This window comes from Balaenoptera borealis, assembly GCF_965194805.1.
Source record: "Balaenoptera borealis genome assembly, chromosome: 1".
Classification (NCBI taxonomy): Eukaryota; Metazoa; Chordata; class Mammalia; order Artiodactyla; family Balaenopteridae; genus Balaenoptera; species Balaenoptera borealis.
This window is the reverse complement of record NC_138860.1, coordinates 143,330,017-144,483,449: the sequence shown is the minus strand read 5'-3', so window position 1 is coordinate 144,483,449 and position 1,153,433 is coordinate 143,330,017. Positions and strand designations below refer to the sequence as shown.

At 42.0% G+C, this 1,153,433-nt stretch overlaps 5 protein-coding genes, 4 long non-coding RNA genes and 1 pseudogene across 28 annotated transcripts; 4 read left to right on the top strand and 6 right to left on the bottom strand.

Moving 5' to 3' along the window:
• Positions 1-47,192: 47,192 nt before the first annotated feature.
• JUN (Jun proto-oncogene, AP-1 transcription factor subunit) lies at positions 47,193-49,889 on the bottom strand. The gene has a single exon (XM_082358677.1). The coding sequence runs from the start codon at positions 48,973-48,975 to the stop codon at positions 47,953-47,955; it is 1,023 nt and encodes a 340-aa protein (XP_082214803.1). The 5' UTR covers positions 48,976-49,889; the 3' UTR covers positions 47,193-47,952.
• Positions 49,890-166,377: 116,488 nt separating this feature from the next.
• Positions 166,378-167,595, bottom strand: LOC309613500. The gene is made up of 2 exons (XR_014235762.1): positions 167,521-167,595; positions 166,378-167,122 (listed from the first exon to the last, which is right to left on the bottom strand). It is a non-coding gene; the product is annotated as an uncharacterized lncRNA (long non-coding RNA).
• A 117,605-nt stretch (positions 167,596-285,200) lies between these two features.
• On the bottom strand, positions 285,201-526,630 carry LOC309613141 (uncharacterized protein). Of its 2 annotated transcripts, XM_082359696.1 has the most exons (10): positions 445,678-447,086; positions 442,291-442,345; positions 417,379-417,599; positions 345,101-345,155; positions 334,873-342,743; positions 302,917-307,008; positions 302,644-302,769; positions 297,182-297,272; positions 290,364-290,447; positions 285,201-286,382 (listed from the first exon to the last, which is right to left on the bottom strand). In XM_082359696.1, the coding sequence occupies exons 1-5, from the start codon at positions 445,729-445,731 to the stop codon at positions 342,634-342,636; spliced, it is 495 nt and encodes a 164-aa protein (XP_082215822.1). In that variant the 5' UTR covers positions 445,732-447,086; the 3' UTR covers positions 285,201-286,382; positions 290,364-290,447; positions 297,182-297,272; positions 302,644-302,769; positions 302,917-307,008; positions 334,873-342,633. The 2 variants fall into 2 exon arrangements, 1 of the variants encoding a protein (XP_082215822.1); XR_014235540.1 differs by lacking the exons at positions 285,201-286,382; positions 302,644-302,769; positions 302,917-307,008; ... (1 more) ...; positions 442,291-442,345; positions 445,678-447,086 and adding exons at positions 525,882-525,942; positions 526,455-526,630 and having other exon boundaries at positions 289,138-290,447; positions 334,873-339,395.
• Positions 311,520-361,258, top strand: LOC309613417. 3 transcript variants are annotated; one of them, XR_014235714.1, is made up of 5 exons: positions 311,520-314,401; positions 320,974-321,209; positions 321,560-321,846; positions 324,067-324,222; positions 356,414-361,258. It is a non-coding gene; the product is annotated as an uncharacterized lncRNA (long non-coding RNA). The 3 variants fall into 3 exon arrangements; XR_014235713.1 differs by lacking the exon at positions 321,560-321,846; XR_014235715.1 differs by having other exon boundaries at positions 320,974-321,846.
• A 76-nt stretch (positions 526,631-526,706) lies between the features above and the next one.
• Positions 526,707-936,673, top strand: FGGY (FGGY carbohydrate kinase domain containing). Of its 12 annotated transcripts, none has more exons than XM_082357730.1 (17): positions 526,709-526,827; positions 547,108-547,322; positions 560,761-560,872; positions 566,629-566,780; positions 594,353-594,441; positions 684,586-684,701; positions 732,635-732,763; positions 762,170-762,273; positions 800,549-800,656; positions 815,301-815,362; positions 826,707-826,854; positions 843,437-843,511; positions 849,358-849,478; positions 855,557-855,651; positions 857,527-857,618; positions 931,578-931,639; positions 936,445-936,673. In XM_082357730.1, exons 2-16 carry the CDS (start codon positions 547,122-547,124, stop codon positions 931,594-931,596), a joined length of 1,623 nt encoding a protein of 540 aa, XP_082213856.1. In that variant the 5' UTR covers positions 526,709-526,827; positions 547,108-547,121; the 3' UTR covers positions 931,597-931,639; positions 936,445-936,673. The 12 variants fall into 12 exon arrangements, with proteins under 12 accessions (XP_082213859.1, XP_082213850.1, XP_082213858.1 ...); XM_082357728.1 differs by lacking the exons at positions 931,578-931,639; positions 936,445-936,673 and adding exons at positions 538,345-538,511; positions 918,965-919,079 and having other exon boundaries at positions 526,716-526,827; XM_082357727.1 differs by lacking the exons at positions 931,578-931,639; positions 936,445-936,673 and adding exons at positions 545,207-545,359; positions 918,965-919,079 and having other exon boundaries at positions 526,737-526,827.
• Positions 719,651-749,356, bottom strand: LOC309613393. Its single transcript, XR_014235703.1, has 3 exons — positions 745,751-749,356; positions 735,434-745,101; positions 719,651-719,672 (listed from the first exon to the last, which is right to left on the bottom strand). It is a non-coding gene; the product is annotated as an uncharacterized lncRNA (long non-coding RNA).
• A 47-nt stretch (positions 936,674-936,720) lies between the features above and the next one.
• Positions 936,721-1,045,073, top strand: HOOK1 (hook microtubule tethering protein 1). Of its 5 annotated transcripts, XM_082357136.1 has the most exons (23): positions 976,800-977,053; positions 983,481-983,529; positions 983,727-983,812; positions 990,246-990,318; positions 993,064-993,114; positions 994,405-994,537; positions 1,002,199-1,002,266; positions 1,003,448-1,003,510; positions 1,004,454-1,004,537; positions 1,009,711-1,009,877; positions 1,015,902-1,016,042; positions 1,017,180-1,017,381; positions 1,018,197-1,018,307; positions 1,023,860-1,023,947; positions 1,024,035-1,024,095; positions 1,025,750-1,025,890; positions 1,027,739-1,027,832; positions 1,030,880-1,030,914; positions 1,031,468-1,031,550; positions 1,032,173-1,032,273; positions 1,035,081-1,035,182; positions 1,037,079-1,037,147; positions 1,038,935-1,042,480. In XM_082357136.1, exons 3-23 carry the CDS (start codon positions 983,790-983,792, stop codon positions 1,039,103-1,039,105), a joined length of 2,061 nt encoding a protein of 686 aa, XP_082213262.1. In that variant the 5' UTR covers positions 976,800-977,053; positions 983,481-983,529; positions 983,727-983,789; the 3' UTR covers positions 1,039,106-1,042,480. The 5 variants fall into 5 exon arrangements, with proteins under 5 accessions (XP_082213259.1, XP_082213261.1, XP_082213263.1 ...); XM_082357133.1 differs by lacking the exons at positions 976,800-977,053; positions 983,481-983,529 and adding an exon at positions 936,721-936,860; XM_082357134.1 differs by lacking the exon at positions 983,481-983,529.
• LOC309613461 lies at positions 994,544-996,457 on the top strand. The gene is made up of 2 exons (XR_014235737.1): positions 994,544-995,153; positions 995,520-996,457. It is a non-coding gene; the product is annotated as an uncharacterized lncRNA (long non-coding RNA).
• On the bottom strand, positions 1,017,392-1,018,172 carry LOC309613280 (large ribosomal subunit protein eL43 pseudogene; annotated as a pseudogene). The gene has a single exon. The product of its transcript is annotated as a large ribosomal subunit protein eL43 pseudogene (transcript).
• CYP2J2 (cytochrome P450 family 2 subfamily J member 2) lies at positions 1,025,907-1,122,121 on the bottom strand. Its single transcript, XM_082357828.1, is given in 11 exon segments — positions 1,025,907-1,026,764; positions 1,091,500-1,091,690; positions 1,091,692-1,091,867; positions 1,097,015-1,097,153; positions 1,099,870-1,100,057; positions 1,102,826-1,102,967; positions 1,104,778-1,104,954; positions 1,107,567-1,107,727; positions 1,108,124-1,108,273; positions 1,110,818-1,110,980; positions 1,121,832-1,122,121. Coding segments are annotated over 11 exon segments (1,701 nt in total). The 5' UTR covers positions 1,122,042-1,122,121; the 3' UTR covers positions 1,025,907-1,026,760.
• Between the last annotated feature and the right edge of the window lie 31,312 nt (positions 1,122,122-1,153,433).

Sequence of the window (1,153,433 nt, the reverse complement as noted above, 5' to 3'; positions counted from 1 at the left end):
CTTTCCCAAGGTCCCCCAGCTGGTCACTAGTGTGGGACCCTGGGTCTGACCCCCAAGGAGGATCTCTCATCACTACATTCCTGGCTGCATAGACACTTCCCTCACTGGTCCACACAGAGAACATCTATTGATCTTTAAGTCTATGTCACTTCCTCTGTTCCTTTTTATCAGCTCTCCCACTCCCCACCCAACGCCAACCTCTTTCCTCCCCACAGAGCACACCATTTCCTCCTTTATTCCCCCAAATCTGTGTTCTGTATGGACTTCTACCATAGTACCAAAATAGTATCAAAAATTGGAAATGGCCAATGATAGGAGAATGAATAAGTAAAGGATGGTGTATTTATATTCAGTATAATATTATATAATAATAATAATGGAATAATAATTACACAATTCAATGTATGATTCTAATGAAGAACTTATAAAAATGTTAAAGAAAGATTTCTTTTGAATAATGGTAAGTGAAAAAGCAGGATTTGCTGTGATTATTTGTACTTAAAAAACAAAATAAAATCCTAAACAGAAGGAAAAAATGGAAGAAATACTCTTAGCTGTAGTCATCTTTGGATGATTTTTTTCTCTCACTCCTATTGCTTATATTTTGCATCAGAATTGGCTACAATGAAAATGGATTTGTCCTATAAAGAGGCTTTTGACAAACATCTATGTCCTGCACTAAAGATTTCTGCTGCCAATCCCCTTACGTTCTGCTGAGGGACACAATTCAGAAGAATTCTCTGTGACTGGGAGAGAAAGGGCCACAGTGTCACAGAAACATCAAGAAGATGGAGGCTCAGGAGAGAAGCCAAAGACCAAGGAACTTCAGGTCCTTGTTTTTCTCCCCCACTATGGAGGCAGCTCCTGGGAGCCTTTCCAGACTGGTCAGTGTCGATACACCCATAGTGCCTAGCTAGGCTTGGAGGAAACTAAGGTGGCCAAACTCTGCCCCAAACCACCCCTATCTTGAAACCCCTCTAACACCTCCCAGTAGCCTTCTGGACTCCTCTTGGATACGCTGAGCAGTAAGGAGTTCCCATGTTTGAGCCAGTCGCCTCCCACCTGCCCCTCCAGCCAGTTAAAGTGTTCTGCCCAAATCTATTCCTTGCTATCCTTGTCCTGCTGTATGGGTTCCCCAAGAACGAGGCTAGTTCTTTACTTGACGTCCTCCACTACTCTTTGACCATATGAATGCTCTCTAGATTGAGGTTCATGAGACCAGAGGTTATGTTTGTTTTGCTCCTGGCTGTATCCTTAGCACATGACGCAGAACAAGCACCCAATAAATGTTGTAGAGTAAATGAACAAGTGAAGGAGCAACTGAACAAATGTTCAGTCTCTGACATGGGTCCTGGACCCCTCACCCTTTTCTTTTGGACATCATCCAACATGGTAATGTTCCTATTCAAATGTAGAGCTCAGGAGTCTACCACAATAGTTCTAGGATGGTGGGAGCTCAATTCACAGGAACCGTAAAATTCCTCATTTAGAATATGCTATGTGTATGATGCAACTCAGGATCTTCATAGCTGTTGACAAAGCCACTTATGTTAAAAAAAAATCTGGACTATGTTTTTAGGGTTTAGGGCCAGTGTTATAAATCTCAGCAGAACTGTGGTCCCTATTTTGACCATTCAAGACATCGTGCAATGTAGTGCAAAAGGCATAGAACTAGGAGTTAAAAGACCTGGGCTCTGTCATTGCAGTGATAGTTTCTAGCACCAGGCACCAGGCTCACTCCAGGCTAAGCCCGGTGTTCAGTGCCTTGCCCTGTTTTGCATTTAATCCCTGTTGCAAACATAGATAGTATTTTTACCATGTTTTACAAATAGGGGAATTGAGGCTTAGAGGGGCTAAGCAACTGGCCTAAGCTTGACTCTATCATTTAATTGCCAAAAAATCTCAAGCTGGTCACTCAGACTCTCTGTGCTTCATTTTCCTTATCTGCCGAATGAGGATAATAATACCTGCCTTGGAGAGTTATTGGGAGGATTTATTAAAAGGCTGCAGTGAAAGTAATTATGAAAACCTATAAATTTGCAATACATTATTGTAAAGGCTCTGATTTTCCAGAAAACAGTCTGGAGACCTAGACTGCAATTTCCTCTCCTTGTCTGTGCATTCCAGATTGCTGTCAGTTGATGTAACAAATGTTTTCTTCCTTTCTCTAATCCTGTACTTTCTTTATAGATTAAGAGTAATTACTCCCAAATGGATACATGAAAGACCAATTTCTGCCTAGCATACATCAAACCATCCATTAATATGTATTTAGATTTTTATTTATTATTCTTCATTAAATCTATTTCAAGTGAAAACAAACAAATCCGATCTTTTCTAGTATTAGGTGATCTCAGCGCCAAATGCCTCTTTCTGCATTACTCTTCCAGCAGAGGGCACTGTTTCTCTGTAAAGCAGGTGGTCCTTCTCTTTCAAACACGATTGTTAGACTTTGGAGGGAGAACAATTTCCCAGGGACCCCAGAAATAAATGCATACTAAAGTACTAGGAATTAATAATAGGGAGGATGTCATTTGGCTTTACTTCCTAAAGAGAATTTTCAGCTAGTGCAGAAATACCAATTTTTGTATTCTGCAATATTGGGTCAAGTCCCCTCCTTTAGAAATCACAGAATGTGACAGAGCCTTTTAGACCATTTAGCCCTCAGGTCACAAGGAAGGAGCCTGTGGGCCAAATTCAGTCCACATTCATGTTGTGTTTTTTCTACATTATTATTGTCATTATTAGGCTAACATTAGATTAAGCAGGAGATTGCACATAAGATAAAGATTTCTTAGCATTTCTTTTTTTAAAAATTAATTAATTAATTAATTTTTGGCTGCATTGGGTCTTTGTTGCTGCATGCGGGCTTTCTCTAGTTGCGGCGAGCAGGGGCTACTCTTTGTTGTAGCGCGTGGGCTTCTCACTGCGGTGGCTTCTCTTATTGCGGAGCTGGGCTCTAGGCAAGCGGGCTTCAGTAGTTGTGGCGCATGGGCTTAGTTGCTCGGCGGCATGTGGGATCCTCCCAGACTAGGGCTCGAACCCGTGTCTCCTGCATTGGCAGGCGGATTCTTAACCACTGCACCACCAGGGAAGTCCCTCTTAGCATTTTTTTTAAAAAACAAATCAGAAGATCTCACAACTCTGAGCCCACATGCCTCCCTGGTGACAATTGGCTGGAGTTTAATAAATTCTGACCCCTTTGGGCAAGGCATATGCTTGCTACTTCCCCACCGTCCCCATCCAGCCTGCCCCATGGGTGTACATCATCTACCTAGATCCCAAAGTACTTAAGTTTGTGACCTGCAGATTATGGTCCACCTTCTTCATGTTATAGATGAGAAAAACAGGCCCTAGAAGTAGGAAGTGCTTTACTCAAGGTCACAGTACAAGTGAGGCTCTGAGACCAGGCTAGAATCCCAACTTACAGGGTTATAGGGTTTCTCAAAAATGATGAGTGGTCCTGACTCCTGCCCCCCACCCCGTGCTTTAGTCAGGAAGCTTCAGCCCTTTCCTCATCTCTCTCAGGAGGCTGATGTTCCCCAGCAGGTGGGAGGGGCCACAGAAGGGCTGAGACCGAGTAAGATGCAAGGCGATGCTGTAGAGGGCAGAAAGAGAGAGGAGAGGTCCAGTTTTGTTTCTCAGACTCCTGATTTCTTCTACAGATGGACAGGACTTGAAAGCACAGAGCCAGAGAGACTTAGTTCCTGACTCTTTCTGGGCCTTTGTTTCCTCATCTGTAAAATGGAAGCCCTATTACTTGGTGGAGGTTGTATGAAAGTTACTCATTCTCTGAGTAGAGCATCTGTGGTCCATTCCATTATGACTGCCTACTAGATGTCAGCGCTGAGGGCACAGCTACACCTGGGACATGGGGCGCCCTCCTAGACGGTGGCATTATTGAGGAGAAACAAGACAGACAGGATTTTTGTTACCTTTGCCTGGAGGGGCCTCAACCCCTCCACATTCCAATAGCTCTTTTCCTAAACCAGTAGTTCTTACCTTGACTACACATTAAAATATCCTGGGGTGCTTTTGTGAATCTCCATACCCAGACTGCCTCCCAGATCAAGTGAACAGAATTTCCAGGGGTGGGATCCAGTCATCAGTGCTGTTTCAAGTGACCTTCGACACTCCAACATGCAGCGCAGATGAAAACCACTGTCTGGAATCTTCTCCCCACCCTGCCACAGCCCCGAGCCTCTTCTTTACCTGAGATCCACCCTGCATACGCACTTCCCTTCCTACTGTCCTACCCCTGCCCTTGGACTCTGGACAGATTAATTAAACCCCTCTGAGCCTTGGTTTTCTTATCAGGATAACGGAACCTCAATTAAGTCCAGTATGATATGTGCTATTTCATGTAATTCTGGCAACCATGGGCTGGCATTAGAAAGGTTATTAGGTTTGCAAATTCATAAGATCATAGAGTCTTAGGGTTCAAAGAATCCTTTAGAAATCATATAACCCAACCTCCCCCTGGGCTGGAATTCCAACTTGCCTACCTCCTGAGATAACGGGCTTCCTACTTTCCAGAGCGGGGCAGTTCTAATTCTTAAAAGTTAAAACCATTTGTTGAGATGACATCTGCCTCCCTTGAACTTCCATCTCTTGGTTCTAACTGTGGTCTTCAGGAAAAGAGAGAACAACCCTCATTCTTTTGCTACATGGCAGACAGACCTTTGGAAGTATGGTGATGACAGCCCATTTCACCCCTAAGTCTTCTTCTCACCTCCAAGCTTTCTCTCCCCCAGCTTTCTCAACTGATCCTCAAACAAGACCGTTTCCAATTCCACCACCATCCGGCCTCCTCTTTGATACAGGGAGACAGAAGTGGAATCAACACTTATGGAAGGCTTTTCTAACAATCAGAGCTGTTCAGCAATGGATCAGTGCTCACTCTGAAATATCATTGCTTGTATGTAGATTATACCTAAAAAAATTGGGTCGGGGAAGGGGGGAACTATTACAAATGTGGTGGGCATCTGTTTTTGTTTGTCCAACATCCATGACATTTTCTTTGGGACTAGGATTAAAATTCACTTGGGTGAACGATCAGAGTCTTTTGAGTACAGGCTGGCTAGGACAGTTAGCAAGGTGCCCTACTCTCCTCTAGCCACAGGCAGAAACATGGCCTTCGCTGGGCTGACCAGACCTTCCCTTCCTAACTGGTCACATGAGTGGTTTGAGCTCACTGGTTGTCACAGGGGCTCCTGGACGAGCCTGTGGTGTAGTTCTTGCAAAACCCCTAGAACCGCTTGCTTCCTCTTCCTGTCTTTCTCAGCCTGGTTGCCAGCTTTCCTTTTGAAATTGGGCATTCCCTCACATTCTTCCCCCCATTGTCTTTTGGCATGTATTCATCAAATGCAGTTTCTGTTGCATACGAGTAAAGACTCCTGGTTTACTTGGTAACAGAGTAAAGGAGCAAATAACATTATGGAGTATTAATTTTAAAAAGTCTCAAAGCATAGATAAAGAGGAAAATAAATGTAGAATTTATATTATTTTACTTATTGTATATGCTATATGTAGTCTATATGTTATATATGTACAATGAATATTTTTTATTTTCATGTTTTTTTAAAATTAAACTCATTGTAAAATAACATGCACATTGTAGAAAAGTTGAAAAATACAGAAAATCATATATTACATATCACATATGTAAAATTATTTCTTGGCTGCTAAAAGTGTGAGTCTATGCCCCGGGGCAGAATTGATGTCATTCCACACTAGCCCAGCTTCTTGGTTACCTTTTGGTCTGTTTTTATTTCACTGGGAATGTGGACCAGTGCTTATTTTCACAGCCAAATTAATTAATGAGAAAATCCTCAGACTTTCCATTTATCACTTCCAAACGCCCACTTTTGATGAGTCAGTTGCCATTTGAACAATATAGGATAATTTTCAAATTAATTAAAACAAGACAACAATACACCCCATTTCTTACTCAAGTATCTCCAAGGGATTCTATTCTGACTTCATTAATCTTTGGACTTCCACTCTCAAACAGAGAAAGGACATTACTCATGTCTCCCAGTGGGGTAGGGACAGAACCCAGAGAGCGAACGGTTTGTCAGTTATGGAGAAGTGCTGGGGTAATTGGGACTATATCCCGCTTGGAGTCTTTCTAATTTTTTTTTTTTCCTTGCCAGGCAATCAATCAGCCATATTTATATATTGAGTGGATACCTATTACGTGCTAGTTGTTTTACAAATACTTAGGGGAATGTGAAATACAAACTACTCTGGGACCTCTCCCCCATCCCCTTGATGTCCAAGTAGCAAGGATTGACAGATATGTAAGGAAATAAGCACAGAGATCATATTATGATGTTCATTAAGTGTAAAGCAGCTGCTGTTTTGTTCTCTGAACACAGTATAAAATCAAGTTTCTCACTGTTTGTACCTTTTCTCTGCTTCTGCAAATATATTTAGTATCTGCTCTGCACAAGGCACGTTCACATGTATCTCCCCTCGTAATGCTCATGACAGGTCAGCAAAGGAGGCATGCTCATTTTCATCCTATAGATGAGGGTGGGAGATCACCCAGCCTGTGAGCCCTCTCCTTTCTCTCTCTCCACGCTTTTCCCGGTTCTCCTTGTGTACTGCTGTGGCCTAGTCACCATGGTGCTCACGTGGCCCCTCTCTCTCTGTGAACCCAGGTTTCTCCCTCTCCTGAACTTGAGAGTCATACCCGAGTCACCTTGGGCATCTCCACCTAGATGTCCTGCAGGCGTGTGAAACTCAGTATGCCTTAGACCAAAGCCATCTCGTTTCCCTCCCCAAACATATTCTGCCTCTTTTGCTTCTAATCCAAGTAAACATGCCATCCACTGACACCCTAGCCTGAGAATCAGCCTGGATGTCTCCCTCTCCTGCACAGACCTCTCCCATTCAATCAGCCATCGTTTCTACTTCCTACATTTGTTTCAAAACTATCCCCTTCTCTCCGTCTCCATGACTTCGGTCCTGGTCCAACTCTCACCCCTTATCTGCTACTTACTGTACCAGCCTGCCCCTTCTTCTCCAGTATCCACTCTTCTCCAATCCATCTTCCATGCTGCAGCCAATGGGATTCTTTATAAATGCAAATATGATCATGCTCTTCACCTGGTTTCAATTATTCAATGGCTCCCTAATGCTCTGGGTACAAAAGCCAAACTTCTATCAATAATATAAAGGTCCCTCAGGATCTGGTTTCAGTCTACCTCCCACCTTCTTGCTTTTGCTCTGACTATTTTCTGACTGGAGATTTTTTTCACTCTAGTCATCACCTACTGAACTCCCGTTCATCTGTCAAGATCCAGCTCAAATGCTATCTCCGCTACAGGAAGCCTTCCCTGACCCCTAAGATGGAAAAATTCTTGGGATGGAGGAGAATGAGATTAGGTATTTATTTCCCTGACACCTTCCCTCTTTGGTCACCCTGGTCTGGCTTTGACCCTCAACTGTCAGTGACTATTCCTTTCAAGGTTATCTTCTCTACACAACTCTTCCCTTCCAAGTCTCTGTAGCCAATTCCCTCCCCTATTCTTTTGGACCCGGGGTGGTACCAGCACCCAGGGTGGTAACAGCTGCCAGCCCTGGGTCCCTGCACAGCCCCTGTGGGTCTCCTACATTCCACCCACTCCTTGTAAATAAAGGATCCCTTTGTAAATAAACTTCCTTGAATTATACTTTTCTGTTTCCTAGAGGGACTCTAGCTGATCCACCAATGTTTTACAAACAGAATCACATTTCCCTCTGTTACCATTTCAAAACTATATTATCTTTGTTTCTGTTTGATCATTCATTGGTCTTGGTTTGTAACTCTTTTACTTGAAGCTGGGGGGCAAAACAGCTTTTCTACCGTATTTGCCAAGAGAGAAAAAAACTGTAAAAATCCACTATTTTAATTTCCAGCATATAGGTCTTATCACAAGAATCTTAACAAACCACTTATGTGCCTCTCTCTCTTCATTAGACTGTGAAACCCTTGAGGGCAGCAACTGGATTTTCTCCATCATTCTTTCCCGAAACACAGCACTGTGCCTGGGATATAGTAGAAACTCAATAAATATTCACTTAATGAATAAAGCACTAGGAAGCACTTCTTAAATATTCATAGAATAAATGAATGGGGAAAGAATTGGTACCCCGCATTTCACAGCCTTAGAGACTATAGTTGTTAACAGGTGAGTCTCATTTTTTCCTTTTGTCCCCATGCCAGGATATTGGAGCATTATTTTGCCAGGTTTTGGAATTTCCTGAAAGGAGTTAAAAATATCTTTCTTACCCAAAGCACCTTTGGAACACATACTCAGAGAAAGCACCCTAACCAAGCTCTCACCCCCAAACTCCCCCTCCCTCTCATCACACCCCTTCAGATTTGACAACTCTGTAGGAAACCAATTTGCTGTTAATAACAAGGGAGTTTTATTTACTCTGTTGCAAGAATTGAAAAGCAGTCATTTTTATTAGTGCCACAGCTGCTTCTCCCATCATGGAAGAAATACAATTATGCGTCTTCCTTTGGCTGAATACAGACAGCTACAACCTCATTATTCATTCCGGTAGGAAGCAGGGCTTTATAACGAGCAGGGGAAAAAATACACTGACCCCTTATTTGTAAAGGGAACAAATCTTAGTTTCTGGAATGACATGGCCACTGCCAGCATAGCAAAAAAGGCTTTTTATTTTTTTCGGTTACATAATAGGTTGTGATAGCTTTAGAGGCCTAGCAGAGGCAGTCCTTATGGTGTAGGGGAAAGAGTGTGGGCTTTGCTTCAGGCCAGCCTGGGTTCAAACCCTGGCTCTGCTTCTTATCAGTACTGGACAGAGGGCATTTTCTTATCTGAAATTGGAAATAGGAATAGAACAGCTTCCCAGGGTGGTAGTAAGGATTAGAGATTAAATTCCTGTACGTGGTGCACAGCACCCATTGTGCCATGGTCTGGCCCCCTGCCTACCTCGCCAGCTGCTACTCCCACCCTCCCTCCCCCCAAAGCTGGCATCTCTGCTGCAGCCATACTGAACTCTTCAAAACTCCCTAGAACTTGTCATACTTCTCCCTGCTTCCCTGACTGTGCACACGTGCCCCCTCTGCCTGAGTCACACACCCTCACATCCCTTGTTCATCCGGCAAACGTGTTTTCTTAATAGCGATGGCTCCTCTGTGAAGCCTGCCTCTCCCTCCCTCCCCTGGACAGACGAGTATCACCCCTCTTACCATCACCCTTTGCACACAGCTCACTATAGGATGTTGCCACACACTGAGATGGACGTGTCTGCTTATGTGTCCGTCCTGAGTATCAGTCTGTAAGCTCCTTAAAGAGCAAGAACTAGGAGCTCTCTCTTCTGTAGGGACAGCGCTGGGCAGAACTGATGGTCAATCAATGATTTACTGAATGAATGAATGAAGACTTAGGCAAAACACCTAGCTCCCTGCATGGTTGTGGCAGACACTGTCGCTTGGTTAAAGTTATACCATTTTCAACCTTCCCCACTCACCTGCTCCCACCATAGAGACCCCAGCTGTTAGGGAGTTTGAGAGAGCCCTGTCACCCAGTTTTGGCCAATGAGAAATTGAAGGAAGTCTGTTGGGGGTACGTGTGTTTCTTTAACTTGTCCTCAGGCATCCTAATTGGATCTTGACACAGGGTATTCAACTCTAAAGGCTGATTCCCCTTTACCCAGCCTCATGGGTTGACATAATGAGCAAAGTATGGTCTTGGAAGTCAGACAAAAGACGGTTTGAATTTAATCTCCATAACTGTGTGTCCCACAATCAACATGGTACAGACTACTGACCTGGAAGGTGAATAGACTGAGTTCAAGTGCTTTTTAAAGTTGTTTGACCTTGGGCAAAAAACCGTCATCTTCCAGTGTCTTAGTTTCTTCATCTGTAAAATCAGAATAGCAATAGTACCTACCTCATAGGGTTAAGTAGGTTAATGAATATAGGTACCTAGAAGAGAATGTGACACATACCTAGGACTGTGTGCTGTCAACACTATTTTTATTAAGAATACTAGTTGTGTAGCTTTAGGCAATTTTATGTGCTCTCTGAGATCTGATGTGCACATCTATACAATGGCAGTTAGAAGTGTCTGCTTTGCAGATTGTGGCTAGGATGGCAATTCAGGCACTTAGAGCACCAGAGGCGGCACATGGCATGAGGCCACAGCTGGGCAAAGAGAGAAGAAAGACTGTGCCGTGCTCTGGACCTGGTGTGTCTGGGGATGTCTGGACTGATGGTGCCTCACTTTTACTCCCTGGTACCCTCCTCCCTTCCTACCACCACGGAAGAGAGGTCCCTCCTGGGTGAGGCCAGTGGCTGCCCCTGAGCTCTGAACCCCTTCCCTCTTCTCAGGGACCTTGTGCTGTTGATTCAGCCCCTGTCCCTTCAGCCTTCTCCTCTCCACTCACTCCTCTCCAAGAACATTTTTATTTTTTATTTTTTTTAATTTTTGGCTGTGTTGGGTCTTTGTTTCTGTGCGAGGGCTTCCTCTAGTTGCAGCGAGCGGGGGCCTCTCTTCATCGCGGTGCGCGGGCCTCTCACTGTCGCGGCCTCTCTTGTTGCGGAGCACAGGCTCCAGGCGCGCAGGCTCAGTAGCTGTGGCTCACGGGCCTAGTTGCTCCGCGGCATGTGGGATCTTCCCAGACCAGGGCTCGAACCCGTGTCCCCTGCATTGGCAGGCAGATTCTCAACCACTGCGCCACCAGGGAAGCCCTCCAAGAACATTTTAAATGGGCTCCTGTCTCTTTCACCTTAGAACAAACACCACTTCATTTAAAAAAAAAAAAAAATCAGCTTTAATCCAACTCTCCCCCTAGTGCCATTCTTTTTCTTTCCATCTTTTCACAGTCAAACTCCTTACCGTATTTGTCTACACAACAAATCTGTCTCCTTCCTCACCTCCCACTCACTCCTCCCGATGGTGCAGCCTTTAAAAAGTAAGTTGAATATTTGGAGTCTAGAAAAAGCAAGGTATAAAAGACACAAGGGCAGGCAGGGCTGGTTTCCAACCTGAAAAGGGGGCCTAGAGAGAAGGTATAGAAAGAAGAGGAGGTGATAGAGACTCTGGTGACCTTGGCTGCTGCTGGCCTTCAGTGCCGGATAGGCAATCCAGGCTCATGTGTTGGGCAAAACCCACAGTCCTCTAGGCTCATTACCCACATGCACGCAGCTCCCTCCCACATTACGAGCCCTTTCCTGGTAGCACCTAACTTCTAATCAACCCTAGTCCAGACAGCCCCAAGCCTTCAGTGCCTTTCCAATTCATCTCCATTACTGTGTGTTCCACAATCAACACGTTGCAGATTACTGACCTGGAAGTTGGATGGACTGGGTTCAAGTGCTTTTTAAAGTTGGTTGGGGGCTTCCCTGGTGGCGCAGTGGTTAAGAATCCACCTGCCAATGCAGGGGACATGGGTTCGAGCCCTGGTCCGGGAATATCCCACATGCCTGGAAGCAACTAAGCCTGTGCACCATACCTGCTCGCCGCAACTAGAGAAAGCCCACACGCAGCCAAAAATAAATAAATAAAATAAAGTTGGTTGATCTTGGGCAAGAAACCTCATCTTCCAGTGCAACTACTGGGGCTTCACTGAAGTCTAAGCAATGCCGAGAAGAGAATAGTAAGAAGGTAAAATTTATATGTGGATGTAAGTTTTAAGATCTTTCCCACGTCTTTCCTTTCTCCTGTTTCAAAATCATCCATAATCAACAGAGGCCAGGGGCAGATGCTGTCGACCTGGCTTTGATGTTGCCCACCTGGGAAATCACATAGGAGCATCTGAACTGCCTTGCCTGACAGACCCAGAAGATTGGAGCTAGTGTTTGTGAAGCAAACACATCAAAGCTCTGCCACATCCAAGAGCTCATTGGATTTTGTTAACTAATATATGAGTTAGGGCCCTTGCCAGCCCCAATTACAAAGAGACCAAGGTTCAGAGAGTATCAGGGTCAGTGGCATCTACCATTTGTAGGACTTGCCATGAGCCAGGCCCTGACCTGGCTGAGCACTTTCAAGACATTATCTCACTTGGTCCTTGTGGCTGCAGCCTTATACACAGGCGTTATTGCCCCTTTTACAGATAAAAAGCTTAGGATTTGGTAGAGACAAGGCTGACTCTGCTACTTCCTGATTAGATAGGTGACCTTGGGTGACCTTCTTAAGCTCTGTGGGCTACAGCTTACCATCTAGAAAATATCAGGGCTAGATTGAATGGGCCAAAATCCATTCCAAATTGAGCTCTCTTGGGCGTAATACTTGCTGGTCATCTCCTCATAACTCCAAACTGTTAGTGTCAGCTCTGGATATTGGAGCAACTTTAAAGAAGTTATTTCAGTTTTAGGACTGGAACTAAAGTGGGTGGAGAAAGAACTGTATGGTCTGTAACTGCCATCCTGTTCATTTTTCACTACGTTGTTCTTGTGGGTTTCTTAGAACACTTCCCAGATTCTTCTAAATTTTAAAAGCTAGGATGTTGGAATCAAACAGATGACCCAGATTCAGTATTAGTCACAGCATTTGCTAGTTGTATGATCTTGAGAAGTTCACTGACATTTCTGAGCCTCTGTTCTCTCATCTGTAAGAGGAGGTGCCCCCAGGATTGTTGAGAAGATTAAGCAGGAAGGAGTGCGTGAAGCTGCTTGACACGTCGTAGGTGCTCAGTAAATGGTTGTGATGATAATTTGCTTTATTTTTTATTTGTATTTTATTTTATTTATTTTTTTATACAGCAGATTCTTATTAGTTATCTATTTTATACACATCAGTGTATACATGTCAATCCCAATCTCCCAATTCATCACACCACCACCCCCACCCCCCCGCCACTTTCCCCCCTTGGTGTCCATACGTTTGTTCTCTACATCTGTGTCTCAATTTCTGCCCTGCAAACTGGTTCATCTGTACCATTTTTCTAGGTTCCGCATATATGCGTTAATATACGGTATTTGCTTTTCTCTTTCTGACTTACTTCACTCTGTATGACAGTCTCTAGATCCAACCACGTCTCTACAAATGACCCAGTTTTGTTCCTTTTTATGGCTGAGTAATATTCCATTGTATATATGTACCACATCTTCTTTATCCATTCATCTGTCGATGGGCATTTAGGTTGCTTCCATGTCCTGGCTATTGTAAATAGTGCTGCAATGAACATTGGGGTGCATGTGTCTTCTTGAATTATGGTTTTCTGTGGGTATATGCCCAGCAGTGGGATTGCTGGGTCATATAGTAATTCCATTTTTAGTTTTTTAAGGAACCTCCATACTGTTCTCCATAGTGACTGTATCAATTTACATTCCCACCAACAGTGCAAGAGGGTTCCCTTTTCTCCACACCCGCTCCAGCATTTGTTGTTTGTACATTTTCTGATGATGCCCATTCTAACTGGTGTGAGATGATACCTCATTGTAGTTTTGATTTGCACTTCTATAATTAGTGATGTCGAGCAGCTTTTCATGTGCTTCTTGGCCATCTGTATGTCTTCTTGGAGAAATGTCGATTTAGGTCTTCTGCCCATTTGTGGATTGAGTTGTCTGTTTTTTTAATATTGAGCTGCATGAGCTGTTTATATATTTTGGAGATTAATCCTTTGTCCGTTGATTCGTTTGCAAATATTTTCTCCCATTCTGAGGGTTGTCTTTTCTTCTTGTTTATGGTTTCCTTTGCTGTGCAAAAGCTTTGAAGTTTCATTAGGTCCCATTTGTTTATTTTTGTTTTTATTTTCATTACTCTAGGAGATGGACCAAAAAAGATCTTGCTGTGATTTATGCCAGAGAGTGTTCTTCCTATGTTTTCTTCTAAGAGTTTTACACTGTCCATTCTTACATTTGGGTCTCTAAACCATTTTGAGTTTATTTTTGTGTATGGTGTTAGGGAGTGTTCTAATTTTATTCTTTTACATGTAGCTGTCCAGTTTTCCCAGTACCACTTATTGAAGAGACTATCTTTTCTCCATTGTACATCCTTGCCTCCTTTGTCATAGATTAGTTGACCATAGGTGCATGGGTTTATCTCTGGGCTTCCTATCCTGTTCCATTGATCTATATTTCTGTTTTTGTGCCAGTACAATATTGTCTTGATGACTGTAGCTTTGTAGTATAATCTGAAGTCAGGGAATCTGATTCCTCCAGCTCCGTTTTTTTCCCTCGAGACCACTTTGGCTATTCGGGGTCTTTTGTGTCTCCATACAAGTTTTAAGATTTTTTGTTCTAGTTCTGTAAAAAATGCCATTGGTAATTTGATAGGGATTGCATTGAATCTGTAGATTGCTTTGGGAAGTATAGTCATTTTCACAATATTGATTCTTCCAATCCAAGAACATGGTATATCTCTCCATCTGTTGGTATCATTTTTAATTTCTTTCATCAGTGTCTTATAGTTTTCTGCATACAGGCCTTTTGTCTCCCTAGGTAGGTTTATTCCTAGGTATTTTATTCTTTTTGTTGCAATGGTAAATGGGAGTGTTTCCTTAATTTCTCTTTCAGATTTTTCATCATTAGTGTATAGGCATGCAAGAGATTTCTGTGCATTAATTTTGTATCCTGCAACTTTACCAAATTCATTGATTAGCTCTAGTAGTTTTCTGGTGACATCTTTTGGATTCTCTATGTATAGTATCATGTCAACTGCAAACAGTGACAGTTTTACTTCTTCTTTTCCAATTTGTATTCCTTTTATTTCTTTTTCTTCTCTGATTGCCGTGGCTAGGACTTCGAAAACTATGTTGAATAATAATGGTGGGAGTGGACATCTTTGTCTGGCTCCTGATCTTAGAGGAAATGGTTTCAGTTTTTCACCATTGAGAATGATGTTTGCTGTGGGTTCGTTGTATACGGCCTTTGTTATGTTGAGGTAGGTTCCCTCTATGCTCACTTTCTGGAGAGTTTTTACCATAAATGGGTGTTGAATTTTGTCAAAAGCTTTTCCTGCATCTATTGAGATGATCATATGGTTTTTCTTCTTCAATTTGTTAATATGGTGTATCACATTGATTGATTTGTGTATATTGAAGAATCCTTGTATCCCTGGGATAAATCCCACTTGATCATGGTGTATGATCCTTTTAATGTGTTGTTGGATTCTGTTTGCTAGTATTTGATTGAGGATTTTTGCATCTATATTCATCAGTGATATTGGTCTGTAATTTTCTTTTTTTGTGACATCTTTCTCTGGTTTTGGTATCAGGGTGATGGTGGCCTCATAGAATGAGTTTGGGAGTGTTCCTTCCTCTGCAATTTTTTGAAGAGTTTGAGAAGGATGGGTGTTAGCTCTTCTCTAAATGTTTGATAGAATTCACCTGTGAAGCCATCTGGTCCTGGACTTTTGTTTGTTGGAAGATTTTTAATCACAGGTTCAATTCCATTACTTGTGATTGGTCTGTTCATATTTTCTATTTCTTCCTGGTTCAGTCTTGGAAGGTTATACCTTTCTAAGAATTTGTCCATTTCTTTCAGGTTGTCCATTTTATTGGCATAGAGTTGCTTGTAGGAGTCTCTTAAGATGCTTTGTATTTCTGTGGTGTCTGTTGTAACTTCTCCTTTTTCGTTTTTAATTTTATTGATTTGAGTCCTCTTCCTCTTTTTCTTGATGCGTTTGGCTAATGGTTTATCAATTTTGTTTATCTCCTCAAAGAACCAGCTTTTAGTCTTATTGATCTTTGCTATTGTTTTCTTTGTTTCTATTTCATTTATTTCTGCTCTGATCTTTATGATTTCTTTCCTTCTGCTAACTTTGGGTTTTGTTTGTTCTTCTTTCTCTAGTTCCTTTAGGTGTAAGGTTAGATTGTTTATTTGAGATGTTTGTTGTTTCCTGAGGTAGGATTGTATTGGTATAAAATTCCCTCTTAGAACTGCTTTTGCTGCATCCCGTAGGTTTTGGATCGTCATGTTTTCATTGTCATTTGTTTCTAGGTAGTTTTTGTTTTCCTCTTCAGTGATCTCTTGGTTATTTAGTAACGTATTGTTTAGCCTCCATGTGTTTGTGTTTTTTACATTTTTTTTCCCTGTAATTGATTTCTAATCTCATAGCGTTGTGGTTAGAAAAGATGCTTGATATGATTTCAATTTTCTTAAACTTGCTGAGGCTTGTTTTGTGACCCAAGATGTGATCTATCCTGGAGAACATTCTGTGCACACTTGAGAAGAAACTGTGATATCTGCTGTTTTTGGATGGAATGTCCTATAAGTATCAATTAAATCTATCTGGTCTATTGTGTCATTTAAAGCTTGTGTTTCCTTCTTAATTTTCTGTTTGGATGATCTGTCCACTGGTGTAAGTGAGGTGTTAAAGTCCCCCACTATTATTGTGTCACTGTCGATTTCCTCTTTTATAGCTGTTAGCTGTTGCCTTATGTATTGAGGTGCTCCTATGTTGGGTGCATATATATTTATAATTGTTATATCTTCTTCTTGGATTGATCCCTTGATCACTATGTAGTGTCCTCCCTTGTCTCTTGTAACATTCTTTATTTTAAAGTCTATTTTATTGATATGAGCATTGCTACTCCAGCTTTCTTTTGATTTCCATTTGCATGGAATATCTTTTTCCATCTCCTCACTTTCAGTCTGTATGTGTCCTGAGGTCTGAAGTGGGTCTCTTGTAGACAACATATATATGGGTCTTGTTTTTGTATCCATTCATCGAGCCTGTGTCTTTTGGTTGGAGCATTTAATCCATTCACATCTAAGGTAATTATTGATATGTATGTTCCTATTACCATTTTCTTAATTGTTTTGAGTTTGTTTTTGTAGGTCCTTTTCTTCTCTTGCGTTTTCCACTTAGAGAAGTTCCTATAGCATTTGTTTTAGAGCTGATTTGGCGGTGCTGAATTCTCTTAGCTTTTGCTTGTCTGTAAAGCTTTTGATTTCTCCATCGAATCTGAATGAGATCTTTGCTGGGTAGAGTAATCTTGGTTGCAGGTTCTTCCCTTTCATCACTTTAAATATGTCATGCCACTCGCTTCTGGCTTGTAGAGTTTCTGCTGAGAAATCAGCTCTTAACCTTATGGGAGTTCCCTTGTACATTATTTGTCATTTTTCCCTTGCTGCTTTCAATAATTTTTCTTTATCTTTAATTTTTGCCAATTTGATTACTATGTGTCTCGTTGTGTTTCTCCTTGGGTTTATCCTGTGTGGGACTCTCTGCACTTCCTGGACTTGGGTGGCTCTTTCCTTTCCCATGTTAGGGAAGTTTTTGACTATAATCTCTTCAAATATTTTCTCAGGTCCTTCTCTCTCTTCTCCTTCTGGGACCCCTATAATGTGAATATTGTTGCCTTTAATGTTGTCCCAGAGGTCTCTTAGGCTGTCTTCATTTCTTTTCATTCTTTCTTCTTTATTCTGTTCCTCAGTAGTGAATTCCACCATTCTGTCTTCCAGGTCACTTATCCGTTCTTCTGCCTCAGTTATTCTGCTATTGATTCCTTCTAGTGTAGTTTTCATTTCAGTTATTGTATTGTTCGTCTCTGTTAGTTTGTTCTTTAATTCATCTAGGTCTTTGTTAAACATTTCTTGCATCTTCTCGATCTTTGCCTCCATTCTTTTTCCGAGGTCCTGGATCATCTTCACTATCATTATTCTGAATTCTTTTTCTGGAAGGTTGCCTACTTCCACTTCATTTAGTTGTTTTTCTGGGGTTTTTTCTTGTTCCTTCATCTGGTATATAGCCCTCTGCCTTTTCATCTTGTCTATCTTCCTGTGAATGTGGTTTTTGTTCCACAGGCTGCAAGACTGTAGTTCTTCTTGCTTCTGCTCTCTGCCCTCTGGTGGATGAGGCTGTCTCCATATTGGGGCTTTTTAATGAAGGTTTTCTGATCTGCTAGTGTTGGAGAGTCTCCTGCAGAGGCGGGGGGGTGGCTGTGTCTCACCGTGAGGACAAGGACACTGGCAGCAAAAGTTCTGGGAAGTACTCCTTGGCGTGAACCCTCCCAGAGTCCACCATTAGCCCCACTAAAGAGCCCAGGTAGGCTCCAATGTTGGGTCACCTCAAGCGAAACAACCTGATTATTTGCTTTAAAAATGTTTAATCTGGTGCACAGTCAAGTGATATGTGGAAGATGCCAGGAAATGCTTACAGGTTTCAAATTTGGGATCTGCACTATGCGCTGAGCGGGTGGTTTTGAGCAGGAGGCCTGGGGAGTGACAGCAGGGTGGGGGGAGTGATGCCGAAATGATAATATTAGAGTCCACAGAATAACTCCCAGCTGCCAGGTCAAACAACTTGAGAACTGCTTCAGAGCTGTCAACTCTTCCACATTGTTGCTAAGAGACCGGGCTGAGGATGGGGGGAGGTATTCATGCCTCTAATTAAAGGGAGGGGAAAAAAACAGAGAGATGAGCTTTAGATTTTGGAGATGATTCTATGGACTCCTATTCACCGAATGCTAGAGACTTTGAAGATGGTCCACATGTTAAAGAAGTATGTGTTGAGTCCCGACTGTGTGCCAGGGATGGCTCTGGGCTCTGGAGAGACAACGATGGACCAAGTCCCCGACCTCATGAAGCTTCTATTGTGTTCAGGCTTCTCCTTTACAGTCAGAGGACTGCTGGAGGTCCCAGGAGCTGAGTCACATGCCTAAGGTCTCAAAGCCACCTCCTGGGATAGTTGACCTTAGAATCTGGGCTTCCCAAATCCTAGATCAGGACTTTTTCTATCTACTACATTTTGCGAACAAGATTAATCTGCAGCAGATTTTTTTTTTTAATATTTTTTTTCAATTTATTTATTTATTTGTTTGTTTTTTATTTTTGGCTGTGTTGGGTCTTCGCTGCTGTGCACTGGCCTTCTCTAGTTGCAGCAAGCAGTGCACGGGCTTCTCATTGTTGTGGCCTCTCCCGCCGCAGAGCACGGGATCCAGGCACACAGGCTTCAGTTGTTGTGGCTCACGGGCTCTAGAGCGCAGGCTCAGTAGCTGTGGCACACAGGCTTAGCTGCTCCGCGGCATGTGAGATCTTCCTGGGCCAGGGATCAAACCCGTGTCCCTTGCATTGGCAGGCGGACTCCCAACCACTGCGCCACCAGGGAAGCCCCGCAGCAGATTTTAATGTTAACTGAGACTTCAGCACTTCAGCTAGATAAATAAAGGTCCTCGCTAGAGAGATTTCTGGAAACTAGTCCAAAAAAATAATGTTTATTTAATTTCAAGTGTCCCACTGAGAAATGTTGTATTTATTCTGAATTCCTGTCCTGCATTATTACACCCAGTTGAATGAGATTGGAGCGTATGAATGGAAGTGGTAGGATAAAATGAGAGGGAAGATTTGGGCATCTCATAACTGCTGAAACTTAGCAAGGCAGGGACGTCCAGAGGTCTGGGTCCAGAATCAGTTCCTGTCCCTTCCTACCTGTGACTTTCACCTTTCTGGGCCTCAGTTTCACCACTTGTGAAATGAAAGATTGGATTAGAATGGTCTCGAAATTCTTCTCCAGCTTTGAATTCTAAAATAAATCACCCAACAATGTCACTCAGCCCCAAAGGACCCAAGGTGTAATTCCAGAAGGTGGCTGTGTTCCAAGGATGGAGTCTTTTTTTTTTTTTTTTTTTTGGGATGGAGTCTTGAGCATTAATCAGCCCTTCCTCTGTGCCCATGTCCTGCAGCATCAGTCCCGTGTGCCTAGTGAGCAGCTGTTTCTGTGTCCACACCTGAGATATTTGTGCCCTCAGAGGACAAGGACTGTGTCCCGTTCACTCCTGCATCTCTCCCCAGGACCCAGTGGCATACCAGGCAATGAGAGGTATTTCATACATGTTTGTAGAGGTGTCTTTAGTTGAAAAGAAGCAGACTCACAAAGGAATTTTGAACAAAAACTGTGGAAAAGGAGAAGCACTTCCAAAGGTTGCTGGGACAGAAACTTGGACTCCAGACCTAGCTAGTAAGTGACAGGGCGGACGTTCAAACCCCAGAACTTCTTGACTTCTAAGCCTGTGTCCTACACCTTCCCCATCCTTGCACACATTCACTCATTTATTCAAAATGGTAGTTCAGTGTCATTGGAGGTTAAGTGTACAAGCTCGGGAGTCAGGATCTCTGGGTTCAAATCTCAACTCCTCCACTTGATGCTCTGTCACTCTGAGCAGGTATTTTCACCTTGTCATACCTCTATTTCTTCATCTGTAAAGCAGGGATAATAATGGTACCTCCCTCCAAGGACTGTTGAAGGAAAATATGTGAGATGATGCATATAAAACATGTAGCATAAAGGCTGGTATTTAATAAGTGCTTACTGAGTGCTAAATGCTATTGTTGCAGATTCTGATGTTGTTATTATTATTATTATTACTACCAGTAGTAGTAGTAGTACCTGCCATACACTGGGCCAGTAGTAGCAGTAGTAGCAGCAGTAGTAGTAATAGCAGTAGTATTTGCCATGCACTGAACCAGTAGTAGTCATAGGAGGAGGAGCAGCAGCAGTAGTAGTAGCAGCAGCAGATTTGCCCTGCGGTGGGCCACTAGTAGTAGTAGTAGTAGTAGTAGTAGTAACAGCAGCAGCAGCAGTAGAAGTAGCAGCAGCAGCAGCAGTAGTAGTAGCAGCAGTAGTGGTAATAGTAGTAGTATTTGCCATGCACTGGGCTAGTAGTAGTAGTATTAGTAGTAGTAGCAGCAGCAGTAGTAGAAGTAGCAGCAGCAGCAGTAGTAGTAGTAGTAGCAGCAGTAGTGGTAATAGTAGTAGTATTTGCCATGCACTGGGTTAGTAGTAGTAGTAGTAGTAGCAGCAGCAGTAGAAGTAGCAGCAGCAATAGTAGCAGCAGCAGCAGTAGTAGTAGTAGCAGCAGTAGTGGTAATAGTAGTAGTATTTGCCATGCACTGGGCTAGTAGTAGTAGTAGTAGTGGCAGCAGCAGTAGTAGTAGTAGTGGCAGCAGCAGCAGCAGTAGTTGTAGCAGCAGCAGCAGCAGTAGTTGTAGCAGCAGCAGCAGCAGTAGTCGTTGTAGCAGCAGCAGCAGTAGTAGAAGTAGCAGCAGCAGCAGCAGTAGTAGTAGTAGTAGCAGCAGCAGCAGTAGTAGTAGTAGTAGCAGCAGCAGTAGTAGTAGTAGCAGCAGCAGCAGCAGTAGTAGTAGTAGCAGTAGTAGCAGCAGCAGTAGCAGTAGTAGTAGTAGTAGTAGCAGCAGCAGCAGTAGTAGTAGTAGTAGCAGCAGCAGCAGTAGTAGTAGTAGCAGCAGCAGCAATAGTAGTAGTAGCAGCAGTAGTGGTAATAGTAGTAGTATTTGCCATGCACTGGGTTAGTAGTAGTAGTAGTAGCAGCAGCAGCAGTAGTAGTAGTAGTAGCAGCAGCAGTAGTAGTTGTAGCAGCAGCAGTAGTAGTAGTAGCAGCAGTAATGGTAATAGTAGTAGTATTTGCCATGCACTGGGCCAGTAGTAGTAGTAGTAGTAGCAGCAGCAATAGTAGTTGTAGCAGCAGCAGCAGTAGTAGAAGTAGTAGCAGCAGCAGTAGTAGTAGTAGCAGCAGTAGTAGCAGTAGTAGCAGCAGCAGTAGCAGTAGTAGTAGTAGTAGTAGCAGCAGCAGCAGTAGTAGTAGTAGTAGCAGCAGCAGCAGTAGTAGTAGTAGCAGCAGTAGTGGTAATAGTAGTAGTATTTGCCATGCACTGGGTTAGTAGTAGTAGTAGTAGCAGCAGCAGCAGTAGTAGTAATAGTAGCAGCAGCAGCAGCAGCAGTAGTAGTAGTAGCAGTAGCAGCAGCAGTAGTAGTAGTAGCAGCAGCAGCAATAGTAGTAGTAGCAGCAGTAGTGGTAATAGTAGTAGTATTTGCCATGCACTGGGTTAGTAGTAGTAGTAGTAGCAGCAGCAGCAGTAGTAGTAGTAGTAGCAGCAGTAGTAGTAGAAGTAGTAGCAGCAGTAGTAGTAGCAGCAGCAGCAGCAGCAGTAGTAGTAGTAGCAGCAGCAGCAGCAGTAGTAGTAGTAGCAGCAGCAGCAGCAGTAGTAGTAGTAGCAGCAGCAGCAGTAGTAGTAGTAGTAGCAGCAGCAGCAGTAGTAGTAGTAGTAGCAGCAGCAGTAGTAGAAGTAGTAGCAGCAGCAGCAGCAGTAGTAGTAGTAGCAGCAGCAGCAGTAGTAGAAGTAGTAGCAGCAGCAGTAGTAGTTGTAGCAGCAGCAGTAGTAGTAGTAGCAGCAGTAATGGTAATAGTAGTAGTATTTGCCATGCACTGGGCCAGTAGTAGTAGTAGTAGTAGCAGCAGCAGTAGTAGTTGTAGCAGCAGCAGCAGTAGTAGAAGTAGTAGCAGCAGCAGTAGTAGTTGTAGCAGCAGCAGCAGTAGTAGAAGTAGTAGCAGCAGCAGTAGTAGTAGTTGTAGCAGCAGCAGCAGTAGTAGTAGTAGCAGCAGCAGCAATAGTAGTAGTAGCAGCAGTAGTGGTAATAGTAGTAGTATTTGCCATGCACTGGGTTAGTAGTAGTAGTAGTAGCAGCAGCAGCAGCAGTAGCAGCAGCAGCAGCAGCAGTGGCAGCAATAGTAGCATTTGCTATGCACTGGGCTAGGAGCTGGGTGACAAGCAGCCACAGACTTCTTTCCCGTAGAATTCCCTGCCTATATTGCTGTAATTCCAGAGATCAGAGATGGGCCTCTGACTCACAAACTAAAGCGATCAGAGTGGTCTTGGTGAGAGTCACTTTGTACGTTAACCCAGCTGGAGGAGAAACCATCCAGAACTTCATGAATGCCAGTAGGAAAGGAGGGAGAGGCAGCAACACTGCCCAGCTGTACAGTGTTAGGTGCTAAGGGGGCAATCTTTTATATAATGATAAGATCTTCAGTCTATCTCCATATCTATGAAGAAAATCTGAGCTGATGGGGATTTTACAACAAAAATTAGATTTTTACAATAATCTAATTTCAACCTCTCCACCATAAAATAAAACCATGTCAGAGGTAGAAGGAGTCTTTATTGATAAGTCCACTGTTTTACAAATGAATAACTGGAGGCCAGAGGTGACCACCCTGATGTTCCCTATCCCCCCAGTCTGGTTGCTGGTGGGTGGTGGAGTCAGATGGAGGTCCGGCTCTATCCTCCCCATGGGTCTCTGTGCATGACAGGATCCCTGAGAGCAGTTGTAGGTTATTTGCGACTTGCTCAAGGTCACACATTTGGAAAGCAGCAATGTTGAGACATCTTCCTCTCTCCCTTTCTTTCTTTCATTCAACACTTCACAAGGATGTCTGGCTCCAAGCTGGGATGCTGTACACGGGTAGCTTTCAATAAAAATCTATCAGAACAAAATGAATTTTGAAGTAGCTAAGAGCATGGGAGACTGACAGACATGGGTTCCCATGCCACTGGACCACTGACTACTAGTGTGATGTCTGAAGCTCAGTTTGTGTAAAGTGGAGGGGACAGCTCCTCCCTCCTAGGCTGTTTCTGTGTGGTCATTTGAAGGTTTTATGATTAACCTAAATTAGAGGCAGGATGGGAGTTTCTAACATACTGAGTCTCCCATTGTCCTGCCTGATCTGCTGTTCGGAGCAATGGGTTCTTTTCCTTCCTTATCTCTTTGGAAATGCTGTGCTTGGCCTAGATAACATATAGCCTTCTGTGTGTGCGGCACGCATTTGCATTCTCCACCAGATCTGCGGTATGTGTTTTCCAGCCTACTGAATAGACAGGCCCATTCATCACATGAATCAGTTTGTGCCGGTTTGTATTTTTGCCCTTAAGTGCTGCTGCAGCCCAAGCTAAGGCTGGGTCCTTGCGTTCTCCAACTCATGATTGCTGCCTGCCAGCATCACAAACCTTTCCTGGGGCTGGCATGAGTTTCAGCCAGCAGAGTCTGCACAGAGACACAGGGGAATGTCTTCCGGTGCGAATTGGCTGTAAGTCACGACACCACGATGCACTGGATGGAGAGCTGGCAGATGCCATCCGCAGATGCCCCTCAGAAACTCCGGCTGTTTTGCAGCCTGGAGAAAAGCTGGGAGTTATGGGGCCCTAGAGGCAGCACCTTTGCTTTCTGAAAAGGAAGCTGTAGCGCTGTGGGCTCCACCACGTGTGCAATGGCTGTGTCCAGACCTGAATGCCCCTCTCATTACTCACCGGAAATGAGTATGAACACTTCACACAGGAAGATGACTCGCTCCTCTGACAAGATGCAGAGAGCCATTCCAAGGAAATGATTTGCAATGTTTAAATATTCTATTTCTTAGTCTGCTTTTCCTCTGTTGAATCTGTTGCAAATTGATCTGGTTGTAGCATCCTTTGAACACCTTGGAGGATTTTTAATTGGTACTCAACGCCAGTTATAAAACTTCAAGGATAATTCCTGCTCCCTGGATATTTCTGTAGCATTTGCAGTGGAGAGGATGGGTTTGTCACAGCAGTGGGAAATAACGAAATGAGCAGGTTGCTTTTATAATTGGAGATGAACAAACATAACAAAAAATAACAGCTCACAGTTGTCACAGGTCAGGCTTGAGTGTAAGGCATTATGAATGCCTAGCGTGCCTGAACAAGCAGAAAGATGGAACTGGGAGAAGGCAGGGCAGGGCAGGGCATCAACCTAGGCCCCACTCAAGTCAGCTTAAGAGCAAGGCAACCTAGGAGACCCAACAGAGTAGCCAAGGGAATGGGTTACTTAGCTTCTTATTCTCAAAGGTGGATGTGTCTGGAGTGGCAACTCCTGTTTGCATGCATTCTCCACAACCAGGTAGGGATTTGCCACCTTTGCGGAAGATCTGCCCACATGCAGGAGGTGTCCTACCAGCAAGGACAGATTCCAGAACCCAGCCCCCAGGGAAAGGAGCTGAGAAAAGTCAGGCATGGTTCCTGGCCACCAACCAATGGGCTGGGACACCAGCAGGCTCTGGGCTCAGGGAAGAGGCACTTAGACGGAAGCTAGTCTTACAGGATTGGGGAAGGCAGCCTGGTGTCATGGGGAGCACCTGACTTTGGACTTGTGGGACTATCAATTCGAATCTCAGTTTTGGTACCTACTAGACGTGTGATCCTGGGTAGGTCACTTCACTACTTGGGGCACATCTACAAAATCATTCCTGCAGAGGCAGTGCAGTAACCAAGATCCTAGTCAGACAGACTTGGGTTCCAGGCCCTGATTCATCACTTATAAACCATAAGTACCTTAGCTTCTGTATTTACCTTCTGTAAGTCTCAGTCTCCCCATCTGTAGAAAGGGGCTAAGAGTATCTCCTCTTATCTCATAGATCTGCTGTGAGGATTAATTGCAACAATGCAGGTAAAATACTTAGCATTAGGCTCAGAACATAGAAAGCACTCCATGAATTGTAGCTGTTAATTGGTCCTGGGATGTCAGGTCCTGGTTGGGTTGGCAGCGAAGGCACAGGAAATGGGGCTTTGTGGTATGTGTTTGGATGGTGGTGGCAGTTTAGGGGATACCCCTGGTGGAGGTCACCATAGTTTTCCAGGCAGCCTGATCTTGGCGTCATGCACTAGATGAGGTGGTGCTTGGTCTTGGCAAAGTTACCAGATTCCTGGTCTGAGAACATCTTCTAAGCCCTGCTTGATGGGCGGAGGAGGAGGCGAATGAGGGGACGTTGAGGTGACCTTTGCCAGATAGGCTTGCCTCAAGGACTGGGGTCTCCAAACTGGATGGGCAGGGCTGAGGCTGACAGATTTACAGCTCAGAGGGTGTTTTCCCAAACAGGATCTCCTTTAATCTGATTCCTGTAGCTTGCATCACCGACATTCTCCCTACTTGAAGAAACAGAGGTCCTGCAAGGCTCCCCAGGTGGGAGTCAGTGCACTGCAGGCTCTGAACCTGAGGCCAAGCCCTGCTCCCGCCCTGTGGCCACTACACTGGGTGCTGGCCCCAACCTCAGTCATCACAGAGGCCTGCTCTGTTCTCAGTACCGTAGGGGAGGCCAAAAGCATGGGCCCTGTTTCTGCCCTGACATGGGTGGTAATAGTAATCCTGAGGATGTAATAACAGTTACTGTGTATTCCGTACTCACTAAAGGTGTTAGGCGCTTTACATATGCGATCTTATCTTTTCCAAAGAAAAACACTGTAAATAGGATTTATTGCATCCATTTTATCGATGAGGAAAGGAAGGTTCAGTGAGGTTTTCCAGGATACACACAGCTAGAGGAAGAGCTGGGATTTAAGTCCCTTATCAGTGCCCTTTTCATTCCTCATGCCATCTCACTTCCCTTCCTGCTATAGTTTATTATGCAGTCAGCATAAGCCTAATTATACACAACAGACTATGAATCCTGCACGGTAGGAACCGGGTATTCATTTCCTATCCCTCTCTCACTAAGCTACTGATGAAGCCCTTAGTGGTCAGAAGTGACTAATGGGATTGTTCCTGTTCTGGTTTGATTTGAATTTCTACCTAGATTATTACATAAAAACTCTAATGAACAGGGAGGACAATGGCATGAGCAGTGCCCTTTCCTAAAAGCTACTGTGCTAGCATTAATTCTCACACTCTTTCTTCTCTCTTTTTGAATAGCTGTTCATGTTCTTTGCCAGTTTTTCTATTGAGTTATAAGAACACTTTATATATTAAGAAAATTAGTCCTATTTATTTGTTGTATATGTTAGAAATATTTTTCTCCATGTTAGAAATATCTTTTCCTATTTTGTCAATGATCTATTGAACTCATATATAGTATTTTGGGGGGGTCATAATATAGTTTTGTGTTATTTTTAGGAAAGTGTTCTCACTCCAAGAGAAAAAATAAATTATTTATGTATGCAAATCTTACTGGTCTTTGACTTTATTTTCTCTTCTCTTCCACTAATTTGTAATTTTAATATCGCCCAATTCCAAACTATTTTAGTATTTATAACTTTATAATTTATTTTAATATCTGGGAGTGTATATATACTTTTGTTGTCCTTTTTCAGCTTTCTCCTGTCTTCTCACCCATATTTACTTTTTCTCTAAACAATTATTCATATGGTACACCCTTTTATAGAAAAATGAGAAATATAGATAAGTATAAAAATAAAATTTAAAAACATGAATAATAATACCATCCAAAGTTTACTGATATTAATTTCTTGAGGTATCTCATTCCAAACTTTTCCTATGTACAAACACACATCTTTTTTTCTAAAAAAATTCAGGGGCTTCCCTGGTGGCGCAGTGGTTAAGAATCCGCCTGCCAGTGCAGGGGACATGGGTTCAGGCCCTGGTCCAGGAAGATCCCACATGCCGCAGAGCAACTAAGCCCGTGTGCCACAACTAGTGAGCCTACACTCTAGAGCCCTTGAGCCACAACTACTGAGCCTGCATGCCACGACTACTGAAGCCCACGCACCTAGGGTCCATGTTCTGCAACAAGAGAGGCCACCGCAGTGAGAAGCCCGCACACCACAAGGAGGAGTAGCCCCCGCTCACCACAACTGGAGAAAGCCCACGCACAGCAATGAAGACCCAAAGCAGCCAAAAGTAAATTAAAAAAAAAAAAAACCTGCAAAAAAAGGAAATAAAAAAATAAAAATAAAAAAATTCAGATCGTGCTACAGTAGCAAATGTATTATCTGAAATCTGTATAGCCATTGACTGATTAGTATGACCATTGCCTAATATACTATGTTTTATTTAACCATTCCTCTATTGCTGAGCATGCAATAAAAATTATTTCTAATTTTTCACTCAAGCTATTCATGCTTATTTCTGTCTGGGTGTGAATGAATCCTTTGCACATTTCTCAAGCAAGTTGATAAACATCTGGTCTAAGATATTCTTTAGCACCTTGGAGTTGGTTTTATGATGTCCACATCAGCTCATCAATATCTACTCAAAGACTCCTTCCTCCTTGAAAGTACCATTCAGACTGGGTGTAAAGGAAACACTCATCGCGGAGGAAGTTGGCACGGTGGTTAAGAGCATGAGCTTTGGAATCAGACAGAACCATGTGAATTTGGAGAAGTTGCCTAAACTCTGTTTCCTCATCTGTAAAATATGGACACCAATAGCTACTCAGAGGATGACAGTGGGGATTAAATGAGATTATACTTGTAAAGTCCTTAGCAGTATGCCCAGCACACGGTAAGATGTTCAACAAATGACATCCACACAAACATTGTGTCCCCTCCAACTACTTAGCCACAGCTGCCCTCCCCCGCCCTTTCGAATTTTGCTGGTTGGCAGTCTGGGGATGGAACCGCTGAGGACTGAGTCATATCTTTAGAAGACTTGTTGTGCAAGGTATGGTTCTAGAACTAGCGGCATTTGCATCACTTGAACATCTCAGAATCTGAAGAAATTAGGTCCCATCCAAGACCTATTCATCATAGTCTGCATTTTAAAAAGACTTGCATGCACAGTAAAGTTTATGAAGATATTGGTTTAGGTATCCAGGGAGCTGGCGGTGGTTGTGTAGAGGGGGGGTGCGGGTGGGGATGCAGGAGGATACGGCATCTCTAGTCTTGAATTCTCTAATCTGGAATTTGCATTCTTTTGGTCGCAAACTCATCACTCAGTAGCAATGTGCTCTTCACAAAGCTCCGATGACCTTTACCACCATGATGTAGTGGAAGGCGCTCCATCTTCAGATTTAGACAGAGCTGGGCTTCAATCCCAGCTTTGTTATCTGGAGGACTTATTAGCCAGGAAAACTTGAGACAAATCATTTCAACTTTCTTTTTTTTTTTAATTGAAATATAAGTTGATTTTTTAAAAAATTTATTTATTTATTTATTTATTTATTTATTTATTTTTGACTGTGTTGGGTCTTCGTTTCTGTGCGAGGGCTTTCTCTAGTTGTGGCAAGCGGGGGCCACTCTTCATCGTGGTGTGCAGGCCTCTCACTATCGCGGCCTCTCTTGTTGCGGAGCACAAGCTCCAGTCGCGCAGGTTCAGTAGTTGTGGCTCACGGGTCTAGTTGCTCCGCAGCATGTGGGATCCTCCCAGACCAGGGCTCGAACCCGTGTCCCCTGCATTGACAGGCAGACTCTCAACCACTGCACCACCAGGGAAGCCCCCATTTCAACTTTCTGAATCCAGTTTCCTCATCTGTAAAATGTGGAGTGATACACCTTTATCGGGGTGTTATTCGAGATAACCAGAGATACAGTATTTAAGAAGCCTGGCACATCGTCAGGGTATAAAAAGTATTTCAACTCCAAAGACCTGAATTTGGATCTCAGTTCCACAACCCACTTGACCAGTCACTTCCTCTTTCTGGACTTAAGTTTCATCACCTGTAAAACAGGTGTTTAGGTCAAATAACCCCTGAGGTTTCTCTCTGCTCTCAAACTTGATAACTCTAAGGCATATTTCTGTAAACGTATTTGAATCCTAATGGTAGCTCATGGTTAGAAAAGAGACTACCACCATCCTGACAAATGATCTAAACTGCCTTTGAACTGGGAGACCTGAAAAAAGGATGGATTTTCTATGTATCGATGTATGTTTTCGACTGGTACAAACAAGAGACCCAAGGAAAGTGTTGATGGTTATTAAGTTGAATTTCCATATCATAAGGACATAAGCCTAGATGATTATATGGTGGGTACTGAGCTCTCCCAAGGTGGATTTTGAACCTCCGGAGTGTTTGGGGCACATATCTGATACTGGAAGTTCTCTGATTTGAATTAGAAAGCTGTCAAGACCACCTGAACTGAAGATGCTTGACTGGGGGAAGGGAAACAAAAACCTGACTTCTCACAATGGAATCTTAATAAATGATAGACAATTAATTAATTTAAAGTAATTGAAAGTATCCTAAGCAATTCTTTTCCCAAGCTTTTTTGAAGAGATTATGAGATCAGGAAAGTCAGAATACATTCAAACAACAGTCTGTACCCATGAGAGAGAGAGAGAGAGAGCTAATTCCAGCATTATTTATAAACCATTTGTACATCCATTCATTGACCAAACTTGATTTGAGCACTGCTATAGGTAGACACTGTGCTAGGTGTTGGGGAATGGAGGGTCAGAGTAGAAATACGTTAGACAGTTACAATGTACTCTAAGAGATGAGACAGATACCCAAATAACTCTTATGAAGGATAAAAACTATCATCAGAGAGGGAATGATGAAATGCTTTGAATATATAGGGAACAGAGAGATTATTTCTGGAGACTGGTACACATTAGAAATGACTTCTTAGCAGATGTGGCATCTAATCTGGGCCTGGAATGATTGGATTTGATCCATCAATTCAACAAGTATTTGCTAGGAACCAGTGAACCACAATGCCTCACAGACGATGCCTTCAGAGTTGGCTAGTTATGAGGGAGCTGTTTGTCAATTACTAATTTTCTATGATTTGCTCTTCTTCCTCTTCCTTTTATACTACCAGTTTTGGGGAAGTTAAACTTGCAAATTTCTTGGGGGATTATCAAAACCGGTCATTGTTAAATGTTGGTTTCTCCAAGCCAGACAAATCTGCACTCATTCAACACATATTTATCGATATAAACTGTGTGCTAGACACTACAGTAAGGGAGTTAGAAATCCAGTGATGAGTCCAGGCAGTGTGATTGCTATGTACCTTCCAGCTGGCTGGAGAGAGAGACAGTGTCAGATGATCTAACAGATACATGTGCAGTTGTAACTGATGAGTGCAGAGAAGGGAAGAAGACCTTTGTCGCTGAGAACTTATCATAAGGGGAGCTGATCAGGAGGGGTACCAGGACAGGCCTTGCTGAAGCATAACGCTTGACCTTTGACACGTTTGAAGTGTGAATAGGAGTTAATAGGGATGAGGGGGAAGGACCAGTGCTCTAGATAGCAGGAATAGCATGTACCTGGGCTATTCTCCACAGGAGCTGGAGAGGAGAGAGCTGAAAGGAAGATGATGCAAGATGAAGCTGGATCCATAGGGAGGGGAGTGATGATGCAGGAGGTTCAGTCAAAGAATTCTGTCTTTATCTTAAGAGTCATGAGAAGCCACTGAAAATTTCAAGCATGAAAAGGGATGGTCATATTTACATTTTGAAAAGATTCTCCAATTTGCAAGCTCTCAGTGTTAAACTAGTTGAGTTTATATACCTTCTGGCTGTGACAATGGGAATAAACAGAAGGCAGAAGAGTATAGATGAGGGGGAGGCCAGTTAGGAAGCTAGTGTTGCAGTTCAGAAGAAAGGTTATGTTCTTTTGACTAAGGTGGTGGCAGCGATGGAGAGATAAATTGGAGTTAAATCAATAGTATGGTGGATGGAACATGGGAGATGAAGGTGACAAAAGGGTCAAGGATGTCTCCTAGGTTCCTCTCTGGCATGCATAATTGGATGGATGGAATACCATTCACTGAAATGAATCAGCAGTTGGCCTTGTCTCAGGGCTGCCACGTACAGTTGTGTGAGTTGTGTACTGCACAAGGTATCTGGCTGAGTGGGGAAGGCAGGTGCTGAGAGTCAGTTCATGCTCTGCTCGCCAAGCCACACATCCCAATTCAGGGCTATGTCTACCCAGGTTGGAGAAGCATGTTCTCATAATTTGCAAAAAGGAGCCATTCATTTGGCTAGATTAAAAATAGCTAGACCTTTGACAGCAGGCATCCAGGCAAGCCTGGATGGGGTGCTATCAGTTGGCGGGGTGGTTAGACATGGTAAAGCCAGGAGCAGAGTACCTGGATGGTGGAGGCAGGGGCTAGGGAAGTTGAGGAGAAAATGAGAGGGTGCAAGGAACACCAAGCTCAGTTTATTTATCCTGCAGTGGCGGTTTCTGGCCTTTACTGGACTCCTGACCCACAGGGAGGGATCCTGCCTGTGGCTCACCCTTCCTGTTATTTTGATTCTCTTGTTGGATGCCTTTGATGAAAGTAGACATGAAAATCCAGACGATCAGAGAGCAGAAGCAGTTTAAGAACCATCTAGCTCTACTCATTATATAGGTGAGAATGCTAAAGCCCAGGGGAATGGGATGCTTTGTCCCATGTCCCCATGCTGGGACTAGATCCTCAGTTCCCTTACTCACCACATCTTGCTGATCTTCCCTCTAACAAGATATAAACTGACCTTTTGCAGGCAGCAAGGCACACCTGAAAGAGCAGATATTGAGTAGGGTCAGCCTACATTTGGGGCCCCACTTGCCATTTCTTTGCTGTGTGATCTTGGCTAAGTTACTTAATCTCTCTGAGCTTCACTTTCTCTACCTGTAAGAAGGAGATAAAACCACTCACTTTGAAGCGGGGGCTGTGAGAATTAATGTAAAGACTCTGGGACAGTAGCTATTCACAAGCCATGATCCAGACACCATTCTCCACTTCTGGTGTCTTCTCTAGCCCTGTCTCCCCACCTATCCCTTCTCTGTTCCTGAGAGTTTGGCAGAGATCTGCAGAAAATGTATTTCTTTGTAAGGTCTTTGTACAGCACTACATAAACTCAGCATATCAGATAAACACAATATTGAGAATGACTCTACATTTCCCCCTAACCTTGATTTGGGGGTTCTGATCCCTAAGGTGCAAATGACAATTAAACTCTGGCCCCCAAACCAGCCTTCTCCTTTCCCCCATGATAAATCTGCATGGATTTCAGGAAGCTTCATGTGAAAATAACACCTTGAAACCAGAAACAAAAGGAACTGGAGGCTTCTGCAGGAAGCGTAATATAAAAGCCAGTTTTGCAGAAGATGAAGGGTGGGAGCTCAAAAAAAAAAAAAAGAAAGAAAGCGATCACTGGGAGGGTTTTGTTTTTTCTTTCCAAGTGATTTGTGATGGCACATAGTTACTTTCATTTGTTTCCTGACTTTGAGAGGCTGACAAATAGCAGTCTCATTTTGAATGTCTATAGTTACTCTTGAGGTTTTGTGCAGAGTGGGAAGGACTGTTTTGAACAATTTCTCATGGACAAGTGGAAGCTGTACTCTTGCTACAAATGATTCATCCAAGAGAAATGATATATAAACAAGACTGCCTGCTTGGAAAGCGGATGGGAGGGCGAGGTATTTCAGAAGGGCTTTTCACTCCCATGCCAGCTAACAATCAAAGCTCTTTTTTTTTTTTTTTTTTTTTTGAAGAAATTTATCTTTCTTTATTTTTGGTTGCGTTGGGTCTTTGTTGTGCACGGGCTTTCTCTAATTGCAGCGAGCGGGAGCTACTCTTCATGGTGGTGCATGGGCTTCTCATTGCGGTGGTTTCTCTTGTTGTGGAGCACAGGCTTCAGTAGTGGCACATGGGCTCAGTAGTTGTGGCTCGTGGGCTCTAGAGCACAGGCTCAGTAGTTGTGGTGCTCAGTTGCTTAGTTACTCCATGGCATGTGGGATCTTCCCGGACCAGGGATCGATCCTGTGTCTCCTGCCCTGGCAGGTAGATTCCTAACCACTGCGCCACCAGGGAAGTCCCAAAGCTAGCTCTTAAGATAGCAGAGGTGCTGTGAAATGGAGACTTCAGAAAGTTTTTTTAATCTTACATCTCATAGTTAATATCAAAGAAAGTATTTCTTAAATCTCTGACTAAGACCAGTTACTCTCTCATGGTGATCATGTATCAATAGGTTGATTCAGTCTTAAACCTTGTCCTGTTAGTGTCAGGGAAAGAGCAAGGGCTCTGGAAGTTGATCCACCTGAGTAGGATAAAGCCAGAGAAACATCCGAGGTGCGCAATTTAAGGAGGCACCATACTCTCTGGGTCGTGCGAGTGCTGACTCTGCACTTGTATGACCCTGAGAGTAAGGTGCCTCCTTAAATTTGCCTGTGCTATTTGCCTGCCCAGTATCCATTTGCCTTTCTGGTAGTCATACCCCAATTTTGCTTTGGGGAAGTACCAGGTCCTATTGCTTGTAGAGGTGGTGAAAACTATCAGCTGGGCAGCAGGTATGGAGGGGGAGAAATGTAAATCAAGCCAGGACAATAGCATCTCTCTCTTCCAGGAATATGTCTCTTGAGTAGAGAGAAAAAGCACAGAAACATGATTGGGAACCATTGACTCCAACAGAGGCATGGGTTTCAGAGGAAGTCCCTCAGACTCCAGAGCTAGCTGCCTACCCAATGTTCATTCTCTCATTCACAAATGTTAAAGACTACATTTCCTAGACTTCCTTGCAACTAGGAATGGCCAAAGAAATATGTATGGAAGTTGCTGGGTGAGCTTCTGAGAAAGCTCTTTAAAGCTGGTAGGGTGCCTTATATTGCCCTGATCTTTTCCTCCTTCATCTTGGCTGGAATGGGGATTTGACAGTTGGAGAGCACCTTGTAACCATGAAGTGACTTTAGGATGGAAGCCATATGCAAACAGTGGTGGAGCAGAAACAATAGAGCCCGTGCTTCTGAAGACTGAGAGCTGCCACACCACCTCTCTTCAGACTTCTTGTTCAACAGAGGAAATATATGTGTAACATTTTTAAAGCCACGGTGATTTGGCTGCTCTATTTTACTCAATAGGAGTGAATCCTGATTTATTATTATTATTATTTTTTAAATTTATTATTTATTATTTTTGGCTGTGTTGGGTCTTCGTTTCTGTGCGAGGGCTTTCTCTAGTTGCGGCAAGTGGGGGCCACTCTTCATCGCGGTGCGCGGGCCTCTCACTATCGCGGACTCTCTTGTTGCGGAGCACAGGCTCCAGACGCGCAGGCTCAGTAGTTGTGGCTCACGGGCCTAGTTGCTCCGCGGCATGTGGGATCTTCCCAGACCAGGGCTTGAACCCGTGTCCCCTGCATTGGCAGGCAGATTCTCAACCACTGCACCAGCAGGGAAGCCCTGATTTAATTATTTTAATGATTATCCCCTGAGGCAGACATGAATGGTGCTCCCTAATTATCTATATGCTCCTCTACATTTCTCTTTCCCTTGCAGTTGGGTTGAGGCTATGTGTCTAATTTTGACCAACGGCCTCTGAGCAGGAATGACATGTCACTTCTGCACTAAGGCACTTAAGTGCCAGTGTGCCCTCTCCAGCTCTCTCTTCCCTGCCAGAGTAACACTGGAAGCTACATGATGAGATGGGGTGGTAGTATCACAAGATAGAAGGAAATGGGATCTCTGAGTCACTGGATGTAGAACTCCCATTAACCTGCCTTTGGGTGAGACTTTGGGTGAATGAGAAATTTACTTTTGTTTTGCAAAGTCAATGAGATTTCAGAGTTTATTCATTACCACAGCATAGGTTAACCTATCCTAACTAATACACCCCGTTTTATAAATGAAAAAATTGAGTCAGCAATTAAGTAACTTGCCCTAATCAAAGGGGCTACTTAGTGACCAAGTCTATCTGACTTACAATAGCCAAGCTCTGTTGTCTCCATCTCCTCCTTGATATTGGCCACCATGGGCATCCCTCACCCCATTGGTTCCCTGTCATTTGCTTCCACCCAGGTTGTTCCTCCTGTCTCTCTGCATCTCTCTCTTTGGCCTGCATAAACTACAATGCCACATGTCCAAGTCTTAGGCTATGACATTAAATCATAGAATTATGTCTCATATTGTAATTCTGTCTTGGAACTTATTTTGAGTCTTGGCTGGTTGAGTTGGCCAATACTGAAAATGGCTGCTTAGCATCTGGCTTTTATTTGGTCTTTGGCTAAAACAAAAAAAAAAATTCAAAATTAATTTTCATCACCGGGTTTATAGTATTTTCTGTTTTCTTTCCTGAGCACAGTGAAGAAAAAAAAAGTGAGATGTGGCTATAATACTGTATCTGAATCACTCAGCTTGGTGGGTTGGAACAACTTGCTCATAAGAAAAACTCGTGTATTCAACAGATGTTATGATGCAGGGGCCCTGATAGATTCTGGGAATGCAAGATGAATTTTTTACCACAGTCCTTGGAGGGGTACCCAATATAGTGACCTGTATACATAAAGAAGATGCAAAATAGTGTGATAAGCCCATAGAGAATCAGGGTGTATCAGAAAATGTGATGACACAAATGGGAAGGTTGTCTTTTCCACCTGGAGTGCTCCCGATTCCCACATGAATGTGTTAGTGCCACGGTTGGAAGAGATTTTCCAGAGATTGCTGAATATTGAATGTTGTGCTAAGTGATTTTCACAAATCAACTCTCCACACCCCCTTCCCCACCATGCTTTACAAGTATTACATCTATTCCAAGGATGAGTAAACTGTTGTTCAGTGAAGGAAAGAGACTCGCCTAAGGTCACACATGTAGGATTTTAACTCATTTCTGTCTAACTCCAGAAATTCACATTTTCCCCAGTATACCAATCTGGTCCCTCTGGTAAAACAGATGGGTTTATTTCCACAACCTCCACTGTCTAATCCAATAAATTTCCTGAGCCAGGCCCTCGGCAGGTCCATCGTAGCTTGGGCTTCTTGGAAATTCGGTGCTGGTCCTCAAGGGCTCCCTACCTGCTGAGCCTTATTCTTCATTCTGAAATAAGAGCTGCCCCGTAAACAGTATCTGGTGCTCGCTTCCTGGACTCCGGCTGGTGGGGCAAGAACATTTCCAGCACATATGCTTCCCTATTCCGTAAAAAAATGTGTTTATACTTGGTTCCCCTGAAGGCAAACGACGCCCATACTTTTGTCCCGGCCGAATTTGTTGGCTGGGCTTTTTCTAATCCTTTACACCCTGCGAAGCAGGGAGCGCTGCGCGTGCCCTCTGGCGCCATCTACTGGCACTGTTCGAGTCTGACGGCGGCCCCTGGAGAGGAGTTGTGATGTATTCAGTAATTAATTGAAGGAAACCTGCTACTTTATTAGCAGATTCTTTTTTGCTACACGGACGAGAGAGTGACCAATTAGTAAAGAGAGTAGATATCAAAGACTTTAACTTACTTTAAAGAGCCCAGGATCTCCTCTCTCTCACTTCTCCCACCCCACCAGTTGTGGCGTTCCTTCATCTTCAATTCTTTCTTCCTTTAAAAATATTTATTTTCTTACTATATAGAGATCAGGGCATGGGGCACACAGCTGCACACCTGAGCAAACAGAGTGGCTGACTGGTTTGCTGGCGTAATGAAAATCACTGGTTTTGAGCTCATTACTCTGATTCCACAATAGGCACCAAATCCCATTTAAGACCCACCCAGGAACTCTTCAAAGTGACGCTACTCCAAGTCTGCGCCTGGCGAGCGTGCCGCCTCTCTGAGTCTTTGCAAAGGAATAACCCACGTTTGGAGACCCAGGCCTGTCAGATCAAAACCAGGCCTGGCCTCCAGACCTTCAAACAAGTCACAACAGTGAACTTGACTCATCCATTTTCAAATTACAGCCTGTTCTCTTTACGAAATGGAGCAGAGCCTCTCAGATTGGGGCTGTCTGCTATATTTGATATATTAGGGAGAATCCTGACTCTTTCCAGGTTTCTGCCGGTCTGTTTTAAATCCAAATAGCTTGGCTGAGTGTGGTTTTTAGTTATTTTTTCATTTGAAATGGAATTCGAAACAGCAGGGGCATAAAGCCCAGATACAAATGGGAAAGAAAACATAAAAAGGTCCCTGGAGTTTCCCCTTCACCTTCCGCATTAAGGAAAAGGAATATCATTGTAAACCGACTATCTGTCAGAATACCATGCGGGGAGGGTGATATTGCTGAGCCGCTGGAATTTTACAATATTTCTAATGCCTTTGGTTTTCTTCAGAGGCGTTTCAATGGAGGGATCAGGGGCACAACTTCAGAACCAAATCCTGCTCTGCCTTTTACAGTCCTGGGGCCTTAGCCATTTTCTGTAAGCACACAGAGTCTCAGTTTCCTCACCTGGGAACAAGCCTGCGCTAGTTACCTGATAGGCTACTGCGAGGTTGAAACAAGGTAATACAGAAGGCATTTACCATGAGCCTGGGCACTTCACAAGAGCTTCATAAACAGCTAATATCATGATCAGTCTCTCGTAGCTGGGAATCGGAGCTTCTGCCTTCGGAATGAAGTGTTGACTTTCAGATAAAGCCTGGGTCCCCTTTGTTCACCGTCATCTAGCCTCTCAGATTGTTTAAGACTTGGAGTTTGGGTGCTATATTTGGACATGCCACATTAACCACACCCCTTCTAGATCCACCTGCCCCAGGACCTCCTCCTCCCCCATCCCCTCCCCCCAAGGGAACAGTACCCTTCTAACCACACTGGTCTTCTCGTTACTTCTAACACACGCTCTTGCCCAAGACAACAATGCTTTCCCCACCCACCCATGTGCCTAATTCCTCCAGGTCTCAGTTTAAAGTTCACTTCCCGGGGAGGCCTCCTTGACTTCCCTGACTGAGGCCAGCCCCTCCATCCCTCCACTGAAGCCTGCGATCGTGGCTTCCCAGTCTATGCGGTGACACTGCCGTCCATCTTCTCTGCAGCACTTTGCAAAGGGTTGGGCTGGATAAAGTCATTGTGATAATCTGTTTAATAATTTGTCTGGTGTCTCTTTTCTTTACCTGACAATAAGTGGTCAGGAATTCTGTCCATTTTGTCTATAAATAGCTGATGCTGGATGGATGGGCTCTGAGCCCTCCTTACCTTAGTCCCTGATGTCCCCTCTTCCTGGAAAACGATCACCCCATTTTTCTGTCAAACTCCCACTCATCTCTTTTAAGATACAATTCCAAATCAGCTCCTCAGTGAAGCCATTGCTGAATTCCCTTAGGTGGGGTACTTGCTCCCAAAGTATCCTGTATTTACCTCTGTCATGGCGATTATGTATTGAATCCACCTGCTTTTGATAACAGGCTCCATGTTTTACACAGCTTCTCACCTCCAGCGCTTAGCAGGTGCCTGGATAGAGGAGGTGAATGGATTCAATAAACATGGGGTAAATGAATAGAGCCACATGGCCTTCTGAGAGAGTGACAATCATTCAATCCCATACCGCTCTCCTCAGGTGGAAAGATTTTAAGACTATTTATGCCAAGAACTGGTTACTATATTACCTCCCAGCCATGGCTTAAGCCACGCAGTAGATACTCATCAACCTCTCGGTATTTTCTACTTGCAACACTGGATTTATCATTCACTTCTTATGCTTATAGTCAGTTCTAAGAATTTCCAGAGATCCTTCTCACATTCTGGTTCTGGGGTGTAAAGATCTTTGATTCGTTATAGGGAGGAAAAAGAATATTTCATTGTATATTGGATTCTCCTTTTTTAGGGTTCAGTCATGATGATAACAGATTTCAGTTTTTCTTTTCTACTTTTACTACTTCAACTATTGAATTGTGGAAATCCTGGTGTAGAAACTGATACTGATACAGTTCAATGAGCAGGTGAGTGGAGAAAAACACAGACCAGAAGTAGATATACTTAGAGGGCTTCTTGATGTTTCAAAATCTTGCTTGGAGAATCTTCAACTCTCTATTTTAATTGACCTGGGTCAAGTTTTTTACGGTGAACATCACAACAGCGACTAACACTAATGACTATTGTTTTTACAGAATATTTTTATATATGTTATATCATTGAATAAGTCCCTCCTGAGCATTTTCCATCCAAAGAAGCATGTTCTTGATGATTTATATCTGGAGTTCCCAACTCATTAGAAGAGATCAAATTGTGGATTACGAATGCCAACCTGGTTTTTGAAGTGGAGTAGATGGCCCTCTATCCTGGACTGAAAAATTTGATAATAATAACAGCAGATAATAATAATCTGTTTGACCTCCAGCACCTACTCCTTCGTAGGTCCTGATTGTCCTTTGAAAATCTCCTCCTCACTTTCTTCTCTGGCCATGTAGTTTGATGAGACTCCCAAAACCTTGGTTTTAGAGGTGGGCAATTGACCTACACCTCAGCCAATCTAGTATGTCCTGTGCCTGACTGGTTCAGGGATGAATATGAGGTGCAATCAGATCAATGAAGCACCATCCTGGGAGGATGTGAGGAACTGCTATAGCCATCTTACTTATTCCTACAGACAGAGAATGGGAGCTGCTGGACACTATCAAAAGGAGACTGAGGATGAAGCTAACTCTTCCCACAGCAAGCTGAGTGATGGAGAGCAATCAAAGCCTCATGATACCATTTGAGCCCTGTATCCAGCCAGGTCTAGAGCTACCTCTACTGATAGCTTTTCAATGATATACTCCAATAAAATGCCTTTTGACTTTAACAGAATTTTCTGTCACTTGCAACCATAGAATTCTAACTGATACATTTATAATTTGCCAGCACTAGGCTAAACCCTTTTACGTAGGTTAGCTAATTTAATCCTTACGACAACCCTATGGGAGTAACTATTATCTGCATTTCATAGCTGATGAAATAGAAGCTTAGAGAAATTAACTATCTTCCCACTCACAGGTGGGAGATGTTAGAGTTGGAATTAGGATTCAGGTCTTAGCTTTGCACTGTTTCCGGGGCATGGGAACATGGCTGGGGGGTACCATCTATCAGGCACCATCCACTTCTCACCCTCCCTTCCCAATACTCCTAACCTGGTCCTTCATTTTGCTGTCCTCCTTCTCTCTTCCCCTCCCCTCCCATACCTTGACTTTGAGACTCCAGGGAGATCAACATCAGCCCCTCCACCCAGCAAGCTCTGGGAGCCCAGGCTCAGCCCTTCCCTGGCCCATGGCAGGGGACTGGCTGAGATGACCCCCACGTAGTCCTTCTGGCCACTTTGCTGTGAAGTCATGGCCCTTCCCTGGGTGTCAGTGATTGCTTCTTCCTTTCCTGGCCCAGAGCCATCCTCAGAGGCTCGTTTGACAGCACCCAGGGCAACCCAGGCTGAGAGGCACCCTGCTTGGATAAGGCATTTTACTGCTCGGGCATTCGTGTACAGCTGGCTCTGTTTGAAATCCTGTCCCTCTCTGACTTCACTTCCTGAATGTGCTGACAGGCCTTTGAGCCAAGCCAAACAGGTTCCCAACGCCCGTGCCTGCAGAGTATTCCCCTGCGAGTGCAGCTGGGGAAACAAAACTTTTCTCCAGCCCGCAGAGAGGACCTGCCAGCCCTTATATGACCAAGAAGCAGGTCCTGCGAGACGTCGTTGAATCTTAATGGGAAACGTTTTCATTTCAGCCGGGGTGGGGTGTGTGTGTGTGTGTGTGTGTGTGTGTGTGTGTGTGTGTGTGTATGTATTCACACTGGCTTGGGCGGGGAAGTGGAATTCCTGATCAGTTCCTCTTAAATTAACAAATCTACAGTGAAAAATGGCTAATTATTGCTTGCCTGATCTATACAGGGTTTTACATATATGAACCGCTGACAGCCCTCTGAGGTAGACATGGCTAGCCTCATTTTTACAAAGGAAGGAACATAGTGATACTCATGGACTTGATCCATGTCTCCCAGGTTTGAGCTGCAGAGCACAGATTGAACCCCTGGGTACTTGACTCCAAAATCCCTGTGCCTCCACTAACTCCTAATACCTCAATTCTCTCTACCAACTTGTAATATCTCGATTCTTCATGTGGTCAGAAGGGTAGCAAGGCTCTGGTGTCTTCTGAGTTCTGTGAAGTTCTACAAGTTAGTTTTCTTCTCCGAATCTCAGTTTCCTCATATGCAAAATGGAATGATAGCAGTGTCTGTGGCAGGGAGGCTGTGAGGCTCCACTGAGATATAAATTCACGTGGCAGTACTACTCAAGGGCAGAGTCATATGTGAGCAAAGCTAGCTCTTATGAGTCAAGAAAGACCTGGACTCAGCTCGGGCTTCCACCAGTCACTTATTCCATGAACCTGAACAAGATGGAAACCTCCATTTTCTCATGTATACAATATAGCCGTAACATTTACCTTGTAATTCCCAGCAGAGTGCCTGTTACATAGTAGAAACTTAGTAAATGGTATATGTATTGAATATTATACAGGTTTTTGTTTATTATACTTGCGGCAGACACTGTTGTTTCCTACTGGAGCAGTTAGGAAAGGCTAAATAACGCTACAGTAACAAAAAGCCCTCATCTCTGTGTCTTAATACAACAAAGGTTTAATTTTTGCTTCTGTTAAGTGTCTATTGTAGATGCTGGGGGTGAGGAGGGACTCTGATCTACATCGCCGTCATTTAAGGACCAGGTTAATGGACATTCCATCTCTCTGCTTCCACAGTTGCCAAGGCTGGGAAAAGGAAACATGGTGAATTGCACACTCACTCTTAAGGCTCCCACCTGGATGTGAGAGATGCTACCACTGCTGGCATTTCATTGACTGACACAAGTCACAATGCCTCTCACCCAACTTCCAGGAGGTAGAAGACAGGGGAGTACTACCCTACCTTGTACAAGAGGAGAACTGGAAACATTTGGTGGAGGGCACTAATGACTATCCACCAACCCAAAAGCCACCCTCCATCTCACTTATTTTTTGCCATCAGAGCCTTGATTTTTATTTATTTTTAAATTTACTTTTGGTGTTCATTTTCCCATGTGCTTAGAAAAAGGTGATCCCAAGGGGGTGAATCATGACTGTAGGCCAATCATGGTGGTCCCATTCCCTTGCCAGGGATGAGTTTGGGTATAGGCATATGACCTGCTCCGGGCCAATGGGACCTGAAGGGAAGTCTACTCTGGTGGAAGTAGGGAGCTTCTAGCAGCATCTAGAAAGATGAAAGTAAACACCCTTGCATTGCTAGTGATTATTGTGTTTACTTATGATGCCAGGAACTGCTAAAGCTATCTTGAGTCCACACAAGGGGCGTCTTTGACACACTGAGAATGGTGAAACAGATAGAAAGCCCATAATGATGTCGCTGAGCCACTGTATTTGCCCTGGATCTTCGTTAAATTGTGTCTTCTGTTACTGGTCCGTGTAAGCATCTGAACTGGTGGAGTGGTCGATTATATAACAGCCCAGGTACCTGCTTATCTTTTTTCAAGATTTGCTATAAGGTGAGGGCATTCCTCCCTCTGAGCATGAATCTAGGATGAATCAAATACACCTTGGAAGAGATCTGCCATCAGCAGAAGCTGATGGACAGACAGTCCCACGGAGATCTGGGAAATGCCCAAATTTTGTCCAAGTAGCTAGTGAAAACCTATAGCCTAAGAAGGCAGTAACTTAATGATCTGGTAACCCAATTTTTTGAAGGAATAATGAAGCAACCATCAAGCAATGTCTTTTAGTGGATGTACATGAAGGAAGTTTGTGTAGCAAGAAACTGTCAGGGCTTCTCAGCACTAGTATTCTAGTCCCCCCAGAGCAGAGCGGTTTGCAGCAGGGCAACGAGAGTTCATTAGACGTTGCTGTAGCATGGATGAAATATCCCAGGAGACTATCTGATTACCTTTGCTCAGATGCTGTGTACATCAAAGAACCTTCTGATGACTAATTCAGTTCCTCAGGGTCCTTGATGTAGAATCAAGGGGGAGCCCCAGGATCACCAGGGCATCAGGTTCCTAGAAAAATATAGGAGAAGAATATGGTTCTTGATGGCTGGGGACCTAATTGTGGCCCCACCAGTCACTGCATGAGGGGCCTCAACAAAAACCCTTAAAACTCACTGGGAGCCTCAGCTTCTGTTCCTGTGAAACACAGCTACTAACAATGACACACGCAGGGTAATGGTGAAAATAAAATGCAATAAAAGAGATGAAATCATGTTGGAAAGGACAAGAGTACAAACTGGTGAGTACCAATCTCAGTGCTCATTCCTCTCCTCTTTGCTTACCCCACTCCAGGAAGGCAGGCCTTCCCTTAACTCCTAGGGTACCCGAGAGTTTTTCCAGGCTTCTCCTCATGCTGACCCTCCATCTGGAATTCCCTACCTCATCTCTTCTGTTCTTGACCTGATGAACTCTTAAGTCATCTAATCAGTCTCAGTTCAAGTATTTCTCCAGAAAGACCAGGATGACAATCAAACTCTTAGCATGGAACAGTTAGTACTTCACAACCCGACCCTTAAACTTTCCTGCTTCTTCTCCTTCACTTTTCTTCTCACACCTTCATTCCCAGCCTCTCCAAGCAGCTTACAAGTCCCTCAACACACCATGTTTTCTGATGCCCTGTTCCTTTGCACACAAGTTCCTCCTCCAACCTTTTCTTCCTGCCGAGTTCCACTGGATCAACTCAGATGTCACTTCACCCATGAAGTCTTTCCTGATAAATTCTCCTCCTCCTGCATCTGGCACCTCTTTCTGCTTCATCTCCGTACTCTTCCCCACCAGACTGGGAGTTCCTGGAGAACAGGGATTGTGTCGTGTTCCTCATTGAAGCCCCACTCTTAGCAAGGGCCTCAGTGAGACTGGGCCCAGGGGAATGCCCTTCTTTGGGATGTCAAAAGTCCAAAACCAAATAACTGGAGCCAGGGTCCAGAGTTAGGAAGGGATTGTTTCACTTTCTGGGGCCATCCCAGCTTCTAACCCTCTTCCCTTCTTCTTTAACATTCCACTTGACCCATGTAGAAGTAGGTGGTGGGGTGGGCAAGACCGAAAGGCATTGTCTTTTTCCTTGGTTCATTCAATGGGTATCTTCTCTAACAATAAAAGAGCATGAGGGATAGATACATTGGCATGATCCTTGTCTCTGTCAAGCAAACACTGGGTACTAACTTCAGGACCCCTGAAATACATTAGCTTTACAAACAGAAAGTCCTCTCTGTCATTACCAATGAAATAGTGGTTTTTAATAAAGTCGCATGTAGAACTATTTTTTGTGCCTGCCTAATGATCACATATTATCCTTCCCTATCTCCACCTCCAAGCCTAATGTTTCAGGCAGGCCCATTTTATATGAGAAGATGCCCGCTTAGTGGAGGAGGGAAGGGACGCTCTGTGTGGCTGGAAGAATGAATGTGCTAATAGTTTAATTCTTTTAAGAGCACTCATTGAGAACTAGGCTTTAGGACCTGGTGATTGGCCACGTTTGACTTTTCTGAGGGTCTTCAGTCCATCTGGAGTTGTGTGCCTGGAAATGGATGAGGTATATTTCACTAGAAGAAGTTAAGACCTGGAATTATTTTGGAGCATTTCAGTTCAATTGTCTATTCAGTCAACACACATTTTATAAACATCTCCTATGTAACCAGGCACTGTACTAGGAGTCTGGGTTCCACAGACGAGTAGGATAGGTTCTAGCCAAGAGACACAGAGGTTCACAATGGTGATACTTTGATAAGTGCTATCACAGAAGTTTGGATAAAATGCTGTGGATGCTCAATTGGGAATATTCGTTCCACCTGAAGAGGGAGTTAGCAAGGAAGGCGTCACAGAGAAGGTGCCACTTTTGCCAAACCTTGAAAAATGGGCAGGATTCAGCAGTTGAGCCAGAAGGAAAGGTATCCCAGTCAGAGGCATGAGTACAAGCAGAAGCATGGAAGGGTGAAAAGGCATGAAATTCAGATTCACACAAAGATACATTTCTCATAGTGAATGTGTAGCCATTCAGCTTAGAAATTATTAACCTTTTTCGAGTCATGGAACTTTTTGAGAACCAAATAGAGCTTAATGATCTCTCTCCCTAGGGGAGTGTGTGTTCATGTGGGCACACCCATACACAAACACAATTTTGTAGGCATTTTCATTGAGTTCATGAATCCTCTGCCCCAATGGACACAAAGGGTTAAGAATCTCTGAAATATACATATGTAAGACAGATTAAAAGAGGATTAATGGTTTTATGTGCCGCTAGCTTCATCTTCTCCAACCATTAGTGTTACCCAAACAATAACTCATTGAATGCCAAAATAACATTGACCTTTGAGGGTCTATAAGTATCTGATTTTCTGTCTCCAGAGTTTACAGGAGGTTACTGGTGAATTTCCTCTACCACAATTTTTTTTTTTTCTATCCCTTTTGTTAGAATTTCAGAGATATACATTCAGAACATAGTTGAAACAAACAAGCGTAGGGATAGGCCTGAGTTTCAGGCTTTTTTTTTTTTTTTAAAAGTCAGAGTCTAAAGCAAACTGGGGAGTGGTGTGGCTTTTCTGTGCTGCACTGTTGTCTGGGCTTAGTCTACCTTTGCAGGTAATTAATTCCCAGCCTGCTTATTTTTTCTAGTTGGCTCTTGTTTAGCTTCCACAAAGCCCCACCCCAAAGTGCTTTATTGTCCCTCTTCTGACTATTCCTACAAATGGTCAAAATCAACTCACCTTCCGGGTTGCTGACATGGGCAAATTCACTGTTTGGTGAACTGTCTCTGCTCCCAGTAATCCTTCGTTAAATAAGTGTTATCACAATGGAGTGGATCTGATAGCTAACAAGTCAGTCCAATCCCTTCCACTCCTGGACATTCTCCCAAGGAGAAACTCTCTGTGTCTTTGGATTTACAGCCACAGGCAGGATATTAGCACTCCCAGACCTGTTGGGTACTAGAGCACTGCTAATGAGCAAACAGCCCTGCCTCAATTAGTGGTTTGGGAAATATTCCTGGATATCCAATTGCTTTTGCTGCTTGATAATCTTACCTGCTCTTGGGATGAAAAGCAACCAAGCAAAAATTGTTCCCTTGTTCAGGACTGCCTTATTGATCTCTTAAGTTATATCTGTAGACGGAATTTAAGTTTGCCATTTCTCCCTAGTGAAGGTTTGATTTATATACATAATCATTGTACTGGTGTTCATGTTTTCTCTTGTGTATTTTTTTTATAGAATCTAGAGTACCACCTTTTGAGACTGATTCTATAATAATTATTTAAACAAGGCTGATTATTTTAGAGACAAATTAAGAAATTATAGAAGAATCCGAAATGATAAACTGCTATACTGGTAATTTGTCTATGCATAGGGAGGGGGGTGTGTGGAAAGAGAAAGAGAAAGACAGACAGACAGACAGACAGAGAGAGAGAGAGAGAGAAGGCGAATGAGGATGAATGAAGCTGGGAAAATGTTTCATCCAGACTGCAATTTCTGTGTTGACTTTTCATAAATTCTTTGCTTCTTAATTACCAAATAACTTCAGATGGCAGTAATGTTAACACCAGCAACTGAAAAGCAATGCTTCAGAACAGAGCTTGGGAAGAAAAAAAGTAGTAAAGGGAAAGGAATTCAAGATCTGTTATTGGTATGTGAATACGTTTATTGTGACAAGAATGCTGTTATAAATATTCATATGCAAAGACCGTCTCTTTTATCTAGGAATTGTTAAAATAAAGATTCCAAATTGGAAGGATACATCTTTTGTAAAAATCTGCCACTGTTCCTGCTTTGAGAATAAGCATCTATTGTTAAAATTTCCACTAACATTATAAATGGTCACAGCACATGCCACTTGATATGATCCAAACTTTAAAATGTTTGACTTCCCAGGGAGCTGCCCCTCTCCACCACAGCCTCCCTTCCCTCAGCCTCCTGAAATGCCACACTATCCTTTGTAAGCCACTCTGTATAGCTTGTTGGGGAGGGAAGAGTATAACTTGATGAGGGAATCAGCTACAGTTATCTCTTAACTCCAGTAGGTAACAGTTTTCACTGCTTGATAGTAAGAAGCACTGAGAGTGACTTTAATGGACACTCTTAACTCTTTCAGCTCCACCTGGCCAAGTAATCTACAGGTAATGCAGAAAAGAGGTTGGGGGAGGGGTCACTTTTTCAATATTTTATTGTATTTTCTTAAATATCCTTTCTGGAATTTTCAGAAACAAAACATAAAAAAATTATATACTTTATTACAAATGGTAAACTCAGAGTGCTCCAAATCTCTTATTTACAAACAACGCTGGGCAGGACACCCAAACAAACAAACATGAAATAACTTACAAAGGCGTGAAGCTGTTTATTGACAGTAATCAGCTTTCATCAAATTAAAAAATATATACATGTACATACACAGTTATGGAAGGCAGTCCAGAAAGAGTTCATCTGCAGACTGGGCCTCGCTCTCGCAAACCTCCCTCCCGCCTCCCCCCGCCCCCACCCCCTTTGTGTTCTTAAGGAGCACTACAGAAGCAATCTACAGTCTCTATTGCAGTTTGCGACCCCTCCCTCCCCCCTTTAATACTGAATGAGATCGAATGTTAGGTCCATGCAGTTCTTGGTCAATGTTAAAGAAAAGTCTAACGTTCTGTTTGCGCGGGGACAGCCCGACCGTAAAGCGGGGCAGCCCGCGGGCGGCCGCTCCCTGGCTCCCTGCCAAAGGGAGGGCGCGCCAAGTCCTTCCCTCTCGTGCACACTGGGGGCGCCGTCAGGACGCAACCCAGTCCAACTTGGAAACCCTTGGCTTTAGTCCTCGGACACTTCTTTTTTCTCTCTTTCTCCCTCTCTCGCAACTTGTCAAGTTCTCAAGTCTGTCCCTCTCTGTGTTATTTGTTCTCCGTTGCCCCTCAGCCCCCGACAGTCTCGCCTCAAAACGTTTGCAACTGCTGCGTTAGCATGAGTTGGCACCCACTGTTAACGTGGTTCATGACTTTCTGCTTAAGCTGGGCCACCTGTTCCCTGAGCATGTTGGCCGTGGACGCCAGCTCCGAGTTCTGCGCTTTCAAGGTTTTCACTTTTTCCTCCAGCCGGGCGATCCTCTCCAGCTTCCTTTTCCGGCACTTGGAGGCAGCGATGCGGTTCCTCATGCGCTTCCTCTCCGCCTTGATCCGCTCCTGGGACTCCATGTCGATGGGGGACAGGGGCGGCGTTTCCCCGGGCATCTCGGGGACCGTCTGCGGCTCCTCCTTCAGGGCCTGCAGCCGCGGGTGCTGCACGGGGATCTGCTGGGGCAGGTGGTGCGGCGGCGGCGGCGGCGGCGGCGGCGGCGGCTGCTGCTGAGGCTGCGCGGGAAAGGCCAGGCCGGCCGCGCCGTAGGAGGGCGCCCCGCCGCCGCCGCCGCCGCCGCTCAGCGCGCCCGGGTTGAAGTTGCTGAGGTTGGCGTAGACCGGCGGCTCGCTGTGCAGGCTGGCGCCGAAGCCGCCGCCGCCGCCGCCGCCTGCCACCGAGGCCACGGCTGGAGCCACCAGGCCCGCCCCGCTGACCGGCTGCGCCGCAGACGTGACGCTGGGCAGCGTGTTCTGGCTGTGCAGTTCGGCCAGGGCGCGCACGAAGCCCTCGGCGAAGCCCTCCTGCTCGTCCGTCACGTTCTTGGGACACAGGAACTGGGTGGGGGTCGGCGTGGTGGTGATGTGCCCGTTGCTGGACTGGATTATCAGGCGCTCCAGCTCGGGCGACGCCAGCTTCAGCAGCCCCACGTCGGGCGAGGTGAGGAGGTCGGAGTTCTTGGCCCGGAGGTGCGGCTTCAGGCTGCCCACGGGGTCGGCCAGGTTCAGGGTCATGCTCTGCTTCAGGATCTTGGGGTTACTGTAGCCGTAGGCGCCGCTCTCGGACTGGAGGAACGAGGCGTTGAGGGCATCGTCGTAGAAGGTCGTTTCCATCTTTGCAGTCATAGAACAGTCTGTCACTTCACGTGGGGTTAGTTTGGGCTGCGCGCAGAAGTTTCGGGGCCGCAACAGCGCGCTGGCAAGCGGGGGACACCCGCGCCTCCCCGGGCCTTGAGCAAGGAAAGTTTCTGGAAGAGCGCGCGCCCCCGCCGGCTGGCCTCCCCCGGCGCCCTCCTCACCGGCTCGCTCCGGGGGATCGCAGGGTTAGGACGCCGCCCGCGCTCTTACTTGTCCGCTCGCGCGCGCCGCACGGCTTTGAAAAGTCGCGGTCACTCCCGGAGCTCTCTCGGGCCCAGCGGTTCCTCGGAGCCCGCGGACGAACTCGCTTCCCGGCGGCAGCAGGTAGCGCGAACCCCGCGGTGGCCGGCCGGCGGCGGGTCTCCGCCGTCCCGACTCCGAAGACTGTCCCCTCCTCCGCTGCGAGGGGGAGGGGGCGCCCGGCAGCCGCGGCTCGCGCTCGCCCAAGTTCAGCAACCGGTTCGAGCGAAGCGGAGCGCACGTCCTCCTCTCTCCGCCGCCTCCTTTTCTCTACCGCCGCCGCGGCAGCTTCCTTTGCAAAGGAAAGCTTTGCAAAAGTTCGCTCCGGGACCCGGCGGCCACTTGTCTCCTGTCCTCCTGGCCGGGAAACTTCTTGCCGCTGCAGCCGCTCTCCGGACTTCCCCGGGCGGACAGTGGCCGCTCTCCACGCTGTCAGCAGCGCTAGCGCAGCTGGGCTCTCTCCGCCTGGGGGCGGCTGGAGAAGGGGCTCTCCTGGCGCTCCCCAGAACACCAGCCCGGGAGCCACAAGCACTAGCTCCGGGCCGTTGGAGAGAAAATGGAAAAGAAAATAAGATTTGCAGTCCTTCCCAGCTGACTGTGCCTGTCTGCCTGCCTGCGTCCGCGTACCTCCACTCCCGCCTCGCAGCTTCAGCCACACTCAGTGCAACTCTGAGCCCTTATCCAGCCCGAGCTCAACACTTATCTGCTACCAGTCAACCCCTAAAAATAGCCCATGATGTCACCCCAAGGCCTTCCCATTGGCTCGCGTCGCTCTCAGGAGGGCGGGCCCACCCGTCGCCATGGAGACCCCACCCTAGAAGATTCTTCTCTGGACCCGCGGAGGCTCACGGGATGAGGTAATGCTCCGTTGCCCTCCTACAGTTGGGCCCTTCTTTCTCCTCCTCCCCCCCGCCTCCCCCTCCACGCGACTTGAGCCCCTGTCTTCCTTCTTCCCTCCCCGGCGCGTCTTTCCCGGCCCGCCCGGTGCATTGTGGGCTGACGTCTTGGAGTTTGACTGCCTAGTGACGGTGGCTGCCGCGAGCCGGGCGGACTCGGGCGCTCGCAGGCTCTGAAGGAAGCGGGCTGAAGTTCAGGGCTCGGGGCGGGAAGGCAGGGGATGCGGGGACCCAGAAGGCGGGGGAACCGGACCAGGTGTCTGGGGCCGAGGGCGCGGGGCGGGTGGTATTTCCCCACTTCAGGGCTCGGTGTCATTTCGCTGCCGCGAGGGGCGGGCCGGCTGAGCGCCCGGGTCCCGGCCCCCCCCCGCACTTCCGGGGGGGCGGGAGCACCGCCCTTAAGGTGGCTCTGTTAAGTCCCCTGTGGGGACGAGTGAAAGTGGGCTTTTAAGTTTAGGGGCGGTTCTTGAGAGTCGGCCCCCCACGTTGAGAGCGCTCTGAAGTTTGTCTCCTGGTCAAGTTCAAGAGCGACTGTACGGCTGCGCCTGGAAGCCGAGTGATTTGCATTGCTTGAAACCTGGTGTTCAGCTAAGTCCCCGCCGCACCCCACCTCACCCTCCCGACCGTGGGAGAAAGGGTGCGGGGGTTCGCAGCTTCGCCTCGGAGAGGAGGTTTCTTACAGGAGGTGGAATTAGCGGGCAGCTCGGTGTCTAGTTGGGAACGAGCGTTTAGGGAATCCGAAACTCGGGGAACCCGGGTGATCGTCTACTCCCCGCCCCCGCACAAGATGCATAGGCACACCACACATCCCACGTACACACGAAACACACACACACACACACACACACACACACACACACACACCCCACTCCTCTCGCCCTGATTTGCTTCCGGGAAAACTAGTCCGAGAGCAGCAGACACTTGCCAAAAGTCACACAGCGAGTCAGGAGTAGAATCAAGATTTAAAATTTCTCCGCTCCCGGCCGGCCGGTGGGCCCATATCCTGTGTAGCCTCTAGGAAGCGCTAGACCCATGTAAGTGGTTCCTTTTCTGTGGTTGTTATTTTATCCTCCCCCAACCCCTCACCCCTTAGGGACAAAAGTGTATGGTGGGAAGAATACCGAAGTCGGGAATCGTGGGTTCTCTCGTGGCCAGCGCTGCCACGTTGTGAAGTGAGCAAATCAGAGAACTTCTTTGAGCTTCAGTTCCCTCATCTGCAGGTGGGGCTGGTGAGACCCACCTTACTGGGCTGAGTTAGCGTAGAGTCATCGCCTCCAGGGCTAGGAGGTGGTCGCCAACAGCCCCCTTCCCTGCCCTTCTTCAGAGTTTCCCAGAGCGTCGATGGGATGCCAGGGTGTAAGAGTGTGACTTGGCAGGACCAGGTGGACTGATGCTGTTGAGAAGCAGTGAGGGCAGGAGGGTGAGGGAGGAAAGGGTCAGAAGTCAGCTCCTTCCAGAGTTTTCTCCAGGACTGGGGCTTGAAGTTGGACCTGCAGCAGCTTATGTTCCTAGGTTCTAATTCTGGCTTTTCAGCTTCCGAGCTTGGGGGAATTCAGCCTTGGGTTCATAGCCCAGAGCTTTAAGGTATTTGTGGCTTTGAGAGTTCAGATCCAACAGCCCGGCAGCAGCTGGTGTCAGGGAAATCTTGACAGCTTTCCTTTACTCCAGCACTTGCCTCTCATTGCCTTGTGCAGCAGGAGAAAACAGTAGCTGCTGTGAGCCAGGCACTGAACTGGGTGGGGGTAAGGATACAGTGATGACACGAGCCAGTTACTTTCCTCAAGGAGGGAAAATTCTCCTCTATACTGTTGCCCTGAATCGTTTTCTTCTGTAATCAGGGAGCTGGTGTTTTTAAAATAATTTTAATGATAACAGTAATAAGAATCAATGTCATGTATTAAACACCTACTATCAGCCAGGCATTCACCAGAGCAATTTATATATACTCTTTCTCCCTACAACTATCTTGGGCTATATATATTATTATCTGGATTTAGTATATGAGGAACTAGGCCCAGAGAGGTTAAGTATCCTGCTCAGGTCACAAAGGCAGCTGGAAGTAGACTTCAGGTGTGTGTTACATTCCCTTTTTATATCTTCTCTGCTGAGGGAGGCTCTTGTAAAGTACTGGTTGTCTGCAGAGGAAACGGCCCTTAGATGGTGGGATGGAAGAAATTGTCTTGCCCGATTCTCTGTAGCTCCTTTCAAAGCCTCCTTTCAGAGCTCCTGTATTTAGAAACTTCAAAACTTAGGACTTTATATAAATATATATCTTTTGCCTAAGGGTTCTGTGTGTTCCACTCTGCTTTATGTGGTTTAGTAGGCTGATTTTCTCCTTATGTTGAGAAATAGCATATTTCATCCAAAAAATAACAGATCTTTTCATGTTAACGCCCTTGCTTGGAAGCCTTCATTGGCTTCCCCTCACAACCAGGAGAGGGTTCGGATGCCTTTGCGTGGGAGAGGGGGCCTTTCACAACCTAGCTCCTGCTGTCCAGCCCCATCCTTCACTCCTAGTATCAGGAAAGGCTGGGCTATGCTGCCTTAACAAACAGCACTACCATTTCAGTGGCTTACCGCAGGGAAGTTTATTTCTTGCTCATGCCACGTCCCCACTGTGGGTCTGCAGGGGAGTTCCATTCACCATGGATTTGGGCTGAAGAAGGCTTCGTCTTGATGCATGCTTCTCCTTACAGTCTCGGCTGGGTAGAGGGAAGGCGGCAAATCATTCAGTGGCTCTCAGAGCATCCACCTGGAAGTGACACACTGTTCTGCTCATGCATCCTTGGCCAGAGCAAGTTACGTGGCCATGCCTAACTTTAAAGCTCTGTAATCCTGCCAAGTGTCTCGAAGGGAGAGCGCCAGGAATATTTGGGAAACAACACTAATGACTCGAACAGTCTCCCTTTCTGTTCACCAAATGTTTGGCTTACTGTCCTCCCACAGGCAGAATTCCACTGTCTCCTCAAGGGGGATGACCCTAAAGACCCACCTAGTCACGGTATATCAAGCTCACTTTCCAGGGAGTGGGTGATGCGTAGTAGACTCTATATCAGCTCCAGATGTGACTCTTCATCCAAAGGCAAGATATCTGCCCGGCATACTCTCAGTATGTAACAGTGGGACAGAGATGGGATAACTGCAATGGACACACTGATCGGAAAGTGAAGGAATGGGACACCACAGTGGACGTTAATCCAGAGCAGACATGTTGGGGACCCCCCCCCACCCAACACCCCGATTAGACGTTGATTCTGCTCCCTAAGTGTAGCTGCCCTAGCCATTGTTTTCTGTGACCCCTGGCCTTGACCTCTGAGAGAGTCTTCCTTCTGTACATCTAAAGCAGGCATAGGAAATAGGTTTTCAAACCAGCTTTTAAAAATAGGGGTGGTGTTGGGGGAACAGAGTGATATTAAGTCTCAAATACAGTCTCCTTTAATCCAGGCTGATGTTCTTTTGGCAGTGCAACTCTCCCAAAAATGCAGGTTTCTTATCTGTTTGATTCCAGGCGTTCCATGTGTCAATAGCCACAGCCAATTCTTTTCTAGACATGCCTCCATGGTTTGCCATGTTTCTTTGCTTTCTTGCTCTCCTGCCTGCTAATATCTCTCTCATTCATCTCCTTTTCATATTCTCTCTGTCTCTCTCTCTATTTCTTTGTCTTGCTGTCTTTCTGTCTATCTCTTGACTTGGCTTTGAGTGCTTTGCACTTATTGGGCTTAGGTGGGAGAGTCATACTTTTCCTCCCATTTCCTCCCTTTTCCCTTTTCTCTAATTGAAAGCATATGCTCGGTAACATCTTAATTTATCCAGAGGTTTTAACAATAGGTTTGAGGCCATACCTTTGACTTGAGCCATACTTCAGGGCTGATTTTAACTAGCCGTTTCTTGCTGAAAATCTTCCTTAATTTTACTAGTTGAGATTGAGAAACAATAGCCTCCTCTAACCCTCCATAACTCTGAATTTATAGATCGTCCCTAGTTTCTTTCATTCCTGCTTGCAAACTGGCCAAATCTTCTCTGAGCTCATCTCTTTTTTTTTTTTTTTTAATAAATTTATTTATTTTTGGCTGTGTTGGGTCTTCGTTGCTGCGTGCGGGCTTTCTCTAGTTGTGGAGAGCAGGGGCTACTCTTCGTTGTGGTACATGGGCTTCTCATTGCTGTAGCTTCAATTGTTGCGGAGCATGGGCTCTAGGCGCGTGGGCATCAGTAGTTGTGGCACACAGGCTCAGTAGTTGTGGCTCACGAGCTCTAGAGCACAGGCTCAGTAGTTGTGGCACACAGGCTTAGTTACTCCACGGCATGTGGGATCTTCCCGGACCAGGGCTCAAACCCATGTCCCCTGCATTGGCAGGCGGATTCTCAACCACTGCGCCACCAGGGAAGCCCTCATCTCTTTTTTGTAATAAGTTTCTAAATGCATCCAACAGCCATCAACACATGCTACTAATATTTTGTTTTACAGTCTCTTGCCTTAGTTCATTAGGTTCATGATATGTCTTCTAAATTATCACAGTGATATGTTCACCAAATAGATCACCATCCTTTTACCTTCTGATAACAGTGTTCTTAGTTACTGCCCTCTAAACAAATGTTTACTTTGGTTATTGTTGTTATTACATTACCCCGTGTCTAGGTGCCAGTTTTTATATCCGTCAGGATAGGCTAGGTTTGCCACCAGAACAATCCTAATATCTCAGTGGCTTAACAAAAAACCTTTACTTCTTGCTTATACTACATGTTCAAGGTCAGAGGGGCTTTTCTCAATATACTCACTCAAAGACAGAGTCTGAAGGTTTCATCTTGAAATATGTGTGCTTCTACAATCATCACAATCACCTTCACAGGGAAAAGAAAGCATGGTGAATTCATACTGGCTTTTTTAAAAAAAATAAATTTATTTATTTTATTATTTTATTTTTTTTGGCTGCATTGGGTCTTTGTTGCTGCACATGGGCTTTTCTCTGGTTGCGGTGAGCAGGGGCTAATCTTCGTTGTGGTGTGCGGGCTTCTCATTGCGGTGGCTTCTCTTGTTGTGGAGCATGGGTTCTAGGCACGTGGGCTTCAGTAGTTATGGCACGCGGGCTCAGTAGTTGTGGCTCGCGGGCTCTAGAGCGCAGGCTCAGTAGCTGTGGCACATGGGCTTAGTTGCTCTGTGGCATGTGGGATCTTCCCGGACCAGGGCTCGAACCCATGTCCCCTGCATTGGCAGGCAGATTCTTAACCACTGCGCCACCAGGGAAGCCCCCATATTGGCTTTAAAAGCTTCCTCCAAGAAATGACATGTTACTTATGTTTACATAGTATTGATCAAAAACTAGTCATATGACCATGTCTTACTTAAAAGGTGCGGGAAAGTGCAATCCTACTATGCACTTGGAAGTTAAGAGCTGGAAATGCACACCGCTGTATAGCCCAGGTTATGCTCTGGTAGCAATCCAAAAATCTTACTGAATGACAACCACGGAATTATTTCTCACTCATGCTGCATGCCCATTACGGGTTGGTTGTGTCTCTGCTTCAGACACATCATCTTTGCTCTGGGACCTTTTCTGAAACATTGCTGATTGCCATGGCAGACAGCAAAGAACATGGTGCTTAAAGCTTCTACTGAAAGCAGTTCACGTGGCTAAGCCTGTTGTCAGTGGGGAGCGGCAGCAAGTATTTGCAAATAGTAATACAGTCTACCACACCCTACACTACACATTCCTCCCATTCCTATGAGTCTCAGCTACCCTAAACATTTTCCATACCTCTGACATTTTCCTGGTTTTCCATTTATTTTCATCCTTAATAAAAATGCCACCTGGCAAACTCCTACTCACCCTTCAAGACCCTGCTCAAATAATTGCTCCCTCTGAAGCTTGCTGTTACCCCATTGCTCACCCTCAAGTAGTTATTATCTTCTTTGGCTCCCATCACACTGGGTACAGACCCGAAGCTGAGAATGTACATCACGTGTTCTTGTAAATGTCTTCTTACACCGTGACTCCAAATCCAGGAACTGTGTCTTACTCATTTTTATATTTCCAATGCTTAATGCAGTGCCTGGCACATGGAAGGATAGAAGGTACTCAATAAATGCTTATTGATGAGTTTCTTAAAAATAGTCTTTTCTATAGCAGAATTAAGGGGGTGTTTTAATCGTCAAATAGCAACAGTAACTTGTTTTAATACATAAAACTTCTAACAAATTCCCCTGCTGAAACTTCCCTAAGCACATCCTATTGGACTTGGGATAAAACCCAAATTCTTTACTTTGCCTATAAGATCTCACATGCCCTGGGTTGTCCTACCTCGCCAGCCTGAAATTACTAGTACTTCTCTCCTCACTATTCTGCAGCCACACTGGCTATGATTGTATCAGCCAGGATAGCCTAGGTTATGTTCCAGTAAAAAAGCAACTCCAGATCTCAGTGACTTAAGACAAAAAAGTTTTATTTCTCGCTTCTGCTCCATGTCCGTCAAAAGTTGTCAGGCAGTCTGATCACTTTGGCTTCCCCTGGGATCCAGTCCAATGGAGTACGCACTTTCAGGAACGTCACAGACCTCATGGGAAAGGGAAAGGGGGCTTTGAAGGGCTCTAGCCAGGCAATTAGGCACATTTGCGGGAGAATGTCACATGTCACTTCTTACAATTCATTGGCTAAAACTAGTCTAATGGCCCCACCCAGCCACAAGTTGACCAGGAAATGCCATCCTATTTGTCTGGAAGGCAGAGAGCTGCAAATCTTTGGCGACCAGTCCTAATGACTCTCACACTGGACTTCTTCAGTTCCTCAAACCAGACAGACTGTTTCTTGCCTAAGAACCCTTATATGAGCCCTCCTACCTCTTCCCTGTTCCTTGGTCAATTTTTATTTCTTTAGAGGTTAGCTTAAATGACACTTAAAGAGGCTTTCTTTTATATTACACCCCTGTACCCACCCCCATCTAAATTAGGTTCCTCTCTTATGCCTTTTCATAAGTCTCTGTGTTTTTTCTTTATAGCAGTTGAGATTTCAGGAGGGTGATAAATCACACCCTCTTTCGTTCCCTTCTGAGTTCAGAACCAGCTGAAAGTTAGATACAGGAATCAGATGAATGTGGATTGCAATGCCCACTTGATAGCTGATATAGGCTAGATTGGAGGGCATGGCAGACATGAGGCCATAATGGGTTTCCTCATGTTTCACCCTGAATTAAACTTACCCACGGGTCCCTGGCAAAGGCGGGCAGTTGCAGGCCTTTTCCAAATGGACAAGTGTTTGCATCCTGTAGACAAATTCATTCTGAGAAGAGAGAACAGATGGCTGAGATGGGCCTGCTTTTGTATACACCATCCCCCTTACGGTGATGTCTTTTCAGCACTCAGAACGTCTGCAAAACTTAAGGGATCATAAAGTAACAAGGGCCCTCTAGAAGCCACCTTCCAAGTTCTGCCCTTTTCCCAATGTAGGAATCCCTTTGACAGCATCTTCACTACTTAAGTGCTTCTAGTGATCCTCAGAGCTGGGGAGTGATGTCTACTGAATGCTGCCGATTGGACCTCACTGGGAATATTATGGACATGAAACTGTGGGAAGCAATTTTGATCAGTCAGAGAGATCTCAGAGAAGGTCAGCCGAATGGTGAGAAGCCAGAAACTATGACCCATGGAGAAGAATTGAAGGAACTGGGAATATTTACCCAAGGGGAAAAATAAAAGACCGTGAGACCAAGTAGAGAAGTCTCCAAATAGCTGTGCAGCTATCACATTGGGGAGTTCACTTATTTTGCAGGTTTTGAGGTCAGGGCGAGGGTAATGACTAGAAGTTAGAGAGGAAGACTCGGCTATCTTTAAGGAAGAACTTTCTGAAGTTATAGTTATTTATCAATGTGATCGTTGCCTTAAAAGTAGAATGGAAATTCATCCATTCAATACATATTTACCGCTTACTATGTGCCAGACACTATACTGGGTTAGTTTATGATAATTCCTAGTGAGCCCGTAGTAACTTGCAGTATTCAAGTTATACTTTGTTTTCAGAGTTCATAAAACCCTTTTAAAATATTCTCTTTTAGAATTTGTCTGGGAGTGGTCACCAATATTAGTGGCTTTTCTCCTCAATTCTAGAACTGACATTTTTTTTCCTCTCAAAATTTGAAAACCTAAGATGATATTTTCTCATTTCCAGTGTTAGTTAGGTGAACATTCTTCGATCAAAACAATTGCTGGGAATTCCCTGGCAGTCCAGTGGTTAGGACTCCGGGCTTTCACTGCCGAGGGCCCGGATTCAATCCCTGGTCGGGGAACTAAGGGCCCTCAAGCTGTACAGCATGGCCAAAAAAAAAAAAAAAAAAAAAGTGTTTTTAGTGTCCATAAGTCAAAATTACCTGTACTTGGGATGACTTAAGACTAGATACTCCCTTACCATTTGGGGCAGAAGAACTACAAAGTGTTTCCCAAACTCCTCTTCCTTTCCTCCTGAGCGTACCGCTCAACTACATTTTCCAGCCTTCTTTGTAATTAGGTGTGGCCACATGGCTGAGTTTTAACCAGTGCAAAGGGGGTTAATGTGATGTGGCTCATAAAAACATCTCTCCCCATCTTCAGGGACATAGAGAAGGGCAGAGCCACAGGTGGAAGGAGCCTGGATCTTTGAATGACCACGTGGAAGATTAATTGCCCACTGGCCAGGATTATTTGCACTGGATTTTGCCTGAATGAGAAATCAACTTTACTGTTGAAACACCGAGATTTTGGAGTATATATGTTAAAGCTGCTAGTGTCTTCTTATTCCAACTGGTGCTGCAGGATGCCTTCGAAGAGAGAAGAAATATGGAACTGAAGTTAGGGATTTTGTTCTGCCCTTTCCTGTTTGAGGAGAATTAGTGGAGCAGGCAGAAGTGAAAGACATAGCACTTAATTACACACCGATGCTTCCTTGTGCTCATGTTTTCTTCCCAACTAATTTATAAACTACATGAGACATGTTGCAATGTCTTACATCCTCTTTTATATTTAATCTTTTGGTGGATATTTATAGAGAAATGCCAGGTGCTTTGAGGATTTCAGAAGAAATATAGGTAGCACATATTGTTAAATGTTATTCACTTACTCAACAATTTTTGAGAATTCACTATGAGCCAGCCACTGGGAAGCACTGGTGAACAAAAGCTATGGTACCTGCCCACAAGTTGGGGTATAGCAAGGAAAATAGAGATAAAGAGGCAAGACTAGTCGAGCGTGATAAAGCTGTGAGAAAGAAGGACAGGATGTTCTGGATGCACGTGGAAGGGACATCTGACAAGGGTGGCAGTCAGAGAATTGTCCTCTATTAAGGTGATGAATAAATTGAGACTCCCCAAGGATGAGCAGGAGCAGCCAGAAGAAGAGGAGACTGGAGAAAGAGTGCTCTAGGAATAGGGAATGCATGTACAAAGGCTTGGATATGGGGCTTGAAGATGGGGTGTGTTTGGAGGGACCAGAAGGTAAGCTGGAAAGGAAGAATGGAGAGGATGAGCATGAGAAGAGGAACTTATATATTATAAGAGGAACTTATATAATATATAAGTATGAGGCACATACTTAATAAATGCATACAGAAAGCCTTTTACTATACGTGTATGAATTTACCTAGGAGGAAATATGGCTGATTAATCATTAAGATATCAACAGTTGTGACATTTGGGTAATTTCTTTTTTCCTCCTTATGCTTCTCTGTTTGTTTTAAAACTTTCTACAATAAACACGTATTGCACTTGGAATTAAAAAAATCAAAGTGTATTTTCTTCTTAGTTGTGATTGTACCTGCTGGGCCTCATCCGATCTTCAGAACAGTCATCTGAGCAAACTGAGGTCCAGAGCTGATACACAGTGATATTACAATTAGCTTTCCTCTGGTTCCATTCAGCCTACTTCCTCTCCATTGTGCCTGCCTCCCCTGCAGTGTCTAAGTACTGATGATGGGCTTTTCCTGGAACTACTGACTTTAGTGCCATGTCGCGTGTTCGTGTGTATGTTGTTTGCAACTTGGAGAAACTGGATCCACGTCCTCGTGATCCTGCCCTCCTAAGAGGCTTTCCACACGCAGAAGATGGTCCTCCACCTCCTGGTCTACATCCTTAGACCTCTCTCTTCTGTGATGCTGTCATGTCCTTTGCCTAGTTAGGGAGGAAATTGTTTCTCATTATTCTGTCAACCCATATCTTGATTGACTAGTGTGTTGGTGCTTGGCCAAACCAGTGACAATGAACACCCAAACATCTGAAAGTCTTGAAACACTGTATTAACATTCTCTAAGTTATGTTGCGGCGACAAACCACCTGCCAAATCTCAGAGGCTTAAAACGACATGAGTTTAATTCATGCGCATGTTACATTTCCATCCCGATCTAGGGCTTAGCTCTTTACTCTGAGACTCTGGGTGAAGAAGTGGCCCCCTTGAAGAAGTGACCCCCATCTGAGATATTGCTGGTGTGTGTCACAGGGAAGAGAGAGAGGTGACACTGGGGGATAGTTCTTAAAGCCTTGCCCACAGTCACTTCTGCTCACCTTTGATTGGCCAGAGTGTGTCACGGGGCTGACAAGGAGGGGCAGCCAATGTTTTGACAGATACCTTCTCAGCTCTCGGAATCTCAGCTTCTGTATCTATAAAATGGAAATAGGTATAAAACATTATGGGATATTCAAACCATGGAATATCATGTGGCCATTTTAAAAAAATGAGTTAATTGCCCTTAAAAAAAAGTGTGTTGACCTGAGAAAAGCCCATGATGTAGCGTTAGGTGAAGAACGCAAGTTGCCCAGTAAAGTGTATAGCTTGGTGTCATGTTTACATAAATTTAGAAAACCTATATCTGAGCATATTTGTTTGCATGAGGATATTAATAAAAATAGCTAATGTTTAAGGAATGCTTACATCATATGCCGATTCTGTGCTAAGTGCTTTTTACGTGCATTTGCTCATTTAATCCTTGCAAAACCCAGAGAAAGGAGTAGAAAGTTATATTGAATAGTTATTATCAGCTATCTTACTTGGGGGTAGGATTAGAGAGATTTTATTTACTTTTAAAAGTAAATGATTTCTGTACATTTTTACTGATCACAGTAGGTGGATTAATCAGCTTTGTGGTAAAAGAAACCACAGTAACATCTGAGTGCTGTGCAATGCTCAGTAATTTATTTTCTGCTCATGGGTCTGCAGTCAGCTGAGGTGGCATGGCCTTTCAAGGCCCTTCTTGGTCTTCTTTGCTCCCCACTGCATCTGCCTCCCCTGCAGTTTTCTAAGTAATGATGATGGCTTTTCTTGGAACTGCTGATATCAGCGCTGTGTTGTGTGTGCTCAGGTGCAACCTGGAGAAATAGGGCCGAGGGTCAAATTCAGGTCTGCTCCATGTGCCTCATTCTAGAACCCATCCTGGAGAAGCAGAATCTGCCAGGGCTCTGTTCTTTTCGTGGCAGAGGTGGGGACAAATGGAAACACGGGAAGCTTCTGAAGGCCTGGGCTTGGAACTGGTCTGTTGTCATTTTGGCCCACATTCTATTAGCTGAAGCAAGTCACATGGCCAAGTCCAATATCGGTGGAGCTGGGAAGTCATAGAGGTTTAGAAGGAGGGAGTGAATACTCACTGGATAGTAATCTACAATCAGCATTCGTTGCTTTCTTAGTTAAAAAAAAATAAATCACAATAAAGTGAGAAAAAGAATATTTACCAGTGATAGTTTAAATTGTGTTCAATAGATTGCAAAGTCACTTTATGCATTTCTCAAAAATACAAACTCCACATCTACAGTTATAATGAGCACGGTGATAATAACATGGACATTTAATTAACCAAAGTATTCATTGCCTAGTAGGGCAGGTAGGCATTTACACCAGCTTGGCTTATGCTGCTTGTGGTGTAACATTCTGAGCATAATTCAGAGACTGTTCAATGGCCCTATGTATACATCTCTACTACTTGTGTGGCCATCTGCAATCCAAGGAACTTAAATCATGGAATCACAGACTCTCAAGCCTGGAAGGCTCTAGTGCCTGTGGTAGGCAAGTGCCTCTTAAGTTATATGGACAGCTGCTTTTGCCAATTATAGTCATTCTTGATTGGGTGTGTCTCACATTGCTGGAAAATGGTTATGGAAATCAAAATTCTTTCACTTAGCCCATGGGGACAGTGAGATCCCCAGCTGTCATTTACCTGAGTGGCCAAGATAGGATGGAGACCTAATTGTCTCTAGTAGGCCCAGGGCCTCTTGCTTTGTTTCTTTGCATAACATGAACATTCAAGCATATGGATCATTTGGGAATATTCACTAGGATCTGAAGCTTCCATTACTCTCTTTAAAAAGTATATTAAGCCTCCTTCTTTTACTGTTTCCTCTGTCTTAAGAGAACCCAAGTACTGCTTAGACCAACTAACTCTGAGTCATGCAAAAAATAGTATTGGCACAGACTCTGAAATGAAGAGAAGCATGTTAAATTCCCTAGAACACTGGCCAGGGAATCACGCGTATTTTAATTTCCTTTCTATTCTAGGTAATTTAGAAATATCTGCTGATATAGCTTATGGGAATCAATTGCATAAAGCAAATGTTTTACTAAGGACTTTATTTGTTAAGATTATGAATTGTATTTCTCAAGTTTCAGTCATTTATCCATCACTTTTTCCATTTTGCTATGTCCACTTACTTCTCTCAAATCAACTTACTATTTTTCTTTAGATAGATTCACTTTTTTAAAACTTAAAGGTATTTTTATAGGAGATGATATATTACCAGTGTAAATGGATGAGAAGTATTACTTGCCATAAACACTGATACAACTGTAAAAATAAATACATAATCATTAAAATAGATAACTTGTCTCTTATTCTACGTGTGGTAGGTGTTTTTCCACTGATATTGTGGAAAGGTATGGGCTCTGGAATCAGGAAGACGTGGGTTCAAATAACAACTCATTTTCTTCCCAATAATGTGATCTTGGGCAATTTTCTTTTTTTTTTTAACATCTTTATTGGAGTATAATTGCTTTACAATGGTGTGTTAGTTTCTGCTGCATAACAAAGTGAATCAGCTATACATATACATATATCCCCATATCCCCTCCCTCTTGCGTCTCCCTCCCACCCTCCCTGTCCCACCCCTCTAGGTGATCACAAAACACCGAGCTGATCTCCCTGTGCTATGCAGCTGCTTCCCACTAGCTATCTGTTTTACATTTGGTAGTGTATATATGTCCATGCCGCTCTCTCACTTCGTCCCAGCTTCCCCTTCCCCCTCCCCGTGTCCTCAAGTCCATTCTCTACATCTGCATCTTTATTCCTGTCCTGTTGGGCAGTTTTCTTGATTGTTGAACATCAGTTTCTTATCCATAAAATGGAACAGCATTTTAATCCATAAAATGGAATAACTTAGTGATTGATTGCCTACCAGGTGCTAGGTAATGTGCTAAGTGTGTGGGTACAATGAAAACTGGGTAAATGGACTTGGAGTTGAAGACTTGGATTCAAGTCCTATCTTATCTCCTTTTGGGTAAGTCATTTAATGTCTCTGAGCTTCAGTTTCCTCATCTGAAAATGAGTGTGATGGTTGCCATTTATGCCTACTTCCAAGAACTTCTGGAAGGAATGACATCATTACTAATGGGAAAGCCTTTGGTACACAGATACAGGCATTTCTGCTGTAATGTGACATGTACATTCCTGAAACACTCTGTGTTCTGCAGAGTTGTACATTAAAAATAACATGACTTTCTGCAAAAATAGGGTTAAGGCAGGCCACCGAAAACCTGTACAATATTGTAACCATACTGCTAAGATAAAACTCTAAATATCCTAATAAAAGTAACAGAGTTAAAAAGATCTGTTAAATTTTGATAAAATAAATACACCCACACCCACACATACATACTACAGCAAATGTAGGATTTTACCTTAAAACTGGCAAAGGCAGCTTGACGGAAGGCATGAGGAAGGCAAGGCAGCTGAAGTTATGGGGGCGAGGGTAAACGCTCAAAGATGGGACCGCACCATGCAGTAAGCTCTCTCAAGGAGTATGTAGGCAAACAGCCCAGCAAGAGGATGGAGGGTGAAAGGGCATTCTGTCCAGTACCCAGAGCACTGGGTGCCTCTGAGGCAACCGCATTCCACTCTGTTAGTGTAGTTTCTGCTCGGCCGCTGCTTCTCGGTGGGACACAGTGTTAACATCCTGGGAGAAATCAGTGTGGAATAAAGCAGCTTGCATGTTATGCCGCTCTCATTCCTCTAGTTATCAGCCTTACCTTGTCTTCCAGTACCACGGGTCACAGCATCATGTACTGTCGTGGAGCAGTCCACACATGCAGATGGGGGGAGTTGCAGTTCTCAGCCAGGAGCCCGTGCCCCGGTCCCAGGCTCCGTGAGCAAAACAAGCAAAGACTCCCAGAGGTAGAATTCATTCAGAGACGTGAGCCTCCTCTCCGTGGCCCCTTCCCTCTCTTCTCAGTCTGACCAGTCTAATTTCTTCTCCTTTCCTTGGTTTCAGGCTTCCTCTTCCCTCACCAGCCTGTGAGCTCCTTGAGAGAGGGCTCTGTCTTATTCATTGATGGGCTCTGAAGACCCACACAGGGGCCCCGGAACAGAATAGCTGCATTACAATTGAGCCTCCCTTTGTAGGTAAGGAAGAACCCCAAACTCACTGAAGGGTCCCGGGGCTCATCGGAGCGCATCCGAAACACTGGGCACCTTGAGATGACGATGGAGGCACTGCCCGCACCACCCCCCCCCTCCGCCCACCCTCCAAGGACAGGGACAGTGTCTCATTCAGCTCTGTGTCCAGCATCCCTGTTGCTCCCAAGTTGAGGCAGGGACTCCTCAGTGGGTCCCAGCCCTGCTTTAGCCGCGAGAAGACCACGACAGGGCTAGCAGTATATCCTCCTCCTTGGCCCTCCTGCCTTCCTTCCTTTCTTCCTTTCAACAAATATTTATCGGGCCCCTATCCCATACCAGGCACTATACAAGGTCCTGAGGATGAAGTGTTGGGCAAGAAAGACCTGGAATCTGCCCTCACGGTGCTTCTGTGTGGCCTAGAGGTTAAGCGCTTAACTTCTGGAGCCACGTTCCCTGGATCTGTTATCTGGCTCTGTCCTTTTCTCACTATATGAACATGGCCAAATTCCTCTCCAAATCTGTTTCCTTACCTGTAAAATAAGGCTCATAATAGAATCTAATTCAAGGGCTTGTTATGAATATTAAATGAATTGACATATAAAGGACTTAGAATAGTACCTGACGCAGTAAGTGCCCAATAAATATTAACTGTAATTAGTAGTATTACAGTTGCTGTCTATAGATGATAAACACATGAATATAAAATCATGATAAGCTATAAGTATTATGAATGAAATTCCAGGAATAACCTGGAACTCTGTGGTTCTATCTAACTCTGTAGCTAGTAGACTATGCAAATGTTATCTGACAGGGGAGTCGGGAGGTGGTTGGGCCTGGGGACCTGAAAGATCTCTGTACACTTCTGGTTTGAAAGAAGATTAACAGTGGGAAACTTCTTAAAGAGGGTGATCTGAAAGGGCCTCTCTGAAGAGGGGCTGCAATATAAAGGATATAAACACTGACTCTCGCAGGAGGGGGGTGGCATGGGAAGGGTGTTCCAGGCAGAGGAAAGGTGGGAAAGAGCCATCACTGGTGATCAGGTGATCAGGTTTTGAGGACCTTCCCCTACCGGCTCTGCACCTGGCCAATCTTGTTAAAAGATCCTTTGTTCCCAGTTGCTCAGTTTCAGTGTCTACTGTATGGGGAGCCCTCAGTGGTGGCTTTCAAGCACTGGGGTCTGAACACTGGTACCACCCATATCCTCAGGATTCTAGAACTCCATGTCCTTTCATGCTGTTACTGTGACTCCCTCTACACTGCCATGCTGGCTGGGCCATTGTTTTATTTCTTAGGTTACACTTGAGCAGATTAAAGAAAGGAGACATAATGAGCATGCATTTCTATGTGCCATGGTCTAAATTCATTACCGATACCCAAGTTTTAATCAGTATATATTGCCAACCACATACAGTTTGGGTAACCTTGGTTACATCATCTCATTTCCTCTTCCTTCACCAATACTCACTCAACAGATACCAGCTGAGCAAGAAGTATGTGCTCGTGTGACGGGGTAGAGGGGTTACTTGGGGCCTCAGCTTCTCCACTGACAGTGTGAAGGCTTGGGCCAGATCACTGGTTTTCAACTGCAGTGTTCACTCCCAATCTCCATTTTATTAAATGGAGCCATAGTCTCTGGTATACTGAAAAGCTTTCTCAAGTAGGGGAGAAAACAGTGGATTGACAACTAGCAGCTGAAGAGTTTTATTACTATGACCCAGAACTTAATTTTTCTCTGCCTAGATTGTTAGGCTTTGTAAGCCTCACTTGTCACAAGAACTCCATGGAAGGGGTTGTGAACTGCTGAACTAGATGTTCGCTGAGGTCCTCTCTAGCTCTGACATTCTCTGAATCCTGTAATTATTTTTCTTTTCTCTTTGTTTCCTTTCATTTAACACCATTTCATATGCATGTTTCCAAGAATCCACGGGGGTTCTCTCCCTTGTCAGCCTCAGGGATTCGGCTTCAGTTTTGCTTAGTACTTTCCCTATTGATCCCCCCTTCTTGATTCACTCTCCTTTACAGACCTTTTCAGAGCCTTCATTTCAATGAATCCTAACTGTGTGTGTGTATCTCCCCACACTCAAGGTCTTTATTCCTGGCACCAGTAGGCACTTAGCAACTGTTGGATGAATTAGTGAATTCTTAATGATTATCAAGAACCTCAACATATGTATCCATACATGTAATAACCTTTGGATCATTTGACTTCTTTTGTGAGGGTGTCAATTCGGATGGAATTGCTAGATCCAAAGTTATAAGCTGGTTTCCTGCTTTTATTACCGACTGCCAGATTACTGTGGCTTTTGTTTTGTGTAAGCAGTAGTAGTGCTGATAACACTTGTGGTAATTATTTATAACATTATCTTAAATAATTAATCAAATCAGAGTACTTCCTCTCTCTCCCCCCGACCCTTTTTTCTGGGTATCAATATCCTTTGTATCCCAAACTCCAGTGGTTTCCCTAAAGCCACTTGGATCAGTGCTACATGCTCTGAATTTAGCCAGAGAAAAAGAAATGGGCTGCTCCAGCTCTAGGTACCAGCAATGTTTCTGTCTTCTTGGAACCCTGCACCCTTTTGCCACTAATTCAGCATCAGCCTGGCTTGGGGTTTTCTGCGATATTGATGATGGTGGTGGTGGTGATGATGATAACGATGGTAAAGATAACTCTAACAACCCTATGAAAATATCATTAACCCCATTTTATAGATAAGGGAAACTAAGGCTCAGAGAGGTGACACGGCTTGCCCTCAGTCACACAGCTAGGAATTGGCAAAGACAGGATTTACGTCTGTTTCTGAGTCAAAGCTGGTTGGTCTCTTTCCACAAAACTACACTACACTGCTCCACAAGTGGACCTACAGGGTCAGGAGCCTTGTGGGAGCAGCAGGTCTGTCAAGTTCTACAGGGCTGAGCTATTTATTGCTGCAGAGGACACTCATCACTATGCTAATTACATTAATTGCTGCCCACTCTGCGGCTAGGTGGGTGGTTTAACAACACCTAGCAACGTGGTAATGATGCCTGGGCCTGCCTTTCTGCGTGAAAATATCTAACTTTTTTTTTTTTAAACTCCTTCCTGTGGTGGCCAAAGATAGTAATTATAGGTTCTACTGGTCGGAAGTTAGTGACTTTCTGCCTTGTAGGGAAAAGGTCAAGACACTGAACTTTGACACTCCATCAGCATCAACTGTGTGCTTGACACTTTAAGGGATCTTTCATAATCCTGATGACAGCTTAGAGGTGGGTATTATATTATCCTTATTTTGTTTCTAAGGGAACCCAGTCACCTGCTTGAGGTCACATAGCTGGATATTGGTTTAGAACTGAGCATTGTCGGAGGACAAATTTAGCCTCCACACATTTCCCTACACTATAGCACCACTCAACAGGAGACTTTTTGCTTCTGATGCTTGGAATTGAATTACACACCAGCAGGGTTGAGTCTGTATTTCAAACAGAGAGGAAGCAAGGCATTGGGAATCGGTGTTTTGCAGAGTCCTCCATTGCTAGAGGATGAATATTTGACATTTCAACCTTCCAACTCCCATCTCTTCCCCGAGCTTCTCAAGGAAATGTTAACAGAATTTTCCAGTTGACTTTTTAAGAAGTAATTTTGAAGACTACATCCATGTACTTCTTGTGAATGGACTAGGTGATTTTGGCAATTCATCATAATTGGCTGAATGACTTAACTTCCCCAGAAACCCAGATAACAGAGGCTAATTTAGGAAGTAGTTGACTTTGGAATGTTATATATGCATGCACGTTATGGGTGTGTCCATATTATATGTCAATAAATGTATTGTGTGTATGTGCGTGCGTGTGTGTGTGTGTTCTTCAGGAAGTCTTGAGGTACTGGTGGACTTAGATGATTTGGTTCCTTTATTAGCTACCATCTAGCTGTAAATGAGGTTTAAAAATATATTTTACTAATATTCAAAACAATTACATTATATAATGACACAGAGTAGTGGTTACGATATCTGGAGCTAGACCAGAGTTTGAATCTTAGCTCTGCCACTTAACAGCTGTTGTGACTTAGGCAAGTCACTTAACCTCTCTGGGCATCAGTTTTCCCATTTCTAAAAATAGGGGTTAAAACAGTTCTCACCTCAGGGAGGTTTTTGAGGGCAGGGACTATGTCTGTACACTTCTCTGCACCCAACCAGAATGAGGTTTAGAAAGAGCAGGCTTTGGACTTACATAATCCCTCAGCTTTGATTCTAGCACTCCCATATTGGCTGTGTGGCCTTGGAGAAATTACTTAACTTTTCTGGGCCTCAGATTCCTCATCTATGAAATAGAGGCTCATTATTCCTACCTCAAACGATTGTCACGTGATGAGGCGGGACCTATGAGACCTAGTACCTAGGATAGCACATTGGAGGTACCCATTTCCCTTTTCATCCTAGAGGCTGATGACATTCAAGGATGGATGACTAAGTTCTTGTTCGATTTGTAAAACACATTCTTTTCTCTCACACTCCATTTTTATTTTCTCCTTCCCACCCTTTTCCTTTATTTCCCTCCCTTCCCTATCCATCCCCTTTCTTTTTCTTTTTAGGTCAGCCTCCGTCTACTGTGACTCAGCCCTTCTGTCCAGGGTCACCTGGTCCCTGGATTGTCACAGCAGCTCTCTCCCTGGCATCGTCCATCCTCCCCTCCATCTGGCGCTCTATGATTTATTCTTCACACAGGGTGTCCTTCCATCAACCTGACCCAGACCTTGCTACTCCTCTGTGCCACTCCTTCCAGTATTCTCATCACACACAGAGCAGTCTGTGGCCCTCACCATGGCCCACAAGGCTCTGTGTGAACTGTTTTCTGGCGAACTCTCTGACCCGGCTTCCTAGCGCGCTCTCTCTAACTCTGCTCCAGCCTCAAAGGCTTCCTGACTGTTATTGGAACTTTCCAAGCACGTTCCAGCTTTGCGTCCTTTGTACGTGCAGTTCCCTCTCCCTCCAAATATCTGTAGAGTTCATTCTCACTTCCTCAGGCCTCTGCCCACATGTCACCTTATCAGAAAGGCCTTCCTTGATGACCTTACATAAAATAACACCCCCAATCACTCTCAATCCTCCATTTCGTTTTTCTTCTCACTGACAGATTCTATATTATTCCTTTCCTTTTGATTGCCTCTCTCCTCACAATGGAAGCTAAGCTGTATGAGAGCACTTTGTTTTGTTTTATGCTGCATCCCCAGAGCCTGGCACATAGTAGGTGCTCAATTAATATTTGCTGAATACATGAATGTGTGTTGCCTCTGTATGAAATGGCAGGAAAGAGCCTCCATAGACACTCCAGCCCTGATGGCTCACTGACCAGTATTTATTTTACCCAAGCCAAAGTGATAAGCAGTGAAGAGGAGAATCAGGTGGTCTTTTAGGGGCCCACCCCCTTCACATATGTGCCTTGAAGACCAACGCTGTTTCATCTGTGGCAGTGACATGCCTGCATTCACACTGCTTCGTGCCATAGTTGCAATGTTGTCTGGAATTCCCATGGCAGTTTTGCCATATGATGAATTTTGCTCACATAAATAGGTATCGATCACAGATAAAGATCACTCCTGGTTTATATTTAGTACCACCACAACAAACTGAAAGTTGGAGGTGTGCTACCTAATTGTTCCCAGACTATGAAAGCAAAAATACAAAGTCTGCTAGCACTGAATCACTCTTTTCCACCTGGCCTCTCCCTGCCTTCACCCTCCCTTTCCTGATTCTGTTCCTGTCGTAAAGTATGGTAGCTTAGTAAAGGGCAGAGTCACACTGGGCGTCCAGGGTTCCAGTCCCAACGCCACCACTTATTCACTGTGAGATCTCACGCAGGTTAACTCACCTCCCTAACCCTCAGTGTCCTCCTCTGTAGAATGGGCCTTGACAACACGTACTCAATACTATGTGTTGAGTGAAAGATGGCAAAATGCAACACCCGGGTAGAGCGGTAGCCCGCAGTAATGCTAGTGCCTTCCATGCCTACTGATTTACACGACTGTGATATTCTTTTTCCTTATTTTTATTTTTATTTTTTTTTAATTTATGACTGTGATGTTTTGATATCCTTTCTTTGGCTTTGGTCAACCTTTAGGATAGACAACCCAGCTAAAAATGGAGGCAAGGCCTTTCAGAATCAGTACTTCATAAGGCTTTCATGGAGGTCTCACTGTTTGCATGGTGGGGTAGAAGATTCTGGGGCAGGCAGGTGGGGGGGTGGGATATCAAGGCACACAAGCACAGTTTTGCTCCTCTTAGTTTGATAGGGCTGCCGTAACAAATGCCACAAGCTTGCTGGCTTCAAACAACAGAAACTTCTTCTCGCACAATTCTAGAGGTCAAAAAATCCAAACTCAAGGTGTCAGCGGGGCCACACTCCCTCTGAAGGCTCTAAGGGAGGATCCGTTCTTTACCTCCTCCAGCTTCCTGTGACTCCTGATAACACTTGGCTTTCGGCAGCATCTCTCCAATCTCCACCTCCATCTTTGCCTGGCCTTCCCCTCTGGGTATCTGTGTGTCTCAAATCTCCCTCTCCTTTCTGCTATCATCCACTAGTCATTGGATTTAGGGCTGACCCTAAATCCAAAATGATCTCATCTCGGCATCCTCAACTTAGTTCTATCTGCAAAAACCCTATTTCCAATAGGGTCATATTCCCAAATACTCAGGGTTGGACGTATCTTTTGGGGGTGGGGGAGAGACACAGTTCGACCTGCTACAGTGCCCTCCGGGAATTTCAGTTAGGCAAAGGGACACCATACGCACAGCTGAGCAACCGGAGTCTCAAGTAAAGAGTCAAACAACCCCTCCTGGAAGGTGAGTAGGGGGTGTGATTCATTCACTCTTTGATGCAGAAACACTACTGAACCCTTGCTGAGCTGCACGCAGGGAAGCAGAGATGATAAGGCATTCACAGACTGACGGGGGTGGGAGGGGTTGGAAGGGCGTGGTGTAGGGAGAGAGGAACGGGCATTTCCAGCTCAGTGTGGTTGGGCTTGGAGGAGGTGGGCGCTGAAGCTTTGGGGGCTTAGCAGAAAGTTTGGGTTACAGCTCCGGAGGGGTGGTGGTCAGAGAAGTCTTCCCAGAGGGGGAAGGATGGTCTCACCTCAAGGATGAGGGAGTAGGAGCCAGCCACGCCCAAAGTGGGAGGAGTTCTAGGAAGAAGGAAAGAAAGCCCAACCTCTGTGCGTCCTCCACAAAGTAGGGGGTGGTGGGCTAGAGAGGCAGGCAAGGGGTCAGATTGTATAGGGTGCTGTGAGCCATCCGGAGAGGAGTGGAGAGCTAGGCATGACCAGATCTGCCTATTAAAAATAAAAAGTAGAGAAAGCCTGTAGTGAAAAGTGATTTTCCAGTAGATCTAAAAATTGTATTTATTATGTTATGTGTGTGTTTTTTTAAAAAGAAGTATAACATATACACCGAAAAGTGCACACGTTATAAGAGTGCAGCTTGATGCATAAGTGAATAGCCCTGTGTGTACACCACTTAGGTTGTTGGATTGTCAGAGCAGAGGCAGAATAGAGTTCAAGATGGGCCAATGACTCACAATTACTCTTGTTTGTCCTGTGGAGAAATGACCCTCATAACAGGAAGTTGCTGGGATCTGGAATAGGAAGACTTAGTTTTGAGCCCCATATCTAGTATTTCTCTGCTGTGTGATCTCAGGCAAATGGCTATACTTCCCTTATCCTCAGTTTTACCATCTGTAGAATGGACTAACAGTATCTGCCTCAACAAGATGGTGTGAAGGTGAAACAGGACAAAGGTGGGGAAAGCTCTCTGCATTATGCAAAAAAAAGTGCTTGTGTGATTCTCAAATTCGAATCTGTCTCAGAACTGGATTTCTTCACTTTACCTTCTTCCTTCTCCACCTGACAGTGTTTCAGATAAACGAGGAGGGGAGGAGGAGAGTTACTCTTTTTGCAGCACTTCTTGTTTGTCTGTTTCCCATTCCAAAATACCTATTCCAGATCTGGACTGTCACTCCTGTACCCTTCTTTATTCCCACCTTCTTGCTCACTATTGTCCTTCTCACTCAACCAGGCTCAAACAGGCAGAGGGAAGAGGGCAGGGAGTTTGGGCCATGGAAAGAGGTTTGAGGGTGAAGATAAATCCGATGCTCCTTTCCCAGCCTTTGCTGAGGATGTATTGTCCCCAGCTCTGCGCAGGGCATTTGGGATCGTGGGTGGGAGGTGGGGAGACACAGAAGGGAAACATAGTATTCACACTCAGAGAGTTATTTGTTGAGGCAAAATGGAAACAGGTCCATAAGAGAGCAGAGTCAGCTAAGGTCAAGGTTTTGCTGTTAAGAGGCAAAAAGCCCCTAAGGAGTTGAGAAACAGAAGAGACCATTCGGTAAAAGACCATAAAGAAAGTGAGCACTAGACTCTCCCTCTCTCTTCCCTTTTCACATTCTTGGCATTTCTGCAACAGATACCTTTAAGCATCTATTGCATATCAGACCATTCTTTTATATACATTATGATCTTATATGATCCTTGCAATAACACCAAAAGCTGAGTATTCTAATTACCATGTTTCGGATGAGGGGGGCTGAGATGCCCAGAGACGTGCTCCGGATCCTACCACTATTAAAAGAAGGAAACAGCTTTGAACCCCCATTCATCCAGCTCCAAAGTTCCTGCTCTTTGCAGTCTGCTCTACCGTGTCACTGAATGTACGTGGAAGGGCGCCACACGTTTTATCGGGCTGCATCGCATTGCATGCATTTTTAGCATTTGTGTGCACATGTCAACAGGCATGTCAACGTGCCTGCTGGGTGAGTCGTAACAATTGCGTTTTGAGTGTCTAACTGCATTATTTTGCTGGCAAAGCCTGGCTCAAGGAGAAGAGAAAAGGAAGCACACAAGCCCACCGCGTGGGAGGCCAGACACACAGTGAGGGCTGGTCCTTAAACAAACCAATGGGAAGCGGCTCTGGGTAGCCCCAGTAGAACTGCACTTTGTTGGGGGGCCCCTGGGTTTTTCCATGACTGTTCTGTTTCCAAAGCACAATTCATTTCCCATTCTTTTTTTTAAAAAAGGAACTAATACTTGTTTAGCACCCATTATGTGCCAGGCATGGTGCTGGGCACTTTACATCTGTGATATCACTTAACTCCCACAAACCCTGCCAAGGGGACACCATTAGTGCCCCTGTGCAGCCCAGGAGACAGATTCAGGAAGCTGGGGCCATTTGTCCAAGGTCACTCAACTGGGGCGGAGCAGAACAGGGGCTCCTGTCTGGTGCTGTCCAAACAACAGGCTACACTGGCATTTTAAAGTTATTGGTGGGCCATTTTATTTTTCAATAACGTTTTTTTTTTTTTTTTTAAATTTATTTATTTATTTTATTTATGGCTGTGTTGGGTCTTTGTTTCTCTGCAAGGGCTTTCTCCAGTTGTGGCAAGCGGGGGCCACTCTTCATCGTGGTGCGCGGGCCTCTCACCATCGCGGCCTCTCTTGTTGCGGAGCACAGGCTCCAGACGCGCAGGCTCAGTAATTGTGGCTCACGGGCCTAGTTGCTCCGCGGCATGTGGGATCTTCCCAGACCAGGGCTCGAACCCGTGTCCCCTGCATTGGCAGGCAGATTCTCAACCACTGCGCCACCAGGGAAGCCCTCAATAACGTTTTAAATGATCTCGAATTCATGACCCAGTATGCTGGCATACTCACTCTGCTCCTGATCTTTTAGGGAAAGAAGTGCTTTATCTTTTCATTCCTGAGTAACTGGGCTGTTTTGTCCCAGAGCTGAGAATCTTCACGCCAGGTCACTTGAGTGTGAGGTCTAGAGGGTACAACAATGGCCATCCTAGCTCATTTGACACCTCTTCTTCTTCTTCTTTTTTTTTCCTAAGGCACTGGCCTCCTTTCAAGACCTTCCCCACCATCACCATAGTTATGTGGTTGCCGAGGTAGCATCAGCCATGACTGGCAAGGCAGGACCTGTGGCCTGGACGAGCCTGTGGTCAGAGAGAGCTGGTGTGCTCAGGGTCCAAAGGGACCTCAGATTTGTGATGGGCTCTAATAGTCTCCCAAAGCCCCCTGGTCCCCACTCAACATGCCCCCCATAGAAAGTAGAAGATGTCCTCTGTGTCACTTGAGAACATTTGACTTCTGAGACAAGCATTTGGGCCACCAGCCCCCTTTAAGAGTAGATGACAATTTTGAATACCTGAATGGTCTTAATTTTTTGCACTGGGCACACAGATTGACCAAATCTTCCAGAAGCAAGATGAATAATAAAGATGAAAGTTCTTGAAACCCTAGAGGCTGTCTTTTCAAAGCTCTTTCAAGGCTCATAAAAGCAGAGAGCAGTGGGGAGAAGGAATGGGGGAGAATGAGCTCTGAGCACGGGCTGTGGTGGGGAAAGCCCAGGATTCTGGCTGTGTGACCTTGGGGATACTCCACTCACCTCTCTGAGCCCCACTTTCCTCCTCTGCCATTTGCCCTTCCCCGCTGTCCGCTCCAGGTGGGTGCTGTGAGAATTAGAGAAGAATATGTTTATGGTTTGGGAGGAGGATCCCAATACAGAGAAGACGCTGAGGCAAAAGTCAGGAGGCCTGAGTTGTCCTTTCGATCTGCCCTGGACTCTGTATCTCCTTCCTCAGGGTCTCCTTTTCTGCAGAATGAGGGGTTTAGAGTAAGTTTTACTTCCTCTGTGGTCTCTATTGATCTAACATGCCATGATTCCTATCTCTAAGTGGAGGATTAACTTTTAAGAGATGAATGGAGCTTTTAATATTCAGCTATTCAGTTGTTCAACAAACATGTATTAAAGGACAGCCGTGTGTCAGGCACAGTGCTAGGTGATGGGTATAGAGTGACAAAACAGTTGCAGCCCGGCCCGGCATGGAGCTTCTTGTCTAGTATGAGATAGTTTGGGGGAGCTTCCTCATCTCAGATAGTTGAAGAAGTGCCGGGGCTCCAAGGGGAACACTGTTGGCTGAAAGAGCAATGTAACAGTAGTAATAGATGGGCAAATATTCATTGAACAAATAAATCAATGCAAGCACCTTAGGGAAGCTCTTGGGGTGACCCTAGAGTTGAGGAGCAATTCCTAGGAGTCAGGAAAGGTTGTGGGTGCTCCGGCCAAGGGTGTGTGTAATTACTAAATAGTTTGTTTGTTGAGACACCTGAGAACAGGAGGATCTGTCCCTACCTGCCCAGTTCCCAAGGGAGCCATTTACTGGGAACAAGGAACAACGACAGCTTCCCATGCCCTGGCTTTTCCCCAGAGTTGAAGCCAGTGCAGATGCTGGAATCCAAGGGAGAAGAGAAGAGTGGCCAGAGAAAAAGGCCAGTGTTAGGATGACATTTGGGCCAAGCCCAGAGGATCCCTCGAAGTTATGGAGTCTCATCTGTATCCTGTCGAGAGAGAACTCGGGCCCAGTTGGTGCCTAAGGCCACATGAGAGCTGGCTCTAGAGCCATGGTCAGGAGGCTGTCTGGGGAGGTGGAAAGAACCTGGGCTTAGGAGTTGGAGACTGACTTGGGTTTGAAGGCTGTGGAACATTGGGCAAATCACTTAACCTCTCTGAACCAGCTTCCTCATCTGCTAAGTAGACATCACAATGTTGGCTTCTCTAAGATGTTATGAGATGTAATCTGTCTCAGGCACCTAAAATCAGTAGCTGTGACTAACTACAGACTTGGTGATTGGTATTCATATATATTCCATTATCAGGACCCAGGATCTCTTTCTGTGCAATATGGAAAAGACAGCGCTAGAAACAACTTCAATGAGACAACTTAGAAGGAGGTTGTATTATCTTCAGTGTAAGTAAGATAGTGAAACAAGATGGGATTTAGAGGGATTTAGCTCTAGCGTAACTCACCCACTAGCCAGATGTCTGACCTGAAATAGGTATTTTTGCTCTCTTTGAGACTTGGTTTTCTCCTCTGTTAAATGGAGATAATCTTCATGCTCAACCTTTTCTCATCCATCCATTAAATATTTATTGTATGCCTGCTATGAGCCACATCATGCTTGGTGCTGAGGACACAGGAATAGGACACAGTCCCTGACCCTAAGGAGCTCACCATCTAGTGGGACAGACTGTTAAACAGATACTTACAGTAGAGTGTAGTCAGGCTTAGCCCTGTCTGAGTGGAAGGCTTCCTGGAGGAGGTGACATCTAAAGCTGAGAGCTGAAGGATGAATAGTATTTAACCACATAAAAGTAGGAAAGGAAGTGACGAGCTGGGAAGGGCATTCCAGGAAGAAGGAACTGCATATACAAAGGCTAGGGCACAGCAGATGTGATAATGTGGCTGGCTGAGTCTGCCTTTCCTCAGTGTGGACTCTGTAAAGGCAGTAGGAGACCACTGAGAGATTTTAAGCAAGAGAGTTGGAGTAACATCATGACATTTGCACTTTAGAAAGAACACTTAGGCTGAATGTGCATGTGTCAAGTTTTATTATGGACACATAATTATTATTGGGATAAGTTGACTCTTTCCTCTTCCTTTCCCTGACCACATAAGATGGCTCACAGAAGACGAACTAACCCTCGTGAGCATGCCTGGTGTAGGGTCTGGCACACAATAGGTGTCCAATTATCATATATTCCCCCCTTTTAAAAAATAGTCCCTGAAAGCACAATCCCCGGCAGCAGTGCAGGTTGGGGCAAGAACGCTGAGGGTGCGGCTGCCTGCATTTTCTGGCTGGTGTTCAGGTAGAGCTGACAGGATCTAGGTCAAAGGAAGTTCCCCAGACAGTTCAGTCTTAACCAGTCATCTGGGGTTTCAGGGAGGGCAGGTGAAGGTCAGAATATCTCCCCTATTTCAGGAGGCCTCTCCTCCTCACGGTCCTGGTCTTGAAAACTTACCAGGCATGAGCCATCCTGTTAATTTGTCCAAATCAGCTTCCTCATCTGTAAAATGGGTATGAAGTGACTTGTGCTGCCACATTGGGGGTGGGGGGTGGTTGTCGTGCGGACTGGAAAAAGTATGTGAACCACAAACAACAAAGTAACACGACAGATTTCACTAATAGCTACTGTGGGCCAGCCTTGTTCTATGAAGCTGGTATTATCCTTATCCCTATTTTACAGGGAAAGAAAGCAGAGTTCAGAGAAATTATGCAAATCATTGAGGGGCACAGAGTAAGTGGCTGTAGCCAGAGCCCTGATGTTTTAAACACTACACCATGATACCATAAACTGCTGTCCCTTGAGAACCACCAACTGCTCCTTGAGCTCTCAGCATGATGCGGGTACTCCAGAAATGTGGAAGAAAGATGGAAGAAAGAAGGAAAAGGGCAGTGTTCGAAGCCTGGGAAAGTTTTTCCTAATGCTTCCTGACCCCACCTCTAACCAACTCAGGTCTTCTCCCAGATGCACTCCAGGAAATGGTTCCTTGCCGGGCGTTAAAATGACCTGTTGCCTGTCTGACTCATTAGGCTGGGACTGGTGAGGGCAGGCTCTGTGTCTGGGTCATGGTGGTCTCCCTAGGGCCCAGCAGAGTCCCTGACACTTGATAAATATGTGTGAATAAATTCTGTTCTTTGCCTGGATTTTCTGTCCAAGCTGTCCTCTTGACCAAGAGGTCTAAAGCAAAGGAGCTGGGGCTTCTGAGAAAGTCCCCTAGGGTCATTGGGCGCATACTGATGGAGGGCCAGTGACAGGTCAGTGTGCCACCCCCAGGCCAAGGCTGACACTGGACTCCCACAACCCCCCACTGCTGGATGGACCCAGAGGGCTGGGTGACTCATCCCATTCTGCTCACCTTCTCCTTGGGACCTGATGCTGGCCGGCCGTGAGCAGAGCAAGGGGCCTGCGTGTCACATGACGAACCCTAAGGGTTTGTTGGGTAGACCTCGGTGTGCAAGACACTGTACGTGCCAGGTGTCTTGAGTTGGGTCCACCTGACTGATGGCTCGTCCACAAGTCGCCTGAAAACCAGAACAATCCTCAGGCACATTGAGCAACCAGCTTCCCTTCCTCGCCGCCAGCCCCAACCCACCACGGCAGGAGCTGGGCCAGGGAAAGTGAAGAAACCTGTTCTGGGCCACCGCAGGGTGGGCGCGGGCGGGGCCCTGCTGGGAAAGGGGCGGCTGGGCCAGTTTCCACTGCTCCCGGACCGGATGCAGACCCGTGACTAGGGCGGAGGCCGGAGAAATGCGCGCCCTGGGCGCACCTGTGTGTCCTCCAGGGCGACGTTGGCTTTGGCAATGATAAGACTAGAGGCTCTAGGTCAGCGGTCACCCGGCGTGCGACTTCCGGCTGGTAAATCAGGCGAGCGGGCGCGGCAGCAGCGAATCAGCTGATAGGTAGAACTGGAAGAGGCTTTGGACATCCTGTAGGTAGGGGAAGGAAAAAGAGGGAAGAGGCGGCGCCCAGAAACAACAGCTGGGTCGTCACGCCACAGTCCTGACGTTGTAACCGCGCATTTTGCGCTTTACCCCTGCGCCTTCCTGGGCAGCACGATTGGGTGGAAAGAACCAGGGACAGAGTTGTATTTGAATCCAGCTGTCCCATCTACCGGCTTTTGTGTTCTGGGGCAAGAGACTACCCCTGCCTATCTGAGCCAGATTTGGCCAGATGAAAAATGGGGATTCCCTCCCTCTAAGCGTGGTGTGAGGAGTCAATGAAATCACATAGGAACATTGCCTAGCACATGAGTAGGTGCCCATAAAGCGGGGTTCCCTTTCACTTCTTTGTTTCAGACCCAGATCTCACTCCCAGCCCAGAAGTCGCGCCCCATAGGCGACCATAGGACGGTGGGGTCTGGGTGGCAGGTGCCCTGGCTTGGTAATAACTCGAGAATCATTTGAACCTCTTTGCCAAACTATCAGATAGGATGGGGTGTGTGTGGGAGGATTCCGAAGGCCGCCTTTGGGTCGTGTTTCTGTGATCCTAGGAGGGCATTTCAGTGCATTCTTTGATTCACGTTATTTATTTATTCACAGATTCCTATCAGGCGAAGGCTTCTTACTGCCTCCCCCGGCGACGTTCCCGGCCCGCCAGCGTTCTTTCTTCCATACAAGGCCAGCTTCCACCGGCTGCTTTTGTGTAAATAAAGCCTGGCCTTCCGCCTGCAGGTTGCCGCCGGGAGCTGGCTGATGGGGGAGGCGGGAACCGGTGCAACCGCAGCAGGTGGGCCTCGGGGAGACTGGGAGCCAGCCACGCCCAGCCCTGAGCTCAGGGGCGGTGCTCCGGGGCCCCCAGAAGGAGCAGAGCGAAGAAATCCAGGCTTAGACCGTGAGAGTCCCCACCCACTAGCACCTTCTTCCATGGGTCACCCAGCACGTGTCAAGCCCTTGACAAACATCATCCCGAATCCTCCCAGCGACGCTGCGAGTATTCTCCCCATTTTATAGACGGGAGACCGAGGCTCAGCAAGTGTAAGTGGCTTGACCGAGGTCCCATAGGCAAAAAAAAAAAGGCAGACCAAGAAATTCTAACCGAATTCTGGTTGCAAAACCTAGTCTTTTCCCCACCTCACTGGTCACCAGTGAGACCGTAAAGGTGGGAAGAAAAAAAAAAAAATAGCCACAACGAATCAGATTAACAGATCAAAGGGAGTTGAAAGGGCCTTCCAGAGCTTCCTCCTGTGTCTCAAACAGGAGAACTCGAACCACGAGATAAATAACAGACTATTTTTCCTGGGTGGCAATTTTACTCTTTTTTAAATTAAAAATTATATAGATTTGTTAAAACAGATAATGATGGAGAAGAATATAATTTTCACAATTATGGTAGCTGAAAATAGGAGACTTCAAAGAAATTTCAGGCTGTTTCCACGACGCACACCTTTTGTTCTATTGTCCAGAAACATTGTTGACGTCAATTACACAGATGGGCAAACTGAGGCCTGAAACCAGTCCCACTGAGGGCGAGAGGCAGAGCGGGAGGAGAACCGAGACTTCCGGGCTCTCGGCCTGGGGTGCTTTCGGTGGGGGGCGCGGGTCCTGTTTGTAAATAGGTATCCTCGGACAGCCACTGCCGATCTTTGTCGCTCTGTTAACCAAGTGCGGACGATTCTGAGTCATCGCAGGTGATCAGCGCGGCTGGGGCTAAAAGCGAAAGGGACGCGCGGGCGACGGGCCCGGGAGGGCGGCGGGTCGAGAGCCCAGGCGTCCACGCAGGCGGGGCCGCCGCCGGGATTCCCGCGGCACGAGCACGCGGGAGGCGCCCTGCCCCGGCAGCTCTCTGCGGTCCAGCCCTGCGCAGGCCGCGGGCGCCGCAGGCCACGCCCCCGCCCCAGGCCCGCGGGACCCATTCGGGACCTGAGAGCCCCCGCCCCAAACCCCTGCTCTCGGCAGGGGCTGAAAGATGCGCCCGGACCTCTGGCCAGTCCGCCCAACCTCAGGCCTATGGGACCGGCGGCCCTCTCCTTGGACGTGGGGACAGTCAGGTTCTTAGGCTTGGCCTTAAATCCGCCCCTGATAATTTGCTAACTCTAGTCTTGAGAAAATTACTTAAGCTTTCTCTCTGTTTCTGCATCTGTAGAATAGGAGTTAGCGACTCTTACCTCATATAATTGCTGTGAGAAGTAAATGTGTGCCTATCTGTAAAGGCCTAGAACATTTAAAAAACTAATTAAATGCTGTTTTACTATTATTGTTAGGCGGGCCCCGGTGGGAATCTCAGGCCAATTCAGAACTGGATGACCTGGGCAGATGGACTTTCTTCAGTTCCCCCACCTGGAAAAGGGAGCTTCATTACACTTTCCATAACAGGGTGGGGGTGAGGACAGAGGGCCTCCCCGGCATCTGGCAAGTCCACACGTGGTTATGTTTGCAATTCGTTATTTGCCAGCAATGTCTTAAGCACTTTGCACTTATTAGTGCGTTTAATCCTACAACTACAGTGTGAGAGAGGTATTACTGTTTTCCGTTTCACAAGTAGGAAACCGAGACACAGAGAGGTTAAATGATTACCTAAGGTCACACAGCTACTGAGTAGGATTTGCACAAAGCCACAAAATCTGGCTTTCTACTCCATGTTCCTAACCCCTACCAGATGTACCAGGCACTATGCTAGGTCTGGGGATGCAGCCAGGAATAACGTCACACAGCCACCTCCTCAACAAAAGGCAGGATCTCCTTTCTGAGTTTGCTGGCATTCCTTCTATGTGCTTAAGCATTGCATGCACTTTATCATATTTTATATACCCACTGTGTGCACCTTGTACTTGGGAGGTATTCAACATTGCTAATTTCCCTCTTCCTGTATTTTTGGGGTCTAGTTACAAGTCTTTACTTGGAGGGTGGACCTTAGATGTTTTAGGTGATAGGGCACTTTGTATCTAGCAGGTGCTCCACATACCATACGAGTTCCTCCTTCCCTGTACTTAGTGATCTTCCAGTTCAACAGATTGAAAGTGCACACACTTAAGGTTTAGACCTTTTAATAATAATGATTGCTTCTGCCTCTGAGAATTACTGTCTGCGCCGTGGGGTTCCCAGAACGGAAGATGAATTTACTGTATTTATCACTTAATCATTTCCAAAACAGCTATGACTATGACATCTTTAATGAAAGGTGCAGAAACCTCCCTCTCCAACCCTCCCTCTTTGGGGTGCCTGTGATAACTCTTGCTGTAAATGGCTAAAGCTATTAAATAGAGAATGTAGATCTTCCTGCGATGCAAGTGTAAGCTGTCGTTACATTCATTGCTTAAATGGTATGATCATTTCAAGCTTGGCTTTTGCATTTGAAGCCTTGAGTTAAATGTGGAAAGCAAGAAAGAAAAATGCTTAACGGTTGGAAATAAAAACGTGCAGTGGGTAGGTTTCCAGAGTAATACAAAACAGCTTTAAATTTTAAAAGATTTGAAGCCTGGTCTGGTTCCAGGCAGCATACCCTACATTCCTATCATCCATCGTGGCTGTATTCTGAGGGTTAAACCACCTTTAGACAATGCAATGAGCTCAATTGAGGACAAAGTATTAAGTTGTGAGTTTCTCTTTGAACATGGGATAGCTCGTGGAGCGCGTTCAGCACATGGTAGGCACTCAAAGAGAAGCCATTATGATTAGAGACCGGGATGCAGAGAGAGCGTTGAAGACTTTCCACTCAACTGATTTTTATTGAGCACCTACTATGTGCTAGTTGCTTGTAAGTCCATTATTTCAAATAAGCTGCACAATAAGCATGTGAGGAAAATATCATGTTATAGAGGAAGAAATGGACACTTCAAGAAGTTCATTAACTTGCCTATCTCACCAGGGAGTAAGTGGTATAGTGTGAGTTGAAATTTGGGTCTGACTCCAAGTTCAGCGGCTGATTCACTGCACCACTCTGCTTTTTCCTGTAGGCCTGGCTGTCAGTCATCTTAGACCTGGAGGCGAGAATCAGAGGGGACTTCAAGATCACCTCAGCCAGGGTTTCTCTGCCTCTTTGTGAAATCCAGGTCACCCTAGATAAACGCAAAAGCCTCACACGCTTTTTGAATGAGTTTCAAATTCAAAATAATTTAAATATCGTGATTCAAAACAAAGCATAGGGACAGCCTTTTCAGTATTATTTATTTACTTATTTTTTACCTTTTTGACTGTGCTCTGTGGCATGTGGGATCTTAGTTCCCCCACCAGGGATCGAACCCACACCCCCTGCATTAGAAGCACAGAGTCTTAAACCACTGGACCGCCAGGGAAGTCCCATTTTCAGTATTTTGTTTTTAAACACAGTAAGCCTCTCCAGGGTTCTAGCTCCTCACCTCCACCCACCCCAGTGGAGAGCTGCTGACTGTGCCCCCCACCTCCTGATCCTTTCCTTCCCGGGAAGTCGAGCCCAGAGAGGAGTGAATTGCTGGTGACACGGTCAGCACTTGAACTTAGGTCTGACTGGCTAGCTCCAAGTGCGGTGTCTTTTGTCTAACAACCCCACTTGCCTCTCAGTTTGGTCTCTCACCACTCCTTAGCTCAGGGTCCATGCTTCAAACCGACTTTATCACCTGGAGTTCCAGAATGTGTCATCCTTCCAGGCCTCTGCTTAGCCATATCTTCTGCCTGGAATGCTCTCATCCTGCCCCCACCCTCCCCGCTCCAGTTTGCCCGGTGAACTCCTGTGCATCAAGATTCAGGTGAAATGCATCTCCCTTAGGAAGTTTTCTGGACTTCCATCTATATCCAAGTAAAGGGACTGATTCTTCTTTCCTGCCTGCCTGGGTAGAGCTATCTCCTGGCATTTGTTATACTTACATGTTATTGACAAGTCCCTCCCTCTCAGTCACTTATGACCTCCCTGTGCATGCTGCCACCACCACCACTGCCCAAATTATGGTGGATTGGGATGGAACCACAACTTTGTATTTTTTTAGCAGAGTGACTGACATATAGCAAGCACACAGTAAATGTGTGTGAGAGAAATATATGTGTACACACCCACACTGAATGTCACTATCAGATTATTTTAACAGTCTTCACCCAAGCTCTAAGCTCTCATGGACAACTGTCCTCTTTTGAAGCAATAGGGAGCCACTGCAGGTTTTTGAGGTAGAGAGTTCCTTGATCCACAGGCAACATAGAGACTTTCTCATGGGATAGAAGCTGTAGATCTCCCAGTTTCCAGGCCTTTGCCTATGTAATCTTTCCCTGGAAAGGTTTTATTTTATAAAAAAGAGGCTGGAGAAGAGAATTTGTTTTCATTCATTCTTTGTTTCTTCAAAAAAATATTGCCTGCTATCTCCCAGGGGCTATTTTGGGCACCACAGATACAGTAGCGAGCAAGGTAGATAAACTATCTCCCCTCATGTAATTTCTACTCTCCTGGGGGAGAAAGACAATAAATAAGTAAATAATAAATGTCTTGGTTCAGATGGTAATAAACATTACGAAGAAAGAACAGGATCACAAAAGGCAGATGGAATGGAGGATGGGCAGACTGTTTTAGATGGGGAGGTCAAGGAAGGCTCTTTGACGAACTGGCATTTGGCAGAGGCTGGAATGCAGTGATGGAGGGAGCCGGGTAAAGATCTGGAGGAAGTGTATTCCAAGCAGAGGAAGCAGCAAGTGCAAAGGCCCTGAGGTGGGCTAGGGTAGGTCCTGGGTTGTTTTCAATGGCAGCTGCTGGTGTTAGATGATAATTTGGTAGTGAGATAAAATCAATATGCAGTTTGTTCTGAGTTCAACTCAGCTGTGGGTGAATGAATGAGTGAATGAATGAAACACGGTCTATCAGCCAGGAAATTGGGCTGAATACCTTGGTCAGATTTTTATAGCTTTTAGTCAACAACAAAATGAAGGCTTGTGGAGCAAAATATAAGGGCAATATGATCTTTAAAATCAGTTTAAATGACCAAAATAGAACAAAGTCAGAGTGAGTTTCTGAGTGTAAAATAGATGGCATTTTACTGTTTATTCCTTAAAAAGGAATCTGCCAAATCCATCCCAGGGTTGTTTCAACAGAAATGTACAAGTTGCTTCCACTGTAATTTTGGGGATAGCACTGAGATGCCACCTGCAGAGGGTAGCTTCAGCTTGATCCTGCTGGGGGACTGCGGAATGTGTGTTACACCTCAGTTACCCCCACTCAAGGCTAAGGAGCTACAGCACTTGACTGTCCTCCCAAGAATAGCACTGGCCATTGAAGTCACACCAGAGGAGGTCCCCTCTGCCCTGCCAGTAAACAGTAAAGAGGAATCCCACTGGAATCTGGTCAGAACAATGACATTATCTGGTACAATAAGGCAGAATAAAAAAAGGTTGATCTGGGCATTCTTCTGCCTCAGCGCTGCCTCATGCATGTAGCACTCATTATACTATCAATATAATGATTATAGGACCCAGGACAGTTAAGGGAGAGCCAGGGGCCCACGTCCCTAGGCACAGTTTGCAACCCCTTGGTTTGCTTTTACTCAGCCTTGAGGGTGGATAAATACACACTTTATGCCAAGAGGGCAGGGAAGCAATGTGAAGGCAGAAGGACCTGGATTCAGATTCTTCATTTTCAACTCCATGGAGTGCTGTGTGACCTTCAGCACTTTACTTAACCTCTCTGAGCCTCAGTTTTCTCCGCTAGAACTCTTAATAATCCGCAGGCCCAGACATTTCCACCACATTGCCTTGTCTTTCGGGCTCCCCAACCGTGTGTCTACAATGTCTCTGAAACAACAAAAATGATAATTTCTGTTTTTCAGGAACCAAATGAATTCTGGCTGAACTGTGCATAATTGATATTCATGCTTAGTAAGTCATTCAGCCTTTACTTTGCTTGTTTTCTTGCTTATAATTATAGGATCTTGGTCAAGGAACTTGAAATAAGTTGGCAGAGGAGAAATTTTATACCTTTCTTTAGAACTGGAGGGAAACTTTAAAAAAGGGCGGGGGAAAGGGAAATAAAGTAAGATTTATTTAAGATGCAGTTATGTCGGGGGTGGGATCCACTGTTTGATCACTCTTTGCCTCCTGTTGGCCAAGCAGACTCAAGAGTCTGCGAGAGTTGCCTTTTGATATCAAGGTTTTGAGGTGGCGGTAAGTGGGAGATCTAAGAGCTATTGGAGGGGAAGGGACCTGGATGTCCAACATGCTGGTGGGCTTCTTAGGGACACACCCGCTCCCAAGTGATTGGCAAGCCTGCTAAGTTTGGTGCTGAATGAGTAAATGAGTGATTTGTTCCACGTCGTATGATAGAGAGCGCCTGCCTTCTAGACCCAGTTCCACCTCTCGGGTAAGTCCCTTACCCTCTCTGTATTCCATTTCTTCCACAGTAAAGCGAGGAGCAACAGACTTGCCCAACCTACCTTCCTGGGTTGTTTCAAGAATCAGGTACCTGTCTATTACCTGTGATAATGTGTGGAGCAAGTAAGATAAAGTAACGGTAGGCTCTCTGTAACCAACTAGTATGACCTCAGGAAAATCTTATAACTTTACTAAAGCCTCCATTTTTCCATCTGCAAAATGGAGGTAATACCCATCCTCCCAAATTCGTAGGGATCCAATTAGACAATGGACGAGAAATCATCTTATAAATTGTAAAGTGCTGAAAGAAAAATGAGGAATTATCATTTTCCTCTTCCTCCTCCTCTTTGTCATTATTATATTCCCTAGTCCCTAAGAGGACCTCCAGTGTGGCTGTGCTCACACCCTCCTCATCAGGCTGCTGCTGTGCCCGGAGCGCCAGCTACCGAGTCGGAGAGACTTCTGCTCAATTCCCCACTTTACCGACTACTAGCTGCTCTGGGACCCTGGGTGAGTCACTTACCCTCTCTGAGAACTTCTGAGAACTCAGGACAATGAGACCTACCTCAGAGCTATTTGTGGCAAGACCCAAGCAGGAGAACATGTGTGTGTATCCAGAAGAGCATCTGGTATAAGATCAATCAGTGCTGATTACTTCTCTTGCCAACCCCTCCTCCTCCACTTGGATCTTCAGACTTAAATCCGCAATGCGGTGGCTGTAGTTGGGGGTTGGTCTGGTTTATTCCTGAAGTTACTTGTCACATGCTAAGCTGAATCATGGTGAGTTGCATGAGTCTCTTTCTCCATTAGGCTGTGAACTTCTAAGAAGGGGATGTGTGACTTGCAGTTCTAGCCCTTGGTACGAGGTGGACGTGATGTTCCAGGCACAGGAGAAAGAACATGGACACTGGGTGCACAGATCTGGGTTCGAATTTCTCTCCACTACTTCCTTGTGGTTGGACCCTGGACAAATCATTTCCCTAAGTTGAGACTCAGTTTCTTCATATGACAAATGACCAAATAGAGGGGCACATATTTCAGGGTTGTTGGGAAGATTGGATATAATGCATATAAAATGGCTAGCGTGGTACCTGGCACGTAGTGGGCCTTCGTAAGTAACTCTTGACTGACTGAAAGCTCTGGCCAGCATTACATTCTGTCACCGATGCACGTCCTTTTCCTGGACAGAAGGAATTGGAGTGTGTTCACAGGAGTGGCACACCAAGGGGTATGCCACTTGCCACATACCATTTGCCCCAGAGAGGAAGAGTATTTTATTTCTGACATTGTTCAGAATTGCCTGCACATGGTGACAATTAAAAAAAGACTGACTTTTATTAAATTTACTTCTTAAAGTCTGCTACAGATAATGCCCCCCCCCTTATTACCTGCACCCAGAGTGGACGGCTCATATCCACCATCTTTGGTTCATCACTGGCTCACAAGATTAAGTGAGAGAGATGGTCTGGGGTCAGGGTGGGTGGGTTGGGGAAAAGATATTCTGTGATTGCAAAGTGGTGAGGTGACTGTCTATAGAGGTGGGTCCATGGCTCTGTAGGAGCACTGAGGTCAAAGCCACCCTCCCACCCTGGTTTGGGGGCCGAGATTTGCCAGGCAAAGCTCACAGAGGAGGAGTCTTTCAGCTGGGCTTGCAGGAAGAGAGGGCCATGCCAAACAGGGAAGAGGAGGCAGGGCTGTCGGGTGGGGTGTAAGTGACAGTGCCTGCCAGGCACAGAATTTTCACACTGCACGCAATATTCTGGGAACCTCGTGTAGGAGGGTTTTGTTGGGGCAGATCCAACAGGACATATTACTTGTATTTAAAAATCTCCCAGGGAATGTTCTTTGAATTTCCATTTTCTTGCAGGTTCTGAAGAAGATTCTAGCCTGCTGCTCTCTTGTTCTCCGAGCGCAGAGCTTGGTGGAACCCTGTCTTGGCCCATAGCCATTAGAATATTTCTCAGGGAAAGCCCTTGGACCAAGAAGTCTGTTTTTTCTTTTCTTTGGAAACTATGGTGCTCTTTGTGAAAACAAAGACATTTGGATTCTGTTCAGGAAAAATGTAACCTACAAACAAATAGCCTTGGAAAATCTGTGCCTCCCCCTGAGTGCCTGGGTCAGGGAGGGCCGCACCCTTCTGCTGCTTTCTAGCTGGAGGCCACTTCCTTTTTCCTCTTTTGTATGTTGTCTCTGGCTGCCCAAAGGGCAGCACCTCCTTTCCATGCATCTTCCTTCCCTGCTGGTCAGTGCCCAGGTCTTTGCAAGTGCCCTTGCTCTGCCTGGAATGTTCTCCCCTCCCTGTCTGCAAGCCCTTAATCCTCCTTTAAGCCCAGCTTCAACATCTCGCCCTGAGTTCTGATTTCCCCCAGATAGTTAGTTTCCCCTCTACTGTGTTGCTCTGGGTAATTTAACATTTAAATATTCTTCCTTTTTTTTTTCAGTTAACAATTCCTGATCTTATTTTTAAAAACTGTAATAATAATAATGGGTGCCAACTTAAATTCTTGCTATGTACCAGGCAGTGTAGTCCATAAGGTTACTCACTCCAGATGCAAAGTGCTTAGGAGAGAAATTGATACATCGTAAGTTCTCAATAAATGTGACTTATTATTATTTCTAATTCTCTCACGGCACTTGTAGCAGGTACAATTTTTCATGCACATTATAATGCTCAGGTTACTTGTCTGTGAGCTCCTTGAAGGTAGGGACTTTGTCTTCTTTCTCTGGTATCTCCAAGCATGTGGATATCCAAAGGGTATTTGGTGAGTAAACAGCTCACCAAAGCCATTGAAACTGAAGACTGAGTGCAGAGATTTATTCCATGAGTTCCCAAATCAATAGAGTAGCTGTAGCCTAAAGAATTTAGAATGGGGAATCAGAAGATCTGGGCTTAATTCTATTCCACCTATCTACTAGCTTTGCGACCTTGGGTAAATTAGCCAATTTTTTTTTTCTGAGCCCGAACACCTATTTTCCATAAAGGGGATAATAGTTCCTAATTTGCCTCCCTCACAGGTTTGCCTTGAGCATCAAAATGAGCTCACACATGGGAGAGTTTTGTGAATTGTAAGGTATTTTACGTATGTGACACACTATTGTTAGAATCATTTTGGACTCCATTGCCATCACCACCTTAGTTGACAGACATAAATCCACAGGTAGCTCTAGTTGGACGAATCCCAACATGCCATTTTGGGTTTTCGCAATGTCTAAAAATGGAATTTCTTGATGTTTGGGATGCCAGGATTTCTTCTCTTCAAAGCATGCATCCAAGACAGTCGCCACAACCTTTTTTAAAGGTTTTTAAATGAACCTTGATTTTACCACTTGACTGCTTTAAAATCTATGACCCTAAATTTCACTTACATTCTCTCTTAGGAAATGTTCTCAAAGAATTGTAATCAAACAAGTATTTATTGGAGCTTGATGCTAGAGAGTATAAGGAGGAATGAAAAGAAGTATAAGACATGGCTTTACTCGGAAGGAGCTTACCATCTCATTTGGGAGCTTGGGCTGAGTTCTAGATTTGTGGGTGAGGTATGTGATCTGAGAAAGGAGAGATCCCCCTGTGTTGAGGTGGTTTGTGAAGATTTCAGGGAGAAATTGGGCCTTATGCTAAGCTTAAAGGAAGACTAATGTTTAGACTGCAATATAATTCATAAGTCAACTCTTTGGCCATTGACTAGTGCTGCTAACACTTCCCCCTTTCAGCAGGGTTGTTGATTTCTTTAGCTCCTGGTGGATTTGGAGGTAGATATGAGAACATTCTAGAAATGTACTAGAAATGTATTCACTGACAAATGTCTGAATCCAAAAAGCTGCTAATGTTTTGTGGCTGAAGTTTTCATGATGAGGAAATTAAAACTCTCTACTTAAAATTTTTTCAGTCATGAAGTATGTGTCTAAAAGATGTCAGAAAGAAAGCTGTTTACAGAAAATTGTTTCCGCATAACATTAATAACAAGTGCTCCTGAATGTGTAAAGCCAATACACACTGCTGTCTATAGGATAAAAGTAGTAATAACTCAAAGAAGAAAATTTAAAAAATACACAGTTGTAAACAACTTAGGAAAAAAAGAAAATGAGAACATTAAGTCTAAATATTTAATAATGCAGCCAAAATCATGGTCAGAGGTAAATCCATAGCCTTCATGCTTTCACTTAAAAATAAGAATAAATTAAAAGAAAGCAACTAAATGTCTAACCTAGGGATTTAGAAAATGGGCAGCACAACAAAACAAAAAAAAGCAGTACAAAAAAAAAAATAAAGTAAGGATAATAAGTGAACTAGAAAATCAACAAGATAGTAGAATTCATAAATAAATTCATGAGCTGGTTCTTCGGTGGGAGGGGGAGTAAAATAGGCAAATCTATAGGAAATCTACTTAAGGAAAAAAGAGAGATAAAATCAAATAACTGATATCTGAAAATTTTCTATAATTTGTAAAGCACTTTCCCATTCCTTATGACTCTTGGTCCTAAACTAATGCTATGTGTTATATATTTGTATCTCTATTTTGCTAGTGATCAAACTGAAGATCCAAGAAGTGAGATTACTTTTTAGGGTCATACAACTGGTGAGTGGTAAAACCATGATTTGAACCCAGGTCTTCTAACCTTGTTGAATATTCTTCCAATAATCTCATAGCATGCTCTTGGGATGAATGTAAGAGAGGAAGACATTTAATATGTCTGTATTAGTTTCCTGTGGCTGCTGTAACCAATTGTCATAAAGTACATGACTTAGAACAACAGAAATTTATTCCCTCACAGTTCTGGAGGCTATAAGTCTGAAACCAAGGTGTCAGGTGGGTCATGCTCTTTCTGAGGGCTCTGAGGGAAAGGCATCCTTTGTCTCTTCCTAGATTCTGGTAGTTGCTGGCAGTCTTTGGTGTTTCTTGGCTTTCAGCTTCAGCACAATAATCTTTGCCTACATCACGTGGTCTTCTCCCTGTGTGTCTTCACATTGTCTTCCCTCTGGGTATATGTTTTCTCTTCTTATAAGACATAGGGGCTTGTTTTCCAAATCTATGATATTTTTGCTATGACCTCATCTTAATTGTTTAATTGTATCTGCAATGACCCTACTTCCAGATAAAGTCACATTCTGAGGTTCCAGGTAGACATGAATTTTGAGAGAACACTATTCAACCCAATACAGTTCAACCCTTATTTCCTATGATTGTGGTTTCAAAAGTCTTTACTGTGTTCCATCCATATAATGAATCTGTGCACGCATCTAGCCAGCCAGCCAGTGATCACTTACTGAGTGCTTCAAACGTGCCAGGTACCTAAATAGATGGCCCACAACACATAAAGAAAAAGGCATTTGAGATCTTAGGCCATATTATTAGAAGTTTACTAAGCTAGGGGCAGGTGGGAACGGTAGTCCTATTCTACTAGTTAGACCAATTAGAGAACTGTTCAGATGCAATTTAAGAGGGAGGTAAAGTGGGGCAAATTCAGAGGACAGTGACCTGGACTCTGAAATCTTGCCAGTCTGGCCACAGTTACTGTTAGAATGCCTAAGAAAATCTCAAGTGTGTACACGGGTGATGGGATGGGGTGAGAAGTAAGGGCATGAGAATGCACTTCTGATGCTTAAACGGCTGCCAGCTAGAGGAGTTTGTTTGTTGTGTCTCTGGCTAAAAGGACCACGACCAGTGGGTGGAAGCTACAGAGATTTGCATTTCAAGTCAGTTTACAGTTAAAACTAGGATTGTCTAAAGCCAGCTGGGAGTGGATGACACTGGTACCTTCATATGGGAGATTTGCAGCTTTTAACCTGCCATAGCTGCTGAGAGACACGTCATCTGCTGGAGGGGTTAGAGGGAGAGTAGGAGAGGAGGGGTCGTTAGTGGATCTTATTACTCGCTGAACATCCCAAGCTAGGTACTAGTTAGAGATCTCTGTTTAAAAATTGTAGAAACACATACTCTAAAATTGCTTTGCACAAACATACTCTGTTTCTCAATATACAGTGGTTTTCATAAAATGAAGTTACTTTTATGTGCCAGACGCTGAGCTGGGGCCTAGCAATGCAAGATTGAAAAGACGTGGGCCCCAACCCACAGGGGCCCATAGTAGAGTGGGAGAGATCTAACACAAAATAGAGGCAACCAGCTATAATAATATACGAATTCGGCTCAATAAATATTTGAAGACTGAATGATTAGGCGGTTTCCTTCCAAGAATATTTTTGGTTATAGTCATAGCATTGCCTTTATCATAGGGTGAGCAACTGTCCCAATTTTCTGGGGCCTGAGAGGTTTCTTGGGACATAGTACTTTCAGTGCTAGAGCCAGGAAAGGCCTAAGCAAACTGAGGTGAGCTGGTCACACTGTTTTATAGGCTTTTTAAAAAGGAAGGAAGACATAAAAGCAATTATGGTAACAGTAGTAATGACAGTTATGGGAGCAGAGAGAGGGGCACACACTGTCTTTAAGGGGGAACCAGGCAGGGCTCAAAGCTTCATCAGGATGGGGACAATGTCTGTCTTGGTCATTGCTATATTCCCAGCACCCAGCACAGTGTTTATTAGCACATAATCAGAGCTCAATCGATATTAGTCAAATGCATGAATTAGTAAACACAACTCAAAAAACATTTCAGCCAAGCCTTGAAGGCTATGCAGCATTTTGCCCATAGAAGAAAGGGGTGTATGTAGAAGTTTCCAAAAAATAGAGAATTTGGGTATAGTAATTGGTAAATATGATGTTTAACGGAATCTACCATTTTCCTATGGCTATTAAAATAGTTCTTAGGGAAAGCCCTTGAAACAGTAAGTCTATTATATTTCCTCTATTCTTTTTTTTCCATCCTGCAGACCTTCCCCTGCCTTCCTTTTCTGCTTCCTTCCCTTTTCTCTGTTGGAAGAGATAATGCTCTCTGCAGAGAGGACACCACTAGGCTCTCTTTCAGGGCAAGCCTAACAGGCAAATCAATTGTCCAGGAAAACAGTCTGCTTGGGAATGCGCTGAGGTATGGGCAGAGCAGGAAGGATGAGATTTAGTCAAAGAAGGACAGACAATCTGGATGGTTGGAGCAGCACAGGAGGAGGAAGAGGGAAGGGCCTCATGGCGGGGGAAGGGGCTTGGGGCCACAAGGTGAAGGGTCCAGTTGCTGAGTCGCAGTGTGCCATGTACTACTCCGTCTTGGGTCACGCAGGTGTTTCCTACTGGGTTCCCATGATGGAGGACAAAGTGTGAGCATTCCTCCTATGAAAGAGAGACATTTACTGAACAACTGCTATATGCCAAGCACTGTTGGGTGCTTTTATGTGCATGATCCACATACATGCATTTTGAAAGAAGCTGTTATTATCCCCATTTTACAAGTGAAGAAACAGAGGCTTAAAGAGATTTCGTGACTTGCCCAAGATGTTAACTAGTTGAACTCGGGTCTGTCTGACTTTATAGCGGTGGTTTCCAACTTCTCATCTTCCTTTTATAACTCAGTTAATAAAAGCAGAACCTTTTCCAGCCTCCTCCCTTTTACTTCCTGCCTCTTCTCAACACCACTGGAGACTTCCTCACCAAATGCACCCAATGTTTCCTTCCACTAAGCTCAGAGCACCCTGACCTCCTTAGAAGCAAGTCAGGATCTTGGTATCACTTTGACATTAAATATAATATTTCAAGCCAGAATACCCCTAAGACTTTGTGATAGTCTCTAACTTTTGTTACTTCTCAGGGGTATTTCTAGCAAACATTATTATACTATGAAGAGGTGCTTCTTAAAGGGACATAGTTACCCACAGCAGGAGGCTAGGGAATATTACTGATACAGACCCAAGCAGCCAAACCGTCTCTTAGTGCTTATAGCCATGATTTATTAGCAAAACAGAGAAAAACAGGAAATACCAGATTCCAGTCCAGGCACTACCATTTACTAGCTATGTTCCTTTACTTCTTTGGGCCTCAGTTATATTATCTGTAAAATGGATGAATTATACTTGCTTTGCTTACCTCGCAAAACCGTATTGAGAGAGGACCTTGAGTGAAGTAATACATCATAAGTCAGCAAATGAAAGACAAAGGAAGGATGTTAGCTTTAAATCCTTTATGGAACAAAGGGAACAAAAATAATACATGAAATTTTATTTTTATTTCTTGGCGGTTAATCAGTTTAGGTAAAAGAAATCCAAATTCAATCTAGTTTATGCCAAAAAGAGAACTTTATTTGCTCAGATAGGTCAAGGGCAGCAGTGGGGCCAGCCTCGGAAATGGCTAGATGTGGATCTCCGGCCCTGCCAGGATTCCTCTCTGACTCATTGCATATCTGCCTCATTCTCTTCTGCTCTTCGTGAGCATCCTACACGTGCTGGGTGCCACAACTGCCCAAGCTCCGGGCTTGCCTTCCAACTTCTGTAGAGTCTTTTTTAATTCATGAAATATAACATATACTTAAAAGTATATACTGATATAGGTACAGTTTAGGCTTCCATTTTTCTCAGCTGGTTGTCAGAGAGGGAAGAGAGTTTCTTCCTACAGTGTGAGGTAGAAAAATCCCAGGGAAGCCCTGTGATTGGCGTGGGTGGGTCATGTGCCTGCCTTGGACAAATCACTGTGGCCAAGCATGGATATTACCGTTGACCCACCTCAGGTCTCCAGCCCACCTCATGTGGCCAGGGGTCAGAGAAAGCACAGACATGGCCACGCTCACTTGTATTCACAAAATTGGAATTTAAGCAATGAAAGATATGAAAAGGGGATATTTCTGCAGGCTTCTGGTTTCTCTAGGATGCTCTCGCTCTGGGAGCACAGGCCTGCTTAGAGGTATAAGGGGGAATTTTGCACTTATTGCTCTCGGGATATCTTGCCTCTACTTGCTTAATATAAGTTTGGCTCAGTGTAATGTACAGAATAAGCACCTACTTGCGTCATCAAACTTAGTATAGAGAATGGAGTGAAATGAACTGGCTCATGAATGAACTCTGGCTGGTGCTCGTACAAATCCCAGCATAGCTGGGAAGGCAGAAATTGAGTAAGTATCTGTGCTGCAAAAGAGAAGTCCAGGGGCTTCCCTGGTGGCGCAGTGGTTGAGAATCTGCCTGCCAATGCAGGGCACACGGGTTCGAGCCCTGGTCTGGGAAGATCCCACATCCCACATGCCGCGGGGCGGCTAGGCCCATGAGCCACAATTACTGAGCCTGCGCGTCTGGAGCCTGTGCTCCGCAACAAGAGAGGCCGCGATAGTGAGAGGCCCGCGCACCGCGATGAAGAGTGGCCCCCGCTTGCCGCAACTAGAGAAAGCCCTCGCACAGAAACGAAGACCCGACACAGCCATAAATAAATTAATTAATTAATATTTAAAAAAAAAAAAAAAAAAAAGAGAAGTCCAGAGCACTCAGCAGCACATAACAGACCAAAGGATGTACTGACATCAGCCCTCCTCAGTGTCATGGTTGGGAGGAAGGCCTTCTAGGGAGACGGACTAGCATGCGTAACAGTTCTGGGGTTAGAACGCATACACTGGAGGAAGTAAAAGAGGGCCAGCGTGTCTTGATATAGAGAACCAGGGGAGAATGGCTCAAGATGAGGGAGGTAGGGGCCAGATCGGGCATCTTGAGAAATACTAAATTCTAGGCTCACAGTTCTTTCTCTCCCTCTTTAGCCAGGTCTGGCCTGTGATCATTCCAGGAGGCCTGTGGTCCAACTCCTAACCCTGCCCCATCCTGTCATGGCATCCCCTTTGAGAGCAAAATGAGCAGTGGAGGGAGCCTCAGCAGCTGGGAGATAGTTGCAGGGCTAGTTCCCCCTTTCAAAAGAGCTAAGCTCTGCTGCTCATAATACTTATTATTAATGGTAATCATCACATTGGACACCTCTGTTGCCACGGAACAAGCTGATCTTCAAATCTTCCGGGAGCAATAATTACTCCTCCCAGCTCCCCTATGAAAAAGGTAAATATGGGTCTGAACACGGGATGAGAAGCCATAAAGTCCTGAAAATCAGACTCCTTCTCTGTGGCCTCGAGCAGAAAAAGGAATAGGCACCCCTTTTGGCTCCCGACTCTGAAAAAGGGAAGGCAGACAGGGGTAGCGAGGGACGTGTGGCCTCACAGGTGTGCTGAGAAATTTAATGAGAGTGTGGGAGGTGTGCTTTCATGAGGGAAAGGGCTGCTGAGCGCTGCTCTTCCAGACTTCAAATTCCCCTTTAGGCAGAAAGAACTTCAGGATCAGGCAGCGAGGATGAAGGAAGGGGATGGGGAGAGCGAACATTTCCCATGAGATGGCACTGGTCTGGCTTAAAGAAGGCCAAGCCAGGTCCAACTACTTGGCTTTCTAGGGCTTGGTGCTGCTGGGTCAGGGAGCACCAAACCCTAATGGCATTCAGGTCCTGCCTCCTGTGCTGCAATGCTCTCTGGAACCATGGCCTGTTAGGTCTTTGGTGGCCCAGAAAACCTTACTAAAGCTTGCCGGGGTTTTGCTTGGGCTCAAATATGACTTGTAGTTTGGTTCTCTGCCCTCACCCTCCCACCCTTCCACCCTCCCTCAAATGCATTTATTCAGCATTCACTGTGTCATAGGTCCTGCACGAGGCAGTAGGGATGTAACAATGGAGAAACATGGCCCCCAACCTCATGGGTTGGCAGGGAAATGGAAGCATAAGTAGATGATACCAACTCAGGGTGGTACGCTCTGGGAGGGAAGTGCAGGGGATTGTGGGAGCCCAGAGGAAGGGCGACCTCCTAGGTCAGAGGGACCACGAATGCTCTCTAGAGGGGCTCAGTCAGCCTGCCCAAGCTTATCCCATCGAGCCCTCTCGAAAAGAAGCCTTTCCCAACCACCCCAGCCCACGTGCAGCCCAGGCCTCCTCTCCTGGAAGCCTACAGCTCTGAAGGCCTGCTCTCAAAATCCCACTGCACTTCAACCGACTCTTGTGTTTTGGGACATCTCTTTAGGCATGGAGTTTTATGCTCTGAAGGAGAGAATGAATAACAATAGCTGCAATCCCTCATGTTTATATAGCGTCTTTGCAGTTTACAAAGCACATTCGCAGCCATCACCTCATCCTAGTTTACCACGCTGGAACTCGGGCTCAGCGAGTCGGAGAGACGGGTCAGGTATCCCAGCTCATCGCACCCGCCTGCGTGCCTCTCAGCGCTGGGCTTTCTCTCATTCCCGCTGCAGGTGGACAAGCGGGCAGCATTAGCAGCTAGGGCATCCCTGTGATTTACCTGCCAAGACTTCCCATGTGTGGTCACATTTAATCCTCACACCAGTCCAGTGAGGGTGGCATCATCTGCCCCCTTGTATAGGTGAGGGAACCAAAGCTCCAAGAGGTCAAGTCATTGACCAGCATCCCACAGCACATCAGGAACGAAGCTGGGATTTCTCCTTAACTCCCAGCCTCTCCTCTCCTGGCTACACCATGCTACTTGGTATTTATATTGGTATTCATCTCTCAATGCCAAGAGTAGAGTAGGAGCTTAGGAAAGGTTCAGTGTTCTGATTTATTAATTTGTGTTCTCTTTCTGTATCATCTTCTTGTTCTCAGGGCGGGCGTGCAGAGGTGAGGGGAGAGAGTTTTGTCCCTGGTGTCCTGACCCCACTGGCACTAACGAAACACTAGTCCCTGAATGGACACCTGTTCTTTTTTGCCACCTGGAATGTGTCCAGGGAGGAATAGGATATGAAGATGTGGGAAAGAAAGTTGACTGCCCAAGGTGGATGTTTCCTTCCTGTCCCCTCCTCTCCAGTCCTGAATGTCACTGGGGGCAGCTGCCCAACAACCGGGAATAACTCTGCCCACCAGAACATCCTCTCCCTTGGCCAGAGCTAAGGACACGCTGTCCATTTCTCATGGGCCCCGTTTTCCCAACCTCCTTGCAGATCAGCACTCTTGGATTCATTTCATGACTTCATGGCTTTCTTTCTTACACCATGGAATCTTCTGGTTGTCTTCACTTGACGCTCATCTGCTGAGCTAGGCACCCATGGGTCTCTGGGAGTGTAGAGTTGAACACAGCCTCTGCCCTTGAGGCATTCCCAGGCTGGGGGGACCTTGAACGCTCCACCCAGGGTGAAACAGGTGGATGGAAGGAAGTGCGGGGGCTTGCAGGTTCATGGAGGAGGAGCACCCGAGCAGGCAGGGAAGACTTTGGGGGGAGTGGTCCTTGGGCTCGGGCTTAAAGGATGCACAGGGACTTTCCAGGCAGAGAGATAGAAGCAAGGAATTAGACGAAGAGGGATGCTTATCCATTCCTTGGTCTGTGTTCCCTTGATAAACTGCACAGATGTGTAAAGTCTGTGGACAGTCCCTAGATATGGGAACAGCTCATGTGCCATGCTGTGTGTGTGGCTTCGTTCCTCATTCGTGAGGACCTCTGTCATCCCTGAATAGTGTCGTGGTCTCCAGCTCCCTTCTCATCTTTGAGCATTGACCCTGAACTTGTTCCATTTGATGACATTCTTCATAAAGTAGCAGCTAGCACGGCACTTAAGAACAGTCTTCAGGGTTTCACCAGGCCTAATTATGAAGCACAGCTTTGCCACTTACTAGCTAGGAGAGCTAGGCAAGTTTCTCTGAGGCTTAGTGTCTCTATATGTAAAACAAGAAGGTCATAATGCCCCATCCATCTGTTGGGAGGTTTAGATCGGATCATGGATGTAAAGCGCTTGACATGGAGCCTGACATATGACAAGCGAGCCATAATCATCACCTGTGGGGATATGCAAAGTGAGGGGCCCAGGACTGAATACAGGTTGACCTGGGGGAGCCTAGCAGGAGCTGGATTGTTGCCTCCTGGCCCAACACTGGACTTCTCACATAGTGGATCATGGTGGCCCTTTCGGCAGGCACATCCCCTGCTGACTCACACCAGTTTGCCCAGTCCCTGGAAGCCTTAAGCCTCATTCTCAAGGGCTGTACTGCTAACTGACATCTCCCCAACCATTTGCTGGAGCCATTGGTGTTAAGAAGTCTTGTCCAGGGCCTGACATTTAGGCTTGTGAAATTCTACTCTACCAGGGGTACATTTAGCCCATCTATCAAGCCTGTCTGGAATCTTGGTTCTGCCACCTAACACTTGCTAGCCTGTTTCCTAGCAGGATTTCCTCCCTGACCTATCCATCCAACAGACTATGGCTAGAGAAGCTTTTTGAAAATGCTGTTTTCTTCATATTCCGCTCCTGTTCAAAATCCTTCCATGACTGCAAAATGGATAGAGCTTAACCTCCTTAGCCTGCTACACAAGACTCTTCGTGATCTAACACCAACTTACTTTTTGAACACTTTTATTCTATTTTTCCTGCCCAAATAGGGATGATAATCATTCCTATATCATAGGATTTTTGTGAGGATTACGTGAGTTCATAGTGGAAAAGCACTTAGAACAGGGCTTTCAAGAATCGTGAGGGGTCTGTGATCTTTCGTCGTTTGCAAAATAACAGGTTAACCTGGCACAATTCCATGGCTGCTAGGTCAGAGACAAGGATTTTATTACTCACAGCAATAGCAGTAGTCAGAGTATTAGTGTTTTCTTTTTGCTTTCTTTTTTTTTATTGAAGCATTGTTGACTTACAATATTATATTACTTTCAAGTGTACAACATAGTGATTTGATATTTTTATAGATTACATACCATACAAAGTTATAATAACATTATTGACTATATTCTCTGTGCTGTATATTAAAGCCCTGTGACTTAATTATTTTATAACTGGAAGTTTGTACCTCTTAATCCCCTTCACCTATTTCGTCCATCCCCCCATCCCCCTCCTCTCTGATAGTTTGTTCTCCGTATCTGAGTCTGTTTGTGTGGGGTTTTTTCCTATAAATTTATTTATTTATTTATTTTTGGCTGCGTTGGGTCTTCGTTGCTGCGCACAGGCTTTCCCTAGTTGTGGCAAGCGAGGGCTACTCTTTGTTGCAGTGCGTGGGCTTCTCATTGCGGTGGCTTCTCTCGTTGTGGAGCACGGGCTGTAGACACGCGGGCTTCAGTAGTTGTGGCTCATGGGCTTAGTTGCTCTGCAGCATGTCGGCTCTTCCTGGACCAGGGGTCGAACCCGTGTCCCCTGCATTGGCAGGCGGATTCTTAACAAATGTGCCACCAGGGAAGTCCTGTTTTGTTTTTTTAGATTCCACACATAAGTGAAAACATGTGGTATTTGTCTTTCTCTGACTTATTTCACTAAACATAATACCCTCTAGGTCCATCCATATTGTTACAAGTGGCAGGATTTCATTCTCTTTTATTTCTGAGTGATATTCCATTGCATATATATACCACATCTTCTTTATCCATTCATCTATTGATGGACACTTAGGTTGCTTCCATATCTTGGCTGTTATAAATAATGCTGCAATAAACATTGAGGTGTATATATCTTTTCTAATTAGTGTTTTCAGTTTCTTGTATAAATACCCAGGAGTGGAATTGCTGGATCATACGGTAGTTCTCTTTTTAATTTTTTGAGGAAACACCATACTGTCTTCCACAGTGGCTGCATCAACTTACATTCTGACCAACAGTACACGAGGATCACTTTTCTCCACATCCTTGCCAACACTTGTTATTTCTTGTCTTTTTGATGATAGCCATTCTGACTGGTGTGATGTGATATCTCATTGTGGTTTCGATTTGCATTTCCCTGATGATTAGTGATGTTGAGCATCTTTTCATGTGTCTGTTGGACATGTGTTTTTGTGTCTTCTTTAGAAAAATGCCTATTCTGGTCCTCTGTCCATTTTTAATTAGATTGTCTCTTATTATTATTATTATTATTTTTTTTAAATTTAAGAATCTTGTTTTCTATAGCTTAGAGAGACCTATTTTTTTTTTTAATAGCTACTTTATTTATTTATTTATTTATTTATAGCTGTGTTGGGTCTTTGTTTCGTGCGAGGGCTTTCTCTAGTTGCGGCAAGCAGGGGCCACTCTTCATCGTGGTGCGGGGGCCACTCTTCATTGCAGTGCGCGGGCCTCTCACTATCGCGGCCCCTCCCATTGCGAGGCACAGGCTCCAGATGCGCAGGCTCAGCAGTTGTGGCTCACGGGCCCAGTTGCTCCGCGGCATGTGGGATCTTCCCAGACCAGGGCTCGAACCCGTGTTCCCTGCATTAGCAGGCAGATTCTCAACCACTGCACCACCGGGGAAGCCCAGATTGTCTATTATTTTTTAAAAATTTATTTATTTACCTATTTTTGGCCGCGTTGGGTCTTCGTTGCTGTGTGTGGGCTTTCTCTAGTTGTGGTGAGTGGGGGCTACTCTTCATTGTGGTGCGTGGGCTTCTCATTGTGGTGGCTTCTCTTGTTGTGGAGCATGGGCTCTAGGTGCACAGGCTTCAGTAGTTGTGGCACGCAGGCTCAGTAGTTGTGGCTCATGGGCTCTAGAGCGCAGGCTCAGTAGTTGTGGCACATGGGCTTAGTTGCTCCACGGCATGTGGGATCTTCCTAGGCCAGGGCTCAGACCCGTGTCCCCTGCATTGGCAGGTGGATTCTTGACCACTGCAGCACCAGGGAAGACCCTGTTTATTTTTTTAATATTGAGTTGTATGAGTTCTTTAAAATTTGGATATTAACCCCTTATCAGACATATCATTTGCAAATATCTTCTCCCATTCAGTAGGTTGCTTTTTTGTTTTGTTGATGGTTTCCTTTGCTGTGCAAAAGCTTTTTAGTTTGACATGGTCCCATTTTAAAATTTTGTTTTTGTTTCCCTTGCCTGAAGAGACAGATCCAAAAAATTATTTCTAAGACCAATTTCAAAGAGTGTACTGCCTGTGTTTTCTTCTAAGACTTTTATGGTTTCAAGTCTTATGTTTAAGTCTTTAATTCATTTTGAGTTCATTTTTGTATATGGTGTGAGAAAATGGTTTGGTTTCATTCTTTTATATGTAGTTGTCCAGTTTTCCCAACACTACTTATTGTGGAGACTCTCTTTTCCCCATTGTATATTCTTGCTTCATTTGTCATAGATCAACTGACCATATGCACATGAGTTTATTTCTGGGTTCTCTATTCTGTTCCATTGATCTGAGTGTCTGTTTTTGTGCCAGTACCATACTGTTTTGATTGCTGTAGCTTTGTAGCATAGTTTGAAGTCAGGGCGCTTGATACTTCCAGCTTTGTTTTTCTTTCTCAAGATTGTTTTGGCTATTTGGGGTCTTTTGTGGTTCCATTCAAATTTTAGGATTATTTGTTCCAGGTCTGTGAAAAAATGTCATGGGTATTTTGATAGAGATTACATTGAATCCGTAGATTGCTTTGGGTGTGAACATTTTAACAATACTAATTCTTTCAATCCATGAATACAGAATATATTTCCATTTATTTGTGTTCCTTCAATTTCTTTCATCAATGTCTTATAGTTTTCAGAGTACAAGACTTTCACCTCCGTGATTAAATTTATTCCTAGGTATTTTATTCTTTTTGATGTGATTGTAAATGGGATTGTTTTTCATGATTTCTCATTGTGATAGTTCATTATTAGTGTATACAAATGCAACAGATTTCTGTATATTAATTTTGTATCCTGCAACTTTACTGAGTTCATTTATTAGTTTTTAATATTTTTAACATTCTGGAGTCTTTAGGGTTTTCTCTACATAGTATCATGTCATCTGCAAATAGTGACAGTTTTACTTCTTCTTTTCCAATTTTGATGCCTTTTTATTTCTACTCTTGTCTAATTGCTGTGGCTAGGGCTTCCAATACTAAGTTGAATAAAAGTGGTGAGAGTGGGTATCCTTGTCTGGTTCCTGATCTTAGAGAAAAGCTTTCATCTTTTCACCATTGAGTGTAATATGAGCTGTGAGATTGTCATAAATGGCTTTTATTATGTCGAAGTATGTTCCCTCTATACTAAATTTGATGAGAGTTTTTATAATGAATGGATCCTGAATTTTGTCAAATGCTTTTTCTGCATTTATTAAGATGATCATGTGATTTTTATCCTTTGTTTTGTTAATGTGGTGTATCACATTGATTGATTTGTAGATATTGAACCATCTTTGCATCCCTGAAATAAATCCCACTTGACCATGATGTATGATCCTTTTAATGTATTGTTGAATTTGGTTTGCTAATATTTTGTGGAGGATTTTCACATCTATGTTCATAGGGATATTGGCCTATAATTTTCTTTTTTGTAGTGTCTTTGTCTGGTTTTGGTATCAGGGTAATGTTGGCTTCCTAGAATGAGTTTGGAAGTGTTCCTTCCTCTTCAATTTTTTAGGATAGTTTGAGAAGAATGCGATTAAATTTTCTTTAAATGTTTGGTAGAATTCCCCTGTGAGGCCGTCTGGTCCTGGACTTTTGTTTGTTCACAGTTTTTTGATTACTGATTCAGTTGCATTACTAGTAATTGGTCGTTTCAAATTTTCTGTTCTTTCTGATTCAGTCTTGGTATATTCTATCTTTCAAGGAACATATCCATTTCTTCAAGATTCTCCAATTTGTTGCATGTAATTGTTCATAGTATTCTCTTATGATTGTTTATATTTCTGTGAGTATCGGTGTTTTCTTATGCCCATTCCCTGAGCTTCAATTCCCGTGGGATGATGTGAAGAGGTGCCAGATGACACCTGACATTTGTGGGTTGCATTATGGAGAGGATCCCTGAGTTCAAAGAACCTGAATCATTTTTAGTGGGTTGTAGGTGAGCCCTCCCTCTGCTGTAGAGTGGGACACTATCTCTATCTTCCAAGTCTGTTCTTATACAGACATCCTTGAAAAGATGGTTTGGAACAAAGGCAGTCAGTGCCTCTGCTCACAAGTCATGTAGAAATGTGAAAGACCCATGGAACATTGTCTCCCAACAAGGGCCAGGTGTGTTGTAAGTGCTGTGTAAGTATCAGCCATGATGAGGATGATGGTGGTGGTGTGTGTGCTTTGCTTCAGTGTGGTAGGTCTTCTCATTGGCCTTTTAATATGACTTCTGCCCTTGGTGCCTTTAGTTATACAGTTCCTCATATCTCCCTACCCACCTCTCCTGGCTAAATACTCTGTATCCAGTTTGAATATCTCCAGTACATCTTTCCTGACCACTCCAATTCTACTGGAGCTCGCCTCTCTAAAGTCTGACAGTGTCATTTGTCTCATACTCTCAGCACTTAGCAGATACTAAGTGCTCAAGATCTTTGCAAAGCTCTTTTCTCCACTTGGTACTCCTACTTATCTCTCTTCAGATTAACTCCACTTCATTCATTATTCATCCGCTTACATGATATTTCCTTCAGAAAGCATTCTTGATCTCTCCTGTACCCAGCCAGTATTAGGGACCTCCATTTGCTCCTGTGGCATCAACGGTGACCTCTAAATGACATTTCTTGCCTGGCTTCCTCTTGAGACTTGGAAGTTCTGGAGGACCCTTCTATGCCTAGCACCTACTGTAGTGTCTGGCACATAGAGACATTCAATTAACATTAACAGATGAATGAATAATTGCATGAATGTATGAATACCCATATCACATATTCATGCAAACTTAACAAACAAGTCTAACCATGTTGGAAGCTCCTGGAACATGTCCAGTGGTCACAGATACATCAGTAGGTGTTCAATATCTGTGGATTGATTGTGAGACATGACACAATTACATGAGACATGTAATTGTCATTATACTCCCTTTCAGATGTGTTGATTTCATCTTGCTTTAAAGGAGATCTGTGAGGCCAAGTGGACCTCTGTTTGAGAAAATAAAACATATATTATCAGAAGTATTATTCATTCTGACTTTATATGAGGGGAAATTCTAGTAAGCTTCCTCAAAGCAATTTAAAACCATAAACTTTATGTTCCTTTAACTTAGTAAATATCAAACTCATTTCATCCTTAATAGTTTACAAAATCAACACTAATTTAAACTAATATTCTGTTTATAGCATTCATGGCAAGTTTCAAATTGCAAGTGCATTTTTGCAGTGGCTTTTGAAAGTTGATATTGGAAAGAATGACAGAATAGTCACCATGAAACCTAGAGCTGAGTTAGAGGCTAGCTCCCTGTTTTCCATAATGTGATAAAATTATACAAAGAATGGAAAACTTGGGAACTCAAACCAAAAGATGTGGACCCTCCGGACACTTGGGGAGGCAGAGATCACAGTGATTAAAAACTAGCCCTCTGGAAAAAAAACAAAAAAAAAACAAAAAAACTAGCCCTCTGGGGGCAAATGAGCTTGCCTTTGAATCCTGCTTCTCTTAATGACTGAGCCTCAGTTTCTTCATTTGTAAAAGCAGGAAACTATGGCACATATCACAGGATTGTCATGAGAATTAAATGAGGTAACACGTGCTTAAAAAAAAAAACTTTGCACAGCATATGGTACATACTAAGCTCTTAACAGATGTTAGCTGTTATTATTATTACTAATACTGCAGTCAGAAAGACCTGGATTTGTAGCCCCTGGATTTTGTATCCCAGGCAGTAACAGCTACATTCTGGGCATCTCAAACGGAGGGACATGAGGAGTTACTTAACTTTCCTAAGCCTTAGTTTCCTCATCTATAAAGTGGAGATGGTAATAATACCTGTATTCTAGGGTTGATGTGATGATAAATTGGCAGATGACATGTAATGTGCTTAAGAAATATGTGGCATATGGTAAGCACTCAGTAACTATTAAGTAGAAAAAGAGTGATGATAATAATTATAATTCCCTGAATCTCTTTTTCTTTTTCTTTCATTTGTAAATCTGGTGTTGCTACATGGTTGTAAAAACTGGAAATGATGTTTACAAAGCACTTAACCCAGTGGCTGGTACATATTAAGTAGGTACTCAAGAGATGGAAGCTATTGTTTCTGGTCCCTCTTCCTGCCTTTGCCTGGTTTCCAGCTCTGGATCAATGGAGGCAGCAATTTAGGTTTTGGGGGGCTTCTCTGACAGCACTGGGTGGGGGTGAGGGCACCGACTGGAAACCGCAACCTGGAAGTGAACTTCCCTAATCAGCACTGCAGGACTCCGACAGCTGGTTCTACTTTGGAATCAATTGGAACCTCCTGGGCCCCTTGCTCTTTCTCTGCAAGGAGTAAATGCCATTCCACAGCTAAGATTTAGAAATTTGCCACGCCGTATCAGAAACAGATCCAGCCTCCAACAAGGTCAAGGTTCTCCAGGCCGAGGCCCCAGCTCTGGAGCCTCTGCAACCTTCCTGGTGGCCTTGGAGGCTGAGGCTCTGGCCTGAGATCAAGGCTGCCTGAGGTACTGCCAATAAGCACTATCCTGTCGCTGGCCGTTGGGAACCGCCACCCAAACTCCAAACTGCCCAGATTTCCATTTCAAAGAGTGAGTCAAGTTCCAATGTGGAGAGCCTGTTAAACAACAGTTTTTAGGATATGAGTGTTAGAGTGCAAGAATGCATTTGATTTGGAAAGGAATTGCTTCCTAAATGCCTGCCTTATAATTTCTTCCATCTGTCCGCATTTCTGGGGGGCCCTTGAGAGCTTCTGGGCCTCCAGAGTGGCCAGCGCTGGCCCTGGGTGCTGTAGGTACCAGAGGATGTCGGTGAATGGCCGTTGTCACCACTGCCTGAGGCTTGATGAGTCATCAGGCGAATAAGCAGCAGGCTGAGTGGAATCCTAACTCTGAGTTTACCAGCTGTGTGACCTCAGGGAAATCCCTTGCCTTCTCTGAGCTTTCGTTTCCTGATTTGAAGAACGAGGGCAGGGCTATATGCTCTTGAAACTCCCTTGCAGCACTTTGATTTTCAGATCCCATCTGATCGCAGATGCTATAATTGCTCAAAGGATGAAAAATAGTAGCTGCCATTAATTGAGTCATGTTAAATACTTTAATATATCGATGCATGAATTGAATGAATGAATGCAAAGATCAATTATCTCTTTTGGAAAAGAGAGTGAAAAGGGAGATAAAGTGGTGTTTTGAACACCCATTATGTATTAGACATATTCTAGATGACCTAATACCTCTTGTTTTGTCCTCTTTTCAAATCAGTAGGTATTATTATCACAATTTATAGATGCTTAAAGGGGTTAAGTAACTTGCCACATAAATAGTACAGCCAAGGATTTCAACCCAGTTTAGCTACTTGGAAAAGGTATATGGATCTGTCTTCCTCCTGAATTTTGAGCCCCCCTCCTACGTGTTGCTGATAAGCAGGAAGTGCTCAGGCCCAAAGAAGTCCTGAGTCAAGACTGGTTAAATGGATGAGGCAGGTCTCAGTGATCCTCTTGGAGAGGAGCAGGCTCTGCCCAGGACGCACAGTGGGTGGAGGGGGTGGGACCTGGCAGAGCCCAAGCTCCTGAGTCCCCTGGCCTTGGGGTAGCCCCCTACCAGGCACCTCTGACAGACTACCCCATGCTTCTAGAGAAGCTTCAAGAGAAGTGGCAGAAAAACAGAAAGAGAGGAGGAGAAGGAAACAGGGGACAGAATACTGGGTCCAGCTGGACTGGGGCCAGGAATTCTGGGACGCATCCTTTCCCCTCGATCAGGGCACCCTATACCCTCCTGTTTTGTATACCTGTGTGGGTGGGCAAACCTGGTGCCAGCCTCCAAAGACTCCTGGGAGGAGGCCTCAGGCCCATTTTATAAACTGGGAGATGGATACCCACGTGCCCTCATTCCCTCACTCCCCCTTCCCCTTCCCCCAGCCTTTTCCACCACCCCCCCACCCCCCGAAATTTGTGCTGCTAGTCCTAGGGAATATGTCCTGGTGAGACCAGCAGGACAGAGAACCCAAGATTCCTTGCTTCCACTCAAGAGACTTTCCTGACTGCAAGCATCTGAAATTTGGTTAGTCATGCTTTCATTTTTTTCAACAAATAATTTCCATGCTCCTACTTTGATCCTGGCACTTCTAGACACTAGCTATAAAATAGTGAACAAAATGGAATCTATTACTGCCCTTGTGGCTCTTACAGCCTAATTGGAGGCTGGAGTGGAGGTGGGGGGGCATGTTAGTTTCCTGTGGCTGCTATAACAAATAGCCCAAAACAGGATGTCTTAAAATAACAGAAGTTTTTATTCTCTCACAGTTCTGGAGGCCAGAAGTCTGAAGTAAGATGTTGGTGAAGTTGGTTCCTTCTGTAGACTCTGAAGGGTAATCGGTTCCAGGCCCCTCTCTTACCTTATGGTGGCTACTGGCAATCCTCCATACTCCTTGGCTTGCAGACGCATCACTCCAAGCTCTTCCTCCATCTACACATTACCTTCTCCTCTGTGCGTCTTCTCTCCTTCTCTTTTCTTATTAGGTCATTTGTCACTGGATTCAGGCCCCATTCTGATCCAGGATGATCTCATTTCAAGATCCTTGTCTATATATACAAAGACTCTTTTCTAAATGAGGCCATATTTACCAGGTCCAGGGTGGACCATCTATTGGGATTGCCCCATGCAGTCCACTGCAGGGGGCAAGAATAAAATGAAATCAACAAACAATGATATAATTGCACATGGTGGTGAGTGGTGAGATAGGAAAAGAAACCTGGAAAATTGTGGAATGGAGATATAGTCTACCTGTTGGATACTTAACCTCTCTGAACCTCACATTCTTTATCTGGAAAAATGAGAATATTAATGCCTAACTCACAAAGTTGATGTCAGGATTCAATTGCTTGAGGGTTACATGTGTAGTTGTTGATTGAACAAATGATGAAAGTCCCTGGCTGATAGTTGTGTATAGGACTTCTTCTTCCCCTGGCTTCAAATGTTCCTCTTCCTCCACATTCATTCATTCAATATTTTTTTTTAATATTTTTTTTCTTCCTTTCTTTTCTTTCTTTCTTTCTTTCATTTTTTTTTTGGCTGCATAGGGTCTTAGTTGTGGCAAGTGGAATCTTCGTTGCGGCGTGCAGGCTTCTCTCTACTTGTGGCGTGCGCGTGCAGGTTTGCTCTCTCTAGTTGTGGTGTGCGGGTATTCTCTCTCTAGTGGCGTGTGGGCTCCAGAGTGCATGGGCTCTGTAGTTTGCAGCACGTAGGCTCTCTAGCTGAGGCGCACAGGGTCATTAGTTGTGGTGTGCAGGCTTGGTCTCCCGGCGGCATGTGGGATCTTAGTTCCCCGACCAGGGATCGAACCCGTGTCTTCTGCACTGGTAGGTGGATTCTTTACTACTGGACCACCAGGGAAGTCCCCATTCAATATGTTTTGAGCCCCTATTCTGTACTAGACTTTTTTCCCTAGGCCCTGGAGATACTACAGGAAGCAAAATAGACAAAAATTTGGTTCCCTTATTGAGCTTACATTTTCATCATTGTGATGGTTAACTTTATTGGTTAACTTGACTGGGCCACAGGATGCCCAGCTATTTGGTCAAACATTATTCTGGGTTTGTCTGTGAGGGTGTTTTTGGATGAGGTTCACATTTAAATCAGCAGAATGTGTAAAGCAGATTGCTCTCCCTAATGTGGGTGGGCCTCATCCCATCAGGTGAAGGCCCAAATAGAACAAAAAGGCTGACCCTCCCACTAGGAAGAGAGACTTCTTCCTACTTGATGGTCTTTGAACTGAGACGTGGGCTTTTTTTCTGCTTTATGACTCAAACTGACACATGAGTTCTTCCTGGGTCTCCAGCCTGCCAGCTTTCAGACTGGAACTTACACCACCAACTCTCCTCATTCACAAGCCTCTGGACTCAGACTAGAACTACACCATTAGCTCTCCTGGGTCCCAGCTTGCTGACTGCAGATCTTGTGGCTTTTCAACCTCCATAATCATGTGAGCCAATTCCTTATAATCAAGCTCTTTCTCTCTCTGGTTCTGTTTCTCTAGAGAACCCTACAATCACCATAATTTCCTTTGTAATTGTCCAACACCTTCTTCATCTTTCATCTCTTTTTATCCACCAAACAACATTGTGAAGTAGGCAGAGCAAAGGTCATGAAAACCTCCATTTTACAGAGGAGCACACTGAGACCTAGGGAAGATTCTCCTTAACTGCTATGTGCCAGGGCCCATCTCACCCTAGGAAAAACATTCTCGTGTCCCTGCAGCCAGAGGATGTGTGGGAAACTGAATGAAAAAGTTGTGCTCAAGTCAGTTTTTCTAAACCTCTTTAACAAGGGAGCAGCATTTTGATTCTGATTATGGTTATCATTTTTCTTTTTGTGGCCAGGGTGGAAAAACTATTACTCTCCTCTTTGATTTTTAATATAGCATTGGTCATCAATTAGAAACCTCTTAAGATTCCCTCAGGGAGAGACTGCTAAAATGTGGGCTAGGCAAGTCTTGTGAAATAATATACATGCAAGATCTTTTAAAAAAGCTTCAAGTGGACTTTAAAAAACAGTCTGGATGAGTCATGGAGACTCAGGTTTACAATGATTTTAGAATTTATCAGTTCCAGTCAATGCTAAAGAATGCTAAAGCCCAGAGAGGTCAACTGGCTTCCCAAAGCCCACAGTTTAAAAAGAGTATATTGACTTTATTGCTCAGATGTCTGGACTTCCCATCCAGTGCTTTGTTCATTATTTACTGCTTATTTACTGAATGCAGACACTGTCCCTACTCCTGCCACCTGCTCTTAGGGTCTTTTCATGTCAACCCTGTGGAGTGGGAATAAAATGGTGGTGGAAAGGATAGTCACATGTTTAAAATGCAGGTTAGCACACGTGATCCTTCATTTGTAAGCAAAATATTTTGGAGTCAGGCAGACATGGGTATCAAAGCCAGCTCTGTTGCTTGCTAGTTGTGGAAACCTGGGTAAATGACAACATCTCAGACCTGTTTCCTCATCTGCTAATTAGATCTAGTAACAGTATTTATCACTTTAATTTTCGTTCTTTTTTTTTTTGCATTCTTTTTATTTTATTTTATTTATTTTTTATACAGCAGATTCTTATTGGTCATCAATTTTATACACATCAGTGTATACATGTCAATCCCAATTGCACAATTCATCACACCACCACTCCCACCCCCCTGCCGCTTTCCCCCCTTGGTGTCCATACGTTTGTTCTCTACATCTGTGTCTCAATTTCTGCCCTGCAAATCGGTTCATCTGTACCATTTTTCTAGGTTCCACATATATGCGTTAATATGTGATATTTGTTTTTCTTTTTCTGACTTACTTCACTCTGTATGACAGTCTCTAGATCCATCCACATCTCAACAAATGACCCAATTTCGTTCCTTTTTATGGCTGAGTAATATTCCATTGTATATATGTACCACATCTTCTTTATCCATTCATCTGTCGATGGGCATTTAGGTTGCTTCCATGTCCTGGCTATTGTAAATAGTGCTGCAATGAACATTGGGGTGCATGTGTCTTCTTGAATTATGGTTTTCTGTGGGTATATGCCCAGTAGTGGGATTGCTGGGTCATATGGTAGCTCTATTTTTAGTTTTTTAAGGAACCTCCATACTGTTCTCCATAGTGGCTGTATCAATTTACATTCCCACCAACAGTACAAGAGGGTTCCCTTTTCTCCACATCCTCTACAGCATTTGTTCTTTGTAGATTTTCTGATGATGCCCATTCTAACTGGTGTGAGGTGATACCTCATTGTAGTTTTGATTTGCATTTCTCTAATAATTAGTGCTGTTGAGCAGCTTTTCATGTGCTTCTTGGCCATCTGTATGTCTTCTTTGGAGAAATGTCTCTTTAGGTCTTCTGCCCATTTGTAGATTGGGTTGTTTGTTTTTTTAATATTTAGCTGCATGAGCTGTTTATATATTTTGGAGATTAATCCTTTGTCCGTTGATTCGTTTGCAAATATTTTCTCCCATTCTGAGGGTTGTCTTTTCTTCTTGTTTATGGTTTCCTTTGCTGTGCAAAAGCTTTGAAGTTTCATTAGGTCCCATTTGTTTATTTTTGTTTTTATTTCCATTACTCTAGGAGGTGGGTCAAAAAAGATCTTGCTGTGATTTATGTCAAAGAGTGTTCTTCCTATGTTTTCCTCTAAGAGTTTTATAGTGTCCGGTCTTACATTTAGGTCTTTAATCCATTTTGAGTTTATTTTTGTGTATTGTGTTAGGGTGTGTTCTCATTTCATTCTTTTACATGTAGCGCTCCAGTTTTCCCAGCACCACTTATTGAAGACACTGTCTTTTCTCCATTGTATATCCTTGCCTCCTTTGTCATAGATTAGTTGACCATAGGTGCGTGGGTTTATCTCTGGGCTTTCTATCTTGTTCCATTGATCTATATTTCTGTTTTTGTGCCAGTACAATATTGTCTTGATGACTGTAGCTTTGTAGTATAGTCTGAAGTCAGGGAGTCTGATTCCTACAGCTCCGCTTTTTTCCCTTAAGACTGCTTTGGCTATTCGGGGTCTTTTGTGTCTCCATACAAATTTTAAGATTTTTTGTTCTAGTTCTGTAAAAAATGCCACTGGTAATTTGATAGGGATTGCATTGAATCTGTAGATTGCTTTGGGTAGTACAGTCATTTTCACAATATTGATTCTTCCAGTCCAAGAACATGGTATATCTCTCCATCTGTTGGTATCATTTTTAATTTCTTTCATCAGTGTCTTATAGTCTTCTGCATACAGGTCTTTTGTCTCCCTAGGTAGGTTTATTCCTAGGTATTTTATTCTTTTTGTTGCAATGGTAAATGGGAGTGTTTCCTTAATTTCTCTTTCAGATTTTTCATCATTAGTATATAGGAAAGCAAGAGATTTCTGTGCGTTAATTTTGTATCCTGCAACTTTACCAAATTCATTGATTAGCTCTAGTAGTTTTCTGGTGGCATCTTTAGGATTCTCTATGTATACTATCATGTCATCTGCAAACAGTGACACTTTACTTCTTTATCCAGCTGAAGCTCTTTTTTTTTTTTTTTTTTCCAGCTGGAGCTCTTAACCACCATTCTAAATGTTAAATAATTTTCCATGTAATGATTCATTTGATGCTAATAATAATAATAACCACGATTCATGGAGAACCTACTGAGTATGAGATACTTTATTAGGCCATTTAAAAATATCTACTCTTCACTACAATGAGAGATGTGTATTATTTTCTCTGGCTTGCAGATGAGGAAGCAGGTTCATACTTTGCCTCATTTGATCTTTGTCATGATCCTTTGAGGCTGGTTCTCTTGTGATAACAGATGAGGAAATGGAAGTTCAGAGAGGCTAAGAAACTTGCTCGTGGTCACACAGTGAATTATAGGCAGAGCTGGGTCTCACACCCAGATTTTTCTGACTCAGAAGTCTTGGTTTTGAATCACTGTGCTGCAATTCTCAAAGTAACCCATAAGGTAGGCAGATACATCCCTGTTTTGCAGTGGGGAAACTGAGGTAATGGGAGGGGAAATGACTTACTTCATATTCTTCCAGCTTCATTATGCTTTCTGGAGATCACCATGCTTCGTAATTGCATGCAAGGGCTTTGGAGCTGATTGCACTGAGCACAGTGCCGGGACCTGGTGAGCAATCAGTAAACGGTAGCTGTTGTCATTTGCAGTGTGGGAGCTCCGCAGCCCACAACCTTGGGTACAGACCTGGTACCTGCATCCTGGACTGTCTGCGTTCTATTTTGTGCTGGCTTATGCTTAGACCACAGAACTTTTCTATCATTTCCATTCAGTGCCCACTGATGACGCACCACCCCAATAAAAGCCACCTGAGTCTCTGCAAGGACAGCTCCCTTTGTGGGAGGTGCATCTGAATGGATGTGGCCCACAGGAGAGCCTTGGAGCAGAGACCCAGCCCCTGACTCATGCTGAGCTGTCCCCATCTGGCTGAGGCTGGCCCAGGAGCTGTCCCCCTCCCTCTAAACCAAACCTGGCCCTGTCGTCTTGGCACAGACCTCCAGCTGCAGCCTTTGGACTTCAGGCTGCAGTCCTACTCACTCACTGATTCTTCCTCTGGCCTCTGCCAGGATCCAGGAAGAGGGTTATGGAGCCTCTCTTTCTAACTCAGCTTTTCCCCTGCGTCCTTTATTATTGCTTGAATTGTGGGAGCCAAAGCTGAATTTCTCTCCCATTTCCTCTGAGATCAGTATCCGGCAAGAATCATCTCTGCACTTGAGAGTCTGGGGAGAAGTCACCACCAGTTCTGGCTCTTTGCCTCTGGAGGAAGAGTTAGTCACTTGGTTACCGCTGGCTGAAATTGATAGGAGATGTCATGGGGAGGAAACACGCTTCTTATGAGTTAGCAGAGCACAGTCTTCCAAAAAAGTGGCCTTTTTCTTGTACAGAGAAAGTTAGTGGCAAACTGATTTCCTCTTCTGGGAGTCCTGACTCTAGTACCCTAGATGCTGCCACTAATGATTCCTTTCTACTCAGCCCACAGAAGTCTTGGGAGGCATGTGACAAAAATGTGGAGTTGGGGAAGAGGAAAATGAGATATTTTAACACATTGTCTCATTTTATCCCCACACAACCTATGGTCATTATCCCCATTTTTCAAGGGTAAAAAATGTGAAACTCAGAGCGGTGTCTGAATTTGTCCTTGCCTGTCCAAGGTCACACAGTTAGTAACTGGCAGAGCCGACTTATGGACCCAAGTCTGTCCAGTGCCAAAGCCACAGCAGCGGAAGCGGCTCTTCCATCTCTTTCTCTCGCTCTGTCTCCTATTTTCCTCTCTTTTCCATTTGTCACGTCCTCCCATACCCACCCTCCAAGGAGTCAGAGATTTTCCAAAGGATTATATAAGACAACACACTGCCTTGCATACAGTAGGAGCTCAATAAGTACACATTGAATCTGAATTGCTGTGCCATGCTTTTTAAGTGTGTTTGCATTTTCTAAAAGTATTCCTGGAAAAGATAATACCTAATGCCAACAACTAAATGGTGAATTTCTAGCACAGGGAATCTTTACTTGGACATTTCTCCCCCCTCCCTCTCTCTCCTTCCCTCCCTCTCTCCCTCTCTCCCTTCTTCCCTTCCCTTCCCTTCCTGTTCTCTCTCTCTCTTTCAAAACACTGGCACTAACCTAAGTGCTTTGTCAATATTTACTGATTTAATCCTCATTACCACTGTGTGAGGTAGGTACCATTATTATCAGCAGCATCCCATTTTGCAAATAAGTAAATGGGGCACAGAAAGCATGGCTTAGTTTTCTGCCTAGGAACACACAGCTTAGAATCAGCACAGGGGGAGTTTGAAGGTGGGCAGTCAGGCTCTTTAACCACTGCCAGCGCACCGTTCTGCCTGTCGAGGTGGGGATAGTTTCCGGGAGCCACTTCCATCTCTTATACCTACCTGACATTGTACAGTTTCCAAGATATGTTCACATGTCTCATTCCATTTAATCCTCATCACCATCTGTGAAGTACAGACCATTATTCCTATTTGCCACAGAGGAAACCCAAGCTCCAAGAATTTAAGTGACTTGCTCAAGGTCACCAACTGGTAAGGCGTAGAGCCTGGGAGCCCAACCAACGTGTGATCCATTTATTTCCATGAATGAGGCTGGTGCCGAGAATTAGAGCTGACTGGAGAAAAGACAAAGCTTTGAGCAGGAAAAAAATGCTGAATGTGTTCATTTTTCTTTCTTGATAGTTGGATACAAGAAGTGTGTGTGTGTGTGTGTGTGTTTGTATGAGTGTGTGTGTGTGTATTCATGAAAGTATTCCTCAGACCTTGAGGTTTTAATAAAATGTGAAAAAAACTTTACCAGCACGTTCCCTTCCCTCCTGGTTTTTGGGCTCTGCATAATTTAAGGAAATGTAATCCATATGTCTGATTATTCATACTTCCATCATCAAAAAATATTGTTGATTCTTTAAGGAGCGTTTGATGTTCTGGAAACCAATTTTTTTTTTGAGGGCAGTGGAGAAGCAAGAAGAATTTTTTAAAAAAGCATCCTTCCTTTTCGTACTATTTTATTTCCATTGAAAAACATTTTATGGCATTTGACTGGGAGATGGACAAGTGGTCACTAGAATATTCTACTTTTTTCCTATCGATGTTTATTATAGTGATGAGTCCAGGAATGTAGTTCTTGGCCTCAGGGCTCTGATATGGTAGGGAGGAGAATGAATACTTATGGAATCTCTACCCCACGAAGCCACTTTACCTACAAGGTCTTATGCGGTGTTCACAACGCCCCTGGGAGGAGGTGCCATTGGGTCTATTTTTATAGAAGAGGAGAGTGAGGCCCCGAGGCCAGAGAATGGTCCAGCTGGGATGCAAATCCAGCTTTGCCTGACTCCAAAGCCACGTTGCTCACACCCTACATCTCCTTCAAGAGAATACAAGGGTGTTTGCCATCCAATCCATTATCAATTCTATTCGCATCGTCGTCCTTATATCCCTAACAGCCCTCTACATCCGAGCCACACCCTCCCAGGAATCCTTGCTCTTGTCGAGAGGGAGTGAGAGCGAAGGTTCAAATTCAGTGTCCCCATTCATCAAGTATCTACTGTGTGCTGACTGCAGAATGAGGTGCGGGGAGGGACAGAGGTGACCCTGACAGTCCCCTCTCCTCTGGAGCACCAAATCAAGTGGGGTCAGCCGATGTGCACCCAACACTAACAACCCCTCCAGGATTGGGACCTCTGCAGTCTAAATGCCACCTCCTCAAAGAGGCCTTCTCCAGCCCCCCATTTAAAGGAGCCCTCTACTCTCTACCACTTCAGTCTATTGTAATTTGCAACGTTGCACTTTTCACAAGATGACATTTTTCTTGTTACATATTGTTTTGTTTATTATCTATCTCTACTCCTCTAGAAGTAGAACAGTCCCTGGCATACAGAAGGCACTTAACAAATATTTGTTGAAGGAAAGCTTGTCTTCTTCATCACTGTGTCCCTAGACCCTGAAACAGACTGGGCTTTTAATAATAATACTATCCAGGACTTATTGAGCACTTACCACATTCCAAGCATTCTTTGAATGATTCTACATGTGTTATCTTGTCTGGTTCATCTCACTTAGCCTTACCAGACACCACTGAGGTAGTTCCAATCATTACTCCCATTTTGCAAATGAGGAAACTGATGCACGAAAGGGCCAAGATCCCACAGCTAGCAAGAAGTGGGGTTGAGTTTCAAACCCAGGCAGTCTTGACCCCAGAGCTGGAGCTCTTAACTACCATTCGAAATGTTTAATGAATACGTGAACGATTGGGAGAACTACAGCCAAGCAGAATGTGGGATTTGGAAGGCATTTGGAAGCAATGTGCTATGTGTAGAGAAGAGAATCAATGCATTGTAGCTGACAGAATCAAACTTTTCAGAGAAGTCGACAATTAAGCTTAGTCTTTGGGTGGGTAGGGTGTGAATGTGTGCATTCCAGAGTCAAGAGTCCGGAGTTAGAACCATGGTGAGGACAGAGGAGAGGACAGATCAAGCACAGGGAAGGCAGAGATGGATAAGGAGGAGTGGGAAATAAGGCTGAAAGGGGAGGATGGGCCAGCAAGCGGAGGGCTTGGTGTGGGAATGGGGTACCAAGGAAGGTCTCCACACAGGGTGGCCCCATAATTAGAGCCTTCTGTTTTAGGCTGTATTTAGCCTTGCCAGTGCAGACTGCATGTCACATCTCAGTCATCCAGTCATCCCAGGAGGTCCTCATTACTATTTCCACTGTACAGGTGACCCTGTGGATGCTCTCAAAGGGCTGGATTTTCCCGTTTATCAGCTATTAAATGGCAGAACTAGGGCTCTACCTCCCGCCTGCCCAGGCTGTTTCCACTACCAGGTAAACATTCCCACCACTCCGAGAAAGGAAGGATGCCACCATACCCTCCTCAACCTCCCGAGGGTAAGGGAGAGAATTCCCTGCTCTCCTCTCCCTTCTCAACATTTGAGGCTGTTTCCAGGGGAGAGAGTTTCTGATGAGAGGGTGGGGATAGTGGGGTTGGCTAGAGCATTAGTGGTGAGAGAGCCTTGTGGAGGAGGGGAAAACGAGAAGAGAGACAGCAAATTGTTTCTGGATGGAATTTTCCAGACAGGGCCTCAGTCAGAGAACAAATGTGCCTTCTGAATTTTCACTATAATTGTTATTGACCTTTAGTGCGATGAGCAAAATTACTCTCCCGTACCCCTCCGCCCCCAGCCTTTTTTTACCAAATTGTTTTCCCTGACTTTTCAAAAATGAGGTTTGGCCAGCCCAGCCCTGACTGGCGACTGTGGGAAAACAAAGCATCTCCTTATGGCCCCAAACGGAGCGTTTGCAATTAATCCATTGATCTCAGTAGAAAACCCTATTGTATCAGGGCCCGCCAGGAGAAAGCTGCATCCTGCCCCTCTCCCGCCCTGCACAGAATGTTCATTGAAGTCAACCCCCAAATTGATGGCAGGATATGGCCCTAAAAGCCTCCAAATTAAAGGGGCCCAGAAAATAATGTTGGCTGGGCAGCGGAAGCTGGGGTGGAGGAGGTGGGGGAGAATGGGGGAAGGGGCTGGGTTTCCTCTGGAATCCGTGGGTAGGAGCAGAATGTCAGGTTGTAGAGTTTCTGGTTGCCCTTGACTCTCAGTTCTCCTTAGTTTGTTCTGCAGCTTCAGACCCTTAGCTATCTAGTTTGCTGATTGTTTGGTTTTTTTGTCCATGCTGTTGCCACTGATGAAATTGACAATGATGACGCTCACTAGGATCTGTTGGGTCTGGAAGACTAGATACCGCCACCCCCTCTGCCTCATCTTGCTTACTTCTCTAGCAGCCCTTGGTGAAAGGGATGGAGATTATGAGGATTATCTCTTTTTAAGTGGGTCCCACCTGTTATGGGCTTTACCCATGCTTTTTCATTTAACCCTTCAAACCCTGAAGGGGAGCAGAGCTGGCCAGTTAAACAATAACCCAAGACACAGTAGCCCAGTTCACCAGTCTTCGAGAGGCATTAAGCAACACTAGATTTGCAAAACATCTATTTCCCAGAGCTTCTCCAAGGCAGAGTATGTGGATGGAAAGAAGAGTTAGATAAGTTGCCTGGGATGAGGAGTGAGCCCTGTAGGTGCCTAAACTGTCTTCCATGAGGGTGAGTGAGATGATTGCAGGACTTTGTTTTGCTGCATGGAGTATGTGGTGGGATGCTGCCGTCCTGGGACACCACACAAGCTTGTGAGTTTGTGAGTTTGTGCACTGCTCACATATACCTTGTATGTTACAGGCACCATATGTAAATGTACATATAGGAGCCCCATTACATATACCGTACTGTAGACAACTCTGCATGGCAGGCCTGCCAAGGTCCCCCTTTTCAATTCTCCCCTCATCCATTATGCTCTCTCTCTTCTAAATAAATGCTAAACAAAGATTCAGAGACGTTTAAGCCTTCAAAGAACACCTACGGTATCAGTCTGGTCCTGTTGATAGGTAATATTCTCATTTTACAGATGGAGAAATTGAGGCACCCCAGGATGGAATGACATGTTTAAAGACACAATTAAGCAGTTGATTCTGATCCAACAAGAGTGTAAGCTCTAGGAAAACCAGGATACTTTTTATCTTATTCAGAGATACAGCTCCAATATCTATAGACCTATATCCCAACTGTGTCTAGTGTGGTAACGGACATGTAGATGGTGAGCAATAAATATTGGTTGCATTAATGAGAAAGCCGTATTTTGCTCTTTTCTAGGATATGTGGTGCCCTGATTCTTCTCTGCCTGCCTCGTTGCTATACTGCAATTTGTCTGGTCCTTATGTTTTTCAATAATCTTCCTACAAGGATATTCTGATAAATCCCCCATAACGTTCAATTATAGGAGGAAAGTGGGTTTCTTCAGACAAATAAAAAAGGTATACTTCCCTTGATCAGAAAACAAGAGCTATAGCAGTCTTCAAATTTCCCATCTTTGTCTTGGCTTCCACGGAATTCAGAATTAAATTTGGTGCTTAATTTCATATTATGCTTGAGTTAGATTTTGAGTACAGTTTTTTCATGAATTCTGTGGTTTCAGATCTCTCTCTTTCTCTGATTCAATTTTACAGGTGTCTTTTGGGATGTCGAGAAGACAGTCTAATAATAATAGTGCCCATGATGTCACTAGGGCCATATGTTGTCCAGGGCTCCCTATATGTCTAAGATCTCTACTGGGAAGCCCTACCCAAGCCCAGACTTGGCTATAAACTTCATAGTTCATCTACACCAGTAGTTCTCTATTGAGGTGGGTGTGGAGGTGGAGTGATTTTGCCCCTCAAGGGATGTTTGGCAACGTCTGGATTTATCTTTCGTTGTTACTGGAATCTTGTGAGCAGAGGCCAGGGGTGCTGCTTAACCTCCTGCAATGCATGGGATCGCCCCTACAATACAGAGAATCATCTAGCACCAAATGTAAATAGTGTCAAGTGTTGAGAAACCTTGATCTATACCTGTCAACTGTCATGAAGCATCTCATGGAAAGAATTGAACTTCACCCTTTTTTCTCTTTACTTGGCTGAGAGTGCTCAAGGAAAGCCTTTGGCCAGGCTTCCCGTATATTCTCTTTGGAGCCCCCATTTCCCCCTAGCCCCAGCTTCTGTCTTGCTCACATACTAGAGGAACCCAGACAGATGAGGACCCCATCTTATGCATCTTCTGACCTTTGATTTTTGCACAGGTCCTAGCATGGAGACTTTTCCTTTTTTTTTTTTTTTTTTTTTGGAGACTTTTCTATTTAAGGTACAAGGAGATCTCACATCTTTGGCATTGAGAGAAGAGAGAGAATTTCAGAATGAAATAATTTTCTTTTCCTTATTGCCTTCAGTTACACAGTCCCAAAGAGGAAGTTAATAAAAATATAGCTCCCCAGAGATCTGTCCTGATACGTTTTGAACAGAGCTTGGACATTTTTGCTGTGTTAACATCATCGTGATGAAGGCATTCCCCATGCCCACCTCTGCCATCCTGTGTTCTCTTAGTTGACTATCAGTAACATAAGCCCTTTGGGCCAATGGACAATTGTATTGCCAACAAGCTAGACTCTACTCCGTCCTGGCGCCCTCACAATCTCTAAGCTATAAATTTTCTTCCTCACAGTAAGCTGCCTGGTCTAAATTTCTGGACAGCTGCCTCACTTTCCCTGCTTGACACCTCAGATCTTCCTGGGTAAAGCTCAGACTTGAACTCAAGCCTCGTGAGTTGGAACCCTGCTGCCAAGTCTCTTTTCCTTGATGTGGGCAGAGGGCAGGAAGGTGCTGGTCCTGCTTTTCCTACTCATCCTCCATCGACAGGGTCCTTCGTGCCATGAACCACGAATGTGATGATTTCCATGGTGCCATGCGGTTACCACCCTATCTGATTTTCAACATTACCTGTGTCTGCGTCCCAGTGAGGGACAGGATATTAGGAGAGGCAAGTTCAGGCTCACTTAATCAATTAGACACTGATTCATTCCATAGCATTTAGCATTTTGGGCAAAAGTACTGTATGCCAAGCACTGTGCCAGCTGTTGAGTTCACAAATCTAGTAAGATCCTATCACTAGCTCACAAAGAGACCAATTGGAAGCATACGGTGCTCCGTGCATAAGTGCTGTGATTGACGTGAGTACAGGGTGTTGGTGCCTGGAGGGCACCCATCTCAGCCTGGGGAATGTGGTCAGAGAAGCCTTCCTGGAGGAAGGGATGCCTGAGCCAGGTTTTAAAGGGCTTCTATTGGCTCAACCAGCTCCTCTAGCCAGACTGGTCTCCCCAGCAACTGTGTCACACTGGTTCTCTTCCTCTTCATTCTTCTCAGCAGTCACTCCCAACAACATCTGTGTTACTATACTTGTGGCAATTCTTTTTTCCTAGACTAAAAAAATAAATAAAAATGAGAGAGCGGTGGGCCCCTTGAATTGGGGAAACTTCCTGTCGGAGAAGTTATACCCCAGCCTGTGAGTAAGCTGTGGATCACGAAGGTTCAACTTGGGGTGACTTCTGGTCGGTAGCCAGTGGTTCAAGGCACTCACTGCTTCTTATTAGAAATGGCTGCGTGGGGTGAGGATGGGGTTACCACTCCTGTCAACCAGCTCCAGCCCTGCCCCCGCCCGCCTCGAAGAGACCAGCCCCGAGAGGCCAAACCAGGAGGCAGAGTGTTTTTGCATCTTCTCCACAGCTCTGAGAGGCAGAGGTAATTGTCCCCATTGCCTTGCTGAAGAAACTGAGAGTCAGATGGCTTAAGTCACTTGCTAATAAATGCCCGAGACAGGATGCAAAAGCAGGGCTTTTCGGTCCAAATCTGCTTTCTTCACACCACCCCATTTTCTTTGCACAGCTGAGACTCCGTGACCAGTGAAGAAAAAATCAGAGCCCTGCCCTAGATCACCTCAGGCTTGCTTTCACGGAGTTGCTTTGGAGATGAAACAGAACCAGAACAGAGCTTATGTGTTTTGTTATGTCACACCTCTTTTTCCCAAGATTTCAAAGTCCTGGGTCCATTTATCTAGATACTCAAGTTCTCAACAGGGGCGTTAGATAGAGGCTGGAGAGGGAAATGCTGTTTTGGAAAGAATGAAACCATTCTTGCAGTGTTTATATTCAATTCCGGAGACCTGGTTAGAAAAATATTTTTAAAAAACGGAAGGAAGAGTAACTATGCACTCACCAAACGTGGGCTGCTTGTCGTGGGGAACTTTTGCCCTGGGAGTCTGTTCCCGGGACTAGACATGTGCAGCCCCAAACTGCCGTTAGGAGATGAAAGGGAATCTTTCAACATTTCCTCCTATTGTCTGAGCTTTCTCCCTGCTTTGTCACCATAACATTCTTTTTCGGAATTCCATTAATGTGGAGTTTTTCCCTCCCCCAGAAACAATTAAAGGAGAGGAGCTGGCAAAGCCAGCCAGGAAAGACCTGTGGCTCACTCCTAAGTGAGTAACTATCATGTGTCTTGGAAAGGTTTGCTGCTTCCAGTCGAAGAAATTTGATCTTACAGATCCTATCTATCTGGCAGCAAGATGTGATTTAGATTCTACAGTGAGGCGCTGGGAGGGCTGAATATGACCTGGGGACCAGAAGACCTAGGCTCAAATCCTGTTTTCGCTCTTTACTAATTGCATGACTCTGAGCAAGGTAGTTAACTTCTCTGAACTTCAAGTGCATTGGTGAAAATAGGAATTCTGCCTCTGTTGTGTGTGCTCTTGTGAAAAGGAAATGAGATAGGGGATATGAAAGTATTGATACTTGGCACATGGTAGCTTTCAAATCTGGCTTGTTCTTTCTTTCTCCATCTTGTCACGTCCCTTCCACCTGCACAGACTCCAACATGAAGCTTCTGAGTTAGTCAAGTAAAAGAAGCAGGAACAGTGTAAACAGGAAGCTTTAAGCACTGACAACTCCATTTAACTAATACTAAGTTAACTAACAACTTCAGTTAACTAATACATTTGTGTGTATGTATGCGTGGAGCAGTAATTTGTAAGAAAAAAAAAAAAGGAGTACTTGACTGAGGCTATCTGTCCCTGTGGTTTTCCTCATTGCTCTGAGTACTAATGAGGAATATATATATATGACTATATAAAATATATATGTAGATTTTCTGTGTAAAATAAGCCTATCATTTATAATGCACTTGTTGTATTCTGGGTACTTTGTGAATATTATCTTGGTTAAACCTTGTAATCACATTATATAGTAGGAATTTTTATCCAAAAGTCCACATAAGGAATTAAGGCTTAGAGAGCTAGTCAGTAGTGGAGTTAGGATATTTTTTTAAGTCTTAGTGTTTTTAGAGCAGTTTTAGATTTACAACAAAATTGAGAGGAAGTTACAGAGATTTCTCATATAGCCCTGCCCCCGCACATGCATAGCCTCCTGCCAACGTCACTCACCAGAATGGTACATTTTTTTTTACCAAAGACGAACCTACATGGACTCATCATTATCATCCAAAGTCCGTAGTTTACCTTAGGGTTCACTCTTGGTGTTGTGCCTTCCATGGGTTTGGGCCTATATAATGACATATATCCATCATTATCATATCATACAGAGTATTTTCACTGCCCTAAAAATCCTCTGTGCTCTGCCTATTCATCTCCTCTCCTTCCCCACCCTTGCCCACTCTGGCAACTAGTAATCTTTTACTAGTCTCCATAGTTTTACCTTTTCCAGAATGTCATAGAGTTGGAATCATACAGTGTGTTGCTTTTCAGATTGGCTTCTTTCAGTTAGTAATATGAATTTAAGTTTCATTCATGTCTTTTCATGGCTTGATAGCTCATTTCTTTTTTTTTTTTAATTTATTTTATTTACTTATTTATTTTTGGCTGAGTTGGATCTTCGTTGCTGTGTGCGGGCTTTCTCTAGTTGTGGTGAGCAGGGGCCACTCTTCGTTGTGGTGCGCGGGCTTCTCACTGCGGTGGCTTCTCTTGTTGCGGAGCATGGGCTCTAGGCGTGCGGGCTTCAGTAGTTGTGGCACGTGGGCTCAGTAGTTGTGGCTTGTGGGCTCTAGAGCACAGGCTCAGTAGTTGTGGTGCACGGGCTCAGTTGCTCTGCAGCATGTGGGATCTGCCCGGACCAGGGATCAAACCCATGTCCCCTGCATTGGCAGGCGGATTCTTAACCATGACGCCACCAGGGAAGCCCAGATAGCTCATTTCTTTTTAGCACTGAATAATATTCCATTACCTGGTTGTACCACAGTGTACTCATCCATTCACCAACTGAAGACATCTTGGTTGCTTCCAAGTTTTTTGCAATTATGAATAAAGCTGCTATGTGCATCCATCCATGTGCAGGTTTTTGTGTGGACATAAGTTTTCAACTCCTTTGGGTAAATACCAAGGAGTGTGATTGAAGGATCATACAGTAAGAGTATGTTTAGTTTTGTAAGAAACTGCCCAACTATCTTCCAAAGTGACTATACCATTTATATTCCCACCAGCAATGAATGAGAATTCCTGTTGCTCCACATCTTCGCCAGCGTTTGGTGTTGTCAGTGCCCCTGATTTTGGCCATTCTAATAGGTGTGTAGTGGTATGTCATTATTTTAATTTGCATTTCCCTGATGACATATGATGTGGAGCATCTTTTCCTATACTTACTGTCCATATGTATATCTTCCTTGATGACCTGTCTATTAAGGTCTTTGGCCCCATTTTTTAATTGGGTTTGTTTTCTTATTGTTAAGTATTCTTCGTATATTTTGTATAATAGTCCTTTATCAGATGCGTCTTTTGCAAATATTTTCTCCCAGTCTGTGGCTTGTCTTCTCATTCTTTTAACATTGTCTTTTACAGAGCAGAAGTTTTTAAATTTAATGAAGTTCAGCTTATCAATTATTTCTTTCAAGGATTGTGTCTTTGGTGCTGTATCTAAAAAGGCATGCTCATACCCAAAGTCATCTGCATTTTCTCCTATGTATTTTCTAGGAGTTTTATAGTTTTGCATTTTACATTTAGGTCTGTGATGCATTTTGAGTTAATTTTTGTGAAGGGTGTTTGTGTCAATATCCGTTTGTTTTTGCATGTGGATGTCCAGTTGTTCCAGCATCACTGATTGAAAAGATTATCTTTGCTCCATTGTATTGCCTTTGCTCCTTTGTCAAAGATCAGTTGACAGTATTTATGCGGATATGTTTCTGGGATCCCCGTTTTGTTCCACTGATCTATTTTCAAGTCTTTCACCAATACCACACTGTCTTGATGACTGTAGCATTATAGTAAGTTTTGAAGTTGGGTAGCATCGGTCCTCCAACTTTGTTCTCCTTCAATACTGTGTTGAATATTCTGGGTCTTTTGCCTTTCCAGATAAACTTTAGAATCGGTTTGTTGGTATCAACAAAATAACTTGCTGGGATTTTGATTGGGATTGCATTGAATCTATAGCTCAAGTTGGGAAGAATTGACATCTTGACAATATCGTGTCTTCCTATCCATGAACATGGAATATCTCTCCATTTATTTAGTTCTTCTTTGATTTCATTCATCAGAGTTTTGTGGTTTTCCTCACATAGATCTTGTATACATTTTGTGAGATTTATACCTAAGTATTTCATTTTCCGGGGTGCTAATGTTTTTAATGTCAAATTCCACTTGTTCATTGGTGGTCTATAGGAAAGGAACCAACTTTTATACATCAATTTTATGTATCTGCAACCTTTCTATAATTGCTTATTAGTCTTTTTCTTTTCTTTCTTTTTTTTTTTTGCCGGTTATTCTGGATTTTCTACTTAGATGATCACGTCATCTGCAAATAGAGTTTTATGTCTTCCTTTCCAAACTGTATACTTTTTATTTCTTTTTCTTGTCTTATTGCACTAGTAAGGACATCCAATACAATGTTAAAAGGAGCAATGAGAAGGGACATCCTTGCTTTGTACCTGATCATAGTGGGAAAGTTTCAGTTTCTTATCATTAAATATGATGTAAGCTGTAGGGTTTTTGTAGATAGACTTTAACAAGTTGAGAAAGTTCCTCTACATTCCTAGTTTACTCAGTTTTTATCATGAATAGGTTTTTTCATGAGTTGGATTTTGTCAAATAGTTTTTCTGCATCTATTGGTATGATTATGTGATTTTTCTTTTTTAGTCTGTTGATACAATGGATTACATTAAATATTGAACCAGCCTTGCATACCTGAAATAAATCACACTTGGTTGAATTAAGATTCTGCTTTTTCTGATTCAAAAGCCACCCCTCCCAGCACTGAATTTCAAAAACCCCTGTGATCTCTAATGCTCATATTAGTATTTAGAATGCACAATCTTGTAGTCACTCATACATTAGTTCAAGGAACTGTCATGTGCTAGGTACTATTCTAAATAGGGAGATTACAAGTTGTAGAAGATAATCTTTACCAGTTACCTAAAACTTGTGAACTTCAGGTATTTTTAAAATTTGTAAATGGAAATATTGTTTACCTGAAGATTTGTTTGGGAGGATTACATGAAAAAAATGTACGTAAAGCATCTCAGAGTGTGCTTGGCATATGGTAGGTGTTCATATACGATTCTCAGCACACTCAAACTGGTCAATTTGAGAATAATTATTTAAGGAGTTACAGACAGCATTAGAGAAAGCAATGAAGGATAGTTCTAGACCCTAGGGCTAGCAACAGAAGGGAGACTTTACTCTCCTCGGGCCTGAAGGTGTGAAAGGAAGGACCAGTTATGGAACTAGAAGAGAGTAGCTATATAGAGAGGGCTGCCTTTCACAAGCTGTGGCCTTCAGTAGAGAAATATCATTAACCCATAGCAACCTGACATAGAAGGAGCCAGGGGCACCAATATCCCAACTTCACTCTCCTCTCATTTTCTGATCTCCTACTAGTGGTTCCCACTGAATCCCAAGTGGGAGCCAGAGCTCAAGGGAGCCAACTGATGTCCTTTATAAGGTCAGCCTCCTGCGGCACAGAGTCAGATGAAAAGTGGAGAGAGTAGATCTGGATGGGCAAATGGAGAATATCCAGCAGAATAATCCATCAATATTGAATCCAAATTCCCACTCTGAAATTGCTTACAGTCAAATAGGGAAGATGAGACTTTTACCCAGCATCCACAACACAGGGTAGAGTGGGGTGAGTCTATTATAGTAGGTTTGAGCTGGATGACCTGCCACTTCATATTTGTCACAACCTGTAGTGGTTCTCCAGTGTCTAACAAAACCTAGACTCTAAGCAGGCATTAAAGATCTGCTATAATGGGACTTGGATCATGTCGAGTCTTTCTCTCATCTGACCTTTGACAGTCACCTAAGTCATAGGCACTGTCATGACTCCATGCTTTGGTTGAACTGCTTCCTACAGCCCAGCAAGCCCTGGCCTCCTGCCTTCCCTCCCTTCTTTTCCAGCTCTCAGGGCACATTCCACTGCCCCCAGCCCACTCATAATCTTAGGATTGTTTTCCCTGTGCTTCTGCAGTGTGGTGCCTGCTTGTCATGATAGGATATGCTTCATTCAACAAACATTTCATTCAACAGACACTGAATGCCTATTGAACCCCTGGCACAAGACAAAAAAGGAGCTACACAGGGAATTAGGACTGGTTCTTGTCCCTAAGGAGCTCATATTGTTCCTGGGATTAGAACTCTCCTGTTACTTGGCCATCTTCCTTCTAGACTATCGGCGTCCTGAGGACAGGGAATCTGTTTAATTATCTTTGTACTTCCAGTGCTTAGCAACTGTGTGGCACAGAAGTCTTTCAGAAAATGTGAAACCATAGAAGAAACAAGGATGGAGAGGGGGAGGAAGGAGGGAAAAAAGAATCAATTTATTCCACAGTTATTTGCTAAGTGCCTAAAATGGGCCAGGCCCTGATATATAATGAATAGCACAGGCTACACACATGCAGGTGTGTGTGTGTGTGTGTGTGTGTGTGTGTGTGAGCGCACACACGTACATGAAGCCTGAGGAATTGGTGATGAATGCCTGCAAAGCCCTGAGGACAAATCAGAGGACACCCTCTTGACTTCAGCTTTCTGAACTGAAGCTTTCAGAATCCAGATGAGAGAAGAGAAGGGATCTGTTTTGATGCCTGACAGTTATTGAGAGGTGGTGTGAGAGGACTCTTCAAACAGTTTCTGAAAGCAGGTGATTTTTTTGCAAATGAAGGCTTGTCGGCATATGGTATTTGGATGATATAATTTCTTTAATTGAAAGTGTTATCTTAACCAGAGAGTTTTGCAAAACCCCAAAACAAAGACATCTGTTGCTGTTTTTGTTCTTTTCCCCAGCAAACAATCTGGTGGTGAAAAATAGGAATGACTAAATGGAACGCCAGGGAAAATTGTGGATTTGAAAAACAAACCCCTACGTCTTTAAAAGGGGGCAATTAATCAAGGTACAAGGCAGGCAGCTTCTGAACAGAGTCTTCTGTAACATCTTGGGTTATTATAACTCTACTTCTTTATATATCAATAATTATTAAGAAAGAACCAAGGGGACAAATTTGTGGCAAATTTAATGCATTTCTCTGTTGTCTGTGGACCTTAACTCTTAGCTCTGTGCTGCTCGTGCCTTGGCTGAATCTCCAGGCCAGACCCTTTGATCCGCTGGCCTCCTGGGTCTCCTGGACAACTCTTCCTGATGCACCTTGAACTCAGCTGATCAAAACTGACCTCATCTGTCCACTGGGACCAGCTTCTCCTCTTGAATTCTCCATTTTGGGGAGCACCCTACCACCCACTCAGTACCATACTGCAGGACCTTCCCCCTCCTGGAGACCAGCACAAGCTAAAGTCAGGACTCACGGCTTCATCCTTGGAAAGATTCTCCACTCTGCTCCCTTTTCTTCACCCCCACTACCACTGCATCCCTCTCTCAGATTGCTGCCATGGCCCTGCCTCTCTCCAGGTCTGTATCTAACCTTGATCCCTGAATCAGTTAGGCTCATGGCAGGAAGCAGAACTCACAGGAACCATCTCACATGGTTCAAATGAAGAGTCATTAATGAAGGGACAGAGAGGCCGGGGCAGGTTAACGTCATGAACAGGGGATGTCGAGGCACTCAGAGAGTAGCAACGGCTGGGAGCTGTTACCACCTCTAGGACTGAATGAACAGGGGAAGAAATAAAGATGTTGAAGCTCAGTGAGAACTAGAACCATGGAGGAAGGGCTGCCCAGTGGGAAATACCAGAAAGGCCATGTGGAAGCAGGGGAGGAATGGGGAAGGTATCACATGGTGGATGCTTCCTCTACCCACCTCCCTTCTCCTTGCTGGAGCTCCCCATTGGTTGCACACAGATGTCTTGTTCTAGGGTTCCCAGAAGGCACAGTCAGCAGGGGTCAGCCTTCTGGGGCACAGAGCTGGCAGAGAAGGGCTGAGAATAGATCTGGGAACATGGAAGAAGAGGACCAAGGATGGATAGCCTCTCCCCTCTTATCTGTTCTACACTCTGATACCCATGTGCTAGTTCTAAAACCCTGATGATACCTCTCTTTGAATTGAACCACTTTTTTTTTCTAGAGTGAGTCTCTTATTTCCAGTTTGGTCCACACAGAAAGCATTCAGCATCACACTGGTGACTGGGAGCCACCTCTCTAATTCATGTAACATGTCACTCTTGGTGGTCTCTGGTCTGAGACCGCTAATCTCATGCTGCACCGTGAATGAAACCATCCTGTTCTTCAAACCCTCTTATTCTCCCCTCACCCACTCCCCACCCCCACCAGGAACTGAACCACTTTCAAAACTCCCCAAAGCTCCTTAAATTGTCATTGAATCTTCCTTTGACCTCTTCTCACCTCCCTAGTCCTGTCTCTCACCACTCCTGGTCTTCACTCAATACCCCAGCTCTACTGCATTACTTCCAGACCCCTGAATACACCACGTTGTTCCACATCTCTATGCCTTAGTAAATGTTCCTTTCTTTCCCTGGAATACCCTCTTCTTCCCACCCAAACCTTCCCAACACTATCTGCCTAGTGAACTGCAAGTCTTCCAAACCTAGTTCAGATGTCACCTCCTCCAGGAAGACTTCTCTAACTGTCCCCTACCTGAGTTAATCACACCTACCTCTGAGCAATCTTTATTATATCCATTTTTATTTTTGCACTATTGATACACTTTGTGAATTGTTCTTGAACCTGTCTGTATCCCCCAGCCAGACTGGCCACTCCTTGAAGGCAAAGACTGTGTGTATCATGTGTCCTGGCATCCCAGCTGATTGTCATAGTGCTTGGAACATTAAATCTGTTCAGTAAACATTTAAAGAAGAAAAGAAAGTAGAGAGGAAGAAAAGTAGGAGGAAGGAAGGAAGGAAATCATTCCAGCTGCTCAAAGCATTTTCAAGTGCCTTGCCTCATCTGACCTTCACAAGCAGTCTAAGTGCTGGACCAATCTTTGGTCTGATGCTAAGGTCACACACTAAAGGCTCCCCTGACAAGTGGACACAAGTTTCACACATGAATGGCAGCTCACGCCAGTGCAGCCAGCCCCTTCCATCTTTGGAAGACTGGCTGCCAGAAACTTCTTCCTTTGAGCAAAATCTATCTGTCTATAAGTTTTTCATACTGTGGTTCTAGGCTTTGGGGCCACCCAGGAGATATCTACACTCATTCCAAGGTACAAGCTCTTCTGAAATGAAGACGACTCTGTTGTCCTCTGAGTTATTTCTCCTCCAAGCCGAGTGTTTCTCATCCTTCAGAGGTTCTTCATCATGGAGTCTTTGAGACCTTTTATTACTCTGAGGGTCTCATCAGAATTTTTCTGTCTGCCAGTAGTCCTCATTCAAAACTGTGCCAAACCACTCAGTTGCTTCTCTTTAGGATATCAACACCATAGCAAGACACTGTACATCTAAAACAATAGCTCCATGTTATTGGGGTGGGGGGCTCCTATGTCCAGATAAGATAATGGAGGTTCTGTGAAGTGCCTGCTTGCCCTGCCTCATGTAGATGGTAAATAGCAGTGCAGGGATTATACCCAGAGCCATCTGGCTTCCAGAGCCCTTGTGTTTTCTACTGCCAGTGATACCTTCTCTTGCTCCAGTCAAGAGATGGAAAAAAAGAATGGAGGTGTGCACTGGTCAGTCTCCCCCACTGAACAACAGTCTCTTCAATGAGAAGATGTAATGAGGCTAGTTCCAAATCATCGGCAGTGACCTCCACATAAGAAGCACTTGGAAAATGAGACCATCGTCATCATTATTAAATGCTTTCCAAAACTTGCCAATTGATTAATATTCCAAGTCATTCTGGGATTTCCATATAATGAGGGTTTTGAAATCATATAGACTAGGGTTACTCAAAGTATGGTCTGTGTACTGGTGTCAATCTGGTGTCAGTCTGCAAACTGTTATGGGTGCTTGACGAGATCAGTACAGAAACTTAGAGTAAGCTGAGAAATATTACAGCAATTTGACATCACCATGGCATCCAATCGTGTGATTTTGTTTTTTACAAAAGATTGAGAATAAAAACGTGGTCCTTCACCATAGACACCCTGAGGAGCAGTGACGCAGACCATTTGCCCAATGAACTCGTTCTATTTCCTTTGTATGAGAATTTGAAATTCACGTGGATGGTAGAATCAGTTTAGCTCAATTTGGCACAACACCAGTCACACCTACTGTGTGCTGTGTGGTCTGCTAGGGGCTGTGGGGAATGCAGGGATGAGCAAGGCATTGGGTCTTCCCACACCCAGCACTCATGTCAACTGTGGGCACAGAACAGATGCTCAGGAAATGTTGAATTCAGGTTTGACTTGAATGTACATTTACAATTCTGCAGGCTACCAAATGCGGGGCTATCTCCAGGACTCCTTAAGCCTGCTCAAGAAACCCTGAACACATGGCCTGCAGTTGTGTGTTGTAAGCAATATAAGGTAGGCCTCCCTTTTGCGGATCTCCAAGTGTTTTGTGGAAAGGGAGAGGCTGACCGAGACCCCCAGTATTTAACCATGTGCTTGCTTGGGCTGTTTTTTTTTCTCTTTTTCATCGCGGTAGTCTTATCTTGCCAATGGGACTGTTTACTTTTGGAGAGTAGAGACCACATTTTCTCAAATTCAAAGACAAACTTTTTTTTCAAATTTATTTTTTCTGAAATCAGTATGGATCTTACAGTTGATATATGCATATGTTGTAATCTTTCTTTTTTCCTCTCTTCAACCTAAAAGTTATCAAATCAACAATGTTTCTTAAAATCAATCACATCTTAGAATTTAAGAAATACTGTAATTCCGTGGTACTCAAATCACTCTCAGAACCTTGTTGGACTCGTATAGAGTGTTCCCTAGATATCCCCTGGTTGGTTTATTACCTTCAGTTTTTAGAAACATAATCTAGACTCACCCCAGGGCAGGAATATTAGGTGGAAATTAACAGGTTTTTTTGTATCTACTGTTGAAATAAACATTTGTTTACTAATTTAGCCCTAACAGCAATCCTTTCTCAGCAGGTAGCTTTAGCCCTACTTTATGGATGAGGAAACTGAGGCTCAGAGGGGGAAGCTGTGGTTTGAGCAGGGCCAACAGTGGGTCATTTGCTGAACTGAGAGTCCATGCCCTTTCCACTGTGCCAAACTGGTCATCTGTGTGCCTTGCAAAGCCCAATTCAAAAGTTACTCTTTCAGGAAGACTTCTTTGATTCCCTTCCCCAGATAATGGTGACCTTTATCTCCTCTACACCTCCGTGACACTCTTCCTGTGTCAAGGTAATGGCCTTAATGCTTTACGCCTTACATTATGGTGTTTTACCATGTCTTGGTTCCCACCGTTAGATACCAGTTCCTTGGGAGGCAGCTAAGAGACCAGCCTCTGCTAGGAGATGTTGGCACCTTCCTTCAGATTTTATTTTATTTTAAATGTTACATTTCCTTTGTAAACGTAATTTAAGACATGGCTCTGTTTACGTGGCTCATCTGTGATAGTAAGATGGGATTCTGGTCCCAACTGAGATCTTATCAGTCTACATGTTCTGGAGTGATTTCCTTTTTTTTTTTTTTTAAGCTTTAGAGTAACACAACTTATTCTCTGATAGTTGTGAAGGTCAAAAGTCCAAAATAAGTCTTAAGGGGTTAAAATCAAGGTGAAAGGAGGGCTGGTTCCTTCTGGAGGCCCCAGGGGATGATCCACTCCTTGCATCTTCCAGGTTCTAGAGGCAGCCAGCATTTCTTGGCTCCTGGCTGCATCATAGAGTGATTTACTTTTTTTTTTTTTGATTTAGTTTTTAATTTATTTTTTATTGAAGTGTAGTCGAATTACAATGTTAAATTCACCTGCCTCAATGTGATTGTTTGTTTCCTAGAAATAATGGGGTCATCCCACAAATTATGAGGATTGGAGGCTGTAATTATAGTGATATACAAATTTTCTCTGAGTATAATGGAATAATATCACTAACAGTAATGAAAGTCAACGTTTCTGTAGCATTTTATAAATTAAAAACTACTTCCTGTCTATTATATGTTGTTTCATTCTCATAATGACCTTACAGGGTAGGTAGCCTTATATCCATAAAGGAAAACTGAGGCCAAGAGCCATCCAAGGCACCCACTTAGAGCCAGTGAGTGGCAGAGCCAAAGCTAGAAAGCAATCATTCATCTCCATATCCACACTGCTTTTAACAATACAATAAATGCTACTGTGGCTATTGTTATTTTTATAACAGTGCTCTACCTGATGTAAACTCATTATAGCAATGTACTCCCTATTGGCCAAGTATTTGAAGGAAATAAGTTGTGGAGCTAGCGTTCCTCAGGTGATATGTCAGGTAGGTTGTTATGATTAACAGGCAGGCAGCAGACACTAATCAGTCATATTTGCCCTGAAGGTAAGTGAACTACAAAGATGAAGAGAGTGGAAAGAGCTCTGAAGTTGGAGGTCAACCACATAGGTTCTCATACCTGCTGATGGACGGCCCACAACAGGTTCTGGACATGCTCAGTGCAGTTGCTCTCAATGAACCATGAGAAGGCTCCTGCCCCACTGACCTAGCTGGGTGACTGTGTGAGGTCCAAAGGCTATGCACTGCATTTGTCCAATGCTCAGAAAGCACTTCTCGGGTGTGGACATCACTGGGCTGCACCGTGGTCCCCGCCTAACCCAGGCTCACTTGCAAGGGAAATTCGTTTCTACAAATGGTTCTTGTGACACAAAGTTCCCATTGGTGGGTCAGATCAACTGATGAGAAGCTTCTGAGCCAGCAAAATTCCCTTGAGAAACCAGGGGAGGTTATGTCTTTTTTTGTGTCTGTTCAATTCAGCTGTGCAATGGGAAACACTCAATTTCACCCTTCAAAGCCCGCTAGGAGACTGCTTTCTCTGGGAAGCCTCCCTTGGTCCCTTTACAGTTCAGCATTCTGGGCTACTTCTGCTCTCTGTACTCACTTGCATTGTTTCCATTTTATTCATCTCATGGTGTGGTGGAACTTGTTTACTTAGCAGTCTTCCCCACTAAACCAGGAGCTCTTAAGCCCAGGAACTGTGAAGTCCCCAGAGCCTACCAGGGGGCCTGGTACAGAGCATGTGTTCAGATGAGCAGGAGTTCAGATAAATAAATAACGGAATGACTTAGCATCAGAAGAGCCTAGAGGAGGTCACCAGCTGTATATGACTTGGGCACAGCAGAACTTACTTGGGTCTGACTGTCCTTTCAGTTAAAATGGACAAAATAATGCTTCTATTATGGTCAAAAGAGGTGATGTGTGTGGAAATGCTGTGGGACAGTAAGATTATATAATGCCAAGTGATGTTTCCTATTTCAGCAACCTATAATGAGCAAGCACTACATAACTGATATAGTTCTAGGCAATTCAATGGAGAAAGAGATAAGTCTCAAAATGGCAGCCTGAGGGTGTGTCTATGTCCTGCCTCTTAGTTTTGATGAAAATGTTGAGTGTGAGGACAATGGTTATCATTGATTAATTTAGAATGAAACACTTAGGCTTTCAGTCTTGTACTTGAAGTCACTTGACAATGTTGACACCAAGCTTTCCTCCAGTCCCTGTCTCCCCGAGATGGGAAACACACCCAGGGCTGCCGCAGCCTGTGCATTCCCACAACCTTGTTTGCTTTAACGCAATGCTGCTGCCGTCTTAAAGTCTTTGTAATTTTGAACAAGGAGTCCCACATTTTCATTTTGCACTGGTTCCCACAAATTAAGTAGCAAATCTGCACATTCTTTCTGGAGGCAGCTGCATCCCCATTTGGACTAGGCTGATAGCTATGATGTTTTTTCTTTATTGAGCAGAAATCCTCCTCCCTGCTTTCCCCTTGCTCTAATTTGATCTTTGAAGCCTAAACTAGGAGAAGGATTCCTCTTTCAGCCGATGGTCCTAAGTTATTTTAAGACAGCTATGGTTCTCCTTCCCTCCTGAGCCATACCCTCTCTTCTCTTTTCCCTCCCCATTACTATACTCATTATATTATCCTTATTATTATACATTCTATTTGAATGTAAAATGGGGCCTATTTCTCATGTTTATTGTATTCCATTTGTCTGCCTATGTTTTTTTGTACTGGTATTATACTATTTTATTAATTATAGTCTTGTGATATGTTTTAAAATCTATCAAGAGTAGTTCTTTAACTATTATTATTATAGTCCCAATCATCTTTGTATTTCTCCCCTGTTTATTCATCAAGAGGAACTTTAGAATCATTGCATTCCTGGGATAAACCCTGCTTAGTCATGGCAGATTATTCTTTTTAATACACACTAAATTCAATCCACTACCATCTTATTTAGAATTTTCACAGATATATTAATGTGTGAGATTGAACTATAATTACTCATTTTGATATCTTTCACATTTTAATATAAGGATTTATGATAGCTTTATAATATAAATGAGATAACTTTTCATATTTTCCTATGTTCTGGGAACTTCCAGTAGCATGACAATCTCTTATCTGAAAGTATAAAAGAATTCACCATATAAAGCCTGGAGGTTCTGAGACAGACTGTGAGACCAAGGGAGAGGGTGATTCTAATGATAATTTTCTTAATTTGTTCCTCGGTTATTGATATATATATATATGTATATATATATATATATATATATATATGTATGTATGTACACATATATATGACATAAATTTATATGCAAGTTACTATATACATTATATACTCTTTTTTTGCTTTCAAATTAATTAATTCTAGTCTTCATAGTTTCTTTTCTATTTCCCATCATTCCTTCTCTAGCATGGAGGATTCATTAAGTATGTTTTGGTAAAAATGTTTATTAATTCCATTTTCTTATTTAAAAATAGTAAGTTATCTAAGTAGAACTTTAGTATTCTAATATCTAAAATGTTCTAAAATCTTCCACTTCTTTTGGTTATTTTTCAAAATTGCTGTTTTTTAGTTTTAATGAGCTTATTACTATTATGTCCTCACTGGGCTTGTTCATTTTATCAATAAGAAATGATTTTTGTTACCTTTTGCCATTTTAAAATTGCTTTGTCTAATTTTTAATTTTTCCTGCTTTCTCTTTATGTTTATCTGACTTACACTGTTGCATACTTATTATTTTAAACTTTCCATAACAGTTAATGTACCAGACTTTTATATAAAAATATCTCTAGTTTTTGTTTTAAAATCTAACCTGAGAGTTTTTATATTTACAAGCTTATTTCTGTTTATTCATGTATGCTTTACAGCTCCCTCACCATCTTGGTTAATAGTGGGTTTATAAGAGTTTCGTGTCTTTTTAAATTTCAACTTCTGTGAAATCTCATTTTATTATCCCCAAACCCCCCATCTACTCTTCCCTCCATTTCCAAATCTCTGCCAATTTCCCCAAGGAAACCAGCAAATTGGATATATAAGCAATTCAATGATAAGTGTAGTACTTCTCAGACTTATGTATCTAAGAAACTTTTAAAAAATAGTATATTGATGGGCTACCTGAGGACCTTACAAATATCATGTGCATTTGAATGAAAATAGACAGGAATAAAAAGTTTTAGGGATGATTTATTGGTTGTAAGAAATGATCATATTTTGATCCATATGTTTAATGTACAATAAACATTGAATAATATCAGAAATATATGGTGTTCTTATAAGAAATGTATGTAACAGAGACCAACAATCCAGAAGGCAATATACATGAGTTGATTCAAGCTGCCTACGCATCATGCTGCTGTGGAATGTTCCAGGTTTGTGAATCAGGAATTTCTCATGAGCCCACCAGGCATTCTAATGTAGGGTATGCCATTTCTCCATTTCTTCTGACCAAAGCATCATGCATCTTATGCTGTATTAAAGAATACACAGACACACACACATGCACACATTTCTTACGTATATGTGTTAAATTACATTTTAGAAAAAAAATCCCAAGAGTTTTTTAAACTTTTTATTTATTAATTTTTCAGGACAACAATTATCTCATGGATTACAAGATTTCACAGAATATAATTTGGGAAAATCTGCCTTAGGAACAACTGGGTTATAATCATTCTGGGAAAGATAAAACCACAATGTGCTGATAAACTTGAAGAAGCTGTTATTCATCCATCTAGTCATTCATTCTTACAACAGATACTTATGAAGCACTTACTCTGGGTCAGACATTGTGCTCACCTACTACAGCTATGATGCTGAATAAGACATGTTCCTGGCCCTTGTGAAGATCTCTGTCTCCAGTGGGTGGTCATAAGAAAGTGTGATGGGTGCCATAATTGTGGGACTTACAGGGGATTAAGGAAGCATGGAAAAGGGGCCTCACCTAGCTGAGGCAAGAGAGGTCAGTCTTATAGAAAGCCCGAATGACTAGGAAAGTGTTAGGACACCAGAGCCACCACTCAAGCACAGAGAGGGAGGTCCTCTATCTGTGCATGGTTTGTGAGGACACTCCTAGCTGTACATGGACCAGAGGGCACATGGGCTTAATGTTAAAGTTAACATCACCGCCTCTCTGATGAACATTAGTGTCCCAGGCTGATATTCATGGAGGAGTTTCAAGAATTTGGGGTGTGATGGGTTCCAGGGGCCTCAGGCAGATGGTGACGTAAGGTATTGGTGATTTCTATTCATTAAACTTCAAATACAGTTGAAAAGGGCCATCCAGTGGGTAGTATGGTGCTATTGAATGGGGGTATATTTTCCCAGATCCTGGATGGGGCTTGACCCAAGTGAGGTGTGAAATCACAGCTGCCTGAGATCCTTCATACCAAGGCTAGATGACTTTTCTAAGCCCTACAGATTGAATACAAGTCATTTTTTAGCTCATAAAAATGGCCTAATGATTATGTACACACAATTCCAAGCCCCTTTAAAAGAAATTCACTTTGTGACCTTAGACAATTCATCTCTCAGGGCATCAGTTTCATCATCCATAATTTGAGATTTACAAACAGGATCAAGGATGACGAATATGTGCCTGGTGTGTTATTGTTCTCCATCCACACATCCAGGATAGATGTCCTTAACCGATCGCTGCCTGCCCTCCGGCTGAATCCAAACATGGCCTCAGACTCCTTCTCAACACTGCTTCACACATTCACTTTCAGATAAAACCGTTGTGTTTTCCTTGACTTCTGATGTTACTTTTGGTTCTAACATTTCATTTTTAAGAAAGATAGAAAACTGTTCAGTTCATGTAGTTTATATGTGAACAAAGAAAATTCAAACCATCCAGGCATGTTGAAGTCTTGAAGGTAAGAATGATTTAAGCTTCTGTACATTCACCAGGAATAAGGAACAGTAGATATTTGTCTATCTGTTTACTTGACATTGTATTGTACAACTGTGGGATGGTTTAGACACCCTTGTCCCCCAAAGTGTGCCTGGTGTTTGCTAAGAGTATCACATTTTGAAATCTAAATGTTTCAAAGTTGTGGGGTTGCTTGCCATTTAAAGGAAGGTTGTGGTGGGTCCATTTGCAAATAGGCAACTCTTCTGTATTTCAGGTAAGCACCCTGTGATTTTTCTGTGGTGTTTTTGAGGTCTATTTTTCTTAAATGGAGCACACTGAGTATTAGCTGAATTAAGTGGGTTCCCCACTGAGAACAGGAAATCTTTGGGTTTTCACCTTTTGGTTTTATAAACTAATCTTACAAAGGTTTATAATCCAGAAATATCGACCTTTGGTAATAATGCTGGGGGAACAGCAAACTGGCATTTGTGTCTGAGGGTCCAAAGCCTCCCTTCTCCATAGAGATTGAGTTGCTCCCTGTCCTGCACAGTAATGCAAGCCTAGAACATTTTCCCAGCCATAGCAACTCCACTCAGCTGGGAGAAGTGGCTGGGACCAGTCCCATAGCAAGAAACACCTGGCCTACCTGAGCCCACTTGAAATCACACACCAAGTTTTCCTTGACAAATTACTCCCAGGTTTCAGGAAGAATCCCAAAAGTGAGGGAAATCTGGAAAAAAAAAAATAGGAGTTCTTTTCCTTCACTCTTTGGCACCATCTTGCTCTTCTGGTATCAGTATGCTTCTCCCAGAGCCTGGCTTACTCCAACTCTCAATGGGTAACGTGGCCCTGTCCACAGGGAACTTTAAATCCATTCAGGGAAGTTCAACCCTATTAGGGGAAACTGTATACTCATTGTTCGTTCACTCAGTGTGTGTCTACTGAAGACCTCCTATGTTCCAGACACAGAGGAAAGTATAGATGATGGAGATGCCCTCTCTGCTGTCAAGAAGATCAGCCTAGGAGGGGAAGCAAGCAAACGAGCAGGTGGGTGCTGTGGTGGCAGAGGCCTGGAGTGCAACGGGAACGCAGGGGAGGGGATGGCCTGGGGATCAGGCAAGACTCCTGGGGAGATGCAGACCATCTGAGTTTGATGGCCTAGCAGGAGCCAGCTGCTGTGGAGATAGAGAAATCAAAATGCAGATATAGAGATTACAAATATTAAGGTTTGTCTCTAGTCTTAAGAAGCTTGCCATCTTCTAGTGGCAGGACTAGACTTCGTCGTTGAGTTCAGATGGGTCAACAAAATTTTATGGAGTTCCTGTTATGCACAATCTTCGTGTGAAAAACTGGTAACTGAGAACACTAATTAGTGTCTGATTAGGTGCCCATTCTAGCGGTAACATTAAGTACTAAATGGAGGGAAACAGACCATGTGTGCTTGGACATTTTTTGCCCTGACAGATGCAGGTCACCTCAACTGTTCAGAAGATCTAGCCAAGGCCATATGGTCTATTGAGGGACCATCCCATGATGGAATTCCAAGCCAACTCAGATGAGCACTTTCAGGACAGCACTCCTGCACTGAGTTCCTCTCTCCCACCTGTACATGCTTCTAAGGCTCCAGAAGTCACCCTGTATGAAAGGTATTTATTCCAGCATCCGCTTCTCCAGCAGTGAGTGCCTTGTTCTGCCTGGCACCTAGTGAAGACCAGGGCAAGTGTATCGAATAGGGAAAAGTCAGTAAGTGCAAAGCATTTTACCAACACGTGCCAACCCTGATCTTTATACATTACAAAGTGTAGACTTCCTCCTTGACACAAACAATGACAATAATCACAAAAGTCAACAGCAACAACAAAAACATCAACAGCAACAAAAAGCAACAAAAGTAGCTCATTACCAATATTGAATTAGGTGAGCCTTTTGAAGCAACTAAGCATCTCCTTGGAGAATTGTATCAAATTGGTCCCTGTATTCCTGTATCAAGCACCTGGAGTCTGGAGAGGACCAAACTGCTGGATGTCGACCGAACCATGAGTGTTGAAATCAGGGGCACAATGACACAAGCTCTGGAAGTGCATTGACAGTTTTGATAGACATTTATTGAGCATGTACTATGAGCTACATAATGCTATGTATTAGAGGGTTAAAAGCAGCATATGCTTTGGTCTGCAAAGAACTCATAGTTTGTCAAGGGTGCTAGCATTTATTGATGGTCTATTCTACGTGAATGCATTTCTATATCTGTTTGCTCTTATAAGGATCCTAACAACTTATGTAAGAGAAGATGGTGATGAAAGGTGAGCTCCCAGGGTATATGTAGGGGCAAAGACCTTTCATTTTGACCTTTCCTTTTTCCCACGGAGCTGAGGAAGCTTCTGGTTGCACCAACACTAGGAGTTGGGAGTTACTGCAGAAGGAGCCTGAGAGAGGTGAAGGGCAACAGATCCTTGGGCTTTCAGAGACGCCATCTCCCTTCACGCTCACAGAATTCTCATCTCAGAGATGAAGACACTGAACCTCCCTGAGACTGGGAGACTTACCCAGAGTCCCTTTGCTTCAAAAGCGATGCGATGCTGATCGAAGGTTGGTCTTTCTTTTGTCCTCCGTCTTCTATCCTGATGGAGATTTATGACCCCCGCCCCCCGACTCCTCTCTCTGGGGAAAGCCAGGCCCTTTGTCTTTACTGCCCCACCTGTTCAGGGTGCAGTGGTGAACACCACAGTGGGAACCCAGCACCTCTGAGTTTCTGCTCAACAGCTGTATGGCTTTAAGAAAGTCACTCACATTCTGGCTCAGAGTCGCTTCATTATAAAATGGGAATGGTGATACCCAGATTCAAATCTTGATCCTGTCACCTGCTGGCTTTCTTTCCTTGAACTTCAGTTTCCTTGTCTGTGAAATAGGGTGAAATCGTATTGGGTGGGTGACGTTCACAAAGATGTATGAAAGTGTCCTGCCAAAATCCCGGCACCTAGTTGACACTCATCAACTGTGCATTTTTCCCCTGTTTTAGGCAACCTGGCTTTCAGAGAACTCACCAGAACTTACAGGAAATGTTTGGGCTAAGGGTGTCTCTGTTTTCACCTCCCTCTCATTCTGTCCCTCCCCTAACCTCTCCACGCTGTCTTTGGTTCTTATCTCCATTGTAGTCCTAAACTTGTTGATCAGGGAGGGGAGAGAGAGCAAAGCCATAAAGAGAAGTCTTAAGGTAGTTGGGCCCCTGCGAGGGAGGGGGGCAGGTCTCATTCTATTTGTACAGGTGCATTGTAATGCTGCCTGTGGTGTGAACATTTTCCACTTCATTACTCCTGGCCTGCTCCCCTGGCCCCTGCCTTGGTTTAATTTCAGCAGTTCCTGGCCTTTGGAAGGCAGCAGTCGCAGAAAAGAAAACAAATAAGGTCGCCATAAACAATTCTGCACATTGCCCAACCTGGGCACATGGGTGCATTCATAGAGCAGGAGCAGGGCCAGCTTGGCTGGGGCCGCAGGTACCCCCATCAAAGCACCTCAATCCCCAAAGGCTTCTGTCTGCTGAGCCCAATCTTTCTAACTGAAGTTGGCATAGGTTTAAGGTATAAACGTTGGCCATAACAAATACCCAAAGGCCCAGGATTCTGTCGGTGAAGTCTGTAAGTGACGGTTGAAATGAATAAATAATAGCTAACATTTATTCAGCACTTACTATGTGCTGGATGCTGTTCTAAGCACTTTAGATGAATTTTAGAGTGAGGTACATCCTGTTATTATTCTAATTTTGCAGATGAAGAAACTGAGGCACGGAGTATGATTCATAACTAGCAGAACCAGATTTTGTCCCTGGCAGTCTGACTTCAGAATCTGCATATTTAAGTACTGTGCTAGGGTGTCTCCTGATACGACACATTCTATGCACTTACATTTTGATGATGAGAAACCTTGAGGTATGTTGCCAGTTATACAGTTATAGAATGATATAACTTGGACCCATTGACTCCCAGGATTGGATTAGACCATAGGTGATAAAACCTGATAATGTTGGGGTTCTCCATAGACATTGTCCACACTCCGCTTACATACCTCCACTGATGGGAAGCTCACTACTGTATGAAGTATCCCATTCCATTACGTGACTGTTTAACTCAATGGCAGTGTTGATGACTCTATGTACAAAATGGAACTTTTTCCTAATCAGGTTGGTCACCTATAAAAGAGCTAGTTCATGCGACTGTGCCTAACAGAGCACCTAGAACACTGTGGGCACTCAATAGATCTTTATTCCTTTCCTCCTTTCTCCTTTCTCTTTCACAAATTAAAAGCAAAAGGAAAAAATTCTTTACTCACTATACCATCAGGAAGGTATATTTACAAAATAATATGAAGCTCCTGCCTCATATGAAAGGTAAGAGGTTTAGTAGGGCAGGAAGGTCCAATTCTCACCTTCTTTCTATTTATTTCTTCTTCTCCTTCCTTTCCCAAGTGGTTTGTGAGTACATATATACCAGTCATTTGCTAGTCATGGGGCTGCAGCAAGAAATAGAGTGCAGTCTCTGCCTCTGGGGAGTTCCATCTACCATGGGACCAGTCACATAAATAACACGCAGTTAGAAGTGTGTACAAATGCTAGGGCAAGCCAGCAGTAGGAGAAATGGCTTACTCACTGTGTTCACCGAGGCAGGGTCTCCAAGACCCAGTGGGCAATATTTTTTCATGTCCTGGTAAACTTACTCTATGTAATTGAAAGAAATGTTTGCATCTGAAAGCAGTTTAAAATTATCTCCAAATGTGTAATTGTATTAATTGGGGGGCCATGTCATTATAGTAGAAGACACACCAGGGGTTGAAGCCGCTCCCACCCCTCTCACCTACTCGAGGACATTACTCCTGGAATAGATCCCTCTCTCTCCTGCCTCGTCCATGCGTCCCTCTCCAGCAGGCCGTTCCCATCAGCACACTAACAAGCTTGTGAAGGCAGCCATCTTTACAAAGAAACCCTCCGTTGATCCCCGCCTCCTCTCATTTCTCTGTTCCTCTTTCTAGGCAACCTCTCGGAAGAGGTGAATCTCCTCACACTCCCCACATGCTCTCCTATATTCTTTCTTGAACCCACTCAGTCAGGTTTTGGCCCTCACCACTTCACTGAAACAGATGCTGTCAATGTCATGATTTGCTGTTCCAGAGAGGGGCATTGTGCCAAATCCCAAGGTCCTCACCCTAACCTGTCACCAGTCTGACCTTATGGGTCACCTTTTTCTGAAACACTTCCTTCCCTTGCCTACCAGGCCTGGAGTCCTTGGATTTTCCTCCTTCATGGGCCTCTCCTGCACAGCTTTCCTGCTGTTGTTTGCTCTCCATTAGCTCTAGACATTAGAATGCTCCAAGGATTGGTCCTCTTCTCTACACCCCCTCACTCCCTTGAGGATTTCAGTCCAGGCTGATGGCTTTCAATAACCTGTGTTCTGAAGAATGGCAAATGAATATCTCCAGCTTGCCTCTCTCTCCACCTTCTCTGTTTTCTCCCAGTGGATCTCCCACATGCATCTCAAAGTACCAGATTTAAAACAAAACTCTTGGGGCTTCCCTGGTGGCGCAGTGGTTAAGAATCCGCCTGCCAATGCAGGGGACACGGGTTCAAGCCCTGGTCTGGGAGGATCCCACATGCCGCGGAGCAACTAAGCCTGTGCGCCACAACTACGGAGCCTGCGCTCTAGAGCCCGCGAGCCACAACTACTGAGTCCGCATGCCACAACTACTGAAGCCTGCATGCCTAGAGCCTGTGCTCCGCAAAGAGAGAAGCCACTGCAATGAGAAGCCCACGCACCGTAATGCAGAGTAGCCCCCACTCACCGCAACTAGAGGAAGCCCGTGCAGAGCAATGAAGACCCAACACAGCCATAAATCAATCAATCAATCAATTAATTTAAAAAAGTAAAATGAAACTCTTTATTATCACCCCCAACCTGCTGCTCCCCCAGGATTTCCCATATCTGGAAAAGGCACCTTTATTCTCCCTGTGACTCAGGCCAGGAGCTGTGGCGTCATCATTGCTTCTTCTTGCTCACACCCCACCTTCAGCCACCAGCAAATCCTGTTGCCTCTTCCTGAGAAATAGATCCAAAATCTGCCACTTCTCACCCCCTCACTGCCACCACTCTGTCTGAACCACCGTCCTTTCCTGCCTGAATTGTGGCACTAGCTTCCTAAACTGGTCTCCCTGTCCATCCTTGCTGCGCCCAGACGATTACTCATGTTGGAGCCAGAGCAAGCCACGTCACAGCACATCACTCCTCTGCCCAAGCCCTCCAGGGGCTCCAGTCTCACTCCAAGTGGAATCCAAAGTTCATTCCATCCCCCAAGCGGCCATTATGAACTAGACCTCCCACTTCTTCTCTGGCATCAACTCCTGTCCGTCTCCTCCTCCTTCTCTTTGTTCTAGCCACACTGATCGCCTGCCTATTCCACACACATGCCAGCGTGTTCCCACCTCAGGACCTCAAGCCTTCTTCTCCCTTCTAGCTGGATACTCTTGCACTATGGTACCCTCACGGCTGGCTCCTCGCTTTCCTCAGGTCTCCTCGGAAAGGACTCCCCAGATGACCCTATAGAAAATGGTACTCAGCATCACTCTTCTTCCCTCCACTTGTTTTTTTCTCCGTAGTGCTTCTCACTCTCTAACAGAGTATGCATTTATGGGATTGTTAACAGTCTGCTTTTTCCTCTGGAACTTAAGCTCTTTAACAGAAGTTTGCTTTGTTCACTGCTTTAACCCCAGTATCTAGAACAATATTGGCACGTAGTAGCTGCTCAAGAAATATTTTTGGAAAGAAGAAGTTGGGAAATGAATGTTTGAATCCCAGTTCTGCCTCTAATTCCCTCTGTGACCCGGGCAAATCACTTCTCTTCGTGCCTCAGCACCTTCCGTCTAGAGTGGAAACAATGTCATGCCCTTCCAAGTTCAGCTGAGAGTCAAGAAAATCCAAAGAGGCATGGATTGTGAAAGCATGTTGTAATGTATAAAATCAATGAAAGATCAGTTCCTCCCCATTTTGTCCAAATTGGTAAATGTATTTCAGATGCAAGAATAATGTTATGAAAGTACATGGGATCTTGTTCATCCCTGGGGGCTTTGTTTGGAGTAGCCCAGGATGAAGAACGGAGGGAAAGAAACTTTTATAGGGTGACTGGTCTCCACTGGGAACCAGGCAGTGGGCACGGGGTGTGATCTAACCTACTATTTAATACAGCTCTGCCTGGTAGTTTACATGAGCTCCCTGAGGGCAATGTGTGTGTGTTTAATTGAAGTATAATTGATTTATGATGTTTCAGGTGTATAGCAAAGTGATTCAGTTATACATATAAATATATCTATTCTTTTTCAGATTCTTTTCCATTACAGATTATTACAAGATATTGAATATAGTTCCCTGTGCTATACAGTAGGTTCTTGTTGTTTACCTATTTTATGCATAGTAGTGTGTATCTGCTAATCCCAAATTATCCCTTCCCCTCAATAGCCGTGTGTTTTTTGTTTGTTTTTTGTTTTCAGTCCTTCATGCTTTGTTCTTTATTTATTTGTTTATTTCATGACAGAATATAGTGACTTTTTTTTCTCATGATAGAAACTTTTAAGTCCTACTCTCTTAGCAACTTTCAAATATACAATAAATATTGTATATTAATACAATATTATTAACTGTAATCGCCATGTGGTACATACCCAGGATTTATTTATTGTAAAACTGGAAGTTTGTATCTCTTGACCCCCTTCACCCATTTCACCCACACCCCAGCTGCTGTCTCTGGCAACCACCAGTCTGCTCTCTGTGCCTCTAAGTTTGTTTGTTTTAGATTTCACGTATAAGTGGTATGATACAGTATTTGTCTTTGCATAATGCCCTCAAGGTCCATCTATGTTGCAAATGGCAGGATTTCCTCCTTTTTTTTAATGGCTGAATAATATTTCATTGTAAGAGTGTACCACATTTTCTTTATCCATTCATCATCGACTCATGCAGTGATAGACACTTAGGTTGTTGCCGTGTCTTGAATAGCCATGTGTTTTTAACTTTGCAATTCCAGCATCTAGTTCAGGGTAGGCATCAATAAGAGTTTACTGGATTGGGAATTGGGTTTAATTTAAATTAAATTTTTTTGCTGAGGAAGGGGCTCAGTGACTGGAAGTGACTTGCCCAAGGTCGCTCAGGTAAGTGGTATTACTGTCCTGAGCCAGAACCAGAGTCAGTACACCATGCTGCTAAGCTCTGCAGACAACAACAGGCTGCTCGATTTGGTGTGTCTTAAAAGCTGTCCTGGGCAATTGGTACAGTCTTTGCACACACAACTTTCATTAGAGCAGGCAGTAGGCGGTGTGCGGCCAACATAATAGCTTCTCTTTAATGCCTTTTGAAAGGAGCCCGGAAAACTCTCCAGTTAGAGAGCAAGGGAAAGATGCAAGAGAAAACCTTCTCCCAGTCAGGCCTGTCTTTGCAGCACCTCCCAAGTTTTGATGTGCAGTTTCAAGGTTTCACTATGGCCAACGCAGTTGCCGTGGAGACACAGCAACAAATATTGGGAGGTCGGTGACACCTCCCCACCCCCACTCCCCCACCAAGCCTAGTAAAGAATGTTTGGGACAAGGCCTCTGCCCGTCAGGCTGCTGTTTGCAGCTGAATGCAGCCTTTGTGACCAGCCTCCTGGCCTGCCACCAGGCTCCAAAGAGATGACTCGGCCCAGATCTTTCTAAATAGTGTTTGTGTTTCAGTTGTCCACAAGGAGGGGGAAAAAAGCTCTACATAACTCTAAGGAAATCATCCAGCCTGCGGCTGATTGGCAAGACAAAAATGATGCTAAGTCTCACTTTGCAAAGGCCCTTCAGGAGAGCCTTGCAGGAACAGGGCAAGTTCGCCCTCACTGGGCATGTGCAGGAAACTCCGGTCTCACAGGGTCTTTGCAACTGCAGGGCCAGAGCAGTCTGTGTAGTCACTCCCAGCTTACCGATGAGGAAGTTCATGATCAAGGCAGGCCCACAAGTTGCTTCGGGGCATCATGCTAGCTAGTGGTGCTGCTGAGGCTGACATGTCCCATCATTATGAATTTTATTGGTATTTTTGTCAAGTTCCCTTGATTTCTGTTGCACAAAGGCTAGCAACTTTTCAGAACCTCCCACCTTGCACTGTGTTAAGTCAATCTTGAAAGAAAAAGAATACTGTGAACTAGAGAGATTAAGCCTTCGCTAGGAGTTCATTTTATTTGTTCATGGGAACCTGATCTGCCTCCTTATCATTGCAGGCCAGGCGTTGTGTGATCTTACTGGAATGTGCGGGCCCACGGCCTACCAGCTGGCTCCAGTTCTGTTTAGGGGGAAGGAGGTGGTGAAGGAAACATGACTTAACAGCAGGTGTTACTTTGAGGGCTAGAAAGGTACCATTGTCTCCTCTGCAATAAACTGCCTGATTTTCACCTGCTGACAAGTCACAAATTCACTTACCATTCCAGGTCATTACTTCATTAATTTAATACATCTTTATTAAATGTCTACTGAGGGTCAAGCACTGGGCTTGGCTATTGGGCATAGAGAAATGAATAGTATTTGTTTAACAAGTACTGATTGAGTGTCTGCTCTGTGCTAGGTACTATGTTAGGCCCTGGGGAGACCACACTTTCCCTGTCCTCAAGGGAGTTGCTTGTGGATAAGACAAGTAAACAGATACTTGCCATGCGAAGGATTACTTCTTCCCTTGTAAGGATAGGGTGCTAGGGGAGCACCCAGAAAGGGCACGTAAATTAATCTCAACCTGTACTATCCACCTCAGTAGCCAGCAGCCACTTTAAATGTGCCTGGTCTGAATTGAGATGTTTTGTAAATGTAAAACACACACTGGATTTCAAAGTCTAAGTATGAGTAAGTGAAGTAAGTCAGACAGAGAAAGCCAAATACCATATGATATCACTTATATGTGGAATCTAAAAAAATGATACAAAGGAACTTATTTACCAAGCAGAAATAGACTCATAGACATAGAAAACAAGCTTATGGTAACCAAAGGGGAAAGGAGCCGGGGAAGGATAAATTGGGAATTTGGGATTAACAGATATACACTACAATATATAAAACAGGTAAACAACAAGGTCCTACTGTATAGCACAGGGAAATATATTCAATATCTTGTAATAACCTATAAGGGAAAAGATTCTGAAAAAGAATATATGTATATTCATATGTATATGTATAACTGAATCACTTTGCTATATACCTGAAACAGTGTAAGTCAACTATACTTCAATAAAAATAAAGAAGAAAAAAGAAAAAAGACAGTCTAAGTATGAAAAGCAGAGCGCAAAATATCCTGTTAGCAATTTAAGTTGATTACATGTTAAAATGTTAATAGCTTGGATATATTGGGTCAAATAAAATCTACTATCAAAATGAATTTCTCATGTTTCTCATGATGTTGCTGCCCAGCAACCCTATGAGGCAGATATTATTTTATTCTTATCTCTATTTAACTGATAGAGAATGGGTTTACAGTGGTCAGATGACTTGCCCAAGGTCATATGACTTAGGGAAGGTAATTGATTTGCCCAAGAACCCACAACCAGACCTTGCCTCAGAGAAAGACCATTGATCATTTGGTTTAGAAATTGGGTCTTTGATGAGCATTTGGTTGTCTTCCCTCAGTGTGTGTTAATCTCCTCTACAGAGGGCTCAAGAGTATGTCAGAAGGATGAGACATTTCCAATCATAAATCAATTTTAGAGAGCAGGACAGACATTCTGAAAGCAAAACACTCATACCTGTGTCCTCCTTAACAACAGAGCCCCCGGTTTTCAGCTGGGGGTGTGGCTGCTGGAAATGAAGTCGGTATTGTCTGACCTTCGTTACAGCTAGTTGTTGCCGGGTAACTAAGTTCTGGTCCATGCGGTGTAAGCAGAAGTGGCGTATGAGACTTCTGGGAAGTGTTCTTAATTGCAGGAGACATGTGCTCCATCCTACTCTTTCTCCGTCTTGCTGGAGAGAGTAGCCACGCTGGGCCAGAAGGTGGAAACCCTGTGTGGAGGATGGCAGAGCAACAAGATAGAAGGAGCCTGGGCCTCTGCCACCATGGAGTGCATCACCTCCCTCTGGGCTTCTTTAATGTGTGAAAGAATTAAACCTCACGATGACCATGAATTTTCTGTCATGTGCAGCTGACCATAATCCTAACACCACATATCAAAATTTTCTCCAGATACGTCAGAAATGAGATGGTTATAGTGGAATGATCCCTGGAGTCAGAAACACCCAAGTCTGAATTCTTCTCAGGATGTGTGATCTTCAAACATTTGTATAGGTCCGTATTTCAAATCAACTACTTTATTTTTGAAAAAGAAACACATGAAAATGACTGAAAAATAATTCAAACACAAATTTTAGATGATGAAAAGTTATTTAACGTCTCTGCACCTCTGTTTCTTCCACTGTATAATGGGACTAACAATACTTAAATGAATGTGTGTGTGTTCATGTGTGTATGTGTAGGTATAGCAAATAGCACAGGGCTATGCACAGTAAGTGCTCAGTAACTCTTTCTTTCTGTCTCACGGACCAATGTGTGTCAGACGCTTCACAGAGACCTGAAGGAATAGTGCACAAGGAATAGTCCCCCATCTTCAGGAAAATCACAGTAGAATTGAGTAGATAAACTCTGTAGGAAAACACAACAACCAGCAAGAGGAGTGTCCCCAAGAGGTACAAAGAACTTGCTCAATAAGAACCAAAATCACAGAGTGACCTTGGAGGCAGGTAGACTGATTTTGAAACCTCACGAGGTGTGTGTGGATGGGCAGGCTAGCTCTCCTTTCTGAGTCTCAGTTTCCACAGCTGTAAAAGGGGAATAATGATATTCATGACTGTGTAAGATTGTGGGAAGTATCAAATTAAAGGAAGCATGTTAAAGTACTAATCACTATGACTTGGCCAAAATAAATGATCAATAAACATGACTAGTATTATCATTTTGGGCCAAGGAGATTAGGGAACGCTTCCTAAAGGATGTGGCTTTTAAGCTCAGATGTGAAGGATGAGTAAAACGTGGGAAGGGCTTTCCAAGGGAAAGAAAGTGTATTAGCCAGGGCGAGGAGAACAGAGTGTAAAAGGCAACTCGGAGGAATAGCAACACATATACTGGGCTAAAGCGAGGGCTTCAGGGGAGTATAGACAGGAAGGAGCCTGGAAAGGTAGGCTGAGATATCATCAAGAGAGCCTTGAATGCCGAGCCAGGGATTCTGACTTCATTCCCTACATACTAGGGAGATTTTAAAGATTTTTTGAACATCAGCATGACATAGTCATGATGTGTGACTATGGCAGGTTATTTAATTTCTCAGAGGAAGGTCAGTAAATTGGGGGTTGGGAGCCCACTCAAGACAAGAGAGATGATGAGGGGATTAGTCAAGGCGTTTGCCCTGGGAATGGAGAAGAAGGGAGGCCTCTGAGTTACAGGCCACTGGGCACAGTGACTGGCTAGGTTTTGCCCTTCAGACACTCTTGCGAGAGAGGGGAATGGACCCAGTGTGACATCTCTGTACCCACCCCATCATCGCCCCCCATGAGGGATTTCCTGGGCAATGTGCTTGGCTGGCCTGAGGGATCCCTGGGCACCCCAGTCCAGCAGGGCAGCTCTGCTTTCTCCTCAAGTCCCAGGTTCACCTCCACCCATGACTCAGTGTGAGAGGCTGATGGATTGGCTCAGTGACCCACAGAGAAAGGTGAGTTGGGTCCAGCAGAGTGGTGTCATCTTACCTGAACCAGTGTCCTGTGTTGTGGAATCTAGTAGAAAGGTCATCAGAAGAGGTCTGAAGATGCCTGGTTCAGTCACTGATTGCCGGGCAACTTGTTGAACCCTTGTACACTGTTTTCTCTCCATCTATAAAATGGGTGTACCTCTCTGAGGGTGGGATAATCAAATTAGATAATAAATTCTTCCATCAGTTCATTCAACCAGTGTTGACTGGCGCCTGCTCTGTGTCAATGTGCTGGGGACAGGGGAATGAGGAAGACATAGGTTATCTCTCAAGAGGATTGACTTCTAATGGGAAAATAGATAAGTAAATAGAAGCACTAGCACAGAACTAAACTTTCCAACATATAGTTTCACATTTACTAACTCACTTAAGTCATCTCATGGGAGGTAAAAACAAATTACACTCATTTGCCAGATGAAAAAACTGAAGGCCAACCAGGCAAAGTGATTTGCCCTTCCTGGCATTCCTATGTTCCATTGGACATAATTCCATCACAGTCCTTAGTCCTCTCTATTAGGGTTGGAGGTTCAAACATTTATTTCCCCCACCTCCCCAAACTTTAAACTCTCTATGGGCAGGGCTAGCTTCTCATGAGTCTGTTGACCATTAGCATCTAGCCCAAGCTTGGCACATAGTAATAGAGGGCTGGCAGGCAGAGGGAGTGGTAGGGGGAATACAGCTAAAAGTTATGGGGCATCAGCCAAGTGTGGGCTTAGCTTCACCTTACCTTTGTTATTGGTTAATCTACAATGAAACCTTGGCACTGTGGGTATTAACATATCTGTTTTATAGGAAATGTGCCAGGGGCTGAGATGAGTTGTGGGATTTGCCCAAGGTCACATTGAGAGTAATCTCAGAGATGTCAAACTCAGAGATGACACGGGAGATGGTGTGTGTGTTGGGGGGGCGTGATGCGGCTGGGGTGTCCAGCAGTCCAAACCCAGAACCAGAGCAAAGTTTCTGTAAAGCATTTGGCTGGTCCCCGGAAGTGTCTTTATCTGCCAGAGCCCGGTCCTGCCCTCAGGCTTTTACTAGCCTCTGTGTGCCTTTTGCTGCACTCCCCCCAGAGACCCTCGGTGAATACTTGCTGAATAAATGCATGAATGGGAGAGCAAAGGCATGGTAGAAATCGCCACAAATGCTGAACTCTCCTTTTGTGAGGGCACTGGGGTAAAATGCTTATTTATGCTTTCTTTTTTCATCCTCTCCACATCACAGTGAAGTAAGCAACGTTATGGCTCCAGGTTTACAGTGAGAAATTGAAGCTTTAAAATGTTGGGACTTTGCCTAAAGTCAGAAAGGTGGTAAGTGGCTTTGAATCCAGGCCTGTCAGGTTCCAAAGCCTGAACTGCCAAGCACTTCTTTAACGTGAATACGTGCATCAATGAATTATGGCTCCTAAACTCTTCTAGAAGTGAACCTCACACAAGGCCACAGCAGCATTCACTCCCTGATCAGGGATGTTTTCCCGTCACTCACTGATCTGACTCTATGAAATAGCCCTCTGTCTGCTGCTCCTCCCTCAGGGTCAGACAACTATGTCCAGTCACCCACCGAATCCAGCGATCTTTGGGACTTCGAAGACCTACGTTTGAGGGTGTGGATTAGCCCCTAACCTGAGACCACCCCCGGCCAAGGTACCCACAGAAGGAATCCCTCAGGAATCCCAGCATAATGCCAATGAGAGAGAACTTAAGGAATCAGGCCAAGTAGAGGAGAAGGCAATAGACAGGAAGTCAGGACATGAGAGAGTCGTGAGTCAGCAGTGTGCGTTGGCTGCCAAAAGAAAATGCAAACTTCGGTTGTATCACTAGGAGCATAATGTCAAATAACAAGGTGACACTGCGCTTCCTCCTTGGTCAGACTGGGGCTGGAATGCAGGGTTAAGGTCTGGTTCCACATTTTCAGGGTATCAGAGTCAAACCGGAACTTGTCCAAAAGCGCAGAACCGGAACATGGAAGGGAATGATGCTGTCATCCTTGTAAAGGCTGAGGGGCCTGCATTTCTTTTCCTGAGGAAGAGAAGAGGTGAGGAAGTTGGGAGAGTGGGCCCACCAGCCCCCAATTACTACGTGCCAAGCTTGGGCTACATGATTTTTTCCAGAGGTTTCCCTATGACCAAGGCTATAGATTTCTTCTGCCTAATTCAAAGCTGAGGATAGGACTCAAGTGAGGCTATAACAGGAAGCTAGATTTGGACTCATGCTGAATGAGTGCCTTTCTACCAGTTAAAAAGAGAGCCAAAGAAGGAAACAATTTTGAAGCAAGAAAAACCTCAGCAAACCTCCTGTCTTTCTTTTGTGTGACCTGCACAAGTTACCCAACTTTCCTGAGCCTCAGTTTCCTGTCTGAAAGCTGCAGGTGGTGTACATGAGAATCCAACAGCACGCAGTCTATGGGAGCAGTACAGTGCAATGGTTACACATATGGCTCCGGGACTTGGAAAGCTGGGATTTAAACCTCAGCTTAGTGTTACCTTGTTGACTGATTTTAACTTCTCAGTGCCTCAGTTTCCTTATCTGCAAAATGGGATTAATATGTGTAAGGCTCTCAGAACTGTACCTGTCAATAAACTTAGCCATCATCATCCTTACCCTCACTCTTTATATATGAAAGTGACTGTCACACTATCTAGGACATAATAGCCGCTTCTTTTTTCTCCTCCCCCTCCCCTCGAGGCAACTCTTTCAGGGTGTCTCTGGGATACCAGATTCTTTTAATCTCTAGACTTCTGGAGAATGTTTCCAAATAGTACAACATCTATTTACATAGATTCAAAGGCAGCTACCTACCTCCATCTGAATACCAGTTTAGTGAAGAGGCAAAAAGAAAGCCACCCCCTACTTTTAGAAGTTTCCCATTCTTATCAGTGTACTATACAGATTACAGTGTCTTCTATCTCCTTGACTTCATTCCCTTACCAGTATGTGATTTGGCAGGCAGGAAGAACACTGATGAGGAAGCGGAGGCTCAGAGAGATTCTCTGACTTACCCAGGGCCGTTAGAACCTGAGTAGGTGAGCCAGGACTTGAATGCTAGGCTTTCTGACTCTAAGTGGCAGCATTTACATTGAGCATTAACCAGCCTCTGGCTCCTAGCCCCACACGTATTCTCGGCCTGGTGTTCTGCTCCAGGAAGCATGAGAACGTCACTCAGCCAGGCTCCAAAACTTGAAACCAAATCCCTGTAGTATTATTATTTTTTTTTAATTTATTTATTTTTGGCTGCGTTGGGTCTTCGTTGCTGCGCACGGGCTTTCTCTAGTCGCGGCGAGTGGAGGCTACTCTTCATTGCGGTGCACGGGCTTCTCATTGCGGTGGCTTCTCTTGTTGCGGAGCACGGGCTCTAGGCGTGCGGACTTCCGTAGTTGTAGCACGCAGGCTCAGTAGTTGTGGCTCGCGGGCTCTAGAGCACAGGCTCAGTAGTTGTGGCACATGGGCTTAGTTGCTCCGTGGCATGTGGGATCTTCCCGGACCAGGGCTCGAACCCGTGTGCCCTGCATTGGCAGACAGATTCTCAACCACTGCGCCACCAGGGAAGCCGCCCTGTAATATTAGAGAGGACCAAGAAGGTGGGATGAGCCTGGAACCCCAGATGTCTTTGCCTGGAGCCTGAGCCCTTAGAGCTGGAGACCTTACCTGGGCCGCCCTCTGTTTTCAGGTGGCCAAGGTGGGCAAGACCAGAACTAAGCCACCAATGTCAAGAGCCCAGTACCCTCACCAGCAATGTCCAATCCTATACCTGTGCTATCCAATACAAGAGCTACTAGCAAGCTGGGCTCCTGAGCACTTGTGGGTGAACCATCACCCTCATTTTATAAAAAGCTCGGTCAGGGAGCTTGATGGCAAGTAGCATTGCCAGGACTTGGACCGTCTTGTCTTCCCCAAAGCCACGCCCTTCTTTCACCACTACACCAGCCTCTTGTCCCACTCCCCAGGGAGGGTCTGTGCACCCTTCTGAACCCAGACAGGTGATTGGGTCATGTCTGCCTGTGCAGAGGGCCCTCCCTTCCTGCCCGGCTCCACCTGGACCCAACTCCAGAAGCCACCTGTGTTGTTCTACTGATAACAGTGTTTGCCCTTCCAAAGCCAGGGCCATAAAAAGTAGTTTCAAAGTCGCTGCCGCAGAAATGTCAACATGAGGGGAGGCCAGTCATGGTTTCTGAAGTGGAATATCACCTCTGGGCTGCCTCAAAGTCTGCCAGAAAGATCTTCGAAGTTCAGGAGCCAGAAGTCTAGACCTGCTTCTATCCCAAACATGCTGTCCTGCCTTGGGCGTGTTGCCTACTTTCTCTGAGCCTTGTTTTTGTCATCAGTGTAAGGAGACGGTTGGACTTGAAGACCTTCACGGGCACTTCTGTCCCTAAAATGTTTAATGCCCTCTGCTCTGGATCCTCCGGGTGCGCAACACCGAAACTCCCCGGGGTAACGTCTGTGAGATGCTTTATGTAGCAACCTTCCGAACAAAACCACCCCCAAACCTGGACCTGGATTTTTTTCAAAACCTTCAACAATGTCGCCATTGAAGTGGTAAAGCTACTCATTAATATCTTGTAAAAAGCAATTTTGTGAGTTTCTTAATGTATGAAAACAGCATCCCCCAATCTTGACACTGGGCCCAGAGCCCCAGAATATAAACCATAGACCGCTAGGGTTCTACAGAGCTCAGGTGTTTGGACAAATTGCCCGCGCTTGAGAACACAAGGCAATTTTCTCAACTTTTAAAACGTTTTCTCCCTCCCCCGCCACCTTTTTCTGGGGTTTTCACCCTTGCTCGTAACTTAAACCACAAATAAAGCTTTAAGCCTCTGGCTGTGACGAGGGGAGCAGCAGCTGCCAAGAACAGCATGGCCCACGTGGGCCCTTCTCTGCGGCTCTGGAAAGCAGCTCTGCAGAGGACAGCAGAACGTTCATTTTTCTTTTTCTTTTTTCCCTCTGATTGCATAGAATATTGCCTTCTCTGTGCGGTGGGGAAAGGGCAGATTGGTGTTGATTCGTGGTGGGCAGAGAGAGATTGGCTGTTTTAGGTGAATCAGAACCAAGCCATGGTAACCCCAAAGATTCACCTGTCCCTCCCAGGTGAACCCCCTAAGATTGGCTTCCACTGAAGTCCTGTACTCTAGAACCTGGGACATATAGGCATTCGCTACATGTTTGCAGTTGAGTGAATGCACTTGTACCTTTTTTTTACTCTCAACACTGGGTAAAGCGTTCACATCCTCATTTTGTAACTGAGGAAACCAAGACTCTGAGAGGCAAGCCAACTCATTCCGGGTCATTCCCAAGGTTACCTGGTAGGGCCGGTGTGTGAACCCAGGCTGGCACCAGACTGGACTCCTAAACCCATGCTTTTTCTGCGTCTGCCTCTCAGACACACGGGCCAAAGAAACACTGTATTCTCACCTCACAGCTGAAGCCCAGGCATGGTGGGCAAGGCTTGTGGAACTAGACTTCTCTTCTCCAAGCACTCTCTCCCATGGCTGCCAAACTTATCCCCATGGGGGTGACGCTTATAACAGAAATGCCAGCTCAACCCTCTTTCCTGCTGCCTGCTGAACGTCACTGCCTGGATTTATGCCCAGTTCTCTGGACAGAGCATGGCCCATAGTTGGTGATTATTGTTAGTTAAATAAATAAGTCAATGATGGTCCACAGATACTATCCAAACCTCAGCTCACCTTATCCACTACTAAGTCCCCATTGCCCAGAAAGGGCTTGGCAAATAATTGTTCAATGAATGAATGGATGGATGATGGATGGATGGATGAATGAATGAAGGAATGCATTTTCCCTTCCTCCTGCCGTCCACCCCCCCCCCCATAGTTTATCTTCCGGATTGCCTACTTCTGCTGAAGACACCACCATCCCCCTCCAATCACTCAAGCTAAAAACCTGGGACTTCCCCTTGGATACCCCTTCTTTTACATGACTCATCAAAATTGGTTACCACATTCTTTTAATTCTGCCTCTGACTTGTCTTTCATGCCTATCCCCTCCTCTCCAAATCTGAACTTACGAACTTCTTGCCTTTATTGTTCAAAACTCTATTGGTTACAAGGAGCAAAATCCCAACTTAAACTTGCTTAAGCAAAAGGGGGAGATTTAAATCAGAAGACTATAGCTGCCATAAAGATGATGAAGATGATGATGATGGTGATGGTGATGAGGAGGAGGTTTGATGTTGATGCTGGTGACGATGATCTGTCCTTTGGACTTAGTACCCTCTTGAATGGTTTTCCAGGCCTGTGTGGAGAAGGCACAGGCTTTTGACTTAGGAGATCTGGGCTCAAGTCTTTGCTCTGCCAGCTGAGTGACCTTGACCAAGTTGATTCCCCTTCTCCGAGATTTGTTTCTTTATTTATAAAGTAGTTCTGACACCACTGAGTTGTATGGAAGTCATGAAATAGGGGATGTTGAAGGAGGTATAAGTTCTGGAACACCATTCTCCTGGCCAAGGCCTCTATTGTCCCTGAAGTCTTCTTTGACCCCCACCCCTGAAGTGGGTTAGACACCCACAACCCTCTGTGTTTCCTTGAGGCACTGACTCATTCACAGACACTTCCTAAGTGAGCACCTGCTCTGTGCTGGGAGCAGAGCTTGGAACAAGACAAAACCCTTGCCTTCTTGGAGCTTACATTCTTGTGGGAAGACAGTCAGAGTCCAAGTAATGGAATGACAATGTAACTTCAGGTTGGTAAGTGCCAGAGGACCTGGGGGTTGCAGCCCCTCCATCCTTGCCTGTTCACGTATTGGTCTCCTCCTCTGTCGTGAGCTCCTAGAGGTCAAGAGCCCCAATTCACTCAGCTCTGTAGCTCAGGTACCCAGCACAGTACCTACTATACTGTCATAGCTCAATCAAAGTTCATTACTCTCCCCCATGATCGAATCTCATGATCACTATAGCATCCACAATTTTCTAATCACAATTTTTTCTTCAATAAATAGCCCTTAAAGTCTTACTGTGCATCGTGCTCTGGCCTTTCACTGCCAAAGAGAGAAGTCTGTGCTGTAGTCCTGTTATCAGAGACCTCACGGAAAAGGGAACATTCTAGCCCAGCAGGGGAAGCACTGTGGCAGAGGTTTGCACAAGAGCTGTTAGGCATCCAGGGGGACCCACTTATTCCGGTCCTGAATCCTTCAGAGATCCTTCGAGCTGTCAGCCCCCTCAGGGTGAACAGGCTTTGGCTTTTCCCAGAGGAGGATGGAGGGGCAGGATTTTTACAAATCCAGGCTGTTAATCAAACAGCAACAGCCGAAAGATAAGACCTGTCCCCGATGAACCTCCATATTGCCCCTCGGTCCAGCTTACAAGTCACACCAGTCTTCCTGGGGCTCTGTCATTTCCCCACTGAAAACATGCCCTATGCCTTAGAACAAAACTTCCTGGCCTGGGGTTCCAGGTCCTTTTTTCTGAGCCCAATCCAAGCAACCCATGCTTCTTCCCACTACCCACTCACATCCATTCAGCTCTGCCATCAACCCCCTGTGTGACTCGGGGCCCTAAACTCTCCCAGGTTTGGCTTCCTCCTCTGCCGAATGGGGGCTGATTTAACTGACTGGCCTTCACCACTTGCTTGCTTCTATCCACCCATCCAATAAATATTTACTGAATGCTCATTATCTGTGAGGTGTTGTTTCAGGTGCCAGAAGACACAGAAATGAATGAATAGGATAAAAGTTCCTGCCTTCATGGAGCTTATATTCTAGCAAGGGGAAACAGGGAATAAGTGAATTAAAAATCAGAAAAAAGTGGTGTGTCAGATGGTGATCAGTGTGACGAGGACAAGGCAGGGAAGGACAGAGCACACCTAGGGCGATGGTTCTAGTAACTTCAAATGTGGTGTTATGAAGGGTCTCACTGAGAAGGGGACATTCGAGCAAAGACACAAAGGTGGATGGCAGCAAGCCTTACAGCTATCCGGGAGAAGGTGCCAGATAGAGGGAAGAGCAGATGCTCTTTGAAGATTGAATTTACTCCCTCCCTCCCTTTCCTTCCTTCCTTTTTGTCTTTATTTATTTCTTCATTCCAAAAAAATATTTTTAGGCACATGCCAGCGGCCATGCACTGTATTAAGACTTGCAGGTAACAAGAGGGTCTCTTGCTTTTAAGTTGACAGAGATGGACAAGATAAACCAACAGTCCCAGTGGAGGGGGTTATAGGTTTCTGCTGAAGAAAGAGTATTTCATGGCAGGAAGCCCACAGGCAGCCTGGTGAAGCCCATGGACCTCTTCTCAGAGTAACATTTTAAAATGCATAATGTAAAAATTATATGATTGCAAAGGCAGTCAATTATTTTTTAAAAGAATTAACAAAATATTGGATTGGCCAAAAAAGTTCTTTTGGGTTTTTTCCGTAACATCTTATGGAAAAATCCAAATGAACTTTTTTGGCCAACCCAATATACAGGAAAAATCAAATTGGTATAATTTATGAGTGTCTTTATTTACACATTAAATAATCACATCTATAGGTTTATTAACTTTGAAATTTCATAATATTGATGAGCATAAACCATTTGTGAGAAAATCTTCCAGAACTCTAGAGTGATATGAAAATTTATTTGACTTCTTTGGTGATAAATCACAGGTACAACGGGTATCACTGTGATCTGAGTCTATATTTGTAACCAAAAGAAATGTTAAATTTTGGTAGAGGTTAGTGAATATAATGATGCAATTATTTTCCCTCATGCAAGTTCACAAAGTTCCTGATTCTGACCCTAGGTTAATCTGTGCTACTATTTACAATAGCCAGGTCATGGAAGCAACCTAAATGCCCATCGACAGACAAATGGATAAAGAAGATGTGGTGCATATATACAATGGAATATTACTCAGCCATAAAAAGGAACGAAATTGGGTCATTTGTAGAGACGTGGATGGACCTAGAGACTGTCATACAGAGTGAAGTAACTCAGAAGGAGAAAAACAAATATCATATATTAACTCATATATGTGGAATCTAGAAAAATGGTACACATGAACCAGTTTGCAAGGCAGAAATAGAGACACAGATGTAGAGAACAAACGTATGGACACCAAGGGGGGAAACTGGGTAGGGTGGAGTGGTGGTGGTGGGATGAACTGGGAGATTGGGATTGACATATATACACTAATATGTATAAAATAGATAACTAATAAGAACCTGCTGTATAAAAAAAATTAAAATTCAAACCTAGAGTCTGTCATACAGAGTGAAGTAAGTCAGAAAGAGTAAAACAAATACCGTATGTTAACACATATATATGGAATCTAAAAAAAAAAGGGTTCTGAAGAACCTAGGGGCAGGACAGGAATAAAGATGCAGACATAGAGAATGGACTTGAGGACACGGGGAGGGGGAAGGGTAAACTGGGACGAAGTGAGAGAGTAGCACTGGCATATATACACTACCAAATGTAAAATAGATAGCTAGTGGGAAGCAGCCGCATAGCACAGGGAGATCAGCTCGGTGCTTTGTGACCACCTAGAGGGGAGGGATAGGGAGGGTGGGAGGGAGACGCAAGAGGGAGGAGATATGGGGATATATGTATATGTATATCTGATTCACTTTGTTATACAGCAGAAACTAACACACCATTGTAAAGCAATTATAATCCAATAAAGATGTTAAATAAATAAGTAAAAATAAAAAAGAGTGAAAAAAATTCAGAAAAAAGAAACTCTGTGCTAGAGGTATACACATGGTGGCTTCCAAGAGCACAAAGGAGGGCTCAGGGAGAAACTTTCTAGACGGGGTGGCTTCTTAGCTGTGTTCTGAGGGAGGGTTAGGAGTAGCCAGGGAAATAGGGGTGGCGGGGCTCCAGGAAAGAACACCTGACAGCATGAAATAGTATGCCTCATTGGGGGAACTGAAGTTCAGTGTGGCAGGAACTCAGGGTTTGTGCAGGTTTTGGTGGGAAAGGAGGCAGGAGAGGTAGATGATGGGGTCAGACCATGGAGGGTCCTGGGTTCTAAGCTGCAGAATTGATCTGGAAGGTGGTGAGGAGCCCTTGACGGATTTAAGCAGACACGTCACAATCAGATCTGCATACTAGAAAGATCATTTTGGCCACTGTGAGGTGGATGGATTAGAAGGAGGGGGGAACTGGAGGGAAGAACAGTCAGAAAGCTGGTTTTTTTTTTTTTTTAACATCTTTATTGGAGTATAATTGCTTTACAATGGTGTGCCAGTGTCTGCTTTATAACAAAGTGAATCAGCCATACATATACATATATCCCCATATCACCTCCCTCTTGCATCTCCCTCCCTCCCACCCTCCCTATCCCACCCCTCTAGGTGGTCACAAAGGAAGCTGTTTTAATTAGTCCAGGCCGGAAAGGGCTATGAGTCCCAGGCAGTGGCTAGAGAAGACAAGAGGAGTACCAGGGACATCTAAGACCTGAACACTTGAGGAACTTGGGAGTCAGTAGGGGTGGGGGTAGTGGGGGAAAGGGAGGGGTCAAAGCCAAAGGGCAGCTCATCAGCAGGTAGGCGGCTGCGTGCAGGGGAGGAGCTGCTGGGCTGCCAGCCCTCCTGCTTGCCCACACCTCTCTGCCTTTGCGGAAGCTCCGTCTCCTTCCTGGGATTCCTGCCCCTTTCATGTCGCCCCTCTTTCCTGGCTCAGATCACCTCCCCAACTTCACCTCTTCATCTTGCCGGAAGGCCTCTGTAGCAGCGACAGGTCATCTCTGAGCTGCAGCCTAAACATAAGAAGCCCTTGTCCAGCTCTGTTGAGACACCTGAGATCCCCGTCCAGGCAGAGCCCCCTTGAGCCCCTGCGGGTCCTCGATACCAGTCTCAGAGCCCGAGCAGCCAAGGTGGGACCTCAGTCTGGCAGCAGGGCGAGCCCGGAAAACTGCCTGTCCATCTGCAAGCCAACAACAGTCGCACTGGAATCAACAAGGGAAATGGGAAGGGAGAGACCCAGCCTCTGCGCCTGCCCTGGGCCCCATGCCAGTGTGAGTGAGCAGGGCTTTCCGGGCGAGGATTTCCCCTCTGGAATGGGAATAGCAGCTGAGGGCGGGCGAAGAGAGATCAGGAACGGCCTGTGCTTTCCAGAGGGCTTCCTTCCACAGTGTCTTATTTACTTTAGCTTCATAACAGCCCTTGGGGTGTGTGTGTGCGTGTGTGTGTGTGTGTACCTTCATGTACCCTCACACACACACACATGCACACCCTTTCTCTGATTTACAGGTGAAGGAAATCAAGCCACAGAAGCTAAAGGACTTGTCTAAGGTCACCAGCTAGTAGGAAGCAGAAGGTGGGTGAGGAAGAGTGTTGCGAATGAGCACACCCCTGGGAAATCTTCAGGTCTGCAAAGTCTGCGGGGAGCTCAGAAGGAAGGACTAGGGATTGAGGAGGTTCAAGGAGACAAGAAGAACCGTCACCGTGTCCTGTGAGGTCTCCCTGCTGGTACTCTCTCCCTCCTGCAGCCCAGCCTGACATCCCCTCAAGGCGGCCCCTGATGCAGGCTTCCAGCTGTGGCTCCTGGCGTGAGGGTCCCATCCCGGGTTCCCAGCCTACTCTCCTGACCTTCTCCCTTGCCAGCGCCCTACGCTCCAGCCACACCTGTCACACTTAGCCGGCTGGCACCATTACCGTTTCAGGCTTTTGTCCTGGTAAACAAGCTGTTTCTTCTGCCTGGTGGTCAGGGGAGGGGGAGATGGGCAGGGCACCTCTTGCTGTAACCACATTCTCCAAAAGTGGCACCTGTATGACAGCAAAATGACACGAGAGAAAGTGTGAATGGAGGACCTCGAGACAGTAGAGAAGGTGGTTAAAGGCGGCACCTTTTTAACATGCAACTTTCCCAGCCAACCTGGAGGGCCACCCTGGCCCCAGCCCACCAGGCTAACTAGCCCGTGGTGTTCTCACCTGGCCACTCCTTCGAATGGCTGGCCCAGTGCCTGGAGCATCAGAGGCCACCAGGACGTCCTTGTGGAAGGTCTCAAGAATGGGGAGGCATGAGGCCACAGAGGGAAATCAACTCTTCTCCCCTCTGCTGGGACTTCCCTCTTAGGAAGACAGTAGACCATCATTCGGGTCAAAAGCACAGCTGTGGAGAAGAGGAGGCGGGGGTGGGGCGGGGGGGAGGAAGGAAAAGGACTGGGGAGGGGAAGTGGGAAACAGAAGGGGGATGGTGGGATGGAGGAGGGAGATGGAAGAAACATGGTGGGAGTTTAGCCATTGCTAGTAACAATCCCTGAACGTCTTTCAGCCACTGGAGGAGAAGTCCAGCCTGCCCAGAGAACAGAGGAAGTTGGCACTTCCTCTGAGGAGCCTGGAGGCCCCGTCATCTTCACAGCCGCATCCCAGGGAAGCTTGGGTCCAGCTTCCCGCCAGGCCTGCCAGCCTGTGGTCAGATCCTTGGAAGACTTGCTTACCTGGGTCGGGTCCAGCCCCCCTGGGTCGGGATGCCGTGTCTCAAGAGCCACTGGGGATGGGGTACAAATGTGTAGCCCGCCTGGGAAGCCTCGGGACTGTGACTGAGAGAAGGGACTTCCAGGGTCTGCTGTAAGACTCCTGACCCACTGGGGGACAGAGCTGCAGGGCTGGGTGAGAAGGAGTAAACACGCAATTTTAAAAAGGGCATAGTTGGAGGGGAGGTTTGTGTAGGCTTCGAGGTGAAGCCTGAGCTATAAGAATAAAGGAAAGCATCCCTCGTGGAGACCTGACTTCGTGCCAGGCGCTGTGTAAAGTGCTGGCGATAAGGAATTATTATGAATGGCCCTACGTAGTGCACGCCCACTGTGTCCACCCCACTGGTGATTTAATACCACCGCCGCCCCCTGAGGGGGCCTAGGAATCCTCACCTTGTCATGGAGGAGGCTCAGACATCCAGCCAGTGACTGGGGAGCACCACTCTCCAAGCCATCCTGGCTCTGTGGCTGCAGAAAGGGGGGCTGGGGCGGGAGAGGGACTTGTCACAGTTCAGAGCCCCTGGCGCCCAGGGTGAGAGTTGGAGGCATGCTCTGTGACCTCCTCATCCACCACACCCAACCTCTTGGAAGTGAAGACCCAGGACGGCGAGGCTCTGAAACTATTTCAGGGGAGAAACGTCCATTTGCAGGATTTCCGGTTCATCGCCAGCTGCCAGCCCCATCTTCCCAACGGATGGCAGCTTCTTGGTTTCTCCAGTGTCAGGAGGTGTTCAGTGCCATGGGCTGCGGCTCTTCTCCGTTGTCCTCCCAGGGCAGTAATGACAGCGCACCCACGTGCTGAGAGAGCCCACGTGTGACAGAGAGGACAGGAGAGGAGCAGCCAGGAGGGAGGGAGGGAGAGCCGGAGCTGGGCTGCAGGTGGGCCCGGCAGCCAGGATTCCGCCCCCGTAGGCTCGGGGGACCAGCTTCCTTGTAAACAGTGCAGCCAACTCTAAAAATACCCCTGCCCTGAGCTCCTCGGGTCTCCTCCAGAGCCTTCAGGGGTCTCAACCCATTCCCTGCAACGTCAAGGGGATGGGAGGAAAGTTGACTCGTAAAGAGGAGGGTTTCCTTAGCGAGGAAGGTATAACGATATTTTCTTCCTCTGCAAAACAGAAGGAGTACGCTCTGTGGGTTTTAGCAAGAACAACAACAACCACGACAAAAGGTGAGAAGCGGCTTCGCCCATTCCCTTGTTAGTTATCAGAGAGCCCACCTCAGGTCCCAGGCCTGGACGTGCATTCACAGCCTGGGAACAGGGAGCCGGGAGAAGGGCCTGGGCGGGAAGCTCCAGCTGTTCCCCATATTAAGTGTGCGACCTGTGACTCCACCACTTGATGCCACAATTATAAAAGGGAATAATAATAGTGCTTACTTCACTCGGGTATGGAGAGGATTAAATGAGATGCTATACATAAGGCTCTTAGCACACAGTGCCTGACTTGTGACAGACTCCCAGAAAATGCTTATTATTATGATATATGGGAAGCTATAACTGTGCCTGAATTCTAACTAAGACCTAGTTTAAAGGGAAATTTAGTCAGAAGGTCAAGAGAGTGGTATTGGATAAAAAGAAGCGGGAAGGGTCTGAATCATAGAAAACTCAAATTTATTAATATTATTTGATAGATGGGGAAACTGAGGCCCAGGGAGCAGAAAGAAGGAGTCGCCCCAGGCCTGGCATTGTATTAACAGCTGCCTGCAGGTTTAACGTAAAATAACTGTGTGATGAGACCACTGAAAACCCTGCCCCAGTAGGGGTTAGGAGAATGAGGCCTTGCATTTATACAGCATTTTAGTGTTGGAAAGCCCTTTCCAAGGGGGAGACGGACCTCAGCAGATCACTGCCTGAGGGTGAGCTCCATCATGGTGGATGCTTGATGGGCAAGGACATGGCCAAACAGAACTCATCCTCAGGGCTGGTGGCTGAGTTATGCATCTGTAGACGGTAACCTTGAACCCAAGGGCCATGGGGCAGAGGCAGAGGCACAGGCAGGAAGAGCTTAGCTCAGCCTAAAGAAGGATCTTCTAACCCTGCGCTCTCCAGTTTGGGAGACACTAGCTAAACGTAGCCATTGAGCACTTGAAATGTGGCTAGTCTGGATTTTAAAGACAATTAAAAAAGAAAAAACAAGTGTAAAATATCTCATTAATCATTTTTTATTAGTTCCGTATTGAAATGATATTTTTATATCCATTGGGTTAAATAACATATATTATTAAAATGAATTTTGCCTGTTCCGTTTTAGGTTTCTTCCTGTGGCCTCTAGAAAATTGAGAGCCACACCTGTGGCTTGCAGTATCTTTCTGTTGGGCAGTACTATTCTAACCACTGCGTTTGTACAACAATGGAGCAGGCTGTCTGATCAGGTAATGAGTCTCTCACCATCCCTGGAGATGTTTAAAAAAGCTGTTGTTCATGGAATTCTTAGAGTTAGTTGGATAAACTCTGTAATCCCTTTAATTCTGCTTCAGTGTGGTTCCCAACTTTGAGTCTCTGAGGGGCACCTGTTCCTTAGAATGTGAATGGATGTTACAGGAGAAAAGAGTGATGATCAATTTAATATGGGAAATTCTTGGTTGAAAAAAAAGTTAAGTGCCTCTATTCCAGGACTTCTCAGAACCTTCTAGATTAAATGTACGCCGTGGGTCTTCATGACAAGGACACTATAGGCAGCATTCCCCTTATTAAGTGAACTTTATGTTAAGTTCATTCCTTGAGCGTTGCTGTCCTCCAGTTCTCAAAAGAACATAGATTCTGTTGTCAGATGGCACTGAGTTCAAATTCTGGCTCAAATCCTAGGTGACCTTGGATATGTTATTTCACCTTCATCAATTGTCAAATGAGGGGAAGAATATTCACCTCTCAGTATGGCTTTGAGGATTACACTGAAAAAACATATAGAAAATGCTGTGTCAGGCCTGACGCATAGTAGGTGTTCAACAAATGATAACTAATTAACTAAAGCCCGGAAAGGGAAGTGGCTTTGCCAAGTTCACAGAAGAAATGACACTGCCAGAACCTGAACCTCCTTCTCTGGGTCCTTCTGGTTCACCTCACCTCTCTTTACCGATCAACAGCAAATAAGAAACCCAGTTCATGAAAAGAGATAGGAAGTTTCCTCAAATCTGGTATGATTTTATAGGTCAAGTCGGTTTTAAACGGGAGACAACTCTTTCTTTCTGTCCCTCCTGCCTTGTCCCCTCTGTGCCAATCCCGGCCAAAGGAAGCGGCAGCCAGGCCTGGCGGGCTCCCCTCCCTCCCCTCCTGCTCCCGGTTCCTGTACCTGTGGTTCTTGGAGCCCCCAGCAGATGGGCTGCCCTTATCAGCCGGCTCCAAGCCAGAGGAGGAATCCTCAGGTCACATGCGGCTCCCTGGAGGGAGGGAGACCTTGTAAGTAAACACAGCCCCAGCGGAGGAACGGGGGGAGGGTCGCTGGAAAAGAATCCTTGACATTTTCATGACTGGATCAGGATTAAAGGCCACCAGGCATAGCTCTTATTGGCCGTTTCTGTGAAGAATCGCCAATCCAGGCAGCTCCCCTGGATTCAAGGCGGCCTTTAAATAGCCCTGGGAGCTGGGGCATTCCCAGTGTGCTGCTGCCTTGATCCAGGCCTAATCCCTTGCCCAGGACTGACCTTTCACAGTTTACAGAGCACTTTATCTCCTGGCTCAGTGGAGTCTCACAGAGCTCTCCGGAGAGAAGGGAGTTTATCATCAACCCCAATTTATGTATGAGGAAACTGAGGCTTGGATTGTCTGCCCATCACACCAGTGTCCTTGATGATGGGCCTTCCTTTGTGCCCAGGATCTGTACCCCATTCCCCCCACCCCATACCAGAACCCACATTCCAGGGAGGAGTGAAGGTTGAATGGGTGAATCTCAACATAATTCAGTGAATAAAGCTAGTCAAAAAACAGTCATACTGTATCATTCCATTTATATAGAACTCTAGAAAATACAGGCTGATCTACAGGGTTAGAAAGCAGATGAGTAGTTGTTTGGAGAAGGGAGACAGGAGGAAAGAATGCAAGGGGACACGAGGATATTTTGAGGTGTTGGGTATGTACACTACCTCGGTGGTGGTGATGGTTTCCCAGGTCTGTACACAGCGAATTGTGCTCTTAAATTTATTGCACTCAATGATACCTCCAATAAAGCTATTAAAAAAAGAAAAAGATAAGAGGGGAAAAAGAAAGAAGGAGGTCGGCAGGCATATAATTAAAGAACTCTGTGAGAAGTCTTAAATGGGGACAGAGAGTTCCCTGGGCACATGGGGGAGAAGAGAGAGAATCTTCCCCAAGTTGGAGAGATGAGGAAAGAGTTCTTGGAACAGGTGTCTGAAGCGGCTCTAGGTATGGATGGGGAGGTGTGAGGTTAAGGAAGATGAAGGTAGAAGATACAGGGAGTTTGTTTGGGGAATAGAGAGTAGCGGACTCTTCCCTCCCCACTGCCCACTTTCTTCCCGATCTTTGAAGGCCTGAGGTTAAAACTAACAGCTGCAATTTTCTCTTTCCTTCAGAAATTGAGACACACGCCCTACTTGGCAGGCAGCTGGTTTTGCTAATAAGATCCCTGCCCTTCTCCCTCCTCCTCTGTGAAGCTCATCCCTTTAGGTCTGGCTGGGCCCCTGCCCTCTCCGATTTCCTCTCTCAGCTGAACTGCCAAATGCTTGCTGGGTGAGCCACTGCCAACCCCAGTGCCCAGGGCCCTGGGCACCCTCATTTCAGCCCTTTCCAAATCCCACAAAAAAGGAGGAGGTTTGGGGGATTCATGTGGGCGTGTGATGGGATTCTAGGTCCAAAATGAAATACTTTTTTTTCTCTTCAATACCCTTTGGCTTAGTAATAGACATGCGACCACTGGAGAATTTTGAATAATGAGTGTATTAGAATATATTGTCAAAAAGCAGAAAGAAATTCAAGAATTGTTACAATGTCATGCACTGACTAGTTGGTTAATTTGCTCCAAAAACAATCACTGCTCTTACAGTTTGTAAAACATTAACTTGGTTTTGGATCATCCATTATTCATTCATAAGGGACTCTTCCAACGACATGTGAAACCCACATACAAAATTGTGGGTTAGCGCTTGCTTTTCAATTTCCTCGGCATGGCTGTTGATTTTAAACTGCTCCTTTTCAAAAGTTTCCGTATTAATTAAATAAACTAGTCAGCCATATTCCCTGCTTCTAATTCAGCTCTCAAATGTAAGCTTGGTTCTGGAGTCAGCTTTCTAACCTTGGCTTAAGGAACATTAGTCACCGGGAGCAAAATGTGGCATCTGAACAGCTGTCTCGAGCATTCAGAGTCCAGGGCCTACAGGTTTGGAGAAGGTCAGGGAAGGGAACAAGTATTTATTTACTGAATACCTCCCCTGTGCCAGGCACCTATAAAGCATAGCTCTTTTAATTCTCTGAACGGCCCATTAGTGTGTTCACACAGCTCGTGAGCGGTGGAGCTGGGACTAGAACACAAACAATTCGATTCTAGAGCTTATACTATTGACCACTGTCCTATACGTTCCTCGTTTAACCCTCCCAACCCCAAGACATTATTATCAACCATTATCATCAGATCTGTCTTCCAGATGAGAAACGAGAAGCTCAGAAAGGTAATTTTCCCAACATACACTAAATGCAGATCCATTTGAATTCTGTGGTCCTGGGCAAGTAAGTCACTTCACCTATCCATCCATCCATCCATCACCCATCCATTCATTAATTCAACAGAATTAATGGCAAGTGCTTATTCTGTCCCAGGGACTGCCTGGTCCCTAGAGATGAAAAGATGTATAAAATATGGCCCCTGCTCTTCAAGAACCCAAAATCCAGTGAGGAAAGAAAACACCTAAACCACAATAAGAAAAAGGATTGTGGAATGAGAGGTGCTGTAAGAGGTATCTAAAAAGAGCTACAGGAACTTAGAGGAAAAAGCAGCAAATTGCTTGGTGAAGTAAAAGCAAGGAAGGCTCTAGAAAGAAGAGGACATTGAACCGATAACTATATGCTTCCCAGGTGGAGAAAAGGAGGGGTAGTCCAGGCAGAGAGAGCATCAAAGGCCACACGTGACGCAGCGTCAGAACAGCTCAGAGGGTGTGTGCCTACCACCAGCTTTCAGTGCCGTAACCCTAACCCTAACCCTAACCCAAACCCACAGCAACTCTGTGAAGCAGGTTCTATTCAGACCACTTTATAGAAGAGGAAACCCAGGCACACAGTGGTCTTGCCTATGTGCCTAGGATCACACAGTAACTTGCCCATGACCTCACAGCTAGTAAGGAACCGAGTTGGAATTAACCCTACCCCAGGCAGCCTGACTTCAGAGCCCACACTCTCAGCCACTCTGCTCTGAGTGTTTGGGGGGTGTATGGCAGGCAAGGAGACTGGCCATACAAGCAGGAATTATATCCAAAGGGTCTCCCTTTCTTCACAAGGCCTTAGATGTTCTTGGACCTCATGTAATCCATAAAAGTAATAATGCCATGGTGTCTTGTGTGTGTGTGTGTGTGTGTGTGTGTGTGTGTGTGTGTTGGAGAGGGGCATCCACCTTTCTATATAATGAGGCTGTAGAGAGATATCGTGCATCAACTTTATTTGCTTTTGACTGGAACTCTATCTGCTTGCTGTAGGAGTACTGGGCATCTTACGCCCAGCCGCATTCCCTTGGCTTCAGGGTCAGTATTCAAATCCTTGTTTCCTTTCTGCATCCCTCACCAGACTGGAGAGCCCCTGAGGACCGAGCTCCTGTACCATCCCCCAGTACCCTGCACAGTGTCTGACACACAGTAGTTACTCAATAAATATTTGAATGAACGACTATTTGTTGAATGAACTCTGGGTCTTTGGTTAATAATTTATGTAGAGAGTAAAATTGCCTATGAGCTAACAGATCTAATTTGGTCAATAAAATCTTTCACCCTGTACAATCAATGGGGTAGGAGGGAATAACCTAAGGGTCTTTTGAAGAGGAACAATGTCGGGATTATTGGCCTAGATCAGTGGTTTACGAAAGGAAGCAGCGAAGCTATACTTAGAAAAAGCTTGCCATCCGGGGTTTTGATTCAGTGGATCTGAGATGGTGTGAGCTTCCCAGGTGATTCTGAGATGAGCAGGTCAGTATCTGGGTATGGCAAGTATGGCTCCCTTCCTGTTCTAACTTTTTTCTTTTTTTCCATCTCATTTAGCTTGTGCTTGACACTTTGAGTGATGGGAACTTCACACCGCCTCACAAGGCAGGCTGCCCAGCCCATCGTGAGAACAGCAATACTAATAACAAAGGTGCCAATACAGTCACCATATATGGAGCTTTTCTTTTGGATCAGAGGCACTGGATAGATGTTACTGATTCCAGAGGCTAAGCATGATTTATCCCCATTTTACAGTGAAAGAAACCGAAACTCAGAGGTTTAGTGGTGTACTCAGCGTCTCAGAGGTGGTGAGAGACGGGGCCGGGAATCCAGCCATCCCGGGGGCGGGGGCGGGGGCCGGTGGGCCCACGTGCTTCCCCGGGGCGCAGCAGGTCCCCTGAGCAGGGGCGGGGGTGACTCTGGGGAGGAGGGGAGGGAGCCGGGCCGCCACGTCGCCGGCCCCGCCCAGCTGCACACTCGGCTCCGCCCAGTCCTCCGGGCCTCCCCATAGAAGGTAAGGCCGGGCAGGATCCCACGAGGGCCGGCGGGGCCTGGCGTCCTGCTGCTTTCAGTTTCTGAAGAGCCCGGCCCTGAGCAAACTGGGAGGCTGGGAGGAGGGTTCTGGAAGCCTTCCCAACAGACAGCAGATTAACTCCCTGTTGCCTGGGAGCCACCCACGTGGGAACGAGCTGGGTTACCAGCGCGCGGCCTCCCTGGCGGGTGACAGTCCCTGCGGGCACCCCCGGCTGCCCAGAGTCACCTGAAGGTGGCTCAAGGTTCCAGGTCCAGTCAGGCTCTGGCCAGGACAGCCAGGCTGGGAGACGAGGCGGCCGCCCCAGGCCCACCCTTCAAATGTGGACCGATCTTCCTGCTTCAGCCCGGCTTGTCCCTCCCTCTCTAAGGGCGTTGGTGTTACACAGTGTTAGCAAAATGCTTAGAATGTTTGTTTTCTTTCTGAAAAAGAGGCTGAGGGACATTGCCAAGACCAACATGAACTCAAACTCAGGGCATTCTCTGTCAGATGTTTTTCTGGACAGACAGACCTGGGTCTGAGTACCACTTCTGCCACTTCCTAGCCGGTGACCTTTGTGTAAATTTCTTCATCTCTCTGAGCCTTGCTGTCCTCATCTGTAAAATGGGGATAGTTATACGTATCTCTAAGATATGTTCTGAGGAGTAGATTAGATAGAGATTATACATATTAAGTAAGTATTTAGTGCCTTCAATCAATGTCAATTAACATTATTATTATATCGTTATTACCAGTGACTAATCATGACACTCAGGATTATTACTAATGCTACTGTGAGCATAGGTGTAAAAAAAATAGGCTCAATTAAAAGTTTTTACTGAGGGAAACAGTTTTATGAGATGTAAATAAAGAAAGAGGAGTAACTCTGGGCTGGAAAGTATATACACATGACCTCATGTAATATTCAAACAGCTTCACAAAGCAACTGCTATACAGGTGGGAGAGTGGAGGCTCCTGGAGGTTAAGTAACTTGCCCACGTCACACACTGAGTTAGTACCTGGTGTCCTGGCCTCCCTCCTTCTGGGTGTCCCTTAAACCCCAGCTAGTCCACACCTGCCAGCCTCAGCAGAGGTGCCTCCATCTACAGGGAATGCCTTCTCTTCCCCCAGGCTCACCAATTTGGAGGGAAAGGAGTGAGCTCTGGAAAGTGGATAAAGGTCACTTCCTCCAGGCAGCTTTCCTAATTCTCTCCCTCTTCCCCTTGTAGAACAAACCCTCCCTCTTTTGTTCTCCTGGTGCCTGTAGCATGTGACTGCACACCCTTGTGGACTGTCTCTTCTCCAGGGAGTGTGCTTCTCTGAGGCAGACGCTGTACACTTCTTTCACCTTGGGAGGGTCAGTATGGTGCTGTAATTAAGTACAGGCTTAGAAGCCCAACTGCCCAGGCTCAAATCTTGGCTTTACCACTTGCTGGCTGTGGGGCTTGAATAAGTAACTTCAGTTCTCTCTGCCTCACTTCTCTTATCATAAAATGGAAATTAACAATAAGATCAGCCTCATGGCCTTGCTGTAGGATTGAACGAACAGCTAGATCTGTGTAGATCTAAATATACCACTGTGAATCTCTTGAGTGACAGATGTCCATTGAATGAAGACGGGATTGCTGAGGTCCTGAATTTTGCTTGTTAACAGAAAGTGAAACATAAAAAGAATGTCACTGAGCAAGGGGTAAGTGTCGAGGGACCTAAGACCTGGTCCTGAATCTGTCTCTAACTTAGTGTGTGGACTTGGGCCTGTCTCTTCCTCACTCTCTTCAACTGAAAGAGAAGTTTGGCTCCCACAGCTGGATGGTCTTTGCAAAGTAATATTCAGTGGTATTAATTCTTTGCCTGTAGGGCTTTTACTGGGGTAATGTTCCAAGTTAGAGGTCATACCCAGAAATAAATGACTGGCTCACCATTGGAAGCACAAACCTCAACCACTGGTAGGTGATTGTGTTAACCATGATTAGGGCCAGCTTTTACTGAGCACATATTAGCGCTGGGCCTTGGGCCGTGTGCCATCATTATCCTGTTTATTTTTCTCAAGAACCCTATAAAGAGGTATTACTGTGAACTTGTGTTACAGCTGAGAAAACAGAGGCTTAGAGGTTGGAAGTAGTTGGACAGGGAGTAGAGTCCTTGTTTGTCAGATTCCAATTCCCTACTGCCTGCGAGAATCCTCCCTAGAGCCTGTTCAAATACCTGTGAGGACAAGGAACATATTATCTTTCAAGGCGGTCCATTATTAGGCATCCTGAATAGCTGAGAAGGGTAAAGCTGCCATTCTTACATTTGCTTCATGACTTTGGACTTACACTCAAGGCAGTCATGGCTTAGGTACAGGGTTAAGGGAAGGGAGATTATAAATCCCCCCCCCCCCCGGAAGTCTTCAGGAGCAGTTTACTACAGAGTGGTCAGAAGACAGAAACCTCTGTTCTCACCTTTCTGGGCCTGGCCCAGGCCCCTCATCCACAGAGTCTGACCTGGGGATAGATCTGAGGGATGTATTTCAGTATAGCCTAGACTGGGATTGGCTGAATGCAAAGAATCAGAAATTTGTGTCTGTAATCACCAGTCAGTTGAGATACATTCCCTTGGGGGTGGTATTTCAGGGAACATGTAAACAGAAAGTTTGGAGCAAGTCAGGACTGCAAAACTGAAAGGAGAAATTTTTTTTTTTTTTTTTATGGTTCCCTGGGGAGGCAGGGCTAGTTTATTTATTTATTTATTTTTAATTTTTTTTGGCTGCATCGGGGCTTCATTGCTATGCATGGGCTTTCTCTAGTTGCAGCAAGCTGTTGCTACCCTTCATTGCGGTGCACGGGCTTCTCATTGCGGTGGCTTCTCTTGTTGAGGAGCATGGGCTCGAGGTGCGTGGGCTCAGTAGTTGTGGCACGTGGGCTCAGTAGTTGTGGCTTGCAGGCTCTAGAGCTCAGGCTCAGCAGTTGTGGCGCACGGCCTTTGTTGCTCTACGGCATGTGGGATCTTCCCAGACCAGGGATCGAACCCGTGTCCCCTGCCTTGGCAGGCAGATTCTTATCCACTGTGCCACCAGGGAAGCCCTTAAAGGAGAAATTGGCTCCAGGATTACCCACTTTGCCTGGCTTTGTTTGGTTTGTCCTTTTACCAAAAATAAATATCCTGCTTGAATAGCTATAGAGACTCATCATTGCCAAGAAGATGAAGTCCAAAGTCCATGGGGTGGCACTCAAGGCCCTTCACTATCTAGTCCCAACTCACCCTTTTCACCTCTTCTCCCATCGTATACCCAATCCTATTTCCAGCCAGAGAATTCCATACGGTTCCCTAAATACTCCATGTTTGTTCCCTCCTCCATGCCTTTGTATATGGTATTCCTTTTGCCCATGGCATGCCAACGGATGTCACATCTAGATGACACCAATCCCATTTTAAAACATGTTGTATTTCCTCTTCAGTTCCCAAGATTTTTCCAAATAGTCCCTGCAAAGAGAGAATCGTGGCTGCCTTTTTAGAATTGCAACTAAATACATAAATAAACAAATCAAGGAACATCAAGTGGAAACATTTAGAGTCAGGGCATTGAGTGCCCTAACCAAAAGCATTACCAAAAGTATTGTGGTAAAACCCAAACTCATAAGGCTGCATATCAATGTGGTTTGGAAAATCTTGCGTTACAATACTACAAAGCTAATTTAAGGATGTTTCAAGAATGTGCTCCTAAATTGTAACAATTCACTGTGTTATGCTAAAGTCCAACAATAGGACTGAAAAGCATTGTTAGGGGAACCTCTATAACTTGTTCAGGAAGTTAACCAGGGTGGAGAAGCCTTCCCTGGGGCATTTTGAACGTGTCATTTTCACCACAGTTTCCAATGTATAAAGAAGGAGATTCAGAGCCCTGTTCTTCACAATAACAAAATGTTAGCATGAAGTCAGGTGGCCATCTGATCTTGTTTGCCCAGGAAGTTCTGGTTTTCACCCAAGGTCCTGAAATAAATTATCAGTAGTTCTCCTTTTATTATCAAGTACCCTAGTGTGGAAGATAAATTGTATGTCCCACTAGCACTAGATAACCAAACAAGAGCTTGTCTAGGTGGTTGCTTTTCTAAGGCTCTGCCATCTATTGGATGTCAGTCCACTCTTGCAGACGCAGCCTTTGTCCCTTCCTCTGTGACAGATTAATAGCTCTGCCTACACATTCTCAGGGCACTTACTTTCACTCACTTTTTCTCCCACTAGGCTTTGGGCCTCCTCACCAAGCACCAGGCTGTATTCTGTGTGTCTCCTTGTGTAAGTCCCAGACACGGTGGGCTCTTAGCAAGAGGTTGTGGAGTGAATTATTTTGGAAAAAAAAATATTCCCCGAGAAGTTTTTGTTTGGGTTTACTTTATTTGCAGTCATCAAAGGAATAAAAAAGGCTTCATAAGAACTTGCCTTTATACCTAAACACTGAAAGGTAGATATGAAATACAAAAGCCTTCAAAAGGAAAGTCAAGGAATATTTAGGAAAATGACAAGAGGTGCCTGCACATGATTTTTCATTGTTGTTGTTAAATGTTAAATACGTATCAAGCCTCTTTGTGAGTCCTTTAAATTCATAATTTGAATAGTGACTGCATTTGCACTAAAAAGAATCAGGTTTCTTTCTACTTTTCTATATCCTTCTTAAACAAGTGTGTATCACTTTTTCTTGTACTTTTCTTTGAGCGGGTGTGTTTTTTCTTTAGTAAGTATGTATTACTTCTTAGCTAGAAAAGTTTTTATTAGAAAAGATACAAATGTTGAAATAAAACAAAATCAGTTTTCTAAAAGCTTTGAAAGATCATTTAGATGATCCCCTTTTATTCCATATTCCAAAGAGTCTGTGTGTTGGGGGGAGGGGAGAAGGCACATGAAAACTAAGACACTAACAGAGGGCCAGAGTATTTAAACGATCCAACAGAAGCTCACGGCCAGTAAGTGGCAAAGTCAATATCTGGACCTAGTTCTCTGAATCCATGTCTCTTGATCCCTGCACAGCACCCCTCTAATTCTTTTGGATTGACAAAGAGCCTTTGAGCAGGGACACTCTTATCTTGTCATACCTGGAGTTAGATGTGAGCTCCCTGCCTCAACGAGGCTTATTACATGGATACAGTTAAACCATGCACAGCCCCAAATTCAGAATCAAGGAGAAAAATGGTGCATGGGTTAGGGTTTGCATCATGAGCTTTGGAATCAGGCAAGCTGGGGTTCAGATCCTGATTCCCCACTTACTTGCTGAGTGACTTTGGTCAAGTTACTTAACCTCTCTGAGGCTTAGTTTCCCCCTCTCAAATGGGGAGAACAGTAAGTGTCTTGTAGGATTTGGTGAGGTTTAAATGAAATAGCATATGGAAAGCACTCACCAGTTTCTGAAAGTAGTAAACATTCAAAAATTATAGGCATTAATTTAATTATATAATATTAATATATTAATATTATAAATTAACTTATAATTTTATATCAGAATTATTGTAATTATTACTACCCTACTCACCAAGCTTGCACTGAAGGAGAGCTTATCAATTTCAAATAGCCAACAATTCTTTCTGCCGTAATGCCCATATGCCAGTCCCAAAAGCAGCTTAACCTAAGAAACCTGTTTCTGAGGAGGTGGTGATTGACATAGGAATTGTACGTAGAGAAGCCTGTGTGACTGGTTCCTTTGCCATCAGGCATTTTCCTATGTTCCTAGAGTCCTTGATAGCACATTTTTTTTTGTTTGTCTGTTTGTTTTGTTTTTTGGCTTGGGCTTTGTCAAACTTCCTGGTGGGTAGTTTTAGTCATCCTTCCTAGCAGTTTGCAAGAGTAGGTTAAGAAGCTGGAGACCATAAAAAATGTCCTGATATGTCAGAAAAAGGGAAAAAGAAGGAAGATGGCGCCTCATGTTTATTCACTTGAAATATTGCTGACTAGTTCTTTCTTCTTTAATCTTTCATGGTGACTTTCTTTTCTTCTTTCTCTTTTTTCTTTTCTTTTCTTTTCTTTCCTTCCTCCCTCCCTCCCTCCCTCTCTCTCTCTCTCTCTCTCTTTCTTTTTTTCTTTCTTTCCCCCTACCTCTACAGACATCTGTTTACCATTGAAAATAAAAGTAACCCTGAAACCCTGGCATCTACCAAACAAATCCATTCATTCAAGCACTAACCAGCTCATCTGCTATATATTGCTAAATACCCACTGCATCAGGTCCTAGGCCAGGTGTAGACATGCAGGTTACGTAAACTGTCTATGGAATATGAACAGACCTGGGTTCCAAGCTCAGCTTCACTAGTTACTATAGATTTGATCTTGGACAGATTAGCCACTTACCCTCTGAACCAACTCCTTCTCTCAAACTCCCTGTGTCAGTCAGGGCACCATCATCCTCCTCTGGTCCCAGTTCAGAACCTGGGAATGATTTTATCCTCCTTGTTAACTCTCTTCCTCATGTCTAATCAGTCCCTCAGGGAAGCAGGATTTCACTCCTAACTAGCTCCTGAATGTGTCTTCACCATCATCTCCATTCCATTCAACAGATATTCCCTGACAGCCTGCTCTGTCCCAGGCTCTCTGCTGGGCATAAGGATACCCTTCCCCAAGGAGCTTCCAGACTGGTCAGATACACCCACAGACACACAATTCCCCTACAGTGAATGTGTGAGATGGCAATAAAAGCCCACTTTTATTGCACCCTTAACACTGCTAGACGCTGTCCTAAGCGCTTTAAATGTATTAAATCATTTAATCATCACAATAACCCGAAGAGATAGGTATATTATTATCTTTATTTTATAGATAAGGAAACCTAGACAACAGAGTAAATAAGCAACTTGCCCAAGGTCACACAGCTAGGCAGCCATTGAAGCAGGATGCAAGGGTGTGGAGAAAAGGGAACACTGTTGCACTGTTGGTGGGAATGTAAATTGATACAGCCACGATGGAGAACAGTATGGAGGTTCCTTAAAAAACTAAAAATAGAACTACCATACGACCCAGCAATCCCACTACTGGGCATATGCCCTGAGAAAACCATAATTCAAAAAGAGTCATGTACCAAAATGTTCATAGCAGCTCTATTTACAATAGCCAGGACATGGAAGCAACCTAAGTGTCCATCATCAGATGAATGGATAAAGAAGATGTGGCACATATATACAATGGAATATTACTCAGCCATAAAAAGAAACGAAATGGAGGTATTTGTAGTGAGGTGGATGGAGTTAGAGTCTGTCATAGAGTGAAGTAAGTCAGAAAGAGAAAAACAAATACAGTATGCTAACACATATATATGGAATCTAAGGGAAAAAAAAAAAAAAAGGTCATGAAGAACCTAGTGGCAAGACGGGAATAAAGACACAGACCTACTAGAGAATGGACTTGAGGATATGGGGAGGGGGAGGGGTAAGCTGTGACAGGGTGAGAGAGTGGCATGGACATATATACACTACCAAATGTAAAATAGATAGCTAGTGGGAAGCAGCCGCATAGCACAGGGAGATCAGCTCGGTGCTTTGTGACCACCTAGAGGGGTGGGATAGGGAGGGTGGGAGGGAGGGAGACACAAGAGGGAAGAGATATGGGAACATATGTATATGTATAGCTGATTCACTTTGTTATACAGCAGAAACTAACACACCATTGTAAAGCAATTACACTCCAATAAAGATGTTAAAAAAAAAAAAAAAAAAGCTTCAAAGCCAGCTAAAAAGCCATTGCTGTTAACCACCACCGAACTCTGCCTCTGCTTATGGACCCGGGAGAAGGGTTTCAGGGCACCAGAGGAGGAGCTTCTAATGAGACTGAAGGTCCATTGAGCTGCTGTCTGTGCTGAGCCTTAAAATCTGAGTAGGGGTGAGTTAGCCAGAGAAATCCTCCCCATTCCCACTGCCCCGCCCAGCCTGGGCCCTCACCTTGACCAACCTCTTCATTGTTCCCACTCCATCAGTCTGTTCTTCCGAGCTGCGCCAGTGAGCTTTCTAATCAAATCCAATCAGACTCATAGATATAGAGAACAAACTAGTGGTTATCAGTGCAGAGAGGGGAGGGGCAAGTTAGGAGTAGGGGATTAAGAAGTACCAACTGCTATGTACAAAATAAATAAGCTACAAGAATATATTGTACAGCAGAGGGAATATAACCAATATTTTATAATAACTATAAATGGAGTATAATCTTTAAAAATTGTGAATCACTATGTTGTACACCTGAAACATAGGTATTGTAAATCAACTCTACCTCAATTTAAAAAAAAATCTGACCATCTCACCGCTTTTCTGCTTTCATTTTAGAACGTCTTTCCCTCATCTATAGGGGAGAGTCAAAACTACTCCGCACGACCTCTGCCTCGCTCTCGGCTTTGCTCCCACCGCCCCCCGCCGGAGCCACGCCGAAGCACTTGTGGTCCTCTGAGTGCACAGGCTCACTTCTGCCTCTGTGGGTGTCAGGTGTCGGGTCCCACTCCCTCAGCTCCTACGGACCCTTCCGGGTTCAGCTCCTTTCAAGGACGCCTTCCTGGATCCCACAGGCAAAGTAGAGTACTGTCAACAGCATGCTCATCACACCCCAGGTATTCTTATTTTAGCTTCTCCCCCTGAATCGGAGCAGTCGGCTTCTGAATCTGTCTCCTCCATTACACAATGAGCCCTTTGAGGAGTATTGGGCTCTCCTCACTGGGCCTGACACCTAATGAATTCTTAGAATGAATGAATGAGTGAATAAATGAATGAATGAGTATTGAGAACAAGGACAACTTCTATGTCTTTTTATCTCTTGCAGCTCAGTGCTGAGGACATGGACAAGTCCAGTTAAATATTGACTTACACATCTGTGGGGTACAATCAGAACTATGAGAGGGTAAATGCCTTCCACGAAGCCAGAAATATATCGTGAGAAAAGCACTGGACAGGTGGTTAGGACATCTGGGCCCCATAGCCAATTAGCTCTGTGGCCTTGGGTAAGACATTAACATTTCTGAGCCTCCATTTCCCCAGCTATAATATTGCTGTGAAAAGTGCAAGAGGGCATGGATGCTGAAGAACTCTGTGAAGTGCTGGATCAGCCAGTGGGAGTCAAAGGCATGATTCCTCCAGCTAATCTCCAAGTATCAGTCTAAGTTGGGTTTACTCAGTGCTACTGCAGGCCATGGGGCAAGCCTTTCCCACCCTTTCTCCTCTTCTTGGTCTGAGTCCAGGAAGATTTCCATCTGTACCTTGTTTGCAAGCCAGACTCTGAACCTAGTGTTTGGAAAAACAGGCAAATTATATTCGCCCAGGTGTATCCTGTCTACATACTGAGCTGTAAGGCCAAGTTTGTTCTCAGAATAAAGTGAGTACATGCACGTGTGTGTGTGTATGTGTGTGTGTGTGTGTGTGTGTGTGTGTGCGTGTGTGCGTGTGTGCGTGTGTGCGTGCTTTCATTAGCAGGGCAGAGTTCAGGATAATAAAGGCAACTGTGGGGTAGTGGTGAGAGCTCTGAACTTGGCATCAGAATATTTGGGTTTTAATTCCCACCATTGTCACTTCTGAACTGGATGACTTTGGTTATATTCTTAACCTCCTGTAGCCTCCCTCCCTCATCTCTAATATGAAGGCAATAAATTTGCCACAGATTCATTGTAAAGATTAAGTGAAATAAGGAATGTAAGGCAGCGATCCCAGAACCTGGTGTGTGGTATGTACTATATTGATGTTTGCTTGTTGATTTTTACTTGTGTTAATAATAACAGTGTCTAATGTTTTCTAGGTGCTTTCTAAGCATTTCACATGTATTATATTTTTTAAGTCTCATCACAGTTTTAAAAGAGAGATCTTATTATCCCATCCTAAAGTCTAGGAAATTGAGGCTTTAATAGGTTAAGCATCTACTCCAAGGTCACAATAGAGCTGGTAATTAAGAGAGCCAGGGCTCAGATGCATGTCTGTCTATCCTAAACTGAGGCATTTCGGACTTCCAATGTAAATATGTCTTAAGTCAACATTTTCCCCGTTATCCTACTAGGAAATTATACTAGTTCTGTGAAAAATGCCAGTGGTAGTTTGATAGGGATTGCATTGAATCTACAGATTCAATGCAATCCCTATCAAACTACCACTGGCATTTTTCACAGAACTAGAACAAAAAATTTCACAATTTGTATGGAAACACAAAAGACCCCGAATAGCCAAAGCAATCTTGAGAACGAAAAATGGAGCTGGAGGAATCAGGCTCCCTGACTTCAGACTATACTACAAAGCTACAGTAATCAAGACAGTATGGTACTGGCACAAAAACAGAAACATAGATCAATGGAACAGGATAGAAAGCCCAGAGATAAACCCATGCACATATGGTCACCTTATCTTTGATAAAGGAGGCAAGCATATACAGTGGAGAAAAGACAGCCTCTTCAATAAGTGGTGCTGGGAAAACTGGACAGGTACATGTAAAAGTATGAAATTAGAACACTCCCTAACACCACACACAAAAATAAACTCAAAATGGATTTAAGACCTAAATGTAAGGCCAGACACTATCAAACTCTTAGAGGAAAACATAGGCAGAACACTCTATGACATACATCACAGCAAGATCCTTTCTGACCCAGCTCCTAGAGAAATGGAAATAAAAACAAAAATAAACAAATGGGACCTAATGAAACTTAAAAGCTTTTGCACAGCAAAGGAAACCATAAACAAGACCAAAAGACAGCCCTCAGAATGGGAGAAAATATTTGCAAATGAAGCAACTGACAAAGGATTAATCTCCAAAATTTACAAGCAGCTCATGCAGCTCAATATCAAAAAAACAAACAACCCAATCCAAAAATGGGCAGAAGACCTAAATAGACATTTCTCCAAAGAAGATATACAGATTGCCAACAAACACATGAAAGAATGCTCAACATCATTAATCATTAGAGAAATACAAATCAAAACTACAATGAGATATCATCTCACACCAGTCAGAATGGCCATCATCAAAAAATCTAGAAACAATAAATGCTGGAGAGGGTGTGGAGAAAAGGGAACCCTCTTACACTGTTGGTGGAAATGTAAATTGATACAGCCACGATGGAGAACAGTATGGAGGTTCCTTAAAAAACTAAAAATAGAGCTACCATACGACCCAGCAATCCCACTACTGGGCATATGCCCTGAGAAAACCATAATTCAAAAAGAGTCATGTACCAAAATGTTCATTGCAGCTCTATTTACAATAGCCAGGACATGGAAGCAAGCTAAATGTCCATCATCGGATGAGTGGATAAAGAAGATGTGGCACATATATACAATGGAATATTACTCAGCCATAAAAAGAAACTAAATGGAGTTATTTGCAGTGAGGTGGATGGAGTTAGAGTCTGTCATACAGAGTGAAGTAACTCAGAAAGAGAAAAACAAATACAGTATGCTAACACATATATATGGAATCTAAGGAAGAAAAAAAAAAAAAGGTCATGAAGAACCTAGTGGCAAGACAGGAATAAAGACACAGACCTACTAGAGAATGGACTTGAGGATATGGGGAGGGGAAGGGTAAGATGTGACAAAGTGAGAGAGTGGCATGGACATATATACACTACCAAATGTAAAATAGATAGCTAGTGGGAAGCAACTGCATAGAACAGGGAGACCAGCTCTGTGCTTTGTGACCACCTAGAGGGGTGGGATAGGGAGGGTGGGGGGGAGGGAGATGCAAGAGGGAGGAGATATGGGAACGTACGTGTATGTGTGACTGAGTCACTTTGTTGTAAGGCAGAAACTAACACACCATTGTAGGGCAATTATACTCCAATAAAGTTGTTAAAAAAAATAAGAAATTATACTAAAGACACAATAAGAGCAGGGGAAAAAAGCTGAAGATTCAAGTAATTGAAATATAAGATTAATTACATAAGTATCTATGTAAACATGCACACTAAGAAAGATAATGTTGTTGACTGAAATTGGTTTGTTAAGAAGAAGAAGAGGAAGACAAGCACACTAATTGTGTCATTGCTTAGAGTAACGAACTAATAGATAGTGTCCAAAAAGTAGAGAGAACTAAAGGTGTTACATAAAGATATAATTAACATGGTAACCACTAGAACAGAAATACAAACCATCCTAAATAGCAGAAAAATATATGTAAAAATAACAAATCAAAACCGTTTATATAGTGAATGTCATAAATACATAAATAATTGTAAATAAAGGCTAACTACCTTCTGATTCCAGCCAAGATGGATAAGACAGACTGAATTTACTCTCCCACCCGGAAACAACCAAAAAGACGAGACAAAATATATTAAACAATGGTTTTCAAGACTCTAGATATCTGGAAATGAAGAACAGTTATCTCTGAAAGACAGGAAACAAATAAGGTGAGCCCTACAACTGCCCCAGTTTACTATCTTGAGAGAGTTTTCAGTTTTTGGCATAAGGAAGAAATCCAGGCAGAGCCTAGAAGACTCCCTGACTTGAGGAGATGAAGCTGAGAGTTCAGAGAGACAAAGGCAGATAGAATTCACAGGACAGAGTACTGAGAGGAAAGACTCACAGACAGAGGACTTTGAAGAGCTGCACAGGGTTTTGGTCAGCACACACATGAGGAAGTTATCCAAGACCAGGGAAAGAACCCTCCAAAAGGATTAGCACTCTTGCATTTGTGAGTAACTCGTGGGTCAAAGATGAAATCAAAGGAAATTATAAAGTATTTGGAACTTAATGAAAATAAAAATACTTCATATTAAAACTTGTAGAATGCTGCTAAAGCAGTACCTATAGGAAAATTTATAGCACTAAATGCTTATATTAGTAAAAAAGAGAGATCTCAAATCAATGACTTCAGCTTCTACCTTAAGAAACTAGAAACAAAAGAGCAAATCAAACCCAAAATGAGCAGCAGAAAGGAAATGTTAAAGGTCAGAGCAGAAAATATGGACTAGAAAACAGAAAAGCAATGGAGAAAAATCAATGAAAATGAAAGTTCTTTAAGGAAGTCAATAAATCAATAAAACTTTAGTTGGACTAATCAGGAAAAAAAAAGAAGAGACAAATTTTCAATATCAAGAATAAGAAAGGCAACATCACTTCAGATATTAATAGGATTACTAGGGAATATTATGAACAACGCTATGCCAATAAATTTGAAAACTTAGATGAAATGGACAAATTCCTTGAAGAATACAAACTACTAAAGCTTACTTAAGAAATAGAAAACCTGAATTGACCTCTGTCAGAGAAAGTGAATTTGTAGTTGGAAACTAATTCTAGGCCCAACTGGCTTCATTGTATGAATCTTACCAAACATTTAAGGAAGATTTTACACAATCTACACAAACTCTCCCAGAAAATTAAAAGGAAGGAATACTTTCCAACTAATTCTGTGGTGCCAGAATTACACTGATACCAAAACCGGACAAAGAAAAAAAATAAACAAAAACAAAATCTTACTAGCCAATATTCCTCATGAACATAGATGCAAAAATTTAAACAAAATTTTAGCAAATTGAATCGAACATATATAAAAATAGTGATACTTATGACCAAATGGAGTTTATCCAAGGAATGAAAAGTTGGTTTAATATTAAAAAATCAGCCAATGACATTTATCATATTAGCAAAGTAAAAAAAAAAAACACACATTATGTTTATCTCAATAGATGAAATATCCATTCCTGATAAAAACTCTTAGCAAGCTAGGAGTAGAAGGAAACTTTCTCAACCTGTTAAATGGTATCTATGAAAAACCTACAGCTAACATCCTACTTAATAGTAAAAGAATGAATGCTTCCCCCTAACACTGGGAAAAAACAATGATATCAACTCTCATCACATTTTATCAACATTGCAATGGAGTTTCTATCCAGTGCAACAAGGTAAGAAAAAATAAAGGGAATCCAGATTAGAAAAGAAGAAATAAAATTCTCTTTATTCTTAGACAACATTATAGTCTACAGAAAATCTGATGGAATCTAGAACAAAGCTACTAGAACTAATGAGTTCAGCAAGGTCACAGGATACAAGATTAATATTAAAAATCAATTGTATTTCTATTTAGTAGTAATGAAAAATTGGAAATTTAAGTTGTGGAAAATAATATTTACAATAGCATTAAAAAATGTGAAATAATCAGGGATAAATCTGACAAAAATGTGCAAGACCTGTATACTGAAAACTATAAAACATTGCTGAGAGAAGTAACAGAAGACTTAAATAAATGGAGAGATGCATCTTCTTCATGAGACCAGAGACCTAATATTGTTAAGATGTTAGTTCTCCCCAAGTTAATCTATAGATTCAATACAATCTCAATCACAACCTCAGTGGACATTTTTGTATCAATTGACAAGCTATTTCTAAAATCAATATGGAATTATAAAGAACCTTGAATAACCAAAACAACTTTGAAAAATAATAAAATTAGAGACTTAACGCTACCTGATTTCAAAATGTATTATAAAGCTGCAGGTATCAGAACAGTATGGTTGGTATTGGTGAAAAGGCAAACAAATAAATCAACGGAACAGAATAGAGAATCAATAAGTAGAGCCATACATATATGAACAATTGATTTTTGACAAAGGTGTAAAGGCAATTTAGTGGGAAAGGATAGTCTTTTCAACAAATGGTACTAGGACAACTGGATAATCTATATCCAATTGCAAAAATATTGAACTTTGATTTAAACCTTGCATCATGCACAAACGTTAACTCAGAATGGATCATAGACATAAATGTGAAACCCCAAACTATAAAACTTCTTTAAAAAAAGCATAGAAGAAAATTTTTAACCTTGAGTCAGAAAGTTTTCTTAGATACACCATCAAAACCATGATCCATAAAAGAACAAATTGATAAATTGGACTTCATCAAAAATTAAGAACTTAATTTTTCTTGAAAGATACTATTAAGAGAATGAAAAGACAAGCCATCAACTGGGAGATAATGTGTGTAAAGCTTATATCTGTAAAGTGCTGTACACAGACTATAGTTGACCCTTGAACAACCGTGTGGATTTTCAAGCCTCCACACGGTTGAAAATCCATGTATAACTTTCAGCGGCCCTCCATATCCAGTTCCACATTCATGGATTCAACCAACCACAGATCATTTAGTACATGTTTATTGAAAAAAAAATCCACATATAAGTGGACCCACACAGTTCAAACTGATGTTGATCAAAGGTTAACTGTATATAAATAACTCTCAAAACTCAGTAATGAGAAAACAACCCAAAAGACTTAAACAGACATTTCACCAAAGGAAATATGGATGACAAATAAGCATACAAAAAAAGCTCAACATCATTAGGGAAGTGCAAATTCAGACCATAATTAAATACCACTACATGTGTATTAGAATACGTACAGTTAGAAAGACTGACCATTTCTAGTGTAGGCCAGGGTGTGGAACAACCAGAACGCTCATGCACTGATAGTAGGACTATAAAATGGTACAACTACTTTGAAAAATAGTTTGGAAGTTTCTTATGATGTTAAACATGCACCTATCCTGTCATTCCACTTCTAGGTATTATCTAAGAGAATAACTTTTAATTTAGACATAGAATTTTAAAAACAATATTAATATGAGTATGTATATGAATGTTTATCACGGGTTTATATGTAATAGCTAAAAACTGGGAACAACACAAATGTTCATCAACAGGAGAATGGGTCAACAAACTGTGGTATATTTATACAATACAATACTACTCAGCAATAAAAAGGAATTAAGTATCCAGCAAGAAGGATGAATCTTAAAATTATGCTGTGTGAATACAAGACAGACAAAAAAAGAATATATATTGTATGATTCCATTGATAGAAAAATCTAAAACAATACAAACAAATCCATAGTGGTAGAAAGCAGATCTGTGTTTGCTGGGGGTGTGAGTGGGAAGCAGACTAGGATGGGAGGGAGAGATTGCAAAAAGCTTGAGAAAAATTTGGGGCATGATGAACATGTACACTATCTAGATTGTGGTCATGGTTGTATACATATATACATATACATATATACCCATATATATGTCAAAAGTTATCAAAGTGTACATTTTGAAGATATTCACTTTATCATATGAAAATTATACTTCAATGAAGTTGGTACAAAAAACCCATTACTTACTTTAAAAGTAAAATGTATGTAAAGTTGAGAGTATAGCATACAATTAGATGACAGAAATAAGAGCCAAACATATCTCTTATATCAGTAAGTATAAATGGGTATTAACTCATGAAAACACTATCAGACTGAATCACAAAGCAAAATTCAAATTAACCCAGAAAGGTTAAAAAGGTGGCAATGTGTAACAGGCAAATGCAGATTGAAAGAAAGCTGAGGTTGCCCATTCATATGAGAAAACATTGAATTCAGGTTTAAAAAAATACTAAGCCAAAGAAGGAAGATATTGTATAATGGTAAAGGGTGCAATTCACAATGAGGATATAAGAATTTTGAAAATCAGTGAACCAAATTACACAGCAGCAATATTCATACAACAGAAATTATAAGAGATGCAAGAAGACATTAACAACAATAAAATCATGGTATTAAAAGGTAATTTATATACTTACCTGGCAGGGGAGATACCATGACCACTAAGGTGGTTTTCTCAGGGCATGGCTTATCCATTGCACTCCAGATGTGCTGACCCCTGTGATTTCCCCAAATGTGGGAAACTTGACCACATAATCTGTGGTAGTAGGGGAAAAAAATGTTAAAAAAAAAAGAGGTGATTTTTCCTCTTAGACTCTGATAGATCAAGCAGATGGATAAATAAATAAATAAATATAATAAATATCTAAACAACAAATGTAAAACAAATCTAATTGATATATAGTTGTCGCTCCGTATCTACAGGGAATTGGTTCCAGGACCCCCGCGGACACCAAAATCTGCAGATGCTCAAGTTCCTTATATAAAATGGTGTAGTGCGTGCATATAATCTATGCACATTTTCCCTTACACTTTAAATTACCTCTAGGTTACTTACAATACCTAATACAAGGTAAATGCTGTGTTAAGTTGGAGTGCAGCAAATTCAAGTTTTGCTTTTAGGAACTTTCTTGTTTCTTTTTTTTCCCCTGCATATTTTTGATCTGCGGTTGGTTGTATCTGTGGATGTGGCATCTCTGGATATGGAGGGCCAACTGTATTTCAAACTGTGCAATCTGAAAATGGAGACTACATCTTATGGTTTTACAAATCCCATTTTATACTCACAAAATTTGTCATATAATAGGTGCCCAACCTAAAAAAATTCTAAAATGCAGAAACACTTATGGCAATATTTTCTTCTTACAAAGCAAGAAAAATAGAAATTAAAATAAAATTTAAAAATAAATTTAGAGATTTATGTATTTCAGTTAAATAACTTTTAATTCAGACAGAGTTTTAAGCAACATTAATAAAAATATCATGTATTAAAACCATGGGATACTGCAAAAGCAGTTTCAGAGGTAAATTTATACCTCAATATTTATATCAATTGAAAAGTACAGGAGGTGGGCTTCCCTGGTTGCACAGTGGTTAAGAATCTGCCTGCCGACAGAAATAGAGACACAGATGTAGAGAACAAACGTATGGACACCAAGGAGGGAAAGTGGCGGGGGTGGGGGTGGTGGTGTGATGAATTGGGAGATTGGGATTGACATGTATACACTGATGTGTACAAAATGGATGACTAATAAGAACCTGCTATATAAAAAAATAAATACAGTAAAATTCAAAAAAAAAAAAAGAATCTGCCTACCAATGCAAGGGACACGGGTTCGAGCCCTGGTCCTGGAAGATCCCACATGCCGCGGAGCAACTCAGCCCATGCGCCACAAATACTGAGCCTGTGCTCTAGAGCCCGCAAGCCACAACTACTGAGCCCACATGCCACAACTACTGAAGCCCGCGCACCTAGAGCCCGTGCTCCGCAACAAGAGAAACCACCGCAATGAGAAGCCCGTGCACTGCAACCAAGAGTAGCCCCTGCTCGCCACAACTACAGAAATCTCGTGCGCAGCAGCGAAGACCCAACACAGCCAAAAATAATAATAAAAGAAAAAAAAGATAAAGAAAGTACAGGAGGGACTTCCCTGGTGGTCCAGTGGTAAAGAATCCACCTTACAATGCAGGGGAAGCGGGTTCGACCCCTGGTCAGGGAACTAAGATCCCATATGCTGCAGGCCAACTAAGCCTGTGTGCTGCAACTACTGAGCCTGCATGCCTCAAAGAGCGAGCCCATGTGCCACAAACTACAGAGCCCACGTGCTCTGGAGCCTGTGTGCCACAACTAGAGAAGAGAAAACCCACACGCCACAACTAGAGAGAAGCCAGTGCGCCTCAAAGAAAGATCTTGCTTACCTCAACAAAAATCCCGCGTGCCTCAACTAAGACACGATGCAGCCAAAAAATAAATAAAAGAAATAAATAACAAATAAATCATTTTTTTAAAAAAGTACAGGAACCAATGGACCAAACGTATGTCAAAAATTTAGAAAAAAAATAGCCAAATTGTTGGAAAGCAGAAGGAATAAATTAATAAATAAAAAAATTTAATGTTAGGAAACAGATCAGAATGAGTGAATGAATGAATGAATGAATAAATAAATAAATAGACTGATTCTTTTTAAAAAGCTAATACAACACAATAGATGAAATACTAGGTCACCTAATCACTGAAAAAGCTGTGGGGAAGAGGGGTGTGGAGAAAGGGCAATTACTAAAAATTATAGAAACATGAGAGTACAATCAAGAAACAATAAATTAAAATAAATATATGATTCTCCTTTGCAAACATTTTTTTCTAAAAATCTGGATGAAACAATTTTTGAGGAAAATGCAATATACCAAAACTGAGCCTAAAAGATGTAGAAAATCTAAACAGATTGATCTGTATAGAAGAAATAGAGAAACTAGTCAATGATGTACTCCCTTTCCCAAATTTCACCCCTAAAGAATTTCACTAGAAAATCCTACAAAACCCTTAAAGCAAATAATGACAGTTCTATTTAAACTATGTCAGGTCATAAAATAAAAACTTTCAAGTTTTCTTTCTTTTTTTTTTTAAGACGTGAGAATTCACTGCTATCAAAATCTAACAAAGATTACACAAGAGATGGCTAGCATTGATTCAAAAATCCTAAATGAAATATTAACAAACAGGATGAAGCAATCAATTAAAAGAATAATACATCATAACCAAGTTGGGCTTAATCCAAAGCAAGGACAGTTCAATATGATTCATGATATTAGTAGATATAAGAAGAAAAACAACATAATCATCTCCATAGATACTGAAGAAGCATTTCACAACATTCAACAGCTGTTTTTTTAATTTTTAAAAAGCCAATGAAATAAGGACTTTTGAATGTTCCACATGTGTCTCAATCCAAAAGCTAGCATTATACTAAATGAAGAAATTCTCATCCTGTGTTGTCCAATATGGTAATTACTAACCACAGGTAGCTATTTAAATTTAAATTAATTAAGACTAATAAAATTCCTCAGTCTCGATAGCCACATGTCAAGAGTCCAAGAGCCCCACATGGCTAGATGTACTCTTTAGAAGTGGTCTCCTAAGAATGCCCACTATTACCACTACACTATACTAGAGGCAAAAATATTAATATGTAATTGGAGGCATAAATATTAGAAAAGAAGATTAAACTGTCTCAATTTGCATACAATATAGTCGTATACCTGGTAATACAGAGAATCAACTAAAAGCCACCATAAATAAATAGATCATTCAGTAAGGGAGTAGCATACAAAATTAATGTACAGAAATCAATAGTCTTCACATATGCAAATCACAATTAGAATAGTAAGCATAACAGAAAAAAATCCATTTATATCATTAACCAAAATATAAAAGTGTAGACTTTGTAAGAAATATGCAACTAAATATGAGGACAACTTTAAAACATTCCTGAACATCACAAAACTTAAATGAGAAAGTACATTGTATTTTTATACAAGAAGCTGCACTATCATAAATATATCAATTTTCCTTATATTATTTTGTAAGCTCATCACAAGCTCAATAAAAATGCAGCATGTCCTTTTTTAAAATAAACTAGACAAGCTGATTCTAAAACTCCTGTGAACAAGTAAATGACAATATCCAGGCAAACTAGGAAACAGAATATCAGTATTGGAGGGTGGCTACATTTACTATATAATAACACATATAATAAAATATCAATGACTTAAACAACTTGGTATCCTTTTTTTAATTGACATGGTCCAATAGAACAAAATAAGACCAATAGTAGGCCCATAGTCTATGAGGATTTAATTCATGATGAAAGTGATGTCTCGTATCTGTAGGGAAAAGATGAACTATTCAATAAATGATGTTGGAAAAAGATGACTAGAGTTATTATGACTGCATAACAAACTGCCCCAAAACTTAGTGACCTAAAACTATGATGTTTATAGTGTTCACAGATTCTGAGGGTCAGGATGTCTGAAAAGGCTCAGCTGGGGAGGTCTGACGTGGGATGTCTTATGAAATTGTAATCAGATATTAGCTGGGGCTGACGTTATCTGAAGGCTTGACCAGGGCTGGAGAATACACTTCTGAGGTGGCTGGCTCACATGACTGGCAAATTGGTGTTGGATATTTTCTGATACCTTTAGTTCCTCTTCACATCAGGGTCCTCATAGCATGGTGGCTTGTTTCCCTCAGAGTGAGGAATCAGAGGATTCCAAGGTGCAGGATGCAATGCTAACTTTTATGACCTAGTCTCAGAAGGCACATGCTGTCATGAGCATCATATTCTCTTGGTCAGTTACAAAAATCCACCCAGTTCCACTTCGCTATGAAGGACTGTCACATTGTAAGAAAAGAATGTAGGGTGGGATCTATATCGATATGGCATTCTTTGGAAAATATAAAGTGTCACAGGTAGACATTTGGATAGGCAACTTCTGTGTATCTGTAGTTCATATTAAGATAAATACCAAATGTATTCTAATATAAGAAGTGAATCCATAAATATAGGAAGAAAATATGGGAAAGAGAATTTCTTTGCAACCTGAGAATTAATCTAACATTATTTTAAATTAATTAAAACTAATAAAATTAAAAGTTGAATTCCTCAGTTTCAATAACCACATTTCAAGGGTCCAATAGCCACATGCAGCTGAGATTTGGAAGATGAGGAAGGAGTGAAAGGGGGATGGATGAATGGGCTGAGCACTGCAAAGTGGGGTGAGGGGCATGTAGCACCCCTGGGGCTGTAAGGAATTTAGAGCGGCAGGATCGAATTTACATACTGTCAGGATCGCTTTGGCTGCAGGATAGGGACATGGATGGGAGGGAGGCAAAGAGGCAGGAGACCAGGCGAGAGGTAAAGAGTAGGAAGATGGCATCTGGCCTGGAGCCAGCTGCTGCTTCCCAGTGTCCGCAGGTGAAACCACCCTTCTAGAATTGGGTTCAGTTCTAGGGGCCCACTTCCAGAAACCTGCAGCAAACTTGAGACTTTAGAAATAAGCAAGGGCACAAGATAGTGAAGGAGTTCAAGACCAAGTGAAGGGGATGACTCAAAGCACCCAGGCAATTTAACTTGGAGTCTCAGAAACCAGACATCGTCACAGCGGCCCTCACTCTGCGTGAAGCAACTGCCAGGTCACAGAGGGTCAGACTGTCCCTGGAGAAGCCGGCAGGTTCCAAGGCCAAGGAGAGGAGGTTGAGGTTTCTGGGCTTTCCCGAGGAGTGAACAAGATTTCTTTCTTTTGAAGAAGCTCAGATTCTTTTTTCCCTCCCTGCTTTTTGTAAAGGCATCCATCATTTGAGTCACTTGAGAATAAAACTGTTTTCCTCGAGAAGATTTCTGTGGGCGCCCGAGTAGGCGTTGGGACGGCTGCTGTCAGGGAACGGGAGAACATATGGTGGTCTGTTGTGAATGCGATCTGTTTTTTGTGTTGTTGTTAAACTTCCTCTTGTTAGCGCTGGGCCTGTTATGTAAGAGCTTGAGGGTCCATATGGTTTGTTGCATAAGATGCCAAAGAGGAACACAGTTTTCTGTTGCACTGCAGCTACTCCAATTGCGAGTTTGGGAAACATGTGGCCACAGCATCATATTTGAGTAATGAAGTCAAGTAGCCCTGGATTTGAACCTCAGTTCTACCACTCGTTAGCTGTGTGATCTTGGGTAAGTAACCCAATCTCTCTGAGATTTAAACTCTCTGAGATTTTATTTCCTCCTATGTAAAATGGTGAAAACAGTACCAACTTCACAGAGTTGTTAAGAGGATTCAGAATTAATAATACTAACTACAGTTCATTGAGTAAATAAAATTTTTAGTGTTGCATGCTTTATAAATATTCTTTCTTTTAAACCTCATAGAACCCCTTGGAAATAGTTTTTATTATCTTCATGTTTCAGATGCAGAAACTGAGAAGAAAAGTGAGGGAATGGCTTCCCTCACCTAATAAGAAGCCACGGAGCTAAGATTCAAACGTATGTTCCTGTACAGATGAGCCATCAAACCTGGACTTCTTTGCCTCCAGTGCTGGTGAAGTACAAGGCATATAACGGGCGCCGGTAAATGTGACCCTGGACTATAAGCTCCCTGAGGGCAAGGCATTTGGACAATTTTATTCACTACTGAGTTCTCACACTGAAAGCAGTGCCTTGTGCAGAGGAGGCAGCCAGTAATCATTTTCAGACTAAATAAATGAATTTTGCATTCATGGCAGGGTTGCCAGCTCTGCCATTTACTAGCTGTGACCGCAGGCAAGTTACTGAGCTGGTTCGTGTTTCCACAGTCTTCTCCTCTGTATATTGCGGTCAATGGTGATTCCCTCCCAATAACTGCTCCATTACCGATCTTCCTCCAGCTTTATGAACCCTCTGTCGCAGGCTTACTTGTTTGTACTCTACACTACTTAAAACAGAACAAAGTCCAAAACATACAACTACAACAACAAACGGACCTGTGCTTTCTAGAGCCCCATAAGACATTGTCCTTAGTGATGCAAATATATGCCAAGATTAATGTGTTATCTTCATCAGAGGGCTTTGCACTTCAGCAAGTGCCTTCTGGAAACATGGTAATGTAACCCATGCGTAATTGCCTACTAGTAGAATTATAGCCAAACTATAGGCAGTTCATACCACTTGAGAATAAAACTGTATTACCTTGGCTCAGTGGAAACAAAGATGTGATCAACTAGTGATAGCTGCATAGCGGTGCAAGGGGTTGTGGAGGCTTGATTGCCATCTTGGACTAAACTGATCTTCCTATATTTTACAGCTGGGGGAACTGAGGCCCTGGCAAGGAAAAATGACTTGTTTAAAATCAAATAGCTAATAGGTATCAGAAGCAGCATTCGATTCCTGGTCGGTCTGATTCAGAGTCCAGTGCTCTTGCCCTAATTTTCTGACCTTTTCTTGGACCTTTTTGCAGCTTCAAGACAAAGCTTCTCCCCCTCCCCCACCCCCCAAAAAAAAGAAAAGAAAAGGGAAAGGGGACATCTATGGAGCATCTTCCCTGGGCTGGGCACTCTCTGTGAGACACCTTACAAACAAAAGACACTTCCGTTGATCCTCATTATAGTCTTATGAGGTGAGCAACATTACCCCCATTTTACAGATGAGGAAACAGAGTCTCAGCACCATGATGAAATTCACCTAAGACCTCAGAACTGGAGAGAGAAGTCTGTATCCTCCTCCCCACCCCCGCTGAGGATTTGAACCCATACTCCAGGGCTAAATAGTCTTCCAACCCACAGATTCAGGACTTAAGCATCCCTGCCCTCCCACCTGCAGAACCAGCTGTGAAGCCTTGGGCAGGGGACATAACTTCTCTGGGCCTTAGTTTTCTCATTCTTAACTGAGAACAATCAGCACACATTCCTCGAAGTAGGCTGTGAGGATTAAAGAAACTCAAGTGCATAAAAATGAATACAGAGCGTGGCTCCTTGTAAGTGCTTCTTCAATGTTAGTTCAAAACAAAAAAATCCAGCACTTGCAGCTTCTCTGTAGTCCCCGGAGAAGGCAGAGGAGCTGGTATGGCCCACGCAGGGCCCAGGGAGGCTACAGCCTGACAGGCCTGCCGGCGCCTTCCGCCTTCGAGCAGGTTTTGGCACCCGGCCCAGGACTGAGAAGTCCCCATTCCTCTCTCCTGTCAACTCAGCAGAACAGGCTGTTTCAAGAGAAGGTGGTTCCCCCTGAGAAAATGTTCTTGCACGCCCTGGAGGCTCTTGCCCTGCACGTCGTCCCAGCGATCAGCCGGGACAGGGCCTGGACCCCACCCTGCACAACCACCACTCTTTTCCAAGTCCGCATCCTGACAAGTCATAAAAGGCAGTGTGTACGTTCTGAGCAGCTGTTGTCTTAGAGCACGGTCCCCTTTGGCCTGTGATGACATTTCACCAGCTTCATCTCTCTGGGCCTCAGTTTCACACCCTTGAATATGGGCTGGTAATGTCTGGTCAACTACTGGGAAGGGAATCTGGGCGAGACCTCTGGAGACACGGCCTCCCCAACCTCACTGTCCATGCCTTTCTCAAATGTCTGCATCTGACCTCTGACCTCTGTCCCCTCCACCCCTACCTCGCTGGCCAAGGTCACTATTGGAAGTCCACATGACTCTTGACCTCTCAGCAGCAGGGGGAGCCCTGTGTCCTTGCCGGCTCCTTGCCACCCTGTTTCCTTGATCTGCCTCCTCCCTCTCTGGCCACTCCTTCTGATTCTCCTCTAAGGGTCCTTCCCCTGCTCCACTCCTTACATGTTGCAATTTCTCCAAGATTCAGCCCCCAACCTCTTTCCTCCGCACTCCACACACCCTCCGTGTGCCCTCACCCCTGGTTTCAGGTCCAATCCTGGTACTTAGGACACAACACTCAGTCTCTATCCTGGAGGCCTCTCCTGCCCCCGGACCATCTCTCCAGCTTCCTTCTGGGCCTCCCAGCTGTCTGACAGCCACCTCAGACTCAACCTGCCCCACACGCCACGTGTAGATTCCTCATCCTCACCGCCCAGCCATCCACCCTGTGATCCGAATCTCAGCGAAATGCACCACCATCCATTCATTAAACGTGCAAGGAGCAGCTTCAGGGTGCCAGGCACTGCTGCGGGTGCAAACAGGACAGCAGGGAACAGAACAAAGTCCCTGCTCTCATGGCATTTATGTTCCGTCTACCAAGATGTCCAATGACCTGGGACTCGTTGCAACCATCTTCACCATCCATATGGAACTGGACACCAAGACTTGTCAATTCTGCTTTCGTAATATCACTTGGATTGGTCCCCTTCTTTCCAGCCATTCTTACTGCCATGACTTAGTTCAGGCAACTGCTTCTGACATGGTCTACCAGCCTTGAGTTTTGCCCTTCTAATCCACTTGACATTGCAGCCAGTGTGTTTTAGAAACACAAATCGGGTTATGGTCCTCTTTTGCTCAAAGCCTCCCATGGCCCCTTTCCACCACCTTAAGGGTGAAGTCCATTTAGCTGGCTAGATGTGTATCAGTCAGTTAGGGGTCTACCAGAGAAAGAGAGCCAGGGGGAGATTAGGAGTCTGTCTATCTACCTATCTCCCTATCTCTAACTATCATCTCGAGATTTATTTCAAGGAATTGGCTTCCGTAGTTGTGGGGCCTGGCTAAGCAAGTCCCAGAGGTGTAGGTCAGCCCGAAGGCTGGAAACTCTCAGGTAGGAGCTGACACTGCAGTCCACAGGTAGAATTGCTTCCTTCTCAGGGAAACCACAGTTTTGTTCTTAAGGCCTGTCAATGGATTAGATGAGGGCCACCCAGATTATTAAGGATAATCTTTACTTAAAGTCAACTGATGGTAGATGTTACCCATATCTACAAAATACGCTCACAGTGACACCCAGATTAGTGTTTGATTGAATAACTGGGAACTACAGCCTGGCCAAGTCGACACAGAAAATGAAGCATCACTACATGATACTCTTGGACCTGCTCCATCCTTGTCCTCACCTCTTTTTTTTCCCTCTGTCCCTACCTCACACTCTAGGCTCAGTCACCCCATGCCCTGTGCCAGCTGGCCTCCTGCCACCTGTCCCTACACAGGCCTGGAATCTTACCCACCCCTTTCCTAGATGACTCTTATTTGTCTTTAAAACCACCCAGGTGCTGCCTTCTCAGGAAGTCTTCCCTGCCTCCATCCTTGTCCAAGCCCTCTGAGCTAAGTGCACTGCCTCTGAGTTTGCAAAAACCCCACTATTCCCACGAGATGGAGACTGCCTGTTGGCTGCATGGTCTGCCCCCCCAGCATGGGAACAGCTCTGGGACAAGAACTGAGTAACTGTCATTTTCTATCGCATCACTCTGTGAAGTCCCCACATTGCACAAATCCCAGTCAGCAATTATCTTTTTTATTTACTTGTGTATAAGTACCCCCCCACCCACCCAAAATTAGAATATAAGCTCCATGGACATGGGAAATCATGCCTGTCTTATTCTGTGCAGTATCCCTACAACCTACTTGTGCCTGGCACATAGTAGATGCTCAATAAGTATTTTCTGAGTGAATGAATTAATATTTGTTTGAATGCATTGAACAATAAATACTTAAGTTCTAGGCACTATTTGGGGGGCTGGAAACATTATAATCCACAAGAAGGGCAGGGGTCTGCTCTCATGGTGCTTATATTCCAAGGAGGGGAGGCAGACAGCAACAAAGTAAATGTAAATAATCAGGCTAGGGGAAACGAAAATGTAATATGACTGAATGAATAAATGAAGGGATGGATGAATGAATAAATGAATGAATGGCTGGGAAAAAATATAAATATATCTGGCTTCCTCTAGGGGAAGTGCCACATTGGGAGAGGGGTGGGAAATAGTGGAATGGGCACTGGGCTTGGAGTAGAAATTAGAACGGTCTGACTCGGTTCTTTGCTGGTGGTACATGTCTGAATAAATAACCTAGCCCCTTATACCTAGGTTCCCAATTTGGGATAAAGAGGTTTCAGGAATTGCTTTGTTTCTCTCACAGGGCTATCATATCACATGAGACAGCAACCGTAAGTGAATTTAGTAACTATGAAACTCTGTACAAAAGTTAGGGGTCATTGTTGTTGCTGTTGTAATTGTTGCAAACCAAGCACTTGAGTTCTGCAAGTTAATTGTATTGTTTAGTTTGAGAGAGGCAGAAAGGAATTTTGGCATGAGACATGTGGGTTTCAGTTCCATTTCAGCCACAGAATGGTGAGCCGTGTGACCTTGAACGTGAATTATTTCACCTCTCTGGGTCTCACTTTCCTGATCTGTGAAAATGGGGAGAACATTTAGAGCCATCTCAGAAGGATGTTGCCAGGTTTAAACAAGACAGTCCATTCCAAGCTCTTGGCATAAGGTTGAGCCCATATGAATGGCTCAGCTAATGTTAGCTATTAATAGTCATTCTGTCAATCACTGGTGGCTGTTCATAAATGGAGCCATTCATGGTTCAATTTCTCAAGTCTCACATTTCTGCCAGGGAACTTCCCGAATTCTTTATGCACCAACACCTGTGATTATGCAAAACTCCGTTTAAAACCACAATCAGCATTCATATCCAGAACATAAACAAACGGAGAATTTGATGTTCAGTACACTCCCTCCCAACTTTCCAAAAAAATATTTTCTGGAACATAGAGAGAGATGCACTCTCCATTTCTGTAGAAAACAAGTGTTCCTGGTTTTATGATCCTATAACCCTAAACTGTTATGTTTTTTCATGTAAGGCATTTTAGAATTCCCATAAAGGAGTCCTTGTCGAGAGAAAACACAGCTGGTGCCCAATTAGAGAGGTGATCAAGACCAATCGACCGGCAGACTCTTAATTAAGCTGGACCCCAAGCTGCAGGAGGGATGGCGGCTGGGAAACTGAGGTGGCCCCGCATGCTCACGCAAAGGCAGTGAGTGGGGAAGGCAGAAGGTTTTCTTCAGGAGGCAAAGAGTTGGTCATTTCAGTGACCCCTGAATTTAAGATTTATGGCTGGCTCTGCAGAGGCTGACACCTGATTTTGGCTCACTCCTTTCCAGGAGAAGCCTCAAAGTCTTCAACTTCTATTTAGGCATCAGCTCCTGTCTTATTTGTCATCACAGACCCCTGGGAAATTTCCAGAAGGGGAAGAGAGATAATCAGCTTCAGGAGGGCCTCCAGTGATGACTTGTCTGTGCTTCTCTCCTGCATGGCCATCTTCAGACAACTGCTATCTTCCTTACCAACCCAACACTCACACCCAAGTCTCTCCCATTCTAGCCTATGGCTGCCGCCTTCTCTGCCCCTCTTCCCATTCTGCCCTCTAGAGCCCCTATATGTACAAAATGCATGCCATTCAAAACCTGGCCGCTCTGTATGCCTCATCTCCGGACTTTAAGTGGAACCTGTACCATTCGCTCTCTCTCTGGAGATGCTTTGTTTTTCCATATCTCACATACCTCAGGGCCAAGAGGCAGGATCAAGTTTCTTGTCTCCCAGTGCTACTTAAGTCATAATCCTCTGCCCTCTGTCACACACACACACGCACACACATGCACACACCTACACCTGCTCCCAGGCATTTGGTAACCATGTTTGGAAAGAGATGTTGTACTTGCTGTGCCCTGAATAGTTGCTCTGTGTCTATTTGTGAGGCAGTAGCAAGTGTGGTCTTGGGACCCGCAGCCTGAGGATCACCTGGGATCTTCTTAGGAATGAAAAATCTCAGGCCCCACCCCAGACCCCTAGGGGAGGGTCCCAACACTCTGCTTAATGAGCCCTGGGTGATTCTGATGCTGACCCATGTTGGAGACCCACTCATGTAGCAGTTAAGTGCATGGGCTCTAAAGCCAGTTTGCCTGAGTTCAAATCCCACTTCTGACACATTAGTACACAACCTTGGCCAAGTTATGTAGCCCCACCTGTGCTGGGAATAAAAATGATACCTCTGTGTAGGGTGTCATGAGAGAATTGAAGCAGCTATACATATAAAGTGGTTAGGACAGTGTGTGGCATATAATAAGCTCTCATGAACTGTTAACTTTTATTATCGTTACCATTGAATGGAACTTTTAATAGACTCCTGGTTGTTGGATGTTTGCATCTCAAATCCTCCTGGTTGTCATCATCTACGACTTTTCAGTGATTCTTCTACATCTAGTGCTTCTCCAGCTTTCTACTGGAGAGGGGAGTGGGCTTCCACACAGACCTTTTTTGAGGTCTTATATTTATATATCTATGTTTGATTATTAAAAAGTCATTATTTCCAAACCTCATCTCCTGGTGAAATGTACAGCCCAGGGAGCTGCAATATACTTAATCAGTGGCTTGTTATAACCTTGCCTGGACTCCCATTCTCCCCAGGGAATGGAAGCACTGCTCCATCTGTCAGAAACTTGACCTCCTCAGCTCTGGGGACCTTCACCTTTATGCCACTCCAGCTACCCACACACAAAGCCACACCTGGCTTTTATCTTGGCTGGCTATTGCTCCACCCCTGAAATCTCAGACAGCAGGGTCCCACTCTCTGACCCCTCCCTCTTATCTTTCCAGAGCTCTCTCACCACACTGGCCCTTTGACCTCCTCCTGAATTCCAGGCTCTGGACGCCTCCCTCCTTCCCTTCCCAGACTTTCAGATCTTAGTCTCTCTGTGTCTCTTCTTCTGATACATTGATGGATGGACGAGTTGCGTGAGCAAGAAATAGATTTTTTGTGTCTGTCAGCCACTTAGAATGGTTCTCGTGTGTTGTTGTGGTTTTTTTAAATTTCTGCAGCATGACCTGGGTCATCCTTACTTAGGCACCTGCCTCCTGGGTGAATGTGAAGATGAAAGGAAGGCATGTAAGTAGGGCACCAGGCCCAGTTCCTGGCCTGTAATAATTGCTCCAGGAATATTAGCTTTTACTCTTATCCACCCCCCACCCTCCAAATCATAGAGTCCATGGCACTACCTTGCAATGTGTCTGCAGATCCCCAATCAAGTCAGTCTCCCTTCTGTTCAATAGCAATTCCAAACTTCATCCTTTATCTTCCCACCAGACCCACAGCCTTCATAGAGAAAATAGAAGCAATCAGGTGGGTACTTTCTCAATGACTTTTCTCCAAATCTGCAAGTTTCAATTTCATTGAAATTGAAGAGACAGTTGGGTTCTATGTCCTGACCGCAGGAATTGGAGGGCAGAAGTAGAAGTGACTTCTAAGACTGGGAAAGGTTAGATGTTCACTCATTCATTTATTCATCCATCCATTATGAATAACTAGTGAGAAGGGATCTGGGGCTTGGAGAGACATGACTTGAAGATGAGGGAAGATTGAGACCTAAAGGGACAGCCAGGACAGACCTATTTTTCTTTCCCAAATTGGCACTCTCTGTGCCGTCTCTTGCCCGCCTCGCCTACCCAGGTACATCCAGTGGCCAAAGGTGGGAAGTGGGAGACTGGACTGAAGCTCATGAATCAGGCCATCCCGCCACCATCCTGGGCATATGGAGGAAAGAACGAGAAGCCCAGTGAGGCATCTGTGAGGAAAGCTGGAGGAAGAAGATGAAGTGGGGATGACAGTTCCGGAACCCCCATCCGCCTTCCATGATGGCTACCTGAGCAGTTGACCCACAAAGGCCTTCGTGCTTCCCTCACCTCCAGGCAGGTTTTCCTGGAACCCCAGACAGACAGACAGTGATGTTTCTCCTCTCCAGACAGCATCCTCAGCAGCTACCGCTGACTCAGCCTCCCCACCCTCCGTACGGGTGGGGTAAGTGGGCGGCCCAGTCCCCAGGGGTGATGCTGTAGGTGGCACCAGGAGAAAAGTCACAGACATCTGCGGACACAGAGACCTTTGATCTTCTCCCAAACCCAGGGACATTTGCAACTCTCTCTCCTTTACCTGTCACTCAGCCCCACCATCCGGATACAAATCCAAGCAGTCATCAGCACCCTCCTTAGGAAACTGGGATGGAAAGTCCTTGGAGGCAAAGCAGGTTCCATCTGAAAGGGGCTTAGGGACTGGCAAGTGCTACCCCTGGGGAGAAGAGGACCGCCCACCCATTCCAGGAAGATCCAGGAGTCCTGAGGGCAGCTCCTGAAGAGCCAGAAGAGCTGAACAGCCGATGTCCGGGGTGATATTCCGCTAAGTGCAGCAGGCACAGAACCTCGGGCCCACCGTACTTTAAGTCAAAGAAAGTGTTTCAGTATATAATATTAATGTATTTGCCTTTATACCAATGCAGTTGTAAAATATAATTATACATACACATATGTACATGCATATGTGCATGAGTACGTATGTGTACATACATGTATATGTATGTATACATATATGCACATCTATGAAGAAAGGGGTCCATGAAGCTAAAAGTGCCTAGAGCCCACAAAAGTTCTCTTGCAGCCCTGCTCACATCACCTCTTGGGATCTCAGTTTCCCCATCTGTAAAGTACAGATCATAACACCGTCTGCACCATTCGCCTCCACAGTGCCACAGTGCCGTCCATGAACTATCACGTTCCCAATTCACAGTTTGGAAGGCTCCCCACGTACACCTCATACAACATCCAAACCTCCTAACTTTGCATTTGAAGCCTTTCACTGTTTTCCACTTTGAGCTTCTCCCGCTTCCCCGGGATGTACAGCTCTCCGACTAGAAACAGCGTGCCTGGCACTGTTTCCAGGATGAGCTAAGCCTCAAGTTACGGCATGCCTTTGCACACTCAGAACCCTTTTGCTTCAAAGATACCCCCTCTTCTCTGCTTGATGGTCTCCTATTCACAGCACTGCTATATAATTTGTCGGGTCCAGTGGACAATGAAAATATGGGGTCCTTTGTTCAAAAATTCAGAACTCCAAGATGGCAAAGTAGAACATTAAACCAAGCACAGGGACCTTCTGAGCACAGGGCCTGGTGTGACAGCACAGGTCACAATCCTATGAAGCTAGGTCTGGCTCCTCCTCTTCCAAAGTCAGCTCAGATCTCACCTGCTTTTTGAAGCCATGCTTGATCCCTAAGACAAATAATAGGAAGCCACAAAATGAAGCACTTCTTATGTCCTAGCCACTGTGCCAAGCACTTTACAGCCAGGGGTTCATTTAATCCTCACAAATGTCCCATGAGGTAGGTAGGATTATGGTCCCCATTTTGCAGATGAAGAAACAGAGGCTCAGCAAGCAGGTGTCAGAGCAGGCATTTAAACCAAGGGCTGCCTGGGCCCAGAGTTCATGCTCTTACCAGCTAGGCTGTACCAACCCTTCTGACTCCATAGCCTTTTAATCTTGGGTTTGCCATCCAATTTCTAAACTCCCCGGCCCTCACCCTGTTCCCTCGGTCCCTGGGCATCCATTCTCTGCGCATCTCTGGCCCTTCAAACACACCAAGAAGTCAATGTCCTTCTTTCCAGCCCAGAGTAGCTTCTGCTTTCCCAGGAACCACACATTGAATTGAAACATCTTTTCCCTGGGACACCTGGGAATTATCAGTCAGTATTCTCACGTTCCCTGTGACCCCAAGTTTAGTCCATTTGGGCTCCATAAGGTCTTATGAGCCCCATGCTTAACCTCCAGTGCCAGGGGTAGTTCAGTCCCTTTTTAGCCTTTACCAGACATCAACGTTCCCCTCACTAGCCCGTTTCTTTCTCCGATCTATCTGACCCCCTGCAGCCATCCTGTCTTCTAAAAAATGCAGACCCGTTCATGTCTGCCTTCTTTAAGATCCTTCTGTTCTCCCCGTTTTCCTCAGCTCCCTGAGCCTGGTACACAAGACACCACCAGCCCCTCCACTAGAACCCTCCCACATGATCATCACTAATTACTTATTTGAAATTCCCGGAAAGAGTCATGCTTTCTCATGTCCCCGTGACTGTGCACACGACACTTGCTTACCTGGCATGCCCTTCCCAGAACTCTTAGAAAACTCCTCCTGACAAGTTGGGACTCATTTAGCCTCACCTCCTCCGGGAAGCCTTCCATACTGGCCCTTCCCAAGGCTGAGTTAAGGGCTTCTTCTCTGCCCTCCCCCCACCCCAAAACTCCCAGAGCTCGCCTCTGGCCCAGCACTTACTTGGGCTCAGACCCCTTTGGAGGTGGAGACCACATCTAATTCACCTCTGGGTCCCCAGCCTCTGGCACTGGACCTCTTTGGGACCTAGAAAGCACACAGTAGGTATTTTCTGAGTAAAATCTATAGATGAATGACCATTGGGCCAAGATGCATCTGACCCTGGTCACCTCTCTGGCCTCAGGGGCTCCATTGAAACACAGCTGGGCGTAGCTACCTCTGCAGCATGCAGAGAACAGGTGTCTGAATTAGAGTAGGAGCACTGAAGGCTCTGGAAGGAAGCAAGATGGACAGATAATTGATTAGCTATTGCGTTTGAAACTTCTGAGAAAAGACTTACATTCTCAGATGGATAAATGTGCTTAGAAAATGAAGTGTATCGCATTAAAAACTGAGACCTTAATTTCAGCAAAAAGAATAAGTTGTACAAAAGGAGAAATTTAATCATCATACTATATGGTTCAGCTGTGATCTACGGGGCTGCAATACTAAATGCTAAATCTAACCAAAAATTATGTTGTAACTGGACTGGGAAGTTGGGGTAAGGGGAAGTGGCTTTGTAGGGAAGAGAGCTAGATCCTTCTCTTCCATCATAGCAAGTCGATAGAACATATCTCAAACTGAAAATGAAGGAAGAGATGTTTAAACCCATTATTTAGAAATATGGAGTTAACTATGGAAGAAATACTGGTGGTTGACTGCCTCTGGGCAGTGAGATTTGGGGATGGGGGGAAATGGGGCTGGGGAAAGGGCCTTACAGGACTATCTGACTTTCTGAACTATGTACGTGATGTTGGTGAAACACACATGTAATTTTTTAAATATCGCCTGTGGTTTGAAAGCAGGGATCTGTCGTGAGGCAAGCGTCTCTGTCCAATCAGCCTGACTCATCTCCTGAAACACCACTTGCGTAGTTCATCCCAGCCCTCCCAGCCCTGGAACCAGACTGGGCTGGGCCACCTCCCCTGCCCTCCACGACCCGACCCCACCCTGCCATGCACAGCGGCCTTTGCTCCCTGCAGACCGGCCTCCTCCCATTTCTCCTGCAGACACTGCTGCTTCCACCCTTCGGCTTTCGCTCAGGCTGTGCCTTCTGCCTCCAGGTTAACACCTTTCCTCCCTTCTGCCTTCCCAGCTCTTCCTCCCGACACTAAGGCCATCGGGGACAAGCATGTCGGCTTTTCCCGGGCCAGCGCTGCAGACATCTGAGGGATGTCGTGGGCTGCCCCTCGCTCCCCTGGGCCTTGACACCATCCCTGCTCTCTGGATCTGAGTGAGAAGGCCTGAGGAGCCGCATTCCAGCACCATCACACCCACCTCTACCATTACAGCCAAGGATCTCTCTGAGTCTGTTTCCTCACCTGGAAAATCGAGATCTTCAGGACCACTCGCCAGGATGTTCATGAGGGTGGGCTGACATGATCTTTGTGGGAGGGCGCAAGCTGACCCCCCGCTTTCAGGCCTCCTCTTCTCTAGACACATCTTGCCCAACGGCGGCAGCAGCTGCAGTCAGAGGTCACATTTATCAAGTGTTTACAACGTTTCGGCACTGCCCAAAATGGTGCATCATCTCATTGAACCCTTACAGTGGATAACAGTATCCCCATTTCACAGATGACAAAATGGGGGCTCATCCAGGGTAACTTGCTGGTGAATCTACCTGTCGCCCCCCACATTAGACCACAGCAGCTCCAAGCCAAGGAGAACTGTCCACCCCTGTTCGTAGTGGCGTTATCACAGTAGCCAAAAAGATCCATCAACAGAAGAACGGACAGGTAACATGTGGTCCGTACACTCAATGGAATGTTATTCAGCCTTAAAAAGCAAAGAATTTCTGACACACGCTACAACACAGACAAACCTTGATGTTTGTGGACATGATGCTAAGTGAAAATAAGCTAGGCACAAAAAGACAAATATTGCGTGATTCCCCTGATGCCAGGTTCCGAGAATAGTCAAGTTCATAGACACAGGGAGTAGAATGCTGTCAGGAGCTAGGGAGAGAGGATGGGGAGTCAGTGTTTAATGGTACAGAGTTTCAGTTTGAAAACGTGAGAAATCTGGAGGTGGATGGTAAGGATAGTTGCACAAAAATGTGAATATACTTAATGCCACTCACTGAACTATGCACTTAAAACATGGTTAAAATGTTAAATGTTAAGCGGTATATTTTATCACAATAAAATGTTTTAACATGTAGTTAGAGACAGAAGGTAGAATGTATTTTGATGCCACTGCATTGGGCACTTATGAATGGTTAAAATGATAAATATTATTTATGAATATTTTACCACGCACACGCGCAAAAGGCGGGGAGATTTCTCTTTGATTTCTGTGGACCCAGAGTCTCAAGCAGGGCCTGGAACATAGCAGGTGTTTAAGAGTGTCTGTGGATTTGAGTAAGTTTCTGTGGGAAGGGAGCAGAAGCCTTCAGCCTGGGAGAGGTGAACAGGATCAGGATGCTACTTGGAGTCAGTTCTGGGGCCTGTTCTAGCTTCTCTGCGGGCAAAAGTTCCACGGATGAGTGGAATCCCCCAAGACAGAGACTGAAATGGTAATAACATTATTAGAAAGCGGCTATTAATTGCTAGGCATTTTACACGCATAATAGGAGCTAGCAATTATCGAGTACTTAATCTATGCTAGATGCTGTTCTAAGAGTTTTCATGCCTAACAATCCCTCTGAGGTTGCTACGATTGTAATCCCCATTTTGTGGTTGAGGAAACTGACACAGAGAGGTTAAATAACTCGTCAAAGTGGCCCAGCCAAGTCGCCATGAAACCCAGACTTGCCCGCAGGCAGCCTGCTTTGCTTAAAGACCATGGTTTGCGCTTCTGTATGGTGTTGTCCCTGGCATTTCTGCGTCTTCCCAAACCCCGGCCAGGAGGGCATGGAGAGCCCCTTCAAAGCGGGGAGGGAAGTTAGGACCAGGGCTTTGGAGGCTCCACATTGGGTACCACCCCAGGTTTGGGCATCACCCAGACTTGGCTCAAGGCTGGCTCGGCTTTTATTGATTGCCTGGCTCCGGACAAGCTACTGCGCCTCTCTGATCCTGTGTTCTCATAGCAACAGTATCCACATCATGGGGTTTTCTAGGGGTTACATAAATTAGTAAGCATGCACCTTTTAGTGAGCATGCTGCTGGGCGGGGGAAGCTCCCAGGAGGTGGGAGTTGGGATGGGGCTCACGCACTTCCTGGAATGATCTTGGGCAACTTCCCTTCCTCTCTGAGCCCCGCTGATCTCAGTCACGAAGCAGAATTACTAAAACCAACCCCACAGGTTTGTTGTGGGGATTACACAAACACCTTGTTTTGTATTTATATCTATTTACAACCTTAACTCATTCTCCAAAAGTGTTTAAGGCAGCTAACAATAATACACGATTATTTTTAACTGGAAAATGAAGAACGGGGGGCAAAGAAAAAGGAATGGAAAGAAAAAAAGAGGAAATAAGATAATTTTTAAAAGGGCCTGACTGTTCTGACACACATTAGACAATCAATATTGAGCGTTATATTCTGGCTGTAACATGTGGTCCAGGTGAATCTGGCTATTCAACGTAATCAGGGCCTGGAGGTGAGAGGGACTTCAGAGTGCGTCCAGCTGCACTCCTCCTGGAACAGGGAAAGCAGAGGTGAGACTTGAAGGGTCAGAGACCACGTCTCACTTCAGAGAAGCTCGGACTTTATTTGTATTGCACATTGGGCTTCGAGTAAGATTTCACTTCAAGAAAAGACTTCACTACTAGAGAGAGAGAGAGATTGAGAGAGATGACAGAGAGACAGAGAGAGAACGGGAATTGTGTTTTAAAGAAAAGCACTGGTAACTAATTTCTTCATTTCACAGAGACAGACACCAAGGCTCAGAGAAGAGGCGTTAAACGCATTTGGCTATTTACATCTGTTGTAAGACTTTTCCTATGGAGAAACCCACCAATCACAGATAAACCCTTTCTTCATTGATCTCCATTTAGCAAACATTTCTTGAGCCCTTCCTCTGTTCATGCTGTCCTGCTAGGAACTAAGCTACGAATAAAACACATCTCTGCCCTCAAGGAGCTCACTGTTGAGAAATGAAGTCAGAGGTCCAGAGACACAGAGTGAAAGGGGCTACCTCAGGCTTGGGGAAGTCCGCCTGATTGGAGGCGTACTGGACAGCTTCACTGAAGAGGGATGCTGACTTATGCCTCAGAGAAGAGTAGGGTTTTGTCGGGTAGTCAATGTGAGGATAGGTTCACTCTTTCTGATCTCAGCACTCCCCATACCCTGTCCTTACCCGGTATTACTTGTCTAACTCTCTTTCCTGCCAAGTTCTCAGTAATTTGTGGACAGAAAGGATTCCTCGTCCATTTGTCCTGCTGTATCCAATGCCCCCAACACAGGAGAAAGAAAGAAGAAGGGAAGGGACAAAAGAGGGCATTCCGGGCAGGAGGAAGAGCACATGCAAAGAGCCAGAGGTGGGAAACAATACGGTTCTAAGAACTTTGGGTTGTTCGGGGTGGTTCTAGCCTCCGCTGATGACTTGAGTTTGACCAGACATTTTTTAGATTTCATTTTGTGGTTGATGAGAAATCATGTGTCCTGAACTTGGATTCAGAGAATAGGGAACTCTTTGGTGGTTGGTAGTGTTACGGCAGCAGATACACTGTCTGAGGAACCTGGAATCTTGGATTTGAAATGAACCTGAGGCCCTTCAGTTATATCCATTCACCTGAGAGATCATGAACCGTGTACAATGAACAAAAGATGTGGCTCCCATTCTCCAGCAACCTGGCCACCCTGACATTTCTGTTAACTGCCTCAATTATATTGCAGGATGTGTTACAGGATTCACCTTTTGGCTTTTACTAGATAATGTTTGTCCATAGTTATTGAGTGTTCACTTTGGGTGATGCATTTTACATACCACTAGTTCATAGACTCTAAAATGCGAGAGATTACAAGACACATTCTAATTTCAGAGATGCTAAAATCACTATCTTAGGATCTATGAGCTATGATACAGTTATCCTTAAATTCTCTAATAAATTTTGGTGATATCCAGATCTACATTTGAGAAACTAAGTCTCAGGGAGGCTACACACTTTGTCCTCGATCTCACGACACATACTTGGCAGAGCTGGAACCTCCAAAGACCCCCTTCCCTCTCTCCATTTTTCCTCCCACCCTCCCATTGCCACCCTGAGTATTCAGGAGGCCCTTTCCATTATCTTGCAAAATCTTTCTAAGATTTTAGTCAATTTTGCTACAATAGGCAAAACTCTGCTCCTTCCTTCTGCTGCCACCCAGGCTGGAAATATTTTTCGGTGTTGCTTTGTTTTTTCCTCCTTTGCATTTTTCGAGTGAGTGGACCAGTGTGCTCCCATCATTTCATAACTTTCCAGATTAGCCAAGTGCTCTCATGTGACCCAGTCCTCCGGGCTGTCACTTGAGTGGAGTGCTTCTATTTTCCTCCCAAACTTGGACAGCCCACCAAGAAGTGTTCTGGGCTTGGGGCCTCCTTCCTCCCCTTCTTTGTTTTTTCTGTTGTTGTTGCATTAGCCAAAGATAAGCATGCTCACCACCCCACCCCCTCAGGAGAGCTCTCCGCTGTCACCCAGGCCGCTCTGTTGTCATGTGGCAGAACCAGGGCAAGTCAGATTGATCAGTGGGAGAAACCCTGGTTTGAAATCCACTGGGGACCTGTCTCCTGCTTGGGCTTGGGCTTAGAAGAAGATGGGCAGATGCCAGTCAGGTAGAAAATAGCAAGAGGATAGATTCAAGGAACACGTGTGTGGTCTGGCTTGCTCACAGATACAGTAGTTAATATTCACAGATACGCTGGGAGGTAGATGTAAGAGCTGATAGGGACCTGGGTCAGCAAGTATGGTCCCTCCTGTATCAGACGGAGAACAGAGACCCAGAGTCAAGAAGGGGATTGACTGAGGTCAGGCGGCTCATGGCAGGACCAGTATTAAAATATAATACATGCCCGTGTGCTTCAGGCCAGTGTCAGACTCTGAAAAGAGTGGCGCAGCTGGGTGGCCTATGTGGGGTGCAGACTGCAGTTGTGTGCCTGACACCCTATGTCAGCAGCCCTGCAACTCCCACTGCTGGACCCACTTAACTTCCTCCTCTGGACGCTGCCCTGGCCGTATGCTTGAGGTTTTTGCTCAGCTGTTTGCATCAAGTTATCCCTGTTCCCCTCTGACCTTGTGCCCTAGACCTTTAGGTTGGTCTTTTGCCTTATAAGGAGATCTTGCCTTACATCTCTGTTGGAGCCCTGGCCCCTGCCTTTTCCTCCAGCCAGTTTCCCAGAAGTTCAGACTCGGTCCCTGCTTCCTTCTTCCCTGGCCCTTTCCCATTGCCTGCTGTGGGACTTGCTGACATGATGCTTTTCCTACTGCTGGGGATACCCCTGGCACCTTTGCCACACTACTTGCATTGATATCTGCTCTTCCAGACCTGAACCCCTATTGGCACTACAACTGGGGCATTTGGGGATCACCAGTTCAGTTCTGTCTTCTTGATGTCTGGAATCCCCTTCTCCCCAGCCCAGGGTCTGCTTATCCCTGATGGCCATACTCTGATCCTGACACACAGATGGCTCTTCAAGCTTGTTACATGTTTGAGTTTTGTTTTTGAAAACTGATTTCCCTCTTCTGTTTAACCAGTGTTTACTGGATTATTGACTCCAAAGGCAATTGTTCTTAAGCCTGAGTGTGTTTTAGAATCAGCAGGAAAGGTTGGTAGACAGCCCTGCACCCAGCAATTCTGGTTCAGTGGCTCTGGGGCCTTGGCCTTGGAACCTGCATCTTTGACGAGACCTCCTTCTGATTCTGAGGCAGGTACTAAGAGAACCATGCTTGGAGGAATCCTGTTCCTCTGAAGGAAGGTGGCAGTTAATAAGAACAACAGGAATCTCACATGTCACAGTTTGCAGGGTACTATTAGTTCATCGACACCACCCTTTCATTAAAACGAAAACAAGACAAAATAAAATGCATCTTACAAACTAGTATAGAAAACAAGGGCTCTGGAGTCAGAGAATCGGGGTCCCCAATTACCAGTTAAGAGACCCTGGACACCTAACCTTTTTTAGGCTGTGTTCACTCCTGCTTAAAGGGGCTCTTAATTTGGCTCTACCTTAGAGCATGGTCAGTATTGAAAGAAGTATTGTATGTAAATGTGTCCATTTTCATGTCCAATAAATGTTTGGAGAACAAAGGAAGAAATAAAGCTAATATGTTGTGATCTCTCACTGTTTGCCAGGAAGTGGGTGAAGAGCTTTATATGCATTATATCATCTCACACCCATGGTGGCCTCCCAGGTAGGGACATTCTTCCCCTTGAAGTTTCCAGGAGGTTATGTGACTTGTCCAAGGCCACCAAACCAGTGGCAGGGCAGCTGGATCTCAGACTCAGTGTCTCTCACCTTAGAAACAGAAGTCCTACCTGCTGTGTTGTTGTGCTACTCAAACACGTAACTCACACAGTCCTTTAAACAATTCTTTTGGGATTTGATCTCCATCTCCTGACATCACCCTGTAGAAAGACCACGGGCCTGGGAATGAGGGAAATGGCAGTCCAGGCTCCACCGCTAATGGCTGTGTGACGTTGGATAAGCCTTCTCCCGTCTCCGGACGGAGGGGCCATGATTCTGCATTTAGATGTGGGGCTGTACAGAAGGCTGTTGGGAATACCCACTGTGATGTCCTAATGGAAGCAGCTGATGGTTTGGGAGCAGAGGAGGAATTTGGTGTCTACATATACCCAGCTGCTGGCCCCTGCTCCCCTGGCAGGGACTTCTTGGAGCAGGTCCTCCTCACCTCTCCTCCCCTTCAGCTCTGGGTGCCAGCACATACTTTCCGGGAGATGCTCATGAACGGATATGCCTGTGTCCATTGGTGGTAGGGGGTGACATCTGCTTCCAGAGGGGGTGGGCACTGCCTGGGAAGGGATGACCACAAATGTGTGATGTCCACCTCTCTTTTCAGTCCCAACGCCCACCGTTATGGGGACACACTACAACGCAAGCCAACACCCAACACATTAACACAGTCTGGCCATGTAGATCTTTTACTTCGGCCTCTATAGAGAGGAGATGTATTCTTCCTGCTGGAAGCATCAGAAACAACTAGAGGGCCAGAAACTCAAGTAGGTCAGAGGAAAGGAAAACCTCAAACCAGAACTCTTCCTGGCAGTGCAGGGCAGGGGTTTAGGGTGTGAGCTCCAAAGTTGTCGCCTTTGAGTTCCGGCCCTTGTTCTGCCACCCACTAGCTGTGTGAACTTGGGCAAGTCATTTGACTGCTGACATGCTGCGTAAGTCTATCTGAGAAGTAAACACACACAAAGATGAAGGCTGTCCCGTGATCATGTGCAGTGGACACGTGTTCTTGTTCAAGCCTGAGCTACCACTCTGAGGGACTTGGGCTTCATCTAATCCACCTTCTCAAACTTCACTAGCAGTTGCTAACTTCCAGATGGAGTTTGGGGCACTGGGTATACAGCAGTACAGAGATATGCTTGTTCCAAGGAATTCACAGCCTAAAATTCCTAAAATCTTTGTTGACCTTTTCCCTCATACATGGGGTTGGCCAAAATGTTTGTCTGGTTTTTCCGTAAGACGTTACAGAAAACTCAAAAGAACATTTTGGTCAACCCAATACTAGTAGCAATAATGATATTAATGAACACCTTGAGCCATTTACTGGACAATTATTACATGCAGGTTCAGTGCCAGACCTTGTATATATATGAGTATTGTTGATATTCATAACAATCCTTTGGGGGTATGTATCACTATTCCCATTGAGGACGGAGACTGAGGCTGGAGGAGTGAGGGCGATTAGTTACTTGCCAGGAGTTCTGCACACATAAGTGATAGAGCTGAGACTGCAACGCAGATCCTTCAGATTCTAATAAATTCCTCTCCTCCCCAGGCCGCCTCCAGTGGACTTCACCACACTCCTCCTCCCGGGCACAAAGCTTTACAGACGTCTGACATTTCTGCAGGACCTCATTTAATCCCCACAACCACCAGGAGAGGCAGGAACCTTTATTACCAGACCCATTTTCCACGTGTGGGATCCAAGCGCAGGTGAAGGAATCTGCCAACTGTAGCTCAGCTCGTGAGTTATAAAGACATTGCGTGTCTTAAGATCAAATAAAAGGCAGCTCTGAGGCTGCTGCTTGGTGAGAAGCCTTTTGCAGAGGCGAAAAATATGTGCAAACAAAACCAACAGCTTTCTTTATGTTACCCAAAGTTACTAAAAATGCCTGCGGGTTTGCACACAAGCAGACGCTGTGCTGACAGAGCTGTGTGGCTTCTGTCGTGGGCGCTGGCAAGAAGAGACCTGGCAGGTATTTCTCACGTCTTGGTTAGACACACACCAGACCAGGGAAGGAGCTCCAAGGTAGTCCCAGGGTGTGGATTTCTGCCAAGTCTCCTTTTTATTTGTCATTAAGTTAGGGGGAAAAAAAAGACACCTCATGGACGAGTGGATGAGCCCTTGAGGTGACTGGTGTTCTTGAAAAATGCTTTCTCTGTACTTGGAGTCAGACAGCCCTGTGTCCTAACTGGGGTTCTTTTCCCTGCAAGCCCCATGACCTTGGCCAAATTACTTAGCCTCCCTGAGCAAAACTCAGTCTGCCCATCTGTAAAATAGGTAATGTGTTCTATAGGAATATAAGCTCCATGAAAGCAGGGACTTCTGTCTCTTCCGTTTGCTCCTGCATTCCGGTGCCTAAAACAGTGCCTGACACAGAGTTAAGTGCTCTTACTTAGTTGAATGAATGAGTGAGTGAGTGAATGAATGAATGAGTTGCTATCTTGTAGGGTCATTGTATGGTTGAAATAAGATCATGGATGTGAAATTGCTTTACAAACTGTAAATTGCCATAGAAATGTGAGGATGTATTATTATACAGAGTATGGTCTGGTTTCTATCAAATGAATTTATTCAGTCAATCAGTCAGTGATTGCTGAGTGAGCTTTTTCTTGGGTCTGGCCTTGGGATCTAAAGAAATATGAGACCTGGTTCATTCCTTCAAGGGCCCACAGTCCAGAAGGAAGCCAGACAAGTAAATCAAGTACTAAAATACAGCAGAGACAAGCGTAGGGTGCTGTGGGAACAGACAGGAGAGACAGAGCTGCCCTGGAAAGGGGTAGGTCAGGGAAAGATGTTCCTGAACATTCTGGAAAAAATGTTCTGGGACTGTCCAAATCCCAAATCCGTTGTCAGACTCTTCCTAGCAAACCTAAGCCTTTGGGCCACTGGCTTCCTTATTACACCCTTTTAACTCTCATATTGTCATTTTCATTACAGTCACTCCCGGACGTACAGTTTCTCTTGTCCCATGTGACTCATTACACTGCAGGGCAAAGCCCCCAACCTGGCTAATGGTGGCCCCTCCACTCACTCTGCTGCCCCACCCGTGCAGTTAACCACAGCCTGAGAAAAACATGCAAACACGCTAACTGTGCCTGGCGAGATACTATAGTTTATTCTCCCGTCACTCTCCCAGTCTCAGCTATTTCAAACTTTCTCCTCTGTCCTCCAAACTCCAACCCCTCCTCCTCCGTCATCGCTTCCAGCTGGAGACCTTGCTTCCCAGCTCACCAGGGAAACAGAAGTCCTCGCAAGAGAAGTCCAATGTGCTCGCATCACTCCTACCACGAGGACGCCCTGGGGAGGGCGGGCCTTACTCTATCTAAGGGTAGAAGCGGAGGGGAAGCTTCTGGAGACATTCTCCAGGCAGGCAGCTGGAGAAAGGACATTTCTGCCCAGGTGACGGTCTGCACCCATCTGGAGGGACGAGCGAGAGTCCGTCCTGCCAACTCACTGGGCGGCTGGTGGGGCGAGGCTGGAGATGGAGAGGTTACTGAGGGCCAGGGGGAGACTGCTGGGCCAGGGTCTCAGGAGTGGCCTCGGGGAGGAGGGGAAGGCCTCTAGGTGGACCCTGAAAGAGCGCAGGTCCTGGGTTTGTGGGCAGGCGGTCCCCTTGGGGGAGAAGAGGAGAGGCGTATCTTCCGGCGCTGGAGCCCACGCCCATGGCGTGACGGAGAAGTACACTGAGAAGGAGGATGGCTCCTGAAAGAACGTGGCCGGCGCAGCCCAGCCCGAGCCCCGTGCAGCTACTCGCTCCATTCTCCCTTCGTTCCTCCGACATGTTCTCATGGGAGACCGCGGCAAGGCTCTCCACTGGGAATGAGAGGAGCACACATATGAAGAGGCAGCTTCTTCCCTGACGACAAACGGAGGAAGACAAAGCCAACTGCAGATTCATTCGTTTGTTACACGTGGACGGCACGCTGACTGCGTGGCGCCGGCGGTCAGCGAGGCTGTCCTCACCCGCGGCCGGCGAGCAGCTCGCGTTCCAGGCAGGGCTGACCGCAGGCCCAGGAGGAAGGGCCCCGCGTGCCGGGGAGAGGGGAGCAGAGCAGGCGAGAGACAGGGGAGCGGTGGAGAGGCCCACATCCAAGTGGGCGTCAGGGAGGGCCTCGCTGACAAGGCGGCCTGCAACAGGGACGCGGGGGACGCCCACCAGCCTGGGCGTGGCTTCCAAAGGCACAGCGCGCCAGGCCCAGGCGGGTCTCAGGAGGGCGAGGAGCAAGGCGGAGGGGCGCGGGCCGGGCACAGGTCCTACAGGACCTTCCGGGCTCCTCTGCTGACTCTGCCTTATGTTCTGTCTGTAATGGGAGAGCATCAGAGGGTTTGGAGCAGAGGGGTCACGTGACCTGCCTCTTGTGTTAATAGGATTCCTCTGGGGACTGTGTTGAAAACAGCCCAGGGGGATAAGGCTGGAAGCGGGGAGACTCCTTGTGAAGACTGGATGACCACTCAGGGGAGAGACGATGGTGCCCAGGTTTGGGCAGCAGAGGTGGTAAAACATGGTCAGACTCCGAACCGCTTTTGAGGGGAGAGCCAACAGTACTTGCTGACAGCTTGGAAGGGCAGTGTGAAAAAGAGAGAGGAACTAAGAAGGACTCCAAGGATTTGGACCTGAGCAAAGGGTAAGACTGAGCTGTCGTTAGCCAAGATGGGAAAGATGGCAAGAGGTGCGGGGATGTTCGGTGAGGTAGGAGGTAGGAGGCGGATTTTTGTAAACATCCAGGTGTTGTAGGCGATGTGAGATGCTTGAAGACGTCCACGTGGAGGTGCTGGGCTGGCAGGGGAGAGGCTGGGCTGGAGGTGGACATTTGGGAGCCAACCGTGGAGAGACGGTATTTGAAGCCAGGAGGTTGCAGGAGATCACAAACGTGTGAAGGCAGTTACAGAAGGGAAGAGGACCGAGGACTGAGTCCTGGGCCTCCTGTAAACTGTGTGGGAAGATGTGGAGGAACTGGCAAAGCAGACTGAGGAGAAGCCACCCAGGTGGAAGGGGAATCAAAAGACTCTTGGTCGTAAAAGCCAAGGGCAGAAAGAACTTCATGGAGGCGGAGCAGGTGGTGAATGGTGTGTTACCTGCCGCTGCTTGGATCAGTAAGATCCGGATTGAGACTCAACCATTGGATTTATGGTCAGGGGTTGCTGTGACTTTAACAAGAGTACTTTTAGGGGGGGCGGGGGTGGAGGGTGATGTGAACTTGACCAGAGTGATTCCAAGAGCAAGAGAGAGGAGAGGATTTGGAGGTAGGGCGTGTACTCAACTTTTCTGAGTATCTTTGCTATAAAGAGGAGCAAAGTAGCAGGATGGTGGATGGAGGAGGGTGTGGGCTCAAGAGGAGATTGTGTGTGTGTGTGCGTGTGTGTGTGACATCACAGCACGTTTGTATGCTGATGAGAATTACCAAGTCTAAAGGCAAAAATTGATGGTGAGGGCGAAAAGGAGAGAATTACTGGAGCACTGGCCTTGAGTACACGAGACGGGATGGGATATGGTACCCAGGGGAGGAGTGCGGGTTTGCTAGAAGCCCTGGCATGCAACCATAATAACAAAAGAGAAGTCATAGGAGAGGAGCCAAAGAGACAGTGAAGTATATTCTCAGTGCTTAGCGCAGAGTAATAGAAACCCACACTTCCGTAGCTGAACTGTGTGCCAGGCACCGCTCTGAGCCATTTACATATATTAATGCAAATTCTCATAACAACCCTCTGAGATGAATATTGTTATTGTGCCCATTTTACAGAAAGAGTACTGAGGCATAGCGATATTAAGAAGTTTGTGCAAAGTCACACAAGTAGCAAGTGGCATCCCGGCTGATGACCACCACTCTCTGTCTCGGTATGAATGGAGGGATGACGGATGAGTGGGTGGTGCAAGAGAGGCTGCATGACTTTGGTGAGCCCAGAGCTGGGGCGCACTACTTGGTTTCTCCTTCTGAGACACCTGTCCATCCACAAAGCACTGTTTGGTCATTACCTATTGAGTCAGAGGTTGGGGAGGCAGAGGTGGGGGGCTGGCTCCAGTTTCCAGTGTGGCCTTGGTGCAGTCTGGAAGGATGGCTTTCTCCCTACTGCCATGCATCTTCCACTGGTTCCGCAGGGAATTATTATCCTTTCTTTTCAGAAACACCCCTGGGATTCTGAACACCTGGGATGCCACAGTCCTCATATCTTCCTGATGAAGGGAAGGGAGGGAGAAAAGCATCGGGGTAGCAGTAAACCTGGTCCTGATGTGGGCTGAGGCCAAGTCACTTCCATCCTCCAGGCCTCATCTGTGAAACACCGGAGAGGCTAGGATGGTACGTACTTTATGGACTCACGTGTTCCGTCAGCACACAGGTTGTGAGTGCAACTGTATAGCAGGCAGGGACAGGGCATATGACAGCAAGCAGAAAGGACACATTCTGAGTTCGTGGAGATTACCGCCTGGGGAGAGGGGTGTGGCAGGGGAGAAATGGACAATTGCACAGTTATAAACCATGATGCTTGAAGGAATGTTGAAGGAACATTCTAGGGCGCTATGACAGTACCCTTTCCTGAGCATTTTTGTAATTTGGGGGAAATCTGACTGAGGTTTGACCCCAAAACAGAAACTGCCTTTGTTCATTGTTTATTCATTCACTGATTCATTCCTTTTACAAATTATAATGAACACTTATCTTTTGGAGTAATAACTTTGCATTTTGCATTCCCCAAGGAAAGTATAAATTGTAGTTGACACGAAATGGGACTGGGAACCAGTTTATTTGTTCAAGAGAAATTTGACACGTGCTACTGTGTGCCAGGTAATAGGGACATGAGTACATAGGGCAAAAAGCAATGGTGTCTGTCCTCAGTGAATTCTCTGGGGGTGCCATGAGATCTAAGTATTGGGGGGGGAGTAAGGTGGACTAGGGTGAGACCACTGGGGTTTGAGTTTGTGCTTCAGCACACAGGAGTGTGGACCTAAGGAGAATTTTGGGACATTCTGTAGCCTCAGTGTTCTCGTCTGTATATAAAATAAGAACTTTTCTGGGTATTATTATACACTGTTCTAAGCGCTATGCATGCATCATTTCATTGGCCCATAAAACAACCGTATGAGGTAGGTACTTTCCTATCTCCATTTAACTGATGGGGAAACTGATGCTCAGAGAGGAAAAGGGTTGGTGGCATCACAATACTGCAGAGGGTTCTCCCTCCCGTATTCCCATAAACAGGACAGGCACCTAACAGGAACCTTGGAACCATCAGACAGAGGGGTCTCCAAACATTTCTGATCCTTCATCTCTCAGCAGATAATATTAGACATGTCTTTATCCATCATGTTTGTTTAGAAGCATAGGTGTGTTCTACCATCAGTCTAAATAGCAAATACTAGAAAAGATTAACTTCTTATCTTGGATAAAATTAAACGTAAATAGATTAAGTATTAAGTATAAAGTTGCTACCTGCCCCCCCAAACTTACTGAGCACTTGGAGACCACTTGCCCAGAGTGTCTTATAGGGGAGGGAAGATTTTGCCCAAAGGCGACATGGGGCAATATCAAGAGACATTTTTGGTTGTCATAATTGGTGTGTGTGTGTGTGTGTGTGTGTGGGGAGGTTACTGGCATCTAGTGAGTAGAGGCCAGGAATGCTGTAAAACACCTGACAGGGCACAGGACAGCGGCCCAAATGTCAGTGGTGCCCAGGGTGAGAAACCCTGGCTTGAACCCTAAAACTTGGACTGAAATTAGGTACGTGTATGGTCTCTGAGTGTGAATCTGGGCTCTGCCACTAGCTGACGACTGTGGGCACATCACTTAAGCTCTGACCTCTAGTTTTTTTCAGCTGAAAACGGGGTTAATAATACCACTGTGGGGAGGTGATGGCTTTAAATGACATCCCTTCTGTGTGAAAGGCCAAGGGTTCATTCTCATCTTGTTCCACTGCCCAGCTCCTCAGTGAAGCTGACTGGTTTCCCGGGGTGACAGGGGAGGGTAGGCTGAGGGCCACTGGGGGGTTTGGGAGCCACAGAAGCACTCTAAATGCGGAACATCCAGTCCACTAGGGATGAAAACTTCCAACACCAGGTTTCGGTCGTTTCAAGACCTGAGGCAGAGTCCAGGCCGGGCCGTGAGCTCTGTGTCTGTGGAAGAGGTAAGTTCCCATCTACCTACAGCACTGCTATCTCCTCCAGCTCCAACCTCCCTGAAACTTTCCTGTTCCACCTCCTGGGAGTCTCTCTGTCTTTTCTTTTCTTCCTTCCTTCTCATGAACAAACTTCAGACACCATGACACAGATACAACACAGTCCTGGACGTCTCTGGCAAACAGACATGTAAATAGACCTTTATAGTCGGTGTCCTGGTACAGAGGGGACACCAGGAAGGAGGCGGCCACTGCTATCTGAGAATGGAGGGGGCTTTGGGAAAAGGGTTCTTAGAGGGGGTTGCTGGAGCTGAAGATACCCTTCCCCCCACCCCTAGTTAACCTCTAACCAGGTTAGATGCTTCTGCTACCAGATAGTCAGTAGGCTGCAGGTATCATGTGGTCAGGGACTTCTATTTTGCTCCCTGATGTAGCCTCAAGGTCTAGAACAGTGTCTGGCACATCATGGACACTCAATACATACTTGTGGAATGAATAAAGAGTATTTTAAAAGATGTCTAGAAATTTGCCAAATGGGCCTGGGAGGGAAGGGAAGGGAAGGGAAGGGCATCCCCAGCACGGGGAACAGAATGAGCAAAGGCAGGTAAATGATGAGAATTATGAAGGATACAGGAGGAAATGATGGGGTTAGTTAGTTAGCTGGGCAGATGGGGCCACACAGGGGCTGATAGTAGTGGCCTTTGTATGTGCATGACAAGGCATTTGAAGTCATCTCAGGATTAGAGGACTTTACAGGGAAAGGGCGGATGAAGAAGGAAAGTGTCTGGAGAGAGCATGACTGCATTCACTCAACAACATTTACCGAGCACCTGTGAAGTCCTAGGCACCGTGCTGGCCTCTGGTTCTTGAGAAGGTTATTGAGCTGGCCCAGAGGAGAGACAGATGGGACCAGAAACAGTGAGGATGCAGCTCAGGAGATAGACTCACATGTCACTGAGTACTTGCCAGAGGCCTGCACTCGGGGGTGGGTTGGGAGGGGGGCTGCTAGGGAGAAGGACCAGTTAAAGAAGACTCTGGACTCTGGTTTTAAACCATGGGAACTGCCGGAATGCTGGAGTCATTGATAAAAATAGAGGCTACAAAAGGAAGAGTTCCAGCAGAAAGGGGACTTTTTGTGAGCCTGTTATTCTTTTTAATACTAACATCATCATGACTACATACCAGCCATGTACTAGGGGCTTTAGGTATCCATTTCACATTTAATTTACTCCTTATAACACTTCTGCAAAGCAGCTATTATCTCCCCTATTTTACAAATGGGGAAATTAAGGCACAGAGGTTAAAGGATTTGCCCAAGGTCATAGAGATAGGCAGGGGCTGGGAGAAGTGGTGATGTTATTGATTCTAGGACAACTGACTCCAAACCCACTCCTTTCTCCCTCCACCAGCTCAAAGAAGGAGGCCACCTGGCGGCCAACCTTAATCCTGAAATGCCTAAACTGCCTCTTCATGACCATCGAGGCTCCCTGGACCTGAGCTGGGGCTACAGGGCAGGAAACCTGCATTGTTCTCAGGACTGGTTTATTCCCCACAGACCGTTCCCTCAATTGAGCCTTGAATAAAGGTTAAAGCCAACTTTTGCACTTTAGTCAGGAGGTTCCTTCCCATAAATGTGAAATCTTAGTCTAAATGAGGCTGTACCAGTCTCTAAAATAGGGACGATCAGTAACGCATCTCAGGATTGTCCAGGGGACGAGGTGAGTACTGCCTGGAAAACAGCTGCATTTTGCTTCTTCGCAGTAAGAGCTTCGTACAGGGGCAGGCAGTGGGGTGAGTGGTCGAGCTCCCAGGCTTCCTGGAAGCAGTTGGCTTGCATTCAAACCCCTGTTCCATCACCCAGTGTGCTAGCTGTGAGATTTGGGGCAGGTCTTAGCCTCTTAGTGCCTTGGTTTCCCCAGCTGCAAAATTGGTATAATAACAGAATCTACTACGCAGGGTACTTGTAGCGACCAAATGAGTAGAGATTAAAGCCATGAAGCACTTGGAACACCGCCTCTGACCTCCTTGCCACTGGAGGTCTGGATCCTGATCAAGCAGAATCCTCTCAAGGACTCCTGCCTCAAGCTGTTCTCAGAAACCGGTCCCTCCATGATGAGGAGTTGCTGAGAGCAGGCTTGGATAAAGAGGAAGTGAATAGCGTGGGAGGAGGCTTGGATTCATTCTTTTCGCCAACATTTTACTCGGCACTTCATTTGGACCCTGTCAAACACTTATATGCTAGGGACCTTCCAGGTCTCACCTCCTGTCACTCACTCCCAGGGACCCACCATGCATTCTCATTCCGTCGAGCCTTTGCACATGCCAATCCTTCTGTCTGAAACACCTTTCCCCTTCTTTTGGGCCATCAAAAGCTTTCCATGCATGGATCTCAGCTCAGTGGCCCTTGCTCTGGGAGTCCCTCCTCAAGGCTCTGGCCGCTCTCACCTCAGATCTTGGGAGGGATGACCTTCTTCCTTGTTCTGCAACACTGGGTGCAGCTCTCATATGGGGGCTGTAGCTCCAGGCTCCAGGTGGCCGAGTCTGTGCCAGCATCCAACTGCCTTTGCCACATGTCACCATGCACCCGTTACGTGCCAGGCACCGGACTGGGCTCTTGGAACACAGGGGTAAGCCAAACAGGTGTGTGTCAGCCTTTGCAGGGCTGGTAGCCTGGTGGGGGACACAGGCCAATGCTCAGGACCATATGGACGGCTGTTGGCGGCGGAGGGGAGGACGAGGGCTGTGACTTGGGAAGCGCAGCAGGGCTTTGTGGAGCAAGCAATAGTAAACCAAGGTGTATTTAGGGGGGACTAGAGGGGAATTGACTAAAGGGGAAGCCAGTGTCCCAGGCAAAGGAAGCAGCCTGTGCAAAGGCCCAGGGTGAGAGGAAGCTGGGTGTCTCAGGATGGCACAGAGGTTGGCAGTGCCAGGGCTGCAAGACCACTCTGGAAGGCGAGCCCCGATGGACCCCTTGACCATGAAAGGTTGCCTGAATCCTTCCTCCCTCTCCCACTCGTCTGTGGCTCCAGGTGGCTTTGAGGACAGTCCCCCATGGCGGTTAACAGCCTGGCCTTGCAGCCAGCAAACCTGGGCTTGATTTGAGTGACCTCAACAATCTGCTTAACTGTTCTGGGTCTTACTACATCTTTTAAATGGGAATATTAATGGCCACCACCTCCTAGGGTTTGGGAGAAGACTATATAACTTGATAGAATAAGCACAGTCTCTGGCACATGGGAAGAGCTTAATCATGTGATTGTCACCGTAGCGATAAAAATAACATCTGATATTATTGTTATCACTAGTATTCTCATCCTTATTTCTATGACTGGATCTGAATCATTTCTGCCTCTCTCATGGGGGGCACAAAAGTCCCCTGTTGCCTGCCCAGCTCTTGGTCCTGGGGAAGGAGCAGGGAAGACGGGCAAGGGCCATGGTCATAGAACAACACTTTGCCCTCTACAGCTGTGCACAGGCCAAGGTATGAGATGTCTGTGGCTGTGTGGACTATTCTGGCAGATGCGCTGGGCACAGGATCTGGATGCTGTGTGAACACCTCGGCCTGGCCAGGAAAGCTGCCCGTCAGCCAGATTCCCTCTTCCCCTTCCATGGAATTCTCTTTCTTGGGGGAAGAGCTGGCCCTCTTAGGGTTGGCTGTTCTCACGGTCCCTGTAGGATGCCGGGACACCTGCTGTGGTGGTAATTCTTCTTTTGTGGTCATTCCCATCCAATCAATGTTTCTGCTCTCTGTTTGCTCTGAGTCCCAGAGGACTAACCCCTAAGAATGGCATCACTCAGACTCCCCAAGACTAAATTCTAGCTGAATCTGGCCACAGGGAATCTGCAGCAGGGGAAAGGAGTGTGGGAGGAGAAAGAGGTCAGGTGTCCATCCCTCCCTCTGTCTGCTCCTTTCTTCCAAAGTCTGGCATTGGCTGTGACCCAGAGAGCCATAGCACCGAGGTTGCTCCCCCTTGGTGCCAGCTCTCCAGCCTCCCAGACCATGTGTTCCTTCTCTTCCCTTGACCCCTAGAGTGGCACGGGCTTCCCGTTGCCCTACCCCCAGGGTGCTTTGACCTCTCTTGCTGGTTTCCTTAACCCTGCCCTCACCACTAACCAGAGTCCTGCCATTAGAGTATTTGCTGCTCAGCCCTTCTGTGTGCAATTTGTTTCCTGCCATGATTCTGGTCAGTAATACCATGGAGGCACCCCACGATTCCTCAAAGAGACCTGCCACAGCCAAGAGCCAGGCACTAGCCTGTTCCTCTCCTCAGCTGCTCATAACCTTGCTGTCTTCCAAGAAGGCAGGATGAGGTCCCATGTGGGCACCCATCCTGAAGGGACTGGAGCTGCCTGGCTTCCCGAGGCACGTGGGGCTGCAGAGGAAGCCAGGGCCCCATCGAGGAGGGCCTCAGCGGCCATAATGGAGGATGTGGGATTTCACTGTAAGAGCAGTAAGTCATGACAGATGTTTGTGCTGGGGAGTGCCATAATCTGAGTTATAATCGTAGAGGATTTATCCTCTGTGAGGTTCTAGGGGATGGACTGTAGACCCTGAGAAACTATCTGGGAGGCTGGCGCAGTAGGTCCCATGTAATGTTATGCACTGCCACCCTCAGAGACATCTGCCACCTCCACCAGGAAGCCTCAGCTGATCACCCCATGATGAGTCAAAGTCTCCCTTCCATTGTGTGCACAAAACTTTGTTATGGCAATGCTCACAGTTGGCTTCTGTGACCTTCTCCTCCTCTCCAGGGTGAGTTCCTGGGCTCAGTGCCCACTCATTCCTAGGGTCCTGAGCCCAGCACAGGGCGGGTAAAGCAGGGCCTGCACACCGCTGAACTGGTGGGTACTTGCTAGTTCAAGTACAAGTGCCTTTGAAGGTATATCCTGTCATAACATTATCAATGAATAACGGAGGTCTAATATCAGATCAGCCTGCATCACCTTATCAGGCACAGAAAGAAAGTAAACATCTGACAAACATGGGCTCCATGCTGGGTGATTTTCCATGTGTGTTGTCTTATCAGTCCACACACCAGCCTTGGGCATAGGCAGGACGGTCCCCATTTTACAGTGTGGAAACAGAGGCTCAGAGAGGTGGTCTAAATGGGCTCAGGTCGCCCAGCTTGTGAGCGGCAGAGCCGGCATGCAAACCCGGGTCTCTCTGTCTACCAAAGAGGGGAATGGGAAAACATCTGTTGGAAGAATTAGGCCAAGCCTGCTGAGGAAACTGGGCCTGGAAAGACACATTTGAATAATAACCAATCAATACAAATTCAACATTAATGATGTCTAGCTTCACACACTTTAGAGGCGTCAACCATCACCCACTGCCAGGGCAGAGAAGATGCGCCCTGAGTCTGTTCCCTCACTGTTAGCTATGGGACTTTATACAACCACTTCACAGCAACTACTCACCTTCAACAGCCTCTTCTAAGAAGCCTCCCGGACCTTCCAAGTCTTGGCTAGGCACCCCTTATATGTGTCTATGTAGTCCTCGTAACTACTTATATACACACACGACATACAAATACCACACACACACATGCACTCACATAAGCATATGTGTATGTATGTGTGTGTACATATATATATACATATATCTATAGAGAGCCTTGAGGATTCTGGAGGCACCTCAAGGAGGGCCTGAGAGATGTCTTCTCCTATGAAGAAGATTGCAATGGTGGTGAGGGTGTAGGCTCTTTTTGAATGGCCCTGAGTGGGAAGGGCTGATGGGTGGAAGCTCCAGAGAGACCACTGTTAGACTCCCTTTAGAGTCGGTCTAAGGAAGAACTTTCTAGTGGTGAGCATTTCTTCAGGAGGCAGCAGGCTGCCCTGAAACCCTGTAGGCACAGGCTGGAGAGGAGCCGCGGAGGAGACCGCACTTCAGATGGACCGGGAAGTGGGTAAGACTGGACGCGTCCTGACAGATTGGAAGATCTGTTATGAGAACAGAAACCTCCACTGATTAATTTCCTACAAAGTGCTTGGCCCATCACGTGCATGAATTCATTTAATCCTTACCTTAGCCTGTGAGGTAGGTGTAATCCAGTTCATGGATGTGGAAACAGTGTTCAGAAAGTTAAGTCACATGCCCGGGAGATTTTGGCAGAGCCAGGATCTAAATATGAGCTGAGTCTGACCCCGGAGTTCCCCTAATAAGCCCGCTGCCACCACCTCCCCCAGGATTTAGGTTCATACAGGCTACACCTGTGTCACCAGCACAACTTTATTTTGTTTTGTTTTCATATGCCTCAGTTTCTCCTCCAGGGTTCCTACCTCCCTGATGCTAGCCTAGCAGGCAGGCCATCAGATACAGTAGGCTCTGGAAGAGTGGAGACCTGGCCTGGGGCATTGTTTCCAGATTGCTTGCTCCCTCCCCAGCCTCCCTTTGTCTCCTTCTAGAAGGAATCCATCATTTATCAGCTTGTTACTGGATCTCTGAACATATTTACGGATCCACATGGCCTGGGAGGGGTAAGCAGGTGACATGAAACATGGCAGCGACAGCTGAGAGAGGTTTCAGAATGGTCTGTGGCTTCAGGTTTAGGTCTGATGAAAGAAAAAAAAAATCTAAACCCAAACCCAGCAGGCTGCCTGCCAGAGTCTGTGAAACACGGTCCAAGCTAAAGCCAGTGTCGGCCAAGAGGGAAATTACAGGCCTTAAATGGGAGACAAGTCTGCACAAAACTTCCAGTTGTGTTTGGCATAAGTTTGTTTGCATACATATGTGTTTATGTAGATGTGTTTTTCAAAGTGCGTCTTTTATTTATATATGTATTTAGCCCTAAGACCCTTTTTAAAAACAGTGTACAAACTGTACTTTAAAATACTTTAGCCCTGAATGATATTTGGGGCAATTCCATTTAGTTTAGTTAAAAGTCAGCCAGTATTTACTGACAGCCTATTTTGTGCCAGGTACTGTGCTCGGCTCTGGGGTCTAGGGATGCAGAAGGCACTACCCTGTCCTGAAGCCGCTCATCGTCCATCATGGTTACTTTAAGGGATGTGGCTTAAAGTGGCTACTTTAATACCCACTGTTGTGTTCCTACATGACTTGATATTGCTAGGTATCATTTAATGGAGCTAGGTTTTTCAACAGTATAAACACAGGCAATCTTTCATTTACTTAATTTTTGTAAAACAAACATTTGTGATTTCTGTGTCATGACTGTGTTTGACAAAGGAGATAGAAGGAGCAATAAGACTGTCTTTGAGGGCAGAGATGATTTTAAATTCCTTTTTACTTCCCATCACACCTAGTAGGTACTCAAGAAATACTTGCAGAGCTAGCCAGGCTTGGCTATATTCACTCATGGAGGTGTATTAGTCAGGTATTGCCACAATAATGCTAGGTAACAAATTGCCCAAGACTCAGTCGCTTACAACTAGACGTATTTTTTCTCACTCATGGGTTTGAGGGGTGGCTGGGTGGCTCGAGTTCTGGCTACAGGTTCAGTGGGGTTGTGGGTCTGGTGTGGGTCTGTTTCATTTGTCTCATTCTGTGGGCCAGGCTGAAAGGTAGCCTCTGGTTGCTCTTCTCATGGTAAATGAGCAAGTAAGCAGACAAGAACATGATGAAACAGGTTATGTCTCTTGAAATCTCATCCCAGAACTACCATGCTGTCATTTCCCCCTTTTGCTCAACATTCCTTTGCCCATGATAAAGCCCAATATCACTGGGCAGGGAAATACATTTGCCCACTTTAATGAGAGGCCCTACAAAGTCAAATGCAAAGGGTATAATTCTAATACAAGGACAGCATGAAAATTTGGAGAAAGGTACTGGGCTTCGGAGGTAGACTTGATTCCAAATTTGAGTTATTTCTTACCTGCTTTGAAGACTAGAGAAACCGTTTAACTCTTCTGAATCTCTTTCTTTCTCACATACTGAGTGCTCACAATATGATGGTCACCGAGCTAAGTATTTTAGGAACATTGCTGTATGTAAGGTAGGTAAGGTAGGTTTTCAGCCCCCATTTAATGGATTAGAAAACTGAGATTGAGGGAGGTAACAGACATGCCCAAAGTCACATGCATTCAGAGTTTCATGCCAGGCTTATACATGCCACTTCTTCTTGATTGAAAGAAGGTGTGTATACTGTCCGCCATATAGAGGAGAGGGTGCTTGTTTCAGGTGAATTTCTGTTTTCCCCTTATAGTGTCTTGGAACCTCCCAGGTCACTGAACTTTTACTGTCTGATGAACTTTTCCCAAGGGGTAACCAGCTGATGTGACTGGCTACCACCACCCAAGTTTCAAAGTTCATTGTGGTTAGAAAAAAGTAAGGGCTATTATTAGCAGCAATAGGAGGGCAATCACACTTCCCAGTCACGAGTCTTCAGGAGGAAGGACACTTGAAGCACAGCCTGGATGGCATTGGTGGTGCAACGTGTTTGGTGCAGAGGGGAGTTTCGTAATCGCCATGCCTGTCAGGTGATGCCGAGGTCTCTGCTCCCCAGATATCTTTCCACTCTGGGGCCAGCTGCTTTGACATCACTCGGGAAGGACAGATGGCAGCTTCTCTTTTGCAAGATTTGATTCATGTGGCATGGAAGATACTAGCAAGAGCAAATCTTGGATCAGACTGACCTGATTTGAATCAAGGCTGTGCCTCTGGCTGGTTGGGTGGCCTTGCCCTCGGCAGCACTGTTCCCGCTGCCTTCACGACCCCTCCTTCTCAGGGCCAGCTCTCTGCCTAAATGTCCTGTCATCCAGGAGGTCTTCCCTTACCCCCTCCAGCCCTTTGCTCCCTTAACACCCCAGACACCCCCAGGCCCTTCACTCAGGTTATCCTATTGCTTGCTTCATTCGTTCTCTGCTACTAGAATACCTGCTCTGAGATGGCAAGCCCTGACTCTTGTTTCCCACAGAAATTCTCCTTCCTTCCTAGTGCCCAGGGCATAGTAGCCACTCTAGGAACATTTATTTATCTAACGAATTCAATAATAAATTACTAAAAGCAGGCCATTGCTTCATAACCTTTCTGTGGTGGATTCAATATTGTCCGGGCTGTGGAAGTCACTTGGCTCTAAATCCTTGCCACTTCAAGTGTGATCCTTGGATCTGCATCTCCTGGGAACTTGTAAGAAAAGCAGCGTCTCAGGCCCCACCCTAGAACTACTGAATCAAGAATTGCATTTTAACCAGATCTCAAGCAATTTGCGTACACATTAAAGTTTGAGAAACACTGTCCTAAACAGCTTTAGGCTACTTCTAGAAATCAAATCTAAGTGTTGAATCTTGCTTGGAGATATTCAAAGACTGCCCCAGCCTCTAAAGCCAGCTCCATTAGCAGAAGCAGCCTGGTATTTGTAAGGGTGCAGACCCTGAGGGGGGACTGCTTGGACAGGACTGCCACTGTTGGGGTGGATAGGTGACATGTTTGTTAAGCAAGCAATTGCCTGAGTCCTTCTGGTGACTAGTTTCAGGAGCATGCTGGACGCCCCATGGTCCCCTGGAGGATTTTCCATTAACTCTCTAACAGGGACACAGGGATGGGCCAATGCTTGGTGTCTCGTCTCACTGTAGATCTGTGAGGCAAGCAGTATAATCTCCACTTTATGTGGGAGGAGGCTGAGGTCCAGCGAGGGGAAGTCACTTGCCCATGGCTACATAGTCGGGGAAGAGGTTCAGTGGGGATGTTCTCTTTGCTCCAAGCTGACTCTCCAAGGAAACTGCCCTTCTCACTCTGACAGTAAAACCTCTGCCTTATTCCACGTTCTGTTCTTAACTCCTCTTCATGCAGGACTAACTACATTCTCTGAACCATGTGAACTGGCTCTTCTCCATGCTCCTGACCTCATCTCTTAACACGTATGCCCACGGCTCCCTCTGTTCTAGCCACACTGGCCTGCTTTCTGTCCCTTGAATACACAAATGCTGGTGCCCACGCCAGGACCTTTGCACTTCCTCCTGCTTGCAGATCTCCAGATCTCTCTGTTTGCCTGTTTGCCTTCTTCTCATCATTCAGGTCTTGCTCAAATGTCACTTCTTCAGAGAGTCTTTCACCAACCACCCCAGGGAAAGTCATCCTCCCCACCCGCCTCTCCACCCCAACCAACCATCACTCTCATTCCCATTATTTTATTTTTTTCATAGCACTTAGTTTATCCAGTATTACCATAATAATTTGTTCACATGCTCTCCCCACCCCTCCTTCTCCCTCCGTTAGAGTGGAAGCTCAGTGAGGACAGGGGCCTTGTCTGGTTAGCTGCTGTATCCCCAGACTAGAACAGTGCCTGACACACAGCAGGGCTCAATGATATTTGTTGAAGGTATGAACGCGGGATCATATTGAAAGTTACAACACAGAGTAGATGCAGCATGGATTTTGCCATCTGATAGACCTAATTTTGAGATCCTAATTCAATTTCATGACCTTTGGCAATTCTCACTTAGCTATGTGAACCTCAGTTTCCATATCTGTGAAATGGGGATAACAACCCAACTCAGAGAGGTGGTGAGGATCACATAAAACCATTTAAGAGATAGAATTGGGCATAATTCAGATACTCAGTAAATGTTAGGAAACTCCTCAAACCCGCTCTACCCCTCACATCCTGAGCCTTAACCGTGACTGAACTTTTTATCGTTCCTCTGAGCACATCAGCCTGGTTCTCACCTCCAGGTCTTTGTTCATGAGGTACTTTGTCTGTACTGCCCTTCCTTCATCTTTGACTGTCTGCAAGTACTTACTCATCTTTCAGAACTCTCAGTAAAGTCTCCTGCTCCCCAGGAATCCCCATTCTCTGCATCATGATAGGACCTCACCCAAACATCTAGTCAGAGCCCCTGTGACACTGTGGCATGATTTCACACCTGGATTGGGGGGTGGGCATCTCCTCTCCTCCTGGCAGGTGGGAAGCCAGTGCAAGTCCTGACATAAATTCACTGGAGAGTTAGTCATTGTGATAAAGAGGTGTATTCGAATTACCCATGGACTACAATTGATTTTGACCCTGTCTTTGAATGTAAACTCCATGAGGCTGGGCAGTGTCTGCTTTTCTTATTGCCAGTACATGTCACTTGCTCAGCCCTTTGGAAGGAAGCATCTGATAAGCATGTGTTTCTTCTCTGACTTGTCTGGGTCTCAATTGAAAATGTTAACAATGGTAGGCATGACTTTTTGAACTCTTTTTGCTTTGCTCTGCCTGAGTCAGATATAAAAGGAAAACAAAGTGAAGCAGAAAGGAATGGAGGGGACCCTCATCCTCTTGTTTGAACATGTAAAAGCCCCAGATTTGGGATGTCAACTTGGGGAAGCCATCTAATTCCTGGATTCAGAGTGAGCCTGATTTCTGCTTTTTATGAGAGCAAGGCCCGTTGTCCACTTGGGCTGTGGCATTACTGAATTGAATTGCCCTGTTATATCCACATCATCCCTCTGTGGCATGCCCATGGTGACGCAGAACCCCTATACACACCCAACTAGTGGGCACAGAACCCCAGCCTGTGCTCTTCTGTTTCTAGTCTTGGCTAAGTTAGCCTACAGAGATAGGATTTGCAAACCAATCTCTGCCCATGGTCTGGTTTATAACAGACCTGTTCCCTAAATGCTGTGGGGTGAGGCATGGTGCTGAAGCATTTCTTGGACAGTTTGATCCAGCTTGAGTGGAGAGGGGCAGTGAGTTGGTCCTAATAGATCTTGAGGGCCTACCGTGTAGGAGACATTTTGTATACATGATCCTTAATTCTCACAATGACCTTTATTATGCTCTACAGATGAGGAAGCTGAGGCCCAGAGGAGTTCAACGAGTCCCCACTGGCCCACAGCGGCTATGGAGGAGAGCCTGTTGCTTTGTCTTCCAGCCCAGATTCAAGGTTAGGGCCAAGGAAGTCCAGGTTAGATATACCAAGTGCCTTGACTGAAAGGTCGCATCTCCTACACCCCTGATAAGTGGCAGACCTGGGATCCAAACCGGGTCTGCCTCACTCCCAAACTCTAAGCTGCCTGCTAACCCACACCAGCTCCAATTCCCTCTTTGTCATAATTGAGGAAGCAATTTGCCCGAGGTCACATGAAGAATTAGAGGCTGTGCCACACACACATTGTCTCTGCCTGAGACCACACCACCCGTCCTCCCTCGGCATTGCCCTGGGAAAGTGCTTCCCGAGAATGGTCTCAAGGATGACTTCTGATCCCCGATTGACCCAGGCTTCTTATGAAGCCGAATGAGTCACTTTGGGGAGGCTTGTGGCCCCTCCTCTGAAGCACTGTTTCTGTGTTTAGTCTGATCTGCCTCCAGGGGCAAGATGATGAAATGGAGGATGGCCTTGGACAGCTTCTGTCACTTGCATGCCAATCTGTCCTCGTGTTTTCCTTTTGCCAGAGGGTCTCCAGAGCTGGGCTAAAACCCATGAGCTCAACACTGGAGGGAAAGAGAGCTTATCTGCAACTCCAGCTGTAGAGAAGGAATAGTCAAGAGGACTGGATGACTTCCCCAGAAAGCCAGGCTGAAAAGTCCTTCCGGTCTCTATCAGGGAGTCACAGCCCTGGAAAGATTCTTAGAAAGCCTAAGTAATTGCAGCTTAAAGGCTGGAGTCAGGTCTATGATCCAGCCCTGCTCTGCCTCTTCCCACTACTTCCCGTACTAACTCAGCATGGTGGTGATTTTAAAATGAGATATGTGTCATACGCCTGGTCTAAAGAAGACAAGCAATAAATAAAGAGCTGTGTGTGTGTGTGCTTTCCCCTCTTACGTCCTCATTTATAGACAGAGAAATAAGAGCCAGAGACAGAAGTTGTGATGCACACAGACACTTGGGAGATAGTGACAGAGCCGAGTGGGAACGCTTGTCTCTGGCCTCCCAGGCCAGTGTTCTTTACTCAGCATCACAACCATAAGGATGACATTTTTTAAACATATCCCTAAATTAGAATTGGGATTCCATGGCCTAGAGGCCACGGAAGCATAAAGAAAGATAATTCTCAGAGAGCATAGGGTGGATACACTAAAATGAAATTGTTCTTCAAGCACTGCAGCATCTGAAAAGCCCTTCAAGGTAGAATTCTTGTATGGTCAGGGCAGTAGGCATATGGCCAGACTTGACACTTTTCACCCAAGGGACAGTTAAACTCAGCACTGTCCTCGTGCCCATTCCACTCCCAAGACCAAAGGATTTCAGCCAGGTGTGGTCCAAGAGGAAGTCAAGGGCAGAATACAGGCACATTGTGTACGGGCCCTGGAGCCAGCTGGGGCACCTTTATCTATAATATAAGGACTGTGAATGAACCTTATAAACCATAAGTTAACTTTAGTAATTTTGTTGCTATTATAAAGGACTATTCCAGAAATAACCTTATCCCTCAAGGCCCAGGGCCTTTTCACTGGTCTCTGAGACCACATTAGAGGATGACTCTTACATCACAGCACAATATAAGGATGGCATTTGTTAAGCATATCCCTAAACTGATAATTTGAGGGAAGTGACATTCATAATTAAGAGTCAGAGATAGAGCCCCAGCATCCTTTGCTGCCTTCTGAACATCAAGAAAAGGCTCAGGCACGGCTCTGGTCATCTTACTGACCTTCAGGTCTCTGTTCAAATGACCCCTTCTCAGTGCAGCCCACCCAAACTAAAATTGCAAAGTTGCCACCAACATACTCTATCTTCACTCCTTAATTGACTCTTCATCTTCACACTTACTATCATGCAACATACTACCTATCTTACTTACTTTGTTATTGCCTGTGTTCCCCCACTATTTATTTAACAATACTCATATGCCCTAAGTGCTTTACAAATATCAGCTCATTCAGTCCTCAAAACAACTGTAAAGGGAGATACTATACTTGCCTCTCTATTCAGATGAAGTAACTGAGGTACAGAGAGGTTAGGTAACATGTCAAAAGTCACACAGCTTGCAAGTGGCAGGGTTAAGATGTGATCTCTGGAGTCTAGCTCCCAAGTCCCTGCTCACACCCACCACGCCGTTCCACCCATAGGATGTGACTTACACAGGGGCAGGGCGTTACCTGTTTATTCCCGGTGCCTAGAGTAACACCTCGCACACCATGGTACCCAGTGGTTATCTGTTGGATGGAAGGTTGGTGAAATGGTGCTTCTACTATTCCATTGCTTTCAAAGCTATTCCCCATGAACCAAATCTGTGGATCATAGAAAGGCAGTGGGGCAGGTAGAAAGATCATGGGCTTTAGTGTCAGAAAAAAAGGGGGACCACAGTCCTCACTCTGTCAGTCACACATACAATATTACCTGAGCACGTGACCTTAACAAATTCATCTAACTTCTCTGAGCCTTGGTTGCCTCATCTTTAAAATGGAGAGAATGGTTTGTTCCTTATAGGGTTATGCATTACAGTGAAAGGTCAATGTAGATAAAGGGCCAGAACCAAAGCAGGTACTCAGTAAATATCAGTTCTCTCCCTCCTTGGGAAAGATGGAGGAAAGCATAGTGAAACTCCATCTTCCTTTTGCTGAGCAAGCTCTTACTTTTCCAGAATGAATATATTAGGGTCAGGGTATGGGGAAAGCAAAGAAGACCAGGAGATGGAAAAATTTCACTTTTCCCTTCTATTGCAATTAAGACTGGAACAACTTCAGTCAAATCAGCAGTATATTTCTTTTGATTCTCAGATAAAGCTGTATTGACGTCACTTTTTTTTTCTTCTGTTACCTTATTAAATTTGGTTGCCTATAACATAAAACACTGGCTCTTCAGAAGTGGTTTCCACCATATTATTGAGCAGGCGGGATGATTTCAATCTATCTTCCACCAGAAAACAAAGTCTGCTTTAAATTAGAGAGAACAAAGTTGTACATCTGATGTTGAAGTTTCCCATTCTTCCTAATTTGTACGCAGAGCTTTTAAAACTCTAAATATTTGTCTTACTTCTAAGACTGTTTTCTTCAAGTCTTAGGGATTCTGCTGTGAAACCAACCAAGAGTCCTGGGCTCAGGCTAAGTTGGGTTGTGGTGCTTGGAAGTTGCTTCTGCTTTCCGGATTCGGTGAGCGCCTTGACATCAGATGGCATTGGACTTCCACAAACTGCCATCAGACAGAGGTCTCTCCTTCTATATGGGGAGGTCCAAGGTCCACGATCCTCTGGCATGTGCTCTGTTCTCTTTCCTGGATCCTCCTTTTTCTCATGGTGTGAATCTTGCATGGCAGCCACACTGAATTAACTCAGTCTCTGCACTGGCTTTGCACATGCTGTTTCTTCTTCTTGGAATACCCTTCCCTCATATCCTCTGAACTCAGAAATCTCCTACTTAATCCTCAAAACCCTGGGGCCTATGGTTGCCAGCTCTGTGTCCTTTCCTAGCAACTAGCCCTTTTATCATCTTTAAATGTTCTTGTTTTTTTTTTTTTTTTATCTCGGAGCTCCTTCAGAGTAAGGGTGATGTTATTCATTTAAATATCTTCAGGCCCTAGCATGGGGCCTGGTCTTCAGCAAGTACTCAATGAATGATAGATTTAAAGAGCAGTGCTGATGTTTAAACTTTATGTGCAAGTGAACAGGGAGTTGGGTCCTTGATGGCAAAAGCAGGAGGATGAGGGGTGTGTGCACTGCTCCCTAGACGACTCCTTGGGTCAATCTGGTCCAGCCCCTGTGATTTTGCACACGAGAAAGTGTGAGCTTAGGGACATCCCCGTGGCTGCATGTGTAACTGGCAGGGCCGAGGTCTCCTGCCCCTAAGTCCAGTGCCTGCCTGTGACATCAGGATACCTCTTGTCCTCATGAGAAGGAGCTGCAGGAGGACACGGCTGGAGGAGTGGAGAAAGGCATCCTGGGGCAAAATACTGGGAGTGAGCAAAAATCATGGGAGCATGGCCTGCCATCTCGGCAGCAGGTTGCCTGGCGACTTGGAGGATGCTGATAAGAAGAAAGCCAGGGGGAGGGCGATGGGGAAGACCTCTGCAGTGGAGACTTGGGCTCTTCAGGCAAGAACCACTGGCCTGAGTCAGCACGGGAAGCAGGAAAACGTGCCACAGAGCCGTCCCCAAACCAAAGGCTTCTGGCTCCTTGCAGCCAAGCATCTAGCCAGACATGAAGGAAAGGGGACATTGCAAAAAATCTCTAGTAGGAGGAAGTGGTTTGCATTTCCTGCTTGAAGGAGGATGCTTCATTTAAATAGAATTCAGTAGAATTACAGGGAAAGGGGAAGTATCTTCAGCCTTCCGCTTGGACCTTGAATTCTGCTTCTTGTAGAGAAGGAGGATTCAGAAATGGCCTTCCAGGGAACCAGAGGGAGGTTTTGAGCAAAGACTCTCAACCAGGGTAGGAATGGATGTCACAGAATACATTTCCATCTATTGAACACCTATTCTGTGCTAGGTACTTACCTCAGCTAGTCCTCCTGACATTCTCCCCAAGTCCTGGTAGAAACTCAGGTTTTCAGAGGGGAAGTGGTTTGCCGGAAAAGACGCAACAGAGCAAAGCCTGCACTCAGATCCACTCCACAGACTGCTGCTGTATCAAAGTTTGCTCCCAAAGCCGACTGACGAGCCCCGAATCCTTTGGACCTCAGTCTAAGTGAGCGTCTCTTGTCTGTGAGCTGAACGTCACCAGGCCAGTCCCCTTCCCTGCTTTGCAAATCTCAGTTTTGCCCAGCTCACCCCTTTCAGGAGACTCCGAGAAGATTAGACTATGAGTGTCTGAGGACAGGCTCTGGTTGAATTCAGCTGGTACCCATCCCAAAACCAGGAACCGAGTAGATGCTCTACAAGGGCTTCCTGCGTCAGGATCTTTCTGCGTATTAGCTCATTTCACTCTCACACCAAACCAATGAGGTAGTTTTATCATGCCCATGTTTGAGATGGGAAAGCTGAAAGTAATTTTCTCAGTTGATTGTCTGTTTAAAATAAAGGTGTTTCTGAGTATGGTATAGGTAAGAAGTATCCTATTTATTTGTACAGTTGTCCCTCGGTATCCGTGAGGGACTGGTGCCAGGATTCCCGTGGATACCAAAATTTGTGGATGCCCAAGTTCCTCATACAAAATGGTATGGTGTTTGCATATAACCCACATACATCCTCCTGTACACGTCTCCTGTGTAGTAATCATCTCTAGATTACTTATAATAGCTAATACAATGTAAATGCTACGCAAATAGTTGCTAGAGTGCAGCAAATTCAAGTTTTTGTTTTTGGAACTTTCTGGAATGTTTTTTCCAAAAATTTTTGTCTGCCGCAGTTAGTTGAATCTGTAGATGTGGAACCCACGGGTGCAGACTGTTGACCGTACTTCTAAATCAAATCAATCTGGCTTGCCACCCCCCTGCATTTGGCAGGGAATTTCATCTCAGTTATATGAGGTGGAGGTAGCCCCAAACTCTGGGGGTTTAAAAGGAATGGAGTTTAAGAAAGAGTCTGTCTCTGGTCTTCAGCTCCAAGATGTTCCAACTACAAGGGTGATGTTAATGAAGCTTCAGTCTCAGAACCCCTCACTTGCACAGGCCCCCTCTGAGAGGGACCCTGGAATGTGTCCACAGGTCGGATATTAGAAAATTTGCAAAAGTGTGATATTTTAACTTCAGTGGGTGGAGATTGCTGCCTCCTTCCACCCACCCTCATCTCCTCCATCACACTTCCCATCCCCTCCATCACACTTCACATCTCCTCCATCACACTTCCCATCTCCTCCATCACTTCCCATCTCCTCCATCACACTTCCCATCTCCTCCATCACACTTCCCATCCCCTCCATCACACTTCCCATCTCCTCCATCACACTTCCCATCTCCTCCATCACACTTCCCATCCCCTCCATCACACTTCACATCTCCTCCATCACACTTCCCATCTCCGCCCTCACACTTCCCTTCTCCTCCAGCACACTTCTCCTGCTGGGTGAGTCGGAGTGACCATGGGCACTTTCTATTTGTAATTTTTTTCCTTAAAGAAAGCTCCCCACATTGTATATGGTTCAGGCCCCACGAAACCTAGCTCTGTTCCTGCTGTGCTCCACTCAGAGGGGGCAGTGCCCCTCCACACGTGCCCTGGGCAGCTCGCCTTGTGCCCCTGAAGCCACGGTTCTTCCTGTTCAGTCTTCTGGCTTTTCACTTTCAGAGGTGCTGCCCCTTCTGGAGGGAGAAGGGTGCTATACGGGAGTGGGATGCAGGTCCCCTTTTTTGGAAATAGAAGCTATTACAGTTTACTTTGCCATCTTGGGGAACCCCTGCCAGGGTCAGTCCATTCCCCCTTTGAACTAGAAGAGCAGCCTTGCCCATCCCTCCCCCACAGAATGATCGATCCCTATTTTACCAGGGAAGTAGGGGAGAGGATGTGCAGGACTGCTCAGACCTTCTGAAAGACAAGAGTGGCCTCCTGTCTTGTGAGAAGAGGTATTCCACAGTATACGAGGAAGCAGACCAAACAACTGGCCTATTTTTTTTTTTTTTTTGACCTCCTGCCAGGACGCATGGACTGAAGGGGATGGGGCTTCCTGCAAGAAGTGGCATTTGAACTAGGCTGTAAAGAACAGAAGGGTTTCTGTGGGGGTAACAGGGTGGGGAAGCCATGATTGGAAAGGGTCCGGAAGTACATATGCTTTGCAAACAGTGTCAGAGTCAAAGAACAGAGGAAAGGCCAGCAGTATAACAGTAGGCATGGTGGATGTGTTTGTTTTTATTATCTTAGATGAAGTTCAAAGCAAAGGTCTCTGATATCCCCTGAAGAGAGAACATCCAGGTTGTTTTCCTGCCCAGAGCAAAGTAAACAGGATTATTGGAACCTGTGGTGGCCTCAGCAGGACACTGATGCCCGTCTGGCCCCGGGAGAGAGGGCAGTGTGGAAATGGCAGAGATTAGACACCGCCCTGGCCTCTGGACTTGGTTCCTGAGGAAACGCCTTTGTTGGGACAACCTGTCTCAGACACTTGGAATCTATATCTCAGGTCAGAAAATATGCATAGCCTTTGACCCAATAATTCCGCTGTTAGAGATCCAGCAAGAAGAAATAGTTGCTGATGTGTGTAAAGCTATGTGTACAAGGATGCTCAACTCAGTGCTGTTTATAATAGAGAAAAATTGGAAGTAAATATCGAGCAATGGGGGGTAAGTTAGGAAACTTAGAGTGCATCTATGTGATGGGAAAATATTAGTCCATGTTTATTGGTATGGAATATTCAGGATATTTTGCCAAATGAAAAACTGGCTGTAAAGCAGTATTACTATCTGCTCTCAATTATGTAATATATATTATGCTGACATTCACTGAACACTTACTGTGTGCCAGGCATGGATCTAAGCATTTAAAATACATTAATACATTTAATCATGCAACGAGCTTATGAAGAAGATGTTTTTATTATCTATACATTGCACATAAGGCCACTGAGACACAGAGTGTTTAGGTAATTTGTCCAAGGTCACACAGTAGTAAGTGGCAGAACCTGAATGTGAACAAGGCAGCCTGGCGCCAGAGCCCATATGGAAACCGCTAGGCTGGTATGATCTCTCTTCCTGTGTATATGTGTGTTTGTATAGTTTTCTCTCTCTTTCTCAAAGGATTTACACCTAGATGTCAACTGTGTGTTAAATAATCTTCTCCTACAACAAAATAATGGGATATTTCTGTGGTACAAGTGAAGATTCCAGCTATTTTGCAGTTATTACTATCTTACAGCTGGTGTAGGCCCTGGAGAACATCTTGACCTTGAACACAGAGACCACAACACATGCCTATTTGGATCTTCCACTGGCCAGACACAGCAACTCCCCAGTTCACTGATTTAGCAGAGATGGAGTGCCATTTCTGCACAGGCCTGTTCTAGGTTCTGAGGATTCAGCAGTGAACAAGGCAAGGCACACAAGGCCAATTCCCTCATAAAACTTACATCCTAGTTGGGGAGGCAGGGAGGTAACCAGTAAATAAATAGCTAAGAAAAATACCACATGGAGTTCAGTGCTGTTGAGAACTGCAATTCCAATGGTGGGATAGGGACCATTAAATGGTCAGGGAAGGTGACCTTTCAGAGGTGACATTTCAGCTGAGACTTGAATGACCAGAAGAAGCAAGATCCATATCTATACTTCTTTATCTATCTTCTCTATCACTCATCTATCTCTATCTCTCATCTATCTCTAACTATCTACCTAATCTTAGAGAGGGAGAGAGAAATAAAGCTCGCTCAGTAAAATGTTAACATTTTAAGAAGCTGGGTGAAGGGTACTTTAAAATATTTTATATATATGTTGCAACATTTCTGAAAGTCAAAACTGTTTTAAAATAAAAGGTTGAAAATATATGAAAACAAATATATAAGAAATTAAAATGATCGTTCTACATCCAAGGAAGTAGTCAAGAGAGCTTGCTGTTGAACAGCATATGGTAGGCGAGGAAATCAAGGGGTAGGTGGATGCTGGTGCCATTGACTGAAGTGGGATGAGGCTGAGGTTTGAGGAGCAGAAATCAGCATTGTTTTGGGGCCCTGTTAATTGAGATGCCTCATAGTCATGGTTTCCAAACTGCTGTACATTCATCTCCTCATTGGGTCTTCCCCTGTATATCTGTGCATTAGTTAGGATTGGAATGATATTTCTTTTCTGCCAATGAAGAAATTGAGGCCAAGAGTGTGAAAATGATTACATAAGGTCTCGTGGTGAGTGTGTAGCCGACTTAGGGGCCAAAGTCAGATCTTCCAGATCTACTCAACACAACATTCCTAAAGCTGAGTCATAAGAGGCGCTCCGCATGTATTTTCTGCTGCTCCTAAGGCCCTATAGACATTGAACAAGCCGACAAAAAAAAAAAAAAGTATATGGAGGAAGCACATAGTTCAAACTTAATTAGGTTGTCTGGGAGTGGTTGACACAACATTCTTTCTTAGAAACTGCCAAGGATCTCCAGTGGCCCCTGACCCAATCGAATCCCCAGGAGGTACAATGCCATGGGCTGCAACTTGACTTCTCTTGATGCTAAATTATTATTCAATTTTTTTATTCTATAATAATTATTACAGATGTAGGTAAGACCACCTATTCCCATGCAAAGATAGTTATGAGAATTAACACCCAAGGGAGATAATGCAGATGAAAGGGCTTTGTGGTCTTCAGTACCCTGCTGGACAGAACTCCTGGCTGGGTCTTGGGCCTTGTTCATTGTTTCCAAGCACGTGGCAAGTGCTTCAAAGTGCTTTTGGAGCTCGTGGCTTGTGACTGACTTCACTTCTGCCGATTTGGAGACCAATTTAAAATTACAAGACATTACAAAAATGAAACAAAACACAGGAGCTTAGAGAAACAAAGATGACTATCACCAAATCAGTACCTACCAAGGTCCTGTTACCTCATTTAATACCCCCAACAATATTTTGAGGCAATTCTGTTAGCCTGGTTTTACAGAAGAGGAAACTAAAGCTTAAATCAAAACATGACCCTACCCCTGCCGTGAGCCCATACTGTCTAATGTCAAAGCCCCCACCCTTTCCACTGTACCACATGGCCAGGTTGACCCTCTCTGCTCCAAAAGACGAAAGCTAACCCAATCACAAGGTGCAAGAATGAGTTGCCTTGGAATCCACACTGTTTGCAGGTCTCCACCACCCCAAATCAACGATCTGCATTATTGCATTGGGATGGTATGCATACTTGACTTATGTTGGCACAGAGCAAGCTATAAATTGTGCCCATGGACCCATGGAAGCCTTTTCTCACATTGGAGATGTTTATAGAAACAGAAAACATGGCCTCTGCATGAACATACTGGTCCTCTCTATGTCAACATCCTCATAAATAGACGTATCCAGGATCTCTGCCTGGACTGTTTTCCATAGATACTCAGCAAGCCCATGAGGTGGGTTATGATTACCAAGGAGGAAGAAAGAGGCCCTTCCTATGTCTAGAACTTATCCTGACAAGAGGCCCACTTCACTGGGGGCTATGAAAAAATGCCCCGCCCCCACTCCCCCTTCTCTGTTGCTAACAGCTGAGTCTTGTCCTTTTGGATGTCCCTCCTCTTTTTTGCAGCTTTGATCAGCAGACTCCTGACCTGGAAATCTGGAGTTGTAGAGCTGTTCTCTGCTCCTGGAGAAGCGGATCCGCCCTGTGGATTCCATACACCTCTGCTCTCATTGCTCAGTCTGCAAAGCTGTCCCGCCCTTTAGCACAGTGGACTTGCCTAAGGGTCACATTAGGGACTGCTTTTAATAGCCCCATTCTGCAGATGGGAAGAATGAGGCACAGAGAGGGAAGGGCTCATTATTTGCCTTTACATTTCTCCCAGAGTTTAGCATCTTTGCCTTTCTCAAGGAAATTTACAGTGGTTGTAGATTATTACCACTGTAGCCATCAATATCTGTATCCATGAAATGGCTGCCAGAAAACAGCCAGCACGCTTATAAAGCATTCAGATTAAACAGCACTTATGAAGATACTACCGTAGAGGTGGGGACAGGGTTAGGGACTAGCACCTAGGAACTTGCAACAGTCAGGAGACTTTGCCATCTCTTTGGGCTGAATCTTTCCCCCCAAAACTCGTATGCTGAAGTCCTAACCCCTGTACTTCAGAATGTGACTATATTTGGAGATAGCGTCTTTAAAGAGATAATTAAGTTAAAATGTGGTCATTAGTGTAGGCCCTAACTGATGTTCTTATAAGAAGAGGAAATTTGGACACAGAAAAATACAGAGGGAAGACCATGTGATGACAGAGAGAAGAAGGATAATTACTCTCTCTTCTGAGAGAGTCCTCAGAAGGAACCGCTCTGCCGACATGTTGATCTTGGCTATCTAGCCTCCGGTACTGTGAGAAAATAAATTTCCATTAAGACCCCAGTCTGTGGTACTCTGTCATGGCAGTCCTAGCAAACCAACACACTACTCTCTAAGCTTGAAAGTGAGGGAAGGGAATAAACAGCTCAACTCTTTCCCTCCCTGCCTCTGATCTCCTGCTGGGTCCTCCAGTGAGCTGAACCCAACTGAAAACCAGGTAAGATAAGGGTGTAATTAGTATATGATCACAGTGAGAGCTTTGGATAAGGGCTAAGCCCATTCATTCATTCATTCATACATACATTTATTCAACAAATATTAATCAGATATCTACAGTGGACCAGGAGCTAGTCTGGGTACCATGGATACAAAGATAAATAAGATACCATCCCCTGCCCCCTAGGGGCTAACAGTGTGGTAGAGAAGGCAGACCCTACGACGTGTTCTACTCTGTAAATAGCCCACTATACAATGCAGTCTGTCTACTAGCCGATACCTGCTGTTTGAGCATGGAGCTGTGGCAGCACAGAGGAGGGCTCACTCACTCAGCCAGGGAGGTGGGAACAGTACCACAGAGGAGGGACATTCCGGCTGGCCCTTGAAGGATGCATGGGGTTTTACAGAGAGATAGAGGGGAAGGTCATTCTGGGCTGAGGGACATGCAAAGATCCAGAGATGCAAAAATGGAAGACTCCTTTGGAAGGAGAGGCTTAGAGATAGATGTAAACCTTGTGTAGTTAGAAGCACTTCCTAATTGTGATGCCTCACAACACTAAGGTCTGTGTTCTGAGTACTTGTGGCCACATGGTGCCGTGGCAAGAACAGGGTTCTAGGGTCTTGTGTTCAAGCTCCAGTGCCAGCACCTTCTCCCCGGGTGACCTTGGGCAAATCACTCAACACTTTCAATCTTCTGTTTTCTCTCTGGTCAATCGTCTGCCAACCCTATTGGGCGCCTTCTCTGTTCAAAGCCCTGGAGCTGTATGAGCGCATGCGCTGGCCCTGGGAGCCCAGATTAGAGGGAGGGGCAGACCCTATACTGAGCACCTTTGCGCAGACGGGAAGGTTCCCAGTGCTCTGCCTCAAGTGCTCTGGGGATACGCAGGTTAACACACCGCCCTGCACACTTCCTGGGGACGTGGAGGGAGTCTGGGGAAAAATCAAAAGAGCAAATGCTTATAAACTGTTATTCTGATTGGGTGGCAGTTGTGGCTGCTGGCATGTTACATAAAGGCTCGTGTTACGTAAGGGTTCATTGTTCTTACGTGCAATCCTCACTGTACGTCCTGATCACTTTTACCTTCGCACCTTGGCTCACACCACATCCACCTTATGCCTCTGACTATTGGATTCCTAACCATCCTTCAAGGTCAAGGTCCAGATCCACTGTGTCCAAAAATCCTGCCCAGAAGACAGGCCACAGAAGTATTGCTTTCCTCTCTACTCTGTTCCATCTATGGGCTCACTGGGCATTTATCCATTAGTAAAAGACAGTTGGGCGCTCTTCTAGGAGCAGTGTCTGGTCCACAGCTGTCTGGATCGGAGAATGCCAGGGCTGGAGGGGACCTTAAAAAGCCACCATGGAGCCTCCAGTGTCCCAGCTCGTCCATCTGGCAGTCAGAATGATCACCCAAAACATAGGCTGGAGTGTGGTCCCCTACTGCTTAAGACCAGGTGACTATAATTTATTGACCAGACAGGGATACTTTGGAGGGCAAAAAGGAGTGCTATTATCATAATGTTAGGACAACAGGCTTAGACACCAAGCCAGCTAGGGCAGACAGTCCCTGTGTGACCTGCCTACCTCTCCTGGACTCCAGCCAACCTGCAGTGTCCCAGCCTCTACTGAACAACTTGCAGTTAACCAAACATTTTTCACTTGTTCTGGCCCGTATGCCTCGTACATGCTGTTCCCTTTGCCTGAAATGCCATCCTCTTCACCTTGTCTATTTCATCTCTAAATCTCAGGCCAAGGGTAGCTGCCTATATGAAGTCTTCTGATTTGCTCCGCACAGAGGGAATTACTTCCAGCACATGTGTTCTGTCTCCTAGCACAAGGTTGTCCCCACCAGTGAGCCACTGGCCTCTCCACTCAACTCTTGAGTTCTCAGGCACCCTTGTCTCCCCATCCACTGGTCCAATATCTGTGTCTGACCCCCAGGAGATGCTCAGTGTTTATTATTATTATTTTACAGATGAAATAGTTCACCTTTGCACGTGTTGCTCTGTGTTTTCACTTCATTCTTTTCCTATTTAACTTTTGATGTGTAGGTTAGACATCCCAATGAGGGCTGACTGCTCAAATATCACATCATGAAGATGGAGGTTTATTTTATTACTCCAGATTTTCCAGCAGCTTCAGAACCTGAGGCATGGCTCTCTGTGTCTCCTGGTGGGAAAATCCTCACCCCATACGGCAACACACGTTGAGTAAAAATTGCCAAAAATCTTTCAGAGCCAAGTGAGGAAGTGAGTGAAGGAAACAACAGGTATCCCCGTCCACGCTGACTAAATAAATGCGTGAAAAAGAAAGGAAGGAAGGGACAGAAGGAAGAAAAAAGAGACTAATGTTCTTATTTTGCTTTTCAACTAAACCTGAATAGGACTTTACAAAAGGGAACTGGCAGAGTAATAGGCAGAAGCATAAGAGAAGGAAAAGGAGCTAGCTTTTACTGAGAGTATATTGCATTTAATGGACTAGCATTTGGAAATTATGTGCTCTCACTTTAATTTAAATGTGACAACACCCCACTAGGGCAGAGATCATCATCTGGGTTTTACAGATGAGAAAATTTTGGCCCAGAGAAGGTAAAAGATTTTTCTCAAGGTCACACAGGTTTAAACTGTGGCTTGAAGGGACGTTATACCCAGGTCAGTGTAACTCTACCTCTCCTGATTTGTCTCTACCTTAGGGAGAAGTCTAGAGTCTCCCAGCAGGATTTTCAGAAGAGTCACACCCATTTGGATGAGTCTCTTCTGAGTGATTTTGTTTTTAAAAAGCAGCCCTCTTATTTCATAATCACAGCTTATAGATATGAGAAGGACAAGGCCATGTCTTGTTTGTCTCCACAGGGGTTACTCCATACACATCTACTGAATGTCTGAGATCAGGTTCTCTGGCTTTCTGTGGCCAATCCACCCCAGCAGGCCCACTTCTCTGAGCCTTTTGATCTCTTCCTCTCTTCTTTGTCCTGGCATTTCTACTTAACTTAGTGTGGGCACTTCCTGTGAGCTTCTGCAAGATCCCCACAGCCAACGTTGTAGCGCATTGGGACTGTCTCTCAGGGTCCCTGCCAGGTGTTCAATCCTGTGTCGGAGGAGGGGTGCTCCCATGTCAATAAACTCTCTGTCATCCCACTGTCTATTTTTTTTTTTTTTTTAAATGGGTGCATTTTTTTTTTTAATTTTTATTTATTTATTTATTTATTTATGGCTGTGTTGGGTCTTCATTTCTGTGAGAGGGCTTTCTCTAGTTGCAGCAAGTGGGGGCCGCTCTTCATCGCGGTGCGCGGGCCTCTCACTATCGCGGCCTCTCTTGTTGGGAGCACAGGCTCCAGACGCTCAGGCTCAGTAATTGTGGCTTACGGGCCCAGTTGCTCTGCGGCATGTGGGATCTTCCCAGACCAGGGCTCGAGCCCGTGTCCCCTGCATTGGCAGGCAGACTCTCAACCACTGCGCCACCAGGGAAGCCCCCCACTGTCTATTGCCTCTGGATCCAGCCCCACACACATGCTCCTGGCACCTGCCAAGGCAGGTTGGGTGGGGCCTGCAGCTCCTTCAGGGTGTAGCCCCTTTCCTGGAGGCCCAGAACATCCCTGGTGGGATAATGGTGTGACTTGATCCTCATTTTTGGTCTGGGGGTCTGGAGAGAAATTCCTGAAGCAGATGTGTGCTACTTTGCCAGACAAAGTCCTCTGTGTCATCTGCAAGCAAGGGGGAAGAGTCCATAATTGAGAAGACTGGGCCACTTCTGCAGCCCAGAATGTCCAGGCTGGGCTGGAGTGTCAAGGTTCTCAAGTGCTTCATCCCAGATGTCTTAACCCTACATCTGAGGGTCCCACTTCTTCCCAATCAGGGCCCTGACCTTAGTCAGTCCAAGGTGGAAAGTTATGACTTTACTGAAACTCTGCTACCCTTCTAAGTACGTCCTGGGCCCAGTCCTCAGCTTTTTCTGCTCTCCAGCTGCAGGAGAAGAGAATCTCTTGACAGGCTGCCAAGGAGGCCCTCTGAATTTCACACATTGTCTTAAATTAGTGATTAATCACTTCCAGCCTTTCACTGACTTTCTCCAATACATTGATAGACCTCAGTGGAGTCATCACATTCCATAGTCTTAATAATGACTGCTTTCCCCCAAATCTCCCAAATGCCTGACGTATGGCACCAGCCAGTGCTTTTCCTTGTACTATCATCCCACCCCAGCTCACCAAGAGTGAAAATCCTCCCAGTTTCAGGGCTTCAGGACGCCAGGTGCTGTCAGTACTGTCCCTGCCCCAGTGGTGGCATGCTAACGCCGGCCAGCTGACGGGTGACCCAGCTCCAAAATCCTAGATAGAGCCATTCCTGCTACCAACAGCCTTAGGATGTGTGTCTTGGGAAAGAGACTCTGAGACGGATATTTGTACGCAGAAAGTTTATAAGTGGGTGCTTCTGGGAACACCCCCCATGAGGGAGTAAGCAAACCAGGATTGGGTGGAGGGAGAAGTTGAGCTGGGGTGCAGTTGCCACGGACTCTGCGGCTGGGATGGCCCTTCTAAGTTGTCACAAATAGAGGCAAGGGGGCAGGCTCGTGTACCTTCCACATCCATCCATTGATGGACATGTGTTGCCCCTAGAAAGCAGCACAGCTTTTCTCGGGACAGCACCCTTCATCTAATGGTCATTCTTGGAGAGGATGCCAGCTGTGAACTGTCAGCAGCCAGCACCCCTGGCAAGTGGGGAAATGGCCTTAAGGGGACATCCGGGCAGTACTGCACAGAATCCACTACACTGAACGAATGACTGAATGAATGAACGTTCTGCTGCTCTTTCGAGCTACCTTGAAAATCCTTGGAAAAAAAAGAAAAAAGTTCTTCTATTCTGTGGTCTTTTCAGACCCAGCAGTGCTGGTTGCCCAGGATTATGCTGTATATTCGGTCCCTTCACGTTAGAAAGAACCTTTGAAAATGCCCTTCTAGTTCAATCTACTTATTTCCCGGCTGAGAAAACTAAGATCCAAAATGTGTAAACAACTTGCCAGAAGTCCTACAGTGCATTTGTGATTGAGCCGAGACATCACAAGTGTTCTTTCAGCTTCAGAAACAGAGGTCGAAACACACAAGGATTTCCTCTGATGTATAAAAGAAGCCTGAAGGCCCAGAGTTGTTTGCAAGCTCTCTAGTTATCAGGTATCCCCCATTCTAGCACATGGCTTCCATCCTCAAGGTCACCTCAAGTTCCAACATGGCTCCTGGAGTTCCTTCTATCACCTCTGGTTCTAGATTAGCAGCAGGAGAAACTGGGGGAAGCAACAGGACACGTACTCTATCCCTTTTCAGGAGTCTTCTCTGAAGCCCCACTTGCCCTCTCTGACTATATATCATTGGCTAGAACTTCACCCCATGGCCACTCCAACTATAATGAGGCTGGAATTCTGTCTTTATTCTAGATGGCAATTTGCCCAGCAGAGAGTAGAAGTTCTACATCTAAGTGCAAAGGGGAAAATGGATATTTGGTAGGTAACTTACAGAATTTGCCTCATTGGTTATGGGACTGTAAAAAAGCATACACTTAGGGATTATACCTGGATTGGTCCCCTCTTAGAGGTTGGATGAGTTGAAAGTTATTTAACCTCTAGACCTTTAGTTTCTCCACATGTGAAGTAGACAACGATCCTTAACCTCACAGTTATATTGTGAACTGCCCTGTGGAAAGCACGTAACCCAAGGTCAAGTACATGAATCAGCAGAATGGCTACCCCTCCTTCTCCCAAGTACCAAATAACTTGGTTACAACTTAATGTCATTACATCCCATTGTCTTGTTCTAAAAAATCCAAAAGAACCATTCCCATCTTGCTCTTGGAGCACAGTTTGGTTGAGACGTGTCCAGCATTCCACCGATTTGTTGGGGATTGTTTTGTTTTTGTTTTTTTGGCTGTGTTGAGTCTTTGTTGCTCCATGTGGGCTTTCTCTAGTTGCGGTGAGCAGGGGCTACTCTTCCTTGGGGTGCACAGTCTTCTCATTGCGGTGGCTTCTCTTGTTGCAGAGCACGGGCTCTAGGCGCAGGGGCTTCAGTAGTTGCAGCATGCGGGCTCAGTAGTTGTGGCTCCCAGGCTCTAGAGCGCAGGTTCAGTAGTTGTGGCACATGAGCTTGTTGCTCCGCGGCACGTGGGATCTTCCCGGACGAGGGCTCGAACCCGTGTCCTCTGCATTGGCAGGCAGATTCTTAACCGCTGCGCCACCAGGGAAGTCCCTGGAGACCATTTTATGGGAGGAGAAAAGAAAAGTCTGACACGAGGATTTCAACAGGCTTCTCTGTGAGTTCAGCTGGTGGCAGACAGACGTAAACCCCAAACAACCCCCGGAGCACTTTTGAAATGAAAACCTTTCTTCTCCATTTTTCTTACTCAGGAGGCCAGATCCAGCCTCTAATATTGCCACACATGCCCTGGGCAGCTCCTCCCTATGCAACGCAGCCACTGCCTCCTCTCCACAGGACCCTCTGCCCCTTTGGGTGGCTCAGCTCCTCAGACAGCTTCTGTTCATTGAGTCAAGCTCTGCGAGAGAAGCCGGGATATAGAGGTGTGCAAGGTAAGGTCCCTGCTTTTGAGAAACCACAGTCTGGTGGGGAGACCAATATGTAAATAGATCATTCCACTTTTGTTAGTTGAACGATCAGTAAAAGGAGCCAGGGGTACAGAGCAACACCTGTCCCAGTTTGGGGGGGGAGCTCACAGAGGACTTCTCAGAGGTGGTGATGCTTGAGCTGCATCTTAAGGGAAGAGTAAGAGTCTCCTTAGCTGAGGAAGAGGACAAGGAATGGGGAGGGTCCCCAGGAAAGAGAATAGCAAGAACAAAGGCTCAGTGGAATAATAATATAGTTTGGTGACAGTTGGATTGTAAAGGAAGAGACAGAGGGGCCTCATTATTGGAAGGACCGTTGGGTCTGACAGTCAAAGTTTCAGTGACTTATCTCTTCTCAGCTCTCAGAATAGGCCATTCTGGAAAGCAGTGAGCGCCCATCAGTGCCAGATTCAAGCAATGGTGAACGGTGGGGGATAGAGAGTACTAAATCTAGTGTAATTGTTCTATAATTGATCACTGCTACAGTCACTTCCAGTTTTAGGATACTGTGATTCAGGATGCTCCTGGAGAGTGTTTCTCAGAGATGTGTTTGCCTGAAAACATCTGGCCTTAAGTTTCTTTGTGTTTTCCTGGCAGACCCTAATTCTCTTTAAATAGAAAACACACAAGAAAAAAAATGGGCAACTTGGAACACCTTCACTGTGCTAAACAGCCACTTTCACACGCCATCTCCTTGAAGCCTCACAAGTAGTTGTGAGTAAAAAAGATGAGCCTAAAATTTTTTTTTAACAGATGAAGAAACAGATTCAGTGGCACGCCTTCATTTACACAGTTAGTGATGAGGTGGGGAGTTGAATCTAAGCCCACCTGACTCTGAAGTCCATGCTTCTACCACCATCTTAAATGTCTTGGTTTGGTTGGATAGAACTTTGTTTTACTCCCTTCCTTCCTTTCTCTCCTCCACTTTAAATCCCTGCTCTTTTGGGAACTTTCCCTCCAGGATGACCTTGAAGTTGGGATCGCAGCCGATTATTCCAAAAGAGACTCCAGAATTGGCTGAGGTCGGGTTCTCCCAAGGAGAATGGGCCTTTGTTTGATGGTTCATTCTTCTGTTAGTCAGTTCTTGCCACAGGTGGTTTGTAAGGGTCCAGATCATGGAAGGTTAGAGCTACAAGGGACCTCAGTTTACTGGAAACCACCTCCCATTGTTTTACAAGTGAGGTCACCGAAGCTCTGACTGGGACAGTGGGTTGCACATGGTCGCTCCGGGAGTGAGCAGAATTTAACGTAATTTCATGAGAATGTTGTGTTTGGATTTACCATTTCTCTTTTCCTAATGGATTTTTGGCTTCAGGAAGAGAGACAGTCAGCCAGGTATGAGCCTAGACATGCAGACCAGTGGCAGGAGTTTCTGTGCTGGTTCAGAGACTGGTATGAATACTTGAAAGAGTGTGGGAGAGGATCGTCAGGTTTCTGCTGACTTGGGATCATCATCAGACAGGTGACTATTCTCGGTGGGAATCCCAGGACTAAAGGAATGTAGAGGACTATGTGGACACTGCAGAGAATTAGATGTCTCCAGGAGGGAAGGGAGCTTACCGATTATTGAGTACAATCTTTTTATTTTACAACTAAGGAAACTGAGGTTCAGAGAGGGGAAGTGATTGCCCAAGGTCGTAAAGTGAGTGAATAACAGAGCCAGCTTTCAACCTAGCCCTTATGAAGCAGGAAGGTCTGTGGGTCAGTAATCAGAGCACCAGACGTTTGGGTTCAGCCTCTGATTCTGCCGCTTTCAGCTGTAGAAAGTGTAGCTGTGAGTCTTTAGAAAGTTGCTTAGGATCTCTGAGCATCAACCTCCTTGTCTGTAAAATGAGGTCACTGCCCTATACTCAGAGTGTTGTTGTGAGAATTAAATGTGACCCTAGCATAGGTGCAAGTGTCTGGCCCACAGTAGCTCATTTCCAGGCCAGAGCATCCCACTTTAATATTACCAGAGCATCGAAGCTGTGGTAATATTATGTTGAGGCAGGGAAGAGAGAGAGTTGTTACGACGACATTACACATAAAGGTGTCGGGAAGTCAGGTTGTGAAGATGCGGGGTGTGCTATGAGTCTGGAGCACAGGTGTAGCAGGATAACACATGAGGCTGGAGGAGCCAGCAGTGGCCAGGGCCTGGAGGGGGTGTTTGGTTGTTGTTTGTTTGTCATGTGAGTAGCTTATACTTAATCTTACAGGTGAAGAGAAACCACTAAATGTTTTTAACCCAAGAGAATAGCATGGTCTGATGTGAGTTCTTTAAAGTTCCCTACGGGGACTGTGTCTGATGAGAGTGGAACCAGCGAACCACTAGGAAACTAATGCAGTTTTCCACGGGAGACATGGAGGGTCTGAGCCAGGGTAGGAGTGGCTAACGCGGGGTAGATGGCAGAGAGAGGAGAGAAAAAGCAGCAGGGCCTAGAGACTAATTTAATGTGTCCTCACAGACACACCCAAATAATGTTTAACCAAATGTCTGGACGCCCTGTGGCCCAGTCAAATTGACACACAAAATTAACCATCATAGGTATTAAGTTTCCTGGGTGTTTTTTCCCCCTGGTATCTTTTAGCTTAGACGCTAGGGAGGGCAGCCTGAATCCTGGAGCTGAGCAGTATGCATGGACAGTAAAAAAATCCAAGATAAACTCTCTCCTTCTGGCTAGAGGACTAGGAAGAGTGGGCCCTGCAGGACCAAAGGTGTTTGTGCTTTAGGAGGAAGCAAAATCTCATTTTATTTTACTCATTTTACTCTCTTGGCTTGACCCCAAGGCAAGTCCTAGTCATGAGCTACATTCCCGCAGTGACAGTGGCAGCTTATTAAGCATGTAAAACTCAGAAAGTACTCTTCCTCTGATCAGAAGAACTGGGTAAAGGGATCCCTGTGGTCTAAAGACTATTTTGGGGTGGGTATCTTTTTATTTCTCCTTCTTTCTCCCACTGATTCATTCTCAGGGGGGACTCAATTGTGAAAAATGTGTGCTAGCATAAGGGAGCTAACATCCTGACTTTCTATCCAGCACACCAGGAAAATGGGACTCTGAGTATGGGAGAGGGAAGGATATCCGAGAAGAAGGAGCTCAAGAGAGGGGTTCCTTAAATTTGTGGATGAAATTCTGGGCTCATTCCCTGGCTGCACATATAAGGAACTGACCCAAAGCAGCACAACAAAAGCTTATGACTTAACCATTGTACAGAATACTTTCCAAGTCTCAGGCTTGCCATTGGGTGGTTCATACATGGTGTTGACCCTAGTAGCACTGCAAAGGCTATAAAAACTAAACTGGCATTACAACCTTAGCCCAAAAATGGTAGGTTGGGACTTGTGGTCTAACCCTAGCCATGTTAATTGCTTGCTTAAAACAAACAAACAAACAAACAAAATCCTTCAGACACTCTTAAGAGGACCCAGAGTCTCTTAACATAATATTCAAAATGTATCCAAGATACAATTCAAAATTAATCAATGTACAAAGAACAAAGAACCAGGAAAATTTCAATAACTCTCAACGGAAAGACAATCAATACCAAGCTGACCCAGATATTGGATTACTATGACAAAGCCTTAAAAGCAATTATTATACCATGCTTTATGAAGCAAGAGCAAACATTATTGAAACAAATGAAAAGATAGGATTTTTCAACAAATAAATAGAAGCTATTGAATAAAACAGAAATTTTATAACTGAAAACTACAATAACAGAAATAAAAAATTCACTGGGGTCGGTGCGGGGAGGGAATCAGTAATGTAATGGAGTCAGTAAACTTGAACTTATATCAGGGGATGGATTGGCCATCTTCTTCTATAAAGGGAGAGATAGTATATATTCTAGAATTCTCTGGCTATTCAGTCCCTACTGCATTTCTTCAGCTCTGCAGTTAGAACATGAAATTAGCCACAGAAAATATGTACATGAACAGGCATGTCTGCGTTCCAATAAATCTTTATTTACCAAAGCAAGCAGCTGGATTTGTCTTGATTGGAAAAAAAAAAAAAAGAACAGTCTCAGGGCCCAGTGCAAAAACATCAAAAGATTTAACACACATGTCATTGGTGTCCCAGAGCAGAGGAAAAAGAAATGAGTAGCAGAAAAATATTTGAAGAAATAATGGCTGAAAACTTCTCAATTTTTATGAAAGTTATGAATTTGCAGATTCACAAGGCTTAGTGAAACCCAAACCGGATAAACTCAGTGTAAAACACACCCAGATACATCATAATCAAACCAAGTATAATGAAAAATATCTTGAAAGTAACCAGAGAAACTTGGGGAACAATGATTTCATATTTCTCAATAGAAAACATGGGAGTCTAGAAGATAGTGGAACAGCATCTTTAAAGGGCTGTGAACATTTTAAAAGAGCTGTCAACTCAGAATTCTGTATCCAATGAAAATATCCTTCAGAAAAAAAAGGCAAAATTAAGATATTCTCAGATGAAGAAATGCTAACAAAATTTGTTAATAGTAGATCTGTTCTAAAATAGTTGCTAAAGGAAGTTCTTTGGGTGGAAAGAAAAATAATAACAGAAGGAAACTTGGAACTTCATAAATGAAGAAAAAACAAGATAAAAAGAAAGAAGACACAAATTGCCAATATCAGGAATAAAAGAAAGAATATCACTAGAGAACCCACAGACATTAAAATAATAATAAGAAATAGTATGAACAACTCTATACCCGTAAATCTGATCACTTAGATGAAAGGGACCAATTCCTTAAAAGACACAAGTTACCAAAGCTCACTCATGAAGAAAAACACGACCTACGTAGTCTTATATCTATTAAAGGAATTAAGTTTATAGTTAAAAAACTCTCTGATAAAGAGAAGTTTGGGCCCAGGTGGTTCCACTGGTGAATTTTACCAAACATTAAAGGAAGATATAATATTAATTATATATAATCTCTTTCGGAAAATAAAGAGAGAAATTCCCAGCTCATCTTCTGTGGCCAGCATTATCCTGATACTAAAAGCAGAAAAAAAAACAGTAAAAGAAAATAAAGTTAAACAAAATATTAGCAAATCAAATCCAGCAAATATAAAAAAGATAGTTCACAACTAAGTAAAATTAAAGAAATGCAAGGGTGATTCATCATTTAAAAATAAAAGAATGTAACCACTATATTAGACTAAATAAAAACTACATAATAATAGATGCAGAAAAAGCAATGTCCATTCTTGACAGACTATCAACAAACCAGGTATAAAAGGAAAGTTCCTGAATCTGATAAAGGACATTTACAAAAATCTGAAGTTACATATTGATACAGGAATAAATCTCAAAGATATAACGTTGAATGAGAAAGGAAATAACCAGGGTGATATTTTTAGTATGACATCATTTATATAAAGTTTTATTACATGTAAAACTGTTACATATTGTTCATGGATAAAGTATAAATGTTTGCAAAGAAATAGAAAACAGTAAAACCAGAAAAGTGGCCACATCTGGGGAATGACACAAGGGCATAGGGTTGGAGATTGGCTCAAAAGGGAACACAGCTTTACTATAATGCTTGAATTTTTCTTTAAAAAAAAATCTGAATCAAACATGATAAAATGATATGATTTGAAGAGCAGAATGGAAGAAACATGACTGTTCATTATATTTATTCTCTATACTTATCTGCCTGGTGAAAAATCTTACAATTTTAAAAAATCTGGTAAAATACTGTGATAAAAGGGTACTAAGGATCTTATAGAAGTACAGAAGCCTTAGATAGAAGGGAAGAAGGCTGGGTCTTGGAGAACCTCCTGCAGAGGAGGCTAATAATTCTTGAACACTTACCATGTGTCAGGCAATATCCTCAAGTAGTAATGCTAGAAGTAATAACTGATTTCACACAACAACCTTATGAGATTCATACAACCATCCTCATTTATTGAGTAAGAAATTGAAATTCAGGTTAGGTAACTTACTCTTGGTCAGAAAACTAGTGAATAGGGAGTTGGGATGGAAACTAGGCAGTCTGGTCCCAAATCCTGAGCTGGTCACCCTGAGAACAACCCTCTGCCTTTCTGAGCAGAGTGGTGAATTGACCCTATCTCTACTTGAGAGTAATTTCTCTGCTTGTGTCTGGAGAGACATTTAGACTTAGGTGAGGCTGGAGGTTGGGAGATAGAAGGTTATTTTTGTCTAAGCCTTTCTCTTTTTTCTTATTGATTTTCTTCCTGAATTTTTATATATTCTTAACACAAACCTTTGTGTTTTTTATTTACCAACATCTTTCACCATTCATTGCTCATCTTTTCCCTTTATTTGTGGTGGCTCAGGTATGGAGGTTTTTCATTTCCTCTGGAAAATGGGACCTGAATTGGTGGTGAAAACTAGGAGGAGAGAAATTCAAGAGAGGTTGTGAATTTTTTTTTTTTTTTATGGCTGAGTAGTAGTCTATTGTATATATGTACCACATCTTCTTTATCCATTCATCTGTTGATGGACTTTTAGGTTGTTTCTATGTCTTGGCTACTGTGAATAGTGCTACTATGAACATAGGGGTGCATGTATCTTTTTGAATTATAGTTTTGTCTGGATATATGCCCAGGAGTGCCATTTGCAGCAACATGGATGCAACTAGAGATTGTCATACTAAGTGAAGTAAGTCAGAAAGAGAAAGACAAATACCATATTATATCACTTATATGTGGAATCCAAAATATGACACAAATGAACCTATCTATGAAACAAAAACAGAATCAGAGGCATAGAGAATAGACTGGTGGTTGCCAAGGTGGGGGTAGGAGAGGGTAGGAGTGGGAGTTTGGGATTAGCAGATGCAAACTGATATATATAGAATGGATGAACAACAAGGTCCTAAGGTATAGCACAGAGAACTATATTCAATATCCTGTGACAAACCATAATGGAAAAGAATATGAAAACGAGTGTATATATATATGTATAACTGAGTCACTTTGCTGTATAGCAATAATTAACACAACATTGTAATTCAACCCTACTTCAATAAAAAACAAATTAAAAAATAGAAGGGAGAGGTCATGAAGGCAGCAGAAATGGCAGTGTTTGGTAAAGCTTCCTGCCTCCCATTACTTGGAGATGAGGCTGGCCAGCCTGAAGGGGTGTTTAATTCTCTCTGTTCTGTTCAAGTCTAACCTCCTCCTAAGGCTGACTTATGCTGGGCTTGGCATCTCCCACAGCACCTAGCTGAGGGTCTACAGGGCTGGAGCACTTGACATCTAGAAGCCAAGGACTGGTCACGGTTTGAGACATGTTCCTCACTCCTGGGGTAGGGAAACGAGAAAAGCACCAGCAATGCAGTAAGGTTTTCATAAAGCTAAGTTTATTCAGCTAAACTTTATTGTGTGTGTGGTTTTTTTCCAAAGGGTATGTGGTTAAATTTCTTCCTATGTAAGAATAGTGACATTTGGGACTTCCCTGGTGGCGCAGTGGTTAAGAATCTGCCTGCCAATGCAGGGGACACGGGTTCGAGCCCTGGTCCGGGAAGATCCCACGTGCCACGGAGCAACTAAGCCCGTACGTCACAACTACTGAGCCTGCGTTCTAAAGCTCGTGCTCTAGAGCCCACGAGCCACAACTACTGAAGCCCCTGTGCCTAGAGCCCGTGCTCCACAACAAGAGAAGCCACTGAAATGAGAAGTGCGTGCACCGCAACGAAGAGTAACCCCCTCTCGCTGCAACTAGAGAAAGCCCACAGCAGCAACGAAGACCCAACACAGCCAAAAATGAATTAATTAATTAATTAATTTAAAAAAAAGAGAGAGATATCAGAACCAGAGCAGAGAAAATGAAAATGGTGACCTTTGATGTTTAAAAAAAAAAAAGAATAGTGACACTAGATGGTGAATTAATTGCTTTCCAATGTTCTTGTTTTGCCAGATAAAAAGTTGGCAATAAGTCTGTTGGTGCCTCAAAGTTATTTTTATATTTTTCTGCTCAGTTAAATTAAAAAAATATCTGAGAACAACTGTCAGAAAGAGCATGGGCTTTTGAGTCTCAAAAACATGTGTTTTCAGTTCTGTCACATGTATCAGCTATATAAACGGGAGGGAAGTCACTGAACTTTGGTGAATCTTGGTTCCTTCACTAAAATAGGATAATTATACTCACCTTAGAAACAGTATGAGGATTAAATGAGATACCTGTAGGCCTAGTACATATCCATGAATGGATCAATTCAGGTTTATTTTGTTGCCCTCTGTCTTCCTGGAGGGCAGAGACTGGACTTTATTTGTATATCCTGACAATTATCTAGTTGAGACTTGGATCATAGTCAGTGCTCAAAAACTCTGTTAAAAACCACAATGAGATACCACCTCAGGCCCATTAAGATGTCTACTATTAAAAAAAAATTCCAAAAGAGAAAATAAGACGTGATGGTGAGGAAGTGGAGAATGTGGATGAACTGGAACCTTTGTGCATTGCCGGTGGGAACGTGAAATGGTGCAGCTGCTATGGAAAACAGTATGGCGGTTCCTCAAAAAATTAAACACACAATTATCATAGGATCCAGCAATTCCACTTCTAGGTATATACCCAAAAGAAATGAAAGCAGGGATTTGAACAGATATGTGTACACCCATGTTTGGAGCAGCATTATTCACAATAGCTGAAAGGTGGAATTAACTCAGGTGTCTGTTAACAGATGAATGGATAAACAAAATGTGGTATATACACGCTTGGCATATTATTTAGTCTGAAAAGACAAAGAAATCTGACACACGCTACAACAGGAATGAACCTTGAGGACATTGTGCTAAGCAAAATAAGCCAGTCACAAAGGACAAATATTGTATGAGTCAATATGAGGTGCTTAGTGTAGTCAAATACGTAGAAACAGAAAGTAGAATGGCGGCTGCAGTGGCTGGGAGAAGTGGGAATGGGGAGTTCGTATTTAATGGGTATAGAGTTTCAGTTTTGCAAGATGGAAAGGGTTTCGCAAGATAGAGCTGGATGGTGGTGATAGTCACACAACAAGGTAAACACAGTTAATGCCACTGAATTGTACACTTCAAAATGGTTAATATTGTAAATTTTGCATGTTTTTTTTTTACCATAATTAAAAATAAAAACTTTAAAGTTTAAAAATTGTCTGCTAAATGAAGGAACTGATAAATAAATATGGAGAGGAGAGAGCCACAAGAATGACTGAAGCAAGAGCCTTTTAAGCAAGGAAATAGACAGCAAGCATACTCAGTCCATGGAGAACCAGCTAAGAGGCCTGCTGGGCTGCGGTGGGGTGAGTGAGGCGGGGACTGGAGGAAATGAGGGCTGAGGGGCAGCCAGCCGGATCACGCAAGCTTTGCAGGTCCTTGCACTTTATTTTAACTCAATATGATGGGAGGGAACACATATGAGCAGATAGAGGAAGGAGGGCATCCTGGAAGCCAGGAAGAGGGGCAGGACTGTTGTATCAGAGCTTCTGCGTCCCTCTTCCCCAAGCACACACCTGCCCCTTGGACAGAGTGACCAGACGACGTGCAGGCATTCCCTGGGGACTCATGGCATCCTCTGATCAGACCCCTCCACCCCTGAATGTCCTGATGGTAAGTTTGGCTGGACAGGGGGAAGTATTGTTTTCCCCAGAGACCACTGAATGCACATCACTGCTCTTGGTTTCTAACGTAGGAGGAAGAAGTGTGAAGGGTGGGGGCGTGGTTTCTTTAATCACACAATTATATTAGAAAGCTGGTGGCTACTCCGGGCAGGGACCCACCCATGCCTGGCCCACATGGGAGTTGCCCCTGTGGGTGGCCCAGCTTTGCCCTGGAGGAGCTTGAGTTTTCTGGCTCTGACTTCTTTAGTTCTTCATATTCTTGAGAAAAGGCCTGTGCCATGCTTCATGTGAAAGCCCAAACCAGATTCCCCCAACTCACTTTGAGTCCTATGTCACTCATGTATTCCCTCATTTATTCATTCACTCACTGATCATTTTTTGAGCACCTACTATGTGCCAAGCATTATTCTAGACCCTGTCGCTGAGTTGCTCAAAGAATCAATGTGGGAATCAGACAGATAAACCTGGAATTATACTTGGTGTGTTAAGGACTGTGATATACTGATAATAAAGAGATAAAAATAAGCTGGCTAATATTTATTAAGTGCTTACTCTGTGCCAGGCACTATTCTAAGTGATTTGTAAACATTGACTCATTTAACCCTTAGGAAAACCCTGTGAGGTGGATATTAGCAACACCCCATTTTACAGATGCTGATACTGAGGCACAGAGAGGTTAAGTGGCAAGAACACAAAGCAGCGAAGAAATGTTGTGTCCAGGAACAGCAAGCTGGGCAGTCCAGCTCCAGAGCCTTGTAACACTCTGCTGCCTCTGCATGAGAACTTTGGGGAGCGTGGGTAAGGGGCATCACCTAGGGGAGGTGCCACCTGCATGTTGGCAGATGACAAGAAGTTGGCCAAGCAGAGGGCAGGGGCGGAGGATTTGTAAGGACTCTCACCAATCAAATTTTCACCCATCAAAAGTTTCAAGTGCAAAGTTGAGAAGCACGTCAGGACAAAAGCATTCCAGAAAGTTCCAAGAGAGGAGAGGCAGGAGATGAGCTGGGAGAGAGGGTCTGGGACAGGCTGCCAAGGGTGGGGGGCTCACGTCTTTAGGTACTAGGAAACCACTGTAGGCTTTTTTAGGTCTGAAGTGATGTGATTACCATGACCCCTTTAGGATTTTTGCAGGAGTTTTGTTCATGGTTTGGGTTGACTAATACTAGCCAATATGTAAGTCACAAGGAATCCCTCTCTCCAAACGGCCTAGTGATTCACCATTTGCACCCTCTTCCCACTGAGCTTTATTCTCTGGTTTGCACTGTGTCCTGGGAGGCTGACCCCTAGGATTGCATCCGGGGACTCCCTTGCCTCTGTCTTCAGCTGGGCTTGGCCAGTGACAGGCAAAGGCAAGGGATTAGAGGGTGGGAGCAGGAGAGGCTGGGACACTTCCCCTCAGCTGCCTCCCTGCTTCTTTGCCTCTCTCTGTCAGTGGCTACGTTCCTCTAAAACTACAGCTCCTGCCCATGGCCCCCTCCATGGTTCCACCTCTGACTGGGCTCCAGCAATGCCTGGCCCTCCTCTTGTCCCATTAGGTCTAGGGCTGGTGATAGGTCCCACTGTTGCAGGTCTCTGGGTGACTCAACATCCCTTATTGGTTCCCCTAGCCCCACCCATCCCTATAAATTATCCCTTCATTACATCCTCTTCAGAATCCCAGCAGAATCAGCCTTCTTCTTCTTGCCATAATTAGTTCTGCCAAGAACTTCATAAAAATGGCCATTTACTGAATACCTACTGTGTGCTTGGGGCTTCACATACATTTTTTCCCATTTAATTCTCACCACAGCCCATGAATTATAGATCATTTGTATCCGTTTTCAAGGTGAATAATCTGAGGCAGGCACATACACAGATGTTAAGTACCTTGCCCAAGACAGTGTAAGCTTCTTGTCCAGAATCACACAGCTAGTCATGAACAAAGTCAGAATTCAGTCCCGGGTCTCTGGACTCCAAAACTTATCATCTTTCCACTGCTCCATGTCACAGAGTAAATCCTTATAAGTGCTTAGTTTGCCAGACTCTGGAAAATCAGTGAGGGCTGTAATAGTAAAATCTCTAGGGGAAGTGGGAATGAGGTATTTTGTGGAAGGATGTGTGTCTCTGGAGGAGAGGCAGATCTTTAAGTAAAAGTTCCTGAATGTTGCCAATCCTGCATTGATGGAAAACACAACGGAGGATGATTACCCAGAGTAACTCATGCTACACAATGTAGTTCCTCTGTGGAGGGGAGTGGAGGCCTTAATGAGTTCAAAAAGAAGAGGAAACTCATCCCTCCAAGACCCACAGCAGAAAGCATAAGGGTTTATTTATAGAGAAGAATTTTATTATTTTTTAAAGTCACTGTGGGTTCCTGCACAAAGCTTAGGAAAAGGCACATACTCGTGGCCAGCGGTCAAGGGAAACCACCCTGTTTCTTGGCAGTGCTGTGGCTGAAACGGCCCTTCCCAAAAACAATACGTGGGGGAAGGAAAGGCAAAACCAACAGGAGGTTTTAAAACGCTGTGGTTTGCTTTTCAATTTTTTTTTTGGGTGTGTGTGTGTGTGTGTGTGTGTGTGTGTCTTGGGGAATGGAGTAGGCAGTGGGATGGATTCTACAACTGGTCGGAATCGTAGTGCCCCTTCATATATACAATGGAATATTAGCCATAAAAGAAACGAAACTGAGTTATTTGTAGTGAGGTGGATGGACCTAGAGTCTGTCATACAGAGTGAAGTCAGTCAGAAAGAGAAAAACAAATACCGTATGCTAACACATATATATGGAATCTAAAAAAAAAAAAGAAAATGGTTCTGAAGAACGTAGGGACAGGATAGGAATAAAGACGCAGACGTAGAGAATGGACTTGAGGACACAGGGAGGGGGAAGGGTAAGCTGGGACGAAGTGAGAGAGTGGCATAGACATATATACACTACCAAATGTAAAACAGATAGCTAGTGGGAAGCAGCTGCATAGCACAGGGAGATCAGCTCGGTGCTTTGTGACCACCAAGAGGGGTGGGCTAGGGAAGGTGGGAGGGAGATGCAAGAGGGAGGGGATATGGGGATGTATGTATATGTATACGTATAGCTGATTCACTTTGTTATACAGCAGAAACTAACACCCCATTGTAAAGCAATTATACTCCAATAAAGATGTTAAAAAAACCCAAAAACACAGTGAGTGATAGCAAAACAGACAGTCCAACAATTCAAAGAGAATGAGTAATTAATTAATTAATTAATTCTTAGTATATATAAATGTCCTTTAAGTAACGGTTTTTTATTAAAACGTCATGACTCACAAAAAAAAAAAAAAAAAAAAAAAGAAATGTAGTGCCCCTCGTCCTGAGCGTTCCTGGAGCTGCGCTTGCAGTCATGCCTTCTCTGACCTCCTACCGCCTCCCTGCCCTCATCCAGGCCCATCTGCGAGGGTTAGTGATAATAATGCAGCTATGATAACGCCTCCACTTTAGTAGATTTTAGTAGCTCTCTCTGTTTCCCAAACTCTTTGGTATTGTAACAAAAATGGCTGCCTTTATCCTAAGTACTTGGTTTTTTATCCTCACGATTTTATTTCATTTTGGAGCCAGTCCTTATCCTCACTTGACGAATGAAGAAACTGAGGCTCAGAAGATTAAATACCATGCCCCAAATCACGCGGCTAGTGAGGAAGAAGCTGAGATTTGAACCCAGGTTCATGGCAAGACTGGTGTCTTGTGCTTCAGAACCGTTCTGGGGATTGGTGTTATGTTCCCATTTTCCAGATGAGGAAAATAGAGAGAGATGGAGGAAATGCTCCAGACCACTGGCTAAATTGGGGATGACCTTGGACCAAATGCAGAACTCAGGATGCCCCCCAGGCAGGGCCCGTCCACAGGCCCGTGGCTGCGTCTCACAAATGGTACCAGCTGGTCAGGTGGACAGACCACCACCTGCCAGGACACATCAACCAATCACAGAGCTTTTGTTTCAGACCCAAACAGGCACCCACCTCGGCTCTGATACATCCACAGCTTTGCCTGGTGATACCATCAGTTCTTACACATATTTTTAAAGAAGAGGACTTCGACAACTCTCCCCCTGCCAAAAAAAATGTCAAGAGGTAGGTGGTGATTGAATCTGACATAAAAGAACCCAGCCTGAAGGACATCTGAATTTACCTCATGTTCAACCCCAAGAGGAATCAGAGCTGGAGAAAATGCTCTTGCCTGGAACACCTCTCCACAGACTCTTGCCCTCCTGCGTGCTTGGTGCCCTGAACTCTGATTCACCGTCACTCACGAGCTGTGTGTCCTTAAGCAAGTGACAGAACTTCTCTGAGGCTCGCTTTCCTCAGAAAACTAATTTAGGTTTTCACAGTTAGGAGTTTATTCCTTCTAAAAACCTGACTAGCTGCGAGGGGACCCAGCTGGGCCTTCTGGACCTACAGGGACACAGGACCAGTGCTGAAGAGTAAGGTGGCTGCTAAAACTTAAACTCTCCCATCATGATTCACAGTTTATTTTAAATGTGGAAAGTTTTAAGCCATTACAAAGAATAGTGTATATGTTTGGAGCTGGAAAATTCTGCTCTCCTTTCACAGAATTTCAGAGTCAATAGGTCCATACAAGCCATCTTGTCTGACAAGCCCCTCATGGTATAAAGATTAAGGTCCAGGAAAGGTAAACCCTGGATTGAGACCTCATGAGGGCTTGAACCAAAACACCAGCGTTCTTTCCAGTAGGTCTTGCCTTTTAGAGTATTCCCTCATCTTCATACAGGAATAGTAACTAACACGTATCATTTTTCTGAGGATAATAAGAATTAAAGCCTATGCAAATGTTTTGTACACTAAAACAGCGTGCATCTGACAAGTTATCATTCATCACAGACAGAGTCATACCAGGATGCCGAGGAGGCAACGTGTGATGGGCCCATGGGGACGTCTTGCTTGAAAACATAATTGTGCTTCCATTTGTTTTCAGTCAGTATATTGACATTGCTTAGAGATTGTAATCAACATTGAAGGTAGGCGATATCTGATTTTGGTTCTCAAAATGGGTGCCTGAATGTTGAGAGAGACTGTTTATCAGGACTCTCAAACTCACATCCGTCCAGAAATCTGCAGATGAATGCCTCACTGTGGGTGGTGAACTCCTATCTGCTCTAATACCAGCTGATTTTTGCCAGACAGGAATGGAAATTTGCCCCCTTCATCATGCTGATGGCTGCTTTTTATACTTAGGTGCAAGAATGGGCTCCAGATTTTCTTTAAACCTTGGTTGAGCCCTCCCAAAACACACCTGCGAAGCTGATACAGGCTGTGGGACACCAGGGAACGTACTCTGTTGGTCCAGGTGTTAACTTTGGTGGCTTCTGTTCCCCTGCTTAGCACAATATGGGCATCTTCTTCTTTAAGTCCACTAGACACCAGGACCATGTTACCATTACTTACCCCTGAGGCTAGGGTTGTAGGCCGAGGGTGTCAGGGTATGGAAAGTGCATAGGCTCTAGGCAGGTGGCCCAAGATTGGGTCTCAGCTCTGCCATTTACCAGCTGAACAAGGGACATAATCACTCCAATCAAGCCTCAGTTTCCTCATTTGTAAACATACAATACCCACCACCCTGCGTTGTGGAAAGGAGTAAATGAGATGGCAGGTATGAAAGGTTTAGCCCATAAAAGATGCTCAAATATGGCAGCTCCGTTCTCTTTTTATGAACCTTAGCTTATGTTCAAAGTTCAGTGCAGGCTTCAGCCCTTCCAGAAAGGTTTTCATGACCTCTCTTGACCACAGGATGCCTTCCACTTATAATTTCCAGTTGCCCTTTATAATTGATACTTAGTGGACAATCCTTGGCATTCCCAGGTAACTTTTCATATGTACATGATGCTTTGCCTCAATTAGGTCATCAACTCCCCAGAGGACCTTCTTTTTCCCTTTTCATGAGCTTAATTCCTTGCATTTTATTTTCCACCAGGCACTGACTTGTGTCAAGCTTTCTCACAACAACTGCGTATGAGAGGGAGCCCCATGGACTGGATATCCCAATGGGGCAACTGGCACACAAAGTTGGATAACTAGAAAGACCTAGGTAAATGTACAGTGTTCGTGGTCACCAAGGAGACTAGGCAAGAGAGTGTCGATGATCAAACTTAACCTCACTTCCACTCCTAGAGAAATAATGCAAAGGGCAATTTTCAGGGAGAAAGCAGGTGTGGTAGGCTGAAAAATGTCCTCCAAAGATATCAGGTCCTGATCTCTGGAAGCTGTGACTGTTACTTTACATGGAAAAAGATGTAATTAAGTTAAGCATCTTGAGTTAGAAAATTATCTTGGCCCAGACGGACTCTCAATGCAATCACAAGTGTCCTAATGAGAGAGAGGCACAGAGAGATTCAACATAGGCAGAAAAGAAGAGAAAGAAGGTCCTGTGTGGATGGAAACAGAGAACAAGGCCTGACTGCGACAGAAGAGAAGAAGAAGTGTGTTGGAAGAAGAGGGAACCAGAATCAGAGAGAGAAGATGGTGTGCTGCTGGCTGTGAAGATGAAGGAAGAGGCCACGAGCCAAGGAATACAAGGAATGCAGCTGTAGATGCTGGAAAAGCCAAGGAAGTGGATTCTCCCCTGGAGCCTCCGGTGGGAGCGTGGCCCTGCCAGCACCTCGATTTCAGCCCAGTGATACTGATTTCCAACTTCTGGTCTCCAGAACTGTAAGTGAATCAATGTGTGTTGTTTTAAGCCACTGAGTTTGTAGTCATTTGTTACAGCAGCCCTAGGAGACGAATTAGAGCAAGCAAGGGAAAGAAGTAGCAGAAAAGAAACAAGGATGGGGTGTGGAACTCATGTGAGGTGCTTGAAATAGCCCTTCAGAAAATATCAGAGGACCAGGGTGCTCGTCCCAGCCATTTCATCATCTGGCTATTTCAGCTTGGGCAAATCACTCAACCTCTTGGAGCCAGGATTTCCTTCTCTGGAAAATAGGATAATAACCTACCTGTCACGTGAAGAAGCTCATAAAGGCCAGCTGTTATTATCTTAATATTAAAGTAGGTCAAAATATCATGGCCAGCTAGCAGAGGTGGGGTCCCATCATGTTTCCGTGGAACATGAGAGCCAGGCTGAAGCAACCTGCTCACGAAATTGAATAGGAGCCCCTTTTTATTCATTTCACAGGGAGGGAAAGGAGACAAGAGGGATAGTTTTATTAATTTTATGTTTTGTTCTCATACTTTTCTTTAGGCCTTTGGCCTTGCCCATAACCAGAAATCAGTTAGGATGGCATCTTAGTGCAAAATTATACATTTAGTCATTTTAAGTTTAAAAAAGTCAAACAACATTCTGCCTATAGGTGATATTCTGCAGAGACAACCAAGACCCTGAGGCTCTGCATCAGAATCAGTCTTTGAACCGCTGCTAGAAACTAGCTGACCCCTAGAGGTCATTCTGCCACTTCCTGGTTAGGTGACCTTAGGGAAGCTCCTCACCTTCTCTCTGACTCAGTTACCTCATCTGTAAAATGGGGATGCCCCCTTCCTCAAAGGGTACTTTTGTGGGGTGGTTGAAATAATATATGTAAAGTGGGTATAGAAAGTGCTCAAAAATTGGCAGCTTTTAGCAAGGTTATTATTTGTTATTATTGTTGCCCAGCTCTCACTGAAGCTAATTAACTATAGCAAAATTTCATCCCCTATATTCTTTAACCAGTTAGCTACAGCTCCCACAAGAACCTTGTGATATTGGAGCATTAGAGCTTAGTGGATAAGAGGCATGAAGTTAGAGACTAACCTGAATTTGCACCCTATTCACACCACTGGCTGTGTGGTATCAGGCCAATCATGGGAACTTTCCGAGCCTCCATTTTCTCATCTGTAATATGCACCATCTTGGTATTTATCTCTCAGAATCCTGAAGAGAATTATTCAAAATGATACGTTTAAAGGGCTTAGCCTAGCTGGCACATAGGAGGCCCTTAGTCAATATTCAGCGAAGTAAATTCCCTTGCTTTCATTTTCATTTAAAAATAGAGGGGGAATAGAAGTCTGAAGGTCCAAGGCAACGAAAGTTTTTGGGCCATTAACCAAAGGTGAAAACTGCAGCTTCATGCCTGGCGTTTGTGCCACTTAAAAACGTAGAGTTAGGGCTTCCCTGGTGGCGCAGTGGTTGAGAATCTGCCTGCCAATGCAGGAGACACGGGTTCGAGCCCTGGTCTGGGAAGATCCCACATGCCACGGAGCAACTGGGCCCATGAGCCACAACTACTGAGCCTGCGCGTCTGGAGCCTGTGCTCCGCAACAAGAGAGGCCACGATAGTGAGAGGCCCGCGCACCGCGATGAAGAGTGGCCCCCGCTTGCCGCAACTAGAGAAAGCCCTAGCACAGAAACGAAGACCCAACATAGCGATCAATCAATAAATAAAATAAATAAATCTTTAAAAAAAAAAAAAAAACGTAGAGTTATTTCTAGGAGACTGACTTAACAGGAAATAGGACCTCTCTCTTCCAGAAACCTGAGGTATTGGCCTGGAGAAAAATCCCTGAGCCCAGAGGCTGTTCACTGGTGACCTTTCACAGGCAAATTTACCCAAAGCCCGGAGGGGAGAGGCGTGGGCCCACCCCTTCCCAAGTGCACAGCTGTGGGATTTTCCTCCTGACCTTCCTGGGCCTACCCTGCTCTGCCTGACTGGGCTCCCTGTGGCTTCTGTCACCCCTGAAACTGTTGTGGAAAGTTCAGCTTGAGAAGAAGAGGGAACTGGGCTGTTTTGATTTTTTTTTTTTTTTTCCCCTTCTGTTTGAAAGTCGAACAAACCCACGACTTGATTTCAGAAAGTTTAACCCAAACCAAATGCTCTTCTAATGGGGGGAGGGACCACTCTGTGGAGCACCCGGGCATTTTGACTTCGTGAAGACGGTGACAGTGGGCAACGCCAGATCTCTCCAGAAATCAGAAGTTACAGGTTCACAGGCCAGCAGGGACCGCTGGAATGTTGCTTAGTTTTGGACTCCGGATTTATAGTCCAACCCCTCCTTCCTCACCCCCTGGAACTTGATTTATTGTTGTGCAGATCCAGTGGCTCTCCTCCAACTTTATTTCTTTCTTCAGAAGTAAACAAGAATCTTACCGCTCCATAACCTCCCCGAAGTTTGTTTGTTCTTTCCTCCGTACAGTGTGGGCCATGTTTGTTCCCTGGGAAAGTCTCTTCTCTAATTATTTTCACATTGCCACAGTTTCTGCTTCTTCTTCTTTCTCTGAGGTTTATAAAAATGCTGATGGTGGATTTGCTTCAGGCGAAATTGTGCTGTAAACATTTTCTCCTAGGCAATTGGGAGCCTCAGTGACTGGAGGCCATGTTGCCTTTTCTTATAGTGTAAAGTGCCAGAAGGAAATGTGAAAATCTTGAAGTGCTTCTTTGGATGGCTGGAGGAAAAATAGGTACATTGGTAAAATGGGGAAATTCTGCTGATCTTGTACAAGGGGACTTCTTTGACAGCTCTGTGTGCAAGACTCAGCTAAGAGTCACAGATGTAGAAAACAAACTTATGGTTACCAAGGCGGAAAGGCGGGGGCGGGATAAATTGGGAGATTGGGATTGTCATATACACACTACTATATATAAAATAGATAACTAATAAGGACCTACTGCATAGCACAGGGAACTACACTCAATACTCTGTAATGACCTATATGGGAAAAGAATCTAAAAAGGAGTGGATATATGTATATGTATAACTGATTCACTTTGCTTTACACCTGAAACTAACACAACATTGTAAATCAGCTATAAAAGTTAAAAAAAAAGACTCAGCTGAGAAAAAGGCTTCCTCGAAAGTTGAGTTTTCATTTTAGTTGAGATCTTTCTGCCTCCAAGCACAGATGGAAAGTTGGTGCATTTTAAGGATAAGAATTTAGGAAATCAAAGGCTGATATTCCTAGCAAAATCTTGGATTATGGAACAGGTAATGGCTTGTTCTCACCAAGAAGTGTAAATCTAATCTCGATGTTTGCATGTCCAGTTTGAAAACTGAAAAATCTGTCTAACAATAGCAATCGTTGGTTCTGGATGAAATTGAGGCTCAAAAGGATGGTGGGTTGTTTGTTCCTCTCATCCTTATATGGTCCTAAGGGTCTTGCTTGTTTCAGTACAACCTCTCCCTACATCTATCCCCCAAGAGCATTACCACCTATATCTCTAGAATTTCAGATCCACACATCCAGTCAGCCATTGTTTGAGGTTCCAGGCCTGGCCCTAGCATCTCTCCTAGTATCTGATAGGAACCTCTTTTACATGCAGCTGTCCAGTTTTCCCAGCGCCACTTATTGAAGAGACTGTCTTTTCTCCATTTATATTCTTGCCTCCTTTGTCATAGATTAGGTGACCATAGGTGCTTGGGCTTATCACTGGACTTTCTATCCTGTTCCATTATTCTATATTTCTGTTTTTGTGCCAGTACCATACTGTTTTGATGACTATAGTTTTGTAGTATAGTCTGAAGTCAGGGCGCCTGATTCCTCCAGCTCCGTTTTTCTTTCTCAAGATTGCTTTGGCTATTCAGGGTCTTTTGTGTTTCCATACAAATTGTAAAATTTTTTGTCCTAATTTTGTGAAAAATGCCATTGGCAATTTGATAGGAATTGCACTGAATCTGTAGATTGCTTTGGGTAATATAGTCATTTTCACAATATTGATTCTTCCAATCCAAGAACATGGTATATCTCTCCATCTGTGTCATCTTTGATTTCTTTTATCAGTGTCTTATAGTTTTCTGAGTACAGGTCTTTTGCCTCCTTAGGTAGGTTTATTCCTAGGTATTTTATTCTTTTTGATGCAGTGGTAGATGGGATTGTTTCCTTGATTTCTCTTTCTGATCTTTTGTTGTTAGTGTATAGGAATGCATGAGATTTCTGTGTACTAATTTTGTATACTGGGGCTTCCCTGGTGGCGCAGTGGTTAAGAGTCCACCTGCCAGTGCAGGGGACACAGGTTCAATCCCTGGTCCGGGAAGATCCCACAGGCCATGGAGCAACTAAGCCCATGTGCCACAGCTACTGAGACTGCACTCTAGAGCCCGTGAGCCACAACTACTAAGCCCGCGTGCCACTACTACTGAAGCCCACACACCTAGAGCCCATGCTCCGCAACAAGAGAAGCCACCACAATGAGAAGCCTGTGCGCCATAACAAAGAGTAGCCCCCACTTGCCGCAACTAGAGAAAGCCCGCATGCAGCAATGAAGACCCAACACAGCCAAAAATAAATAAATAAAATAAAATAAATTTATAAAAAACAAGATTTTGTATCTTGCAACTTTACCAAATTCATTGATGAGTTCTAGTAGTTTTCTGGTAGCATCTTTAGGATTTTCTATGTATAGTATCATGTTATCTGCAAACAGTGATAGTTTTACTTCTTCTTTTCTAATTTGGATTCCTTTTATTTCTTTTTCTTCTCTCATTGCCATGGCTACGACTGTCTAAAATGGATTTTGTATCCTTACCTTCAATCTACACTCTCCTCACATTTCCCACCTCGGTGAGGGGCACCATCATAAGCTAAGGCCCCTTGTGGGAAGCCTGGAGGCATCTGAACTCTCTCTCGCCTATCTGATCTGGCCTTAGTCCTGTCCACTCTAGCTGCCCAGTGGCTCTTGAATTGGTTTGCCTTCGTCTTTTCTCACAGCCATTGCCTTATTCAGACTTTCATTGCCTCTCACCTAGACCACTACTATAGACTCCTTGTTGGTCTCTGCCATGATCTGAATGTTTGTGTCCCCCCCCCACCATTCCCCAAATCATATATTGAAATCCTAATGCCTGGTATGATGGTGTCAGTAGGTAGGGCCTTTGGGAGGCAGTGATTAGGTCATGAAGATGGAACCCTCATGAATGGGATTAGTGCCTTCATAAAAGAGGCTCCAGAGAGCTTCCTTGTCCCTTCCTCCATGTAAGGACACAACGAGAAGTCTATAGTCTGCAACCCAGAAGAGGGCCTTCACCAGAACCTGACCATGTTGACACCTTGATCTTGGACTTCCAGCCACTAGAAGCATGAGAAATAAATTTCTCTTGTTTTTAAGCTACCCAGTCTGTGGTATTTTGTTTTAGCAACCTGAATGGACTAAGACAGTCTAACCCACAAATCTCACTTCCTTGCCCTCATTAAAAGAATTGCCTCCCAAGCTATGAGAGTGTTCTGACCACAGGATCAGATCATAGACATCACCTCTATCCCTCTCACCCCACTGTCCACACAGGCTAGTCCAGGCCCTGAAGCATGGCTGGTTCCAGCCTTCTCTCCAGGCTTGTTGTGCTGTTCAATGCCCACATCCACCCACCCATCCACAAGGCTGGCTTGTCCCCCCAGTACACACCATGCTCTTGCATACTTCATGCTGCTCCCTGACTTGGAGTACTCTTCTGCCCCTTGTCTAACTGGCAAAAGTCCGGTAAACCTTGAAGGCCCGATTCATACATTAGCTCCTCTGTGAAATCTTCCCAGATACCCCTAAGAATGTCTGTTGCTCCTTCTCAAGTGTTTCCAAAGCAGTCTGTACACATCTTTACACTGTATTTTTGCCTTAGCCTGTTCTCACCTGTACTCCCCATCCCCCATCCCCTGCCTTTACAAGGACTGTGAGTCCCTGGAGGGCAGGATGTGAGTCCTTCCTACCTTTATATCCCTTCTGTTTAGGACAGAGTCTGGCCTATGGGAGGGACCAGGGATGGGTGTGGAAAGATCCTATGGACCGAATTTTTCCCCCCATCCCCATGACCCAAATTTATATGTTGAAGCCCTAACCTCCAATGTGATAGTATTTGGAGACAGAGCCATTGGGAGGTAATTAAGTTAGATGAGGTCATGAGGATGGGACCCTCCTGATGGGATTAGTGTGCTTATAGGTAGAGACACCAGAGAGCTTGCTTTCTCTCTTTTTTCTCCACCATGTGAGGGCCCAGTGAGAGGGCGGCTGGCTGTCTGCAAACCAGGAAGAAAGCCCTCACTGGGGAACCTTGATCTTAGACTTCTAGTCATCAGAACTGTGAGAAATAAATTCCTGTTGTTTAAGTCTATGGTATTCTGCATGGCAGCCTGAGATGACCATGGAGTTGTTATTAAGTCCATTTCAGCACAGACCCCCCTGCCCCGGGATGTACTTGTGGTGATGAGGGTGAAAACATGGCTTCCAGCATTGCTTGGAAGACCCTGGACAAAGCTTTGATCCAGGTCTGGGGGAGACCAAGACTCTGAATGGAACAGGGCAGAGGCTGCTGCCATAGGCTTCAAACTGTATCCCCTGCAGGGTTTTCCCTTCAGAATAAAGGAGAAATCATCTTGGATCCCATCTAACTTCAGGTACCATGCTCTGTCTAGGACCTCTTGCTGCTATACGCCGTTATCATCTTGGTCCCTCCTGCCCCAACTTCCAAGCCTGAATTTGCCACATCCCTAACAACAGGAGGAATTGAACTGGGGCCACCCTGGCTCAAGGTCCTGCTCCCCCAGCTCTGATATTGCCCTGACTTGGCTTCTTTCACACATGAGGAAATCCCAGCATGCCTCAAGGATGATACTGCTTTTGACTGATGGTACATGTTTTATCCAGGAATAGGGCAGCAAAGAGTCTATGAGGCTGAGGGCAGTGTCTCCTCTGCTAAGACTTGAATGAGGCAGGAAAGATTCTAGGATCTGAGAGGTCAAAACTACAGAGTTTAATTCATTTATTCAATTCACTTTTCAGAGAACCTACTATGTACCAGGGATTGGAGTTAGGTGATGAGGATACAAAGATGAGTTAAATAGCATACTTGTCTTAGAAGACAGCGTCTCTTGACTCTGTATGGGAGGTTCCCTTCTGGGACCTGCCTAATCCCAGCCTCAGCCTGAGGACTAGGAAGTCTCTTGAGCTCAAAGTCAGGCTGCACATGCAGGATGGGTAGAGCTGGGCTGGGGGTAGGGAAGTGAGAGAGCTGAAGGTTAGTTCCAGGAACGTCTGAGTCTTGCAATTATCTGGGGCCCTTACTTTCTCTGTGCCTCAGTTCCCTTGTCTATAAAGGAGGGACCTGCATCCTTGCTTGTTCACACTACAGGACTGTAGGCACCTGCAATGTGGTCAAGCCTAGGGATGCAAACATGCACCCAGTACAGTGTCTACTATAGGTGCTCAAAAAATATTGGTTGAATAAATGAGAACAAATGAGTGGTTTCTGTTCTCAGCCTTAGAGGGAAAGGTCATTCACTTATAGAGTGCTTGCTGTACTTTGCCTATGTCACAACATAGCATATGCTACCACAGATAACAGGACGAGATAGCGTAAGTTGAGGCTCCATGTGGAGCAAATGGTTTGCTTTCCTTCTCCACTGGAGGGACAGCAGTTTCTGTTCAGGGATGCTGGGAAAGGCTCCACGGAGGAGGGGAGCTCAGAGCAGCCCTATGGTAAGGTTGGATCATACACTCTTGAACCCTCCCCCAAGGCTCCTTGGAATACAGCAGAGTTTCCAGGGAGGGTCTCCTTGCATCTCAGCCTCCTTCTTCTTGAGCATGGCAGGGAGATGCACAGGGATTGTGCATCATGGAGGCAAGACCCTTTCTTGGGATCCTCTGCAGATGGAAAAGAGGTCTTTGTGGTAGGGAGACTCCTTGGCCCTGTCTCTGCTTCTGTGTTTCTAGATATTTTACCACATCTTCCTCTCTTCCTCCCTCTGGGTCTTGGTGTGCCTCTGACTGTCTTTTATTTTTGCTCTCATGATGTCTTTTCTTCCTGCCCACTTCCACTCTGGTTGGAGGTGTTTCTCTTTTTCTCTCTTCTCTTCTTTTCGAAATGAAACGACTTTGGAACTGACTGCGGTTACTGTTGACCTGGAAGTTCTTTGATCACAGGCTCCTTGAGGTCAGGAATCCACATCTGTCTGTTCACTGCAATGTACCTGACATCTAGCATAGAGACTACACTCAGTAGGGGCACCCAAATATTGTTGATTGAATACGTGGAGAAGGTACGTTTGCTTGGGAAGGCTGAGCAGGGTCAGAATAGGGCCTGGAAACTCTGAGCAGGGAAGCTATAGCTTGGGTCTGGCTTCAGTCTAAGCTTTAAGGGAAAGGGCAGAAAAACATCCCTTGAGAGTTTTAGATTGTCCAGCCCAGATTCCTACGTGAAAAATCTGACAGATTCTGAGTAGAAGCATCTCTTGAGAATAAAGAGGCTGTGTCTATAAACATGTTCCCTGGGTTTTATCTCTTAGAAACATGAAGACCTGGGAAACAGAAAGTTCTAAGGCATCCTGATGCTATAGGAGCACTTAATGCAGAGCCCCTATCCTCAAGGACCTGACAGTCACCTCATAAAGATCTTAATTGCAGTAGCGGTCCCCATTCTTGTCCTGTCTCCGGATGGCTGTATGAACCTGCACAAGCTGCCCACTCATTGGCCCTGTCCCATCTATAAAGTGAAGGGTATGGGCCAGATCCCTAAGGGCTCTGCCAGGATCGGCTGTTCTCGGATTTGCGGTAAGGGATGGGCTGGCGATTTGATAAGGATTCCTTATCAGAAGCTGTTACTCTCCCAGGAAAGATGGGAAACAATAATTTGATTGATCTGCTCATTGCTGGCAGCACTGAATATGCCTCTGAGCTGTATGCTGACTCATACAGGCCTTTCTAGAGGGGCTGCTTGGCTCAGGTATGATGCTACCTTCACTGTGAATGTGGTAACCAGCACATGTGAGCATAGAGCACAGAAATCCAGGTCTCTAAACACAAGTATACGTATGGAGGATAAACTAAATGTTTCACAACTTGAATTGTCAGGAAAATAGTACTTGGTTGCCTGGTTCATCTTTATATTTCCCCCTTTGGGTGGTCTTCCTACCTTCCAACAGATACATACTGACCACAGCTAATGAGGTCAGGCAGTGTATGCCCCCTGAACCACACACAAACACATCCACCCATGTGAACACCCAGCATACATACACATGTCACACACATAGACACAAGCCTTAGACACATAGAGAGAGTCTATATGTTCTACACACAAACAAACCTACCTGCATACCGAGATATTCTACTTTTGCCCTTGGACTAGCATTTGGGGATACACAGTGTGGCTGGCAGAATAATGGCTTCTCAAAGATGTCCACGACCTCATCCGTAGAACCTGTGAGTATGTTATGTTACATGGCAAAGGAAACTGAGATTGCAGATGGAATTAAGGTTGCTAATCAGCTGACTTTAAGATAGGAACATTAGACGGGACTATCCAGGTAGGCCCAATATAATCACAAGGGTCCTTAAAAGATAGAAGAGGAGGCAAAATAGTCAGTGTCAGAGTGACACAATGTGAGAAAGACTCCACCAGCCACCGATGGCTTTGAAGATGGAGGAAGGGACCATGAGCCAAGGGATGCAGGCAGCCTCCAGTTGGAAAAGGCAAGGACACAGGTTCTGCCCTAGAGCCTCTGGAAAGGAACACAGACTCCACACAACTTGATTTTAGCCCAGTGAGGGCTGTGTTGGACTTTTGACTCTAGAACTCATATGATCATTAATTTGGGTGCTTTAAGCCACTGAGTTTGTGGTAATTTGTTACAGCAACAATAGGAAACTAATACCCACACAGGCAGAGTCCTACCACCATGGAGCCCATGGTCTAGTAGAGGAGACAGAACCAAGGTTCTAGAATGCAGAATAAAAAGACTATAATAGGATCAGCTCAGCCTGCTGAGAAAACACCCAGGAGAGCCCCCCAACCCAGACTTGAGAACAAAGGGAAGGTTTTCTCGTAGAAACTCCATGAGGGAGGGACCAACGCTGACCAATGTCAGCAATACCTACCACTGTATCTGCATGTACTGTGTCCAATAAATATGTGTTGGAGGGAGGAAAGAGAGAGGGAGAGAAGGAAGAAAGATGAAAGAAAAGACAAAGCTAGGGCCTGATAGATAAATAGGGTTTAAGATGAGTGAATACAAAGCAGGGGAAAGTGTTTCAGGCAGACAGGACAACATGGACAAAGACCTGAGGGTTATTTAGAGGACTAAATAAAATTTAGTTTGGCTGGGACACAGTGCCCCACAGGGAATGGGGAAAGATGAGTCAGGGCAAGGTACAGATCATAAGGGGCCTTATCAGCTATAATTAGACATTTGGCCTGTATCCTATATGCAATTGGCATTCTCTTTCTCTCTCTCTCTTTTTTTCTGGGGGCAGTTTCTCTCTCTCTCTCTTTCTCTCTCTCCCTTTTCTCTTGGTTTCTATTTTAATATCTCTTAAATGGAATGTGTATATTCAGTCTCACTTAAGTCAAATAAAGCTTATGGAAACATCTCATTCTTGTCTTGCAGCTTATATTTCAGTCACTCCCTCCATTTTAGCATTGCTTTACTACCTAAATCATCTATTTTCATTTTGGGTAAGATGGGCTGGTCTGGTAGACGAAGAACACTGGATCTGTAATCACGGTCATCTGGGTTCGAGTCCACACTCCTCTATTTACAAGCCAGTGGCTCTGTATTCTCTAGTTTCTCAGTCTGTAAAATGGGATCAGGATAGCGCTTACCTCATGGGCTTTCTGTGAAGATCAGATGAGTTAGTCCATGAAAGAGCTTTCAAAGCGCTAGGTATACATCATGTAGTCGATGGCAGCCATCTGCCAAAATCATCACTAGTGGTATAGTTATTCTCAACCAGCCATAACCATTGTGCTGGTAAGTGTCCATGTCCTCCAGGTCCCTCTCACCCTTCTGCACCCCAAGAGGCTGACCTACATGGACCATGTCAGTGAGCTCCCTGGCCCTCTAATTTATTTATTTATTTATTTATTTATTGGCTGTGTTGGGTCTTCGTTGTGGCGCACGGGCTTTCTCTAGTTGCAGCGAGCAGGGGCTACTCTTCGTTGTGATGCGCGGGCTTCTCATTTCAGTGGCTTCTCTTGCTGTGGAGCACGGGCTCTAGGCACGTGGGCTTCAGTAGTTGTGACTCATGGGCTTAGAGCATAGGCTCAGTAGTTGTGGTGCATGGGCTTAGTTGTTCTGCGGCATGTGGGATCTTCCCGGACCAGGGCTCAAACCTGTGTCCCCTGCATTGGAAGGTGGATTCTTAACCACTGTGCCACCAGGGAAGTCCCCCTGGCCTTCTAGTTTCCAGTTGACTCCAGCCTATGGGAGGCATCAGCAGGAGGTCCGGAGAGTAGATTGGGGCATTTGTTCTCCTTGGCTCCTTCCTTTCAGGGTTTCTGGGGCTCAGCTGATTTCCTTTATCAAAGGTGGCCTCTTCTCTGGAGGCCCGCTCCCTACAACTACCCACTTCTGGTTGCAGGAACTTCTCCCTCTTCTTGTCCTTTAAGACCCAGTGATGGTAATGGCTTTCCCACCTTTGCAGGCCCCAAGGTTTCCTTCATACCATCTCTTGTTGGTTTCCTTAGCACCTAAGTAATGGTCCTTTCATTAAATGTCCCCCAAATGACCCCGTTTGAGCATGCCTTCCGTTCTTGCTGGAACGCTGACCAAGACAACTTTCTTTCAGGTATTGGGCCTGCTGGCTTAAGAGGCCAATAAGACCTCATCCTGTTAAGGAAGCCCTTGTCCCTCTGGTCAGCTGTGGAACCTTCAATGAGGTGACCACATTGTCACAAGACCACTTCTTTTTCATTCTGCAAGAAGCTTTGGAGGTATCAAGGAAATTTGTAATCTTAACATACATGATGACCATACTCCGTGCCAGAAAATGAAACCAAAACCGAGTGGCCCAGGGACAATACTGGGTTGCTGTGGGTTTCCAGCAGCCAAGGGGCGATGAGTCAGAGTGACTGGTATGAGTCCATGAGGGGAAGTAGGTCAGTGGATCTAGGGACCACTGTAGTCACCCTGCTGCCCTGAGCCAACTCTGACCACGCTCCAGGGCTGTGTGGTCCCTTCATCCATATGCTTCTCCAGCCCCATTCTTGAGCAGGCTCTCTCCTGCCAGCAACACCACTGAAATGGAATTTCCAAGTGGTCTTCTGCTATAGCCCTGGTGTGACACTAAAGAACTTGAAGTTCAGTTGTGTCTATACTTACCCCATTCAGGTGTGCAGGACCCAGCACTGGCACAGCCCTCCTCTGTCTGCTCCTCACCCCCATCCCATACAGTGGTTCCTTTCTTGTTCAAACCAGGTCTTCCTTTTTTAGACTGAGAGCTTGTTGTGGTCAGAGAATGAGTCTTTATATCCTTGGTACCCAGCTCAGAGCTTGCCTTTTAGAGAGTCCTGAGGTTAGCAGGAGAGTTAGAAATATAGGCTTTGGCAGCAAGGAGATGAATCTTGGCTCCCTTAGCCTTTTATCCATCACTTCTCACATTACTCTGTTAGTATCTTCTGATTCTAGTCTCAATACCACTAACTTTAGGTAAGATATTTCATGTTCTTGAGCTGTATTTTCCTCATGCATAAAAATGGAGAAAAAATTACCCTCCTTATAGGGTTGTTACGGTAATTAGGTAAGATTAGCATATACAAAGACCTTAGCATATTAGCAAACACAGAAACTATTATTGTTATTACACTGATGAATAAAACTTTCTGAAATTAGAAACCCACATACCTACTTGTCTATAATTTCAAAATAGACAAGGACACAAGAGAAACATCAGAAGATCTGATCAAAGCAGGTGAAGCATCGTGTTTCCATTAATGTATCCACCTGTGTCCACGGAGCAGCAGTTTCCTGTAGCATGAGAGGCCTGGGTTTTGAGGAGGGCTTTGAATCTCAGATTTGTCAATTACAAGTTGCTGACAGGAGACATGTCACTCCACATCCATAGCCTCAGTTTCCACATCTCCAAATCTGGTATCCACTCAAGGTTATTTTCTCACTGGATGATAATTGAGCACCTACTATGTGTCAGGCATTATTCTAGGCTGTAAATATAGCCACAGACAGGACAGGATAACCCCTGCCCTCATGGGGCTTACATTTTAGTTGGAGAAGGGGCAGGGGGTGTGGGGAGACAGATAATAAGTAAATGAATCCATAAGCTAATTTCAGGTGTTGATAAGCATTATGGGGAGAATGAAAGAGGATACTGGAATATAGAATAACCCTGTGGGGGGATCGGGTTGGGTTCCTTGATTAAGGTGGTCAGGGTGAGACTCTCAGAGTAGGTGACTTTGGAGCTTAAATAAGAATGGAGAGAAAAAGCCAACCATGGAAGGATCTGGGTAGGGGTTAAGTATTCCAGGCAAACGGATAACCAGTGCAAAAGTCAGAGGTTGAACAAGCTTGTATATTTAAGTCATTAAAAATAGACCAGTGTGGCTGGAGCACAGTGAAGGAGACAAGGTCAGAAGGTAACGAGGATTAAATGAGATGGTGTGACTGAACTGTCCAGAACAATGACACTGGGGGTGTGTTTGATGAGTGCTGTCTTTCCCTCAACAACATCTATACCTTGAGGACCTACTGTGCGTCAGTGTAAGATGCAAAATTCAGAAAACAATATTGCTATCTCTAAGGAGCTCATGGTCTAATAGGAGAGGAAAGATATCCACTTTAAAAATAAACAAATCAAAATGAGGCAAATGATGAGACCTGAAAACCAGTGATAGTACCTGGGTGATGATATAAATATAGAATAGATACAGATATGGATGTGGGTGTGGATGTGGACATTGGATGTTGGATACGGGTGTAGAAGTTGGATGTGGATGAGGATATAGATGCGGATGTGAATGTGGATGATGAATGTGGACGCAGATATTCGATATGCTTGTGGATGGTGGGTGTGGAGGTGGATTCGTATATTACATATATATATAATGGAATGAATGAATAAGCGATTGAATAAGTGAATACATATAAAGGAGGCAGAGAGTCCTGGGTGGATGGCTGAGGAGAAAGCTTCCTACCAAAGGCAGAGGTAGGCAGAGGTGGTGATGCAGAAGACATGTCCACCACTGGAAGACACCAGCTGGGCTGGAACAGAGGGTTCCTGTAAGGAAGTAATAGCTGGGAAGTAGGTAGAAGACCGATCGTGAAGAATTTTTGATTTGCCCTGTGGACCTGTCACGTTATTTATACTTGTACAATTAATAGACATTTGTTTAGCACATGAATGAACAAAGCATGTCTACAGCAGGCCCGAGTTTCTATGAGCATATTCTATTTCTCCAATTTCTCCATGCGAAAGCAGAAACACAGAAAATGACTTCCTCCTGCCCTTTCTCCATAACCATTTTGAAGTCAGTTATTATGTCTTAAATTCAACAATCAATGAAACATAAAAATGCTCATTTCAGGTTCTGATGGGGGAAAGAGGATGGAAGAGCCAGTGGTGATTTTAAAAAAATGTCATACATTTGTGTATTTCTTTAAAAGAAATATTCTTAATGTTAAAATCTGAGCATGAAACAAAAATCAGGAAGGTTCAAAAAATAAAATTATTATAAATGTCAAAATTGGGGTGGCCCAGGAATACATATCGGCAGACCATAAGGACCCTCATGATTTCTACTATCCATTTGATTCTGTGCAGCTTCATGGTCAGAACCAATCACAGATTTAGACTATAGAACTCCCCACACAAATGTTCTTCTCATGGAACTGTGTTTTGGCAAAGGAAGCTCTGGGAAAAGCTAATATATGCCATTGAATATAGTCAGTATGATTTAAACTGAAGAATTTTTAAAGCAGGGGTTGCCAGTTGTTCACTAGAACTGTAGAACTGCAGAAAAGATTTTAATAATATACTACAGAACATGCAGTTTTGAGCAATATAACTTGTCATTAAGATTTTTTAGGTTGAATTAGTTGCAAATTATGTCACTAAAATTACCATAAAAAACTGAGCCAGGGCTTCCCTGGTGGTGCAGTGGTTGAGAATCTGCCTGCTAATGCAGGGGACACGGGTTCGAGCCCTGGTCTGGGAAGATCCCACATGCCGCGGAGCAACTGGGCCCGTGAGCCACAATTACTGAGCCTACGCGTCTGGAGCCTGTGCTCCGCAACAAGAGAGGCCGCGATAATGTGAGGCCCGCGCACCGCGAAGAAGAGTGGCCCCCACTTGCCGCAACTAGAGAAAGCCCTCGCACAGAAACGAAGACCCAATACAGCCATAAATAAATAAATAAATAAATAAATAAACCCAAAGTTAAAAAAAAAAAACAAGAAACAAAAACTGAGCCATTGTAAGGGTTATGGGCTATGAGACAATTACATTTTTGTAGTTGTCAGCCCAAAACAGAGTTTTAGAAGTGTAGATATTAAGCTGTCCTTGCTGCCAATAATTGGATAAAAAATCACTTGCCCGTTGAAGTAATAACTTCAGCCAAAGAGAAGATCCTTTCCCCCAGTCTCTATGGGAATGTGGCACGGGGCATGTTTGTGAATTAGCATCCAACTATGATAGTCAGGATCCAGCGTTGGCCTTTGTAGCTCAGGGGTCGACATGAAAAGGACCTCAAAAAATACTGGGTGACAGTGATGCCAAGAGAAGGTTGCAGCTCTTTTAGAAAAGGACAGCTGGTGGCTCAGTGGTTGAGAGTCTGCCTGCCAGTGCAGGGGACGCGGGTTCGAGCCCTGGTCTGGGAGGATCCCACATGCCGCGGAGCGGCTGAGCCCGTGAGCCACAGTTACTGAGCCTGCGCATCTGGAGCCTCTGCTCTGCAACGAGAGGCCGCGATGAGGCCCGCGCACCGCGATGAGGAGTGGCCCCCGCTCGCCGCAGCTGGAGAGGGCCCTCGCACGGAAGTGAAGACCCAACACAGCCATAAGTAAATTAATTAATTAATAAAAAAAAAAAAAGAAAAGGACAGAGTTGAAATAGCAGAGTTTTGTTTTGTTTGTTTAGAGAATGTAATAATTTGGAAGAGTTTTTAAAATCGGGGAGTGAGTCCATTTTGCCTTCCCTGGCTGCGATCAAATTGGTTTGCCTTTGAGGCAGGTGAAAGCTAAGCGCTTGGTCCTGGTATAGGTCTTGAATAGCCCTGTGTCCCTCAGTTTGACAAAGACTGTCCTTCCCGCCCCCACCCTGAAATCATTGCAGAAGCAGTGGTCTTCTAGTGTTTGGCACTCAGACCAGGATTTCAACCTGCTCTAGGACACATTTCCTGCACATTTACCTAAAGGGCCCCACACCCAAATGTCTTGTTTCCCCCAAGAGCCTCTAGACCTAAGCTGCCATGTGTTGGAAGCCCAGGGCCTGTGGAGTGGAACAATATGACTCCTTTCTCCCCCTCATAAGTTTTGGAAGGTTCAAAAAAAGCAGGTGCAAATCACAACTGAATTTGAAACCCCAGAGGAAGCCAGAGCAAATCAACTTAACAACAACAAGAAAGCTTATTACAGAAAAACCTGGAGATAAACTTCAGCTGTGGTATCTCCGAGCAATTATCAACTCCCTGGCTGATTTCAAAGCCCCCTCAGGATCTCGTGTAGATTGAATCCTCATGATCTTGTCTCATGTGAGGACCAGTGGGCTGTTCTTGAGCCATAGGTCTGTGGTTGTGGGTAAATATATTGATATCCTAGCAACTTGTGAAAGCCACAGTACCCTAGCCAGGGCTTGTTTTCACTTTTTGTTAGCAGGAGAGTAGGTTTGAGGTGGGAGCCTGGGGATATTTTGAGCCAAGCAAAGAGGTTCTTGGTAAACATATGAATTCTCTAACTTCTGGTCATCCTTGGCTGCCCCTTGAAAGTTGGGGTCATCTTTCCATTCAGCCTTCCCATGTCCTCCCAAAATCTGAAGTTTGCTCTTCTTTTAAAAATGTAGAAACCATATCATTCATTCACCAAACTTTCACTGCTTTGGGGTGCCTAGCTCCAGGCACTGTGCATGGTTATGAAAATGGAGGTGTTCAAGACAAGGTTTCTACCCTCAAGAAGCACACTGTCTAGTCAAGAAGACTGATTGCAACAGCCATACCAGACCTGCTGCTTCCCACCTTCGTGTCCTTGCACTTGACCTTTCCTCTGCCTGGACAGAATGCCCTTGTCTCCCTTTCTCCTCTAGGGGAGGCTTCCTCCATCCCTACCCACAGCCAAGTTGTCCACACCTCTGGGATGCTCTTTACTTTGGTCCCACATCTGTTTCACATTTTTCACCTAGTATAGGATGATCTGAGATCCTGTTTATTACTTCTTCCAGACATATTCCTGCCTGGACTGTTTCCTGGCACATGGTAGACACATGATCATTATTGGTGGAATGAATGAGTGAATGAATTCACAGGAAAGGTGTAGCACTCTGAAGCTTAACTGCCTCAGCTTAAATGCTGACTCCAATGCTTATGGATTGGGCAAATGAAACTGAGTTATTTTGCTTCCCAATACTCACTGTTTCTATCTGTAAAATGGGAATAAGACCTGTTTCACAGGGTTGTTGCGGGGATGAGCAAATCCCCCTTGATACGTGCTTAGCAAAATGATTGCCACTTGATAAGAGCTCCATGCATCGTAGCCATTAGGAGAGTCATCACTAGTACACATCTACTGGTTGACCACTAGGTGCCCTGCACTGAGGATATAAAATGAATAAGGAATGGTATCTGCCATCAGTGAACTCCCAGCCTGATTGGGGAGACAGATGCAGTAACAGAAATTAACAGGCTGTTTTACCAGTAAGTGGGATTAGGAACACAGGGGTAGACACCTAACCCAGACTGGGGTGGAGGGGCTAGATCAGTGAGGAAGGAATCACAGAAGTGATACTGGGGGATCATGAGATCTAAAAACAAAAACAAATTCAGAATCTTGAAGGCCTATGCCCAAATCCTGCCTTAAATATTTCCAACATATTTCAGCATTTCCTTTTTTCTAGCTGTATTATTGACTTTCATTATTTCTTGACTTCCATGAGCATACTGCTTTACAATTTACCAAGGGCTTCCACACACCATGTAACGGTTTTATTCGATTCTCCCAACTTCCCTGTGAGGCAGATAAAGCAGGTAAAATAAAATTCAGTTTACAGGTGAGGAAATTGCGGCTCAGAGAAACCACACAGCTTCTGTGTGATATCAGCTAGATGTGGCCCCCATTAAGTCTGATGCCTTCCCATTCCCATAGTCTGTACGCCCCATGAACAAACCAGGAGCCCACCACCTCTGCACCTTTGCCACACTATTTCCTTCACCTGAAATGTCCTCCCCATCCTCTTTGTCTGAATCTTTCTCTTCTCTGAAGTCGCTGCTCTAACCCTAACTCCCCTGGGGAGTCTTTCCCTGTCCACACAGCTGGCAGGAGTCTCTTGAACTCCAAGAAGACTCACTGTCTAGGCTGTAATAGGACATTGACATCCTCTGGCAGAAGCTTTTGGTCTTTTTCATGTGCCCGTGTCTGCCTTCCCTACCTGGCTGCGAGCCTCTGGAGAGAGAGTACCTTGTTAATCTCTGTAATTGACATACAGTAGATGTTCAGTAAATGCCTGTTGATTAAGTGAATGGCATCAAGGTTGTTAGCCAAGTTTCCTTTTAGGCTGATGGGAACTTACTTGCAGGAGAAGCAGAAGAGCTTTTATTAGGCAATGAGGTCCTGAAGGTGGAAGTGAGATGGAGCGTCAGTGAGCACAGAGTCTGCCAGCAAAGCACATGGATAACAACTATACAGATTGGAAAGTTCCAAACAGAGTAAGACACGTGTAATGGGAGAACCCAGGTGGTAGATGGAGGGGATGGAAGCACCGACAGAGGGAAGGGCCAGTGGGGAGATCTGAAGAAGGTCATGGAGCGTGAGAAGGAACTGACCAGGAAAACAAGGGGTGGCAAGGCAGAGTGTAGACAGGGGCTCCCAGGTCTACAGAAGGAATAAAAACCAAAAACAACCCAGAGTCATGAAAAGACATGAAATGGATCTGAAGATAATATGGGATATTGTTTAAGTGCCATCCTGAAGTCCAAATAGATTCTGCCTCCTCCATGGATGGATGGATGGATGGATGGATGGATGGATGGATGGATGGATGGATGATACGAACATCCACTCAGAATAAAGAGGAAACATAAGTCAAAGATAAACTCTTGACTCTGAATACTAGAATTGTTGGTATTGATAACTATGTGTTGACAAAAGCAATGTAAATTTATTCTTTAATAATCAGGAACCAAAGGTTAGCAATTAAAAAAATTACTCTTAATCCCCCCATCCATATATAACCACTGCTAATATACTGGTGTAGGTCTTTCCAGTCTTTCTTTTATGTCTCTCTTATCCATCTGTCTGTCCATCTAACTATATACCTACTTTCCTCCATATCTACCTATGATCCTTCTATTTATTCATCCGTCAATCCATCTAGTCTTTACTAAAACAAAAATAGGTTCATCTGGCACTTTACATTTTGTAACATAATTTTCTAACCAATTTATTATAAGAATCCAGTTATGTCTACCTATTTTTAACTCAGATTCTAGTAGGTGCATAATATTCCTGTGGAAAGTACCAGAGTTGATACTACAATTCCCTACTTGTTTTTGCCATTATCAAAGATACTTCAATGAACGTGGGTACTTTTTTTTTTTTAACACCTTTATTGGAGGATAATTGCTTTACAATGGTGTCTTAGTTTCTGCTGTATAACAAAGTGAATTAGCTATACATATACATATATCCCCACTTCTCCTCCCTCTTGGTCCAAAGTTCCAGCACAGAGGCTTTCTCTAAAGCTGATGGGGTTCTGGCTTGATTGAGCAAAGCTTGAACTTGATACAGGGACAGGTTTAATCCTCTGACATAAATCACCTGTCTCCTGGAGTGACACCCCTTCATCTCCTCTGGATTTGTCTCTGCAGCCGCCAGGCAGGGTGGAGGGACCTCTGCCGCAGCACAGGTACATTAATGCAGCCATCGGCAATCGCAGGCCGTCTCCAGCTGATACGGTTTGACGGCACCAGCCCTTCTGGCATCTTCACAGCACTGGTGATTCAGAGCTGTCAATTAACACAGCTGCAAGAAAATGTCAATGATGGATTTATGGTGTGTGGCAGTGACTTCATGACCCATAGATGGAAAAGCAGATGCCTTTGAAATAAGACTAGTCAATTTGGCAAGAGGAGGAGAGAGAGACCTACCTTATATAGTAAAACAGCACCCATTCTGTTACTTCCTTGAAGTTCAAGAATTCAATGGCTCCACACAACTTCCAGGAAAAATACCAAACTTTTTAGTCAAGCAAAGAGGTAAGTGATGTGGTACAAAGAGGATGGGCTTGAAAGCCAGAAGTCATAGATTCTAGCTCAGTTCTGCTCCCCACTAGCTGTGTGACCTGGGCAACTGGCTTTCCTCTTGGGTTTAGCTTTCTCCATATATAAATGATCATACATAGAAGATGTCTGAGTGAGTAAATGAGTCAGTAAAAAGTCATGCATCATTTGAAAATCACTTACTGAGGGAATCTGATGTGCAGAGGGTACACAGTTGAGCTAGATAAACCAACCCCTGACTTTGGAACTTGTATTCTCAGGGGGTGTGTACTCGGGGGTCAGAACATAAAATAAACAGACTGTCAAATAGTGATTAAGTGCTCTGTTGAAGACAAAGCAGAGGGATGGTAGAGACCAGCTGGGTTGGGTTGGATTGGGTGGTCTGATGATGGTGACTGGGTAGGTAAGGTTGGAATGAGAAGATAGAGAAAGCCACAGGTAGAGCTGGGGAGGAACAATCCAACCTGAGGGAACCACTATACAAGGCATATATGTGAGTTTGGTGTTCCATTAATTAAACACATATTTACTGTGTATCCCTCTGCTCTACCACAGGAATGGGAGGATGAACAGGAAACCCACAGGCTCTGCCCTCACTGCACTTGGAGTGAAGTGGAAGAAAAGGACTATTTATTAAACAGGTGATTGTGACACAGACTGATGGATGAGCACCAGGAGGATGAGCCGGAACTTGGGGTACTTCTGGGAAAATATGACAGGAGACTCTAACCTAGCCTGGGAAAGCTGGGAAGGCTTCCTTGAGGAGGTGCCACTGAAGCTGAGTTCAGATCAAGCAACATCAAAGCAAAACAAAACAAGCCAGCATGGAATTTGAATTTGAATTTGAACCGACCATTGGTCTACCTGCCCATGCCCACTCTTTGACTGGCCACATTGGGATTCTGCTGGACCCAAAGTGATGTTGCAGAAAGTCTTTATTCATTTGGAAGAAGCCCAGGACATCACAGGAAAAATACATGAGATTCATTAAAGCATCAATAAAACATTCACGCTGTCACATTATCACTTATTGCAGGGGTTCTCAAACTTGGGCTCACATCAGAATCCCCCTAGTGGACTTGGTTAAACAGAGTGCTGGCCCTGTACTACCCCCTGGTTTCTGATTCAGGATGCTTGTGTGGGGTCTGAGAATTTGCATGTCTAATAAGTTCCCAGGTGATGGAGCTGCTGCTGGTCTGAGGACCATACTTTGAGAATAACTGACTTCGAAGGGGTGCTTGAGTCTCTGGGTAGGACTTTTAGGGCCATGGGAGTGTTTTCTAAAACTTCCTCGAAGCTGATGAAGGAGAGAAGAAAGAGCAGAGCTGGGTACAGGAGCTCCCAGGCCAGGACATCTGGGGCCCTTCCAGAAGGATCCTCTCCAGCCTGGTTTCCCCTTCAGACTTCTTGTAGCCAGTGGATCCCAAACAACAATACTTACCCTTGCTTTGGCATTTGTGTTCTAACATGTAAATGCACTTGGAATTTTTCTTCTTTTCTGAGAGAAAGGTAGCAGGGCTTTGCCAAACCAACTACACATACTCGAACACACATTTCACCTTGGCCTCTTGGATAGTTTACCCTCAGTTCTTTTTCTCTCTCCCAAAGTCCATATTAATTCTCTGCTGGGTCAACTCCCAAAGATGTTGCTGTCATAGCCTCTGGGCTCTGGACAATGTCCAGACAAACCTGCTGGGCAGCGTGTGAGGGGAATAGAGCAGAGCAAGTCCCGGCTTTGCAGACACCTCACTCTGGTTCTGAATTCCTGACCAACCACGTAGCAATGACCCTTCATGGGAGCTGCCTAACCTCTCTAAGCCTTCGTAGAATGGTTGGGGAGGGGGAATAGCTCCACAGGATTGTTGGGATCTTGGCCAGAGATGATGGATGTTAAGCCTGGGGGCATAGGAGGCTCCCAGCAGGTTAGGGACCCACAGCATTCTGTCATGTAAAGTGGTGCTGGACACAGAATTGCTGGCTCCAGGTCCATCACCCTCTCCCACATGGCTTCCAAAACACACAAGAGCGGCTGGAGGGGCCATCGCTCAGTGCTTACTAGCCCTCCTCTGGCATATTTCCAGGCCCTTGACATCTTTTGCCTGGATTATTATTTTTTTAATTAATTAATTTTTTATAGATTTTTTTTCAGTTTTTAACATTTTTTATTTATTTATTTATTTATTTATTTATGGCTGCGTTGGGTCTTCCTTGCCGTGTGTGGGCTTTCTCTAGTTGCAGCGAGCAGGGGTTACTCTTCGTTGTGGTGCATGGACTTCTCATTGCAGTGGCTTCTCTTGTTGTGGAGCACGGGCTCTAGGTGCGCAGGTTTCAGTAGTTGTGGCACACGGGCTCAGTAGTTGTGGCTTGGGGGCTCTGGAGCACAGGCTCAGTAGCTGGGTGCACAGGCTGAGTTGCTCCACAGCCTATGGGATCTTCCCAGACCAGGGCTCAAACCCGTGTCCCCTGCATTGGCAGGTGGATTCTTAACCACTGCGCCACCAGGGATGTCTGGCCTGGATTATTGCAATGGCCTGCAAACGACTTCTCTGCCTCCAGAGTGCCCCTAAAATCCCTCTTCTGCCTCATCCAAGGGAACTTTTGTAAAGTAGAGGCCTGATCATACCTCCAAAAACTCTTCAGAGTCTCTCCACCATCCAGAGCAGGGACCATGTCCTCAGCGCCTATAGATGGCAGTAGGAAATAAAAGTGAGTGCCAGGACCATGGGTAGGCAACAGGGAGCAGTGGGGATTATGGTGAACTGAAGCATAGCTGTCCAAAGGCATTCAAACTCAGAATTCTGTAAAATCCTCCATCGGCCAAGTACAGCTTGTCCTGGCACTGAGTGTAGCCTTGGATTACCAGTGTGTGAGAGCTCACCTGGTGTATGAAGTCCAAGCTCCTTAGCCTGGCTTACAAGGATCAGCGTCCTCCTCCTTGCTCTGCCCTGACTTGAAATTCATACAACTGTCCAACTGTTCGCAGTTCCTCCACATGTGCTGGTCCTTAGCTCTGTACTTTGATCAAGGCTAGAATGCTTTTCCCCTACTCTTCACACGGTAAAATCCTGCTCATTGCTTAGAACTCAGTGCAGGCAACACCTCCTCCAGGAAGTCTTCTTTTCATTCACTCCTGGTTCTGCCAGATGGGTTATGCACCTTTTCCTGGTGCCCCAATGATATGTGGCTTTTTTCCATCGTTATACTCATCACATGGTACTACAATTATCTCTTTTGCATCTGCCTCTCCTGCTAAGGTGTAAACTCCTAAGATTAGGGACCAAGTGTGATTCACCTTTGTGCCTAATGAAAAGGAGCTGTTCACTCATTGTTTGATAAATGGATGATGGGAGGCAGGTGGTCTCCACAGCAGTGAGAAGTCTGAACAGTGGCACAAGGGGTGCACCCATTAGCAACAGGCAGAAATTGGGAGAGGCACAGGACTGGTCATCCCTCTCTCCCTTCCCAGGATGAACATCACAGGAATGAGTATAGAACAATGAAAGTAACAGAACTGAAGTGCAAGAATGTCCTTGACTTTATCTCTCAAACACTAAAGACTGTGTCCTCTTATTGCTGATTTAAATTCCCAAGAGAAAATCTGATTGTCCAGTTAAATCCCTTTAGGCCCCATGGGACAGCTGCCCACACCAGACTAGCCCAAGATGCTGGTCAGGCTGCATGTTGGCTGCGTATGGTCAGGGGTCCTTCTTTGGTCCAATTGGGGCAGGATCATATGCAAGAAAACATGGCACCTTCCATGGATAGAACCTCTCCGAAGGGACTTTGAGTGTGGCAGGTGAGTTCTCTAGCTTGGGTGGTACAGGGTTCAGGACTGAGACTAGGGTGAAGCAAATGAGGTACCTAGGGTGCAAAATTTCAGGAGGGGTCACTCAGGGTCATGTAGGTGCCTCACTCACCTCGCTCTAATCCTAGTCCTGATGGGTCTGATTTTCTGCATGACTTCAGGAATTCCCTGTCTCTCTGACCTTCAGTTTCTTCATCTGTAAAATCAAGAGGTCAAATTATTTGGCCTGTTAGGTTCTTTTTGGTTTTAGGACTCCTTTATACTCCCCCAGCTTTGGGGACAGCTCACCTTCCCCCATCTTACCCACTGGACTTTCCCCCTTTGTCTGAGGGACCTGATCATCTCTTGATTAGCTGCCCTGGCCAAGCCTGGCTTGATGTCCAAGGGCCCAGCTCACAAGCCACTTAGCAAAGGCAGTCATGAAAGAAAACATAACATCTGTTCTGGGCTTTCATGGAGGACATGCTTCACATTCTTCCCCTCAAAGTAAAATGGATCAGCCTTGACCTGGGGTCAACCAGGGAGAAGTAATCCTCAGGGGGTAGGGTGCCATTCGGTGCTCAGATGAAGTCATTTACCACATGGTCGTTGGTAGCCCTGAGGAATGAAAAGTATTTGCCTTCCCTATTAATCACTCAAAAAAGTTTGTGAACATCTTGGGTCAAATTGACAGTTTGCATCTTGCACACAAAGGGGCCTAAGGTTTGACTCCCACTTAGTAAAAGTCCATGTAGGTTTGTTCCTCTGAGGATAAGCCGGAGGACCACAGAGATAGGAAGGGGAGATAATGGGAAGGCGGGGAGAGGAGGCAAGAAGGTGTTATTCATCTAGTCCAGTCTCAGATCCAGTGCTTGAACCCAAACTAAGAGGGTTCCATCAGTCATCCTCCTCCAAAGACAGCTCATTTCACTGACAGATGGCAAATGTTATTAGAAATATCTTTTATACTGATGAGCCAAAGTATATCTCCTTGACACATCCATATATTAGTCAGTATGGAAGAGGAACAAGTCAATATCTCACCCAAATAGTTGCCCTTACAGCATTTGAAGACACATCCTACTTGAATCTCCTATTCCCCATGAAAAAAAAAAAAAATCCCTAGTTCTTTCAGTCCATCCTTATACAATATTTCCAGGCACCCATCCCCTCTGGCTCATCCTGACCCCCTCTTCTGGGATCATAGTGTATTGGTGACCTTCACACAGTGTGGGGTCAGACCACACATGGTTGTGCAAGTGTGCAGAGCAGATCAATCATCTCAACACACAGATGCCATTGGGTGATGACAGAGCCAGGAAAGAGCCCAGTTCTATTGATTCCCAGGTACCTGGGGCAGATGGAGAGATACCAGTAAACCAGCGAGGGAGGGGACTAGCCCTTGCAACATGCAAATAGTTGCATGGAATTTATCATGTGGGTACCATCCCTGGGGGCTCCCGTGGACCACACATCTACACAAAGCCAGCACGCCCATAGATACAGAATCCAGATCTGAGCAACCAGATGTGCTATCAGCCAATCAAACAAGTAACAATTCCATGGCTAATGTTAAAAAGCCTATAATACAGTGTAAAGGGAAGGCCTGGATGAAGACTCACACCTCTTTGATGTATATCCGTGTTGCCTAAACTCTCTTCCTTTCCTTGATTACTAACAACCATGGAGATGCTCGGTTCCCTTTATACTACATTTCCAAGAAGCTCATACAATGTGTCAGCTCAGTTTCCCTGGCTTCCCTTATTCCAAAATTCTGGAACAATTATTCCCTCATTTCATATGGTACCAGATTTTTCATTCTGCTTTTAATGATGCTGTGATTTCTTCTTTAAGGTGTATATTAGTTCCATGAATATTGCACAGTATTTCTATGGTAATGGAAAGGACACTATTCTTGACTTATCCCAGTGGTTTCAGCTGCTACATACAATGACATCTCCCAAACTTTTACCCTGAACTATATCCTAAATCATGCACTACATCTTTCCAATGGTACCTCTCCCTTTGGGGGTTCCACAGGTACTTGAAATTCATCATCTCTCCTCCCCACCCATACTCTGAATAATCTACCATGATTAATGGTCCTGTGATCACTGCCAATCAGAGCACTGTGCTGCTGAGAGAGGAAATTCACATTTCTTGAGCATCCACTGCAAAGTTTAACAACTGTGAGGTACAAATATTATCCCTATTTTATAGAGAAGGAGACTGAGGTACACTGTCTTCTGCCCCATGCTTGATCCTTTAACAAATGCAGTGGGCTCTGCTTCCAAGGTACATCCAGAATTCTAGTGCATCATACACATTTGAAGCATAACTATCTTGTTTCCAGCAACCATCATCTCCTGCTGTGGTTACTGCAATAGGCCCTAACTAGGTCTCTCTGTTTCCATGTTTGTTCCTCTAAAACTAAACTTTGTAAAGTCTCCAGAGAGAAGTCTTCATGTGATTCAGATAAACTCCCTGCTAAATTTCCATCTCACTTAAAATGATGTTCTTCTCATTGTCCTAGAGGACCTATGTAATCTGCCTCCAGTTCCTCTTGGAACTCACCTCCAACTGTGATTTCTCCCTCTCCCTGTGCTCCATCACATGGGCCTCCTGGAACTGCCACAAACACATCAAGACACTCTTGCCAGAGGGCACTTGTACTTGTTTTTCTCTCCATCTGGATACACCTCCCCCAGATAGCCACATGGTTTCTCCCTCATTTCCTTCAGCATCCCACTTAAATAGGACTGTATTCCCTGACCACCCCATGCATAATCTTCATACTCTCCCTTCTCCTTTCCTCACATGCTCATTTTCTTTTTCTTCCTGACACATCTACAGCCAACATATATATTCAATTTTTATTTGTTTGTTGTCCAGCTCCTCTCACGAGAATATAAGCCTCATAAACTTTTATTCTTGTGACAAAATCTATTTTATCTTACATCAGGGGTCCCCAACCCCCGGGTCATGGGCTGGTAGTGGTCTGTGGCGTGTTAGGAACCGGGCTGCACAGCAGGAGGTGAGTGGTGGGTGAGCAAGCCAAGCTGCATCTGTATTTATAGCCGCTCCCCATCGCTCACATTACGGTCTGAGCTCCGCCTCCTGTCAGATCAGTGGCGGCATTAGATTCTCATAAGAGCGCGAACCCTGCTGTGAACTGCGCATGGGAGGGATCTAGGTTGCGCGCTACTTATGAGAATCTAATGCCTGATGATCTGAGGTGGAGCTGAGGCAGTGATGCCAGCACTGGGGAGTGGCTGCAAATACAGATTAACATTAACAGAGAGGTTTGACTGCACAGAGACCATAATAAATCAATTGCTTGCAGGCTCATATCAAAACCCTATCAGTGAGTGGCAAGTGAAAACAAGCTCAGGGCTCCCACTGATTCTGCATTATGGTGAGTTGTATAACTACTTCATTATGTATTACAATGTAATAATAATAGAAATAAAGTGCACAATAAACGTAATGCACTTAAATCATCCTGAAACCATCCCCCTCCCTGCCCCAGTCCGTGGAAAAATTGTCTTCCATGAAACTGGTCCCTAGTGCCAAAAAGGTTGGGGACCACTATATTACATCTAGTAGGCGCTCAATAAATAGCCAGTGAAAGAATGACTAAGAGGCAACTGGTAAAATAGGGAGGACCCGAGATGGTATGGGATTCAGAGACCATCACCTACAAGAATTATTGGGAAGGAGGAAGAAAATATGACCTGGAAGGATAGCACAAGGAAGGGAGCCATGAGGACTGACTTCAACTATTTGAAAGGCTGTCATGCAGAGTAGAAGATTTATTCTGAATTTTCCATAAGGTAAAACTAATACTACTGAGTAGTTTGCCAGGTGGACAAAAGGGGTGTGGCAGGCATTCAGGACAGAGAATTATTTGAGCACTGGGTTGATGCTGAGACATGGAAGGACATGGCTTGTTTGCTGAATACCAGTTAGTCATGTGTAGCTGGAGGGGAGGGGTAGTAGATGAGGCCACAGAGATAAACTGGGTGGGCTATGTAAATATGTCATGTCACGAGCTTTGACTTTTATTGTATTTATTTATTAATTTATGTAAACATCATATGCTCCCCATTTAATGAGCACACATTCTGTTCTAGGCTCTCTACTGGGTCATGGGGATGAAAAGAATGGAATATAAAATCTCTGTCCTTAAAGGATACTAATGGGCATTAATCAAGTTCCTAATGGCCTCTGCACATAACAGGTGCTCAAAAAATACTGGATGCCTGAATGCAAGCTAAATTTTTCTAGTTAACACTTATAACAATCCTGTGAAGCCAATGAAATTTTACCCATTTTATAGGTGAGGAAACAAAAATTTAGAGAAGTTTTCTGTCCCATCTCTATACAGTTGGTTAAATTTTGAGCCATCATTTAAACCCAGCTCTGTCTGGCATCAAAATTTTTTCCTTTTTTGCATTATGTCCTCTTGTCACCTCAAAGGAGCTCAGACTCTCATAAATGCCTTCATAGACCAGGGAAGTACAAAGAGGAGGGATGGATCTACTATATACATCAGGGGAGTTTTGAGGGGGAACCTGAAAAATGAGTGAGACTCTTTAATCTCCTTGCCCAAATAGTTACCAAGGACCTAGAATGTTCCCAGTGCCTTGCTACCAAACCCTGGGAAGCAAGGGTCACCAAGATTGAATGTTCCAGACTTGGGTTGTACAGTCTGGGTTTAGAACACCAGCTTTCCCCTTGATTAGCTCTGTGACCCTGGGCTATCAATCTTCTTAATTCTCAGTTTCCTCATGCATAAAATGGGTATTAAAAATTGTACATCCTGGGACATCACTACAGATCCTATGGCTATTATAGGGAAATAAAGGAGTACTATGAACAACTCTATACCTACAAATTCGACAACCTAGATGAAATTAACCAATTCCATGAAGGACACAATTTGCCAAAACTCACACAAGAAGAAATACATAACCTGAACAGGCCTATGTCTATTAAAAAAATTGATTCAATAATTAATAACCTTCCAAAACAGAAAGCACCAGGCCCAGATGGGTTCAGTGGTAAATTCTACCAAACATTTTAAATAAATTTTACTAAATCTCTGCAATCTCTTTCAGAGGATAGAAGCCGAAGGCATACTTCCTAACTTACTCTATGAGGCTAGCATTACCCCAATACCAAAAACAGACAGACATTATGAGAAAAGAAACATACAGACCAATATCTCTCATGAACATAGATGCAAAAGTCTTCAAAATATTAGCAAATTAAGTCCAACAATATATAAAAAGAATTATGCACACAACCAAGTGGGATTTATCCCAGGTAAGTAAGGCTGGTTGAACATTAGAAAATCAATTCATGTAATCCATTACATCAACAAGCTAAAAAAGAAAAATCACTTGATCATATGATCATATCAATAGATGCAGAAAATACATATGACAAAATCCAACAACATTCATGATAAAAACTCTTAGTGAACTATGAATAAAGGAGAACTTCCTCGACTTGATAATATCTACGAAAACCCCACAGCTAATATCACACACGATGAGAAACTCAAAGCTTTCACACTAAGGTCAGGTACAAGATAAGGATGCCCCTGTCACCACTCCTTTTCAACATCATACTGGAAGTTCTAGCTAATGCACTAAGACAAGAAAGGAAAAGAAAATAACAGGTATGCAGACTGGGAAGGAAGAAATAAAACTGTGTTTGTCTGCAGATGACATGATCATCTAAGAAAATCTGAATTAGCAAAAATCTCCTGGAACTAATAAGTGATTATTACCAGGTTGAAGGATACAGGTCAATATATAAAGGTCAATTGCTTTCCCACAAACCAGCAATGAACAACTGGAATTTGAAAGTAAAAATACAATACCATATACATTAGCACCCAAAAAAATGAAATACTTAGGTACAAATCTAACAAAATATGGATGAAATTTATGTGATTAAAACTACAGATCTCTGATAAAAGATATTAAAGAAAAACCAAATATATGCATAGGAAGAATCAGTATTATCAAAATACTGATAAGTATCAAGTTCTTCACAACTTGATCTGTAGGTTCAATCTAATCCCAATCAAAATCCCAGCAAGTTATTTTGTGGATATTGTCAAACTAATTCTAAAGTTTATATGCAGAGGCAAAAGGCCCCAAATAGCCAACACAATATGGAAGGAGAAGAGCAAAGCTGGAGGACTAAAACTACCCAACTTCAAGACTTATTATATAAAGCTACAGTAATCAAGACGGTGTGGTACTGGTGAAAGAATAGACAAATAGATCGGTGGACAGAGTAGAGAGCCCAGAAATAGACCCACATAAATATAGTCAACTGATCTTTGACAAAAGAACAAAGGCGATACAATGGAGCAAATTTAGTCTTTTATACAAATGGTGCTGGACCAATTAGATGAACACATGCAAAAAAAAAAAAAATGAACCTAGATGCAGACCTTATACCCTTCACAAAAATTAACTCAAAATGGATCACAGACCTATACGTAAAACTTAAAAGTATAAAACATAGAAGATAACATAGGAAAAAAACCTAGATGTGGGTATGATAATGCCTTTTTAGACATAACACCAAAGACATGAACCATGAAAGAAATTATCATTAAGCTGCACTTCATTAGAATTAAAAACTTCTGCTCTGTGAAAGAAATGTCAAGAAAAGGAGAAGATAAGCCATGACTAGGAGAAAATATTTGCAGAAGACACATCTGATAAAGGACTGTTATCCAAAATATATAAAGAAATCTTAAAATTCAATGACAAGAAAACAAACAACCTGTTTAAAAAATTAGCTAAGAACTTAACAGACACCTCACCAAGGAAGACACATAGATGGCAAATAAGCATATGAAAAGATGCTCCACATCATATGTCAACAAGGAAATGCAAATTAAAGCAGTGATATACCACTACATACCTATTAGAATGGCCAAAATCCTGAACACTGACAACACCAAGTGCTGATGAGGATGTGGATCAACAGGAACTCTCATTCACTGCTGGTGAACCTGCAAAATAGTACAGTCACTTTGGAAGACAGTTTGGCAGTTTCTTACAAAACTAAATACATTTAGCAATAACAGTTGTTGAAAACTTATGTCCAAACAAAAACCTGCACAAAGATGTTTATAGCAGCTTTATTTATAATTGCCAAAACTTGGAAGCAACCAAGGTGAATGGATAAATAAACTGTGGTACACCTAGACAATGAAATATTATTCAGTGCTAAAAATAAATGAACTATCAAGCCATGCAAGGAAACTTAAATGCATAATACTATGTGAAAGAAGCCAATCTGAAAAGGCTATATACTGTATGATTCCAACTATACGACATTCTGGAAAAGGCAAAACTATGGAGACAGTAAAAAGATTAGTGGTTGCCAGAAGTTGGGAGGGGGCGGGGAGGACGAATAGGTAGAGCACAGAGGATTTTTAAGGCAGAGAAAGTACTATGTATAATGTTACAATGATGGATATATGTCATTACACATTTGTCCAAAGCCATAGAATGTACAGTACCAAGGGTAAACTATGGATTTGGGGGTGATTATGATGTGTCAATGTAGATTCATCAGCTAAAACAAACATACTGCTCTGGTGGAGGACGTGCATAATGGGGGAGGCTGTGCATGTGTAGGGGCAGGGGTGACGTAAGACATCTCAGTACCGTCCCTTAGTTCTGCCGTGAACCTTAAACTGCTCTAAGAAAATAAAATCTTAATGAAAAAAATGTACCTCTCATAGGAGGTCATTAGGGAATTCAGTGACATAAATCATGTAGAATATTTAGCACAATTCCTGGCACAAAATAAGCGATCACTGACTCTCAGCCATGGGATAATGAAGGTAATGATGATGAGGGTATTCTGGCTCCAGCTGACAAAGCCAAGGACACGTCTGGCTAATAACGTCAGCTTAGAGGCTTCTAATCTGAAAATATTCAGAATAAAAGCTGGGAACCCATTCTTCACAGCCCCACAGTGAGAAGTGCTGTACCTTAGGTAGGACAAGGAGGAAGATAAATTGCTCTCCAGCCCACAGTGCTATAAAACCCAAGAAAAGTTTGTTTTTGTTCTAAATCCTTTTTAAATTAATTCTTTTAAAGAAATAGTATGACATTTGCCTGGGGTCTAATCAGAATGCCTATAAATTTATATATTCGAGAACGTTAATACAAAACACTTTTCAAAATTCCCTTTGCTTTGGGGATGCTGATCTGCATTTTGTGTAAGTCTCGGCTGTGCTCTAGGCGGCTGCTCTAATATTTCTGCTGAGGCAGGCAGGGTCCACCCACCCAAATGCATTTCATCTAAGTGTGATTTGGTCTGGGACATCTCGGTAATCAGGCAAGACAAAGCAGATTGAAAGCATGTGAGCAACCAGTTTCCCAATGAGCTGAAACAGGCTCTGTTGATAGAAACCACTCCACACAGGGCACGGGTGGGATGTGGTGAGGGAGAGGGAGAGAGGGAAGCCCGAGGTCAGGTTGTGATGAGGAGGTAGCAGTTTGGTCAAGCCCGGGGTCTGTCTGGGATGCCAGCCATGAGAAAGCAAGCTTCAGCACAGCTGTCTCAGATATGGAGTAACCCCACATATTTATATTTCAAAACTCATTTCCTAGGGGGGATTTTTGGGAATTCACAACATGTTGTTAAGGTCAGAAAATCCTTGGGCCTTGGTATTCTTCTCCCAGGACTCTACAATATTCAGTATGAGGAAAACCCAAGAAATGACCCACTCTGACTTGAGAATCTAATATGTGCTTTTCTTAATTTTCCTCTAATTATCACAGAAGAGATTACTAAGTTTCAGAGAGGAGCAGTAATTAGTGTTTGAATACCCAAATGTCCTAGAAGGGCCCTGGGAATCTACTGGGGAGGAGAGAAGGAGGGAGATCTCCGTTTATGTCACCTTCTAAGTTGTGAGCAGGGCACTGGAAACTGAGACAGGAACGTGGGCAGCCAGTGAGCAAGCCCTGTTCCAGATCATTCTGGGGAGTTCCGCTTCAGTTCAGAGGGCTGTTCCAGGTTCCCTCAGGGGTGATTTTGGAGGCCCCACAGGACTTCCCAACTGAGATAAGGAAGGAGAGGTCATCCCTATTCCCTTGAAAATGATTCCGCCAAGCCCATCATGTCAACCTTCTGGACCAGTGAGCAAAAGAATAATAATACACATTCAGTCTTCTAAAGGGAAAGTGTCATCACTTATCCTCATTTTTATTGTACTGGAAGTAGGTTTGCCAGATAAAATATAGGATGCCCAGTTAAATTTGAATTTCAGATAAATAATGAAAAAGTTTTTGGTATAAGTATGTCCCAAATGTTGCATGGGATAGACTTATACTTAAAAAATTATTTACTTTTTATTAGAAATTCGAATTTATCCAGGTATCCTGTATTTTTATTTGCTTAGTCTGGCAACTCCTTCCACAAGTCACTAGATAACTTCTTACAAGTGTCCCCTTGCAGGGGGTGGGAGGTAGCAGGACATAGCACAACTTGCTATGGAGATGGGGATGATGATAAAATATGCTACTGAGTGGTAGTCAGCCTCCTGTCACTGAGACTTCACTTGGTAGTTCCCATACCTTCCCTGTACCCTTAACCCCTCACTCTTTAGCTCCTGGGGAAAACAGCATGGACCCTGAGCCAACTGCTTGGGTTTGAACCCTGGTTCCACAAATTGTTAGCTGTATAACCTTATATTAAGTAACGTAACCTCTCTGTGTGTTTCTAGGTTTCTCATTTATGAAATAGAAACAATAATAGCAGTTCCCTTAAAAAGTTGTTTTGAAGCTTAAAAGTACTTAGATCAGTTCTTGGCCCATGGGAAGAAATAAATGTTAATCATTATCATTCTTCTTCTTATTGTTCCTCGGTAACTGTATATAAAAGGAGTTGGGCTGGTGAACATCCTGTGGTCACATCAAAGCTGGGGCAGAATTTTGGATCACAGAAGACTTTGTAGAACCACTGTAGTTCAGAGAAGACAAAGGCTTTGTGGACATTTAGTGCCATCTTCTTGTTTTACAGGTGAAGAGAAAACTCAAGGCAGAGAGGACAAATGGCTGGCTCCAAGCTTCACAGGTGGTTGATGGTAAGGTCTTGGGTGAAAAGGCAGATATAGATCAAAAGAAACTAAAGGAATTGAGCTAATGGTGGAGAGGCTTTTTGCTAGAATCATAGAATTACAGGATCATGGAGCCACCACGAAGAGCCATGGCAAAATTTGCACCAGGGTTAGCCTAAGGCGAGCCACTGACTCAAGAGTCCAGGGTTGATAATTCCTCTTCCAGTTTTGCCCTGATGTTTGCTACGTGTCTTTTGGAAAGTTCTCACCTTCTCTGGCCTTCGGTGTCCCATCTGTCCAACAGAGATAATCATCTTAGCTCTGTCTGCTTCCTAGGGCTATTGCAAAACCTTTGGAAGGAATGACACTCTGGCCACCTCCCAAAAACTCACTACCCCACTTTGCCCTTTTGGCCTCTCCCCAGCTCATCAGAGTGCTGCCTTCCTTCATGTCCTTGGCTTCTGGCCCTCAAAGGCCTGGGGTATCTGGACCTCAGCTGACTGATGACCGGCAGATTCCAGTAGGTGGGGTAAGGGTGGAGACGGCTCCTTCTTGCTGGTTTACATTACCCATCAGCCTAGATTTAAGCCATGCAAAGACAGCCTCTGAGCTCAGCTCTCAAGAAACACTTCTTGAATTGAGCAGTGACTTTGCTAAAAAGCAAGTCTGATCTTGACACTTACCAACCTAACTTGCGTATAGGTGTGAAACTGGTCCCCGCCCACACTGCCATTTATTACTTTTTACCCAGTTACCTCTGATCAAATCCATTCTTTACATGGCCGCTGAGAGGTCCTTCTAAACTAAAATGTAATTAAGACAACTATTTGCTTAAAACCCATCATCCACTGCAGAGATTTTTTTTTTAAGTTCATGGATAGGCTTCAGCAAATTTTTGAACACCCTGAAATGCACACCATATTCTGCTTGTGTGCACATTAACTTTGATCAGATTCTCAGAGGGCTCTGTGACATCTCCCACGTTGCATTATGCACCCCTCCCCCCCAGAAAATGTTTTCACACTTCTGCTCCACAGGATAAAGTCCAAACTCTTTAATTTGTAGGGCATACAAAGCCCCTCATGATATACCAGCTTCATTTTGAAGTCTCTTGATCAATTGCCCAAACATATCATACTATTCCTCACCTCCTTGTTTTTGCTCAAGGTCTGCCCTCTGACTTGAACATCTTCTTCTTCCTATCTCTCCTGCTGAACCCCCTCACCTGGTTGACTCCTACTTAACTATTATAACTCAATTCAAGAGTTCCCTCTTCCAGAAAGCTTCCTCTGACCCTCTCCTCCACCCCCCACTGGAGGAGAGGTCCCCCCCTGGCCTGTCACAATGCAGATGCATCCACTTCTCTAGAATTGCACCATTCACACTGTGCTCCCATAAAATGAAAGGTCTTTGAGGATCAGACTGTGTCTCGCTCACCCTTTCCCTCCTCTCTTTCCCTAAAGCCAGTGGTCCTCTGGGACCAGCAGCATCTGCATCACCTGGGACCTTGCTAGAAATACAAATTCTCAGGCCCCATCCCAGACCTACTGAATCAGAAACTCTGGGAGTGGGGCTAGCAAGCTGTGTTTTAACAGGTCTTCCAGGGGATTCTGATGCCCACTCAAGTCTGAGAAGCACTGACCTGGAGAGACTCTCCTATCTCTTGCCTGGTCTACTGGGACAGCGCCTCACTGAGCTTTGCCATCTGTTACTTTCCAATCTATTCTCCACACTACAGCCAGATTACTTTGTTGTAACATGTAAGGGCCCTGCTCAAAAGCCTTAAGTGGCTTCCTTTTGCCCTTAGAATTAAAGTCAGATACCTCAACATGGCCTACAGGGTCCTCCATGATCTGGCCTTGCTTTTTTACTCCAGCCTCACCCTGCATTTCCCCTCCATTAATTCTCTACCACCAGGCCCACTGGCTTGCTTTAACTTCTCAGACCAGCAATCCCTTCCTGTCTCAGGCTATGTGCTGGGGCCAGGGAGAAGGACACAACTGAGTCACCTTCTCTGCCGTTGAGAAGGGGCAGTCCAGTAGGAGAGACAGATATGGACACAAATAAACATTTAGATTACAGGAAGCAGAGGAACAGAGTTAAGTACGTGGTACAGAAGCAGCCAAGATTAATTCCATTTGGGGGCTTCTTTTCTGTGGCCATGTCTAAGTGTTTCTAAAGCTCTAAGGGGTAGGTTTTCCCATTTGAACATTCCAGCCCTAGTCATTCCATTGCCCTGAGCCTCAGTCCCCAAATCTGTAAAATAGGGGCATGGGAAGGGGCACATCAGGATGCACGAAGAGCCCACCTGAGCACAGGGCAGGCCAGGCCTGCAGTAGGGGCTCAGCAGGGTAATGGTTCTCCCTTATTTCTGGAGCAGAGTCAAGTTTAGATTGTGGGGAGACCTGAGCCTCAGCAGAAAATTAAGTACAGCCTGAAAAAAAAAAAAATGAGTTAAGGAGCAAGCTTGAGGTTAGGCCTAAAGAGAAAGGAAATTTCCCCTCCACGTTGAGAAATCTCCCTCCTGTGGGTGTGGTAGCGAATGTGAAAGTGGAACCTCCCTCCTGGCCCCTGCACTTACCAGAAGGGGCAGTGAGGCTTGCAAAGGCCTGACAGAAAGAGCAGCAGCTGAACAGGAACTGGGGTGCCGGTTCTGGGAAGCTGGGGGCTTCTGGGGCAGAGCCCAGAGGCCCAGTGTTTACAAAGCCCAGAAGCACCTGCCCCCAGACTGTGTTAGACACAGAGCAAATCGCGTGGAGCTCTTGGCGCCATCCCCGGTGCTAGAAAGTTGGAGAGAAAGCCAGGATCACTTCTCCAGGGCTCAGAGCTCCCAGCTTTCCAGACAAACAGCCCAGCTATGGCCACTGGGAGGAGGTGGGGGACACAGAACAGGTTGAGTGGGTTAGATATTCATGTATTCATTTATTTATTCATTCATTCACTCCCAATTTCTCCATCTTTAAAATGGGAAAAGGAATTCCTTTGCTGTCTATTTGGAATGCATATAGTGGGGAAGGGTGGAGGAAGGGTTGTTATAGAGATCAAATGAGAGAAAACATTCAGTCATCATTTCATGTACACTAAGTAAGCATCTGCTATAATAAAAATAATAATGGACACTTACAGAGTGCTGCTTTAATCCTTACGACCACTCTCTGGGGCAGCCGCTGTTATTTCCACTTACGGATGAGGAAACTGAGGCTCAGAGAGAGAAATGTGCCCAGATCACATGGCTAGTCAGTGGTGGAGCTGGGATTTGAACACGAGCAGACAGGTGACTGGTCCTGTGCTCAGAGCCACAAACAGGGCCTACATCTTATCTCTGGCACTAGAGTGGGGGATCTTCAAAGTCAGGAATGATCATCTATTGACCTCTGAATCTGCAGTGCCCAAGCCACAACCCAGGATGTAGTAGTTGATCACTAAGTGTGGGTGGGCAACTTGAATATCTATAAAACAAGGTGAAATGAAGCAATCTGGTAGGCAGACAGGGAAGCAAATGGCATTGTGATGTAACAGGTAGGTCCCTACAAAGGACTCCTTGGAGTTTGTGCTGGGTCAGTGTATACCAGTCAGGGTATCAATGGCCCATCTATTTATTTATATTTAGAGGAGGGCTTATCTGCAAGGATGCAGATGTAGAAGAATCACAAGGGAGAGCATAGCAGCTTAGTGGCTGCTGAACTTTTCCCAGAGGGGAGGGAGAGTCCTGCAGAGTGGACCACCTTAGGAGAAGCAGCGAGGGGCATGGCCAGCTCCAGTGCCCTTGCAAGGAGGGAATCATTCCCTCTCTCCTTCTGGTCCCCTTCTGAAACTCCCAATTGGCCCAGAACCCACTGATGCCATCCGCACAGATCAACCTCCTGGGCACAGAGCAAATGGGGAAAGCTGGAATATGGGTCTAAAAGGGAAAACAAAAGATATTCTGCACAGATGGAAGGGAAGTGCAGGTGTTTACTGGAAAGCAGAGCTGGAAAGGACATCCCGTCGAGGGAAAGGATGTGCAGTCACATTGTCCGGAAGGCTTGGAATACTTTGGTATATCAAAGGCATTGGGAATGAGAGATGGAGTGGTAGGAAATAAGATTAGAGAGAGAGGCAAGGACTGGGTCATGGGGAGATAAAGCAGGGGACTCTATCCCACAGCACTGAGGAACCATGAAGGCATTTAAGCAAGGAAGTGACTAGCATGTATAAGTTTAACATATTATTATTAATATTATATAAACACTTAAGGTGCCTGGTATAAGATAGATGCTTTGCAAATGGTGGTTAACTACAGCGGCCATTCCCCAGTGAGAAAGCAGACTCCAAGAAATTAAGGAAGGTCGGGCCATACTGCAAGAGCCTGGTCTTGCCAGAGTTCAGCTGCAGTTCACTCTTGATTTCTGTCCTGTAGGATGAAGCCAGCGTGATTGGCTGCATGAAAGTGAGCTCTGTCTCTCTGTCCCATATGCAGGGTTTCCCCCCCCCCCCCGCATCAGATAAGCCCTGTGTAATCTAAATCCATTTTGATCTCAACAGAGATCTATGTATACGTGCACACACTTAGAGCCATGGGCTGCAGACCTGGTGCTCCTGCTTGTGATTTGAGCCATGTTATCAATACTTGCGAGGGTAAACTTGGGAGATCAAAGCTATCCAGGTCGGAAAGGCTAATATTGAAATTCCAGACTTGCAGGCACAGCTCTGAAATTCCATGGCTCAGAATCAAGTTCCCATACAAAATCAAATCAAACATTTGCTTGACAGAGTTGTAGGGCTCTGGAGTGTGGGTGGGGTTTGCATTTAGGAGAAATTGGGGGCCCGCCCAGAATGGAATTCTGTGTAATTCTGGCTGAGGATAGTCTTTCGGTTAAAAGCTCTGTGTGACCCTAGTTGGAGTAAATATATTTTCATGGCCCAGCTTTAACATCACAGAAATGTTTACAGTCTTTGGAAATAATACATTCTGCTGCTCTCAAGAGGTAAGACCTGGAGATACCACCATTTACCTTGCAAGGTAATATGAAAACTAGAGATAATGGACATAACTTTCTGAAACATAATAGGCTCTTAACACAAGGAGCTGTTTTTATAATTGGCCCCGTTCTTACTGTTCCATCCCCTTCACCACCACAAACATGCAGACAAATACAATACTCTTTGCAGATGCCAAACCATCTTTGTCTGCTTACCCCATTCACTTCAGTAAACCTTTGGAGAGTGCCTTTCACATGCTAGGTAGAATGTAAGGCTTATTTTGAGTGCAAAGATGAAAAAGATGGCCCCTGAAGTAGATCAGTCTGGTCTTGGGTGGCAGATACACTCACTCAACTACTAGTTATAATACAATGCAGATGACTTAGAAGTGGGATATACCCAAGTCTGTGAATTCACAGGTAGCAGAAAGAGTCATTCATCCTAGTAGCAATGGATTAGCTTTTGTGGATGAGCTGGACCTCCAACCCTTTCCCTAATGTAGTATAATAAATAGCACTGGATCTCAGAAATATAGGTTCAAATCCTGGTTCTGCCACTTTTTGAGTGTTATCTGGAGCATATAACTTAACCTCACTGAATCTCAATTTCCTTGTCTGCAGAATGGGGATAATTATAGGATCTACCTCATGGAAGTGTTGGAAGAAATAATGAGATATCCATGTAAGGCACTTAGCACTGTTCCTTGTAAAGCTAACACAGAGTAGATTATTAAGCTACCATCATTTCAAAAAGGAATTAATTTAACCTTTCATCTTGAAAATGTAACATCCCTTCTTATTGTGCTGACATACAGCTTAATTATATCTTACATCCATGTAATTCTTTTAACAATTTTATAGTAAGTTGAAACATACACAGTTGCCAATATTTGACCAATTTTGACCTATAAAATGGCAACTTCATAATAGCTTTTGAAAGCACCTTCTCCTGCAATGTCTCATTTGATCTCTACAAGAATTTTGTGAGTGTGTTGGCACCTGTGGGATGTCCTCCCACGGTCCTTTTCCAAAAGTTTCTCCTCCCCCAGTTCACACGGACAATGAGACACAATCATGTTCAATGGCCGCTGCTGTTTGCCAAGCATATGGCCTAGTTGGACCGAACAGTTTCTTCTCTGAGATTTTTTTTTTTCTTGTCTGAGTAGAGTCCTAGAGACTTTTGCTTGCCTTTCTCCAGTAACTGAAATTGTTCAGTATTAAACTCTGGAATAGTTGGTGGCTCTGTTTTCTACCATTCATTTAACTAATTAGCATATCTTGAATACCTTCTATGCTCCAGGCACTGTGTTGGGGGCAAGGGATTAACAAATGGATAAGATCCTTTCCCTCAATGAACTTTATTGTACTTGAAGAGACTGAAACTAAGCGAGAAAACAGATCAGTTATGGCAAAGTGTGGTCAATGCTGTGCTGGGAGTGTGCGGAAAGAGCTAGGCTACATCGAGAGAGGAGGATGCAACCAATATACCGAGAGCTGCAGAGAAAACGCTGGAGGGAGCAGGACTGGGATTTCAGTCCCTGGTTCCAGCAGCATCTGAGGCCATGCTCTCTTGCTCTCCTCCCAGCACCTTAGTTATTCAGTTTTCCTTGGATCTCATGTTATAGTTGAATTCAGTTCAGCTTCTATCATCTGCAATCAGAAGGACCCATTGTAAAATATAACAATCTAGATGGAAGCATTTATTCTTCTCCCTGTAACAATGAAACAGGTAAGGGTATGTTTGGAAAAGTGGGTCTGAAACCTAAGCCACACAAATCCTTTTTGGATATGTAGCTTAAGTACAAATCATAAATAACTAATGTAATCTGGGACATGGCACGAGATTAAAGAAATAATTCATCAACTTTAGTTGGGTCATTGCTCTCATCACCATCTTTGACAGCTTTCTAATGTTCAACAATATGAAAAGATTGATAGGATCAGAGTATCTGGAAGTTGAAAAGAACTTTAAGGATCATGAAATCAGAACTCATTTTACAGATGTGGAGATGGAGGCCCAGGGCAGATACATGACATGTTCAAAGTCACATAGCTTGAAGGCAGCTGGGTTAGAGTTGAACACAGGACTCCTGACTCTCAATCCATGTTCAGGCTACCATTGACTCATTCATTCACTCATTCAAGAAACATTTTGAGTGTCTATTATACGTCAGGCCCTGTTGTAGGTGTTGGGGTCACAGTGGTTTCTGCCCTTATAGTTTCACTCTAAGTGGGGGGAAGACAGACAATAAACAAATAAATAGAAAATCTCATGGTACGTGTTAGGAAGAACCTAAAACATGATAATATGAGAAAGTATGTGTGTATAGGGGGAGGAATCATGTTATTCTAAGTCGAATGGTCAGAGAAGTCTTCTCTGAAGATGTGCTGTTTAAATCAGGATCTGAATGGCTGGAGGAATCAGCCATGTGAAGATCTGAGGGAAGAGTATTCCAAAGAGAGGTGACAGTTGGTTCAAAAGCCCTGAAATTCGAATGAATTTACTTATTCAAAGAACAGAAAGAGGGATAATGTGCCTGAGGCACAGTGAGAAAAGGGGAATGAGGGGTTGATGTGAACTGAAATTGGAGAGGTCAGCAGGGGCTAGATTGCGGCTTTTGGGGCCAAGGTAAAGAACTGGGTTCTTATCCTAAGTGTAACAGGAAGCTATTTGGACAGTTTTAAAGAAAGAAGCAAAATGATTTAATTTCGAAGGTCAACGACTGACGATGTAAACCTGAAAAAGAATCAGTAGAAAACCTTAGAGGGCAGAGGCCATGGACTGCTGCTCAGTTGCTACACAGCTGGTTATCTGGTCCCCTTATTCCTCATTGATTAATCAGTGTGGAGCAGCCTAACAAGTAATAATCCGCATGAGAGCAAACCACAGAGAGGTAGCCAGAAACGGCCAAGAGGTTCATCCCAGCATTGAAAGTTACAAGGTCAAACCCCACCTGGAGATGGACATTCCATCCATTGGACCAGGAGGGGCATTCCAGGCAGAGGGAAAGCATGTGGTCCAAAAGCCCAGAGATGGGAGCCTCACAGTGAGCTGGGAAGAGAGAGCAGGGGCCCTCAGACAGCATTTCATTTTGTAGGGGAGAAGTAGGTGTAAGGAAATATCACCATGCGAACAAGCGAGGAGGAAAAACAGACTGATTCATCCATTCATTCATTTATTCAAACAAATCCTTATTGAGCCCAGTCTTCATGTAAAACGGTTCTAGGTACAAAGACATAACAATGAACAGAACAAAGATCCTGCCTGCAAGGAGCTCACATTCTAGTAGGAAACGACAGACGGTAAATGAGAAATATAACCATATGTCAGGAGCAGGTAAGTGCTGTGGAGAAAAATGAAACAGTGTGTGTGTTTTGTCTGGGCATTTTGTTCTCTGCCCAGAGGGGCCTGGCTTACAGAGAAAGCAGGAGAGAAACGCAGTCCTTGCTCTGCTCATCTAGCTCTGCCCAGCAGCTGGCTGCTTCCCCACCAAGGAAGCCTTCCTGCTCTTTCTTGGCACAAATCACTGGGGTTGAATGTACAAGGGCAGGGGAGGGGAGGATGAGGTCAGAGAGGTAACAGGGCCAGGTCGTGTAGAGCCTCGTAAGCAGTGTCAGAATCTTGGGTTTTACTCTGAGTGTGATGTGTTTGCTAGCACAATGGGAAGGAAGGCACAGGGAGAGGGGCCCTATGTTTGTTCCCAAACAACCCTACTTCATTCACCTGTCCCTGCCCCTGCCCTGCTTCGGCTAATACGTCCTCTGCAGGTAGATAAAGAAATCAGAAACTTTCTCTCTCTAAAGAGACACCTACCAAACGTCCAACTCTCTTTTAGCCCCTTTACAGAAACCCCTCCAGAAATTTTTGAGTTTGATGGGGGGAGGGGTAAACCTACTATTTCCTTCAAACCTAATAACATCCAATTTAACCCACTCTATCCCCAAGGTGGTCTTCTTGGTGGGAGGGCTCCAGGATGAAAGAGGAGATGCCAAGGAACTTGGTCTTGGGTCTGCCCCTGTCTGTCTGTGTCCCCTTGGGTAAGTCAATTCCCCTCTCTGTGGGTGAGGGGAGAGTAGTAGCCGAATGGGGGCTCAGACTTCATTCTCTCTAAACTTATTTCCTACTCTAGTATTCCTTGAAGCCCCATCATTCCTTTCCTTTTCAAAGGGCCGCCACCTTCAGGCTTTGAAATGTGTACACTGTTGAAAACAAGGAGTAGGAGGTTCAGGGTGGAGAGGGGAGGCAAGGCTGGGCCGAGTGAAGGGCGAGGCTGGCTGGTCCAACACCACGGAGGCTGGGCAGCGGGAGCATGGGGTCCCTCTCGGTGACTTGGGGCAAGTACTAGCTCTCTGTGCAGAGGGAGCTCTGACAGGCTAACGCAAACCAGATGTGCACCAGAGGGAGCAGAGCCTATTACAGAGTGTTGTGAAACGGCCCAGGGGAGGTAAATAAGCAAAAACAGGCCAGTTGCCTAGCAGCATGTACAACCAAACAAGCCCCAGCTCAGTTGGCATTGGCAGGGGCGGGACTGTTCTCTGCAGTGGGGAAGAAAGAACAGGGAGGGTTTGAGCCTGATGGGGGCCTGCTCCCCAGCGGCCCCGCCCCACTCCCGACAGGCAGCTCCTGCTCTGGGGGGGGGGGGCTTTGCACCCAGCCAGCCCCACAGGGCTGGGTAGCTGAGAGGAGGGAGGGACTGTGTCCACTGCTAAGGGCTGTGCTCTGGTGTATCCACCAGGCCAGGGAAGAGGGGGACCACAGCTATAAAGATCTATTAAAGCTGCGCTGTGTGCCCACCTGTGCTTTGCACGTCACATATTTCTTGAGTACCTACTTTGTCCCAGGCTGACCCCAGGGATAGACAGAAAGGAACAAAGAGACACCCTGCTCTCCACCTATGGGAGGAGACATTGAATGAGGAATCACATAATCGAATGCACGATTATAAATTGTGATAAGGACTATGAAGGAAAAGGAAGATCAGCATGAGACCATGAAAGAGGGGGTTGGATTTAAACAGAGCATTCAGGGAAGGCCTCTCTTAGGAGGACAAATTGAGATTTAAAGGATAAGTAGGTGTTAGCCAGGTGAAAAGAGGGGAAAGAGAGTCCCAGGAGGCTGGAACAGCAGGTGAGAGATCCCTGAGGCAGGAGAGAGCCTCTGCTTAGGAGGCAACGATAGAAGGGAGAGTGGGCCTGCAGAGGAGTCTGGAAAGGGGTGGTGAGTGCAGAGGTAGGCAGGGGCCAGATCACAAAGGCCCTTATGTGATAAGGATGGGGGTTTAATTCTAAGTGCAATGAGAAACACTTGGCATTTATTTGTTGATAACATTGGGGAGGAGCTCTAATGATCAGATTTATGTTTTTAAAAGATTATTCCTGGGTACAACGTGGCAATTCTGAAAGGGAACAAGAGAGGGGACGAGAAGGCCGGTTAGGAGGCTCCTGCAATAATCCCAGCAAAAATGTCAATGGCTTAGATTGAGGGCAGGAGAGCGGGAGATGAAGCAGCAGAGAAATTCAAGGTCCGTTTTCCATTGACTCCAATATTACAAGTCAGGTATTATTATCTCACTTATAAAGGTTGTGTAATTTTCCCAGGTCACACAACTCCCTTGGAGGGGCAGTTCATAAAGGACAGATCTGGACTTGGAACCCAGATCTTCTGGACTCCTAAGCCCTTAATCTGTTCATAACCCTGCACCACCAAGACTGGTTTTCGCCAATGACCTGCTAAGGATGCAGAGCTGAAGACGGTTGGCTCTGGGCAAGTGACAGGGGTAGAGTCACAGTAGCAAGGGAGGGTGTGTGTGTATGATGTCTGTGTGTGTGTGTGTGTGTGTGTGAGTGAGAAAGAGAGAAAAGAGGGGGAGGAGGAGGATGACGAGGGATGACAAGACTGATGAGGAGGAGAAAGAGGAGAGGGCAGCAGGCAGAAGTGCTTGCACAGCTTCCCAGCACGTTTCCCGCCTCTGTGTGGCAGCTTTGCAAGGCATCTCTGGCTACTGTCAATTAGCTTTTTCCAGGCCAGTGTTTGCTTACCCCCAGCAATGATGGAGACACACACTCCCTCCTTAGGGGATGGTTGAGGCAACTTCTGCAGCTCAGCAACAAGCTGGTCTGGGAGTCAGGAGTTGGTGGTTACTTCATGGGTCCAGGCTTGGATCCCAGCTCTGCCTATGACCTTGGGCTGATTTATGAACATTTTTCCATTTTCAGTTTGCTAATCTGCAAGATGGACATAGTAATACCTGTGTTGTAAGGTTAGTATATTTAAGGAGATATTGATGCTTAACTTAGTGCCTACCACAGAAGAAGCACTCAATAAAGAGTGTCCATTTTTATCATGGTAGCTGAAGACCCTTGTCAGAATTAAACAAGGAGGTCTGTACTCCACATCTGCAGTGGACATCTCCCACTCCTGCCATGTTCTGCTGTTCAGAAGAGCACTGGCCTGGGAGTTTGGAGACCTGAGCTCTCCTTCTGGCTCTGCTGCTGAATTGCTGTGTGACTTTGGGTGAGATCCTCTCCTCTCTGAGCTTCAGGTGCTCTCACCTCTAAAATAAGGGGGTTGTACAGATAGGATTCTAACCCAGGGCCTAGAAAAAAGACCGTGCTATTTACTTTGGGCTGCTCTGGTGATGGAATGGAGGAGCAAGGCCCAGAGGATAACCTCAACATAAATGCTTTTAATTAAATGTGGATTTTTTTCCCCTGAATGCTCTTTAACATCCCCAAAGAGTCTGCACTTTGGGTAAATGTGACCTACACAATAGAGTTGCCTATAGCCCCACAGACGGGTCCTCTGGTCTCTTGTTCTACTTCTATTTCTTCCACTCAGAGACAGTTCATCAACCACAAGATTGTAGGATCTCTTTCCAGCTTTCAAAATTCCTTTGAGCTTTCACAGTGTTGGAGAAAGAAAAAAAAAGATAAGCAAAAGTGGAGTGCTAGAGTGAATCCCATGGTGCTGGGTTGGAGTTGGAGACATCAGCATAAACGCTCATTTAATTTAATGAATATACACATGGAAAGAGACACACGTACATGTAGGTTAGTAGACATACATATTTTCCTAGCTCTGTCTACTAAAAGGGCCCAGAAGCAATGATACTCCAAGAGCAACAAGCTCAACTTAAATGCCCAGGGCTTGGTTTCTAAATACCATTCTCCAATAAAAGAAATCAGGATTCCTTGGAGAAACGCAAGATGAGCCTAGAGTATCATATACTAGCAAAAAAAAAAAAAAAAAAATGTGTTCAAAACTAAGCCAAAAAAGGATGGGGAATGTCAAAAGGACCCAGGAACCAACCTGAAAAGAGCTCCCAGTGGCCAAGGCTAGAACAATTTGAAGAACAAAATAAAAATTGTATTAAATCGTACCCAAAGAATAAACTGTACTGTACTGAACACAAATAATAAAATAAATACACATGAATCCATATTGATATAGATAAATGATTAATTGAATAAATAAGTTGGGGGTAAGGATCAATCTTCTTTATAGACCATTTCCCATAATAAGTGTAAAAGAAATGAGGGAAATAGAAAATCACCATGAGAACAGCACAGTAATAATCGCCTCAGGTAAGATCCACCGATGAAGGCTAAAATGAATGGATGAAACCTTAAGGAGAAACAAGATATTTTGCACAGCCTCAAACTATTTTCCCATAAATATGTATTAATACTGTGGCGATTTTAACATATGTCCTAAATTCCTTGATACTCTTCTCTCCAGAGGTAGAACTTAATTCCCTGCCCTTGAGTGTGGGTTAGACTTAGTGACTCACTCAATTCTAGTGACTAGAGTATAGGAGGAAAAAAAGAGCAGCTTTGCAGTAGAGAAACCTGGCAGACACCACCTTATATAGGTGTTCCAGGTTAGCATTACCAGGGATAAGTCATGGTGATATGGGGTACCCACTGACAGGACGAGATGAGGTGGCAAATCATTTATGTGTATTCTTCCCTCAGATCCATAACCTCAGTCTAATCCTGAGAGAAACGCCAAACTGAAAATCATTCCGCAAAATCTTGTCTTTCTTGATCTGTATCAAGAACAAGGTTATGAAAGACAGAGAAACTGTCACAGGTTGGAGGAGACTAAGGAGCCTGGAATGGTAGATTGGATCCTGGAACAGAAACAAGGACATAGGAGGAAAAACTAGAGAAATCTGAATCACATCTGTAGTCTAGTTAATACTAATGGACCAGTGTTAATTTCTTAGGGTTGACAAATGTACCTTGGTTATGTAAGATGTAACATCAGGGGAAGCTGGGTGAAGGGTATGTGGGAATCTGTACCATCTTTGCAACTTTTCTGTAAATCTAAAATTGTTCCAAAACAAAGAGTAAAAACAAAAACACAAAACCCTTTAGAGTGTAAACTCTTCTAGGGGAAAGGTCATAATGTATATTTTTCTCTATCTTCTCAGAGTTCCTAGCAGTGTCAAATATTCTCAAGGAATTCTTGTAGAAAAGACTCTTTGGGAGGACAGAGTGTGTCCTAATCATAACTGTATCCTCAGCATTAACTAGTGCTGGCATGTGAGAGATGAACGTGGCTCTGGGAGCCTGGAGAATGGGGTGCCAATTCAGGCTTCACAGTAAATGACTCTGTACACCTTAGGAAGCTCACTTCATCTGAGTCATACTTCTTTACCTAGGAAATGGGGACAAAAATACTACTTGCCTTATAGGGTTATGAGGATTAAATGAGACAATGTATTGTGGGGAAAAGCTTTATAAATTGCAAAGCCCTGTGTAAATATTCGTTATATCGACACACAGATGCTTATCAATCAGAAGTTCCACCTGAAAGGATCGGTGTTTCCCCAGCTCTCCACCTATGACACACCTATGCACAGAGTCAGGGCTGCAACCTTCCCTTCCGGTGCTCACCTAATCCAGCTACCTGTCCGTACACATCCTGGATAAGTTAAGCACGTGAAAATGTTCAGCCCTCTTTTCCTAACATGGAAAGAACCATCTTCATTCTCTGCTTGCTTTTGTTCATGTGCTGGCAAAGAGAGATGAGGAAATCCTGGTTGTTCCACAGCATCTAAGGCTTCGTAAAACTATGAAACTCTATAAAGTTGTAATATGGTGAGTAATAATAATAATAATAATAATGTCTACCATTTATGCTGGGGTTCTAAGGGTTATATGTGGACTAGTTTATTATTTTTTAGCCATTTTAGCCATTTTTGCTCCGTCTTACTTTTTTCTGCCAGATATGAGTATCATTATCATCTCCAATCTGCTTTAACATGATTCAGTGTATATTCAGTGAGCTCTGTAAGTCTATGTTAGTTTATTTTATTCTGTACCCTGGGATGTCTTGTTGTCCTAAGGAGGAAAACACACTCCGGGGGTATTTAGCCAGCATTTAGTCAGAGGTGTTTAATTAAGAGGTCACACTTCAGAGACAACATTTCAGTTATATTTCACTCCGTTTAACGCCAAAAGTTTTGTTAATTAACATAACAGATGTTAGAAATAGGTTTTTATTGATAAAATTAATGATTTTAAAGATATGCAGTTGGCTAAAATATTATGGAAGCAGTGGTCACTTTTGTATGAATAGTACACAAGAATCTAGTGGGCTCTTTACTTTTCACTCTTTGGAAGTGTGGATGAGGCTTGATTCTAAAACACTTTGAGTACAGCTACTGATGTAGAGCATTCTGATTGTCTGCCACTATGGCGGCCATGAAAATGGGCTTCTCAGATCACTGACTGCATGAAGCCTAAGAGCCCTCACCTCTGGGCTCTGCAATCCATCACTGCATTAGCACCTGAGCCATGCTCCCACCTGCTGCTCCCAGCCCATGACTGCGCACACCAGGAATACTAAGATAGGCTGGTTGTAAGGAGATGACAGATGAGTACCATTGGCTCAGGACTCCCAACAACTTTGCCAAACTTCCCTTGGGACTGCGCTATCATCTAAGACACTTCCACCCAACTTTCCTTCCTTCATTTTCTCTCCTTCATTTAGGGTTAGACCAGCATCAGTGTCTAACACTTTCCTCCCAGGATCCCCCAGCTCCTTCCCTAGGAGCTTTTCTGTCACACATTTAAATTTCCCTAATAAATTGTCACACGTTTAAAACTGGACAGCTACATGTAAAAGAATGAAATTAGAACACTCCCTAACACCATATACAAAAATAAACTCAAAATGGATTAAAGACCTAAAAGTAAGACCAGACACTATCAAACTCTTAGAGGAAAATATAGGCAGAACACTCTATGACATAAATCACAGCAAGATCCTTTTTGACCCACCTCCTAGAGAAATGGAAATAAAAACAAAAATAAACAAATGGGACCTAATGAAACTTAAAAGCTTTTGCACAGCAAAGGAAAACATAAACAAGACGAAAATACAACCCACAGAATGAGAGAAAATATTTGCAAACAAAGCAAAGGACAAAAGATTAATTTCCAAAATATACAAGCAGCTCATACAGCTCAATATCCAAAAAACAAACAACCCAATCCAAAAATGGGCAGAAGACCTAAATAGACACTTCTCCAAAGAAGATATACAGATTGCCAACAAACACATGAAAGGATGCTCAATATCACTAATCATTAGAGAAATGCAAATCAAAACTATAATGAGGTATCACCTCACACCGGTCAGAATGGCCATCATCAAAAAATCTACAAACAATAAATGCTGGAGAGGGTGTAGAGAAAGGGGAACCCTTTGCACTGTTGGTGGGAATATAAATTGATACAGCCACTATGGAGAACAGTATGGAGGTTCCTTAAAAAACTAAAAATAGAACTACCATATGATCCAGCAATCCCACTCCTTGGTATCCAGAAAAGGTGAAAACTCTAATTCTGATGAAACTAGGGGCAGGACAGGAATAAAGATGCAGAGATGTAGATAATGGACTTGAGGACACGGGGAGAGGGAAGGGTAAGCTGGGACGAAGTGAAAGAGTAGCATTGACATATATACACTACCAAATGTAAAATAGATAGCTAGTGGGAAGCAGCCGCATAGCACAGGGAGATCAGCTCGGTGCTTTGTGACCACCTAGAGGGGTGGGATAGAGAGGGTGGGAGGGAGACACAAGAGGGAGGGGATATGGGGATATATGTATATGTATAGCTGGTTCACTTTGTTATACAGCAGAAACTAACACATTGTAAAGCAATTATACTCCTATAAAGATGCTAAATAGATAAATAAATAAATCCACCTTGTGTCTGCTTCTCAGAGGACCCAGAACAGCATAAGTGGCACTGAGAGTGCTCTGAAGAAACAGACAGTAAAATTGGGAGTTGAGATGGGCTCATCCCCCACATGGCAGGAGAAGGGGACAGAGTCATGGTTGCTAGGTGAGGCACAGATGGTCCCTGGAATCAAGTGGTGGTCTCACTAAAAAGATTTCATCAGTGGTGACCTGAAAAAATGTCCTGGTGGAAGGAAACGCTGTGGCAGGTTCAGTGATGTAAACATTTGAAAAACAAGGGAGCACAAGACCTAAAAGACTAGGGAGTTGGCTGGTTACTCCCAAGTTGCATTAACACCCAAAAGAAGGATAATGAGAGAGTGAGGGTATTTAACAAGCAGTTAGTGCCCAAGTATGAGAGTCATCAGGCCTCTATGGCAGCCTGCACAGAGGCCCTCATCACCTGTGACTGAAGGGCAACTCCAATCAAAGGGCATGCTGAAGCCCTAACTGTGAGAACTGCAGAGCTCCAGAGATGTTTGAATGCTTAGTCAAGGAAGATCTGTTACTTGAAGGACAGAGTCCTGGTGTGAAAACCTGGGACCCTGAAATACGGGACAGGGACATCTGGATGGGTCCCCCTGAAGATGTTGACTCTGCTGACTTCCAAGCCAATATCTAGGATTAAATCTCCACACAACTCAGCTGGAGGTACGCTGGGTCTAGTAAGAGAGGAAAGAGACCACACACTTAAAAAGTTGCAAGAATGAGCTGTTATGCACCAACAGGAGCCAAGGGACTACCCCTGAGATTGGATTTTGAGGATGTTTGATCAAGGAAGCCAGAAAGCAAGACTGGATAAGCAAGAATTCCTTGACTTGGGGGCACATTCTGGGGACATGGGACTTAACGTTCCAGGAAGGACACAAGGATGAGGCAAACTCATCCTAGGAATGGCTGTTTAGAAGCCTGGAAAAATGATGGTCAACTCTCAGGGAAGTGGAACTGCCAGAAGCATCCTGGCAAATGGTAGAGGAAGGAGTAGAGGGGCTGAGAGATGAGGCACGCTGGAATTACCGCAATATATAAGGCCAGAAGCTCCACCTGAAGACACGCTATTCCCCGAGGCCAGCAGCAGTGCACTGGTGAGAGGAGCACAGCATTGCTGAGTCCAGAGGCGGCCTTCTCTGCAGGCCAGGGATAACTGCCGAGAGGCCATCACAGAGATGGGCTCTTTGATAGCCCCAGGGGGTGATGTCCCACCCACCCAAATAATGGAGGTCAGGTGGTGGTGCTTAACCACCAGAAGCCAGGACACCACAATTACTGCAATGACTAACAAGGTCAGAGAGGTAACCAAGGGAGATTGACCCACAGGGAGCTGAGGAGATGGTTAATAGCACGTGATGTCCGTAGGGGAAAATAGATGAATAGTCAGCCAGGATGATGCTTATTATCTATTCCCAAGAAAAACAAGCATGGAGGGGCAGGAGGTTGAGGGCTGTCACCCTCATAAAAAGCCATGATCCTTGTTCAGTTCCATACCTGAGCCAATTTTCAGATCCAGAACTCATTGGTGCAGAAGTGGCTGGGTCCCTCAGAGGAAACACCCTGGAGCACCATGACAAGCACATACTGTGATGCTCTCCCCAGTCCCTTCCTAAATGGACCTATGACCATTTACCTGGGTGACTATTCTGGGGAAAGACGGAATATCAGGATTGGGTGCATTATTAGCTACAGCTAGTGCCGGCGTGCCTGGGAGGATGCAGGGAGGCTGGTTCTCCAAGAATTGGAAAACCACCACCTGGATTCAGCTGGAAGGTATTACGGCTGCCAGAGTGAAGAAGCAAGGCTGGGGCGACACTGACAGGAACAGGAAGCAAACAGGAAGGAGCAAGTCCCCTCTTCCTCTACCAGGCTTACAGTCTCTCTCTAGCACCCCATATTGGCAGAGCCTAAAAGGGAGCTGGTGGTAAAGGAGGCATTCGGTTGACAGAGTCCCAGCCCAGCATCTCAAAACGGAGAACGGAAGTGGGAGGTGGGGGAACAAGGGGTTGTAACCCAGAGACAGTCTCTTCGTAACTTACACACAGAGCCATCCCCAACACTGGTGACAGTGATTCGGTATCTTTATTCTTTAATTTCTTTAAATGCTCCGTTATAATAAGTACTGACATTTGCAAATCTCACTGTAGTTTTTTTTTTAATCAAGCCTATTGTCTCATTTAATCTTTTGAGAATGATAGGAATCATTCTTTCCCTGTTGAAGATAATGGTGCCCAGAAAAGCCGAACACCTGCCTAATGATATAAAACATATAAATGGTAGACTTGGGTCTCTCGGATCTCATGACTAGGGTCTTTCACTACACCCTACTGTCTTCTCAAAATCTGGCCACAAAGCAAAAGCAGTAGTGACCCTATCTTTATTAGAGAATCCTCAATTAAACAAAAAGTAATTCAGGTAAGCATATTTAGTAAATATCATTTTAATTCTCCTTGAGTGAGTTAAACTTCATCCATTCATTCAACAAATATTTGATGAGTATACTCTGTGCTGTAGAGGAAGATAAAACCTGAAACAGAATAGGCTATCTGTCCTCAAGGATCTCCAGTATAATGTGGGAGATAAAAGTTACAGTGAGTAAGAAGTGTTATTCTAGGGGTGATATAAGATGCCAGCAGAGAGGACAGCCACCCTTCTCTACTAGGGGAAGGGAAAGGAGGGGAGGGAAGTCAATGAAGGCTGTGGGGAGGGGATGACAGGGCCTGAGCTGTGTTCCAGGAAGAGGGCACAGCCTAGAAAAGTCCAGAGGCTAGAAGGAGCAGGGTTCATTTAAGGAAACTGCTTTTGTAAGTGCATCAAGCCTCCCTCCTGGAGAATGGGCGGAGAGGAAGGCACCGGGGGAGAAGGAGAGAGGTACCCAGCTATCTTGAATATTTTGAATGCAGTCCTGAGGGCACTCAGGGAATCTTTGTCTCAGGGGTCTGCTCTTCAAACAGTGGCAAAGCCAGAGTTTGCCTTTGGCCGGCTCATTTGTGTGCTTGAGGTGGCAGAAGGTAAAACCTTCCTCTCTCGTGGGTGCCCTGGACTAGGAGGGTTCTGCTCTAGGTAGCCAGGACCAGTTGGTCCTAAGTCCATTGCTGAAGAAATTCTCGTCTTTCTTGGTTCCATTAGATCACTCTTTGATGTCACAGGGCATTTTTCAGGGAAAACATCCGCCAAACTTTCCTCCTGATATCTGGGCAATGTCCCCACAGAGAAATTAAGGAGGAGAAAGCCCCTATTTGGAAAGCCCCAGGTGATCAAATTTCCAGCACTCTGTGTTTTCATTCTCTCTCCTTAGCTCTGTGAAGATCCCTTTCTGAAGTCACCATAGACTCTAAATCCCCATCTGAGAATGCAACACAAAGAAATCTGCTCCTCCACGTAATAAGCCCAAACTCACTACCTCGTCACCTAGCACACTGAGGGGCTGCAATGATTTTGAGCTGAAGGAGAAACTTCAGATCCTTTCAAAAAAAGGTCCTGTCCATAATCAGGACAGCTGAGCATGACTTTTGGCGGTGGTCATATTCTTAAATACTTTAATTACACCATTAACAATGGTTCTCTCTTGGGGGTCGATTACCAGGGTACTTCCACACCCTATGTTTTTATGTTTCTGTATTGTTTGAATTTTTTTAACCATCTGTATCATATATGTAATTTAACAAATGTGTATGTAAGAATACACTTAAACCCCTCAGAAACGTTATTCTTGTCACTAAAAAGAGTGTGATGTTTTTAGAGCACAGGAGCTGGAGGGAACTTTTGAAACAGATTCTTACTCCAACCGTGGTCCCCGGTCCAGCAGCATCAGCTTCACTTGAGCTTTTTAGAAATGCAGAATCTCAGATTAACCCTGGGCCTGCTGAATCAAACTCTGCATTTTAACAGATTCGTAGGTGATTCCTATACACATTAACATTTGATCTAGTGTAGCCAACTTCCAGGACTTTGATCACTGAGGCAACAGGAGGGGTAACAGGAATTATTTGTTAAAGTTCACACAGCTCCTCAGTACCAGAACTAGGGCTTTAGCTCCTATCTTTAAACTCCTAGACCAGGACTATTTTCATGCCTTTGGGTTGCCTCTCCAGCTTGTGGTCTTCCTAGAACCTCAGCTTATTTTTCTGTACTTTATAAGGGAATGCATTCTAGGTCTCAGGGCAACATGGAAGATGAATATCAAATCTCTTAATATAGCTCAATACTTCTGGGTAAGATAAAGCACTGCAGTCTAGCAATTAGGTCCACCAGACCTGGACTGGGCCCCAAATCATATTCTAATAGTGTTTGAAAGAAAGCCCAAGGTGGATTTAAGAACAAGTAACAGTAGGAAAACAAGCAGGGCCAGTGACATCAGAGCATCTCTGGAAACTCAGGGGCAGGGGAAATATCCAGGAATCCCGTAGTTATTGGTTCCCATCTGTACAGGTGATGGAATGAGTCAAGTGCTGGCTGCTGTGTTACAAAGAAGGGAATCACCTCTGATTGAGTATTCAGTGCTTATATGGATATTAACCAGCCAAGCTGTTCAGAATTTGAATTCAGCTCCTTGTACACACTTACCCAGAGGAAATCATCACAGGCTGTTGGCATGTCTAGAGGAAGAAAGCCTGGGTCTACAGTGCTGGCTGCCCCTATGGATCTGAAGTCATCCTCAGACTGGGGTATATCTTTTTTTTTTTTTAACATCTTTATTGGAGTATAATTGCTTTACAATGTTGTGTTGCTTTCTGATGTATAACAAAGTGAATCAGCTATATGTATGCATGTATCCTCATATCTCCTCCCTCTTGTGTCTCCCTCCCACCCTCCCTATCCCACCCCTCTAGGTGGTCACAAGCACGGAGCTGATCTCCCTGTGCTATGCGGCTGCTTCCCACTAGCTATCTATTTTACATTTGGTAGTATATATAAGCACATGCCACTTTCTAACTTCGTCCCAGCCTCCCCTTCCCCCTCCCTGTGACCTCAAGTCCATTCTCTATGTCTGCGTCTTTATTCCTGTCCTGCTTAGACTGGGGTATATCTGACTCAAGAAAAGTCTGAGTCCAGCTCCAACCAGCAGAGGGACCAGATCACAGGAAGGCCTCCCCAGTGCCACATGTCTGGAGCCAAGGAGTCCTTGTCTGAGACCTTTGGCGATACCTTGGGAAGCCAAAGGTACAGGCTGAGCCAAAAATACACAAGAAAGGCGGAGTCCCAAACATCAGAAGTACTGTCCAGAAATGAGGTTCAGTGCAGGAAATGAGCACAAGGGAGAAGCCACTAGGCAAGAAGAGTGGTGTGGTTAGTAACTAAGAGGTGAGCGATGCAGGAAGGGTCAGTTCTGCCTCCAGTAATCTCTAGTTGTGTGATCCTGGGTGAGCGCTTTCTTCTTTCAAAGGCATCATATATCAAATTAAGTAATATTATTGCAAGTTAATATCATATCTTGTTCAAATTAAAGCACTGAATTCTACTGATATAAGGAGTTGAATACAAAGTTACTCCCTGCTATGGTCTGAATGTGTCCCCCCCGCCCCAAACTCACTTGTTGAAATCCTAATGCCCAACGTGATGGTATTAAGAAATTGGGCTTTTGGGGAGGCTTAGGTCATGAGGGTGGACTCCTTATGAGTGGGATTAGTGCCCTCATAAAAGAGAAGCCACAGAGCTTCCTCCCCCCTTCAATCACATGAGGACACAAAGAGAAGTTTGCCACCTAATAGAGGGCCCTTCTGTGACCATGCTTGTACTCTGGTCTCAGACTTCCAGCCTCCAGAACTGTGGGAATAAATTTCTGTTGTTTACAAGCTACCTAGTCTGTGTTATTTAGTTATAGAAACCCAAACAGATGAAGACACCCCCTCTTTTGTGAGAGATCATTTTTTGGGGGGAGGGATGGGGTAGAAGGAACAAACATTGCCTTATATTCAGGCCTGCAGGTGAACTTACTCAGGGTTTTAGTTAGTGAGTGGTCGAGTGGGATTCAACACAGTCTCATCCCAGAGTCTAAGTTCTCAGCCAGAAAGCTGTGGCAACATTTCCTTCAGGACAAGGCTCCAGCATCACCTGCCCAAGCCCTCCCTGAGCAGTGCCCCCTCTTCTTTCCTATACACATAAGACCTGGTTAAGTAGCTCTGCTCTGCCATCCCTTGGGACTCCAGGCTTTCCTCATAGAACTTTGCACACTGTGCTGTAAATTGGACAGGAAAACTCTTTGAGGGTAAGGGCTGTGTCATATTCAACTATGACCATGGCACTTAATAAATGCTCAGTAGAGAAACTTTGTTGAATGACTCTCAGGATATGATAAATCTACTTTGCCAGATAGGGTAGATTAGCACTCCATATCCATTTCATCCTCCTTCTAGTAGATATTGCTATAATGTGGGAGCTAGAAAGGTAAAACATACATGTCCTAGACTCCCCTGCAGCTGAGCTTTGGATGTGATTTAGGTTTGGCCAATCAGATGCATGAACATGAATTCTGGAAAGCAGAAGTGAGGGGACCAGCTTCTGCTGACTCTGCTGCTTCTGGGGCAAGCTTAGCTGTGAGGATGTTTGGTTTTTTGGTAGCATCCTTGGTGGAGGGCCCAGAGCTGGGTTGCTTATTTTGTGGGGGTCAAGAGCCAGGGCACCAGGGGTTCATTCTGTTGGCGGGGACTGTAGCAGGCATAACGTGGCTCTTCCTGGTCCTAGTAACTCTGGAGTAGTTTTGGAACCAAAGCTTCCATTCCATAGAAGGTCCAGGAAGAGATAGATCTCTGCCTTGCCCAGGACTTTGGGCTCATTTCTAAAAGCTCAATCTAAATTCTATTTATTCAGTCCTTCCAATAGCTCCACAAACCATTTAATACTAGATGTTTCTAGTTAGGCCATTGCTTCTGCCACTTCACTAGGACAACTACAGTCACTTAAACAAGGTAAAAGGCAGTCCAGTGAACTATGGTGGCTCTGCCTCTCAAGGTCATTCAAGGACTCAGTTCTCTTTTCTCTTGGTGCCCAGTCACTCCCTAGGGTGCTGCTCTCATCCCATGGTTGTAGTTTTTCACCACAGCCATGCCCCATGTTCCAGTATGTGGGAAGTAGGCAAGAAGAAATGCAGGGGAAGCAGCTTCCTTTTAACGAAATGAATTAAAAAATTCACACATCCCTTCCTCACAGACTCCATCGGCCATAACTTAACCAGAGGACCCCCCCTTACTGCAAGGGGACTGGCAGTAAGAATGCATTAGAGGGAGCTGAGAGCGAAAACAGGGAAACCAGTTAGTTTTTGCAGTAGTCCAGGTCTCTGGATGCTAAATTTCAGATACTTTTCACTACACCACAATGTGTACTTTGAGGTACTGGGGCTAGGAGTTTGCAAACCACATTTTAGGCTTGGCTAGCTGGTGACCTATTAAACTCTGCCAATAGGGGTGAAAGAGGGAGACTGCACAGCTGGTGGGGTGAGAGGGGACTGCTCCTTCCTGTTTACTTTCTATCTCCTTGGCGTTCCTGTCTGTGTTACTGAGCGATGCTTCTTTACCCTGGCAGCAGGAGTTCCTGTTAGGAGCAACAGTTAAATCCACATTGCAGCAACATTCATAGAACCAACCTCACTGTGCCCCTTCAGTGATACCAGCCAACCCAGAGATCTGGGTCCCCAGCCAATGGAACCCCTCCTTCAAGCTCAGAAACGCCATCATAAGCCAGGTATGACCCCTTCTCACAATCTAAGTTTCAGCTTCATAAGCTCTCACCCTTGTTTTTCTAAGTTTTAACCTCTTACCCCAACATAATAAAGGCCATTTATGAAAAACTCACAGCTAACGTCCTAATCAATGGGGAAAAACTGAAAACTTTCCTTTAAGATCTGGAACAAGGCAAAGATGTCCACTCTCACCATTGCTATTCGACAGAGTACTGGAAGTCCTAGCCAGAACAATCAGGCAAGAAAAAGAAATAAAAGCCATCCAATCAGAAGGGAAGCAGTAAACTTATCTCTGTTTGCAAATGACATGATCATACACATAGAAAACCCTAACAATTCTACACACAAACACCCCACACACACACAAACACGCATACACACATGCAATCTTGAGCAAGAGGAACAAAGCTGGATGCATCATACTTCCTGACTTCAAATTATATTTCAAAGCTGTAGCAATCAAAAGAGTATGGTGCTGGCATAAAAATAGAAATATAGACCAATTAAACAGAATAGAGAACCCAGAAATAAGCTCATGCATTTACAGTCAACTGATCTTCAACAAGGGTGCCAAGATCTTCAACAATGGGGAAAGGATAGACTCTTCAAAAAATGGTGCTGGGAAAACTGGATATCCACATGCAAAAGAAAGAAATTGGCCCCCTATTTCTCACCATACACAGAAATCAACACAAAATGGATTAAAGTCTTAAACATAAGACTTGAAACCTTAAAGTTCCTAGAAAAAAAAACAAGGAAAAACCTTATTGACATTGATATTGGCAAAATTTTTAAAAATAATGATGCCAAAAGCACAGGCAACAAGCAAAAATAGAGAAGTGGGACTATATCAAATGAAATAGAAACAATCAACACACAAAATGAAAAGACAACCTATGGAATGTGAAAAAATATTTGCAAATCACACATCCAATAAAGTGTTAATATCCAAAATACCTAAGGAGCTCCTACAACTCATTGCCAGAAATACAAATAACCTGATTTAAAAATGGGCAAAGGACCTAAATACACTTCTTAGAAGAAATTCAAATGGCCAACAGGTATGAGAAAAGGTGTTCAACATTTCTAATCATCAGGGAACTGCACATCAAAACCTCAATGGGATATCACCTCACACCTGTTAGAATAGCTGTTATAAAAGAGACAAAAGATAACAAGTGTTGGGAAAGATGTGAAGAAAAAGGAACTCTTGTGTCTGTTGGTGAGTATGGTAATTGGTGCAGCCATCGTGGAAAACATATGGAGATTTCTCAAAAAAATTAAAAATAGAACTACCATATGATCCAGCAATCCCACTTCTGGGTATATACCCTGAGGAATCAAAAACTGTATCATAAAGAGATATCTGCATTTCCATGTTCATTGCAGCATTATTCACAGCAGTCAAGCATAGAAACAAACTAAATGTCCTTCGATAGATGAATGGATAAAGAAAATAAAGTGTGTGTGTGTGTGTATGTGTGTGTGTGTGTGTGTGTGTGTGTGTGTATATATACACACACTGGAATATTACTCAGCCTTAAAGAAGGAAATCTTGCCATTTGCAACAACATGATTGGAGCTGAAGGGCATTATGTTAAGCAAAATATGCTAAGCGAAATAAGCAAGACACAGAAAGAGAAACTGCATGATCTTATATGTTGAATCTAAAACAGTCACACTCATAGAAACAGAGAGTAGGTCAGTGGTTGCCAGGAGCTGGGGGAGGAGGAGATGGGATGATGCTAGTCAAAGGGTACAAAGTTTTAGTTATCTAAGATGAGTAAGTTCTGGAGATCTAATGTACACATAGTGATGATAGTTAACAGCACTGTGGCATATACTCAAAATTTGCTAAGAGGATAAATCTTAAATTAAATCTTCTTAACACATACACACACAAATGGTAACTATGTAAAATAATAAATATGTTAACTGTTTTGTGGTGATCATTCCACAATATATACATATATCAAAATATCAAGTTGTACATCTTAAATATATATACTTTTTATATGACACTGATATCTCAATAAAGCTGTTAAAAATTTTAAGCTTTGCAATCAGGAAAATAGCAGAGGTGCATACTAGCAATGTGACCACGGGTATGACCCTTAACCTCTGTGAATCCTAATTTCTGCATCTGTAAAGTAGGTATAGTAAACCTCTATTGACGATGGTCATTGTGGGGGTCAGCACATGCCGGGCACGTCATAGGTATACAATTCATGACAGCTATTATCGTTAAAATATCTCACATGGAGAGCATTTGATTTTAGACTATTAATTTAACAAATATTTTTTTAAAATGCTCTGTAAATGTTAGTTTTCTTTCTCTTTTTTCTTGCCAACCTTCAGGTGCCTCTGATTCATGACTTCTCTCATTCATGTTCCTCAGAGTCACTTCCCTACACATTCAGCTTGTCCTCACTTCCTTTTTCTCCCTCCAAAACCTTGACCTTGACAGCATCAGGAAGAAAGCACTCAGCACAATACCTGACATTTGTACACATTCAATAATCATTTGTTGTCTGTCTGATCTCCTCTGCTTTCAAACCACTCACTCCTGGCTTTTCCTGGTTCTTACATCCTCCAGATACCTTTGCTTCCCAGTCCCTCATGACCAGGACCAAACATCCAGACAAAAAGACAGAGGAAGAAAGTGAAAAGAAGACACTTTTCACACACCCCATGGCCTCCTTCTATTTTCAAGGCCAGTGACACGTTGACAACCAGCTTCCCTTTAACCTTGGCTGGCTGGAGCCCTATCAGCCACCCCGGGCGGGCAGCTAACACCCATTAGCAGTTGATCGAGGAGTAATTAGTGAGCCCAGTCGGGGCCATTAGCATTTCTAAGTTCCCATTTGTAAATCATAACTGGCTTGAGTGGGGTGCAGAAGCAGCGGGTGTGGGGAGATCCAGTCTGGAAATTCAGCTGCAGCTCCCACTATAGTACATATTAGAAATTCTTGGGAACCTCCATAGGCCAGATATTTCCTGTCTGCCTGCCTGCCCACCCGCTACACCACTATCACTACATGTACACACTATCCACAGGGGGTAATAGTCACCAAGACCTCTGGACCTATCCTACAGCACAGACGTTCAAATGTCTCCACTCCTAGTAAGAAAGGGCTTGGCCATATTGAACAGAGATTTGGAGTTAGACAGACTTGGGTTGGAAACCCAGCTCCTGCACTTACTAGTTTGGTGACCTTGAACAAGTCATTTAACCTCTGTATCAGTTTCATTTTTGAAAAACACTCTTTTCTTTACAAAAGAGTTTTTATTACTTTTCTAGCAAATCAAAAGGGTATTTGATGGTAAAAAGATCAGTGTTTGCCAGGCTTCAGGGGGAAGGAGGGAGAGATGAATAGGTGGAGTACAGGGGAATTTTAGGGCAGTGAAACTATTCTGTGTGATATTGTAACAGCCAATACATAACATTGTGTATTTGTCAAAACCCACAGGATATACAAAATAAAGAGTGAACCCTAATATAAACTATGGGTTTGGATTTAAAATATTGTATTATTGGTTCATCGATTGTAACGAATGTACCACACTAAGGTAAGATGTTAATGTTAGAAGATAAACTAAAGCATGTTAAAATGTGTAAGTTTATTTGAGCAAACATCCATTCCAATAGGGCAGCGCCAAACCGGAAATGGTTAAGAGGGCTCCAACAACAGGAGTAGGGGGGTAGAGAGGTCCTAGACTTTAGTGGAGAAGATGCAGAAGCAAAGCAAAGGAATCATTAATTAGCTCTAGCTTTAGCAGTTGCCTTATTTGGGGAAGCCTAGTTGGCCATTTGTGATTGGTTGTCTTCAGGTTCCTAGCTCTTAGCCTTGAGGCATTTATAGGTTAGGTTTGGGTTTGCTTAAGCAGGCAGCCACAGCATTAGAAAACCACCTCTGTCTAATGACCTCTTTGTTTAATTAATTAAATATTAATAATAGGGGAAACTCTGTAGAGGGGGGAAGAGGTATGTGAGAACTCTACTTTCTGTTCAATTTTTCTGTAAACCTAAAACTGCTTTAAAAAAAGTCTATTTTTATTATTTTTTTTAAAAAAGAGTCTTGGACTAGTTATTCCTTACCTGGAGTTGCCTCACCCAGTACTGCTTGAACTTTGATGTACATATGAATCACCTGTAGGTGACTCTGTCAGTCCAGAGTGGGGCCTGAGAAACTGCATTTCTAACAAGCAAGGCTGTCGGTCCCTGACCGTACTTGGAGGTGCAAGGCTCCAGACTGAGGCAATAATTGTCTAAGTAAAGGAGCTGTGAAGTGGCAGGTGCTCAACGAAGTGGGACAAATATTAATATGGTTCCCTTCCCTGCCACAAGTTAGGTCTTGAGAGGACCCAACAGCTGGCTCCAAACTTCAGGGACTTAGCATTTAAATAAAAAGTGGGTGCAGGGAATTCCCTGGCGGTCCAGTGGCGGTCCACTGGTACAGTGGCGGTCCAGTAGGACGCTGTGTTTCACTGCCTGGGGCCCGGGTTCAATCCCTGGTCAGGGAACTAAGATCCTGCAAGCTGCGCAATGTGATCAAAACAAACCTGAGTCCATTTAGGAATAGAATTGTCAAATAAAATATAGAGCACCCAGTTAAATGGGAATTTCAGGTAAGCAACAAATAATTTTTAATATAAGTATATCTTGTGTAAATATGTTCCTCAAGAACCAACCTACTTCATCAGGGAAATGCCTCTCTTCCATCACTTTCTTATCCACTTATTACTCATGAGCAAATGGCCAGCAATGACTGGATGGGTAGAAATACTGAGAGTGTGTAGGCACACTGCTACTTATCTCTACCAAGTCACTGCTAACACAGTGCACCTGACTTTACAGTTTACTAAACACATCCTTTAGCTCAATGTTTCTCAAACTATAATGCACATACAAATCACCCAGGGTCTTGCTAAAATACAGGTTCTGATTCAATAGGTCTGAGGTTCTGCATTTCTAATAAGCTCCAGGTGATGTTGATGCTGCTGGTCTGTGGACCACTTAGATCCCCTTTTCCTGGGATTTGATGACATGAGGAGAAGAGAAGCGAATAATCGTAGGTGGTAGGTTGTATCATCCCCATTTTATAGTTGAGGAAATAAAGCCTTAGATTAAGTGGACATTCTCAGGACTGGGGAGAGAGAGAGGGAGATGGAGAGAGAGGAGGAGGGGGAGAAAGAAAAACTTATCAGGATGTAAATCTGGGTCTACCGTTCTGTGATATACCATCTCTGCAGGAGGGAGAAATCCTGGGCCTACGTCCCTTTTTAGTCTTTCACAGGCTGCATGATCTTGGAAAAGTCATTTGGCCTCCCTGCATCTCAGTTATCTCAACTATGAGAAAGAAGGGTGATGACCACTGCCTCCCAGAGAGTGCCTTGAGAGGCAAGGAAAGGACCTGTGGAAAGGTCTTAGACTCTGTAACATGATACAAACGTTGGCTATTATTTCTATTAGTACTTGAGAACAGCTCTTTAAAAGATTGTTCGAAATGCTTTACATGTGTTAAGTATTTAGTCCTTACAATGGCCCTCAGAGGTAAAGAGTATGATTTTTATCCCCCTTTTACAGTAAAGGAAACTGAGGCACAATGAGGTTAAGTAAACTGGCCAAGGCTGAGAGCTAGCAGAGGCAAGGTTTGGGCCCTGGCAGTCTGGCTTTGCAGCCCATGCTCTTCAGCTCTAGCTATATTGCTTCTCTGTAGGTATTAGCCCACCTCTCCCCCTGCTGGTTTTATAGATAGGAAATTGAGGTTTGGAGAAGATAAGTGAGTTTCCAATGGTCACAGAGCAAGACTCTACCTACATGAACCACACGGAATCTTCACACTTTTCTCAAAGCAATTGTCTGGTCCCAAGAGGGCCCCACCTCTCTACCTTACAGGAATCCAAAGAAGTGTCTCAAAGGTGGGGAGATAGTCCTAAATATTGTGTCCTGGGGAGGGGAGTGGAGAGGACCAAAAGGATCTTTTCAACTCCCTTCCAGTAAGGCCAAGCAGGTGAGACCATGTCAGCCCCTTGGCCCACTCATTTCTACCTCCAGGCCAACACCCTCCAGTGAGACCCTAGAATTCATCAACTCTGGGCAGACACACACTGAGATGAGATGGCTTCTTGACCTGAAGGTGAGCAACATGCCTTTGTGTAACAGATGCAGCCCAGAATTCTAGGACAAAAGTCTGGCTTGCTACATGTACTCAACAGTTATAATTTTAAGACAATTTGGTAGGAAGGGCAGCACGGGTCGTGAAATTTGGAAACCAATTTCTGGCTCCACCATTTTCTAACTGAATGACAATAAGCAAATTTCTTCAGCTGGCTGGGTGTTGGTTTCCTCCTCTGCAAAATGAGGATGATGACAATGTCTCTATGCAACTGAATGTCATCATGGATGTGGAAGCACACTGTCAATTCCAAAGGGCTGTACCCTTATTAATTACGACTAATATGATCGAGTCCAACCTGCCCATTTCTCAGTAGAGAATGGTCAGGACATTACCTGCCCCATGACACACGACCACACCACTCTTTCTCCCTAACATACTGCAGACCTTCTGTGTTCAGGCCTGGCTGCCAATCTTCTACATGGGATGTCCCTCCCTGTTTCCCCACTTGGGGAAATTCTCCTCGTGCCTTAAGGCTCAGCTCAGATGCTGCCTTCTTTATGAAACCTTCTCTCCTCAATTGGAATTAATTACTCCTTTCTCTGTGCTTCTACAGTATATACTTTTATTTTTATTTAGAGTGAATGAATGTATATATTTGGGATTAGATACCTGAGGTAGAATGCTATTTCTTCTACTAAAAAATCACTTGAAAAAGTGATTTACTGTCTGAGCCTCAGTCTCCGTTTCTGTGAAATGGACATAGGAAACAAACTTGAAAACCATTGCCAAGCTTAGGGTATGCACATACAAATTTGCCTGCCGTGTGACTCTGGACCCACCAGGGATTCGATGCAATCTGTCTCAAACCTCATTGAAAACAGTGTCCCGGATTTGTGACCTGCACCATTGTAATAACAAAGTAAGAGTGTATAATCCAATGATTCAGCTCATGAGGTGACCAGAGACTTGAACTCAGAGTCTTGACTATGTGATGAACTCACTTCTTTTTGCCATTATCACCCACCCTTTCAATTCTGCTCTGGGAGACCAGCTAAATTTGTTTCTGAAGTGTTTCTGTTTTTCAGCTCTGGTAGTGTTCATAGTTATATTTGACAACATTTATCTCACAGGATATGGTGATGCGTAAATGAGTTTGTTACAGTGTTTGGTGTATGGTAAGCTTAATAAATGGTAGCTAACTAGTAGTAGTAGTACTGTTATAGCATTAAGGTAATTGCATACTTCTCTTTTCCCCTAGAGGTTCTGAGTGTTTTGAGAGTAGGGCATGTCTTACCTCCCACAGTCCCCAGCACACTGTTCCTGGCACGGGAATTAAAATGAATGTGAAGGTTATTTTTAAATGATGAAGCACCCTACAAGTGGGACTTGTGATTATTGAATAGATATTGGTAGAAATGAACTGAATTGAACCCCTCTCTGGTCATGAGGACACAGGGAAGAGGAAGCATAGAGATGAGGGTTTATGAAGGTAGGTGTAGAACTCAAAGAGAACCAGACCCACACAGAAGGTGAGGAGTTTTAACTGGCTTGACTCCAGCATGTGGGAGATGGATCCACACGATGGCAGATGAGGGGGAAGTAGCCACCTGCTAAAGCCTGGAGCTACCTGGGTTTGGGTGAGGACTCAGGGCTGCAGTGGTGGGGTGGGGATGAGCGGACGGATCTTGGCGTATCTCCTGGATTGTCTCCGGGGTGAGGTGGGTGCCCAGGCTGTGCCGCCCCTGGAACTCCTCCGGCAGGGAGTGGTGGCTACTTGTTCATATGTGAATAGCACTGGCAACACAGAACCCCTCTCCGCTTCCTGCGATTGAAGAGGGAAAGAGCTTCCCAACAGCCTCCTGGTGGCCCATCAGTGCTCAGAAAGTCGGCCGGGTCACTAAAGTGGTCCTGTGATCTCAGTAGTGCACTTAATCTCTTTGTCCTTCAGAGTCTTGTGTCTTTAAATAGAGGATAATAATGCCCACCCTGGTTACCTTGAAGGTCATTGAGAGGGTTATATATTGAAAAACATAAGGTATTAAAGAGAAATTTACTGGTATCTATCACCAAAGCTAGGTACAGGATACACAAGAATGAAGCAGACACAGATCCTACCCTCAAGGAGCTCACATTAGTAAGGGGAGAAAGAGAGAGAGAGATTACCATACCGTGGTAAAACAGAATTATTTATGAAATGTTGAGGAATAGTTATTGACAATTACATAACAGTCATAGCCCATTACCTTAATATTATTGTACGATCATGATATACTATTATTTTATTAGTGTTATTTTCACAGCAAACTTAAGAGGCAGTTATTACTATCCATGTGTACAGATAAGGAATCAAAGACGTAGGTTAACAACTGGCCATGGGTTGCAAAGCTGATAAGTGGCAGAGCAAGGATTCAGATGCAGGCAAGCTGACCTGAGTCCTGGGGCTTAGCTACTGCCCCTCAGCGACAGAGGGCTCTAGGCTGCAGAGGAGGTTCCTGGGGGCTCTGGCTCTCTCCTCCTTCATCATGCAAGTCCACTAATGTTTATTGATTTTGCTCTGTGTCAGATGCTGTCAAGCCTTGGAAAATCAACAGTGAAAAAGGCAAAATCATTGTTCTTCCTTTGCAATGCAGACATTCTAAAGGGAGTAACAAATGAAAAGCCAAACACAAAGCCACCTTGAATGCAGGCACTGTGCTAAGCGCATTACAAATATTATGTAATCTTGGAGACTCTCCTACAAGGTCCCATCATTAGCCTCATTTTACAGATGAGGAAACAGAGGCTTGAAGAAATGAGACAGTTTGCCCAAGGTCCCATAGCTAACAAATTACTAAGCGAGGATCTGAACTCCAGTGTCTGACAAAAGAGTCAAACCCCAAAGCATAGGGTCTATCTGAGAGCTAAAGACCCACTGGGTACTAGGATGGTAAAGTGTGAGGTATAGGAGAAGATCTCATTGAGATGGAAAGACTGGAGACAGCCTCTCCAAGAGATGATGTGACATTTAATCCAAAGCTGGAATGATGGAAAGTTCTAATGGCTGGGCACTGTGTTAGGTGTTAATTAAGCCAACTTCCCCCATCATCTCCAGGAGCTCACAGTCTCCTGATAAAAAGAAAGACAACGCAGTAAGTGCTAGGACTGACCTCTTTCCAATGTTCCAGAGGTACCTGGGAGAATCCAGGAGAGAGCGAGAGAGCGCTTAATTTTGCTTGGGGGCATGGATGGGTTGTAGCATCCTTAAAGGGGGCTCTGCTGAGGGTGGAGGGCACTACATAAGCCAAGGCATGGAGAGAGCCATAGTTCAAAGTCCGAGAATAGCTGAGTTCACAAAGAGCCTCGGCTGCCATGCTAAGGAGCTTGGCCCAGATCCGAGAAGGAGGCTGTGTTGGAAGCCCAGGCCATAGACTCTGGAGGCCTAGAGCAAGTACCCACTGTGTGCCAGGCAGTGCTGTGGGTGAAGAAGAGGCCATGGGTCAACATCAAGGTGAGGGGGCAGAGGCAGGCTAGGTGAGGAGAGAAGGTTCTCTTACTCAGCTTGGCAAGTTTAGTGGAGTCTTACTTGTCAGGCAACCCTACTGATGCTTCGGGAAAGGTAACCAGTGATTTCTGAATGAAGCTCTGAACCTGCTTCTCAAGGGTGAGGGTGGTGAGACGTCAGACTCCAGGAAGGAGGGACTGAACTCCTGAACAGGTTACCTGCCCAGCCTGGTCAGCTGGACGCTTGCAGGATGATCTCAGAAAGGGTTCTCGACCCCAATCATGCTGAAAGCATGTTGGAATCAGACAGACCTGTGCTTTTACTTTTTTTCTTCTCTGTGCTTTGGTTTCCTTGCTGTAACACAGGGATAACAGTTATATCTATTCCACTAGGTTGTAGAGGATATACGAGATAACTCACTCATTATTGTTGTGAAATGAAATAACTCAAGAAGGCGTTTAGCACAGTGCCTGGCACAGAGTAAGTGCTCAGTAAAGAGGGACTGTGGGTGAGAAAGAAAAAATAAAAGGTTTCTGTAGTAATCGGGCAGTGGGAGGAAGGAATGAAACAACTGGGTGAAACCATTTAAATCCACATCATCAGTAAAAGTGATTTGCCTACTGAAATCCACAAGTCTCAGAGTTGGGAAACTCATTTTCCTAAAGAGGGGATGCAAATGAGTTTCTCTGTCTGTAGGGACAGCATTTCTCTCTCCCTCCCCTTCTCCCTCCCCAAAGAGAACTGCTCTAGGGGAAGGAACCTCAAGTTTGCAGAGTAGCTACCGTGTGCAGGGCTCTTTATCAAGATCTTTCTTTTATATCCACCCAACACCTTGGTTGCGATGTAAATTCTATTCACTCCATTTTATGGAAGAGGAACCAAGACTCTGGTTGAGCGCTACACCCAACACCAGTCCGACATCCACCCAACATCCCAAGCTCATGTGTGATGGATCCTGGATTCAGACCCACCTCTGTTGAACCAACATCAAGGCTTTGATGGTTCCTTCAGCTCACAGGAGGCCCTCCCTGGGCCTGGCCAGTACTCACCACTCAGCTTCTGCCATGACATCACTCAGCACCAGATGGTCTTGAAGGCACTCTACCACCGAGCACAGAATCGTTTTCCCACAAGCTAGGTGGTTCAGTTGTATTAGCCCCACTTCACCCCGAGAGAAGGCAATTGAGTTAATTACTTGAGCTGAGAGCCCGTGGATGGTATCAGCTGAGATAACAATCACAGCTAGTGGCTGCCAGCCCCAACCCGAGCTTTTGCCCCCTATCTTCCCCCAGAGAAACAGCAGCACTCAGTTGATCACTAACATGATTTGGATAATTTTCTCAACAGCCCTCCAGTAGAGCAGCTGAAGAAGAAAACCGTAAAAGCCCATCAGTTCAGAGGTACAGCCACCCCTTTATTATTTCTTTCCCCCGTAGTCGAGAAAGATAGATCTGCCTTGGACATCTGGCTGGGACAGTCACTTGCTGGGTGATCCTAGCTTATAATGTCCTCTCTCTAGGCCTCCTTGTAAAATGAGATATAACGGAACGTGTGATTCATGTGTTGTTTCAAGGACTAAACTGGTAAAGTTTGTAGAGATGTCCTGGAGTGTGTCTGGGGTTTAGGTGGTGCTTGATGGGGGGAGTAGAAAGGGAGTAGGCAGGTTTATTGAGTGCCTGTTGGATGGCAGGAAATGCATAGACAATATTTTATTTGATCCTCACAACAATCCTATGAGATAAGTAATATCACCCTTATTTTCCCGCTGAGGAAACTGAGTAAGAGAGCTTTATTCGAAGTTGTATAGCTGGTAGTAGCAATAATTCAAGCCAAATCTGGGGGACTTCAAATCCTGATCTCTCTCTTTTTTTCTGTTTCTCTTTCTCTTTCATTCTCTCTCTGTGTGTCTCTCTCTCTGCCTGTCTGTCTCTGTCTCTCTGTCTCTATCTCTATCTCTGTCTCTCTGTTTCTCTCACTGTCTCCCTCATTGTTTCTCTGTCTCTCTCTCCATTTGCTCTTCCTAATCTTCTCCCCTTCACTCTCACTTGCCTCTCTTTCATTCTCACTCTTATTTGCTCACTATCTTTTATTCTTGGTCTCTCTCAGGCCATGTTATTTCCCTAAATAACTAGGAAAAAGGAAAGGGAAAAGACTGGACAAAGATATGGCAGGCAGAGCAGTGATGAAAAGCCTGAGCCCAAGAAGGGAAATTTTAAAGGGTGAGTAGGAAGGGTTAGGAAGGCAGAGAGTCCTTCGTCTACGGATTTACATACCCAGGGTCAAGGCCAAACCCAAGGCAAAATCCAACCTCTAAAACACCTCCAGTAAGTGAGAAGAAAAAGCACAACTTTTTCTTCTATCCCTGTTTCATTGGTGAGACTCACATCTCACCTAGAGACTGGGTTCAAATCTCCAGCCCCACCACTTTAGCACTGAGACTTTGGACCAAGCCCTTCACATACTCTGAGCCTCAGTTTCCTCATCTGTAAAATGGGCATCATAGAAACCTCCCTGCCCCCAGGATCTAGGTGAGGATTACAGGCAGTGCTGTGCACCCTGCCTGGTACACAACAAGTACTCAGCAAGTGCTCAGCAGAACTAGTATGGCTGCTATCACAACCCTGAATAAAGCTATGTCCCTAGTTTCCTCAAAACTCTTTTCTCCATGTGGGTCTTTTGTAAGTGTGAACTTTTCCCTTTCTGCAGACTTCCCATGGTGATCTGCCCCCTTTAACTACAGAGATGTCAAGGAATCTTTGTGAATCAGCCATCAAGTGTAGGCTGCTGATGTGACTCTGGGGTTAACTTACAAGTGACTAATTTTTGGAGGCACGATTTTGTACCTTCCCACCAGTGGCACCTGGCTGGGTGTAATTACTACTGATGAGTTTACTGAGGGGCTCATTAAAGTGCTGGTATTAATATCCATATGAATACTTTCAACAAAACCTTTTGTTCTTGGAGGAGGGGATGTAGGAGGTGGTTACGGGAACTGTCCTGCTTTTCCAAACTTAATTGTCTAAATACAGTGCTGTCTCAGCAATTCAGGATATTTTTTCCCCACTCTGTCTCTTTTTTCACAGGGCACTGCCAAAAGCCTACTTTGGCAACAGGAATGATTAGTTTGTGTTTCAATAAAATCGTTCCCTCAGAGTCACTTTATCCCAGCAGGGCACGGGGAGCTGAAATGTGCTCTCCTTAACCAGTTTGAACTGTCATTTATTAGAGATGAGTCCAGGGCGAGATTTGTGGGAGTTTGGATGAAGAGGAGCTGAATAGCTTGTAAGGGAGTCATCTTTCTTTTAGCGGATACTTTGGGCTCCCCATGAATGTCAGGGTCAGAGTCTCCCTAAAGACAGACCCACCTCCCTTTTCACAGGCTGCTGAATTAATAATTGCTAACAGTGCTCTGAGTGGCACAGCGCAAAGCTTTGCTAAGTTAATCTTCACAATAACACATAGAAGAAAGAACTATTGTCAGCAGTCTCATTTTGCAGATGGGGAAACTGAGTCTCAGAGAAATTAAGGAATTTGCCCAAGTTCACACAGAAATCAAGTGGTGGCATCAGTATGGGAACCCAGGTTTGTCTGATTCCAGAGCCTAAGCTCTTAACCACACTCCTCTGCTGTTTGAAGCAGTTTGGGGTTCCTGGGACCCCATCCACAGGCTTGCACAGGGTCACAGAATTTTGTAACTGGGAAGTCTTGATTTGCCTGAGAATGAGGGGTTCTTGTGATATGGGACTTTCAATTTTAAAACTGGGACAGTCCCAGTCAAACCAGGACGAGTTGGTCATCTCCTACAGGCTGGAAGGTTGGCCAAACTATCAAAGAGATAAAAAGTGAAAAAGCTTCCAGACTAATATGAGGCACTCATTACCTCTTCCTCTCTAAGTCTATAGATGAGGAAAGTGAGGGTAAATGACTTACCCAAGGTCACTCGGCTCCTTAGTAGACAGAGCAGGAAATGGAAAACAGATCTTGAGACTCTCCTGTCATTTCTTTCTTCCAATGAGCGAAGCTGCAGAATTTCAGTCAAGGAGCATTTATTGAGCTCTTACTGTGTGAGCAGCTGGGCTGTGGGTTAGCAAAAGCCCAGGAGAAATAGGAAGCATCTAAGCAGCACTGTCCAATAGAACCTTCCATGACGATGAAAATGTTCTATATCTGTGCTGTCCAATATGGCAGTCATTAGCCATATGTGGCTAGTGCGACTGAGAAAGTGAATTTTTACTTTAATTTAATTTTAATTTAATAGTCACATATGGCAAGTGGCTACCATATGGCACAGATCTAATGGATATGATTAGTATTTCAGAGGCATTTTCTTTCTCTAAGAGAACAGATTCTATCTTCTATTGTGGGCTCACTCTTGAAGATGAAATTATTTCTTCCTCTTAAAGAGAAGGACTACTATACATAAAATAGATAAACATCAAGGACCTACTGTACAGCACAGGGAACTATATTCAATATCTTGTAATAACCTGTAATGGAAAAGAATCTGAAAAAGAATATATATATATATATGTATAACTGAATCACTTTGCTGTATACCTGAAACATTGAAAATCAACTACATTTTAATAAAAAATTTAAAAGTTAAAAAAAGAGAAGGGAAGATGGGAACAGAAAGGAAGTACCATTTATGGATGGCATACTGGGTACCAGGACGAAGTAAGCATTAACTCACTTATTCTGGAGGACTGTGGCCAGCGATTCTGCAAGCTTTCTAACAAGCTTCCAGGTGATTCCAATGCTGCTGGTTCAGGAACCACACTCTGGGTAGCAAACCCTGTCTCTCTTGAAAAGCTAAACTTCCTCCCTTCCTTCCGCTGTCAGGAAACACTTACTAGACACCTGTGGAAAGGAGGAGACATTACAAGTTGTAAAAAAAGTCATGAAAGCTCTGAGAAAGAGTTCCCTGGTTGACTTGAAAGAGAACACCTCCACCATCGGAGATTTGAGGGGCTTTTCCTCAGGTGAGCTTCATCCAACAGCCAATCACATATCAGTTTCATCAGATGGTACACAACCAACCAGGAAAGCGTTTTGAATGAGAAGCGTGAGGGAGAACAAAGAACGTGTGCTTTGGAATGAGGCCGACCTGGGGAAGGATACCAGTTCTGCTCCTTACCAGCAATGTGACCTAGTGCGAATCTCCATCATTCATCCCTCTAAGCCTCCATTTTCACCCTTCACCCTAGTGAAAATGAGGTTGCAATTCATGGTGATGGAGATGGTATAAGAGAAATCACGTGTGTAAAGTGCTTGACCGAGTACACACTTAACAAATGGTGGTTTCCTCCTTCCCTCTCTCCCTCCTTCTCTCTTTCTTTTCTCTCACCTCTTCTGGGAAGTCTTCTCCAAAGGCCACTCCGAGCACTAGAGAGACGATGGTGCCTGTATTCAGGTCAGTCCATCTAGACTTTATCCCAGTTGGCCACTTTCAACTCTATGAGCTCCAGCCAGGTTTGGAGTTCCACAGGAAAGGCCAGGAACCTTGCTACTTCTCCTTCTTACCCAGGGCCCACCACAGAAACTTCTTCAGGCCCTCTTCACCATCTTATTTCTGCATAGATTGGAAACACAGCAGAGAGAGAGAGAGAGAACATGCCTAATCACTAAACTGTGTCTGTGCTGAAATCCAAATAAATTTAGCGTAAAAAGATTAAGTATGTGATTTTCTTGACAGGAAGCAAAGTTCACATGAAGGGCCCATGTTTTAAATGACGGTGATGATTTTTTGTTTTGCACCTCATAAGAGTCTCAGAGGGAAGAATAGAATTTTTTTTAAATTAATTTATTTATTTAATTTATTTATCTTTGGCTGAGTTGGGTTTTCATTGCTACATGCGGGCTTTCTCTAGTTGTGGCGAGCAGGGGTTACTCTTCGTTGTGGTGCGCGGGCTTCTCATTGCGGTGGCTTTTCTTGTTGAGGAGCAGGGGCTCTAGATGCACAGGCTTCAGTAGTTGTGGCACATGGGCTCAGTAGTTGTGGCTCACGGGCTCTAGAGCACAGGCTCAGTAGTTGTGGCACACGGGCTTAGTTGCTCCGGGGTATGTGGGATCCTCCCAGACCAGGGCTCGAACCTGTGTCCCCTGCATTGGCAGGTGGACTCCCAACCACTGTGCCACCCGGGAAGCCCTAGAATGTTAATCTAAGATGAGTGCAACTTTCTTCAGCAACCATTCCTGGGGACGACGGTGACCCTACACTCACTTTCAGCTGTTCATCTTCCCCGTGTGCTTAGTCAGGGAGAGGGGGTCTCTTCACCAGGGTCCCTCAGCCAACTGATTTGCCATACAAGTCATTCCAACACTGTTGATTATCTATTACCTGTCTGAGCCACCTATTGAACTGTAAGTTTCTGGGTTAGCTATGTACTACACATTCCTAGCAGCGTTTGACATATACTTAGAGTTCAATAAACATTTGTAAAAATGTATTGATTTGTTCATTGTTTTGATAATCCCTATGACAGTAGACTGCAGTATTGATTCCAATTCTTCAACCCACACTACCATCCATCTCTGCCATGGCTAAGCTCCTGCCATGTCCCTTTTCCCCACCTCCACACCCACACACATGCACACACACACGCACACACACACACACAGCGTTTCTGATGCTGTAGGTCTGGGGTGACACCAGAAACAACTCAACTATAAAAAGAGCTTAAGAAAAAGCTCCAAAGCATGCATTCTTCTTTGTAACACCAAAGGAAAAGCAAAAGAAGGCTTGTTCTGATGAGCCTCCTATTTATTTTCCTTCTATAAATGTGGAGAGAAGACTAGATTAAGATAAAAGCTGGAGAGAGGCCACCCAGAAATGAGAGCTCAGCTTTTAACAGTTATTCAGCCTACGTCTGATGAATGATTGCCCTGAGGCCGGAAATGGTTTCTCCTCCCAGGCCCCGTTAGACCAGGCACTTCTGGGCTGGGTCCCAGGCCTCACGGTGCTGGATCTTTTCAGGGTCCAGGGTCCAGGTCGGGGGCCTGGAGATCCAGAGCTCCTGTCATTTTCCTCTCCTCCCTCCCTCCCTCCTTCCTTCCTTCTCTCCTGGCAGAGACTGTATCCTGTTGCTCTGAGCAAGCCTAAGAGAAAGGCCAGCGGCAAGTGAGCGTGCTGGGAATGAAGACAAATGAGTCCCTTTTCTGTGGGGCTCCTGGCATCCTGTGGGAGGAAGGAAAGGACAATGCTTTGAGGGAGCTGGCTCTGCTGACCCCCTCCCGGCGGGCTCCCCCCTCCCCTTTCCGGTGCCACGTTTGTCAGCCCAAAGCCTGCACTTCCTGAGTAATCATTAGATGCACGCGTGAGGGTGAGGTATGTGGTCCCCCATGCCCGGGGCAGATTCCTGGCCCAGCCTCAGGAAGTGCAGCTCGGAGAGTCCGGGCTGGGACCCTGAAACACAGAGAGTCTTGGCTGCTTCTCTCTCCCTGCCAACGTGGCTCCTGCCAGGTCACTGCACATCCCTGGGCCTCCGTTTGGCATGCTTATGAGTGCCTTCTGTGTGCCTGATATGGCCATCTGCATCAGCGCTTTCCAGACCTCAGTGGGCACCAAAATCATCTGGGGGCTTTGGAGCCCTCCACCTTGAATGTGCCAATCCTGCCATCTCGGCACACAGAGCAGACATGTCATCACTGGAAACATTCTGGGATGTTGCCAGGCCCCCTGGAATGAAAGTACTATCCCTCTCTCTCCCCTTGCCCAGCTATTTCCAATCTCTTTCTGATAAATTGGTAGATGAGAGGTTGGTAGGCACAGGGATGCTGGAAGTAGTAAGGAGTAGCAGTTAGGAGAGCGACCTTCAAAGACAGATTCCCAGCAACCAAAACACAGACCCACCACCTGATCCACAGCCTTGGGCAGAACGTGTAACCATTAGGTGCATCCCTTTATTGATCTACAGAATAACAATAATAGTAATAACAACAACAACAACTTCCTAGGACTGTTGTGAGAGTTAATTGAGTTGATATGTCCATAGTTGATATGTCCAAATATCTTAAAATAGTATTTGGCAAATTGTAAATACTATATAAGTGTTAACCAATATTATTATTATCCTAGAGGTTCACAGGTATATTTCTCCTTCATTGAACATATAATGAACATCTTTTTTGCACCTCATGTCAGGCTAAGCAGTGGTGATTTAGTAATGAATAAAATGAGCTTCCTTGTCCTCAAGAAGCTTTCAGGATAGCAAAGTCTTTTAGACTCATAAAGAACTAACTATAATATAATATTGTCACAGGCTGAGTCCCCGAAAAACTAGACTTGGAAGGTGTTTAGCACACAGGATGTTTTTAGGGAGTGCCTTGGGATTAACACCTGTGGAAGCGGGCAAGGTCAGAAGAAGGATTGGCAGAACGAAAGGCACTCCAGAGTTGTCTGAAGTTAGGTCAGGATGGCCAAGTCTTTACACCCCTGAATTAATCAGTCACTGGACGTGGGCTGCCCCAGGAAGACCTGCGACTTTGGGGGAGGTGGCTCTTCACAGCTGAAGCATCTCTGAGGGCTGTCAGCTGATGGTGTTCCCAGCAGCTGGAGTCATCAATTACAAGTTCCTCATTGAAAGGAGGTCTGGCTAGGTCAAAACAGTATCCACCCAAATATGGAAGGGCAATTCTGATGAAATGACAAAAAGGACAGATGAGTGCTTCAGAGGATGAATAGTTAATAATATATTTTAAACGCCACATATTTCTATGGCATTTTATATTTTTCAAAACATTCTCCCATACAAAAGCTTACTCATGATTTCCATGCTGGGTTCCGCAGGCAGGCTGGGAAGCCATATGCTCTAAAGGAAAAGCATTGGATTTGGAGCAAGAGAAGACACTGAATCCCAGCTCTGCCACTGCTTAGCTGGGAGTTCCTGAGCAAGTTGCTCGTGTTTTCTGGGTCTTCTCTCTGAAAAGGAAATGATCATACACAATTCACAGACTGGCTGTAAGGATTTAATTAAGGAATAGATGGAAAACAGTGTCTGGCACATAGTCAGAACTCAAAAAATAGTAACAACACAAAACACAACTTCAAAAAAAGCAACAACAATAAACATTATCTTCCCCATTTTACAAACAAAAGTATTGAGACCCATAAAGGTAAGATTCATCCCTAAGAAATCACAGTGGACTGTAGGTGGATCCAAGACTATTCTACTCAATATAACCTACTGAGTTCAGTGCTATGTAACCCCATAGCTTTCATCTTACCTACAGAACCTATAGAAGTTGCACACCTTTGAGGGCTCAATCCAGATGTTCTCTTTATGGTTAACGTTAGAAGGAATCTTAGAGATTATCTTCTTGTAACTTTCAGATAGTCAGGGTTCTATGTGGCCTAATCTCTACATGTAGACTATCAAGAAGCCTAGCCCAGTAGTAATTAAGGACAAATTCCTGTATTTTTCTTATGTCTCGTGGGAACTTTAAGGAACACCAATTCTCAGCAACACTCCTCGAGAAATCTTTCCTCCTTAACTTATTGAATTGTACTATTGCTCCAAAACCACACACTTAGCAAATACACTGGCATTATCTCTCAGACTTTAGCCTTCAAGGTTTTCTTTTCTTTTCTATCTCTTCTCCTCAACTCTTTATTACACAGATCACCTAGTTTCCCTTTCCTTCTGCCTTTCGGTTTCTGTTTCTTCTACATTTTCCAGATTCACCATCACATAATTTAAGGACCCGTATTAGTAAAGATAGAACTCCATAGGTGAACTGGGTCTGTGAAGGAGGAGAAGGAGGAGGCTAGGGGCAGGGACAATATTCAAAATTGTTAACAGCTGACATAGTCTAGATACTCACGGATCAGAATAGACTGGCCAAAGATTTGGATTAGGGTCCCAGAGGCTCCCTACTGTGTGATGACTTAACTATTTGGTTGCTGACTCAAGGGGAGGTGTGAGAGGTCCTGGGAGAGGTCTGGGATGGCTGAGGTAGCAGAGGGAACCAATGAAGGGATCAGGGCAGCAGCAACTTATGAATCGGTAGGAAAATATTTCTGTTGTTATTTCAACAACTAGTACAGTCTTACAAGTAAGTTGCAAACTGTCTGTCTCCCAAGCCAATATACATCTTCTGTGTGGGGCAGTCAATGCATTTTACCACTTCCATCCCTGGCTCCCTAGTCTCTGGTGTCCAAGGAGAGCCTGTTGATTTCCAGGTACCTTCTTCATAGGGTTCTTTAGAGTACTAAGTAAGTTAATACATGTTAAAAAATGTTTAAGCAGTGCCTAGTAATGGAAGTGTCCAATAAATATTATCCATTATTAGTAATTAGAGCCTTACAGGCATTTCTCATTTAATTTTACAACTTATAAGGTGGGAACTATTATCCCTATTTTACCAATAATAAAACTGAGGCTCAGAGAGATTAAGTAATTTGCCGAGGTTCACACCAAGAGTAAGTTATAGAGCATGAATTTAAGCCCTAAATTGAGGGACTCCAGATTTATTGTCACTACACCTACTGTCTCTGGCTCCTTCCCTCTGACTCTGGCTCCCAAAGTTTCTAGATTTGGACAACTACAAGCCCCAGGCTGGTTCTACCTCTGAAGACTCAAGCATTCAAGTTGAATCAATGCACACACTAGGGGACTTCCCTTAAGACTCTGCTCTTCCACTGCAGGGTGGGGAGGGTTTGATCCCTGGTTGGGGAATTAAGATCCCACATGCTGTGTGGTGCAGCCAAAAAAAAAAAAAATCACACACACACACTATGGACTTCCTGGATTCTGCTTTACTCTGTATTCCTAGAGGCCAGAGGTTGAAGCCAGCAAGTCCAGCTCCTCTAACATCCCGTCTTCTGGAATGGATGTGAGCATGCAATGTTTAGTCTATTGTTTGTTTCCAGCAAGTCTACTTTCCAAGCTGCTTTACTGGAGGATTACAACTTAGGAATCCAGAACGAATGGCTTTTCCAAAGCACTCCTGATCATGTCTTTTGCATTTATTCATGCTGAGATGTTTTATCATGTTACTTATCTGATGCAACCAAAAATGTCAAATGTCATGGTGTCTGGGATTAAGTGACAGGCAACTCAGAGGTGCTGTGTGCAAAGCATGTGAAGCACATTCTCAACCCCCCAAAATGTGTTTTAAAGTTGAGAACTCTTTGTAATGACTGCATTGAAATTTCAAAACTATTCATTATGTTACAGTTATTGTAAATTTTGACAACTGCATTCGGAGGTATGTTGTAATGGAGTCTATAGTCTAGTCATTGACTCTAGGGAAATGAATCCCAGCTCCACCACTTACTAGATGTGTGACCTGAGGCAAATAACTTCATTTGTTGAGGCCTCAGTCTCCTCATCTATAAAAAAAAAAATAATAGTATTATTATATTTCATAAGGCTATTGTGAGGCTTAATAAGCAAGTGCATGTTAAATGCTTAGACGTGGTTAGACATGATATTAGCTCAATACTAATTGACGTATTATTCAGAGCCAATAACCCTGATTTTTCTAGAGATTTAATAATTTGGGTAAAAGCAATTAGTATAATGCTTGGCACAGAATGAATGCTCAACAAGTATTCGTCATCAATAGCGTTGCTGTTGTTTTGGCATTATTATTATTAAACCTGGAGGGTTTTTTACCTTTCATTCATTCAATCAGTCACAAACGTAAAGTCAGACATTGCTCTCAACACTGGAATGAGTCAGACATTCTTGGTGTCTAAAAGGTCACAAAATCATGGGGGAGGCAGACCGATCAAGAGAGAAGGGTTTCTGGAGGGTTTTTATCATATATGGGTGTTGAATTTTGTCAAAAGCTTTCTCTGCCTCTATTGAGATGATAATATGGTTTTTCTCCTTCAATTTGTTAATATGGTGTATCACATTGATTGATTTGCATATATTGAAGAATCCTTGCATTCCTGGGATAAACCCCACTTGATCATGATGTATGATCCTCTTAATGTGCTGTTGGATTCTGTTTGCTAGTATTTTGTTGAGGATTTTTGCATCTATGTTCATCAGTGATATTGGCCTGTAGTTTTCTTTCTTTGTGACATCTTTGTCTGGTTTTGGTATCAGGGTGATGGTGGCCTTGTAGAATGAGTTTGGGAGTGTTCCTCCCTCTGCTATATTTTGGAAGAGTTTGAGAAGGATAGGTGTTAGCTCTTCTCTAAATGTTTGATAGAATTCACCTGTGAAGCCATCTGGTCCTGGGCTTTTGTTTGTTGGAAGATTTTAAATCACAGTTTCAATTTCAGTGCTTGTGATTGGTCTGTTCATATTTTCTATTTCTTCCTGGTTCAGTCTCAGAAGGTTGTACATTTCTAAGAATTTGTCCATTTCTTCCAGGTTGTCCATTTTATTGGCATATAGCTGCGTGTAGTAATCTCTCATGATTCTTTGTATTTCTGTAGTGTCAGTTGTTACTTCTCCTTTTTCATTTCTAATTCTATTGATTTGCATCTTCTCCCTTTTTTTCTTGATGAGTCTGGCTAATGGTTTATCAATTTTGTTTATCTTCTAAAAGCTACAGTAATCAAGACAGTATGGTACTGGCACAAAAACAGAAATATAGATCAATGGAACGGGATAGAAAGCCCAGAGATAAACCCACGCACATATGGTCACCTTATCGTTGAAAAGGAGGCAAGAATATACAGTGGAGAAAAGACAGCCTCTTCAATAAGAGGTGCTGGGAAAACTGGACAGCTACATGTAAAAGAGTGAAATTAGAACACTCTCTAACACCATACACACAAATAAACTCAAAATGGATTAAAGACCTAAAAGTAAGACCAGACACTATTAAACTCTTAGAGGAAAACATAGGCAGGACACTCTATGACATAAATCACAGCAAGATCCTTTTTGACCCACCTCCTAGAGAAATGGAAATAAAAACAAAAATAAACAAATGGGACCTAATGAAACTTAAAAGCTTTTGCACAGCAAAGGAAACCATAAACAAGATGAGGGGACAACCCTCAGAATGGGGGAAAATATTTGCAGATGAGGCAACTGACAGGGGATTTTACAAGCAGTTCATGCAGATCAATATCAAAAAAACAAACAACCCGATCCAAAAATGGGGGGAAGACCTGGATAGACATTTCTCCAAGGAGGATATACAGATTGCCAGCAAACACATGAAAGAATGCTCAACATCATTAATCATTAGAGAAATGCAAATCAAAACTATAATGAGGTATCACCTCACACAGGTCAGAATGGCCATGATGAAAAAATCTACAAACAATAAATGCTGGGGAGGGTGTGGAGAAAAGGGAATCCCCTTGCACTGTTGGTGGGAATGTAAATTGATACAGCCACTATGGAGAACAGTATGGAGGTTCCTTAAAAAACTAAGAATAGAACTACCATATGACCCAGCAATCCCACTACTGGGCGTATACCCTGAGAAAACCATAATTCAAAAAGAGTCATGTACCACAATGTTCATTGCAGCACTATTTACAGTAGCCAGGACACGGAAGCAACCTAAGTGTCCATCGACAGATGAATGGATAAAGAAGATGTGGCACATATATACAATGGAATATTACTCAGCCATAAAAAGAAACAAAATTGAGTTATTTGTAGTGAGGTGGATGGACCTAGAGTCTGTCATACAGAATGAAGTAAGTCAGAAAGAGAAAAACAAATACCATATGCTAACACATGTATATGGAATCTAAAAAAGATAAATTTTAAAAAAATGGTCATAAAGAACCTAGGGGCAAGACGGGAATAAAGATGCAGACCTACTAGAGAATGGACTTGAGGATACTGGGAGGGGGAAGGGTAAGCTGGGACAAAGTGAGAGAGTAGCATTGACATATATACACTACCAAATGTAAAATAGATAGCTAGTGGGAAGCAGCCGCATAGCACAGGGAGATCAGCTCGGTGCTTTGTGACCACCTAGAGGGGTGGGATAAGGAGAGTGGGAGGGAGATGCAAGAGGGAAGAGATATGGGGATATATGTATATGTATAACTGATTCACTTTGTTATAAAGCAGAAAATAACACACCATTGTAAAGCAATTATACTCCAATAAAGATGTTAAAAAAATAATAAAAAATAAAGAAAAGAGAAAAGATAAAGAAAACACAATAAAGTAGATCAAACATACATATTTATAAGGAAGATCATTTTTAAAGCAAGTCTTCTTAGCATGTGAACTCCTTGCGTTAGGGGTCATATATTTTGAATGCTCTAACCAATACTGAACACGTTGTGGATGCTTAATACTAAGCAGAAAGACTGTCAAGACAATTATATTGTGGGAAAATGAATGATGAATTTAAAAATTACAATTAACCAATTAAAAAAAAAAAAAAAAGGAGACTGCCAGACGGTCTTCCAGAGTGGCTGTACCATTTTGCATCCCTACCGGCAATGCGTGAGGGTTCCCATTCCTCCACATCCTCACCAACGTTTGGCATTGCCAATGTTTGGGATTTTAGCTACTCTAATAGGTAGGTAGTGGTATCTCATTGTTGTTTTAATTCATAATTCCCTGACGATATATGACGTTGAACATCTTTTCATAAACTTACTTGCCAACTGTGTTTCTGCTTTGGTGAGGTGTCTGTTCGGGTCTTTTGCCTATTTTTCAATTGGGTTGTTCATTTCTTATTGTTGAGTTTTAAAAATTCTTCGTGTGTTTTGGATAATAGTCCCTTGTCAGATGTATCTTTTGAGAATGTCTTCTTCCAGTCTGTGGCTTTTCTTCTCAACATCTTGAAAGTGTATTTTTCAGAGCAGAAGTTTTTAATTTTAATAAAGTCAAGCTTCAGATATTTTTAAAAACCAAAAAAAAAAAAAAAAAAGAAGAGAGAGAGAAGGGTTTTAGCTGCTGTGACAGAATGAAAGGCTGTACTGGGGCCAGTCAGCAGGCAAGACTGGTGGAAGCAGTAACTTCTGGATCAGAAACAGTGAGAAAAACTCTGCTGAAGAAGGCATTGAGCTGAGGGTTGATGGAAATGTGGATATTCCCTGGAAAGACTGGGCCACTCCAGGCACGCAGCCTTGAGAGATGAAGCAGCAAGTGTTGCACCTGGGAAACTGCAGAGGGTTTAGAATGGCTTTATGCATTGCGACAAAAACATGGTAAAGGAATTGAATGAGACAAGAGTTGGATAAAGCACGACGGTGGAGGGCCTTTTATGCACAGTAAGGACTTGGGGTCCAGCTCATTGTAACCCCTTGACCAGATTTAAGCATGAATGTGAAGTGATGGTCTCTATGTTTTAGGCCCCTGGAGGCTGTGTGGAGGGTAGGTTGGAGGCACCCATATGGGGAGACCAATCCAGAGACAGTGATCTGTGCAAGAGATGATGAAGACCAGGACTAGGGTGGGAGAACAAGAATGGAGAGGAGGGAACAAATTTTACAGGTCTTAGTAACTGCTTGAAGGTGGGGGGTGGGATTCAGGTGACTGGGTGGATATTCACACCATCCTCAGATAGTACAGAGAACACAGGAAGACAAAGAAGCAGGTCTCAGGAGATAGTGATGAGTTCAAATTGGGGCACATTAGAATGGTGATGCCCAGGGCACAATCACCAGGCAGAGATGTTGTCTCTAGGCTGATATAACAGATACCATAGACTGGGTGGCTTAAAGAGAAACATTTATTTCTCAAAGTTCTGGAAGCTGGGAAGTCCAAGATCAGGATGCCAGCAGATTCTGTGTGTGATGAGAGCCCACTTCTTCGTTCATAGATAGCTGTCTTTTCACTCACTGTGTTCTTAAATGGCAGAAAAACCCAGAGATCTCTAGGGGGTCTCTTTTATAAGAGCACTAATCCCATACATGAGGGCTCCACCCTCATGACCGAATCAAGTCCCAAAGGCCTCACCCCCTAATACCATCACATTGTGGGTGAGGGTTTCAACATATGGATTTGAGGGGGCACAAACATTCAGTCCATAACAGATATCCAACAGCCCCCTGGAGCTCTTCTGGATCCTTATAGATAAGGATTTGAGAGTCCTCAACACACAGGTATTTAGAACCAGAAGGTAGCTAAGGTTTCTCAAGAGAGGTTTGTGAGGTGAAGAGGCCTGAGGATAGAACCTTGGGGAACCCTGGTATTTATGGGGCTAGCTGGGAAGTGGTGCCCACAAAGGAGACTGATAAGGAAGGATACAAGAGTGAGGGGTAGAGAGAAAAAATGACAAGGTGTCCAGCTAAGGCCAAGGTCTTGGGCATCGTACAAGTGTGGATTTGAGTCCAGGTTCTGCAACTTACGAGCTCTGTGAGCTTGAGAAACTTACTGAAAACTCTGAGCTTCTGTTTCCTCTTCGGTGAAATGGGACAACAATAGCATCTAGCTCATAGGAATGTTGTGAGGATGGGATGTTGTGATGACGCAAGTAAGGTCCTGCACTCATTAAGAGCTTGGCAAATGTTGATGAATCAGGAGGCTGTGTCACAGAAACCCAGAGGAGACGGAGTTGTGAGGAAAGGGGACTGTCAATCCTGCAGGTGTCGTAGGGAAATCAAGTGAGACAAGGTCTTAAAGGTGACCAGCGGATCAGGTCGTTGGAAGGCCAGTTAGTGATCTTGGAAAGCACTGCTTCAGCACAGGTGCCTGATACAGTAGGTTCCCAGAGTGGGAAGAGGACTTTTGAGGATATCTCTCATTGTAGCTTTATTATTAGACACGATGTAAGAATAGAAGCCCCACCTTGATGGGAATCTCTCCAGCCCTGGATGACTGCAAACCACCCACCAGCTTCCAGCCGGAGTGCCTGCCCCTCATCTCCCATAGTTCCTCTCCAGGTCAGAACCCCATCACATTCCTGACTACCTGCCCAAATGTAAGCCCCACAGGAGCCTCAACCCCTCTGGGTCCTGAGTACCCAGCAGAGGACCAAGCACCAATCTACCTGCTGGGACAGAGATGTGAAGCAGTAGCCAAGCCTGGCTCTTGTGGAGTTTACATCCTAGTTCAGGAGACAGACAATGAGCAGGAGACTCCAGACAGGGATAGAGGCTGTGAAGGAAGCCCAGGTGTGTAATAGGGCGGAGAGTAGGCTGGCGGTGGAGGGAAGCATTAGATTTGGGGTAAGGAAAGGTCTTGGTGAGGGGCTGGCTTTTCGGCTGAGAGAGGCAGCCGTGCAATAATCAGGAGGAAGAGCAGTCCCAACCCTGAGACCAACAAGCACAAATGTGCTGAGGTGGCAACAAATGTGGCCTGTGTGAGGAGAAGGAAGGTCTGTGGGGCTAGAGTCAAGGGGGAGGGAAGGGACACAGGAAATAAGATTGCAGGGATAAAAACAAAAACCAAACAAATAATAAATAAAAATAAATAATAAAAACATTAAAAATAAAACTTTTTAGTTTTTTAAAATTTTAAAAATAATTAAAAATTTAAAAAATAATGCCATTTGCAGCAACATGGATAGACCTAGAGATTATCATACTAAGTGAAGTAAATCAGAAAAAGACAAATATCATATATCACTTATACGTGGAATCTAAAGAAATTATACAAATGAATTTATTTACAAAACAGAAACAGACTCATAGACATAGAAAACAAACTTATGGTTACCAAAGGGGAAGGGGGGGAGGGATAAATTAGGAGTTTGGGATTAGCAGATACAGACTACTGTATACAAAATAGATAAACGACAAAGTCCTACTGTTTAGCACAGGAAATTATATTCAGTACCTTGTAATAACCTATAAAGGAAAAGAATCTGAAAAAGAATATAAATACGTATGTATAACTGAAATCACTTTGCTGTATACCTGAAGCTAACATAACATTGTAAATCAACTGTACTTCAATAAAAAAATTTAAAAAAAAGATTGCAGAGAAAGGCAGGGCCTTATCACTGGTGTAATGGGCCCCCAATTTCCTCACTCACACCCCCTCTTCTGATGGTCTGCCCACCTTGAGAGTGTCCTGAGGGCCACTGTCACACACACTGAGCCCACTCTACAGGTGCGACCTCAAATGTCCTCACAGTGTCAAGGCTGTGTGTCTCTGTGCTGACAGCTGTGGTGTCACCCACCTGGCCCATAGGTTCTCTGGCATAAAGGGCCCAGGGCCTGTGGCAGAGGGAAGCATTGTTCTGAAGCTTTGTATATTTCACTCTATGGCTAGAAAAAGAAAAAGAGACTTTTCCCTCAAGTTTTTATTTGTAAAATTTGAAATTTACAGAAAAGATACAAGAATAATACAACAACGAGGATATGCTGCCCTTTCAGTAGCCCCACCAAGTGTTCATATTTGGCAACATTTACTTTCTCTCTCCCTCTCCCTCCCTCTCTCTCTCTCTTTTCTACTCTCTCTCCCTCTCTCCTATGTGTTTATCCATTTTAAATTTTTTGCTGAACCATTTGAATATTAGTTGTAGACATCATGACAGTTTGTCCCCAAACACCTCAACATGGATCTCTTAAGAACAAGGAAATGGGAATATTCTCCTACATAACCATAATTTTCACACTCAGGAAACTTATATGATACAATACCATTATATAATATAAAGTCATAATATAATATAATATAATAATAATATAATATAATATAACATAGTATAGTATAACATACAGTCATATCCAGGAGCCAATCAAGGATCACAAATGTTAATTATCATGTTTTGTTAGAATCTCCTTTTATCTAAAATAATTCCCTAGTTTTTGCTTTTATTTTGGGGTTTTTTTTTAGACTTTTATGCTAGTGAAAAATCTGAAGCGTCTACGCCAGTTGTGCAGAATGTCCCTCAGTTTGGATTTGTCTGATTATTTCTTCTTAAATAGTTTCAGGTTGATCAGTTTTGTCATGAATACTGTAGAGATGATGTTGAATCCTTCTCAGTGCCTCACATCAGGGGCCACAGGATGTCCCATCGTTGGTGACATTCTCTTTGATCATCTGGCCAAGTGGTGTCCACCCAACCTCTCCACTGTGGAGACAGCTTTGTAGTTGATAAGTAACCTATAGAGTGGTGCGTTCAGACTGTGACTATGCTGGTCCCCATTTTTTCACTCAATGGTTTTAACGTCCAGTGATGATTCTTATTTGAATCCAATATTATGGTGGTTGAAAAATGGTGATTTTCAATGTTTAGCTTTCCTGTTACATTTCTTAAATGATGTGCTTTAGTGAGGAAGAGCTTTCCTCACCACCCACCTCCAGGACTTATCCACTCCTGATATTCTTGGTGCTTGGGTTACGCTGTCCGAGATTTGAATTCCATTCAAATTGAAAGTCCAACTAGCCTAGCTTAGGAGAAGGTGATGCAACTTAAATCACAGCTCCACTAAGGCTGGGAGAGGGGTCATTCCTCAAAGAAAACTTGATGTGCAACCATTAAAAGTGGGAAAAATGGAAGCCAGACAGGCAAAAGCAACAGCTACTCATTATGGCAAGGAGTTAATATTGATAGGACTTCTTCCCATTGCTGCCTGACATATCCTAGTACCCAAAATAGCACTGGCTTAAAAACAATAGAAAGAAATCTTAGGTCAACACATCAGGAAGCTATTCAGGAATGGTTAGGGCTCATAGTGGCCCAGACTGCTTCTATCCTATGCTTCAGTGGGTGTGGTCTTCATTCCCATGGTTACCTCTTGGTCCCCAATAGCTCCTCTAGCTTAAGTTTTCAGCACTATATTTCAACCAAAGGCACGAAAAAAGTAGAAGAAAGTCATATTTCTACCCTTTAGGAATATTTTCTGGAAGTTGGACATGCCATTTCCGCTGGCATTCTACTAGGCTGAGTTCACTCATATGGCTATGCCTTGCTACAATGAAAACAGAGGAAGTGTGGTCTTGGGTCCAGACAGTCATTTGCCCAGCAAAGAACTGGGGATTCTATTACAATAGAGGAAGGAGAAAACCAAACTGAAAAACAATTAGCCCTTCGAAAGACCCCACAAGGTACATGCTCATTCTAAAGGGGAGAAAAAACACAGTTCAGGGAAATTGAACAACCCAGTAAAGGTTGCACAGACAGTAGTGTCTGTTTGCTGCCAAACAACACTGTGCTAAAGTCATTCTGATTTTATCTCATTTGATCCACTTTCTAACTCTGTATATCAGTATAGATTTGTTAGATTGCTTTCTTGGTGGAGTGAGTTACAGCCTCATGACATAATGACTCTAGTGACAGCAGGTCTTTCTTAGAAATGTGCTGTTCATTCCTGGCCAATGTTCCCTAGACGACCAGTGCAAACAGCTGAAACCCTGATACGTATGTGGCAATAACAAGAGATGCAGATGGAAAATAGAATGGCAGTGGGTATGTGTTGGAAAATACCCCAGCCTGGGAGCCTAGATACCAAGTTTCCAGCCCCAGCTCAGTCACTCATTAATTGTGTGATCCTGGTCCGATCATGACCTACTGTGCCTCAGCTTCCCCCTCCACGTGTTCCTTCTAGCTGTGACTCTCTCTTATTTTAGGTCGTATCTGTTTGCATGATGACTCAAACTGGGATCTGGATTCTAAAAGTTTAAAGCCTCTACTTCCCTATGTGGTGCAATTTTAGAATCTGTTGGATTGCAAGGCCATGCTTGCTAATTGGGTTTGCATTTTGATTTTATAAAATCTCATAGGATTAATGGGAAATGTTCATTAACCAGAAGCTCTTTGAGAGCAGGAACTGTGTTTGATTTTTCTCACAGTTATATCCCCAGCAACTGTCGAAGTCCCTGGTACATGGTGAGCTCTGCAATACTGATTGACTTATTGACCAACCTAGACAATGTCCTTGCTAGACAGACATATGTGATTAATTATTCCCCTCCCCTGCTCCTTAAGAGCAAGCATGAGCTTCAAGGGAAGGAATAAGGAAACTAGGATTTACACGGCACTTATTTTCAATTTACCTCATTTACTTTTCACAAAAACTCTTCAAGAAAGCTCTAATAATCCTCTTTTTTATGGATGAGAAATCTGAGATTCAGAAGGATGAAGTGACTTCTTAAAAACGGCATAATTGGGCTTCCCTGGTGGCGCAGTGGTTGAGAATCTGCCTGCTAATGCAGGGAACACGGGTTCGAGCCCTGGTCTGGGAAGATCCCACATGCCGCGGAGCAACTAGGCCCGTGAGCCACAACTACTGAGCTTGCGCGTCTGGAGCCTGTGCCCCGCAACGGGAGGGGCCGCGATAGTGAAAGGCCCGCGCACTGCGATGAAGAGCGGTCCCCGCACCGCGATGAAGAGTGGCCCCCGCTTGCCGCAACTAGAGAAAGCCCTCGCACGAACCGAAGACCCAACACAGCCAAAAATAAATAAATAAATAAATAAAGTAGCTATAAAATTAAAAAAAAAAAATCAGTAGATTCAACTGACTATGAAATTCTATATATAGATTTTTTAAAAAAAGGCATAATTTTTGACAAGAAATGTTCAGAAGTTATACTAAGAAAACTATAAAACACACCTGAAAGACACAAAAGTAGACTTGAACAGCATTTATGCCATTTACTGTCTCTCAAAGCAATTCACAAGGTCATCCCAAATTCAACAGCAGAGAAAATAGACTCCACCTTTTGCTAACAGGAGCAGCAAATAATTTGTGGCCATGATAGTGTATCACAAATATGCACGTGTGAAAAAGAGTGGGGCACATCTCCATGAATGGATATGAAGTGACTTCCAGGAAGGAAAGCAAAGTGCAAAAGCGTATATTTTGTGTAAGAAAGAGGAAGAAATAAGGAAACAGAAATGTATCTTTCTACTTACTTCTACAAAAAGAAATATAGGAATGATAAAGCAGGCAGCAATCAAGTTGGTTACCCACCAGGGCTTGAGGGAGTGAGGTGGAAAGGATTAACTCTACGTTTTTGTAGAGTTTTGAGTTTGGAAGCATGTTAATGTTTTCAATATTCAAAAAATAAAATTAAATCCACACGGAAAAATGTAAATCTGAATACAAATAGAAATAAATGTACCAGTAAGTACTCCAGTTACTGGAGGGAAAAAAAACTGCTATAAAAGACATTGAAAAAATTGGAATACAGACTGTACATAAAATTATTCCATTAAGGTTAAAGTTCCAGAAACTGCACTGAGGTTATATTAAGAAAATATCCTTGTTCCTACGTAGTACACATGAAAGTCCTAAGAGGTGTGATTTATGCAGCATGATATATGTAATCTACTCTTGAGTGGCTCCAAAAATAAATTCATATTATTATGTAATATCATAGCATGTCCCAAAAATGTTAGTGCAGTTTTAAGCTGTAGTAACTTTAGAAGTATAAATGCTAAAAACTTACAAGCAGTGGCATTTTAAAGTTTACTTATATTTCTTTTACATTTATTTAGTTTTGTGATTTTTGAACAATTTTTTGTTGTAATTTTTTGTTTCAGAACATTTTTGTTTGTTTCCGAATGTAATTTTTTGTTGTTGATGAACATTTGTCCTCTTCAACCAGAGGGACTAAAACAACAAATTAAAAGAAAGAGAGAAAATGAGATAGCAAATGTGGCAAAATGTTAAAAATTGGTGGATCTGAGCAAAGAGTTCCCAGTACTATTCTTGTAACTTCTCTGTAAGTTTGAAATTATTTCAAAATTAAAAAAAAAAATGTTAAGATTATACAGTTGGTAAGTGAGGCATCTATGTTTCATTCCTAGGGTTGTCTGATGTCCAAGCTCAAGTTCATTCTTCTTCATGGCACTGCCTTTCATAGTGAGTAGGAGGGATGGATTCACACTGACCCACCCTCATTCTCTAATCACTGGGACCGAGCAGGACCATGGGCACCACTGGCCAGGACTGGGCAGTCAGCATGCAGTCGTGGAGCAGAGGAGGGGAAAAGCTCCCACCGCCCTTGGCTTTGAAGAACTCACTCTCTAATCCACTGAGCTAACCATCTCCAGACCTTTCCTTACAGAGAACCGTGTAATAGGCATGTAAAAGTGATGAAGGGGATTGCTTTGGAAACTTGTGTAAATAACTTTTTGGGCAGGAGAAAGATTGCCAACACCTGCTTTTTGTTTTCTGGTATTTATTAGAGCCACCCTGTGAGGGACCTCTAAGCTTCCTGGATCTTATTCATTTATCTGAGTTCATTCTTGGTTCAGGGTCAGCATTGTTGGGGGGTGTAGAAAAAGTTGGCAAGGATCAGAGGAGGGTCACTGATTCTGGGCTTTCAGTAAGTGAATATGGTTCAGAAGTCCCCAAATCAACAGTAATGATCTTCAGGCCAAATCTGATTGTTCACCATGCTTTTCCTAACCCATTACTTCCTACTCTACTCCTCTCACAGTCATTTATGAATTTATCCATCCGTCCACCCATTCACTTACCCAGTAATAATAATTAGTCTCGTATCATGATAGGCATTGTCCTAGATGCTGGGAATACGGTGTTGAAACAGACTGGTCCATGCCCGCAGGAAGAGAAAGGGATGGACGATTTAGTACAGCATGATCAGTGCTGTGACAAATGTAGGTACAGGGTACCTAAGCCAGACATGTGAGGCCAATCCAGAGAAGTCTCTGGAGATTCATCCGGAAAGTGGTGGGAGTGGTGGGTTAGAGGAATAGCGTGAATAAGGGCAGGGGAACCTAAACTTTTGCTGCTTAAAAGTGTGGTCCATTGATCAGCCGAATCAGCATCACCTGGAGCTTACTAGAAATGCAGTCTCTTGGGCCCCACCCTACACCTCCTGAATCAGATGCTGCGTATTAACAAGATCCTCGGGGAAGTCCTATGTACACTGCTATTTGTGAAGCACTAGTCTAAACACCATTCTCGGGGAAATCACCAGTGGTTGCCAGGCATCACACTCCTAGTCCAGAACACCCTGCTCTCAGCCCCAAGTGAGAATGCCCTACCTTGCTGCAAACCCTAACATCCTCAGCTATCTTATGGTTTCTGGGAAATGAGAAGTTCCTCTCCCTGGAAGAGTTGCCATGTCTAGCTTTCTTCTAGCTATAACGTCGGCTGTACTTTTGGACCCAATAATTCTACTCTGAGGACATTAGCCCAAGGGAAAAAAAAAAATCCAAAAGAAAATAGTCATTTATACTCAGATGTAAGATGTTTACAGCCATGTCATCTTCAATCATAAACAATCAAAAGAGAAACAGCCCAAATGCCTAGCAACGGTGCAGGAGTCGAGGGCGGGGAGCTGGGTGTTCCCTAAGCACATGCGGGGGAAGCCGGAGCTGCCTCTGGGGACACGTCAGGATGTCCTGGAACATGTCCTGGCTGAAAAGTCAGGAAACCTGGGTCTACTTTTCCGTCTGCCCCTTTGAATTGGACCCCTTTGGGTAAGCCCATTCCCATCTGAGGTCTTCAGGTTCTTGGGTGATCTTTATTCTGTGACATTCCATCTGTGCTCCTTGGTGCCCTATATCCTCCCAGCGTAAGCCTGCCCTTCCACCCAGAGAGGCGAGGTCAGACCACAACGACCCTGGGAGGGGTGACGTGGAGACAGAGGTATGAGCAGAGCCAACAAAAACTGCAAGGAGATGATAGAGAAAAAGAACATGTACTGAACTCCTAATCTGTGTAGACTCTATAATACTAATAAAAGCTAATGTTTACTCCACGCTTGTTGTTTGCCAAACTGTTTTAAGTGCTATATATGAATTAATTTTCTTAATCCTCACATCAATACTATAAAGTCAGAATGATTATCACCCCCGTTTTCCAGATAAGATTTAGGAATTGCCCCAAGTCACTCTCCTAGAGGTGGCAGTGCCAGGAGTTGAACCCATTGTGATCTGTCTCAAGAGCTCACACACTTAACCCCAGACCCAGTGGTGATCCCCAGAGCAGCAGCATAACCATCACCTGGCAACGTGTAGGAAAGCAGTACTATCCAGACCCACTGAATCAGAAACTGGGTGCTGGGGCCCAGCAATCTCAGATTTAACAAGCTCCCCACCAACCCAGGTGATTCAGATGCAAGATACATTTCTTGAACCACTGTTCTAGCCACTTGTTGTTTTTAGTATTCATAACAATCCCTAGAAATAGGTATAATGAACACCACTATATCACCGAGGCAACTGAGGCTCCAAAGGGTCACATGCTTATGGTCCAACAGCTAGAAAATAGCAGAGTCAGGATTTGAACACAAACCCACTGATGCCTAAACACCAGCTCTTTCTAGTATACCATGCCCACCTTCAGTCCCTCTGCAAATGTCAGTTTACCTGGAAATAGAGGAGATGGAGGAAAGGCAGAGGAAGGCAGTGGTTCTAATGGGGGAGGGGGATGCAGGAGGAGGGTGGAGAAAGAAGATGCATGTGGGGAAATGAGCCAAACATCCTCTCTTTGGTCACTGTGCCCCTGGGATGGTGGTGGCTGTTTACTTCTGCCTGGTTGGCCAACCCCGTATGTGCCGGGCTGCTGATTTTCCTGGGCTCCACAGCACAGGACCTATTTTTAGCTCAGCCCTGATGGGACATGTTTGCCCAGTGTTGCCAAGTCATAAGAACCATCACACCCTGGTAGCAGGCGGGCTCTGCTTGGCTCACAGACCACACAGGGCTGCCTGGGCATGCACCCAGCCTCCGCCCAGATGCTACTTCCACCTGGGCAGGCCCTAGGTGGGGAGAAAGGGATTCCAGGGGAATCCATGCCATGGCACATCCTTTCTCCGGTCACAGGAGGCTGTTGCTGATGCGGGTCTCAAAACTCAGAGGCCCAGAGGGGCACTGTGACTTATCCCCAGTCACCCAACCAGTTGGCGGTAGGGTGAGAATCAAAAGCCAGGCTTCCTGACTCCTTTTCCCTCACAATGTAGATGATCTTTGTGTCTTCCAATATGTTTGTGTATTTGTGTCCTATCTGTTTCTGCTAACAACAACAACAAATTATCCCAAGGAATGCCAATGCCCATTATAACAGATGGAGCTTCCCAGGAGGCAGTGTGCAAATAAAGAGAGCAAACCAGCAACCACAGGAGACAATTTTTTATGCACAGCAACAGCAATCCAGAGAAACTGGTCAAGAGAGCAAATATTGTGGCTCCTGGTCACAACTGTAGGTGGTATTTTTATGCTAATTTCCCTCCAAAGTGCTAAAAGTTTCTTCCTCTTTATTATCTAATAGCTCATCACAACTCACCTAAGAAGGAAAAAAGCCAGAGATGCTTTATTATTATTAATCATAAAGATGTTTGCAATGATAATAACTGCTATATTTGCTGTCAGGCTCTCTGTTTTGCATTCATTAGCTCATTTAAGCCTCACAATAACCTCATGAGCCTCATTTTACAAATGGAGACATGAAGACTCAAAAAGTGTTAGTCAGTTGCTCCAGGTCACATAGCTAGTAAGTGTCAGAGCATCAGAGCCAGGCCTGGAGACACCCAAGCATGTCAGCTTCACTATATGGCACATGTGCTCTAGAAAATTGGAGACTGATTGGGAAAGCAGGGGACAAACATGGGAAAGTGCCTTCACATAGCAAACGGGCTATTCTGTAGCATGAGGAATAAGCAAGACCTGTTTCCTAGCCGAATCAGAGCTGTTGGGTGAAAGTTCCCAGGATGCAAATATTATTCATGTACGAAGGGAGCATTGTGCCTCCTCGAGTAAGCAGCCTCAGATGTCGCCCCCAAGTCTGGAGGTGTGCCACTAGGAATCGAAGATGCTGTGTCTAGGACAGAGTAGAAGAGAAGAGTAAACCACCCCCAAGATTCCTCCCAGCTCGGAGATTCTATTGAGTGTGAATACACCAGCCTCTGCAGGGTAGATACCACACTCAGTACTGCCCCACTGATGACCCAGCACAGGCCTGCTCAGTCAGTGGTGAGGACACATTTGCTGGGGCATGGTGTTATTGGAGTTGCAACTGACTTCCTCTTCATGGGCCTCAGAATGGACCAACGGGGGGCAACTCTCTCTTGGCCACACTAGCAGGTCTCAACTCTAGCAAATGGCGATCCAGAATAAAGCCCTCATTTCCTAATCTCTCTGGCTCCTAAATATGGGAATGTGGCTAAGGTCTGGTTAATCAGAAGTAAACAGAACTGGAGTGTGCAAATTCCAGGAAGTGTCCTCTTCTGCCACTCTCTTGACTGAAAAACAGATCTAATGATTCAAGCATGAGCAGCCCTCCTGAATCATGAGGTGGAAGCTGTGAGCTGAGGATGGCAGAGCAGTAAGACAGCAAGAGCCCAGGTTTGACAATCAGGGGACGGCTGCCCTAGGCTTGTGATGCTCACGTGACAGGAGAGAGAAAGAAGCTTTACCATTACTTGAGGGTTTCTCTTACTCCCAGCAGAATCCAATTCTAATTCTTACAGAGTTGAAAAAGTTCAAAATTCAAAAACAACCACATGAAGAAATGATTGTGAAGGTAAATCTTGAAGGGTTATTAGGATATAAATAGTCATAGAAGAGGAGAAAAGAAGACAAAGAAGAGAGGAAGAAAAAGAAGAAGGAGAAGAAGAAGAAGAAGAAGAAGAAGAAGAAGAAGAAGAAGAAGAAGAAGAAGAAGAAGAAGAAGAAGAAGAAGGAAGAAGAAGAAGAAGGAGGAGGAGGAGGAGGGGGGGAGGGGAGGGGGAAGGGGGAGGGGGAGGGGAGGAGGGGGAGGGGAGGAGGGGGAGGGGAGGAGGAGAAGAAGAAGAAGAAGGCGAAGGAGAAGGAGAAGAAGAAGAAGGAGGAGGAGGAGCAGGAGGAGGAGGAGGAGGAGAAGAAGAAGGAGAAGAAGAAGGAGAAGAAGAAGGAGAAGAAGGAGGAGGAGGAGGAGAAGAAGGAGGAGGAGGAGAAGAAGGAGAAGGAGAAGGAGAAGAAGGGGGAGGAGGAGAAGGAGGGAGGGGAAGAGGAGGAGGAGGAGAAAGAAGGAGGGGAGGAGAAGGAGGAGGAGGAGGAAGAGGAGAAGGAAGAAGAGGGCAACAGCAACAAAAATGACAATGATGATAAAGACAGGAATGTGTCCTGTTTACAACCAGGCTACAATATTCCTGATGCCCAATGTGTGAAGAACTCTACGTTCCCACGGCCACCGTCCTAATTCATATGCATGCCACATCTCAGTGAAAATTTGGGTCAGCTTTCTATTTGGCATCTGTCTCCAGTCTCTCCTTGCCTCTTCTCCATCCATTCTGCAGACTGTTGTCCTAGACATCAATATCACTCCCTTGTCCCTAATCCTTCCAGGCTTCCCTTTGCATTTCAGACTAGATAAGAGCTCCTTAGCTTGACATGTGCCAAAAATCTACCATGCCTGCCTTATACCCCCTCCACACCCCACCCCCCTCACTCACCTTCCATTTCAGGAAGAGTAAATTAGTCACTGTTCCTCAAATGTTCCTGTTAAATTCCTGTCCCTGTCTCTTTGCTTGCACTGGCTTGCCCTTTGCCCTCATCTCTGAGTGCTGACACCTCATCTGTCCTTCCAGTCCCTGGTCAAATGCCCCCTTCCACATGAATACTTCTCAACTCTTTCACTCCAGCTGTGATCAATCTCAAAAACTCACGCATTTTCTGCTACACCGGGCTACCTCCTTCAATGTTCACACCAGAGCCTGTCTATGGCAAGAGGACTTGACAAGAGAAGGAAAAAGAGGAGGAGGAAGGGGAGGAGGACAGATGTCTCTCTCTGCCATAATCTGGCCTTTTCTGGCTCTTCATTCCTACAAAGATGTCCTAGGCCAGGTGAATTAAAGGAGACATTCCAAGATTTTTCCACCTCTGAGACTGTATCACTGTGGCCTCCATCTGTAATCTTCCTTCCCACAGAAAGACCTTCTTGTTTCTCAAGGCTCTGCTCCAGTTTACTCCTCTATGGAGCCTTCATGATCCTCTATCATCTCTCCCTTTTCTGACCACCTCTGATCTCACAGAGCATTCATCATGCTCCTTCCTCCACTTTATGGATCTGAGTTTTTATACTTGCTGGACAGAGCACGGAGCTTTGGAATTAGATTTGTCATTGGACAAGATAGTAACCTTGCTCAGCCTCAGTTTACATCTCTGTAAAATGGGGATCCTAACACCTACCTCACAGAGTAGTTATGAAGATTAAATAACACAAACTTGTGCTAGAAGCAAGGTTAGCATCACCTGCCCATGAAAACTCAGCCTACAAGTTGAGCGTTGCTGTTATCTCAGTAACACCTGAACAAGACGGGCTTGACTGTGTGGTGGAGGACAAACCCTGAAACTTCCAGAGGCAGAGAGACAAAAGGACCAGGTAACCTCAGATAAAAGGCTTCTCAAGTGCCCAGTTTAGGCCTTGGGACAGCCTGGGCTTCTTTGTCACCGGGAAGCTTAGGAGAGCAACAAGGAAGTTCTCATTGACCTGGTGAAGCTGGTCCAACAGGAGAAGCTCTGATGGGAGACCTCAGAAGATCTCAAGAGATGTGAGTCAACTGTCCCCCGGTACTCTGTGCTGGCCAGACCACTCTCAGGGAGCTTGGTTCTCTCAGAGATCCATTCTATCAGAGGGATTTGAATAAATGCAAGGTTTCAGAAGAGGGGGGCAGCTGGAGGGTAGGCAAAGATTCCAGCCTCATTAAGCTCATTGAAAAATTCATTGAGCTAAGATAAGTCTGAGGAAAGGTAGTTCAGAGAGCTTGGGTCCTGTATTCAATGGGCTATCATAGGAATAGAAAAGAGTGAAGTGGGTCAGATGCAAGAGAAGTAGGGCATGGTGAGAATATACTCACAGGCAGCTGAGTACAACTGACTATTACACAGAGTGATATGGGTCCAGATCTTCCAGGTTTTCTAGAGAAGATATAAATCTGGGTTTTCTTGTGAAGTGTTATAATTTTTCCTTTTGGCAATTCATTAAAAATTGTCATTGCTCTGCACCAACCAACGCTGCAGGCCAAACAAAACACATCTCTAGAAAATGAAAGGGTCCCTGAGCTGACAGTTTGCAATCTTTGGATGAGATGATCCCTAGGGTTGCTTCTAGATTGTACTCTATGGTTATAAAATGGTCCATAAATTTGGGGTAGGTTGACTCAAACAATGGGTGTTGGCATCATGTGTCTTAGGAAAACATACCCTGTTATGTCTCTTTAGTCCCCACCATTATTGCTCTCATCAGCCAAAGAAGGGTTGAGAGCACACAGTGGCTGGAGTCAGGCAGATCTGGGTTCAAATCCCAGTTCTGCCACTTTGTAGTTCTGTGACCTTGGGCAAGTGATTTAACTTCTGACCTCAGATTCTTCAGCTTGAAATAGTAGCTGAATTTGAGTTTACAAGTGCTTTATTTATTAACTTAGTTCTCTAAACAACCCTAAGATGGGCAAAATTACCATTACCTCTATGCCACAGATGAGAAGACTGAGGTAGAGAAAAATTAAGGTCACAGCTAGTAAATAGGAAGCCGAGATGCAAACTCAGACACTCTCCTTCCAGGGTCTGTGCTCTTAGCACTTTATAATACCGGCTTGAATCTGAGAAATGGGGATGGTAGTGGGAGTGGACCCCAGGATTTTTTTGAGAATATAAATGAGGATGTATATAAGATATTTAGCCCAGTGCCTGCATATTCTAACAATACAAAAAAAGGCACTTATTAACCTTTTTCAATGTTCACGCTCATGCTCTCTTTCTCCTTGTGTCTGTCTCTGTCTCTGTCTCTCTCTATATACTCTAATTATTAGAGTCAGGATTATTTCAATACCCACCTCCAGAAAAACCCTTTTCTATTTACCTCCACACCATGGCTTATTCCTATTCATTTTTCTGTTCCCTGCAATCCCTCCAGAGTTCCTCCCCAACCTTTTTGTTTAATCCTAGGGATTATTTATCAGGTAAATCTATCATGAGGTAATGTTTTAATAACACATTTCCCATCAGATAGTGGCTATTACGTATTCCCTGTAACCAGCCATGCACTATGGTAAATATTACCCTAAAAAGGAAATTCATGACTCACGAATAACTGAACAGCCAACTGGGAAGCCAGGGAGTTCTCACTTATGAAAATTATTATTGTTTGATTGATTTTTAACCCACCCACTGCCTGAGGGTCCTTTGAGTCATGCTGTACATATGCAGCATGCAAACCAGTGGGGGCTGATTGGCTGGGGATGAAGTCAGGGTTATTTACAATCCTATATTTATAATATCTACCTACAAGGGAAAAATCTCCTCTGTTTTATGCCATTACCTATAATCAGGAATTTGCTGGCAACGCACCCTCGCGAACACTGACAATGGCTCCTGCGCCTCACCTGCCCCAACAGGCCAAGAGATGCTTCCCAGTTCCTTTCCTCCATCCCAGGGCTGAGCTGTATGGAACGTTCTCAGGTCTGGCAGTCACTCATGCCTGGTTTGAACCCCAGCACGGTCACTGACTTGCTATGTGATTTCAGGCAAGTGACAAACTCTCTGAGCCTCAGTTTCCCCCCTCAGGGATATTGCCATGAGAATTAAATCAAATAAAGTGGCATACATAGTAAAGTGTTCAAAATATGGCTTTGCTGAGGGGGGCATCGAAGAACGTGAGGTTGGAGAAATTCTGCTCCAGGACAATGGTGGCTATATTTTTGAGATCATAATTGGGAAGGGACAAGGCTCCACACACATTTTAGAACCATCAGTCATTTGTTTGCCTTATATTAGTAAGTCTGGAAACAATGCCTCCTCCATACAACAAGGTTGAAATTCACATTACCTGTCCTTGAGCACTTACTACAGGTCAGGAACTGGGGTGGATAGATGCAGGGTCATTTAGAGATGAATGTCATATCGTCCCTGCCATCACGGAGCTCACGAGTAACCAAGATTCTCTGAGTTAGATGTAGTGTCCAGACCACCTTAATTCCTGTGCCTTGACCCCAGACATTGAATCGTAATCTCTGGAGAAAAAGCCACTGGTCCTGCATTTTCACAAGTCCCTCTGATTGATATTATGTACACTTGTCAGCAGTTAGCAGCATCCAAGATTTATTGTGTGTTGATTATTCATTCCTTCACTGGACAAATATGTGCTGAGGGTATTTCTGCACCAGGCGCCGGTCTAAGTGAGTTATATGCGCTGTTTCAGCACGTCTACACAACAGGTACCGTTAGCCTTATTGCTCTAGCCAGAGAGCTAAGGAAAGTACACACTTTACATGACTGGATGTGTTAGGTGTCATAACAAAGGGACATAGAATGTGCTCTGGAAACCCCCAAAAGGGAGAAACCACATCTAATAAAGAGAGGCAGTGCCAGGAAGCCTCTAAAAAGGGCCAGATCAAATTTCCCTCCAGCAGAGTTTTGGAGTCCTTCAGGGATGGGCAAGGCACTCACTCACAAAAAAAAAAAAGGCAATTGCTCCCAGGCTCCCTAGTTACAAGGTGTGGAAATGCAGACGAGCTGTCCCACAGAGAGATTTATACATCAGTAAGCACTTTGTGTGTTTCTCAGACATAATTGATAGCTTAATAATCATATCCATATGCACCAAGAAGGAAGCATGGGGCTTTTCTATTAATGTGAGGTGTTTTTAAAACGAGTTGTCATTCTTCAACTAGTTTGTGTCAGTGACATCTATTTTTCTCTAAGTAAAACTAAGTACAGTCTGTGGTTACAGAGCTATGAATGTGATGCCTATCAGATACACAGGATTAAAAAGAGAGAGAAAGAATAGTCAGTGTTGGCAAGGGTGTGGTGAAAAGGACATTCCCAGAAACTGCTGAAGTTGATGGGAGTGTAAATTGCGTTACACCCTTTCTGAGGGTTATTTGGCAGTATGTGTTAAGAACTTGAAGGAATATTCATACCTTTCAACTGTATCATTCCCACTCTGGGAAACTCTCCTCATGAAAAAAGCAAAGGCTTGGAAATACATTTATCAATCATTATGCTGTCCCTCACAGTGTGATTTTTTTTTTTTTTTAAGGGCATTAAATCAGAAAGAGTTGAAACATTCCACCACAGAGATTGGTTAGGTAAATGACCACAAGTTCCCATAATAGAGGTGAAATACAATGTAAGCCCCATCGGGGTAGGGATCTCGTCTCCTTTGTTCATGCTGTATCTTCAGCACCTATCACAGTGCCTGGCACATAGTAGACACTCAGCAAATCTTTGTTGAATGAGTATAACACCGTAGTCAGGCAGGTGGACCTCCTGGCCCTCACTCTCCTCATCTGCAAAATGAGGGTGAACATAGAATGTTTTCCATAGGACTCTACTGAGGATTGAAGGCCACAATGAACACGTAAGGTGGCATTAACATAGAAGCACAAAATAAATGCTGTCTGCTGTGATTATCCACGGGAGTTCATAAGGGAGTATCCTCATGGTTAGTAAACACCAACATCCCAACTAAATTCAGTGAGACTCAACAGTTGCAATAGGAAAGTACAAACACAGTATTTATATTTAAAAGATGAGAAGGAAGCTTACTAAGTTCAGTGATATCTGAACCACGGAAACACCATAATTTTCATGAGCAAAGGAACAATGTGCCCCTGAAAGACTTGTGATGAAAGACAGAGTTTAATACATCCATGTCTCACTCTCTGCATTCACAGCCCCTGAAGGGATCAAAGCAACTCGGCAGCATCTGGGGGCCGGGGCCGGGGAGCGGGGGGCAGTGGGGGAGAGAATCATGCTGTAATCAATTATCAAAATGGCAAACACAGGGCTTTGAAAACTTTATTCACATCAAGCCACATGTTCGATGTTGAGATTTGATCTTTGTCTGCGTGCTGATAAGAGGCCCCCCCAAATGAAATTTAGTTCTTGGCATACTTCTAGAATTGGTAGAGAACATCTGGGAACCTCAGGGAAAGTTCTGTCATTTGCTATTTCAAGGTTTCCCCGAAGCGCTTCTTGGCTCTAGACAAAGCACATGCCCAGACGGCTTTTCCAGAACTTTGTCTAACAACATCAGTTAGATCTCGCCAATCTAAAAATCCTATTGGGTAATTCATGTTTTCAGAGCTTGCCAGAAAACTTCCTGGTGGCATGGGAAGCCCACAATAATCTGTGGTTAAGAGCAGTGATAATTGTTTGGAGTGACTTCGTGCTTTAAAGGAGCTACAGACAGAGTTCATACTATGGAATTTTAAGATGTTTCCCAGGCCACCAGCCTTAAATACCATCTGGGAACCCAGAGGAAAGCCAATGACACAAAAGCATTTTCGTGGTTCCACCTCCACCTCCACTGGACTGTTGGTCCATAGGTGGGCTGTGGAGAGGGAAAATGGGTGAGAAACCAGTCTTGTATGTACAATTCAAGTATCAACTACTGAAATCAAGCGTGAGAGACCCCTGACTGAAAGCATATTTATTGAGAGACATGTTGAGAACATTCATTAATCACAAAACAAGGGGAATTTTTTTTTGTTTTAAACTGCCTAAAAAAATCAAAGCAGAGAGGTTTGGCGAGGTGGTGTGCTGGTTAAAATTCAGATTCCCAGGTTCCAGGCCAAGAAATTCTTACTTGGTGGATCTGCATGCACACTGTTATCTGCATTTTTAATAATCATACCAGGTGAAAAACACTAATCTAGGAAAACTTCAGTTTAGGAAATAAATCCTATTTTGCTTGAGAAATTACTTTAATTGGCTTTTTGGACTCTGCAAAGGTAGGTGCCAGGGCTCATCTTGATGGAGAGGTTAAAAAAAGACAGGACTTACATTTTTAAAAATTTTACAACATAGTAGAACTTGGGGGTTTCCCACTGTCAGCCCCTGTCAGAGTCTAAGTGCTTGAACTTGAGAGAGAATGGAACATGGCCAGCCCCATGGAAGGAGGGGCTGAGTCACTGCCTTCAAGGGGCGGATGATGAATTCCACCAACATGCTGTCTGACATTTAGCTTTCCTTGTCTCCTCTCTTGTGATGTGACTTCCTTACTTCATCACCAAACCTGTAGTAAAATGCTGTATACAAAATGGCTCTGTGTTGGTAGTTCACCGGGGGCTGAGGAGAGAGGAGCATGCCGGGGTTTTCCGGGGAAATAACTAGAGAGAACTGGAACAGCCAGGAGGAGCAGGGGTGTGAGAGTGAAAAGTGGGTGAGAATCGAGGTGGAGGGAAATTCATAGAACAAAGAAGGAGGGGTTCACGGGGCAATCTGCAGACACTTGAGGGACCTTCCCTCTGGAACCTTTGAGAAGACTGCTGGAAGCCCGGGGTTTGTGGAATATCATTTACATACAATAAAATACTCCCATGGTACATGTACGATTTAATCAGTTTTGACAAATGTATATACCCACGTAATCATCATCACAGTCAAGATCTCCACCACCATCACCTAAAAAGTTTCCTTCTTCCCATCCTATCAGTCAATCACCACACACCCCTGGTCATAAAAAATGGTCAAACAAGTTTTTGTCACTGTAGATTAGGTTTGTCTCTTCTAGAATTTCATATAAATGGAATTATACAGTATACACACTTTTGTATAGGATGATATTTGAGGTTCCTCCATGTGGTTGCATTTTTTCAGTAGACTGGTTGGTGGCTTGATTTGATGAGCAGTGACTCATTGTATGGATATACCAAAATGTGTTGATTCATTCACCTGTTGGTGGTCATCTGGGTTGTTACCAGTTTGGGGATAGTATCAACAAATCTGTTATGACCATTTGTGTACAAGTCTTTGTGTGAACATATGTTTTCATTTCTCTTATGTAAATAACTTGAAGTAGAATTGCTATGGTGTAGGGTAGTTATATAGGTATCTGTTTAACTTTATAAGAAAATGCCTTTTTCCCAGAGTGGTTGTACTGGTCTTGTTACCACCAGCAACACAGAAAAATTTTAGTTAATCCACATCCTCTTCAATACTTGATATTGCAGTCTAAGTTTTGCCATTTTAATGACAGTGTCCTGGTGTCTCACTGTGATTTTAATTGACATTTCCCTAATGACTAATAATATTGAGTATCTTCTCATGCTTATTGGCCATTTCTATATCTTCTTTTGGAAAGTATCTGTTCTAGGCTTTTGCTCACTTAAAAAAAATATTTTTTGTCTTCTTATGTTTTAGGAGTTCTTTATATATGCTAGATATTTGTCCTTTGTCAGAATTATCTATGACAAATATTTTTCCCAGTCTGTGGGGTACCTTATTATTCTTTTGATGGTATCTTTGGAATAGCAGTTTTAATTTTTCATGAAGTCTAATTTATCTAATTGTTTTTATACTGTTTGTGTCCTATTGAAGAAATATTTGCCAACATAAAGGTTGCAAATATTTTCTCAATGTTTTCTTCTGGAAATTTGTAGTTTTAGCTTTTACATTTAGATCTATGATCCATTTTAAATTTTTTTGGTGTTGGGATTTAAGTTACTAGGTTAATGGTCTTGTTCCTGATCTTAGAATGAAAGTATTTTGTCTTTCACCTTTACGTATGTTAGCTGTAAGATTTTCACAGATGCTCTTTTTTAAAATTTTTATTGGAGTATAGTTGATTTACAATCATAGATGCTCTTTATCAAGTGATTGAGGAAGTTCCCTTCTATTCTCAAGAGGTGTTTTCTTTCATTATTAAAAATATAATGAATAAATATAAATTTTTTAAAATGCTTTTTCGGCACCCATTAAACTTCTCTTTTTTCCTATTAATATGTTAAATTATATTAACCAATTCTTAAGTGTTAAACCAAACCTGTATTCCTGGAATAAACCCCATTTGGATGTGGTATATTACCCTTTTTAAATATATTCCTGGATTTTATTTGCTACTTTTTAAAAGGATTTTTACACCAATCTCGTGAAGGATATTAGTTTTTTTTTTTTTCTTATAAAGTCTTTGGTTTTGATTGCAAGATAAGGTTAGCCTTATAAAATGAGTTGTGAAGTGTTTCCTCCTCCATTCTTTTCTGAAACAATTTAAGTAGGATTGGTATTATTTCTCTCTTAAATGTTTGATATAATTTACCTTGGAAGACTTTATTTTTATCCATGGAAATGTTTTAATAACAATTTCAAATTCTTTAGTTGATTTAGGGCAATACAAGTTTTCTGTTTCTTCTGCTACCTGTTTTGGCAATTTGAATATTTCAGAAATCTGTGCATTTCATTTAAATTGTTGAATTTTTGGTATAAGATTGCTTATAATATTACCTTATTGTTCTTTAAATTTCTGTAGGACTTGTAATGATGTCCCCTCATTTATTCCTGTTACTGATCATTTAGGCCTTCTTCCTCTACTACTTGATGAGTCTACTAGAGATTTATCCACTTATTTATGTTTTTAAAAAAACAGCTTTTTAAAAAAATAAAAATAAAAAAAAAACAAAAAACAAAAAACAGCTTTTAGGTCAACTAATCTATGACAAAGGAGGCAAAGATATACAATGGAGAAAAGACAGTCTCTTCAATAAGTGGTGCTGGGAAAACTGGACAGCTACATGTAAAAGAATGAAATTAGAACACTCCCTAACACCATACACAAAAATAAACTCAAAATGGATTCGAGACCTAAATGTAAGACTGGACACTATAAAACTCTTAGAGGAAAACATAGGAAGAACACTCTTTGACATAAATCACAGCAAGATCTTTTTTGATCCACCTCCTAGAGTAATGGAAATAAAAACAAAAATAAACAAATGGGACCTAATGAAACTTCAAAGCTTTTGCACAGCAAAGGAAACCATAAAAAAGACGAAAAGACAACCCTCAGAATGGGAGAAAATATTTGCAAACGAATCAACGGACAAAGGATTAATCTTCAAAATATATAAACAGCTCATTCAGCTCAATATTAAAGAAACAAACAGCCCAATTCAAAAATGGGCAGAAGACCTAAAAAGACATACAGGTGGCCAAGAAGCACATGAAAAGATGCTCAACATCACTAATTATTAGAGAAATGCAAATCAAAACTACAATGAGGTATTACCTCACACCAGTTAGAATGGCCATGATCTAAAAATCTACAAACAACAAATGCTGTAGAGGGTGTGGAGAAAAGGGAACCCTCTTGCACTGTTGGTGTCAATGTAAATTGATACAGCCACTATGGAGAACAGTATGGAGGTTCCTTAAAAAACTAAAAATAGATTTACTATATGATCCAGCAATCCCACTACTGGGCGTATACCCAGAGAAAACCATAATTCAAAAAGACACATGCACCCCAATGTTCATTGCAGCACTATTTACAATAGCCAGGTCATGGAAGCAACCTAAATGCCCATCGACAGACTAATGGATAAGAAGTTGTGGTACATATATACAATGGAATATTACTCAGCCATAAAAAGGAACGAAATTGGGTCATTTGTTGAGACGTGGATGGATCTAGAGACGGTCATACAGAGTGAAGTAAGTCAGAAAGAGAAAAACAAATATCGTATATTAACGCATGTATGTGGAACCTAGAAAAATGGTACAGATGAGCCGGTTTGCAGGGCAGAAGTTGAGACACAGATGTAGAGAACAAACATATGGACACCAAGGGGGGAAAACTGCAGTGGGGTGGGGATGGTGGTGTGCTGAATTGGGCGATTGGGATTGACATGTATACACTGATGTGTATAAAATTGATGACTAATAAGAACCTGTAGTATAAAAAAACAAACAAACAAAACAACTAATACTAAACTTTCATTGGGTTATTTGTATGGAAATATGTTAATATAAATGTTTCAGACATTACATGAAATTTCTAAAAATCTTATATGTTCTGGTATAATGTTATAAGTCATAATTCTAGTTATTACTTTAAAATGTATATCTCAGAAATAACTAAATTTCCTTGTCAATTGCATTATTATGAACTTTCATCAAATCTTTAACCATGGTCATTTTTAAGTCTTTTGTCATTTACAGACAGTTCTGGGTGTACTCTGACGCTTTTGCTATAAAAGGGTTTCATCTTCAAGGAATTCATGGAAAAGACTCTGACAAGTACAGGTTTCTGGTAACTGACCGTACTGCTGAACTGAATGAATAAGCCTTTTCAGAACTCTAATGAAAAACTGATGAACTCATAAAAGTGCTAACAAAAGATCAAGATGAAAAAATAAAAATTAATTACATGGGACTGAGTGATCTGATGAGGTTGATTATAATTTTTGTGACTTTCTGTTTGAATTAAAAAAAAAAAAAATCCCACAAGGACTCAGAGGCAAAGAATATACAAATCTATTTTCACTGCAAAGTAAAGGAGCTGTTACAGTGGAGGATTACTGGACTGAATGTCAATATTATGACATAGTATGAGTGTGTTTCGCGTTTGGTAATTGCAATCATTGTTGCTTTTGTTGTGGTCATCCATTTACAATGCTTGGTGTCAGTCTATTTATCTCTTGTAAAAATAAAATACAGTGTGTGTGTGTGAAAAAAAAAAAAAGAGTACAGGTCTTTCACCTCCCTGGTTAAATTTATTCCTGGGTATTTTAATTCTTTTTTATTTGCTTGTACAATAAATGAGATTGTTTTCTTGAAAAAAACCCAAAAAAGCAAAAAAAACCAGCTTTTAGATTCATTGATTTCCCTAAGATGATTACTCTATGTCATTGCTTTCTGCTATTATTTTTATTATTTCTTTTCTTCTACATATTTAGGTTTGAAGCAGTTTTCTTCTTCTAGATTCTTAAGGTGGATCACTGATTTTGGACATTTCTAATTTTCTAATATAAGCATGTAAAGCCATAAATTTCTCCCTGACCACTGCCTTAACTGCATTCCACAAACTTTGATGTGTGTTGTCATTTTCATTCAGTACAATATATTTTTCTAGTATACTTTGTGATTACTTTTTGACCCATGAATTATAGAGAAATGTGTTGTTTAATTTCCAAATATTTGAGGATTTTCCACACATATGTCTGGAAATATGATTTCTAATGTAGTTTTATTGTGGTCAAAGAGCATACTCCACATGACTTTAATACTTTTACAAGTATTATTTTCTTGCATATGGTAGATCTTGTTAAATGTTCCATGTGCACTTGAAAAGTAGGTGCATTCTGATGTTGCTGGGTGGAATGTTCCATAAATATCAATAATATCAAGTTGGTTGATACCTTTGTTGAAGTCTGCTATATTTCTTTATACTTGTTATAACAATCTGTGGATTTGTCTATTTCCCCTTTCTGTTCTGTCAGTTTTTGCTTCATGCATTTTGAAAATCTGGGGTAGGGATTTAGGAGTATTGTGTCTTTCTGATGAATTGACCCTTCTGTCATTATGAGATATCCCACTTTATCCCTGGTCATATTGTTTTCGCTGAAGCCTACTTTGTCTGATGTTATCATAGAGAATCCAGATTTCTTAAGACTGGTGTTTTCATGGTATATTTTTTCCACCCTTTTACTCTATGCCTTTATGTTTAAAGAGATTTCTAATAGTATATTGTTGAGGCTTGTTTTTTTAAAAATCTAGTCTTACAATATCTGCCTACCAATTTGAGTGTTTCCACTACTTACATTTAATGTAATTAGCAATATCGTGCTTCAATCTACCATCTTGTTATTTGTTTTCCATTTGTCCCATCTGTCCTTTGGACATTCTTTACCTTTTTCTGCCTTCCTTTGGATTGATTATTCCACTTTCTCTCCATTATTAGTTTATTAGACTACCATTTTATTTTATTTTTTTCTTTTTTTTTGCAATATTGCTTCTGTTTTATGTTTTGATTTTTTGGCCAAGAGGCATGTGGGATCTAAGCTCCCTGACCAGGGATCGAACTCACTTCCCCTGTATTGGAAGGCGAAGTCTTAACCACTGGACCACCAGGGAAGTCCCCCATTTTATTTTATTTTCAGTGATTGCTCTAGGCAGGGGTTAGCAAAATACAACCTGTAGTCAAATCTGACCCACTATTTATTTTTACAAATAAAGTTTGATTGGAACACATCCTCACTTACTCATTTGTGTATTGTCTATAGCTGTCTATCTAGCTAAGGAGTTTCATGCTATAAAGGCAGAGTTGAGTAGTTGTGACAGTGATCATCTCACCCACAAGCCTAAACTATATACCATCTGACCTTTACAGAAGAAGTTTGCCAACTCCTGCTGTAGTATTTACTATATGTTTCTATAACTTACCACAATCTACCTTCAAATAATATACCACTTCACATATAAAAACTGTAATATCTTATATTTTCATTTTTCCTCTCCTGTCCTTTGTTCTATATTTTACTTCTACATATATTATAATCTCCAAATATATTGTTATTATTTTACTTTGAAGAGTCCATTATTTTTAAAGATATGAAGAAATAGGGATTTCCCTCGTGGTCTAGCAGTTAAAACTTCGTGCTTCCACCGCAGGGGGCACGGGTTCGATCCCTGGTCAAGGCACTAAGATCCCACATGCTCAGCGGTGCGGCCAAAAAGTAAAAAAAAAAAAAAAAAAAATTAAGAAATAAAAGGTATTTTATATTCACTCATACATTTACCATACTTTGCATTCTTCACTTCTTTTGTACATCCAAGTTTCCATCTGTTGAAATTTTCCTTCTGTCTAAAGGACATCCTTCAATATTTCTTATAGTCAGGTCTTCTGGCAAGAGATGATCTCAGCTCATATTTGTCTGAAAGTGTTTATGTCATCTTCATTTCTGAAGACTATTTTCATTGGGTATAAAATTTTAGGTCAACATTTGTTTTTTTCTTCTTCTATTATTCAGCACTTTAACTATAGTGTCCCATTGTCTTCTTACATAGTTTCAGATAAAAAGTCTATAATCATTTTTTTTTATCTTTGTTCCTCTACACATAATGTGTTTATTTTTCTTTGGGTACTTTTAAGATTTTCTCGTTATCACTTGTTTTTGAAAATTTGGTTATAATGTGCCCTGGTGGAGTTATCTTTGTTATCTTGATTGAGGCTCATTGAGCTTATATTTTTCATCAAATTTTGGAATTTTTAACTATTATGTTTTCAAATATTTTTCTGCTTCCCATTGCCCTAACCTCTCCTGTAATTCTGTTAAACCACTTCAAAATTGTCTCAAATGTCACTAAGACACTGTTAGTTATGTTTTTCAATTATTTTCTTCTATGTGATTCATTTGGATTGCTTCTATTACCATGTCTTCAAGTTTACTAATATTTTCTTTTGCAATATATAATATACTCTTAATCTTTCCAAAGACGTTTTCATTAGCATATATATTTTTTAATCTCTAGGAGTTTCATTTTGTCTATTTTAAAATCCTCCATCTCTCTCCTCACTACATACATGTTTATAATAATTCTGTATAACTTAAGAGCTGTTTAAAGTCCTTCTCTGCAATTCTATCATCTCTGTTACTTCTTGGTCTGTTTCTATGGACTGTTTTTATATTCCTGATTGTAGATGATATTTGCCTACTTCTTGGCATATCTACTTGTTTTTTAGTGGATGCTGACTATTGTGTTTTATGCTGAGGGTCTGGATTTTGTGGTTTTCCTTTAAAGAGTGTTGAGCTTTGTTCTAGCAGGGAAAGTTACTTGCTGATCAGCCTGATCCTTTCCAGACTTCTTTTTAAGACTTTTTAGGGCAAGTCTAGAGAAAGCCTTTACTCTAGAGACAGTTTAACCCTCTATTAAGGCATCACACCTCTCTGGTCCCTACTGAATGTCCCAGATGATCTATGAGGACCTTCTACTCTTAGTGGTTGAAGTCTCCCAATTCTGTGACCTCTGTGAATTGTTCAGCCTACAGCTCCCCAGTCATCTATCACTTGGTCTCATGGAGTTATGTCCTAGGCATAGATGAATTAATATTCAGCAAAGACTCTGAAGTACTTTTTCTATGTTGTTCTCTTTTCTCTGAAACTCTGCTCTACAACTTTGGGTCACCTCAGCCCCCCAGATCTCTGATCTCTGTTTTCTCAACTTCGTGAGACCACTGTGTTCAGCTTAGGATTCCCTTGCCTGAAATGAGATCCAGAATGTGATTCTAGGCAGAAGGCCAAGGGCTTACCTCACTTATTTCCCTTTTCTTGGGAATCACAATACCATACTGTTTGTTGTTCAATGTCTGAAAACAGTTGTTTTGTATAATTTTTTCCAGTTTTCTTATTGTTTTTGATGGGAGAATATATCTGGACCCTATCACTCCATCATGGCCTGACACAGAAGTTCAGCTATTGCACTTTTATTTGTACATTAGAGAAAAAGGTAAACCTCAAGACTGGAAACAGGGATATTCATGTTACAATAGCAAAATGAAACAACATTTACAAAGAGTGATGTCTAAAATGTGAAAACCATCCTAGCCTGCATTAAAGGAAGTATGGTGTCTAAGACTAGGAAAGAAATAATCCCACTTAATCCCACTCTACACACGATTGGCCTTGTTCCCACATTCATTTATTCCATAAGCATGTTTTGAGCACCATCTTTGTCATTGTCTGTGCTAGGCACTGAGGATACCATGATGAATGAGATATAGCCTTTGTCCTTAAAAAACTCATAGACCGGGGAGAAATAGACAACATGGAAATAATCATACATCATGATAAGTAATACAGTAAAGATAATCCCAGGGGTTATGAGAACACAAAGGAGGGATAGCTATTCCAAACTGAATGTGGGTGGGAGTGTCAAGGTGGACTGTCTATAGGAGATAATGATTTATGAGTGGAGTCCTGATGCATGAGTAAGAATGCATCAGATGAAGAAAGTGGGAGGAGTTGAGGGTAAAGCACACACATGAAAAAGCCTATTTAATTTCTTCAGGGAATTACATGTATTTCAGAGTGGCTGAATTGTCAAGTGGGAAGAAGAGGAGTGAGGTGAGATGAAGCTAAAACGAGATGTAGGAGCTGGGTAATACAAGGTCTTATTAAAATTTTTAATTCTATTCTAGGAGAACTGAGGAACTATTGAATAGTTTATCCAGGTGAATAATAGCCTAATTTGTATTTCAGAAAAATATCATGGGCTGCAGTTTGGAAAACAGGGCTGTATGGGGGAAATAATGATCCATCAGGAAGATTTAGCATTAATTTAGGCAAAAAACGCTTTGGACCTAATCTGTTATTGGAAATGGGAACCAAGATAAGTAGATGAATGAGAGATATTTAGAAGGTATAATCAACTGAGCCTAAAGAGTGGCCAGATATGGGGAGTAAGGAAAGGGAGGAACCATAGACAGCACCTGGAGTTTGACTAGGATGACTCAAGCATTCTATTAAGGGATAGCAGATTTCTTTGTTTCTGTCTGTATTGACTATTGTTTTGCTATGTGTGTGATTCCAACCTTCTGGTTACCTGGGCCTAGGCACTTCCTCTGGGTGTCTGAGATTGTTTCCTGTCTGCTAAGGTGCCTTCTATCTCTTGCCTCTTCTAACAGTCAGAATGTGTATGAACCAATACTCCTGGCTGCTCTCCTGGTTCTGCCTGGATTACCAGGTTGGGTACCTTACTGGGTATGTCTCATTCCTCTATCTGCTCTAGACCCTATATGTCCAGCTCAAGAGTTCTGCCATATTTCTTTCTATGATTCATGGAAAATTGTGACATAGAGCTGACAAAATAATACTTGGAGATCAACACTAGAAAGGAGTTAGGCACTATGTGGAACAACATGTCAATTTTTCAGCTGAAAAAATTAAAAACATAGATTCATCATTCCATTGATACATTCCCTAAACCTGTGTTGATTTTACTCCCCTTCCTGGATCAAATACAACTTATTAGTAATTATAACTCTCCCATGTATAGAGGCATATCTGTATATTCTTACAGTCTTGTATTGGGTAAGAAAGATGGTGATTTCCTTGCATTATGGATATCAAGACTGAAGGATAGAGGTTCAACCTACAAAAAGTGAACCTAAGAACTGATCAAGAAAGACTGATGGGACCATGGTCAAGACTACTAGCTGTTCCGTAATATGGGTTCTCTTCTCCTTTTTTGGTAATAGAACCTTCAATTTTTAGGTGAGTGCCTGGCCCATAATAAAAACCTTGTAGTTAGGTAAATGTGTCAAAGTCCCAACAGAAAACAGATGACATACTAAAAATGGGATAAGCCAAAGAGGATTTATTTATAAAGGGGCTATTTACTAAGTTTGGGTATGGAGGAACTGTAAGTATAATGCAGTAATCTAGTGCTCATAGCAGCTAGGCTGTTACCTCCCTCATTGCCTAATGGGATGAAGGGAGGGAACAGTTACCAGAGCCTAGAAAAAGAGAGAGGCAGGCAAAATCAATTTTTCAAGGATCATAACCCTCAGTTGAGGGATAGAGCCTACCCAATGCAAACTTGAAGGGAGGGATCCAGATAAATAAATACCTGATCTCATGCTTCTTTTTTTTTTTCTTTTCTTTTCTTTTTATTATCTCCTGCTAGAGCCCCTATTGTCTGAACTAGAACCATAAAAACCAGAGGTTACCATCTCCCATTGATGAGGTCCCACAGGCCAGCCTCCCATGGCAGAGAGCAGATGAAGAAGAGTAGGCAGTGGGTCTGGAGAATCAAATAGCTGGCATATGGGCGTTATATAACTACATTTTGGCCAATGTAATAGAAGCAGAAATAGTGTGTTCCACTTTGGGGGGGCACACCTTTAAAAGGAGGGGCATGTCTTCTTCCTTCCTATACGCTGGATTGGTGACTAGAATTTGTGAAGCCATCTTGGCCCATGAGATGGAAGTTCTGTCCTGAGATTGGCAGAACAACATGATAGAGGGAACTTGGGTGCCTGAGGATCAGGCAATTAGTTCTGGTTGTCTACATTCACCTGAGAGAGAAATAAACTTGTAACCTTATGTTGGGTTTTCTGTCACTTGCAACTGATACAAATCTTAATTCAGAGACCAAGCAGGAAATTTTGGGGGGATTTGTACTGTATTGGTTATGATTTTTTTTTTAACTTATAAATTTCTGAAATAGACTTCGTCTAGCTTAAGCAAAGGGGAAATTTATTGGAAGGATGCTGGGGGTGTCTCAGAGAATCAAAGGAAATGCTGAACTACCAAGATAGGAGAACCCAAGGCAGTTCTGGTATCTCAAAATTCTTCATGGCTTTTCACCCTGGAGGACTGCCACAAATGTGACTCAGCTCCAACAACTCCCAGGCTCTTCAGCAATCCATTCCAAATTTCATATTTCTGTTAGAGAGAATCTGATTGGGCCAGCTTGGGTCAAGCTCTCATGTCTTTACTGGGGGGGTAGGGTGGGGGGGTCACAATACAGACAGGGTCACTGGGGTCCTCCAAGATTCTTAGAACCAAGAATGCATTGTGTGTCAGACAGTCACTCCAGTGACTGTGACCATCACCTCGGTTTAAACCTATCATTTAAATACTAACAGCATGGACAATAATAATGCCTGGTCCACAGTAGCTACCAAATAAAGACATTACTTGATGTTATAAGCTCATTACAGGGGTAAGGATGGGCAACAACTCAAAGCCACAATTTTTTGTAAATTCAAAATTGTAACTAGATTCACCAAAATTCTCAATACCTACTCTAAGCCAGGACCTATGTTGAATACAACTGACAGGGAAAAAAATGACTAAATGTTTTCAAGAATTCATAGACTGGCAGAGAAGAGAAGCATGTAGACAAATGATCATAATAAAAAACAGCAAGTCATATGCCATAGTAAAATTAAGTGTCAGATTCCTTAAGAGAGAACAACTGAGAGAGTTGGAAGAGGTGATGTTTGAGGCGGGTATATGTGGATGAGTAGGAGTCCTACAGGCATAAAATGGAGGAAGAGAATTCCAAGTAAAATGAATAGCAGGTGCAAAACTACTGAGCCATTTAAATGCTCATCCACATTCAGAGAAAAGCTAAGACCTCCAGGTGGATAGACTTCTAGGTACTGACTGGAAACTCCTTTATTCATTCACCAGTAATTCATTGAGTACTGCGCTGTGCAGGGTTACCAAGGAGTCAAAGATAAATGAGATGCAAGCCTCACCTTCAGAGCGAGAGGCAAACACAGTGGCTACAATCAGACGAACGTTAAGCAGAGGGGAGAAAACTACTTGAAATGGAAACAGGGGAAAGGACGTTACCTAGGGACTTAGGAGGAGCCTAGAGCTGTAGGCAGGAGTTAGGACCTTGAAACTCATGCTATAGCTGCTTGAGTTTCTTTATCTTGTAGGTCATGGGACCGTCTAAAGTTAAACTCACATGCGTTTGTTAAAGTAAGACGATTCTTATTTGCTGAGGCTGTTTAAAACCCCTGACTCAAGACAGATAAATCCCATTTGTTTCATGCTTGTGTGCCAAGCACTGCGCTAGGGATTTTATATATGTTCATTTGAGCTGAGACTGGTCAGCAGATGGAGAGTCCTACACGCCCAACTTTGGAGGTGAGCAAAGCAGAGAACAGAGAAAGGAACACTGTGTAGTGTGAGGGGAGGAGGATGGTTGAGCAGGTTAATGCTATTTTGTGAGTAAGGTACAGGAGTTTAAATTCCGCCTGCATTTCTGAGAAAGGTCCCTGCTCTAATCAAAATGCTTACCATTTATTTGGGTATGTATGGTGTGTCAAAGCCTAGATTATTCCATCAGTTAGGAATACAGACAGCTGCAAACTGATTAGGCTAACCAGGGTCGATTTGTCTCAAGCAATGAGAAGTCCAGGGAAAAGCAGCCCAACAATACCAGGAGAGGTGCAAGCTCTTCCATCTTTCCAAGATGGCTGCTGAATCTCCATTTTTGTTCTCTATTCCTTGGAATGCACTTCCATGCCAAGAAGGAAGAAGGTGAGAAGAAAGGCTTTTGCCAAAAAGGTTTAACTTTCTTATTCAGGACCAGGTACCCTTTCTAGAGACTCCTGCTTACATTTCATTGGCCAGAACTACATCATATGGCCACACCCGAGTGCAAGGGAGGCTGGAAAATGTAATGTTTTAACAGTGTGTCTTTGCTGCCCCCTCCACATCAAGTTAGTTTTGAGTCCTAAAGAAGGAGGAAATTGGTAGCACATGGGCAGCATATATAGTCTCATTCCATGTTTCCAACAGTTCTATATGGTAGATAAAGTTATCCCCATTCTACATATAGGAAAATGGACTCAGAGAGGAAAGTAAATTACCCAAAGTCATACCAAGTAGTGAGTATGCAATCACTACTTCATGGAATAAAGATTTTAAAACAAGCCTGTATCATTCCAAAAGCAAAGGATTTTTAATGATACCAGTTTATCTCCCTTAGCCTGTGACCTTGAGCAAGTCACTAAATTTCCCTTAGCCTCCATTCCAAGATCTGTAAAAGAGGATAATCACCCCTGACTCAAAGTTTCTTAAAGCATCAAGTTAGATGGTGGATGCCAAAGGGTTGGAAAGGATAGTATCGATGGGACCCTGATTATTATCCATATACATCTGCCAAAGTGTCTCTCCCAAGGTTGACGAGCAGGAATGGCTCTTGGAGAAGCACAGCTCCCAACACTGGTATTTGAGCTTGGCACCAGTAAAATCTCTTGACTGGCATTTCCTATTTGGGCCCCATGACAGTTTCCCAGGAATTTCCACTGGCTGGGTTTCCTTTGTCCATTCCAATAGCTGCCCATGCAGATAAGTTATGAGCCACATTCCACAGCAGGTCAGATGAAAACAACGTGCAAACCACTCATCCATCTCTCTTGCCTTCTTCCTCTGTGGCTGTTCCCCAGCTAGAACTAAACTCAGGCCCCTGCTCTGACTGTGCTTCTTCTGGTGCCCTGTTTCAGGATGGAAAACCATCTGAGCACCGAGGGTGTCAGTCCAGCCACAGACCTGCCACAGCCCACGCTGTTTCATGCTCTGGGCCTGGGTTCTTGTGCACCTGTGCCTGGAAGGCTTTGCCTTCACTGTTTTCCCCTGGACAGCTCCTCCTCCCCAGCAAAGGTTCAGGCTAACCACCAGAGCCTCCTCTTCTGTACCTCTTCCCCTGTGCTTCCAGGAAGATGTTTGTTTTGTTTTACATTCTCTTCTGTGTTAGCACAGGGCTTTGTCCATACTTTTATTACAGTGTAACACATAGTTCACCAGATTGAACTAAACCTCATCACAAGTCTGGCTTTGCCTTACTGGCACCAGAACCTTACCAAAAACAAACAAAGTGATATTGATACCCAAATGCATGTTCATTATACTGAAAGAAGAAAGGATAGAAGGAAGGAAGGAAGGAAGGAAGGGAGGGAGGGAGGGAGGAAGCCACAGATATAAATGGGGGGAAAAAGTCCCATCTGCTCCTTCCCTTCCTGCCCCTATTCCTTATAATCACTTAGCTATGTATCTGGTGTGGCACCACCATGGACAAATCGGAACAAAGAATCATAGCTAGACTGCCAGAGGGCTCCTGCAGAGACAAGCGTTCATTTTTTAGAATCTGGTCATCTTTCCATTTCAACACATCTTTCCATTCCATTCTATGAATATACCATCATTTTTAAAACCATTTCCCTACTTTGGAAGCTTCTGGTTTTTCACTGTTACAAATGATGCTGGAGTGAATTTGCTTGAAAATATATTTGTGAGCATATGCGCTGGTAAATCTGTGTGGTAGAGTCCTGGAAATGGAATTTTGGTGGAGACTCCAAATTTAGACTCCCACTAACTGGATATCATCTACCTATTTCCTCAGAATCTCATGGACCCTGGATATTGTTGATCTTTTTAACTTTTGCAAACCTTGAAAAAAAACTCAGTACTTAGTTTGAATTTCTTTGATGATTTAGTGCAATTGAGCATCTTTCTATATGTTTACAGGATATATCTTTTTCTTCTTTTGTGCCATCACTGTTAGCATCAGAATCTTGACTGCAATGGGTTCCACTCAGTCCTGAGATCCATTTCTAACAACACCCCATTAAGTTTTTCAACTCAAGACCATATGACAGTGAGGCGAGAATTTGTTAACAGTGACTGAGACAACACTCTGGAATTAGAACTCCAAAAAGTTTTCCCCTTTGGAGTTTATTTGACATCATTGTGTTTGTCAACCACGCACACCATTCACTGAGGTTCTGAGGGCAACTTCCAGACCATCCTCATTGAGCACATATTGAGGGTCCTTCACTTGTGTGGCTAAAGGAAGAGTTTTATGTGGAGGTTTGTATATGGGGTTGGTTTTTTTAAATTTTTTTTCAGTTGACTCATCTGCACGGCTTTTGTCTTTGCTTTGTCCCAGTCTGGCTGCATCCCTTCTGTGTGAGATGATGTCTAGCTCTGCAGTATTCTGACCTGGGAAGTCACCTTCTCAATTTAGAGACCTTGGTATTAAATAGTCGTAGCCAACTGCCTTTGTATGATGAGTCAATTGCATTTCATTTCAAAGTCAAGGGGCACCTACTCTGTGCTAGACTTTGGGAATACAAAAATGGATAAGACTCAGTCCCTGTTTTAGGGGGAGCCTGACATCCAGTGGAGATGAAAGCCACGTAAAGGGGATTGTCATGGTCATATGGTTAAATCACCAAAGAGTGGAACCCAGGTGCTCTGGGAGACAGGTCAGCTCTCCTGCTTCCCACTGATGACATCTCAGGCAGGTGATGTCAACTCTGTGTGCCTCAGTGTCTTCATCTGTAAAATGCAGAACATAGCTTCCCTTACTTAATAGGATTATTATGAGGACCATGAGTTAATTCAAATAAAAGCAATTAGAACCTGTCATGTAGTAAGTGATCAATAAATGGTGGTTTTTCAAACTACTATCAGTATTATTTTAATAGCACAGCAAAGGGACCTAACCCCATCTGGAGGCTACTGGAGAAGGTAATGGCAGGGTCGAATCTTCAAGAGTAGAGAAAGTAGATGTAGACTTGATCTAGAGATGAAAATATCCCATTATTATCATGTGCTGAGCAGTGACAATGGGCTGGACATTTAACCTTTATGACCTCACGTACAAATGAAAACACTCAGACACAGAGAGGTTATGTAACTTGCCCAAGGTTAACACAGCTAGTAATATATAGTATTTTTATTTCTTCTGTTTTATAGCTAAGAAAGGTGAAGCGTGAAGTGGTTTTAGGGGCAAGATTTAAATCCATGTCTCTCAAACTCCTAAACCCATGTTCTTCCCACTACACTATGTTGCCATCCAAGGGAGTATATGAGTCTTGTCTCATTGGGACTTTTGAACAAAACATGGGCTTCTTTATGCTTTGGTTTTCTTCTGTCTAAAGCAGGCATCTCCACACCTCTCCTCTCTGCACACAGCCCTTCTTTCAAGCTCCAGGAGAGTCTGTGACAATGAGTGGGCTCCCTCTGCAAGATGCCTTGATTCCTTTGAAGAAAGGCAGCCAGGAAATGTGAGGTATGGTGATGGTGGCCTTTTCAAGGGTGGGTGATGAGTGGAAACTTCCTGACATTTCAAGTGACAACATCAGAAAGGAAGTGGAATTTTCCTGAGGCACAGGCAGGAGATCTCACCAGCTATTGATTTGGGGTGTGCATCTCGCATTTAACCCAGTGATTAATTTGGAAGGAGGCAGCATGCATGCTGGGCTTTCATTTAGTGAGTTTAAAAGCATACGCCTTCTGATTTATTTTTGCTTTATTCGTGCAGGGCTGTTTTATTGCTAAGGGTTGAATGACAGGCTTCCCAGCAGGCTGTAAAGACAGGTAAAATTTAAATAAGAAACATAAAATCTTTCAAGGCACTCTATTTATCTTTTATAATTTATTAATCACACCTAGTGAAGGCTGGTTGACCCTCTGGGAACCAGTTCAGCAAAGGAAAACTATTCAGCAGGCTCAGCTTGCCAATCCCCTTGCTTTTCTTTTTCTTTTTTATGGATGAGAAAACTAAGGATCCCAAATAGGAAGTAACTTGTCCGAGTCATAATACGGGTTAGAAATGAAGTTAAGTCCTAGCCCTGCCTGGCAACCTCGGGATCACTGAAACACAAGGAATACGTGTAGAGCGCCAAATATGTTCCCAAAACGTTCAAAGTATTTTCAAAACAAACTGATGAATTAACATATGCACTCCCTTGTCTACATCTCTTTCGTTTTCCTAAAGGACAAACTTCAGGGTGAGGCTTACAAGATCCTTTAAGAGCTGGCCTCTGCTTAACAGACAAGTTTCATCTCTGTCTTTCCTCCTTTGAACGCATCCATTTATATGGAACATCTTTTATCTTTTCCCATATAGAATATCCTTCTTACTGCTGGGTCGATGAATATGCTGTCCATCTGCCTGGAACATTTCTCCCTGGATGGATGGATGGATGGGTGGATGGATGGATATATGAAAGAATGAACAAACAACCTAGGACCTGGGTTTATAGCTCATTTCATTAGAAGTCACTACCTCATTAGGTGAGTGCTCATTCAATCAGTTCAAACTACCTCTAACCCCCAAGAATTTTAACTTCTCTAGCATGACTTTATCATTTGCCTGAGATTCTCCAATTGTAACCTTTGGGTCTGAAATGACCCACTTAATTCAAGAAGCTGCCATACTTCCTGTGGTACAAGTCTTCCCTCTTAAAAATTCAAGAAATTCTCTCCATTTGATGCCTTACTAGGAAAATCCCCCCATCTATAAGCACATGGATTCCAAGAAATCAAATAAAAATTTGAGAAGTTCAGAGTGAAAAAAAAAAAGAAAAAGCAGGCATTTCCAAAAGGGATTGGGGATGTACAAGACATGATATAAATGTGATAGGCTGCTGAGGGGCAGGTAGAGATCACAGGGCGGGAGGGGTGGGTGAGCATGGAGAATATGTCTTGACTATGTTGTTAGCCTCATGGAAAAGACAGAACCCTAAAATAAAAGGGTGGAGGGATGGGGTGCTGGGAAATTTGGGCAATAGGTACACATTTTATTGAGTACCTACTATGTGCCAAGCCCTGTTCTGGGACCTGGGTGTTTTCAGAGAAAAACGTGTGATGGAAAGAAAGTTTAGAATTCAACATCATGGAAACCTGGATTTCAATTTCAGTTCTATCACTCATTACCAGTTTGATCTTGGATGGTTTATTTTGGTCGCCTCATTTGTAAAATGTGTGTGTCCTTTTGTCCTTTCATGTTTATCAATAGCCTACTATGTCATTCAGACACTGTGCTAGGCACTGGACACCCAAGAGTGAACAAGACAGATATGGTCCCTGCCCTCCCAGAAGCTTACTGAGTAAGGGAAGAGACTGACAAGTTATTAGAGTAAGCTATTTGCTGTGGGACGATTAGCAGGGCTGAGATAACACTTGACATACAGGACTATTAGGATTAAATGAGATGAAGTATTTGAGAGCCCACCACGCCTTTGATAAGAGCACAGGACAGGACTGGAACAAGACTGCCTGGGTTCAAATCCCAACGTGGCCACTTATTAACTATATCACTTAAGGAAGTTACTAAGCCATTTTCCTCATCTATAAAATGGGGATAATGACAGTACTCAACTCATGGGGTTGTTAAGAAGATTAAATAAGTTAATATATGTAAAGAGTTTAGAACAGTGCCTGGCACACACTAAATACACAGTAGATATATATTAATTATTGTTTTTGCTGTTGCTGTTTGCACACGCTGGCCCATGTGGGTGCTCACAATCGCAAGTTCCCTTCCTCTACTCCAGTGCTCTTCTGAAAGTCCACGGCCCTGGCAGAGAACAGGAGTCCATGCTCATGTTCCATCATATATCAAAGACTCAGACTGGTAACTACAGAAAGGATTGTTCTCAGTGTAATTTATAATTTATTCCTGTCCAAGCAATTTGCCTTGTTGAGCCTTTGAAGAGCACAGAGTTCTTTCCTGTACTTGGCTGAACTGAGCACAAAAGGTCATGGTAAAATTAGAGCTACAGGGATGAGAGCGCCTGGAAAAGAACTTGGGCCCCAAATGGATGACAACTGGCTCCTTCCCTGGGAGCCTCATGGGAGAAAAGGCCACGTGTTGATGTTCAGCCATAAGGGGCCTTTGGGTCTCACACACTTGTGAACAATGCTTGGCTCTGCAGATACAAGCTGTGCAATCTCCTGGGTCATGTCTACATCTTAGGATCACCATGAGGATTATATGGAATGACTAATTTTCAAATGCCTGGCAGTTGTCCAGCCTTGTCATCAAATGATGTTCATTAAATTCTCAGAGCAAGAAGAGCTTGCTTCAGGGAGGTCAGCTCGGTGCTTTGTGTCCACCTAGAGGGGTGGGATAGGGAGGGTGGGAGGGAGACGCAAGAGGGAGGAGATGTGGGGACGTATGTATACGTATAGCTGATTCACTTTGCTGTACAGCAGAAACTCGCACACCACTGTAAAGCAATTATACTCCAATAAAGATGTTAAAAAAAAAAAAAAAGAAGGGCTTGCTTCTTCTCAGCACTGAGTGGTGGTTGCTGCAGGGTTACGGTTCTGCTAGTCAAACAGCTAAACAGCTTTCCTCCTCCAGTGTTTGAAGATCTGGTCTACACCCTCCTGGGAATGCAGCCTTAGAATTAGTGGCCCAAGCTCCATGAAGGCAGGCACTGGTGAGTCTAGCTCCTCGTTGTGGTCCCAGATGCTCCCTGGCATGCAACAAGAATGCAAAGAATACTTGCTGGAAGGATAAACTGTAAGGACAGGCATAGAAATGTAGCACGTTTGGAAGGAGACTGGCATGGTGAAGGGACTCAAAGCCACTGTGTAAGGAACATTTGTGGAACTAAGGCTGCAAAACTGGAGAAGGAAGGCTGGGGAGACAGAGGTCTTGTGAAAGGTGATTGAATCAGTCAGAGTTCAACCAGTAGGACAGACAGATAACTGAGATAGATAGGTAATAGATGACAGATGATAGATAGATAATAGATTCATTAAAGGAAAATTAATGTTTTATATATATATATACGTATCTCAAATCATGTTGTACACCTAAAACCAATACAATGTTATATGCCAATTGTATCTCAATTTTTAAAAATGTCAAATAAATAAATAAAAGTAAGGGAGCTGTTTCAATGACACTTGGGAAAGTTAGGATCTGTTGTGTCAATACCAAGAATTTCATGTGTCTGATTTTTGTCTCTTTCTTGTTTGATTTTATTAAACAATACCACTCCAAAAAAGAAGAAGAAAAAAAGTGAGAAAATTTACAATCCACATTGTTACAGGAATAGCACAAGTTTGCTTTTTAATAGAATACCAACTATGTGAGGGTAAAATCTTCTATAACTGCAAATCCCATCAATTTTTGTCTGAAAGCAAGAACAGCAAATCAAGGAGAAAGCAGCTCAGTTTATTTATAGATTTAAAAAATCCAGTCATGTTTCATATATTCAATAAACTAAGGGCTTTTGATTTACATATAGGAAGCATATGCAAACAAATTGAAGAACAGGCTTAAAATATTCTAAACTCTGACGAAAACCTATTACATAGGGACTCGTTTGTAGACCAACCCCCAAAATAAAATTTAGCAAGAAATGTACTAAGTATTCACATTTTTCTAAGCAATGTATTAATAATCAATTTTATATTATCTGTGCAACAGATTAAAAAAAGAGGGATATCTTTTAAAAGGAAATTTAGTAATTTACAATTCTTATTGTTATTACAATTGTTAATTATCCTGTGTAATCTGGGGAGCTGGCTAAGCAAACATCTCCAGGTAAGCAGTCAGGAAGGGAGGACCCACAGGGAAGTGAAGTCATTGCAGACCCCTGCTGGCTGTGTGGACCAGGAGAGACTTCCTGGGGAGTTAGGGTTAGAGCAGGGACTTCAGAGAAGAGAAAGATTCAGACAAACAGAGAGGATGGGGAGGGCATTTCAGGTGGAGGAAATAGCGTGGCAAAGGTGCAGAGGCGGTGGGCTCCTGGTATGTTCGAGGGGCGTACAGACTGTGGGAATGGGAAGGCACCAGACTTAACCCTGGGGGCTGCGTCTAGCTGATATCACACAGAGGCTGTGTGGTTTCCCTGAGCTTCAATTTCCTCCCTCATGGACTGGATGTTATATTACCTGCTTCATCTGCCTCTCAGGGAAGAAGATTTGGACCCAATTGAAGAAAGAACTTCCTAACAGGTGGGAATGGGTTTCTGAGTCCTTGCTATGGGCAGGCTTATTGGGAGGGTGACCTGTGAAGACCGTTCCCATGCCCACGATTTTGTGATCCCATGAGTCAGAGATGCAGGCCCAGCTTCTGACGTTGCCCCTCACACATCAGCCTCATTCAAATACTCAGTCAACATTTGTTGCTGGCCTGCTCTGCACCAGGCACAGTAAGATCTGAGAGGCACTTAGATGAAATGACACCTGCATCACTTCAGTTTTAACATCCAATAAATCTCTTCCTAGGAATTGACAAGGTGCCACTGACACCCTTAAAATTACATCACAACAAAGACAGGACAGTTAAAACCATGTACGTCAATTAGTGGGGGGGAACGCCAGATTTGTGGATCACGTGGCCTGGGGCAAAAGCTTCGACCTCACCCCTCGGGCAAACACAGAGGTGGCTACATTGCACCCGTCGGTCTGTAGCGGATCAAGACCTCGAAATTCTACATGAGGATATCGAATCTCTTCAAATTGCAAAAATATTTTAGACACTCTTTCACCTCTTGAAACCCCTGCACCTATTATTGTGTCCTTTTCCTGAAACCCTTACAGCCTGTTTCAGGTATATAATGCTGCATAACAAAGTGCCCCAAACATAATGCTTTAAAACCACAAAAATCTTTATTTTGCCCCCGAATCTGCAATTTAGGCTGGCTGAGAGGAAAGAGCTCACCTCCGCTTCACTCAGTGTCAGCTGGGTGCCATGAAGGCTGGGGGCTGGAATTAGCCAAAGATGGGCTCCTGCACATCTCCCTCTAAAGTGTGTGGCTTTTCCACGTGGTGTCTACAGCATGGCAGCTTCAGGGTAGCCAGACTTCTTACCAGTCAGCTCAGGGCTCCCGAGGCATGTGTCCCAAGGGAGAAAGAACCAAGGAGAAGTCGTATTGCATTTGGGTGACCTGGCCTCAGAAGTCACATGCATCGCTTCTCTGCCCTCTCTGGGTGGAAGCAGTCACAGGCTGCCACCCAGATTCAAGAGCAGGGAACACAGAACCCCCTACTTCCCCATGTGAGGCATGCCAGTCCCATTGTGAGAGGAGCACGTGGGACAGGAGATATATCATGGTGAATGTATCTCTGAAAAGTATAATCTGTATCCACTCTTTTTCTGTCTGAAAAACTCATGCTTCAAGACCCAGCTCAAATATCACCTCCTTTATAGAGCTCCGCCCCCGCCCCCCTGCCGCCATCTCCCCGAGGGCTAGTTACCTCCTTCTCAATGGGGCTTAATTGCACCTGGTACATCTGCTTTCAGAGAACTTAGCACCCTGAAATGGTGTGGTCTGTCTCTTTCTGGAGACTGTGAATGGTGAGTTCTTCAAGTTCTGGAGCTGTAACATGTATTGCAATGCTCCTACCTTTCGGTCCTGGGGAGGTGCTTAGGAAATAGATGTTGCTACAAGCTAGACGGGGGTTCTCATACCCTGGATTACCTGCAGCAGAATGCCTGGGTGCTTAATCAAAATGCAGACTCCCAGATCTGCATCAAACCTGCTGCACTGACTCTTGGGGGGGGGGGGGGCTATAGAAGCTACATTTATTCAACTCCTCGCATGATTCCAATGGGTATCAACCTTTGCAAGCTATTGTATCCCCAATGCCTAGTACCGTGCCTGGCACGTGGTTGCCACTCAATAAATACCTGCTGAATGAATGAATGAATAAGTGAGTGAATGAATACATATTTTTAGACTCGACTAGGTACACAAGAGTCAGTTCGCTCTTTTGGCTAACATGACGTCCAGGTCTGGCTCCAGAGTCAGATAAGCAGACATCCCTCTAGGTTAGGCCCAGGTGGGACTCAATGCCCCCACTGTCCCTTAAATGGGCTGGCTTCCTGGAGGAGGTGGCTGAGCCAGTAGAAGGGAGAGACTCTTGGCAGGTGTCAAGCTGGTGCATTATCTCACCCTCTACCATTGGGCTCCTTTTCCATCCCCAACTCCTGCTCATCTCCCCACCCCCAAGCATCCTGTCACATCCCAGATCAGAACCGTTCTGGAAGCAGTATTTGCTAGTTTGACATTTCAAAATAGCATCGAGGAGGCTAAAGATAGCTAGGTTACAAGGGAGGTTAAACAGCTTGCCAAATGACGCTGAGCAAATTCGGTCTCCTCCGCGTCGTCCAAAGAGTACTTTGATGTTTTCCCTGTTTGCAGGAGTAGAGTACTGGATGAAGGGGGAAGAGGATATTGAGCCAGAAGCCAAAGAGCACAACCCTGGTGTGAATTCAGTGAATGGTAAAGGAGTGTGTGTTTCAGAGGTCTAGTTAACAAACTCTGCTTTCTCTAGCTGTCTGGGACAAAAAGCCGACATGGTAAGACCCTACTTGCTGGGCTGCCTGAGTGGCCCCGGGTCTACCTATGCATCTGGTTTCCACTGGGACCAACACAACCATGAGGAAACGATTGGTCCATTTGAGATAGTAAAATTTTTAAAATGTCACTAGCCTTTTACTTCCTTTTCATTTCTTCCTGGCTCGCTCCCATTTTAACTAAATTGCCCCAAGGCAGGACTGCGTGACTGTGGATGTGGGAAGGTGGAGGCCAAGAGCATGGTGACTGCGCGGAGATGCCGTGTTCTCCAGGAATCAAGTATCCACGGAGAGATCGGCGCGTCCAAATAATAATACCTACCATTTATGGACTGTTTACTGCTCGCCAAGCTCTCTGCTAAGTTTCTTGCATCCTTTATTTCATTAATTCTCACAACAGCCCTATGCCTTAGGTAATATTATGGCCTCCCTATAAATGAAGATCTGCCAGTGCTGTAGAGATGGGATTCCAATCCAGGCGCGCCTGACTCCAAAGCCTGCTCTCCTCCCAACCATGTTACAGCATCTCCCTTTACAGAGACGGACAAGGTCCATCTTCCCCCACAGGCCCTGCATTGAATCCATTCCAGAAATCACAGCAGCTTCAAAGAGCAGACGGGTGCCCCTTGCGATGGGCAGGCCACCATGGCAGAATGGTGGGGAGGGACATTCACACCCAGTGACTCAGCAGCCCAGCCCACTCGTCTGACCTTTTCCCATGTCACAGATATCTAATGAAAGGGTCAGCCCTGCTTGCGCCCTGCAGCCCCAGGGGCAAGTGGCAACCTGAGTCACAAGGGACGGACTGAATGTCAGAGTTGAAGTGAGTGTCTCTGCCTCACCCTCTCTAATTGTGACCGCAGCTGCCCATTCAGTGGTGGCAGTGCTGTCACAGCCAGAACTGTTGGCAGAGAGGCAGGCAGGGTGCCTGAGGGGGCAGGATGCTGGTCGTCTGGCTACAAAAGAGGGGGGCGGGGGGGAGGCGGCCCAATTATGCCTGGCTTTGGTTCCAAGCTCTATAATCGGATTCAGGTGCTTCCAAAAGCTCCTGCCTCTTCCGAGCAAATTCAGTGAAGGGCAGGGGGAGGGTGCGCTAATGGTTTCCACATTGGGGGCCCTCAGCAGCGAGGCCTCTCAAGCTCAGGGGCGAGGAATCTGACCTCGCCTCCAAGTAAAGCCCTGCTCTCTGGAACACAAACGTGTTCATTAAGCACCTCTTAGGAGTGAGGGTCTTAGGCCTTGTGGGCTGGACTCTGGGAATATGGTAAATAAGCACACACAGATGCAGCCCGCCCAGAGCTTACAGCTGGTGGGAGAGACAGAGAATGGACCAGAAAATTGCAAGACAGAGTGAGGAAGGCTGCAGGCACTGTAGGAGCAAAGAGAAGGCCACCTACCCAGATTTAGGGGTTCAGGGGAAGGGTTGGTTCCCTGTGTTAGTGGCTGAGGCCGTGGACTGAAGAGGAGTGCACCAGGGAATCTGGGGGTTCCAGGAGCAGGGAAAACAGCCCATGAGAAGAACATGGGGTGGGGGAGGCGTAGGGCAGGCCAGAGCGTAGGTGCAAAGGCCCAGAGTGTAAGGAGTTAAGTTAGGAATGCGGAGCGGTTGGTAAAAACTTTCAGTCTTGTAATCCAGCAAGGGGAACAATTGAAGAATTATAAGAAGGCCAGAGATATAAGGAGATCTGTTTAGAAAGGTCAGTCTGGCCGGGATGGGACAAGCTGCGTGCAGGCGGACCAGTGAGGAAGCAGCGGGGGTGATTCAGGGCAATGCCAGTGATGTCCCAGACTCGGGCGGAGAGGAGGGGAAGGGTACATCTAGTTATGAGGCCAAATCAACAAATTATATGGTCCTTGCCTTCAAGGAGAAAACAGGTTTAGTTGAAAAAACATTTTCTCCCTTAATTCATCCCAGCCTTATGCGACCGGAAGGGAGCTTAGGGGTCACTGAGTTCAATCTCCTTTGGCAAGAAGTCCAGTGGTTTTCAATCTGGGTTTGAACTCCTTCAGTGCGGGGAGGGAGTGGTGGAATATTAGGCAGCTTGGGAAGAGTCTGGGTGGGCAGCTGGCCTGAACACAAGCGTTCTTGAAGTTTCAGAAACCCTTGGACCTGAGAGACTGTATATCCTCCTGGCAAAGCCCCTGGCTGCAGGCAATGGGGCAGTTTTGAGGCGACATCTATTCTGTCAGCTGTGATGGAGCAGGCTGCTGCCCTCCCCCAGAAGAGGGGGGCCACGGAGGTTGGTTGGGGGCTGAGGCCACTTTTCTGCCGATAGACCCGCCCACAAGCGCTTGCTGAGTGACTGCCCCGTGCCCAGCCTTGTTCCTGGAAACTGCTGTGATAACACTCCCTGGGTGAGAACCAACACTGGCTGACCTTTTACATGGGCAGAATCCGCAGGGAAAAGTTGTTGAAAATTTAATGACAGCAATTCCTGAGGCTCGTAAAACTCTTTTAAGTTTCTCTAAGCACAGATGACAACATCTTCTCTTACCCTGAGTCAGGTTCTACAGCTCTAAAGCACTCACTCATTCAGTGTCGTGCTTTATCCGCAGACAAGCCAGGGAGAGGCAGAGATCCTGGGCCCTAGAGCCCAGTGACCTGGATTCAAATCCTCACTCTACCCCATACGACAGTGTGACTGTGGTCCTTGCTTTACCTCTCTGAGCTTCCTCTTCTGTAAAATAGGGATAACACACCTATTTTGAAAGGTTGCTGGAAGCATTAAATGAGAAGATACTGTCTAGCCCAGTGCTTCGGAAAGGTTAATTTCCTCTGCCTTATTTCTCTCCCATTCCTATATTCCAAACAAGGGCGTATCCAAGGTTGAAAAACTAGAAGAAGTGGTGCCTGGCATATAGTGTCTTAGTCAGCTCAGGCTACTGTAATAAAATACCATAGACTGGGTGGCTGAAATAACAGACATCTATTTCTCATGGTTCTGGAGGCTTGGAAGTCTGGGTGCCTACATGGTCAGGTCTGGTGAGGACTCTCTTCCTTGCTTGTAAATGGCTGCCTTCTTGTTATATCCTCACATGACATAGGGAATAAGCTCTGATGTTTCCTCCTCTTCTTATAAGATCACTAATCCCATCACAAGGAGCTCCATCCTCATGACTTCATCTATACCTAATTACTTCCCAAAGACCCTACTTCCTAATGCTATCACCTTGAGGGGTAGGGCTTCAACATATGAATGTAAGGGAACACAAACATTTCGTCCATAACACAGTGGGTCTGAAATAAACCTTAGTTTTCCTTTTTCTCCACTTCAAGGCCCTGAACTAGGGCTACCTCTTCTCCAGGCTTCCTTTTATGCGTCCTCTTGCGCTTCCTGGCAACCCCCTGTGAGAATGTAATGAGAGCCATGGAGCCTCTCTCCTGAAAATGCACATGTATATAAATAGGTACCATGCACACCTTCTTACCTACCCAATTTTGCTTACAATTTTGCAGAGGTCACAGATCCCTGAAGCTCATTCATGAACTCTAATTTAAAACCTGCCATAGCGCCCATATGACACAAAGTACCTTTTGTCACAAATTGTGGTTCAGTTTTCTAATTTCCCCAGGTGGATTATAAACTACAAGAAATCGGGGGACCAGTTATTCTTGTTCAAGTCTGTATGCCATATAATGACTAGAGAGAGGTAGGTATATAGTGAATATTAATTGAATGCTTTGGTGGATAAATGGATGGATGGATGGATGGATGGATGGATGGATGGATGGATGGATGGAAAGAAGGATGGATAGATGGATGGAAAGGTGGTCGGTGGGCATGTGGGTGGGTGTGTAGATAGGTAAGATGGATAGATAATAGATAAATAGGTGGATGGCTGGCGGGTGGGTGGACAGATATGTGGGTGCTTTGGGTGGGTAGATAAGTAGAGGGATGGTTGGGTGGATAGATAAGATGATGAACGTGTTGTCATGCTCAGAGAAGAGCCCAAACAAGCTCTTCTTGAGAAGATAAATTAATGGTGGTGGGGACCCAAATACTGGGGGACATTGAAAGCCCTGGCTAAAGATCTCTGAATTAACTCAGTAGAGAATATAAATATAAATTCTAGAGAGAACAGAAGCAGAGGAGGCATGGAGGGAACAATGTGATAGCAGGCTGGGTCTGAAGCAGGGCTTTGGGCTGGGGTGGGAGAAGAAGACTCTGAGTCAGAAAGCCAAGTAGGAAGATGGACAAGAGGTGGGGGAACCTCTGATGGAAGTACTGAATGGAAAGCAGAAGCTGCAGGACCCATTTCTAAGGCAAACTGGAGAGAAGGCAGGACCTAGTAGGGAAGGGAGAGGGCTGAATGGAGACACAAGAATTCATCGTCTGTGAAATTCTCTGAGCCATGCATTCAACGATCGTTTGTTGAGCCCCTCCTGAGTGCCAGGTTGTTGTAGGCACTGAGGAGAAGTCCCAGTCCTTGCTGTCAGATAAGAAAGACAGAAACACTAGTAAAAGTTGAAATTTACAGAGCACCTACCATGCACCAGCCACTGTTCTGAATGTTTAAAGTGACTCTCCTCAACAACAACCGTAGGAGGGAGGTATTATTATCATCCCTACTGAACGGGTAGGGAAACTGAGGCACAGAGAGGGTAAGTTACTTCCCAAAGTTAACACAATCAGTTAAGTGTGAGGGTCAGGATTGGAACCCAGGTTCCAGAGCCTATGTGCTTCATCACTGTGCTATATTGCTGCCTTAAATGAATGATGAAGCAATAGTCGTAATGCAAGGTGATGAAAGACATGTTGGCAGTCTGAACTGTTACAGTGGGTTATAGAAGGGGCGGCGGGGTGATTGACTCTGGTTGGGTGAGTCCAAGAGGATTTGAGAGAGGAGACCCTTTGGAGCTGGGCCTTGAAGAATGAGTAAGGTTTATTAGGCATCCTGCGAGTAAGGGGTACAGGTGAAGAATGAGGGGAAGGGCATTCCAGGCAGAGAAATCAAGCTGTGCAAAGGCTACAGGCACTGAGGCATGAAACAGGAGAGACCTGTGCAGGTAATCGTAAGTAGTTCTATGGGACTGCTTTGCAGGACTGGGAGTTGGGAAAAGGGGAGACAAGCTGAATGTTGGAAATAACGCTTAGGGATGTTCCCTCATACTTGTGTGAAGATTTATGATGTTCAACACATTTTTCTGTCTGTTTTGATCACTCTGAACAACCCCAACAAGTAAGCAAGTCAAATAGTAAGTCTATCCCTATTTTGGAGATAAGGAAACAGGTCAGAGAAATTACATGACTGGTCTAAGGTTGTATCAGCATGTAACAGAGACCAAACTAGACCCTCTGACGCCTAACTTGAATAATCTGGACACTTCTGGCACACAAAGCATTTTGCTAAGCATTGATAAAAAAGATGAATACGATTGAGTTCTCTGTGTTTTCTGCTACAAAGGGAAAGATAAGGCAACTCAGATCACCAAAGGACTGGATATAAAGCCTTGAGAGAAAAATAACTACCAAGAATAATCAGCATGGGCATAGCGCTTCACAGTTGCAAAGCACATGAACAAACAGAATCTTACTTGATATCTAGGAAGACAGTCTGTGGCAGATTGTACATATAGTATTTTTGTTCCCATTTTTTAGTTGAAAAAACTAAGGTTCAGAGATAGTAATCGATTTGCCTAAGGTCACACAGCTTGTAGGTGATAAAGCTAAAGACTCAAACATAGTTCTTTCTAACACCAAAGTACAAAACCCATGAGATCTGTTAATATGATAATAGCCAGTATCCATCCTATGATTACTATGTGCTAGCCACTGTGTTCAATGCTTGTCATTTCATTTCTGCAAATATACCATGAGACAGATGCTGCTGTTAAGCTCATTTTAAAATAAAGAAAATTGAAACTCAAAACAGCTCAGGTCCTCCCACCACTAGGATGATCAACCAACCACCACACAAAGCCCCCGTTCTTTGGCACCATGCAATACTGTCCTCACTGACTTTGGACTCTTGTCTAGCCCACCTGAACTAAGGAAAAAAAATGCTTTGAGCTTTGCACAAAACCTCTGTGAAAGCAGGTACATTTGATGATGAAAAGTTTCTAACTATTCTATACAAAACTATCCCCTTTGTGGGTGAGCCAGTTAAAAAGGCTTTGACTGAAAATCCACTGGGTTCCAAGACTCCTGGGATATCCCTGGTTCCTTCACAATCAGGACTAGAGACCATGACTTTCATTGCTCTGGGAAAGAAAGGGCTTAGACTGGGCAGGAGCCAGGCACGAGATAGGCCTGGGCTGCAGGGCACCGTGTCCCTGGCCTGGGTGTTGAAATCGGCAGGCTAGAGCTGGGATAACAGAAGAACCAGCTAACATTCACTGGGTAGTTACTTTGTGCTAGATATGCTTCCTAACCTTTAACAGAAATTATTCACCCTGTCATCTGCCCAGTGAGTCAGTAAACATTACAGCAATCTTTCAGATGAGAAAATTGAGGCCCAGAGAGCTTAAGTGACTTGTCTAAGATCATACAGCAAGTCAGTAGTGGAAGCAGATTTCCAGCCCAGCTCTTCTGGCCCCAGAGCCTATGTGCTAACCTACATGTTACACCTGGAGGAGGCTTTTGTAGCCAGCAAGCGGAGCTCTCCATTTAACCTGTAAGGGGGGCCCAGAGAGGTCATAGAACTTCATCAGTAACACACAGCATCACCCAACTCTCAGTCCAGTACTCAAAAGTTTCTACTCCAGAGCCATTCCACTTCTCCTTCCTCGCCTCCCTCTTCTTTGTGGTAGCCTTGCCTCCAAGCTGGCCTTGTAGGTTAATGGGAACCAGCTCAGGAGTCAGTCAAACTGGGGGTTAAATCTTGGCTGTACAACTTACCAGTTGTAGGTACTTGGACACGCTGCATGGTCTCTCAGCCTCAGTTTTCATATCTATCAAATTGTTATATAGTCTTATTCACCTAGAAGGGGGACTGAAAGGGTTAAATGAGGTACTGTTGGGTCCTTCTGCATCATTGTTTTTATTTATTCAGAGAGCTGTGAAGAACACCATCTATTGGACAGCGCTCATCCTGAACGACGTCCAGCACAGACTAGGTCCTCAATAAATCACTGAATGCATGCATACACATTCTTGAATAAATGAGTGTCCAGCACAAAGGCCAACGTAGGTAAATAATAGTTTCTCTAGGTGACCTCAGAGGATCCGGCTGTCTGCGTTAGGCTAATAAATTAATTTTGGTTGAGGTGTCCATAGCTCCTAACAGTTGAAACTAGTGTCATTCTTCAAGATCAGATTGACATTTTAACTGCAACTTTCTAGTAGTCGGACAAAAGTAGCCTTTTTAGTTCTACCATGGGACCTTCCGGAAGAAAAATTCCTTGAGATACAACAAGGAGAGGTAGAGGGAAGAACAGCAAATTCTGGGAGGGCAGGGGAGAGCTGGGGTGCGGAGGGAGCAGTGGAAGGTGGGGAGAAACGGATTGAAGACCCTGTAAGTCCCCTGCCCACAGGTTCCCTTGTTTCCACCGCTCACCCCCCAAAGCCTAGGACCATCCTGGGCACGTCGTGGGCGCCTCATCACTCTTTGTTTAAAAAAAAAAAAAAAAAAAACACGGGATGAGAATGAAAAAGGAAGAGGGGGCGGGGAGAACAAATCGGGTAGGGGGAGACAGAGATGAAGAGAGAAAAATCAGAGACGGAGCTCCAACAAAGACCCGGAGACTACAGCCAGAGGCAGAGAGAGAGTGACCGGCGGCGGGCGGGCAGGCGGAGCGCCGCGGCGGACCGGAGCCCAGCGCCGGGATCCCACGAGCGCGGCCAGACCGGGCGGCGGCGGCGGCGGCCTTGCTCCCGCGCGCAGCGCTTCCGGCCGCGGGCCCCCGGCAGCCTGCAGTGGGACGTGGCCGGCGGAAGGTCATGGCTGGGCCGGGGCGCTTTCCTGGCGTGGGGGTGGAGGACCTGGGAGCGCTGACCTTTAACTTCCCAGGTCAGACCACCCCGCGCGGCCTCTGACGCTGGGAACCCACCCGGTGTTAGCCCGCCCGCGGGGACGTGTCCTCTGGCCTGACCTTTTAAGTCCCTCCCCGCCTTTAAGGCTCAGATAAAGTCCCTCCTTTCCCCCAGCCCAGGGGTTCTCCCACTTGAGCGCATCGCAATCACCGTGAGGCTTTGTTCATTAATTTAATCGAACGATTTAATTAAGTCCGTGGTTTATTTGTTGTTAAACCCATTGTTGCCCGCTCACCCCACCCTCCTGTTTCTGATTCAGTGGGTTTCGGGTGGGGCCTAAGACTATGCATTTCTAATAAGGTCCCAGGTGATGCCGATGCCTCTGTTCCGGGCACCAAAGCTTGAGAACCACTGCCCTGTATGGGACAACTGTCTCCCTCATTTTCCTCCTTAGTCCACAGAGTACCTCGTTCGGCCTCCCGCTGAGCCTGCAACCCTTGACAGCTAAAGAAACAGGCAGGGGAGAGGGGATCTGCATTTGGGCAAAGCCAGGAGGGAACCGGGGAATCCCGACTCCCAGCGCAAGAGGCCGGCCCACAGCATCAGCTGCTTCCTCTAGTCTCTAGGGAGACCTATGCGTGGGATCCAGAACAGGGCAGAGCCCTGAGTAGTAAAAGCTGAGTGGAAAGCAAGATTAATCAAGTCCCGCCCCAGGAAAGGGAGCAAGACAGTCCTTTTCTTCAGGAGAGGAGAGAATGCATGGAGGATGCCTATCCATCAGCCAATCGTGCCCCAAGCAGTGCCACTGACACTCACTTATTCCAGAAAATGTTAGTTGAGCAGCTACTCTATGCCAGGCACTGTCTGGGTATTGGGGATAATGGAGGAAATAAAACTGAGGTCAATGTCTTTAGGGAGAATGCTTTCTGGTAGGGAGATTAACAATAAACATAGTAAAGAGTAAATTATTGAGTATGTTAGAAGGTAATAAATGCGATGGAAAAAAGAAAAACAAAACAAGAGTAAGGTAAGGGAGTGCCAGTGGGTGCAGTTTTAAACCAGATGATCAAGGTAGGCCTTGTGGGGAAGGTGACAGTTGAACCAAGAGTTAAGGTAGTTAGCCATGTGATAGCTTAGAGGAGAACTTTTGGGTAAGGGGAACAGCCGGTGCAAAGGTCCTGAGGCAGGAGCATGCCTGTGTGTTTGAGGCCCCATGAAGAGGTCAGTGTAACTGGGGTGGAGATGCGGTGCAGGAAGAGCTGAGTTGGAGATGAGGGCAGAGAGGTAAGGGGCAGGCAGGAAGATATTATAGGGCTGGGTGGGCCGTTCATAGGGGCTTGACTTTTACCCCAAGATGTTCCTCCATTTTTCTTTACTTTTTTGCCCTGACTGTTCTTGCCTCTTCCATCTACAATACCGGGTTTAAGAATAGTGTTAATCTGGCTCACAGCTGGAGCTGGTTCTGAGAAAGAGACAACTTTCAGTAAGTCAGTCAGCCCCACCTTCTCAGATTGGGGGCTTACTAAGTTTGTAATAATAGAAGGTTAGAAAGAGTAATGAGATAGCAGGATAGAAGGTTAGCAGTTCACGTTTGCCTCAGCATCCTCAGCATTCTCTTCTCCCATCATTCTCCACGCCTCCTCCAGGCTCTAGTTTCCCTGATGCCCCTGCTCCCTGACTCTCCCCAGCCTTCTACATCAGCACTGTCCAATCAAAATATAACATGAGGGCTTCCCTGGTGGCGCAGTGGTTGAGAATCTGCCTGCCAATGCAGGGGACACGGGTTCGAGCCCTGGTCTGGGGGGATCCCACATGTCGTGGAGCAGCTGGGCCCGTGAGCCACAATTGCTGAGCCTGCGCGTCTGGAGCCTGTGCTCCGCAGCAAGAGAGGCCGTGATAGTGAGAGGCCCGCGCACCGTGATGAAGAGTGGCCCCCGCTTGCCACAACTAGAGAAAGCCCTCACACAGAAACGAAGACCCAACACAGCCATAAATAAATAAATTAAAAAAAAAAAAGTATATAAAAAAATGATCAATTTCATTAAAAAAATATATAACATGAGCTGCACATGTAATTTAAAATTTTCTAGTGGCCACATTAAAAAAAATTAAAAGAAATAGACAAAATTAATTTTAATAATAGATTTGATTTAACCCAATATAACCAAAATAGCATCATGTCAACATGTAATCAGTACAAAAATTAATGAGATGTTTTACTTTATTTTTTCCTATGCTCAGTCTTTGAAATCCAGAATGGCTTTTATACTTATATCACACCTCAATTCAGCCTAGCCTCATTTCAGGTAGTCTAAAGCTTCATGTGGCTAGTGGCTACTTGGACATCACCACCCTAGACTATACTCCTGATCTTCCCTGGCCTTCCCCTCCTCAACAGAACTCCTCCTGTTTCCAGAATAAGCTGACACTTCCTTCAGGAAGCCTTCATTGATTTCTTCACCTCCCTCATTGGTCTGTGAGAATTAAATGAGTTAAACTCTGAATATAGAGTACTTAGAATAATTCCTGGCACAAAGTAAATTCAATTGAGCTTTTAGCTATCATTATTATACCACTTACTGCAATTGTAATACACTGATTGTTGTATAACTCTTATTTCCTGTTTTCCTCTCCTGGCTACACTGAAAGCTCCATGAAAGGAAAATGGCTGCCGTTTTCACCGCTCCACCCTCAGGACCTTGTGTCTGGCACAAGTAGATGAACAGTCAATATAAATGTATTGAATGAATGAATAAATGAATAAGAAAATATGCTTGGAGTTATGATTAAGTATTTTAATTCTAACATTACAGTAGATAATCATAATCCTGGATGACATGATATCAGGTTCCATTTTTACAGAAGTTCAGACAGTAGGTACTAAGGAGAAATGAAGTCTGGTTTCAAAAATGAAAAAAAAAAAAAAAAAAGCAGGGTGGTGTGGTGAAAGGGCCCAGACTCTGAATTCAGACAGACCTGGGTCTGAAGTTCTGTTACCTCACTCACTACTTGTATGACTTTGGAGAGGTTAGTTAATTTCCCTGTGCCTCAGTTTCCCCATCTGTAAAATGGGGATGTGAGCACTTCTTTACATTATGTACCTACATGCATAGTTAGTTTGTAAGTGGCAAGAACACAGGTCCCAATCTCAGCCCAGCTACACTTTGGCATGTTATTTACCCCTCTGTGCAGCAATACCTGGGTGTGAGTGTGTGTGTGTATTCTGTTAGTGTTTAATGAGATATGATACTATACATACAAAGGTTTGATACACATTAGATGCCCACATCAGTGTCTTTAGTTTTTCTTTCATTTCCAACCAGCGGCATGGGATCTTTCTATTCTCCTTCTCCTTTTCTTCATCAAAGGAGAAAAGTTCAAGCAGTTTATTTACTATTTTGGGGAAATTTCACCATCCTGCCTAGTAGGTAGTGTGAAACAGGTTCAAGTTAAGAAAAGGCCCCTTGTCAAAACTGTAAAACACGCCACTTTAGTCTCCCTGCCCTTTTGTCTCTTTCTTCAGCCTCCCTACTTCCAGAAAGTCCTTCTTTTGTACCATTTTGATTCTTGGCATTTTCTTCTCTCTCTGGCTCCCAGAGACAAAAGTAATTCCCACCCACACTGAATTTTGCTGCGTGTTGAAGAGGAATTCCAGGCACCTAGAAATGGTTGCTACTCATTCCTCAGCGTCCTCGAAGCTCTCTCTAGCTCTGCTACAGTGCTTTTTCCATTACTTCCTAATGTCTGTTGAATGCATTCTCCCCACCGGACCCCTGAACGGTACGGGCAGATACAGCCACATCTCTCTGGATCCCAGCCCTTAGCAATCAGCCAGACACATAGTAGGTGCTGGATGAACACGTGCTAAACGCATACGTGCACGCATGATGTCTGAGTGACTGTTTCTCATTACCTCCCCTCGGAAATGCCCAGAAGACTGACAGTTGTGTGCAGTGAGAGCTGTAACAGGAGGAGGTTGGCTGCTTGTTTAGAAATGAAATGGAACACGCCGAAAAGCTCAGCTCCACCGTCTGCTTTCCTTTGCTGTCCTCTGGGGACGAAGGGGAGGAGGGAGGGGGTGGGGAGCTCAGGAGGGCTGATAAGGTGCCCTCTTCAGCACTGAGTCAGCAACACCCAGCCCTGTGGACAGAGGAAGATCCCGCTTTCGGGGGCTGAGTCACATGAATAACTGGAATAGTTGTTGTTTAGATCATAATGAATTCCCAGAAGCTTTCCAGGCCAACCAGCAGGCACTTGCTCTCTCCCTACCCTAAGAGCTTTTCAGCTTTGTGACTTAGCAGAAAGGAGGAGCCAGGGCTGGGGTTCTGGAGGGGAAGGGCAGCAGGGGAGTGGGGTTACAAGCATCTTTGCCATTCCCATCAGCCGGCACTGCAGGTTGTTTCTGGGCCTTTTTGTGTTTCCAAGAAGGTGTAGAAGGAGGTTGGCATTGCGGGCACAAGTCCTACACAGTCCACACAGCTGTCGTGTCAACTGGGTAAGGTGTGGACCAGAGGCCCTGGCACCTCTCAGTAAGCAATTAGGGTGTCAGTGGATACTAAATGCCTCAGGAGCCCAGACAGGTTATCCTCTGCTGAAATGTCATTAGAGGTCTGTGTACCTTGGATGAAACAAGATATCTATCTGCAGCCCTAGAAGAAGTGTATGGGGGAGGGGAGAGGTCGGCACCCCAGGCATTGTGGGACTGGTGCACAGGTCCACAGGGTGTATCTTCTCAGCTGCAAGTCCCAAGACCAGCAGCTCCCAGAAACGCCTGTTCTGAGTGTCACAGAAGCTCTCGGGGAATGCCTCATCCAAAATATTGGCCGAGTTCAAAGCTGTGTCTCAGTGTTTCCTTCCTGAGAGCATCCAAAGAAGATCTCAGGCTTCCAAAATTTTTCTATACCTTCTTTGATACCATATCTACTGTGAAAGTCCCACTTAGGCCAGCAAAATGCCCCTAATGCTGTATCACTCATGCTTATGCTTGTGCTAGGGCAGTGGTTCTCAGACTTGAGCATACATCAGAAGCACCTGGAAGACTCATTAACACAGAGTTCTGGACCCCACCCTCAGAGTTTCTGGTTCACTAGGTCTTGGGTGGGCCTGGGAATAGGCCTTCCTAACAAGCTCCCCAGAAATGTTGAGGCTGCTGTTTGGATCACACTTTGAGAACCACTGCCCTAAGGCAGAGTTCTGAAATGTATTTTTAGGTCAAAAACCTATTTGAGAATCCTTGATAACCCATTTGATAAGCCTTGCCACCACTTCCCAGAAAAACAATACACAAATGCTGAAAAACTTTGATTACAACTTCAGCATTCATTAGATTTGCAGAAATTCATCCATGAATGTCTAGGTTAAAAGAACTCCTGCTTCAGGGTCCAAACCAGAATTAACAAGTAAAATGCAGATTAATACAGTACAGGAAAGCAGCTTTCATGACTAAAAGGAGAGGCGTTTCTTAGCAAATTGGTTGAGTATTCGTTGTCTAAAACTAGACAACCTGGTTTCAAATCTGGCTCTGACATTTGCCGGCTGTGCTTCAGTTTCCTCATCTGCAGATGTGAGTTGATAACTGAACCTATTTCACAGGGTTTTGTAGGGACTGAATGAGTTCATACATGCCAAATGGGTAGAATAGAGCCTGGCACATAGTATACATGCAATAATTGTTCCCAATTATTTCAGCTCAGTTGAGTCCTACTGATTCCCTACCTCCTGACATATTCCAAGTTCCTCTTCCCCAGCCCAACATCCATTGTGACTATATAATATGCTTCCTCTAACACTTTAGTGCACATATACATTCATGAATCTGTGGAAGACACTGCTGGTTATTCTCCCAATATCAACTCTCATCTTCTATAGTACACGTCCATTTTCCAGACTTCCCTGTAGATAGGGTTCTGAATGAAAATTAAGTTCTACCAATAGACGCACTTGAATGAGATTTGAAAAGTAAAAATGAACCAAAGGAAATCCTGCTGTTTTAGATCTTTTCTGCTAGCAAGCCCAGTTGTGGAGACATGAAGTTTTTCTGCATTGTATTACAGTAACTCATCAACAGTTTTACGACTTTCAAGAGTCAGTTTTAACAGTATCAATAACAGATTCCTGCAGCTGCCTTTCTGATTCCCTAGATTAAAATATGGGACTTGTTCTAGTTCTAGAAACTAGAACTCATGATTCAATTTGGGTCCTCCTGATGTTCACCTTTCTGATGGGGCAGAGGTAGCAGGTCTCTCTGGAAATTATCCTGGAGCCTACACTCCTCCAGCCCTTGCAATGATCCTATGAGCCTCTAATCCCCACATTGAAAGCCTTTCTGCTCAAAATACCGAGATGGTTTCCATATCTTGAATTGAACACTGAATAATAGAGTCTATTTCCCTCACCCTGTTGAAAGTTATTAGGCTAAGATCATGTCTCATTCATCTTTGTATCCTTCATGTCCAAAATTGTCAAGAGAGGCTTCTGGAAAATGAACCCCTTAAAGAAGTGGGTGGAGCCACTAACCTAAGTTAAAAAGGGGCTTGACTGCCAGCGGACTGAGGCGGTCATTTATTTGTATTCACCAGATGACCTTTGAGGGCAGAGCTGCTATCAGACCAACCAATGAACAACACACTACCATCACCAAAATAACAAAAGGTAGGGGTTGAATGAATAGCTGAAACAGCAGTGCCAGCTTTGAAACAGGAAGGTGCAGACCTTCCTTGCTCCTCACTGTCGGGCAGTTCTCTCCTCTGCAGATGCCCCTGGCCCCTCAGAAGCCCAGTGGAGATGTCAGGAGATAATAAAGGGGAAGAGACTGTGAGTAGTTCCAACAGCCTGGCTTATGAATATGCATCAGGAAAACTGCAAAGAATCAAGAAAAGAATAAGTACTGCTGGGCACAACCCCAAGGTCTGAGGCCCAACATGGCTGGAGACCAGAGGGGTTGCCTGTGTGGGGTACAGGTGCGTGGAATGAGGGACATAGTGCAAAAACCTAAGACGCATACAGTGGGAAATCCATGCACTTTGGAAATCAGACTGACTCATGATCCAATCCCAGGTCCGTTGCTAATCTCTGTGTGACCTGAGACAAATTCTTCCAGCTGCTTTGAGCCTCTGCCCCTCACTCCTAAACTGAAGATTATAATCCTTATCCCAGGGGATTAGCACCCCAGCAGAGGCAGCACCTGGCACACAGCCCTCCCCGAGACCCCTTCAGATCCTCAATCTCTGCACGTCCCTCAACCCCAGTCTGGTATTCTTTCTAGTGTTAACACTTTGCCCTATAAAATAACTGATTTAGTGTTTTGTTTTCTAATGATGGTGCCTGAAGGTAAGTCACTGAGGTTTGTGTGAAGGGCAATTTCTCAATCCACTCATTTTGTCTGAAAATGCTTAAGGCAGGAAGTAAGATTCCCGGAAGTTTTTAAGTGCAGAAAGGATGGAAGGTAGGAGGGAGCTGTTCCAAGAAGATTGCTCCTGCCAGCTGGGGAGAGAGTGCAGGACTTGGCTTTGCTGCCCCTGTGTAATCATGTTGTCCACGCTCATCAGTGGGGCTATTAGCATTTGAGTCTAAGCCAGTCTTCCTGTGGCATCCCGGAGGATGGCTGCCTCCTTCCATGTACGCTTTGTAATCTACTGTAGGTTTATTACGATGAATTTCTCCGCCAGAAAGACCAGAATGTTTCCACTTAGTGAGAGAGACGGCTATCTCAGATATCTCACCCATCTTTTCACCAAGATATGTCGTATTTCCTTCGGGTAGAGAATATCTGAAGTTCTTCAGGACAAGTCTAAGCCCTAAAACACTGGGAGGGCTGTTTATCCTTTTAATGAGTCTGTGATGTTCCAGGGGCCCCTTGGCATCTTCTATGAAGCCTGTTGTTGGGTTTGTGGACTGAAAAAAAATGCACAACCTAAAAGTTGAGAATTATGTTTTATTTGGAGGGTTAAACTGAGGACTTAAGCCCAGGACACAGCCTCTAAGATAGCTCTGAGAAACTGCTCGGAAGAGGCGAGGGAGGAGCTGGGATATATAGGAGTTTCTGCAACAAAGACCAGGGAGTCGGAACATCAAAAGATTACTGTTAATTAAAGAAAGCCAGATATCTCAAGTTAAGGAATTTAGCGCTTTTCTATGTATGGGAAGATGCAAGAGTTTGGGCTCACTGAAATCATTCCTTTGATGTGCACCTCAGCTATGTGCAGCCAGTATCCTGTGCTTTCCCATCCTGAGTCTCCTCAGGGTGCATCATGGGGGGTGACTGTAGTGACTGAGGGCTTGGCAGTGGGCAGCCCATTTGTCTCCATCCTGAGTTCCCTCAGGGCTCACCATCGGGGTGGCTGTAGTGGCTTGATGGCTGCAACATCCTTTGCTTGAAACGGCAGGCAACATTTTTTATGGACAGGTTCATCCAGGACAGGTAGGACTCAGGGAATTAGCCTCATAGAAATTGAAGTACCTCCTAGCAGTGAAGACACATATACAGAACCTCAGTAACATCAACCATAGGGGAACTTGGAGAGATGGCCCCGATACCTCTGTGGAAGTAGAAATCAGAATTAGGAAGAAAACTGTTATTACTGGGCACCCATTATGTTCACAGCATTGTGGCAGGGGATTCTGTAGCTCTCACAGACTGGGCATGAAACAGTTACGCTGTCAAATTCTAAGCTTCAGCAGCCAGTGGGAATATTTGATGTTACTGCACAGGAAGCTTATCCTAGACTGAATAATTCCTCCATAGGAGGGGAGCCTTTTTGCAGGTTGAACCCTGTCTGGAAGCTGCTCTTTTCTTGTCAAAGAGCCAGGGGCAATAGCTATCATCCTGTTCTCCTGCTCCTGCCCCTCCCCAGCCAAGAAAGTGGTGCAGGCAACTCAGTGCCAACAGAGAAACACACAAAGCTCCAGGTAGAGATCCCCAGAGCTCCTACTGTACTTTGTGCACAGTGGGAGAAAACAGACCTCCTTCTTAGCTGTTGATGACCACCTGTATCTTTAAGTCCCTGCAGACCGAGAGACTGGGAATCCTCTACCATCGCTTTAAAAAATTACCAAGTGGAAGTGACCATTGTTTTGTCTACCTGAGCAGGATATAGACAAGGAGGAACTCAGAAAGGGATGAGAACAATGTAAAAACAGGATGACTAAGAAGAGCCTCTAGATCAGAGGGCTCCCAGATCCCTGGTGAGAGACTAATACCATAGGATGTATTGGGGTGCGATAGTATTGGGGTGTGTTAGGTATATGTGTGTGAGAAACCTGTTTTGCCAAGTGTGTGTATTATACATACAGAAGGGAAGAAAAGATTAAATAATGAAATAATAAGCAAGATGCCATTCCAGATATTATTCTACATGAATATCTGGCATTGAGGGTATTCTAATAATTCTTACAATTAAAATTCTCCTAAGAAGCTTTCTTTTTAGGACTTGACATTAACAAGGGTTATTCTCATTATTTTATGCCACTTGTTAAAAAAGAGTGTTTCAGTTATTCCTCATAGAAACACTGGGAAATAGTTCCCTATATCCATTTCATAGACAAATGAACTAAGGTGTAGGGGTGTTAACTGAGTTGCCAAAGCAACATAATTTATCAAGTGATAGAGCTAAAGTGCAAGTCCAAATATACCTGATTATTTACAAACCTGTGCTCTATTTACTAAACCATGCCCTCGTCACCCCCATCTGTGTTCTAATCTGTGGCATGTCCTCTTAGAGAAGAAGGAAGCCAACTCCAGGGGGAAGAACTAGGACAAATAATTTTTTTTTAATTAAACAATCCAATAAAAATAAAAGGAACAAAATATTTGTCAAAATAAGCCTTTTGACAAAGGAGATATACATGGCAAATAAGCACATGCTTAACATCATTAGTCATTAGGGGAACACGAGTAAAACCCACAATAAAACACCTCTACTTGAGAGCTAGAATAACTAAGATTAAAAAGACTGATCATATCAAGTGTTGGTGAGGATAAAGAGCAACTGGAACTCTCAGACATGGCTGGTAAGAATGTAAAATAGTACAACCACTTTGGAAAACTGTTAGATAGTGTCTTAAAAAGTTCAACATACACCTCCCATACAGCCCAGCCATTACACTCCTAGATATTTATTTACATAAAAGTGTATGTCCGCACAAAGACCTGTGACTACATGAATATTCATAGTAGTTATATTTGCACTGATGTGCATACTGTTATATATAGCAGCATCCATACAAAGAACAAGGTATTGATATACTCTAAGTCATGGATCTCAAAATAATTATGCTGAGTGAATGAAGGAAGACAGAAAAAGAATACATACTATATGATTCCAATTACAATTCTAGAAAATGCAAACTGATCTATAGTGACAGGAAGCAGGTCAGTGGTTACCTAGGGATGGGGAGAGCAGGAGAAGAGATAGATTACAAAAAGACATGAGGAAAATCGGGGGAGGGAGTAATGGACATAATCCTTATTTGAATTGTAGTGATTTTTCATGGGTGTAAACATATATCAAAACACATCAATTTGTACTGGTTGTTGTATGTCAACTGTACCTGAAAAAAATCAGTAGAGATAGGCTGCCAAGAAGATACAGCAGTAAGAAATAGGAGAAAATAAAAGCAAAATCAAGCAAGGGAAGTAACCTAAAAATAAATGCAATATAATAGTTAAGAACCCAAGCCGTAGACTCAGTTCTCAGCTTAACCTTAAGCAAGGCACTTAACTGCTTCTGTAAAATGCAGATGATAATAGTATCTACCTCACAGGGTAGTTGGGACAATGAAATGAGTCATACACATAAAGCCCTAGACCAGTGCCTGGCACTTAATAATGATTCAATAAGCACTAGCTATTATTATTGCAGAAATCATTGTTTTTCATCTAAAGTCAACCCTTTTCCATTGGAAAAATCTTAAAGTCCCATCCAGCTGATAAATCCAGAAATGAAACCAGAGGCCAGTGATTTCCAAATTCAAGTTTTCTGAAGGTCGATTCCTCCTCTTGAACATGGCTCACTGTGGCTCCTTGAGATTTTGCAAGTCAAGTGCTAAATAATGTATTTAACTGCCCAATACACTCACTATCCAAGCATCAGGGAAATAAAGGATAACAAGACTCCCTTAGTGAGGGTGAGGGTAAGCAACAAGATACTGAGTCACTGGGGTAGAGCATCACCTGGATTCTGTTGCACTGTTCACTCTCATGGATATATATTTGTTCCTTGACCAATTATTCTTGCTGCCTTGGGTTCTACAACCAGAAGGTCTTCCTCTGGCCAGTGTTAATCAGTACCAGAACTGAGAGGAGAATTGAGGAGCATTCCATCATAAGGGACTGTACCACCTTGGTAGTTCATTTCTGTTTGAGTCATGAATGTGGATCAAGGGTTGCTTTCAGGGTTGAACAAGCACAGGTCTCTGTTTCCTAGGCTCGAGTCTTTCTTACAGCACAACTCTTTTAAGCCCTTTCTTAGCCAAGCCTATTGACTGCATTGGGTTAGAGGAGGGAGGAGGCAAGGGAGACTCAGTTTGCTGGTACCCAATACCAGAGATCTTGCCCAAATTTTACTTTTGAATTTGGTCCACACATTTGTAGCATCAGTTTCTTAATATCAATCCTGGGGACTCTGCACGTCTCCCTAAATCTTAGATTATTGGCCTCTGCCTCCAAGTTTTAAGAATCATAGGCTGGAGTAGTGAGGAAAGGCTCATTTTTCCTGCCATGTAGCTCATGTCTCAACTTCACTACCCATCCAAATGTGCATTTCCAACTTTCCCAGGCAGGGATACACAGGAGAGTTGCTCAGAAGCAATCTGGGGTCATCAGGCTTCCCAGATTCTGCTGGATCCTCCCAGATATACAGTATCCTAATTAATGCACCAACAGTAAGACCATATTCTTAAGGCACTTGTTTATCTGATTCAACAGATTCAAATTCCTAACTACAGGTAGAAAGAAATTAATTCTTTGAACAGGGCTGCAAATCCACCCAGCTATTCTCTGTCAGCTATCAGACGGGCCAAAATCAATAACTTACTTGAAGAAGTAGCCAGAGGTGGCAATATTTTGACATTTTTCTACCAGGTTCCTAAAGTTCCTATATTGTGGGCAACACTCTGAGTTCTAGCAGAAAATTGATAATCTTTTAACCAACTGATTTTCTACCACCTAACAAGGATTGCTGGTATCTCAGCCCCGTATGGCAGAGTCCTCACAACTCCCTACTCTATCCTGACTCAGCCAGTTTTATATTAGGGGGATCTGTCAGTGGTAACATTCCTGCATTAGTCAGGATTCTTTTGGTTAGAAGTGACAAAAACCTGTCTCAAATGAGCTTGGGCAAAGGGATAACTTATTGGAAGGATGTGGGAGATTCCACACAATTGAAGGGGAAACGGCTAAGACTTCTGAGGGTAGTGACTTAGCCAGCTTTGGTCACTGTTGTAGGCCCACTACCTGGAATGGAGTCTGTTGAATGTTAAATGAATAAAAGACCAAACTACAGTAAGGGCAAGGTTGCCACTTGGCCTTGATAATAACTAAAACAGCACTTCATGCCCCAGGAAGAGAGAGGAGATGGGTCTTTATAATAACCAGCTTTGGGTTGTCTCCCCAGTCCATCTATTGTCAGAACTTCCCTGCTTCCATCATCTACATGGTGTCCAGGGATCATCCCCAGGAAGCCAAACTCATACTCTGTGATCCTTCCTCCTGGTCAGTGTTGACTGTGGCAGCATTGGCCACAGGATTGGAGTGTGGCCAGTCACATCTGCTCTGCAAGAAACTTTAATTGGGCCTGAGATTCAGTCTCTTTTTGGGTGGTTGAATTGGTTACATATAAATGTAGATACTGATGGAGGCTGTTATTCAAAGTGAGAGAGAGGAGGTTGGGGGAGACAGGAAGAGGAGGAAGAAGAAGGAGGAGGAGGGGGAGGGGAGAAGAAAGGAAGAAGAAGAAGGAGAAGAAGGAGGAGAAGGAGAAGAGGAAGCAGAGGAAGAGGAAGAAGAGAAGGAGAAGAAGGAGGGGGGAGGGGAGGGGGAGGAAAAGAGGGGAGGGGGAGGGAAGAACAAGAAAAGGAGAAAGAGAAGAGAGAAGAGCAGATAGCATTAGAGAGAAACAGAGTGCCAAATGCTTTTGAGGTCCTGGTCCAATTCCACTGCCAGGCTCGGCTGAATCCCTGTACTTGGGTTCCAAGAGATGTCTTTTTTTCCTATAACAATTTCCCCTCATTCACAGAAGCTAGCTCAAGTCCTTTTCTGACACTTTCAACCAACAGATACCTCCCACCAATAAAAATATGGACACTGAGAATTCAGAAGTATACAGATTTGCCTGTTAGTGAGAGAACAGACAATAAGCACCATGGCCTTTACTACTCCCTCACTCCTGAAAAGAAATTATTTTGGTTGCAGATAACAGAATAGAACTAATAAAAGCTTAAGAAACAAAGGTATTTTGTTATTGAACTAAATTAGGAGAGGGGAGGCAGGCCATTGACGGGTTTTTTGCAAGCCCCAATAATGTCACCAAGCACCTAGCCATCCTCAACTTATTGGTTTTCTATCTTTATGTTTTTGGTCATAAAAGGCTACCACATAGCTGGGCATCTTGAGCAAAATCCAGTGGCAAACCCAGAGGGACTATGCTTGCCCCCATTGTGTGACAGGTCTGATATCATGTTCCTGGCCCACCATCAGCCTCCTTCAGGGCCCATCCTATAAGCAGCTGTGATATTAAGAGAAGAGTCCATGATGGAGGTGAAAGTCTGGCACTGGAATCTAAGCCCTTGTTTTTTCTTCTCACTATTTTATGTTGGAAGAGTCACTGAAGCTTTCTGTCTCAATTTCCTCATATGTTTTTAAAAAAAAGGAAAATCGTTATCCTCGATGGTTGTGAAAAGTAAATGACATAATATATATAACTGTGCCTAGTTTAATACCTTGGAATTGACACATTTCTCAAAGAATGAGACTTTCCTTCCTTCTTCCTTCCAGCCTCCTAGTTCTCCTAGGGGAGAAAGTACAAGAGCCAGCTCAGGGAAAGCATGGGCTTTGGAGTCAGACAGATTTTATTTCAAATCCTGGCTCTGTCATTTATTAGCTATCTGGCTTTGATAAATTACTTCATCTTGCTCACTGGCAAATATTTACTGGGCACCTACTATGTGCCAAGCACTGTTCTGCCTGCTGAGGATACAGGAATGAATTAGAAAGACATACTCCCTGCTCTTTAAAGCTTATATTCTAGTTTGCTCATTTATTAAGACTAATAATACATTACATTCTATTATTGCTGTAAGTATTAAAACAATTCATGCAGAATACATGTGAATAGCAGATGCTCTCTAAATGTGAATTCTCGTCTCTCCTTCCCTTTCTTAGGCTCTATTGGATGCTGGAAAAAGTATTGGCTTGGATGTTAGAATGCTGGCATTCTAATCCTAGCCGTGCAGTTGACTAGTTAGTTGTGTGATCTTAGGCAAAGACTTTAACCTTTCTGGGTCTCAATTCCTCCTCTATAAAATAAGAGGGTTGTTTGAAATAATTTTTAAGACTCCTTTTGTTTGAATGAGATTCTGTATTTCTCAAAAGCAATCATTCACCTTGATATATTGTGGCAGAATGGGTATATTAGACTATGTGATGATTTAAAGACAAATTTATAACTAACATTCATCAAGGACTCACTAGGTCCAAGCATTGTGCTGTATCCCTGTTTTCTGCTTTAATCCCATGACAACTGTATAAGGCAGGTATTACAATCTTCAGTTTATATGAGGAAATGGAGCCTCAGAGAAGAAAATTTGGTCAAAGTCACTCAGCGAGTCAGAGGCAAAAGTGCCATTGAACCCACACCTGTCTGACTCTAAAAGCCAGCTTTGTCCTTTACTGCTACCGTGTGGCCACTGAGAACGTGTTATAAGACCAATTGAACAGAGTTAGTGACTCTATAAATGAATCAGGATGTCATGTCGGGAACGAGTGCCTCCTGCGTGGTTCATCCATGGGAAGACACAGATATAAGTCTGGGCCCCTTCTGCATCCCAGGTCCTATTCCTGGCTTCCCCTATAGCTGCCTCTCCCTACCTCCATCTCTGTGGATGGGTCCATGTGATGGCTGGGAAACCAAACATTATTGTTCAGGGATGATGTTTTTCAAATTGGACATCTGCTGCTTATTTGGCTGGGAGTTTGGCAAGTGTTTCAGTTTGTTGTGGTGGTCAGACCTAGAGGAAATAATTAGGTAGTCATGGCAACCAGCATCCCAGCAACACCACAGTGACGCCAAGGAGAGAGCACTGAACGGAGGGTCCAGATGTCCACTCTGCCATGAATGCTCTGGCCTCAGGTTCCTCAGCAGGGCGTCTGGAACTTCAGTTCTAAAAGTCTCTCAATAGGAGAATGAAATATTTAATTCCATATGGAAAGAGATAGGTCCTGAGATCCAAAGAGCACCTGGACAGGTGGTTCAAAATTCATACGAAGCTGAGAAAGACTAAGGAGGGGTGCAAAAATGCATCTATGAAGCATCCACTATGTCCCAGGAACTGTGCTATATGTGTTGTACCATCACCTCAGTTCATCCTCATGATATCCTTTGGACAGAGGAAGAAACTGAGGCTTAGAGAGGAGACATGACTTGCCTAAGATCACACAGCTAGATAGTAAAGGAATCAGAATTTGAACCCTGGTCTAGCTGATCCTAAAGCTTTGCTACAACACCTATACTTATCAGTGATCAGAACCTTTCCTAAGATCACTTCTGCTAGAAGTGGAACAGGGGCTGAGTGGAAGGTTAAGATGGCATCAGTTCTGAAGGCCATGTCACTTGTTGATATTCTCTCCCCTATGTTGCCCAACTTGGTGGGATTCTGCCCTCTGGCATAGACCTAAACCATTTTAGCCTAGGCTGAACATCTTCTCACCCCAATTATTTTAAATCCATGTTCTCTCTACAGTATTTCTGTTGTGCCCTAGGCAGTATACTGCAGTTGAGTCTGAGCCCAACTCTCTCTCTTTCTTTGCCTTATTGAAAAAAAAAATGACAGAATGTGCAAGATGCTCTCCAATTCCTGAATCATGGATCACCCCTCTGACTCAGAAGTTGGATTGCTTGTTACCTTATAGATCTTTGAAAATTCCTGTTCCCCTTGCCAGGTTCAGAAAAATCCCACTCTTCAGTGATTTTTCTTCCTTTTTCCAGCTTCCTCTAATTTTTTTAGAGTCTCATGATATTATTATATACCCTTTGCTTGGTGAGGGCAGGTTATCTGGCACTCATGCCTGGTAGGCTCGAGGAACAGATGAAAATTCTGATATTCCTGAAAAGTGGAATCAGAGGACCTGCCTTTGAGTCCCCTTTCTGCCACCAACTAGCCTGTAACTTTGAAGAAGTCAGCGGACATTTTTCCATGTGCCAAATGAGAAGTCAGACAAACTCCACCTGAAGGTGTCTTTCAATGCTAAGATGTGGCAATTCAAGTCAGCCTTCTAGTAAACAAAATTTCAATTCCCATTTGAAAGTTAAGATTGTTCAACCTGCTCCTCACTTTAGAATGGACAGGGTTACCTTTAAGATGGATGCAAATTCAATCTCCTCACCTTGAGCTCTGGATTTTTCTACTTCACATTCTCTCTGAGTTCTGAGGAGGTAATCTATGAGTTTTTAAGAGAGCTGTCCTTCTCTCTCCTGATGGGTAGAACACTGAATGAAGGGCAAATAGAGATGGTGGTGGTGCCAGCGAAGAAAGTAAACAAGTTAAATGATACCTTCAAAGAATTGAAGGCAAGGGTTGCCTGGGTCAGGCTATCCTCACTATTACCGTATTTCACTGTGCTTTGGCCACAGTGGATGATGGTGTAATAGAAAGGGCACAGCCCGTGGATCTGGTTCTGTCACTCACACCATCTATAAAAATTAACTTGAAATGAATCAAACACCTAAATATAAGGGCTAAAATGATAAAACTCTTATACGAAAGCATAGGTGTAAATCTTTGTGATCTTGAATTAAGCAACTATTTCTTAGATATGACACCAAAAATACAAGCAACAAAAGACAAAAAATAGATAACTTGGACTTCATCAGAATCAGAATCTTTAGTGCTTCAAAGGACACTATCCGGAAAGGAAAAAGACAACCCACAGAATGGGAGAAAATATTTACAAATTATGTATCTGATAAGACACATATCTTTAAAATATAAAGAACTTTTACATCTCAATAAAAAAAGACAAACAACCCAATTAAAAATGGACAAATGATCTGAATACATATTTCTCTAAGTAGTCCCCCCTTATCCATTGGGAATAAGTTCCAAGACCCACAATGGATGCCTGAAATCGCAAATGGTACTGAACCCTATATATACTATGTTTTTTCCTACACATGTATAGCTATGATAAAGTTTAATTCATAAATTAGGCACAGTAAGAATTTAACAACATTAATTAATAATAAAATAGAACAATTATAAGAATATACTGTAATAAAATTTATGTGAATGTGGTCTCTCTCTCTCTCTCTCTCTGGCTCCCCCTCAAAATTATTATACTGTACTCACCCTTCTTCTTCTTGTGATGATGTGAGATGATAAAATGTCTACATGATGAGATGAAGTGAGGTGAATGATATAGGCACCCTGACGTAGTCTTAGGCTCCTGTTGACCTTCTGATGATACATCAGAAGGAGAATCATTGGCTTCAGGTGGTCCTGGATCATTGAGCCATGATGATGTTGATGCTTGGATGTCAGGAGCAGACGACATGGAAGCTTGCGGGGTCCTGGGTGGGACGGAATGGGACTGCATGAGATTTCATCGTGTTACTCAGAACAATGCACAATTTAAAATTTATGAATTGCTTATTTCTGAAATTTTCCATTTAATACTTTCAGATGATGGTTGACTGTGGGTAATAGAAACCGCAGAAAGTGAAAATGAGGATAAGAGGAGACTACCATACAAATGGCCAATGAGCACATGAAAAAATGCTCAACATCCTTGGCAATCAAGGAAATGCTAATAAAAACAACAAGGACGGGGCTTCCCTGGTGGCGCAGTGGTTGAGAATCTGCCTGCCAATGCAGGGGACACGGGTTCGAGCCCTGGTCTGGGAGGATCCCACATGCCGCGGAGCAACTGGGCCCGTGAGCCACAATTGCTGAGCCTGCGCGTCTGGAGCCTGTGCTCCGCAACGGGAGAGGCCGCGATGGTGAGAGGCCCGCGCACCGCGATGAAGAGTGGCCCCCGCTTGGCACAGCTAGAGAAAGCCCTCGTGCAGAAATGGAGACCCAACACAGCCATAAATAAATTAAAAAAAAAAAAAAAAAAAAACGGTTTAAAAAAAAAACAACTAGGACAGAATTATTATTAGGGCAGTCAAAATACTCTGTATAATACTATAAGGATGGATATATATCATTATACATTTGTCTAAACTCATAGACTATACAACACCAAGAATGAATTGTAATGTAAACTGGACTTTGGGTGATTATTATGTGTCAATATAGGTTCATCAATTGTAACAAATGTACCATTGTGGTGGAGGAGGCTAATAATAGGGGATGTTATACATGCATGGGGGCAGGGATTACATGGGAAATTATACCTTCCTCTCAGTTTTGAGAACATAAAACTGCTCTAAAAATAAAGTCCTTAAAAAATTAAAATAAATAAATAAAAATAATAAAAAGTGTTGGGGAAGATGTGGAGAAATTAGAATCCTTATACGCTGCTGGTGGGAATGTAAAATGGTGCAGCCACTTTGGAAACCAGTCTGGCAGCTTCTTAAAAGATTAAATGTAGAGTTACCATATGACCCAGAAATGCCTCTCCTAGGTGTATACCCAAGAGAAATGAAAATATATGTCCACTTGTATATGAATGTTCTTGTACACAAATGTTCATAGTAGCATTTTTCATAATAGCCAAAAAGTGGAACTCAATGTCCATCAATTGCTGATGGGATATATAAAATGTAGTATATCCATACAACGGGGTATTATCTGGCAATATAAAGAGATGAAGATTCTACAAGATGCTGATAGATTCTACAAGATGGCTGAACCTAGAAAACATGATGCTAAATGAAAGAAGCCAGTCACAAAAGACTACATATTGTATGATTCCATTTATATAAAACATATGGATATATAAAATATCCATAATAGGAAAATCTATAGTGACAGAAAGTAGATTAGTGGTTGCTTAGGGCTGGGGGAAGAGGGATGCAGGAACAGGGGGTGATAGCTAAAGAGTATGGAATTTCTTTTTGGGGTGATGAAATGTTCTAAAATTGATTGTGGTGATGGTTGCACAACTCTATGAATGTACTACAAACTATTGCATTACACACTTTAAATATGTGAATTGTATGGCATGTTAATTATATCTCGGTAAAGTTGTTACTCAAAAAAGTAATAACCTAGGTTGGAGTTGTTGGTGAAGAGTAAGTGAGGGAATAGGGGAAAAAAGGTTGATTGGCCAGGATTTGATCATGTTGAGGCTGGTTAATAGGTACATGCAGGTTCACTATATTATTTTCCCTACTTCGCTATATGTATAAAATTTTCTACAATAAAAATAAAACAGCAAGACATAATAGGCTGGCACTAAATGCAACTATTACTATTATTATTATATCCTAGAGCCAAGCACTGAATTTAAGAACTTAAGCATATACCCCTAAATAACCCATTATACATCTGACAGTTTTCCTTTAACTTGCTTAAATTCCTTTTGCAGGAGTTAGCTCTTTTCACCATGGCCCCAGAGGAGCGGGAGAACTGGTCACAGACATGAAGACAGCATGTAACCCCTGATTTGCCCCCTTCTTTATCTCCCCATGGCTAATCAGTCACCCGCTCTTGCCAATTTTCCTTCCAAATGACTCTTATCTTCAGCCACCCTCATTACCCATGCCACCTACCTAGACCAAGCCCTTGGCAAATTCTACCTAGGCTACAGCAAGAGCTCAGCTTCTCTCACAGACATTCATCATTCCCTCTCCCGAATCTAGCGCCCATCTCTCCTACACACCACCAGCAGACTCTTCCCATGAATGTCCTTACTTATTCCTTTCCCCTGCTCAAAGATTAACAGGCTCTGCATTGCTTATGGCATAAACTCTTAATTTTTCTATCTGGATTCCTAATATCTGATGCCATCCTGTGAATCCAAACTTATCTCTATTTCAAAATTTGTCCCTATTGCTTTGATTTAGCACTTCCATCCACTGTGTGCTTTCAGGCATCCATGTGCTTCAAGGGAGGTAAATCTGAAATAGTCTTATCCAATCATGTTATTCCATTTTTCTTCCCAGTGACTGGTTTGGGAATGAGCATATGATGAAATTCTGAGCAGTAATCTAGGAGAGGAGGTCTTTTGGGGAAAGTACATCTTGGGGGGAAAAAAAGTATTACACATAAAAAGACATGGAGGAAGAGACAGGCCCTTTCCATCTGCCTCCAGCCCTAGACATCTAGGCACTGAGGAACAAAATGTGATGCCTGGAATTGCTGCAGCCCTCTTGTGACCATGAAGAGAAGGCCAAGAGAATGAGAGATGCTGTTGAGCTGGAGACGTAAATCCACTGAGCTGCTGAATTAAACCAAACCTGGAACTGAGCTACTTCTGCACAACTTATTACATGAAATAATAGATGTCCTTATGGTGCAACGCAGTTTTACTTCAAATCCTAAATCTTCGTGAACCATCTCTATATAGAGTCTCCCTGACTCTGGTTTAGGAGACAGCCAGACTCTGATTTCCAAGCCTCTTCCTGTGACTTATTAGCTCCTTGAATTTGTCAAGTTACTCACTTTTTCTAGTCCAGTGCTCCTCATATGTTAGCCTGCATCAGAATCACCAGGGGCGCTTGTTAAAACACAGATTCCTGAAAACGACCCTCAGGGATTTATTTTCAAGAGGTTTGTGAAGGAGCTGGAGAATTTACATTTCTAACAAGTTCCCAGGTAATGCTGTGGCTCAGAGGACCACACTTTGAGTAAGAGTGTCCTAGGCCTAAGTTTCTTTGTCCACAAAACAGACATGAGAGCATTCCCTAGTAGGTTTTATGAGGATTAAACATGATAATACAGATACAGTGCTTGGCCCAGTGTCTGGCACAGAAGTAGAGCTCAGAGATGATAGCTATTAATGTTAACTTGGGAAAATATTAATCCTGCAGCTGAGGGCTCAGTTTGTGCAAATTCCAGGTTCAGAATCATTTCTCTGGAGTTCTGGGACCTTGCATAGCAAGCTTTCCCAGACAAAAGAGCCAAAAGAAACCTGTTGACTGGGGATATTAACTAGGTGGCTGTGGGAGAATGACATGAGTGATTTGCTGGGATGATTAGAAATCATCCGAAATATGGCTAGGTTGAGAAGGAGCCGGGAGGAAGAATGGCCTTCACTTATCAGACTCCCATTAAAATGGTTTGTAGTGTGTCCCAGCTTTATCCAAATGATTAAAGAGGTGAGACCTTGAAGAGGGGTGGGGGAGGGAACCAGACTGGCCGCTGGCTTTCAAAGAGAGGAAGGCAATAAAAGATTAGTTATTAAATAAATGAAGTTCAGGAAATGATCCAATGTCTTGGGAGTGTTCAATCTCAGAAGACGAGAAGCTTCTAACCTTGTAGAGTCAAAGAAAATTCACAGAGACACACACTACCTCAGGCATGCCATTCTCCTGCAGTTTCCCAGGGTAAGGAAAAATTAAGAAGACTGAGAAATCTGGATTAAAAAAAAATTTCCATGAATTCTTTTCCTAAAATTTCCAATAGATCTTACTTTTTTTTACTTCCCAGCAGTAAAGAAAGGTTTCTATCGCTGTTGTTGTTGGTATGTGGCATAAACACAGCCCCTTACTGAGTCCTTAATATGTGCCAACATGATGCTAACATTTACCTGCATTATTTCATTTAATCCCTTTAACAATTCTAGGATGTAGGCTCTATTGATGTCTTTTAGAGATGAGTAAACAGGTTCAGAAAAGTGAGTGGCTTGGGTCATATGTCTCATAGAAGCGTCTTTAACCTGGACCCAAATGGTATTTTAACTTTTCAAATAATATGTACCTCTATTTCTCACTGTTCTCCCCAGAATGTCAAGTAGGTGTTAATATTCCTGTTTTTTAGATAGGGACCTGGAGATGTAGAGGATTTACATGATGTGCCCAAATGCCATCATGCATATGAAGCTGTGAAATCAGAGTTGGAACTCAGAGCACTCTCTCTACTGTATTACACTGTCCATGGAAATCACTCAGTTGTTTTTTAGAGGTAATTTGTATGACATACATATTTATAATTCCTTTCCCATTGATAAATGAGACAAAAGTTTCCAAAATCTCTTCTCACACTAGTTTCTTAGAAACAGTGTTCACCTTCATTCTAATTTTCATTCCTTCTTGTTTCCATTTCCCCCCATTGCCAGAGGAGGTACCACCTCTCCAAACAACTCACCTTCTGACTTTGCTATGAATTTTCATGTATGTGCGAACCCTAGAGAGCCGGAGTGACTATGTCAGAGATCTTTCTTCTTTTTTGTCCCTATTTCCTTTTAATTAGTCCTCACCACCTACAACTTGCAAAAGGTCAGACATTACTATCTCGATATTAGAGATGAGGAAATTGAGTCAACAGAAATGTTAAAAACATTTTCTACCAATACAACCACACGGCTTTAGTCAGTGTTCTTTCTGATTTTAAAGCCTGCACTCTTTATAAGTCTTTACCTTGAGTTGGCCAGAGATCTGATCTTGAGAAGAGTCAGAATCTGTCCACAGTCAGCTTAAGATCAGACTGATCTCAAGCAAATTGCTTATCTTCTCTGGTGTCTGTTTCCTCTTTTGTAAAATGGAATTTCTGTTAAGTTTGGAGGTAACGTGTAAAGTGCTGGCTACTGTGCCTATAGCAAAAGACATCAATAAAGGCAGATTTTATATATATGTATATATACACATATATATGAATACATACATATACATACATATATACATAAACTTATAAAAGTGTTACAGTGTTCGCTCTTATGTTTAGCTTTGATCCATTTTGGGCTAATTTTTTTTTGAGTTAATTTTTGTATATTGTTTAAGATAAGGGTCCAACTTTTTTTTTTTTTCCACATGAATATCCAGTTTTTTCAAATACCATTTTGTTGGAAAACTATCCTTTCCCCCATTGAATGGTTTGGTATGCTGGTTGAAAATCATTTTACTACATGTGTGAGGGTTTATTTCTGGGTTCTAATTTTGTTCCATTGGTCTATGTATCTATCTTTATGCCAATACCTCACTGTTTTGATTACCAAAGCTTTTCAATAAGTTTTGAAATGAGGCAGTATGAAATCTCTAACTTTGTTCTTCTTTTTCAAGATTATTTTGGCTATTCTGGGTCCCTTGAGATTTCATATAAATTTTGGAATGTGCTTTTCTATTTCTGAAAAAAAAATCATTGGGATTTTAACAGGAATTACATTGAATCTATAGACAGCTTTGGGTCATATTAACATCTTAACAATATTAAGTCTTCCTGTCTGTGAACACAGGATGTCTTTTCATTATTTGTGTCTTTAATTTCTTTCAGCAACATTTTGTAATTTTCAGAGTACAGGTCATTTGCTGCCTTGATTAAGTTTATTCCTAAGTATTTTATTCTTTTTGATGCTATTGTTTTCTTAATTTCTTTTTCAGATTGTTCATTGTTACTATATAGAAATGCAACTAATACTTTGCATGTTGATTTTGTTTTAACTTTTTATTTTATATTGGAGTGTAGCTGATTAACAATGTTGTGATAGTTTCAGGTGCACAGCAAAGCGACTCAGCCATACATATACATATATCCATTCTACCCCAGTGTATGTTGATTTTAAATTTTTCAACTTTGCTGATTTATTTCCTAGTTCTAACAGTTTTTGTGGAATCTTTAGATTTTGTACATATAAGATCATGTCATCTTTGAACAGAGACAATTTTACATTTTCCTTTCCAATCTGGTTGCTTTTTATTTCTTTTTCTTGCCTAATTACTCTGGCGAGGACCTCCACTATTATGTTGAATAAAAGTGGCAAAACCAGGTATTCTTGCCTGTCCTGCTCTTAGGGGAAAAGCATTTAGTCTTCCACCATTGAGTATGATGTTAACTATACGTTTTTTCAGATATGGTCTTTATTATGTTAAGGTAGTTCCCTTCTATTCCTAGTTTTTTGAGTACAGATTTACATTTTTTAAAGACACTTTTGCTACTCAGTGGAGAATGGACTGGTTGGGGATGAGCTGATAGCAAGGAGACCCTTTTGGAAGCTGTCACACTAGGGTTTTGTTTTGGTTTTGGCCACACTGCGTGGTTTGCGGGATCTTAGTTCCCAGACCAGGGATTGAACCCGGGCCATGGCAGTGAAAGTGCCGAGGCCCAACTACTGGACCACTAGGGAATTTCCTGTTATACTAGTTTAAGCAATAGGTAATGTCATCCTGAATTCAGAAATTATCAGAAAGAATGAAGAGGAGAGAATGGTTATAAGAGACTTTTAGGAAATAATGTTAGTAGATCTTAGTGATTGATTTGAGGTGCTAGAAAGGGAAGGGTCAAGGATGCTTTCCAGTTTTCTGACTTGGGAAACTGGATAAAGAAGAACCCTTTGAGGAATAATTTTGTGAGGAAAGATGATGAATTAGTTGAAGATGAGGCACTCAGGGACAAGAAGTTAGACGGAAGGGTCAGAAGCTTGACAAGAAAGGCACAAACTGGAGAAGTTTTGAAGTATTTCCATCCAGGTGGTAGTCAAAACCATGTGTATGGATGAGTTGAACAAGGTTTACACAAACAAATTCTTGGAGAGGCCAGGCGGGGAACAACCATAGTGAATGGACCTGATGCTATACTCTAAGGGGTCACAGGGCCTGGGGCAAATGACCACGCATGTCCTGCCCAAAGACTTTCCAATGTAATCAGCCAAGCAGAGACTGCTGGCTTGCATGCAGGTCTTCTCCCACCCCATTGTTCTCCCTCATTAGACCTAACAGAATAGGTTCCATCATCTTAATGGAATTTCAGGGAGCGTGACCAACCAATGGGGAGGTAATTAGAGTCAGGAGACACCCCTCGCCTTCCCCCTTGACATCATTCCACAGAGGCAGATGTGGCTCCAGCTGCAATTGGCTCTGTTTTTAGCAGCATTACTCAGAGCAGTGGCTGCCGGGAGCTCAAATTTGAGACCCTGGGGGTCTTTAATATGAGAAAGCCAAGAGATCTCAAGGCCGAGGCCAGCAGACCTGCCTCCTGTTTCAGGGTCTGGAAGCACAGTTCTTCAAAACGTCAACGTATTAATGACCTGCTGAAGGCTTGGCTTCCAGTGCATGGGATATGTGGAAAGAAAAGGTTATTTTTGTTGTTGTTTTTATACATAAATAACACAATCTGACTTTTCAGCACTACAGATAGGTCTGGGCAGCCAGGATGGAAGACCCCCCACCGGGGTGACTTTCTGGAGCCAGTTCTTACATGAGCCTGAAGCTCCAAGGGGATTTGGGCCTGAGCAACCAGAGGTCAGCATCTCTGTTCCTGTTTTCCCTATGAATGGCAGGCCAACTAGGGCAGGAGATTGAGATAATTGGCCTACATTGTTGAGGCTGATTTTTGAAATGCTAGATTAAACAAACTTAGCATGTCTGTGATTTTTGCCTCTTTGATGCAGACCAGGGAGGAGATTTTAGGAAGCTCTTTCCAGTGATAGGAATAATTAGCTCCATTAAGCAACTAGCAAGCAAATACATTCACCTTTAAAATCCTAGATCAGATGTCACCTTCTGCATCCAAACTTTTGCCTATATCATTCCTTTGGGGCCCCATAACATTTACTTCTGTTTTGAGCCTAACTAGACCATACTTTGGGCTTCTCAAAGGCAAAGAGAATCGTATTCTAATTCTTCATGTATCTGCTCCAGGGCCAAATGAGAGGTGCCTCATACACATTGTGTTTGAATGAATTAATGTATGGTTTTATTGTTTCATTAAGGCATTGTTCCTTCCCTCACAGTGCCTACTTCCTGTGGCTCCCACATAACTTTTATTTCTTTTAGCGATTGTATTAGTTTCCTAGAGCTGCCATAACAAAGCACTACAAAGTGGGTGGCCCAAACAACAGAAATGTATTGTCTCACTGTTCTGGAGGCTAGAAGTCCAATATCAAGGTGTCACAGGATCAGTTCCTTCTGAGGGCTGTAAGGGAGATTCTGTTCTGTGCTTCCCTCTTTGCTCCTAGTGGTTTGCTGGAAATTTGAGGTGTTCTTGCTTTGTAGATACATTGCCCCAATCTCTGTCGTCATGTTCACATAGCATTCTCCCTGTGTGCACATCTAAACTTCCCCTTTAATAAGGACCCCAGTCATATTAGATCCAGGGCCTACTCTACTCTAATATGAACCTCATCTTAATTAATTTCATCTGCACTGACCCTGTTTCCAAGTAAGGCCATATTATGAAGTTCTGGAGGTTAGAATTTCAAATTATGAATTTGAGGAAGACACAATTCAACTCCTAACATGTTTTAAACCTAGCAATTTTCACAGCACTCTCCACTCTCATAGCTTTTTCCAGGTCAGGGATTATGTCCTGTTCTTCTCGCAAGGCTGAGGTGTAGTAGAAGGAGCTCTCTCTAGAAGAACAAGTCACTCCTACTTCCTGGCCTTGGCTTTCTCATATGTAAACTGCAAAATTAGAGTAAATAATCCTTCAGGTGACTCCCAGCTCTGAGATTCTTGGATTTCTCTGGTACTCACTAGCCTCAGGGCCTGCTGTCTTTTCTAGGAATTCTTCCCTCATCATTAACTAGCAGCAGACCTCACCATCAGCATGTGACTGTTACCGATCAATGGCACTTCTCATTTTTTATTCAATAATTTCCATAATCTTCTATAGTTTGTTAATCAACATTTTTTGCTGGGTGTGAAGGTATACTCACAATGTAATTTTTAATAACCTTAAAGAAGATGTTATCCACACAGTCCAAAAGTAGTTCACACTCAGTTGTCCAAATGATGATCTAGCCTTCTCTGAATTCCTGTTGCATTAATGAACAACTAGGTCTGGTATCTACCTTGCGACCCAGACACCTATTGTTCACCTCTATCAGCCAGTTCTTTCCTTTATGCACATTTCTCTAGCCACATTATATGTGTATGTCTCTGTGCATCTCTGTATGTATCATCATTATTAATATCCATTCCTACCTTTATGCCTTTGTTTTAGACATTCTTTACTCCTCACATATTGCCTTTTCCCACCATCTCCTACTCATCAGTCAAGATCCTGCTGAAATGCCACCTCTTCCATGAAGCCTTCTTTTACCTCCCTAGGCCAAAGAACTCGCTCCATTCTCTGAGCTGTCATTGTACTATATGTGTATTTTCTTTCACATTTAATCACTTTCTACTTTGTATCTGCAGAGGATTCCGCCTCACCACTTTTCAGCTCCAACTCTGAGTAAATCAAGTGAATTTTCAAGTCTCAGTTTATCCATCTGCCAAGTGGGAATCATTATGCCCAACATCTAGAGTAGTTATGAGAATTATTTAATACAATAAATGCAAAAGTACTAGAACACAGTAGTAGGTGCACAATAAATGTCAGTTCCCTGTTTGTCATCTCCCGTGTCAGGCTGGTGCATTTGTTCATTTCTGTACCCCCCCCATCACCTTCTAGAACAGAACCTGGTATTTGCTGGATGCTTAATAAAAGATGGATACATGGATTGATGGATGGATAGTAAATTGAAGAACCTGTGAGAAAAGTTGAGAATACTCAATTTGGGCTACTACTTTTATATCAGCAATGCTGGAGTTGAGTCTTCATGGTCCAAAACCATGATCTAATTGGTAAACAAAGAAAAATATTTCTGGTCCTCTACATACAGGCCCTCACCCCATGCCCCAACCCCAAACTCACACATTATTTATTTATTCACTCCTATTCAGACACTCAAAATGCTAAAGCTGCCTCTTGGCTGCTATATTCAAGCCTGCCCTTCTCCCTGGACTCAACTTGTTCTATGTATTCTTTCTTGTTTCTCTCTATTTGTCCATCAAAATTTACATGCTCCCTGTGCTAATCACTTAGGACTCCAGTTGTCACCAAAAAAAGTCTTTAATTAGTAGCAGGAAGGGCTTAATGATATGGTATCATCCTCCAAAATGGCCCTGAATGAGCCTCACTTTATGATAGCCATGCCCTAGTGTAGTACACTCTCATGTTGAATAAGGATGACTTGGGTGATCCTTAGAATATTGAGAAAGTGACTGTGTGTGATGTCCAAGGCGAGGTCATAAAACACATTGCTGCTTCTGCCTTGGGCTCTGGGATTGCTCACACTGGGGGAAGCCAGCCACCATGTTGTGAGGACACTCAAGCAACCCTAAGAATAGACTCATGTGGAAAAAAACTGAGGCTTCCTGCCAACAGTCAGCACCAACTTCTCAGTTATATGAGAGACCCACGTTGAAAGTGGATCTTCTAGACCCAGTCAACACTTCAGATGACTTTAGCCTAGACCAACATCTGATTCAATCTCATTAGAGTCTTAAGGTTTGAACCACCAGCCAAGTCACTCCCCAATTCCTGACCCACGAAAACCATGAGGGATAATAAATATGTATTTTTTATTTAGGTCACTATATTTGGAGGGGATTTTTTTGTGTAGCAATAGATAACTAAGACATTGGGTTACCCAAGAGCAATTGATTCCTTATACCCAAAGACTAAGAGTACAATTCCTGCATTCCAGGAGGTACAAGTCCAGTGAGAGAGAGATTGGGAGCAGATGGAACTATCTTGAGTTCCTACAAATTAAAAGCAGGGAACACTTCAGTTACTTTGTAAAACTTCATGAGGGTATCTACAAAAGGTGAATATGTACAAATCCTAACATTCAGAAATTCCATTCACAGATATATACTCAACAGAAATGCATTCACTAAAGACACATGCAAGAATTTTTAAAGCAGCGTTATTGATAATAGCCCAAACTCAGGAACCACCCAGATGCCTGTCAACAGTAGAATGGATCAGTGAAATGTAGTATATTCACTGGAACACCGTGCAGCAACAAGAGTGATCAAGCAAGCCACAATTACACACAGTATGGATACATGTCTCAAACATCGTGTAGAGTAAAAAAAAGCCAGACATAATAACATCTATCTGTGATTCGATTTGTATAAAGTATAAAAAGGCAAAATTAATCTGTAATCTAAGGTAGTAGTTACTTTCAGAGAGGGTAATAAGGGGGCTGCCGGGGTGCTCGTGATGTTCTGGTTCTTGACGTCAGTGCTAATAACGTGGGGCAGATTCCTTATTTGGAAAAATCAGTGAGCTATACACTTATGATTTATGTACTTTTCTGTATGTATGTTTACTTCAATAAACAATGTACTTTTAAAAAAGGACTTAATTTTGAAAAACAAATAAGTGTATCTGAGAGCAGTACAAGTTTAAAAAGATCTTGCTTTATATTAAGGAGGGAGATGGGAAATTCCTGGTCTGCCATTAACTTGCACTGGGCCTCAGTTGCCTAACCATAACAAAATAACTAAAAATATTCATTTTGTACCAACTATACCTAAAGTATTATGTCAAAAAGCAAATAAGTATGACATTGTAATTAATTATAAAACAATATTTCAGGACAGATGATATTATACTCATTTTATAAATATGGAAACAGAAGTCAAGAGAAATTGAGAAACTTGCCCAGAATTACACTGTGTATCAATGACATGGGTTGCATTTGAACCTAGATCTCTGGCTCCTGAGACTGCTTTTTTCACCAATGCCACGTGCCTACTGAAAAGAGGGAGGTAACTAGGTGTGACTTCTCTTCCTCCAGTACAAGATTAGGATCTATGCAAGTGTAAATCTATATTGCATGTGTATATAGGCTTGTACACACACATAAACACACACCCCTATGTGTGTGGGGGGGTGTATGTGATTGTTCATGTACTGAGTTATGTGGTCAAGGCTCTGTCTGCCCAGTGCCAAGATCTAGACGGAAATTGAAAAATGTGAAGATTCACAGGGATGATTCCAAACATTTAATTTTTAGCATTGAATAATTCAAGCAACTGACTAGACCCTCCCTCTGCTGTTCATCCAGATATTTACTCAGTACAGACACTGACTCAGGTTCAGTGACCTCATGGGTGAATTGATCTGTACAACCGTCCTTTGGTATCTGCAGGGGATTGGTTCCAGGACCGCCAACCCCAGCACTAAAACCCATGGATGCTCAAGTTCCTCATATAAAATGGTATAGTATTTGCATATAACCATGCACATTCTCTTGAATACTTTAAATCATCTCTAGATTACCTATAATACCTAATAAAATATAAATGCTATGTGAGTAGTTGCCTACACAGCAAATTTAAGTTTTGCTGTTTGGAGCTCCCTGGAATTTTTTCCAAATATTTTCCATCCTTGGTTGGTTGAATCCACAGATGTGGAACCTGCAGGTACTGAAGACTGACTGTATTCATTTCCCTGATGTTTTTCTTGCTTCTGCTATTCCTGATCTTGAATTTAGAATAATAAAACTCCCAAATTGAAGCGGGGCACATGGTCACTAAACTAGAGACTACATTTGTCATCCTTCCTTGAAGTGGGACATGAAAGAGGGTAAATGATGCATGGAACCTCCAGGTTACCTCCTTAAGGATAATGTCCTTTATGCAGGACTTGCTTTTTATCCTCCCTGCATGCTGGAAAGCTGACGAGACAGCAACCCAGCCTCAACCAGAGAGAAGGATGACACTCTAAAGATGGTGCAGAAATCAGCTGGAAGAAACCTGTGTGGCTGGTGGAGTAGAGCCACCCCACTAACCCCACTGCTTTCCTTTGGACTGGTAAGTAAGAGAGGAAGAAACCTGTTCACATCAGCCCAATGTGAGGGCTCCGTTCAGCCTCCCTAACAAGTGTAGCTTTATAGGAGGGTGTTAACGCACAGAGACGCATGAACAAGCACCTTGGCCAATGGCCAATAGCTCAGCCCTCGGAGAGCAGACACTTGGGTCCCCAAGTTGGAGACCACTCTGTGGGAAGCAGCCTCAGAGGAATGGATAATGTCCTCTTTCCCCCGTGGCTGACAACACAGTCCCATATGCACCTTTTTATTTGATCCCCACCACAAACATGTGGGGTAGAAATTAACTTTATTCCACTTTGTTGGAAAACCGGGTCTCAAATAAGTGCCTTGGTCACATTAATAAGTGACATGGAGCCAAAAGCTTTTCATCATTCCTGGTCTCCCTGGAAAAGGAGCTACACGGAAACTTGAGGCCAAGGAAGGGGTTCCTGACAGATGGCTTTTCACCATTCCCACAGAGCCACACAATTCAGGATGGCAGTCCAGGCCTCCTCTGCAAGAAGGTAAAAAAAATGCAGGAATTTCAGGAATCTGACTCTAAATCAGCCTTGCTCTCTGTCCTTTGCCAGCCTTGGGTACAAGCTGGAATAATTGGAAGCTTTATGATCATAACCTAGACTACGGCACACTCATTCTCATTGGAGCCTCGCAACAAACCTGTATTTTTATTTTTCCCATTTTTTATAGATGGAAAACCTGAGGCTCAGAGAGCTTAAGCAACTTGCCCATGGCACCCCAGTGAATAAGTGAGATTCTTCACATCAAACTCTCAGCTCTGCCTGAGCTCTGGCTCAGTGTCTGGCTCTTTTGAAGTGTACAATAAAATGTGAGTTACTATTTGGAATGGCAGGTAGGGATTAAATTGAAGTCTCCTGGACCTAAATCCACTGTTCCACTTGGCCTCTGTCCTGATGCTTTTTTCCTGTCCCTGAGGCTGCCTTGGTAACCTACCCAGTAATTATGATGGCATCACCAGCATGGTGTTTACTGTGTGCCAGGAACTGTTCTACTTGCTTCATTTATTAACTGTGTCCATGCCCTCCAGACAAAGACCACGAGGAACAATCTGTAGTTGAACGTTGGGTTGATGGACTCATTGTAATGAGGGAGCGTGCACATCACAGGGAACCATTGGGTGTTTCAGCAGAGGGTGACAGAAAGGACTTATAGGATGTGTACTTAAAGGAACTGAAGTCAGGTGATCTTGGAGAGAGTTCAAGGAAGTAGGGGTTTGCTCGGTATTGGGTGCTATCAAGAAGCAAGGATAAGGCAAAATATTATACATAGGATGGATAAACAACAAGGTCCTACTGTATAGCACAGGGAACTATATTCAATATCCTGTGATAAACCATAATGGAAAAGAATATGTAAAAGAATGTGTGTGTATATATATATATGTGTGTGTATATATATATATATATATATATATATATATATATATATATATATATATATATACACACACACATATGTATATGTATAACTGAGTCATTTTGTTGTACAGAAGAAATTAACACAATGTTGTAAATCAATTATACTTCAATAAAATTAAAAAAAAAGAAGCAAGGATAATTCTGATTTGATACCTTAGTGGATCTTATCTAGAAAGAGGGAAGAACAGAAAGAGGCTAAAGAAGTAATTAATACAGAGGCAGCAGTCACTCACGCATATTAGCTGGGAAAGGGGGACGTCTGGTATTTTTGTGGTTTGCATGGTGACCCCGTTTCTGTAAATGTTTAGAAAAAATATAAAATAGCCCTTTTTTGGTCTCATTTGTGAGATGATTTATGTTCAGCAAGAGAACACTGCAGCCTGGCTACAAGGGCGAGGCCAGCACCTAACAACCTTGTTTTTAGTGCTGGGCCAGTTCACAGATGTCCGGCAGCTTCTTCTCATCTATTTCATCTTCACAAGAATTCTATTTATGACTTAGATCCTATTAGTATCCTAGATGCGGAACATGAGATACAAAGGATGTGAGTAACTTGCCAAGGTCCCACAGGTAACAAATGGAAGCACTAGGGTGAGAACCCAGGCAGTGTGGCCTCAGAAATCTTCCCTCCTGACTGGTGGGTGTAATATTCCACCTCTTCAGTTACCTCCCCGGGGCCTAATTCCATCCGTAAACCCTCAGCGTTTGACCCTAATGGGACACTCCTGCTGACTCCCCGACCCTATGCTGTGGATTCCCCCCAATCCCATGGCTGGATTCCACAGATCCTCGGTGGCCCAGACTCACTCTCTGGAAAACAGCTGAAACTCCTGACCTGAGAGCCTGACTGGACCTTTCGCTCATTCCCACCCCAAACTCTCTGGAAACCTGCTCCGCCTGCTTTGCTGGACAGCCCCCTCATCACCTCCTAAGGCTCCCCGATGTCCTCCCCGCCCTGGCGAATGAGGCTTGTTTCTGGAGGGGCTAGACTTAGGGCCTGCCCAACCCCAAGTGCCTGTTGTGACATCCTGAAAGAATCTGATGAAGGCCCCCTAGGGTGTTCGACGCTGCCTGCCAGCTTGGAGGTGGGGTTGTATAGGAAGCACTAGCTGATCCCCTATTTAACAGATCTATGTCCTCTGGGCAAGTTACTTCACCTCTCTGAGGTTCATCTGCTGTCAAACTAAGGGCACTAATGACCCCCTCCAAGTGCTGCTGGAGGATCAGATGAGATAAAGTATTCTTCTTTTGGTGGAAACTGAGGAAGGGATTAAGTTTTCTGTCTGGGTTGATATGGAACAGACTAGAGAGAGTGAGCAAGGGAGGGCGACACAAGCTAGAAAGCATCCTGTGCGGGGGAGCCTTCTAGAACTATTCGTCTTCCCCTCCTCTTAGGAGATAGAAGGAGCACCAGGTTGGGGTCTATACCCTAAAGGTTATGAGCACAGACACTGCCACTGGGCCTCCTGGTTCCTTGTGCCATCAGTGCTAGTGTGTGACCTCAGGCAAGTTGCTTAACCTCTCTGGGCTTTTCTCTCTTCACGTGTGACACGGGAAATAACACCACTTGCACAATGGTTGTGAACGAGCAGCGGGTCAGCATCTGTGGAGTGACTGGACCAGGACAGGCTTTCGGCAGAGGGAGGTTCCCTCCATTCCCTCCACCCTGCGAGGGTGTTTGTATTTGAAAAGAGGCTGAAGGGGAAAGGGCAGTGTCTAACTTCAAGGTCGGAAGGGCTGACACAGCCCTTTCAGGTTTTTGGGGTCGGGGGAAGGAGGGCATCCCAACCCCTATTCAGCGAGTGACCACCTATCGTGAACAGCTCAGTGCAGGGCCAGGCTGCCAAGGTGAGGGTCAGGGGAGGGTTTCAGTCTTTGGTGGGCCTGGGAATGCAAGATATTGAATATAGTGGAAAAGTATTGAATTTAGCCTCAGAAATACTGAGTTCTAGATCTGGTGCCACCATTTTCTGGGCTTGGGAGAGTCACTTAACCTCCATCTTTTTCTCCTCTCCCTCCTCAAGAACTGAAGGGCAGTTCCTATAAACCCAAGGTTAAGTACTTGACTTCTGCTTTTTAGTCTTCACCACAACGACCTCCAGTATGTAATATCGTTATGCCCATTTTACAGAAGAGGAAACTCAGGCTTAGAGCGGTCAAGGAGCCCATCTTAAAGACACACAGCCAATAGCAGCTGGGCTGTGACGGACCAGGTGGCCAGACTCTAGCGCCTGTGCTCTCAACCTCTCCCATGAGCACAAAAAGCATCTCAAGTTTTCCTCTTTCTTATCTGAAACCCTGGAGGAAGAACTGCCCCCCTGCTTTCTTCCAGGAAGCTCTGAGGATCAGACGGGCTGATGGATGTGACTGGGACGTGCTCTGTTGACTGCAGGATGCATGGCAGAGATTTTGGGGTGTCCTTGCTCACTGTGGCTTTGGAGGGCAGCATCAGCACAAAAGAAGTCCTCAGCATGGATGAGAAAAGCAGATTTTAGCTCCAGGTAAGGGGCAGTCTTTCTGAGGCAGGAGATAGATGGGCCCCAGGCTGAACAGCTGGAGTTTGTCCCCTGTGGACAGGTACTTCAAGATGAAGACAACAGCAAGAGGGAGGAGAAATGGAGCCCTGCCCAGATAAAAGATAAAGAGACCACATATTCCTCATTCTCAAGGTCAAGGAGACCTTCCCGACTACACGTGTGTAGAAAGGCTCCTCAGAGGTCAAAAGGGAGGGGGCACCACCCCATAGTAGGTGATGTCAACCTACCCATAGCCCTCTTCGCTAGAATCCGTCTTGGCTAAGAGATGTGTGCACGCACATGGCAGGACACTGAGATAAGCCAAATATGGACTCAGAGCCAGGCAAAGCAAGATGATTAGCCAGAAGAAATGCCCCATATAAGTGATTCAAACTACCTTGAAGGCACAAATCTCTCTCTGAGTCCGCCCATGTGTGCCTATTCACATGTACTCTTTTTCCTCCTAATAGACACTTTGTTTCACTACTTTTCACCTCTTTGTGGAAACTCATTTCTACAAAGCTGACGGGCCAGGTGCCTTGTCACCGGCCACTGGTCCCCGGTGGTCTCGTGGCTAGGATTCAGCGCTCTCACTGCCGCAGCCTGACTTCAATCTCTGGCCAGGGAACCGGAATCCTGCTTCAAGCCACTGCAGGCCGAGGCTACCCGAGATTATTTCCACAGTGCATGCTCCTGAGTGAGTTGGGTTGCCTCTGAGGCAGGAAGCCTTCCCAGCAAAAGAAGCACCTGATGAGAAAGCATGGGGGTTCCTTACACACCTAAGGTAGGTACTGGAAGCTTCTAGCACAGGGCTCTGCCCACGGGAGATGCACCATTCAGTGGGGTTTCCCTCCTCTTCCTCTCCTCTTTTCTTGTTAGATGTTCTCCAGCCACCATTTCCCCTCAGATTCTGTGAGTTCTCCTGTTTCTGTGAGGTTGCCTGAGCCCAACTAGATCTGAATGTCGTTTGCCAACTTCCTCACAGCCTCTGGGGCAGGGGTGGATCTGCGGGAAAACATTTTGCCTGAACTCTGGCTCGGACTCCTGCAACATCTGTGGAAAACAAGGGAGTTTACCACACAGCCCTCTCCCAATCACACACTCATTTCATGCTTGGCTCCCCAGAGCGACCTTTCTCAAGAAAAATACCATTTAAAACTTTTTCTCCACCTCCTTCCCTCTTTCTGAGAGAGGGAGTTCTGAGGCCAATGACAGAGAAAGAGTCTTTGGTTTCTCCCCTGCAAATTGTTGTTCTAATAGCCTGGGCCAAAGCAGGCAGAAGGGACCTCTGAGTGTGCCCTGGTGTGACCTCCACACCGCCTGAGTGGGGACAGAGCAGGGACTGAGGTGAAGGGCTAACAAGGCAGCACTGGCTCCTTGACAGCTTTCCCTGTCACCAGAGGACAGGAGAGCCCTGTTTTCTCAGGAGCTCTGGGAGAGGAGGATGAGGAGGATGAAGATGATGATGATGATGCTGATGCTGATGGTGAAGAAGAAGATGATGATGCGGATGAAGAAGAAGAAGAAGATGATGATAGGAGAGAGAGAGACAAAGAGAGACAGAAAGAAGGAGAGAGAGAGAAAGAGGCACTACAATGCCAAAAGGAATTTTCCATCCCTTTGAGATCCAAAGCCCTATGACTCAAGGTGTGGTTCACAGACCAGCAGCATCACCATCACCCATGAACCTGAGCTTGTCTGAAATGCAGAATCCCAGACCCCACTCCAGATTGACCAAATCAAAACCTACATTTCATCAAGACCCTCCGGTGGTTTGGAGACACATTAACGTTTAAGAAGCACTGTCCGACATAAGATTGCCTCCAAGCTCCTAGCTATGTTCCATGGAAGTCCAAATACTTAGTGCACATTCTATGGAAGTCCAAATTCCTCCCCAAATTGTCTGTGAATTCCCAGGGAGCTCACTCTCTGAGAGTCACCTTTGGTAACTCTGGAATAATTGTTATTTCCCTGCATAAGACAGTTTATAGCTTCTTTTGCCCTCCTTTGCTCACTCTCTCTGTCTGACCTATATCAAACCAGATTGGAAACTGAGTCCCTTTCTCAGTTTCCACTAAAAAGCAACTCACACAGAGCATTTGTGTGAATGTGTAGGAGATTTTCCCCAAATGTGTTGAGTAGTGGGGATGGGGTAAAACAACAACTGTAACCACTTTATACTGAACGCTAGACATCTCTGATCTTTGACTACACAACACTGGGAATTCTTCACTGGCCCCTCACCCCAGGTGTTCCCTACTTCACCTCATCTCCCCGGATCATCTCTTTCTATCCCTCCTCCCTGGTCCCAGTCTTCTCTTCTCTGCCCATCCCTTTCAGGAGCTAAGCTTCCCTCATTCTCTCATACAGAGCAGTAATGACATCCCTTCTGTCATCTTCATACTATGCTCCTAAGATTCCCCATCTCTCCTACATGTCTCAAAACCCATCTTTATAGCAGCACTATTCACAATGCCAAGAGGTGGAAGCGACCCAAGTGGCCATCGACAGATGAGTGGATAAACAACATCTGGTATATGCACACAATGCAATATTATTCAACCTTAAAAGGGAAGGCAATTCCAACACATGCTACAACAGGGACGAGACTTGGGAACATTATGCTAATAAAATAAGCCAGTCACAAGAAGACAAATACTGTATGATTCCACTTACATGAAATATCTAGAGTAGTCAAATTCATAGAAACAGAAAGTAGAATGGTGGTTGCCAGAAGCTGGAGGGAAGGGGGAAATTGGGAGGAGTTGATTAATGAGTACCAAGTTTCAGTCTCACAAGATGAAAACTTTCTGGAGATGGACTGCACAGCAATGTGAATATATTTAACGTTACTGAACTGTACACTTAGAAATGGTTAAGATGGTAAATTTTGTTATTTTTTTCCACAATTAAAAATTAAAACAAACAAACAAACAAACAAAAGACCTCTGGGCAAAGAATGTATCCTTCTGAATCTTAGTTTCCTCACTGGATATTGAGGATGAATATATGTGCTCTCCTCTAAATACACCTCACAGGACTTTTGAAGCTCATGTAAATTGATGACTTTGAAAGAAAAAAAAAGACAATTCTTTTCCCAAGAGGAATTCTGGTGCCAGTGGTTTAGTTCACTTTCCTTTGTAGCCTATATATCTCTCATTTCCTTCTCCTGTCCTTCCTAGGCTCCACCCCTCCCCTAGCCCTGCTCCTCTTCCTCCACCACTTCCTCTCACGGTGTGCCTTAGCATTCATTTCCTTCCTTCTCTTATGCTTCTGATCTCTCTGGGATTTCACTGACTTTCAAGGCTTCAAGTAGCTCCATGGGTAGATGAACACCAATCTATAACTCCTGTCCAGATCTCCTTCCTAATTCAAACTAGTTTATCCTATTGTCTACTGGACTTCTCCCCTACGCACCTCAACTTGGCATGTTCAAAGCCAAACAAGCCACCATTCCCCACCAACCATCTCCTCCAAGGTTCCTACTCTTATTGAAAGGTCTAAAAGCCATCTCCCTGGTTGTAAAAAAAAAAAAAAAAATCTGGGAATCACCCAATGACTGCCCCTCTCTCCTTCCTACCCTCACTCCTTAAAGGCCTACTCAAGGGAGAGGGTCTCAGATGAGTAATTTCTCAAAGGTTCATTTCTCTCTTAGGTTACTGTCGGAGGACACTGCAGGGTGGCTGTGCTCTGCTCTGCATGCCTTCTTCATTCCATGATCCAAGCCGAAGGGACATGCCATTCTTATGGCAGAGGGGAAAAAAGACATGGCTGAAATTTGCAATGGCTCTTAATATTTCTGCTTGGTCTTGGCCTAAATCACTCCCACTTTTGTTCCATCAGCTAAAGCAAGTCATATGCCCACATCTGATGTTAGTAATCTATTTCCTTATTGCATTGCAAACAAAGAAAATAAGACATGCAATGATGAGGAGGTAAATTTCAAATAAATAAAAGGCAATTCTTTTACCATGGCAGGAGATGGACTCATTAAACTCATTGACCCAACTGGGGAATAGACTTGAAAATCTGTAGTGCTTTAATGAAACCTGGCCTAAGGCAACTTCAGACAATTCTCAAGCCCTCTCATTCCAGGGGAATCATGATAACCCACACTCTGCAGTGCCTATTGACAATACAGTCTTTTGTTTTTAATCTTCTCAGCTTTGAGGGTGGCATATCTCAATCGGATATGAAACGGGAGAGGGCAAGGAAACTGAGCATGACTGTATGGTCCTATATCATGGGACCTCATGTCATGTTACAGATAGAACATGGGAGCTCCAGGAGGTAATGTAACACGTCTTCACTCCAACAACCTGGAATTTGGAGAGTTAGAGGGTTGTACTTCAAATACAAGTCTCTCTAACCCCGAAGTCCCTGCTTTCCTCCTCATACCTTGAAATGCCTTACAGAATTAGATAGCTATTACTGCTTAACAAATGACCAAAAGTCAATAACTTGAAACTTATTATCTCACAGTTTCTGCGGGCCAGGAATTAAGGACCAGCTTATCTAGGTGGTTCAGGCTCTGTCATGAGGTGACAGTCAAGATGTCAGCTGGGGCTACAGCTTATCTACAGGTTTGACTGGGGCTGGAGGATATGTTTCCAATTGCCATGGCTGGCAATTTGGTGCTGGTTGTAGATCCTCTCCATGTAGACCTCTCCATAGGTTGCTTGAGTGTCCTTACAGCACGGTGACTGACTTCCCCTAAAGCAAGCAATTTGAGAGACAGAGCATGCCACGGAAGCTATCCTAGCCTCAGAAGTCACATCGAATCACTTCCGCCACGTTTCATTAATTAGAATAAGACTGCCCTACGTTCAAGGGAGGGAAATTAGGCTTCACCTTTTGAAGAGAGGAGAATGATGGACATATTTTAGACCACTACACTTAGCAAATGAGAAAGAATTTGCAGCTCTGGTGTGAGTTGCCTAGCCTTTGTTTAAAATGAAGTAGAGGCTTCCAACTTCTCTCAGGTTAAAGATAAAAATCCTCAACAAGACAGCAAGGCCATGCATGCCCTACACACTGCGTGCCCCCAGCCCCAAACCAGGTCTTTCCCCTTTATGTTACACACCTGGAGGGTTTTCATTTCTTCTTAAATACTGCACTCCCACCTGCCTGAAAGCCTCTCAGAGATGTTCCCTCAGTCCTCTGTGCCCTCCCCCAACCTCCTCTTGCCTTGCTAACATTCACTCATCCTTCAGGTCCTGGTTCAAAGGTTGCTTCTTCATCAAACTTTCCCTGATCCCTCAGACCACATCAGGTCTGGTCAGAAGCTTTTATGGATCTCTGAGTTTTTTTTTAATGATACTTTTCATTTGCAGTTATGTAGGGATGTGATCATTTCATCCACATCTCTCTTTTCCACTAATGTTCAGTCTGTATCGAGATTAATTTTTTATTCACTGTTGTATCCCCGGCACTTTTCACAGTGTCAGGAACGTAAGGTGTACTCATTTACAAATGTGTTGAATGATAAGTGCCCAGACAATGATCTTCTCGTAGCAGAAGGTGTGCAAACAGAGGTGGAACCACCTCTTTATACGCGTGTTTGAGGGGAGGTTCAAGCATCAGATCAGAGCTGACTGGATGACTTTTAAGGTTCTTTTCCTTCAGAGGAGTCTTTGAGATCCTGTGAGTCTGTGATTCTAGGGTTTCCACTCACTGGGAGAAAACTCTGCCTCCCTGGATGACTCACCTATGGCCCAGGTCTCAGGTCTCCTGGCTCCTAGGACACACCCTCTCAAGGGGCAGCTAACTCCAGGCTCATCTGGCAGCCTGGTACTCACATCAAGCACAAGGAAAGGTTATGCTGGAAACCTTGGGAGCAGCTCCCTGGAGGCTCTAGCAATGGGACCCTCCGTGGTTCCTTTAAGAAGTTTTACAAGCTTAAGGTTTGCTCTAAAAATAAGCCCACAAGGCTTTTAAAAAGCTTCCAAAACCATAGGTCCACAACAGCCATTTCTGAAGGGCCAGTGAGCCTTTAAAAGCTTCAAAAGCCACTACTTGGCCTGCCTGCCACAGAGGAGAAAGTTCAATATGCAGTGTGTTTAAAAACAGACCTGCTTTTAAGTCTTCTAGAATCTGCACCTGAAACATTCTGCTCCTGTCAAAGGGGTTCAAGATGGAGATCAGTATGTGTGAGGCTTATTTCCCCAGAGGCCAGGTTCTTTGCACAGTAATCAAGTGCCCCAAATAACCACAAAACGGCAGTTAGTTGCCTATAGAGAGATTAGCTCAGGTTTTTCTTTCCTGTTCCCTCTCTCCTCCTATAGGTCTCTTCATATTATGGGGTACTGTGGATTATTCTGTTAAGTGCATACAAACACACACACACACACATAGGATCCATGGTGTGTCAAAGAAAATGTGCACCCAGATGGAGTGCCTATCAGATGATCGGCAGCGAATGAGGAAGGGCACTTATTTGTTAAATTGTTCTCAAATTCAATGTGTGGCACATAAAAGGTAGGCAGTTATATTTATAGGTATTGAATACCTATATTTCAGGTGGGAAGGCAGAGGTTAGAGATGAGTGGAGAGCAGTAGAAAGAATATCTCAATGAATCAGAAATATGTTCTCCCCCAGTACGGAGATTCCTCAAAAAACTAAAAATAGAGTTGCCATATGATCCAGCAATCCCACTCCTGGGCATATATCCAGACAAAACTCTAGCAGCACTATTCACAGTAGCCAAGACGTGGAAAGGACCTAAATGTCCATTGACAGATGAATGGATAAAGAAGATGTGGTGTGTGTGTGTGTGTATATATATATATATACACATATACACAATGGCATACTACTCAGCCATAAAAAAGAATGAAATAATGCCATCTGCAGCTACATGGATGGACCTAGAGATTATCATACTAAGCGAAGTTAAGTCAGAAAGAGAAAGACAAATACCATATGATATCACTTATATGTGGAATCTAAAATATGACACAAATGAACCTATTTATGCAACAATAACAGACTCACAGACAAAGAGAACAGGCTTTTGGTTGCCAAAGGGGAGGGGGACCAGGGAGGGTTGGACTGGGAGTTTGGGACTAGCAGATGTACACTATTATATACAGAATGGATAAACAACAAGGTCCTACTGTATAGCACAGGGGACTATATTCAATATCCTGTACTAAACCATAATGGAAAAGAATACAAAAAGGAATTTATGTATATATATATATATATATATATATATATATATATATATATATATATATATGAATCACTTTGCTGTACACCAGAAACTAACGCAACATTGTAAATCAATTATACTTCAATAAAAAAAAGAAAAAAATATGTTCTCCCCAAAGACATTTTACAATTTGCAGGGGGATTGGAGAGGGGTACGGGGTATGATGAACCATATTTAAGCTCCTTGAATCCATCAAGCCTCAGTAAGGAATCCCCTATTGACCCCTCTACATAATGAGGAACCTGAGAAGTTAAGATGATTGCTCATGATCCCACAGGTCTATCAGCCTCTGTGCACAAATGTTCTTCATTCTGGTATAAAGGGACAGTATGACTGCTCTAGACATAGACTACTGAGGTTTGAATCCTGGCCTCACCACTCACCAATTGTAAATCTTTGGGCAGTTTTCTTCACCTCACAGACCTTCAGTTCCTTTATCTGCAAAACAAAGATAATAGCTAACATAGAGGGTGATTAAAGAGATAAATTACAATAATCTGTGTGAAACTGTTATCAGCATACCTGGAATATAGTAAGCATGTAAAATACGTTATCTCATATGAGAGAATAATTACTTTATCCTGAGTAATAAAGTATTTCTTCCCTGTTTGGGGGCAGAAAGGAATGAGCAGAGAGCTCATTTGGAAGGATTACAGCATTTAGGAGTCAGAGATAGCTACAGAACTGAAATGTCTCAGGTGCATTCGGATTACCATGGAGAGCAGAGATTCTTAGACATGAGCATGCACCAGAATCTTCTGGAAGACTTGATAAAACACAGCAGGCTGGGCTCACCCCTGAAGTTTCTGATTTAGTGGGTCTGGGGTAGGACCTCAGAATTTGCATTTCTAACAAGTCCCCAGGTGAGGCTAATGCTGCTGGTCCAGGGACCACTCTTTGAGAACCACTGTCCTAGAGCTTAACGAGTGGTAAGTAGTAATTTAACAATGATCCTCCCCAGCACTGAGCACATTCATTTTATGTCTTGTCTCAAGCAGTCCTCCCAACAGAACTCCAAAGTAACTACTTACTCACTTCCTTTGTAGAAATAAAGAAACTAACATGGGAGTTTGTATAACATGGGAGTTTGGCCCTTTATGACACAGTCAGTGGCAGAGCTGGATTGGAAATCCAAGTCTGATTGCCCCAAAGTCTGTGCTCTTAATCCCCATTTAGCAAATGAGTAAACTGAGTCACAGAGCAGTTAAATCTTGCCTAGATCCCCCATATAAAAGGTAGCTGAATTCATTTTCATATCTAGATCTGTCTGACCCCAAAGTCCAAGGCCTTAACTCAAGCTTCTGTGCGAAGCAGGGTATGTTAAAGGCTGTATCCATTCCAGCATGGAGCCCAGGACCTCTTCCCTGGTGCACGATTTTCCTTTGTCCTTTCCTTTTTGCTTGACTTCTCTGGGTAATTGCCTCCTTCCTCCAGGCCCTTGACTGGGTAGGCAGTCTTCGTGGGGATCAAATGACCACAGAAGGAAAATAACTTAGAACAGGCGATTCTTCATTCTTCCTCAGCTGGTGTTTTCCCTTCAGAGCCTGGAAAGAAATGTGGCCTCTGCGCACTTTAAATTGGACCATCAATTATTTGTGTCCTGAATATGCAGAGCTCATTAGGGCTGCATTGGCCACAGTAGAGCACCTGGGCTGAGAAAAGTAAACTTTCCCCAGCTATTTCAATCCACGCTGCCCCTCCAGAGCGGAGCCCAGCCCGGGACTGCCAGTCACTAATGTGACCAATTATTTCTGTCCTCAGTTACTAGGTCATAAATCCTGCCCTGGCACCAAGTCCCTGGTTTCTGGTGGAAGAAGGTTGGGTTTTAGGAACGACTCTACCTTCTGGCTGTGGAGTGGCATGATACTGTGGTTAGGACTCTTGGACTTGAAGCCAGAGTGTTGCTGGGACATCATTATGGCCTGTCAATAACCAGCTGTCACATTCCTGCTCTACTTCTCAGCTATCAAATGGGTCCAGTGCCTCCCAAGTTTGCTCGTGACACTGTGTTTGAGAAAAGAGGTCAGGCATCTATAAGGGACCACTGGGAATATCTAGGTGTATCTGAAATCTCTGATGTGGTTTCCTAAAAGGAAGGTGCAGAGTCAATCCCAGGCTTCTTCCCGTTCTAGGGCCTTTGCACTTACTCTTACCTGCCCAGAATGTTCTTCCTTTTGCTGTTTGGATACCTGGATTAGTCTCACTCTTCAGTTATCTCCTCAAACTTCCCCTCTTCAAAGATGCTTTCCCCAGCTCCTACCTAAAGTCCCCCTTTCCTTTCTGTGCTCCAGTTACTCTCTGAAACATCACCCTCTTTTCATCCTCTTTGGCATGGAACACAATCTATACTTACCTTGTTTATTTCTTTGATTGCATGTTTGTTACCCAATGATGTCACATGCTGCCAGGTTGAGCTGTCTTTGTGCAACATTCTGAATGAGAATTTGCTGTCCCCTCTGTGAACTCCACTCCCCCGAGATTAGGAAGCTCGCTCTTTAAAAACTCTGACAACCGCTCATCAGGGCAATTTGGGTTTTTCAAACCAAGCAACCAAAACAAAGTGCAGAAGTAAATTGAGTGCTGAGGGTGACACCTGATTGAAAAATGTTTGTATTCATTAACTTAGTTTTATTGTTTTTATTGATGGTCATTAGATGTTATAAATTTGATCTGTTTTTAAAAAGGCAGGGAAAACACAAATGGAAAAAGACAAAAGACAATCCCTGCTTTGAAGGAACTCAGTTAAACGGAGAGATAGAGTAGCAGACAATTGTGCAGCCATTTGCTAAGTTTGCCAATCGAGGTAATAAAACTGCATGGAGGCTTGTGAGGTGAAGGGCAGAAAAAACCAGCATGAGTAAAGCCAGGGCTAAGAAACAGGACAACATGTTCAGGGACTTACAAGTAGCTCAGTGAAGGCTGAATGTGAGCAAAGGGGAGTGAAGGACCCATAAATAACTCTAGTGCTGCTCCACCCCATCCTGACTCTGGGTTAGGGCTGTGTGATTATTTGTCTGTCTGTGTATCTGTCTGTAATCTGAATCCCAGATTCCAAGCACGGCGGTACTTGGTGGTCCCCAGTACCAAGCATGGTGCCTTCCCAAAATCAATACTCACTTATCATTTTCTGAATGAGCTTTGAATAAATGGCCAGGTTTCCAGGGCAGTCGAGGTGGCAGGTGGCAGACATATTTGCAAAGTTGCAGACAGGGCTGAGCAAACTGGGGAGAGAGAAAGGGAGCCTGAACTTTGGTTGATGTGTAGGTATTTCACAAAGGTTTTGGCCAGTAATTTGGCCAAACTAGCATTGAAATGTGGGAAGAATAATTCTAGTTTTATAAGCCATAACCGAATGTCATTAAAATATGGTAGATAATTAATACCCAATAAAGGAAAATTAGAGTTATTATTTTATAATTTCCCCCAAATCTTATTATATATAAGCAGTATCTAGGTTCAGTTGTCTACTTCAACTTAATGGTTTTGCTAATAAATGACTAAAGGAAAAAGAGATCCTTTGGTAATGAAGTTTAAAATGCAGGATTTGAAATCAAATGGATTTCCTTTCTGACCAAAGCTTTGCCACATTCTACATGACCTTAGACAATTAACTTAATCTCTCTGAACTTCAGATGTCCTTCCCATAAAACAGGGCTAAAATTGCAAGTCTTATTGTGGCAATTAAATAATGTGTTTCAATTATCTACTGCTGCCTATCAAACCACCCCGAATTTAATAGCTTAAAACAAAAACTTGTGATGATATCTTACAGTTCTCTGAGTTGCCTGAGCTTGGCCAGGTAGTTTTTGCTTAGAGCCTCTCATGAGTTGTAGTCAGATGTTGGCTGGGGCTAGAGTCATCTGAAGGTTCAACTGGACTGGACGTCCAAGATGGCGCACTCACAAGGCTGCCAGTTGCTGTCACCTGGGAGCTCAGCTAAGGCCTGTTGATTAAAACACCTAAACATGTGCTTTCCATGTGACATGGAACAGGAACACAAACAACAGCACAGCAACAGGGCTGGGTTCCAAGAGGGAGCATCCCTAGAACTAGCACTACCAAAGCATCTCGTGACCTTTTCCTGGCAGTCCCAGATCATCATTTCTGCTGTCTTCTGTTGGCCAAGTAAGTCACTGAAGCCAGACTAGATTCAAGGAGAAGATAGAAGTGGACTTCACCTCTTGATGTGAGGAGCAGAATGCATGTACAGAGAGGGAAGGAATTGGGGGCAGCCGCCTTTGGAGACTATCAGGCGCACGGTACATGGCGTATCTTAGTCATGGATGAACATCTGTTCTCTCCTCCCCATCTTCAATTTGACTCATTACTTTTTCAAAATCCTTTTGATATATACTTTTAGAAAGTCAGAGCTAGGCAAAATGGCACTTTAAAGATGATCTAAGAGATTCTTCTCTTATTCTACAGACAGGAAAACTGAAGCCCAAAGAAAGGCAATACTCAATCCATGGCCTCTGTCCTTACGCTGTGTCCCAGGTTCTCAACAAAATAGATTCTTAGTAAGTGTTTGCTCATGAAGCAAGTGGCTCTCCACACCGTATTACTGTTTATAAAGTATTTCCACATAGACCCTCAAAGGCAAAGTGAGGTAGTGAGACGTTACCAGATTTTGGAATAAACAGATCTGTGTTAGAATTCTAGCTCTTCTACTCCCTTTATGATTCTCGGTGAATTGCTGAACATCTCTGAGCTTCAGATCCCCTTAATCTAAAGATAGTCTAATGAAGCATAGGTTTCCAAGACACTGTGAGTGCTGAGGTCATTAATTCAAGTAGCTGATACAAACCAAGTGCTCAGTATTTGGCAGCCATGTTTCTTTCTTATTAAGTTTCACAAAAACCCTGTGAGGTGGGCATTGTAGTCCCACTTTACAGATTGGGAAACTGGACCTTGAAAAGAGTTAGTGCTTTGCTTAGCACAAACAGCTAGCAAATGGCAGCTGTGGGACCTGAAAATCAGGTCAACCTCGGAAGCACCTTCCTACCCATTACCCCCACCCTCACTGCCCACACATCTATCCTTTGTAGTCTACTTGAAGAAGCAGAGAGGAGATCCTGGGTACCAACAATTTACGAAATTAATGACTACTTAGGACTTTTTTCCATTAGGGGAGGGAAATCTGCAGATCATAGTCTGCCCATATTTTAGCACTTTTTCTAGCACTTTAGAGAGTTTATTTTATTTTTTAAAATTTATTTATTAATTTATTTTTGGTTGCATTGGGTCTTCGTTGCCGTGTGTGGGCTTTCTCTAGTTCCAGCGAGCGGGGGCTACTCTTCGTTGCGGTGCGCAGGCTTTTCACTGCGGTGGCTTCTCTTGTTGCGGAGCCCGGGCTCTAGGTGCATGGGCTTCAGTAGTTGTGGCATGCGGGTTCAGTAGTGTGGCTCACGGGCTCTAGAGCGCAGGCTCAGTAGTTGTGGCACACGGGCTTAGCTGCTCTGTGGCATGCGGGATCTTCCCGGACCAGGGCTCAAACCCATGTCCCCTGCATTGGCAGGCGGATTCTTAACCACTGCGCCACCAGGGAAGTCCTAGAGTTTTTATATTTTCCATGTTTCTTTGACCTTCAATAGCACATGAGATAGGAAAGGCCAAGATTATCATGTCTATTACATAGATGATAAAATCAAAGCTTACTTTCAGCAAAATGCCCATGGCTTCCCTTCATACTCTAGCGAGAGGAGGCTGATCACACTGTTTGCCACAAGGCAGATAAATTAGAGGGAATAAAGAAGATAAAAAGAAAACTTAGAGGGAATCAGAAGATTGTGAATATAGCTTTTTCATCCTCATTCAACTGGTGTCATATCGCCTTTTGAAAGGCCAAAGATGAACCTTGTCAAAAACTGTGACATTCCTGGAAGGGCATCATAAGCAGACGAAAATTAGAACAATAGTAAGACAGAAACCATGGGGGAAGGGAAAGGGAACCAGATACCCAATGGGCAGACTCGGGCTGGCCCCTAAAGAAATCTTCACTTCCTGATCCACTGGACAGGAAAGGATTATAGCCCTGTCCAACCCCTCCTCCCCCAGCCCCCATCCACTCACCCACCCTCTTTAATTGTTGACTCCACTCTCCATGCAGATATTGACATTTGTGTCAGCCCAACACAGGGCCAGTCCCCGGGATGAAGGCTACACCCCTCTGTGCATGGCACACGTTTTAAAAAGGTTATTTGAAAATATGTGTTCTAGATCCCATGAGAGAGTGACTTGAGAGGAGAAGAATTATTTTATTGTTTTCTGGGTTGCTTTCCTCCCCAACTATCACCCTTTCCCCTACTATGAAGAAAACTCACTTGAGAAGCTTCCCTTTCCCCTCTCCTTCCCTCTCCAGAGCAAGATCAGAATTGGCAACATACTCTCATCTCCAAACGATAACAAAGTGGAATGATGTCTGGGGAGGGGGCTCTCTGGCCTGGCAGAAACCCAGCTTGTGTACAGTGTTTCTGTTCCCTGTCACCAGGCAGTCAGAAGACTCAGGTTGGAGGACCAGCTCTACCCCTTTACCAGCTGTTGGCTGGGGACAAATGACATACTGCCTCTGAACTTCACTTTACTCAACTGTAAAATGGGCATACTCCCCAGAAGAGTGAGGAGACTCTTCTGTAAGATGACTCCAGGAAACATGTTTCATAAAATGTTCTCCACATAAAGCTGTTACAGTGAACTTGGCAGGTCCCCTCTCCTTCAACTCCAGAGCTTTCTTTCTCCTCTCACTGCCAACTTATACCCAGATATGCCCATGGAAGAAATGTACTGTCCCAAAGACAATAACATCTTGAAAATGGGATTCGAAGGGATAAGGGGAGGGGAGAACAAGCCTTTCAAATGACAGCAAGTGGGAAGTCTTGAACTGCTTTTTCTTCTTTTTAAAATTACAGTTTACATAAGGGTAAACCTGTTGAAAAGAACATTGTTCTGGAATCCTGGAAAATGAGCTCTGCTGGAATTTACCGCATGACCTTGGGCAAGTCACTCTGCTCTGTGAACCTCACTCTTCTACAAAGGGGGTCCCTAAAGAGGAGTGTTGCATAAGAGAATACACTCTAGACACAGACAGGCCTGGCTTCAAATCTCAGTTCCTGTGGCTTACCAGCCATATGACCTTGACCACTCTAAGTCTCAGTTTCCTTGTCTACTAAGCAAGGTTATTAAAAGTACCTATCTAATATGGTTATCCTGAGGATTAAACGAAGTAAACTACATAAGAGATTTAGTAGCTTGCTTGGTTGATAGTAAGTACTGAAGAAAAGGAAGTTGCTATATTATTAGAACTATCATTATTATTATTAGTGTTATTGTTACTGTAAAACTGTTTGGATTTCAAGTAAGTAAAGCTCTATCCCTCAGTTCTCTGCACTCTCTAAGTTGAGGTCAGTCTCAGCAGGGGTATATTTTGAATGGCCCATTCTCCCCAGGGCCCACAGCAATACCCCAAAGAGACGGTGTCCATCCTGTCTGGCACACAACTTGGGAAGGGAAATTAGGCCCTCCTGTGCCCTCTTTCTGGAGTCTTATATTTTCTTTCTGGCCCTGCCCTGCCTGGCCCAGGTCTGATAGCTGGAGCTGCTGTGCTCTGGGCTCTCACTAGTCAAGCAGCCAGGAGTGAGAGGAAACCAGAATAAACATGTTTTGCAAGAGCACAGTCACTTTAAGTGAAAGCAATTCTAAATAAGGACAATACAGAGCCTTGGCCTCCTGTTGGCAGCTTCCTCCACAGAGGGGTTTGTCGTGAAAAACCAAAGGTCAGACTGATAAGCTGGGGGTGCCTGCAACCTGGCTTGCAGGAAGCTCATGACAGGACCTCCTCATTCATCATCTGAACCCATCACAGGCCAGAGGGTGTGTGTACAGGGGTGGGGAATCCAAAGACCCAACTGGAATCCAGTCTCAGCTCCTCTATTGTGACTTATGGCCTGTCCTTTCACCTTGCTGAACCTCAGCTGCCTTATCTATATATATTTTTAAAAAGGAATAAAATCTGCTCTGGGTTCCCATGAAAACTTTAAAAAGATAGTTAAATAAAGGTGGTTATAAACTTTAAAGTGATTTGCAAAACTCTGAAGTTTATCAGAAGTAGGTTTTAATCTCAGCTCCATTGTCTGCTAGCCATGTGACCCTGGGCAAGTTAATTTGTTTGTTTGAAACTCAATTTTCTACTTTGTGTGTTTCATACTTGTCCTGGTCTAGTGATCCCAGAGGTCATCAAAGCAGCAAAGTATGCTAAGTTGGTGTAGTTTCTTGTTGCTTAAAAGGTCCAGAGATCTGATATCAGTTTCACTAATCCAAAATTAGGGTGTCTCTCTAGAAGTTCCAGGGGAAAATCTATTCCTTGCCTCTTCCAGCTTCTGATGGCTGCCACAATTCCTTGGCCCATGGCTGCATCACCTCAGTCTCTACCCCTGTGGTCATATTGCCTTCCCCTCTTCCATGTGTAGTCAAATCCCCCTCTATATTCCTCTTATAAGAACACTTGTGATTGCATTTAGGGCCCCCCTGGATAATCCAAAATAATCTCATCTCAAAAATTTTAATTTAATCACATCTACAATGTCTTTGCTACATGAAGTAACATTTACAGATACTAGGGATTAGGACCTGATACCTTTGAGTTCTATTATTCAGCTACACGTAGGGATATTTAAGTAGTAGTATTCCTACTACGCTTATTAACTTCATTATTAAAGAGATGGAGGGTGTCAAAAGGATTTCACCATTAAAAAATATCTTGTGATTGAAGCTGAGGATTAGGGACTACTGAGGTGTACTAGAAATAATGTTGAAATTCTTCATATTTCTATGCTCTGCATAGAAGTCCATCTTAGTTATCTCTTTATCCCAAGCAAGTGACTGAGCAGAGACACTCAGTACAAGCTTGATGAATGGATGAATGAATGCATGGAAATACTTGCATAAATTCGAATTTCATTTGGGTATAGAAGAGTAGTTGTGTGTGTAGACTAAAATCAGATGACCTGAATGAAACCATGGTCTCCTCACTTATCAGCTATGAGATTTTGGGCAAGTTACTTAGCCTGTCCAAGAAGCTTCAGTGTTCTCAGATATAAAATAAACATAATTAAAGTATCTACCACATAGGGTTTTGCAAGGAATAAATGAGATCCATATAAAGGAATTTTCATCGTGCCTGGCATGTGACAAGCACTTGTATAATATACACATTAGCTATTATTAACTTTTTTTTAACATCTTTATTGGAGTATAATTGCTTTACAATGTTGTGTTGCTTTCTGCTGTATAACAAAGTGAATCAGCTATACACATACATATATCCCCATATCCCCTCCCTCTTGCATCTCCCTCCCACCCTCCCTATCTCACCCCTCTAGGTGGTCACAGAGCACGGAGCTGATCTCCCTGTGCTATGCGGCTGCTTCCCACTAGCTATCTGTCTTACATTTGGTAGTGTATATATGTCAATGCTACTCTCTCACTTCGTCCCAGTTTACCCTTTCCCCTCCCCGGGTCCTCAAGTCCATTCTCTACGTCTGTGTCTTTATTCATGTCCTGCCCCTGGGTTCATCAGAAACATTTTTTTTAGATTCCATATAAGGTATCACCTCACACTGGTCAGAATGGCCATCATCAAAAAAATCTACAAACAATAAATGCTGGAGAGGGTGCGGAGAAAAGGGAACCCTCTTGCACTGTTGGTGGGAATGTAAATTGATACAGCCACTATGGAGAACAGTATGGAGGTTCCTTAAAAAACTAAAAATAGATCTACCATATGACCCAGCGATCCCACTACTTTGCATATACCCTATTACTAACTTTTAAAAGTTTCCAAGTTTAATTCATTTAATATATCCTTTGTATATGCCAAGAATTGACTCGTTTCGGGGGAAGGAAGAGATGGTTAGTTTAGAGAGAAATAGAGGAACTAGAAATACATCTTCAGACTTACACTAAAGAATTCTAAAAAAAAAAAAAAAAAAGAATTCTAATTGTTTTACTCGTCTTCAACCCAGATTACCACAAGGACCAGGATTGGGCTTTGCCTCTAGGTTTTATTCCTTGGTAAAACAAAACAAAACAAAACTTAGATCAACTGAGGTCTTTCTTTCTTTTAAAAATTCCTTCAACAAGTATTTTCTGAGCACCTATGACTTAGAACCTTCCTGAACTCCTTTCCACTGGGGTCAGGGACTGAACCAGCAGTTGAGAGTTTCATGGTCCAAGGCAACAGCCTAGAGTATGGCACGGCTCTAAGCCATAGCTGTGGCTCACATGATCAGATGGAATTGGGTAGGGACAAGACTGGCAATTGAAAGAATAATATCTTCATCAGGGAGAACTGGAAGAGATACCAAAACATAGATACCAAGGCCCAAGAGATCAGAAGGCCTGGGGACTGATAAGGAGTTGGGTGAGAAGAAACGCCCAGAATATATGTTGTTGCTGTGCTTGGCTTTTATGTGTTGCTTTGTGTGGAAGAGCAGACTGCATTTAAAGGACTTATTTTCAAGGACTGTAGGCTCTACCAAGAAAACAGATATGTATACAACAAATTTAAGATGGACTGTGAAAAATGCAGCTTTAGAAGTGTGACAGGGCAGGGAGATGAAAGCAAAAAATCCAGCTCAAGGACAATGGAAGGGGATGAAACTGGGAAAGTGTTCCAAAGAAAGTGACATGACATTTCAATGGGTTTCATGCTGTTTCCTGTAACCCCTAGCCCTTTCAAAACATACTTTGAAGAATCAAACACAAGAGACCAGGAGAGATTATCTGGTTTAGACCTCTGCTTTCAAGGGCCTGTTTATCCCTATTTTATAGATAAAGGTGCTGAGGCCCAAAGAAACACAGGAAATGTTGGTGGAGAGAAAATGATAACATAGATCTTTCTGCTTCTTAATATTCTCTACTTCTAGACAGGATAGATAAGGAGGAAATACAGTTTTTTAAAATTGTAATTGCTAGATCCCTTGTATCAGCTAAAAGTATGAACAGTTGAGAATGACAAAACTCCAAACAACAATGGGTTAAATAGACAGAAATGTACTCCTGTCTTGTGTAAAAGAAATCTAGAGATACTTGTACACAAACGTCTACAGCAACACTATTCACAGTAGTCAAAAAGTGGAAACAACCCAAATGTCCATTAACAGATGAACAGATAAACAAATGTGGTATATACATATAAGGAACTATTACTCATCCATTAAAAGGAAGAGATTACTGATATATAATCCATCCGATGTGCATGAATCTCAAAAACATTATGCCAAATGAAAGAAACCAGACACAAATGGTCACATATACTACGATTCTATGTATATGAAATGTCCATAATAGGCAAATCCATAGAGACTGAAAGCAGACTCATGGTTTCCAGTGACTGAGGGAAGGAGGGAATGGAGCGTGACTGCTTAACGGGTATGGTGTTTCCTTTTGGGGTGATTAATATATCTTGGAACTAGATAGATGTGATCATTTCATAACCTAGTGAATATACTAAGTGCCACTGAATTGTACACTTTAAAATGGTTAATGGACAATTTTATGTTACATAAATTTTATCTCAATTAAAAAAAAAAAAAATCCAGAGGTGGGAAATTCAGAACTGGTAGGCAACTTTACGACAACTTGAGGGATCTACACTCTATCTTACAGTTCTGCCATCTACAGCTTTAACTTTTACCTCATGGTCCAAAATAGCTGCTCAAACTCCAGTAATCACAACTGCATTTCAGCTATCAGGAAGGAGAAAAGAAAAAAGAAGTGAAATAGGGAAGGACCCTGAAGAATGACATATACATTGAGATTTGAAGAATGTACAGGAATCAGCCAGAGGAAGAGTGATGAGGAAGAGCTTTCCAGAAGAAGGACTCAGAGGGTACAAGTCTCAGGAAAGTTTGGTGGGAGAAGTCCAGCACAGCTGGCACATGGGGAGTGAGGAGGAGAATCCTGGAGCATGGACTGGATTTCCTAGCCCACCATAGGCCGTCTGGCTCTGGAAATCTGCTATCTTTCCTCTTGCCACCACAGTTCTGGTTCATTTTACCATACCATACTCCAGAGCCTTAAGGAAATTGATTCCATAAAAATAAATGAGAGAAGAGTCTAGAGATGGCCTTTGGTATGCATAAAAGCACACATTTTATCTTCCAGTCAAGGACTTTTTGAAGTTATTTACCTCTCAAAGACAGCTTGCCAAGGACCCCATGACTCAAGGGTTCTCTCCCGCCTCCTGAAGGCATGTTTTACTGCTGTCCTTCTAGAGGTCCTCTCCATTGTCTCCCTCCTTCTATGACCTCATTCTCAGTGCCAGTGAGAGCCAAGGTAAATTGTGCGGACTTACAGCCAGGGCCAGCTGCTGAGATGTGAACTGGTTATTTGTCTCTGCAGGTCCCAGGGGAGAGGCCTTTGGTAGAACGAGGAGGAGGAAGCCCTTGCCTTAGGTCACCAGTGTCCACGTCTCTCTGTTCTGGCTTTGAATGGAGCTGGGATTGTATGTGCCAAGGGGCACAGCTGGGGCCAACCTGCCCTGGCTGAACCTCTCACACCTGAAGAGAGAAAGCAGGAAACTGCTGTGCTCAGCTAGGGCTCCAGGACAATTTGGTGTGCCCTAAAGATGCCACGGTTTGTTGTGACGACAAGAATGGCAGAGCTGGAGGACCTGAGTCCTGGATGGGTGACAGGATGTTCCCAAGGGCAGAATTTGAAGAGTTAACCTGGTCAGCTCAAGGGTTACAGGTTATCTCATTAAATGTCTTTTGGTGTTAACCCAAGAAAACTCCCTCCAAATTGCTAGATTTTTGACCAGGAAAGTTGGGGACAGAGAGGAGACAAGAATGCAAAGATTAATAGGGAATGAGAACTTGAATACTGCTGTGTATATGAATGAACGCTTAGCCGGGAATAACTGCTGCCTGTTGATTCCTAACCACGTGCTTCACTCTTAAGTGCATTCATCACACGTTTAAATTCATTTTGTCATTGCTCCAGTGCTGTAAGGTGATATGATTATCTCCATTTCACAGGTGAGAAGCTGAGGCTCTAAGAGGTGACATAACTTGCCCAAAGTCACCCAGCTATTAAGAAATAGTGTATGATCTCAAGGTCCAGGATCTTAGTTAATATCCTTCACTGTTTCTCTTTAAACTCTACTAACCAGCATTTCCCTATTCAGGCAGATATGGTGTTTCACAACACAGGAAAAGATGTGAAGAAATCACCAAGCTCCTCTTGGATTCAAAGCAGAAACAAGGTAGCTGAAGATGTGAGATGCCTGGCTGAAGGCTGGCGATGGACAGAGGGTGGAGGAGAAGCAGGGCCCTCTACTTCCTGCCATCTTGCACTAATCTGCAAAACTCCGGATATAAACTGGGTAGTTTCCATTCACCCTTGCAAATCCCCTTTCCACCTCAGTTTCTCTGGGCCTCAGAAGCCTGGCCTCCATGGTCCCCATCAACCCTCTGGCTTCCACTTGGGTTTGGCCAATGGGAGGCAACCCCAAGAGACTCGAGAGCAAGCGAGAAAGGTCAGAGTATTTATTCCCTGCTCCCTCCTGCAAGGCCACAGGTTGGCAGCGGTTGTGCTCCTCTACCAAAGGCCTCAATTCACTGCTGAAGCTACCGCACAGGTCCTACTCTCTCTAAGGGCCCCTTAACCCTTGTTTGTTTCCCTTAATTCCATTCATACCTTTGTTAATAGTTCCTTTGTTAAACTGTCCTCAATAACCCTATTCCAATGAGTCATCTGTTTCCCATTAGGACCCAGGGTAATTCAGTACGAGAGTTTTAGGTCTGGAAGGCATGTCAAGTGTCTACTACTAACTTGCTGTATAAAAAAATAAAATAAAATTCAAAAAAATAAAATAAAATAAAACCCCCCAAAAAAGAAAAAGAGTCTACTACTCCGGTGGTTTTCAATTTTTCTATTGTTACCTGCAGAGATCTAGTCAGAACCATAATTATAAAACTGATGAAGTTCTGGAAGGTCACGGAACCCTGCCGGCTCCGCATCCTACCCACTCCTCTTCTCTGCCTGCCTCCAACCGCTCCTTGAAATGTGAAGGTTGTAGGGAGCCCACTCCGGAACCAGCTGACCTAATCCAAACCCCTCACTCACACCAGGAGAGAGGCAGTTGGCAAAGTTTCCAAAGTGTCCTTTGTTGGCCCGAGTGGGTCTGATTTATGCCCTGGGCCTTCATCAACAGTTTGCCTCAATATCTTCCAAAGTGTAAAGTCCCGTAAATCTTCCTGGGGAGTGACAACTCGACCGCCGGCCCCTGTTATACAAATACACAGAAATGTCATTAAGGCAACCAAGAGCCCCACTGGCTTTGGCAGAGGTCTTTTCTGCCAGGCTCAAGTTACCTAAAATCAATATTTGAACAAGGACAAAACCACATGTTTTCAAAACCAAATTAGAGGGGTCTAATACCAGGCCTGGAGATGTGGTTACATCACGCGTGCTCCAGCTGGCCCTCTGGGGGCTCTGCCGTTGGGCTTGACCCAGCTGCACAGGCTCCCACCCCTCTGCAGTCACTGGACTTACCTGTCCTGAGTGTGTGACTTCACCAGACAGGTGACACCGAGGGACAGACTGAGCAGGAAATAGGAACTTAGAGGAAGTTAGGTGTGTTCCTTTGTGCACGCCTCAAGCAGTGATTCAGAATCTGTACCAGGCTCTCCACAAAGGTCTGGGAGCCCTAGAGTGAGCAAAGTCATGAGTCTCTGCTCCCAGGGAACTCACACTACAGCGTGGGAGGAACAGGAGACAATAGGTAAGTTGTTTTTTAATTGAGGTATAGTTGATTTACAATGTTGTGTTAATTTCTGCTGTACAGCAAAGAGACTCAGCTATACCTATATATACATTCTTTTTTATATTCTTTTCCATTATGGTTTATTACAGGATAGATAAACCAAAGTCATTTCAATACCGAAGGACGAGTACCAGGGATGCAGGGTAGTTCAGGATGCCTTTGGAAGCAAACGGCAGGGACAGGTAACCCAGGGGCTGATTAGGGGGCCTGTCAGAGAAGCCTTCCAACAGCAGATATGCTAAAAGGTGCTCTATCTAACCTATTATTCTGGCTTTGTACGTGTGAGGCCCAGGAAAGGAAGGCGGTTAATGAAAGGAGAGAAAACCCTGCCTTCTCCCAGAAGGGAAAAGTGTGAGAGGAAGAATTTGAGCTTTTCTCCCTGTTGTCAAGCTGGGGACAGTAATGGAGCAGGGCCAGCTCGGCCTTTCTGGGCCTTCTCTATTTTAGAAACAGTCTGCCACAGACACCCCCACCATCCTTTCCCCAGATTCTCTGCAAGAGTGTATGGTAAGGATGGGCACGGTTTTTGCAGCTGGGCCAGCCCACTGGTACCCGTTGCTGTGTGGGTATATCTTACTCAGAGGGCAGCAACAAGGCCTTTGGCTGCACAGCTGAAGCCACATTCTCTGGGTAATAAAGCTTTCAGTAACTTTGCTCTCCATCTGCCTCTTGTGTCCTGAGTCTGTCTTAAAAGGGAAGTGTTCACAATAGTTTCCTTCCAAAACAAATAACATGCAAATTGGTTCAGGGTATATTATTAGACACAACTATGGGACACAAAATTTTTTTTTCGTATTGTACTTAGAAAATAAGATAAAATACAGCAATATATGAACCATGGTTATATTTATGTGTGGTGATACAAGGTTTTCTTATTTTTTTAAGGTAGTTTCTTTTTAAAAAAATCAGTATGTGCTATTTTTCATCTTAAGGGGGGAAATAGGTAAGTGTAATGAAATGGCCTTTCAAATTTGACAAAAATATAAGAGGAACTTGTAAATCCTGAAAAAGACATTGAGGATCCTGGATGGAGCAGTCCCAAGTGGCTGTCAGAGCAGGCCCGGCCTGTGCTCATTGTCTTTTAACTTCTTAAGGAACTTTGTGTTCAGTGTGCAGGGATGGAGTCCCTCTCCTCCTGAGGCAGGAGCCTGTGACCTGTCTGTGCTCATCACTTGCCAGGACCCACATGCTGTATGACACGTCTTTCCCCGGGGAGTGAGCTCTGTCACGTCCCTGTGCAGGTGTGCACACCCCGTACCCTCGGCTGGAAATACCTTTCCCCCAAGGCACATGATGAAGACACGATGTTCAGTGTCCCCTTCCCCAGGACATCTTCCCTGTTTTGTCTCTATTTTCCCTAGGCAAACGGGACGGGTTCTACTCTCTACGCGCGTTTAGAATTTAGCTGTGAAAGTACCTGGCACTTTGCATTGGAACTGCCTGTTTACTTACCTGTCTCTCAGCGTCAGATCTGCATTCTGTTCACTCCCTGGCTTCTTTAACTAGTCATTTCCTTCAACCAGAACACTGACTATGCTCTACGACAGGCCAAGTACTGGGCACAGGGGGTACAAAAAGGAAAAGACAAAGATTCCGGCTTCCAATGGCTTATTGTCTAATAGAAAAGAATTAATATTTCTCTTCCACAGAGTAAAGTAGAGCTTGGTGGTGAAGGGAAGGTAGAATTTAGCCAAGCAGGTGGCAAAAATTTTTAAAAGAAAGAAAGATCAAGGGAGAGTAAATAGCAGCCAAGACCCAGAAGCCTGAAATGGTCCATTTTATGTAGGAACTTACAGGTAATTCAGTATGGTTGGGAGAGTAAGTGCAGCGAGGATGGGACAGAGGGGGCCGGCTGAGGTGGGAAGAGAGTGCAGAGAGGCCACAAAGTGAGGGGTAGGCCTGAGCCAGGACGCCGAGGGCTGTGTGTGCCCTGGTAGGGAGCCTGTACTTTATTCAGTAAGGGATCGAGGGCTGTGTGTGCCCTGGTAGGGAGCCTGTACTTTATTCAGTAAGGGATCGAGGGCTGTGTGTGCCCTGGTAGGGAGCCTGTACTTTATTCAGTAAGGGATCGAGGGCTGTGTGTGCCCTGGTAGGGAGCCTGTACTTTATTCAGTAAGGGATCGAGGGCTGTTGGAGGCTTGGCGGGTCCTAGTCAGATTGGCGAGTCAGGAAGACTGTTCACCACTGTTTTCCCAGCGCCATGAAGAATAGAATCTTAAGAAACATTTGATGCTGAATCAGAACATCCTCGCCTGTCCTCAGACACTCCAGGATCTGAAAGGCCAGGCCTTTCTGCCACGGGGAGGAGCAGCCGCCTTCTCCTGGTGGGATCAGAACTACCACAGTCCTGGCTTTAACAACTTGAACTCCATTCACTATGGTGCTTAATTCACACCCACCCCCAGGTCTCTCTACTATTACCTACACTGTGTACACGTCAGGGTGGGCACAGCAGACACCCTTTCTCTTCCTCCCCCACTTGGTCCATCAACCACCAAGACCTGTGATTTCCATCTCACTTTATCTCCCAGATCAGCCCTTTCCTCAGCATCAGGCTAAACCTGCCAGACTTTAGGCCTCTGGGATAGGCAGCTTCTGAAGTGGGTCCCAGTGCTCCCCTGTATTAGCTGGTAGTGCTGACCTAACAAAGTAACACACAAATGGGGAATTTATTGTCTCACAGTTCTGTAGGCTAGAAGTCTGAGATCAAGGTGTTGGCAGGGTTGGTTCTTTCTGGGGTCTGTGAGGAGAGTCTGTTCCAGGCCGCTCCCCTTGTAGATAGCTGTCTTAAAGTTCACATGGTGGTCTCCCTGTAAGCATCTCTGTCTCCAAATTTCCCCTTTTTATAAGGACACTAGTCATATTGGATTAGGGCCCACCCTAGTAGTTTCATTTTAACTTGATTACCTTTGTAAAGACTCTCTCTCCAAATAAGGTCACACTCTGGTGTACTAAGGGTTAGGACTTCAACACATAAATTTTGGGGTGGGAGTGACACAATTCAACCCACAGCCTCCCCCAGTAGTTAGGTCCTCATGTAATCCCCTCCCCCTGAGTGTGGGCCTTTATGCCCCTGCCGTGCTTACTACCAGTGACTGCAGGTGTGTGATTCCAGGTGAAGCATTTTTCTGCAGCTCAGGCTGACCCTGGGGGATCTGACCACACTCCTGACAGCTGGGAGGCATGTCTCTATGTCTGTCACAATGAGTGGGCACATCACTCAGGTAGAAGGGGCATAGGGAGGACTTCTAGGAGGAGGTGACACCGAATTCTGAAGGATTTTGCCTAAAGGGAGAGCAAAGGGCATTCGAAGTTGAGAGCTAAAATCAGGAGAGGCAGGAAAGGAGTAGGAAGGAAAAAAGACAAGAAGTAAATGAGAGGAATGGCTACACCAGCACTTCTCCACCTTCATGGACCTTCTCTCGTTGTCATGATTCTGGCAGGATAAAAGGCTCACCTTTCACATCACACCCCCTCCTCATTAAACTCACAACCATCAGGGCCTCCTAAGTGCTCCCTCAGGGATTTTTGTCCGTACAACTCAGGCTTCATGGGTGTTGTGTCTTGAACAATGCAGTAAGTTGGGCAGGCAGGGAGGAGGCTGGTTTTAGGGTAGACCTTTTCTGGGTACACAGGTGTACCTACAAATTCTAGGGGGAGGTTCAATCCGGTGAGTGGAACAATTAGACCATGAGAGGCTGTGGTGACAGCAGCAGGTTATAGTCTAGAAAAGCGAATAACAGGGCCTGGCATTTAGTAGATTCTCCATAAATATCTGTTGATGAGTTGTCCTGCTCTGTGACGTCCTGGACAAGAAGGGGGGTACACTGACAAGTGCGTGAGTCTAGGGATATGGAACCCTGAGTTAGGAGATACCAGGAAGTCTGGAACAGTGATCAGCATCAGGTAGGATTCTGCAAACAATTGAATCCCAATCAGTATTTCAGCTCAGGGCCCTGGGATTCAAGACAGCGACCACGTAGGGGAGCAAGCAGAAACATGGTCAGCACTGCAGTACCAGGGACCATGGCCAAACCAGGGCATTTCACTTTTTTATTCATCAACACATCCTGTCCTTCATTTGTTCATTCATCCAACTATCCATCCATTCTCTTCTACATGAAATCTTTCCATAAAAGATAGCATTTGACTTCCCTCTCACTTCCTTCTTTTCCAGCCATAAATCCTTTGCAGAGAAGTGATTGTTAGTAAGACAGAATAAAGACAGAAAGGTGTGTCAGCACAAAAATATATCGAAGATTTACTAAGAAAGTTGGTCAATATTAGGGATCAAAATGCTGATTTGGCTTTGAATGTTGATGTTCCACTCTGAAGAACTGGAAGACCCTCAAGCTTTATAGATTTACTGCTGCCCCTTCAGGTTGAAGCTGAGATTCTGAGCAGAGGAGGAGGATGTATAGGCAGGAAGTGGGTGTAAAAAAGAGAAGGGGATAGACAAGGGAGGAAGAAAGGCCCTGGATCCCAAATATCTGTATCCGTTGGACTCTGGCACGGGGGATGGCAACATGAGAAAATAAACGTTTCAGATCATCTTTATGTGTGCTCAGAAATAAAAAGGATTTTCATTTTGATGATAAGAAGTACCCACAAGTTATCCTGGTATTTTGTTCAAACTAGGACCAACCTTTCCTAGGCCCTGGGGACACCAACATTGATTAAGATACAGTCCCTGCTCTGGGAGTCCCTCACATTCTAAGGGAGACGGCAGACAAGCAGACAGAGCAACGTGATGGAGGATAGTTGTGTTGATAAGGTGGGCATTACATCCAGACTTGGACTTTCAAGAAGACTTAACAGAGGAGGTGTGGTGGCTGAGAGGCTGAATTTTGAAAGAAAGGCTGGAGTTATTCAGACAAAGAAGTAACAAGAGTTGTAGGCAGTAGGAAAAGAGCCAGGGCATGAAACGCTGGTGGTGGTGGTTAGAGAAGAGGTATGAGCAGGAAGGAGAGAGGTGGTAGGGCAAGAACTAGGTCAGGAAGGATCTTGTATGACAGGATAAGAGTTTAAACTTTATTCTGACTGTTACCGAGAGCCATTTGAGGAATATTCCGCAGAACTGTGATCTTAAGTCACCAAGATGGAACTACTGGAATTTCTTGGATGCCTCCAACCGTTTACCTCTGGGTCCTAGGCTCTCATGTCTGGCCTGAAACTCATGCAGCCTTTGGCTTCATCCTGTGCCTTGGGAGCAAGGACTCACACCCCTGGCCCAGAGGATGGGCTCATTTCCATGACGTTGGGCCACTGGGTGGAGCCTCACTAGGTGGGGCCTTCCAGAAATGAGCTGTACACCCATGATGTCAGAGGGGTGGCACATGGGGAATGAAGTGGGGCGTAACCGCTGCTATCACTGTCCTCCCTCTTTCCTCCTGAGAAATTACAAATCCCTCCCCAGGATGCTGATCAAAGAGTCCTTGCACTTCTGGAGAAATTCAACCTTTTGTAAAACCCAAATTACTTCTGGAAACTGTAGGATTGTGAAAAGACCTCAAGCTTTGTAGTGAAGTTGATCTAGATTTGGATCTTGGCTCTGTTACAAGCTGTGAGACCTTAAGCAAGTTAATTACTTTCTCTGAGTCTTAGTTCTTTATCTATAAGGTGGAGATAACAATGCCTCTCTCACAGGGTTATTAGGAGCATCACAGAAGAAAATACTTGTAATTATCTTTGGCAGTATTATATTAGTTCTGCCCCCAGAGAATTTTCTTCTTGCGGAGTTTTGTTCTTTTATTGGTCATCCAGGGCTCACTCAGTTCAGCTGTTCTGCCCTAGTAAAAGAATTAGGGAAGTATTATTTGAAAACACGGATGCCATTGGCCAAACTGAAAAAATGTGGCTCATCTTGAATTCGTTAGTAAATTACACTAAGTCAGGCACCACGAATTTATGAAGTGGGAGTGCGAAGAGCTTCGGACTCAAGGTACAAGTCCTGAGCTCCTATTTCTGTCTATGTCCTTGGCCAAGTCCCCCCTCTGGAAAATGAGGTCCTTTCTGGTCCCTTCCAGTCTTGATGGTCTCCAGAACAAGCTAATAAATGATGAGACTCCAACGAGTCATGCTTATGGGGGAAACAGGAGATGAAGCACCAAAGGGTGTCCCTCTTTCTTTGTTTATGTAAGTTCTGTGCATTTCTACGCAGGCCTGCAGCTAAGAAGAAATTCTTCCATGGGAAAAGAGTTAAGAAGTTCACGCTCCAAGGATGAATCATAAAATATTCCAAGAATGTCAGAGAGAAATATGACCTACCCCAGGGGACCCCCAGGGGGAGTGAGAGAGGTGAGCAACTGAAGTTGCCACACTCTGAGTCTGGTGCTTTCTGCAGTCTGATTTTAAAGAGATTAACATGATGCAATGCCAGGATGGGACTTCTCTCCACCTGTCTCTATCCCTGTCCTCTGGATACAGAAGTCCTTTCCAGGGCAAACCCATTGACGCTATCTTTGGAATCAGACATCTGGATTCAAAACCCAATTCTGCCACTTACTGTGTGATTTTGGCCAAGTGAATTCGTCTCTGAGCTTCAATTTCTTTACCTGTCCAAAAGAAATACACATATCTATGCCCCAAGATCTTTTAAAGGACTGAATGAAATAACATAATAAAGCCTTTAGCCTAGTATCCTGGGAGAGAGTCCATCAATGGCAGTTAATATCTTAAGAAAAGGCAGCTGGGTGGAGTGGCCACGTGCTGCGTGCATGGCTCAGGCCCTCTCTGAATCACCCTGCGTCTCGATGGATGAATACAGATTATGAGGTTGGTTTGGTTTCCAAGCATAGATCTAGAGGTCTCTAAAGTATGGGGAGGGGAAGCAGAGACTTCTTCCAGCAACGTAAAGGGAGAAAGAGAGCTTCCAAGAAGCCGAGTGGCCAGAGGAGCAGGCCTGGCTATCCGTCTGAACGTGGACCTGCAGCTGGGCCGATACTGGGAGGGTGGGGCTCTGAGGGGTGTGGTAAGCCCGATGGGATTCATTCAGTAATCATTCAACAACTCTCTGCTGGGCACCTACTATGTGTTAGTCCCTGGTTCTGGAAACTAGAGACACAGAAGAGAACAAGTCATTGCCTCTGCCTTCTTAAAGCTGACATGTTAATGGAGGAACAGAAGTTAAACAAAAATAATTAACTGATATCTTTCAGGTAGTATGTATTTCCCTGATTCAGACAAATTAATCTCAGGTTTCTGAAGGGAGGCAGAAGGGCTGGCAGGGGCCCACAGGTTGGCAGCAGTCTCTGTCCCCAGGTGGGCAGCGTCCACAGTTGGCAGCAGGAGCGATTCACCGTTACTGGGGTTGAAAGCACAGGTTCGGAAGTCAGACAGCCAAGGATGACACCTCACTCCACCAATTTCAAACTCTGGGCCTTGGGCGCATTACTTAACCTCTGGGGGCTTTAGTCTCCTGCTATGTAAAAGAGGTGAAAACACAATTACCTTTGGGGTTGCTATGAGTTTTAAATGAGATGATACATACAAGGGCTTAGCAAGCACCTAGCTCAGAGTAAATGCTCAATAAAGGTGAACCATTAATTAGACTGTTATTATCCTATTAATTAGCATGACCAGAATGTATGGGTTCATCTGAAATGGATTCCTACAAGAAACAGCAATGGGGTGCATGCGCAAGGAACCCCATGACTAGGGCAGGAGCTCTGTCCTGGATCTAGCAATGAGTGGGAGAAAGCAGAGGGCACTTGGGGTGAACATGAAGGGGGAAAGAAAGTGGGACTCCAGTGGTCAATGCCAAATATGGAACCTAGGCACATTTGGCAGCAGAGCAAAAATAAAGAAGAATTTTCAGACAACCTGAGGTACAAAGAGAAAGTCGGGATTCAAGCCAAAGAGTAGCTAGTCATATCTCATCTTGACTGAACACTTCCATGTGCCAAGCCCTGTGTGTTTGCTATACCGTTTAATAATTCAGCAGTTCTCTGTGGTAGGTATTATTATCCTTTATTTTACAGATGAGGAAACTAAGACTCAGAGAGATTGTAACTTACCAAAAGTCAACCAGCCAGCAAATGTTCTTAAACCTGGATTTGAATCCAGAGGTATCTAATACCAAAGCCCATGTTCTCAGACATAAGGCCATTCTGTTTTTCCCAAACCCACTTGGCCTGCTTTAATCAGGATGGTTACCTTCATTCAACTGACAAACATTTATTAGGCGTCCACATTGTGCTAGCCATATGCCATGGACTGACCTGAGCTAAAGTCCTCAATAACTCTTAGTAGTATGCAAAGAAGGATGTGCAATTGAAGGAGTCCTGCTTGGAAAATGGACAGATCTTTGTGACTAGTAAAGGGACAGTTTCTGACAGCTCGATTCCTCAAAACGTACCTCAAAGGCCACCTAGCTCATGTTTTGGCATGTTGTATTGCACTGAAAATGGTGTTGCAGAATGAATCTGGGTCTCTGAGTCAGAAGACCTGTTGCAGGTCTTGGACATGTCATTTAGCCTACCAGAGCCTCAGTGTCCTCCACTGCAAAACCAGAATTTAAGACTAGAAGCCTAAAAAGACCCTTCTGGGATGACAGAAGGACTTTTGGCCTTGAATTAAAATCTTTGAGCTTCAAGGGAGAGCAGCCAAATGGTGGAACAGAAAGACACTGAGCTTACCTCTTCTCATGAACACACCAAAATCACAACTATTTGCAGAACAGCCATTGATGAAAAAGACTGGAACTTACTAGAAAAGATCTTCTACAGCTAAAGACATAAAGAAGGAACCACAACAAGATGGGTAGGAGGGGCAGACTCATGATACAGTCAAGTCCCATACCCCCAGGTGGGTGACCCACAAACTGGAGAATAATTATATCACAGATGTTCTCCCACAGGAGTGAGTTCTGAGCCCCACGTCAGGCTCCCCAGCCCAGGGCTCCTGTACTGGGAAGATGAGTCTCCAGGGCATTTGGCTTTGAAGTCTAGTGGGCCTTAGTTTCAGGAGTCCCACAGGACTGGGGGAAATAGAGACTTCACTCTTAAGGGGACATACAAAATCTCACACACTCTGGGATGCAGGGCAAAAGCAGTAATTTGATAGAAGCCTGGGCCAGACCTACCTGCTGGTCTTGGACAGTCTCTTGGAGAGGTGGGGGTCAGCTATGGCTCACCCTCGGGACATAAACACTGGTGGCAGCCATTCCTGGGAGCTCTTTCTATCATGTGGATGATGGTGTTGGTGGGCACCATTGTGGAATCCTCCCTTAGATCATTCATGCCAAGACCTAGCTCCAACCCAACAGCCTATAAGTGCCAGTGCTGGGACTCCTCAGGCTAAGCAACTAACTGGGCAGGGACACAGCCTCATCCATCAGCAGACAGGCTGCCTAAAGATCTTCTGAGCCCACACCTGCCTCTGGACATGGCCCTGCCCACCAGAGGTCCCAGGACCCAGCTCCACCCACCATTGGGCAGCCACCAGCTCCAGAATCTCCTGAGCCCTGGCTCTGCCCTCCAGGAAGCCTGCTCCAGCCTCTGGACCAGCCTCACTCACCAGAGGGCAGACACCAAATGCAAGAAAACCACAATCTGGCAGCCTGCGGACCCAGCCTGCTGACAGCAGAGCAGACCCTACCCTGGAACCAGCTGGGCCACGGCCCTGCCCACTAGCAGGCCAACACAAGCTTTGAGACACCCCAAACCCCATATCCAACTGCGTCAGGAGCCAGCCCCACACCCCCACCAGATCTGACACCAGGGATTCCTGGGCCCTGCAACCAGACTCATAGACCTGGCTCTGCCTGACAGCAGATCTGTCCGGCATTAACCCTAGGACCTGGTTTCACCCACCAGTGGGCGGGCACCAGCTCCTGAGTCTTCTGAACCCTGACTCCACCCACCAGTGAGCCAGCACTAGCCCCGGGGCCTCCTGGGGTTCTGCAGTCAGCCACCTTGAGACCTGGCCCTGCCAACAAGCAGCTGGCAGCCTCTGTATAAAGCAAGGCCTGGCAACCAACCAGACTGGAGGCCAACCAAGCCTACCAGGCTGTTTACATAGTCAGCCGAACACAACAGAAGGACCCATGAAGCCCTCACGGGGGAACCCCTGGAGCACACAGCTTGGGTAACAAGAGGGGAGTGCACTGCTGGGACGCATAGGATATCTCCTACGGAAGACCACCTCTCCAAGCCTGGGAAATGTAATTAACCTACCAGATACCTAAAAATACAAACAGCAACTTAGGCAAAATGAGGTGACAGAGTAACATGTTCCAGATGAAGGAACAAGACAAAATGCCAGAAGAAAAAGTAAGTGAAGTGGAGACAGAGAATCTACCCAAGAAAGAGTTCAGGGTAGTGATCATAAAGATGATCAAAGAACTCAGGAGAAGAACAGATACACAGAGTGAGAAGTTAGAATTTTTTTAGCAAAGAGTTAGAAAAGATAAAGAACAACCAAACAGAGATGAAGAATAAAATAACTGAAAGGAAAAATACACTAGAAGGAATCAACAGTAGACTAAATGATACAGAGGAATGGATCAGGGAGCTGGAAGACAGAGTATTGGAAACCACTGCTGCTCTACAGAAAAAAAGAAAAAAGAATGAAAAGAAATGAGGACAGCTTAAGCGACCTCTGGGACAACATTAAGCACACTAATATTCGTATTATATGGGGTTGCAGAAGGAGAAGAGAGACAGGTTGAGAACATATTTTAATAGATAATAGCTAAAAACTTCCTGGGAATTCCCTGGCAGTTCAGTGGTTAGGACTCAACACTCTCACTGCCAGGGCCCTGGGTTCAATCTCTGGTTGGGGAACTAAGATTTCGCAAGCTGTGTGACATGGCAAAAAAACAAAACAAAAAAACAAAACAAATAGCTGCAAACTTCCCTAACCTGGGAAAGGAAACAGTCATCCAAGTCTAGGAAGTGCAGAGAGTCCCCTACAGGATTAACCCAAAGAGGAACACACAAAGACATAATGTAATCAAAATGTCAAAACTTAAAGGTAAAAAGAGAATCTTAAAAGCAGCAAGGGAAAAGCAACAAATAACATACAAGGGAACTCCCAGAAGACAATCAGCTGACTTTTCAGCAGAAACTGTGCAGGCCAGAAGGGAGTGGCATGATATATTCAAAGTGATGAAAGGGAAAAACCTACAATCTAGAATACTCTACCCAGCAAGCCTCTCATTCAGATTTGATAGAGAGATCAAAAGCTTTACAGACAAGCAAAAGCTAAAAGAGTTCAGTACCACCAAACCAGCTTTACAAGAAATATTAAAGGAACTTCTCTAAGTGAAAAAGAAAAGGCCACAACTAGAAACATGAAAATTACAAAATGAAAAAGCTCATCAGTAAAGGCAAACATACAGTAAAGTTAGCAAATTGTCTACATACAAAGCTAATAGGAAGGTTAAAAAACAAAAGTAGAAAAATAATCTATATCCACAATAATTAGTTAAGGGATACACAAGTTACATGTAAAATATGATATCAAAAGAAGTAATCATGAGGGGAGGAGAGTACAAATGCAGGGTTTTTAAAATGCATTTGAAATTAAGAGATCAGCGACTTAAAACAATCATGCATCTATATAGATGGCTATATAAAAACCTTATGCTAACCACAAACCAGAAACCTATAATAGACATACGCACAAAAAAGAAAAAGGAATCCAGATATAACACTAAAGATAGTCATCAAATCATGAGAGAAGAGAACAAAATAAGAAGGGAAAAAAATGTTCTACAAAAACAACCTCAAAACAATTAACAAAATGGCGATAAAAACATACATATCAATAATTACATCAAATGTAAATGGACTAAATGCTCCAATCAAAAGACAGAGAGTGGCTGAATGGATACAAAAATAAGACATGTGTATATGCTGCCTACAGGAGAGTCACTTCAGATCTACAGACATACACAGACTGAAAGTGAGGAGATGGAAAAAGGTATTCCATGCAAATGGAAGTCAAAAGAAAGCCCGAGTTGCAATACTTCCATCAGACAAAATAGACTTTAAAATAGAGACAGCTACAAGAGACAAAGAAGGACACTACATAATGATCAAGGGATCAATCCAGGAAGAAGATATATAATTGTAAATATATAAGCACCCAACACAGGAGCAGCTCAATATATAAGGCAAATATTAGCAGACATAAAGGGAAAAATCGACAGTAACACAATAACAGTAGGAGACTTTAACACTCCACTTACATCAATGGACAGATCATACAGATAGAAAGTCAATAGGAAAACACTGATCTTAAATGACACATTAGATCAGATTGAGATTGACTTAATGAATATATATAGATATACACACAAAAAAAGAAAAAGGAATCCAGATATTCCATCTGAAATCAGCAGAATACACATTCTTTTCAAGTGCACAGGGAACATTCTCCAGAATAGATCACACGCTAAGCCAAAAAACAAGCCTTGGTAAATTTTAAAAAATTGAAATAAAATCAAACATCTTTTCTGACCACAATGCTATGAGACTAGAAATCAACTACAAGAAAAAAAAATGCAACAAACACAAACATGTGGAGGCTAAACAGTGTGCTACTAAATAATCAATGGATCAATGAAGAAACTAAAGGGAAATCAAAAAACACTTGGAGACAAAGGAAAACGAAAACACAATAATCCAAAATCCATGGGATGCATCAAAAGCAGTTCTAAGACAGAAGTTTATAGAGATACAAGCTTACCTCAGAAAACAAAAATCTCAAATAACAACCTAACCTTACACCTAAAGAACTAGAGAAAGAAGAACAAACAAAATTCAAAGTTAGTAAGAGAAAAGAAATCATAAAAATCAGAGCAGAAATAAGTGAAATAGAGAATAAAAAAAAAATAGAAAATATCAATGAAACTAAAAGCTGGTTCTTTGAAAAGATAAACAAAAGTGATAAGCCTTTAGCCAGACTCAAGAGAAAAAGGGAGAGGGCCCAAATCAATAAAATCAGAAATGTAAAAGGAAAAGTTACAACCCACACTACAGAAATACAAAAGACCATGAGACTACTATGAACAACTATATGCCAATAAAATGAACAGCCTAGAAGACATGGACAAATTCTTAGAAATGTACAATCTAAAATATGAACAGACCAATTATCAGTAATGAAATTGAATCAGTAATAAAAAAGACTCACAACAAACAAACGCCCAAAACCAGATGGCTTCACAGATGAATTCTACCAAACATTTAGAGAAGTGTTAACACCCATCCTTCTCAAACTCTTCCAAAAAATTGCAGAAGAAGGAACACTCCCAAACTCATTCTACAAGGCCACAAACACCCTGATACCAAAACCAGACAGAGATACTACAAAAAAAGAAAAGTACAGACCAATATCACTGATCAACATAGATGCAAAAATCCTCAACAAAATACCAGCAAACAGAATCCAACAACACATTAAAAGGATCATACACCACGATCAAGTGGGATTTATCCCAGGGATACAGGATTTTTCAATATCCACAAATCATTCAGTGTGAAACACCACATTAACAAATTGAAAAATAAAAACCATATAATCATCTCAACAGATACAGAAAAAGCTTTTGACAAAATTCAACATCCATTTATGATAAAACTCTCCAGAAATCGGGTATAGAGGGAACATACCTCAACATAATAAAGGCCATATATGACAAACCCACAGCTAACATCATACTCAATGGTGAAAAGCTGAAAGCACTTCCTCTAAGATCAGGCACAAGACAAGGATGCCCACTCTCACCACTTTTATTCAACATAGTATTGGAAGTTCTAGCCACAACAATCAGATAAGAAAAAGAAATTAAAAGGAATCCAAATTGGAAAGGAAGAAGTAAAACTGTCACTGTTTGCAGATGACATGATACTATACATAGAAAATCCTAAGTACACTACCAGAAAAATAGTAGAGGTCATTAATGAACTATGTAAAATTGTTGGATACAAAATTAATATACAGAAATCTGTTGCATTGCTACACACTAACAACAAATTATTGGAAAGAGAAATTAAGGAAACAATCCCATTTACCATCACACCAAAAAGAATAAAATACCTAGGAATAAACCTACCTAAGGAGGTAAAAGACCTACAGTACAAACAGATGGAAAGATGTACCATGTTCTTGGATTGGAAGAATTGTTATTGTTAAAATGACCATACTACAGATTCAATGCAATCTACAGATTCAATGCAATCTACAGATTCAAGGCAATCTACAGATTCAATGCAATACCTATCAAAACACCAAGGGTATTTTTAACAGAACTAGAACAAATAATTTTAAAATTTGAATGGAAACAAAAGACCCTGAATAGCCAAAACAACCTTGAGAAATAAGAACAGAGCTGGAGGAATTATGCTTCTGGACTTCAGACTATACTATAAAGCTACAGTGATCAAAACAGTATGATATTGGCACAAGAACAGATACATAGATCAATAGAACAGAATAGGAAGTCCAGAAATAAACCCACACACTTATGGTCAATTAATCTATGACAAAGGAGGCAAGAATATACAATGGAGAAAAGATGGTCTTTTCAAGTGGTGTTGGGAAAACTGGACAGCTACATGTAAAGGAATGAAATTAGAACATTCTCTAACACCATATACAAAAATAAACTCAAAATGGATTAAAGACCTAACTGTAAGACTGGAAATCATGCAATTCCTAGAGGGAAACATAGGCAGAACACTGACAGAAACCGTAGCAAATTTTTTTTGGATCTGTCCTTTAAAGCAAAGGAAATAAAAGCAAAAATAAACAAATGGGACCTAATGAAGCTTAAATTTTGCAGAGCAAAGAAAACCATAGACAAAATGAAAAGACAAACTACTGAATGGCAGAAAATATTTGCAAATGATATGACCAATAAGGGGTTAATATCCAAAATATATAAACAGCTAATACAACTCAACATCAAAAAAACAAACAACCTGATTAAAAAATGGGCAGAAGACCTGAAAAGACTTTTTTTTTCCAAAAAGGACATGCAGATGGCCAATGGGCACATGAAAAAGATGGCCAACATCACTAATCATCAGGGAAATGCAAATCAAAACCACAATGAAATATCACCTCACATCTGTCAGAATGGCTATCATCAAAAAAACACAAATAACAAATGTTTTGAAGAAAAGGGAATCCTTGAACACTGTTGATTGGAATGTAAATTAGTGCAGCCACTATGGAAAACAGTATGAAGGTTTCTCAAAAAACTAAAAACAGAACTACCATATGACCCAGCAATTCCACTCCTGGGTATATACCTGAAAAAAATAAAAACACTAATTCAAAAAAATACATGAACCCCAATGTCCATAGCAGCATTATTTACAATTGCCAAGATATGGAAGCAACCTAAGTGTCCATCAGCAGATGAATGGATAAAGAAGCTGTATATACAATGGATATATATACAACAGAATACTACTCAGCCATAACAAAGAATGAAATTTTGCCATTTGCAACAACATGGATGGACTTGGAGAGTATTAGGCTAAGTATAAGTCAGACAGAGAAAGACAAATTCTGTATGATATCACTTATATGTGGAATCTAAAACATACAACAAACTAGTGAATATAACAAAAAAGAAACAGACCCACAGATATAGAGAACAAACTAGCAGCTACTAGTGGGGTGAGGGAAAGGGGGAGGGGCTATACAGGTATAGGGGATTAAGAGGTACAAACTTTATGTATAAAATAAGTTACAAGGATATAATGTACAACACAGGGAATACAGTCAATATTTTATAAAAACTATAAATGAAGTATAACCTTTAAAAATTGTGAATCACTATATTGTATACCTGTAACATATATAATGTACAGCAACCATACTTCAATAAAAAATAAATAAAATAAAATAAAATCGTTGAGCTCAAATCCCACCTCTACTGCAAGTCTACTCTGTGAATTTTGGTGATTCAACCTCTTATACCCACCCCATCCCACATCCTGGGTTTCTTTGTTAAACAGAGGTAATTGAGTAATCCACATTCAATGAATCTTTCAAGTGGTGGCTGTTTCCTCCCCCACATTCTTGCATCATGGGGACGAGACAGGAGATTGATTAGGTGTCTTCCTTCTTACATCCAGCCCATTGTCCCATGCCTCTCCAAAAATTCACCAGCTTAGGAGCTCATCAGACACCTGACAGCTGGGAGAATGAGTGCCTGATCTGGGGGTACAGCACTACACTTGTACCACTCAGCTCTACTTGCTTTGAATAATAAGTTCAACTTAACTGAATAGCTCCTCTCGGAGCCTGTTTTTTTTTCCCAGTGAAACTTATGAGAGGAAAGTTAGTGGGATGAACTAGTCCCTGCCACTGCAGTTGGTCTCCTGGAGGCAACAGATTTGCCCTGGTCATCATGTCCTTCCTGTCCATTTACTATTAAAATTGGTCACTGGAGTACCAGAAGATGCCCCCGTGATCCCCCTGGGTGTCAAACCAATCCCTCCATGCCCCCATTGTATAATAGCAGCCCCACCTCCTGCTGATGATCAGAATCAATGAACTCTAAGTGGTGATTCCTTTCCTTGCCTGCTGGTCTTTTGACATAAAAAGCCCAAGGTGACCAGGAGGTAGAGATAGCTTAAAGTTTATTGGGATTCTTAGAGTGCATCCTGGTGGAAGTATTCTTCTTTTGGGAGCCAGTGCCTCTAAATCCACAAAGTCCAGAGCTGTGGGGATTAAAACACAGATTCTCCAAGTGGATCACTAGGAGCCATGGTAGACAGGACACTCTTACTTCTACTCCTTTGTTCCTGGACCCCTGAATTCTACCTATTGGGGACACAGCACCATATAGTGGTCATTGATTTAGCATGTTTACTGCATCCTGGAAGATAGTGCTCATCTTTGCAAGGTGCCATTTCAAGGCTAGCACTTTAGATGCTTCTTCAAAAGGCCATTCCATCACTCTATCAGGGGGCAGCTTGTGGATTATACAATATATGATAGGACCAATGGACCTCATCATATGTCACGCCTTATGTCCTTTGCCGTAAAGTGGATTCCTTGGTGTAATGCGATATTAAGCACAGTAGACTCTCTTATTAATGGATTGAACACTCTGTAATCTTTGGATGGTGGTCCTGGACAAAGACTTGCAAGTAGAAAAGGCAAACCTATACCCAGAATATGTGCCACCAAATGACCCCTACTATTTGAGGAATCTATCATCCGCACTGCTATCAGGGAGCCTAGTTCTGTGATATTATCTTCTACAATTAGCTCAGACCCCAGTAGGACAGGCAACTAACCTTCTCAATAATGCTTGTTCTCCTCTGTCCAAATCATTCCCTTTTGTGTTGGCAAACTGAGTGTCCTCCCACAAAACATGATTAATTGGTGAGTTTTCTAGCCTTTCCTGTATGTTCACTCTAATATGCCCACTTCTTTTGATCCCTTCTTCCATCATCTGCCATGGCCATTCTGTTGATTCTACTTTACCCAGTGTTGGTTAACACTTTTTTTGAAGCTTCTGGGATCCACTGTATCATCTCCTGAGGTTTTCCCCAGGATATTAAATCTTATTTCACAGGGTAGTATTATAAAAATGAACTATCATTTATCCTACTTTATGTCCTGCTTTCCTTGATCCATCACTCTTTGGATGCAGGTCCAAATGCACTCTCCCAGTTCTTGCTGGTTTGTGTTGTGTAGGTCTTTCAGCTCCTTCAGGGTATAGGCCCTCTCCTTCTTCAGCAGGCCTAGCACTCCATCAGACTGGTTATATTAGGACTTGATGTATTTTCTGGTCTGGAGGCCATGAGGAGAGGTGGAGATGGATCCTTGTTGGGGGGATTTTGTCTTGAAAGTCAAAACTGCACTATTTCTATAAACCAAGAGGGCTCAGAGATATGTTGGGTCCTAAGGTTTTCACATACAATCAACCTAGGTGTCCCCACCCCAAGTCTCAGGATTCTTTTCCTTCCCAAACAAGGGCTTACCCCTGCTTTAGCTCGCTCACCGTGGTTGAGAATTCAATCTTCTCTAAAGCTCTGCTACCTTTATAATTAAGTTCTGGGACTGAGACTCAATGTTTTTTCTGCCCTCTGCCTGTATTAAATGAAAGTCTGTCTGTATGCTGCCAAGGAGGACCTCTGACTCACATTTTGTCATAAATTGGTGATTAATCACCCCAGTCTTTCATACCTTTTCCCAATGTGTTAATTATACTTAACCATCTGATTCCTTTGTCCTTATAATTACTCTTTCCCATAAACCTCTTAAATGGTTGAGATATTGCATGGCTAGTGCATTCCTTTCCACTGGTATCCCATTCACCACTAATTGAAGTGTTAACAATTGTATTGTCAGGGCTATCAGGGCTCTACATATCACCAGCGATAGGGCATTCATTGCCTTTCAGGATGCCCATTCAGTTAGCCCCCACTGAGACAAGGCGTCAGGTCTTTGTAACCCTGCATCAACAAGCCATTGGATGTGAACTGCCCCTAGAGAGTGGGTGCAAAATGTGATCAAGGTAGCTCCTTTAGTTGAGGGGCAGTTCCAGGGGAGAGGTGCAAATGTGAGCCGCCAGCTGCTTCCAGAAGCCAGGGGACTGAAAACCTTCATCCTGATATGGGCCACTCAATACAACATTCTCTACAATAACTTGAAATTATAGGAACAGTCTTACCACCATCATTCACACTGCAAGTGAATGTCAAATGCCATCTTACCAGTAAGGCCTCTCCCTGGCACTCTGTTCCTCTCACTCTGTTTCCTTTTTCTCCACAGCACTTATCTCCATCTGAAACTCTGGTTTATTATTTATCTCCTACCGTCAGATTGTATACTCGAGACTTAGGGTACCCACTACCAAGAAGAGGATCTGGCACAAGACAGATCCCCAACAAATAGAAATGAAATACCAAATATTTATATAAACCTACTCCGTGCATCTCACTGGAACTGATGTGAGGACTAAAATCTCTAATGTGTAGGAATCTAGCTCACAGTATACACTTAATACAAATAAATAATATAAAAAAATATAAATGTAAGTAAAGAAACGTTTGTGAATATATGCCTTTATATATGGCCTTGGGATAAGGAAAGGACCTTTCTGCTTTGAGGAAAGATACTGCAATTTGAGCAATTCAGCAGCATGGAACAGAGACTGAACTCCTTATCCAGAGCTTAAGGGCAGGACTTTGACTCTCCATAAGGTAGGGAGATTTAAGACTAGCTTTTATTTCTTCCAGCACCAGCATTTAATTGCAGACTTAACAGGGTCTGAGGTCTATGAAAGATTCGCCTCGTTTCTCTGAATGTGTACATTATTTACCATAGAGTCTATAAAATATTTACCTTTTTCTCAGCCGACTGCACCCTGCTCAGTCTTAACTACCTCACTGCTGCTCAAAGCTGATCAAATAGGTGGCTGGCATCTCTCCAGAAATGCGTGGAGTGAGCAGCTGGAAAGGGACCACATTTGATGCATTTGTCAGAGCACATAGCAGTCAAGGGTGTTGAAAGCCTTTCTGAAGGTACTAGGGAGAGGTGTGGGTCTTTAATCCCTTCTCACTTCTAACTACCTACCTACATCTATTCAGCGTGCACTTATAGAACAGCTACTGTCAGCTAGAGGTCTTGAGAAGATGGATGGGAGGAACACACATTCCTATGTCCTTGTTGGAGAAGACAAGTCCGATGATGAAGGATCACAGCAAGAAGAACACCCAGCTATTGGGCTAACTCTCCATATGACCAGAGTGTGCAAAGTACATGGCCTTAGGAACTAGATTTCTAGGTTGAAATTCCACCTTACTCCCTCACTTATGAGCATATAACCCTGGACAAACTGCCTAACTTCTGGTTGCCTCAGTTTCCTCAGGACATTAATAGTCCCAATTTCATGGGATTACTAAGCATACAGTACCTGACACATAGAAAGCACTCAATAAAGGTTAGAGATGAGGAGAAAGGGGAGGACAATCCTAAGGACAGCTCTACGTGGTAAATATGTTATGATCCTCACTTTATAGATGAGGAACTGAGATTTAGAAAATTTAGTACTTTGCCAAAATTTACTTATTAAGTGGAAGAGCCAGGATTCAAGCTCATGTCTGCCTAATTCCAAAGACTCTACTTACAATCACTGCTTACACAAACACACACACACACGCACACATTCATACATAAGAAAACATGGCATAATCATCATGTGTACCACAGTTTCAGTGATACTACCAACCAACCTTCAATGAGATGAGATTTTCTTGCTATTTGTCCTTATAGCACCTCTTTCACTACAGTCACCATGATTGTAATAATTTATCAATTTGATCATTATTTGCTACAGTCTGGGTCCCTCCCTAAACTGTATGCAGACAGGTGCTTGTATTTACCATGTATTCCCAGTGCCTTGATGAATATTTCATACACACTGTCATTTAATTTCCACAATAATGTTAAGATGTAAGCAATATTTTTCTCCCATTTTATTGCTAATGAAACTGAGGCTCAAAGAAACCAAATAACTCATAGAAGAACCCACAGCTAAAAATAGGAGAACCCAGCTCAATCTATTCCAAAGCCCATGCCCCTCTATTGGGCCATACTCTCCCCCAAAGGAAGGAAGAAGCCAGTGTTCAAGGGTAGAGGAACAAATTTCTACATATTAAATGCCACCATGGCAGGCATCATACTGAAATTCATTATCGACGCTATCTCTTTTACTCCTCAAGACAAATTAATGTTCAAAACAAGATTGTTTTCTAAGACAAGTTTTTTTTGCAGACCCAGATACAATCCCTGCTGGGCTGAGCTGGTGTGGGGGGAAGAGGAGGCTGGCACTGAGCATGAAGTGACTGGGGAAAACTGACAAGGCTACAAAGCCCTTCAGTGTAGCTTTGCTCCAATACTTCACGTTCAAAGAATAAGGCCAGCTCAGTTGGGGCTCAGGCAAAGGCCAAGTTCAGGAGCTCAGTCCTGGCAAGGTGGGGTGAGGGAGGGATCAGGAGATAAGTCAGATGCTTTGACCCCATCATTTTGACTCTGACTCATACGGCACTACCTGTTTGCTATACTAATGCTCTTTCTCTTATGCTTTTAAAAAAGAAAATACAGGTACCATTGATCTTCTTCATCTTTTATGTTCAATTGCTGGTTGATTCTTAATGAACACTACTGGTAGAAGTACTTGGCACAAAACAAAGTTGATAATGATAAAACCACACATAGTATAATGTGTTACTGACTACCAGTTAACAGAAATATCAACCCTTCTTAAATAAGAATAGATTTTCAAACTGAATTTTATAGAATTAATGTTCACAAAAGTAAATTGGCAGTGGCAGAAGCTATAATCAGTTCAACTGAACATGGAAAAAATAATGATTGATTAATATAATACTCATTTTACAATTCACAAAGAAATATTTGATTCTAATAAAATTTTACTGGGGGCTTCCCTGGTGACACAGTGGTTAAGAATCCGCCTGCCAATGCTGGGGACACGGGTTCGAGCCCTGGTCTGGGAAGATCCCACATGCTGCGGAGCAACTAAGCCTGTGCACCACAACTACTGAGCCTGTGCTCTAGAGCCCGTGAGCCATAACTACTGAGCCCGCATGCCACAACTACTGAGGCCTGCGCGCCTAGAGCCCGTGCTCCACAACAAGAGAAGCCACCGCAATGAGAAGCCCGCGCACCACAACAAAGAGTAGCCCCCGCTCACCACAACTAGAGAAAGCCCGTGCACAGCAACGAAGACCCAATGCAGCCAAAAATAAATAAATAAAATAAAAAAATTTCAGTGGGACAGTCAGAAATAGTGAATTGTGCTGTACAGAAATTCAATCAAAATTATAAACTGGCTCAATAGAATTTTCTCCAGAAAACAAATTTTTGGATCAACATGAGTACAATTTTGATGAAAATAGTTGTTTCATACAGTAACAGCTTAAACAACTTTTGGGTCAAATGCAAGGTCTCTGAATATCTTATTCATCTTACCCAGGGTCTGGTGCTGCGCTGGGGGCCTTACTTAATGTTATCTCTTACCCTTACGACAACCCTTTGTTATAGGATAGCAATCCCCCGGTTTTCAGATAAGGAAACAAACCAGAAAAGGTAAGCAATTTGCCCAGGGTAGCCCATGATTTAGTACCAGGGCCAGGATTATTTGTTGATTAAAACAGAATAGTCTCATGGAATAATGGTCACCTGGACCTCCCTTCCTAGATTTCAGGACATTTTGCAAGGGGCAGAGGTACCTCTTTATTTCTTGGCCTCTCCAGAAAGGCAGGTGTGGCTGTGCCACTTTTCAGGTGGAAATGTTGAGACCTCAGGAGAGAAATGCACTAGCCTAAAGCTTCACATTGTATGAAGGGTTTGAGCTTTCCCTGATCCCCAATCCACCATTCTCTTTACTCAATGAAATGACCTGCATTATAATGCTATCTCTAGAGGGGTGGGATAGGGAGGGTGGGAGGGAGGGAGACGCAAGAGGGAGGAGACACAGGGATATATGTATATGTATAGCTGATTCACTTTGTTATACAGCAGAAACTCACACACCATTGTAAAGCAATTATACTCCAATAAAGATGTTAAAAAAATAATAATAAAATAAAATAAAACAGATAACTAATAAGGAAAAAAAAAAAAAGTAACTAGAAGCAGGGAGCTCTCTACTCCAAGAAGGGTAGAGTTGTACGGAATGTAAAGTGATTCATTCAGGGCTGATAGTATTCAGGGAATTTTGTCTCCCCACCAACCCCCATCCCCCAAAGTAAAACTATCCATCAAAGATACCCGAATTAATACATCTTTCAAAGAACAGCCCATGGTCCCTGCACTCGTTATTCAACACTCAGTGAAGGGAAGGAGCCTAAGCTGGTCACTTGCAACATATTAATATCAATGTCTTCTGTTATCACTGGTTTCTCCACGAAGCAGATTTCTCCTAACTGTTCAACAGCTATCTAAACTGGGGGTTCATGAGGAAAAGAACTAAACACATTTCAGGTCTCTGGGGAAAGAAATTAAATGTTTCTATTATGATTTCCATTTTTTTAAATCCAAATCAATAAAATCATACTGAACCTTATTTCACGTTCCTGGCATGACACCTTAGTGTCCTGTGATGAAGAAGCAATTTTATAGGACAACTTAGGGGATCACCTGCCCTGGTTCAGGGGATCACCAGACCTTTCAGTTTTAAAACTGAACACAGTGTCAGGCAAATCTGGATGGTTGACCACCCTACTTGTTCACTACTGTATTATCAATACTAGCAACCATGCTTGTACCTGATGTGTAATGACCCTCTGCTACTCCCACTAGAGTTCTCAGTGCCTTGATTTCTTTCCCTGTAGAATGGGAACAAAGGGGGCTAATACTTGTCCCGTCTCATTCACAGTGTTATTGTTCTATACAGTAATGTTGAGGAAGGACTGTTACTGTTATTTTTTTAACTTATTACATCTAGTAAAGTAAAAGAGAATTTAAATAATCTCTGAAAAATGCTATCCAGAGTGTCAGCTTTTTGAGACCGGAACAATGTTTTCCTGTATTATGGCATGCAGTACAGTGCCTGGCAGAAAAGATGCTCAAAAACCTAGTCAGATGAATAAAAGAATGAGTAAGTGGATAGTTAGATGAATAACTACATGAATGAACATAAAGGGTTTAAATTAACTCATTTCATAGGATTATTTTCAGAGACAGAAGTTTAATCCAACCCCTGCATTTTTCAGAGCCCACATACAAACAACAAATTTTTGATAGGGTTAAGATTAAAACTGGGTCATTTCAATATACTAAAATATGGTAAAAAAAAAAAATCTCAATTAACTGTACTCATTTTCCCCAATGATATTTTTTTTCCCCAGCACCAGAAACTTTAATTCAACCTGTAGTTTACAGCTCTTCTTTCAACAGAAGCCTGAGGGCTTGTCTAACAGCAGAGCACTTGGGTTTGAATCCCACCTCACATCTACTCTCTGCTCTTATACCCAGATATTGATAAGCTTCAGAGATGGCTTCAGAGAAAGACCTGAGAAGCTGGAGGGGGTTATCCAGGAGCCCAGGTCATCGAAAGACATTAGCATCAGCATCAAGAAATTGCAAGTTGTACCAGAAGCCTGACCAAAGCAAGCTAGAAATCTCAACCTGCTTCCATCCTTTCTTCTACGTTGCTTTTCCAAATCCAATCTCCTTCTAGGTCCCCATCAAATTTCTCCTCTTGTCTCTTTGGCTTCTGTCATAGTTAAGACTACATTAGACTCTGAGTAACTTGAGGACAAGGACCTACTTTATTCATCTCTAGATTCCAGCACTTAGCAAAGTGCCTTGTAGCATAGGAGCTCAAGAGGCATAAGAATGAATAAATGAATTTAATGCCTAAAAGTTCCAGTAGTACCCCAAATTACAACATCTGTGCCTAGCTTGAAGTGTGGTTTTGAGAAATGTTAAATAAATGTGTGAAATAATGAATAAATGATTGATATGAATGACTACTATTAATGGACTATTGATTATGTGCCAGGCACTGGCTAGGAACATTTTGTATGCTATCCTATTTAATCCTTTCAATCATTTTCTCTGTAGTGCTTAGCACTATTTAACATACCATATATTTTAACTTATTTACCTTGTCTACTATCAGTCTCCTCCTCAAGAATTTAACCTCCACAAGGCCCTAAATCTTTGTCTATTTTGTTCACTGCTGCTTCCCCTGCTTAGAAGAGTGCTGGTACCAAGTTTATATTCAATAAATATTCATGGTATGAATATTGAATAAATATTACTATCCTTACCTTGCATAGAAAAAGCTAAATTTAGTGATGCTAAGAAAAAAATCCCTGATCTTGTGTCAGACATTCCAAGTCTTGCACGCTTTCACTAAAAACTGGTCACACATTATGATGTAGGTAATATCATTATTCTAGCAGGGTGGACACTGAGACTCAGGAAGATAGGATCCCCGGCTCGAATCAGAGAACAGTTCACCTAATAAAGGGCTGGGTCACAGTTCAAACCCTAGTTCGTGTGGCCTCAAAACTCTTGCTCTTGCCATGACCTCAATCCACCTTGCAATGAGAAGGCAACCCATCCCTGAATTAGAATATTCACGGGAAGGTGTTGCACACCTAGGAAAAATCGAGAGACCCCATTACAACCCAAGTCAATTTAGAAAGACCCCATTGAACAAAGAGTATCCTTTTAACATTAACAGTGCAATAAATGTTGAATGCAGGAGATTAGAAAAAAGTTATTCGGAGGAGAAAGACATGCCAATAACTTGAGCTCTTAATGAGATGCCCACCGCATCTAGGACGAAGCAGTTCCCCAGGGGATTATTTGATGTGGAAGGAATAGTAAGCAGCTCTTTAGTGGCACCCAGACACATCCTCTCACATACACACCTGCTCAGGGCTCAGTGAAGACAGTGCGTAAATGTCTGGAATATTACATAAAAGCTGTCTGCCCAACCAGTCAAAGGTATTAAAATCCATCTTGCTGAAACGAACCCTGAGAGCAGGTCAAACAAATCTAATTTTTATTGTTCCTTAAGGAGATGACTGCGTCAGAGACAAAGGAGAGAGGCAAGAGGCCAGTTAGAAAGAAAAAAAAAAAAACCCTAAGAGGCCTTAAAAAATTAAATGCTCAAAAGAACCATGGCAGGCAAGATAAATGATATATTACAGTGCTGGTTTAAACCTAATTGATGACTAATGTTGTAATGCATCTGAACCTACACTGATCTATTATCCGTCTGGTTCAGGATGAAGGGACACTGGGAGGAGAAAAATTGCTAACTGTTTTAACCTGATGGAACTTTAAAAAAATAACCAGCCCAGTTACTTTAAAAGATAAATGGCTCGGTGGTGACCTCCTAATGTATATCAGGGTCTTGCAATGCAAAATCAAATGTTAATTAAATAGAATCCAGTGCAGGAACGGTGCAGAAGGAGCATGGTTTAGAGCCCAAGAGGCCATAGGGAATTGTGTTGTCGGGTTTCAAAGAAACTACCAGTGGAGAGGCAGTAATGGCAGACCACATAGGAGTAATCGAAAAAAATCAGATGTACACACAAACACCATCTAGATAACACCTACATAAAAGTTATACAGAGTAGCCTGTGGGCACAGCTAAATCACAGTCATTGGAAGGGCAGGGTTACCAACAGAGTTGCTTAAATTCACTGAGGTGGATCAGAGAGGCTTTATTTTCTTGATCGGTTACAACACAACCTCAACATAACCCTCAGAAAACAAAACAATGCAAGATGTAAGAATACGTCAAAAGGATTCAAGAGCCAACTTGAAATGGCTCCAGATGGCCAAGTCTAGGATAATGTTAACCACAAAAGAGTGGATGTAATAAATTGTAACCAAAGACTAAAATAAGAGTCAATGAGCTCATACTGATATTAATAAATGAATATATGAATGAAAGAATGAATAGATGAATGAATGAATGAAGAAAAGGGAAATCTTGTTAGAGTAGATCCAACTAGTAAGTGTGTAAGACATGAGGGAAATAGAAAAGCATCATTTCACAATCAGCAAGATAATAACTGTTTCAGGCAAAAACCTGCAATAGATTCTAAAATTAGTGAGCAAAAAAATGTGAGAAACAGAATATTTATATGTTTCCACAGTATCTCCACTTTGAAGACAGCTGGACCAAGGGACCACAGTTATCACCAGTAATGGTGCAGGTGGACATCATGTGCCTCCTGTTAAAATGCACTGAGAACACCACAGTGGTATTCTTGATAGAAATGCATAACCAGAACTTAATCATGAGGAAATATCAGACAAACTGAAGAACATTCTGACCAGAAATTGACTAGTCAGTTCTCCTCAAAGGTATCAAGGTTGTGTATCCAGTATCAAGTCAAAGAATGACTCAGGAAGTATTCCATGTTAAAGGAGATCAAGGAGATATGGCAATGAAACACAACCTGTGAGGCTGGGTTGGACGCCGGACCAGAAAAACAGACATCTGTGGGGCAACTGGAAACGTTTGCATTAGGTCTGTGGATTAGATACCAACATTGTATCAATGTTCCTCTCATAAATTTGATTTATGATCAAATAATATTTAGTATATTGAAATGACCCAGTTATACAATGGTTATTTGGAAAAAGGTTAACATTTGGGGAATTAGAGTAAAATACAGACTTTCTTTGTTCTAATTTTGAAACTCTTTTGTAAGTCTGAAATTATTTCAAAATGAAAAGTTAAAAAAAATTAATACATAGAATGCCATCATTGCACTTTCTCTGAGGAGCTATACCTAGAACAAGCTGTTCTCAGAGGTGGGGAGAGCTACCACAAAAACCTGTATGTCCTTGCTCAATTGGGAAAGGAAAGAACCAAGAGCAGAAAGAGGTGATCATTTTGATCAAGTTCATCAGAGAGGGTTAGATACCTACAAGGCATGAGCAACCACAGAACAGTTTTGCCTGGCTTGCTCATGCCCAGGATGGTATCTGACCCTTTAGGTGCAGGGGTTACAAACGGGTACACTGAGAACAGCTCTCTACTGACTGTGGCTTAGGAGAGGGAATCATTGTTAACAACTGTGATAATAATTACACCATTTAATTTGCACTTACTGAGTTAGTCTTTGTGCTAATGTCCTTAATATACTATCTAATCTAAGATGTATAAAAGCCCATGAGAGAGGTACTGTCCATATTTTAAGAAATGGGAGAAGACATATTTGTTTTCTAAAACAGACTTGTTTCACTAAAAGAGAGATTTAGCAGTATTGTTAAAATGACCATACTACCCAAGGCAATCTATAGATTCAATGTAATCCCCATCAAATTACCAATGACATTTTTCACAGAACTAGAACAAATAATTTTTAAATTTGTATGGAAACACAAGAGTCCAAATAGCCAAAGCAATCCTGAGAAAGAAGAATGGAGCTGGAGAAATCAGGCTCCCTGATTTCAGACTATACTACAAAGCTACAGTCATCAAAATAGTATGGTACTGGGACAAAAACAGAAACATAGATCAATGGAATAGGGTAGAAAGCCCAGAAATAAACCCACACACTTATGGTCAATTAAACTATGACAAAGGAGGCAAGAATATACAATGGAGAAAAGACAGTCTCTTCAACAAGTGTTGTTGGGAAAACTGGATAGCTACATGTAAAAGAAATGAAATTAGAACATTCTCTAACACTATACACAAAAATAAACTCAAAATGGATTAAAGACCTAACTGTAAGACCAGATACTATAAAACTCCTAGAGGAAAACATAGGCAGAAGACTCTTTGACATAAATTGCAGCAATATTTTTTTGGATCCGTCTCCTAGGGTAATGGAAATAAAAGCAAAAATAAACAAATGGGACCTAGTTAAACTTAAAAACTTTTGCACAGCAAAGGAACCATAAAGAAAACAAAAAGATAACCTATGGAATGGGAGAAAATATTTGCAAATGATGCAACTGACAAGGGATTAATTTCCAAAATATACAAACAGCTCATACAGCTCAATATCAAAAAAACCAAAAAACCCAATTTAAAAAATGGGCAGAAGTTCTAAATAGACATTTCTCCAAAGAAGACATACAGATGGCCAACAGGCACATGAAAATGTGCTCAACATAGCTAATTATTAAAGAAATGCAAATCAAAACTACAATGAGGTATCACCTCACACCAGTCAGAATGGCTATCATCAAAAATTCTACAAATAGGTTCAGGGAACTCTACTCAGTGTTCTCTGGTGACCTAAGTGGGAAGGAGATCCAAAAAAGAGGGGATATATGTATACATATAGCTGATTCATTTTGCTGTACAGTAGAAACTAACACAACATGGTAAAGCAACTATACTCCAGTGTAAATTAATTTTTAAAAAGTTTAAGAGAAAAGAAAAAGTCTACAAATAATAAGTGCTGGAGAGAGTATGGAAAAAAGGTGTCCTCCTACACTGCTGGTGGGAATGTAAATTGGTGCAGCCACTATGGAGAACAGTATGGAGGTTCCTTAAAAACTAAAAATAGAGTTACCATATGATCCAGCAATCCCATTCCTGGGCATATATCCAGAGAAAACTATAATTTGAAAAGATACATGCTTCTTGAGGTGAGATTGAATTGCTATAAACTTCCCTCTTAGAACTGCTTTTGCTGCGTCCCATAGGTTTTGAGTCATTGTGTTTTTGTTGTCATTTGTTTCTATGTATTTTTTAATTTCTTCTTTGATTTCTTCAGTGATCTCTTGGTTATTTAGTAGTGCACTGTTTAGCCTCCATGTATTTGTGTTTTTTACAGTTTTTTTTTTTTTTTCCTGTAATTGATTTCCAATCTCATAGCGCTGTGGTCAGAAAAGATGCTTGATATGATTTCAATTTTCTTAAATTTTCCAAGGCTTGATTTGTGACCCAAGATGTGATCTATCCTGGAGAATGTTCCATGTGCACTTGAGAAGAAAGTGTATTCTGCCACTTTCAGGTAGAATGTTCTATAAATATCAATTAAATCTATCTGGTCTATTGTGTCATCCAAAGCTTGTGTTTCCTTATTTACTTTCTGTTTGGATGATCTGTCCATTGGTGTAAGTGGGGTGTTAAAGTCCCCTACTATTATATACAATGGTATATTACTCAGCCATAAAAAGAAACGAAATTGAGTATTTGTAGTGAGGTGGATGGACCTAGAGTCTGTCATACAGAGTGAAGTAAGTCAGAAAGGGAAAAACAAATACTGTATGCTAATATATATATATGGAATTTAAAAAAAATGGTACTGATGAACCTAGTGGCAGGGCAGGAATAAAGACATAGACATAGAGAATGCACTTGAGGACATGGGGGGGAGGGGGAAGCTGGGGCAAAGTGAGAGTAGCATCGACATATATACACTACCAAATGTAAAATAGTTAGCTAGTGGGAAGCAGCAGCATAGCACAGGGAGATCAGCTTGGTGCTTTGCGATGACCTAGAGGGGTGGGATAGGGAGGGTGGGAGGGAGGCTCAAGGGGGAGGGGATATGGGGATATATGTGTACATGTGGCTGATTCACTTTGTTGTGTGACAGAGGCTAGTGCAGTATTGTGGAGCAGATATACTCCAATAAAGATCTATTTAAAAAACCAAAAAAAAACCAAAAAACAAAACAAAACAAAAAAGATACATGCACCCCAATGTACATAGCAGCACTATTTACAATGGCCAAGACATGGAAGCAACCTAAGTGTCCATCAAAAGATGAATGGATAAAGATGTGGTATATACGATTCAACAAATGATACAAATGAACTTATTTACAAAACAGAAATAGGCTCCAGACACAGAAAACAAACTTATGGTTACCAAAGGGAAAAGGGGGGAAGGGATAAATTAGGAGTTTGGGATTAAAATATACACAATACGATATATAAAACAGATAACCAACAAGGACCTACTGTATAGCATAGGGAACTATACTCACTATCTTGTAATAACCGATAATGAAAAAGAATCTAAAAAAGAAAAAATATATATATATCTGAATCACTTTGCTGCACACCTGAAACTAACACTACGTTAGAAATCAATTATGTTTCAATAAAAATAAAAGAAATAAATAAAAGAGAGATTTATCAATTTGGCAATGGATGGAAGTGATAACTCCATAGTCTATGCTTATTATTCTTAACCCTGGTATACTCCACAGCCTCAGCAAGAGTGCAGAACCCACTTACCAATGACTTTTTAAAAATTTAACTAGATTTGATCCATAGTTTAGGGTGAAAGTTAAAATGTGAAAAGAAAAAAAAAAAAAACCCCAAACCAAGGAATTTCTTAGCCAAGTATACAAATATATAGGCAAGAGTGTCGCAGGGTCATTTAATCTACTTAGGACACCTATGATATCCAGCACTTAGGTAGAACTTCACTTGTTTCACAGTAATCATTAATGTGCTAATTGCTAATGATCTTCATCTGTTCTTTTGAGTCAATAAGAATTTAGTGAACATCTTCTTGTGCAAAATATACTGCTGGGCCTCGAAGGGATAGAAAAATAGAAGTTACCTATTTGGACCTACTGAGGGCAAGCCATGTTAAGATCCATCATAGCAATATTCCTTCCTCTCCTTCTCCCTCCCGCCATCCCCCTCCCACCCTTCTTCTTCTTCCTTCTTCTACTCCTTTGCCTCCTCCTCCTCCTCCTCCTTTTTCCTCTTCTCCTCCCCCCTTCCCCCTTGTCTTTCTCCTCCTCTCCCTCTCCCTCTCCTCCTTTTTCTTTCAAACTATGGAAGCACAGAAAAGGGAGGAATTCATTTTAACTGGAAGATTTAGGAAGACTTATGGAGTGTAGAGCCCTGAGCAGGGTCTTGAACAGGAGGCAAGACTTTAATATGCAGGGATGAGAGAAAAAGCTTTTCAGGCAAGGGACTCATTGGAGCAAAACAATATTGGTGGGGGAAGTTCAAGGACATAAGAACTAGCGTGAGTGGTCAGAGCATGTGTACATGAGATGATAAGGGTAAGGAGCAAAGGGCAAGGGGTAGGAGTGGTGGGACTGCCGAGGGAGGATGTGGCTGATCCTGAAGAAGCCATTAGTTCCCTCAGGAGGGCTCTGCATTTGGCCTTCTGGACCAAAGAATGGTTACTTGTAGGAGGGGTAAGTGATGAATAAGCAGATTCCTTGTCATCATCCAAGACCTGAATCTAATTCGTGAAGGTTAGGCTCAGGAATCTGCATTTACACTCTTGAGAGAGTCTCACAAACACCAAAATGACTCTATGAGACCTCCACCTGGGCACAGGTTGTTATTATTACATTCTTTTTAAAGAAAGGATTATATGTGCTGTTGTCCTTCAAGGTTCTCTGTAATCCAAACTTTTATAATATAAACTGGCTGTCTCTCTGCTTTATAAGAACCAGTAGAGTTTACTCATAAGGGCTCACTTTCCATGATATATTTTGATGGAAGTGGATGATATGAGTGCCCAAAGTTAGGAAAATAAGAACAAACACTCTTGGGAAGAATTACTAGCTTCCCTGTTAGTGCAGGAGCTGACAAACAAGCTCCCCTATACAGAGGCGCTGGCTACTTTCCAGGCTGGCCATGACCACTCAAGCTCCCAGACCACTGGCTAGAAAGGTCAAAGTCATATTTTATGAAGCTCAGCTAGTTCAATGAAACATCATGTTGAAAAACCTCAAGTACTCTGTAAACAGATTTCTAGGGTTTTCTTGAAAGGTTTATGAGAACACCATGGCTTAGCACAAAGTTATGTGAGTGAAAGGACCGGAATGCACCTCTGAAGGGATGTGTGTCGCTTTGTAAATCTGTGCCTAGCCACCCAGATAAGAACACAAGTTTTGGGGTCAGGACGACCTGGGTCCAAATCACAGGTCTTTCATTTACTAGTTGTGTGCAGAGGCAAGTTACTTAATTCCTCTGAACCTCGGTTTTCTTGGGGCTATAATGCCTAGTTCTCAAGGTTATTTTGAGGGCTGTTCTCTTCCCCCAGATATCTATATGACTCATAACAACATCTCTTTGGGTCTTCACTAAATTGTCCTTCTCAGTGGAGACTTCCCCAAGCTCTATATTTTATGCTGAAAGCACCTCCCTACCTGACCCCAACACTTCTTATCCTGTTCCCATGCTTTAATTTTCTCCTCAGTACTTAATATAATACACTATATATTTTACCATTTTTATCTTCTTTATTTTCTATCTCCAACAGTAACATTTTAACAACAGAAGAGTGGGGATTTTTGCCTGTTTTGATCACTGCTATAACCTCTGTGCCTAGAATAGTACTTGAAACAAAATAAGTGCTTAATAAATACTTACTTACTGAATGGATGGATGATTAAATTGTTAGTCAATGGGAAGATTCCAGGGCCAGAACTTTTGGTCAGTATGGCTTGGTAAGTTCATGCTTCCACTGTCCTTGAGTGCCAAATACCCAGAAATAAGAGATCAACTACAAAAAGGAAAAAACATTAAAAACCTAACTGTGTTATATGAGAGGTTAAAATTAGGAGAAGAAGCTGGTGGAAGGTATTTGGGAACTTTCTGTACTATCTCTGAAACTCTTCTGAGAGTCCAAAAATTATTTTAAAATAAAAGTTAAAAAAAAATAACTGTGGTTGAAAAAAAAGAAATATTAGCATCTCTGTGGCCTAGAAATAGAACCAAAACACAGCAATAATCAGGGGCTAAAGGTGTGGCCCACTAGGCTCTTCACCTAGCCCGCCAAGACTGTGGGTAGTTGAATTTCTGGGTCAAGGAGAACCACATGTGGCAGGGACCCAGAGTGAATCTCACAAGCTAAAATTGAGAATCTGGGCAGGACTCTCCAATCCACAAAGGGAGGCTTAAAGTCATACTACCTGTTGTCCAGGGCTATGGCTTGTGTAGTGCTATGGGAAGGAGACAAACAGCTGTGCAACTAGGACTTGGGCCAAGCTATTTGTTATTGGCCCTCTTCTAGACAAGGGTGGAAAAGCAGTATTTGAAAAGATAGTGGATGAGAGGTTTTCAGCATGAAACATAGACCATTGGACTCAGACTGAAACACGAGGAAGGCTAAAGATAAATAAAAATTGAATTGTACTTACATAAAAAGGGCAGAACATCATGGATACCAAGAAAATCTCCAAAGCTACTAGAGAAAAAGGACAGATTGTCTACCACAGAATAATAGTGAGGTGGATGGCAGGTAGCTCATCAGCAGCAATCTCTGCCAGAACTCAACAGATACCTACAAAGTGCTGATGGGGAAAAAGATCTCACCTAGACTTCTATATTCTGTCTTACTATCAATCAAAAGTATTAATATATTAGTTTGCTAGGGTTGCCATAACAAAATACCACACGCTGTGCGACTTAAACAGAAATTTATTTTTTCACAGTTCTGGAGGTTGGAAGTCCAAGATCCGGGCATTGGCAGGTTTGATTTCTCCTGAGGACTCTCTCATTGGCTTGCAGATGGCTGCCTTCATGCTGTGTCCTCACGTGGTCTTTCCTCTGTGTACGTAAATTCCTGGTGTCTCTTTTGTGTGTCCAAATTTCCTCCTCATATAAGGACACCAGTCAGATTGGATAAGCGCTCACACTAATGTCCTCATTTTAACTTAATCAACCTTTTAAAGGCCCTATTGCCAAATATAGTCACATTCTGACGTAGCAGGTGTTAGGGCTTTATCATATGAATGGGGGGGGGGGCACAATTCAATCCATAGCAAAGAGTAAGAGAAATAAAGACATATTCAGGTCCACAAAACTTTAGAGCATTTATTACCTATAGACACTTGCTTCAAGAACCATTAAATGCTGTTTATCACTAAGGAGAGAAGAAAATACAAAAAATACTAGAAATACATCCAAAAAGTGGTAATTAAGTTGATTATAAATGAATTAAATTCATCTGTTGAAAGCTAGAGATTATCACATTGGTTTTTTAAGACATCCTGTTACATGAGTCATAAAAGAGACATATCCAAAACACAACGACCCAAAGATTGAAACTAAGTGGATGAAACAAGATATAACAGCCACATATGAATCAAATAAAGCTGGTACAGCAATATTAGAATTAAGCCAAAACAATTTAAGGAAAAAAAAAACATTAGTGAAATAAAGAATACTAGATAATAATGAAAAGAAATTCTGCCAAGAAGATGTAAAAACCGTAACTTGTATTTATCTAAAACCTAATAAAAATATATAGAACAAACACTGACATAGCAGATGTGTAATCATGACTGGAAATTTCAGATCATCTCTCTCAGAGATGATTTAACAATCTTGAGTATATATACATTTATACTCACACACACAGATACATGTAAGTTTATAACATAGAGAATATATACATTCCCCTTGAAAGTTCTCTCTGCCTTGTTAATCTGGCATAAGCTTTTCAAACTTCAAGACTGAATCTTACTTGGGTCTCTTGGGAAGAATTAGTCATAACAACTCTGGGTTCCCTTAATATCGTCCACATATCTTCTATAGCACTTATCTTAGTATTTGTAGAAAGGTACCTATTTGTTTCCACTAGACTCTGAGTCCCTTGTTGGCACTGGTGTGTTGTCCACCTCTGCAACTCCAATTCCTAGCACATAATACATGGTTGGTAATTGCCTGTTGAATTAATGAATCCATAGTTTCTGCCCTTGAGAGCTCACCAGGTAGAATAATAAGCAGCTAACATGCATTGGAAAAGTCTAGGTGTTGAGCACTCTTCTAAGTGCCTTATAGGTAGTATCCCATTAGGCATGACAGCATCCCTACAAGGTTAAGTGTTCAGATTATCTCCCTTTACAGATGAGAAAATTGAGACTAGTGAGCTTTTGTGTTGATAACTTGTCCAAAGTCACACAGCTAATAAATGGCAGAACCAGAATTTGGTTCCAAATTCTCTGATTTCGGAGTCTGAGCCCTTCACCATCATATTATGCTACTCATATTTTATATATGAAAACACAATCACTAATAGAAATGGGTACTGGCCAAGCAACCACTGAAGTAAATAGTCAATAAATTCAATGCTATTTTGCTGAAAAGATTAGTTGCACAAATTCATATCTTGACAAACTGTAAAGTGACTCCCACATCTTTCCCTTTCCCTCTTCTCTGGAAAGCACTTCTCTCTCCCACTTCTCTGGAAGGATGTCTTGCGTGGGAGATAAGGGAAGAAGTCACGTGGTCCCTTTCCTTCGAGTCCAGCTCCTCTCTGAGGTCATTCCAGAACCCTCCTGGCTACCCTACAATTCTACAGTCTTGGCAGGAATTGCAGAGTGGTGCCCTGTGACTCTCAAATCCATCTGGCTTGACGTTTCTCCGTGTCCTTAATAGGGACAGGAGAGACGAGTGGTACTAAGGGCCCATGTAGACAATTGGGCAGCTGCTTTTTTCTCTATGTTATCGAGAAAGTTCAGCTATAGGTCACTCAATGGATTCTGAGAAAAACCTGGGGTGGAGGGGAGCAAGACAACCATTTGCTTCTCAACCCTCATTATCAGGAAAACATTATGAACTATTTTATATTTTTGGTGCCTGGATCATATGGGTCATGAACTAACATATATACACATACAAATACACAGATATACACCATTGACAGCTTTATTCTCACCGAAGTAACAGTCAAGAAGAAAATACTGCTTTATTTGAGGAGATACGTATCAACTTCTCTTGAGTTCTGGACGCCCTCATGCTCCATCCAGCGTCACTGAGAAATTATTATACAGCTTACATTGCCCATTGTGTCTGTTATACGGTACATTTGACCACGGTTTATGAGACAATTTACCACCGAATAATTTCCCGCCAAATGTGGAAGCTAGAGACAGTTTAATTCATGTCTAACTTCAAAGCTGAAGCAATTGAGGGCTGCAGCTGAGCAGTGAAACAGTTGACAGGGTGAACGTTGTAAAGGTTTTGTCTACAAGATTTAGAGTGCAAATTTCTGGCCAGTAATTTAACATCAATGATCCCTTTTAAGAAATCATCTTGAAAAGCTCCTCTGGTTTTCAAGTTAGATCTCTTAAAGCCCCAAATTGGTGAGAGAGATAATAATCAAAATAACAATACTCTGTTTTTTGGTAGAGAGGGTTCGAGTTTTAAAATGTATTAACAATTTAGTCCTAATACGGATTTTGCTAAGGCTTTATTCTCCCCCCAAATTAAAAATGAGAAAAATAAAGTTCCCAGAAAAGAAATGACTTATCTGTGCAAAATCACACAGTTGTTAGGAAGTATTATAGATAAGACTTAAACCTAGATTTTCTTGTCTAATACAACACCCTTCCCCCTATACCAAAGTTTGTCGGTTGTACTTTACTTTGTGGTTATTTTTAACTGCCTTCAGATGTGGATCCCTTAGCCAAAGAGCTAGAATCTCTGCTGTGTTGCACAAGGGAAGGACAGTCAGAAGATAGCTGAGCTGAGAGGGACCTTAGAGACCATCTAGTTCCATATTTTTGCTTTAAGATGAGAAAAGCAAGACCCAGAGAGATGGGGTTACTTACTGAGACGAGACCAGGGTCAGAATCCATCTTTCCTCATCTTCAGCCTTTCTGCTACTCCCTGACACTTCATCAGAAATGTTTCACCTCCAAACTCTTGAAATTGTATTTATTTATTCAATCTACATTTACTCATCACTTGCTATAGGACAATTAAAATGGTTTAGTTACTGAGAACACAAAGATTTATACTACAGAAACTCTTAGTCCTTTAGGGAAGATAGATACATAAACAGTTATAGTTACTATTGGAGGTTTACACAGATGAAATGGATTAGCAAAGAAGGCGTAATTAATTAGGCCTATGCAACAGGGGAAGACTTAACCAAGAAGTAACAGTTGAATTTTCAAGTAAGAGGAGAAGTTTACTATCCAGATCATGGAGAAAGGGTTTTGCATGAAGAGAGAATTTTTTTGTGTAAAGGAATTAAGGCTGTGAGAAATCACTGAGAAAAACATGCCAGTCCTTAGGTATGGGTAAGTCACAGGAGACTCAGAGTGACAGGAAAAGAGAGTGGAAAGAACAGAGTCAGATGAAGGCTTCATATGTCATAGCAAGGAATGAGGACTCTCTCCACAAGGAGATGAGGAACTTTAAAGCATGGAAGGCAGCAGATTTGATTCACAGACTGACTTTGTTAGGTATTATTATTCCCAATTTTAGAGATGGAGAAACGGGTTCACAGAATAAATAACACGCTCTCATCATCCAATGTGTGTGTGTGTGTGTGTGTGTGTGTGTGTGTGTGTGTGTTAAACAGCCTCAACCAAGACTCGGGTACTCTGAATCCAAATCCCAAGTTCTTTAGACATCACCATGCTGCCTCTGAGAGTAAGTGCTTTTTAAAGGGAGAGATGGAGTCCTGAGGTCCTTCCAAAGATGTACAGCATGGAGAGTACAGAGGCCCCATATGACTCCTTCCCTGATGAAACACCCACCTGACCACTGCTTACTTCCCAGAGCCTGCTTTACTATTGGTCTGTAGAGTTTAGTTTATCTTTCCCCAGCTTCTGAAAAACAAGTGAATGAAACAACCACAGTTTTCTCTGCTTAAGACCCTTAAGGGTTTGTGTTGACACGACAGGCAGTAAGATGTAAGAGGAAGAAGGCACCGCTCTCTCCAGCTCTGCCCTCAAAAGAAGAGCTCAGCCAATGCACAAAAACACTCCACAGTCATACTCTCCCTCTCCCTCCCTCCCTGTCTCTCTTTGTCTCTCAGATTATTTTGTCTCCAGACTCCTTCCCAAGAATCAGCATGTCAAGCCTGCCCTTTCTACATGATTCTAGGATCCAAACAAATTTTATTTATCCTTTCTGCTCAAAAAATGCATTGATTCTATGTTTCATTTCCTCTGTGATATACTTTCTGCTTTTTGTGGTTATAGAAATGAGAAACAAAGAATCCCAGATCAGAAGAGTTTTAGTAGCAACTCGGTCCAACTGAAGCATCTTTTGTAGCTTTTGTATCTATAGCATCTAGCACAATCATTTGTGGCCAATTCATTGAGAGTTTGTACCTGGCCTACAGTAGACCCTCAATAATTTTTAGTTAAGTTGCCCCAATGCTTGATTTCCTCTCTAGCATCTTGGGTAAAAACTGGAAGAAAAAAAATTAAAACAGCCATCTACGTACAGCTGAGCAAATTTCTAAAAATGTAAAAGAATACAATCAAGAAAATAATAATTACCAGGCCAGCCAAGGTCCAGTTAGAAAAACAGAAGCTAGACCCAGTAATTCAATAGAGGAAATTTAATAGGAGAAACTCATTTCATGTGTCTTGGGAGAACTAAGGGTGCAAATGGGATAGAGTAGTAACCCAGCAATTAGCAGGAACCCACTGTCACCCTTGAGGATGGCAGGACAAAGAAAAGAAATGGTATCAGAACTGAGAAGCAAAGCCACATAGAGGGAGGGGTTGCCAGGGGGAGATGAAACCATTGCAGAATCACAGCCACTCTGGAAATGCTGCCTGAGCAAGCAGAGTACTGCACTAAGGCAGCTATTCAAATAGCCAAGCACATGAAAAAGTATTTGATTTCATTAGTCATAAGGGAAATTCAAGATAAAACCACAATGAGATGCCATCATAAAACCCATCAGAATGGCTAAAATTAATGACTAGCTATATCAAGTGTTATCAAAGATGTGGAGCAACTGGAACTCTCATACATTAATGGTACCATTGTAAACTACTTCAAGCACTTTGAAAAACTGTTTTTCAGTATCAATTAAAACCAAGATGCAGGAATTCCAATACTGGCATTTACTTAAGAGAAATGAAAATACATATCCACTAAAGACATGTACAAAAAAATTTATAGCAACTTTATTCATAATAGACCCAAACTGGAAACAACACAATTGTCCATCAGCAGGAGGAATGGATTAGCAAATTATGAAAAATGTGTACAATGGAATAGGACACAGTAATAAGAAAGAACAAACTATTTATATTCACAAAAATGGATGAACTTTATAAACATGAAGCATAATGAAAGAATCAATCACAAAAGACACTATGTGGCTCTATCTACATGAAGTTCTTGAACAGACAAAATTAATCTATGTACATGGAAGTTGGATAGGGATTACTTCTGGGTATGGGTTATTGACAAGGAAGAGGAAAGCAGGAGACCACTGAGATAAAGGAAATGTTCTATAGCTTGATCTGAGTGGCAGTTACATGGGTCTATACATATATGAAAAAATTCATTGAACTAAACACTTAAGATTTGTGCACATTACTGTAAGTAAATTACACATTTTAAAAGTACCAAAATATTCCCTAGGATAAGTAATATGGTAATGTACATCTTTGTGTATAGATCATAACTCACATATCTGTCTACATAAATAGAAGAGGCCACGAAGTATGGTGTTAAGCATGCCAACTCTGAAGTCAGACTGCCTCGGTTTACATTCTAGCTCTGCAAACTACCACATGTGCAAGTGTGGGTGTGGCATGTCAACTCTACTTTTCTTACTTTTTTCCTCATCAATAAAATGGAAATAATAATAGTACTTACCTCATAGGGTTTAATGAGATTTAATTGTCCTAATACATGTAACTCACTTAAAATATTGCCTGTACATACTAAGTATTTGGCTATTGTATTCAGATTCTCCAGAGAAACAGAACGAAGAGAAGATTGATTGATTGATTGACTTTTAAATTGTTTTCTTTTCTTTTCTTTTTCCTTTTTTTTTTAAGGAATTGGCTCATGCAGTATGGTAGCTGCCAAGTCCAAGATCTGCAGTCAGAAAGCTGAAGCCCTAGGAGAGCCAGTGGTGTAGTTCCAGCCTGAACAACAATAGGCTTGAGACCCAGGAAGAGCAGATGTTTCAGTTTGAGTCCAAAGGCAGGAGAAAAACAATGCCCCAGCTCAACAATAGTCAGGCAGGATGAGCTCCCTGTTATTCAGGGGAGGGTCAGCCTTTTTTTTCTATTCAGGCCTTCAACTGTTTGAACGAGGCCCACCACACTAGCAAGGGAAATCTGCTTTACTCAGTCTGTCAATTTAAATGTTAATCTCCCCAAAACACCCTCACTGAAACACCCAGAATAATGTTTGTCCAAATATCTGGGCACCCTGGCCCAAATAACTGGGCCCAGTCAAGTTGACACATAAAATTAACTACTAATAATTAGCTATTATTATTAGTGAAATTCCTGGATTAAGGAATATTGACATATTAAAGGTTCTCCATACACATGTCACACAATATCTTTCAAATGGTTTGTACCAGTTTACATTTCAATCACCAGACTACAAGAGGGCCTGGCACACCATTTAATGAAGAAAACTATGTACAGATGTTACAGAATATTAAAAGGAAAGAACAAAGCACTTTGGTTAGGCAATAAGCACCGAGACTTGCAGCTTTAAGGGGAGCGCAAAACCCTGAAGAAGGCTGGATACGGTGATTTAAAACTAACTTGCTCTTAAAAGCTCCTTGTTTCACAGATTCCATCTTGAAATTACTGTCACCACTTTTGGTACTTGTTCTGCATTTTGAGCCCCACTCCTGTTGACTTGCCTCCCCAATCCGTCTCCAACTTGGCTACTGCCTACTTGTCATCCTCTTGTCTTGCCCTGGCACTCTTAATACACAGTTTCAGCAACTGCTATCAAGCAGCTTTCTTAAACAGATGGTGGAAAAGGGAATTCTAGATAAAGGAATTAGCACAAGCAAAGACAGAGAGGAGAACTTTTATTAAAGGTGAAACATATGTCTACCCTTGGGCTCAGCAATTTCAGTACTAGGTATTTACCATATAAGAAAAGAAAGCATACGTTCTAGTGGTGGTAAGAGAGTTTATGGCCTTGAAATTCACGATGCATGGGAGGAAGGGTGTAATAACTCAGAGTCATCTCTCACCTGTCCCACCACTTCATCACCTTCTCCACTCACTCTCCAGTCCCATTCAGTAAAAATTTCTTAATGTTCCTGAATCCTGCTCTGCTTTCTTTTGTCTCTGAACCTTTGCATGTGCTCTTCCCTCAGCTTGGAACACCATTCTTTTTTTTGGCCATGTGGCACAGCATGCGGGATCTTAGTTCCCCAACCAGGGATCGAACTTGCGCCCCCTGCATTGCAAGCGCAGAGTCTTAACCACTGGACCTGCCAGGGAAGTCCCTGGAACACCATTCTTTTTTTTTTTTTTTTTAATAAATTTATTTATTTATTTATTTTTGGCTGCGTTGGGTCTTCGTTGCTGCGCGCGGGCTTTCTCTAGTTGTGGCGAGCGGAGGCTACTCTTTGTTGCAGTGCGCAGGCTTCTCATTGTAGTGGCTTCTCTTGTTGTGGAGCACGGGCTCTAGGTGCGTGGGCATCAGTAGCTGTGGCACGTGGGCTCAGTAGTTGTGGCTCACGGGCTCTAGAGCGCAGGCTCAGTAGTTGTGGCTCACGGGCTTAGTTCCTCCGCAGCATGTGGGATCTTCCCAGACCAGGGCTCAAACCCGTGTCCCCAGCATTGGCAGGTGGATTCTTAACCACTGAGCCACCAGGGAAACCCTGGAACACCATTCTTAATTGTTATCTGTTGACTGGCTCCTACTGTCCTTAGGGCTCATCTCTTGAGCATAACCATGCCTATATACCTGTAAGTCAGGATGGCTGAGAGAAATGTACATCCCGAGTAACTCTTCAAACTTGGCAGAAACCTAATTAAAGCTTTCAGATGATTCCTCATTGCTTTTAGGATCAAAATCTGGAAACATGTGGCCCAAAACAATCTGGTTCTGATTGCCACTTCAGTCTCATCTCTCAGCACTTCCCCTTCATGCTCCAAGGTCCAAGTATACTGGAAGTCTTTCAGACCCTTTAACTTGACACCCACTATTGCCTCTGGGCCTTTGCACGTGTTCTCTCCCCACCAGGAACACTCCTCTCTCTGCCACTCACTCCTCTAGGTGGCTGACTTCTATTCACCCCCAAGTCTCAACTTAACGGTCACTTTCTCAGGGGAATATTCTGTGGGCCCTAGATTTGATTAGCTATTTCCCCACCCAATCCAAAGTTTCCTCTCTCCTTAAGATAATACTCATTATGCTTTATGGATTATTTACTTTGTCTTTTTCTCACTAGACTAGAAAGCCCATAGGGTGAAAATGGTATTTATTTATTTTACCCTTTCACCTCCAAAGCCAAGAACACTGTCTCCAGCAGCTTTTATCTCTATTATTTACATAGTAGGTACTTCAGTTTATTGGCTAAATAAATGAATGGTGTGGAGGTGTGTGCATGTGTATGCATGTGTACACACACACGTAAGAAACTCTGAACAGTTATAAACGCCAGATGTGTTGGTTAATCTCCATTTACCCTCTCTCCAGATCCATTTGCTGCCCTACTTTGCCCTGCTCTATGCTTTGGGAGGCTGACTCTGTTAAGTTATATCACATTTGCAATCTGGCTTCCAGTTGGATTCAGTCAATGGGAAGCACCAATGGAAAATTAGGAAGCTGAGCAAAGAGAGGCTGGGACAGTTCCTCCCGGCTTCCTTCTTGCTTTGGTGCCTTTTCTCTGGCAGCAGCTGTGACCATCTATGGCTGTAGCCCCTGCTGAGAGGCTGCTCTCCAAGGCTGCAGTTCTTACCAGACTCTAATACACTGTTTCTTCCTCTTGCCCCTTTGGGTCTAGAAGAGACACTGGCTTCTCACTGTTAGTACTCTCAAGGTGCTTCCAAATCCCTTGTTTGCTCCCATCACTCTCTAAGTAGTCCCTTCATTACAGTCTCTTCACTTAAACTATCTGAATGAATCCTGGTTCTTTATTTTCCTCTCCTCTCCCAACTGCCAGCCCTCATTTGGAGGACTCGCTCAGTTGCCTGGCACTTACTATTCTACTTACTGATCTCTGGTCTCCATTGGATGGTGAGTGCCTTGAGGGCAGAGAAAACACCTTATTTATCTCTGCATCCCCAGGGTTTAACACAGCACCTGGCCTATACTAAATACTTAATAATAACTGATTGTTGGTCCCCATCTCATCTGTAAAATTGGACTGAACTATGTCTAAAACCATTTTTAAGTCTTCCCAAGCAAAAGAGGCAAAGAAAAAGTTCTTTTTAGATCTCGCCTCCTGGAAGAGCTGCCCAGGAAGATGCAAACACATTTGTCTTTTTTGGGATGATGTTGAAGCTGTCTCCAGTGGGGTAGATGCCTAAAGAAGCCCATCTTAAGCAATTTATGTTGGAGAAGAGATTTACCGCAAAATATCACAGTTCAGATCAGATTTAATAGACCAATAAATGGCTGCTTAACAAGGACATTTGGTTACTGTTACATTAAGTTTCCTAAGGGACTTTGTTCTGTTCTACTAAAAGGCTGCAAAGGGCTATAAAAGTACAGGCCTTCCAAATTTAATTTTTTTAAAAAATTCAGTCCTTTTTGGAAATTATTTTTCTTAAGTGACAGTATGAAAACAAGCCTCAAACGTTTTCTTTTCTAGGCACTTCCTTCATGTATTTTGGAGAAAGTTTGGCCTGACTTACAAGGAAACCCCTTAATTGTCCCTTAAAAGTAGAATTGCATCATTGTGGATAAGATATGGTGTCCAAATAGCTCCCTGGGGGCTGGACGCTTGGAAACTCAGCATGATTTTAATTGTAAGCAGACAATTTGTTTTGGATTGTATGCAGAGCATGAAAATATAACTGCTATAGGATCTAACAACATATAAGAGGATTAAAGTCTAGTATTTCTCCACTGCTTTACTTCTTGGTCCTAGGCATTTTTGCAAGCCAGGAATTCACCGTCTAGTTATTCTGTGTCCTTTTGAAAATCTGAAATGTATTAATTATTAGATCCTATCTCCTTGAGGGGCAATGTCAGTCTTGTTCACTCCCATGTCACCGGTGCCTAACATTATTGCCTATGTCATCTGTGCCCAATAAATATACTGCATTTCATCGATTCTAAGACATACTTCTTTTTATAGTTTAACAGCTCTGAAATCAGAATGCCTTATATCATCAATGGCATGTCATAGATTAATTGGCTTTTCCTTTTTCAGCGATACCTAAAATCATGATACCTGTTACAGCTGATGGTATCTTAGACTCAGTGAAATGTGGAATGCCAAGTGCCTATGCTGAGCCAGATTCTATGTCAAGTCCTTTAATGCATTTTTCATTATACCTTGTGATAATAACTCTTAAATGTAGGCACTAATATCTCCATTTGACAGACAAGGCTCAGAGTAGTGCAGTCAATTGTCTAGAGTCACAATTTCTGATAGAGTTGGCCTCAAACCTGAGCATGATTTCCAAAGCCCATAATCTTCCCATTATATTGTGCTGTCTCCCAGTGGAGACTTCAGATAAACGTATTTTAGAAACTATATATGTTAAAATCTTGGATGCTTCATTGCAGCTTTAACTTTCTCTACCCTGGTTATCCTTAATTCAAGCAATGAATGCCATCTCAAAGAACTCTTAAAAGAGATCAAGATGGATTAATTAGTTTGTATTCTTGGTGATAAGAGTGAAAGGAATATTGGAAGTATCCATGGATCCAAGTATACATGGGTATCTCATAGCTCCAAGGCTAGGTGAAGGTTGGATATAGGTGGGACTCAGGAACTACTATAACCAGAGACTCCAGGGCTGACAGGACAGTATCTTGTCTCTGCTTCTCTCTGTGTACAGCTTCATTCTTCTCCTTTACTGGAAATCCATGATTTACACTAAGCAAAACAATGGCCCTTGACAGCTCCAGAGTCATACATCTTAGAGCTTCAGCTAATGAGACAGGTTGAAAGAACTCTTTCTAACCCAAACCTAAAAATCACAAAGCATGGGCTCATTGGCCCAGAGTTCAAGTATCTGCCCTGCTCACCCCTGGAGCTGGAGTCTTGGGTGTTGTCAAACTGGACTCATGTGGCAGGTCCCATGGTAACTATGTGGCTGAAGTTGGAGGACAAGCAGGGCAAGTCCCAGAAAACAACAGTGGTAGGCAAGAAAATCCTCTGATATCTGTTCTACAAAGCCACCAGAGATGTCCGGAAACCATATTTGCAGATGATCAGAGAAGAAGGGCAAAAATATTTCCAGTCGAGGAGATTGGTGGAAAATAGAACTCCAGATGGACCTGGAAGGATGGCTATGACTTGAGTGTGTGGAGATGTGAAGGGAGGGCTTTTCAGGTAGGGAAGCAGTGTGACAAAAGCGTAGTCTAGTTAGGAGCAGGTCATATAGTAACACAAAGACATAGCTGTAAATTTAATTTACTGGCATTGAGGAAAATATATAAGAAGATGTGATAAAAGAGACCTGACTTTGTTTGAGGAATGAGGGACAGCTTCCTTGGAAAAGTGATATGTGAGCTGTGATGAGAAGGATGAGTAGACAAAAACAAAGTGAAGACCAGGGATGCTGGAGGGAACACCTCTAGGCAGAAGGAAACGTATGTAAAAGATCCTGTGGTGGGGAAACCAAGGCAAGTTTGTGGAACTAGAAGGACCAGCTGCTTCGGATCTCTTTCTGGGTCTCCGTTAAAGCCCACTGAGGGATTCCCTTATGCAAACCTAACCAGGTCATTTACCTGCCTAAAGCTCTTCTACTACTTTCCATCACTTTCCAAATGGCTTACAGTGTGCTTGAGATACTGACCCCTCCATCCCTGGACCAAGCGTCCCCCTCCATTTACTCCACTGTGCCGTAGGGAATAAAATATACTCTAATTTTCTATGTACCATGATGAGACAAAAGCTGAAAAGCACCAAAGAGAATAAAGTTCAAATATCTAGCTTACAACTTAGTTCTCCTCTCTAATTTCACTGCCAGGCACATCCATCACAATCTTCCAATTTTCACCTCTGAGATACAAGAGACACATATGAGGCTTAATGGGGAACTGGGACAATGTAATTTCCTTCCACTTTCCCTCCCTACTTGCTTTCAGAGTAGCATTTATAGATGCCTTCATGAAACTGATTCCTGAGGATTAGGCTTTTCTCTGCACTCTCTCCTTTGCTATGCATATGAGGCATAGAAATTTCTTTAATATTTTCCCCCAGCCCTCCTCCTACCACAGCCCCGTCAAACAAAATTGTTTCACACCCCTGTGCCTTTGCACTTCTTCCGTCTTCCTGGACTGCCTTGATCCAAATCCTTTGGAGCCCTAGTGCTGAGGGATATTAATAAGTATTGCAAAAAAAAAAAAAAAAAACATGATTGCATTTGGGAGCAAAGAAGATGAGGAAGCCCTGGCTGACCAGAGTTAAAGGGTGACTTCACCACAGGATTTCTCAGAGCTCTCCGCATGGTGAGTTGCACTGTGAATTTCTAGGAAGGGTAGTTATTTGGGATCCTGGGTTTCCCAAAACTCATTAACCAAACAGCCATTGTAGGCTGGACTTACATTTCCTCATCCCACAGATGGGATGAGGAAATGTTCCCAAGGTCACAGAGATGGGAATATGAAGAAATATGGGGTTTGGGTTTAGGATGGAGAGAAGTAAAGGAGGAGGAAAAGGGTGAGACAGAGAAGGCAGAGGAGAAAAAGGAGGAAGGGGAGGAGACATCTCTACCAGAATGAAGGCTCCCCTTCAAACCGCAGAGATGTGCCAGATCGTCCCTGCCTACAAGTGATTATTTCCCCCTTGGCTGAGTCCTCCAGGGTTGGGCTGTGTGGGGCATAAAAAATAAGCAAGCAAAGCCACTTCCTGCTGCTACTCAGGGACCCAGTTAATAACCATCCCTAGACGATGAGGAGTGTGCCCCTCCTTTTTTTGTCAAGGTCCCAGCTGCAAGAAGGATGCTCACTGCTTGCTGTTGGGCTGTGACGATGCCTTTTGCTGCAGCCTTTCCTTCCGTATCTCAAACAATAGCTCTTCACGCTCTGGTCAGAGTTCACTTAAGGAATGAGAGTCAAAAGGCAGATGGCTGTGGCATCATTACTTAATTATTCTACCAGGACTGTACTTTAACCACTTGAACCAACAATATACTAATATTAATAATAATGTTATTGATCAGAGTTACCATACACTCAGCATCCTTTATGTATCAGGAACAGTGCAAAACAATGTGCATAATGAGTGTTCAAAGAATGGTAGCAGGATTATTATAAATATGCCTTTTTTTGTCCTTGTAACTGCATGAGCTGCTTCACCAACTTGGGTTGCAATTAAGGTCACATTTTCATGATTAAAAATTAAGATGAGCATGGCTCTAGCTCCCCTCTCTCTTTTTGCTTCCTCTCTTTGAATTGCTTTCCTCATCCAAAAACTCAGTGCTATTTCTAATAACTCGCAAAGGGAGAAAAGGAGGCTTTGGTCCGTGTATGAGTGGCTCTACTTTCTAGCTTCTGACACTACTGCATGGGGTCATCACCACAGTCTGGTCCCGCCTAGTTACCTTCACACTCACCTCCTGCCTTAGTGCCATTCTTACTATTTTAGACCCTTTCAAAGCTGCAGAGTATTTTTTTAAGGAAGGACAATACTATCTTCCCAGTGTTATTCTTGGCCAAGGTTGCTCCACATCTGTGCTTCCAACTATCCTCAAAGCATTCCCACCAGCAGAATCACAGGCCACACACTTGACTGAAATGACCCTTCCTTTGCACCTTCTGAGGGCTAATACTGAACCTGGATAATCAGTTCAAAAATTTTTTCATGGGCTGTTTTTTTTTAAGCATCCCTCAGTGTCATTTTTGCCAGTAGACTTTAGTTGGGCCATCTCTAGTCATTGGAAAGAGCATAACACAGTTGAATATCCAAAGGAGAGTTCAGATCTCAATGTCTTGAGTCTCTGTGCAAATATTCCTACATCCACCCAAGAGATCCACTTCAAATATGAAGGGAGGGAAGCCTCCCAAAGCCACAAATAAAAGGCTTTGTTACAGAATTCCCTCTGGCACTGTGTGTCCACTTGCCTTATGTTTGTGCAACTAAAAAGGGCCACCGTGTGAGAGACTCCTTTCAGATCAAAGAAAGTTGACTCCACTGGTGCCCAGGCTTTCTCCTAGACAGAGAGGCAATTTCGAAATGGCAGCTTACTTAAAAAAAAATGTTTTGGACCCCACTCAAGTACCCCACTACATTTAGGCCACTGTCCTTTCTCTGTCTGGTTTGCTGGCTCTTTCTGTTTCTCCTATGCTCTAAATGTGAGTTCATAACCCTCTGCTTTTCTCTTTCTCTTGACATCTAAGTTCCAGCTTCAGCATCCACCATGTTGGTGACTCTAAGATTCTCATTTCCTTACCAGAGCTCTGTTGGGTACCTACCTAGAGTCTGGCACTTACATGGTGCCCAATAAATTCCTTATCTCTAAATGCCAAAGGACATCTTCATTTATATAGCCCCTTTCATCAGAAACTAAACCTGTCTACAATTGAGTTTTTCTTCCCATAGAAATCGACCTTCTCCAAGTCCCCTTCTCTTAGTGGTGCCACCGGCTTCTCAACCAAATTTCAAGTCGGTGGGATTATCTTGGTCAATTTCTCCCCTCCACTTGCTGCTCTATTTTGGCCCATTTCCACACTTGTAAAATGGGATAATAATAGTGCCTCCCTCATAGCACCCAGCATAAGAAAGCAATAAATGCTAGCCATTATTATTGTTTATATTCAGGAACCAGAATTACTATATTTGGTGTGACCAGGAACTTGTCATGATCCTCTGAGGATGGATCCCCACTTAAATTGTGGTTCTTAGTGTGATGACACTGTACACACACTAAGAGGGTTATTATAAAAGGTGTATTATTCACATAATGAGGTTTTCGGGGGAGATCAGAGCGGCTGGCAACTACATCCAAAAATGGCTTGAGAGAGGGCAGGAGCAGAAAACTTGGTTGGGTTTTTATGGTGGTTGGGAGGTGAGGGTTCCCATGCATGATTTAAACTTCCCACTGGTGCCAAAGGAGGGAGTACTGGGCTTTCTTATCAGCTTGCCCAGATGTGGGGAAGAAGACGAAGGAGAGGGAGGATGAGGCTTAAAAGCATCCAAAAAATGGAGGCAGACTTTACTATAAAGCTGGGGACGTCCCTGGTGGCGCAGTTGTTGAGAATCCACCTGCTGGTGCAGGGGACACAGGTTCGATCCCTAGTCCGGAAAGATCCCACATGCCATGGAGCACAACTAAGCCCATGCACCACAACTACTGAGCCTGGGCTCTGGAGCCCACGAGCCACAACTACTGAAGCCCGCACACCTAGAGCCCGTGCTCCGCAACAAGAGAAGCCACTGCAATGAGAAGCCCACGCACAGCAACGAAGAGTAGCCCCCGCTCGCCGCAACTAGAGAAAGTCCACGTACAGCAACGAAGACCCAACACAGCCCAAAATAAGTGAATTAATTAATAAAAAAACATAAAGCTAAAAGGCAGACCTCAGCCAGTCAGCTACCAAATCTTCTCAACTTTTAATTTGAATCCTCTCTAATATGTGCCTCTTCTCTCCCCTCTTATGATCCTGAATGAATGAAGCCTCCAATAACTTTTTCAATTCAAGTAGCACAAAACCTCCTTTCTGGCTTCCCTACCTCTGTTTCTTTGACCTCCTCTTGCCATCTTTGTCCCAGCCACCTTTTTGCTAATGTAATATCTCAAATGTGAGTTTCCTTAAGTGGTTCCCCATGTAACTTTTTAAGACATAGTCAGAAAATTCCTTGACACTTTGCCTAAAAAGAGGTGGGGTCTATGTCCCCTTCCCTTGACTAATGAGGTATAGCAGAAGTGATGCTATCAACTTCCAAGACTAGGTCAGTAAAGGCCATGCAGCTCTACCTGGTTTTCTTGGAATGCTTGCCTTGGGAAAGCCAGCCACCATCTATGAAGTCTGGCTCCCTGAGACCACCATGCTATAGAGGCTAAATACAGGGGCTTTGATGTATTTGTTTGGGAGGCTATATACAGGGGCTCCTGTTGATAGCTCCAGCTGAGCTCCCAGCCAGCACCCAGCTCAACTGCAGCCTGAGAATGAGCCATCTTGGACACCCAGACCAACCAAGACTATCGCCTACAGCCTCAGAAGACATCCGACTCAAATGGTATGACAGACCCCAGACAAAAACTTCTCAGTAAGCCCTTCCCAAAGTTCCAACCCACGACACTGTGAGTAAATTAAATGGTTGCTGTTTTACGTCACTAACTTTAGGGTAGTTTGTTATGCGGTAATAATGACTAGAAAACTCTCATTTTTGGCATTAAAAATTTGGACTGTCAAAGTATAATTTTTTAAGAATATCAACAATTATGTATGTGGAATCTAAAAAAAGGGTGCAAATGAACTTATCCACAAAACAGAAATAGAGTTCCAGATGTAGAAAACAAACTTATGGTTACCAGGGGGTAAGGGGGAGGGAGGGATAAACTGGGAGATTGGGATTTATATAACACACTATTATATATAAAATAGATAACCAGTAGAGACCTACTGTATAGCACAAGCAACTCTACTCAATACTCTGTAATGACCTATATGGGAAAAGAATCTAAAAAAGAGTGGATATATGTATGTGTATAATTGATTCACTTTGTTGTACACCTGAAACTAACACAACATTGTAAATCAACTATATCCCAATAAAATTTTTTTTAAAAAAGAGTATCAACAATTATAAAGTAAGCACAAGCACAAGAGTAATCTAAATTACTAATGAGGGAACCAGCAGATTACTAAAAATCATTCACATGTGAGACATGTTTTATGTGCTGAAGAAAGTACGTTGGAATAAGACTGCTTGGTTAAACATAAAACTGGTTAATGTTCTACAAGGAAATAAAACCATAATCTTTGGGGTTATTTTTCTTCCAAACAAAAATCATTTACATCTGTCCTAGAAAACAAATCTATAAGTTATTATCTTTCTTCACAGACTCTGGGCCTTAAACAATAGTAAATCATGTGCCAAACATTAGAAAATTAATAATCCTACAGTAGGCCTATTAGATAGTGCTCCAACATGATACTGAAAGAACACACAGCTAAAGTTTTGTCTAAGTTTTCGATAATTTTTCTTACTAGGACCTACACTAGATCTCACCTTTTCCTAAAAGCTTTTTGAAGGTTGAAAACAATGAAGGCACAAATGGAGGAGTAGTGGAGCTTCCGTCTCTGTGGCAGACAGTGGGAAAGAGACATTAATGGGTGATGATGTTCTAGCACCTTCAAACCACATCATAAAATCACCTGCCTCTTTCTTGTATTGCGGCTGTCATTTAGCTAAATCTGAGGTTTGCAGATATTATATGGGTTAAAAAGCTGACTGAGTATTTTGACTTTGGAAATAATGGAACACCTAGTAGTGAGGATGATGTTGGGGGAATGGCCTGAATATCGGGTTTTCAGACTCTAATCCTAAAGTCTTTAGCATAGTGTGATATATTTAATCTAAGTAGGAGATATTTGTACAGAAAAACAGAACAGGCCCTGGACTAGGAGTCCTTTTTACAAGCCACCATTTACTAGCTGAATCACAAAACCTGGTTTCCTGGTCTGCAAAACTGGGCTAAGAGTACTTATTTTCCTAACTCAGAGAGAGTTTTGGAAATGGTACAGCTCTTTTTACAAGAAAAGGATTATTATTATTATTACTATTACTACTATTATTGTTATTACCCAGTTGAGCACACAAACGGGGGAAAGGAGGAAATCCATTCTAGTAGGCTGCTGGGCCTGTCCAAGTAGCTGGCAGAAGTTCTTAGTGCAGCTGACTACTACCCATGGAATTGTCTGAGTGAACAGGATGTTTTGATATATATTGACAGGGGCAGCTCAGGAAATCCCCTCTTCACCCCAGCAGTGACTCACCGGGACTCAGAAAAACCAAAAGTGAGCTGGGGGAGTCTCCTGAGCCTTGAAAACACTGGATCGAGAGAAGAACTGGTCCTCCAAGGAAGGGAGGAAGTGCTACTGCAGGCTTTTGATTCGCAGAGAATTGGATTAAACCCTGGCTCTGCCACTATGTGGCCACGTGACAGCAGGAAAGTTTCTTTTCCTCTTTGAGTTTTAGTGTCCTCACCCATAAAGGGAAGATAATAATACCCAGCTCAAAGAGTTGGTGGGAAATTTGAAATTGGAGAGGGAAAAATAAAAAATCAGAGAGTTCTTCATAGAGCAGGTATTCAAAGAAAACCCCCAATCCCCACTGACAGCAGAAAGGCTAAATACATGGTGATATAGCTACACAATAGAAGATACTCAGCAGTGAAAGGAATAAACTAGAGCCATATGCACCAGAGGGGGAGAATCTCTGTAATATAATAAATGCAAATGTGTGTATGTATATGTGTGTGTGCCTGTATATTAAAAGTAGGGAATAAACATTGCAAGAGTCAAGAGAGTTTGGAAAGTGGTTAATTTGGCTGGGGGTAGAGGGAGAAGGAAAGAAGAGGAACACGTGGGTAAACACCAACATTCTAGTTCTAATGTTTGGTGGCAGGTTCAATAATATTTTATTTTACTATTAACAATGACGATGGGAGTTTACTCATTGCTAACATGATAAGAGTATATCATGAACTAAGGATTACAATTAATTCAGTTTTTGCAACAACAACACAGAACGGACACTCAATACATACACCTTCCTGTCTCCTGGTCTCCTTCCTAACCTCCTTCTTATTGAAATTTTTATCTTAAGAGCAAAGCATTTTCTTTGATGTATTTGTTTTCTTCACACTGCATACACAGTCCTTTGTCCCACACGTCTTTAATTAAAGCTAGAAATTATTGGTATAGCTATGCTTAATTGCTTCCATCTTTGGTAACTGTTTTAATTATACAGTTGTCTGCTTCTCTTCTCTATAATGTCTTTTCTAACTTCTATTTCTCACTCATGTTTGCAATATAATAAGGGGGACATGCAATAAGATATTCAAATAATTGAAAAGAAAATGCTATAGTGCAGACAAGCTAAAGCCAAGACCTCAGAGCCGACACATAAGGCCTTTCACAGTCTTGCACCAAACGCAGACTTAACCCTCAATACACATCCTTTCCAGTCAAACCGAAAGACTTGTTGTTCCCCAACACATTGTGACTGTTTACACCTCTATGCTGTACCCTTCTCGAATGCCTTTAGCATCATTTTTTTTTCCCTTGGAAAATTCCTGCTCTTCTTTCAGAACCACACTTAAATGTCACTTTCCCCATGAAGGCTTCCTGAGCACCCCCAGGGAGGTTGTTGCTATCTCTTCTACACTCCTACATTGCTTGAAAAATACCGCTACGTTAGCCCTTAACACAGTGATTGTAATTATTTCTTCATACGTAGTTCCCCTACCACTCGAGAGGAGGGACTATACCTCGTTCACCTCAGACGTGTCTGGTGCATTACGGACAAGAAAAGAAAAATGTGTAGGAGTGAGTGAGAGATTGTTATATCAAATATTTCATACCTCCTCTGCTCACAGGCAATTCCTCAACTGACTTGGGAGTGCTAACAAGATCAAATATCCAGCCAGGGAGGCTTCTTGGAGAAGGGATTTATCTGGAGCCTTGAAGGATCAGGAAGGATCAGAAATATGGAAAAGGGGGTATCTTCTCTGAGGACTCCATCAGTCCCGAGTTGCTGTCTTTCTTGGTCTGCACCTGGAAGACCCATCCCCTTCCTGGTAACAGAGCTCCCGTGAGTCCCAATAAGGGAGATTACTCTCTTGTGAGAGAGTTTCACAGGAAACACACAAACACTTGTGGATACAACTTTGGGTGGCCTGGAAACAATTTCCAGAGGGGGAAAGTTGTAAGATATTTTTGTATTACTCCTATTTGGTGAAATATGTTCCATCTTCTGAAAGTGTCCATCGATGGAAGGGAAGTTGGTGTAACCGAACTCAGACTACAAAGGAGGTCAGTTAGACAGTGAACACTATAGCAGTCCCTGGTAAGTGATATGTGTGCACATCAGCAAGTACTACAGGCTACCAAGAAAAAATAGTACGGTGTAGTGACTAAAGAAGAGGATTTGGAACTAGAATTGGGCTCAAGTTCAAGTTTCATCTACCCAGTCAAATATCCTTGGACAAGATACTCAACTTTTTTTATCATTTAGTTTGTCACTGATGATACAGTAAGAAAATTAATTTATCTCACAAGATTGTTGTAAGATCAAATGAGTAAAAACAAGGAGCATATCAGAAGTGTTCAATAAATGGTAGCAATTACTATTATTTAAACTCTCTGAGTCTGTTTGCTTCGAGAAAGAAAAAAGGTGAGGGGCAGGCAATGTTACCTACCTCCCAAGAGGTAGGTAAATGACGAAGCATTCAGTACAAATATTTAGAATAGTGTTTAGCACATGGCCCAGCATTCAGTGAATATCTGAATCAAGAAGAGAAGAAAGCTTAAAATGAGGAAATTGATCTAAGATTTTTTAGTATTTTTTTTGAGAGGTGTAATCAGAGACCCTCTTTAACAATCTTAAATAGCTATGAGCCATTTCACCAGGAAAAAAAAAAATCTAATGTATGTATATACTTTAAAATTCTAATAAAATTGTAGTGACCCTCTGAATTCTACTTAAAAAATAGAGTGCTTGGATTCCCAGGTTTAAAATCCCTGGTCTAAATAAAGTTATAAAATATAGGTCAGAGGAAATGGGAACTACACTGTAGATTTTCTTTTCCTTGCTTTTAAATGAGTGGGTCTATTATTCATTTTAAAAACTCTTGTTAACTGAGGCAGGCAGACTGTTAAGTATAAATTAATAAACTCTCTTGGTGAAAGAAAGAGGAACCAGTGGCAAATATTTAATCTTTTCTCTTCGAAGTTGGAGTGGTTTAATCTCTGCCCTTTTTGAGCATGTTATAGATTTTAATCCCCTTTTGGCCTCTTCTTTTGATTAGAGCTAATGGAATTGTTCCCCCCTTATGTCCTCATTTTCCATTCCTCAACCTGTCTGGACTTTTGCCTCCGAAGGTTAACATCACTATGAAGTAATGTAATCCATCTTTACTAGTTAGACAGATTTATTCAGAGCTCTCTCCCCACAGCTGTCTGTAAGCACGGTGAATCGGACATTCAGAATCGCCCACTGGGGTTGGATATTATATTTATAGTATCTAAGCCCAAAGCTAAGACGCAAAGAACCCTCAAAATCCCCACAACTTGAGTGAACTTAGTTTCAATTAATTTGCCTCACTTCAGAGCACTGGAGTTAGCCTTACCAACATTTCTGGGTTGGAGAAAATGTGCAGATGCATAGATTCACAAACATTAAAGTTTAGAAGGCTGTCTAAGGGACAGCACCATTTCTTATGGAGCTTCCCTGTGAAAAGCTTCTCAACAGAGGCCCAGGTAGCTACTATCAATTAGTTGGAAGTACCTTAGGACCAGAGACCTCTTTGCCATTTCTGGTATTCTAGGGAATGCCTTCGGGGAATATCCTTGTCATCATCTCCACACTTGAGTCCCTCTTTGGAAGGGGACCTCCTAATAGCCTTTTCCATGGTGAGGCCATAGAACTTTCTTATATCCAAGAGTCAAAACCGGTCTACCCCGTTGGAACTGACTTCCTTCTTGGGAAAAAAAACCACATCTAGTCCCTCTTCCACTTGACAAACGTTCAGTGAACTGTTTAATTGATTGCTCCACTTACTATTTATTGAGCAGTAACTATATCCTAGGCACTGTGCCAGACACTTGGGGTACTGTGGTGAGCAAGATAGACCCCGGCTCTTATAGAGCTTATATCTCAGCAGGAAAGAGACTTGATGACAACTGTGATTTTTCAGATCTTCAGGCTCAACACTCATAATTTCATAAACACTTGTATGCAGTTCCTTCACCATCCTGCTCAGCCTCCTCTAAATTTGGTCTAATTGGTCTAGGACCCTCTCAAAGGTGGGGCTAAACAGAACACCAGGAGGAAGGCAGGGGAGAGCTTGGCCTATCATGACTATCCTGGATTAATTGCTTTTCCTGGTGAGTCTCTGAAGTTCTCATGATTATCAACCTTCCGTCTGAGTACCCCCAGCTGCCCTACGGGCTAGAGGATGGGGGCAATGCCTAGACAATCTGAATGACCTGGAATAGCTGTCGGTTTCATTCTGATCTTGGGGCACTCCCACTGTAGGGGTTACTTTGAATTGAGACCATGGACTTCTGGATCAAAGAGATCTGGGCGTAAGTCTCAACTCTGTCACTTACTAACTTAAGCAAGCTGGGCCAACTTTATGGGCATGTGACCCGTGCAGTCATGAGGGTAAGGGAAGGGGGGAACCATGCTCAGAAGGAGTCTGAACTTGGTTTAATGCTCTGCTGTCACCATCTTGAAATTCTTAATAATTTCTCGACATGGGGCCCTGCATTTTTACTTTACACCAGGTCCCACTAATTATGTAGCTGTAAGCAAGTTATTTAACCTCTCAGCTTTCACGTCCTCGCCTAAGACAGGGATGATGATGATATCTACTCCACAGGTATCTGTGATCTTTACATGAGACAGTGTGTGTACCATGCATATTCCATAGTAAGGGCTACCCCTAACCAGTGTAAGTCAATGGCATTGTTATTTAGACTATCTCTTCTGAATTTATTATCTATGCTGCTAAAGTGAGCACTTCTAACTTCTATGTGCCCTTAATTATCCTATTTGTACCTCTTCTATTCTTCTAACTTAATAATACCTGCTTGGGAAAGGGGAGTTAACGTGTTTTTTTTTTTTGTTTGTTTGTTTACTGGGCATCTGATTTTTTTGTTTGCAAATACCACTTCTGCGTAGCTTATGCAAAAGGGAATTTTTGGAATGATAACATGACCTCAAAACAAACAAAAATGATAGTAAGACTGGAGAATCAGGCTTGGAAATGAGTAGGAACTAAGGCAGCTTCACTCCCAGGCAGAACAGTTCTGAAAAGGGTGGAATGCATGAGCTCCTACCATTTTCAGTCTGTGTCACTCTGCTGAAGTTTCAAATTCCAGAGAGAGCATGGCCATGACCTACCTTGGTTCACATGCTCACCCCCAGGCCAGGGAATGGCAGGGCATCTGATTACAGTATGTATCATAGATTGGAGGTGGAGGGGACTCTGCAAAATAAAAATGAGGTGCTAGGGTTTCCCTGGTGGCGCAGTGGTTGAGAATCTGCCTGTTAATGTAGGGGACATGGGTTCGAGCCCTGGTCTGGGAGGATCCCACATGCCGCGGAGCAACTGGGCCCCTGAGCCACAATTACTGAGCCTGTGCGTCTGGAGCCTGTGCTCCGCAACAAGAGAGGCCGCGATAGTGAGAGGCCCGCGCACTGCGGTGAAGAGTGGCCCCCGCTTGCCGCAACTAGAGAAAGCCCTCGCACAGAAACGAAGACCCAACACAGCCAAAAATAAATAAATTTATTAAAAAAAAAAAAAAAAGAATAAGCTGCTAACTTAATTTGACTTAGGAATAGTCTTGCTTAGTTTAAAAAAAAAAAAAAAAAAGAATAAGCTGCTAACTTAATTTGACTTAGGAATAGTCTTGCTTAGTTTATAAAAAAAAAAAAAAATGAGGTGCTAGTAGAAGGGGGACATTGGTTTGGAAAAATAAAAACAGAACAACAAAATTTCCCCAGAGTGTCTGCTATGTACCCGTCACGCTGCTAGGGTCTTTTGCATAGTATTCATTTGACATTACATTTACTAGCATGACGTAGGCACTCTGCAGATATTTGTTGAGTAAGTGAATAACTGAGTGAACTTATTTACCTCTCATACAACTCTTGGAGGTAGGTAACAATAGTTCCATTTTACAGAAGAAGAAACTGAGGCTCCGAGAACAGAGTTTGCTCAAAATCACACAATCTACAAGTGGCAGAGTTGGGATTAAAACCTGATTCTGTTTGATTCCAAAGCTTATTTTTGTGCCACTTCATGCTGCCTGCCTTTCTTGGGGTGTATGTGAGTGACTGTTCTAAACCTCAGGACCTCCTGCAGTGCTGCCCCAAAACACAGGAGCCTGATGCATTATCGTCATTGATGGGTTCTAAAAAGTTTATCTGGGCTGGGAAAAGTTCATTTTGTGATTCTCCACTAATTTCAGAAAGGAAGTGGCGCAAACTCTTTAACCTGGGGCAGGATCTTTCAGTCTCTTCAAGATTAAAAGGGTATGATAATGGTGTCTCCTACAAGGTTATTGTGTGATAACTGAGAGGATGTTTGTAAAGCCTTTAGCACAGTTCCTACAACAGAAAGCCCTCAGAAATGACACCTTATCTATAGGCTCCAAGAAGTATAGAGAAACAGGAAGAAAGTGCTGGGGAAGGCATCAGGTTTCAGTATCATATTTCATCAAAGTCTCTACCAGCTGAACTCTTAATTTACATATCTCTTAGAAAGAAAAAGCATTGCCAATTAAGTTGTGACATGCCTTCTTATGATTTCAAGTTTTTAAAAGTTTTATTAATACTGAAAAAAATCTCTTGTAGACATAATTAAACATGATTTAGATAATTTTTAAAGAAAATCTCTTTTAGACTTCTTTGACATATTTTTTAATCACATATTGCTCTTTTTAAAACATTTATTGGGCTGCCCTGGTGGAGCAGTGGTTGAGAATCTGCCTGTCAATGCAGGGGACACGGGTTCGAGCCCTGGTCTGGGAAGATCCCACATGCCGCGGAGCAACTAGGCCCATAAGCCACAACTACTGAGCCTGCGTGTCTGGAGCCTGTGCTCCGCAACAAGAGAGGCCACGATAGTGAGAGGCCCGTGCACCGCGAAGAAGAGTGGCCCCCACTTGCCGCAACTAGAGAAAGCCCTCGAACAGAAACGAACACCCAACACAGCCAAAAAAAAAAAAAAAAAAAATTTATTGAAGTATAGTTGATTTACAATGTTGTGTTAATTTCTGCTGTACAGCATAGTGATTCAGTTATACATAACATATATACATGCACACACACGTATATATATATATATATATATATATTCTTTTTCATATTCTTTTCCATTATGGTTTATCACAGGATATTGAAGATAGTTCCCTGTGCTATACAGCTGAATCTTGCTGTTTATCCATTCTATATATAATAGTTTGCATCTGCTAATCCTAAACTCCCAATCCGTCCCTCCTCCGCTCCCCCTCAGCAACCACAAGTCTGTTCTCTAGGTCTGTGAGTCTGTTTCTGTTTTGTAGATAAGTTCACTTGTGTCATGCTTTAGATTCCACTTATAAGTGATGTCATACGATATTTGTCTTTCTCTTTCTGACTTACGTCACTTAGATAATCTCTAGGTCCTTCCACGTTGCTGTAAATGGCGTTATGTCACTCGTTTTTATGGCTAAGTAGTATTCCATTGTATATACATACCACATCTTCTTTATCCCCTCATCTGTTGATGGACATTTAGGCTGCTTCAATGTCAATCACATATTGCTCTTGTGTACATGTAAAAAGGAAAATTTAAGCAAAATACAGTGGTTAAGGTATTCGTAAGACTTCACATTCAGAATGGTTCGTCTCTTCTGAAGCACTTTCCTCTCAGCTGTTGATATGTTTTTCCACACAATATTGTCAACTAAGTCACCTAGAGAGTTGGGGAATGCAGCATTTCTTAAAAGAGTGCTACTCTGCTGTCTTGGAAGTTTCTGTCAAGCCACCAGTACCAATTTGCCAATTTTGATGCTGGTGCTATTTTCATATTCTACTAGAAGGTACAAATAGAAGGTTTCCAGACAACAACTGGAACTCATATTTGATCCTCCAAAGGACCGTAGGTGGTTTGTTGATTAAAACGTCAATGACTGTGGTTGTCCAGTCATTCTGTCCAGGAATAATAACCAAGTACCTCCAGGCAGGCAATATAACCATGCATTGCTGGAGCCTTGTTATCTGACATCATCGATTGTAAGGCGTGCCCTGATTTCTGTGGTGTTAAATGTTAAATAAGAATGTGTGTCTTAGAATACATGAAATAGAGCATTAAGAAAGTTCTGGGAATGAGATGTCCTCAGACCTTTGTTTTATTCCTCGATTTGTCACAACTAGCTTGTGACTTCACAACTAGCTTGTGAAGCACAGTTGTGCTTCACAACTGTGAAGCATTTGAAGAGAACTTAGGTATAATTTTGTTGAATCCTCTCACTTCACAGGTAAGAAAACTGAAGAGCAGAGAAGGGTTGTGACTTAGATCATCCAAGGACACTCTGAGTGGGAAATCCTAACTTCGGTTCCTCTGCCCTGAGCACTCCACTCTGCTGACTCCTATGAGAAAAAGGTTATTTCAGAAGAGTACATATCATTGGTGATCCAATGTTGTTCTGTCACTAGGAGCGCCACAAGGTTCTCTAATGGGCATCTATTCTGGGCATTTCCAACTGCTTTAGTCTTCTTGGCCTTTAAGTCCCAAATCAAATGTTCTCTCTTCTGCAACGTCTTTTCCAAGAGTCATTCTCAGGCCCCTGTCCCCACCTCCAACTCCCTAGGCAGTTAATTGCTCCAGGTTTTCTGGTTTTACAACACTTACTTACTGTTCCTCTCATAGAAGTCATCATATTGTTAGATATGAATTTATTTGATTAAAAATTTTTTTTCACATGGAATATTACAAACATACACAAAGTAAACAGAATAGTTTAATGAACCTCGATGTACCCATCATCCGGCTTCCACAATTATCAACGTCCTGTCATTCCTGATTTTTCTACACCTCCCTAGCACTCTCTACACTCTAAAAATTTTTTCATTTGATGTAAAATTCACATGTAATGAAATGCACAATTACAAATAGATATGCTCATGTAACCCACACCCCTAGCAAGGTTTTGAGCATTTCCATCACCCCAGAGAGTTTTCTCATATCTTTTCACAGCTAGGCTTCCTTCTAACCTTCAACCTTCCACCCATCAGGCAAACGCAGGTAAGTTTTTTCTCCATCATAAATTATGATGAATTTCACATAAATGCAATCATACAGTGTATGTTCTTGTATGTCTAGCTTCTTTCTCTCAACATAATTTCTATGAGATCCATTCATGTCATTGTATGAATCAGTACTTGATTCTCTTTTATGACTAGTATTCCGTTGTATGGATATATGACTGTTTATCCATTCTCATGTTAATGGACATTTGGGTTGTTTCCAGTTTGGGGTATTAATAATAAAGCTTCTGTGAACATTCATTTACAAATCTTTTTTATAAATATGTATTTCTTTTTCTCTTGGGTTAATACCTAGGAATGAATTGCTGGGTCAAAGTGTAGATATGTGCTTTTGGAAAATGGTTCTACCGTTTTACATTCCCACCAGGAAAACAGGGGAGGTCCTGGTGCTCCACATTATCTCCAGTATTCACGTCAGTCTCTTTTTAATTCCAGCCATTCTAGACGTTATGAAGTGCTATCTCATTGCAGTTTGAATTTGCATTTCCCTGACAGCTAAAGATGTTGAGCACCTTTTCATGGGTTTATTAGCCATTCATGTGTCTTCCCTTATGAAGTGTCTGTTTAAGCTTTATGCTCATTTTAAAAATTGGGATTTTTAAAAATTATTGCATTGTAGTCATTCTTTACATAATCTGGATTAAAATCTTTTCTCAGACATATATATTTCTTCCCACTCTGTGGCTTGCCTATTGATTGTCTTGTGTCTTTTGATGAAGTTTTATTTTATCACACTTTTTTATTTTGTGGTTATTGCTTTCTGTGTCCTGTACTATTGGCTTACATGCCACCTCCATCACTAGGCTGTGCGTTCCTAGAGGGAAAGAATATAAATATTTTTATCTTGTGCCCCAGCCTCCAGCACAGAGCCTGACCCATGAGTACTGCACTAAGGCTTCTGGAGGTAGGGAGGAAGACATATATATTCTCCTTCCTGTCTGATATCTCTTTGGGGAATCATCCCCGACTCTCACTATTCAGTCCTGCTGGTACAGGTTCAGAAGCTCAGCTTTTCCGAATCCATCCCTAGGAATGCGCACTTGACTAAAACTGGGCCAATCAAACGTTGTTCAGCATTCTTGCAAGAAATAGGAACATGGAGATACCCTCACCCTCATCTTCCAAGATTTAGGAGGACATTGTAAGGCTAAAGCAATTGTTAGCCATCTTTGCTACCACATGCATTGCTCTTAACTTGAATATGAAGTAAACATGGGAATTAAGAAATGAAAAATGGAGAACAAAAGACCCTTAAAGACATCATTTGAATCCCTGGACCGGGCTTTCCTAAAGTTCATCTCCCTTCTGAAATGCCCAAGTACATGAGACGATAAATTGCCTTTTGGTTTATTTGTTGTCTATTTAATCAAGCTTGATTTGTATTTTTATTTCTTACAACCAAAAGTCCTGTTTAGTATACTCCTTAATGTTACACACTTGCCTTCAAGTCCCTGTATCATTTCCATAGCTCCAGAGGTCCTTTGGGAGGTGAAGGAGATGGAGTGGAGACTGATATTTTTAAGTATCTGAAAGTGTATAAACGATAAAACAGGAGTTCTGGTTCTATATATTATGTAGCAGTGTTGAAAGTCACAAATTTTTCATCATGATAAAAACAAAATGAATTACAAGACATATCATGGAAAGACCTGCCACTAATATGTCTGAGTGTACCCCACTTCCTACTATCATTTTATTTCACCATATTGTCATCAAATATTTGATCAATAAATGAATAAAAAAAATAATCCTCAAAAAGAGAAAATTCTTTTAGTAGTGAAATGTTTGTCACATAAAAATTTTGAAAATAGAATTTATCATGTAAAATTGATCAAGTAGAGTTGTTCTGGTTCAAGACGTATGTATGTGTGCGTATCTGTGTATGTGTGTGTATATCTGTGTGGTTTATGTGCCTGTGTGTTGTGTTTACGTGTCTATGTATGGATGTGTTTGTCTGTTTATGTCTGTGCAGTGTATAAGTGGCTATGAGACTGTGTGTGTATGTATGTGTATTTGTGTGGCTTGTGTATCTGTGTATGTATAACTGTTTGACTCTGTGTCTGTATATTTGTGTCTATATTTCTGTGCATTATAGTGTGGTCTAATTTGCATTTGTGTGTGTCTACGTGTGTGTACTCTATGATATATTCTTGTGTCTATGTATATGTCTGTGTGCTCTTTGTATAATGTATATATGTCTCCATGTGTGTTTGTATAAATACGTATATGTGCTTATGTGTAAGTCTGTGGGAATGTATTGTGTGGCTATATGGGTGTATGTGTGTGCATTGTGCGGCTGGGGGCAGCAAGAGGGCAAAGTTACCACCATCCCATTCTGTACTTTGTGCAAATTAGGAAAATTTGCCCTCTCTGCTGGGGCAGAGCAGCCTCGCAGGCCCAGAGTTTGGCTGGCAGAGTGGGGACGGGGTTTCCGCCCCCACCAGCCCCCTCATCCGGTGTCTTGAAGAAGAGAACAACCTGGCAGGGGAGGGGGGCATTGTGGAAGGCCTGGGAGTCCATTCAGCCTCTTCTTTGCCGTGCAGGCACCTTCCGATAGGATCCAGTCTGAAAAGTACGCAAACTGATGTTCTCTAATGGTTTCCAAATGCCATGATTCTCGAGAAGTGAATGGCAGTGGATACTGCACAGGCTCCAGGGGCCTCCTTTGATTCAGCCCCTGAGGCCTGGAGCATGTATGTCCTAACAGGCCGACTCCCACTCCTCCTTTGGCCTTGTCATCATCTCATGGCCCTGGACTCTCTTCTTCCACCTGTTCCCTCGTTGTAGAAAAACACTCATTGGAGTTTAGGGTTGCACACTGTTGTCATGGCTCATCACATAGTTTGCACTTTTGTTGAAATGACTCATGGCCAAGAGGCTGTGGGGTTGAAACTAGGCAGCGTTAGGGGAGAAGGATGTACGTGGTGTGGAACTGGTTAGGATGGTGAGGTTTGGGAACTGGGAAGTGGGTGAGCAGCTCACATATGGAAGACAAAGCTGGTGTTGCAGAATGAAACTAGTGAGATTATTAGGACTTGTATTCATCTGAAGCCTTATATCCAACATGAGCATCTCTGCCCACTTTAGCTTCTCAGCAGAAGCTGCCTCTTCGTTTTGGCCTGTGGCGTCTTTTGATAGATGACTTCCGGCAAGTTGCTCTGCCTTTGCGAGCCTTCATTCCTGCAGCAGGAATCTCTACTCCCTCAGGTGCATGGCTGGGAGGAATCACTGTGACACTGCATGTGGAAGTGCAGAGCCAGTGCCCAGTAAATGTTAGCACAGTCTTTCCTTTCTCTTTGTACCCAATACCCCCTCTTCTTCTCACCATGGGTTGCCCCTAGCACTTTCTCTGTGCTTTTAGTATAGCAGGCAGCTCTGGCCCAGCACTTAGCAAGTACTCAGTACATGTTTGTTGACTGAAGAGATGAAGGAAGGAAGGCAGGCAGGCAGGCAGGCAGACAGAGGGCAAGTAATAAAGTAAGTTGGAACATTCCCCCATCTTTGGAAATGAGCTACTGGCATCCTTTAGAGAAGAGAGTTGAATAAACTAATGATTCTGTATACAAAATATGGCTTTAGGTGGTGGTCAGGATGGGGAGCTTGGCAGCCTTTCTGGTCAGTGGTTTCCCCTTACTGACCATCTGTTGGGTCTCCAGTGAACTATTTCAGTTATTTTCCTCCTGAGAAGACAGTGTGGATTTGGAAGAGACAGTGTATGCAGTGGCACCTGTTTCTGACAGAGGATCAAGTTTAAGGGAGGCTTAAAGGAGTCTAAGTTGAGAAGGAAAGAAAGGAAGAAAGACAGGAGAAAACAAGTTGGATTAGGAGCGAGGGACCCAGGAGGCAGGTAAAGGCTGTCACCGCCATAATTATGTGCCAATGATATACCCACTATTACAGAGCACTGTGCTAGTTGCCGAGATTATAAAGTAGAAGGCATGGTTCTTACCCTGCAGAGGCTTTCTGATCTAGGGAATGGAATTGGGTAGAAGACGAAGAAGTGTGCAACACTTACTATCTGTTCAGCCCTGGGACACATGTTTTAAGATCTATCTCAAGAAATAAATATTACTTTTCTCCAAGGAAACTGCAGAGAGGTTAAGCAACGTTCTCCAGGTCACTCAGCACACAAGCAGGAACTAGGAGAAGAACCCAGGTCTGTGTGCTCTAATGACTTTGTGCTGCTCACAGGACTGTGAGCAAGGCCATCAGTGCAGGCATGTAAAAAGGAGAATGAACTTTACAAGGTGTCCCAGGGCCAGTGCCACATGAGTAATCCATGATGATTCTTGCAGAAGCTTAGACTACGAGATGTGTTGAGGCCTCAGATAGAAGAGGGAACTTTGCCGAGAAAGTAGGCCCTCAACTAGACGCTGAAGGCAGACTACGAATCCAACAAGAGAAGGATGGCGGGGGAGGCTTTCCAGGTGGAAGGAGGCATAGTGTGCGCAAAGGTGGGAGCTGGGAAAATTCACACCCTCTGGGTTTGTGTTGTGCATTGTGGAATACTGGAAAGAGCCCAGCCTGTTCCAAACTTACTAACAGCGCAGCCTTAGGCCAGTCACCTAATCTCCCTAAGCCTCAGTTTCCCTATCTGTACAATGGTCATGATAGTAGTCACTTTACAAGGTTACTGAAGACCCTTAGGTCTTCAATGCATGTAATGCACCTGGCTCCTCAGAATCACCCATCTCAGTTAGACCTCAGTCTAAATCACGTCCCCTCTCTCATAGGATCCTATGTCTCTTCCTACTCGCAACTGAATCCATATAGATATAGATGTAGATATAGATAGATATATTGATATATGCTTAACCTCTCTGTACTTTATACACACACACACACACACACACACACACACACATATATACACCTGCATGCTTATTTACTGAATGTCGGTTTTGTGACTGTCAGTTCCACAACGACACGGACAATGTCTGTTTTTCTCAACACCATCTCTTTATAGAACAGTGGGCACTCAATAAATCTTTGTTAAGTGAGTGAATACGTAAATGTCTGAATGAATAAATGAATTCATGAGTAAATGAATAACCACACCTATTTCTGTGCCATGACTCTAAGAGTCTCGGGGAAAATAAGTCTTTTCTCTGGTGAGGGGCAAGTTGTTAATGTAGGAAAAGCATTCAGAGAATGCAGTTAGAGTAGCAGAAGGCCTCCACAGGTCACCAGGGAGAAGGCCAGGCCTCCTGTCTGCCTCCTGGTGTTGCATGAAACAGTCTCTGAGCAGGAAGGAAGTGACACAAACTTCCAGTTCAGCTGGTTCCAGGCTTTCACAACCTAGCTCTTTCTGTCTCACTTAAGCCTGATGTGCTGCTTCACGGGTGTGACTTGTGACCTGTCTACTGGACACTGACTCTGCGTGATCCCCACGCTGCCTGGTAGCGACCCTGAGTGGGCGTCTAGACTTTCCAATAATTGAGTCTTTTAATCCAATGCAACACAATAACCCTTTATGTCAAGTGAAGGAGGAGGAGCGGGGATAAACGGATTCACTAATAACTACCAGGCATTTGATACGTTCTAGGAGTTCCATGACAGAGGTAAGGACAGGGGGCTGAAGGATACAGAGGAGGCTATATGGCCCTGCCTAAGGCGAAGCAGTGTACACACAGTTGAATAACATTTATAGCTTTCAAAATATGGTCTGTATATCATCTCATCTCAGTCTCCCTGTAGCCATGGAAACTATGGAAAGTAGGGATGGTATGTGCATTATTTGCTCCTAACATATAGGGAACTGAGGCACCTGGGCTTGGTTCAGGATACAGATCCTGTTTCAGGGCAGATATGAACCGAGTGCCCAGATCTCGCGATTATCAGTTTAGGGATCTTTCTTTCTACTGGACCTCACCGTCACACACTGGACTTTATATTGGTCAACAGTGTGAGGGTGCCTGCAATGTCACAATCCCCCTACCCTCTGTAATGTATTTCCAATGCACTTTTGTGATGGGACATCAGAATCTAATAAATCAGAGGTTGGCAAGCTAAGGCCCACTGGGGCACACTGGCCATTGTATGCTTTTGTAAAGTTGTATCGAAACACAGTCATAACCTCTCGTTTACTTTTATCTATGATTGCTTTGCCCTACAAAGGCAGAGTTGAGTAGTTGCAACAGAAACTGTATGACTCACAAAGTCTAAAATATTTACTATTTGGTCCTTTATAGAAAAAGTTTACCACCTCCTAGAATAAATGAATAGAATGGAAGTAAATGGAAAAAAAATAGATTCATTCATTCACAATAGGCATTTTCTTTCCATTTAAAAGAAAATGAGAATGGGCCACAAAATTACGCCTCTTGTCACTTGGCTGGATGACACCGAACAAGTCATTTATACTCTCTGGGTCTGTTTCTGCACCTATCACCTTATAGAGTTGCTGTAGGATTTCCGTGAGATAAGGTATATGTATCAGTTATGATTAGGTTTGGCCCCATGGACAGAAAACACAAAATTAAAGTGTCTTGCACAAGAGAGCAGCTTCTTTCTTACAAGTGGAAGTGGGCAGTGGGTGTTCGTCTGGTGCTGCATGGTGTCAGAAACTTAAGCCCTTGAACTCTGGGGTTTTGCTGTGTGTAGCTTTCATTCCTGAAATCCTCTCATGGTCCAAGATGGCTGCTGGTGCTCCAGCCACTGTGCTGTTGCTGCTATTACCACTAATGATAGCATGATGATAAGAAGAAACAAACCTCAGATCAAATACAAAATGCCTAGTAACAGAGATATCTATAAAGACCAGGAAGCAAATCCATATTAATTCAAGTTTAGCCAAGATGAGACCTCCTGCCACAGTTCCTAAGGCAACCAGTATATTTCATTTATTCTATTCCCGAGGTACAATGAGGAGGGTCTGGAAGCTGTCTTACATGTATTCAGCATCTAACACTTTACAAAGTATTTCCATATTTATTACCTCATTTACTCATCACAATACTCTGGAAAGGTAAGATGAATAGGTCTTAATATTATCATTCCTGCTGTACATGATGATTCACACAGGTGCCAAGTAACCAGATCCTAGTACCTCCTACATTCCCAAAGAGTCCATGGTTAGATCTCCGGATATTTGTTGGAAATGAAGGTGAACAGTCATGGTGTAGAAGAAAGAAAACGACCCTGTACAGGAGCAAAACTTGCCACCCCAAAATGTCTCTTTGGCACGTGAATTATTTACAGCTGAAAACAATCAAGGCCCAAAAAGACTCAGGAAGAAACTCGGATGTCCTCCTTAGCTGCCTAAAGAATGTAGACAGAGGACCTCTTCCAGGAAGAGAGCTATCATTGTACTATAGTATGAACTAGGTATGGTAGACTGAGAGGAATCTAGGAAGGTTTTTTTGTTTGTTTTGTTTTTGAAAATTCCTCCCTGTGTCCCACTGTCTTAGCACACCCAGCAAACATTTGTTTACCAAACATTTGCTTTTCCATCTTCAATGTAAACTGCCCTCCTGCCTTTTGAAGACGTAAATCATTACCCCCAACATCCTTTTTTTGTCTTTAGTGGAAGATGTCTTTTCAGAGTTACTTAGTTTTGCTGGGTCTCTCCCATGTACACGTTATTAAACTTTCATCTGATTTTCCCCCATTCATAATGTCAATTTAATTCTTAGACCAGCCAGAAGAATCTAGGATAGAGGAAGATTTCTTCCTCTGGCATCCCCAAACCAGGCCCTCTAGCAGATGCAGCTAATCACGTGGCCTCAGCCCCACTGAGCCACTATCCTCGCCTGTAAGACCAAGATGAGAGCATGTATTTGGGGTTGCTGTGAGGATAGCAGAGTGACTATCACGCACATGGCCCATACTCCAGTTCTGTGAAATCAGTTATTACCGAGGCTTACCTCTTATCACCAGTGTGTTCTTCGAAAATCACTTCCTTTTACTGCACCTCAGTCTCCTTTTCTAGGAAAATAAAGAGTTAAGACTTCTTAAACTGTCTTCAAAATCTCAGTCCCATCAGCTTGGGAGCCTGCCTTTTTAATAGATATGGCTTATGTTTGAGCTCAGGTTGGAATCTTCCCTCCTGTTACTTACTGTGAGTCTCAAAACAAGCTAAAAAACGTTTCGGGCTCTTCGCATCTGTAAACTATGGACAAATAGTACCTAGCTAACTGGAAAGCTAAGGATCATGAAGATTAAATGACACAGGCGTGTCCAGGACCCACCAGACTGTAACTTCCTTAAAGGCTGGGGTTCATTTGTTTTGTACATTTACAAACTGTGACACCTTTTCAGAGGGTTGTTCACAAAATTAGATGAGGACATTTTCGTAAAGTATCGGGAACAAGACCTCACGCAAAGTAAGCATTCAATAAATATTATTAATTTCTTTATTTTAACACCTGTCTGCAAGAGACTTGGTGTTCAGTGCATGGTTGAGAAGCGAAGTTACAGGATACACGTTGGACACGTACCCACCAGCGGCTGAGGGGAGTTTGCGTGGGTGAGTTCTGCGAGAAGCGCCCCCAGAGTAGGAAACTCCCGGCCTGAGAGGACAGAACCCACTTCAGGCCTTTAAAAGCTCGGGGAGGCGGGAAGAAACGGGAAGAGGCCGCAGCCCACGCCACCCGCCAGGCCAGCGCCGCAGGAGGCCACGGCAGGGCGCAGGCGCGGGCCAATCCCGGGCCCCGTTCAAAGGGCCAATCGGGGCGAGTTTTACAGGGGTCGCAGCCGGCGGGGGCGGGGCCGCGCGGAGGGCGGGTCGGACCGCCCAACCGAGGCTTGGTGCGGCTCCGCGCGGTTATCGGCAGGGCCCCGCTAGCTAAAATGTAATTTCAGATTGGACAAGTAAGTGACCCTCCTCTCAGTCCCACGTGTGTATCAGGGGCTTTAGCAAAAGCGCACGCTCGCAGCGCGCATGTTCTCCAACTCGAGAGCGCAGCCGGGCCCAAGCCTCCCTCCCCTTTCCCGCAGTCGCTGCCTCCTCTTCCTCCTCTGGCCGCCTGAGTCTTAACGCCAGCCGTGCGTTGGCCCCCGAGACCTTGTTGAGTCCCCTGTGTCCACTCCTGGGTGAGGCGTACGGCCACTCAAGAGAAGGGTGGGCCCTTACTGCATCCCCAGCGCTGCCTAGGAGATGTCTGGAACTCGGGGTCCCCTGCCATCTCTATCCAGTTAACTATGTTAATTTTCTCCCCCCTTCCCACCGTATTTTAGGACGTTTCCCCAGGCGTTTTTGAACCTTTTAATTCCAGTCTGGCTACCTAAGGCATTTTAAGGCCAGTGCTGCTTGTAGCTTTCATCAGCTTGTGGTAATGTTTAAAGTGCAATTTAGTTTAGATGGTATAATGCTCTTTGGCTACAGTTATCCTGGGTAGGAAAGGCCTAGGAGTATCTTTCTATTTTTATTAATGTCCTTTCTTTTTAAGATGAACAAGATGCAAAATGGTGAATTTCCCTAATCATTGGCTATTTTCCACTAAAGCGCTCCTCATGTCTTAACTAATTTCGTCTCTAAATTAAAGAGTCAAGTCATTTCCAAGATAGGGAAGAGCAGTCATTATTAGGTTACTTTTTAAAGTAGGATATCATTAGGGAGAAAGGGATTATGCTTTTGAACTACAAATCAGTAGAAATAAGGCAAGCCTTCTCTTAGTTTGTAGCTTGGTATATAGGTGGTAGAATTCTGCTTTGTTTTGTTTTGCTTGCTTTTCCCCTCTTTCCTATGATCCACCAAGTGTATATCCTGAAATTGTACTTTTTAAGTTGCCAGCTGGGTCTTCCAGCCTTTTGACTGCCTCCTGGTCTTCTGGGAATCTCCTGTTAATGAGGTCCTGTGGTTGGCTTTTGACTTGGTGGCCACTGGCCTGGCTCTTGGACGGAGCCAGCTGAGGAGGGCCTCCTGGTGGGAGGCTCAGATAACTCTTATTAAGGATGATTGAGGGAACAGAGAGGGTGAGAAGGGCCTGGAGATTGATTTTGAGGGGGAGGGAGGTTGGGAGCCTCCCTGCTGGATTTGGAAGTCAAAACATATGTATTGGGAGAAAGGAATAACCCAGAGGGTGGAGGTCTGTGTCTTTCTGGATGAAATTAAGAAGTTTACTGGGAGGAGACTGAGCCTTCTTCCAGGCTGTGTTAATTTTTACTGTGGGCCTTGTCTTTTCCTGGAATCTGGTTCTCTTTCCCTAACCTTTCACTTGGTTCAAATCACAGTCAATTACCAGCTGGTTCTGAAAACAGTTTGAGGTAGTGAATCTTGCCCTTAAGCTCACAGCCAGAGTGGGACCAACCCCCCCCACCCACCCAAAGTATTTGAAGTAATTATTTTACCAGAATGTACTACAGAGATTATTCAACCTCTTACCTGCCCATATTTTTATAAGGTGGAATTTAGAGTCAACCCAGCTGATGTAAGAGGCGGTCATCCAAACCAGCTCTTGTGTTCATTCGTTTGTTCACTAATTTGGGAATGTGTTCTTGGCCTGGCATTGTGGTAGGCTCTGGGAAAGCAAGGATGAACAAGACTTGGTGTTTGCTTTCAAGCTTTCATCCAGTCTGCTTCTGTCTAGTCTGGCAAGGGAGATTATATGATAGTGAGCTTAGTGCTGTAGCAAGGTAGAATAAGATTCTCCTCTCTAATGGCCTGTATGGGAAAATAATCTAAAAAAAGAGTGGATAGATGTATATGTAGAACTGATTCACTTTGCTGTACACTTGAAACTAACATAATGTTGTAAATCAACTATACTCCAATAAAAATTAAAAAAAAAAAAAGATTCTCAGGAGTTGAGAGAAGTCCAAATGGCCCAATATAGGCTTTTATTGAAAACTACTCAGAGGAGATAATACCCAAGTTGAGTTGCAAAGTATCGGTGTGATTGGGTTGGAGAAAGACAGAGGAAAGGGGATGATCTGACTTGGAACAGCATGGGCAAAGCTATGCAAGTCTGGTGCGTTGTTCATTAGTATGGGCAGACCGGAAAGGGTAAGGGGAAATCACCAGAAAGGAGGTTGGGAAGAGTGAAAAGCCCAGATCAGGGAAGGTCAGGTGAATCAGGTTAAGGGAGTCTGAAATGCATCTCCAGAGCAAGCAGCAGCTATTGAAGTGACACTCTCAGATTTGTGGTTTAGAAAGTTAATTCTGGCTGCAGGGTGGAGAATGAATTGGAGTGGTGAAGACTGGAGAGAGGCTATTATAATGCAGGTGAGAGATGGGTTAGCGTAGTAGCTATGTGACTAGAGGAGAGAGATTAGAATAGAATGGTTAGGTATTAATTACTGATTGAATGTAGGGGATGAAGAAAGGATGTAGCAGTCAAGGTACCACAGGAAAGAAAAGGCATTCCCTACTAGGAAACAGCTTTATTGAGGCTTTATTTATATCAACAGCTTTATTGAGGTATACTTAACATACAGTAAACTTATAAAAAGTCTAATTTGAGAAGTTTCAACATATGTATTTATCCGTGAAACCATCATTACAATCAAGATAAAGAACATTTTTAATACCCCCAAAGATTGCTCATGCCCCTTTCTAATCCCTCCAAGAACCAGTGAGTTGTTTCTGTCACTATTTAAGCTTTTTTAGGATTTTATCTGTGGGGTCATACAATATGTATCTTTTGTGTGCGGTGGCTTTTCCTTAGCATAATCCTCTTGAGTTTATCCAGGTTATGTGTGCATACATAGTTTTTTTTTTTTTTTTTCTGAGTACAACTATACCATATTTAGTTTATCCACTAACCCTTCGATGGACATTTGGATTATTTGCTGCTTTTTGGCTACTACAATTAAAGCTGGTATGAATATTTCTATAAATGCCTTTGTACAGCCTTCATTTCTATTAGTTAAATACTTAAAAGTGGAACGGCTAGTTCACATGGTAGGTGTATATTTAACTTGTTAAGAAACAGCCAAACCGTATTTCAGAGTGATTCCAGTTGCTCCAACTGGTGTGATCACTCTTTTAAATTTTAGCTATTCTAATAATGTGGAATCCTCTCATGGGGTTCTATTGTGCACTTCCCTAATGACTAATAATTTCAGACTTCTTATCTTGTTGCTTATTTCCCTGTATATATTTCATATATCTTCTTGGCTGAAGGGTTTATTAAGTCTTTTGTCCACTTTTTAAAAATGGGCTGTTTGTTTCCTTATTGACTTTCAAGAGGTTTTTATATATATTCTCATTAATAAGTTCTTTATCACAGCTGTGATTTGCAAATATTTTATCCCATTTCGTGGCTTATATTTTCACTTTCTTAGCAGTGTCTTTTGAAAAGCAGAGTTCTTAATTTTGCTGAAGTCTAATTTATCAATTTGTAATTTTGATAAAGTCTATTTTATCAATTTATTCCTTTATGGATCATGGTTTTGGTATCTTAGAAATCATGCCTAGCCTGAGATCTCAAATATTTTCTATTTTTTTTTTAAGAAGCTTTATTGTTTTTTATTTTACACTAAATCCAGGATCCATTTCATATGAACCTGTAGGACCAGATGTGGACAAAGTTTATTTTTTTCATATGGTATCAGTTGTTCCAGCACCATTTGCTAAAAAATCTATCCTTTCTCCATTGAATTGTCTTTGTACCTTTGATCAGAATCAATTTACCATGTGTATATGTGGGCTCATTTTTGGATGTTTTATTTTGTTCCATTGATTTCTTTGTCTGTTTTAATGCTAGTACCACTTAGTTTTGATGACTGTAGCTTTGCAATAAGTATTAAAGTCAGGTAGTATAAGTCCTTCAACTTTGTTCTTTTTAAAAGTTATATTGGTTATTCTGCATCTGTTACATTTCCATATCAGTTTTACAGTCATTTTGTCAGATTCAAAATAAAGGCCTGTTTAGATTTGAATTGGAACTTCATTTAATCTATACATTAATTTGGGGAGAGAATTGACTTCTTAAATATTGAGTGTTCTCACCCTTGGACACAGTGTATCTGTTAATTTATTTAGGTCTTCCTTAATTTCTCTCAGCAGTGTTTTTTAGCTTTCAGTCTTTGTCAGGTTATCTGTAGGTATTTCACATTTTTTGATGCTATTATAAACAGTATTGTCTTCTTAGATTTCAACTTTCAATTGTTTGTTACCACTTGTATATTGATCATGTATCCTGCCATCTTGCTAACTGACTTATTAGTTCTAATAGCTTCTTTGTGGGTACCATCAGATTCTTTATGTGATCATGTTATCTGTGAATAAAGACAGTTTTACTTCTTCCTTTCAATGAGGATGTCTTTTATTTTTCTTGCTACAGTGCGCTGGCTAGAATCTCCACTCAGTGTTGTGTAGAAGTGATGAGAGCAAATGTCTTGCCTTGTTCCTGAGCTTAGGGAGAAGCATTCATTTCTTCAGCATTATGATTTATGATGTTAGTTGTATATTTTTTGTAGAAGCTCTTTATCAGGTTTAGGAAGTTCCATTCTATTCCATCTTTGCTGAAAGGGTTTTTTCTTTTTTTCTTTTTTCTTTTTAAATGAAGAATGGGTATTGTATTTTGTCAGTTGCTTTTTTCTGTAACTATTGAGATCATTTTTCAAAGACTCTTAATATGATTAATTACATTCATTTTTTTTGGAATGTTAAATTAACTTTGTATTCCTGAGATAAATCCCACGTGGCCAGGACCTATGTTATCCTTTTTATATTTTGTTGGATTCTGTTCTGTTTGCTAAAATTTTAAGAATATTTGCATCTGTGTTAATGATGGGTACTGATATAGTTTCTTTCCTTGTATTTTAAGTTTTGTTATCAAGATAATTCTGGCCTCATAGAATGAACAGGCAAGTATTTCCTTCTTTTCAGTTTTCTGTAAGCGTTTGTGTAGAATTGCCATTATTTCTTTTCTTAAATATCTAGTAGAATTCATCAGTGAAGCCATTTGGGCTTGGAGTTTTTTTATGGGGGAGAAGGAGAAGTCAATTGATTTAATAATATAGGACTATTCAGATTATCTGTTTCTCCTTGAATGAGGTTTGATAGTTTGTGTATTTCAAGGAATTTGTACATATCATCTAAGTTGCTCATAATATCCCCTTATTATCATTTTAATATTTATAGAATCTGTTGTAATTTCATCTCCCTCATTCCTAAGACTGGTTATTTGTCTCTTTTCTCTTTATTTTCTTGATCATTCTGGCCAGAAATTTATTAATATTATTGATCTTCTCAAAGAGCCAGCTTTTGGTTTCATTTATTTTCTTTATTGTTTTCCTTTTCTTTTTTAACTTATTGATTTCTGCTCTAAAATTTATTATTTCCTTTCTTCTGTTAACTTTGGGTTCCTCTTACTCATTTCTTTCTAATTTATTAAGGTGGAAATTAAGGTCATTTACTTGAGACTTTTCTAAGATAGGCATTTGATACTGTAGATTTCTAAGTATTGCTTCAACTGCATGCCACAACTTTTGCTGTTTTTATTTTCATTCAGTGAATATACTTTCTAGTTGTTTTTAATGTCTTTTTGACCTATGGTTATATAGAAGTGTGTTATTCAGTTTCCAGATATTGAGGATGTTCCACATATCTAACTATTACTGACTTTTAATTCCACTGTAGTCACAGAGAGTACTTTGTATGACTTGAATCCTTTTAACGTTTTGAGACTTGGTCATGGCTCAGAATGTGGTCTGTCTTGGTAAATGTTCCACGTACACTTGAAAAGAATGTGTAGTCTGCTCTTGTTGGATAGAGTGCTTTTTACATGTCAATTAGGCAACTTCATTGACTACTCTTAAGTTTTATGTACTTGCTGATTTCCTGTCTATCTGTTCTACCAATTATTGAGTGACATATTTAATTCTCTCATGATAATTGTAGACATATGCATTTCTCCTTGCAGTTCTATCAGATTTTGCTTTATGTATTCTGATGCTCTGTTATTATGTGCATTAATATTTAGGATTTTTAGGTCATCTTGGTGAATCATCCCCTTTATTATTTCATAATTTCTGATGATATGTTTTGCTCCGATAGCTACTTAATCATTATTCCTGATATTTTTGCTTTAAAATCTACTTAGTGTTATATTAATATAGTGAACTTCAGCTTTCTTTTGATTGCTCTTTTATGGTATATCTTTTTCCTTCTTCTGCTTTTTAACCTATTTGTCTCCTTATATTTAAAGTGGGCTTCTTCTGGGCAACATATAGTTAGACTGGGTAACAAAGCAAGGCCTGACAATCTCTGCTTTTTAATTAGGGTGTTTAGACTATATATAACATAATTCATATGGTATGTTTTTTTTTTTAATTATTTATTTATTATTTATTTATTTATTTATTTTTGGCTGTGTTGGGTCTTCGTTTCTGTGTGAGGGCTTTCTCCATTTGCGGTGAGCGGGGGCCACTCTTCATCGCGGTGCGCGGGCCTCTCACTATCGCGGCCTCTCTTGTTGCGGAGCACAGGCTCCAGACGCGCAGGCTCAGTAGTTGTGGCTCACGGGCCCAGTTGCTCCGCGGCACGTGGGATCCTCCCAGACCAGGGCTTGAACCCGTGTCTCCTGCATTGGCAGGCAGATTCTCAACCACTGCGCCACCAGGGAAGCCCCCATATGGTATGTTTTAAATATATCATTTTGCTTTTTTTTTTCTATTTGTTCCATCTGTTTTTTGGTCTCTTTTCTCTCTTTTTTTTGTCTTCTTTTAGATTAATTTTTTTTAATTCCATTTTTCCCCCTTTATTGGCTGATTAGGCATATCCTTTTTTCAGATATTATTTTAGTGGTTGCTTTAAGGTTTATAGTGTACAGCTTTAATTTATCAGAGTCAACTTTCAAGTGGTATTATACTACTTCATATGTAATATAAAGCCATATAACAATGTATTTCTAATTCTTGCCTCGTAGCCTTTGTGCTACTGCTATTTTATGTTGTATATTTTACTTCCACATATGTTTTAAACCCCACAATACATGGTTATTATTTTAGTTTTAAGCAATTGTCTTTTTAAGACATTCAAAAAATTTTTAGAAGTCTTTATATGTACCACATAGTTACCTTTATGCTCTTCCTTCCATTTTATGGATCCAGATTTCCATGTGATATTACTTTTCCCCACTTCTTGTGGTGCAGTTCTGCTGGTGGTGAATTTTGGTATGTCATCTTTGATATGTCTGATAAAGTCTTTATTTCAGCTTTAGTTTTGAAAGATTTTTTCACAGCGTAAAGAATTGTAGATATAAAGTTTTTTTCTTTTAGTCCTTCAAAGATCTTGCTCTACTGTCTCATAGCTTGCATTATTTCTGATAAGAAATCCATTGTCATTCTCATGGGTTTTTTTTTCTTTTTTGCATAATCTGCCACCCCCCACCCTGACTGCTTTTAAGTTTTTCTCTTTATCATTGGTTTTGAACAATTTAATTATGATGTTTCTTGGTTTAGTTTTCTTTATATTTCTTATGCTTGGGGTTCATTGATATTCTTGATTATATGGGTTTATAGTTTTCATCAGATTTGGAAAATTTGTGTCCATTGTGTCTCATATATTTCTCCTGGTCCCTTCTTTGTTCTCTCTTTCAGGTATTCCCATTTCACATATATTAGGCCACTTGAAATTTTTCCACAGCTCACTAATGCTCTGTTTATTTTTTAAAAATCTTTTTTTCTCTTTGTTATATTTTAGATAGTTTCTATTACTGTGTCTTGAAGGTTACTAATCTTTTCTTCTGTGTTATCTAATCTCATATAGTTAACTTTTTATCTCAAACATTTTAGTTTTCATTTCTAGTATTTCAACTTGAGTCTTTTTTGAAATCTTGCATGTGTGAACTTTTAAGTTCACTCTTTCCTTTAGCTTTTTGAACATAATGAAATTCAGGTATGATAGCTGTTTTAATATCTGTGTCTACTAGTTCTATCAAATGTGTCAATTCTAGGTCAGTGTCCATTGATTTTTCTCATTTTAGTAGTATTTTCCTGCTTCTTTGCATGCCTGGTAATTTTTGGTTGAATATCAGACATTGTGTATTTTACCTTTTTCAGTGCTAGGTATTTTTTGTATTTCTATAAATACACTTGAGCTTTGTTTTGGGGCATGTGTAAGTTATTTGGAAACAGTTCGATCCTTTTGAGTCTTGCTTTAAGCTTTGTTGAGTAGGGCTAATTCTTCTTCACTACTGAGGTAAAACCCTTCTGTGTACTCTACCCCATGCCCTGTTAATTATGAGGTTTTCCACACTGGCTGGTGTGAATAGGCACTATTCATGGCCCTGTGCGAAGTCCACTGATTGTTCTCTGTGATCCTTTTGAGTGCTTCTGGCTCAGATAGTTTCCTCACATACATACAGTGATTGGTACTCTCTTGAATACTTAAGGAGCACATCCTCCTGTGCAGCTCTTTCCTGTCTTGTACTTTGCCCCAAGAATTCTAGCCTCCTTGTTCTACTTAGACCTCTAGCTCTGGCTTCTCAATTCGGGAAACTGTAGGGCTTGGTATGGATTTCCTCTTCTGTGTCCTCTGTCCCAGGCATTCAGCTTGAGCAGTTTTAGGACACCTCATTTTTTCCCCATCTCTTTGAGATCACTGTAGTTTGTTGCCTGATGTCCAGTGTCCCGAGAACCTTTGTTTCCTGTATTCATTATTTTAGTTGTTTTAGGTGGGAAGGTAAATATGGTGCCTGTTTCTCCATCTTGGCTAGAAGTGGAGGTCCTCAACTGGAATATTTGAAGAAAATTTTAAAAGGGACTATTTGAGGTTGTGAGGAAGGGATTTATATAGGACCCTGGAGGTCCTATAACCCCTTCATCAACTTAAATTATTTAGAAAGTTCTTAACAACATGGATGACAAAATGAAGCAGAGTTCATACAGCAGGTACATATGCAGTGCTGCGTGTGTGGGCTGGGTTTAGGCAGAGTGGAAAAATAAAGTAGAAATCATTCAGGCTAAATGTATGTGTTGCCAATCCCTTGGGCAATCTGGATTTTGGGCTGAGTTATACTGAAATCTGTTGCAGACCAGGCTGAGATCTGAGTATCTTGAATTCTGCTACACTGGCCATGGGATGAAGAGATTAAGAAAGGACTCAGTTACTGATCAGCTATGGGGGATGAAAGTTGAGAAGGCAAATTATAAAATCAAGCATGATTTATATACACCAAACTCAATGTAGTTTACCAAATTCTGGGATTGTAGAATTATGTGGCCAACTTTGATATTAGAGTGTGGCTGTTGTTCGGCTGTTTTAAATCATCATGTGACATAGTGGACAGAGCACGGGGTTGAAGATCCTCTCTGTTTTTTACTGACTCTGTGACATTGGGCAAGTGACCTAAATGCACAGAACCTTAGTTACCCCACCTCTGGGTTGTGGACCCTCCGAAGTTGTTGGGAGGATCAGCAAAGCTGTCTACTAAGTCGCTAGTACCAGTCCTGGAAGAGAGTAAATGCTCACGCAAAATCTGTTGATCCAAGACGAGGGTTGGCACAAAATGTGAGTTTGAGAAACATTGCGATTCATGTGAAGATGCATATTGACAGGACATACTAATAGATAACACTAATTTCTAGGGACCTATTAAAGGAAGAGTAGGGTATTTGAAGAGGGCTACCTCAAAGCCCACCTTCAAAGGCACTTCGTGAAGACACCCAGCTCCCCTTCCCTTTTCTCCTGAACAAGTTGTTCTGATGTTAGTGTCCGAGGTTGGGTATTGGTCTGGATGGGCTACTGATTTGTCCCAACATGTGTTGCATCTGGGGGGCCTCCAGGAAGGTAGAGAAGACCTGCTGTGTGCTCACGGTGGGCTACTAGCCCAGCTTCCCTCATCTCCACACAGCATCATGTGGGAACATGGGTGTCTGAAGATCATTCTTGTTAAATGTACCAAGTGCCCCGTATCCCTTCTTCCTCCCTCTTTATTTTAGGAAAAGCCACGGCATGGAGGGGCAGTTATAGGAACTAAAAGTATATAGCAAAGAGGAAGGAAAACTCAGGAGGTCATGAGAGTCATCTTAAAACGTTTGAAGGGATAGCTCACCTAAAAGAGGTTAGATGGTTTGGCTGATCCCGTGGGATAAAAATGAGGACTAGAGGGTGGAAGCCATATAAAGCAGAACTCAACTCAGTACGAGGATCTTTCTTATTATTATAGTACTAGCTGCGTATTGTGAAAATTCAAACAGCACAGAGAGGGGAAGTTAAAAATTGCCCTTCAAGCTTCCACTGCATTTCTTTTCCCTAGATGTCACTGCAGTAAGCAGGCTTTTGCATATTCTTCCTGAAGTTTTGTATGTTAGGTCCTTATACAATACAGTGGTTCTCAAATTTTAGCGTCTGTCAGGGTAGCCTGACAGATGTGAGCCGCCCTCCCCAGAGTTTCTGAATCAGTAGATCTGGGCTGGAGCCTGAGAATTTGCATTTCTAACATGTCACCTGGTCATGCTGTTGCTGCGCCTCTGGAGATCACAGTTTGAGAACCACTATTGCTCTTCCTCTTTACAGAATTAATACAAATGCGTTCATACTGTGGTGTCTCAGAACTTGCTTTTTTACTTATAACATATAATTAGCAATTTTCTTTAGCTCCTCCTTGTTTTTAACAGCTGCTTCTGTATCAGTTTTGGCAATTCCCCTATAAATAGACATTGAATTTGTTTCCAGGGTTTTTGTGAGTGTGCCCTTGCCTTTAAAAAAAAAAGTTGAAATGGACATTTTTTTTTTTTTTTTTGAAATGGACATTTTTGTATACGTCTTTTAGATGAGCCAATCTTAAATTCTTAGAACATAAATTCTTAGAAGTTCAACTCTTGGGTAAAAGGGTAGATTTTGAAAACAGAAAGGAGGTTGAACCAATTATTCTCCCGCTAAAAGTGTCTGAAACTGCCTTTTTCCCCAGACTCTTGCCAAAGATAGGTACTAGCATTTTCATTTTCTGCCCATTTTTTAAGGTGTACGATTATATCTCAGTATTGTTTTGATTTGCATTTTCCTCCATTATTTGTGAGCCTAAAGGTTCACATGTATGCATTGTATGTCTTTTTCTATGAACTGCAAGTTTGTATTTCCTGCGTCACAGGAGGAGAGAACAGTATGAACAGAGGCACCAAACCTTCATTTGAGGGATTGCTAGTAGCTTTGTAGAGTTGGAGCCTCAGGGGTTGCAGTCAGGGAGGAGGCAGGGAGGTAAGGTGAGAGGCTCAGGCAGAGCCATAGCTTTGAGGGCCTTGTGGGCCAAAGAAAGAACTTGGGCCTTACTTTGGGCAGAGGCAGTACTGATGGTGTTTAAGCTTACGGTGTAGCTCTTGGCAATTTTAACAGGGCGTGTTTCTGGAGGGGCAAGCTGTCCAATAATCTTCCAGTAACTCATTCTTTAGGCCTTTCACCCTGGGCCTTGAAGCCACCTGGCCATTCTTGATAAATAGGTAAACACAAGACTAGACCAGAGACCTCAGCCGGCCTCAGGCTGGGCACTGTCTTCAAGGGAGGAGTTTTGCAAGATGGTGCAGGCACTGGATTTTGTTGCTCTACCTAATACTGTACTGCCCTGAGCCCTTCCTGAATTTACTGACATCTGACAGCAGTCATCAAGGTTGGTGGGTTCTTCTGTTGTTTTTATTTGAGTGACTTTCTGTGAAAAGCTGTGGATTTGGGCCAATATGCTAATGATAATGACATTGCTTTGAAGGTCTGATTAGTTCTGTAGAATATCATTTTATAGTTAATTATGTCAACAAATCAACAGCAACCTCTTGGAGAAGAAAGTGACAGAGGGAGAGAAACTACATATATATTTAACAAATTGTCAGAACTCCAAGAGAAGTAGGAATTCATGTATTACAAAGAAGAGTCCACTTAACAATAAAAAATCACTAAGTTTGCCTGTAATTTTCCCTATTATGTGCGTAGCTTTGTAATTGGCTTATGGGGTTAAATTATAATAACTTTGCATTTAGAATCAGGACACCAGCCCTGGCTCTCTCTGTGTCTGTTCTGCCACTTTTCTGCTTCCAGGGTCCTGGCATGAGAGTAAGAGGCTATCAGATTCAGGCTTTGGCTTTTAGTGAACTCAGGCTGTGAATTGGGTTTGTGAAAGATAGACCCCATCTTTCTTCTCCCCTCCGTGCATATATCTGTGGGAATGGGGCTCTGGGTCAAGGAGGATGATTGACCTGGGAAGGGGTGCAGTGCTTCATACACAAGAGAGGCTTGCTGATGGTGCTTCTAGAACTCTCCAGGGACAGAGAATTTTTAGAGGCTTTTTATTTCAAAAGGTATTTGACTATTTTATACATTAATAATTTCTCCCTCCCTCACAGCCCAGGAATTCCCCTATTACTGCATGACACATGCTGTGCTTGTCTCCAGGTAGAAGGAAGTAGGGGGCAGAACATTCTCAGTTAATATCTAATGTTTCTCACAGTAGCATTTATAGTGACATAGGTGGTTGTTATTAATCAGAGCATGGAGGGGGCGTTTCTGATGGTTGAGTGAGAAGTTTTCACAGGATGAACAGACTTGTAATTGTGTTCTGAGTGTGTCCAGGATGAAAGCAGCTTGGTTAGGGAAGGAAAGCCAGGTCATTTCAGGGATGGATAAGAGTCCTGCTCTGGCTTATACAAACCTGAATTTGAGTACAGCCTTCTTCCTCTCCAAGCGTCGTGACCATCCACTGGGTATCGCTCCTCTCAGGATTTGAGTGTCCTCCCCTGTAAATGGGGGAAGGGTGCGTGTCATAAATGTGGGCCCCCCTCTCCCTTTCTCTGCAAAGAGAATAGCTTGGTAGGGCTATTAAAGGGCTTGGAAGGCATTTTAACAAGTCAGGAGCTGCTTTATTGGCTCACAAGTATTGAAGAGAAGAGAGCATAAGCAAGGTTTTATGGAAGGGGACATGGGAGACTCAAAGTTTAATTTGCTTTGAGGTGATGTTTGTTTTTGGAGTTTGGGGATGTCATTTGATGTGTCAGATTTTCCATCCATGATTTTGTTAGGGCCTATACTGTGCATTTGGCCTCAGCATGATTGGGGTTTGTGTTTTCTTTGCGTCAGCTGTCGTGCTGTTGCCTGTGTGGCTCTTGGAGGGTGGTGGGTTTTGGCCACCATCCAGGACTGCCTCAGAATTGATCCCTGTGGCTGCCACATTGTGAGGCAGGCATGAGGATTTGGTGAGTTTTGCCTTTTCTGCCTGTTGGAATCCATCTTTGAATTTAAAAGGACAGCCAGCCGTTCTTCTGTCTGATTTAATACCATATCCCTCCTCCAGTCACCTCGTATTTGTCTTTAAAAATGGGCTCAGTCCCAAGCATGAAGATCCTCAACATCCTGAAAAATACTGGGTTTCTGATCCAGTGATTGGAACGGTGATGAAAACAATAAACTGGTACTTCTTTTACCAACTAACGTTTCTGTATTCTGCAGAGAAAGGTGGAGTTGGAATAAGATGCTTGGCTACAAGAGTATAGCTAAGATTCTGGTGGCAATCTGGAGACACCTTACTGCCATGTGTAATATTACCAGGTGCATTAGGTTGAGCTTGAAGTACATCAACAAGGCATAACTTGAGGCATCACTATTTGACTTTCAAAAATCAGCTTCTTACATTAAATTGTCAGCTCTTTAAAATCAGAAATGATATATTTTTCAGCTTCCTATTCCTAGTGTCCTGGCACAGAGAAAGCACTTAACATTTGTTTACTGGAATTTGAGCTGTTAGACAAGGTGAGAATACCTAGGTATAGATCATGCATATTAAGTTATTGCAGATGTCCAGAGGTGATTTGATGGTGAAAGGGAAGGTTGGCACATGTTAATAGTCCTAATAGTTGCTGCCATTTACTGAGCACGTACCATATATCAGGCGCTGTGCTGGGCACTTCGGTTATACAATCCTAGTTAATTGTTCAAAGAATACAATGAGATTGGAGCTTCAGGAGACAGCCTTTCACTTTAAGAGAAGTACCTGTCAAGAAGCTGTACTTTTTCTCCCATGTGTATTTTTGGTAAAGCCAGTGGAGAACCAGATATTATTGCCAGATTAGCGCTTTCCTCCCCATCCCGAACTTTCTCTCCATCGTAGAGCATGTGCGAGTTGTTTGAAGTGGTATTTAGTTCCTTCTGTCAAGGAGACTAAAGTTGACCAGCATACTCATTGCTTATCTTTTTCTTCCCAAACCTCCCAACCCCCTGATTGCAATATAACTAAATAAAAAAAAAAATTGTGTGGGTCTCGTGTACTTGAGCTCCCAGCCAAGGCCAAAGATCAAAGTCAAGAGAGGATGTTGAGCTCCCTCCCAGGTCCCTGGGACGCTGTATTTGCAGACACTGTTTCCAAGTCAGCCCTGGAGGAGTAGCCCTTTAAGAAATAGGACTGCAGGTAAGCTCGTCCACTTTGGAGCCTTGTAGTCTTAGGAAACATTGTTACTGGTCTTTGGTCGCTTAGGGGAAGACAAGGAGGAAAATACAAGAGAACAATTCCCAAAGGTTGGTTTTCAGCTCCGGTATTTGAGCATGACCCCTTAGAATCTCTGGGATAGTTGTGCAGAGAACAGCTGAGCATGACCCCTTAGAATCTCTGGGATAGTTGTGCAGAGAACAACCTCCCGTGTCTGTGACCCTCTTTCCTTTTCTCACGCTGCCTTTGAGCAGCTTGCATGTTTGTTAAAGAATCAGCCATGAAGCCTGTGGTTTTCTGTGGCACATTTCTAATAATATTTGTAAAGGCTATTATTTAATAAGCTGCATAAATATTTATCATAAGAGCAGTCTTTTGATCGTGAACAGGGGCCAAAAGCCAGTCCAGTCTGCGCTGGGGACTTGGCTGGGAGGCTGTTTCTGCCCTTCGGAGCCTCCTGTAGACTGAAAAGTTAGGTAAGGCTCGGGACGTGTGTGCAGCCAGCTTGAATTTCTCCCTGTAGCTTTTCTTTTCTCTTGGCCTTCACAATCTATGTCCTTATTTCTCTGTCTGACCAGCCTCCCTATATTCCCTATTAGTTGTTTTTCTTTTTAGAGAATTTATCTTTGACTGAAATGAATGAATTGGAACTAATGTTCTGACTCTCAGCATTCATCCATTGGGCTCTGGAGCCATACCGTCCTGGCCTGGAGTCCCAGCTCCTCTGGTTTTGTGCTCTATGACGTTAAATAGCTTTATTGCTGAGAACCTCAATCTCCTAAGCTGGAAAATGGGCTCATAGTGCCAACCACACGGGGTTGTTACAAAGGTGAAGTGAAATCACAAAATCGGGTGGGCGATTTGCAGAGCAGAGCTTAATAAATGCTAGTTGTTGCTGCCTTTGTTGTTGATATTGAAGAAGATTTTGAAGGATTTGGTTTTCACTTTTAGGTTGGTATGTGGAAAGAGCCCTAATTACTGCCTTAAGAGGCCAGGGTTCAAATGCAGGTGCTGCTGTTGTTTACTGTTTGTGGTACTCAGGGCAAATTTCCCCATCCCACCAAGGTATAAAATGGTGATAGGGTTACCAGCTTGACTGGGTTTCAGTCAGAAGATATGAACAAATGTATAAAAGTGCCAGGCATGTGGGAGGATCCTAATCCTTTTTTAAAAAAACAAATTGGAAAAGGGAATAATGTTTTCCATTTTTCAGTTACTTTATTTCTTTGAGGCCAAGAGGAACTGGAATACAGTTTGGAGTCTAGGACACAGCAGAGAGTACCTATGACCCAGGAACAAAGGGCACAGAAAGGGGAGACAAAGAATCTGAGTTGCAGAAACTCCTCTGGCAGAGTTTTTATAACTCACAGGGTTGAGTTTCAGGGAAGCTGCCTAAGGGCTTGAACTTCTTTGTTTCCCTTCTTTCAGGGTCCAGGTGTGGAAACAATCATAAAGAGATCACTTAAAACTATAGTAATGGGAAACATGGTGAACTTGAAATATTTAATTAGGATCTATTTCTTACAAAAACATGAACTGGGAGGTCTGTGCGAACAGTGCAGGGAGGGTATGATGCCCTTGTTCCCGTGGGTTTGACTCTCTTCCCAACTGATGTCTCAGTTAAATGGTCTAGAAGTAGGTAGTTTGCCAGAGAGAGGCCACCTGGTGTTGAGGAAGGGTCAGTCTCTGAAGGTGGGCAGCCTGAGTTCTGAGTTAGCCAGTTGTAGACAGAGTAGGCAGGAATACCTAGCAGAGTCCTTGGCAAATGGGCATTTACTAAATGGAGGGTATCAGCCAGTATATCATCCTGAGAATGGTTAGGGATTTGGGAGCCAGAGGGAATGAGATTGCTCTCAACTCCATCACTTGCGAGTTATATGACACACTGGAGCAAGTTATTAACTAGTCTAGGACTCGTTTTCCTCATCAGTAAAATGGGGATGATAACAGTAATTATCTTCAGGGGTTGATGTCAGGATAAAAAGTGGATTAAGAATGTAAGCAAGCTGCTTAGCAAAGCATCAGATACACAGTAAATTTGTACCTTTTATTATTTCCCTAAAGATAGGTTTTAAAGGTGTCCACTGAGTCTCAGAGACTTAGTGAGTTCGTGCTATGTGCCAGGCACTGGGCTGGCACTGGGGATACAGCTGTGGTCCAGACAGCACTGGAGTTAATGTCTAATGGCAAAGCTCCACTCTCCATGCAAGTGTGTGTGTGTGTGTGTGTGTGTGTGTGTGTGTGTGTGTGTGTTCTCCCAAAGGATGGGCTCTTTCCTGTTTAGCCAAGAGATGGGTCCAAAACCCAGAGCTGGGGGAAGCCCTGAGTCAGCTGCAGAGTGGAAATCTGCCTCTTTGGATTTTATTGGAAGTAAATCAGGATGTCTGGGTAGTGGGTGGTAAGATGAGGAATTCCTTGTAGAGGAAGACAGTCAAAAGTGAGGGAGCCAGGCCTGAAGAGCTGGGCCAGCCCCCTGGGGGATCCTTTTGTCACTGGCGCTGGCAGGAGTACAGAGAAGCCTGGATGATGGCTGGCCAGGTCTGTGTAATCCAGAATGTTTGTATAGATTCTTCATTTCCTGTATTTTTCCCCTTGTTTCTCCCTCCAGTGTTTAGAATAATCTTGGAAAGTTCTAGCCAAGGACAGAGAGTTGTTGGCCTGTCAGGATCAGGGTTGGGGAGCAGCATCCCTGGGCCCTTCCAAGTGGTGACAGTGGGAAGCTAAGAGAAGGAATCCCGAGTACAGCAAGAGGATGTGTATGTGGTCAGTTCGGGGAGGTGGAACAGCTAGCCTGGTCAGTCTTCCTCCTCTTTGCAGATAAAGAAACCGAGGAAGATCTGAGCCATGGCACTGTCCTATTTCGTCCTTCACTGTATCCTCAGCTCTTAGCAGGGTGCCTGGTGCCTGGCACAATCTGCATTTCTTTGAATATCAGTCATTGATTGCAAGATGCATCATTGCATCATTATTTCATATACCACTAAGAAGGAAAGAACATGCTACTGATTAGTTGTAAGATGCCATTGATTGCTGAGTCACTAATTTTGAAGAAGCTAAATGTGAAAAAAATGAGTGTCTTCGAATTAATAAAATGTAGTTGTAAGCATCCAATAAACATTTGTTAATTGGATGGATGAAGCATACAGAGATTAGAATCAAGGAAAAACACTAGTGCAGATAAGTACAAACCTAGGAATCCAAACTATTAAAGCATTAAAGCATGAACCTGTTGATTCTTGTTTTCTATGGATTCACTGATTTAGGTGTTCATTCCGTAAACATTTATTGAAAACCAGTTATGTACCAGACACTGTACTGGTTTGGGGATATAGAAACTGTAGGAGCTGGAGATCCAGAAATCAATCAGTTCCTTTCTTCAGGTTCAGGCCAGTAAGGGAGACGGACACAGAAACAAAAAATTCACAGAGCGGTTTTTAAAAAGTTTGAAAAGAAAGTAGGGACACAGGACTCTGGTGGCACCAGGGCATGGAGAGAGGCAAGGAAGTCTTTCCTGAAGAGGTGGTGGTTGAGCTGGATCGTAAAATGAAAGTCAGCAGGCACACAAGAGAGGAAGGAAGTAGGAAGGGAAGAGAAGTATGAAGTGGAGACAGTCCTGCAGCAGTGCGGTACACCTGCGGTCCTGCGAGGGGTTCAGGGTGTCTGGAGCTTGGTGTGAGAATGGGCAGGACTGAGGTAGACGTGGCTGGACAGCAGGCAGAGGGCAGCTACAGGAGGGCCTGGGACGCCGTGCAGAGGGCCTCAGCCAATGGTTTTCAGCCGTCCTGAGTCCTGAGGAAGGAGCCAGCAGAGCGATTGCTGGGGGGCGGGTAGAGGGCCAGGCAAGGGTGATCTTTGCTTCAAACAGAGCAGCTCTGCTTTGATCTGTTTTATTTCAGCTTTTCCGAGTAATGGCTTGAAGGAAAGATATCCCTTTCGGATGCTTGAAGGAATGCATGGTTTGAAAACTGGTGCCACTGGTCATCCGGGCGAGGAGATGAGAAGGCATTAAGGCTGGAGCCTGAGAGTTGTTCTCTGGAGCTCAGATGAAGGTAGCACATGTTCTTAACTACAGATTCCCCATTGGCCTCTACACCTGCCCGTGAACCAAAGGGGGGCCACACAGCTTTGGGAAATCTTCGTGATCAAGTCAGAAGCTATCACTCTTAATGAAGCTGTTTTTGACTGGGATAAATATCCAGGAAGCTTTAATGGAACATCTGCTGGCTGACTTCATTTTAGAATTCCCAGGTGTGACCTTGCCAAGGAAACATTACCTTTTTGAAGTGGAAGGGTGCAGAACGCTGCTGCGGTTGAAATTAGACTCTGGGCGCTGAGGCCGCCCCGAGCTCACCTGGGGAGTTGTAGCATGTTCACCAGCATGGGTATCTTGGGGGCTTGTTCTTATTCTTTAAAAGGCCAGTCTGGAAAATGAAAGCCTCTGTGAGATGTCTGTGTCGTGGGGGCTAATCTGACCAGAGGGACTCGGAGCGGCAGTGAAGGCCAAGGAATTCCTGAGTGTTCTCTGGTCAGATTTCCTTGTAACTCACAAGGGGTCTGTAAAGAAAACAGATTGTCTAACAAGTTCCTGATCCTGTCTCCCTCGAGGCTCCTTCCCAATTCCCAGTCACTTCCTGACACGGCTGCAGTATATTTACCTCTTCTCCAAACCTGTATCGCAAGCTGCTAAGAAGGAAAGGAAGGGACACGAGACAGATGTGGGACTTTGGGTCCAGGCTGCTCTTGAGTGGTGCTGGCTAAATCTCTTAACTTCTCAGAGACCTATTTGCCCATCAGTATAAAATGCATCAATGTGCATTTACTGGTCTTAAGTGTGTGGACCTAGCATTAAGAGAAATGTTACATATCTCTTGGCGTCTCATCTTAGTCACCTGTAAAATAGATTTTTAACTATACTCACCTTCAGGGGGAGAGGGGAATTGGATGAAGGCAGTCAAAAGGTACAAACTTCCGGTTGTAAGATAACTAAATACTAGGAATATAATGTACAACGTGATAAATAGAATGAACACTCCTGTATTTATATATGAAAGTTAAGAGAGTAAATCCTAAGATACCTCACCACACAAATTTGTTTTTCTGTTTCTTTACTTTTATATCTCTATGAGATGATGAATATTCACTAAGCTTATTGTGATAATCACTTCTTAATGTATGAAAGCCAAATCATCATGCTGTACACCTTAAACTTATACGGTGCTCTATGTCAATTATATCTCAATAAAACTGGAAGTAAAAAATAGTCTCACCTTGTAGAGTCATAGTGAGTAGAGGGGCTGTATGTACTTTTTACAGTGCTTGTTGGCACATAATAGGCGCTCAGTAGATAGTTTTTTGAATGAATGGCCGACTGGGCAGATGAGGTTCCTTTTCAGCGCCATGGGCATTGTCCTTGTTGCGATTCAAATTCAGTGAGACGAAAATGCATATTTATTGCCTCCAGATTCTCAGCTCTATAACCCTTTATTTATCCTCATAGCACTTTTCACCCAGTGTCACGACTTTGCTTGAATAATTAATGCAGTTCGTAAATGCTCACCATCTGACTCCCTTCCAAGAACAGAAACTCCATGTCTGAGGTCATGCCTGTCTGTTTACCCACTACCTAGCTCAGTGCCTGTTAGCACCCTGGCAGCAATGAACGTTTTGTTGGATGAATAAATAATCAATGGCTACCAGTTCATCAGCCGCATCCCTTCATTTCCACTTTCAAGTTGTCCCATGCTTGGCTTTGCAGACCCACTTGGTCTTCACGTGGTTTTGCCCTTGATCCCCGCAGGTGGAGGGACGGCAATGCCCGGCGGAGATCAGGAACTCGGGAGCTACTACGTGGGTGTGGACGTGGGGACAGGCAGTGTCCGTGCAGCTCTGGTGGACCAGAGGGGCACCCTCTTGGCTTTCGCAGACCAGCCAATCAACCACTGGGAGCCTCAGTTCAACCACCACGAGCAGTCCTCCGAGGACATCTGGGCTGCATGCTGCATCGTCACAAAGGTATGGCCTCAACTCTCGCGTTCTCACGCGTGTTCCCCTGCTCCCACCTGCTGAGTGTGTGTAGTGTGTCCATCTGGTGCCAGGGACAACGTCGGGGTAACTTTAGACACAGGCTTTGCCTTTAGGGAGCTCATGGTCTATGGCAGAGACCAACAGACAGCTGGGATGTAACGTGATAGGTGCTGGGAGCAAAGTGACTGTGGCTAGAGCTGAGGAAGGGGCCAACACTGAGGGGCTCCAGGTAGACAGGATGGAGGATGCAGAACATGTAGACAGAGGATTCAGTCAGATGTGACCGAATGTGAAGATGTCACTGATAACCGTAGATGACCTCTACTGTGCCCTCAGGTGTGCCCAGTGCTGTGTAAAACGTGTTAACATGCATTATGTAGTCGGATCCTCACAACGACCCTATAAAGGTACCTTCATTTTACTGAGGAGGAAACAAAGGCAGTTAGTAAGTAAGAAAGGCAATCTGACTCCAGTGCTGCACCCTTAGTCACTGGACTGTCCTGCCTTCCAAGTGGACAAATGAGGGGAACCTCATTTTGTTCAGAGGGAACTGCATGTGCAAAGCCACAGTGGCCTGAGAACACGGTGGGTTCTGAGAAAGGAAGGAAGTCAGGCAAGCCTAGTGCATCTCTGAGTTGTGCCAGGTAGACGTTTATCTTGAGTGGCCTTGGTTTGCGGTCAGCTTGCTGGCTTGGGAACAGGAGTGATGCTGGATGAGAATTGTTCCCTTTTAGTTTCACTCGACTGGTTTTATATCCTGGTGATCAGGAACGACAGAGATGCTTTTGTAGTTTTTTCCAGAGGGAAAAATAAAGTCCTGGGTTCTCTCTTCTCGCTGTTCCTAGTTTAGTTCCTTAAATATTCATGAAGGGCTTGGTAATTTGCAGATGGACAATTCACCATTCTGTCCGTATTGATCAGTCTGTTTAAACTTTAATGAGCTCTGGGCTGATGTTAGTGCCCCCGGAGAAGAAGGCAGGGAGAGAAGGTCGGGGTGGGAGGCACTGGAGCATTATATAGGAATAAAAGGGGGGCACATCTTCTCTTCTGCCTGTTTAATTTTCCTCCTCCCTCCCCGCCCCCCGCCCCGTCCCAGCCCCCGCGTTGGTGAGAATCTTCTACTCTTTGCCCTTGGGTCTCCTTTGTTCTTCCAACATATAGCCTTTCTCGCCATTCAGGAAATTGTCAAGAAGAAAATATAATCCCCTGATGAAAAGCTACTTTAAAACAGGTCTCCTCTAAGTACAACTTGGTTTAATGTTGGATTTTTAATCATTTCCCGGTGGCAGCCACCTCTTCATCTGCTTGAGCCCCGTTAGCCACGTGAGCGCTCTGGGCATTTGTCCTTAGTGAGGATGTCTCTCTGTAGCAAACCTGGATAAAGCTATTGGGTCTTAGGCTGTTCCCCTCACATGGGGTATGGCCATGTGGCCGCATGTCAGAAGCCATATGATAAACATGACACATCTACTCACAGCTGTATTGCTATGTGAGGTTGAAGGAGGGAAGCTTGTTTATATTAGAGTGGTAACACACCAGAGAGCACAGATTCTGGAGCCAGACTGCCTGGATTGACATCCCAGTTTCAACATTTATTAGCTTGTCATCTTGGACAAGTTACTTATGGTGTCTTGCTTGAGTTTCATCATCTGTAAAATGGAATGATGACTGTACCTATCTGCATTGGGTCGTTGTGAGGATTAAATGAGTTAATGCATATAAAATGTCGTAACAGTGCCTGGAAATGAGTAAGCGCTATGATTCCTATGGCGATGACGATGACAATAACAGAAATGAGTAGATTCTGGAGGAGAGTGAACTTCTGAGATGAAATACTGAGAAGTCAATGTCAGTAAGGGAGGCACCTCATGGGAATATTCACTCCTTTTGTCGTTAGGGTTCTTTCCATGTAAGATTTTGAGAAGCAATGGGCCGGGGCAAGGGGTGACATAAAATGCATCCCGACCTGTCTTGTCTTTCTCAAGGACTTAAGGAAGTCAAGAGTTTGAGAGCAGCTGTACTTACTGCTTCCTTTTCCCTAAGTTGCTCACATTGCCTGAGACGCTTTCCCCTTAGTCAAGTTAATAAAAACAATAAGAACAACAGTAACAGTATGATGATGATGATGGCAGCTCACATTTCTTGGGCACTGGTTATGTTCCAGGTACCATGCTGAACACTTCATACCAATCACTTCATTTTATCCACACAACAGCCTCTTTTTTTTAAAAAAAAAAAAACTGAAATATAGTTGATTTACAATGTTGTGTTATTTTCAGGTGTACTATTTTTTTCAGATTCTTTTGTCTTATTGGTTATTAAAAAATATTGAGTAGAGTTCCTTGTGCTATACAGTAGGTCCTTGTTGGTTATCTGTTTTATATATAATAGTGTGCCCATGTTAATCCCAAACTCCTAATTTATCCCCCTACCCTTTTCCTTTTGGTATCCGTAAGTTTGTTTTCTGTGTTTGTAGGTCTAGTTCTATTTTGTATCTTTTTTTTTTTTTTTTTTTTAGATTCCACATACAAGCAATATTATATGATATTTGTCCTCTGTCTGGCTTAGTTCACTTAGTATGATAATCTCTAGGTCCATCCGTGTTGCTGCAAATGGCATCATTTCATTCTCTTTTATGGCTGAGTAATATTCCATTGTATATATGTACCACATCTTCTTTATCCATTCCTCTGTTGATGGTCATGTAGGTTGCTTCCATGTCTTGGCTATTGTAAATAATGCTGCAGTGAACATTGGGGTGCATGTATCCTTTCGAACCATGTTTTTCTCTGATATATGCCCAAGAGTGGGATTGCTGGATCATATGGTAGCTCTATCTTTAGTTTTTTTAAGAACCTCCATACTGTTTTCCATAGTGGCTTCACCAATTTATTATGAACTCTGTTTTAGAGCTGGAAGAAATGAGCTGTTAAGAGGTAAAGTAACCACCCAAAGTCAGGGGTTGGGCTGCTGCTGTCTCCCTCTTGCTCTTTTTTTGTCCCTCTCTTCAGCCTCATCTTATTCCACATGCCCGCATCTTCGAAATCGTATTAAGCTACCTGAATTTTTTTTTTAACTTGGCACTGAATGGAGAACTTTGAGCTTATCCTGATTGTTATATTAAGCATTCTGAATTACAAGTGCCTTTACCCAGCTGTCTGCTTATGTGGAAAATGTGTGCCCCCCGAGCAGGGGTCATATCTTGTTTATCTGTATTTCCTTAGAGTTCCTCACTTGTAATGTGCCCCATTCATGTCTGTTGAGTACGTGAATGAGTGAAGTATCTGTTGTTTTCATTATCTGGCATGCTCTTCTCTTACCTTTTTTTTTAACCTGCCCAGCTCCTGGGTACCTTTTAAGGTAAGCTTAAGCATTACTTCCCCCTGGGACCCTTCCTGGTTGACCGCTGACAGTCCCTGCCCGCCCTTGACAACCTCAGAAGAAAGAGGGTGAGAAACCCCTCTCTGCTGCCCCAGAGCGCACGTCTTCACCTGTATCATTATCTGGTCCTTACCAGATTGTGTTTTAATTGGTGACTTGTTTTAACCATGAGCTGAACTCTTGGAGAGTGTCATCTCTGTGTCCACAGCATCTAACACATTGCTTGGCACAAATTTGATGCTCAGTAAATGGTTGCTGAATTAATGTTACTCAGAGCTAAAAACAAGCGAACAAAAAACATTCTGACATCCCTCATCTTGTTCAAATGTTGCAATAACTCTATGACATAGCTTGCCATACTTCCTATTTGACACGTGAGGATATTGAGGCTCTGAAACTAATGAGTATTAGAGACAGACCTAGACCCCTACTGAGATGGCTCCAAATCCTCTTCTCTGTTCTACTCACCACTGCCCCTGAAATTGTCAAGTCTTTATTGGGTTGATGCCCACACATCTAAAGATTTCTATGGAAACACACAAGTCCTAGAGCTTATGTCATCCTTGATTTTAAGGGCTTATATCCCTTTTTGGAGCCGCAAATCTTAATCACCTCAACAAGGCAAGAACGTTGCAAGGTAGTGTCTAGTAACAGCTTCCATTAGGAAGAAGATAAGCTGGAGGTATCATTCAGCCAGCAGGTATTTGTCAAGTGTCATTAGTCTGCAAATATTTATTGAGCACCTACTATGTGCTATGCTGTTTGCTAAGCACTAGATTATATATGGGAGCGAGGGCTACAACAAGTTCTCTGCCCCTAAGGATGAAATAGTTCAGTTGCATGGAAAAAAATAATACCCATGAAGCCAACGAAATACCATTTTGTTCTAAATTGTACCAGCTGTATGAGTAATGGTTGGAGAGAGAAGGAGCAGAAGAGGGAGTCACCCATGTGGGACTGAGCAATCATGTCAACCTCCTATATTTATAGAACCTTTATGGTTTACCAAGTACGTTCCTATCCATTTGATTGTCATACAAGGTAGGTAGGGGAGGGGTTGTTATTCCCATGTTAAATTGAAAAGAAATACTGAGATCCAGAGAGTTAAGTGACTTTCCCTAAGTCACCCAGGAAGTGGGTGATAAGCCTGAACTCAGGCCAGATCTCTGTATTCCCTCCATCTCCAACACCACATACCTTCATCTTTTGTCTGGATTAACATTGGAATGTAACTGACCTCCTCATCTATGTCTATGCCCTTCCCCTCTCCAATTGTGCTCCTTCTTGAGCTGGAATGATAGATATATGTTAATGCTAACTTGATCAGGTCCCTCTTTTGCTTACAGCTCTTCTGTAGCCCCATACTACTGCCTGGATATAACTCAGAATCCTTAACATGGCCTGTAGGCGCTGTGTGGTTTGGTTTCAGCCTGCTCTTGGCTCATCTCATGTTGCTTCTCTCAGCTCTGCCTTCCACCCATATTCTCCTTCTGTCATAATCCCACACATGCACTGCTCCCCCTGTCCTCTGGCCGGACTTTTGCACACATTCTTTCTTCTTTCTGCACACTCTTCCTGCCTTCTGCTGACATAGTTCACTCCTCTTCATCCTTAGATCCATACTGTCCGATACAGCAGTCACTAGCCACATGTCACCGTTTAAATTTAGTTAAAATTAAATAGAGTTTAAAATTTGGTTCCTCCATTGCAGTAGCCACGCTTCAAGGGCTCGGCAGCCACGTGTGGCTGGTGGCTGCTGTGCTGGACAGCACGGATACAGAACATGTCCATCACTGCAGAAGGTCCCTTGGGTAGTGCTGCGCTGGATCTTAGTTCAAAAGGCAGTTGTTCAAGGAGGAAGCCTTTTCTCGCCCAATGTTACCTCCCAACTAAGTCCTATTTTACTCAGTGTTTTCACATCTCTCGTACTTTTTCTTCATAGAACTTCACATGGTTTGTGAATCATTCATTTTTTTTTTTTTAATTTAATTTTATTTATTATTTATTTATCTGTTCATGGCTGTGTTGGGTCTTCGTTTCTGTGCGAGGGCTTTCTCTAGTTGCGGCGAGCGGGGGCCACTCGTCATCGCAGTGCGTTGGCCTCTCTTGTTGCGGAGCACAGGCTCCAGACGCGCAGGCTCAGCAGCTGTGGCTCACGGGCCCAGCCGCTCCGTGGCATGTGGGATCTTCCCAGACCAGGGCTCGAACCCGCGTCCCCTGCATTGGCAGGCAGACTCTCAACCACCGCGCCACCAGGGAAGCCCAATCATTCATTTTTTGATTAATATCAAATAGTAAAATCATTCTATAATCAAGTAATAACATAACAAAATAAATGAAGTAAAATAAAATAATTCCCATTTGTGGATTAATAGCTGTCTTTTCTACTAGATTTTGTACCGCAGGAGGGTAGGAACTATAGTTTGCTCACCCAGGTCCTAACGTATAGTAGACCCTGGAAATGTAAAAAGAATGAATGACTCAAGACATTGGGACCTCCCTACTCCCAATCAATGAAGAAAGCTTGAGGAAGGATGTAGGGTTAAAAGTGAGACTTGAGAACACTAAGAGTGTCTGTTCAGGAGGAATATTACGGACGGAAGCGCTTAGGTGGAAAAGTTAGAGTCAACCCCGGCTGGAGCAGGTGGTTTCCAGTAGGAGGAGGAAGGGGAGCTGGAATTGGTGATGGGGGCATACCTGGGGTGGCTGGTTCTGAGGCCACTTGGGAGCTCTTCTAGAATCATCCTGGGTTTCAGACTGACCAGCAACAGATTCAGGATGGCTTGGAGGAACAGAAACTAAATTCAAGGATGCCAGTTAGGAGGCAATTTCCTTCTTCTAATGAAGTTCTGGAAGCTGAGATTTGTTTGAACCATAAGGTCTGGGAGGCCTGGGGCTATGTCTGTCTTGTTGAGCATGTGTCCTCTATGGTGGCACATGTAGGTGGTTAATACTATCTCTTTAATAAATGAAGGGCTGGGTTAGGATGTTGGCCGAGGAATAAAGAGGCAGCGCAAGACTGAGAGACTTTGGAAGGAAGATCTAACAGGACCTGGTGACGATGGAAAGGGAGGAGGTAGAGGCAGTTTCAGAGTTTCTGTTCTTGGAGGAATGTTGGTGTCACTGACATAAATGGCAGTGTTTGGCCTCTATCTCTCTACCTTATGTTCAAGGGACAGTACCACACCTGAGCTAGGATGCTGTGTAGGTAATGGACCAGGACTGGATTTGTTCATTTTACTGGTCACTAGAGTAGATTTTGTAAAACTGAAGGCCTCCAGGGGCCTTGCAGGTAACATACACCCCACACAAGCTGTATTAGCCTTGTTGTTATTCCCACCTCAGGGCCTTTGCACTGGCTGGTCTCCTGCCTGAAACACTTTTTCTGCAGTTTTCTACAGGGTCAGCTCCTCGGGTCCTACAGGTGTTTCCTCAAATCTCATTTTCTCAGCAACTACCTTCCCCTTCTCCGGCATTCCTGATCCCCCTGACATCACTTTCTAGTATATTGTACATACACTATATAATTTTTTCGGTTTATAGTCTGTTGTATATCCTTACAACGTAACCTCCAAAACAGTGAGGAATTAAAAAAAATATTTTGCTTTCCATTGTTTCCCAAATGCCCAGAAGTGTGCACAGCATGACCTTAGAAGGGGCTTGATTGTATTTGCTGATTGACTGAATGAGTAATTGAATTGTGTAGGCAACAGGGAGTGATGGGCCTGAGGGAACTGGGGATTTCATAACCTCATGCACACCCCCAAAGCTGACAAAGGCATTCAAATCAAGATTCAAAAGAATACAGTACCAGCCACACAGAACTCTACTGCAAGCTGGATTCCGTGAGGCCCCAGGCTTTGACCCTTGCTCCAAATACAGCTAAAGATAAAACCAGGTATGCCTCTGACCCTCCAGTTCTCAGTTTGGAAGATTTCTGAGGAACGCTGTCTCCCCACCCAATATGGCACAGCCTGCTGATTTAAAACACATGCAGAATTGAACTGGTTCCCACAGTCAGAACAAAGCGATGCACAATCCCTTCCCCAAACATTTGTTTGCTGCCCCATAGCTACGAGTTGACAGTTGTGAGACATGGACCAGGTTACCGAATGAAGTTGCAGAAGTCTCCTTCTCTGGAAATTCTTTAGCAGAGCAATGTGCTTTCTCTCTAGCCTAGGAAATTCCCTTGATGCCAAGCTGTTGGGGTGAGTTTACTAGCCTGCTTTCTTCTTCCATTAATGAGCGTATAAAAAAGAATCCTCAGGTCAGCAGGTCAAGTCCCAGGGGCCTTCTGGGTAGTGTGACCCTGACAGCCATCTCTCTGAGATGGTTTAGAAGGGGGTGGGGTTGGGGAGTGGAGGGGGTCCTCATGATAAGCACGATGAGCATGGTCATAAGGCATTTCCATATAAGGCTGGGGAAATGACAGTGGCTGCCTAACCAAATCAGGTTTAAATGCATGTCACAATTATTCCTCCAGTTCCTTGTGATAGGTTTCCGTTTTAGAGATGGAGACACTGCACTTTTGAGGCTGAAAGGCCATGGTTAGAATATAGAACTCTGTAGGTCTTCGAGGGGATTCATAAAGTAGATTGTAGAGAATATTTTCTTTTCTTCTACTGGAAAGTCGCTCCCACCGTAATTCTTAGGAGGATTTGAGTTTATCCAGTCTTTTCAGTTGTTTATCCTGTCATTTTATATGTGCTTACATGACACACAGAGCATGCTATGCTTCATACATCAGAAAGATTCCATGAACACAATTAGTAAGGCATCGAGTGAGTTTTCCATCCTTCATATTTCCTACAAAGGTTTATCGGTTCCAGAGCACTTTCAAACTAATTGACGCTCTTGATCCTTACCTAGGAGTTCTCTCTCTCTCAGGAACCTGAGGCTCAGAAAGGTGATGAGATTAGTGCAAGATTACCTGATCCGGAAGTGGTGGAGTTGGAACCAGAAGGTGGCTCTTTTGACACTGTAGCCCATGCTTGTTTCTACTCCAAAGCTGCCTTGTGGTATTGAGTTTTATTGCATCTTCTACATGTTCCCTCCCAGTTCCTCTCTTGACTAATTGCAGGCCTATGTGGGGTGGGCTTGTCCAAGTCAGGCGTGCACTGTCTGGGCACAGAGACCAATAGGGCTGCAAGACAGGTAGAAGTTAGGGCTGGCTTGTTGATTGATAGATTGATGCTCCATGAGTTCAAAGAAGATTGGAGGCAGCTAATTTCCTCAAATAATGGCTGCTACTTATTGTGCACCAAATGCCAGATGTTGGGCTAATCACACCTTATTTTGCTGAATTCTCATAACATCATTAGGAGATGTAGGTCTAAGTAATAGCTTTGTGTAACCAAGGAAACTGGTTTTCTGGCTTCCCAAAGTCACATGACTAGTCGGTGGCAGAGCCAGGTTTCGAACTCAGGGAGTCTGCACCCAGTACCATTGATCTTAGCCACTACCCAGTGATTTCCAAGCCAAGTTGGAAGGACATTCCAGGTAGAGGAGGCCATGCTTATAAATGCTACAGAGACATGATCCAGCAAGGCAAGGGGGTGATTAGAATGGCTGGAATTGTGTAACATGCCCTGGGTCACATAGCCAGAGTGACAGAGCTAGGATCTGAAACCAGGTCTTTGTGGGTCATTGTCATGAGGCCATGCTGACAGGGACTTGGGTTTGCGGCTCACATTCCTCTAAGTCTTGATGGATCAGTGTAGTAAAGGTGTACAGGGCATTCACCTGGTGATGTGGGGCAAAGGAATTGCCAGGCATCCCAGATGGCTCACTAGCGATGTTCTTGCACAGAGCACATGCCCTCTCTGCAGGGTGGGTCTCTTGGGCAGGCAGGCAGTGGCGGAGTAGGAAGAACACAGGCTCTGAGTTTGAATTCTGGCTCTGCCATCGACTGGCTGTACGACAGGATTAAGTTCAAATTCTCAATCTTTGGAGCCCGCTTGCTGTTCCCTTCCCTCCCCAGTCTTCCACTTATTTTTTTAAGAAATGGAAATACTAAATGTTTCCTCAGTGGGCTTTGTAAGGATTAAATAAGATGATGCTTGTAAGTACCTGGCACTCAATAGGTGCTCAATATATGGTGGCATTTTATAATTTATTGTTGTTATTATTTGAAAAAAATTAATGCTTTTCTGTGTTGAAAAATCTGTAATAATTATGTGTAGTTCTTATTTGAGGAACCCGTTAAATAGTAAGAAACAGAATCCTAAATGACAAGTCCAACATTCCAAAACAGGAAAAAAGAAGACTTGTGCATTTTAAATGGTGATGGACACATTTGAGTTGACTTTTGTGGTATTTAAAAGGTTGTTGTCATGTTTTAAGTTGGCAGGAAACGTTAATGAGTATGATCACTCATGCTTTTTCACAAAAGGAAACCATAGAAACAAAAATTTAAAAATAGAATTAATCAATAAGTCTGTTATTCTCCAGCTTAAAAAATTACATGACAAAGTGAAAAATCTCCCATCTCCTCCAGCTGTCATTTCTGTTCTCAGAGGCAACCATTATTAGCAGTTTGTTGTATATTCTTTTTGGGTTTTTTGTACCTTATTAATATATCATGGATGTATTTCCATTTCGTCTTTTATAGCTCAACTTTGTAAAAAAATATTTAACAGCTTGGGGTATAATTTACATACTATAAAATCATCCATTGTAAATGTATAATTAAGTGATTTTATTAAATTTACACATTTGTGCAATCATCACCATAATTCAATTTTAGAATAGTTCTGTTACCCCCCAAAAGTTCCCTTATGCCTGTTTGTAGTCAGTCCCCAGCCCCAGTCATAGATAACTGTTTTCTGTCTTTATAGTTATTCTTTTCTAGAAATTTCACGTAAATGGAATCATACAACATGGCTTCTTTTGTGTCTGACTTCTTTCACTTAGCATAATGTTTTTAAGGTTCATTCTTGTGGTTGCACAGATAGTACTCTTGCTGAGTATTATACTGTTGTATGGATATAACACACGTGGTTTCAACATTTGGTTAAACCATGATGAACATTTGATTTGTTTACAGTTTTAGGGTATTATGAACAATGCTGCTGTGAATATTCACATACAAGTCTTTATGTTGATATACATTTTTATTTTTCCTGGGTGGATACCTAGGAGTGAAATTGCTGAGTTGTGTGGTAAATTATGTTTCATAAAGTGCCAAACTTCTTTCCCAAAATGGCTGTAGTTTACACTTCCACCAGCAATGTACGAGGATTCCACTTTCTCCATAATTTTCTAACACTTGGTATTGTCACTCTTTTTTATTATAGCTGTTATTGTAGGTGTGTAGTAGTAGCTCTTTGTGATTTTAATATGCATTTCCTTAATCACTAATGATGTTGAGCATATTTTTGTGTGCTTTGGCCATTTGTCTTCTTTGGTGATGTGTATATTTAAATCTTCTGCCCATTTTGTAACTGGGTTGTTTATCCTCTTATTATTGAGTTATAAGAGTTCTTTATATATTCCATATATGTCTGTTATCAGGTGTATGAATTACAAATGTTTTCTCCCGATGTTTAGCTTATCTTTTCATTTTCTTACTGTTTCTTTTAAAGAGAAAAATTTTAAAATTCTGATGAAGTCAAATTTATTATATTTTTCTTTTATGAGTCTTGCTTTTTAATAAATCTTTGTCTAGCTCATGTCATAAAGATTTTCTCCTGTAAGTTTTATAGTTTTAATTCTTACATTTGCGGATATGATACATTTTTTGAGTCAATTTTTGTGTATGGTGTAAGGTAAAAGTCAAAAAGTATATGTTCTTTTTTTTTTTTGCATATGGGCATTTAGTTGTTTTAGTACTACTGTCATACAGTCTGTCCTTACCTGGTTGAATTGTCTTGGCACCTTATAAAAAATCAATTGATCATACAAGTTTGGGTATATTTCTTATGTTTCTATTCTGTTCCATTGATGTATAAATTTATCCTTATGCCAATGCCACACTGACTTAGTAATGGTAATTATATTGTAATTTGAAATCAGGTAGCATAAGTTCTACAACTTTGTTCTTTCTTTTCAAAAGTGGTTAGACTTTTCTGTGTTTTCTATGTCCTTTACATTTCTGTATAAATTAGGAACAGCTTGTCATTTTCTTAAAAAACAACCTTCTGGGATTTTAATAGGTGTTGTGTAGAATCTGTAGATTAATTTGAGATTGCCATCTCAGCAATGTTGAATTTTCCATTTCATGAATATGGCATATTTCTCCAATTTGTAGTTTCTTTTGTAGCAATGTTTTGTAGTTTTTGGGGTATAGGTTTTGAACTTCTTTTGATAAGTTAATTCCTGAGTATTTTGTTTTTCTGATGCTACTGTGATCAGAATTATTTTTGTATGTCAATTTTGATATGTTAGTTGCTAGTGTATAGAAGTGCAATTGATTTTTATATGTTAATCTTGTATCCTGTGATCTTACTAAGGTTGCTTATTAGTTCAGGTAGATTTTTCTTTTTGATAAATTTCTAAGGATTTTCTGCATATGGGATTATGTCTTCTACAAAATAATACACTTTAACTTCTTCCTTTCCTATCTGTATGCTTTAACTGTCTTTTTCTTGCCTCATTGCATTGGCCAGAACCACCAGTACAAGGTTGAATAGAAGTGGTGAAAGAGAACAGCCTTGCTTTGTTTTTAATTGGAAAGAATCATTCATTTTATTGTAAAGTATGATGTTGACTATAGGTTTTTGTAGATGCTGTTTATCAGGTGTGGAAGGTCCCTTCTTTCTTGGTTTATTGAGTGTTTTTAATTTTTTATTTATTTATTTGCTTTTGCATCTGTTGAGATGATCATTTGGTATTTGTGCTTTATTCTATTAGTATATGTTATACATTAACTGATTTATGGATATTAAACGACTCTTGCATTCCTGGGGTAACCCCACATGGTCATGGTGTATAATGTTTTATATGTTGCAATATTGGTTTGTTAATATTTTGTTAAGGATTTTTACACTTATGTTCATGGCAGTTATTGGTCTACAGTGTCCTTTTAATTTGATATCTTTGTTTGGCTTTGGTATCAGGGTAGTATTGGCCATGAAATGTTGGAAAATGTTCTCTCCTTCACTATATCCTAAACAAATTTGTATAGGAGTGGTATTGTTTATTCCTTGAATGTTTCACAGAACTTCCCAATGAGTCCATCTGGTCCTGGAGTTGTTGTTTTGTGGGAATGTTTTAGGTGCAATTTTATTTTTCAAGAAAGACTGTTTCTCAGTTTCTTATGTGGCTTCGGCCAAGTTCCATAGCCCCAAAATGGTTGTTTTTGATGATTTTGTCCAGTTTTATGCTTTTATTTTGCTAAGAAGATTTGCCAACCTCTTCATACTACCACACCCAGAAGATGCTTCTCTACCTCTTCATTTTTAATGGCTGTAGAAAATTCTGTTTTACAGGTATACCATAATTTATTTAATAAAAGTAGTTCTTCCAATTTTTAGGTGTATTCTTAAACAGTTAACCTTTGTTTATATGTAATTTTACTTACTCATGCTAATAATTCACTAAGATAGGTTCCTAGGAGTAGGATTGCTGGGTCAAAAGTTATACACTTTTTAATTTTAATAAATACTATACTATATTCTTTAAAATTTGTACTAAATTATCACACTGTTAGAATAATGTAAAAGAAGGTCCACTTCTCTCTGTCTTGCCACTACTATATACTCTTAATTTTTTACATTTTTGCCAATAAGAAAAACAAAGATTGGGGTATTTTTATTTGCATTTATTTAATTTTAGTGGAGTTGGGAATCTTTTTATATACTCTTTGACTATTTCTTTTTATTTTATGAAGTGACTTGTCATGTCCTTTGCTTAGTTTCCAATTAGATTGGTTGTCTTTTAAATTAATTTATAGGATCTTCTGATATTTTAGTGATATTGAACTTTTATTTGTTTTCTGTTGTAAATACTTTATTCTGCCATTCATTTCCTTCTAGTCATAACTGTTTTCAGTCTTTTAAAAGCCTGTATTTTAATTTATGTTTTTGTTTATTTGTTTTTAAAACAGAAAGTTGTACAAGGGATTGATTTAAACCAAATTCGAGGTCTTGGGTTTGATGCCACGTGTTCTCTGGTTGTTTTGGATAAGCAGTTTCATCCTTTACCAGTGAATCATGAAGGTAGGACCATTTCTCTCTCTTTTCTTGGTGGTGGGAGACTGGCTGGGGCCCAGGTGGAGCACGATATCAGTGTTATCACTGTTAGTGAGATTTACAGGTGGAGCATGGAGCCCCGAAATCATGTCCCTAGAGGTTAAAGCTTGGGCAGCAGTTAGTAGGAGAGGGGTGACATTGGGATTAGGTGGATTAGGAAGAGACTTGGCTCCGTAATGCACAGGAGCCACAGTAGAAAATCTGATGTAGGATGGACATGGGATCATTAGCTCAGAGTGAGTAGCCTTGAAACAGATAAGTGGTCTGGGCCTTTTCAAGGAAGGGAGTGTTGTCTGTGCCTGCAGTTGTTTTGCATATGAAGCTCCTCCACCACATTCATTTGAGTGGATGAATCAAGTTCACTTAAAGAAAATAGAATAAGACAGACAGGACCATATATCACACAAAAGCTGGAAACAAATGGTCTCTCTATTTTCAATAGCCAGACCAAAGACATTCCCATTTAATGACGTTGTTCTAATACACTCTCATTACACTCTCATTGCACTCTCTCATTACACTCATGAGTACTGTAATGAGCTGTTTCAAATGTAAGTGCCAACTTTTATCCACTGTCAGAAATTTTTCATGGGTGGTGAGGATGTGTCCCTTTTGGGATACTCTAGCCAGTAGTGCTAGCACTGAGGTTGCAAACCCAAAAGTCAGGTAGGTAATGTAAATGAATATAGTGCGCCAGATTTGAGAAAAACAACAGCACATGTGCAGAGATAAATTTCAACTGACATTTAACCTCTTGATGAGTGGCAGACATTTGGGAGCAGTGGAGACTATGGTGCACTGGAAATTGCATGCTCCATCTAAAAGGAGTGTGACTCTCTGCATTTTCAGTCGGTTGTTGCCAACGTAGGTATCACAAGCATGTTTTGGGCTAGGCTGTATTAAAGAATCCTTAGTAGTGGACACTGCTGTAGCAACACCTTTCTTAATTGGCGGCTGTGGGTACTGGGGCACGCTGGGACACCCTGTCATTGGAGTCAGGCAATCCCAGATCTTAGCCCTGCTGCTGCCGAGCTTTGACACCTTGAGTGAGTCACTTAACATCTCCATGGCTTGGTTTCTCCTCTGAAAGAATGGGCATAATGAAACAGTAGCTTTGCTGTGAGAATTAAGTGAGAGCCAGACGCCTGAATGCTCAGAAAAGTTTCTTCAGTCCGGTTATGAATTCCTTAAGTTAGGAGAATGTGTCTTACTTACTCCTATGGACCTAATGCATGGAACAGTGATTTTTATAAATGACATGCCCTGCAAAAGTATGCAAATGGATGAATGATTAGAGCACAGTGGTAATGGTGACCATCTTTTACACACACACATACACACACACATTTTTTTCTATTTATGCCACATTTACTAGCACCCCCTGTGTGCCAATCCCTGTCTGATGAAGTCTTGGGGCTTCAGAGACGAATATGAGTGGTCCTTGTTCTCAGTGGCTGACCACTGGCTCAGCTGGCATTGTTCCGGCCCAGGAGGACAGGGCAGTCCCCGTCTAGACCACTTCAGAGAGCAGAGACCCAAGGAATGGGACTGAACCTACAGACCTCAGCTCACAGCAGCAAGCCCTCTCCAGCCATGGAGTGGGCTGCTTGGGGAGGCTGCCAGCACTTCTTTGTTGGCTTGTTTTAAGTAGCGGTCAGGTGATGGTCTGATTAGGGAGGCTGTGGGAGGAATTCTCATCTTGGATGGGACTTTAGATGTTAAGAGCCCTAAGTTCCAAGGACTCTGTACCTTCTAATCTGCTAAAACACATGGTTTTTAACTCTGGTAGCATATTAGAATCAACTGGAGATCTTTTAAGATTACCAATTCATGAGCCTTACCCCCAGGGTTTGTATTCAGTTGGCTTGGGATGAGGCTAGGGCATCAGTGTTTTTAAAGTTTTCTCGATAATTCTAATATGTGGAGAATTACTGGGTGCAGATGAATGGACAGCTAAAACATTAGGAATAAGAACATCTGAAGTAAAGGAAGAGTTCCTTGTTAAACCTGCTTATACCAGCACCCTCCCAGGTGCCATCTTTTTTCTCATTGTAGAGAGAATTGCCTCCTGTTGACAGTTCTCCTATTAAAAGTGTTACCTAGGTTGCAACCTGAATTATAAGTGTTGAAAAAATTGTATTCCACCTAAAAGGTTAAAATGTACCCGTTCATCAAATGCATCCAGCTGCAGGTGCCCTCACCAGTTTCTTGCCTTTCAACAGGTTCTATTAAGGTTAGATTTTAACTGCAATGGATTAGCCTGTACTAGAAAATGAAATTCAAATTTTAAGGATGAATTAAGAGGGTCTTTAAAGACTTCTGCTTACCTGATAATGACCCATTCTTGATTGGTTAATTGGAGTAATTGTGAAGAGCAGGGAGTGGGGTCAGGAAATTAACCATCACCATTAAAACCAAACCCATAAGACCAGCAAAACTTACCTTCTTTAGATGGTAACCAAAAAGAAAAAGAAAAAGAAAAAAAAAATCCCAAGGAAATTAAGTACACTAGTTTGAGAACACTGACCTACAAGATAACATAGTTTCATTGTTTGCCTTTTCTTATTTGGTCTTTCTTCCTTTTCAAGATCAGACCAGTGCTGGGTTGGACAGAGGTGCCATTGCTGTGTGCTTCCTACCTCTGCAACCCACCTAGCTCAGACCGTGACTGGGTGAATCATTCCAGCCACAGTAGCTCTTGGGAGGGAGAGGAACCAAGGGAGATAATTTAGGGTCAGGGAGGAAGTTACTACCTAGGTTACTCTGTAACAGAAACCTAATATTTAGATGGTTTTCTGATTCACAGTCATTTCCTTCAAGTATCCCTGGAACACCTTCTGTGAGATGTTCACAGTATTAATTGAATGAGTACAGGGATAAATGATCTGCCCTAAGGTAAACTGACTATGTAACCCAAATTCTGCTCTACCAGATTATTTCCAGTTCTCTTAAAATATGATGCCTTTATGGGTCTGTGCTCTGTTGGTTTCACGTGCTGTTTCTATTGTGTAGCCCCTCCTCCCTCACTCCTTCTTCACCTGCTTATCCAATGGCCAGTCATTTTCAGAATTAACCTAAAGCTTTCTTGCCTCTTGGAAGCTCCCTGTGCAGCCTCGGGCTCAGCTAACTGGGGCCTTCTCTATGCTCTTCCTTCTCTCTGTACCATGTCCAGGACTTCTGTCCCAGCAGTCATCACTCCATACAGACTGTTTTTCCACTTACCCACATGTTCCGTAAGGACAGAGACTGTGGCACATTCTTCTTGGTATCCCGGTACCCAGCCCTGTGCCTGGCATGTAGCAGATGCTTAATAAAAGATGAAATGAACTTTCAGTGGAGTCATTTATTTGTGATTTTCTACAGGCACTGAAAAAAAGATTAACTTCCAGGTTGTTGTCTGTAATGAACACTGTTAATTAATCATAATAAATATAATAAAGTAATTGATTCTACACAATGCTCAGTGTGTCATTCTGAGAGCCTCTTCATGTAGAGGTAGTAGCGGCTGATCCGTCTGTCTTTACAATAGAAAGTTTAGCAACAGGTGTTTTTGTCTTGAAGCAGCTGCAGACAGATTCTATACAATATTTAAGATGCAATGCAGATATTGTCCCCCCCAACACCCACACACCCACATTGTGTGTGTGTGTGTTTACGAATGTGTGCCCACATACCCACAGTCTGATTCCGTGATGGTTCTGGAATAGGACCTGGACATCAGTATTTTTAAAGCTATCCCAGGAGATTCTAATGTGAAACTAGGGTTGAGAACCAGAACTTTATGCAGTTTTGTCATACAGTAGAATCACTCAGCTGTTTAAACAAAATCTTAGATGTACCTATGGAAGGGTTCATGTACTTTCTCTTATTTTAAATGTATTACTGTTGTTTGAGGAGTTTTTGTGGGACCTGAAATCTCTCCAGGCAGGCAAACCAGTGAGTGAGTCCTTGACTCATTACGATGATGACCTAATTTAGATGTGTCCTTAGGCTGACTTTTTTTGTAAGTTTTAAAAATTCTTTTTCAAATATATGGAAGAGTAAGGAAAATAAGATAACAGCCTCCTATGCATGTATGAGGATAAACAGATGAGGTTTTGCCACATTTGCCACAAGTCCTTTTTTTTTTTTTTTTAAGAAAGAACCACTTGAAGCTTCAGTCCATGCCCTCCCCCTCCCCTGCCCCTCTGCCCAGCAGGTAATGGTTCTGCCATAGCTGGTGTTCACAAACACATTTCTTCTGTGCTTTTACCACATGTGTGTATACCCACAACAACAAACAATATATACTGTGTTTAAAAATACCCCAGCTGGTGTCATTATTCATGTTGATGTGTGTAGCTCGAGTTTAAATTTGTTTTACTAATTTATTTATCCATTCCCTGCACAGATCTACTTTCAAAGCACACTTTGTGCTTTTCCCAGCTGTGAGGTAGTAGGCATGTCTTCAATCTCGGAGTCAGTTTGTCATTGAAAACGGCCTAGATCTCAGAGTTGTTTTAAGGATTAAATGAGACGATGTGTGCAAGAGGTTCAGCACAAGGCTTGGGACACACACACACAAACGTGCATGCGCAGCTTTATAAACACTCATTATTAGCAAAATTATATAATTGCTGCAGTTATTTTGCCAATAAGTAAAATAACGTGTGAAGTGCCTATCTCAATTACTCTTGGGTCCCTTTTATCTTCCCCGTTTATAATCTCCCAGGTATATTCCTTGCTGTTCTCTGCATTTTGCCATCAGAGGAAGCAGAGGACTGTGAAAAGAATATTGGCTTGCCCATCAGTGCAGGATGAATTAGCAGAGTCTGGGGAAGAGGGAAAGGGGCAATTAGTTTCTCTGTGGGCTGCAGGATGGTAGAGGTAGGATGTGAGGGACACTGCCCATTCTCCTTTTCCAGCTGATTTTAAGTTCTGTTTCCTGTGATTTATTCCTCTTGAGGGCCTACTATGTGACAAGTACTTGCCATATCCTTTATGCACATTATCTTTTGTTCAATGAATGAAAAATCTCAGTTAAGCCTTATATGCTACATTTTGCAGATAAGGACGCTTAGGCTAAGAAAAATTAAATAACTTTCTCAATATTTCTGCCTATACTGAAAGAACGTTCCCCATTAGGTCTGCCTTGTTCCAGAATGGAAAAAAAATTCCAGTGATTCCCACCCCACCAAACAAACCAACTGAGTGAGGAAAAACACTTAAATTAACTAATTTTAATTAGAGTGACTAGAGGAAGTGAGAATATAGGCAAATAAAAGCCATTATGTAAATGTATATGATATTATACCTAAAATATTTGTCCATATTTCAAGGAGACATACCTTAAAAAGCTGAAGTATTGTTTTAGGCTTATTTCATTGGCTCTTTTCTTGAGTATATACCCAGAAAAGTTTTTCTAGAATAGGTGGGATAGGAAAGGAAGGGGAAAAGTTGAGAGAGAATGAATGGTAATACAATTAATTGGTGGATCTTGACTGGTTTTTCGTTTAGACGTTTAACCCTGGGACTATATTCAAAGAGCACATCTCTTGAAGGGTTCGAGATTTGGGTAGGATGTACTAGTCAGTGTTGGTGGTGGTCCTTTCGCTTGTTTCTTGTTGATGTGTGAAATTATACAAGCAGTTTTGCAGATTTTTGCCCTTGGGAATCCATAAGTGCCCCCTTGAATTAGAAGGATAAGGATGCACCTGTGTCCTCATCTCCCTTGTTTTTGCTAGGGGATTCTCATCGAAACATCATCATGTGGCTGGACCACCGGGCGGTCACTCAGGTCCACAGGATCAACGAAACCAAGCACAGTGTCCTGCAGTACGTTGGGGGCGTGATGTCCGTGGAAATGCAGGCCCCGAAGCTTCTGTGGCTAAGAGAGGTAAGTGCATAGGGTTGAGGAGCGATTACTCATAATAGCAGAGGATTCCGTTTATTGAATCTATTGGTACCAGGCACCCTGCTCATCACGGCTGTTGGGTTTGATTTTTGCAGCAGCTCTCAGGAAGGTTGATCCCATTTTATTGATTCGGTTGTGGTTAAGTCATTCTGCTTAACTCAGGCAAGGCACTGTGATAAGTATTTGATGCAGATTATCTCTTTGAATCCTAATGGCAACCCTATAAAGTAGTTTTTTTCTTTTTCTGTATTTGTAAAAACTAAAGCTAATAGAGATTCGTCAGCTCACCCAAAGTGACTCAATAAGTATGCAACAGAACCAGGATTTGAACCTAAAAATGACTCTGAAATTGATTTTCTTAATATCTGCTGTTCTACTGAAGTTCAGAGAGGTTAATTATCATTCCAGTTAGAAAGTGGCAGAGCTGGGATTCAAGTCCAAATTTTCTGACTGGAACATTCTTTCTCTGCATACTTTTAGCCCCCAATGATTAATCTTTGGCCTTAGTGGCATTTTATGGAATGCCTTTCTCATCTCACCTGAACTTGAGTTTGCATACCCTTGTGTGATAAGGTGATCTCTGGCTAAGGCACTTGCAGGTGGTTCCCATTTCCAGATGTTAGAATCATTTATGAAGTGTGGAGAATGGTGATGTCAGCTTAATGGTTCCCAGTAGAGATGGATGTGTGAGAAAGTTCAAGTCCTCTGGGAATTGCAGGAACTTGAAAACCCCTAGGTGGTCTGGTGAGGAGAGAATCCATCTAATGATAAGACCTGCCCTGATTCATTTACTGGCCCTGAGGTTTCAGGTGGATTGAGTCTTCAATTACTCAAATGTGGGGTTGGGGAGAGTTTAAAGGTGATGAGGAGGTGTCCTTGGATTGCCACCATGGGGCAGAAGGGAGATAAGTAAAAAGGACGTCAGTAATCAAGGCAGGCTTGGCTTGTTACTTGTTTAGTATATTGAGCCATTTTGTAAGTTTTAATTTGCAGAAAGACTTCTATATTTGCTAAGAGTTTGAAAACAGAGTGTTTTAGGAGTTGGGGGTTTCTAGGATCCTAATTCTGACTGTATTTGCATCACACTGCGTGACTTTGGGCAAAGCAATTCTCATCCCCAGGCCTCACTTTTTCCATCTCTAAAGTGAGAGAGTTGGACTGGATCAGTTTGGAAACTTGATACAAAAATATCCTGAAATACAAATCAGTGTATTGATTTGTATTTGCACTGCCTCCACACTCTGCTATGTGTGCTATAGGCTTTAACTGGTCTCATCCTAACAACCTCTGCCTGGTAGATGGCATGGGAAACTGAGGGTCAGAGAGAGGGTTATATGACTTTCCCAAACAGACGATAGAGCCAGAAATTAAACCTGTGTCTCCTGGTCTCCAAATCCCAGCTCATCCCATTAGTCATGCAGTACTAAAATCATCTGTGAAGCATGCCACTTTGGGAAGGACCAGGAATGAGGGTGGTGATGGTCTTTAAGCCAGCCTAAACATGTGCAAAAGAGCAAACGGGTTGGCTATGTCACCCTTCTGGACCACAGGTGAGGAATAGCTGTTCTGAATTAAGTGAGGAGGATTAAGCAGGTGGTCATTGGTGCAATACCAGAGCCTTGTTGAGCACCTGCTTTGTAGCCAGCCCAGGGCTGTATATCCCAGGAGATCTAAATATACCTTTGGTATGAACCTGTCAGGATATTTACCTGTGCGCTTGAGATCTAACTGCACTAAATAAAGCCCATAGAAAATAATCAAGTTCTAGATTTGTGTGGCAATGATTATGACCTAAGACTGACCATCCATCCATCCATTCATCCATTCATCCGTCCATCCATCTAATCAATTCCATTTCAGAATTTTCTGAGTAAGGCTCTAAACAGTGCCTCACTGTGCATTTAACTACCTGAAGGTTGAGCCTCAAATCTGTTTTTCAGACTTTTTCAATTTTTTTTTTGTCTTTTTGGTAAGCATGCCCAGGAATCCTTGCTGAGAGTTCCTTTGGTTTTACTGTGATTGCAAATTCAACATCAAAACAACTTCTAAAATCATGTTTCGTACCTTCTCCTTAAAGCCTACCTGCACAGCTTAGGGCTCTTCTCAAACTTCAATGTGTAAATGAATCACCTGGAGAGCTTGTTAAACTGCAGATTCTGACTTAGTAGCCCTGTGGTGGGAACTAAGAATTTGCACTTCTAACAAGCTCCCAGGTGATGCTGATGTTGCTGGCCTGCAGACTCACAAAACCACTTTCAATGCTAAAGGCTCTGCCTTTGTATCCTGAAAGCATCCATGTGTGGAGAATCGGGAAACAGTACCTTCTTTTTATTGGGCTTATGGGAGACTGAGGCACCGGGGAGCACAGTAGCTTGAGTTGCTGTTCAACAGCACGTTCGACGTCAGAACATGAGAGTCTGTGCCAAGTTTACTGGGCTGCCATTTGTTTACTCTTCATTCATTCCTTAATTTGCCAAATCTTACCTGAGGTCCTGCTGTGAACCAGCACTGTGGTAGGAACTGGGGACATGGGCACAAAGAGGACTCGGCCTTACCCTCAAGGGGCACAGTGACCACTGGGGACAGTGGTGGGGGAGCATAAGGAGAAGAGAGGCATGGAACCAGAGCCAGCAGAAGATGCACTGAGCGCCGAGATGCAGGAATATGCAGAGTGCTTTCAGGGAAAATAATTTGCTCCCTGCACGAGCTGCTTGAGATGAGCCTCAAGATATGAGTGGAGGTTTTGCGTAGTAGAGAAGACAGGAAGGATACAGTATTCGAGAGAGAATGAGGTTCATTATGGTAAGGTGTGTAGGCCCTAGGACAGGAGCCTGGGATGCTTCCCTGAGTGTAGTAGGAAATGAGACCAGGTAAGTAGCCCGGGCTCAGTTTGTTAAGGGCCTATTTGGTGAGAGAGATTAGTGGATGGTTGTTAGGCAAGGGGGGAAGTGTCTTAGATACCTTTGGCAGGGTGAAGAGATTGGATTAGGAGTGAGAAAATGTGTGTGGGGAGGAGTAAGAACCAGTTTATTTATTTATGTTTTTATTAGTATGTATGCATTTATTTATTGACCACGCCGTGCAGCTTGTGGGATCTTAGTTCCCCTACCAGGGATGGAACCTGGGCCCCAGCAGCTAAAGCACCAAGTCCTAACCACTGGACCACCAGGGAATTCGCCTAGAACCAGGTTTCTTACTTTCCTCATTATAGCACTTAGTTGGCCTTGCTTTGCCCTTAGGATAAACTCCAAAATTTGTAACCTGGCCCAGAAGATGGTATATGACGTCATTTTCACCTCCCTCCTCTGCTTCCTGTGTGTCTCTCACTTTGCTCACTCTGATCCATCCACAGGGATCCACTCAGAGTGCCTCAAACACACCAGCTCTTTGCCACCTCAGGGTTTTGACTAGGGGTTGGCAAACTAGGGCCATGGGCCAAATCTGGCCTGTTGCCTGTGTTTGGATGTCCTGGGAGCTAAGAATGAGTTTTACGTTTTCAAATGTTTGAAAAAGAATCAAAAGAAGAGTCATGTTTTGTGACTTGTGAAAATGATAGGAAATTAAAATTTTAGTGGCCATAAATAAAGTTTTATTGGAGCACAGCCACGCTTGTTCGTTTATCTACTGTCTATGGTGCTTTTGCCCTACAGTGGTAGAACTGAGTGTTTGAGATGGAGAGTGCAAAGCTGAAAATATTTACTCTCTGGACTGTTAGAGAAAAAGTTTGCTTACCTCTGGTCTTCATGATGCTCTGATGCTGTGCCTTCTGCTTGAATAGTCTTCCCTCTTCTCACCATTGATTCTAACTCATCATGTAGGTCTCAGCTTTATTGTCACGTCCTTAAAAAAGCCTTTCCTGACCCTCAAATAAATCAGAGGTCTCTTGTCATTGTACTCTTAATTTTACTTCATTGTATTTTTCATAAACTGTAATGACACGTCAATTTGTATGATGATTTGTATAAAAGCTCACCCCCTCCAACCACAGTAATCCACAGGAGGATGGAGATGATATCCATTTTGTTCCTTGTTGTGTCCCTATCCCTAATTAAATGCCTGGCAGATAGTAGGTACTCAGTAAATATTTTCTGAATGATTTGAGTGGGCCAATAAGGAGCTATTGCAGTTTTCCAGGTGAGAAGTGATGAGACCTGAACTAGGCACTGTGGGATGGAGAGGAGATGGGTTCCAGAAATCGTTAGGAGTTAATGTCAGCAGGACATTGAGGCTGATTGGCCATGAGGGGTGAGATAGGTGGAGGAGTCAGAGCTGACCACTCATCTCAGTATTGCTGTCATTCATGTGCTCCTTGTCCTTAGCCCGGAATCAGATGTCAAAGGGAGTTGGGCAGAATTTGGAGTTCAGACTTCTCAGAAGACAGAAGTGATGTACTAGGACCACCGTACCTTTTGGGCAAAGCCACTCAGGTCCTAGTTCTGCAATATGGAATTTTAATCATGTCCTTTACATATAAGGTTTGTGTGTTTTAGGTTGACGTACGTCTCCTTAATAAGAATTGTCAGATAAAAGGAAAAATGCCATTTGATTTTTTCATAACCCCCAGCAGTCTGGCTTCTCCATTTGGTCTCAATGATTCTGACTCTCATCTTAATGAAGGCCAAATGTAAATTAAGTTCTCTCAGGCTGGAACAGCTGGAGTCTCCTATCTTTATAAACATGAAACATTGTAGGGTAACAAGGTGCAGGCTGAGGAAGGTCAAGCAAGTTAACAGGCTGATGCCGATCCTGACAGCTCAGTGTTAATGGAAGATAATTATCTGGCTTGTAGCAGATGCATGGAGATATTCCAGTCCGTCTTTTAACTCATTTCCTCTTTTTGCTATTGTCAGCAGAACAGAAAACTAATCATTTTATAGTTTGCAATTTTCATTGTTCATTCCAAAGGTCTGGAAGCAGCTGGCTGGAATGTCAGAGGGTTTTGTTGATGGGTTTAGAAAATATATCTGCCCCTTTCATCTCCCCAGTCCATGCCCTTCTGCTTCTGTTCCCCTGATAACATATTGGGAAAATGAGTAAATGATTCTCTGATTGGTTCTAATGTGCCTTATCCTCTGTATGTAGATTCTTGGGAGGAACCTGGGAGTTTGGATACCCAGAGGGGTGGTTTGATAACTTCCTGCTAGCTGTGGAAGGTGCTAGCACACCTAGCATTGGATGCTTTGCAGTAGGAACTCTTGAAAAGAAAACTCTGTTAGACTTCAGGAAAGCCTGGTCCTTGTCCCTTCTGTACAGTAAGAGGCTGGCACAGTAAGGGCCTCGACTGACCTTATTCTTTCATTCTTCTTGATGATATAGTAACAATTATTCTCTTTTCTTTAGGTTTCTCATCTTGAAACTTTATGAAAGATAAACAATGTCAGTTTCTTTCTTGGAAATGCGCCATTTCTTTTTTGACGGCAGTTTGGTGGAAACTATAGTCTTTTTCTGTTAGTTACTCTGGCTTTAAATTTCGTGCATAGGTCTGATATTATTTACCTACATTCATCAGATCTTAGCAGTACAGCTCATACAAGATTGGAACTTTGGGAGATAGAACACAGTTCTGTAACAACAAAAAAAGTACAGGATTTGAAGCCAAACACACTTGCATTTAAATCTTTCTCCACCATTTACCAATTTTGCAACCTTAGGCTAAGTCAGCATCTCTGAGTTTCAGCATGCTTAGCTGTCAAATGATGATAATAATACCAGCCTTGTGGAATTATTATAATTTAGTCAGATATTTGTAAAATATCTTATTCAAAAAGTAGTTTAATTCTCACTTCCACTGTGCATAAAAAATGTTTGTCTCTACTGATGGGCATGTCAATAACTTTCTAGCACCAATCGAGAGAATTTTAAACACTAGAATATCTTATTTTAAGTAGCTGAGTGTAATGAGTGGTATGTTTTTCCTGTTTGAATAATAGCTACGGAAACCATCTAAAAATGACCACAAAGTTGTCAGAGACAATCATAGAAAATAGTAGAAGAATATAAAACATATTTTCAGAGTCATTCATTTATTTGAATCATCCACATCCTATGTGTAATACCTATACCAGAAAGCAGCCAGCTTTGAATTGCAAAGCAGATTGACTTACTGAATACCTTCTACTTGTTTCCCCTAAAATTCACCAGTGCCTCCAGCTCCAGAATTATTTTATTCCACAATGATTATTTAATCTTTACACTAGTCTTGTGGGGTAGATATTATCTCTTTTTATAAATGAGGAAACTGAGGCTCAAAAAAGTTAAATGTCTTACTCCTAGTCTCGTATCATGTAAGCACACGTACATCAAGAACCATACAAACAGCTCCATCCCCCCTCCCCCTCCTGTGGGGGCCTGTGCAGTTCACTGTGGGAACCCAGAAGTGGTCTCGGCCTTCACAAAATTACAGCCTTTAAAAAAAAAAAATATATATATACACACACACACACACACACACACACACACACACACACACACACACATACACACACGTATATGTATATGTATGTATTTATTTGGCTGAACCGGGTCTTCGTTGCGGCATGCAGGATCTTTTAGTTTTGGCATGTGGGATCTTTAGTTGTGGCATGGAACTCTTAGTTGTGGCATGTGAGATCTAGTTCCCTGACTAGGGATCAAACCAGGGCCCCCTGAATTGGGAGTGTGGAGCCTTAGCCACTGGCCCACCAGGGAAGTCCCCAAAATTACAGCCTTTTTGGACTAAGCAATAAGAACAGAATAAGGAATTAGATGAAAACAGTAGCTAAAATGTATACAGTGCTTATTATATACCTAATACTTGTCTAAGCATTTCATCCATGTTAAACTCATTGAATCCTCACAACCACCCTATGAGGTAGGTCTCACCTTTTACAGATGACAAAACAGCCTCAGAGATGTTAAGCAATTTGCCTAAGGTTATTCAGCTAATAAATGGCAAGGCTGGGGTTTGAACCTTAGCATTTCAGACCCATAGAATGGGCTTATCACCATTTTACTCTACTGCCTCTTCAAGTGTTTGCCTTGCAGGGTTTGAATAATCTAGTTCAGAGAAAAAACTTGGAAGTAACGACTTCAGGAGAATCTGAGGCTGTGAACAATGGGTGGTGGGTTCATTTTTTTCATTTAAAAAGTCTTGGCTGAGTGTCTCCTATATGATGGGCACTGGGGTTGCCAAGGTGAGCAAGACAGATGAGGGCCCTGGGTAGCCTTCTGGGAACTTAGATTCTAGCATAGAACAGCAGAAAATAGACACGGAGACAAATACATATGCAAAGTGATTTTGTTTTCTGGAAAACGCTATGAAGGAGAATGGCAGATGAACAGATTTGGCATAGCTAGTGTGCTCTCTTGGGAGGTTTTGGTTGACAAGAATGATGAGACTTTCAGGAAGAGGGAGCAGCAGATTCAATGAGGGGAGGAAAGCACCTGAGAGATCAGCATAGGAGGTCAGCAGGGCTGGCAGGTATGAGCAAGGCAGGGAGTGGCAGGAGGCGGGGTAAGAGAAGTGACCAGGGGCCAGATCCTGCACAGCCTTGAGGCCGTGGACAGGAATTTCGATTTTATTCTAAGAGCAGTGAGAAATGGTTGATGGATTTTAAACATGCGTGTGACATGATCTGTTTTATGACTTCAAAAAAATCCTTCTGGCATATGTACTGGGTAGATAATAAATATTTGTATAGCAACAAGAAAGTTTACACTATAATGTGAAAGGGAAAAAAAAGTATGAGGCTGTGCAGTCTTATAAATGCATTTGTCTTAAGAAACTTACAGTATAGAAAAAAAAAAGGCTGTATATTACGAAAAACAATAATGAGACACTATCCGTGGTTGGTATAGTTTGCTAATGTTATAGCACAATGATCATGCTTTTATTACTTCTTTGTACTTTTCCATTAAAAAGTAATCTTATAGTCCCAGCTAACCTTTCTGGTTGACAACACTTCGTTATTTAGCATGGGATTTTTTTTTTTCTTCTTGGGATTATTTTCCTAAACCGTCTGCACTGTATGAGGGACTTTACATGCAGTATTTCATCTAAGCTCCTCAGTGACACAGTATTATTATCCCATTATACAGATGAGGAAAACAAGACCCAGAGGGCTTAAGTAGCTTGCTCCCCCAAAGCTAGGCAATAAGTAAGTGGTAGAGCCAGGATTCTCACCAAGTCCAGCCCGCCTTCAGCCCCTGGGCTCTATCCGTTGGCCCTCACTGCCCTGTTGCTCATTTCTGCCCATGTGCAGGGTTACAGGCTGGCAGCCCGCAAGCTGAATCTGGTCCCCAGATGGGTTTTGTTGGACCCACCCTGTGCTTGAAAAAAAATTCTTTTTTGAATTAGTGTCCAACATTTAAAAACTAAGAAACTTCACATAAAAATCCAGATTTTTCTGCTTCTTTAGAAAAAATAACAAAAGGATTTAGCAGTCCTGGGTTCACATTCCCATGTGGAAGGAACTGGCCAGAGCTGTGCAGGGGCTGCCCCTCGAGAAGGGGCGAGTGTCCTTCGTTTCACAGTGGTCCCCACCCAGCCTGCCTCACCACTTCCTTTTCCAGCAACTACCCCTCTAGGCACTTGGATTTGAGACCCATACTGCGGGAATTTGTTCAAGGAATCCATCATTACTTTTCCTATAACAAAATGCTTAGAGAAATGGAAAGCCTTTCCACATGGGGAATTTCTTGGTCAGTGGATCTAAGGATACCATACCCATGTTCTCTTACACCTCTGGGTCTTTGCTGAGGTCTTCCTTCTGCCTGGCAAACTTAAAATCATTTCTTTTCACTTGGGGAAACTTATACTAATTCTTAAAACTCCAGGAAGCCTTCCTTGACTTTCTCCATGTTGATTGGGGTCCTGCCCTCTGTCCCCTATGGCATCCTCCCCTTACGTCTACCCTGGAATTCATTAAACTATATTGCACCTCACTTATCTCCATGTCCCTGGTGTCTAGGGCATTGCTTAGCATCTAACACTGATAACTCAGTAAATATTTTAACGGATGGATGGATGAACTTATCAAATCATTTATCATGCCATTTTTGATTGCTGGGTTTTGTCTGTCCAGATAGTTCCATTCCAAAGTAAAGATCCACTGCAAGTTGAGTGTACTTTCATTTTCTCTTCCCTGTTGTGGAAAAGAAAGTTTGGAGTATTACTACTCCTTTCTACCCCAGAGCCATCCCTTGGCTGCAGTCTGTTACCTTGAGTCACTGCTTATTTTGTGAGATTGACGCAGTAACTCCTCTGGGCCTCTCCTCTGTGTCTTTGTGCTCTGAGGGGACTAACCCCTTTATGTTGCTCCCTTCACCCCCAAGAAAATCCAAGACACATCAACTGAATCAAACAAGCTCTCTTTAGAATGTTTATACTAGGGCCGTTTTACGTTTGGACCAGATTCCTCCCAGCCTTTGAGCACTGCGGACGGTACTGTCAGCTGATGTTAGGGCATCTGTTGTGGATTTTCTCTCCAGGGTGGTCTTCCCATAAACTGGGCTCGTAACTAAAATATATGGAGTGTTGAGGCTGATGGCCTGCCTTCATTTACCTGGACAGTGAATCCTTTCCTTATCCCTGCATTTGCATATTTGATTTATGCCAAATATGTGCTGTATTCTTTTACTTTTATAGTCCGACAAAGTAATTTGAAAAAGCAGGCCAAAATTTTTTAAAAAAAGGAAGGACTTGGCCTGATACCTAATAACATTTAATAAATGTCAGCTATTGTTATGATACAGTATTTTGTATTTTACTTTATAACTTCTATGACTTGGACATATGTTTTCTTTATTTGATTGGTGACATGGCCTTGCAAGTTAAATATTACTATTTGTTACATTTTATAGATAAATATAGTAAGCCTCAAAGAGATTCAATGACTTGTCCACAGGTATCAGGATTGGGTCTTTATGAAGGTCCTTTTGGATCTAAATCCTGTCTTGTTTTTTTCGTTTGTTTTTTTTCTGCTGCACCATGTTCCTTCCTCGTTTGGATTGGTGGATTCTTGGCTCCATAAGAGGAGGGACCAAATCTTTCTCTCCATACCTGACTATTGTCTTCCCCGACCCAAACACAATGCTTGGCATTGAAAAAGTATTCAATAACTATTTGCTAAATGAATTCTTGTTTCCTGGTCCGTTCCAGACTTATGGCTGTAATAGCATAGTCCACGTGCCCAGCTTCCTTGCTGCCAGCCTTGTCCGACCACTGTGTAGGGGTGTTAACTACATCTAGGCATTTACAGTATAACCAGAGAAGCGAGAGAAAGATTGCTAAGTTTGGCTGGCCTTATGCTCACATGGTATGATTCGATGTAAAACAAAAACCGAACAAAATTCTTTCCTCACAGTGGTTAAAATGGAGGTCACATCTATTGGCAGAAAATACTGTCTTTAGAAAAGACACTAAAAAAGACAGTGCAGTTAATGTGTGTTGTGATATAGGAACTCATTAGCGTGATCAACTGCACTAAGGTGAACTTTTAGCTTGGAAATCTGGGGGCCCAGGATAGGTGGATGTTAACTGGGGAAAGGGAGGAGGGAGGCCGGAAGTCAGACAAGATGCAAGTCAGGGCATTCTTCTGGAGGGGTAAGTAAATCTCATTTCTCTGAACATATGGGTTGGTTTTATTCTTTTTTTTTTTGGTTCTGTTGTCTTCAAAATGAGAATAACTGTTCTGCTATTGTAAGGATATATTCATTTAATCAGTGAAACAAACATTCATCTAGTAACTGCTATGAGGAAGGCATTGTGCCTGGTGATGGGGAGACAAGGCGGAAGCCAAGAGTATCCTTTAATCTCAAGGGGCTCCCAAGTCCAGGACCAAGTGTAAGAGGCTGTGAAAGCCATTTTTTCCCAACATTTTATTATCAAAATTGTCAAACATACAGAAAAGTTGAAAGAATTTTATAGTGAACACTTAGAACCATCACCTAGATTCTGCCATTAACATTTTACTGTACTTGGTTTATCACATGTATATCCATCTATATATATGTCCTTCTATCCATCCAGTCAATCCACCTTAAGTTTTTGGAGTAAGTTGAGATATTGTTACCCTTGTGAAAGCAGTTTGAAATAATACCTTTCCGAGATACTTACTAAATTCTATGTAAGATATTGACCCTGTTTGATTGCTGTCTACAAACATCATCAACACCTGCACTAGAATTTATTAACTATCTACCGTGTGCTTTTAACTCTGCTATCTTATTTAATTCTTTTGAAAATCCTGTGAGGTAGATGTTATCACTTACTTCGCAGATAAAGAAGATGAGGATGGAGGGAGTTAGATGGATTACTACCTACTGACTCTGTTACTTCTGGCAGTGTTGGGATGCGAAAACCTGGGTTTTCTAACTCTAGGAAATGAATTTAAGGAGACAAAAGTTAGCTGGCCAACTCCAGTCTTTATCAGGCAAGGTGCCCCTGTCTACCCTACAGATGAGATACCTAGTTCTCTTAGTTTAAATTTCAGATCCCAGATACCACGTTTGTATGGCTTAAATTTTTAAGATAAATATGAACTCTAGAATAAAAAAGTTATCCTAAGTTAGACTCACAGTTAAAGAATCACGCTTGAGACCGGGTGAGGTCTAAGATTCCCTTCACTACACAAACTTCAACCCATTCCTATTTTGTCTGTGCTCCAGCACAGGGGTCCCCAACCCCCAGGCCGCATACTGGTACCTGTCTGCGGCCTGTTAGGAACTGGACCGCACGGCAGGTGGTGAGCGGCGGGCGGGCGAGCGAAGTTTCATCTGCCGCTCCCCATCGCTCCCCATCGCTTACATTACCGCCTGAACCATCCTCCTCCCTGCCCTCGGTCCGCGGAAAACTTGTCTTCCACGAAACTGGTCCCTGGTGCCAGAAAGGTTGGGGACCGCTGCTCTAGCATGTTAGAGTTACCTCCCAAAGAGCTGGCCTCTTCCTCCTCTTTGCATTTACCTCCTCCTGAAACATCTGCAGTTGGAAAAAATGAATAAATGATCCAGCTAGTTCCTTAGTTCTTCTGAACCCCAGGGTCCTGGCAGTACTTCTGCAGCTAAGACCTCACTGGAGGCCAGTCTCTGTGCATGAAGCTGTGTCCACTCTGCTGGTTGAATGACAAAGGGACTCAGGGATCCCCATCAAAGCCCACGTCTCTCTGAATCCTTCCTGTATGGAGAGGCTGTGGATTAGGTGAAATTTGGGAGTGACCTCAGTAGTAAAAGGAAGTCTGATCTCAGCTCTACAGCCTCATCAATACCCCTACCCACACCCTCTCAAAAAGCTGCTTTAGTCTGGCTTCCAGGCTGTGTCATCTCAAGAGTCAGTGTCTTCTGGCTCAAAAATGCAAGACCAGGGAGTGTTCGGAGGGAATTAGAAGCTTCCTGGGTAAGTGGCTCTGCCCTCTCTGGCCTCTGTCTCTCATTCGGGCTTTGCTTAAGGGTCTGAACTGTGGCACGGAAAAATGTTTTCTTCCAGTAATGCTGCATGTGCAGAGTGTTGGAGCTTGCCCAAGGAAAGCAAAGCAAGCTACCAGGACATAAGATCTTTTTACCAATTAATTATTCATAATATTATTAATAATAGGGATTTCATCTTCTCTAGTACTATTTGTATTATTCACCACTGGTTAGTGAAAATGACCAGTCATGGACGAGCACCAGTTCAGGGACTGGCATTTGGGAACAGCCATAACCCCTGAAGTTCTCTTTCAGTGCTGGCATTCTGTGAGCCTAAGATAGATGATAGATGGGGAGAGAATGGGGACCAGAGTGAAACCTACTGCAGTTGTCTTGGCATGAGGCCGTGTGGTCTGGCTTTGGCCGGGGGTCAGAGACCAGACCATGGACCTGAGGAAGGGAGTGAACCACTGTGCAGGTGTTTATCAAGCACCGCCCATGTCCTGGGAAGCAGCAGCCGGGCAGCGGTGAAGGAGTATTGGGTTTGGAGTTCAAGTGGCCGAGGTTTCACACCAGGTTGTTCACTTACTCTCTGCATGATCTTGGGCATTTCATTTCACGTATGCGCCTTAGTTTCCTGTTCATGAAATGGTATTGACAACAATATTTTGTATCAGAAGTTATTTGGTAAGTTGTAGGGTGCTGGTGGTAGGGATGTATTTTCAGATGATGATTAGGACAGAAGTTGATTTTTGGGCAAAAGGTTAGTGAGGTCTATTTTTCATATACTTATCTCTAGATGCAGTTAAGAGAGCTAAGAGTGAAGGGAAAAATCCACATGGTCTGAGGGTAGGCCCTTTTTTTTTTTTTTTAACCGTGCTTATTCTTGATGGACAACTTGGGGAGTAGGTAGTAGTATTTGTGTTTGAGCTTGTGGGAACAGGCTAGGAGTGAGTGCTAGAGCAGGGCATCTAACTCAAATCTAACTCAAGCCTGTGCCCTTTCCACAGCAGCTCACAGACCCAGGGGTGTGGAGAGTGGAGGAATCAGGGGGAGAGTAAATCCATCCTCTGATGCCCCAAGCAACTGTTTAGAGAGCAGTTTCACTTGCACTGTTATTAGTAGCTTATAGGGTACTGTCTTCAGTAACCAGCATTCTCAGGATGATGGCTGTAAGAGGAGAGGTCTTTAGACCTCAGAAGAGGTCTAAAAATACTAGCATGGTACCCATCGGTTCCTGCCGGAGTTGACCGAGGACATTCATTCATTCAGCAAATATTTATTGAAAATTTGTTTTATTTCAAGTACTTGGTTAAATGCTGGGAGTATAGCGGTAAACCAGAGTCCCTGTCCTCAAGCAGCTCATATTCTAGAAGAGGGACAGAAATAAAGTCACAGTACTCTGTAGGTAGGATGGAAATTCAGTTCCTTCTGGAAATATGCCTGGGTTAGGGGAGAGGAGTCAGGAGGAGGTGACATGTAGGCTGGGGGCTGATGGAGGTAAGCGGTCAGTGGGGTGGATGGACTGGCGTGGGAAGAGGTCTGGCAATCCGAGGAAAGGAGGCCTCCGTGGGGCTGCAAGTAGAGCATGGTGCGAGCCTAGAATGTGAGAAAGCAGTTGTAGTTCAGTCTAAAAACACCCTTGGAGGCCCTCTTGCGTATTCAGTACCATTCATTATGGGAATTTCCTTTTTGGACGTCATGGGATGGAGCCTTAGCCCCAGTCCTAGAAAAGCCAGAAGCTTCTGTCGCCCCTGTTCTGACCATCACACCTCAGGGCCTGGACCTGAGAACCCAGTGACAACAGGCTTGGCGTGCTTCTGTGGCTGCAGTGTCCTCCCTGGGCCCAAGGAGAAGCCCTCCTCATTTCAGTCCTCTCAGGACCAGACTAGACAATGTCCCGGAGCGCAAGGCAGAGAATGAACCCCTCTTGTCCAGGAGGGTGGGACGGAACCCCGGGCGGGGCCTCCTCCTTCTCTTTGGTGGGCGTGTGACTCAGAGGTGGTGACATCAGCCATGACTTCATTCACCCAGAGGAGAGGCTGGCTGCAGACTGCGAGTGGGGCTCTGCCTTCTGCCCGTCCTTCTCCACGTTATGTCTCATTGTCGGGACCTTGTCATGGTCCTGCTCTTGTTTTCCACACGTCTTTTTCATTTTGCTCTTTTTCTGTCATTCTCACTTTATTCCCTTCTCATGTTTAAACTATTCTTTCTCTTCACCCCATCTTCCCTTTCTCTGTCTGTTCATCTTTTGCTTTTGTCTTTTTCTCCTCATTTCTTCGCCACTTCTCTCTTCTACTTAATCTTTGTTTCCTTTTCTTTCTCACTCATCTTCTCTTTTGCCTCCTTTTTCCTTTCTTTCTTCCTTTTCCTCTGTTCTGTCTCTTTCTTCTGTGTCAGAAATGTGTATGGAAACTGGTCCTCCTGCCTTCCACCTCTTCTCCCCTCCAGACTTCCCACCATGTTTTTTCTGTCCTAACCTTCCTAAAACTGGAGTCACAAATCACCCCCTGCTCAGACCTCAAGGTCCCCCCATTCTCTTGTGGCCTGTCTAATGAATTCAGATTTGCTTCCTACTCCACTTCAGTGCACATCTCTCAGGCTGACATTCTCAGGGCTCCTTTTCCATGGCCAGGGATGCAGGTGCTGCTTCTTCCTGCACTTTTGTTCAGGCCCGTTGCCTCAGCTGGACTGCCCTCCATCCCATCTTCCTTAGTCTTTGCCTTCCCTCCACAGCGAGGTCAGGCACTCCCTCCCAAGTAATACGTTTCTTCTGCTGCCTGCCCACAACAGTGCCTTTCTTTCATGACCATGCAGCATCCTTAGTTTATAAATCAGATATTTTCAAACTTGAATTATTCTGTGCTACTCCTGTATCACGGCTGGGTGTTTCCTATGCAGACTCTTTGCTATACCTCACCAATAAGCAACCTGAGGATTAGGACCAGTATATTCCTGCCTTTCATCTATGGTTACCTTCATATGTAGCACACACCTGGCCACAAACCAAGACTGATAGACAAATTATTGCATGGTCAATAAGTATTGCATTTAAGAAATAGTTATTTCATGTTAACTGTAGGGCTACAGGTGAGTTAATTATGGTCCTTCCTTAAAAGGACCTAAGAGTCTAATAGGGAAGATGGATAGGCCCCATATAATTTGAGAAGAGTAAGGATTGTGGGGGAAACTAACATTTACTGGGGATGTGCCAGGATGAGCATTGTAACGTGCATAACCTCACTGAATTGAATCCTACTATCAATATAATGAGTTAAACATTGCTGTCAGTGAACAAAGGGAAACTCAGAGATATTAGGTGACGACTGGCCAGGAGTAATGTAATTACCAAGTAGGAGAACCACAGTGTTTTGTTTTTTTTTTTAATTTTATTATTTTAAAAAATTTATTTGCTTTACAATTTTGGGTTAATTTCTGCTGCACTGCATAGTGATTCAGTTATACACACACACACACACACACACACACACACACACACACACACACACATATACACATACACATATAGACATTCTTTTTCATATTATTTTCCATTATGGTTTATCACAGGATATTGAATATAGTTCCCGGTGCTATACAGTAGGATCTTGTTTATCCATTCTCTATATGATAGTTTGCCTCTGCTAATCCCAAACTCCCAGTCTATCCCTCTTCCACCCCCTCTCCTTTGGCAACCACAAGTCTGTTTTCTGTGTCTGTGAGTCTGTTTGTTTTGTAGATAAGTTCATTTGTGTCATATTTTAGATCCACATATAAGTGATATCATATGGTATTTGTTGTTCTCTGACTTACTTTACTTAGTATGATAATCTCTAGGTCCATCCATGTTGCTGCAAATGGCATCATTTCATTTTTTTTATGGCTGAGTAATATTCTATTGTATATGTGTACACATCTTCTTTATCCATTCATCTTTTGATGGACATTTAGGTTGTTTCCATGTCTTGGCTATTGTGAATAGTGCTGCTGGGAACATAGGGGTGCATGTATCTTTTTGTTTTTTGTTTGTTTGTTTTTTCTCTCCAAGCATGTATAATGCGCATGATAAAAGCAGTAAAACCATCACACACACACCTTGGAAACATTATGCTAAGTGAAAGAAGCTGGTCACCAAAATACCACTTTTTCCATTTACATGAAATGTCCAGAATAGGCAAATCCATAGAGATAGAAAGGTTAGTAGATTAAGGACTGTGGGCGCCAGGGGAAATGAGTAACAGGTTTCTTGTAAGGTGAGGAGTTGGCACTAAAGTCATGGTGATGGTTGCACAACTCGGTGAATATACTAAAACCCGTTTAATTGTACACTTTAAATGGATAAAATGTATGGCGTGAATTATAGTTTCATTCAGATGTATGACCAGGAGTGGGATTGCTGGGTCATATGGTAGCTCTATTTTTAGTTTTTTTAAGGAACCTCCATACTGTTTTCCATAGTGGCTGTACCAATTTACATTCCCACCAACAGTATAGGAGGGTTCCCTTAGGAGAACCAAGGTTTGAACTGAAGTGTGTCAGTCTCCAAAGCCCCAGCTCCTTCCTGAAGATGGAAACGTGGCGGGACTAACATTCTAACTAATGAGAACAATCATTTAAGACGTGCTTACTCTGAGCCAGATGGTGTTCTGAACACTTCACATACACTTGCTCGTTGTTCTCTCAACAGCTCTGTGGTGAAGGTAGTACTATTGTCCTCTGCAATTCTCATAGGACAGGGAAGGAGAAGTGAAGAGTAGTTCAGTTGCTTTCTGAAGGCCACACAGCTGTGATGTATTAGAGCCAGGATATGCACCCTTGCAATCTGACTCTGGAGAATAGGCAGTGGAGTGTGCAAAGGCACCTTGGTGTAGAGTAGCACGTTGTGTTACTAGAACTACCGTTGCATCAGTCAGATTGAGGAATCAGACGGGGGAGGGGAGGGGTGCTGAAACGCAAAGGTGTTGAGAGGTGAGGCTAAATGGAAGCCTGGAGCCAGATCACAAAAACCTTACAGTGTTCAGTGTCCTATACGAGGACCCTTCACAAAAGGTGCAGAAGTGTTCCTTAGAAAGGGATGTTTTCTGTGACATTGGACTGTTACACATCCATCATACGGAAGAGTTTATGAAGTTCTGCTCTTCTACTAGTTGAGTATTGAAGGGATTTCTCAGTCGTGGACCTTGTCTGTGCCCTGCAGGAAGTGACAGTGGTATAAATAAAGAAGGAGATATATATACCCATATATACATACCCAGATGAGCCCCCAAGAAGTGCCAAATGGGACCGTAAAGTACACCCATCCTTTATGTGTTGGGGGTAAGCAAGGTTTGGGTTGAAGAAAATTGGGGAGAGAAAGAGGAGGGCCACCACTGGGAGCCAGCCTGGACTGGACACCAGGTTGTCCTCAGATGTCCCAGAGCACTCGACATTTGATGGAGCACTTTTCCCACCTCAGCCCCCTCTCCAGTACGCTTGGCAGCCGTTCAGCCTGGTGCTGCACTGACGCAGGAGTCCCAGCCAGGAAGTGAATGAATCCATTTTCCAATTAAAGTGAAACTTCTCCAAGGGACCTGCTCACCCCAAGAAGAGAAATTTATCTTCCTGGCAGTCTGGCTTGGCTAGGATATGTCTCTGCCCCTAAGACAGATGGTGAAAAGCCATTAACTTGAATGAGAAAAGAGAAACTGGGACAGTCCTTATTCACAACCTCATTCACGTATCCATTCATTTCTTATTTCCTTTTACATAAACTCCTATTTAGCTTCCACATCTCTGCTCATTCATTTATTTGTTCATTCATTCACCTGATGTTATTCATCATCTATAGATCAGATACAATGCGAGGTCCTAGGAACAGAGAGACTGAACAAAAACACAGTCCCTGACTCTTAGAGATTTCAGTTTAGGGAGAGAGAGAGACATGTGAACAGATGATGGGAAGTGCTATGATGGGGCTATTCACTGAGTATTATGGGGGCATAGCACAGAACACCCTACTCAGCTTAGGGGAATCAGAGAAGATGTCATGGAGTGTGTAACACTTGAGTCCTAAATGATGAGCACATGTTGGCCAGGTGAGAGAGGGAGGGTATCCAGATAAGGAACACTATGAATAAAGATGTAATGGTGAGAAAAAGGACAATGTACGTGATTTTAGTGCAGTATCTCAGATCTGTCAGAGACGAAGCTGGCAAGTAAGACATGGTTTGTACATGCCATGTTAATAAATTTAACCTTTAACTCCAAAGGTAGTAGAAAACTTTGAAGGGTGCAAAGGGTACTAGATTGAAAGCTCCCTATGGGTGGTGGGGCTGTGTCTGTTGTTTGCTCTCATTTCCCTTGCACTGAGCACAGTACCTGACATGTAGAGGATACCAAATAAATAATGAATGAATGATTTATATAGTCAAATATGCATTTTACATAGGCCATTATATGCTAACTGGCTGTGTAGAGGGTGGGAATTGAGGGGGTTAAAATTTGAAAGAGGCTGTATCGGTTAGGGTGGTGACAAACCACCTCAACACTTGATGGAGTAAAAAAGCAACCATTTATTTACCTCGTAATTATGCAGGTTACTAATTAGAGATGAGCTAAGCTAAATGGATTTTCTTGTCTCTGCTGAATGCGTTCAGGAGTCTCCGGAGGGCTGCTGGGTTTCCTGATCTTAGCTCTGTTCGGCTGTCTTGAATGTGTGGAGCCTTGGCCGGGACGGTTGGTTTTTGCTCCACGTGTCCTCTCATCCTCCAGCAGGTCAGCCTGAGCTGCCTCATGTGGCAGCTCTACATTCCAAGAAGACAAGAGCAAGGTCTTCAAGAGCTCAGTTCAGAAGTAACACAGTGATGTTTCTGCTTCATTGCGTTGGTCAAGCCAGGTCCTAAGCCCAGCCCCAGTTCAAGTGGTGGAGGAACAGATTCACCTCTTTTTTTTTTTTAATTGAAGTGTAGTTGATTTACAATGTTGTGTTAAACTCTGCTGTACAGCAAAGTGATTCAGTTATACATATATATATATATACACACATTCTTTTTTTATATTCTTTTCCATTATGGTTTATCATAGGATATTGAATATAGTTCTCTGTGCTATACAGTAGGACCTTGTTGTTTATCCATTCTGTATATAATAGTTTGCATCTGCTAACCCCAAACTCCCACTTCAGCCCTCCTTCAACCCCCTCCCCCTTTGGCAACCACAAGTCTGTTCTCTATGTCTGCGAGTCTGTTTCTGTTTCATAGATAGGTTCGTTTGTGTCGTATTTTAGTTTCCACATATAAGTGATATTATATGGTATCTGTCTTTCTCTTTCTGACTTACTTCACTTGGTATGATAATCTCTAGTTGCATCCATGTTGCTGCAAATGGCATTATTTAGTTCTTTTTTTTTTTTAAGTCTGAGTAGTATTCCACTGTATATGTGTACCACATCTTCTTTATCCATTCATCTGTCGATGAATATTTAGGTTGTTTGCCATGTCTTGGCTGTTGTGAATAGAGCTGTTATGAACATAGGGGTGCACGTATCTTTTTGAATTATAGTTTTTTCTGGATATATGCACAGGAGTGGGATTGCTGGATCATATGGTAATTCTATTTTTAGTTTTCTGAGGAACCTCCATACTGTTTTCCATAGTGGCTGCACCAACTTACATTCTCACCAACAGTGTAGGAGGGTTCCCTTTTCTCCACACCCTCTCCAGCCTTTGTTATTTGTAGAGTTTTTGATGATAGCCGTTCTGACTGGTGTGAGGTGGCACCTCATTGTAGTTTTGATTTACATTTCTCTAGATTCACCTCTTAATGGTGAATCATACAGAGTCATACTGCAAAGGGCATGAATACAGGGTTAGGGAGAATCCTGGCCACTTTTGTGGTATACCATAGATAGGATAGCAATGATCCAGGTGATAGAATGTGATGGACTGAAAATAGGATAGTGAAGATGTGGTGTGATGGGTAATTTTATGTGTCAACTTGACTGAGCCACAGGGTGACACTTGTTCAAACATTATTCTGAGTGTGTCTATGAGGGTGTATCTGGATGAGATTAATATTTGAATTGGTCAGCCGAGTAAAGCAGATTCTCCTCCCTAATGTGGGTGAGCCCCTTTTAATCAATTGAAGACCTGAATAGAATAAAAAGGCTGAGAAAGAGGGAACTCCTCCTACCTGACTGCCTTGAGCTGGAAATTGGTCTTTTCCTGTCTTTGACTGAAACCTTGGCTCTTCTTGGGTCTTGAGCCTGTTGGCCTTTGGACTAGAAATTACACCATCAGTTCTCCTGGTTCTCAGGCCTTTGGACTCAGATTGGAGCCCCTGGGTCTCCAGCTTGCCAACTGCAGATCTTGGGACTTCTCAGCTTCTATAATTGTGTGAGCCAATCCTGATAATAAATATACATATATGAAGAAATATACAAATGTACATAGATGTCATATATATGAAGGAGATATATATAGGATATATAAGATATACATATTATAAGATATATATTATATATATAAGGTATATATATATTACATAAGATATATATATGTAGTCTCCTATTGGTTCTATTTATTTGGAGAACCCTGACTAAAACAGGGGGGTGAAGAGGTGGGAACCTCTTCATGGATTAATTGGGAGTTTAAATTAGAAGGATGATTAGATGTAAGCAATGAGAGAGAAGGAGAAGATGACTCCTTGGGTAACTGGATCCCCTGACATAGAAAACCAAGGAGGAGGAAAACATTTGGGGAAAATAACAGATTCTGTTATGGACGTGTCGAGTTAGAGGTGCAGTGGCGCATCCAGGAGACGTGTCTCAGGAGAGTTTAGAGTTTGAGATCATGCATGTTACTCAGCTAGTAGTTGGTTGGAACCTTGGGAATAATTAAAATTGTCCAGGAAGCATGTGAACAGTGAGAAGAGCATTTGGATGAGTCAAGAACATCTATCTGCGTTTAAAGGGAAACTAAGGAAAAGGAGCTCAGGAAGGAGATAGAATAGCAATGATGAGAAGGGCATGAAGGGATCCAAGAGAGTGAGGTGGTAAGGAAGACCTCCTCACTTCTCTGTTTGTCCAAGTCTCCCACTTTATTTCACGTCTGTTCCAAGACCTTACCCAGTCCAAAGCCCTCTCTTCTCTTAGAACCCTCCCTTCCACAGACAGTACCACCCACTGGGAACTGTGTTATCTAGGTTTACCATGGCATCCTTCTCTCCTCCTTCTGCATTTTATTGTGCTTTAGGGAGGCAGACCCCTGACCTAGCACTGGGCTGGGCATTAGAGATGTACATTTTAGTCTGTCTTTCCACTTATGTGTTGTGTAACCTTGGGACAGTTGTGATCCCTTTCTGGGTTTTACTTTCTTAACCTGCAAGGTGAGGTTTATAATTTCTTACCTTTCCCTTATTCTTTGCCTTAAAGAATGATACAGGTCAGATGAGATCATGCATGTCAAAGCGCTTTGAAACACGTGAAGCTCTGCAGTAGTAATTAGAGTGAAATCCGTTGACTTATCAGGGCACTCCACATTATTTCATTTAACCCTCCCAACGTCCTTTGAGGTGGATGCTAGTAATGTGGCGTTTGAGGAAACTGGGGCTTAGAGAAATTAATTTGCCTAAAGCTACACAGCTGGGAAGCGGTGAGGACAGTAATCAAACTCAGGTCTGCCTGACTCCAAAGTTCTTAGGGCCCACATACCAAAGCCTTGTTTTCCTAATGCATGTGGTGGTATCACATTCCTGGGCAAAGTCAGCTTTGCAGAATACGATCCGTTTTCATGCAAATGATAACATTTTTATGGTTGGAAAATCTGCTCTAGTGTGGATTATACATTTACCTTTCTGTACAACAGTAGAGCTTTAGGGGAGGTGTGGGGGGAAGATGCATATATGTATCCAGTTCTTGAAAATTAAATAATTTAAATTATACAATGGAATTCTTTCATTTTATAAATAAATTCTGTGAAGGTACAGTTAAACAAAACCTTCTCTAAAGGGGGTGATCTACCTTGTCATTTTAGAGTTTTGTTTTTTGGGTGTCATTCTCAGCAGTAGCATAAATATTTATTCTACTTGACCTTTAGGCTTCAGCTCAAATCTATCCTCCATGAAGTCTTTTTTGGCCACCCAGGCCCCAAAGCCCTTTCCCTTCTCTGAACCCTGTTTGTGATTACTCATTAGAGGCAGATATACGGCCACACAAAAAATATTATGAGAAAGTTATGAGGCTGACTCACCAAACCTTGGTATCAGGCTCATTACATTATCATCATACATCATCTTGTTAATTACCATTTCCTTTGCACACATCTTTCTCCAGCTTCATTGTAATTTTACTTTAAAAGAGTTTGACTTCAAGTTTCTTTATACCTCCTGAAACTTTTTGCATTTAAAAAAGTTAGCGGCTTTTTGCCCTCCAGGAGTTTGAAATTTTGAGATGGACTTAGGCACGTGAATATATAATAAGGACACAGCAAGGGATGGAGGGATTCACTGAAAAGGTGATATTTGAGCTGCATTTGAAAATCAAAGGTAGAAGTTTGGTCATGAGAGAAGATGGGAAAGTCAATCCAAGTAGAGGCATCTGCCTCAACAGAGTCAGGGAGATATGAAAGAGTACAGTGCGTTTGGGGAAGAGAAAGAAATGAGGTGAGATCAGGGTGGGGAGTGATGAAGACAGGGATGATGGACAGTGAGCCAAGAAGGAGTCATACAAATAATGGCCAAGTTGGAGCTAAGTTATGTGTCCTGAGAGCCATGCCAAGGAGATAAAATGTGATTCTAAGCTGCAAGGAACTGTCGAACCATTTTAAACAAAGAAACGTCATGGTAAGTTTTAAGTTTTTAGAAAGATGTCACTGGTAGCACAAACCTCTCAGCCTATCTGTCTGACTTAAAATATCTCCAGTGTTTGGTCTTTTTCTCTGCGGATGGGAGTATGAAACACAGTTATTTCATTCATTCTGGGAAGTTTCTGTTTGGGGATTATGACCCAGTCCGTGTTTTCAGCATCTTTTTTTTTTTTTTTTTTTTTAAAGAATGAAGTTGAGGATTAAGTTTCTTCATGAAACATCTCTCCTTTCTGGGCCATCAGCCTGTGCCCTAATTCTCAGTCTTGAATATAGAGTGAGGATAAGGTTTTGCTTTTTTAAGGGCCGTTGTGCTGGAAAACAACATCGTGAGTATTTGGGATGTTCTGGCAGGACCATTTACTGGGAGGGAATTAGGGAGCTCTGTTCTTCCCTTTCATTCACTGCACACAGCAGGGAGCCCAGATAGAATCCCACTGCAAGTCATAACAAAATACTTAGTTGATCCTTTTTTAATTGGTCATCCCTACTTTCCCATGCTGCTCCTAGACCCTCGCATCTCCCAACATACATTGCAGTGTCTGCTTCATTTTACCCCCAAGTGTCCTTGGCATCTAGAAGCCAGCAGAGACCTCACTGCCTCCCTGGACATGGCAGTGAGAAGGAAAGGGAGAAAGCCCCATCTCTCTGCCCCAGGCTGGCCGGGTGGCTGCTGCCCGGCCTTGAACCTTGGATACGCTGCTCCACCTCCGCCCTCTGCCAAGACCCGCAGCTGTGTGTGCTTTGCGTGTGGTTCTATGAAGTAATAGATGATTAAAAAAGAGATTTGTTCTCTTTGGTGGCTTTCAAGCCTGAGGGATTGCTTAGCTCAAAGGATTGTTATTGGAATGCAGAAGCCTTTATTGCCAAGTCATACACCCCAATCACTGCTGATTTCTTTTTTTTTCTTGAAAAGACTACTTTTTGTTAGTTGCTTGGTAACTGGAGGAGAGGCTTAACTCCTTCGGCACAGAGAGCTCCTAGTTTGAACTGGATTCAGCACCCACACGATGAGATGCGCCTAAAGTTGGCTTGTGTTGGGGACCTGCTCTGTGTTTGCTCTAGCCCGTGTACCATTTGTGCATGGAGGTTGTCGTGAGGGATGTAGAAGTTAAGTGAGTTGCCCAGAATTGAAAGTGAAATCTCTGAAATTTAATAAAACATTAAAAAAAATGTGTTTTGGAGTGCTTTTCTTTTTTTTTTTTTTTCTTCTGTGAAGAATGGTAATAGCTTCCATCATGATGCTGCCAAAAGGCCAAAACCCACAGCTCTGCTAGATCTGGGAGCCTCAGGGTGGTGACTGTGGCCTGGGAAGGAAGGAACACTCACTTCAGAGTGGGAAGCCCCATGTGGCTTTGGGTTGAGGCCTTGTCATCCGAACCTCAGTTTCTACATCCTTCACCTGCAGACTGTTGTGTGTCACCTACAACCTCTGAACCATCCTGAGAATCCAATGAGATGAGGAACGTGGGGGCACTGTTGTAAGCTCTGGAAGAATCTAAGAGGGCAGTCGCTGTGCCTGATGCAGGCCCAGTGGTTCCAAGGATAGAATTAATTCAGTAAGATTGAGGCCCTTGGCTGAGACTCTGCTGGTTGGGGAGAGGCAGGGATGGAGAGATTTTCTCATAGAACTGGATTAAGAATCCATCCACGGGGGCCAATAGGCCCTTGGCCAATCTGGCATTTGATGACTAAGCACTTGTGAATCATGTAGCCCAACCTTAGAACACCATGGGAACCTCATAGGTAGTGTCAGCATTTCCAAGTAAGGGATCTGGCTTCTGGAGACATCCCTCTCATCCAGGCAAACGCTTTCCCCCTCTCTCCTTTGCTGGCTAAGCTGCAGACTTTGCTTTTGTGGAGAAGGCAGGGAATACTACTGCTGTCTTCTCCCCCAAGACCACATGTGTTTTTAAGGATGCCTCACACTCCTAATATGATGCCATTTCTGGTTACTCATTCTATGGAGAGTTTGAGCCAGGGTCTCTGGCTTTGCTCGGTGAAGCCGGCGTTGTCTCAAGAAAAGATGGCGCCGCCAGGCTGCTTTGTCCCTCCTGCCCCCGATGTGTCTCTTTCTGGCCAGAGGCCTGATGCTGTCTCTGAGACATTCTGCCTGGGTTCCATTGTCCACAGAGGCTGTCTGCGTGGCTACAGGCTGAAAGCTCTCATTTTGCAAGGTCTGTAATGACTGTATACAAGATCTAACAGAAGCAGTTATTTTCTGAGTTGAAGACTGCTTGGCTTTGGCTGGTAGCACTGATTGTTGCTGCAGTGGTTTCGTGGTTTATTTCTGATTGGCCTTGAATTTCTGAAGTCTTTAGAAGGAGGATGCCTTTTCTCCCTGAGAACTGATCACCGAAACCACGGAGCACATGGAAAGAGATTTGGGGGACTACCCGGAAGACATACTAGTAGCTTGACTCATAGTTTCAAAGGCTACCATTTTCTGACTGATCTATTAGCATATAAAGATACTGCTAGTTCAGAGCTACGTTTGGCATATTTAGTCAACTTTAAGTGTTGTTTTGTTTAACATTAAGACGTATGGGTGTTCAAAGGAAAGTTTAGCCCTTTCTAGATGTAAGCGCTCACCCAAATGCTTAGGAATTTAAAACAAACAACCAACAACAACAACAGAAGATGGGCTTAACACTGCCTTTTACATCTGAGCCCTTTTGATGTTATTATTGTTTTAATGGGACCCTGTTCCTGGGTTAATACTCAGTTTCTCTGCTGTGCGTGGATGTCTGTGTCCAGAGAGCGGTGATAGGGGAAGAGAAAATAGGAAGAACTCATAGAATTTGAGGGCAAATATAGATAAAGACTAGTTGTATGTCTATAAAATAGACAGAACAGCACTCAGGACTTTTGTGTTGTTCTAAGGAGGTAACACATGTGGAAACCCTTTGTAAACTCTGAAGCGCCTCTCACCTGAGAGAGATTGGAAGGTGAAGCTGAGCAGTTTGTCTAGTTGTTCAACGCATATTTATCGAATGTCTGCTGTGTGTCACCTGCTAGCAGATACTAGAATATGTCTCTTTTGGATCTTCTGTCTTGTTGCCTTTAGGTTCCCAAAGATACCCATGTACTTAGGATACATTCCTTTTTGTTGTAGCCTCTTGGGGAGGGAATAATTGAAACCAGGACATGGAGAGTTGCCTGGGTGGTAGGAAACCTTTCTTGCTGCTGCTTCTGTCTGTATTGATCTTCTCTTTATGAAGTCCTACTTCTCCAGGTCCTTGGCAAAAAAATGGCCACTTCACAGTTTCCAAGTTTATCTCACCTCCAGTTCCACTCAAAGGCAGAAGTTAAATGACTCCATTTGGATCCTGATTCTAAATTCCTGGGAGAAGGAATCTGATTGGCCCAGTTAGGTCACATGTCCACCTCTAGTCCAGTTAAATGTGTCAGGGGGACTGGAGTCATGTGATTTCTACCTCACAACTAAGGGTCCAGTCCTGTGCTGGGGAGGAGAAAAGACAGTTGTGGGATATTATGGTGCATAAAACTGACAAGGTCCTTGACCTCACTGAGCTTACAATCTAGCAGAAGAGAAGGACATTATACAGATACTTTCGGGGTGATATGGGTTATATGACAGCCAGACCTCACCTGAGGAGGAGATCCTGAAAGACCTCCCCAGGGAAGGATGGGTTGGGTTAACCAAAGTGGGCAGAGCAACAGGGTGGTGGGTGAGGAAGGAGTGTTCTGGACAGAGGTGGCAGAGGAAGGAAAAAGCCCTGTGGCAGGAAAAAAAATCTGACCACATTGGCAATGTGGAAGAAATTGGAAGCAACAAATGTTTAAAAAGTTATAAGAATAGCTTGATTCCGTACCGTTCTCTCTGGTTTAGATTGGAAGTTCTTTGTGGGCAGGGACTATCATTCCTGTTGCCTTTGGAACCAGTTAGCCTGGGGAGACTTTTTCATGGCAGGACATTGCATTTCATCGGGTAATTTCTTAGTGTGGTTTTTCTCCCCAGTTCACAGCTGTTCAGCTTTGAAATCTTTTTATATGTCTTGAAGTGTATCCTCTTGCCCTTCACTGGGAAGATGGATTGCATACCCTTGCAGAATGTACTTCCTCCTGCTCCAGGTTGGCAAAGAGGAATAAAAGGGAAATTATAGTCATTTTTGGAAGGATCAATAATTGCCAATTTTTCTTTCCTGTATAGTACTGCTTTTATATCACTCACCATTCCCAGCCCCTGAACAGATGTTTTATTGGGCATTGTTGGCTATGCTTTTGTTTTGAAAATTTTGAAACATTATTGAAAGAGGAGAGGGGGAGAAGAAATAGCCCATAATTGATTCTAATATGTATTTCATTTGGCAGAACTTGAGAGAGACTTGCTGGGATAAGGCGGGACACTTCTTTGATCTCCCAGACTTCTTATCATGGAAGGCAACAGGTGTCACAGCACGGTATGTTAATTACAAGTTGGATTTTATTTGTGTTCATCCATTCTTGGGTGTCTGTGTGTGTGTGTGTGTATATATATATATATATATATATATATATATATATATATTGCTTTCTTAACTCGCTTTGACTGGATGTACTGTTTGTACATCTGCATGCGATTTTGCATACTTGAAACATCTTGAATCCATCTTCCACCTCCACTGCACATGCCCAAACACCATTGTTCCTATGAGGCCTGGAATGTGGGTATCCAAGGTGAAGACCATTCATTAAAATTGGACACATTTAAAGGAGACGTGAATAGTCCATTGTGAAATGTGACTGTTTTTCCAAAGGCACTTTTTACATGATGAATAAAAGAAACATTTTTTGGCCCCTAAAATTAAGGCAAGAGTTATGTTTTTCAAGGGAAGGTGATTTTAACTTTAACTAGATGGGTGTGTTAATGAAGCTATTTTGCTTTTTATATCAACGTACCTGAATCATCCCAGAGTGTAGAAGTATGTATGTTGAAGTCAACAGTATTTCCCAAGAAATTACAAATGTTGTAAATAAGTTATGTGCTGCACATCAGAGACAATTTTAATACTCATGGAGTGTGCTTGTGGCTGCTACAATGGATGTGTGTGCAGATGTGCATATATATGGACAGATTGGACATGTACTCTCAAAGCATGCAAAGCTGTTGTCATCTTGACCTCAGATTTCAGGGGATGCACAAGGGGAGGGGGCCGTAGGGCAGGGAGGGGTCTTCTTATCTTGAAAATGATTTAGAATTGCATATGAGAAAGGGGAACATTTCCCAGAGGACTGATAAACCTGCATGAGTATGTATATATTTAGGTATATCTTAAAGTCATCTCTTTGAGAGAAGGCTAAATCCTCCCTATTTTCCCTTTTATTTAAACTCATGAGAAGCTGGGAATAGGAGTACCATTTTCCCTGTGTTCTTTCTGTCTGTCTCGTTTAGTATGATTGGGACTTTCCTTGTAGAGAGTTGATGAGAGTGTGATAGTTCATTTGGCAGCAGGGGCTTCCAGAAAGGAGATAGTAGAAGACGTCTTTCACAAGCACATCATTCATCTTGTTGATTATTCTCCCCTCCCACTAATGAAATGCTAGGGTGGAGGGGATTCACATCACATATTCACATGAGGTGGAGGGGCCTCAGTAAACCTCAGGTACTCATCCCTCTCTGGGGAGAGGGCTCTGGAGGAGTGGTCTGAACTTTAACCCGGAAGGTGCAGTTAGTCACCATTATATTGTTATCATCAGTGGGGAGGGGGTTGTTTGGGTGAAGATCTCATCTGGACATTCCTCTTTTGGTGTGATATTAATTGTCCAGAGTTATTTCTGGAAGGACCTTTCTCTAGTTTTTTTCCCTATCGTTGTGCAGTAGTGAAGGAAACGTTTTGATTATTTTAGCCAAATGGACCTAGGAGTCAAAGCAGTGCTAATAGTGTGGGTATCGGTAACAATCCATTGGCACACAAGCCTTGAGAACTCAAAAGCAGAACTACGGATGGAGGAGGGCCTTGAGTTTCCTTCTCTTTTTCCTTGGGTGTTGATCAATCCAGCTCATTGATGTCCTCCCTGGTTTTTTCTGATGGTGCTAAATAGTCTACACCCCCATTTCCAAGTGTCTAACGCTGTATTAAGACACCAAGAAGCCAGCTTTTTGAAGCTAGCTCTGGCTCAGATAGATTTAAATGCATTGCCTTGCTTATCCACTGTGGAGTTACAACATGACTTATCCTCAATTCTGCCACACAAGAGTTTGGTGACCTTGGGAGTGGCCCTACCTTCTTTGAATCTCACTTTCCTTATCTATAAAATGGGGATCGTGATACCAAACTAGCCTGATTATAGGAATCAGCCAAATCATTTATTCAAAGCCCAGATCCTCAGGGCTTCCAGTTTCAAGCCCACTGAACCAGAATCCCCATGAGATACCTGGGAATTTGTGTGATTAACAAGTGCCCCAGGTGGTTATATGGTCAGGTAAGTTGGGACAACATTGCCTTACAGAGTATACGTGAAAGTAATATGTAAGGTGGTCCATACCTGTGAAGGACTGGACGTATTTTGAAAGGTCGGATGGATTTGGTAAATTTAAAGATGGACAGCTTCTCATTGGCCTATCAGAACATGCTTGGGGGCTTCCATTGCCCACCTGTGACAATCTGAAATCCTGAGGAAGCAGAAAAGTTTAGTGCTCAGAAATGATTTATTGACTGTCCAGTCATCCCTGCCATTTTTTATTGGCTGAGACACTCATGACTTATTCTACTTTCCTTAGTATGAATTTGCAGTCCCCTCCCCGCCCCTTGCCCATACTCGCCAGCACCTTCAGAGGCCTCCCTTCCAGCTTCGCTCTCCTGGAGAGCTGAGTCTGTGGACCTTGGGCACCAGGCACCAAGTTCCTCTTGTAAAGATGGTTGCCCTCTCCCAGGCACACCTCTCTCTTACATCTATCCTTCTTCTCTGTTGTTTCCTCAATCTCTTCATTCTTTCGTCTCTATTTCAACCTGCATGATCAGGCGAAACAAGTAATCTCAGAGCTTTCTCAATTATAAATATAATTGGGGTAATGACAATACTTACTCCATGGGGTTATTGTATGGACTGACTGAGTGAGATGACAGAAGAACTTCCAACACAGCACTGAGAAAGTTTTTGAAGGAATTAGCTATTTTATTTTTCTATAAATTTATTTATTTATTTATTTTTGTCTGCGTTGGGTCTTTGTTGCTGCACGTGGGCTCTTCTCTTGTCGCGGCGAGCGGGGGCTACTCTTCGTTGCGGTGCGCGGGCTTCTCATTGGGTGGCTTCTCTTGTTGCAAAGCACGGGCTCTAGGCGTGCAGGCTTCAGTAGTTGTGGCACTCAGGCTCAGTAGTTGTGTCTTGCGGGCTCTAGAGCGCAGACTCAGTAGTTGTGGTGCACGGGCTTAGTTGCTCCGCAGCATGTGGGATCTTCCCAGACCAGGGCTCGAACCCATGTCCCCTGCATTGGCAGGTGGATTCTTAACCACTGCACCACCAGGGAAGCCCTAGCTATTTTATTTAGTTTCCTTACTCTATCAATTTTGGCAGGGAGTCTTTGCATTAAGTTTCTGGCATAGCGGAAAGAGGGAAATCCTTGTAGTCAGACTGACCTGGGTTCAATGTCTCTGCTATGTACTGTCTGTGAGAAGCTGGAGTAAATTACCCCCCTCCCCCCTCCCCCACCACCCACCCAAATTCAGGTCCTCATCTGGCCGTCCTGTCAGGGTTAGAGGTACTGTGGATAAAATGTGTAGCACATAGTATTTAAACAATTCACAGTTCTTTTAATGAAAAATCCCCATTGTCTTTCCATCTTCTAGAATAAGGAAGATGAGGGTCTGAGTTTGAATGTACGAATGCCAAGAAAAACTCTGGACAGTGGAACATGAACTTGGCATCCTCTGGGCCAAGGAGAGGTTCAGATTTGGTGTTTATCTGGCTCTTATTGTGATTGTTTTGGGAGGCTTTGGGGAAATGGGTGCCAAAAAGGCTAGAGGGTGTTTTTTTTCCCTTTCTTTTTTTCTTTTTATTATTCTAGTGGAGTCATGGCTAAAAAAGTGATCAGATTTCACCTTGTCTTAAGCCTTCAGACTTGTTTTTGGCAGTGACAGTGTGTAAGAAGTCTTCCTCCTCCTCCTCTTATCTGTTTTTCTCTCTTCTCCTGCTTTCCCCTCCCCCCCCCCCGCTTTATTTATTGTTCTTATCTTCTAAAATATGGCAGCTACTCTTGTTTTTCTGGGTCACTGAGAAAATCACCACTTTGGCCTATGATTAATTTGTAATTCAGCTCCATTCTTTTCATTATATTGATGAAAATAATTATTGCTATTTTTTAAAATAATAATTTATATAATCATCATCATCATTTATTGAGTGCATTCTCTATATCTGTGCTAACTTTTTAACAAATGTGAACCCCATTAGTCCTCCCAACCATCAGTTAAAACAGGTGGTGGTATCACCATTTTGCAATTCAAGAACTAAAACTCAATGTTTTAGTAATTTGCCATGTCCTAGCCTTTAGTGGATAACTGTCCAGAATTTTGGTAACATGAGAAGTGGGAAGTCAGAAATTTGAATAATAAAATTTTGTATAATCAGACAAAAACATATTCATATATATAAATCCTCCCTCTAAAGAGATTTGAGGTGACTGACAATAGAAGATAAAAACAGTGATAAAAATATTAAAAAGTCACAATGGAGTGAAATATTAATAGAATAAGATAAAGCCAAGAGCTTCATAGAAACTATATGGTTCATCATAATTACTGATTGATTTGTTTCCAAGCTTCCTAGTGGCCAAAGAAAAGGTGAGAACATAATCAATATTAACTGAGTGAACACATAAGAACCCAACTGCTGTTCAGGAGAAGAACTCCCTCTAACATTGGGGTCTGAGAGCAATTTCTCCTAGATTATCAAGGGTTGGCGATATTCTGTAAATTATCTAAAAGTATGTCCTTTGAAATTCAGTTATAGTTTCAAATAGACTTTATTTTAAACCTAGTTTTAGATTTACAGAAAAGTTGTGAAGATAGTACGAGAGTTCCCATTTACTTGACACATAGTTTTCCCTATTATTAACATCTTATGTTTGTGTGATACATTTGTCAACAATTGATGAACCGATGTTGATATATTATTATTAACTAAATTCCATACTTAATCATATTTCTTTAGTTTTTACCTAATGGCCAAGATCCTATCCAGGATACCATATACATTTAGTCATATCTCCTTAGTCTCTTCTTGGCTGTGACAGTTTCTCAACTTTGTTTCTGATGACCTTGACGGTTTTGAAGCGTGGTCATATATATTATAGCATGTCCCTCTAATGGAATTTGTCTGACGTTTTTCTCATGATGAGACATGGGTAGTATGTTTTTGGGAGGAAGACTACACTGCCATTTTCTGTTGAGTACCATTCTCATCATGTCATATCATATCAAGGGTACATACTAGCAGCATGTCATCACTGTTGATGTTGATCTTAATTATCTGGCTGAGGTATTGTTTGTCAGGTTTCTCCACTGTAAACCTGTATAATATTCTTTCTTATGTCTATATAATGTCTGTGTTAGTTTTGCCAAGTTTTTAGGCTTAAAATGATCTCTTATTTTAATGTGCATTTTTATTATTAAATGCAGTTACCTTTTCTTATATTTATCAACCACTTGTTTTATTAATTTATGTCAATTAATGTCAATAATTGTATCTATTAGTATTACATGTATTGATTGCCTATTTATGTCAACTACTAATATTTATATTGGCTTTCAGTGTTTTCTTAAATATTGGTGAGAATTCATGTTTTTGTTTGTTTGTTTTACTATTTTCCCCAAGGTGTTATTTTTGAAAAAAATTTAAAGCTACAGAGAAGTTGAGAGAATGGTATATGGAACACCATATCTTTACCTACATCAGTGGTCTCCAGCCTTTTTGGCATCAGGGACCTGTTTCGTGAAAGACAGTTTTTCCATGGACCGGGGTTGGCAGGGGGTGGTTTTGGGATGATTCAAGTGCATTACATTTATTGTGCACTTTATTTCTATTATTATTACATTGTAATATATAATGAAATAATTATACAGCTCACCATAACGCAGAATCAGTGGGAGCCCTGAGCTTGTTTTCACTTGCCACTCACTGATGGGGTTTTGATATGAGTCTGCAAGCAATTGATTTATTATGGTCTCTGTGCAGTCAGACCTCTCTGCTAATGTTAATCTGTATTTGCAGCTGCTCCCCAGCGCTAGCATCACTGCCTCAGCTCCACCTCAGATCATCAGGCATTAGATTCTCATAAGGAGCGCGCAATCTAGATCCCTCCCATGTGCAATTCACAGTAGGATTCTTGCTCCTATGAGAATCTAATGCCCCTGCTGATCTGACAGGAGGCGGAGCTCAGTAGCGGTCCGTGGCCCCGGGGGGTTGGGGACCCCAGACCTATAATTCATCAATTAACGTTTTCGTTACGTTGTGCTCAAAAGTGTTCTATCTCTGACATGCATATATGTGTTTATTTTGCTGAACCATTTATAAATGAATTGCGGATACCACCTTCTTTCCTCATAAATTCTGCAATGTGATCCCCAAGAGTACTGTCCTTCTCCTGTGTAACCACAGTGCTGTTATCACACTTAGGACAATTAACATTAATCCTCATTATTTAAATTCCTAACAGGTGCCCTATTGTTAACTGTTCAAAGTGCCACTCACTTTTCCTTGCCATTGGAGTTCTGACTGATAGAGACTACATACAGAGCATATTAGCTAGATGAAGAATGAAAACCTACCTCATTATCTTAGAAAATACTTATTAACCTTTAATGTATAGAGCTTCTGGTATACTGGGTGGATAATGCAGCTCAGAAGTGAGACTAAACCAGCACTTACATGTTCAGGTGTATGTGTTCTTATATGGAGGAAGGCAGGCCCGATATGCCAACCAGATGTCATCACGTCAAGTAACTGAGTCAGCAGCGTGAATGCAGACCCTGCTGAGGTGTGCTTAGCTAAAGCCAGGGCACACTGGTTGCACCTGGGCGTGGAGAGTGAAGGCGTGGGCTCGATGTTATTCTAGGAATGACTTAGTACCTTATCTTTCACACAGTGACCCCTTCAAACATGGCTTAATATAGTCCAGTGTCACAACAATCAGAAGGATTTCCCTTACCCCCTTGGAGAAAGTTAAGTCAGGGAATGGGGTGCAAATTCAGCTGCACCTCCTCTGGTGCTGCTGTCGGTGGAGAGCGCGGGCAGGGAGCGGGCTCATCCTCCCTCAGGGCTGAGACAGCAGCACGGGAGGAAGAAGGGGTAGACTTCCATGATAGTATCTGCCTCTGGTGGCGTGCCCGCAGTCCACATCCCTTCCTTAGTACTTGACGTCCTGATTACCTCACTCAGTTGCATATCTAAGATAAGACTTGATTTAAAAAAAAAAAAAACAGCTTTATTGACAGAGAATTCACATACTATACAAGTCACTCATCTAAAGTATATAGTTCAGTGCTTTTGATAGATTACATTATTTTTATGAATTTTAGTAAAATATCTATAGCATAAAATTTACCATTTTAAGTGTACAATTCAGTGGCATCAATTACATTCATGGTGTTGAACAGCTATTACCACTACCTATTTCCAAAACTTGTTACCCCAAACACAAACTCTGTAACCGTTAAGTAACAACTCCCTGTTCCTGCCTTCCCCTGCCCCTGTTAACCTCTAATCTACTTTCTGTCTCTATGAATTTGCCCATTCTAGATACCTTATATAAGTAGGATCTTATATGTCTGGCTTATTTCACTTAGCATAATGCTTTCAAGATTCATCCATGTCGTAACGTGTAAGAATGTCCTTCCTTTTTCATGGCTGAATGATATTCCATTGTATGCATATGCTACATTTTGCTTTTCCATTCATCTGTTGGTGGACCCATGATGGATAATTGGGTTGTTTCTTCCTCTTGGCTATTATGAATAATGCTGCCGTGAATATTGATGCATAAGTATCTGTTTGAGTCTCTGCTTTCAATTCTTGTGGGTATATATCTAGGAGTGGAATTGCTGGGTCACATGGTAATCCCATGTTTAGCTTTCTGAGGACCCACCCACTGAACTTTTCCATAGCAATTGCATCATTTAACATTCCCACCAGCAATGTATGAGGATTCTAATTTCTCTACAGCTTCACCTGTTTTTATTTTCCTGTTTTTTTGTTTTTGTTTTTTTTTTAAATTATAGTCACCCTCATAACTGTAAAGTGGATTCTCACTGTGGTTAACGACTTGATTTTTTGTTAGAAATCTATTGAATGAAAGTAAAATTGATTGAATTTAGGTCATCCTAGAGGTAACATTTTTTGGCCAGAACTTGGTTGAAACTTGACAAGGATTCTGAAGGTAGTGTCATAAAATTAAAGAGTTCTGGGAAAAAAATAACAGTTATTTCTGATATGATTGATGCTAAAACTCTTTTATATGCATTGTTTTATGGTTGTGTTGAAGGATGATTTCTCAGAACAATGGTATAAAACCGTTCTTCTAGGTTCTAGAAAGAATGATTCAGTCATCCTCTCGCATCAGCTTATTTTTTGGTATCTTTAATAGTGCTGAGAAATGGCCTGTAAATATTAGATTTCCTTTACCCTTATTTTGGGGAAAGAAGAGTGCTCTCACTCTCTACAGAAGAAAAATTATCCTTATCTCTTCACTGATGAGTAATAGAAATAATAGAAAATTAAAAATCACAGTGGTTTGAACACACAAGCGTTCATTTTCTTCTGTAAATAAATACAGATGTATAGAGTTTTGGGCTACTATGACAGTCCCACAAACTCATCAAGGACACTAACTGTTTTGGCATTTTTACTTCATTATCTTCAGCCCTGACTTCCATTCTCAAAGATACCTCATGGTCCAAAATGGCTTATGGAGTCTCTGTTTTTCAGCCCACATTTCATATAGCAGGAAGAAGGAAGGTGGGAGTTGCATAAAAAGGATGTACACACCTGAGTCAGCCTTCTTTAAAGAACCTTCTTTGAAGAGCTACGTAATACTTCTGCTTGCATGTCATTGGTTTATGGCCACACCCAGCTAGAGTGGAGCCTGGATAAAATAGGCTTTTAGTTGGTGCGTTGTGACCTGAATAAAATTGAGTTTCTCTCACTACTAAAGAAAAAAAGCGAGAATTAATACTGAGCAAATAAAAAGATAATCACAAAATTGTAATTTCTCAGTAAGTTACACTGACCGATATCCCAGATACTAATTTATAATCCTTCTATGATAGTGACAGAGAGACGGGTGAGCACAGGACAGGTCATAGGGGTGGTGATATATAGTTTGAAACAACTGTAACTCACAGTTTGCTTCCTTCATTCATTTCACTCACTCATTCATTTATTCTTTGCATGTATGTTAATAGAGCACCTAAGAGGTCTCTTCTCTCTAGTCTAGCAGTAGGTAGGTACACATTTATTTAAACTATTCAAATTCATGTAAGGGCTGGAGCCAAATACTCCTTAGCTCAAAGTTTTGCTCTGCCATTTATCAGCTGGGTGAACATGGGCAAGTCATTTAATCCTTCTCAATCCCAGGTTCCTTTTATGGTTGAAGGGGGACAAAAATTACATGCCTTTCTTTTATGGAGAAAATGGAGCACCCTGGGTGAAACCTCTAACCAGTCTGTAGTCCAGAGTAGTGCACAGGAAGTGCTACTTTCACTTATCTTTGCCTTCAGTCTTTATTTTTTAGTTTTACATTTTAAGGTGAAGCTAAATTCAGTTAAACAGCTTACAGGTGGGGTGTGGACAGTGGGCCATTTAGAAACCAAATAACCTGTTGGACAACTTCTCTCCCCCATTGGGTTTTGTCTTGCCTTCCTGAAGGGTTCTGTGAGTCAGGGGGTGTGAGAGTGTCTCCAAAGGTCTCAGAGCTGTTGTGGGTGTGAAGAAATGAGCAGGTGGCAGGAGACCACAGGCCGTCAGGATTCAGAGGCTGAAAGTCCAGGGAGGGCAGGAGAGAATGGAATATGCCAGGGCTGTCGGGGCAGGAGGGGAACGGAGTGTTCATATCAGGGCTTCTCACCCATGCCTACAGTTGAGGCACAGACCCCCAGTGACTGGGAGTCCTGCTGCTACCCTGCACTAATGCTTAACTATGGGATCAATGACTGTCCCTCTTTATCTGCTCCGTTGAGTCAAACCCTGGGGAAGGTTGAGGTTTCTTCTTTCACTTTTCATCAGTAAAGCAAATCTCGATGGAAAAGGTTAGGCATCCCCACATTTGTCCTTTGGGACAAAGGTGGTAAAAATGTGTGACCTTGGGTGGTTATTATGATGTGCACCCTTCAATAAGAACCACTAGTCTGAATTTGCTCCGTTCCCATAACTTCTTTAAAAAATAATAACAGCCAGTTTTTATTGAATACCTGCTGTGTATCAGGTACTGTTCTAGGTCTTTTTTTAAAGATATATGTGTATATGTGTGTATATATATATTGAAGTATAGTTGATTTACAATGTTGTGTTAGTTGCAGGTATACAGCACAGTGATTCAGATATATATATATATATATATATATATATATATATACTTTTTCAGATTCTTTTCCCTTATAGGTTATTACGAAATATTGAGTATAGTTCCCTGTGCTATACAGTAGGTTCTTGTTGGTTATCTATTTTATATATAGTAGTGTGTATATATTAATCCCAGCCTCCTAATTTATCCCTCCCCCTTTCCCCTTTGGTAACCATAAGTTTGTCTTCCATGTCTGTGCGTCTATTTCTGTTTTGTAAATAAGTTCATTTGGATCTTTTTTTTTAAAAATTCCACATATAAGTGATATCATAGGATATTTGTCTTTGTCTGGCTTATTTCACTTAGTATGACAGTCTCTGTGTTCATGTTGCTATAAATGGCATTATTTCATTCTTTTTTATGGCTGAGTATAGTATGTGTGTGTGCGCGCGTGTGTGTGTGTATACCACATCTTCTTTATCCATGCCTCTGTCTTTTTTTTTCAGATCTCATGTGCATACCTCTAGACATGAGTTCTGTATGCGTGAAAGATAACGGCCAGTATGACTAATTTTCCAATTGAGCAGCTATGTAGCATTTCCTTTACTTAACAGTTTTCTCTGAGACCTCGAATCACTTTTAGAATTTAGTTTTGTTTGCTCTTTAATATGGTAAAGTGGAACAATCTTGGGATGGGGTTCCTCATTTACAAATAGTATGATGGTATAGTCTTTGCCAAAAATGTTTTGGAACTGTAAAAGTGCTAAAAAATAGAGATCTCATTTTCCAGGTGATATGACAGACTCCCAGAAGGGTCTCACTCTGAAGGTGAAACTAGTAAGTGAAGTATGAGTTAGGTTTTAAGGGGAACATCCCCACATCATACATTGTTTAGGGGTCCTTTCTCTGGCCCGAGAAGGCCTCCCTCGGGATGGACAGGACATCTCAGTCTTGGGGGCCTCTTAAATTAGTTTGCTATCCAGGATGGCTGTCACTGTAGGTGAACTCTTGTGAACCTAGTTATTGGGCCTTTTGAATATGCTGTACCTGTGTGACTCTGGGTAACCTGTAAGTTTCATTCACTCTGATTAAAGGTATCAGTATTCAGTCTTGGAACCCGTGATACTGTAAGGGCTGTGAGGCCTTGGCGGTGCTCAGGACCCACATTATTAAGAAACACATGGTGGCGTGGTTTGAAGCTTGGGAGATGTGTGTGGTCCAGCCAGGTAACCTTGGGCCCCTGGCACTCAGTCTGTCTGCAAGATTTGGTGATTGAGCTAGTGATCCATTTAGCCCCTCCCAGGACTAAAACTCTGAGTCTGAGAGGTAATGGTGTTGACCAAAGTCTTGCTTTGGCTTCTTTCTTAAACCTCATTTTTTGGAAAAAGTACTGTAAAAGTCTAACATTAAATTCAACCTTTGGGGATGTAATTTAGTGTCAAAATGCTATACTCTTTCCTTCTTTTTTTCACCTCTTCCAGTTGGTTTAACATTTTTTAGTATACCTTCTTTTTTTCTTGTTTTCTTCCTTCCTCTCTCTAAATTATTGTCAAGGGCCTTTGAAGAGAATTCTTAAATGTTATTGAGAAATTGCAGGCAGGGAGTCCTTTGTTCCCAAGTCATTTAGAAGATTGCCTTTCCTTTTGTTAAATACGAAAAATTGTCAACCTGTATTGTGAGAAGGTGCCAAAAACTGCATTCACCAATAAAAAGAATCAGCTCTCACTATTGCCCAGATATTATTCTTTTCAAAAGCTGAGTGCTCTCTGCAGGCTTTCTAAACAATCTTCGGCTCATTCATCTTCCTGGTTTCGTTACATTTTGAACCTCTCTGGGTCTGTATAGAGTGGCAGCCTGTCTTTTAAAAATTAATGGGTTCCAAATGCCATTCAAGCCTATTTCTGCCCTCAACCTCCTGCTCCGTTCTCCAGCTCTGCCTGTTAGGAGTCTTATATTCTGTATAAATATTGAGCTGGAGATAGTTTCTAAAGAGGTGTTTGGACTTTTAATTAGCACTGACAGCCTGTCTGCTTGGGCTTTTGCTCTGCGGTCTCCATGGAAAAGTCAGGCAGGTCAGTATTGAGGGGGCGGGGAGGCCCGCAGTGGATATGTTCCTGGCGGCTGGCCCTAGAGACACTGAACTCTGAGCCAACCATGAAGTCATTTTGAATTTAAGGAGTCTTGCTAATCCAAGGCAATGTGTCTTAATTTGACAAAGTAAAGACTGCCTGATAAGCAACCCTAACTACAAGTTCTGTGAAACTGGGGGTGTTTGTAAGTTTAGATTGTGCTAGAGAAATGTGGTGATGTGGAAGAATGGGTTCATTTTCTTCTGTTTACTCCCTTTCCCAGCCCATCCCCCCTCCCCTCCTCCTCTCTTCCTCTCTCCTTCCCTCCCTCTCCCTCCCCCTCTCTCTCCCTCTCTCTCCCTCTCTGTCTCTCTCCCTCTCTGTCTCTCTCTGTCTCTCTGTCTCTCTGTCTCTCTGTCTCTCTCTCTCTCTCTCTCTCTTACTTACTTTGGCCCAATTCAGCCCTGCAGTCTGGCCTCTGCAGTGGCTTGATGTGAAATTTGAGAAACATATGTAGTTTTCTATTTCAGGAAAATGATCTCAGGAATTGAATGTGTTTTTTTGGTTGGCTGTTAAGCTCTGATCTTGCCCAGTGTGGTTTTTTGATGATGGGAAAGAGGCTTCAGAATGCTTTTTATCAGAATTTCGTGTCATAAACCTTACAGCTTGGTTGCTTTCGCTGGGCCCCCACCCCCTCCCCAGCCCACGACACAATGTCATCTATTCTGTCAGGAGTGGGAAGAAGTGCGCATTGTTCACATTACAATCAGTTCATTGCTGCGGGCACGCACATACACGAAAATGGCCGCCGTGTCTGTCCTTCACAAAAGCTATTTTAAATGTAGTTCAGTGGAGGACCAGGGGTCTGCATACTGTTGCCCATAAAGGAAAAGGGATCCATGGGGGAGAAGTTGGCCTTTGTTTTGCCTTGGAAGGGCCAGTATTCTTCTTTGTTCTTGAGGTGAGAGCCAACAGTGGGCCCAGTGCCCTGCAAACTAAACTTCATTGATCTAGCCATGCGATGGATGTGCAGACCAGCAGCGTCACTGGGGCCTGATGAGAGCGGAGCTGAGAGAGGGGCTCAGGCGAGTGAGGCTGGCACAGGCGCTGGCTGAGAGTTGGGTTGGTGGGAGGCGGTTTCACTTATTTTCAGTTGGGTCCGACCTGCCCCATGTCTAAGGGTTTCCAGTGGAATGAGGCATGGCCCTAGCCCGGGAAAGGCTCCCTGACCTGCGGTTCTCCACTAGACGTGAGCTTTTTGAAGGTGGTAGCATGTCCATGTTCATCTTTGTATCCAGGGAGTACTTGCTGAATTAATAAGAGAATCATGTGCTCAAGCGGAGGTCTCTACAGAATATGCTGGGAGTACAGAGAAGGGACTGACCTACCCACCTCAAAAATTGGGGTGGGGTAAGGGACACAAAGGAGGAGAAAGTCCAGGAAAGGCTTACCTGGAGGAAGGGAGCTGACATTCCTGGGCAATATGCAAGTTATCCTATTTGATTCTTGCAGTGTATCATTTTTATAGATGAGGAAGCCAAGACTCAGGGAGGTCAACGAACATGTTCATGATCACACAGCTACTAAGGAGCGGAGGCTGGATCTGAACCTAGGTTTGCATGGCTCCAAAGCAGTGCCCCTTGCAATGGCCCGTCCTTCTCTCAGGGCAGAAAGGATGGAAACCCTAGTGCCTTTTACACTGCACTTGTCTCCTCCCCTTGTTTGGTCTGTAGTGAACTGATCACCTCCTTCTGGCCCTAAGATCTGACCTTTGTCAGAAGGGTTTGGGAAAGTTGAAGAGACTTTCAGGCGGTGGTGGAGGTGGGCTTCCCAGGAAGTGAACGCACTGAAGCTTCAGCTTCAGGGACCCTTGCTCACATGGCCCTGTGAGTGCAGGTAGTTGTTGGGAGTCATAGAATGTTCCAGGTGGAGGGGGGTTGCAATCAGGAAGCATTTCTATGTAGGCATTTCTGATCTCAGGAAAAGGGAACCTAAATTCCCAAGGCTCCAGGTATTTGTTTTAGTTTTTTTCTTATTGTAAATATTCATTACTGTACGTGATCTTGTATTCATAATTTTGTATTCCCTTCTTCACGAGTTCCCCTATATAAAAGCTTCAGGCCCTTCAAGATGTGGATTTGCCCTGGAAGTGGTGTGAGAGCACCCTTCACGGAGGAAGGAATGTAAACTCAAGGAAGCCACTGAGTTTGGGCTCTGGGGTAACACGCCAGCCCTGGGACTCATTGTGTGACCTGGAGCAAGCTTCTTACCTTTTCTGCACTTCATTTCCCTCTTTGTACCCTGTGGGCTTGCTGTAGAGACTGTAAGCATTCATGGGTATAAAGCTTGTAGGACAGCGTGCTTAGGACTCAACAGATGTCAGCTGCCCCTGGTGCTGTGATTGTTATTTGTTACTGGTATATGAGACCCACATAGATGGAGCTGAATACCCGTGTCTGCCATTAAAACATTGACCTTCTGAGGGGGATAGTGCAAGGACAACTTCAGACTTACATTAAAAAGCCCACAGACTATCCCTTTATGCATTGATTTCCTTATCATCTTTGACCATCATCCAAATGGCTTCAAATAAATTTCATTATGTGGAAAACTGGTGATATGTTCACAGAGCTGAGACAGGAGCTGTCTTCATCTCCAGCCACTCTTCATCACACACCAAGATTCCAGCCCTGTCAGACGTCTTGCCCAGTCCCTGGGCCTCTTCCTGTCTTCTTTGCACATGCTGTTCCTCTCTCTAGAACATCATCTGCCTGCTTTTCTCCTTGCTGAGCGGTTGCTCATCCTTCAGAACCCATCTTAAATGTCCTGTTGTTTGTGAAGCCCTGCAGACTCCCCGGGGCAGTTAGACACTCCCTCTTCATTGTTCCTCTAGTTTTCTAGCACTTCTCTGGTTGTACTGTAATTATTTCTCGGCACATGTTTTTGTTGTCCTAGCTTCGGAACCCTTTGGATGAAGAAACCACAGTTTATTCACCTTTGTAGTGTGTATGACGCATATTAGGTGCAGAGAAATTTGGGAGGGATTGGAAAAAGTGTTTCTTTTCGTGTCATTACAGTATGTCATTTTTACAGATGAGGAAACTGCGACTCAGAGAGATCAAGGAACACGTTCAAGATCACACAGCCACTAAGGAGCAGACAGGCTGGATCTGAACCTAGGTTTGCATGGCTCCAAAGTGGTGCCCCTTTCTGTGGCCCATCTTTCTAGCAGGGGAGAAAGGATGAAGACCCTAGTTCCTCTCACACTGCACTTGTCTCCACCTCTTGTTCGATCTGTAATGAACTGATCACCTCCCTCTGGCCCTAAGATCTGGCCTTTGTTGAAATTATTTGGAGAGTATAGGACGCATATTAGGTGCAGAGAAGTTTGGGGGGATTGACTGGAAAGAATTTTTCTTTTCATATCATTATATTTTAAAAGCCACAATCATTTGTTCCAGAAGAGCTGTATGGTATGATTACACAGAATCATGTTTTCCCATTGGTTTGTACTCCAGTTTAAGAAAGGTTCTTAATGTCTGATTGATCTTCAATTTGAAATGACTTTGTAGCGTTTTCCTTGTTTCCCTGCTTCCAGTCCTCTGATTTAAGCAGATGATGCTCTGTAAATAATTACTTGTGTCTTCCTTGCTCTAAACTGTAACTTGGTGAGTATAGGGGCTTTCATGTTTGGTCTGCAGCTCTATCCCCAAGACCTAACCCTGGGATTGACACAGGGTAATAGTTCTAGAAGAACTATTACCTCTTCTAGTAGAAAAAAGTATAATAATAATTTTAGTGGTATTTTATGCTAATAACAGTATTTAACACATGCTGGCACTGTTGTGTGCACTTCAGACATACGGGCTCCTTCAGTCCTCCCAGCAGCTTTGTTTTATATGTACTATAATTACCATGCATATTTTACAGAGAAAAAAACTGAGGCTCAAAGAGGCCAAGGACCTTCTCCAAGACCACACAGCCGATGGGCAGCAGAGCTGGGATTTGAACCCAGGCAGTCTGGCCCCAGAATGCAGGCTTTTTACCACAATGGTGTACTGCCTGTGATTAGTACTAATTAGCTCGGCACTTATTTGTTAACCGATTATTAAGGGAATCCCACAGAGACCTGTTTTTCTAAAGCGCAGAGTTCATTTGTTAGGTGTTTATTTACCGTAAACCAGTGGTTCTCAAAGCATGATCCCCAGACCAGCAGCATGAACATCACCTGGAAATATATTAGAAATGCAGATTCTCTGGCTTCACCCCATCTACTGAATTAGAAACTCAGGGAGTGGGACCCATTAATCTGTGTCTTAACAAATCCTAGAGGAGCTTCTGATGAGAACCACGGCCCAAGACTAAATCATTTTCTCTGGAATTTTACTTCCTTCTTTTGGCTTTTCTTCTTTTTCTTCTTCTTTTTTTCTTTCCCTTTCCCTTTCCCTTCTTTTCCTTTCCAGGGTAGAAAATAAGAACATTTTAATTTTTCCCAGGTTTATTGAGATACAATTGACATATGACATTGTGTAAGTTTAAGGTATGCATTGTGTTGATTTGATACACTTATGTATTCAAAATGATCACCATGGTAGCATTTAAGATCTATTCTCTTAACAACTTTCAAGTATATAATAAAGTGTCATTAGCTATAATCACCATGCTGTACATTAGACACCCAGAACTTATTCATCTTATAACTGGAAGTTTATATCTTTTCACCAACGTCTCCCCATTTCCCCCACCCCCCAGCCCCTGGCAACCACCATTCTCCTCCCTGTTTCTATGAATTCCACTTTTCCAGATCGCACATGTAAGTGATATCATACAATATTTGTCTTTCTCTGTCTGAGTTATTTCATTTAACGCAATTCCCTCAAATTCTGTCTGTGTTGTTGTAAGTGACAGGATTTCCTTCTTTTTCGTGGCTGAATAATATTCCACTGTATACCTGTGCCATATCTTCATCCTTCCATCCATTGACACTTAGATCATTTCCATTTCCAATTTACATTTCCCACCAACTGTTTAAGCCTTACTGGTTGTATCTGTGTTGAGGGAAGCGGTAAGAGCTAGAGCTAGTCACTAGCATCCTTGCCAGAGGGTGTCCTAAGAAATGGATTGTAGGTTTTGCAAAGCAGCAAGGACTCCAAAGTACTCCAGAGAGTGACTGGTATTCCTAGGAATGGAATTCTGGGAGGTCCAATTCCAGAGAAAACCAGGCACCAGGTGAGACATTTTATGTTTTAAATCTCCTTGTTTTCAAAAAGTTATCTAAAAGCGATTTAACTACGTCAAGATTTAGTCTTAAGGTTTTTTTTTGTGTTAGAGAGGCGATTGGTGCAAGTCAAGACCTAAGGACTGTAAAAATATTGATGCAACTGTCAGAGGTACATGGTATTTGACCTTCTATTAATAAAGACAAATTACCGCATTTCTGTGATATTTGAGTCTGCAAGAACGTCCCTTAATTCTGCTGGTATTCCATTCCACAGCTACTGGGGCTGAGGGGACAAGGGACACAGGCTTGTGTTTCTGATTTATGAGGTGGAATAGTAGTCTGATTTACTAAACTGAAAGTCAGAGAAGGTTCAGATAACAACAGAGTGAAACTTCATGAATGGTAACAGCCACAGCAACAACTCAAGTATTTGCTGGTATAGCAGCAAGTTTGGCCTGAAATCATCCATAGAATAAAATACAAGCTGGGGGGAGTGATTAGTAGGGGAGCACAAATAAATAGAGGGCAAGGCGAGTACTGAGCTGATTAAACTGGAAGCAGGAGGACTTTGAGGGAGGTTTCTTCGTGGAGCTTTCCAGGATGTAGGGAGTGGGGTGTTCATTGTGGCTGTTTGCTAACACCGTCCCACTTCAGGGATTGTTCCTTTTCACCCAGATTTTAATGGCGGGTCATGCCAGCATGGCAGAGTAAGGTAGTACACCCTGAGTTACTTAAAAGACGTCTCAGCGTACACAGGGCAGCGTTTTTATTTTTCACCCTCGTCTTTGCTTCGTTTAAAGAGAGCACTTTTGGAATCGGTTCATCTAAGCCTCCAACTTCCAAGGGAGCTCATTCTAGTTTGACAGCAGTCACATCCATTTTTTGCCAATTCCTTGACCTTTAGGACAACATGCACTCAGGTCTGACCTGTCAACTGTCTATAAAAATCCATCCCCATCAAGGACTTAATATTTTCAAGAGCACATCTAAAGGATGGGAACCCTTCTAATTTTGTTCCTGCAGGACTTGTTTTGGGAGAAACCAGCTGCTGCTTCTAGTCTTAATGAGATGTGACTTTAGAGTGGGCCTCGACTTACATTATGGTCCTGTACCCTTTTATTACAAGCTACGCATGATGTTTTTAGCCATTCACGTCAGCATTTTTCTCCAGCTGCAGTCAATTTTATCTCATTCTTGTTGATCATGATCATTTGACTGTGAAAGTATAAAAAGAAATAAAAAAAACACAAGTGTTTCCAAAGGCCATTTGCCATGGGAAAATAGAATATGGTGACCTTTCCACTTATGTCCATTTGGGGGCTTTTGGCCACGAGGGTCAGTTCACATGTGGTTTCTGGGACCATTCTTTGGTGTGTTTCAGGCAGTCCAGACGTCTTGAAATTCTGCAGAATGAAAAGGAAAAGCCAGAGAGGAGTTTGACTCGATTCAACTAGAACCTGATTGGCTAATTAGGATAACAAAATTCCTGATGCATCTTATTCATGTCTCTGCAAAATAGTAAAAATAATATTACTTTATGTTTAAATAGTTCCTGTCTTCTTAAAGAACTCAAGCAGGGTCCCTTTCTTTACGCCCTCTGTTCCCAAAATATATCTGAGATGTTGTACGTGGTTTCAGAATGCAGGCACATCATCATGAAGGATAAATGACTGTGGTGTTGGGAATAATATATTATTGGAATTACCTAAAATGGGGGCTGAGGAAGCCTGTCAAGCTTCTAATAGCTATGAGACATTTTTGTATCTCAGTTTCTTTATCTATATTGTAGGGATAATATAGTATCTTTCTCATAGGCTTATCAAGACCGTTGATTGTGTTAATACGTGTAAAGCTTTTACATAGTAATATTGGAACATGGTAAGTTCTCAGTAAGTGCTGTCATTTGTGTTGGTTTTAGAATCAGTCAGATATGAATTTAAATGCCTCCTCCGTCACTTACTGGTCATATAGTCTTGGGCGATACTGATAACGATCAACATAGCTGCCATTTACTGAATGTAACTTATAATGCCAAGCATTATATTAGGTACTTTATATACATTCTTTTTCTCTCAAAACTTACTTTAACTTTCCAAGGTATGTATGATTATACCCACTTCACAGATGAGTAAGTTAAGGTTTAGAGATACTAAGAAGCTTGCCCAAAGTAACAGAGCTAGATTCGTAGCAAAGCTGACTCTCTAAAGTTCTTGTTCTTAGTTAGCTACTTAGGTTCCCCAAGCCATAGTTTTATCATTTCTAATAGGAATAACAATAACTCTGTGTCAGGATTACATACCGAACGTAAAGTATTTGTTAACTACTGGGCACTTTTGACATGATGCACTGTGATATTATTATCACCTCCTATTACAGCTTTCCATGCAATAGAATTTTCCTTTTTTCTGTTCCTCATGTCATGTATATATCTGTAGGGATTGAAAGAAAGTTCTTAAGGATGGGTTCTTGCATTTCTGAGGGCTTCAGAATCACATGTATGATTTGGTGCTATATTTGGTGTCTGGGTATCTGTGTGTACATGTACTTTCTATCCAGTCTAGAAGTAGATGGATGGGTATTAAATCTGGGTGCTATGTAAAGAAACTCACAAATGTTCAAAATCATGGACTTGAACATGAAAGTGTCTTGGCTCGACATTTTGCTTTTCTGTTTATTCTGAAAGTTGTTAAAAAAAACTGGCTCAGCTGAAGCCAAGCATTTGGGAACCAAATCAGTTTGGATGGGTAGGGTGGAGTCAGCATTATACATACATATTTGGCACTCAGAAGCAACAACAATCCTTATACTAGTATGTAAAGATATAATATATTCCATGATGTTTTAGCTTGTGTTGCCTGCCTTGGTAAGTGAAAACACTTTGTAAAATTGGGCTGCAGACTACTGCCCCATTTCTCCCTCTCCTTCTGGTGTCAGATCCTCCACATGAAGGAACCTTGCCCATTTTCTTCATTTATTCAATTACCCATTCACTCCTTAACCCCCAGCAATATAGTTTCACCCTTACTACCCACCTTTGGATCTAAATCGCTTACCTATATTTAGAAGTGATATCACGATATTAACATTAAATCCCAAACTGCCTTGTATTACTGACATGGATAGAGAGGATGGAGACCTCACTGTGATCATTGTCACTGATCACACAGAGGTTAAGTGATGCCAGAACTGGGGTTGAAATGAGCAATGCAAAGACTGAGGCCAAAGACGAAAACTCGCAGTGCTTTGGGGTAGGTACTGTCGCCGTGCTGAACTTCGGCATATTCCTGATTGATCCCCACTTTAGAGATGTGGACAATGTCGCGGGACTGAGATATTAATACCCTGCCCAAGGTCACTTGGCTTGTAAGTACTTGCCAGGATTTAAACGATAAAACTCAGACTCATAATCACTACAGTCCTGCAAGCCGCTCAGTAAGTATTTGTCAATTAAAAAAGAATCAGTTCCCTCAGTTCTCAAAATGAAGATAAATGATCATGTCATACATTATGTTTCACTGTGAAAAATGTTGTAACTGCAGAGTGTACAGTACAATGAGAAACATGTGAGGCACAATGAATTATGGTGGGATTGGGGGCAGAATGAGGGAAGGAATGGGGAGACCAGCGTCTCAGGGAGGAAGCACCAAGACTGGGTTCCAGGCCTTTCCTCTGAGCTACCAGGGCAGCCTGCATTTCCCCCCTGCCCTGGGGCATACTCTTCAGTGTTCTCATGTGTTTACTCATCTTTACCTCCCACTGGACTGTAAGCTCTCTAAAGGCAGGGCCTAAATCTTGTATCTTCATCACTTAATACAGGAGCTGGTACCTAACAGCTGTTTAATAAATACAGAATGATGAGTGAATGAGCTGCAGGGGTGAATACAGTGCACAGGTGGAGACAGGACATTACAGCCAAAGACTTGAACGTGAATGAAGGTGTGAAAAGTCATTGCGTGTCCAGAGAAAAGTGGGTGGTGTGGAGTGGACGGGGCATGGAAACGTAGACTGGGGTCTTGTGAAGGGTTGGGTCTGTCATCTGTACTTAAGTGTGCCATGATCAAGGGTGATATCCTTCGATTTCTTGAGTGCATGCCTTTCTTCAGTACCTCTTCATCTTTTCAAGGACAAAGACAAAGGACCAAAAGCTGGGGTATATCGTGGGAGTGACAAAGATCTATTTTCATATCCCACTTCTGCTACTCATCACCTGTGTGACAGTGGGCATGTCACCTAGCTTTGTTGTCCTGCTTACTATAGAGCAGGCATTCAGTGAAGATTGGTTGAATGGACTAATTAGTGTAATTATATCTTTTTGAAAGAAAGCTTTGAGGAATTTGAGATAGAGCTACATAAAAGACCTAGTGCTGTGCCTGGTGTTTATTCACCTAGTGGAAGACATGGCTTAGGAATTTCTAGGCATGAGGGACCCTGGGTGTTTGGACACAGTAGCAGCGGTGTGGTTCACAGTGGCTGGTCTGCCTGGAACAGAACCAAGCTAGTGGCAGGGTAGGCTAGGGGCAGTCAAATCCCCAGGGGGAGGGACAATTGGGCGAAAGGAAGCAAGGTTTGTCGGGGCTCATCAGGTCAAGGAAAAGGCTCCAGTCTCAGTGGAACCCTGGATGGCAAATCAAGTAACAGCTGAGATGCTCAGTGGTTTAGACCTTGGCTGGTAGAGAAGCCAGGGTTCAGGGAAGCCTGGGAGTGGGGCCCCTGGGCTCCTGAGGCCTTGGACTCCAGGCTAGGACACAAGTAGCACAGTCAACTCCAGACTGCCTTGTGTGGCTGAGCCGAAGCCTACGGTTCGCCCCCTGCTATGTGCTGGAAAGGGCTCATCTGAAAGGTTGTAGGGTCATGGAAGAAAGGAACTCATGCATTTTGATTGTCAAAAAGTAAAACAAGGTATGCATTATCAGTGAGCTGGATGCTTCTGGAAGAGTTTTATAAGTGTTCTTTGGATTTATAAAGTAAAATATGATTTTTCTTTCCTTTCTCTCTATAAATCATACCAGAGAGTAACATTTTTTTTCTCTATACTAACTTTGACAAAGACTGGACCATGCTGTGTGTATGGCCAGTGTATAGGTTTAGAGAACGCTCGGTTTCTTCACTCCTCACACACTTATCAAAGCCCTGTTGTGTGCCCTGCCTTTAGGGGACATTGAGATGAAACCAAGCCTCCCCCAGTCACATTGCAGTGCAATGAGCACCATAATGGAGGCCCTGTAGATTCTAGATTCTGCAGCCGCAAAAAGGGGAGTGATCAGCTCTGTCCAGGCAACCAGCACAGGCCTCACAGGATAGGAAAGGGATGAGCAAGAATTTACCAGGTGGATGACGAGGGCCACCTGGCAAACAGGCAGCAGGTGGAAAGCCGTAGGTGTGAAAGACCATGATGCGTCTGCAAAGGTGGAGCTTGTTGGCATAACCAGAACGTAGGGCACATGTCAGGAGCATTTGGAGAGAAGAACAGGCTGTCCCCGTGTGCTTTACTCAGGCTTTGGGCTTTTGGGCGCAGACTGGAGTCAGACTGCATGGCTCTAAACCCTGGCCCCATCGCTTGGTGCCCCTGTGATCCTGGGCAAGCACCTCGATTTTCTGTCCCTCCTCTTCCTCACCTGATGTAATAACAGGACATACCTCACAGGGTGGTTGTGAGAATCTGAATAATAACATAAAGCACTTCGAACAGTGTCTGGTGTATCGATTATGATGATGATTATATGAGCTATAGAATCATATCATTAACAATGATCATTGTTCTTAAATTGTAACCTATAGTCCGGGTGGAACAACCTGATAAGAGTGATGCTTAAAAAAGGTGGAGTGGAGTGTGACTTGGAGCAGAGGACTGCGGCTGGCAGTGGACAAGTACTGCAGTATTCCCAGGGACGTTGGAGGGCTGACCTAATGTAGTGGAAGAGGAGACAGGTCTGGAAGATGCTGGGGAGGCAGGCTTGCTCGAGTCTGGTGAGCGATGAGATGAGGAGGGTGAGAACCCTTTTCTCTCAGCATTCAGGAGTTGTGCTAGATAGATGCTGATGTTCAGGGCTAGCATGTCCATATTTCAAGGCACCACCGTGGTTTTTATGAAAGTCCTGCTTCCTGCGTTGCCACTGAGCTCACATCCGTACTGTGCATGCCGCGCAGAGCTCCCTTCATGATGTTTTCAGCCGACTTAAATGTAACCCATGATGATGACCATATTTACATAATGTGTGGCTGGTGAAATCATGGAAGATTGGAATTTCCCGTTTTAATTCCATTTTAAAGATGCTTGTTAAGCAGAAGGATATAATTCATTTTTCAAACTGCTGAAATGTTATTTTGGCCTCTTGAATCAAAGGCATTCCGCAAGTGTTTTCTTTATTACATGCCTTAAACTTTAATTAGAATTTAATTATAAGATCCTGATGGCATGAGTAAGAGGAGCAGATGGGACAGTAAAAGCAGCTTAGTGAAGGAGGATTAAAGATTAAAAGTTGCTCGTTAATGGCGTAAGGAATGAACAGAGAGCTAAATTACTATGCTTTTCTGCTATTCTGATGCTTTTTCAATTCTGCAACTTAGTTTTATTCCTGGTTTGAAACTGAAGAATCTTATACAATAGATTTTTTTATTTCATTTTATCAATCACTGGAGTAGGTTTGTGCGTCTAAAGTAAACTCAATGGACACTTTTTATTTGAATCTCCATTCTAAACTCAGAAGGATCCTTTACTGTTGGTAAATATTTTTGAACACGAAGATAGAAAGCAGTACCAGGGTACAGGCTTTTCTCCCTCTCTTGCTTTATGGGTTAAAAAAAAAGAAAATAAAGATGGATAGATGTTTCAGTAGGTGTTTATGCAATTGTGCTTCTAGAACTTGGCTGGACTCAAGTCATTTTTATAACATGCACCCTGTGGGATGTGTCAGCTCTGGGACAGGGAAGGAACACTGTGTGTGGGGTCAGGGTCAGAGCCTTCATAATGTGCTCTTGGACAAATCACTTCATCCCTCTGATTCTCTTCCCTAACCTGTAAAAATTATTAAATAATTCCCACTTTAGTGTTGTTGTGAAGATTTCATCTAAACACAATAATTCTGTAGTGCTTACTGAGGGCCTACTAGGGCAGTGCCTGTCCTCAAGAAGCTAGCTCAAAGACTAGAGGGGAAGTGGACCAATAAATAAATCAAGATGATGTAATATGTCGTAGGAGAGGTATACATACAGTACCAGAAGGATGGAAATCACTAACACAGACAATTGGAGCCAGGCGATAATGTATATATAAGAATGCTATTAATATAAAATGCTTTACAAATATAAGCCATTTATCAGTATAAGGTGATGAAGTTAGGGGTCCAAACCTTCTGATTATTCTCAAAGCAGATAGAACATTATTTACAAACAGGTAAAACACAAAACTGGTAAAAGACATGGCAAGATGGTGCTTTATTTCTTCTGGCACCTTGTACAGCAGTTTGTACATAGCTCACACAGTTTGGGTTCAAATCATATTTGCTGAGTTGATCTGAAAGAGGCTCACGTCTTCTCATGAGTAAACTTGAAATGAGCATAAGAGAGATTTTGCTAGAGGTGGATGGTGAAGGTGTGAGTCCATGAAGCCAGGGTAGGTTGTTCCATGGGAACGTTGGCTGTCTACTCAGAAGGTAGCTCATGTGCCCCTCCTGCCCTCAGCCTGCCCCACGATTGGCCTTTGCAGCCATCCCCCTCACTCCTTGGGTCGTTGGCTGGAGGCGTGGTAGAGATTTGGAGTGGGGACACCTTGGGACTGCCCCTCACATCACACAGTGAGGATGGCCCATTCTGCTCCCGGGGGTATATCTAGCATGACCTTATGCTCGGCTAAATGATTCCACTTCTTAAATGCTTTTGCTCCTAGTTTATCTTTCTCTTTGAAATCTTAAATTTTGAATCTCTCTCCTCCCCCCACTAATTACAAGCTTAATGCAGACCAGGTGACAGTTGAAAATAAAGAGGAAGGAAAATTACATAATGAAACAAAAAGCATTTCATCTCCTATCGTCTAGGGACAACTTTTTTTCTTTAAATATTTTGATGTCTGCTCTGTTCTCGTCGTTTGCAAATTCTGTATTTTCAAGCTCACCTACTCACTGAAATTTATTTGTAACTCCCAAATTAATACGGAGTGGTGCTTTTGTGGTCATTCTCAGATGTGCACGGAGCAGCAAAAAAATTTCTGAGTTGCTCTGATGTGCTCATTCCCAGCGGAGTTTGAGCAAGGTGACCCTCTGCCCTCAGGTTTCTCTTACTGTGTTATAAATGTGTCCTTTTCATGGTCCATTAGTGCCCCATTGTTCTCATTTTTGTGCTTCTTGTTGGTGATTTTACTGTTTAAATGAGCCCCAAACCTAGTGCTGAAGGGCTGTCTGTGTTTCTAAGTGCAAGAAGGCTGTGTTGTGCCTTATGGAGAAAATATATTAGATAAGCTTTGTTCAGACATGAGTTAAGTGCTGTTGGCTGTTGAGTTCACTGTTAATGAATCAACAATATATATTAAATGGTGTGCTTTTAAACAGAAGCACACAAAAACAAGGTTATGTATTGGTCAGCTGGTAAACATGGAACCGGAGGCTTGCAGGAACCTAACCCTGTATTTCCCCTAGGAACGGTGAGTCTGTTTGTGGAGACTTTGTAGAACCTAATACTGAGAACCGCCTGTGTATCTTTCTACTCTTCTTGCTCTCTCTTCCATCTCACAATACCTCGATCTCTGTGTTTGAGAACCGCCGCGCAAGCAATGAGAACCGCCTGTGTCTCTTTCTACTCTTCTTGCTCTCTCTTCCATCTCACAATAGCTCAATCTCTGTGTTGTGTGCAGTATGTATATATTTGCTTAAGTCACATGTGCATATGTTTAGCAGTTATGGTGTCACATGACACACTGCTCTGTGACATATCTTTTAACTCATCAGTTGTGTTGGCCTTTGGCCTGTTTGCACCCAGATCCGTTTGTTGCCCTATCCTGCTCTATTCTGCATTCCAGATGGTTGACCCCTGCCCTCTGGCAATTTGACACCAGTGGGAGATGGGAGGACAGGAGAAAGGGAAGCCAGAGCATTTGTCCTTCCCTCTCTGCCTCGGACAGCATCGCTGGCAGTGGCCACATCCTCTGCATGGCTCTCCCACCCACAGGGTAGGTCCCCATGGCTCCAGCTTCTGCTGACTGACCCTGGCTCTTGGGCTCCAGCAACCATACCTCCTCCCTTTGTCCTTTCAGCCAGCAGGTGGGAGCAGCTTCCTGCTGCTGCTAATCTGCTAATCTCTGAGTTTCTTCCCTGCCCCCTGGGTAAAGCATCAGATTCAAACACCAAAACAAGACCAAAAAAAAAAAAAAAATGAGAGAATAGTAGCCAGGGTCCAACACCATATGAGAGAGACTGAGAAAGGAGTGGAGAGAGTCATCAGCACCAGGGCCATACGTGCTGTGTGGTGCTGATCTCTGCGTTGTGCACAGGTTAAGCAGCTGAGATGCCGTTGGTGGTTGGAAAGCAGCCAGTGCCTCTGGTCCTGAGCGTATTTGTCTGGAATATGATGCCCCTTAACCTGACTAGCTCATCCACTGAGGGAGAAAAAAAATCCATTCTGATAATTATACTGACAGGGTTCTACCAGGGCCTCATTCCCTAGAATATATATATTTTTTTCTGGTCTCTTTTTATTCCCTTCTTTACTTTAGGACCTTATCCCAAGAGTATGAGGTCCCTTGTGGGTCTTACATTCCATTTTGAGCCTCTTGTGTTGGCACAGTCCTTATTAAAAATGTATTTTCTCTGAGCCTTGGCCACACTCCTTGAAGTGTGGATTCACATAAGCGTCGTCAGAGGCGAAAGACATTTTTGAAGAACCACTGTACCAAGCGGCATTAAATATTTATCACCTGCCACATGTAAATTGTTCATCTGTTTGCTTTACCTCTTGGACCAGAAGGTTTCTTGTCTCGTTTCTGCTAAAGTGGAGATCACAGAAAAGCTGCCTTCTACCTTACTTTCCTATCCCTTTGGTGTTTTCCTGTCCCAGGAATATGGGACTTTTCTCTATCCTCGTAGCAATACTGGGAAAGATTGCTTCAACCTTTCAGTATTTCATTGGAAGGAAATGTGGAATGATGATGGAAAAAGCCTCAGATTCTGGGGCAAGCAGAATGGGCTCTGCAAGCTGTGTGGGTTTGGGACTCTGATATTTACAGTTTAAGTCGGTTGGGCAGGTAAAACGGGACAGCACGTGAACAGCACGTAGCACCATTCCTCGTACCCGGTGGGGCTGCCATAAAAGGAAGCTCTCTCTTCTCATTTTCTTAGCTCCTCTATCTGGGACTTTCCAAATACATTTTTAAGCAACCTAGAATAAAATATGCTATTAATAATAACCAAAAGCATGCAGTTTAATCTTATTAAATAAACCTGAAATGTTGCTCAGACACCCTTCACTATTTATGGAATGCCTTTGTAAAAAAATTTTGGTTTTGCTTAAAAAAAAAAATACCTGCTGCATCTTAAAGGCTGGTTTCGGCCTTTGTTATTCACACCTGGAAACATACAGAAGTTTGGATAAGTTTGGCATCCGCATGTGCATGCATATATATGTATATATCAATATTTATTCTTTCTTTCTCTCTCTCTCTTATTCTTTCTCTCTCTCTCTCTCTCTCTCTATATATATATATATGTATATGTATGTATATGCAGGCACACATATAACTCTTTAAGAAACGTTCTTCTAGTGTTTTATTTTCTTAAAGTCTGTACTTCACATCATTTTTTTTTCCCCCAGAACTGTTTATCCTCACTCCAGACATGACCGTTGGAAAGGTGGCAGAAAAAACAAACGGCTTGTGTGTTTTGGGGCAGTCTACATTCCTTTTAACTCCCTGAAACTGGGCTTATGCTTGGGTTTTCAATCTATTTGTCCTGGGGCCCAACCCCTTTGAGTCCTGCTTGAAAATTAGCCTGTTGTTCAAGCTCACACGAGAGCTGCCCCAGAGCTCTCTCGGGTTCGCGAACTAGAGATCTATGAAGTGTTTGACTTTATTTGTAACTTTAACCACGGCAGCCTTAACCGGCCTTTTGTTTTCTTCTTTAACTTTATCCTTGTAACCTTAACCTGATTTTGTCTTCAAATCTCCATCCTCCCCCATCCCACAATTCCTAATCCCTCTTTTATCCTCAGATTTTCCTCCAAAGTCAAGAGTATGACATTTAAATCCATCCTTTAGGAAGTGTCTAAAATCTAACACAGACATAGAGTTAGGTCTTTTTTTTTCTGGGTTGCTTAGGAAGATTAAATAAAGGTTTTAGAAAGTAGAATTCAAAAAAACACAGGCAGAAGTTGTGGTGTGGCTTGGGAGTAGGAGTGTGGGTTTTAGAAAGTACCACGATGCTTCACTTGGCCTTGGGGGGACGTTTTTTTCCTCTGCGAGGAGCCAGGAGCCAGGACCGTGGATGGTTTAGGCAGAGAAGGATTGAAGGGATAACTGCTTCCAGACCCTGAGCCTTGAACTCTCAGCGATGGTTCAGGCTCTCGAAAAAGGGAGCAAGAGGCATTAAGAGGATGGGGGAGTCTCCACACAACTTCCTTTAGCTCCAGTTTGTGTGCATTCATCTCCCAGCGGGTCCCTGGCCCCACGGAACATACTTCCATACCTCCATCAACCCTCACAAGCCTGCGAAGGAGAGCGTAGTGTTTCTCTTTTACGGTGGAGGAAACTGAAGCTCTTCAAGGTGAAGGAAATTTAGGGTCTAACCAGGATTACAGTGAGTCTGGATTGCCCAGTTTGTGGATTGTCTTTCTCCTTCCTCCAGTACTTTTTCCTCCTTGGTTTCCATGGCCCCTCTTTGGAGCTTACTTTCTTTTAATATTCCTGCCAAAGGGAGGGACTAAGATGTGTGCATTATCTATGATGCGTCAGGCACTGTTTTATGCAATATACATCCATGCAGGGTACATTCTAATCAGAATCCTATGAGAAGGTGGTGGTCTCCCCATTTGAGACAGGAAATCCCTGAAGCTTTGAGGGTTAGGTCATTTGCCCAAGATCACATGGAAGCCCAGGTGTGACTGCATAACCTTTGCCATGCCCACTACACCAGTTCCCCACGTTAGGACGACGTCCCAATATTGGGGTGAAGCCACTCAGATTAGAAGTGGTAGATATGTGGCCACAAGTGCAGAGGTGTTGTGTGTCACGCTCTTTTGCAATCTCGTTTTATTTCTAGAGATTCAAGGCAGAGGTAGGCTTGCTTTCTCAGTCTCAGTTTCCTTAAAAACAAAGGTAGCAAGAATAATGATGAATATGGCTCGGATGTGAGTATCTGTGTGTATGTACCAGGCACAGTTACTTGGTTTTTATTTATCTTTTATTCTTCCAGGTCAACCTTATAACAACTTCAAAGTGTTCTCTCATTTACAGATTTGGAAATACTCAGGGAAATGGAGTCACTTCCCTGTCCCACCTCACACTAGTAATTAAGTGGAGGAGTAGGGATTTGAACCTACACCAAAACTATTTCTTACACCAACACTGTTCTCCTTCCACTCAGCATATGGGGCACACATCCCTGGGAGCACATGTGGGGACCTCAAGGGATACATAAGATGACTTATAGTAGTGGAAGGATAGGGGTTAAAGAACACTGATTCACAGAGTTAAGAAGTGACACGCCCCTTTTCAGCTGTTTTATAAACCACTGGATTACATCAAGGAGAAAGTCTTAAGTGTAAGGATGCCTTTTATAACTTCCTAAAACTTCATCCTTTTGTTTTGTTTTGTTTTGTTTTAACCAAGAGAGAACAGGGCTCAGGCTCTGAGCCTTAGGCAACAGAACCTAAAAGAACACAATGACATTTGTTATGCTTTCATTGTACTTAAAATTTTTCCCTATTTAAAAAAGTATTATGGCATGTTTATACATGCAGAATAATATAATGCATATGTAAGGTATAAAGAATATTATAATGGACACCCATGTACCTATTACCTACTGAAAAATGACACACTATTTTCAGGTACTATTAGAAGCTTCTGTGTATCTCTCCCCGTCGCATTTTCCTCCTCTCTCTCCCACCAGCATCTTTCATAGTCATTGTACAATTGTCAAAATCAGGTAATTAACATTCATACAATACTGTTATCTGATGTATAGACTTTATTCTAGTTTTGCCTGTTGTCCCACTGATGTCTCTTTTTCTGGACCAGAACCTAATCTAGGATCACAATGCGTATAGTTGTCAGATCTTCTTTGTCTCCTTTAATTTGGGGCAGTTCCTCAGTCTTGTCTTTTATGACCATGACATTTTCGAAGCATCCAGCCAGTTGTTTTGTGTCATGTCCCGCAATTTATCTGATGTTTCCTCAGGATTACATTCAGGTTATGCATTTTTGGCAGGAAAACCACAGAAATTATGTGCTCTTCACAGTGCACCATATCAGGAGGCACGCAATATCAATTTGTCCCATCACTGGTGAGGTTAACTTTTGATGTCACTTGGCTAAGGTTGTGTCTTCCAAGTTTTCCACTATAAAGTTACTATTTACCCCTTGGTAATTAACATTACCTTGTGGGGAGCTAACTCTGAGGCTGTGTAAATATCATGTTTCCTATCATACCTTTGGCCTCTAATTTTGGCATCTATTATTAATTCTTGCTTGAGACAATTATTCCTGTGGTTTTGCTAGGCGTTTTTCTATGTTTATTATTCCTTCTGTATTTATTAACTGGAACTGTCCTTAGGTCGCTTTCCCCTTGCCTCCCATTTATTTATTCTTTCAATTATTTATTAATATCAGTATGTACTTTTGAATTCTTATTTTATTCTATTGGTTATAATCCATTATTATCATTATTTTGTTGCCCAAACAGTCATCGACTTAACCATTGGGAACCCCTTCATGTTGGCTTCTGTGTCCTTTAGACTTGTCCCCATCCTTGGTTGAGCACCTGTTTACTTTTGGGCACTATAGGCTGTCACTTAGTACTTTCCTTGCCCAGCCCTGGAATCAGCGATTCTCCAAGGAGCTCTAAGAGAAGCCGACTCTTGCTGTGCTGCTTCCTTTCCTCCCAGTTGCTCCTTCATCCACTATAATATGATTTCTACTCTCCCCAGTGCACTGATGCTGCTGTTGTTACAGGCAGTGGGTATTCTTGGTTCTTATGTTACTGTGTATCAGGTCCTCCCTCTGTATCACCTCTTAGGCCCATATCAGGTCCTCCCAGGAGGATGGTAAAGAAAAGTTGCATTGTTTCTTGTTTCAGCTGCCGATGCAGCACCCAGGTGTGCGTGGGCTCTGAAAGACATCCCACAGGTATAAACTGACAGTGCCTCACCTGTCCATCCTGAACCATGGGGCTTCCCTGTTGACGCCACCTGTCAATCTCCCTCTGTACCCACACATACACAACCTGGATGTGTAGGGGGACTGATGCTCCCTCTCTCCCCATGGTGGGTATTCTGAGACAGTTTATATGGCTCGGGGGATTGGAGTGTGGAGGTTGGGGGATGGTACTATGGGATGGAGAGTCAGTCTCTTTTAGTGGGGCTAGCTTGCTAATGCAAATTCATCTTGCCTCTCCTCCTTATCTGTTTCACTCCCTTTGTTTATGCTTCCCTCCTGCTCCCTGAGTTTGCATTTCCTGTTGTAGTATCGGTACTTAAACCTCTTGCTCAGGCTCTGCTTTCTGTGTTTAATACTCATTCTCTATAATCCTTTAACTTCCATAATATCATATGTTCGTGCATTTATTCCAATTCATTCACTCATTCATTTAAAACTTACTTCTTGAGACCTTCTCTGTGTGAGGCATTATAAACAGGTAGACAAAGACCTTGGTCACGTGGAGCCTATTATAGTGGGGGAGACAGACATAACCAAGTAACCAAATAAAAATAATTCACCTCAATGACAAGTGCTCAGAAGAAAATGCAACAGGGAGATGGTAGAAGGGTGGTCAAACGAGGAATGGCATGGAGAAGGTTAGTGAGTATTCTCTAAGAAGGCGACCTTGAGCTGAGAGGGACTAAGGAGAAAAAGTGAGCTCCAGAAAGAGGAGGAAGGGCAAGGACTCCCAAACCGGGATGTACACTTGACCTGTTTGAAGAGCACAGCAAGGAGGCCAGTGTGACACGTGAGCAAGGAGCTAGTTGTTGGAGTTCTGGCCAACAGAGGTGGAAAAGGACCACTCCTTGTAGGACCTTATAGGGTGTGCTTCAGAGTTTGGATTTTTTCCAGATGTACCGGGAGGCCACTGCATAGTTTTGGCGAACGAGTGACATGATGTGATTTACATTTTAATGAGCTCTTTCTAGCTGCTGTGTGGAGAACAGATTGTTGGGAGATAAGAGTAGAAACAGGCAAGAGGCAATTGCAATAATCCAAGTGAGAAATGACTGTGCTTTCGACCAGTCATAAAGATGATGGAAAGTGTTTAGATTGAGGATCTAGTTTGAAGTTGGTGCTGAAAAGACTTGCTGGTGTGGGGGAGGGGAGGTTTCAGGCAAAGAGTAGTCAAGGATAAATCCCTGACCCTTCTGTTCCCTTGAACTTGATGATAACATACGTGCGCTTACACCTTTCTGACACTTCTGTCCGGGTCTCATTCACAGGTTCCTCTTCTAGAGTCTCTTTATGTTAGTTTTCAGAGGCTCCTGACCTTAGTTCTTTGCTCTTTTTATTCTGCCAGGGGTTGTACAGCAGAAGACACAAACTAGCATTCCTGTAGGATCCCTGGAGGTAGCAGATAAGAGGTGCAGGCTGAGATAACTGCACATGCTGACACCATGTGAGTGGGGACAGCCATGGTGAACCGTGTAGCAGGAGCCTGGTCTCAAGGGGGCTTCCTGAAATGATCTCAAGAGAGGGAATGCTGGCCCCGTATTGCAAAGCCTTTTGGTCTTTCAAGACAAACCAGAAATCCAGATTTTAAAAAAAAATTTGCAATCTTAAGGGTTTTATACGTTGGCTGAAACTTTTTTTAGAACTCTGTGGGGGCCAAACAAAACAAGTCTGTGTTCCAGATGTGGTCCATGGGCCACTGGTTTGCAACTTCTGCCGAAATATTCTTTCTGGGGTAACTCAGTGTACATGGCGTGGTTTTCTTGATTTAATTTATAAGCCAGTGGCTTCCAAATCTGTATTGCCAGCACTTTTCTTCAAAATATAAGTAGCCACTGGACATAGCTACATAGCTTTTTTTGAACATTTTTATTGGAGTACAGTTGATTGACAAAGTTGTGTATAGCAAAGTGAATCAGTTTTATATATATATATATATATGTATATATATGGAGAGAGAGATATATATATGGAGTTATATATATATGTATATATCCATTCCTTTTCAGATTCTCTTCCCATATAGGTTATTACAGAATATTGAGTAGAGTTCCCTGTGCTGTACAGAATGTCCTTGCTAGTTATCTATTTTATATATAGTAGTGTGTATTGGACATAACTACATAGCTTTCCACAGTTGTCTCCTACCAGAAGGTCCCAGGTTCACGTTCCCCACCACCCTGCCCCTTTCCTGCCTGCTTCATCCTAATGACTTGCCATCTTTTCTCAGAGGTCCAGGCTGAAACCTGGCTTCAGTCTTGACGCCTGCCTTTCCGACCAACGTCGTATTCAGAAGTCCATCTCCATGTCTTGTTTGTGTTACTTTCTAAATAGTTTTCAATGTGCCTTCTTCTTTTCCCTCTTCTACAACCTTAATTCGGTCATTGAGGTAGCTTTAGAAGCAATTTATCTAAGGCTCCATTATTATACCCATTTTACAGATGATGAAAACTGAGACTTGGAGAAAACTTGTAATTTGTCCAGATCACACAGTAGCAAGTGGCAGAGTAGCAATTTGAACCCAGGCAATGTTAATTGCAGAATGTGTATTCTTCATCAGTACAATATAATGAATTGCTCATCTATATTTTAGGAGATGTAAGTAACAAGTATGTGATCTTGGTACTCATTCCACAGTGTATATGTATGTCAAATAATCATGTTGTATACTTTAATATATACACAATTATATTTTTCAATTATTCCTCAATAAGTTGGAAAAAAAAAAAGAGAGAACAATTCTGTGGAAAATGGAAAGTGTGTTAGAAGTGGAAGTAATCAACTAGAATTGCCTAGATTTGCTTATAGCAGACCTCTTCTAGTAAGTTGATAAATTTATATATTTTTGGTTACAATATCATCTTGATATAAAATGGTGCTTGATAAGTACTCAGGGGGTATTTGAAAACACATCTTTCCCTTGCAGATTTTTAGCTCCTTGTTTTAGATACATTTTCTTCATCCATGAAATCAGCTGAATCACAGAGAAGTTCAGTACAAATTGTGAAAGTTCAGTGTTCACACTGAAGATGCTTTAATGTCATTTACAAATATGATATATAAGGGAGTCCAGGTGTCTGAAAGTAAACAAAATTGACCCCTGTGACAGGGAGCCTGTTGCCTGCTGTCTCTGAGTCCCGTTTTTGGATGGGTTCTCTGTAGGTCGTCTGCATCTTCTGGCAGCCTTCGCCCAGCTGTCCCCAGCAGACAGGCCTGGCCTGGGCTGGCTCTGGAAGGAGATTCTGCCTGCCTCCCCTTTCCATGGCATTTTCTAGAGAGTTTTATTCTGTTTTGTTTTAATGGAGAGCTGCTGGCAACTGCATTATGACCATGTGGCAATACCCAGTTGATGGTCAGTTCTCTGCTTACTTTAGAGGGTAGATTTTATTTTGGACAAATTTTAGTCACCCGCAAGAGAGCAAGCTTGTTCCTTGGTACTCTGATGCTCTGAGTTCAAACACAACCAAAAGCCTTTGCAAGAAACCCTCGGGGATTTTTCCACCAAAAAAATGTAACTGTGGTGAGTGAGAGCTTGAACTTTGAATTCAGACATTCCTGGGTTTGAGCCCCACGTCCTTGCTCTGAGCCTATTTTTTAGTCTGTAAAATGGGAATAATAATACTGCATAGTATCCTTATGTCCACTGAATTAGATAATGTCTGTGAAACCCTTAGTCAAGTACTGGCCTATAATAAGCACTCAGTAAATGTCACTTATTACTATTATTATTGTATTAATTGAGTAATTATTATATTAGCTCAGGTAACATTTCTTCACTCAGCTCCTATAATGTATTCCCTTAGCATAGCTCTCCCATTGAAGGAACGGCTTAATTATTGTTAAGCCGTGCTTGGTCAGCATTTCTTCCTGCCCAATTTTGAATGCATGAATGAATTAAACAAACACTTTTTGAGTATTTTCTAGGTGCCAAGAACTGCACTAAATACTACATGATTAAGAATGACGTGCTGTGAAATTTCACCCCTTTTTACTCCCTGTTTTAGACCAGAACTGCATTATTGTGTTTCCTCAAATGTGCCATCTCTCTCCTACCTCCACACCACTGCGAAGATTGTTCCCGTGGCCTGGAGCGCTCTCTCTCTCTCTCTCTCACTTATCAAGCTGGCAGATTTCTACCCTTTGTTCAAATCTTATCTGAAGCCAACTTGACTCCCCCAGGGAGATTTAAGTGCTTTTTCTATTGTCCGTGTGCCGTGCTTTGAGTACATTATTCCTTTGTAATATGAGTGTGTGTATTATAATTGTTTGCCCGTGTCTCTTCTCACTGGACTAGGAACACTTTGAGGGCGGGGACCCTGTCTTTCTACTTTTGCCTTCTTAACAAAGTGCTTACAGGAACGTAATTCTATTTTTTGGTGAGTTGGATGGATGAATGGGTGAGTAGATGGAAGAAAGAAGAAAAATGATATGTGAATTAAAACAAATGAATAAATAAATGAAAGAACCGATGAAAGACACAGGGACCTGACCTTAAAACCTTAAGATATTGTCATGCTTATAGAGGAAACAGGAATGTAAACACTCTCAGGGTGCAGTGATAAATGCTTAGAGATCCTTAGAGTATAAATAGCAAGTAGTAGTCAACAGGTTCTGCCTGTAGACGTGTCTTGTTTCAGCTACTCCGTGTTTGTTTATTTATTTAAAAAAGTAATTCAGGTACTGAATATAAAAATCCAGACCTCTAGCTTCTCAGATTTGGCAACACTGGGCCATTCATTCTTTGTATGGAACAGTGTCCTAGAGCTGGAGGAGCTGACAGGCAGGGGCTGCCTTTAAGTGTAGGTGAGTGCTCTGCGGTCCCCTCAGCTTTACTCATTTATGTTACCATCCTGACCTTGAATGCACTTGGGTTTGCAACCCCTTCTGTAGAGGGAGATTGGGAATTTCTCTAGGTGGGAAGTGAGAAAAAGGACAGTTTAGTGTGGATGGAAGGAAGGAGTGGCAGTGAGTAGAAATGCCTGGAGATGTGAAAACTATGTGGGATATTGGCATAATTCCCATCCACCTGAAGCACACAGCTGGTAGGGGACTAAAGGGATGGCTAAGGCCGGAGAAGCCTGCGGGGGCCCAATCAAGGGTCTTTTTTGTATTTTTTGCTAAGGAGTTTGGCTTTCAACCTAGGGTAAATGGGAGGAATGACATGTTTGTGCCTTGCAAGGTGGATAAATTCCAAAGGGCGAAGAGTAGATGGAGGTGGACCTGATAGGAGGCTATTCTCTAATTCCGTGGTTCTCAGCCTGTGTGATTTTGCTTCTCAGGGGACACTTGGCAAAGTCTGGAGACATAAAGAGGGGGTATGGTGTTGGCATCTTGGGAGTAGAGGCTAGAGGTGCCACTAATCATCCTACACTAACAAGACATCCTCCACAACAAAGAATTATCCATCCCCAGATGTCAGCAGTGACAAGATCGAGAAGCCCTGCTCTGTCCAACTGAGACATCAAGAGGTCATGAGCTCCTTAGTTACAGAGTGAAAGGGATACAGTCAGTGTATCTGGGACGTAAAATCAGTGGGCCTAAGTGACTGATTATTTGATTGCATTTGTTTGAGGAGAGAAAAGGAGGATGAGCAAGTAAGGAGATAAAGCTGAGCAGGATTTATTTAGCAAATAAAGAAGAAGCCAGCCTTGAAAGGTAACTGAAAGTGCTATGTTATCAACGCCATCGTTCATGCCTATGGATTAAAGAGCACAAACAAGCACTTATCTTTTTTCATCTTTAAGAACAAACTGATATTTGTAATTTTATTGGGATCTAGCAAACCCAGCCTCTTAGGGGAAAAAATATAGAAAGGTTTCCATTTATAGTCTGGTGCGTTTTTTGCAAAAGATTTTTACTTTAGGGTTTTGAGATAAAGTCATGAGGCAAAGGTCAGTTTAAGTGTGGTCCCAGGTCACTTTACTGATGTTTTTCTCCCTCAAGAAATTCGTTGATCCTTTAGTACAGCGGTCCCCAGCCTTTTTTGGCACCAGCAACTGGTTTTGTGGAAGACAGTCATTCCACGGACCAGAGGGCGGGGGGTGGTTTCGGGACGATTCAAGCACATTACATTTATTGTACACCTTATTTCTATTATTATTGCATTGTAATATATAATGAAATAATTATACAACTCACCATAATGCTGACAGGAGGTGGAGCTCAGGCGGCAATGTGAGGGATGGGGAGCGGCTGTAGATACAGATGAAGCTTTGCTCGCTCGCCCGCCACTCGCCTCCTGCTGTGCGGCCCGGTTCCTAACAGACCTGTGGCCCAGGGGTTGGGGACCCCGGCTTTAGTATGTATCCCTTACAGAAATTCATCAGAAAATGGGAAATTATGAAGGTAACTCTATCAAAGCGTGTTTGAATTTTTCTTCTAACATGACTGTTTTGGCACTTGTTTTTACTAGTTAAGGGGAAATGGAACTTGGAATTGACAGCTCTTAACCTGCCTTATGCTAAAATTAATTTGATCTCTTCTGTTGGTGCAGGAGAGTCAGCTTTTGAAGGGCCAGGAGGAGGACGGGGTGGGGGGGAAGGAAAGGTTGATTAATAGTGACCTGGCATACTACTCAGTCTTGGACAAAAGCTTTTTAAAGTCCCAGATCTTCACCACAAATAGTGCTTCATCCAGGGTCTGCTTACCTGGAAACATCTTATGTCCATTCAGGGTATATAGATCAGGCAGGATTATGAGGAATGAGATGGTGAGTACACTTAACCTCCATCTTCACATAATCATAGCTGTTCTTTGTTTTCCCTCTCTGGAAACTGCCATTATGAGAAGAGTGAGAAGGTGGGAGAAGGTTCCACTGGTATTTGTCCAGTCCCCACTGGAACACATGTGTCCATTCTGTTTTGTCAGTGTATCAGCCAGAGTCCCTGCAAGAAGCAGGTGGCACACTCCAGTGGGGTAATTTGAGAAGAGTGGGCAAGTGTGGGGTAACCACAAGGGAGAGTGTGCAAGACCCCTGGGCTACCAAAAGTGGAGCTGGTGGCAAGGGCAGGGGGCGGCTGTGTTACCAGGTCCTGGAGAGCTTGTGTACGGAGAGGCTCAACAGCGTGACCTTTGGTAAAGAACCACAGACAGGCCATACTTCCCTCTTGCCTGCTGATACCCCTCAGTGTCCCCCGCATTGACCAAACCCAGGCCAGAGGGCAGAGAACCTTTTGGTGTGATCCACACCATCAGCATCCTGGGTCAAAAAGCAGGGTGGAGAAGGAGAAGGAGAGTGAATCTGGAGAGGCAGATGGAAGATGTCTAGGACATGGGGGCATTCCTTCTGATTGCTTGCTTCTTGTGGTCAGATATTTGTGGAAGAGTCAGGTGGCGATGGAGGCTGTGCTTTGGAGTCGGAGAGTCTGGCACAGAATTCTATCTGCTCCACCTGCTAACTGAGCGAGTCTCAGCTCTTCTAAGTTCCCCAAGCCCGTGTTTCCTCATCATATAATGGGAGTGAGGTTAATGCTACACCAGAAGGTTTGGGAGAGCCTCAAAAGAGAAAATATTTCAGTGCTGTTGACTGGGACTTGGAAAAGGCTGGAAGAAGCTATAGTAAAATGTGAGCAGTATACCTCAGTGAAGTTGTTTTTCTGTATAAAACAGATACAACTGTGTTTTGAGCTTATAGTTGCTTTTTTTGTTCATTGTATTTTTCTGTATTTCAGATTCCCTACTGTCAGAAAAACAAAGACATCCATAAGGGCTATTAATAAATACGTTGGTACTGCCCTTCAAATTATGATCGTTGGCTAATATTGTGCTCTCTGCCTTACTGAGGTGTGTGAATTAGCAGCCACAGCAGAGCTGGCTTGACTGTGGACAGACCGTCGTATGTCATTTCTTGTGATGTGGCCATAGGCTCAGTTCTAGTGTTCCAACCCCAGGAAGCCTCTGCTGGCCGCCTCCCCCCCCCCCCACCCCAGTGCTTCTCCTCTGAGCACCTGTAGCCCAAGGCTATTCCCAGCACTTAGCACATTGTGTTGCAATTACTTCCTGTACTAGACTGGGACCTCCTTTAGGTCCATGCTATGTTTTATTCATCTCCATATCACCAGCCTTGTCTCTTATTTGTAAATGCTGCCTTCATTCCTGTTTCTCAGGTTCCCCTACCTCTCTACAGGGAGTCCTCAGGCTCATGTACCATAGCTTCTACAATGGAGAACAGCAAATTCCAAAATCCTGGGAAGAATTTTGATTATTTTCATATGGGTCAGGTCCACCCCCTTTATTGAGTCAACTATACCCATGGGAGTGGTATGTTATAAAGATCTCAGCTTTAGTCAAGGATCTAGTCCCAGGGGAATCTGTTGTGGCCAGTGGGGTGGGGTCTATACAATCATGTCAGCTCTTATTTAAATCCATTGGTTGCAGTGGAGGAGGATGAATCAGTTAGGAATGCATTCAGCTTCATGACAATACTAAGAAGCTTTTATTTAGATCAGTGGGTTGCAGTGGGGAAGAAACATGGATCAGGAATATATTTGCAGGAGTGCAAACATTGTTTTCTGGAGGATGAAAGAATCTTAGATATTACAGTGGTTTGTGGCTTTCTAAATCTCATCCCTACCTAACATTGTAAACAGATATACAAGTATTAAAATTTCATGGGGACAGGGATAAGGAAAGGAATGTCTAAAAAGTCTCTTTAGTGGGGTTGATGGTGAAAAAAAGGTTGAGAAACACTGAGTTATAATGACAATAATAATACCTAACACTTACGGAGTATTTAACAAGTGCTAGGAACTTTTTTGGATGCCTTATTGTATAGTATTAATTCGTTAAACAATATACCCATTTTACAGTGGTTTAAACAAGTAGACTTGATTTCCTACTCCTGCACTCCTAAATAAAAGTCCAAAGGGGGTTTGACCTTGTCAAAGCCAGTGTATCTTTAGTTCTGTAGACTTTTCCTTCATGCTAATTACCTCATGGTTGCAAGATAATTGCTGTAGCTCTAGACGTTACATCTACCTTTAATGCTAGAAGAATGGGGAAGAAATGGAGAAAGCTGTATCTCCTTTTTTCTTTTTCTTCTTCCTCTTCTTCTTCTTTTTTTTTTTTAATGAGAAGCGTAAGAACTTTTACACTCCCACTGGACTGCTTAGGTATCATTGGGTGGAATTAGGTTGCATGGCCACTTGTAGCTACAAGGGAGACAGGGAAAGGGAGAACAAGATGGTCATGGTTCACTTAGGTCTACATAATCTAATCTGATAGCCAGCTATGACTATTTAAAATTTTTTTCTTATGGAAATATAATTCATATTCCATAATATTTATCATATTAAGTGTACATTTTGGTGGTTTCTAATATATTCACAACATCATGCAGCCATCACCACTATCTAATTCTAGAACATTTTCATCATCCCCAAAAGAAATCCAATTTCCATTAGTAGTCACTCCTCATTACCCCTACCCCCAGCCCCTGGCAACACTAATCTACTTTCTGTCTGTATGGATTTGTCTGTTCTGGACATTTCATATAAATGGAATTATACAGTATGTGGCACTTTGTGTCTGGGGTCTTTCAGTTAGCATAAGTTTTTCAAGGTTCAGTTAAGTTGTAACATGTATCAGTACTTTTTAAAAATCAGTTCCTTTTTATGACTTGTTAATAGTCAACTACATGGATATACCACATTTGTTTATCCATTCATTTGTTGATGGACATTTAGGTTGTTTCCGCTTTTTAGTTGTTATTATAAATACTGCTATGAACATTCATATACAAGTTTTTGTGTGAACGTATTTTCAGTTCTCTTGGGCATATTCCTAGGAGTGCAATTACTGGATTATATGGTAACTCTGTGTTTAACCCTTTGAAGAAATACTAGGCTGTCTCCAAAGCAGCTGCAGCATTTTATAGATCCTGATGGAAATGAATCAGTTTCTCCACATTCTCACCAACACTTGTTGTTTTCCATTTGTTGATTCTACCCATCCTAGCAAATGTGAAGTGGTATCTCATTGTGGTTTTGATTTGCATTTACATAACAACTACTGATGTTGAGCATCTTTTCATGTGCTTGCTAGCTATTTGTGTATCTTCTTTGGAGAAATGTCTATTCTGATCTCTTGCCCTTTTTTCCCAAATGGGTTGTCTTTTTAATTGTTGAGTTATAGTGGCTATTTTAATTTAGATCAGTTAAAATGAAATAAAATTAAAAATTCAGTTTCTCAGTCTCACTGACCACATTTCAGGTGCTCAGTCACCATGTGTGGAAAGTGGCTGCATTACTGTACGGTGCATGTATAGAGCATCTCCATCACTGCAGTGTAATGGACAGCACTGGCTTAGACCATCAAGACTGATCAGTTGGAGGTGGGGACATGGCCACTGTAAACAAAATCAGAATTTTCTTATGCTAAGGGAAATGGCTTAAACATTAGAACATTCTTCAGAGAGAGTAAGATGTCCTGGTCCTCAGAGATAGGGATAAACATATTTAGTATAAACCTCCTGAAGATGCATAGAATTTTCCCAAGGGAGGAGCTGGGGCAGGGAGTGAGTGGGAGGCCAAAATTCTAGACCAGGGATTGGCAACCTTTTTCTGTAAAGAGCTAGATATTAAATATTCTTGCCTTTGCTTCTACATGGTATCTGTCACAACTACTCAGCTTTTTCGTGAAAAAGCAGTCAGAGACAATGTGTAAGTGAATGGGCGTGACTGTGTTCTAATCAAATTTGGTTTACAAAAACAGGTTGTGGGCTGGATCTGGCCCACAGGCCATGGTTTGTGAGTAACATTATGTAGAAAGGTATGGAAGTTTATAGAGGCCTACCATGCTACAATAAAGGGAATGGTAAGATATTTGGCTTTAGAAAATAGGCTTTGGGGATAATGGTATATAGAGAATCAGTAGGAAGAGAGACAACCAGATTGTAGGTATCCTCAGTGCATGTCAAAGTTGTTTTGTTTTGTTCTGGCATTTTTGTTTGTTTTTTAAAATATTTTAAGTGACAAGAAACCATCAGAGGTTTTTAAGTTGGAAATTATACAGTTATGTTGGCTTTTTAGACAACCCTCTGGCACCATTGTGAAAAGCAGATTGGAGCAAAGGAAGCTAGAGGCAGAGAAGACCAATTAAGAAGCTGTTGAAGAGCCTGAACAAAAGTAGTAGTATAAACCAAGTCATTCTGTTAATGAGTATACATACATGTCTCCCTAATCATGTCAGGCTGTTTACAGAATACCCATGACAGTGCCACAGGTTAAGCGTTTGTGTCTTGGGTACAAATAAAGATCTGCTAAATATCATGCTAATTGCATCTGTACAGATATTGACAACCAAGCAGATAACTTGTCCCCACTGACTTCTTCACTGTGGGCTGGGCAAGAAGCAATGTTGATTTAAATGAGGTGTGAAGAGTGGGACTTGGACATGCTCTTTTCATGTCCCAGGAGAGTCACCTGGAAAGCCAGAGAACTGGTGCTGAATATTACTCTGAGAACATTGGTGACCTTTGGAAAGCTGTGAGACTGGAGTTGAGTGGGGAGACTTACTGTGGCCTTGGAAGAGTTATTTCTAAATGGGGAGGTGAGCTCCTTCGCCATGGCTCAGTTCTGAAAGGCCCTTGGAGGGGAAAAGGAAACCTTGATGCACTCCTCATTTATGAAGTTGGGTCCAGAGTTGAGCACAGTATGGAGGTTTGCCTGGGAGCGTCTGCCATCAGCAAAGATGAATTATCCACGTGTACTTCGAAAATAGCAAATGCAAATTATGTGTCCATGGATATTTTTTTTCAACATAGTAATCCTTCCCTGTGAGTACACAACGTATTTTCGAAGCCAATTTTGCAGACTGAGGGACGAGAACTCTACAATAAATGTTGCTAAGCTGTTGCTAGGTTGGTTTTCCTACTTGTAAGCATATTAGTACAGAATCCTCTGAAGTTTAATTTGGAGTGGGATAATGTGTAGTGATTTCTGAGAGTCTTTATTATGTGACCATACTCATCAAGAAAGCATCTTGGCTTGTTCACTAGTTAAATCATCACTGATTCCTAAAATTATGAAATATAAATTAAAATATAAGAAACAGCTTTGGGCTCTTCACAAAGCAGAATTATACCTCACCCTAGGAATGAAAATGAAGGAATATCGTACTTGCACAGCTATTTTTCTCTCCGGATGTCCTGACTTCAGATACTGTGAGCATCAGAAAAATGTCTCCTGAACCTGATTTTGAGTGGCCAGGCCTATGTCCAGTGGGAATTATGAGTAGTTCCAAGGGTGGAGTGGACAGAGGTGATGACATGAAAAGAGACTGCCCCTTTGACCAGGCCTGGTTCATGAAGTCATCTTTCCCAGAGTGGGTGGTGGGTGGGTGTGTACCTGTGCAGGCCCCTGTGGAAGCAGAGGTCCGCTGCCTCTCCAGTAACACTCGAAGGGCAGAGGCTGTGGCTCGCCCTGAATGTCAGTCTTTGATGTTCTACGGAGGTCTGATGAGAGGAGTGAGGGAACCTCATCCCTTCTCTGAGTCCAGCACCCTTGAACAGAAGGGACAGACTGAGTCCAGAGCATACAGTGTTCACTGAGTTTGTCAAATTATTTTTCAATCTTGTAGGGTTTGGGACTTCCCCAAGTGTATTTTGCCAAGTGTTTGTACACTGGTGTCTATTAAGAGCAGTGCACTCTGTACATGTCTGATTCATCTCCCCTGGAATGATCAAAACACTGTAGCTTGGAGATCTCTGACGTCCAGAAAAGGTCTTCTGAATTTTTAAATGTCCTTTTTGCTCTTTAATGAGACCAACAGAAATGGGTGACTCCAGTGATCACAAAGAGGCCCAAGTTTGCTCCCAACTTCCTGGCCACCAAGGAGCTTTGGGCATGAGTATTTTCTGGGGTATTTGTGCCAACAGTGCTATTCTAGGGCATGTTTCTGATTGCTTTACATACACCTGCTCAGCAAAGCTGTTTTTGAGGGATTTGTCCAGCAGTCATTAACTTTTTCTTTTCTCTCTTTTTTTTTTTTTTTAATGAAGCTTCTCAAGTCTTTTCTTAGAACAGGGAAATCTCTTTGTGACAAAGAATAAATAAACGCTAGCTAGTTAGATGACCTAGTTCCTTCAACAACAACAACAAAAAAGTGCAGAGGGGGGAAAAAGAGAGAGGGAGGAGAAACTATAATGAAAAAGACTTAGGAAACATATGGACCACTCTTGATATATGGTTCTTATTTGAACCTTCACTCAAAAAACAACTGTTAAAAGAAGAAAGTAAAATAGTAGGAGAAGTAGGAACACAGAATGGACATTTGGTGATATTAAGGAATTATTTTAAATTATGATACTATTGCAATTACTTTTAAAAAGATATCTCACATTTTATAGATGCATGCTTAAGTATTTGTAGAAAAATAATACAAAGTCTGGAATTCTCTTAAAAAGAACTGGAGTGAGGTACAGATGAAACAGGATGGCCGTGAATTGAAATTACCTGAAGCTGGGTGATAGGAACATGAGAGTTCACTAACTATTCTTTCTAATTTTGAACATGTTTATAATTTAACATACTAAAAAGTTTTAAAAAATTGACAGTTTGGAATCTCTGAAAGTCTTGGGTTCCTAAGGGAACTTCTTTTGGTTGCCTTTGCTTCTATTCCCACCTCCCTAAACCCCAATGGAGGGATATTTTCCCCTTTAGTTGTGGCTGTTTCCCTCTGTCTCTTTCTCCCTCCCTCCCTTCTTCCCTCCCTCCCTATTTCCTGTCTGCCTGTCTTTCTGTTCCCTCCCTTCCTGTCTGTCTTTTCTGTTTTCCTGTCTTTCTATCTTCTTTTCTTGCTTTTCTTTCCTTTCCTGACCTTCACTGGGGCTGACCAGAAGACACATGTTTTGTATCAAGTTGCAAATATACTTGGGACATATTATCATAGCAATACAGAGGCCAGGCACTTTCTGGAGACTCAGATGAAAGAGGCAGGCTGCCAGTGCCTGCCTGACCTCTAAGTGGTCTTACTGGGCTGAGGACAAAACTTGACTAGGCCACCCTCCCCAACATCAGTCATTGCAACTGGTTTGTAAAATTATTTGCCGTGATGAGAAGGATTGGGGTCAAAGTTAACTTCTTATCATTAGTGTGGATTTTCAAAGGAGACGTTGGGACCCCAGTCTTATGTTGTCACTGTCTGTGACTTGGAAGGAGTTCCTGGCTTTGAGGTTTTGCTATGAGATTGGTCTGATTTGGTCAGTGTCTGAGCAGACAGAGAGATTAGATTATTGACCCCCAAACTAGCCTCAGAAAGTAAGTCATGATGGCAAGAACCACCTGCAGAGATTTTTAATTTTTTTAAAAAACCTTTTAGTAAAGATACTTGGGCAACCTGCTGGGAATTCTGATTCAGTAGATCTGAATGGAAACAGAAGCTCAAATCTGTAATTTTGTTAGCTTCCCATGATTCTTATGATCTGTCGGGGATCTTCTAGATTCAGGGTTTTTTTTTTTGATAGATTGGAGGGATTCTGGTTGCTCAAGGAGCAGATCGAGATTGTATTTCCATATAGTTCTGCTTTATTACAATGGATGTGGCAAGTTTTCCATTGGTGTTATTGTTTTTAATTGTTTGCATTTAACGTGACCTGTTTCTGAGCAAGGCTTTGCATCTAGTAGTTATTACCATAAGCATAAGGTAAATAAATGGTGATTACAGAAAGTCAGGAAAAGGAAAGATAACTAATACTTATCGAGTGCCTGGTATTGTAGTCGACTTGACTCATCATTTATGTTTTCTCCTTTAATTTTTGCCAGAGCCCTGGAGAGCAGTTATTACTACTCGGTTTTGCATTTGATGAGATTAAAGTTCGGAGAAGTTCAGTATTTTACCCGAAGTCACACAGTGAACCCGTGACTGAAGGAGTATTTGAACCCAGATTTGTTTGTCTTTTGTGCCACACAGCCTTTCTGAACTCTGCCGCCCATTTCCCAGTCCTTTCTTGGCCCCAGAGGATTGTGTAACAGGAGGGGAAATCTGTTTAGAGGTCAGGAAACCCTACCAATGGGGCAGGCTGCCAGAGCTTCCTTTGCTGGGCTGTACCAGAGTGTTTGTTTTTCTTGGTCCAATACTGGGTAAAGGTCCCACTGATAGCTTTGTCACTGCTCAGAACACCAGGTGTCATCGCTGGGAACTGTTTGGCAAAGGAACATGACAGCTGAGGGACAGAAGCCTCTTCTAGGTGGTTTGCCCGTATCTGAATTGGTGTGTGTGTGTGGCACCTCGTCACAGGCCTGAGCTGTGGGAGTTTTGTGAGCACCATCCAGCGTCTTGGCTTTCTCTGACAATGTGAAGGTCAGAATGTCAGATGGAAGGAAAAAATTCCCCCAGTGGCTTCCAGGCACTCACTGTCACTCACCTGGTGTATTGCACACTGGTCTTCCTTCCTGTGGCCTGTTTTCCAAGTCACTTTCGTCAGAGGAGATCCTCCTAAAAATGCAGGTCTGACTATGCTCCTCACTTGTGAAATCCCTTCAGTGACTCCCCATTCCTTGAGCCCCTCAGCATAGCAGTGAAGACCCTTCCTGGGCTGGCTCTGTCCCTCCAACTGCATTTTCTACTCCTCCCTGCATCAGGAACAGCCAGAGTCCTTGCACTTCACAGCTGTGCAGCCTATTCTAGATGCAGAGGGGAAAAGAACCCCAAGAAAATGGATAGAATTTAGTTCTAACTTGCATGGTGCCTGGCAGTATTTGACTTTTCCATGTGATTGTTGCCTGTCTCTCCCACTGTACTGGAAGCTCCCTGAGGGCAGGGCCTTTAACTTGTCTCCTGCTGTATCATCACATGGGGAACAATGCCCAGGACATAGGAGGTGCTCACAGGATGGAATAGATGAATGGTAGTCACTATTCAGTGCCGTTCAAGGTCAAAGGAAGGCTGGGTTATTGGCTGGAGCGTTCAAGGAGGGCTTCACAATACACCCGTTGTGAAGGAGTTCGGCTTTGAGGAATCAGCAGAACTGGTTGTGGCTTTAGTCTTAAGAGAATCAGAATTTTTTGTAGGGCTCTTGATGTATTAGAAGGAAGATGGGTTTTAGAACCAAAGAGATCCAGGTTCAAATTTGGGCTCTTTCACTTACCAGTTTTGTGACTTTAAGGTCTCTGAGTTTCAGTTTCTTCACCCATAAAATGAGATTGATATTACTTTCTTTATTCTGAGGAATTAAAGTGTTATCATATATAAAGCATGCAGCATAATGTCGGTCATGTATTAGGCTCTCCATCAGTGGTACAGATACAGTGTGACTAAATGCCTGGGAAACGGGGATTATTTAGAGGAGGTAGTTAAACTTGATAAAAATGGCGCAATTGTTAAACTGGCACAGAAGAATCAGAGTTAGATTTCACAGTTTTGTGGCTTTTTTCATGTGCTTTGGAGATTTCTCTCACATTTCCATACATTTTTTTTTAACTTTGAAGAATTGGGGGAGGGGTATGTGCCTCCAGCCTGCCCACCTGATGCATCGATTCCCTCTGCCCTAACCCTAGGGGCCTGCTTGAAGGGAAGGCTCTTCTGGCGGGGGGATCATGAGGAGAAGAAGAGGGGGATGGGAATCAGCTTTTTTTTTTGAGGTGGAAAAATTGGAGCTACTCTTCCCATGAGAAACAACATACACCTGACTTTCCTTCTGCTGTGTGTGTGCGCGCTTCCCTATAGACCTTGGTGTGAGAGTTTTCACTGAGGTCATGATCCTGGCCTCTACGTAATTCTTCCCCTCGTCTTACGCCATCCCTCCTTTTCTCACTTTCTTCACCCACATCTGCTTCTCTCGGGTTCCTAGAAGATGCCGAGTTCTTTTCTGCCTGGGCTTCTTTGAGTCTGCCAGTCCCTTTGACTGAAGTTCTTCTCCTCCGGCTCTTTTCACTTTTCAGAAGGTCAGCAGGCTCCTTCTCCTGCAGTAGTATTGGAGCAAAATAATGGAATTGGTTTTTCAGTGTTTATTTTACGTCATACCAAGGAATAATATTTTAAGCGTGTTTGTAATTCTCAATTTTTTTTAGACAGTGACATTTAATACATTTCAAACACACAAATGTAGGCACGTGGTAGGAAGCCTTCCTCTGGGCGCTACTGCTGGTCCTGCTCTTGGCGTCAGTCCCCGCTCCCCTGGGCTCCCTGTAAAGCTCCTGTCTCTTCAGGGAGGGCGGTTAACATCACGCTCCGCACCTGCACCCGCACCCGCACCCGCACCCTCACCCTACCTGAGCCTTCAGAACCACCGCCTCCGGGCAGTTCTTCTGCCTTCGTCTGTTGCAGGTGGTTTCGTCCCTGTCCCTATGAATCCGGTAGGTGGCCCTGCTGGGGACCCAGTTCCTCCCCGTCCCCAGTGGGAGATGGGTGGGGGCAGAGGGGTTACGGGAGCGGAGTGGCAAAGAGGGGCCGGGAGTGCTTGTCATTAGGGTATCCAGGAGGGGAAGGAGGGCACAGTTGGATGGGAAGAGTCAAGAAGGACAAAGTTGCTGACAAACGTCTGAAATCACAGTATCATGCCAACAAAAATAGCAGTAATTCAGGACTCAAAAAACCAGCACAGTATGCTTTCATACCAAAACGTGGTGGTGTGTTCACAATTCTCACCTTAGAAGTTATCTCCTCAGGGAGACCCCCTCAACTGGTACTCTTCTACCTTCCACGTTGAAGTCCCCGTCACACTTACTACTCTCTGGAAATACACTGTTTCCCCTTTTGTATTGTTTAGTCATCTAAATATATTGTTTAGTCGTTGGAATCCCCCAAATGTAACCTAAGCTCCATGAAGGCAGGACCCCTGCCTGCTTGCTCCCCAGTGCCTAGACCCGTGTCTAGAACGTAGTCAGTTCCAATCAATATGTGTTGAATGAGTGGACGGGAACAATTTTGGCAATCCAGGTTGCTTTGGGTGAGATGAACATTGAGGAAAGGGGTGTAGTTGCCTCCAGTTCTCTAAGCCAGGTCAGGCAGTGCTGATACAGGCTTGGTTATTGTCATTACAATTATTATTTTGTTTCAAAACCTTTGAGGATGCCAGGCACGTTGTGGAATTGAGGGAAGTAAAAATCTTGCAACAGATGGTACCACCTGCAAAAGAGAATAAGTCTAATTTTCTGCCCCACCCTCCGTTCCCTATCACAGATATGAATAAACACACACCAAATTGTTTTTAATGCTCCCTTTGGAGGGAGGGCACGTTTAGTATTCTGAGTCAGGCAAGGAGAGTCTGTAGCCACAGGACAGCTGGGAACTCAGGTCCATGGAGGGCGCCCGGGATGGAGGTGAGGAGAAGGCGCCTTCTTGTCTGGTGACAGCAGCTGGGGCCTTCTCTGCTTCCCTCCCCACAAAAATCCAGTTGGAACCAGCGCATGCTGGGATCCTGCCTGCCAGACAGAAACAGATGGCCTCAGGCCGCCGCCGATCTGGTGGCACCAACTGCATAGCTGCTGCTTTACTCATGGTCAAGGGAGACGGAGATGGAGACGGTGGAGGTGAGGGCCGGTCACCTTGCATTCCCTCAGCAGCTGAAGTGACTCACTTTGCCGTGGCTGAAGTTTCAGGTCAGGTTCTGTGGGCTGCAAGAATTCTGTCTGCTCATGCCAATGAGAAGCAGACTTGGCTGGGAATATTTGTAAACCTGTATATCTTCAATCAAAGCGTTTGAAAAAGATACTTTATTTTTTTCCCCTTCATCCTTCACCTGCCACAGAAAGGGCTTGTTGGAGTTAGCTTAGCAGTCATTTGTTAAGTGCACTCTCCCCCCCGTGCAGCTCTGAGGAGGACAGCAAAAGAGGGCGTCAAAGAAGCTTCCCTCACATCCCTGAGGATGTATGAGCAACTCGGAAAGGCAGAGCGGGAGATGGAAGTAACATTGCATGAGGAGTTAGATGGTTTACTTTCTGGGGCCAGGATCGTCACCCACTAGAGGCGGGACCCTTGGCAGGTCACTTAACCTCCATGGCCTCCTGCTGTCTCATCTCCCACACGGGAAGGTAGGACTGGATTGGGAACATCGGATAGATTAGCTCTCATGCCTGTTCTTATCGATTGGAAATTGCTCTCTGGAGCAGGGTGGGGGATGACTGGTAAGTCATTCTCAGCTAAGCGAGAAAGAAATATCCACTCTTGATGTTCTCCAAGCGTATGGACCCAGGGATAGTGGCTCACAGGCCAGATATTACCTGACTTGATGGTAATTTCTGCCCCTGTTATTTTATGATTCCATGTGTCCTACAGGGATCATTTTCCAGTCTTAATCATTGCCTGAGACTTTATTAATGAAGGTGAGGAACATACACACAATCTGACTTTTATTGAGAGTTTGAGATTCTGTCATTTGACCTTCCTCTTTTTAGAGAGAGAAAAACTATTAAATGACTTGCCCAAAGTCATTCAGCTAATAAGTGATAGAACTGGAATTCAAACTCAGATCCGCCTGCCTTCAGAACCCAAGTGCTCAACCACCACCCTGCACCACTCCCCAGTTGGAGATTGTCATTAAACGTCCATGGGAATGGCACTGGATGTTAAGGACACAGAGATCAGAAGGGTGCTCGAGAGATTTGTTAACTGCTATCTGCCCATCCCTTTTGAGCTTACAAAGCACTTTCGAAATACTGTGAACATATACTGAGTGCTAAAGACCTATACAGAATTTTTTTTTACCTGGATTATTTCATTTAAACTTTCAAAGCTATTACTGCTTTTGTTCAGGGGAGATAACTGAGGCTCAGAGAGTTAGGCAGCTTGCCCCCGTGGCTGGGACTAGAGCTGAGGACTGCCCACCTCTGGAGTCTGTGATGGCACCTGTTAGTGCTGGCGAGTACTGAGTGGACCACTTGGCAACATTAGAGGTGCTTTTGAGTATGAAAGGTGCGGTGGGTATCCCCCTCACTTAGGTCTCTTCTGTCCTCTAGAACTTGGGGAAAATACTGCCCTTACTTCCCAGTGTGAGCAGGGAAGGTTCCCGGCTGCACTTCCTGGGCGCTGTCCCCTGGCTGGGGCCGAGGGGGCTCCTCTGGTCCAGGAGTGCTCAGCCAGCGTGTGAGTGAGTGGCTGGTCACCACGTGACTGACCTCATGCAGCGGGAAACTTTCTTCCCCTTTGTGAAAACTGAAAACATTAGACCATCAGATGTATGACTGCACTGAATGCAAGAGATTAAAAAGAGGTGACCTGCCGAATAGGTGACCTGGAGTAGACCTTTAGAAAAGTGAATCTCCCGTTGGCCCTGCTAAAGTTAGTTTCAATAATTCTGGTTTTTTTTTTTTAAACTATCTTAGAATCTTAAAGGTTAAAGAATAATAAATACACATACCTAAGTATATAGAGAGAGATTTAAAATGTGTGTGAAAATAAGGCTCTTCAGAGGGTAAGTGGAATAGTACTTTCTACTTCAGCAGTCTCTCCTCTTGATTTTTTTGCTTGGGGAACTTTCTGTCTTTCCAATCAACTCAATTCATTTGCTGCTGTTGCTTTCCTTTTATGAAAACGATTAATTCTGGGGATTCAATCAAAATAGACTTGAAAAGACAACCCTCAAATTGCAAATATCAGGGAATCTGGAATTTGCCTTTTCTGGGCTGAAGTTGTTTGTGGGTAAGTTTGCTGCCTTGCCCCTGCCTCTACCCCACAAGAAGAAGTCTCACTCTTTTCCAGGTCCCCCCTCCCAGTTCTTTTCCAGCAGACATGCATACGCACCCATGCACACCCACGTGTGCCTGCATGCTCACACACGTTTTTGACTTTGTGCTAATAGGTAAAAAAGGCCAGCATCAGCAAGGCTGGGCCGCAGGCCTGTCTGGTTTAAATCTGAGCTGCCTGGGAGATCTGGGGTAATAAGTGAGTGACAACAGGTGCAGATTTTGTTACACCCTTCTGAGCTCAGCCCATAGTTCTTTCTTTGATTCTTTTCACCCAACACCCTTGCCTTAGTTGCGTCCAATAAATTTTATAGCTGTGTGATCCTGTTTCAGAGCGGAAGGGAGATTTTTCTCTCCACTTGCCTAAATGGTGCCTAAGTCAAAACCCCACTTCCTGCCCCCTCCTCACTTCTTAAGAAGTAGTAATAAGGAATAACCGCCAGCCAGAAGCTGCTGGTGGGTCCGGTATCTGCAGTCTTGCACGTGAAGAGCTAGTTTTCGGGTCCTGTTTTAGAAAAGCCAAGAATTAACTTGCAGAGAATTAACCATTTGGGGAGAAAATAATTACTGGGCTTTTTCTGCCCTGTGATAACTGGAGCCACCGGTGGATCCTTCATAGTGGTGTCAACGCCCACTTCTATTTAAAACAAAGTATTGCTCTAGGGGCCTTGAAAGTACTATCTGGATGTGCTCTGTGGCACATTTTTGTGTGAGCCACACTGAATGTTGGCGTTACAAGGGGATTTGTTTCATATCTTTTTGGTGCAAAGTCCCAGGGCAGTGAGACATTTTCTTTTTTTTTTTTTTTAATTTTTTTTTTGTATTGGAGTATAGTTGATTTAACAATGTTCTGTTAGTTTCAGGTGTACATCAAAGTGATTCAGATATACATGTATCTATTCTTTTTCAAATTCTTTTCCCAGTTAGGTTGTTACATAATATTGGGCCAAGTTCCCTGTGCTATACAGTAGGACCTTGTTGGTTATCCATTTTAAGCATAGCAGTGTGTACATGTCAATCCCAAACGTGTATGGCTTCTGTAGGTGTCAGACGTGTTCGTGGGCCCTGCATGCAAACTTGTGGTGAGGCCCCATCAGGGTTCCTTCAGAAACAGGCTGTGGTCTGAGAAGAGGATTGTTTCTGATACGGTCCAGTGTCCTCTAGAAATTTCGAACCTTGCCCAGCTGCTCTGTTGCCCAGTGTGTGGATTTTTTTTAAAGTATCCTAGCCCACGATACGTTTGGAAAGGAGATGGTGGACTTTTCCACTGGTTATTGGAGGGGACCTGAATACAGTGGGTCAGATGCCTCAGTCTGGTCAGAGTACAGCAGAATGTCACGTGGTCTCATGATGCAAATACCCACTGTCCGCTGCCAGCTTCACAATCTGGATGTCTGTCCTGCGTTCTCTCCTGATCTCCAGACTGCACAACGAACTCATCGTTAGGTACCTCTACTTGCCGGCTCACAGGCACCTCAGGCTCCACTCCTTTTCCCTGAAGTAATTTTGCTTTTCTTTCAGTGTTTCCTGTCATAGGGAAGGTGCTATCAGTATTACCCAAACCAAAAACCTTGATATCATACCTCCCATATCCATTACTGTTCACTAAATGAGGGGCAAAAACTATTATATTGCCCATTCACTATCTCTGGGATCCATTATCCTCCTGACTGGCCTCCTTGGCTCCCACCATCCTCCCTGCATTTCCCCCAACTTCTATCCCACCTCACCTTCTCACTCGCAACTTCTACCCCACCTCGCCTCCTCACTCCTCACCTCCCTCCCCGAAACCGGTGGTCCGTCCACCTCTAGTCTTATCTTTGAACGTGGATCTATTACTTCTCCATTTGAAACCCTTCGGTAGCATCCCATGACTGCAGTTTTCAAGTCTTACCTCCCTAGTGCGGAGTTCAGGCCTGCTGTGATCTAGCTATTCCCTGATGCTCCCAGCTCACCCTCTGCCACTCTCCTGGTGGAAGGGATCAAAAAACCTGGATCCCTTCATTTTCTTTCAACTCTTTGTATTTTTGCACATGCTATTTCCTCTGCTAGTAATGGCGTTTCCTTAACTGGCTTAATCAACTTCTATACTTTTGTGTTATTAGGTTATAGTCCTATTTGTGGCTTGTATAAGATGGCATCTTTCTTTCTTACGTGGTAGTCTGGAGATGGATGCTTTCCATGAGATCCTTCAGGAACCCAGGTGGCTTTGAACCATCCTTATGTGATGCTCTTGTACGCATGATCCAAGGTGGCTTTCAGCCTCGGTCTCCTTCCAGGCAGCAGGATAAAAGGTGGATGAAGAAGAAACATACTTTTCCCTTTAGGGGCACATTCTAGAAGCTGTACATATCTCTCCTTCCCAATCTTTCCCGCCTCCTGGCTGTCTGGTACTCTACTTCTGTGGTAGTAGAAGTAGTAGCAGCAGCAGCGACAGTAATGGTGGTGGTAGTAGCAATAGATCTCTAGCAGAAGTCGTAATAATAGTAGCAGGAGCAATAATAGTAGTAGCAGTAGAAGTAGTATCATTTCCCATTCAGTTTCAGAAGAAGTTGAAAGGTTAAGTGGCCTTGGTCACAAAGTCACACAGCTAATGCATCGACTGCCACATCAGCATTCGAACCCAGAGCCCTCTTACTCCAGAGCCCACCACCAGCTTTCAGTCCAATCACACTGAGTGACAGTTGTTTCTTTACATGATTATCTCTCCCTCTAGAATCTGAACTCCTTGAGAAAAAGGACTTTTCCAGTTCACCTTTGTCTTTGTAGAGCTTGGCATAAGGCTTGGCATATAGTCAGTAATCAGAAAGTACTTTAGACATATAAATCAGGGTTTCTTAACCTTGGCACTCTTGACGTCTTGGGCCAGATAATTTTCTGTTGCAGGGCTGTCCTGTGGGGTGTTGTAGGATGTTTAGCACCATCCTTGGCATCTACACACTAAACGCCAGTCATACACCTCTCTACCGCCCTGTCAGGGAGACCAAAAATGTCCCCAGGCATTGCCAGCTGTCCTCTGGGAGGCCAAATTCCCCTGGTTAAGAACCACTGATTTAAATCAAGTGACAGCCAAGGAGCCTTGAATGGTGCTCACATCCAGAAAGGACATCTTCAGGATTGGTAAGGCTGCTGAGTCTCTCAAAGATGATGATGTGTTTTCCAGGCCTCTGTGTGTCTGGTGTGCAGAGAGGAGGCTTGCTACACTCAGAGGGTGTCTGCGGAGGCGGCCGCAGTGATCTCCCTGAGTATGCCAAGCCTTCTTGGGAAATACCAGAGAGGGTCCCTCTGGAGGCAGATCTCGCTGGGCCCTGCAGATCTGCTGTCTGGCCTGGCACCATGTGGCAGAATCTCATCGCCTTATATGCTTTTGTAACTCTCCTGGCAAAACAGGGACCGTGTTCTGTTTCCTGATTTCTCTTTTCTATTTCCAGATGTGTCACTGGTGACATGTGGAGCCCATGGAGAACTCTGTTGCAACCCAAGTCTCTTATTCTCTGCCAGCCCAGTTGTCATAATTTTCCCGCCATCTAAGCCAGTCTAAGTTATGTTACCATGTGGTGGTCAGTGTCTGGGTATCGTTGTCACCTACGTTATTCTCGGGCCTGTAGCATGTTGCACGGAGAAAGCTTTATAGGTTTTTCTACAAAGGGAGTTAGCCCTTCTGTGCTTGCATTGCCTTTATTGATGACAAGGGACAGGAATTCTAAATCTGCCATTTATTTGTTGTGTCATTTTGGACAGTATACTTAGCTTCGTTGATACTTCATTTGTTTACAAAATAGAGTAACCTATTTGTCCAAGCTATCCCTACAGAGTTATTGTAAGAGCAGAATAAGATAATCTGTGCAAAAGGCTTAGATTCCCCAGTGTTATATACTATTAATGCACGTTTTGCACCCAAGAAGACTGCAGCATCCTCGTTCTTCGGCGCTGGTTGTAAGTTGAGTTAAGGTAGACTCTATGTCTGCCTTTTTCTCCCAGTTCCTAGGACCTAGAAAGTATTCAGTAAATACGTGATGAATGACTGTATGAAGAAAAGTTGGAAAGTCAGACCCTGTGGTCCATTGCTCCACTGGGGGCTGGAGACAGGGGTGGAGAGTTATTGCGTGGTTTACGTGTCACTTACATTTGTAAAAGATGTTCCAAGCAATCACATTTTTAAGAGTTTACAGAGTGTTCACTAGAGGTCACAAACTTGAGTGCCTGCAGAGGCAGTACACACATAAGACACTGGCAAGCATGAGATAAGACAGGAGAGGAGGGACCCAGGAAGGTGGGGAGAGCACCCCCAGCCTGAAGACACACAGTTCATGTGCTTCGAAGTCTCTGCATCAACCAAACGAAATATGTCTTTGGGCCAATTTAGGTCTTCCGGCAGCCATTTGTGACTCCTAATTTACAGGGTACCTAGGATAAACCCTGGCGCAGGTGCTGGGCAGATAAAGATGAGGTGCTCAGAGTCCAGTAGCAGAGACGGACAGGAAATGAATAGTGGAAAAATGAGAGTAGCTAAGATGTATTGAGAGCTCTGCCAAGCTCTGTTCTGTGTCCTTTACAAATGACAACAGCCCAGTGTGAGGTAGGGGGTATTATTGCCCCTGTAAATGAGGCTAGTTAAGATGCAAAGAGGTTGAGTAACTTGCCCAAGGTTATGAAGCCAGTAGCTGGCTGGTGATGAAATGTAATGTGCTGTAGCCAGTGGTGGAAGAGCACAGCAGCCCCCTTCTAGATCTCATCCTTCCACTCTTGCCCCCTTCCTGTCCATCCTCCACACATCAGCCTAAGTGATCTCACAGGGTCACTGAGATCAGGTCCCTCGCAGTCTCCCGGTTGCTCACGCAGTAACGTCCCTTCTCCGAGGAGGCCCCATGCCATCAGGTCTTGCGCTCAGCTCCACTTGCTCAGCTGCACAGGCCCCAGGCCCTTACGGTCACTCTCCCCTCTGCCCAAGTCTCTCCTTCTTCTGAAGGACCATTGTCATTCCTCTGGCCTCAGCTCCAGGGTCCTCTCCTCAGAGGCCCACCCTGCCAACCCTGTCCAAAGGCAGCCTCCTGCGTCACTCTCCTCCTTGTCATCCTGCTGGTTTCCTCCCTGGCACTTGTGTTTGCCTGGCTGACTCCCCCACTGGGATGTAAGGTCCAAGAATGCCAGGACCTGTCCTGTTCCCTGTCTCATGCCATTGGTGACACATGGCCAGCACAAAGTAGACACACGATAAAGACATGTTTGTTGACTGAACGAGGCAGCAAGTGGGAGGAGGCTAACTTCACGGTGCAGAATCACAGAGATTGAGACCCACCCGACGTCATATAGATTAATGATGGCAGTCGAGATTTGAGCTGATCATGACAGCGCCTTGCTTGAAATCCGTCATTGCCTCTCCATATTTCTCCGGTTAGCGTCCCCAGCACTTGGCACTTGGCACGGGCCATAAACCTTGATGTCTGGCCTTGCATCGCCTCCAGCCCCACGGCCCCTGGTTCTCTGCACACCCTCCCTTCCTGCTGTAGCCACGCTGACTTTGCTGCCGCCTAGTCAGTCCACGTTCTGGCCGGTGCAGCCCTTTTCACGTTCTCTTCCCTCAGCTCTCATTATCCTTCAAGTTTCAACTTAAACACGCCTTCCCCAGGAATCTGTACCCAAGCCCTCGGACCAGATTCGATGCCTCTCAAGTACGCTTCATTGCATAGATCACCACTGTCGTCACATAGTCACTTTTGTGATTCACTGTCTGATTCTGGCTCTTCTGCCCAGGCCCCCAAGAAGGGCAGCTGGTTCATCTCACTCATCTCTGTGTACCCAGGGTCGCCTCCTGGGCCTGTTAGGTGGCAGGTGCTACGTAAACATTTGTCCAGGGACTGAGTGAATGAATCACTGTCAGTGAGTGAATGAAGAACACCTGAATCTACTGTACCCACCTCCCTTCTCTGGGAAAGCTCCCTGATAAGATTCCACAGCCTGGCGGGCGCTTGCCCTTCACAGATGTCTGTCTGTATCTGGTAACCAGAGAGGTCGAGCTACAGGGATAAGGAGCCTTGTGTTTGTCTTGTCCCAGCACAGGAAAGGGAAGAGCTTTGGCTCTGACTGTTATAATGAGGACTAAAATTAGCCCTTCGGGGGTGATCTTTGTTTACCCCTGCCCAAGGCCACTGTTCTTGGAGAAAGGTCAAGAGAACTGGACAGGAGGTGGGTGTTTACAAGTTCTGTCCCAACTAGCCCATGATACCATGCCTCAGACCCTCGTTTCCCTGACCCCTCATTAATTAGATCTGAGGAGGCAACTTCAGATGTGGATTTTGTCTTTGAAGAAGGATCTAGAGCCCAAGACACCATCCTGAAGGCTTTGTTCTCCTCCTCCCCCTCCACGCTCAGTCAGTCTCTCACCAGGTCCTTGTGATGCCAGCTCCTCAGAAGCTGCTCCTCTTCCTTGGGGGATGGGCAGGGGCATGGGGGCGGGGGGTCAAAGCTCTGCTGTCGCCTGAGGAGCCCTGTGTTTTAATTTGCATTACATGTGACGGTATCTGCCGTGACCTCCAGGTTGGGCGTTCTTCAGGGTTGGTGGTGGGAAGCCAGGTCTGTACAGAGGTGCAATCAGAAGGGAAAAGTGTGGGGCAGATAAACCCGCTTTTGCCCTCAGAACAACTATCCCTCCACCCACCCCGTCGTGGAGCTGTCTCTGCAGGCCAGGCACTAGCTAAGCACGCAGTCTGCACCACCCTGGGCTGGCCCGTTCCCAGTCACGGTAAGAGCCAGACATGGCTCACTAGCTCACCTCCAGGACTTCTGTACCTATTCAAGCCTAAGGACGGCACATCAACTCTTGCTTTTTTAGCTAGTAACACTATTTGAGACCTAGAACTTCATTGGTTTCTAATCCCACCAACACAACTACCTCGTGTATACACATCTCACTGTATACACATTCATAGGGACTTGTAAAATGGTAGGCAACTGATATTTGTTGAAGAGGATCTGGAAGAGAAATCGCAGTTGCTAATATTAGTGAGTAATTTTGGCTCTGCAACTTTGAGTCAGTTACTTAGTTTAATTCTGTTTCTTTTTACCAGGACTGTTGGGAGGCAAAAATCAGATGTGTCAAAGGTGCCTAACCATTTTTTCTTTTGATCAGCGTGGCTGTCCTCCTGGTTGGGACACTGCCCTCTCCCTCACGCCTCACTGGACAATGCTTGTTCCCCCTGCGGGTCTCACTGAGATGCCACTTCCCCAAGCAGTCCTTCCCTGACCCCCAGGGTTAATTGGGCCCCTCTTAATTGTAAGATTTCATGGTACCCTGCACTTTTCCCACTTAAGACAGCTGTAAGTGTTTATATAATTTTATGTTAAATGCTGACCTCTTCTGCTCCCTCCAGGGTACAGGAGGGTAGATACCATATCTATCTTATTTCCTTCCTTGACTGGCACAGAATTGGCATTCAGATTGACTTTCCCTAAGGTCAGTGTTAGACCTTCATGTCACTAAATCCTCTTTCACTTGATTTCACTTTTTATTGTGGAAACCTTCAAAGGTACCCAACAGTCAACAGAAAAGAAATTTCATGTACCCATTACCTGTAGTGGCTGAGAACATATTTGTCCTGCATCCCACTTCCTAAGCGATGGGTCTAGTGACTGCTTTGGGGGAAGTGTTAGGGAAATACTTAGTACCTATTAACACTGATGTTACAGATGTGTCAACATGCGGCTCGCTCTGGAGATTATGTCTGTGTGCACATGTGCATGTGGCGGTGATTGGTCTAATGGACCAGGATGACGGTAGACATTTAACTTAAAATGTTCTGGTTTGGAGTTTTCACATAAATGCCACTGAAAACATGAATATTTCAGACCCTTTCTCAATCTAGAGTGGTTATTAAGCTCAGGGGGACAGACTCTGTTTGGAGGGAATCTGAGCCAATTTATAGGCTGACAAGAGAACTGTGTGATGATATAAAATCCACCCTCCCCATGTGGTCTCTGCACCAGTCGGGGAGAGATCTTGGGGTTTCAGAAGAGACCATTTAATGGGGAGATTTTCCATAGGTTTGATGGACAGATTTCAGGAGAAGTATGCAGTACGTGTGTGTGTGTGTGTGTGTGTGTGTGTGTGTGTGTGTGTGTGTGTGTGTGTGTGTGTGTGTTTAAATGTGCCAAGTGAAGCTGAAGAAAAAGGAGTACTGCTAATACTAGGTATTGTTAATGAAGACTTGCCCAGGTCAGTTGCTGTGCCAGGAGGTCCTTTACAGTATATCTGTTCCTCACAGCAAGGTTTTAAGTTCAATGTCATTACCCCACCTGAGATGTGAGAAAATGGAGTGGTTCAGAGAGTTGCCCATGCCTAATCACATAGCAAGTGGCAGAGCTAGAATTTCAATCCAGGACTACCGATTTCCAAAGCCTTTGCCCTTTCTATTACACAACATCCTGAAACATTCTTTTGTTTACTTGAGAGGTAAGTACCAGTTGGGAACTTATTCATTTCCTCCTTTATTCATTGTAAACCCAGAATGCTTTACAAATTCTGCAGCAGCAGCCAGCTCTAAGGTTTAGGCATGTCATAGTTTTTTTTTTTTTTTTTCCCAAATGGCTGACGTTGGTGTTTCTCTGCTTCTGGCTTGGAAGATTTTTCAGAGTCAGATATCTATTGTGACAATATTTTTAAACCCTTACTGAAAGTGCCAAGGCTGTCCCATTAGCTGTTCTTCTACTAGGCAATCCAATCCATATCGGTGCCTTATGGGTGCATTACAGTGGCTGGGAAGTCCAAGACTTTGCATGTGTTTAGCAGTTATCAGTTAATTGCTTAAGTTGTAACTTTTCAGTGTTAGGAATTCTGTTAAGAAACACCATAATAAATTTGGCCTGACTTATTCCAGTTGAGGGGGAAATAATTAGGAAATGACTTTATTTTGACCCAAGGATAATAAATATCTCTCGCCTCACCTTTAGAGGTTTAACATACTGGGTCACTTCCATGACCCAAGCTAAGTTTCAAGTTCTTTTTTTTTCTTATTACTTCCCAGCAGCTACCTTTGTTCAGTTTAAACGAGGCCATTCCTTGTTCCCAGGCATGATTCAAGTATTCATACTTCTGTGTCTTTGTTTATAATGTGTATAGCATTCACCATCTTATGACTTTTTAATACCAACTTCATCATCTACTTCTTTCTCAGATTTTTTCCAGCACTTGAAAGCGCAACTGCATATTGCCTTTCTATGGTTTGTTTCTCCATGGTTTGAATTTCTGTTAAGGCTGCTTATTAGTGTCGCTTACACCACAGTAATGAATGGGCTCATTTTCCCTCCTTCACTGGACTGAGGACTGGGACTCACGGTTTATCTTCATGCTCCTGGCACCTCCCACAGAATCTGCACTGCGTAGCCGCTCGGCGTCTTTTACTAAAACTGCAGTCTAAAGGGAAACTCGTGTGCTTTTATTTAAATAAGACCATAAATTGGGCACAACTGTTTTCATGACTTCGAAATTCCCAGAGACGTTACTCTTCAGTATTGTTCTTTTGTTGAGATCGAAGGGGTTGGCTTTACAGTAAATCAAACGAATTGCAGAATCTTAGGACCAGAATAACAACGATAATAATGATAAAAACCAGAAGTCACCGGCATCATCCACTCTCTTCTCTTCAGGCCAGTTCCCCAGCCACCTTAAACTGGCATGGCCGTCCTTTCTTAAAGATCCCTTTGAAGAAGAATGTCATCTCATGCCAACTCGTGTCTTCTAGTCTTGTAAGTTAGGCAGTTTTCTCTCAGTTAATCTGAGTCCTCCTTTACTGAAATTTATGCTCGTTGCTTTCATAGAAATGGAAAACAGTTGCTTTCAGCTGAAAATATTTCCCTTCCTAAAGATGGTTATTCCATCATTCCATATCCTTCTCTTCCCCTGGTGTAATTTTCCCTTCCATCTGACATTCCTTTCTGTTCTCCATTTCCAAACTATTGAATGCTACACTCTTAATTTACTGGTCTTTTGCCTAAGATACTCAGGCTAGGTATGGTTAGTAAGTGATCATTGATTTCAGGTGTACCTAGAAATATGTCTCACACCATTAAAATCAGTGGATCCAGCCAGTTTGGTGAGTAACTGAAATACTGTGACCCTCTGTGATCTATGGTGGTTTCTTTCTAAGCCTGCCATCAGTCATTCCCATCTCAGTTTCTCCGGTTGCCTAATTTACAAGACATGATTTGTTTGTCATAAACCTTGCTTTGCAAGGTTCAAAAGAAACAGAAATGATGCACAAGGGAAACAGTAAATATAGGCCATGGATTTTTTTTTTTTCAGATCTGGTTTATAAATAAGCCTTTCTCAATTAGAAAAACACATGATCATTTTAAAGGAGATAAAAAAAGAAGACATGGTACACTGTAAGTGCACTTTTACCTTTTTGTATGGTTTCTCAATTAAGAAACCCCATGAGCTCCTTTGTGCTAGTTATTAAAAAGAATAGTAAGCAGGCAACTTCCCTTCCCTATTTAGTTTAGCAAGGATATTGACTTACACTTGAGCAGAGGCCTCTGGGCCCTTTTGTTGGTTGGTTGTTTTGTTTTTAATTTGAATGCATTTAAAAACTCAACATATGGACTGAGTTGCAGTGGTAGAGCTCCAGTTCAGCCCTCAAAGCCGACTTCCAGTACAAGAATAAAATGGGTATGCGTGCAGGTTAAAGAAGACATCAGTGATAGGTACTGAGTCAACAAACATTTATTTAATGTCTTCTATGTGTTAGCCTTACTGGAAAGTCAAAAAAGCAGAACGTACATCTAGTTTACAGTTGAGGGTGGGAGACAGACAGTTTAGCAGGCAATCATAATGCAGCGCATGCTAGCATAGGGACCAGTGGAAGCACCATGGAGGGGGGATGAACAACACACCCTTGGACAAATTCCCAAAGGAATCGACACCTGAAGGTGATTAAGATTTACCAAGGGTCAGTAAGGTAAGGGTGTTTCAGACAGAGGGAACTGCATGACCAAGCACAGAAGCGAGTGGGAGCAGGACCCATTCAGGAAGCTGCAGTTTGTTTCAGCCAGAGAATAGGCAAACCACCGATAACTTAGTACTCCTCACCCTAGTTTCCCTAGGATGTGTATCTCAGGCACGTTTTTCATTTTTTCTCTGGTTCACGAAGTTAATTTCTCAAGCCTTCTGTGCTCCCCTAGAGCTTTGTATTTGCTCGTATTAAAACCCTTCTTACATTGTTTTTTGCATTCCCCCCTGTACGACTATGTTCCCTTCCTCCCTCTGAGCTACTCAAGGGAGGAGATCCAGTACTCGCCTCTGTATCTCTGTGACGCCATGCTCAGTGCTGGCAAAAATGTGTCTGGGAATTAATGAATCACTCCATGAATGCATGAAGTATTCTGACTGGTTTTGACCCTAACTTTGCTGAGGGAGCACAGTTTGGGCCCAATATTGGTATGCCAGATATGAATCAAGAATTTGGTTTTTAAATATTGTATATTAACGCATGTATATGGAATCTGAAAAAATTGGTATAGACGATCTTATTTACAAAGCAGAAACAGAGGCACAGACGTAGAGAACAAACATATGGATACCAGGGAAAGGGGGGGGCGATGGGATGAATTGGGAGATTGGGATAGACATATATACACTATTGATACTCTGTATAAAATAAGTAACTAATGAGAACCTACTGTATAGCACAGGGAACTCTACTCAGTACTCTGTGGTGACCTAAATGGGAAGGAAATCCAAAAAAGAGGGGATCTATGTATACGTATAGCTGATTCACTTTGCTGTACAGTAGAAACTAACACGACATTGTAAAGCAACTATACTCCAATAAAATTAAAAAAAAAAATAGAATTTAGTTTTTAACTCAATTTTACGTTGAGTTGAGCAAGAGTGAGCTGGGTTGCTTAGGTTATTATTTCATTTAGTTCACATAATGGTCAACTCAGAGCAGAAAACCCATCTCATTTCTCTGCAGTGTTCTTAACATTGTCTCAAAGCAAGGTTTCATTTGAATATTTCTTTCCTTAGTCTTTCCTTGATCAGAGGTAGCTGTGATACGGTGATGATGATGATGATGACGACGATGATGAAACAATGAGAAGAGAAATGGCTGCTGTGTGTTGGGCATGTGCTGTATACCAGGTGCTGTGCTACATGCTTTATGTGAATTAACTCACTTAATGAACTTATGAGATAAATACTACTATTCCTCTCCTTAAGGGATGAAGAAAATGAATGCAGGGAAGCATCACCGTGTCTGATCCAGACTCTGTACATGCTCAGTAATGCTTTCCTCGTAGCAGCAGTGAAATCAAAAGACTGGAGGCGCCCTGAGGAGGTTGGGTATTTTGTCTCCCATCTGGAGGCAGGATCATGCTTGAACTGAATGCCTTGGTACACACACTATGCCTAAAACATCTCGTCCACAACCTCGGTTCCCCTGGCGAACTTCTATTCACATTTCAGGACTCACAGCTCAAACTACTCCTCTAAGGGAAGCTTCCTTAATATCCCCAGGTAGGGTTGGCCTCTTCCTGCATTGTTCCTCTTAAATACATTGTATTTCACCTGTGAAATCCCCCTGTCAGTGTCACACAGAGGGTATGCTCCTAGAGGCAGTGTGTTTTATAGTTAAGGACATGGCTCTGAAGCTAACTGTTTGGGTTCAAACACTTGCTCTCCCCATGTGAGCTGGGTGATCCTAGGGTGCTCTGCTCCCCCAAGAGACTGTTAACCCCCTGAGGCTAGAGAGATGATATTTACTATAAATGCTTAAATGGCTAAGTCACAAAATTGCCATTTTCTTGACATTAATAGCAAGGCTGACTGTATCCTCCTTCTGAAGAGCTGATGTACTGTTTCTTGATCTTGATCCCTGAAGGATATTGAGAACTGAAATTGTTGTTGTCATTGTTTTTAATGGACTATTTTTTAGAGCAGTTGTAGGTTTACAGCAAAAATGAGCAGGAGGTACAAAGATTTCCATATACCTCCTGCCCTACACATGCGTATCAACATCCTCACCTAGAGTGGTGCATTTATTACAATGGAGGAACCTACATTGACACATCATAATCACCCCAAATCCATAGCTTACATAATGAAATCCATAGCTTACATTACTGTTCTCTCTTGGTGTTGCACATTTTATGGGTTTGGACAAATGTAAATATGTGTCCACCATTATAGAACCATACAGAGTAGTTGCACTGCCCTAAAAATCCTCTGTGTTCTGCCTGTTCATCCCTTGAGAACCTAGGTTTAAGGCCATCTTTTTGTTTGCTTCTTTTTCTTTTCCATTTCCATTTCATTTTCCTGTTTTTGTTCCTTTCCTTTCCTTCCTTTTTTTAGAGACAAGATATCTTGAAAGTTATGAAAACTTCAAGTCTATACTTGTAGTTCACCAACTCTTTTTTTTTTTTTTAAGTTTAATTTTATTGGAGAAGAGTCGATTTACAATGTTATGTTAGTTTCAGGTGTACAGCAAAGTGATTCAGTTATACATATACATATATTCATTCTTTTTTAGATTCTTTTCTCTTAGAGGTTATCACAGAATACTGAGTAGAGTTCCCTGTGCTCTACAGTAGGTCCTTGGTTATCTATCTTATATATAGTAGTGTGTGTGTATGTTCATCCCAAGCTCCTGATTTATCCCTCCCCCTACGTTTCCCCTTTGGTAACAGTAAGTTTCTTTTCGATATCTGCAAGTCTGTTTCTGTTTTGTAAATAAGTCCATTTGTATCACTTTTTAATTCAATTTCACGTATGCGTGATATCATATGACATTTGTCTTTCTCTGTCTGACTTCAATTAGTATGGTAATCTCTAGGTCCATCCATGTTGCTGCAAATGGCATTATTTAATTCATTTCATGGCTGAGTAATATTCCATTGTATATATGTACCACATCTTCTTTATCCATTCCTCTGTCAACGGACATTTAGGTTGCTTCCATGTCTTGGCTATTGTAAATAGTGCTGCAATGAACATTGGGGTGCATGTATCTTTTCGGATTATGGTTTTCTCCGGATATATGCCCAGGAGTGGGATTGCTGGATCATATGGTAGCTTTATTTTTAGTTTTTTAAGGCACCTTCATGCTGTTCTCTATAGTGGCTGTACCAATTTACATTCCCACCAACAGTGTTAGGAGGACTCTCGTTTCTCCACACTCTCTCGAGCATTTATTGTTTCCGGGCACCAACTCTTTCTTTTAATGTTTTCTCCTCTTTGTCTTGTTTGAAAAGTCTTAATCTGGCTCTCTCCCCTTTGTGCTAGAGAGATACTACTTTGTGTTAAAACTCTCAGCTCTGCAAGCTAAGTAAGCAGGCAGCTCCTTGGTTGCTAGAACAGTTGGCATCGTAACTGAGAAGGGCACTGGCATCACCGTGGTGACCTCCACTTATCATTATGGCCATCCTCATATTGGCATCCTCAGTACCTGGAGTATAGTGAGTCCTGACAAAGGGAGAATAGGTGAGGGAAAGAATTCTCCAAGCACTTGTGCATTTTGCACCATGGGAGAAGAATGGCATCATTTCTAGAGACCAAACCAAAATTGATAGAGAAAGAGAACTACAACTATAAGATCTGCTAAATATTCTTAGGAGCTATAAGTATTGAATACCTGCAGGTGGTATCACTGGACAAAATCAAGCGTAGCAGTTTGGAATGTTTATTGTAAAGGAAGTCACTATGTCTTTCAAAACAGTTGAAAGACAAAAAAAACAGTTGTCAATGCCTCTTAAAAGATAAAGTAAAACATATTTGTTGAGTGCCTACAGTATGTTAGGTACTATGCTAAACAATAGCATAGTATAATTCTTATTATAACTAGGGGAATTTGTAAAGGTAATCCCAGCTTATCAAGGAAATGTTGGTTTTATAACTTGTTTATGCATTTATTTATATTGAAGAGTATTCTATAGTTAAGATGATGTTTGTTGGGTGCTCCAAAGGCCTAATAGCCAAATGGCCAAATGGAATAAAGGAATGCATGGGGCCAAATGGCAAGAGCTATTTGAATCTGCCCCTTTCTCATCCTCTGCCATGAATCTTAAATTATCTCTTCAAGGCAGACTGGCCCTAAATGACCATATATTAATATAACTCTCTTTTCCTTGCTCCCCACCACAAGTAGTTGCATTAGAATAGCTTTGCTCTTTTTCACATATTTCTTGTCTGTAGCATTAGATCCCAGGCTTACTGATGTGTACACTTTAGATAACGTTGGATCAGGCCCAGTGCTCAGCTTGACAAATGGCACATTTGGGATGCCATTAGGACTGAAGAATGTTGAAAGATAAGGATTGTATAGACACCACTGTCTCTGTTGATACACAGTGTGTTGTCCTGTAATAGGATAGGCCAAGATGAGCTAACCTTGGAAGAGATATTTTAATACTGGAACTCATAAAATGTTTGGGAAAGTTCTCCCTTGTGATTCAGACTGGAATAGGTGCATGTGTCCTAATCTCTTCTAAGTTATACTAAGATACAGCTATGATTGGGAATAGGTCTTGGTATGAATAACCTCATATTCATACTAAGGTAGACCTTGCAGAGGAAGCCAGTGCCAGAATGTGGGACCTTAAAGACAAGAGGTTTGGAAGAACTAGAAGGGGGCCCGTGGTGAATCTTTGGATGACCAGAGCCAAAAGGCTGAGATCAAGGCTTATGTCCAAGAAGTCAGAATAAGCCTGAAATGATTGAGTTAGAAACCCAACATCACCAGAATGGAGAAGAAGCTAGGGCAATGGCAGAGGCAAACCAGAGGCAGGGTCGGGGGGTGGGGGTGTGAAATCTGAGGATGTTCCCATCAAAAGGCAGCCCCAGCAGCCCCATTTTAATGGCCTTTAGCTCTGTGGTCTGCCACTGGAATCCCTTGGGCCCATAGCCCTGCCCACTTAGTGGAAGAATCTAGGGCAGGATATAAATTCTTGTCATTCTCCATGTCTTTTGATACCATAAGCTCTGTGAACACCCTGTAATGCCCTTCATAGTATTTATTAGAAATTCTAGTGAGCCCTTCATGGATTTTTCTCTCTTGCTAGATTCTAAGCCCCATGAGGGAAGAGACAGTATCTGTTCTTGGTATACATTAAGAGCTTACTGAATATTTGTTACTGAATGTAGGACGGAGGGAGTGAATCGCTCTTTTGTGCCTTTTTCCTCATTTGGGGAAAACGCTCAGCCCTTGAGGTTTGCAGGCTCTCTCTGAGACGTGCTTTGCACTGTACTGTTTCCCACTGCCAGCCCCTGGCACATGTGGTTCTTTCCACCTGGAACTTTCGTCCCTTTCCCCACTGACAGTCATCTCTGCCTCTCCGTCTTCTGCTCCGCCTCTTCCTCTGCTCATGTAGACCAACCATCCCTCTGACTAACATATTTTTTCTTTAGCCATCTTGATGCTGTCAGTCTGGTTACTGGGAGCTCTGAATGTCCTGGAACCCATTTAGTCTTTTTAGGATAATTTTGCAGATTTCTACTCTTATTCATGACAGATTGACATTACAGCTGAAATCTCAAAAGCAGTCTTAATTTACCCATCTTGAATGAGCATCTCTTTGTTGTCCCTGTGTCCCCACCTATGGTGTGCATCCTGAACAGCTTGACTTTTATCAGACCATCCTCACAGGAAACCTAAGGCAGCAACTCATTTGCTCCCTAGAGCTCTGTGTTTCTTGAGCTCTTCATCCCTTTTTAGTCTCATATTTTTTCTTTATTAAGAAAAGGAAATCACAGACAAGGTCAACACAAAGAAATCAAATATCTCAAATTTCTTATACTCTTCACATGCTCTGATTGGCCTTTGCAGGGATGTATAAATAGCCTTTCATGAACTGTCCTGAATACGAGCATAGTTAACAAGTGTGGACTTTTTAATGGTTCAGACCAGGGTTTGAATTTCTGCCTTGCTCCTTCCTAATGCTTGACTTCAAATGAGTTACCCAACCTTACTGAGCCTTCGTGTCCTGCTCTATCAGATGGGGATACTGATAGTGTCCTTACCAGTTGGTTGTGGGAACAGTTGCGATAACCTCCATAGAACTCCTGGGTACGGTGCCTGGCGTATAGCAGGGACTCAGAAAGCTCTCTAGTTCCTTTCTCTTTCGCCTTTATTCTTCCCCCTTCTCTCATAGTCCCTCTAATTGTTACTATCCTTATATCTTAGGAGATAAATCCAAACCCCTGAGTCCAGGGGCTTCACCAAGATCTTGGAATGTTTTGGTGGCGACATTAGAATCCTTTGTTTTCTGACTCTTAGGTCTCGTTCTCTTGGGGGCATGGGAAAGCTCCCTGGACTTGATTACTTATTCATTCCTTTCATGCTCCCCATATTGTCACGGCCACCTTCGAACCGTGTTATCGGCAAGCCTAACTGAAAAGGCAATTTAATATTGCCCTGTGTTGCATCATGGCATATGTTATTTCGGTCCGTCTTGGACCTGTCAGCAAGTCTTGATGAAGTACAGAGCCAATAGTAACAAGCCTGGAGTCTGACAGCTCTTTAACAGGAGCAGCTCTGATGGGTGCAGTGGTATTTCTTCAGAAATAAGACCCTCTCGGTCCCTTTGTTGATACAATTAGCAATCCTATCCAAGTCATATCTCCCCACGAGCTGTATGATCAGGGCTGGTAATTCGGTCTGTTGTATGGCTTGGAAAAACAGAGCCATCATAGGCCTGGGGTGTACTGAATGCCATAGGCAGGAATACCTTGGTAATTTATCCCTACTCTCAGCTCCAATTATTCTGTTATCCACTCACTTGTTTGATTGAGACTCTCCAGGTTCTGCCTTCCCCAAGCAGAGAACAAAAGGTTTCCCTTGAAAGTGGGGGCCTGGCAGTGTCAATACAGTGAACTGCTTATAAATAATGCAGCAGTGCTGACTTCATTTTTTATAAAATCATGTTGGAGAAATATGGGATAATGATCAGGCCCCTAGAACTCAGCAGGCATGTGCTTTTGATGTGTGCCTTGCTCTGGGTAAAAGCAGGAAAGTCAAAAGTTCTCCTTGTTCTGGCTGCTTCATGGTTAGAATCTTGGTGACACTTGCCCTTTGTTTCTCCCAGAGTTTGGAGGCTCCCACCAGCCTAGAAAAACTCCGATATGTACCTAGTGGGCCCATGGTAATATTTTTTGAATTAATGTGTTTTTTTAAGATGATGATGATAATTATAGCAGTTACCACTATTGATCATCGAAAATGGTTTTAGATTCTGTCATTTTAATCCTCCTAAGACTAGAGTCATCTGGCTGGCCTGTTCTCTCTACACCCTCTATCTTCCCAACTACCCTTAGGTTTTTTCTTTTGTCTTGCCAGATTCCCTAAAAACAAATCCTCAGGGTATAAACCTAGCAGCCAGAGCTCTGGGAATTGAGTTGGGGAAAGGACCTTGAAGGCCAAACTGCGAAAAGGCAGGCCCTTACTTCATCTCTCTGGTCTTGTCAAGATGCCTCTGCTCTTATCTGAGCCTTGGACCCCACTCTGTCTGAGGGTAAACCTGAGTCTTCTTCAGGGTGTGGGGGAGAGAGAGTCCAGGTTGCTCATCATGAGGGCACACGGGGGGTCTAGTATCTTCCTGCATGGCTTTCAACCATCCTATTGATTTTAGCCCCACTTTTATTCCCACTTTCCATGTTCTGAACTTTTCTGGGTCTCTTTAGGGTAATCGTTGTGCTTCTGGGTTTTTTCCACTGCTACTTAAGTTTTATCTTTCTATGTCTACCAAGAGAGTTACTACTCATCTATCCGTCTTTTCTGGCTTTCAGATTTCTGTTGCTGTCATCTTCTATCCTGTCTTCTTTGACATTGTGGGGTTTTGCCTTTTTGAAATTTTCTTCCACTGCTATTTTTTTAGAATTTTTAAAGGGAGCAGAGGTCAACATGTCTAGTCAGTCTGGCATCTTTAACTGGAAGTGTCTTTGTTTTTCAGTTTTTAGAAAAGGAAAGGAGATGTGTTTGAGATTTGGCGTGTTTTTGTGTCTGGGGAAGTAGGTGATGGGAGGTACATGAGGTAGGCAAAGTGCATTTTCAGAGCTGTCTTTGTTCCATTTAGGGGGATGGTCTGTTCAGGGAGCCCAGGGCTCTGCTGCTGCCCTTGGACACTCCAGGGTTCTAACTTCTGTCTCCCTTAGGGCCTGTGCAGAGGGAAATAGCTGAAGATCTGGGCCTTAGAATACAAACAAATAAAAAGTGATTAGGAACCTGAAAGCTTCCTCCTATAACTGACATCCTAGGGATCTCATTCATTACCTAATAAGCACGCATTGAGTTCTCAGAATTTGCCAGAGAGGCACTCTGCTTGTTGCTGGGGAATGACATGATGGATGAGGCAGATATGGTCCCTGCTGTGGGAGGTCATTGACAGGCCTGATATACTGAAATTCCCAGAAGGCCAGGTAGAACATCAGGAAATGAAACAAAATAAAATTATAACATTCTGTTATGATGAGAAGGTAGATCCTTCAGTACCTCCTGGCCTTACCCACTCACACACACTCTTGCCTAAGATAGTATAAAATGCAACAAGCCCACAGTTCTAGACTCCTCCAATCTGTCAGGTCCTTTAATCAACGTGGGCCACTGAGACCACTGAATTTCAGGCACACCTATATAAAAAACAAGGGCAACCCTAGGTGGCCACATCCAATTATACCATCATGAATCCTTGATTTCACATGCATGTTTTTACACTGCTTGTTTGTTAGTTCTGAGTTAAACAAAGAAAAAAGAAATCTGACTTTAGTTGAGTTCAAGTTGCCATTCTAAAAAAGTATGATTTCCTCTTTAACCCACAAGTCTTCTTGGTGAATTGACCCTTTTATCACTATGTAACGGACTTCATTTTCCCTGGTAATATTTCTTGTTCTGAAGTCTACTTTTTGATGTTTGTATAGCTACTTCCACTTTAGTAGTAGTAGTATTTCTATGGAATATCTCTTTCTATCTTTTTACTCTTTAACCTATTTGTGTCTTTATAGTTAGAATAAGTTTCTTGTAGACAGCATATAGTTGAATTTTATTTTTTATTTTTATCCAGCTTGATGATTTCTGTCCTTGCATTAGAGTTTTTAGGCCATTTACATTTAATGGTTGACTTTTAATCCACCATCTTGCTATTTGCTTTTTACTTCTTCGATATAGTCTATGTAATTTTCCCCTTTACCTGCCTTCTTCTAGATTGCTGAAATATTTTTTAGTATTCTATTTTATCTCCCAAATTGGTTTATTCATTTTATCTCTTTTTTACTGGCTCTTCAAGGATTTATAACATGCATTTTAACTTATCAAAGTTTACCTTAAAATTATTTTATACCCTGTCACATATAATATACTTTCATGTCTCCCTATTATTTGTGCTGCTATTGTCATATTTTTTCTTTGTACATATAACTCCCACAATGCATTGATTTTTTTCTAAATTATCTTTTAAAGATAAAGATTTAAAGTCAATTATCTTTTAAAGAAATTTTAAAATAAAAAGTCCTTTGTATTTCCCACATATTTCCTGGTTCTGATATTTTTCATTCCTTTGTGTAAATTCATATTTCCCTTTATTATCATTTTCCTCCTGCCTGAAGAATTTCCTTTAACATTTCTTACAATGCAGGTTTCTTGGAAATGAATTTTCTCAGCTTTTGTTTGTCTGAAAAAGCCTATGTTCCACATTAATTGTTCAAAGATCCTTTCCTTTTGCTGAACATAGAATACTATATTGATTTTTCTCTTTTTAAATTACCTCAGTGCTTTAAAGATGTCATTCCATTTTCTTCTGGGTTGTGTTGTTTCTGGTGAAAAGTCTGAAGACTTTTTTATCCTTGCTCCTCTGTAATGTTTCTTTTTCTTTGACTACTTTTAAGATTTTCTTTTTACACGTTAAAAAAAAAAAATTTGATTATAATCTGTCTTGATGTGGTTTTGTGTTTATCTTTCTTTGGTTTCATTGAGCTTAGCTCTGTGGATTGATAGCTTTTATCAAATTGAGAAAAATATGTGGCCATTGTTTCATCAAATATTTTTTTAACTTAGTTATATTTATTTTTTATACAGCAGGTCCTTATTAGTTATCTCTTTTATACATATTAGTGTATATATGTCAATCCCAATCTCCCAATTCATCCCCCCACCCCGACTTTCGCTCCTTGGTATCCATACGTTTGTTCTATACATCTGTGTCTCTATTTCTGCCTTGCAAACTGGTTCATCTGTACCATTTTTCTAGATTCCACATATATGCATTAATATACGATATTTGTTTTTCTCTTTCTGACTTCCTTCACCCTGTATGACAGTCCCTAGGTCCATCCACGTCTCTACAAATGACCCAATTTCATTCTTTTTTAGGCTGAATAATATTCCACTGTATATATGTACCACATCTTCTTTATCCATTCGTCTGTTGATGGGCATTTAGGTTGCTTCCATGACCTGGCTATTGTAAATAGTGCTGCAGTGCACATTGGGCTGCATGTGTCTTTTTGAATTATGGTTTTTCTCTGGGTGTATGCCCAGTAGTGGGATTGCTGGGTCACATGGTAATTCTATTTTTAGTTTTCTAAGGAACCTCCATACTGTTCTCCAGAGTAGCTGTATCAATTTACATTCCCATCAACAGAGCAAGAGGGTTCCGTTTTCTCCACACCCTCTCCAGCATTTGTTGTTTGTACATTTTCTGATGATGCCCATTCTAACTGGTGTGAGGTGATACCTCATTGTAGTTTTTTTTTTTTTTTTTTTTAATTTAATTTATTTATTTGTTTACTTGTGGCTGTGTTGGGTCTTCGTTTCTGTGCAAGGGCTTTCTCCAGTTGTGGCAAGCGGGGACCACTCTTCATCGCGGTGCGCGGGCCTCTCACTATCGCAGTCTCTCTTGTTGCGGAGCACAGGCTCCAGACGCGCAGGCTCAGTAGTTGTGGCTCACGGGCCTAGGAGCTCCGCGGCATGTGGGATCTTCCGAGACCAGGGCTCGAGCCCGTGTCCCCTGCATTGGCAGGCAGATTCTCAACCACTGCGCCACCAGGGAAGCCCCCTCATTGTAGTTTTGATTTGCATTTCTCTAATAGTGATGTTGAGTAGCTTTTCATGTGCTTCTTGGCCATCTGTATGTCTTCTTTGGAGAGATGTCTATTTAGGTCTTCTGCCCATTTTTTGATTGGGTTTTTTTTTTTTTTTTTAAATATTGAGCTACATGAGCTGTTTATGTATTTTGGAGATTAATCCTTTGTCCATTGATTCGTTTGCAAATATTTTGTCCCATATTGAGGGTTGTCTTTTTGTCTTGTTTGTAGTTTCCTTTGCTGTGCAAAAGCTTTTAAGTTTCATTAGGCCCCATTTGTTTATTTTTGTTTTTCTTGCCATTACTCTAGGAGGTGGGTCAAAAAACATCTTGCTGTGATTTATGTCAAAGAGTGTTCTTCCTATATTTTCCTCTTAAGAGTTTTATAGTGTCTGGTCTTACATTTAGGTCTTTAATCCATCTTGAGTTTATTTTTGTGCATGGTGTTAGGGAGTGTTCTAATTTCATTCTTTTACATGTAGCTGTCCAGTTTTCCCAACACCACTTATTGAAGAGACTGTCTTTTCTCCATTGTATATCCTTGCCTCCTTTGTCATAGATTAGTTGACCACAGGTGTGTGGGTTTATCTCTGTACTCTCTATCCTGTTCTATTGATCTATATTTCTGTTTTTGTGCCAGTACCATTTTGTCTTGATTACTGTACCTTTGTCATATAGTGTGAAGTCAGGGGGTCTGATTCCTCTAGCTCCGTTTTTTTCCCCAAGATTGCTCTGGCTTTTCACAGTCTTTTGTGTCTCCATACAAATTTTAAGATTTTTTTGTTCTAGTTCTGTAAAAAATGCCACTGGTAATTTGATAGGGATTGCACTGAATCTGTAGATTGCTTTGGGTAGCATAGTTATTTTCACAATATTGATTCTTTCAATCCAAGAACATGGTATATCTCTCCATCTGTTTGTGTCATCTTTGATTTCTTTCATCAGTGTTGTATAGTTTTCTGAGTACAGGTCTTTTACCTCCTTAGGTAGGTTTATTCCCAGGTATTTTATTCTTTTTGTTGCAATGGTGAATGGGATTGTTTCCTTAATTTCTTTTTTTGATCTTTCACTGTTAGCATATAGGAATGCAAGAGATTTCTGTGCGTTAATTTTGTATCCTGCTACATTACCAAATTCATTGATTAACTCTAGTAGTTTTCTGGTGGCATCTTTAGGATTCTCTATGTATAGTATCATGTCATCGGCAAACAGTGACGGTCTTACTTCTTCTTTTCCAATTTGTATTCCTTTTATTTCTTTTTCTTCTCTGATTGCCATGGCTAGGACTTCCAAAACTATGTTGAATAATAGTGGTGAGAGTGGACATCCTTGTCCTGTTCCTCATCTTAGAGGAAATGCTTTCAGTTTTTCATCATTGAGAATGATGTTTGCTGTGGGTTTGTCATATATGGTCTTTATTATGTTGAGGTAGGTTCCCTCTATGCCCACTTTCTGGACAGTTTTTATCATAAATGGGTGTTGAATTTTGTCAAAAGCTTTTTCTGCATCTACTGAGGTGCTCATATGGTTTTTATTCTTCAGTTTGTTATTATGGTGTATCACATTGATTGATTTGCATATATTGAAGATTCCTTGCATCCCTGGGATAAATCCCACTTGATCATGGTGTATGATCCTTTTAATGTGTTGTTGGATTCTGTGTGCTAGTGTTTTGTTGAGGATTTATCCATCTATATTGATCAGTGATATTGGTCTGTAATTTTCTTTTTTTGTAGTATCTCTGTCTGGTTTTGGTGTCAGGGTGTTGGTGGCCTCGTAGAATGACTTTGGGAGTGTTCCTTCCTCTGCAATTTTTTGGAAGAGTTTGAGAAAGATGAGTGTTACCTCTTCTCTAAATGTTTGATAGAATTCACCTGTAAAGCCATCTGGTCCTGGACTTTTGTTTGTTGGAAGATTTTTTTTTTTTAACATCCTTATTGGAGTATAATTGCTTTACAGTAGTGCGTTAGTTTCTGCTTTATAATAAACTGAATCAGCTATACATATACATATATCCCCATATCTCCTCCCTCTTGCGTCTCCCTCCCACTCTCCCTATCCCACCCCTCTAGGTGGTCACAAAGCACCGAGCTGATCTCCCTGTGCTATGTGGCTGCTTCCCACTAGCTGTCTGTTTTACATTTGGTAGTGTATATATGTCCATGCCACTCTCTCACGTCGTCCCAGCTTACCCTTCCCCCTCCCCGTGTCCTCAAGTCCATTCTCTACGTCTGCGTCTTTATTCCTCTCCTACCCCTAGGTTCTTCATAACCGTTTTTTTTTTAGATTCCATATATATGTGTTAGCATACAGTATTTGTTTTTCTCTTTCTGACTTACTTCACTCTGTATGACAGACTCTAACTCCATCCACCTCATTACAAATACCTCCATTTCATTTCTTTTTATGGCTGAGTAATATTCCATTGTATATATGTGCCACATCTTCTTTATCCATTCATCCGATGATGAACACTTAGGTTGCTTCCATGTCCTGGCTATTGTAAATAGAGCTGCAATGAACATTGTGGTACATGACTCTTTTTGAGTTACGGTTTTCTCAGGGTATATGCCCAGTAGTGGGATTGCTGGGTCGTTTGGTAGTTCTATTTTTAGTTTTTTAAGGAACCTCCATACCGTTCTCCATAGTGGCTGTATCAGTTTACATCCCCACCAACAGTGCAAGAGGGTTCCCCTCTCTCCACACCCTTCCCAGCATTTATTGTTTGTAGATTTTTTGATGATGGCCATTCTGACCGGTGTGAGATGATACCTCATTGTAGTTTTGATTTGCATTCCTCTAATGATTAGTGATGTTGAGCATCCTTTCATGTGTTTGTTGGCAATCTGTATATCTTCTTTGGAGAAATGTCTATTTAGGTCTTCTGCCCATTTTTAGATTGGGTTGTTTGATATTGAGCTGCATGAGGTGCTTGTAAATTTTGGAGATTAATCCTTTGTCAGTTGCTTCATTTGCAAATATTTCCTCCCATTCGGAGGGTTGTCTTTTTGTCCTGTTTATGGTTTCCTTTGCTGTACAAAAGCTTTTCGGTTTCATTAGGTCCCATTTGTTATTTTTGTTTTATTTCCATTTCTCTAGGAGGTGGGGCAAAAAGGATCTTGCTGTGTTTTATGTCAAAGAGTGTTCTTCCTATGTTTTCCTCTAAGAGTTTTATAGTGTCTGGCCTTACATGTAGGTCTTTAATCCATTTTGAGTTTATTTTTGTGTATGGTGTTAGGAAGTGTTCTAATTTCCTTCTTTTATATGTAGCTGTCCAGTTTTCCCAACACCACTTATTGAAGAGGCTGTCTTTTCTCCATTGTATATTCTTGCCTCCTTTATCAAAAATAAGGTGACCATATGTGCGTGGGTTTATCTCTGGGCTTTCTATCCTTTTCCATTGATCTATATTTCTGTTTTTGTGCCAGTACCATACTGTCTTGATTACTGTAGCTTTGTAGTATAGTCTGAAGTCTGGGAGCCTGATTCCTCCAGCTCCATTTTTCTTTCTCAAGATTGCTTTGGCTATTTGGGGTCTTTTGTGTTTCCATACAAATTGTGAAATTTTTTGTTCTAGTTCTGTGAAAAATGCCATTGTTAGTTTGATAGTGATTGCACTGAATCTGTAGATTGCTTTGGGTAGTATAGTCATTTTCACAATGTTGATTCTTCCAATCCAAGAACGTGGTATATTCTTGAGCTGTCTATATCATCTTTCATTTCTTTTAACAGTGTCTTATAGTTTTCTACATACAGGTCTTTTTTCTCCTTAGGTAGGTTTATTCCCAGGTATTTTATTCTTTTTGTTGCAGTGGTAAATGGGAGTGTTTCCTTAATTTCTCTTTCAGATTTTTCATTATCAGAGTATCGGAATGCAAGAGATTTCTGTGCCTTAATTTTGTATCCTGCTACCTTACCAAAGTCATTGATTAGCTCTACTAGTTTTCTGGTAGCATCTTTAGAATTCTCTATGTATAGTATCATGTCATCTGCAAACAGTGACAGCTTTACTTCTTCTTTTCTGATTTGGATTCATTTTATTTTTTTCTCTTCTCTGATTGCTGTGCCTAAGACTTGCAAAACTATGTTTAATAATAGTGGTGAGAGTGGACAACCTTGTCTTGTTCCTATCTTAAGAGGAAATGGTTTCAGTTTTTCACCACTGAGAACGATGTTGGCTATGGGTTTGTCACATGTGGCGTTTATTATGTTGAGGTAAGTTCCCTCTGTGCCTTCTTTCTGGAGCGTTTTTATCATAAATGGGTGTTGAATTTTGTTGAAAGCTTTTTCTGCATCTTTTGAGATTATCATATACTTTTTCTCCTTCAATTTGTTAATATGGTTTATCACATTGATTGATTTGCATATATTGAAGAATCTTTGAATTCGTGGGATAAATCTCACTGTATCATGGTGTTTGTTCCTTTTAATGTGCTGTTGGATTCTGTTTGGTAGTATTTTCTGGAGGATTTTTGCATCTATGTTCATCAGTGATACTGCCTGTAGTTTTCTTTCTTTGTGACATCTTTGTCTGGTTTTGGTATCGGGGTGATGGTGGCCTTGTAGAATGAGTTTGGGAGTGTTCCTCCCTCTGCTATATTATGGAAGAGTTTCGGAAGGGTAGGTGTTAGCTCTTCTCTAAATGTTTGATAGAATTCGCCTGTGAAGCCATCTGGTTCTGGGCTTTTGTTTGTTGGAAGATTTTTAATTTCAATTTTATTACTTGTGATTGGTCTGTACATATTTTCTATTTCTTCCTGCTTCAGTCTTGGAAGGTTATACCTTTCTAAGAATTTGTCCATTTCTTCCAGGTTGTCCATTTTATTGGCATATAGTTGCTTATAGTAGTCTCTTATGGTGCTTTGGATTTCTGCGGTGTCCGTTGTAACTTCTCCTTTTTCATTTCTAATTTTATTGATTTGAGTCCTTTCCCTCTTTTTCTTGATGAGTCTGGCTAATGGTTTATCAATTTTGTTTATCTTCTCAAAGAACCAGCTTTTAGTTTTATTGACCTTTGCTGTTGTTTTCTTTGTTTCTATTTCATTTGTTTCTGCTCTGATCTTTATGATTTCTTTCATTGTACTAACTTTGGGTTTTACTTGTTCTTCTTTCTCTAGTTTCTTTAAGTGTAAGGTTAGATTATTTATTTGAGATTCTTCTTGTTTCTTGAGGTAGGCTTGTATTGCTATAAACTTCCCTCTTAGACCTGCTTTTGCTGCATCCCATAGGTTTTGGATCATCGTGTTTACATTGTAGCTTGTCTCTAGGTATTTTTTGATTTTGTCTTTGATGTCTTCAGTGATCTCTAGGTTATTTAGTAATGTGTTGTTTACCCTCCATGTTTTTGTGTTTTTTACGTCTTTTTCCCTGTAATTGATTTCTAATCTCATAGCATTGTGGTCGGAAAAGATGCCTGATATGATTTAAATTTTCTTAAATTTACCGATTGTGATTTGCTTGATTTGTGACCCAAGATGTGATCTATCCTGGAGAATGTTCCATGTGCACTTGAGAAGAAAGTGTAATCTGCTGTTTTCGGATGGAATGTCCTATAAATATCAATTAAATCTATCTGGTCTATTGTGTCATTTAAAGCTTGTGTTTCCTTATTAATTTTTTGTCTGGATGATCTGTCCATTGGTGTCAGTGAGGTGTTAAAGTCCCCCACTATTATTGTGTTACTGTTGATTTCCTCTTTTATAGCTGTTAGCATTTGCCTTATGTATTGAGGTGCTCCTGTGTTGGGTGCATATATATTTATAATTGTTATATCTTCTTCTTGGATTGATCCCTTGATCATTATATAGTGTCCTTCCTTGTCTCTTGTAACATTTTTTATTTTAAAGTCTATTTTATCTGATATGAGTATTGCTACTCCTGCTTTGTTTTGATTTCCATTTGCATGGAATATCTTTTTCCATCCCCTCACTTTCAGTCTGTCTGTGTCCCTAGGCCTGAAGTGGGTCTTTTGTAGACAGCATATATAGGGATCTTGCTTTTTTATCCATTCAGCGAGCCTGTGTCTTTTGGTTGGAGCATTTAATCCATTCACATTTAAGGTAATTATCGATATGTATGTTCCTATTACCATTTTCTTAATTGTTTTGGGTTTGTTTTTGTATGTCCTTTTCTTGTGTTTCCCGCTTGGAGAAGTTCCTTTAGCATTTGTTGTAGAGCTGGTTTGGTGGTGCTGACTTGTCTTACCTTTTGCTTGTCTGTAAAGCTTTTGATTTCTCTGCCGAATCTGAATGAGATCCTTGCCGGCTAGGGTAATCTTGGTTGTAGGTTCTTCCCTTTCATCACTTTAAATATATCATGCCATTCGCTTCTGGCTTGTAGAGTTTCTGCTGAGAAATCAGCTGTTAACCTTATAGGAGTTCCCTTGTATCTTATTTGCCGTTTTTCTCTTGTTTCTTTCAATAATTTTTCTTTGTCTTTCATTTTCTCTGTTTGATCACTGTGTGTCTCAGTGTGTTTCTCCTTGGGTTTATCCTGTCTGGGACTCTCTGTGCTTCTTGGACTTGGGTGGCTATTTTCTTTCCCATGTTAGGGAAGGTTTTCAACTTTCCCATGTTAGGGAAGTTTTCTCTTTAAATATTTTCTCAGGTCGTTTCTCTCTCTCTTCTCATTCTGGGACCCCTATAATGTGAATGTTGATGCGTTTCATGTTGTCCCAGAAGTCTCTTAGGCTGTCTTCATTTCTTTTCATTCTTTTTCTTTATTCTGTTCTGCGGCAGTGATTTCCACCATTCTGTCTTCCAGGTCACTTATCTGTTCTTCTGCCTCAGTTATTCACCTTTTGATTCCTTCTAGTGTATTTTTCATTTCAGTTATTGTATTGTTCATCTGTGTTTGTTTGTTCTTTAATTCTTCTAGATCTTTGTTAAACATTCCTTGCATCTTCTAGATCTTTGCCTTCATTATTTTTCTGAGGTTCTGGATCATCTTCACTATTATTATTCTGAATTCTTTTTCTGGAAGGTTGACTATCTCCACTTCATTTAGTTGTTTTTCTGGGGTTTTATCTTGTTCTTTCATCTGGTACAAAGTCCTTTGCCTTTTCATCTTGTCTGTCTTTCTGTGAATGTGGTTTTTGTTCCACAGGCTGTAGAATTGTAGTTCTTCTTGCTTCTGCTGTCTGCCCTGTGGTGGATGAGGCTATCTAAGAGGCTTGTGGAAGCTTCCTGATAGGAGGGACTGGTGGTGGGTAGAGCTGGGTGTTGCTCTGGTGGGCAAAGCTCAGTAAAACTTTAATCCGCTTGTCTGCTGATCGGTGGGGCTGGGTTCCCTCCCTGTTGGTTGTTTGGCCTGATGTGACCCAGCACTGGGACCTACCCTTCTCTTTGGTGGGGCTAATGGCGGACTCTCGGGGTGCTCACACCAAGGAGTACTTCCCAGAACTTCTGCTGCCAGTGTCCTTGTCCCTGTGGTGAGCCACAGCCACCCCCCACCTCTTTAGGAGACCCTCCAACATTAGCAGGTAGGTCTGGTTCAGTATCCTCTTGGGTCACTGCTCCTTCCCCTGGGTCCTCGTGTGCTCACTGTTTTGTATGTACCCTCCAAGAGTGGAGTCTCCATTTCCCCCTGTCTTATCAAAGTCCTTCGATCAAATCCTGCTAGCCTTCAAAGTCTGATTCTCTAGGAATTCCTCCTCCCATTGCCAGATCCCCAGGTTGGGAAGCCTGACGTGGGGCTCAGAAACTTCAGTCCAGTGGGTGGACTTCTGTGGTATAAGTGTTCTCCAGTTTGTGAGTCACCCACCCAGTGGTTATGGGATTTGATTTTATTGTGATTGCGCCCCTCCTACCATCTCACTGCATCTTCTCCTTTGTCTTTGGATGTGGGGTATCTTTTTTGGTGAGTTCCAGTGTCTTCCAGTCAATGAATGTTCATCAGTTAGTTGTGATTCCCGTGCTCTTGCAAGAGGAAGTGAGTGCCTGTCCTTCTACTCTGCCATCTTGAACCAGTCCCCCAAATATTTTTTATTAGATGCTAACAGGGTCAATTTTATGTTGTGAGTGTCTGGATTTTATTGGCTTCCTTTAAGGATTGTTGAGCTACTTTGCGTGGGAGGCTATTAATGTACTTTGGGCTTAGTTTTATCCTTTGCAGACTTTTTTAAAAACTTTGTTAGTGCAGGTAGTGTAGTCACACTGCTAAGGCATGTGTCTTTTGGGGTCTCCACTGAATGTCTCAAGTGATCGGTGAGGATGTTCCACTCTTAATTGTAGTAACTCAGGTGACTCCTAGCTCTTCGTGAACTCAGAACTGTTCCGCTCATAGATTTCCAGTCACTCCTTCATCAGACCTCACGGAGTGTCAGTGTGCATATCTACATCTCAGTAGTCAGCAAAGAGTTCATGGGACACCTGTGCAAAATTTCAGGTCCCTCTTTCTGCATTGCTACCTCCTCTTAGGAAGTCTGTCCTTCCAGCTGCCTTAAATTCCCTGGATTCTGATCTCAGTCCCCTTAGCTTATGACACTGCTGTGTTTTCCTTGGCATCCCTCTTTCTGCTTTGTGGTCTGGTGTGTGCTCCCAGGCAGAAAGCCAGCACCATCTTAGGGCTAACCCCATTGTTTCCTTCTCTCAGGGAATCACAGACCTGTGCTGCCGCTTGTTCAAGGTCTGAAAACAGTTGCTTCTTATGTTTACTTGGACTTTTCTAGTTATTTAAGGCAGGGGGGTAAAATCCAGTCTCTGTTACTCCATCATGTTTAGAAGCAGAAGCTTCTATTATTCCCACTTTAGTGAGTTTCTGTCTTGATGTGGCATTTAACTTCATCAAATATTTTCTATTCTTCAATATGAGTTGATCATTTTTCTCTCTCTAAATAAAATACTGTGGTAAAATACATCCATATATCTTCTGTTATTAAAACACTCTTGAATGTTGTTCTTGATTTATTTTTTCCGCATTTTTATATTAAATTTGGTCATGTCTTATTTAGAATTTTTATATTCTCATTCATAATGTGAGAGTGGCCTCTGATTTTTGTTTCTTGTCTCTGCTTGGTTTTTGTAACATAGTTAGCCTACCTTCATAATTAACTTGGGGAACATTCCTTTTTTTTCTAGATTCTGAAATATTTTGGAGTACTCTGTTCCTTGAACATTTGTTAGAACTTTCCAGTACAACCATCTGGGCTTGAAGTTTTATTTGAGCAGTGATTTTTAACTGCTGACTCAATTTCTTTAATGGTAATAAATTTATTAAGGTTTCCTGTGTTTTTGAGTCAGTTGTGATAAGTTCTGTTTTTCTAGTAAGCTGTCCATTTCATCTAAATTTTCAAGTTTACTAGCATAATGTTATTCATGTAATTCCTTTTTTTTTCCTGTTAATGTCTGCTTTATCTGTAGTTATAGCCCCCATTTTCATTCATGATATTTGTTATTTTTACCTTCTCTTCTTTTTTCTTCCTCAGTTTTTAATAGAGGCTTTTCTGTTTCATTTGTCTTTCTTAGAACCATGTTTTGGCTCTGTTGATTCCCTGAATTTTATCTTGCTGTTTTATGTCTTTCATCTGCTTTTATCTTTACTACTCCTTTTTGATCTTTCTTTCAGTTTAATCTATTACTGTTTTTCATAATTTCTTATGTTACCTGCTTAGGTTATTAGTTTTCAGACATCTTTCTTTTCCAGTAAAATATTTTAAACCTCTAAATTTCTTTGTGAAGTACCACTTTACCCATCTGGTCTCTGCTTGTATTGTAAAACATTCTTCCTTTCTCTCCCCCATATGAATATATAGAATTGAGTTTGTTGACTGCAGTGGTGTCTTTGAATTCTTCAGTAATTTTAGTAGTAGTCTTCTGGTTTACCTGTTTCTTCAAATTCTCAAAGAATAATAAAATCTTTAAATAAATTGTCTCTCTTTTCAAGTGCCTTTTTTTTACTTCTAAGAGCTCTTACTTTATATGTTTCACATTATGTTGTTCAGTTCATAAACTTAAATGAATGGTAATAGTCTTCTTTGAGCATTTAGTCATTGGAGTCATCCTCTTTGTTTTGCTAATATTTTTGATCTTGTATTCTACTCGGATATTTATGTTGTCATATTTTTAAAAATTTGTATTTGCCATTTCTTTGCTGCCCTTTTTTTTTAAAAGAAAAAAGCAAAACCTCTTTATCACATTTTTAAAAACCTGCACTGTAAGCAAGGTATCCCTTAATTTTAACCCCAGTGTGATTATTATCTTTCAACCAGTTGTAGAATTCAGCTCATTCACATTTGTTGTAATAACTGAAATAATTGATTTTATTCTTTATATTTTATTTTTGTTTTCTGTTTATATTACATTACTTGCTCTCTCTTTTAATTGGTTTAGTTTGGTTTCACTGTTAATTTTCTCTTTATTACCTTTTTATTCCTTGTTAATTTGAGCATTCTACTAAGCTTTTTTTTTCCATTAGTGATTACCCTATCATTGCTTACAACCAACATTAAACTTATGTTCTGCCCACAGATACAGAGTCCTTTTCCTGCATACCCCTTGTCCAATGTCTGACTTTGATGTTTTGCTTACTTAATATTTTCAGTTCCAGGCTATCATTAGATTTTCCTTCTAATATAGCATACCTGTTGTGTTTCAAGAAAGCTTAATATTACAAATTCCTGTTTACATGATCATCATCTATTTAGATTTAAATATGTATGTACCCATATATACATGGGTATGTATATATATGTATGTACACACACTATGGAGAGAGAGAGAGAGAGAATATGAATTAATATCAGGGTTCACCACCACTGCTTCCTGTAGTCTTTGATTTCCTCTCTGTTGAGATAACTGCTCAGAAGCAATTGTTTTTTGGTTATGTTCTTTCTCAAGTATTGTCTTCAGAGAACATATATGGGAATTTTACTTTTGAATCCTTGCATGTTGAAAATCTTTTCCTTTCCGGACAGCTGAATAATATTTTTTCTGGATATAGGATTTTTGGATCATTTTTCTTAATGGTCTGTACATTTTTCCACTGTCTTCTACATTCCAGAGTTGTAGATGAGAATTCCTTAGCTAGGCTGAATCTCTTGCCTGTGTAAGTAACTTATTCTTTCTGTCTGGAAGCTTGTATAATTTTCTGTTTATGCTTGAACTTCAAGTATTTCCTGGATTCACTTCCTGGACTTAATGAGACTTTTCACTGCAGGCTTAAATCTTGCTTCAGCCAGTTTAAATAAATAAATAAATAAATAAATAAATAAATAAAAACTAGTACTGTATTTGTTTAATTAGAACATCTCCTTCATCTTTTCTTTTTTACCTTTTCCTCTTCTTTAAAAATTCCTTCTGGAATTCTTGTTATTCTCATGTTAGGCTGCCAGATCTGCCCTCCAAGCCTCTTATTTATTCCCTCATTATTCTTTGGTGTCTTTGTTATAGATAGTAAGATATTTCATTCACTTGGTCTTCCAGATCATTAATTCAATTTTTAACAGTGCCAGTGTTTTGTTTTGTTTTGTTTTTTTAATTCTCCTACAGAAATTTTTAATAAAATTGAAAGTTAATGGTTTTAATTCAGAGTCTTTCATGCTGCCTTCTGATTTCTCATTGCTTTCATTATTGTTGTTCTCTTCCAATTGTTTTCATCATTTCTACCTCACTGAGACCTTCCTCTTAGAGGTGTTCTGTATGATCTTCTCTCTCAGGTAAACTAGTCCCCTAAGTTAGGTATTATTTTTGTTTTGCCTACTCCTTAGTTTATGTTCTTTCGACTCTCATATAGGCTATAGGCTTTTATAGTCTCTTTGACATTAACAAATCTGAAAGTTGTGAAAGATACAGCAGTTTCTGCCCTGGTGTTCTTGATGGCAGGGAACAAATAGTGAGTGACCCTTTTGCCTGGGTGGGCTCAGCTCTCCTTTCCTTCTGCCAATCTTTGAAACAATTCACCCTGCTAGTGTAACCCCTGTCTTTCTTGGGCTCCTATCTTGAATTCTGATCCTACAAATCACTCCTCCCACCCGTGCTCTCACACACGAGAATGTAGGTACACGTGAACACACACACACACACACACACACACACACACACACACACACACGCTGATAGGTCAGCTTGCCTGAGGGTGAATAGCTGAGAGTGCAAGTTGTTCACTAAAACACCTGAGGGAACGACAACAGTGGTCCTAATAGAAGCCTCAGAGGGAGACAAACCTTTTGTTCTGCTACTGCTAGCTTGCCTTTACTTACTAACAAGACAAAGTCCTGTACTTGCTCTCTCTCTGCTGGAGGTTTCTGGAGAACCTGTGGCCTCACATGTACTCTCTAAGTATTGCCAGTTGTGCTGCTCTCATAGATCCATATTACCCAAGAGTTGATTTAAAGAGACCCAAATGGGAGGGACACTCATAGTGTCTGAATAACCCTAATGCAGGAGGGACTTACCAGAGGCATCTGCAGCTGTAAAACTTCCTGCCTCCTGGGTTTGGTCACCTTCACTCCAAGCCTACTCTCTGGCCACTTATTCTAACTTGCTGTCAGAACTGGACATCCCTCTCCTTGCCCTTATTGGGTGTGGGGAGGGGGAGTCTACCTGGAATAGCTTAGTTATGCTGTAAAGTGTTGAGCTGTTTAACTATTGCTCTGTTATAAACCACAACCAATGCTCCATAGTTCAACACAATAATCATTTATTTGACTCACAGGTAGCTCATTTAGGCTGTTCTCTGCGGGGTGGTTCTTCTGTTCTCAGCTGGACTCACTCCCTCCAGTCTTGGCTCCCTGGAGATGTGTGACCCAGGCTGGGCTTGGTGGTCATTGCTCTGCCCCATATACCTCTTATCCTCCTCCTGGGACCAACGGGCTAACCCTGAGTGATCTTCTCAGAAGTGCAAGAGAGCAAGCAGAAACACATAATGTATCTTGAAGCTTAGACTTGAAACTGGAATGCAGTCACTTCTGCCTCATTATTTTGGCCAAATCCAGTCACATGACAGAATCCAAAGTCTAGAGGTAAGAAAGGCGGCCCTGCCCACAGTGTGGGGTTGGCAGGAGGAGGGTGTAGCACTACAAATTAAGTGGCAAAGTATGTGGGTACGTAGAGAGTGGAAGACTTGGGACCATGAACTCAACCTGCCTCAGCATTTAAGAACTGCAATGAAACATTTCCAAGTTATAATGCTACTTCAAAGGAGACAGCCATGAGGTTAGCTTGGAGGTAGTGAGGAAACTTGTGCAGAGGACACATTGGAACTGGACCATAAGAACAACATAGAGTTTTCCAAGTAGACAAGGTTCAGTGAAAGGAGCAAAAATCAGTCAAGACGGAAGGGGCGGAATAGAGGCACAGAAGTCTGCAAATGAATGGGGCATTTGGGGAGTGAAGAGTTGTCCTATGTGGATCGATCATTAGAAGCAATCCTTCCACACAGTCTTTTGTTTCATTGCATTGTTCTTTCCAGTGAGCTATCATAGCTTCTAAAAAGTTGGAATTTCAGGCATTGTGCCAGGAAGAGTTATCTTATTGTATATTCTTCAGAACATGCTGCATAAATGGCTGCTTTCTTTATACCTCAAAAAATTATTTTGCTTAAATAAGGTGAAGAGTTTAGCACATATGTATTGTTTCTACTGGGACTAGTGTTCCTTCAGTATATTGGTGCCACTTAACTTAGCTCAATGTGTTCTGCCACATATGCCACATGTGAAAAAAAATACTGATAAATAACATTTGTTTGCTTTCAAAAGACATTTAGGTTTCACAAAATGTGAGCTCTTCTGTGGAGCCCTCCCTGACACTTTCTCCCCTTTTCTCCCACCAGGTTCTTCTGCTAAAAGTTCTCATTTCTCTCTCTACTTTCTTCAGAACATTTTTGTTAGGATGTGATTTTAGTGTGATTGTTTGATCACTGTCTCCTCAATTAAATTGTCAGCTTCTAGGAGAGCAGTAGACCAGGTCTGTTGCGTATAACTGGTTCCCCAGAGCCTAGCATAGTGCCAGGGTCATAGTGACTGAATACTAAATATTTGTTAAGTGAGTGAGTGAATGAGTGAATCAGTGTGAATGACTGAATGAGACAGGCCTAGACTATTGGCTCTATGAGATAGGTAGGTTTTGGTTTATCTGTAAAACTGCTAGAGTTCCCCAGGTTTATCACTTACCTGTGGTGAGGCAGAGAGACCATATTCATTCTCTAGAGCTTCCATTCAATCAGTATTCATCATGGCTTGACATATGGCTGAATGTGGACTAGGTACTGGTGATGTGGAGATCATTAGGGCTGGTTTTGCTCTGAAGGAGTTGCTGGTTTAGTGGCAGAGAAGGAAAGGGGCAAAGGCAATCATTGTGCTAAGTGTTAAGATACAGGTATGTCCACACTGAACTTGGAGAAGAGGCTTTGGACTCAGCTGGCCCTCCACTGGGGCTTTTTGAAAAGGGGCAGTCTGAACTGAGTCACGAAGGCTAATCAGCAGTTAGACACATAACAGGGAAGAACATTCTGGGCAGAATGAAGTAAAGGCTTCAAGGTACAGGGAAGTGAGCAATCAAGGCCACTATAGGATACTTCAAGTAGTTCAGTGTTGCGGAATGGAGAAAGCAAGGGTGGGGATGGCAAGTGAGGAAGCTGGAGGTCAGCATGGTCATGTCACAGAGGGTCGCTCAAGCCCAGCTAAGGACGGGACTTTTTCCTGAAGGGAGTGAGGAGCAATTGAAGGGTTTTAATCAAGGGTTGGTGTCATCAGATTTCACCTTATGAAGTTTGCTCTGGACACAAGGGAGAACAGATTGGAAGGCATGGGACTCTTGGGAAGAAGATATATAAAGAAGCAGTTAATTATACAGTGTGATAAGGTCTGTGTTAGATTTGGTTCCTGCTCTGTGATCTCAGAGGAGGAGCATCTAAACTAGAACTGGGGTCTCAGTCTAGGCTAAAGGAAGTGTTTCAAGTTATCAGGGTGAAGAAGCTGGGAAGAATTTTCCAGGCACCTAGAAGTAGGGCAGAGGCACAGAAGTGTTCGAGAATGTGACCTTTTCAGAGTGCTGCAAAGGATTCTTTATTGCTGGAGTGTAGAATACTAAGAGGAAATTGATGAGAAATGAAGCTGGAGAGTAAAACGCCATCCAGAAGCAAGTCTTCCTCCTGTAAAATATTGCTTTAGACTGCAGTTATCACATCTATACCAAGAACTTTTTTTTTTAACTTTTTTGTTGTAGAGAATTTTGAACATGTACAAAATAGAGAAGTATAGCGAACACCCATTTAGCCACCGTCAGCCCTACAGCCGTCAACCCGTGGCCGGTTCTGTTCCATCCGCAACACCATTCACTTCCCCTTCACTTGCTCTTTTAAAGCAGATCCCAGATAATATATCATTTTATACATCAGTGTTTCAGTATGTATCATTTACCTAAGAAGCCTTTTTCAAAACATAACCACAATTATCAGTTTCATACCTAACACTTAATAATAATGCTCCGTATCATCAAGTAGCTAGTCATTGTAATTTCTGTTTATCTCACAAATGTCATGTAAATATGAATATAGATATAAATACAAATATTTACATACACTGTTTGATCCAGACCTAAGTAAAGGGCTGGGCCCCTTTTGAAAGAGAAAGAAGATGCTCTCAGTCATTAACAGGTGTCAGTGGGGACTTTTGATTTAAACAGGGATGAGTAATTACCTACTTCAATTTATTCTACTTTTTCAATACTACTGCAGATATCTGGACGAGTATTAGGCAAAATATAAAGGAAGCCAGGCTCATATTATTGGTTCTACCTCTCTCCCATTTTCTTAGGTCTCTCTGCTCCCTGGTGTGCAAATGGACATACTCTGCAGAGAAAGGCTGGGATGACAGTTTCTGGAAGATGGTTGGTTTGGAAGACTTGGTTGCAGATAATTACAGCAAAATAGGTAAAAAAATAATTTTTTCTGATTATGTGCATGTACACATGAATATATTGATGTATATTTTTTGTTTGTCTTTGTCTGAATTAAAATATAGGAACACAAGCCTGTTTTTCCAAGAGAAGCGAGTTAGTTATGATGGGTAGGCCATGATTAGTAGGCCCTTGTATTGGGGCTTATGGGAACTGAGTTATGAAAAGCTGCCTTGAAATGTAGACTCTTAGACGTGGGGCTAGACTGAGGAAGATATTTGCATGGAGCAACTGGGAATAGCATAATCAAAGGGATGTGTGTGGATTGTCTCCAGTCAGACCTAGGAGAATGTCTTGTGATTTAGGTTCAAGGAACCAGGCAAGGCCATACAGAAAAAAATAATTGAAGAGGTCAAAATTGGAAAGATCAGGAGCAAGACATAAACTGGAACGTGAGCCAGTGGTTCCTGACTAAAGCCGTAGGGTCCCTGATTTCCAGTTTTATGTGACACTAACTGGGTAGTAAAGGTGTGGATGATTGGTAGGAATTTACCTGGTAAAAGAATTCAGATACTAGGTACATATAATGGTAGCTGATATGTTAAAGTTTCAGGTTTACATGTTCATGTCACAGAAAGATGTTTATTTCTTATCGTTACTACCTACGATTCTAGTAAGCTGTCATCAGGTAGGCAATTATACCTGATTAAAGAGAAGTACTTCTGTATTGTTTAGTTTGCTGGCTAGGAGGTTGTAACGAGACAATTTATAAGTACTGCGGATTAAACAGGATGGCAGAGTATTTCCCTTTTATGTAGTAGAATAGAGGTAAGTGATTATCAGGCAGCTCTGCCATTCTCATAACATGTCCTCCAACTTTGGGTCCAGATTAGCCACTTCATTTCTCATCAGTTCCCAGCCAGTTAGTGGGAAGAATAAAAAGGATCAGAAGAATCCATCCACATTCCTTGGAGGAAGCATAACATGGAAATGGGCCACATCATTTCTGATCACATCCTATTGATCGGCACTTTTTTTTTTTTTTTTTTTAACATCTTCATTGGAGTATAATTGCTTTACAGTGGTGTGTTAGTTTCTGCTGTATAACGAAGTGAATCAGCTATACATATACATACGTCCCCATATCTCCCCCCTCTTGCGTCTCCCTCCCACCTTCCCTGTCCCACCGCTCTAGGTGGGCACAAAGCACCGAGCTGATCTCCCTGTGCTATGTGGCTGCTTCCCACTAGCTATCTATTTTACATTTGGTAGTGTATATATTTGACCGGCACTTGTTAACGAGGCCTCATTAGGCTGCAGGGGTGGCTGGGAAATGTGGTAATTGGCCAGGCAGTCAGGTGACCATTCGTGTGACTGGCCAGAAGTTGAGAGCTGTGCTATAAAATATGGGTGAACAACTAGTAGTGTCTGCCATAGTTTCAACCCCCCTTGATAACCGAGTCACTTAGTAGGTCATTTCAGTCCAACCTTTCTCTGGTGGAGTCCTCATGACTACTCTCTGAGATTGCAAGAATATAAGAGTAGAAATATGAAAGATCCAAGTAGCATCGATACTGCTATGCTGTGGACAGCATAGCTCAGTTGTCCATGGTCTGTTCAACTACTAATAGCTAAATCTGGGGTAAAGAACAGAGCCAGGGTAGTATGCAGAAAGAACCCTTCTGGACTTTCTGTGGCTCGACTGAAACCGTCATAGGATCTGAGCTGGTAGAGAAGGGGAGGAGCCTGGGACGAGGGGAAGGGAGGAGGAAAGCAAAGCAGCAACCATTAGTCAGCTGCATTCTAAGTCCTTTGGTCGGTGATTTGGTAGGTGATTAATTTATTTATCTCATTTGGCCCTCACAAACCTATTTGTCTAGCTATTTCCATTTTACAGATGGGAAAACTGAGATTCAGTTCTTTTGTCTACTGTTTAGTTGTAGGGTCAATAGTAGGACTAGGGTCTCTGACTCTACACCTTTCTACCAAAGCAGACTTCCTCCTTGGGATATCTGAGACCTGAGGGGACTGATGTGGCTGTTTGGCTGGCCTCTAGCAGGATTAAGCAGAAGTCCAATATTTAGCACCCAAAGCCAGTTTGAGCTTGACTGGAACAAACATTCATAGTCCACACCTAGACAGGAGTCAGAGTGTGATGGGCTCTCGGCTGATGAGTGGATGTAACTTCACAGGGTATAAAAACTATTAATACTTTAAGTCATATGGTGGTTAGTTTTAAAATTCTGGGTATTCAGACCATCTGGAGCCAGCAACTGAGATAGCAACTGGGGAATAGGGTCAGTCTTTTATTCTGGGGGCTGAGGGAGCCAACCAGAGGATGGCGGGTCAGGACTCCAGCCAGCCAGACTGGGGTTTTGGACAGTGCCTCAGGTCCAGCAGGGGAAATGGGCAGCCAGACAGCAAAGTGATACTCAACCAAAAGCTTCTGGAGGGCAGGGACTGTATCTGCCGTACCCTTGAGTATCTTGGCATAGAAGATGTTGGTAAATATCTACGGACAGAATGTGTTTGACTTGAGCACAATTGTTTGAATTGAGACGGATTGGAAAGAGTTAAGAGAAAACGGTGGCAAAGAGATATCCCAGGTGTCTTTGTTTGCTCTGGCTGACATAACAGCATACTATAGACTGAGAGACTTAAACAACAGAAATTTATTTCTCACGGTTCTGGAGGCTGGGAAGTCCAAGGTCAAGGTGCCAACAAGGTAGTTTAATTCTGAGGCCTCCTCTTGGCTTGTTGGCAGCTGTGTCTTGCTGTGTGTTCATGTGATCTCTTCTTTGTGTGTGTGCAGAGAGAGAGCTCTCCGGTGTCTCTTCTTATAAGGACACTAAACCTATCAGATCAGGGCCCCACCCTTTTGGCCTCATTTAACCTTAATTACTTCCTTGTTGACTCATCTCCAAATACAGTCACATTGGGGGTTAGAGCTTCAACATAGGAATCTTGGGGACACAATTTAGCCCACAACCCCAAGGTACTAGTGCACTGGTCATTAGAGCTAAAGCAGGGCCACTAAGTCCTGAGTCCCCAGTCTGGTGTTCTGGAGGCTCCCCATGAGCTCCCTGCCTTGAAGAAGAAGCATCAGGACTGAGTACTAGGGGAGGGACTCTTGTCCTGTAATTGAGGGGTGCAGGCAAGTTGGGTCTAAAACACTGAACTGGGAGCAAGGGTAGCTTTAGTTTTAGCACCGATGGTATGAACTTAGACAAGTCTCATAATGCTGTGTATCTTTATAGTCTTGCCTATGAAAGATATAGTTAATGTAGAATGAAAACTAATAGTTTACTGTTTCTGAGACATGATACTATTGCATTACAACCAGTATCCTTTTAAATTTTCAAAACAGCGTAACAGAGTTATTTTTATTTATCCTGTTCTATAGCTGAAGAAACCAAGGTTCAGAAAGGGGAAGGGTGTCTAACCTATGGTTGCACAGTTTGCAAATGGTAGAAGCAGAATTCAAGCCTATGTTTGGAGGATTCCAAATCCTGCTCTAATCATTTCGCTGTATTGACTTCCAAATAATGTTCATTGTGTGTCTATAGTAGGCAACAAATAAACGCTAATCCTCCTTCCCCTTCTATGTTTCAAGCACATTTCTGTGTGCTTTCACATACCTTGTTGCATGTAATTCTTAAAACCAGTGACAAAAGTACTGTTATCTTGTTTACAGATGAGAATCAGAGATATAAGTAACTTTCTATAACCACATGCAGAACCAATAAATGATGTCAGGATTGAAACCCTCCCTGTGGGAGGCCCTAGAAGGAGCTAATATTTTACTGGAACACAAATTTCAACTTCAAATGCTTCATTGTTTAAGTGATTTTTTAAATTTATATGTCCACCCTTTCCCTCAAATTTAGTTGTTTGTTCCTAAGTATTCCCATGGTGTGTTGAACGCAGATTTATTATAGTACACATTGATTACCTGTTTACATGTCTTGATTCTACTGTAGACTATGAGCTCCTTGACCTGTGGATTTTCACTTATTTACATTTTTATTCTGGCCCCAGCACAAGACATGGCACATTTTAGCAGCTAAATTACTCTTTGATTAATAAGTGGATAAATGAATGACTGGGGTGGCTGGTACTGGGATGTCCACACTTTTTGCTTTTAAAAGCTCTAGTGATGTTTACTGATTTTAGCAGTTACCTTAGGTGACTTGGGTTCAAGTTCAACTCTGATTTTCTGATTATTTTCATCTTTTTGTGCTCCCCTCCCCTCCAACACAAGACCCATGTTTAATTAGTATATTAGCTCTGCTAATAGAGCAATACCTACAGGAAATATTCATTAAAAGTCCATAATGCTAATCTGGCAGAAAATTCCAGAATAATTTTATTAGATTTTGCCTGTTAAGTTAATGGATTTTTAATGGATGTCCTAAGGAGCCATATCATTAACCAGAATATTACCATACATGAATTAAAACTTACCCAGTCATCAAAATTAATTGTATGATGTTTCCTTTGATTTTCATTTCTGGTGACTTGAACTTGTAGTTTCAGTCTGAACCAGAAGTGGAGGATGTTAAAGAGGATATCAATTCTCAGTTGGGACTTTCAGAAACTCCTCTGGAAGCTACCTCCAGGCAGTTGTAGCAATTCTTGGAACTATGAGAAATGGATCTCGGAAGCCTCCCTATGAAGTGTTAAACATTTCCAGTGGACTCATTGTCCGTCAAATGTGGACACTACAGTGCAAAACCTTTTAACAGATTTGAACAGCACATCATGGATTTGAGCGTTAATATAATTACCATAATTCGCTCCATGTGGAGCTTTTAGCCAAGTCTTTACCAGCCTTCCTGGGCTCATGCAGTAAATAAATGCTTTCCCTGAAAACTGAACACCTCAGCAACTGATAGTCTTATGGAGGGACATTTTTGAAATAAATTATTTATGAAGTGTAAGTTAAGGATCAAATGCAATATTTATATGGTGCATTTCAAGGACAGGGGAAGAAATTTACAATGTTTTAAGTAACTACTTGCAAGTTTCCAAAGATAAAATGTTACTACCTAATGCCTTCCTCAAGGAGGTGTTTGGATGGTTTGGTTTGGGAACATTATACAAAGTAAAAGAAAAAAATAGTTTTGTGAATCAAAAGAATATAGTAGACATTTCTTTTTTTTTTTTTAACATCTTTATTGGAGTATAATTGCTTTACAGTAGTGTGTTAGTTTCTGCTTTATAACAAACTGAATCAGCTATACATATACATATATCCCCATGTCTCCTCCCTCTTGTGTCTCCCTCCCACCCTCCCTATCCCACCCCTCTAGGTGGTCACAAAGCACCGAGCTGATCTCCCTGTGCTATGCGGCTGCTTCCAACTAGCTATCTGTTTTACCTTTGGTAGTGTGTATATGTCCATGCCACTCTCTCACTTCGTTGCAGCTTACCCTTGACATTTCTTGACAATTAAAACTATACTAGTTGATTTCTTCTTCAGAATTGATGGAGAAAACCCAAACCAGTATTTTGTAGGGAATTATATACCCATAGTCCAATTAAATGATCTGTGTCAATAGATTTTGACCTTCAGTTCTCTGTGAATCATTCCCTGGTTACCTGTCTAATCCTAAACATGTATCAAAAGCAAACAAGAAGAAAGAGATCAGCAGGGAGGAAGGACCCTTAGGAAGAGAAGCAACATCCCACCTGTTCTAATTGATTATCCAGGCTCTCTTTCAGCAGGTTCCATTGCTTTTTCACTTCCTGGGAAAAGTGCTTCATTGTATTATTGGGGCAGGCCACTTTATGCATGTGTACAGCATGGCTGAATTATAGAGTGACTATCTGCATTACAGAAAGAGCCTTGTTACATAAAAAAGTACAGTGCGTTAGCTTATAGATCATTCGTTTTGTGGGGTCAGGGAAGCCAAGCAATGCAGGAACTTAAAGTTCAAGTAGAAGGAGTTACTAACTGTTAAATGAGAGGCAGAAATGATGATGAAGCCGATGTAAAGGGGACCATTCCTTAAGGGGAGGGAGACTGCAGTTTTTCACTGGGTTTCTCTCCCTTTATGAGACCACGTTTTAGACGTCAGACACTGTGGGCCCTTCACCTGGCACATGGTACATACTGATGAAGTATTTGTTGAATATATGTTTGAATGAAGGATTTGATTAAATAAGCCCCCCTTTGGCTTTGATTATTCCTAATAGTTAATGGACCCTATAACTTCTTTTGAATTAAATGATACTACTAGGTGATAGACAGTGTTTTCATTTCATAAGTTCAGTGTTCACAGTCCTTTTTTCACTAACCTGTTCACCACTTAAGAGCTCCTGTGGAAGACACCCTCCCCCACCCCCACCCCCGAATGAGAGCTCATCTCTACAACAAGTCTCTCAGAGACTTTCCGGACAGGAAATATTACAGACTCCTTCACAAAAAGACCCCAAATAACTGAAACAACTTATTTTAGGAAGATTGGGAATATCGCTTTTCCACAGAGTAAAATAAACCCTGCAGTTAACTGAAGCTGAATCTTAGATATTTTTGTCCTGTAGGCTTAAAATTATAGCTAAAGAATCTTGACTAATGACGTGTATGTGTTTGGGACATAGATATGCCAGTACTCACCACTGTCCCGCTCCAGAGTCCAACCAGTTGAGAACATTTCACAGAGGCACCTGAAGCAAAGCATGATATTGACTTTGGTTAGACTGAATTAAAGAGTGGGGGGCGGGATCCTACCCTCTTTTCTGAACCTTGGGACCTGCATGGCACTGACTTGATCCATTCATTGGCAGGCCAAGGAGCTGAGACAAAGAGACAAGACATCTGGCTGGGCTTGCTTTGGCACTTGATCTGCTGAATTTAAACTCAAACTCCAAGAGCTCACTGGCCCTCAGGTGGTTTAAATCCCAAGAGCCCACAGGTTGTTCAAGAAGATAGACACATGCCAAGCCTGTACTGACCCCATTTCAAGGCTGTTGCTCCACTTCCACATGGCCCCGTAGATGTTGGTTTTTTCCAGAGTCTCATGGATCAGCTAAACGATTCCTCCTTCCCAGGCTGGAAAAAGTAAAGAGTATAGAAGCAGGAGATGGGAGTGTTTATACTAGGGCTACTCCATCCTTGGGGAAAGAAGAGGAAATCCCCTTGTGGAAACATGCCCAAGGGGTTTTCACCAGCAGTATTTATCAGGACCAGTGTTGGGAGCCTGAGTCCAACGATGTCATCCATAGTTGTGGAGATTATAAAATCCTCTTAAGCTATGAATACTCAGTGTTCTGAATTTGCCCAATAGAACTGGACATGTTTACAAGGATTTATCCATTCATTCCTTAGAATGTGAAACTTGTTTTTCATTTAGAGTTTTGCTGAACTGCTGCACCATCTTGGTATCACAAGATGCCAGTGCTGTTTTAAGTAATTTACATTGGGAGGTCTGGAGAAACCTTTGCCCACAGGTAATCGCAGCATTTTCCAGGCTCTGTTGGGGCCAGTTGTACGACCTCTTCCTTGTCCTGAAGGAGGCCATCCCGTGGGTGCTCTGGACTGGGCTTTGCCCTTGACCCTGAGCCTTTGATCTTACCCTGTCTACTCTTAACATCCTTCTCATTCCTGCCCAAGTGGCAGAACACAGTCTTTCCAGTACTTGAGGCAAGAATATATCCTCTGATATATATATATATCAGAGGATATATATATAATATATACATTTCTCTGAGTATCGTACTGTCTTACTTTACCCTTTAAAATTAAACTTCTGCCTGATGGAGAATGACCTAGAGTTCTTCCTGTCAGTTAGTGACCTATCCAATCATGCATCCATCCCTCCAACCATACTACTGAGTGCCTCCTATGTGCTAGGTGCTGGTCTGAGTTCCGGAGAAACAAAAATGAATTCATCATGGTCCATCCCCTTGAGGATCTCATGTCTATGGGGGTGAAGGGTGGAGATAATTGAATTAATAATCTCAGTGTTTTTTGTGTTTTTCAATAATCTAGAGATGTCCAAATTACTTGGGTAAGCAGAGCATGAAGTCACTAATAACTAGAGGCTGTATCAAAGAAGTCTTTGCATGAGCTAGCATTTGAGACGTGTCTGAAAAAATATAAGTAGTAGTTTACCAAGCAAAGAGGGGAAATGATTTGTGAGGCAGAAGAAACAGCACAGGCAGAGGCATGGAGGCATGGAAGAGTGTGAGTGTCTGTGAATGGCTGAGTGTGGCTAGAGCAGTGGACCTGGGATGGGGTGGGGATGAGTGGCGGAGGATGGGATAGGAGAGGGGCCTGGGTTTAATTTCCAGTGGGACTTCTATCCTTCCTTGAAGCTGGGGCCACTGGTAAGAGACTCAGTGTCACAAGATTGGCTTCATTGCTCTCAAGAGATGGTTCCGATTACTATCCTGTCAATGCTGTAAATAAAAGTGAAGGCAGTTTTAGGAGTTTTGTAGCTCCTATGAAGATGAGAAAGAGTGTGTGTGTGTGTGGGTGGGTGGGTGTGTGTGTGTGTGTGTGTGTTTCCCAAGCCCATTTCTTTCCTTTAATCACTTACAGTACCCATTATGGACCTTCCTTTCCATCAAGATTTGTTGGGAAGCTGAAATGACATATCAGATCAGAGGACAGTGTCTACAATCTGTAGACATGTTAGCTGTTATCATTTTTGAGTGTACCTTGGCACTGGAGGACAACAGTCTTCACTCCCTGTATACTCTATGTTTCCTACCAGTGGGCCTCAAAGAAGTACCTGTGCTCCCCACTCTTCACCACCCTTAGATTCCCAGAAGTACTATTTCAGCTGCTGGCCCTTCCAGGAATAGCCCTGCAGAGCCAGAAGGGCAAGGGAACAGTGATGACCACATCATGTTGGAAGGTGATGGCTTTCAGAGGTTTTGCTGTATACAAGGTTTCATGGAACTGCGCCTCCTTTCAGTATGGCATCTGGAAGATAATTGGGAGCCTCCCAAAAGTGAGGTCAACCTCCAGCTTCTCTTCCTACCACTGGACAGCCAGTGAATACCGGAGCCAAAAGGGATCATGGAGATTTTGCTCTAATACCCTCATTTTATAGATGAAGAACCAAGACTCAGGGAGGCAGGGTTAATTTCTTTGGTATTGCGGCATCTTAGTGACAAAACTGAGATCAGAAACGAGGTCTTCCAACTCCCAGTCCTGTTGCACTACTCCTGTCGCACTACTACTATTTTTTCAACCAGTTTTGGTCATTTAGCCAATCTGGATACTGTCACTTGAAAGGTGCTAAGCACTAGGAGAATGTCACTGAGGGAAAGACTTAGGTGAATTCACCCAACCCGTTGTCCAGTCTTCAACCTTGAACATGAAGGAACTGAACTTTGCCCAAGCAGCTGGAAATGGTTGCATCTTGGACTATATCAAGCAAGCTTTTTAGCAACTGATGTAGATAAAGTAAAATAATTAAGTAATATATTATCCATTGCCTATTTTAATAGTTAAGGGTTTGGTCACCAGAGTCAGACATTCCTGAGTTCAGTTCTGGCTCTGTCATATGTATTGTTGGATGTGGTACTTGATTCTTCTGAGCCTTAATTGGTATGTTTTGAAGATTAAAGAAAACATTGCAGGTAATGTTCCTAACACATACAGAATCTTCAGAAAATGTTACTTCTTAGTATCTTAACAACTTTCTGTTTTCCTGAACACAAACTCCTCTCTAAGTTATAGGTCATGTATGCCAAGGCCAGTTCCCCTTGAGTAATCCCATGTAATTATTACCAACTTCTTCTGACTTTGGGGAATGTCTTTTTCTGAGCTCCACCTTTGTATTCACACAACTTTTTTTCCAAGTTGGATATAATAAAACTAATCAGATGTCTGCTTCTAAATCATAATCTGTTTCTAAATCATAATCACATTCTTAACTCTTTAAGAGGTTACCTTGGTCTGAATTACAGGTTTCCCTAAATTCTTCAGTCCCCAAACTGGCAATCCTTAGTTTTTTCCCATGAACAAAAGAGCACATATCCACAGGCAAATAAAAAAAAATACAGGATGCATTGGTGATAATTAACTGGGAAACTCAGTGACTAATGTTCCTACAATGCTTTACAACTTTAGAAGAGTTTTTCTTTTCATGTACTATCACATTTATATTTCCCATCAAATTCGAAAAATAGGTTTTAACACAGATTTACATTTAGGGGAACCAAAAATCATGAGCTTTAAAGTCAGAAAGACCAAGGATTATATACCAGATTACCTATTGTCTGTATAACCTTGGATGAATCACTAAACCTCTCTGAGACTGGATTTCTTCACCTATGAAACAGGTATAGGAATACCTACCTTGCATCGTCCTTATGAAGCAGTGTTTATATATATATATATATATATAATATGAAGTGTCTGACTTCTGGTAAGACCCCAGTAAACAGTAACTAAATTAACCAACAAAAGAAGATTCAGTACTCTATATCATAGTGGAGCTAACATTGGGCTCCCCTAATGCCAAATCCTATGAATAACTAAAAAGGATTTATGATCATTTTATTCGAAGGAAGGAAAACAAAGAAGGTTGGGCTAATGAGGTGCAAAGACAAGGTCATATTAATGACTGAGTAAAAAAAAGAGAGGAAAGACTCTTATTTTCCTTCTTTGCTCTTGTTCATCAACTTAACAGTACTAGGCATCGTGCTGCATGCTGGAGAATAATGGTGAACCAAAGCCAGCAGGGTTCCTGCCTTCCTAGAGTGTTTAGTCTAGTGGAGAGAGCATTAATCAACCCAGAACAAAATTGCCACTGAGATAAATGCTACAAAGAACGGGGAAAGGGGGCTTCAAGGGTATAAATATAAGAAGGGGTATGAACTTGTCAGAGAAACTAAGAAATGTTTGAGGAAGTGATGCTGAAAATAGGTTGATATGCATTAACTCTGTGAAGAGGGGTGGGAACAGTGCTTGAAGCAGAGGAAACAGCATTTGAATGACTCTGTGGCAAGAGGGGGCACGGTGAAATGAGGCTAGTGTGGCCAGAGCTGAGAAAGTTGGAAGCAAGCAGGATGCAAGAGGATGCTGAAATCATTATCCCAGAGAACTAGCTTCATTCAGACCAAGCGTGGCTGAAAGAAAACAAAACCTAAGAAGAGTATTTTGACTATCTCAGTCAATCTTGTACATTCATGCCTAATCAGGCATCCACAGTGAAGAAAATAAATTGTAGATATGATCTTGGAGCCCCTGAGAATAAGATTGAATTGCTACTTAGAGGTAGGAAATGGTCATATGTTATCCCAATTTTCCAAAAGTTTGGTCCCTCAAAACGATTGACCTGTGTCCTTCATATTAATGATATAAGATATCTTGGTTTTGATTATTAAGCCTATAATTGTGAAAGAAGATGTCATCAGGAGGTAGCCTGGGTTCACTATGAATAAGTCCTGCTATCCTAACCTTAGGTGTTGCCTGTTCTTGAAATTCTTTTCTCAGTAACACTCCCTGTCTGGGTGGTTGGTGCATAGACCAAGCTCCAGTAGCACCTGGTGCTTCCATCTTGTCTGTCTGCTTTTATATCCTCTTGTAGACTCTCTGTGTTTTAAGACTCTTTGTCTCCTCTTTGTGTCCCAGCATCACCACTAAATGAATGTTTGACAGAGGCATAGATGGGTAGGGAGATTGAGATCCAACACAGAACTCTTGATTTGCCCACACAGCCCAGCCGCACAATGTGCTGCTCCTTCGGGCATCTCCATCTCAGTAAAAGGAACCACAGTTCTCCCAATTGGTCAGGGCCCAAACCTAGGAGTCATTCTTGATGCTTCTTTTTCTCTCACACCCTACATTCAGTTCATCAACAAGTCCTTTTTGCTTTGCTCCAAAAGGAACCCGGAATTAGGCTATTCCTACACCTTTCCACTGTTACCCTCCCAGTTCAAGGTACTTTCATCTCTTGCTGGGTTAGTGCACCAGCCTCTTCATTGGTTTTCTTGGTTATGTTCTTCCCTCTGATAATCCGTTTTCTACATGGCAGCCAGAATATTATTTTAAAAATGTAAATCAGATCATGTTACTCTCCTGCCTAAATTCTTCCAGGGGCTTTTCATTACAATTGGAAAAAAAAATCTAAATCCCTTGCCATGTTATACAAAGTCCTATGTGATATTTCTCACCCTCTGTCTCTTTTTTATTGCTTACCATGCCCCCATGTAGTCACCATCCAACCACAGTGACCTTCTTTCTGTCCTCAAAAATTTCTAGTGTATGTTGCCTTTGCATTATCTCTGCCCTCTGTCTGGCTCGGCCCTTCTCAAAATATTCACATGGCTATCTCTTTAGGTCTCAGCTCAAATGTCATTAGAGAAGAGCCTTCCCTTCCTACCTGCCCTAACATCCCCACCCCCTGCTCTAGCCGTATTCTGTTTCTCTGTTGTGTTTTCTTCTTAGCACTTGTCACTATCTGAAATTACCTTATTATTATATTTATTTATCTGTTTATTGACAGAACAGCTGCTCATTAAATATTATTTAATAAATAAATGATTTAATTAGAATTTTGAGAGCACAATAGATCAATAAAATGGCATAGAAGAGAAGTATCCTGCATGCTACACATTTTTGAGAATTTTTAAAGTTTTCTCATAATGAAAGTAGAGACATTTGAAATGAATATGTTCAAGAATTGATCCCAAAATGGCTGAGAAATTATCTCAAAGACTGTAAAGGGCCAAATCTCAACCTATTTGTGAGTTCCTGGTATGAAACGCGGCATTGCATTTTAAGTTGCCCTTGTCAATATTTTCAATCAACAACTTAGATGAATACATAGAAGACTTGATGAATAAATATGTAAATGATACAAAACAAGGAACCGTAATTAATACATTGAATAACATAATCCAAAAATTATTTTGAATATCAGCAGACTAGAAGGTAGTCTAAACTTAACAAGGTGAATTTTTACCAAGGATTTATAGTCATGTCTTTTCATTAGAAAATACAAGGAAGGAATGACAGAAGATATGAATAGACGTTTCTCCAAAAAGACATGCAGATGGCCAGCAGGTACATGAATAGATGCTCAACATCTCTAATCATCAGGGAAATGCAAATCAAAACCACAATAAGGTCTCACCTCACGCTCTTGAATGACTATTATCAAAAGCACAATAGATAAGTGTTGGCAAGGATATGGAGAGAAGAGAACATTTATGACTGTTGATAGGAATGTGAATTGGTACAGCCACGGTGGAAAACATTATGAAGGTTCCTCAAAAAATTAAAAACAGAACTACCACAAGATGCAACAATTCCACTTCTGGATATTTATCTGAAGAAAATGAAGACACTAACTTTAAAAGGTATATGTGCCCCGGTGTTCATTGCAGCATTATTTACAGTATCCAAGATATTGAAGCAACATAAGTGCCCATCGAAAGATGAATGGGTAAAGATGATGTGGAATGTATATACAATGGGATATTATTCATGGTTGCCAGAGGCCGGGGGTGATGGATGTTAACTAGACTTACGGCGATGACCATTTCACAATATCTACAAATATTAAATCATTGTGCTGTACACCTAAAACTAATACGTTATATGTCAATTATGCTGCAATAAAAAAAATACAAGGAAGGAAAAAAATGGTGCATATGTAAACTCAGTAGTAACCTAGATTTCTTAGAGAATACTTGGTTGCTAAGGAGTAATGAACCAAGTAAATATTTGTTGAGTACTTATTATGTACCAGTCACTTCTAGATGCTTTATAACTATTAACTTATTTAATCCCCTTAACCAGTCTAGGTAGGTACTATTATACTTATTTTACTGATGAGTAAACTAAGGCCCAGAGAAGTAAGTTGCTCAAAGTCACACAGTAAGTAATGGAGCCAGAGGCAGGTCTTCTCTAGAGCCTGCACATCTGACCACAAGGCTGCAGAGCCTCCTGGGGCTGAGCTGCACTAATTCAGCTGCACTATTCAGATCAGGATAGGAGGAGCCACTTCTCTTCGGATTAGATCTGAAATCCTGTGTCCCATTCTAGGCCTCACATTTATAAAGGCCACTGACAAAAAAATTAGTTTATCTGCAGGAAAATGACCCAGATAGAAAAAGATAATTTAGACCCAGTGAATGCAAGAAACAGTTGAAGAGTCTGGGGTTGTCTGACTCAATGAAATCACCTGCCCAAAGTCAAAATATTAGTACATCATGGAGCTAGATCCTAATCCAGATCTGCTGGACACCAAAGCCCCTTCTCATTGCTGACTCAAGGAGATTCCTCAAGAAGATCACAAAAGACGCCTGCCATCTCAGAGGTTCCTTCTTCCCTTTCTCTGAAATAGCATAGGGGAAGGAGGCCTAAGGATGTGGCTCCCAGATGAATAGAACTATCTCGGCTCCTCTGAAATTCCAGAAGAACAAGTGAACAATATGACAGCTTACAAAGCAGCATGTGTTTTAATCACATTAAAATGTACAGTTCAGTTTTGGATTTTTTCCCCCTTTTTCTGAAAGTTATTAGCTTCTAGATCCTGGTTGGACACCTGAGCTCATGCCATGATTGTCATCCCTTTAGAGGACATTTATTTCAATGTTCTTGAAAGGCAGCCATTTCCAGTGGTTGCCCTTCTCCATCGCGTGTAGCACGTCAGCTGCTGCCTCTCCTGCTTAGCTTCTCTTGGTCACGCAGTGGATGGGTGACCACCTTGGCCTCTGAGGTGGCCCTTACCTCTAGGAAGTAAGGAGACCTTGGCCTCTGCTTTGCCCTTTACCCCAGTTCTGTAGAGTTTTGATGGTGAGATACCCATGCATGACCTTTTCAGTTTCCCAGCACGGCCTAACCTTTCTGAGAATCCACATCAGAAGGCTGCTGTGGTCAGGTTGGCAGGTCACCGGTTGACTAATGGCCTTCTCCAAGGTTTGCTGGCAGATACCACGTTGCCGTGAACTCTGTTGATCCCAGAAGTTTGCCTGCTGCTCAGACAGCCTCTGCGGGCAGGAGGCAGCCCTGTCACCCATCTGTTCTCATGGCGAGGAGAATGAAGATGATCTCTTTGCGGTATCGTAAAACCTAGAAAGACATTAAAAATTCCGTTAAATTTTCATACCCTTTTAGCTGTTGAAATGTACAATCTATTAGGAGGGGAAAAAAAACCTCCTGCAATTTTATTTTCCCCGCTGCCCTTACTTCAGAGGCTACTTAAGGGACCAGGTAATGATTTTACGATGTTTATTAATACTTCATGTTCTTCCCTTCCCGCAATCTTTTCTACCAAGGACTATGCATTTGTCTTTAAATTGAAAGCACAGAAGCTGCCAGGGGATCTTTAAGATACAGAGCTTTTGCAATATCATATGTTGTCCTGTTATGGACATTGTATGTAGATATCTGTTGTCTCAGAGGTGCTGGGTGGGTGGGGGACATTTATTTTTAAAATGCACTATCAGGGAATGGAAAGAACATGGGTTTGGGAGCCATACGTATATGAGTTTGAATCTTGGCCCTGCCATTCCCTGGCTGTGTGACTAGTATGAAGCAAGTAACTGAACCTGAGTTCACCCACCTGCCACACTGAAGAAGTAATTCCTGAATAATATCTAGTCATTAGAATGACCTCATAATGCAGGCCTCACAGAAAAAATCTTGTCTGATCTGAGTACTCAAATTAATTTTAGTTTCTCTTAGTTTTTCTGAATAATTATTTTTATTTTCTCATGGGCATCCTATTGAGTCACTGGCAAGATATTCCTCACCCCTTTAAATGCTTGAGAATTTAAAGCAAAATTGAGCCTCCTTTTTAGTGGATTTTAAAGCCATTGTTATATATGTTTAGGCCCATCTCAATTCATTTTGTTCCTATCCTTGGCTTTATTTAATCTTTAATTAATCTTTATTTAATCTTTAATCCCACTCCCCTTGTTCTGTCTTTGCCTACTAGTTATAAGCTCTCTCAACTATTTTCTAAGACAAAATAGTATATAGAAAAAACTCTGGAACATAGTAGGTACTCAGTAGATATCTGGTAAATGAATGGATGTAGAAGTGTTAGAAAATGCACAAAGAAAGCCTTCTGAGGAGAGTTAAAACAAAGGAAAGAAAGTTGAGATCATGAGCCCTGCCTCTGAGATATCTAAATGAAGACAAGGAGTAGGCAGTTGGGTCTATGCTGAGACGAGAGATATGGTTAGAAATAGAGATTTGGAAGTCATCAGCATAGGTGATATTTGAAGCTCCTGATATGTGTCAGAGACTCTAGCAGAAGAAGACAAATGGATCTGGGGGAAAGGAAGTGCAACACTTAAAGGCCAGGTAGAGGAGGATGTGCCTGCAGAGGAGGCTAAAGAGTAATGAACAGGGAGCTAATCAGACCGGGAGAGATGAGAATGGGAGGGAACAGTCTCCGGGGAGGTTGAGAGAGGAAATGAGATTAGGACTCAAAACTATCCATTTGATAAAGTGACTTTATTATACTAGTGGGGGCAGGTGATAAGGGTTGAGAAATGATGATTAGTACAACAGCTACAACTAACATTGACCGGATGCCAGACACTGTGCCACGTGCTTAATATGGATTATTATACTGCAGCCTGTAGTCATCTTATACCTCCCCCCCACCTTTCACAGAAGAGGTAAAGTGAGTCCAAAGAAATTAATCACCCAGAGTCACACAGCTGGCTAGTGTGGATTCAAGCCACATGTCAGACATGTAGTCAGATATGTAGTCTGAGATGGCAGACTCAGAATAATAGCTGAGAAGACAGAGCCAGCAAGTGTAGACGATTCTTTTTTTAAAATTTATTTTAATTAATTTATTTATTTATTGTTGGCTGTGTTGGGTCTTCGTTGCTGTGTGCGGGCTTTCTCTAGTTCCGGCGAGCGGGGGCTACTCTTCATTGCCGCATGCGGACTTCTTATTGCAGTGGCTTCTCTTGTTGCGGAGTGCCGTCTCTAGTAATTGTGTCTCGCGGGCTCTAGGGCACAGGCTCAGTAGCTGTGGCACACGGGCTTAGTTGCTCCGCGGCATGTGGGATCTTCCTGGACCAGAGCTCGAACCCATGTCCGCTGCATTGGCAGGCAGATTCTTAACCACTGTGCCACCAGGGAAGTCCCCTAGACAATTCTTAAGAAATTTGGTTGGAAGGGAAAGAAAGAGAAATGGGGGCAGTTGCTAGAGGAGGAATAGCTGAAAGTGGATGGAGTTTTCTGTTGCTTGGTTGGTTGAAGATGGCAGAGGTTTGCTTGAGCAGGTCTACTTGCTGATGGGAAGGTTCTGGTAGTTAGTGATAGGTTGAGGATACCAGAGAGAGAAGGGAGAATGGGCACTGTAAGGTCCCAGGGAAGGCAGGAGGCAATGGCTTCTAGACAGGAGCAGGGATATAGCCCTTCTACTGTAATAGACAGGAAGAAGATGGGGAGACCCAGGGGAGTGTAGGCTCAGAATGGGAAGTTGACGGAGCTCCCTTCAGGTGACTTCTGTTTTCTCTGTGAAGCTGGAGATGAGATGATCATCTGTGAGTGTGGTAGAGAAGTGGGGGAGTCAGAAGTTTGAGAAGAGTGGAACAGGTTTAAATAGAGAATGTGGGAGCAAGATGATTAGAGAAAACCTGGAGGATGGATGAATGGTACTGAGAGCCTGGGTGAGGGGTGGTCATGAATTTATTATTAATCTGCCCTGTTGTGTAATTTTCTCCAGCAGCACTCAGCATTCTGGTTGCAAGCACAGAGGGCAGGATTGTTCATTTGTTGTTTTGTTAATCTTAGTGAAGAGTAGCACCACCCATCCAGTTCTGCAAGCCCTTGACACCTCTTTTTCCTGGATTCCCCGTATCTACTCAGTTACTAAGTGCTGTCAGTTTCATCCTCCAAACATCTCTAATTCATGCCCTCTCCACCAAGTTTATATTCCTGTAATCTCCCATCTGGGCTATTCAACAGGCTTCTAGCACTTCTCACTGAGTGGAAACTTGCTTTCTTCAACCCATTCTGCATACTGCAGCCAGCATGAACATTTTATAATGAAAATGTAATCCTGTGACTTCCCAGCGTAAACCTTCCCAAGTCTTCCCAGCGCTTTTGGGGCATAAAACAGAAGTTCCACCATGGCCTTCCCTTCTGGCACCATTCTCCCCTCTGATGTCTGTCTTCTGGTCCACTGCCCTTCTTGCAGTCCTCTGCGCATCGCACCCTTTTCCTCACCACCGAGCCTCCTCTTATGGTCTTACTGTCTTGCCTCTAGTGTCAAGTCCATGTTCTAGGCAGAAGAGGAGCAGGGCCAAGGGCAAAATTGTGCATGTTCAATGAGTCTGATTCCATTTTAGAATGTTCTCTTTGACAACTCACCAGCCACTTCTGATTACATCTCGTTGGCGAGAATCGTATTACACAAATACGACTATCTGCAAGGGAAGCTGAAAAAAGATAAGTTTTTCGCTTGGTTGCATGGCAGCCTCCAATAAAATCAGAGTTGTGTTATTGAGAAAGAAGGGAAGGATGTGTGACTAGGTAGGCAACTCTTAGTCTCTGCCATAGATGAGAAAGTGTTTTCCAGGTGAAGAGTTTAATGAAGGGTATTGCTGATAGAAGTGAGAGCATACATAAAGGTTCAGAGCTGAGTAATAGGGTGTGTACAGGGAAGAAATTGCTGGAACGTTGAGTTAGAGGCCAGAAAAGGGGAGGGATGAAACTGGAAAAGTAAGCAGGGACCAAAGTATAATGGCCTTTCTATGCACAATGAGTTACTTAAGCTTTATCCTATATCTTCATGTTCTCAAAATGGTATCTTGTACCCCAAATGACGTCAGGCAAGATGGTCCATTGAGTATGGAAAGAAATTTAGAATTTCTATTTATTTTTATTTCTTTTAAAATTCCATTTTTATGTATGTTTCATAATGCACACGTATAACGCATAAATTCAAGAGCATATGTATGTAATTTATAAGTAATATATATATATTGGGAACTGGTGCTAAAGACTTAGTGGTATGCACAATCAAAATGTTAGAAACCATTGCATTAGGCAACAGGGAGCTATTGAAGGATTTTAAACAAGGAAATAATGAGGTTCATTTTGCCATTTCTTTCCTTAACAATATAAAGTTCTTTAAATTAAAAAGATATGTTTTTAGAATGTTAGTACTTGGAAAGGAACATAGAGAGCATCTACCTGGTTTTACAAGGAAAACAACTGAAGCCCAGGAAGGTGAAATAATTAGAGACGGTCTCTGATTTAGTTTGAGGCAGATCCTGGGCTCAAACCCACATCCTGTTCCTAATGGTCCTTTGTGTGTTTTCCCTACACAATTCTTCTCTTCCTGATTCTCATCCTCTTTCTTCAACAATTACTCTCCTCATCAGAACCACAGACATGTGGGAGCCAAGAAGGGAGCAAAGGTGTACATATCTATTAAGCATGAACAACCAACAAAATAGAGTTTTTGTGAAAGTAAATTAACCAGTTTAGCCTTCAATTCTATTGACTGTTTTGCTCTCAACCTAGAAGTCTCAAGGCACAGATTCCTACAGTTTCTGTTTCCATGATGCTGAAACCATCTACAGTTCAGCTCACTGGAAAGACCTTTGACATTGTATTTGCAAAGCTAAGGGGCGACAAGATTGAACTGAACAGCTTTCTGACTTGGAAAGATAGTCTTTCTGAGGGGTGCGCTGCTCCGCTTTATCTCGGCTCTGTGCATATGAAGAAACATGTGTTCCCATGGGAATGTGTCTGTGTTTGGATATATTTCACAGAGAGTATCTTGTAAAAACTGATAGGGAAAAAATCTGATTTATAGAATCCTATTTCCTGATGCTGTGAATACTGGTTCAGGTCTATGTTAACTACTTCTTGGCCAGTGTAATTGATTTATTTCCTCATGCCATCATCAGCCGAGCTATGCAAGTAGGGGAAGCACAGAGCTGATAACCAGATGGTGAACACGATCTGTACTCTCTCGAGTATTCTAAACTATTCAGAAACTTCAGTTTATAGGGGTACAGACCAAGGGTTAGGTGTCTCTAGACGAATGTGTTTGTCAAGTTGATGATCGTGTTTACCAAGATCCTTTTATCACCAGCTGAGTCCTCTTTTAATGGCTTAGGTCACCCTGGAATTATTTCAAAAACCAGCCTGATGTTAGAACCTCCTGTGGGCTTTGCCAGACACAAATCTGAAATGAAGTCTGTAGTCTTCATGGTAGCAAACTCCAACCTCAAGCTCAATTATATGAATCATGGGCAAATGTTTTCATATTTGAGCAGGTTCTCGCCCCTGACCGTTTATTTAAAAGGGAGACCCTGCTTAAAAACATGAAAAAGTTTTGGGATATAGGAATCTTGACTACATTTCCCAAAGGGGAAATTTTATATATATATGTTTTAATGTCTTTAAGCAGGCTCGCTCTTAAATATATATAATTTATTTGGGATTCTATATAGAATCCTATTTCATATATATATATATATATATATATACATATATATATGAAATTGTGTGTGTGTATATATACACACATACACTAAACACACTTATCTGTAGTTTTAGGACCAGATAACAGTTTTTATTTGACAGTCCTGCATAGTCTGAGATTTAGTTTGTATATTGAAATAATTGCCTTTTATGGAACATTGTAACCACTTTGGGCACAACAAGAAAGAATCCAGTATATACCATATAATTTTATGGTCGTTTCTGAAGGAACATATATATGACTAGAGTTTCTGATTTTTATTACTTAGAATGTAGGCTGTTGCTACAATAAAATCTCAAATTACCGTGGCTCAAACAAGAAAGGGTTTTCTTTCTCTTGGTCCAGGGCTGTACTGCACCTGAATGGATTCAAGGATACAGGCTTTTCAACTGGTGTTCTGCCATTCACAGGGTTTTGACCATATGACTGAAGGAAGCCCATTCCAGCCCTCAGGAAGGAACAAAGAGGAGGGGGAACATATAGTCCTCTCCTTCAAGGTCATGAACAAGTACTTATACAGATCACTCTTACTCTCATCCCCTTGACCAGAACCTCGTCACAAGGCCAGAACTCGCTGCAGGAGGGGCTGGGAAATACATTCTTTAGCTGCCGGCCATGTACCTAGCTGTACTATAGAAGGGACAGAGAATGTATATTGGGGAACAACTGTTAGTCTTTGCCATACTAATTAAGTTGATGTATGTTTTCCAACATCTTTTTTTCTATCTTCAGTAGAAATGGATGTCAACTCCTATGAGACTGTTCCTCAGTCTACCCTAAAGCGTGAGGGAACAGGATGGCATGAGAACTAAACTTAGTTGAACATCTACTCTATTCTATGTCCTTTATTTACGGTATCGTTTAATTATTATAACCACCGTGAGTAGGTATTGTTCTTCCCAGTTTACAGGTAAGGAAACTGAAGCTCAGAGAGGTGAAATAATGTCACAAAGCCAAGTGGTAAGTTTGGTACCTTTTAATTTTCTAGTTATTATAAAATTTGATTCTGGAAAAACAGCTGATTTTCCCTTTCTGTGCCTCCATTTCCTCTCCTATAAGCTGAGGGGATTGGACTATATCAGCTCTTCTCAAACTGCAGGCCTTCTTAAAACACTGATTGCCAGGCCCCCTGTAGAGTTTCTGGTTCAGAAGATGTGGAGTGGGGCTTTTCCAACGAGCCTCCAGCCATACTTTGAGACCCATTAGAGTAGATGATCTCTCAGATTTCTTTCAGCTGTTTCCTACTGGAGGGCCAGTGACCTTCATCTCCTGTATTGGTGGGTGATCAGAAACATTACTACTTCATGCAGTGACTTCCCAATGGCTTTGGCCAAGTTTAATGATGATCCAGGAAAAGTCTCAGTATTCATTTACTGATTTGTTCAACCAGTATTTTTTTTTTAATAGATTTTTTTTTAAATTTTTATTTATTTATTTATTTATTTATTTATTTATTTATTTATTTATTTATTTATTTGGCTGTGTTGCGTTTCTGTGCGAGGGCTTTCTCTAGTTGCGGCGAGTGGGGGCCACTCTTCATCGCGGTGCGCGGGCATCTCACTATCGCGGCCTCTCTTGTTGCGGAGCACAGGCTCCAGACGCGCAGGCTCAGTAATTGTGGCTCACGGGTCCAGTTGCTCCGCGGCATGTGGGATCTTCCCAGACCAGGGCTCGAACCCGTGTCCCCTGCATTAGCAGGCAGATTCTCAACCACTGCGCCACCAGGGAAGCCCTGTTCAACCAGTATTTATTGAGTATTCCATGTGCCAGGCATTGTGCAAAATACTGGAGATAGAGTATGATGAAGACACACCTGGCCTCTGCCTAGGATGTGCACATAGACTATGGAGAAAACAGATTATTCATTTACTGTTGTTATTGAAAAGGATGTGCAGGGCCCTATGAGGATAAAATACTCTTCTCCAGAATTTGCGATGATAGCTTCAAACTTTACCTAAACAGGTTTACTTTCTGCTGTGGTCTTAAGTCATAAATTGTCTGTTTTCTATATCTAGTTTGAATTTTGTTCTTTGCTTTTTGAGGTATTTCTGTCGTGCCAGTTCAGTAAGTGGCATTTTCAATTAATTTTTGCCATCCTAAACGTCGCCTTCCTGTCCTAGATGAAACCTTGGCTTTGTTCAAAATTTGCATTTTCACTTTTAGCAGATAGTGACAGTGTAAATAAACAGCAAGATCAGAAACCCTTGTCTAAAGCAATTTCTGCACTATTATTCCAACTTCAATGAAGTTAGAAGTCCTAGGGAGATGAATTCAAATAGTCATCTCCATCCCCACCCGTACCTCCAGCAGTTTGGCTTTTATAAAGAATAAAAGTTGAAGGATTCAGCGTTCTTGAAGGGAGGATGTCTAGTATAAAAAGAGAAGGAAAGGGAATAGCGTCTTGATAACAGTTATCGTTTGTTGAGTGTGTATTATGTGCCAGTAACTGTTGCCAAACATTTTACATGAATTATCAAGTAAACTTTCTGACAAACCAGTGAGGTACAAGTTCTATTATTATCTGCCTTTATAGATATGGAAATCAAGGCTCACAGAGGTTACATAACTGGCCCGAAGTCTCATAGTTATTTGCTGGAGGAGCAGGGATTCAAAACCAGGCCTTTCTGACTCCAAAAGCTCATGCTTTTTACCAGTAAATTACAACCCCAGTCATTTCAATCCATGCATTTTTCATGGGGATGGTGCTGAATCATTCGGCTTACTGGTTTTCTGACTCATCTCACTGAGCAGGGCCATATCCAATGTGTCTTCTGCACTTTGCCTTGTATCTTCTTTCTTCTTGCCCATTTTTCTAGCACACTGCACCTACTCCATCACCTTCTTTCTTTCCATTGGCCGTAAAGCAAAAGCTTCTTATGGACTGTCTCTGTGATACTGTAGAAGTCTGGTAAGCTTGCCAAGGGGTAAAAGTACATTTGTTCAGGACTGTAATGTTTATTTGAAAGGGATGTTCAATCACAGATCTGACTTTTTTATGAGCCTCATCTATATCCTTGTGATTGGAAAAATGTTTCAGTCAGTAATGCCTCCATGAAGTTTCACTATCACATGCATTTATTTTTAAAGATTTGGCAATAAAAAGCACTCAAATTATTGATAATACATAATAAATATGAAGTAAATAATGTGTGTTTTAAAATGAAATTTACCACGATAGTGATGAGAATATGGGCTTTTATTTTTTGTAAGTCGAAGACTTATGAAAGATGGGTTATCCATCACTAAGGAATAGGTAAGCCCATTAATCTGGGGGTTCAGTTTTTCTCTTTTTATTGGCAAAACATGATTCTACTCTTAAAAAGAAAGAGTTAGGAGTTTTACTTTTTAAGCTCATTAAGATGGTTCCAAAAGTCTTGGCTAGCAAACACCTTTTTAAAAAATCAATTTTTCAATAATTTAGAGTGAAGCAGACCCATATAGTTACATTTCCCTTAAGGGAGATATGCTTTCAAAATAATTAAAGTAGAGGCAGCTTTATAGATCTTGAGAAAATGTGCTCAGAAAATGTCCTTTGATTTGCTATGAACCCCGAAGCTTTGATAAAACTGGACAGACCTGGGATCAACTTCCCACCTTCATCACTAGCTCATGGCACATGACCTAGAGGTACAGAGGATGCTTCCTGCCCACCTCATCTGTATACTCTTATCCCTTTTCTTAACAAAAGTCAGGCTTTCAGCTGCATATAGGGCTCTTTAAAGACTACATTTCCTGGCTTCCTTTGCAGCTACATATGTTCATCTAAGTTTCGGCCAATGAGATATAAGCAGAAGTGTTCTGTGGAATTCCTGAGAGGCCTCCTTTAAAGCAAGGTGAGGGGGCTGTTTGGAAAGGCACCCTCCTGCATACCTGAATCAGGTAAGTTGGCTGGAGTTCGTGCAGCCATTTTAGGTAAGGAAGACAAGGGCCATACCCCAGGGTTGGCAGAGTAGGGAGCTTTGTGGTGCTACCATACCTGCCTTGGATTTGCTATCTCTGGACTTCTCTACAAGAGAAATTTATTTCTGGGTTTTTTTAATGTCACTATTTTGTGGGTTTATAGCTACATTTAATCATAACTAATAAAAATAGTGACTCGTCAAGTTTGGGGAAACAGCAGGAACAATAACATAATAAGTTTAGCTGTCATTATTGAGCACCTTCTATATGCCAGGAACTGTTCTGAGAGCTTTATTTGTAGTAGCTCACATAACTCATTCAACAGTCTTCTAAGACACTGTTATCCCCATTTTACAGGTGATGAAACAGAGGCATAGAGAGGTTAAATAACTTGCCTAGTGTCATACAACCAAGCCAGGAGTTGAAACCAGTCTAGCTCCAGAACTTTCTCTAAACCACTGTGGGAAGGTGACTTGACAACATTTTCAAAACAAGCAAAAGCTAGACTCAGACTCCAGCTTTTCCCCATATAGGAGATTTATCCCCTACACCTGACTTTGTCACTAATTATGTTGAGTGTCCTCTGTCACTTCGTTTACCTCCCCCTGTGCCTCGGAGTTCCCACCAATAAGAGGCATGTAACAGTACCTCACCCTGTGTATTGGGCATCCACTCTGAGCCTGGCACTCTGCCAGGTACGAGAATACGTTAGTGACGGTTCTGCCCAAAAGGAGTCCACAGATTGCTCAAAGAGTTGAGACCTGAACCTTGAGTAAAACTGAGGAACAAGGGAAATGCAGAACAACATTACCACGTCCAGGGAAGTTTTTGCTGCTTGGCATATAGTAGGCAACCCATGAATGTTCCTGGAACTGAAGTGACAGCACATGATTAAGTGCCGTATGAGCAGGAGGAAATAAATGTTGTGAATCAAAAGGAATGGAGACCTTTGGAGTCCAAAGTGCTCAGGCAGTAAATGTCTTACTAAGGGTAAGTTCTCGGTTAATGTTGGTGGGGTCAGTAAGTGAAGGAGTCTTGCAGATTTGGTAAGATTTGGGTCGGTGGTAGGTAAATTAGGCTGCTCTCTCCTTCCTGCTCTTCCCGTATGTCAGGTTTAGTTCCTTGAACACATTCCACGCTTGCCTGCTTTGTTACCTAATACTTTTCTCTCTTCTGGCCACGCTTTCCCAGCCTCTCTTCCTAGAGAAGTTCTGCTCGTCCTTCTGGTCTCAATGACCTACAGGGAGGCTCTCTTGAGTAGACCAGATCTCTCTAACATACCCTCCAGATGTGGTAGAACCCATCAAAATGGAAGACTTGGTTCTATAGGCAGTACATATTGTGAGAATTTTGTCAGCCAGAATTATCCTTGAAAACCCCATAGAAAGTGAGCTCCACGGTGGAAACTGACAAACCAGCACAGGCGGTAATTACAGTATTTATTTCTTCTTCCTTTGAGACACTGGCCTATTTTAGGGTCTAGGTTTATGAAAAAATTAGATCACATTCAGCCGAGCACCCCTAGGGGGTTATGTAGTAGACCATGATATAAATGGCGCCCTCTGAAATTGTTCAGTGCCTGCAGAACTGTACACAGTGGGCTTGTTAGAGTCATATGTAACAATAGGAGACACGTGCACTACGGGAAGATCAGATCTGAAGCCAACCCAGATGGGTTCCCTGAGTGGGATGGTGAAATAAATCACTTGCATTATTTATATTGTTTAATTTCTCTCTGCATCTCTCATTTGCTTCCTGAATCCTGTGTACAGTTGAATTTGTGTGTCGTATCTATGCAAACCACAAATCTTCTGCACTTCCTTTTATAACGCTCATTATGTTTGAATTTTTCATGGATTGTTTGTAATTATGGGTTTAATGTTCCTACTCGATTATACATTCCATGAGGGTAGGGGCATGTCCACCTGCTGTGGCCCCAGCACAAACACAGTACCTGGCGCAGTTTTTCTAGGCAGTTCCTTGCCAAACATTGATGTGGCTTTCCACTCCCCGGCCTTCAAGACGATCCACTGAACTTCTTTCTCACTTACTCAGGGCTGAGATCTGGAGCTGCTGAGGCACTCAGTTAAGCGTGGGGGGAGATAAAACCTGCCTGGGCTGGTGCTGCTCTAATGCTGCAGAAACTCCTGAAACTGATAATTATCTAGAGACACTTGATATATGAAGGGCCTTAGGAGCTTTGGCTCACCTCGGCTCATCATCACCTCATTAAGCCCCCCACCAATGAATGCTCGTCTCACCATTCCCACTGCCAACCCCAGGCCCCAATGCTCCTCCCCAGCCTGACTTTGAGGCCCTTTCACAAGTGAACGTCACTGAAACATGACCTTGAGCATATGTCAGTGTTGGTTTCTGAAAAGACTATCCAGTAACACCAGCGTTATCTTCTCCCTTTTAATTTTTCCTTTTACTTTGAAAAGAGTAAAAGTAAAGGCAACTAAAGAAAAGTCAGAAAGTAAATGAAAGCAGAAAATAATCTTACCACTCTAATACCCCAATACAATTTTAATTAACTTTGCCTTTTTTCTGGCCAATGTAACACAACTGAAACTATATACTATCAATAGTTTATAGTATACTATATACTATCAATTTATATACTATATACTATCAATAGTTTATAGTATACTATATACTATCAATAGTTTATAGTATACTATATACTATCAATTTATATACTATATACTATCAATAGTTTATAGTATACTATATACTATCAATTTATATACTATATACTATCAATAGTTTGTGACCTGCAGTTTTTAAAGTAACACTATTACATATTCATATTTCCATTTTTCCATTATGCTCTTTATAAGCATAATTTTAATTACAGCATAAACTAAAATTTTCCAAAAACTTGAAAATTTTATGTATCTAATTTTGCTCTTGTAAAGTAATATAGACACTTACATGTAGTCCCTATCGGAGGAAAGCAATCAGGCTGTGTCATTTTCTCAGATTTCATCTTCCCAGCTCTGGAATTCTGTAAGAAAAGGCTGAGTACACTTAGGATGATAAAGGTAAAATATAATATCTCAACTCTCAGTTGTTTAAAGGCCAATGGCTAGGTTAGTTCTACCTCTCCACCTATCCTTTTGATAATAATTATTGTTCATTTATTTTGTGTGTGCTGTCTGGTCCCACACTGTAGTATATGCATCAGGAGAGATGTAATCTCTCTGCAGAGTCTAATTCTGCTGTTTCCTCCAAATTTCTGTTATCTTTTGAATCTGCTTGCCTATTTGGGTTTCTGTCTTTCATGTTAGAGCCTGCCTTCAGAGTATCAGGTGATCCTTGGCTATCTGTTTACGTTCGAGAATGGTGTACTAAATAGCTGATTGAAAATTCTGTACAGGGCTTATCAGCACGGTCCTTACTGTAGGGCAAGCTGGATGGTTTGCTTAGTAAGAGAATCTTTGGGTCTCTTCTCTTGCTCTCATTGGAGTCCCCAGAAAGAGTATCTTCCAATATTTTAATATCCTATAGCAGGGATATAGGCCTGGCTTCTCGAGTTCAAGAAAGCAGGGTAGGGAAGAGGTTGGATACCTTCATATTCATTATGAAATCTTTTGCTGTTTCTTCCCCTTTTTCACTTTAACTTCCCCACTCTTAATTGCCTGGTATCCTGTATCCAGATGCCTCAGTTTTGCTTTTTCCAGGGAATAAGCATCCAGTCTTTGGCCATGTTGGGGAAAGGGATGGTCATGCCGGTGTCAAGTCACTGTTGAGTTTACCTTTTTATTAGTAGGCTTTCAAGCAGACCTCCTATTTTCAGCCACTCTTTAACCTCATTTCCAGAGATAACATGTGCCACTAAATTCCTAAGCCTTTTGGGGTTCTGCAGGGCAAATTGTGTTACTTCTTAGCTTTCCTTACAACCAATTTAGGATTCAGGTAGCTTAGGATTGGTAAATCTATTACCATTCATGTTTCTTCTTTATAGCCTCCAGAAGTTTGTTGCTGTTATCACCTTTTACATATTTTTGGCCTTATTTCTTTTAAAAGACATACCTCTTCTATCTCATACTCCTCAGGATGACGACTATCACAAAAACAGAAAACAGCAAGTGTTGGCAAGAATGTAGAGAAATTGAAAGTTTTGTATATTGTTGGTGGGAATGTAAAATGGTGTCTCCACTGTGGAAAACAGTGTGGTGGTTCCTTAAAAAATTAAAAATAGAATTATCATATGATCCAGCATTCCATTCCTGGGTATATACCCAAGAGAATTGAAGGCAGAACTTGAAGAGATATATATGTACACCCATGTTCAAAGCAGTACTATTCACAATAGTTAAGTGTCCAATGACAGATGAAAGGATAAACAAAATGTGGTATATACATACAATGGAATATTATTCAGCCTGAAAAAGGAAGGAAATTCTGACCCTTTCAAGGATGAACCATGAAAAGATTATGTTAAGTGAAATAAGACAATCACAAAAGGACAAACACTATATGATTCCACTTATATAAGGTACCTAGAGTAGTCAAATTTAGAGACAGAAATTAGAATGGTGTTTGCCAGGGTCTGGGGGGAGGGGAGAATGGGGAATTATTGTTTAATGGGTACAGAGTTTCAGTTTTGTAAGATGAAGAGAGTTCTGGAGATGGATGATAGTGATAGTTACACAACAATGTGAATGTACTTAATTGCACACTGAACTAAAAATGGTTAAGATGGTAAATTTTATATTATGTTTAGTTTACTGCAGTTTTTTAAAAAAAGGAATACCCCTTTACTTTTATTTCACGCCCGTCGTGAGAGAGAAAACTGATTAATATGTTCACTCTATTACTTAAATAGAAGTCCATTGTTTCCTGTTTTATAGGAAGACTTTTGGAAGTTAAATGACTTGCCCTGGTCACAGAGCTAGTCATAGGCAGGCGAGGATTTGATCCCATTCTGGGAGGAGGGCTGGGGCTCTTACCTGCTGTGTTACATAGACCAGTTCATTCTTTCAGTAACCAGCAAATACTCATTAAGCATTTTCTTTGTCCCATCACTCTTGACAGTAACAGTGAGCAGGAATGTTTAGCTTATATTACATTACAGTGTGAAGAAGGGATTCCATACAATAGCAAGAACAGGCATAAACAAGACAGTGGCAACTATTGATACGTGTTACGATGGAAACAAAGTGCTGACTGCAGTGTGGTGGGAAAGACTTTTGAGTTGAGACCTCAACATGGAGATGGTTTCAGCAATGTGAACATGTGGGCAGGAGTGTTCCTGGCATAAGAAACAGCATGTGCATAGGCCTACGGACGGGAATAAGCCTGGCTCCTTTGATGAATTTAAAAAGACCAATTTAGCAGGATGTAGTCAGAGAGGGGATTGGCAAGAAATGGGGTAAAAGATGTGTTAAATGTGGAGCCTCATGAGCCTTGAAGTAAGGCAGCCAGAGTTTTCCTCGGGGTTATAACAGAAAGCCACTGGAGGTTTTTCAGAAGGGAAATGATGTGATGATTTTGCTTTTTAACATGCGGTTGGCTTTCACCAAGTATCTACCGTGTAGCAGGTGCTTAGGTAGACACCAGAAACGCAACAACGAGCAGACACTTCTTCCCACAAGGAAATTATAGTCTGGTAAGGAAGAAAGAGCAGACAATGCCAGTAACACACAGCTGCATAGCCCACAGTGTGCGCTCTGGGACTAGAGATGAGTTTTAGGAAAAAGTGTTCCATGATCAGTATAGAAACCTGTCTAACTTAGTGCAGCTTGGCATTTCCCAAATTTACTTGCACCAAGAGCTTCTTCTAAATAACATCTTCTAACAGCTCTTTGAACTCATGGAGTGTGAAACACACGCCGGGAAACACTGAATTTAGGAAAGATGACAATTAAGTTATATGGTGGTGGGATGGCTCTGCTGAGAAGGGAACTAGCACAGTTCAGGGCGTGGAGGAGGCAGGCATTCAGGGTGGCCTTCCAGGAGGAGGTGAGCCCTGAGTTGCTTCCTGAGGGGGTTAGAGAGGTTAGCCATGTGAAGAAGCAGGGAAGGATATTCCATAGAGAAAGAACAGCCTGAGTGCAGACATGGAGGCCCAAATAGCCACCTCATCATCCTAGGAAAATAGATGTACTAATTTCAAGCAGGACAAAGATCCATTTGCTTGTTTTGCTCTGTAGTGGAAAGAGTTGTTTTAAAATGGAGACAGTAGAATGCACTTTTCCTAATCTGGATTTTAATGTGAACTTCCGATTTCTGCTTTCCAGTAGGCCCCTGTCCTCTGTTGCCACGTCCGGCCTGTCTGAACCTTCACCGTCTCCTTTCCACACCCTTCTCTTCCCCTGCCCTGCACACTGTGCAGCTGTGTCTTGGGAAGGCCAGACAGAAACCCCTCGCTGTGCACCTTTCTTGCCTGTGTCAGATGGCGGAGCCTTCCTGGAAGTGTGGATTTCCTGCTAGTACCTACAGCTCTGTTGGCACCACTCTTTCACACTGCCGCCCAGTTTTCCCTTCCACATTCTTCCAGGTTCATTTTGCATCTGATTGGTGTAAGGCAGCATAATTAGAGGATGTCACATTTCCGCCGGAGGGTCTCCCTCCTGTGCGCCCAGCCCCTTCCATCTGATAGAATAGAGCCTCTTTACATGGATTATGTTTTCTTCATTGTTATTAAGTGATTAGTAAAAATAGCTTCCACTTATTAGCACTTACTAGGTACCGGACACTATGCCAAGCACTGTATATTACCATTTAATTTTCATAACCCTAAGTATGTGTTATTAGTTCTGTTTTACAAATGAGGAGACAGGGGCTAGAGAGTCACTTGCCCAAGGTCACTCAGCTGATCAGAAGAGAGGGCATTATTTAAACCAAGGATGCAGTTGTAAATTTCACGCATCCAGTACACAGTGTCATTAAATATTCTAATTGTAAACATTTATTTTCTGGGGATTCTGTGGTTACGTCTGCTTGTGTTTCAAACTCACCAGGAAGCTTTAAAAAGTACGGATTCTAGGGCCCCACTTCATAACCACTGAGCAGAAGTCAGATGGGGCCCGGGAATTGCTGTTTTCGAAAGCTCTCTGTGGGATAATGCAGTGGTTCTCATCAAAATCGCTTGGAGGGCCATTGCTGAGCCCCACCCCAGAGTTTCTGCTTCGGGAGGTCTGGAGTGGGGCCCGAGAATGTGCATTTCTAACAGGTTCCCAAGTGCTTTTCATGCTGCTGTTGGGGATCCCACTTTGATAACGCTGGTCTGATGCAGTAGGTAAAAAATGAGGGAACAGAGCCAAGCGATAAGAACAGGAGGGTTAGCATTTGGAAAGCAAACGCTAATGCATTTTTCTTTTCTTTTCTTTCTTTAAGTCCTTGAGGCATTATTTGGTTCTGACCAAACATTTTAATTAAGAAATAGGAAGGGAGATATGTTGGAGTGGGATTTGGAGTCAGACAGCTGGTATCAATTCCCAACTTCACCACTTAGAAAGGCTCTAGGCTTCAATTTCCTCTGCTGAAAAATGGCGATGCTAATAGCTGCCTCCCAGCCATTTCATAAATGGCATTTCAGTCTCCATCTCTTCCCTTTCCACTTACCTCAGGAAAGAATTGCGAAAATCCAAAGGCTTCACTTTTAGTCTTAGGTTCAGGAAGTTTTTCGGGCTATGGAAGCTAGCTATAGTGTGATTTCATTTTTTGAATTATTTAGACCTGATATAGTTGGTTTCTCTTCTGACTCTTTTGCCTGCTCCTTCATTGTTCCCAAGAGCATATGCGAGGTGGAAAAACGGTAGTATCCTGGAGCATCTGTTGGATAGTACGCTAGTTCATGGCCTATGGCATTGGCTCTGGGGAGAAAGCAGTACCAGCCTTCCACTGGAGAGGGAGACTAGAGGTTACTAAGCAGAACCTCACTGAGGGACTTTGCAAGTAGGTTTGGAAGACCATCATTTTCCCAGGAGGAAAGAGTAAAACTAAAGCAACACCTGAGCTTTGGGATATCGGTGTTTTTACTCACTGGCTGACAGAAAGGCTTTACAACCAGAGCAACTAGATCCTAACTTCAATCCTGCTATTTATTTGAAGTGGGACTCAGACAAGTTACAAGTCCATCCTATATCTTTGTTTCTTTATCTACAATATGGGGATGACCTCCCCTCCCTCACAGGCTTAATAAGAGTTTAAATGAGATGAGAGCTGTAAGGTGCATTGTACCATGCTTGGATCACTGCTGGTGCTTAGTGCAATGTGGCCCCCTTCCTTTGTACCATGATTTGCTTCTATGTAACTTCCTCTATAAGGGGGAAAAAAAGAGGAAAATAAAATACTTATGGAAAATCAGTTAAGTGCCTTGTGGTCTTCTAAGCTCTTTTATATTCATCATCTCATTCATTTTTTTCACAGCATTCCTTTTGAGTACTATTCTTCCCAGCTTATACAAGGAGAAGCAGCAGTTAAACACATAACCCAAATTCTTACATCTGATAAATGATGGAGTGGATTTGGACCCAAGTGTGTCTAAATTCAATACTTGGGCTCCTTCCATCCTATCTCGCTATTTGAGCAAGGAACCTGGGACAACATCCATCTAAGGAAGGAGATGCAGGGTTTCAGGTTTGATTTTTCTGGCTGGAGAAAAGTATTCATACTTTTGCCTTGTTTTTCTAGTTCCTTAAGGATGTGAGCTACTGGAGGATATTAGACACCTATTTATGGCTTCCACTTCTAAGTGAGGGATAACAGAGGTGCCATTCCTAAACTCCTCAAGTAAACCATGATGCCATGCATTCAGAGATGTTCTCGACAGTATTATTTATAAAAAGAATGGTTAGAAATGACAGTGTTGAATTTTATCTGAGCCCTGTGCTCCTGGAAAACAGTGAAGGTTTATAAATGTCCCCAAGCTTTACATTCCAGGAAATGGCCTACTGCAGAGAAGTGTCCTTCCCCGTGTGACTTGGATAAGACTCCTGGATGCCTCCTTTGTTCACTTCTTACGAGGCCAGACACAGACCCTCCAGATTCCCATTCTTTGCCTTATGAATGATTAGCTGCACTGCTTGTCCCCACTGATCAGTTGGAACAAAATGCATGTTAACTAAACTTCGTCCTTCCTCAGGCCCCTGAACTTTGGCCTACCCTCAGCCTGAACCATCATACAGCCCTCCTTCAGAGTCCTGTATTAGGGTTCTCCAGAGAAACAGATTGATAGGGGGGGTGTGTGTGTGTGTATGTGTGTGTGTGTTTGTGCACACGCACATTATAATGAATTGGTTCATACAGTTGTAGAAGCTGGCAAGTCCCGAGATCTGCAGGGTGAGGTGGCAAAGTGGAGACTCAGGAAGAGCTGATGTTTCAGTTCAAGTCCAAAGGAAGGAAAAAAGCCCCTGTACCAGTTCAAAGGTTGTCAGGCAGGAAGGATTCTCTGTTAGTGGGGGTTGGAGGTAGGTAGAGCAAGACATAAGCCTTTTTGTTCTATTCATGCCTTTAACTGATTAGATGAGGCCCACCCACGTTAGTGGGGGCAATCTGCTTTACTCAGTCTGTTGATTTAAATCTTAATCTCTTTCAAAAACACCCTCACAGAAACACCCAGAATAACGTTTGATCAAATATCTGGGCACCCTGTGGCCTAGTCAGGGTGACATATAAAATTAACTATCACAGGTCCCTCCCCCAAAATAGTCTCGCCTCAGGGTAAGATGCTTTCTGATCTACTATCCAGTCACACCACTCTTTCATGCCATGTCTCTACATTTTGTTCTTTCTATCCTTGTTTACTCTGTAAAAGAAAGACCCCTTTTGTCTAGCTCTTGGGACACTTGCAGATCTTGTGGTCACAGTATTCTCCTTATTGCAATAATTTTCCATCCCTTACTGCAAATGCCCCTTTACCCCCTTACAATAATCCTTACTAAGTCTCTCCTTACTAAGTCTGGATCTGTTTTTAATTTGACAGAAACAAATTAAGTGTCTGAAACTAAGGGATTAGTTAAGTAATATGGCACATCCATACTACAGAATATGATACATTTTCAAAAAGAATGTACTCACTGATGAGTAAAGAAGTCTGTGATGTATCACTGAGTTAAAAAGGCAGACTATAAAATTGCATACTTGTAATATCCCTTGTATCAATACATAAAATTAAATACTTGGGTATCTTAATATTTTGGAAGGGTATTCTCTATTAATTTCAGTAGTAGTTATCTCTAGGAGGAGGAAAATAAGGGAAAGGTTTTTTTTTTTCTCCTATCTTTCTGTATTGTTTGATTGTCTGTAATGAAGTTGTATTATCCTTGTAAACTGAAGAAAAACCACGGTGCATAATAGCTTTGTGATCTTTATTTTTGTTTAAAAAAATAGTCAATTCTGGTTATTCAAGCCAGGGCCTGGTGGACTGGCCTCATGGACACCCCCCTCCATGGATGTCCACCCTTGATCACCTTCCAGAGGCTGTACAATCCCCAAAGTCTCTCCAAAAGGCAGAGTCCTGCACAGTTTGTCTGTTTCTCCTCCCAGCTGAAGGCACTGAAGTCTGTTGGAGATCTGGGCTGGCTTCCTCTGCCCTAGGTTCCCCCTCTGGGAGCCGTCCCTCTGGCCATTGTGAAAGGATGAGAGGGCTGGTGACACTTCTGGGCTTTGGGCCAACCTTTTTCATTTTGCGCAAGGTCTGTTCAGTCTCCCAGGTCCTGTGTCCAAAGAATGAGACTTTAAAATGGAGAAATCAAATTTTGTTTTATGTACAAAGCTTGATCTTCTTATCACTTGAGCATTTTTCCCAAAATCTCCATGAGCCTTCTCCCTCCGCCACATACATACTGGATGACCTAGAATGGAGACTTAAAAGACATTAAGTTAGAGCATCATTTTTGGACACTTCTGCTGAATTCCCATGGCAACATGGTTGAGGGCTTCAGGGATTTTACTCTGACATTTGGCTCAATGCCAGCCTGGCAAATTCCACTCCTCCCCGTGGGTCCTGCAGTGCCAGCATCCTCCTTCACTCAGAATGAGGTCATTGTCTTTGTGGTTAAATAGTGGACACTTTCTGCTCTTCAGCTTTTGTTCTACAGTACAGCCTTAGAGACTTACAGTTTTACAGCTCCAAATTACCACCCCTCCCCTCTAGAATGCCTCCACATTGGCAGCCTCTCACCACAGATTAAGTTCTAGATTAGAACCTCTGTTCCTCAGCCCCCCAAATCTGGATGTCTCTTAGGTGTCAGGGCTAGGGTATCGTCACTGTGGGGCATTTCCTTTTCTAGTTGAACCAGATCGGATTTATATACTGATGCCATTTGGGGGGGGGGGGAAGTTCTGGTCCTTAGAAAAAAGTTTAACAACCATAGCCACATTCCATTTTTTTTCATATATTTGAGATGTTTCTGGGCTTTGGTGGTGAAAGAGTCTAACGTCTTAGGATAAACAACAACAACAAACTTAGCCCTTTTTGCCTTTATGTGCGATATTTCTTTGTAGCTTGGCTATTGAAACACAACAGCTATTAAACAGCTGTTAAACTGAGTTCTTCATAGCAGCCTCTCCTTGCCCAGTTGAGTTCCCTATACATTCCCCTCTCCTCCTTTATATGTATATTTGTCTGTCTGTATCTGTGTATTCATTTCCCTTTGAAGGATCTCAAAACACAAAGACCCTGGTCTTTTAATATTGTCTCTGTATTGTTGAGTTTTGCTATTAAACCTGACCAAAGGGACACACTGTCGTCTGCTTTCCATATTCTGTCTAGTAAATGGTTGGTTGTCAGGACAACGGCATTGAAGGTGGAGGGTCATTGATAACCACATGAATTCTTTAAACAAACATGATGAGAGCAAATTCCAGTGTGTGCTTGAAAGCTGCAAAAGAAGAGGAAAGGTTTCAGACAGGTTCTTCCTTTTACAAATTTGATACTCCCTTTAAGAATTAGCTTCAGTTGGAGTTGCTCGTACTTTCATTAAAAAACCCTGAATCTTGGCAGTGCCCTTGTTGGACAGTGTGCTTGTCCTTCCAGCATGTTAAGCGGGACTTGAATAGCACCCCGACCTGAGCACCTGCCTGTGCTCTTGACAGAGCCCCTAGCACAGCAAGGTGGTCCTCCACTGTGTCTCAGGAACAGACACAGAGTAAATGCCCAACACACATTGTAGGAATGAATGACCTCAAGTCTTCACAGTGTCCCTTATAGATGCATTTATGATTTATATCTGCAAAGAAACTGAATTCAGAGACTTTAAGTAACTTTTTCCAAGACACTTAAAAGTGTGAGGGTGGGGATATGCACAGAACTAGAACCCAATTCATCCTGGCTTCTAAGACCACACTCTTCTCATTATAGCACACTGCCTCACTGTAAAAAAATAATAACAATAAGGAAGAAACATTTTAAAAAGGCAGAACACTCCTAAGATGAAGTGTATGCTTTTCAAAACAAAGGTGGAAAACCTTTTTCAAAGGTAAAATCGTTGGGGAAAAAAGAAAAAATAATATGTAATTTAATGTTCATTGAGAATAAGCAATTAATTCTGCCCTCCAGGGGTGAATTTATGTCTAGCTTATTTGCACATGAAAGTACAAGATTGGCTTCATTTATATGAAAGTAAGACATCTGGTTGGGAAGTAAAAAATTTGGTCAATTACCTGAATCATGTTTGGTCTACATGATAGAAAAGCCCCAGATGTCTTCAAATCACCAGATGTTTGGCGTTGTGCGGTTAACACCAGACCCACCATCTGACTTTGTCATGTGAGAGCTTGCTGTTTGATTCCCCCATTGTTAGAAGGCTGTTATCATTTTGTAAACCAGCAGTTTGCAAACAGTAGTCTAGACTAGAGGCCGACACTGGCCCCGACAAAGTGTTCACTGGTGTGTGATAGGATGAGAAAATAAATTCATAAAAGGAAATGTATTTAAGTGAATGTCCTTTATTTTGAGATCATCTCCTTTCTCTTTTTTTCAGTGATAGAACATTGTGTCAAATGATCGTGATTCTAGGATTTTTTTTAATGAATCTAGGGGACCAAATAAAAAATTGAGAACCCTATGTCAGTCCCCAGTTTTTTTTATGTGATTTTTATATTTTACTGGATCGTGCAAAAAGAAAATAAAACTGGCAAGACCACTGCTCTAAATCTGGTAATATCTTCAGCATAATGACAGCCAAAATATTTTCATATATTTCCTGAATTTGCCTTCCCCTAGCAGTGGGGGAACTCTCCATGGCAGAACTGTTTGTCTGTTTCTTAAAAACATTGGTCATCTTAACAGTCAAGGGTTTTGCTGACAAAATCATAACTTTTCCTTTTGAAGCAAACATTTGGTCCTTAAAATAACTCTGAAGGGAACACCTTCAGCGCTTTTAAAACATTTCACTCTGGAGACATGCCATGGAGACACGACCATGGGGAGACACTTTTTGTGCTGGAAAACTGAATTCCATCACTGTGAATATTTTAACAGATTTTCACAGTTTCTGCAGTTTGCTCTCATAACCCCCAAAGCATATATCTCTACATGCCCTAACATTGAGGATCTCTCCTCAAGCTTTATAATAACCTCAGCCAGAATGTGCCAGGCAATATCCCATACACCAGCAGTATGGAGTCATAATAACCATGATACCTCACATTTAATCAAGCATTTGCCATGTGGCAGACAGCATCCTAAAGTGCATTATATGTATCATCTTGTTTGATTCTCACAACCTCTTTGGGAGAAAAATAGCATTATTGTACCCTTGTTAAAGGTGAGGAAACTGCAGCAGGGAAATTGAATCAATTGAATCACTTGCCCAAGTCACAAGCCCTGTGATTGGTAAAGCCAGGATCCCCACCCAAGCCTGCCCACCTCCTGACCTGACCTCCTGAGTGCTTTGATAAACTGAAAGAGCTCTACCCTCAAGGCAGTTAGAATCTAAAATAGAAGAAGGAGGCACAAGGAAAAAAGCCATTATGTAGAACAGAATGATGTAATTCCAAGAAACATGCTGTGGGATTGTAGAGGAAAGACTGATTAATTATGATCTACCCAGGAAAGGCTCTTTGGAGGTGGCCTTAGGCTAGGTGAGGACAAAATAGGGCATCAGCAATTAACTAGAGAATTAGGTCACTGTGGGTGTCAAAGTGGATGATTTCAAGCTAAAAAGACTGCACTTTGTGCTCTGTATAGTTCAGAATTGGCCACCTACACCGCTGGAATCCACTGGATCCTTGCCACCTCTCCTGTTCTCCCCGTGACTTAGACTCTGACTTAGGTGAGCTTCCTGCTCCCGTTGGGGGAGGGGGCAGGATGGCACTGTCACAGCAGGGAGTATGGAGAAGTGGAGGATGCCTGCCTCTAGTTGGGAGCCCTAGGGTTCAGTCCAGACTCTACTACCACAGGGAGTGACCCCAGGGAACCCACCTTTCTCCTTGGTTCCGTTTTCTCTGCTGTAAAAGAAATACACTGAAGTTGATGGTCCCTAAGGGCCATTTGAAGTCTGTTTTTGAAACCTGCCTAGGAGAGGAAAGGAAGGAGCTAGATGATTCAGCATGCTGGGATTTCATGTTCCTGGACATGACCCACCATGGGAGCCTCTTGTAAATGAAGCTTCCTCCTTTTGTATCCATGACAGTCAACACACACTTGAGATCATTCTCCCTGGCTCCAATATCTACCCCCTTGAATCTACGTGGTACAGTAGAAAGATCTCAGACTTTGGAATCTGAGAATCCTGGATTGAAACCCAGACCGTGCCCCTCATCAGATAGGTGACTTTGAATAAATTATGTAACCTTTCTGTTGTGTTTATTTCTACAACTGTAACGTGGTGATTCTAATACTAGCCTAATGGATTTGTTGCTAGCATTGAAGTGGATAGCAACTAAACAATGCTAAGAACAGTGACTGAGAGTCCGTAGGTTTTGATAAATAGGCACTATTAGGATATTTATCTTCCTAAAATACAAGTTGTATATTGTATACAAGCCACTCCTCTGCTCACTGACCTATAGTGGTTACCAATTGCTTGTTAGAACAAGTCCAAAGCCCTTGGCCTGGTGTCCCTCCTTAGTGATAAGACCTGGGGCTTTTCACCTATAAGTTGACCACCATCCACTTCTTGAATCAGACTTGACCAGGCAAAGAGAATTTGAGAGCCTCTATTTCACTAAGGATGATATCCACAATGTCTTGTCACCACAGCATCACTGTACCTAGTGAGAGGCTTGGGCCTGCTGGTCAGCCGTTTTCTAGGCACGTGCATAAGCCTTAATACATTATATTGTGCCCGAGTTAGAGAGATGAGAGTGTACGACTGGTGGGGATTATATTAGGGAACATGTTCCTTGTCTCAGCAGTATTCAAGAGTTAAACTTGAATCCAGTCTCTGCTCTTGACTCTCCCAACTGCTGATATTCAGCATCCTGGGGTGTGTGTATGTGTGTGTGTGTGTGTGTGTGTGTGTAATCTTTTTGTCTAAGTTAGTTGATCTGTACTTTATGTTCTTTTCTTTCTAAAAGAAATCTATAAATTCAGTTGAATGAATATTACTGAGAACTTATGTTCTGGACACTGCTAGGTGCTAGGGGGAGGGGAAATGAATGCAGAGATAAATAAAATTGTCTTTGAGCTATTCTCTGTCTAGTAGGAGAGAAGGAAAGAGATAGACACAGGGAAAAAACAAAACATAGCATAAGTGTTATTTAAAATTTGATTTAAAATATATGGTATGTTTATTGATTGAACACTTACTACAGGTCAGAAGAGAAGGCTAGGGACATAAAAATATAAAAAAGAGAGTCCAAATCACAGAAGAGCTTACAAGATTATAATAGTGACAAAGTATTACTCAGAAGAGGTATTGGCTGGGAATAGTGTCTACTGAAAGTAAGCCCTATGAGGGCAGAGACCCTTATCTATCTTGTTCTTTAATTCATTGTCAACACGATAACAGTGCCTGGCACATAGTAGGTATTCAGTAAACATTTCTTTAATGAATGATGAATGCTAAGGATATCATCAGAAAATTATTTACTCAGTAATTTAAAATAGAACATAATTCCTAGTTAAAACAAGATTATTTTTAGGAGGAAAATGAAGGGACATGAACAACTTAATGTTTTGGAAGATGTCTTTCAACAGGTGGCAGAACATGTCAGGTTTGAGTTTTTCATTACTTTCTCTGAGTGAATAGTTCTGGGTATGTGTACCTCCCATTCAGGAGCAAGAATTACTAGAATGTTTTTCAGTCAGTCTTATATCAGTTGTGGTTCCAGGTGTAGAAAAGTCCGTGAGCCAACCTGCCCAGGTAAGATATCTGTAGAGGAATTTAGGTGCTAGTTATGCATCAAGCCCCTGATTCTATAAGTTCTTTTAAAAATAAGTTTCCATAGCCAGTCTACTGCCAGCCATGAGCACACAATAGTATTTTGTTTCGTTTAGCTGAGGGTTTGTGGTTCACGTAACTTTCGAGCTCTACCAGAATTGGACCAGGTCTTTACACATCTTTGAAACTACCCCAGCACATAGTATGCCCATGTGAAATAACAAACTCATAGAAACCACAACATTCTTTTGAAATAACTCCAGCCTATTGTTTGAAAGTTGGTCTTGGTTTTCGTTCTCCCACCTTGAAACCAGATTGAAAGTGGATTCAATCTGAAAGGACTCAGAGACCCACTCTGCAGGCAGGGCAGGATGTCACTTAGAACTGTCCCAGCTGATCCAGTTGGCCTGCTGACCTTGGCAAAACTAAGCGGGGACGGGGGGTCCAGTGCCAAACAAGGAGGAACCGGCTTGCATAGCACCCACGCCCAAACCTCTCTCTGACATTTCCACGGGCTTTGAGCCAGCTCTCCCCCTGGATTTCATCTCATGTTTGTAGGAATACAAAGGAACACTGAACCTTCCAGTTAATACAACACCCCGCCCCCAGCTCCCCCTTCCTAGAGGGGATAACAGTTCTGTTGACCATTATAATGCATTTTCTGTCTCCCAGCAATCCACACAGTCATTAATTTCTGCGGCTGACGTCAGGAAAGAGGATTATGTGTGTGTCTGAAACTGTTCCCAAAGTGCTCATTAGTCATAGATAATTGAAAAACTGGTAGGGGAAGATTTGGTGTAATAGAACCCCCGCCTGTGAAGAGCGACTGTAACCACCGGCTAATTGTAGGCCCCAGCTCGTGACCCTCACGCCAACTCTGCCCATCAGAATGGGAACCAGTGGACAAAAGCCCAAGAGCCCTCAGAGCAATTGCTTTTTTACACCCCAAGGTGAGAGTGTGTTCACAGGAACAGAAGCCAACCAGATCAAGAAAATAAGTGAACTGGCTTTGGGCCTCTCCCCTGCCTTCAGGCTGAGGAGCAGGATTTGGCAAAGGCTTGCGGTATTCTCCTTACTTTAATTTTGCTTTTATTTTAACCTAACTAGTTTCTTTTGATCACAAAAGGAATACAAGGCCAAGGTACAGAAGAAGCACAAATGACAGAGAAGAGCGCCCTGCCCTGGATCCCAGTCCCCGCTGTAACAATATTCTATGTATTTTTCTAGGACTTTTCTGAAAGCGTATGTGCTTACATTTCTGTGTCCTCTAACAAAATTCATAAATGGGATCATACTCTGAATGCTACTCTGCATCTTGCCATTTTCACTTAATTTATCTTGGACTCCCTTCCAAATCCATATCTTAATTCTTCCTCATTCATTTTAATGGCTATGAAGGATTCTGCTGAATACATGTGCCCTAATTTATTCACCCTGCACAGATTTAAGGGGGAAAACACCTTCAAAAATATTACACAAGAAACACATGTTCAAGGTAGAACAATTAGAAAGTATAGGTTGGGGACTTCCCTGGTGGCACAGTGGGTAGGAATCCACCTGCCAATGCAGGGGACACGGGTTCGAGCCCTGGTCCGGGAAGATCCCACATGCCGCAGAGCAACTAAGCCTGTGTACCACAACTACTGAGCCTGCTCTCTAGAGCCTGCGAGCCATAACTACTGAGCCCGCGTGCCACAACTACTGAAGCCTGCGTGCCTAGAGCCCGTGCTCTGCAACAAGAGAAGCCACAACAATGAGAAGCCTGCGCACTGCAACGAAGAGTGGCCTCCGCTCGCCGCAACTAGAGAAAGCCCGCGCGTAGCAATGAAGACCCAACACAGTCAGAAATAAATAAATAAATAAATTTATTAAAAAAAAAAAAAGAAAGTATAGGTTAGTAGCAAGAAAAAAAAATCATAATTTCACTATCCAGAGAAAACCTGTTCTCTGTATTTTTTCCCTGGGACTGTGTTTTTACAAATAAGTCCATCTACATCTTTGTTGTTGTTCTTAAAAAGAAGTCATCTCCGGGACTTCCCTGGTGGTCCAGTGGTTAAGACTTCGCCTTCTAATGCAGGGGGTGCAGGTTCAATCCCTGGTCAGAGAGCTAAGACCCCACATGCCTCAGGGGCCACAAAACCAAAACATAAAACAGAAGCAATATTGTAACAAATGCAATAAAGACTTTAAAAAAATGGTCCATGTCAAAAAATCTTTAAAAAAAGGAAGTCATCTCTACATAATGTTTCGCAGCCTGCATTTTTCAGTTGGCTCTGTTGTTTTAAAAATAAAAATGATTTCCTTTTCTCGCCTTTCTCGCTGCAGGTTTATTTTCTTAAATGATAAACAAAGAGCTCAAAGCTGTTGGTCATCAGGCTACATGGCCTTAGTTGGCTCCGCCTGAGGTCCCCTGCTGCCTCTCTTGCCCAGGAGGCCACAGGTCTCCTCTCCTCCCTGGTGCCCTCTTTGCAAACATATGAACGCCTCAAACACTCTGTGTCCCTTGGGGCTCCCTATGGTGAACGCGCTTTTCACTCTAATGGCATCCATCTCCCCGAGCACTGAAACCAGCAATCTGCCACCTGTCTTTCCAGACCAGGCTCAAATGTCACCTTCATCTTGATTTCCTGCTCTCCCCCGGGCCACCCTCACCGTCCCTCCTCGGTGCTCTGGGATCACCACGCACATTCCCCTTTGAGAGCGTTTCATCTACAGTCTAGAGAGCCTTGGTCTGCACAGACCACTGTGTGAGCCTTCTGAGGTCAGAAGCTCCTCTTTCACTCATTCGCCAGCACCTAGATCTGGGCACAGGGTAATCGAAAATATCTGGGGCCATCCTCATTACCACTGTTCTTGAAATGTTTGCTAAAATGCGTGAATAAATGGTTGAATGAAGAAGGGAAGAGACTGAAAATGCTGAGGCTGTGAAGTTCTCATTAAGTCTGGGAAAACCGATGCTGTGATTAATTTAATTTTATGGTGAAAGAAGAGCGAAAGGAGGATTATTTCCGGAAAAGTCGTCAAGACACACTAAAGCCTGCTTCTGACAGCTCTTCTGGTCCCCAGTGCACTTCTGGCTGATAAAGTGTGATTTCCTGGGATGAATTCTCAGAGATTCCCGCCTGTTTCTATCATCCTCTCTTATGCCAAGCTGTTTCCCTTTGGGCTCTAGCTAAACAAAGCTTCTTCCTGCTTGGGGTCCAGATAGACGGTTCCTGAATGCTGTGGTTCCAGTTCACAAGAGGGTGTTAATCTTTGTGCATATTTATTTTTGTTCCTAGACGACTGGATGGAGGAGAAAGCCTGGCTTACTGCCCTAGGTCGGGTTCTTTGGAAGCAGATGCTGAGACAGATTTGGGGGTTATAAGATGGTCATTAGGGGTTGCCACCTGTGAAAGGAAGGGGGCTGGAGTAGGATTGGGTGGAGGGAGAATTCAAATGTGATGAAGTCCCACGAGACCTTGGCCGACCTGGCAGAGTATTCTGGAGTGAGTGGTGCCCATCAGAGCCCTCTGATCCCACTCTGCTAAGTCTCTAGGTGTGGCCACCCTGGGAAAGGCATCACCTCATCAAGATGATACTCGAGGAGCTGGCAGCTGTCTGCTGACAGCTGGCAGCTGACCTGACTGCCCACCGGACAGCAGGTCCATCCTTAATGGGGATCCAGGTGGTGATGGCTCCCTATCTACCATACTCCCCATATCCAAGCAACCACCACGACCTGCCATTTCTTTTTCTTTTTTTTTTTTTTTTAACATCTTTATTGGAGTATAATTGCTTTACATTGTTGTGTTAGTTTCTGCTGTATAACAAAGTGAATCAGCTATACATATACATATATCTCCATATCCCCTCCCTCTTGTGTCTCCCTCCCACCCTCCCTATCCCACCCCTCTAGGTGGTCACAAAGCACCGAGCTGATCTCCCTGTGCTATGTGGCTGCTTCCCACTAGCTATCTATTTTACATTTGGTAGGGTATATATGTCCATGCCATTCTCTCACTTCATCCCTTCCCCCTCCCCGTGTCCTCAAGTCCATTCTCTAGGTCTGCGTCTTTATTCCTGTCCTGCCCCTGTGTTCTTCAGAACCATTTTTTTTTTTTTTTAGATTCCATATATATGTATTAGCATACGGTATTTGTTTTTCTCTTTCTGACTTACTTCACTCTGTATGACAGACTCTAGGTCCATCCGACCTGCCATTTCTTGCCCCACAAAATCTCTCCTATCTGCCTCTGTTTCTGCATCTCACTTGCCAATAACGTTAACAAATGCCCTTCTCTTTTCTCTGGTTACTGAGATAGCTTCACCACTGCTTTTCCTTATCCCATTCTGTCCTCTGCTACAGTGCTGCCAGAGAGACCTTTAAAAAGATGCAAATCCATGTCTGTGAGTCTGGGTAGCATATTCAATATCTTGTAATAAACGATAAGAGAAAAGAGTAGAAAAAAAGAATCTAGATATATACATATATGTATCACCAAATAGCTTTGCTGTACACCTGAAACTAACACGATATTGTAAATCAACTCTACTTCAAAAAAAGAAAAAAAAAAAAGATGCAAATCCAGTCACCTCACTCCCTGGCTTAATGCTCTTTCAGAAGCTTACAGTGATCTTTGTGATAAATTCAAACACCTTAGTCTGGATTTCCCTACTTTTCTCTCCAACCTTATAGGCCTCCTCCACCCCCTGCTGGGCCCCACCCCAGCGTATGTGCCAGTTCAGTCAGCCCGGTTGGCCGTCTCCCTTCTTTCTTGGCCTTTGCTCAAGATGCTGCCTCTGCTGGGAAATCTACCTGTGCTCCTCCAGCATGTAATTTGAACCCAGATCTTATGGCTGCAAGCCCAGGCCTCTCTCTGCACCTCGCCAGCCAAGGCTTCTTTCTAGATGACTGTCCAAAAGGCTTGGAAGTGTACCCCACCCTGCTAATCCTTTTTCTCTTCTGAACCTTTTTTTTTCAGTGAAAATGACAGCCTTTGTGTTTGTGAGGATTGGGGATGAAGGTGGAATAGAAGTTCCCATTTTGACCTTCCTGTGAAAATTCACCCTGAAAAAAAAAAAAATCTGAATGTAGTGGGCAGGATTTCTAAATGGTGCCACTTTTTAAACATACATAATGTTTGTTCTACAAATACATCTCTTGATTCCTTCATTCACTTAGAAGCTGCACCAGAATGTAAATGTAAAGAATAAGAGCACAGGTTTGGTATCTGTCAGAGTGGAATCCATGCCCTGTGCTCCAACACTTTCAGTGACTTTCCCCATCCATCTGTGCAGTGGGGACAGATTAGAACAGTACCCACGTAGGGTATGTTCCCATAGGGTTATTGTGACAATAAAGTGAGAAAATGCATGACATGTCCTTAGCACGGTCCCCAGCATAGAAGTGCTCAGTGAATGGGAATGCTGCCTTGTACGTGCTAGCTAGTAGACATAGTGGCATGATTGAGACAGTGTCCAGAGCCAGACTGTCCACAGCTAAGGGTGCTGCTCTCCTCCAGGTTTCTGCTGGTTGTGCATGCAAAGCAGACTAGAGGCTCCCTGTGCTCTCCACCCCATCATTTGAGCATCTGGACCTTATCCTGCAGTCCAGTGCTGTCCAATAGAAATATAATAGAAGCCAATATGTAATTTAAAATTTTCCAGTAGCCACATTGAAGTAAAAAGACATAAGTGAAATTAATTTTAATATATCTCATTTAACCTAATATATCCAAAATATCATTTCAATATATAATTGATCTAAAAACTATTAATGAGATATTTTACATTCATTTTCTCATATGAAATCTTTGACTTCTGATGTGTATTTTCCACTTAGTACCTCTCAATTCAGACTCTCAATTTTCACTGTAAATACTTGATTTAGATTTCTTAAATTAACGTTGAAAAAGTAGATTTGCACGCCCAAGTTGTTGCAAACGTACTTTTCAGTAACTGAACTATCAGTTTTGAAATGGAAATGGAAATGGAAATGAATTCACATGAAATTAATTTAGCACCTTGGTTACTCGGGCCACATTTCAAATGTTCAATCCGCATGTGCCTAGTGACTCACATATTGGACAGTGGCACTCTAAGAAGCCATGCAGCGGGTTCAGTCTTCTTCTGCTTCTTCTTCTTAGCTAAACTTTTTCCAAATTGGATAGAATTTGATAAATGGATAAAAATGATGTTGTGGAGGAGCTTTGTTTTCAGTTAGGGGAGGTCGTGAGCCATTCGCCCTCTGCCTCCCTCTCTAACCCCCCCCCCCCCGCCACCTCCACCCGCAGAAGTCCTGCAGCACCTCTGTGCGTCCCTGGAACTCCATGGAACAATTAACAAGTGGCAGGAATCCTGGCACCGAGCAAATGGCTCACATTCAGAATCTCGGACCCTTGGAGCGCAGAGGGGTCTTAGCATATATAGAGGTCCAGCCCCACCCTTCTTGCAGTGCAGAAATACTTAAGATAAATTCCTTGGCTGGGGTGGGTGGAGGGCGTGACTCAGCCCCTGCTGAACACCTGGGAGCAGATGGATCCCTTCATTCTCTAATGACTTACATGGTTCTCTGTGTCCTGATCTCATCTCCCTAACTAGGTTGGGGGCAAGGATCGCCTCTTACAGTGACACAGCGCCCACACAGCGCAAGACAATCAATAAATTCTTAACTGAAGGCCTGACTGACTGCAGGAATTCAAGGTCACCCGAAATATCAGGGTCACTGCATTGCACAACTCCAAAGAACACCATTCAAATTGTACTCTGTGGTTGTGCAAGTAGCAGCCTTGTAAAGTTTGCAAAGTTTAGACTGGGCTCTCTTTTCCAGCTGAGAAAAACTTTTAAGAAATTCTTTGTTGAAACAAAATAATTTCCTCCCTTATCTTCTGATAGGAAGCAACTACATAAGTAAATTTTCTCAACTTCTTTAGGAATATACGTTAATCAGGGAGTGTGTATGGATGTGTGAATGTGTGTGCGTGCGTGCGTGTGTGTGTAAGGTATGCTGGTAGGGCTGCTGTGTTAGGAAGCTCGTTTGGAACAGTTTGACCATTTCAACCTAGGCTCCAAGAGGCCACTGCATTTGTATCTTTTGGAATTTCTCATGAATGGAATCTTTCTCTGATTTGAAAGATGCCGTAGAGCTCTTGGCTTTGTAAAGCACCCCAGAGCATGACCTTTGGGAACCAAGGACATATACCAAATGAGTGTAGGGACTCTTCGCAGCTGCATGGTTTCCATCTTCATGAAGCTGAGAAAAGGCAGAGGAGAGGGGAGGGGGCAGAGAGGTTCTCTTAAGAAAACCCTCTGTTTGCTTTTGTGTTTTTCAAACTGACAGGTGTTTATTTTTTCTCCTGTCTACCCAGGAAACCAAGTGCTGCCTCCTGGAACTTCTCTTGGAAATGGGCTCACACCAGAGGCAGCAAAGGACCTTGGCCTTCCTGCTGGAATTGCAGTGGCAGCTTCACTAATTGATGCCCATGCGGGAGGACTAGGTAATCTCTTACTCCATGTCACTACCAACACTGTGTTCAAACTCTCCTCAGAATCAAAGACACTCCTTTTCTATTTTTAAAGCAAAGACTGAGAGCTGGTGATTCAAGATGCAGTAAAGAAAAACCTTTAACAGTTAGGCATGTGGGTAGAATTGTAGAACTTTTCATCAATTATAGGATTCATTTATAATTTTATTAATTTCTCCATAAAATAATAGAAAAAATGATGTGAATAAATATCTGGGTGGTTCTTTCCTTTACCGAAAATTTGATAAAGGTACATTAACTTCCAACCAGCATGGATGATGATGGTGTACTTAACCTGTACTGCTTTTTTCTACAGATACTCCAAAACCCTTACAATTCTAATTTTATTTTCATAATATATTTGGCTTATATGCTATGTCCAATTACTTGGGTATATCCCTGGTTTCATCTTCTAAATAAGTCTCCCACCTGGCATTCTTGTAGTCATTTATTCATTCATCAAAGACCCATTGAACACTTAGTATGTCCCAAGCATGGTGCTGGGGGACAGTGAAGTTAATTAAAAACAAACAAACAAACAAACAAACAAGATCTCATCCCCAAATGGAAGGCAGACAATGAGACAAGGTTTACAGTAAAGTGTGATAACTCTATCCTCTTCTTCATCCTTATTGCAGTTTTTTGGCAGGGAGGGAGGCCTTGTTCAGATTCTCAATATTTTTCACTTCAACTGTAGCCAAATTTTTCCTAGCCTTTCTTTCTAAGAGTGTTTCTTTTTAAATTATGGTTCAGACTTCATGAGATCAATTTAGTAGACCATGGCCATTGGATTTTCAGAATAGAATGGACCGACCAGAGTAGAAAATCTCAGAGTATGTCTAGCACAGTAAGGGTAAGCACTGTTTTGTGGAACTTAACGTTTCCACTTCCATTTTATGTGTCTGTGCATGTGTATACTGGGCCATGATGAAAGTGAATTTCTTACTGTGGGTTACAGTCCAAAAAAACTTTGAAAGATATTTTAGTCCCTACTTCATATTACAGACAAGAGTTATCTATTTAAAGGCTTTCATCGAGCTGCATTCCCAGAACTCTGTCCATGCATCTTCACCTCCATGTCTTTGCACATGTGTTTCTCTGCCTAGGATGACTGGTCCTCCACTTTGCCCACTTGCTAACTTCTACTCTAAGTTGAAAACCCATCTTAGATGCTTTCTCCTCTGTGTAGCTTTCCATGGAAGACACTTCCATTTATGTTGAAATTCTCTAAGCTGTCCTTCTTTCAGCACTTTTACCTATCCCTATGGAAGAAATGATTGTGTTGTAATTGCTGTTTTATCTGCTTGTCTTTTCCACCAGACTGTAAGCTCCTTGAAGACAGGGGCATTGTATTACTCATCTTGTGTAACCTGTGCTGAGCTGTGTCTGGTTCTTACAGGTGCTTGATAAATTTATTAAATGAATAAAGTCACATTAAGGCAAGAATAAGATAAAATAGCCCTACCCTGTAGAGTGAAAGTTAATCTGTTTCCTTATACAGCAGATTATTAAGCAGCGACTAGTTCTTCTGCATGGTCTCTGGATTTTCAGAGCAGGATAGCTCTCATCTATCTACAGACATGTCTGTCTTATTCATCTTTATGTGTTCAGGATCTAACACAGTGCCTGAGAAATAGTAACCAGCCAGTAATGCATGTGGGTTGGAAAATACTGCTTATAGGCAAGGGTGTTTCTTTCCCTTTTCAGTGTGGGCAGTGTCTGCTTTTGATTGGAATGTCATGATTTTGGTTTTTAAGAACAGGTACAAAGAGAATTTGTGGTCTAGACAGACATGGAGTGTTCCTGTCTCCTAGTAATCCTGACCTCCCATAACCTGCTTGAGGCCCGGGAAGCTTCCTCCATCATGCTCTTTCACTTATCCCTGGGCCAGCAGTCTCCGTCATCTACCCGCACCCAGGGGACAAGCACTAGGCTTGGACCACCACATGCTGAAAGTCAGCAGGCTGCACCTTGGGAACTTGCAGGACTCTGGTTCCCTTGTCAGTTTCCCAGACCTCCCTAAGGAACAGACTGAAACACACCTTCTCACTTCTGCCCAGGACTCGCTGCGCCCTCTAGGAGGGGAGACTGTGTCCTTACAGGCACCTGGTACTGAAGACACTCAGAGATGTAAGTTGAACCGCACTGAAAGGAATCCAGGCCATGAAACGACCCCCCTCTTTTCCTAAATCAGAGATGGTCAGTGGCAGAAATTTTTACCCTTAGAAGCTTTGGCTGAGATTTTTTTTTTGCCCTCTAAAACACAAATGCATGGGGCTTCCCTGGTGGCGTAGTGCTTAGGAGTCCACCTGCCAGTGCAGGGGACATGGGTTCAGGCCCTGGTCCGGGAAGATCCCACATGCCTCAGAGCAACTAAGCCCGTGCGCCACAACTACTGAGCCTGTGCTCTAGAGCCTGCGAGCCACAACTACTGAGCCCACGAGCCACAACTACTGAAACCCGTGCACCTAGAGCCTGTGCTCAGGAACAAGAGAAGCCACCGCAATGAGAAGCCTGCGCACTGCAACGAAGAGTAGTCCCCACTCGCTGCAACTAGAGGAAGCCTGCGTGCAGCAACAAAGACCCAACACAGCCAAAAATAAATAAATAAATAAAAACAAAACAAAACACAAATGCACTTACGTTAGTGAGTTTCCCTTGTGTTTTCCAAAAGTAAGTTCTTTAAGTGGAAAGATAGCCTAGGACCTTGGCTTCTTAAAGGGCTGAGCCTAGGGGCCAGCAGTGGCTGGGGAGGTACCAGGCAGGCGATTCTCAGCTGCTGTGGGACAGTGAAGACCTACTGAGCAACTTTGACCAAGTTTTATCCTTCTTATACCTCCATCTCTCCCCTTCACCTTACAGCCAGTTTAGGGTTAGGATGTCTGGGAAAAAGAGATGGCCTGGGAGCCAATATTCCCTCTTGTTTCCCACGCCGCCTATGCCCCTTTCAGAATGTAGAAGAGAAGAGAGGCCTGAAAATCTTGAAAAGGTCATCCACCCATCCAGCCGTGCAGTTACTAAAGATAGCTACTGAATGTGTGTAAACATGGTGGTTACTGGTCTAGGCACTGGAGATTATAGCAGTGAACCAAGCAGCCAAAGCACCACACCTTTTGGAGAGAAAATTCTCATTCTCTCCTGGCCTGCATGTTTGTAACTTAATAGTATTGGTTTGAGACAACTAACCCCTGAGACATATCATGATGCTGTAATAAGGGCTCTGAACGTGGAATCTGAAGATCTGGGTTTAAATTCTTACTCTCTCTACCTGTGTACCTTGGGCCAAATATCATACCTCTTCACACTTCCGAATTTCCCCTTCTGCCATACAAGATAGTGATGCCCTCCTCACAGATGTGTTATGACATAAACAGGTAAAGCAGCTGGTGTAGCATCTGGCACATAGTAGGCACGCAATAATGAGGTATCTTTCTTCAATTTTTCTCACTCTGAAGTGACAGTGCCTGGCACAAAGTAGGAGCTTTATAAATGGAAGTTCCCTGAGTTACTATCCAGGAGAACTGTCTTCCCTTTGCATAGGCAGTCAGAGAAGAACCCCAGGCTCCTGGACTTCATCTGCCTTCCATGAATCTGCCCTAAATTTCCTTCCCCAATACTCTTTTACAGAACACAGGATTCACTACTTTAAGATTCTGTACAGATTGTGGTCAGAAGCAACCTCATGATCTGGTTAGATGAACTCCATGCTAAGAGATTGTCAAGTGTCAGGTTAAGAATCTGGCTTTGGAGTTGGATGCCATCCAGGCCTTGCACAAACAAGCCCCTGACAATCACGGTCCCTTCAAGTGCTGACCTGGTGTGACCTACCTTGGACCCCACATTCTGACTGGTACGAGGGGTCGGCATTCTGCTTTGGAGAAGGACTCTTGGACTCTCAGTCTCCAGGGAAGCCTGGGACGGGAGGATAAAGATCAAAGAAGCAAGTGGAACTCAACTCATGATTTTTCCAGTTCTGGAAAAAAGAGGAGGAAGGACTTGTTGGGAATAGAAATCGAAGCTAAGAGAACATTTTGTACTTAAGGTGCTGGTTCGTAAGTTCTCCCGCAGATAGCCAGAAGACGGGAGGAGGTGTGTTTGCTCTTTGTGGGGGTGGTTCTGGCCAGGGCTCCGGCTGCTGCTCTCTTCCTAGCTTGTAAAAATAGTGGTAACTTTGTTCCAGGTCTGTTCTTGGCTCCGGCAGCCCAGCTGTCCTGAACGGCAGTAACAAGCTGATTTCTGTCTCAGGCCCTCTCCCCTAGTTGTTCTTCTTTATCAGACCAGCTTCTGATTCTCCATCACATCCTGAAGCCGGGCTGTCTCCTCCGGGAGCCTTCCCTGACTCCCCCAAGCTGACTTAAGCCCTCCTTCCTCTCGCTCCCATGATGCCTGGGACTTGCCTCCTTTACAGTACACATCACCCAGGTTTACGTGCGCAACTTTGTCTCATTTACAAGTTTGTGAACTCTTGGAGAGTGAGCCCCGTGCCATTTCATTCTTATATCCCAGCACCCAGCACAGTGTTTTGCGTGTGGAGGACCGTTAACACGTGCATATTTAGTGAAGGAGTGAATGAATGGGATCCCCTGCGTGAGGGATGGATATTCAACTGAGAAGTAGAGTAACCTCTCGTTACAGAGGCGGCTGCCCTGTACATTAGGTGTACCTGGCTCCGTTCTCCATGAAGCGAATGAGTTGTTCTGAGCACTCCCTGATCCAGTCCTGGATGTCTGGAAACTCGTGTCCTTTGTGCTCCCATCATGTTAGCAGGTGTTGGCCAAGAGCAAACGTTGTGCCTAGGTTTAGCGTCACTCTGATTCCAGATACTGGGTTCTTTGCCAGATGTTGATTTGGCTTAAATTGCTCACTAGGCCAGATGTTGATTTGGCTTAAATTGCTCATCTGAGTTGCAGAATCAAACCAAATTGAGGATTTTGAATTTCTCCCTCCCCTCCCTTCCCCTCCTCTCTCCTCTTCCTTCCTTCCTTTCTTATAGCAGAAGAATTGGTTTAGCCCGTCTTGCAAAAGGAGCTTCTGGTCCATGCCCTCTTAGAGCAACACATAGTTAATTCCAGTGAGCAGTAAAGCTTGCCAACTTTTCTTCTCACCGTTGTCAGTGCTCTAGAGCAACACTGATTCTCAAAGCAACTTTATACATACTATTATTTTGTTCCATTCGTTAAATGAAATAATGAGGCTCACAAAGACTACCTAACTTACTCAAAGTCACGCGGTTAGTAAGTGGTAAATGCATGATTTAAACCCACACTATCTGATTCCAGAGCTCCCACTTCTAGTCACCATGCCTTATGGAATGCATATCTGTTACAGTGTGCTCCAGTCTACTCTTGAATTTGACACTTAAAGTAGCATTTGAGTGAGTAACAAGTATTAAAAAAAGAAAGTCTTTCAATAAATATTTATTGATGACCCCCTTTACTAGTTGATGAGAGTATAAGGTGAATATGAGAGAGAACTGGACTTGTGGGAACTTGTAGTCTAGTAGAGAAAACACACATTAAGTAAACAATGCAATTATATGTTCCAAGTATATAAGGCTTTGGAAAAATATGGAATGGGCCCAGAATTGAGACTTGAAGAATTATAAAAGGATTCCTAGAGGAAGTGATGTCTGTAATGTAACTGCAACATTTCCTGCCCTATTATTACTTCTTGGTAAAATGCAATTCATTTACTTGTTGTAACTTTCCAACTTCAGTTAGGCTTTATTTCTAATAATAATAATAACAGTAATACACTAATAAAACAAGAATCACTACCCTTATTGGTACTACCTTTCATGTGCCAAGTACTCTGCTGGACACTTCATATACTTTATCTCTTGCTTCTCATGATGATCCTACAAGGCTATCTGGTTATTTCCCATTCTGTACGTGAGGAAGCTGAAGGCAGAAAGAGTAACATTTCCACCATCACATAGCTAGTATTGTGGCAAGATTTGAACCTGAGTCTGACTTCAGAGCCCTTGTTCTTTTTCTTTGTACCAGTGGTTTTCAACCAGGGGGGATTTTAACTCCCCAGCCGCCCCCACAGTACACTTGGCGCTATCTGGAGACATTTCTGTGATTGTCATTTGGAAAGAGGAACTGGCATGGCATGTGGTGGGCGGAGGCTAGGAATGTTGCTAAACGTCCTACAGAGAGCTCAGGGCAGCCCCGAAGCAGAGAGTTATCCCGCCTCGAAGTGCTGGGAATGAGAAGTCCTACTCTAAACCGAAACCCTTCCAATGATAGTATTTCCCTTCATCAATTCAGTTTATTTCCGTAGAAGCCAAAACACAGCCCCAAATAAGGGTCTTACTGATATATTAGTACTTTGTCAAAATAGACTTTGTGAAATTAACTCTTCGGTGAAAATAGTTGAGATAAGACAGTAGAGTGAAGACTTCAGACTAGGGAGTATAAGATGATTCCTGCCCCTTCCGTCTTACCCAGAGTCTGACACGAGACCACTTGTCCAGCTTTCAACACGTCATATACACTCGCCTCCTTGCCTTTGGTCATGCTGTTCGCCCTGTTTGGGGTGACCCCGCTCCCCACCTAGACAGTCCTACTCATGTGTCAGCAGTCAGGCTACATGTTACTTATACAGTGGAGATGTCTCCAAACTGAACCCTGCTCTTAGAAACCAGTATTCACTCCCTCCTCTGTGTTTCTGCCACACTTTCACCTATTTCATTTTTCCCACCAAATCATGTTCACTCTGCCCATCATTCAGCATAGGACCCACAGAGTCAGTCCCCCGTGAATCAGTGAGTTAATTAAGATAATAAAAGTGAGAGGATTTTGAAATATACAAAACAAGGATTGCTAAATCCAGGTAGGGGAGCCTTTAAAAAATATATAGATACCTACAGCCTACCCGCGAAGGATCCTGAGTCTGAGTGTCTGGGGCGGGGCCGGGAAACCAATTATAGGATGGAAGTCATCACCTGGTGCCCAGAGGAGACGGTTTGCGGGACAGGTTGGCACTGGGCACACAGGTCAGAAGCAGAAGTGATGTGCAACTCTCAGGTAGACAAATCAGACCAAACCACAGCTGTGCTGAGAAGGAGCCAGGCCCAGGCTCGGACCGGAAACTGGGGGCAGGAGGGAGTGTGTCCAACAAGAAAGAGAAGCTTGGATCCAAAGAGGCAGACGGTCTGTAAGGAGGGGGATTAGAAGAGCAGATAAAGTCTTGCCGGGCAATCTGGAAGGAGAAAAGCGGTGTCAGTGCCCAAGCAGATAGGGCGAGGATGACTCCGGGAGTTCCTGGATGTGAATCAGAAAGGGGGAGGAGGAGTTTGTTGGTGCGATTTTAAGGTTATTGTGTTAGGCTGAGGTTTGGTTTAATGAGAACCACTGCTGCCTGAGACCAGAGCAGCCGCATGAGCCTTGGTGAGGGGCAGAGGGGATGGGGGGAAGGACGGCTTTGGGTTTGCTGTCCCCAGACCCCAGGCCTTCCCCGGAACACTGCGCTTCTCTGGACTGTGAGGGATGAGCCTTAGCTGGGAGACCACTCTTTTCTGTGGTCAGAAATCAGGGAGAAATGCAGGCCTGCGGGGCTACAGCCCCCTCCTGCTGTCCTACCCCTCTCTAAATCTGTGCCACACAACCCAGGATATGCAGCTATGAGCCTACCCTGAAATGGTTAACTTCTTTATTTTATATACAGAGTCCTGTTTGGATAATGAGTGATCATAGGCTTAAGAACTAAAAGGTTGCTCAAAGACTTTCTGTATCAAATTCTTCAATATGCAGATGAGAAAACTGAAGCCCAGAAAAACAGTGAGTCATCCAAGGTTACCCCAGCAAATTACCGTCAGAGTTGAATTTAGAAACTGAGCCTCCTAATTCATTGGTCAGGGGCCCTTTCCCTGTTATGCCACACCATCTCCAAATTAGGAAAAGGGAATGGTTTTGGGTATCTGGAACTCTATCCGTCGTGGAAAATAAGAACAGGCAAGAAGTGGGTGTATTCACACCTGTGCTTATGTATATGTGCAGCTGTATATGCATTGCGTGTACATACACGTGTATGTGTGTATACATCCCTGTATGTGCGTATATGTTATTCCGTTCTACACATGATATCCCATTTAATGGCTGCAGTCAGGATCCTGGCTGGCTATCAGATAGGTAAACTAGTTGTTCTAAGCCACTCATGAGTAAGTCTCTTCCATTTCGTGGTCACAGTCTGCATTAAGGGTCTCCCTCAAAAGCTGGTAATAATAAAAATACCTGGCATTTCAAGTTCCTTCTGAAAAGTTCAAAACAATTGTTTTTGTTTCAGTCTGTGCCCAGCTTTGTGCTGGGCACTTAAATAGTCAGTGTCATCAGCTCACAACCACACTGTGGGCTGCCATTGTTTTCTGCATTTAATATACAAGGATATCAAGGTTTAATAACTTGTTTCAGTGTGACATTTCAGTAAATGATAAAGTTGGATCCTAGGTCCAAGTTTTTTTTTACTCCAGAGCCCATGAGCTTTTTCCTGCTTGCCCTTCTAGTATATTTATGTATGTCTAGGTATGTCTGTGCATTTACTTACCTTAGCCTATAATTACACAAACATATGTCTATATCTAAAACGGAAGATAGAGCTTCTATTAAACATTCTTCCAGGTAGGTTTGTTTCTAGATCCATTTTATGGATGAGAGAGTTGAGGCCCAGATTGGGGAAGGGACTTAATAAAATATACTTCAAACAGCACACATGTTTGGGGCTCTCCCAGTCACGGGGAATAAGACCAGGCTTATTAGACCAGGCTGGCTATTTTTTGACTGTGTAGTGGAGAGATCAGTAATACTAAAGTTGATAATAATTTTGTTGATTATTTTTGTTGATTAATGTTGATATTAAACTTATCTGTGTAGTGACTTGCCACTTTCAAACCATCATCCTGGTATTTTTGCTTCCATTAATGGTTGAGCAAATGAACACTCCAGTAGGGGAAGGGATTTGCTTAAGAATACAGGATGAGGAAGGATTGGATCCAAGACTGTAATGCTGATCTGTCTCTCCCCGTCATTTCACATTTACTTTGGTGAAGACTTTTCATCAAACAATGGAGCAAGTGCTTCCTTCTAAACAGAGCAGAGTGTGTTGACTCAGTGTGAGTTCCTGTGCCCAGAGTCCCTGATTTCAAGCAAATCTCTGACCAACTCATCAGCTTCAGAACCTTATCTGGTATCCAGAGGGAATTTTTAACCAGAAGGTTCTACTTATTCACTCATGTATTAATATGTGACTGAAAAGATGAGCTGCTGTTTTCCTTCGCTGAGCTTGGGAACAAAAACAAAAACACACAGAATAACCCAGCCCCAGGTTCTGATGCTGCCAACCACCTGTTAGGAGGACTTCCCACCCCAAGTTCAAAAGGTAGAAGACTGCTGGAAAAGTGTTTGTTTGGGGACCCAAAGTCTAAGATTGCACTTGCGTCACTGGCTGTGAGAGTAGGCTTACCCCAAAGGTCCACTGTTTTTCATGGCACAGAAACTCAGCACATGGTGCTTCACATCCATGTAATAACCCTGAGCGCTAATGTTTACTCTGGGGCTTGCACATCCGCAGCTGTTGGTGGGAAAATGCACATCTCCAGTCATCGCCCCTCCGCGGCAGCCTCACATCTGAACCGCTGTCTGCTTCCTTATCATCTCCCCACGGGCCTGGGTAATTTCCTTGTTTTCAATTTTCTCTTAACTAAGCATTCATATGAGTCATTATAAAGGGTGAAGAGAAAAAAAGATTGTTTTTTCCTTGCACTGAGGATCTTGAGGATTGCCTCCTGGCATCCTGCAGCCAGTATAGATGTCTAGAGAAACTAAGAAAGAAAATTTTTGGGGATATAGAAACATTGTACTAGTCTCTAGTTAGATCTTTTAGTATCATCTCCCCGACCCCAGCTTGATAACTCTAATTTTATCATGTTGTGTGCTATGATATAGGAATGTGACTTCTAAGGACAGTGAAAATGAAAAAGTCTTGAGGTAACACAACAGTAATTAAGAACACATAACTGATTCAAATCCTGATCCACTTCCTGTCTGTGTGACCTTGGGAAGTCACTTGACACTTCATGCCTCAGTTTTTCCATCTGTGAAATGGGAATAATAATCGCACCCACCTCATAGAGTTGTTTGAAGAATAAATAAGCTAATATCTGTAAAGCACTTAGAACAGTGTCTGGTAGTGCTATGTGTATTTAGGTATGACTAATGGGATCTCAGCGGATTTACATCATGAATGATAGCAGTGAGCAAGAGAAATTCAAAGATTCATTCCTTTATTTACCAAATATGTGATATCTTCCTTTTATGTGCCAGGCATTGTTGTAGGGGTGTTGGGTATAGTAGTAAATAGAGACAAGTTCCTACTCTGTAGAGCTTCTATCTTGCTGAGGGTGTTCATAACCTTACATATAAACATATATGTGTATATTTTTATATACACTGTATGCATGCATGCATGTGTATGCACACACATGCACATGTATGGGCATGTTCATGCATGTGCTTATGTGTGTCCACGTGTGTGCATTTGTTATACATATCTGTATGAGCATCCATGTATACATGTGTGTGCACAGATGTGCCTATATCTGCATGCTCATAAATGTGTATGTATGTCTGAATGCTTGTGTGTATGTTTGTGTATATGTGTGTGTGCCAGTATACACACACACACACACACACACACATACACGCTTGGATATATGTGTTTATGCATGTGTGGGTATATGTGTGTATATATGTATGTGTATAGGCATGCATGTGTGTTTATCAGGTACTGCTAAGTGTTATGAAGAACAGGTCTGTGTAAAGCAATGGAGAGTTCCAGGAGTTGCTGCCAGTACAGAGAGTTCTGGAAAGTTTAATCCAGAGTGGTGACATTTGAGGAAACAGACCTCAGTGAAGTGAGGGAACATTTTATGGTTTAAGAAGCAAGGTAGCAATTAATTTAATCAGCAAATATGTGTTAGGCCCATACTTGTATGGGCCTCAGATGCCATACAGGGCACTGGGGCTGCCAGAGATGAGCCAGTCCTCTCTCTAGAGGAGCTTAGCAGCTGGTGGAGAAGGCAGACCTGTCATCAGAAAAATCTCATTGTAACCTGCATGCTGCTTTTCCCAGATGAGAGGGAAGTGTCACAAGAGGGCAGGGAATGGATCAACTAGCTCTGCCAGGACAAGTGAGAGAAGCATCACCTAGGAGGTGGAAACGGGATAAGCATTTCAAGAGGCAGGAACAGAATGTGAAAAACTTCAGAGTGTGGAACGGCCTGACTTCATCAAGGAGCATTTCAGTATGGGAAGCTTGCTGTTCAAGTGTGAGGGGAACAGTGAGAGATGGCTGGGAAGTCAGAGCCATGTACCATGGTGTGGGCTCTGCGCTCCCAGCTTTGCCACTGGTTATTAACAAGTTGCTCAGCTGCTCAGTGCCTCAGAGTTCTCCTCTGTAAATGGTAATGACAGTAGCGCCTCGTCCGGCGGTTGCATTTTATAGACGCCTTCTCCTGACACATGGTGAGCCCTTAAGTGTTAGCTCTTCCAGGTCAGAAGCTCAAATGTAAAAAGCCTAGAATTCCAAGTCAAGGAGGTTGGATGCTAAAATTAAGTTGGATCAACCCTATCTATTCACATAGCTTCCTCAGCACTGATTGTCATGTGAAAACTATGTCAAGTGTTCTACATGAAGCATTTGCCTTTTGGAGTGCAGCTCTGATTTGTAATACCAATGGGTGATAGTGCAAAGGAACAGTTAGAGCAGTAAAAAAAAAAAAAATGCCAGCTCATTTTAAGCTTAGAACAAAAGTGTTCACTTCAATGGAATGAAGCAGATGTTTATTTTCCCAGTCCCTGGGAATTCGGAAATAACCCACTTGCTGCCAGGGCTTTGCCGTCTACCTTTGCAACGTCACTTACCCAACCTGCAGAAGCATAGCTGGAAGGGAAAGTGCATTTCCCCACCTCTGACTTCTGTATCTCAGCATCGTTGTTACTCATCCATCAGGCCTGAGGGTGGGCAGTGCTACTTTTCACTGTCTCCTACCCACTCTGATCTTGGCCACTGTCTCTGTGAGAGGAGATTTATCTCTGGTCCTGTCATCTCTCTTCAAATCCAAACGGAGAATGTACAAAGTCTGCCCATGCTCACTGTAGTCTGAGTTGCTGAGTGTTCTTCCAGAGCCCTTTAGGATTTCTGTGCCCATACTTCTGAATGTTCCATCTTCATTTTGTTGGTGGCAATGACAAATTTTCCCACATAACTTCCCTCTGTTCCCATTTTGGTTAGAAATGACTGTTTACTGAACACTGAGAATGGAAAATTCATAGAGGGGCAACGTGAGAAAATAGGTTATTTACACTATTTCCAATTACCCATGGTAAATCGAAATCATAACACAGATAATCCAAAAAAATGAGTATTTTAATTTGAACATAGTTAGGTTTTTGTTTCGCTTGTTGGTACATCTGATTTCTGTCCTTATTTACGTATTGTAGTGGTTTTCAAATTTGAGTATGCGTAGTCAACTAGGGAATTAGTTAAAATGCAGATTATTGGGTCCCTGCAACCACCACTATGACAGATTCACACCAGTAGGTTTGACGGGGGCCTGAACATCTGCCTTGTATCTGGTCCCCACATGATCCTAATGGACTTCACCACTAACACCTTAAAAGAGGGCTTTTGTGGGAGGGCTGGTCTAAACTCAAGTTGGTTACAGTCAAAAGTCATCTGTATGTAATCCAGAAAGAACAAAACTGAGTCCAGGCTAATTGAAAGACTGCATTTTAAAATTTTTATTTCAAAAGCAGAGCAATAAAGAGCTCTTCCAATCTGGTACACTTACCATGATCTGGGCACCACCTAAGCGTTTACCTAGACAACACTTGATATGCGCAACAACTATGGCTGCGTACATTCTTCCCACCCCCATGTAAGGGCCACAGTGAGACTTACCTTGGCTCAGGCATGTGGGTGGGATGGGAGGAGAACCTCGAAGGTCTGTCTGACTCTAGGTCTCCTGTTCTTACCATCAGATAGCTTCAGCCAAGCCTCTGTTAACTGAGTTAGCCATGGACAATTTTTTTTTAATGTTCAATAAACAGAAAACATGGAGCATCTTTGGATCAAATGCTTAGGTCTAGGGAAAGCTGTTTGTTTTAAAGAGATTGTGTTAGGCTGTTAAGCTGTATTGTTACAGTTTCCTGGGCTGAATTTAGCCTAGAGAGTTAAAAGTATGCCAGCCTTGTGACTCACCACTGTGAAAACGGAGGGGGGTGTGGACTCCGCCACCAGTATCAGTAACATGAGTGAAGACTCTATACACCTTTTATATTCAGGCCTCTCACCACTGAAAGTTGTAAAGAAAAACCCACATAGCTCAATTCTGCGAAATGCATTAAATATTCTGGAATAATTTGGCTCTTATTCACACATTGTCTGCTTTACTGTGGTGTAACCTTATTGCCCAGCCTAATGCATGTGGGCTAATAATTCTTTCCCCAGGTTCCTATCTCTAAATGTAACACATAGACAATAACATTTAGACACTTAAGTAGATGATTATATTACTGTCTCCCCCACTTAGACTGTGAGCTTCTTGTGGGCATTGTATCTGGTCATATTCATCTCTGTAACTTCAGACCCCAGCACTTAACCCAGGAAGCATATGCATCAGTTAATGTTTTTGTCTATAAACAACATGCTGTGGCAAAGTCAATGACGTAAAGAAATAGAGATATAACATGAGGACTAAGTTCTATAGGAATTTGAGAAAGGGAGAAGTCTCTTTCAGTAGAAACCTTAAGGCAAGGGAAGAACAAAGATACTAATATTCCTTGAGTGACTTCAGCATGGCAGGAATGTGCTGGGTAGGCTCCTTGTATGATCATCACATCAGCCCCAGCCGCTTGTTCAAGGTCACGCAACTAGTAATGAGAACCCCAGAACGTCAGCCGCCATGGTCCTTTGGGGAAGTGGGAGGGGTAACCTGTGAACTGTACCCAAAGTAATGGGTATCTTCTCCACTGGAAGCAATGAAATGTAGAAGAGTCTGGATGGAGAGAATAGCAATAGCATATGTGAAGGCACTGAAATGTGTTGAGAAATGGCAAGCGTTTCAATATGGCCAAAGCCTGTGATATCTATGAGAGATTCCTGGAAGATGAAGCTGTCAGGGTCAAATAGGTGGGGAGAGAATGGCAGTACTTGAGCACCATGTTGAAAAGTCTGTGCTCCCCCGCTCTTCTACCCAGGCATTGTCAAGCTACTGAAGGTGGTTTTAAGCAAGAGACTTATTCCACGCAGGACTTATGTATTTCTATTCACAATAGTTTGGGAAGAGGAAGATGTGAAGGAGAAGGGGTAGCCTGAAATAGGGTTGTGGCAGAGGGCCTTGAAAGGAAGACAGGGAATTTGACATCATCTTCTTCCTTCTCCCCCTCCCCTTCCCCCTCCTTCTTCTTTCTAAATCCATTGATTAGGCAAGAGTTGTTTACAATTTTGGATGCTCTTTATATTTCTCCTATCTATTACTAAATTAAATGTATGAAAGTATCTTTTTAAATTTGAAATAAAATTTCTCTCATATTTGGCAGTAAATAGTAAATAACTTTTTAACCTTAAAGTAGCAGAGGAATTCATCCAGTTTCTAAGCGGGGCTTTCATTAAAACCTATTGTCTTTCATGGAGATATCCACTTGACTTGAGGGGCCATAATCAAAAGAGAAACCCAAAGAATTGGGCTTGATACTTCTACTGCTTTACATGCTGGACATTTGCTGATTTGAAATCTGCAGCTGAGACTCTGGTAAGGGTAAGTGAAACACCAATTTGGTAATCTCTCCAGGCTGGAAAGACAACAACTTGAGTTCAGGGATCATTAAGGATGAAGAGTACTGATAAACACCCTAGGCTTTTAGTTGGGACCATAAGAGTAAACTGAAAAAGACAAACTTTACAAAGGCTGAAGCCTGGCTTTGAATCAACTCAGCGCTTGATTAAATTCTGTTAATCTGTCCCTACTTCAGCTAGCTGCAAGAAGGAAAATTATATTTTTTCTGGAGGAAGATAACATAATCAGAGGTTCAACTTATAAATAAAATTTTTCATATACAATTTCTCTATAGAACAATCTAGTTATACAAAATATAAGAATTTTCATAAAACAAGAGAAAACCCAAACCCACAGAAGATCCAGATGTTGGAAGTATTATACATGGACATTAAAGTATCTTTGAGTAATTTGTTCAAGAAATTATAGGAGAAGATGGAGAATTCAGAGAACTGGGAGTTATAAAAAGAACCAAATAGAAATTGTAGAACTGAAAATGCAGTAATTGAAATTAAGAACTGAAGAGATGGTATACAGTTAACAGCAGACTCAATATAGCCAAAGGGAGAATTAGTGAACTGGACAATAGGTGGGAAAAATATCCATGCACACTAAAAAATATCTGTGGAAAAATATCCATGTATATCCATGCTGCAGCACAGTATACAAAGGATAGAAAATACACAAAATACACAAAAGAGTATGAGAGATGCGCATGGTAAAGGGGTCTAGCAGAGATATAATTGGAATCTTAGAATGAGAGGAGATATATAATAAAGCAGCAGCTATATTTGAAAAGATAATTTCCAATAGTTTTCCAAAACTGGTAAAAAAACTCAAGTGAATTATTTTAACATTGGAAAAAAACTATTAATACAATTTCATATTTTAAAAAAAGAGGAAAATGATATGATAATTTTAATAGTTGTTTAAAAAAAGGTCTTTCATAAAAAAATTTAAGACAGAGTCATGACTTTAAAAAAATCTCGGTGGGCTTCCCTGGTGGGCGCAGTGGTTAAGAATCCACCTGCCAATGCACAGGACACAGGTTCAAGCCCTGGTCTGGGAAGATCCCACATGCCGTGGAGCAACTAAGCACATGCACCACAATTACTGAGCCTGCGCTCTAGATCCCCTGAGCCACAACTACTGAGCATGCGTACCACAACTACTGAAGCCCGTGCACCTAGAGCCTGTGCTCTGCAACAAGAGAAGCCACTGCAATGAGAAGCCCGCTTGCCGCAACTAGAGAAAGCCCGCGCTCAGCAGCGGAGACCCAGCACAGCCAAAAATAAATAAATAAATAAATAAATTTGTTAAAAAGAAAAAAGAATCTTGGCAAACGAAGAATAGAAAGGAACTTTCTTATTCTGATTAAGGATATATAGAAAACAAAACAAAAAACCTAATTCAAACATTAGACTTAATGGTGAAATAACACTTTCCCATTCTCACCACTTCTATTCCACATTTTATTGTAGGTCCTAGCCAGTGCAGTAAGTCAAGAAAAATATAAAGATTAGAAGAAACAAATAAAACTAACATCATAGATGACACAATAACACACATATAGAAATTTAAACATTTTATAGATAAAATATTAAAATTTATAGATAATTCAGCAGGGGTGCTATTCAAAAAGTCAAGACAAAAATAAGTTTCATTTTTGTAAAGAAGAAACATTTAAAACAATAAAATTTTAAATAGCGTAATTAACAATAATATAAGAAATCTAACTGCACATGTGAGAGACATCTATGCAGAAAGCTGTAAAACATTATTGAGAGAAAATGAAGAAGACACAAATAAATGGAGGGATATATGATGTTCATTGATTGGAAGATGCAATATTACATAAATGTGACAGTTCTCCCTAGTTTGTAGTGTAGACTCAATGAGTCCAGTTCAAAATTCTAGCAGATTTCTGTGTGAGGGGCTAGAAATTGATGATCAGATTCTGAAACTTTTAGGGAAAGAGCCAATCATAAGACAACCTTGGAGAACAGCAAAGTTGGGAGGACTTAATACTAACAGATATAAAAAAACTTGTTATAAAGTAATTAAGGCTGGTATTAGGGCAAGGGTATAAAAAAAACTTGTTATAAAGTAATTAAGGCTGGTATTAGGGCAAGGGTAGACAAACTAGAGGAAAAGAGATTAAGGAGTCTAGAAACAGATTCACAGTTAATTTATGACAAAGGTAGTAAGTACTGCAGAGCTGTGAGGTATGTTAAGTGGATATCAATATGGGAAAGACTGAATGTTGCCCCTTGCCTTATACCATACAGTAGAGTTTATATACAATTTATAGATAATGGAATATTATTCAGGCATTAAAAAGAAGGACATCTTGCCATTTGTGACACATGGATGGACCTCAAGAACATTGTGTTAAGTGAAATAAGTGAGACAGCAAAAGGCAAATACTGGATGACTGTATGAGCTCTCTTACATGTGGAATCTAAAAACAAGCAAACAAGGAAACAAACAAATCCCAAGCTTATAAATACGGGGGACAGGTTGGTGGTTGCTGGAGAAATGGGGGAGGGGGTCAGAAGGTACAAATGAAAACTAAGAAATTAGGGGCGGATACCAAACCTTCCCAGCTAAGTTCTGATAATTGACAGTGGTTCAGTACTTCAGTGAACTGTGAAAATGACTTTGAACCCTTTAATCGTTTGTATTTTTTACATGTTCCTCCCTCTGCCAGGGTAAGAGTAAAAGCAAAAATTTACTCGTTTCCTGTTGTGTTTTTTTTCCCACTAGAGGTTTTCTTTTCTTCCCACTATTATAGTTTAAGTTTTATCCTGACAAATTCCAGGACACTAGTCAAATTCTTTTTCTTTTTTAATGAAATTTGGTTGCATTACTTGATTGATAATAGCCCAAATGGACTCAGGCCACACAGCGCCATAGAAAGAGGATGGTATGAAGACGGAAAGAACACCTGTGGACCTGCCAGAATTTAGTCTGTAGGTTGGCACGTAGATGGCAGGATGTGGGGAGGATGTGGATGATGATGAGGACCAGCAAGCTTTGGGGCACTGCGCCCAGTGACAGCATAACAGGTGTGCCGGGGCGACGCAAGGTTGGAAGGCCCGGCAGGCGGAAGCTGCTTCATGTTGTCTGTTCGGTTGCTGCCTCTGGTCTGCGCTGCAGGTGGCCTTGGGAGTCGTCTCTCCAAAGAGCCCACAAGGAGATGCGCTGACATGGACACACTCCAGAGGTCTGCCCAGAGGTGCTTCGAGAAGACGGACTGAGTGTTATTTTTTAAATCACTCAAGAATTCTTCCCTTTAGAATACAGAACTTAGAAAGAGAGCAAAGGAAGAGTGAGAAATAATATGAATATACAGCATATATCCAACAGAAATGTTGGATACCAAAAAACCGCCCAAGAATACCCACAACTCCATTTCTACAGTCTCATGGTTGGAAAACATGATCTCCAGAGCCAGACTGCCCGAATTCCTATTCCACACCATCACCTGCTCTCTGTGATCAAGGGTCATTGACTTACTGCTGGCTCTCAGGTTCTCATCTCCAAGATGGGCCTCATAACAGTAATTGTGAGGATCCAATACCATGGTAATTTCCATAAAGCACTTAGAAGAGCTCCCTACATAGGTATGGACTGTTATGATGATGGTGATGTAGAGAAGACCTAAGCCTTTTGAGGTAGGCTGCAGTGGGACCCAGGGTGAGTGGCCACAGCCAAGGTGGAAGAGATCTCTGACCATCAGCTCAAAGCGGAAAAAGGTCCTCAGTGGAGAAGCCCGTTTGGACCCACATGGGGTGAGTCCATTCCTCCTGCTAGAGACTTGCTGTGCCCCTGTGGCAGCCGCGGTTAGGCTGCTGGGTACCAGTGTCCTTGGCTCCCAGGAGACTGTAAGCCCTTTGAGGACAGGGATTATGCTTTTTCAAGCATTATTTCCCCTGCAGTGCTGAGCGCGGTGTCTCATGGAGAGTTGTGCTCAGTAAAGGTTTATCGAATTGGATCCTACTGAACGGAGGAGGGAGAGAATATTATTCGGGGCCTAACATGTGCCAGCACTTTTCTTTCAAAACAAGATTGTATTTTTACATTTTACTTTGAAATCATCACTTCCCTTTTACAGAGGAGGTACTAGAGGCTCAAGGAACTCCACTCATTTGCCTGAGGTCATGTGGCTGGAAATGACTCTCTGAAATCCAGTGCTCTTTTCAGGCCATTGCCCTGTCCCCCAGGGCCTGGGAGACAGGCACAGAGAAAAGAGAGCAGAGCGTGGCTGGAGAGCAGAGCCCAGGGCTGCTGTCCTGAGAACGTGGGTGTCAGAAGCAGGTGCGTAGGTGGAAAGGGAGGGCTGAATCTTGATCTCTGTTGAAGCAGCGATGTCATTTCAACTACAGTTTTTGAAAAATGCCAGTGTATTCCTGTGGGATTTGCTGTAATTCATTTTTGCTCTCCTCTTCCACACTATTTATTTACCTAAGCCTTTGTTCTCTTTGAAACTATTTGAGCCACATGTCATTCATTGTGTTAAAACCCTGGGCCCTTTATCCTGCTCAGGTTTTTTTTTCCTCTCTCCAGCTGCTCTGCATAGCACTTAATTCTCTGACTCTCTGGCCTGACTCTTATCCGGCAGTAGGTCGCCTTACACTCCCACCCCCATTCTCCCGGGAATGGGGGCCAGGAAAGGAGGATCCAGCTTCAGACTCTATTTTTCTTTTCTGTCTCCTTGTTGTCTAAAGCATGAGGCAAGGTTAGATCAATCAGTCTAGGTGTGGTGAAGCCCCGTGACCCTCCCCAGGGGAAATCCTAGCCCCATAGAGACTTGGCTGGTTTTGGCTCTGGGAGTGAATTCCAGGCTTTGAAGAATCTGTCAATGTTCAACTAACCCCACAAAACCTCTGGAAGTTTTTGATGGAACCGAAACTCCCACCAAGGGAGGAGGCCCTGAGCGTGGCATCAGAGGCTGGGGAGAGAGAGAGAGCCAGGGAGCCAACTAAGATCTTTTCCTCTGAAATTCAGGCCTCTTCCCCAGGTTCAGGTGTCCTAAAGAGTCTGTCTGAGCAAGTCCCATCTCCCCTTAGCATTTTCCTGAAGCCTCTCACTGGCCTGCTCTGTGTCTTTAAGGGGATTGTCAGGGTGCCTAGTGCCTTTCTCACCTGCAAGGAGCCTTCAGATAATTTTATGAATGAGACCATTTGTCTAGGGGCAAGAAAAGATTGCTGAAGGAAACCTAGTCCTGCTGTCTCCTGGGAGAAGTTGGATACTGATATTTATTTAGCAGTTGTTCTGTCTTGCCTTATGTGTAGGGTGACCACGTATTACAACTTGCTCAGGACTTGGTTTGGTACTTCCTGGGACACTGGGAGTACAGTACTAAAAGCAGGAGTAATGACCCTGTAAAGTAAATACCATTACTCTCACCTCACACTTGAGAAAACTGAGGCTCAAAGAGGTGAGTTAGCTTATGGCAGGCTGCACAGCACACTTGGGGTGGACCTGGGAATCCAGGACTATAAATTGTCTGACTTCAGACCCTGAGCTTTGTCCAACCACGTTCTTCAGAATACAAGGTTGCATCTCCATCAGACTGTGCAGCCCAGCAGCTCGCATCATCTCTTTCTCTCTCCTGTGTCTTTGTTTAACTGTCTCTTTTGTCTCCAGGGCTACCTGAAATGCCTTTCCTTTGCTGTCCCCTTCCCCTGCTGACTGAGGAAGCTCCTGGCTCACCTCCTCCAGGAAGCCCTTCCTGACCATCCAACCTAGGTCGGGGTCCTGGCTCCACGCTTTCATTAGTCGTATTCAGGTCTGAGTCACTGGTTGTCCCATACTGTCTTATAAGTGTCTGCCTGTATGCCTTTCCAGCCCTCCTAGACTGGGGTCTTGTAGAATAAAAGGAAACAACTTTCATCTTTAGAGTTCTAGCTCCTCACACAGTGCCTGGCTTATAATTGGGGGTCAATAAATAGCTGGTGAATTAATTAATTTATAAAACATCAGAAGACAACTGTGTGATTTAGAGTCACAGTTTGAGATCTATTTAAGGATTTATTCCTTAAGATACATTTGTGGTACTTGGACCAGTTCTCTTATTTTAATTTTTTTTTTTATAGTGCTGCAATGAACATTGGGGTGCACGTGTCTTTTTTTGATTTTTAATTTTAGAAAGTAAGTAATTTTTTGTGAGTTAACTTGGCAGTTTAGATTGGATTTCAACTTGACCCTTTACCATGTCTAATGCCTGCGAGTGAAAAATTGTCTTTTATGAGGTCACAGGTGAGAATGTCCAAGTAATCTAGAGGCTGTGTTGAGGTTAGGAAGAAAGGAATTTCTGAAATCAAGTTTTTGCTTTGTCTTTACTATGGATTTTGCTAGTGTTCTCTGAGTCTCAGATTTCCAAGTTATTACCTATTAGCCTACCTTTGAGATTCAATCTTTCTGGGTAGAAGGGAGGAACAGAGTAGTGAGACCCAGTTATCTGAGGTTTTATGCTTTGTTCTCTGACCCTCCCAAAGCTCTTGTATTGACGTCTGATGGGTGCAGGTCATGGATGAGTGTAGCACTTAGACAGAAATGACATTTGCCATCACCAAGTTGAATTGCAGGACGAATGGTGCTACATGTTATCGTGGCTTTAGGGATATAAACAGCTTTTGGTTTATTATCAACAATGTTTAAAATGTTAGCCTGGATCATTCCTACTACCTGGTACCCCATTTTCTTTATTCCCCTGAGCCCCCCATTATACTGTCATCAGTTGTATACTCAAGTACAGAAAACAAATGTTCCAGTCAATCTAAGTAAGCCCAGATCCCTCTGGCAAAGCACGCACCATGCTAAGAGGGAAATGCCTGAACTGTCAGGCCAAGCCCTGCTCTTAACACCAAAGACAGAGTGGTCAAGTGATGACAACAATGGCACAACTATGTGGAGTAAACTATGATCCAGGTACCGTTCTCCTCACCTCATCTTCACAGTAGCCCTATGAGCTACATTCTGTCATCATTCCGATTTTATAGACAAAGGAACTGAGGCCCAAGAAGATTAAGTGGCTTAAGACTTGCAGCTTGTAGACTTGAAGTCAGGCAGTCTAATTCTAGAGCCCTCATTGTTCACCATTATGCCCTAAATAGTGCAAATATCTAGTAAAGTCTGTTCGCATCTCATTTAAACAAAGACCTTCCCTATTATGTTTCCAGCTCTGTGGTGGGGTGGAGTGTAGGGGACAGGGATGGTGGCAGTGTCAAGGTGTGTAAAATTTCTTTGTAGACTTTTTACATGGGACTTTTTTAAAAGGTGAACCTACTTTAGGATTTAGATTGGATGCATTCTAAATGGCATTTCTTTCAAAGCCAAGGTGATGCTTCATTAAACGCTGGGATCACAGAAATCTTTTCAGCTGTTTCACTCCCTTTCATGTGTTAGGATTGAGATGAACCCTTTGGGCTTGCTTTAGTGGATTATAACAATAAATCCTGAAAGAGATCTGAGTTCAGCTCTGCTGTTTGTGAGTACTTAGAATTCTTATAAGTGGTTGTAAAGAAAGGAACTAGTTTCTGTAGCTCCATGAGATTTAAAGTTGGGTGGATCTGCGTGTGACACCGTCCTCCCCACTGTAACTCTGGGAGAGCTTGGACAAGTTCCTTGAACAACTTTTGGTCTCATTTTCTGAATTAGTAAAACAGTGTGATAATAACTACCTCTCAAGCTTGTTATAAGAATTTAATACAACAATATTTGTAAAGTGTGAGGCACAAAGCAATCTTTCAATAATCAGAAGGACCATAGGACCTTTACTCTTTTTTTTTTTTTTTTTTTTTTAGAAGTGGTCCCTGATCAGATTCAGGGCCAGTTGCTTCTCGGAATGTTTTGGTGATATTCTTTTTAAAGCTTAATTTTTATTTATTTATTTATTTATTTATGGCTGTGTTGGGTCTTCGTTTCTGTGTGAGGGCTTCCTCTAGTTGTGGCAAGTGGGGGCCACTCCTCATCGTGGTGCGCAGGCCTCTCACCATCGCGGCCTCTCTTGTTGCGGAGCACAGGCTCCAGACGCGCAGGCTCAGCAATCGTGGCCCACGGGCCTAGCTGCTCCGTGGCATGTGGGATCCCCCCAGACCAGGGCCCGAACCCGTGTCCCCTGCATTGGCAGGCAGACTCTCAACCACTGCGCCACCAGGGAAGCCCAGGACCTTTACTCTTTACCAGTGATTCTGACAATTCTAAACAAGGTGTGTTGTGAGGCTCCAGTAAAAGTTTTACCGTCACCCATGAGTTGTCCCTCAAAACTCTTCAGTATCTTTCACTGTTAGGTATATTTAAGGCATGGAGTATTTGCCCATGATTAAATCTCCTACCTTATCTAGAAAATGTCTTGTGTTTTACCAGTACATGCCTTGTGCCACACACATTCATTCCTTTGTTAAACAACAACAACAAAAATTGGTGAGTCTGCCCTGGCCTCCATCGGCTCACAGTATGGTAGAAGGAGACAGCTGTGCAAACAAATACGTTACAGATTCAATGATAGAGTCTGTACCGTGTCAGAGGGTGGGGCATAAGGAAAGAGGCCTGGCCAGTTTTCTCTGGCTGGGGTGCCCAGGGGGATGGGGGAAGACACGGTCAGGAAAGGCTTCTGATGAAAGAGCTGGGTCTTCACCATGGAGTCTCTGTTCCCCAGGGAGATTGTTTGGGGATGGAGTGTACTGTGGAAAGAACATTCTAAGAAGAAGGAAGAACATGAGGAAATGTTCAGTGGCCTGGCCGAGCAAGGCCCATTCAGGAATAAGTAGGAAGTCTCTACACTTATGCCAAGCACTCCTGTAGGTCCCGGATTTCATAGTCCCATTTATTGAGTACTGGTAGGTCCCACATACATCTCATTTAATCCCTACAGCAATTTTATAAAGTAAGAGTTGTTATCCAGAATCTTCAGATATGGAAGTTGAGGTTCTAGAGATCAAGGCATTTGCCCAAGAACATGTCAGTGGGATTCAAGGCTAAGTCTGAAGACAATAATATAGCAACAGTAATAAAAACAGCAAGGATTCCTGTAGTGCTAGGCACACTCTAACCAGCGCTGTCCTATGCAGCACCCACTAGCCACATGTGGCTACTGAAATTAAAGTGGAAAATTCAGTTCCTCTATTGCACTAGCCACATTTCAAGGGCTCAGTTGCCACCTGTGTCTGGTGACTGCTCTATTGGAGCACGCAGATTGAGAACACTTCCATCATCTCAGAATGTTCTCTGGACAGCATTGGTCTAAGCACTTTACATATGTTAACACATTTAATCCTTATAACAGTCCTATGAGGAGGATACTATTCAAATTGTACAGATGTGAAAACTGAGGCATAAAGGAGATAAGAAACTTAACCAAGGGCCCATGATGAATGAGTCCAGGTTTTTAAGCACAGCAGTCTAATGCCAAACCCATATATTATTTTCTATATAAAATGAATGAATATTAGTCAAAAGAATAAATTCAGTATCTTCTTGTGTAGAGGCTGGTGTTTGGTCCTCTTCAGAGAAAATGCCTTTGATATGATTCTTACCATTCCGGGAGCTTACAGTTATTGAAGCAGGCTTTGCATACGTGAGGCTTTACATACATGAGGATCCAGAGAGCCTTCTCCCCGGGGACCCTATAAAGCTCTTGGCCAGCTTAGTCAAACAACTCATTTGATGGAATTTATCAGTCAGTTCATTCCTCCAAATGGCCGATTCAAGAGTCTCAAGTTGATAACAGTCTTAGGTAATGTTCGAAATCCTTCGTGTCCTTTTTTCCTTCAGAGAGGGTATCTGGGGCTGTTATTTTAAGAGCACCTTTTTCAAGATACCAATCCATCCAAAGCAGACCTTTTTTATTTTTCAAACATAGGGAAAAAACTTCAGACTAGGAGACTAAAAATCCTAGTTTGAGCCCTGCTTCTGCCTCCAAGTAGCTAAATAAACTTGAGTAAGTTACTTTACCTCTCTGAAATTCAGTTTCTTCAACTGTGATCTCAAAATAAAATAACACATAGGATTTTTTAAAAGCTACATGAAGGGTACAGTGTTTAAGGATGCTTTGCAAGCTATAAAGTACTTTATATAGCTATAAAGTATGAGATAATTATAGCACAAATGCTAGAGCTTGGGATGTTTTTCTTCTATATAACCTTTTAAAGTTTTCAAAGCAGTTGTGGCTTGATAAATTACAGGATAACCCACTCTTAATCATAACATTTGCAAAATCTCTTTTTTCTTTGACATAAATAGATATTCAATAAATGTTTGGATGGAAGGATGGATGGTTGGTAGATGGGGCAGAGGGAGGGAGATAGCACATAAAGGAAAAGAAGTTTTAATTTTTTCTTTTAATTTTTCCTTTTTAATTTTGTGCTTTTAAAACATATTCCTTGATATGAACTGTGTTCTTGTATATGTGGAAGGGGAGGAGTCATTAAATAAAAGGCCCTGAATTGATTCATTGACTCAGTATGCTTGTTTTTCTGCTATTTGTTTTCCATTCAACAAAAAATTTACTAAGCAACTACCATTAGCTGATCATTGTGCAAGTTTCAGGGAAGACCCAGTTGAACATCTCACAATTTTATTTTTTTTGGTGCCTATTTCTTCAGCTGCTAATTTTGCCCTTTAAACTTTCTGAGGAATGCTGAATTCACTGACACATGAACAGTCATGTGAAGGGCCCCAGCAGTGCTGAGGGCTGCGCTTATCAAAACCCCGTCATAGGAATTGTTTCCTGATGTACACGCGAGGCCCATGATCCCTCTATGGATTGTGAAATGTGTTTATGCAGAAAGGAGAAAGCTCCTCCTCCCCTTTGTTGCTTTCCCTACTTTGGGCCTCTTTTCCCCGGGTCGGCCCCTCCGCACTCTATGTGGCCAAAGGAAAAATGAGATATGTCAGGGCTGGGATCCATGTGGTCTCACAGAGGCATCAGCCCTGCACAGCTCTTGGATCAGATCAGTTAGGCAGAGTGCAGAGAACCTCTCTGGAGGGGAAATTGGGCAAGACCTGCCTCTCACCAGTGTTGTACCAGCCTGGCCTGAGGTTTTCTGGTTTTCTAAGTCTCCTCAGGACTTGAGAATATAGGATCTTGGGAGGGATTTTTTTTTTCCTGCCCTCCTGTTTCCAGGCAAGGAGACAGTGGACTTGGTATTTAAAAAGAATCACTGTGTATATTATGTACTGAAAATGGCTGGAAAAGAACCTCTATCTGTGATCCATTTCTCTCCTTGGGGATGTGAGGGAGCAGTTTAGACTTTCAGGTGGTTTGTGGCAGAATCAGGGCTCAAACCCAGATCTTCAAACTCAGCCCGTGGCTATTGCTAAATTTCCCTGGTGAACTGACACTTCCAACTATATTTCCTTTATATAAGACAAGTATCACTTCATAAAGTGAGGGATTCTAGAAAGAACATGGGTTTTAGGGTCAGACAGAACAAGGTCAAGGTGCCATATCCTGGCACTGGTCTTACATATCTGTGACCTTGGGCAAGTTACTTTGCTTCTTCTGTGTATGTCAAAGGGAAGAAAGAATATTTATATTTTGTAGATGTTGCAAAGATTAAATGAGACAATATTTAAAGATTTTAATGCAGTATCCAGCCTATCCTAGCTATCTAACATTTTTTCTAAAAATGTGGGAAGAATACAACTGTCTCTTGAGAAAGAGTTCAGATGATATTGATAATATTGATGGCGATAGTGATGGTGGTAGTAGTGACATAGCAACCATTAATTAATCATTTAATTTTAAACATTCCCTCTGTATCAGAGCTACCATGTGATATTGTTATCTTCTTCATTTTATAGCAGGTCTTTCTGTCTTCAAATTCCATGCTTTTTTCATTGTAGCACACTTGTTGCCAGATTTTAAGCCTAGTAATATCAACAATGAATCTGCTAACGAGAGAAGAAACAGAGAAATATTTTCCACAAACTTCTTTTTTCCCATGTTTAACCCCCTTTCAGGATTGAAGTACCCTGTAAGATAAACTTTGTCCATGGTTTACATATGTGGGACCAGTAAAGGCGGTCACCATCAGGAATTCCTTGAACTTACTTATAACACCGTGGACCCGCAATGGCCAACCCCTTTTCTGTCAAGGATCTTAGGATCAACATATTTAAGGCCACAATATTTTGAGATACGCAGATGAGTAAACATCATCCACCTGGTCATTGGGTTTTTATCTTAGAGAAAAACCTAAGACCTAGTAGTTCGGAATCAGACTACGTGGATGTGATTCTCAGCCCTGCTTCTGGTGAGCTGTGTGACCTTGGTTCAGTCACTTCTCATTTCTAAGCTTCAGTTTCCTCCTCTGTAAAATGAGGATAATAATAACACCAATCACATTCAGTGGTTGTAAGAATTAAATGAGACAGATGCAGAGAGAGAGCATGCAAATAGAGCTCAATTAAAATTATATCTAGGGATTCTTCCTGTTCGAAAGCCTTTGTGCCCTGGATGGGGAAATTTATCACCCAGGATTTCCCAGAAAAATGTAAAGCACTCTTAAGTACATAGAAAAGAGGGAATTTAATACACAAAAATGGTGACCCAGTTATGAAGGAGCCGTGAAGGGCTATATTCCCTGTGAAGCAAGCCAGGGGTCAACGGAATGGAAGCTGTTGCCACCCCTAGCTGGAGGAACATAGGAGGAGGTTGTGTAAGCAGAGGCGAGGGGCGGTGAACACAGGCCAAGTGGGAGCATTGGTGGCCCTGTCAGCAGAGCTGAAATCATGGAGGAGACACAGCCACCTGACACGGGGGAAGTGGGGGAGATGCACTCTGGCTCTCCAGTGCCTTCAGCCCTCAGACCTCCTGGCAGGGCTGGCCTGGTGTCTGGGAACCACGGGCTGCAGGGGCAGCCCCACGATGCCGAGCAGAGCAGGGGACTTGGTGAAAACTTCAGGTTGCTTCCATGTCTTGGCTCTTGTAAGTAGTGCTACAGTGAACATTGGGGTCCATGTATCCTTTCAGATTATGGTTTTCTCCAGATATATGCCCAGGAGTGGGATTGCTGGGTCATATGGTAGTTCTATGTTTAGTTTTTTAAAGAGCCTCCATACTGTTCTCCATAGTGGTTGTAGGCCCTGCAGTTTTTCTTGTCCCATCCTGATCCCTGCATTGAAATGCTTCATCTAGGCTTCTCCCTCCCTCCCACAGGACCGTGAGCATCCCGAGGACAGGGACTGTCGTCTTATCCTCACATTCTCAACTACTGGTACTTTCATTTTCTACTCTGTGCTGGCCACTGTGGTCGGTGCTGGGGGACTAAGCACGTGGGCGAGACAGTGCCAGCTTCCTGCAGCTTTTATGATTAAAGGAGAGGCAGACGGGCTGTGGTAGTTCTGTAAGTTACCAGTGTCTTGTATGCTAGCGAAGCCCAGGGGGGACTGGGAGCTGCATCTTTCCTGGAGGAACAGGGAAGCCTCCCGAGGAAGTAACATTTGAGTTAGGAAGGAATTGGAGTTCACCTGGCAAAGAGGCTGGGGAATGGCATTTCAGGCAGAGGGCAGAGCGAATGCAAAGGTCTGGAGGTGGGAAGGAGCACTGAGGATTAGAGATGGAGAGCGGGGAGGCACAGCCCGAAGCCCATGGAGCCGGAGGGAGCTGTTCTCTCCCGCATCCGGCCTCTGTGCTCTGCCCTGATGCTTTCCACCTCCTGCCTGTGTCCTAGCTGGGAATGTTTGCATGTTTTTGGCTCCCACATCACACCCAGTATATCGTTTTATGTGTACAAAGTGCTCGTTGGATATTTGAGTAAATGACAGGCGACTCAAGGCTCTAAACGGTCTCTCTAACTCTCCCCTCGCATTTATAACTTCACTTGCCCAGCAAATATCAAGGAACACAATCTGTGTGGAGAAGCAGCCTGAGCTTATACCATTTATGGGAAACTCTCTGCCACCTGGCATTCTTTCAACAGAAACTCACTGTCAGTCACTCTATCCTTTATACCGAGAGTTCTGGGATGAGTAGTACTAAGAATGGTGAGCCAGAGATGCCGAGAAGATCCAGTCATCAAACAATTCTTTTGCCTTCGTTGAGATTGAAATGTGATGTGTTAAACCAGATTCCCTTCAGCCCTGCTACTTACTAGCAGTGTGACCTTGGATGGGTCACTGCATCCATAGGTGGGCCTTCCTTCCTCCACTGATGTGTGGGGTTAATAATATCAACTTGACAGGCTTAATATAAAATGAGACTATACGTATAAACATTCAGCATGGTGCCTGGTAGTTCGAGAGCAAAAATCACTGATGGCTGTTGCTTTTATTATTCTAATTACAGTTAGTATTATTATTCCAATGTTCGAGGCTGTACATTGACGAGAGTAAAGCAAAAACAGAACATGTTTCCCTCCTGTTCCCCTGGCAGGCCAGTTACGTTCTTTTGGTTTCTGTTTGAGACTGGCCTACACATGGAATGCTTTCTCAATGTTGTTTGGTATAAAAAAAGAGTATTTTATGTTTGTTTTAGTTTTCTTTCCTTCTTATTTTTTTTTAAGAGGATTTTGTTTTGTTTTGGTTTCTCACAGGAGTGATTGGAGCAGATGTGAGGGGGCATGGCCTCGCCTGTGAGGGACAGCCGGTGACGTCACGGCTGGCTATCATCTGTGGAACATCTTCTTGTCACATGGGGGTGAGTCTGCCCGGCAAGCGAGCGAGGGCGGGGCCACCACACTCCAGGGAGGACAGCCCAGCCCGGGAGGAGATCTGAGCTGCTGGCCCCTCCCCGCCTCAGTTCCTTCCCTTCCTGCCCGTCCCCCCGCCCCCCGTGCTGTGTCTAGTCGAAAGCTCAGCCCTCCTTCCAATAGCCTTGCTTAGATTTGCCAGATCTTTTTCCAGGGGCCAAATTCTTAAAAAGTGTGAAAAGGGTTGAGTCTGCCTTTGACATCACCCTGGCTAGAGAGCCGAGGTGGAAGGGGTGAAATCGGATCCAGAGATGGCCAAGCCTCGCTCCCAGACGATCTGTCCCTAATGGGTAGCTGAGTCTTCTCTGCACAGGGGTGTCTATTTTCCTTGGCCGCTGAGCTCTCTCTCAATCAATATAAATCCATCTCCCTGGGAGCAGTCTGATGATGTATAGAATTAGGCTGCATATCATGACTTCAAAAGAACACTGATAAGCAATTTTCACTTTGTTAATTTTTCTTCATGAATTAGTGGAAAGGCTTTCTCCAAGATTGCAGTTAAAATTTAGTGCCTGCCCTAAAATTTATATCTTCTTTAAATGCATGAGTCTGAAAGCATTCCATTTCGATAAGTACCCATTTCTACCATATTTTTATTTAAAAGTCGTTACTCTGTTAAACTAAGATGGACGATGGACGACTCCTTGGATTTTTCCCAGATGAGTAAAATAGAGGGGAGGGTGGGGGAGGAGGAGGAAGGCAAACGGGAGAGTAGCGGGGACATGCGTAAGGATTAGAGTGGGATCTGGGATACAGCCCAGGGCAGAATCTCTACGACGATGGAGGGACTTATGTGCCATGAGAAGCTGTGTTTAGTTACCGTGGGGACCAATGAGCCTTTTGTACCATGAAATATTTTGGTTGAGTAAATATTGATACCTTTACTTATCCAGTGATCCTCTGCTTTTGTGTCCGGGGCTGTGCTAAATCCTGGGGACGTAGGGATGACATAGGGCCTCCCATTGGTGAGATAGATGATGACAGGTATTACGGTACAAGGCCTCACAGGATAGATTCAGACTGAACTCAAGATACTGAGCATCTAGTATGTGCTAGACATGATGGCAGGGGTTCTCACACGTTTCATGAAGATGATGGGGCCACCCAACTGGTTTCCAGTCCCAGTTCCTCCACTTCCTAAGGATGGTCCCTCAAGCAAGGCACTTAACCCCTCTGGGCCCCAGATTCCTCATCTGTGAGATGTGGAGAGTTGTAGTACATGTCTCTTAATATTGTGAGGATGGATTGAGGTGACATTGCCAGGGTTAGCTCTCCATCACTTGCACTGGTGTTGCTGGGCAGAAAGGACACAGTGGCTGCCTGGGGAGGGTCCAGGATTAGGGACAACTTCCTAAAGGGACAGTAGTGCTGGACTTCTTGCACCCCCTCCAAAAAAAATTTCCTTCTGTTTGTATCTGTGGACGAACTCTTAAATGGAACTTCTTTAAGTTTAAAAGCCCTGGCCTCTTTCTTCCCCTCAGCAGCCCTATTGTAAGGCTTGGCTGTCAACTGAAGGGAGAGATCTACGGAGGCCTAAGGCCGCCTTGAACAGGAGGTGCCCACCAGGGCAGTCAGACCTTATCTCCCCCGACATGAGTCTACACTTGCTAGCTTGTCTTCACTGAACACTGTTTTAAACCTTTTTAAATCATCTCCCATTTTCACAGGGACACATCTGATCTGGTTTCTCCTGTAAAGCCTAAATTTCAGGCATTTTTACCCCACTCAGTTGGGATTTATGAGCAAAAGCAAGTCCATATGACTGTGAGTCTATGACATCCGCATGTCTCAGTTTCCTGATCTCTTAATGAAAATGATGTTCGCTTGTTGTACAGCATCCATTTTACAAATTAAGCAACTAAGGCCTAGAAAAAGCCAGTAATTTTCCCAAGGTCACCAGGCTATTCAGCTGGAGCTGAAAACTCAGGTCCAGCTCTGTCTGAGTCCCAAGTGCATCCCCCTCAGTGCCTTACTGTGTTGTGCATGATTATGATGTGTCCATACAGAGGTGGAGAGAGCGTGGGCTTCAGAGTCAGACGGGTGTAGGTTTGGACATCTGCTTATGTGCTTTTTGGCCCTGTGACCTAAGGTGTGCTACTTAAGTTCTCTGAGCCTCAGATTCTTCATCCGTCACACTGAGGGTGAGGATGCCAGTCTTACAGGGCTTCTGGGTAACATGAATTATGTACATACATCTGTAGTACATAGTAGACACTCAGAAATTGTGGGGATTCTTATTACACTTTCCTAGTGATATAAAAGGCTCCCATGAAGCAACTGTTGGGCTTTAACGAGTTTGATGGGCAGCTGCAGTTGGTTGCAATGAATGAAGGCCATAAAATGCCAGTTTATTATGGTCGTGTTGTGCTGGAAATAAAGTCCCCACTCCCACCCCGCTTTGTACTTGGGAGTGGGAAGGGACCTTCTGGGCCAAGGGGATTAATCATCAGCTTTAATGTTATGTGGTGAGGGCGAGACTGTGGTCATGCTGGCGTCGGAAAATGCCTTTGATCTGGCTCAGGTGCTGGACACCCAGCAAGCCAACAGCAGTGACACCTCTGTGAGGTCTAGGAGAGGTGCAGGTCTGAGGAAACGCTCCCAGGGAAACTAAAGGACCCTCTCTGTTGTGGTTCTGGCAAATAAAACCACCAACTGTCAGGGAAAATTCACCGAACAGAACACAGGGACCAGAGGGGTCTGTGGGCTTTTCAGAAAAGTGACTTCCAACTTGGTCTGAAGGATTCTCTTTCTTCCTGTCTGCTCACTGCTGATGTTTCTAATTCTGTAGGTTGATTGGGTCAAAATTCCCAGGAATATTTTGTGTTTGATCCTGGTGGCTTCTTTCTAGCTCACCCAGAATGAATGAATGAAGGAATGTAACAAGTATTGGTACTTAGGAGTTGCCTTCCTTCACATCCCTGTTACTTCTAGGAATCTGGCGAAAAAGCCTGAGGTTGAACATAAGCTTTACTAATCAGGCCTTTGATATTTTAGAAGATACGAGTGTGGGCTGCACATTTATCTTCCTCGTATATGATTTAATTAACAAGGAAAAAAAATACTGTTCTTTTTTTAACTGCATGAAAGCGGAGCTGCTTGTTCAGAGTTAATTACTACCAACTCACCAAAACCCAAGATCATACACAGCAGGGGTGAGCCAGAGGTTGAAAAGTCACAGGGTCAGATGGAGCTGATCCCTGCCATCGCTCCGGCACCCCTTTTCTCAAGCTGTCAAGTCAGGTTGTAACTTGGCAACTTGTCTTTAGTCAGCATGACAGATGGAGAGGGGACCGTGGGGAGGGGGTGGGGAAGACTGAATAGGTAAGATTTGAGCAGAACGATAGCTGGTAAGAGCTGGGAATTACATCTGCGTCTTAAATCACTCAGAACTGAAGTTTTCTCAAAGTCTCAGATGACTGTAGGCATGATGGTTCTCTATCATGCAGTGGGTGTGGAATTTCTAAAATAGGCTCTTACGCTGGCTTCACCACTTACTGTGTGAGTTTAGGTAAGATACTTTATCTTTCAGTACCTCAGTGTCTTCATCTATTATATGTGGGCAGTAGTATTTACCCAGAACGTTGTTTTGAGGATTAAATGAGGTAATCTTTGTAAGCGGCTTGGCACTGTACCTAGCACCATATACCAAATATGGTATTATTGTTAAAAATGATTCATTGAAGCTAGAATGATCCATGTGACAATGGATTTGAATTAAAGACATCAGGATGAACTCAGGTTGAGCTTAATGTAGATTACAGATGGATATATATAGAAATATTTACAGACGTGCAGGTATACAGGTTAGTAAACATACATGTATTTCCTAGCTGTGACAGTGGAGGGGGCCTAGAAACAAGGACACCCTAGCAGATAGTTGCTACAAGCACTCCTGGTGCCCAGATCTTGGTTTCTAATACCATTCTCCAATAAAAGGATCAGGGCTTCTTGGAGAAATGGTTGATCCTAGGACCAGGGCTGGAAATAGACAAGATGAGCCTAGAGTATCTTGTAGCACCAGAAAGTAAGATAGTGCTCAAAACAAAACAAAGTAACAACAAACCCCGCTTCCCCCCAACCCCACAAACTGAAGGGATTATCAGGAGCCAACCAAGGGAGCTTCCAGTGGCCAAAACTGTAAAAATTTGAGCAGAATAATAAAGTGTGTTGGAGTATAACCCAAAGTATAACATAAATATTATGAGCCCATACTGATATAAATAAATGAACAGAAGAGACTAATCTATCATGCAGGAGAATTTATATAGATATTCCCCCCTTAAGGAAGTGGAGCATAACTTCCTGTTCCTTCACAGCAAAGGAAACCATAAACAAAATGAAAAGACAACCCACAGAATGGGAGAAAATATTTGCAAATGACATGATCGACAAGGGATTAGTCTCCAAAATTTACAAACAGCTCATGCAGCTTAATATCATCAAAACAAACCAATCAAAAAATCAGCAGAAGACCTAAATAGACATTTCTCCAAAGAAGACATACAGCTGGCCAAGAGGCACATGAAAAGATGCTCAACATCGCTGATTATTAGAGAAATGCAAATCAAAACTACAATGAGATATCACCTCACACCAGTCAAAATGGCTATCTATCATCAAAAATATCCACAAACAATAACTTCCTATTCCTTAAGCATGAGCTGCACATGGTGACTTCCTTTCAAAGAGGACAGTGCAAAAAGGGAGAAAAAGAATAATTTTATAGTGGAGAAGTCTGACACACTAACTTCAGCCAGGTTATCAAGGTCAACACCAACAGTGATAAGTCATGTTGATAGTATGTACTGCTGACATGGTGTGAAGAGAATGGCGCTTTATCTCTGTTATCTTCCTCGAAAAAACCCATAACCACAGTCTAATTAATCATAAGAAAAACATCAGACAAATTCCATTTGAGGGACATTCTACAAAATACCTGACTAGCACTCTTTGAAACTGTCAAGGTCATCAAAAAACAAGGGAAGTCTGAGAAATTATTACAGCCAAGAGGCGCCTAAAGAGATATGTAATATAGCATCCTGGATGGGATCCTGGAACAGAAGAAAGCTGTTAGATGAAAACTAAGGAAATCTGAATCAAGTAAGGTGTTTAGTTAATGATATCATTATCTTTCTTTAATTGTGACATATGAACTTAATGTAAGATGTTAATGATAGACAGAACTAGGTGTAGGGTCTATGGAACTCTGTACTACCTTCCCAACTCTCCTGTAATCTAAAACTGTTGTAAAATTAAAAGTTCATTTTAAAAAATTGTTCATTAAATCATTCACTCATTACCAAAACATTTTCTTGTATTTGCACGGCTAAATACTAAGGGTATTAAGATAAATAAGATAGCGTGTCATGCCTGCCTTCATCGAGAAAGACAGACAAGAAGGAGATGACTACAGTTCAGAGTGGTAATTCCGATGGTAAGTTTAGGGCTGAATATGGAGAAGGGGACGACTCAAGCTTCCAGTAGACAGGGAAGCTTTCCTGTAGGATGTGCTATTTGTAGGACTGTAGTTTCCCCCCCACACTGGGATGCTATTTCTGCCCAGTTTCAGGCACTAGACCCTGGCCTCACCCTTCTCCTCTTTCTCTTCTGTGTCCACATCACCCACAGCAATACCAGTTTGCTCCTGGGTGGGATGTGGGTATTGCAGGTCCATTGGGAGAGCACCACAGGAAGGGAGAATGTCACAGCTAAGAAGAGTGTGGGCAGGTTTCTCTGTCTTGGACTCTTTAGCAAGTGGCATTGGCAGAGGTCACTGAGAGAGGTGGAGAGGGAAGGGAGTCCATAAGGCACAGATAGGACCACTGTTACACCAACCTCCCAGTGAAAGAGCTGAGCTACTGTGCATGATTCGCCAGGACTCGCTGTTGTCAGCCTCTGGGATCAGTGTTCTCAGGAGTCAGTCTCCCCATACTGAGGCTCACCCTGGGCCCTGCAACTACATGTATGGAAAACAGGCTGTATGCTAGGCATCGATTGGCGAGGAGAGGTTTGATGTGGTTCCATGAGCAGTAAGACAGCTTGTGCATTCAGGAAGCTCAGCGTAGTGTTTCTCCTGGCATTTGGCGCAGGACAGTTCTACAGTGTGCTGGACAGAGGATGTTCAGCATCCCTGGTCCAGCCTCAGTCATTATAAGGAGACGTTAGCTGCTACCATCTATTGAGCACCTACAGTGTGCCAGGCACTGTGCTAAATCCTTTATGTCATGTCATCAGTTCAGCAATCCTGTGAACTGGACACCATTACTCTCCCCATTTCACAAGTGAGGAAACGGAGGCAAAGAGCAGTTAAGTGGGTCACACAGTGTGACACACAGGAAGGGGGGACGCTCGTCTGAGCCCTCTAGGGGACTGACCCTAGAGTCCTTGCTCTTCCCTTTCAGGTACACAGCTTCTCCCAAATGCCTAGAGGAGAGGGAGAGCAGACTCTATTGGAATATGGGCAGATGTTGGTGCATACATCTCACCAAAGAAAAGGTTTGAATGACAAACACCTGAGAAGATACTCAACATCATTAGTCACTAGAGAAATGCCAATTCAAACCACAGTGAGATCCACTACATGCTTGTTAGAATGGCTGACATTGTGGTGAAGATGTGGGAAAGTGGAACTTATGTGCTGCTGGTGGGAATGTGAAATGGTACAACCACCATGGAAAATAGTTGATCAGTTTCTTACAAAGTCAATGTACACCTACTGTGTGATCCAGCTGTTCCACTCATAAAGGCATATGTCTGTACAGAAACGCATAGCAGTTTTGTCATAGCCCCAAACTGGAAACAGCCCAAATGTCTGTCAACAGTGAATAGATAAAGTGTTGGTCCATTGTTAGAATGGAATACTACTAAGCAGTAAAAGGGAATGAGCTATTAATATAAGATACAACATGGATTAATCTCAAAATAATTATGCTGAGTGGGAGAAGCCAAAGAGAAAGAGTACAAACTATGTAATTCCATTTATTAAAAATTCTAGGAAATACAAACTAATATATAATGACAGAAAGCACAATGAGTGGTGGCCTGCAGTGGGGCAGTGGGCAGGGTAGGATTACAAATGGGCACAAGGAAACTTCTGGGGGTAATGGATATACTTACCTTGATTATAGTAATGTCTTCACTGGTGGGTGTCCTCTATGTCAAAACTTATCAAAGCAAATGTTTTAAAAATGCGCAGCTTATTGAATGCTAATTATAGCTCAGTAAAGCTTTTTTATTATTAATTAATCAATTTATTTATTTGGTTGCACCAGGTCTTAGTTGCGGCACATGGGCTCCTTAGCTGGGGCTCGCATGCGAACTCTGAGTTGCAGCATGCATATGGGATCTAGTTCTCTGACCAGGGGTCAAACCCAGACCCTCTGCATTGGGAGCACGGAGTCTTAACCACTGCGCCACCAGGGAACTTCCAATAAAGCTTTAAAAAAAAAAAAAAAAAAGAATACCAGAAAAAATAACAACAATAATAGTAGTGTCTGCAATCACTTATATAGTGCTTACTATATTCCAGGCACTGATTTAAATCTATCTCTAAAAATTGTTTGGTCCTCATTTAAAAAATAGTACATAGTAGGTGCTCAATAAAAATACTAGTTGTCACTTCTTTCCTTCTAACCCAAGTTAATTCTCTAGCTACTCTGATATATTTTACTGTTCTGCTCTTTTGATCCCTAGCACGGACCAATAGGTATGGTTATTTGTGTTTTAATGGTAGCAGTTTGTACCTCAGATGGAGCTGACTTGCCTAGTGTGTCCACGTTAGTGGGTCCATGTCTCCATTGCCCCCCTTGACCCATGCTGTCCAGTTGAGAGCTGGGGCATAATAGATGCTTAGCGACCGTATGTCTGGATTGCTCCCCACCCACGGCCCTCGCTGACAAGTGTGCAAGCGCTTGGATTTTCCTAAGTCTCCTTTCACTCCTTCCCAGTCCAGTGGGGCTGTCTTTCAGCATCCGTCTCTGCTGAGTGGGGACCAACTAACTGGGAGAAGCCCCCCGTGTCTGAGGTGCTGTCAGTCTTGTTTCCCACCCCACCTTACCGGGGACACCTGCGAGTTCACTCGGCCTCTCTGGGAAGTGAGAGTCTCACTGAACAGCTTTACCACAGTGGGGCCTGGGAGATACAAACCAGCCACACTTGCCCTCTCTTCTTTCCTCCACCACACAGTCTTCCGGAACTCTCCATTCCCATCTATCAGCCCCCTGTGCCCTTGGGGGAAGAACAGGATCCATTCCCAGCAGCTCTTCAGGATGCACTTTGGCTCAGAGTGGATCTGCAGCCTGATCTCTATTCTGTTGGGAAAAGAGGGTTCAGGAGCCCTAGAGTCTTGGGCTCTAACCAGAGAAAAGCCACCCTTAGACCATGCCACGTCGTTGGAGCTGCATTCTTTGGGTGATGACTGTAGCAGCTCTGTGTTTCACCCAGGCCCGAGCTAGAGCAACAAAGGATGCTGTGCATCATTCCTCACAAGGGAAATGCAAAGGCAAATGCAAACCCCAGTGAGACCCACTACACGCTTTTCAGAGTGGCTGAAGTCCGGCAAGGATGGGGAACTGGAACTCTCACACGCTCCTGCTGGGAACGCGAAATGGCACAGCCCCTTTGGAAAATAGTTGAGCAGTTTATTACAAAGAAACTCATACCTACTGTGTGATCCAGCCGTTCCACTCCCATAAAAGCTGGGCAGGACTGTCTGGTCCCATGTTTCTGGAAGCCCACCAGGAACGCAGCAAAGCCAGGTGTAACACAAGGCCTTTCATAAGGTCAGAAACAAAAGCCTCTGATGAGAGTCTGTCAACTGGCCTGAGCTCAGCTTTCCACAAAAGACGGCAGGCAGCTTGCCTGGAAGAATGGTAGAAGCAGAGGGAAAAAACAAAATTAGCAGCAGTAACAATAGCAGCTAATGTTTACTTCATGATTATCATGGGCTAAGAAATGTGCATCTATTACTGTATCTAACCCTCATAATAACCTTATGCAGTTATCAGCATTATCCTCCCATTTTACAGGGACTGAAACTGGGTCTCAGAGAGGCAAAATACTTACCCAAGTCATATAGCTAGTAAGTCCTAGAGATAGTTTCTAACTCAGGCTGTTTGATTCCAGAGCTCACATTCTCAATTCTTTGCAGAACCATGAGACTGGGGCCATAGCATGGGTTAGTCATGCACATGGGTGTTTTGCAGAAATGGGGTGAAGTGATTACAAGGCAGATCTTTTCCAAAGGCTGGTGAGAACTGCAAAGTGAGGGCTGGATGCAGCTTGACCACAGTGTTCTCATTTTCCCTCCTTCCCAGTCTTTCAAATCTCTGCCTTTCAAGGGGCCCCCAGTCTAACGATAACAATAAAAATAAATAGCATCACTTGTCACCATCATCCCCTGGGCGGAGAGTATTTATGAGACTTTTTATTTGTCATCTTCCCTGTTTCTGTGCTGCTTTGTGGTCAAGTACTGAATTAGGCAATTTGAAGACATGTGGCTAACTTCCCAAATCACAGAGATGTTTTGTATTCGTTTGGAAGGGCATGAAATGAAAACCACATTGATTATTTTTTTTTCCCTTTTTCTATTTACCACTCATCTGCTGTATGGGTTACTGTGGTACTGTGGCTGCTGAGGACGACCTAGCAGTGATGGAAGTATTTGTGCTCTTCCAGCGAATGAGTGAGGATGAAAAGGAGGCTGAGACAGCCAGGGCAGAGCCCTCGCTAAGTGTCGGCTACTGTGCCACGGGCCTCAGCACACATCAGCGCATCTAGTTTATTAAACTACGTAGTCACTAACCAAACGAACTTTTTGGCCAGCCCAATGCATCCATTTAGTCCAGGGGTTTCAGGATTTTCGCCTTGTTGCTTCCCCCTTGTTTTTTCATCCCCATCTCCCACTCTCCTTGTGCGCTCCACCAAGGGCCTCTTTTTTCACCTTAATTAAATTTTCATATTTTTTTGTCCCCCAGAGCCATCAGAAGTTTGGCATAATATTCTGTTCTTCCACTTAACCAGTGTTAGAACACCAGGAGGAATAACATCTAAGAGACCAAAGATCCCAGAAGAACCCATGAGAAATTTTTTGAGCAATCAGTGCTGAAGGATTGAAGTTGAAAGTCTCTTTCTAATGAACAGTCAGTGGCTCCCTACTGCTGATAGAAATAAAAAGGTTCAGTGTGAAAACTGAGTGGACATTTTGGCCATGTTATAGATTTGAGATATATTCAGTTGAAAAAGAATGGAAGTCTTAAATCCCAAGGAGGTGAAAGTTACTGCAGTGCTGTGATGCATTTTTTTAAACTTTTTTTTACTGAAAGATAATTCGCATACCATAAAATTCACCCCTGCCATGTATTTTTCAAACCTCTAGAGAACTGAGTATAGTGATGTTTGAGAAAGAGAAATTCTCAGTGCCCAGATTTTAGGTTATACTGTGGAATGATACCAGCACGGGATCTTTATTACTTACAGAGGTAACAGAAAGATACCACAAAGCAGTAAATTTCCACTTGCTTGCACTTAGGGTAGCACCTGACACATGGTATGGGTCTAGTAAATATTGGATTGATAGATGGGCAGAAGGATGGACAGAAATATACTGGGCAACCATCAAGGTTTGTTGAAGAATAAATCGTGCCATACCAGTTTGGTGTCCTTTTTTTTTTTTTCTTTTTTCTTTTTTCGTTTTTCGATGGGTTGACAGGCTGTGTGGTGAACGGAGGGACATCCAGCATGTCAACTCTCTGGTCTTCAGGAAGGCTTCAGGTTCTTTCTTGATGAACTGACCCTTCCCACTTGACACAGCAGCGTTGGTCCATTCAGTCACAAAATTCCATCCACCTGAGAACTGATTTTTTTCACTGAATTATACCTTGAAGCAGGCCATAAGCAAAATCATAAAACTGATTGACGAGTATTCGTATCATCCAATTGCCAAATTTGTGTTTGGGCCTCCAGCCATTGGTTTTAGCCTTGTGAGGAGCCAGGCAGAGACTGAGCCCTGATTCTGTTGGTTGGGGGGGATGTTTAACTGGAGGGTGCTTTTGAATGATTGATCAGCCGCCCAGGAGCTGCTTGACGTGGACAAGTCACAGGCCACCCTGACTTACGTACCTGCCATCTGCCTTCACGTTAAACTCTACTGCAAGTTCCTCAGGTTTCTATGTAACTCTCAGCTGAGAGATTAGCTATGATCTTCAAAGACAGGGCTAGGGTTCTCTGGAATTAGGGAGATGACCCACGAAAAAAAAAAGAGGGAGCCCACAGAGAGGATGGCCAGTTATATTAATATATGTACTCATTCTTCTGTGATGTGCAAGACCCTAATTTGCGTGGACCTACTTTGACATACTCATAGTGAAGATGGTCTTGAATACTAAGTCTGATGGCTTCACTCTCCCGATTAAAATCTCTCAGTGAGTCTCCTGAATTCTCGCTCCATGTAGGAGATCTCGCGTGATCTGAGCCCTGCCCACCCCTGGCCTCATCCCCTGCTATCCCTCACTTTTCATCCTGTATTCTAGCAGGTACATCTCATATCCTTATATGAATTCCATGGGGCCAAAGTTTGAGAATAGAGAATATCCAGATTTTAGAAAGTTAATACTGTACGTCTACAGTATATTACGTAACAATGCCAGTGAGATCTGGGGTAGCACCCATAATCAATCACATTTGTATTTCTGTAGTAAGACTTGCGAATATTCAGACCAAGTAGGTTAAATAGGTTCTAAAGAGCAAGATATTTATTCATTTTGCCATCCAATGAATCATCAAAAAACTTTGGTATTTGGAATGCTTTGAATTGAAGTATAGACTTCTTGAAAAGAGCCTGTGCTATCTCACTTGGCCTTAAGACATATTTTTCTCTCTGCCTGGAGTGGCCCCATCTCCCTTCTACCTGGTGAGTATCATTACCACCAGAATCATCATCATTATTATAATTCACATTTATTGAGCACTTACTATGTTATTTGATACTCCCCTTAAACTCTCTGGGATGGCCCTCATTGTATTATGATCCCAAATGTTCAGATAAGGAAACTGAGGCTTGGGGAGGTCACAAGGCAAGGAGGAGGTAGAACTGAGGTTGAACCAAAGCCCAGGGACCCTAGAATCTGTGTTCTTAGTCACTACAGTATCCTCAGTATGTGTCTTCCCCAAGGTTCCCCAAAGGTCAGGTGGTACTTCCATGCAACCCTTGTTTCTTTCTCCAGCATGTCTGGTGACTTGTACCTCCTCAGAGGCCCTCAGAGTTCTTTAAGCCCAGCTCTTGGACAGCACTTACCACTCCCTGTCTTCCCCACAAGGCTGAGCTTATTGAGCAGTCAGGGAAAAGCCTACTTCATGCTCTCTGACCATGGCACATAGTAGGCACTCAACACATCGTATGTTATCAAGTTCACCCAAAGAGGTGTGCTAACAGATAGCAAATAATTTGTATCCCCTGTGAGGTTAGATAGTAAACACCATCACAATTTCAAGGATAAAAAATTTGGATCTAAAAAAGAAAAAGAAATACTCGCCAAAAGAAGGCTACTCAAGTTTATGTGTGGTATGTAAAGAAGAGGAATTTGCTAGGGACAGTATTTTAGGGATGAACAAGGAACATGTTTATACTTAGGAAACAATAGCTAGGATTTATTAAATAATTACCATGTGCTAGTTTCTCTGCTAGGCAGTCTATATATAGAATATCTAATCCTCACAATAAATATGTGAGATTAATTTATGAAAGAGAAAGGTGTAGTAGCCATGTTTTAGGTCAGAATAAAGAGTAATACAAATATATTCAGATTTAACAGAAGTCAAATGTCATTAGAGGGCGGTAGCCTAAAATGACCCAATAGGGTATATTTCTCCATCTAAGAGATGATAGAATTGAGGTCAGAAAGATTACAGAGCTAGGACACTGCAGGGGAAGCCAGGTCTGGCTGGTCTCCTGTCTTTTATATTCACTCCTTGAAAACGTTAACATGGTACCGAAGTATATCCCACTATCCTACCCAGAACTGGGCCCGGTTTCGAGTTCTGCTTCTGGAAAAAGCTGCTGGAACTTGGAAGGAAGCACATAATACACAGCTACAATGTTTAAGAGAAAGTGAGCCCCACGAGCAAAGTTTGGGATGGTTAAGAGATGGGCTAGTTCTGACTGCTTAAGAGAAACCTTATGAGTTGGCTTAATTTTTCTTGTTTATTAAAGTTTTTGTGATCATAAAATGACTAACTCTCTCTTGGTGCTTTAGAGTTTGTAAAATGCCTTTTGGAGTGTAATGCTCGGAATTACTAAGTGAGGCAGACAGAGCAGGTGTTTTCTTTTTTTAAATGAGGCTCAAAGAAACTGAGTGATTTGTCCAAAGTCCCACAGCTAGTAAGGGTTAGGGCCAAGACTCAGATACATATGTGAGCAAACCCCAAGCCTCTTCTGCCACGTGCTTAGTTGGTTCATCTTTGTTTACTCAAATTGAAGGATCCTGCAGTTGGGGAAAGTCTGGTTCCTCACAGGAAGGGCTCTTGATTCTGCGTTACTAGTCCCCATTGTGACTGTAAATTCTCCATTGAACTGCCAGCCAGTGGTTCTCAATTACTATGCATAAAATGTCCCTGGAAACTCCTTACAAATGCAGTTCTTCAGGTGCCACTCCCACGGGGAGTGATTCATTGAGTCTTGCTGGGAAGGAGTATTTATGAATCTGTCATTTTAACAAGTGCCCCAGTGATTCTAATCAGGAACTTTCAGAAAAATGGCTTTAAGCTCCTTCCGAGTAGCAGTTATATCTTTCCGTCACTGTTTCCTCAGTGCCTAACAGAGCGCCTTGTACATAGAAGGTACTCTAAATTTACTTCAGTGAATTACGGAGTAAATGAATGTAAAAGTAGTATAAAATGTAGTACATTAAGTTGGATGGTCAGTCAGTCCCTGCTGTTTTGGGTCACGCTTGGAGATTCCTTGAGTCTCCATCCTTTCAAAGAAAGCCTCTCTTGGTAGGCTTAGGTCTAGACAGATTGAGAAGTCAGGACTTGGAGAGAGTACCTCGTAGAATCTGCCAAAAATTAGAGATTGTAGAATTCTTATTTTCTTATGAAAAGCAGGATGAAGTGAAACCATGGGGGACCCCATTTGCAGCTCTGTGCAGACAGACTCAGAAACCAAAGCACAGACACACCAGGATGCAACAGGAAACCACAGGGGTCTAAGATCTTTCAGTGTAAATAGGAAGTCAGAGTTTACTTTTGAACACACAAGTGCCAAGTTGAAGTGCAGTGTGTAATCCACCTCTCTGCCCAGGCCTTCCTTGAGCCCGGGCACAGATGAAAAATGATGCCATCTGGGTAAAAGTGTTTTCAAATGTTTGTTCTGATCAGGGCTTGGAGCTTGCTTCTTTTGTTTGTGCTGGTGAATAACTTGGGACACAGGTGCAGTTTGGACTTGAAAGCATTAATTGCTCTCCCTGGTTTTCCCTGTAGTGATATCTGAAACTCCCGTCTTCCTCTACAAAGTAATCTTAATCCACATACGTTTATAAAGCATTTGCCATTGACAGTTGCCTTTCATATACCGCATCTGTGGACCTTTGTGTCCAGGTGCATAGTAGTGGAACGTTGGTGGACACTTAATAGGTACTCTGTGCCAATCGGGTTGACATCTGTAATCGCATTTGATTGCTACCATTGCATTGGAAACTAATAAGTAGGATACAAATGATCATCACCGTTTTGAGATAAGGAAAATGTGAGAGCGATAGAAAAGACATGGGTTTTGAAGTCAGATAGACCTATATTCACATCCAAAATACTTAAACTTTCTTATCCAGGGTGCCTTCTTTTATTCAGCCAGTTGTTCTTGAGCTTCTACTGTGTGCCAGGCACCGCAGTGAAAATGGTGAGCAAAAGTGGACACAGACCTTACAGTCTAGTGGGGAAGATGGATTCTAAGCAAACAATCACAAAAATAGGTGATTACAGACATTGATAGATGCTTTACATTCATACCCTGCTGGAGGGAGTACAAATTGTTATAATCACTTTGGAAAACAGTGAAGCGTTGTTTGAATATGCACACACCCTGCACTCTACCAATTCCATTCCTAAGTAAAAACCTGGAGAAACTAGTGTACCCTTGTACCAGTGTGTACCCAGAGACAAGTACAAGAGTATTCATAGCATTATTTTTCATAATAACTCCAAATTTGAATCAACCCAAATTTCTACCAATAATAGAATGAATATACTTAATTGTATTATATTCTTACAGTGGTATACATACTTAAATTGAAGGAACTACAGCTACATAAAACAATGTAGAGGAGTCAAACAATTTTAAGTGAAAGAAACAGGGCATGAAAGAAAATACAGAATTATTTTATTCATATAAGGTTCAAAGAAACAAGAGAGTCAATACATTTTAGGAATGTATGTATAGGTGCTGAACCTAGAAAGACAAACAAGGAAATAATTTTTTTGCCATGAATATCAGGACACTGGTTACTTACATGGCGGTGGGTGGGGTGCTGGTTGTTGAGGTTAAAAAAAACAAAAACAAAAGTGCCTTCCCAGAGGGGCTTTGGAGAAGTGGCATTTACTGGTGAAGGATGGATGAGTCTTTATTATCAGTCTTTGAATTGTGCACATCTGTTTTATACACTCTTCTGTATGTATGATATGTAAGTGCTGTGAAGTGGAGGAACAGCCTTGGGAACGTAAAGCCAAGTGACTGATAAAGTTTGGGTGGTCGGCTTCTGTAAGGCAGGGATGTTTGAGCTGAGATACTTTGATTAGGCAACTAAGCAGAGTCTAGTAGGGAGCAAGGAGGGTTATATGTGGCGGTGGATAAGAGGAAAGTGGTCCAGGAAGAGTACAGCAGGATAATGGGAGGGAAATTGGCAGATTGGGTGTGGGACAGGAGGGAGGCGTGACACAAGTGAAGGCTGGAGAAGCAAAAAGGGTCAGAACATGCTGGGTTTATAAGCCTTATGAAAGACGTTGGTCTTTTATCTTAAGAGAAACTGAAAGGTTTTAATCACAGTGGGTAACATAAGTAGATTTACAAAGGATCAAAATAACTACAGTTTGGAGAACAGATTGGAGAGAGACCAGAGTGGATGCTAGGAAACCAGATAGAAGGAGATTGGAGATCGGGTGAGAGATGATATCGCAGTAGCTTGTCTCAGATTATGGCGGGGGAGATGGAGAGAAGTGGATATATTTGAAAGATGGTTAGAAGGTGAAATTTATGGTACTTTTGGCAGTGAAAATGCCCAGCTTGCAGGGTGCATGCAATTGGGGCTTCCCAGGAGAAACCTTTCTGTTTAAAATGGATGTTAAGGAGACAAAAGAAACATGACATCTAAAGGCAGTGTATGATCCTGAATTGGGTCCTAGACTAGAGAAACTGTTTTTCCTTTTCCTGTAAAAGACGTTTTGTGGACAACTGATGAAATTTGAATAAGGCCTATAGATTAAATAATAGAATTGTGTCCATGTTTATTTCTTGATATGATCATTGTACTAGGATCATATAAAATAATATCCTTCTTTTTATGAAATGCATACTTAAGTATTTAGGAGTAAATGGGCATTGTATCTACAACTTACTCTCAAATGGTTCAGAAAAAAATTTTTTACATACACACAATGTGTGTGTGTGTGTATGTATGTGGATGATGGATGGATAGATAGATAGATAGATTAGATAGATAGATAGATAGATAGATAGATAGATAGATAGATGTAGATAGATATTCTTTTTCATATTCTTTTCCATTACAGGTTATTACAAGATAAGTAATACAGTTCCCTGTGCTATACAGTAGGACCTTGTTGTTTATTTTATATATAGTAGTTTGTGTCTGCTAATCCCAAACTCCTTATTTCCCCCCTGCCCCTTTGGTAACCATAAATTTGTTTTCTATGTCTGTGAGTCTGTTTCTGTTTTGTAAGTTCATTTGTATCATATTTTAGATTCCACATATGATACCATATGATATTTGTCTTCCTCTGTCTGACTTATTTCACTTAGTATGATAATCTCTAGGTCCATCCATGTTGCTGCAAATGGCATTATTTAATTCTTTTTTATGGCTGAGTAGTATTCCATTGTGTGTGTGTGTGTGTGTGTGTGTGTGTGTGTGTATATGTGTGTGTGTGTGTGTGTGTGTGTGTGTGTGTATATATGTGTGTGTGTGTGTATGTGTGTGTGTGTGTGTGTGTGTGTGTGTATCACATTTTCTTTATCCATTCATCTGTCAATGAACATTTAGGTTGCTTCCATGTCTTGACTATTGTAAATATGCACTTATTAAATTATAAAATATGCATGTATTATACACTCTCTGCATGCATGATATCTTTCACAGTAAATTTTAAACTATAGAGCCAGGTGATCTTTTGTGGTTTGGATAGTCAAGGAAGGCTTCTGTAAAGCAGTGATGTTAGAAGTGTCATATTTTGGTTAGAAAAGAAAGAGGTCCAAGCAGAAGGGACAGTATGAGCTTCATCTGTGAGATCATTATCACCTGCAAAATTTCTTCTCTCTCTTCCCTTCTTTATACCTTTTGTTGTTGTTGTCAATTTTTGCATAATTGTGTTTGTCAGGACCTTCAGTATTATATTGAACAGTTATAATGATTAAAAAGCCATCTCATCTTGTTCCTGATACTAGAGGGGCTGTGTCTGAAATTTCTCTCGTGAATATGATATTTGCTGGAGATTTTTGAGATATATAGATATATCAATAATTATAGATATAGATATTCCTTTTGTGAAATTGGGAAAATGATCTTCCATAGCATTCAGGACAGATGATCAGTAACCCATGCTTGAATAACCACTAAAGTTGATTTTATTTGACAGTTCCCTTCCAGGGCCAGGGAATAGCATCACTATGAACGTCACAAAGGCAGGGACTGTCGACTCTCCATTGTATCCTCTGTGTCTGTCCTAGTGCCTGGGACTGAGTTAGGCATTCAGTACTTACTGAATGAATGAATGGAAGATACTTAATAAGTATTTGTTGAATGAATGGGTTAAAGTTAGAAATTATTTTTTTAAGCGGAGCCAAAAACCTCGCTGCTCTCTACAGCCCCCCACACGCTGCGAACAGTCAGTGGTGCTGCCGTCCTTCCGTGCTCTCAGCACGTGGCACAGTCAGCTGGGCATTTGACGTGGGGAGGAAGAAATGAATGATTCAGTCACAGAACATTCCGTTGCTGGCTATTAGACTTTGCTCCTAATGATTCACCTTTTTTTGAACTGGAGCCAGGTGGTAAAAGATGGTTTAATCAGGACAAACATAAAATACTCTCTTTAGTGGAATAATTGCTCATTTCATTTTCTCCTTAAAGTTGGCCATTCATCTCATGCCAGTGTCTTTCAATTTATGTATGTTGCCATGAAGTATTGAAAGTGATTGTTCTGAATTAAGTCAAAAGTACTCACGAAGAATTGTCTTAGTGTGTTAGCAGGGGGTTCAGAATTCCAGTATGAAATTGGAAAGTGGTTGGTAGAGTGGCAGGCTTACATCCAAAAAGATTTGAATGCCCTAGTAAGGTTATATAAAGGTTTATTGGTGAATAACTGAGGGAAGTTGGTTGTCATAAAACAGGCAGTTAGGTAAGAATATCTTAGTAGTTTTGAATACTTTATGGTGGTTCTAATCGTATATATACTTCTCATTTTAAAGGGAATTTCATTTAATAAGTTAGTTAAAGTAACAGCCAGTATTAGAATGTCTAGTGTCCAGAAACTGATGACTTTTTCCTGACTTGGGTCTCTGTTCAAAAAGCCTTTGATGACTCCAGAAAGTAACAGTTAATTTATGGAGCCCTAGCTAGCTCTGTCCACCTCCTCTCCCACGTACACTCTCCGCTCCAGCTACCTGTAATGGGATCTTATAATGGGGGTCTTCCTTTCCTCGAGCTTTTGGAAGAGGCCCTAGAGACCAGACCACCTATGTAGGGCTTCCTAAAAGACTGTAAAACTAGTGTTAAAAGCCACCCTGAGGATATAAAACAGAAGTAGAAGTCTGAGGAAAGAAGCCAAGGTTGACTGTTGTATCTGAGATACTAAGTCAAAAAGTGAGGGCTGCTCTGGGAACGGGCTGTATGTCCACTGAAGACAAGGCAAAGGTGTGTGTGGGTCCAGCACAAGGGATCCAGCTGGGTATGTCGTAAATGGGACCCCGTCCCAAAGGAATGAGTGAGGAGCAGTTGGGATTACCCCTGAGGTCCAGGAATGAAAGGGAGTCATGAGCAGAGCAATGGAGAGATGGAGAGGGATAGAGAGAGGGAGAGAAAGCACACCCCAGGCGTACTACTGTGGGGTTATGGGGAGTCCCCAGTGGGCTGGTTGTAGTGAATCACCAGAACCGCATCATGAGAGAGTTCATTTTGGACCTGCACCCCACTGTGAGGACATGTCGGAGCCAGATCACGACCCTGTCAGTCAAGTAAGACCTCCCCGAGGCACCTGCCCCGTGTGGAGCAGACTGAGCATCAGGCAGCTGACCAGCAGAGGAGAGGGTGGAGGAGGAAAGATAGGAGCAACCTGAACCCCACACCCCCCTGCCCCCAGGTATGCTTCGAAGTCAGTTGTAGCCAAAGGAGAGAGACATTTTCAATTAGATGGGATGGGAATTTTAAATATTATTGATAAAATGGAGTGTTCACATTTAATGTTGAAGGTGGACCGAGGACTTTTTATTATTTCAGGGTGTAGGAATAGTATGGCTCTGCCTGAAATTTCATTCCAGAACTAGGAAGAAGTGTTCACAGAACAAATTTTACAGGGAGTAGAGAAGTGAACAAAGCAGTTTTCCTCCTATATGCTGTAACTATGCGGGCCCTTCCATAAACTAGGACATACTCCAGGCTCTGGCCGTTCTTCCCTCTCTCTCCTATGTTGACAAATCTTTTTCTGCTTAATCATATAAGACGACAACATGCTGTAGTAGCTTCCTTCTAAAGAACTGGAGAGAGGGAGGAAAAAAGCCTCTCTCAACCCCATATCGGACTCCTGTATCCCCATTTATTTATCCCCATCTGCTGTCTTTACTTTTCTGCCCTCATCTATCACTTTTGTCTTTGTTCACACCACTCCAGCTGCACTGATTCTTTGTTGTTCATGTAAGATGGCAAGCACACCCCTGCCACAGGGCCTTTGCACTTGCTCTTACCTCTCTGCCTGTATCACTCTCACTCCTAACTCCATGCTTCCCTCCCTCATTCCCTTGCAGTCTCAGTTTAATGTAACCTCATCGTTAAGGTCCACCCAGATCACCCTGTATTAAAATAACAACACTTGCCCTCATGACACTACTTAACCTCTCTTTCCTGCTTTATTTTTCTAAAAAGCCTTATCACAGCTGACAGATTATATATTTGAATTTTCCTGTATTTTTATCACCCCGCTTTCCACCACACCATATAAATTCCATGAAGGCAGGACTTTGTTTTTTTTCCCAGCTATATCCCTAGACCCTTGAACAGTGCCTTGAATATGGTAGCCACTTACAAATACTTCTTGAATCAAGGAATGCTTCCTGACTTGCTTTGGCCTTTCCGTATGCTATTTCTTCAGGCAAGAAAGCTTCTCTTTCCCTTCCTTTTTTACACCTCCACCCCAATGAGCCTGCTAAAATCCTGTGCATCCTTTGAGATCCCATTTGCATACCACCTCCTCTCTACCTCTGTCCTATTCAGATGTTATCGCTCTCCCCAGAACTCTAAGCTCTCAGTTATGTTTCACTTTAATCTTCACCACTAGATCGTCCTGCTTCAGGCTCATGTTCTTTCTTGATGTTTAGGTTTCAGAGATGACTCACTTGGCAACCGCAGGTCCTTCTCATGTTGTAGAATTGCAGACTAGCTGTCTTTAAACTCCATACAACAGGATAAATCCTAAATCTAGCCTTTCTAATCCCTCAGCATTTTCCTTTCTCCTTCTCTTTCTCCTCCTCTTTCTCCTCCTCCTCCTCCTTCTCCTCCTTATTTTTCCTCTTCTCTTCTTCATCATAAAGTCCCAAGCACATATATGTAGGTCATTTTTTTCAAGCTTCTTTCATTTACTGGTCAAGGAGATAGCCCATCTCTTCCATTGATTGGCCTTCCCTGTAACCATGCTATGTAAGGAATCCTTCTCTCACTTGGCCTATAGAACAGTTGAAATGCCCCCAACCATTAGTATTATAAAGTGAAATGGTGCCTCTCAATAACAACTTTGGTAAACTGGTCATCTAATTTTTTTTCAAGTGTACAATTTGTTTATATTTACAATACCCTACAAAAATGGAAATTTAGAAACTTTAGTTTTTATTAACTTTTTAAATAATTTTAATCCATTGAGTAATTTTAACATAATTTATACATGGGGGAAATGACATTGGGTTGTTGAGCACGTGAAATCATTTTCTATCTTCCCTGAAATGGTTTGGGAGATGAGGCAGGTCAGTCATTTTAGCTCTGTGCCTCCCTCGTAAGATCCCATTAAGGTTTTGACCAAGAAGATGGTAATATTTCATGATGAAACTTGGAGAAGTTAAAATTTTACAGATGAGCTTATGCTTTTTCTCACTTTTTTTTTTTTACTTCCTCCCTATTTTTATTCCCTGAGACCATTTGCATGAGGAGGAATTTCTTCAGAATCCCTAGTTGAGAACCACTATAATGGACAAAATTGGACCTGGAGATAAATTCTCTCACAACTTCTATGGAGTGAGATGCATTGAACAGTAGATTAAACAGCTTGTTTATAAACTATCGGTCACCAGCTTAAACAGCACCTCATCTGTAATAACTGAGCCTCCTCCCATGATTCCAGGCAAAAGTCATCACAAGTTCCTTTGTGTTACTGTAGCACTTTATTCATATGTTATGTTGTTGCACTCATTTTATTTTATAAAAATGTAGCAAATGGGTGTCTCTGCCACTAGACCTTGAGCTCCCAAGGGCTGGGACAGTGGTGCATTCATCTCTGATACTCAAGGTCTAGCATGTAAGAAACGGTGAAAGCTGAAAGAATATACTGAGCTACAGTCTGCCCAGTCCCATTAATAGTCGGTGGGCATTTCTTGAGTAACTGCTATGTGCCAGGTATTTTGAAATACTGGTGATCTTTATTCCTTATAGTGACCCTAAAAAGCTTTGTTATACCTGTTACAGATGAAAGAGGGTATAAGTGATTTACCCAGCCACAGAGTCAGTCAGTAGCACACCTGGCCCTGAACTCGTCACTGGGAGCCAAATTCTGTGTTCTTTCTCCCTTCTTAGAGCTTAAAAGATCTTTCAGGCACCCGTTGATAATGCTTAGCTACCAACTCTATAACATCATGAAAAATATTTCTAGAACCGTGATCATCCATTCAGAGAACAGTTAAGAGACCCAGAGGGAACTTTAAAGATCATCTAATTGCGTTCTCTCATTTATAGGTGACAAAGTGGAGTCCCAGAGAGGACAAAGGTCTTGGCCACCATCTCCCCTACCAGCTTGAATCATACTATTCTTCCCCTTCCCATCCCCCCTGCAGTCAGTACTCTTAAGTTCTTAGCAAGTTTGATGACCCTGTGTATGGCGTAGCCCATGTTGACCTCTCTAACCCCATGTTGCACTCTTCTCCTTCCCCTTCTCTCTCCTCCAGCCCTGCTGTACTACACTCTCTGCTTCCTCTCCTTCTCCCTGAAATGCCCTTTTTTTCACTCCTCCTGGCTAACTCCCACTTAGCCTTTAAATTTTAGTTTAGGCATCATCTCTTCCTGGAAGCTTTCAGACTACATTAGGTGGGTTTCTGCGTGCCCCCATGGTACATACCTCTATCACAGTGCTTGTTGTGTGGTTTGTTTGTTGTTAGTTGGGTGTATGTCATCCTTGCTCAGTGGCTGTGAATTCCTCAAGGTCAGGTATTGTGGCCTGTTCATTTCTGTATCACTAATGACTGGTATAGCCCCTGACACAAAGTTGGCTTTCAGTGAATTTTGAATGAAGCAGTCGCTCACTTAGGATTCAGGTCTGAAGTGGGACAAGCATTGAAGATGTGGTGGTGTTGAACGCTCACCTTTTTTTGGTATCTTGAAGGCGTTCTTGAAGGCTCTCCCAGTCTTGAGGATCCAAAAAGCCCACCATTCCATAATGCCCAGGTGGTGGTGTTGAACTGCACCAAGAACTTCTGTAGAAAGGTTTGGCATGGCCTGTGCAGCCTCCTCACCCGGTTTTGAGGCTCTCATAGTATCTGTTCTTCACTGCCACTAAGGGAAGAAGCGCTTTCAGAGCAAGGAGAACTGGGGGAGGGCATCTAAGCCAAAGTTGTCAAGAGGAGTCAGGATATAGAAGACTAAATTCAAAGGCCAGGCCCTTGAGACCAGGCTTGTTATGAGTGAGAGATGGAGATGAAGGTCTTGGGTGAGATGTTACCTGAATCAAGGCAGAAGCGGGTCTGAAGTGGCTGACAGTTTCCCCTGCCCCTTTGAGATGTCCAAGGCTCACATTTATGTATCGGCTTTTCTGCCAGTGCTGGTCAGGTGGTTTAAAAGTCCAAGGTCAAAGTAGCAAGTTTGAAACATTCAGAGCATGGAGGGGCAGAAGGTGGTAGAGAGCACAATTTGGGTAAGAGTAGATGGATTAAATGAGGTGAGGCAGTAAAGGGCTTTCTGGAGAAATGTATTAGCGGCAAAGCCTCTTTTCCCCTGCCTAGAACTGTTGACTTAGCAAAGTAGAAGAAACCACACATGCTTACACACCAGGAGGCTGATCCAGAGCTTGGAGGCTCCAGAGGGCCAGGGAAGGCCCAGCTCTGTGTGGAACACTTACGTAGCCTGTGACCGCAGGAACTTTTGGGCAACATAACAGATAGTTATCATTCACCATGCATTCAGTTGTGAATCAAAACAAACCAAAATGAACCACTGTGCAATTTCGGCCTCTGGTAATCCAGAATATGTGTGCTTGAGAGGGGGCAGCAGTGGGTTTGTGGACTTCTAGCTACAAAGTAACCAAAACATAAATTGGGATTATTTCTCCCATTGCCTTCAAGAAAAAAAAAAAAAATCCCTACTCTTTAGCATGTCGTGAAAGGATTTTCATCATCTGACCTCTGCCTGCCCTCCACTCATAGGTCTGACATTAAATATTTGCATGTCCTGCACCATGGCTGCCTGACCTTGGGCAAGTTATATAACCCCTCTGAGCCTCAGTTCTCACATCTGTAAAATGGGGATATAGACACCTATCTTACAGGCCTGTAATAATTATTACATGAGATAGTGCAGATAAAGCCAGTAACCCAGGCTTTTGCTCACAGTATTTGCCAATTCAACATTTGTGTGATTTACTGTATATTCTACATTCCAGCCAAATCATAACACCTTCTTCAAGCCATTGTTGTGCTAAGAACTTATATCTTTATTGAAGTGCTTATCGGAGTCTCTTGCCATTTTGAGATTAGCAGTCAGACATCATGATGACACTGAAAACTAGGACAAGGACAGTATCGTTTTCCTCTTTGTTTCTCCAGGGCTTGACACATAGTAGGTGTTCAATTAAATGTTTGCCAAAGAAGTGTGTGAAGTGTCTCTGCTCTAGAGAGTCTTGATTCTCCACAGGCCCCAGATGTTTCCTGGGCCCTCCTCTCTTCGCCTGTCTTAGGGACCTGCTCGGTGTCAGAAACCACACCAAGTGCTTTGCATGCATGGTCACAGCTAATAGCCCCACAGCCCTAGAAGGCAGCTGTGGAAACTCTTCACAGATGAGTGCAGAGCCTCAATTAACAGAAATGCTTCGAGTGTAAACATTAGATGTGTTTTTTACCATCAACCCATTAGGGACACAACTTGAGATCCAAGCCATCCTCTGGGTCTGGCATAAAAAATGAGACACAGATTTCTTCCACCTAAAACCTACCGAATCTCCAGCCATCCACATCCTCTGCCTGCACCTCTGTTATTTGCACATGAGCAGGATTAACCAGGCTGGTCTGCACTCTTCACTCAGAAAAAAGTAGATTAAACATTGCCTGGCTTAACATTTCCTGGTTCAGAAAGTTAAATAATCAGCTATCACTTGTTGATTATTTACTGTGTGCAGGCAGTATGTCAGGGATTTCTCTCTGTTGCCTCTGATCTTCCCAGACCTTCTGGAAAGTGAATACTCTTGTCTGTCACTGACATGGAAGAAACCAAGATTCGTCAGGCTCTCATAACTTGCTGCATGGGCTGTGATTCCCAACCTGGCTGAACCGAAATGCCTCTTCTTCATGGCACTATTCAGCTTCCAGGACGCAGTCTCACCGGCCCCCAGGCCTCATTAACCAGCACTCCCCTCTGTGTATCCCCCAGGGGCAGGTATAGAGGGTGGAGGAGTATTTCCCCCTACCACAGCTGAGTGCTCAGTCACCACCCTCCAAGAGCAGGCCAGTGAAGTGGAAAAATAGCTCTTACTCCTAACCCTGACATCTGTCCCTCAGGCGAGAGCCAGATTCTCAGATTGCTAGGCCAATGGCACATAAGCCCACACCGCACACAGAGGGTATCAACACACAGAGTGTTCTGCCAGAATTCACACATCCTGGGAGCCAGGCTGGCCCTGGTGGCCAGTTTCATTTAATCTTGTGTCTGATTGCTGCATGATGAGTGGAGAGAGGGAGAAAGGCAGGACCCTAGGGAAGCATACTGAGCTCCAGAAACCAGGCTTGGTTTGCTCATTAAGGGTACCCTTAGGCAGTGCCCTTACCCTTGCAGGCACCACGGGTCCCTTTCTGTCAACCCACAGCCCAAACTAAAACCGGGAAGGAGAAGGGCTGGTTCCACTGAACCCCTTACATTCACCTGACTTTTCTGGTTCCCAAACATCCAAGAAGCAGCTAGCTATAGTAGGAAGAGCTTTTGGAGTCAGACAGACCCGGATCAAATCTCCATTCTACCACTTGGCACCCATGTGACCATGAACAAGGGCTTTGAATTTTTGTGAGCCATGGTTTCTTCATCTGTAAACCAAAGGAAATGGCAGCGTTCTCATGAAGACTATACCTGAGAATATGTATGAAACCATCAGCACATAGTGGCAGCTTGGCAAGTGTTAGCTGGCCTTCCCTCCCTCTTTCCCCCTTGTTTATTTGCAATGCCTTTAAAAAAGAATAAAAACCATTGTAGTTGTCATTTGTTATGTTGTAAGCCAAATACATGACTGATTAATAACACAGAAACTCTATTTAAACCACTCTCCCAGAACCGTAACCCTGTCCTACATCAGATCATATATTTTATATTTTACAGATAGCTGCTTTTTTCCCTTTTCTAACCCCACCTCCACCCGCATTCTTTTTTCTAAGGTAATCCAGATGGGCCCTGGTCCGTTCTCATACACTAAATAGCCTATAGCCTAGCCAGGGGTTAAAATCAGGCCTGCCTTACATGCAGAGGATCTATTCATAACAAAAGCTGCCTCCTGGCCATTGCCCACAGCTGAACACTGTTACTCTGAAGCCCCCATTTCATTTGTTTATGATTGTTCTGCAGTGTTTACATATCGCCTGTATTAGCCCGGTCTTTTATAAGAGTACAGGCACAGGGCATACCCTCTCAATCAACTTCCCCTCCGAGCATCCTTTCTTCTTTAGTCCCCTTGCCTCTGTGGTACAAGCCATTTCTCTTTTATAAGAACTCATTTAAATAGAAAAACAATTTTTAAGTAGTTTCTGGTTTTTTGGTTTTTTTTTTTAAACATGAGTCTCCCTTAACATTCCTAAAGAACTGCTATTGAATAGGGAGAGTATGAAAAGATACCCCTGGAATGTGTGAGTTCTCTCTCTTTCCTCCCCCACAGTATAGGAAAATCCCATCATGTCTGTTGAATTTGCAAGGGACATATTCCATCTGAGGTCCAGGAGGAGCTGGGCTGGCTCCAGACCAAACAGTGAAGAGGGCGCTGCTCTCTGCCTGCTGTGTCCTTACCTCTCCTTTTTACAACCTTTTTTCTCTAAAAAAAAATAAAAGTGTCTCAGAAAAGATACGGACTCTTTGGTCTGATTTGAGTTTAAATCCTGATTCTGCCTTGTTTGGAAGTTTGGGAACTTGAGTTAATATCTCGGAAGTTCAGCTCCCTTTCTCATCAAAATCAAGTGTGGCACAGGCTTGCCCAGCATCTTAGGCGGGGGAATGTATGTGAAAGTGCCCCCCATGGAATGACAGAGAGGCTTCAGGGCATGTCACTTCATTTGACTTGATGGCAGTGGCTCTCCAGCACCCTGGATGCCTCATCCAGAAATGGCAGGACGGAGGGCCGTGATCACTTACCTGCCGTGGACACGCTGTTGCATGTGCCACCTGTGTGCTCTCTCTGGTAACAAAGTAGGTAGCCAGAGAAGGTTGGGTTTCACAACTTCTCTCCCTATCTCCCTTCTCCTGGCCTTCTCCATCCAACCATCACTGTATTTTAATGTTCTCATCAGTCTCCTTTGTTACAGAGAAAATGTAAGGGGTAAACCCCTTTACCCTATGTATTGCATAAACACTTCTCAGTTTATAATACTTTTGCAGTCATTCATTGAGGGAGCTATCCATGTAACTATGGATAGTTTTTAGTTCTCTTCGCCCAGCCAGACTGGCCTTCTCATCTTCTGTGAGGCCAAAAATGGAGAGAGAGTTCTGCAGATAAGGATTCTTCAGGTCTAGGGACTTCCCTGGTGGCACGGTGGTTAAGACTCCACACTCCCAATGCAGGGGACCAGGGTTCGATCCCTGGTCGGGGAACTAGATCCCATGTGCATGCTGCAACTAAGAGTTCACATGCCACAACTAAGGAGCCCACCTGCCTCAACTAAGACCCAGTGCAACCAAATAAATCAATTAAAAAAAAAAAAAAAGGATTCTTCAGGTCTAGACTTGTATGGACTTGGCTCAAATTCCCCTGAGCATTCCCTAATTAGCAGGAGTGGGGTCTTTAGGGAGCACTTCCAAAAGGCAATGACTAATGCATGTGCACAGGAAGTCTTTTATCAAAAGAGGCCCCAGTATAAATCAGCCAAGGCTCTCTTTGCCTTTATATAGTATGCTGTTAACAGGGTAAAGCCTCACTTGTATTTAATCCCAGTGATAGATCTTGCCAATAGAACTGAACCCATCTGAGTGATAGTTTGATTCTTATCTTGCTCTCTCTTCTCTAGAGCCAGTACAACCTCTGTACCCTACTTTAGAATTCTAGTCAAGAGGGTGTCAGATCGTACTTTTTAAAATTAAACACCCACATGTATGCCAATCCATAAATAAGAAGTACACTTTGGCCAGTATGGAGGTGATGATATTAATACGGGCTTCATTTCCCTGGGTCACTGAATGTACCAGGCACTGCACCAATGCCTATAATAGACTGTGGCACATTTAATCTTTACAAATCTGTAAAAAGAGGTCCTATGTGCCCCATTTTTCAGATGAACACCCCAAGGGCCAAGGTGACACGGCACGTTAAGACAGAACGTTGAGAGTTAAACCAGAAAATCAAAGTCCCTGGTCAGATTTATGAGATGATATCTGAGGCCAGACACGGGTATTAAAGCAAACAGTCTTAATAAGGGAAATGCAGAAACTGATCAGGAGCAGGGCTGGGAGAGAAGTGGCCACAACTTAGCAGTTAAAATCAGAGCATGTCTGACAGAAGCGCTGTGTCATAGGTGCCAAGGGCCTGTTACAAGGGAAAAGGCTGTGTCATCCTCCTCTGTACCAGCTGATCAGCCTCGGCTGAGAAACGACTCCCAGGCATCTTTTTAAAGGAACCCTAAATTCTGTAAGAGGGAGCTGCTTTTCCTAACAGCTCATTTAGAATCAAAAGAGCCTTGGTTGAGCCATGTTTGAGAACCGCTTAATAGTACTGTGCTCACTCGTGGAGGGTGTGACAGAAATAGAAAATATGGTTCTGATTTTGAGGGTCCAATTTGCTATGTGCCATCAGAGCAACAAGAGCTAAGAATCCGTCTGATGAATAAATACTGTGCAGAGCACCCCTCCTCTTTAGCTCCCTCCCCTACACCCCACGGCCCCCTCCCCTGTTACAGAAGAAACCAGTCATTGTTTACCCACCACAGGTTGTTTGGGCTGTGAAAAAGATGCAAGATATGAATTTACATCTTTGGGGTCATACAGCTCTCAGAGCTTCCAAAGCTGAAGGTAGTCCAAGCTCCCTGGAGCCAGTCAGGCATTTGTACAGGGAAGGCCAAGTGTGGCTTCTGGTCTGCAGGGGAAAGGAAACTGAGGGGAACTTTAGGAAGACCCCAAAGTTTCCTTGGCTATTTAGTCTCTCTTGCAATCAACTTCAGTTGCGTTAAGTGGATGAGAAACATATGAATGACATTTCTGTTGTGATCACATGTGGCTTTCAGCATGAGGAAGAACGAGGCTTAAGGAGTCCAAAATCCTTTGCAAATAATTCAGGACATTGCAGGCAGTATCTGGCAGCCTCCCTCCATCCCAGATTTGGGAACCGTTTGGTTGGGTGATACACCTGCTCAGTGCCCTCCCTGCCCGCTTAGGCTGCTAAGCCCCAGGGGACATCTGTGAACAGGTTTCATGTGTTCTTGTTTTGCTCAGACTGAAATAAAGGAATTGGGTTTCTAGGAAAGGCAAACTCTTTACTGGAGGACTCTGAACCTTTCCAAAACCTCCAAATAGAGGAGAGGAAAATTTGGCAGGCCTGAGCTTTATTAACCGTGGGTCACTTACAGGTGATTGGACATATGTTATATTCTATTGTTGCTCTTAATGCCAGTGAGATTGTTATGTTAATAATAATTTTAGCCATGCTCTACATTTGTGTGATGATTTCATTTACAGAGCATACTGTGTACATATTGCATCATCAAGTACCTATTATGTATGTATTTATAGATCTAGGTATATACGTTCACACATGTAACATGTGTTAGGACAGCCTGCAATATGGAAGCTAAGGGAAGATGCAGGGAGGCACACTCAACCCGGCAATGGCGGAGAAGTCAGCGTTTAGAGAAGGCTTCCCAGGGCAGGTAATATGGAGTGGAGTCTTATAAAAGGACGTGTAAGAGTTAGTCAGGGGAAAGTGAGAGGGGCTGCCTTTCAGTCAGAGAGAGGAGGATTGATGAAGACTCAGAGATGAGAAAGAAAAGGGGAATTGGGGGAATTTCTAGGGCAGTTTCTCTCTTGGGGAATTTCTGGGCCTTGATGGGCTTGCTGCAGTAAAAAATGATGGGGCAAAGGGCGGGGGAAATGGTCACATGTATGATTAGGCCAAACAGCTCAAAGCCAGGTCAGAAAGGTCTCATGCCATGGGGAGCATCTAAAGGATGTAAGTAAGGGAAGTGATATAATTAGGTTTGTGTATTAGAAGGATCATTGGGGTGCAGGTATGGAAATTAGAGTCTCTGAGTGGGGCTTGTGGAGGAGCAGGGAGAAGGACAATATTTGGGGGAGGGAAACCAGTTTAACTGCTGTCGCAATAACCCAAGCAAGAAAAGGTGTGGGACTGACTAATGTAATGACAGTGGGGAGAAATGCAAAGGCTTGTGTTTGAAAAATAGAGTTGATAGTCCATGCAACCTACAGTAGAGCAGATGAGTGAGATCAAGAAGTGAAGAATGATATCCTGCTGGATGGGTAAATAGGGTACCATTCACTGAGACAGGGACCCCCCGAACGAGAGGAGCCCCAGGAGGAAGGATGACAAGGTCTATTTTGGACATGTCAATTAGATGTTCAGGTCAAATGTCTTGTATGAGACTCAGGAGCAAGTTCGGAGTTTGGGATAAAAATTTGAAACTCAACAGCATAAAAATTATCATAATACACATGGGAGTGTGTGAGCTGACCCTGAGAGTTGTGGTAAGTAAGAAAAATCCAGGAGGGAAGAGAAAGAAGAGCCCACCAGAGAGACAGAGCTGATATGGGGTAGGGTCTGGACCTGACCCCGGGTCTTTGGACTCACATCTTTCCACTATCCCAAAAAGGAATAGAATGAAACCATCTGTGTTTCACGTTTATCGAGAGCATGTTATGTCCTAGGATCATTATATACTTTATACCATTTAAGACTGGCACAAAACTCTAGTAGGTGAGATTATCTCCATTTATAGATAAGGAAGCTGAGACTCAAAGAGATTCAAAGGTTCATGGCTAGGATGCGACCAAACCAGAATGGAAAACCAGGTTTTCCTGACTCCAAGGTCTATGCTCTATATTATTGTACTAAACCGTGTTTATTTACTGCCTTTAAGATAAGATGTGGTTCTTCACCATTTCGTAGGAGAGGCAAACAGCTCACTTCAGTTCAATCTGAGAAGTACAAAAATAGAGGTGAATGCTAAGAGCCCCCATTCATAAACAGAATTCTCTGTGCTCTTTTTTGTACTGTGTAGTGAGCTGGGAGTTGGCTGGAATGTGTATAAATGGTTTTTTTCTAGTAAGACGATAGCACAGTCCATTTGGAGGGAGAGATGAGCCACCACGGAAATACCCAGCCCCACACATGCCTGCGGCTACCCTCGAACATTCCCAACCTGGCTGGAGACACTCAAAACAAAACCTCCTGTTCCCTCCCAGGACCACTGGCGCCTGGAGCCTGCCTCCTGCCCCTGCCAGAGGCTTAGGCCAAGCTCGGGATGATGGGGTGGGGGAAGGCAGAGCGGACGTCTCTGGAGCGGCTCCCTGCCCTGAGCCCAGTCGTCACTCCCAGAAAGAGGTGTGAGCAGGCGCCTGGGTTTTATCAGCGCAGGGAAACTCAGCTGACAGTAGCATAGCCTTAGATCAAAGTCAGCCAATGGCATCCACTCATGGATCCAGCTTGGGGACAGACGTGAAAAGAGGCAGGAGCACATAGAGAGAGACTTCTAATCCCAACCCCACCATTTCTGATCCTTGCGATCCTGGGTAGTTTGCTTACTGCCCCCGTCCCTGGGTCTTCACCTGTAAAACGGGCTGTGCGTGCTTGACCCCATGTACTAGTAGTGTTATTCTAAGTCTGAATGCAAATGTACGCTCAGAAGTCCCTTGATACCCGAAGTTACTACCCAGCCCATCCTGCCCTCCCATACCTACTAGATTGTAAACTTCGACAGGGCAGGGATTATGTCATTTACATGGCTCTCGACACCCATCTTTCTGTCTTTTTATATTTAAATAGTAGTTTGAACTCAGTCTGTATCCAATAGGTATGTGCTGAATATTTACTCAGCTAATGTAAGATGTTATAGATAGTAGCCATTGAATATAACCCATGAAGTTGGCACTCAAGAAGAGCCCCCAGTAATCTTGGCCACAGGTCAGAGAGGTAGTAGAACAAAGTGGATACTTACAGAAGCCCCAAGAGGTAGCCCCATGCAACCCCATGAGCCCCAGGGCATGTGAGGGCAGAGTCTGTGTTGAAATAGCTTGCTGGAGAGTTCTGATTGGCCAGCTAGGGGAGAATGACTCAACTTCCCAGAATCTTCGTCTCAAAGACAAGAGAGATCTTAAACATCTCTAGTCCAATCCATTTATTTTATAGATAAGGAGAGTCAGATCTAGAGACAAAAATAAGTTGGTAGATCATACCTTGGATACTGCTTGTATCTTGTAATTACTCCTCTCGTATTTACTAGCTATTTGACCTCCTTCAGCTTAGATGTCCTCATTTGTGGAGTTTGTATAATAATAGGACCTCATTGGGTCCTCACTGGGTCTCATTGGGTTGTCATGAGTCTTAAATGTGATAATGTCTATAAAGAGCCTAGAAGAGTCTGGCACATAATAAGCCCACAATAACTGTTAGCAATTACTATTTGATTTCTATTTCTTCTTCTTCTTATTTCTATATTATAATTTCTTCTTCTTACTGCCTGACTTTGAGGGTGGTTTCACTGAGACTTTTTTTCAGCCACCGTATTTTAAAAATTGAATCTTTGACAAGCAGTAGGATATGTTGATGCAAAAATATACCCATCCTTCAAACCATGTGAACTTTTATATAAAGTAAAATGTGGAACTTTAAGCCCTCATGAGAATCAAGATGCTTGCACAGCTTCATGACTCTGAGCGTTGCTGCCTGGGATGGCCTCCCTCTCTACCTAAAGAAGCACTTATTCGTCCTTCAAGGCCTGGCTCCCATGTGGCCACCTCTGTGAAGTGCTCACTCTTCTCCCAGGCAGTCTGGGCTTCTACCACACCTGTCACCCACCTCACTGTAGCACTTGGCATGTTTCGTTGTAATTTTTTTATTTCCACTTCTGTCTGCCCAGTCTCACTAGGAGCTCCTTGAGGAAAAGGGCCATGCTTTATTGTTAATTCTTCTCCTACAGCTCCTCCTCCCTCTTCCCCCTCCCTCCTCCTCCCTCCTTCCTCGTCTCTCTTCTTCTTCTATTATTATTATTGTTGTTGTTCTTGTTATTTTGCCTTATTATTTTTATAACCTTGTTGCTGATCTCAGTGCCTAGCATATAGTGTGCAAACAAATGTTTTGTTTTTTAAATATTTTATTTATTTATATATTTTTGGCTGCATCGTGTCTTAGTTGCGGCACGCGAGATCTTCCTTGCCACATGCAGGCTCTTTCATTGCGGCATGCGGGATCTTTCATTGTGACACGTGGGCTCTTCCTTGCAGCCTGTGGAATTCTCTCTAGTTGTGGCGTGCGGGTTTTCTCTTCTCTAGTTGTGGCATGCGGGCTCCAGGGTGCATGGGCTCTGTAGTTTGGGATACGTGGGCTCTAGTTGAGGCGTGCAAGCTCAGTAGTTGTGGCGCACAGGCTTAGTTGCCCCGCGGCATGTGGGATCTTAGTTCCCCAACCAGGGATCGAGCCTGCATCCCCTGCATTGGAAGGTGGATTCTTTATCAATGGACCACCAGGGAAGTCCCAAATGTTTTGTTTTATTGCAGGTTTTTATAACTTTATTCACATCACACATAATTAAAGAATGTGTCAAAGGTCTACATACACTTTAAACAATACTAAATTGAATACTTATGTACCACCACCCATGAAAAAGAATATTATGGAAGAGAATATTACCGGTACCTTTTAAGTGCAGAATTTTAACTGTGTGATCAAAGAAATGTTAACTACTTTCTTGCTGTATTTTGCTTAATGTTCTAGTTCTTAAAGTAAGTTTGAATCTTGATTTGGACCTGGCTCATGATAAGTAGTCCTTCCAAGTTTATACCATCTGAAAATATAAACTTTGCTTCTGTATTGTCATCTTCTACTTCATTATTAAGACCATTGACTAAATAAAACGAAGAATGAATCTAGAGACCTCCTTAATGGTTGCAGTTACTTTTGGCTGTGGCCATTCATCCCAGTCACCTGACTATCCCACCATGCAAGCCTCATTTCAAGGAGCACTAATGTTTACTTGGTATTTAACATATAATAAGCTGTTTATATGTGACAGCTTATTTCATTTTCACAAAAGTCCTCCCATATTTATATCATTCTTCCCATTTTGGAACTGAGGAAACTGAGGCTCAGAAAGATTACCTTTTATAAGGTCACCTGGCTGGAACATGGTAGTCAGGATAGAATCAAATAGATCTTTGACTCAGCCCTTGCTTTCTCCTCTGCTCTTCACAAGTGTATGGGGGAAAACTTATCAAAAGTCTTTTGCTCATGAAGATTCCCTAACCCACTTGTCATCAAGGCTAAGAGGTTGGTTCAATCTGAGTGAGTCTATGTTGGCTCTAATGACCCTTGCTTTCTGCCCTTGAAAAGTAAGTGAAGGACTCAAAGAATCAATGGTAGCCTAAAATCAAGGGCATACTTTGGCAGAGACAAATACAGAACCTATAGAGCCTGGCTACTTTGTATTTTTATAACCTAGGGCATGCTATTTAAGTTTCTGCCTCAGTTTACACATCTGTACAATAGGAATAATGATAGACTCTTCCCTTTAGGGTCATTGTGAAGATTAAGTGATTTAATTCCTGCAATGTGCTTAGAATATGGCCTTTAGTAAGTACCCAGTCAGTCGTAGCTGTTGTTGTTGCCAACAGCACATTATTGCTGGAAAGTCAGTGTCCTGTATGGACGCCTGTCATTAGTGGAGTAAAATGTGCTCCTTCCTTTTGGATCACAGAGCAGCCTTCAGGCCAAGATAGCCATCAGCATGGAAAGAGCTTTCACAAAAAATATTTTTAAGTATTTAGGTTTATTGCAAAGGATTAAAGCACACATAAATACATGAATGTGCTCACTCTCTCTCTCTGTCAAAACAAACTGTTACTTGTTTTCTCCCAGAGTTTGGGAGTGATTAGAGGTGCTCTGGGAAACATATTTCTGTGTCCTTGTTTCCTTGCTTTAGTCATGACGTCTGATGAGAAGCGTGTGCCATTCCAAATGAGTGAGCACAAGCAGGAGCCAACTCAGAAATTTCTGGACAGAGCCAGGCAGAGCCTTCACCTGCCATTTTTGATCAGCAGAGCCCCAGTCTGCCAATGGAGTTCTTCAAAAGCTGATGCAAGAACATCTTTAAATCGTGGGGTTTGGGGTTTCGGTGGGGGGAGGTGATGCAAAGCTCTCCTAAGCAATTTATGTATACAAGTTTTGTTTGTTTGTTTGTTTTTTAAAAAGCATATCCTGGGGTTTGAGGCCAGTATCTACCTGAGTTCAAGTCCCACCTCGGCCATTTACTACCTGTGTGACTGTGGACAACATGCAACCTCTCTGAAACTAATCTGGCTAATGGTGCTGGAAGAGTTCTGGAAGGGAAGGGGTGCAGGGCATGAAAAGAGATGGCTTGACTTTGGTGGGTATCCATCCACCTGTCCAAGCCCTGGATCCCAAGTGCTTGGCATGGGCTGTCTTATTCACCCCAAAGCAGCTGGGGCATGCAGTGTAGGGCAGTAGTTTCTAGAGTTGGCATGTGATAAAATTTCCACTGGCAAAGACAGAGTGACAAAAATGAAGACCATTTAGTGTGTGCTTCTTCTGTCTGGAACACTCTCTGTATCATATACCAACACAAACACACACACACACATATACAAATACAGACAGATATACATATACTCACACCTGAATAATTTCTATGTATGTTTTCATCTTAATTCAAATAACACTTCTTCAGAAAAGCCTTACCTGACCCCTAGAATATATTAGGTCCCTCACTTATGAGCTCTTGTAATACCTTTTGATATTCTTTCATTTATTTATCACAGTTTGTATTTATACGTTTGTGTGATGTCCATCTTAGGGTGACCAGTTGTCCCTTTTGCCTAGTGCCGAGAGCTTTCCAGGACATAGGACTTTTAGTGCTAAAACTGGGAGAATCCTGGCCAAACCTGAATCATTGGTCACCCTAGTCTGCCACCCTCTGAAGAGAGCAGCTCCGTGAAGGTGGAGACTATGCTCTTTTGTTTACATTTACTTTCAGTGCCTGGATCACAGTAGGAGCTCAGGAAACATCTGTTGAACCCATAAAGGAATGAGTGAATATGTCAATGAAAGCTAAACTGTCTTTTCTTGCAGGAAAAAAAAAAAAAAGAAAACGAAAACCTTTTTTTCCCCCTGAGATTATTCTTTTTCCTTTAGGTGTTAAATTTACCCTTTTATAAACTACCTTTATTTGACAAAGTTTAAAGTTGCTAATATTGTATAGTCTCTTGCCTTCCCTCACCCCCTTCCTCTTTGGAGGGTGGAATTCTTGCTGATTTGAAGACTCACTCATTTAGTGAAAAGAGAACCAGAATAGTTAGAGCTCAGACATTTAAAGAAGGTTTATCCATATGCTGAAGTGCTGTACTATAAACTTTATGAGGGCAGAAATTATGGTTATATTCCGTTCACTTCTATATCCCCAGGGCCTGGCATAGTAAGGGCTGAATAAATATTTGTAGAATAAATGAATGAACAGATTCTCTGCCCAGCCTCAAGACACGCAGGAGTAGACCCAGTGTGCCTAACTCCTTTTTCCTCCCTACCTTTTAATACACCCTTCCACAACCATAATATCAGTTCAGCATTCATCCCTGCTTGGTGGATGAGAAGCTCATGCCATTCCAGATGAGTGAACACGTGGTCCATCCCTGCCTGTCCTGGTTCATCTCTTGATGTCCTTTCCTAACACCTAATGGGCTTCCATGGTCTGCTACCAAAAAAAGATGTTACCGTATCTTGAATAATGAGAGCATCTCTCTCACCTGCATGTCTTTGTTCAAGCTATTCCCTTGACATGGAATGCCTGTTCTAATTCATCTGGCTAAATCTTACTAGTCTAAGCTTATGTCCCATTCTCTAAGAAGCCATCTCTGGACCATTTCATTCCTCACCCGCTGTGCCCCTCCACAGTATTCTATGTTTTGTCTTTACCATCCCATGGACCACACTGTTTCCTATTTGACTATTTACTTATCTAACTACCCTGAGATGAGGAGCTTCTTGAAGACAAGAACTCTTTCTGATTCATCTCTGTGTCCTCAGCACCCAGTTGAGAGAAATGGTATGCTATAAGGTGTCTAATAAGTGTTTGTGGAAGGAGGGGGATATATCAGTTATTTCATGCCATTAAAATGCTAGGTTAGAAACAAACATAAAATCCTAGCGGAATACAAAAGGACATGTATTTTTGTTCACAAGTCTATCAATTGGCTGGTTGATTCTGGTGATTCGGGCTCGCCAGTTGCTGGTTGACTACAAGGATTTGCTGATCCTATTTGGGCCCTCTCATGTATCTGAAACGTCACGTGTGACAACTGAGCCGACTCAGCTTGCTGCATATCCATCCAGCAGGCTCGCTGGGGCGTGTTCTTGTGGCAGAGGGAGAGAAGGAAGAGCAGAAGCACACAGTTGTCGAGGCCTAGGCCTGGAAAACCGGTGCACAGTGTCTCTTCCGCCTCATTCTGTTGGCCAAACCAAGTCACAAGGTTGACCCAGACTCAAGGGGTGGGGACCCCACCTCTCAACAAGAGGCGCTGCGAAGTCACATTGCACAGTGGGTGGAAGCAGGGAGGGCTAGAAAATGGGGACCATTATTACAATCAGTCTACCACAGAGAGGGAGCTGGCCAGGAACAGTTTCTTTCCAAAATGATCTCTTTTGCTACCTTGACACCTGAATGAGTTTATCAGAAAGGTTTCCAGAGGTGAAGCCAGGCCTGTCCTTTGTCAGGACTAACTTCCCCACCATCAAAGGTATTTAATAAGAAGCTGAATTCCGTGGTCATAGAAACATCACATGGGAGGAGGGTAAGGCTCCTTCTAGCCTTGAGGGACAATATTTTCACATACTTTGCCCCTTTCCTTCCAGATCAGCAAAAACCCGATCTTTGTACCAGGAGTCTGGGGCCCTTATTTCTCAGCCATGGTCCCTGGCTTCTGGCTGAATGAAGGTGGCCAGAGCGTTACTGGAAAATTGGTAAGTTGACACTTTCTTCGTATGGTCTTTAATGTTTTTACACCCTTGACTAGTCCATTTTGTTACATTCCCCGTATACCCAGGATCTGGAAGATTTGCAGACTCCTACATCAGAAGAATTAACTTTCTCTTAGCCTAAAGTCTCACATATGGAGCATATGCAGCCTGTGTTTGCCAAAGGAATAAATGTTGATCCAGGCACTGATGACTAACCCATCTTCTCACCTATCTTTCTTTCTCATAACAACCCATTTTTCTCATGGCAACAGGAGTAATATTCTACTTTGTAAAAAGGACTATGTTAATCTCCAGCCAGAATCCTTCAATGGTTCCCTGTAGCCCTTGGGACATAGCTCAGATAGTTTGCTGGCCACATCATTCCCTTTGTGGTCTGTCCCCTCCAGTCTCACCCATGTACTTGTCACTAAGGCCAGATTGCCCTACTCACAGCTTCCCCATGGCTCCTGTTATTCTACTCCTCTGTGCCTTTGTATATGCTTCTTTCCCTACTCGGAGAGTTCTTTATCACTTGCTAGTTTTACTTGATCTTTAAGATGTAACTCCAGTTCTTAGCACATTCTGAGATAATCTGTCTTTTCCAGAAATCTATGCACTCTTTAAAGGCATGGGTTGTATCATACTTCTCTTTGTATTTAGCTCAGCGCCTGGTTTGTAGAAGGTGCTTGGAGAAAATGTGTTGAATTCATGGGGTCATCTCATAGGGAAGACAGAAGATCTATAAAAGTGAGATGAGTACTATACCAGAGGTACAAGGCACAGAGTTCGCACAAAACTAGATTAAGGAATTCTTTGCAGGGGAGAAAGCATTTGTACTGCACCTTAATGATAAATAGGGACCAACCAGACAAAGAAAGGTAGGGATATTCTTCTAGGTAAGAGAACTTGCATAGGAACAAAGACATGGGAGTAAAAAATAGCAAGGCCTATTTGAGGGTAATTGCAGAATTTCAGTTGTGGCATAAACTGTTCTTAGAAGAATGACTTACAATAAAAGTTAGAGAGCTGGGCAGGGACCAAACAGAAGAAGTCCCTGTAAAACATGCTAAGGAGTTGAACTTCAGGTAGTAGACCACGGGGAATAGGTGAAAGATTGGAATAGTGACGGGTGTTGTCAGACCTCTGTTATAAAAACTGGCTAGCAGCCGTCAGGAAGAAGGCCTGAGGGTGCACCACTGGATGAAGAGAGACCAGCTTTAATAGGTTAGTCCACAGACAAAAAGCCATGAGGACTTTGGCAATAATGGACAGTGGCAATAATGACTGAGAATTGAGGTCAAGAGATCAGCGGACCTCGGAGGGATTAAATGTGGAAAGCAAGGGAAAATAAGACCCAGGCTCAATTACTCAGCCTCACATTCACTATGTTGCATTGAAGTCATCTGTTTATGGTCTGCTCCCCTACCAGCTCTTCTAAATGTCCAGCCAAATCAAAAGTGATCTGATCTCAAGCTGGATGTGGATACAAATAACCATTGATTTCCATTTCTTAGTGTGTTTCTCTTTTATTCTTAGCTGCCTCAAGTTCTCTCTCAAAGTTGATGCACACATAGGTGGTGGCTGGATTCAAAGAGCATGTTTTGTGCCTTCACTCTTGTGCCAGGCTGTAGAGATACATGAACTAGTCCCCCATTAGTCCCTGGTTTTAAGGAGCTCATTGTCTAGTAGGGAAGCACAGTGAGTATAAATTAAATAACATCTGATAGGTCTTAATAACCACTTAGACTTTTCTAGAAAAGTCAAGAAAAAGACATCACTCTATGCCTAAGGTACAGTGGGATTGAAACTTTACAGTCTCCTATTTAAACTAGTGTCATGTATTTACACAACTTTCAACTTAAATATCCACTCCCTTTCTATGACACATAGAAAACCCGTTACTGAAACATAGCCCTTTTCAAGCCCACATCATGGTATAATTACCCTTAGGAGAACCAGAACTCATAACAGACACAACCCAGAGTCTTTTTTAACAAGGATAACAATCCAGTAAACTGACTCTTTGTGCAGGATGCATTGTCCATGAAGCTGTCCATCAACAGGTTTTCAGAGAGTTAGTTTACTAATTGACCATCTGTGTCAGTCTAGAAATGCTTTTCCCAGTATTTGACTCAGAGTTGGCTCTGTTGCTATGGATATAAGCCATCTTTGCCCAAACATTATGACGTATCTTGGTGGGCAAGAATTTGTTATGCCTGTTTCCTAAGCCTGAATTTAAATTTTAAAAAATGACCCTTTTCTGACCATTAATAAAATCTTCATAATAGTCCACTATGGTTTTTGACAAGAATCATGGGACTTGCTGGTCTTTATCTAGCTAGTTGATTTTGCATCATCAACCAATGAAGTTGCATGTAGAGTTACACTTAGGGCAGTTCTATGTATAGAGTTTCATTGGACGTAGGAATGGGGTATGACTGACTTACCCATGGGTTACAGAAAGCAAAATCTAAGGAAGTCGAGAAGTTAGCATAATGGGGCAAAATCTGAATCAAGAACAAAACAGACTGTCCAATAAATCATCAGTCCAGAGAGGCCAAGCAAAGAGACAGAAACCACCTATAAAGTAAAGAGATATAAAAATAATAACAATGATGATGGTAATAATAATAACAACAATAATTGTACCTTATTGAGTACGTTTTCCTGTGGGAAATATTTATATATATATATAATCATGTTAATCCTTGAATGATACTCATAATAATCACAATGCCTAATATTTATTTTGAAGACTTATACCCCAGTCTCAACTCCAAGAGCTTTTCATGTCCTATTTTATTTAATCCTCTGATACCCCTATAAGTTAGGTACAGTTATTATCCATATTTTACAGATGAGGAACTGAAACTCAGGGTAGCAAGCACAGCCTGGAGAGATTCCTGATGCACTGTCAATGGCCTTTTTACCTGTTTCCGTTGGTACTCACCTTTCCTTTCCATTTACTTATTCTGGTTTATCACTGGTTTTACAGCCTGTTGTCATCATACAGAACACCGTAAGAGGAAGTTACATTGCTTTTATTCCGTGTTTCATATGTACATATTCTCTCATATGCTATGTCTGAAAGTGGCTGCTCTGTTATTACATTGTCCAGAATATATTATAAACATGCAGTTGTAAATATATCATCTAAAGCAGAAGGGAAGAGATAGAAGAAGAAAAGGGAAGTAAAGGAGGGGAAAGAAGAGAGGGAAAAAAGAAAAAGAAAAAATTTATCTAAACTCTAGATTTGGAAAAAAGATATTTTGTTTCATTTTTACAATTAAATACAGATCTTCCATCACAAAGCAAAATCCTTCATTCCAAGTATATGAATAGATTGGTACTTTAAAAAAAAATCTCCATCTGGTTAACTTCAGGATGAAGAAAAAAATAGGATAGGATCTTTTCTGGCTCTGGAGCCTTTGCAATTTCATCTGTCTGAGATTTGGGCTTGTTTTTCACTCATTTCAAGCTTGTGCTGCTGCTATTTATTTCCTCTTAGAAGGGCACATACCCCATTCCCATGGATGATTTACTTCAGTTCACCAAACACCCATCAAAGATTGTCTCGTGCTTGTTGATACACTCTCCAGAATAGTTTTGCAAAAACCATCACTTTTTGCCCAGGGTTTTTCCACAGAGCACCAACTGGTACAGTCACTGTGTCCAGATGCTGAAGCTTATTTCCAACTGGACCTCAGCCATCCCTCTCTCCAAGCACTCTTCTCTGTCTTACTTGAAGTCATTTTTATTGGGGGAGGCATCGGGTAAGAGAGCCTAAGACAGTTTCCTAAGCTGCCCTTGTGGTGGAATTGGCTTTCTGGGACAATTGGGCTTGGTGGGGAGTTACCTTTGAATTGTTTGAAGCCAGAATTTAAATTTATAAATTTGGGCCACAGGGTCATAATGTTTGCAGGGTTCTAGCTCTTGGAGTTTTAGAATTGGAGCATTGCGAGTGCCTGTCTGCCTCCTTCCTTATCACCAAAGCCCCTCAGCCTGGGGCTAGCCTCAGGGGGGGGGTCAGCCAGCTCTTCCATATGAAGAGCTTGCCATGTCCTCAGTGCTGTCTCGGTTAGAGGTAGTGATGTCATCCCTTCATTCAGTCACTCTTTCCAGCATGTTACAGAGACTTCCTGAGGGATTACTCTGGACCAGGCAAGAATATGGTCACACATGATTCCTGTCCTCCAGTGGCTTATCATCTAGTGGGAAAGTTGGATATGGAACTGACAATTATAATTTATTGTAGCACATAAAAGTTGATTGCACTACCCCTACAGCCGACTGGGAGAATCTGTTCTATGCTCAGCACATTGAGGCCCTCATGAAGATTCAGGATTTCATCTGATCTTCACAGCATATCTATGTGGTCAGTTTTATTATGTCAGTTTTACTAGTGACTAAGGCTCAGAACAGTGAGGTAACTTGATCAAGGTCTTAACAGTTGTAAATGGGGAGAGCCTTGATTCAAACCCAAGTCAGCTACCGGAAGCCCCATATCTTTCTAGAATTGAACCTGACTTTTATAGAGCTGCCTTTCTGAATTTTTCTTAACAGTTCTCTTGTAGACTTCCTTGAGAAGCAATTATTGTATCAGTTAGTGTGCCTTTCTTTTCAAGTATATTAAAGCACATAGAGTTGGCTGGCTTTGTAAGGCCATGAGAGAGAAACTTATGTGTTATCAGCCTTGACAGGATCTAGGTATATAGACTTAGGTGTGTCCCCAGCATCTCACATTAGCTAATTGGAATGACTTCATGGATACAAAGACCAGCTCTGCATAAACAGATGCCTCCGTGTTCTCTCCTCCTGCCCAGGCTTTCACTGTATTTTTTGTACACCCACCTGGATTCCTGCACAGCTTCCTAATTACCTTACTCTTCTTATAAGGACACCAATTCCATCAGATTAGGGCCCCACCCTTATGATCTCATTTAACCTTAATTACCTCCATAATGTCTCCATCTCCAAATGCAGTTGTATTGGGGGTTGGGCTTCAACATCTGAATTTTGAAAGGATACAATTCAGTCCATAACAGTCATACATATTTCAAAAAAGTTCTGAGAAACAAAGCATAATCCTTTGTGTTTACCTACATATTTACCATTTCCATTGTTTTTTATTTCTTTATGAAAATTTAAGCTTCCACCTGGTATTTCCCTTCAGCTTGAAGAACTTCCTTTAGCATTTCTTTTGTTGTTGCAGGCCTACTGGCAAACAAACAAACAAACAAACAAAAACACACCTTCTTAGTTTTCTTTTTTCTTCCTTCAACACTTAAAGATGTCAATGTATTGTATTCTGGCACCATTGTTTCTTATGAGAAGTCAAACATCATTTATTTTGTTCTTCCCCAATGTACAGTGTATTCTTTTTCTCTGGCTACTTTTAAGATTTTCTCTTAATCTTAGTTTTTATTATGGTGTGCCCAGATATGGTGTTTTGGGAATTTATCCTTCCTCCCCCAGGTTTGCTATACTTCTTGAATTTGTAAATTCCTGTCTTTCACCAAGTTTGGGAAATCTTTAGCATGTATATATTTAAATGTCTTTTCTGCCCTATTTGCTCTTACTCCTACTACTGTGACTCCAATTACACAGTTTTAAGACCTTTGTTCCATATTGTTCCATAGCCCCTGAGGGCTTCTGGGTTTTTTTATTCCCCCCAATATTTCTCTGTCTTTCTCTCTCTGTCTCTCTCCCTCTCTCTCTCAATTAGACACTCTCTATTGGTCTTTTTTCAAGTTCATTGACTCTTCTGTCTGCAATCTCCAACCAGCTCATGGACCCATACATTTCAGATATTATATTTATCAATACAAGAATTTCTACTTTTTAATCATTTCCATTTCTTTGCCATTTCCTATCTGTTTGTTAGTTATGAGAGTGTTATCCTTTACATCCTTAAGCATTGTTAAATTACTGGCTTTAAAATTCTTGTCTTCTAATTTTAACATCTGTGTTATCTCTGGTTATTGTTCATTAAATGGCCGTTCTCTTAAGTAAGAATTACATTTTCCTGTTTCTTCATATGTCTAGTAATTTTGACTCATATCTTGAGCATTGTTAATTGATGTATTGTAGAGACAGTGGATTATTCTTATTTCTCTGAAGAGTATTTTTTTTAAGCAGGTAATTTAATGACAACTCAAACTCCAAGTTTTGTCTCTCCTTTGTTGAGTTCTTTAAGCCTTAGTTGGGCTACTTATTATGTAATTCAGAGATCATCCAGAGATTAAGGTAACCTTTATGCATAGTGTTGAGCTCCCTTTCTATGTCTCTCTCCTTTCTGAGATCTCCTTACCTTTTATTTTCTAGTTGCTATGGTGGCCTTGAACTCTGACCTCTCATTTCTTAGCTATGAAGACTGCGTATTTCTATCTATCTGAGTATTAGCTGTCCTGCATGGCACTGATTAGGGCCTGCTCTCAGGCAAAAATCTGTAAAATCAAGAAACACATATAAAACTGTTTTTTCCTTCAATGTGTCTATTCCTTCTCAGTTTCTACCTGGCTTTGGTCACTTTCCAGTATCTTCAGATAATTGTTTGATATATTTTGATCAGCATTTATAATTGTTACCTGGGAAAGAATTCATATGATAAGAACTATTTAGCCATTTTAAGGAGTGGAACTGGGCAGAGGGGTGGTGGTGGTGGGATGAATTGGGAGATTGGGATTGACATGTATACAGTATACACTAATATGTATAAAATAGATAACTAATAAGAACGTGCTATATAAAAATAATAATAATAAAATAAAATTTTAAAAAAAAGGAAAAATATTTCAGATGTGGAAAAAACAATATACTGGCTTCAGAATTTTTAAAAAGGCAAAAATAAATGAATAAACATTTAATCAAAAGTCTCCAAAAAAAAAAAAAAAAAAGAAGAAGTGGAACTCCTGACTGATTTCTTTTAAAGCAAATAAGATTACGTTTCTTCCCTGATTAAAACCCTTCTGTTGGCAATCTGTATGTCTTCTTTAGAAAAATGTCTATCTAGGTCTTCTGCCCATTTTTGGATTGGGTTGTTTGTTTTTTTGATATTGAGTTGTATGAGCTGTTTGCATATTTTGGAGACTAATCCCTTATTGGTCACAACGTTTGCAAATATTTTCTCCCATTCTGTAGGTTGTCTTTTCGTTTTGTTGATGGTTTCCTTTGCTATGCAAAGGCTTTTAAGTTTGATTAGGTCCCATTTGTTTATTTTTGCTTTTATTTCTTTTGCCTTGAGAGACTGATCTAAGAAAATGTATTGCTACGATTTATGTCAAAGAATGCCTATGTCCTCTTCTAGGATTTTTATGGTGTCACGTTTTAAATTTAGGTCTTTAAACCATTTTGACTTTATTTTTGTATATGGTGTGAGGGAGTGTTCCAATTTCATTGCAGTCAGAATAGCTATCATCAAAAAGTCTACAAATAATAAATGCTGTAGAGGGTGTGGAGAAAAGGGAACCCTCATATGCTGTTGGTGGGAATGTATTTAAATTGGTGGAGCCATTATGGAAAATAGTATGGAAGTTCCTTAAAAAAAAAAATAGTGCTAAAAATAGTGCTACCATATGATCTAGCAATCCCACTCCTGGGTATATATCCAGAAAAAAGAAAACTCTAATTCAAACAGATACATGCACCCCAATGTTCATAGCAGCACTATTTACAATAGCCAAGACATGGAAACCACCCAAGTGCCCATCAACAGATGATTGGCTTAAGAAGATGTGGTATATATATATATATATATATATATATATATATATACAATGGAATATTACTCAGCCATAAAAAAGAATGAAATATTGCCATTTGCAGCAACATGGATGGACCCAGAAAATATTATACTTAGTGAAGTAAATCAAAAAGAGAAAAACAAATACTATATCACTTATCTGTAGCATCTAAAAAATAATACAAATGAATATATATACAAAATATAAACAGACTCACAGACATAGAAAACAAAGTTATGGCTACCAAAGTTATGGAGGGAGGGACAAAGTAGGAGTATGGCATTAACAGATACAAACTACTATAACCTAAAATAGATAAGCAACAAGGATTTACTGTATAACACAGGAACTGTATTCAATCCTTGTAATAACCTATAATGGAATATAATCAGAAAAAAAAAAACTGAATCACTATGCTGTAAACCTGAAACTAACAAAATACTGTAAATCAACTGTACTTCAATTTAAAAAAAATCTTTCTGTATCCTCTCATTGTACTTAGAATAAAATCTAAAGCCTTTGCCATGGCCTGCTTGATTTTCTCCACTTTCTACCTCTCTATCCTCATTTTATACAACTTTCCTACTTATTTACTCCAGTCTAGTCTCACTGGACTCCTGTCAATTCCTAGGACATATGAAGCTCTTTGCTACTACAGAATCTTTGCATTTGTCTTTCTCTTTACTTGGAAATTGTTGGTTCTTTTTTTTTTTTTCATGTCTTAGCTTAAATTTCACCCTCAGGTCTTTCCTGAACCCTCTACCTAAAATCAGTGTACATATTACAGTAACTTATCCATTTCCTTCAAAGAACTAATCACTATCTTTAATTATTATATGTATTTATTGACTCTATACGTCAATAGAATATAATCTCTGTGTGGACAGAAAGTACACCTGCCTTAATTGCTACTGAATCCCCTGTGCTTACTGACTATGACCAGAGCAGAGTAGGTGTTCAATTAACATTCATTAAATCTATAAAGCCTTATCAGTCTAGACTATATTTGAATATTGGGATACCCATTTTCCCTTCATAAGGCAGAGCTTTGTGAAAGCGACGACTTCTCTTTGTCTTTGTATCCTGAATTATTAGAATGATGCCTAGCACAAAGTAGACATATATCACGTTAGTTTCATGAATAAGTGAACTAACAAACTGTAAAAATGAACAAAGCTACCAATTTTGATGGTGAATGAAATTGACTAAACTAGCCCTGCATTAAATCAGAATTGATCGACTTGTAAGAGAAATTGTCCTATGTAAAGCTTATATTAAAGTTGTAAAAAAAAAAAAAAGAACACAAAACACATAGTTTATATTTTCCTCTCAGGAATGTTTGTTGTTCCTAGGAACTGTTCAGTATTGAAACTCGCAGTCCTTTCCAGCAGTATAAAAAAAATTGTCTAGATTGGGCTTTCTTCTTTCATTAGATTTTCATGAGAATTTGAAAGCTGGGAAAAATCAGGCAAAATGTTTTTGCTTTGAGATAAGAAGATTAGGTAAGCAAAGAGTTGAAATAGCTTAGATGAGTAAGTGACATTACAGGTAAATACAAATGGAAAAAAAGCAGTTGTCACAAGTGATGAACATTGCTCTGAGCCTAATGATTGTTTTACCTGTAAAGAAGGGAAAAGACAACCTCAAGACTAATAGATAGTCTTGGTGGCGCAGTGATTAAGAATCCACCTGCCAATGCAGGGGGCACCGGTCCGAGCCCTGGTCCAGGAAGACCCCACATGTCCCAGAGCAACTAATCCCGTGTGCCACAACTACTGAGCCTGTGCTCTAGAGCCCACGAGCCACAACTACTGAGCCCACGAACCACAACTACTGAGCCCGTGTGTCTAGAGCCCGTGCTCCACAACAAGAGAAGCCACCACAATGAGAAGCCCGTGCACCGCAACGAAGAATAGCCCCACCCCGACTCGCTGCAACTGGAGAAAGCCTACGCGCAGCAACAAAGACCCAACGCAGCCAAAAATAAATAAATAAATAAAAATTTAAAAAAAGAGCAGATTGCTCCATCTCCTATTAAAAAAAAAAAAAGAAAAGACTAATAGATGAAACTGATTTTAATAGAGAAAAACCCATCATGCAATAAGATAGCTTTGTCTTAGCAAAATGATCATGGAACCTAAAATTCTTAAATTTTAAATTTGCCTTTGTGATGTGTTTTTCTTGCCTGTAAACTCTTTGCCAACGGTTTTGCTATCTCATGCGGTGCAGTTCTCTGTGTAATTTTACAAACTCTTTCCTATTTGTCGTATTAACTTATTCAGTGTTTTAGAGAGAGAATTAGAAATGGTCTTGTCCAAGGTCATGCCCTGAGCCAGAGTTGAGCTCAGGTCTCAGGAGTCCTTGTCTGCGTTCTCGCTGCCATATCAAGGGTCAAAAACGCAAATGCTTAAAGGAGTCAGACAGCATAAATGAATAAACAGACCAGGCAAAGAGGTATTTTTTTACTTCTACAGAGAAGTTTCTTTTCAGCTCTCAGTACTCTCGGGCTGAATTCCATGTTCCCTCCTTTGACAGATAGATTGGCATAGAGAAATAGATTGCTACTACAAGTAAAACATTAGTGCCATCATGATGATAAATTGAGTGGTGGTGCCTCTCACAAACTGGAGGGTGCAGGCCTGGCTGAAGGGATCAGTCACCACTCAGCTCCAGCTGACCCTTGCCATGGGGGAATATGGTGACCCAGTGTTTTACGTTCACCAGTTCTTCAAGAGAAAATAAAATCTGGACTTAAAGTGAAATCTCCCAGTTTTAAAATATTGGCTCATTTTTAAAAACATTATATATCCCAAATAAAATACATCTGTGGGCCAGATGCCACCTCATACTACCCATGTATGATCTCTGTGTTATACTGTATTGCATTTCTATTTTTCCCATGTTCCAAATGCAGGTGCCACCTTAATAAGGAAATGCCAAAAAACCCCCACAATTCTAGTTGTGTATTGTAAGATGGTCTTTTCCTCTTGATCCTGACCCAAAAGCCATCCTGAAGAAGATCTGACTCCACCCAGCTTAAGCTTCCTACCTATCCAAATAGCTTGTAGCCTTTTCTGCCTACTCCTACAGCTGCCAGCTCTCAGAGCTGAAATCTGAGAAGATGGAGGAAACAAGAAAAGAGTCATAGAGTCAGGATAGTTCTGTCTATATATTTCTAAGGCAACCACTTGGCAAATATAGTTATTGTGGTCACACTTGTTATTTCATTGGGAAACAAATAACCACTTAATGGGATGCTGTGATCTTCTATACTGTGCTAAATGCATTAGAAAACAGAAGTAGAAAGATCAACCCTTGGAACAGGCGCTCCAGACTTTTGAAATGAGTACTCAGTTATTTGACAAACTGGCTCCTTCTTTGTTAATCAGGGTGGGCCTTTGCCATCAGATGCTGTGGGGAAAAAAAAAAAAAAAACTGCAGCTGACCTTTTAAGATCTTGTTCTTCCAACCATTTTTACTCTTTTGGTGGTACTTCCTTCTCTTTAATAATAGGTGTTATGATCTAAAAGCCACCTATATATCACTCACTACAACCTTCCCTGCAAAGCAAATTTTACTGTCCACATTTTACAGTTGTAAGAGAAGAGGCTCTGAGAGGTCAAGTAACTTAGGTAGCAGAGAATATAAGTATAGACCATGAGTTTTGAACCTAAGTCTGTTTCCAAAGCCCGTGTTTTCAGCTACTGTCTTAAAATGTGGATTTTATTATTATTCAGGTATGATGAGGCCAGCAGATCAGGAGATGATTGCCACTGAAAGGATAGTTTGTTACTCACAGTTCTCAAGAAGAGGGGCCCGGCTAAACCACGCAGGGCCAAATGGGAAGCACTAAGGTTGTCCCTAGTTGTCTGGTACCTGGCTCTGGGGTGATCAGAGCAGGGAAATAGAGGACGTGGTGAGGAGGTGTGCTCTGTATTAGTCAGTTTGCATATGAAAGGCATGCTCACAGGCCAGTGGAGTCCTTTACTATCTCTAGGAATTGGCTAGCCCTGGAAAGGGCAGTCTGTCCAGGGTCAACAGGGCCCCAGATCCCAAAGCATCACAAATACAGAAAAATAAAAAGACATGATTAAAACGACCACATTTCCTTTTCTTAGACCCAAAAGTTCAAAGTCATCCTTTCACTCTGATTTTCTTATACTCTGTAACTATTCAGTCACTAAGTTTTGTTTTATTTTCTTCAAAATGTGTCTCATTCATTCTTTCGAGATGCCAGGCATCGTAGGCACTGAAGAATGGGAAATAATGAGGCTTTTGATTTAAAAGAGCTCAGAGCGTAAGGTAAGAGATAGACATATAAACTAATAGTTATAGAAGAACTTGATAAATGCTGCAATGGAGCAAGGGCAGGGGATATTCGTGCCTCGTATTCCCAGTGTCAGCCTCTGAGCCCTGTCTGTGTTTCCTACCCTCTGTGCCTAGTCCTCTCCCCACTGTACATACCCTACTGGGTTAATTTTCCTTAACTTGTCATTATTTTGCTCCACAAATCAAAATAATTTCCTGTGGCCTGCAATTCAGTAAAACAGTAGTCACTTATCTGACTTTTAAGAACCACTGTCTGTCCATACCCTCCTCATGCATCCATATTTTCACCACTTCATTTATTCTCTAATTTAACATACAGTTACCCTCTGACCATTGTGTGCCCCACACAAACAGACACAAATATAAAGCGTGGTAAGTGCTCCCAAGAAGTACATGGTATTCTGTGGGCATGTGGTCCATTATGGTTTGTACATCCCACATTTATCCAATAAATACTTATTGAGCATCTATAATATGCCAGTCTCAGGGCTAGACCAGTCTTCTTACTGTCTATACCCAGATTCGTCTTTCCATCTTCATATCTCTACTCATCACAGCCTCCTTTCTGGTATCCCTTGCCTCTAGCCCTTTACTCCTCCAAACTGCCTGTTCTTGGCAATTATTATATATACAACTATATAATAATTGCCAAATGTTATATATACAACTATACAGTAATTGCCAAATTACTGACTTCTTGCTTTATGCTATTATGTATTGTATGTATTTCTTATTTTCCACTCTATCCCAGAGCCTAGTCCCAGTACCTGGTGCATTAGGCATTCGGTAAATACCAAATAACTGCATTCATGCATGTGGGACACATGCTAGCTTCTGTGCTTCCTCCGGGAAGCTCATTTAAATCTCCCTTCTCTGACCTCCTAAAGCACTTCCCATAGAAACTAGCATCAAATCAAGGAATGGCTTTAATTATCCATTATTGATGCCAGTGGCTTCATTGTGATGCTCCGACTGGATTGCAAACTCTTCAAGGTCCAAACTGTGCCTCATTGCAGTAACCCAAAACTGAACCTTCAGCAAGTAAATATTCAAAACCTGAATGATTTTCTTTCCATTGAAATCACCAGTCGCTTTGGTATTACTTTGAAACATTTCTGCAGCACTACACAAATGGAATTTGACAACTTATACCTGGAAGTTGCATAGACAATGTGACATGGTAGTTAAGACCAAGGACTTCAGGTACAGAGAGACCTCAGTTTGAGAACTAGATCTGTCACTTACTCCCTATGACCTTAGGCAAGTTACTTAATCTCTTCTAGTCCTGGTTTTCTCATCTCCATGGTGGCTAATAGTATCTTCTTCACGGGAGGGTTATAAGGAATAAATGAGATAATATATGTAAAATGCATGGCTTAGTATTGGTGTATGGTAAATGAGTCAGTAAATTTTAGGTGATATCATTTATTCTGTTGTTGGCATTATGGTAGGCACACTCTATGTCGCAGAAATCCTGTTTTAAAAGGAGACTAGGACGGGGTTAGGGGGAGAGGAGGTCGCTGAAGCTCAGAGCAGTTAGGTGACTTGCACAAAGTCACATAGCTAGTTAGTATCAGAGCCAGAACCCAGACCCAGCCTCGGTGTCTCCAGAACAAAATCTCGTCCTCTTTACACAGACCTGACGCTCAGGAAGCATGCTCGGGGAAACTCTCTCCATGAGGCCACAATAACCGGTCTGTTCGTAGTTTGAATGAAAATAAATAGGTCAGAATGGTTGTTTTGGAGATTCATGTAAACATTGAGCCGATACACAGATTAGGTTCAGGAACTCAAGCCCATTGTTGGGTGTGTTTTAGCAAGCAGAGTCACAGCATGGGGAAACACATCCCTTCCTGATGCACAGTGCATATTATTTTGTTTAGAGCCACCAAGTGGATTAAGGAATAAATCCTAGACGTGGAATTTCAAATGACACGATGGTTGTCTGCAGAGCTCAGACATTTCTGTCCTTGGAGAGCTCTGTCCCAGTTTCCCATGCGATAACTCCTCAGTCAGGGGAGATTCTCTTGACAGCTCTGGGGCAACTCTTTTTTGTGTTTTTTTAAACTGGATCTCCCTCCTCATAGACTCTTTCACTAAGCTTCTCCATTAGTAAGATGCAGAGAATAATTCAGGGTCTGACATTGCCCTGGGGTAACAGCGTGGGGTAACGGGGGGGGGGGGGATGATGTAATCCAGAGGTCAGTGCTTTTAACACCCAGGCCGGCCCCCCTCCACCCCATTTACCCTGAGTTACACCTCCTTCTCATGCCTCTGTCAAACCTCATTCTTGGACCTGATACTACCTGCTGCTACCAGTTCAGCCTTGGGAGTTTCTTTTCCTGCTGTTCTTCTCTTTAAACTTCTTTGTTTTATAAATCCAAGAGGCCAGCAGTTGGTTAAACAAAGCTAGATTTCTGAAAGAGCTGAGACACTCTTGCTGAGTTAGCATTTTAACATTCTTGGATCCTCTGTAGACAAAGAATTGAAAGAAACAGACATTTTAATATATCTTCTTCTGGCTTTAACATAGACTGGAGAAGCTATAAAATTGACCCATCTCTCTTGTTTTTCAGATAGATCACATGGTGCAGGGCCATGCTGCCTTCCCTGAACTACAAGCCAAGGCCACAGCCAGGTAACAGCTCTCTCTGTTCTCTACAGCTTTCCATGCCCAACCACACTGGGGGCACTGACTTTAGGCAGCTGCATGATTTTCAGATCCTGTGAGCAATGAAAATGCCTGGCAGTACTTCGTTATAAGATAGTCATCTGGATGATACAGGACATACATGTATTAATTTTCAAAACAATCTAAGAGAGTTCACAAAAAAACTAGAGATCCTCCAAGAATATGCCAGTAATCATGGTTGAGAAGCTCTGACATAGAAGAAAGAGCATGGATTTTTTGAGTCAAAGTTTCTTGGATTCAACTCCAGTTTTTCTCCTTAATAACTATGTGACCTTGGGCAAGTTATTCAACTTCTTTAAGCCTGTCTTTTCATCTGTGAAACTGGATAGTAACTGATAGGACTGATTTCTAGAATATATTGTTAAGTGAAGAGAGCAGAGTATATTATTTATTTATTTATTTATTATTTTTTTGGTTGTGTTGGGTCTTTGTTGCTGCACGCGGGCTTTCTCTAGTTGTGGTGGGTGGGGGCTACTCTTCATTGTGGTGCGCGGGCTTCTCACCGTGGTGGTTTCTCTTGTTGCGGAGCATGGGCCCTAGGTGCGTGGGCTTCAGTAGTTGTGGCACACGGACTTAGTTGCTCCTCGGCATGTGGGTTCTTCCCTCACCAGGGTTCGAATCCATGTCCCCTGCGTTGGCAGGTGGATTCTTAACCACTGTGCCACCAGGGAAGTCCATAAAGGAGTGTTTATAATATACCCCTTTTTATGTAAAAAGAAGGTGATATAAGAAAATATATGTGTATCTACTCATTTATGCAAAAGGAATATAGGGAAGTTAAACAAGAAAGTAATGAGGTTGTTACCTATAGGAGGTGGGGTAGGAATGGGATGGAAATAATGGGGAAATGGGAACAGGGTATAGGAGGGAGCAGCACTTCTTTGAGTATACCTGTTTATATAACTCATACTCTTAGAATCATGACGATGCTTCATGTCCCCCTGAAAATAAATAAAAGAGAGATAGATAGATAGATGGATGGATGTGTGTGGTGGGGGTGAAATACAAACAGTGAAAAAAAATGAACCTATAGTATTAATAATAAATAACATGATCACACTAACGGGGGTTTGGGAAAGAAAAGAATTTTCCTAAGTAATTTCTACAAAATTACTAGCAATATGCTTCAAAGATTAGGAAACTTAAGGAATTACTAGAGAATTGTCCCAGATTTGAGGAGACTAAGATGCTACTACATCTAGAAACAATGTATGATCATGGGTTAGATCTTGGCCAGAAAAAAGCACATTAGTGGGGAAAACTGTCAACATTCAAATAAGTATGGAGATTAGTAATAATACTGTATTTATGTTAATTTCTTAGATGGTGAGTATAGGGGAAGTCTGCATACTATTTTTGCAATTTTTCTGTAAATCTAAAATTATTTTGAAATAAGTTTGAAGAATAATTATTGAATGAATTTCATGATAATAATGCTTAGTGGTTGGGCTTTTTAACAAAAGTAAGGTATTTTATAATATTTTCAGAGAAACCCCATTCATGTAGCTAGTACCTGGCAAAAGGGAGATAGTCGAAGGTGGAGGTTACTATCCTAGATCCTGGAGCCAAATTGCCTGTCTCAGCTGCACCCTTTAGTAGCTTGTTACCCTGGGCAATGTACTTAACCTCATTGTGCCTTAGTACTTCACTGTACAGGAAAATAATAATAGTAAACACCTCATAAGGTTGTTGAGAAAATTAAATGAATTCAAATAGTGTCTGGGATATAGCAACATTTGCTGAGCTATAATAAGTATTCAGTAAGTGGTAGTGGTAGTGATAAAAGCTGTTGTAGTTACTCGTATTAGACACTTCCATTCCACCAAGGGACGTCTGTTCTTATGGGGAGGCACACCTGCACAGAGCAGAATGAAGTGCATACTGACTAGAATACAAACACTGTGTCATCAGGGTGTAGAGAAGGATTGATCCCACCAAGGAGTTTGAGAAAAGTTTCATAAGCTTTCCCTTCTAGGAGTCTCTAGTTACAATGTCATTACCATCTACAGGGATCATACCACTTAGCCAATAACTAGCACTTTAGTTGGCTTAGAGACCACATAACCTAGAAGAGGGATGCCTAACCTCAGATCACCAGGGAACCCCTTAATTGTGTGCAGAGTTTTGTTGATTATATACTTAACGCGTACATTTCTGGGAAGAGGGGCCATAGCTTTTATCAAATTCTTGAGGGGATCCAGCATTTTGAAACCTCTAGCCCAAAGGAAAGAGCACAGATGTAGAGTTTAGAGATCTGGATTCAAATCTCAGCTCCCACATACATAGTTGTTTGAACCTTAGTTTCCTTATCAGAATATGGGATAATAGACATGAGAGAACCAGCCATGGATAGCTCTGAGAATTTATTTTGAGTTTACGGAAGCAATGTATTTGGAAAGGCTTTGTAAACTGTACGATGACAATGACAAAAACCACTACTACTACTATTACTAATGATTATAAAAGAGGCGGACATTTTGGAGGGGATTGTTCTAGGGTTAAGCAGCAGATGTCAGTCATCCATCACCTGCCTACCTTCTCATGGAGTAGCAAGAACACTGGACTGAGGTCTTGGCTTCTGTTACCAATTCTGCCATCAATGTCTTGGTGACTCAGTTTCCTCACCTATAAAATTACAATAATCCTACCCTGCTTAATTCATTTTCCAGGTGTTATGAGGATGAAAGTAGACCATGGAAATGCCAGTCTCTGAAGATCTTAAACCTCAACGCAAATCTAAGGGATAGGTTAGACTTTGCAATGAAATACTCAAAATGTCCAGAACTTTCTTCTGTAGCTGAACCTCATGTGAGTAGTTTTGATTGAAAATAGGAAGAAAGGGAGGATTTATGGATTAGCATGTAAACCCAGAGAAACAGCAGCATAGGGTGGTCCAGAAGCAATAATTTATAGAATTCAATCTTAGAGTCAGACTGGATTTACATCCCACGTCTCTTCACATGCCAGCTGACTTCATCCTGCTTTCCAACTACCTCTCTGTATTTTTCCCTCTCTTTAGAGCTAAGTTGCTCCAAAACATTGCCTGTACTCTTGGTCAGTTTCCTCACTCCTCCCTTGCCCACTCCAGTTTGATTCTGTCACCATCGGCCCCTGAAACGTTTAATGTTCAGGTCCTCGGCGACCACAGGATGTCTTCCAGTCCCCTTCCTTGAGCTCTCAGCTCCATGTGGCACCAATGATCACTCCTTCTCCTTCCAACACTCTCTTTTCTTGGCTTTCCAGAATGTCACCCTCACCCAGTTTTACTTCTGTATCTCTGACTATTTCTTAATCTCCTTTTCAGGCCTATGATCCTTTTCTCTATCACTAACAACAAAGTTCATCACAGCTACATTCTTGGACCTCTTCTCTCTTTGTGGTCTTTCCCGTGATTCCATCTACATTCTTGGCTTCATTTCCTTCTATATTTTGATGACTCTCAAAATTTTATCTCCAGTTCATATACTTAGTGGGCATTCAATATTGGTTCTCTTCCCTTCCAATTTCTTTTTATTGTCTTGCAAAGGAAAATGTGTCTCTATCTTATCAGGTCTATAAATAGACTATATCAAGACTAGCACTCACTATGCTTCAGAGCTTAGAAATAGGAATAGTTGTTATTAAGTGAAGTTAGTTATTTGGAAGGGACAACAAATCCCTTGGAATCAAAAACTGTATGCCTCTTGTGGTACGACTTAGTGCTGTCTGCAAACAGCAATGCAGGTCACCCCTATCTCAGAGCTTAGCATCAGCAAATCCTATTTGAAACTATAGAAACAAGTGTTGATAAACAGATTGAGTATTTTATACTCTTGATTTACTGTAATCCTTCTAGGCTTCATCCTGAAGAGAAGCGTTCTGTGAGCTTATTAATTAAGTAAACAATAACTAGATGTACCCATGCATGTAAATGGCAACTAGAGTCTCTTTCTATGTAGGGCCAAATATCCAGAGATGTTACTGCGTAGCCAGAGATCGCCTTCCATTGATTATAACTTCAGCTCTTTTCCTCTAAACTGCCCATTATTGTCTTACTTTTCTTAAAGAATCTTTACCAGTGGTTCAGAATGAGGTTATGGTGATGGCACGTTTCGGTGGGAAGATGTTGGCATAATCCACAAGTGCTGGATTCAAGGTTGACAGCAGAGCCAAGGTTAAAATCCAGGTCCTCTGACTGTCTGATGAGTGTCTTATGAGCACTTATGGTATAACAGTGAACAAAGAAAAAAAAATCCCTGTTTTCATGGAAATTGTGCTCACGCACATACACACACATATACCTATATGTGAGTGTGTGTATGTTTATGTTTGTATGTATGGAGAGAGAGAGAGAGAGAGAGAGAGCGCACATACTCCAGGAATTGGTAAGCATTCTAAAGAAAAATAGAGATGAGTAAGGAGACATAGAATGACGAGAGGTGTTGGAGTGACAGATGGGAACTATTTCAGGTGAAGAAGCCATCCTTGATGAGGTGGCACTCAAACAGGACTCTGAACTGAATAAAGAGAGAGATCAAGCCATGGTTATATGGAGGAGATCCCTTTAGCCCAAAGGAACAGCAAGTCCCAAGGCCGGGAAGCAGCAGCCAGCTTGGCAAGCTCAGTGGACATTGTAAAGGGCACTGTGACTGAACCAAAGTGGGAGGGAATGGGGGACAGATGAGAGCTAAAATTTAGCCAAGGGTCAAACCATGCGGGTCACTGTAGAAAGCTCTAAGACCACTGCACTTTATTCAAGATTTTTTTTTTTTAATAGTTTATTTATTTATTTACGGCTGTGTTGGGTCTTCGTTTCTGTGCGAGGGCTTTCTCTAGTTGTGGCAAGTGGGGGCCACTCTTCATCGCGGTGCACGGGCCTCTCACTATCGTGGCCTCTCTTGTTGCAGAGCACAGGCTCCAGACGCGCAGGCTCAGCAGTTGTGGCTCACGGGCCCAGTTGCTCCGCGGCATGTGGGATCCTCCCAGACCAGGGCTCGAACCCGTGTCCCCTGCATTGGCAGGCAGATTTTCAACCACTGCGCCACCAGGGAGGCCCAAGATTTTTGTTTTTGAGCAGACGGAAGACACAGATTTACCTTTTAAAAGGATTACTTTGGCTGCTCTGTGGAGAATAAACCAGACCATTGGTGGGGACGGAGGGTCAGTGGAAGACATGACTCCTGACCTCAGCAAGTTTATGGTCTACTGGAGGAGGAGGACTGGAGACAGAGAAGCCCAGCCTGTTCTGAGCTCCTTTTACAGCGGTCACTGCAAGCAGTGGTCATTTCTCATTGTGATTCTGTTAATATCCGGTCTCTCAGGGGTGCAAGGTTCTGCTAATTCCCATCCTCTCTCTCAATCTGTCTTTCTTTTATCCCACTTTCCCTGGAATGTTTTGTTATTCCTTTGAGAACAATCAACTTTTCTTGATATGATTTATTCTTCAAACCTCTTTTGCTTCTGTGATTTCTATAATCCCACTGAGGATCACTTTAAAAATGTACTGGTCCCCCATATGCCAAATCTCAGGGTATATCTAAATCTTCCCATTAAAATCTGTATAAATCCCCCCACCCCAGAGCAAGAAAAGGAGAAAGAAAGACCAAGAACATTTTTTAAGAATTTTCAGTGTGCCTGGCACTGTGCTTAGTGATAGTTTTATATATATATATAATCTAATTTAATTCTAGTTGAGGAAATGAGTATTATAGGGACTCCACTTCTAAACATTGTTTTCACTGTGCATTCTACTCTTGTGTTCTCAGATTGTTCCCTTGGCCTTTATGGCTTCTTCAACCTTGGTCCCTCAGTCTGACAACTGGGGCCATCAGTCTATCCACAAGTATTGACTTAGGCTCCCCTGAGCTAGGGCAATCATAGAACCAGGGTGATGATATTAACACCTTTCATCCCCTAGGGTGTGCCAGGATAAACGGTAAATTCTTGATGTCTCTTGGATGAGAAATGTTTTTCTAAATAGACGTAAGCTGGATATTACAATGCCTTTCTTTGGCTTCCGTTCTACAGGCAAGGATAAGAAAGTGTTCAGGGCACTGGGGTCCTCTCAGGAAGACTGAGGGCTGTGCTGGCTTAGGAAATCAGTTCTTCATTTTCTACCTCTCAGCAGATTCACTGTAGCCCAGCATAGTGCCTGGCACATGGGTGGAAGTGCAGGGTGGGGTGTCACAAGATGCTTATTATTTTTCTCTGCCCCCTTCTGTGGGATATACCAGCACGCCTGGAAGGTTGTGTCCATATGACTCCAGAGATCTACTCTTTTGGCAGCTGTACTACAATGAGAGGGAGAGGTAAAAATAACCTCTAATAGTCCATGCGGGATCAATATTCATACATTCTACACTTCAGTAACCGTGTTGAGCACCTGGTGGGATGCGTAAGATGTGACTCTTTCCCAAAAGGAATTCAGATTCCAGCAATGGATACAGATAAAATTAAGAGGCAATTATCATACAGTGGAGGAAGGGCCATTCATTCATTTGATGGCTACTCTTGGGTGGTTCTGTGTGCCAAGTTCTCTGCTAGATTTTGAATGTATACTGGTGATGGTCTGCCTTCATGAAGCTTAAAGTCCAGAGGAGGCCATAGGCAGTTAACAAGTAAATGAACCCATAAATAAGTCTATGGCGACCAAACATGATATGAAAGAAACTAACAGAGTACGATGATAGAATATCAGGGAAACCCCATTTAGATGAGGTGGTCAGGGAAGCCCTAGCTGATGGAAGCACAGTTAAGATCTGAAGGATATAAATGAGCTAACCATGTGGAGAGCAGAAGGGAAGTACACCAAAGGTTACCAAAGGGGAAAGGTTACTAAAGGGGAAAGGGGGGTCGGAGGGATAAATAACAAGTTTGGGATTAGCAGATACAAACTACTGGATATAAATAGATAAACAATAAGGTCCTACTGTATGTGTATATATATATATATATACATCTGAATCACTTTGCTGTATATCGGGAACTAACACAACGTTGTAAATCAACTATACTTCAATTAAAAATAAAAAGATGAGTCTAGAACAGTGATTGCCATAGGCAGGTAAAGAAGATAAGGAAGAGAATTCTAGGCAAGAGGGAGAAGAATAGGCAAACATTCAGAGGTTAAGACCTGCATATTTTGAAAAATTAGAAGTAGTTTAGTGTCACGAGAGCATGATGTGTACAGGGGTGAGGAAGGATGAAGAGTGGAAGGCATGCCTGTAACATGGTACAATGTAGGGGGAGCTAGATAATGAAGAACATTATGCCAAACAAGGAAGTTTATGCTTTATCTTGAGGACAATGGGGAGGAATCACTGAAGGTTTTAGATAGGTATGGAGTCATCATCAGAGTTGCATTTTAGACGAACCACCCAGGAAGGAGTGCAGAAAACCTAGTTGGAGGGACACAATTTCAAGACAGGAGATAAGTTAGAGGGCCAGTCCTCTAATCCAGACATTTGAAGAGGGCCTGCATAAAGTAGTAGCAGTTATCAGGGAGGAAAGCATGCTGGTTAGAGGAATATTTAAAATAATAAACTGACAGAACCTGGTCCAAAATTAAATTTGGAAACTGAGGGAAGGAGAGGAATCAAAAATGATACCCACTCTGACTCTGCCCCCAAAATGGTTGCTTGAGCAACCACTTAAATGAGATTGCCTTTGGTCAAACCAAGGAGCATAGAAAGAAGAGTGAATATATCAGAAAAGATGACGTGTGTCATTTTAGACATTTTTTAATTGAGGTCCGTTTGGGCATCCAGGAGGAAGCATTTGATGGGTGCTTGGATATTTGACATGGAACTCATCATAGAGAAATGAGCAGGAGATAAGGGCATATATTTGGAAGTCTTCAGCACTAGCTAGTTAACTGGAGCCCTGAAAGGAAGATGGGATCATCCAAGGGTATAGAAAGAATGAGAAGAGGGCCAAGGACAGGTCTCTGGGAGTCTTCATATACTTAAGGGACAGAGAGAGGAAGAGAACCAGCTGGAAAACCAAAAGGGTATTGTCGCCTGGAAACAAGGGGATGAAAACAAATTAGTAAGAAGTGACCAAGTGGTACAAAATGCAAAAGACAGTTCAAGTAAAATAAGGCAAATAATGGTCTATTGGAGACAGCAACAAAGCGGGGATTTCTCCTCATGGTGGAGCCAGTCTCAGTAGAATGGGGCAGGCAGAATACCTATTGCAGTGGGTCAAGGAGGAACTGGAGATAGTGTGGAAGCTTCTTTTCCAAGACTTTCTCTTACTCCTAGAAAAGGCACAAATTCTTCTGTTAGACCATGCATTCTGATTTGGGGTTTGAAAGTATGGTCACCATACTTTTGGGCATCCTGTGAATCCAAAGAATTAAATGGTTTATGGAGAAGGAAAGTAGAGATTCCAGGGGTGTAGTCTGCATTGAAGATTGTGAGCCATAAAGTCTGAAAAAATCTTCCCTGACTCTAGAAGTGAATTTCCTGTGATGGAAAACAAGAGGGAACTATTTATTGATCAGCTATCATTTTATAGTACTCAGGACTCCATATTTAATCTTCATAACAGCCTATAAGGTAAAAGTATTAGCCCTGATAGCAAAAAAGTAAACTAGGCTTGGAGAGGTTTAGTGTACCTGGTCAGCCACCTGGTATACAGTGAAGTCGCTTTGTGATTCTTGAAACTGTATTTTCTTCTTCATACACAACAGGACTAGGAAAGCAAGGATTTCTCTCTCTAAGAGAGGATAAATGAGTCTGGAGTTCATGAAAAAGAGGGAGACCTATCACTAGGAACAGTTAATATGTGATTCCCGAGCTGGAAGAGGGCAGACCGCCATTTGAGAAAGAATTGATAAAACATACAAACTGAAACAAAGTCAAAACCAAAAAAGGCACCATGCAAGGTTAAAATTATGTGAATAATGATGTGCATTTGTTATTTTAATGTTTTCCAAGTGCATTTCATTTTGAATGATATACTCAGATAGCGCACATGGTAAGGGATAATTGAAAAAACGTGCAGGAGAATGGCTGCATTCAAAGAATAAACATACAGCTGCGAGGAGGTTAGGAGTCAAAGGGGTAAGCATATGCCCCATCCCCCAGGGATCTCATTAGTGCACGAGTGACCGTATATGTAGAGGCTAAATGAATCTCACTGTTTGCAAAGACCCACAGTAAATGAGACAATGACAAATCAATAGTAATTAGGCCGATAGGTTCTTATTGACCCAGATGTCTGAAACCAAATGCCCTGCTCTGAGATTCCTTGAGAGACAAAAGATTTATAGACATGTGCTTCTTTTTTTTTTTAAATCCCTTTACTCTAAGTGCAATGGTGCTCTTCTGAAGTTCAGTGTTGCTAGAATTAGTGCAGACTCTTGACTTCTGGCTGGAAAGGATGTTTTTGTGGCCATTGCTGGCCGTGTGATTGTGTTGGACCAGGAGCAGAGAGAGCTGGGAGATAGAAAACCAGGGTGTGATCGTATTCTCCCCAGATATGTGGTTCTGGCCCTACCTTCCGTGGAGACCTCAGAGGATCCTTTCCTAACGCTGTCACAGAATCATTCTAAAACAGAGTTTGAATGTAGGGCTTTGACAAATAATTCCTGGCTGGGGATACAGAAAACACATGGCTTCAGAATCACAGAGAGGGTTTAACTTTGGACTCGGTCACATGTCTGCACTCCTTACTCATCCCCTCTGTAAAGGGGTGTGAGCGGTACTCGGCTCACTGGGCTATGTTTGAAGGCCAGAGGAACAAGGAGCCGCAGTTGATGTTACTCTGGCTGGTGAGCCTTTTCCCAACAAGATCTTCATCTTCTAATACAATGTAGGGCCAAAGATTTTTACAGACAGGAATGAGGAGTCAGGACAAGAAGCAAGGAGAGTGCCTGGTAGGTAGGACTGCCCTTGCCTCCGCCCAGCACACTTCTCACACTCACACACACGTGCATACACACATTCTCACACTTACACACATACACGCACTTACATAGAACAGTTTTGTTTTTCTATATTTTCTATCTTGGAGTTCCACATAAAGTTTTATTTAATAGGTGTTTGAAAACCACTACTCGTTTGTTTCTTTCTTTACACTTAGTTTAGAAAACTTTTAGGAATTTCATGGGATCCAGAGGGACACTCACAGTGTCACAAAACTAGAACTAGAAATCGCTGAGCTGCACTCCTAAAACATTTTAAATGTAAATAATAAATATTATCTTATGTATCTTAGATATCAACCTCCCTTGGTCATTGATCTCCTATACTTTTTTCCTACTATTATTCAAGCCATGTTTAAGGCTGTGGTTCCAAGGGGACCAGTGGGAAGTGGCATGGGATGCCAACCCACTTTCTTCTAGAATTGTCAGTTCAAGAGAAGGAGGCACCTTTAAAGAGGGGAAGGGTAACGAACTTCTGTGTCATGCAGTGAGATTTCACCCAGTGAGGTATTTTATACCCATTATATGTATGGGAAAACTGAAGTTCAGAGAGGTTAAGTCACCGGCCCATTTTACCCAGCTAGGACAGGTAGAACCAGCATCTGAATGCAGGACTGCCTTGACTCCCAAGCCCATCATCTCTGTCTCCCTCTCAGGTACATAGACTGAGAGAATGAGAAGGGTCATCTGACTCTCTCATTCTACATGTGAAGAAACGAAGGCTTAAAAAGAGAAAGAACTAGTGCAATGTCGTCGTTTGGTAGGTTTGGGCTGGAAATCAAGCCTCCTAACTCCTGATCCTAACTGCATTCACTCCATCATATCACTGCCCTTAGCAAACTCCTATCCTGAGTCCAGGAACCATCTCCATTCACCAACATATTATTATTATAATTAGGAATACTGATTTTTAAAAAGCCTTTACATATGTCCAGTAGTGTACATTTTGCAAAATCCTGTGTCTTCATCTACATAGTCTCCTTTGATCTTCACAAAACCCTATGAGGTCAGTTGGGCAGGGATTATGATGGTTGTTTTTACAGATACAAAGAGAGTGGTTCAGAAAGTTTGAATAACTTTCTCACAGTAGTGGTTACACACCTACAATGGAGTAAAGCCATTCTTGGATCTGGTCTTCTGAGTCCAAACCTTTCCACCTTCCACCAGGACAGGCCTCCTATCCTTGATGAGAGTACAGCGTGATTTGAGAGTGTGGTTTGCTGATTTCTATGGGTTGGGGGTGGTTTTTTTGCTGAAGCTTTTTGGACCCTGCTTACTTTCTGGATCTGATACGGGAGTACAAATGATTTCTTTCTACAAAGCAATTTGCTCCCTGACCCTACCCACCCCCCCTTTTAAAAACAAAATCCACTTCTCTTCCAGATGCCAGAGTATATATGCATATTTGAACAGTCACCTGGATCTGATTAAGAAGGCTCAGCCCGTGGGTTTCCTCACTGTTGATTTACATGTTTGGCCAGATTTCCATGGCAACCGGTCTCCCTTAGCAGATCTGACACTAAAGGGCATGGTAAGTAACAGTCAGTCCTTGCACGAAGGTGAAGGCGGGCCAAAGGGCTACAGAGTTTGAAAGAAACAAAGTGAGGAGAAGGCAAAAGAGGAAAAATAAACAAAGCCGGCCAACAGCCCACTGGTTTCTTGCAGATGCATTGCTGTTTTGAAGGTTCTTGCCGCTCCTCAGGATGATCTGCTGGAAGTTCTCATTGTTTCTGAGCCACCCTTGAGAGCGTTCAAAGCAGGATTTCTTACATGTAGCTACTGCTCCCTCTTTGTCCCACGGAGCAGCTGGAAGTCGCAAGCCCCTGCCTATGTAATCTTTGTATTTACATCAGTTTGAAGAGTCATGTTCTCCATCTCCATCTCCAGGCTGCCGGGTGAATAAGTGGTAAATGTTACCACCTATGGTCTAGCTTACTGCAGCCACCCATCTGCCTAGACCCTGAGTCAGGGCTGCTGAGAATGCATGCCAACGTTATTAGGGTTTCAGATAAACTCTGGTAAAAGTAAAATAAAATTAATAACTTACGTTGGTGGTGAAATTCAGCTCTTAGTGACCTTCAGAGTCACTTCTAGTGCAGATATTTGGGGCTGGAGGGGCCAGGATGACCTTGGTGGAAGAGCTCACAATCACCTAAGCTAAGAGATAACGTCTTGATGGCCAAGTGAAATCGGTTGGCTAAGAATAGCTTAGCCACAGAGAATTGTGTTTGAGGATGGATGAAGCATGTGAAAGCTAGGGAAAAAGAGCTAAGCTACAGTTCCAAGAGGCTAGGAGAGACCACAAACAAGAAAAGAGGCCATGAATTCAGAATTCAGATGTCAAGAAGTGGAGAGCAGAGTGTGAGGTGCATCATGGCGGGGGTGTAGAATGGAGGCCATGAGCAGTGCAAGGTTTATGCAGTGCGTGACAGTGGAGCAGGCCTGCTGGCTTGAGGAACTTCAAAACTTAACAGGCTTTGGCTTTGTGATTAATTCTATTGAGAATATTTTAAATATTTTTATGAGGCCAACAGAAAGACCCAATCTTTATTTTCATTACCTGCTTGACATGAGCAACTTCTGCTAATAAAAGGGAGTCATGGTGGAAAGAAAAGAAATTGGACATAGCGAAAGTGATGTCTGTCCGGAGTCCATGAAGCGTGCCCACACAACAAATAATGGTCTTGGCCTCCTGTTTGGCCCATGGAAGCAGAAGAGGAATGTCTGGAGAGGGCTACGTGGCCACAGGCTATAGCTAGAAAGCCATACTTTCAGGTAACCGGCTTTCTGGGTACAAACAGAGGTTAGGGGAAGCACACATTTTGTATGAGTACAAAAATCCATGTCTTAATTAGAGACAAATATCTAAAGCCAAATATAGGAGACACTTAAAATGTTAAAGAAGTGAAGAAGCATGACCAGTTCATAAAATGACCCCCAAACAAAGCAGGGTTGTATCGTAAAATGATTGCGGCTCTGAAGTCCAGGGCTTGGATCTGGAGTCCTTCCTTTGGGGTCCTTTCCTTGCCAACACCTGCTGTACCAGCTTCATCATCCAGCATGGCAGGTGCCATGGCTTCCCAGTGGCTTTTGTCTGTTTCTTAAAACCAACCCTGACATCCAGAAACTTAAGAATTACCGTCATTAGGATTCCAATAAGGGTAGCCCAAACACAGACTAGAATGCCAAAGGAAACAATGGAGTGCTTTTAAGAGTGTCTGTCTCATTAGAATAAGTATGAATAAGTATGTAATCACCAAAGGAGACTTCTTGCACGGGGACATATGCCCAATGGTATTAAAAATCCTGGTATATTTATCTTTTTAAAAGTTCTCTTGTTTTATAAACATACCTCATACATCACCTGATGTTTCTTAGCAGTGATTTCCCTTAATAACTGCCCTTGGGTTAGCCTTACCTTTGAATAGCTGTCATTTGATGAATTTACCTCACAACACTGGAAGGAGAAGATGACCTAGTTAAGATAGAAGGAAGGAAATTCTGGGCTAAAAATTTTCCCCAAAATCTCTCCTTTTTTTAAGATTTTTATTTTATATTGGAGTATAGTTGATTTACTATGCTGTGTTAGTTTCATGTGTACAACAAAGTGATTCAGTTATACTTATACATATATCTATTCTTTTTCAGATTCTTTTCCCATTTAGGTTATTACAGAATATTGAGTAGAGTTCCCTGTGTTGTACAGTAGGTCCTTGCTGATTATTTTTTATATAATAGTGTGTATGTGTTAATCCCAACCTCCTATCTTGCCTCCCCCGCACCTTTCCCCTTTGGTAACCATAAGTTTGTTTTCAAAGTCTGTGAGTCTGTTTGTTTTGTAAATAAGTTCATTTGTATCATTTTTGTAGATTCCACATATAAGTGATATCATATGATATTTGTCTTTCTCTTTTCGACTTACTTCACATAGTATGATAATCTCTGGGTCCATCCATGTTGCTGCAAATGACGTTATTTCATTCTTTTTTATGGCTGAGTAGTATTCCATCGTATATATGTAACACATCTTTGTCCATTCATCTGTTGATGACGTTTAGGTTGCTTCCATGTCCTGGCTATTGTAAATAGTGCTGCAATGAACATTGGCGTGCATGTATCTTTTCTAATTATGGTTTTCTCCAGGTATATACCATATATATCATATGGTAGTTCTATTTTTAGTTTTATAAGGAACCTCCATACTGTTCTCCATAGTGACTGTATCAATTTACATTCCCACCAAAAGTGTAGGAGGGTTCCCTTTTCTCCACACCCTCTCCAGCATTTATTGTTTGTAGGCTTTTTGATGAAGGCCATTCTGACTGGTATGCGGTAATATCTCATTGCAGTTTCGATTTACATTTCTCTAATAATTAGCAATGTTGCGTATCTTTTCACAAGATTTTTGCACATCTGTATGTCTTCTTTGGAGAAATGTCTATTTAGATGTTCTGCCCACTTTTTGATTGTGTTGTTTGTTTTTTTGATATTGAGCTGCATGAGCTGTTTGTATATTTTGGAGATTAATCCCTTGAAGGTTGCTTTGTTTGCAAATATTTTCTCCCATTCCATAGGTTGTCTTTTGTTTATGGCTTCCTCTGCTGTGCAAAAGCTTTTAAGTTTAATTAGGTCCTATTTATTTATTTTTGTTTTTATTTTCATTACTCTAGGAGGTGGATCCAGAAAAATATTGCTGCGATTTATGTCAAAGGGTGTTCTGCCTAAGTTTTCCGCTAAGAGTTTTATAGTGTCTGGCATTACATTTAGGTCTTTAATCCATTTTGAGTTTATTTTTGTGTATGGTGTTAGGGAGTGTTCTAATTTCACTCTTTTACATGTAACTGTCCAGATTCCCCAGCACCACTTATTGAAGAGACTGTCTTTTCTCCATTTTATATTCTTGCCTCCTTTCTCATAGATTAATTGACCACAGGTGTGTGAGTTTATTTCTGGGCTTTCTATCCTATTCCATTGATCTATATTTCTGTTTTTGTGCCAGTACCACACTGTTTTGGTGACTGTAGCTTTGTAGTATAGTCTGATTCCTCCAGCTCCGTTCTTCTTTCTCAAGATTCTTTCGACTCTTCAGTCTTTTATGTTTCTATACACGTTTAAATTTTTTTTGTTCTAGTTCTCTGAAAACTGCCATTGGTAATTTGATAGGGATTGCATTAAATATGTAGAGTGCCTTGGGTAGTATAGTCATTTTGACAATACTGATTCTTCCAATCCAAGAACATGGTATATCTTTCCATCTGTTTATGTCATCTTCGATTTCTTTCATCAGCATCTTATAGTTTTCAGAGTACAGGTCTTTTGCCTCCTTAGGTAGGTTTATTCCGAAGTGTTTTATTCTTTTTGATGTGATGATAAATGGGATTGTTTCCTTAATTTCTCTTTCTGATCTTTCATTGTTGGTGTATAAAAATGCAACAGATTTTTGTGTATTAAGTTTGTATCCTGCAACTTTACCAAATTCACTGATGAGCTCTAAGTAGTTTTATCATAGCCTCTTTAGGATTTTCTATGTATAGTATCATGTCGTCTTCAGACAGTGACTGTCTGTCTTCTTCTTTTTCAGTGTTGATTTCTTTTATTTCTTTTTCTTCTCTGATTGCCGTGGCTAGGACTTCCAAAACTATGTTGAATAAAAGTGGTGAGTGTGCACATCCTTATCTTGTTCCTGATCTTAGAGGAAATGCTTTCACCTTTTCACTGTTGAGTGTGATGTCAGCTGTGGGTTTGTCATATATGGCCTTTATTATGTTGAGGTAGGTTCCTTATATGCCCACTTTCTGGAGAGTTTTTATCCTAAATTGGTATTGAAGTTTGATGAAAGATTTTTTTGCATCTATTGACATGCTCATATGGTTTTTATTCTTCATTTTGTTGATGTGGTGTATCACACTGACTGATTTGTGGATATTGAAAAACTCCTTGCATCTCTGGGATAAATCCCACTTGATCATGGTGTATGGTCCTTTCAGTGTATTGTTGGATTTGGTTTGCTAGTATTTTGTTGAGGATTTTTGCATCTATGTTCAAATCTCTTTCCCTCAATCCAATTTTGGATAACATCAAAATAATCACCCTGAATCTATTTATCATGTTACCCTTTTGCCAGAAGCTACAATGTGACTACTTTTTCCAACATTCATTCACAGAATGTGTATTTGGTGCCTACTTTGTAGCAAGTACTGCTAAAGTATAATCCTTACATTCATGGAGCATATTTCAAGGGAGGGAAGTGCTTGATAAAATGTTAAGTTTAAAAAATACGTAACATCTAGAATGTCAAGAAAATCCCAGTAGGACAAGAACCATATATGATTTTTTCTTTGGGCTCCTGAAATATTTATCTGGGCACATACTAAGTGCTTAATACGTACTTATTGATAATTGATAGTCAACATGGAGATAATAAGAGGTCATCTGTTGGTTTAGAAAAATTATACATGTGAGCAATCTGCTAATTCTAAATGAATTAGATCACTACTGACTCTTACTATCCCTATGATCAGTATTTAAAACCAGTCATAATGTCCAGGTAAATGAAGATAAGTTTCCATTTTATTATAATTATGAGTGCCTTTGTTCATCAACGAATTAACTAATTATTTTAACAAATGCAGGCCCTGTTATAGTTGGTGGGGGATATAAGTAACTGGACACAACTGCAGCTTTCAGGAACACTGGTGTTTTGGTGGGGTCGGGGAGGGGAGGCAGGCAGAATATATAAACAGGCGATGGGGCTACAGGGTCAAGCTCCAGGTGCCACACACTGTCCAGCGCTCCTTAGACGTGTGGAAGATGATGGCCTAACATGGTCTCAGCACTCAGGAAAGGCTTCAGATAGGAGGTGACATTGACACTGAGTGACAGAGGGAACAGGGTCTGGGACCAAGGGAATCATAGCATGTGCAGTGTTCTAGAGGGGAGGAGAGCATGGCGTGTGAATGTTCAGGATTTTTTTATATCGTTGTCTAACCAGTGATAGATTGCATTTAGCATTTTATCTAGGTAATTAAAAGACCTTCTCAGAGAATGCCTGGCCGCTCCCTGTTCTCCTTCTGCTTCAGCAGCATCACACTCTTTCTCTCCCCTCTGTTGGCTCTTTTCTCTTACCCTTGTTAGACATTCATCCATTCAAAAAATGCTTATTGGTCACCTACTACGTGCAGGCCTATGCCAAGCTGAGGGAACACAAAGAAAAAAAGAAACTGTGCCTGTTCCAAGTTCACATGAAAATGGGGGAAATAATATTGTACATGTGTGAGAGTGTGCTTATGGGTGTATGTACATAACGTATGATCCCTATAATACAGACATCTATACAGGCCGAAGGAGGTGCTCAGTAAATATTTGATTCTGAATTTTATTTTTAGGTGGCATTTGGGCAGCAAACCCCGATGCAGCCTTTCTCTGCTTCGCTTGAAAATACCTGTGAAGATAAAAAAAAAAAAAAAGCATAAACTCATTCTGACTTTAACAATTAAGATGACTTTCAACTAGGAAAACTAGAATTGACAATCTCAGAGAAAATCTGGGAGGACCTTCCAGAATCTAAAAGACTAAATGTAACTTGTTTGATAATCATAATATCTGACATGAGAACAAAATAAACCACCAGCCTTGCAAAAGTTGGGACCTCTCCACTTTCTGGTCCCTAGCTTAAAAATGCAAGTTCCCTTTAAGCCTAAAAACAGAGCAGTCATCCCTCTACTCTGCTGCTGATGATTAAGGTTTTTTGTTCTGTTTTGTTTTGCTTTTTGGAAGCAGCCAGTGAGTTTAGTTTCCCAGAACTCCTCCGCAACCCGGACCTTATCTTCCCTTTCACTTCAATCCATTAGAAAACTGCCAACCCAAGTAGACAACTGGGCTGGAAGTCTGATTTAGAATGAATGGTGATGCACTGCAGCTCTAAGGACCCTGAATCAAACTCTGTTAAAGGGGCAGAGACAGGGAAACCCTGTGAATTTGAAGGAGGGGTGTAGTTTTGCATGTCTACCATCTGTTCTAGGATTAGAAAGCAGGGTGGTGAGCCACCTCAGGGCAACAGAGGGACACAAAATAAAAACTGCTGGACTCTGGGAATTGGCAGCTAGCTATAGATCTAAAGAGGTAAATCCAAGTTACAGTTAGTGGGGCTGAGAGTAAATTGTGTACTGTATGCTGGGAAACACTGAATATGTATAGTGCTCTAGTTAAAATGGATTTAAAAGATAATAAAGTGAGTCCATTAGGAAAAACATGTTGCACACAAAGAAAAAGAAATACCATTTTGAACACTTAAGGGAAAGGCCTCTTAAAAATTACTTACTACTGAAACCAAAAGAAAATATTTTAAAACTCCTTTGCATATTCAATAGGATTTTTTTTTTAAAGCACATCTCTATGAAAGAGAGCAGAAACTTATTAGGAAAAAAAATGAGTTCAGATGGAAAGGCACTGGAATGAGGGGAAAAAAAGGAAATGATAAAGACAGCTAAAAATACAAAAGCAGAATTAAAACTTGCATTGAAGGTTTTAATGCAAAACACATAATTTTTACTGAAGAAAATAAGATCAGAGCTGTCATAAGACATAGTATATATTTTAAATTTATTAGAAAAAATTTTGATGTAGGGGCTATGGCTTATTTTCTTTTTAATTTCACCAGTGCTTAGGTCAAAGATAGGCACTGAATAATTGCCTATGGTTAAGCAGTTAGTTCAGTCTTCACTTGTCAAGTGAGGAATGAATAGTGTGACCTGCTCAAGGTCACAACACCGAGAAATAGCAGGGCTTAGATGAAAACAGGAATCCCGACTTTTAGGATGCACACTCTTGAGCCTCCCTTAACTCATACCTCTGGACTTCACGGAATGCACTGACTGTAAAAAGTGAGTCCCTGCAGTTCCATCATGCCTGGTTTCACACTGAACCACGTTCCTCAGCCCAGTCCCTGCTCCCCTGTCTGACCACCAGCCTTCTCACTCGTTCTCCCATTTTTCCCCTTACCCTGATTCTTGGATTTAAGCTCTGACCCTGTCTCTTCTCAGTAATGGTTCTCTTTTTCTTTCCACCCTCACTGACTCAGATTTCAAAAGTAATCACCACTCCTGGTTTGACCTGGCTCTAAACGTTTCCGCTTTAGGTGCCTACCCTTATAAGTAGGAACAGGGCATGCCCCAGGAATCCTTCTATTAGGCTCGATAGAATCATTTTCTTTTGTCTGGTAAGAGTTGGCTCCCTGCCATGTCACTAGCTGTTTCATTTCTCCATTGGTGATGCATATATTGACCTGCAGCATTGGGCTAAAAAGAGGTGGCGGTTATGGGGTGGGCAACTTAATAGTATGCTTAGACCAAGTAGCCATCAGTGTAAATATTTCTCCTTGCCACTTGATAAATGAGGCACGGAGAGGTAAGGGCTGTACATATGATGTTTGAAAGAAGCAGAGGCTTGGGTAATAGCAATCAGCCACAAGACGTTTAACACCAGTGATTCTAGGTTCTTTAAAAACGAAACGAAACGATGCTTTTTAAAGAAATATGACGTGGTCACACATAAAGAGATGAAGCTAAATACCACCAGGAATGGTTGCATGTTTTAGATAGTTCGTGTATGTGTGATTGTTTTTATTTTGAATGGTTGGTTAGATAGCTTTTACTCTAGTGAAACAGTAAAGTGAGCCCAGGATTTGAAGCCAGACCTGTATTGGCATCCTGGCTTGAAAATGTGCCAGTCACGTGACCTCTGAGGTTAGCTCTGTGAGGTCTGTCTGCTCATCAGGAAGCGGGTGCGGCGCAGGGTCGTTGTCAGAATCAAACGGAGAGACTGTCACACAGCGGACAGACAGCAACAGCAGCTGCTTTTGAATCTGTAGCTCCTGCTGAGTGGCCCTTACTTGCATGTTTACAAGATGGCCTTTGAATCCCGGGCAGCCAATCATGAGCCGTCCACCTTAGTCCCAGGACCAGTGGGGCCTACCAGTCACGGAGGTCACCAGCCATGAACAATCAGCTAGAGAAGCTGAACAATCACTTGGTCCATCACAGGAACCAAGTTTCATACAGGTGTAGAGGTTAGTCTTCTCTACTTAAGTATTTAAGTTCTTGGCCCTCAGTTTCCTCAGCAACACAGTAAGCAGCTCAACTTTGGTCCACCTTACAAGACAGCTAGAGCTGTAGGAGTTGTGAAAGAGTCCTTGCCTCCTTGTGTACATGACCAGTTTTTATTCTCCAATTAATATGACCTCTTTGTTATGGTGGTGTTTTTTGAAAAGTTCTTTTCCTGAAATGCCCACTCAAAGAAATAAATTACCTCAGAGATATATCAGGCCGTGAGAACACACCATATTCACCAATTGGTTGAAACGTGTTTTTCCTGCTTCACTTTGCAAGTACAACACTACCCAGAACGGAAAGTTATTTTCTGGTTCTTTGAAGAGCTGTGATTTCTAACATAAGGCCATATGCTGCTCAAACTGCTAGAGAGGTTGAGTGCTGTTCCAAGCGTTCTTCAAAGCAAGCACAAAGCAACGTGCATGTGGAAAACTGGGAGAGAGTCAGGAAAGAAGCGTTAAGAGATCTTAGCCAGTTCCCAGAGTGACTCCCAGCTAGAGACAGGCATCACTAAACAGAGTCAGATGCGGTGGAGTCAGCGACTTGGATGAGTATTTGCAAGAGCTCAGGAGAAGTCAGGGGCTGTATCCCTGTGGCTTCCTCCGATGGGGAGATGGATGATGGAGCTGGAAGCTCATGGGCCAATTAAGCAGCCTTTGAGTGATATATTTTAAGCCTTGGAAACACATGGACTCTTTGATATGAGTTTGTTGATGTTTTTGTTATGATATAATGCTGTTTTTATGTACCGTTTTTTACATATTGTTTTTCCCTATGAAAAATTGAATCCTATAATGAAGCTTAATATCCTCAGTATCGCTTAACTGGTTTTGGATAATGTATTTTTTTATTGAAGCAACTAATTTACCAACTGGTATTGTGATTTGTAATACGTGCTGTTTTTTCAGGGAACGTGATGTACCAAACACCGTGGTAGATGCTTTCCAAGCATCATCACCAACTTCCCTTACAACCCTGCAAGACAGTGTAGTTACTGCATTGAAAGGAATGGAGAATCTGAGGGTCAGAGAGTCTAAGTAATTTACTCAGAGGAGAAAAGACCAGAAGTGGTAGTAGAACCCAGTCAGTTCAAACCGAGGTCACTGACATTCTCTGAGAGGAAAAAAATTCAAATATGAAAAACCAGATCTTTATATTTTTGGCATTCCTTCTGCTCTGTTTTCAGTATGTCTGAAATATTTCTCCCTCATTTTAGTGATTTTTAAAAAAATGATTTTGCATTACAGAATCAGACTTTTCTTTTTTAGTGCTTTTTATCTTTGCTGTATAAACCAAACAACAAATAAAACTGGGGGTGAGAGGGGCGGTGTGGACTGTGGACAGGGGCCCTTCCCAAGGTAGTGTATAATGATAAAAGACTGAGGAGTGGGACTTCCCTGGCGGTCCAGTGGTTAAGACTTCACCTTCCAGTGCAGGGGGTGTGGGTTCGATCCCCGGTCAGGGAGCTAAGATCCCACATGCCTCGTGGCCAAAAAAACCAAAAAAAAAATAAGAAGCAATATTGTAATAAATTCAATAAAGACTTTTTAAAAATGGTCCACGTCAAAACAACTCTTTTAAAAAAAGACTGAGGAGTGAATCAGGTGGAAGTCTGCCAGGAAGACCCCAGGAGATAAATAATAAGAAAGAATTAAGGCCAGAGAACCAAGGATGGGATCCAAGTTGGTGTGTAAGTCCAAGACAGGGTTAGAGGACAGCAAGTGTGGACCAGGACGGTTGACCAAAACAGCCTTGGTTACACTGGTGCAAACGTGTGTTAAAATGACTTAGATTTAGAGCATCAGAAGCAAGGCAGACCGAAGTGTGAGGTGCCTGGTACATCTGGGAAACAGCAAATGGACTAGTGTCACATGGTGTAGAGTTCACCAATAGAATAAAGTTGTGAGGAAGAATGTCAGTCCATCATCCAGTCGTTGTATGTGTATTATTGTCTGTTGCTGCTATAATAAAATACCACAAACTTAGAGGCTTAAATTTATTATCTCACAGTTCTGTAAGTCAGAAGCCCAAGCTGGCTCAACTGGTTTCTCTGCTCCTGTTTTCACAAGACCAGAACCAAGGGCTTTTATCTGGAGGCTCTGGGAATAATCTGCTATCAAACTTCCTCAAGTTGTTGGCCAAATTCAGCTCCGTGCAGTTGTAGGACAGAGGTGCCTGTTTCCTGGCTGACTGTCAGCCAGGGATCCTCAGCTTCGAGAGGCCACCCACATTCCTTGGCTCACTGCCCCCTTCCTCCATCGTCAAAGCCAGCAGTGGTGGATCAGGTCCTTCCCATGCTTTGAATCTCTCTGATTTCCACTTCTACCTCATCTCTCCTGCTTTATTCTTCTACTGTATCTCTTGACTGACTCTTTTGTCTTCCTCTTCTGCTTTTAAGAGCTTATGTGATTACATTGTGCCCGACTGGATAATCCAGGATAATCTCCCTATTTTAAGGTCAACTGGCTAGTAACTAGTTCCACCTGCAAAGTCCCTTTACAGCAGTGCCCAGATTAGTGTTTGATTGAGTAATCAGGGGATGGGAACCTTGGGGGAGGGGGAAACATCTTTAGAATTCTGCCTCCGTCATTGTGTTAACACATTTATGTGCATTTCCCATTTCTGGGTGAGTTTTCGGCAATGCCAAGTGTCAGTGTCCATTCCTGATACTGATACCTATAAATATTTTCAGGGAAATTTGTCCCCCTTTCTCTTCCAGGCTGCTGACTATCTCAGACCTGTTCTCCAGTCCCTGGCCTCTATCCAGAGGTTTTCCAGAAATCTTTCTCTGATCCTCATTTCCTTGCTGTCCGGTCATCAGCGCCTCCTGCATTATTGACTAAACAAACAGCATTTTTTTGCCCCTTTGTGTTCTGAAAAACTTTCAGTCAGTTCCCTTGAGCCTTGGATACCCCCTCAAGCTCTGATGACCTAGAAAATCTCAGGACAGGGAATCCTGTTTTCTTGTCTTTTGTAATCTTTAGAAACCCCTTGAGATCTATTTCTAAGCCTTTTTTTTTTTCTTAGCAACATATATAATTACTTAAATTCTTTTAACAACTAAGAAGGGAAAAACTTAGCTAACTAAATTACTGATATATTTGTTTATAATCTCAACTACTCCAGGGCATATGGACCTATAATTCACAATACCAAGGTTTAGGGCAATCATTTCTACAATTTATTGTGCATTAAGACCTTGTTAAAAATGCAAAATTCTGGGCCCACACCAAAAGTTCAGTAAATTAGGAGTTCATCACAGGAAATCTGCCTTCAACTCAGATCCCGGGAAAGAGTTAAGAGATGTGCCTAAATTCGCACAGCTGCCAAGTGGCAGCAGGATTTAATCTGAAGTCCAGGATGAAGATCATCTGTCTTTCCTGTTCACAGAGTAAATGGAAGTGTGTAGGTTGATAAGGACTAAGGCTTCTCCAAGGAGTCCTTGCAAGTGAGTCTCCCACTGTCCTACTCCTGGGTGCCCATCAGGGGCACGCTGCTTCTCCACACTCCTAGACGTCCAGACCTTTCTCATACGATCCTGATGCTGACGGCCAGCACACTTTCTACCCTACGTTCCCCACCCTGTACAACCACTGGTCTTCAGTCCCCATCGCTAATACCCTGACAGTACCCACAGCAGGTTGCAGGAGATCCTTTATTGCTGTATCCCAATTAATGAATGGGATTGAGCCCCTCATTGCAATTCAAGAGAAAGGCAGTGAACATTATTAAGAGAAAAGGAAAGAGAATGAACATTTATTAAGCACTACAAGTGTCTAGCTCTTGTCGGTTTGGTACAGCTTGCTGAAAAAGTAAGACGCTGTGCAAACGATAACTCATTTAATCATTAAGCACCTTGAAGTATTATTATTCCTATTTTACAGATAAAAAAAAAAAATGAGCCTCAGAGTGGTTACAAAACTCACACTGTCCTGCAAGCAATTAGAGGGAATGTTGAGATGTAAAGCCAGGTGTCTTACTCCAGAGCACATCATCTTTCTATTCACCTACACTTCTCTTCTGAGCTCAGAAATCCCAATAGTATTTACATAGACATTTTATAATCATTATCTAGGAGGTTGAAATTATCCATTGCAGTTCGTATCTTTTTGGCCACCATATGCCGCTTTCACACACCTCTAAATATTAACTATGAGTGTTTTCTATTACAGTCCTCTTTTCACAATAACCAAAATAAATAAACTGTGCTTACCATTGCAGCTCTCCATGGGGCTTCCCCACACATTTCACTCTCTCAGCCAAGCATTCGAAAGAGACACGCGCACATCTATAAACAAATTCCTTCCACTTATGCTTCCTTCCCACTTTTTCTTACTGATAGAGCCATTCAGCCTTCAGCCAAGGGTATAGGCTTCTCTGGCCCATCCCAGCTTTCTCGCTGGTTACAAAGCTGCACCTCTCCCAGGACATCCCTGACATTCTCAGGGCACTCCCACCTTCATACACCATGACAGCTCCCTGAGGGTCCTCTGTAGCCTCCTGAGTGGTCCACATGGCCGGCACTCCTTAGAAAGTTCCATCTTGGGCTGAATGCCATTTGATTTTTGTCAAGGTGGGGCTGGGATTCCTGATACTTGAGAGAGAATCAAATGATCATCTGCCCTTCTAGTGTCTCCATTTGCAAATCAGGTAAGATGTCAAGGAAATAGGGATCCTGGACCATAGTAATTTCACAGTTTAGAGAGGTGTCTTTCACTGAGTCACATTTCAACCCCCTGGCTCTGGTGTTAGTGGTGAGGGAATGTTGGAAATAGCTATGGGAGAGCCATGTTTGCTTATTTATGCCCTTTTGATACTGAATACCTTCCATATGGTAGTCCATGTAATAAATTCCATCTAGAAATTCTTCCCAGGAATAATTTTGTCTCTCTTGAAGCATAGGTATGTTTCATTTGTCATAAAAGAAAGGCCATGTCATCCATTATATGTCCCTTTTTTGCCATAGCTACTAGTAAGCAAGCTCAAGAGTTAAATTTAGTGCTCATTTACACTGATTATCTCATTCTCAATTTCTGAAGAAAAGAAGCTATCTTCTCTTTTCTTCCTATGACTTTGAAGCTCTGAAGGCACTAGAAATTTAGAGAAGGGCCCATGACATCTTTTTGCTTGAATATCAATACTTTGGGGAAGTTCTCATGCATATTTGCTGGGATTAAGGAAGCAAAATCTAGTGATATTTTACCCCTCCTCTCTTATGGGTTCTTACTAATTGAGAAGAATATCAGAGCCAGTTATTGTCAATACAGAGCCCTGGGGTTCCTAATAAATTAATAGGAGAATGCATCTTATATAAAAAGTCAAATTCCTCCCCTACCCCCATCACAGTTTATCCGCCTTTGGCACTCGGGACCCTCCTGTGGATGGACGTGTGTCTGCCAAGCAGACACACACCCAACCACGTGGAGGGTCACGGCTTGATTCGCATCTCACTGATGACCAGCGAGAGGAGGCCAGAGGCAGCCTACCTTCTGGGCTGGCTCTGGAGGAGAGCTCTAAACTGTGGCCCAATCAACTTTCCCAACAGACCACCAACAGAGATGCTGTTGAGGCCAAGCGAGTTTTGGAGACGAGTTAAAGAGAGACCATTTATGACTAGTGATCTTTACCCAGGACCAGTGCACACCGTGGGGCTAGTTGCTGACACGGGGCGTTCAGCTGAGGGGGGCTTAGGGCAGGGCTGAAATCCTGTCCACTCTGCTCCTTTTTAAAATTCACTCTTCCAGACGGGATGCCTTTTGCATTTAGTCCACCTGGAGGGAGCACCTTTTTCTAATTCACACAAAGACTCCATATACGCTACATATAAGTAGGGTGACTACTTTTACTCCATTCTCGTACAAGCCACTCCTCTGATGAGGAAGGGTAAGTGTGGAGTTTGGGGGAGGGGGAAGAGCATGCAGTAAGCAACTAGAAGTGATGGTCCAGTGTTTTTCTCCCTTGGGGCATGGAGGAAATATACCCCTCCACCTCTGTGAATATATGAGGGGCTGAGGTAGTAAATACTGTCCTCTCATAATTGTATAATATGACAGAGAAGGATAGGATGTTAGGAGAGAGAATGGTGTGCAGAAGGAAAAAGGAGCATTGAAGTGTCACTTACACATTCAACAAATATTAACTTAGCGCCACTATGTGCCAGGCGCAGTGGCAAGCATGGGAGGTACTGTGGTGAGTAACACAGTCTGTTGGAACACCTAGGTTCTGGCTTCCATGAACCTCTGGATTCTCTCTTAAGCAAATTATTTTCTCCTCTGTGAATTGAGCTTCTATGATATCTGTGTTGCTCGTGTTCTCCTAGTTCTAACATTCTTATTGTACATTTAGGTCTCTAGGGACCTTTCTGAGAGATGTTCCTTCACAGAGTTATTGGCTGGGGAACATGCATCTTTAGAGCTCCTTTCTGATTTCTCATTCAAACCTCTCATGCTCCTCCTGTGTGTTCAAATCAAAGCCGTTGTTCTCACTGACTGGCCCCATGATCTGCCAAAAAAAAAAAACCTATCAGCAGGTAGCACTACTGAATTTAGGAATACCCGCTTCAGCCAACTTAGATGAGTAATCAGAACAGCTGGAACACACGATGCTAAGTGAGGACGGGAAAGACTAGACACTGGCGAAGAAAGCAGGGCTGACCCCGGGCAGAATCACTCAGAGAACACAGGGAAGGTGCTTCTGCTTCAGAATGAGGGCAACGGGGGGAGAACTTTTCACATGATCAATTTGCATTTGAGAATAAGCACTAGCTCCCTTGTAGAGAGGAGCCGAGCGCCATTAGAAACAGGAAGATTTGATCAGGAGCTATTTCAGCAATCAGGAAGGATGCGATGGAGGCCTGAATTAAAGAGATGAGTGACAGTGCGGACAAAGAGAGGGGGTGGCTTCAAAAGAGATTCTGGAGCTCAAATGTATAAGACTTGGAGACTGATTAAATCCTGGAAGGGAGAGAAAAGTCAGGGGAAAGTGTTCCCAGGTTTCTGGTTTCGGTAGTGGAGTGGTATCTGTGCCCTGTAACAGGCCAAGGCTGGCCCCTTAATCCCCGCTGGGGGTGGACTCTGGAGAGAATAATAAATGGGGCTGGAGCAATGAAGGACAGGGACTTTGGTAGACCACTAGGCTCTCCTATTTTAGTACAGGCTGCATGTCACCTCCTCATTGAACTCAGGACCACATACACTGTAGGGCCTGAGAAAAAGTATGTTACGTGAATTAATTTTGTAATGAAAATCTAAAGTGAACTCTGGCGTTGATGCCCACCAACTTCAGGCTAGGCTTGAAGAAACCAGCAGTCTTCACCCTCTAGAAATGTCCCAAGAGGACACCTTCGTGAATGGGAGACATGAAAGTGAGACTGTGAACAAGTCTTGAAACTACCCAAATCCAACATCCTGTTCAGTTCTGGAATCTCTCAGAAATTGACATACTCCATATAAGCATGTGGTTCCGATTGACTCTAATGGGATTCCCTGGTAAACCACAGATTCCAAATTATCCCCTAGTAGGTATCACATTTATAGTAGACATGTTATTTTACTCTGAATACCCCCTGGATGCTGGTCCACTGAATTCTGACAGTAGCAGAATTCGGAATAAGATCACCTTTTACTAGAATGCCACTGCTATGTGTTCATCTCTGTAAGCCAAAGAAAATAGGTGTTTGTAATAAAAGAATAATGTTTTTAAAAAAGAAAGATATTTAATTCCATGCTAAGAAATATCAAACACAATCTCCTAAAAAAAAAAAATCTCCTTATAGTATTTGTTTTGTTTTTCTTTAATCCAAGGCAAGGCATTTTCTGTGGGGGAAGAAGGGATACTTTTTCCCAGGTCTGGAGATTAAACAATTTAGTAGTCACTTCACGTTCAGCTTACAAAAAGGGGATTTGCATATGAACTTGTTTCGGCAAGAAAACACATCTGAACGTGTTTCATGGGAACTATCTCTAACCATGGCGCCATCTCCTTCTTTTCTTTTCTTCATCCCTACAGGTCACCGGATTGAAACTATCTCAGGACCTCGATGATCTTGCCATTCTCTACCTGGCCACAGTTCAAGCCATTGCCGTAAGACAATTTAATGCCATTTTTAAAGAGACTTAGATCTATTAACAAACTTTAGACCATATACTCCCCAAGATACATCATATGCTTTTGTGTCAAAGATTCTAGGGAGCTTGCCAAAAATAGATGCTTGTCTGTGCAGAAGGAAATTCTAAAGGTCTTTACCTGCTTTACTAGTAGCCTCACATAGCTGAAAGCTAAAAGGAGTTAAAGTCTTTGAACATCATGCTTACCATCTATCTAATTTGTCTTCTAAGTTCATTAAATAGAAGCAAGCAAGTAGATGCCATGTATGCTTGCATTAAGAAGAGCTGGCGTTAAGATTGTCCAGATTTATAAAACACATGATATTGTTCACTTTGCAAAAGGATCCAGTCTGGGGTTCCTTTAAATAGTAAGCTTCCTTGGAGCATGAAAATGTTTATTTTTATAATTAGCTGCTTAAATGAGAGGTTCGGATGGTTAGGGAAGGAGAAAGGGGGGAATTTAAAGTGTTAGAAGCTCATAAACTGAAGATCAATCAAAAATGAAAACAAACTCCTAGAAGCCCAAACATCATTGTCTAAGGACTCTTATTGTCTAGAGGTGATCCATGAGTGAGCTACAGAAGGGTTCTAAACCCTGAAATCACACACGAAAGTTTGCACGTGTGTGCGTGTTAGAAATTGCATTTGAAGGGAGTGGGTCATGGCTTTCAGGATCTCAGGGCTGGTAGGAACCCCAAAATAACAGTTAATCCAGTAAGGCTTAGCTGATCTGGAAATTGAATTGGGGACCAACAGAAAGGAAAAAATCAGTTCACTGAATTGAGAGTCAAAATTTATTTTTCAGAAATATACCTATTTAAACAAAGTACTTTTGTTTATTCATGCTATATGGACATATTTATATGCTATTCAATCTGTTTCTCCACATACCACTTTCATATCCTCATTGCTTCAAATAATAGAATTACATGCATTTTTTCTGTATATCCATGTCATCAACAAAATTGCTTTTCTTATGTTTAGATTTATCCAGGTACCACATACACACAATAAGAGAGCAGAACTGGCCAACTCAATTAGATTAAACAGTCCTTTTTAGCTTATAGACCAATTTGACTGTATCTTCCTGAAACAACTATCTTATTGATTTAATAGCCTGTCCAGTTCAGTAATATCAGTCAGCCTGCTTTATTTATGGTAACTTGATCAAAAAAAGACAATTCTGACATCTATCAAAATGGCGGGAGTTAACTACCATGAAAAAATGAAAATGGAGAACAAAAATACGCATCAGTAATAAAAACAGTTATTTAGCGATCCTGCTTTACAGTAAAGATAATAATAATATCGATAAATAATATAGTTTGGGGGTTTTATATGCCAGGAACTATGCCAAATATTTTACATACGTTATCTGACTTTACCTTATGAGGGAGGTATCATAATCCCCCTTCCAAAGATTAGAATCTAAGCCTCAATGAGGTTAACTAACTTGATCGGTTTCATACAGCTAGTAAGTGGCAGAGCTGGGATTTGAACCCACAGCTTTCTAAAATAAAACTAGGTACACGATGAATTGAGGAGCTTTTTTGTTTGTTTTTGTTTTGTTTCGCTTTGAATTTTTGAATTTTATTTATTTTTTATACAGCAGGTTCTTATTAATCTATTTTATACATATTAGTGTATATATGTCAATCCCAATCTCCCAATAATTGAGGAGCTTTTATTTTCTGATGTTAATATCACTGTGTGAAAAGTCTCACAGTGGAATGAACCACTTGCATTAAAATAAATAATCCTGGAAAAGCAGAGGTGCGTGAGGCTCTTCCTTCTGAGTCCATGCTAAGAGGGGGACACGAAGAACGAGGCCACACAGGATGAGCCAAGGGGCACCATCCTGTGATGACAATCACTGGTCCCTCTCACTGACACCCACTCTCTGTGCCAGGCACCAAACAGGGTACTTCACCCACCCGTGAGTAACCCAGTAAGTAGGTGGGATCGTCCTCATTTTACAGACAGAGGGAACACTGCTTGCCAGGGTCAAACAGCTAGTGTATGGTAGAGTCAGAATCTGAACCTCTGTCTGTCTACTCTTAGGCTTTTGCTCTTTCCATGTTACCATGCTGCATTTTTCTTTGATCGGTTTGTAAAAGCTACATGATTGAAATAAGCCTTCAGGCATTCCCGAGAACAGTTTTGATTTGACACATCTTAGACGACATCATTAATTTAGCCAGGATTGTCTCACAGAGGTCCCCTTACTGGTAAGAAGTCCAAGAATGTATAAATTAGGTTAAACCTAATGCAGGCTGCGGGCTAGGGAGGGCTGGGATGGGGGAAAGCCAACTACATTTTCCCAAGTACTACACACTTGGAAAATCAATTTTGTATGTAATGGGCCGTACATATATTAAAAGCTATCATATTTATTCTGTCCATTGTTTTAATGACCTTTATAATACCATGAAGAGAAGGCAATTTAAGACAGATTTTTCGATAAGGCTATGTTGTATAGTCAGTTGAACTGTGAGGAGTTCAGTCTGTTTTGCAAAAGTATCTGGGTGTTCTGATCTTTTAGTGCATTTGTGCATTTTAATGTGCATTTTAATGAAGCATTCTGATAACAGATATTTTCCCATGATGTTCAACTTGAAAAAAAAAATGTGTTCATTGACTCTGAATATTGCCTTTACACCTATTTGTTGTGAAGTTAAAGTTAAGCAAATTCTTCTCTGTAGTAATATCTATGGTTGATATTTTGTAAGAACGGGATGGAATTAGAGATATTGTAGTGAAGTTAACTTGGGACTATGCAAAACCCTCCATGAAGTGAAATTCTCTCTTGACCAAGCTTAATTGAAAGACCTGTCAAACACCCCGTTTATTCATAGCCTGTTCATCTATAGCTTTCTTTGCAGAATAGACCCTTAAAAAGTACTATTTGCATTTGAAGTCTCCCCATTTGCATTTGGTTCTGTACATTCCCAGTGGAATAGCCTAATTTTAATTTAAATTTCTCTGTGAAAACATTTTTTCCAGAAAGGTGAGCACAAAATCATTTTAGCACAAAGCCCTTTGGTGGGGCATTTAAAGAGGGTGGAGTGTTTCACACAGTGGCGTCTGGGACACCGAAAGGGAAGGCCCTGTAACTAACCGGGCAGCCCGAGTGGGAAATTCCTGCTGACAATGCCACATGGGAGAGAGACAGGCTGTCACAGCCCCTCTGGAGCGAGTGCCTCTTGTTTGGATTGCTTCTTGCCTTTTCCCAGGGAATGTGCTTTGTGTTACTCTCCTCTCAGGCCTGCTAATCACATGAGGCCTCAGGTCTCTGATTTTAGAAACATCAGAAATATCAGTTTTGCATGGCATTTCCATGCATATTGGGAGGCAGCTTCCCCTCCCCTAAGGCAGATTGCATGGCTTTAGGCAAACTATAGAAATCCTAAATGGGGATAATAATATGCAGTTTTTGAGTTTTTCATGAAATTAGAGGTGATATTAAGGAGCATAGCAGAGTGCCTAGCATATAGCTAATAACCAGAATAACTCTCATTTCTAAACGCCTTCCACGTACTGGACACTTCTGTGAGCTTCGGATACACTGTCTACAGCAGCAAACTTGTAAAATAGATGTTACTGTATTTCATCAAGTCTAAGACCACATTTTAAATTTTTGTTGCATGTTAACATTTCAGACAATCCATGGAGTTATCAAATGAAAAATATGGTGTTATTATTCCCATTTTTAAAATGAGAATTGAGTCATGGAAAGGTTAGGTATGGATTTGATTCAAGAAATAGGTGAAATGCCTGAATACCATCCCAGCTGTTTTTTTAAATTCAAAAGCCATGCTCTTATCTCCTGCAGATTCATGCCCCTAGAGTACACTAGGGTTACCTGGAATCCACAGACACCAAAGGATCCGTGGTAGATATAAGGGCATTTGTAGAACTCCTGAAATTAGTTATAATATTATTTTATATATGACTTTTTTCTGGGGAGGTCAGTAGGTTTTATCATATTCTCAAGAGGGTTCATGACCCCCCAAAAGCTTAAGAAAGAACATCTGGGGGTAATCAGCCATATTCAATAAGCGGAATCTGGCCTTATAGGGTACAACATGTTTTAATTTTTTTTTTTTAACACACTACATCTGTGGATGATCTTTGGAGGCCCAAGTTTTACCTAATCCATATTCTTACCATATTCACTAATAACTTCAACAAACCTGAAGATCTATGGGCTGGAAATGCTTGGTTCTGCTCCTGAACTGCCCCCATCCCTCATCATTTACTACACAGCAATCAGGATTTCGCACCCCCCTGGCCCCCAGATCACCCTCTAGCCCTGCCTCTCCCAGAGGCACCCTCTGGCCCCAGGGAGACAGCTCTCTGTAGAGTCCTGTGAAAGAAGCTTCTACATCCCCACCCCCCAGGGGTCAGGGGAGCATCCTGATAACTTCCTAAGCCCTCTTCCTTTATTTTGGTTAAGCCTCTGATGCCGCATGCCCTCAAGCTGAACTGTCTTCTCCTCCTCTGTGCACCTGAACACCATCTTCCCAGCACCACTGTCACACCTTCAGCGAATCTGTGATCCTCTTCTGTCCAGCCCGAACCCCGCCTTCTTGGTGGTGGCACCATCTCTGGCCTCCCAGATCCTTGACCTCCGTATTCTCTCTTGACCTCCTCCTCCCCCTTGACCTTCTCCTCCATCCGCTTCAGCCCCTCACTCGCATGTCCACACCTGGGACTTGGTCATCCCCCAAAGTTGCTTACTCTCTGAACATCTCAAAGGCTATCTTGCCACCAAAAAACCCTCTCCCTCATTTCTCCCCAGAGCCACTTTCTCAATCATCGCCATGCAGCTGCCTCCTAAGATCATATCACAGTTCATCTTTTTTGTTTTTAATCCTTCTCTCAAAAAAAAAAATGATGATTTTTGGACTTTCAGTTTTCGAACTTTCTAGGAAATTATGATTTTTTTAGCTACTCGAATACGCTAGCTAAAAGTAATGACTTGTACATTAAGATTCACCTCGATGACCCTATGGTAGTGGTCTCTTGTCAAGCATCAGTAATTTTTACTTTAGTGAACTGAGCAAGACAAGGACGATAGATAACACATTTTCAGAAAAAGGAAGACACAAGGGCTGAAATGAAAATATGGTGAAGCCCTGAACCAACCAGAGCATGTGGTTTCTGCATCATCCGAGATCACTAAGGACTGACTGGGAATGGATTCTGGCACTGGAAGCCTCCTTATTAGAACCACTACCTGGTTTCAGGTGGTAACAAAGGTTCTTTTGCCAGCCTGAAGTCTTGTGTCCTACCTTCTTTGTGCAGTTAGAGCCCTCTTTCCATGTTTCTGCTGCTGAGTTTGTTGGTGCCATTTCCAAGGAACAAACTTCTTTAGTTCCTCTTTAGGGAAGGAAAACTGACTCAGAGATCTCCAACTGTTATCATTGGAGTAGAGCTGCCAATTACTCCATTCCCCGTACCTCATAGAGGACCTGGGCCGTAATGGACACTCATCAAATATGTATTTGAACGAACTGTGTTAATATGAACCGTGTTAACATTGTCAACTCTTTTTGTCAACATTGTATAACTACTGATAGAAGCAAATGGTGCAATGATTCAGAAGGTTTTGGCGTCAGGCAGGCCCAGGTTGGAATTCCTGCTCTGCAACTTAATATAATGGTGTGATCACGGGCAATGTAATCTTGAGTCCTGACTTTCTGAGGTAGTGTATCTAGAGCTCCTAGTGCGGCATCTGGTACTGGGTAAACACTGAGTAAATGTTCCCAATCATTTACCTTTGCTACCGTACTGATGCTTTCTTCTGTTCTTCCCTTTAAGTTCGGGACGCGCCTCATTATAGAGGCCATGGAGTCAGCAGGGCACTCGATCAGCACCCTTTTCCTCTGTGGGGGCCTCGGCAAGAACCCCCTTTTTGTGCAGATGCATGCGGACATTACCGGTAAGTCTAAGAAGAAGGAGAGAAAGTCACTGTAGGCTTGGCAGCAAATGGGCATGGCCAAGATCTAGACAGGGTAGAGAACAGGAAGATATAAGTAGTGTGCCAAATTATTTTGAATATATTGAAATGTATTTTTTTTTCTTAAGACAGCTATGGTTGTCACAGTGGGGAAAGTGACTTCTATGTGTATCTAACGATTGGATCATGGTAAGAAATGAGACACGAGAGGTCAGCAAGGACTAGATCTTAATTCAAGTATTTACTCGACAGTCTTGAGTACCTCTTCTGATCCCCTCCATTGCGGGCAGTATTGAAACTACAGAGATGACGACATGATCCCTGCCCCCAGGGAGCTCAGGGTCTATTGAAGAAGGCAGACAGCAGACATGTCAAATCTAGTGTGGCAAGAGCTCTGAGTGAGAAAAGCACAGGGTATTATGGAAACACCGTGGGCCACCTCGCCCTGGTTTGGACCTGTGACGGTGCAGAGCAGGTGACTGGAGGAAGTGATAAGGAAACTGTTTGAAGAAAGATTGCAGAGCCCAGCCATGGTGGAAGCTGTGGGTGTCTGGCTGCAGATGGGGGTTTGGGCCCTAAGACCCCCAAGATCCTGTGATTCCTTCTCGGCTCATCAGAGTCAGGGATCGTGACACAGATGGAGAGAATCCAGGGTAATGGGCTGATCTCTCTGTGATATGAGCAGACAAAAGCAGAGCAGGATCTGTAGTGCAGACCCCTGGGCCCCATAGGCAGGAGGCTTGCTGCTACCCCGGAGGCTGGCCTGGGCTTCCATCCCTCTAGACCTGTGCCCTCATGCCCCTTGCTCCTTTCTCTCCCTGTGTCTCCTGGGGACTGATGTCCCCCCTCCCCACCCCATCCCGGGGTGGCCAGGCACCAGGGCTGGGCAAGGATAGGGAAGTAGGAGAGAATTGGACCCTGCTCACAGCCCCACCTCCAGTCTCATCTGAGCCCACCCTCCACTGGCCTCTGTTCATCATGATCTCTTGCTGTCCCCTGTCCCCTGGATTCCTTACCTCTGACAGCTGGGTGGGTCCAGGTTTCTGCCCCTGACTCTCCCTTCCCCGTCCAGGCCATGCAGATCCCTGCAGGTGAGAGCTTTCCCAAACATGATGGGCAAAATTTACCCCCTGCACATCGTGAGATCAAACTAAATAAGTTACTGATCCCCATCTTAAAGGTAGGCAGACTGAGGCACAAGCCAGAGAACAGTATCAAAAAGCACACAGTCTAAGGGTAAATATATAAAAATAGGTATAGAAATGACTACCATTAACCACGCTCCCACTCTGTGTTGATATGAATCACCCTATTTACATTTAATCCGCACACACCACCAAAAGGTAGAAATTGGTGTCCCCGTCTTACAGACAAGGAAACTGAGGGTCAGGAAGGTGAGTTAAATTAACTGTCCAAGGTCAGACACCCAGTAGGGGCAGGACCAGGATTGTACCAGATGTGTCCAGGCCCAGCGTCCCCTACACTATGCTCTGACCCAGGTTTCTTAACTTTTCTGCTCAGTTTGTAACCATTTGATGATGACTCCTCCTTTCCTAAAGTGTCCAAAACCTATGGCAGTAGGCCATTCTGAGGCAGAAAGAAGAAAGACGTAAAAAGGAGCCCAGATTACCTTAGATTTTTCCTAGGAGAAAAGCCATGACTACATTTTATCTCAAAGTCAGCTAGCTTGTTCAAGTACAGTTCAGACTTAAAATCTGATCTGTGAGTGACTTTTTAATTTCCAGCCTCCAAATAGCCACCAAAACCTCCTACCTGGATTCAGGAGGGGAGATAAAATCAACCTTGGCTAACACATCACCCAAGGGAATGGGAAACAGGGCCCCCCAGAGCAGGGCAGCCTGTGAGACCCAGGTCCTGACTCTGCACCGCTGCTCCAGCCTTTACGAAAGTGAGTTCTCTTCCAGGCCTCACACCCCTGAGCTGACTCAGAAGCAGGGGTGCAGTGGCTTCAGAGAAAGTTCTGCTTTGGAAACTGTTCTCCTTCAGGCTCATGAATGAAAAGGCTGTTAATCGTTATTTGGATTCCAATTGAAACTGGACCCTTTGTCTCTGACTGTGGACCAGTTACAGTTCCGGACAAAGGGGCCTTTTCTTTGGCCTGAAACTCCTCTGCCTTGGGAAGCCGGTGATTGACAAGTGATGGCAAAGTGCATCTGCCTTTAAATGCTTTGGGTTCTGCTAAACTCATTAATGCGTCAGATAAAATAGTTCACATTCCAGGCAAAGCTGCCTTCTTCCTCTCCTTCACCCAGCATTCTGAGAAAAGAACACATTTGCATTTGTTTCTGCAAAAGATGGGTACACAAGCCGGGGGTGTATAGGTAGAGTGTTTGGTGCCTTTAAACGTTGTAATTGCTCTAGTTTTCCTGCAAAGAAAGCTGTAGAAAGAACCATAGACCTGGTACATGATTCTCAGGAATACATGTGAAAAACACAATGGAATTTGGGAGATGCTTTGGAGATAGAGTGGAGTAATGGAAAGAGCAGGGGACCAGCTCTGTGACTTTGGGCAAGTTGCTTTACCTCTCTGAGCCTCATTTCCCTCTTCTGAAAGGTAGAGACAATATTATTTCCCTCAGATAGATCATGCTGAGGAATTAATACTCACAAGTTTGTGAACACCAGTCTCTGTGCTTCACTTAAAATAGGTGTTCAATGAATGTTAGCTCACTTCTTCCCTGAAGGCAGCCCCACGCCAAAAAGGTGGTGCGTTTCAGAAAAAAAGGAAGTTAAATATTTTGTAAGCAAATCTTTGCCATTTGGGGAACAGTTTGCTCCTGCCCTGGGCAAGCAGGGAGAGTAGGGTTTTGCCAACTTGGGAAATGTCCTCTACGTGAGGAGGAAGAATCTCCTTGTACCCTGGGCATATAGTTAACTGTGGTTTCAAGAAATACTTGGTGTGTACTAAGTAATTGTAGGTTTCCCTCACTGACTTGGGACTAAATGTTCCTCCTAAATTTTGTTTTGTAGAATTCTGGCAGTTTCAGTAGGGGTTTCCCTCTTCCTGCCTTATTCATTATTTCACTCATTTACTCCTCCATGTATTCATTCTCTGAGTACACATGCTGAGCTTGGTGCGGGCATGCAAAGAAGAACAATAATGTCCTGCCAAGAGGGCCATTACAAACAGAAAAAGTGCTCTCGTGCTCTGACCACTGTCCAGCGAGGACGGGGTACCCAGAGGACGCTGGTGGCAGTGTGAGTCAGATCCAGGCAGAGAACAGATGACACACTCAGATTGGATTAACTGGAGAACACTCGAATAAAGGGTCTATTTACAGAGGTGTGGGCAGGGTTGAGGGAAACCCCGGTCACCAGGCAGTACCGTGGGGCTGCTCGCAGTCTGACCTCCCCTAGACTTGCAGGGGCTGGGGCAGCAGGTAACCCACCTGAGACTGAGTGGCTACGTGAAGAGGGGCCGCGTGGCTGGAGACGAGCTCAGTCCAGGATGTGGCCGGAGGACAAAGGGGCTACAGACTTTGTCCACACGGCAGTGTCCCAGGACCCAGAACAGGTGTTGAGGCCGAGGTGAGAAGAGGGTGGGAATAACTGAGATGCGGTAAACATTAAGAATCATAATAGCTAATGCCAATTTAGTGCCTCCTCTAAGCACTTTTAACCCTCACAGCAACTCTGTGAGATCAATGGAATTTTAACCTCATTTTGCATCTGGGAAAACAGGCACAGAGGGGTTAAGTAACTTGCCTAGGATCACACAGCTAAGGCAGGGAGGAAGCCAGAATTCAAACCCTGGCAGCTTGGCTCCAGAGCACTCTGGGCTGCAACTGGAGAGCTGATGGGGGATCCACCCGGCTCCTCTGGCTTCCCGTTCCCGAGGAGAGGGGCCTGTGAGTAGTTCCTCCCTGCTCAGACCAGTGAGGCTTTGACAGGGTAAGGAGGGCTAGGAGGCGAGCAGCACGTGGAGTGCTGGCTTCTAAAAAGTCCCAGGGCCGTGGGATGGTCATGGTCACACCCCCGTCCCCATGATCCCCAGACTCTGCAAAAGCTTGCGGTGCTCTCTCCTGATGCAGCCAACACAGCCCTTCCGCGTGGCCTGGTGTCTTTCCTGATCCTCTGGATGGTTGATGGGCACCTGCCCCATCCTTTCCCTGCTGGTCCACTTTCCAACCCAGATGAAGTGCATGGAGGAGGGCTTCACCTCTCACTGAGATTCATCCTAACAATAGCGGCCACCACTCTCAAGGGCTTATCATAGGCCAGGAAATGTGTTAAGCCCCATATGTGCCCTTTTTCATTGATCCTCACAGCAAATCTGTTATCATCCCCATTTTACACAGGGAGAAACTGAGGCTAAAGGGTTTAAGTGACTTGCTGAAGGACACAGGGCTAGTGGAACCAGGTCTGAGCTTTTCCCAGAGACCCCACCCCACCTGATACTTGTCAGCAAAGTCTCCAGTGCTGGCCCTGCAGTGTGGTGCTGGTACTCCTAAGTCCCCTGGGATATGTGTGGGAATTCTGTCCTCCACCCCCTTTGTCTGGGACGGCTGGGGCAGCTGCCCCAGCCCTGGAGTAGGACAATGAGTTAGGAGATGGTGGGAGCACAGAGGAGGATGTGTCAGGGAACTCTTACCAGAAAAGATAGGAAGAGAAATCCAGTCTTTGGAAAAATAATGTCTTGAGTAGAGGAAGATCTCATAGGTCTGGCCACAGAGCTTACCTCTGTGGAGTTTGCTGCCATCTCCTGATTAGCAAATATATTTATATTTTATGTACGTTTCTTTTCATATACACACACATATAAAATACTAAGAATTCTAACTTATTCCTATTCACCTTAAGTCCACTGTGAACCTTCAGCCTCTGGCAGTTGTCATGTGGAGTGTTCCTCCCTGCCTGGTGGACCCCTACTCATCCTTCAAATGCTTGTTTAATCCTGAGCTCCCCTGCTCTGACCCCCTTCCCCATCTCGAAAATTCATTCATTCATCATGTAAGCAGTTACAATGCGCTAGACGCAGCTCTCAATTCCAGGGATTCAGCAGTGGACAAAAAGTCCCTGCCCTCATGGAGCTTATGTTCTAGCAGGCAAGACAGACAGTAAACAAGAGAAGTAATAACACGGTGTTGGAAGGCAATGAGGAAATCATGAGGCGGGTAAGGGATGTTGTGGGTAAGTTGTCATTTAACTTCAGATGGTCAGGAAAGCCGCAGTGGCGGGGGGGGGGGATGTTTGCACAGACTTGCAGGAGGGAGTTGCCATGGGGACATCTGGAAGCAAGTGACCCAGACAGAAGGAACAGCACAAGCAAGGGCCCTGAAGCAGATTCAAGAAAGAGCAAGGAGGCCGGGCAGTGTGGCCCGGAGGAGAGGAGAAACCAGTCAGGGTGGAAGAAGTGGCACCGGTCCTGGAGGGCCTTGTCAGCCTTGGTAAGGGCTTTGGCTTGTACTCTGAGGCCCCTGAAGGAAGGATTCATCACACCCTCTCTCACTACTTCCCTTTCCTTAGTGCATCTCAGTTGGAAACCCAACCCCCTGTGTGGGCTTTATCTCTCTCTCATCCATTTCCCCTTTGAGACCTGAAGAGCAGGACAGTCTTATTCATCTCTATATCACTGGCCCCGCAGAGCGCTTTGTAAATGTTTGTTTAACTACTTGAAATGGCAGGTAGCAGCTAGCAGAAGCCTGGAAAACCTGGGCAGAAAGGTCTCCTGAGTTCAGATACATATAGATAGATAGATGATTGATAGATAGATAGATATAGATATAGATATAGATAGATAGATATAGATATAGATATAGATATAGATATAGATATAGATATAGATACAGATACAGATACAGATATAGATATATGGTGTTGGCTTCCAGGGGACCCTTGGCTACTGCAGCGGCAGGCAGAGGCAGGGAAGTCCTTTAGAGCCAGGTAATCCCAAAGAACAGGGAACTGCAAGGGGGAGGGGAGGGAGCACTGCCGCTGCCTTTACATCAGGTGTTTGTGCTGCTGGAGCTGCTGGCCGGCTCCCCACGTGGCCCCTGGCCCGACTACTCCCTAACCAAGGTGTGGCCTTGTCCTGCGCAGGCATGCCTGTGGTCCTGTCGCAAGAGGTGGAGTCTGTTCTCGTGGGTGCTGCTATTCTGGGGGCCTGTGCCTCGGGGGATTTCGCTTCTGTGCAGGTACGTGAGGACCGAGGGGTGGGCCGCGGCCCCTCCCCTGTCTGGGGCTGTTCTTCCTCTTGACAGCAGTGCACGTCTTGCAAAGCACACACAGGATGTAATTAAGAAATGATAGGTTCCAGCCAGGGAAAGCACAAACACTTCTAGCCTCAGACATATTTATTGCAGTTTTCGTTTGACTTGGCCTCCGTTACTGTCAGTCGTTCTGTCTTTCTGTTGGTTTTCTTTTTTTCTCCTTTAAAATAGCTCTTATATTATTTCATTTGAATTTCCCCTTGACCATTTTTCTTGTAGCAAGTGAAACAGGTAAGGTACAAAACAAATTTTTCATGTGAATTTCTGATTTGTATTTGCTTCTTTCATCTCCACCCACCACTTTTCAAATACCTATGAGGTCTCTTTCAACAAGGGACACAAACGAAAATGTTAGTAAAAGGGAGTTAGAAGAAGAAATGAGGAACAAAGATACAGGAAGAAGGAAACAACTCGATGGCAGTGATGGAGCAGACAGTTTGACTCTGAGCTTCCTGGCAGCCAAGACAAAAAAGAACACATGATAAGTTACATAATTCTTATTTTCAAAAAGAGGAAGCATGCTCATTTCTTTGGGAGACAAAGCTTTTCCTACCACTGAATTGCAAAAGACATTTCACATGTGAGTTTTATGGAGAGACTTTGAGTGGTAAAATAATAGGATTAACAATAGGTTTACAAAAAAGGTAGAGAAGCAGTATAGGTTAAGGCTGAAAGCACAAGCTCCGAAGTCAACCCTCGCTTGACTTCCAACTAGTTCTGTAACCTGACCGTTCTGCTCTCCACTCCACTTCTTTATCTGTAATGATAATCAGGAGCACATTATGAGTTCTTTCTCTGGACCAGGAATGCACGTTCAGTCCCGCAACAGCTCTATGATTCCCATTTTATAGTTGAAGAACCTGAGGCAAAAAGAAGTTAAATAACTTGGCTTACGTTGAAGCAGCTAGTAAATGCCAGAACCAAGAAGTCTAGCTCCCAAGTTGTAACTGAAAGTTGAAGAAATATTTGTTCAGCTGAGCACCAGAGAGCTTAAGTGACTTGCCCACGGTCTCAAAGTCAGGACTAGAAGCCAGGTTTTCCACCAGTAGCCCAGTAATGAGAGCTTTATTTATTGTGACCCTCTTACGTACCAAGAACTATGCTAGGTGCTTTTCATATAACCTTCCTGGTACCTCTCACAACCCACACAGGCAACAGAGATCCAGAAAGATTATGGAACTCAAGTGTACACTATTGGAAGTGGTCACACGCAAGAGTCTGATACCGATATCTGTGCTCTTTGTGCCACATTTTGGGAAGTGTGGTGCATGGCACCCTGCCCAAGCCTCTCAAGTTGATGCTTGTGAAATATCTCTTCCAAAGAATTGAACCCACTCATGAATGCGTGTGGATCTTAACTGGAGTTTTTAAACAAAGATGGTAGAGTTTTCAGCTTTTTTCTGGATTTTCTGGTGCTGTCTCAGGAACATCACATGGAGATGTTTATTTATTGTTGAAATGTCAGTGACTTGTCAATTATTATTTTAATGTGTTGATTTATGAAGATGTTCTCATAACTAGGTGCCTTGCACTTCCTGGGACAAAGCATAATTGCCAAAACAAAACAGTAGAGTTGCTTACTAAGGCCCTGCATAGGTTAATGCATATTATGGACTGGAAGTTTCTGTCCCCTCAAAATTCACATTTGAATCCCTAACCCCACAGTGTGATGGTATTTGGAGATGTGGCCTTTGGGAGGTGATTTTGATTAGATGAGGAAATGAGGGTGGGACCTTTATGCTGAGATTAGTGCCCTTATGCGATGAGACACCAGAGCTTACTTTCTCTCTGCCATGTAAGGACACGGCAAAAAGGGGGCCATCTGCAAGCCGGGAAGGGAGCCCTCACCAGAGCAGCCATGCTGGCACCTTGATCTTCGTGCCTCCAGAACTGTGAGAAAATGAATTTCTATTGTTTAAACACCCAATCTGTGATATTTTGTTATGGCAGCCCAAGCAGATGAAGACACCTTGTTGAATCTTGACAGTCTCCATGCCTGCGGGATAAGGCTTTTTATTCCTGTGTTATATATGAGGAAACCCAGGCTCAGAGAGGTTTCAAGAAATTTGCCCAAGGCTGCAGTTAATAAGGGGCAGAAGCAGAACTGAAATCAAGGTCTCTCTGGATTATATCCTCTGTTGATTTTCATTCTTTTTTTACTTTAGCCTAATTTTTTTTTTTTCTTGAAAAAAAAAATTTGGCTTCTTAAATGTTCAAAGGTGAATTTCCTGAAAAGAAATGTCATTGGTCACAAATCAGGAGACAGTCTGCCACTGAAACAGAGTAGTGTGACAAGATCTGACTGCTCTATCAGATACTTCATACCATGCTTTGTGGCACCTCATTGACATCTTAGTCAAATCTGGAGTTTCTAGCTCTGAGAAGATTCCACTCACATCCTCTCCTAAGTGGAAACTGAGCTTCATCCCACACTGACATCTTCTTCACTACATAATATTTTCCCTTAATATTCTGGAACAGTATCTAAGATATGGTAGATTGAAAATTGTAATTGTTGACTTGAGTAGCAGCTGCAAGGCTCACAACATCTTAAAGACAAGTTCATGTCTCCTATTCAACCCGAGGAATTATGTGCCTCTCCTGACTATTTTTAGGAGCCACTGTAATCTAGTAAAGAAAGCCCCCAGGTGCCAGAGACCTGAATCTTACCTGTCATCACATGCCTGAGGGAATCCGTGTGGTCTTAACCTCTGTGCATGGTTGTTGTACATCTTCAAACAATGTCACTTGGCCTCTCCAGGTGCTCATTTCATTTGTTTGTTTTATTTCCTTTTTAAAAAATGTTTAAATAAGAATTGCCATTCCTGTGGAACTGCTGAGATAGAGCCTTTGAAAGATTCAATGGCCTCCGTGAAGCCCAGGTATAATTGTCAACATTGTAATAATGATTATATTTGGAAATGTAAATGCATGTCAACTTGGCTTCATTCACCCCTCTCTAAAGAAGAGGTGCCAACCTATGTGCCCCAGGCCTGGAGACCAGCTCAGGATTCTGGCAAGTTGAGGTGAAAAAGAATTACTTCCTCCCTGTGATTCATATTTTTCAATCTGAACTTCAACACAGTTTTTTCTTTGAACTTCAAAGATCCTAGCTTGATCTTCAGGGTGCCTGGCACTCCTTCCTGTAAGAAAGCTGAGCAGAGCTTGCCAGCAGCTCAATGATTCCAGCAGTCCAGATGTTTTGTCTTCTCATAGACCACACATCTGGTCGTTGGATAAAGGATTTCACTTCTTATCTAGATGGGCAGACTTTGGTAGACTCAGCCAGAGTCATCTCCTTCAGAATGAAGGAAAGTCATCTCCTTCATCTTCCTTCAGATGAAGGAAAGGCTAAGAAGACTCCAGAAGACCCAGGCTGCAGACCTAAGGAAGAGTCCTACGTGCCCAGGGAGACAGGGTTTCCCAATTTCCTAGGCCCATGAATGGATGACTTCAGCCAGGGGTAGAGCGCTATACCTTCCTTTGGCGGTACCAACAGATCAGAAGGACTTAGAAATGTGGATTTTACTTACAACTATTGCAAACTTCTATATATTTTAATTCTGGGGGAAGTTTATCAGCTGGAGGGAAAGGGATAGTGGATGGAACTTTCTGATGGGGGTATTAATGGGCGAGATTGGTTAAGTACAAGGTCCATTGCTATTCCAAATTTTGAAGCCTGCTGACAGTTCCTGCTTCCACCTCTTGTTCATTTATCCGTTCATATTCTCATCCTCAGAGTCTCTCTCTCCCTCTCTTCCTCTGCCCTTTCCTACCCTCCCTTCCTTTAGACAACTAAAGTCTTCCTGCTATTCCCTTTCCAAATTAGGATCTCACAAAGGGTAGTTATAGCCGTCCATCTGCATTAAAGAGTAGAATGACTAATAATATCTTAAAGAATTGTCCCTCTCCAGAAATGGTGTTCTCCTTTTAGTAGTTTTCAAAACTATTCTTCCACTAGACAGTGTGACAAGTATGATGTCACAGTTGTCTTTGTATCTGCAGCTTAATAAAATGGAATCAAATCACAGAGATGCCATTTTCATGGTAAAAGTTCAGCTATTGAGTAAGTGGGAGGGGATGCAAGGAAGGTGGTCTCCCTCCCTCCTTATAGTTATCCAGGCAGTCTTGTCATCTGTGGCCTTTCCACCTGACCACTCCCCCATCCCTAGAATGTCACCCATCGCTCCTCTGGCCATCGGTGTGCTCCAAAGTGATCCTCTCAAATTCTGAATATCCTGGAAAGCAAATAATTATAATTAGAAGTTGGGAGCATCCCATAACAATTCTCTAGGCTCCCAGGCCCTGGGAAATTAACACACTGGAAAAAAATCACTTTATGAACTATCAACATGCTTACATTTCCTAAGCACAGACAATAGAGAGGTGCTAAGAAATGCAAAGGACACATAAAACAAGAAACCAGTTTCAAGATGCCGTGAGAGAAAACTCAATCCAATGGCAAAGAGGCAGAAATACAAAATGGCTTTCCACTTTCTGCTTCCTTCAGCCCCTCTGCAGATGTCATTAGCTTCCCGTAATGTCTTATCTTAAAAGAAAGTTTCTTTCCCCCCAAGACTATTTATATAAAATAAGCTTTAATTCTAACTGTGCTATTGATATTTATCTTGACACCCACCCTTCCCCCCAAAAAAAACAGTAGAGGAAGCATCTGAAGCAAAAATCAGCAGAAGGAGACAGTGACAAGAGATCAAAATGAATTCAGCCATCATTTTAATGGTAGTACCAGAGTAAAGAAAATAAGCCCTTGGAATCAACCAATTAATCAAAACCCTTTTTTCTCCCACGGTGTGAGGGTTGCCGCCTCTGTAAACCATTGACTCCGTGCGTTCCCACCATCAACTTTCCCTGTCACGTTCCAGACAGACTCCTGTGTCTCGCAGACCAATGCATCTAAGTGGCCAGTGGAGAGCGGTGATTACTCACCCTTTCTGTAATGTGTGCCCACAGGATAAACTATCCGCACTGACCGCAGTGGTCTACCCTCAAGGTCAGTCCTTGCAAACATCCTCACTGCTTAGCTGAAGCCTCTCCTTCTGTTCTTTTTCATGAAATTTACTTCATTTAGAGCCAGTTTATATTCATCACCTATTATGTGCTTCAAAGCCTGTTATTTTTTTTATGCTATACAATACGTATCCATTCTGTTTTATTTTGTGAGAGTCAACTTTCTGTGTTTTTTAGTCCTGTTTGGCTTCCTGTCACCATAAATACCAGTTTTACATTTTGCAAAGTGAATTTGATTACCATGATCTTGCTTTCTGGAGGTTTGGAAAGACTGATATATAATAGATGTTCAGAAATATGAAACCATGCCATTTCTTGGCACGTTCAATCTTAATTTGCTGGGTTTCTTTCCTTTTTCTGGAATACAACTACTAATTCATGTTCATTGGGAAAAAATAAGAAAATTCAGTTAAGCTGAAAGAAAAATATGAAAACACTGATATTACTACCCTAAAACAACCACTATATTAGATTCTGGCTTCTATCTTTGTAATCTTTTTTACATACTTTTAAATCATTTTATACTTTTCTAAATTACAAAACTGTGTTCATACAATGCATATTGTTTTGTAACCTTTTTTCCGCCACGCAAAAATACATAGTAAACATCTTTATTTATCATGTTTGTAGGCTGTACAATTTTCTGCCCCATAGTATACCAGCGATCCCCAACCTTTTTGGCACCAAGGACTGCTTTCGTGGAAGAAAATTTTTCCACAGATGGGGGTGGGTGGGCAATGGCTCAGGCGGTAATTCCAGCGATGGGGAGCGGCCGATGAAGCTTCGATCCCTTGCCCTCCGCTCGCCTCCTGCTGTGCGGCCCGGTTCCTGACACGCTGCGGACCAGTAGTGTTCCGAGGCCCCAGGGGTTGGGGACCCCTGCTATATACCATGACTTATTTCCCCAGTCCTCTAGTTTTGAATACTTAGGTTGTCTCCGTTGTTTTAAAGAATGCTGCAACTAACGTCTCTGTATCTAAATTTTTGCCCACACCCTAAATTATTTACACAAACTAAATTATGGAGGTATAGTTGTTTGGTCAAAAAGTTTGCCTAACTTTTAGGATTTTGATACATATTAGCACTTTATACTCCCACCAATAGTGTGTGAAAATTCAGGGCTCACATTCCTTGTGTATAAGGCATCTTTTGCTGTGAATTTTAGTTTCATTTGGCTTTCATTCCCAGGTCTCTTAAAATCCTATTTATTTCACATATGATCCTGATACTATCATTTTTTTTTAAGTAACCTTTTGCCCTTTGCTGCTTAAGCATGTGTTTCAGGAGATAGGAGATTCTGGTTTCTAATTAAATGGATTCAGGTTTCTGATTGGATTTTCTGTATCCTGTCCCATATGTGAGTGCCTCATAGAAAATCAACAGAAAACCTGAAATGGTAATTAATAGTTTAAAGAAGGGTTAAATTAAGAATGCGATGCTGGTCCTAACATTCTTTATACTTATTGCCATACCTGGTTAACAGTACATTCTTATCTTTTTGAGAATTGCTCCCACTCAAAAAAAAAAAAAAAACCAACAACAAATTCAGGTTCTGATTAATTATACATCTCCTTGTTCCAACCCAATTGGCAGAATGGCACCATGGATATAAAAGTCAAAAATTAGTGCAAAATTAGAATTCTATTTTTAGGAAATTATTTCAATTTGTAAGATATGTGACATTTGACTCTCCTGTTCCTTACAGGGTGATCCTGGAACAGGGCCTGTTACTTTCCATCCTTTGTCATTCATAGAATCCTTGCATCAACCAGTGGATGTTAACAGTCCCCACTGTGCAGATGAGGACAGTGAGGCATGGAGAGGTCATATGACTTTGCTTGATACAAAGTCCATGCTCTTTTTGTTCCATCAAACCATGTTCTTTATATTCCAGTAAATATATATCTGTTGCTCGGAAAAAGTGTAGATTCCAGTATAGCACTTTAGCTGAGCTTCTACAGGGTAGTATGGTTTATAGAACATATCAGCAGCACATGTTTAGCCTCACTGCTTGGTTGAGTATGGGACATAGAAATAAAAAGAAAAAATGTACCCTCTTTGGTTTGGAAATTTTCTAATTCCTTTGCCTGGAGAAGACTTCATACCATACTCCCAGTAGTGTTTTGTTTTATTTATTTGTATTTAATCATAATCTGTCCATTTACTTTTTATACAGATATATATAAAAAAGCACTTTAATTAAGAACTTTAATTAAACGACACTTTTTATAGTATTGTTATTAACACAAAGATTTAGGCTAACAAATATTTTTTCCAAATATCTCCCTCCCCTTGCAGTTTTTACTCAGGAACTTAAGATTTGGGCTTTTATAAAAGAAAACAGTGGCCAAACATCTACTGAGTACTTTAGAAACTTAGAAGGGTTTCAGAACTGTATTTCTAAAATAAAGTTTACCTACCTCTTTGACTTCATTTTGTTCAAGACCACATTTTATACTGGTGCAAATCTGAAAAAATATGTTAGATTATTTAGTAGAAATGAATGCCTGTAAGTACTTAATTCCTCATTCTAATGATCATTTATGCTTTTACTTTTTATAATAAATGTCTTAGTTGGAATAAATCAGAAATGAATAAGTAGGACTTTTTTTTTTCTCCCTTTAATCTAGGATGTCATGAATAGATTATCCATGCTGTATAAATTTAATATTCAACACAGTAAATTAGGGTATGGAACCAAATAAGAGATGAGGGAAGACAAGACCTTTAGTTAAATCAGGAATTGTCTGTAATTGGGAAAAAGTTCTGAAAAATGACTACACACACACACAGTCATATACACATACATACCACATACCACTGGACAAAGTTTGATTCAGAGTCATGGAATGTTTAGAGGTCTTACTGAAGTCTATGAAAGACTTTTGGTTCCATCATTGAGGCAAATGATCAAGAAGTATGCAAAAGAAGAAATACCATTATTACAGTTGCTTATTGGAGGTGTTTGATACGCTGCAATGAACCATAAAGTACCACGTGTGTAGAAACTTGGATGGCATGTCTCTCATCATATGCATATCAAAGAAATTTGAACATTTAAAAATTTAGTACCATGTTAAAAGTTATACATAAGGAAATTTCCTATACTATTATCATCATAATTTTACAAGTGAAGAAACAGGGTAGGAGGGTTTAAGTGACTTACCAAAGCCCATGGCTAGAAATGGATGGAGCCAGAATCCAAGGCCTAGCCTAGGATTTCAAAGCTGAGGATTGTTCAACTTGGTCATACATGGAAGTGGACTCCTCTGGGGCTGAGTGTGATAGCCATTATTTTAAAAAACTAGTACCAGTTTTTTAGACAACTAGAATTTTTAAAATTTATTTTATGGAAGTGTAGTTGATTTACAATGTTGTGTTAATTTCTGCTGTGCAGCAAAGTGATTCAGTTACACATATATATATTCCTTTTTGTATTCTTTTCCATCATGGTTTATCACAGGATATTGAGTACAGTTCCCTGTGCTATACAGTAGGACCTTGTTGTTTATCCATCCTATACTAGTTTGCATCTGCTAATCCCAAACTCCCAATCCATCCCTCCCCCACTCCCCCTCCCCCTTGGCAACCACAAATCTGTTCTCTGTGTCTGTGAGTCTGTTTTTGCAGACAACTAGAATTTGAATGTACATTAAAATGTCCCTGTGTTAGTCAAGGCCCCCACAGAAGTTACCTTCAAATTAGGGTAGTTTTAGAGAGTTTAGTAGAGGGACTATTTACAGACTGGGGACCGGCCCTGGAGAAATCACAAGGGAGGATATAGTATGCTGGGGTTTGTAACAGCTGGACCTTAAGAGGTGAAGGGAGAGCACAGTTACTGGAGCTCCTGAGCCCCAGAACAGAGGGCTGTGTGGAGGCGGCCGAGTCAGCTGGCTTGCCAGTGACCCTGGAAGTGAAGAGCTGGATTATTGTTCCCATCCTCCTCCGGCTCTCTGACTTACTGTCGGGCTCCCCACTGGCTGGAGTCAAAGTCAGAGGGCAAGAGAGCTCATTGATATAGTCCGTACAAGTGAGCCCGGCTCAGCTCAGAGAAGGGTGGGAGGGGGTCTTTAGGAGCGAATGCAGCTGTCCTCCACAGTCATCCAGACTGGGCTGTGCAGGTCTGTCTGTGACCAGAGGCCAAGCTGTGAATTGTTTGTTACAGATTTGCAATGAGATAAGGGACTTGCATCAGAATGTAAATCAATTACAACATTTTGTTCGTAGCAAGATGTTCCCAATGAGAGAATCAGGGTGTTTGTTTACTTTCTGGAGCAAACTCCTTATGTCATTATGAACGGGCCCTTTGAGTAACACTGATCAGATCTGTCAGCTCTGCAGGTGACAGACAGGCTAGGGTGCTCAAAAGGGACCCACTTATCCCTGCTTTCCTTTTTCTGCCTTCCCTTCTGCTAAAGACAAGAAAACTGTGCCTCTTCTGAGCTGGGCACTGTGCTAAGGTACTTGAGATGCCATTTGATTCTTGCAAGGTAGGTTATTCACCTCACCATTACAGATAGGAAACTGAGGCTGAGAAAGTTTAAATAACAGATCCATCATCTAACAAGTAGCAGAGCTGGCGATTAAATCCAGAGCTGACTCCAAAACCTGTGTTTTTTGTATAGGCTGCCCTAGGGCCATGCTTAAAATTATCTGACATTAATACCCAGGAAACAATGTAGGGTTCTAGGGGGATTGCCTTGTTTGGAGACCTATGGCTGTGTTCTCTGTTATTGGTAACAACCACCAATTCATGGTTTCTGGGAATAGACACACCCCAACTCCCAAAAAATCAGACAGCACCATTTATGGGTCCCATGTTACTCTGCTTTACAAGGCCTTTCCCAGCCCAGCCAGCCAGATCAGAAGGTGAAGTCAGTTTGTTTCTAAGTGGCTCTTGTCTGTTTCTATCTCTTTTTAAATCTGGGAGGTGGGGGAAGAAGATGGGGAGAAAGAATTCATGAGAGGGATACATTTCCTTAGAAATGTTATTAATTGGATGGGCAAAACAAGAGAAGGAAATAAAATAGCTGCTCCTTACTAAGTAAAGGCATCTTCTTCCCTTATCTCATTAAAAATTAAAAACACTCTTGGTTTAAGTAGGGCAAATTAGTAATTAAGTGCTATATAATCAACTTGTGTAAACATAATATTGAAGGGGAGGCCAAATTAATCACTCTGCTGGCTTGTTTTTGCCCCCATCAATGCACCTTTTACTTGGGTCCTTCCTGTGATGTCAGGATGCATTTTCTGCTCTCCTCTGCAGCTGGAGATAGGGTGGGCTGTGATAGCTGGGCTGACAGATGACAGTGGGCTACATATGGAAAAGGCATGTGTCTTGGCCTTGATTCAACTAGGTGATCAGGCTCCCTATTTAATATTTTGAGGCAAGACTCATCAGCAAGAGGCTGCCACATGGCAGGGACAGTCCTAGATGGTAGCAGGACAAAGAAGATTTAAACACATCTTGGGGCCCATGGAGTTCCGGTCGGGTGGGGAGGAGGTGGACACAGACATGTACAGTTATGAAAAAGTCAACACTAAATGTAATGACAAAGACACAGCGCCTTGGCTTGGGCTCAAATCATAGCTCTGCCACTTACCTTGAGTGAGTTACTTAATTTCTCTGTGCCTCAGAGCCCTCATCAGTAAAACATAACAGTAATATCTGCATCATAGGTATATTATCTCACAACTCGTGTTGTAAGAGGTAAACACGTTAGTGCATGGAAAGTAGAATAGTGTCTATTTAATGTTGGCTCTTATTTGTTTAACTACAGTTGCTATACAGTGGATAATGGAGCACCAAGGAAGGAGTGTCTTCTATTGTCTTAGGGCTAGAAATAGAAAGGTGCTTCTGAGAAGGCAACATTTGAACCGGGCCATATAGGATTAGTTGGTGATAGAGCTGGAACTCTGTTTGGAGGGGCATGTGAACCGGGCTGGCTCTTAATCTTTGCAGTAGAATACCTTCTCTGAAAGCAGAGGAAGGAGCATGTGCCTCAATCCTGCACAAATCTCTCTCCATTTCAACTCAACACAATAAATATTAGTAATAACTGCTGGAGCTCCGTCGTGTTATGGCAACTGCCTGCCAAGTCTGGGGGGGTGGAAGAGGGTAAATGAGCTGAATCTGTTGTGGACGGGATAAGAGGAAATCAAATGCGGCCAAAGAAAGTAGCCCACTAAGTCACCTTGCTACACTCAAGGTGATGGCATCTCCTTGGCTTGCTAGCTATGTGAACCAGCCTGGCTGGGCAAGGTACTTAGTTTCTCTGATCCTCAGTTCCATATTAACTGACCCCACTGAGTTACTGCAAATATTCTATGCATGAAAGCACAGTTAGCACAATGCCTGGCACGCAGAAAAGTACTAATATTAATATTGCCTGTATTAATTTGATCCTTACCCAAAAACCAGTAAAGTAGGTGGTAGCATTGTCCCACTTTATAAAGCAGGAAATTGAGGCATCAAGACGGATAAGCTGACCTGAGGTCACATGGATGGCTAGTGGGGGGAGGAGGGCTGCAATTTAGCTGGTCTGGCTCTAGGCCCACTCTCTGCATATCCCCTGCTGCCCAGTGTCTCAGAGGGCACCTAGAGCTGGCTTTACATATTATATGCTAGAAATAGGGCAGAGGTCACTTGATTATGTCCAGGCCCCTCAGTTGCTAATGAGGAAGAAATCCTTACTCCTGTTTAAAGGAATGATAGGGTTGAGCCTATGACAGTGGTAACCCTTTAACAGGTGGGGCAGGTGGGGCAGGCCAGAGTGACTCACCAGGAATGATCAGCCCTTGGATGCAGTGGGGATGCAGCTGCCTGCACTGAACTTGGCAGTTTTGCTTAGGGAAGAAAACAATTTGTTTATTTTTTTATCATTCATACTCCTCTTCCATAAAGGATTTGAGGAAGCTTATAGTAAATGACTAAGCAGAATAAAACTAAGCAAAATAAAACTCACAAGTTAGAAAGTATGTAGGAAGATAATACACCAACTACTTAGACTAGGGGGTCCTCAAATATATCTATGCCTGCAGATACCAGGTAGGCCATGTAAACAAGCAGAGAACAAGATGATTTCATTCTGTACCGGATTGGAGAATGTATACTCTGCCTAAGGACATTGAAATTCAAATTGTTTTAACCCTGCATTGGTGAGTGTCAGACCAAGCAGATGTGTGGGACAGATTTGGCCTATGAGTCTCTGACCCATAAATAAGGGGATTACTTTGAGCTTCCCAGCAGCCAACACAAAACTGGAAATATGTCAAGTCATATAGTGTCCACAGAGTCAAGGAAGTATACCAGTTTTCCAAAAGATACCACAGTTCCCTGGTACCAAATTCTAAGATTGCCATTCCTTTAAAAACAAACCAAGAAATCATTCCATGGAACTATACAGAAGCAGCAGAAGAATTCATCCTATACTACCTTGCTAAAGGTCCAGAGCAGGACATTGAAACTTGACTTGAGGTCAAGAATTGCCCGACCTTATAACTTTCTGGAGCTGTCACCTGCCCCAGGGGTAGAACTGAGAATACCCAGCATGGTGGATGGATGGCATGTCCCTTACCACTCTTCCCTGAATATTCCTTCCCTCAGGCAGCTTCACAAACAAAGCTGCGTCACTGACCTAGGAGTGTCTTAGAGGACCTCAGTACTAAAGCTTTTTCCCAGCCTGGCATCAGGGAAGTGCTAAAATGAAGCACCCATCAATCGAGAAGGGCAACAGATGTCGAAGCCTATCAAATGTCAGTAAACAGCAAGCCTTCAGAGGCCACCGAACTTGGCATCCTCTTAGCAAAAATACACTGTTGCCTTCAAGAGGGAAAAGCCATGGACTTTTATAAACTGCATTAAGTGATGTATTTTTTTCTTAATCTCTACTTTTTTTTTTAAGGGCAAATTTTATGTTCCCAGAGTGTTCTAGGCTTTCAGTCCTGGAAATGTAGGTCTTCAAAATATCCTCCCAGTAATTATGAGAAGTTTCATGTTCAGCTTATCTAGTACCCTCCCTTTTACTGTTAGCAGTATGATTCATATTATAAGCAATAAATAGGACCATAGTTAAGAGCACAGACTCAGATGTCACATAAATCTGGGCTCCAATCCTGAGTTCAGATGCTAAAGCTGTACGTTAGGTCAGTCCCTTTACCTCTCTAAGCTGGTTTTCTCACTGTAAAAATGAGACTGTTAAGAGTGCCTGCCTCATAAGATTGTTGTGAAGATTAAATGAGATAATATGTAAAGAGTATTTAGCACAGTTACGGGTGTGAATAAACTTTCAGTGAGCTATACAAAACTAGAGTAATATTTATGATACCTATCATTATTAGCTGACTGTAAATCACACGTTGTTCTAGCGCTTTATGTATATTATTGAGATGGCTGGGCCACTCATTTGCCTGTTTGCTCTCAGATAGCTTATTCACGCCTGCCCTGCTGTGTATTATATTTCCCAGGCTCTCTGGAAACTGGCCACTGAGTAGATTTGGCCAGTGGGAGATGCTGATGGAAGATTGACCTGCAGGAAGCAAGCAGGGAGAAGTCAGGTCATTTCTCTCTTTCACTGCAGCAGCAACTGCATCTCCTGTGTGATTCCAGCCCCCAGCCTTTCCCTTCAGGTCCCAGTGCTGACCACTCAGCCCTTCTTTGGTTTCAGCTCCAGCCTAACATGGTCAGCCCCCAGCTCTGGCCACACCACTACCTCCCATCATCTCTTGATCCCTAAGAGGAGGAGTGGCTTTGTGCCATCCCCGATCTCTGAGTTCCTTCAATATCATCTGTTTGGCGTCCTGGCTTCTTGTGTCATCAATGAAACCAATTTCTTGTGCTCAGTTCTTTTTGTTGGATGACCTAGAGTGGTTTTGCTTCTCCTGACTGGACTCTGATTGATACAGTCACTTTTAAGCATTAAGAGAAGTCATTCCTTACGGCAAATCCACTTCCCTTCCTCTCTCCCTGTCGGAATGAGCTAGGCCAACGGGAGAAAGGGTGGCCGGTTATCATGGAGAGCAGTTCACTTTGACTGAGTGACACCCAAAAGAGAAGAAATTGACGTTAGCAACTTTAGTGAATACCCAGCTCTGAATAAGCCCACTCTGAGTCAGGCATTGAGGCCAGTGGCCACAGGTAGCTTAGCACCTCTCTCAGGAGACACAACTTGATTACAAGTCAGAGCCAGGCACAGTTCCAGGTAGTGTCTAGTCAAAAGGAATAGAAACTCCTCTTTCTTGAACCAGAACTCTGGACCATTCTAAGTGAATCACTATATTACATATGTGATTATTCTCATCACCCAAATGAGAAAATAGAGACTCAGAGAGGGCAAGCGATTTGACCAAAGTCACATAGCTATTAAGTAATGGCATTAGGAGTTTAAGTCTATATGTCTCAGAGCTTATGTTTACTGAGACATATCTTTTACTCAAGGTTTTCCAAGCTTTCTTCCTATCTCAAAGCAAATTATAAGAAAGCTACATGCATAACTCATATTGCTCTGGTCTTCTTGTAGATGTTTCCTTGCAGAATCAATATTTAGCCTTTCTCACCTAACTCTCACAATAGGTTTATGTGCAAAGTTTCTTGTTTTCAGTTTTACAAATGAGAAAACAGACTCAGAAATTAAAAGAACTTAACCAAGGTCACACTGGGTGTTAATATTCAAGCTGGAATTTGAATACAGGTTTTTGTGTCTCCAAGCACATGCTGTTGCTACTGGTGACCTCCAAGTAGTGGATAGTGTAATAGAGGGCCAAATGTTTTACAATTTTAAAAAAGAAAAAGGAAAAGCAAGGCCAGGTTCCCCACCTTCAAGGAGCTGACAGGCTAGAGAAATAAAAATGAAGTAACCTGAAACCAGAGAGTGCCATTAACATAATCTGCTCCCTGGTAACAGCTACAAGCAGGAAAAGAGAAGTGTGGCTTTGTATAAGAAGTAGGGCTTGAAGTGGAAATGTTAATTTAGGATGAGCAGAGAAGCAGCAGGAAGTGGGCTTTTCAGATAGAGGTGCTAGTGAAAGCAAAGGAATAACACAGACAGAAAGACATCAACTCAACTCCTAGGAAAGCATCCCAGTTCGGGAGTAGCAGAAGAGAAAGCTCGATATATAAGGACCACAGCTGATAGGGAATGGGGCTTGTCAGCTATAAAGGAATCATTAGGAGTTTGATCAGGAATCTTGGGAGCATCCTTGGCCCAACATCCTCTGACTCTATCATTTTTTATAAAAAATGTTGCAGGCTAATAGTCTCATTTACTTAAAATCAACAACATTAAGCGCTTCTTAGATAATAATACTGCTTCCTGCTTAAGAAAAAAGCCTGTAAATTGATTCAGCCTGGGAGTAACGACAAAGATTTATTATTTATCTCCAACAGTTCGGAAGCCTCCCTGAAATATAAGGGGACACTCTTTAAATGCCCCTAGGAAGTTATCCTGTTTCACTAGAGTGCGTTTGTGTATAGAGTGTTATAACATATCAGGTTTGAAAATTTCAGGATGAAGAAGGCACCTTCTGAGACAAGGCCACTGAGATATGGGAAGCAAGCAACCCACCTCACCCCACCTCAAAATCTACCCCCTCGCCCCTCCCCCCATCCTCAGCTGACACCTTGGCCGAAGGAGCCTGTGTGTTGCAGTTGATCAGACTGAAATTCCGACCAAGTTGGCCATGCCAGTTTCACCTGTCAGCATCTCTGATGAGGAGGGATCCTGACAAACCAGACTGGTTTAGATAATTGGATTATAGCAGTTGTCTTCATCTTAGTAAGCTGACTAACTACTATAGACAGACGTTTACAGAGGAGAAATTTATAGACAATCCTAAAGTGGAGATTCGAGGAAGTGCTTAGACAACTGGGAAGCAGCAGGCCTTAGTGAGTCCAGTGATGTGGTGGGGAGCTGGGACCCCTCTCTTCAAGGGGCTCCTAAAAGGATAACAGAGGGTGTTCATGTAGTTTCGCCAGTGATCGAGTATGTGACTTTGCGGATTAACTCACTTAGACCTCACAACAATCCCATGAGGTCCTGATATTCCTTGTGCTTTGCAGATAAGGAGATCTTTGCAGATAAGGAGGCCAAATCACAGAGAGGTTCAGTACTTTCCCAAGGTCACATCCTAGTAAGATACGCTTGGTTGATGTTCTGACCCTGTAGCCTGCTCACTGGGAGAATACTGGAACCCATCTGTAAAGTTGCCTTGGGACACTTCCTCATGGTCAGGCCTCCCTCTACACTTGCCCCACCTCCACCTGTGCTTATCTCTAGCACTGCCCTTAGATGTTTCCATGTCTGCTTACCCCACTTGGGTGTGAGCTTCCAGGGAAGGATCCCAGAATTCCTCACCCTCAATCAGTAGCAGGTGCTGTGTAAACGTGTGTTGTACCAAAGCGGAGGTGAAATTGACAGAGAATTTGTGGTCTCCCTGGAGCTGGCCCAGCAGACTGGTTACCCAGGGACCCAGCCACTAAAGCAAGGGTGCTGCTGTGATGGATGTGGACGGAAAGCCCTTAGCAGGTAAAATCCGACCCAAGACCACCTAGTTCTTAGCTCTGTCTCTGAAAACAGCTTTCCCTGTTCACACTGGCACTCACTCCAGACCGTCCCTGTGCTTCTCAGTTACTCTCTCTTTTTCAAAGATGAGCTCCCCCATCCTCAGTGTCGGTTCTGTTACTGAACAACTCAATATATAACCTGGGACAAGAGGCTCTTTGGGCCTCAGATTCCTCATCCTTACACTGAAAGAATTAGGTTCTGGTTTTCAAACAATTTAAAGTAGTGGATCACTTGGGAGCACACTGTACAAAACAGATAGAAGCTGAGCCGTGTCTCCTGCTCACCGTGTCACCCCCTCCCTTTCCCCATGGCACGGCATGACCCCTTAGAGGGTCTCAACTGAACGTAAGAAGCACTGGACTCGATCGCTTCAGAGGCAATAACCCAGGATATATTAAGGTAGTTAACACGAATACTTAATAGTATTGTACAATAACAAAGTAACTTCACAATGGAAGATCCAAGCCACTGAGGAAGGTGGGTTCAAGGGCTCCTGGCTGGACCCCTGCGCCTGCTTGTCTGTCGGATGCCGTGTGCTCCTGGAGGAGTTGTCGGCTTGGCCTGATCGGGTACAGTGGGTTGGGGAAGCTAAAGCCTCTGGACCCCATCCTCCTTGGCTGGGAATAGACCGCGTGTCGTGGAATTCTGTCCGGCCACTCTTGGAGATTGATTTTCCATCTGAGGATCTGACCTCTTGCTTCACCAGCAGAGGAGGTCAGACTGTCCTGGGGGGGGGTGGTCAGCGAGCTAGCCCCCTGAAAGGCCTTCCCTTTCTTTCTCTTTCTCTTTCTTTCTTTTTTAACTGTATGTTTCAAAGGGAATTTCCAATTACTCTGGGGGCTTAACACCACCGGTTTGAATCCCTCTTGGCATTGAGAGTTTTGAGATAGCCATACCACCCCCCCATCGGTGCTTTGTGCTAGGAGATTACTAAAGATTTAATTCCATTTATGTCATTGGATTTATTTCAAAAAAAATCCAAAAACCTTTTGGAGTCCGGGATGAATGCCCCATTTCCTTTATTTTTTGTCAGTTTTCACAGATTCCTTATGCGAATGCCTCAAGGGTAAAAATCTTGCTTTAGTTATTTCCGTATCTGCAGTGCCTAACACAAAGACTGACGTGGACTGCTTGGGAAATATTTGTACATCATTCAACAAATATCCCCCCAGGTACAGTGATGTGTGAAATAACCATTGTACTAATTTTCATCACATTTACAGTCGAGTGTAAGAGGCAGTTAAATACAAATAAGTATATAGTGTATCTTGGGTTAAGGGCTGTAAAGAACAACAGTTTCAGTGGAAGAACAAATTTGAATGACTGATGAATGAATGAAAGTAAAACGACCTCAACTGCCAACCCAAAATCTGTCTCATCTCATCTCTTTGTAAATAATTATTATTGCTATTATTTTAATTATCACAACTGCTACCATTTCTTGAGTATCCACCACGTTCCAAGCTCTGTGCTAGCATCTTCCTATTTGGTACATCAGATTCTCAAAAGAACCTTGCTGTTTAGGCCTTCTTACCCCTTATTCCAGATGAAAAAATAAGGCCCAAGGAAGGTAATTAACTTGTTCATGGTAAGAGAGCTAATAAATGTCAGAGATGAATCCAAGTTGGTCTGACAGAGCCTTTGCATTAAGCAAAACAGAAAAAATTCCAAAGGTTATCACCAGGGATCCAACAGGGTGTCCCTGTTTGAGGAACACCTCCTACCTTGTTGCGAAAGATCAATTATGTTAGGTGAGAGGAGGAAAAAAAGAGAAAAATCTATGCTGGAGAGTGAGAGGGAAAAGAAGGAAGATAGTATTCTTGAATTGGCCATCTTATCAGCCTAGCAATAATAAACCATCACCATGGGAACAGGAACTCTAATTAATGACAGATGTTGAGTCTCTTTAAAAACCACACCATCTGAATGCCGAGCTGGTGCCGTAACCCTCTCTCCCCTGCCGCAGCTGGGAGCATGCTATGATCTTGTTGGAGAGACCCATCTTTCGTGGGTGGAGCAAACTCTGGACTTGGCATCAGAAGACTTACATCTGAGCCCCAAATCTGCCTTTCTGAGCTCTTTTGCCTTGAACAATAAGCTCACCAAAAGTGAGAGGTGGCTATCATTAATTTTGTCATTATTATTATTACTAGTAGTAGTAGTAGCTTTCTGAGACTCAATTTCAAGATCTATAAAATAGTAAGTAATATCATTTCATCAGTTACTACAAGAAGTACACTTACAGCAATGCCTGGCGTAGACAGTGTGCCACAGTATTTAACCATGGTGACGCCGATGCTGGAGGAGAAAAAGAGGAAGTGGGAAGAGGAAGAAGAGCAGTTGCAGTGATGTACGTGCGTAGAACTATGAAATCTCTGAGGTGTGATACAAATGAGGGCATTCTACTCATTGTCAAAATATTTTTGGTCAGTTCCTGGGCTGGTAGCCCATTCCTGTGTTTAGTTTTCTCAAAGGTTCTATTGTCTGTGTTGCCTGTTTGTCCAGCCCAGTATGCATGTCTCTCCTGCTTCCGGCTGTGCAGTTTAACTGGGGGAAGGACAACCAGGACAAAGAATTGACAGAAACCATGAGAAAAATTTACTCAGAGCCCAAGTTCTCTATAGGCCAGGATTTTGCAAAGGGTGTTCTTTCATACATTAGAAGGTATTCCTGGAAAGAATTCATTTGGAAAATGCTATGTTCAAGTTAACTAGGTATCTTTATAGCGAGACTTTGCATAAGCCTTTAATATATAAACTTGCGTTGTGAATCTCCCGGGTTGGGGAGGCATTTAGAATATAGACTTTCATAAATTTACTTGACCAAAGAATTAGTCTTTCATGGAGCATCTTACTTTGCTCAAGGACCAAACATTGGGAAATGCTGCTATAAGCCGAAGGTCAAGACCATCAAGTGTACAAGTAGTACAACATAACAGGCTTGAAAACCTCCACCAATCTTCCCATCAATTCATGTGTCTATTTAACAAATTAAAAGAGCACCAGTGCTATATTTGGCAGTGACTACATGCTAGATGGTAGAGAAGCAACAGCAAGATCCATGTATTTCCCACTCTTACCCTCTCGGAGCTCTTGTGTGCCTATTGAGGTGAGGGAGAAATTGCCTGGCAATAGCAATGCAGTGTGACAGTGAACAGATGGAGATCACAGGGTGGCATGGTACCAAGGGGGGGGGGGGCTTCTTATCCAACTGAGTGGGTCAAGAAAAGTTTCCCCGAGGAAGGAACTTCCAGCCTGAGATCCAAAGAACAATTAGAGCTCTGTAACACATTGTCAGTGCACTTTCCCATGTGTTGTCACATTGCATCCTCACAGCAACCCTCCAGGTCAGACACAATGAGTGGTAAAAGGAAAGTTGTTAAGTGCTGCTTAATGAGCTCCTACTACAGGTTAGGGGCTGTTCTAGGCATTTTATACACTTACTGCATTTAATCTTCACAACAATGAGTGACCTCAGTTTACGGATGAAAAATTAAGTCTCAGCTTAAAGTAGCACAAAGCTGCACGTGTAATTTGTACAAAACGAGGATTGAACTCAGAACTACATGATTCCAAAGCCACCTCCCATTGCATCATCCACCAGTGATGAGCCCAGCCAGTGGCTAGTCCATGACAGAGTTTTTACCAGAATGAGGAATGTAGAAAAGTAAGCAGAGCATCATAAATGTTTTCTTCTTAAATGATTGATGTTATCCTGAGAAGTACCCTGGTCCCAAATGTTTGGTGTAGAAAGTCCTATGCTTTTTTTTTTTTTTAATATTATCTTGTATGAGAAAACCTTTTTTATTTTGAGTTCTTACTTGGCAAAATAAAAACTTGCTAACCATATGCCATTCTCCAAAGTAATTTTGGAAATATTAGTATCCATGAAATTTAAAAATCTTGGAAATATTCTGTATGCTATTTTATTGAACATACTCATTCTAAAGATGAGAGGAATATGAACCATCACATTGCTTTGGGTCTGCTGGTTTGAACTTGGATGAGTTACTAAACTCCACGGACTCAGGTGTCCAGCAGCCATAAATGGATACAAAGTAGAATAATGTGGCATCTCCCTAAATGTACACATACGCCACCGGTGGCACTCAGGATGACTTTAGCTGGCATGTGGACACTCGTTTTCTAATAGTTATATATTTATTTTAATGTATATTAGAAAAAAGGTAACCAACACCGTACCTATGTTTTCATAGACATTTCTGCTTAGAACAAAGCAGTTTGAAAAAAGAAAAAGGAATTTATTTGGAATTTAGAAAATATATTACATGTATAATACTACAGATGGTACTTGGATATGGAAACAATTATGAAGATGGTATGTGAGTAACTAAAATTTGTGAAATAATAAGATAACATGTGTGAAAGTGTCTCATGCATAGAAGGCCCCAGTAAATGCTTCCTTCCTTTCTGATTCATCTGGCTAGCAAGTGGCAGAGCGCAGGACTAACCCTCATAGCCTCAGACTCCCAGTCCGGTGCCCCTTCCAGGACACCTTTAACTCTACTGCTTCCTGTCTGCCTGCCTCACCCAGCACCCTACCCCTCGCCACTCATCCCTCAGGAAAAATGCAGTGAGTAGGTATTTCAGAAGTGACTAGTGGCTTTGCAAAAATGTTCTGATGAATGTCAATAATAAATAAAGTATACCTAACAGCATAGACAGTGTTAGCATTTGGAAAAACAGGAATTGGAATCTGAGAATTGAAAGGGCCCTCAGAGATCATCTCACCCAATCCTGCCTTTTACGGATGTGGAAGTTGGGACTCAGGGAGGGGAAGTGCTTTGTTCAGAGCTCTTAGCTGATCAAACCAGGATGAGGATTCATATAAAACGTGCAGATATAAAATGTTACATGTTTTTTTGATTTTTTTTTTTTAAAAAAGACCTGTGTCCTGCTTTCCAGAAAAGTAGCAGGGATGTACCACAAAAGGACTTTTATTTCCACAAATCTAAAAATGTGGAAGGTCATGCTTCACACTGTGCCCATCAAGAAAACATTGTAAATGATCACTGGAGAAGGCATTCCTGGTGGTATTCTTTTGTCTGTTTGCTTGCTTGTTTGTTTTCATTGTAAAATACACGACAAAATTTACCATTTTTGCGTGCACGCTTTAGTAGTGTTAAGTATTATTCACATTATTGTGCAACCAATATCCAGAACTCTTTTCATCTTGCAAAACTGAAACTCTGTACCCATTAGACAACAATTCCTCACCTCCCTCCCCTCCAGATTCTGGCAACCACCATTCTGCTTTCTGTCTCTATGAATTTGACTACTCTTGGTACCTGATATAAGTGCCATCATATAGCATTTGTCTTTTTTTGTGACTGGCTTATTTCACTTAGCATAATGTCCTCAAGGGTCATACCCATAGGAGCACGTGTCAGAATTTCCTTCTTTCCTGGTTGTTTTCTTGATGCAACACAGCCTGTTCTCTGTGGTCCCCGTTTGTACCCATCATCACTGTGAAGACTTTGGCACGCTTAACATTTTAGTGACTTCTCTCCAGTGGGGAAATATTGGGTTGGCCAAAAAGTTCATTCATATGGAAAACCCGAACGAACTTTTTGGTCAGCCCAATATCCCAGTTGGGGATGACAGCAACAGTGAAAAGCGATATCTGAGAAGAACTTAAACCCCCTTCTCCCAGTCTTTTCTAAGTAGGTGACAAGGGAGAGAAATGAGATTGCATGCTGCATGCCCCACCCTCACCCCCAATTTCCTTCATTGCTTCCACCCCAAGTCTTCAGTCAGCCGCAGAGGAGCAGTGGGGCAGTGGGGTTAGTGGTTTCAAAAGTGGATTTTCAAGTAAGATAGCCTTGCATTCCAGTCTAACCTCTGTAACTTACTAAATCTAGGATGTTGGATAATGCGATTAAGCTCTCAAAGCCTCATTTCTATTATCTGTGAATGGACAGAATAATACCTGTATCCAAATATAAAAAAAAAAAAAAAAAAGCTTGCTTTTTTTCTCCTTCTGAGTGGTGAGATATTATTTTCTGGATACTCTATTTTAGTTTCTCAAATTAAAAAATAATAATACAGTGACCCCGTCCACTGGGTTGTTCAGAGATGGGATGTGATGTTATCTGACATTTTGGCCACTGAGATGTCTTGTTCTAGGCTGAGGATTTTAGGGAACCTCATGACATTGGAAAGGAGACGATGCTCATCTATTATGCAGCATCTGTATGTCAGATACATTACTTTTTCATCCAGAACAGAGTAGAACTCTATTATGGCCCTTGACTCTTTGCATCATTAACATATACTGTCTCCCCCGCTTGCCTTAACCATCCCTGTTCCCGCAACTCCCACCCTTGAACAGCGCCTAGGATAGTGCCCAGAAACCTACAGATGTCCCCCCTCATTTAAAAAAAAGAAAAAGTGTTTCTTTAATGCATTGGGGATCACTCAACATTTGCCTGCGTTTATTTGGCCACTAATACAACCCCATATCTTAAGATACTCTCTTCCCACTCCGATAACCCCCATGGCCTCATGATAAAAGGTACCATTCATTCGACCTCTCAAGTCTGGCAAAGAAGGAAGCCTGGGTATAGAAACTGATTTTGGCTCTTCTCTGAGCACTCTCCTTGCTGACCACTCAGGAATTTTTTTTTTTTGACCCTGGCTTTTGACCCTCCCCTCTTCTTTCTTTTGATACACCGGACAGCTGTCCCCAAAGGGATGCATCCATTACCTTTCACTAGAGTTGAGTTTACTTTCCGTTGCATGTTTCTGTTTAAAAAGAAAGCCTTTTAAAAGGGTCGAGCATACACTGAGCGTGTACTTAATTTTTTTTTTTTTTAATTTATTTATTTAATTATTTTTGGCTGTGTTGGGTCTTCGTTTCTGTGCGAGGGCTTTCTCTAGTTGCGGCGAGCGGGGGCCACTCTTCATCGCGGTGCGCGGGCCTCTCACTATCGCGGCCTCTCTTGTTGCGGAGCACAGGCTCCAGACGCGCAGGCTCAGTAGTTGTGGCTCACGGGCCCAGTTGCTCCGCGGCATGTGGGATCTTCCCAGACCAGGGCTCGAACTCGTGTCCCCTGCATTGGCAGGCAGATCTCAACCACTGCGCCACCAGGGAAGCCCCTGTACTTAATTTTTAATATGTGTGTGCCCACAGCCAAGAGAACAGAAGAGAAGCCTTAAATAACAGTGAGACTGAATTGTACCTGTGTGTTTTATGTGGCACTGATTCCTAAATGTATATATTCTTAGCAGCCAGGTATTATTTAATACATCCCCATTAGCCAAGATGCCAAATCTAAATGAAAACCACTTTTAAATATATTTAATAATATTATGACTTTTGGTTGACTGTCAAACTAACATAACTGTATGTTTTCCCCAAGCCAACCCTCAGTCACTGTCTTACATTTTTACTCTGAGTGCTAGTTCTTTTGTGCTATCAAGCCAATTTTGATCATAAAACAATATATACCACAGACTTTCAGCATCGTTTTCACTGGGCCCTTAAATGTGAATGTTTTAGAAAGAGAACAACCCTGAGTTGTTTGTTTTTTTTTTCTGGCTGAAAAACGAAATGTCTCTTCTTCATGGGGTGAGCCCCTGAATTTAAAAGGAAATTAATAAATGTCTTAGAGATACTAAATTGTTTGTAGTTTCTGTAACAAATGGTGTCTGCCTTTTGACTTGTTATTGCTCTTAGTGTTTTGTACTAAATGTACTATGTTCATTATTTTTTCTTGCGGTGATTCAGACTTCTGTTAGTTTTGCAATAGCGCCACCTAGGGGCTCTTGGGAACATTGACCGTGCTGCTAAAATGTTCTCAGTACCTTTTAAAAAAGCAATCCCCCTGCTCTTTGAGATGCAGTGACAAAAGGCTTGTGGGTCTTGGGGTTGAAGAAGAGAGAAGGCAGTAGTAGCCTGATGAGATAGGTTGCTAGTTCCATCCACCAGGTTTCCAATCTGGAGGCAAACCAAAAAGAGCTATAACTAAAAAGAGTTCTTTTTATAAAGAGCTAGCCAAACTTGGAGTAAAATATTCTGTTCTAGAAGATATTTTTAAACTATTAATAAAACATCAGTGCATTTATTTAACATGTTTAACTCTTGTTCTTGTTTTCAGTAGTTTTCTTACTGTTTTCATCCTTCTGATAGGCATTTCCTGTAGAGATTGCAGTGAAATGATTCTTGCATGTGGTGCTTTGATTTGCTCTCTTGTAGTAATTACTTGCCTCTCACATCTCCAAATGTTCTCCTGTTTTCTGTCTTCATTGTTCTCTGTATTAGTCCTTACAAAGTTTTATTTCAGCCTTTAGCCTATTTATTCTTTCCACTAATGTTTCATTATCATTTCTTCTAGTTTCTGGGTTCTTACATGGTTCTTTATGTTTACATCTTAAGGCTTTTTAAAACCTGACTGAAACTATCACAAATGTGTTTATTAAAGACATAATACAATTCTTTGATTATATAAATGCTGATAAATAACTCTTATAAAACTCTTTTTTGCACCATATTAAATTCAAAATAGGGAACATGTGTTTAACTTTGTACACTGTAGACGTTCTATGATTCATTTTAAAAAGTAAAAATAGTGCATAGCAATACATAAAATTCTTATAAGCAGGTATTAGCTACGTGTCATATCTCTTTGTAGATGATGATGACAGTGACGGTGATTTTAGGCAACATGTGTTGATGCTTTCTACATGCCAAGCACTGTTCAAAGCACTTTACATGAATTAACGTATTTAATCACCACAGCAATATCATGGAACTGGATCTAAAAGTATTCCCGTTTCACATATGTTTACAGAATGCTTATGCATTCCCAAAGGGGAAACTTCAACAAGGTAACGTATGAGCCTGCCATAGTTAGTGTGCAATAAAAGAGTTAACATTATTAGTTCTTTCTTGTACTTTGGGAGTCAGTTTTGGTCACTTTTCTTTGTCCCATTAACCAGCTTTCCCTTTGGAAGCTTGTGCTTCCCTTCACCCTTTGATACCTGTCTGCTTCTCCTCACTGTGTGCCTCTAGCTTCATCTATTGAAAAATCACTGTCTGCCCTCACAGAGCTTATATTCCCACTGGGAGGAGTGCAGTAACAAGTAATTCCAGAAACAAGTAATCACCGTAAATAATACGATTTCAGGTAGACAAAAAATAAATAAATAAATGAAAATGCTGTGAGAGAAAGTAAAGCAACGTAAGGGAACAAAGAGAGACCAGGCAGATGAGGTGGGAAGGACTGGCTGTGTGAGAGGTGGGAAAGGCCCTCCTGAGGAAGGATGTTTGAGATGAGACGGGAAGGGCAGAGAGCACAGGGAGTGCAAAGGCCCTGGGATGGGAATGAACTGAATGTATTTGAAGAAAAGCAAAAAGACCAGGGAGGCAGTCCTTGTTCTCAAGTTTCTTAGAATCTTGCAGGGTAGAAATACAGTAAAACAGACAACTGTACTAGAGTTGGCTCTGTGCTGTCTTAGGTGATGTACCTCACCCAGCCTTCAGGAGGCAGAGAAAACGCTCCAAAGGAGTGACAGTTGATTCATGACTTGGAAGTGTTAACTAAACAAAAGGGTGTGTGTGTGTGTGTGTGTGTTTTCAGGGTCTGAGATGGGAGGAGGGTGTACAGAATTTTAGATCTTGGGAACAAAGGATTCACGAACCTAAAGGTCAACTCAGTATGTATTGGATGAAAATGTGAATTTGAGTGAATAAACGAATGAACAAATTAATGCTTTTGTCTTGTAGGGGCAGCTCATAAGACTAAAGTATAAAGCCGAAAAGCATTTTGTTAGTTCACCTTGATAGATCACTGTTCCAAATTCTGCCCATCATTTCCCTGTAGGCAGACTCTTATGAAGACCTGTATCATTATCAAAAGGCTGCTTGCCTAGTAGATCATTCAGGGATTTATTGGGAAAACGAGCTAAGCAGTCATTTTAACCTGGGGACCGGACATATCCAAAGCCCAATGGCCAGCATTCCTGTCTTTCCTGAGCATTGCTTGGATGAGAACTATGGGATGGATGAATGGTTGAAAAACGAAGTCATAATCTCAGGGCTGTGCATAGAAGGGAGAGTGTCTGTTCGTGTTCGAGACCCCAGAGGTAATTGCTGGCTTGAAAAGTAGGGGCCTGGCTTCTGGTCTTCACTCTACTTGTGGTTGCGGCATTGGTCTCTAACCTGTACAGTGGAGTGGCGCCATGCAGTGGCTAAGGTCCCTTCCAGCTCTGGAATTCTGTGTTCATCTTACTCTGCCTGATGAAGAGAGGGAGGGAGTGAATGTGCATGGGCACCAGCCCTGTCCTGGGGTACTCGCTCCCCCAGAAACCTGGGCATCTCTTGGCCCAGAGCACCCCAAGAAGCTGTCCTAATCTGCCACACTCATGGGTGGGTTCTGGCTGTCCACCACCTGTGTTCCTGCAGAGCCATGAATGACCACGTTCCTGACGGCCTCCTCCTTCCCCTGTGTCTGTTCTTCTGCAGTGATCCAAGAGCTAGGTATTCCTGATGTAGCCTTTTCTTAGAGTCCACACAGGGATCCTCTGGTCTGCCCATTTTCCCTCTCCCCTTCCTGCTCTAAAGCCACATCACAAGCATTCAGGTCTCAGCCCCTCCACTAACCACCTGTGTGGCCTTGGTCAGGTTTCTTAATCTCTCTGTGCCTCAGTGTGGATAGCAAATAACCTATAGGGTTATTTGTAAAGATGAATGAGATAATTCATATAAAGCAGTTAGCACAGTGCCTGGCACATCATAAGTGCACCATGCATTGCTGCCTTCCTTCCTCAAATGTTTTCTGCCCCGTTCTCAGGCAAGCAGGAAGGATCCTGAGGTACACAGGACACCTCTGCCCTGAGGAGTCCAGACCAGTGCCTTCTGTGAGGCACATGCTTTCCCTAGGTTACCTCATTGAGTCCCCACCACAATCCAGAACGATGCTTATTCTTCTCAGAATTCTTTTCAGACTGCAGCCCAGAGACCAGAGAAGTCATGTGACATTCCCTGCAGCATACAATTTGTAAATGGCACAGTTGGAATCAGAGCTCAGGTCTCTCAGACTCCAAATCCAGTGCCCTTTCCCCCACTTCACCCAGGCTGCCATCGCCTGGCTTGTTTTGAAGGGAAGAAGAAGAAGCAGTGCATCATGGGAGTGATCATATGGGAAATCAGCTCTCCTTCCCAGGACATCCACTACCAGCTTTCAAAAGAGGGGGGACCACTAGGCTCGAGAGCCCAGCTCCCAGCAGCCCTTGCATCAACCCATCTGAAAAGGATCCGTCTTTAAAAGCAAGGAGCCAGAAAAAATAATTCATACTAAAAACAAACTCTGTCATGAGTCATTTGACTTTGCTTTCCCCCGAACACATAGTTTATGTCTTGGGCAAGCTAAGGCTAAAGGAACATCTGATACGTTTTAAGCTAGCAAAGCTATTATTTAAGGAGCTCTACATCCAGTGTGTGCCCATTGGACCCATGGTTTAAATCAAGGCTTGTGCTAAGGGAGCCTGACAGTTTGTTATTGCTGTTGTAGTTGTTTCGGCGTGTGATTGTGTACGAGTTTTATCAAGGTGACAAGAATCTTTGGTCCATGATTCAAAAGTTCTCAGGTGGTGAACTAACCTATGCAGTAGCTATTCTGAGTGAATCTGTGCCTGAGAGGAAAGTGTATAATGTGCATGTGTTGAGATGGGTGAGCCCCTTTGGAAATGAGAGGGAGAGAATAGGGGAGGGCAGCTTCCGAAGGAGCTGCTTTCTGGTTGCATCAGCAGAGGAGGGAGACTCAGCCTTGGGTCAGAGTATTGCTCAATCCTGGATGAACAGGACATAACCCAGAACACAAGGCAAGTGTCTCTGTCTCTGTGGCCGACTTGCTCCTCTTTAGATAACAGAAAAATGATGGAAATCGACTTACATTGTAAAAACTCAAACATCAAAGAGTAAACGGGAAAGGCACAAACCTCTACTGTTCCCAGAGGTAATCGCTATTGTCCATTTTATGTCTTTCTAAGTTTTTTAATGCATTCATAGACATATATATGTATATAGGATCATATAGTACAAACTGTTCTGCAAGGTTTTTTTTCACTTATTAGATATTTGGAGTATGTCAGTGCATATACAGCTACCGCATATCTGTTACATATTGGTAGTAATTCCACAGTCGGCATATATAAAAAATGATTTAACCAATGTCCTATTGATAGACATGTAGGTAGTTTCTGGTATCTGGCTTTTGCAAACAACAATCAAAGGATCATCCTGGGTATGGTTCTTTATACACAAGTATGAAAAGTTCTCTTGGAGAGATACAAAAAAAGTGGAATTTCTACTGGAGGGATTTGTGCCTTTGAAATTATGTTAGCTGTGGCCAAAATGTCCTCCAAAAAGGCTGTCCCAATTTGTGTTCCTGCCAACGGTGCCCCTGTTCCTTTGCCAACACTGCATATTGTCAGTCGTTTAACATTTTTGCCCATTTCTCGGGCAGAAAATGACTGCTCATTGTTCTTTTCCTTTGCCTCTGCCCTGTTGCTAGTGAGAATGAACATTTTCTTTATATCTTCAGTCTCTTAATTTCTGTCTTCTGTTAATGGCCTATTAACATCCTCTCTTCATTTTCCTCTAGGGTCGTAGGTCTTTCCCTCGGGGATTTGGAGAGGTTCTTCGTGTGCTCTGTGCATCAGTCCTTTGTCTGTCATTTATCTTGAAGACTTTCTTGTAATAAGACCTTCAACATCCACCTTCGCTTACAGTGTCTTATACAGGAGTTTTAAATTTTCATATACTCACATCTGTGAATCTCCTTCTTTATCGCTTCAAGATTTCTTGGAAGCTTTCCCTGTAAACTATTTCTTTTCCTGGAGCTGTGTTTTTCAGAATAATAACATTTTAGACTACGACACCCCGGGTTAGCAGAATGGTCTCTGTTTTTGCAGACATTCTTGGTAATTTCACCATTAATTATGGGGAAATTTTGAAACCATATGGATCAGTCCTAGGCAAATGAGAGGCAGCAGGGAACTAACTAGGAGCAGGCAGCCTGAAGTCATATGTATGGGCTTTGGACCATATCCAGGCTCCTGTACTTACCACTTGATTTGGGGACATCACTTTGCTGCTCTGAGCCTTAGTTTATGTCTCTGTAAAATGGGGCAAATCACAATTTCAAAGGGTTACTGTGAGGTTTAACATCTCCCATGTCTCAGCCTACTCAATACATGTTTGTTTCTGCCCCTCCTGATAAAAGGTCTTTTTGTCCCCCCCGCACATGTAAATGTAACTGGTCACTTAAGACTGTTGACTTTCATCTCTTCTGAGGATCTTGTAGCTGAATCGTGGAGTCACAGCTTGCCCAAGAGTCTGAGGCAATTTCCTCATGATGCATCTCTGTGGGCCTAAAGGAAACGAAACACCTACACCATTGCTCAATGCTGGAAAATTCTCCAGGGTGGCCGACCCCTCTTGGCAGAGAGAAACCAGGGCTCTGGGGGGGCTACTCCAGTCCATGTGGGTGGAGAGCTTTTGTAGTTCCTGGACTCACTGAGCCTCCTGCTCGTGCGGGGACAGTTCCCTCTCCTTTGAAATCATCCCCTCTTCCCCTCCCCTTGCCTGGCATCCCTCACTTCTTATAGCAACACGACACTCGAAGTTGGGAGCCCAGACACTTGAGCCAGACTGCCTGGGTTCAAAACCCAGCTCTGCCACTCTTACTTGTGAGGCCTGGAACAAATGTCTTCATCTCTCTCTACCTCAATTTCCCTATCTATAAAATGGGAGTACTGGTATGACCTACCTCATAGGGCTGTTATGAGAGTTGATACTTATAAAGCCCTTGGCATATAGTACAGTGATCAAGGAGCTACAAAGAAATCATATACAGTATCTGAATCCTGGCTCCTCCTTTCACAGGCAGTTGACTTTGGATAATGTACTTATTCTGACCTCAGCTCTCTCATTTGTAAAATGGGTATGAAAATAGCTATTTCATAGGACTGCTGGGAAAGTCAAATGGGATAACGTATGTCATGAGTATAGGGCTTCAGTTATTGGTGGCTACTGTGGTGATGGTTATTGAAAAAGACAGGAATGAATATGCAGGGGATGCCCAAAACTCAAAAGCAGAGAGGCTGGTGATTAAAAGAGAAGGTTCTGGAGTCAGACACACTGGGTTGGAATTCAGCCTCCGCTACCCTTGGCCCTGTGACCTTGGACCTAAACCTTTTTGTCATTCAGTTTCCTGACCTGTTAAATAGGATTGATAGTGGTGCCTACCTCTAGGCTTGTAGGCTTGTTATGAAGAGGAAATGATGATAGACCAGGAACATAGAAAATGCTTAATAAAATTAACTGTTATTGCTACTCATATCCCCTGCCCATCAAGGGGAAGAGTCTTGTCCGCAGCCAGGAGTCCCTGGGTAGGAGAAGTGGCAGCACAGCCAGAGCCCCCTGCCCAATCCATTCTGCTGGGTTTGGAGCACAAGGTAGGAAAGAGGATCAAAACTCAAGAAGGGAAACTGAGGCAGAAGCCTGGTTTTTACAGATCAACCAAAATGATTGAGGTAGAGAGAAAAAAAAACACAATTAAGGATGTCCATCAGGATTTATCTGCAATGATATATTTCATTTTAATTCTTAAAGCAGTCCTATTGGGTAGGTTCTGTTATTTCCAGTTTTCACCTGGTGAAACAGAGGGTGAGAAAATGCAAGTGACTTGCGTAAGATCACACAGCTAACAAGTGGAGGAGCGAGGATTTGTGCCCAGAACCATCCGGCTCCAAATCCCTAATGCTACGCTGTCAATATCTGTCCTGCCTCTGTTGAGAGTGACTCAGAGGCCAAGCAGGAGCGGGCTGGGGGGGGGACCCTGTTTCTCTGGGGGAGCAGAGGAGGTGGAGACAAGGGCAGTGGGCCTGGAGCTGACAGGCTGCATGTAAAAGTTTGGAAATTTTGCCCTGAAAGACAAGAGAGTGTTTTCAGCTGAGGCCATTTTCAACTGTACCCTGTGTACTAGGCCAAGGGTAAACAAAAACACAGCCATAAATAGCACTCCCCAGAATTCTCGTCACAACAGCCCACTGTGCTCTTTCTGTTTGGAGATGACTGTCGAAACACTTCGTGTGAAGAGGTCTGAATCTGTTACTGTTCACCAAGTCAGTCACAGCCCATTCGAACGAGGTGCCTTGGGTGTGAGTAGAGATGCAAGAATCATCAGGTGACCAGCCATTATGAAGTCTCACCAAATGGCCTGCCCGGGAAACCAGCATCCCTGGACTAGGGCCAGGCCTTCCTAATGCCACTGCTTGGAAGGGGCCCATCCTAGTTCAGAGGGCCTGCCCCAGCTCCTTACAGAATATGTTTTTATAGCTATCCGTTCTCTAATTAAACATAAAGTATCAAAGCTGGAATCAACTGAACAAGTCATCTAGTCTAGTGCATTTAAAAGATGGAGACATTTGGTTCCCAGTGGGAGGTGACATTCCCAAGGTTATAGAGAGAAAACCTGAGACTGGAATCCAGGCCTCCTGATTCTTAGTCTAAAACACGTCTAACGCTGCCCTCCTGAACCTTTCCAACACAGTTGCAAAATTTCTGCCAGCCTCTCCAAAGGGCAGGGCTGGAAGGTGGGAGAGGTGGGAGGGAGGTTGTGTTTGTCCTTGATACTTTCTACCTTGCACTCTACATCTGTTCCCCCATTTCAGTGTTTCCCCTCACCTGTCAAAACTAACTAGTCCTGTGTGCCCAAATCTAGAGCCTTGAGAAGCAGCTTCTCGGGTTTGCAGAGTCATTCCTGCTCCCCTGTCCAGGGTTTTTTCCTGCTGTGGCAGTGCTGCTTCTTGAACAATGGACAGGCCCGCAGACCAGGAGGATGCCTGGCTCAGCCCCTCTTGGGTGGGTTTCCCAGGTGAGATGTGGCCTCCCCAAGTATCATTTCCACATCTCCAGAGGCAGGCCAGGAAGAGGAAAGGGATGAATGTTAATTGATCACCTGATAACATGCTGGATTATAACCACATTTAATCTGTAACTGAGGCTATGTGAAGTAGGTGGATGTTATCATCTCCGCTTGCAAACAGGAGCAAGAAGTTAGAAAGGCAAATCACTTGTTCAAAGCCACACAGCCAGAAAGTGAGAGAGTTGGGACCTGAACCTAGACTTGTGTGAAAATCCAAAGTATAAGCTCTTTCAAGTTCACCAGGCTAGAGAAAGTGTGCACACAAGCACACACACACACAGTGGAAGAGTGCTTTCTAAACTGTGAAGAGCCCCCACCGTGCAGGATGATGAGGATGACAGCACCCAGTCCAGGCCAAGCATGAAATGGCTCCCGACAGGCAGGTGCTTAGCCTCTGGGGAAACTGGCCTTCCACGAGGAAGTCTGCGGAGCACAGCCATTACTCATAGAAGCTTCTTACGAGGAGGGGAGTGGAGGGGCTCTTTAGGGGCAAGGGTCTCTCAGCTAGTCCAGTAGTTCTCAGGCGTCATCAGGGGGCTACCACAGGCAGAACCGACCGTGTAATTTATGGGATCCGGTACCAAATGAAAATGTGGGCCCCTGGCCGGGGGCAGGGAAGTCACTCGTGGCTGACAGGTGACCCCCAAGTGTTTCCAGCTTCCCAGTTGCCTACCCAACCCTCCGTGGCAGTGGGGAGTGGCGGGGAGAGACACTGCTTGCCCGGCCCTGAGACACTGCAGGCTCACAACCTGGCCTGGCTCTCCCCACAGCGTGCTTTTCCCTACACTCCCGCCACCCCATGCCACGCTGTCGCCACCCCATGCCACCCTGTCGTCACCCCAGGGGTGCGTGGTCAGCAGTGGAGAAATGGGGTGAGGTGCCAGAAGGCAGGGAGCAGGCTGGTCCTGGAAAGGGAAAGGCCCCACACCCAGCACATGCTCTGCTGTCCCATCAGCCTTCATCCGCAAAGCACACATTCAAAGGTAAAATTAAGAATTTCAAAACAGGGACTGCAGATCACTAAACCCCAAGCTTGAGCCTTCCTGGCGTGGGACCCTGGACGACTACACAGGTGACATACCCGTGAAGTTTGCCCTTACTGCAGGTCCTTAGCCAAGTTGCACTAGTACAGAGGAAGTGAAGAAATAAGGGCAGTATGTCGAGTTTTTAACAAAGCTATATGTAAACAATTTAAATGATTTCCCTGTATTCTGAGATCACGGTAACTTTTATTTTTTTTTTGCTTTGATGTTAAAATCTTTTTTGTTGCGACATAATGGTCAGAGTAAATGTTAAGTAGGTTTTTTGGTGTTTTTTTTAAAGGTTCTTGTTTGGCAAAATAAGACGCTGACGATTCTTTGTAGGTCTCCAAAAGGTTTGGAGATTGTATTGGTCCAGGGATTGGAAACTCCTGAGCTGGGGCTTTCAAGGAGAAAGCCCTTCCTGATTGTTGGGGATGAAGCCTTTTCCCCAGCTGCTGGCATCAGAAAGGCATACAGTTAGTAATTGTGATATATTTCAGTATTTTCTAGGTACATCTTTGCTTTTGTGAAGTCTAAACTCTGGTGGAGTCTGTGAGAAGAGGCAACACAGAATAAGGGCATCAAAATCAAAATTCAAAGGCTGAAACTCCCAGTTCCCTGTGACCCTTGAGAGATCATTTCTCCAAATATCCCAACCATCAGGAGCTCCACAGAAGTAAATTGGAGAGGTGATAACACACCCAGGACAGACCCAGCCTATGTCTTATGTCCTGGTCTAATTATTAGTAATCGATCATTAAACTGTCCAGGACTCAAAGGAGAATTTATTGGGATAATAAACTACGGCTACCCTTATTAAAGGCTCCTTCACCTCTCCTGAGGCAACAAGCCCCACAGAGGCTGCTGTTTCCCTGGGCAGGAACCCATGGTGGCCAGTTGAAGGGTTGCATTTGTCCTGCCAGAGGCCTGGGCTGGTTGACAGCCTGGAGCCTGGAAGATCCCCTTGTGGTGGTAAATCTGTGTGACTCCCAGCCCAGCGGCTCCCACCATTGTATTTTTTTTGTATCAAGTCGAAGGCCAACCCACTTTCAATCCTTTGATGAGGGAAAATATGTCAACACAATGGTCCACTGAACTCTGGAAATAGACAACATGCAATGCTTTTTGGGGTCTGTAGCCTAAATGGTTTTACTCCAGAAGATGTGGAATTAAACATAAAGCAGACAGCTAATTGCTATTAAACCCACATGCTCCAAACCAACCATTACGGTCTCTTCTCAGTTACAGAACCAGAGAGGCTTTCCCTAGAATAGACGTTGGTAGACTGGGCTTTGGGGGGAGAAGCAAGAAGGAGGAAGAAGGGGAAGAGGAGGGCAAGAGAGAAATAACACGTCACAGAGGGGTGCAGTTCTGAAATGCACAAAGTCTGTGCCATTTAATTGGGATTACTTTTTCTTTTTATCCCATGTGGATTTCTTTTTATCCATATGGAAAGAAGTCTTTGACAATACCTGCTTCAGAGTCTCAGGTTTAAGAAGCCAATCACTGACCCGAGGAAAAAGAGACATAAATCACTTTCAAGTTCTTCAGACAAAGAACAGCTCAAGGCAAGCTGGAGCGTTTGCAGGGCATTTTTGTGACATTTCTGGATGCCCTTTGTTTCCCCCTTTCAAGAAAAGCCCTTTCTTTGCTTGCCTTCTCACATAACAGCTTGGGATTCTTGTCCCCCCCAAAAATGCATTTGAACTTGTGGGTTTGTTAAGAGTCAGGGCATGAAGCATTTTTCCATGGTAGAAAATTCTGGCATTCCAAAGCAGAACTAATGTGAGATTTGGGAAGGCTGCCCTATTTATGCACTTAATTAGGGCTCCCCAAAGGCAGCTGATCCATTGGTGTCATAGGAAACCGACGCCAAGGCCAGCGAAGGCTGAAAATGTGTGAGTACCCAAGAGGGGGGCGAATGTAGATTCCACACCTGTTCCCCACTGACTTGGATCAGGACTCAAGGGATATAAAGACGAGGGCTTGCCTGAAATGCTCATTTGGATCCCAGGCCTGATTTCATCGTTCTGTGTGTCACCAGTGTTTGAGTCAAGTCCCAAAACACTTGGAGATAAAGGATCAGAGTTATAGGTTCTCTTTGGATCTATGAAATAAGGTCTTGGTTCTGAAGATCTGTGAAGTTGACAGAATTACAGTGGAAAAATTATAGACTTTAAAGACCAACCAGCCTGTGCTTTGAGTCTTACTCTGCCACTAGTAGATGGTGTCAGTTTTTGAAGAAGTTATCCAGTTATTTCCGAGATTTAGTTTTCTTCCCTATAAGAGGCCATACTAATACCTCTTCCACGGGTTCATTATCGTAACAACAGCTAACATTTGTTGAGCAATTACGGTGTGTAAGGCACTGTTCTAAGAGCATGAACTGTATTAACTCTTCCATCCTCTGTAGACCGTATAAGGTAAAGTCTGTATTAGAGGTTGGCAAACTGCTCCCCATGGGCCAATTTTTGCCCACTGCCCATTTATGCAAATAATGTTTTACTGGAACACAGTTATGCCCATCTGTTCATGTCTACTCTGTGGCTACTTTCATGCTATAGCTCCCAGGTTGAGTAGTCGAAACAGAAACTGTATGTCCAACCAGATCTAAAATGTTTACTATCTGGCTTTGTACAGAAACAAATTTGCCAACCCCTGCTTTAAATGATCCCAATTGAAAGATGAAGAAAATAAACCATAGACATTTTTTTGGGGTCTGTGCCCCACGGCATGTGGGATCTTAGCTCCCCGACCAGGAATCAAACCCACACCCCCTGCATTGGAAGTGCAGGGTCTTAACCACTGGACCACCAGGGAAGTCCAACCATAGACATTTTAAATAGCTTAACTGAGGTCGTACAGCTGGTGACAGATAGAACTAGGATTAGAACCCAGTATCCTGACTCCAGAACTTGTGATCTTCACCAGTATCCTACGTGTATAATAATATACATGAATTGCCCAGTGCAGTACCTGATGCATAGGAGATGCCTGACACATCTGGTTGCTTAGCGATCCTTTGCATTCCCCCACGGTTCTCCTTTTCCTTCTGCCTCCTTTTGCAGGTTCATATCAATTCCTATTGCCTTTTCCTTCTCTTCTGCCAGATTATGTTTTCAATTCTGCAGACTTCTGGGCAATTTTATACCCATTATCTCAATGCATCAAACAACCCTGTGAGGTCGGTATCATTATCTTCACTTAAAAGATGTAGAAACCACTCCCGACCTCTGAACTCCCAGGAGTTTTTACACTTCATTTGTTAACCCTCAGAGGAAACGTTGCTAGGAGCTTTGGGAACATTTATTTAATGCTGAAAACTAACATTAGAGAAAAAATCTTGACAGTTACTCAAGAAAGGATTACAATCTAATTGGGGTGAGAAAATAGTGTAAAATATTGGAACAACAGCAGGCATTTTAAAAGTTAAGTTATTCAGTACAGATCGTGAGTGGGTGTGAATTCAGGGAGCTGGGACAAGAGGATGGACCGGGGGTGTGGGGTGCAGGCAGGGACGGTTTCCAGGAGGCGGTCCAATGTGAGCTGGGCCTCGAACATGGGGCAGGATTTTAAAAAGAGAATCTCAGATTTGAGTATCATGGGAGTGAGGAAAGGAACCACAGAGAGAAGACACAGAAATGGAAATGTCTCAAAGGGACAGGCCCAGCAAATCCCAGAGAACTCTGGCAAATCAGAATGAGTAAATAGGGAACAGGTTGTGTTTGACTTTGAAGGCCAGAGAGAGGGCCTTAGAATAATAATAGTGCTAATTATGATAACACTTAGGTGCAAGATTGCTGACCCAGGCACTCTAGATTCATACTCTCCTTTAACCCCACCAACCCTTCAGTGATACAGGTATTGTCCTATTTCGCAGATAAGAACATTTGAGGCTTAGATTGTAGCAATCCAATGTTAGTGGGAAAATTAGAACTATTCCACAGGCCTAGTTCAAGAGCACAGGGCTTTTTGTTGTTACTTTTCTTCTGTGGATACACGTGCTTGCAGGTGGGGTTTTAGATATGCCCATACAGTATAATCTTAGGCTCTGCTGGTTAAATTGTTCTCGCTTTCTCTGATGCTATAATCTATTATCAATTGCTCGTGGACTCAGATGGAGAACACCAGGAATTAGAGGCTGTACACCTGGACCACTATGATACCTCCCGTCACAGGCACTAGGGAGCCATGGAATGCTTTTGAGTGGGAGATACCATAATGAAAGGAACTACTCTGCCAACGAAGTCAGGCTGGATGAGAGCTGGGAAAGACAGGAAGGAGGAGGTAGTATGAACTCACAAGTGCGATATGCAGTTGTTAGTTCACCTTGGATTGAGCCACAAGAGCTAGGGTTTGGGGTGACTGAAGAGGACATGGCAAGAAGAGAAGGGCAGATTTATGGAGTCAGAGGGCCATGACCAGCACTGCTTAGACCTTACTACTAGACAGCCATGCTTGATGAACAGAGGACTTGGAGTCTGAAGATTTAGGTTCATATCTTGGCTCTACTGCTAAAGTTGCAATGTGTGAAGAAAGAGGGAGAAGGGAAGAATTATATGCTGTTTGAGTTAGACAGCATCTCATGTGTCTTCCCATCAACTCTGGGAGGTGGTAATAATAAGAGCAATAGGTAACGTGTAAATACTTCTGTGTGCCAGCACTTTCTGTGTTCTCTTCTAGCCATTTCTATATATTTTTAATCTTCATAGAAACCCCATAAGATAAGGGGCATTGTTATTCCCTTTGGATAGATGAGGTGACTGAGACACAGAGAGGTTAAGTAACATGGCTATGGTCACACAGCTGGTAAATAGAGAAACTAAGCTTTGAACCCAGGCAGTTTGGCCCCCAGAGTCCATGCTCTTAGTCATTTTCACACTGTCTCTAAGGCACGTTTTACCTCGAGGAGTGTTCTGGGGGTAAGGTTATTCTATGCCACCCTGTAACCTGCACACTGACAGTCCTGCCTCTGCACCACAGGGTCAGGGACCTCCCACTGAGAAGACTTCCTGCCACAGCCTGGTACTTCTCACAGCTGTCCGAAACCTTTCACTCCATCCTCCACCCAGACTCTCACACCCTGACCTCCTGGCTCCTGGCCACACCCATTGCCCTTGATTCTAGCTTCCCACCCCTGTAGGACTTGTACCACACCTCCAGCTCCCCTTCTCTGAATAATTTGTTTTTGTCCTTTGGACACTTTTACCTCTTTGTTCAAGGTAAGACTCTAGCACCCAGGTTCCTCCCCCACCCCATGCCAGCGCACACAAGTGGCATCCCCATCAGATTTGTACCAGCTTCTGGGAACAGAACCGGACAACTTGTTCAGCCACTTTCTCAAGGGCTGGTCCCTGGCAGCTTTACCGGTCCCACCTGTTTCCAGCCTGGTAGCTGCCAATCCAACTAGATAGGGCTATTCTGGGAGCAGCAAGAAGACTTAGTCACCCTAGTTGAGTCCTCCTTAACAAAAGAAGTCAAAAGGCCTTTTGTTGTTGTTTGTTTGTTTTTGTTGTTTGTTTTCTTAATGTGCATTAAAATTCTGCCCAGGATGCACTTCCCTGGTAGTCCAGTGGCTAAGACTCTGCGCTCCCAATGCAGGGGGCCCAGGTTCAATCCCTGATCAGGGAACTAGATCCCACATGCTGCAACTAAGAGATTGCATGCCACAGCTAAAAACCCGCATGCCACAATGAAGAGCCTGCACTTGACGACGAAGATCCCGCATGCTACAACTAAGACCCGATGCAGCCAAATAAATAAATAAATAAATATTAAACAAAAAAAAATTCTGCCCAGGATGCTATAGCAGTTAAGACATGGCCCCTGAAATCAGAAGGATATGGGTTCAAAATCCAGTTCTGCTACTTGCTAGCTGTGTCATCCTAGGAAAATTGCTCCATCTTAGTTCTTCATTTGTAAAGTGGAGCTAAAAGAAGGCCTATCTTATGGGGTAGTCACAAGAATTCGGTGAAAGGATGTACGTGAGCATGTATCACACCACCTGACCAGCAGTAAGTACTCAGTAAGTGGTAGTTATTATCAGCATTATATTAAGTATCATTATATAAAGTATCATTCAAGACTCCCTGGAGATAGTTCATTCAGACAGTTATTTACTCAACGGACATTTATCAGGAGGCAGCTGTTTGCCAAATCTATGCCAGGTACAATTATAGGATGTATGTTTATGAAAGGAAGGAATGCATGTTAATCACTTATTATAGGCCAGACACTGTTCTAGGCATTTTAGGGACATATTTCACTTCATCTTTTTTTTTCAAGTACATATTCATTATTTTAGTTTTTTAGTTTTTTAACCTTATAAAGTATATATATATATATATACATTTTTTTTTTTTACAGTAGGTCCTTGTTGGTTATCTGTTTTAAATATAGCAGTGTGTACATGTCAATCCCAAATTCCCAATCTAACTGCCGCTACCCTCCCCCATAACCATAAATTCATTCTCTGAGTCTGTGAATCTGTTTCTGTTTTGTAAATAAGTTCCAAAAAGAAAAGATACAAATGAACTTATTTACATTTCATCTTGATAAGGGCTTTGCAGGCAGACATCATAATTGTCATTTTACCGATGACGAAACTGAGGTTCATAAAGGTTAACTCCCCCAAAGACGTGGCCAATGATTGAGTGTAGCCTTAAATCAACCAAGATATTCTGAGATCAATTCCCCACTATTGAGAGATCCACATTTTACTCTCATACTCATGCAATCGAATGCCTTTATCTATGCACCTTTCTGGTTAAAAGGAAGTACAAAGGAATGTGTTTTTTATTTCATCCTTATTGGTACAAACCTCTGAAAGAGGTGAGAGCTCTGCGCCTATCTTCGCATTCCAGCGATGAGCCTGGTGGGGACTGCCCTCCAATGATGGGGGATTTCGTCATCCTTCAGGATAACTTCTCTGCTTACGTGGGACTAGAACTAGAGAGGGAGAAGGCAGCAGGTAAGGAGCTTATATTGGACTCACCCAAGGCGTACTTTGCAAGTTATTTTGTTTTTTTAAATCAGTCCCAGTCATAAGCTTGCTTTTTGGATCCATGCCTTATGCCTCTAGCCATTGAAAGCCAAGTATGTCAAGGGAAAAAAGGTCCTTCAGTTAGTTGAAATTTTATTCTGTTTCTACTTTGGTGGTTTGAAACTAATTACAGACTCTGGGTTGTGCTTACATGTCCAAAATGAAATGAGAGTTTGAGCCAATTGCTCTAATAACGAGGAGAGGAAAATCCACTTTTCTTTCCATTATCTAAAGATTTCAGGCATATGTGAGTTTTTTTTTTTTTTAAATCAAATTATGTGAAAAGTTGGCCTCAAGCCTTCATTTCACTTTGCCGTTGTAGAAACTAGTCTGAAATTTTGTTTTGGAAAGGAGATGACATGCCTTAGACTGCTTCGGCGGAACAAGAGGGTCTTGTTGGAGCAATCGCAGGCGAAGAGATTTTGGTATTGTTATGATAGAATGTTTGTGTATGCTTGGGGGAGGGAGGTGTATTGCAAAGGATGACTCTTCATTTAAATTTTTTTTAAAAGGCTGGAGTACCTAAAATAAATTTCAAGATGAACAGTTTCCATTCATCTCACTTATTGATTCGTTTATTTGGTCCTCACTGTTGCCCAGAAGGCCCGCCCAGCCTGGCACCCACTCCTTTTCTGACTTCATCTCCAGCTCTTCGCCCCTTGCCCAGGCCGCGCCATCTACCCTGGCCCCTTCACTCTCCGTCCACATACTAAACACACTCCCACCCCTGGGCTTTTAGACGTACCGTGCCCTCTCCATGGAATCCTCTTCCTTAGATATTTGCATGGTTCATCCTCTCATCCCCTTCAGATCTCTGCTCAAGCATCATTTTATCAGAGAGATGCCATTCCTGCCACCCTATACAAACTGCCTTGTCTACTCCTGTCATTCTTTTTTTTTTTTTTTTCTTTTCACACACACACACTGTATTTTATTTTTACAAGAGATAAATAGACTGACACCAAGCATTGCAAATGGATGACCACAACAAAAGCAACAATGATTGCAATTACCAAACACGAAACACACTCATACTATGTCATAATATTGACATTCAGTCCAGTAATCCTCCTCTGTAACAGCTCCTTTACTTTGCAGTGAAAATTGATTTGTATATTCTTTGCCTCTGAGTCCTTGTGGGATTTTTTTTTTTTAATTCAAACAGAAAGTCACGAAAATTATAATCATCCTCATCAGTTCACTCAGTCCCATGTAATTAATTTTTTTTTCATCTTGATCTTTTGTTAGCACTTTTATGAGTTCATCAGTTTTTCATTAGAGTTCTGAAAATGCTTATCCATTCAGTTCATCCCGTCATTCTTTATCCCTTATCCTACTTGATTTTGTTTCCTTAGTACTTATCGCCATCTGACATAATGTATGTGTATATGTATATGTGTACATGTTCATATATGATTTTAATAAAATATTTTTAGAACAGTTTTGTATTTATATAAAATTATGTAATTATATCTCTGTGAAGATATACAGAGAGTTTTCATAAACCCCACGCCCAGTTTCTCTTATTATCAACATCTTACATTAGTATGGTACATTTGTTGCAATTAATGATATGCAATTAATGATACCAATATTGATATGTTATTATTAGCTAAAGTCCATAATTTATTCAGATTTCCTTAATTTTTTTTTTTTTTTTTGTCCTTTATCTGTTCCAGGATCCCATCCAGGATATTAGATTACACTTAGTCATCATGTTTCCTCAGGCTCCTCTGGTTTTTGATGACCTTGACAGTTTGGAGGAGTACTGGTCAGATGTTTTGTAGAATGTTCCTCAACTGGCATTTGTCTGGTGTTTTTCTTATGATTAGACTGTGGTTGTAAGTTTGGGAGAGGAAGACCACAGAGATAAAGTACCATTCTCATCACATCACATCAAGGGTACATACTATCAACATGATTTATCAGTGTTGATGTTGACCTTGATCACCTGGCTGAGGTAGTGTTTGCCAGGTTCCCCCACTGTAAAATTACTCTGTTTTTCCACTTTCCATACTGTTCTAAGTATGGAAGTTACTAAGTGGAGCCCACATTTACAGAGTGGAAGTTATGCTCTACTTCCTTAGGGGCGGAATATTTATACAAACTTGTAATTCTTCTACGTGGGACATTCATCTCCTCTTTCGTTCTTTCTTTAAAGTCATTTCTTTATGATAGCGTGGGCTTATAGATATCTGTGGTATATATGGGGTTATAATCCAATACTACTTATTTTGTTGCTTAATTCTTCCAGTTTTGGCCATTGCAAGCTCCTCAATTGCCTTCTTTATCTCTCTGATATAACTTCATAATTCTGTATGTATGTTTTTTTAATTGCTTCTTTAAATTTGGGCACTATAAGATGTTCCAGGCTCATCTTTTGTATTTCTTGCCCTAGCCCTAGAATCAGCCACTTCTCCAAGGAGCCCTGATTCTTTTTATTGGAGAATGGTATTAGGAACCAAGATCTGGGCACTAAGTGTGCTTCATTGCTACTGAGCTGTTGTTGCTTCCAGGGAGGCCAGCTGACAGTGCAAGGAAATATATGTGTGTATACACCCATCTCTATACATATTATTATATGTAATCATCTCTGCCTACGTTAAGCTACACATTAGTTTATACTGATGTCTCCAACTATAATCTGTTACTACATGAATCGTTCTAGCCTTCCTTTTTGCTTATCTGTAAACTCCCACTCAAATAGTGAGAAACCTGGCTCCCATCATTCACCATCAATTTTTTAATTGTTCAGTTCCAGTATTCTTAAATAGAAATATCAGAATTGTTAACCCACACCCCTATGTGATATAGCTTTATCAACTAGAGTACAGTGCTTATGTACAGTTTCTTTTGCCTTTAGTGTTACAAACTCTACTCATTTCCAAAATTACTTAGGTCAGCACCTTTATCTCCCACGACCTTCGGTGAGATTGTTTCATACATGTGTAATACAGTTAGATTGCTTGACACATACTACATTCCATCACAGGATTCCCCTCACCTCTGAAATTACTTTTTTGAATTTGCATACATTAAGGTTCAGTCTTTGTGCTGTAACATTCAGTGGTTTTGACAAATGCATAATGTTGTATATACACAATTACGGTATCATATAGAATAATTTCAGCACCCCCCAAAAAAATCCCCTGTGCTTCACCTATTTAATCATCCCTTCCTTCTCCCTGAGCCCTTGGCAACTACTGATCTTTTTATTACCCTAGTAGTTTTGCCTTTTCCAGAATGTCACGTAATTGGGATCATGCATATGTATCCTTTTCAGACTGGTTTCTCTCACTTAGTAATATGCATTTAAGATTCATCCATGTCTTATTGTGGCTTGGTAGTTCATTTCTTTTTATTGTGTAATAATATTCAGTTGTATAGATGTACCAGTTTGTTTATCCATTCACCCACTGAGGGACATCTGGTTGCCACTGGTTTTTGGTGACTATGAATAAACATTTGCATACAGGTTTTTGTGTGGACTTAAGTTTTCAAATCAGTTGCGTAAATACCTAGGAACACAATTGCTGGGTTGTATGTTAAGACCATGTTTAGATGTGTTATAAACTACCAAACTGTCTTCCAAAGTAGCTGTATTATTTTGCATTTCCACCAGCAAAGAACGAGAGTTCCTCTTCCTCCACATCTACGTCAGTGTTGACATTGTCAGTTTTGCAGATTTTGTCTATTCTAATAGTTATGTAGTGGTATATCATTACTGTTTTAATTTGTAATTCCCTGATGGCAAATGATGTTGAGTATCTTTTCATATGATTATTTGCCATCAGTCTATCTTCTTTGGTGAAGTTCATATCTTTTGCTCATATTTTCACTGGGTTGCTTGGTTTATTATTGTTGAATTTTAAGTATTCTTTGTATATTTTGGATACAAGTTCTCAGATACATGTTTTACAAATATTTTCTCCAAGTCTGTGGTTTGTCTCTTCATTCTCTTAAAATTGTCTATCACAGAGCAGTTTTTAAATTTTAATGATCCAGCTTATCATTTTTTTCTTTCGTGGATTGTTCTTTTGATGTTGTATCTAAAAACTCATCATTAAACCTAAGGTCACCTTGATTTTCTCCTGTGTTATCTTCTAGAACTTTTACGGTTTTACGTTTTACATTTAGGTTTATGATCCATTTTGAGTTAAGTTTTATGAAAGGTGTAATGTCAGTATCTAGATTTTTTTTTTTTTGCATGTGTGTGTCCAGTTTTTTCAACACCATTTGTTGAAAACACTACCCTTTATCCTGTTAATTGACTTTGCTCCTTTGTCAAAGATCAATTTGATTGTGTTTGTGTGGGTCTACTTATGGGCTTACACTTCTGTTCCATTGATCTATTTGTCTGTTCTTTCACCAATACCACATTATTGTGATTATTATAGCTTTATAGTAAGTCATGAAGTCAGGTTATGTCCATCCTCTAACTTTGTTCTCCTTTAGTATTATAGTGACTAATAAGTATTTTGCCTTTCCATATAAGTCTTAGAATCATTTTGTTTTGTTTACAAATAGCTTGCTGAGTGTTCAGTTGGGACTGTGTTGAATCTATTGATCAGGTTGGGGAAACTTGTCATCGTAACAATATTGAATCTTCCAATCCATGAGTATAGAATATCTCTCCATTTACTTAAATATTCTTTTTCTTTCATTAGAGTTATGTACTTTTCCATGTATAGATTCTATACATTTTGTGTTAAACTTATACCCAAGGACTTTGGTTTTTTGCAGTATGCTATTGTAAATGATTTTAACTTCAAACTCCAATTTTTCATTGCTAGTAATTGGTGGGATGTAATTGACTTTATATATTAACCTTATATCTTGTGACTTTACTTTGTTCCCTTACTAGCTTAAAAGGTGTTTTGTTTATTTTTTTTATTCTTTGAGGTTTCCTACATAGATAGTCATGTCATCTAAGAATAAAAATTGTTTTATTTCTTCCTTCTCAATCTGTATGCTTTTTTATCTCTTTTTCTTGTCTTATTGCACCAGCTAAGAGCAAAACAATCTTGAATAAGAGTGGTAAGAAAAGACATCCTTGCCTTGTTGCCAGTCTTTGGGGGGAAAGCATTCAGTTTTTTCTCATTAAGTATGATATTAGCTGTAGAGTATTTTGTAAATGTTCTTTATCAAATTGAGGTTGTAGAGTTTTTTGTAGATGTTCTTTATCCAATTGAGGATGGTCCCATATATTCCAAGTTTGCTGAGAGTTTTTAATCATGAGTAGGTGTTGGAGTTTATCAAATGCTTTTTCTGCATCTATTAATATGATTATATGAATTTTTATTCTTTAACCTGTTGATGTGGTGAATTACACTGATTGGTTTTTTTTAATGTTGAACCAGCCTTGCATACCGAGAATAAATTCTATTTGGTTGTGGTGTGTATTTCTTTTTATACATTGTTCAATTTGTTCAATGAAAAATCAGTTTCATTGATTTTTTTCTGTATTGTTTTCCTGTGTTCAATTTCACTGATTTCTGCTTTTTATTATTTAGTTTATTCTTCTTGCTTCTTTTTCTTCTTTTTTTCTTTGCTTAATTTAGGCTTAAATTGCTCCCCTGTCTTTGGGCTTCCACAAGAACTCCTCCTTAAATAGAGCCTGCATCTTGTAGCTCTTTCAGTTGTTATCCACTATTATTACACTGGAGCCCTGTTTGTATCATTTTAAGGTGTAGGGAAGGGAAGTAGCCTAGAATCTTTTGATTTAATCCTGGGCCTATGTCCTTGGGTTGTGACCTTCACAAATGTTTCTTACCTTTTTTCCTCCCTGGTAGGTGAGAAAGGGAGACTGGAAGGAGCTACAGTTGGAGGGATGTCCTTCCCCTGGGTGGGATAAGGCTCTGGTAAAGCCTTTTTCCCTTAAAAGTAGGCCTTTGTTATAAAGAACTCTCTGGCGTATTTTCACAGTGTTTCTTCTTTTTCACTCCTGCTGGAGCCAGTAGGGGATCATTCTTGCCTCTTTACAGTGAGAATCTGGTAGGGTTCCTGGAGGTAAAACCCATGAAAGGGTGGGCCTCCCAGTAAGACTGAAGCCCCAGAAGTTTCTCAGTCTCATGCTAGTCTACGCTCAGCCCCCAGCACTTCATCAAAATTATCACTTAAATGTCCCTACCAGTTTGTGGCTCCAGTGGCTTCTGCTCTAGGTAAGAAGATCTCAACTGCAACTCTCTAGAATTATCCTGTTTCTCCAGATCTCAGCGTGGTGGTTTGCTCTGTAATCTCAGTTCTCCAAACAATCCAAGACAGATCAGTGATTTTCAGTTTGTTAGCTCTTTTCTTGTTATAGGAATGGGGGTAATGACTTCTAACTCCTTTACACAGTTGAGCTGTAACTGGAAGTCTCTCTGTATATTTCCTTAGTGTATTTCCTGATACTCTTACAAGGGTATAAACTTATGAAAGCAGGGGCTATGTCTGTTTTATTCACTGGTGTATCTTCAGTAGCTAAAATAGTACCTGACTCAGAGTTGGTGCTTAATAAACATTTGTTAAATGCATTGATTAATCAGTTGATATTCACTGAGCACATCAATATACTAGGCACTGTGCTTGGTATGGAGATACAACAATGAAAAAGAAAGATTCCCATGTGTCTACGGTCGTTACAGTGACAGTAGGGGGTATGGTGGGCGTACACTTTAAATGGAAATGACAATAAACTACGGATTAGAGGATAGGGAGGTACTGAAGCATAGAAGACACCTACCTAAACTAGCCTAAGCAAGAGGAAGGTAAAACATTGCCAGAGGAGGAAACCACCATGTGAATTGACTTGTAAAGAATGAGTAGCTTCTAGCCCATACGATGGAGGGTGATCCTGGCAGAGGGACAGCATAGATCCGATGAAGTCCATGTCGGACAATGTGCAAAGTGATTTTCTCCCCCACCTCATGTAATGTTTAGTGCTCCACACAAGGCAGGCACCATTAACTCATTTCACAGATCAGAGAGTTTAAGTGATTCGACAGAATGCCACCAATGCTGAGTAATGGAGCAAGTCCCTTTGAGTCCAGAGTCCACTTTCTTCCTGCTACAAAGATGATTAAAGCGTGAGTTCAGAGCCTGGTGGAGGAGCCAAACACATAAACAGATCTTTCTGGGTACCAGTGCTCCCTTTGAATTTGCTTCATTGTTGTTTTTCTTTAAGACTGCAGAAGTAGTCTAGAAGCAGTGAGTTGCAAATCAGGGCTGCTTTGCAAATGCCCACAAACCACTGGGGGGAGTTTTGTCAAAGAAGTCGGGAAAGAAAAATAAATGTGGGTTTCTGCTCTTTAAACCTCAGCCCAGTGAGGCGGACTTCCTGGAATACTTCAGGCCGCTTCAAAGGCCTATTGTGGGAAGTCTCCAGATGTGCGTGAAAAACCTCACTGGGGAGCTTCCCAGTGAAGAGGCCTTTTAAGCTTGAACTGAGATGAAGGAAGTTGACGTGATGAGTCCTACCAGGTGGCCCGTTTTCTGAAGGCGCCCAGATTCCACCATAACCTTGAGAAGGCGGGGGGGGGGGGGGGGGGGATTAGCCAGTTCAGATGCCTTTGCCAAACAGTGCATCTTTTTTGATTGCGGACAGCAGGGATCTTTTTTTTTGCTGGAATCAGGGGTGGGGGGCATTCACCAAATGATTTATCGACCTTTAAATTGTTAGTGACAGCCTGGTCATTCCTCCGGCATATCTTGGGAGGGCTGGGAGGGATTTCAGGATTGGAAAAAGTCGAGGCCCTGAGTGATTTGTGCCAGTTCTTACAAATGATGCCTCTTGCCGTTCTGAGAGCCAGCATCCTCTGGGTTCTTGCTCGGAGGCTCTACCCTGAATCTGTGCTTAAGCTGTCTACCCAGTGCACTGTCTGACCTCGGTTCGAGACCCCATCCTCTTCTTGCTAGACACGGTGGAGTCAGAGAGACCCAGGTTTAAATCCTGGCTCTCCGGTTCGCTTTGTCATCTTGGACAGAGTAACTTCAAATTTACCAGGTCTCAGTTTCCTCAGCTGTAAAATGAGGGAAACCTAGTCCCTGCATCATCCTCTGGCTGTGAGGAGACGAAAGGCTGAGCTGATGCACTCACGGCACCCGGCACAGAGCCTGGCGCAGAGTAAGTAAGGACCCAGTCTGTTTTTATTCCCTTCCTCTTCCCTCCAGTCGTAAGGGAAGATGGGGGCTGTCCCATTTGGCCTTTGACTGTTCCTTCTGTAGCTCTTTAAATCCTATCCCTGCCTGGTCCGTATGCGCTTAGCTAAATATTTTGAGCTCACAGTGTATTTAGGGGGAAGTTCTTTTGGCTACAGCTAAAATTAGGCCTCTCTTTTGCTCCTCTGTTTACCACCCCCCCCTTCCTATTTTAACTAATTAGAGGCATTGACGCTAAGAAACACTTGAGGAAAGTTGGGAGAACAGCTGGGAGTTGTTCTAGTTAAGGGCAGCTGCTCCCTCTCAGCGTGCAGGCGCGGAAGAGGATGCTTCTGACCGGGAAGCAGGAAGGTGCCTTGGAGGAGATGGAGGAATGCCAAAGCCTGCCACGGCTCGGCAGACAGCAGGGTGTGTGTGTGGGGAGGGAAGGGAGTCTTATTACTGTGTCCTCTACCTTCTGCTCAGAGAAGGGGGGAGGGGGGGTTCAGAAAGAGCAGCAGAGACAGAGCGAAAGTGGGGAAGAAAGAACTGAAGGGAAGGAAGGCTTTAAGAAGTTCAGCTAGGTGGCTAGTTATTTAGTTGGTTATTTCATGCAAAAGGCTGTCCTCCCACCTGGATTACTACTGGATTCTCCCAACTGGTCTCATGCTCCAGGTTGCTCTCCCACTGGAACCAGAGAGGGTGCGGGAAAGTGCAAATCTCTTCCCCTAAAACTCTGCAATGCGTTTCCACTATGGAATTAAGGAAAAATTTCAGAACCCATCACATGGCCCCTGAGTGCCTGGGATGCCCTCCCCCTCCACCCCTGCCACTGCTACATCTCAGCCCTCTGCCTTTCCCTCATCTCCCTTCTCCAGGTCTTCCTTTCCTGCAGACAGATTAGCTGAGTTTTTTATCCAGGTGTCTCTACCTTCTAGCTATATGACCTTGGCTGGGCAAGTTACTTCGCTACTTTGTGCCTCATTTTCCATATCTGAAAAATGGGGACAGTAACGGTAATTGCCTCAGAAAGTTGATGTAAGGGGTTAAATGAATAAATAGTTATTCAATATTTAGAATAATGACCGGCATGTAACTGCTCAATATTGCTTTATCTATTGTTGTTGTCATTGCTATCCTTGTTATTATTTCTTTTCTTCCTGTGGCTGTAATTCTGCCCCTCCCCCCAACACACAAACATTTTCTTGACCCAGGTTCTCCTGTTCCTTCAGCCATAGGCTTAAATGTCACTTCCTGAGAGAAGTACTCCCCGACCTCCCCAATCTAAGCTAGTGTTACTCACGTAATATCCTGTAGCCCCTTCTGCTTCCATTCCACAGTACTTAGTGTAATGCATTGGTATAGATATTTTTGAGAACATTTGTTTACTGTCTGTCTCCCCTGTAAGACTCTTAAGTTTCCCAAGGGTGAGGACTATGCTGATTTTGTTCACCAGTGACTGCCAAAGCCTAAAACAGTGATTGGCAGATAGTAAGTGTTCAATAAATGTATATGAAGGGAGGGAGGAAGGAAAGGAGGAGAGAGGGAGGGAGGAAGGGGGACAGGGGAAAAGAAAAGGAAGATTATTGGGAAAAAAGAAAAAATACTTCCAAAGCTCACTCTCCTTGGGATCTAGTTCTCTCCCACTCCTTAGGATATCCAGGGCTGCAGAATACTTCTTGCCACTAGCTCCCTCTATGCTCACTTCTCTTTCCTGTGTCCCACCCCTTTGGGACCTGCTCTAGGCATCTCTATCATGTTGATATGACAAAGATACCTTCCAGTATATTGACTATTCCACTAATCCCTTCTCTGTTAAACACAATGAATGGGCAAACATTTGTCTTCTGGAGATACTGTCTTAATTAAACTCTTATAGGATGAAAACTCCAGGTAGTGAGCCATAAACATGAGCAAGCTTTTGGTGTCACCTGTTCACTGGGGACCTTACTTTTGAAGGCTCTTCCTCCAATAGCACAGAAATTTTCAAAGCTATCATGGCAGAATTTGGGGGTCAGGAGACTTTTCATCTGACCTCATCTTTGCCTGACTCTATGTTAAATTCTGAGCCCTTCCGTTGGTTCCTGCCCATAGCCAGCTGTGATACTCGAGCACCTACGCCCCTGGTGTGTCCCCTCCTGGTGCAGTTCATGCAGCCTCCCTCCTGGATGTCCAACATGGGGACTGACCTTGCCGTGACCCATCTGTCAGAGGAGACCTGGCAACTCTTGTCTCATGGGTAGACCACCCAGAAAGTTTGCCTGGAACATCATTTTATTTTTAGGGGAAAAATACAAAAATATATTTTAAAAGATAAAAAAGGAGGACATGATACAGCATGATATCGAGGATGTTTTACAAAGGATTACAGTCTTATTTAACAAATGGGCTTGAAGTGACCTGCTGTGGGGATGCTGACTCCACAGTGCTTTAGCAAAATATGTCTTAATTTTTTTTTTACATGATCTTTCTTTCTTTCTTTTTCTTTCTTCCTTCCTTCTTCCTTTCTTTCTTTCTTTCTTTTTCTTTCTTTCTTTCTTCCTCCCCTCCCTCCTTCCTTCCTTCCTTCCTTTCTTCCTTTCTTTTTCTTTCTTTCTTTCTTTCTTCTTTCTTTCTTTCTTTCTTTCTTTCTTTCTTTCTTTCTTTCTTTCTTTCCTTCCTTCCTTCCTTCCTTCCTTCCTTCCTTCCTTCCTTCCTTCTCTCTCTCTCTCTTTCTTTCTCTCTCTTCCTCCCTCCCTCCCTCCCTCCCTCTCTCTCTCCCTCTCTCTCTCTCTGGGTCTTACTTGCGGCACACGACATCTTCAGTTGCAGCATGCGGACTTCTTACTTCTGGCATGTGAACTCTTAGTTATGGCATGCATGCAGGATCTAATTCCCTGACCAGGAATCAAACCCGGGCCCCCTATGTTGGGAGCGCAGAGTCTTACCCACTGGACCACCAGGGAAGTCCCTGTCTTAGTTTTAATGAACTTATAAACCAACATGCTTCCATTTTGAAGTAAAAACAACATCCCATGTCATAGAGATGTTTACAGAGTTATTTATCTAGCAAGTGAGAAACATGCCAGAAACAAATTTCTCTAAGGAACATACTGGGATTTTTTTTTTAATATCTAGATCCTCATCAAGGATTGTGAAGTCCTAAAGATAATCCAAAATCTGTGCCTCAGTATAAATAGTTTCTGGCCTTAGAGAGATCCAGTAACTATTAGTTCTCAAATATCAGTCTCAAAAGGGGTGTCTTCTCTTCCTGGGAAGGGTGATTCCATAAGGAGGAATGTTGGGGTTCCTTGCAGCTCAAAGCTATACTAAGACCCACACTCATCACACCTGGCAGAGAACTTCCTGGGCTGCCATGGAGGCAAGAGGGTCCCAGCCCAGCATCACAGCTTCCGCCGGCATCACTCACACTGCCTTCCTCTCTGAAGAGCTGGGTCCTTCTTCCCTTCAGGAAAACTTCCTGCAGGAGGTGGCATTTTAGATTGGCCATTTCTTCACCCATCCATTCACTCAGCAGATATTTATTGGGTGAGCATCACCAACAAGCTAAGCCCTGCGCTTCAGCATGACCTATAGGCACAGTCCCTACCCTCCAGGAGTTGTTGGTCTGATGTCAGAGTCAGATACTAAAGAAATCATTGCACATATAACCAATATACTCGTTAGGAGAGCTTAAAGGAGAGGTAGAGGGTGTGATAGGAGTGTTTAAATGGGATTTGAGATCCATAAATGTGACTAGTGATTCCTGCCTTCTAAGACGATTAGCTTATGAGGGGGGGAAAGTTTGCCCTGGAGGGGAGATTTGACCACAGACATATTGCCAGTGCATGTGATAGTAAAACCAGACAGACCTTTTAACCAGTCTTCTTATTATATTTTAGTTCTCTAAAGACAGTGCACCCTCCCACCCACATTGTCCACACCCGAGGTGAATGGCTTACGCCACCCTGCCCTTTGATATACCACTGAGTTAAACAAATGGGTTCTAGCTCCGGGGCTTGAATTCTGGATCTACCGTTTACTAGCTGGGTAATTTTTTTTTTTTTTAATTTATTTATTTATGGCTGTGTTGGGTCTTCGTTTCTGTGCGAGGGCTTTCCCTAGTTGTGGCAAGCGGGGGCCACTCTTCATCGCGGTGCACGGACCTCTCACTATCGCGGCCTCTCTTGTTGCGGAGCACTGGCTCCAGATGCGCAGGCTCAGCAACTGTGGCTCACGGGCCCAGTTGCTCCGCGGCAATGTGGGATCCTCCCAGACCAGGGCTCGAACCCGTGTCCCCTGCATTGGCAGGCAGACTCTCAACCACTGCGCCACCAGGGAAGCCCTAGCTGGGTGATTTTGAGCAAGCTACTTAACCTCTGTTTACCTCTCTTTTCTCCCCTGTAAAATAGGGATAATAATGATAACACCGATCTTACAGGGTTGCTGCAAATATTGATGAGATAAGGCATGTACACTCTTAACATGGTGCCAAACGCATATGACACCAAAAAATGTTAGCCATCGTTCCTAAGGAGTGCTTAAGGAGTGGTGATGATTCTTATTTCCATCTCTTCCACAAGAGCAGAAGTAAGATCTGGTCCCTAAGCAGGAATCTGGTGGGGATGTGTGAGAGAGTGGGGGGCGGAGGAAATGTCCTTTCAGTTTTCCAATTTAAAACCGGCCTCCCCATAGCCGTTCCAGCCTTGAAAAGCTGCTGGGCTCCCCTTGAGCTCCCTGTGCAGGTCCTGCTCACACTCACTCCTGGGTGGAGGCTCCCACCCCGTGCACCCCCAGTAAAGGCTTTGCAGTTCCAGGCAGCCATAGTTTCTTGCTCCAAGATGTCTGTGCATAAGGACACTAGCATTTTCCATGGCCTCATGTCTTCTATCTTGACACGCATTTTCCTGTCCTCCCATCTCCTCCTCACCACCCTAAGGAAACCGAGAGATGCCTCTTTGGGAAGGTCTCAGCCATAGGCACTGTGCTGAGTGTCCAGAGGTTGCACTTAAACTCCCAGGTTGTCTAGAGCTTCTGCTGCTTTTGAAAAAAAAAAAGGACCTTTACATCTCTGGAGTAGGTGCCAGATCTTGCAGCACTTACAAGGACAAATCCATTTCTTACTGAATAATGGAGCTTCAAACCCTCATGACTGGCTGATGGAAGCTTTGGCCAGGTCTGTGAGGAATCTTTGCAACATCATTTCTCTTGATGTTCTTTTCTTGCGGCTGCTGTCCTCTGAGCAGGAGGCGGGGCTGAGGCTGTGCAGCTCCGTTACCCCACGACCTTGAGTGAGCCCTTTCAGACCTGAAGAAGCAGGCTCTGTGCAGGCAGCCCTCAGTCCCAGCCCTCACTCTGCCTCCACCTAAATGGGCAGATGCCTCAGCCCAGAAATCTAAGAGCTCTTGAGTTACTTCTGACAACTCTTGCTCCGTGACACCCCCATCTGACCCATCAGCGAAGCCTCCTGAGCACCTCTTGTATCTGTGTGCATCCCTCTTGTCCAGCAGCACGGCCCTAATTTCCCCCAGGACCCCTGCACCTGGCCCCTGCCAGGCTGAATACAGGCTGAATACACTTCTGGCTTCCCTGCGGCCCCGGGAAGGAGACTTCAAGCAAGGGCCGTGTGGGGACTGCCTGCCTCTCGGCTCTGTCTCGTTCACCCTTGCCTTCGCTCCGTCTGCTCCAGACACGCTGGCCTTCTCATGCCTCAGATGTGTTATTTTTCCTTCGTCCGTGTGGTCCTCTCCTCTGCTGGATGCATGTTTCCCCCATCCTTCACCCAGCTAAAGCCAGCATTTCTTTGAATGTCAGCCAAGCCATAACATACAGGATGCATACACACATACATACCATATCGTTCATACCTGCGTACCATACATAGCAAGAGGCAGTGGGCCGGTCCCTGGGGGAGGAGGGAGCCCTCATCTCTTAGATTCGGCCAGCTCTCCGACAGAGCGAGGGAGGACCTGAGGAGGCAGCTGTCAGGTAAAGGCTTGGCAGTTCCAGGCAGCCACAGTTTCCCTTGCCACGCTGCTCCTCCTCGTGCTTCTGAGCAAGGCGTCCAAAGGGAGGCTGTGGACAAGATCATTTCTTCTTCCCTACTTGCCTGTAACCTGACAGATCACGTCTTGGTTATCTGGCAGAGATTAATTTGACTTCTGCAAACAAACTAGCAAAGCGTTTCTGCCCAAACTCTCAAACACAGTCTCACCTATCCATCTGGCTGCATCCAAAGTATTCGTTCCAAGAATTTTTTGTCCTTTTGGGCTTCACTCTCCCAACCACAGAGACCAGGCAGCAAGGGGGAGGGGGAGAGGGATGGGGAGGGAACAGGGGAGGGAGAGAACGTCAGAGTGACTTGAGGACATTCACAAAAAGTATTCCACTCGCCCTCCTCCACTCCCCGCACACATTTCTGGCCCCGCTGGGACTCTCTTCCACTCGCCAGCCCTCCCATTTTTCCCCCACCCAGAGTTCTTCAGCTCATAAGAAAGATCTGCAGCCCGGGAGTCAGGAGTCCCACATTCTAGTCCTGGCTTTGACACCAGCTGGTTTTGCGATCTTCTCTGAGTATCATCAGTTTCCTCTTCTGAAGCATATTCAGCAGCTGGATTTCACCCCTGAATCCACTGGGCGCAGAGGTAACCAACATTTGTGAACACTTGCTTTATGCAAAACACCAGGCTAGGAATTAATGATTCCTTATCTACTCGCAATCCCTATGAGGCAGATATATTATTCCCGTTTCACAGAGAAGGAAGATAAGACTTAGGAAAATTAAGAAACCTGCCCAGGTCCACAGGTTGGTAGAAAGGAGGCAGGTTTCAAACCCTGATCCGCTCTTTCCATCACACTAATCTGAGTCCTAAGTATACTGCAGGAAAAGAAATCTTGGTGACTTTTTACAAAACAAGAAATAGAATTCACCCTCTTTCATTCATGCATTATGCAGAAGATGGGATGCCTTTGTTGCATTTTCCCCCCATACATACCTCTGCCTGGGAGCTAAGAAGAGGAAACACACACATCAGGACTTCACGTACTCATCTGTAAGAGCCACAGACCCAGTACCAGAGGAAGATGAAGAAACAGGAGCGGGAATGCTGGGTGCTGTGAGGCTCTTAGGTGTCAAAGCAAACCCAACCCAAGCCTTTGGCTACATGATGAGCAAACTGAGGGCCAGAATGGTCATAGAACTTGTTTGAATTCACCCCACTGGAGAGCAGAGCCTAGCCCCCAGGTCTCCTGACTCTTCCCACAGAATCTCCCACGTCAAATAGTCCTCCTCCATTCAAAAAGAAGAACCTTCAAGAACATTGATTTTGTACCCGTCTAAAAGCCATGCCGAGCTATGCTAAAGGTATCGGGCGTTGCAAACGTATTCTCACAGAAACGCCCAGCTGGACACACAAAGAAGCAGGTCTCCGAGGAACAGGGTAAGGATTGTCTGAAGGGATCTGTGCTGGTGAGATTACAAAAATCATAATATATGAATAAATGAACATATGGAAGAAATCAAGCAAAGCCCTCTCCTTCTTCCCGTATGTAAACTCAGCCTTTGCCTCAAGTCATTAAGCAAACACAGATGCAGCCAAACCAGGCACCAGATGGCAAAGGAGAGCTGGAAGAAAAGGTAAAGAAAGCTTTCGGTGTTTATTCAAAGATGGGAAAAAAGCCATGATCCAAAATGCTGTGGTTTCCACAGAATGGTCACCTGGGGTCACCAAGACCCAAACCAAGGCCCAAAAGTAACCAAAACAAAACAATACGAAACTAGAGTAATCATGATTGGGAAGTTGTAGGAAAACCACCACTGTCTTCTGTCAATGGAATACAGTGTCAGAAGAAAGTGATAATTCAGGGAAATGAAAGAAAAGGTTAAATAAAGTAGAAGGACCAGAGAAGGACAGGAAAGTGGGAAGAATGGGCTTTTGCTGAGTACTTGCATGTGCCAGGAGCTTTGCACCCTTGGTCTCATTTAATCTTTACAACTACCCATTTAGGTATTGGCCAAGCTTTATAAAGAAGGAGATTTCATAAATGGGCCAGAAGATTAGGTTCCAGGGTCACATCACGGGAATTCCAACCTAGCTATTTCCAGTGCTGTATGTGTACTGTTCCCAGCTTTGCAATCAGAGAACTCTGATTTCTAATCTTATATCCTGCTGTCAGATCATGTAATATTTAACACAGAAAATATGGTCCTTGAAAGACTCCATTTACCCTGTAATCACTGAGCATTTGCCACATGCCACGCCCCTGGGAATATGCTTGGGTTATAGTTGTATACCAGACACGCAGGGGGAGTCATATGGCGCTCTCTCGCCCCTTCTGCCCATCCCACTAGGTGTAAGGAAGAAAGTGACCTCGTCAGCTACTGCCTAGAGGGGAGACCAGAGGAGATTGCAGACTGGGGAAGAGAGCATGCCTGAGAACTTGACTTTATTTCTATTTCACAAAAGACACCCTTGCACATTCCTCACCCCACTCTTAGCTTGTACATTGGGGATGAGCATCTGTAATGACAATCCAAAGGATATCCTAGCTTTTCAGTGTGCATGAGTTTATGTATCCAGGATAGGAAAATTCCAAAAATGCTTCAGTTTCAATGAAAAGTTTAAAGGAACATGAACATGTACCCCCTCTCCCCAGATCATTCAGAGCACTCCGTAGCTTGCAGGTAGACCGGCAAGGCAGAAGCTGCTTGCAAGCTAGGCAGACCAATCTCCCAACTCCTCCGCTAACTAACCTTGCTTCCTAGGCAAGCTGCACAACTGCTTTCGTTCCAGTTGCCTTGTCTCTAAAACAGAGTTAATGTGTACTTTGAAAGGCTGTTGTCAGACTTTTTTACTTTCCTCTTACTCCTCTCTTCCCACCTGGCCAGTCTCTTTACAGCCATTTAATTTTTTCATTTTTTCCCATTTTCTTCTTTTACCAAATCCCAATCCAGATGAATCCAGATTTCTACCTTATGCGTGCCTAAAGGCCCCTGAACACTGTAAGGAAATACTATACAACAATAAGGCAGGCTTCTAACATTATGTATTAATGATCCCCAGATAGTCTCCCTCACCCTCTAGGTTCTAGGTGGGTTTGGCCTCTGGGCACCAGAAGGAGCCTGGAGGATAATAAAGCTGTTTGTTTCCCCAGCTCCGTCCTTGCTGAATTGCCACAGTTTAGCTGATTTCATGTACCATGTATCTATACCATAGACCATGATTCTGGCACATGGTCCTCTCCCTCTTCCCATCTTCTCTCGGGTGGTAGGAATCACTCCCTCCCCTTGCTCCTTCAGGCCAGGAGGCGGTAATGGTTCCCCGCTGTTGCTAGTCTTCTCCTAAACCTTCTTTTCAACAAACCCTTTATTAAGCTTTACATCAGCTACCCAGTGTGAGTGTCCATCTGTTTTCTCACAGGAACTAGACTAATATGTCAGATTAATTTCTCATTTTCTGCAGTGATCATATCAAACCTCTCCAATTCCCAGCCCCATCTTTCCTCTCACATTCAGACATATGACCTCCTGTTTATTCTCAACCACCAACTACCTCAAAAAGAAAATAAAAGCCATTAGAAAGACATCTGACGTCAAACCTACATTTCTCATATCCAGTGGAATGCTGGAGCTGTCTCACACTTGCTCCCAAGAGCCAACTGTGGGCATCTCTGCCCAGCTCCACGTTCAGTGACATCACATTAGCAGCTTGAAATGAGCCATAGTGGAAGTCTTTACACCACAGAAATTGGCAAACACTACAAATCAGGGCCTTTTTTGTTTTGATAGAGCCAGTTGTTGAGCATTTATCAGCACACCACTGCTTACACCCAGATGCTGTCTTTTTCTCCTTTACATTTGTTACAATGGAGAGATAGATGCCCAACCTGTTATCGGAGGCCCCTCCATCTCCCACTGCCTCTGATAGTTCGTTCGATCCCTTTCCCTGCATATTTAGCCTCTCCTTCCATACTGACTCCTTCTCTCATCAGCATTTCAGCCTGCTCTAGACTTGTGCTGTCCCATTCAGTTGCCACTCATCAGATATAGTTACTGAGCGCTTGAAATGTGGCAGGTCCAAATTGAAATGTGTAAAAGACACACCAGATTTCAGAGATTTAGCATGACTACAAGAACGTAGACTATCTTATTAATAATATAATAGGTTAAATGAAAGATATTAAAATTAAATTCACCTATTTCTTTTCACTTTTTTAAATGGCCTCTAGGAAATTTAAAATTACTTATGTAACTCACATTATTTCTGTTGGGCAGCGCTACCATAAACTCTCATCTTAAAATAAAATCCCCTCTTCTACCTCTCAGCCCTTCCAGTTATTGCCTCTTACAGGCAAAAATGTTTTAAAAAGCGGCCAGTCTCACTGTCATGATTTTCTTAGCACCATCTCCCTCCTCCTTAGCCAAGGATGATCTAGCTTCCACTTCCACAAATCCGCTAAAGTAATGCTAGTCTAAGTCACTAGTGCTAACCTAGGCCATGCACAACACAAAGGGCTTTCCAGGCCTTACCCTGCTTTACCCTTAGCAGCATTCTGCAATATGGAACACTCCCTTCATTGAAACACTTTTTTTTTTAATTTATTTTATTGAAGTATGGTTGGTGTACAACGTTGTGTTAATTTCTAGTGTACAGCAAAGTGATTCAGTTATACATATATATATATATATATATATATATACATTCTTTTTCATATTCTTTTCCATTATGGTTTATTACAGGATATTGAATACAGTTCTCCGTGCTGTACAGTAGGACCTTGCTGTTGATCCATTCTCTATATAATAGTTTGCATCTGCAAACTTCCAATCCATCCCTCCCCTACCCCGCCCCCCCCTTGGCAACCACAACTGTTCTCTACGTCTGTGAGTCTGTTTCTGTTTCGTAGATAAGTTCATTTGGAAACACTTTTCCACTGACAACATACTTTCTTGATTTTCCTCCCGCTGCTCTGAATGCTGCTTTCCACATTCCTTTGCCAGCTGTCCTTTCTCCTCTACCTAGCATTCTCCGTTGGTCTTCTACCGGGTTTTGTCCATCTCATCCACTGCTAAGGATTCATTTTCTACTTATATGGCAGCAGCTCTACAGCTGTTCACATGACATCTCCACCTAAAGGTCTCACGGGCATCTCAATTTAAACATGTTCAAATCTGAACTCAGCATCTCCACCTTTGCCTGCAAAACTGGCGTTAGCTTAGGACACGGCACTGTTGGTAAGGGCACCACATCTACTTAATCACTCCTGCCAGAACCTCAAGGACATGCTGAACCCAGCCTCTCTTTTCCCTCCACTTTGGTCTCTCCTGGTCTCTTTCTAAACTATACCTCGTGTCTCTTGAATTCTTCCACTTTGCTTTAATTCCACAGTCACCATGCTAGTCCAAGCCACCATCAGCTCTCACCCAGACTGCTCCAAGGGCCTCTTGAATGGCCTCCACCTTTACCACTCTCTAACCCGTTCTCTACACATCAGCCAAAATGATCTTTCACAAACTTGAATAGGATGGCTTTGGCTTAAAACTCTCCAATGGCTTCCCCTTGACTTTGGCATAATGTTGGAAACCCTTAACGTGATTTTAAAATGCCACCCAAAATCTATTCCTGCCTTCATTTGTAGCTTTGTCTGTTATCACTCTTTCCCTCTGTTCTACCTACTCCAGCCATCTTGGACTTCTTTTTGTCCTTTGAATGTGCCACATTATCTTGACTTGGGGCCTTCAAATGTGCATTTCCTTTAGCATGGCACCCTGTTCATCACCTTCTTTACCTGTCCAACTCCTCTTTAGCCTTCAGATAGTTCCCTAAGCCCCCGGACTAGTTTTGTCTCCCTCTGGCACTCTCCTATAGCACCTGTGTTTCTCTAATAGACTCTAAACTCCATAAGGTCAAGGATCGGAGCTGTCTGGTTCACTGACGTATCCACAGTGCCTAGCGCAACACGTGGCACGCGATAGGTACTCAATAACTAGTTGTTGAACAATAAAACATTATCTGATTCAAACTTCCCATTTTGGAGACGAGGAAACTAGAATCTAAAGAAAGGAACCAACTCATTCAAAATTGCAGAGCCTAGACTCAGATTTGTACAGGACCAGAGTCTCCTGATTTCCAGATGAGTTTTCTTTCCAGTACATCATGTGCCTTGTCAATAACTTAGTAACCAGAGGGAAGCAGACTGAATTCCCTATGTCTTGTGAAAGCCAGAGCAAGCTCATATTCATAAACACAGCTGACATAGTTGTTGTTTTCTTTGTTTGTTTTATGTAAAAGGCCTAGAAATCCAACCCAGAAATAGACTCCACGTTTCTAAACCTACAACTTTTATTCCCTACAGCCCCTGTTCTGCTCATTTTTCATCTTCCTTCCCCCCATTAACCAGAGGCATCAGCTGGCATCCAATGTTGAATGGTTCCTTCATTCCATGCTCCTTATCACTCCCCTGCCCAGGCAGCATGTTACATGTAGCAGAAGATTAGGAAGTGCTGTCTTTAAATAGAAGCACTCGAGAAAACATTACAAGATCCTGTGTAATCCTGGGGTGCAGATGGGTATAATAATTATAAAAATAAAAATAACAAATTTTTAAGCTATTACTTGTGCCAGGCACTAAATTAGATGGTTTACATGCCTTTTCTCTTATCTTTCTAACTCTATGAGTAATTATTTCTATTTTTCTATTTTACAGATGAGTAAACTGAGGCATAAAGAGGTTATTAAATTGCCTAAGCCATTCAGTTAGAAGAGCCAAGGTTCTGATCTAGGCAATCCAGAGCCCGTGATCTTAACCATGTGACATCTGACAATAAAAAACAGGTTGACCTGACAGTTAGGAAATACTAAGAAGTACAACTGAGGGAGATCCCGAAGTTGCTTTATACAGATATCCTACCCCTGATTTATTCATTCATTCATTCAATCACTCATTAATTCATTGATCCATCTACTCATTCGTTCTTTCATTCTCTCAACACTATTTATTGAAAAGTCACATTATATCAATTGCTGGGAATACTGATAAAATTAATGACCTCTATCCTCTGAGCTCTCACCGTCTAGTGAAAGAGGCATATAAGTAAACAGACATTTATCCTACTGTGTGCTAAGTACTAAGATAGAGGGAAACCAGGGAGCTTTGGGAACACAAAAAAAGATTATAAACCAACTTAAAAGGACACTACGATGATTTATCCTGGACTTGCCTTCCATGCTTTCCCCTCACTCTGTCTGACCTCTGCCCCCTCCTTCCTTCCCAGTTTCCCTCCAGCCTTTCTCATGCTTTTGGTGCTTTGGTGCCATCTTTGGCCTCCCCAACTCCTGGTTTCAGACTCAACCTCTCTGCTTGTCTTTTTCCTCCTGATGTTGGTTAGAAATGCATTCTGGCTTAGCCAAAGGCACTTCTGCACCATAAACCAGTCTGAGGCCGGCCCCAAAGGCTAGACCAGTGCATGCATGCCCTACTTCTAATGTGGCTATAGTCTAGGAGAGTTGGAGATCCAAAACAGGGAGCTTTAAGGAGTATGGAGGGCAGGATAGATGGATAGATACCCTGTGTCTTAGATAATTTGGTTATTTATCAGCCTAAACACAGAGAAATTGATTAGTGACTACCCAACATCCCTTGAAGCTCAGTCATTATGTCCTGCATGTCCCACACCACTTTTTCATTACCCTGGAATATATTGGTCTCTGTGCAGTAGTGGAATCTTTGGTTTTGCATCAGAGTAAAATAAAATAAACCCATCACACTTGGAACATAAGGAAATGTTAATACCATCACATTTTGATTCTTTGCTGCCAATTATGGTTCCCTATCTGTTGGCCAAAGAATCTTCCCAATACAGAATTAACGTTGAAGCAGGAAGTGTAAGTTTCCAAGGTGTTCGGACCCTGAGAGCTTTCAAGATGTTGCGTTTTCTCGAGTTGCAGTCTCCTGTTGGCCCACTCCATCCTAAACAAAGTTTCTCCCCTGCAGTCATAAATGAAGCATATCCTGGCTAAAGAATTTTGTGGATTAGAGGCACCAATTGAATTTGGCAACTAAAAGAGAATTAGTGGTGATTCCTATTGATCGATGTGTTTCATTTAATAGATGAAGGACTCACCCCTATATATGGAAGAAATCAGAGTCAGAAGATGTATATGGATTGAAAGACAAAGAAGGGATTGAGATTCTGGAAATAACCATGAGGTGGAGGGGGACATTTGATAGGAATGATGGGGCAAGCGAGAGAATTGGATTAATGGGCAATTGAAGTCAGAAAGTGGCAATTAGAATATTGGAAACACTTTGAAAACACAAGACTCAAGCATTGGATGGGTCTTGTAAACAGATGCTGAAGTCTTACATGATGATGACAAACCTCCAGATGGATAGGGAGACTCAGATCTAAGCCTTAGCCTCATTTAACAGCAGCAAGAGGCTGATGATGACAGCACTGAGATGCAGGGGAGCTAAGTATGATTATATCTCTATCATTAGGTGGGATAAACTTCAGAGTAAGTTTTTTTGCTTGCAGATGGAGGAGTAATCATCTGGAAATAATAGTAAGGAGCCATGAGAATATTGACACCCACCACCTTCCCCAGCCCACCTACCCCACCAACCTGAAACATATACCCAAGTAATACATGGTAACTCTTACTTTTAATAAAGTTTCTGGGAAAATAAGCTTTGTTTCAGTTGATGGGTAAATAGTAGTAGTAGTAGTAACAACAACTATAGTTTTAGTCATTTATTCCATAACAATAGACCAATAAAATAGGTATTAAGATTCCCATTTTTAAAATTGAGACTCAGAGTGTTAAGTGGCAGAGCTAGGATTTGAATTATGGTCTCTATATCACCAAAGCCTTTGTCCCACAGTGAATGGTTAAGAATAGAATTCCAAAACTGTGTGTCTCCTCATCTTTCAACTGGGGATATGAAGTAGGTAAAGTGTTCAGTACAATACTGGGCCGTAGTAAGTACTCAATAAATGTTAGCTGCCATTATTATTGTTGTTGTTGAGTTATTGTTATTAGTATTATTTTTATAGCTCACTACATTACCTTATATTCTCAGCCAGAAATATTAGTAGGACCATTTCTTTTTCAGTCAATAACAGATTATTAGATGGGTGATAGCTTGCAGTTTTGAAGTCTATAATCTAATGCTTTTAGTAAGAAGCTTGATATTTTGGCTTTGAGAAAACCCATAAGAGCCAGGTCAAACTCACGTAAGTAAGATGAGTAGTCGTTCAACTATTCATTTTAGGACCCAACTCCTTAGCAGTCAGGCCAAGTATTAGGACCACACTGTAAAATATCACAGTGGTAGGTAGCCTTACCTATTGTGGAACCTCACCCCTCTGCCATGCTTGCATGACTGAGTTGGAATGAAGCTGTACCTTGCTGGGGAAACACAGTGGGTATATTCCCTCTTACAGTGAACCTAGTTTAAAAAAAAAAAAAAAAACTAATAAAATATACCATTGAGAGTAACTGGCTCATTTGTCAACTGAGAGTTAATCAAAAAAAGACATGTACATGGAACCAACAGATTGCAGAGCTGGCAAAGACTTTAGAAATAATCTAATCCAACCCCTTTATTTTGCTGATAAGGAAAGTGAGTCCCAGGAAGGGGAAGGGTCTTACTCAAGGTCATACAGCTGGCAGTAATTTTGTTTGCTTCAAAAATTAATATGAACAATCTTTCCATACATCACTGAATCCATCTTCCTGCCTTTGTAAGCACAATGTCATGACTATAATTGAAGTTGTCTTTGATGGTGGAGAAAGCAAGCTTTTAGGGTTTTACAGGGCTCTAAAGTCATCAGAGCAAGATAAATTGTCATGAACTGATGCTGAAGATCTGTCTATTGACTGTGAGCTCCTCAAGGATTAGGCCTGGTCTTATTCATGAGTTAAAGCAAGTTTCAAATCCTAGCTAAGCCATTTACTAGCTTAGGAAAGTCACTTAACTTCTCTGAGCCTCTGTTTCCTCATTATAAATTTAGATAATAAGACCTTCATTACAGAATGTTTGTTAGCATCAAATGAGGCAAGATATAGATGCACAGTGCCTCACCAAAATAGACATTTAATAAGTGTACACTTTCAACTAACCTTTAGCTAATGTCCTGCTAAAAGCTACGGACACATCAATGAATAAGAAAGCCAAGGACCCTGATTTCACAGAGCTTAGGTTCATGAGGGAGGAGTAGAGGTGAGAGCCAAAGGAAGAAGTAGACAGTAACCAAGGATGCAGATAAATTAATATAATTTCAGGCCATGCTAAGTGCTATGAAGGGTTATGAAGACAAGAAAATAGGATCATGTGGTAGAGGGTGTTCAGTAGAAGTAGACTGTTTCAGCCAAGAGTGGCCCAAGTCAGTCTCTTTGAGATTATATTTGCAGAGGACCTAAGTCATATGAAAAAGCCAGACAGTCTAAGATCCAGAAGCGCACTCCTGAAAGAGGCAGGAAGGCCCCCAGCAGGGGCAAACTTGCCACGTTCAGTCAACAGCACCATAGCCATTGCATTTGCAACACAGCCAGCACAGTGAGCAAGACCTGAGGTGAGGTTGGAGACATCCACCCAAGTTCGACCTTGCAGTTCTAGGCCATCTTATGAAATTTCCTTCAAAAAGCATCCATTACAATTTTCAGGAGTGAGGAGAGCTATGATATAACAAAAAAATAAATATTTGACCTCTGTCCTTGACCTGGCACACAGCTTCTAAACCCCTGGGAATCTGTAGTGAAGAGTGTCTTTTGTATACTAAAGAGATGACTGGGGACCCCTAGATAACCATCAACACAGGGGTTGGTCACCAGCAAGACCAAGGCATGATTAGAGGGTTGGAACTTTGAGCCTCACTTCCTGACCTCCAAGTAGGGGAGGGGGCTGGAGATTCAGCTAATCACCAATGGCTAATGATTTACTTAATTGTACCTACGTAAATGAAACCACCATAAAAACCCCTAAACAACAAGGTTTGGAGAGCTTCACGTGGTGTGCCCCAGAGAAAGCATGGAAGCTCTGCCCACCTCCCACCCACCTCCATTATACCTTGCCCTATGCATCTCTTCCATTTGGCTGTTCCAGAGTTGTATCCTTTATAATAAACTGGGCATAGCAAGTGAACCATTCTCCTGAGTTCTGTGAGCCATTCTAGCAAATCTGAGGTGGAAGGGCTGGTCATGGGAACCCCCAATTTATAGCTGGTCAGTCAGAAGTACAGGAGGCCCAGTGACTTGTAACTGGTATCTGAAGTGGGGGCAGTCTTGTAGGACTGAGCCCTTCACCTCAAGTGACACTAACTCTGGGTAGTTAGTGTCAGAATTGAACTGAATTGTAGGACACCACTTGGTGTCTGCAGAGTTGGAGAATTGATTGGTGTGAGGAACCCACATATTTGGTGTCAGAGTATTGTGGGTAAAAATAGCTCAGAGAAACAAAATCTAATTTACTTCATGTGGCATGTGGGATCTCAGTTCCCCAACCAGGGATCGAACCCGTGCTCCCTGCATTGGGAGTGCAAAGTCTTAACCACTGGACCACCAGGGAAGTCCCATCCAACAAATACTTATAGATCACCTATTCTGGCCAGGCACAGTTCTTAGTGCAGTGAATGAATCAAATAAAAACCCCTGGCCGCATGGAGCTTGCATGCTAATGGAATAATACGTAAAGTTTATGGAGCATTTACTATGTGCTGCACTATTCTAAGTACTTTGCCTGAAATAACTCACGTGGTCCTCAAAACAGTCCTGCTAGAGGCATACTGTTCTTATCCCTATTTTTAGACGAGGAAACAGGCATAAAGAAGTTAAGTCATTTGTCCATGATAATGCAGCAAGTGGTAAAGCCTGACTTCAAACTCTGGCAGTTCGTGATAGTCGGAGTGTCTTTCTGAAAACTCACTCTGACTGGTCGTGACTGTTGTTAGGGTACCAGTTAGGATGTGGGTCAGAGATTGGGGTACTTGAATTTTCAACAAAGCTATGAGTAGATACTATTATTTCCACTTTATAGATGGGAACACTGAGGCTTAGTTCACACATCTGGTAAGTAGCAGGGCCCAGATATGATCCCAAGCCTGTTTATCTCTACAACCTGATACCTTTCCACTAGCATCTCCATTTCCTGCAAAATTGGAGAGCGCCGCACCCCTACCCCTCCTTTATGATCAAGAGACTAATCCAAGGTGTATTTTAGAGTGAATATTGGAGAAATAGGCATTTGAAAATTTTTATTTCCATTTTGTAGACATTCTATAATGGAAAATAAAATATAAATATACCAACACATATTTATAACATACACAGTGTTTTTTCTTTTACATTCTTTTAAATTGAGGTACAGTGTACATAAAGTGAAATTCACAGATCTTAAGTGTACAGTTTGATGAAGTTTGATAAATGTGTACACCCATGTAATCAACACCCTAATAAATAAGATATATGTATGTGTGTGGATGTGGATGCGTAGGTAGGTACGTAGATTGATACCATGTATTTAAAATTATAAATGAGGTGTGAGTCTTCATGTCATGATTAGTAATGAAGACCTACCCCACTCTTTCCTTTCTCTAACCCCTTCCTGCTTCTCAATTGACATTGTTGTCATGGAGGTTACACAGAATACCAGGTGCAGGTCAAACGATGACTGTGTCAAAAGAAAAACAGAACAAAACAAAACAAATAGCAGAACAACTAGCCATTTCTTAATGCTTGTTGGAGGAAAATCACATTGCTATACTTTGTTTTTCTACGGAGGGATCATGTGCCTCAGCCCACACATTAACATGTGAACTTATTGTTCCAGTAAAACGAGTCAGAGCTCCTCAGGAAGGCAGATTCATGTATTTCAGAACTATGTGTCAGCATCTCTGAGAAAAGGTACAGTGTACTGTATTGGTGTGTCTCACACACGCACACACGCTCATTCTCACCCAAGGAGATGGCACAACTAATAAGCAGCAGAAGTGTGATTTGAATGCAAGCCCAGGGAACGCAAGCATCAGGCTTTTTTGCATTGCAGAGAGGACAGGAATGTTGGGTCTGAGTGTAGGGTTAAGCAAAGGCCTGGAGTCTGAATTCTGGCTTTACTGCATATTCGCTTTCTGACCTTGGGCAAATTCCTCATACTCTGTTCACTTCTTTGTTGATAAAGTGGGGATAGATGATGATATCTGTGTCATAAAGTCGTTTTGAGAATTTAAAGGGTCATGTACATAAACCAATTTGTACAGTGCACAGCACAGAGTAAGCACCTGCGAAATGTTGGCTGAACCAGTAACCTAGCAACAGCCATGGAAGTTGGTTGCTGGGCCAATGGATGCCTTGTTTTTTGGATCATGTACTCCATCAGTTAAAATTTTGAGCTTACATGCTAAATGCATGCAAACTTATTTACAAAAAAGCATATATATATTCTACTGTGCTTGTAGATTATTTACACTATAAAACAGCTGAAATATAGCTGAAATCAAATGTTATTTTATAGTGAGGTCATCATACTAACATTATGCAATATCTAAAGGTACACTGTTTATGACCAGGTGAGTTTTTAATGATTTTTTAAAATGATTATTGATGATTTCTAAACGATTTTGAATATGTCTCTATATTTATATCTCAAACAGTATTCTTTGTTTTTCTTCTTTTTAATTGACATATAGTTGATTTACTATATTATATTAGTTTCAAGTGTACAGCATAGTGATTCAGTATTTTTACAGATGATACTCCATTAAAAGTTATTACAAGATAATGGCTGTGCTTCCCTGTGCTGTACAATACATGCTTATCTATTTTATATATGGTAGTTTATTTCTCTTAATCGCCTACCCCCATCTTGCCCACCCTCCCTTCCCTCTCCCCACTGGTACTCACTAGTTTGTTCTCTATATCTGTGAGTCAGTCTCTGTTTTACATATATATTCATTTGTATTATTTTTTAGATTCCACATATAAGTGATATCATAGAGTATTTGTCTTTCTCTATCTGACTTATTTCACTAAGCATAATATTCTCTAGGTCCATCTACATTGCTGCAAATGGCACAATTGCATTCTTTTTTTATGGCTGAGTAATATTCCAGTGTGTGTATGTATGTGTGTGTGTGTATAAAGCATCTTCTTTATCCGTTCATCTGATGATGGACAACAAACAGTATTCTGGATAATTTTGATTTTTTTCCCAATTCTTGTCTTATCTGACTAGGTCTTCATTGTTTTTACCTTACAATACAAAGAGCTAGCACCAAGTTAGTAAAAGTATCATCATTTTTTTGTTTCCTTGAATCTGAATTATCACCATTGCCTTTAATCCATTGGTTGAATCTTTCTCAGCTGCTTGCCCATTTTGTGAGGGTTTATTTAAATAAAATTAGATAATACCTAGAAACCTACCAACCTGGAACATGTAAATGATGATATGTAGCAAAGCCCTGGAAACTGGGGACATAGAATGGAGTGCCATGCTGTCATCCCTGGTGTTGTAGAGCTCTCACCCTTCCCTTAGGACACCTTACACATCTTACTCACTCATGACTGTCTGATGTATGGACCAACTGATGGATCTGGTGCCAATCTGCATATTAAACTTGAATTAATTTCTTTAGACTAAAAGTCATATAAATGGCACTTCCAATATTTTCTTCTGGAATCTTAACAGATCATCTCCAGCATTCCTTGGAGCACATGCATGCCATTTTAGAAACACCGTTAGATGATCTTCCATTGCCTCTGTCGTGAAAGTCATCACCCTTTCATTCAGCAGCTCAGCAAACATTAACCAAGCAGCTGTAAGTGCTAGGACCGTGTTAGGCATGAGACCCTCAGTAACATGGCTCCTACCTTCAGGGAGTTCACAGTATAGGTCCCACCAGGCCCGGTCCTGGTTATTCTTCCCTGTAGACCGTGACTCTGGACATGGCCAAGCTTGCATTGAATGCCCTTTGGTGCCTTGGTCTAGATTGCCTGCCAGCCTTCCCAAAGTCTTAAGGCCATTGTTCCCCTTCCACTGGGTGGGAGAGAAGGTATCAGATCGCCTGCTCCCCAGATTGCCAACATTCCTGTGTCTGCCACTCGTGGAATCCCCATCTTCCCAACGGGTGAAGAGCTCCTTTCTTTCTTGAACCTAACTTCCCTGGGTACCTCACCCAGTGTAGCCTAAAGCCCTTTGGTGGCTCCCAAGCCAGGCTGTTACCACGTGAGAGCTGGGAGTTCCCTGTACCCACACAGGCCTGGTGTCTGCCTGTGCTGCTCCCAGGGAAGTGGTGAGCCGCGTGTGCGGACTGGTATCTCGGCCTTGACACGGCAGCAAAGGGTCAAACCCCATGAATGCAGTCTTTCATGGCCTTGGTACAGGGCTCCTATTTTTTCCTACAGAAACTCTTACACTTGCTTTCAGAAGTGACAATCAAATGTGAACTTTCATGGTTTATTTATAGCTCGGCCTTATAGAGAGAAAGAAAAGAAGTGATTAAAAGGCGATTTTACCAAATATTTTGTTTTTAAAAGCTTTCATTGTGTGGGCAAAAAGGAAAGAGAAAAGTCCCTGTCTTCGTTGTGCTGTCTAGACTCCCAAAGAGGGTAGTGTGCTGCAAATCCAGATTGTCCGACTCCTGCCTGCTGACAAAAAGTATGAATTTTGAGGCCAACTTCAAATAAACCCTTTGAACAGAAATATATTGTGGGGGGTGACTATATTTAGCACATGTCAGCATTTCCATAATAAATTCATATTGTTGTGCTATGGTAATTTCCAGATTTACTGTAGCCAGTGGGTTCATGAGGTTTCAGTTTTATGTTAATTATTTGGAGAAATGGGAAAACTCAGCAGTGCTATTTCTGATGACAGCACTGATTCTCTGGGCATTCTCCATATTGTGTCAAATACCCTTAGTGAGCCCTGCATCCCAGGAGAGAGGAGAGTGAGCACAAGTCATTTTGACTGCCTGTAGAAGCATAATTTTTTTTTAATATAAATTTAGTTTATTTAGTTTATTTTTGGCTGCATCGGGGCTTCATTGCTATGCATGGGCTTTCTCTAGTTGCGGCGAGCGGGGGCTGTTCTTTGTTGCTGTGCGTGGGCTTCTCATTGCGGTGGCTTCTCTTGTTGCAGAGCACGGGCTCTAGGCACACGGGCTTCAGTAGTTGTGGCTCTCGGGCTCTAGAGCGCAGGCTCAGTAGTTGTGGCGCACGGGCTGAGTTGCTCCGCAGCACGTGGGATCTTCCTGGACCAGGGCTTGAACCCGTGTCCTCTGCATTGGCAGGTGGATTCTTAACCACTGCGCCACCAGGGAAGCCCATAACTTTATTTTTAGAGTGCAGTACAGTTTTATTTTCCTTCAAATGATCAAATCCCTATATGCCACTGTATAAAGTTTAGAAGACAGAAAAAACAAGTTAACAATAGAAAAAGCTATCACCCATGCTCTTGAACCTGTTAATATTTTAATATGTTTTCTTCCATTGTTTATGACGCATGTGTAGCACAGTTTCTGAGATAGAATTGAAAAACAGCTGTATTTTTTTACTCTCACTGTCCCTTTACAGTTGTGCACTAGAGCTAGTTTCTCTCTGCCCTGATTAAAAATTCTGTTAGTTCCATTACTTTCTTAGATAAGTAGAAAGTCACTTAGATAATACAAGTTTTATAGTCCCTTTAAGTCAGGAGACATAACCAAAATTCAAACATTAGAATACCAAGGAATATATAAGAATCACCACTTCATTTTTTATCCAAAGGTAAGGCAACTCCTCACTCCTCCAGCTGGGACTGTTGCAAATGTGAGGAGGTGGCTGTGATCAGATTCTCCTTTTTTCCTCATTCACTTTCTCTCCCGTATATATTTAGCTTTTTTCTTGTTCTTCTGAGGTGGTTGGAAGGTGTAAGGGAAGAGAGCTCAGGGGTGTAGGAAAGTTCTTATCTTAATCAGCATTGTCATAAATGGACTTCATGCTAAGTTTAATAGGTGTTTACAGCTAGGCTCCATTGTAGATTTTCTTTGGAGACTTTCCACTTCTGGAAACCTCTCACTGTATCCTGTCCTTGTCCTTTCCCTTCTCTATTCTAGTAGATTGCTTGCTCTTTTAATTCCTTAAAAATCCAGTAGGGGACTTCCTTGGTGGCGCAGTGGTTAAGAATCCGCCTGCCAATGCAGGGGACACGGGTTCAAGCCCTGGTCCGGGAAGATCCCACATGCCGCGGAGCAACTAGGCCCGTGCGCCACAACTACTGAGCCTGCGCTCTAGAGACTGCAAGCCACAACTACTGAGCCCACGAGCCCTAACTACTGAGCCCACGTGCCACAACTACTGAAGCTCATGTGTCTAGAGCCCATGCTCTGCAACAAGAGAATCCACCGCGATGAGGATCCCACGCACCGCAACGAAGAGTAGCCCCCCCTCGCCACTACTAGAGAAAGCCCGCAAGCAGCAGCGAAGACCCAACGCAGCCAAAAATAAATAAATACATTTATAAAAAAAAAAAAAAATCCAGTAGTTTGCCTCAAGCTTCTTTATGCAGGCTCCCTCCGCCTCATTAGGTGGCCATACTGGACAGGATCTAAGGCAACCCAGGAAGCCCTCTCACCTGTGGCCACCTCAGGTTCATGGGAAACAGTCATGCCTTTTGGAGTCTGACATGTTCTGGCAGTGCTGGCTGATCCCAGGGCAACACTCCTTCACTGCTACACCGAAGCTGCCAGCCAGCGCTTCTTCTCCAGACAGGAGCTACACTCAACCCACCGTGTCCCACGCCCTCAGGGATGCACATCCAGATCCCTGTGGCGTCAGCGAAGCCATACTCTCACCTCTCCCCTAGAAGGCCTGATGCTCAGTCAACACACAGCTGTCTCCTAAAAAAATCCATCTCTTTTTCTGACCTTCCACATGGATGAAAGGTTTGAGTTGATTTATGGGTCCTCAACTACCCTTTTTTTCAAATTCTTCAGGGTGGTCTGTTTCCAGCTCACTTTGGTATCTCATATCTGTCAACTTTGGATCTCAGACAAAACTTCCATTTTAGCATTCTTTCACGTGTACGGTCCTTAAGTTCATTTATCCCGTAGACAATTCGCTGAGCGCATACGATACACCAGATGCTGAGTTTGGCAGTGGAAACAATTATAACAGTTCCTGCCTTAAGGAGCAGGAGTCTAATTGGGGCAGCTGATGTGCTAACAAAAGATTGTGGTGCCATGTCATAAATGCTGTGATGGATGGAAGCACAAGTTTCTGGGGGAGCAATAACTCATTCTAGTTGGGAGGCAGGTAGTGGGGATGAGTCAGGGAAAACCTTCTGTGGAATCAACACCTGAGCTAAGTTTAACATTTAAATCTGTACTTTCTTGAGAAACAAAATAACCTCTTTTTAAACCTTTGAAATTTCTGTCACTGTTATTCCTCAATAATTTATTTTAAAAATAAGCAAAGGTAACGTGAAGAAAGGAAAGAAGAATTCCCTGCTATCCGCCCTGTGTCCACACATCTGTTACAGTGGGAAGGAAAGTGACATTTATGGAGCTCCTTCTCTAATACAAGTTTCCTGGATCCCACCCATGAAGGCAGTCCTGGAATGTCGGCTCCAGTCTGAAGCCTAAGCACAACCCGAGGAGTATTCCCCTAGGGAATTTTCAAGCTTCAGAGGAGGCAAGAGGAGGCGGGGTCCTCCCTAAAGTAGGCAGAGCAGAGCACCACTATGAAGGAAGAAGCAATCCCAAAACAAGAGAACCAGTGGCAAAGTTGGCAATGGGGATGGCTGAGACCGTCTCAGCAAGACATGGGGCTTACTTTAAGGGAATCAGAACTTAATTTATGAAAGAAAATGTTATGACATATGTTGGGGTGAGCAGAGCTCTTAAAATATTCTTGTTAAGTGGAACGGCAGTGACCACACTAAGATGTTTTTACTCTTTTGCAGAATGGCCCTAGTCTGACCTTCGTTGGTTCTTATCCTTTCACCTTGATTCCCTTTTCAATAATTTTTCATAATTTTTCAAATCTCCTCCTTAATAAGGCTACCATTTCTTTCTGCTGTCAGTGTGCTTGCTACTCTCAGCATCTCTGATCTCCCAAACAGCACTTTTAAATCCACTGGGGGCTAGGAAACCAGATAACTAGTTCAGAATGTCCATGGCATCCTTGGGGAAGAGTTGGTAGGACATCCTTGCCAGATTGGAAATATGTGTAAGTGATTAGCAGATGAAAAAGTATCAAGTTTCTTAATCCTTGAATAACTATTGAAAAGAAGTTTATCTGCTTCTAGCATAGTATTTGTCACACTCTATTTTGATCACAGTAAATGTCTTTTCCATTCTGTGGTGAGCTCTTTGATGAAAGGACCCATTCATTCTTCATCTCTGTATTCCATATATATTAGATGCTGTGCTTGGCACATAGAAGGGGCTCAATACATTTTATGAATATTCAAGGTACTGAGATTAAGCAGCAAATAGACAAAGCTCCCAGACTCTGTAGCTTACATTCTGGTTAGAACAAGGAACGGAGAGGGAGAGGAGGAACACATAAACCAATAAGTACACGAATTGTCAAAAAGGAATTAGTGATAAATAATAAATATATTATTTATATAATTATATAATTAAATATATGTGTGTGTGTGTGTGTGTGTGTGTGTGTGTGTATAAATAAATAAATCATAAGTAAGGTGGTAAGGATGGGCAAGGAAACACTTGGATACGTTTTGAAGGTACCCAGGGCCTTTCACATTCTGTGTGGTAGTCAGCTTTTTACATTTCTTTCCTCCTCTGCTCGTGTGTGAGTTTCTCCAGGGCAAAGAGTATATCTTATGCAAATCTGCATCCCTAGCACAGTGTCTGTACATATTGAGTAATTAATATATAGAGAGAGTAAGAAGTTGTACATATGTGACCTCAGAATGACTACCTCCTTTACAATAAGAGTTCAGTAGCTGTTCCTAAGACAGGACCTATTCTGAGGAGCTTTGTCATGCTGTTGCTTGCAATCTCCCCAGGTAAGTCTTTGGAATCCAAAGTTTGGGTTTACTCCATTCCCGCTAACTTTCCCATAAACTTAATAGCATTGGGAGACTGCCCAAGGAAACTTGACCTTTCCATTCATATAATGGAGCCAACACAATCTATGGTTGATCTTGATGCTGTTCACTCTGACTGTGTCCACCAAGACACTGCAACTTGCTGATTGCCCGCTAACCGCATTGTGAAGACGAGAAAGTCCTGAGGTCAGGTCCATTAGACTCAGCCCAGAGGTCTCACATCTGTATGAACAGTTGCAGAGACTACTGGGAAAAGACCTAAAAGTGAAATGAAGAGGCCTTAAATAGTCTATCTTAAAGTACAGGTGCAAAGTGGCTTCTGTTCAGTTACTGCTGTTGTGAATTAAGCAGGCAATGTGCTCAGTGGCTGATTATGTTGCCTTCTCAAGCCCTCGTGTCCAGGCAATGCAAAGGGGAAATAATTCCTTCCCACCACACCCTGCAAGCCATAATAAAAGTGCTTTGCCTTCCAGGTTGTTTATGTCCTGGAGGTCTCAATAGGCAACCATTTATTAAGCCCAGGCTGTGTGGTCATAGATGTAACCTTTAATGTTCACTGGATTTTAATCTTATCACCAGAGAAAGTAAGTTGAAAAAAAAAAAAAATGGACTCACTGAATCTCTTAAGGGAAGTAAGTTCTAATTAGAATGTTCTTGCTGGGACTTACCTGGTGGCTCAGTGGTTAAGAATCCACCTGCCAACGCAGGGGACACGGGTTCAAGCCCTAGTCCGGGAAGATCCCACATGCCGCGGAGCAACTAAGCCCATGTGCCACAACTACTGAGCCTGCGCTCTAGAGCCCGGCACCACAACTACTGAGTCGGCGTGCCACAACTAGTGAAGCCCGTGCACCTAGAGCCCATGCTCCACAACAAAGGGAAGCCACTGCAATGAGAAGCCCGTGCACTGCAACGAAGTGTAGCCCCCGCTCGCCACAACTAGAGAAAGCCCACGCTCAGCAACGAAGACCCAATGCAGCCAAAAATAAATAAATAAATTTATTTAAAAAAAAAAAGAATGTTCTTGCCTGTGACAAGCCTCACATTGGTACTAACTTTCCAACTTAGTTCTGTGTGTTCTGTTTTCCATTTGACAGGAGGCAATGGCAAGAATGAGCAAAGTTGGGAAAGTTGTGTTTCCTAGACGTGAGGATAAAAGGTAAGTTTATATGTTTTCTATGAACTGTGCTGAGGAATGAGGACAACAGACACATGCAACTTTAGAGCCAGAATAAACCACAGGAGTCAGCAAGCCAGGCCTTTCATTTAATAGTTGATAAAACTAAGTCTCAGAGAGGTAAAGTCACTTTCAATTCCCCAAGATCACGGAGCTAGATAGGACCAGATCTGGAGGTCAAATCCAGACTTCTGAACTCTTAAACCAATGTTTTTTTCCCTAGGTCATTAGCAGTAAATCTGGTCTCCTCTGTTCTAAAATGGGGATCTCTTATGTCTTCCACACGGTAGCATCTGTCTGTTCCTCCACCCTTTGCATCATGTGACTTTGAGGGCTGCAACATAACTTTTATTTTAAATTGAAGTATAATACAATTGAAGTAATTTACAATATCCTGTTAGTTTCAGGTATACAGCACAGTGATTATATATATATATATATAGAGAGAGAGAGAGAGAGAGATATTCTTCTTCAGATTCTCTTCCTTTATAGGTTATTATAAAATATTGAGTATAGTTCCCTATACTATACAGTACATCAGCATAACTTTGATTAATGTTTTAACCCCAATTCACAAACACTAATTTATTGAGTGCCTGCTATCTTCAAGGCATTATGCTTTTTGGCATCTAGGCAGGATTTAGAAGGGAATAAGGCAATCTTATTTATGCAGTAGATCATTTCAAGCCAAAGGGATATGTTATATAATAAGTATTACCAGGTGACAAAGTAACCCAAAACAGAAAAGAATTTGACCCTGTAGGAGTGAGGCAAAGCTTTTGAGAGGAGGTTAAGTCTAGCTGACTTTAAATGCTTAAAAGAAGTTGTCAGGCCAAAACTGAAAAGCACTTTGTCAGTAGAGGAATAACACAGGCAAAGTTATAAAGATGGCAACAGCATTGTATATTCAGGAAACGATCAACAACTCATAATTCTAAAATGCAAAGTATGAGATGGGAGATGGCAGGGAGTGAAATTGGGTGTTGGGGGGGAACAGAGGGGGTCCTCTCATAATGAGCTTTGAGGCCGTGCTAAGGACCTCAGACTTCATCCCTACTGGTGAAATGGAGATACTGAATTTTACACAGTGGTGGGACCTGGTCAGATGCAGATATTAGAAAAATCCTCTTAGAGGATACGTTAGAGGGCCTAAGGGTAGGAGAGACCAGGTGAAAAGTTTTTCAACAATCCAGCTGAGAGAGGAAAAGGACCTATATTGAGTCACTGGTAGTGAGTTTAGAGATGAAGGAACAACTGTGCAAGTGGCTTTTATCATTTTAGTAAGTATTTGAGGTTAAGACGTAAAAGCAAATTCTACCTTATATAATGGACAGGCAAAGGTGCTGATCCCACCAAAGCATAATCGACATTTAACAGAGTGGAAATGTCCATGGAAAAAGCCATCCCGTATCTTTTTATTTTCTTAAAGAGAGTCTCCAAATGGAGTTGGGCTGTTAATCCTCTGAATGTAAACCCCTCTCTAAATACCAGGGTGAGTGGAGCAGGCCCTTACATGGGGGAGCTCAATGCAGGAACATGGAGAGAACTGAGTTCCCCATGGCAGTGGGAGCTCTGGGCTAGCAACATCCCTCTTTTGTTGACATTAGAAACAGATTATTCTTCTCCATCTCTTCACTGACCCTCTGAAGACTCTTGAGGGAAGTCTGTTTTTAAGTTCTTTGAGTAGATTCCACGTGTTCTTTTGAAAAGAATCCTTGGCGGCTTGCTGTCAGCCGCTGTGAGAGAGGCACACACGATGCTCTAGCACCATCTGCAGGCGGCCTGAAGATTTGCAAGTGGAAAGAGCCAGTTTCCTTCTGCGCTACACTCAACATCTCCTTGACTCAAATCACGTTCTTGTCTGTATAGAACACTTACTTAGGTCTGTGCCACACAGCCCTAAGAATGGAAGGAAACATTTATATATCATATATCTAATAAAGGATTAATATCCATATACAGAGAGCTCCTAAAACTCAATAACGAAAAAGCCAACAACCTAAATCAAAAGTGGGCAAAGGACTTGAATAGACATTTCTCCAAAAATGATATACAGATGGTCAATACGCACATGAAAAGATGCTCAACACCACTAATCATTAGGGCAATACAAATCAAGACTACAATGAGACACCAATTTATACCCATTAGTATGGCTACTGTCAAAAAACCAGAAAATAACAAGTGTTGACAAGGATGTGGAAAAATTGGATCCCTTGCACACTGTTGGTGGGATGTAAAATGGTGCAGCCACTGTGGAAAATAGTATGGTGGTACCTCAAAAGTGTAAGATAGAATTACCATATAACCCAGAAATTCCACTTCTGGGTATGTGCCCAGAAGAACTGAAATCATGGTCTCAAAGAGATATTTACGCACCCATGTTCATAGCAGCATTATTCACAGTAGCTAAAACATGGAAGCAACCCAAGTGTCCATTGACAGATGAATGGATAAAGAAAAAGTGGTATATGCATACAATAGAATATTATTCAACCTTAAAAAGGAAGGGAATTCTGAAATGTGCTACAACATGGATGAACCTTGAGGATATTATGTTAGTGAAAAGAGCCAGTCACAAAATGACAAATATTGTATGGTTCCACTTATATGAGGTACCTGGCATAATCAAATTCATGGAGACAGAAAATAGAATGTTGGTTGCCAGGGGCTAGGGAGAAGGGGAGAAGGGAGAGTTATTGTTTAATGGGTGGCGTTTTAGTTTTGCAAAGTGAAAAGAGTTCTATGGATGGATGGTGGTGACGGCTGCACAATAATATGAATGTACTTAATGCCACTGAACTGTACACTTAAAAATGGCTAAAACGGTAAATGTCATGTTATGTATATTTTACCACAATTTTAAAAATTGGAAAATAAGAAGCACAGGGAAAGAAGCACCTTGGACCTCAGCTTCCCATGTATAAAAAAGGAAAAATATAGTCTCTCCATCTTTTGACATTTCAGGATAATAGAAGGATGTAAGAACAACATTAGCCCACATTGTGTAAGCACTTGACAGTCCGCAGAATATCTCATGTTCATGTTTAAAATTCAGTCACTCTATGACGTAGGTACTGTTATCATCCCTCTTACAGCAGGGAAACTGAGGCTCAGACCATTTAAAGAAGTTGCCCCAAATCACCTAGGCTTCTCTGCCTGGAAAGCCGATGCTTTTCCCACTGTACAAAGAATAAGGCCAATGAACAAAGTTGCTGCAAAGTTGTCAGTATTAAAATGAGAAATCTTCAAGGGTATGAGAAAGAGTACTGACCGAAGCTTCCTTCTAGAAGTTTCCCAAAGTCAGAAAATCCATCTCATATAGTGAAAAAATTGCTTGACGTTAGATTGTCAGAGAGTAGCATTTGAAGAAGAAAATTGCTGTCCCCAAAATCATTCTATGATTAATAAATTTGGAGACTCATAGAGTGGGTTTTAGTATAATCTACATATAGTGAGATTGATGGTAATATTGGAATGTTAATTTCTTAAGTAGTAACCATAACTAGCATTGATATCACTTGCTATGAGTAAGGCACTGTTCTAAGTGCTTCTCAAATACTACCTCATTTAGTTCACATAACAGTTCACATTACCTCTATTGAGGTAGGTCTTATACTTTTTCCCATTTACAAATAGGGACATTTAGGAACAAAGAGATTAAGTAAAACATCCATGGTCACACAGCTAGTAATGGGGCCAAGCTGAGATGCAAACCCAGGCCTCAGAGTCCACCTCTTAACCCTGTGTTTGGCCCCATCACGGCTCTTAAGTTACCAGAATTCTTAAGGTAGAAATGCTGGGCAGGGGTGTTCCTATTAATCTGTTTAGCTCTGCACGTTACAGGTAGAAGTCCCTGTGTGCATTCAGGGTTACTCTTACACTCTCTGTCCCCCAATTCCCAAGCTTGCACCAATGCTCCTTCACGAGGACTTCTTTTCAGAGCACCCCAGAATCTCCCAAGACATGCTAGACAGGGTTCATCAACCCCTTACCTCACGTCAGCTCCTCCCAGCCAGGAGGAATAAGGGCCAAGCTGCCGTCTGCAAGTGTAATTTGTCTTAGCTACTATTGTCCTTTTCAAGATTGTGATGCCAAGGTAGCTTCAGCTGCTCTGCCTTCTAACTCACGGCCAACACCAGTTCTAACAGGTCTTACCTGAAGACTCAGCTGGATAGTACAGGAGAAAAGGGTCCTCTGTGGGGTGCCGGGAAGGCAGGGCACAGCTCCAGGAAAGGTGTTAGTCACTTTCTCATGGGGTTTTACTCCCAGATAAAGGAGTCCGCAAAGGAAATGTAGGTGCGGAATGTGCAAAGGGTGATTAAAATGTTCAATCTCATCCCTGGTCAGGCTGTGACGTTAAACCAGTCACTAAACTGGTGGGGGAGGTGGGGTAATCATATATGAAATACTTATTGAAGCTGGGAATGTGAAAGGCCCTGTGTCAAGCCTGGCACGACCACTGTGTCATAGTGGAGGCTTTGAAGTCAGATAGCCCTGAGTCTGAATTCCAGCTCTGCCGAGTTTTAGCAGTACTATTTTAGATTTGCCTCTTTGAGCAAATCTCAGCTCTAAAATCTTTACCTCTAAAATGGAGATGTAAGTTCACCCATGGAGGTTAAAGATAGTGAGTGTGAAACATGTGGCTCAGGATGCTGTCAGCATCCAAACAATGGGAAGTATCTGCAAAACTGTAACAGGTAACACTTCTGTTCTTCTAAATGTCAGGGGAAGCTGCGTAACAGTCTTGCTTGAGATCATCCAACATATTTATTTTTCTCCTGCAGATATTATGACAAGAAATATCAAGTATTCCTAAAGCTGGTTGAACACCAGAAGGAGTATGCATCCATCATGAAAGGGGACTGAAGTGAGCTTGCATGGCGGATGCCAGGTTTCATGTCATTGCATCAGGGGCCTCTGTCATTTCACCTTATATTTAAGACCCTTAGGTATCATTTCATCATTTCTGTATTTTCTTTTTAATAAAGAAAACTGAGAGGTGTGCAACCAGAACTAGAGTCTTCCATTTTACAATACCACCGTTATTTACTTGGTAGTTTCCACAGGCACCATCATGGAGACAGAAACTTCACCAAGAGTCATAGGATCTCCTATGGGACTAGAACTTGGGGATCATTCAATCCAGGAGAAACTGTCCTTGGTAATTGATTCAATGTCAGCCACTAAGGACTTACTTCAGGTAGGACATCTAATGTTTATTCTATAGGTGGCTAAAAACTTATTAACTTTTTATTTGGAAATAATTTCAAACTTACAGAAAAATTGCAAGAATAGGAATAATACAGGGAGCAACCATGTACCTAACTTTTACCTTTGAATAGTTATCCCATCTGCTTTCTCATTTATATGTTCTCTCTCTATACGTGTGTGTGTGTATATATATATATATGTATTCGTATACATATGAATACATATACACACAAATTTTTATGAATCACTTGAGAGTAAATTTCAGTAGACTTAATATTTTTGTAGCACTTTTATTTAATCTATTCATATTCCAGTTTTGTCAATAATTCAATAATGTCTTTTATGGCATTTTTCTCTCCTGAGTAGGATCCAGTTTAGACTCAGACACTGCATTTAACTGCAGAATAGTCATCTTGCAAACATCATTTTAAGATAGGTGCAGGCAGGGATCATCAATGGATCCAGGAGGAAAATTTTTTTTTTTTTAACATCTTTATTGGGGTATAATTGCTGTACAATGGTGTGTTAGTTTCTGCTTTATAACAAAGTGAATCAGCTATACATATACATATATCACCATATCTCCTCCCTATCCCACCCCTCTAGGTGGTCACAAAGCACCGAGCTGATCTCCCTGTGCTATGTGGCTGCTTCCCACTAGCCATCTGTTTTACATTTAGTAGTATATATATGTCCATGACACTCTCTCACTTCATCCCAGCTTACCCTTCCCCCTCCCCGTGTCCTCAAGTCCATTCTGTAGGTCTGCGTCTTTATTCCTGTCCTGCCCCTAGGTTCTTCAGAACCATTTTTTTTTTTTTAGATTCCATATATGTGTGTTAGCATACGGTATTTGTTTTTCTCTTTCTGACTTACTTCACTCTGTATGACAGACTCTAGGTCCATCCACCTCACTACAAATAACTCAGTTTCGTTTCTTTTTATGGCTGAGTAATATTCCATTGTATATATGTGCCACATCTTCTTTATCCATTCATCTGTCGATGGACACTTAGGTTGCTTCCATGTCCTGGCTATTGTAAATAGAGCTACAATGAACATTGTGGTACGTGACTCTTTTTGAATTATGGTTTTCTCAGGGTATATGCCCAGTAGTGGGATTGCTGGGCCATATGATAGTTCTATTTTTAGTTTTTTAAGGAACCTCCATACTGTTCTCCAGGAGGAAATTTTGATGAGTAACAGGATATATGCATGGTCTTAAAATGTCTCCTCACAGATTGTTTATCAGTTACAAGAAGAAAAAGAATGTTAACCATACAGGGAAGAAATAGGGCAGCATCTTGATTGGGTGATCAAAATTAACTTCAGATGGGTAAATAGACATCATGGGCCTCCAGATGTGATAGCCTGAAAAAGACACAACATCATTCTAGCTGGGAATGCATAGCCTGGATCTAATCATAAGGAAACATAAGAGAAAACTCAAATTGGGCAACATTCTGTTTTTTAATGGACTATACTCTTTAAAAATATCTCTGTCATAAAGACAAAAGTGTATGGAAAAGAAACATGGTGGCTAAAAGCTTTTGATATAGACAAGTATTTGAAAACACAGCTACAGTTACCTTAGTTGATGCCATAACACACACATACAAACACAAACATACACACATGTTCATACACACACACATACCATTTTGGACCCAAGAGTAACTGCTAGTTTTGATTCTAGAGCTGTCATCATTCAGATGAGTTTGAATAGAGAACATATGGAACTTCAGCAACGTAAGTCAGCAGGTAGAGAAGAAAAAGCCGCTACAGGTCAGTCATCAAACCTGTTCTTGAGTACTTATTCTGTGCCAGGTGTTGTGCTATGCACTGGAGTACAGGGATAAATAAAACACGGTCCCTGCCTTCAGGGAGTCCCCAGTCTAAAGAGAAACAGAGACAAGTAAATTGATCACAGTACACTGTAAGAGGTGCCACATTAAAAGAAGGCACCTGCTGCCATAGAGCACATCCAACAGCCAGAAAAGGAGGAAGCAGTGGAAGGTTAACAGATTGGATGGAAAGCATTATGAGGTAATGGCTGTGAGCCCTGGCTTGGGATTCTAGGCCTGGCTCCACCTCTGACTTGATGTGTGACTTGGAGAAAGGCCCTCCATCTTCCTAAACTTCAGATTTTGAATGAGGATATTCATAGTACCTACTTTACCGGATCACAATGAGGATTAAGTGAAATAATACCTGTAACGCACCTAGCTCAATTGTCTGGATCATGCCTGTCTTTTTGCAGGACCTGGCACCTAGGAGATGCTCAGAACAATAACAATAAAATTTTTGAGTAGGATGACCACACCCAGTTGCAAAGGCCAGCTCTATAATAACATTCTACAGTATGCAAAGGATATAGAGATCTTGGGCAGGGACTAGAGTGTGAAGGTAGGTGTGACTGTCCAATCCAGCAGGCTCTGGCAGCAGGAAGAAGCCCAGTTCATTCACCTAGACCTCAGGCCAGAACTTGAGCTGTGGATGAGAAGGATTGAGGAGTCAGACTCAGCACCTCAGAGGAGAAGTCAGGTATAGCAGGATCTAAGGCAAGATGTCAGGACCACAGTCAGACAGGCTTAGGCTGCTAATACTGATCAGCTCTGACTTAGAAACCAGGTCAGGCCTGGGCCCACTCAAGCAAAGCAGCAGTGAATGCAGAAGTTGTGCCGGGCTAGGAACACAGAGGTGGAAGAGTGAATAATTAGCAGCTATTTGCCAAGTTCTTCCTGTGTGTTCTCTGCAATTCTTACCACAGCATAACTTACGGTAACATTAACTTCATGTTCCAGTTAAGAAAGCTTAAGACTCAGAAAACATAAACAGCTTGCCCAGAATCCCTCAGGTGGCAGTAGAGACAGGATTCGAATCCAGATCTGTCTGGGTGGAAAGCTTTGGGTGTTACCATCTTGTAACAGCTGCAGAGGAATCCAGCCCCACAGCCTGCCCTTTAGCTAGAGTACTCGTGCCGTGGGTGAACAGTGGGGCCGCTGGTCCTTCTCTCAGGCAACTCCTATCCAAACCAGCCCTGGGTTCCCACCGCTTTACAGAGAAAGGAAAACACACACAGGTGAGGCAAGGAACATGGGAACCCTAGAAATCCTCTGGCGTCTTAACAGTGAAGAGCACTGTTAGAAAGGCTGAAAAACCTTGGGCAAAATAACTTAACCTCTAGGCCTCAGTCTCCCCCCCTCTGTCAATGGTATAATCCTGCTACCTACCTCCTAATGTTGGTCATAAGGATTCAGTGAAGAAACTCTATAAAGGCCCAAGCACAGTGCTATGTGGATAATAGGCACTCTACAAATACTGTTTCCACAGTGTTCTCTGGTGCCACCTGGCCAGATGGTTAATCCCTAAGAAAATAATTCTGGTTCCTACTATAAAGCCAGTGTTTTAGGAAAATGTAAATGCCTATATGGATTTCTTTAACCATGTGTAGCTGGAGAATAAAAATTTTAATGACTCCAATACTCACCTTCTTGCACTGGGAAGGGAGGCTTTATTTAATGCACACATGTAAAAAAGTATAAGTGTATTTAGCTTTTATGAATAAGAATTACAGTGTGGCCAGAGTGGTTTGTGGGATTTTTGTTTGGTTTGGTTGCCTACTGAAAGCTTTTCTTTCAAGTTGAAGCCAGCCTTGTTTCGTAAATCATTTTGCTAAGGAGCACATTTTGGGTTTTTCATTTTGACCAAAAATACTTCCCATATGTGAAGAACATAAATGTGGCTTTCCAAAGAGCCCGAGAGAACAAAAGCTGGGAGAGGGAAGTGGAGAGGAAAAGACAAGGACAGCGGAATGGGTGACATGGTGCAGAGCGGCAGTTAATGACAGGACCCAATGCCAGAGTTTGCTGGAGTCCAAATGCAACAGCTAGAAGGGATGCCCTCGCTCAGGGGAGACCCCAACTGGGTGGTTGGTCTTGCTATTCACACCACAGTCTATGTTGTTGCCAGTTGCACTGGGGGGCAGAGGGATAGAGAGTATGCGTTCCAAGGGGAGTGGTGAAAATACCTACCGTAGGGCATCCCTGGAAACGCCCAGCTTTGAGGAGGCACCAGATCAGCAGGTAAGGGTAGCAAGCTGAGTATTAGAGTCTTAATGTTAAGGTGATCCTCTTTCTCACAGGCCAGAGGATAATCAGGTTAATTCAGCTTTAAGTTTGTTGCCCTGTCACTGCCCTGGTTGCTCTTGTCAGAAACCGAGACTCTCAGGGCCTGTGTTCTCTGCACCTAAATAGTTCCCTACACATATGAGTGCTCAGTATATAAATAAATACACAAAGATGAGACATTTTTCTGCACAAAGAAGACAGGTAGAACTAAAAATACCTCAAAAATATCTCACTTGCAGATCAAACAATCTATGATATGTGTTAGTGAACCTTAATTTAAGCAACATTGAAAACTTTAAAATGTGATGTGGTCATTCAGGGGTAAGAAAATCATGCCTTATACCTAACGACTTGCTTTTAGTTTTTTATTGCGCATGTGTGCGTGCACACACACACACACAACACCACACACCTCATTTTGGGTTGTACTTCAAGCTCAGAAACCTTTTGCAAATTTTCAGTGTTGTTACAGACCATTCCCTGTATGATCTCTTATGGGAAACCAATTGCATCATAGTCCAGAAATACCCATTGTTCACCAGGGCTGCAGTACACATGCTTTCAGAATTCAAGGGCATAGTTACAAATAATTACCATCAAAGGATTTAAAATGAAGGACATTGTCGCTAAACAAAAACTAATGACCAAGCAGAGCTGTGTAATGTAATTATACTTAAGATGGGCCTTCTGATGAATTACAGAAGAATCTTTGTGCTGTCTCGTGTCTCCATAAATGCGCTTAACTGTTATTGACAGTAATAGGAGGAAGTCTTGAACATAAAAACCTTTTTTTTCCTTTTCTAGTTTCCACAGAGAGAACTTAAAAAGCAGTGCATTTTTAAAAAGGATGTTTCTCCCAGTACTTCTAAATATTTGACAATTATATAAAATTTATGAAACAAAAGTAACTTAAATAAAAACAAAGACTACTGCTAATAAATTAAGGTTTTCCAGTTTATTATTAGCTCACCCATTAATCTTATGGTCAATCTCTATTCTGCACAGAAAATCATTTAAAATTACATATTAGAACAAATGCTTCTAAAGACCTAATTTTATTTGCTTAAGTCATACCTGAAGTCTTGATTAGAAGTGTTTCCTTATTAAAACCTAGGGTGAGCCTGGTTCCCTACTATACAATTTTAATACACTTGAGGTGGAAAATATTGTACTTATTATTGTCTGGTATTTAGGCAAAGTCAATAATGATGCCTTCCATTTGAATATTTCTTTGCAGTATCCACGTTGACTGCATGCATGTAATCTCAGCTGCTCCTCGTAATAGATTGGTGAGGGGAGGCCTGACAAAGGGAGGGATCTCATTTTATAAAAACCACAGCTCCACGAGTTTAAGTTACTCGCCCAAGATTGGGTAGCTGGAACACAGAGGCAGGATCACTCCAGTGCTTCTTCCTAAGTAATTCAATTAGCTTATATGTGCAACAGAGGATGTTTCATTAGTTAGCTAATTGCTCTCTCCTCTGTGGTCCCCCTCTTTAGAAGATGTATGAATATCTAGGAGGCCCCTTCTGATGCTCATTGGTTGATCAAAGTACTGCGTTATTTCTATGGGCAGCAGAGTGGTGAAGTGATAAAGGCTTGAGCCACGGAGTTGCTGAGTCCTGCCTTCGGATCACAGCTTCACTGCTTACTAATGCACACAGTGTATGAACTCATGCAAGCTAGTTAACCTGTGAGTCTCTGTTCCTTATCTATAAGGTAAAAGAAATGAAAATCTGCCTCACGGCTGATGTGAGAAGTAAATGGGATGATGTTTTGAAGTGCCTGGCCCAGTGCCTGATATAAAATAGAACTGCAACAAATCTCAGTTTTTCTCCTCAACCCATCCATTTTTACATTATAAAGTAAATGCGTTTTTCTAGAAGCGTCTAGAAGTGTTGTTTCCAGTAAAGTTGGATGACTTTATATCCATTTTCTATAGGTGAAAGTTCTATGTTCCATCCATAACAACCAACCAGTACTGGGCCCTTACTATGTCAAGAGTGCTGGAATAGTTTCAGTGCATAAAGGGGCCAGCTGCAGGTTGCAGAGAAAGGCGACACAAATAGAAAGAGATTTAACAAGCCCAGAAATGTCATACTAGATGCCCAATGCACACCACGGTTGATAGGTTCTGCAAGAGGTCCAAGGATGTCAGTAATGCAGGCCTGTCTGGAAAGGCTCATCTGTAAGTGATGAAACATCCAGCCCTGCCTTTCTCAGCTCTGCTAAGCTCAGGTACTGAAGGTCTTTCACCCGAAGATTCAGCTCTGCTTCATCCCCAAGATAAGCCAGGCTGAGGCAGGCTGTGTACACCCAATTCAGACCAGCTGCAGCTCTTCCCCAGCCAGTGAGTCTGGAATTCGTCTTTCTGCCATTAGGCCATAGGCACTGGGAACCTCACTAAATCACAGGCTTCTCCCCAAGGGACAAACATGTTTATCCAGTCTGGCATGACCCCTTGAAATTGCTCAATCCTTCTTATGCTAGGCACAAAGAAAGAAATGTTGAGTCCACTCACATGGTTCACCGCGTTATTCCTAAGCCATTTGTCAAAGTCCATGCCTCACATTATATTGCATTCCACATGTAATCCTCCTGAGCTCTGTTTACTTATTCTCTTATTTCTGGCCTCGCTAATCCCTTCAAATTTGACTTTTGCAACTGTCTCCCTGGGTAGAACCTTGGCTCTCCTTCAACCATAAGTTGGTTAAATTCACCTTCCTGCTACTCTGACTTATAAATTGTCTCTCCCATCCCACCTGGCCCCAGAAATCCCTCTCAAATTAAACCATATGGAAGGCTTATCTACCTGAACTCAGCAAACAGAAACTAGAGGTAAGCATCTGGCCCTCCAGTTTCCCTCCTGGGGCCAGAGTCCTGCTTGGATTTTAGGCGGTTTGATAGAACCCTGATACATTATCTAGCACTTACGAGCTCTCTCCCCCAGGGCCAAATGCAGTTCCCTGTAATTCTCCAGCCACCAACCCAGGCCTTGCTTTTGCCCATACAGACCTCCCAGAGAGAATCCGAGGGACTCAAGCATGCTTTCTGGCAAGAAACTTCTATTGCGATGCCAGCTCCGCTGACATGAGTGATAGCCAGTGAAGATGTTCTCCGAGGGCTTCCCGTTCCTGATCTCTTATGGTTGAGTGGAATCTTGTAACCAGTTCTGTTTAATGAGCTGTGAGAAATGATGGGTGTGATTTATGGACCAAGTCTTTGTCAAGTGAGAATCCCCAGAGCTTTCTTTTCTCAATAACCAGCACTGTTCCAGAAAAAGGTTCTCCCTCCTCCTGGGCTCCAGAGTAAAGATGAGTCAGAGCAGAGCCCCCAACCAACCCACAATGAACATGCAGCTTGAGTGAGACATAAGTTTTAAGGTTGTTTCTTCCCTCAGCATAATCTTTTCTACCCTTACTGATGTACCTCACAACTGATATACCTCAAACTATTAGCACCACCCTGACCCATATGAAGCTAAGTTTGCCATGATCTGAACATCAGGCTCAGTCTTGTTACATTAATGCCCTTGGTCCCAGTCCTGAACAACCTTTCATGCTTCCTTTCCCCACTAGTGTGTGTTGAGTGCTCAATCTCCCAGGAAATCAGCAGGACACCCTCTTATTCTACTCCAGGGTTTCCCGAGAGAAAGTTTGTCACTTGGGATGGTGCTGAGCTGCAAGTGATAATAACCCGAGAGTAGTTTATATAAGATTTTTATTTCCTTATTAAGAAATATGGAGGCAGGCAGTCATCAAGTTGGCGTGTGGATTCAACAATTCCATCAAAGGTCCAAGCCCATTTTATCCTTCTGTTCCTCCCACCTCAGCCAGCTGGCTTTTGACCTTAGGTTTGTTACTTCCTGATTGCAAGATGCTGTCACTTTTAGAGGCATCTCATTTTTCACATAACAGCGTCCAGAGCATCCAGGACCTTCTCGCAATGCCACATTTTTTGATCAAGGAAGAGCCTCCCAGCAGACTTCTCCTTAGGTCTCATTGGCCAGGTTCTGCATCACAGATCTGCCACTAGGGATTCTTAAGACTGGCTTAGAGAACTCAAGATGCACTGGGACTGGGCATATTGCCGTTCCAATGAAACCATTGTTCTGTTAGAAAAGGGGAGGAGGCAAGAGCTGTTGTGTAGGCAGCCAGCAGGGTTTGATCTACAGGGTTTGCCAGAATAATAGGTTTTCCTTGGAAAAGTGAGCCAGGGCCAACTAAGTTTGGGAAACACTGAGTTAAACAGGCTTTTGTTATTATAGGATATCTTAGAATAGTCTAAATATGGTATGTGCATTGTGAATCTCCTAGAGAGAGATAAGTTGTGGGACATCTTCCAGACTTATTCCATTTTTGTATCGAGCATTTTATTGCACTCATATAGAACCACTATAGTAATTTGAACCCAATGGACCAAGAATCCATAATGTTTTGACCTGAGTCATATGAATGTTTCTTTCATGTTATCTGTGAATAAGGTTTATTCAGCAAATTAATGGTTACTAAATGCAATTTGGTTGTTTCACCTAATTATAGAAACAAAATGCTATTTACTACATGACTGTATCAATTTACTATATTCACTACTTTACTATATCAAATATTGTCTTACAAATGAATATTATTAATTATCAAGGTCTAAACTAGTCATTAAAAATAGACTTAAAGAAGATTTTTATTTAGAAACACATTATAATAAATCAATTCAATTAAATTTTCCTTTCAGTTAAATTAAATTGTAGCTCTTGAAGCACCATAGATCAAGCCATTGGGATAGCTAGTGTCAAATACTAGCTGAAAATTCAATCCTGCATTTCTTGGTGATCTTTTTAAATTTAGTATTTCTATTTATTCTAACTTTAAGTCTTCCTCCCCTCTATTATATATTCCAGGTAGGAACCTCTCTGGTCACACACAGCAGCCTGAGGACATCTCACTCTTATCTCCCCTTCCTGTGCACACCCTAACCCTAAACACACATACATACCTACAACACAGACAACCTTAACATAGTGTTAGATCTTCGGCTAAAAAGAGCAGAAAGCTCTTTCCTTGAGACCAAGAAAATACCAATGGGAAATATATCTAACATTAGCTATTTTGTGACACATGGAGTTTCTAATACTAAATTTCATGAGTTGCATTAAAATTGAGCTGATTTAAATTCCAATATTGTATAGAAATTTTAATATCATCCTTTTGACAATAGGTTTCTAAGACTTTTGGTTTATTATATGTTAATGGCTTTAGAAGAAGTTTTGGCATATCCTAGAAGATTTTTAAAATACTTGTCACAGTTAAGAAGGATTTGAAGAAACTATACAGTTGAGTTATGTTAATAGCAAACATGTTTTTTTTTTTTTTTTACAAATGTGCATTTTCCTTTTTGACATCTACATAGTAATTTTTAAAGTATAATTTCTGAAACATATGGCTTAGCTGTTCTACACAGGTGTTATATTGCGCTGGAGAACGTATTGTGCTTCTGTATATTCAAGCATATGTTTCAAACCTACTCTTCTTAAAACAAACACTTCATAGACTTCCTGCTATTTATATCAGAAACATATACTTGACCTTGATATCACCTGCTCCTTTTAATACAGGGTCTTGCCAGGAAACTTCTGGGAGCTTATGAAATCTACAGGAAATAAGTACAATGTTGACTTTATTCTAAAGGTGATTGAGTTGGTGAGGAAGTGGTTAAAAAAAAAACACCTTTATGACTGTAAATGTAGAATGAGATAACAATGTGTTACCCTTTTAAACCTTTCCTTATCATTTTCCTCTCCTCACAAACTTTTGCATTTGTACTTAACTCAGTGTTCTAAAAATTATTGTTTCTCATACTACACTTTAATCACAGCTCTCGTTTTCAAATATATTATAGTTTATGTACCAATAAAAATATCTAATAATGATAGTATCTTACACTGGATAAACTTGAAGAGTTTCCACTGGTCAAAACAGGGCAATTGTTGCATCAAAAAAAGAAACAACTATAATGGATTAATAGGTATATACCAGTATATAAGCATCCATGAGTGGTCCCTAAATATGAACATGACTTAATTTATATTTATCCACTGGATAACTCTGCAGCATACTGCTCATCAAATCATATTTTTGCAAATAGATTCAGTCAAATCCTTCCACCCTGGACCTGAAATACAGGGTGATATTAAACTGAAATTGTCTCTTTTAGGAAAATGAAGGTCCATGTTCCTCATAAGAGAGGAAGAATAATAGGTAGTCGTCTTCTCAAATCTGGAGAGCACAAAGGATCATAAGAGTGTCATCTGTATTAGTCTTCTCCAGAGAAACAGAACCAACAGCATGTATATATGTATACACATATATACATATATATATATACACATATATATGTGTGTATATATATATATCTGTGTGTATGTGTGTGTCTGTGTGTGTATATAGATAGATAGATACTTGTTATAAGGAATTGGCTCACAAAATTATGGAGGCTAAGATATCCCACAAGCTGCTGTCTATAAGCTGGAGACCCAGGAAATCCAGTGGTATATAAGTTCAGAGTCCAAAAGATCAGGAAGAGCCGATGATATAAATCCCAGTCCAAGGGCAGAAGACAATGTCCCACCTTAAGCAGTTAGGCAGAGAGAATTCTCCCTCCACCTTTTGGTTCTATTCAGGCCCTCAAAAGATTGGATGAGGCTCACCCACATTAGGGAGGGCAATCTGCTCTACTTAGTCTACAGATTCAAATGCTAATCTCATCCAGAAACACCCTCACAGACACACACAGAAATAATGTTTAACCAGATATTTGGATACCCCATGGCCCTGTCAAGTTGACACACGAAATTAACCATCGCACCATCCAACTTCAGATCTATGGTTCCTCTAACGTAGTGATTCTCACTCCCAATTGCATATTAGAAGAACCTGTTTGGGTTCCACCTCCAGATATTCTGACTGAATTGTTCTGAGATGTGGCCTGGCATTGGTATATTTGAAAATCTCTGCCAAGTAACTCTAAAGTGCAGCTGGCATTAAGAACCACTGCAATCTAACTATAGCAGTAACTTCATTTTTTCTCTGGAAGAGAATAAGAGAGACTATCTTTCAGGAAATACACTTAAAAACACCATCACCAGCAATAACAAGCCACTAAATGCCAGACATGGCAGATCAGATAGTAATACTCATTTAATCCTTTAAATAGCACTATAAGGGGCATATTACTATCCTGATTTTTGTGATAGTAAAATAATAAATGGTAAGTGAACTGAAGCAATAATAAATAATAATAATAATAAATAAATAAATAATAAATTACCAATAGTCACAGAGCCAGTAAATCGTGAAACCAGGACTCAAACTAACTCTGCATGCATGCAAAACCCATACTCTTCACAATATCACACTTCAGATACATTTACTTCCTGGATTCTTAGCTAAAAATAGGCTGCTGTCTAGGCTGAGTAGGTAACTTCTCAGTATTCAGCCTGTGGTGACAAACATTTTCATTATTTTTTATCAAAGAGCCACCTCTGGGGAAGTGAACGCTGCCGGGCTCACCTTTACAGGAGAGGGAAAGAAGGCATGTATGAGCCTGGCTTGAATGAGAGTGCACATGGTTGTTTAGAATCACTGCCTAATGGTATTGTTTTAAAATAAAGTATAGATTTTAAGTGCCGTGATCAATATTTGATAGCAATAAACTACCTCTTTCTATAGAGAACTGAGAATTTCTATATAGGAATTGCTCTGGGGACTCAATTTGGTGGAAAGTAGGAGCTACCAGACTTCTCACAAAACTGCTTTTACAAAGCCCTTTCCATAAGAATGAGAAAACGTCAGCTGTCCAAGATCAAGGAATTGAAGGGGAAAACCAGTGGAAATTGTGGAAAAGCAAAAGCCCACTCACCCTAACAACCCTACTTGTCACTGCTGCTGTCTCTCAGACAGGCAAGGATGTTTATGGAACCATCTGACTGAGGCTAAAAGGAAGAGATTAGATACTCTGTGTCTTTATAATTAAATATTATTACTATTACTATCTTCCTTTAAAGAAATCTCTTGGATTTCCCATACATCTTCACCTCTTCCACTCTCAGAGTCTAGGTTCTAACTACATCTAAAAGCTTCCTAGCTAACTTCTTGCCTCTATCTGTCTTCCCTTTATCCTAGCCTGACTTGTTGCTACCAACCTCATCATCAACTCTCGCATTCTGTCTTTCATTTGGTTTCCTATTTTTAAGGGTAAACTGAAATAAAAGGAAGACCCTGGTAAGGTCCTAAGTGGGGGTGTGGAAGGAGAATATTTCATCACTGTGGTGGGGTTGTGAGGAGCTGGGAGACAAATGCCAGAATGATCTTCTGGAAGGGATACCAAGGTCAAGGTAGGGCAGCCAGCCAAGCCAGGTTGTTATACCCAAGGGTGAGGTGAGGAATAAGTGTGAGAAATGGAGCCCAAGTGAGGAAGAAGAGAGCAAGAACTCACGTGAGAGGCAGTCTAAATGAATGCTGGAGACACAGTGCTGATGATAGTAGCATCTTTTTGTATGAAGTCCCAGCATGACTAAGCCAGGTTTATTTAAAGGACCTGGAATGGTATGAATGCCCCTGCTCTGGCTCCAATACTCTGGCATACTTCTTTTTTTTTGAATTATTATTATTATTTTTAAATTTATTTATTTATTTTTGGCTGCGTTGGGTCTTCGTTGCTGCGAGCGGGCTTTCCCTAGTTGCGGCAAAAAGGGGCTACCCTTTGTTACGGTGCACGGGCTTCTCATTGCAGTGGCTTCTCTTGTTGTGGACCACGGGCTCTGGGTGAGCGGGCTCAGGAGTTGTGGCTCATGGGCTCTAGAGCGCAGGCTCAGTAATTGTGGTGCACAGGCTTATTTGCTCTGCGGCATGTGGGATCTTCCCGGACCAGGGCTCGTACCCATGTCTCCTGCATTGGCAGGTGGATTCTTAACCACTGCGCCACCAGGGAAGTCCCACTGTGACATTCTTCTGAGCAGGGGAGCTCTTTGGCCCATATAACCCCTGATGGATCTATCATTGGTGCTGGCTGTTGTGTCACTGTGATTCTGAAACTTCCTCCTCCCATCAGATGTTTCCTATCTGTCTGGGACTGTCTGGAAAGCAGTGGTGCTTCAGTAATCCTAAACAGACTCTCAGCAACACCTCCTTCTTCTAAACGTCACGATACCTGAAGCCCAGAATGGTTCACAGCACATTGACTATAATAGATACTTAGGAAAACAACCAGTGTAGCAATGGGAAACCTTGCCCCAGAGTTCCAGTCGGTCTGGAAAACAGGGAATTTCATCATGACCTTTGTTTTTGTCAGAATCTAATCAGGAAGTAGAAACCACCTGAACATTCATAGTAGCGATTCCAAAACTGGTAAAGTTACACAGGTAACGGAGGAACTGAGAGCCAAAATGAGGACAGGGAGGCAACCCAAGAGTAATTGACAGAAGGAGGCCATTAAGACCCTAGGTTACAGGGACAGAGGAAGAGGTGGTACCACTGGCCTCTGGGCAAAAGCTGAGACCATGGCAGGACTGTTCATGGAGATGTAGCTGCTGCTGGAGTCATTGCCCCAGCCAGGGACTCCAATCTCCCACCCTCCAGTGTCTCACCGTTGCCTCCCATTGGCCATATTCAGCTGGAAACCATCAGAAGTGGGAGGCTGAGAAATGTATCCTGCAGGGGTCAGCCCTCTGCAAATACAGAGCAGAGTGGGGTTCCAGTGAAGAACCTACCTAAGGCAGCATGCCCCAGAGAGGCTAATCGCTCTTCACTATTAATCAAAGTATTGATACAAGGCCCTCAGACATACCTCCATACCAGTATTGCTCCTTGCTTCACTCTCCACAGTTCATAACTTCTGCCATCTTTATGCCAACCTGCCCACTGTGCCTCATGGAACCCCCATTTCATTCATACTACTCTGTGCCCCAAACCTTTTCTCCAAACACTCTCTCTTTATGACTTTAATTGAATCGTGACTCTCTTAGCAAAAACCTTGTGTCATTCTTTCTGTCATTCAACAATGATACGTTGAATGAGAATTATATCAATGATAACTAACCTTGCACTGTTGTTTGTGTTTTATACATAGTAAGCCCTGCTGTTCTCGCAACCCCCTTATCTTCCTTTTTATAGATGAGAACACTGAGACATGGAATACTTAAGAAACTTGCTCGTAACACAGCTCATAAGTGGCCAAGACAGGAATTAAATGTACAGCCAGGCTCTAGAATCAAAGTCTTGTCCAGCATACAGCCCTGTTCTAGGAATGGACATATAGTAGTGATCACTACAGAATGATTCCTGCTAACAGAGTTCAGTGGGAGAAGATATTTTTAACTTCTCATTTTGAAATAATTTTAGTTTTACAGAACAATTGCAAACAGTATAGAGAGTTCCTATATATGCTTCCTGCATCTCCCCTAGTGTTAATGTGTAACACAACCAAAGCATATTTATCACTAAGCATTAACGTTGGTATGATACTCCTAACTGAACTACAGACTTTAACAGACTTTACCAGCTTTTCCACTAATGTTTTTGTTCCAGGATTCCATGCAGGACACCACATTGCATTTAGTCAGCATGTATCCCTACTCTCCTCCAAACTGTGCCAGTTTCTCAGACTTCCTTTGTTTTTTATGACCTTGACACTCTTGAAAATTACCAGTTAGGTAATATGAGTTTGTCTGATATTTTCTCACAATAAACTGGAGTTATGGATTTTTTGGATGAATAATCTAAAGGTGGAGTGCCCTTCTCATCACATTGTGTCAAGGATACATGCTATAAACATGACTTATCACTGGTGATGTTAACCTTAATCATTTAGTGAAGGTGGTGTATGTCATATTTCTTTACTATAAAATTACTACTTTTACAGTAACTGCTTTCATATTCTATTAGTTAACAGGGAGTTGACTCAGCCTAGCCTACACTCCAGGGGAGAGGAATTAAGCTCTACCTCCTGGAGGGGGGAGCAACTGCTCTTATTGTTTGTAATTCTTCTGTAAGAAACATTTGTCTCTTCTCCTCCAATTATTTATTCAATCACGTATATCATTATGGATTCATAGATGTTTGTTTTATTCTTTAGGTTATAATCCAATACTATCATTATTTATTTTGTTGCTCAACCTGTTCCAGCTTTGGCCATTGGGAGCTCTTTCAGGTTGACTGCCATGTGCTTTTCACATATCACCATTTTTTAAAGCACTTCCTTGCTCTCTGTCACTGCGAGATGCTCTAGGCTCATCTTGCATTCTCTCTGCCCCTAGAATCAGTCATTTCTCCAGGGAGCCCTAACTCCTTTTATTGGAGAATGACGTTAGAAACCAAGATCTGGGTGCTAGATGTGCTTCTTGGCCGTCTCGGTGCTAGAAAATATACGTATGTATGTATACTACCCCATGTATATACATATAGGAAGAATTTAAGTAAATAAAAGCACAAATAGGTTGTTAAATAAATTAGCTATGAAGAAAAATGCCACATTCTGTGTAAAAGAATTATAGATGTGATTTAATACAAATGGGGCGAGGCAGTGGTCAGTGTGGTCTTCTTTGTAGCAGGAATACTTAAGCCAAAATCTTTTAAATGAGCAGGAATTAGCCAGGCTAAAGGGCAAGGAGAGAGCATTTCAGGCAGAAGGAGCAGCCTCTGAAGAAGCACTTAGTAGGACGAGCTCAATGAATTTGAAGAATTGGAAGGGATCCGTCATGGTGAGAGCAGAGTGATCCAAGGGAAATGCGACTGCAAATGGGCAGAGGCAGGATCATGTAGGGCCTTGAATGCCATGGTAAGAATCTCCTTTTATCATGAATGCAATGGGTTGCCACTGAAAGGTGTTAAATAGGGGAGGGGGTACATCCTACTTCACATAGAAATGTAGGGTTATGTGAAGTGGGAACCTCCCCAAACTGCCTCAGCTCTCCTTTCCCACCTATTAGCTTTTCTCTGCTGGCGCCCATCCCCAGGAAGCCATATCACTCTGGTCCACACCACGGTCTTATCTTTCCAGTTTGTTTTGGATTTCACCAAGGCCATATCTATAAAATGTACTCATGTGAGGGATACATGTATACTTTTGTTATAAAGTGTGCTCTCATTTACATTATTTATGTAAAGCCTTTTCTAAGAACAGATTTGAATCCAAAGCCTCACAGAACTCCAGGCTCTGCTAAATAGTATGAATAATGTTTCCTTCTTTTCCTCAGTTGCTAAGAAGTTCATGACTACATATGATACGCACTCAGTTGTATTTTCCTGTGAATTCCTGATAAAATTTTTCTCCTTTCCTCTTTTACTGATTGTTTTTTTTTAGTGACTGTTCGGATTGTTTATTTTATTATACCTGTACTTTTGTTGTAAATAAATTGAAGACCTTTTTTGAAATGAGGACAGTTACAATTTATTTTAAAAATTAACAAAGAAATAAGAAGCCCATCCTATCACTGGATGAGCCCATCCTACAACTGGATGCTGGAATTTTCTCTTTGGCACCCCTACCAGCCTCAGCCTGAGGATTTCAGTAACGTGGAGCTCCTGAGTTGCCCTGTCTCTCTGAACAGCTCTAATTACTGCAGAGTTATTGATGTTTATTCATTGTTGGGCCAAATGAATTAACAATGGTCTGTTGTTTTTGTTAAATAATGAAGCACTGGTTGTTTAAAAATGTTCATAGTGCCTTACATAAAAACTAAAGCATTACTAAACTTAAAATACCTTAAGAAAAAAATTTGTTTATTAAAATCATAGATTTAAAAATGCACGGATCAAATGTAACTATTAAAATGAAAATAGTAGGTTCTATATCATCTATAGAGTAGTATTGCTGGAATGCAATAAAGACAAACAATTATCCCCAGAGGAACACTATTATAATCATTGCTTAATTACGGTTTATTTTTCCTTTCCTCTTGTGATAATTACTCGCTCCTTCAGACTAAGAGATACTGACATTTCAGTAACAGCATGATTGTTTTTATTCCACATACCCTGTGGTTTCCTCTCATTTTAGTCCTAAGACAATGTGTTCAATTATTTGCAGGTTCTAAATTTGTTTTAATGGTGTCTGTGTTTATTTAGATTAATGACTCTCTAATTTCAAAAATTAGAACAATTTTATTTTGATATTTTACAAATATATTGAGTGCCAGTTGACTTGTTAAGGAATTCTCAGTCCTCATACCATATAAAAACTTAAGTTTGAAAGTCAAGCCAGAAAAGCGTCGAGACTTGGAGTTGCAAGACTTGGATTTGAATGACAGCTCTATCACATACTAGCTGTATGTGAACTTAGATGAATCAATTAATCCCTCTGAGTTGTTCTTTTCTTATTTTTAAGATAGAGTTGGTAGTCATCCCTCTATCCAACCCACTAGGATGTTATGAGGTTCCAATGGAATAATGTTTGGAAAACTGTTCACTTTGTTCACCATAAAGTTCTTGTCAAGGATCAGTCGTAGTAAGTGTATTCATTCAATTCAAAAACATTTGCTAAGTACACACTATGCTCCAGCCCCGGTGCTCGTGCCAGAAATGTAGAGATGTTTGAATAGAAGATTATGATGATGATGATGATGATGACAAAGTTTCATAGAGTTAAATATGTACACAATATTTCTTATGTCTATGAAACAACATCAGAACGTTATAATGGAGTTAGGATATTTCCTCCTGTTAAATCTTTTAAATTTATGTTCTACTCACTCTGGAAGCAATAATTTTATTGTAACTTTGTCATAGATATTATATGCTGAGTGTTAACAATTAATATAGCTGAGAATCTGGATTTGCAAAGGATATAATTTATGATTCTATTTCTAGTACGAAAGTCAGAAACTGATTAATTTTTTATTAAACTGGTGAATTTTAACAGGCTTTATGCTTAGTTCTCAGCATTGTCCCTGATCAACTCTTTCTATTTCGGACTGACAGTGGGCCCAGGTCAAGTTTCGAGACAAACTGTCACAGAAAAAAGACTTTTGTGACTGTCTGTATCACCTATTTTTCAGGAGTTTATTTCAGAGTGAAGAAATGGCATTAGGACTCCAAGAGTAAGAGAAATGTGAGCTGTAGTTACAACAGGGCAACAAGGAACTGAAATTCCTGCAGGGACAGCAAGAGACAAATTGATATGCCGAGTTCAAAAATCAGTCATCAAATACCGATGGACCATTTACCATGTACAGAGCACTAGTGACAGGGATACAGCAGTGAATACAGACCTGCTACCCTGCTCATGAAGTTTAGAGAAATGAGGAAGAGTCAAGAAGAGTTAGGCGGAAAAAACAGTACTTGGGAAGACTTGGAGGAAGAAAGAAGTATGACACCTGTAAGTTACTCTTAGGGCTTGGAGGACATGTTCTGATTTGTTCTGTATATCTGTGTATCGCTCCCAATGTCTGGTATTGTGTTGTACACACAGAGACGAACAGCAGATATTTTAAAATCAGCAATAAATGATGAACACTAATGACTATGGCATCACTGGATCAGCTGACCCTCCCAGAGCTGGTGTAGCTCTGAATGCCAGAACATTAGTATCTCCACTGGTAAAGTATGAACCATGATATCCACTATACAGGATGATATGGAAAAATAATGAGGTGATATATGAGAAAGTAATTTTTTAAATGTGAAAACATCATCAATGTGTTCATTGTTCATCTTTGAAACAAATAGAGGAGTAGTAAGAACATGGAAAAGAAGAACTTCCAGGAAGATTCTACATTGGAAGGGGTCAGAATCCTGAACACTTTTCTTAGTTTTAGTTTCAAACATATCAAAGAACAGACTGTATCTGAATCAGAAATAGCCACATCTGTGTCAATCTGTGGACTTGGGGGAGAAAGAGAAAGTGCTCAGGCTGTCAGTGGAGTAAAAGACTAATCATTCCTTATGATCAAAGCTCACAGGCCAGTGAACCTGAGTTTCACACAGCAGAGTAGAAGGTGAACAATTTGATTAAAGAACATATTAATGATGGCAATCAGCAAGTTTGGGTAGATCCTCCACAGACTCAAACTCCTTGTGTTTATATATTTATATACCTACAGACAGATATGTGCATCACTATGAAACTTGTTAAAGCTTTGTTTGGAGGTTATGAAATGATATACCTGAAAACACATTATAATATACCAATACATATAGAACTCTAAGAAACTGCTATTATCTGTACTATTTTGATTCCAGTGCCATTACAAACTTATGGGCAAGGCTTCTTAGTAATGGTCCTTTGGGAACTTTCACTAAATGGTCTTGAACGAAATCCAAGTCTCAAATTGCTTAAACAAATTCCACTGTCTTCTGAATGGTGCAGTCGTGCTGCTTCAGGATGTGAGATAATGTTATTGTGACCCGGCAGCTTTAGCAGAGCTAACTCTATTAATAAGGCCAAATAGGCCTTTATCTAGGATGATAAAAACAAATAGCAAGCAACTTTTAAAAATAACCATTGCGATATCCTTGGAATAATGCCACACATTTAAGTCTGAAGAAGAAAAACTAATTATTTGGAGAGGGAGTGCACTCCCATATTGCTCATCTTGCCTTTTACTTAAGTATGGGAAGCGGTCAGACTATAATGATGCACATCACATACAATGAGTTTAAGTAAAAGGCCTTCAGGATGTCTGCGATTAAACATAAAAGCTACTCTCTCCATGCTGTATAAATAAATAAATTAAAAAAAAAAAAGAAGCTACTCTCTCCATAGGGCATTTCCATATTATAGACCCTGTAGATTTATCGGTTAATTTACTGGTCATATTATACCAGGCATAGCAAATAGGTTTCAACTCCCCTGCCCATATTAATTGATGGGTAGTGGCTGCTGGGGGTAGTTTGTTGAAAAAGGCTGTGATGATAAAGCCAACTCTGAAGCAAAGATCATGGATGTGTGTGTTTGAGGTTGGAGGTGAGGGTTAGCGGTCCCTATACAGTGGTAGTCTGTATTAGGAGAAAGGCTGATCAAGCACAGGCCAAAGTTTACACAGATACTAGCTACTCATTTATTCATTTGTTTATCCTTCACCTCTCCAAAAAAGACACAGAAGAGAATATCTGTAATATAAAAAGATTTTAAAACTCAGGGCAAAAGGAAAGTAAGATCAAAACGGTAAGTGAAGGCCACTGAGAAATGCAAGCCACAAAATCCTGCCCACTTAGCAATGGGGGCTTAACATTTGACTCTGAATTTCCTAACAGCCAAATTAAATATGGAAGTCATAATCATTTACAAGATTCACATTGTCAAAAATATAAGGTTGGTCATGTAATATAAAGTGTAAGACAGACATTTTGGTATAAAAGAATAGGTGTGGAACTAGAAGACGTGAATTTAAGTCCAAAGGCTGCCACTTAGTAGCCACGTGACCTTCAGCAAGTTGTTTAAACTTGACTGCTTCAGTGTCGTCATTTGTAAAATTTGGATAATAATGCTGCTTCATGAATTGCTCTGAAGTTAAATTATGAAGTGAGCATGCTCTTTGTTTTTCATTTGGTCACCTAGATCCATGCCCCTCACTTCTCTGCCCTGCAGACTGCATCAACCAGGCTCCCTTTGCCCTCTGGCTTCCTGTTCAGTTCAGCCAACAAGGAGTAACCTCTCCCCACCTCTTCAATGCCGAGAGTCTAATGGTAGCTGGTCCCTTTATGACTGTAGCCCTTATGGGCAGCAGCCTTCCAGAGCACCAGCTCTCACCAAGCTCCATGATACTGTGGCCTCCCCTTGCTTCTTTAGGCCTAAAGAGTAACAGCTACTTGACGTTGCTATCTCTGGGTGCCTCAGGATCACTTTTTGGTTTCCCCAACTCCATTCATACTTCTGTAAACTGTCTCTGCATTTAATTCTCATCAGAATCCAATGTGAGCATGTTTTCTGTTTCTGGCCACGGCCCTGACTGAGACAATGAATATTTATAACAAATGGGAGGGAGATGGGAATAGAGTCGGTTTTTGAGCCCCTACTACAGCCAAGCAGAGAACCAGTCACTATTTATCACAGATATTCAATAAATGCTGATAAATCTGAAGTAAGGGGTCTGAGACAGGATAAGGGAGAACAGATTTCACCAGAATTTGAGACACAGGACTCAGATCCTTTCCATCAGATGACCTCCTTTCTCCAATATGGAATGTCAACAGAAGAAAGAGAAAGAATCAGGATTAATCGGCCCATTTAGCCTGAGCAACAACATAATGCTAGCATTTATGAAGATGTAAAATCCTGTTCTAGGTTTCAAAAAAAATTCAAAGGGAAATGGTGCAGCAGAAAGCGAGTACATGAATTTTCTTTGTGCCATTTTAGGTACCTGGGGGAAGAGTGGAGGTGAGTGGGCATAATAGAATTAATGGAATGCCTACTGTGCTCTTGCGCCATTCCATTTTGGAACGATTTATGATTTTCCAAGGATGTGCTATCAGAACGGAAGTATTTTGCCTCCTTTTCACACAAAAAAAGATACTTTAAGAATCACAAATAAAAGAGAAAGTAACAAGAACCCATGAACTATGTTCCGGCACAGGGACAACCAAAGGTTTGTGGGCACCCAGCAGATTCTGCTGTTGTCCCTAGAAACCACCAGAGGCAGGTAATTCCAAGTGCTTCCCTACTGAAGCATCCGACATGTTACTGCAGTCAGGAGAGGCTCGCATCCTCAGATCCTCTTTATTGATAGAGATCTATTTTTTTCTCTGTTGACACACATTTTTACAGGAGGGCAGAGATGTCTTAGAGCTTTTGTGCACAAGTTGTCCCCATAACCAAAAAGACAGACCTTGTACAAAATAACCACAGCGCAGGGGAGAACTCACAAACAAAGAAAAAGAAGCATAAAGTGAAATGTTTTGCTTTTCTTTTCGCCATTTTCATCCTGTTTTGATTTCCAACATGTGCAAATCGTTCTGTTGCTATAAAACTTATTAAATGAAGTAAAAGAGCAAAGACCAAAAATGTAATAATGAAATGAAGTTTTAATCCCTTACAGTTTTTTGGCATCATCAGCTTGATTATATTTGATATACACTGAAGGGTTTTGAGTTTTAGATGGAACTTTTCTTAAAATTGTTCATGCGTCCCAGATGTGACCTAGTTTCGTTCTGGGAAATGGATGCTGAGTGTTGCACAGGCAAGTCAAGCAGGCATGGCTATTTTAGGAGCCATTAATGTAGTATATTTACAGGAACCAAATATGTGACTCCAGCTGGCCCGTGAAAAACCTTCATTGAGCATGTACTATGTGCTGAGCACAGAACTGTAAACACAAAGGACCAGTCCTGATCTTGAGGAGCTCAGAAACCAGGTAACAAACATGTTATATGGTAAAAGAAAACACATGTAAAAATAAAGCCAAGGCATAACGTGTGCAAATGTCAGAAGCTGGAAGAAGGTAGAGAAGCGTTCCGTAATATGTAGGCAATTTTTTTTTTTGTCTTAGGAGAGTTAAGGGAATGCTTCACAGAGGAGGAAGAATCAGAACAAATTCTAAAGTTTTAATTCCAGCTGGGAAATTTTCTTCATTTAGGTCATGACTTACTTATGAACAAATGAATTTATGGTCCACTTGGATTGACAAGAAAACAGATTGAAAAAGCCTAGGATAAAGCTGGGCATAAAATAAGAATCATTAAGTGCTTTATCTCTTCTCCAGTATTATTTTAATTGAGGTAAAATTCGCATAACATAAAATTCATCCTTTTCATCATTTTAAACTGTACAGTTCAGTGGTGTTTATAAATTCACAATATTTTACAAGCATTACCGCTATCTAATCCTACAGTATCTTCATTATGCTACAAAGAACGGCTGTGCCCACTGAGAAGTCACTGGGCCTTCCCCTTCCCCTCCAGCACCTGGCAACCACTAATCTGCTTTCTGTTCCCATGGATTTGTCTGTTCTGGACATTTCATATAAATACAGTCATAGAATATGTGGCCTTTGTGTCTGGCTTCCTTCACTTAGCAAAGCGTTTTCAAGGTTCATCTAAATAGTAACATGAATCAGTACTTCATTCCTTTTTATGGCTAAATAACATTCATGGTACACAAATACCACGTTTTGTTTATCCGTTTATCAGTTGGTGGACACTGAGTTGTTACTACCTTTTGGCTGTTGTGAATAGTGTTGCTATGAACATTCACATACAAGTCTTCATTTAAACACCTGTTTTAAATTTTTCTGGGTACATATCTATAAATGGAATTTCTGGGTCTTATGCTAACTCAATAATTTAACTTTTTGAGGAACTACCAAGCTGCATTTTCCATTGTGGATGCACCATTTTACATTATTACCAGCAATGTATAGGTGTTTTAATTTCTTCACACCTCACAGACACTTGTTATTTTCTGTTTGTTTGTTGGTTTGGTTTGGTTTGGTTTGGTTTGGTTTGGTTTTGCTTGTAGCCACCCCAGTGGGGGTGAAGTGGTATCTCATTGTGGTTTTCATTTGTATTTCCCTAGTGACTGATGATTTTGAGCATCTTTATATGTGCTTATTGACCATTAAAATACCTTCTTTGGAAAAAAGTCTATTCAGACCCTTTGCCCATTTTTAAATTGGATTGTTTGATCTTCTTGTTGTTGCATTGTAAGTTATTTATATATTCTGCAGACAAGTCTCTTAACAGATAGATGATATGCAAATATTTTCTCCCATTCTGTAGTTGTTTTAATTTAAATGACAGTGTCCTTTGATGAACGAAAGTGCTCTTTTAAATTTTTATAAAGACCAAATTATCTATTTTTTTTTCTTTTGTTGCCTATGATTTTGATATCATGTTTAAGAAACCATTGCCTAATCCAAGGTCATGAAGATGTACACCTGTGTTTCCTTCCAAGAGTTGTAGAGTTTTAGCTCTTACATTTAGGTCTTTTGATTCATTTTGAATTAATTTTTGTATATGGTTGAGGTAGATATCCAAATTCCTTCTTTTGTGTGTGGATATCCAGTTGTCCCAGTACCATTTGTTGAAAAGACTATTCTTTCCCCCATTGAATGTTCTTGGTACCTTATAGATGTCTGGGTTTATTCCTGGATTCTGAATTATATTCCATTGATCTATATGTGTGTCCTTATGCCAGCACCACAGTGTTTTGATTACTGTAGCTTTGTAGTAAGTTTTGAAATAGAGAAGTATGAAGAATTTTGTTCTTTTTCAAGATTTTGGATATTTGGTATCCCTTGCAATTACATGCAAGGGATGTAATCAGCTTGTCCATTCTTCACAAAGGCAGTTAGAATTTTGATAGAGATTGCATTGAATCTGTAGATCAATTTGAGGAGTATTGCCTCTTAACAATATTAAGTCTTCCAATCTATGAACATGGAATGCCTTTCCATTTATTTAGGTCTTCTTTAATTTCTTTGAGCAATGTTTTGTTGTCTTCTGTGTACAAGTCTTACTCCTCCTTAGTTAAATTTATTACTATTTTATTCATTTTGATTTTAAATGGAATTGTTCTGTTTTTTTCAGATTGCTCATTGCTGGTGTATAGAAATATTACTATAAGATTTTTATATGTTGATCTTGTTTCCTGCAACTTTGCTGAATTCCTTTATTAGCTCTGTGATATATATATATGTGTGTGTGTGTGTGTATGTGTATGTATACATATATGTAGATTGTATATATATATTCATATCATCTGTGAATACAGATAGTTTTGCCTGTTCCTTTTCAATTTGGAGGCCTTTTTTTTCTTTTTCTGGATTTGTTGCCCTGGCTAGAGCTTCCAGTATCACGTTGAATAGAAGTGACAAAAGCAGACATTCTCATCTTATTTCTGTTCTTGGGGGGAAAGCTTTCATTCTTTCACACTGAATGGGGTTTTTATACACGGCTTTTATCATGTTGAGGAAGTTGCCTTTTACTCCTAGTTTTCTGAATAATTTTATCCTGAAAGATTGTTGAATTTTTAACTTTGTCAAATGCCTTTTCTGCATGAATTGAAATGACTGTGAGGGTTTTTTTCTTTTTTTTTCTAATATGATGTAATATACTGATTGCTTTTCATATGTTAAACCACCCTTGCATTCCGGGGATAAAAATCACACTTTGTTATGGGGTGTAATCCTTTTAATATGCTCTTGGATTTGTTTTGATGATATTTTGATGAGGATTTTTGCATCTATATTCATAAGGGATATTGGCCTATAGTTTTCTTTTCTTGTAATGTCTTTGTTTGGTTTTGATATCAGAGTAATGCTGACCTCGTAGAATGAGTTAGGAATTGTTTCCTCCTCTTCTGTTTTTTGGAAGAGTTTGAGAAGGATTGGTGTTATTTCTTGAAACACTTGGTAGACTCTACCAGTGAAGCCACGCAGTCCTGAGTTGTTCTTTCTTGGAGGCTTTTGATTATTTATTTATTTTTTAAAAATTTTATTTATTTATTTATTTATTTATTTATTTATTTATTTATTTATTTATTTATGGCTGTGTTGGGTCTTTGTTTCTGTGCAAGGGCTCTCTCTAGTTGTGACAAGCGGGGGCCACTCCTCATCGCGGTGCACGGACCTCTCACTATCGCGGCCTCCCTTGTTGCGGAGCACAGGCTCCAGATGCGCAGGCTCAGCAATTGTGGCTCACGGGCCTAGTTGGTCCGCGGCATGTGGGATCCTCCCAGACCAGGGCCCGAACCCGTGTCCCCTGCATTGGCAGGCAGATTCTCAACCACTGCGCCACCAGGGAAGTCCCGAGGCTTTTGATTATTGATCAAAATAATTAGGTCTATTCAGATTTTCTGTTTCTTCTTGATTCAGTTTTGGTAGTTTGTGTGTTTTGAGTAATTGATCATTTCATCTAGATTATCTAATTTGTTGATACACAAATGTTTACAGCGTTCTCTTATAACCATTTTTATTTCTATAAGGTCAACAGTAAATCTCCATTTCATTTTTTATTTTAGTGACTTGAATCTTTTTTCTTGATTAGTAGATCTAAAGGTTTGGTAATTTTGTTGATCTTTTCAAAAGAACCAGCTTTTATTTCATTTATCCTATTTTTCTATTTTCTATTTTATTTATCTCTACTCAAATCTTCATTATTTCTTTCTTTCTACTTGCTTTGGATTTAGTTTGCTAGTTTGGATTTTTCTTTGCTAGTTTCTTAGGAAGTTTAGATTATTGATATAAGGTTTTTCTTTTTTCTTAATGTAAACATGTTAGAACCATAAATTTCCCTCCAAGAACTGCTTTAACTGCATCCCATAAGTGTTGGTGTGTTGTGTTTTCTTTTTCATTCATCTCACAGTATCTTCTAATTTCTTGTGATTTCTTTTTTGACCCATTGGTTGAGAGTGTGTTGTTTAATTTCCACATATTTGTGAATTTGGCAGTTCTCCTGTTTGTTATCTTCCTCCTTGCCTCCTTCTCTCTCTTCTTTCCTTCCATTTCTTCCTTCCTTCCTTCCTCCCTTCCTTCCTTCCCTTCTTTCTTTTCCTTCCTTCCTTTCTTCCTTTCTTTCTTTCTTTCTTTCTTTCTTTCTTTCTTTCTTTCTTTCTTTCTTTCTTTCTTTCTTTCTTTCTTCTGTCTTTAAAAAGGTTTTTGTGTGTGTGTGTTGAAGAGCACTAAACATGAGATCTACTCTGTTAACAAACTTTAAGTGTACAATACAGTATTATTATAGGTTAACTATAGGCAGAGTGTTGTACAGCAGATCTCTAGAAGTTTTTCATGTGACGTAACTGAAACTTTATACCTGTTGAACAGCACCACCCCATTTTCCCTCCCTCCAGCCCCTGGCAACCACAATTCTATTCTCTGTTTCTATGAGATTGACAGTTTTAGATACCTCATATAGGTGAAATCAGGCAGCATTTATTTTTCCGTGACTGGGTTACTTCACTTAGCATAGTGTCCTCCAGGTTTATCCATGTTGTCACATATGGCAGGATTTCCTTCTTTTTTAAGGCTGAACAATATTCCATTGTATGTATATACCACATTTTCTTTATTCATTCATTTGTTAATGGATATTTAGGTTGTTTCTATATGTTGGTTATCGTCAATAATGCTTCAGTGAACATGGGAATGCATATATCTTGTAGAGATCCTGATTCCAGTTCTTTTGGATATATACCTCAAAGTAGGATTGCTAGATCATATGGTAAGTCTAATTTTAATTGTTTGAAGAAACCCCATACTGTTTTCCATAGAGGCTTCACCCTTTTACATTTTACATCTACCAAAAGTGTACAAGGGTTCCAATTTCTCCACATCCTCACCAACACCTGTTACCTTTTAAATATATATATAATAGCTATCCTAACAGGTGTGAGTGATATCTAATTGTGGTTTTGATTTGCATTTCCCTGGTGATTAGTGATGCTGAGCATCTTTTCATATACCTATTGGCCACTTGTGTGTCTTTAGAGAAATGTTAATTCAAGTTCTTTGCCCATTTTTTAATCTTTTTTTTGTTTTTTGTTTTTTTGGCTGTTGAGTTGTAGGGGTTCCTTATATACTTTGGATATTAATCTTTTATAAGATATATGGTTTTAAAATATTTTTTCCCACTCTTAGTTTGTCTGTTCATTCTGTTGATTGTTTCCTTCACTGTGCAGATTTTTAGTGTAATTACATATGTAATTTAGCTTTTGTTGCTTGTGCTTTTTGGTGTGTTATGCAAGAATCATTGCCAAACCCAATGTCATGAGCATTTCTTCTATGTTTTCTTCTGGACTTTTATAGTGATTTCTCATTTTATTTCATGGTGGTCAGAAAAAATGTTTTGTATGGTTTCAGCCTTTTTAAATGTATTGAAATTTATTTTGTGGCCTAACATATGGTCTTTCCTGGAGAATGTTCCATATGCACTTGAGAAAAAAGTGTATTCTGCTGCCGTTGGGTGGTGTGTTCTATATATGTCTCTTAGATCCAGTTGGCTTATAATGTTATTCAAGTCTTCTGTTTTCTTGCTGATTTCTGTGTAGTTGTTCTATCCATTATTAAAACTGGGGTATGTATATATATAACGTCCTACTATTACTGTTCAGCCCTTTAATTGTTAGTTTTTTTTTTTTTTTTTTTTAATTAATTAATTAATTAATTTATTTTTGGTTGTGTTGGGTCTTCGTTTCTGTGCGAGGGCTTTCTCTAGTTGCAGCAAGTGGGGGTCACTCTTCATTGCGGTGCGTGGGCCTCTCACTATCGTGGCCTCTCTTGTTGTGGAGCACAGGCTCCAGACACGCAGGCTCAGTAGTTGTGGCTCACGGGCTTAGTTGCTCCATGGCATGTGGGATCTTCCCAGACCAGGGCTCGAACCTGTGTTCCCTGCATTAGCAGGCAGATTCTCAACCACTGAGCCACCAGGGAAGCCCCTAATTGTTAGTTTTTGCTTCATATATTTGGGGGCTGTTTATGTGTCTATACTTAATATATCTTCTTGATGGATTATGCTTTTATCACTATGTAATAACCTTTTTGTCTTTTATAACAATTTTCCTTAAACTCTATTTTGTCTGATATTAATATAGACAATCCAGCATGTTTTGATTAGTGTCTGCATGGAATATTTTTTCACATCTCTTAATTTTCAACCTAGCTTACCTTTGAATCTAAAGTGAGTCTCTTGTAGATATAGTATGGTTGAATCATGTTTTTTAATCCGTTCTGCCATTTTTTTGCCTTTTGATTGAGGTTTTAATTTCATTTACCTGTAATGTAATTACAGATAAGGAAGGACTTCTATTTTGTATCGGCTGTTTGTATGTCTTATATCTTTTCTTGTTCCTCAATTCCTCCATTACTGCCTTCTTTCGTGTTCAATATGTATTTTTTAGTATTCCATTTGGATTCCTTTCTCATTTTTTCCTACACATTTTTAAGTTATTTTCTTAGTGGTTGCCCTAGAAATTACAATTAGCATTTTAATTCATAACAATTTAGTTTGAATTAGTATCAGCTTAGCTTCAGTTATGTACAAAATGTTTGTTCCTGTACAATTCCATCCCTCCCTTTATGTTATTGTCACAAATTACTTTTTATACTTTGTGTACCCATCAAAATAGACTTATAATTATTATTTTATGCCATTTTCTTTAAATCATATAGGAAAAACAAGTAGTTACAAAGCAAAAATACATTAATATTGACTTTTTATTTACCTATGTAGTTACCATTATTGCTCCTCTTGTGTTTTTTCCTTTCCCTTCTCCCTCTCTTCATTTGTTCCATTGTTCCTTTGCCCCTTCTTTCCTTGTTTCTTATTTTCATTTCTAAAACATTGGTAGAAAAAAGAGAAAGTTGTATTTTATTATTATTTTAAATTGGGAAGCTTATAATGTCCTTGGTAATTAATCATTTCTCTTGTCTTTGACACTCACATGGTGTGTTACAAAATTGATTTGCCTTTTTTTATAGGCAAGTTCAGCATCCCCAATTAGATGGCAAGCATAGTAAGGGGTAGACACTCTGCCGTATACTTTTGCACATTTCCAGTGTCAAAGGAAATGTTCTGTCTATAGAAGATACTTAATAGGTGGTTGTTGATGTCCTAGATATCCTGCCTCCTTCCTTCAGGTACGCAAGCTATTATTATCCCCATTTACAGTGAGAAAACTGAGAACCAAGAGAGTTCAGAAACTTGACCATGGCAATAATAAGAAGGGGAGAAAAGCATGTTCTTCTGGGCTTTGTACGTGACATTGTTTTTCAGGCAACTTGCCTCAGTTATCTCTGACAAGTCTACAACAAGCTTTCCCACCACTAGCACCAACTTGTGGCAACAGGCAGTACTTGTAATGAATAATCCAACTGAGACAGCATTCAGTTTGAGATGCCTATCTGTTCTTTTTGAATCAACACTGAAAGCAAATGAAATAGAATTATTTCCCACAGACTTCCTGAGCAGTAGAGAGAAATGTTTGAACCTTATTCTCAACTGAAGGACAATACTTGTGAGGGTAGCTCTGCATGCAAGTCACAATGAACAACTTCAAGTGGAGCAGGGAAAGCAGCATGACCATAGTTTGCTATTCTCGAGACTTGAAGTGGGTGGTACTTGTCCTTTTAGCTCACAGACCTCCTAGCTTGGCTTGGGGAACAGAATGGGATAGTAGAAGGCACAGATGAGGCTTTTGGGGCCAAACAAAAAGGGTTTTAGGGCTTCCCTGGTGGCGCAGTGGTTGAGAGTCTGCCTGCCAATGCAGGGGACACGGGTTCGAGTCCTGGTCTGGGAAGATCCCACATGCCACGGAGCAACTGGGCCCGTGAGCCACAATTACTGAGCCTACGCGTCTGGAGCCTGTGCTCCGCAACAAGAGAGGCCGCGATAGTGAGAGGCCCGCGCACCACGATGAAGAGTGGCCCCCGCTTGCCATAACTAGAGAAAGCCCTCGCACAGAAACGAAGACCCAACACAGCCATAAATAAATAAATAAATAAATAATTAAAAAGAATTAAATCTTTAAAAAAAAAAAAAAGGGTTTTAGTTCTGGGCTATCTGCCATACGTATTGCAACTTTGAAGAAGTTACCTCCTCATTTGCAAAACTAAGGATTGTTGTAAGGATTAATTTAAATTGTGTACGTGATGGTGCCCGGAATAGAAGAAATTGATGTTAGCTTTCTTTCCATCCATGGACCCGTCTCACTTCTCCACTGCCCCCACCCCCCCCCCTTTCACATTGTCCAGAGTCCTCATTCTCTCTGCCTCCAATCCCTTATAAAATATACGAGCTGAGGGCTTCCCTGGTGGCGCAGTGGTTGAGAATCCGCCTGCCAATGCGGGGGATACGGGTTCGGGCCCTGGTCTGGGAGGATCCCACATGCCGCAAAGCAACTGGGCCCGTGAGCCACAGCTACTGAGCCTGCGCGCCTGGAGCCTGTGCTCCGCAACAAGAGAGGCCGCGATAGTGAGAGGCCCGCGCACCGCGATGAGGAGTGGCCCCCGCTCGCCGCAACTGGAGAAAGCCCTCGCGCAGAAACGAAGACCCAACACAGCCATAAATAAATAAATAAATAAATAAATTTAAAATTACCTTTAAAAAAAAATATATATATATATATATACGAGCTGATAAATACTTTCACCCTGAAGTGTAAATGGCTATTAGGTTCAATATTTTAGTTTTTACAGGGATGTTATTATTTTAACACAGAACTAAAATCCAATGTCCAAGGAATGAAATTATAATTAGGAAATGTAACCTGCTTTGATCATAGAAATTCAGGCTTACTAAACACCATTCCCCATAAAATGGAGCCAGGGCTTCTTTGAGAAATGACTGGTGTCAAGATAGGGACAGGAAAGTACAATACAAAGGGAACCTGGAACATCTTGTGTATGGAAGAGCTTAAAAAACAGTAGAAGTATGAAGAAATGACTCAGAAGCCAACTTGAAGGGGTTCCCATTGGCTGAACTTGGGACAGTTTAATGATTAAAAAAAAATAGTGGCAAGAATTTATTATATCATATTGAATAAAAACACATTTATGAGTCCATATTTATACTTTAAAAATAGAAGGTGGATATGGAGATAAGAGGAAAAGTCTCTTTTTTTTAACAGAATAATGTCAGCTAATAGATGTAAAAAGAATAATGGAAGTAGAAAAGCACCATTTTGTGACCACCATGGTAATAATTAATTTAGGCAATAATTAACAATAGAAGAAAGCACTGGGTGACAAACTTTTGGGGAACCATATATTCACACAGTCTCAAATTACTAAGTAATTACAATGGAAAACATCTTTACAATGGAGAAATCTGGTGGACACTATCTGACTAAATTATAAAATCTAACATCTCCCATAAGCAGACAATCCAATGTCATATTCCTGCCAAGGCGACACACTGAGCTCCTATATAATCTCTGCTAAAAATGGTTAAACCAAATCTGGTCATGAAGAGACAACCTGACAAATCTTACTGGACTGGACTATTCAAAAATGTTGCTGTCATGAAATCACACACACACACACACACACACACACACACACACACACACACACACACACAGGCTGGGGAACTGACCTAGATTAGAGGAGCCTAAAGCAACTTGGCAATAAGCACAACGCACGGTCCTTGATTTCTTGATTTTTGGATTCCAGAGTGGGGAAAATAATTGGGGACAATTAGGTAAATTTAAAGAAGGATTGCATATTTAATAATAATATTTTATCAATGTTAAATTTCCCAAGTGTGATAATTATATATGTGGTTATGTAAGAGAATGCCCTTATTCTTAGAAGATTTAAGGGTAAAGGGTAATTTTTTTTTGTTCTATTGAAATATATATATGGAGAGAGAGAGAGAATGTGACAACTATAGCCTAAAAACCAATTTGAACATAAAAAAAATACACCCCCAAGAGTAGGCCAGTTATTCAGTCCAAATGGTCAACTTAATTATTCCTCAGAAAAATCATGTGAAGTTTATAAGAAAAATTGTATTCGAAATAACAGGTCCAGCTCATCTTCAGATAAAAAATGTCAAAATCTTCATCCATTCAAGGTCTCTCAGTCATGTGTTTTAGTCACTAGCCTTCAGTCAGCAGATTCTCTAACAGCGACAATTAATTTCACTCATCTAGACATGATGGCTTCGCTTGCTTCACAGTGTTAAACAAAAAGAATCTTGACTGCCTGAAGAAATATTTCAGTAGCAAGGGAAAGTACAGAAACAATGACTGAAGAACTGTACATGCTATATTTTATTTTGTAATGATTGTCTTTTAAAAAATCAGTTCTAACCACAAAACACACACACACACACACACACACACACACACACACAAAAGAACACAATTTTTGGAGGTGATGGCTGAGTTTAGAACTTTGATTATGGTGATGGCATCATGAGTATACACAGATGTCCAAACTCATCAATATGCATATATTAAATGTGTGTAAATGTTTGTATATCAATTATACTTCAATAAAGCTTAAAAAAATGGTTCTGATCTCCGCTAGGAAAATTCTCCTCTTTACATTTGAAAACAGATTTTCTGAAGTATGCAATTTATTCATTATATGATCAGTTTCTTCATCTATAAAATAAAGATTAAAAGTGTTACCTACCTTGTCAGTCTGTTGAGGATAATGAATTAGCAAAGATGAAGCACTTAGAATAGAGCTTAGCACCTAATAAGTACTCCATAAATTTTAGCTGTTATTATTGTTGCTGTTGTTGTCGTAGGTCTTTATGGCCTCAGGATTGGATATCTTCATGGTTACCAATCATGTTCATACAAAACACTGTTGCAGCGTGAAGTCCCATACGTTAATGAAATGTGCAGCTTCTCTCTTTTCTCTCTAAGGCTAAGCCCTGATCAGTTTTTTAATTTATGTTTGTTTTGTTTTGTTTTGTGGATATCTGGAAAATATTTCCAAATCATATAACACAGTATTTATTTATTTGGTTAAATCATTTCAAAAATTTTATTAACCATAACTGGACTTCTAGGTATTTCCTACAACTGCTCATATTAACAAACCCATCTCACATCTTTCCTGGCATTTCTGTCTTTGTTTTTACAGCCCAACTTTTTATGGCTAGATAGCTCCCCCCTTCTTCTGTCCTTAAATGATCTGATAAATTTCTTCCTTTTAGCATTTTGGTATCTTAAGATGTATTAAATTCTGTAAAGTTATATTATCTAACATATGGAGAGTGAGGAAGATACATTTCCTCAGGCAAAAATCACTTCCTGTATTTTCAACTGATATATGTGTGGAGGTTTCAGAATACCATGTTTAGCCACAATGGTTTCAAGTATAGTTTTCTCAAGCTATAATAAAATATAAGCAGTATCTCTAGCACAGTGACCCCTGTCATTCTTAGAAATCATGCTCTTATTATTATTTCTGCGAACCTTGTCTCATGAATGTGATTTTATTCACTTTCCATTTATATAATGTAAATTAAAGAACTTCTTATTTTAAAATATTTATTTTCAATACCCTTGAAAACAATAGGAGCTACCTTGGGTAGTTATACTGTAAAGTTAGATTTTGCTTGCTTTTTAGAGACAAACATCTGTGGATTAAGTGATTAGCCACTATGTGTCAGTGTTTAGATTTTATTTTAAAAATCTGCTTACATGGATTAGAAGGATTTTTGTATAGAGGAAACAGGTCACCAACAGAAGGAGGCATGTGGATCATCTCTTCTAACAGAGTGTAAAATGACGACATGTCTTGTAATTCACTTAAATAAGCTGAGCTAGAAAGTACAGGATTTATATGTCTAAGTGATACTTTAGGTTGGTTACATCATCAGTACATTTTACTAAATGTTTATTTTTGCTACCTGTTGTTTTTATGTTTTTGAAAGCATAGCTTTTGAGACCATATACCTTGCTATTACATTTTTTTCTCATCTGAGTTCCTTAGGACAAGATAAAATAATCTGGTCCAATTTTATTTGACTTAGAGCTTTGGAGTGAGTTTAAAATATGCTTAATAAATGAAATAGTTATATTTATTTTCACTCAATAAATGGCAAACTAATCATTCCTTCCCATCAGTGTAAAATGCAATTGATAATATCACCCTACGCTGTGATTTATCTTTCATAACTTTTGTTTCCCCAGGCACTCCAGTTTTAAATTCTCTAAGGCAGCATTTGTTTAGTGATTTGACACCAAGCCCCTACATGAAATTATAACTGTGGCTACGATCCCTTTCCATTTTGGTGCCTTCTCAATGCAAGAACCAAGAATACCAACATGCTTCCTATGTGACTATTTTAACTTTGTGGTTATGATACTATTGCCCCAGTTAAGGTTACCTGTCCATGCTTTTTCTGAACCATGCTTTACCGTTCTGAGTGATGGTACCCCCACCTCTACCTAAATGACTGTGGGCATTACTGCTGTTCAGATGATACTGTGCTGTGATACCCAGATCCCAACATGTGGGAGTGCTGTTGGCAGACAGCCATCAGCCTTTGTGAATTGCCTAGGCTGTCATGCCACCTTTCCACGATAGTCCACATCCAAGGACTCGTCAACATGGTGGCATAAGGATCAAGCCCCCTTCATCCAAACTCAGACAACTCAGAAGGGTCATTCCAGCTTCAGAGCTCCCCAGGGATTGGTTGGGACTTTCAGTAGGACTGCATCACAGCCTTCCTTCTTTCTCCCTCTGAGCACTTCTGCTTCCTTTCCTTCCCTTCCATGGCTGTTATTCCCAAGAGCACTTCTTAATAAACCTTTTGCATGCTAATCTCCATCTCGGAGTCACTTCTTGCAATTTTTTCTTATAGTATAAATTTAAAATCCCTTGCATTGTAGATGTACATTCATCAGTGACAGAGATGACTTCACCCTTAATTTGAACTTGTACTTGGCTTGAACTTCTTCATTGAAACCCTAGAATTATCTCTTTTTGGGCAACCCAACAGGTTAGTAATAACATCACTTGTAAATACTGAACTAAAATGCATTAAAAAGCAGTATCATTAAGTGATATAAAATCATGTAAGTCTATAAAAGCCCCAGAAGCAAAATTCTCAGTGTCATGTACAGTCTCCAAATGAACATTAATTTCATAACAGGAGTGAGTTCCTGGCCAGGGTGAAGTATTCCCTTTTATACACAGTGGGAGGTAGTCCACATCCTTGATCCCCTTTCTCCAGTTTCTTTCTCAGTAGTCACCAGGGCTGAAAATACCTGTGGGGATGAAGTTTGTCCTAACCCCATCACCTAAAAGTTCAGATCTACTGAGTGCCCAAGTCAATTCTGTCCAAGATTGTCTCTTTATCAAAGGCTAAAACTCACCCATGGTTAGTGTTTGGGATTGGTCTTGCTTCCCTAAACCCAGTACAGTATTTAACAGAGCTAGGCACTTGCACTGACTGTGATCACAGGCCTGAGAACTAGAAGCTGTTTTAAAATGTCAATTTTTGTCATCATCTCTCTTCCCTACCTAGGGCTTGTAAATCCCCTTTCCCAGGGCCTGGGCATTCTTATTCCAAAACATCTCCCAGATTCTGAAAACTGTTACAGTCTAGAAATGTCTCCTGTTGCATTTAACTGACGGTGGATCTCGATGCTGATCGGATGTTGGATCTTCTGTGTGGAGGAATGCTTCAGGAATGAATGCTTTGCTGGCGAGGTCCACTGGATTGTCTGCTGCTGATATGGTGACTCTGCTAGAATGGCTGCTCTTTTTGAATGTCTAGTTCCATGCCTGTCCAGGCCAGGGTTTTCTTCTAGCTGGTGAACACCCTCAGCCATTCAGGGTATCTACATATCAGCAGAGAAAACCTTAGACTTCTCCATTTTTTCACTCCATGGTTTGTGTGTGCAAGACATAGATTTCCTCTTTGCAAGAGAGCCTACTACAATTCTTTTTAAGGTACTTAATCAAGGATTTTCTCCTTTTATCATGTATCCATCCACTTAGAGTCCAATTCAGAGCTTAAAATCTCATCCTGACCTAGTCTTTCTCTTAAAAATTTTTCGGTTTATTTTAAAAAGGTAATATTAGTTCATTTTGGTAAAATAGGAAAATAAAAAAAATAATCACAGTGAATAACCTCTACAAACATTTTAATATATCTTCTTTAAGTTTTTTTCATGAGTGCAAACACACACCCACACACACACACCTTAAGACATACACACAGTGTAAATAATAGTTAAAATAGATTGAGCAACTATTATGAGCTAGGAATTCTGTTAGGCATTTTATATGCGTTTGGTCTTCACAGCAACGATATGAGAAAATGTGGAGAGAATTGCTGTTTTTGTTTTTGTCTGCAGTCATCCAACTCCCCTACTCCATCCACATGGGGCAACCACCCCATGATTTCAACTTGGGTCTGCAGTCCTGGTGGGGCAGCCAGTCGAGGTCCTTTGTCCTTTTCTGGCAAAAGGTTGGACACATATCCCTGATAGACCCATCAGATGCCCTTCCTGCAACTTGAATCTTGAACAGAATGACTCAGAAAGACTTGCAACCATTTTATCATATTCATCTGGGTGGTGCTCTCCTGAAAAGACTTCTTATAATTTTTGCTACCTAGATCTGATGAGCTGCCCTGGGACCTGCCCTTTCCCATGCAGAGTTCTTCAGATTTTTCTCCGAATCTGTGAGATTTTCTACACTTGCAATAACACTGTTTTCTTTATAGTTACCAGGTTTGATCTCACCCACTTACCACCAAAAAAATCCCTAAGCAATATAGAAATGTGCAGAAATATACAAGTATTATTTGAGTTTACAGATGATAAGATCACTATAGAAATTTTCAAAATTATTGTAAAGTACAAAGAAGGTAAAACTTACCAATTATTCCAAAACCTAGATATTATCATTATTACTATTCACATTTTTGTTTATTTCCTTTAGTCTCTCCTCTCTCTCAGTGTGTGTATATACATACATATATACACACACATGCATACACAGATATGTGTTTATATATATACAGAGAGAGAGAGAAATCCCATACTATATGTACAGATTTGTATCATCACTTTTTAATTTTAATATTATTTTGTAAGCATTTTCCTGAGTAATTAAACTTCTTTCAAAATAATTTAAGAACTACAATATATTTTATTGTATGGATATATCATAATGTAGTTAATTATTCCTCTTTCAGACATTTAATGGCTGTTTCTTTTTTTGCTTTGATAAATAGCACTGCAATCAACAACTTTGTTGGCATCTGATTATTTTCTTTGAATAGATTCTGGAAGTAAAATTTACTTAAAGGCTTTGAACGTTTTAAAGATTCTTGATATCTATTCTCAAAAACTTTTCAGAAAGATTGTGCCAATTTATAATTCCATGGCTAGTGCTTAAAAGTTAGTTTTATTCAATTCTCCAAATATGGATGCTGACTTATAGAAACGAATGCCAAAAGTTGGAAAATAATAGCCTATATTGTATCAGGCATTTCTTTAATATCTTTTTTTCCCCTGGTATAATGTAATGCAAGCTAACTTTATAATTAAAAACTTAGAAAAATATTCTAAAATGCTTGTTCCAGTTGTATATGAAAGTGTACTTTACTCTTTTCAACATTATTTTGTGTTGTTTTATTTCAATGATTCATGTTTTGCACTTTTCTAACTTTTCATATTTGTTTGCAATATTTGTATTTCTTCTTCTCTGAATTCACAATCATGTCCTTCACATATTTTCCCATTAGCTCTAGTATCATGAGGACAACTGGGCATCCTTCCCGAAGGATCTATTCTCTGCTTGTATAGAGCCCAGAAGGATAACTCAGTTGCCCCTCAGTTACTCTTCTTAAATACTTCAAGTAGTTTAATCAGCTGTGGCTCTTAGTAGTAAGTGTTCTCATACACTTCTAAGCATATATGATTGCAGTAACTCATATTTGCAAAGGAGTTTTTAATTCATAAAAATCTTCCACATCCGTTATCATTTTTGCCTCTGTGAGGTATGCAGGGCAGGTTAGCGTCATTAGCATTATTTCAGGAATGTGGTGGTTGGTTTCCAGAGGAGAAAGCTGTCATCATTGCCAGTGAGGAGTAAGGACTCAGACAAAGTCTTCAATTCTTAGATCTTTTACTTTTCATTGTCATATTACTAATGTTGCTAGTGTCCAGAAGTATAAAATACTCCACACAGGGTAAGAAAGTTCTGGAATAATGTTAAGGGACTCAATAGCAAATGCATGTACTGTATTTTTAGAATGAGACTGATTTATATTGGGGGCCTTTTAATTGCAGTCATCCATCGGTTTTAAACTTTCAATGTCTAAGTATAAAGATGCAGTAATATAAAGGATCCAGCTGCATTTTTACACAGAGCATGAATTGATGAGTTTATGAATGAGTGAAGTGATGGAAATCAACAGCAAGACTAACAATATGCCAGCCCATTTCAATAGCCTAAGCTATACATCAGTACCTTGGAGAGTTTCCAATTTTACACCTCCCCCTCCCCCATGAACATTCTCAGAAAAGACAAGTTTTCAACCGTTAAAGAAAAATAAGAAGCATTGTACATTGATATCTTCCATGTTTTTTGAAAACTAAAAGATCATTTCATTTTTCATTTTCCTACCTTTTGCCCCATTTAAAATAAAATTGCCCATGGTTTGTGGTCTCGTGAGAGCTTATTTGATTTAAGCAGCTTTATAGTATTTTTCCCCCATAGGAAACACATTTCTTTGCCTTATCTGCAAATTAAAATATCCTTTTCTAATGAGAGCCTAGAAGAAAATCAACTCTCCCTATCTAGAGTGGTTTTTATTCACGGGTAGGATCTATTTCTGCAGACGTGGTGGAAGCAGAGTGTGGGTCTCCATAGCTGTAGCCAGGAGCTGCCCTACCGGCGAGGAAGGAGGCGGGAAGATGCCCGAGACGGCCCTGTGTACTCTTAGGCCCCCGCGGCCGCTTCTGCCCTTGGGGCTGCGCCTCGGCAACCCCCCATCGCGCACGCGCACTCGCTGCCCCCCAACCCTAGCTGCACCTGCCAGGTCATAAACCCCTTCCCAACCTCTCGCTCGCTCTCCAGGAGGCACTGTCTTGTCTCACGTTGATTGGTCGAAGCCCAAGAGGGCGCCTCCAATCAGCAATCCCTCCTGCTCAACCTATTCCCGCTCTTCCCGCCCCCTCCCCGCCCCACCCGTCCCCCTCCGGCACCTATCTTCTTTGTGACTGGTGCGCGCCCAGGTCACTCATTGCGGCGGGGAGAGGTGTGCCGGAGTGGGAAGGACGGGTGGGAGGACGGCGGGGAGAAAAAGGGAGGGGAGGGGAGGGGGCGGGGCTCAGGTGCCGAGCAGCGCGGCCAGGGCCAGACAGGGGAGGGGGCGAACTGCGGGGCGGGGCAGGGGCAGCGGCGAGGAGGGGGTTACGCCGGCGACGTCGGCAGCGCGAGGCTTCGCGCGTGAGCGGCGCGGGCGCTGGGCCTGGCTACCGAGCTTTCCCGGCGGGCGAGCAGGTTCTCGACGCCGGCGCCTGGCGGAGCGCGGGGAGGAGGGAGGTTTTGGTGTCAGCGGTGTAGTTGACGGCTGTCCCAGCCATGGAAGAGACGCAGCCGCTTCCGCAGTCTGAGCTGCCACTGTGCGACAGCCTCATCATCTGGGTGAGTACGAGGGGGCGAGGGGGGCCGGGGGACCGCGCAGAGGTCCTGGGGGGGGGGGTGCCTGGTCACTGGCACCTCTCAGGTGAGCCTGCGGAGCAGCGGGGACCACCTGCGCCGTAGCGGGGGCCACCTGCGCCCCGGACTCCGCTTACTGCCCTCCGCGCCTCCAGTCGCCCTTGACCGCGAGAGTGCCACCTACGGGTCGCGGGGCAGGTGTGCGTCCATGAGTGAGTGTGCCTGTGTGTATGTCTTTGAGGGCGGGGGGAGGGTAAAGGGAGCTCTGGGGGGCGGGACGGAGGAGGATCATCTTACCGCCCTGATCGTGCTCCTAACAGCTGTGGCGGGAGCCAAGCGCCCATCCCTTTACTCCCCGCTCTCCCATTTTCTGCCCCTGCCCTGCGCCCAAGCCCTAGACTTTCTGGGCCACCGACACCCTTGCCTTCCGTCTGATGAACTGCCTTCCCATAGTGACCTTTGTGCCACTTGGGAGTGAAGATCCCCTCTGAAACCTCCCTCCCACTGCAACCACCTTCCTCGACTTGGACGCAGGTGACCAAGAGGTGGTTTTAGTTCGTGGATCAGTGCTTCTCCCTGACTCCAGGACATCCATTTTTGTAGAAGCCGCTTAGAAGAGATGTTTCCACGTATTTCCTGCGTGGATCAGAAGATATGTTAAGGGTGGGGGCTCGTATTCCCTTTTTCTCACTGGTTCCCTTCCCCTTCCAATGGACAAGCATTTTCCTTAAAGAAAAGAACTTGGCATTTTCGTTTGCACTTTATCCACGTTTAGTACTTCTGTTAATTTGTTGGGTTTGGACATGCAGGATCTGTCCCCACTATTCCCGCCAGCAAAACAATGTCTCTGTCACCTTTTGGAGGTGCTCAGCAATCAGAGAGAGCTGACGTTCAGGAGTGGCTTCTAACCCACATTGGGCAAGGTTGATGCTCGATGGTCCACAAGGTGCTGTCAATGATGCTCATCCCTAAACCAGGTGTTTAGTTTTGTGTAGGGGACTGTGTGCAGAATGGAATGTAAACAGACTGGATTAGGAGGCGGTAATTGGTTGATGAGATTCCCCGTCTATCTCTCAATGCATGTAATTCAAAAGAATGAGAAATTAGGGAAGGTTTCTGACAATGTGTGAAGTATATTGGAAATAACCATAATGTAAAGCAACCTTTTACACTTTGGAGGTAAATAGCTTTTGCTTTAAGTAGAATGCAAGCATCTCGAGTTTCTGAGTTAAAAGCAATTAGCTAAGTGGTCATCTGTATTTTCACTTAAAAGAAGTATTGGGATTTAGATGCCATGTTTAAGGCTGTCATGGAACAAGGCAACATTACTTCTAATGATGTGTTTTATTAAACAAGTGACTAATTAAAGGGTGTATCCTAATCTGTTGCATTGTTGCTCTAAACATCTGACTTACCTAGTAAACTTAGTCTTTATGATGTCATTGACTTATATGAGAGTTGGTGGTGAAGTATAGGATTTTCTTGAATTGTATTCCAAATTTAAAATATTTTGTGACTGTATCCATTGTTTTAATCAGTATTAATAAATAGTGAAGTTCCTACTCTGTATAAGACACTGAGAAAGAAAGATATCAAGAATAATCAAAGAATTTTCAATTTTAATTGATGTGGCAGGCAGAGCTGTGTATTTTTTAGAATGGAAGGCAAAATTCCTGAAAAACTGTAAAAATACTATTTATTTATATTTAATTTTATTTTTCTGGCTGCGCCATGTGGCATGTTGAATCTTAGTTCCCCCACACAAGGGATCGAACCCATGCCCCCTGCATTGGGAGCACAGTCTTAAGCACTGGACCGCCAGGGAAGTCCCATGTAAAAATATTATTTATAACTAAGGAAAGATAAGGAATCATAGATGACAGAGTATAATTGGTTGTTTGCTTCTCCAGTTCTCTCTCAGGCTGCTGAAACACTATGGAGAAAATGGAATTAGCGTGCAGACTGTTGCCGCTCAAATGCTGCTACAGCCAAATCCGCCTGTTCCCATACACTACCCAGCTTTACGATTAAGAGTTACCACACAGTTCCTCTCTTACTTCTCTTTGCAAACCTTTATCCGTACCCCGTTTGAGCCCCAAACCTTCTCCCCATCAGGAAAACGACCTCCTCCTTATCTTTGGCTCTGGCTCTAGATCCACCTCTTTCACCTCTTCTAAAACTTTGCTCTGTCATTTATCCCCTTTCGGTATTTATTTTTTCCTTTCCATTAGCTCTTTCCTCTCTACATGAAAACTTGCTCTAATCTTCCCTCTCTTAAAAAGAAAAAGAAAGAGCCATCCCTCCCTATTAAAGCTACACTGTATTCCCCCCTTCCTTCACAGTCATATTTCTTGCGTTTTTAAGTACTCAGCCTTTATACTTTTTGAGCTTTTATTTACTCCTTAGCCCATTGCACTTGAGCTCTTTTCTCTAAGGCCTTCAGGTACTGCGATTGGCAAACTGGGAACTATTATATTATCCTTATCTTAATTGATGGCTCCTTTGTGAAATTATCTTCTGCCTTAGTTTCTTAGGTTCCTGCCTCTAGGCTTTTCTTTACCTCTCTGGATGATTCCCAGTGAACTTTGCTGTTCGTCAGCTACTGCATAGTTGGTCTTACCTCACCTCCCCAACTTTCTGCAAACTGGCGTCATGCCACACTCCTCCGTGCCCACCATGCTGTGTTGACTTTCTGTTTCTTGAAGTTAAGCTCTCTCTTTTTTTTTTTTTTTTTAATGCATCAGGGCTTTTTAACTTCTCTTCCGTCTTCCTAAAATATCCTCCTTCTAGTTCTTCCAATGGCTGGCTGGCTTCTCACCATTCAGTTCTTGGGTCTCTTGTCATCTTTCAGAGACAGTGAGTGACAGTGAGTGACCTACCTGTCACCTACTCCTATCCCATTGTAACCCGTTAACCCCTTTTTGTTGTGTCTGTAACACTTAACATTTTCTGAAGTCATCTCGTTTGCACTTTGGGGTCAGAGCTCTCGTCTGACCTGTTTTCTGCTTTATCCCCAGGAACAAAAACTGACTAGGATCTGCAGTACAACATTGAATCAAAGTGATGATAGTAAATATCCTTGTCTTGGTCCTGACATCAGAGACTAGTATTTCACCATTGATTATTCACCACTAAGTATATAGGTTTTTGTAGATACCTAGGATAAATTTTTAACTGTTTCATAGAGGATTGATGAATTTCAACAAGTAGAAATCAGGAGAAATGAGTTTTCCAGACACAGGGAAGAACTCCTAGCAGTAATGTAATAGTCTTCTTTGAGGATAAGTTGAAAGAAGGTAATGGAAGACACCTTTGTCATGATATCCGTGGACTCTTAATGAATGTGCTCCCTGCCAAGCTAAGTAATGTTACGTGTTGAGGGGAAGTTGTAGGAGATATAAGATTAAAAAAACATTATGATGGAGGTGAGAAGACAGCTGGTAGTAAACTGTGTTCTTTCAGTACTGGACATTGTTCTTGGACAATAGAACCATCCTTAACAGAGAAGTCATCAAGAAAAGTTGGTTAGGTGAAGAGATGCCTGTTTTGGCGGTTCTTCAAAAGTTATATTTTATGATTTGGAGCTCACCTTAAAATAATTAGTTCTTAGAAATGTTATACTGCTACTTAGCAAAAAATTCAGGGCTGAAGGATAAATTTGGGCATCATTTACATGGTAGAGAGAGTTTGAAGTACGTGTGTGAAGATAAATTTAATTCTACCTCTTGGCTCTGTGACATTTGAAAATTTTAAATCTTTGGACTTTAATTTCTTCAATAAAATTAGAGTGCTGGACCAGGCTTTTCTTAATGGTTTACTTGGTTCTTTCATTCTTTGACTTCAACATGCTGGTGAAGGAAAAACTAATACCGAACGTATGCCCAAATTACAAAAAAAAAAAAAAAAAAAAAGGCCGAATCATTTTTATGAAGATCTTAAAACTCAGAGCAGTGATTCTCTTTCTGAAATGAGCAGCTGAAGGAAGAGAATGTGAGAATAATTTGAGAATAGAGTTGACCCAGAGTTGAGTTTTTGTTGGGTATCAGTGGTGAAAACCCCTTTTCTTCCTTGATTTCTTTGACATTTGTATTGAAGCAGTTCAGGAACAACATTTCCACATTTCTGATTGTTTGCTTTATTTAAAAATAAAGAAGAAAGTAAGATGCTATTTGCCAGAGCGCTGTGTTTAGTGATGGAAGCCCTGTTTGTCCTTTTTGGGTCACTCACCAAAAGACTTTTTCATCTTCACCTCTATGAAGAGTAGTCTGAAAGGGTACATTTTCTTTTGTCCCACTGCTTTGGCTTCACTCCCATCACTGAGCTTTATAATTTATTCACACTTCTTGGTTATAAAGTCTTTCAATTTAGCCAAATGAAGTGACGTTCTCTGTTATCTAATTTATTTTGCAACTAGTTTAAGAGCTTCCAAGAAATACTTTTCATGGCAGTAAAAAGAAGAAATTGATCTTAATCTGGGTGTGGTGGGCCATGAGGCACTCAGTGTATTTACTCCTTTTACATATTTCTTTACTATTTTGCCTAATATTCTGTGTCTCATGAAGTTGTCTTTTTTAAAATCACGAATCATACCCATTTTGTAGAAACTTAATGATGTAATGTGTAAGTAGGAAGGGTTGAGAAGTGGGAACCACATTTTACCTGAATGTATATGATTATCTTCCTTTTAAAGATGCCCTAAACCCTGGGGTTTTTCTTCCTTGTACATCCACCCAACTGCAAAATCCTTCTTATTTTATATTTTAAATATTCCATGAATTCATGCTGTCCTGTTAGTCAGCATTACCCTAACTAATCTTAGCATTCCATGTTGTCAGAAAGACCATTGCAGGAGCCTTCTAACTGAGCAAGCATAAAGCTACTCTCTCCCATTCTCTGTGTCACTCTTGCTGCTATCCAAAGCATACTAAAGATGTCTCTTCCTTGTTACTCTTTAGTGATTCTTCATCACCCAGAGCAATGGTTCTAAAAAACTGATGTGCATAAGAATCACTTGGGGATTTTCTGATTTAATTTGTCTGGAGATTCTGATACATATTGTTCTTAGACGCCACACTTTGAGAAACCCTGACTCATAGCTAATGTGCTAACAGCTGTTGAGTTTGTACCACGTGCCAGGCACTGGTCTAAGTACACTGTGTTTGCTAATTTATTTAATTCTCACAACCAACTTGTGAGGTAGAAACTATTCTACTGTTTCCCCATGATATAGATAATACCGTTAAGGATAATTCCAAGTTTCTTGCCATGACTCTGAGTTCTGACCCATGCCTGTTTTTTACCCTCTTGGTTGTCTCCCTTAACACTGAACAAGCAGAGAAATCCAGCAATACTGAACTGCATGTTACCTAAAAATACCATGTCTTTTCTTGTACTTGTGCTTTTATCATGTTGCTATTTCCTGCAGTTTCCTTCCCCTGGCCCTTTCTTTACTCAAGATCATCCATTGGAATCATCTCTAAGAAGTCTTTAATAAATACAAGCCCTAATTAGGTTAGTTAACTCTTGTATATTTCAGAACATTTTGTGCATACTGCAGTCATGAGACTAGAAGTGACATCTTCTACAAATGATTTTTGTCTTTTTCTCCTCTCCTTAACTCTGGATTGAAGGTACTTGAGAGTGGAAACCTGGTGTTTTTCCCTTGTAACTCCTTCCTATACTACAGTGCCCTACGTAGAGTAGAAGCTCAGTAAAGTATCTTTATCTTTGTGCTTTGAAAGTAACTGTGGCTAGATATATGTAGTTTGTGTCATTCTTCCATTTTGTATTAGGATAATGGAGACAGATTTGTAGAATCTCAAAATACAACAACCACTAAAGGTGTATTATGGTGGTAAACTAAGGAATTATAATTGAATAGTAAAGGAGATGAATATGTGTGGGAATAGAGAATCATAGTATATTTAATTTAAGATATTTATGGATTGAGATTAGATTTCTAGAAAGTATATAATCCATTGAGCTCTGTTGTAATTTGCTTTTAAAAAATTCCTCTATCTTGTATTTGCTTATTAGGAAGAGTTGCCACTGTTTCACTTCTATTTTTAAAATGTACATGAATGTTTAACACACAGAGATTTGAAAAGTTAGTAGCATCTAAAGCCAAACTAGATAGATACAACTTGACGTGATGGGTGGGCCCTGGACTGTTTATGCTCTAAGGGTAACTGTTGGTAACAGGCAGAAGTCCTGCCTTATTTAGAGCTTATTGATTAACTAGGTAGTTTTAGACTTGGCATTTCTAGCTTTTGTTTTCCTACCAAATGATATGAGTGAAATTTTAACTTGCAGATGTTAGGTTATCTTAAAGTTCTTTTCCTGATGTTATTCTCCTAAAAATTGACAAAACACAGACTATTACTATCTTAAGAGTTCGGCACGTGTTTTTCAGAAATTCTGAAGTACGTCGTACATGACATCAATATGTTTGACTATTTTAGGTATGATAATGATTTTATGAAATGTTAAGTATTCTTATAAAAATATAACAGTCATAGAAACGTATTAGTATAATTTCATTTGTTTGGCAGGGTCTGAATTTAAACAAAACAGTTTTCTCTCTAGTGTTCATTCATATATATAAATTGAGGGGGGAGGGGAGTAAAGCAGTTAAGTAACTTGCTTTATGTCACTTTAGCTGCAGACATTCAATACTGCTGCACCTTGTCAGGATGTGAAACAGCTGACTAACGGAGTTGCCATGGCACAAGTTCTTCATCAAATGTAAGTAGTGTTCCACACTCTTCCTGAAATAATTGTAAACCCAATTTCAAGGGAGAAAATTTAGACTTGTATTCTAAAGGTTATTGAAACTTTATCCTTTCCAGTGATGACAGGCATATGTTGCCAAGGCATTCTTGCATGTAAGGAACAAAAAATTTTACCACCTGATTATTTCTTGCTTGTTCATAGAGATACACCTTAATTAAATGAGCAATCAGGATTCTTATCTATTCAAGAGATGTTAATTTTAAACTTGTTCTGGTCATGTTCACAAGTTATAGTTACTGAGAAAGAAACAGGTTAAACGAGTGATATAATTTCTTATACTGTAATGTTTCCTTCAGTTACACTGTTGTCATCTTAAGATATCAATACATGGAGATTATTATTTTTGAGTTAATTGATGCATGAAATACTGGATTTGGAAAAAATATTAAATTTAAAATCTATATTGAATTAATAATCATAATTGTATGAATCCACCAATAATGAAATGTTGTGTAAATGACATTTTAAGTCACAAATGCTGGGTACCTTAACCAGTAAAGTGATTCTGTTTGGGTTGGACCCCTTTTATATAATTATACAATATCAAAAGTTCCTAAATCCATTACTTCGTAATTTTTGCCAAACATTGTATAAGGATTAGGGTTGTAATATCTACAATATGAGTCGTACTCTTAATAGGACAAACAGGGCCAATTCTGTAGTCATAATTTTTTTTAAATTAATTAATTAATTAATTTTTTTTTTTTGGCTGTGTTGGGTCTTTGTTGCTGTGCACGGGCTTTCTCTAGTTGCGGCAAGCGGGGGCTACTCTTCGTTGCGGTGCGTGGGCTTCTCATTGTCGTGGCTTCTCTTGTTGCAGAGCACGGGCTCTAGGCACGCGGGCTTCAGTAGTTGTGGCACATGGGCTCAGTAGTTGTGGCGCACGGGCCTAGTTTCTCCGCGGCATGTGGGATCTTCCCCGGCCAGGGCTCGAACCCGTGTCCCCTGCATTGGCAGGTGGATTCTTAACCACTGTGCCACCTGGGAAGCCCTGTGGTCATAATTGATTAATTAATAGTCATACTGATTTTGTATTAGCTTACTTTCATGGTAATATATCTTCAATGAGACCAGACTCCTATTTCTGCTACATGGTTTTATATATCAGAAATTATTTATTTAATTATTGCCATCATTTTGTAAAGGCTTTTTATGATTGACATTGAAAAACACTGTAGATGGATTAGAAAAAATTCTTTACCACTCTTAGAAAAACAACTTCAAACAATATCATAATCTTAGTTACTTGGAATCTTCAAGATGATCTAATTTGAATAGACAGATTTTATGGTTAACTCAAGATTAACACTTTAAAAGATAAATTTAGCATGTTAACATTTTTTTTTGGCAGTCATTCTAAAATATGCCTTACTCCCCTGCTTTCTTAAAAATGTTTCTTAATTATTTATTTATACCCTAATTGGTTTCAAAGTGATTTAATTGGTCAGAACTAAGAATTCTGAATATGGTCCTTTCTTGATGATTTGGGAAAGTCATCATTGTTTTTTGTCGTTAGAATGTACGACCTGGCCTTTTCTCATTCTTGTGGGTGTTGGTGTAGACGCAGCTACGTTGTTTTGGTATAGGTGTAAGGCCGGTGAGCGTTCACTCACTTCAACAGTGCCATCCAAAGATGTCATTTATATGTATTGAAGTGTCTTTGATAGCTTTACACCACAACACAGTAGATGAGAGCTGTTTTTACTATTATATGGTGATACATATGGCTCTCTGACCTCCTGTATGCTAGCACTGTACCTGATGTTTAGAGTAGGGTCAGGTCAGTTTTAGTTAAACTGTATCCTTTATCACCAGATCATTCTTACATAATGTGTTGGATTCTGTTGTTACTGCGGGTCCTCTGTCTCTCTGATTTTTCTTTTTTTATTCTCTCTTTTGTCTCTTACTGTCTTCTCATAGCTTCTCTGCAGGAATAATAAAATAGCCAACCAATCAGAAAGCTCTCATTCTTCCTAAAACAAATGACAGTGACCTAAAATTGGGCCTAAACCTCTTTTTTGTTTCATTTGTCTGTTTTTGCATGTACTTAGATGTCTACACCTCCTTATCGTATAAGAGCCAATTTAAATTTATTTTTCTTTTTGAACCCCCTTCCTCTTCTGTAAGCTTTTCAGAAGTCTGGATCCAGACAGTGAAACTTATAGCATACATTTTCCCCTGGTTGGGTCAGTGTATAATATTCCTGCTAAAAAAAAGCAAATTTTACCTTATTTCTTTGAACACTTCAAAGCACTTTATATATGTTCCAATTTATTATGTATTACGTTGATGGCTGTTGTGACTCACATCAAAGTTGTTACTGAAAATGAGAAGGAAAAGTTTGCTTTTTAAGGAAGTAGCAAAATCTGATGAATAATTCTTTCATTAGTTACCTGAGGCAGGTATGCTTCTAAATAATAAAATCTTAAAAATCAATTCCCAAAGTATATGACTTACACATGGTGAGCCATGGAATTGTTGCTAGGATTCTACAGTTCTTTAATTGTTATCTTAAGTCTTAATACATAATATGTATCTCTTTTTTAAATGCAGAAACTGTTGTTATTTTAAAGACACATGGGGGAAAAATTATAACTACAACTGTATTCATTTCCCATGGTTTCCATAACAAAGTGCCACAGATTAGGTGGCTTAAAACAACAAAAATTTGTTATTTAAGAGTTCAGGAGGTTAGAAGTCCTATATCAAGGTATTGGCTGGACCATGCTCCCTTCCAAACCTCTAGGTCAGGGTCCTGCCTTGCTGCTTCTAGTCTCTGGTAGCCCCAGGCATCCCTTAGTTTGAGGCATCATAACTTCAATCTTTGTTTCCATCTTCACACGGCTTTCTTCCCTCTGTGTCTCTTCTCCTCTTCTTAGAAGGACACCAGTCATAATGGATTAGGGTCCACCCTAATTTAGTGTGACCTCATCTTAACTTGATGACATCTGCAAAGACCCTATTTCCAAATAAGGTTATATTCACAGGTAGCGGGGTTTAAGCCTTGAACATTTCATTTTTGGGGACATAGTTCAACCCATAACAGCTATAAATAGTGCATGCTACTTTTTAGCTTTGTCACTTTAAGCACCAGATAATTTCTCTGTTTTGTTCTATTGTCTTTGACTAGACGTTTTTACAAGAGGGAGAAGAATGAGACAGAATGTAGAATATCCAGAGACCTCAAGTATCATGTACTTACTTGTTCCTTCATTCATTCAGCAGATATTTGAGCATTTAAAATAATAAATCATGAAAGCCAACATATGAGTATTTACTAAATGTAAGACATTGTTCTATACCCTGTACATATGGTATTTCATTTAATTTTTATTACTGTTTTGTAAGGTAGGCATTATTTTTATCCTCAGTTTATAGGTGAGGAAACAGAGGTTTATAAAGGTGAAATGACTTCAGTAAGTCAAATAATGAGTAAAATAGCAAAGCCCAGATTTTTATCACTTTGGCCTGACTGAAGCCAGTGCCCTCAGTCAACTGTAATCATTTCAGCCTAGTATCTTGAACCCCTCCTGATAGATTTTTACTTTGGAGTCTTAATAAATGAGAGGCCAGATGTGCATGTCCAAAGTACAGATCACAATTTGATGTGTTAAGCGCACAAGGCCTTTTGATTAAGAAGAATGGTGTCAGGGTGTCCACTGAAGCAACACAGCTATGTTGTGTCTAGTAACCAGTAGGTATTAATTACTACCTATATTTAGTTGGTAGAATTGTGAAGACAGATACCATGGGTGGAGTTAAAAAATAATCCTGTAGTGTTTCTTACTTAGTTTTATTAGAAAACAGTTGGACCACATTTCACTTCCTTAGTCTTGTGTTCCCTTCTTATTTGGTGTCTCTTAAGTTTCATTGAAGTTCTGGGAAATACTAGAAAAAAGGAGCTAATTGTTGGGGCCAAGAGTCTAGTTAAAGCATGTAGATGTGGCAGTGCAAAAAAGTAAAAGAAGGATATGTCCTGAATGTTCTGAGATTGGATATAAAGTTTAATAGTGGGAAAGATTGGCTGCAATTATAATTGTTTGAGAAGGATGGATTTGTTTATAAGAGAACAAGAGTTAGATTTCTATGGAGAAGTTAGAAAGTATTTCTCAGTTAGGGTATTATGGACTGAATGTTTGTGTCCCTTTAAAATTTGTATGTTGAAGCCCAAACCCCCAGTTTAACTATATTGGAGATGGGGTCTATACAGAAGTAATTAAAGTTAAATGAGGTCATAAAAGTGGGGAGACATGATCCAATAGGATTGAACTCCTTATAAGAAGAGAATTCAGAGAGCTCACTCTCTGTTTATAAACATACAAAAAAGAGGTCATGTGAGCACACAGCAAGATGGTAGCAACTAGAGATCTCAGAATGAAACCTACCTTGATAGCATCTTGATTTTGGACTTCCAGCCTCCAGAACTGTGAGGAATAAATTTCTGTTGTTTAAGTCATCTAGTGTGTGGTATTTTGCTGTAGCAGCCTGAGCACACTCTAAGACATAGGGCTAAAGTTGATTTGAGATGGGAAGGAAGACAAGTAGGAATGCAAGACAAAAGGAGGAAACACTAGAAGAGGTTATCTCTAGATCCATTTTCTAAAGGTAATTACAATGGAATTATAGAATTATAGAATCATATATGAAGATTTTTTTTAGGGTCAGAAGACAAGTGTAGTAGGTAGTCAGGGTTCTCCAAAGAAATAGAACCAATAAGATATGTATATATACACATGTGTATATGTACACACACACACACACACGGGATGAGAGAGAAATTTAAGAATTGGCTCATGTGATAGTGCAGGCTGGCAACTCCAAAACCCACAGAGTAGGTAGACCAGCAGGCTGGAGATCTAGGGAGGAGTTGATGTTGCAGCTATAGTCGACAGGCAGTCTACTGGCAGAATTTACTCTTTCTCAAGGGAGGTTAGTCATTTTCTTAAGGCCTTCAGCTGATTGGACGAGGCCCACCCACATTATGGAGGGTAATTAGCTTTACTTAGAGTCTACTGATTTACATGTTAATCTCATCTAAAATACATCTTCACTACAACATCCAAGCATGTTTGACCAAATATATGGGTACTGGGGCCCTGCCAAATTGACACATAAAATTAACCATTGTAACCGGCATACCTCTTCAACTTAAACTGATGTCAAAAGAAAGTAAATTTACTTTGAGAGTTTTGACTCATTAACTAAAAAAATTCAGTCTTTTCAGGTAAATACCTGGTTAGAAATATACCATTTATACACTTAGCCAAGTTATTTTGGTAATTATAGCCTTAGCATCTGAGAAAAGTCAAAAATAATTAACATTAATTTGCTCAAAAGAAAATGGTTACAAATTCCAAAGAATGAATTGAAAATGGTGAAGCCATTTCTGGTTACTGTAGTCAGAAGTGACATCTTCTGTTTTAGCACATCTGAGGCAGAATGATTTCTGAAAAGCTAGGCACTGTTTTCAGCTTTGTATCTTTAAATTCAGGATACCGCCTTGGAAATAACCCCTTTAATTTCTTCCTTCACTTTAGTTGGCTTATCTGTAAAGTAAAAATTTAGGTAAGACCTGTAAGACCTCTTCTAGCACTAATATTCTGTGATTTCTTGGTGTTCGATTACTCCTTAAAGCATTTATCACATTCTCCTTTGAGTGTAGTTATTTGTGCTCTTTACTTTCTCCCTTTAATAGCTATTTCTGTAAGAGTCAGGATAATAAAGTATTCATCTTCATTTTACTCTTACTCAGAGGAAGCATCCAAGTATTTGTTTAGAATATAATCTATTATTGTAGTTGACTATTTATAATCAGGTGTTATTCTTCAAGGCCTTATTAAATACATAAAAATTTGATATAGCAAGTCTTTGTCTTGGCCATCAATGTCAGTATTGGACTTAATACTAAACTTTGCCATGTACTGGTGTCACTTGGGGCAAATTATTGTCTTATTCTCAGTTCACTGAGGAGTAAGATTGGGGATAATGGATGCTTTGCCAAGTTACTATGATATTTAAATGAAGTAATATGAAAAAACATCAAGCACAGTGCTTGATACATAGTAGACATGTTAAAATGTTTTCCTTTTTTTTCCCTTTAGGATTGGGATTTTTACATCTACCTACCAGGGTGCCTAGTATGAGATATTTAGTAAATGTTTGTTAAATTGAAGATGTTAATTACTTAATTAATTTACTGTGAGAGATTCCAAAAGAAACCCTTAGGAATAACAAAAAGTTCAGTGGGTTCATTTTAAATAATATTTACTTTTCTTATTAAAGACAGGCTTTAGGATGGAAAATAACTTTGAATCTGTTGATTAAATTTGGTATTTTTCATGTAATAAAAACATTTTAATGTTCAGCATTTGTATTCTTGTTGTAGTGATGTAGCTTGGTTCAATGAATCTTGGTTAAGCCGAATTAAAGAGGATATCAGTGACAACTGGCGAATAAAGGTATGTAGAATGAATGCTAGAAGTACTTGATCCAAACAGTGGTCTGAAATTAGCACTAATCTCAACTAAATCTTATTTTTTAAATTAACTGAAGGGTACACTTTATTGTGTATAGTTTGAGTTTTGACACTTGTGTATGTTCTTATACCATCATAATTAGATATAGAACGTTTCCATTAAGCAGAAACATGCACGTATGCCCCTTTCCAGTTAATCCTCACTCTTGACTTGGCCCTGGGTGGCCACAGGTCTGCTTTCAGTCAGTATAGGTTTAATTTCTGGAGTTCCGTATAAATGGAATCAGATATTATGAACTCTTTGATATTCTTTTACTCATGTATTGTTTTTGAGACTCATCCATGTTGTCTGTATTAGTAGTTATTTCTTTTTTTTTTGCTGAGTAGTATTTAATTACACTGATTTACCACAATTTGCTTAGCCATTCCCCTGTTGATGGATGTTTGAATTGTTTCTGTTCTTTCTTCTCTAATATTGGTAATTTATGTCTTTTATATTTTCTTCCTTGATAAATCTGGCTTGATGTTTTTCAATTAAAAAAATTTTTTTTGAAAAGAACTAGCTTTTGTTTTCTGTTTTATTGATTTCCTTTCTCTTCTTTGTTATTTCCTTTCTTCTTTACATCTGCTCTTTTTCTTGCTTCTTAAGGTGAAAGCTTAAGTCATCAGCTTTAAGCACTTTTCCCTAGTAGTAAGCAATGCCTTAGCCACATCCCACACATTTTAACATACTGTGTTCTTATTTTCATTTAGTTCAAAATATTTGGTAATTTCCCTTGTGATTTTTCTTTTGACCCCTGGGTATATTAGAAGTAGGTATTTCAGATTCTAAATATTTGAGGATTTTCTACATATCTTTCTTTTATTTATTAATTTCTAATTTAATTCCATTTTGTTTTGAGAACATACTCTGAATTCTTTTACATTTACTAAGACTTATTTTATGACCTAATATATGGTCTGTCTTGGTGAATATTCCATGTGCACTTGAAAACAACATGTATTTTGCAGTCCTACAAATACAGATTATTACAGCTTTGTTGATAGTACTGTTTACTTCTTTTATATCTTTATTGATTTTCCGTCTGATTATTCTATAAATTAAGGGGGGAGGAGTCCTCAGATCTCTAATGATGATTGTGGATTTGTCAATTTCTCCTTTCAATTCTAATTTTTTAATCATGTAATTTGAATCTGTGTTATTTGGTTTATATACATTAATTTTTTATGTCTTCTTGTTGAATGAATCTACTTAGCACTATAAAATGACTTATTTTTATCCCTGGTAATATTTCTTTTTTGGAAGTCTACTTTGTCTGATACTGATGTACCACTCCCGTTTTTTAAAGATTATTTTTGCCTATTATATCTTTTTCTCTTCTTTAGTCTCTCTGTGTGTTTATATTGAAAGTGATGTAGAAACCTAATAGTTAGGTCTTGCTTTTTTATCCATTGACAGTCTCTTTATTTTGTTCTTTTTTAAAAAAAATTATTTATTTTCATATATTCCTGTTATTTAAATCCTTGAACATTTTTTAACTAACAGTTTTAACTTTTTTATCTTCTAATTCTTTCATCTCTCATTTTTAGGCTTGTTTCTATTGACTGAGTTTTCTCCTAATTATAGTTCACATACTCCTGCTTCTTCACATGTGTAGTAATTTTTTATTGGACGCTAGACAGTGTGAATTTTATTATTGAGTGCTGGGTTTTTTGTATTCCTTTAAAGAGTGTTGGACTTTGTTCTTACAGGCAGTTAAGATACTTGTGAATCAGTTTGATCTTTTCAAGGTTTGGGGGGATGGAAGGCAGATCTAGAGTTATTTTCTCTTCTAGGGCTAGGTTAGACTCACTACTAAGCTGTGACCTTTTTGGGGTTTTTAGTGAATGCTTGTCTGTATTAGCATAGTCATGATCTCTTCACTCTGACTGGTGGGAATTTCAGCAGTTTCTGGCCCTGTGCAATCTTCAAGGAATTGTTCAGTTTATAGTTCCCTAGATTGTTGTTTCCTCAGAAATTATTTTTGTTTAATCTCATTGAATTTCACCCATGCACATGCAAATTAGTATTCAGCCAAAGAGTCAAAGGGACTACTATGGAGATTTCTTTCCAAAGCTCTCACCTCTTCATTTATCTGCCCTGCAAATCCCAACTACCTCGACCTTCCTGAACTTCTGATGTCTATCTTCTCAACTCCACGAGAACATCAGGCTTTGTTTTGTTTCCACCTCCCTGTGCCATGGTATGAAAATTGCCTCTAGAGAGAAATCTTAGACTAGTGTAGGGCTCATCTTTTTTGTTTTCCTTCTCTTAGAAATTAGAGTTCTATATTGTCTTTTGGCTAAAGCTTGAAAACAATATTCCTTGTATTTTGTCCTGTTTTCTAGTTGTTTGTGGTGGAGAGTAAGTCTAGATCCAGTTACTCACTCATGACTGAAGGTGGACATGCTCATAGCTAAATCTTTTAAGTTGGTACTTGAGTTCGTTGTGGCTCACTTTAAATACAATCACTCTGGTTCAACTATCTAAGGAAGAAGACATTTTTTCTTTAATCAAACTTTGAATAAAGCTTTGATGTTTAAAAATCATGTATTTGTATTTATAGAACTCTAATATATATTTTTGTTGTCATTTTTTATCAGGAAGTTTTTATTGTATTTCACCTTGACATATATTTTCTTTCATTGTTAATATTAAATAATTTATTTCTTATTTTTCCTCCATTAGGCTAGTAATTTAAAGAAGGTACTTCAAGGAATTATGGGTTATTACAATGAGGTATGAAAATCATCTGACTTTGTTTAAATATAAAATACTCTGTGATAATTATATTGACACTGAAAAATGACTTGGCTTTTTGTTTATAACATTTTACTGGTTAATTCATAATTGAAATATATTATGATTTTTCCATTTTTAGAACACTCAAATTTTGTTAACATAAAGGGGCTAAGAAGTAATATATTGATTTGTAAAATAATGTTTCTATATTGATACTCTTTAAATTGATTTTTTTCTCAAATAAAATTACTTTCATCTTTATATAATTTGATTTTATGCAGTGCTATAAAGTAGACCTTATAACTAAATTAAAGTACTTTTCTATTTAAAGCATTGTTTTGATATTTCTTTCCAGTGTAAATAACAGCAAAGACATACTATGAAATTATGCTTGTGCAAGTGAATTGGGAAAAAATGCAAAATTAAAGTAGTATTAAAGTCACATTAGATAATGCATTATTCAAGTGATTTGTTTTTCTTATTCAGCATCTTAAGAAGTTCTCTAGCAGGATTATTTGATATAAGAAAGTTTATTGTTTAATGTGTGAAAGCTTTTGGTTTGGTTTTGCCATTAAAGAATTTTGTTTTTACTTTCTAAAGTTTTCATACAGTTGAACTTGTAGTTTCTTCCAAATAATTTTAGAACTAAAATTTTACAATTCATTAATGCCTAAAACTCATTTTGAAGTTTTTTGGTTTTTTTTTAATGGCAAGAATACTTTTTAGTATCTTGAAAAAAACAATCTTGGGAATTCCCTGGCAGTCCAGTGGTTAGGACTTGGCACTTCCTCTCCCAGGGTCCGGGTTCAATCTCTGGTCAGGGAATTAAGATCCTGCAAGCTGCATGGTACAGCCAAAGAGAAAAGAAAAAAACAATCTTAAAAAAAAGATAGAGCCAGGAAAGATTAATCCATTAGATTTGTTGTTCATTTGGTTTACTTTGTGGTTCTCTGTTCATTGAACATGTATCAAAATATTATGAATTTTCTTTGACTTAAGTCTGTTTATTTTTTTATGGAAAGGCATAAGTTTTATCATAATTGATCTCTCTGACAGTGGGGTAAAGGATATTTGTTATAAAACCATTTTAGTTGCTTTTGGTTGGTTCTCAAAATTTTGGGAGGTTGCTTGAACTTTACTAACTGGTTTTAGTCAATAATTGTGGGTTTATCATTTGTTAATTTATCTGAGTCATTTCATGAACCCATTTTCCTTGTAATAATTCCATGTAGTCAATTCTCTGTAGCCTACATAAATGAGTGATCTAATTTATTTTCAACACTGCAGTTTTTGGGACAACAGATTTCTGAAGAACTTATCCCTGATTTAAACCAAATAACTGAATGTTCAGATTCTGTGGAGCTTGGGAGGTTGCTCCAGCTAATTTTAGGTTGTGCTGTCAACTGTGAAAAGAAGCAAGGTAAGTGAATTTCAATCATTTGAGGATATCTACTTTCTAGAGACAACCTACATTGCTATAGGAAATCACATAAAAATGTACTATTGTAGGTTGGTGGAAAGCACACTGAAATGTAAGCCAGAAGATCTGAATTCAAGCACAGCTCTGCCATTAAAAAGCTGTAAATCTTCAGTATCCTAACTGTACCTGGATTCTGAGATTCGTATTCAGTGGCTAAATAAAATGTACTTTAATTAGGTTAATTTAATCAGTGCTTAGGACTTAGTGGATATTCAATAAAAATTGTACTTATTTATTTGATACCTTATCTCTTTAACATGTGAGAGACAGAACCTTAGGTTGATTCAGATTTTCATAAATGATTATGCAGCTACTAAATTATAATCCAGGCTTCTTCAGATGATATTCTGCTCTTTTCAGAAGAATGCTTCCAAAGTATCCTCCAGATAAAGATAAGCAGTCTGATGATATAAATGGAATTGGGGTGCTATATTGGTATATATGAATGCAGTGATCCATATCTTGCTGAGTACAAAAAGAACATTTTTGGTTGAATGTAATGAATAAAATGTGAACTGAACAGACCAAGGTCTACTTCCTTCAGGGGCTTCCATCAGTCTGGGTGATGACATTTTTTTTTTTTTTTTTTTTTTTTTTTTTTTTTTTTTTTAATAGCTACTTTATTTATTTATTTATTTTTGGCTGTGTTGGGTCTTCGTTTCGTGCGAGGGCTTTCTCTAGTTGCGGCAAGCGGGGGCCACTCTTCATCGCGGTGCGGGGGCCGCTCTTCATTGCGGTGCGCGGGCCTTTCACTATCGCGGCCCCTCCCGTTGCGGGGCACAGGCTCCAGACGCACAGGCTCTGTAGTTGTGGCTCACGGGCCCAGTTGCTCCGCGGCATGTGGGATCTTCCCAGACCAGGACTCGAACCCATGTCCCCTGCATTAGCAGGCAGATTCTCAACCACTGCGCCACCAGGGAAGCCCTGGGTGATGACATTTTTGATGCTGATGTTTTTTGCATGCTCATCCAAAATTGGCCGTAGGACATCACCTTTATAAAAGAATGTTGGGTGCTGAAGTTTGTAAAACACTTTAAGTCAGAACCTTAGAAAACACATTCGGTGTTATCTAACTAATGAACATATGAGACAAGATAAATTCAGTAAGAATCAATTCAGGAAGGAGAAAAATGAAATACATGAAATCAGCTATAGTTTATCATAAAAAAGGGTTTGGGTATCAGAAAATTTTCATATTAGTCCATCTCTATTATTAACTGGCTGTTTTTTTTCTAGGGCAAGTCAGTACTTCTCCATAGGCTTTTATTTCTCATAGATAATGTCAGAGGTCTCTATATTAGGGTGTTTCTGTTGTTTTGTTTTTGTTTTTTTTTTAATGAAAGTAAGAAACGTTTTCTTGTGGAAAGTTAAAACTTCTATAAATTTTTAACTACAAATTGACAAATAGTAATTCTTTTATGAATTAGCAGTTTTCTGTTATCGTGATCCTTTTTATTTTTCTATTTAATGCTTTGTTTCTATTTCAATTACTGGTTATTTATAACATCTTTTTGCTTAACTTTAGCATGTTTGTTGGTTTTAATAGTCTTTTTCAGAGAACCAACTTTGGGCTTTGATTCATTTTCTTTGTACTATTTAATATCTATTCTGTTATCTCATTGCTTCTATTGTGAATTAATCAGTTCTTTCTATTCTAAGCTATAATTGATGTTTTAAGCTATAACTTTCCCTTAAGTTTTGTTGCCTCCTATAAATATTGATATAATATGTAGTATTTTCATAATTTAGTTCTAAGCATTACTTAGCAATTTTGACCTCAGATTTTTAAAAGGAGGCTCAATTCCTGGGTACATAAATAAAAGTTTAGCAAGTAATAAATATAAAGAAATAGTTTAATTTTCATTCTTTAGAAAGTCAGGATTATCTAATTGGATTTATTTTTGGAGGTATGTGTCTGGGGTCTCAATTTTTAGGAGTGAGCAGATAAATGGAAAAAAAACTTGTGTAATAATTTAATTAAAATGTAAAACCAAAACACCTCCATAATATAAACCACCTTCCACATATTTATACTTTTCAGTGAGAATTGATTTTTCAGAATGATTCAAAGGTATTGCAGCAGTCTTAATCTTGAAAGAATTAACTAATTTGGTTAACAGTACCCTGTTTATCTTGGTGTGGAAAGAGAAAAATTTTATGAAGGTTTCAGTAGACTTGAAACACTCCATTATCCAACAAATCCAGTTAAAAGAAATCATTCCATTGCTTGTGCCTCATCTAGTTAATTCTTCTCCCTCCAACACACACACCCCCCACCATAGAATTTAGTGGTCGGGTGCATACCAGAATCTATCAGAATTTTTTTCCAGTACTTGGCTTCACAAATAAAAGAAAGATTTAGAGAACTTTTAGAAGTCTTCCAGAAGTATCATTAAAACAATAAAAATATTAGAAAATAATAAATCCTTAAAATTTTTGGAAAATTGTTTTAGGTGGAGAACACACAGTTGCTGTCGATCTAAACCTGCAAATACAGGGAAAACTTTTTCTCATGATTCATCACTTCTAATTGTGACAGAATCAACTTATTTTACTCCCACACGTGTGTGTGTGTGTGTGTGTGTGCGTGTGCGTGTGTGTGTTAAGGTATAAGGATCTCCTTAAGGTGAGACTTGGTGAATGTCGAGCAGGTGTTTGTAGGAAGCTGTGTAAGTCTCTTCATTGAAAACCTTCCTGAAATGAACTAAGTAGGTGATAAATGAAACTTTCTGAGCTTAGATCTTAAGAGTTCACTGAATACAGGCATACCTTGTATTATTGAGCTCTGCTTTATTGTGTTTTTCACAAATTGAAGGTTTGTGGCAACCCTATGTGCAACAAATCTATTAGCACCACTTTTCCGACATCATTTGCTCACTTCATGTCTCTGTGTCACATTTTTGTAATTCTCACAATATTTCAAACTTTTTCATTATTATTATATTTGTTATGGTGATCTGTGATCAGTGCTTTTTGGCGTTACTATTGTAATTGTTTGGTTTTTTAAAAAAATTAATTAATTACTTTATTTATTTTTGGCTGTGTTGGGTCTTCGTTTCTGTGTGAGGGCTTTCGCTAGTTGCGGCGAGTGGGGGCCACTCTTCATCACGATGCGCGGGCCTCTCACTGTTGCGGCCTCTCTTGTTGCGGAGCACAGGCTCCAGATGCGCAGGTTCAGTAGTTGTGGCTCACAGGCCCATTTGCTCCACGGTGTGTGGGATCTTCACAGACCAGGGCTCGAACCCATGTCCCCTGCACTGGCAGGCAGATTCTCAACCACTGCGCCACCAAGGAAGCCCTATTGTAATTGTTTTGAGGCACCATGAACTGCACCCATAGTAACATGGTAAACTTAATCAGTAAATGTTACAAATGTTGTATGTGTTCTGACCTCTCCACCAACCAGCCATTCCCCCATCTCTCTCCTTTCCTCAGGCCTCCCTACTCCCTGATACACAACAATATTGAAATTAGGCCAGTTAATAACCCTGCAGTGGCCTCTACGTGTACAAGTGAAAGGAAGGGTCCCATGTCTCTTACTTTAAATCAAAAGCTAGAAATGATTAAGCTTAGTGAGGAAGATATGCCGAAAGACAAGATAGGCCAAAATCTAGGCCTCTTCCACCAAGCAACCAAATTGTGAGTATGAAGAAAAAGTTCTTGGAGGAGATTAAAAGTGCTGCTTCAGTGAACACACCAATGATATGAAAGCGAAACAGTCTTATTGTTTATATGGAGAAAGTTTTAGTGGTCTGGATAGAAGATCAAACCAGCCACAACATTCCCTTCAGCCAAAGCCTAATCTAGAGCAAGGCTCTGACTACAATCTTGTGAAGGCTGAGAGAGGTGAGGAAGCTGCAGAAGAAAAGCTTGAAGCTGGCAGAGGTTGGTTCATGAGGTTTCAGGAAAGCCATCTCCAGAACGTAAAAGTACAAGGTGAAGCAGCAGGTACTGATGTAGAAGCTACAGCAAGTTATCTAGAAGATGTAGCTAAGATAATTAATGAAGGCCACTATATTAAACAACGTATTTTCAGTGTAGACAAAACAGCCTTTTATTGGAAGAAGATGCCATCTAGGACTTTCATAGGTAGATAGGAAAAGTCAATGCCTGGCTTTGAAGGACAGACTGACTCTCTTGCTAACGTAGATGGTGACAGAGTTGAAGCCCGTGCTCATTTATCATTCTGGAAATCCTAGGACCTTAAGAACTATGCTAAATCTAATCTGCCTGTGTTAAAAATGGAACAACAAAGGCTGGGTGACAGCACATCTGTTTACAACATGGTTAACTGACTATTTTAAGCCCACTGTGGAGACCTACTTCTCACAAACAAAACCATTCCTTTCAAACATTACTGCTCATTGACAAAGCACCTGGTCACTCAAGAGCTTTGATGGAGATGTTCAACAAAATTAATGTTGTTTTCATACCTGCTAACAAAACATCTATTCTGCAACCCATGGATCAAGAAGTAATTTTGACTTTTAAGTCTTGCTATTTAAGAAATACATTTTGTAAGGCTATAACTGCCATAAATAGTGATTCCTCTGATGGATCTGGTTTTCAAAGTACATTGAAAACTTTCTGGAAAAGATTTATTATTGTAGATGCCATTAAGAACATAGGTGATAAGAGGGTTCCCTTTTCTCCACACCCTCTCCAGCATTTATTGTTTGTAGACTTTTTGATGATGGCCATTCTGACTAGTGTGAAGTGATACTCATTGTGGTTTTGATTTGCATTTCTCTAATAATTAGTGATGTTGAGCATCTTTTCGTGTGCTTTTTGGCCATCTGTATGTCTTTTTTGGAGAAATGTCTATTTAGATTTTCTGCCCATTTTTTGATTGGCTTGTTTGGGGTTTTTTTGATATTGAGATGCATGAGCTGTATGTATATTTTGGAGATTAATCCCTTGTCGGTTGCATTGTTTGCAAATATTTTCTCCCATTCTGTGGGAGAAAATATTGTCTTTTCATTTTGTTTATGGTTTCCTTTGATGCATAAAAGCTTTTAAGTTTAATTAGGTCCCATTTGTTTGTTTTTGGTTTTATTTGCATTACTCTAGGAGATGGATCAAAAAAGATCTTGCTGTGATTTATGTCAAAGATTGTCCTGCCTCTGTTTTCATCTAAGAGTTTTTATAGTATCCAGTGTTACATTTAGGTCTTTAATCCATTTTGAGTTTATTTTTGTGTATGATGTTAGAGAATGTTCTAATTTCATTCTTTGACATGTGGCTGTCCAGTTTTCCCAGCACCACTTATTGAAGAGACTGCCTTTTCTTCATTGTATATTCTTGTCTCCTTTGTCATAGATTAATATACATAGGTGTGTGGGTTTATCTCTGGGCTTTCTATCCTGTTCCATTGATCTATATTTCTGTTTTTGTGCCAATACCAAACTACTTTGATTACTGTAGCTTTGTAGTATAGTCTGAAGTCAGGGATCCTGATTCCTCCAGCTCTGTTCTTCTTTCTCAAGATTGCTTTGGCTATTCGGGGTCTTTGTGTTTCCATACAAATTTTAAGATTTTTTGTTCTAGATTTGCAAAAAATGCCACTGGTATTTTGATAGGGATTGCATTGAATCTGTAGATTACCTTGTGTAGTGTAGTCATTTTGACAATATTGATTCTTCCAATCTGAGAACATGATATATCTTTCCATCTGTTTGTGTCATCCTACACTGTTGGTGGGAACATAAATTGGTACAGCCACCATGGAGAACAGTATGGAGGTTCCTTTAAAAACTAAAAATAGATTTGATCCAGCAATCCCACTCCTGGGCATATATCCAGAGAAAACCATAATTTGAAAAGGTACATGCACCCCAGTGTTCATTGCAGCACTATTTACAGTAGCCAAGACATGGAAGCAACCTAAATGTCCATCGATGAATGGATAAAGAAGATGTGGTACATATATACAATGGAATATTACTCAGCCATAAAAAAGAATGAAAGAATGCCATTTGCAGCAACATGGATAGACCTAGAGATTATCATACTGAGTGAAGTAAATCAGACAGAGAAAGACAAATACCATATGATATCACTTATATGTGGAATCTAAAAAATGATACAAATGAACTTATTTACAGAACAGAAAGAGACTCACAGACTTAGGAAACAAACTTATGTTTACCAAAGGGGAAAGGTGGTGGGGAGGGATAAATTAGGAGGTTGGGATTAACATATGCACACTACCATATATGAAATGGATAATCAACAGAGACCTACTCTATAGCACAGGGAACTCTACTCAGTACTCTAATAACCTATATTGGAAAAGAATATGAAAAAGAATGGATACATATGTGTATGTATAACTGAATCACTTTGCTGTACACCTGAAATGAACACAACATTGTAACTCAACTATACTCCAATGTAAAATAAAAACTTTTTAAAAATAAAGAAATGTTTCCCTTGAGGGGAAAAAAAGAACATAAGTGATTGATGGGAAGAGGTCAAAATATCAACATTAACAGGAGTTTGGAAAAAACTGATTCCAACTCTCATACATGACTTTAAGCAGTTCAAGACTTCAGTGGAGGAAGTAACTGGATATGTGGTAGAAATAGCAAGAGAACTAGAATTAGAAGTGGAGCTTAAATGTATGACTGAATTGCTGCCATCTCATGAGAAAATGTTAACAGACGAGTCACTTCTTATGGATGAGGAAAGAAAGTGGTTTCTTGTGATGGAATCTACTCCTGGTGAACATGCTGTGAAGACTGTTGAAATGACAATAAAGAATTTAGAAATTACATAAACTAAGTTGATGAAGCAGCAGCAGAATTTGAGAGGATAGACTCCAATTTTGAAAGAAGTTCTACTGTGGGTAAAATGCTATCAAACAGCACTGCATGCTACAGAGAAATTGTTTGTGAAAGGAAAGGTCAATTGACATGGCAGACTTCACTGTTGTCTTATTTTAAGAAATTGCCACAGACACCCCAGCTTTCACCACCACCCTATTCAGTCAGCAGCCATCAACATCAAGATAAGATCCTCCACTAGAAAAAACGATTACCACGTGCTAAAGTCTCAGATGATGGTTAGCATTTTGTTAGCAATAAAGTACTTTTTAATTAAGGTTTGTACGTTGTTTTTTTAGACATAATGCTATTGTCATTTGATAAACTACAGTATTGTTTAAATATAACTTTTATATGTACTGGGAAACTAAAAAATTCATGTGACTCACTTTATTGTGATAATCGCTTTATTGGGGTGGTTTTCAACTGAACTGGTACTATCTCTGTGGTATACCTGTACATGTGAATTCATCTCATAATACTGAATATTTAACAAGAGGAAAGAAATTGTCATAATTGTTTTAACATTAATTGCAATTTCTTCTCTTTTTCTTCCTTGTAAGAAAATTAGAGATTTTCTTTAAAACATTTATAGATATTTTTATGAATATTTTCAGTTCTGCTTATTTGTTTACAATGGACATATTTTTGTGGTAAATAATATACTTGCATAAAGAATTATGTGTAGTGAATGAATTTTTATGTTGTTAATTGACTAAATTTCTATGGGTAAAGAGTAGGGTTTTTTCAGATCTGATTTTTTTTTTTAAATCATAGAACATATTCAAAATATAATGACACTGGAAGAGTCTGTTCAACATGTGGTCATGACTGCTATTCAGGAGGTAAGTTATATCATGATCACATATGTATGAAAATCCTAAACCCAATTATATAAAACTATTCATATAGATTTTATGGATGTGTATTTCACTGCTGTATAAACAAGCCCTTTGTAGTAGGTTTACTTATCTTTGGCTGTTGTGTCCTCCCTTCTTTATTTTCCCCAAAAATTTCTTATAAGGACTTCAAGCCCAATTTTAGTACCTCTGCATTTTAAAAGTTAAATTAACATTGTCAGTTTCCTTTAAATAACTTCAACTAAGCAGGATAAACAGCCTCTTCCCAGTTAGGAGTTTTTATAACTTCTCTTTTTTTCTGCCAGGTAGAGTAATCTTTTCTGAAATTTTAAAGTGTGTGTGTGTATGTATCTCATATGCATTTTCAGAATGTTAGAACCGTGAGCAAATATAGTGAAAATTAGGTTTCGGAGCCAGATAACCTGGATTCAAGCCAGTCTAGTTATCTAAGTTGTACTGTAGAGATTCAGAATTCATTCGGTGCACGTTCATTCTTAAAATCAGACCAAAAGGCTGAGATGAAGTCAAGTGAAGAGGAGGCCTGAGGGAAAGTTGAGTGAAGGGTTAGTGAGGGAAACATAGTTTGGAAGAGGCATGACTTAGAGGGAGACAGCATCTAGGACCTTAGAAGTGTGTATACTCTGAGTTTGCATTGCTGGCTTGAATTCAGAACATCACTATGCATAAATCTGCCTTTCATATGCAGAAAAGTTATTTTACAGGATCCTTTTTTTTTCATATAATTGTAATTCCTGCTTTTGAAATGACTTCTCAAATTAGGAATTTTGCCACATCACTCATTTAAAGCTCTATTTTTAAAGTGCCAATTCATGTTACGGAAGAATAATTTTTTTTATTATGTGATGTGTTCAGTTTTACCTAGTAATTCATCATTTAGAACTTGCATTATAATTTTTCAGTACATTAGTATTTTAAATATATCTAAATATTTCAAGCACATTTTACTTATGTCCTCACTAATGTAATGCTTGAACATTGTGTTATTTAGCTTAAACCTCTATTCATTTTTTATTTGAATAATATGAGGATCATCAAATTAAGGCAAGGAAAAATTAAACATAAAGCATTTTACTGTCCTTTCAAGTAAACGTATTTTTTTACTGTGTAAATCTTTATTGTACTTAATTTTACTATTTTAATTCTAGTTGATGAGTAAAGAAATAGTGAGCTCTCCTACAAATGATGCTGTTGGAGAATTAGAGCAACAGGTGAGTATTTTAGTATGTGAGGAAAATGTTGCAAACAGTGATAGAGTTCCTTTGTCAATTACTATCTTAAAGGCTTACATAGGAGACCACATACAAGATTATTTTCTTCCATGAAATTTAGATAGTTTATTCTCCTATAAGATCTTAATTGACTATTATTATGCATTCCTTCATGAATGCAAGTAGGGTTCATCTCCAGAGTTTTTAATGATCATGTTTGAAGAGATGAGTGGCATTAAACTTCCCTGACATTTGTTAATACATATGTGGCCCATTCTGTATAGTTACATAATTAAATAGTACTTAAAAATTCTGCTGAATTCTAATTTATCTAATAAGGAAACATGATTTTTGTCACAATTGCTTTCCTCTAATGTTGAAGAATTAACTCAAAGGTCCTGTACTCAAGGCTTCTTTCCCTGGTTGTTTTACACAGTTGTTTTACATGGAGGAAAAGGCACACTCCTCCTCTGTATAACCCAGTCTGGGTTATAAGGGGAAGGGTAAGAGGAGAGGTAAATGCATCAAATACTTTTCCTGTTATATTTTTGGACATCTGACTTTCATGAGTGTCACCAGCCATCTCAAGAAGTATTTCAAATTAAAAAAAAATTTTTCTATAAAAATTTTATTTAAATGTAAACATGCTGTGCTCTAAATTTTTTTCTGCGATAAAAATAAACAGTTCATCCTCTAACACTCTGTTTTAAATATTTCACAAAGATTTACATAAAATTTTATTTCTGTGGGACCTTAGCCTTAAATGTTAATGAGACTCTGTTGATATTATTTACACAAAAACAACATATTACTACTTATTTGTTAATAAGTAAATTTTAAAAGCATTTCCAACATCAGTGTATATATGTGTTTTGATAAAAATATATTTTTCAATTTGTTTCAAAATGTGATTTACTAAGAGTTAGGACATTTTCTATTTCAGCTTAAAAGGGCCCTGGAAGAACTTCAGGAAGCACTAGCAGAAAAAGAAGAACTGAGGCAAAGATGCCAAGAACTAGATATGCAGGTATGGATCTGAGAATAATTTCCTCTTTAAATTTACATGAGTCTTATTTTAATTAATTAATTAGTAAAGTGTTTTGGAGGTTGGGTTTCATTTCATGGAGGGACCATTGAAAGGGTCTGTTATAGGCTTGACTATTCAAACATGAACTTTATAATTTTTCTTTTAGAGTTGGAAATTGCTTGCTTAACTACTTCACTGAGAGGGTCATTCTAATTGCAGAATTTCAACTGCTTAGATGACACCTTAGTTTGTTGTTTTGTAAAAAGGGGAAACTAAAGTATCTACTTTATAGGGTATGAATGTTAAGTGGGGTTCTTTATGGAAATATTTAGAAGGGCTTGACCCCCAATAAATTTGAGATCCAAGTTTGTTTTGCTAACACGTATGTGTATATGAACACATGTATGTATTCTTGGGTTCATATGCACATACGTGTTAGCAAAATAAACTTGGCATGAGAGACAGTAGTTAACAGTTAAAGGAGTAGATTGTCAAACCAGGCTGCCTGTATTCAGAACCTGGTTATGTTACTAGCTGGTTGTATATGCTCAGGCAAATTGCTTAATTTCTCTATACTTCATATTTCTCTTTTGAGAAATGATGTGTTAATAGTATATATCTCCCAGAGTGAAAATTACATTTAAATGAATTAATATACATAAAGCACTTAAAGCAGGGCCTGGCGCATAAGGGCTGTGTATATGTTTGCATGTATTTTTATTATTGTTATATGAAAATGCAAATGTGAAAATTATGCAATAAGTCTCGAAAAATTATACAAAGATTTAAATGTACCATCATATTATGTTGTATGTAAATTGCACTTTTCATTCAAATAATGAGCTACATAAATAATTGACTCTCTGAAAAGTGTGAGGACAAGGAACAAAGGTTATGGTAGGATTATCCTTGCTTGATGAGATAAATATCTAAAGTGATAAGGCTGGGTAATATTTCTAATGTTAAAGGGTCTGCAAATAAGGAAACGAGAAGTGACTTGGTCAGGGTGACTCAGCTCCGTAGGGCAGTGACAGCACTAGAATCCAGATCTTCTAATGCCATCTTTAAACATCACTCCTCTATGTTTGAACAAAGCCAGTGTTTATATTTGAATGAAGCTAGTGTCTCAAAATTATGAGAACGTCTACCTTTTCTCCTTTTTTCTTTCCTAACCACACTCACCTCGCATATATATCATCACATATATGCACAGACTTGCACAGCATCAGAGATGTTTTATTTTCAAGTAAGATTATATCCTCTCTCCAGAATACCTCATATAAAGAATAGAGGATTGAATCATTCAGATATTAACCAGTCTCATGTAGGATCTCTGTACAGTTTTCTGAGAAATTCTTATTCAAAAAAGAACACAAAATTCTGTGTTAAAACATTTCAGTGTTTGTAACACATGATGGAGAGTATGTGATGATCTGATTTTAGTTGAAAAGTGTAGACATCCCAAGTTTTGGCATTTTTAATTCCAGTATCAAAATAGAGTCAACCCTCAACTATCTGCTACACATGTGAAATGAATATAATCAAAACTGCATATAATCAAAACAAAAATAATTAATTTAACATATGAATTTCACACAGGTGTATATGATACATACCCCAATTTTATAAGGAAAATTATTTTTGAAAAATGTTTACTTTTAATCATATGTCACTTGAGAGTGATTTTAAAATTTGGGGGAGAATTCTTTTTTAATACCCAACCAAAGGAACCAAAAAAGAAAAATAAGTTGCAAAGAATTTCACCGAGGGCAGGTGAACAAACAAAAGGGCATAACCTAATGAAGTTAGATTAAAAGCTAGTAATCAAGGAAAGAAGCAGGCATGATGTTGACAGAGGTGCTGCACGGCAGGAACCTGCTGTTCTTCCTTCATCCCCAGCCCACTCAGGGGAATCAACAAAAATCTTGAGACTTCTCACAGTAATGTACCCAATCAGAAGGAAGTTCATGCTATGAGTCCTTCATTTTCTTTGGACTGGGGAAGAGTGGAAATGATGGCTAAGAAGAAACCAAGGGCCTGACTCTTTCTGATAGGAACAAAGGCTGTAGGGCCACACACTGAATTGGGGAAACAGTCTGATGCCCAAAGGAATTTCTCCATGGGAATGGAATATACTTCTCACCACCCTGGTATGAAGTACTTAAACCTCAGAAGTGAGAGCCTAGCCCAGGTGTTACAAAAAGATTGTCCGTTGTCTCAGCTGCCCCCATGCCGCCCCCGCCTCCCACCACTATCTTCCTTGACCATTCACAAGGCTATATAGAGAGGTGGAGAAAAAACAGTCCCAACTGTCACCCAGAGGGGAGAAGATACTGGGCCATGGGTTACAGTGGAAAGGGTGTCCAAGAAGTCTTCAACACTATGCCAGAACAAACAGGGTATCTTGACTGCCCACAGAACATGAACTAGATGAAAAGAATCAAAGCATGACATCTCTGTGAACATTACAGGCTAAAACCAAAAACAGATACGAGCATGTAAAAGACAACAGCCAAGCTTAGAAAATAACTTTCACTTCATTTAGTATTACAATTTCATAAGAACACATCAATAGAATAGACTAGGTGGTAGGACAACAAAGTGAAGATATAAAAGGAAATTGCAGCTAGATAGAAACAAATCAGTGAATAATGTTTAACACCAAGCCTTACCCTAGTTAAGCTATCAGACTTCAAGAATAAAGGAAAAACAACTCAGTCAGTCAAGTAGAAAAGGTAAATCACCCACAAAGATAAGAAAATCAGGCTCCCCTACAACTTCCATGCCGGAATATAGAGGAGCAATATCCACAAAATGCTGAGGCAGGGAAACAGCATTAACTGAGGAGTGCAGGTGCAAACTCATGAGCCCTTCTTGAAAAAAAAAAAAACTACTCATTGACACAATCCAGTTAGCAAACATGTTTTAATCAGAATAAAGAATGCAAGAACAGAGGAGATTCTGTAGTGAAAGATCTGGTGATGAAGCTCGATCCATTTAAATAAAGATCTGTGTGAGGTCTGTGTAAATTATGGTTATAGATACTGGGACAACTGAAATTATGACTTACTAAGTCAGGAGTAAGGCCTGATTATGTGTACTTTAAAAAAAGAAAGAAAGAAAAAAATCCACATGAGAATTTGATGTAAAGTTTTAAGAAACTTTCATGTAATTTTGGTCCAAGATGATTATGGGGCCTTGGGGCAAGTTAGGACGGGTTTATCAACCGCTCTTTACCTGCCTTCCCCAGACATTATTCATACCACCTGGCAGCAGTAGGTAGCACTGCTTCACTTACTGCAGTAACAGAGGCTGGTTATTCTTGCTTCTAGTATGTTAGAGAAAAGCATACTTTTACCCAGCATTATATAAGATTCAATGAGGCAGTGATTTTCAAACTTAAGGTGTCTACAAAGTATGTGCGACTGGGCACAATGTGATAAAGAGGACTCCAGCTATAGAAGTTTACTTTATATTTTAATTTTTAAAATAAACAATTATGATAAAAGTATTAAGTCTGAGTGATGTGAGAATATGAGTATTATTTTTGAGCTTTTTTTTTTTTCTTTTTTAGCGTTTTGAACTTTCTGTCTCTTTTAAATAGCTCAGAGAGAGACAGAGACAGAGAGAAACAGAAAGGGACAGAGGCAGGTACAGAGTGAACCTAAACAAAATATCACCATGGCATCTTGTTAAAAGAGATGCCTAGAACCACCACTGGACACTCTAAGTCACCCATCTGGGATGGGTCCAAGGAATTCGCATGTTTAATATCCCCCTCCTTCATATCTGTGATAAAGGTGGCTCTAGAACCACAATGTAAAGCATGGATAAGAACAAGGTTGGTTACCACTAGGTATTGAAAACTAAGTTTGCCCATGCTCCTCTCCCTTCTTCAGGGGATTCTTACCCAGTTTGAAGACGGGGTATTATTTCTCCTCTACCAGTCTTTTTACAACAGCCCCTACCTTCAAGCTAGAACGAGATATTCTTTTCTCTGTGGGCCCCCACCCCCCATAGTATACTTCCACCAAAGCACCACATTTTCTGTCCTGTAATTGTTTACATTTCTGCTGTAGGGATCTTAAAAGGGGACAACCTCTCATTCTTTTTTGTATCCCAAACACTTAGGATTGTACATGACAGGTCATAGTCACTAGACTGCTTGCATGACAAGAATGGATGCATGCATTGAACTTAGGAAGAGAAACTGTTTCCTCCTAGTCTGTCTGGGAACAGTTTCCCAGCCTTTGTTTGTGTTTCTCATTTGGAGGACAGTGTTTGTAACTTGCCTACACTGTATTTAAGACTATAATTTGATTTTAATTTCCTGTTATTAGCTTGGTGTGTCAATATGTAGTCCCATTCCCATAACTAGACTGAATTGATTATAACTTTTGAAAGTATAAATAGCAAACTTGTGCAATAATATATTGTAAGTTATGGGAGGTCAACCTTTTTTCAAACTAATCTTAATAAAATCACACATAAACTTCTGGTCTTATAAAAGGTCACAGCCTTAGCTGTAAATTTTTAAAGATGTTTTTAAATGAAAAAGAAATAAGACTGAGAGAGCAAATCATGCTTGTTAACATAAATATGTAAGTAAAATTAAAAATGTATCAAGGACTGATGTTGATGTGATTCTAAAGTTACATGTTTGTATCCATTTTAAATAGTTTCAGTGTGCAGTTGCATTCAATTCAGGTTTTTGTTACTGATTCATTAACTAAATAATGTGCCTGTTGCCTGAAGACATGATATGTAACTGATAATTTTCTACCAGGAACCTAAAATGGTAACTTTGTATATATGTGTTTATATTTTGGCTTACTAGGTAACAGCATCCTAAAAATTTATACCTAAAAGGGAAACAAATTAATTTTTTGAAGTTCTTTGGTATTTAGAGATTTTAGAGACTTAGAAACATTTTCTTCTCAGAACTAAAGCAAGCATAACATTTGAAAGATATTCTTATATGTATTAACTCTGTTTTCTCTGTATTAAGAAAGTTGATTTCTTCTGACCCAAATCTCCTAGACCCAGAACTCCAGAGTTCTAAGGATCCTTAGAAATTATCTAGTCTGCTTGACCAAGCTATTTAATGGCTTGGTCAGATTTATTCTAAGCTTTTTTGCTGTTGATGCTTATGTTTGTGTATTTGTTTTTTTAGGTGACAGCACTTCAAGATGAAAAGAATTCACTAGTTTCTGAGAATGAGATGATGAATGAAAAACTTGACCAGTTGGATGGCTCTTTTGATGATCCAAATACAATGGTTGCAAAAAAGTATTTTCATGCACAGTTGCAACTAGAACAATTACAGGAAGAAAACTTCAGGTAACATTTGTAGTGGAAATCATTTTATACAGTTTTATTAAAATAGCTAAAAAATCATAATATCAACAACTAATTATTAAGCATTACAAAGCATGTTTAGGATTAGTATCCTAAAAATACTGTTGAAAATACTGAATGGTGTAAGTGGTTCCTGCCCTCATAGGGCTAACAGTCCAGTTTGGCAAGTAGGATACATATGTAAAAAACAAAACAATTCAAAATACTGTGTGATACGGGCCAAATGAAAGCCACAGGCAAGTCCAAGAATAGTTTAAAGGAGTGATTTCTGAAGCCTGGGGAGAAGGGGGAGTTTCTTACATAGGAGAAGGAACTTGATAATAAATGGAAAAAATGTAAATCTTAAGCTAAAGAAGATGCTTTTCATATCAACTTTTATATTTCTTCTTTAAAAAAAAAAGTGTACATCTAACCTTTAATAAAAATTGATTGTCTCTTATGTGCTTACCACTGAGCCTTGCACTATAAGGCCTTGAGAATAGGTGCTCCAGTTGTACTGTATGTATTTTTGTTGTTGTTACTTTATTTTGATATGATTTCAAAGTTACCAAAAAGGTTGCAAGAATAGTATAAGGAGCTCCTTTATACCTTTCATTCAGATTTGACAGTTGTTTTACAGTTTTCTTCATTTGCTTTAGCAGTCTCTTTACATAATCATATATATATATATGTATGTTAGTTTTTGGAACCATTTGAGAGTAAATTGGAGACATGCCCCTTTACCCCTATATACTTCAGTATGTATTTCCTAAGAACCAAGATATTCTCTTATAAATCACAGCATAGTGATCAAAATTAGTGAATTGGTCATTGATACAATATCATTATCTAATCCACAGATCATATTCAAATTCCAGCAGCTATTTCAGTGTCCTTTATAGGTAATTTTTTTCTTGGTTCAGAATCTAATCCAGGATCATGCATTGCATTTAGTAAATGGATCCATTTATTGATAGTAATGGATATTCAATGGACAATAATTCCATTACTGTCATCATTTGTTTTGATGCTTAAATTGTCCCAGATTTGACCACTGAGAAACCTTTCAATTTCAACATGTTGCTATCCTTTGAGTATTTTCTTACTTTCTGGCACAACAAAATGTTCCAGACTCTTCTTGTTCTTCCTCAACTCTAGAATCAGCCATTTCTCCAAGAAGCCCTGATTGCTTTTAGTGGAGAATGTTATTTAGAAACAAAGACCTATGCTCCAGATGAAATTTTCTGTCATTTCTTCTGAGCCGCCTTGGTGTACAGAGCTAGGAAATACGCTTGCACAGGTTCATACCAGTCCGTGTTCGCACACGTGCGTATACGCACATATCTGCATTTATTTTCATACCTACAGTTATGAACAATGAGTTCATCTTATCATCTTCCATTTTAGTCCAGTGACTTCAGGGTTCATTCTGATTTTCTCCATTTCCATATTGTAACTCCCTTCTCCAACAGTGAGAAACCTGGCTTCCACTTTCCTCAGTACTTTTCTCATTTACTCAATCCCAAAACACATAGGAAGTAAGAATTGCTAACCCATACCTCTGTAAAAAGCAAACTAATACTAGACTTCAGTACGTTTACAGTTCTTTTTTTTTTTAAGATGACATTTGCATATTGTGAAATGAATAAATACTGAGTACAATTTGGCGTGTTTTAACAAATGCATACATTTTTGTAACTCACACTTTTATTGTTTGATAGATCATTTCTATCACTACAGAAAGTTCCCCTATGCCCCTTTCCAGTTAATCCCTATCTCCCAGAGAGTAATTACTCTTCAGATTATTTTCCACCATAGATATGTTTTCTCTCATCTAGAACTTCTTATAAATTGAATTGCAATATGAATTCTTTGGCGACTGGCTTCTTATGCTCAGCATATTTGTGAAATTTACAGATGTTGCTGAATATATCAGTAGTTCATTCTTTTTTATTGCTGAGTAGTATTCCATTATATGGAATTATTTCTCATTATGACACATTTTGCTTATTTATTTTCCTTTAGATGGGCATTTGGGTTTCCAGATTTTGGCTAATATAAATAAAGCTGGTATGAACATTGGAGTATAAAACTTTTTGTGAACATATTTTTTCATTTCTCGTTGGCAAATACATGAATGAACTGGTATTGCTGAGTTACACATTGTGTTTAATTTTAAAAGATACTGGCAAACCATTTCCCAAAGTGGTCATATTGTTTTACATTCCCACCAGCAGTGTTTGCTACTGATTGCTCTAGTTACTCTGCCTGTATAACATAACTTGGCTTTATCAGGCTTTTTAATTTTAGTTATCCCAGGGGATGTGTTAAGGGTGTTGAATTGTGGCTTTAATTTGCATTTTCCTGATAACTAATGATATGGTAAGTCCCTTTTCTTGTGCTTATTGGCAATATATCTTACTTTGTGAATCGTCTCTTCACACTGTTAGCCTACTTTTAAATTGGGTTGTTTGTCTTTATTACTGAGTTGTAGGAGTTTTAAAAAATATATATTCTGGATACAAAATCTTTGTCAGATATACAAGTAGTAATATTTCATCCATTCTGTGGCTTGCCTTTTCATTTTTCAAATGGTATCTATGAAAGAGTTAAAGTTCTTAACTTCGATGAAGTCTGATTTATCAATGTTTTTAAGATTAGTGCTTTTTGTGCACTGTCCAAGAAATCTTTGTCTACTCCCTTGTCATGAAAATACACTCTACTATATTCTACTAGAATCTTTATAGTTTTAACTTTCACATTTAGGTCTGTGATCCATCTTGAACTGATTTTTTGAAACTAGTGTGAGGTGTGGATGTGAAGCTTTATTTTTATTTTCCTTATGAGTATTTAGTTGTTCCAATATCATCAGCTGAAAAGAAATTTATTTTACTCTGTCAAATTGCTTTGGCACCTTTGTGAAAAATGATACAACCATAAAATTTGGGTCATTTTCTGGACTCAGTTCTTTCCCATTGATCAATTTTTCTATCTTTATGCCTATAAGACACGATTTTGATCACTGTAGCTCTAGAGTAAGTCATTTAAAACCAGGTAGTGTGAGTATTCCAACTTTGTTCTTTCTTCTCAAAATTTGTTTTGGCTATTCTATCCTTTGCTTTTTTAGTCAGTTTCTGTAAAAACAACAACCTTTTGTGATTACGATTTGGATTGTATGTGATTGATACCTTAACCATATTGAGAATTTCTGTCTGTGAATGTAGTATCTTCGTCTATTTAAGTCTAATTTCTCTAGCAATGTTTTGTTGTTTCCATCATAGTTTTATGTGTGCCTTCTGTTAATTTTATTCCCAAATATTTAATTTGTTTGCTGTTACAAATACAATTAAAACATTATTCTGAAAAGTTACTGCTAATATATAGATATACAATTGATCTTTGTATATTGAAACTTTTATCTTGTATCTTGAAACTTGTGTCTTGTATTTTGAAACCTTTCTGTCTTGCAAAGTTTCTTAATTCCCTTACTGATTCTTCTAGTTGTTTATTTAAGTAGAAAATCCTAAGGAATCTGCAGTCACCTTGTCTATTAATAGAGCTTTACCTCTTCCTTGTATTATTTCTGCCTTGTATTTATCTTCTTTGTTTTGAGCAAGAGCAAACATCTTGCTTTGTTCTGGGTCTTAGGAGAAAATGTTCAGTTAAGTACTGTCAATTATGAAGCTAGCTGTAGAGTTTTTAAATTTGCTTTTTTATCAGATTGAAGGAGTTCCCCCTGTATTTCTGCCTTGCTACAAGTTTTATCATTAATTGATGTTGATTTTTTGTCAAATGACTTCTGCATCTTGAAAAGATGGTTTGGTTTTTCTTTTTCACTCTTTTAATATGATTAATTTTTGAATGTTAAAAAATCTTGTATTCCAGGGGAAACCAATTGGTCATATTTTATTATCTTATATACATATGACTGGATTTGGTTTGCTAACATGTTGAAAGTATTTTTGTGTCTGTCTTTATAATAGATATTGGCCTGTAACTTTTTTCTCTTGTAATGTCTTTCAGGTTTTGTTATCAGAGTTTTGCTAGTCTCATAGAATAATTAGGAAGTATTCTCTCCTCCTCTATTTTCTGAAAGAGTTTATGTAAGAATATTATTTTTTCCTTCAGTATTTAATAGAATTTATCAGTAAAACAATTGGATCTGTGGTTTTCTCTGTGAAAGGGCTTTTAATGGCACATGTAATTTCTGTAATGGTCATAGGGCTTTTCAGATTTTCTGTTTCATCTTATGTTAGTTTGCTAAATTGTTTTTTCCAAGGTATATGTTTATTTGATTTAAGTTGTTGAATTTATTGGCATAAAGTTGTTCATAATATTCTATTAATTGTCCCTTTAGTGACTGTAGGAGCTGTAGTGGTATTTCCTTTTTCATTCCTGATACTGGTAATTTGCGTTTTCTCTCATTTTTCTTGGTCACTCTTGCTAGAGGTTCATCAATTTTATTAATCTTTTCAAACACCCTTTATTAACTTTCCATATTGTAAGTTTTAGATCTCTGTTCTTTATTTATTTTACTTCCTTTGGATTTAATTTGCTCTTCTTTTTTTAGCCTCTTAAAGTTAGATGATTGATTTTAAGCCTTTCTTCATTTCTAAAATTAGCCTTTAAAGCTGTAAATTTTCCTCTAAGCACTGATTTAGCTGGGTCCCCAAAATTTGATTGATTGTGTTTCTATTATTATTCAGTTTGAAATATTTTCTAATTTCCCTCGTGATTTCTTCTTTGACTTGGGGATTATTTAGAAATGTGTTGTTTAATTTCTAAATATTTAAGTCTTTTCTACAGACTTCATATTGTGACTGATTTCTAATTTAATTTCCTTGTGGTTAGAGAACATATTCCATGAGACTTCAGTCTTTTAATATTTATGATACTTATTTTATTGCTCATTATATGTTGTATTGTGGTGAGTGTTCCATGTGTACTTGCAAAGAATGTGTGTTCTGTTTTTTTGACTGACGTGTATCATAAATATTAATTATATCAAACTGGTTAATAGTGTTATGCAGATCTTTTCTGTATTTTTACTGACATTTTTGTTTACTTCTATCATTTATTGGGAGACTGATGTTAAAATTTTTTTTACACAATCGACAATAATTATCGATTTGTGGATCTCTGATTCTGTCAGTTTTTGCTTTATCTATTTTAAAATTCTGTTTTTACTTATATACACCTTTATGATATGTCTTTCTGATAAATTGACCCTTTTGTAATTATGAACTGTCTCTCTTTATCTTTGGTAATACTTCTTGTCTTAAACATTTTTTTGATGTTAATATAACCACCCCAGCTTTCTTTGCTTACTGTTTGCATGGGACTTGTTTTCATCGTTTTACTTTTAATATATTGTGTCTTTATATTTAAAATGTTTCTTGTAACTAAAATATATTTGAGCCTTGCTTTTTTTATCCAGTCTGAGTCTCTGCCTTTTTAACTGGTATGTTCAATCCATTTGACTTTTATGTAATTTTTGACATGGCTGTATTTAGGTCTATCAATTTTCTATTTTTCATTTGTCATATCTAGTCTTGTGTTTATTTTTCTTCCTTTTTTGCATTATTTTCAGTTGATCAAATAATTTTTTAATATTTTAATTACTGTATTGTCATTTTAGTTTTTGTTGTTGCTCTAGGCTTTGAAGTATTTATTCTTTATCATAGTCTATACTTAGAGTTAATATTTTACCACTTTACACGCTATGTATATTTTTGGATAACTTTAATATATACGTTTTCTCTTCATCTTTTGAAATTAAAATTCCTGTTTGAACTATAAAACCAAGCTCAGTGTTTTAGAAGTAAAAATGAAAATTCTGAACGTCATTTGCTTCTCAAGTCTGTTTTAAAACCAAGAGCTGAAAAGTATCTTATTTCTTTAGTTTTTTCTTCTTTTGAATGTGGAATCCAAAAACACATTTTAGAAGTAAGTTTTGCTAAGCTCATGTCTCAGTAAGAAAACAAATAATAGAAATTACATTATAAATACTTGTTTTCTTTATGCAAGGCTCGAAGCTGCAAAAGATGATTACCGTGTTCACTGTGAAGAACTTGAAAAGCAATTAATTGAATTTCAACATAGGAATGATGAATTGACTAGTCTTGCTGAGGAAACAAGAGCCCTGAAAGATGAAATAGATGTTCTTAGGTATGGCATGTCTAAATATAATTATGTCACTTCTAAGTTATTACTTAGTCATTTCAGTATTCCATATTTTAATCAGGGATTCTTAGAGTTTTCCCTATATATCAAGTATTGATCAGTGTTTATCCAGCCTCCTAGTCTTTACTTCTTTTATGCTTGTTGATAGTTATGGACCGTTTAAGGATAATATTTGATTCTTGTTGGGACAGTTTCATAAACCTTTTTCTTATTTCTCATTTAAGAAAATGATACCTTTTTCTTAAAAATTTGTAAGCTGAGTTACTTTTAGATACATTTGGCTTGACCTTCTTGTGCTTACTCGTATATCTTGTGAAATTTTTGTGTAAGGAAATGCAGTCACAAACCATATTTTGACATTTGATAAAATATAGATAAGAATCCTAACATTTATTTCAAGGTTATCTCAGGTTTGTCTTATAGTCTTTGACAATATAAAATTTATATTTAGCTTTTGCCTGTAAAATGTTACCGAAGCAAGTAGTCTATCCACATGATTTTTATATTTTCTGTTAAATTTTCTTAATCAGCCATTTTCTTGCACCGTTTTTAGTGTCCTTATTTTAAATGAAATCTTTATAACCATTAATTTGAACTTGCATGTGATATTGAAGTGGTTTGGTTTATTTATTTATTTTTGCTCTAGCCCAGTTGTCAGGTAAGCACAACTCTAAAGGGAAGTGCTTTGCTAAACAAATTATAAGTTGAATCAACTTCCTTAATATATCAAATACTTAGAGCAAAACTACGTTAAATATTATGCACAAAGCACAATTGGCCTGTAAGCTACAGAGCAGCTCAGAATTGTTCAATTATATTTAGAAAACCATTCTTTTTTTATACATTTTTCTGATATATAAAATAGTTTGATAATTCAGTGTGTCAAATTTGAAGCATTTTTATTTTGATGACTTTATAACAGAAGGGTTGAACTTTAGACAGTTTTAGACTTGAGTCTGTCTCCAAAGTTCTCGCAAAGTTTATGATTTCTTTTCTCTGTCCCTCTCATTTTTTTTTAACCAATTGATAGTTCATTTGGAAGACTCATTTTACAGCCAGAATAACATTGTTATGTGTACTTACTAGTTTTTACACAGTAATGTTTAGTCTTTGTTATTATAGGGCTACCTCTGATAAAGCAAATAAACTGGAATCAACAGTTGAGATATATCGTCAGAAGCTACAAGATCTGAATGACCTTCGCAAGCAGGTGAAAACTTTACAGGAAACAAACATGATGTATATGCATAATACAGTCAGCTTAGAAGAAGAATTAAAGAAGGCAAATGCAGCACGTACACAATTAGAAACATACAAGAGACAGGTAAGAAAATATCTTGATTTTTTAAATCAGTAAAATTGAAAGAGTTCAACTTTGAGTTATCTAGGTCTTTTACATTACTGTTGGCTTCTGAGCTTGTATATTTTTTGGACATTTTTATTGTTTTATTAGTATTTCTGGCAACCAGTGATAAATGCCTAGAGAATGGAGTTATAACCTAAAATATTCTCTTCTGCTATTTATCAAACAACCTAGATAAACAGGGTAGAAGGCTGATTTTTTTTTTTTGCTAAGTTATTATTTGTGTATTTTAAAACTTATGTTTATTCTTCTTATCTACATGCCATTTCCACAAATATTTTTTTTTGTTACATAAGTTAACCCATTTTTATAGGCTAGCAACATTTCAAATGGTGGTGCTTGACTGGTCCTTCAATTCCTTCAGTCCTCTGATGTCAGACTTTACTGTGACAGCAGAAGTAGTATTGTAGGTCCAGGCACCACCAGCTACCGTTTTCATACAGGAACCACAGTGCCAAATGCCCACAGCTCATCTCTTCATCTTGGTTTTGCCACAGAAGGAGCAAGTGTACTTGGCATGCTGGCTGATTTCAGTTTTCTTCACCATTTTCCTGAGGGAGGCACCATAACGGGTCCTGTATTTACCCACAATTCCAACCTTCTTGATGCGTTCAGCCATGTCACCGCAACCTAGGTCCAAGCCCAGAGAGTCCACAAATATTTAGAATTAGACTATAATCTTACTATAAATTTTATTTCCAGTTTCTCATTTATTGAACTCTGAAAAGCTATCAATATTATATACTCTCATTTTTTACTTTTGATTCCGATAAAAGGTTCAGGATCTTCACGTTAAACTTTCCTCTGAATCCAAAAGGGCGGACACACTAGCATTTGAAATGAAGCGGCTTGAAGAAAAACACGAAGCTTTACTTAAGGAAAAAGAGGTAAACATAAATATAAGTGATATGTAATATGTATGTCTTGTTTTAGTTTTTAATACTATCCTTGCTGTTTTAAGAATGGAACTGATGTAATCAATTCTATCTTTCTCCAAATTGAAATTGGTGATATAAAAGAAAGTCTTGTAGACATTCTTTATGTGGTTTTGTAAGTTTCCCTCATATGGGAAGATGAAGTCACAGAGCCAAGGTCATGTCTCAGGGCATGTTTTCCAGCTCTAGACTGTCAACTCCTTGAGAGCAAGGACCATAGATGCAATTTTTTAACAGCTTTATTAGAATATAATTTATATACCATAAATTTTGCCCATTTAAAAGATATAGTTCAGTGGTGTTTAGTGTATTCACAGGGTTGTGAAACAATTATCACAGTCAAATTTTAGAACATTGTCATCACTCCAGAAAGAGACCGTGTGCCCATCAGCAGTTACTCTGCATTCTGACCCCCCTTTCCTCAGCCTTAGCGACCATTAATCTACTTGCTGTCTCTATAGATTACATGAATATAATATATGGATATTATATATATATAATATATTATATGAATATTATATATATGAATATATAATCATACACTTTGTGGTTTTTGTGACTGGATTCCTTCATTTAGCATAATGCTTTCAAGGTTCAACCATGTTGTAGCATGTGTCAGTACTTCATTCATTTTTATTGCTGAATAATAATCCATTGTATGGATATACCACATTTTATTTATCTGTTCATCAGTTTATGGACATTGGGTTGTTTCCACTTTTTGCATATTAAATGAATAATGTGGTTATGAACATTTACGTACAAGTTTTTATGTGGACATATGTTTTCTCTTTTTTTTTAATATTTATTTATTTTTTGGCTGCGCTGGGTCTTAGTTGCAGCACGTGGGATCTTTCCTTGCAGCATGCGGGGTCTTCATTATAGTGCGCGGGCTTCTCTCTAGTTGCAGTGTGTGGGCTTCTCTCTAGTTGTGGTGCACAGGCTCCAGAGCACAGAGGCTCTCCAGTTGTGGCACGCAGGCTTAGTTGTTGTACAGCATGTGGGATCTTAGTTCCCCGACCAGGGATCGAACTGGCGTCCCCTGCATTGCAAGACAATTTTTCAAGCACTGGACCACCAGGGAAGTCCCTTCATTTCTTGAGTATATACCTAGGAATGGTATTGCTGGGTCATATGGTAACTATGTTTAACTTTTTTAAGAACTACCAGACTTTTCTAAAGTGGATGAACCATTTTTCATTATCACCAGCAATTTGTAGATTCTAATTTCTCCACCTCCTTGACTAAGTATATTAAATTTTAATTTTGGCTATCCTAGTGGGTATGAAGTAGTGTAGCATTATGGTTTTGATTTGTATTTCCCTAATGACTAATGATATTGAACATCTTTGCCTGTACTTATTGGCCATTTCTAATTATCTTTGAGAAATATCTCTTCAAATTCTTTGCCCATGTTTAGTCATTTGCTTTTTAAATTTCAAGTTCTAAGAGTTCTTTATATATTCTGGACATAAGTCCCTTGTCAGATACGTGATTTGCAAATACTTCCTCCCATTTGTGGGTTGTCGTCTCAGTTTTTTTTTTTTTGATGGTATTTTTTTTGCAGCAGAATAGTTTTTTTATTTGATGAAGTCAAGGTTATCTGTTTTTTCTTTTGTTAGTTTTATGGTGGTGTTTCTATGAAACCATTGAGTAACCTTAAGGTTGTAAAGATTTATTCCTATGTTTTCTTTTAAGAGTTTTATAGTTTTAGCTCTTATATTTACTCTGTGATCAATTTTGAATTAATTTTTTATGTGGTGTGAGATAGGTTTCTAACTCTATTCTTTTGTGTGTGTATATTCAGTTGTCCCGGCACCATTTGTTGACAAGACTTGCCCCATTGAATTGTCTTGGTACCCTTGTTAAAAATCAATTGACCATGATACTGTAATGATGGATATATTATACCTTTGTCAAAACTCATAAAAGTGAAACAGAAAGAATGAACCCTAATGTAAGCTATGTCCTTTAGTTAATAGTAATGTGATTATTATTGTATTGGCTCATCATTTCTTACCGGTAACCACAATAATGAAAGATGTTAATAATAGGGGAAATTGGGGAATGGGGGGAGACGAGGGAATATATGGGAACTTTGTGCTTTCTGTTCAGTTCTTCTGCAAAAAAGTGTATTAATTTTTCAAGTAAAAAAAAAAATCATTTGGCCATAAATATATGACTTTATTTCTGGACTTTTAATTCTTTGTCATTGATGTGTATGTCTAGCTTTATGCTAGTACCACACTGTCATGATTACTGTAGCTTTGTAGTAAGTTTTGAAATTGGAAAGTATGAGTTCTCCAACTTTGTTCTTCTTTTTAAAGCTATTGTTTTGGTTATTCTGGGTCCCTAGCATTTCATATGAATCTTAGGATCAGATTATCAATTCCTGCAAAATAGCCAGATTGAGATATTGATAGGGATTGCCTGAATTTGTTGATCAGTTTGGAAATCTGGCCACCTTAATAGCGTTAACTTTCTGATCCATGACTGTAGGATAACATTCCATTTATTTAGGTCTTTAGCTTCTTTCAACAATGTTTTGTAGTTTTCCTTGTACAAGACTTGCACCTTTTAAAGCTTTATTCATGAGTGTTTTATTCTTTTTGTTACCATTATAAATGAAATTATTTTTTCAGTTTCATGTTTGGATTTTTCAATGCTAATGTATAGAAATACAATTGATTTTTGAACACTGATCTTGTATTTTGCATCCTTGTTGGATTCACTTAGTATTTCTAATAGTTTTTAGTAGATTCTTTAAGATTTTCTATGTAGAAGATCAGGACATCTGCAAATACAAACAGTTTTACTTCTTCCTTTGCAATCTGGATGCCTTTTGTTTCTTTTTCTTGTCAAATTGTCCTGGCTAGAACCTCCAGTACTTTGTTGAATAGAAATGGCAAGGGTGGATATCCTTCTCTTGTTTCTGATATTAGGGAGAAAGCATTCACTCTTTCACCATTATGTATGTTACTAGCTGTGGGTTTTGTTTGTAGATGCCCTCTATCAGGTTGAAGAAGTTTCATTTTATTCCTAGTTTGTTGCATGTTTTTATCCTGAAAGGTTTTTGGATTTTGTCATCTGCTTTTTCTGGGTCAGTGAGATGATGTGTGGTTTTTGTCTTTTATTGTATTAATGTGGTATATTACATTGATTTTTGATATTAAATCAGTTTGCATTCTTGAGGTAAATTCCACTTGGTCATAGGGTATAATCCTTTTTATATATTGCTAGATTCAATTTGCTAGTATTTTGTTGAGTGTTTTCCCATCTATATTATAAGAGATATTGGTTGGTAGTTCTCTTTTGATATCATTGCCTGGTTTTGGTATCAAGATGATACCACATAGAATGTGTTGAAAAATTTTTCCTGCTTTTTAGGTTTTAGCTCACTTAAAGTCTTTATTTAGTGTGTCCACCCACTAGGGTCATCTCATTGACTTTTTCTGTTAACTGGTTTTTTTTTTTTTCCTGCATTGGGACTGTCCTGTTTCTTTGCATGTTTCATACTTTTGTTGAAAATATGACCTTTAAAATAATATAATATTTCAACTCTGGAAATCCAGATTTTCCTTCAACCTCAGAGTTTGTTGTTATTGCTGGTTTTTTTAGTGACTCTTTTGGACTAATTCTATAAAATCTTCTTTCCTTGTAATGTGCAACCACTGAATTCTCTGCTCAGTTACCATTGAGATCAGTTAATGATTAGTCAGATATTTCCATAGATGCCTTGAGCCAGTAACTCTCCCAACCTTTGCCAAAGGACTCAGTGTGTATTTTGGAAAACGTCTTCAATTCTTAGGCAATTTAAAACTCTGCCTTTGCCTTTATTTCCTGTTTGCACAGGGCCTCAAGTTTATCCAGAGCTGAGACATTGGGGCCCTCTCAGGTCTTTTCTGGGCATGCACACAGCTCTATATATAGCTGGCCTCCTGGATCTCCAGGGATATGTCAGAACTTTTCTAAGTCCTCTATGGATTTCTTGTTTCTCAGCTCTTCCTTGTAAGTTTTGGGCAAGGCTCTTGTTTGCCCTAACTGGCATCACAGCCTCCAGCAGCTATAGTGAAAACAATTGCTGATGATTGTTTTTGACACATCAATCAATGAAAAGTATGACTGGGGCTTCTCCAGGTTGCTTCTAGACAGACCAAATAGTGACAGTTCTCTAAGCATGGTGCTTTTTAGGAGGAGTTTCATATCCAGTCTGCCCATTCTGGTGGTGGCTAAGCTGCTGTTTTTCAAAGCTTCAGAGATTGAGAGGGAATTCCCTGGTGGTACAGTGGTTAAGACAGTACTTTCACTGCCGTGGGCCTGAGTTCAGTCCCTCGTCGGGGAACTAAGCCGTGTGGTGCGGCCAAAACAAAACAAAAAACAGGAACAAAGATTGAAAGGCTGCTGGTTTTCAAGGCTACTCCAGAGTTGCGGAGAGGGTGATAGTAGTAAGAATAGTTAAAAGAACAAAAAGCTCACTGTTCTGAGATTTAGCAGAGTTTCTTTAACAAGTGCTCCTCAGATCATAGCAGACCTTTGATTAATTTTCAGAGTCTGGAAAAGTTGATTTTGACAAATTAGCTAGTGTTTGCATTGCATTTGTGAAGGAACAGATTTATAGGGGTCCTCATGCCTGACTGTAGTTATAGTTTATAGTGTTCAGGGATTCCTGCGGCATCTGTGCACTCTGGCCTAAGGACCCTAACCAATTTACTGTTAGGTTGATTTGAACCACATCATGGACTAAGTAGGGTTTTGTTTACTGATTTGAAATATGACATTTAAAATATGATTTTATGTTAAAGTACTTTTCAAGTTCTGGGAAAAGCGTTTAAACATGAGCCTTTTGTACAGAATGTAGAAATTTGTCATTGGCTGTCAGCTGTAAAATAAAATAGCCAATGATATGAAGTCTTAGCATGCTATCCCTAGGAAATAATGTTTTTCCACAAATTCATACTTCCAGTATGCTACTTAGAGTAATAGAAGGAAATAACAAGTCTCCAGCATCTCTTACACGCCAGACTATAGTGTAGATATTAGACAAACTTTATCTCATTCGCTACTCAGAACACCTTTGCAGGGGCTTATGAATCAGTATTCTCATTTTGATGATAAAGATCTAAAGCCAAAGAGTCAATAACTTGCCTTAGATAGTATAGCTGGAAATAGTGAAACTGAATTCAGGGCACGATCTGTTTGCCTCCAAAGTCCATGTACTTTTATTACTCTACAGTTGCATATTTGTGCTCTGTTGCATAATTACATTCATTTGGTTCGAAGATAAACTATCTAATGGGGAAAATCACAAGCTTTGTGTTGTATAAAATCTATTATTTATGTGATTTATACAAGAGAAATTACCCCTTAGCACTAAAACTAAAACATTGTCATTTTTAAGTAAGGAACAGTTATCAAATTAAATTAAGATAAATTATTTTAAGCATAAATTAAATTGCCTGTGGGCAGAATTAAATATTTTGCTTATATAAACGATTCTTTTTTAGAGACTAATAGAACAGCTTGATACTCTGAAAGAAACAAATGAAGAGCTTCGATGTTCACAAGTACAACAGGATCACCTAAACCAAACAGGTGAATTTTGTTGCATTTAGAAAAGGTTTTTTTAATGGTAGATATACTGAAATGTTAATCTATTTTTTTGTTGTTGATGTTGTTTAGATGCATCTGCTACAAAAAGCTATGAGAATCTTGCTGCTGAGATTATGCCAGTGGAGTATAGGTAAACTTGTTTTTATTAATTGATAACCCATACTTAATATTAGAAACGAGATTTCTTCTTCCTTTTGTAAATTTCTAAGCCTTTAACATTTTCCATTTTACGAGTCATATGGCTTGAAAATTACTTTGTCTCATGCTTAGGCTTTCTAAATCAGATTGTTACTGTTACTATGGAAGCTTAAAAATTTACCAGAAATAAAATTTCACTTACTAGCTGAATAATATATTCTAGTTTTTATAATACAGCCTTTATTGTGTTGAACTTATTTTTTTATCCTTAATCTCTTTGGTAATACTTTAAAATGACAGCTATTGAGTGGACAGGAATTTCCTCTTTTAAACACTATGGAAAACCTTTTTAATACTTGGCATTCAGATCCACACTGGTGAAAAAAATAGGAGAGGAGCTGTCGATTGCAGGAGGATTAAGCTGGAGTTAAATAAAATACAAATTTTAGAGGTTCCTTTTGACCTTTTATTTTGGTATTTTACCGCTCTGTTTACTTCTAGGTATTTAACTAATCTGGTATAAAATTTTATTTTCCTTTTTTGTGGCAACAGTTTTATTTGTTAATTACTTCTAATTCTACTCTTTATTTAAACAGCTTTATTGAGATATAATTCACCCGTTTACAGATATACAGTTCAGTGGTTTTTAGTGTAATCACAGAGTTGTATAACCATCATCACTATCTAGTTTTAGAACATTTTCATCCTCCACAAAAGACACCCTGTACCTATTAGCAGTCATTCCCCATTCCTGCCTCCCCTCCATCACCAGCTCCAGGCAACCAGTCATCTACTCTGTCTCTATGGATTTGCTTGTTGTGTATATTTCATATACATGGAATCATATAATATGTGTCCTTTTGTGAGTGACTTCTTTCACTTTGCATAATGTTTATAAAGTTGTTGATTTTCAATTTGTTCAGTTTTTTGCTGTTAAGATAGAGCTCTTTACATGCTGGGCTGGAAACTAACTTGCACTTTTTAGTTAGTAATATCCAGTGATATTAATCATTTAAAAATAGCCATTTTTTTAAAGCGATGGTGCTGGCATTCAGAAGAACAAATATTGTGATTAATTGAGATTAGTTGCTTTTGGGGAATGGAATTTAGGAGGGCAGCAGGTAGGAAGCATTACTTTTTTATTTAATACCATTCCTATCATTTGCATTTTTAAAAACATGTATGTAAACCTTTAATAAAAATTTTTTCTAAAAACAAAAAGTCTAGAGACAGTCATATGACTGTCATTATCATAAAAGTATACTTAAAAATTTTGAGCAAACTGTAGTTTCTTAAATCTACTGCTTTTTATTTATATGTTTTCTAAGGATGTACTATATATTACCTCTAGTGTGAATAGTTTCTAAATTATCAAAGTAAAATAATTCATATCATCTCTTAGGGATTTACATAATAAACATTTATTGATATATAATATAATCTTATACCTGTACCTTTAAAAACTTACCATTTGTTTTTTTGAGACATAGTCCTACAGGGCACAGTTTTTTCTTAAGAACTTTCAGAAGCTTTGGTAATGTTTCAAAATGAGCTATCGAGTGGACAGGAATTTTTTTTAAAAAGCAAAGAATTTAAAAAACTCTTATACTTAAAAAAATTTTTTTTTAATCGCTTTTTAACATCAGGGAGGTGTTTATTCGACTGCAGCATGAAAATAAGATGCTTCGATTACAGCAGGAAGGTACTGAGAACGAACGTATTGAAGAACTTCAGGAGCAGCTGGAACAGAAGCAGCGCAAGATGAATGAATTGGAAACTGAGCAGAGGTGACTGACACACTCCTTCATAATAGATAGTTGTAGCGACTTCATTACCTAACCACAGAGTCTTGATTCGCAGACGTGGAAGATATCATTGTAGTTCAAATAATTAGGATTTGCACGTTTCGATTTTTGCTTTTTCATCTCTCACTACCCATTATTTTTAGCAGCCTTTGTTAAAGCAGGTTGCTTATTCTTGAATTTCATTTAGATGTCTTCATAAATGACAAAAAATTAACAGATGAGTAAATGACAATCTGGTTTTCAGCTGGAGTCTTGTGCATAGATGGTACATAGATTGTGGAGTCAAATTTGAATCCCACCTCTACTGAAACTGGGCAAGTTACTTAAATTCACACTTAGTGTCCTCAGCTATAAATTGGAGATGACACCTATTTGCAGGTTCTTATGAAGATTACAGATAATGTGTTTAAAGCAAATGGTGTACTTATCTGATATCAATGAGGTGTTCAAAAATTATAATGTTTAAAAAAAATAACGTTTATGTGGTGCTTACTAGTGTCAGGCACTTTTCTAAGCCCTTTTTTATATTAACTCAATAAATTCTCACAATAACTCTATGAAGTAGTAACTATAATTATCTCTTTTTTTATGGACAAGGAAGCTGAGGTGCAAGGTGTAACTTGCCCAGAGTTACACAGCTAGTAAGTTCTGGATCCTGCATTTGAACCCTCTGTCAATCTGACTTCAGAGTCTGTGCTCTTTAACCACTTTGCTAACCTGCCTCTTACAAATAGCATACTGACAATGAAGGTATTTGGATTTATCTGACCTACCTTTATTGGATCTTAGAGACCATCAGGAATTTTAAAGACACTTGAACCTTGTCTCTCAACTTGTATGTATGCTATTACATCAACTGCAGTTAAAAGAAAACGTTTTAGCTTTCTGAAGAGACCATTAAATATTGCTGTTTTATATGGTTCAATATCAGCACTGGAGATCCTAAGTTTCAGCTATTAATATAGGAAGATAGACATGTGAATAGATAATTATTATGTGATAACTGTAATATTGGAAAAATGGAGTATCATGATGGGCAGGTGTGTTGTGTCATATATATATATATATATATATATATATATATATATATATATATATAAGAGAGAAAGTCAGACAGATAGTAACTCTCTCTCTCTTGCTGGTAGCTTCAATGGCAGTAATGATTGAGCAGGGTTTTTTGGTTTTTTTTGTTTTTTTTTACTGGAGTATAATTGCTTTACAGTGTTGTGTTAGTTTCTGCTGTACAACAGAGTGAATCAGCTATATGTATACATATATCCCCTCCCTCTTAGACCTCCCTTCCACCCCACCCCCATCCCACCCATCTGTAATGAGATTTTGCCAAGTTAAAAAGCTGCAGTAGTTGCTAGTGCCAATCTCTTTAGTTGAAATAAAAGTCATGAAGAAATGGTTGGAAAATGGTGGCCTTCCTCTTCTCCCAGCACCCTGTGAAATCTGAAACAAGAAATGGAAACCTAGTTTCCATTCATTAAAAATACAACTGAAGGAAAACTGAGCTAGTTTTCTGATTTTTATACCAGTGAGTACAGTGCAGAAATGTTATGCTTTGCCACTGACTCATTAAGAACCTTAAATTTTTAAATGTGGCCATATATGCTTTTAGGATAAAAATGTCTTTTTTTAAAGAATATTTCCTTGAAAGTAGGCAACTATACCATATATTATACCTAGCCACAGATAATTGTTCAGCTTTGGTTATTGCTATTAAATGTATACTTTATGAGTTAAATTGCATAAATGCACCTTTATAGATCCTTAACTACTTTGACTTTCAGTATAAATGAACACGTGTGATTCATCTTATAATAGGCTGAGCAAAGAACAAATTCGAGAATTGCAGCAGCAGATTGAGGACCTCCAGAAGTCTTTGCAAGAACAAGGCTCCAAGTCTGAAGGAGAAAGTGTAAGGAACTTAAAAGTTAGGATAATTCTGTTATGTATGGACTCTCTGTAATAGGTCCTGATGTCCAAATTAATCTTGTATTTGAAAGTGCTACCCTTATCATGGGGGGTGCCCTTAAATACCGTATATATCTGCATAACAGATGCAGTGATTTTGCCAACTTGGAGCCTATAAATTGATCATATGGATTGGAAGGTGATTTCTATCTGCCCTACTTCAACAGCTACCCTTAAGTTCATGGTAATTCCTGATTGGGAGCATGCTACAATTGAGGCCTTCACAGTTTTGCTGGGATCCCAACAGGACTGGCCTGAGAAAACCCTAGTGAGAGTAATCTGCAGTCAGAATAGAGGAAAAGAGAGAATGAGAAAGTGATTTCTACCAAAAGAACATTCAAGAAGTAGGTCACATCAACCTCCAAAGGACAGAAATCTTAAAGCAGTCTTGAAGTACATCACCCCTTATTTCTTCCCTCCTTTCATACAGACTCATGGCCTTGCCATTTCTCATGGTTTTTGATGGCAAATAATTGTGAGGGCAGAGGTAAGAGGACTTAAAAAAGATCAAACAGCCTAAATCTGAATAGAACTAGCGATGTTTATATAGTTCAATCTCTATATGCAGAGAGGAAAAGAAGTAATAATTGAGGGAGGAATGTATTTAACTAAAACAACAACAAAAAGATAGGGCTAATGTCATACCTGACACATTGGACCTGTCTTCAAGACCACACAAGTATTACAGCAAATATTTTCCTCTGTTTCCATTGGGAAGTGTGACAGAAACTGAATATCTGCCCTTGATTCTTTTGCACTTGCCACCCTATTTTCATGCTTTTCAGTATAGACTAAATCCTTCCTTAACCTAGTGCCCCTTGTACTTCTTTTATAGCCTAGCATTTAAGCTAAAATTAGGACTCAGGGCCATATTCTTGTTAATATCCCTCATAAGAAGGTGTGTTTCTGTTGTGTTAGCAACCTGTGTACCTCATTCTTAGTCTGGACTTGGAACTAGCAAACTCACAGAATGAGAGCAAAGCACAGGGGGGCTGACCTACAGCCTATTCTTTCCTCTTCTTTTCTGCAACAGCTTGCATCTCAAACAGTCCCCCAAGAGAATTATTTGATGAAAGTTTCGCATTTGGAAAATATAAATAGACTTTGTAAAATGGTATGGATGAGCAGAGATTTTTTTGAACTAATATATGAGAGAGAAAAGGAACAACATTGAAATGGGAGTTGGATCCATAAACTCAATTTGGAGAACTGCTTTCTTCCTCCACAAAGACTTCAAAATACTGAATGGGCTTTGTGCCAATAGCTCCTCAGTGGGCTATGCTATTGGGAGTCTAGGAAGCAAAATGAAGGACAAAATGTTCATTTCAACAAAAAGCCCTTTTTATTGACTATAACCTACATACAAAAAAGTATGTTGTGTATGTGCATTGTGTATGTGTGTGTGTGCATATTTCCTAGCTCTGCTCATGGAAAAGGCTTAGAAACAATGATCCCAATAAGCATGCTTGAAACTGAGCGGGACCCTGTAGGGCCCTCCCGGGTGCAAAAGTCTTTCTCTGTCTCCCATTTCATGTTTTAAGGAAAAAGGCTTTGGCCTCCTAGACCTTCCCTGAGTTCTAAAGGGCAGATTCAAACAGTTACTAATTAGGGAAGGGAGGGAATGCAGAAAGAGAGGAGAAGCAGTCAGGAAACAACCGTGCAGATGAAGCAGGGTCCTGGTTCCTCCTGGTTCCTCCTCAAAGGATGTACATAACAATGTATCTCTGAGTTCTTCTACAGGAACTAAGATCCCCACCCAGGTGGAGGATGGTAACTTGAGGCAGAGCACACGATTTCTAGAGCACTTCCCTGTTACCTCACCACCAACCAATCAGAGAAAGGTCATGCACCCTGCAGCCCTCCCTCAAAATTTTGCCTATAAAAACTCTTCCCTGAAAACCATCAGGGAGTTCAGGCTTTTTGAGCATAAGCTGCCCATTCTCCTTGCTTGGCCCTTCCATAAAACGTTTTCTGTTCCAAAAAAAAAAAAAATATATAGGGCTAGATGTGTGTTAGATATTGATTGGATAGAATGTTAGGTAACTATACTTGTATTGATGAGGGAGAGTAAATAAAGAGATGAAAAGGAAGTTTGAAAGGGTTGAGTTTCCTTTCTGTCTTTTATATGCTTTATATGATTTTCTCTTTTTTCCCTGGGGGCTTGGAAAATAGAAATCGTCTCATGCATGGCGGCATCTCATATGTGCATATATACGGTATTGTAACCTCTCTAATACAAATTTTTTTAAGCCACATTAAAAAAATTTTTTTAATGGGATCATTTTGGGGTAGTACATTTTGGATTACAGTGTTTTAAGGATTTTAAATTTATCTTTTTAAAAAAATTTATTGGTGTCCAAATTACATTTTAGATTATATATTTTAAACTCTTCAAACTATTTGGTAGATGATACAGAACTAGCATTGCAATCTAAATTCCTGTTCTTTTAAAGAGGAAATTTTGTGTTTTAAATTTTATTTTTTAACAAAATCCAATTGCTTCATTTTGATGTTAATATTGAAAGTGCTTGCACTTATGATAAAGTTTTATTATAGAGATAATTATTTTTGTTCATTAAGGCTATTCTTTAATGAAGGTCTAAAATCTTAAAATTTGTGTTTTAGATGGATGATTCTTTAGGAGTTTAAATGTTTGATACTCCTCAATATATCACATTCAGCTTGCATTTGCTATTTTCCTTCGAGTTCAAATTTTATTTTCATTGTATTCAATAATATGAAGTATTTTTCTTTCTGCTATTATACTTACTCTTCCTAATTTAATTTCCTATTCTCTTTCCCTTTCTTCTTTGAAGTAAGAATATACCTAAAATCTTCTGTTTTTAAAAGTATGTTATTAGAAATACAAATTTTTAAAACATTTATAATTTTATATTGTATCCCTTCAAAAGGAGGTAAAGAGATTTCAATGTCTGGAAAACTTATTTGTCACAATAGTTATCTTACAGCAACTTTTTCTAATTTTTATAGTCCAGCAAACTAAAGCAGAAGTTGGAAGCTCATATGTAAGTAAAACTGATATTCATTTCAAATATGAGAGGGGAAGGGTCTTAAAAGCTTCTGAAGTTATTAATATCCTTTTCTGATTTTGTTTATTAAAAGTAAAAACCCTGATGCCAATTCATTGTTCACCACTGCCACCAAAAGTGAAAAGAAAAACATGGTAAAAGGGTCAGCCTACCTGCTCATGATCCCAATCTCCTACATTTTTTAATCGCTAGTGTCATTTGAAGAGTTTATAAAGCAGACACCTGCACAACTAGATTATGTGGAAGTGTGGGATGTTTAACCTATAAAATATTTACTTTAACCTTCTTAGGAAGCAAGGGTGGCAAGGGGAAAACTGTAAAATTTTTGGCACCCACCATGTGTCAGGCAGTTTACATCCTCATAACCAACCCCTAGAATATTTGTCAGGTATTATTCCCATTTCACAGATGAAGAAACTAAGGATCAGAAAGTGACTTGCCCACAGTCCACAAATGTTATGTGGCAGAAACCAGTTTTCATTCTTAGGTCTGTTTGGCTCCAAAGCTCCATGCTCTTTCCACTACTTAGGGAAAAACTAACGGAGGTCCATGAAGAATTACAGAAGAAACAAGAGCTCATTGAAGACCTCCAGCCAGATGTAAACCAGAATGGTAGGTATTTGTAAAAACCTGGATCAGACTTTATGTAAAGACTTGACTTTTTTAGTTGAAGGATGCAAGAACTGTGTATATAAGTCTTCAGGCAATGCAGATACGGACATCGCAAATAAGAATCATAATAATTTTTAGTGATTTAAGTAATTAATAAATGATCATATCCTAAAGCAAAAAAAAAGGTAAATCTAATAAAATGACCTGATTGATATATAGGAGTATCAAACATTGTAAAATATAATAAAATTAATACTATGGAAGTGTAAATAAAATAATTTATAATCAGATTAAAATGAACTTCAAACTTGTAGAAAGAATGCTTTATTTTGTGATGGTTGTGCTTACATTGTAAGGTGTATTTGCTCAATGAAATACTTGATAGAAGGGAGAAAAATAATTCAGTAAAGCAGATTAGAGATATTTTTTAAGAAAAAATAATACAAAATGATCGGGGATATATTGGGTGTAGTTCAAAAGTTTTAGATAAGAATTGACTACAAAGAAGAAATAAAATGTTTCTCTTCTACGTTCTCATTATCAGTCTTTTTAGAAAATATAATTTTTTTATGTGAGGAGGGAGTATTTTAAATTGCTCGTTTCATTTTCTTTTCAATAACAGTACAAAAGATCAACGAACTTGAAGCTGCTCTTCAGAAGAAAGATGAAGATATGAAAGCAATGGAGGAAAGATACAAAATGTACTTAGAGAAAGCAAGAAATGTGAGTGGCTTATCTTTCAGGGTTTTATTAGTCTTTGTGACTTGGGTTCTAATTGGACCTATCCCACCTCTTCTTGGATCTATGTCACATCGCTTTGCTCCCCACTACCCTGCCTTGCCAGTCAGGTTCTTGGTGCGTCTCCACCTCAGTCCTCATGTTCTTTCCCTCTCACTCATCAGCATCAGAAAATACTACACGTGGCTTCATAGGGACAGTTAAATGTTGATTGTAGTGACCTCATATAGAGAAACTGACTACTGTAAGGTATGTAATCTTTAGCTCTTACAGTGAACATTTGCCTTTGTGAAAATTGAGCTTTGCAAACTTGTTTAAATTGTTTTAGCATTAAGTCTGTATTAGACAGTTAAAGATCAGTCTAAATGTTCACCAGACTAATTATTCTTTTCCTTATTTCATACTTTTTCTTCAATATCTGTAAGTACTTTTCTCATAAAATCTTTTATTTCCATGAATATATTTTCCTAATTAACTGTAAGTATTCTCAGAGAATGTTAATGTGCCCTTTTCTAGTTACTGAATAAAAGAAGAGAATTTTATGACAGAGCCTTAAAATACTGCTAACATGTCTTCCCTTTTTATGTTTAAGTTTTTTATTTATTAAGGTGTAAATAGTACCTGCAGCAACAGGTATGCCCCAAGATCTCAAGGCTTAGCAAGATAGAAGTTCCCTTCTTGATCACACGAAGTTCAGTGGTCAGTGTGGGAGGGGCCATACTCTATGCAGTCATTCAGAGCCCCCGACTGACAAAGGGTCAGCCTTCTTCACTAAGGGGTTCTCAGATTTACTCAACGTTGTCTAGCTACAGAGGAGGGAAGACAGCCGAGATCGTATGGGACATACGTAATGGATCTGGCGTAAATCTCTTCCCTTGCATTTCAGTGGGCAGAACTCAGGCACGTGGCTGCACCCAACTTCAGGAGGCCGACTTGCTAAACATCGGGGCAGTCTGCCACAGTTCAGTGTCTCTGTTACAAGTGTGTAAATGCTTTCAGTAGAAAATTTATTGAAAGGTTCCCAGAGACAACTGCTGTTAACAGTGCATTTTTTTCAGTGCCTATTATCTCCGTGATTGTTACCATAACACACCCACACACGCAATTTCTATGATCGTATCACGTATGATTTTGATCTTGCGATTTGTATTTTTAAACTTAATGTCCTCATGTTATATAAATGCAGCTTCATATTTATCGAGCACCTGTTATGGTAAGCACTGGGAATACAGCAGCAAACAATACACTTGTGTATGGAGCAGACTGCAAAATTAAAGAGTTAGCTACATAATATTCTTTCAGTTGAGTAGATATATCATTGTTTACTTAGTCAACATCCTATTGTTGGAAACAGTTTGTTTCCATGTCTTTTTCTTTTTTGCTCCTAGAAATAAGGCTATGGGAAATATATTTATACAGAAAGTTTCCCCTTATTTTGGTTTATTATGTTAATCTTGTTCCTAGGTTAATGCCAAACAAAGTTTTTGGGTCAAAGGATAAGAACATTTTTAAGATACTTGACATGTATTTCTACATGATATTCTAAAAGAAGTATTATAACTAATTAGACAAAGCAATGACAATGAATACTGTATTCTTGCCATCATCAAATATTATCATTTAAAAAATAGTTGCTTTTTTGGTAAACATGATTTCATTTTTTACCCTTACACTATTTCAGGGGAGAGGTTAAAATAGTAACATACATACATGATAGAAAGCTCAGAAAATATAGAAAAGTCACAACCATACTTTCTAGCACTTAGAGGCAACCAATTTTTATGTGTTCTTTGTAATTAAATTATGATTTAAAAACTAATGTGTCTGCTTTTACAATGTGTACTTCATAAGGGGAGGTACTTCATAAGGGGAGGTACTTCATAAGAGTCAGTTGCCCTGACTCTGGTAAACTGCTGCAGCCCCATCTGCCACAGTGCCTGCCACGTTTAGCAGTGAATCGTTTTCAGTGAACCACAGTAATGTTTAGGGATATTACTTTCTAGTCTTTTTTCTTTACCTCTATAAACATAGATGAAATTTTCTTGTCATTAAATTTTAAATCTTTTAAAATAGATTTGTAATTAGGTGATACAGATGACCTTATTATTGTAAACTTGTTTTGCTTGTAATTTATACCTAATATTTCTGAGTTGATTTGCTACCATACTGCTGACTACATAGTTTAGTTCAGTCTCTGAACAACATTCTGATCAAACTTTGTTTTTGCTTACATTTGGTAATTTACATGGATATGATTGAATACTCTAGAATTTACAGACAAAATCATCAATGTCTATTATATTTATCATATATTGAATTACATCTAACTAGATAATAGTAGTAAAAGATTGTTGCTAAGAATTTTTTTGTGTGTTACTCCTACTTTGTACAGTTAGCAAGTTCCCATATAACTATTGAATTCATTTTAATTAATTTAAAAAAATGTTTTAATTTATCTGATTCAAGTTAAAGGTAGAAAAGCATTATTTCAAGACCTCAGTGCTCAAAGCTTGATAAGGCTAAGTAACTATTTCTGAGTACTGAGCCTGGAGAAGGAAATTTGATTTGGGGATGGGTATCTTCCCATTTTTGTACTGAATTTTTATACCATTTCTAGTCTGTAGAATGTTATTTTTGTTACTCAAATTAGAATGTAAAACAAGTTATAGTTAGTTCCTGGATCACTTTCTGGATAATGTTCCACTTTACACAGATTTTACACACTGTGTTCTTATTTTAGTATTTGACAAGATAAAGTGAACATAAGAGATTTGTTTTTTCCCTTTAAACAGGTAATAAAAACTTTAGACCCCAAATTAAATCCAGCATCAGCTGAAATAATGCTACTTAGAAAGCAGTTGGCAGAGAAAGAGAGAAGAATTGAGATTCTGGAGGTAAAACTTCCATATTCATATATGTCCTCTTAATTATTCTGTCAATATATAATTAACTGCTGTCAGTATTTGCCATTAATGATCAAATTTCACAAGAATTTAGAAGTTAGGAGTGTCATGTTTTAGCACGCAGTATGCTTATTACAAAGCATCTCACAAGCCCACAAGATGGGCCTCTACAAGTTTATGTATCTTGCTGCATTGTATGTCTCTCCCTCTGTAACAGCCAATCATATAGTAGCCCTTCTTTCTAGTAGAGTCCTGCCATCATGCTCCTTTTAATATTATGTGGATGAGAGTTCATTTAAAAAAAAAAACAACAAAACTCACCTTTTTAAAAAGGTACTATACTCAGTTAACCAGATTCTTCTTTACTTTTCTTCTCCCAATAAATCAACTAGGAAGGTTATGTTTCAGGGAAATACACTATATTCATTTACCATTTTCTTCATATTATTTCTGAGCCAGTAGATAGAGACTGTGGTGGAAATAATTTATTTAAAGCTTTAAAGACTTTCATATACAGAGTACACACCAGCCTTATGGTGCACTTGTTGTAAGTGTTTGTCCAGGCCATGTCAAGTGTTGTAAAAAAGCACTGGATAGAAGTGTCTCTGTGAAGAAATACTATTCATTCTTCAGGATCCAGCTCCAATATCTCCCATTTATAAAGCTCTCCTTGTATATCTTAGGCAAAGTTAGTTGTCTCTTTATAGTGACTCCATGTACTTTGAACTCATGAATTCATCCCACAATAGCATTTTTCTTTATGGCATGTGTCAGAGTGTCTTGAGGGCAGAGGCTGTATCATATCTCTGTACCCCCAGCGTTAAATACCACATAAATCAGAAGCCAAGGTTACAGCTTTACTGTTAATTTGTCTTAAAGTTATCGCTCCTCCTCTCTGGTCCTCAGTCTCCTCATCTGTAAAATAATGGGACTTGAACTGAATAACCTATGAACTCTAAGTTGCTTTGAATATTCACTTCCCAGTGAAAGCCAATGAGAACGTGCACCAGTGTTGATACTTGAAATGTAGCTCCCTTACAAGTGTGATGACAAAATGGTGCCTCTAATATAGGGCTCTGAGGAAAATCTTCAGTTAAGTCACAGCATATGGGCCTTTAATTCATGTGTATTTATCTGTACACACACTGCACAAAGTGAAAAGGAGAAAACTAATGTTTATAGCAGACGTTATTCTGTCTGCATCCTTCTCGGGCAGTCTCTGTCTGGAGTGGATGTGAGCGAGAAGATGGGCATCTTACCTCCTTTGTTTCCTGTATGCTTTTCGTACCATGAGCATCTTGCTGTAGGAACATTCACGTGTTTTAGATGCCACCTATATCTGGCGCTCCACAACATGTACAAAATCAGCTTTATTAGAGTAATTAGGACATGAACGTCAGTCTCTAGGATGGCACGCAGATAGGGCCCTGGGCAGTCTAGCATACAGTCACCAAGGACTGAGAGAGAACAATCTGTGCTAAGCTTTACCGGAAATTTTAAAGGATTTTCTGGGGTATTTTTCCCTACATCCTTTTTCTCCTTAGTTTTGACTCTCTTTGTTTTGTCACCTAAGCCAGTTGTTAACTTTTTTTCTCTAGATATAGGGGACAGTAGCATAAGAATCACTCGTTTCTTGTTTGTTATTGTTTAATATCTGTTCTACCAGTACAATTCCTAAAATAAAGATTTATTAGTCACAATCTTATTCTTCCCTAAAGGTGCTGGGCATGCATTTCCCATGATTCACCTTTACAATTTGTATACTTTCTGTGCCTCACAATGCATTCTTCACATTCTCTTGATCATGGGCATAGTGAAAAAAATATTCCATTTTCACTAATTTGGGTTTATTTTTGGGATTTTAATAGTCCTCATATCTTTTTCCAGAGTGAATGTAAAGTAGCAAAATTCCGTGATTATGAAGAAAAACTCATTGTTTCTGCCTGGTATAATAAGGTGAGTTGAAATTTAGCCAGTGAATCAATGTTTAGAACAGTGTTTATCAGACATTTTGACCATGAACCACAGAAGGAAATATACTTTATACCGCAAATTAGTATGTGTTCATGTTTATGTATAACTGAACAAAGTTACCTTGACTGTGTGTGTTGCACTCAGGTGTTTTCTGTTATATTCTCTTGGTTTTTTTTAAAATGTTGGTCATAATCCAAATTTACTTTATATTTTAATATTTTTAGTTGATTTTGACTTTTTCAAAACCACTAAATTGATTTCATGACCCACCAACCTTTAAGTTAATGCACATGAAGCACTCATACAGTTCTTAAACATTTTTAAAATCGCCTTGAGCCAAAACATTTAATTTGTGCTTCATAAAGGGTTTCTGTTGAAATACAAATATCTGTATAATGCAAAATTAAGTGCTTCTAGTACTCAGCGTGCATTTTAACATCCCTAAAGCCTCTCAGTGTGTCCTTTGTTGTATTTTCTTTTTTTTATCCAGACACTGCTCTTTAAGAGTTGTCTATCTGTCCTAACACGGAGAAAATAGTATAAAATAATTTGATATATTTTATTTTGTCACCCTTAGTATGGTGGGGTGTTTTCAAGAGTAGCATTTCCTGATGTATATGGTTCTTTTGAGTATTCTAATCAGCTAGCATAGATAATAACACAGCCATTATCTACCTTAGCTGCCATTTATTTAGTATGAGAGAATATCACTTTATAGACTCTCCACATGTGAAGCCTGTGCTTCACCGTGAAGAACTGGTTCTCCATCCTCAAACATGCCTTTTTCTTTCATGTCATCATACTTTTTGTCTGTGTTTTCTCCCTCCCTTCTCTATTTGGTGAAGTCTGGCTTAATTTAGCAAGGTCTTGAAAGAGATTGTGTGAGGTGTCCCCAGAACCCTCCTTCATGGGTTAGCCATCCTGGTTAAGATTAGGGACAGTGTATTATTTTCCTTGTTGTTCTGTGGCCTCTTGATATATAAATCATCAAAGATATGAGAGCCAAATAATGCATTATTTAATCATTTTTCAACCCATATATTTTGAGCATTTACAATATTGTTGTCTATTGTACTAGTTACCAGTGAAGCTAAGTTCAGTAAAATCACTTTATGTGATCTAGTGAGAGAGGAGTAGTGACTTCTTCCCTTAGTAAGAAACCCAATAGCCACAACTACAATAATTTGTCACATACTGATATATAGCTAGACCATAGTAAATTTGAACTATTCTGTGATTCTCAAACTTTAGCATGCATCAGAAGACTTGTTAAAACACAAACTATTGGACTTACCTGCAGAGCTTCTTATTCAGTAGGTCTGGGTAGAATCCACAGGTATAATTTGCACTTTTAAATTCCCAGTTGTGCAAACGTTAATCCAGGGACCACACTTCAAGAACCATTGATCCTAAGCTTTTCTCTTGTGCTGTGTCTGCTCATAATGGCTGGAGTAATGGCCCCAACACAAAAATTTGCCTTGGGACTTTTTTCTATTGTTATAATTAAGCTTAATTCTAGAGCATTATTTTAAGCTACTGTTTTTAACAATTTCACATTTAATGGGTCAAAATAAGAAACAGGGATTTATGCCTTTGTTTTCTCCTTTCTTACTGGCATTATCACGTGCAGTGTAGCTCCTGAACCCTTAATTTTTCTATAACAATGAGGGAAACACCAGCTTTATAATTGTTTTGAGGATTAAATGACTTTGTATATGTGGAAAGCACTTTGAAAACTCTACATAGTCATGTTGTTTATTTTTGTTCAGAGTCTAGCATTCCAGAAGTTAGGGATGGAATCTAGACTCGTGAGCGGCAGTGGTGCTTACAAAGACACAGGGGCTTGTGCTCCTGCCCGGTCTTTCCTAGCACAGCAGCGGCACATCACCAGCACCAGAAGAAATCTCTCTGTTAAAGTTCCTGCTACGACATCTGATTAAACTGCAAAAGAACACATAAACAGAAGTGCCCTTAAAATATTTTGTATCTTTCAGCTAACTACCAGGTTTGAAAAGAAGTGTATGATTCTGGATATCAGCGATTTTAAAATCAAAATGCATAAAATTAGTCTTGCCAGCTGATTTTGAAAACAGAATGTGGAATTAGCTATCTGGGGAAGCACATGTGAATAATTGGAAGATATAATAAGGCAAAAATCTCAAACATTTGTCTTTTGAGAGTATTATATTATTTCAAATTGACTTTGTATATTTTAGTTTAATGTTTTCAGTTGTACCAGTAACTAATTTGCAATGTGTAATCGGTAATATGTAATCTAAAAATACATCTATTTTATTGTTTTGGTATATGTAAAAAAAAACAGTTGCAAGGTAGGCATGTGGAGAACTATACAAGAGTTATATTTTTTGACTTGACCTACACAAGGCGTTACCTCTGTCCTCTAATTCTGTCACTGAATGGGTATATTTTATCATGTAATGGAATATATAACATTTGGAAGATTGGACTCTTAAAATGACTTCTCCATAGTAGAAGTGACTACTTGGCAATTTTGCAGATTTAGAAGAGGTCACAGTTCTCATATGTACCTACTATAAACTAAGGTTTCTGTACAACATGGTTGAAATGTTAAGGGTATAGAAATGAACTGACTTTAAGAGATGACTTTCTGATGGGAAGCAAGCTAAAAAATATACTTCGTGTGAAATGCTCACACTATTTTAATATAATTAATGAAGATTACAATTATCATTACTTTTAAGCATAAAATTATCAGGGTTTCTGCTAAAAAAAAAGATGCATTAGTAGTTTTGCCTCTTCACTGAAGAGAGATAGTGAAGTAGAGGAACAATTTGGAATCAGTTTTATCTTGCTTACTAATTAAGGAATTTGTCTTGGTTTGAGTTTATGGTATTCAGTTCATTTCTGCCCAAAGCTCTTTTTTTCAAAGGCATTACTCTATTATTTTTGGTCATTTTTAAGAGTCACACTTTGGAATTTTAATTTAGTTTAGTTAAATCTGTGCTGTCCAATAATGTAGCCAAAAGTCACATTGGCAATTTAAATTAATTAAAATTAAAAATTCAGTTCTTTGGTTGCACTAGCCACATTTCAGATGGTCAATAGCCATATGTGGCTAGTGGCTACAGTATTGGACAGTGCAGATATAAAATACTTTCATCATTGCAGAATCTTCTTTGACAGTGTAGTACTAAATCCTTTTATGATAACTTGGAAACACTCATTGATGTTAGACCACAAAAATGAAAAAAAGAAAAATGTTAGGACGATTTCAGATATGAAAAGTAATTGAATTATGATGTAACTAGTATCTTACATTCCTTATGGTTGAATACCTTATGTTGTGACATAATCTTTCCAGTGCAATTCAGAACTACATACCTATCAGCATATGTCTAGACCACGGGTCAGTGAACTTTCTGTAAAGGGACAGATGGTCAATGTTTTAGTAAGTATTTTAGGTTTTTGTGGGCCATATGATCTATTGCAAGTACTCGACTCAGCTGTAAGTATAAAATCAGCAGCCGTACACAATATGTAAATTAAATGGGTGTAGTTATATTTCAGTAAAACTTTGTTTGCAGAAAACGGCAGTAGGCCAGATTTGGCCCGCAGGCTGTAGACATCTGTTCTAGATTTTATTCTTAGTTTTTTTTTTTTTTTGCAAATATGAGTATTGTTCCAGTTACAGTATTATTCATTTAGATACTTGGTTTTTAGATTCTATACCAATAAATGTTTTCTAATCACTGAAAATATAAGAATTTCATACTATATTTGGGTCTCTGAGATTAGGGAGCATCTGTCAGGATATTTTATCAGGGTTACTTCTTTTGACTACCTCTTAGATTTTGGTGTTCTTTACTGGTACAATTATATTGTTGGATTTCATTTTCCTGTATTATTGTAGTCTCTGCTTGCCTGTGACTTTTAGTGAAATGAAATAAGCCTTTGAAAATATTTTAGCATGCTAATTAAAATTTTCTAAATATTATAGCATTTTGGTACATTTTGGTCAATGTAAGACATCTGCTCCTTTGGTGTTTACTACTTGCTTATAATTGAGATTTCACAAGCTCTTCAAGCTCCCTTTTAATGAAATTTATTGTAAAACATCAATTTCAATAAATTAGTATTTTCACAGTTCAATTGCTTATAAATTTTCAATCATTATATTTGGAATTTCTGAAAAATTCATGCAATTTCTCAATAAGGATGTAAGGCTAGATTCTTTTTCCTAAATAGAGAAAAAGCAAATTTTGTGATTTATCACTTTTCTAGTTGGTAGAATTTTAAATGCTCAATATGTATTTATACTAATAAATTACTAATGTAATTTAAAGTTCTGTATTATTGTGATTAATCATATGGAAATTCAGGAACTGATCAGAAGTGAGAGTCTTTTCCACATCTGGTTAATGTAGTGAGATTGACACCCTGTGGGTGGTAAAGCATTATAAATATTCATCTTGAACCATGATTTATACATGTCTGTGTTGTGAGGCTTGAGTGCGTATACCAGGGAAGAGAAATTCAGCATTTATCTCTCTGATAAGGAATTGAATGTCCCAGTGATTATAAAGTAAAACCACAGACTAATTTGGGAATGATCTTTAATTTTGAGTATTTGCTCTAAGATTAATAAATATTCCTTTACCTTTTTAAAATAAAAGTGTGTATACATATGACAATGATGTTTATCCTCAGCTTAACTTAATGTATTGTGAAATATTTGAAGTTCACTATTTTTTTTAATGAATAAGGCTGTTGAACTAATGATTTAATATAGATGATTAAGAATTAATGTCTTGTCTAGAAACATTAAACTGAGTAGCCCTTACTCAGATGTCATCGTCTTTGATAACTGGAGTGCTCATTTGAATGTCAAATAATGCTTCTGCATCTACACCTGTTGCTGTATAGTGGCACATGTGGCCCAGTGGGTTGGCTTTTAGGCCACAGTACTATCTGTGTTAGGTTCTCTATATGTATATTTAATGAGAAACATTCCTATGTAAAAATGCGTGTATATGGTTGTATGCATACATTCTTGTTGTGAACCTGTACCTTGCAAAGAAGTAGTATGGAAATTTGTAAAGCACAAACATAAAAGGAAATTGTGTGCAGTTATTAAACTTGATGGAGCTTAAATGTAATTTTTAGTTTATAAAAGGTTCTTTCTATTTTCTATGGCAAAGACTTTGACACTTGAAAAATAGAAGCAATACTTGATTTATTTTTGTATTTAGTATATTATTTTAAATAAATGATTGTCCAATAACAATACTTGTCAAATGTTTTAAAGTAAATAAACTTTCTGATTCTGTGTCTGATATGATGAATTTTTAGTGGGTACAAGTGCACATTTATTTGTTGCTTTAAATAAAGGACTTAAATATTTAGATTGGTAAAGAAAAAATAATTCTAATTTTTTTCATTTGGTTTTTTTTTTTTTTTTTGGTGAATGATAAGATGTGTAAACATTTTTTTTTGGTGTGCTCTTTTATGTCTCCAATTTGCATTATCATGGAATCCAGAATGTTTCTGGGTTTTTTTTGGCAAAGACTGTGACTATATCCATTCTTTCTCCCCTTTTTCCTTTAGCAATAGAACCCCATAAATTCTTCCGGGATTTCTCAAAAAAGATGAGAGATCCATTTTTCTAAAACTTTCAAAGTCTTTGTCTTAGCGACCTTAATGTGCTCTACCTTTGTTTTTTTAATGTGTCTGTCTCACTACACTGTTTCTTGAGGTCACCGGCCTTATTTGGTTCATCTCTGCTTCCCTCACAACACTCAGCACAGTATCTTCCACACAGTTAGTTAGTAAATATGTACTAGCTGCACTAGAATTGCTGATGGACACAATGTTTTCTTTAGAAATCCAGTCTCAAGATGCTCTGAAGAGATCAGGGGGTGCACTGGAAGGAATATCTGAATAGGCAGAAGATCTTCCACCCATAGACTCAATAAACTGCTTCACATGTATCAGTACTTCTGAGAAAAATCCAGAAACTAGAAAGACTCCTACACACTGGGTGACTAAGAAAACACCCACATTGAAAAAGGTAGGAAATGCTGATACCCTCTCACCATAAACCCCACCCCAGCAATGTGCCATGCAATTGGCAAATGGGAGGAAACCCTCAACTACCTTCTTCAACCTGAGGAATGAAGGCTTTGGGCCAAACATCTAGCATCACAATTTTTATGGCTGCTACCTGAAGGACTAGCTTCTAACTCACCCATCTCTGGAAGCTGATAGGTCCTGGCATTTGCTAGTTCCCTGGGACCTCAAGGAACTATAAGGCAGTTTTGACCTTGTACAAGCACCTGCCCAGCTCGTTCCCCTTGGCTAGGAGCTGAGTGAGCAGGCAGTAAAGTTCAGCTCCCAGCTGCTCCCTGGAAAGGGTTTGACTGCACATCTGGCAGTCTGACTTTTCCAGCTGCTGCCTGAGGATTTGCCTTCTAACTAGCCTGCATCTGGTAGATAATGGGGTAGGCAATTATTAGTCCTCTCAGAGCTTAAGTGGGCATGTGGGCACTGCCTGTGGCTTTTCCCCTTAGCTCGCTCCAGTGAAAAAAACCAAGCCTCCAGCTTCTCCCTGGAGGGAGTTGAACTACACAACAAGTGTCGTGATTTTTCCAGCTGCTATCAGAGGGTCTTACTTGCCTGTCTCTGGGAGGTGATGGTCCCAGCCTGTACTTCTCCCCCAGGGTCTACAGAGAAAGCAACAATTTTTAATGTCCCTGCATGCTCTCCCCATGACTCCTCCTCCTCCTCCTCTCAGCTCACTCCAATAACACCCAGCTTTCAGCATCTCTTTAGAAAGGGTTAGACTGCATACTAGTGCTCTGACTTTTGCAGCTGCTGCCTGAGGGTCTGGCATCTAACTTGCCTGTCTCTGGGAGCTGACAGGACAGGCAATGACTAGTCTCTTGGGAGTTTGAACAGGTGTGCAGACACTTCCTGCAGCTCCTACCCTCAGCCTGCTACAGTGATAAAATCAAGCCCTCAGCTTCTCTCTAGAAGGAGGTGGACTTCACATCAAGCCCCCCCCCCCCACTTTCCAGCTGCTACCCAAGGGACAGGCTTCTAACCCACATGTCTATGAGACCTAACATGACCCAACATTTGCTAAGACCCTGGGGGCAACAGAGAGCAAAGCAGGCCATTCGAAAGGGTGGTTGGTCTGAATAAGGGTGTAGAAATTTGCCACAGTTCCTCTCCCAAGTTCATTGCAGAGCAAGTGAGTGATAAACTCCAGCTTCCAACTTCTCACTAAGGAGAAAAGGAATTGGTTTACTCATCTAGTGCCCCAACTTTTCTAGCTGTTATTTGAGCTACTGGCTTCTTTCTTGCCTTCTTGAGGCACTGAGGGCTTGGCATACTTTATTCTCCTGGGGGACACTAAGAACAAAGATGGCAGTTTGGACAAGCACAAAGGTTTGAGAGGCACCCAGGATCTCTGGCCAGGATGATTGGTGAGGTTTTATTTCCTATACTATGAGGCCAGTCCATGAAGACTGAGAGAGGTGGGTGTTTAATGTGCAGAAACCAACATAGAGAGTCAAGGGAAATGAAGAAAGAAGGAAATACGTTCCGAATAAAAGAACAAGATAAGTCTCCAGAAACTGACCCTAATAAAATGGAGATTTGTGATTTTCCTGACAGAGAATTCAGAATAATGGTCATAAAGATGTTCACCTAGGTCAGGAGAGCAAAGCATGAACAAAGTGAGAATGTCAACAAAGAGGAAATTTTTTAAAGTACCAAGCAGAAATCACAGAGCTGAAGAATACAACTGAACTGAAAAAAATTTAAATAGGCTTCAGAACAGAATAGATCAAGCAGAAGAAAGCACTGACAAACTAAAAGGCCACTGGCAATCAGAGGGGCAAAAAAAAAAAAAAAGGAAAGAGAGAAGATAGCTTAAATGACTTATAGAATATTCATTATGAGAGTCCCAGGAGGAGAAGAGAGAAAGGGGAAGAAAGTTTATTCGAAGAAATAATAGCTGAAAACTTCCCAAACCTGGGGAAAGAAATAGCCACCAAGGTCCCTGAAGCACAAAAGACACAATATAAAATGAAAAAGACACATTATAATCAAATTGTCAAAAGTTAAAGACAGAATTTTGAAACAGCAAGAGAAAGGTGACGTGTTACATACAAGGGAAGCCCTGTAAGACTATAAGCAGATTTTTCATCAGAAATCTTGCTGTCTAGAAGGGAGTTGCATGATATATTCAAAATGCTGCAAAAAAATAAACAAACCCTGCTAACCATGAATACTATACCTGATAAAGCTGTCCTTCAAAAATGAAGGGGAGAAAAATACTTTCTCAGCTAAACAAAAGTTGAAGGATATTAAACAGCCACATAAGAGCATGAGAAGTTATGAAACTCATTAGTAAAGGTAAATATACAGACAAAAACAGAATTCCATATTACTATTTCAGTGGTGGATAAATCATTTTTCATTCTAGTAAAAAGTTGAAAGACAAAAGTATTAAAAATAACTAAAACTAAATTATGTTATTGGATACACAATATAAATAGAAGTATATTGTGACATGACCATATAATGGGGAAGGAGAGATGAAAGTGTAGATTTGTTTGTAAGTGGAGTTGTTATCACCTTAAATAGACTGTTACAACTATATTTTATATAAGCCCCATGTTATCCACACAGAGAATAGAGAAGTTACACGAAAGAAAAGGAGAAAGGAATCAAAACAAATAATAGCAACAACAACAAAACACAAAGACAGTTGGAGAGAAAAAAAAGGACAAGAGAACTATAAGACAAGTAAATCAGTTAACAAAATGGTAATAGGAAGTCCTTTTCTATAAATAATTATTTTAAATGTAAATTGATTAAGCTTCCCAGTCAAAAGATATAGAGTGAATGAATGGATGAAAAACCAAGACTATGTGCTATCTTCAAGAAAGAAGCGGACAGGCTGGAAAATGAAGGGATGTTAGAAATGTAATATATCCCTTTCTTACAGCAATTGAAAGAAAGCAGAAGTGGCTATACATATATCAAACAAAATAGACTTTAACTCAAAAAGTGTCTCTAGAGACAAAGAATGTCATCATGTAATGATAAAGAGTCAATTCAACAAGAAGATAGAACAATTGTTGGGTGCAATATATATATGCACCCAACAGGGCACCTAAGTACATAAAGGAAATACTGACAGATATGAAAGGGGAAATTGAAAAAAATACAATAATAGTAGGAGACTTTAATAAGTCTCACTTTCAATAATGCATAGAACATCCAGAAAGAAAATCAATAAAGAAACAGCTGACTTGAACAATACTATAGACCAAATGAACCTAATTGATACACACAGAATTTTCCACCCAACAGCAGGCACACATGGAACATTCTCCAAGATAGATCACATGTTAGTTAACAAAACAAGTCTTAGTAAATTTAAGATCAAAGTCATACCAGCTATTTTTTTTTACCACAGTAGAATGAAACTAGAAATCAATAACATCAAGAAAATGGGAAAATTTACAAATATGTAGAAATTAAACAACATACTCTTGAACAACCATTGGATCAAATGGGAAATAAAAAGAGAATTTTAAAAATATCTCAAGATAAATTAAAATGAAAACACAATGAAACTATGGGATTCAGCAAAGCAGTACTAAGAGGGAAATTTATCAGAATAAATGCCTACATTAAAAAAAAAAAAAAGATCGCAGGGAGAGCAGCCATGATGGCAGAGTAGAAGGACCCTGAGCTCACCTCCTCTCACGGACACACCAAAATCACTACTAACTGCAGAACAACCATTGATGAAAAAGACTGGAACCTACCAGAAAAGATCTTCTACAACTAAAGACATAAAGAAGCAACCACAATGAGATGGGTAGGAGGGGTGGACTCATGATATAATCAAATATCATACCCCCAGGTGGGCAACCTACAAACTGGAGAATAATTATATATAATAATTATATTATAATAATTAAATTATTATAATAATTATTATAGGGAATTCCCTGGTGGCACAGTGGTTGAGAATCCGTCTGCCAACACAAGGGACACAGGTTCAATCCCTGGTCCAGGAAGATCCCACGTGCCGCGGAGCAACTAAGCCCATGTGCCACAACTACTGAGCCTGTGCTCTAGAGCCCACAAGACACAGGTACTGAGCCCACGTGCCACAACTACTGAAGCCCGCCTGCCTAGAGCCCATGCTCCACAGCAAGAGACGCCACTGCAGTAAGGAGCCAACACACCGCAATGAAGAGTAGCCCCTGCTCACTGCAACTAGAGAAAGCCTGCACACAGCAAAGAAGACACAACACAGTCAAAAATAAATAAATTAAATTTATAAATAATAATAATTATAACACACAGGGTCTTGTGCATACTAGGACCCAGGGAAAAAAGTGGTGATTCCATAAGAGACTAGGCCAGACTTACCTGCTAGTATTGGAGGATCTCCTGGGGAGGCAGGGGGTAGCTGGGGCTCATTGCAGGGACAAGAACACTGGCAGCGGTAGCTCTGGGGTGTACTCATTGGCGTGAGCCCTCTTGGAGGCTGCCATTTTCTCCCCAACACCTGGCCTTACCCAACAGCCTGTAGACTCTAGTGCTGGGACTCCTCAGCCAAAAAAACCAACAGGACAGGAACACAGCCCCACCCATCAGCAGACAGGCTACTTAAAGTCTTCCTGAACACAGAGCTGCCGGATAAACATACCCCATGACACGGCCCTGCCCACTAGAGGGACAAAACCCAGTCCCACCCACCAGTGGGCAGGTACCAGACCCTCCCACCAGGAAGCTTGCACAAGCCTCTTAGATAGCATCATCTATTAGGGGACAGACAGCAGAAGCAAGAACTACAACACTGCAGCCTGTGGAAGTGAAACCACAATCTCAGAAAGTTAGACAAAATGAGATGGCAGAGGAATATGTCACATATGAAGGAAAAAGATAAAACCCCAGAAGAACACCTAAGTGAAGTGGAGGTAGGCAATCTACCTGAAAAAGAATTCAGAGTAATGACAGTAAAGAGTATCCAAGATCTCAGAAAAATAATGGAGGCACAGAGCGAGAAGATACAGGAAATGTTTAAGAAAAAGCTAGAAGAACTAAAGAACAAAAAAAACAGAGATGAACAATACATTAGCTGAAATGGAAAATACACTAGAAGGAATTAATAGCAGAATAACTGAGGCAGAAGATAGGATAAGTGACCAGGAAGACAGAATGGTGGAAATCACTGACACCGAACAGGATAAATAAAAAAGAATGAAAAGAAATGAAGACAGAAGAGACAGCTGGGACAACATTAAATGCAACAACATTCGCATTATAGGGGTCCCAGAAGGAGAAGAGACAGAAAAAGGACCTGAGAAAATATTGGAAGAGATAACAGATGAAAACTTACCTAACATGGGAAAGGAAACAGTCCCCCAAGTCCAGGGAGCGCAGAGAGTACCAGACAGGATATACCCAAGGAGGAAAGCACAAAGACACACAATAATCAAATTGACAAAAATTAAGGACAAAGAAAAAATATTAAAAGCAACAAGGGGAAAGCAACAAATAACATACAAGGGAACTCCCATAAGGTTATCAGCTGATTTCTCAGCAGACACTCTGCAGGCCAGAAGGGAGTGGCATGATATATTTAAACTGATGAAAATGAAAATCTTACAACCAAGAATACTCTACCCAGCAAGGCTCTCACTCAGATTCAATAGAGAAATCAAAAGCTTTAAGGTCAAGCAAAAGCTAAGAGAATTCAGTGCCACCAGACCAGCTATACAACAAATGCTAAAGGAACTTCTCTAGGTGGAAAAGAAAGTCCATAACTAGAAACAAGAAAATTATGAATGGAAAAGCTCACTGGTAAAGGCAAACATACAATAAATGTAGGAAGCAATCTGCACACAAATATGATATCAAAACCAGCAACTGTGAGAACAGGAGAGCACAAATGCAGGATATTGGAAATGCATTTGAAAGAACAAATTGAAAGAACAGCAAATTAAAACAATCTTGTTTGTCTATATACTGCTATACCAAAACCATACAGTAACCACAAACCGTAAATCTACAATAGATATACACAGAAAAAAGAAAAAGGAATCCAACACAACACTAAAGTTAGTCATCAAATTGCAAGAGAAGAAAACAAAAGAGGAAAGGAAGAAAAAAGACTTAGAAAAACAAACCTCAAAAAATTAACAAGTTGTTCAGGGGGGAGGGGCAAGATGGCGGAAGAGTAAGACGCGGAGATCACCTTCCTTCCCACAGATACAGTAGAAATACATCTACACGTGGAACTGCTCCTACAGAACACCCACTGGACGCTGGCAGAAGACATCAGACCTCCCAAAAGGCAAGAAAATCCCCACGTACTTGGGTAGGGCAAAAGAAAAAAGAAATAACAGAGACAAAAGAATAGGGACGGGACCTGCACCAGTGGGAGGGAGCTGTGAAGGAGGAAAGGTTTCCACACACTAGGAAGCCCCTTTGTGGGCAGAGACTGTGGGTGGCAGAGGGGGGAAGCTTCGGAGCCACGGAGGAGAGCGCAGCCACAGGGGTGCGGAAGGCAAAGCGGAGAGATTCCCACACAGAGGAGCGGTGCGGACCAGCACTCACCAGCCCGAGAGGCTTGTCTGCTCACCCGCCGGGGCGGGCGGGGGCTGGGAGCTGAGGCTCGGGCTTCGGTGCTACCTGGGAGGGAGTCCGGGAAAAAGTTTGCAGCTGCCGAAGAGGCAAGAGACTTTTTCTTGCCTCTTTGTTTTGCGGCGCGCAAGGAGAGGGGATTCAGAGCGCCGCCTAAACGAACTCCAGAGACGGGCGTGAGCCACGGCTATCAGCGCGGACACCAGAGGCGGGCGCGAGCCACAGCTAACAGCGCGGACCCCAGAGACGGGCAGGAGACACTAAGGCTGCTGCTGCCGCCACCAAGAAGCCTGTGTGCGAGCACAGGTCACTCTCCACACAGCCCCTCCCGGGAGCCTGTGCAGCTCGCCACTGCCAGGGTCCCGTGATCCAGGGACAACTTCGCCGGGAGAACGCATGGCGTGCCTCAGGCTGCTGCAACGTCTGCAGGCTCATCCCGCATCCATGCCCCTCCCCCCCCCTGGCCTGAGTGAGCCAGAGACCCTGAAGCAGCTGCTCCTCTAACCCCGTTCTGTCTGGGCGGGGAACAGACGCCCTCAGGCGACCTACATGCAGAGGCGGGTCCAAATCCAAAGCTGAACCCTGGGAGCTGTACGAACAAAGAAGAGAAAGGGAAATCTCTCCCAGCAGCCTCAGAAGCAGCGGATTAAATCTCCACAAACAACTTGATGTGCCTGCATATGTTGAATACCTGAATAGACAACGAATCATCCCAAATTCAAGAGGTGGAATTTGGGAGCAGGATATATTAACTTTCCCCCATTTTCCTTTTTTTGTGAGTGTATATGTGTATGCTTCTGGGTGAGATTTTTGTCTGTATAGCTTTGCTTTCACCATTAGTCCTAGGGTTAGGCGCGTCCGTGTTATTTTTTTTTTACTCAAAAAAAAAAATTTTTTTTTCCTAATAAATGTTTTCTTAATAATTTTTTCCTTATTTTCTATTTTTAGAAATTAAAAAAAAATTTTAATAAGTTTTTTCATATTTTTTATTTTAAAAAATTAAAATTTTTTTTCTTAATAAATTGGCAACTTTATGCCAATAAAATGGACAACCTGGAAGAAATGGACAAATTCTTAGAAAGGTATAACCTTCCAAGACTGAATCAGGAAGAAACAGAAAATATGAACAGACCAATCACAAGTAATGAAATTGAAACTGTGATTAAAAATCTTCCAACAAACAAAAGTCCAGGACCAGATGGCTTCACAGGTGAATTCTATCAAACATTTAGAGAAGAGCTAACACCCATCCTTCTCAAACTCTTCCAAAAAATTGCAGAGGAAGGAACACTCCCAAACTCATTCTATGAGGCCACCATCACCCTGATACCAAAACCAGACAAAGACACTACAAAAAAAGAAAATTACAGACCAATATCACTGATGAATAGAGATGCAAAAATCCTCAACAAAATACTAGCAAACAGAATCCAACAACACATTAAAAGGATCATACACCACGATCAAGTGGGATTTATCCCAGGGATGCAAGGATTCTTCAATATACGCAAATCAATCAATGTGATACACCATATTAACAAATTGAAGAATAAAAACCATATGATCATCTCAATAGATGCAGAAAAAGCTTTTGACAAAATTCAACACCCATTTCTGATAAAAACTCTCCAGAAAGTGGGCATAGAGGGAACCTACCTCAACATAATAAAGGCCATATATGACAAACCCACAGCAAACATCATTCTCAATGGTGAAAAACTGAAAGCATTTCCTCTAAGATCAGGAACGAGACAAGGATGTCCACTCTCACCACTATTATTCAACATAGTTCTGGAAGTCCTAGCCACGGCAATCAGAGAAGAAAAAGATATAAAAGGAATACAAATTGGAAAGGAAGAAGTAAAACTGTCACTGTTTGCAGATGACATGATACTATACATAGAGAATCCTAAAACTGCCGCCAGAAAACTGCTAGAGCTAATTGATGAATATGGTAAAGTTGCAGGATACAAAATTAATGCACAGAAATCTCTTGCATTCCTATACACTAATGATGAAAAATCTGAAAGAGAAATTATGGAAACACTCCCATTTACCATTGCAACAAAAAGAATAAAATACCTAGGAATAAACCTACCTAGGGAGACAAAACACCTGTATGCAGAAAACTATAAGACACTGATGAAAAAAATTAAAGATGATACCAACAGATGGAGAGATATACCATGTTCTTGGATTGGAAGAATCAACATTGTGAAAATGAGTATACTACCCAAAGCAATCTACAGATTCAATGCAATCCCTATCAAATTACCAATGGCATTTTTTACGGAGCTAGAACAAATCATCTTAAAATTTGTATGGAGACACAAAAGACCCCGAATAGCCAAAGCAGTCTTGAGGCAAAAAAATGGAGCTGGAGGAATCAGACTCCCAGACTTCAGACTATACTACAAAGCTACAGTAATCAAGACAATATGGTACTGGCACAAAAACAGAAACATAGATCAATGGAACAAGATAGAAAGCCCAGAGATTAACCCACGCACCTATGGTCAACTAATCTATGACAAAGGAGGCAAAGATATACAATGGAGAAAAGACAGTCTCTTCAATAAGTGGTGCTGGGAAAACTGGACAGCTACATGTAAAAGAATGAAATTAGAATACTCCCTAACACCATACACAAAAATAAACTCAAAATGGATTAGAGACCTAAATATAAGACTGGACACTATAAAACTCTTAGAGGAAAACATAGGAAGAACACTCTTTGACATAAATCATAGCAAGATCTTTTTTGATCCACCTCCTAGAATAATGGAAATAAAAACAAAAATAAACAAGTGGGACCTAATGAAACTTCAAAGCTTTTGCACAGCAAAGGAAACCATAAACAAGACAAAAAGACAACCCTCAGAATGGGAGAAAATATTTGCAAATGAATCAACGGACAAAGGATTAATCTCCAAAATATATAAACAGCTCATTCAGCTCAATATCAAAGAAACAAACACCCCAATCCAAAAATAGGCAGAAGACCTAAATAGACATTTCTACAAAGAAGACATACAGACGGCCACGAAGCACATGAAAAGATGCTCAACATCACTAATTATTAGAGAAATGCAAATCAAAACTACAATGAGGTATCACCTCACTCCTGTTAGAATGGGCATCATCAGAAAATCTATAAACAACAAATGCTGGAGAGGGTGTGGAGAAAAGGGAACCCTCTTGCACTGTTGGTGGGAATGTAAATTGATACAGCCACTATGGAGAACAATATGGAGGTTCCTTAAAAAACTAAAAATAGAATTACCATATGACCCAGCAATCCCACTACTGGGCATATACCCAGAGAAAACCATATTTCAAAAAGACACATGCACCCGAATGTTCATTGCAGCACTATTTACAATAGCCAGGTCATGGAAGCAACCTAAATGCCCATCAACAGACGAATGGATAAAGAAGTTGTGGTACATATATACAATGGAATATTACTCAGCCATAAAAAGGAACGAAATTGAGTCATTTGTTGAGACGTGGATGGATCTAGAGACTGTCATACAGAGTGAAGTAAGTCAGAAAGAGAAAAACAAATATCGTATATTAATGCATGTATGTGGAACCTAGAAAAATGGTACAGATGAGCCAGTTTGCAGGGCAGAAGTTGAGATACAGATGTAGAGAACGGACATATGGACACCAAGGGGGGAAAACTGCGGTGAGGTGGGGATGGTGGTGTGCTGAATTGGGCGATTGGGATTGACATGTATACACTGATGTGTATAAAATTGAGGCCTAATAAGAACCTGCAGTATAAAAAAACAAACAAAACAACTAATACTAAACTTTCATTGGGTTATTTGTATGGAAATATGTTAATATAAATGTTTCAGACATTACATGAAATTTCTAAAAATCTTATATTTGTATTTGTATGGAAATATGTTAATATAAATGTTTCAGACATTACATGAAATTTCTAAAAATCTTATATTTGTATTTGTATGGAAATATGTATGGAAATATGTTAATATAAATGTTTCAGACATTGCATGAAATTTCTAAAAATCTTATATGTTCTGGTATAATGTTATAAGTAATAATCCTAGTTATTACTTTAAACTGTATATCTCAGAAATAACTAATTTTCTTGTCAACTGCATTATTATGAACTTTCATCAAATCTTTAACCATGGTCATTTTTAAGTCTTTTGTCATTTACAGACAGTTCTGGGTGTACTCTGATGATTTTGCAAATATGTTCCTATAAAAGGGTTTCATCTTCAAGAAATTCATGGAAAAGACTCTGACAAGTACAGGTTTCTGGTAACTGACTGTACTGCTGAACTGAATGAATAAGCATTTTCAGAACTCTAATGAAAAACTGATGAACTCATAAAAGTGCTAACAAAAGATCAAGATGAAAAAAAAAATTAATTACATGGGACTGAGTGAACTGATGAGGATGATTATAATTTGTGTGACTTTCTGTCTGAATTTAAAAAAAAAAAAAATCCCACAAGGACTCAGAGGCAAAGAATATACAAATCAATTTTCACTGCAAAGTAAAGGAGCTGTTACAGTGAAGGATTACTGGACTGAATGTCAATATTATGACATAGTATGAGTGTGTTTCATGTTTGGTAATTGCAATCATTGTTGCTTTTGTTGTGGTCATCCATGTACAATGCTTGGTGTCAGTCTATTTATCTCTTGTAAAAATAAAATACAGTGTGTGTGTGTGAAAAAAAAATTTTTTTCCTAATAAATGTTTTCTTAATAATTTTTTCCTTATTTTCTATTTTTAGAAATTAAAAAAAAATTTTAATAAGTTTTTCAATATTTTTTATTTTAAAAAATTAAAAATTTTTTTATTAATAAATTTTTTAATTTTTTTATTTTTTACTATAAAAAATTAATAAATCTATTTTTAAAAATTAAAAAATTTTTTTTTCTGAATACATTTATTCTTAATAATTTTTTTTCTTTTTTTTTATTATAATAGCTTTATTTTATTTTATCCTCTTTCTTTCTTTCTTTCTATTTTTTTCTCCCTTTTATTCTGAGCCGTGTGGACGAAAGGCTCTTGGTGCTCCAGCCAGGAATCAGGGCTGTGCCCCTGAGGTGGGAGAGCCAACTTCAGGACACTGGTCCACAAGAGACCTCCCAGCTCCACGTAATACCAAATGGCGAAAATCTCTCAGAGGTCTCCATCTCAACATCAAGACCCAGCTTCACTCAATGACCAGCAAGCTACAGTGCTGGACACCCTATGCCAAACAACTAGCAAGATAGGAACACAGCCCCATCCATTAGCAGAGAGGCTGCCTAAAATAATAATAAATAATAAATAATAAATAATAAAATAAGGCCACAGACACCCCAAAACACACCACCAGACGTGGACGTGCCCACCAGAAAGACAAGATCCAACCTCATCCACCAGAACACAGGCACTAGTCCCCTCCACCAGGAAGCCTACACAACCCACTGAACCAACCTTAGCCACTGGGGACAGATACCAAAAACAATGGGAACTACGAACCTGCAGCCTGTGAAAAGGAGACCCCAAACACAGTAAGATAAGCAAAATGAGAAGACAAAAAAACACACAGCAGGTGAAGGAGCAGGGTCAAAACACACCAGACCTAACAAATGAAGAGGAAATAGACAGTCTACCTGAAAAAGAATTCAGAATAATGACAGTAAAGATGATCCAAAATCTTGGAAATAGAATAGACAAAATGCAAGAAACATTTAACAAGGATGTAGAAGAACTAAAGAGGAACCAAGCAACGATGAATAACACAATAAATGAAATTAAAAATACTCTAGATGGGATCAATAGCAGAATAACTGAGGCAGAAGAACGGATAAGTGACCTGGAAGATAAAATAGTGGAAATAACTACTGCAGAGCAGAATAAAGAAAAAAGAATGAAAAGAACTGAGGACAGTCTCAGAGACCTCTGGGACAACATTAAACGCACCAACATTCGAATTATAGGGGTCCCAGAAGAAGAGAAAAAGAAAGGGACTGAGAAAATATTTGAAGAGATTATAGTTGAAAACTTCCCTAATATGGGAAAGGAAATAGTTAATCAAGTCCAGGAAGCACAGAGCGTCCCATACAGGATAAATCCAAGGAGAAACATGCCAAGACACATATTAATCAAACTATCGAAAATTAAATATAAAGAAAACATATTAAAAGCAGCAAGGGAAAAACAACAAATAACACACAAGGGAATCCCCATAAGGTTAACAGCTGATCTTTCAGCAGAAACTCTGCAAGCCAGAAGGGAGTGGCAGGATATACTTAAAGTGATGAAGGAGAAAAACCTACAACCAAGGTTACTCTACCCAGCAAGGATCTCATTCAGATTTGATGGAGAAATTAAAACCTTTACAGACAAGCAAAAGCTGAGAGAGTTCAGCACCACCAAACCAGCTTTACAACAAATGCTAAAGGAACTTCTCTAGGCAAGAAACACAAGAGAAGGAAAACACCTACAATAACAAACATAAAATATTTAAGAAAATGGGAATAGGAACATACATATCGATAATTACCTTAAATGTAAATGGATTAAATGCTCCCACCAAAAGACACAGACTGGCTGAATGGATACAAAAGCAAGACCCATATATATGCTGTCTACAAGAGACCCACTTCAGACCTAGAGACACATACAGACTGAAAGTGAGGGGATGGAAAAATATATTCCATGCAAATAGAAATCAAAAGAAAGCTGGAGTAGCAATTCTCATATCAGACAAAATAGATTTTAAAATAAAGACTATTACAAGAGACAAAGAAGGACACTATATAATGATCAAGGAATCGATCCAAGAAGAAGATATAACAATTGTAAATATTTATGCACCCAACATAGGAGCACCTCAGTACATAAGGCAAATACTAACAGCCATAAAAGGGGAAATTGACAGTAACACAATCATAGTAGGGGACTTTAACACCCCACTTTCACCAATGGACAGATCATCCAAAATGAAAATAAATAAGGAAACACAAGCTTTAAATGATACATTAAACAAGATGGACTTAATTGATATTTATAGGACATTCCACCCAAAAACAACAGAATACACATTTTTCTCACGAGCTCATGGAACATTCTCCAGGATAGATCATATCTTGGGTCACAAATCAAGCCTTGGTAAATTTAAGGAAATTGAAATCGTATCAAGTATCTTTTCCGACCACAACGCTATGAGACTAGATATCAGTTACAGGAAAAGATCTGTAAAAAATACAAACACATGGAGGCTACACAATACACTACTTAATAATGAAGTGATCACTGCAGAAATCAAAGGGGAAATCAAAAAATACCTAGAAACAAATGACAATGGAGACTCGACGACCCAAAACCTATGGGATGCAGCAAAAGCAGTGCTAAGAGGGAAGTTTATAGCAATACAAGCCTACATCAAGAAACAGGAAACATCTCAAATAAACAACCTAACCTTGCACCTAAAGCAATTAGAGAAAGAAGAGCAAAAAAACCCCAAAGCTAGCAGAAGGAAAGAAATCATAAAGATCAGATCAGAAATAAATGAAAAAGAAATGAAGGAAACAATAGCAAAAATCAATGAAACTAAAAGCTGGTTCTTCAAGAAGATAAACAAAATTGATAAACCATTAGCCAGACTCATCAAGAGAAAAAGGGAGAAGACTCAAATCAATAGAATTAGAAATGAAAAAGGAGAAGTAACCACTGACACTGCAGAAATACAAACGATCATGAGAGATTACTACAAGCAACTCTATGCCAATAAAATGGACAACCTGGAAGAAATGGACGGATTCTTAGAAATGCACAACCTACCGAGACTGAACCAGGAAGAAATAGAAAATATGAACAGACCAATCACAAGCACTGAAATTGAAACTGTGATTAAAAATCTTCCAACAAACAAAAGCCCAGGACCAGATGGCTTCACAGGCGAATTCTATCAAACATTTAGAGAAGAGCTAACATCTATCCTTCTCAAACTCTTCCAAAATATCGCAGAGGGAGGAACACTCCCCAACTCATTCTACAAGGCCCCCATCACCCTGATACCAAAACCAGACAAAGATGTCACAAAGAAAGAAAACTACAGGCCAATATCACTGATGAACATAGATGCAAAAATCCTCAACAAAATACTAGCAAACAGAATCCAACAGCACATTAAAAGGATTATACACCATGATCAACGGGTTTATTCCAGGAATGCAAGGATTCTTCAATATACGCAAATCAATCAACATGATACATCATATTAACAAATTGAAGGAGAAAAACCATATGATCATCTCAATAGATGCAGAGAAAGCTTTCGACAAAATTCAACACCCATTTATGATAAAAGCCCTGCAAAGTAGGCATAGAGGGAACTTTCCTCAACATAATAAAGGCCATATATGACAAACCCACAGCCAACATTGTCCTCAATGGTGAAAAACTGAAACCATTTCCACTAAGATCAGGAACAAGACAAGGTTGCCCACTCTCACCACTATTATTCAACATAGTTTTGGAAGTGTTAGCCACAGCAATCAGAGAAGACAAAGAAATAAAAGGAATCCAAATCGGAAAACAAGAAGTAAAGCTGTCACTGTTTGCAGATGACATGATACTATACATACAGAATCCTAAAACTGCCACCAGAAAACTACTAGAGCTAATCAATGAATTTGGTAAAGTAGCAGGATACAAAATTAATGCACAGAAATCTCTTGCATTCCTATATACTAATGATGAAAAATTTGAAAGTGAAATTAAGAAAACACTCCCGTTTACCATTGCAACAAAAAGAATAAAATATCTAGGAATAAACCTACCTAAGGAGACAAAAGACCTGTATGCAGAAAATCATAGGACACTGATGAAAGAAATTAAAGATGATACAAATAGATGGAGAGATATACCATGTTCTTGGATTGGAAGAATCAACATTGTGAAAATGACTCTACTATCAAAAGCAATCTACAGATTCAATGCAATCCCTATCAAACTACCACTGGCATTTTTCACAGAACTAGAACAAAAAATTTCACAATTTGTATGGAGACACAAAAGACCCCGAATAGCCAAAGCAATCTTGAGAATGAAAAACGGAGCTGGAAGAATCAGGCTCCCTGACTTCAGACTATATTACTGATTACTACAGTAATCAAGACAGTTTGGTACTGGCACAAAAACAGAAATATAGATCAATGGAACAGGATAGAAAGCCCAGAGATAAACCCACGCACATATGGTCACCTTATCTTTGATAAAGGAGGCAAGCATATACAGTGGAGAAAAGACAGCCTCTTCAATAAGTGGTGCTGGGAAAATTGGACAGGTACATGTAAAAGTATGAAATTAGAACACTCCCTGACACCATACACAAAAATAAACTCAAAATGGATTAAAGACCTAAGTGTAAGGCCAGACACTATCAAACTCTTAGAGGAAAACATAGCAGAACACTCTATGACATACATCACAGCAAGATCCTTTTTGACCCAGCTCCTAGAGAAATGGAAATAAGAATACAAATAAACAAATGGGACCTAATGAAACTTAAAAGCTTTTGCACAGCAAAGGAAACCATAAACAAGACAAAAAGACAACCCTCAGAATGGGAGAAAATATTTGCAAATGAAGCAACTGACAAAGGATTAATCCCCAAGATTTACAAGCAGCTCATGCAGCTCAATAACAAAAAAACAAACAACCCAATCCAAAAATGGGCAGAAGACCTAAATAGACATTTCTCCAAAGAAGATATACAGATGGCCAACAGACACATGAAAGAATGCTCAACATCATTAATCATTAGAGAAATGCAAATCAAAACTACAATGAGGTATCATCTCACACCGGTCAGAATGGCCATCATCAAAAAATCTACAAACAATAAATGCTGGAGAGGGTGTGGAGAAAAGGGAACACTCTTGCACTGTTGGTGGGAATGTAAATTGATACAGCCACTATGGAGAACAGTATGGAGGTTCCTTAAAAAACTAAAAATAGAACTACCATACGACCCAGCAATCCCACTACTGGGCATATACCCTGAGAAAACCATAATTCAAAAAGAGTCATGTACCAAAATGTTCGTTGCAGCTCTATTTACAATAGCCAGGACATGGAAGCAACCAAAGTGTCCATCATCGGATGAATGGATAAAGAAGATGTGGCACATATATACAATGGAATATTACTCAGCCATAAAAAGAAATGAAATGGAGGTATTTGTAATGAGGTGGATGGAGTTAGAGTCTGTCATACAGAGTGAAGTAAGTCAGAAAGAGAAAAACAAATACAGTATGCTAACACATATATATGGAATCTAAGGGAAAAAAAAAAAAAGGTCATGAAGAACCTAGTGGCAAGATGGGAATAAAGACACAGACCTACTAAAGAATGGACTTGAGGATATGGGGAGGGGGAGGGGTGAGATGTGACAGGATGAAAGAGTGTCATGGACATATATACACTACCAAATGTAAAATAGATAGCTAGTGGGAAGCAGCCGCATAGCACAGGGACATCAGCACGGTGCTTTGTGACCGCCTGTGGGGGTGGGATGGGGAGGGTGGGAGGGAGGGAGATGCGGGAGGGAGGAGATATGGGAACGTGTGTATATCTGTAGCTGATTCACTTTGTTATAAAGCAGAAACTAACACACCATTGTGAAGAAATTATACTTCAATAAAGATGTTTTTAAAAAAAAAAATTAACAAAATGGCGATGAGAACATACATATAGATAATTACCTTAACCATAAATGGATCAAATGCTCCAACCAAAAGACACAGAATGCCTGAATGGACACACAAACAAGACCTGTATATATGCTGTCCACAAGAGACCCAATTCAGATCTAGGGACACATACAGACTGAAACTGAGGGGATGAAAAAAGGTATTCCATGCAAATGGAAATCAAAAGAAAGCTGTAGTAGCAATACTCATATCAGACAAAAATAGACTTTAAAATAAAGACTGTTACAAGAGACAAAGAAGGACACTATGTAATGATCAAGGGACTGATCCAAGAAGAAGATATAACAATTGTAAACATACATGCACCCAACATAGGAGTACCTCACATCCATAAAAGGAGAAACTGACAGTAACACAATAATAGTGGGGGACTTTAACACCCCACTTCCATCCATTGACAGATCATCCAGACAGAAAATCAATAAGGAAACACAGGCCTTAAATTACACGTTAGACCAGATTCACTTAATTGATATTTATAGAGCAGTCCATCCAAAATCAACAGAATACACGTGGAACATTCTTCTGAATGGATCACATTGTGGGCCCCAGAGCAGGCCTCAGTAATTTAAGAACATTGAAATCATATCAAGCATATTTCCCGACCACAATGCTATGAGATTAGAAATGAACTACAAGAAAAAAAAAAAATGTAAAAAAGAACCCCACAAACACGTGGAGGCCAAGCAATATGCTACTAAACAACCAATGGATCACTGAAGAAATCAAAGAGGAAATCACAAAATACCTAGAGACAAATGAAAACGAAAGGACAATGATCCAAAACCTGTGGGATGCAGCAAACACATTTCTAAGAGGGAAGTTTATAGCAATACAATGTTATCTCAAGAAACAAGAAAAATCTCAAATAAACAACCTAGCCTTACACCCTAAATCAACTAGAGAAAGAAGAACAAACAAAACCCAAAGTTAGTAGAAGGAAAGAAATCATTAAGATCAGAGCAGAAATAAATGAAATAGAGACTAAGACAACAATAGAAAAGATCAATGAAACTAAAAGTTGGTTCTTTGAAAAGATAAACAAAATTGATAAATCTTTAGCCAGACTCATCAAGAAAAAAGAGGACTCAAATCAATAACATTAGAAATGAAAAAGGGGAAGTTACAATGGACACCACAGAAATACAAATGATCATAAGAGACTACTACGAAAAACTATATGCCAATAAAATGAACAACTTAGAAGTGGACAAGTTCTTAGAAAGGTGTAATGTCCCAAGAATGAACCAGGAAGAAATAGAAAATATGAACAGACCAATTACCAGTACTGAAATTGAATGAGTAATTTAAATACTCCCAAGAAACAAAAGTCCAGGACCACATGGCTTCACAGGTGAATTCTACCAAACATTTAGAGAAGAGTAAACATCTATCCTTCTGAAAATATTCCAAAAAATTGTAGAGGAAGGAACACTCCCAAACTCATTCTATGATGCCACCATCAGCCTGATACCAAAACCAGACAAAGATAACACAAAAAAAGAAAATTATATGCCAATAACACTGATGAATAGATACAAAAATCCTCAACAAATGCTAGCAAACGAATCCAACAATACATTAAAAGGATCATACACCATGATCAAGTGGGATTTATCCCAGGGATACAAGGATTTTTCAATATCTCTAAATCAAACAGCATGATACACCACATTAACAAATTAAAGAATAAAAACTATATGATCATCTCAATAGATGCAGAAAAAGCTTTCAATAACATTCAACATCCATTTATAATAAAAGTTCTCCAGATAGTGGGCATAGAGGGTACATACATCAACATAATAAAGGTCACATATGACAAACCCACAGCTAACATCATACTCAATGGTGGAAAGCTGAAAACATTTCCTCTATGATCAGGAACAAAACAAGGATGCCCACTCTCACCACTTTTATTCAACATAGTTTTGGAAGTCCTAGCCACGGCAATCAGAGAAGAAAAAGAAATAAAAGGAATCCAAATTGGAAAAGAAGTAAAACTATCACTGTTTGCAGATGACATGATACTATACATAGAAAATCCTAAAGATGCTATCAGAACACTACTAGAGCTCAAAAATGAATTTGATAAAGTTGCAGGATACAAAGTTAATACACAGAAATCTGTTGCATTTCTATACATTAACAACAAAATAGAAGAAAAAGAAATTAAGGAAACCATCCCATTTACCATCACATCAAAAAGAATAAAATACCTAGAAATAAACCTACCTAAGAAGAGAAAAGACCTATACTCTGAAAACTATAAGACACTGATGAAAAAAATTGAAGATGACAAAAACAGATTTAAAGATATACCGTGTCCTTGCATTCAAAAGAATCAATATTGTTAAAAAGAACATACTAAACAAGGTAATCTACAGATTCAATGCAATCCCTATCAAAATAAAACTGGCATTTTTCACAGGTCCAGAATAAAAAAAACTTTTAATTCATTTGAGACACAAAAGACCCTGAATAGCCAAAATAAACTTGAGAAAGAAAAACGAAGCTGGAGGAATCAGCCTGCCTGACTTCAGACTATAAATTTACAGAAATCGAAACAGTATGGTACTGTCACAAAACCAGACATATAGATCAATGGAATAGGGTAGAATGCCCAGAAATAAACCCTCACACTTATGGTCTATTAATCTATGACAAAGGAGGCATGAATACACAATGGAGAAAAGACAGCCACTTCAATAAGTGGTGCTGGGAACATTCTCTAACACCATATACAAAAATGAACTCCAAATGGTATAAAGGCCTAAATGTAAGACTGGGTACTATAAAACTCCTGGAGGAAAACATAGGCAGGACACTCTTTGACATAAATTACAGCAATATTTTTTGGATCCGTCTCCTAGAGTAATGGAAATTAAAAAAAACAAATGAGACTTAATTAAATATAAAAGCTTCTAAACAGCAAAGTAAACCATAAACAAAATGAAAAGTCAATCTACAGAATGGGAGAAAATATTTGCAAACAATGCAATGGACAAAGGCTTAATTTCCAAAATATAGAAACAGCTCACACAGCTTAATATCACAAAAAACAAAAATCTCAATCAAACAATTGGCATAGGCCTTAAATGGTCATTTCTCTAAAGAAGACATAGAGATGGCCAACAGGGACATGAAAAGATGCTCGATATCACTATTAGAGAAATGCAAATCAAAACTTCAATGGGGTATCAACTCATACAAGTCAGAATGGCTATCATCAAAAAGGAATGAAATTGGGTCATTTGTAGAGATGTGGATGGACCTAGAGTCTGCCATACAGAGTGAAGTAAGTCAGAAAGGGAAAAAACAAATATTGTATATTAACGCATATATGTGGAATCTAGAAAAATGATACAGAGGAACCTCTTTGCAGGGCAGAAATATAGATGCAGATGTAGAGAATGAACATGTGGACACAGGGGAGGAAGGGGAGGATGGGACGAACTGAGATTAGGATTGACATATATACACTACCATGTGTAAAATAGATAGCTAGTGGGAACCTGCTGTATAGCACAGGGAGCTCAGCTCAGTGCTCTGTGATGACCTAGATGGGGGTGGGAGGGAGGTGGGAGGGAGGTCCAAGAGAGAGGGGATATATGTATACACATAGCTGATTCACTTTGTTGTACAGCAGAAACTAACACAACATTGTAAAGCAACTATACTCCAATAAAAAATAAAGTTAAAAAAAGTCTATAAATAAAAAGTGTTGGAGAAGGTGTGGAGAAAAAGGAATCCTCCTATACTGTTGCTGGGAATGTAAATTGGTGCATCCACTATGGGGAACAGCATGGAGCTTCGCAAAAAACCTAAAAATACAATTAACATATGAACCAGCAATCCCACTCCTGGGCATATATTCAGACACTGAATATATTTTGAATATAATTTGAAACGATATATGCACCCCAGTGTTCATAGCAGCACTACTTACAATAGCCAAGACATGGAAGCAACCTAAATGTCCACTGACAGATGAATGCACAAAGAAGATGTGATATATATATATATATATACACACACACATATATAAATAAAATGGAACATTACTCAGCCATAAAAAGAATGAAATAATGCCATTTGCAGCAATACAGATGGAACTAGTGATTATCATATTGTGAAGTCAGAAAACAAATACCATATGATATCACTTATATGTGGAATCTCAAATATGATACAAATGAACTTATTTACAAAACAGAAATTGACTCACAGATGTAAAAAACAAACTTGTGGTTACCATAGGGGAAAGGGGGGAGGTATACATTAGGAATTGGGGATTAACATATACACAGTACTATATATAAGATACATAAACTAGCATAATACAAAAGAAAATCATCAAACCATAAAAGGCAAAAGAAAAAGAAAGGATCAAATAAAAAATACAAAATCAACAGGAAAACAAGGTTTAAAATGGAAATAAATACATATCAATCAATAATTACCTTAAATATCAATGAACTAAATACTCCAATCAAAAGATATAGAGTAGCAGATTGGATTTAAAAAAACCAAGAGCTTACAATATGCTGCCTAAAAGAATCCCAATCTAGGGCAAAGGACACACATAGATTGAAAGTGAGGGGATGGAAAAAGATATTTCATACAAACAGAAATGACAAGAAAGCAGGGGTTGCAATACTCATATCAATCAAAATAGACTTTAAAACAAAGGCTATATGGCGGGGGGAGGTCCAAGAGGGAGGGGATATATATATATACATATAGCTGATTCACTTCACTGTACAGCAGAAACTAACACAACATTGTAAAGCAATTATACTCCAATAAAAAAAAGGCTATAAAGAAAGATAAAGAAGGACACTAAATAATAAGAAAAGGATCAATAAACGGAGAGGATATTACACTCATCAATATTATGCACCCAGTATAGGTGCACCCAAATACTAACAGACATAAAGGGAGAAACTGACAGGAATACAATAGTAGTAGGATATTTTAACACCCCACTCATATCAATGGACAGATCTTTGAGACAGAAAATCAATATGGAAACAGAGATCCTAAATGACATAATAGAACAGTTAGACTTAATTGATACTTTCAGAAAATTACATTTAAAAAAAAGCAGAATGTACATTCTTATCAAGTGCACATGGAACATTCTCTAGGATGGACCACATACTAGAGCACAAATCAAGCCTCAACAAATTTAAGACTATAGAAATTATTTCAAGCATCTTTTCTGAGCACAATGGCATGACATTAGAAATCATCAATAGAAAAAAGAAACGAGAATAAACAATTACATAGAGACTAAACAACATGCTACTAAAAAACAAATGGGTCAATGATGAAATCAGAAAAGAAATTAGAAAATAGCTTGAAGCAACTGACGATGAAAACAGAACCATACAAAATCTATGGTATGCAACAAAAGCAGTTCCTAGAGGGAATTTCATAGTGATACAGGCCTTCTTTAAGAAAAAAGTAAAATCTCAATTAAACAACCTAACCCACCACTTAAAAGAATTAGAAAAAGAAGAACAAACAAAAACTAAAGTCAGCAGAAGGAAGGAAATAATAAAGTCAGAGAGGAAATAAATGAGATTTTAAAAAATTAAAAAATAAATAAAACCAAGAGCTGACCTTTGAAAAGGTAAACAAAATTTACAAACCTCTGGCCAGGCTCACCAAGGAGAAAAGGGAGAGGACCCACATAAATAAAACTAGAAATGAAAAAGAGACATAACAATTGATACTGCAGAAATACAAAAAACCATAAGAGAATACTATGAACAATTATATGACAACAAATTGGACAACCTAGAAGAAATGGACAACTTTCTAGAAACAGAGCCCACCAAAACTGAATCAAGAAGAAATAGATCACTTGAGCAGACCAATAACTAGAAATGAAACAGAATCTGTAAAAAAACAAAAACAAAAATAAAAAACTCCCTACAAACAAAAGTCCAGGACCAGAGGGCTTCACTGGAATTCTACCTAACATACAAAGAAGAACTTATACTGATCCTTCTCCAACTCTACCAAAAGATTAAAGAGGAAGGAACACTCCCCAAAACATTCTATGAATGTTCTTCATTCTATGATGAAGCCATCATCACCCTGATACCAAAACCAGACAAAGACACTACCAAACAATAAAATTACAGGCCAATATCTTTGATGAATATAGCTGCAAAAATTCTCAGCAAAATATTAGCAAACCGAATCCAACAACATATAAAAAAGATCATACACTATGACCAAGTTGGATTCATCCCAGGGTCACAAGGATGGCTCAACATATGCAAATCAATTGATGTGATACACTACATCAACAAGAGAAAGGACAAAAACCACATGATCATCTCAACAGACTCAGAAAAAGCATTTGATAAAATTCAACATAGATTCATGATAAAAAAAACCTTTAGGAAAATGAGTATAAAGTGAACATATCTCAACATAATAAAAGCTATTTATGACAAACCTGGAGCCAATATAATACTCAATGGTGAAAAGCTGAAAGCCTTCCTGCAAAAACCTGGGACAAGACAAGGATGCCCACTCTCACCACTTCTATTCAATACAGTATTGGAATTCCTAGCCACAGCAATCAGACAAGAAAAAGAAATAAAAGGTATCCAAAGTGGAAGGGAAGAGGTACAATTGTCATTATATGCAGATGACATGATACTATTTATAGAAAACCCTAAAAAATCCACACAAAAACTATTAGAACTGATAAAGTAATTCAGGCATGTAGCAGGATAAAAGATTAACATACAGAAATTGGTTGCATTTCTTTACACTAACAATGCAGTATCAGAAAGGGGATGTAAACAAACAATCTCTTTTAAAATTGCATCCCCCCCCCAAAAAAGACTGAGGAATAAGCCTCACCAAAGAGGTGAAAGACATATGCTGAGAACTACAAAACATTAAAAAAGGAAATTGAAGATGATTCAAAGAAATGGAAAGATATCCCATGCTCTTGGATTGAAAGAATTAACATTGTTAAAATGACCATACTACCCAAAGCAATCTACAGATTTAATGAGATCCTTATCAAATTACCCATGACATTCTTCACAGAACCAGAACAAATAATCCTAAAATTTATATGGAACCATGAAACACCCAGTATTGACAAAGAAATCCTGAGGAAAATGAACAAAGCAGGAGGTATAATCTTCCCAGACTTCAGATGATATTTACTACAAAGCTACAGTGATGAAAACAGTGTGGTATTGGCACAAAAATAGACATTCGGATCAATGGAACAGAACAGAAAGCCCAGAAAAAACCCCACACAGCTATGGCCAATTAATCTTTGACAAAGGAAGCAAGAGTATACAATGGGAAAAAGTCTCTTCAGCAACTGGTGCTGAGAAAGTTGAACAGCTGCATGTAAATCAATGAAGTTAGAACACACTCTCACACCATATACAAAAATAACCTCAAAATGGCTTAAAGACTTAAACATAAGATATGACACCATAAAATTCCTAGAAGAGAACATAGGCAAAACATTCTTTGACATAAATCATACTAATGTTTTCACAGCTCAGTCTCCCAAGGCAATAGAAATAAAAACAAAACTAAACAAATGGGACCTAATCAAACTTACAAGCTTTTGCACAGCAAAGGCAACCATAAACAAAACAAACAACATACTGAAAGGGAGAAAATATTTGCAAATGATACCACTGACAAGGGCTTAGTTTCCAAGATACACAAACATCTTATACAACTCAACAACAAAAAACAAAGCACCTATTCAAAAAATAGGCAGCAGACCTAAATAGACATTTCTCCAAAGAAGACATACAGATGGCCAAGAGGCACATAAAAAGATGCTCAACATCACTAATTATTAGAGAAATGCAAATCAAAACTACAATGATGTGTCACCTCACACCAGTCAGAATGGTCATCATCAAAAAGTCTACAAACAATAAATGCTGGAGAGGGTGTGGAGAAAAGGACACCCTCTTACAGCATTAGTGGGAATGTAAATTGGTATAGCCACTATGGAGAATAGCATGGAGGTTTCCTTATAAAACTAAATATAGAGCTACCATATGATCCAGCAGTCCCACACCTGGGCATATATCCAGAGAAAATCATACTTCATAAAGATACATCACCCCAGTGTTGACTGCAGCACTATTTACAATAGCCAAGTCATGGAGCAACCTAAATGTCCATCAACAGATGAATGGATAAAGAAGATGTGATACGTATGTACAATGGAACTCAGCCATCAAAAAGAATGAAATAGTGCCATATGCAGCTACATGGATGGACCTAGAGATTATCATAGTAAGTCAAGTAAATCAGACAGAGAAAGACAAATATGATATCACTTATATGTGGAATCTAAAAAGTGATAGACATGAACTGATTTACAAAACAGAAACAGACTCACAGACTTAGAAACCAAATTTCTGTTTACCAAAGGGGAAAGGTGGTGGGGGGCAGGCAGGATAAATTAGGAGGTTGGGATTAACATATGCACACTACTATATATAAAATAGATAACCAACAAGAACCTACTGTATAGCACAGGGAACTTTACTCAATACTCTATAATAACCTATATGGGAAAAGAATCTGAAAAAGAATAGATATATGTATATGTATAACTAAATCACTTTGCTGTACACCTAAAACTAACACAACATTGTAAATCAACTATACTTTAATAATTTTTAAAAAAATTTAAAAACTAAAGGTCTCAAACAACATACTCTTAACCTTCAAGGAACTAGAAAAAAAAGTAAGCCCAAAGTTAGCTAAATGTTAGAGCGAAAATATACCAAATAAAGGAGAATGATAAAAAAACAACAACAAACCTAAGGGTTGGGTTTTTGTTTTTGTTTTGTTTTTTGTCAAAGATAAGCAAAATCAGGAAAACCTTAGACTAAGAATAAAGAAAACTCAAAATCATAAAATAAAGAGAAGACATTATAATGGATGCCTCAGAAATAAAAAGGATCATAAGAAACTATTATGAATAATTAAATTGTATAAAATTGGATAATCAAAAATGTATAAATTCTTAGAAGCATTCAACCTCCCAAGAACAAATCAAGAGAGAATAGAAAGCCTGAACAGATCAGTAACAAATAAGGAGATTGAAACAGTAATCATAAACCTGCCCACAAAGAAAATCCCAGGGCCAGATGGCTTCATGAGTGAATTCTACCAAACATTCAAAAAGAATTAATACTAATTCTTCTAAAATTCTATCAAAACATAAAAGCAGGAACACTTCCAAACTCATTTTATGAGGCCAAAATAACTTTGATACCAAAGTTGGACAAAGACTTCACAAGAAAGGAAAACTACAGGCCAATATCTCTAATAAACACAGATGCAAACATGTTTAATCAAATACTAGTAAATCAAATTTCAGCAGCATATTAAAAGGATATAAACCATGACCAAGTGGGTCTTATCCCTGAGATAAAAGTATGCTTCAATATACGTAAATCAATCAATGTGATTCATCACATCAATAGAATGAAAGATAAAAATCACGATTATCTCAGTAGATGGAGAAAAAGCATTTGACTAAATTCAACACCTATTCATGATAAAAAAAAACACAACTCAACAATATAGGTATAGAAGAAACTTACATCAATACAATAAAGACCATATATGAAAACCCCATATCTAACATCATAATCAACTGTGTGTGTCTATGTCGGGGGGAGACTAGAAACTTTTCCCTTAAGAACTGGTACAAGACAAAGATGTCCACCCTCACCACTTATACTCAACATATTATTGGATGTCCATACCAGATCAATTAGACAAGAAAAAACAAATGAGGCATTTAAAATGGGAAGGAGGAAGTAACATTATCTCTTTGCAGATTTCATAAGCATATATGTAGAAAACACTAAAGACTCAACCAAAAACAACTGTTAGACCAATTTTAAAACTTCAGTAAAGTTGCAGGATAAAAATTGACATACAAAAATTGGTAATTCTATAATACACTAACAATGAACTATTCAAAAAGGAAATTAGGAGAGCAATCCTATTTACAATAGCAACAAAAAGATTAAACATACTTAGGAGTAAACAATCAAAGAGGTGAAATATTTGTACACTGAAAAATATAAAACACAAGGAAATTTAAGAAGACATAGATAGTTGTAACAACATCCCATGTCCATGGATTGGAAGAATTAATATTGTAAAAATGTCCATACTACCCAGAGTGATCTAGAGATTCAATGTTATCCCTATCAAAATGCCAATGGCATTCTTTACAGAAATAGAAAAAAAAAAATCCTAAAATTCATATGGAAACACAAAAGACCCTGAATAGCCAAAGCAATCTTGAGCAAGAAGAACAAAGCTGGAGGCATTACACTGCCTGATTTCAAGCTATATTACAAAGTTATTGTAATTAAAACAGACATATAGCTCTTCCACCATGTGAGGTAAAAAGAAAAATCTGTGACCAGATGTGGGGTCTCAGCTGACCATGATGACACCCTGATCGCAGACTTCCAGTCCCCAGAACTGTATTTTCCAGTCAGGACAAGATGGCAGAGTAGAAGGACCTGACTTCACCTCCTCTCATGAAAACACCAAAATCACAACTAACTGCTGAACAACGATTGACAAAAAAGACTGGAACTTACCAAAAACGATATTCTACTTCCAAAGACAAAGAAGAAGCCACAATGAGATGGTAGGAGGGGAGCATTCACAATACAACCAAATGCCATATCCACTGGGTGGGTGACCCACAGACTGGAAAATAATTATATTGCAGAGGTTCTCCCACCAGAATGAGAGTTCTGAGCCCCACCTCAGGCTCCCCAGTCTGGGGGTCTGTCATTGGGAGGACGAGCCCCCAGAGCACTTGGCTTTGAAGACCAGCAGGGCTCGACTACAGGAAATCCACAGGGCTGGGAAAAACAGAAACTCATTCCTGGAGGGTGCATACAAGTTTTTGTGTACCCAGGGAAAAAAGCACTGACCTCAAATGAGCCTGGGCCAGACCTACCTGCTGGACCTGCAGGGTCTCCATGGGAGGCAGGTGGCGGCTGTGCCTAACTGGGGGACAAGGACACTGGTGGCAGAGTTATTGGGAAGTACTCATTGGTGTGTGCTGTCCTGGAGGCCACCATTTTGACACTGAGATTTGGCCCCATCCAACAGCCCTTATGCTCCAGTGCCGGGACATCTTAGGCCAAACAACCAACAGGGAGGGAACACAGCCCTACCTATCAGCACACAGCCTGCTTAAAGTCTTCCTGAGCCCACGACCGCCTCTAAACACACCCTTTGACACAGCCCTGCCCACCAGAGGACAAGACCCAGCACCACTCACCAGAGGGCAGGCACTAGTCCCTCCCACCAGGAAGCCTTCACAAGACTCTTAGACCAGCCTCACCCACTAGAGGGCAAACACCAGTGGGACCACAAACACAGAAAGTTAGACAAAATGAAATGGCAGAGGAATATATTCCAGAGGAAGGAACTAGATAGAATCCCAAAAGAACAACTGAGATAGGCAATCTCCCTGAAAAAGAATTCAGAGTAATGATAGTAAAGATGATCCAAGATCTTGGGAAAAGAATGAGGCACAGACTGAGACGATACAATAAATGTTTAACAAAAAGCTGGAAGATATAAAGAACAAAAACAACAACAACAAAACACAGATGAACAATACAATAACTGAAATGAGGAATACACTACAAGGAATCAATAGCAGAACAATTGAGGCAGAAGAACACATAAGTGAGCTGGAAGACAGAATGGTGGAAATCACTGCCACAGAACAGAATAAAGAAAAAAGAATGAAAAGAAATGAGGACCTGAGGTCTCAAACTCATTTCAGAGTTTAAGAGACCTTTGAGTCTCTCAAATGAGTTTAAGAGACCTCTGGGACAATATTAAACACAACAACATTTGCATTATAGGGGTCCAAGAAGGAGAAGAGAGAGAGAAAGGGTCTGAGAAAATACTGGAAGAGGTAATAGCTGAAAACTCCCCTAACCTGGGAAGAGAAACACTTCCCCAAGTCCAGGAAGTGCAGAGAGTCCCATACAGGATAAACCCAAGGAGGAACATGCTGAGTCACATTGACAAAAACTGACAAAAATTAAAGACAAAGAGAAAATATTAAAAGCCACAAGGGAAAAGCAACAAACGACATACAAGGGAATATCCATAACCTTATCAGCCGATTTTTCAGCAGAAACTCTGCAGGCCAGAAGAGAGTGGCATGACATATTTAAAGTGATAAAAATGAAAATCCTACAACCAAGAATACTCTACCCAGCAGGGCTCTCTTTCAGATTCAACAGAGAAATCAAAAACTTTACAAACAAAAGCTAAGAGAATTTAGCACCACCAAGCCAGTTTTACAACAAATGCTAAAGAAACTTCTCTAGGCAGAAAAAAAAAGGCCAAAACTAGAAACAAGAAAATTACAAATGGGAAAGTTCACCAGTAAAGGCAAACATACAGTAAAGTTAGGAAATCATCTGTACACAAATATGATATCCAAACCAGCAATGATGAGAAGAAGAGAGTACAAATGCAGGATACAGGAAATGCATTTGAAATTAAGAGACAAGAAACTGAAAACAACCTTGCATATATATAGACTGCTATATTAAAATCTCATGGGAACTGCAAACCAAAAATCTACAATAAATATACACACAAAAAAGAAAAAGAAATCCAAAGCCAACACTAAAGATAGTCATCAAATCATAAGAGAAGAAAACAAAAGAGGAAGGGAAGAAGAAAAGACCTACAAAAACAAATCCAAAACAATTAACAAAATGGCAATAAGAATATACATATCAATAATTACCTTAAGTGTAAATAGACTAAATGTTCCAATCAAAAGCCATAGACTGGTTAAATGGATACAAAAACAGGACCCATATATATGCTGTCTATAAGAGACTCACTTCAGATTTAGGGACACGTACAGACTGAAAGTGAGGGTATGGAAAAAGGTATCCCATGCAAATGGAAATCAAAAGAAAGCTGGAGTAGCAATACTCATATCAGACAAAATAAACTTTAAAATAAAGACTGCTACAAGAAACAAAGAAAGACACTACATAATGATCAAGGGATCAAGCCAAGAAGAAGATATAACAATTGTAAATATATATGCACAGAACACAGGAGGACCTCACTATATCAGGCAAGTGCTAACAGCCATAAAGGGAGAAATCGACAGTAACACAATAATATTGGGGGACTTTAACACCCCACTTACATCAATGGACAGGTCATCGAGACAGAAAATCAGTAAGGAAATACAGGCCTTAAATGACATATTAGACCAGATGAACTTAATTGAAATTTAGAGGACATTCCATCCAAAAGCAGCAGAATGCACATTCTTCCCAAGTGCACACAGAACATTCTCCAGGATAGATCACATCTTGGGCCACAAAGCAAGCCTTGGTAAATTTAAGAACATTGAAATGATATCAAGCATCTTTACTGACCACAATGCTATGAGATTAGAAATCAACTACAAGAATAATACTGCAAAGAACACAAATACGTGCAGGTTAAACAATATGCTACTAAACAACCAATGGATCACAGAAGAAATCAGAGAGGAAAAATACCTAAGAGACAAATGAAAATGAAAACATGACGATCCAAAAGCTATGGGATGCAGCAAATCCAGTTCTAAGAGTAAAGTTTATAGCAATACAATCTTACCTCAGGAAACAAGAAAAATCCCAAATAAACAACCTAACCTTACACCTAAATCAACTAGAGAAAGAAGAGCATAAAAACCCAAAGTTACTAGAAGGAAAGAAATCATGAAGATCAGAGCAGAAATAAATGAAATAGAGACAAAGAAAACAATAGAAGAGATCAATGAAACTAAAAATTGGTTCTTTGTAAAGATAAACAAAACTGATAAACCTTAGCCAGATTCATCAAGAAAAAAAGGAAGAGGGCTCAAATCAATAAAATTAGAAATGAAAAAGGAGAAGTTATAACAGATACCACAGAAGTACAAAGGATCATAAGAGACTACTACAAGCAAACATATGCCAATAAAATTGACAACCTAAAAGAAATAGACAAATTCTTAGAAAGGTACAATCTCCCAAAACTGAAGCAGGAAGAAACAGAAAATATGAACAGACCAATCACAGGCATAGAAATTGAAAGTGTGATTTTAAAACCCCCAACAAACAAAAGTCCTGGACCAGATGGCTTCACAGGTAAATTCTACCAAACATTTAGAGAAGAGTTAACATCTATCCTTCTGAAACTATTCCAAAAAATTACAGAGGAAGGAACACTCCCAAAAGCATTCTATGAGGCCACCATCACCTTGATACCAACACCAGTCAAAATATCACATAAAAAGAAAATTACAGGCCAATATCACTGATGAACATAGACACAAGAGTACTCAACAAAATACTAGCAAACCGAACCCAACAGTACATTAAAAGGGTCATACACCATAATCAACTGGGATTTATCGCAGGGATGCAAGAATTTTTCAATATCCGCAAATCAATCTGTGTGATACACCACATTAACAAATTGAAGATAACAACCATATGATTATGTCAATAGATGCAGAAAAAGGTTTTGACAAAATTCAACACCGATTTATGATTAAAAACTCTCCAGAAAGTGGGCATAGAGGGAACCTTCCTCAGCATAATAAAGGCCATATATGACATAGCTAACATGATACTCAACAGTGAAAAGCTGAAAGCATCTCCTCTAAGAACAGGAACGAGACAAGGATGTCCACTCTCACCACTATTATTCAACGTAGTTCTGGAAGTCCTAGCCACGGCAATCAGAGAAGAAAAAGAAATAAAAGGAATACAAATTGGAAAAGAAGAAGTAAAACTGTCACTGGTTGCAGATGACATGATACTATACATAGAGAATCCTAAAACTGCCACCAGAAAACTGCTAGAGCTAATTAATGAATTTGGTAAAGTTGCAGGATACAAAATTAATGCACAGAAATCTCTTGCATTCCTATACACTAATGATGAAAAATCTGAAAGAGAAATTATGGAAACACTCCCATTTACCATTGCAACAAAAAGAATAAAATACCTAGGAATAAACCTACCTAGGGAGACAAAAGACCTGTATGCAGAAAACTATAAGACACTGATGAAAGAAATTAAAGATGATACCAACAGATGGAGAGATATACCATGTTCTTGGATTGGAAGAATCAACATTGTGAAAATGACTATACTACCCAAAGCAATCTACAGATTCAATGCAATCCCTATCAAATTAGCAATGGCATTCTTTATAGAACTAGAACAAATCATCTTAAAATTTGTATGGAGACACAAAAGACCCCGAATAGCCAAAGCAGTCTTGAGGGAAAAAAACGGAGCTGGAGGAATCAGACTCCCTGACTTCAGACTATAATACAAAGCAACAGTAATCAAGACAATATGGTACTGGCACAAAAACAGAAACATAGATCAATGGAACAAGATAGAAAGCCCAGAGATAAACCCACGCACCTATGGTCAACTAATCTATGACAAAGGAGGCAAAGATATACAATGGAGAAAAGACAGTCTCTTCAATAAGTGGTGCTGGGAAAACTGGACAGCTACATGTAAAAGAATGAAATTAGAACACTCCCTAACACCATGCACAAAAATGAACTCAAAATGGATTTGAGACCTAAATGTAAGACCGGACACTATAAAACTCTTAGAGGAAAACATAGGAAGAACACTCTTTGACATAAATCACAGCAAGATCTTTTTTGATCCACCTCCTAGAGTAATGGAAATAAAAACAAAAATAAACAAATGGGACCTAATGAAACTTCAAAGCTTTTGCACAGCAAAGGAAACCATAAACAAGACGAAAAGACAACCCTCAGAATGGGAGAAAATATTTGCAAACGAATCAACGGACAAAGGATTAATCTCCAAAATATATAAAGAGCTCATGCAGCTCAATATTAAAGAAACAAACACCCCAATCCAAAAATGGGCAGAAGACCTAAAAAGACATTTCTCCAAAGAAGACATACAGATGGCCAAGAAGCACATGAAAAGCTGCTCAACATCACTAATTATTAGAGAAATGCAAATCAAAACTACAATGAGGTATCACCTCACACCAGTTAGAATGGGCATCATCGGAAAATCTACAAACAACAAATGCTGGAGAGGGTGTGGAGAAAAGGGAACCCTCTTGCACTGTTGGTGGGAATGTAAATTGATACAGCCACTATGGAGAACAATATGGAGGTTCCTTAAAAAACTAAAAATAGAATTACCATATGATCCAGCAATCCCACTACTGGGCGTATACCCAGAGAAAACCATAATTCAAAAAGACACATGCACCCCAGTGTTCATTGCAGCACTATTTACAATAGCCAGGACATGGAAGCAACCTAAATGCCCATCAATAGACGAATGGATAAAGAAGTTGTGGTACATATATACAATGGAATATTACTCAGCCATAAAAAGGAACGAAATTGAGTCATTTGTTGAGACTTGGATGGATCTAGAGACTGTCATACAGAGTGAAGTAAGTCAGAAAGAGAAAAACAAATATCGTATATTAACGTTTGTATGTGGAACCTAGAAGAATGGTACAGATGAGCCGGTTTGCAGGGCAGAAGTTGAGACACAGATGTAGAGAACAGACATATGGACACCAAGGGGGGAAAACTGTGGTGGGGTGGGGATGGTGGGGTGCTGAATTGGGCGATTGGAATTGACATGTATACAATGATGTGTATAAAATTGATGACTAATAAGAACCTACAGTATAAACAAACAAACAAACAAAACAACTAATACTAAACTTTCATTGGGTTATCTGTATGGAAATATGTTAATATAAATGTTTCAGACATTATGTGAAATTTCTAAAAATCTTATATGTTCTGGTATAATGTTATAAGTCATAATTCCAGTTATTACTTTAAAATGTATATCTCAGAAAAAACTAAATTTCCTTGTCAATTGCACTATTATGAACTTTCATCAAATCTTTAACCATGGTCATTTTTAAGTCTTTTGTCATTTACAGACAGTTCTGGGTGTACTCTGATGCTTTTGCAAATATGTTCCTATAAAAGGGTTTCATCTTCAAGGAATTGTAACTGTACTGCTGAACTGAATGAATAAGCATTTTCAGAACTCTAATGAAAAACTGATGAACTCATAAAAGTGCTAACAAAAGATCAAGATAAAAAATTAATTACATGGGACTGAGTGAACTGATGAGGATGATTATAATTTTTGTGACTTTCTGTTTAAATTAAAAAAAAAATCCCACAAGGACTCAGAGGCAAAGAATATAGAAATCAATTTTCACTGCAAAGTAAAGGAGCTGTTACAGTGGAGGATTACTGGACTGAATGTCAATATTATGACATAATATGAGTGTGTTTCGTGTTTGGTAATTGCAATCATTGTTGCTTTTGTTGTGGTCATCCATGTACAATGCTTGGTGTTAGTCTATTTATCTCTTGTAAAAATAAAATACAGTGTGTGTGTGTGTGTGTGAAAAAAAAAAGAATCAAGAACAGATGAATACAAAGGATGATGGACAAAGGACGAACAGGTGATGTACAAAACATACGAGACACTTCTTAATACCCCCAAACCAGAAACAATCCCAATAAATATCCATCATCTGGTAGATATGTATTATATCCATAAAATGAAACATTATTCAACAATAAAAAGCAACAAAGTGCTGAAAAAAAAAAAAGAAAAGAAGTAAAACTGTCGCTGTTTGCAAATGACATGATACTATACATAGAAAATCCTAAAGATGCTACCAAAAAATTACTTGGGTTCATCAATAAATTTGGTAAATTTGCATGTATAGATTCCAGGCAACCCCTATCAAATTACCAATGGTATTTTTTTGCAGATCTAGAACAAACAGATCTTAAAATTCCTATGGAAACACAGAACATCCTGAATAGCCAAAGCAATCTTCAGAAAGAAGAATGGAGCTGGAGGAATCAGGTTCCCTGACTTCAGGTTATAGTATAAAACTACAGTAATCAGAACAGTATGGTACTGGCACAAGAAGACTTATAGATCATTGGAACACGATAGAAGGCCCAGAAATAAACCCACACACTTATGGTCAATTAATCTACAACAAAGGAGGCAAGAATATACAATAGAGAAAAGAGAGTCTCTTCAATAAGTAGTGCTTAGAAAACTGGACCACTACATGTAAAAGAATGAAATTAGAACATTCTCTAACACCATATACAAAAATAATCTCAAAATGGATTAAAGACCTAAAAATATGTATATATGTGTATAACTGAGTCACTCTGCTGTGACTCACACAGCAGATTGGCACAACATTATAAATCAACCATACTTCAATAAAAAAAAGAAAAAGAAAAAAAATGGAGTAAAGACCTAAATGTAAGACTGGATACTATAAAACTCTTACAATATAGCATAGGCAGAACACTCTTTGACATACATGACAGGAATCTTTTTGGACCCACCTCCTAGAGCAACGAAAATTTAAAAAAAATAGACGAATGGGACTTAATTAAACCTAAAAGCTTCTGCACAGCAATGGATACCATAAACAAAAAGACAACCCATAGAATGGGAGAAAATATTTGCAAAGGATGCAACAGGCAAGGGATTAATTTCCAAAATCTAAAAACAGCTTATGCAGCTTAATATCAAAAAACAAACAACCCAATTAAAAAAGGGGGAGAAGACCTAAATAGACATTTCTCCAGAGAAGACATACAGATTGTCAATAAGCACATTAAAAGATGCTGAATATTGCTAATTATTAGAGAAATGCAAATCAAAAGTACAATGAGGTGTCACCTCACGCCAGTCAGAATGGCCATCATCAAAAAGTCTACAAACGATAAATGCTGGAGAGGGTGTGGAGAAAAGGGAACCCTCCTACAGTGTTAGTGGGAATGTAAATTGGTACAGCCACTATGGAGAATAGTATGGAGGTTCCTTATAAAACTAAACATAGAGCTACCATATGATCCAGCAATCCCACTCCTGGGCATATATCCAGAGAAAACCATGATTTGCAAAGATACAGGCACCCCAATGTTGACTGCAGCACTATTTACAATAGCCAAGACATGGAAGCAACCTAAGTGTCCATCAACAGATGAATGGATAAAGAAGATGTGGTACATATATACAATGGAATATTACTCGGCCATAAAAAAGAATGAAATAATGCCATCTGTAGCAACATGGATGGACCTAGAGATTATCATACTGAATGAAGTAAGTCAGACAGAGAAAGACAAATATATGATATCATTTATATGTGGAATTTAAAAAAAGGGTACAAATGAACTTATCTACAAAACAGAAATAGAATTACAGATATAGAAAACAAACTTATGGTTACCAGGGGTAAGGGGGGGATGGATAAATTTGGAGATTGGGATTGACATATACACATTACCATATATATAAAAGAGATAACTAATAAGGACCTACTGTATAGGACAGGGAGCTCAACTCAAAACTCATAATGGCCTATATAGGAAAAGAATCTAAAATCTAAAAAAGAGTGGATATATGTACAACTGATTCACTTTGCTGTACACCTGAAACTAATAAACATTGAAAATCAACTATACTCCAATGAAAATTTTTAAAAAAGGAACTTAAAGACAGGGCAATAGGAGCAAGAATCAAGATGGCACAATAGAAGGACGTGGAGCTCAACTCCTCCCACAAATACATCAAAAATACATCTACAGGTGCAACAATTCTCACAGAATACCTACTGAACACTGATAGAAAATCTCAGATGCCCAGAAATGCAAGGAAGATCTCCCTCATAACTGGGTAGGATGAAAGGGGAAAAAGTAAAAGATAGAAGCAGGACAGGACCTGTGCCCCTGGGATGGAGCTGTGAAAGAGGAAAGGTTCCCACACCCTGGGAAACCCCCTTACCAGAGGAGAGATCAGCCAGGATGGAAAGGGAAATTCAGAGGTTTGGAGGAGAGTGCAAGCAGCCTGTTTGTCTCAGGTTGAACAGAGAGAGAACAGCACAGAGGATCCATGCTACTTTGCTGCAGTCCCCAGCCTAAGAAGTGTGCCTGCTAGTACATGCAGGGGCTGAGTGCTGAAACAAGCTTCAGAGGACAGACCCAGGGAGAGGACTGGGGTTAGCTGTGTGGAGACAGCCTGAAGGGGCTGGAGTGTGGCATGGGCTGCAACCAGGGGCATCTGCAGAAGAAGTCCAGCCCACCATAGAAGCAAAGCACCATTAAGAGGCATATGAAGGGAAGGGTGGGGTCCACCATAGCAGCCTCACTCTTGGTGTGCTCACAGCCACCATGCACTGCCACTGACACCCCACTGTTAATGCGTGTGTGAAGGGAGAGGTGGGGCCTGCCATAGCAGCCCCTTTCTCGGAGCTGCCTCTACAAGCTCTGGGAGCATGCAAGCACCAGTGCCAGAGGGCTGCCCACGTGCGGATGTGGGGCTGAAAGCAGAGCTCTCTCCCCACAGCTGTGTGATCCACACCACCATGACTGGCTTTGTAAACTCAGCACCTGCAGGACATCAGAGTGGACAATGGGTACTCCTGTGGCTGGGACTGGTCCGGCCTTAGCAGCTATAGTCTTTGTGAGCACATGCACATGAAAGCGGGACCAAGGTTTGGGCTGCTTCCATAGCTTCCATGGTAGGACCAGGCACGCAACTACAGCAGTCCTGGTACCTGATTTCAGTGGATGGGTACTTATGGATCTATGCTGGTGGCTTTGTGAACACAGAGCCTGAAGGACACCGGGGATGACTGCCTGCATTCCCACAGTGGAGGCAGGGCCAAGGGTAGTGTGAACAACAGTATACTTTGTAAGCCTACACAATGGGTGACAGATGACACCATAGAGTACACTCCCTGGTGGACAGCTCCAGCAAAGGAATAATCAGTGGCTCCTCTTCCAGAGGGAGCGCTCCAATCCTGCCTACTTAATACTGCAGCTTAGAAATGGATCTAGGGCTTCTACTCCAACAACTAGGGAGCAGACCCTGACAACCACAGAGCAAAGAGGAGGCCCCATTCAACATCCAGTGTAGGCTCTGGTCACAACAACACCAGTCATACCTCCATCAAGGGAATAATGGCCAGCACACACTGAGGAAAGAGGCAGCAGGCATAAATACTAAAACAGCCCTTGCACCAAAAATATTAAACCCATGCAAGCTACACAGGGGTCCTTCCACAAAAAAACAGCCCTCCAAGACTACAATAGATAATTGTTTCTCCTAAATTCATAAAGTAAGAGAAATGTAAGTAAAATGAAGAAGCAGAGGAACCACTCCCAATTTAAAAAACCAAGAGAATTCCCCTGAAAGAACAAACAATGAAAGAGACCTCTTCAGTCTAACAGACATCGAGTTCAAAAAGGAGATAATGAGAATATTGAAGGAATTAGGAAGGGCTACTGATAGAAATGCAGATTACTGTAAAATTAACTAGAAACAATAAAGAGGAGCCAAGAAAAATTAGAAAATTCATTTGCCAAGACGAAAGCTGAGCTTAAGGGAATAAATAGCAGATTGAATAATGCAGAAGAATGAATAAGTGATCTGGAAGATAGGATAATCGAAATCACCCAATCAGAACAGAAGACAAAAAGCCAAACTGAAAAAAAAAAATGAAAGCAATAAAAGGGACCCATGGGATAATAGAAACCCTTGCATAATAGGGATTCCAGAAGGAGAAGAAAGAGAAAAGGAGATCAAAAATATATTTGAAGAAATTATGGCTGAAAACTTCTCAAACCTAAAGAAGGAAATAGATATCCAGGTACAGGAAGCACAGAGGGCCCCAAACAAGATGAACCCAAACAGAACTACACCAAGACATATCATAATTACAAGGGCAAAAATTAAAGATAAAGAGAAGATTCTAAAGGCAGCAAGAAAAGAGTTAATTACAAGGGAACCCCCATAAGGCTATCAGTTGATTTCTCTACAGAAATATTGCAGGCCAGAAGGGAGTGCCTAGATATATTCAAAATTCTGAAAGGGAAAAATCTGCAACCTAGGATAGTCTACCCAGCAAGATTATCATTTAGAATAGAAGGAGAGATAAAGAATTCTCAGACAAGCAAAAACTAAAAGAATACAGCACTACTAAATCTGTCCTAAAAGGAATATTGAAAGGTCTTCTCTAAATAGAAAAGAAGCAAGAATCTACAGGAAAGAGAAAAATCATAATTGGAAAGTAAATCACTTAAATAAGCCAGTATATCAATTTAAGAACAATAAAAATTTAAAAAATTCTGTGAAAGCGATGATAACCACAATGAACAGCAAAAGGTAAAACATGAAGATGTAAAAGAGGACAACAAAATAATAAAATGCGGGGGAGGGGAGTAAGAAAACATAGACTTTTTTTTTTCAGAATGTGTTTGAGCCTATATGACTACTAGTCTAAAGCAAGTAGATATAGGAAGGGGTTAACATACTTGAAAAACAGGGTAACCACAAATCAAAAACATACACTAGATTCACAAAAACCAAAAAGAAGAGAACGCAAGCATAACACAAAAGAAAATCTTCAAACTACAAAAGGAAAACCAAAAAGGATCATATAAGAAATAGAAAAGCAACAGGAAAACAAGGATTAAAATAGAAATAAATACATACCTATCAATAATTACCTTAATGGTCAATGGACTAAATGCCCCAATCAAAAGACAAACACTGGCAGATTGGATTAAAAAAACAAAACAAAACAAAAAACAAAAAAAGAAGCTACAATATGCTGCCTAAAAGAGATCCACTTGAGGGCAAAGGACACACATAGATTGAAAGTGAGGGGATGGGAAAAGATATTTCACGCAAAGAGAAGTGACAAGAAAGCAGGGGTAGCATTACTCGTATCAGACAAAATAGAGTTTAAAACAAAAGCTCTAAAGAAAGATAAAGAAGGACACTATATAATGATAAAAGGATCAATACAAGAAGAGGATATTACACTCATCAACATTATGCACCCAATATAGAAGCACCTAAATATGTAAAACAAATACTTACAGACATAAAAGGAGAAATTGACAGGAATACAATAATAGTAGGAGACTTTAACACCCCACTTACATCAATAGACAGATCTTCTAGACAGAAAATCAATAAGGCAACAGAGATCCTAAATGATACAATAGACCAGTTAGACTTAATTGACATTTTCAGGACATTATATCTGGAAAAAAAAAAAAAAAAAACCCAAAACAGAATACACATTTCTTTTCAAGTGCACATGGAACATTCTCTAGGACTGACTACATACTAGGGCACAAAACAAGCCTCAACAAATTTAAGAGTATAGAGATTATTTCAAGTATCTTTTTTGACCACAATTGTGTGAAACTAGAAATCAACCACAGAAAAAGAAACAAGAAAAAAACAATCACATGGAGACTAAATAACATGCTACTAAAAAACCAATGGGTCATTGATGAAATCAAAGAGGAAAAAAAAATCTTGAGACAAATGACAATGATATCACAACCATACAAAATCTATAGGATTCAGCAAAAGCAGTTCTTAGAGGGAAGTTCATAGAGATACAAGCCTTCTTTAAGAAACAAATAAAATCTCAGTTAAACCACCTAACCCACCACCTAAAAGAATTAGAAAAAAAGAACAAACAAAAACTAAAGTCAGCAGAAGGAAGGAAATAATAAAGTTCAGAGAGGAAATAAAATAGAGATTAAAAAATTAATATAAAAAATCAGTAAAACCAAGAGCTGGTTCTTTAATAGGGCAAACAAAATTGACAAATCTCTGGCCAGGCTCACCAAGAAGAAAAGAGAGAGGACCCAAATAAACAAAATAAGAAATGAGAGAGGAGAAATTACAACCAATATTGCAGAAATACAAAAACCATAAGAGAATACTATGAATAATTATATGTCAACAAATAGGACAACCTTAAAGAAATGGACAACTTTCTAGAAACACACAGCCCACCAAAAGTGAATCAAGAAGTTATAGATTATTTGAACAGATCAATCACTAGAAGTGAAACAGAATCTGTAAGAAAAAAAAAAACAACAAAAAAAACCAACTCCCTACAAACAAAAGTCCAGGACCAGATGGCTTCACAGATAAATTCTACCAACATAAAAAGAAGAACTTACACTGATCCTTCTCCAACTCTTCCAAAAGATTGAGGAGGAGAAAATAGTCCCAAAGACATTCTAGGAAGCCCCCAACACCCTGATACTAAAACCAAAGACACTACCAAAAAATAAAATTACAGGCCAATATCTTTGATGAATATAGCTGCAAAAATTCTCAGCAAAATATCAGCAAACCAAATCCAACAATACATAAAAAAGATCATGCACCATGACCAAGCTGGATTCATTCCAGGGTCACAAGGATGGTTTAACATTTGCAAATCAATCAATGTGTTAGACCATGTCAACGAAAGAAAAGCCAAGAAACACATGATCATCTCCATAGATGCAGAAACAGCATTTGATAAAATTCAACATCCATTCATGATAAAAATGTTTACCAAAGTGGGATTAAAAGGAACATATCACAACATAATAAAAGTTATTTATGACAAGCCCAGAGCCAATATAGTACTCAACAGTGAAAAGCTGAAAGCCTTCCTGCTAAAATCTGGAACAAGACAAGGATATCTACTCTCACCCTTTCTATTCAACATGGTATTGGAAATCCTAGCCACAGCAATCAGACAAGAAAAAGAAATAAAAGGTATCCAAAGTGGAAGGAAGAGGTAAACTGTCATTATATGCAGATGACATGATACTATATGTTGAAACCCTAAAGACTCCACACAAAAACTTCTAGATCTAATCAACGAATTCAGCAAGGTAGCAGGAAACAAGATTAACATACAGAAATTGGTTGCATTTCTTTACACTAACAATGCAGTATCAGAAAGGGGATGTAAACAAACAATCTCTTTTAAAATTGCATCCAGAAAGGGGATGTAAACAAACAACCCCTTTTAAAATTGCATCCCCCAAAAAAAAAAAAAAAAGACTTAGGAATAAGCCTCACCAAGGAGGTGAAAGACTTATATGCTGAGAACTACAAAACATTAATAAAGGAAACTGAAGATGATTCAAAGAAATGGAAAGAAATCCCATGCTCTTTGATTGGAAGAATTAACATTGTTAAAATGGCCATACTACCCAAAGCAATCTACAGATTCAATGAGATCCCTATCAAATTACTCATGTTTTCACAGAACCAGAACAAATAATCCTAAAATTTATATGGAACCATGAAAGACCCAGTATTGCCAAAGAAATCCTGAGGAAAATGAACAAAGCAGGAGGCATAACCCTCTCAGACTTCAGACAATACTACAAAGCTACAGTGATGAAAACAGTGTGGTCTTGGCACAAAAACAGACATACGGATCAATGGAACAAAACAGAGAGCCCAGAAAAAAACCCACACAGCTACAGTCAATTAATCTTTGACAAAGGAGGCAAGAATATAAAATGGGAAAAAGACAGTCTCTTCAGCAATTATTGCTGGGGAAAGTTGGACAGCTGTATGTAAATCAATGAAGTTAGAATACACCCTCACACCATACACAAAAATAACCTCAAAATGGCTTAAAGACTTTAACATAAGATATGACACCATAAGACTCCTACAAGAGATCATGGGCAAAACATTCTCTGACATAAATTGTACCAATGTTTTCTTAGCTCAGTCTCCCAAGGCAATAGAAATAAAACCAAAACTAAACAAATAGGACCTAATCAAACTTACAAGCTTCTGTACAGCAAAGGAAACCATAAACAAAACAAACACATACTGAATGGGAGAAAATATTTGCAAATGATGCCACCAACAAGCACTTAATTTCCAAAATATACAAACAGCTCTTACAGCTCAACAACAAAAAAACAAACAAGTCAATCAAAAAATGTGCAGAAGACCTAAATAGACATTTCTCCAAAGAAGACATACAGATGGTCACTAGGCACATGAAAAGATGCTCAACACCACTAATTATTAGAGAAATGCAAATCAAAAGTACAATGAGGTGTCACCTCACACCCGTCAGAATGGCCATCATCAAAAAGTCTACAAATGAATGCTAGAGAGGGTGTGGAGAAAAGGGAACCCTCCTACAGTGTTGGTGGGACTGTAAATTGGTGCAGCCACTATGGAAAACAACATGGAGGTTCCTCAAAAACTAAAAGTAAATGATCCAGCAATCCCATTTCTGGGCATATATCCTGGCAAAACTATAATTCGGGGCTTCCCTGGTGGCGCAGGGGTTGAGAATCTGCCTGCTAATGCAGGGGACACGGGTTCGAGCCCTGGTCTGAGAAGATCCCACATGCCGCAGAGCAATTAGGCCCGTGAGCCACAACTACTGAGCCTGCGCATCTGGAGCCTGTGCTCCGCAACAAGAGAGGCCACGATAGTGAGAGGCCCGTGCACCGCAATAAAGAGCGGCCCCCGCTTGCCGCAACTAGAGAAAGCCCTCACAGAAACGAAGACCCAACACAGCCAAAAATAAATAATAAATAAATTAAAAAATTTAAAAAAACAAAAAAACAAAAAAAAAACAAAACTATAATTCGAAAAGATACATGCACTTCTATGTTCATAGCAGCACTATGTACAATAGTTGAGACATGGAAGCAACCTAAATGTTCATCAACAGCTGGATGGATAAAAAAGATGTGGTATATATATGTACAATGGAATCCTACCCAGCCACAAAAAAGAGTGAAATAATGCCATTTGCAGCTACATGGATGGACCTAGAGATTATCATATTAAGTGACTTAAGTCAGAGAAAGACAAATAGCATATGATATCACTTATACATGGAATCTAAAATATGACCAAATGAAATTATCTACAAAACAGAGGCAGACTCACAGATATAGAGAACAGACTTGTGGTTGCCAAGGGGGAGGGCGGGTAGGGAAGGGATGGATTGGGAATTTGGGATTAGCAGATGCAAACTATTATATATAGAATGGATAAACAACAAGGTCCTACTGTATAGCACAGGGAAACTATATTCAATGTCCTGTAATAAATCATAATGGAAAAGAACATGAAAAAGAATATATATATAGATATAACTGAATCACTTTGCTGTGCAGCAGAAATTAACACAACATTGTAAATCAGCTATACTTCAATTAAAAAAAAAAAAGACAGGGCAATGGAATTTATCCAAACCGAAGTACAGAGGGAAAAGAGGCTGAAAAAAATTAACATAACTTCAGGATCCAGTAAGTCAATATCAAGGGGTCTAACATATGTGCAACTGAATCCTATGTATATGGGGGCAAGGTGTGAGTTCATAAATAATAATTGAAGAAATTATTTATTTATTTATTGAAAAATAATTTGAAGACCAAAATGTATCCAAATGTTCTCAAAATATTAAAGTAATTGATCCAGTAACGTCAATGAACTGCAATTAGGATAAACAAAAAGAAAATTCTACGAAGACACTTTATAACCAAACTGCTAAGGAGTAATAATAAGAGAAAAAAATCTACAAAACAGCCAGAGAACAAAACACTCATAATGAATAGGAAAAAAAAAAAAAGAATTATTGTGGACTCTTCATCCAAAGCTAATCAGAATAAAATGAAGGCTCATCTTCCATTACAAATATATTTGGAACTTTACTTTCAGAGACTTAATGGCAGAAACACCAGGGAATACGTGTGATAGAGTAAAAGTTAAAACCAGGCAAAGAATCCCTTGTAAAGTATGTCACAGTAGTACAGCATTGGTCCAGTTTCTGCTACATTTATAGTCCTGGCCTGTTCCTGCTATTCACAGTGCTGACCTTGGGAGACAGCAATGTCCTGAGGAGTCCTGTGTCATTCATCTACACTTTCATTCAACATAAAAAGAGAAATAGCATTTATCACGGTCTGATTGTGGCCCGGATAGCACATTTGTAAAGGAATGTGAAAAAGGGCTTCTTTCTTTCTCAGTTTCAGCTGGAGTCCCAGTTGCTGCCAGTCAAGTGGTCCCTGCCAAGTGCTGGTGAGGCCCCAGGGCTAAAGTAAGGCACTGGGACCCTGTACGGGCCCTGCCACGGGTACGTGGAAACAGCTTTTGTAACCCTGTAGCCCACTGCCTGGAAAGAGGGTATATAATAGGTGGTAAGGGGAGGAAAGGACTCTCCTGGAGTAAACTTTAGTCAGGCTGCTCTAAACTCTCTAGGCGTTGACCTTGGTGACTGTCCTTGTCGGGCTTGCAAGTTGCAGCAAGATTCTTGCTCAGCCAGATTAGAGGGAAACCCTTACCCTCAATATCTGATCACCGGGGCCTGCCTTCAGCCAGACTCCTGTGCAGTCAGTTTAACCTTGTCCTTTTCCATCCACTGACCCCACACTGCTTCTTGGCTGTAAAGCCCCACTTGTCCCTGCTCTATGCAGAATTGAGCCCAATTCTATACTGAAGACTCTCTCCTTCTATTGCAATACTGGTGAATGAAATCTGGTTTTGCCACTTTACTGCTGTTCAGCTCTGGTTTTCTTTAACAGAAGGGTCCTCCTTACTTCCCACCCATCTCCCACAAAGGAGGGAGGGACATAGTTACCCCTCACCAGGGAGGAGGCTTCAAGCCAAGAGGGATTTACCTGTGCTGTGTGGAGTTCCTGGAGTACAAGAACGAGTGCCACATGGAGGTTTGAAACTTCCTATAGGCAATAGGCTCAGTGAGGGCGACTGCAGTGGCTCTCTTGAGAGGGCTCTTTGGGGAGGGACCTCCACATAATGTCATCTTTGTCATAATGTGACATATTGTGGACCCTGTTGCACAGCCAGCTTGGGGTCATCTTGGATCCTAGCAAGAGGACTGCCTGCACTGGTAATATGGGATAAAAGGAGCTGAATTTGCAGATGCCCAAGATTGGGAGAGAGACATTAGGTAGAGGAAAAGCATGACCCCCTCAAGGGCAATGCACATGGAGGGCCCTGGTGGATTTGGGGGCCTCCTATGTGTCAGACACAGATACAAAGGAAGAGGGAAAGGGGAGCAGGAGCTTCCAAAATGGACCAGGAACAAGAGAGTTACAAAAGTGAAGAAAACAAAATCTTTGTGTCATGCTTGGACAGGAAGAGAATTCATATTTTAGAGTTTCTCCAATGAGCTTTGGGGAAAGAAGGAGACATTTTACATGGCCAGAAAAGTCAGCTACTCTCAGTCATGTGTCCCCAAGCTTTCTGGTTAATTGTGGTCACACTCTACTTGGCTCTGGGTCCCATTGCATCTATTAGGTCAGGATGAGTATCCAGGGGTTTTCCATTGATTCCACAGGGAGTAGGTAAATGCCTGCCCACTTAGAATCATGGAAAATGAACAGCGGTGCAGGAATGGAATTCAGAGATGACTCAACAAAGTCCTTCATTTAACAGTTGAGGAGACTGAGCACATAGTGGAAAGTCTTTTGGCCAGTTTCTCAGTCTTCTAGGTGGATGATCTGACTGAGGGGAAAAAAAGAAGTGGAAGACAAGATCTCAGGTGTTCTGGAAGTTCAAGGCCTGGTTTGATTGGTTTTATTCTAGAAATATCATTTGGGTTGTTTTCTCGAGATGCAACTTTCCAGGAGGTTACAAAGAAAGTACCCTCTGGTGGGTGGCTTTGGTCCTCCCTTTCTGTTCTTCTAGCAGCCAGGAAGGACCAAATCTAACTCCTACATATTAGGAAACGTTACCGCTGCATCCAGACGTACTCTCGGCTCTCTCAGACAGACTCAGGCGAGCACCAGCGAGACTCAGTCTCTGTCTCTGTCTCTCTCTTGCCTGCCACCCTCCGACCACCAATTTTCTCTCTCTTGCTTCTTCCCTCCCCCACCCCACCTCATTCTAATTCTCTCTCTCCTCCCTCCCTCCCTGTTTCCCTTTCTAATGGTCTTCACTGAATTGGCTTTTCTCTGAATCCCAAGCAACAGGAATGAAAAGCCCCAGGTTCTCATGGCCTGTTTTGTTCTGAGCTATTTAAATTACTTAAGTCTAACCACCTTAGAAAAAAAGACCTTCTGTATGGTTTAGGCCTGCTTACCAGGTGTGTTTGTCTGCATGGGGGTTGGCATCAAAACCCCATGGACTATCAGGGGTACCTGGCTTTCTAGTTGATGCCATTTTCTCCCCTCAATGACTACATGCAGGAGGGTTGAGCAGGATTCTGGCATTTCTCGTTCCTGCTATAAAATATTCTACCAAGGCTCAGCTGTTGTGTTTAGGCAGGGAATACTTGCCAACCGAAAGCCGACATCAACTTGTGAGAAATGATCACACCCACCACATTGTCAAATCCAGTATGAAATGGCTTGCGAATAAATAATGCCTGAGAGGGGATTTAAGGTTAGGAGGCACCTTGAAGGCAGAAAATATTTCCACATTTGTTTCCCCCAAACCTGCTTTCCAGGTTTGGTTAAAGTGGTCACATTCTTCTTGGTCCTGGGGTCCAAGGCCAAGGAGTGTATCCTTAGGTAAATCAGAGAAATTTCTTCTCCATAGAAACCTGCCTATAAATCAGGAATCCTACCTGCCCTGCTGACTTCCCAGGGGCCATTCGGAGGCAGAACCAGGATGAGCTTGCCCACTGCTACCAAGTGTGAGGGCCTTTCTAGCTGACCTCTGTGGCTGTCCCAGGGCCCGACTTCTCTTATCTACCATTTCGCACCACTCCGACCCGGGCCATCTCAACAGGCCAGCAGCAAGTCCCCGTCTAAGGAAGGAAGCAGGAAGGAGGCAGATCACAGCTATGACTTTTATGATGTGCTTTATGGTTTCCAAATCACTCTGGTTTTTACAGCAGTTCTTCCTTTAGAGAAGGAATCACTATTCTCTTTGCATTTCCTGGCTGGAGAGGCAAATCGCTCACAACATACCTGATTTGCTCAAGGCTCCACTGGAGGTGGCAAAGCTGGGGTTGGGATCCCGTTTCCTCTGAGTCCAGTTCCCGTGACCTGTCCTCAGAGGCACTGCGTGCTGTTCCCGCACTGCCGAGCAGGCGCTCCTGCCTCGGGGGGACATGGCCATTCTTCCTGCTTTCCTTCCCCTCTCCCTCCCCGACAACTTCATGCCCGAGGAACGGCACAGAGGCGGTGGCTGACGGGAGAGATGGTCAGGCTCATTCTGAAGTTCAGACTCAGCTTCTCGTTGTTTGGAGGCCTGAAGGTAAATTTTTGCACAAGGGAAGTAAAGAAAATAAACAACTCAGTTCTCGCCAACTGTTCTCCAAGGCACATCCGCTTACCTGAAAGACAAAAATATAAGGTGAGTTACCTGTTCGGGCGGCGTCTGTGCCCAGCAAGGACTGAAACCTTCTACCAGCTCTTGTGAAACCTGAGCAAACGGAGGGCCTGCTAGGCCCTGGGGCTTTATGTACTCGGGCTTACTTGATCGAAGCCACCTGAGTTAACCAAAGCCCAGCGAGCTAAATCTACAATCACACACTCCGATGCCTTCAGGGATGAGGCAGATGAGGCACAGGTGAGGCACAGGGTGTATATGAAAGAAGTCAGAGGCCTGGGTTGATCTAGCAAGTGAAGTCTAGCCTAAGGCCTTTCAAAAATCCATTAGCAAACAATAATGACAAAAGCAGACAAAGAACAAAATTCTAGGTAATTTTTCTCAATTCTTAAAAGAAAATTGTTGAAAAGTATAAGCAAGTAAACATCAGAGCAAGGTTTCTCAAGTATGAGGCATCTTTTCTCTTTTTCCCGTTTCCCTCCTTAATGACTGGAAATCTCTCTGCCGTGGCTACCTGCGCAGGCAGACACCATCTCATCCCACCTGTGCTTCACCTGTTCCGGGTTTCCGCCACGCCCTCCCCCTCATGAAGGTGCTCCTCGCCCGACTTGTGTAACAGCACCCCACGCTGGTCTCTACCACCAGCCCTCTTGTGGGTGTTTTAATAACTTACTTTCTCCCTAAGTAATATATATTCACTACAAAAAGAAAAAGAATTGTGAAAAGTATAAACACAATAAAAGATCTCATAATCAGGCAGAACCCCTGTTAACATTTTGACATATTTCCTCATGGTCCTTGTAAGGATTCTCCAGCACACCATCACTGGGATTACTCTCTGTAGCTAATTCTGTGCGCTGCTTTTACTACTTTGTGTTTCCCCACGTCATGAAACTTTCTTGGAAATAGTTAATATACGCATGCCTCTATTTTGTCCTTGCCTGTAATGAGCTGTTGAGGAAATAAAATTAGAGCGTATCTGCAAAAGTGTTCAGTAAGTTGAAATATGCTTCAGAATTATATCGTACTTATATTGTTTTGTGCCTGTTTCCCACCAGCGTGTGCCTATTTATCTCTGTTCCCCTCATCCTTACCTCTTTACCCATCACAAATAGTACAATGAGGAAATCTGTTAAAATAGTACCAGATCAGATGTATTGTAAATACCCAAGATTTTCCTAGAAGAATCCAGATATTGTGACAAAACTGGACCTAGAGAGTCAGGAACCAGGGTTAAAGTACAGGTTCTGCCAGTAACCAGCTCTGGGCTATGAGAAAACCCTTTATTCTTACAGACCTAAACGTGTCAAACTTGTCAAACATATGAGATAATCTCTCTCCTAACTACATTATGTGGCTGGGCAAGGATACCAGTAAGACAGGAGATATGAATTTGCTTTTAAAATTATGAAAACACGGGCTACTTGATTTCAAACCTTCATCCTGGACCACGGGAAACATGGACCTTCTCCTTGAGGCTCCCACTAACTAACCAGGTCAATTACCTCATTAGTAAAATGAGAACACTGACCTAGGGTTTTTGGGAAAAGTTCTTCCAAACCTTATCTCCTATGATCCAGTGACTTTTTAAACATTTTTTTGAAAAATGAGGACTCAGCCTCTTGCCTTTCATGAAGCTGTCTGCTGCTTTGTTGGATCAAGTGGGAAAAACTGAAATGAGGAAAAGAAAATATAAATTTGCAGTAATAGCTTTGCTATTTGCCCTGATTATGTACGTATCCTAATTCCACACCTGATCATCTTTTGCAAGAGAAGGGCAGGAGCTTTCCACACCCCATCCCTTGAGGGAGGCTGTTTTTAGAAAGTGCTGGCTCAAGAATGAGGCAAAGCAGCTGTGCACCAAAGCCGGGAGTATGGCGGGGGAAAGCCAGACAGTGGTGTTGACTTCTTAAGTCAGTGCATCTTTCAGGTTTCTATCTCTTGAAAACTGTTTAGCTAGGCCTCATTCTGTTACAGCTGAGGGAATCCCCAAATTGCTTGCCTTCTAAGAATTTCATTCTTCTCAGGCAGAAAGACAGATAGTGAGACCAACTGCTTGCAAAAATGGCTCCAATTTCCCCTCTCTCCCTGTACCCCCATCATTTGCAATGTGATTTCATAGCTCTTCCCATAAAAATCGTGCTATTTTCCCTTCCCCTTGCACCGGGTCTCACCTTATGACTTGCACTGGCAACAGAATGCAGGGGGGAGTGATGGTTGCCAGTTCCCAGCCTGGGCCTTAGGAGGCATTGTGTGCTTCCTGTTCTCCCTCTTGGGGTCTTTATCTTCCACATGAACACCAGCCCCAGCCGGGCTAGCTTGCTGGAGGATGAAACTTGGAAAAGAGCCCCATTGTCCCAGCTGAGGTCATCCTAGATCCACCTTCAGCCAGCTGACCTCCCAAAAAGGCCAGAGAGGCCAGCTAAGATCAGTTGAGCTCCCAGCGCAACTGCAGACTCGTGAGCAATAATACACACTTATTGTTTTAAGTCACTGAGTTTTCCACCTTTGTTATGCAGCAATGTAATAATTGATACATATGATATGAACTTGCTGAATCTTAAAATGGAAGGGCCTTTAAGTGGGGAAATGAGTTACATTGTAATTATGCAAGAAGGAGCACTAGATGAGAACAAGGGAACTTGAGTCTTAGGCCCTGTTCTGCCAATTCTTTGGGCACGTGATCTTGAATAAGAAACAATTCTCTCTTATTCTTAGTTTCCTTACATTAAGAAACGGCATACTGATCGATTGCCTGTCTAACTATTAATAACTGGGTTGCTGTAAGGATTAAATGAGATAATTTGCTTGCAAATGAAACCTGTAATTAAAAGGGTGTGTTATAACTCTCAATAGCAAAAAAAAAACAGTGAGTCAAGAATAATTATAATACTTAAAATACACAGGTGAAACTCTGCACTATAATAGGAAACCTGAAGCTCTTGTAGACAGGAAGACTGGAAAGTATTCCCATATCTCGTGTCTGCTTTCATGTTAGGAAGTGACTTGTCCAACTTGAGGAAAAGTGGCATAGAACCAGAGGAAGAAAGACACAGAAGATCTAATCACAATCAGTCCAGATACACTCAGGACAGTGTCCTATAGCAGGAAAATCTGGGCTCCGGATCACGCATACATGGGTTCAAATTCAAGGGCCTCCCTTTCTGTACTTTAGTGGCATGATCAACAAAATGATACTGTCTCAGCAAATCAATCTATATTTAATTTAATGATAAGAAACCTATCATGAATTTCTGAGTGTCAACTCAGTGTAGCATAGTTACCTTTTTTAGGAGACACTGCTAGGAAGAGCACAGGCTTTAGTGTTTGATGAACCTGGTTAACATTGAGTTCTAGCTCTGCCTTGTGAGCTTTATAGCTTTTTAGATGCTATAAATGGCCCCGCCAAGCCTCAGGGCTTATCTCTAATGTGGTGATAATAGGAATCTGAAACTTGTAAGTTTACACTAGAACACATGCTCCTTAAGAGAGATTTTTTTCCACTTCATTCATTGTCATATCCTCAGGGCTGAATGCCTGACACATGATAGATGCTCAGGAAATATTTATAAAATTAAGAAATTGGGAAATTAGTTGAACTGATCTCTGCAACATACCTAACTCAATACATGGAATATACTAAAATTTTTCTCACTAATTTTACATTGTTATAAATTAAAACACCCTTTTGGAACTGGCTGGCTTGGAATGAGAGTTTTCACTGCATCTTCTTTTGTACATTTCAAGTTGTATACCATGTAAATGTATTAATTAGGTTTTTAAAGGGTCATTAGAAGTTGAAACAGCAAAAGGACCTCTTCAGGGACCTGTTATAGAGTAGAATCTCATCTAGTTAAGCCTGTGGCACTTAGAGTCACTTAATGCCCATAATGAGAAGCAAGTAGCCCTTTTCCTTGCCCCGCCCCCAGCCTCTTCTTAGCAATTGGCTCTAGTTCTGTGTGAATGGGTTGCCCTAAAAAGATCTTGGAACATTTAAAACTCTATAAAGAAGGCAAGTGTTCAACCTTCTCTCTGGGAGACAGGCAGGGTCTGAGCTCTTGTTCCAGTGTTCTGGGGGACGGCAGAACGTGAAGCTGAAATCTCCATCAGAGTCAAGCCAGGACTTAGGAAGTAAGGGCATGAGTCCTGGTGACGCTCCACCCAGGGAATCCTGAGTTGCAACCAACAGCAAGAGTGAGTCATGCTGGGACTTCCCTGGTGGCACAGTGGTTAAGAATCCGCCTGCCAATGCTGGGGACACGGGTTCGAGCCCTGGTCTGGGAAGATCCCACATGCCGCGGAGCGACTAAGCCTGTGCGCCACAACTACTGAGCCTGCGCTCTAGAGCCTGCGAGCCGCAACTACTGAGCCCACGTGCCACAGCTACTGAAGCCCGCGTGCCTAGAGCCCATGCTCCGCAGCAAGAGACGCCACCGCAATGAGAAGCCCGTGCACCGCAAGGAAGAGTAGCCCCCGCTCACCGCCAACTAGAGAAAGCCCACATGCAGCAACGAAGACCCAATGCAGCTAAAAATAAACAAACAAACAAACAAAACATGCTTTAAGAAAAAAAAAAAAGAGTGAGTCATGCTGGTGTGGGCTGAAAACTGTTGCTTGCAATTCCAGTTAAACAGTGAAGGTTGCCCTCCATGAGCCATCAGTCACTGCAGCTGCCCCCAGTGGTGTGCTCTGAGTGGAATTCAGGATGGAGAAAAAGAGGATACTGGCCCTAGAGTGTTAGGATGCATATAAAGGAATAATTTCAATGAGCCCAAACTCTTGCATCTTCCCATAAAAAGAAAGGCACTAAAATCATAAACTTGAGATGTCTGGGTTTTTTTGGGTTTTTTTTTGTGACTAGCAGTAATCTTTTGATGTTTGACTACATGGTTTTTTTCCAGCAAAAACTCCTATATATCCTCATTCTTTCCTTATCTTTTGGGAACAGTCCCTAAGAGCTATCTGAGAGGCTGCCTTCCCAGGGTAGAGTCCTCATTAATGCCTCGAATAAAACATTCTCAACTTTTAGGTTGTGAATTATTTCTTCCTGTTGAACCTGGAGACATTCCAACTAAAGCAAAGCATACCAGGGAGAAGAGTAGGGAAGGGCTGAGAGTCTGGGTTCCCACACTCTTATTTCTTGCTACTCACCTACTGAGAAAGGCAGAAAGGCTTCCCTTTTCTTAAACCGTCCATTCTCCAGAAAATGCTCCGGATTGAACATGTCGGGGGTGGCCCACTCTGCGGGGTCCCTGTGCAGTGCAGTCAGGTTGGTCAGGACCATGGTCCCCTGGAGAAGGCAGCAAGGACTCAGGTAAGACTTGACCCACACAACACACATATGCAGAGGGGGGTGGCAGTCCCCCCGGCTCCCACATCAAGGCTGATAGCACCCTAAACTCCCTCAGCCTCCCCAATCCGCTCCTCTGAGCCCAACCCCTAGGACCCTGCTCTTTGCCATGGGACAGCTTACCATGATGGACTGGAATTGTCTGCTGGGAATTTTACCTGGGGAAGTGTGACTACTGACTGCAGAATGGATCTCTGCAGGGACTTGTCAGTGTATAATTTGGGAGGGAACATGTATGCATCAATAAGAGAAAAATGTGACATCTCCCACTCTCTTCCCTCCAATGTCTAGTCCGTTCTACAGACAGTTTAATAATAGAATGAGGTCGCCCAGTGAAAGGAACCACTATCCTTCCAGATACATAACAAGAAACCCAGGAGTCCTCCTTAGTGCCTCCCTTTCCCTCATTCTGCCTTCATCCAGTCCTTAAGCTAGGCTGGTCAACTGTACTTGAAATTTCTCTTGATTCTGTCACCTCCATTTTATGTCCACCACTGCCCTCTGGTCCAGGCTACCACCTGGCTTGGTTATACTCCTATAATAGCCCTAACTATGCCCATTCCTCTCTTCCCCTTCAGTGTGCTCCCCACACTGAAAGCAGAGTTAGCTTTAAACATGATTTAATCATTCCACACCCGTCCACCCACCACACCTGGAACCTGATAGATACTCTTCAGTAGCTCCCATCAGTCTTAGATTAAGGACACATCACCTGCTCCCTGTCTGAGCGACCCTCCTTCTGCCTGCACTCCCACTATATCAAGCTTCCTTCAGTTTCTCAAACATGCCACATGTTCCCACTCATTTCTGTGCCTTTTTACATGCTGTTCACATTGCCTGAAATGTCCTTCCTCCCCACTCTGTCATCGAGTTAACTCTTAATCATCCTTTAATCCTCAGCTCAAACATCACTTCCTTTGGGAAGTCTTCTCTGCCTGCTCTGGCTCCCACTCCTCATGGCAGCTAGCTTGCATCTTTCTAAAAGCCAGTGAGTTTTTTCCTTTGGGCAGTTACCATGGTTTGTACTTATAAACTTGCATGATTATTTTCCTCTGAGTTGTTTTCTGAGCCCTGAACGTTTTAGGTGCTTAATGAACATCTGATGAATTAATAAAGAATAATAACTGCTATTTTGAGCACTTTCTATAGTCAGCACAAGGTTAAATATTATACATGCATGACCTCATTACATGTTCACCTGTGAGGTGGATTTAAATGCACTTTTACAGATAAAGAATTTGAAGCTCTGAGAGGTTGAATAAGATGCCCAAAGTCACAGGGTGGGAGGAAGTAGAACGATGATTTGAATTAGGATGTTTGACATCAGTTATGACTCCTAGCCTCTACAATGTATAGTCAATGGGATCTCGCAGTTCCCAGGATGATAATTCCAGTCAATATTAAAAATCAATGTTAGAACAAGTCTGTTGAGCTGGGATGATTCCCTGGAGCTAAATGAATTGCTATAAAAATGCAAAGATCACCTGTGAGATAATTTACCTCAGCCTTCACCCACAAGATGATCAATCAGCAAGAAAATAGTAAATGCAATTGCTGCAGGAATAGCTGCTTTTCCTGGCTCTGCAGGGATGGTGACTAAGGGGTGTCCAATGCGGAAGCTCCTCTGGCTTTGCCTTGAGATCATCCCCAGGTACAACAAACAGAGCAACTTAGACAAACTGGATCTAATGGATCCAAAGAGGTCCACCAAGGTGGAGAAAGGAAAGAACTGTAAATGTGCAGTGTGCAGAGAGGACACTAGAGGGCACAGGAGAGCTGCCTGCTGAGATCCTAAGAGTGGTGGGCAGAGTGAGAGCAGAATTTCCTTTGTGAGGACCGGGAATTTAAGAGGGACCCACTAAGGAATATTTCAGGGAGACTCTTTTAAAGTCAAAGTAAAGCAACTCCTGTGGAGAGAACATGGTGTAGTACAAAAAAGATGAGCCTGGGAATCAGAACAGTTCTGTTCCTGGAACCCAACTCTTGCCACTGTAGCTGAGAGATCTTATGCAAGATTAATTACTCTCTGAGCCTCGGCTTCCAAACTTATAAAATGAGGATAACAGAAGTATTCTGAAGACTGGCTAAGACATTTTAAATAACCTATATAGTCCATGGAACATAATCCTATTTAAAAAGCATTGGTTCCTTTCTCTCCTTTTCTGATATTTAATACTGCACACAATTGGATTGCTTTCCCTTGTGAGACAGTCCCATCAAGGGGCTGTAAGTCAAAGCTGGAAAAATACCAGTGGGGATATTATGTTAGAAACACCAGCATCAATGTGATGTTGGCCCAGGAGGTCTCAAATGTCCCTTCATATTTCAACATTCTATAACTCAGGATTATGAAGCAGAATTTTCTAAAGTAAGTCTGGCAGGTCCCTATCCTGTAAGAAGGATACAGGCTTTGCCTAAACACAGTTGACCTAGGAATTCCCCTTCCCCTCCGTAACACCTATTAACATCCAGTTGAACTAATTTTCTAAGATCATACCCAGGGAACAAAACTAGTATTTCATCAGGCATAATATATCTCTCTCCCTATTTAAGTGATTCTCTAGGACAAGAACACATGTTACTTTTCCAATTGAGATTCCCACCATTTACAATTATGAACTTGGAGATCTGAGGCTGTGAATGAGCCCCTAATTACCTTGGGCAGGTGGTATCCACCCAGGGTGGTGTCCACTGTCACCTCTCTGGGCACATTCATGGGGATGATGTTTCCCATTCTCTGCACCTCGTGGATGACAGCGTTGGTGTAGGGCATGGACTCTCGAGCTGCCGTGCTCGGCTGCTGTGACTGGCCAAGCACGCTGTCGATCTCAGCTTGGACTTTTTCTGGAAAAGCAGAGGAGGTTCTATTATTCTATTATTCCATAACTTTCCTTGAGCCTCGTTAAATTAAGGAATGGAATAACCAGGATCAAAATGGCTAAAGTTATCGTAGGCTCTCTAGACTAGCTCCTCAGGGAGGTATGTGAGTGGAAAGTGGGCCCTGGTGTGAGACAAATTTGGAGGCAAACTCTTGCTCTACAACATTCCTGCTGCACGTTACTGAAATTCTTTGAGCCTCAGTTTGTTCTTCTTATTCATTAGGATAAATCCACTTCCGCTGTAGGATGTTTTGAGATTTACATGAACTGATTTAGGGAAGCAACCAACAAATGAAAAAAAATCCCATTAATTGTGCCCCAATACCTGTTTTCTTCTTTTTCTACAAAAATAGATATTTTAGCTGGATACCTGGTTGCACAGCTAAAGACTACATTTCCCAGATTCCCCTGTGACTAAGTTCTGGCCAACAGAATGTAAGTAGAGGGGATGTTTAATACTTGGAAGAGGCCCTTAAAGGAAGGGTGTGTGCTTCCTCCTCCTTCTTCCCTTCCTACTGGTGGAAAGGCAACCTTAGAGGTGAGCCATCTTTGACAGTGCCAACAAGGGCACCATTCTAGATACAGCAGAGCAACACAATGGAAAGAGCTTGGACCCCCAAAGGGTTCTGCAGAGTCCAGCTTAGAGTTTCTCATTTGAAAGAAAAATAAAACTCCTTTTTTTTAAGTGAATATTTAAAAACTTTTAAAATTGTGGCAAAATAAACATAATATATAATTTACTATCTTAATCATTTTAAGTGTACAGTTTAATAATGTTAAGTATATTCACATTGTTGTGCAACCAATCTCCAGAAATTTTTATCTTGCAAAACTGAAACTCTACATCCATTGAAGAGGATGCCATTTTGCACTTTCCCCAGGCTCTGACAACCACCATTTTACTTTTGCTTTCTATGAATTCAACCACTCTAGATACCTCATATGAATAGAATCACACAGAATATGCCTTTTTGGACTGGATTACTTAGTTTAGCATAATGTCTTCAAGGTTCATCCATGTCGTAGCATGTGTCAGAATGTTTTCTTTTTAAGGCTGATTAATATTCCATTGCATTCCACATTTTGCTTATCCATTCATCCAACGATAGAAACTTGGGTTGCATCCACTTTTTATGCCATTTTAAGCCATTGTTATTTTGGAGCCTCTAATAGGGAAGCTATATCAATACGCTAACTAGGTGGCTTTTAAATTTAAAAAGGACTTCCTTGGTGGTGCAGTGGTTAAGAATCCACCTGCCAGTGCAGGGGACACGGGTTCAATCCTTGATCCGGGAAGATCCCACATGCCACGGAGCAACTAAGCCCGTGCGCCACAACTACTGAGCCTGTGCTCTAGAGCCCGTGAGCCACAACTACTGAGCCCACGCACCACAACTACTGAACCCCGCGTGCCTAGAGCCCATGCTCCGCAACAAGCGAAGCCACCGCAACAAGAAGCCTGAGCACCGCAAGGAAGAGTAGCCCCCGCTCGCCGCAACTAGAGAAAGCCCGTGCACAGCAAAGAAGACCCAATGCAGCCAAAAATAAATAAATAAATAAATAAAATAAATTTATGAAAAAAAGTATCTGATAAATAAAAACACAGAGAATTTAAAAATAAATAAAGAAATAAATTTAAAGAAAACCCTGTAATTCACAGTTACAAGTGCATTTTGTAAGTGCATGACTCAGGACACATAAACATAAATATATACACATATAAAACAGACATTTATTCATATATATAAGGAAAGAAAGTTTCACAAAAAAAAGCCTTATCCTTAATACACAGAAAGCACTCTGATTTCCCTATTTTTTTTAATTTAGGGAAGAAAGTTAGTCTCGATCCACTAAATTGACTTTATGTCCTGTTAATAAACTTTTACACACAGTTTGCAAAACTGTATCCCAACAGTTTTTATCCTTCATGTGCTTAAACCGTTCTGGGGCCTAGAAAATGAAAAATGATTGTAACAATCACTGTCCTCGAAAGGATTACAGTCTGTGGGGAAGATATATAAATAATGTGTGGTAAGCAAAGTAAGGGAGGTGCAATTAGGCAATCTCTAAAGGAAGGAAATGCTAGTATTTTCCCAGAAGTGTGGGGAAACATCTTAGAGGGGCTGTGGTTGAGTAAACTCTTCAAGCATAGCTAGGGGTTTACCGTGTAGAGAAATTAGGGAAACACATTTTGGTATTATTCTTCTAGGGAAGAGCAGGTGTGACGGCCCAGAAGTACAAATAAGGATGGTGAAATTAAGTGACATGTGACTTAATGACGCCCCCATGCAGGGTGGGTAGAGTCGAGGCTGGACAGGCAGAAAGAGGCACAGCAGAGGGCATGATATACCAGATTAAGCAGTATGAACATTGTCCACAGGGCAACGGAAGACATCACTTAAAAGGAGGGAAGGCTGCGACCAGATTTCACACGTGAGTGGAATGGAACTCTTTCCTGGAACTCACCACAATGTCGGTGGACTTCACTGTTTTCCCCACTGGACTGCGCGTTTCCTGAGGGCTGGGACTCTCTGTTATAGTTGTGTTACATGGACCCATCACAATCCTCACAGAAAAACCGAAGAAGGTTCCCGTTCTCAAGTCCACCTGGCCCAGGAACTGTCCTACCTATCTCTCCATCCTATCGTGCTATCTTCTGGTCCCACCTTGGGACAGTGTGTTCCAGGGGGCGCCATTCTGACCTGGCCCAGGCCCATCCACTGACATGCTCACCTTGGATTTCGGGATAGAGGGCCATGTAGAGCAGACCCCAGCGCAGGGTCGTCGAAGTTGTCTCCGTTCCAGCAAAGAAGAGGTCCAGGGTGCTGTAGATGAGGTTTTCTTCGTGGAAACTTGAAGGAGCACTGCCCTTATGCTAGAAAGCACAATGATTATTGGTTTATTCAGATGGTTCTTAGATGCCACAACACAGGGGCCCTCATCCTAGAGAAAACGTGGAAGGAGAGCGCCCAGGAGAAATGACTTTCCCTTTGGTCATCTCAGGAGGCAGAGGCTTATTACTGCAACATCACTACAGTCCTCCTGCCCCAAGTGCTGGAAGCTTTTATTAGCTTTGGTGGATGAAACAACACAACTAATTTTTTTACACCCATAATTTGGGAGAATCTAGCATTACACTGGAAAAACAGCCTTGGGTTCCAATATTAGTCACACCATTCACTATCTGTACGACTTGAGCAAGTTAATAAACCTTTCTGTGCTTATATCCTATTCCACAAAATAGAAATAACAGTACTCACCCCTTAAGATGGCATTATGAATTATGCGAGATGGAAAGGACACAGAGCAAATTCTCAACAAATGTTTGTACTGATACCAGAAAGAATAACTGAATTTCTCTAAAGTAAAATAATTCTCATATCCCCTGTTAATCTTTTCCTTTTTAGGCTAAACTTCTCTGATTCCAACAGCCATTCCTCATGGCACTCCAGCATCTTTGCCACGTTCCTCCAGAAGCTTCAATGCATCAACATTCCTCCCTCTGTGGTCCCACACCTGCACACCATATAGCAAGTGGCGTCTCCCCCTCTGAGGAGTAATCAATGCTTCTATTAATGTTATGCCAATAAGGTGAAACACGAGTGGAGTTGGAAAGACATCCACATTTCTGCCAACTCCAGGAGAACGAATGAATAATCTGATGAGTCAAAGATAATGACACAGATGCAGTGATGTGTGTTAACCAGAGGTGTTACTATGGTAAAGGATATACATCCCATTTTGCTTTTTTCCTGCTTCTTTCCTATAGTAATATTAAAAAGCGGATGACATGGTGATGAGGGAGGAAGGCAAATGTCCGTCCCATTTGAGGCTAATCTCTGGCAATGGACACAGATTTACTTGTGTTCTGCACTGGGAGCTGGGGGAAGGGGTAGGTAACTGGGCACTGGTCCAACTAATAATGAAACAACACTTATTCTTCCTTTTGTGTGTATCTCCCTCAGATATGGGCAGAGGACAGAGACTAGATCATGAGAAGGCAGTATTTGGGCTTTCCAAAGCCCTTAAGCCAAATACTGTTAAACCTCTATCTTTATTTCTAATTGTCTCATCAATGAACTCATACATCAATTCTGAGTTAATGTTATTCCTACACTCTATGAAGTATTGCCTCTATTTTCCTCCCCTGTGGTAGGCTGAATAATGACCCACAAAGATGTCCATGTCTTAATCTCTAGAACCAGTGAATGTTACACGGCAGAAGGGACTCTGTAGATACAGTGAATTAACGATATTGATATGGGAAGATTATCCTGGATTATCCCAGTGGGCCCAATATAATCACAAGAGTCTTTATAAGAGGGAGGCAAGAAAGTCATAAAGAGAAGATGTGAGGATGGTGGCAGAAAAGATGCTATATTGATGGCTTTGAAGACAGAGGAAGGGGCCCTGCGTCAGGGAGTACAGGCAGCCTCTAGATACTGGAAAAGTCAATCAGTGGATTCTGTCCTAAAGACTCAAGTAGGGGCCAGTCCTGCCCGCACCTTGACTTCAGCCCAGTGAAACTGGTTTCAGCCTTCTGACCTCTAGAACTGTAAGAGAACAAATGCGTGTTGTTTTAAGCCCCACGTTTGTGGTGATTTGCTACAGCAGCAATAAGAACCCAGAATCCCCTCATTTGCTCTTTAAGAGTAAAACTCAGGTAACAGCTCTGGTTTCCTCACCTTTTCTATTTCCTTGAGGTAAGCATCAATGAAGTCTCTTGCTTCAGCAGGATTCCAACCTCTCTTGTGGTTTTCAATCACACGGGCAACAAACATTTTCAGTTTCTCCCAGTTCCTGAAGAGCATTTGGTGGGGTCCAGGAAGGAAATTCATTATCCTTGGAAAGACATTGTAGAGCTGATGGAGAAAACAAAACAGTCATGGAGACAAGGGAGTGCCAGTTTTCTACTTTTGAAGACAATGAAACCATATTCTCTTTCCATCTCTTTTATTTACTTAAATTTAACGCTTGGAGTCACCCTTGACTCTTCTTCTCTCTCTCAACCCTCTTCTTTCCCCTCTGGCAAAGCATTTCAGCTCTCCATCCAAAATCTAACCAGTCTCGGACCACTTCTCACCACTCCATGTGCTTTGTCTTCCTGTACAAACCACCAACATTTCTTACCTGGATGCTGTAAAGTCTCCAACACGTTTCCTGATTCTATCCTTAACCCCATTCCCAGTCTATTTTCCACTGAGATGCCAGAGGGATCATTTAACTGTTTAATTGATTATTTCACTTTTTGGCTCTCAATCCTCCAATGACTTTCCATGACACTTAGACAAAATTCTACACCATTCTCCTAGCCTGGAGCTCTACATGAGCTAGCCCCTCACCCTCCTGCCACCTCCTCTCCTATCACTCCCCGCCATCTTGCTCTCTTTCACTCTTTCAAGTCCAGTCCCATTGGCCTCTGTGAAAACATAAAAAATGTTCTTGTTTAGGACACTGCATTTGCTATTCCTTCCATCTAGAATGGTTTTCCTCTGAAATCTGTATAACTCCATTTCCTTTAATTCATTAATGTGCTGCTCAAATGTCACCTACTTGGACCTGTCTTACCTGATAATCTTACAGTTAGTAGCACTTCTGGTACTCTCTTTCCATTCCTTTATTTTGTTTTATTTTTTTCTGTGACAACTGTCATTAGTATGTGTATGTATATATATTTGGGTGTGTATGTGCGTGTGTGTGTGTGCAAAATGTCTGTCTATCTATGTATATGTATCTTTGTATCTATCTATGTATCTACATACCTATGCATGTATGTATCTATCTATGTATTTATCTATGTATCTATCTATCTATGTTAAATATGTACGTGTATTTATTTGTCTGCCCCCACTATGATGTAACCTCCATGTGGGTAAGATATTTTTTACTGAAATAAAGTGGTCTTTGACTATATTTTCTCTAATAATACATAGTAGAAAATAGATAGCGTAAGGTAATAGAATGCCTAGATTTTAAATGAAACAGGCATGGGTTTGACAATTAGCTCTGTTTCTTTCTAGCTATAATACTTCAGTAATAATAGTAATAATAATAATAATAGTAGTAATGATGTGATTTGTGGCTACTTTAGCTGCCAGTGGGGCCCGATGGTTATTTTCATGACTAAATGACATGAGATCCATACTGCACTTGACAGAGCCAGCAGACCACTATGGGATGTGCTTACATATTCCCATATCTGCTTGCCCACATCAGGATGATCCATTTCATGTTTAAAGGACTGCTGTAAAAAATTATCTGAGATAAAGTATGAAGAGTTGTCCATCAAAGTGCCTGGTCTACTTTGGTTCTCTAAGAAATGCTTCTTACCCCTGCCCTACTGCCCCATCCTACCCTCCCAGGATTTCTGTTCCCTGGGAACAGTCAGCCGGGTACCCACTGAACTCCCATGACTTCCTAGGTTCTGTCTTAACAGGAGGGAAGAAACTGGAATAACTGGATGTGGGGGCTACCACGGTTAGAAGTGAGAGCAAGGAACATTATTCAAAAATAACACTGACAATAAATCATAATAGCTCACATTCATTATGCCCCTTTAATGTGCCAGGAATCAACTATTTTATCAGTGTTGGTGTGATGGATCCCTAAGTCTCCAGCTAAAGATACTTGTTAAGAATAAATAAAACCCTTGGGGCTGATTTTCCCCTAGAAGTGTCTTCCAAATCCAGAAATGTGGCTGAGAGGCCAAGAAGCTGAGTAGAGGTTTTGACAGACTCACAGCACTGCCAGGACAAAAGTGGAGAGCAGGGCCCAGCAAGGAAGGGGTGAGGTTTGACCCCTCTAAATCTATACCCTACAAAGTTAGAAGACTGATAATATCAAGTGTGGATGGACACGTAAGTAGTGCAACCACCTGGGAAAACTTTAAGTATTTTTTACAGGTGTAAATGCAAGAGAAACGAGTGGATGTGTCCACATGAAGGATTGACAAGACTGTTCATTCCAGATCCCCAAACTGGAAATCCCCCGAGTGTTTATTAATAGGGAACAGAATAACAAACAGGGGCATATTCATAAAATAGAAAAGTAAGCAGATTTTTTAAAAAAAGTACAACTAACATATGAATCTGAAAACGATTTGCCGAGGGAGAGTCAGGCAAAGAAGAATACTTCTGAGGGAGGATGGACATGGAGGGCTAAGGAGGGACATGGAGAGGAGAGACACAAAGGTGATGGCAATATTGTGCTTTTTAAAGAAAAGAACATAGGTCCATAGGTGCACTTCATGTAAAGTTTTGTACCTTACACGAATGTTAGAAACGTTCTTTGTCTATAGTCAATATTTAACAATATTATGTAAAATACTAAATTTAACAGATTGACTGCAAACATGTTTGTGTTAAAGTAAATTTTAAAAGGTTATATGTTAGCTTAAAAAAAAAAGGAAGAGCTCATCTGTGTCTGACATCAGCCCAATATCCTTATCCAAGATAGGAAGTGAGAACTGCCTCACCTGGCACCACATTGATGTCTCAAGACATGTGACCTCATCCAGCAGCCTCAGCAGCTCCTGGAACTGATTGTCCTCGTAGTCAAAGCGCTCCCCAAATGTGATGGAGCAAATAATATTGGAAACTGCATTGTTGATTTTGAAGTGAGGGTCGAAAGGCTGTCCTAGAGGCAGAAGAAGCGATGGATCCTTCAGATTGGTTTCTTTCTCTTCCACTGAGAGTCTACTCTACATGACATATGACATACTGACTACAGAACCACCTCTGAGACTGTGGCCCCAGCACCCTACACAGGGTCTAACATACAGCAAGTATTCAGTCAAAGCCTGGGAAGTCAAACTGATGACCAGGATTTAAAACCAATAATAAGTTTAATACCCATCTTCTTATTCTTAATTCTTGAGCTCCATGAGGGCAGGTCATGATTAGCTGTTCACTGTTATCCCCTCAGTGCCCTACGCAGTGCTGGGTGCAGGACAGGCACGTAGACTCTTATTAATCACCTGGTGAGTGAATGAATGAGCCACAGTTCCCTGCACCTGTCCTATGACACACTCACCGTTCTCCTCTACTATTGCCTGGATGAGGAAGTGGGTCTCTTCCTGAATGCGCTCCTCTAAGCTCTTCCTTCCTAAACCAAAGTTCTTCAGTGTTGTCAGGGCAAACCTTCTTTGTTCCTTCCATACCTGGCCTATGGACATGATCAAGCCTGGGAAAAAGAAAGCCAACATTATGAAAAGAAAGCCAACAAGAGCCATGGGGGATAATGCATCAGATGGAAGGAAGGAGAAGGGCATTAAGGCGCTTGAAAACTATTCAGAGAAATAATCCCAAAGCAATAGATATAGTGGCTAGCATTTACTGACTGCTTCTAATACCGGACACTTTAACATTTTTAATGCATGTGTAATTTAGCAGTCACAGAACCTCTCTGAGGCAGGTCCTATCATAACTGCCAACCCTCCCAACAATTTTTTTGATAAGGAAACTGAGGCACAAGGGATAAAAGGAAACTCTGCAAGGTCTCAGAGTTAGTAAGCAGCTGAACAGGCATTCAAATTCAGTTCTGCCTAACTCCAAAGCCCATGTTTTGATTACTTGTCACATAAGTATATGTAAGTATTTATGTTATGCAACATACCAAGAATGCACTGAGGGATTAGACAAAATCCATACTCATAAGGAGGCAAGGCCTTTAGGAGAGGTCCTATCTAAGCTGGACCTTAAAAAATAAATGAATCATTCAAGAGCATGGAAGAGTGAAAAATCTATGCAGAAAGAAAAACACAGGCAAAGGAAAAAAAAAAACCGTCTTGGTGTGTTCAATAGATGATCATTTATTTCATTAATACAGGTGAGGCCACACTTCTTTCATTTCTTCACTTCCAGAGCACTCTTCAACTCCTTCTAATATCTGCCTTAGGCCTCTACCACCTCAAGGACATGGCCTTCCCTGCTGTCCAGTCCAGGATCCTTCTCAACCTCATCTTGATGTGGCAGCAGCATGAGACACTTCTTTCTTCTCTCTTTTCCCAGGACGTGACACTCTCCAATTTTCCTCCTAATTCTCTGACTGCAGAGAACTTACCATACCTTTTGTTAATTCATCTTCTATTATATTTCAAAATGATCTAGTTCTTCATTCAAGTTCTGCAAGACTCTTCTCCCCTATCTATGCTCCATTTTTGGGAAAATCTCATTAGCTCTTTCTGTCCCTCAGCTCCGGACATACATACAAGTGTCTGCTTGACTCTGCAGATTTAAAGGCATTTCAAACTCAGCATATCTATGACTGAATTCATGATTGCTCCATACAACTCCCCACCCAGGCCACCCAACACCTTGCCCTCCTCCAAATGTTCCTTCTTTCCTACCCATTTGGGTATCTACCTCAATGCCTCATTCTCTCTCTGTCTAGGTCATCATGTCTTATTGGATTTACCTCCTGAATATCTTAAATCCATATATCTTCACGGCCACTCTCCTGGTCTAACCTACTGTACTGTCATTTCTTGCCATCTCCCTAGTCCAAGCCACCACCTTCTCTAACCTAAAATGCTGCAATAGTCTCTTGCTCCCTTTATTCCATTCTTTACATTGCAGCCTAAAGAAGTCTTTAAACCATACCATGTAAGTACAATGATTCCTTTCTCTACTGAAACCGTTCAAGAGCTTCCATTATTATTAGGATAAAAAGCAACATCCTTAACAAGGAGATGCATGAACTATTCCTGGCCAAACTCAGCACCTTCATCTCCATTTAATTTTCTCCGTTTAATCCCTGTGCTTCCCACACTGGCCACCTTTCAATTCCTCAGTTCACTGTCCTTCTTCCCACCTCAGAGACTTTTCATACTCTATTCCCTCTGACTGATTGCTTCTTCACATTTGTCATTTACTTACATTAGCTTTTCCTGAGTCTCTGAATTAGATTAGGTACACCTAAGAAGTGCACCCTGCTCTTACCTTCATAACAGTTAAGGCCTGAAATTATTAGAGTAATTGATATTGTTTTCCTGAATGGAATGTAAGTTACAGAAGAACAGGATTTTGTCATTCTACTCACTGTTCTGGCACTGGCGCCTAGCACTGGGCTTCACGTGGCTAATAAATAGAGTGAATGGATGTAGAATTAATGGATGAAATATTTCAGAGGAATTGAGAAGCACCTGAAAAATCTGGTGCTTTGGTAGAAGAATAAATCTGAGTTTTTCATTTAGATTTTTAAATGTGTTCATTTATTTAATGATCATTTTAAGTGTTCATGCCAAACTCTTCTAATATAGATGGAAGGGTTAAGCTACCTTGTGGGGCACAGCCTTAATAATAGAGCATAAGGAACTAGAGGCAAGAAGGGATCACGTAATCAGCAGGAGGGAGCAGATCCACATCCATTTTCCTAGGGAAGAGATCTGAATGGGAAAGCAGAAAGAGAGAGCGAGAACGCATTGCCTTTCTTAAAAAACACATCACATCACTGAGTGATGTGAATACTTACTAATTAAAGCAGCCAGAGTGAGTTCATGCAGGTGATGCAGCTTCTCTCAAATCCCTGACATTAGCGCTAACCCTGCCAGGTTCCCTGAGGGGGTGTCTGTAACAGGGAAATGCGGCCACTCAGCTTCTTTTAGGGGCAGGAATTTTATGATGGGCCTGGTCCCTGGGAGTGTTGGAGAATTACAGTCACAGAGGTACCTTTCACAGACTACAAGAATATCAAACGTACACATCTTATATTAGTCAAGAAACTTACCATTCTTCTTAAAAACACGTTCTCGAATAGGGGTTATAGGGCGGTTCACAAAGTTTTGGTCCTGGTGGACAAGGACTTCTTTGATTAAGGGCAATCCAGTTATAATAACTGAAGGCAAGTCACCGAATTCCAGGCTAAAAAGGTTCCCATATTTCTTCACAAACTGAAAAATAGTAAAATAGTCACAGAATATGCACATGTCTGTGTGTCCAGGAATAGAGGGTTTGTGTAGCTGTGGGAGCTTGGATGGGGGGTGGGGGTGTCTGTGTGCGCACCTGTGTGTGCACTTAGGTCTGATGGTCTGATGGGGATGTTTCTACCTGTTTCCATTTCTCCTCCTCTCAACTAGACTCGGGCTGAATCCACTACAGGACATAGACATTCCTTATAAACATTCATTCATATGTTCAACTTCCTCAGATTGAGTGAGTGTCCACCATTAGTCCTGAGAATAAGGCCTAAAGATTTAACAAAATAAACAAGGTCTTTAACTGCAAGCATCTTAAAATCTAGGGAAGGGAGAGAAGTCATACATGTGACTCACCAGAGAAGGCTGAGATATGTTTAGTAAACATGGACTTCTTAGTAAATCATATCTGTTTAACCAAGAGAGAATGTCCCCTTCCTCAACATGTTTTAGGTGACAGAAAATTCATTATAGGGCTGGGACCAGGTATGGAGAAGAGCACACTAGTTCTGGAGCCATGTGCAAATCTTAACTCTATGGTTGACTAGCTGTGAGCTCCAGGGAAAGTTGCTTCACTTGTTCGGAGCCTCAGCTATAAAAGGAGAAAATTATTCTTCCCTCAAAGGGTTCTGTGAAGAAGAATGAGAGCAGCGATGTGAAAGGCACTTTGTTCCCTGGTACCTGGCAGACAGCCACTCGAGCCTCTGGGGAATGAATGGGCTCTGTGTGCAAAGGGATATGGAAGCACTTGCTCATGTGCTCATGTGACAGACAGGACAAGAGCACAGGGATGATGTGCGAGAGAAAGGAGCTGGTGGTCACAGACAACCACGTCCACTGGGTGCCATGATAAGCACCTTTCACGTTTTATTTCATTAACCTCACAACTACCCTATGGTAGTAATGATTTTCCTTGCCTTTCAGTAAGAAAAATGAGTCCTAGCAGAAGTAACTTAGCCAAGGTGACAAAGCTATTGGGTGTTGGTGAAATTTGCCAAGCATTATGTAAGATTTAAGGACAAAGCCATGAACCCGAGATGGTGCTTGGACCTTAGAGTTTAGTGGATGTAAGAGAATGAATGTGAGAATGAGGGTGAGGGAGCTGGGAGAGGAAGAGTGAGACAAAGAGAATGGAAGAGTGTGTGGGTGTGTCAGGAGCATACACAAATGTTCAGGTATGTGCAAATATGGCTTGGACCGCAGTCAAGGGTCATAAATCAAAGTCATCCCTGACATGCTTACTCAAGAGAGGAATCTAAGTAGACCTGCCCATTCCTGCAGACTGCAGGGCTGTGTCTTACTAAGGCTGTGGTATCAAACAGAAGCGCTCATTTCCTTCAGGTATCTGTGGCCCCACCTCCCCAGCTGGCATGGACTTATGCTCTCCCATGTCACCTCAACCTCCCTGGACTGTGTCACCCCTTCAGAGCAGATACCATGGATTTAGTCTCATTCTACCACCCTGCTCCCATATTAAAGACCAAGCCTGAACTCCATCCTTCCATTGTTTTGTTGGTCTACAGTCTTCCATCCATGTTTGTTCATCACTAGCACAGTAAGTCTGTCTTGTTAGAAAGAGCAGAGCCAAGATTCCATCTTAGTCTGGTCTGCCTCTAAAGTGCACGTCTTGTTCTAAGAAATGGCAGGAATGGGTCTGCATAAATCAAGACTTTTTATTTCATCATGCTGAATGCCTGGATGAACTTCTTAGGTTTTACAGAAAGGATTTCTTGACTATTTCAGAATATACAGTAAAATATTTTTGGAATGGCTGAAAATCTCAGGTTAAGCTAAAGGACTCCTAGCTGACAATGTATACAACCTGGAATCTCAGCTTGTTCTTGGAGGGGACTTGGCACTCCAGTAGTGTTTACAGAAATGAACTTCTACAGAGTTTCACCTCTTACCAACTCTCTGCGCATGTATATTTCTAGTCCGACAGAACTACATCAAACATTTTTATGGCATGATCAACTGTGTAAACATGGATACATCAAAGGACCTCCTGCAGCCCTGGTACCAATGGTGGTGATGTCTACCAATTCTTAAGTAACCATGCCAGTCACTGTGCCGATGGCTTTACTTGGAGGTAAATGTAAGTCCCAGTGTCATCTGAGAAGACTTTGTAAGGTAGAGAATACATTTTGATGTACAAAAACAAACAAGTTTTTAAGAAAAAGACAGTGTAAGGGAAAAAAAAGAGGTTGAAAATAAGGTTGTTCAGCCTCCTACACTATTGGTGGGGATGTAAGAAGGTACAGCCACTATGGAAAACAGTATGGAGGTTCCTCAAAAAAACTAAAAATAGTGTTGCCATATGACCCAACAATCCCACTCCTGGGCATATACCTGGACAAAACTATAATTCAGAAAGATACCCGTACCCCTATGTTCATAGCAGCTCCATTCACAATTGCCAAGACATGGAAACAACCTAAATGTCCACCGACAGATGAATGGATAAAGAAGATATGGTACATATATATGATGGAGTATTACTCAGCCATAAAAAGAATGAAATAATGCCATTTGTGGCAACATGGATGGAACTAGAGATTATCGTACTAAGTGAAGTAAGTCAGAAAGAGAATGACAAATACCATATGATGTCACTTGTGGAATCTAAAATATGACACTACTGACACAAACGAACTTATCTATGAAACAGAAACAGACTCACAGACATAGAGAACAGACATGTTGTTGCCAAGGCAGGGTGTGGGAGAGGGATGGTATGGGAGTTTGGGGTTAGCAGATGCAAACTATTATGAATAGGATGGATAAACAACAAGATCCTACTGTATAGCACAGGGAACTATATTCAATATCCTGTGATAAACCATAATGGAAAATAATATAACAAAGAATCTATATATATGTATAACTGAATCACTTTGCTGTACAGTAGAAATTAACATAGCATTGTAAATCAACTATGCTTCAATTTAAAAAAAAAGGTGGTTCAGGAGGCTAAAACAGGCTTAAAATCAGAAATGAAACTAGAAAAATCAAGAGAAAAGGAATAGCACAGTAGCTATAAAAGGCAAATAAAAGTAATAGGTTACAGGAAATTTCATATGAATGATAAATATTCCAAATGTAAGATGAAGCACTTAAATAATAAAGTAGAGCAAAATAAATGTTTAGAATACAAAAAATTAGAAGTGGTGAGTTAGTGAGACAAGAGACTGAACCACGAGATATAAAGTTGAGGACGATTCTACTTAAGTTCTTAAACTCAAAAGCCAACAGAACAAAGACAGGAAAAGAGAAAAAGGAAGAAAGGAAGAGTGTATCAATTCTTATTCCCACTAGCAGTAGGTGAGAGGGTCTGTTCCTCTGAGCACTCACCAGCACTGAGCTCTGTGCTCAAGGAGGGCTAAGATTCTCTCTCACTCGCTAAACTATATTTTAAAATGTGTCACTCAATGCATTTGCATTGCTTTTATAGTTACAAAGCGTTTCTATCCAATAAAGCACAAAATAGAAACCTAAGGACATAGGGAATAAAGCTTTATAACACTTCTTACACTTTTTAAGTCGTAAAATCCTTCAAAAATCTAGTATGTCATGGATCTGGTAAAGCAAAACCCTGGACACATGAATGCATTTATGCATAAATGCAGTTCACCAGTCCTCTGGGGTCTCTGAACTCCTGCTAAGAATACTGGTCTCACTGGTAGTTCTTGGGGTTATGCTAGGTTTCTGAGAACAGCCTGTGGAAATCAAATTCAAGTTCAATCCAACAGGTTTTTATGAAATGCTTTCAGAGTTGTCAGGCGCCTTTTGACATTGCTGTGTTATATGTGAGGGCAATACAGATATCAATATGCTATGGTGTTTTCCTGAAGTGTCAAAGCCTCTTGGGGAAGGCTGACTACAGAAAAAAACTAATGCATAGTGGAAGATGATATATGTTATAATGCTGGAGCAAGGGGCATGAAGCTATTGAAAGAAGAGAAGAATTCCACTCCAGGTACAGGAGAAAGTTTCTAAGAGGAGCTGATACTTGGGCCAGATCGTAAATGAAGGTGTGGGTACCTGCAAAAGGATATGTGTTGTGAAGGCAAAGATTTTAGGCTGTGGGAATAGCATACACCAATGCAAAGACAGGAAAATGTGGGCTTTCAGGAACAAGTGAGCTCTCTTTTCTGACTGCAATATAGGTTCATTAAAGAGCACTAACCCTGTGGTTGGGCAAGGCCGGGTGCTGGAGGTACAGGTCCTTAAGCTTAAGATACCCTCAAGCTAATGGAGCATACAGATAAGTAACCAGTTCTTATTATTACCATTCTGTACAATAAATTATTAAATGGGGGAAAGCAGGAAGCACATAAGGGGACCAAAGGCTAGGACAGGTTTCTGGGAAAAAATACCTTCTCATTTGTGTACGGAGAGGGGAAACAAGCCTGGCAAGGTAATGTGAGCTAGACCAAGGATATTACTAATGTCAAGTGAAATATTTTGGATCTTGTTTTGTTTGCAACTAGAAAACTGAATAGGAGAGGTAAGGGCAGTGAGTGCTTAAAAACTTGGATTTTGAAGTCATACAAATCCATTTATATCCAGCTTCTGCTTTCACTTTCTATGTGATTTTTGGTCAAGTTATTTAACTTCTCTGTGTCCCAGTTTCCAAATCTATAAAATGGGGGATATTACTAATTTCCATCATTGGGATGGTGGTGATAAGTAACCATAATACTAAAATAAATAATAAAATTATTTATTGTTATTGATATATTTGGCAGTATATTTTAGCAAAAGGACTCTGGTTAGATCTGGACAAAGGAATGGAGGGGAAGTGGCCAGAGAGTGGATTAATGCAGCCCACGCAGCAATCAGGCCAGACAAGGTATGCAACCTCAACTGGCTTTTCCTTGAGTTTGTTACTATAAATTTTTGAAGTAAGGAGGAGGGTGGTAGATATAGAAAAGAAGCATCAACTATGTGCTAGGCACCCTGGCAGTAAACTGATATTCATGAACTTGTTTGATTCTTATAATAACCCTACAATGTATTCTTTGTTTTCAGAAAAAGAAGCACAGAGATTTAGTGCCTGGCTGGTGGTCATAAATTTGGGCTCTTCCTAACTCGCTCTGTATGTCTCATCCTTAACTGAAAGCATGAAGATATTCTCTCTCTCTTCTTCTGAGTGATGAAGCTCCCTAAATATTAGCTGGCCACATGACTTCCCAATCAAAAACCACATTTCTCAGCTTCTCCAGGTGTGGCCAATGGGACGTAAGTAGTGGTGATGTGTGCATCTTCTGGGTCATGTCCTTAAAGGAAAGTTGCTTCTCACCACCTGCTCCTTTCCCCTTTCCATGGACTGGAACTCATACATGAAGATGCTGTAGGACGAGAGCAGCATGATAGAAGGAACTGGGGTTTCTGGATGACCTTGTGGTACAAAGCAGCCTTCCTACCCTGGTCTTCCTGCCTACATCTGAACTCACTTCTGAGAGAGAAATAAATTTCACTCTTTTTTTACCCCACTGTATTTTGGTGCCTTTTTATTACAAGCAGCTTAATGTATATCCTCTTAATACATTTATCCACCTTATCTACCATTCTCCCACTTTAGTCCAATAAGATTTTCTCTTATTTAAATACATACACATATATCTGTGGTAGAGGAAGTTTAGAAAAAAAGGGGAAAAACAAGAATGGTTCATGGTTCCCATCATGCCATACAAATAGGCCAGTTTCTTCACTGCCCTCTCACTTTGTTTTAGCTCATGTCACTTCCTCCCATTTAAAAATCTCCTGTCCACTTTACTCCATATAACCACTTGCCTAACATTTCTTTCCAGTTCAGCCAAATTTATTTCAACATTCTATAGAGGTTATTCCCAGGGCATCCCATTCACAGTGATCCCACCTCATGATATCTCATTTGGTTACCAAAAGTTTATAACACACATTTCATCATACACTGTCTTGTACTGTGCCTGTCATATAATAAGCACTTCATAAATGTCTGTTGGATAAATGAACCCCTGAATAAGTCAATTATCCTCTAACTACATCGTGAAAAGTCAGGTAGCATAAGTCAGAGAATAGGTAAATGAGTCAAATAGTCCTGTGTCCAAGTCCTTGTTTGGCCATTATCTATGTTGAATAACTTGGGGAAATCGCTTTACCATTTTCAGCCCATCTGCTCAGTGGTAAAATGGAAACAACATCAGAAGATTCCTAACTTGTGTGTCTTTTGTGAAGATCAAATGAAAACGAATATACATCCACATACAAGACCTAGCAGATAGTTAATGTTATAGCTGATAGGTAATGATAGATAGGTAAGTAAAGATAGATAGGTAATGATAGGTAGTTAATGATAGGTACTTAATGTTTCCAAATTGCTGGAATGTAAATTTAATTACAACTAAATCACACCATTTAACTCCATTTTTTTTACAGCCAAAAATATTTCATTGCAAACCTATATAAAATAAAATTTAACACTTCTGATGAAAAATCTTTGGGCCAGAGATAAGACCCTAGCCTCAGTTTCATCCCTGGCCAGTTTTATGACATGAGGCAAATCATTTAACCTCTTTAGTCATATTTATCTTAATGGTAAAACAAGGGCACAGGCCAAGTTTCTGATTTCAGACAAGAGTGAGTAAAAGCATCCCATTTTACTCGCCCTCCTCATCATGATACTGACACACACAAAAAGTAACACCAATAAAACCCTGTTCTCTGTAGTCAAAGGACCAGATAAAGGGTGGTCCACCAGGACAGAACATTTCAATCTTTGTACCTTCCTTTTCTGGAGACAAATACCATAAGAGATGTGGCCCTCCCACATCCTAATGAGGGGTTATAGCCATGGAGAAGATGCATGGAAACTTGCCTTCATCCTACCTTTGCAATAAGGCAGTGCCCCTCCCCTGCTGACTCTATGAGCTGAATTGTGACTGTCACCCCTGAACTGCAGTAAAGAGACTCCTTGAAGTAGTCAGTGGGCAAAATTCTGATTTCTACCACTGTACAGAAATAAGGAGGCACCTGTATCCCATGGAGATGATATGGTTAGATTACTGACTTCCCCCGACCCCCTGCAGTAAGGAAGAGGCTACCCTACTCAGAGGGGCCCCAATCTTTTGTCCCCATCCTCATTCTCTCCAGCCTGCACTGATGAGAATGTGGGTTGGAGTCCTATGGGGGTGGACAACACATAAGTGGGGTAGACCAGTATAGCACTGCAAAGACTTTATAACCTAAATTGACATTTGAACCACAATCCACAAAAGTGAACATTCTGAACATAAACAGATTGACTATCTGCCAAAATAAAAGATTTACATAGAGTCCAGAGTCACATAACAAAATACACCAAATGTCCAGAATATAGTCCAAAATTACTCATGTTACCAAGAACCAGAGAAATCTCAAATTGAATGAGTTGAAACCAATACTGAGATGATAAAGATGTTGGAATTATAGGATAAAGATTTTAAACCAGCTATTGAAAATATGTTTCAATAAACAATTATACTCTCAAAAAAATTTTTAAATAGAAAATCTTAACAAAGAACTAGAAAATATACATAAGAACCAAAGAGAAATTTTAGAACTGAAAAATACAATAATGTAAACAAAAAACTCAAGAGAGCAACTCAGTGGCAGAGTGGTAATGACAGGATAATCAGTGAAATTGAAGACATCAATAGAAAGTGTCCAATCTGAACAACACAGAGAAAATAGATTGAGAAAAGATAAAACAACTGAGCTTCAGGGACTGATATTAGAATAACAAAAGATCTGTCAGTTGTGCAATCAGTGCCAAAGAGTACCAGAAGGAAAGGAAAAAAACATGGACTTGAAAAAATATTTGAAGAAATAATGGCTGAAAAATTCTCAAATTTGGTACTAGAAAAACCTACAGATCCAAGAAGTTGTGAGTGAACCCAATAAATCCAAAGAATTCAATACCAAGACATATAATCAAATCTCTGAAACCAATAAAAACAAAGAAAACTTCTTGAAAGCATGCAGAGGAAAACAACTCATTACTCATGGGGAACAACAATTCAAATTACAGCAGATTTCTCATCAGGAACTAGAGAGGCCAGAAAGAAGTAGCACAACATTTTCAAGGGTTTAATAAAAGAAACTGTCAACCTAGAATTCTATATCCAGTGATAATATACTTCAGAAAAGAAGGTGAAATAAAACATTCTTAGATGACGGAAAGCTAAGAGAATTTTTTTGTCAGCAGACCAGTTCTAAAAGAATAGCTAAAGAAAGTTCTTCAGTTAGGAAAGAAAGAGCAACAGAAAGGGTAAATAAATGGGTAAATACTGTAGACTAATCTTCTCTTCTTGAATTTAACGAATCATGTTTGACAGTTAAAACAAAAATTATAATACTGTCTGAGGTGGTTCTCAATGTCTGTAGAGGTAATATTTAAGACAATTTATATATTATAAAGTGGGGGAAGATAAAAGGACCTAAAGAGTTTTAAGGTGTCTGTATTCCACCTGAAGTGGTAAACTGTTGATACTTACTGCAATAAGTTATGTACACATAGCATGTAATCTTTACAGCAAGCACTTAAAAACAATACAAAGAGATATACTCTAAAACACTATAGATAAATTAAAATGGAATTCTCAAAAAATGTTCAAGTGACCCACAGGAAGACAGGAAAGGAGAAACAGAGGAGTAAAAAACAAAGTGAAAAATAGGAAACAAATAATAAATTGGCAGACTTATGTTTTAACAAATCAATAATTACATTAAATATAAATGATCTAAATTCACCAATCAACTGTCTGATATTGGCAGAATGAAAAAAATTACCCACCTATATGTTATCTACAAGAAACTCATTTCAAATAAAATGGTATAAGTAGATTAAAAGTAAAAGAATGGAGAAGCATATATTATGCAAATACGAATCAGAAGAGAACTGGTGTGGCTATATTATATCAGATAAAGTAAAATTCAGGCAAAGAAAATTACCAGAGATAAAGAGGGACATTACATAATAAAGAGCCAATTCACCAAGATGACATAACAATTTTAATGTGTATACACCATCTAAAAGAGCTGCCAAATACATAAATGAAAACTACCAGAACTGACTAGAGACATAGAAAAACAAGTAATTATAGTTGAAGACTTCGACAACCCTCTCCTAGTAACTGATAGAATCAGTAGACAAGAAGTCAACAAGGGTTCAGAAGAACTAAAGAACACAGTCATTTAATTATATCTAATTGACATACAATATAGAACACTCCACCCAACAACAGCAGAATTCACATTTTTTTCAAGTATGCATGGTGCTGTATCTTGAGTCATAAAACCAACCTTAACATATTTTTAAAAATTGAAATTATGCAAAATATGTCCTCTGACCATAATGGACTCCAACTGGAAATCACTAACAGAAAGAAAACAGGAAAATCTCCCAATATTGGAAATTAAACAACATATTTATTAAACAACGGTACAGGTTTAGGAGCCTAGCTTTAAAATTCTGTAGACTAATCCTGTACCAAATGTGTGTTTCTCCCAGAAAGTGATAAAAACCTTCTCCATCTGAATTTGAGTTTATATTATAGGCTTGTGTTTAAAGTGCTCCAGGCATTTCTAGGGAAAGGGGAACTATTATTTGTTGGGCACCTACAATAAGCTGTATTAATATTGACCATTCACTGTTTTATTTAATGTTCACACCCACCTATCACAGTGTTGTCTGTCAGCAAGGTACCTGTGCTGAGAGGCAGGGAAGCAGCTGAAAATGCTTGAGAAAGTGCTGGATGTTGGAGGGAATTCTAAGGAATTCAGAGTGACCACAGTTAGGGAGCCCTGATGGGAGATGATTATAAAGAAGTGGAAAGAGGCTGCAGCAAGATTTCCAAGTGGCTCCCTAAGGAGTCTGAAAGCTGGGAAGCAGCAAGAAGCCCTGAGAAAGCCTAAGCAGAGGAGTGACATTTTAAAATGATTACTTTAGTGAGAGTGGATTGCAGGGCGAGGAGGCTGAATGTGAGGGGCTCAGTCCTTGTGGGGATGGGAGCAATTCAGTTGAAAGGCGGTGAGGATTTAGGTAGCAATATCACCATTTTCCACATGGGAAACGGAGCCTCCGAGAAGGAAGGTACCGGATTTTTCCCCCCAAGGATAATAATATTAAAAAGACAAAGTGATTATAAATATAATGTCCCGGGCTTCCCTGGTAGCGCAGTGGTTGAGAATCTGCCTGCTAATGCAGGGGACACGGGTTCGAGCCCTGGTCTGGGAAGATCCCACATGCCGTGGAGCAACTGGGCCCGTGAGCCACAACTACTGAGCTTGCGCGTCTGGAGCCTGTGCTCCGCAACAAGAGAGGCCACGGTAGTGAGAGGCCGGCGCACCGCGATGAAGAGTGGACCCCGCTTGCCGCAACTAGAGAAAGCCCTCGCACAAAAACGAAGACCCAACACAGCCAAAAATAAATAAATAAATAAAGTAATTAATTAAAAAAAAATGTAGGGTGTTCCAATAATGGCTAAGAAGCAGAAAAATGTTTTTTAAAAAAATCACTGATTAAAAAAAAAAAAATAATGTCCCAATAATATGTAACAAGACACACAATTAAATGACTTAAAGAACATATCGTGTCTGGCACACTTAAATAGTAAACAGTTAACAAAATTTCATCCCTAGAAGTGGAATCATGCCGGTTGCTGGTGAGGAGAGCGAGGCTCAAAGCTCCCCGGGGGCCCGCTTTAGCCTCAGAGCCCCCCAGCCTCCCGCCCTCGGTACCCGGAATGGCCCTTGTCCTGCAGATCAGGGTCAGGACGCGGCCCTGGCACCTTCGCCCACTCCTACCCTCTGAAGCGACAGGTGCCCCTTCTCAAAGTCCAGATGGAAGAAGTTGCCTACGAAGGGCAGGCGCGGGGGCCCCGGCGGGTAGTTCTTCGGGCGCCGCCTTTTGAGGAAATCAGCAAAGAAGAGAAAGGCGACGGCCCCCAGCAGGACAGTGCGGGGACGGAGAACGGTCCAGAAGGCAGCCGCCAGGGAGCCCACCGCCGCGAGCATGGCGGCGACCTCGGCTCGCTCTTCCGCGGTCTGAACCAGCGAAGATCCCGGCAGCTCTCAGCCTCTAAGCTGCCAGCACTGCCCTCCTTCCCCGCCTGCCCCCGGCCCCGCCCCGCCCCACCCCGCCCCACCCCCTCCCCTCTCCAACCCTCACTCCGCCGCGCCCCTACCCTGGCCCGCTAGGCTTCCGCGGAGCCTGGTCTGCAGGACCCGTCTGGGCTCTTCCTCAGGCCCCGCCTCCTGCCGCGCCCCTAACCCGCCTCCACCCGGTCCTCTACTCCCCTCTGCCTTCTCCCAGCCCGCCTGCCGCCCACCAGACGCCTGTGGCCGGATTCCTGGGAGAACAGCAAGGGTCTCGGAAAAGACCTGGCTACAAGCGTTTTTATTATCTAGTTAAAGAGCCTGTCTCTCTGTGAGACCATCGGGGCTCTTGGGTTTATGATGTCATCGCATCTCAGAGAGGGCCGCGGACACTTGAGCTCTGTGTTTTTCTATCACCGTCTCACCAAAGGACTGGAACCGCGCCTGGTAATAAAACAGGAAAACAGCAGCACCTGATATTTCCTGGGCGCTTACTATATGCCAGACTTCTTTAGATGAATTGCTTAATTCTGACAAATTTATGCAGATACCCTTCGTTCCATCTTGCAGTTGCAGAAACTGAGACAGAGGTTAATATCAAATACGTGGTAAATAAATGAATCCACCGGTCTGCAGCACATTTAAAGGAGGCCCTGTATTTGTAACTGTTTCGAAGTTTAAGAAGCATTACATCAAAGCTCTAGCACTTAGGCTAGTCTTTAATAGGTGCTTAATGAACATTGAAGGTAGGTGTCTTAGTCCTTGTCCTTTTTGGTTTGCTTAGTGAGATTCTTCCTCTGAAGCCTCAAGATGGTGTAGGACCCCAGGTTCCAACCTTCTATGCTATCCTGTGTGCCCACCTGTGTCTCACCATTTGTGAGATGCTCAAAACGTGAAGCATAGTACTGGAATAGTATAGCACACACTCAGGTTCTCAACATATATATAGGCAACCTGCTTAAAATCTTTCTTTAAAAAGAAAAGAGCATTCAAGTCTCTTTTCTATCTTCCGAAGTCTATAGGGAGATACTAGTCAGAGTTTAGTTTTTATCCTTTCAGTCCACATCTTCCTGTTTCACTCTAGTTGTTATGCATCCATGCAGTGTTTCTAATATTTATATAAATGCTGTTTTTAAAATAATTCTACAATCGATTTTTTTTCTCAGTATTTTGTGTTTGAGATCTATCTGGATTGATACACGTGGCTTTAGTTTATTCACTTTAACAGCTATGTAGTTCTCTCACTACCCCACAATTTTTTTTGGGGGGGGGTATAATTGACATATAACATTGTATTCGTTTTGGGTGTACAGCACAATGATTCATCTGAGCAAAATGATCACCCAAAAGGTCTCGCTAACAACCAATACTATACACAATTACAAATTTTTTTTCTTGTGATGAGCGCTTTTGAGATATACTCTCTTAGAGACTTGCAAATTTGCAATACGGTATTAACTACAGTCACCGTGCGGTACTTTACATACAGATGATTATCGTATTACTAGAAGTTTGTACCTTTTGACCCCCTTCATCCATTTCGCCCATCCCCTTCTCCTGGCCTTTGGAAACCACCAGTCTGTATCTACGAGCTCTGTTTTTGTTTTTGTCTCTGTTTTCAGAATCTACATATAAGTGAGATCATATAATATTTGTCTTTCTCTGTCTGACTTATTTCACATAGCATAATACCCTTGAGGTCCAACCACATTGTTGCAAATGGTAAGATTTCCTTTAAAATATATATAGATCTCACATTTTTCTTATTCATTCATCCATTCATCGGCGTTATTGTTTCCATATTTCGGATATTGTAAATAATGCTGCAAGCAATATGGGGATGCTATCATCTTCTGTGTTTTCATTTTATTCAGATAAATACCCAGAAGTGGAATTCCTGGGTCACATGCTAGTTCTATTTTTACACCACAATTTATTTACCCATTTCCATATCAATGAACATTTAGGTTTGTTATCTCCCTCCTTCCCTTTTTTGTTTGTTTGTTTTTGTCTTTTGTGGGGTTTTTTTGGGGGGGGGTTGTTTGTCTTGTTTTGTTTTGTTTGCATTTAAACAATGCTGCAAGTGAGAGATTGTGCCATGAGCTGGAATGGATGATGTAACATTTAAGATTAGATGATCTCTATTGACTTCTTTTCATGGACTTTGTATAAATCAAGTGCTGGACTTTACCTAAAAAGGTAATGGTTTCGATGTATTTATAATAAACTGATTTAAACTTCTTCTACAAGAAGAAAAATTAAGAGCACTTCTTTGAAAACAAAGATGAAGCTTCACCTAATTTGCTTTCTTCTTGGTTCCTTCTGAAGTAAAGTCTCAAAGCTGTGATTAATATTTTTTTCATGTAATGAATACTCTCAGGACATTGTATAGCCTGTGGTAAGTACAAAGGGAAAAAAAGACATTTTCCACCTTAAGAGCTTTTACCATGATCAGTATGACCTTCCCTGGTTGAATATTGTTCTCTTCTTGTTCCATTAAGTTAAAATACAAGTCAGCACAGGTATTTGGTTCCTAATATTTTAAAATGTAGTATGACTTTAAAAAGTATTTTGTATAAAGTTGTGTGTGTACTGTGTCTATACCTCAGGTTCAAGTTACTGACTTTATGTTCTAAAGAAAAGTGAATAACACAAAATTAATAATATCCTTAGTTATAACAATAATGAGGTGATTACTGGTATTGGTGTTCAGTGTTATTTTGTACTTTATACTTTTCCCTTTATGTTCTCTGTCTTGTACCAACTAATCCCCCAAATCACTGAGTTGCTCTTAAAAAAAAAAACAAAGAAGAAAGAAAGAAAAGGAAGAAAGAGAAAGAAAAATGTTGATATTGTGTACATATTTTTTGTCGATCAAGTCACACACATGAAAGCATGTAAAGCAACTAAGTGGAATATTAATTGCTTGCTGGGAAATTATCAGATTAGTCCCTTGGTTCTTATGCCACATGAATTCCTAGATAAATTGGTAATTCATTAATGAGTTAATTGTGATTACTACTATAAAGTGATTTTTTTCAGCATTAATTGAAAACTGTTATGTGAAACCTGTCTATCCAGAGAAGTTACACTGTATAAATATTAAGAAGTACTTTAGCTAGATTATTTTTGGTATTAAATTATATGTCAAGTACTTGAAGTGAATTTGAGTTTAAAAGTAAGGCGTATTTCCTAAACGACAGTAATAAATTCTTAATTTGAAAATTTCTTATTTTGAAATTTTAAAATTCTATTAGGTGTCTTTTATATCTTCTTCCACCACATAAATACATTGTTTGACAATTAAAAGACAAATGTTTTCTGAATGCTTTTAAGTATTTATTTTATTTCATTTATTTATTTAAATTTATTTATTTTTGGGTGCGCTGGGTCTTCGTTGCTGTGCGCGGGCTTTTTCTCTAGTTGTTGCAAGCGGGAGCTACTCTTCGTCGTGGCGCATGGACTTCAGTAGTTGTGGCACACGGGCTCAGTAGTTGTGGTACACGGGCTTAGTTGCTCTGCAGCATGTGGGATCTTCCCAGAACAGGGATCGAACCCATGTCCCCTGCATTGGCAGGCGGATTCTTAACCACTGTGCCACCAGGGAAGTCCAAGGATTTATTTTAAAAATTGATGTGGTATATTATTTTTAGAAAGGAATAACTTGGCCCATCAGGATTTTTTCTTCCCTCATTATCTGAGAGTTGAAGGGCTTCCTGTAATAATTGTGAACAAACTTAATCTAAATGTGTTAACAAATATTCTTCTGTACTTTATTTGTATATCTTTAATGCCCTGAAAATCTAAAGGGTAATATAAGCTAACATGTTTTAGAATATCCAAGAAGAAAAAAAAAAACAAAACAAAAACTGCTTTTTATATTAGCCTTTTAGATTTCTTGAAGATTTTGGTGAAGAATAAGAGTACATACTACAAGTATTGACAAAAATCTGAAAAACCTTTTCTATAAAACACACAATATTTAAATAGAGTTAGTCATGGAGGATCAGTGTTCAACAGTGGATATTTTGTCTTTTGTGTTTATATTATTATATTCAAATTGCAAGTACAGCTGACCCTTGAACAACAACATGGGTTTGAACTGTAAGGGTCCGCTTATACACAGATTTTTTTCAATAGTAAATACTACAGCACCACACAATCCTTGGTTGGTTGAATCCATGGATGGTTGAATCCACGGATGGTTGAATCCACAGATGCAGAACTGTATAACATTTTAATATTTGCCAAAATGGTATTGTAAAAGAAATTCTAAATATCTAATTTTTTTTTTTTAAGTTAAGGAGAAGTAAAGATTTTCTAAAACAAACATTGAGGGAATCTGTTGCTAGCAGATCTGCCTTACAAGAAAGGTAAAAAGTAGTTCTTCAGAAAGAAGGAAAAAGATACAGGTCAGAAAATCAGAACTGTATAACGAAAACGAAAAGCATTAGAAAAAAATAAAGTAAAATAAATATTTTGTTTTCTTTTTCTTAATTGATCTGATAAATAAGTTTGTTCAAAATAAAAATATTAACCATGTATTCAGTGATTATAGCTTATAAATAAGTGATATGAATGTTGTAAGGGACAGAAGGAAGGAATTAGGAATACTCTGTTATAAAGTATACTTTCACTACTGATGAGGCAGTTTGGTATTACCTGAAAGTGGATTTGGGTCACTAGGAAATGTGTATTATGAACTCTAGGGCAACTGCTGGACAAATTTAGAAAAAGAAATTTAATCAATATGCTAAGACTGAAGACAAAATGGAATTATATAAAAGACTCAGTTAAAACCAGAGAAGACAGTTAGGTTGCTTCCGTGTCCTGGCTATTGTAAATTGTGCTGCAGTGAACATTGGGGTGAATGTATCTTTTTGAATTATGGTTTTCTCTGAATATATGCCAAGGAATAGGATTGCTGGATCATATGGTAGGTCTATTTTTAGTTTTTAAGGACCCTCTATACTGTTCTCCATAGTGGCTATACCAATTAACATCCCACCAACATTGTAAGAGGGTTGCCTTTTCTCCACACCCTCTCCAGCGTTTATTTTTTGTAGATATTTTTGATGATGACTATTCTGACCAGTGTGAGGTGATACCTCATTGTAGTTTTGATTGCATTTCTCTAACAATTAGTGATGTTGAGCATCTTTTCATGTGCTTCTTGGCCATCTGTATGTCTCCTTTGAAGAAATGTCTGAATGTCTATTTAGATCTTCCACCTATTTTTTGATTGGGTTGTTTGTCTTTTTCACATTGAGCTGCATGAGCTGTTTGTATATTTTGGAGATTAATCGCTAGTCGATTGCTTAGTTTGCAAATATTTTTTTCTCATTCTATGGGTTGTCTTTTCATTTTTGTATGGTTTCCTTTGCTGTGCAAAAGCTTTTAAGTTTAATTAGATCTCATTTGTTTATTTTTGGTTTTATTTTCATCACTCCCTAGGTGGTGGATCCAAAAAGATCTTGCTGTGATTTATTTCAGAGAGTATTCTGCCTATGTTTTCCTCTAAGAGTTTTATAGTATCCGGCCTTACATTTAGGTCTTTAGTCCATTTTGAGTTTATTTTTGTTTATGGTATTAAAGAATGTTCTAATTTCATTCTTTTATTTGTAGATGTCCAGTTTTCTCAACACCACTTATTGAAGAGACTGTCTTTTCTCCATTGTATATTCTTGTCTCCTTTGTCATAGATTAGGTGACCATAGGTGCATGGGTTTATCTCTGGACCTTCTATCCTGTTCCATTGATCAATATTTCTGTTTTTGTGCCAATACCATACTGTTTTGATTACTGTAGCTTTGTAGTATAGTTTGAAGTCAGGGAGCCTGATTCTTCCAGCTCCATTTTTCTTTCTCAAGATTGCTTTGGCTATTCAGAGTCTTTTGCATTTCCATACAAATTTAAAATTTTTATTCTAATTCTGTGAAAAATGCCACTGCTAATTTGATAGGGATTGCATTGAAACTGCAGACTGCTTTGGGTAGTATAGTCATTCTGACAATATTGATTCTTTCAATCCAAGAACATGGTATATCTCTCCATCAGTTTGTGTCATCTTTGATTTCTTTCATCAGTGTCTTATAGTTTTCTGAATACAGGTCTTTTGCCTCCATAAGTAGGTTTATTCCTAGATATTTTATGATTTTTGATGCTATGGTAAATGAGATTGTTTCCTTATTTACTCTTTCTGATCTTTCATTGTTCCTGTATAAGAATACACAAGATTTCTGTGTATTAATTTTGTATCCTGCCACTTTACCAAATTCATTGATGAGCTCTAGTTAGTTTTCTGGAAGCATCTTTAGGATTTTCTATGTATAGTATCATGTCATCTGCAAACAGTGACATTTTAATTTCTTCTTTCCAATTTGGATTTCTTTTATTTCTCTGATTGCCATGGCTAGGACTTCTAAAAACTATATTGAATAAAAGTGGAGAGAGTGGACATCCTTGTTCCTGATCTTAGAGGAAACGCTTTCAGTTTTTCACTGTTGAGAATGTTTGCTGTGGGTTTGTCATACATGAGCTTTATTATGTTGAGGTAGGTTACCACTATGCCCACTTTCTGGAGAGTTTTTATCATAAATGGGTGTTGAATTTTGTCAAAAGCTTTTTCTGCATCTATTGAGATGATCATATGGTTTTTCTCCTTCAATTTGTTAATATGGTGTATCACATTGATTGATTTGTGTATATTGAAGAATCCTTGCATCCCTGGGATAAATCCCACTTGATCATGGTGTATGATCCTGTTAATGTGTTGCTGGATTCGGTTTGCTAGTATTTTGTTGAAGATTTTTGTGTCTGTGTTCATCAGTGATATTGGCCTGTAATTTTCTTTTTTTGTGGTATATTTGTCTGGTTTTGGTATCAGGGTGATGGTGGCCTCATAGAATGAGCTTGGGAATATTCCTTCCTCTGCAGTTTTTTATAATAGTTTGAGAAGGATTGGTGTTAACTCTTCTCTAAATGTTTGATAGAATTCTCCTGTGAAGCCATCTGGTCCTGGGCTTTTGTTTGTTGGAAGTTTTTTAATCATAGTTTCAATTTCAGTACTTGCTAAAATGTGCACCACTGGGAGCGCTACTCCAATCAATATTCCTTGGGGCTTCTGCTGCCAATGTCCTTGCCCCCACAATGAGCTATAGTTGACCTTTGGCTTCCCAGGAGACCCTCTAAGACCCCTAGTTAGGTCTAGCCCAGGTTCCTATGGAGTCACTGCTTTGCCCTGGGTCCCAGTGCATATGAGACCTTGTGTGTGCCCTCCAAGAGTAGAGTTTTTGTTTCCCCCAGCCCTGTTGAGCTCCTGCACTCAAGCTCTGCTGGCCTTCAAGGCTAAATGTTCTGGAGGTTCTTCCTCCCAATGCCAGACCCTCAGACTGTCTTGGAGGGCTATTTTTATGTGGGAATATCCCTGTGTAACCTGCGTGGGTTTAATATTTTTTGGTGTGAGGGCTGTTTTTAGTATAGATGTCTGCAACCTCTTTCCTCAGTGCATGCTGGCCATCATCCCCTTGATAGGAGGTGTGACTGATGTTGTGGTGGCCAGAACCTGCACTGAATATTGACCAGGGGCTCCCCTTTGCTCTGTGGTTGTCGCTGCCCTGTCAGAGGGGGGTCTGTATCCTAGTTGTTGGAGTAGAGGCCCTCAGATCTGTTTCTTAGCTGTGTTTCTGATCTGCAGTGCAAGGTAGGCGGGATTGGAGCATTCTCACTGGGAGAGAAGTCACTGAGTATTCCTCCTCTAGAGCTGTTCACCTGTGGGTGTGCTCTGTTGTGTCAGTTTTCACCTGTTGTGTGAGCTCTCAGATTACATCAGATTACACTGTTGTTGGCACTGTTCTCAGCCAGACCTTAAACATGGGTACACTGGCAGTTGGCCCTGATATCTCTCAGATGTTGTTTTCACTAAGCCACCAGCATAGATCCACTGAAGTCAGGTCCCAGGATTGCAGTAGTCCTGGATTTGGACCTGCTGTGGTCGCTATGGGGGCAGCTCAGACTCTAGCCTGGTCCAACCCCTGCATGTACGTGCCCACAAAGTCTACAGCTGCTAAAGCTAGACCCATCTTGGCTGCAGGAGCACTTGTTTGTTCAGATGTTCTGCAGACACTGAGTTTATAAAGCAGGTCGTGGGGGTGTCAATCCGTGTTTTGCACAGCTGCAAGGAGAAATTTCAGCTTTTCTTCCTTAGTTGCATGGCCCCTGGGGCTCAGCTGTGGTTTCAGCCCCACCTCTGCATGTGGGCCACCCACAGGGGTCTGCTCCCAAGGCTTCCCTGGAGCACACAAGTCTGCCCCAGTGAGGAGGGGGCACAAAGGTGGCAGCAGTTGGGGTCGTGAGAGTGCCTGCCACAGTGGGGACATGGTGCGGAGGAGAAGGCGGCGGCTTCCAGGTTGTGGGAGCCCTGCCTATTCCCCAGGTGGCAGGGTCCAGTGCGTGGGGAGGGAGGCTGCAATGGCGGCCCTGCCCCTTGCACATCACTCAACAATGGTGCTTCATTTCTATGGCATTCTGAGTTTCCTCCACAAGAATTCCCGGTTGCAGAGTTCCTTACTCCTGTCCCATCAGGCTGTCTTCTCACAGCCAACAACAGTCCTCTCCCTGGGTCTGTTCTCCAAACCTCATGTTCCAGCATCTAGCCCCCTCTGCACAAGTGGACACACCTCTCAGGCTGAGGCATGCAGGGCTGTGGTAAGGACCATCTGTGTAAGTCTCACTCTGTCCTGCCTGCCACAGACCAGTTGCTGCACTCTCCTCTGATAGCTCCCAAAGCTGCCTTTCTGTCCCAACTGATCTCCCTACCAGTGAGGGGGCTTCCCCCAAGGTGGGAACCTCTTCTCTCCTTCAGCTCCCCGCCAGGAGTGCAGGTCCTGTCCCTCTTCCTCTCCTCTTCCTTTTCCCTTCTTCTTTCTTTCATCCTACCTTGTTACACAAGAATCTTTCTTGTCCTTTTAGGTGTCTGAGGTCCTCTGCTAGTGTTCAGCAGGTGCTCTGTGAGAATTGTTCCATTTGTAGATGTATTCTTGCTGCATTTGTGGGGAGAGATGAATTCCATGTCCTCCTACTCCTCCACAATCTTGACTCCCCCATTAATGTTCTAAATACACAAATTAAAGACAATATCTGTCAGAGTAGATAAAAAACTGAGACCCCGTTTCAGATTGTTTATTGTTTGTGAGTAGAAACACAACTTATTTTTGTATGTTGATTTTACATCCTACAACTTTACTGAGTTCATTTATTAGTTCTAACATTTATTAGTTTTAAATGTGTGGAATCTTTAGTGTTTTCTACATATAAGATAATGTCATCTGCAAACAGAGATAAACTTGGTTCAGCATTGAAAAGAATAAAATACTTAAGAATAAGCTTAACCAAGGAGGCAAAAGACTTATACATTGAAAATTCTAAAATATTGTTGAAAGAAATTAAATAAGACACCAAAAAATGGAAAGATATACCCCTGGAAGAATTAATATCATTAAAATATCCATATTACTCAATGCAATTCCTATCAGAATCCCAATGGCAGCAGTTGAAAATATAGAAATATTTTCTATAGAAATAGAAATATAGAAAATTCATATGGAACCACAAGGGACCCTGAGTAGCCAAAACAATCTTAAGAAAGATATCTCCATAGGCTTGTACATATTAAAGAAATTTAATCAATAATAAACTTTCAAAACAGAAAGTTCCAGATCAAGAAGCTTCCACTAATGAATTCTACCACACTTCCAGGAAGAAATTATAGCAATTCTCTACACTCTCTTCCAGAAAATAGAAGCAGTAAGATTACTTCCCAACTCATTCCATGAGGCCAGCATTACACTAATAACAAAACCAGACAAAGCCTTCAACCTCTTTACCCTACTGAGAGCTCCTGACTACCACCCCCCCACCAGGACTCACCATGTGGGAGCTGCTGATGCCAGGGCACAGAAAGGAGCTGGACACAGAGAGATCTCTGTTGGGGGTGCTGTGGAAGGCCAGACTGAAGGATGTGGTGAAGGGTCTGGACAGAATCATGGGGCTCCCCATGGCTGAGCAAAGGGTCAAGGACAGGTCTCCAGATACCCTGGACCCAGATCCTGTCTCCCACTGCCTTGGGGTCAGGTTGTGAGCTCCTTGGCCTGTTCTTTAAGACCTCTATGCTCTAGTCTCACACATACCATACCCTGTGACACCTCTGGACGTCCCCTTCCTTAGAAGAAAGGAAAACAATATCTCTCATGAACATAGATGCAAAAGTCTTCAACAACATATTAGCAAATCAAATACAGTGTTGTATAAAAAGAATTAGAAACCATGACCAAGTGGGATTTATTCTAAGTATGCAAAGTTGATTCCATATTAGAAAATCAATCAATGTAATCTCATCACATCAACAAGTTAGAGAAGAAAAATCATATGATTATAACAATAGATGCAGAAAAAGCATTTGACGAATTCCAATGTACCTTCATGATAAAAGCTCTCAGCAAATGAGGAATAGAGGGGAACTCCCTCAACTTGATAAAGAATATCTACAAAAAAATTATAGCTAGCATCACAGTTAATAGTGAGAAACTAGATGTTTCCTCCACAAGATTAGAAACAAGGCATGGATGTCTTCTTTCACCACCTCATTCAACATTATGCTGGAAATCCTAGATAATGCAACAAGACAAGAAAAGGAAATAAAAAATTTATAGATTGGTAAGGAAGAAATAAAACTGAGATTACAGATTTCATGTTTGTCAATGTAAAGAACCTCAAAGAATCCACAAAATGTCTTATGGAACTAATAAACTATTTTAGCAAGGTTGCAGGATACAACCTCGGATTGTATTACCAAAGTACTAATGAAAAAAGATTAATATACAAAAGTCAATTTCTTCATTGAGTGCCAGCAGTGAACAGTTGGAGTAAGATATCCTTCTATCTTGTTGTTCACCATCCCCTATGGTGCAGGCTTTGTCTCAAAATTCATACCAGGTTCAACAGAACCACAGCCATATTCTACTCTGGGATTATGGTGTAAAAAGCTTTTAAATTATTTATTGAAGTGTATTGCACATATAGAAGGAGGAGGTTATGTTACTGAAAGCTTGGCCTTTCTGTACACAGGTGCCAAATCAAATCCCAGAGACAGAGTTTTGGGTGAAGTAGAATAGGATAGCTTTATTGCTTTGCCAGACAAAGGGGGACACAGTGGGCTCCTGTTCTCAAAAACTATGTGTCCCAACCTGGGAGGATTTGAGGAAGGATTTTATAACAATGGTTCGAGGTGGGGTCTCTGACAAGATTAGGGTGTGTGCAGGGCCTGCACTCCCTTCATCTCATCTCAGGTTGTCAGTCCCCTAATCTTGATGAGTTTCTCTGGTCCCTTTAATCTTGCCTCTGGTGGTTTCTTGGCTGCTCCTCCTTTGATTAGCAACTTTTCGTATCTACTCTTTGGAACCCAGGGAAGGTCATGGAGGCTGGAGAGGCTGGAGTCTTGCCTGCAAGAAATGTGCAACAAAAGGGCCTCCATGCCTGGGAGCCCCACAGGGCCCCACTGGGTTTCACTCATTGGAAGGAGGTCAAGAGGGCAAGTGGCTATTTTTTTTCAAGTCACGATGGGGAAATTGTTCTTGTCACTTCTACTCATATTCCATTGTTACAGCAGGCAGGTAGCTAGATATGAGCAAAGACATGAGGGCAGGGGCTAGGTGACAGGAAATCATGCATCTTGTAAAAGGTGGGGGTCCATAGGCAGACAACGAAGAATGGAAACCTTCATACTCACAGGAAACCACATATTTTGGGTGATAAGTGTCCTGGTGGCAGACAAAGAAAGGTGTGGAAAAGCAGGAATCCCTTGGTTGAATGTAACCTGTTGCTCATTATGCTCTCATTACAATAAAATTAGCCTTGCAGGTAAGAAGTTCCCATCATGTACTGACGCCATGACACTTTTTTTGAGGGGGTGGGTGAAGTAGAAAAGAATAGCTTTATTGCTTTGCCAGGCGAAGGGGGACACAGCGGGCTCCTGCCCTCGAAAACTATGTGTCCCAATCCAGGAGAGTTTGGTGAGGAGTTTGCCAACTTAAAAAAATGCACAATGTGAGAGTTGTGAGTTAAGTTTTATTTGGGGCAAAATGAGGACGATAGCCTGGGAGACAGCATCTCAGATAGCTCTGAGAAACTGCTCCAAAGAGGTAGGGGGAAGGTCAGTATATATGTGATTTTGGTGAAGGGGGTGTACCTGCAATGAAGCACATATTTTTGCAGAAGGTTTCTGCTAGTCATGAGGAGTAGACGTCACCATGAAGGAATTTACTGCTTTTCTAGATATGAGGAGATGCAAGAATTGGGCTTATAAAATTGAAACAGGAAGGAAGGGGGCAGGGCACAAAGTTTAAAGAAATGACATAATCCGAGGACATGACATAAACTGATTAGAACCAAATGGGTACAAGATGGTGGACAAGTCAACTTCCACTAGACCCTGAACCTCAGTATATGCTCACTGTAACACATCAGCAAGCTAAATGACACACCAACAGGCACCATGACAGTTCCAAGGCCGACCATAAGGATCAAAAAGTGGGCAGTGGCCCAATTCCTGGAAATCCCTGCCCCTTCCCCAAATAGCTGGACTACTCCTCCCACTCATTAGCTTATGAAATTACCCACCCCTATAAAAACTGTCAACCCCATACCCTGGTGCCTTTCTCACCTTCTGAGACGGCCCACACTCTGTGGAGTGTGCTTCCCTCTAAATAAATCCACTTTGGGCTTCCCTGGTGGCGCAGTGTTTAAGAATCCACCTGCCAATGCAGGGGATAGGGGTTCGAGCCCTGGTCCAGGAGGATCCCACATGCCATGGAGCAACTAAGCCCAGGCTCCACAGCTACTGAGCCTGCGCTCTAGAGTCCACCAGCCACAACTACTGAAGCCCCCACGCCTAGAGCCCGTGCTCCACAATAAGAAGCCACCGCAAAGAGAAGCCTGAGCACTGCAAGGAAGAGTAGTCCCCGCTCGCTGCAACTAGAGAAAGCCCGCAAGCAGCAACGAAGACCCAACGCAGCCAAAAATAAATAAATAAATTAAAAAATAATAATAATAAAATAAATAAATAAATCCACTTCTTATCTATCACTTTGTCTCTCACTGAATTCTTTCTGCAATGAGACATCAAGGACCTGAGCTTCATTAAGTCCTGAAACCAGGTGTATGATCTCAGTTGGAAGACTGTGAGCTTTGGCAGGGTTTGAATCTCAGCTGTGTAGGTTCAAGTCCCAATCTGGGTTTAGGCTGGGTTCGAGTCCCGACATATGGGTTCAAGTCCCAATCTGAGGTGCACGGTTTCAAAATCAGCTCCTAAAAATATCTAACTATATGAAGATCTGTTCTGCCAGTTTTTTCAGAGCACAGAATGCCTCATTCCTAATCTCCACCCTGAACTCCCTTCAGGGGATGTTGAAGGTCAGCAGTTGCTGCAGCACTGTGATTTAATCCTTACAGAGGTAGATGGCAAGTGCCAATTTGTAGTTGACAAGTTTTATGGCAATGTTCAAGGGTGGGGTTCCTAACAAGATTAGGGTGTGTGCAGGGTTTTAGGTGGTCAGTCTCCTATTCTTGATGAGCTTCTCTGGTCCCTTAATCTTGCCTCAGGTGGTTTCTTGGCTGCTCTTTCCTTGATTAGCAACTGTTTGAATCTGGGCTTTGGAACTCAGGGAAGGTCATGGAGGCTAGAGTCTTGCCTACATGAAACGGTGGACAAAAAAGGCCTCCATGCCCAGGAGCCCCACAGGGCCCCAGTCAGTTTCACTGCCCCCTTTTCTCTGATACTTGAGGAGAACAGATGTTGGGAAAGAAAAGGAATAATCATTTTGGATAGAGATGTTAATCATAAACTCTGCAGAGGAACTCAGTTTTAAGGGGACTCAGTTTTAATCCCCACTTCGGTTTTATCTTTCCCCAAACCTTTCAGGGAATGGGGCAATGGCTGCTCTACTTCCTGCTGAGATGGGGCATAGTCCTGCCTAAATTTTGGGGGAATAGTTACCGAATTAGAAATATTTGAGTTCCAAGTCCTGGATCCAAGTCTTATATGATTAAGATTTCAACCCCTTAGGAATAAGCCTGAAACCTGACCTGGACCTGGCACTTTGGAGAGACTTGTTGTAGCTAGTTGTTTTCAAGCCATTCCCTATAAGGGGGAAACCCATCAAGGCAATCCTGAAGACCCACAAATAGGAAGCTGACCACAAATCTAGCAGTTAGAATTATCGAAAGAATCAGCATATGAGTCTATAGTTTTGTAGGTAAAAGGTGTGAGAAAGGATGAGAAAACAGAAATTTCATTCCGCTTGTTGAAACAAAGACTTAAAGTTTCCCAAAGGGTGAGATGTTTGTTCTCAGGAGTCTGCTTGCTAGCTGTAGGCAAGCTTGGCTGGTTAGTCTTGCCATGGCACTTCTGATGTAAGCTAAAAAAGAACAAAAATCCCTCCTCCCCTTGGGAAGATGGAGCTGGGATGAAAATCAGGTAATACGACCCCTAAACTTCTCCTTCCCCAATGAATATTCTGCCCCTTCATTTGTATGCCCCTCATAACTGGCTTGCTAAAGAAACCCAGGGCAGCAGCTACTCATCTGTCTGCCCATTCTCCCTCTGAGGGTGTATTCTTGTTTAAATAAATCTTCACTTTACTTTCTTAACCTCCCTGTCTCGTTTCCAAATTCTTTCCACGATGAGGCAAGAACCTTAAGTTCACCAGGAACACCATCAGCAGGAACCTAGCAACATGGCAACAACTAATTTGCAGGAGAAGCTGGTAAACGAAGCCTTGAGCTGGCAGCCACGTGTCTATCTAAAACCTGGGGTGGGGTTCTCTTGCTAAAAGAGAAAAGGGGATCATTAGTATTATAGGAGAGCAGTTTGTGTTAGTGATAAGTTGTGTGCCAAGCTCATTGGGAACCACCTGTAAACATATCTATCTTGTGGATCAGAGTTGGAATTCAAGTAGGTTGCCTTGGATCAAAGTTGCAAGACTCTGTGTGCTCCACTTTGCTTAGTCCCAGGAATCAGTGGTAGCAAAGCGTCCTTGTCTTGCCCCATCTCTTCCACTTTTTGCACCTTAGTCATGAAGACTGAGTGCAATGCCTTGTGTCTAAAGATGCCACCCTCTGATATGCATCCGTTTCTGCTCCCAGAGGTTTCATCCCTCTGCCAGTTTCACAGCAAGATTCCTTCCCCTTGACTCTCTACTTCTTGTGCTCTTTTTCCTTCCAGAAAACTCTTTTTTGCTTTATTTAACAAGTGTTACCTTAATGTACCTTTTTGGGATTAAGGGCATGCTCCTTTTAATTTCTTAATCGGACACTCCAATAAATACAAAGTATGGAGGTGGGGTGTAGCTTATTCTCAGGAGGGTAAAGAGTAAGAGGGTTACTTTGGCAGTAACTGCCCTCTGTTATTCCGTTCCTCCTCTGCATTATTCACCTTCTGGGCAAGGGCTTGCAAATGTAAGTGATGAGTCTCTAACACTGCTCACTGAATCATCCTTGGACTCTAATTCTAAGGATCCCACCCCCTCACTCTTTAAAAGCCAGTGAGTACTGTTTCTAACTGAATCTATTTGGGAAGTCACAGAGAGAGCAGCGGAGCTTTGTAGTTTTCTTGCAATGAGGCACATGTGTGATGTAGAGAAGTAACTAAAGTTCAATATAGCTGGCTGCTATAGTGGAGGTTCATTCAACAAATTTTGTATACCTCCAATGTGGCAGGTATCACCTCTCCTGCTAGTAAAGGAGATACAATGTTAGGTAAATATATATCAGTCCATGTTCTCATGGAGCTTACAGTCTAGATGCTGTGCCCAAAGGAACGTGAGTTCCCAGATCTATGATTAGTCTTTGTATGTTTTAGATGTTTCCTCCTTATGCACTGCAGACCGTATATATGTCACTGTTACTCACGCCCTGAGACAGTCCCTGTTGTCTCTTAGCTTCTCATAGCTGGAAGTCCATTATGGACTGGCCATTTTGCTCACCAGTCCCAATTATGCTGTAATGTTGCACATTATACTGTCATTACTTTCTGGTGGGAATGTTTTATCACCAAAACATTCCACTTTGTTTTAAAGCTAGTTAGGGTCAGGTGGTCAGCCATGAACTAAAAAATCACCCTCAAAACTCTTACACTCTATTCTGGGTTTTGTTTCTAATAGCTAAAGGACTTTCAGGAAATCATTTAGCCTTTCCAAACTTCGCTTTTTTAGCATTAAAATGGAGACCAACAATTTGTATTTATCTTCCTCAAAATTGTAGGGCAATACCAGTGAGATAATGAGTGTCAAAATGATTTGTGAAGTGTTTTTATTATTATATCTTATATTCTTTAAGAAGTTTCTCTCTCTTTGTTTAGCATTTACTCCCTGTATCACTTGGCATTCTCTACACCCTAAAATTACTCTATCTGATAACTTTTAACTTAATAACTTCTACAAATTCAAATAATGCTACGCTCCCGAACAACTGTATCAACTCACTCTGTCACACATACACATGCACAATGGTTATTGATCGTATATACTTTTAAGCTCTTACCTACCTTTGTTTTATTATTTCACTGTCCTTTTGCTTTGTACATATCAAATAAGTGCAGAAAAAAGTAGTGAGAGTGATAGGATTGCTAGTAAGATAAAGGTATTATTTCAGTGGCTATTAGAGATAAAAATTGAAAGTGATAAGAAAATGCTGCATATTGCACATATAAATAGAATGAAATATTTGATTCTTGAGAATAAAGATAAAATCATGTATGCAAAAAAAAAAAATCAACTCTACATAACTTAGAAAGAGACATGGTTGCAGGACTAACTGGAGACTAAGAGATGAGACAGAAATAGGACAAGATCCAGGACTGGATTAATGACATCTCCAGGCATCTAGGCTGCAGGTCCCATTCCATTATCCCATCTGATGCTGCTGCTGGAAAGAAGGGACTCTACCCCCTTTCCCTCCAGTCTTTTACTGCTCCAAAGCTTGAGGGGAGAGATTCCTGCTGGCTTGGCTTAAGTCACGTGCTTGTTCCTCTGCTAGGAAAGTCAGCTGCCTTGATTTACAATCCTATCATGATGCCACCCAGAGGGGAAGATTTAATTTCCCAAAAGAAAATCAGGGTACTATTAACATATAAGTGACAATGGATGCTAAATGGTCAAATGGTGTACATATACATATATATGTATATATACACATACACACACACACACATACACAAATGCATATACATATGTAAACATGACTATGTAGTACATGAAAAAGATACTTATATGCACACAGATATACACACATATCTATACACACATATTACTATACACACACATTACATCATACAACATGTGACAAATGTTTAGAGGCGGCGAGAATCAACAGGGATGGGGAAGAGTGATGGATAAAATTTTAAAAAAAGGAAGCAGGTGGATGTAATTAGAGGATTGGCATCAATGTTTAATGCCAATTTTACCCTAACGTTGGTCCAGAAGAGGTTAGAACACTGAAAGTTTGTCAAAGTAATATACAAAATGAAGAACAAATTTGAAAATTCCCTGAGCAGACAATACCATTGAAGCCATGTAAACACTAAATCTAGCTTCTTTCATGAATATAAGTGAACCTTAACTTAGATTGCTTCTTGTAACTGCCTCTGATAATCATACAAGAAATTTAAGTCATCTTCCTACAATGCTATAAAATAATCACTATTATCAATCCCCTGCCATCTGGAAACTTCCATTATAATAACCAATCATTGGAAAGGTTGAACAGCTTCCTAATTTTCATTTTATACATCACCCTGAAGAGTCATACCTCTGAGCTTCCTAACAGTTTTGAGTTTGAAAGCTGCCAATCTGTGAACTGTTCTTATGTGCATAATAAACCCTTACTAAATACTACTTCATTGGTCTGGCTTTAATTTTTCTCTTTCTGGATTTTTGACAAAGTTAAGCCCGATGGAATAGTTTTGGATGAAACTTGTTACAAGCCACTGACGTTGACCAGATACTAAAGCCCTTTTGACCCTCCGTGATTAATGAAAATGTACAGGTGAGAAGTGTGTACACTGCAGCAATGAGGAATTTTATTCATTGTTGTTCAATAACCACTTACTGAGCACTTACTGTGGGCCAGGCTCTATTCTAGGCTCTGGAGATACAGTGGGGAAGAAGACAAGGCCCCAGCTCTAGTGGAACTTACGTTCTGGTTGGAGACAGCTGATAATAAACCAATTACAAAAATAATCAGATGACCCTAAGCACTATTCAGGAAAGTAAAATGGAGCTATTTGAAAGAAAGTGACAAGTTGTTTCTTAAGGGTTGGTGGTCTAGGAAGGTCTGCCTGAGTAGGAACAGTTAACTCATAGCTAAATGCTAAGAAGGAGCAAAAAAAAAAAAAAAATAGTATAGTTGAGAGGAGAGGGCAGAATCATGCAGAAGGACTAATAGTGACCCTATATGGGAAGAATCTTGGTGTATTCATGTGGTGGGGCAGGGGTACGGGAATGCTCCAGAGGTAGGAGAATAGAAATCATGTCAGACAAGGAATTTGTAAGCCACAGTAAGGAGTTCGGAGTCTTTTAATTTTGATTAGAAGCCACTGGAGGTTTTATTTTTTTAATTAATTAATTTATTTTTGGCTGCGTTGGGTCTTTGTTGCTGTGCGTGGGCTTTCTCTAGTTGCAGCAAGTGGGGGCTACTCTTCTTTGTGGTGTGCAGGCTTCTATTGCGGTGGCTTCTCTTTGTTGCAGAGCATGGGCTCTAGGAGCGTGGGCTTCAGTAGTTGTGGCACGTGGGCTCAGTAGTTGTGGCTCACGGACTGAGTTGCTCTGCGGCATGTGGGATCTTCCTGGATTAGGGCTCAAACCCGTGTCCCCTGCCTTGGAAGGCGGATTCTTAACCACTGCACCACCAGAGAAGACTGCCACTGGAGTTTTTTAATCAAAGAGTGACATGATCTGCTTTTTTTTTTCTGTTAAATGACCCTCCTTCCTTGAAGAAAATGGTTTGCAGGTGTAAGAACAGAGGAAGGGAGAATGGTTAGGAAACTATTGTAGCGAATAGGCTGGTAGATAATGACTCAGCAGCGAGAGTAAAGATGGAGAGAAGCACCTGGGATTCAGGATGTGTCTTCCAGATCTCAGAAATGAGAAGTTCATCCTTCTAGTTTCTCAGGCAAAGAACTTTTGAATCATACTCATTTCCTCTGTTTCTTACACTTCAAATGTAAATTCGCAAATTGAGGTGTCTATCTTCAAAATATATCCAGCATTTCTCACTGCCTCCTCTGCTGACACACTTTCACAAGTATCCTCATCTCTCATCTGGATTATTGCAAAAGCCTGGTCTTCCTGCTTCTGTGGTTGCCTTTGGAACATTCATACACATTCATGCACGCATATTCATGCCAGAGCGGTTCTTTTAAAAAACAAAATCAGGGCTTCCCTGGTGGCGAGTGGTTAAGAATCTGCCTGCCAATGCAGGGACACGGGTTCGAGCCCTGGTCTGGGAAGATCCCACATGCCACAGGGCAACTAAGCCCGTGAGCTACAACAACCGAGCCTGCGCGTCTGGAGCATGTGCTCCGCAACGGGAGAGGCCGCGACAGTGAGAGGCCCGTGCACCACGATGAAGAGTGGCCCCCGCTCGCCGCAACTGGAGAAAGTCCTCGCACAGAAACAAAGACCCAACACAGCCAAAAATAAATAAATAAATAAATAAATAAATAAATTTATTTAAAAAAACAAAACAAAACAAAACAAAATCAGATCATGTCATTCAACTGCTCAGATAGCTGTGCAACAACTTCAGTCCTCATGATGTGCTGGCAGGCCCTACCGTCTGGCTCTTGTGGCTTCTCTGACCTTATCTAGTACTCTCCCAGGGGATCTTCCAGTCTACTGCAGTCCACATGCCTCCATCTTTGAACGTGCCAGGCACACTCCTGACTCAGAGCCTTTGCCCCTGCTCTTTTCTCTGCCTACAAAGCCCCTCCCCAAGATATCTACATGGCTCTCTCCCTACCCTCCTTCTGGTCTTCGCTCAGAAATTGTGGTGTCAAGAAGGATTTTTCTGACTACCTTATGTAAAACTGCAACTCCTCCCCTTCCTGTTTTCTTTTTCTTTCTTTCTTTCTTTTTAAAATTTTATTTATTTTTGGTTGCATTGGGTCTCTGTTGCTGCGCACGGGCTTTCTCTAGTTGCGGCAAGCGAGGGCTACTCTTCATTGCAGTGCACGGGCTTCTCATTGCGGTGGCTTCTCTTGTTGCAGAGCACGGGCTCTAGGCACGCGGGTTTCAGTAGTTGTGGCACGCAGGCTCAGTAGTTGTGGCTTGTGGGCTCTAGAGCGCAGGCTCAGTAGTTGTGGCTTGTGGGCTCTAGAGCGCAGGCTCAGTAGTTGTGGCGCACAGGCTTAGTTGCTCTGCGGCATGTGGGATCTTCCCGGACCAGGGATTGAACCCGTGTCCCCTGCATTGGCAGGTGGATTCTTAACCACTGCACCACCAGGGAAGTCCCCTGTTTTATTTTTCTTTATAGCACGAATTCTCACTTAGCATACCACATGCTCTGATTTTTGTTTATTCTCTCTCCCTCTGTCCCCCAGTGGAATGTAAGATCCATGAGGAGCACAGAGTTTATAAAACTCTGTTTTGTTCACCAATTGATATCGCCAATGACTAGCACATAAATAGATGCTCAATAAATATTTGTTGACTATGTCAGCAGATGAAAAAAAAGGAAAGGAAAGAAGAATAATAAAATTCACATTCTAGGAAGTACAGAAGATAAAGCAATCTGAAAGAGACATTAAGGTTAAGTGGGTCAAATATTCAAAAAGATAATGAAGAGATTAGATTTTATAAAGTAAAAATGGGTTATTTTACACATAACAAAATGGCATATTTATGTTAGCATCAATAGAATTTCTAAATATAAAAATTTAATCTTTGAAATTATAATGATCACACAATGCATGTAGTACTTGTTAAGTACTGGTAACATTTAAAGCATTTAAAAAATATTTTAGAGACTAATTTAATCTGAGGAAGGTGAGATGGGAAAACCAAGGCACAGAAGAGGAGGAACTTGCCTGAAGTTATTCATCCATTAAGTGATGAAGACAGGACTCAGACCCAGACTGTCTGTGCCCCTAACCACTCCTCTTGTTTTTCATTTTTCTAGGTACTTTAATTCTCCAATTGTACTGTTTCTCTGGCCATGACCCTCCTTGGGACTTATTTTTCTTATCTATAAAATGCATGATATGAGGTTAGGCTACATAGCATGCTGAATTTTGTAAAGCGAAGAGTGTTTGCAAGATACGTCAGGGGCTGCATTGCCAGGTCCTGTGGAATGTCACCTCTGAAGTTAGAAAACTAAAAGAACAGATTAGAATTTGACCTGGGAAATTCCAAGGCTATTTAGTAAAAACCCATAAAACACCATTAATTTCTGAAAAGGTCATTCTCCCAAAGACAGGCAACACAGAACAGTACTTGAGAGTGGGGTTATTTGGAAAGCTCAGGTGAAATCTGAAGTTCTGAACCGCTCCTTGGATGCGATGGGTTGAGACTGCCCCCATGTGGTCACAGCGTGAAATTGTAGAAGCAAGCCCGCTCTCTTAGTTTTCAGGAGAACCCTGCTATATCCTTGTTTTCTTCCAACCACTATGTCACTTGACATAAAGCCATTGATGAGACTCTAGCCATGCCAGCATTTTTCTAGAGAACATTCATAGTTTGAACTGATCACAAGATAAAATTCTGTTGGGACCATGGCATTCCTAGCCCTTGGTAATCTGGGGCCAGATAACCTATCCATCCTTGGTTCCATCTAAGGTTTTTCTCTCTATTTCCTGCACATGACAGGCATTCTCTTCCTTCTGGGCTTCTGCATACACAATCCCATGGCCTGGAATACCCTTTGCCTCCATTTGTACTACAAGAAACCCCCATAAGGCCCAACTAAAAAATTCTGTGTGACCCCTGTATTTCTGCCACCAAGAGCCTGAGTTATTTTGGGAGGAATGTCATGCTTTTCTTGACTTTGCATCTCCCAGACCCTAGGACCGTGAAACCCACTAGCAAGCTGGTACCTCTTGCTTTCAAATGTTCTTAATTGTGTTTTATCTCGAATTTTAAACAATAGAAAACAACTAGTTCAGGCATCCTTATTTCCCACCTTGACTATTGAAACATCCTCTTAAATGGTTTCCCTGCCTGCCTCCATTCTTTTTCTCCTTCACTTATTCTCCAAACAGTTGCCAGAGCAAAATGTCCAAAAATCTACATTAATAGGCCACTATTTTACAAAAAAACCTTCTGCTGGCTTTCCATTACTTGCTGGAGTGGCCTTCAAATATTTTGATTATGTACATTTATTAATAAAATACTTCTCAGCATGTACCCACAGCATAGATTTGTTTAGGTATTTATAAATTGTATAGATGTACTACTATAGTCATGAATCATGTATGTTATAAAACACATAAAAATAAAAATAAAAGGATTAAAAATAAGAACAATTCTTACAATATTTTTATAAACATATAAAAACTTATTGCACTAATAATCATATTTTATGGTGAGAGCCATATGATTGGATGTACTTGATTGTTTTTGAAGCTCTTTGTTCAACACTGCGTTACTCTATTTCAGTTTACTTGGGTGCTTCATTTTAATGGCTATTGTAGCAATAGTAATAGAAGTTCAGAATTTTTTTCAGCATCTCAATGGAGAGCCTTGTGCAACCTTCGGTGCAAATGCAAGTGTATTTGGAAAATACTGACTTAAAGAACAGGAGTCCAACTCCAAAATGGCATTCAGGAGTCTTTAAAACCTGGCCCAACCTATGCTTCCACACTGGCTCTGAGCATTGTCTCCTGTACCCTGACGTACTTGATCTCAGATCAACCGCACAACTTTGAGTCCAAGGCTGCACCATACACTTTCACATTTCTGTGCTTTTGCATGTGCATGGAATGTACTTGACTTCCTTTGTCTGCTATGAATTTCTAATCATCTTTCAAAAGCATGCATATAAAAGCCATTTATCTTTGAGATTTTCCAAATTCCACCCATAACCCCTAGACTCAGTTGTTTCCTTGTTTGGTGCTTGGATAAAATCTTTACATTCTCTCCAACTATATTTTTTTTTAGTGAATTATAGATTTTTGATTTATTTGTCCCAATTTTCTGCAAGACTTGTGGGAAGAAACTGTTTATCTCTGACAACCTTCTCAGTTCATGGGAGGAGTTCAAAAAGTGTTTGTGAAGTGATAAGTGAATGCCAATAACTACCAGTAAGTCTGCACGTGTCCCCCAGACAATTCAGTCATGAATAAAACACCAGTCACCTCCAATTACTAGATGGCAGGTCCTAACCTCTGTAGTGAGACACCTTGATCTCCTATGGCTAGAAGCCTTTATTACTTTTCCTTTGCAGGAAACTTCTTGCCAGGGGCTTTTCATAATGACCTTAGTCACCTGGGATTATTCTCCGGATTGTCTAGGATTGCTGCTATTACGTGTGCTATGCTCAGCGGAGAAAGAGGAGAATATCCCTTGGACATTCTTGGATACCCAGGTTTTTTTTTTTTTTTTAAACCTTGTTCTCTATCATCTGACCTGACTAGATTTTGGGGGGTAGGGAGGAGACATGGTCCAATTCAAGAAACTGACCGGGAGAATCAAGACTTTCTAACAATGAATAAATTGCTCCTTGGGCTGCATGTTCTGTTGTCAACTTGACATCACTGGCATTCCACCTAAGGGCTCTAAGAAGCCATGGGCTCCATGTACTGGAATCCCCGTCCGATGGGGTTTCAGCTTAGAGCTGGCCACTGAGCATCACCAGGAGGAGATTTGGAAAGTGGGAGGGAAGGAAAAGCAAGAGTCAGCTGAAGCCATGAGCAAAGGCAGGTAAGGGATTCTCAGAGGTTTTCTTACAAGCTCTTGAGACCATTTACTTTTCTGCTGTAGACTGACACTACTGGTGGAAACTTTTCGGAGATCTTCATCATCTTTCTGGCAAGCTATTTTGAACTACCCATTTCAGTTCCTTGGGCTCAGTCTTCAGGGTTGGCTTCCCTGACATTTGCTCCCCCAGCTATTCCAATGACGTGCAGTTCCTCAACTCCTATATCCAACTCCTTACCCTTGGAATTCATGGAGTTGTTTCTGTTTTGCTAGCGAAAGTCTATGAGGTATATACAGAATGAGTTAGATAGCTGGGCTGTTGACCATCTGTAGCAGGTATCTAAATCATCCTCAAATGTAGGGGTTTAGAACAACAGCCATTTCATTGCTCTCAGTTCTATGGGTCAGGACTTTGGACTTCCAGAGCTCAGCAAGGATGTTCATCACAGTTCTGTGAGGTGCTGCCTGTAGGGGCTTGACTGAGACTGGGAGATCCAAAGTGGTCTCGTGTAACGTCTGAGGCCTTGTGCTGGCTCTCTGCTGAGACACCTTGATTCTCCACCACGTGGCCTCTCTCTCCACGTGGTCTGCCACCACTCAGTAGTCTGGCTTGAGTTTCTTTCCATGATGGCTTCCAAGAGGGGGAAAGCAGGCACTGCAAGGCTTCTTAAGGCCCAAGGCTTGATTGGCACAGCGTCATTTTGTGATGTTCTATTGGCCAAAACAGGTAACCAGCCCAAATTGAAGGGACTCTCCAGAGTCCTCCTTTTGAAGGGAAGAGTGGTGAAGTCACTTTACAAGGAGTATGAGAAGGAATGTTGCAGCCTCTTTTGCAAATAATTTCCGCACCAGCTGAGGAAATGGAAGCATGGAGAGGTTAAATAACTTGCTCAAGGTCACTCAACGGCTAAGTGACAGGGCCAAGATTTGACTCTGATTAATTTGACTGCCATGTTCATGTTCTTTCCCACCACACTACACTGCTTTAAGACTTCCTTTTAATTTATCTCTAAAGCTTTTCCTGACTACATTTGTATGTCCAATTTCCACATGGCTTCAAGGCCCAGAAAAAATACTACCTTTCCAATTTTTCCAAGCTTGAAATAAACAGTCCTCCAACTTACCCTTCTGTAGCATTTTTCTTGAGGTCCTTCACATTAAAAAATAAAGCAAAAATGTCTCTATTTCAGATAACTAAATCAGAAGCTTCCCTTAGTGTCTTAATATTTCAGTTAGTGTATAGGGTTTTATCTTTCACATAAGCCTGCTAGAATCCTGTAAGCGGGCTTGGGTCCTATATACCTCCCTTACCTCTTAGATCATATGACATAAAGTCTAGTGCACAGCAGTTAATGAACAAATACCGAATAAATGAACATGTGAATGAGCCCCACTCTGTTCCTTAAGAACCATTCTGACCTCCCTGTGTACCAGGAAATGCATAGCCATTAAAAGTAAGCTCGAAGAGCCTCAGCCCTACTCTTCATCACTTAGGACCCCCTCCTGGCTTCTCTTCTGACTTTGCTCTTTCCATGCCATGTCCAGGTAACTTCTGGCCCTTGGCTTAGCATCATGGCTTTGGCTCAGCTTTTAAGTGTTGGTTTTGACATTCTTGGTTTTGGCCCTTGTTGACTTCTGAGAACAACATTGGATTGGATCTTATACCTTGCTTCCCATCTTTGTCATCCAGACCATGCCTTTACTCCATTATAATCTTCATGAGAACAGGAAAAATGTCTTGCTCGTCATTGACTGACCCCCTCAATACAAAGTTTAAAAAGCATTATATAGATTGAAATAACTGGTGCCCTTAACCAGACCCACTTTAGTCCCTAAGGAGATTGTGGTTCAGACAGAATGAGTGACAGATGTGTTATAATGAAGTGCTGTGGGGCTGCTTTTGCCTTAGGGAGGAGCATGAGGGCAGGCTGCATCAGAAGGGCTTCCCATGAGCCAATAAGCTAAGCAATCTTGAGTGAGGCATGCTTAACATAGCCATAATGAACCTGGTGTCAGAGGAGCTAACCCATTGCCAATTCTCTACACATATGTTGATCTTTTTTTGTTGAACTTCCCTGGAGCTCCTCTGCTTATTTAACTTTCCTTAATAACTAGCAGATGGCTTCTGTCTGGGCAATCATCAGCTGGTGCTTAGCAATGGCAGATTCAAGGGGAGGCATGGGACTTGTTAGGGGTGGGGGAATCCAGATGCCAACATGCAGAATGCCAGGTGAAGTTATCAGGCGTTGTTTAATTGGTGTTGGAGACAGTGAGGACAGATGAGAGGGGTATTAGGAAGAACCCTTCCTGGGAGGGGGAGACTGCTGCTCAGAGAGCCAGGCACAACTAGAGATGACAATGGCAGTGGAAACCAGGAGCAACTCCGGAAGAGAGACCAGTTCTTTTCTGAGTACTCGTTATGTAGCAGCATGTATTATGCATACAGGTATGCAGTCAATCAACATATAGGGTATGTAAACTGGGACCCACCATTTATTCACATATTCATTCATCCAACAAATATGTGTTGAGGTCCTAACTGTGCATTAGGCCCCATCCAGTGCTCCCAGGCACTAGAGTTAAAGCAGTGAACAAGATATGGTCCCTCTTGTATCTGTCATTGATTTGCATGAAAATGATTAAGTGCATTCAGGTGGTACAATAAGCAAACAAACGGTTCACTTTGCTTTAGAGGAAGAGGTTCAGGTAGACAGTACAATGGCATGGAAAGGGTATTCAGCAACCGGAAGAGACTCAAATTTTGTGTAGCCAGAGGAATGAGAGAAATAAGCAAGGCCATAGAATTGGAGAAAACCTAGGAAAGTCCAGGAAAAGCTCTCCACTGGTTGGTCCTAGTTGCTCTTCCTGGATGTGAGAGTACAAATGATGTGTCATGTGTGAACAAGTCAAACTATTTACAACAGTGGGTGTCTGTCCTCTGTGTCAGGGTCCAGACACCTTCTCTACCTGATGCTCACTAAGCCCCCAGACCTGTCTTCATGGGGCTTATGGACTACTGATGGGTGTGGGAAGCATTCAGTCATGCATTCAGCAAATGCTTGATGAGCATCTTCTCTGAGTTAGACACTGTTCTAGGTCCTGGGGCTGCAGTGATGAGTTATATAGATACAATAAGAATAGATTACCTTCATTCTAGAGGAAAAAAAAGTAACAAAAAAATACATGGTATAATTTCTGGCAATGATAATTGCTATGAAAGAAAATTAAGTAGAGAAAGTGGATAGAGACAGCAGTGTGTGTGGAGGGGCTGGCCTCATTGAGAAAGTGACATTTGAATGGAGACCTACATGGACTGAGGCAGTTGGCCATGGCAAGGTCGTGGGGAAAGCATTCTAGGTGGGGAAAGCACGTGCAAAATGTTTCTGATGTGGTAAACATTTGGAAAGTTTGAAAACTAGCAAGGAGGCCAGTGTAGCCAGAGTACAATCCAAGGGAGAGAGTAGTAGGAGATGAGTTTGGATGAATGGCCAAAGTCATATCATGTAGAGATTTGTAGCCCAGAGTAAGGGGTATAGATTTTATTATAGTAGTAACAGGAAGATTTTGGAAGGTTTCACAAATTTCCACCTTTGCATAGATTTCATTTCTCATCCACTCTACATGTACTATGTGGGTGAGGTGGCTTACCATAGTCACTCAGGGACCAGGCTAATGAAGGAGCCTGACACACACTTCCATGAATACCAAGATAGGGGGAAAGAAATGCTAATTCTAATCCAACTCCACAGAATTCTTTCATGTCCTCTCTCCATTTCATATTTGTATGTCTCTTCTTTTACCGTGAGACTCTTGGTTCCCCAAATCATCAATATATTTACATATTGGCTTAATCTTATAATGCAATTAAAATGTTTGGGGACTTCCCTGGTGGTGCAGTCGTTAAGAATCCACCTGACAATGCAGGGGACATGGGTTTGATCCCTGGTCCAGGAAGATCCCACATGCCGTGGAGCAACTAAGCCCGTGTGCCACAAGTACTGAGCCTGCGCGCCACAACTACTGAAGTCTGTGTGCACTAGAGCCCACGCACCACAACTACTGAGCCCATGCGCTGCAACTACTGAAGCCCACATGCCTAGAGCCTGTGCTCCGCAACAAGAGAAGCCACCGCAATGAGAAGCCCGCACACCGCAATGAAGAGTAGCCCCCGCTCCCCCCAACTAGAGAAAGCCTGCGTGCAGCAACGAAGACCCAACACAGCCAAAAAAAAAAAAAGTTTAGAGAATTGAAATAGTCCATATCACTACAAAAAGCAAAACTACTACTAGGATTTCTTTTTTTAGTTTCCTACCACCCACTTCACCCAAGACTGAGGTTATATAGTTGAATATTACATTCTTTCATTACTCAGTTATTTCCCCCTTTCAGCATATTTTATTCATTTGAAATAAGGTGGGTTTCTCTGCTTGCTCTCCATTCTTTCTTTGTTTTGTCATCTATTGTCTGCTTTTGTCTCCTTTTCCAACTATATTCTTTTTTTATTACTTTGCTCTCATATTTTAGTGGAGTTTTAGGGGCAGAGATAGATAGATAGGCAGATTTAATCCACCATATTAACTGAATCAGAATGATCTTGAAACATGTGAATTAAATTATATTTGTCAGAAGTCTTAGTTGTGCTGCAGTAATATAATGTGATCAGGCACTGATCTTCTCTTAAAGCTTTTACTCAAAAGTGGCATATATCACTTCTGCTCACATTCTATTGGTCATGTCTAACTTAAAAGTGGGCTAGAAAGTGTAATCCCACCATGTGACCATAGGAAGACAGCCAGAATATTTGTGAACAGAATTATTGACGCTCACAGTATTCCTTATGTGAAATCCCATGGATTAGAATTAGACATATCAATTTGGCCTCATGGTTTCTAATACGTATATATACATATACATATAAATACATTATCCACATAATGTGTAAATATGTGTTTTATCTTTCTAGTATATATAATAGTACATCTATAATAAGGCATATATATAGTACACATTATATATATGGATATATGTATATATATACAGTGTGTGTGTGTATATAGATGGGTATATATGCACTCATTATGTATAGATGGGGAGAAGAAAGGGCTCTTGCTTACAACAGAAGGTTCAGTGCCAACTGGTAGACATAAGGGAGTGGGAAATCATCATTTTGCTACATCATCATAATAAAGAATGGTTCAGGCAAGAATCATCCATGGTGCTAAAGGGGATATTTTAATGAGGAGCAGGATATTTTCATGACCTTAAACTATCTCTTCACTGATTGCTCTATGTATGTACTATCTTTATTCTTACAACTTTTCTGTAGGTTTGAAATTATTTCCAAATAAAAAGCAAAAAGGAAAGGAAAAAATAAGAAAAAACTCCCAAATTCCTGCAGAGCCATTGTGTGGGTTACCACCGGACATGGTCATGTGCAATTTTATATAGAACACCCCGCATGAAATTATTGTGTGTTCCTGAACGCAATAGCACAGACGTGTTTTTCACCTATGTTGTGTTTGAATTTACACAGGTGAGTTTAGTATTAAGAGAAAGAGAGAGCAGGGAACTATTGTTTTTTGAATTTTTTGTTTCAAACTTTTAGCTATGTTTTTGTCTTTTTATTTAAACTAATTTTAATAGGTGGTATAATTTGCAAGGAACAACATGCATTTCTTCTGCATTGGAGTGACACACTGCACAGGTTTTCTAAATGCTAATTAATTCCAACTTCACTTTACCTGCTGTTTCAAAGGCTGGCAGCTTGTCGTCATCGTCTGAATGACAGCTGTTTCTTATCTCCTCTTTTTGAAAAGAAATAAGAAAATAAAGATAATTTTCAAAGGAATGTAGCAGTTCAAAATGCGACTGCAAATTCTCTGATCTCCCTCCATTGATGGGTGGAGGGCCTCTACCCCCCCTCTTGGATCTGGTAACACAGAGGAAGCTGAAGTAGCACTTGGTGACTTCTGAAGCCGGGTCCTGAGAGGCAACGCAGCTTCTGCTTTGCTCTCACACCATTTGTCCTTTAGCCCTGAGCCATCAGGTTAAGAAGTCCTGTCATGTTCAGGCCACCAAAGTGACCCATGTGGAGAGACCAGACGGAGAGGCCCTGAGACTCCATGGGGAGAGAGAGCTGGCCTTCCCACAGCTGTTCCAGACTCCCATCATTCCTGCTTAAACACTGTTTGACTAAAACTGCATGAGTCACCCCAAGCCAGAAGCCCCTAACTTGGGTGCTTTCAGAATTCCTGGCCCTTAGAAACGGTGGGAGAAAATAAAATGATTGTTTTAGTTTTAATCCACTAAGGGAAAGAAGATGGAGGTTTAGCAGAAAATTGAGAGTTGAACACCAGGGAAATGACAGCAAAAAGCAAGTTCAACTTACACTGCAGAATCTTGGAAAGCTCTAGAAACTGAAGGACGAGGAACCAAGGAAGGTGGGGGTGATGCATGAGGCTAGAAAGAATATTGTATTCTTTCTATTTCTGTATTGTAATAAAGTCCTTCTATTATCCTTTGCAGGCAGGCATTTAGCCCTTCTTTATCCTGGCAGGATGCAGGATGTTTGCTCTGTGGAGAAATTGAACCAGAAAGGCTCCGAACTTGGCAACACCAGGCATAGCAGACCATGAAGGAGAGGCTTGACACTGAAACCTGGAGGATTTAGTAAAAGTCTGTGGAGAACTCCTGAGTTCCCTTCTACTTTTGAACATGGATCTTACAATCAGTTTTCGCATGTATCCTCCTTAACTGTGATGAACAAATAAGGAAAATTCCATTGTGAGAGAGATTACAACACACACACACACACACACACACACACACAGATACACACTTTCGCAGATTACAGGACATTAGTCTCAGACTAAACAGACTTACTCAGTATTCAACACAATGCATGGAAAAGACCCATATGATTGTATGTTATCTTAAAATTTCAGAGCACCAGGTAAAGAGATGACCCTAAAATGTCTCATAGGATGGGAATTAGGTAATATTCAGAGAATCAAATAGAATAATGAGAATTGGACTTCATCCAAATTAAAAACTTTGTGTTTCAAATGACACCATCAAGAAAGTGATATGACAATCTACAGAATAGGAGAAAATATTTATCTGTATATCTGATAAGGGATTCCTGTTCATAAAGAACTCTTATAGTTCAATAATAAAAAGGCAAATAACCCAATTAAAAATGAGCAAAGGGTTTAAATAATTATTTCTCCAAAGAAGATATATGAATGGCCGTTAGCACATGAAAAAATGCTCAACACCGTTAGTCATTAGGGAAATATAGATCAAAAGCACAGTGAAGGGCTTCCCTGGTGGCGCAGTGGTTGAGAAT

Bases quoted from the DNA above. Each gene is read 5' to 3' on its own strand.
- HOOK1 (XM_082357133.1), top strand. From the start codon at position 936,735: ATGGAGACAGAAACTTCACCAAGAGTCATAGGATCTCCTATGGGACTA. The intron at 1,027,833-1,030,879 runs GTAAGGAACTTA...TAATTTTTATAG, and splicing joins CCAAGTCTGAAGGAGAAAGT to TCCAGCAAACTAAAGCAGAA. The intron at 1,037,148-1,038,934 runs GTGAGTTGAAAT...ATTTTTGTTCAG, and splicing joins TTTCTGCCTGGTATAATAAG to AGTCTAGCATTCCAGAAGTT.
- JUN (XM_082358677.1), bottom strand. From the start codon at position 48,975: ATGACTGCAAAGATGGAAACGACCTTCTACGACGATGCCCTCAACGCC.
- LOC309613141 (XM_082359696.1), bottom strand. From the start codon at position 445,731: ATGAGAGGCTCTAAGCAAAAACTACCTGGCCAAGCTCAGGCAACTCAG. The intron at 345,156-417,378 runs GTGAGTACAGTA...TTTTTTTTATAG, and splicing joins TCATCACAAGAAGAAGAAGG to ATGAGGAGACTGAGGCCTCA. The intron at 342,744-345,100 runs GTAAGTGGTGGA...TTTCCTTTTCAG, and splicing joins TGCCTCAGGTCACACATCTA to AGAGAAGACCCAGAAAACAC.
- FGGY (XM_082357723.1), top strand. From the start codon at position 547,122: ATGCCCGGCGGAGATCAGGAACTCGGGAGCTACTACGTGGGTGTGGAC. The intron at 566,781-594,352 runs GTAAGTGCATAG...TTCATTTGGCAG, and splicing joins AGCTTCTGTGGCTAAGAGAG to AACTTGAGAGAGACTTGCTG. The intron at 800,657-815,300 runs GTAAGTTGACAC...CTTGTTTTTCAG, and splicing joins AGAGCGTTACTGGAAAATTG to ATAGATCACATGGTGCAGGG.